This window comes from Heterodontus francisci, chromosome 1 (assembly GCF_036365525.1).
Source record: "Heterodontus francisci isolate sHetFra1 chromosome 1, sHetFra1.hap1, whole genome shotgun sequence".
Classification (NCBI taxonomy): domain Eukaryota; kingdom Metazoa; phylum Chordata; class Chondrichthyes; order Heterodontiformes; family Heterodontidae; genus Heterodontus; species Heterodontus francisci.
In genome coordinates, this window is record NC_090371.1 from 70596 (window position 1) to 1224028 (window position 1153433).

Genomic DNA, 1153433 nt, shown 5'->3' on the forward strand with positions numbered 1-1153433 from the left:
TCTGTTCCTAGCCTTCCAGCCCTTACAAATGCTTCCTTTTTCTTTTTGACTAGGCTCACAATATCCCGTGTCATCCAAGCTTCCCGAAACTTGCCAAACTTGTCTTTCTTCCTCACAGGAACATGCTGGTCCTGGATTCTAATCAGCTGACGTTTGAAAGACTCCCACATGTCAGATGTTGATTTACCCTCAAACAGCCGCCCCCAATGTAAATTCTTCAGTTCCTGCCTAATATTGTTATAATTAGCCTTCCCCCAATTTAGCACCTTCACCCGAGGACTACTCTTATCCTTATCCACAAGTACCTTAAAACTTATGGAATTATGGTCACTGTTCCCGAAATACTCCCCCACTGAAACTTCGACCACCTGGCCAGGTTCATTCCCCAATACCAGGTCCAGAATGGCCCCATCCCTAGTTGGACTATCTACATACTGTTTCAAGAAGCCCTCCTGGATGCTTCTCACAAATTCTGCCCCATCCAAGCCCCTAGCTCTAAGTGAGTCCCAGTCAATATAGGGGAAGTTAAAATCACCCACCACTACAACCCTGTTACCTTTACATCTTTCCAAAATCTGTCTACATATCTGCTCCTCTACCTCCCGCTGGCTGTTGGGAGGCCTGTAGTAAACCCCCAACATCGTGACTGTACCCTTCCTATTCCTGAGCTCCACCCATATTGCCTCGCTGCATGACCCCTCTGAGGTGTCCTCCCGCAGCACAGCTGTGATATTCTCCTTAACCAGTAATGCAACTCCCTCACCCCTTTTACATAACCCTCTATCCCGCCTGAAGCTTCTAAATCCTGGAACATTTAGCTGCCAATCCTGTCCTTCCCTCAACCAAGTCTCTGTAATAGCAATAACATCATATTTCCAAGTACTAATCCAAGCTCTAAGTTCATCTGCCTTACCTGTTATTCTTCTCGCATTGAAACAAATGCACTTCAGACCACCAGTCCCGCTGTGCTCAGCAACATCTCCCTGCCTGCTCTTCCTCTTAGTCCTACTGGCCTTATTTACTATGTCCTCCTCATTTATTTCACTAGCTGTCCTACTTCTCTGGTTCCCACCCCCCTGCCACACTAGTTTAAACCCTCCCGAGTGACGCTAGCAAACCTCGCAGCCAGGATATTAGTGCCCTTCCAGTTTAGATGCAACCCGTCCTTCTTGTACAGGTCCGAACTGTCCCTGAAGAGAGCCCAATGGTCCAGATATCTGAAACCCTCCCTTCTACACCAGCTGCTCAGCCACGTGTTTAGCTGCAATATCTTCCTATTTCTAGCCTCACTGGCACGTGGCACATGGAGCAATCCCGAGATTACAACCCTAGAGGTCCTGTTTTTTAACTTACTACCTAACTCCCTAAACTCCCCCTGCAGGATCTCATTACTGTTCCTGCCTATGTCATTGGTACCGATGTGTACCACAACCTCTGGCTGTTCACCCACCCCCTTCAGAATGCCCCCTATCCGTTCAGAGACGTCCTTGACCCTGGCACCAGGGAGGCAACATACCATCCTGGAGACTCTTTCAAGTCCACAGAAGCACCTATCTGTGCCCCTGACTATAGAGTCCCCTATAACTATTGCTCTTCTGCGCTTTGTCTCTCCCTGCTGAACAACAGTGCCAGCCATGGTGCCACTGCTCTGGCTGCTGCTGTTGTTTTCCCCTGATAGGCCATCCCCCCCAACAGTATCCAAAATGGTATACTTGTTAGAGAGGGGGATAGCCACAGGGAATTCCTGCACTGACTGCCTGCCCCTTCTAGCGGTCACCCATCTATCTGCCTGCACCTTGGGTGTAACCACTTCTCTAAAACTCCTGTCTATGATGCTCTCTGCCACCTGCATGCTCCTAAGTGCATCCAGTTGCCGCTCCAACCGATCCATGCGGTCTGTGAGGAGCTGCAAGATGGGCTTGACTATCGAGGGGCCGAGTGGCATACTCTTGCTCCAAATTCCTGCAGATGTAGTCGGCCGGAACGCTGGAAGGTTGTGGAGCACAAGGTAAACCCAACACGTGGTGGGGCTCTGCTACCGTGGTAACCAGGGTGTATTTTTACATGGGCTCAATGCAGAGACCACACTTCCCATTGGGTCAATTAAATTTTTTAAAAACAGCCCAATTGTTTCAGGATAAGGAGACTTTTCCCACCAATCACATTCAACAGCCAGCTCACTCACCTTTATTCAACAGATTCTGCAATGAGTCATCCATTTTCCCCTGATGAAGCTGCAGTGAACAGCGAAACGTCATTAGCAACAAAGGTATTCTTCAAAGTAACTGACACACATACACTCCTGCACACTAAAAGCCATCATCCCAGGCACACCTTTAGGGGACTGGTAAAGTCACAACTCATGCGGTTCCACCGCATATCCACAAAGCTAGAAGATTTCAACAAAGCGGTCACCACCCTTTTCACCGCACTGAGACGGAGGGGGTACACAAAGAGATTCCTCAGACATATCAAGTCCAATTTCCTGAGAGAGATGGAGAACCCACAGCCACGGGATAGGCCAACTACAAGACTACCACTTGTTACAACATACGGCGCAACAACTCAACAGATAAATAGGGTAGTGAGAAACCATTTTGAAAAGTTAAAAGGGGATGTTAACTCACTGAGCCAATATAGCATAACATCAGCTTTCAAAAGAGGCAAAAACCTAAAAGACCTATTGGTCACGAGCAGCGGAAAGGCACAAACCGTACCAAATTGCGGTGACAGACTATGTGGAACATGTAAGCACCTAAAGGTCTTAAAAATCTTACAAAACGAGAACACAGGAAAAACCGCTTTAATAAAGCAAACAATTATATGCGAGCAACAAAATGTAGTCTATGCAATTCGATGTAAACTCTTTTTTTTTTAGTTTAAGAGGACTTGTCTTATACAAATGTCGGAATTTGGAGCAAGAGTAGGCCACTCGGCCCCTCGATAGTCAAGCCCAATGCTGTCCTCGCCTGTCCTTCACTCCTTCCTCTTTGCAGCTGTACAATGCTGCCCCAGACCACGTTAGCTATCCCATACAGACCCAGTGGTTTTTCAGGCTTTGCATGGTTCAGTGTCACAGCGTCTTTACCGAGTGCATGAGCTAGAAAACCCTGGAAATCTGTTTCTTCCATGGCTCCGCCTTTGCTGTGCTGTTTTTTTTTGGGAGCATTTCCCGTACTGGTCTCCATTTTCACTTGGATCAGGGATCAGGCGGAACTGAAGCTGGTGATTCAGTCTGCAGCTAGGAAGACCCAGGGTGAAGTGAGTTTCTGCTGATGCTGAAATGAGGTCATGCTGGACAGTGTATAATTTGTGTAGCAAAAAGCAGTTTTGAAATATTTTTACAGATCAGTTGGGGTAATGCTTATTTTTTGCTGTGTCTGTGGACATGTTAATTTGCAGAATAAAAACCATTGAGAACAGAGTGAAAGCCCATGGGTGTGTGAACTGTTGTATTCAATGGACATGATGTTTGCAGACAAGACTTGAGAAAGGACTGATGTGGATTTTTCCCCCCCTCTGAACTGAATTTTCAAAAGTACTCGTTGCTGCTTCTCTTCTCTCACATGGATGACCTGCATCTCCCTGTCCCTCCATTTAATCTCACAACTGAACCGGCTGAACAAGGTTCTGGTACACGGGCAGTTTTCGCTGCACAGGAGAATGAAGTTGCCCTAATATCTCCTTTTGTGGCTTTATATCCTGTGAAGCACCTTGAGATGCTGTACTATGTAATATAAGTATAAGTTGTTGACATATTATCCTGTCCATCGTTAAATGGCCCAATTCCCATCGACACTTCCAGTTGTTTTATTTATGTGTCTGTAAAATGTTTTACTCTTTTGTTTTATATTCCTTGACAATTTAATTTCACACTTCCTCTTTGCCCTCATTGTGTTTTTTTTAACCTTCCTTCTAATCTTTGTATTTGCCCTTGTCTTGCTGTCCCCTGCTCTCCATGTATTTAGTGTATGTCTCTTTCCTTCCCACCAGTTTGTATTTGGGCACGTTTTGGGTCAGGTGGGACTGACTGGGTGTGCGGCTCCAGTCAAGATCTGTCACAGGCACGATGGGCCGAATGGTCTTCTGTGCTGTACCACTCCATCACTTGTCACAGGCTCGTCACCCTCTGGAACAAACACGTGTAACAGAGAGACCTTTAAAAGAGGAACTGGCTACGGTCCTGAGAGGACATTGTGAGTTACATGGAGTTAGTGGCCAGGTTAGATTACGATGTGTCCTCCTGGAGCCTCAGGGTGTTGACAGAACAGCTGCCCAGAGGATTTTCCTGAATTGGCGAGGGTCCTTTCCATTCCAAGAGATTACATTAATATGTAAGGAGGGATGGGAGAGCGTGAGGTTCTACTGTTGACTGGATGGGGCGAGCTCGATGGATCTGATAGTCTTTATGTACGTTTGTGCAGCTGACTGGGGATTCAGTTCAGGTCGTACCTGGTAAGTGGCTCAGAGAGTTCACCCAATCAGCAGCTCTGTCTAAGGGCAATAGACTGGCATCGTGGTCATATTACTGGACTAGTAATCCAGAGACACAAGTTCAAATCCCACCAAGACAGCTGGGGAATTGAAATTCAGTTAATCAAATCAGAATTCGGAATTAAAAATCTTGTATCAGTGATGGTGTGCATGAAAGTAGGGGATTGTTGGAGCAACCCATCTGGCTCACTAATGTCCTTCAGGGAAGGAAATTTGCCATCCTGGTTGACTCTAAGCAGCCCTCTGAAATAGCCTCACAAACCACACAGCTTTCTTCAAGAAGGGATGGGCAATAAGTGCTGGCCTCGCCAGCAACGCCCGCATCCCGTGAATGAATAAAACAAACTGAAGATGAAGAGAACTCTTCTCTTCGCTTTTCTGGTCCTTATTCTAGCCCGCGCACAAATCAGAAAAAAACACAGAAAGTTTGTCCAATTTGAATCCATGTTTATTTCCAGATTTCACATTGAAGTCGTTGAATTAACGTGACTTGATAGAGAATTGACGGATGGATAGGTTCCTGTCTGCTCCGTCCAGCATGTCCCACACAACTGCGATGCCTTCTCATCACAACACAGATTGACTCCCCACCCCACCCTCGACCATGTGATCTCCTGAGCGAGGCGAAAAACCAGACATAAAAACCAAGGCCAATTTGGGAAAAAGATCTGGGAAATTCCTCTCCGACCCCCTTAGGCGATCGAAACGAGTCCAGGAGATCACTCTAGCCCTCTTCAGCCACTGCTTTCCAAGACAATAGCTTTCCCAGGCACCATCTGAACACACTGCCTCAGAGCTTAGTCTCCAACCATCTACACTCTAGCTCTGTACTAGCATGTCCAGGGTTCCCACTTCCCTGCTAACTGTGACATCTTTGAATTTGTTGGGAACTGATGCCATTCCTTTAGTCTGTGCTGGGCTCTCAGTGGATTGGAATTGAGTTACAGAGCCAGCAATGTTTGGATGGAACATCAGCTCTGAAATATTGACGGCCAAATGGGGGGGAATGTGGATCTAATTATCGGGATGCATCGGCACAATTTCCCTGGGGAAAACTTGGTCAGGCGTGACCTCCTTTTTAAGCCATTTTTTCAATGCCTTATCCGTGGAGGGCACGCCCACATGCTTTTCCCCTCCCTCCGTCCCTCCCCGGCTCCCGTGCTGTGTTCAATTTTAGCACACCCCAGAACTCAGCTTGTTGACACCCAAAGACAACCCAGAACGAGTAAACTACATACCAAACACCCCCTCCAAATCCCAAGGGGCACCCAGGTGGGTGGAAAAAGCCTCGTCACTCGGAAAATGAAGAGATCCTTACAAGGGAGCAGCTTGCAAAGGATCAGCTTCCAAGGGCGCTGATCATCATTCAGACATTCTAGACGCACTGCTGCCGACGAACCAAGTAGTGCTGAGGACGAGGAGGGTGGAGGGGCCTGTCTGTGAACAGGGGCGAAAGAGACCAAGGGCAGACATGATAAAAGTGAGCATCACAACCATGAGTGTCACATTGCTGCTATACCCTAATCTGATGGGCATTTCATCTGAACAGCCAGACCGTCAATCAGAAGCTGGAAAGACCCAAATCTCCTTCAGCTTACTGTTTGGTTCTGGCGCTGGCTCCCACGAATAACACTCACTTTCATCAACTTGTCCTGGGAGCCGGAGTCTGCTCCCATGCAGGTTCCACCCTTCTAACCCTGAGCACCAGTTGGACAGTGTCCAGCCGTGTGTGGAGGACGCTGGAATGAAAACTGATGTTTCCCTTACTAAAAGTAGGGTCGTCTTTAATCTCCAAATAACTTGGCTTTCTCCGTGGGCTCCTGAAATCAGACCGGCAGTATTCAACACCAGGATGTAGAAGGAGGACGGTTTGTGAGGTCAATGAAGGGTTAACCAGAACCACCATCTGCTGTAAATTTCCCGAGCATCCTGGAGATCAGGCTACCCTGAGCAACAGAATCTCGAAACCAAAGAACCACAGACAGTCCAGCCTCCACCATGACTGCTTGAGGTCCCCCAGCAGATTGGGGATTGTCCGGTGATACGAGCAAGTCGATCGATCTGGTAAACCCCCCCCCACCCGCCAAGTCCTGAAGATATTCTGGACCACCTCAGTGTGGATCATCCACTCGGAAGGTGAACTACACAGCAGCTGAGTGTGTTGACTGTTGTGTTGTTCACCCCGGCCAAATGTGGCAGCAAAAGTGTCACCCCGTCCTACAAGCACCAATGGGAAGCAACGTATCTCCTTGACAGAGGGACCCAGGGGGGAGTCCCACCCTGTTGACATACCGGACGACTGTCATATTGTCTGTCTGCAGACACACTGACTTACCCCGCCGTCCCGAGTCTGAAAGTGCACACTGTCCTAATATACCGTTCACACCCTGACCGAGCCTGTTGAAATGCCAAGTGAGCTCAAGCACGCCCACTGGCCTGGAAGCCCATTCATCCTGAATGTGACCTCCCCCAACATCACCCATTTGTCAAAGCATTAGCTGAAGAACCTGGAGAAAACAGTGTTCCCCAAGAGCATCAGCTCGAGTTCAGATGCTGTGACAAAGGCGAGCTGTGGAAACATTACTGGCAGTGGGGATAGTTATCCAGAAGTTTCACCTGGAGAAATCTCCCCAACAGTTCTCTTCTGGAGAACTATCCCTGACTCTCAGTCCCAATACTAAAAGACCATGGTGTCACCTGCCAGAATGGCCACTGGTAGATGGTTCCTCTGAGCATCAAAGCAAACCACATTGTGAGAAACATGGAGGCTCAGGCTGCCAATTCAGAGGATACTCACTACTTCTGGTCTCTTTAACCCAAGAGTGATCCCCCCCTTCCAACTGGCAAAGGCAGGATCACTGCTTGGGGGGGTGCAGCCGGACAGGGTATCAAAGATGAAGTGTTGCGAGCTGCCTGAATTCCAGGTCCGAATCTGCAATGCAGGGAGCTAGCATGGTACAAAGGACATTCCGTTCCGGATACAGCCTGGGAAAGGCTGTTGGAGGTGAGTGGATTGGTGACTGTGAGTGTATTGGTGGGTTGATGGAAGGGGCCTACAGACTAAGTTCTAGAGTGAGCAGTGTCCACATCTTAAATGCCAATTGGGGAATGCCTGAAGGTTCTGCCGCAGCAGCTCCTCCACTTGCTCACCAAAGGCGGCCTCGGCACCAAGGGGCATCTGCAGTACCTGAAGAAAGCCCAAGGTGCTTGGCCATACTAATCGGTGATGCAAGATCCACTGGGCGATAGACTCTGCTCCGACAATGAGGGCATCCACACAGCCAGCTGCTGCAGTCGATGTTTTGTGTAGGTGGTCCGCACTCCGTATCCACTCACCTGCCGGTGAGGCCGCCTCCCCAGTGGATATGGTGGTAGGGAATTGGGGGAGATGTGCCAAACCCTGCAGGAAGCTGCGCCAGATCCCACTTGTGGGTGGAACCAGGCGATAACTTTCCTTCTGATACCTTCACGACTACAGTTGACCAGATACCAGTAAACTGCAAGGTGTGAAGCAGGGTGCTGGAGGTCCTATGGATACTGTCTAACCTGGCCTTAACCGGAGGACGCTTATCAAGGGAAAAACAATCCAGCAAAGGTCGATGCTTGTGGCTTTTTGCAAAACCCCAAGCATGGACTCAAACCCCCAAGTGAAAGGACTTCCGGAAGCCACAGTTTCAGACTCAAGGTCACCCTCGTGTTAAATACATGAAAGCCTAAACGACTGGAGGTCGTGGTCCGACTCAGGCTCCCAACTGGGCTTCCGAGGCAGGATGCCTCCAGGAAGCTTCCAAGGGCTCAACCGACAGGGAAGGTTGATAATAGTAAATCTCGGGGAACAGAGTCGAGGGCGGCTGGATTAGCTACGAGCTCATGAACACGAGGGCCGATGGAGATAAACCCTCGACACATGTTCCCCTGCCACTCGGGGGAGGTGCCAGTGAGGCACAGGTACCCTCCCTGCGTGAGAGAGCCCTTGGAACCTAGATACCCCTTAAGAATTGCAGGGAGTGGCTGAAGGTGAGTCCACAGAGGTGAGGAGGCAGACACAGATCGATAAAAAGTGAACAGAGACCTGCGACTGCTCTCACCAAAGTGGCAATCACCCCCAACCTAGGTGACCCTGAGTGGGGTCGAGTCCCCCAAGGGTGGTGACCCCAGATAAGCTGCCGCCAACTGGAGACCAATGTCCCAGGGCTGGGTTGGTGTCACCAGAGGATGGCTCTGGTGAAGGACCACCAACACTAGCTGGTGGGGCTTGGGGGAACCAGCCTTATACTGGCACCAGTCGGCACGGACTCCTCAGAGCCGGCTGGCGCCAGGGGAGGACTCTTCCTCAAATTCTGGGAGGTCTCGGTACAAGTTGGTACCGGGGCCTCACCCGATTGTGCGGAGGGGATGGCAGCAACTGGCAGGCGAGTGGCCTGAACCAGCCGGTCCCACTCGACACAATCGAGGCAACAACCAGAGCGTTCCCCCTCGAGACCTTCAACTTCAGTCCCAAGGTGGAGCTCCAGCCGATATTGGTCAGAGCTGACTGTACGGACTGGGTCCTAGCCAGTGCCAGTGCAGTTAGTCCTGAGCAATATCAAACTGAGCCTGGAGTTGGAGCAGGGTTACTGCTTGATGCCGATGCGGGGACATGAGGGCCGGACGTGAAGGTCCAGCCTGGGGGCTAAGATGGGGAAGAGGGTGTGGGGCAAATTTCCCAATTTGGGCGGCACAGTGGCGCAGTGGTTAGCACCGCAGCCTCACAGCTCCAGCGACCCGGGTTCACTTCTGGGTACTGCCTGTGTGGAGTTTGCAAGTTCTCCCTGTGTCTGCGTGGGTTTCCTCCGGGTGCTCCGGTTTCCTCCCACAAGCCAAAAGACTTGCAGGTTGGTAGGTAAATTGGCCATTATAAATTGCCCCTAGTATAGGTAGGTAGTAGGGAAATATAGGGACAGGTGGGGATGTGGTAGGAATAGGGATTAGTGTAGGATTAGTATAAATGGGTGGTTGATGGTCGGCACAGACTCGGTGGGCCGAAGGGCCTGTTTCAGTGCTGGATCTTTAAACATAAACATAAACATAAACAACAATAAAAATAGATGTCGAAGTAAATCTAGGAGGAGCTGATGGGGATGATAGACCTGGTGGGGATGGGAAATAAACCAGAAGGGAGAGAGAGTCGGTTTCACACCATCTCCAGCCATCGGAGGAGTGTCTAGATGGACCAGTGGCTGGGTTGTTGTTGGCCGTCAAATTAAACCAACAAATGAACAGATGTGGAGTTGGCACTGAGAAATGGATGGGACACAGAGGGATGGGGTGAGGAGAATTTCAGGGACACGGCTCCCTCCTTTGTAGTATTTTGAGTTGGTTTGGGGCAGGATGTGCTGCTTGTTGTGTGTCGTGATGCACTTGTTCTTTGTGCTTTTGTTACTCATCCTTTAGTCTGTGGGTAATTTGATGGAAATTTCCTCTTGCTCATCCTGACACCAACCATGTATGTCTGGAAGAAGAAGCAAAAAACAGATCAGAATCACTGGATTGTAACGAGACATCTCTAGGCATTTTCTAATTCCACTGCTAGTTAAACCATTTAACCTGGAAATGCTGAATGCAGATTCAGAGTGCACCATTACTTATGGACATGTCTCTTTTCTAGTGATGTTCCTGGCCACAGATTCTGATGTTAGCTGAGTATTAAAGATTCTGGAGTCAATCAGTTGATTCCTTCTCCAGAATCACAGTGAAGCTCCAGAATGGCTGCAATGCCATCAGGTGATCCAGGGTCACTGGCACCAGGAGCTTGTCTGACACAATGAGAGGCTTTTAGAGGGCAGTACCTGAGGCATCTGACCTGGGAGGAGGGCCTTGGCATGGAGCGAGGGATTGATGAGGTCAGAGGACAGCAGAAATGCTTGGGACAAGTGTTTCGAACCGATTCCTTCAGTATCATTGACTGAGGCCCAGACTGAGCTCCAGATTTTTTACAGTTTTAAATAAGATCTAAACTTTTTCGGAACGGAACTCGAGCAATATTTCCATGATCTGTTTAACACACCCACTCCCTTCCCTCACCCCCTGGAAGACATGACTACCTACAGACCATGTTACCTACAGCTCCAAAGAATGGAAGGGATTGATAACGTACCTATTTGCTCCAATAGCTAGCTCTGTCAGTCGCACCATCTTGTGAAGGTTTTCTTCCTCCCTCCCTCTCTCAGCTCGCTGTCTTCTCCATCACAAAACTGCTCAGATCTTCTCCCCGACCACATTCACTCCGAGACAGATCAGCCAGTTAGTTGCAGTCAGTGCAGCTCCCTTTCCTTCACTAAAACTGCTCGTACAGCCTCCTGCCTCAAATTAACTCAGTTTACAAACCGATTGCGATGTCTGATCTCACTGTGATGGACAGTGTGAGGGTCAGACTTGCTCTGTGATGTCACGGTTTGACCCGTCCAGTTAAACAAGTCTCACCTTGATCAAACTGAGTGTTACAAAACCCTGTGAGTTTCCTTGGATTACAATAACTTGATATTTCAGAATGCACTAACATTTTCCCAGTCTCTGTAATCCACTGATTTTGACCTGTCTCTGGGATCCGTTAGTTTTCCAATGCCAGTTAAGTTTGGGGTGTGTTCAAAGCTGACAACTTCAATTTTATTCTTTGGAACTGCAGTCCGAGTTGCTCATGAATCATTTTTTTGTTTGTGAAATATTTCATTAGAGAATGGGAATTATCATGGGAAACACAGTGGTTAGCACCGCAGCCTCACAGCTCCAGCCACCCGGGTTCAATTCTGGGTACTGCCTGTGTGGAGTTTGCAAGTTCTCCCTGTGTCTGCGTGGGTTTCCTCCAGGTGCTCCGGTTTCCTCCCCCATGCCAAAGACTTGCAGGTTGATAGGTGAATTGGCCATTGTAAATTGCCCCTAGTATAGGTAGGGGAATATAGGGACAGGTGGGGATGTGGTAGGGATGTAGGATTAATATAAATGGGTGGTTGATGGTCGGCACTAGTTCGGTGGGCCGAAGGGCCTGTTTCAGTGCTGTATCTCTAAACTAAACTAAACTAAACTAAACTCTTTGATAAGCCAGATTGCCGATGCTTAACACATTCATATGATGCTGTTGCCAAAATATAAACCATGTTGAAATTCTTTTGCCTATTATATTCCCATTCTGAAGGTTTGTTCATAGCTTCTTGCACCGTGTCGCAGTCTTGCACGATGTTGACACCCCTCCCTCCCTCCCTGTTTGGTGTAAACTGCATTCATATACGTTATGAACAGCACTGATTCTTGTGGAACATCACTTCCCACCTTCTGCCACTCCAAATAACAACCCTTTACCCCGACAGTCTGTCTTGCAATTGGCTAACTAATTATTCTGCTACTTGTCCCCTGACTCCTCATTCTCTGACCTGATTCATGAGTCTATTATGTGGTATCATATCCCAGATCTTTGAAAACCCACAGAATCACAGAATTGTTACAGTGCAGAAGGAGGTCACACAGCCCATCGTGTCTGCACGGTCTCTCCGAAAGAGCAATTCGCTCAGTTCCATTCCCCCGCCTTCTCCCGGTAACCCTGCACATTCTTCCTTTTCATATAACTGTCTGATTCCGTTTTGTATGCGTCAGTTGAACCTGTCTCGACCACGTTCTCAGGCAGTGCGTTCCAGACCTGAACCACTCACTGTACTCTCTCCAATGCCCTCACATATACCCTAAAGTGCGGTGCCCAGAACTGGACGCAGCACTCCAGCTGAGGACTAACTAGTGTCTTATACAAGTTCAACATAACCTCCTTGCTCTTGTACTCTCTGCCCCTATTAATAAAGCCCAGGATACTGTATGCTTTATTAATCGCACTCTCAACCTGTCCCGCTACCTTCAATGACTTATGCGCATATGCATGCAGGTCCCTCTGCTCCTGCAGCCTCTTTAGAATTGTACCCTTTGTTTTATGTTGTCTCTCCATGTCTTTCCTCCCAAAATTAATCACTTCACATTTCTCTGCATTGAACTTCATCTTCCCATTCCACCAACCTGCCCATGTCCTTTCGAAGTTCTACACTATCCTCCTCACAGTTCACAATGCTTCCAAGTTTCATATCATCTGCAGACTTTGAAATTGTGCCCTGCACACCAGGGTCTCGGTCATTAATATATATCAGGAAAAGCAAGGCTCCCAACATTGACCCCTGGGAAACTCCGTCACAAACCTTCCTCCAGCCTAAAATCATCCATTAACCACTACTGTCTGTTTCCTGTCACTCAGCCGATTTCGTATCCATGTTGCTACCGTCCCTTTTATTCAATGAACTGTAGGTTTGCTCACAAGTCTGTTGTGTGACACTGTATCAAACACCTTTTGTAATCCATGTACACCACATCAACAGCATTGCCCTCATCAACCCTCTCTGTTACCTCCTCAAAAAACTCCAGCAAGTTAGTTAAACATGATTTTCCCGGTCCATGCTGGCTTTCCTTAATTAACCCACATTTGTCCAAGTGACTAGTAATTGTTCTTTTTAGCAATTTCCCCACCTGACTAGCCTGTAGTTGCTGGGCTTATCTTTACACCCTTTTTTGAACAATTCTCCAGTCCTCTGGCACCACCCCCAAATCGAAGGAAAAGTGAAACATTATGGCCAGTGCCTCTGCAATTTCCACCCTCACATCCCTCAGTATCCATGGATGCATCTCATCCGGTCCTGGTGTTTTATCCACTTTCAGTACAGACAGTCTATATAATATATCTTCTTTATCAATTTTAAACCCCTCCAGTGTCTGAATACCTCCTCTTTCACCATTGCCTGGGTTGCAAGGAGGGAGACAGAAAGCAGGAAACTACAGGCCAGTTAGCTTAACATCTGTCTTAGGGAAAATGTTGGAAGCTATTATTTAAGATGTAATAGCAAAAATTGGAGGATCAAGGTTATCTTGGAGAGTTGTGGGGCTGGACGAGATTACAGAGGTAGCACTTGAACCACAAGGCTTTCACATCTGTCTCCATTCGCTAAAGTGGGCAATGGTCCCACCACAATATGGGCAGTCAATGTGAGAGGCTCGGTACCATCAGGAAGAATTGGTCATGTCCTGTATTCTCTTGAGTGTGTTTGACAAGTGCCTTCAGCTCCAAAATCAAGTAAGATATCTGACTAATCAGGTGCCATTTTCTCAGTGGTGGGAAAACTGCCGTTAAATCTGGGCACATCCCCGACAACGGTCACAAATAAAATGCAGAGAACTAACAACAGAAAGGAGCCTTACTGTGTTCTTTACGGCATTCATTGAAAACAATCTCAAAATTGCTTTTTCCTTTCAAAGCCTCATCTGTTAAAGTGGAGACCAATTTAGCCACCAGATGCTGAATCCCCAACAGTCCTCAGTGTTGTCCTCTTGTGACATGCTAACAGTTAGAACATAGAACAGTACAGCACAGTACAGGCCCTTCGGCCCACGATGTTATGCCGACCCTTTAACCTACTCTAAGATCAAACTACCTACATACCCTTCATTCTACTATCATCCATGTATCATCCAGTTAGCTGGCGTTGCCTGTGGGTTTCTACAGCTGAGGCATTTCTCACGGGTTTTGCGACCTCAGTACATTTTCGCAGAGCCACAGGACAGCTGGGCAGAAAGGAACGGAAGAAAGTAGAACAGTTACTCGCAACTGAACTCTGCAGGTTTTACCTGACCAGCCTGATCTTACATGTGCTGTGGGTGTGACGTTACATTCTCCATCCTCGACCATGAACGATACGCAAAGCTCTGGTGTTCTGCAAAACCTGCGAGGAGCTTCACTGCCCTCTTTAGCCAGTCTGTGTGATACTAAGAAACATGATTATCCCCTCAGCACGGAATAGTTTATTCTGGAACATTAATCGATGTAAACCACCTCCCAGATAAATGATGCATTCAGTAAGGCTCCGGCATGTATCCGTAGTTTTACGACATACCTACACGATATATAGAAACTGCATAAGTGACTGTTCATCATTGTATCTCAGTCCAAACATTCTACGTAGCGGTATTTTAACACAGTTTGAATTCTGATTGTGATTTTTCCATAGAATTTGCTGCACGTAAACAGGCCATTTGGTCAGAATATGGGTATGGTAGCCTACTGCTGAAAGTAACCCAGAATGCCTGGACTAATGATTGGAAATTGTCAGTTCAAATCCCACCGTAACCACAGGGGAGTTCAAAATTCTGTTAATTAAATACATTTTGAATTATCAGCGATAGTGACTATGATTGTCACAAAAAAAACCATCTGGTTCACTCATGCCCTTTCGATAAGAAAATCTACCGTTCTTACTCAGTCTGGTCTCTCTGTGACTCCAGAACCAAAGTTATGTGGTTGACTCTTCAATGTCTTCTGAATTAGCCTCACAAACCTCTCAGCTGTATTCAGGAAGTTGGCTCGCCACCAGCTTCTCGAGGGCACTTCGGGATGGGTAATAAATACTGGCCTTGCCAGTGATGCTCAATGAATGATATTTTAAAAAAACAATCCATGCCAGTATTTATGCTCCACATGAGCCTCCTCCCACCCTTCTTCATCCAATCACCCTTCTTCAGCCAATCCTGTCAGCATAGCTTTCTATTCTTTTCCACTGCTAATATGATAATGAGTTCTACATTTTCACCATTCCCCAGGTAAAGGAGTTTCTCTTGAATTCCTTATTGGATTTATTGGTTACTATCTTATAGTGATAGCCCCAAGTCCTGGTTTCCCCCAATGAGTGATTTGTGCATGATTTACATTAACCTGCTGTTAGTGTCATGTGGAGCACAATTTTCATCAAATCATCCAATATTTTTGCACTTTATTTTAATGTCAGCTGTGGCTCAGTTGATCGCGCTCTCACAGCTGGAGGTTGTGGTGAAGTTAAACCACTACACAAAAAGATTCCTCAGACATATCAAGTCCAATTTCCTGAGGGAAATGGAGAACCCACAGCCACGGGATAGGCCAACTACAAGACTACCACTTGTTACAACGTACCGCGCAACAACCCAAGGCCCTAATGCCCCCTACTCCTGAACCCAAAGACCTAAACCGAAGGCCCTGCCCTTAGGCCCAAGACCCTGACCCCAACCCCAGCCCTAGCCCTAACCCCAATCCTCACAACACTCATGTAACCCCCGCCCCAGACCCAGCCAGGACCAAAAAATCTAACCCCAAAACCAACGACCCGACCCCAGCCCCAACCCTAGCCCAACCCCCCATAACATCAATGTAACTCTTGCCCCTAGATCCAGACCCAAGCTTAAGGCTTAACTCCAAAGCCTAACGCCCCGACCACAGCCCCAATTCCAACACGTAACCCTAGCCGTAACTATAACCCGCCTCCAACCCTAAACTTAACCCTAAAACCCCCCCGTCCGTTGTGACTGTCCAAGCAGTGCCAAAAAATAAATGCCTCACAGGCAAAAGAATCCAAATTCAGCTGGTCGATACACAGAAATGGCGTGTGCCATTTTTCATTGCAATCCCACTGATAATCCGAGCTAGAAAGGCAAGCGGACATGGATGGACACTAACTTAAGGCGTGAGCCGAATAAAAGTGGCAGCTGCTAGTGAAATTAAACTCAAGAAATGACTATATAAACACAAGAGGGGAGGCTTTCCTACCCCTACTGCCCGTTCACCCTACCCTAACATTAAAGTGACACGCCGTCCGTTGTGACTGTCCAAGCAGTGCCAAAAAATAAATGCCTTCCAGGCAACAGAATCCAAGTTCAGCTGGTCGATACACAGACATGGCGCGTGCCATTAAACAAGACATAAGAAAATTAAATTCTGCACTTTCAAGGCCATCTGGCCTGTGCTGCCAGGGTCTCTACTGGGGAACAGTCGTGCCTAAGCTCACACCCCAATACCAAACTTGCGGGCCCTTCACCCCCAGGAATACATCCAATTCCCATTCCATTCCCAAATAATTATGTAACAAATAAACCAAAGTTTTAAATTAGCACCTGAGTGTAATGGGTGTAGGGTTACAGACCTCTTAGATAGGCAGGTCAGTTTTAATTATAATTATAATTAAATCCCCCCTCTTAGATAGGCAGGTTAATATTAATTATCATTCAATCCCTCCTTACTTTTGATGGACTTGGGGTGACCCAGCATGGGGTAGGGCTCTGTTACCATGGCAAACAGGTTATTTTGCAGGGCCACAAATGTACAGATCGGGCTTCCCATGGGACCATTTAAATTTAAACTTTAAAAACTTAAAAAAGCTGCAATTGTTTCAAACCCAGTGGGGTCAATTAAAATTAAATTTAAAAGCAGCCTAATTGTTCCCCTTTGTTTCAGGACTAGGTTTTTTTTTGCAGAGGTTACAAAGAACAGTACAGCACAGCAACAGGCCATTCGGCCCTCCAAGCCTGCGCCGATCTTGATGCCTGCCTAAACTAACACCTTCTGCACTTCCGGGGCCCATATCCCTCTATTCCCATCCTATTCATGTATTTGTCAAGATGTCTCTTGAACGTCGCTATTGTATCTGCTTCCACCACCTACCCGAGCAGCAAGTTCCAGGCACTCACCACCCTCTGTGTAAACAAACTTGCTTCGCACATCCCCTCTAAACTTTGCCCCTCTCACCTTAAACCTATGTCCCTCAGTAACTGGCTCTTCCAACCTGGGAAAAAGCTTCTGACTATCCACTCTGTCCATGCCGCTCATAACTTTGTAAACCTCTATCATGTCGCCCCTCCACCTCTGTCGTTCCAGTGAAAACAATCCGAGTTTTTCCAATCTCTCCTCATAGCTAATGCCCTCCAGACCAGGCAACATCCTGGTCAACCTCCTCTGTACCCTCTCCAAAGCCTCCACGTCCTTCTGGTAGTGTGGCGAGCAGAATTGCACGCAATATTCTCAGTGTGGCCTAACTAAAGTTCTGTACAGCTGCAACATGACTTCCCAATTTTTATACACTATGCCCCGACCGATGAAGGCAAGCATGCCGTATGCCTTCTTGACTACCTTATCCACCTGCGTTGCCACTTTCAGTGACCTGTGGACCTGTCCGCCCAGATCTCTCTGCCTGTCACTACTCCTAAGGGTTCTGCCATTTACTGTATACCTCCCACCTGCATTAGACCTTCCAAAATGCATTACATCATACTTGTCTGGATTAAACTCCATCTGCCATTTCTCCGCCCAAGTCTCCAACCGATCTACGTCCTGCTGTATCCTCTGACAATCCTCATCATTATCCGCAACTCCACCAACCTTTGTGTCGTCCGCAAACTTACTAATCAGACCAGCTACATTTTCCTCCAAATCATTTATATATACTACAAACAGCAGAGGTCCCAGCACTGATCCCTGCGGAACACCACTAGTCACATCCCTCCATTCAGAAAAACACCCATCCACTGTTACCCTCTGTCTTCTGTGACCAAGCCAGTTCTGTATCCATCTTGCCAGCTCACCTCTGATCCCGTGTGACTTCACCTTTTGTACCAGTCTGCCATGCGGGACCTTGTCAAAGGCTTTACTAAAGTCCATATAGATAACATCCACTGTCCTTCCTTCATTAATCATCTTCGTCACTTCCTCAAAAAACTCAATCAAATTAGTGAAACACGACCTCCTCTTCACAAAACCATGCTGTCTCTCGCTAATAAGTTCATTTGTTTCCAAATGGGAGTATATCCTGTCCTGAATAATCCTCTCTAATAGTTTCCCTACCACTGACGTAAGGCTCACCGGCCTATAATTTCCTGGATTAACCTTGCCACCCTTCTTAAACAAAGGAACAACATTGGCTATTCTCCAGTCCTCTGGGACCTCACCTGTCGCCAATGAGGATGCAAAGATTTCTGTCAAGGCCCTAACAATTTCTTCCCTTGCCTCCCTCAGTATTCTAGGGTAGATCCCATCAGGCCCTGGGGACTTATCTACCTTAATGCTTTGCAAGACACCCAACACCTCCTCCTTTTTGATACTGAGATGACTGAGACTATCTACGCTCCCTTCCCTCGGCCCATCATCCACCAAGTCCTTCTCTTTGGTGAATACTGATGCAAAGTACTCATTTAGCACCTCGCCCATTTTCTCTGGCTCCACACATAGATTCCCATCTCTGTCCTTGAGTGGGCCGACCCTTTCCCTGGTTACCCTCTTGGTCTTCATATATGTTTAAAAAGCCTTGGGATTATCCTTAATCCTGTTTGCCAATGACTTTTCATGACCCCTTTTAGCCCTCCTAACTCCTTGCTTAAGTTCCTTCCTACTGTATTTATATTCCTCAAGTGCTTCATCTGTTCCTAGCCTTCCAGCCCTTACAAATGCTTCCTTTTTCTTTTTGACTTGGCTCACAATATCCCGTGTCATCCAAGCTTCCCGAAACTTGCCAAACTTGTCTTTCTTCCTCACAGGAACATGCTGGTCCTGGATTCTAATCAGCTGACGTTTGAAAGACTCCCACATGTCAGATGTTGATTTACCCTCAAACAGCCGCCCCCAATGTAAATTCTTCAGTTCCTGCCTAATATTGTTATAATTAGCCTTCCCCCAATTTAACACCTTCACCCGAGGACTACTCTTATCCTTATCCACAAGTACCTTAAAACTTATGGAATTATGGTCACTGTTCCCGAAATACTCCCCCACTGAAACTTCGACCACCTGGCCAGGTTCATTCCCCAATACCAGGTCCAGAATGGCCCCATCCCCAGTTGGACTATCTACATACTGTTTCAAGAAGCCCTCCTGGATGCTTCTCACAAATTCTGCCCCATCCAAGCCCCTAGCTCTAAGTGAGTCCCAGTCAATATAGGGGAAGTTAAAATCACCCACCACTACAACCCTGTTACCTTTACATCTTTCCAAAATCTGTCTACATATCTGCTCCTCTACCTCCCGCTGGCTGTTGGGAGGCCTGTAGTAAACCCCCAACATCCTGACTGTACCCTTCCTATTCCTGAGCTCCACCCATATTGCCTCGCTGCATGACCCCTCTGAGGTGTCCTCCCGCAGCACAGCTGTGATATTCTCCTTAACCAGTAATGCAACTCCCTCACCCCTTTTACATAACCCTCTATCCCGCCTGAAGCTTCTAAATCCTGGAACATTTAGCTGCCAATCCTGTCCTTCCCTCAACCAAGTCTCTGTAATAGCAATAACATCATATTTCCAAGTACTAATCCAAGCTCTAAGTTCATCTGCCTTACCTGTTATTCTTCTCGCATTGAAACAAATGCACTTCAGACCACCAGTCCCGCTGTGCTCAGCAACATCTCCCTGCCTGCTCTTCCTCTTAGTCCTACTGGCCTTATTTACTATGTCCTCCTCATTTATTTCACTAGCTGTCCTACTTCTCTGGTTCCCACCCCCCTGCCACACTAGTTTAAACCCTCCCGAGTGACGCTAGCAAACCTCGCAGCCAGGATATTAGTGCCCTTCCAGTTTAGATGCAACCCGTCCTTCTTGTACAGGTCCGAACTGTCCCTGAAGAGAGCCCAATGGTCCAGATATCTGAAACCCTCCCTTCTACACCAGCTGCTCAGCCACGTGTTTAGCTGCAATATCTTCCTATTTCTAGCCTCACTGGCACGTGGCACATGGAGCAATCCCGAGATTACAACCCTAGAGGTCCTGTTTTTTAACTTACTACCTAACTCCCTAAACTCCCCCTGCAGGATCTCATTACTGTTCCTGCCTATGTCATTGGTACCGATGTGTACCACAACCTCTGGCTGTTCACCCACCCCCTTCAGAATGCCCCCTATCCGTTCAGAGACGTCCTTGACCCTGGCACCAGGGAGGCAACATACCATCCGGGAGACTCTTTCAAGTCCACAGAAGCACCTATCTGTGCCCCTGACTATAGAGTCCCCTATAACTATTGCTCTTCTGCGCTTTGTCCCTCCCTGCTGAACAACAGTGCCAGCCATGGTGCCACTGCTCTGGCTGCTGCTGTTGTTTTCCCCTGATAGGCCATCCCCCCCAATAGTATCCAAAATGGTATACTTGTTAGAGAGGGGGATAGCCACAGGGAATTCCTGCAATGACTGCCTGCCCCTTCTAGCGGTCACCCATCTATCTGCCTGCACCTTGGGTGTAACCACTTCTCTAAAACTCCTGTCTATGATGCTCTCTGCCACCTGCATGCTCCTAAGTGCATCCAGTTGCCGCTCCAACCGATCCATGCGGTCTGTGAGGAGCTGCAAGATGGGCTTGACTATCGAGGGGCCGAGTGGCCTACTCTTGCTCCAAATTCCTGCAGATGTAGTCGGCCGGAACGCTGGAAGGTTGTGGAGCACAAGGTAAACCCAACACGTGGTGGGGCTCTGCTACCGTGGTAACCAGGGTGTATTTTTACAGGGGCTCAATGCACAGACCACACTTCCCATTGGGTCAATTAAATTTTTTAAAAACAGCCCAATTGTTTCAGGATAAGGAGACTTTTCCCACCAATCACATTCAACAGCCAGCTCACTCACCTTTATTCAACAGATTCTGCAATGAATCATCCATTTTCCCCTGATGAAGCTGCAGTGAACAGCGAAACGTCATTAGCAACAAAGGTATTCTTCAAAGTAACTGACACACATACACTCCTGCACACTAAAAGCCATCATCCCAGGCACACCTTTAGGGGACTGGTAAAGTCACAACTCATGCGGTTCCACCGCATATCCACAAAGCTAGAAGATTTCAACAAAGCGGTCACCACCCTTTTCACCGCACTGAGACGGAGGGGGTACACAAAGAGATTCCTCAGACATATCAAGTCCAATTTCCTGAGGGAGATGGAGAACCCACAGCCACGGGATAGGCCAACTACAAGACTACCACTTGTTACAACATACGGCGCAACAACTCAAGAGATAAATAGGGTAGTGAGAAACCATTTTGAAAAGTTAAAAGGGGATGTTAACTCACTGAGCCAATATAGCATAACATCAGCTTTCAAAAGAGGCAAAAACCTAAAAGACCTATTGGTCACGAGCAGCGGAAAGGCACAAGTCGTACCAAATTGCGGTGACAGACTATGTGGAACATGTAAACACCTAAAGGTCTTAAAAATCTTACAAAACGAGATCACAGGAAAAACCGCTTTAATAAAGCAAACAATTATATGCGAGCAACAAAATGTAGTCTATGCAATTCGATGTAAACTCTTTTTTTTTTAGTTTAAGAGGACTTGTCTTATACAAATGTCAGAATTTGGAGCAAGAGTAGGCCACTCGGCCCCTCGATAGTCAAGCCCAATGCTGTCCTCGCCTGTCCTTCACTCCTTCCTCTTTGCAGCTGTACAATGCTGCCCCAGACCACGTTAGCTATCCTATACAGACCCAGTGGTTTTTCAGGCTTTGCATGGTTCAGTGTCACAGCGTCTTTACCGAGTGCATGAGCTAGAAAACCCTGGAAATCTGTTTCTTCCATGGCTCCGCCTTTGCTGTGCTGTTTTTTTTGGGTGCATTTCCCGTACTGGTCTCCGTTTTCACCTGGATCAGGGATCAGGCGGAACTGAAGCTGGTGATTCAGTCTGCAGCTAGGAAGACCCAGGGTGAAGTGAGTTTCTGCTGATGCTGAAATGAGGTCATGCTGGACAGTGTATAATTTGTGTAGCAAAAAGCAGTTTTGAAATATTTTTACAGATCAGTTAGGGTAATGCTTATTTTTTGCTGTGTCTGTGGACATGTTAATTTGCAGAATAAAAACCATTGAGAACAGAGTGAAAGCCCATGGGTGTGTGAACTGTTGTCTTCAATGGACATGATGTTTGCAGACAAGACTTGAGAAAGGACTGATGTGGATTTTTTCCCCCCTCTGAACTGAATTTTCAAAAGTACTCGTTGCTGCTTCTCTTCTCTCACATGGATGACCTGCATCTCCCTGTCCCTCCATTTAATCTCACAACTGAACCGGCTGAACAAGGTTCTGGTACACGGGCAGTTTTCGCTGCACAGGAGAATGAAGTTGCCCTAATATCTCCTTTTGTGGCTTTATATCCTGTGAAGCACCTTGAGATGCTGTACTATGTAATATAAGTATAAGTTGTTGACATATTATCCTGTCCATCGTTAAATGGCCCAATTCCCATCGACACTTCCAGTTGTTTTATTTATGTGTCTGTAAAATGTTTTACTCTTTTGTTTTATATTCCTTGACAATTTAATTTCACACTTCCTCTTTGCCCTCATTGTGTTTTTTTTAACCTTCCTTCTAATCTTTGTATTTGCCCTTGTCTTGCTGTCCCCTGCTCTCCATGTATTTAGTGTATGTCTCTTTCCTTCCCACCAGTTTGTATTTGGGCACGTTTTGGGTCAGGTGGGACTGACTGGGTGTGCGGCTCCAGTCAAGATCTGTCACAGGCACGATGGGCCGAATGGTCTTCTGTGCTGTACCACTCCATCACTTGTCACAGGCTCGTCACCCTCTGGAACAAACACGTGTAACAGAGAGACCTTTAAAAGAGGAACTGGCTACGGTCCTGAGAGGACATTGTGAGTTACATGGAGTTAGTGGCCAGGTTAGATTACGATGTGTCCTCCTGGAGCCTCAGGGTGTTGACAGAACAGCTGCCCAGAGGATTTTCCTGAATTGGCGAGGGTCCTTTCCATTCCAAGAGATTACATTAATATGTAAGGAGGGATGGGAGAGCGTGAGGTTCTACTGTTGACTGGATGGGGCGAGCTCGATGGATCTGATAGTCTTTATGTACGTTTGTGCAGCTGACTGGGGATTCAGTTCAGGTCGTACCTGGTAAGTGGCTCAGAGAGTTCACCCAATCAGCAGCTCTGTCTAAGGGCAATAGACTGGCATCGTGGTCATATTACTGGACTAGTAATCCAGAGACACAAGTTCAAATCCCACCAAGACAGCTGGGGAATTGAAATTCAGTTAATCAAATCAGAATTCGGAATTAAAAATCTTGTATCAGTGATGGTGTGCATGAAAGTAGGGGATTGTTGGAGCAACCCATCTGGCTCACTAATGTCCTTCAGGGAAGGAAATTTGCCATCCTGGTTGACTCTAAGCAGCCCTCTGAAATAGCCTCACAAACCACACAGCTTTCTTCAAGAAGGGATGGGCAATAAGTGCTGGCCTCGCCAGCAACGCCCGCATCCCGTGAATGAATAAAACAAACTGAAGATGAAGAGAACTCTTCTCTTCGCTTTTCTGGTCCTTATTCTAGCCCGCGCACAAATCAGAAAAAAACACAGAAAGTTTGTCCAATTTGAATCCATGTTTATTTCCAGATTTCACATTGAAGTCGTTGAATTAACGTGACTTGATAGAGAATTGACGGATGGATAGGTTCCTGTCTGCTCCGTCCAGCATGTCCCACACAACTGCGATGCCTTCTCATCACAACACAGATTGACTCCCCACCCCACCCTCGACCATGTGATCTCCTGAGCGAGGCGAAAAACCAGACATAAAAACCAAGGCCAATTTGGGAAAAAGATCTGGGAAATTCCTCTCCGACCCCCTTAGGCGATCGAAACGAGTCCAGGAGATCACTCTAGCCCTCTTCAGCCACTGCTTTCCAAGACAATAGCTTTCCCAGGCACCATCTGAACACACTGCCTCAGAGCTTAGTCTCCAACCATCTGCACTCTAGCTCTGTACTAGCATGTCCAGGGTTCCCACTTCCCTGCTAACTGTGACATCTTTGAATTTGTTGGGAACTGATGCCATTCCTTTAGTCTGTGCTGGGCTCTCAGTGGATTGGAATTGAGTTACAGAGCCAGCAATGTTTGGATGGAACATCAGCTCTGAAATATTGACGGCCAAATGGGGGGGAATGTGGATCTAATTATCGGGATGCATCGGCACAATTTCCCTGGGGAAAACTTGGTAAGGCGTGACCTCCTTTTTAAGCCATTTTTTCAATGCCTTATCCGTGGAGGGCACGCCCACATGCTTTTCCCCTCCCTCCGTCCCTCCCCGGCTCCCGTGCTGTGTTCAATTTTAGCACACCCCAGAACTCAGCTTGTTGACACCCAAAGACAACCCAGAACAAGGAAACTACATACCAAACACCCCCTCCAATTCCCAAGGGGCACCCAGGTGGGTGGAAAAAGCCTCGTCACTCGGAAAATGAAGAGATCCTTACAAGGGAGCAGCTTGCAAAGGATCAGCTTCCAAGGGCGCTGATCATCATTCAGACATTCTAGACGCACTGCTGCCGACGAACCAAGTAGTGCTGAGGACGAGGAGGGTGGAGGGGCCTGTCTGTGAACAGGGGCGAAAGAGACCAAGGGCAGACATGATAAAAGTGAGCATCACAACCATGAGTGTCACATTGCTGCTATACCCTAATCTGATGGGCATTTCATCTGAACAGCCAGACCGTCAATCAGAAGCTGGAAAGACCCAAATCTCCTTCAGCTTACTGTTTGGTTCTGGCGCTGGCTCCCACGAATAACACTCACTTTCATCAACTTGTCCTGGGAGCCGGAGTCTGCTCCCATGCAGGTTCCACCCTTCTAACCCTGAGCACCAGTTGGACAGTGTCCAGCCGTGTGTGGAGGACGCTGGAATGAAAACTGATGTTTCCCTTACTAAAAGTAGGGTCGTCTTTAATCTCCAAATAACTTGGCTTTCTCCGTGGGCTCCTGAAATCAGACCGGCAGTATTCAACACCAGGATGTAGAAGGAGGACGGTTTGTGAGGTCAATGAAGGGTTAACCAGAACCACCATCTGCTGTAAATTTCCCGAGCATCCTGGAGATCAGGCTACCCTGAGCAACAGAATCTCGAAACCAAAGAACCACAGACAGTCCAGCCTCCACCATGACTGCTTGAGGTCCCCCAGCAGATTGGGGATTGTCCGGTGATACGAGCAAGTCGATCGATCTGGTAAACCCCCCCCCACCCGCCAAGTCCTGAAGATATTCTGGACCACCTCAGTGTGGATCATCCACTCGGAAGGTGAACTACACAGCAGCTGAGTGTGTTGACTGTTGTGTTGTTCACCCCGGCCAAATGTGGCAGCAAAAGTGTCACCCCGTCCTACAAGCACCAATGGGAAGCAACGTATCTCCTTGACAGAGGGACCCAGGGGGGAGTCCCACCCTGTTGACATACCGGACGACTGTCATATTGTCTGTCTGCAGACACACTGACTTACCCCGCCGTCCCGAGTCTGAAAGTGCACACTGTCCTAATATACCGTTCACACCCTGACCGAGCCTGTTGAAATGCCAAGTGAGCTCAAGCACGCCCACTGGCCTGGAAGCCCATTCATCCTGAATGTGACCTCCCCCAACATCACCCATTTGTCAAAGCATTAGCTGAAGAACCTGGAGAAAACAGTGTTCCCCAAGAGCATCAGCTCGAGTTCAGATGCTGTGACAAAGGCGAGCTGTGGAAACATTACTGGCAGTGGGGATAGTTATCCAGAAGTTTCACCTGGAGAAATCTCCCCAACAGTTCTCTTCTGGAGAACTATCCCTGACTCTCAGTCCCAATACTAAAAGACCATGGTGTCACCTGCCAGAATGGCCACTGGTAGATGGTTCCTCTGAGCATCAAAGCAAACCACATTGTGAGAAACATGGAGGCTCAGGCTGCCAATTCAGAGGATACTCACTACTTCTGGTCTCTTTAACCCAAGAGTGATCCCCCCCTTCCAACTGGCAAAGGCAGGATCACTGCTTGGGGGGGTGCAGCCGGACAGGGTATCAAAGATGAAGTGTTGCGAGCTGCCTGAATTCCAGGTCCGAATCTGCAATGCAGGGAGCTAGCATGGTACAAAGGACATTCCGTTCCGGATACAGCCTGGGAAAGGCTGTTGGAGGTGAGTGGATTGGTGACTGTGAGTGTATTGGTGGGTTGATGGAAGGGGCCTACAGACTAAGTTCTAGAGTGAGCAGTGTCCACATCTTAAATGCCAATTGGGGAATGCCTGAAGGTTCTGCCGCAGCAGCTCCTCCACTTGCTCACCAAAGGCGGCCTCGGCACCAAGGGGCATCTGCAGTACCTGAAGAAAGCCCAAGGTGCTTGGCCATACTAATCGGTGATGCAAGATCCACTGGGCGATAGACTCTGCTCCGACAATGAGGGCATCCACACAGCCAGCTGCTGCAGTCGATGTTTTGTGTAGGTGGTCCGCACTCCGTATCCACTCACCTGCCGGTGAGGCCGCCTCCCCAGTGGATATGGTGGTAGGGAATTGGGGGAGATGTGCCAAACCCTGCAGGAAGCTGCGCCAGATCCCACTTGTGGGTGGAACCAGGCGATAACTTTCCTTCTGATACCTTCACGACTACAGTTGACCAGATACCAGTAAACTGCAAGGTGTGAAGCAGGGTGCTGGAGGTCCTATGGATACTGTCTAACCTGGCCTTAACCGGAGGACGCTTATCAAGGGAAAAACAATCCAGCAAAGGTCGATGCTTGTGGCTTTTTGCAAAACCCCAAGCATGGACTCAAACCCCCAAGTGAAAGGACTTCCGGAAGCCACAGTTTCAGACTCAAGGTCACCCTCGTGTTAAATACATGAAAGCCTAAACGACTGGAGGTCGTGGTCCGACTCAGGCTCCCAACTGGGCTTCCGAGGCAGGATGCCTCCAGGAAGCTTCCAAGGGCTCAACCGACAGGGAAGGTTGATAATAGTAAATCTCGGGGAACAGAGTCGAGGGCGGCTGGATTAGCTACGAGCTCATGAACACGAGGGCCGATGGAGATAAACCCTCGACACATGTTCCCCTGCCACTCGGGGGAGGTGCCAGTGAGGCACAGGTACCCTCCCTGCGTGAGAGAGCCCTTGGAACCTAGATACCCCTTAAGAATTGCAGGGAGTGGCTGAAGGTGAGTCCACAGAGGTGAGGAGGCAGACACAGATCGATAAAAAGTGAACAGAGACCTGCGACTGCTCTCACCAAAGTGGCAATCACCCCCAACCTAGGTGACCCTGAGTGGGGTCGAGTCCCCCAAGGGTGGTGACCCCAGATAAGCTGCCGCCAACTGGAGACCAATGTCCCAGGGCTGGGTTGGTGTCACCAGAGGATGGCTCTGGTGAAGGACCACCAACACTAGCTGGTGGGGCTTGGGGGAACCAGCCTTATACTGGCACCAGTCGGCACGGACTCCTCAGAGCCGGCTGGCGCCAGGGGAGGACTCTTCCTCAAATTCTGGGAGGTCTCGGTACAAGTTGGTACCGGGGCCTCACCCGATTGTGCGGAGGGGATGGCAGCAACTGGCAGGCGAGTGGCCTGAACCAGCCGGTCCCACTCGACACAATCGAGGCAACAACCAGAGCGTTCCCCCTCGAGACCTTCAACTTCAGTCCCAAGGTGGAGCTCCAGCCGATATTGGTCAGAGCTGACTGTACGGACTGGGTCCTAGCCAGTGCCAGTGCAGTTAGTCCTGAGCAATATCAAACTGAGCCTGGAGTTGGAGCAGGGTTACTGCTTGATGCCGATGCGGGGACATGAGGGCCGGACGTGAAGGTCCAGCCTGGGGGCTAAAATGGGGAAGAGGGTGTGGGGCAAATTTCCCAATTTGGGCGGCACAGTGGCGCAGTGGTTAGCACCGCAGCCTCACAGCTCCAGCGACCCGGGTTCACTTCTGGGTACTGCCTGTGTGGAGTTTGCAAGTTCTCCCTGTGTCTGCGTGGGTTTCCTCCGGGTGCTCCGGTTTCCTCCCACAAGCCAAAAGACTTGCAGGTTGGTAGGTAAATTGGCCATTATAAATTGCCCCTAGTATAGGTAGGTAGTAGGGAAATATAGGGACAGGTGGGGATGTGGTAGGAATAGGGATTAGTGTAGGATTAGTATAAATGGGTGGTTGATGGTCGGCACAGACTCGGTGGGCCAAAGGGCCTGTTTCAGTGCTGGATCTTTAAACATAAACATAAACATAAACAACAATAAAAATAGATGTCGAAGTAAATCTAGGAGGAGCTGATGGGGATGATAGACCTGGTGGGGATGGGAAATAAACCAGAAGGGAGAGAGAGTCGGTTTCACACCATCTCCAGCCATCGGAGGAGTGTCTAGATGGACCAGTGGCTGGGTTGTTGTTGGCCGTCAAATTAAACCAACAAATGAACAGATGTGGAGTTGGCACTGAGAAATGGATGGGACACAGAGGGATGGGGTGAGGAGAATTTCAGGGACACGGCTCCCTCCTTTGTAGTATTTTGAGTTGGTTTGGGGCAGGATGTGCTGCTTGTTGTGTGTCGTGATGCACTTGTTCTTTGTGCTTTTGTTACTCATCCTTTAGTCTGTGGGTAATTTGATGGAAATTTCCTCTTGCTCATCCTGACACCAACCATGTATGTCTGGAAGAAGAAGCAAAAAACAGATCAGAATCACTGGATTGTAACGAGACATCTCTAGGCATTTTCTAATTCCACTGCTAGTTAAACCATTTAACCTGGAAATGCTGAATGCAGATTCAGAGTGCACCATTACTTATGGACGTGTCTCTTTTCTAGTGATGTTCCTGGCCACAGATTCTGATGTTAGCTGAGTATTAAAGATTCTGGAGTCAATCAGTTGATTCCTTCTCCAGAATCACAGTGAAGCTCCAGAATGGCTGCAATGCCATCAGGTGATCCAGGGTCACTGGCACCAGGAGCTTGTCTGACACAATGAGAGGCTTTTAGAGGGCAGTACCTGAGGCATCTGACCTGGGAGGAGGGCCTTGGCATGGAGCGAGGGATTGATGAGGTCAGAGGACAGCAGAAATGCTTGGGACAAGTGTTTCTAACCGATTCCTTCAGTATCATTGACTGAGGCCCAGACTGAGCTCCAGATTTTTTACAGTTTTAAATAAGATCTAAACTTTTTCGGAACGGAACTCGAGCAATATTTCCATGATCTGTTTAACACACCCACTCCCTTCCCTCACCCCCTGGAAGACATGACTACCTACAGACCATGTTACCTACAGCTCCAAAGAATGGAAGGGATTGATAACGTACCTATTTGCTCCAATAGCTAGCTCTGTCAGTCGCACCATCTTGTGAAGGTTTTCTTCCTCCCTCCCTCTCTCAGCTCGCTGTCTTCTCCATCACAAAACTGCTCAGATCTTCTCCCCGACCACATTCACTCCGAGACAGATCAGCCAGTTAGTTGCAGTCAGTGCAGCTCCCTTTCCTTCACTAAAACTGCTCGTACAGCCTCCTGCCTCAAATTAACTCAGTTTACAAACCGATTGCGATGTCTGATCTCACTGTGATGGACAGTGTGAGGGTCAGACTTGCTCTGTGATGTCACGGTTTGACCCGTCCAGTTAAACAAGTCTCACCTTGATCAAACTGAGTGTTACAAAACCCTGTGAGTTTCCTTGGATTACAATAACTTGATATTTCAGAATGCACTAACATTTTCCCAGTCTCTGTAATCCACTGATTTTGACCTGTCTCTGGGATCCGTTAGTTTTCCAATGCCAGTTAAGTTTGGGGTGTGTTCAAAGCTGACAACTTCAATTTTATTCTTTGGAACTGCAGTCCGAGTTGCTCATGAATCATTTTTTTGTTTGTGAAATATTTCATTAGAGAATGGGAATTATCATGGGAAACACAGTGGTTAGCACCGCAGCCTCACAGCTCCAGCCACCCGGGTTCAATTCTGGGTACTGCCTGTGTGGAGTTTGCAAGTTCTCCCTGTGTCTGCGTGGGTTTCCTCCAGGTGCTCCGGTTTCCTCCCACATGCCAAAGACTTGCAGGTTGATAGGTGAATTGGCCATTGTAAATTGCCCCTAGTATAGGTAGGGGAATATAGGGACAGGTGGGGATGTGGTAGGGATGTAGGATTAATATAAATGGGTGGTTGATGGTCGGCACTAGTTCGGTGGGCCGAAGGGCCTGTTTCAGTGCTGTATCTCTAAACTAAACTAAACTAAACTAAACTCTTTGATAAGCCAGATTGCCGATGCTTAACACATTCATATGATGCTGTTGCCAAAATATAAACCATGTTGAAATTCTTTTGCCTATTATATTCCCATTCTGAAGGTTTGTTCATAGCTTCTTGCACCGTGTCGCAGTCTTGCACGATGTTGACACCCCTCCCTCCCTCCCTGTTTGGTGTAAACTGCATTCATATACGTTATGAACAGCACTGATTCTTGTGGAACATCACTTCCCACCTTCTGCCGTTCCAAATTACAACCCTTTACCCCGACAGTCTGTCTTGCAAATGGCTAACTAATTATTCTGCTACTTGTCCCCTGACTCCTCATTCTCTGACCTGATTCATGAGTCTATTATGTGGTATCATATCCCAGATCTTTGAAAACCCACAGAATCACAGAATTGTTACAGTGCAGAAGGAGGTCACACAGCCCATCGTGTCTGCACGGTCTCTCCGAAAGAGCAATTCGCTCAGTTCCATTCCCCCGCCTTCTCCCGGTAACCCTGCACATTCTTCCTTTTCATATAACTGTCTGATTCCGTTTTGTATGCGTCAGTTGAACCTGTCTCGACCACGTTCCCAGGCAGTGCGTTCCAGACCTGAACCACTCACTGTACTCTCTCCAATGCCCTCACATATACCCTAAAGTGCGGTGCCCAGAACTGGACGCAGCACTCCAGCTGAGGACTAACTAGTGTCTTATACAAGTTCAACATAACCTCCTTGCTCTTGTACTCTCTGCCCCTATTAATAAAGCCCAGGATACTGTATGCTTTATTAATCGCACTCTCAACCTGTCCCGCTACCTTCAATGACTTATGCGCATATGCATGCAGGTCCCTCTGCTCCTGCAGCCTCTTTAGAATTGTACCCTTTGTTTTATGTTGTCTCTCCATGTCTTTCCTCCCAAAATTAATCACTTCACATTTCTCTGCATTGAACTTCATCTTCCCATTCCACCAACCTGCCCATGTCCTTTCGAAGTTCTACACTATCCTCCTCACAGTTCACAATGCTTCCAAGTTTCATATCATCTGCAGACTTTGAAATTGTGCCCTGCACACCAGGGTCTCGGTCATTAATATATATCAGGAAAAGCAAGGCTCCCAACATTGACCCCTGGGAAACTCCGTCACAAACCTTCCTCCAGCCTAAAATCATCCATTAACCACTACTGTCTGTTTCCTGTCACTCAGCCGATTTCGTATCCATGTTGCTACCGTCCCTTTTATTCAATGAACTGTAGGTTTGCTCACAAGTCTGTTGTGTGACACTGTATCAAACACCTTTTGTAATCCATGTACACCACATCAACAGCATTGCCCTCATCAACCCTCTCTGTTACCTCCTCAAAAAACTCCAGCAAGTTAGTTAAACATGATTTTCCCGGTCCATGCTGGCTTTCCTTAATTAACCCACATTTGTCCAAGTGACTAGTAATTGTTCTTTTTAGCAATTTCCCCACCTGACTAGCCTGTAGTTGCTGGGCTTATCTTTACACCCTTTTTTGAACAATTCTCCAGTCCTCTGGCACCACCCCCAAATCGAAGGAAAAGTGAAACATTATGGCCAGTGCCTCTGCAATTTCCACCCTCACATCCCTCAGTATCCATGGATGCATCTCATCCGGTCCTGGTGTTTTATCCACTTTCAGTACAGACAGTCTATATAATATATCTTCTTTATCAATTTTAAACCCCTCCAGTGTCTGAATACCTCCTCTTTCACCATTGCCTGGGTTGCAAGGAGGGAGACAGAAAGCAGGAAACTACAGGCCAGTTAGCTTAACATCTGTCTTAGGGAAAATGTTGGAAGCTATTATTTAAGATGTAATAGCAAAAATTGGAGGATCAAGGTTATCTTGGAGAGTTGTGGGGCTGGACGAGATTACAGAGGTAGCACTTGAACCACAAGGCTTTCACATCTGTCTCCATTCGCTAAAGTGGGCAATGGTCCCACCACAATATGGGCAGTCAATGTGAGAGGCTCGGTACCATCAGGAAGAATTGGTCATGTCCTGTATTCTCTTGAGTGTGTTTGACAAGTGCCTTCAGCTCCAAAATCAAGTAAGATATCTGACTAATCAGATGCCATTTTCTCAGTGGTGGGAAAACTGCCGTTAAATCTGGGCACATCCCCGACAACGGTCACAAATAAAATGCAGAGAACTAACAACAGAAAGGAGCCTTACTGTGTTCTTTACGGCATTCATTGAAAACAATCTCAAAATTGCTTTTTCCTTTCAAAGCCTCATCTGTTAAAGTGGAGACCAATTTAGCCACCAGATGCTGAATCCCCAACAGTCCTCAGTGTTGTCCTCTTGTGACATGCTAACAGTTAGAACATAGAACAGTACAGCACAGTACAGGCCCTTCGGCCCACGATGTTATGCCGACCCTTTAACCTACTCTAAGATCAAACTACCTACATACCCTTCATTCTACTATCATCCATGTATCATCCAGTTAGCTGGCGTTGCCTGTGGGTTTCTACAGCTGAGGCATTTCTCACGGGTTTTGCGACCTCAGTACATTTTCGCAGAGCCACAGGACAGCTGGGCAGAAAGGAACGGAAGAAAGTAGAACAGTTACTCGCAACTGAACTCTGCAGGTTTTACCTGACCAGCCTGATCTTACATGTGCTGTGGGTGTGACGTTACATTCTCCATCCTCGACCATGAACGATACGCAAAGCTCTGGTGTTCTGCAAAACCTGCGAGGAGCTTCACTGCCCTCTTTAGCCAGTCTGTGTGATACTAAGAAACATGATTATCCCCTCAGCACGGAATAGTTTATTCTGGAACATTAATCGATGTAAACCACCTCCCAGATAAATGATGCATTCAGTAAGGCTCCGGCATGTATCCGTAGTTTTACGACATACCTACACGATATATAGAAACTGCATAAGTGACTGTTCATCATTGTATCTCAGTCCAAACATTCTACGTAGCGGTATTTTAACACAGTTTGAATTCTGATTGTGATTTTTCCATAGAATTTGCTGCACGTAAACAGGCCATTTGGTCAGAATATGGGTATGGTAGCCTACTGCTGAAAGTAACCCAGAATGCCTGGACTAATGATTGGAAATTGTCAGTTCAAATCCCACCGTAACCACAGGGGAGTTCAAAATTCTGTTAATTAAATACATTTTGAATTATCAGCGATAGTGACTATGATTGTCACAAAAAAAACCATCTGGTTCACTCATGCCCTTTCGATAAGAAAATCTACCGTTCTTACTCAGTCTGGTCTCCCTGTGACTCCAGAACCAAAGTTATGTGGTTGACTCTTCAATGTCTTCTGAATTAGCCTCACAAACCTCTCAGCTGTATTCAGGAAGTTGGCTCGCCACCAGCTTCTCGAGGGCACTTCGGGATGGGTAATAAATACTGGCCTTGCCAGTGATGCTCAATGAATGATATTTTAAAAAAACAATCCATGCCAGTATTTATGCTCCACATGAGCCTCCTCCCACCCTTCTTCATCCAATCACCCTTCTTCAGCCAATCCTGTCAGCATAGCTTTCTATTCTTTTCCACTGCTAATATGATAATGAGTTCTACATTTTCACCATTCCCCAGGTAAAGGAGTTTCTCTTGAATTCCTTATTGGATTTATTGGTTACTATCTTATAGTGATAGCCCCAAGTCCTGGTTTCCCCCAATGAGTGATTTGTGCATGATTTACATTAACCTGCTGTTAGTGTCATGTGGAGCACAATTTTCATCAAATCATCCAATATTTTTGCACTTTATTTTAATGTCAGCTGTGGCTCAGTTGATCGCGCTCTCACAGCTGGAGGTTGTGGTGAAGTTAAACCCCTACACAAAAAGATTCCTCAGACATATCAAGTCCAATTTCCTGAGGGAAATGGAGAACCCACAGCCACGGGATAGGCCAACTACAAGACTACCACTTGTTACAACGTACCGCGCAACAACCCAAGGCCCTAATGCCCCCTACTCCTGAACCCAAAGACCTAAACCGAAGGCCCTGCCCTTAGGCCCAAGACCCTGACCCCAACCCCAGCCCTAGCCCTAACCCCAATCCTCACAACACTCATGTAACCCCCGCCCCAGACCCAGCCAGGACCAAAAAATCTAACCCCAAAACCAACGACCCGACCCCAGCCCCAACCCTAGCCCAACCCCCCATAACATCAATGTAACTCTTGCCCCTAGATCCAGACCCAAGCTTAAGGCTTAACTCCAAAGCCTAACGCCCCGACCACAGCCCCAATTCCAACACGTAACCCTAGCCGTAACTATAACCCGCCTCCAACCCTAAACTTAACCCTAAAACCCCCCCGTCCGTTGTGACTGTCCAAGCAGTGCCAAAAAATAAATGCCTCACAGGCAAAAGAATCCAAATTCAGCTGGTCGATACACAGAAATGGCGTGTGCCATTTTTCATTGCAATCCCACTGATAATCCGAGCTAGAAAGGCAAGCGGACATGGATGGACACTAACTTAAGGCGTGAGCCGAATAAAAGTGGCAGCTGCTAGTGAAATTAAACTCAAGAAATGACTATATAAACACAAGAGGGGAGGCTTTCCTACCCCTACTGCCCGTTCACCCTACCCTAACATTAAAGTGACACGCCGTCCGTTGTGACTGTCCAAGCAGTGCCAAAAAATAAATGCCTTCCAGGCAACAGAATCCAAGTTCAGCTGGTCGATACACAGACATGGCGCGTGCCATTAAACAAGACATAAGAAAATTAAATTCTGCACTTTCAAGGCCATCTGGCCTGTGCTGCCAGGGTCTCTACTGGGGAACAGTCGTGCCTAAGCTCACACCCCAATACCAAACTTGCGGGCCCTTCACCCCCAGGAATACATCCAATTCCCATTCCATTCCCAAATAATTATGTAACAAATAAACCAAAGTTTTAAATTAGCACCTGAGTGTAATGGGTGTAGGGTTACAGACCTCTTAGATAGGCAGGTCAGTTTTAATTATAATTATAATTAAATCCCCCCTCTTAGATAGGCAGGTTAATATTAATTATCATTCAATCCCTCCTTACTTTTGATGGACTTGGGGTGACCCAGCATGGGGTAGGGCTCTGTTACCATGGCAAACAGGTTATTTTGCAGGGCCACAAATGTACAGATCGGGCTTCCCATGGGACCATTTAAATTTAAACTTTAAAAACTTAAAAAAGCTGCAATTGTTTCAAACCCAGTGGGGTCAATTAAAATTAAATTTAAAAGCAGCCTAATTGTTCCCCTTTGTTTCAGGACTAGGTTTTTTTTTGCAGAGGTTACAAAGAACAGTACAGCACAGCAACAGGCCATTCGGCCCTCCAAGCCTGCGCCGATCTTGATGCCTGCCTAAACTAACACCTTCTGCACTTCCGGGGCCCATATCCCTCTATTCCCATCCTATTCATGTATTTGTCAAGATGTCTCTTGAACGTCGCTATTGTATCTGCTTCCACCACCTACCCGAGCAGCAAGTTCCAGGCACTCACCACCCTCTGTGTAAACAAACTTGCTTCGCACATCCCCTCTAAACTTTGCCCCTCTCACCTTAAACCTATGTCCCTCAGTAACTGGCTCTTCCAACCTGGGAAAAAGCTTCTGACTATCCACTCTGTCCATGCCGCTCATAACTTTGTAAACCTCTATCATGTCGCCCCTCCACCTCTGTCGTTCCAGTGAAAACAATCCGAGTTTTTCCAATCTCTCCTCATAGCTAATGCCCTCCAGACCAGGCAACATCCTGGTCAACCTCCTCTGTACCCTCTCCAAAGCCTCCACGTCCTTCTGGTAGTGTGGCGAGCAGAATTGCACGCAATATTCTCAGTGTGGCCTAACTAAAGTTCTGTACAGCTGCAACATGACTTCCCAATTTTTATACACTATGCCCCGACCGATGAAGGCAAGCATGCCGTATGCCTTCTTGACTACCTTATCCACCTGCGTTGCCACTTTCAGTGACCTGTGGACCTGTCCGCCCAGATCTCTCTGCCTGTCACTACTCCTAAGGGTTCTGCCATTTACTGTATACCTCCCACCTGCATTAGACCTTCCAAAATGCATTACATCATACTTGTCTGGATTAAACTCCATCTGCCATTTCTCCGCCCAAGTCTCCAACCGATCTACGTCCTGCTGTATCCTCTGACAATCCTCATCATTATCCGCAACTCCACCAACCTTTGTGTCGTCCGCAAACTTACTAATCAGACCAGCTACATTTTCCTCCAAATCATTTATATATACTACAAACAGCAGAGGTCCCAGCACTGATCCCTGCGGAACACCACTAGTCACATCCCTCCATTCAGAAAAACACCCATCCACTGTTACCCTCTGTCTTCTGTGACCAAGCCAGTTCTGTATCCATCTTGCCAGCTCACCTCTGATCCCGTGTGACTTCACCTTTTGTACCAGTCTGCCATGCGGGACCTTGTCAAAGGCTTTACTAAAGTCCATATAGATAACATCCACTGTCCTTCCTTCATTAATCATCTTCGTCACTTCCTCAAAAAACTCAATCAAATTAGTGAAACACGACCTGCTCTTCACAAAACCATGCTGTCTCTCGCTAATAAGTTCATTTGTTTCCAAATGGGAGTATATCCTGTCCTGAATAATCCTCTCTAATAGTTTCCCTACCACTGACGTAAGGCTCACCGGCCTATAATTTCCTGGATTAACCTTGCCACCCTTCTTAAACAAAGGAACAACATTGGCTATTCTCCAGTCCTCTGGGACCTCACCTGTCGCCAATGAGGATGCAAAGATTTCTGTCAAGGCCCTAACAATTTCTTCCCTTGCCTCCCTCAGTATTCTAGGGTAGATCCCATCAGGCCCTGGGGACTTATCTACCTTAATGCTTTGCAAGACACCCAACACCTCCTCCTTTTTGATACTGAGATGACTGAGACTATCTACGCTCCCTTCCCTCGGCCCATCATCCACCAAGTCCTTCTCTTTGGTGAATACTGATGCAAAGTACTCATTTAGCACCTCGCCCATTTTCTCTGGCTCCACACATAGATTCCCATCTCTGTCCTTGAGTGGGCCGACCCTTTCCCTGGTTACCCTCTTGGTCTTCATATATGTTTAAAAAGCCTTGGGATTATCCTTAATCCTGTTTGCCAATGACTTTTCATGACCCCTTTTAGCCCTCCTAACTCCTTGCTTAAGTTCCTTCCTACTGTATTTATATTCCTCAAGTGCTTCATCTGTTCCTAGCCTTCCAGCCCTTACAAATGCTTCCTTTTTCTTTTTGACTTGGCTCACAATATCCCGTGTCATCCAAGCTTCCCGAAACTTGCCAAACTTGTCTTTCTTCCTCACAGGTACATGCTGGTCCTGGATTCTAATCAGCTGACGTTTGAAAGACTCCCACATGTCAGATGTTGATTTACCCTCAAACAGCCGCCCCCAATGTAAATTCTTCAGTTCCTGCCTAATATTGTTATAATTAGCCTTCCCCCAATTTAACACCTTCACCCGAGGACTACTCTTATCCTTATCCACAAGTACCTTAAAACTTATGGAATTATGGTCACTGTTCCCGAAATACTCCCCCACTGAAACTTCGACCACCTGGCCAGGTTCATTCCCCAATACCAGGTCCAGAATGGCCCCATCCCCAGTTGGACTATCTACATACTGTTTCAAGAAGCCCTCCTGGATGCTTCTCACAAATTCTGCCCCATCCAAGCCCCTAGCTCTAAGTGAGTCCCAGTCAATATAGGGGAAGTTAAAATCACCCACCACTACAACCCTGTTACCTTTACATCTTTCCAAAATCTGTCTACATATCTGCTCCTCTACCTCCCGCTGGCTGTTGGGAGGCCTGTAGTAAACCCCCAACATCCTGACTGTACCCTTCCTATTCCTGAGCTCCACCCATATTGCCTCGCTGCATGACCCCTCTGAGGTGTCCTCCCGCAGCACAGCTGTGATATTCTCCTTAACCAGTAATGCAACTCCCTCACCCCTTTTACATAACCCTCTATCCCGCCTGAAGCTTCTAAATCCTGGAACATTTAGCTGCCAATCCTGTCCTTCCCTCAACCAAGTCTCTGTAATAGCAATAACATCATATTTCCAAGTACTAATCCAAGCTCTAAGTTCATCTGCCTTACCTGTTATTCTTCTCGCATTGAAACAAATGCACTTCAGACCACCAGTCCCGCTGTGCTCAGCAACATCTCCCTGCCTGCTCTTCCTCTTAGTCCTACTGGCCTTATTTACTATGTCCTCCTCATTTATTTCACTAGCTGTCCTACTTCTCTGGTTCCCACCCCCCTGCCACACTAGTTTAAACCCTCCCGAGTGACGCTAGCAAACCTCGCAGCCAGGATATTAGTGCCCTTCCAGTTTAGATGCAACCCGTCCTTCTTGTACAGGTCCGAACTGTCCCTGAAGAGAGCCCAATGGTCCAGATATCTGAAACCCTCCCTTCTACACCAGCTGCTCAGCCACGTGTTTAGCTGCAATATCTTCCTATTTCTAGCCTCACTGGCACGTGGCACATGGAGCAATCCCGAGATTACAACCCTAGAGGTCCTGTTTTTTAACTTACTACCTAACTCCCTAAACTCCCCCTGCAGGATCTCATTACTGTTCCTGCCTATGTCATTGGTACCGATGTGTACCACAACCTCTGGCTGTTCACCCACCCCCTTCAGAATGCCCCCTATCCGTTCAGAGACGTCCTTGACCCTGGCACCAGGGAGGCAACATACCATCCGGGAGACTCTTTCAAGTCCACAGAAGCACCTATCTGTGCCCCTGACTATAGAGTCCCCTATAACTATTGCTCTTCTGCGCTTTGTCCCTCCCTGCTGAACAACAGTGCCAGCCATGGTGCCACTGCTCTGGCTGCTGCTGTTGTTTTCCCCTGATAGGCCATCCCCCCCAATAGTATCCAAAATGGTATACTTGTTAGAGAGGGGGATAGCCACAGGGAATTCCTGCAATGACTGCCTGCCCCTTCTAGCGGTCACCCATCTATCTGCCTGCACCTTGGGTGTAACCACTTCTCTAAAACTCCTGTCTATGATGCTCTCTGCCACCTGCATGCTCCTAAGTGCATCCAGTTGCCGCTCCAACCGATCCATGCGGTCTGTGAGGAGCTGCAAGATGGGCTTGACTATCGAGGGGCCGAGTGGCCTACTCTTGCTCCAAATTCCTGCAGATGTAGTCGGCCGGAACGCTGGAAGGTTGTGGAGCACAAGGTAAACCCAACACGTGGTGGGGCTCTGCTACCGTGGTAACCAGGGTGTATTTTTACAGGGGCTCAATGCACAGACCACACTTCCCATTGGGTCAATTAAATTTTTTAAAAACAGCCCAATTGTTTCAGGATAAGGAGACTTTTCCCACCAATCACATTCAACAGCCAGCTCACTCACCTTTATTCAACAGATTCTGCAATGAATCATCCATTTTCCCCTGATGAAGCTGCAGTGAACAGCGAAACGTCATTAGCAACAAAGGTATTCTTCAAAGTAACTGACACACATACACTCCTGCACACTAAAAGCCATCATCCCAGGCACACCTTTAGGGGACTGGTAAAGTCACAACTCATGCGGTTCCACCGCATATCCACAAAGCTAGAAGATTTCAACAAAGCGGTCACCACCCTTTTCACCGCACTGAGACGGAGGGGGTACACAAAGAGATTCCTCAGACATATCAAGTCCAATTTCCTGAGGGAGATGGAGAACCCACAGCCACGGGATAGGCCAACTACAAGACTACCACTTGTTACAACATACTGCGCAACAACTCAACAGATAAATAGGATAGTGAGAAACCATTTTGAAAAGTTAAAAGGGGATGTTAACTCACTGAGCCAATATAGCATAACATCAGCTTTCAAAAGAGGCAAAAACCTAAAAGACCTATTGGTCACGAGCAGCGGAAAGGCACAAGTCGTACCAAATTGCGGTGACAGACTATGTGGAACATGTAAACACCTAAAGGTCTTAAAAATCTTACAAAACGAGATCACAGGAAAAACCGCTTTAATAAAGCAAACAATTATATGCGAGCAACAAAATGTAGTCTATGCAATTCGATGTAAACTCTTTTTTTTTTAGTTTAAGAGGACTTGTCTTATACAAATGTCAGAATTTGGAGCAAGAGTAGGCCACTCGGCCCCTCGATAGTCAAGCCCAATGCTGTCCTCGCCTGTCCTTCACTCCTTCCTCTTTGCAGCTGTACAATGCTGCCCCAGACCACGTTAGCTATCCTATACAGACCCAGTGGTTTTTCAGGCTTTGCATGGTTCAGTGTCACAGCGTCTTTACCGAGTGCATGAGCTAGAAAACCCTGGAAATCTGTTTCTTCCATGGCTCCGCCTTTGCTGTGCTGTTTTTTTTGGGTGCATTTCCCGTACTGGTCTCCGTTTTCACCTGGATCAGGGATCAGGCGGAACTGAAGCTGGTGATTCAGTCTGCAGCTAGGAAGACCCAGGGTGAAGTGAGTTTCTGCTGATGCTGAAATGAGGTCATGCTGGACAGTGTATAATTTGTGTAGCAAAAAGCAGTTTTGAAATATTTTTACAGATCAGTTAGGGTAATGCTTATTTTTTGCTGTGTCTGTGGACATGTTAATTTGCAGAATAAAAACCATTGAGAACAGAGTGAAAGCCCATGGGTGTGTGAACTGTTGTCTTCAATGGACATGATGTTTGCAGACAAGACTTGAGAAAGGACTGATGTGGATTTTTTCCCCCCTCTGAACTGAATTTTCAAAAGTACTCGTTGCTGCTTCTCTTCTCTCACATGGATGACCTGCATCTCCCTGTCCCTCCATTTAATCTCACAACTGAACCGGCTGAACAAGGTTCTGGTACACGGGCAGTTTTCGCTGCACAGGAGAATGAAGTTGCCCTAATATCTCCTTTTGTGGCTTTATATCCTGTGAAGCACCTTGAGATGCTGTACTATGTAATATAAGTATAAGTTGTTGACATATTATCCTGTCCATCGTTAAATGGCCCAATTCCCATCGACACTTCCAGTTGTTTTATTTATGTGTCTGTAAAATGTTTTACTCTTTTGTTTTATATTCCTTGACAATTTAATTTCACACTTCCTCTTTGCCCTCATTGTGTTTTTTTTAACCTTCCTTCTAATCTTTGTATTTGCCCTTGTCTTGCTGTCCCCTGCTCTCCATGTATTTAGTGTATGTCTCTTTCCTTCCCACCAGTTTGTATTTGGGCACGTTTTGGGTCAGGTGGGACTGACTGGGTGTGCGGCTCCAGTCAAGATCTGTCACAGGCACGATGGGCCGAATGGTCTTCTGTGCTGTACCACTCCATCACTTGTCACAGGCTCGTCACCCTCTGGAACAAACACGTGTAACAGAGAGACCTTTAAAAGAGGAACTGGCTACGGTCCTGAGAGGACATTGTGAGTTACATGGAGTTAGTGGCCAGGTTAGATTACGATGTGTCCTCCTGGAGCCTCAGGGTGTTGACAGAGCAGCTGCCCAGAGGATTTTCCTGAATTGGCGAGGGTCCTTTCCATTCCAAGAGATTACATTAATATGTAAGGAGGGATGGGAGAGCGTGAGGTTCTACTGTCGACTGGATGGGGCGAGCTCGATGGATCTGATAGTCTTTATGTACGTTTGTGCAGCTGACTGGGGATTCAGTTCAGGTCGTACCTGGTAAGTGGCTCAGAGAGTTCACCCAATCAGCAGCTCTGTCTAAGGGCAATAGACTGGCATCGTGGTCATATTACTGGACTAGTAATCCAGAGACACAAGTTCAAATCCCACCAAGACAGCTGGGGAATTGAAATTCAGTTAATCAAATCAGAATTCGGAATTAAAAATCTTGTATCAGTGATGGTGTGCATGAAAGTAGGGGATTGTTGGAGCAACCCATCTGGCTCACTAATGTCCTTCAGGGAAGGAAATTTGCCATCCTGGTTGACTCTAAGCAGCCCTCTGAAATAGCCTCACAAACCACACAGCTTTCTTCAAGAAGGGATGGGCAATAAGTGCTGGCCTCGCCAGCAACGCCCGCATCCCGTGAATGAATAAAACAAACTGAAGATGAAGAGAACTCTTCTCTTCGCTTTTCTGGTCCTTATTCTAGCCCGCGCACAAATCAGAAAAAAACACAGAAAGTTTGTCCAATTTGAATCCATGTTTATTTCCAGATTTCACATTGAAGTCGTTGAATTAACGTGACTTGATAGAGAATTGACGGATGGATAGGTTCCTGTCTGCTCCGTCCAGCATGTCCCACACAACTGCGATGCCTTCTCATCACAACACAGATTGACTCCCCACCCCACCCTCGACCATGTGATCTCCTGAGCGAGGCGAAAAACCAGACATAAAAACCAAGGCCAATTTGGGAAAAAGATCTGGGAAATTCCTCTCCGACCCCCTTAGGCGATCGAAACGAGTCCAGGAGATCACTCTAGCCCTCTTCAGCCACTGCTTTCCAAGACAATAGCTTTCCCAGGCACCATCTGAACACACTGCCTCAGAGCTTAGTCTCCAACCATCTACACTCTAGCTCTGTACTAGCATGTCCAGGGTTCCCACTTCCCTGCTAACTGTGACATCTTTGAATTTGTTGGGAACTGATGCCATTCCTTTAGTCTGTGCTGGGCTCTCAGTGGATTGGAATTGAGTTACAGAGCCAGCAATGTTTGGATGGAACATCAGCTCTGAAATATTGACGGCCAAATGGGGGGGAATGTGGATCTAATTATCGGGATGCATCGGCACAATTTCCATGGGGAAAACTTGGTCAGGCGTGACCTCCTTTTTAAGCCATTTTTTCAATGCCTTATCCGTGGAGGGCACGCCCACATGCTTTTCCCCTCCCTCCGTCCCTCCCCGGCTCCCGTGCTGTGTTCAATTTTAGCACACCCCAGAACTCAGCTTGTTGACACCCAAAGACAACCCAGAACGAGTAAACTACATACCAAACACCCCCTCCAATTCCCAAGGGGCACCCAGGTGGGTGGAAAAAGCCTCGTCACTCGGAAAATGAAGAGATCCTTACAAGGGAGCAGCTTGCAAAGGATCAGCTTCCAAGGGCGCTGATCATCATTCAGACATTCTAGACGCACTGCTGCCGACGAACCAAGTAGTGCTGAGGACGAGGAGGGTGGAGGGGCCTGTCTGTGAACAGGGGCGAAAGAGACCAAGGGCAGACATGATAAAAGTGAGCATCACAACCATGAGTGTCACATTGCTGCTATACCCTAATCTGATGGGCATTTCATCTGAACAGCCAGACCGTCAATCAGAAGCTGGAAAGACCCAAATCTCCTTCAGCTTACTGTTTGGTTCTGGCGCTGGCTCCCACGAATAACACTCACTTTCATCAACTTGTCCTGGGAGCCGGAGTCTGCTCCCATGCAGGTTCCACCCTTCTAACCCTGAGCACCAGTTGGACAGTGTCCAGCCGTGTGTGGAGGACGCTGGAATGAAAACTGATGTTTCCCTTACTAAAAGTAGGGTCGTCTTTAATCTCCAAATAACTTGGCTTTCTCCGTGGGCTCCTGAAATCAGACCGGCAGTATTCAACACCAGGATGTAGAAGGAGGACGGTTTGTGAGGTCAATGAAGGGTTAACCAGAACCACCATCTGCTGTAAATTTCCCGAGCATCCTGGAGATCAGGCTACCCTGAGCAACAGAATCTCGAAACCAAAGAACCACAGACAGTCCAGCCTCCACCATGACTGCTTGAGGTCCCCCAGCAGATTGGGGATTGTCCGGTGATACGAGCAAGTCGATCGATCTGGTAAACCCCCCCCCCCCCACCTGCCAAGTCCTGAAGATATTCTGGACCACCTCAGTGTGGATCATCCACTCGGAAGGTGAACTACACAGCAGCTGAGTGTGTTGACTGTTGTGTTGTTCACCCCGGCCAAATGTGGCAGCAAAAGTGTCACCCCGTCCTACAAGCACCAATGGGAAGCAACGTATCTCCTTGACAGAGGGACCCAGGAGGGAGTCCCACCCTGTTGACATACCGGACTACTGTCATATTGTCTGTCTGCAGACACACTGACTTACCCCGCCGTCCCGAGTCTGAAAGTGCACACTGTCCTAATATACCGTTCACACCCTGACCGAGCCTGTTGAAATGCCAAGTGAGCTCAAGCACGCCCACTGGCCTGGAAGCCCATTCATCCTGAATGTGACCTCCCCCAACATCACCCATTTGTCAAAGCATTAGCTGAAGAACCTGGAGAAAACAGTGTTCCCCAAGAGCATCAGCTCGAGTTCAGATGCTGTGACAAAGGCGAGCTGTGGAAACATTACTGGCAGTGGGGATAGTTATCCAGAAGTTTCACCTGGAGAAATCTCCCCAACAGTTCTCTTCTGGAGAACTATCCCTGACTCTCAGTCCCAATACTAAAAGACCATGGTGTCACCTGCCAGAATGGCCACTGGTAGATGGTTCCTCTGAGCATCAAAGCAAACCACATTGTGAGAAACATGGAGGCTCAGGCTGCCAATTCAGAGGATACTCACTACTTCTGGTCTCTTTAACCCAAGAGTGATCCCCCCCTTCCAACTGGCAAAGGCAGGATCACTGCTTGGGGGGGTGCAGCCGGACAGGGTATCAAAGATGAAGTGTTGCGAGCTGCCTGAATTCCAGGTCCGAATCTGCAATGCAGGGAGCTAGCATGGTACAAAGGACATTCCGTTCCGGATACAGCCTGGGAAAGGCTGTTGGAGGTGAGTGGATTGGTGACTGTGAGTGTATTGGTGGGTTGATGGAAGGGGCCTACAGACTAAGTTCTAGAGTGAGCAGTGTCCACATCTTAAATGCCAATTGGGGAATGCCTGAAGGTTCTGCCGCAGCAGCTCCTCCACTTGCTCACCAAAGGCGGCCTCGGCACCAAGGGGCATCTGCAGTACCTGAAGAAAGCCCAAGGTGCTTGGCCATACTAATCGGTGATGCAAGATCCACTGGGCGATAGACTCTGCTCCGACAATGAGGGCATCCACACAGCCAGCTGCTGCAGTCGATGTTTTGTGTAGGTGGTCCGCACTCCGTATCCACTCACCTGCCGGTGAGGCCGCCTCCCCAGTGGATATGGTGGTAGGGAATTGGGGGAGATGTGCCAAACCCTGCAGGAAGCTGCGCCAGATCCCACTTGTGGGTGGAACCAGGCGATAACTTTCCTTCTGATACCTTCACGACTACAGTTGACCAGATACCAGTAAACTGCAAGGTGTGAAGCAGGGTGCTGGAGGTCCTATGGATACTGTCTAACCTGGCCTTAACCGGAGGACGCTTATCAAGGGAAAAACAATCCAGCAAAGGTCGATGCTTGTGGCTTTTTGCAAAACCCCAAGCATGGACTCAAACCCCCAAGTGAAAGGACTTCCGGAAGCCACAGTTTCAGACTCAAGGTCACCCTCGTGTTAAATACATGAAAGCCTAAACGACTGGAGGTCGTGGTCCGACTCAGGCTCCCAACTGGGCTTCCGAGGCAGGATGCCTCCAGGAAGCTTCCAAGGGCTCAACCGACAGGGAAGGTTGATAATAGTAAATCTCGGGGAACAGAGTCGAGGGCGGCTGGATTAGCTACGAGCTCATGAACACGAGGGCCGATGGAGATAAACCCTCGACACATGTTCCCCTGCCACTCGGGGGAGGTGCCAGTGAGGCACAGGTACCCTCCCTGCGTGAGAGAGCCCTTGGAACCTAGATACCCCTTAAGAATTGCAGGGAGTGGCTGAAGGTGAGTCCACAGAGGTGAGGAGGCAGACACAGATCGATAAAAAGTGAACAGAGACCTGCGACTGCTCTCACCAAAGTGGCAATCACCCCCAACCTAGGTGACCCTGAGTGGGGTCGAGTCCCCCAAGGGTGGTGACCCCAGATAAGCTGCCGCCAACTGGAGACCAATGTCCCAGGGCTGGGTTGGTGTCACCAGAGGATGGCTCTGGTGAAGGACCACCAACACTAGCTGGTGGGGCTTGGGGGAACCAGCCTTATACTGGCACCAGTCGGCACGGACTCCTCAGAGCCGGCTGGCGCCAGGGGAGGACTCTTCCTCAAATTCTGGGAGGTCTCGGTACAAGTTGGTACCGGGGCCTCACCCGATTGTGCGGAGGGGATGGCAGCAACTGGCAGGCGAGTGGCCTGAACCAGCCGGTCCCACTCGACACAATCGAGGCAACAACCAGAGCGTTCCCCCTCGAGACCTTCAACTTCAGTCCCAAGGTGGAGCTCCAGCCGATATTGGTCAGAGCTGACTGTACGGACTGGGTCCTAGCCAGTGCCAGTGCAGTTAGTCCTGAGCAATATCAAACTGAGCCTGGAGTTGGAGCAGGGTTACTGCTTGATGCCGATGCGGGGACATGAGGGCCGGACGTGAAGGTCCAGCCTGGGGGCTAAGATGGGGAAGAGGGTGTGGGGCAAATTTCCCAATTTAGGCGGCACAGTGGCGCAGTGGTTAGCACCGCAGCCTCACAGCTCCAGCGACCCGGGTTCACTTCTGGGTACTGCCTGTGTGGAGTTTGCAAGTTCTCCCTGTGTCTGCGTGGGTTTCCTCCGGGTGCTCCGGTTTCCTCCCACAAGCCAAAAGACTTGCAGGTTGGTAGGTAAATTGGCCATTATAAATTGCCCCTAGTATAGGTAGGTAGTAGGGAAATATAGGGACAGGTGGGGATGTGGTAGGAATAGGGATTAGTGTAGGATTAGTATAAATGGGTGGTTGATGGTCGGCACAGACTCGGTGGGCCGAAGGGCCTGTTTCAGTGCTGGATCTTTAAACATAAACATAAACATAAACAACAATAAAAATAGATGTCGAAGTAAATCTAGGAGGAGCTGATGGGGATGATAGACCTGGTGGGGATGGGAAATAAACCAGAAGGGAGAGAGAGTCGGTTTCACACCATCTCCAGCCATCGGAGGAGTGTCTAGATGGACCAGTGGCTGGGTTGTTGTTGGCCGTCAAATTAAACCAACAAATGAACAGATGTGGAGTTGGCACTGAGAAATGGATGGGACACAGAGGGATGGGGTGAGGAGAATTTCAGGGACACGGCTCCCTCCTTTGTAGTATTTTGAGTTGGTTTGGGGCAGGATGTGCTGCTTGTTGTGTGTCGTGATGCACTTGTTCTTTGTGCTTTTGTTACTCATCCTTTAGTCTGTGGGTAATTTGATGGAAATTTCCTCTTGCTCATCCTGACACCAACCATGTATGTCTGGAAGAAGAAGCAAAAAACAGATCAGAATCACTGGATTGTAACGAGACATCTCTAGGCATTTTCTAATTCCACTGCTAGTTAAACCATTTAACCTGGAAATGCTGAATGCAGATTCAGAGTGCACCATTACTTATGGACGTGTCTCTTTTCTAGTGATGTTCCTGGCCACAGATTCTGATGTTAGCTGAGTATTAAAGATTCTGGAGTCAATCAGTTGATTCCTTCTCCAGAATCACAGTGAAGCTCCAGAATGGCTGCAATGCCATCAGGTGATCCAGGGTCACTGGCACCAGGAGCTTGTCTGACACAATGAGAGGCTTTTAGAGGGCAGTACCTGAGGCATCTGACCTGGGAGGAGGGCCTTGGCATGGAGCGAGGGATTGATGAGGTCAGAGGACAGCAGAAATTCTTGGGACAAGCATTTTCTAACCGATTCCTTCAGTATCATTGACTGAGGCCCAGACTGAGCTCCAGATTTTTTACAGTTTTAAATAAGATCTAAACTTTTTCGGAACGGAACTCGAGCAATATTTCCATGATCTGTTTAACACACCCACTCCCTTCCCTCACCCCCTGGAAGACATGACTACCTACAGACCATGTTACCTACAGCTCCAAAGAATGGAAGGGATTGATAACGTACCTATTTGCTCCAATAGCTAGCTCTGTCAGTCGCACCATCTTGTGAAGGTTTTCTTCCTCCCTCCCTCTCTCAGCTCGCTGTCTTCTCCATCACAAAACTGCTCAGATCTTCTCCCCGACCACATTCACTCCGAGACAGATCAGCCAGTTAGTTGCAGTCAGTGCAGCTCCCTTTCCTTCACTAAAACTGCTCGTACAGCCTCCTGCCTCAAATTAACTCAGTTTACAAACCGATTGCGATGTCTGATCTCACTGTGATGGACAGTGTGAGGGTCAGACTTGCTCTGTGATGTCACGGTTTGACCCGTCCAGTTAAACAAGTCTCACCTTGATCAAACTGAGTGTTACAAAACCCTGTGAGTTTCCTTGGATTACAATAACTTGATATTTCAGAATGCACTAACATTTTCCCAGTCTCTGTAATCCACTGATTTTGACCTGTCTCTGGGATCCGTTAGTTTTCCAATGCCAGTTAAGTTTGGGGTGTGTTCAAAGCTGACAACTTCAATTTTATTCTTTGGAACTGCAGTCCGAGTTGCTCATGAATCATTTTTTTGTTTGTGAAATATTTCATTAGAGAATGGGAATTATCATGGGAAACACAGTGGTTAGCACCGCAGCCTCACAGCTCCAGCCACCCGGGTTCAATTCTGGGTACTGCCTGTGTGGAGTTTGCAAGTTCTCCCTGTGTCTGCGTGGGTTTCCTCCAGGTGCTCCGGTTTCCTCCCCCATGCCAAAGACTTGCAGGTTGATAGGTGAATTGGCCATTGTAAATTGCCCCTAGTATAGGTAGGGGAATATAGGGACAGGTGGGGATGTGGTAGGGATGTAGGATTAATATAAATGGGTGGTTGATGGTCGGCACTAGTTCGGTGGGCCGAAGGGCCTGTTTCAGTGCTGTATCTCTAAACTAAACTAAACTAAACTAAACTCTTTGATAAGCCAGATTGCCGATGCTTAACACATTCATATGATGCTGTTGCCAAAATATAAACCATGTTGAAATTCTTTTGCCTATTATATTCCCATTCTGAAGGTTTGTTCATAGCTTCTTGCACCGTGTCGCAGTCTTGCACGATGTTGACACCCCTCCCTCCCTCCCTGTTTGGTGTAAACTGCATTCATATACGTTATGAACAGCACTGATTCTTGTGGAACATCACTTCCCACCTTCTGCCGTTCCAAATTACAACCCTTTACCCCGACAGTCTGTCTTGCAAATGGCTAACTAATTATTCTGCTACTTGTCCCCTGACTCCTCATTCTCTGACCTGATTCATGAGTCTATTATGTGGTATCATATCCCAGATCTTTGAAAACCCACAGAATCACAGAATTGTTACAGTGCAGAAGGAGGTCACACAGCCCATCGTGTCTGCACGGGCTCTCCGAAAGAGCAATTCACTCAGTTCCATTCCCCCGCCTTCTCCCGGTAACCCTGCACATTCTTCCTTTTCATATAACTGTCTGATTCCTTTTTGTATGCGTCAGCTGAACCTGTCTCGACCACGTTCCCAGGCAGTGCGTTCCAGACCTGAACCACTCACTGTACTCTCTCCAATGCCCTCACATATACCCTAAAGTGCGGTGCCCAGAACTGGAAGCAGCACTCCAGCTGAGGACTAACTAGTGTCTTATACAAGTTCAACATAACCTCCTTGCTCTTGTACTCTCTGCCCCTATTAATAAAGCCCAGGATACTGTATGCTTTAGTAATCGCACTCTCAACCTGTCCCGCTACCTTCAATGACTTATGCGCATATGCATGCAGGTCCCTCTGCTCCTGCAGCCTCTTTAGAATTGTACCCTTTGTTTTATGTTGTCTCTCCATGTCTTTCCTCCCAAAATTAATCACTTCACATTTCTCTGCATTGAACTTCATCTTCCCATTCCACCAACCTGCCCATGTCCTTTCGAAGTTCTACACTATCCTCCTCACAGTTCACAATGCTTCCAAGTTTCATATCATCTGCAGACTTTGAAATTGTGCCCTGCACACCAGGGTCTCGGTCATTAATATATATCAGGAAAAGCAAGGCTCCCAACATTGACCCCTGGGAAACTCCGTCACAAACCTTCCTCCAGCCTAAAATCATCCATTAACCACTACTGTCTGTTTCCTGTCACTCAGCCGATTTCGTATCCATGTTGCTACCGTCCCTTTTATTCAATGAACTGTAGGTTTGCTCACAAGTCTGTTGTGTGACACTGTATCAAACACCTTTTGTAATCCATGTACACCACATCAACAGCATTGCCCTCATCAACCCTCTCTGTTACCTCCTCAAAAAACTCCAGCAAGTTAGTTAAACATGATTTTCCCGGTCCATGCTGGCTTTCCTTAATTAACCCACATTTGTCCAAGTGACTAGTAATTGTTCTTTTTAGCAATTTCCCCACCTGACTAGCCTGTAGTTGCTGGGCTTATCTTTACACCCTTTTTTGAACAATTCTCCAGTCCTCTGGCACCACCCCCAAATCGAAGGAAAAGTGAAACATTATGGCCAGTGCCTCTGCAATTTCCACCCTCACATCCCTCAGTATCCATGGATGCATCTCATCCGGTCCTGGTGTTTTATCCACTTTCAGTACAGACAGTCTATATAATATATCTTCTTTATCAATTTTAAACCCCTCCAGTGTCTGAATACCTCCTCTTTCACCATTGCCTGGGTTGCAAGGAGGGAGACAGAAAGCAGGAAACTACAGGCCAGTTAGCTTAACATCTGTCTTAGGGAAAATGTTGGAAGCTATTATTTAAGATGTAATAGCAAAAATTGGAGGATCAAGGTTATCTTGGAGAGTTGTGGGGCTGGACGAGATTACAGAGGTAGCACTTGAACCACAAGGCTTTCACATCTGTCTCCATTCGCTAAAGTGGGCAATGGTCCCACCACAATATGGGCAGTCAATGTGAGAGGCTCGGTACCATCAGGAAGAATTGGTCATGTCCTGTATTCTCTTGAGTGTGTTTGACAAGTGCCTTCAGCTCCAAAATCAAGTAAGATATCTGACTAATCAGATGCCATTTTCTCAGTGGTGGGAAAACTGCCGTTAAATCTGGGCACATCCCCGACAACGGTCACAAATAAAATGCAGAGAACTAACAACAGAAAGGAGCCTTACTGTGTTCTTTACGGCATTCATTGAAAACAATCTCAAAATTGCTTTTTCCTTTCAAAGCCTCATCTGTTAAAGTGGAGACCAATTTAGCCACCAGATGCTGAATCCCCAACAGTCCTCAGTGTTGTCCTCTTGTGACATGCTAACAGTTAGAACATAGAACAGTACAGCACAGTACAGGCCCTTCGGCCCACGATGTTATGCCGACCCTTTAACCTACTCTAAGATCAAACTACCTACATACCCTTCATTCTACTATCATCCATGTATCATCCAGTTAGCTGGCGTTGCCTGTGGGTTTCTACAGCTGAGGCATTTCTCACGGGTTTTGCGACCTCAGTACATTTTCGCAGAGCCACAGGACAGCTGGGCAGAAAGGAACGGAAGAAAGTAGAACAGTTACTCGCAACTGAACTCTGCAGGTTTTACCTGACCAGCCTGATCTTACATGTGCTGTGGGTGTGAGGCTACATTCTCCATCCTCGACCATGAACGATACGCAAAGCTCTGGTGTTCTGCAAAACCTGCGAGGAGCTTCACTGCTCTCTTTAGCCAGTCTGTGTGATACTAAGAAACATGATTATCCCCTCAGCACGGAATAGTTTATTCTGGAACATTAATCGATGGAAACCACCTCCCAGATAAATGATGCATTCAGTAAGGCTCCGGCATGTATCCGTAGTTTTACGACATACCTACACGATATATAGAAACTGCATAAGTGACTGTTCATCATTGTATCTCAGTCCAAACATTCTACGTAGCGGTATTTTAACACAGTTTGAATTCTGATTGTGATTTTTCCATAGAATTTGCTGCACGTAAACAGGCCATTTGGTCAGAATATGGGTATGGTAGCCTACTGCTGAAAGTAACCCAGAATGCCTGGACTAATGATTGGAAATTGTCAGTTCAAATCCCACCGTAACCACAGGGGAGTTCAAAATTCTGTTAATTAAATACATTTTGAATTATCAGCGATAGTGACTATGATTGTCACAAAATAAACCATCTGGTTCACTCATGCCCTTTCGATAAGAAAATCTACCGTTCTTACTCAGTCTGGTCTCTCTGTGACTCCAGAACCAAAGTTATGTGGTTGACTCTTCAATGTCTTCTGAATTAGCCTCACAAACCTCTCAGCTGTATTCAGGATGTTGGCTCGCCACCAGCTTCTCGAGGGCACTTCGGGATGGGTAATAAATACTGGCCTTGCCAGTGATGCTCAATGAATGATATTTTAAAAAAACAATCCATGCCAGTATTTATGCTCCACATGAGCCTCCTCCCACCCTTCTTCATCCAATCACCCTTCTTCAGCCAATCCTGTCAGCATAGCTTTCTATTCTTTTCCACTGCTAATATGATAATGAGTTCTACATTTTCACCATTCCCCAGGTAAAGGAGTTTCTCTTGAATTCCTTATTGGATTTATTGGTTACTATCTTGTAGTGATAGCCCCAAGTCCTGGTTTCCCCCAATGAGTGGTTTGTGCATGATTTACATTAACCTGCTGTTAGTGGCAGAGGGTGGTGGGTGCCTGGAACGTATTGCCAGCGGAGGTGTTAGACGCGGGCATGATAACATCTTTTAAGATGTATCTAGACAGATACATGAATGGGCATGAAGCAAAGAGATACAGACCCTTAGAAAATAGGCGACAGGTTTAGATTTAGGATCTGGATCGGCGCAGGCTTGGAGGGCCGAAGGGCCTGTTCCTGTGCTGTAATTTTCTTTGTTCTTTGTTCTTTGTTCATGTGAAGCACAAGTTTCATCAAATCATCCAATATTTTTGCACTTTATTTTAATGTCAGCTGTGGCTCAGTTGATCGCGCTCTCACAGCTGGAGGTTGTGGTTAAGTTAAACCCCTACACAAAAAGATTCCTCAGACATATCAAGTCCAATTTCCTGAGGGAAATGGAGAACCCACAGCCACGGGATAGGCCAACTACAAGACTACCACTTGTTATAACAGACTGCGCGACAACCCAAGGCCCTAATACCCCCTACCCCTGAACCCAAAGACCTAAACCGAAGGCCCTGCCCTTAGGCCCAAAACCCTGACCCCAACACCAGCCCTAGCCCTAACCCCAATCCCCACAACACTCATGTAACCCCCGCCCCAGACCCAGCCAGGACCCTAACATCTAACCCCAAAACCAACGACCCGACCCCAGCCCCAACCCTAGCCCAACCCCCCATAACATCAATGTAACTCTTGCCCCTAGATCCAGACCCAACCTTAAGGCTTAACTCCAAAGCCTAAAGCCCCGACCACAGCCCCAACTCCAACACTTAACCCTAAGCCTAACTCCAACACGTAATCCTAGCTGTAACTCTAACCCGCCTCCAAACCTAAACTTAACCCTAAAAGCCCCCCGTCCGTTGTGACTGTCCAAGCAGTGCCAAAAAATAAATGCCTTATAGGCAACAGAATCCAAGTTCAGCTGGTCGATACACAGACATGGCGCGTGCCATTAAACAAGACATAAGAAAATTAAATTCTGCACTTTCAAGGCCATCTGGCCTGTGCTGCCAGGGTCTCTACTGGGGAACAGTCGTGCCTAAGCTCACACCCCAATACCAAACTTGCGGGCCCTTCACCCCCAGGAATACATCCAATTCCCATTCCATTCCCAAATAATTATGTAACAAATAAACCAAAGTTTTAAATTAACACCTGAGTGTAATGGGTGTAGGGTTACAGATCTCTTAGATAGACAGGTCAGTTTTAATTATAATTATAATTAAATCCCCCCTCTTAGATAGGCAGGTTAATATTAATTATCATTAAATCCCTCCTCACTTCTGCATTTTAAATTTAGAATATAAATGTATTGCTGTTACAAGGACCTACCACACAGTGGCGCTGGGGAGCTAAAGCAACCCATTAATGTCCCAGGACTGGGTGATTTTACTGTTTGTTTGTTTTTGATGGACTTGGGGTGACCCAGCATGGGGTAGGGCTCTGTTACCATGGCAAACAGGTTATTTTGCAGGGCCACAAATGCACAGATCGGGCTTCCCATAGGACCATTTAAATTTAAACTTTAAAAACTTAAAAAAGCTGCAATTGTTTCAAACCCAGTGGGTCAATTAAAATTAAATTTAAAAGCAGCCTAATTGTTCCCCTTTGTTTCAGGACTAGGTTTTTTTTTGCAGAGGTTACAAAGAACAAAGAACAGTACAGCACAGCAACAGGCCATTCGGCCCTCCAAACCTGCGCCGATCTTGATGCCTGCCTAAACTAACACCTTCTGCACTTCCGGGGCCCATATCCCTCTATTCCCTTCCTATTCATGTATTTGTCAAGATGTCTCTTAAACGTCGCTATCGTATCTGCTTCCACCACCTCCCCTGGCAGCAAGTTCCAGGCACTCACCACCCTCTGTGTAAAAAACTTGTCTCGCATATCCCCTCTAAACTTTGCTCCTCGCACCTTAAACCTATGTCCCTTAGTAACTGACTCTTCCACCCTGGGAAAAAGCTTCTGACTATCCACTCTGTCCATGCCGCTCATAACTTTGTAAACCTCTATCATGTCAACCCTCCACCTTCGTCGTTCCAGTGAAAACAATCCGAGTTTTTCCAATCTCTCCTCATAGCTAATGCCCTCCAGACCAGGCAACATCCTGGTAAACCTCCTCTGTACCCTCTCCAAAGCCTCCACGTCCTTCTGGTAGTGTGGCGAGCAGAATTGCACGCAATATTCTAAGTGTGGCCTAACTAAGGTTCTGTACAGCTGCAACATGACTTCCCAATTTTTATACTCTATGCCCCGACCGATGAAGGCAAGCATGCCGTATGCCTTCTTGACTACCTTATCCACCTGCGTTGCCACTTTCAGTGACCTGTGGACCTGTACGCCCAGATCTCTCTGCCTGTCAATACTCCTAAGGGTTCTGCCATTTACTGTATACCTCCCACCTGCATTAGACCTTCCAAAATGCATTACATCATACTTGTCTGGATTAAACTCCATCTGCCATTTCTCCGCCCAAGTCTCCAACCGATCTACGTCCTGCTGTATCCTCTGACAATCCTCATCATTATCCGCAACTCCACCAACCTTTGTGTCGTCCGCAAACTTACTAATCAGACCAGCTACATTTTCCTCCAAATCATTTATATATACTACAAACAGCAGAGGTCCCAGCATTGATCCCTACGGAACACCACTAGTCACATCCCTCCATTCAGAAAAGCACCCTTCCACTGTTACCCTCTGTCTTCCAGGACCGAGCCAGTTCTGTATCCATCTTGCCAGCTCACCTCTGATCCCGTGTGACTTCACCTTTTGTACCAGTCTGCCATGCGGGACCTTGTCAAAAGGCTTTACTAAAGTCCATATAGATAACACCCACTGCCCTTCCTTCATTAATCATCTTTGTCACTTCCTCAAAAAACTCAATCAAATTAGTGAAACACGACCTCCTCTTCACAAAACCATGCTGTCTCTCGCTAATAAGTTCATTTGTTTCCAAATGGGAGTATATCCTGTCCTGAATAATCCTCTCTAATAGTTTACCTACCACTGACGTAAAGCTCACCAGCCTATAATTTCCTGGATTAACCTTGCCACCCTTCTTAAACAAAGGCACAACATTGGCTATTCTCCAGTCCTCTGGGACCTCACCTGTCGCCAATGAGGATGCAAAGATTTCTGTCAAGGCCCTAACAATTTCTTCCCTTGCCTCCCTCAGTATTCTAGGGTAGATCCCCTCAGGCCCTGGGGACTTATCTACCTTAATGCTTTGCAAGACACCCAACACCTCCTCCTTTTTGATAATGAGATGACTGAGACTATCTACGCTCCCTTCCCTAGGCCCATCATCCACCAAGTCCTTCTCTTTGGTGAATACTGATGCAAAGTACTCATTTAGCACCTCGCCCATTTTCTCTGGCTCCACACATAGATTCCCATCTCTGTCCTTGAGTGGGCCGACCCTTTCCCTGGACCCTTTTCCTTAATCCTGTTTGCCAATGACTTTTCATGTCCCCTTTTAGCCCTCCTAACTCCTTGCTTAAGTTCCTTCCTACTGTATTTATATTCCTCAAGTGCTTCATCTGTTCCTAGCCTTCCAGCCCTTACAAATGCTTCCTTTTTCTTTTTGACTAGGCTCACAATATCCCGTGTCATCCAAGCTTCCCGAAACTTGCCAAACTTGTCTTTCTTCCTCACAGGTACATGCTGGTCCTGGATTCTAATCAGCTGACGTTTGAAAGACTCCCACATGTCAGATGTTGATTTATCCTCAAACAGCCGCCCCCAATCTAAATTCTTCAGTTCCTGCCTAATATTGTTATAATTAGCCTTCCCCCAATTTAGCACCTTCACCCGAGGACTACTCTTATCCTTATCCACAAGTACCTTAAAACTTAGGGAATTATGGTCACTGTTCCCGAAATACTCCCCCACTGAAACTTCGACCACCTGGCCAGGCTCATTCCCCAATACCAGGTCCAAAATGGCCCCATCCCCAGTTGGACGATCTACATACAGTTTCAAGAAGCCCTCCTGGATGCTCCTCACAAATTCTGCCCCATCCAAGCCCCTAGCTCTAAGTGAGTCCCAGTCAATATAGGGGAAGTTAAAATCACCCACCACCACAACCCTGTTACCTTTACATCTTTCCAAAATCTGTCTACATATCTGCTCCTCTACCTCCCGCTGGCTGTTGGGAGGCCTGTAGTAAACCCTCAACATCGTGACTGTACCCTTCATATTCCTGAGCTCCACCCATATTGCCTCGCTGCATGACCCCTCTGAGGTGTCCTCCCGCAGCACAGCTGTGATATTCTCCTTAACCAGTAATGCAACTCCCCCACCCCTTTTACATCCCCCTCTATCCCGCCTGAATCTTCTAAATCCTGGAACATTTAGCTGCCAATCCTGCCCTTCCCTCAACCAAGTCTCTGTAATAGCAACAACATCATATTTCCAAGTACTAATCCAAGCTCTAAGTTCATCTGCCTTACCTGTTATTCTTCTCGCATTGAAACAAATGCACTTCAGACCACCAGTCCCGCTGTGCTCAGCAACATCTCCCTGCCTGCTCTTCCTCTTAGTCCTACTGGCCTTATTTACTATGTCCTCCTCATTTATTTCACTAGCTGTCCTACTTCTCTGGTTCCCACCCCCCTGCCACACTAGTTTAAACCCTCCCGAGTGACGCTAGCAAACCTCGCAGCCAGGATATTAGTGCCCTTCCAGTTTAGATGCAACCCATCCTTCTTGTACAGGTCCCATCTGTCCCTGAAGAGAGCCCAATGGTCCAGATATCTGAAACCCTCCCTTCTACACCAGCTGCTCAGCCACGTGTTTAGCTGCACTATCTTCCTATTTCTAGCCTCACTGGCACGTGGCACAGGGAGTAATCCAGAGATTACAAGCCTAGAGGTCCTGTTTTTTAACTTACTACCTAACTCCCTCAACTCCCCCTGCAGGATCTCATCACTCTTCCTGCCTATGTCATTGGTACCGATGTGTACCACAACCTCTGGCTGTTCACCCACCCCCTTCAGAATGCCCCTTGGCCGTTCAGAGACATCCTTGACCCTGGCACCAGGGAGGCAACATACCATCCTGGAGTCTCTTTCACGTCCACAGAAGCGCCTATCTGTGCCCCTGACTATAGAGTCCCCTATAACTATTGCTCTTCTGCACTTTGTCCCTCCCTGCTGAACAACAGTCTGCTGCTGTTTTCCTCTGATAGGCCATCGCCCCCCAACAGTATCCAAAATGGTATACTTGTTAGAGAGGGGGATAGCCACAGGGGATTCCTGTACTGACTGCCTGCCCCTTCTAGCGGTCACCCATCTATCTGCCTGCACCTTGGGTGTAACCACTTCTCTAAAACTCCTGTCTATGATGCTCTCTGCCACCTGCATGCTCCTAAGTGCATCCAGTTGCCGCTTCAACCGATCCATGCGGTCTGTGAGGAGCTGCAACTGGGTACACTTCCTGCAGATGTAGTCGGCCGGAACGCTGGAAGGTTGTGGAGCACAAGGTAAACCCAACACGTGGTGGGGCTCTGCTACCGTGGGAACCAGGGTGTTTTTTTTACAGGGGCTCAATGCACAGACCACATTTCCCATTGGGTCAATTAAACTTTTAAAAAACAGCCCAATTGTTTCAGGATAAGGAGACTTTTCCCACCAATCACATTCAACAGGCAGCTCACTCACCTTTATTCAACAGATTCTGCAATGAATCATCCATTTTCCCCTGATGAAGCTGCAGTGAACAGCGAAACGTCATTAGCAACAAAGGTATTCTTCAAAGTAACTGACACACATACAGTCCTGCACACTAAAAGCCATCATCCCAGGCACACCTTTAGGGGACTGGTGAAGTCACAACTCATGCGGTTCCACCGCATATCCACAAAACTGGACGATTTCAACAAAGCGGTCACCACCCTTTTCACCGCACTGAGACGGAGGGGGTACACAAAGAGATTCCTCAGACATATCAAGTCCAATTTCCTGAGAGAGATGGAGAACCCACAGCCACGGGATAGGCCAACTACAAGACTACCACTTGTTACAACATACTGCGCAACAACTCAAGAGATAAATAGGGTAGTGAGAAACCATTTTGAAAAGTTAAAAGGGGATGTTAACTCACTGAGCCAATATAGCATAACATCAGCTTTCAAAAGAGGCAAAAACCTAAAAGACCTATTGGTCACGAGCAGCGGAAAGGCACAAGCCGTACCAAATTGCGGTGACAGACAATGTGGAACATGTAAGCACCTAAAGGTCTTAAAAATCTTACAAAACGAGAAGACAGGAAAAACCGCTTTAATAAAGCAAACAATTATATGCGAGCAACAAAATGTAGTCTATGCAATTCGATGTAAACTCTGTTTTTTTTAGTTTAAGAGGACTTGTCTTATACAAATGTCAGAATTTGGAGCAAGAGTAGGCCACTCGGCCCCTCGATAGTCAAGCCCAATGCTGTCCTCGCCTGTCCTTCACTCCTCCCTCTTTGCAGCTGTACAATGCTGCCCCAGACCACGTTAGCTATCCCATACAGACCCAGTGGTTTTTCAGGCTTTGCATGGTTCAGTGTCACAGCGTCTTTACCGAGTGCATGAGCTAGAAAACCCTGGAAATCTGTTTCTTCCATGGCTCCGCCTTTGCTGTGCTGTTTTTTTTTGGGTGCATTTCCCGTACTGGTCTCCATTTTCACCTGGATCAGGGATCAGGCGGAACTGAAGCTGGTGATTCAGTCTGCAGCTAGGAAGACCCAGGGTGAAGTGAGTTTCTGCTGATGCTGAAATGAGGTCATGCTGGACAGTGTATAATTTGTGTAGCAAAAAGCAGTTTTGAAATAATTTTACAGATCAGTTGGGGTAATGCTTATTTTTTGCTGTGTCTGTGGACATGTTAATTTGCAGAATAAAAACCATTGAGAACAGAGTGAAAGCCCATGGGTGTGTGAACTGTTGTCTTCAATGGACATGATGTTTGCAGACAAGACTTGAGAAAGGACTGATGTGGATTTTTTCCCCCCTCTGAACTGAATTTTCAAAAGTACTCGTTGCTGCTTCTCTTCTCTCACATGGATGACCTGCAGCTTCCTGTCCCTCCATTCAATCTCACAACTGAACCGGCTGAACAAGGTTCTGGTACACGGGCAGTTTTCGCTGTACAGGAGAATGAAGTTGCCCTAATATCTCCTTTTGTGGCTTTATATCCTGTGAAGCACCTTGAGATGCTGTACTATGTAATATAAGTATAAGTTGTTGGCATATTATCCTGTCCATCGTTAAATGGCTCAATTCCCATCGAGACTTCCAGTTGTTTTATTTATGTGTCTGTAAAATGTTTTACTCTTTTGTTTTATGTTCCTTGACAATTTAATTTCACATTTCCTTTGCCCTCATTGTTTTTTTTTTTAACCTTCCTTCTAATCTTTGTATTTGCCCTTGTCTTGCTGTCCCCTGCTCTCCATGTATTTAGTGTATGTCTCTTTCCTTCCCACCAGTTTGTATTTGGGCACGTTTTGGGTCAGGTGGGACTGACTGGGTGTGCGGCTCCAGTCAAGATCTATCACAGGCTCGATGGGCCGAATGGTCTTCTGTGCTGTACCACTCCATCACCTGTCACAGGCTCGTCACCCTCTGGAACAAACACGTGTAACAGAGAGACCTTTAAAAGAGGAACTGGCTAAGGTCCTGAGAGGACATTGTGAGTTACGTGGAGTTAGTGGCCAGGTTAGATTATGATGTGTCCTCCTGGAGCCTCAGGGTGTTGACAGAGCAGCTGCCCAGAGGATTTTCCTGAATTGGCGAGAGTCCTTTCCATTCCAAGAGATTACATTCATATGTAAGGAGGGATGGGAGAGCGTGAGGTTCTACTGTCGACTGGATGGGGCGAGCTCGATGGATCTGATAGTCTTTATGTACGTTTGTGCAGCTGACTGGGGATTCAGTTCAGGTCGTACCTGGTAAGTGGCTCAGAGAGTTCACCCAATCAGCAGCTCTGTCTAAGGGCAATAGACTGGCATCGTGGTCATATTACTGGACTAGTAATCCAGAGACACAAGTTCAAATCCCACCAAGACAGCTGGGGAATTGAAATTCAGTTAATCAAATCAGAATTCGGAATTAAAACTGAAGATGAAGAGAACTCTTCACTTTTCTGGTCCTTATTCTAGCCCGCGCACAAATCAGAAAAAAACACAGAAAGTTTGTCCAATTTGAATCCATGTTTATTTCCAGATTTCACATTGAAGTCGTTGAATTAACGTGACTTGATAGAGAATTGACAGATGGATAGGTTCCTGTCTGCTCCGTCCAGCATGTCCCACACAACTGCGATGCCTTCTCATCACAACACAGATTGACTCCCCACCCCACCCTCGACCATGTGATCTCCTGAGAGAGGCGAAAAACCAGACATAAAAACCAAGGCCAATTTGGGAAAAAGATCTGGGAAATTCCTCTCCGACCCCCTTAGGCGATCGAAACGAGTCCAGGAGATCACTCTAGCCCTCTTCAGCCACTGCTTTCCAAGACAATAGCTTTCCCACACACCATCTGAACACACTGCCTCAGAGTTTAGTCTCCAACCATCTGCACTCTAGCTCTGTACTAGCATGTCCAGGGTTCCCACTTCCCTGCTAACTGTGACATCTTTGAATTTGTTGGGAACTGATGCCATTCCTATAGTCTGTGCTGGGCTCTCAGTGGATTGGAACTGAGTTACATAGCCAGCAATGTTTGGATGGAACATCAGCTCCGAAATATTGACGGCCAAATGGGGGGGAATGTGGATCTAATTATCGGGATGCATCGGCACAATTTCCCTGGGGAAAACTTGGTAAGGCGTGACCTCCCTTTTAAGCCATTTTTTCAATGCCTTATCCGTGGAGGGCACGCCCACATGCTTTTCCCCTCCCTCCGTCCCTCCCCGGCTCCCGTGCTGTGTTCAATTTTAGCACACCCCAGAACTCAGCTTGTTGACACCCAAAGACAACCCAGAACAAGGAAACTACATACCAAACACCCCCTCCAATTCCCAAGGGGCACCCAGGTGGGTGGAAAAAGCCTCGTCAATCGGAAAATGAAGAGAACCTTACAAGGGAGCAGCTTGCAAAGGATCAGCTTCCAAGGGCGCTGATCATCATTCAGACATTCTAGACGCACTGCTGCCGACGAACCAAGTAGTGCTGAGGGCGAGGAGGGTGGAGGGGCCTGTCTGTGAACAGGGGCGAAAGAGACCAAGGACAGACATGATAAAAGTGAGCATCACAACCATGAGTGTCACATTGCTGCTATACCCTAATCTGATGGGCATTCCATCTGAACAGCCAGACCGTCAATCAGAAGCTGGAAAGACCCAAATCTCCTTCAGCTTACTGTTTGGTTCTGGCGCTGACTCCCACGAATAACACACACTTTCATCAACTTGTCCTGGGAGCCGGAGTCTGTTCCCATGCAGGTTCAACCCTTCTCACCCTGAGCACCAGTTGGACAGTGTCCAGCCGTGTGTGGAGGACGCTGGAATGAAAACTGATGTTTCCCTTACTAAAAGTAGGGTCGTCTTTAATCTCCAAATAACTTGGCTTTCTCCGTGGGCTCCTGAAATCAGACCGGCAGTATTCAACACCAGGATGTAGAAGGAGGACGGTTTGTGAGGTCAATGAAGGGTTAACCAGAACCACCATCTGCTGTAAATTTCCCGAGCATCCTGGAGATCAGGCTACCCTGAGCAACAGAATCTCGAAACCAAAGAACCACAGACAGTCCAGCCTCCACCATGACTGCTTGAGGTCCCCCAGCAGATTGGGGATTGTCCGGTGATACGAGCAAGTCGATCGATCTGGTAAACCCCCCCCCCCCCGCAAAGTCCTGAAGATATTCTGGACCACCTCAGTGTGGATCATCCACTCGGAAGGTGAACTACACAGCAGCTGAGTGTGTTGACTGTTGTGTTGTTCACCCCGGCCAAATGTGGCAGCAAAAGTGTCACCCCGTCCTACAAGCACCAATGGGAAGCAACGTATCTCCTTGACAGAGGGACCCAGGGGGGAGTCCCACCCTGTTGACATACCGGACTACTGTCATATTGTCTGTCTGCAGACACACTGACTTACCCCGCCGTCCCGAGTCTGAAAGTGCACACTGTCCTAATATACTGTTCACACCCTGACCGAGCCTGTTGAAATGCCAAGTGAGCTCAAGCACGCCCACTGGCCTGGAAGCCCATTCATCCTGAATGTGACCTCCCCCAACATCACCCATTTGTCAAAGCATCAGCTGAAGAACCTGGAGAAAACAGTGTTCCCCAAGAGCATCAGCTCGAGTTCAGATGCTGTGACAAAGGCGAGCTGTGGAAACATTACTGGCAGTGGGGATAGTTATCCAGAAGTTTCACCTGGAGAAATCTCCCCAACAGTTCTCTTCTGGAGAACTATCCCTGACTCTCAGTCCCAATACTAAAAGACCATGGTGTCACCTGCCAGAATGGCCACTGGTAGATGGTTCCTCTGAGCATCAAAGCAAACCACATTGTGAGAAACATGGAGGCTCAAGCTGCCAATTCAGAGGATACTCACTACTTCTGGTCTCTTTAACCCAAGAGTGATCCCCCCCCTTCCAACTGGCAAAGGCAGGATCACTGCTTGGGGGGGTGCAGCCGGACAGGGTATCAAAGATGAAGTGTTGCGAGCTGCCTGAATTCCAGGTCCGAATCTGCAATGCAGGGAGCTAGCATGGTACAAAGGACATTCCGTTCCGGATACAGCCTGGGAAAGGCTGTTGGAGGTGAGTGGATTGGTGACTGTGAGTGTATTGGTGGGTTGATGGAAGGGGCCTACAGACTAAGTTCTAGAGTGAGCAGTGTCCACATCTTAAATGCCAATTGGGGAATGCCTGAAGGTTCTGCCGCAGCAGCTCCTCCACTTGCTCACCAAAGGCGGCCTCGGCACCAAGGGGCATCTGCAGTACCTGAAGAAAGCCCAAGGTGCTTGGCCATACTAATGGGTGATGCAAGATCCACTGGGCGATAGACTCTGCTCCTACAATGAGGGCATCCACACAGCCAGCTGCTGCAGTCGATGTTCTCTGTAGGTGGTCCGCACTCCGTATCCACTCACCTGCCGGTGAGGCCGCCTCCCCAGTGGATATGGTGGTAGGGAATTGGGGGAGATGTGCCAAACCCTGCAGGAAGCTGCGCCAGATCCCACTTGTGGGTGGAACCAGGCGATAACTTTCCTTCTGATACCTTCACGACTACAGTCGACCAGATACCAGTAAACTGCAAGGTGTGAAGCAGGGTGCTGGAGGTCCTATGGATACTGTCTAACCTGGCCTTAACCGGAGGACGCTTATCAAGGGAAAAAGAATCCAGCAAAGGTCGATGCTTGTGGCTTTTTGCAAAACCCCAAGCATGGACTCAAACCCCCAAGTGAAAGGACTTCCGGAAGCCACAGTTTCAGACTCAAGGTCACCCTCGTGTTAAATACATGAAAGCCTAAACGACTGGAGGTCGTGGTCTGACTCAGGCTCCCAACTGGGCTTCCGAGGCAGGATGCCTCCAGGAAGCTTCCAAGGGCTCAACCGACAGGGAAGGTTGATAATAGTAAATCTCGGGGAACAGAGTCAAGGGCGGCTGGTTTAGCTACGAGCTCATGAACACGAGGGCCGATGGAGATAAACCCTCGACACATGTTCCCCTGCCACTCGGGGGAGGTGCCAGTGAGGCACAGGTACCCTCCCTGCGTGAGAGAGCCCTTGGAACCTAGATACCCCTTAAGAATTGCAGGGAGTGGCTGAAGGTGAGTCCACAGAGGTGAGGAGGCAGACACAGATCGATAAAAAGTGAACAGAGACCTGCGACTGCTCTCACCAAAGTGGCAATCACCCCCAACCTAGGTGACCCTGAGTGGGGTCGAGTCCCCCAAGGGTGGTGACCCCAGATAAGCTGCCGCCAACTGGAGACCAATGTCCCAGGGCTGGGTTGGTGTCACCAGAGGATGGCTCTGGTGAAGGACCACCAACACTAGCTGGTGGGGCTTGGGGGAACCAGCCTTATACTGGCACCAGTCGGCACGGACTCCTCAGAGCTGGCTGGCGCCAGGGGAGGACTCTTCCTCAAATTCTGGGAGGTCTCGGTACAAGTTGGTACCGGGGCCTCACCCGATTGTGCGGAGGGGATGGCAGCAACTGGCAGGCGAGTGGCCTGAACCAGCCGGTCCCACTCGACACAATCGAGGCAACAACCAGAGCGTTCCCCCTCGAGACCTTCAACTTCAGTCCCAAGGTGGAGCTCCAGCCGATATTGGTCAGAGCTGACTGTACGGACTGGGTCCTAGCCAGTGCCAGTGCAGTTAGTCCTGAGCAATATCAAACTGAGCCTGGAGTTGGAGCAGGGTTACTGCTTGATGCCGATGCGGGGACGTGAAGGTACAGCCTGGGGGCTAAGATGGGGAAGAGGGTGTGGGGCAAATTTCCCAATTTAGGCGGCACAGTGGCGCAGTGGTTAGCACCGCAGCCTCACAGCTCCAGCGACCCGGGTTCACTTCTGGGTACTGCCTGTGTGGAGTTTGCAAGTTCTCCCTGTGTCTGCGTGGGTTTCCTCCGGGTGCTCCGGTTTCCTCCCACAAGCCAAAAGACTTGCAGGTTGGTAGGTGAATTGGCCATTATAAATTGCCCCTAGTATCGGTAGGTAGTAGGGAAATATAGGGACAGGTGGGGATGTGGTAGGAATAGGGATTAGTGTAGGATTAGTATAAATGGGTGGTTGATGGTCGGCACAGACTCGGTGGGCCGAAGGGCCTGTTTCAGTGCTGGATCTTTAAACATAAACATAAACATAAACAACAATAAAAATAGATGTCGAAGTAAATCTAGGAGGAGCTGATGGGGATGATAGACCTGGTGGGGATGGGAAATAAACCAGAAGGGAGAGAGAGTCGGTTTCACACCATCTCCAGCCATCGGAGGAGTGTCTAGATGAACCAGTGGCTGGGTTGTTGTTGGCCGTCAAATTAAACCAACAAATGAACAGATGTGGAGTTGGCACTGAGAAATGGATGGGACACAGAGGGATGGGGTGAGGAGAATTTCAGGGACACGGCTCCCTCCTTTGTAGTATTTTGAGTTGGTTTGGGGCAGGATGTGCTGCTTGTTGTGTGTCGTGATGCACTTGTTCCTTGTGCTTTTGTTACTCATCCTTTAGTCTGTGGGTAATTTGATGGAAATTTCCTCTTGCTCATCCTGACACCAACCATGTATGTCTGGAAGAAGAAGCAAAAAACAGATCAGAATCACTGGATTGTAACGAGACATCTCTCGGCATTTTCTAATTCCACTGCTAGTTAAACCATTTAACCTGGAAATGCTGAATGCAGATTCAGAGTGCACCATTACTTATGGACGTGTCTCTTTTCTGGTGATGTTCCTGGCCACAGATTCTGATGTTAGCTGAGTATTAAAGATTCTGGAGTCAATCAGTTGATTCCTTCTCCAGAATCACAGTGAAGCTCCAGAATGGCTGCAATGCCATCAGGTGATCCAGGGTCACTGGCACCAGGAGCTTGTCTGACACAATGAGAGGCTTTTAGAGGGCAGTACCTGAGGCATCTGACCTGGGAGGAGGGCCTTGGCATGGAGCGAGGGATTGATGAGGTCAGAGGACAGCAGAAATGCTTGGGACAAGTGTTTCTAACCGATTCCTTCAGTATCATTGACTGAGGCCCAGACTGAGCTCCAGATTTTTTACAGTTTTAAATAAGATCTAAACTTTTTCGGAACGGAACTCGAGCAATATTTCCATGATCTGTTTAACACACCCACTCCCTTCCCTCACCCCCTGGAAGACATGACTACCTACAGACCATGTTACCTACAGCTCCAAAGAATGGAAGGGATTGATAACGTACCTATTTGCTCTGTCAGTCGCACCATCTTGTGAAGGTTTTCTTCCTCCCTCCCTCTCTCAGCTCGCTGTCTTCTCCATCACAAAACTGCTCAGATCTTCTCCCCGACCACATTCACTCCGAGACAGATCAGCCAGTTAGTTGCAGTCAGTGCAGCTCCCTTTCCTTCACTAAAACTGCTCGTACAGCCTCCTGCCTCAAATTAACTCAGTTTACAAACCGATTGCGATGTCTGATCTCACTGTGATGGACAGTGTGAGGGTCAGACTTGCTCTGTGATGTCACGGTTTGACCCGTCCAGTTAAACAAGTCTCACCTTGATCAAACTGAGTGTTACAAAACCCTGTGAGTTTCCTTGGATTACAATAACTTGATATTTCAGAATGCACTAACATTTTCCCAGTCTCTGTAATCCACTGATTTTGACCTGTCTCTGGGATCCGTTAGTTTTCCAATGCCAGTTAAGTTTGGGGTGTGTTCAAAGCTGACAACTTCAATTTTATTCTTTGGAACTGCAGTCCGAGTTGCTCATGAATCATTTTTTTGTTTGTGAAATATTTCATTAGAGAATGGGAATTATCATGGGAAACACAGTGGTTCGCACCGCAGCCTCACAGCTCCAGCGACCCGGGTTCAATTCTGGGTACTGCCTGTGTGGAGTTTGCAAGTTCTTCCTGTGTCTGCGTGGGTTTCCTCCAGGTGCTCCGGTTTCCTCTCACATGCCAAAGACTTGCAGGTTGATAGGTGAATTGGCCATTGTAAATTGCCCCTAGTATAGGTAGGGGAATATAGGGACAGGTGGGGATGTGGTAGGGATGTAGGATTAATATAAATGGGTGGTTGATGGTCGGCACTAGTTCGGTGGGCCGAAGGGCCTGTTTCAGTGCTGTATCTCTAAACTAAACTAAACTAAACTAAACTCTTTGATAAGCCAGATTGCCGATGCTTAACACATTCATATGATGCTGTTGCCAAAATATAATCCATGTTGAAATTCTTTTGCCTATTATATTCCCATTCTGAAGGTTTGTTCATAGCTTCTTGCACCGTGTCGCAGTCTTGCACGATGTTGACACCCCTCCCTCCCTCCCTGTTTGGTGTAAACTGCATTCATATACGTTATGAACAGCACTGATTCTTGTGGAACATCACTTCCCACCTTCTGCCGATCCAAATAACAACCCTTTACCCCGACAGTCTGTCTTGCAATTGGCTAACTAATTATTCTGCTACTTGTCCCCTGACTCCTCATTCTCTGACCTGATTCATGAGTCTATTACGTGGTATCATATCCCAGATCATTGAAAACCCACAGAATCACAGAATTGTTACAGTGCAGAAGGAGGTCACACAGCTCATCGTGTCTGCACGGGCTCTCCGAAAGAGCAATTCGCTCAGTTCCATTCCCCCGCCTTCTCCCGGTAACCCTGCACATTCTTCCTTTTCATATAACTGTCTGATTCCGTTTTGTATGCGTCAGTTGAACCTGTCTCCACCATGTTCTCAGGCAGTGCGTTCCAGACCTGAACCACTCACTGTACTCTCTCCAATGCCCTCACATATACCCTAAAGTGCGGTGCCCAGAACTGGACGCAGCACTCCAGCTGAGGCCTAACTAGTGTCTTATACAAGTTCAACATAACCTCCTTGCTCTTGTACTCTCTGCCCCTATTAATAAAGCCCAGGATACTGTATGCTTTATTAATCGCACTCTCAACCTGTCCCGCTACCTTCAATGACTTATGCGCATATGCATGCAGGTCCCTCTGCTCCTGCAGCCTCTTTAGAATTGTACCCTTTGTTTTATGTTGTCTCTCCATGTCTTTCCTCCCAAAATTAATCACTTCACATTTCTCTGCATTGAACTTCATCTTCCCATTCCACCAACCTGCCCATGTCCTTTCGAAGTTCTACACTATCCTCCTCACAGTTCACAATGCTTCCAAGTTTCATATCATCTGCAGACTTTGAAATTGTGCCCTGCACACCAGGGTCTCGGTCATTAATATATATCAGGAAAAGCAAGGCTCCCAACATTGACCCCTGGGAAACTCCGTCACAAACCTTCCTCCAGCCTAAAATCATCCATTAACCACTACTGTCTGTTTCCTGTCACTCAGCCGATTTCGTATCCATGTTGCTACCGTCCCTTTTATTCAATGAACTACAAGTTTGCTCACAAGTCTGTTGTGTGGCACTGTATCAAACGCCTTTTGTAATCCATGTACACCACATCAACAGCATTGCCCTCATCAACCCTCTCTGTTACCTCCTCAAAAAACTTCAGCAAGTTAGTTAAACATGATTTTCCCGGTCCATGCTGACTTTCCTTAATTAACCCACATTTGTCCAAGTGACCAGTAATTATTCTTTTTAGCAATTTCCCCACCTGACTAGCCTGTAGTTGCTGGGCTTATCTTTACACCCTTTTTTGAACAATTCTCCAGTCCTCTGGCACCACCCCCAAATCGAAGGAAAAGTGAAACATTATGGCCAGTGCCTCTGCAATTTCCACCCTCACATCCCTCAGTATCCATGGATGCATCTCATCCGGTCCTGGTGTTTTATCCACTTTCAGTACAGACAGCCTATATAATATATCTTCTTTATCAATTTTAAACCCCTCCAGTGTCTGAATACCTCCTCTTTCACCATTGCCTGGGTTGCAAGGAGGGAGACAGAAAGCAGGAAACTACAGGCCAGTTAGCTTAACATCTGTCTTAGGGAAAATGTTGGAAGCTATTATTTAAGATGTCATAGCAAAAGTTGGAGGATCAAAGTTATCTTGGAGAGTTGTGGGGCTGGACGAGATTACAGAGGTCGCACTTGAACCACAAAGCTTTCATATCTGTCTCCATTCGCTAAAGTGGGCAATGGTCCCACCGCAATATGGGCAGTCAATGTGAGAGGCTCGGTACCATCAGGAAGAATTGGTCATGTCCTGTATTCTTGTGAGTGTGTTTGACAAGTGCCTTCAGCTCCAAAATCAAGTAAGATATCTGACTAATCAGGTGCCATTTTCTCAGTGGTGGGAAAACTGCCGTTACATCTGGGCACATCCCCGACAACGGTCACAAATAAAATGCAGGGAACTAACAACAGAAAGGAGCCTTACTGTGCTCTTTACGGCATTCATTGAAAACAATCTCAAAATTGCTTTTTCCTTTCAAAGCCTCATCTGTTAAAGTGGAGACCAATTTAGCCATCAGATGCTGAATCCCCAACAGTCCTCAGTGTTATCCTCTTGTGACATGCTAACAGTTAGAACATAGAACAGTACAGCACAGTACTGGCCCTTCGGCCCACGATGTTGTGCCGACCCTTTAACCTACTCTAAGATCAAACTACCTGCATACCCTTCATTCTACTATCATCCATGTATCATCCAGTTAGCTGGCGTTGCCTGTGGGTTTCTGCAGCTGAGGCATTTCGCACGGGTTTTGCGACCTCAGTACATTTTCGCAGAGCCACAGGGCAGCTGGGTGGAAAGGAACGGAAGAAAGTATTACAGTTACTCGCAACTGAACTCTGCAGGTTTTACCCGACCAGCCTGATCTTACATGTGCTGTGGGTGTGAGGCTACATTCTCCATCCTCGACCATGAACGATACGCAAAGCTCTGGTGTTCTGCAAAACCTGCGAGGAGCTTCACTGCTCTCTTTCGCCAGTCTGTGTGATACTAAGAAACATGATTATCCCCTCAGCACGGAATAGTTTATTCTGGAACATTAATCGATGTAAACCACCTCCCAGATAAATGATGCATTCAGTAAGGCTCCGGCATGTATCCGTAGTTTTACGACATACCTACACGATATATAGAAACTGCATAACTGACTGTTTATCATTGTATCTCAGTCCAAACATTCTACGTAGCGGTATTTTAACACAGTTTGAATTCTGATTGTGATTTTTCCATAGAATTTGCTGCACGTAAACAGGCCATTTGGTCAGAATATGGGTATGGTAGCCTACTGCTGAAAGTAACCCAGAATGCCTGGACTAATGATTGGAAATTGTCAGTTCAAATCCCACCGTAACCACAGGGGAGTTCAAAATTCTGTTAATTAAATACATTTTGAATTATCAGCGATAGTGACTATGATTGTCACAAAAAAAACCATCTGGTTCACTCATGCCCTTTCGATAAGAAAATCTACCGTTCTTACTCAGTCTGGTCTCTCTGTGACTCCAGAACCAAAGTTATGTGGTTGACTCTTCAATGTCTTCTGAATTAGCCTCACAAACCTCTCAGCTGTATTCAGGAAGTTGGCTCGCCACCAGCTTCTCGAGGGCACTTCGGGATGGGTAATAAATACTGGCCTTGCCAGTGATGCTCAATGAATGATATTTTAAAAAAACAATCCATGCCAGTATTTATGCTCCACATGAGCCTCCTCCCACCCTTCTTCATCCAATCACCCTTCTTCAGCCAATCCTGTCAGCATAGCTTTCTATTCTTTTCCACTGCTAATATGATGAGTTCTACATTTTCACCATTCCCCAGGTAAAGGAGTTTCTCTTGAATTCCTTATTGGATTTATTGGTTACTATCTTGTAGTGATAGCCCCAAGTCCTGGTTTCCCCCAATGAGTGGTTTGTGCATGATTTACATTAACCTGCTGTTAGTGGCAGAGGGTGGTGGGTGCCTGGAACGTATTGCCAGCGGAGGTGTTAGATGCGGGCATGATGACATCTTTTAAGATGTATCTAGACAGATACATGAATGGGCATGAAGCAAAGAGATACAGACCCTTAGAAAATAGGCGACAGGTTTAGATTTAGGATCTGGATCGGCGCAGGCTTGGAGGGCCGAAGGGCCTGTTCCTGTGCTGTAATTTTCTTTGTTCTTTGTTCTTTGTTCATGTGAAGCACAAGTTTCATCAAATCATCCAATATTTTTGCACTTTATTTTAATGTCAGCTGTGGCTCAGTTGATCGCGCTCTCACAGCTGGAGGTTGTGGTGAAGTTAAACCCCTACACAAAAAGATTCCTCAGACATATCAAGTCCAATTTCCTGAGGGAAATGGAGAACCCACAGCCACGGGATAGGCCAACTACAAGACTACCACTTGTTACAACGTACCGCGCAACAACCCAAGGCCCTAATGCCCCCTACTCCTGAACCCAAAGACCTAAACCGAAGGCCCTGCCCTTAGGCCCAAGACCCTGACCCCAACCCCAGTCCTAGCCCTAACCCCAATCCTCACAACACTCATGTAACCCCCGCCCCAGACCCAGCCAGGACCCTAAAATCTAACCCCAAAACCAACGACCCGACCCCAGCCCCAACCCTAGCCCAACCCCCCATAACATCAATGTAACTCTTGCCCCTAGATCCAGACCCAACCTTAAGGCTTAACTCCAAAGCCTAACGCCCCGACCACAGCCCCAATTCCAACACGTAACCCTAGCCGTAACTATACCCCGCCTCCAACCCTAAACTTAACCCTAAAACCCCCCCGTCCGTTGTGACTGTCCAAGCAGTGCCAAAAAATAAATGCCTCACAGGCAAAAGAATCCAAATTCAGCTGGTCGATACACAGAAATGGCGTGTGCCATTTTTCATTGCAATCCCACTGATAATCCGAGCTAGAAAGGCAAGCGGACATGGATGGACACTAACTTAAGGCGTGAGCCGAATAAAAGTGGCAGCTGCTAGTGAAATTAAACTCAAGAAATGACTATATAAACACAAGAGGGGAGGCTTTCCTACCCCTACTGCCCGTTCACCCTACCCTAACTTTAAAGTGACACGCCGTCCGTTGTGACTGTCCAAGCAGTGCCAAAAATAAATGCCTTACAGGCAACAGAATCCAAGTTCAGCTGGTCGATACACAGAAATGGCGCGTGCCATTAAACAAGACATAAGAAAATTAAATTCTGCACTTTCAAGGCCATCTGGCCTGTGCTGCCAGGGTCTCTACTGGGGAACAGTCGTGCCTAAGCTCACACACCAATACCAAACTTGCGGGCCCTTCACCCCCAGGAATACATCCAATTCCCATTCCATTCCCAAATAATTATGTAACAAATAAACCAAAGTTTTAAATTAACACCTGAGTGTAATGGGTGTAGGGTTACAGATCTCTTAGATAGGCAGGTCAGTTTTAATTATAATTATAATTAAATCCCCCCTCTTAGATAAGCAGGTTAATATTAATTATCATTCAATCCCTCCTTACTTCTGCATTTTAAATTTAGAATATAAATGTATTGCTGTTACAAGGACCTACCACACAGTGGCGCTGGGGAGCTAAAGCAACCCATTAATGTCCCAGGACTGGGTGATTTTACTGTTTGTTTGTTTTTGATGGACTTGGGGTGACCCAGCATGGGGTAGGGCTCTGTTACCATGGCAAACAGGTTATTTTGCAGGGCCACAAATGCACAGATCGGGCTTCCCATGGGACCATTTAAATTTAAACTTTAAAAACTTAAAAAAGGTGCAATTGTTTCAAACCCAGGGGGTCAATTAAAATTAAATTTAAAAGCAGCCTAATTGTTTCCCCTTGTTTCAGGACGAGGTTTTTTTTTGCAAAGGTTACAAAGAACAGTACAGCACAGCAACAGGCCATTCGGCCCTCCAAGCCTGCGCCGATCTTGATGCCTGCCTAAACTAACACCTTCTGCACTTCCGGGGCCCATATCCCTCTATTCCCATCCTATTCATGTATTTGTCAAGATGTCTCTTGAACGTCGCTATTGTATCTGCTTCCACCACCTACCCGAGCAGCAAGTTCCAGGCACTCACCACCCTCTGTGTAAAAAAACTTGCTTCGCACATCCCCTCTAAACTTTGCCCCTCTCACCTTAAACCTATGTCCCTCAGTAACTGACTCTTCCAACCTGGGAAAAAGCTTCTGACTATCCACTCTGTCCATGCCGCTCATAACCTTGTAAACCTCGATCAAGGCGCCCCTCCACCTCTGTCGTTCCAGTGAAAACAATCCGAGTTTTTCCAATCTCTCCTCATAGCTAATGCCCTCCAGACCAGGCAACATCCTGGTCAACCTCCTCTGTACCCTCTACAAAGCCTCCACGTCCTTCTGGTAGTGTGGCGAGCAGAATTGCACGCAATATTCTCAGTGTGGCCTAACTAAGGTTCTGTACAGCTGCAACATGACTTCCCAATTTTTATACTCTATGCCCCGACCGATGAAGGCAAGCATGCCGTATGCCTTCTTGACTACCTTATCCACCTGCGTTGCCACTTTCAGTGACCTGTGGACCTGTACGCCCAGATCTCTCTGCCTGTCAATACTCCTAAGGGTTCTGCCATTTACTGTATACCTCCCACCTGCATTAGACCTTCCAAAATGCATTACATCATACTTGTCTGGATTAAACTCCATCTGCCATTTCTCCGCCCAAGTCTCCAACCGATCTACGTCCTGCTGTATCCTCTGACAATCCTCATCATTATCCGCAACTCCACCAACCTTTGTGTCGTCCGCAAACTTACTAATCAGACCAGCTACATTTTCCTCCAAATCATTTATATATACTACAAACAGCAGAGGTCCCAGCATTGATCCCTGCGGAACACCACTAGTCACATCCCTCCATTCAGAAAAGCACCCTTCCACTGTTACCCTCTGTCTTCCAGGACCGAGCCAGTTCTGTATCCATCTTGCCAGCTCACCTCTGATCCCCTGTGACTTCACCTTTTGTACCAGTCTGCCATGAGGGACCTTGTCAAAAGGCTTTACTAAAGTCCATATAGATAACACCCACTGCCCTTCCTTCATTAATCATCTTTGTCACTTCCTCAAAAAACTCAATCAAATTAGTGAAACACGACCTCCTCTTCACAAAACCATGCTGTCTCTCGCTAATAAGTTCATTTGTTTCCAAATGGGAGTATATCCTGTCCTGAATAATCCTCTCTAATAGTTTACCTACCACTGACGTAAAGCTCACCAGCCTATAATTTCCTGGATTAACCTTGCCACCCTTCTTAAACAAAGGCACAACGTTGGCTATTCTCCAGTCCTCTGGGACCTCACCTGTCGCCAATGAGGATGCAAAGATTTCTGTCAAGGCCCTAACAATTTCTTCCCTTGCCTCCCTCAGTATTCTAGGGTAGATCCCATCAGGCCCTGGGGACTTATCTACCTTAATGCTTTGCAAGACACCCAACACCTCCTCCTTTTTGATAATGAGATGACTGAGACTATCTACGCTCCCTTCCCTAGGCCCATCATCCACCAAGTCCTTCTCTTTGGTGAATACTGATGCAAAGTACTCATTTAGCACCTCGCCCATTTTCTCTGGCTCCACACATAGATTCCCATCTCTGTCCTTGAGTGGGCCGACCCTTTCCCTGGACCCTTTTACTTAATCCTGTTTGCCAATGACTTTTCATGACCCCTTTTAGCCCTCCTAACTCCTTGCTTAAGTTCCTTCCTACTGTATTTATATTCCTCAAGTGCTTCATCTGTTCCTAGCCTTCCAGCCCTTCCAAATGCTTCCTTTTTCTTTTTGACTAGGCTCACAATATCCCGTGTCATCCAAGCTTCCCGAAACTTGCCAAACTTGTCTTTCTTCCTCACAGGTACATGCTGGTCCTGGATTCTAATCAGCTGACGTTTGAAAGACTCCCACATGTCAGATGTTGATTTATCCTCAAACAGCCGCCCCCAATCTAAATTCTTCAGTTCCTGCCTAATATTGTTATAATTAGCCTTCCCCCAATTTAGCACCTTCACCCGAGGACTACTCTTATCCTTATCCACAAGTACCTTAAAACTTAGGGAATTATGGTCACTGTTCCCGAAATACTCCCCCACTGAAACTTCGACCACCTGGCCAGGCTCATTCCCCAATACCAGGTCCAAAATGGCCCCATCCCCAGTTGGACGATCTACATACAGTTTCAAGAAGCCCTCCTGGATGCTCCTCACAAATTCTGCCCCATCCAAGCCCCTAGCTCTAAGTGAGTCCCAGTCAATATAGGGGAAGTTAAAATCACCCACCACCACAACCCTGTTACCTTTACATCTTTCCAAAATCTGTCTACATATCTGCTCCTCTACCTCCCGCTGGCTGTTGGGAGGCCTGTAGTAAACCCTCAACATCGTGACTGTACCCTTCATATTCCTGAGCTCCACCCATATTGCCTCGCTGCATGACCCCTCTGAGGTGTCCTCCCGCAGCACAGCTGTGATATTCTCCTTAACCAGTAATGCAACTCCCCCACCCCTTTTACATCCCCCTCTATCCCGCCTGAATCTTCTAAATCCTGGAACATTTAGCTGCCAATCCTGCCCTTCCCTCAACCAAGTCTCTGTAATAGCAACAACATCATATTTCCAAGTACTAATCCAAGCTCTAAGTTCATCTGCCTTACCTGTTATTCTTCTCGCATTGAAACAAATGCACTTCAGACCACCAGTCCCGCTGTGCTCAGCAACATCTCCCTGCCTGCTCTTCCTCTTAGTCCTACTGGCCTTATTTACTATGTCCTCCTCATTTATTTCACTAGCTGTCCTACTTCTCTGGTTCCCACCCCCCTGCCACACTAGTTTAAACCCTCCCGAGTGACGCTAGCAAACCTCGCAGCCAGGATATTAGTGCCCTTCCAGTTTAGATGCAACCCATCCTTCTTGTACAGGTCCCATCTGTCCCTGAAGAGAGCCCAATGGTCCAGATATCTGAAACCCTCCCTTCTACACCAGCTGCTCAGCCACGTGTTTAGCTGCACTATCTTCCTATTTCTAGCCTCACTGGCACGTGGCACAGGGAGTAATCCAGAGATTACAAGCCTAGAGGTCCTGTTTTTTAACTTACTACCTAACTCCCTCAACTCCCCCTGCAGGATCTCATCACTCTTCCTGCCTATGTCATTGGTACCGATGTGTACCACAACCTCTGGCTGTTCACCCACCCCCTTCAGAATGCCCCTTGGCCGTTCAGAGACATCCTTGACCCTGGCACCAGGGAGGCAACATACCATCCTGGAGTCTCTTTCACGTCCACAGAAGCGCCTATCTGTGCCCCTGACTATAGAGTCCCCTATAACTATTGCTCTTCTGCACTTTGTCCCTCCCTGCTGAACAACAGCCTGCTGCTGTTTTCCTCTGATAGGCCATCGCCCCCCAACAGTATCCAAAATGGTATACTTGTTAGAGAGGGGGATAGCCACAGGGGATTCCTGTACTGACTGCCTGCCCCTTCTAGCGGTCACCCATCTATCTGCCTGCACCTTGGGTGTAACCACTTCTCTAAAACTCCTGTCTATGATGCTCTCTGCCACCTGCATGCTCCTAAGTGCATCCAGTTGCCGCTTCAACCGATCCATGCGGTCTGTGAGGAGCTGCAACTGGGTACACTTCCTGCAGATGTAGTCGGCCGGAACGCTGGAAGGTTGTGGAGCACAAGGTAAACCCAACACGTGGTGGGGCTCTGCTACCGTGGGAACCAGGGTGTTTTTTTTACAGGGGCTCAATGCACAGACCACATTTCCCATTGGGTCAATTAAACTTTTAAAAAACAGCCCAATTGTTTCAGGATAAGGAGACTTTTCCCACCAATCACATTCAACAGGCAGCTCACTCACCTTTATTCAACAGATTCTGCAATGAATCATCCATTTTCCCCTGATGAAGCTGCAGTGAACAGCGAAACGTCATTAGCAACAAAGGTATTCTTCAAAGTAACTGACACACATACAGTCCTGCACACTAAAAGCCATCATCCCAGGCACACCTTTAGGGGACTGGTGAAGTCACAACTCATGCGGTTCCACCGCACATCCACAAAACTGGACGATTTCAACAAAGCGGTCACCACCCTTTTCACCGCACTGAGACGGAGGGGGTACACAAAGAGATTCCTCAGACATATCAAGTCCAATTTCCTGAGAGAGATGGAGAACCCACAGCCACGGGATAGGCCAACTACAAGACTACCACTTGTTACAACATACTGCGCAACAACTCAAGAGATAAATAGGATAGTGAGAAACCATTTTGAAAAGTTAAAAGGGGATGTTAACTCACTGAGCCAATATAGCATAACATCAGCTTTCAAAAGAGGCAAAAACCTAAAGGATCTATTGGTCACGAGCAGCGGAAAGGCACAAGCCGTATCAAATTGCGGTGACAGACTATGTGGAACATGTAAGCACCTAAAGGTCTTAAAAATCTTACAAAACGAGAAGACAGGAAAAACCGCTTTAATAAAGCAAACAATTATATGCGAGCAACAAAATGTAGTCTATGCAATTCGATGTAAACTCTGTTTTTTTTAGTTTAAGAGGACTTGTCTTATACAAATGTCGGAATTTGGAGCAAGAGTAGGCCACTCGGCCCCTCGATAGTCAAGCCCAATGCTGTCCTCGCCTGTCCTTCACTCCTCCCTCTTTGCAGCTGTACAATGCTGCCCCAGACCACGTTAGCTATCCCATACAGACCCAGTGGTTTTTCAGGCTTTGCATGGTTCAGTGTCACAGCGTCTTTACCGAGTGCATGAGCTAGAAAACCCTGGAAATCTGTTTCTTCCATGGCTCCGCCTTTGCTGTGCTGTTTTTTTTTGGGTGCATTTCCCGTACTGGTCTCCATTTTCACCTGGATCAGGGATCAGGCGGAACTGAAGCTGGTGATTCAGTCTGCAGCTAGGAAGACCCAGGGTGAAGTGAGTTTCTGCTGATGCTGAAATGAGGTCATGCTGGACAGTGTATAATTTGTGTAGCAAAAAGCAGTTTTGAAATAATTTTACAGATCAGTTGGGGTAATGCTTATTTTTTGCTGTGTCTGTGGACATGTTAATTTGCAGAATAAAAACCATTGAGAACAGAGTGAAAGCCCATGGGTGTGTGAACTGTTGTCTTCAATGGACATGATGTTTGCAGACAAGACTTGAGAAAGGACTGATGTGGATTTTTTCCCCCCTCTGAACTGAATTTTCAAAAGTACTCGTTGCTGCTTCTCTTCTCTCACATGGATGACCTGCAGCTTCCTGTCCCTCCATTCAATCTCACAACTGAACCGGCTGAACAAGGTTCTGGTACACGGGCAGTTTTCGCTGCACAGGAGAATGAAGTTGCCCTAATATCTCCTTTTGTGGCTTTATATCCTGTGAAGCACCTTGAGATGCTGTACTATGTAATATAAGTATAAGTTGTTGACATATTATCCTGTCCATCGTTAAATGGCCCAATTCCCATCGACACTTCCAGTTGTTTTATTTATGTGTCTGTAAAATATTTCATTCTTTTGTTTTATATTCCTTGACAATTTAATTTCACATTTCCTTTGCCCTCATTGTTTTTTTTTTAACCTTCCTTCTAATCTTTGTATTTGCCCTTGTCTTGCTGTCCCCTGCTCTCCATGTATTTAGTGTATGTCTCTTTCCTTCCCACCAGTTTGTATTTGGGCACGTTTTGGGTCAGGTGGGACTGACTGGGTGTGCGGCTCCAGTCAAGATCTATCACAGGCTCGATGGGCCGAATGGTCTTCTGTGCTGTACCACTCCATCACCTGTCACAGGCTCGTCACCCTCTGGAACAAACACGTGTAACAGAGAGACCTTTAAAAGAGGAACTGGCTAAGGTCCTGAGAGGACATTGTGAGTTACATGGAGTTAGTGGCCAGGTTAGATTATGATGTGTCCTCCTGGAGCCTCAGGGTGTTGACAGAGCAGCTGCCCAGAGGATTTTCCTGAATTGGCGAGAGTCCTTTCCATTCCAAGAGATTACATTCATATGTAAGGAGGGATGGGAGAGCGTGAGGTTCTACTGTCTACTGGATGGGGCGAGCTCGATGGATCTGATAGTCTTTATGTACGTTTGTGCAGCTGACTGGGGATTCAGTTCAGGTCGTACCTGGTAAGTGGCTCAGAGAGTTCACCCAATCTGCAGCTCTGTCTAAGGGCAATAGACTGGCATCGTGGTCATATTACTGGACTAGTAATCCAGAGACACAAGTTCAAATCCCACCAAGACAGCTGGGGAATTGAAATTCAGTTAATCAAATCAGAATTTGGAATTAAAACTGAAGATGAAGAGAACTCTTCGCTTTTCTGGTCCTTATTCTAGCCCGCGCACAAATCAGAAAAAAACACAAAAAGTTTGTCCAATTTGAATCCACGTTTATTTCCAGATTTCACATTGAAGTCGTTGAATTAACGTGACTTGATAGAGAATTGACGGATGGATAGGTTCCTGTCTGCTCCGTCCAGCATGTCCCACACAACTGCGATTCCTTCTCATCGCAACACAGATTGACTCCCCACCCCACCCTCGACCATGTGATCTCCTGAGAGAGGCGAAAAACCAGACATAAAAACCCAGGCCAATTTGGGAAAAAGATCTGGGAAATTCCTCTCCGACCCCCTTAGGCGATCGAAATGAGTCCAGGAGATCACTCTAGCCCTCTTCAGCCACTGCTTTCCAAGACAATAGCTTTCCCAGGCACCATCTGAACACACTGCCTCAGAGTTTAGTCTCCAACCATCTGCATTCTAGCTCTGTACTAGCATGTCCAGGGTTCCCACTTCCCTGCGAACTGTGACATCTTTGAATTTGTTGGGAACTGATGCCATTCCTATAGTCTGTGCTGGGCTCTCAGTGGATTGGAACTGAGTTACATAGCCAGCAATGTTTGGATGGAACATCAGCTCCGAAATATTGACGGCCAAATGGGGGGGAATGTGGATCTAATTATCGGGATGCATCGGCACAATTTCCCTGGGGAAAACTTGGTAAAGCGTGACCTCCCTTTTAAGCCATTTTTTCAATGCCTTATCCGTGGAGGGCACGCCCACATGCTTTTCCCCTCCCTCCGTCCCTCCCCGGCTCCCGTGCTGTGTTCAATTTTAGCACACCCCAGAACTCAGCTTGTTGACACCCAAAGACAACCCAGAACAAGGAAACTACATACCAAACACCCCCTCCAATTCCCAAGGGGCACCCAGGTGGGTGGAAAAAGCCTCGTCAATCGGAAAATGAAGAGAACCTTACAAGGGAGCAGCTTGCAAAGGATCAGCTTCCAAGGGCGCTGATCATCATTCAGACATTCTAGACGCACTGCTGCCGACGAACCAAGTAGTGCTGAGGGCGAGGAGGGTGGAGGGGCCTGTCTGTGAACAGGGGCGAAAGAGACCAAGGACAGACATGATAAAAGTGAGCATCACAACCATGAGTGTCACATTGCTGCTATACCCTAATCTGATGGGCATTCCATCTGAACAGCCAGACCGTCAATCAGAAGCTGGAAAGACCCAAATCTCCTTCAGCTTACTGTTTGGTTCTGGCGCTGGCTCCCACGAATAACACACACTTTCATCAACTTGTCCTGGGAGCCGGAGTCTGTTCCCATGCAGGTTCAACCCTTCTCACCCTGTGCACCAGTTGGACAGTGTCCAGCCGTGTGTGGAGGACGCTGGAATGAAAACTGATGTTTCCCTTACTAAAAGTAGGGTCGTCTTTAATCTCCAAATAACTTGGCTTTCTCCGTGGGCTCCTGAAATCAGACCGGCAGTATTCAACACCAGGATGTAGAAGGAGGACGGTTTGTGAGGTCAATGAAGGGTTAACCAGAACCACCATCTGCTGTAAATTTCCCGAGCATCCTGGAGATCAGGCTACCCTGAGCAACAGAATCTCGAAACCAAAGAACCACAGACAGTCCAGCCTCCACCATGACTGCTTGAGGTCCCCCAGCAGATTGGGGATTGTCCGGTGATACGAGCAAGTCGATCGAGCTGGTAAACCACCCCCCCCCCCCGCCAAGTCCTGAAGATATTCTGGACCACCTCAGTGTGGATCATCCACTCGGAAGGTGAACTACACAGCAGCTGAGTGTGTTGACTGTTGTGTTGTTCACCCCGGCCAAATGTGGCAGCAAAAGTGTCACCCCGTCCTACAAGCACCAATGGGAAGCAACGTATCTCCTTGACAGAGGGACCCAGGGGGGAGTCCCACCCTGTTGACATACCGGACGACTGTCATATTGTCTGTCTGCAGACACACTGACTTACCCCGCCGTCCCGAGTCTGAAAGTGCACACTGTCCTAATATACCGTTCACACCCTGACCGAGCCTGTTGAAATGCCAAGTGAGCTCAAGCACGCCCACTGGCCTGGAAGCCCATTCATCCTGAATGTGACCTCCTCCAACATCACCCATTTGTCAAAGCATTAGCTGAAGAACCTGGAGAAAACAGTGTTCCCCAAGAGCATCAGCTCGAGTTCAGATGCTGTGACAAAGGCGAGCTGTGGAAACATTACTGGCAGTGGGGATAGTTATCCAGAAGTTTCACCTGGAGAAATCTCCCCAACAGTTCTCTTCTGGAGAATTATCCCTGACTCTCAGTCCCAATACTAAAAGACCATGGTGTCACCTGCCAGAATGGCCACTGGTAGATGGTTCCTCTGAGCATCAAAGCAAACCACATTGTGAGAAACATGGAGGCTCAAGCTGCCAATTCAGAGGATACTCACTACTTCTGGTCTCTTTAACCCAAGAGTGATCCCCCCCTTCCAACTGGCAAAGGCAGGATCACTGCTTGGGGGGGTGCAGCCGGACAGGGTATCAAAGATGAAGTGTTGCGAGCTGCCTGAATTCCAGGTCCGAATCTGCAATGCAGGGAGCTAGCATGGTACAAAGGACATTCCGTTCCGGATACAGCCTGGGAAAGGCTGTTGGAGGTGAGTGGATTGGTGACTGTGAGTGTATTGGTGGGTTGATGGAAGGGGCCTACAGACTAAGTTCTAGAGTGAGCAGTGTCCACATCTTAAATGCCAATTGGGGAATGCCTGAAGGTTCTGCCGCAGCAGCTCCTCCACTTGCTCACCAAAGAAGGCCTCGGCACCAAGGGGCATCTGCAGTACCTGAAGAAAGCCCAAGGTGCTTGGCCATACTAATGGGTGATGCAAGATCCACTGGGCGATAGACTCTGCTCCTACAATGAGGGCATCCACACAGCCAGCTGCTGCAGTCGATGTTCTGTGTAGGTGGTCCGCACTCCGTATCCACTCACCTGCCGGTGAGGCCGCCTCCCCAGTGGATATGGTGGTAGGGAATTGGGGGAGATGTGCCAAACCCTGCAGGAAGCTGCGCCAGATCCCACTTGTGGGTGGAACCAGGCGATAACTTTCCTTCTGATACCTTCACGACTACAGTTGACCAGATACCAGTAAACTGCAAGGTGTGAAGCAGGGTGCTGGAGGTCCTATGGATACTGTCTAACCTGGCCTTAACCGGAGGACGCTTATCAAGGGAAAAACAATCCAGCAAAGGTCGATGCTTGTGGCTTTTTGCAAAACCCCAAGCATGGACTCAAACCCCCAAGTGAAAGGACTTCCGGAAGCCACAGTTTCAGACTCAAGGTCACCCTCGTGTTAAATACATGAAAGCCTAAACGACTGGAGGTCGTGGTCTGACTCAGGCTCCCAACTGGGCTTCCGAGGCAGGATGCCTCCAGGAAGCTTCCAAGGGCTCAACCAACAGGGAAGGTTGATAATAGTAAATCTCAGGGAACAGAGTCGAGGGCGGCTGGATTAGCTACGAGCTCATGAACATGAGGGCCGATGGAGATAAACCCTCGACACATGTTCCCCTGCCACTCGGGGGAGGTGCCAGTGAGGCACAGGTACCCTCCCTGCGTGAGAGAGCCCTTGGAACCTAGATACCCCTTAAGAATTGCAGGGAGTGGCTGAAGGTGAGTCCACAGAGGTGAGGAGGCAGACACAGATCGATAAAAAGTGAACAGAGACCTGCGACTGCTCTCACCAAAGTGGCAATCACCCCCAACCTAGGTGACCCTGAGTGGGGTCGAGTCCCCCAAGGGTGGTGACCCCAGATAAGCTGCCGCCAACTGGAGACCAATGTCCCAGGGCTGGGTTGGTGTCACCAGAGGATGGCTCTGGTGAAGGACCACCAACACTAGCTGGTGGCGCTTGGGGGAACCAGCCTTATACTGGCACCAGTCGGCACGGACTCCTCAGAGCTGGCTGGCGCCAGGGGAGGACTCTTCCTCAAATTCTGGGAGGTCTCGGTACAAGTTGGTACCGGGGCCTCACCCGATTGTGCGGAGGGGATGGCAGCAACTGGCAGGCGAGTGGCCTGAACCAGCCGGTCCCACTCGACACAATCGAGGCAACAACCAGAGCGTTCCCCCTCGAGACCTTCAACTTCAGTCCCAAGGTGGAGCTCCAGCCGATATTGGTCAGAGCTGACTGTACGGACTGGGTCCTAGCCAGTGCCAGTGCAGTTAGTCCTGAGCAATATCAAACTGAGCCTGGAGTTGGAGCAGGGTTACTGCTTGTTGCCGATGCGGGGACATGAGGGCCGGACGTGAAGGTCCAGCCTGGGGGCTAAGATGGGGAAGAGGGTGTGGGGCAAATTTCCCAATTTAGGCAGCACAGTGGCGCAGTGGTTAGCACCGCAGCCTCACAGCTCCAGCGACCCGGGTTCACTTCTGGGTACTGCCTGTGTGGAGTTTGCAAGTTCTCCCTGTGTCTGCGTGGGTTTCCTCCGGGTGCTCCGGTTTCCTCCCACAAGCCAAAAGACTTGCAGGTTGGTAGGTAAATTGGCCATTATAAATTGCCCCTAGTATAGGTAGGTAGTAGGGAAATATAGGGACAGGTGGGGATGTGGTAGGAATAGGGATTAGTGTAGGATTAGTATAAATGGGTGGTTGATGGTCGGCACAGACTCGGTGGGCCGAAGGGCCTGTTTCAGTGCTGGATCTTCAAACATAAACATAAACAACAATAAAAATAGATGTCGAAGTAAATCTGGGAGGAGCTGATGGGGATGATAGACCTGGTGGGGATGGGAAATAAACCAGAAGGGAGAGTGAGTCAGTTTCACACCATCTCCAGCCATCGGAGGAGTGTCTAGATGGACCAGTGGCTGGGTTGTTGTTGGCCGTCAAATTAAACCAACAAATGAACAGATGTGGAGTTGGCACTGAGAAATGGATGGGACACAGAGGATGGGGTGAGGAGAATTTCAGGGACACGGCTCCCTCCTTTGTAGTATTTTGAGTTGGTTTGGGGCAGGATGTGCTGCTTGTTGTGTGTCGTGATGCACTTGTTCTTTGTGCTTTTGTTACTCATCCTTTAGTCTGTGGGTAATTTGATGGAAATTTCCTCTTGCTCATCCTGACACCAACCATGTATGTCTGGAAGAAGAAGCAAAAAACAGATCAGAATCACTGGATTGTAACGAGACATCTCTAGGCATTTTCTAATTCCACTGCTAGTTAAACCATTTAACCTGGAAATGCTGAATGCAGATTCAGAGTGCACCATTACTTATGGACGTGTCTCTTTTCTAGTGATGTTCCTGGCCACAGATTCTGATGTTAGCTGAGTATTAAAGATTCTGGAGTCAATCAGTTGATTCCTTCTCCAGAATCACAGTGAAGCTCCAGAATGGCTGCAATGCCATCAGGTGATCCAGGGTCACTGGCACCAGGAGCTTGTCTGACACAATGAGAGGCTTTTAGAGGGCAGTACCTGAGGCATCTGACCTGGGAGGAGGGCCTTGGCATGGAGCGAGGGATTGATGAGGTCAGAGGACAGCAGAAATGCTTGGGACAAGTGTTTCTAACCGATTCCTTCAGTATCATTGACTGAGGCCCAGACTGAGCTCCAGATTTTTTACAGTTTTAAATAAGATCTAAACTTTTTCGGAACGGAACTCGAGCAATATTTCCATGATCTGTTTAACGCACCCACTCCCTTCCCTCACCCCCTGGAAGACATGACTACCTACAGACCATGTTACCTACAGCTCCAAAGAATGGAAGGGATTGATAACGTACCTATTTGCTCTGTCAGTCGCACCATCTTGTGAAGGTTTTCTTCCTCCCTCCCTCTCTCAGCTCGCTGTCTTCTCCATCACAAAACTGCTCAGATCTTCTCCCCGACCACATTCACTCCGAGACAGATCAGCCAGTTAGTTGCAGTCAGTGCAGCTCCCTTTCCTTCACTAAAACTGCTCGTACAGCCTCCTGCCTCAAATTAACTCAGTTTACAAACCGATTGCGATGTCTGATCTCACTGTGATGGACAGTGTGAGGGTCAGACTTGCTCTGTGATGTCACGGTTTGACCCGTCCAGTTAAACAAGTCTCACCTTGATCAAACTGAGTGTTACAAAACCCTGTGAGTTTCCTTGGATTACAATAACTTGATATTTCAGAATGCACTAACATTTTCCCAGTCTCTGTAATCCACTGATTTTGACCTGTCTCTGGGATCCGTTAGTTTTCCAATGCCAGTTAAGTTTGGGGTGTGTTCAAAGCTGACAACTTCAATTTTATTCTTTGGAACTGCAGTCCGAGTTGCTCATGAATCATTTTTTTGTTTGTGAAATATTTCATTAGAGAATGGGAATTATCATGGGAAACACAGTGGTTCGCACCGCAGCCTCACAGCTCCAGCGACCCGGGTTCAATTCTGGGTACTGCCTGTGTGGAGTTTGCAAGTTCTTCCTGTGTCTGCGTGGGTTTCCTCCAGGTGCTCCGGTTTCCTCCCACATGCCAAAGACTTGCAGGTTGATAGGTGAATTGGCCATTGTAAATTGCCCCTAGTATAGGTAGGGGAATATAGGGACAGGTGGGGATGTGGTAGGGATGTAGGATTAATATAAATGGGTGGTTGATGGTCGGCACTAGTTCGGTGGGCCGAAGGGCCTGTTTCAGTGCTGTATCTCTAAACTAAACTAAACTAAACTAAACTCTTTGATAAGCCAGATTGCCGATGCTTAACACATTCATATGATGCTGTTGCCAAAATATAAACCATGTTGAAATTCTTTTGCCTATTATATTCCCATTCTGAAGGTTTGTTCATAGCTTCTTGCACCGTGTCGCAGTCTTGCACGATGTTGACACCCCTCCCTCCCTCCCTGTTTGGTGTAAACTGCATTCATATACGTTATGAACAGCACTGATTCTTGTGGAACATCACTTCCCACCTTCTGCCGTTCCAAATTACAACCCTTTACCCCGACAGTCGGTCTTGCAAATGGCTAACTAATTATTCTGCTACTTGTCCCCTGACTCCTCATTCTCTGACCTGATTCATGAGTCTATTATGTGGTATCATATCCCAGATCTTTGAAAACCCACAGAATCACAGAATTGTTACAGTGCAGAAGGAGGTCACACAGCCCATCGTGTCTGCACGGTCTCTCCGAAAGAGCAATTCGCTCAGTTCCATTCCCCCGCCTTCTCCCGGTAACCCTGCACATTCTTCCTTTTCATATAACTGTCTGATTCCGTTTTGTATGCGTCAGTTGAACCTGTCTCGACCACGTTCCCAGGCAGTGCGTTCCAGACCTGAACCACTCACTGTACTCTCTCCAATGCCCTCACATATACCCTAAAGTGCGGTGCCCAGAACTGGACGCAGCACTCCAGCTGAGGACTAACTAGTGTCTTATACAAGTTCAACATAACCTCCTTGCTCTTGTACTCTATTCCCCTATTAATAAAGCCCAGGATACTGTATGCTTTATTAATCACACTCTCAACCTGTCCCGCTACCTTCAATGACTTATGCGCATATGCATGCAGGTCCCTCTGCTCCTGCAGCCTCTTTAGAATTGTACCCTTTGTTTTATGTTGTCTCTCCATGTCTTTCCTCCCAAAATTAATCACTTCACATTTCTCTGCATTGAACTTCATCTTCCCATTCCACCAACCTGCCCATGTCCTTTTGAAGTTCTACACTATCCTCCTCACAGTTCACAATGCTTCCAAGTTTCGTATCATCTGCAGACTTTGAAATTGTGCCCTGTACACCAGGGTCTCGGTCATTAATATATATCAGGAAAAGCAAGGCTCCCAACATTGACCCCTGGGAAACTCCGTCACAAACCTTCCTCCAGCCTAAAATCATCCATCAACCACAACTCTCTGTTTTCTGTCACTCAGCTGATTTCGTATCCATGTTGCTACCGTCCCTTTTATTCAATGAACTACAAGTTTGCTCACAAGTCTGTTGTGTGGCACTGTATCAAACGCCTTTTGTAATCCATGTACACCACATCAACAGCATTGCCCTCATCAACCCTCTCTGTTACCTCCTCAAAAAACTTCAGCAAGTTAGTTAAACATGATTTTCCCGGTCCATGCTGACTTTCCTTAATTAACCCACATTTGTCCAAGTGACTAGTAATTATTCTTTTTAGCAATTTCCCCACCTGACTGGCCTGTAGTTGCTGGGCTTATCTTTACACCCTTTTTTGAACAATTCTCCAGTCCTCTGGCACCACCCCCAAATCGAAGGAAAAGTGAAACATTATGGCCAGTGCCTCTGCAATTTCCACCCTCACATCCCTCAGTATCCATGGAAGCATCTCATCCGGTCCTGGTGTTTTATCCACTTTCAGTACAGACAGCCTATATAATATATCTTCTTTATCAATTTTAAACCCCTCCAGTGTCTGAATACCTCCTCTTTCACCATTGCCTGGGTTGCAAGGAGGGAGACAGAAAGCAGGAAACTACAGGCCAGTTAGCTTAACATCTGTCTTCGGGAAAATGTTGGAAGCTATTATTTAAGATGTAATAGCAAAAGTTGGAGGATCAAGGTTATCTTGGAGAGTTGTGGGGCTGGACGAGATTACAGAGGTCGCACTTGAACCACAAAGCTTTCATATCTGTCTCCATTCGCTAAAGTGGGCAATGGTCCCACCGCAATATGGGCAGTCAATGTGAGAGGCTCGGTACCATCAGGAAGAATTGGTCATGTCCTGTATTCTTGTGAGTGTGTTTGACAAGTGCCTTCAGCTCCAAAATCAAGTAAGATATCTGACTAATCAGGTGCCATTTTCTCAGTGGTGGGAAAACTGCCGTTACATCTGGGCACATCCCCGACAACGGTCACAAATAAAATGCAGGGAACTAACAACAGAAAGGAGCCTTACTGTGCTCTTTACGGCATTCATTGAAAACAATCTCAAAATTGCTTTTTCCTTTCAAAGCCTCATCTGTTAAAGTGGAGATCAATTTAGCCACCAGATGCTGAATCCCCAACAGTCCTCAGTGTTATCCTCTTGTGACATGCTAACAGTTAGAACATAGAACAGTACAGCACAGTACTGGCCCTTCAGCCCACGATGTTGTGCCAACCCTTTAACCTACTCTAAGATCAAACTACCTGCATACCCTTCATTCTACTATCATCCATGTATCATCCAGTTAGCTGGCGTTGCCTGTGGGTTTCTGCAGCTGAGGCATTTCGCACGGGTTTTGTGACCTCAGTACATTTTCGCAGAGCCACAGGGCAGCTGGGTGGAAAGGAACGGAAGAAAGTATTACAGTTACTCGCAACTGAACTCTGCAGGTTTTACCCGACCAGCCTGATCTTACATGTGCTGTGGGTGTGAGGCTACATTCTCCATCCTCGACCATGAACGATATGCAAAGCTCTGGAGTTCTGCAAAACCTGCGAGGAGCTTCACTGCTCTCTTTCGCCAGTCTGTGTGATACTAAGAAACATGATTATCCCCTCAGCACGGAATAGTTTATTCTGGAACATTAATCGATGGAAACCACCTCCCAGATAAATGATGCATTCAGTAAGGCTCCTGCATGTATCCGTAGTTTTACGACATACCTACACGATATATAGAAACTGCATAAGTGACTGTTCATCATTGTATCTCAGTCCAAACATTCTACGTAGCGGTATTTTAACACAGTTTGAATTCTGATTGTGATTTTTCCATAGAATTTGCTGCACGTAAACAGGCCATTTGGTCAGAATATGGGTATGGTAGCCTACTGCTGAAAGTAACCCAGAATGCCTGGACTAATGATTGGAAATTGTCAGTTCAAATCCCACCGTAACCACAGGGGAGTTCAAAATTCTGTTAATTAAATACATTTTGAATTATCAGCGATAGTGACTATGATTGTCACAAAAAAAACCATCTGGTTCACTCATGCCCTTTCGATAAGAAAATCTACCGTTCTTACTCAGTCTGGTCTCTCTGTGACTCCAGAACCAAAGTTATGTGGTTGACTCTTCAATGTCTTCTGAATTAGCCTCACAAACCTCTCAGCTGTATTCAGGAAGTTGGCTCGCCACCAGCTTCTCGAGGGCACTTCGGGATGGGTAATAAATACTGGCCTTGCCAGTGATGCTCAATGAATGATATTTTAAAAAAACAATCCATGCCAGTATTTATGCTCCACATGAGCCTCCTCCCACCCTTCTTCATCCAATCACCCTTCTTCAGCCAATCCTGTCAGCATAGCTTTCTATTCTTTTCCACTGCTAATATGATAATGAGTTCTACATTTTCACCATTCCCCAGGTAAAGGAGTTTCTCTTGAGTTCCTTATTGGATTTATTGGTTACTATCTTGTAGTGATAGCCCCAAGTCCTGGTTTCCCCCAATGAGTGGTTTGTGCATGATTTACATTAACCTGCTGTTAGTGGCAGAGGGTGGTGGGTGCCTGGAACGTATTGCCAGCGGAGGTGTTAGACGCGGGCATGATAACATCTTTTAAGATGTATCTAGACAGATACATGAATGGGCATGAAGCAAAGAGATACAGACCCTTAGAAAATAGGCGACAGGTTTAGATTTAGGATCTGGATCGGCGCAGGCTTGGAGGGCCGAAGGGCCTGTTCCTGTGCTGTAATTTTCTTTGTTCTTTGTTCTTTGTTCATGTGAAGCACAAGTTTCATCAAATCATCCAATATTTTTGCACTTTATTTTAATGTCAGCTGTGGCTCAGTTGATCGCGCTCTCACAGCTGGAGGTTGTGGTTAAGTTAAACCCCTACACAAAAAGATTCCTCAGATATATCAAGTCCAATTTCCTGAGGGAAATGGAGAACCCACAGCCACGGGATAGGCCAACTACAAGACTACCACTTGTTATAACAGACTGCGCGACAACCCAAGGCCCTAATACCCCCTACCCCTGAACCCAAAGACCTAAACCGAAGGCCCTGCCCTTAGGCCCAAGACCCCAACCCCAGCCCTAGCCCTAACCCCAATCCCCACAACACTCATGTAACCCCCGCCCCAGACCCAGCCAGGACCATAAAATCTAACCCCAAAATTCTGCACTTTCAAGGCCATCTGGCCTGTGCTGCCAGGGTCTCTACTGGGGAACAGTCGTGCCTAAGCTCACACCCCAATACCAAACTTGCGGGCCCTTCACCCCCAGGAATACATCCAATTCCCATTCCATTCCCAAATAATTATGTAACAAATAAACCAAAGTTTTAAATTAACACCTGAGTGTAATGGGTGTAGGGTTACAGATCTCTTAGATAGACAGGTCAGTTTTAATTATAATTATAATTAAATCCCCCCTCTTAGATAGGCAGGTTAATATTAATTATCATTAAATCCCTCCTCACTTCTGCATTTTAAATTTAGAATATAAATGTATTGCTGTTACAAGGACCTACCACACAGTGGCGCTGGGGAGCTAAAGCAACCCATTAATGTCCCAGGACTGGGTGATTTTACTGTTTGTTTGTTTTTGATGGACTTGGGGTGACCCAGCATGGGGTAGGGCTCTGTTACCATGGCAAACAGGTTATTTTGCAGGGCCACAAATGCACAGATCGGGCTTCCCATGGGACCATTTAAATTTAAACTTTAAAAACTTAAAAAAGCTGCAATTGTTTCAAACCCAGTGGGTCAATTAAAATTAAATTTAAAAGCAGCCTAATTGTTCCCCTTTGTTTCAGGACTAGGTTTTTTTTGCAGAGGTTACAAAGAACAAAGAACAGTACAGCACAGCAACAGGCCATTCGGCCCTCCAAACCTGCGCCGATCTTGATGCCTGCCTAAACTAACACCTTCTGCACTTCCGGGGCCCATATCCCTCTATTCCCTTCCTATTCATGTATTTGTCAAGATGTCTCTTAAACGTCGCTATCGTATCTGCTTCCACCACCTCCCCTGGCAGCAAGTTCCAGGCACTCACCACCCTCTGTGTAAAAAACTTGTCTCGCACATCCCCTCTAAACTTTGCTCCTCGCACCTTAAACCTATGTCCCTTAGTAACTGACTCTTCCACCCTGGGAAAAAGCTTCTGACTATCCACTCTGTCCATGCCGCTCATAACTTTGTAAACCTCTATCATGTCAACCCTCCACCTTCGTCGTTCCAGTGAAAACAATCCGAGTTTTTCCAATCTCTCCTCATAGCTAATGCCCTCCAGACCAGGCAACATCCTGGTAAACCTCCTCTGTACCCTCTCCAAAGCCTCCACGTCCTTCTGGTAGTGTGGCGAGCAGAATTGCACGCAATATTCTAAGTGTGGCCTAACTAAGGTTCTGTACAGCTGCAACATGACTTCCCAATTTTTATACTCTATGCCCCGACCGATGAAGGCAAGCATGCCGTATGCCTTCTTGACTACCTTATCCACCTGCGTTGCCACTTTCAGTGACCTGTGGACCTGTACGCCCAGATCTCTCTGCCTGTCAATACTCCTAAGGGTTCTGCCATTTACTGTATACCTCCCACCTGCATTAGACCTTCCAAAATGCATTACATCATACTTGTCTGGATTAAACTCCATCTGCCATTTCTCCGCCCAAGTCTCCAACCGATCTACGTCCTGCTGTATCCTCTGACAATCCTCATCATTATCCGCAACTCCACCAACCTTTGTGTCGTCCGCAAACTTACTAATCAGACCAGCTACATTTTCCTCCAAATCATTTATATATACTACAAACAGCAGAGGTCCCAGCATTGATCCCTGCGGAACACCACTAGTCACATCCCTCCATTCAGAAAAGCACCCTTCCACTGTTACCCTCTGTCTTCCAGGACCGAGCCAGTTCTGTATCCATCTTGCCAGCTCACCTCTGATCCCCTGTGACTTCACCTTTTGTACCAGTCTGCCATGAGGGACCTTGTCAAAAGGCTTTACTAAAGTCCATATAGATAACACCCACTGCCCTTCCTTCATTAATCATCTTTGTCACTTCCTCAAAAAACTCAATCAAATTAGTGAAACACGACCTCCTCTTCACAAAACCATGCTGTCTCTCGCTAATAAGTTCATTTGTTTCCAAATGGGAGTATATCCTGTCCTGAATAATCCTCTCTAATAGTTTACCTACCACTGACGTAAAGCTCACCAGCCTATAATTTCCTGGATTAACCTTGCCACCCTTCTTAAACAAAGGCACAACGTTGGCTATTCTCCAGTCCTCTGGGACCTCACCTGTCGCCAATGAGGATGCAAAGATTTCTGTCAAGGCCCTAACAATTTCTTCCCTTGCCTCCCTCAGTATTCTAGGGTAGATCCCATCAGGCCCTGGGGACTTATCTACCTTAATGCTTTGCAAGACACCCAACACCTCCTCCTTTTTGATAATGAGATGACTGAGACTATCTACGCTCCCTTCCCTATGCCCATCATCCACCAAGTCCTTCTCTTTGGTGAATACTGATGCAAAGTACTCATTTAGCACCTCGCCCATTTTCTCTGGCTCCACACATAGATTCCCATCTCTGTCCTTGAGTGGGCCGACCCTTTCCCTGGACCCTTTTACTTAATCCTGTTTGCCAATGACTTTTCATGACCCCTTTTAGCCCTCCTAACTCCTTGCTTAAGTTCCTTCCTACTGTATTTATATTCCTCAAGTGCTTCATCTGTTCCTAGCCTTCCAGCCCTTCCAAATGCTTCCTTTTTCTTTTTGACTAGGCTCACAATATCCCGTGTCATCCAAGCTTCCCGAAACTTGCCAAACTTGTCTTTCTTCCTCACAGGTACATGCTGGTCCTGGATTCTAATCAGCTGACGTTTGAAAGACTCCCACATGTCAGATGTTGATTTATCCTCAAACAGCCGCCCCCAATCTAAATTCTTCAGTTCCTGCCTAATATTGTTATAATTAGCCTTCCCCCAATTTAGCACCTTCACCCGAGGACTACTCTTATCCTTATCCACAAGTACCTTAAAACTTAGGGAATTATGGTCACTGTTCCCGAAATACTCCCCCACTGAAACTTCGACCACCTGGCCAGGCTCATTCCCCAATACCAGGTCCAAAATGGCCCCATCCCCAGTTGGACGATCTACATACAGTTTCAAGAAGCCCTCCTGGATGCTCCTCACAAATTCTGCCCCATCCAAGCCCCTAGCTCTAAGTGAGTCCCAGTCAATATAGGGGAAGTTAAAATCACCCACCACCACAACCCTGTTACCTTTACATCTTTCCAAAATCTGTCTACATATCTGCTCCTCTACCTCCCGCTGGCTGTTGGGAGGCCTGTAGTAAACCCTCAACATCGTGACTGTACCCTTCATATTCCTGAGCTCCACCCATATTGCCTCGCTGCATGACCCCTCTGAGGTGTCCTCCCGCAGCACAGCTGTGATATTCTCCTTAACCAGTAATGCAACTCCCCCACCCCTTTTACATCCCCCTCTATCCCGCCTGAATCTTCTAAATCCTGGAACATTTAGCTGCCAATCCTGCCCTTCCCTCAACCAAGTCTCTGTAATAGCAACAACATCATATTTCCAAGTACTAATCCAAGCTCTAAGTTCATCTGCCTTACCTGTTATTCTTCTCGCATTGAAACAAATGCACTTCAGACCACCAGTCCCGCTGTGCTCAGCAACATCTCCCTGCCTGCTCTTCCTCTTAGTCCTACTGGCCTTATTTACTATGTCCTCCTCATTTATTTCACTAGCTGTCCTACTTCTCTGGTTCCCACCCCCCTGCCACACTAGTTTAAACCCTCCCGAGTGACGCTAGCAAACCTCGCAGCCAGGATATTAGTGCCCTTCCAGTTTAGATGCAACCCATCCTTCTTGTACAGGTCCCATCTGTCCCTGAAGAGAGCCCAATGGTCCAGATATCTGAAACCCTCCCTTCTACACCAGCTGCTCAGCCACGTGTTTAGCTGCACTATCTTCCTATTTCTAGCCTCACTGGCACGTGGCACAGGGAGTAATCCAGAGATTACAAGCCTAGAGGTCCTGTTTTTTAACTTACTACCTAACTCCCTCAACTCCCCCTGCAGGATCTCATCACTCTTCCTGCCTATGTCATTGGTACCGATGTGTACCACAACCTCTGGCTGTTCACCCACCCCCTTCAGAATGCCCCTTGGCCGTTCAGAGACATCCTTGACCCTGGCACCAGGGAGGCAACATACCATCCTGGAGTCTCTTTCACGTCCACAGAAGCGCCTATCTGTGCCCCTGACTATAGAGTCCCCTATAACTATTGCTCTTCTGCACTTTGTCCCTCCCTGCTGAACAACAGCCTGCTGCTGTTTTCCTCTGATAGGCCATCGCCCCCCAACAGTATCCAAAATGGTATACTTGTTAGAGAGGGGGATAGCCACAGGGGATTTCTGTACTGACTGCCTGCCCCTTCTAGCGGTCACCCATCTATCTGCCTGCACCTTGGGTGTAACCACTTCTCTAAAACTCCTGTCTATGATGCTCTCTGCCACCTGCATGCTCCTAAGTGCATCCAGTTGCCGCTTCAACCGATCCATGCGGTCTGTGAGGAGCTGCAACTGGGTACACTTCCTGCAGATGTAGTCGGCCGGAACGCTGGAAGGTTGTGGAGCACAAGGTAAACCCAACACGTGGTGGGGCTCTGCTACCGTGGGAACCAGGGTGTTTTTTTTACAGGGGCTCAATGCACAGACCACATTTCCCATTGGGTCAATTAAACTTTTAAAAAACAGCCCAATTGTTTCAGGATAAGGAGACTTTTCCCACCAATCACATTCAACAGGCAGCTCACTCACCTTTATTCAACAGATTCTGCAATGAATCATCCATTTTCCCCTGATGAAGCTGCAGTGAACAGCGAAACGTCATTAGCAACAAAGGTATTCTTCAAAGTAACTGACACACATACACTCCTGCACACTAAAAGCCATCATCCCAGGCACACCTTTAGAGGACTGGTGAAGTCACAACTCATGCGGTTCCACCGCATATCCACAAAACTGGACGATTTCAACAAAGCGGTCACCACCCTTTTCACCGCACTGAGACGGAGGGGGTACACAAAGAGATTCCTCAGACATATCAAGTCCAATTTCCTGAGAGAGATGGAGAACCCACAGCCACGGGATAGGCCAACTACAAGACTACCACTTGTTACAACATACTGCGCAACAACTCAAGAGATAAATAGGATAGTGAGAAACCATTTTGAAAAGTTAAAAGGGGATGTTAACTCACTGAGCCAATATAGCATAACATCAGCTTTCAAAAGAGGCAAAAACCTAAAAGACCTATTGGTCACGAGCAGCGGAAAGGCACAAGCCGTACCAAATTGCGGTGACAGACTATGTGGAACATGTAAGCACCTAAAGGTCTTAAAAATCTTACAAAACGAGAAGACAGGAAAAACCGCTTTAATAAAGCAAACAATTATATGCGAGCAACAAAATGTAGTCTATGCAATTCGATGTAAACTCTGTTTTTTTTAGTTTAAGAGGACTTGTCTTATACAAATGTCAGAATTTGGAGCAAGAGTAGGCCACTCGGCCCCTCGATAGTCAAGCCCAATGCTGTCCTCGCCTGTCCTTCACTCCTCCCTCTTTGCAGCTGTACAATGCTGCCCCAGACCACGTTAGCTATCCCATACAGACCCAGTGGTTTTTCAGGCTTTGCATGGTTCAGTGTCACAGCGTCTTTACCGAGTGCATGAGCTAGAAAACCCTGGAAATCTGTTTCTTCCATGGCTCCGCCTTTGCTGTGCTGTTTTTTTTTGGGTGCATTTCCCGTACTGGTCTCCATTTTCACCTGGATCAGGGATCAGGCGGAACTGAAGCTGGTGATTCAGTCTGCAGCTAGGAAGACCCAGGGTGAAGTGAGTTTCTGCTGATGCTGAAATGAGGTCATGCTGGACAGTGTATAATTTGTGTAGCAAAAAGCAGTTTTGAAATAATTTTACAGATCAGTTGGGGTAATGCTTATTTTTTGCTGTGTCTGTGGACATGTTAATTTGCAGAATAAAAACCATTGAGAACAGAGTGAAAGCCCATGGGTGTGTGAACTGTTGTCTTCAATGGACATGATGTTTGCAGACAAGACTTGAGAAAGGACTGATGTGGATTTTTTCCCCCCTCTGAACTGAATTTTCAAAAGTACTCGTTGCTGCTTCTCTTCTCTCACATGGATGACCTGCAGCTTCCTGTCCCTCCATTCAATCTCACAACTGAACCGGCTGAACAAGGTTCTGGTACACGGGCAGTTTTCGCTGTACAGGAGAATGAAGTTGCCCTAATATCTCCTTTTGTGGCTTTATATCCTGTGAAGCACCTTGAGATGCTGTACTATGTAATATAAGTATAAGTTGTTGGCATATTATCCTGTCCATCGTTAAATGGCTCAATTCCCATCGAGACTTCCAGTTGTTTTATTTATGTGTCTGTAAAATGTTTTACTCTTTTGTTTTATGTTCCTTGACAATTTAATTTCACATTTCCTTTGCCCTCATTGTTTTTTTTTTTAACCTTCCTTCTAATCTTTGTATTTGCCCTTGTCTTGCTGTCCCCTGCTCTCCATGTATTTAGTGTATGTCTCTTTCCTTCCCACCAGTTTGTATTTGGGCACGTTTTGGGTCAGGTGGGACTGACTGGGTGTGCGGCTCCAGTCAAGATCTATCACAGGCTCGATGGGCCGAATGGTCTTCTGTGCTGTACCACTCCATCACCTGTCACAGGCTCGTCACCCTCTGGAACAAACACGTGTAACAGAGAGACCTTTAAAAGAGGAACTGGCTAAGGTCCTGAGAGGACATTGTGAGTTACGTGGAGTTAGTGGCCAGGTTAGATTATGATGTGTCCTCCTGGAGCCTCAGGGTGTTGACAGAGCAGCTGCCCAGAGGATTTTCCTGAATTGGCGAGAGTCCTTTCCATTCCAAGAGATTACATTCATATGTAAGGAGGGATGGGAGAGCGTGAGGTTCTACTGTCGACTGGATGGGGCGAGCTCGATGGATCTGATAGTCTTTATGTACGTTTGTGCAGCTGACTGGGGATTCAGTTCAGGTCGTACCTGGTAAGTGGCTCAGAGAGTTCACCCAATCAGCAGCTCTGTCTAAGGGCAATAGACTGGCATCGTGGTCATATTACTGGACTAGTAATCCAGAGACACAAGTTCAAATCCCACCAAGACAGCTGGGGAATTGAAATTCAGTTAATCAAATCAGAATTCGGAATTAAAACTGAAGATGAAGAGAACTCTTCACTTTTCTGGTCCTTATTCTAGCCCGCGCACAAATCAGTAAAAAAACACAAAAAGTTTGTCCAATTTGAATCCACGTTTATTTCCAGATTTCACATTGAAGTCGTTGAATTAACGTGACTTGATAGAGAATTGACAGATGGATAGGTTCCTGTCTGCTCCGTCCAGCATGTCCCACACAACTGCGATGCCTTCTCATCACAACACAGATTGACTCCCCACCCCACCCTCGACCATGTGATCTCCTGAGAGAGGCGAAAAACCAGACATAAAAACCCAGGCCAATTTGGGAAAAAGATCTGGGAAATTCCTCTCCGACCCCCTTAGGCGATCGAAACGAGTCCAGGAGATCACTCTAGCCCTCTTCAGCCACTGCTTTCCAAGACAATAGCTTTCCCACACACCATCTGAACACACTGCCTCAGAGTTTAGTCTCCAACCATCTGCACTCTAGCTCTGTACTAGCATGTCCAGGGTTCCCACTTCCCTGCTAACTGTGACATCTTTGAATTTGTTGGGAACTGATGCCATTCCTTTAGTCTGTGCTGGGCTCTCAGTGGATTGGAACTGAGTTACATAGCCAGCAATGTTTGGATGGAACATCAGCTCCGAAATATTGACGGCCAAATGGGGGGGAATGTGGATCTAATTATCGGGATGCATCGGCACAATTTCCCTGGGGAAAACTTGGTAAGGCGTGACCTCCCTTTTAAGCCATTTTTTCAATGCCTTATCCGTGGAGGGCACGCCCACATGCTTTTCCCCTCCCTCCGTCCCTCCCCGGCTCCCGTGCTGTGTTCAATTTTAGCACACCCCAGAACTCAGCTTGTTGACACCCAAAGACAACCCAGAACAAGGAAACTACATACCAAACACCCCCTCCAATTCCCAAGGGGCACCCAGGTGGGTGGAAAAAGCCTCGTCAATCGGAAAATGAAGAGAACCTTACAAGGGAGCAGCTTGCAAAGGATCAGCTTCCAAGGGCGCTGATCATCATTCAGACATTCTAGACGCACTGCTGCCGACGAACCAAGTAGTGCTGAGGGCGAGGAGGGTGGAGGGGCCTGTCTGTGAACAGGGGCGAAAGAGACCAAGGACAGACATGATAAAAGTGAGCATCACAACCATGAGTGTCACATTGCTGCTATACCCTAATCTGATGGGCATTCCATCTGAACAGCCAGACCGTCAATCAGAAGCTGGAAAGACCCAAATCTCCTTCAGCTTACTGTTTGGTTCTGGCGCTGACTCCCACGAATAACACACACTTTCATCAACTTGTCCTGGGAGCCGGAGTCTGTTCCCATGCAGGTTCAACCCTTCTCACCCTGAGCACCAGTTGGACAGTGTCCAGCCGTGTGTGGAGGACGCTGGAATGAAAACTGATGTTTCCCTTACTAAAAGTAGGGTCGTCTTTAATCTCCAAATAACTTGGCTTTCTCCGTGGGCTCCTGAAATCAGACCGGCAGTATTCAACACCAGGATGTAGAAGGAGGACGGTTTGTGAGGTCAATGAAGGGTTAACCAGAACCACCATCTGCTGTAAATTTCCCGAGCATCCTGGAGATCAGGCTACCCTGAGCAACAGAATCTCGAAACCAAAGAACCACAGACAGTCCAGCCTACACCATGACTGCTTGAGGTCCCCCAGCAGATTGGGGATTGTCCGGTGATACGAGCAAGTCGATCGATCTGGTAAACCCCCCCCCCCCCCGCCAAGTCCTGAAGATATTCTGGACCACCTCAGTGTGGATCATCCACTCGGAAGGTGAACTACACAGCAGCTGAGTGTGTTGACTGTTGTGTTGTTCACCCCGGCCAAATGTGGCAGCAAAAGTGTCACCCCGTCCTACAAGCACCAATGGGAAGCAACGTATCTCCTTGACAGAGGGACCCAGGGGGGAGTCCCACCCTGTTGACATACCGGACGACTGTCATATTGTCTGTCTGCAGACACACTGACTTACCCCGCCGTCCCGAGTCTGAAAGTGCACACTGTCCTAATATACCGTTCACACCCTGACCGAGCCTGTTGAAATGCCAAGTGAGCTCAAGCACGCCCACTGGCCTGGAAGCCCATTCATCCTGAATGTGACCTCCCCCAACATCACCCATTTGTCAAAGCATTAGCTGAAGAACCTGGAGAAAACAGTGTTCCCCAAGAGCATCAGCTCGAGTTCAGATGCTGTGACAAAGGCGAGCTGTGGAAACATTACTGGCAGTGGGGATAGTTATCCAGAAGTTTCACCTGGAGAAATCTCCCCAACAGTTCTCTTCTGGAGAACTATCCCTGACTCTCAGTCCCAATACTAAAAGACCATGGTGTCACCTGCCAGAATGGCCACTGGTAGATGGTTCCTCTGAGCATCAAAGCAAACCACATTGTGAGAAACATGGAGGCTCAAGCTGCCAATTCAGAGGATACTCACTACTTCTGGTCTCTTTAACCCAAGAGTGATCCCCCCCTTCCAACTGGCAAAGGCAGGATCACTGCTTGGGGGGGTGCAGCCGGACAGGGTATCAAAGATGAAGTGTTGCGAGCTGCCTGAATTCCAGGTCCGAATCTGCAATGCAGGGAGCTAGCATGGTACAAAGGACATTCCGTTCCGGATACAGCCTGGGAAAGGCTGTTGGAGGTGAGTGGATTGGTGACTGTGAGTGTATTGGTGGGTTGATGGAAGGGGCCTACAGACTAAGTTCTAGAGTGAGCAGTGTCCACGTCTTAAATGCCAATTGGGGAATGCCTGAAGGTTCTGCCGCAGCAGCTCCTCCACTTGCTCACCAAAGAAGGCCTCGGCACCAAGGGGCATCTGCAGTACCTGAAGAAAGCCCAAGGTGCTTGGCCATACTAATGGGTGATGCAAGATCCACTGGGCGATAGACTCTGCTCCTACAATGAGGGCATCCACACAGCCAGCTGCTGCAGTCGATGTTCTCTGTAGGTGGTCCGCACTCCGTATCCACTCACCTGCCGGTGAGGCCGCCTCCCCAGTGGATATGGTGGTAGGGAATTGGGGGAGATGTGCCAAACCCTGCAGGAAGCTGCGCCAGATCCCACTTGTGGGTGGAACCAGGCGATAACTTTCCTTCTGATACCTTCACGACTACAGTTGACCAGATACCAGTAAACTGCAAGGTGTGAAGCAGGGTGCTGGAGGTCCTATGGATACTGTCTAACCTGGCCTTAACCGGAGGACGCTTATCAAGGGAAAAAGAATCCAGCAAAGGTCGATGCTTGTGGCTTTTTGCAAAACCCCAAGCATGGACTCAAACCCCCAAGTGAAAGGACTTCCGGAAGCCACAGTTTCAGACTCAAGGTCACCCTCGTGTTAAATACATGAAAGCCTAAACGACTGGAGGTCGTGGTCTGACTCAGGCTCCCAACTGGGCTTCCGAGGCAGGATGCCTCCAGGAAGCTTCCAAGGGCTCAACCGACAGGGAAGGTTGATAATAGTAAATCTCGGGGAACAGAGTCGAGGGCGGCTGGATTAGCTACGAGCTCATGAACACGAGGGCCGATGGAGATAAACCCTCGACACATGTTCCCCTGCCACTCGGGGGAGGTGCCAGTGAGGCACAGGTACCCTCCCTGCGTGAGAGAGCCCTTGGAACCTAGATACCCCTTAAGAATTGCAGGGAGTGGCTGAAGGTGAGTCCACAGAGGTGAGGAGGCAGACACAGATCGATAAAAAGTGAACAGAGACCTGCGACTGCTCTCACCAAAGTGGCAATCACCCCCAACCTAGGTGACCCTGAGTGGGGTCGAGTCCCCCAAGGGTGGTGACCCCAGATAAGCTGCCGCCAACTGGAGACCAATGTCCCAGGGCTGGGTTGGTGTCACCAGAGGATGGCTCTGGTGAAGGACCACCAACACTAGCTGGTGGGGCTTGGGGGAACCAGCCTTATACTGGCACCAGTCGGCACGGACTCCTCAGAGCTGGCTGGCGCCAGGGGAGGACTCTTCCTCAAATTCTGGGAGGTCTCGGTACAAGTTGGTACCGGGGCCTCACCCGATTGTGCGGAGGGGATGGCAGCAACTGGCAGGCGAGTGGCCTGAACCAGCCGGTCCCACTCGACACAATCGAGGCAACAACCAGAGCGTTCCCCCTCGAGACCTTCAACTTCAGTCCCAAGGTGGAGCTCCAGCCGATATTGGTCAGAGCTGACTGTACGGACTGGGTCCTAGCCAGTGCCAGTGCAGTTAGTCCTGAGCAATATCAAACTGAGCCTGGAGTTGGAGCAGGGTTACTGCTTGATGCCGATGCGGGGACATGAGGGCCGGACGTGAAGGTCCAGCCTGGGGGCTAAGATGGGGAAGAGGGTGTGGGGCAAATTTCCCAATTTAGGCGGCACAGTGGCGCAGTGGTTAGCACCGCAGCCTCACAGCTCCAGCGACCCGGGTTCACTTCTGGGTACTGCCTGTGTGGAGTTTGCAAGTTCTCCCTGTGTCTGCGTGGGTTTCCTCCGGGTGCTCCGGTTTCCTCCCACAAGCCAAAAGACTTGCAGGTTGGTAGGTAAATTGGCCATTATAAATTGCCCCTAGTATAGGTAGGTAGTAGGGAAATATAGGGACAGGTGGGGATGTGGTAGGAATAGGGATTAGTGTAGGATTAGTATAAATGGGTGGTTGATGGTCGGCACAGACTCGGTGGGCCGAAGGGCCTGTTTCAGTGCTGGATCTTTAAACATAAACATAAACATAAACAACAATAAAAATAGATGTCGAAGTAAATCTAGGAGGAGCTGATGGGGATGATAGACCTGGTGGGGATGGGAAATAAACCAGAAGGGAGAGAGAGTCGGTTTCACACCATCTCCAGCCATCGGAGGAGTGTCTAGATGGACCAGTGGCTGGGTTGTTGTTGGCCGTCAAATTAAACCAACAAATGAACAGATGTGGAGTTGGCACTGAGAAATGGATGGGACACAGAGGGATGGGGTGAGGAGAATTTCAGGGACACGGCTCCCTCCTTTGTAGTATTTTGAGTTGGTTTGGGGCAGGATGTGCTGCTTGTTGTGTGTCGTGATGCACTTGTTCCTTGTGCTTTTGTTACTCATCCTTTAGTCTGTGGGTAATTTGATGGAAATTTCCTCTTGCTCATCCTGACACCAACCATGTATGTCTGGAAGAAGAAGCAAAAAACAGATCAGAATCACTGGATTGTAACGAGACATCTCTCGGCATTTTCTAATTCCACTGCTAGTTAAACCATTTAACCTGGAAATGCTGAATGCAGATTCAGAGTGCACCATTACTTATGGACGTGTCTCTTTTCTGGTGATGTTCCTGGCCACAGATTCTGATGTTAGCTGAGTATTAAAGATTCTGGAGTCAATCAGTTGATTCCTTCTCCAGAATCACAGTGAAGCTCCAGAATGGCTGCAATGCCATCAGGTGATCCAGGGTCACTGGCACCAGGAGCTTGTCTGACACAATGAGAGGCTTTTAGAGGGCAGTACCTGAGGCATCTGACCTGGGAGGAGGGCCTTGGCATGGAGCGAGGGATTGATGAGGTCAGAGGACAGCAGAAATGCTTGGGACAAGTGTTTCTAACCGATTCCTTCAGTATCATTGACTGAGGCCCAGACTGAGCTCCAGATTTTTTACAGTTTTAAATAAGATCTAAACTTTTTCGGAACGGAACTCGAGCAATATTTCCATGATCTGTTTAACGCACCCACTCCCTTCACTCACCCCCTGGAAGACATGACTACCTACAGACCATGTTACCTACAGCTCCAAAGAATGGAAGGGATTGATAACGTACCTATTTGCTCTGTCAGTCGCACCATCTTGTGAAGGTTTTCTTCCTCCCTCCCTCTCTCAGCTCGCTGTCTTCTCCATCACAAAACTGCTCAGATCTTCTCCCCGACCACATTCACTCCGAGACAGATCAGCCAGTTAGTTGCAGTCAGTGCAGCTCCCTTTCCTTCACTAAAACTGCTCGTACAGCCTCCTGCCTCAAATTAACTCAGTTTACAAACCGATTGCGATGTCTGATCTCACTGTGATGGACAGTGTGAGGGTCAGACTTGCTCTGTGATGTCACGGTTTGACCCGTCCAGTTAAACAAGTCTCACCTTGATCAAACTGAGTGTTACAAAACCCTGTGAGTTTCCTTGGATTACAATAACTTGATATTTCAGAATGCACTAACATTTTCCCAGTCTCTGTAATCCACTGATTTTGACCTGTCTCTGGGATCCGTTAGTTTTCCAATGCCAGTTAAGTTTGGGGTGTGTTCAAAGCTGACAACTTCAATTTTATTCTTTGGAACTGCAGTCCGAGTTGCTCATGAATCATTTTTTTGTTTGTGAAATATTTCATTAGAGAATGGGAATTATCATGGGAAACACAGTGGTTCGCACCGCAGCCTCACAGCTCCAGCGACCCGGGTTCAATTCTGGGTACTGCCTGTGTGGAGTTTGCAAGTTCTTCCTGTGTCTGCGTGGGTTTCCTCCAGGTGCTCCGGTTTCCTCCCACATGCCAAAGACTTGCAGGTTGATAGGTGAATTGGCCATTGTAAATTGCCCCTAGTATAGGTAGGGGAATATAGGGACAGGTGGGGATGTGGTAGGGATGTAGGATTAATATAAATGGGTGGTTGATGGTCGGCACTAGTTCGGTGGGCCGAAGGGCCTGTTTCAGTGCTGTATCTCTAAACTAAACTAAACTAAACTAAACTCTTTGATAAGCCAGATTGCCGATGCTTAACACATTCATATGATGCTGTTGCCAAAATATAAACCATGTTGAAATTCTTTTGCCTATTATATGCCCATTCTGAAGGTTTGTTCATAGCTTCTTGCACCGTGTCGCAGTCTTGCACGATGTTGACACCCCTCCCTCCCTCCCTGTTTGGTGTAAACTGCATTCATATACGTTATGAACAGCACTGATTCTTGTGGAACATCACTTCCCACCTTCTGCCGTTCCAAATTACAACCCTTTACCTCGACAGTCTGTCTTGCAAATGGCTAACTAATTATTCTGCTACTTGTCCCCTGACTCCTCATTCTCTGACCTGATTCATGAGTCTATTATGTGGTATCATATCCCAGATCTTTGAAAACCCACAGAATCACAGAATTGTTACAGTGCAGAAGGAGGTCACACAGCCCATCGTGTCTGCACGGTCTCTCCGAAAGAGCAATTCGCTCAGTTCCATTCCCCCGCCTTCTCCCGGTAACCCTGCACATTCTTCCTTTTCATATAACTGTCTGATTCCGTTTTGTATGCGTCAGTTGAACCTGTCTCGACCACGTTCCCAGGCAGTGCGTTCCAGACCTGAACCACTCACTGTACTCTCTCCAATGCCCTCACATATACCCTAAAGTGCGGTGCCCAGAACTGGACGCAGCACTCCAGCTGAGGACTAACTAGTGTCTTATACAAGTTCAACATAACCTCCTTGCTCTTGTACTCTATTCCCCTATTAATAAAGCCCAGGATACTGTATGCTTTATTAATCGCACTCTCAACCTGTCCCGCTACCTTCAATGACTTATGCGCATATGCATGCAGGTCCCTCTGCTCCTGCAGCCTCTTTAGAATTGTACCCTTTGTTTTATGTTGTCTCTCCATGTCTTTCCTCCCAAAATTAATCACTTCACATTTCTCTGCATTGAACTTCATCTTCCCATTCCACCAACCTGCCCATGTCCTTTCGAAGTTCTACACTATCCTCCTCACAGTTCACAATGCTTCCAAGTTTCGTATCATCTGCAGACTTTGAAATTGTGCCCTGTACACCAGGGTCTCGGTCATTAATATATATCAGGAAAAGCAAGGCTCCCAACATTGACCCCTGGGAAACTCCGTCACAAACCTTCCTCCAGCCTAAAATCATCCATCAACCGCAACTCTCTGTTTTCTGTCACTCAGCCGATTTCGTATCCATGTTGCTACCGTCCCTTTTATTCAATGAACTACAAGTTTGCTCACAAGTCTGTTGTGTGGCACTGTATCAAACGCCTTTTGTAATCCATGTACACCACATCAACAGCATTGCCCTCATCAACCCTCTCTGTTACCTCCTCAAAAAACTTCAGCAAGTTAGTTAAACATGATTTTCCCGGTCCATGCTGACTTTCCTTAATTAACCCACATTTGTCCAAGTGACCAGTAATTATTCTTTTTAGCAATTTCCCCACCTGACTAGCCTGTAGTTGCTGGGCTTATCTTTACACCCTTTTTTGAACAATTCTCCAGTCCTCTGGCACCACCCCCAAATCGAAGGAAAAGTGAAACATTATGGCCAGTGCCTCTGCAATTTCCACCCTCACATCCCTCAGTATCCATGGATGCATCTCATCCGGTCCTGGTGTTTTATCCACTTTCAGTACAGACAGCCTATATAATATATCTTCTTTATCAATTTTAAACCCCTCCAGTGTCTGAATACCTCCTCTTTCACCATTGCCTGGGTTGCAAGGAGGGAGACAGAAAGCAGGAAACTACAGGCCAGTTAGCTTAACATCTGTCTTAGGGAAAATGTTGGAAGCTATTATTTAAGATGTCATAGCAAAAGTTGGAGGATCAAAGTTATCTTGGAGAGTTGTGGGGCTGGACGAGATTACAGAGGTCGCACTTGAACCACAAAGCTTTCATATCTGTCTCCATTCGCTAAAGTGGGCAATGGTCCCACCGCAATATGGGCAGTCAATGTGAGAGGCTCGGTACCATCAGGAAGAATTGGTCATGTCCTGTATTCTTGTGAGTGTGTTTGACAAGTGCCTTCAGCTCCAAAATCAAGTAAGATATCTGACTAATCAGTTGCCATTTTCTCAGTGGTGGGAAAACTGCCGTTACATCTGGGCACATCCCCGACAACGGTCACAAATAAAATGCAGGGAACTAACAACAGAAAGGAGCCTTACTGTGCTCTTTACGGCATTCATTGAAAACAATCTCAAAATTGCTTTTTCCTTTCAAAGCCTCATCTGTTAAAGTGGAGACCAATTTAGCCATCAGATGCTGAATCCCCAACAGTCCTCAGTGTTATCCTCTTGTGACATGCTAACAGTTAGAACATAGAACAGTACAGCACAGTACTGGCCCTTCGGCCCACGATGTTGTGCCGACCCTTTAACCTACTCTAAGATCAAACTACCTGCATACCCTTCATTCTACTATCATCCATGTATCATCCAGTTAGCTGGCGTTGCCTGTGGGTTTCTGCAGCTGAGGCATTTCGCACGGGTTTTGCGACCTCAGTACATTTTCGCAGAGCCACAGGGCAGCTGGGTGGAAAGGAACGGAAGAAAGTATTACAGTTACTCGCAACTGAACTCTGCAGGTTTTACCCGACCAGCCTGATCTTACATGTGCTGTGGGTGTGAGGCTACATTCTCCATCCTCGACCATGAACGATACGCAAAGCTCTGGTGTTCTGCAAAACCTGCGAGGAGCTTCACTGCTCTCTTTCGCCAGTCTGTGTGATACTAAGAAACATGATTATCCCCTCAGCACGGAATAGTTTATTCTGGAACATTAATCGATGGAAACCACCTCCCAGATAAATGATGCATTCAGTAAGGCTCCGGCATGTATCCGTAGTTTTACGACATACCTACACGATATATAGAAACTGCATAAGTGACTGTTCATCATTGTATCTCAGTCCAAACATTCTACGTAGCGGTATTTTAACACAGTTTGAATTCTGATTGTGATTTTTCCATAGAATTTGCTGCACGTAAACAGGCCATTTGGTCAGAATATGGGTATGGTAGCCTACTGCTGAAAGTAACCCAGAATGCCTGGACTAATGATTGGAAATTGTCAGTTCAAATCCCACCGTAACCACAGGGGAGTTCAAAATTCTGTTAATTAAATACATTTTGAATTATCAGCGATAGTGACTATGATTGTCACAAAAAAAACCATCTGGTTCACTCATGCCCTTTCGATAAGAAAATCTACCGTTCTTACTCAGTCTGGTCTCTCTGTGACTCCAGAACCAAAGTTATGTGGTTGACTCTTCAATGTCTTCTGAATTAGCCTCACAAACCTCTCAGCTGTATTCAGGAAGTTGGCTCGCCACCAGCTTCTCGAGGGCACTTCGGGATGGGTAATAAATACTGGCCTTGCCAGTGATGCTCAATGAATGATATTTTAAAAAAACAATCCATGCCAGTATTTATGCTCCACATGAGCCTCCTCCCACCCTTCTTCATCCAATCACCCTTCTTCAGCCAATCACCCTTCTTCAGCCAATCCTGTCAGCATAGCTTTCTATTCTTTTCCACTGCTAATATGATAATGAGTTCTACATTTTCACCATTCCCCAGGTAAAGGAGTTTCTCTTGAATTCCTTATTGGATTTATTGGTTACTATCTTGTAGTGATAGCCCCAAGTCCTGGTTTCCCCCAATGAGTGGTTTGTGCATGATTTACATTAACCTGCTGTTAGTGGCAGAGGGTGGTGGGTGCCTGGAACGTATTGCCAGCGGAGGTGTTAGATGCGGGCATGATGACATCTTTTAAGATGTATCTAGACAGATACATGAATGGGCATGAAGCAAAGAGATACAGACCCTTAGAAAATAGGCGACAGGTTTAGATTTAGGATCTGGATCGGCGCAGGCTTGGAGGGCCGAAGGGCCTGTTCCTGTGCTGTAATTTTCTTTGTTCTTTGTTCTTTGTTCATGTGAAGCACAAGTTTCATCAAATCATCCAATATTTTTGCACTTTATTTTAATGTCAGCTGTGGCTCAGTTGATCGCGCTCTCACAGCTGGAGGTTGTGGTTAAGTTAAACCCCTACACAAAAAGATTCCTCAGACATATCAAGTCCAATTTCCTGAGGGAAATGGAGAACCCACAGCCACGGGATAGGCCAACTACAAGACTACCACTTGTTATAACAGACTGCGCGACAACCCAAGGCCCTAATACCCCCTACCCCTGAACCCAAAGACCTAAAATGAAGGCCCTGCCCTTAGGCCCAAGACCCCAACCCCAGCCCTAGCCCTAACCCCAATCCCCACAACACTCATGTAACCCCCGCCCCAGACCCAGCCAGGACCATAAAATCTAACCCCAAAATTCTGCACTTTCAAGGCCATCTGGCCTGTGCTGCCAGGGTCTCTACTGGGGAACAGTCGTGCCTAAGCTCACACCCCAATACCAAACTTGCGGGCCCTTCACCCCCAGGAATACATCCAATTCCCATTCCATTCCCAAATAATTATGTAACAAATAAACCAAAGTTTTAAATTAACACCTGAGTGTAATGGGTGTAGGGTTACAGATCTCTTAGATAGGCAGGTCAGTTTTAATTATAATTATAATTAAATCCCCCCTCTTAGATAGGCAGGTTAATATTAATTATCATTCAATCCCTCCTTACTTCTGCATTTTAAATTTAGAATATAAATGTATTGCTGTTACAAGGACCTACCACACAGTGGCGCTGGGGAGCTAAAGCAACCCATTAATGTCCCAGGACTGGGTGATTTTACTGTTTGTTTGTTTTTGATGGACTTGGGGTGACCCAGCATGGGGTAGGGCTCTGTTACCATGGCAAACAGGTTATTTTGCAGGGCCACAAATGCACAGATCGGGCTTCCCATGGGACCATTTAAATTTAAACTTTAAAAACTTAAAAAAGCTGCAATTGTTTCAAACCCAGTGGGTCAATTAAAATTAAATTTAAAAGCAGCCTAATTGTTCCCCTTTGTTTCAGGACTAGGTTTTTTTTGCAGAGGTTACAAAGAACAAAGAACAGTACAGCACAGCAACAGGCCATTCGGCCCTCCAAACCTGCGCCGATCTTGATGCCTGCCTAAACTAACACCTTCTGCACTTCCGGGGCCCATATCCCTCTATTCCCTTCCTATTCATGTATTTGTCAAGATGTCTCTTAAACGTCGCTATCGTATCTGCTTCCACCACCTCCCCTGGCAGCAAGTTCCAGGCACTCACCACCCTCTGTGTAAAAAACTTGTCTCGCACATCCCCTCTAAACTTTGCTCCTCGCACCTTAAACCTATGTCCCTTAGTAACTGACTCTTCCACCCTGGGAAAAAGCTTCTGACTATCCACTCTGTCCATGCCGCTCATAACTTTGTAAACCTCTATCATGTCAACCCTCCACCTTCGTCGTTCCAGTGAAAACAATCCGAGTTTTTCCAATCTCTCCTCATAGCTAATGCCCTCCAGACCAGGCAACATCCTGGTAAACCTCCTCTGTACCCTCTCCAAAGCCTCCACGTCCTTCTGGTAGTGTGGCGAGCAGAATTGCACGCAATATTCTAAGTGTGGCCTAACTAAGGTTCTGTACAGCTGCAACATGACTTCCCAATTTTTATACTCTATGCCCCGACCGATGAAGGCAAGCATGCCGTATGCCTTCTTGACTACCTTATCCACCTGCGTTGCCACTTTCAGTGACCTGTGGACCTGTACGCCCAGATCTCTCTGCCTGTCAATACTCCTAAGGGTTCTGCCATTTACTGTATACCTCCCACCTGCATTAGACCTTCCAAAATGCATTACATCATACTTGTCTGGATTAAACTCCATCTGCCATTTCTCCGCCCAAGTCTCCAACCGATCTACGTCCTGCTGTATCCTCTGACAATCCTCATCATTATCCGCAACTCCACCAACCTTTGTGTCGTCCGCAAACTTACTAATCAGACCAGCTACATTTTCCTCCAAATCATTTATATATACTACAAACAGCAGAGGTCCCAGCATTGATCCCTGCGGAACACCACTAGTCACATCCCTCCATTCAGAAAAGCACCCTTCCACTGTTACCCTCTGTCTTCCAGGACCGAGCCAGTTCTGTATCCATCTTGCCAGCTCACCTCTGATCCCCTGTGACTTCACCTTTTGTACCAGTCTGCCATGAGGGACCTTGTCAAAAGGCTTTACTAAAGTCCATATAGATAACACCCACTGCCCTTCCTTCATTAATCATCTTTGTCACTTCCTCAAAAAACTCAATCAAATTAGTGAAACACGACCTCCTCTTCACAAAACCATGCTGTCTCTCGCTAATAAGTTCATTTGTTTCCAAATGGGAGTATATCCTGTCCTGAATAATCCTCTCTAATAGTTTACCTACCACTGACGTAAAGCTCACCAGCCTATAATTTCCTGGATTAACCTTGCCACCCTTCTTAAACAAAGGCACAACGTTGGCTATTCTCCAGTCCTCTGGGACCTCACCTGTCGCCAATGAGGATGCAAAGATTTCTGTCAAGGCCCTAACAATTTCTTCCCTTGCCTCCCTCAGTATTCTAGGGTAGATCCCATCAGGCCCTGGGGACTTATCTACCTTAATGCTTTGCAAGACACCCAACACCTCCTCCTTTTTGATAATGAGATGACTGAGACTATCTACGCTCCCTTCCCTAGGCCCATCATCCACCAAGTCCTTCTCTTTGGTGAATACTGATGCAAAGTACTCATTTAGCACCTCGCCCATTTTCTCTGGCTCCACACATAGATTCCCATCTCTGTCCTTGAGTGGGCCGACCCTTTCCCTGGACCCTTTTCCTTAATCCTGTTTGCCAATGACTTTTCATGACCCCTTTTAGCCCTCCTAACTCCTTGCTTAAGTTCCTTCCTACTGTATTTATATTCCTCAAGTGCTTCATCTGTTCCTAGCCTTCCAGCCCTTACAAATGCTTCCTTTTTCTTTTTGACTAGGCTCACAATATCCCGTGTCATCCAAGCTTCCCGAAACTTGCCAAACTTGTCTTTCTTCCTCACAGGTACATGCTGGTCCTGGATTCTAATCAGCTGACGTTTGAAAGACTCCCACATGTCAGATGTTGATTTATCCTCAAACAGCCGCCCCCAATCTAAATTCTTCAGTTCCTGCCTAATATTGTTATAATTAGCCTTCCCCCAATTTAGCACCTTCACCCGAGGACTACTCTTATCCTTATCCACAAGTACCTTAAAACTTAGGGAATTATGGTCACTGTTCCCGAAATACTCCCCCACTGAAACTTCGACCACCTGGCCAGGCTCATTCCCCAATACCAGGTCCAAAATGGCCCCATCCCCAGTTGGACGATCTACATACAGTTTCAAGAAGCCCTCCTGGATGCTCCTCACAAATTCTGCCCCATCCAAGCCCCTAGCTCTAAGTGAGTCCCAGTCAATATAGGGGAAGTTAAAATCACCCACCACCACAACCCTGTTACCTTTACATCTTTCCAAAATCTGTCTACATATCTGCTCCTCTACCTCCCGCTGGCTGTTGGGAGGCCTGTAGTAAACCCTCAACATCGTGACTGTACCCTTCATATTCCTGAGCTCCACCCATATTGCCTCGCTGCATGACCCCTCTGAGGTGTCCTCCCGCAGCACAGCTGTGATATTCTCCTTAACCAGTAATGCAACTCCCCCACCCCTTTTACATCCCCCTCTATCCCGCCTGAATCTTCTAAATCCTGGAACATTTAGCTGCCAATCCTGCCCTTCCCTCAACCAAGTCTCTGTAATAGCAACAACATCATATTTCCAAGTACTAATCCAAGCTCTAAGTTCATCTGCCTTACCTGTTATTCTTCTCGCATTGAAACAAATGCACTTCAGACCACCAGTCCCGCTGTGCTCAGCAACATCTCCCTGCCTGCTCTTCCTCTTAGTCCTACTGGCCTTATTTACTATGTCCTCCTCATTTATTTCACTAGCTGTCCTACTTCTCTGGTTCCCACCCCCCTGCCACACTAGTTTAAACCCTCCCGAGTGACGCTAGCAAACCTCGCAGCCAGGATATTAGTGCCCTTCCAGTTTAGATGCAACCCATCCTTCTTGTACAGGTCCCATCTGTCCCTGAAGAGAGCCCAATGGTCCAGATATCTGAAACCCTCCCTTCTACACCAGCTGCTCAGCCACGTGTTTAGCTGCACTATCTTCCTATTTCTAGCCTCACTGGCACGTGGCACAGGGAGTAATCCAGAGATTACAAGCCTAGAGGTCCTGTTTTTTAACTTACTACCTAACTCCCTCAACTCCCCCTGCAGGATCTCATCACTCTTCCTGCCTATGTCATTGGTACCGATGTGTACCACAACCTCTGGCTGTTCACCCACCCCCTTCAGAATGCCCCTTGGCCGTTCAGAGACATCCTTGACCCTGGCACCAGGGAGGCAACATACCATCCTGGAGTCTCTTTCACGTCCACAGAAGCGCCTATCTGTGCCCCTGACTATAGAGTCCCCTATAACTATTGCTCTTCTGCACTTTGTCCCTCCCTGCTGAACAACAGCCTGCTGCTGTTTTCCTCTGATAGGCCATCGCCCCCCAACAGTATCCAAAATGGTATACTTGTTAGAGAGGGGGATAGCCACAGGGGATTCCTGTACTGACTGCCTGCCCCTTCTAGCGGTCACCCATCTATCTGCCTGCACCTTGGGTGTAACCACTTCTCTAAAACTCCTGTCTATGATGCTCTCTGCCACCTGCATGCTCCTAAGTGCATCCAGTTGCCGCTTCAACCGATCCATGCGGTCTGTGAGGAGCTGCAACTGGGTACACTTCCTGCAGATGTAGTCGGCCGGAACGCTGGAAGGTTGTGGAGCACAAGGTAAACCCAACACGTGGTGGGGCTCTGCTACCGTGGGAACCAGGGTGTTTTTTTTACAGGGGCTCAATGCACAGACCACATTTCCCATTGGGTCAATTAAACTTTTAAAAAACAGCCCAATTGTTTCAGGATAAGGAGACTTTTCCCACCAATCACATTCAACAGGCAGCTCACTCACCTTTATTCAACAGATTCTGCAATGAATCATCCATTTTCCCCTGATGAAGCTGCAGTGAACAGCGAAACGTCATTAGCAACAAAGGTATTCTTCAAAGTAACTGACACACATACACTCCTGCACACTAAAAGCCATCATCCCAGGCACACCTTTAGGGGACTGGTGAAGTCACAACTCATGCGGTTCCACCGCATATCCACAAAACTGGACGATTTCAACAAAGCGGTCACCACCCTTTTCACCGCACTGAGACGGAGGGGGTACACAAAGAGATTCCTCAGACATATCAAGTCCAATTTCCTTAGAGAGATGGAGAACCCACAGCCACGGGATAGGCCAACTACAAGACTACCACTTGTTACAACATACTGCGCAACAACTCAAGAGATAAATAGGGTAGTGAGAAACCATTTTGAAAAGTTAAAAGGGGATGTTAACTCACTGAGCCAATATAGCATAACATCAGCTTTCAAAAGAGGCAAAAACCTAAAGGATCTATTGGTCACGAGCAGCGGAAAGGCACAAGCCGTATCAAATTGCGGTGACAGACTATGTGGAACATGTAAGCACCTAAAGGTCTTAAAAATCTTACAAAACGAGAAGACAGGAAAAACCGCTTTAATAAAGCAAACAATTATATGCGAGCAACAAAATGTAGTCTATGCAATTCGATGTAAACTCTTTTTTTTTTAGTTTAAGAGGACTTGTCTTATACAAATGTCAGAATTTGGAGCAAGAGTAGGCCACTCGGCCCCTCGATAGTCAAGCCCAATGCTGTCCTCGCCTGTCCTTCACTCCTCCCTCTTTGCAGCTGTACAATGCTGCCCCAGACCACGTTAGCTATCCCATACAGACCCAGTGGTTTTTCAGGCTTTGCATGGTTCAGTGTCACAGCGTCTTTACCGAGTGCATGAGCTAGAAAACCCTGGAAATCTGTTTCTTCCATGGCTCCGCCTTTGCTGTGCTGTTTTTTTTTGGGTGCATTTCCCGTACTGGTCTCCATTTTCACCTGGATCAGGGATCAGGCGGAACTGAAGCTGGTGATTCAGTCTGCAGCTAGGAAGACCCAGGGTGAAGTGAGTTTCTGCTGATGCTGAAATGAGGTCATGCTGGACAGTGTATAATTTGTGTAGCAAAAAGCAGTTTTGAAATATTTTTACAGATCAGTTGGGGTAATGCTTATTTTTTGCTGTGTCTGTGGACATGTTAATTTGCAGAATAAAAACCATTGAGAGCAGAGTGAAAGCCCATGGGTGTGTGAACTGTTGTCTTCAATGGACATGATGTTTGCAGACAAGACTTGAGAAAGGACTGATGTGGATTTTTTCCCCCCTCTGAACTGAATTTTCAAAAGTACTCGTTGCTGCTTCTCTTCTCTCACATGGATGACCTGCAGCTTCCTGTCCCTCCATTCAATCTCACAACTGAACCGGCTGAACAAGGTTCTGGTACACGGGCAGTTTTCGCTGCACAGGAGAATGAAGTTGCCCTAATATCTCCTTTTGTGGCTTTATATCCTGTGAAGCACCTTGAGATGCTGTACTATGTAATATAAGTATAAGTTGTTGACATATTATCCTGTCCATCGTTAAATGGCCCAATTCCCATCGACACTTCCAGTTGTTTTATTTATGTGTCTGTAAAATATTTCATTCTTTTGTTTTATGTTCCTTGACAATTTAATTTCACACTTCCTCTTTGCCCTCATTGTTTTTTTTTTAACCTTCCTTCTAATCTTTGTATTTGCCCTTGTCTTGCTGTCCCCTGCTTTCCATGTATTTAGTGTATGTCTCTTTCCTTCCCACCAGTTTGTATTTGGGCACGTTTTGGGTCAGGTGGGACTGACTGGGTGTGCGGCTCCAGTCAAGATCTGTCACAGGCACGATGGGCCGAATGGTCTTCTGTGCTGTACCACTCCATCACTTGTCACAGGCTCGTCACCCTCTGGAACAAACACGTGTAACAGAGAGACCTTTAAAAGAGGAACTGGCTAAGGTCCTGAGAGGACATTGTGAGTTACATGGAGTTAGTGGCCAGGTTAGATTATGATGTGTCCTCCTGGAGCCTCAGGGTGTTGACAGAGCAGCTGCCCAGAGGATTTTCCTGAATTGGCGAGGGTCCTTTCCATTCCAAGAGAACACATTAATATGTAAGGAGGGATGGGAGAGCGTGAGGTTTTACTGTCTACTGGATGAGGCGAGCTCGATGGATCTGATAGTCTTTATGTACGTTTGTGTAGCTGACTGGGGATTCAGTTCAGGTCGTACCTGGTAAGTGGCTCAGAGAGTTCACCCAATCAGCAGCTCTGTCTAAGGGCAATAGACTGGCATCGTGGTCATATTACTGGACTAGTAATCCAGAGACACAAGTTCAAATCCCACCAAGACAGCTGGGGAATTGAAATTCAGTTAATCAAATCAGAATTTGGAATTAAAAATCTTGTATCAGTGATGGTGTGCATGAAAGTAGGGGATTGTTGGAGCAACCCATCTGGCTCACTAATGTCCTTCAGGGAAGGAAATCTGCCATCCTGGTTGACTCTAAGCAGCCCTCTGAAATAGCCTCACAAACCACACAGCTTTCTTCAAGAAGGGATGGGCAATAAGTGCTGGCCTCGCCAGCAACGCCCACATCCCGTGAATGAATAAAACAAACTGAAGATGAAGAGAACTCTTCTTTTCTTCGCTTTTCTGGTCCTTATTCTAGCCCGCGCACAAATCAGAAAAAAACACAGAAAGTTTGTCCAATTTGAATCCATGTTTATTTCCAGATTTCACATTGAAGTCGTTGAATTAACGTGACTTGATAGAGAATTGACAGATGGATAGGTTCCTGTCTGCTCCGTCCAGCATGTCCCACACAACTGCGATGCCTTCTCATCACAACACAGATTGACTCCCCACCCCACCCTCGACCATGTGATCTCCTGAGAGAGGCGAAAAACCAGACATAAAAACCCAGGCCAATTTGGGAAAAAGATCTGGGAAATTCCTCTCCGACCCCCTTAGGCGATCGAAACGAGTCCAGGAGATCACTCTAGCCCTCTTCAGCCACTGCTTTCCAAGACAATAGCTTTCCCACACACCATCTGAACACACTGCCTCAGAGTTTAGTCTCCAACCATCTGCACTCTAGCTCTGTACTAGCATGTCCAGGGTTCCCACTTCCCTGCTAACTGTGACATCTTTGAATTTGTTGGGAACTGATGCCATTCCTATAGTCTGTGCTGGGCTCTCAGTGGATTGGAACTGAGTTACATAGCCAGCAATGTTTGGATGGAACATCAGCTCCGAAATATTGACGGCCAAATGGGGGGGAATGTGGATCTAATTATCGGGATGCATCGGCACAATTTCCCTGGGGAAAACTTGGTAAGGCGTGACCTCCCTTTTAAGCCATTTTTTCAATGCCTTATCCATGGAGGGCACGCCCACATGCTTTTCCCCTCCCTCCGTCCCTCCCCGGCTCCCGTGCTGTGTTCAATTTTAGCACACCCCAGAACTCAGCTTGTTGACACCCAAAGACAACCCAGAACAAGGAAACTACATACCAAACACCCCCTCCAATTCCCAAGGGGCACCCAGGTGGGTGGAAAAAGCCTCGTCAATCGGAAAATGAAGAGAACCTTACAAGGGAGCAGCTTGCAAAGGATCAGCTTCCAAGGGCGCTGATCATCATTCAGACATTCTAGACGCACTGCTGCCGACGAACCAAGTAGTGCTGAGGACGAGGAGGGTGGAGGGGCCTGTCTGTGAACAGGGGCGAAAGAGACCAAGGGCAGACATGATAAAAGTGAGCATCACAACCATGAGTGTCACATTGCTGCTATACCCTAATCTGATGAGCATTCCATCTGAACAGCCAGACCGTCAATCAGAAGCTGGAAAGACCCAAATCTCCTTCAGCTTACTGTTTGGTTCTGGCGCTGGCTCCCACGAATAACACTCACTTTCATCAACTTGTCCTGGGAGCCGGAGTCTGGTCCCATGCAGGTTCCACCCTTCTAACCCTGAGCACCAGTTGGACAGTGTCCAGCCGTGTGTGGAGGACGCTGGAATGAAAACTGATGTTTCCCTTACTAAAAGTAGGGTCGTCTTTAATCTCCAAATAACTTGGCTTTCTCCGTGGGCTCCTGAAAACAGACCGGCAGTATTCAACACCAGGATGTAGAAGGAGGACGGTTTGTGAGGTCAATGAAGGGTTAACCAGAACCACCATCTGCTGTAAATTTCCCGAGCATCCTGGAGATCAGGCTACCCTGAGCAACAGAATCTCGAAACCAAAGAACCACAGACAGTCCAGCCTCCACCATGACTGCCTGAGGTCCCCCAGCAGATTGGGGATTGTCCGGTGATACGAGCAAGTCGATCGATCTGGTAAACCCCCCCCACCCCGCCAAGTCCCGAAGATATTCTGGACCACCTCAGTGTGGATCATCCACTCGGAAGGTGAACTACACAGCAGCTGAGTGTGTTGACTGTTGTGTTGTTCACCCCGGCCAAATGTGGCAGCAAAAGTGTCACCCCGTCCTACAAGCACCAATGGGAAGCAACGTATCTCCTTGACAGAGGGACCCAGGAGGGAGTCCCACCCTGTTGACATACCGGACTACTGTCATATTGTCTGTCTGCAGACACACTGACTTACCCCGCCGTCCCGAGTCTGAAAGTGCACACTGTCCTAATATACCGTTCACACCCTGACCGAGCCTGTTGAAATGCCAAGTGAGCTCAAGCACGCCCACTGGCCTGGAAGCCCATTCATCCTGAATGTGACCTCCTCCAACATCACCCATTTGTCAAAGCATTAGCTGAAGAACCTGGAGAAAACAGTGTTCCCCAAGAGCATCAGCTCGAGTTCAGATGCTGTGACAAAGGCGAGCTGTGGAAACATTACTGGCAGTGGGGATAGTTATCCAGAAGTTTCACCTGGAGAAATCTCCCCAACAGTTCTCTTCTGGAGAATTATCCCTGACTCTCAGTCCCAATACTAAAAGACCATGGTGTCACCTGCCAGAATGGCCACTGGTAGATGGTTCCTCTGAGCATCAAAGCAAACCACATTGTGAGAAACATGGAGGCTCAAGCTGCCAATCCAGAGGATACTCACTACTTCTGGTCTCTTTACCCCAAGAGCGATCCCCCCCTTCCAACTGGCAAAGGCAGGATTACTGCTTGGGGGGGTGCAGCCGGACAGGGTATCAAAGATGAAGTGTTGCGAGCTGCCTGAATTCCAGGTCCTAATCTGCAATGCAGGGAGCTAGCATGGTACAAAGGACATTCAGTTCCGGATACAGCCTGGGAAAGGCTGTTGAAGGTGAGTGTATTGGTGGGTTGATGGAAGGGGCCTACAGACTAAGTTCTCGAGTGAGCAGTGTCCACATCTTAAATGCCAATTGGGGAATGCCTGAAGGTTCTGCCGCAGCAGCTCCTCCACTTGCTCACCAAAGAAGGCATCGGCACCAAGGGGCATCTGCAGTACCTGAAGAAAGCCCAAGGTGCTTGGCCATACTAATCGGTGATGCAAGATCCACTGGGCGACAGACTCTGCTCCTACAATGAGGGCATCCACACAGCCAGCTGCTGCAGTCGATGTTCTCTGTAGGTGGTCCACACTCCGTACCCGCTCACCTGCCGGTGAGGCCGCCCCCCCCAGTGGATATGGTGGTAGGGAATTGGGGGAGATGTGCCAAACCCTGCAGGAAGCTGCGCCAGATCCCACTTGTGGGTGGAACCAGGCGATAACTTTCCTTCTGATACCTTCACGACTACAGTTGACCAGATACCAGTAAACTGCAAGGTGTGAAGCAGGGTGCTGGAGGTCCTATGGATACTGTCTAACCTGGCCTTAACCGGAGGACGCTTATCAAGGGAAAAAGAATCCAGCAAAGGTCGATGCTTGTGGCCTTTTGCAAAACCCCAAGCATGGACTCAAACCCCCAAGTGAAAGGACTTCCGGAAGCCACAGTTTCAGACTCAAGGTCACCCTCGTGTTAAATACATGAAAGCCTAAACGACTGGAGGTCGTGGTCTGACTCAGGCTCCCAACTGGGCTTCCGAGGCAGGATGCCTCCAGGAAGCTTCCAAGGGCTCAACCGACAGGGAAGGTTGATAATAGTACATCTCGGGGAACAGAGTCGAGGGCGGCTGGATTAGCTACGAGCTCATGAACACGAGGGCCGATGGAGATAAACCCTCGACACATGTTCCCCTGCCACTCGGGGGAGGTGCCAGTGAGGCACAGGTACCCTCCCTGCGTGAGAGAGCCCTTGGAACCTAGATACCCCTTAAGAATTGCAGGGAGTGGCTGAAGGTGAGTCCACAGAGGTGAGGAGGCAGACACAGATCGATAAAAAGTGAACAGAGACCTGCGACTGCTCTCACCAAAGTGGCAATCACCCCCAACCTAGGTGACCCTGAGTGGGGTCGAGTCCCCCAAGGGTGGTGACCCCAGATAAGCTGCCGCCAACTGGAGACCAATGTCCCAGGGCTGGGTTGGTGTCACCAGAGGATGGCTCTGGTGAAGGACCACCAACACTAGCTGGTGGGGCTTGGGGGAACCAGCCTTATACTGGCACCAGTCGGCACGGACTCCTCAGAGCTGGCTGGCGCCAGGGGAGGACTCTTCCTCAAATTCTGGGAGGTCTCGGTACAAGTTGGTACCGGGGCCTCACCCGATTGTGCGGAGGGGATGGCAGCAACTGGCAGGCGAGTGGCCTGAACCAGCCGGTCCCACTCGACACAATCGAGGCAACAACCAGAGCGTTCCCCCTCGAGACCTTCAACTTCAGTCCCAAGGTGAAGCTCCAGCCGATATTGGTCAGAGCTGACTGTACGGACTGGATCCTAGCCAGTGCCAGTGCAGTTAGTCCTGAGCAATATCAAACTGAGCCTGGAGTTGGAGCAGGGTTACTGCTTGATGCCGATGCGGGGACATGAGGGCCGGACGTGAAGGTCCAGCCTGGGGGCTAAGATGGGGAAGAGGGTGTGGGGCAAATTTCCCAATTTAGGCGGCACAGTGGCGCAGTGGTTAGCACCGCAGCCTCACAGCTCCAGCGACCCGGGTTCACTTCTGGGTACTGCCTGTGTGGAGTTTGCAAGTTCTCCCTGTGTCTGCGTGGGTTTCCTCCGGGTGCTCCGGTTTCCTCCCACAAGCCAAAAGACTTGCAGGTTGGTAGGTAAATTGGCCATTATAAATTGCCCCTAGTATAGGTAGGTAGTAGGGAAATATAGGGACAGGTGGGGATGTGGTAGGAATAGGGATTAGTGTAGGATTCGTATAAATGGGTGGTTGATGGTCGGCACAGACTCGGTGGGCCGAAGGGCCTGTTTCAGTGCTGGATCTTTAAACATAAACATAAACATAAACAACAATAAAAATAGATGTCGAAGTAAATCTAGGAGGAGCTGATGGGGATGATAGACCTGGTGGGGATGGGAAATAAACCAGAAGGGAGAGAGATTCGGTTTCACACCATCTCCAGCCATCGGAGGAGTGTCTAGATGGACCAGTGGCTGGGTTGTTGTTGGCCGTCAAATTAAACCAACAAATGAACAGATGTGGAGTTGGCACTGAGAAATGGATGGGACACAGAGGGATGGGGTGAGGAGAATTTCAGGGACACGGCTCCCTCCTTTGTAGTATTTTGAGTTGGTTTGGGGCAGGATGTGCTGCTTGTTGTGTGTCCTGATGCACTTGTTCTTTGTGCTTTTGTTACTCATCCTTTAGTCTGTGGGTAATTTGATGGAAATTTCCTCTTGCTCATCCTGACACCAACCATGTATGTCTGGAAGAAGAAGCAAAAAACAGATCAGAATCACTGGATTGGAACGAGACATCTCTCGGCATTTTCTAATTCCACTGCTAGTTAAACTATTTAACCTGGAAATGCTGAATGCAGATTCAGAGTGCACCATTACTTATGGACGTGTCTCTTTTCTGATGTTCCTGGCCACAGATTCTGATGTTAGCTGAGTATTAAAGATTCTGGAGTCAATCAGTTGATTCCTTCTCCAGAATCACAGTGAAGCTCCAGAATGGCTGCAATGCCATCAGGTGATCCAGGGTCACTGGCACAAGGAGCTTGTCTGACACAATGAGAGGCTTTTAGAGGGCAGTACCTGAGGCATCTGACCTGGGAGGAGGGCCTTGGCATGGAGCGAGGGATTGATGAGGTCAGAGGACAGCAGAAATGCTTGGGACAAGTGTTTCTAACCGATTCCTTCAGTATCATTGACTGAGGCCCAGACTGAGCTCCAGATTTTTTACAGTTTTAAATAAGATCTAAACTTTTTCGGAACGGAACTCGAGCAATATTTCCATGATCTGTTTAACACACCCACTCCCTTCCCTCACCCCCTGGAAGACATGACTACCTACAGACCATGTTACCTACAGCTCCAAAGAATGGAAGGGATTGATAACGTACCTATTTGCTCCAATAGCTGGCTCTGTCAGTCGCACCATCTTGTGAAGGTTTTCTTCCTCCCTCCCTCTCTCAGCTCGCTGTCTTCTCCATCACAAAACTGCTCAGATCTTCTCCCCGACCACATTCACTCCGAGACAGATCAGCCAGTTAGTTGCAGTCAGTGCAGCTCCCTTTCCTTCACTAAAACTGCTCGTACAGTCTCCTGCCTCAAATTAACTCAGTTTACAAACCGATTGCGATGTCTGATCTCACTGTGATGGACAGTGTGAGGGTCAGACTTGCTCTGTGATGTCACGGTTTGACCCGTCCAGTTAAACAAGTCTCACCTTGATCAAACTGAGTGTTACAAAACCCTGTGAGTTTCCTTGGATTACAATAACTTGATATTTTAGAATGCACTAACACTTTCCCAGTCTCTGTAATCCACTGATTTTGACCTGTCTCTGGGATCCGTTAGTTTTCCAATGCCAGTTAAGTTTGGGGTGTGTTCAAAGCTGACAACTTCAATTTTATTCTTTGGAACTGCAGTCTGAGTTGCTCATGAATCATTTTTTCGTTTGTGAAATATTTCATTAGAGAATGGGAATTATCATGGGAAACACAGTGGTTAGCACCGCAGCCTCACAGCTCCAGCGACCCGGGTTCAATTCTGGGTACTGCCTGTGTGGAGTTTGCAAGTTCTCCCTGTGTCTGCGTGGGTTTCCTCCAGGTGCTCCGGTTTCCTCCCACATGCCAAAGACTTGCAGGTTGATAGGTGAATTGGCCATTATAAATTGCCCCTAGTATAGGTAGGTGGTAGGGGAATATGCGTTCCGAGCCATTTGAGGGAGGCTCTATCATGCTGAGCAAGGAGTTTCTGATGGCGAAGCCCACTCCATGCTGTCTTGGTTCTTCAGGATCCCTGCCCTGCCAGAAGAAGGTGTAGTCTTGCTCTGCTAGAGAGCCACTCGCGGGGAGGCGAGTCTCCTGAAGTGCTGCAATGTCCACATTGAGTCTATTGAGCTCGTTGTTAATGATGGCGGTCTTCCGAGAATCGTTGATTTGTGTAAGGTCTTCCGACAGGCCAGGACACATAGTTCTGACGTTCCAGCTTGCAAAGCGAAGGGCTGGTACCTTCTTTCCTTTTTTCATGTTGTTTGGTGCGGTGTATCAGTCCACCTTTCGGGCAATGACCCTGAGCTCCAAGCACCCATTGAAGCAGGCAGACTGTGGCGGGACAGAACCTTATTGACCGGGGGCTGCCCGGTTTGAGGCGGGCGGTAGCTGTCCAGTGAGGTGCAATGACCTCTCCCACCGACAAAGGCAACCCGTGGCGCCCAGTTTCTACACCAATTTATCTGGACTTATAACCCGTAACTGCTGCCTTCCGTGTTGTTTCAGTCGCTGTGAGGCAACTATGGAGTGACCTCTCCATGGCGCATGCCTGGGCAAATTTATGGAGGTTGAGAGTTGCCCAGTCGTCAAAACCCCCCTCTCGGCCTTTCTGGTGGGGTCCAAAGGAGTGCAGGACACGACGTTTGGCACCAGTATGGCTGCAGGAACTGCCAGAAACATGCCAAAAGTGACACATGACCGCCTACGGGGTTCCGCTCCGGATTTTCTGTTAGGGTTTACTCCCTTAGCCTTGGTCTCTCCCGAGACGCCCACAAGGCAGTGGGGTTGTTGGGGCCCCTACACAGGTGTAGGATGGTGCCGGTGGGAGGAGGGGATGCAAGGGGGAGGGGTAGAGGGAGGGGGTGGGGGGGGGTGCAGGGGAAGGGGGTGCGGGGTGAAGATGGTGCGAGGGGGGGGCGGGCTGGTGAGGGGGTGAGCTGAGAGGGTGGAGCAGGGAAGGGGACGGGGGTGAGGGGGGGTGGAAGGGGGGTAAAGGGGGGGGAGGGGGGGTGGAATCTGGTGCAGGTAATAAGCCATTTCCTCAGTGCCCACCATCGACGTCCGGAAAGCTCATCCACGTCCTTCGGGAGGTGAAGCATCTTTTGGCAGACTTAGAGGTGATTACATTTGCTAAGGGTTTTTTTTTGCAGTGGTTTAAATAAAGGCATGCAGCATTGCCGACAGTGCGCTGCAGATGCTCTCCGAGCCATCTCCCGCGGGCGCTTTGAAGTTGCGGCCGGGGGGGCCGTTCGTGGATGTTTTGGGTGTTCGGGGCACCTTTTCCCAGGACTTCTCTCGGGTCCCGCAGCTCCTTCTTCACCTCAATGGACTTACCGCATGCCGTGGCTGCAGACACTCTGGACTGTGAAGACAGCAGGATCGGAGATTAAAGTATCGGCAGCTGTTCTCGTCAGTTTCATCCGGATCAATTTCATTGAGAAAACAAAGAGCAGGTGTGGCTGGGGGAGGGCAGTGGGCCCAGGTAACATACCCTCAAATGGCTCGGAACGCATACTGTCCATCCGACTGCTCACCACCTCTGGTCCAGTACACCTACTCAGCATCTATGCTCCAACACTCTGTTCCGCACCTGAAGCTAAAGACCAGTTCTATGAACAACTCCATAACATCATTAGCAGCATCCCCAACACCGAACACCTATTCCTGCTGGGGGACTTTAATGCCAGGGTTGGGGCCGACCATGACTCATGGCCCTCCTGCCTTGGGCGCTATGGCGTTGGAAGGATGAATGAGAACGGGCAGAGACTGCTTGAGTTGTGTACCTATCATAACCTCTGCATCACCAACTCGTTCTTTCACACTAAACCCTGTCACCAGGTTTCATGGAGGCACCCAAGATCACGTCGTTGGCACCAGCTAGACCTCATCGTCACAAGGCGAGCCGCCTTAAACAGTGTTCAAATCACACGCAGCTTCCACAGTGCGGACTGCGACACCGACCACTCCCTGGTGTGCAGCAAGGTTAGACTCAGACCAAAGAAGTTGCATCATTCCAAGCAGAAGGGCCACCCGCGCATCAACACGAGCAGAATTTCTCACCCACAGCTGTTACAAAAATTTCTAAATTCACTTGTAACAGCCCTTCAAAACACTCCCACAGGGGATGCTGAGACCAAGTGGGCCCACATCAGAGACGCCATCTATGAGTCAGCTTTGACCACCTACGGCAAAAGTGCGAAGAGAAATGCAGACTGGTTTCAATCTCATAATGAAGAGCTGGAACCTGTCATAGCCGCTAAGCGCATTGCACTTTTGAACTACAAGAAAGCCCCCAGCGATTTAACATCCGCAGCACTTAAAGCAGCCAGAAGTACTGCACAAAGAACAGCTAGGCGTTGCGCAAACGACTACTGGCAACACCTATGCAGTCATATTCAGCTGGCCTCAGACACCGGAAACATCAGAGGAATGTATGATGGCATGAAGAGAGCTCTTGGGCCAACCATCAAGAAGATCACCCCCCTCAAATCTAAATCGGGGGACATAATCACTGACCAACGCAAACAGATGGACCGCTGGGTTGAGCACTACCTAGAACTGTACTCCAGGGAGAATGCTGTCACTGAGACTGCCCTCAATGCAGCCCAGCCTCTACCAGTCATGGATGAGCTGGACATACAGCCAACCAAATCGGAACTCAGTGATGCCATTGATTCCCTAGCCAGCGGAAAAGCCCCTGGGAAGGACAGCATTACCCCTGAAATAATCAAGAGTGCTAAGCCTGCTATACTCTCAGCACTACATGAACTGCTATGCCTGTGCTGGGACGAGGGAGCAGTACCCCAGGACATGCGCGATGCCAACATCATCACCCTCTATAAAAACAAAGGTGACCGCGGTGACTGCAACAACTACCGTGGAATCTCCCTGCTCAGCATAGTGGGGAAAGTCTTTGCTCGAGTCGCTCTGAACAGGCTCCAGAAGCTGGCCGAGCGCGTCTACCCTGAGGCACAGTGTGGCTTTCGTGCAGAGAGATCGACTATTGACATGCTGTTCTCCCTTCGTCAGATACAGGAGAAATGCCGTGAACAACAGATGCCCATCTACATTGCTTTCATTGATCTCACCAAAGCCTTTGACCTCGTCAGCAGACGTGGTCTCTTCAGACTACTAGAAAAGATCGGATGTCCACCAAAGCTACTAAGTATCATCACCTCATTCCATGATAACATGAAAGGCACAATTCAACATGGTGGCTCCTCATCAGAGCCCTTTCCTATCCTGAGTGGTGTGAAACAGGGCTGTGTTCTCGCACCCACACTTTTTGGGATTTTCTTCTCCCTGCTGCTTTCACATGCGTTCAAATCCTCTGAAGAAGGAATTTTCCTCCACACAAGATCAGGGGGCAGGTTGTTCAACCTTGCCCGTCTAAGAGCGAAGTCCAAAGTACGGAAAGTCCTCATCAGAGAACTCCTCTTTGCTGACGATGCTGCTTTAACATCTCACACTGAAGAATGCCTGCAGAGTCTCATCGACAGGTTTGCGTCTGCCTGCAATGAATTTGGCCTAACCATCAGCCTCAAGAAAACGAACATCATGGGGCAGGATGTCAGAAATGCTCCATCCATCAATATTGGCGACCACGCTCTGGAAGTGGTTCAAGAGTTCACCTACCTAGGCTCAACTATCACCAGTAACCTGTCTCTAGATGCAGAAATCAACAAGCGCATGGGTAAGGCTTCCACTGCTATGTTCAGACTGGCCAAGAGAGTGTGGGAAAATGGCGCACTGACACGGAACACAAAAGTCCGAGTGTATCAGGCCTGTGTCCTCAGTACCTTGCTCTACGGCAGCGAGGCCTGGACAACGTATGCCAGCCAAGAGCGACGTCTCAATTCATTCCATCTTCGCTGCCTTCGGAGAATACTTGGCATCAGGTGGCAGGACTATATCTCCAACACAGAAGTCCTTGAAGCGGCCAACACCCCCAGCTTATACACACTACTGAGTCAGCGGCGCTTGAGATGGCTTGGCCATGTGAGCCGCATGGAAGATGGCAGGATCCCCAAAGACACATTGTACAGCGAGCTCGCCACTGGTATCAGACCCACCGGCCGTCCATGTCTCCGTTATAAAGACGTCTGCAAACGCGACATGAAATCGTGTGACATTGATCACAAGTCGTGGGAGTCAGTTGCCAGCATTCGCCAGAGCTGGCGGGCAGCCATAAAGACAGGGCTAAATTGTGGCGAGTCGAAGAGACTTAGTAGTTGGCAGGAAAAAAGACAGAGGCGCAAGGGGAGAGCCAACTGTGCAACAGCCCCAACAAACAAATTTCTCTGCAGCACCTGTGGAAGAGCCTGTCACTCCAGAATTGGCCTGTATAGCCACTCCAGGCGCTGCTTCACAAACCACTGACCACCTCCAGGCGCGTACCCATTGTCTCTCGAGATAAGGAGGCCCAAAGAAGGGGAATATAGGGACAGGTGGGGATGTGGTAGGGATGTAGGATTAGTATAAATGGGTGGTTGATGGTCGGCTCTGACTCGGTGGGCCGAAGGGCCTGTTTCAGTGCTGTATCTCTAAACTAAACTAAACTAAACTCTTTGATAAGCCAGAATGCCGATGCTTAACAGATTCATATGATGCTGTTGCCAAAATATAATCCATGTTGAAATTCTTTTGCCTATTATATGCCCATTCTGAAGGTTTGTTCATGGCTTCTTGCACCGTGTCGCAGTCTTGCACGATGTTGACACCCCTCCCTCCCTCCCTGTTTGGTGTAAACTGCATTCATATACGTTATGAACAGCACTGATTCATGTGGAACATCACTTCCCACCTTCTGCCGTTCCAAATTACAACCCTTTACCCCGACAGTCTGTCTTGCAATTGGCTAACTAATTATTCTGCTACTTGTCCCCTGACTCCTCATTCTCTGACCTGATTCATGAGTCTATTACGTGGTATCATATCCCAGATCATTGAAAACCCACAGAATCACAGAATTGTTACAGTGCAGAAGGAGGTCACACAGCCCATCGTGTCTGCACGGGCTCTCCGAAAGAGCAATTCGCTCAGTTCCATTCCCCCGCCTTCTCCCGGTAACCCTGCACATTCTTCCTTTTCATATAACTGTCTGATTCCTTTTTGTATGCGTCAGCTGAACCTGTCTCCACCATGTTCTCAGGCAGTGCGTTCCAGACCTGAACCACTCACTGTACTCTCTCCAATGCCCTCACATATACCCTAAAGTGCGGTGCCCAGAACTCGACGCAGCACTCCAGCTGAGGCCGAACTAGTGTCTTAAACAAGTTCAACATAACCTCCTTGCTCTTGTACTCTATTCCCCTATTAATAAAGCCCAGGATACTGTATGCTTTATTAATCGCACTCTCAACCTGTCCCGCTACCTTCAATGACTTATGCGCATATGCATGCAGGTCCCTCTGCTCCTGCAGCCTCTTTAGAATTGTACCCTTTGTTTTATGTTGTCTCTCCATGTCTTTCCTCCCAAAATTAATCACTTCACATTTCTCTGCATTGAACTTCATCTTCCCATTCCACCAACCTGCCCATGTCCTTTCGAAGTTCTACACTATCCTCCTCCCTCCTCACAGTTCACAATGCTTCCAAGTTTCGTATCATCTGCAGACTTTGAAATTGTGCCCTGTACACCAGGGTCTCGGTCATTAATATATATCAGGAAAAGCAAGGCTCCCAACATTGACCCCTGGGAAACTCCGTCACAAACCTTCCTCCAGCCTAAAATCATCCAGCAACCACAACTCTCTGTTTCCTGTCACTTAGCTGATTTCGTATCCATGTTGCTACCGTCCCTTTTATTCAATGAACTACAAGTTTGCTCACAAGTCTGTTGTGTGTCACTGTATCAAATGCCTTTTGTAAGTCCATGTACACCACATCAACAGCATTGCCCTCATCAACCCTCTCTGTTACCTCCTCAAAAAACTCCAGCAAGTTAGTTAAACATGATTTTCCCGGTCCATGCTGGCTTTCCTTAATTAACCCACATTTGTCCAAGTGACTAGTTATTTTTTTGAGCAATTTCCCCACCTGACTGGCCTGTAGTTGCTGGGCTTATCTTTACACCCTTTTTTGAACAATTCTCCAGTCCTCTGGCACCACCCCCAAATCGAAGGAAAAGTGAAACATTATGGCCAGTGCCTCTGCAATTTCCACCCTCACATCCCTCAGTATCCATGGATGCATCTCATCCGGTCCTGGTGTTTTATCCACTTTCAGTACAGACAGCCTATATAATATATCTTCTTTATCAATTTTAAACCCCTCCAGTGTCTGAATACCTCCTCTTTCACCATTGCCTGGGTTGCAAGGAGGGAGACAGAAAGCAGGAAACTGCAGGCCAGTTAGCTTAACATCTGTCTGAGGGAAAATGTTGGAAGCTATTATTTAAGATGTAATAGCAAAAATTGGAGGATCAAGGTTATCTTGGAGAGTTGTGGGGCTGGACGAGATTACAGAGGTAGCACTTGAACCACAAAGCTTTCACATCTGTCTCCATTCGCTAAAGTGGACAATGGTCCCACTGCAATATGGGCAGTCAATGTGAGAGGCTCGGTACCATCAGGAAGAATTGGTCATGTCCTGTATTCTTGTGAGTGTGTTTGACAAGTGCCTTCAGCTCCAAAATCAAGTAAAATATCTGACTAATCAGGTGCCATTTTCTCAGTGGTGGGAAAACTGCCGTTACATCTGGGCACATCCCCGACAACAGTCACAAATAAAATGCAGGGAACTAACAACAGAAAGGAGCCTTACTGTGCTCTTTACGGCATTCATTGAAAACAATCTCAAAATTGCTTTTTCCTTTCAAAGCCTCATCTGTTAAAGTGGAGACCAATTTAGCCACCAGATGCTGAATCCCCAACAGTCCTCAGTGTTATCCTCTTGTGACATGCTAACAATTAGAACATAGAACAGTACAGCACAGTACAGGCCCTTCGACCTACGATGTTGTGCCGACCCTTTAACCTACTCTAAGATCAAACTACCTACATACCCTTCATTCTACTATCATCCATGTATCATCCAGTTAGCTGGCGTTGCCTGTGGGTTTCTACAGCTGAGGCATTTCGCACGGGTTTTGCGACCTCTACATTTTCGCAGAGCCACAGGACAGCTGGGCGGAAAGGAACGGAAGAAAGTAGTACAGTTACTCGCAACTGAACTCTGCAGGTTTTACCCAACCAGCCTGATCTTACATGTGCTGTGGGTGTGAGGCTACATTCTCCATCCTCGACCATGAACGATATGCAAAGCTCTGGTGTTCTGCAAAACCTGCGAGGAGCTTCACTGCCCTCTTTAGCCAGTTTGTGTGATACTAAGAAACATGATTATCCCCTCAGCACGGAATAGTTTATTCTGGAACATTATTCGATGGAAACCACCTCCCAGATAAATGATGCATTCAGTAAGGCTCCTGCATGTATCCGTAGTTTTACGACATACCGACACGATATATAGAAACTGCATAGGTGACTGTTCATCATTGTATCTCAGTCCAAACATTCTACGTAGCGGTATTTTAACACAGTTTGAATTCTGATTGTGATTTTTCCATAGAATTTGCTGCACGTAAACAGGCCATTTGGTCAGAATATGGGTATGGTAGCCTACTGCTGAAAGTAACCCAGAATGCCTGGACTAATGATTGGAAATTGTCAGTTCAAATCCCACCGTGACCACTGGGGAGTTCAAAATTCTGTTAATTAAATACATTTTGAATTATCAGCAACAGTGACTATGATTGTCACAAAAAAACCATCTGGTTCACTCATGCCCTTTCGATAAGAAAATCTACCGTTCTTACTCAGTCTGGTCTCTCTGTGACTCCAGAACCAAAGTTATGTGGTTGACTCTTCAAAGAAAAAGAACAAAGAACAAAGAAAAATTACAGCACAGGAACAGGCCCTTCGGCCCTCCAAGCCTGCGCCGATCCAGATCCTCTATCTAAACATGTCGCCTATTTTCTAAGGGTCTGTATCTCTTTTCTTCCTGCCCATTCATGTATCTGTCTAGATACATCTTAAAAGACGCCATCGTGCCCGCATCTACCACCTCCGCTGGCAACGCGTTCCAGGCACCCACCACCCTCTGCGTAAAGAACTTTCCACGCATATCCCCCCTAAACTTTTCCCCTTTCACTTTGAACTCGTGTCCTCTAGTAATTGAATCCCCCACTCTGGGAAAAAGCCTCTTGCTATCCACCCTGTCTATACCTCTCATGATTTTGTACACCTCAATCAGGTCCCCCCTCAACCTCCGTCTTTCTCATGAAAATAATCCTAATCTACTCAACCTCTCTTCATAGCTAGCGCCCTCCATACCAGGCAACATCCTGGTGAACCTCCTCTGCACCCTCTCCAAAGCATCCACATCCTTTTGGTAATGTGGCGACCAGAACTGCACGCAGTATTCCAAATGTGGCCGAACCAAAGTCCTATACAACTGTAACATGACCTGCCAACTCTTGTACTCAATACCCCGTCCGATGAAGGAAAGCATGCCGTATGCCTTCTTGACCACTCTATTTACCTGCGTTGCCACCTTCAGGGAACAGTGGACCTGAACACCCAAATCTCTCTGGACATCAATTTTCCCCAGGACTTTTCCATTTACTGTATAGTTCACTCTTGAACTGGATCTTCCAAAATGCATCACCTCGCATTTGCCCTGATTGAACTCCATCTGCCATTTCTCTGCCCAACTCTCCAATCTATCTATATCCTGCTGTATTCTCTGACAGTTCCCTTCACTATCTGCTACTCCACCAATCTTAGTGTCGTCTGCAAACTTGCTAATCAGTCTACCTATACTTTCCTCCAAATCATTAATATATATCACAAACAACAGTGGTCCCAGCACGGATCCCAGTGGAACACCACTGGTCACACGTCTCCATTTTGAGAAACTCCCCTCTACTGCTACTCTCTGTCTTCTGAATTAGCCTCGCAAACCTCTCAGCTGTATTCAGGAAGTTGGCTCGCCACCAGCTTCTCGAAGGCACTTCGGGATGGGTAATAAATACTGGCCTTGCTAGTGATGCTCAATGAATGATATTTTAAAAAAACAATCCATGCCAGTATTTATACTCCACATGAGCCTCCTCCCACCCTTCTTCATCCAATCACCCTTCTTCATCCAATCCTGTCAGCATAGCTTTCTATTCTTTTCCACTGCTAATATGATAATGAGTTCTACATTTTCACCATTCCCCAGGTAAAGGAGTTTCTCTTGAGTTCCTGATTGGATTTATTGGTTACTATCTTCTAGTGATAGCCCCAAGTCCTGGTTTCCCCCAATGAGTGGTTTGTGCATGATTTACATTAACCTGCTGTTAGTGTCATGTGGAGCACAATTTTCATCAAATCATCCAATATTTTTGCACTTTATTTTCATGTCAGCTGTGGCTCAGTTGATCGCGCTCTCACAGCTGGAGGTTGTGGTGAAGTTAAACCCCTACACAAAAAGATTCCTCAGACATATCAAGTCCAATTTCCTGAGGGAGATGGAGAACCCACAGCCACGGGATCGGCCAACTACAAGACTACCACTTGTTACAACATACCGCGCAACAACCCAAGGCCCGAATGCCACCTACCCCTGAACCCAAAGACCTAAACCGAAGGCCCTGCCCTTAGGCCCAAGACCCCAACCCCAGCCCTAGCCCTAACCCCAATCCCCACAACACTCATGTAACCCCCGCCCCAGACCCAGCCAGGACCATAAAATCTAACCCCAAAACCAACGTCCCGACCCCAGCCCAACCCTAGCCCAACCCCCCATAACATCAATGTAACTCTTGCCCCTAGATCCAGACCCAAGCTTAAGGCTTAACTCCAAAGCCTAACGCCCCGACCACAGCCCCAACTCCAACACGTAACCCTAGCCGTAACTCGAACCCGCCTCCAACCCTAAACGTAACCCTAAAACCACCCCCCGTCCGTTGTGATTGTCCAAGCAGTGCCAAAAAATAAATGCCTTACAGGCAAAAGAATCCAAATTCAGCTGGTCGATACACAGAAATGGCGCATGCCATTTTTCATTGCAATCCCACTGATAATCCGAGCTGGAAAGGCAAGCGGACATGGATGGACACTAACTTAAGGCGTGAGCCGAATAAAAGTGGCAGCTGCTCGTGAAATTAAACTCAAGAAATGAGTATATAAACACAAGAGGGGAGGCTTTCCCACCCCTACTGCCCGTTCACCCTACCCTAACTTTAAAGTGACACGCCGTCCGTTGTGACTGTCCAAGCAGTGCCAAAAAATAAATGCCTTACAGGCAACAGAATCCAAGTTCAGCTGGTCGATACACAGAAATGGCGCGTGCCATTAAACAAGACATAAGAAAATTAAATTCTGCACTTTCAAGGCCATCTGGCCTGTGCTGCCATGGTCTCTACTGGGGAACAGTCGTGCCTAAGCTCACACCCCAATACCAAACTTGCGGGCCCTTCACCCCCAGGAATACATCCAATTCCCATTCCATTCCCAAATAATTATGTAACAAATAAACCAAAGTTTTAAATTAACACCTGAGTGTAATGGGTGTAGGGTTACAGATCTCTTAGATAGGCAGGTCAGTTTTAATTATAATTATAATTAAATCCCCCCTCTTAGATAGGCAGGTTAATATTAATTATCATTCAATCCCTCCTTACTTCTGCATTTTAAATTTAGAATATAAATGTATTGCTGTTACAAGGACCTACCACACAGTGGCGCTGGGGAGCTAAAGCAACCCATTAATGTCCCAGGACTGGGTGATTTTACTGTTTGTTTGTTTTTGATGGACTTGGGGTGACCCAGCATGGGGTAGGGCTCTGTTACCATGGCAAACAGGTTATTTTGCAGGGCCACAAATGCACAGATCGGGCTTCCCATGGGACCATTTAAATTTAAACTTTAAAAACTTAAAAAAGCTGCAATTGTTTCAAACCCAGTGGGTCAATTAAAATTAAATTTAAAAGCAGCCTAATTGTTCCCCTTTGTTTCAGGACTAGGTTTTTTTTGCAGAGGTTGTGGAGCACAAGGTAAACCCAACCTGGTGGGGCTCTGCTACCATGGTAACCAGGATGTTTTTTTGCAGGGGCTCAATGCACAGACCACACTTCCCATTGGGTCAATTAAATTTTAAAAAAACAGCCCAATTGTTTCAGGACAAGGAGACTTTTCCAACCAATCACATTCAACATGGGAGGGGTCAGCCAGCTCACTCACATTTATCCAACAGATTTTGCAATGTATCGTCCATTTTCCCCTGAGGAAGCTGGAGTAACAGCGAAACGTCGGGAAATACTATTCCTGGCCGGAATACTCATTGAGTCAAAGAGAATTTTTTTCTGCAGGTTGGAGAGAGAGAAAGGGAGAGAGAAGGAGCGACTGGGTAGAGGGACTTCGGGAAACCGGAGAACCTTCCTGGAGAAGGAGAGAGAGAGAGAGAGAGGGAGTGACCGGGTAGAGGGACTTCGGGAAACCGGAGAACCTTCCCGGAGAAGGAGAGAGAGAGGGAGCGACCAGGCAGAGGGACTTCGGGAAACCGGAGAACCTTCCTGGAGAAGGAGAGAGAGAGAGAGAGGGAGTGACCGGGTAGAGGGACCTCGGGAAACCGGAGAACCTTCCCAGAGAAGGAGAGAGAGAGTGAGCGACCAGGTAGAGGGACTTCAGGAAACCGGAGTACCTTCCTGGAGAAGGACAGAGAGAGGGAGTGACCGGGTAGAGGGACTTCGGGAAACCGGAGAACCTTCCCGGAGAAGGAGAGAGAGAGGGAGTGACCAGGTAGAGGGACTTCGGGACGCCGGAGAACCTCCCTGGGGAAGGAGAGAGAGAAGGAGAGAGAGAAGGAGCGACCAGGTAGAGGGACTTCGGGACACCGGAGAACCTTAGTGCGGTAGAGTATTGTTACGAGGCGACATCCGACAGTAACTTTTCTTGCACATTTTACACCCAGACAATGCAACGTAATACACAAAGAAAACGTGGGCCTTTCCCACCACATAGGAATTACGCACACACGGTTCCAGTAGGTAGAGGTAACTTAATTAGAGATAGTTTTGCTACAACGGTTAGATTAATTTATAAAATAGCCCAGACGATTCACCATTTAGTGTTACTAGAGAGCCAAAGGGAGCCTCCTGAAGGCATTATAAGACAATCAGATAAATGAACATTTTTTACAAAACCAGCAAACCCATCACGGGAAACGCTGAGAAAATTGGCTTTAAATTCGGAAAACTGGGCAAAACAAACAAGACAAATTCTAATTGAGCATTACCAAATTAACCTCAAGAAATTGGATGATGACTGGCAAACAACAGAAATTACTGACCGGCTCCAGGAAGCCATTGCCAAAGCAATAAATTGGAATAAAAAGAGTCTTAAGAACAGATTCAAAGCTCAAACAATGGATGTGGTAAGAAAACACATCCGGCATCTGGCCTCACGGAGAAACACAGGACAGCAAGTCAGCCCACAGACCAGGACTGCCTCGCCCCATAGACCGGGTACTCTGACCTCCAATGTGGCCACCACCTTGAACCTCGACATCATGCCTGCTTCCCAAGAGTCCGAGCCTCAAAGGCCTCGGCAGAGCGAGGGGAACGACCGACAGCAGGCTATACCGAACCGGACTATGACTAATCGCACACACCAAGTCCCAACCTCCACCAGACCGAGCCATCCCCCTCCCCACCCCCCCAGACCATCGACGAGTCGCTCCCCCACACATTGCTTTCCTCAGACCGTGGTAGAAGAACAGCCCGTGCCACAGAGACAGGACCAAACCAGGCCAACCTCTCCAACTCCACTGACAACCCCCTTAGTTAATTGGTACCCCGACATTACAGTGGTACGTGAACCCCTCCCGCAGAGACGGAGAGAAGGCCGGAATGAACCGACGGCCTCGACTTCCACAACGGCCCCCTCCACTGGACGGATGAACCCCTCCCCTACGAGTGTACACCCTAGGGCTACAGGGACACCCCCACCACAGAGGCAAAGCAGGAGCCGAACTCAGGCGACATCCTCGACCTCACCGACAAATTCTGTGACTGCATCCGCAGGCCCTGCGCCTGTCAGGGTGGACCCCGAGACGGTGACGACACGCTCACCCCCGCAACAAGGACAGAGTGACGACCATTCTGAATCTGACACTGATAGGGACAATCCCCAGCCAGTGACAAGGCATCCTAATACTTGCCAGAAAAACAGAAATTGGCAACTCAAACCTGTTAAACCAATCTTGATCATGGGGGACTCTAATCTCTCCCAAATAAAAAGCTGCCCAAACCCAATCACACAAATTGACAGCTTTCCAGGAGCTAAATTCATTCATGCCACGGCTGTCCTAAACAAGTTACAACCTTCCCCAGAAATTAAAAAAGTGGTGCTGGCAATTGGCATTAACCACCGCACGCAAAGACCACTGACTGCAATTAAGCAACTACAAATTCTCCTAAAAGTGGCTAAAACTAAATTCCCTAATGCACAGATTTGGGTGCCCGAAATAAATTTCAGCCAATCACTCCCAGAAGGGGAACAGGATACAATCCGTCAGTTAAATCAATTCATTAAAACCCAATCTTACATACCAGCCATAGCTGCCAGGTCCTTCAGGGTAAGCAGGGATCCCATTCACTGGACGGAGAACACGGCACTGATCATGATCAATAAATGGATGAAACATTTAAACTAAATAGTACTGCAACCCTAGAAAAGCGGTGCCTTAACTTAGGAGAAACTATTGTCAATATTTCCAAACTCTTTACCCCTACAGAAACACAGAAAGGGGTCCTAAACAAGGGTCTTACATTTGTGCCGGTCACAAAGCCATGTAAAAAGCAGATTCAGAATGACTTAGAAAGCTTTTACAGAAGAATTAAACTCACAGATTACTTTAGGGACTCGATTACAGACAAACAACCCTTCATGCCGTCATCGGACTGGACCCCAGAAGATACTGAAATACACCCAGAGATAGTAAATTTTATGAGTAACTCAAAAGGAAATAGAAAAAATCCCCATATTAAAAGATAAACAGAATCTCACCAGAAGAGAAAGGCAGGCGATTAGGGAATTAAAAACTAACCCGAACATCATAATAAAACCAGCAGATAAGGGCAGTAGTATAGTTCTCATGGACAAACAACAGTACCTGTTTGAAGCACACAGACAATTAAATAACACGGACCACTACATTAAATTAACAAAACCCATCTTTCAGGAAACACAAAAAGAGATTGACAATATATTAGAACGACTCCATAAGTCTAAATTTATTAAACGGAAACAGGTTGAATACCTGAGAGGGGAACAACCGCGGCCCAGAAAGTTTTACATACTGCCCAAAATACATAAACATCCAGATACATGGACAATTCCAGGGGAGATACCACCGGGAAGACCCATTGTGTCAGACTGTGGTAGTGAATCCTACAGGGTAGCTGAATACATTGATTCATTCCTGAACCCCTTGGCCCAGAAACATCCCAGTTATATCAAGGACACATATCACTTCACAGAAATAGTTCAGCTACTACATCTGGGTTTAACAAAAAATGACTTTGAATTCGATGGGGAATCGTACCTCCAAATTAAGGGCACAGCTATGGGCAAAAAGTTTGCCCCGGCCTATGCAAACATTTACATGGCAGACTGGGAGGAGAGTGTCTTCAAAAAGTGTCCCAAGCGCCCAATGTGCTATTATAGGTACTTGGATGATATATGGGGTGTTTGGACCCACACAGAATCAGAATTAGAAGATTTCATCAACACTCTCAACAATCATCACCCCTCCATTAAAATTAAAGCCACAACACACAAGGAAAGCATTGACTTTCTCGACACTACAGTTTTTAAGTTGCCACTAGAGAATAACAGTCACAAATTAGCAACAAAGGTATTCTTCAAAGTAACTGACACACATACACTCCTGCACACTAAAAGCCATCATCCCAGGCACACCTTTAGAGGACTGGTAAAGTCACAACTCATGCGGTTCCACCGCATATCCACAAAACTGGAGGATTTCAACAAAGCGGTCACCACCCTTTTCACCGCACTGAGACGGAGGGGGTACACAAAGAGATTCCTCAGACATATCAAGTCCAATTTCCTGAGGGAGATGGAGAACCCACAGCCATGAGATAGGCCAACTACAAGACTACCACTTGTTACAACATACGGCGCAGCAACTCAACAGATAAATAGGGTAGTGAGAAACCATTTTGAAAAGTTAAAAGGGGATGTTAACTCACTGAGCCAATATAGCATAACATCAGCTTTTAAAAGAGGCAAAAACATAAAAGACCTATTGGTCACAAGTAGCGTAAAGGCACAAGCCGTACCAAATTGCGGTGACAGACAATGTGGAACATGTAAACACCTAAAGGTCTTAAAAATCTTACAAAACGAGAACACAGGAAAAACCGCTTTAATAAAGCAAAGAATTACATGCGAGCAACAAAATGTAGTCTATGCAATTCGATGTAAACAGTGCCACATTTTATATATAGGGGAAACAGGGAACACTTTAAGAACTAGATTTACGCATACTATGGCAGAACCCGAGACAAACCCCTGTTGCCCAAGTACCCTAATGCTAACCTAGAACTTAAAGTAACCAAACCCTGAGGCTGGCCCGGATGCCTGAACAGAGCCTGTGACTGTGACTGACCCGCTGTGGCCCTCGCTCCCCAGACCCAGCCCCAACCCTGACGCCCCCTAACCCTAAACCCAAAGACCTAAACCTAAGGCCCCATCCATAGGCCCAAGGCCCCGACCCCAGCCTCAACCCTAGCCCTAACCCAAATCCCCACAACACTCATGTAACCCCCACCCAGACCCATCCAGGACCCTAAAATCTAACCCCAAAACCAACGGCCCGACCCCAGCCCCAACCCTAGCCCAACCCCCCGTAACATCAATTCCCATCGAGACTTCCAGTTGTTTTATTTATGTCTGTAAAATATTTTACTCTTTTGTTTTATATTCCTTGACAATTTAATTTCACACTTCCTTTGTCCTCATTGTTTTTTTTTTAACCTTCCTTCTAATCTTTGTATTTGCCCTTGTCTTGCTGTCCCCTGCTCTCCATGTATTTACTGTATGTCTCTTTCCTTCCCACCAGTTTGTATTTGGGCAAGTTTTGGGTCAGGTGAGACTGACTGGGTGTGCGGCTCCAGTCAAGATCTATCACAGGCACGATGGGCCGAATGGTCTTCTGTGCTGTACCACTCCATCACTTGTCACAGGCTCGTCACCCTCTGGAACAAACACGTGTAACAGAGAGACCTTTAAAAGAGGAACTGGCTAAGTTCCTGAGAGGACATTGTGAGTTACATGGAGTTAGTGGCCAGGTTAGATTATGATGTGTCCTCCTGGAGCCTCAGGGTGTTGACAGAGCAGCTGCCCAGAGGATTTTCCTGAATTGGCGAGAGTCCTTTCCATTCCAAGAGATTACATTCATATGTAAGGAGGGATGGGAGAGCGTGAGGTTTTACTGTCTACTGGATGGGGCGAGCTCGATGGATCTGATAGTCTTTATGTACGTTTGTGCAGCTGACTGGGGATTCAGTTCAGGTCGTACCTGGTAAGTGGCTCAGAGAGTTCACCCAATCAGCAGCTCTGTCTAAGGGCAATAGACTGGCATCGTGGTCATATTACTGGACTAGTAATCCAGAGACACAAGTTCAAATCCCACCAAGACAGCTGGGGAATTGAAATTCAGTTAATCAAATCAGAATTTGGAATTAAAAATCTAGTATCAGTGATGGTGTTCATGAAAGTAGGGGATTGTTGGAGCAACCCATCTGGCTCACTAATGTCCTTCAGGGAAGGAAATCTGCCATCCTGGTTGACTCTAAGCAGCCCTCTGAAATAGCCTCACAAACCACACAGCTTTCTTCAAGAAGGGATGGGCAATAATTGCTGGCCTTGCCAGCAACGCCCGCATCCCGTGAATGAATAAAACAAACTGAAGATGAAGGGAACTCTTCTTTTCTTCGCTTTTCTGGTCCTTATTCTAGCCCGCGCACAAATCAGAAAAAAACACAGAAAGTTTGTCCAATTTGAATCCGTTTATTTCCAGATTTCACATTGAAGTCGTTGAATTAACGTGACTTGATAGAGAATTGACGGATGGATAGGGTCCTGTCTGCTCCGTCCAGCACGTCCCACACAACTGCAATGCCTTCTCATCACAACACAGATTGACTCCCCACCCCACCCTCGACCATGTGATCTCCTGAGAGAAGCGAAAACCAGACATAAAAACCCAGGCCAATTTGGGAAAAAGATCTGGGAAATTCCTCTCCGACCCCCTTAGGCGATCGAAACGAGTCCAGGAGATCACTCTAGCCCTCTTCAGCCACTGCTTTCCAAGACAATAGCTTTCCCAGGCACCATCTGAACACACTGCCTCAGAGCTTAGTCTCCAACCATCTGCACTCTAGCTCTGTACTAGCATGTCCAGGGTTCCCACTTCCCTGCTAACTGTGACATCTTTGAATTTGTTGGGAACTGATGCCATTCCTATAGTCTGTGCTGGGCTCTCAGTGGATTGGAACTGAGTTACAGAGCCAGCAATGTTTGGATGGAACATCAGCTCTGAAATATTGACGGCCAAATGGGGGGGAATGTGGATCTAATTATCGGGATGCATCGGCACAATTTCCCTGGGGAAAACTTGGTAAGGTGTGACCTCCTTTTTAAGCCATTTTTTCAATGCCTTATCCGTGGAGGGCACGCCCACATGTTTTTCCCCTCCCTCTGTCCCTCCCCGGCTCCCGTGCTGTGTTCAATTTTAGCACACCCCAGAACTCAGCTTGTTGACACCCAAAGACAACCCAGAACGAGGAAACTACAGACCAAACACCCCCTCCAATTCCCAAGGGGGCACCCAGGTGGGTGGAAAAAGCCTCGTCACTTGTAAAATGAAGAGAACCTTACAAGGGAGCAGCTTGCAAAGGATCAGCTTCCAAGGGCGCTGATCATCATTCAGACATTCTAGACGCACTGCTGCCGACGAACCAAGTAGTGCTGAGGACGAGGAGGGTGGAGGGGCCTGTCTGTGAACAGGGGCTAAAGAGACCAAGGACAGACATGATAAAAGTGAGCATCACAACCATGAGTGTCACATTGCTGCTATACCCTAATCTGATGGGCATTCCATCTGAACAGCCAGACCGTCAATCAGAAGCTGGAAAGACCCAAATCTCCTTCAGCTTACTGTTTGGTTCTGGCGCTGACTCCCACGAATAACACTCACTTTCGTCAACTTGTCCTGGGAGCCGGAGTCTGTTCCCATGCAGGTTCCACCCTTCTAATCCTGAGCACCAGTTGGACAGTGTCCAGCCGTGTGTGGAGGACGCTGGAATGAAAACTGATGTTTCCCTTACTAAAAGTAGGGTCGTCTTTAATCTCCAAATAACTTGGCTTTCTCCGTGGGCTCCTGAAATCAGACCGGCAGTATTCAACACCAGGATGTAGAAGGAGGACGGTTTGTGAGGTCAATGAAGGGTTAACCAGAACCACCATCTGCTGTAAATTTCACGAGCATCCTGCAGATCAGGCTACCCTGAGCAACAGAATCTCGAAACAAAAGAACCACAGACAGTCCAGCCTCCACCATGACTGCTTGAGGTCCCCCAGCAGATTGGGGATTGTCCGGTGATACGAGCAAGTCGATCAATCTGGTAAACCCCCGCCCCCGCCAAGTCCTGAAGATATTCTGGACCACCTCAGTGTGGATCATCCACTCGGAAGGTGAACTACACAGCAGCTGAATGTGTCGACTGTTGTGTTGTTCACCCAGGCCAAATGTGGCAGCAAACGTGTCACCCCGTCCTACAAGCACCAATGGGAAGCAACGTATCTCCTTGACAGAGGGACCCAGGGGGGAGTCCCACCCTGTTGACATACCGGACGACTGTCATATTGTCTGTCTGCAGACACACTGACTTACCCCGCCGTCCCGAGTCTGAAAGTGCACACTGTCCTAATATACCGTTCACACCCTGACCGAGCCTGTTGAAATGCCAAGTGAGCTCAAGCACGCCCACTGGCCTGGAAGCCCATTCATCCTGAATGTGACCTCCTCCAACATCACCCATTTGTCAAAGCATTAGCTGAAGAACCTGGAGAAGACAGTGTTCCCCAAGAGCATCAGCTCGAGTTCAGATGCTGTGACAAAGGCGAGCTGTGGAAACATTACTGGCAGTGGGGATAGTTGTCCAGAAGTTTCACCTGGAGAAATCTCCCCAACAGTTCTCTTCTGGAGAACTATCCCTGACTCTCAGTCCCAATACTAAAAGACCGTGGTGTCACCTGCCAGAATGGCCACTGGTAGATGGTTCCTCTGAGCATCAAAGCAAACCACATTGTGAGAAACATGGAGGCTCAAGCTGCCAATCCAGAGGATACTCACTACTTCTGGTCTCTGTAGCCCAAGAGTGATCCCCCCCTTCCAACTGGCAAAGGCAGGATCACTGCTTGGGGGGGGGGGTGCAGCCGGACAGGGTATCAAAGATGAAGTGTTGCTGAATTCCAGGTCCTAATCTGCAATGCAGGGAGCTAGCATGGTACAAAGGACATTCCGTTCCGGATACAGCCTGGGAAAGGCTGTTGGAGGTGAGTGGATTGGTGACAGTGAGCGTATTGGTGGGTTGATGGAAGGGGCCTACAGACTAAGTTCTAGAGTGAGCAGTGTCCACGTCTTAAATGCCAATTGGGGAATGCCTGAAGGTTCTGCCGCAGCAGCTCCTCCACTTGCTCACCAAAGAAGGCCTCGGCACCAAGGGGCATCTGCAGTACCTGAAGAAAGCCCAAGGTGCTTGGCCATACTAATCGGTGATGCAAGATCCACTGGGCGATAGACTCTGCTCCTACAATGAGGGCATCCACACAGCCAGCTGCTGCAGTCGATGTTCTCTGTAGGTGGTCCACACTCCGTACCCAGTCATCTGCCGGTGAGGCCGCCCCCCAGTGGATATGGTGGTAGGGAATTGGGGGAGATGTGCCAAACCCTGCAGGAAGCTGTGCCAGATCCCACTTGTGGGTGGAACCAGGCGATAACTTTCCTTCTGATACCTTCACGACGACAGTTGACCAGATACCAGTAAACTGCAAGGTGTGAAGCAGGGTGCTGGAGGTCCTATGGATACTGTCTAACTTGGCCTTAACCGGAGGACGCTTATCAAGGGAAAAAGAATCCAGCAAAGGTCGATGCTTGTGGCCTTTTGCAAAACCCCAAGCATGGACTCAAACCCCCAAGTGAAAGGACCTCCGGAAGCCACAGTTTCAGACTCTAGGTCACCCTCGTGTTAAATACATGAAAGCCTAAACGACTGGAGGTCGTGGTCCGACTCAGGCTCCCAACTGGGCTTCCGAGGCAGGATGCCTCCAGGAAGCTGCCAAAGGCTCAACCGACAGGGAAGGTTGATAATAGTAAATCTCGGGGAACAGAGTCGAGGGCGGCTGGATTAGCTATGAGCTCATGAACACGAGGGCCGATGGAAATAAACCCTCGAGCCATGTCCCCCTGCCACTCGGGGAGGTGCCAGTGAGGCACACGTACCCTCCCTGTGTGAGAGAGCCCTTGGAACCTAGATACCCCTTAAGAATTGCAGGGAGTGGCTGAAGGTGAGTCCACAGAGGTGAGGAGGCAGACACAGATCTATAAAAAGTGAACAGAGACCTGCGACTGCTCTCACCAAAGTGGCAATCACCCCCAACATAGGTGACCCTGAGTGGGGTCGAGTCCCCCAAGGGTGGTGTCCCCCAGATAATCTGCTGTCAACTGGAGACCAATGTCCCAGGGCTGGGTTGGTGTCACCAGAGGATGGCTCTGGTGAAGGACCACCAACACTAGCTGGTGGCGCTTGGGGGAACCAGCCTTATACTGGCACCAGTCGGCACGGACTCCTCAGAGCTGGCTGATGCCAGGGGAGGACTCTTCCTCAAATTCTGGGAGGTCTCGGTACAAGTTGGTACCGGGGCCTCACCCGATTGTGCGGAGGGGATGGCAGCAACTGGCAGGCGAGTGGCCTGAACCAGCCGGTCCCACTCGACACAATCGAGGCAACAACCAGAGCGTTCCCCCTCGAGACCTTCAACTTCAGTCCCAAGGTGGAGCTCCAGCCGATATTGGTCAGAGCTGACTGTACGGACTGGGTCCTAGCCAGTGCCAGTGCAGTTAGTCCTGAGCAATATCAAACTGAGCCTGGAGCTCGAGCAGGGTTACTGCTTGATGCCGATGCGGGGACATGAGGGCCGGACGTGACGGTCCAGCCTGGGGGCTAAGATGGGGAAGAGGGTGTGGGGCAAATTTCCCAATTTGGGCGGCACAGTGGCGCAGTGGTTAGCACCGCAGCCTCACAGCTCCAGCGACCCGGGTTCAATTTGGGTACTGCCTTTTTAGATTCGATTAGAGATACAGCACTGAAACAGGCCCTTCGGCCCACCGAGTCTGTGCCGAACATCAACCACCCATTTATACTAATCCTACACTAATCCCATATTCCTACCAAACATCCCCACCTGTTCCTATATTTCCCTACCACCTACCTATATTAGTGACAATTTATAATGGCCAATTTACCTATCAACCTGCAAGTCTTTTGGCTTGTGGGAGGAAACCGGAGCACCCGGAGAAAACCCACGCAGACACAGGGAGAACTTGCAAACTCCACACAGGCAGTACCAGGAATCGAACCCGGGTCCCTGGAGCTGTGAGGCTGCGGTGCAAACCACTGCGCCACTGTGCCGCCCAAATTGGGAAATTTGTGCCTGTGTGGAGTTTGCAAGTTCTCCCTGTGTCTGCGTGGTTGGTAGGTAAATTGGCCATTATAAATTGCCCCTAGTATAGGTAGGTAGTAGGGAAATATAGGGACAGGTGGGGATGTGGTAGGAATATGGGATTAGTGTAGGATTAGTATAATTGATGGTCGGCACAGACTCGGTGGGCCGAAGGGCCTGTTTCAGTGCTGGATCTTTAAACATAAACATAAACAACAATAAAAATAGATGTCGAAGTAAATCTATGAGGAGCTGGTGGGGATGGGAAATAAACCAGAAGGGAGAGAGAGTCGGTTTCACACCATCTCCAGCCATCGGAGGAGTGTCTAGATGGACCAGTGGCTGGGTTGTTGTTGGCCGTCAAATTAAACCAACAAATGAACAGATGTGGAGTTGGCACTGAGAAATGGATGGGACACAGAGGGATGGGGTGAGGAGAATTTCAGGGACACGGCTCCTTCCTTTGTCGTATTTTGAGTTGGTTTGGGGCAGGATGTGCTGCTTGTTGTGTGTCCTGATGCACTTGTTCTTTGTGCTTTTGTTACTCATCCTTTAGTCTGTGGGTAATTTGATGGAAATTTCCTCTTGCTCATCCTGACACCAACCATGTATGTCTGGAAGAAGAAGCAAAAAACAGATCAGAATCACTGGATTGTAACGAGACATCTCGAGGCATTTTCTAATTCCACTGCTAGTTAAACCATTTAACCTGGAAATGCTGAATGCAGATTCAGAGTGCACCATTACTTATGGACATGTCTCTTTTCTAGTGATGTTCCTGGCCACAGATTCTGATGTTAGCTGAGTATTAAAGATTCTGGAGTCAATCAGTTGATTCCTTCTCCAGAATCACAGTGAAGCTCCAGAATGGCTGCAATGCCATCAGGTGATCCAGGGTCACTGGCACCAGGAGCTTGTCTGACACAATGAGAGGCATTTAGAGGGCAGTACCTGAGGCATCTGACCTGGGAGGAGGGCCTTGGCATGGAGCGAGGGATTGATGAGGTCAGAGGACAGCAGAAATGCTTGGGACAAGTGTTTCTAACCGATTCCTTCAGTATCATTGACTGAGGCTGAGAATGAGCTCCAGATTTTTTACAGTTTTAAATAAGATCAAACCTTTTTCGGAACGGAACTCGAGCAATATTTCCATGATCTGTTTCACACACACACTCCCTTCCCTCACCCCCTGGAAGACATGACTACCTACAGACCATGTTACCTACAGCTCCAAAGAATGGAAGGGATTGATAACGTACCTATTTGCTCCAATAGCTAGCTCTGTCAGTCGCACCATTTTGTGAAGGTTTTCTTCCTCCCTCCCTCTCTCAGCTCGCTGTCCTCTCCATCACAAAACTGCTCAGATCTTCTCCCCGACCACCTTCACTCCTAGACAGATCAGCCACACTCGAGTCTATCCCAGGTAGTGCCATGGGAGATCTGCTAATGGGCGGTAGTTGTCTACATTCACAGAACAGGGAGTGAGGACCAAGCTGGATAGCTGGAAGTAGCTGGTGGTCAGTGAGGGAGCCGGTAGTGGGCATCTGTAACCATCATTAACCAGATTCCAGACTACCTGTGAGCAACGCCAAGGGAGATCCACCAATAACAAAATGAACTCTAATAATCTACCGATATCAATCATAATACTCGGCTAGCTTTCACAATGCTACAAAATAAACAGGTTCAGACAAACTTTTCAAACCTCTCAACATTCTGTCTGATCAGCTGGCTGATGAGATTTACATTGCTTGTGATCTCTGCGGAATGTAACGCTGCTCAGATCTTCTCCCCGACCATATTCACTCCTAGACAGATCAGCCAGTCAGTTACAGTCAGTGCAGCTCCCTTTCCTTCACTCAAACTGCTCGTACAGCCTCCTGCCTCAAATTAACTCAGTTTACAAACCGATTGCGATGTCTGATCTCACTGTGATGGACAGTGTGAGGGTCAGACTTGCTCTGTGATGTCACGGTTTGACCCGTCCAGTTAAACAAGTCTCACCTTGATCAAACAGAGTGTTACAAAACCCTGTGAGTTTCCTTGGATTACAATAACTTGATATTTTAGAATGCACTAACATTTTCCCAGTCTCTGTAATCCACTGATCTTGACCTTTCTCTGGGATCCGTTAGTTTTCCAATGCCAGTTAAGTTTGGGGTGTGTTCAAAGCTGACAACTTCAATTTTATTCTTTGGAACTGCAGGCTGAGTTGCTCATGAATCATTTTTTTGTTTGTGAAATATTTCATCAGAGAATGGGAATTATCATGGGAAACACCAAATTGTCTTTGAAAACTCTTTGATAAGCCAGATTGCCGATGCTTAACACATTCATATGATGCTGTTTCCAAAATATAAACCATGTTGAAATTCTTTTGCCTATTATATGCCCATTCTGAAGGTTTGTTCATGGCTTCTTGCACTGTGTCGCAGTCTTGCACGATGTTGACATCCCTCCCTCCCTCCCTCCCTGTTTGGTGTAAACTGCATTCATATACGTTATGAACAGCACTGATTCTTGTGGAACATCACTTCCCACCTTCTGCCGCTCCAAATAACAACCATTTACCCCGACAGTCTGTCTTGCAATTGGCTAACTAATTATTCTGCTACTTGTCCCCTGACTCCTCATTCTCTGACCTGATTCATGAGTCTATTATGTGGTATCATATCCCAGATCTTTGAAAACTCACAGAATCACAGAATTGTTACAGTGCAGAAGGAGGCCACACAGCCCATCGTGTCTGCACGGGCTCTCCGAAAGAGCAATTCGCTCAGTTCCATTCCCCCACCTTCTCTCGGTAATCCTGCACATTCTTCCTTTTCATATAACTGTCTGATTCCGTTTTGTATGCGTCAGTTGAACCTGTCTCCACCATGTTCTCAGGCAGTGCATTCCAGACCTGAACCACTCACTTTGTGAAAAAGTTTTTCCCCCGTGTCACTTTTGCTTCTCTTAGCGAATACTTGAAATCTGTGCCTCTCATTCTCGATCCTTTCACGAATGGGAACAGTTTCTCTCCATCTACTCTGTCCAGACCCCACATGGTTTGAATACCTCTATCAAATCACCACTCAGCCTTCTCTTCTGCAAGGAAAATTGTCCTAACTTCTCCAAGTTAGGGCGGCACAGTGGCACAGTGGTTAGCACCGCAGCCTCACAGCTCCAGCGACCCGGGTTCAATTCTGGGTACTGCCTGCGTGGAGTTTGCAAGTTCTCCCTGTGTCTGCGTGGGTTTCCTCCGGGTGCTCCGGTTTCCTCCCACATGCCAAAGACTTGCTGGTTGATAGGTTAATTGGCCATTATAAATCGCCCCTAATATAGGTAGGTGGTAGGGGAATATAGGGACAGGTGGGGATGTGGTAGGAATATGGGTTTAATGTAGGATTAGTATAAATGGGTGCTTGATGGTCGGCACAGACTCGGTGGGCCGAAGGGCCTGTTTCAGTGCTGTATATCTAAACTAAATCTGAAGTTCCTCATCCCTGGAACCATTCTGATGAATCTCTTCTGTACTCTCTCCAATGCCCTCACATATTTCCTAAAGTGCGGTGCCCAGAACTGGACACAGCACTCCAGCTGAGGCCGAACTAGTGTCTTATACAAGTTCAACATAACCTCCTTGCTCTTGTACTCTATTCCCCTATTAATAAAGCCCAGGATACTGTATGCTTTATTAATCGCACTCTCAACCTGTCCCGCTACCTTCAATGACTTATGCGCATATGCATGCAGGTCCCTCTACTCCTGCAGCCTCTTTAGAATTGTACCCTTTGTTTTATGTTGTCTCTCCATGTCTTTCCTCCCAAAATTAATCATTTCACATTTCTCTGCATTGAACTTCATCTTCCCATTCCACCAACCTGCCCATGTCCTTTCGAAGTTCTACACTATCCTCCTCACAGTTCACGATGCTTCCAAGTTTCGTATCATCTGCAGACTTTGAAATTGTGCCCTGCACACCAGGGTCTCGGTCATTAATATATATCAGGAAAAGCAAGGCTCCCAACATTGACCCCTGGGAAACTCCGTCACAAACCTTCCTCCAGCCTAGAATCATCCATTAACCACTACTCTCTGTTTCCTGTCACTCAGCCGATTTCGTATCCATGTTGCTACCGTCCCTTTTATTCAATGAACTACAAGTTTGCTCACAAGTCTGATGTGTGACACTGTATCAAACACCTTTTGTAAGTCCATGTACACCACATCAACAGCATTGCCCTCATCAACCCTCTCTGTTACCTCCTCAAAAAACTCCAGCAAGTTAGTTAAACATGATTTTCCCGGTCCATGCTGGAAGGGCTGTCGATGTCATATACATGGACTTCAGTAAGGCGTTTGATAAGGTTCCCCATGGTAGGCTGATGGAGAAAGTGAAGGCGCATGGGGCCCAAGGTGTACTAGCTAGATGGATAAAGAACTGGCTGGGCAACAGGAGACAGAGAGTAGCAGTAGAGGGGAGTTTCTCAAAATGGAGACGGGTGACCAGTGGTGTTCCACAGGGATCCGTGCTGGGACCACTGTTGTTTGTGATATATATTAATGATTTGGAGGAAAGTATAGGTGGACTGATTAGCAAGTTTGCAGACGACACTAAGATTGGTGGAGTAGCAGATAGTGAAGGGGACTGTCAGAGAATACAGCAGAATATAGATAGATTGGAGAGTTGGGCAGAGAAATGGCAGATGGAGTTCAATCAGGGCAAATGCGAGGTGATGCATTTTGGAAGATCCAATTCAAGAGTGAACTATACAGTAAATGGAAAAGTCCTGGGGAAAATTGATGTCCAGAGAGATTTGGGTGTTCAGGTCCACTGTTCCCTGAAGGTGGCAACGCAGGTAAATAGAGTGGTCAAGAAGGCATACGGCATGCTTTCCTTCATCGGACGGGGTATTGAGTACAAGAGTTGGCAGGTCATGTTACAGTTGTATAGGACTTTGGTTCGGCCACATTTGGAATACTGCGTGCAGTTCTGGTCGCCACATTACCAAAAGGATGTGGATGCTTTGGAGAGGGTGCAGAGGAGGTTCACCAGGATGTTGCCTGGTATGGAGGGCGCTAGCTATGAAGAGAGGTTGAGTAGATTAGGATTATTTTCATTAGAAAGACGGAGGTTGAGGGGGGACCTGATTGAGGTGTACAAAATCATGAGAGGTATAGACAGGGTGGATAGCAAGAGGCTTTTTCCCAGAGTGGGGGATTCAATTACTAGAGGACACAAGTTCAAAGTGAAAGGGGAAAGGTTTAGGGGGGATATGCGTGGAAAGTTCTTTACGCAGAGGGTTGTGGGTGCCTGGAACGCGTTGCCAGCGGAGGTGGTAGATGCGGGCACGATGGTGTCTTTTAAGATGTATCTAGACAGATACATGAATGGGCAGGAAGCAAAGAGATACAGACCCTTAGAAAATAGGCGACATGTTTAGATAAAGGATCTGGATCGGCGCAGGCTTGGAGGGCCGAAGGGGCTGTTCCTGTGCTGTAATTTTCTTTGTTCTTTGTAACTCTTGCCCCTGGATCCAGACCCAACCGTAAGGCTTAACTCCAAAGCCTAATGCCCCGACCACAGCCCCAACTCCAAGTCCAACACGTAAACCTAGCCCTTACCCTAACCTGCCCCCAACCCTAAACTTAACCCTAAAACCCCCCCTAACCCTAACCCACCCCAACCTGAACCCTAACCCAAAATGCCCCCCACCCTAACCCTAACCCACCCCAACCCAAACCCAAAACCCCCCATCCTAACTCTAACCCCCTAACCTTAAGCCTCATCCAAACCCCCCCGCCTAACCCTAAACCCCGAAACCTAACGCCTAACCCCTAACCCTAATGACTAACCCCTAATCCTAATGCCTAAGGCCTAACCCTTAACCCTAAACCTAACACCTAATCCTAACCCTAATGCCTAACCCCTAAACAGTAACCCTAACGCCAACCCTGACACCTAACCCTAACCCTAAACTGAACTGCGAAACCCCTAACCCTAATGCCTAACCCTAACGACTAACCCTAATGCCTAACACTAACGCCTAACCCTAACCCTAACACCAACCCTAACCTTAACCCTAACGCCTAACCCCTAACACCTAACCCTAACGCCTAACCCCTGATGCCTAACCCTAATGCCTAACACTAACGCCTAACCCCGAACCCTAACCCCTAACCCTAACCCCTAACGCCTAATCCTAACGCCTAACCCTAACGCCTAACACCCCCAATCCTAAGCCTAAACCCCCCCAGCCCAAAACCCTAAACCCAAGCTAAGCCTAGTCCTCATCGACCAAACTGCCCCCCAGCCCCACCACCTATTCCTCACCTACCCAAAATAATCCCACCCCCGACCCAGATGCGGACCCTGACCTAAACTCTGAATCTTCTTGATGGCCCCCACCCTAAAATCCAAACTTTGTCCAGCCCTTAGACACGACTGATCCTTCAATTAGATATACTCATTGCAAAATTAATAGCACATGCTATTCATTGCAATCCCACTGATAATCCGAGCTGGAAAGGCAAGCGGACATGGATGGACACTAACTTAAGGCGTGAGCTGAATAAAAGTGGCAGCTGCTAGTGAAATTAAACTCAAGAAATGAGTATATAAACACAAGAGGGGAGGCTTTCCCACCCCTACTGCCCGTTCACCCTACCCTAACTTTAAAGTGACACGCCGTCCGTTGTGACTGTCCAAGCAGTGCCAAAAATAAATGCCTTACAGGCAACAGAATCCAAGTTCAGCTGGTCGATACACAGAAATGGCACGTGCCATTAAACAAGACATAAGAAAATTAAATTCTGCACTTTCAAGGCCATCTGGCCTGTGCTGCCAGGGTCTCTACTGGGGAACAGTCGTGCCTAAGCTCACACCCCAATACCAAACTTGCGGGCCCTTCACCCCCAGGAATACATCCAATTCCCATTCCATTCCCAAATAATTATGTAACAAATAAACCAAAGTTTTAAATTAACACCTGAGTGTAATGGGTGTAGGGTTACAGACCTCTTAGATAGGCAGGTCAGTTTAATTATAATTATAATTAAATCCCCCCTCTTAGATAGGCAGGTTAATATTAATTATCATTCAATCCCTCCTTACTTCTGCATTTTAAATTTAGAATATAAATGTATTGCTGTTACAAGGACCTACCACACAGTGGCGCTGGGGAGCTAAAGCAACCCATTAATGTCCCAGGACTGGGTGATTTTACTGTTTGTTTGTTTTTGATGGACTTGGGGTGACCCAGCATGGGGTAGGGCTCTGTTACCACGGCAAACAGGTTATTTTGCAGGGCCACAAATGCACAGATCGGGCTTCCCATGGGACCATTTAAATTTAAACTTTAAAAACTTAAAAAAGGTGCAATTGTTTCAAACCCAGTGGGTCAATTAAAATTAAATTTAAAAGCAGCCTAATTGTTCCCCTTTGTTTCAGGACTTGGTTTTTTTTTGCATAGGTTGTGGAACACAAGGTAAACCCAATGTGGTGCGGCTCTGCTACCATGGTAACCAGGATGTTTTTTTGCAGGGGCTCAATGCACAGACCACACTTCCCATTGGGTCAATTAAATTTTAAAAAAACAGCCCAATTGTTTCAGGACAAGGAGACTTTTCCAACCAATCACATTCAACATGGAAGGGGTCAGCCAGCTCACTCACATTTATCCAACAGATTTTGCAATGTATCGTCCATTTTCCCCTGAGGAAGCTGGAGTAACAGCGAAACGTCGGGAAATACTATTCCTGGCCGGAATACTCATTGAGTCAAAGAGATTTTTTTTCCGCAGGTTGGAGAGAGAGAGAAAGGGAGAGAAGGAGCGACTGGGTAGAGGGACTTCGGGAAACCGGAGAACCTTCCTGGAGAAGGAGAGAGAGAGAGAGAGGGAGTGACCGGGTAGAGGGACTTCGGGAAACCGGAGAACCTTCCCGGAGAAGGAGAGAGAGAGGGAGCGACCAGGTAGAGGGACTTCGGGACGCCGGAGAACCTCCCTGGGGAAGGAGAGAGAGAAGGAGAGAGAGAAGGAGCGACCAGGTAGAGGGACTTCGGGACACCGGAGAACCTTAGTGCGGTAGAGTATTGTTACGAGGGGACATCCCACAGTAACTTTTCTTGCACATTTTACACCCAGACAATGCTACGTAATACACAAAGAAAACGTGGGCCTTTCCCACCACGCAGGAATTACGCACACACGGTTCCAGTAGGTAGAGGTAACTTAATTAGAGATAGTTTTGCTACAACCGTTAGATTAATTTATAAAATAGCCCAGACGATTCACACATTTAGTGTTACTAGAGAGCCAAAGCGACCCTCCTAAAGGTATTATAAGACAATCAGATAAATGAACATTTTTTATAAAACCAGCAAACCCATCACGGGAAACGCTGAGAAAATTGGCTTTAAATTCGGAAAACTGGGCAGAACAAACAAGACAAATTCTAATTGAGCATTATCAAATTAACCTCAAGAAATTGGATGATGACTGGCAAACAACAGAAATTACTGACAGGCTCCAGGAAGCCATTGCCAAAGCAATAAATTGGAACAAAAAGAATCTTAAGAACAGATTTAAAGCTCAAACAATGGATGTGGTAAGAAAACACATCCGGCATCTGGCCACATGGAAAATCACAGGACAGCAGGTCAGCCCACAGACCAGGACTGCCTTGCCCCATAGACCGGGTGCCCGGACCTCCAATGTGGCCACCACCTTGAACCTCGACATCATGCCTGCTTCCCAAGAGTCCGAGCCTCAAAGGCCTCGGCAGAGCGAGGGGAACGACCGACAGCAGGCTATACCGAACCGGACTATGACTAATCGAACACACCGAGTCCCAACCTCCACCAGACCGAGCCATCCCCCTCCCCACCCCCCCAGACTATCGACAATTCGCTCCCCACACATTGCTTCCCTCAGACCGTGGTAGAAGAACAGCCCGTGCCACAGAGACAGGACCAAACCAGGCCAACCTCTCCAACTCCACTGACAACCCCCTTAGTTAATTGGTACCCCGACATTACAGTGGTACGTGAACCCCTCCCGCAGAGACGGAGAGAAGGCCGGAATGAACTGACGGCCTCGACTTCCACAACGGCCCCCTCCACTGGACGGATGAACCCCTCCCCTACGAGTGTACACCCTAGGGCTACAGGGACACCCCCACCACAGAGGCAAAGCAGGAGCCGAACTCAGGCGACATCCTCGACCTCACCGACAAGTTCTGTGACTGCATCCGCAGGCCCTGCGCCTGTCAGGGTGGACCCCGAGACGGTGACGACACGCTCACCCCCGCAACAAGGACAGAGTGACGACCATTCTGAATCTGACACTGATAGGGACAATCCCCAGCCAGTGACAAGGCATCCTAATACTTGCCAGAAAAACAGAAATTGGCAACTCAAACCTGTTAAACCAATCTTGATCATGGGGGACTCTAATCTCTCCCAAATAAAAAGCTGCCCAAACCCAATCACACAAATTGACAGCTTTCCAGGAGCTAAATTCATTCATGCCACGGCTGTCCTAAACAAGTTACAACCTTCCCCAGAAATTAAAAAAGTGGTGCTGGCAATTGGCATTAACCACCGCACGCAAAGACCACTGACTGCAATTAAGCAACTACAAATTCTCCTAAAAGTGGCTAAAACTAAATTCCCTAATGCACAGATTTGGGTGCCCGAAATAAATTTCAGCCAATCACTCCCAGAAGGGGAAAAGGATACAATCCGTCAGTTAAATCAATTCATTAAAACCCAATCTTACATACCAGCCATAGCTGCCAGGTCCTTCAGGGTAAGCAGGGATCCCATTCACTGGACGGAGAACACGGCACTGATCATGATCAATAAATGGATGAAACATTTAAACTAAATAGTACTGCAACCCTAGAAAAGCGGTGCCTTAACTTAGGAGAAACTATTGTCAATATTTCCAAACTCTTTACCCCTACAGAAACACAGAAAGGGGTCCTAAACAAGGGTCTTACATTTGTGCTGGTCACAAAGCCATGTAAAAAGCAGATTCAGAATGACTTAGAAAGCTTTTACAGAAGAATTAAACTCACAGATTACTTTAGGGACTCAACTACAGACAAACAACCCTTCATGTCGTCATCGGACTGGACCCCAGAAGACACTGAAATACACCCAGAGATAGTAAATTTTATGAGTGTAACTCAAAAGGAAATAGAAAAAAGCCCCATATTAAAAGATAAACAGAATCTCACCAGAAGAGAAAGGCAGGCGATTAGGGAATTAAAAACTAACCCGAAAATCGTTATAAAAATTAACAAAACCCATCTTTCAGGAAACACAAAAAGAGATTGACAATATATTAGAACGACTCCATAAGTCTAAATTTATTAAACGGAAACAGGTTGAATACCTGAGAGGGGAACAACCGCGGCCCAGAAAGTTTTACATACTGCCCAAAATACATAAACATCCAGATACATGGACAATTCCAGGGGAGATACCACCGGGAAGACCCATTGTGTCAGACTGTGGTAGTGAATCCTACAGGGTAGCTGAATACATTGATTCATTCCTGAACCCCTTGGCCCAGAAACATCCCAGTTATATCAAGGACACATATCACTTCACAGAAATAGTTAACTCGTTGACCGTACCCCCTAATGCCCTTCTTTTTACCATGGACATCGAAAGCCTATATACAAATATAGAAACAAACAGAGGTATACAGGCGGTTAAAAATGCCCTCGCTAAATTTCCCCACCCTAAAAGACCAGATGAAGCTATAATTCAGCTACTACATCTGGGTTTAACAAAAAATGACTTTGAATTCGATGGGGAATCGTACCTCCAAATTAAGGGCACAGCTATGGGCAAAAAGTTTGCCCCGGCCTATGCAAATATTTACATGGCAGACTGGGAGGAGAGTGTCTTCAAAAAGTGCCCCAAGCGCCCAATGTGCTATTATAGGTACTTGGATGATATATGGGGGGTTTGGACCCACACAGAATCAGAATTAGAAGATTTCATCAACACTCTCAATAATCATCACCCCTCCATTAAAATTAAAGCCACAACACACAAGGAAAGCATTGACTTTCTCGACACTACAGTTTTTAAGTTGCCACGAGAGAATAACAGTCACAAATTAGCAACAAAGGTATTCTTCAAAGTAACTGACACACATACACTCCTGCACACTAAAAGCCATCATCCCAGGCACACCTTTAGGGGACTGGTAAAGTCACAACTCATGCGGTTCCACCACATATCCACAAAACTAGAAGATTTCAACAAAGCGGTCACCACCCTTTTCACCGCACTGAGACGGAGGGGGTACACAAAGAGATTCCTTAGACATATCAAGTCCAATTTCCTGAGGGAGATGGAGAACCCACAGCCACGGGATAGGCCAACTACAAGACTACCACTTGTTACAACATACTGCGCAACAACTCAACAGATAAATAGGGTAGTGAGAAACCATTTTGAAAAGTTAAAAGGGGATGTTAACTCACTGAGCCAATATAGCATAACATCAGCTTTCAAAAGAGGCAAAAACCTAAAAGACCTATTGGTCACCAGTAGCGTAAAGGCACAAACCGTACCAAATTGCGGTGACAGATAATGTGGAACATGTAAGCACCTAAAGGTCTTAAAAATCTTGCAAAACGAGAACACAGGAAAAACCGCTTTAATAAAGCAAAGAATTACATGCGAGCAACAAAATGTAGTCTATGCAATTCGATGTAAACAGTGCCACATTTTATATATCGGGGAAACAGGGAACACTTTAAGAACTAGATTTACGGGACACCTTAGTTCCATCCGGACAGGGAAGGAAGACAAGGCGATAACCAGACATTTTATGCAACATGGAATTTAGTCCCTGGAAATCATGGGGCTTGAAACTAACTTGAATTGGACACCAATACAAAGGAAAAGGAAAGAGAGATGGTGGATCTTAACATTACAAACCCAGTTACCAAAGGGTCTGAACCAAATGTAGGACAGCAAATATTTCTTCACCCATACTTAAAACGTAACACATCCAAAACAATCCTGAACTCCACATATCCCGAATCCATGGGAACACAGCACACCATCCACAACCATCTCGGACAATAACGCCAGCCTTAGAAGTAGCCCATCTACCCAAAGAAAATTGGTGCACTGGGGAACCCAATTAAACAATTTTAATAATCTAAAACCCAGAAGCCCAACTGGACTAGGTCGAAAATGACAAAAGTCATAATCGGTTACGCATACTGTGGCAGAACCCTAGACAAATACCCTAATGCTAACCTCGAACTTAATGTAACCAAACCCTGAGGCTGGCCCGGATTCCTGACCCGCGCCTGTGACCGTGACTGACCCGCTGTGGCCCTCGCTCCCTCGACCCAGCCCTAACCTTAACGCACCCGAACCCTAAACCCAAAGACCTAAACTTAAGGCCTAGGCCCAAGGCCCCGACCCCAGCCCTAGCCCTAACCCCAATCCTCACAACACTCATGTAACCCCCGCCCCAGACCCATCCAGGACCCTAACATCTAACCCCAAAACCAATGGCCCGACCCCAGCCCCAACCCTAGCCCAACCCTCCATCACATCAATGTAACTCTTACCCCTGGATCTAGACCCAACCCTAAGGCTTAACTCCAAAGCCTAACGCCCCTCCACAGCCCCAACTCCAACTCCAACACGTAACCCTAAGCCTAACTCCAACACGTAACCCTAGCCCTAACCCTAACCCCTAACGCTAACCCTAATCCCTAAACCACTAAACCTAATGCATAACCCTAACGCCAACCCCAACACCTAACCCGAATGCCTAACCCTAACACCTAACCCTAACACCTACCCCTAACGCCGACCCTATCCCTAAGGCCTAACCCTAACGCCTAACCCTAACCCTAACGCCTTACGCCTAACCCTAACGCCTAACCCTAACCTTAACCGCTACCCTAACCCTAACTCCCAAACTAACCCTAATGCCTAACCCTAACACCTAACCCTAACGCCTACCCTAACCCCTAACCCTAATGCCTAACCCTAACGCCTACCCTAACCCTAACCCTAACCCCTGCTGCCCGATTACCCTACCCTAACCCCCCCTAACCCTAACTCCCCTAACCCTAACCCTATGTTTTCAGGAAGGAGTTAGATATGGCTTTTGGGGCGGGAGAGTGGGGCGGGAGGGGGGAATCGGGGCAGGTGGGGGGAGGGCGGGAGCGGTTGCTGGAATGGATGATCAGCCATGGTAACAATGAATGTGCCGAATGGCCGACTCCTGCTCCCATTTTCTATGTTTGTATGTAAACCCTAACCCCCAACCCTAAAGCTAAGGCCTAATCCTAAGGCCTAACCCTATAGCCTGATGCCCCGATCCCAGCCCTAATCCTAACCCTAGGCCTAAGCCAAAAAGAAACCACAACCCTAAGCCTAACTCTAAACCTCCCCCATAACCCAAAGCCTATTCCAAACCTACCCAAACCACTCCACCCCCACCCCCGACCCGGATGCGGACCCTGACCTAACCTCTGAATCTTCTTGATGGCCCTCACCCTAAAATCCATACTTTGCCCAGCCCTTATACACAACTGATCCTTCAATTAGATATACTCATTGCAAGGTTAATAGTACATGCTTTTCATTCCAATTCCACTTATAATCCTAGCTGAAAAGGCAAGTGGACATGGACAGACACCATTTCAAGGCGTGAGCCGAATAAAAGTGGCAACTGCTAGTGAACTGAAACTCAAGAAATGGGTAGATAAACATGAGGGGAGGCTTTTCCACCCCTACTGTCCGATTACCCTACCCTAACCCTAACCCAAGCCCTTACCCGAGCCCTAACCGTAAACCGAGCCCGAACCCAAAATCCGAACCCTAACCCCGACCCCAACCTTAATCCTACCCTAAACCTTAACCCGAACCCTACCCCTAACCCCACCCCTAACCCTACCCCTACCCCTAATCCCAATTTAACCAAGACCACTCCCCCTGACCCCAACCCCAAATCCCAAAACTAACTGGGTCTGCGGCAGGTGGTGGGGGAACCAACACGAGGGAGAAACATACTTGACCTTGTCCTCACCAATCTGCCTGCCGCAGATGCTTCTCTCCAGGACAGTATTGGTAGGAGTGACCACCGCATAGTCCTTGTGGAGACGAAGTCCCGCCTTCACATTGTGTTGTGTGGCACTATCACCGTGCTAAATGGGATAGATTTCGAACAGATCTAGCCATGCAAAACTGGGCATCCATGATGCGCTGTGGGCCATCAGCAGCAGCAGAATTGTACTCAACCACAATCTGTAACCTCATGGCCCAGCATATCCCCCACTGTACCTTTACCATCAAGCCAGGAGACCAACCCTGGTGCAATGAAGCGTTCAGGAGGGCATGCCAGGAGCAGCACCAGGCATACCTCAAAATGAGGTGTCAACCTGGTGAAGCTACAACACAGGACTACTTGCATGCCAAACTGCAGAAGCAGCATGGAATAGACAGAGCTAAGCGATCCCATAACCAACGGATCAGATCGAAGCTCTGCAGTCCTGCCACATCCAGCCGTGAATGGTGGTGGACAATTAAACAACTAACTGGAGGAGGTGGCTCCACAAATATCCCCATCCTCAATGATGGGGGAGCCCAGCACATCAGTGCGAAAGATAAGGCAGAAGCATTTGCAACAATCTTCAACCAGAAGTGCCGAGTTGATGATCCATCTCGGCCCCCTCCTGAAATCCCCAGCATCACAGATGCCAGACTTCAGCCAATTCGATTCACTCCGCGTGATATCAAGAAATGACTGAAGGTACTGGATACTGCAAAGGCTATGGGCCCTGACAATATTCCGGCAATAGTACTGAAGACCTGTGCTCCAGAACTTGCCACACCCCTAGCCAAGCTGTTCCAGTACAGCTACAACACTGGCATCTATCCGGCAATGTGGAAACTTGCCCAGGTATGTCCTGTACACAAAAAGCAGGACAAGTCCAACCCGGCCAATTACCGTCCCATCAGCCTACTCGCAATCATCAGTAAAGTGATGGAAAGTGTCATCAACAGTGCCATCAAGCAGCACTTGCTTAGCAATAACCTGCTCAGTGATGCTCAGTTTGGGTTCCACCAGGGCCACTCAGCTCCTGACCTCATTACAGCCTTGGTTCAAACATGGACAAAAGAGCTGAACTCAAGAGGTGAGGTGAGAGTGATTGCCCTTGACATCAAGGCAGGATTTGACCGAGTATGGCATCAAGGAGCCCAAGCAAAACTGGAGTCAATGGGAATCAGGGGAAAACTCCCTGCTGGTTGGAGTCATACCGAGCGTAAAGGAAGATGGCTGTGGGTGTTGGAGGTCAATCATCTCAGCTCCAGGACATCACTGCAGGAGTTCCTCAGGGTAGTGTCCTAGGCCCAACCATCTTCAACTGCTTCATCAATGACCTTCCTTCAATCATAAGGTTGAAAGTGGGGATATTCGCTCATAATTGCACAATGTTCAGCACCATTCGCGACTCCTCAGATACTGAAGCAGTCCGTGTAGAAATGCAGCAAGACCTGGACAATATCCAGGCTTGGGCTGATAAATGGCAAATATCATTTGTGCCACACAAGTGGCAGGCAATGACCATCTCCAATGAGAGAATGTAACCATCTCCCCTTGACATTCAATGGCATTCCCATCGCTGAATCCCCCACTATCAACCTCCTTGACCAGAAACTGAACTGGAGTAGCCATATAAATACCGTGGCTACAAGAGCAGGTCAGAGGCTAGGAAACTTGCAGCGATTAACTTGCCTCCTGACTCCCCAAAGCCTGTCCACCATCTACAAGGCACAAGTCAGGAGTGTGATGGGATACCCTCCACTTGCCTGGATGTGTGCAGCTCCAACAACACTCAAGAAGCTCGACACCATCCAGAACAAAGCAGCCCGCTTTATTGACACACCATCCACAAACATTCACTCCCTCCACCACTGACGCACAGTGGCTGCAGTGTGTACCATCTACAAGATGCACTGCAGCAACGCACCAAGGCTCCTTAGACAGCATCTTCCAAACCCGCGACGTCAACCACCTCGAAGGACAAGAGCAGCAAATACAAAGGAAAAGAAAAGAGAGATGGTGGATTTCAACATTACAAACCCTGTTACCAAAGGGTCTGAACCAATTGTAGGACAGCAAAATATTCCTTTACCAGTACCTCAAACTTGACACATGCACAACTATCCTGAACCTCACATATCCCTAATCCATGGAACACATTACACCATCCCCAACCATCTCAGACACAAACGCCAGCTTTAGAAGGAGCTCGTCTACCCAAAACAAATTTGTTTACTGGGAAACCCAATTAAACAATTTTAATAATCTAAAACCTGAAAGCCTAGGCAGAATATGACAAAAGTCATAATCTGATACACACATCATGGTATAACCTAGACAAACCCCTGTTGCCCAAATACGCTAATGCTAACCTAAACCCCAATGCGACCAAACCCTGAGGCTGGCCCTGATACATGACCTGAGACTGTGACCGACCCAACATCAATGTAACCCTTGCCCCCAGACCCAGCCATAACCCTAACGTCCCCTAACCCTGAACCCCAAAGGCCTAATCCTAAGGCCTAACCCAAAGGCCAATCATCCTGAGACCAGCCCCAACCCCTAACTCCACTACATTAATCTAACCCTCGCAACCAGACCCAGCCCTAACCCTAAGGCGGAGAGTATCGTGGATAGCACGTATAGAGAGATGGTCACACCACAGGCTCAGACTCCACAGGCAGGAAAGGAATGGGTGACCACCAGGCAGAGCAAGAGGACTCGGCAGGCAGTTCAGGAATCTCCTGTGGCTATTCCCCTGCAAAACAGATATACTGCTTTGGATACTGTTGAGGGGAAAGGCCTCTCAGGGGAAAGCAGCAACAGCCCAATTCATTGCACCATGGTTGGCTCTGCTGCACAGGGGAGGAGTAAAAAGTGTGGGAATGCACTAGTTATAGGGGATTCAATTGTAAGGGGAATAGATAGGCGTTTCTGTGGCCGCAAACAAGACTCCGGATGATATGTTGCCTCCCTGATGCTAGAGTCAAGGATGGCTCAGAGTGGTTACAGGACATTCTGAAGGTAGAAGGTGAACAGCCAGTGGTCGTGGTATACATTGGTACAAATGATGTAGGTAAAAAAATGGATGAGGATTAAAGGCAGAATATAGGGAGTTAGGAAGTAAGTTGAAAAGGAGGACCAAGGGATTGATTAAGAAGGGGAAAATAGAGTACGAGAGCAAGCTTGCGGGGAACATAAAAATTGACTGTAAAAGTTTCTATAGGTATGTGAAGAGAAAAAGATTGTGAAGACAAATGTAGGTCCCTCACAGTCAGAAATAGGGGAATTTATTATGGGGAACAAAGAAATGGCTGACCAACTAAATGCATACTTTGTTTCTGTCTTCACAAAGGAGGACACAAATATCATAGCAGAAATGTTGGGGAATATAGGGTTTAATGAGAGAGAAGAACTGAAGGAAATCAGTATTAGTAGAGAAATGGTGTTGGGGAAATTGATGGGATTGAAGGCCGATAAATCCCCAGGGCCTGATGGTATGCATCCCAGAGTACTTAAGGAAGTGGCCCTAGAAATAGTGGATGTATTGGTGGTCATCTTCCAAGATTCTATAGACTGTGGAACAGTTCCTACAGATTGGAGGGTAGCTAATGTAACCCCACTATTTAAAAAGGGAGGTCGAGAGAAAGCAGGGAATTATAGACCAGTCAGCCTGATGTCGGTCGTGGGGAAAATTCTCGAGTCCATTATCTAAGATTTTATAGCAGAGCACTTGGAGAACAGTGGTAGAATTGGACAGAGTCAGCATGGATTTACGAAAGGAAAATCATGCTTGACAAATCTACTAGAATTCTTCGAGGATGTAACTTGTAGAGTTGATGAGGGGGAGCCAGTGGATGTGGGTTATTTGGACTTTCAGAAGGCTTTCAACAAAGTCCCACATAAGAGATTAGCATGTAGAATTAAAGCGCATGGGATTGGGGGTAGTGTATTGCGATGGATAGATAATTGGTTGGCGGACAGGAAACAAAGAGTAGGATTAAACGGGTCTTTTTCCGAATGGCAGGCAGTGACTAGTGGGGTACGGCAGGGATCGGTGTTTGGACCCCAGCTATTCACAATATATATTAATGATTTAGATGAGGGAACTAAATGTAATATCTCCAAATTTGCAGATGACACAAAACTGGGTGGGAGGGTGAGTAGTGAGGAGGATGCAGAGGCTTCAGGATGATTTGGACAAGTTGAGTGAGTGGGCAAATGCATGGTAGATGCAGTATAATGTGGATAAATGTGAGGGTATCCACTTTGGTAGGAACAACAGGAAGGCAGATTATTATCTGAATGGCTATAAACTGAGAGAGGGGAATATGCAACGAGACTTGGGTGTTCTCGTACACCAGTCGCTGAAGGTAAGTATGCAGGTCCAACAGGCGGTAAAAAAGGCAAATGGTATGTTGGACTTCATAGCGAAAGGATTCGAGTACAGGAGCAGGGATGTCTTGCTGCAATTATACAGGGCATTGGTGAGGCCACACCTGGAATATTGTGTGCAGTTTTGGTCTCCTTATCTGAGGAAGGATGTTCTTGATTTGATTTTGATTTAGATTTGATTTAAGGATACAGCACTGAAACAGGCCCTTCGGCCCACCGAGTCTGTGCCGACCATTAAACACCCATTTATACTAATCCCATATTCCTACCACATCCTCACCTGTCCCTATATTCCCCTACCACCTACCTATACTAGGGGCAATTTATAATGGCCAAATGGTGATGGCAAACACGAGGGGACATAGCTTTAAGTTGAGGGGTGATAGATATAGGACAGATGTCAGAGGTAGTTTCTTTACTCAGAGAGTAGTAGGGGCGTGGAACGCCCTGCCTGCAGCAGTAGTAGACTCGCCAACTTTAAGGGCATTTAAGTGGTCATTGGATAGACATATGGATGAAAATGGAATAGTGTAGGTCAGATGGTTTCACAGGTCGGCGCAACATCGAGGGCCGAAGGGCCTGTACTGCGCTGTAATGTTCTAAGGTTCTAAAAAAAACCTATCAACCTGCAAGTCTTTTGGCTGTGGGAGGAAACCGGAGCACCCGGAGGAAACCCACGCAGACACAGGGAGAACTTGCAAACTCCGCACAGGCAGTACCCAGAATTGAACCCGGGTCGCTAAAGCTGTGAGGCTGCGGTGCTAACCACTGCGCCACTGTGCCGCCCCTTGCTCGAGAGGGAGTGCAGCGAAGGTTTACCAGACTGATTCCTGGGATGGCGGAACTGACGTGTGAGGAAAGATTGAGTCGGTTAGGATTATATTCGCTGGAGTTCAGAAGAGTGATGGGGGGATCTCATAGAAACTTATAAAATTCTAACAGGACTTGACAGGGTAGATGCGGGAAGGATGTTCCCGATGGTGGGGGTGTCCAGAACCAAGGGTCATAGTCCAAGGATACGGGGTAAACCTTTCAGGACTGAGATGAGGAGAAATTTCTTCACCCAGATAGTGGTGAGCCTGTGGAATTCACTACCACAGAAAGCAGTTAAGGCCAAAACATTGCATATTTTCAAGAAGGACTTAGATATAGCTCTTGGGGCGAAAGGGATCAAAGGGTATGGGGGGAAAGCAGGAACAGGTTACTGAGTTGCCATGATCATAATGAATGGCGGAGCAGGTTCAAAGGGCCGAATGCCCTGCTCCTGCTCCTATTTTCTATCTTTCTATGTAAATGGTACCTGGACATGCACCTGAAGTGCTGTAACCTGCAAGGCTATGGACCAGGTGCTGGAAGGTGAGATTAGATTGAGCGGCTAGATTTTTCAGCCGCGCAGACACCATTGGCTGAATGGCCTCCTTCTGTGCCATAACATTTCTTTGGTTCTATGGTTCTATGCTGAGAAGCTGTTGCCCTGACTGGAGAGTCTGGACTGTGGGCATAGTCTCCGGATAAGGGACTGACCATTTTGAACTGAAATGAGGAGAAATGTCTTCACTTAGAGTGCTGTGAATCTTTGAAATTCGCTACCCTAAAGGACTGTGGATGCTCAGTCATTGAGTATATTCAAGGGATATGTGGATCGGGTGAGTAAGTGCAGTTGAGTTTGAGGATCTTACTAAATGACAGGTCAAGCTTGAGGTGCTCTATTGAATACCCGAAGGAAACAAATTTACAAGGATATCAGGAAAGAGCAGTGGAGTGAGATTAACTAATTATTATTCTTATAATTGTAAAGCATAATCAAAGAGGCACATGGGCTGAATGACCTCCTTATATGCTGTATATGGCATGGAAGGAGGCCATTCGGTCCATTGAGTACATGCCAGCTTGCCACAGAGCAGTTCAGTCAGTCCCACTTCCCCACTCAATCCCCTTAGCCCTGCAAGTTTATTTCCTTCAAGTGGCCATCTAATTTCATTTTGACCACCCTCGTGGGCAGGGAGTTCCAGGTCATTACACCCAAAGAACAAACAAAGAACAGTACAGCACAGGAACAGGCCATTCGGCCCTCCAAGCCTGCGCCGATCTTGATGCCTGTCTAAACTAAAACCTTCTGCACTTCCTGGGTCTGTATCCCTCTATTCCCATCCTTTTCATGTATTTATCAAGATGCCTCTTAAACGTCGCTATTGTACCTGCTTCCACCACCTCCCCCAGCAGCAAGTTCCAGGCACTCACCACCCTCTGTGTAAAAAACTTGCCTCGCACATCCCCTCTAAACTTTGCCCCTCGCACCTTAAACCTATGTCCCCTAGTAACTGACTCTTCCACCCTGGGAAAAAGCTTCTGACTATCCACTCTGTCCATGCCGCTCATAACTTTGTAAACCTTTATCATGTCACCCCTCCACCTCCGTCGTTCCAGTGAAAATAATCCGAGTTTATCCAACCTCTCCTCATAGCTAATGCCCTCCAGACCAGGCAACATCCTGGTAAACTTCTTCTGTACCCTCTCCAAAGCCTCCACGTCCTTCTGGTAGTGTGGCGACCAGAATTGCACGCAATATTCCAAGTGTGGCCTAACTAAGGTACTGTACAGCTGCAGCATGACTTGCCAATTTTTATACTCAGTGCTCCGACCGATGAAGGCAAGCATGCCATATGCCTTTTTGACTACCTTATCTACCTGCGTTGCCACTTTCAGTGACCTGTGGACCTGTACGCCCAGATCTCTCTGCCTGTCAATACTCCTAAGGGTTCTGCCATTTACTGTATACTTCCCACCTGTATTAGATCTTCCAAAATGCATTACCTCACATTTGTCCGCATTAAACTCCATCTGCCATTTCTCCGCCCATGTCTCCAACCAATCTATATCCTGCTGTATCCTCTGACCATCCTCATCACTATCCGCAACTCCACCAACCTTTGTGTCGTCCGCAAACTTACTAATCAGACCAGCTACATTTTCCTCCAAATCATTTATATATACTACAAACAGCAAAGGACCCAGCACTGATCCCTGCGGAACACCACTAGTCACAGCCCTCCATTCAGAAAAGCACCCTTCCACTGCTACCCTCTGTCTTCGATGACCGAGCCAGTTCTGTATCCATCTTGCCAGCTCACCTCTGATCCCGTTTGACTTCACCTTTTGGACCAGTCTGCCATGAGGGACCTTGTCAAAGGCTTTACTGAAGTCCATGTAGACAACATCCACTGCCCTTCCTTCATCAATCATCTTCGTCACTTCCTCAAAAAACTCGATCTTCCCTACTTTTATACTCTATTCCTTTAGCAATAAATGCCAAAATTCCATTTGCCTTCCTTATTACCTGCTGTACCTGCATACGAGCTTTCTGCGATTCATTCACGAGGACACCCAGATCCCTCTGCACTGAAGCACTCTGAAGTTTCTCTCCATGTATTTAATAATTTGCCTTTCTATTCTTCCGAGCAAAGTGGATAACCTCACACTTGTCCATGTTAAATTCCATCTGCCAAATTTTGGCCCATTCACCTAACCTATCCGTATCCACTTGTATATTTCTTTATTGCAACTTACCATCCCACCTATTTTAGTATCATCTGCAAATTTGGCTATCGTACCTTCTATCCCTGCATCCAAGTGGTAATATATATTGTAAATAGTTGGGGCCCAAGGACAGAACCCAGTGACACCCCACTAGTTACATCTTGCCAACCAGAAAAAGATCTATTTATCTCGACTATCTGTTTTCTGTTGGTTAGCCAATCCTCTACCCAAGCTAATAAATTGCCCCTAACCCCATGTGATCTTACCTTGTGTATTAACCTATTGTGTGGCACCTTATCAAATGCCTTTTGGAAGTCCAGATATACCACATCTACCGGATCTCCATTATACAGTTTCAAAGAACTCCAGCAAATCAGTCAAACACGATTTACGCTTCATAAAACCATGCTGACTCTGATGGATTGTGTTTTGACTTTCTAAATGTCCTGTCATTACTTCCTTAATAATGGATTCTAACAATTTCCCAACGACAGATGTTAAACTAACTGGTCTATAGTTTCCTACTTTCTGCCTCCCTCCCTTTTTGACTAAGGGTGTTATATTAGCATTTTTTCCAATCCACTGGAACCTTTCCCACATCCATGGAATTTTGGAATATTACAACTAATGGATCCACTATTTCTGCTGCCACTTCCTTTAAGACCCTAGGAGTAGGCCATCAGGCCCTGGGGCCTTGTCTGCCTTCAATCCCAATAGTTTGCTCAGTACTTTTTCCCTCGAGTCATAGAGTCATACTGCACAGAAACAGGCCCTTCGGCCCATCATGTCTGTGCCGGCCATCAAGCACTATCCATTCTAATCCCATTTTCCAGCACTTGGCCCATAGCCTTGTATGCTATGGCGTTTCAAGTGCTCATCTAAATACTTCTTAAATGTTGTGAGGGCTCCTGCTTCTACCACCACTTTAGGCAGTGTATTCCAGAATCCAACCACCCTCTGGGTGAAACAATCTTTCCTCAAATCCCCTCGAAATCTCCTGCCCCTTACCTTAAATCCATGCCCCCTGGTTATTGACCCCTCCGCTAAGGGAAAAAGTTTCTTCCTATCTAACCGATCAATGCCCCTCATAATTTTGTATACCCCAATCATGTCCCCCCTCATCCTTCTCTGTTCTAAGGAAAACAACCCTCGCCTTTTCAGTCTCTCTTCATAGCTGAAAGGCTCCAGCCCAGGCAACATCCTGATGAATCTCCTCTGCACCCTCTCCAGTGCAATCACATCCTTCCTATAGTGTGGTGCCTAGAACTGTACACAGTACTCCAGCTGTGGCCTAACTAGTGTTTTAAACAGCTCCATCATAACCTCCCTGCTCTTATATTCTATGCCTCAGCTAATAAAGTAAAGTATCCCATATGCCTTCCTAACCACCTTATCTACCTGTGCTGCTGCCTTCAGTGATCTATGAACAAGTACACCAAGGTCCCTCAGACCCTCTGTACTTCCTAGGGTCCTACCATCCATTGTATATTCCCTTGCCTTGTTAGTCCTCCCAAAATGCATCACCTCACACTTCTCAGGATTAAATTTCATTTGCCACTGCTCGGCCCATCTATATCATCCTGTAATCTAAGGCTTTCCTTCTCACTATTTAAGACACCACCAATTTTCGTGTCATCTGCGAACTTACTTATCATAACTCCTATATTCATGTCTAAATCATTAATGTACACTACAAACAGCAAGGGTCCCAGCACTGATCCCGGTGGTACACCACTGGTCACAAGCTTCCACTCGCAAAAACAACCCTCGACCATTACCCTCTGTTTCCTGCCACCAAGCCAATTTTGGATCCAATTTGCCAAATTGCCCTGGATCCCATGGCTCTTAGGTTTTTCACAAATCTCCCATGCGGGACCTTATCAAAAGCCTTACTGAAGTCCATGTAGACTACATCAACTGCTTTACCCTCATCTACACATCCAGTCACCGCCTCAAAAAATTCAATCAAGTTAGTTAGACACGATCTCCCCCTGACAAAGCCATGCTGACTATCCCTGATTATTTCCTGCCTCTCTGAGTGGAGATTAATCCTGTCCCTCAGAATTTTTTCCAATAGTTTCCCAACCACTGATGTTAGACTCACCGGCCTGTAATTACCTGGTCTGTTCCTGCTATCCTTCTTGAATAATGGTACCACATTCGCTGTCCTCCAGTCCTCTGGCACCTCTCCCGTGGCCAGAGAGGATCTGAAAATTTGTGTCAGTGCCCCTGCTACCACTTCCCTTGCCTCACACAACAGCCTGGGATACATCTCATCTGGGCCTGAGGATTTATCCACTTTTAAGCCCGCTAAAACTGCTAATATTTCCTCCCTTTCAATGTTAATTTGTTTAAGTCTATCGCAATCCCCCTCCCTGATCTCTACACCTACATTGTCGTTCTCCACAGTGAAAACAGATGAAAAGTAATCATTTAAAACCTCACCTATGTCCTCCGGCTCCACACACACATTGCACTTTGGTCCCTAATGGGCCCTATTCTTTCGCTGGTTATCCTCTTGCCCTTGATATACTTATAAAACACCTTAGGATTTTCCTTTCTACTGACCGCCAATGTTTTTTCATGTCCCCTCTTTGCTCTCCTAATTACTTTTTTAAGTACCCCCCCTACACTTTCTATACTCCTCTAATGCCTCCGCTGTTTTCAGCATTCTGAATCTGCCATGAGCCTCCTTTTTTTCCTGATCCAATACTCTATATTTTATTTATTTAGAGATACAGCACTGAAACAGGCCCTTCAGCCCACCGAGTCTGTGCCAATCAACAACCACCCATTTATACTAATACTACATTAATCCCATATTCCCTACCACATCCCCACCTTCCCTCAACTCTTCTACCACCTACCTACACTAGGGGCAATTTACAATGGCCAATTTACCTATCAACCTGCAAGTCTTTCGCTGTGGGAGGAAACTGGAGCACCTGGCAGAAACCCACGCGGTCACAGGGAGAACTTGCAAACTTCACACAGGCAGTACCCAGAATCGAACCCGGGTCGCTGGAGCTGTGAGGCTGCAGTGCTAGCCACTGTGCCACCCATCTCCTGGCATCCAGAGTTCCCTGGACTTGTTGGTCCTACCCTTCACCTTAATGGATACATGTTGGCTCTGAACTCTCAATATTTCCTCTCTGAATGCCTCCCACTGGCCTGATGTAGACTTTCCTACAAGTAGCTGCTCCCAGTCCACTTTGGCCAGATCCTGTTTTATCAAATTGAAATCGGCCTTCCTCCAATTCAGTACCTTTATTTCTGGCCTGTCTTTGTCCTTTTCCATAACTACCTTAAATCTTACAGAGTTATGATCACTATCCCCGAAATGCTTCCCAACTGATACTTCTACCACTTGTCCAGCTTCATTCCCGAGGATTAGGTCCAGTAGTGCCCCTTCTCTTGTTGGACTTTCTACGTGCTGGCTCAAAAAGCTCTCCTTTATGCATTTTAAGAATCCCCCCCCCCCAACCCATTAAGCCTTTTGCACTAAGACTATCCCTGCTGATATTAGGTAAGTTGAAATCCCTTACTATTATTATCCTATTATTTTTACACTTCTCTGAGATTTGGCTGTGTCATATCAATATGTTAAAGCAATATTATCGCAGGGAGGAGGATACGCCAGTACAGGTATGTCAGGTAATAGGGACATATAAGAATGAAAGGGATAGTGACTTTGCATAGACTACAGAAAAGTCAATGCCGTAATGAAGGCAGACTCCTATCCAATTCCTTGCTTGGAAGACTGTATTGACAGAGTGGGCAGTGCCATGTTTCTTACAGAGATAGATTTGTTAAAGGGATACTGGCAAATTCCTTTAACACCCCAAGCTAAGGAAGAATTAGCTTTTGACACACTGGATGGGGTTTTCAACTGTCAAGTGATACCACACAGGTTAATGGATACTCGAAAAACTTCTCAGAGATTAGTGAGCCCAGTAGTGGCCAATGTTCCTAACAGTGCAGTTCATCTTGCTGAGATGCTGGTTTATAGGGACACTTGGAAGGAACACATAAAACAACAGGAAGACTATGTTTGGAAAGTTGCAATTGGCTGATTGGGAGAACATTTGTGGAAAAATTTAAAACCCAAAATGCCAGAATATTCCGATGGAGTTTACTGCTACAGCCTTATCACTTGAAGATTGTACACATTTCAGGAAAAAACAATGTTATCACAGATGCTTTGTCACGAATTTAACTTTTTTAAATAGTAAAGATGGTTCAAAGCAAAATTGCGTTAACTACCAGTTGAGTGCAACAAAATATTTAAAACGTTTTCAAGGTCTGTTTTACAGGAATGGCGTTTCATTTTGCCAAGGGTGGAGGTGTTTTATTTTATTCGTTTCATGGAATGTGGGCATCACTGGCCAGGCCAGCATTTATTGCCCATCCCTAATTGCCCATGAGAAGGTGCTGGTGAGCTGCCTTCTTGAACCGCTGCAGTCCATGCGGGGTAGGTACACCCACAGTGCTGTTAGGAAGGGAGTTCCAGGATTTTGACCCAGTGACAGTGAAGGAACGGTGATCTAGTTCCAAGTCAGGATGGTGTGTGGCTTGGAGGGGAACTTGCAGGTGGTGGTGTTCCCACGCCTCTGCTGCCCTTGTCTTTTGAGGTGGTAGAGGTCGAGGGTTTGGAAGGTGCTGCCAGAGTAGCTTTGGTGCACTGCTGCAGTGCATCTTGTAGATGGTACACACTGCTGCCACTGTGCGTCAGTGGTGGAGGGAGTGAATGTTTGTGGATGGGGTGCCAATCAAGTGGGCTGCTTTGTCCTGGATAGTGTCGAGCTTCTTGAGTGTTATTGGACAAATACATGAATAGGATGGGAATAGAGGGATATGGTCCCCGGAAGTGCAGACGGTTTTAGTTTAGGCAGGCATCAAGATCGGCGCAGGCTTGGAGGGCCAAATGGCCTGTTCCTGTGCTGTACTGTTCTTTGTTCTTTGGAGCTGCACCCATCCAGGCAAGTGGAGAGTATTCCATCACACTCCTAACTTGTGCCTTATAGATGGTGTACAGGCCTTGGGGAGTCAGGAGGTGAGTTACTCGCCGCAGGAGTCCTAGCCTTTGCCCTGCTCTTGTAGCCATGGTATTCATATGGCTACTCCAGTTCAGTTTCTGGTCAATGGTAGCCCCTAGGATGTTGATAGTGGCGGTTTCAGCGATGGTAATTTCATTGAATGTCAAGGGGAGATGGTTAGATTCTCTCTTGTTGGAGATGGTCATTGCCTGCCACTTGTGTGGCACAAATGTTACTTGCCACTTATCAGCTCAAGCCTGAATATTGTCCAGGTCTTGATGCATTTCTACACGGACTGCTTCAGCATCTGAGGAGCCGCGAATGGTTCTGAACATTGTGTAATCATCTGCGAGCATCCCCACTTCTGACCTTATGATTGAAGGAAGGTCATTGATGAAGCAGCTGAAGTGTTACAAAAGGTTTTATATTTGTACTAAAATCTTGGACTTGAGTGTTTTAAAAAAACTGAAAAAATGGATTTTCAGTTGACTTGGAAAACCTACAAATAGTTAGAATTTCTGCAATGTATTGAAAGGAAGTTCATAACAAAAGTTGAACTTTATGCGTGCTTTGAAAAGAAGTTGAGCTTGTACAAGGACAGGAAAGCAGGCAATTTCAAAGAAACCATAGGGGTTTGGCCTTCCTCAGAGCAATTTTTTTTGAATGACAAGAGATACTGTGTCTGGACATGTGACCATGTTCAGGAAGGTTTTTTTCACTTTGGACCCTTTAAAAAGACAGTGAGTTGGACAAAGAGCAGGTATTTGGAATCTTCGCTTTGACCTGCCTGAAGCAACAGACGAAGACCCCGAAAAGTGGTACTTCTCTCTGTAAAGGAGATTTGCATCTCTTGAGAAGGAATCTTGCATTTGAAAGGTGGCAGAATCCCGCTGCCTCCTGTCTCTGAAGGATTCCTGCATCCAGTGAGATTCCTGTTGCTTCCTGTGTACTAAGAAATCCTGAAATCTGAAGATTTCTTCTCCTGCTAGACTGCTGCAGACCTAAGCAGACCTATTGCTGCACCGCTGATGGAAGACGTATGATGCCTGCTGCAGTTAAATTGCCATGAACACCTACCCATCACAGACTGTTAATCAACTTTGCCTGGTGAGACTGCGAGTGGCATCCGACTATGCGACTCTGGGACACGTCACCGTATTGAAAACATACTACTAGACATGATAAACTCAATCATTTTATTTTTTTCCTTTTTATTCCTAGGAAACAGCTGTAAACCAAAAAATCCTTTTCCCCCGGTTAACCAGTTTTTGTGAATGTATGTGTGTGTGCATGAGGGTTAAAGAAATAAGGAGTTTTTCATATATATAGATTTATCTCATTAGTAGTTAAGACTTATTATTTGTTTTCTAATAAATAGTTAATGTTGTTCTATAAAGAAACCTTGTTTTGCGTGCTTTAGTCCAGGGGACAAATATAATTTGGCTATTCTTTGGTTGGTGGGAAACTTTATTTGTTATGTTCTGACCTGTGGCGTGGTGGAACTGTATGAACAGTACATTACTCCCACCTTTGTCATAACAATATGTAGAAATCCCCCCTCAGAGTGCTCTGCAATGGCTCAATGACACACTTGACCGTCACACCAGGGAGGCAGCATACCCTCCTGGATTCACAGAAACACCTGCCTGTTCTCCGAACAATCAACTCCCTATAAATATTAATTGCCCAATCTTCCTCCTGTACCTCCCCCACCCTGTGCAGCTGAGCCAGCTGTGTGTTTTTATTCATTCAGGGGATGTGGGCATCGTTGGCTAGGCTAGGATTTATTTTGCATCCCTAATTGCCCTTGAGAAAGCGGTGGTGAGCTGCCTTCCTGAACCGCTGCCGTCCTTGGGGTGTAGGTGCCATATCATATTTCAATTTGATAAAACAGAATCTGGCCAAAGTGGACTGGGAGCAGCTACTTGTAGGAAAGTCTACATCACATCAATGGGAGTCATTCAAAGAGGAAATTGTGAGAGTTCAGAGCCAACATGTACCCCATTAAGGTGAAGGGTAGGACTAACAGGCCCAGGGAACCCTGGATGTCAAGGGATATAGAGGATTGGATCAGGAAAACAAAGGAGGCTTACGGCAGATCCCAAGTGCTGAAAACAGCGGAGGCACTAGAGGAGTATAGAAAGAAACCCAGTTCCGAAGAAGGGTCACTGACCTGAAACGTTAACTCTGCTTTTCTTTCCACAGATGCTGCTAGACCCGTTGAGTGGTTCCAGCATTTCTTGTTTTTATTTCAGATTTCCAGCATCCGCAGTATTTTGCTTTTATTTTTGTGACTAACTAACTTGAATGAATTTTTCGAGGAGGTGACTAGATGTGGCGATGAGAGTAAAGCAGTAGATGTAGTATACATGGATTTCAGTAAGGCTTTTGATAAGGTCCCACATGGGAGATTGGTTAAGAAGGTAAGAGCCCATGGGATTTTTTTTTAGAGATACAGCACTGAAACAGGCCCTTCGGCCCACCGAGTCTGTGCCGACCATCAACCACCCATTTATACTAATCCTACACTAATTCCATATTCCTACTACATCCCCACCTGTCCCTATATTTCCCTACCACCTACCTATACTAGGGGCAATTTATAATGGCCAATTAACCTATCAACCTACAAGTCTTCGGCATGTGGGAGGAAACCGGAGCACCCGGAGGAAACCCACGCAGACACAGGGAGAACTTGCAAACTCCACGCAGGCAGTACCCAGAATTGAACCCGGGTCGCTGGAGCTGTGAGGCTGCGGTGCTAACCACTGCGCCGCCCTAATCCAGATCCAGAGCAATTTGGCAAATTGGAGCCAATATTGGCTTAGTGGCAGGAGGCAGAGGGTAATGGTCGAGGGCTGTTTTTGTGAGTGGAAGCCTGTGACCAGTGGTGTACCACAGGGATCGGTGCTGGGACCCTTGCTGTTTGTAATGTACATCAATGATTTAGATGTGAATATAGGACGTATGATCAGTAAGTTCGCAGATGACACGAAAATTGGTGGTGTTGTAAATAGTGAGGAGGAAAGCCTTAGATTATAGGGAGATATAGATGGGCTGGTAAGATGGACGGAGCAGTGGCAAATGGTTTTTAACCCTGAAAAGTGTGAGGTGATGCATTTTTGGAGGACTAACAAGGCAAGGGAATATACAATAGATGGTAGGACCCTAGGAAGTACAGAAGGACCTTGGTGTACTTGTCCATAGATCACTGAAAGCAGCAGCACAGGTAGATAAGGTGGTTAGGAAGGCATATGGGATACTTACCTTTATTAGCTGAGGCATAGAATATAAGAGCAGGGAGGTTATGATGGAGCTGTATAAAACACTAGTTAGGCCACAGCTGGAGTACTGTGTACAGTTCTGGGCACCACACTATGGAAAAGATGTGATTGCACTGGAGAGGGTGCAGAGGAGATTCACCAGGATGTTGCCTGGGCTGGAGCCTTTCAGCTATGAAGAGAGACTGAAAAGGCGAGGGTTGTTTTCCTTGGAGCAGAGAAGGCTGACGGGGGACCTGATTGAGGTGTACAAGATTATGAGGGGCATTGATCGGTTAGATAGGAAGAAACTTTTTCCCTTAGCGGAGGAGTCAAGAACCCGGGGGCATAGATTTAGGGTAAGGGGCAGGAGGTTTAGAGGGGATTTGAGGAAAAATTGTTTCACCCAGAGGGTGGTTGGTATCTGGAACTGCCTGAAGAGGTGGTGGAGGCAGGAACCCTCAACATTTAAGAAGTATTTAGATGAGCACTTGAAACGCCATCGCATACAAGGCTACGGGCCAAGTGCAGGAATATGGGATTAGAATAGTTGGGTGCTGGATGGCCAGCACAGACACGATGGGCCAAAGGGCCTGTTTCTGTGCTGTATAACACTATGACTCTATGACTGGCTCTCACTGCACTCCACAAAGAACCATCTCTCTCATCAATATTCAGAATTGAATACTGGTTGGAGAGCGAGATGCTCTCAGGGGTTTCCTGTACTAGCTTCCTGGTCCTCCTTGACTGCCTACTGGTCACCCATTCCCTCTCTGCCTGTATACCCTTAATCTGCGGGGTGACCACATCTATTAACATGCTATCCACGAAACTCTCAGCCTTATGGATGCGCCACAGTGAAACCCAGAGCTCGAGCTGTTGCAGCTGACGACACCTCCTGCACATGTTGCTGTAGAGGACCCGAAAAGTGTCTGGCTTGCACGTTGCTGCTCAAACCATGAGTGACACTCTTCCTCGACTGGCAGACCTCACTAAATATTGTTTATTTTGTTTACCAGTAGATCTACCACCAAGGACCCCTCAGATGATAGTACCAAGATTATTCCTTGAAATCAGCAAAGCTAAAAGACTTGCCAAAAATACTTTTGAAGTCACTGTTATAATGTAGGAAAACACACCAACTAATTTGCACACAGCAAGTAGCAATGAAATAATGAACAGATAATACATTTTAACGATATTGGTTAATTGGCCAGGAGCACTCCCTCTTCTTTAAATAGAGCCATGGGACCTTTTATATCTACCTGAGATGGTGGTCTTGCTTGTTTCATCTGAAAGACAGCACCTCCAACAGCATAGCACTCCCTTAGTACTGCATTGAAGTGTCAGCTTGGAACAGGGGCTTGAGTCTTTGAACTTGGGATTTGGAATGCACGACTTCAGAGAAGACTTGCTTCAATTGTATAGAACCTTGGTTAAACCGCACCTGGAGAACTGTGTGCAGTTTTGGTCCCCTTACCTCAGGAAGGATATTATTGCCATAGAGGGAGTGCAATGAAGGTTCACCAGACTTGTTCCCAAGATGGCAGGACTGTCAAAGAACAAAGAACAAAGAAAATTACAGCACAGGAACAGGCCCTTCGGCCCTCCAAGCCTGCGCCGATCCAGATCCGCTATCTAAACATGTCGCCTATTTTCTAAGGGTCTGTATCTCTTTTCTTCCTGCCCATTCATGTGTCTGTCTAGATACATCTTAAAAGACGCCATCGTGCCCGCATCTACCACCTCCGCTGGCAACGCGTTCCAGGCACCCACCACCCTCTGCGTAAAGAACTTTCCACGCATATCCCCCCTAAACATTTCCCCTTTCACTTTGAACTCGTGTCCTCTAGTAATTGAATCCCCCACTCTGGGAAAAAGCCTCTTGCTATCCACCCTGTCTATACCTCTCATGATTTTGTACACCTCAATCAGGTCCCCCCTCAACCTCCGTCTTTCTAATGAAAATAATCCTAATCTACTCAACCTCTCTTCATAGCTAGCGCCCTCCATACCAGGCAACATCCTGGTGAACCTCCTCTGCACCATCTCCAAAGCATCCACATCCTTTTGGTAATGTGGCGACCAGAACTGCACGCAGTATTCCAAATGTGGCCGAACCAAAGTCCTATACAACTGTAACATGACCTGCCAACTCTTGTACTCAATACCCCGTCCGATGAAGGAAAGCATGCCGTATGCCTTCTTGACCACTCTATTTACCTGCGTTGCCACCTTCAGGGAACAGTGGACCTGAACACCCAAATCTCTCTGGACATCAATTTTCCCCAGGACTTTTCCATTTACTGTATAGTTCACTCTTGAATTGGATCTTCCAAAATGCATCACCTCGCATTTGCCCTGATTGAACTCTATCTGCCATTTCTCTGCCCAACTCTCCAATCTATCTATATTCTGCTGTATTCTCTGACAGTCCCCTTCACTATCTGCTACTCCACCAATCTTAGTGTCGTCTGCAAACTTGCTAATCAGTCCACCTATACTTTCCTCCAAATCATTAATGTATATCACAAACAACAGTGGTCCCAGCACGGATCCCTGTGGAACACCACTGGTCACACATCTCCATTTTGAGAAACTCCCTTCTACTGCTACTCTCTGTCTCCTGTTGCCCAGCCAGTTCTTTATCCATCTAGCTAGTACACCTTGGACCCCATGCGCCTTCACTTTCTCCATCAGCCTACCATGGGGAACCTTATCAAACGCCTTACTGAAGTCCATGTATATGACATCTACAGCCCTTCCCTCATCAATCAACTTTGTGACTTCCTCAAAGAATTCTATTAAGTTGGTAAGACATGACCTTCCCTGCACAAAACCATGTTGCCTATCACTGATAAGCCCATTTTCTTCCAAATGGGAATAGATCCTATCCCTCAGTATCTTCTCCAGCAGCTTCCCTACCACTGACGTCAGGCTCACCGGTCTATAATTACCTGGATTATCCCTGCTACCCTTCTTAAACAAGGGGACAACATTAGCAATTCTCCCGTCCTCCGGGACCTCACCCGTGTTTAAGGATGCTGCAAAGATATCTGTTAAGGCCCCAGCTATTTCCTCTGTCGCTTCCCTCAGTAACCTGGGATAGATCCCATCCGGACCTGGGGACTTGTCCACCTTAATGCCCTTTAGAATACCCAACACTTCCTCCCTCCTTATGCCGACTTGACCTAGAGTAATCAAACATCTGTTCCTAACCTCAACATCCGTCATGTCCCTCTCCTCGGTGAACGTCTTATGAAGAGATTGGGGAAACTGGGCGTGTATTCTCTAGAGTTTCAAAGAACGAGGTGATCTCATTGAAACCTACAAAATACTTAAAGGAATTGACAGGGTCGATGCAGGTAAGATGTTTCCCCTGGTTGGGGAGTCTAGAATCAGGGGACACAATTTCAAAATAAGGGGAAGCCACTTAGGACTGAGATGAAGAGAAATTTCTTTACTCAGAGGGTTGTAAATCTTTGGAATTTTCCACCCCAGAGGGCTGTGGAAGCTCAGTCATTGAGTATGTTTAAAGCAGAGATTGACAGATTTCTAAGTACCAATGACATAAAGGGATACAGGGATAGTGTGGAAAAAAGGCTTTGAAGTGGATAATCAACCATGATCGTATTGAATGGCGGAGCAGGTTCAATGGGCTGAATGGCCTACTCCTGTTTCTATGTTCAAGACTGAGATTGATAAAGTTCTACATATTAAAAACATCGAGGGTTATGGGGATATTGCTGGAAAATGGTAGATCAGCCATGATCACATTGAATGGTAGAGCAGGCTCGAAGGACTGAATGGCCTATTCCTGCTCCTATTTCTTATGGTCCTCCTCCTGAGATCCCCACCATCATAGATGCTAGTCTTCAGCCAATTCGATTCATTCCACATGATATCAAGAAACAGCTGAGCTCACTGGATACAGCAAAGGCTACAGACCCTGACAACCCTGCTGTGGTGCTGAAGACTTGTGCTCCAGAACTAGCTAGCCAAAATGTTCCAGTACAGCTATAACACTGGCATCTTCCTGGTAAAGTTGAAAATTTCCCACAAAAAGCACGACAAACCCAATCCAGTCAATTATCAGAAAATTGATGGAAGGTGTCATCAACAATGGTATCGAGCAGTATTTACTCAGCAATAACCTGCTCACCAGTGCCCAGTTTGGGTTCCATCAAGACACACGGCTCCATTATTGCCTTGGTCCAAACGTGGATGAAAGAGCTGAATTCCAAAGGTAGGGTCAGAGTAACTGCGCTTTACATCAAACCTCAGGGTAGTGTCCTAGGCCCAATCATCTTCAGCTACTTCATCAATAGCCTTCCCTCCATCATAAGGTCAAAAGTGAGGATGTTCACTGATAATTGCACAGTGTTCAGTACCATTCACAACTTCTCAGATACTGATGCATTCTATGCCCAGACCTAGACAACATTCAGGCTTGGGCTGATAAGTGGCAAGTAACATTCGTGCCATACAAGTGCAGGCAATGACCATCTCAAACAGGAGAGAATCTAACCATTTCTCCTTGATGTTCAATGGCATTACCATCACTGAATCCCCCACTATCAACATCCTGGGGGTCACCATTGACCAGAAACGGAACTGGACCATCCACATAAATGCTGCGGCTACAAAAGCAGGTCAGAAGCTGGGAATTTTGCAGTGAGTAAGTCTCCTCAATGCCTGTCCACCAAGCACAAGTCAGGAATGTGATGGAATACTCTCCACTTGTCTGGATGGGTGCAGCTCCAACAACATTCAAGAAGCTTGACACCATCCAAGACAAAGCAGCTCAACTAATCGGCACCCCATCCACCACCTGAAACATTTGCTTCCCCCACCACCAGTGCACCGTGACTGCAGTGTGTACCATCTATAAGATGCACTGCAGAAACTAACAAAGGCTCCTTCAACAGCACCTTCCAAACCTGCGACCTCTACCACCTAGAAGAACAAGAGTTGCAGATGCACGGGAACACCACCATCTGCAAGCTCCCCATCATCCTAACTTGGAACTATATCGACATTCCTTTATCATTGTTAGTCAAAATCCTCCCTTCCTAACAGCATTGCGGGTAATACCTACACCACATGGGCTGCAGTGCTTCAAAAAAGTGTCACCACCACCTTCTCAAGGGCAATTAGGGATGGGCAACAAATTCTGGCCTTGTCAAGGATGCCCATATCCCATGAACGAATAAAGAAAAACTTGATGCTTGACAGCCTAGGACAATTCAAGATCAATGATGGAATAACAGCATCAAAACCACTTAGTGAGGTTCAGCTGCAAATCTGCAGCTCGAATACAAACATTGAATAGTTTGAAATATTGCAATATTAACACCCATAACCACATTGAAAAATACTATTCTTTTTTAAAAACTGTGCTTTAAACATGCCAACAAAGAGAGAGAGAGAGAAAAACAGAGAGGGGTGGAATCTTCCTGGCCCTGTGGAGGCAGGTTTGAAGGTACGACTGGGAGCATCAGATCACTCCCTGATGCATTCCCACCTCCGAACGATCTTTCTGATGGTCAGCGGCTAACCGCCTGCTAGTGGCGAGCAGCCTATTAAGGGCACGAGGAACTAATTGGGGGCAAGATGCTGTTGCCGCCACGAGCTTCCTGCTGACAGACAGGTCTTCCGCCAACAGGTACCTGTAGACGGCCTCCCGGTGGCAGGGCGGGTGGGGTCGGCGATCATCGACGCCTCCTCTTAATCCCCCCAATCCTGCAGCTGCAGGATCAGAGGGCCACAGCTGCAACCACATGCAATCCTGTGGAGAGGCTTCCTGCCACACTGAGGCATTCTTCATTTCTAAATGTCCATATGGCTTCAGGGAGTGTTTCCATCTTGGGGTGTCCTTGCTGCCTCCAATATGCTTCAGCAATGCCTACCTCTCCCGATTGGGCTGCCAGCCATCCACATCTTTGGGTCCTCTGACTAGGCCTCCCACCTTGGAAAACCGCCCACCATCCTTAATTGGACTGCGAACGCGGAGATGGCCTCTTAATGGCCCTTCCGGGAAGATCAAGGAGGTGGGCAGAACACAGACACAATTGAGCTTGGGACCCGCAAATTGTCCCAATGCCCGAGAATATTCTAAGTGCAGAAGATTCCGTCCAGAGAGTGGGAGATATAGAGAGAGAGAGACAGACATAGAGAGAGAAAGAGACAGCGATGTGAGCATGTCAGCAATAGAATCTTACACAACAAATAAATATATCTTGTTGACCTTTGATTTCTCAAGTCTCTGAATTCCGTCCTACCACATTTATAAATATTTAAACCTCAGGGCTTTTCATACTGATATTTCCATTTTCAACTATTGACTGAAGAAGGTTAAATATATATATATATATATATATTTATAAAAGTTAGATCTATTCCTACAACATATAAATAACATTTTACCAGCCTACTAATATTACCCCCAACATGTAAATACTTAACTAAACAATATATCTTTACAACAAGTCACATTTGTGGGGGGTATCCTGGACAGATTGGCACAGCTCCGACACTGTCAGTTTACACTGGTAATAATTATATCAACAGAATAAATGCATCAGACTCTCACTTGGCACATGCAATACATTTACACAAAACCAGTCAGTGGCATCCCACTAATCAGAACAATTATTATACCTCAAATGTCTTTACATCATGATGCAATGTTAATTGTAGAACCTGTAAGAGCTAGTTTCGTATCTCGGGTCATGATTGCAATGGGCTTTGCATAATGCAGTTTCTTCATGATCATAGAGGGCACAGTTTATACTAATGGAGCACACAGCTGCATTACTGAATGTTTCACTGTGAACATGATATACCTTGCACATTACACTATGTTGGGCTGTGAATATAATGGGTTTGTACAGTACAATTAATATTTATTTCCACTTCCAACAAATTTTGCCGGTTCAATTTGCAGTTGTACATTTAACAGAATGATTTACTGAAGGTGCACATTTGATTTAATGCAGGTGTTCATGTACCTAATATGTAAGGTGATTATTTTGGCTTTGGAATTATTGGCACATGATATTTACTGATTAATTTTATTCTAGGAATCAAACTCCACCATAATATATCACAAAAGTGAGTGAGAATTTGTAACAATACCAACTGATACTGTGGTTTGCAGGGCCAATGATACTGGAGCTTGCAGGGCCAATGCTATTGGGATATGGAAGGCTAATGATATTGGGGTGTGCCGGGCCAACGACATTAGGGCTTGGAGGGCCAATGATATAGGGCTTGGATGGCCAATGACATTCTCCGAGTAATCTGAAATATATTAACGCCATGAAGAAACTGTGAGATAATGTTTTACAATGCCCAACCCGCCCTGACCCCCCCCCATGTCACTGCCTATTCTACATATTAGATACAGACTTGTTTGGCTTTTTAGCAGCTTCATATCTCAAATTTAATAGGAAACCAGTTTCAACAAAAAAGAATCTGATCACCTGCTTTAGTGCTCGGACAGATGATGACATACAGAGTGGTTTTATTGGTTTAACTGAAAGAGATAGAGCTAATTTGTCATGAAGGGCTTCCATGGGTCTGAGATTTAGAAGGTCAGACAGGACAATTCTTCCCAAGATTATGTAGTAGTGCCTTCAGAAATAGAATTCTTATTAGTTGGGAGAGCTGGCTTGAGTTTAGAGCCCTCTAATTGGTTGGTCAAATGCTTTTATATGAAAGATAATCAATTGAAGGACGACCTTCTTAGTAAAGGTTTTACTGTCTGAAAAGCTGATTTTAACAATTTGGTAAAAAGTTTAGTAAGGCTCGCTCTATGGTGGCTCACTTGGTTTGATAAAGGGTCACTTCACCACACAATTCTACACTGCCTCTTGTAACTGCTTCCCTTTCCCTTAACAAGAGCTCATGTAGTATCAATTCTGACTATTGCTTCTCCTCCTGCTCTATGAAATTTAGTTTGTTTTTCAAATAAAAGTTTATGCAGAAGCTCAGAAAATATATTTTCACAGCACATTGATGCCTTCATGACTAAAATATAATTTCATCTTAGACTGAATATAAGAGGAGAAACCATGATCAGAATGGGTGACATGAAACCTTCTATAAAAGAAAGGCAGCTGTAAGAGGTTAGCATCATCCCTTCCCACATCATAGCCAGTGACTGAGGATTTGTAACCATACTGATAATGAGGCTTACAGGACCAGTGAAAACAGCCTGCATTACAAATGGTTCCAGTGTTAATAATGTGATTCACAGAGGGGTCACTTGGATATTGTTTCCATTAAATGCAGTCTCACTTGAATGGTCATTGGTTCAAAGGTTGTTCCATTTTCACAGAATCACAGAATAATACAGTGCAGAAGAGGCCCTTCGGCCCATCGGGTCTGCACTGATGCATTAAAACACCTGACCTGTCTACCTAATCCCATTTGCCAGCACTTGGCCCATAGCCTTGAATGTTATGACGTGCCAAGTGCTCATCCAGGTACTTTTTAAAGGATGTGAGGCAACCCGCCTCTACCACCCTCCCAGGCATGGCATTCCAAAACGTCACCACCCTCTGGGTAAAAAGGTTCTTCCTCAAATCCCCCTTAAACCTCCCGCCCCTCACCTTAAACTTGTGACCCCTCGTAACTGACCCTTCAACTAAGGGGAACAGCTGCTCCCTATCCACCCTGTCCATGTCCCTCATAATCTTGTACACCTCAATCAGGTCACCCCTCAGTCTTCTCTGCTTCAGTGAAAACAACCCAGGCCAGAATTGCACACAGTACTCCAGCTGTGGCCTTAGCAAAGTTCTGTACAACTCCAACATGACCTCCCTGCTTTTGTAATCTATGCCTCGATTGATAAAGGCAAGTGTCCCACATGCCTTTTTCACCACCCTGTTAACCTGCCCTTCTGCCTTCAGAGATCTATGGAAAAACACACCAAGGTCCCTTTGTTCCTCGGAACTTCCCAGTGTCAGGCCATTCATTGAATACTTCCGTGTCACATTACTCCTTCCAAAGTGTATCACCTCACACCTTTCAGCGTTAAATTCCATCTGCCACTTTTCTGCCCATTTGACCATCCCGTCTATATCTTCCTGTAACCTAAGACACTCCACCTCACTGTTAACCACTCGGCCAATCTTTGTATCATCCGCGAACTTACTGATCCTACCCCCCACATAGTCATCTATGTCGTTTATATAAATGACAAACAATAGGGGACCCAGCACAGATCCCTGTGGTACGCCACTGGACACTGGCTTCCAGTCACTAAAACAGCCGTCTGTCATCACTCTCTGTCTCCTACAGCTAAGCCAATTTTGAATCCACCTTATCAAGTTACCTTGTATCCCATGTGCATTTGCTTTCTTGATAAGTCTCCCATGTGGGACCTTGTCAAAGGCTTTGCTGAAGTCCATGTAAACTACATCAACTGCACTACCCTCATCTACACACCTGGTCACATGCTCAAAAAATTCAATCAAATTTGTTAGGCATGACCTCCCTCTGCTGACTATTCCTAATCAAATTTTGCCTCTCCAAGTGGTGATAGATTCTCTCCTTCAGAATTTTCTCCAATAGTTTCCCTACCACTGACGTGAGACTCACTGGTCTGTAGTTCCCTGGCTTATCTCTACAACCTTTCTTAAATAGTGGGACCACATTAGCTGTTCTCCAGTCCTCTGGCACCTCCCCCGTGGCCAGAGAGGAATTAAAAATTAGGGTCAGAGCCCCTCGCCTCCCACAGCATCCTGGGACACAAATCGTCCGGACCTGGAGATTTGTCCACTTTTAAGCCTTCCAAAACCTCCAATACCTTTTCACTCCCTATGACAATTTGCTCAAGAACGTCACAGTCTCTCTCTCTCTAAGTTCCATATCTGCATCCTCTTTCTCTTGGGTGAAGACAGATGTGAAGTATTCGTTCAACACCCTACCAATGTCCTCTGGCTCCACCCACAAATTTCCCCCTTGGTCCCTAATGGGTCCTACTCATTCCCTGGTTATCCTCTTCCCATTGATATACTTATAGAACATCTTGGGATTTTCCCTACTTTTACCAGCCAGAGCTTTCTCATATCCCCTCTTTGCTCTCCTAATTGCTTTCTTGAGCTCCATCCTACACTTTCTATACTCCACTAATGCTTCCATTGATTTGCTCTTCTTGTATTTGCTAAAAGCCTCTTCGAATGTCTCACAAAGATAAACATAACAAATGTGGTATTTTGGTCCATCTAGCTCATCATTCTATATGTCCCACCAACACATCACGTAACTGGCTTTCTGAAACATAACACAGAAAATGCTGGAAATACTTAGAACTGGCAAAAGGTCTGATGAAAGGTCACACAAACCTGAAGCGTTAACTCTTTTTCTCTCCACAGCTGCTGCCTGAACTGGAGTATTTCCAGAATTTTCTGTTTTTGTTTCTGCTTTTCATCATCCACACTATTTTACTTTTGTTTGCAACTGGCTTTCAGTCCTGTGCCCAGAAGTCCATGTCTTGAATGAATCACTGTGTGAAGAACCGCTTTCTGACCGCAATCCTATGTTGCTTTTTATCAGATCGTACCTTCAGGTCTCCCTTGTCCTGCAACTGTAGTTTCATTTCATTTCATATGTTACACACTTCTATAAGGTACCCTGTCAAGATTGAAGAATCTGTGTCTTTCTAATCGTTCCTTTCCACTCAGTAGTTGTATGGTTTGATAATGGCTACATTACAGAGTGTCACACTGAAACATCAGTTGATTTAGTGTTGGATCCATTCATAGTTTCAACACAGATGGTTTCAGTGGGTGAATTAATGTTGCTCCTTTATAGGATGCCTCATTGAGAAGCTACTTGGCTTGATTCTGGTTCTAACACAAACCGTCCAAATGACACATGACTTGGTTTAATGTTGGCTCACTTGATTAGATAATAGGTGTAAATGGATGGTTCCAATATGTCTTATTGCAGATAGTTGGTTTAATTCCATATTTTTATATTAGTGGTTAGTTGGTTTGATGTAGCCGACAGGTTCATTGGCTTAATGATGGCTGCTGCACTGGTATAGCTGAGCTGCATTCGGCCTTTGATACAGCTCTATTAACTTCTCTTTCTGATCAAACATTTCCTTTCAACTGAAACAGAAAAAAGACTATTTTCTGTAAAATGTGTTTTCAGTAAGTGGCACATTTCTGTCTGAGTGATGGTTTCAGTTGAGATTGCTTCAGTCTGTTTTTGTAAATTTCAACAAACACTTTCCGCTTTGATATGAAGAATTTTTGAAAAGCCAGGCCTTTTCTTCAGAGCCTAATGGATTTAAACAAGAAAAGTATAATTGTCAAAGCAGTGAACTGTAAAGCATGTAAAAAGAACCTCATAGTATCTAATCAGGACAAGCTTTGACATAAAAGCATAAGAAATAAGAGCAGGAGTAGGCCACACAGCCTTTTGAGCCTGCTCTGCCATTCAATAAGATTGTAGCTGATCTGACCTTGGCCTTAACTTCACTTTGCTGCCTGTTCCCCTAACTCTTGACTCCCCTATAGTTCAAAAATCTGTCTGTCTCAGCCTTAAATAACCCAGCCACCAAAGTTCTCTGGCGTAGAGAATTCCAAAGATTCACGACCTTCTGAGAGAAGACATTCCTCCTCGAAGATGAAGCTTTGAAAGAATATCGGGATTGTAGGCGCAATCTGAAACGAGGAATTAAGAGGGCTAAAAGGGGTCATGAAATATCTTTAGCAAACAGGGTTAAGGAAAATCCCAAAGCCTTTTATTCATATATAAGGAGCAAGAGGGTAACTAGAGAAAGGATTGGCCCACTCAAGGACAAAGGAGGAAAGTTATGCGTGGAGTCAGAGAAAATGGGTGAGATTCTAAATGAGTACTTTGCATCGGTATTCACCGAGGAGAGGGACATGACGGATGTTGAGGTTAGGGACAGATGTTTGATCACACTAGGTCAAGTCGGCATAAGGAGGGAGGAAGTGTTGGGTATTCTAAAAGGCATTAAGGTGGACAAGTCCCCAGGTCCGGATGGGATCTATCCCAGGTTACTGAGGGAAGCGAGAGAGGAAATAGTTGGGGCCTTAACAGATATCTTTGCAACATCCTTAAACACGGGTGAGGTCCCGGAGGACTGGAGAATTGCTAATGTTGTCCCCTTGTTTAAGAAGGGTAGCAGGGATAATCCAGGTAATTATAGACCGGTGAGCCTGACGTCAGTGGTAGGGAAGCTGCTGGAGAAGATACTGAGGGATAGGATCTATTCCCATTTGGAAGAAAATGGGCTTATCAGTGATAGGGAACATGGTTTTGTGCAGGGAAGGTCATGTCTTACCAACTTAATAGAATTCTTTGAGGAAGTAACAAAGTTGATTGATGAGGGAAGGGCTGTCGATGTCATATACATGGACTTCAGTAAGGCGTTTGATAAGGTTCCCCATGGCAGGCTGATGGAGAAAGTGAAGGCGCATGGGGTCCAAGGTGTACTAGCTAGATGGATAAAGAACTGGCTGGGCAACAGGAGACAGAGAGTAGCAGTAGAAGGGAGTTTCTCAAAATGGAGACGTGTGACCAGTGGTGTTCCACAGGGACAAAAACAAGAAATGTTGGAATCACTCAGCAGGTCTGGCAGCATCTGTGGAAAGAGAAACAGAGTTAACGTTTCGGGTCAGTGACCCTTCTTCTTCCGAAGAAGTTCTGGTCGCCACATTACCAAAAGGATGTGGATGCTTTGGAGAGGGTGCAGAGGAGGTTCACCAGGATGTTGCCTGGTATGGAGGGTGCTAGCTATGAAGAGAGGTTGAGTAGATTAGGATTATTTTCATTAGAAAGACGGAGGTTGAGGGGGGACCTGATTGAGGTGTACAAAATCATGAGAGGTATAGACAGGGTGGATAGCAAGAGGCTTTTTCCCAGAGTGGGGGATTCAATTACTAGAGGACACGAGTTCAAAGTGAAAGGGGAAAAGTTTAGGGGGGATATGCGTGGAAAGTTCTTTACGCAGAGGGTGGTGGGTGCCTGGAACGCGTTGCCAGCGGAGGTGGTAGATGCGGGCACGATGGCGTCTTTTAAGATGTATCTAGACAGATACATGAATGGGCAGGAAGAAAAGAGATACAGACCCTTAGAAAATAGGCGACATGTTTAGATAGAGGATCTGGATCGGCGCAGGCTTGGAGGGCCGAAGGGCCTGTTCCTGTGCTGTAATTTTCTTTGTTCTTTGTTCTTGGGTCAAGTGCTGGCAAATGGGATTAGGTAGACAGGTCAGGTGTTTTAATGCATCGGTGCAGACTCGATGGGCCGAAGGGCCTCTTCTGCACTGTATTATTCTGTGATCCCGTATGCCTTATGAACCGCTTTCTCAACCTGTCCTGCCACCTTCAACGATTTATGACTCTATATATCCCGAAGTCTCTCTGCTCCTGCACTCCATAATTGTATTTTTTTATATTGCCTCTCCTCACTCTTCCTACCAAAATGTATCACTTCAGACTTCTCAGCATTAAATTTAATCTGCCACGACTCTTCCCATTCTACCAGCCTGACAATGTCCTCTTGAGGTCTATTACTATGCTCCTCACTGTTCACAATACATCCATCTTTTGCGTCATTTGCAAATTTTGCAACTGAGCCCCACACACCCAAGTCTAGGTCATTAATATAGATCAAGAAAAATAGGAGTCCTAATACTGACCCCTGGGGAACACCGCTCTATACCTTCCTTCATTTTGAAAAACAAGTGTTCACCACTGCTCTCTATTTCCTGTCACTCAGCCAACTTTGCACCCATGCTGCCACTGTCATTTTTCTGCCATGGGCTTCAGCTTTACAACAAGCCTGTTATGTAGCAATTTATCAAACGCCTTTTGGAAATCTATGTACACCACATCAAATGCATTACCATCATCAACCTTCTCCGTTACTTCACTGAAAAACTCAATTTTATTTTATTTAATTTTATTTAGAGATACAGCACTGAAACAGGCCCTTCGGCCCACCGAGTCTGTGCCGACCAAGTACCACCCATTTATACTAACCCTACAGTAATCCCATATTCCCTACCACCTACCTACACTAGGGGCAATTTACAATGGCCAATTTACCTATCACCTGCAAGTCTTTGGCAGTGGGAGGAAACCGGAGCAACCGGCGAATTAAATCAATTAAACACGACTTGTCTTTAACAAATCCATGCTGGCTTTCATAGAGTCATAGAGTTAAACAGCACAGAAACAGGCCCTTTGGCCCAACGTGAATTTCCTTAATTAATCCACATTTGTCCATGTGACTGTTAATTTTGTCCCAGTTTCTACATCTTTCCCACCACTGAGGTTAAACTGACTGGCCTGTCGTTGCTGGGCTTGTCCTTACACACTTTTTTGAACAAGGGCACCACCCTGTATCTAAGAAGGATTGGAACATTGTGGCCAGTGCCTCTGCAATTTCCACCCTTACTTCCCTCAGTATCCTTGGATGCATCTCATCCGGTCACAAAATCACTGAATCATCAAAATTTACAGCACGGAAAGTGGTTATTTGGCCCATCATTCCTGTGCCAGCCAACAAATAGCCATCCAGCCTAATCCTACTTTCCAGTATAATAAAAGCAAAATACTGCGGATGCTGGAAATCTGAAATAAAAACAAGAAATGCTGGAAAAACTCAGCAGGTCTGGCAGCATCTGTGGAGAAAGAAGCAGTGTTAACGGTTCAGGTCAGTGACTCTTCTACAGAACTGGCAGATATAAGAAATGTAAAAGATTTTAAGCAAGTGAAGCAGGGGTGGAGCAAGAGATAACAAAAGAGGTGTTGATCGGATAAGCTGAAAGACAAAGCATTAGTACAGATAGGGTGTTAATGGACTGAAAACTGAACAACCACAAGCACAAACATGAAAATAAACAATGGGTAACATAGAAACATAGAAAATAGGAGCAGGAGTAGGCCATTTGGCCCTTCAAGCCTGCTCCACCATTCATTATGATCATGGCTGATCATCCAACTCAGTAGCCTGTTCCGGCTTTCCCCCCATACCCTTTGACCCCTTTAGACGCAAGAGCCATATCTAATTCCTTTTTGAAAACAGACAATGTTTTGGCCTCAACTGCTTTCTGTGGTAGCGAATTCCACAGGCTTACCACTCTCTGGGTGAAGAAATTTCTCCTCATCTCAGTCCTGAAAGGTTTACCCCTTATCCTTAGACTGTGACCCCTGATTCTGGACTCCCCCACCATTGGGAACATCCTTCCTGCATCTACTCTCTCAAGTTCTGTTAGAATTTTATAGGTTTCTATGAGATTCCCCCTCACTCTTCTGAACTCCAGCGAATATAATCCTAACCGACTCAATCTCTCCTCATATGTCAGTCCCGCCATCCCAGGAATCAGTCTGGTAAACCTTCGATACACTCCCTCCATAGCAAGAACATCCTTTCTCAGATAAGGAGACCAAAACTGCACACAATATTCCAGGTGTGGCCTCACCAAGACCCTGTATAATTGCAGCAAGACATCCTTGCTCCTGTACTCGAATCCACTCGCTATGAAGGCCAACATACCATTTGCCTTTTTTATTGGCTGTTGCACCTGCATGCTTACCTTCAGCGACTGGTGTGCAAGAACACCCAGGTCTCGCTGCATATTCCCCTCTCTCAGTTTATAGCCATTCAGATAATAATCTGCCGATAATAAAAACAGGAAATGCTGGAAATACTCAGCAGGTCTGGCAGCATCTGTGGAGAGAGAAGCAGAGTTAATGTTTCAGGTCAGTGACCCTTCTTCATAATCTGCCTTCCTGTTTTTGCTACCAAAGTGGATAACCTCACATTTATCCATATTATACTGCATCTGCCATGCATTAGCCCACTGACTCAACTTGTCCAAATCACCCTGAAGCCTCTCTGCATCCTCCTCACAACTCACCCTCCCACCCATTTTGTGTCATCTGCAAATTTGGAGATATTACATTTAGTTCCCTCATCTAAATCATTGATATATATTGTGAAAATAGTTGGTGTCCTAGCACTGATCCCTGCGGTACCCCACTAGTCACTGCCTGCCACTCGGAAAAAGACCCATTTATCCCTACTCTTTGTTTCCTGTCCGCCAACCAATTTTCTATCCATCGCAATACACTACCCCCAATCCCATACGCTTTAATTTTACACGCTAATCTCTTATGTGGGACTTTGTCGAAAGCCTTCTGAAAGTCCAAATAAACCACATCCACTGGCTCCCCCTCATCAACTCTACTAGTTACATGCTCAAAGAATTCTCGTAGATTTGTCAAGCACGATTTCCCTTTCGTAAATCCATGCTGACTCTGCCCGATTCTACCACTGTTCTCCAAGTGCTCTGCTATAAAATCTTTGATAAATGGACTCCAGAATTTTCCCCACTACCGACGTCAGGCTGACTGGTCTACAATTCCCTGTTTTCTCTCTGCCTCCCTTTTTAAATAGCAGGGTTACATTAGCTACCGTCCAATCTGCAGGAACTGTTCCAGAGTCTAAAGAATCTTGGAAGATGACCACCAATGTATCCACTATTTCTCGGGCCACTTCCTTAAATACTCTGGGATGCATACCATCATGCCCTGGGGATTTATCGGCCTTCAATCCCATCAATTTCCCCAACACCATTTCTTTAAGTTCCTCTCTCTCACTAAGCCCTGTGTTCCCCAACATTTCTGGTATGATATTTGCGTGCTGATATTTGTGGGTAGGCACAGTAGGAACAAACTGAACAAACTAAAATAAAATGAACACAAAACATAAAATAAAAAATAACTAAAGATAAAAGTAACATTTAGGGCCTGTCATGCTCTGAAAGTATTGAACTCAATGTTCAGTCCGGCAGGCTGTAGCGTGCCGAATCGGTAAATGAGATGCTGTTCCTTGAGCTTGCGTTGATGTTCACTGGAAAACTGCAGCAATCCCAGGACAGAGATGTGAACAGGGGGGTGTGTTGAAATGGCCAGCAACCGGAAGCTCGGGGTCATGCTTTCGGACAGAGCAGAGGCTTTCCGTAAAGCGGTCACCCAGTTTCCGTTTGGTCTCCCCAATACAGTGGAGACCACACTGCGAGCAGCGAATACATTATACTACGTTGAAAGAAATACAAGTAAATCGCTGCTTCACCTGAAAGGAGTGGTTGGGGCCTTGGATAGTGAGGAGAGAGGAGGTAAATGGGCAGGTATTACACCTCCTGCGATTGCAGGGGAAGGTGCCGCGGTAAGGGGACAAGGTGGTGGGAGTAATGGAGGAGTGGACCAGGGTGTCGCGGAGGGAACTTTCCAGTTTTTGGTGTGTAGCCGTGTAGGTTAGGGCACTTCAAGTGCATTTCCAAGCACTTTTAAAATGTTATGACGGTTTCTGCCTCCACCAGAAGAGAGAGCAGATGGAGCAGAGTGGAGATTTAAAAAGCACCGGGGTATCGGACGCCGGAGAGAGAGAGCAGCGGGAGCAGAGGGAGATTTAGAAAACACCGGGGAATCGAAGTCTGAAGAGAGAGCAGTGGGAGCAGAAGGAGATTTAAAAAGCACCAAGGTATCGGAGGCTGGAGAGAGAGCAGCGGGAGCAGAGGGAGATTTAGATGTGGCCTCACCAACACCCTGTACAGTTGTAACAAGACTTCCCTATTTTTAAACTCCAACCCCCTAGCAATAAAGGCAAAAATTCCATTTGCCTTCCTAATTACTTGCTGCACCTGCATGCTAATCTTTTGTGTTTCATGTGCAAGAACACCTAGTATTGGTAGGAGTGACCACCGCACAGTCCTTGTGGAGACGAAGTCCCGCCTTCACATTGAGGATACTGTCCGTCGTGTTGTGTGGCACTATCGCCGTGCTAAATGGGATAGATTTCGAACAGATCTAGCAATGCAAAACTGGGTATCCATGAGGCGCTGTGGGCCATCAGCAGCAGCAGAATTGTACTCAACCACAATCTGTAACCTCATGGCCTGGCATATCCCCCACTCCACCATTACCATCAAGCCAGGAGACCAACCCTGGTTCAATGAAGAGTGCAGGAGGGCATGCCAGGAGCAGCACCAGGCATACCTCAAAATGAGGTATCAATCCTGGTGAAGCTACAACCCAGGACTATCTGCGTGACAGACTGCGTAAGCAGCATGAGATAGACAGAGCTAACCGATCCCATAATCAACGGATCAGATCGAAGCTCTGCAGTCCTGCCACATCCAGCCGTGATTGGTGGTGGACAATTAAACAACTAAGCGGAGGAGGTGGCTCCACAAATATCCCCATCCTCAATGATGGGGGAGCCCAGCACATCAGTGCGAAAGATAAGGCTGAAGCATTTGCAACAATCTTCAGCCAGAAGTGCCGAGTTGATGATCCATCTCGGCCTCCTCCTGAAGTCCCCAGCATCACAGATGCCAAACTTCAGCCAATTCGATTCACTCCATGTGATATCAACAAACGACTGAAGGCACTGGATACTGCAAAGGCTATGGGCCCTGACAATATTCCGGCAATAGTACTGAAGACCTGTGCCCCAGAACTTGCTGCGCCCCGAGCCAAGCTGTTCCAGTACAGCTACAACACTGGCATCTACCCGGCAATGTGGAAAATTGCCCAGGTATGTCCTGTACACAAAAAGCAGGACAAGTCCAACCCGGCCAATTACCGCCCCATCAGCCTACTCTCAATCATCAGTAAAGTGATTGAGGGTGTCATCAACAGTGCCATCAAGCGGCACTTGCTTAGCAATAACCTGCTCAGAGACGCTCAGTTTGGGTCCTGCCAGTGCCACTCAGCTCCTGACCTCATTACAGCTTTGGTTCAAACATGGACAAAAGGGCTGAACTCAAGAGGTGAGGTGAGAGTGACTGCCCTTGACATCAAGGCAGCATTTGACCGAGTATGGCATAAAGGAGCCCTAGCAAAACTGGAGTCAATGGGAATCAGGGGGAAAACCCTCCACTGGCTGGAGTCATACCGAGCGTAAAGGAAGATGGTTGTGGTTGTTGGAGGTCAATCATCGGAGCTCCAGGACATCACTGCAGGAGTTCCTCAGGGTAGTGTCCTGGGACCAACCATCCTCAGCTGCTTCATCAATGACCATCCTTCAATCATAAGGTCAGAAGTGGGGATGTTCGCTGATGATTGCACAATGTTCAGCACCATTCGTGACTCCTCAGATACTGAAGCAGTCCGTGTAGAAATTCAGCAAGACCTGGACAATATCCGTTCGTAACATTCGCGCCACACACGTGCCAGGCAATGACCATCTCCAACAAGACAGAATCTAACCATCTCCACTTGACATTCAACAGCATTACCATCGCTGAATCCCCCACTATCAACATCCTAGGGGCTACCATTGACCAGAAACTGAACTGGAGCCGCCATATAAATACTGTGACTGCAAGAGCAGGTCAGAGGCTAGGAATCCTGCGGCAAGTAACTCACCTTCTGACTCCCCAAAGCCTGTCCACCATCTACAAGGCACAAGTCAGGAGTGTGATGGAAAATTCTCCACTTGCCTGGATGGGTGCAGCTCCAACAACACTCAAGAAGCTCGACACCATCCAGGACAAAGCAGCCCGCTTGATTGGCACCCCATCTACAAACATTCACTCCCTTCACCACCGACGCACAGTGGCAGCAGTGTGTACCATCTACAAGATGCACTGCGGCAATGCACCAAGGCTCCTTAGACTGCACCTTCCAAACCCGCGACCTCTACCAACTAGAAGGACAAGGGCAGCAAATACATTGGAACACCACCACCTGCAAGTTCCCCTCCAAGTCACACACCATCCTGACTTGGAACTACATCGCCATTCCTTCACTGTCACTGGGTTAAAATCCTGGAACTCCCTTCCTAACAGCACTGTGGGTGTCCCTACCCCACATGGACTGCAGCGGTTCAAGAAGGCAGCTCATCACGACCTTCTCAAGGGCAATTAGGGATGGGCAATAAATGCTGGCCTGGCCAGCGTCGCCCACATCCATGAATGAATTTTTAAAAAAATCCCTCTGTACTGCAGTATTTTGTAGTCTTTCTCCACCTAAACAATAATCTGCCTTTTTATTCTGCCTCCCAAAGTGGATGACCTCACACTTTCCCACATTGAACTCCATCTGCCAAGTTTTTGCCCACTCACTGAACTCATCTATATCCCTTTGCAGATTCTTTGTGTCCTCATCACAACATGCCTTCCTACCTTTTTTTGTATCATCAGCAAATTTGGATACATTACACTCTGTCCTTCCCCCAAGTCGTTCACATCGATAGTAAATAGTTGAGGCCCGAGGACCGATCCTTGGAGCGTGAGATAGAGGTACAAATATGTAAACAGATTATGGAAAGCTGTAGGAGCAACAGGGTGGTGGTGATAGGAGATTTTAATTTTCCCAACATTGACTGGGATTCACTTAGTGTTAGAGGTCTAGATGGAGCAGAATTTGTAAGGAGCATCCAGGAGGGTTTTCTCGAGCAGTATGTAAATAGTCCAACTCGGGAAGGGGCCATACTGGACCTGGTGTTGGGGAATGAGCCCGGCCAGGTGGTTGACGTTTCAGTAGGGGACTACTTTGGGAATAGTGATCACAATTCCGTAAGTTTTAGAATACTCATGGACAAAGACGAGAGTGGTCCTAAAGGAAGAGTGCTAAATTGGGGGAAGGCCAACTATACCAAAATTCGGCAGGAGCTGGGGAATGTAGATTGGGAGCAGCTGTTTGAAGGTAAATCCACATTTGATATGTGGGAGGCTTTTAAAGAGAGGTTGATTAGCGTGCAGGAGAGACATGTTCCTGTGAAAATGAGGGGTAGAAATGGCAAGATTAGGGAACCATGGATGACAGGTGAAATTGTGAGACTAGCTAAGATGAAAAAGGAAGCATACATAAGGTCTAGGCGGCTGAAGAAAGACGAAGCTTTGAAAGAATTTCAGGATTGTAGGCGCAATCTGAAACGAGGAATTAAGAGGGCTAAAAGGGGTCATGAAGTATCTTTAGCAAACAGGGTTAAGGAAAATCCCAAAGCCTTTTATTCATATATAAGGAGCAAGAGGGTAACTAGAGCAAGGACAAAGGAGGAAAGTTATGCATGGAGTCAGAGAAAATGGGTGAGATTCTAAATGAGTACTTTGCATCGGTATTCACCGAGGAGAGGGACATGACGGATGTTGAGGTTAGGGACAGATGTTTGATTACTCTAGGTCAAGTCGGCATAAGGAGGGAGGAAGTGTTGGGTATTCTAAAAGGCATTAAGGTGGACAAGTCCCCAGGTCCGGATGGGATCTATCCCAGGTTACTGTGGGAAGCGAGAGAGGAAATAGTTGGGGCCTTAACAGATATCTTTGCAGCATCCTTAAACACGGGTGAAGTCCCGGAGGACTGGAGAATTGCTAAAGGGTAGCAGGGATAATCCAGGTAATTATAGACCGGTGAGCCTGACGTCAGTGGTAGGGAAGCTGCTGGAGAAGATACTGAGGGATAGGATCTATTCCCATCTGGAAGAAAATGGGCTTATCAGTGATAGGCAACATGGTTTTGTGCAGGGAAGGTCATGTCTTACCAACTTAATAGAATTCTTTGAGGAAGTGACAAAGTTGATTGATGAGGGAAGGGCTGTAGATGTCGTATACATGGACTTCAGTAAGGCGTTTGATAAGGTACCCCATGGTAGGCTGATGGAGAAAATGAAGGCGCATGGGGTCCAAGGTGTACTAGCTAGATGGATAAAGAACTGGCTGGGCAACAGGAGACAGAGAGTAGCAGTGGAAGGGAGTTTCTCAAAATGGAGACGTGTGACCAGTGGTGTTCCACAGGGATCCGTGCTGGGACCACTGTTGTTTGTGATATACATAAATGATTTGGAGGATAGTATAGGTGGTCTGATTAGCAAGCTTGCAGACGACACTAAGATTGGTGGAGTAGCAGATAGTGAAGGGGACTGTCAGAGAATACAGCAGAATATAGATAGACTGGAGAGTTGGGCAGAGAAATGGCAGATGGAGTTCAATCAGGGCAAATGCGAGGTGATGCATTTTGGAAGATACAATTCAAGAGTGAACTATGCAGTAAATGGAAAAGTCCTGGGGAAAATTGATGTACAGAGAGATTTGGGTGTTCAGGTCCATTATTCCCTGAAGGTGGCAACGCAGGTCAATAGAGTGGTCAAGAAGGCATACGGCATGCTTTCCTTCATCGGGCGGGGTATTGAGTACAAGAGTTGGCAGGTCATGTTACAGTTGTATAGGACTTTGGTTCGGCCACATTTGGAATACTGCGTGCAGTTCTGGTCGCCACATTACCAAAAGGATGTGGATGCTTTGGAGAGGGTGCAGAGGAGGTTCACCAGGATGTTGCCTGGTATGGAGGGCGCTAGCTATGAAGAGAGGTTGAGTAGATTAGGATTATTTTCATTAGAAAGATGGAGGTTGAGGGGGGACCTGATTGAGGTGTACAAAATCATGAGAGGTATAGACAGGGTGGATAGCAAGAAGCTTTTTCCCAGAGTGGGGGATTCAATTACAAGGGGACACGAGTTCAAAGTGAAAGGGGAAAAGTTTAGGGGGGATATGCGTGGAAATTTCTTTACGCAGAGGGTGGTGGGTGCATGGAACGCATTGCCAGCGGAGGTGGTAGACGCGGGCACGATAGCGTCTTTTAAGATCTATCTAGACAGATACATGAATGGGCAGGAAGTAAAGAGATACAGACCCTTCGAAAATAGGCGACAGGTTTAGATAGAGGATTTGGAGCGGCGTAGGCTTGGAGGGCCGAAGGGCCTGTTCCGGTGCTGTAATTTTCTTTGTTCTTTGTTCTTTGTTCACCCCACTAGTTACGGCTTTCCAACTTGAAAAAGACCCATTAATCCCGACTCTCTGCTTTCTGTGTGTTAGCCAATCCTCAATCCATGCCAACACATTACCCCTAATACCCTGAGCTCTTATTTTGTGCAATAACCTTTTATGTTGCACCTTGTCGAACGCCTTCTGAAAATCCAAATACACTACATCTACTGGTTCCCCTTTATTCACTCTGCTTGTTCTTTCCTCAAAGAACTCTAAAACAAATTTGTCAAGCATGATTTCCCTTTCATAAAAAGGGAGCAGAGGGAGATTTAAAAAACACCGGGGGATCGAAGTTCGAAGAGAGAGCAGCGGGAGCAGAGGGAGATTTAAAAAACATCGGGGGATCGCAGTCTGAAGAGAGAGCAGCGGGAGCAGAGGGAGATTTAAAAAACACCGGGGGATCGGAGGCCAGATCGAGCAGTGGAGGCAGAAGGCGATTTAAAAAGCACTGGGAGATCGGAGGCCGGAGAGAGAGCAGCGGGAGTCAGGGGAGATTTACATGCAAACATACGAATTTGGAGCAAACGTAGGCCATGCGGCCCCTCGAGCCTGCTTCGCCATTCAAAAAGATCAAGGCTGATCTGATTGTGTTTTGCATTCCATACTTCCATCTACCCCCGATAACCTTTGATTCTCTTGCCTAACAAGAATCTATCTTCCTCCACCACCTTCTCCACTACCATCTGAGGCCAAGAGTTCCAAAGTCACACACCCATCTGAGAGAAAAAAATTCTCCTCATCTCTGTCTTAAAAGGGCGACCCTAATTTTAAAACAGTGTCCCCTGGTTCTGGATTCACCTACAAGAGGAAACACCCTTTCCACATCCACCTTGTCAAGACCATTCAGATCTTATGTACTTCATTCAAGTCTCCCCTTTCTCTTCTGAACTCTAGTGAAAACAAGCCCAGTCTGTCCAACCGTTCCTCATAAGACAACCCCCTCATTCCAGGAATCAATCTAGTACACCACCTCTGAACTGCCTCCAGTGCATTTACATCTTTCTGTAAACAAGGAGACCAAAACTGCACAAAGTATTTGAGGTGTGGTCTCACAAATGCTCTGTATAACTGAAGCATAATATCCTTACTTTTATTTTCAATTTCTCTCGTAGTAAAGGATAGCATTTCATTAGGCTTCTTTATTACTTGCTGTACCTGTATACTAACACTTTGTGACGCATCACTAGAACACCTAGATCCCTCCGCACCTTGGAGTTCTGCAGTCGTTTTCCGTTTAAGTAATATTCTGCTTTTTTATTCTTCCTGCCAAAGTGAACAATTTTGCATTTTCCCACATTATACTCCATCTGCCAGATTTTTTCCCACTCACTCAACCTGTCTACATCGGTCTTCAACCTCCTTATGTCCTCTTCACAACATACTTTCCCACCTATCTTTGTGTCATCTGCAAATTTAGCTACCGTGCCGTCGCTCCCCTCATCTAAGTCATTGATATAAATTGTAAAAAGTTGAGGCCCCAGCACAGACTCCTGCGGGACTTGCAGGTTGATAGGTAAATTGGCCATTATAAATTGTCACTAGTATAGGTAGGTGGTAGGGAAATATAGGGACAGGTGGGGATGTTTGGTAGGAATAGGGGATTAGTGTAGGATTAGTATAAATGGGTGGTTGATGTTCGGCACAGACTCGGTGGGCCGAAGGGCCTGTTTCAGTGCTGTATCTCTAATCTAAACTCCACTCGTAACATCCTGCCACTCAGGAAAGGACCCATTTATGTTGTTTACAGGGATTTTGAGACAGTTTTTGATAAGATCATAAGAACTAGGAGCAGGAGTAGGCCGTCCAGCCCCTCGAGCCTGCTCCACCATTCAATAAGATCATGGCTGATCTTTTCGTGGACTCAGATCCACTACCCGCGCTCCCACAGTATCCCTTAATTCCTTTATTGTTCAAAAAGATATCTACCTTAGCTTTAAAGACGTTTACTGAAGAAGCGTCAACTACTTCACTGGGCAAGGAATTCCATAGATTAACAACCCTCTGGGTGAAGAAGTTCCTTCTTAATTCAGTCCTAAATCTGCTCCCTCTAATCTTGAGGCTATGCCCTCTTGTCCTAGCTTCACCTGCCAGTGGAAACATCCTCTCTACTTGTATCTTATCTATTCCCTTCATGATTTTATGTTTCTATAAGATCCCCCCTCATTCTCCTGAACTCCAATGAATATAATCCCAATCTACTCAGTCTCTCCTCATAAGCAAACCCCCTCAACTCCGGAATCAACCTAGTGAACCTCCTCTGCACCCTCTCCAGTGCCAGTATATCCTTTCTCAAGTGAGGAGACCAAAACTGCACACAGTACTCCAGGTGCGGCCTCACCAGTACCTTATACAGCTGCAACATAACCTCTCTGCTTTTAAACTCAATCCCTTTAGCAATGAAGGACAAAATTCCATTTGCCTTCCTAATTACTTGCTGTACCTGCAGACCAACCTTCTGCAATTCATGCACAAGGACACCCAGGTCCCTCTGCATAGCAGCATGCTGCAACTTTTTACCATTCAAGTAATAATCAAGAACTGTTTTACTGTTACTCCTACCGAAATGAATGACTTCACATTTATTAACATTGTATTCCATCTGCCAGACCTTTGCCCACTCACTCAATGTATCTATGTTCCTCTGCAAAGTTTCACAGTCATCTGCACACTTTGCTCTGCCACTCATCTTAGTGTCATCTGCAAACTTTGACACCCTACACGTGGTCCCCAACTCCAAATCATCTATATAAATTGTAAATAATTGCGGTCCCAACACCGATCCCTGAGGCACACCTAGATACAACTAGTGACTGATTGCCAACCAGAATAGCACTCATTTATCCCCACTCTCTGCTTCCTGTCAGTCAACCAATCCTCTATCCATGCTAATACTTTACCCCTAATGCCATGCATCCTTATCTTATGCAGCAGCCTCTTGTGCGGCACCTTGTCGAAGGCCTTTTGGAAATCTAGGTACATCACATCCACTGGGTCCCCATTGTCCAACTTGCTCGTAATGTCATCATAGAATTCCAAAAGATTTGTCAAGCATGACCTGCCCTTCATGAACCCATGCTGCGTCTGCCCAACAGGACAATTTCTATCAAGATGCCCTGCTATTTCTTCCTTGATGATAGACTCAAGCATCTTCCCCACTACAGATACAGCATAAAAGGCTGGTTAATAAAATCAAGGCTCATGAAATAGGAGGGTCAGTGTCCAATTGAATAACAAATTGGCTTAGTAAAGTGAGTCTTAGTAAATGGTTGTTTTTCAGTCTGGAGGATGGTAGACAGTGGTGTTCCCCCAGGGTCAGTGCTGGGAACACTGCTTTTTTTGCTTTATATAAATGACTTGGATCTTGGAATACAGAGTCGAATTTCAAAATTTGCCAATGACACCAAACTTGGAGCTGTGGCAAACAGTGAGGATGATATGAACTGCCTGCAACAGGACATTGATAGGCTAGCAGAATGGGCAGACAAGTGACTGATGGATTTTAATAATGACAAGTGTGAGGTGATGCATTTTTGCAAAAGGAATAGGGAGAGGAAATATATACTTAATGATGCAGTTCTAAAGAGTGTACAGGAACAGAGGGACCTGGGGGAGTCCAGGACCAGGGGTCACAATCTAAGGATAAGGGATAAGCCATTTAGGACTGAGATGAGGAGGGATTTCTTCACCCAGAGAGTGGTGAACCTGTGGAATTCTCTACCACAGAAAGCAGTTGAAGCCAAATCATTCAATATATTCAAGAAAGAGTTAGATCTAGTTCTTAGGGCTAAAGGAATCAAGGGATACGGGGAGAAAGCAGGAACAGGATACTGAGTTTGGACGATCAGCCATGAACGTATTGAATGGTGGTGCAGGCTCAAAGGGCCGAATGGCCTACTCCTGCTCCTATTTTCTATATTTCTATGTGCATGTGCATTGATCTCTGAAGGTGGCAGAACATATTGAGTAAAGCATATGGGATGTTGGACTTCATAAACAGAGGCATTGAGTACAAACGCAAGGAAGTTATGCTGAAACTTTATAAAGCTCTGGTTCGGCCCCAACTGGAGTATTGCATCCAATTCTGGTCACCACACTTTAGGAAGGATCTGAGGGTCCTTTAGAGAGTGCAGAGGAGATTTACCAGAATGATTCCAGGGATGGGGGATTTTAGTGACAAGGTTAGGTTTGAAAAACTGGGGTTGTTCTCCTTAGAACAAAGGAGATTGGGGGGGAGATTTAATAGAAATGTACAAGATTATGAGAGGCTTAGACAAGTTAGATAAGGAATGTTCTTACACCCTTTCTTGAATAAGTAAGTTTTATTTGCCACTTCTTTCATTTGCACCTTCCCCGTATCTAGGAAAGACCGTAAGATTTTTCTTATTCATTCATGGGATGTGGGCGTCGCTGGCCAAGCCAGCATTTATTTCCCATCCTTAATTGCCCTTGAGAAGGTGGTGGTGGTGAGCTGCCTTCTTGAACCGCTGCAGTCCATGTGGGGTAGGTACACCCACAGTGCTGTTAGGAAGGGAGTTCCAGGATTTTGACCCAGCGACAGTGAAGGAACGGCGATATAGTTACAAGTCAGGATGGTGTGTGGCTTGGAGGGGAACTTGCAGGTGGTGGTGTTCCCATGTATTTGCTGCCCTTGTCCTTCTAGTTGGTAGAGGTCGCAGGTTTGGAAGGTGCTGTCTAAGGAGCCTTGGTGCATTGCTGCAGTGCATCTTGTAGATGGTACGCACTGCGGCCACTGTGCGTCGGTGGTGGAGGAAGTGAATGTTTGTGGATGGATGAGGTGCCAATCAAGTGGGCTGCTTTATCCTGGATGGTGTCGAGCTTCTTGAATGCTGTTGGGGCTGCACCTGTCCAGGTCAGTGGAGAGTATTCCATCACACTCCTGACTTGTGCCTTGTAGATGGTGGACAGGCTTTGGGGAGTCAGTTACTCGCCACAGGATTCCTAGCCTCTGACCTGCTCTTGTAGCCACGGTATTTATATAGCTACTCCAGTTCAATTTCTGGTCAATGGTAGCCCCCAGGATGTTAAGTGAGAGGAGCCAGAACAGCCCGAGGAGCAACAGGACCGGAGGTTTCAAAAAGCGCGCCAAAACCCGTGAGGGAGAGAGTGAGAGGAGCCAGAACAGTCCGAGGAGCAGCAGGACCGGAGGTTTAAAAAGAAAACGCGCCAAAACCCATGACGGAGAGAGTGAGAGGAGCCAGAACAGCCCGAGGAGCAACAGGACCGGAGGTTTCAAAAAGCGCGCCAAAACCCGTGAGGGAGAGAGTGAGAGGAGCCACAACAGCCCGAGGAGCAGCAGGACCGGAGGTTTAAAAAAAAAACGCGCCAAAACCCGTGAGAGAGAGAGAGAGAGGAGCCAGAACAGCCCGAGGAGCAACAGGACCGGAGGTTTCAAAAAACGCGCCAGAAACGGGAAGGTAAGTTGAGCTATAAAGTACTTACCTTGATTCGGCGGACGCGGACATGGGGACTGCTGGGTAAGTGAACATATATATTCGGGCAGTGGCTAAACCCAAAACACTACACGTGTAGTGTCTCCCACCCATCCTCCTCCTCTAACCAAAAAAAAAAGGACTCTTGTGTGGAGGGTTTGGTAAGGTAAGGTTTTCCTTTTTTTTAAATCTCTGTTGTCAATTTAGTGCGGAGAGGATGGAAGCTAGGGCAGTTGCATGCTCCTCTTGCAGGATGTGGGAGGTGAGGGTCACCACTTGTGTCACTGCTGACTTCACCTGTGAGAAGTGCACCCAACTTCAGCTCCTCACAGACCGCGTTAGGGAACTGGAGCTGGATGAACTTCGGATCATTCAGGATGCTGAGGGGGTGATAGCAAGCAGTTATAGGGAAGTAGTGACACCTAAGTTACAGGATAAAGGTAGCTGGGTGACCTTCAGGAGAGGGAAAGGGAACAGGCGCACCCTGTGGCCGTTCCCCTCAATAATAAGTATACCATTTTGGATACTGTTGGGGGCGGGGGGGGGGGGGCCTACCAGGGGAAAGCCACAGCGGCCAGGTCTCTGGCACTGAGCCTGGCTCTGTGGCTCAGAAGGGAAGGGGAGAGAATAGGAGAGCGATAGTGATAGGAGATTCAATGGTTAGAGAAACAGACAGGAGATTCTGTGGTCGCGAACGAGACTCCCGGATGGTATGTTGCCTCCCGGGTGCCAGGGTCAGGGACGTCTCGGATCGAGTCTACGGGATTCTTAAGGGAGGGGGAGCAGCCAGAAGTCGTAGGACACATCGGTACCAATGACATAGCTAGGAAAAGGGATGAGGACCTGAAAAGCGAATATAGGGAGTTAGGTTGGAAGCTAAAAGGCAGGACGAGCAGAGTAGTAATCTCAGGATTGATACCGGTGCCACGTGCTAGTGAGGCTAGAAACAGAGAGCGAGTGCAGCTGAACATGTGGCTACAGAGCTGGTGTAGGAGGGAGGGCTTCAGATATGTGGATCATTGGGATACCTTCTGGGGAAGGTGGGACCTGTACAAGAAGGACGGGTTGCATCTGAACTGGAGGGGAACCAATATCCTGGGCGGGAGGTTTGCTAGAGCTCTTCGGGAGGGTTTAAACTAGTTTGGCAGGGGGATGGGAACCGGAGCTACGGATCAGTGGATGGGGTAGCTGTTGAACAGGCAGATACAGAGTGCAGAGTCTGCGAGGAAGGTTAGACAGTTGACAGGGCAAAGTTGCAGCCAGTATGATGGGTTGAAGTGTTTCTATTTTAACGCAAGAAGTGTCAGGAATAAGGGTGATGAACTTAGAGCATGGATCAGTACTTGGAGCTACGATGTTGTGGCCATTATGGAGACTTGGATATCACAGGGGCAGGAATTGATGTTGGATGTTCCGGGGTTTAGATGTTTCAAAAGGAATAGGGAGGGAGGTAAAAGAGGTGGGGGAGTGGCATTGTTAATCAGGGATAGTATTACAGCTGCAGAAAGGGAGGTCGTCGAGGAAGGTGTGTCTACTGAATCAGTATGGGTGGAAGTCAGAAACAGGAAAGGAGCAGTCACTTTATTGGGAGTTTTCTATAGACCCCCCAATAGCAACAGAGACACGGAGGAATAGATTGGGAGGCAGATTTTGGAAAGGTGCAGAAGTAACAGGGTTGTTGTCATGGGTGACTTCAACTTCCCTAATATTGATTGGAACCTCCTTAGTGCAAATAGTTTGGATGGAGCAGATTTTGTCAGGTGTGTCCAGGAAGGTTTCCTGACTCAATATGTAGATAGGCTGACTGGAGGGGAGGCTATATTGGATTTGGTGCTTGGCAACGAACCAGACCAGGTGGCAGATCTCTCGGTGGGAGAGCATTTCGGTGATAGTTATCACAACTCCCTGACCTTTACTATAGTCATGGAGAGGGATAGGAGCAGACGGGATGGGAAAATATTTAATTGGGGGAGGGGGAATTACAATGCTATTAGGCAGGAACTGGGGAGCTTAAATTGGGAACAGATGTTCTCAGGGAAATGCACGGCAGAAATGTGGAGGTTGTTTAGGGAGCACTTGCTGCGACTGCTGGATAGGTTTGTCCCGATGAGGCAAGGAAGGGATGGTAGGGTGAAGGAACCTTGGATGACAAGAGATGTGGAACAGATAGTCAAGAGGAAGAAGGAAGCTTACTTAAGGTTGAGGAAGCAAGGATCAGACAGGGCTCTAGAGGGTTACAAGGTAGCCAGGAAGGAACTGAAGAATGGACTTAGGAGAGCTAGAAGGGGACATGAAAAAGTCTTGGCAGGTCGGATTAAGGAAAATCCCAAGGCGTTCTACACTTATGTGAGGAACAAGAGGATGGCCAGAGTGAGGGTAGGGCCGATCAGGGATAGTGGAGGGAACTTGTGCCTGGAGTCCAAGGAGGTAGGGGAGGTCCTTAATGAATACTTTGCTTCAGTATTCACTAGTGAGTACCTGGACGTTTGTGAGGACAGTGTGAAACAGGTTGATATGCTCAAACAGGTTGATGTTAAGAAGGAGGATGTGCTGGAAATTTTGAAAGACATGAGGATAGATAAGTCCCCGGGGCCAGACGGGAAATACCCAAGGATATTAAGGGAAGCGAGGGAAGAGATTGCCGCGCCTTTGGCGATGATCTTTGCGTCCTCACTGTCCACTGGAGTACCACCAGATGATTGGAGGGTGGCAAATGTTATTCCCTTGTTCAAGAAAGGGAATAGGGATAACCCTGGGAATTATAGACCAGTCAGTCTTACGTCGGTGGTGGGCAAATTATGAGAGAGGATTCTGAGAGACAGGATTTATGATTATTTGGAAAAGCATAGTTTGATTAGAGACAGTCAGCATGGCTTTGTGAGGGGCAGGTCATGCCTCACAAGCCTTATTGAATTCTTTGAGGATGTGACAAAACACATTGATGAAGGAAGAGCAGTGGATGTGGTGTATATGGATTTTAGCAAGGCGTTTGATAAGGTTCCCCATGGTAGGCTCATTCAGAAAGTAAGGAGGCATGGGATACAGGGAAATTTGGCTGTCTGGATACAGAATTGGCTGGCCCATAGAAGACAGAGGGTGGTAGTAGATGGAAAGTATTCAGCCTGGAGCTCGGTGACCAGTGGTGTTCCGCAGGGATCTGTTCTGGGACCTCTGCTCTTTGTGATTTTTATAAATGACTTGGATGAGGAAGTGGAAGGCTGGGTTAGTAAGTTTGCCGATGACGCAAAGGTTGCTGGAGTTGTGGATAGTGTGGAGGGCTGTTGTAGGTTGCAACGGGACATTGACAGGATGCAGAGCTGGGCTGAGAAGTGGCAGATGGAGTTCAACCTGGAAAAGTGTGAAGTGATTCATTTTTGGAAGGTCGAATTTGAATGCAGAATACAGCTTTCAGATTGCTTGCATCCTAGGTTGCGAATGTGGGGGTGGACATAGCACAAAACCTGTGCTCCAGAACTTGCCGCGCCACAACACTGGCATCTACCCTGCAAAATTGCCCAGATATGTCCTGTACACGAAAAGCAGGACAAGTCCAACCTGGCCAACTACCGCCCCATCAGCCTACTCTCAATCATCAGTAATGTGATGGAAGGTGTCATCAACAGTGCCATCAAGCGACACTTGCTTCGCAATAACCTGCTCAGTATCGCTCAGTTTAGGTTCCACCAGGGCCACTCAGCTCCTGACCTCATTACTGCCTTGGTTCAAACATGGACGAAAGAGCTGAACTCAAGAGATAAGGTGAGAGTGACTGCCCTTGACATCAAGGCAGCATTTGACCAAGTATGGCATCAAGGAGCCCTAGCAAAACTGAGGTCAATGGGAATCAGGGGGAAAACCCTCCGCTGGCTGGAGTCGTACCTAGCACAAAGGAAGATGGCTGTAGTTGTTGGAGGTCAATCATCTGAGCTCCAGGACATCACTGCAGGAGTTCCTCAGGGTAGTGTCCTAGGCCCAACCATCTTCATCAATGACCTTCTTTCAGTCATAAGGTCAGAAGTGGGGATGTTCGCTGATGATTGCACAATGTTCAGCACCATTCGCAACTCCTCAGATACTGAAGCAGTCCATGTAGAAATGCAGCAAGACCTGGACAATATCCAGGCTTGGGCTGATAAGTGGCAAGTAACATTCGCGCCACACAAGTGCCAGGCAATGACCATCTGCAACAAGAGAGAAGTTAACCATCTCCCCATGACATTCAATGGCATTACCATCGCTGAATCCCCCACTATTAGAACAGAACATAGAACATAGTTCTAGATTCTCCCACAAGAGGAAACATCCTTTCCACATCCACCCTGTCAAGACCCCTCAGGATCTTATATGTTTTAATCAAGTCACCTCTTACTCTTCTAAATTCCAGCGGATACAAACCTCGCCTGTTCAATCTTTCCTCAGAAGACAGCCCACCCATTCCAGGTATTAGTCTAGTAAACCTTCTCTGGACTGCCTCCAATGCATTTACATCCTTCCTTAAATAAGGAGACCAGTACTGTACATAGTACTCCAGATGTGGTCTCACCAATGTCCTGTGCAGCTGAAGCATAACCTCCCTACTTTTATATTTAATTCCCCTTGCAATAAATGATAACATTCTTTGAGCTTTCCGAATTACTTGCTTTACCTGCATACCAACCTTATGCGATTGCTGCACGAGGACACACAGATCCCTCTGCATCTCAGAGCTCTGCAATCTCCCACCATTTAGATATCAACTTTAAGCACAACCAACCATTCAAATACTTCCTAGTTTTCAATTTTTAGCCCATCCAGAGTCTCAACTACCCCTTTTTCACTACGACTGGCAGCATTTTCTTCCTTGGTAAAGACAGATGCAAAGTACTCATTTAGTACCTCAGCCATGCCCTTGGCATCCAGGTGTAAATCCTCTTTATGGTCCCTAATCATAGGAATATAGGAACATAAGAACATAGGAGCAGGAGTAGGCCATTCAACCCATCGAGCCTGCCCCACCATTCAATATGTTCATGGCCGATCATCTACTTCAATGCCATTTTCCCACACTATCCTCATATCCGTCGTAGGGCCAAATGTCCTACTCCTGCTCCTATTTTCTATGTTTCTATCCCCTTATGTCATTTGTATTTAAAAATCTGTCTATATCCACTTTAAAGATACTCAATGACTGAGCTTCCACAGCCCTCTGGAGTAGAGAATTCCAAAGATTCACAACCCTTTGAGTAAAGAAATTTCTCCTCATCTCTGTCCTAAATGGCTTCCCCCTTATTTTGAAATGGTGTCCCCTGATACTAGACTCCCCAACCAGGGGAAACATCTTAGTTGCATCTACCCTGTCTATCCCTTTAAGTATTTTGTAGGTTTCAATCAGATCACCTCTCATTCTTCGAAACTCAAGAGAATACAGGCCCAGTTTCCCCAATCTTCATGAGACAGTCCTGCCATCCCGGGAACAAGTCTGGTGAATCTTCATGCACTCCCTCTATGGCAATAATATCCTTCCTGAGGTAAGGGGAACAAAACTGCACACAGCACTCCAGCTGCAGTCTCACCTAGGTTCTATACATTTGAAGCGAGATTTCACTACTCCTGTACTCAAATCCTCTTGCGATAAAGGCTAACATACCATTAGCCTTGCTGATTCCTTGCTGCACCTGCATGGTAGCTTTCAGTGACTTATTGACGAGGACACCCAGATCCCTTTGTACATCTACACTTTCTAATCTTACCATTTGAGAAATACTCTGTGTATCTATTCCTGCTATCAAAGTGGATAAGCTCACATTTTTCCACATTATATTCCAACAAAGAACAAAGAACAGTACCGCACAGGAAGAGGCCATTCGGCCCTCCAAGCCTGCGCCGATCTTGATGCTTGTCTAAACTAAAACCTTCTGCACTTCCGGGGACCGTATCCCTCTATTCCCATCCTATTCATGTTTTTGTCAAGATGCCTCTTAAACGTCGCTATCGTACCTGCTTCCACCACCTCCCCCGGCAGCAAGTTCCAGGCACTCACCACCTTCTGTGTAAAGAATTTGCCTCGCACATCCCCTCTAAGCTTTGCCCCTCGCACCTTAAACCTATGTCCCCTAGTAACTGACTCTTCCACCCTGGGAAAATGCTTCTGACTATCCACTCTGTCCATGTCGCTCATAACTTTGTAAACCTCTATCATGTCGCCCCTCCACCTCCGTCGTTCCAGTGAAAACAATCCAAGTTTATCCAACCTCTCCTCATAGCTAATGCCCTCCAGACCAGGCAACATCCTGGTAAACCTCTTCTGTACCCTCTCCAAAGCCTCCATGTCCTTCTGGTAGTGTGGCGACCAGAATTGCCTGCAAGATTCTAAGTGTGGCCTAACTAAAGTTCTGTACAGCTGCAGCATGACTTGCCAATTTTTATACTCTATGCCCCGACCGATGAAGGCAAGCATGTCGTATGCCTTCCTGACTACCTTATCCACCTGCGTTGCCACTTTCAGTGACCTGTGGACCTGTACGCCCAGATCTCTCTGCCTGTCAGTACTCCTAAGGGTTCTGCCATTTACTGGTACCTCCCACCTGCATTAGACATTCCAAAATGCATTACCTCACATTTGTCCAAATTAAACTCCATCTGCCATTTCTCCGCCCAAGTCTCCAACCGATCTATATCCTGCTCACAACTATCCGCAACTCCACCAACCTTTGTGTCGTCCGCAAACTTCCTAATCAGACCAGCTACATTTTCCTCCAAATCATTTATATATACTACAAACAGCAAAGGTCCCAGCACTGATCCCTGCGGAACACCACTAGTCACATCCCTCCATTCAGAAAAGCACCCTCCACCGCTACCCTCTGTTTTCTATGACCGAGCCAGTTCTGTATCCATCTTGCCAGCTCACCTCTGATCCCGTGTGACTTCACCTTTTGTCCCAGTCTGCCGTGAGGGACCTTGTCAAAGGCTTTACTGAAGTCCATATAGATAACATCCACTGCCCTTCCTTCATCAATCATCTTCGTCACTTCCTCAAAAAATTCAATCAAATTAGTGAGACACGACGTCCCCTTCACAAAACCATGCTGCCTCTTGCTAATAAGTTTGTTTGTTTCCAAATGGGAGTAAATCCTGTCCCAAAGAATCCTCTCTAATAATTTCCCTACCACTGACGTAAGGCTCACCGGCCCATAATTTCCTGGATTATCTTTGCTACCCTTCTTAAACAAATTTATGAACATACGAATTAGGAGCAGGAGTAGGCCACTCGGCCCTTCGAGCCTACTCCGCCATTCAATAAGTTCATGGCTGAACTAATTACTCCACATTTCCATCTACCCCTGATAACCATCCACCCCAACCAACCAGGGAACAGGCTACTTTAAATGTGGTAATGTTTAATGAGACAGGATTAAGCAATAATCTCATAGTAAAGGATACTCTAGGGAAGAGTTACAGAGTTACTATGGCACAGAAAGAGGACATTCTGCCCATTAAACCCATGCGAGCTCTCTGTGGAGCAATCCAGTAGGTCCCATTTCCCTGCTCTATCCCTTTATCAACATTTGCTATCCTCCAGTCTTCCGGCACTATTCCTGTCGACAATGACGACATAAAGATCAAGGTCAAAGGCTCTGCAATCTCCTCCCTGGCTTCAGTGCTGTATCTCTAAAAAATAAAAAAAATGAATCGCTTCACGTTTCTCGGCATTGAACTTCATCTGCCACTGTCTGTTCATTCCACCAACTTGTTTATGTCCTTTTGAAGTTCTACACTATCCTTCCTACAGTTCATAACGCTGCCAAGTTTTGTATCATCCGCAAACTTTGAAATTGTGCCCTGTACACCAAGGCCTAGGCCATTAATATATATCAGGAAAAGCAAGGGTCCCAACACTGACCCCTGGGGAACTCCACTACAAACCTTCCTCCAGCCCGAAAAACATTCATTATCCACTACTCTTTGTTTCCTGTCACTCAGCTAATTCCCTATCCATGTTGCTACTGTCCCTTTTATTCCATGAGCTATAACTTTCTTCACAAGTCTGTTACGTGGCACTGCATCAAACACCTTTTGAAAGTCCATGCACACCACATCAAGTGCATTGCCCTCATCAACCCTCTCTGTTACCTCCTCAAAAAACTCCAGCAAGTTAGTTAAACATGATTTTCCCGTAAGAAATCCATGCTGGCTTTCTTTAACCCGCATTAATTAACTAATATAATTAAGCCGCATTTGTCCACGTCCCCGTTATTTGATTTATATTCTGTCCTGCAGTGTAGCTACTGTTAGGCGGCCTGCTGCTCCCTTGTTTCCCTTGTTATTTCTTATCTCCACCCAAAATGATTCTATGTCATGCTATTCTGAGCCAAGATCATTTCTCGCTACTTTACTGATCTCATCCTTTATTAACAGAGCTACCCCACCTCCTTTTCCTTTCTGCCTATCCTTCTAAAATGTTAGGTACCCCAAACATTCAGTTCCCAGCCTTGGTCACCTTGCAACCTCGTCTCTGCAATGGCTATCAGATCATACCCATTTATTTCTATATCTAGGAGAGGGACCACTGAGAACAAATCAACAGGAAAAAAAATCAAGGAGTGATGGCACAGACAGCAGGTAAGTGATTAGTTTGTGATTAGTCCATTCTGGCAATAGTATTGAAGACGTGTGTTCCAGAACAAGCTGTGCCCCAAGCCAAGCTGTTCCAGTACAGCTAAATATTAGCATCTACCTGGCAATGTGGAAAATTGCCCATGTATGTCCTGTCCAGAAAAAGCAGGACAAATCCAACCCGGCCAATTACTGCCCTATCAGTCTACTCTCGATCATCAGCAAAGTATAGGGAAGGGCTCCTCAATAGTGCTATCAAACAGCACTTGCTCAGCAATAACCTGCTCAGTGATGCTCAGTTTGGGTTCCACCAGGGCCACTCAGCTCTTGACATCATTACAACCTTGATCCAAGCATCGACAAAAGAGCTGAACTCCAGAGGTGAGATGAGAGTGACTGCCCTTGACATCAAGGCATCATTTGACAAAGTATGGCATCAAGGACCCCTAGCAAAACTGGAGTCCATGGGAATCCAGGGGAAAACTCTCCACTGGTTGGAGTCATACCTAGCACAAAGGAAGATGGTTGTGGTTGTTGGAAGTCAATCAGTCCCAAGTCAATCATCACAGCAGGAGTTCTTTAGGACCACCTGTCCTAGGCCCAACCATCTTCACCTGCTTCATCAATGACCTTCCCTCCATCATAAGGTCAGAAGTGGGGATGTTCGCTGATGATTGCACTATGTTCAGCACTTTTTGCAACTCCTCAGATATTGAAGCTGCCCATGTCCATATGCAGAAAGACCGGGACAACATTCAGGCTTGGGCTGATAAGTGTCAAGTAACATTCGTGCCACACAAGTGCCAGGCAATGACCATCTCAAACACGAGAGAATCTAACCATCTCTCCCTGATGTTCAATGGCATTACCATCACTGAATCCTCCACTATCAACATCCTGGGGGTTACCACTGACCAGAAGCTGAACTGGAACAGCCACATAAATACTGTGGCTACAACAGCAGGTCAGAGGCTAGGAATACTGCGGCGAGTAACTCATCTCCTGACTCCCCAATGCCTGTCCACCATCTACAAGGCGCAAGTCAGGAGTGTGATAGAATACTCTCCACTTGCCTGGATGGGTGCAGATCCAGCAACACTCAAGAAGCCTTACACCATCCAGGACAAAGTAGCCTACTTGATTGGCACCCCATCCACCACCTTCAACATTCAATCTCTTCACCATCGACGCACAGTGGCATTAGTGTGTGCCATGTACAAGATGCATTGCAGCAACTCACCGAGGATCCTTCGACAGCACCTTCCAAACCTGCAATTCTACCACCTCGAAGGATAAGGGCAGCAGATGCATGGGAACACCACCACCTGCAAGTTCCCCTCCAAGCCACTCACCATCCTGATTTGGAACTATATTGCCAGTCCTTCACTGTCGCTCAGTCAAAATCCTGGAACTCCCTTCCTAACAGCACTGTGGGTGTACCTACCCCACATGGACTGCAGCGGTTCAAGAAGGCAGCTCACCACCACCTTCTCAAGTGCAATTAGGGATGGGTAATAAATGCTAGCCTAGCCAGCGATGCCCACATCCCATGAACAAATAAAACAAATTAATAAAACTGCAAATAAATAAAGCATTGAAGTTAACTCCCTACAAAAGAAAATGACATCAACATAGGAAAGCAGCTGATTGGTGAGTAGCTGGTGAGTCTGTAATTATTTAAATCTCAAGTTTATTTCGGTTAAGTCAGTTAATAGAGAGATGGCAGTGTGTCTTGATCCCATGGAGTGCACATCCCATTCCATTTGGGAACTCCAGGACACTTCTCTTATCCGTGACAACCTTCTTCTTCTTCTTTGGCCTCCTTGTCTCGAGAGACAATGGGTAAGCGCCTGGAGGTGGTCAGTGGTTTGTGGAGCAGCGCCTGGAGTGGCTATAAAGGCCAATATTAGAGTGACAGAGTCTTCCACAGGTGCTGCAGAAAAAATTGTTTGTTGGGGCTGTTACACAGTTGGCTCTCCCCTTGCGCTTCTGTCTTTTTTCCTGCCAACTGCTAAGTCTCTTCGACTCGCCACACTTTAGCCCCACCTTTATGGCTGCCCGCCAGCTCTGGCAATCGCTGGCAACTGACTCCCACGACTTGTGATCAATGTCACAGGACTTCATGTCGCGTTTGCAGACGTCTTTAAAGCGGAGACATGGACGGCCGGTGGGTCTGATACCAGTGGCGAGCTCGCTGTACAATGTGTCCTTGGGGATCCTGCCATCTTCCATGCGGCTCACATGGCCAAGCCATCTCAAACGCCGCTGACACAGTAGTGTGTATAAGCTGGGGATGTTGGCCGCCTCGAGGACTTCTGTGTTGGAGATACGGTCCTGCCACCTGATGCCAAGGATTCTCCGGAGGCAGCGAAGATGGAATGAATTGAGACGTTGCTCTTGGCTGACATACGTTGTCCAGGACTCATGGGCAGTAAGTGGGAGATGGTGGCATAGTGGTAATGTCACTGAGCTAGTAATCCTGAGGCCCAGTCAAATACCCTGGAGACACAGTTTTACATCCCACCACAGCAATTTCAATTGTTTAACAAATATCTGGAATTGGAAGCTCATCTCAGTAATGGTGCCATGAAACTTTCATCAATTGTTGTAAAAGCTCATCTTGCTCACTGATGTCTTTGAGGAAAGGAATCTGCTGTCCATACCTGGTCTGGTCTACGTGTGACTCCTGACCCATAGCAATCTGGTTGACTCTTAATTACCCTCTGAAATGGCCTAGCAAGTCACTCAGTTGTCAAGGACAATTAGGAAAGGGCAACAAATTCTGTCCTTGCCATTGACACCCACGTCCCATGAAAGAATTTTTTTTTAAACTGTCATAGGAACTCAGAACCTACGAGCAGGAGTAGGCCATTTGAGCCTGCTCCGCTATTCAAAAAGATCATGGCTGATCTGGTTGTGGTCACAATTCCACTTTCCTGTCTGCTCCCCATGGCCCTTGACTCTCTTATAGATCAAAAATCTGTCTAACTCAGCCTTGAATGTATTCAATGACCCAGCCTCCACTGATCTCTGGGGAAGAGAATTAGGTCGCTGCATGTAAATTCGGGTTCACTAGTAATGAAGCACTACTGAGTGGGTGAGACTTGGATGGCTCGGAAAGCGTCTTTTATCAGTATTACTGATAGGGTAACCCGACTGACCGTAGTTAGGGGCATCAAGGTACAGCAGGAGCACACGATATAATTTTTGGACTCAGCACAACACCTCTGGGTGCTTAGTAGGAGGGAGTTGTTTATGTACGACATGGACCCGTACGATCCTATTTGGTACACCCGGAACTCCCAGGGATTCAAACCGATAGCTGTTAGTGAAGGTCCCGTTTGGGTGGTGTTCTTGTGGGTCAACCATGATGAACTTAACAATCCCTTCCACTCTTCCCTTCTGGGGTTGTGTAACTGCCAGTTCTTGCCGGTCTCCATGTGGATTTAGAAGGTTCAACCGACGGATGGGTTCGAACGCGTGTTCAGGAATCGCCCCAAATCGGATGTCCTCTATATCGGATCGGACACCGTCTATAAGGTCACGAGCTAACATGTCACAAGCCCGCCCCTTTGCCTGTGAATCAGTTACATTTAGGATACTTGTAGCAGTATTTAACCTTTATTTAATGTCTGTAGCAAGCCTTCCCCTAAGACGTCTATGGGGGTCAAGGCATACTCAGTTCTCTTTGCTGCGAACTGTATTCGCCTTGCAGTTTGAGTTGTCACCCAGGAGGTATACCCGTTTAACTCAGAGGTTCCAGCAGCGGAGCATAGTGGACCTGTGGGGAGAAGGCCGAGAGCGGAGCCTATAAATCGAACCCGAGGATCGAGCCCAGTGACTTACCTTCTGGGAGCAGAGCGGAGAGGAGCGGAGTGGACCTGTGGGGAGAACGCCAAGAGCGGAGTTCACAAATCGAACCCGAGGATTGAGGCCCAGTCTCTTACCTTCCAGGAGCGGAGCGGAGCGGACCTGAGGGGAGAATGCCGAGAGCGGAGCCTATAAATTGAATCTGAGGATCGAAGCCCAGTCTCTTACCTTCTGGGAGCGGAGAGGAGAGCAGTCGGACCTCTTGCAGCATGCTGGAGTTTTGAAAAAAAAAGCTAACAGTGCTGTCACAGGAGAGCTGCAAGGTGATTGGTTGGTGAGTCACTGCTGTTAGGGAATAGCTCTAAATAGCTGGGTAAGTATCTCAGGTAAGAAAAGTTTAAAAGTTTTAAGTTTATTTCAACTATAGCAAGTAGTATTTTTTTTAGGAAGTTCTATAGTAACGAGGACCGGGGAAGAAGGGCCCGAGAGTAACAGATATTACTGGACATTAAGATCTTTTTTTTTTAGAATTAGAATTAGAATTAGAATATTACAGCGCAGTACAGGCCCTTCGGCCCTCGATGTTGCGCCGATCATCTGACCTACACTATTCCATTTACATCCATATGTCTATCCAATGACCACTTAAATGCCCTTAAAGTTGGCGAGTCTACTACTGTTGCAGGCAGGGCGTTCCACGCCCCTACTACTCTCTGCGTAAAGAAACTACCTCTGACATCTGTCCTATATCTTTCACCCCTCAACTTAAAGCTATGTCCCCTCGTGTTTGCCATCCTCATCCGAGGAAAAAGACTCTCACTATCCACCCTATCTAACCCTCTGATTATCTTGTATGTCTCTATTAAGTCACCTCTCCTCCTCCTTCTCTCTAACGAAAACAACCCCAAGTCCCTCAGCCTTTCCTCGTAAGACCTTCCTTCCATACCAGGCAACATCCTAGTAAATCTCCTCTGCACCCTTTCCAAAGCTTCGACATCCTTCCTATAATGCGGTGACCAGAACTGCACGCAATACTCCAGGTGCGGCCTCACCAGAGTTTTGTACAGCTGCATCATGACCCCGTGGCTCTGAAACTCGATCCCCCTACTAATAAAGGCTAACACACCATATGCCTTCTTAACAGCCCTATTAACCTGGGTAGCAACTTTCAGGGATTTATGTACCTGGATACCAAGATCTCTCTGCTCATCTACACTACCAAGAATCTTCCCATTAGCCCAGTACTCTGCATTGCTGTTACTCCTTCCAAAGTGAATCACCTCACACTTCTCCGCATTAAACTCCATTTGCCATCTCTCAGCCCAGCTCTGCAGCCTATCTATGTCCCTCTGTACCCTACAACACCCTTCGACACTATCCACAACTCCACCGACCTTCGTGTCATCCGCAAATTTACTAACCCACCCTTCTGCACCCTCATCCAGGTCGTTTATAAAAATGACAAACAGCAGTGGCCCCAAAACAGAACCTTGCGGTACACCACTAGTAACTAAACTCCAGGATGAACATTTGCCATCAACCACCACCCTCTGTCTTCTTTCAGCTAGCCAATTTCTGATCCAAAGCTCTAAATCACCTTCAACCCCATACTTGCGTATTTTCTGCAATAGCCTACCGTGGGGAACCTTATCAAACGCCTTACTGAAATCCATATACACCACATCCACGGCTTTACCCTCATCCACCTGTTTGGTCACCTTCTCGAAAAACTCAATAAGGTTTGTGAGGCACGACCTACCTTTCACAAAACCGTGCTGACTATCGCAAATGAACTTATTCTTTTCAAGATGATTATAAATCCTGACTCTTATAACCTTTTCCAACATTTTACCCACAACCGAAGTAAGGCTCACAGGTCTATAATTACCAGGGCTGTCTCTACTCCCCTTCTTGAACAAGGGGACAACATTTGCTATCCTCCAGTCCTCCGGCACTACTCCTGTCGACAATGACGACTTGAAGATCAACAACAACGGCTCTGCAATCTCCTCCCTGGCTTCCCAGAGAATCCTAGGATAAATCCCATCTGGCCCAGGGGACTTATCTATTTTCACTCTTTCCAAAATTGCTAACACCTCCTCCTTGTGAATCTCAATCCCATCTAGCCTAGTAGGCTGTATCTCAGTAATCTCCTCGGCAACATTTTCTTTCTCTACTGTAAATACTGACGAAAAATATTCATTTAACGCTTCCCCTATCTCCTCTGATTCCGCACACAACTTCCCACTACTATCCTTGATTGGCCCTGTTCTAACTCTTATCATTCGTTTATTCCTGATATACCTATAGAAAGCCTTAGGGTTTTCTTTGATCCTATCCGCCAATGACTTCTCGTGTCCTCTCCTTGCTCTTCTTAGCCCTCCCTTTAGATCCTTCCTGGCTAGCTTGTAACTCTCAAGCGCCCTAACTGAGCCTTCACGTCTCATCCTAACATAAGCCGCCCTCTTCCTCTTGACAAGCGCTTCAACTTCTTGAGTAAACCACGGCTCCCTTGCTCGACAACTTCCTCCCTGCCTGACAGGTACATACTTATCAAGGACACGCATTAGCTGCTCCTTGAATAAGCTCCACATTTCGTTTGTGCCCATCCCCTGCAGTTTCCTTCCCCATCCTACACATCCTAAATCTTGCCTAATCGCGTCATAATTTCCTTTCCCCCAGCTATAATTCTTGCCCTGCGGTATATACCTGTCCCTGCCCATCGCTAAGGTAAACCTAACCGAATTGTGATCACTATCGCCAAAGTGCTCACCTACATCTAAATCGAACACCTGGCCGGGTTCATTACCCAGTACCAAATCCAATGTGGCATCGCCCCTGGTTGGCCTGTCCACATACTGTGTCAGAAAACCCTCCTGCACACACTGGACAAAAACAGACCCATCTAAAGTACTCGAACTATAGTATTTCCAGTCAATATTTGGAAAGTTAAAGTCCCCCATAACCACTACCCTGTTACTCTCGCTCCTGTCGAGAATCATCTTCGCTATCCTTTCCTCTACATCTCTGGAACTATTCGGAGGTCTATAGAAAACTCCCAACAGGGTGACCTCTCCTCTCCTGTTTCTAACCTCGGCCCATACTACCTCAGTAGACGAGTCCTCAAACGTCCTTTCTGCCGCTGTAATACTTTCCTTGATTAACAATGCCACACCCCCCCCTCTTTTACCCTCTTCTCTGTTCTTTCTGAAACATCTAAATCCCGGAACCTGCAACATCCATTCCTGCCCCTGCTCTACCCATGTCTCCGAAATGGCCACAACATCAGGATCCCAGGTACCAACCCATGCTGCAAGCTCACCCACCTTATTCCGGATGCTCCTGGCGTTGAAGTAGACACACTTTAAACCAAGTTCTTGCTTGCCAGTGCCCTCTTGCGTCCCTGTAACCTTATCCCCTACCTCACTACTCTCAACAGCCTGTACACTGGCACTGCAATTTAGGTTCCCATTCCCCTGCTGATTTAGTTTAAACCCCCCCGAAGAGCACTAACAAATCTCCCCCCCAGGATATTGGTACCCCTCTGGTTCAGGTGAAGACCATCCTGTTTGTAGAGGTCCCACCTACCCCAGAAAGAGCCCCAATTATCCAGGAAACCAAAACCCTCCCTGCTACACCATCCCTGCAGCCACGTGTTCAACTCCTCTCTCTCCCTATTCCCTATTCTCTTCCAGAAGGTTAAATTTAATTTAAGTCATGGCAGGACAGCTCAAAGCCATGGTGTGCTCTTTGTGCTCCATGTTGGAAGCCGGGAACATTTCCAGTGCCCGGGACCAGCATGTCTGCAGGAAGTGTCTCCAGCTGCAGCTCCTGGAAGCCCGGGTTTCGGAGCTGGAGCAGCAGCTGGGGACACTGTGGAGCATCCACGAGGTGGAGAGTATCTTGGTAGCACGTATAGAGAGGTGGTCACAACGCAGGCTCAGACCCTACAGGCAGGAGGGGAATGGGTGACCACCAGGCAGAGCAAGAGGACTAGGCAGGCAGTTCAGGAATCTCCTGTGGCTATTCCCCTGCAAAACAGATATACTGCTTTAGATACTGTTGGGGGGAAAGCAGCAACAGCCCAATTCGTTGTACCACGGTTGGCTCTCCTGCACAGGGGAGGAGTAAAAAGTGTGGGAATGCAATAGTTATAGGGGATTCAATTGTAAGGAGAATAGATAGGCATTTCTGTGGTCGCAAAAGAGACTCCAGGATGGTATGTTACCTCCCTGGTGCTAGGGTCAAGGATGTTTCAGAGCTGTTACAGGACATTCTGAAGGGGGAGAGTGAACAGCCGGTGGTCACGGAGAAGACTCGGAGGGCGGAGTTCCGGACCGGTAAGTATAAAAAACTTATCTCGGGTATTCGCGGCCTACATTCACGCAGAAGACTCGGAGGGCGGAGTTCCAAACCTGTAAGTATAAAAAACTTACCTCGGGGATTCGCGGCCTACATTCACGGAGAAGACTCGGAGGGCGGAGGTCCAGACCTGTAAGTATAAAAAACTTACCTCGGGGATTCAAAGAACAAAGAACAGTACAGCACAGGAATAGGCCATTCGGCCCTCCAAGCCTGCGCCGATCTTGATGCCTGCCTAAACTAACACCTTCTGCACTTCCGGGGCCCATATCCCTCTATTCCCTTCCTATTCATATATTTGTCAAGATGTCTCTTAAACGTCGCTATCGTATCTGCTTCCACCACCTCCCCTGGCAGCAAGTTCCAGGCACTCACCACCCTCTGTGTAAAAAACTTGCCTTGCACATCCCCTCTAAACTTTGCCACTCGTACCTTAAACCTATGTCCCCTAGTAACTGACTCTTCCACCCTGGGAAAAAGCTTCTGACTATCCACTCTGTCCATGCCGCTCATAACTTTGTAAACCTCTATCATGTCGCCCCTCCACCTCCGTCGTTCCAACTTCCCTCAACTAAGTCTCTGTAATAGCAACAACATCATAGTTCCAAGTACTAATCCAAGCTCTAAGTTCATCTGCCTTACCTGTTATACTTCTCGCATTGAAACAAATGCACTTCAGAGCACCAGTCCCACTGTTCTCCGCAACATCTCCCTGCCTGCTCTTCCTCTTAGTCTTACTGGCCTTATTTACTAGTTCCCCTTCATTTATTTCACTTGCTGTCCTACTGCTCTGGTTCCCATCCCCCTGCCCCACTAGTTTAAACCCTCCCGAGTGACGCTAGCAAACCTCGCAGCCAGGATATTAGTGCCCCTCCAGTTTAGATGCAACCCGTCCTTCTTGTACAGGTCCCATCTGTCCCTGAAGAGATCCCAATGGTCCAGATATCTGAAACCCTCCCTTCTACACCAGCTGTTCAGCCACGTGTTTAGCTGCACTATCTTCCTATTTCTAGCCTCACTGGCACGTGGCACAGGGAGTAATCCCGAGATTACAACCCAAGAGGTCCTGTTTTTTAACTTTCTACCTAACTCCCGAAACTCCCCCTGCAGGACCTCATCACTCTTCCTGCCTATGTCACTGGTACCGATGTGTACCACGACCTATGGCTGTTCACCCTGCCCCTTCAGAATGCCCCCTGTCCGTTCAGAGACATCCTTGACCCTGGCACCAGGGAGGCAACATACCATCCTGGAGTCTCTTTCACGTCCACAGAAGCGCCTATCTGTGCCCCTGACTATAGAGTCCCCTATAACTATTCTGCGCTTTGTCCCTCCCTGCTGAACAACAGTGCCAGCCGTGGTGCCACTGCTCTGGCTGCTGCTGTTTTCCCCTGATAGGCCATCGCCCCCAACAGTATCCAAAATGGTATACTTGTTAGAGAGGGGGATAGCCACAGGGGATTCCTGCACTGACTGCCTGCCCCTTCTAGCGGTCACCCATCTATCTGCCTGCACCTTGGGTGTAACCACTTCTCTAAAACTCCTGTCTATGACACTTTCTGCCACCTGCATGCTCCTAAGTGCATCCAGTTGCCGCTCCAACCGCTCCACCTGTGAGGAGCTGCAACTGGGTACACTTCCTGCAGATGTAGTCGTCCGCAACGCTGGAAGCGTCACAGAGCTCCCACATATCACAGGTGAAGCACTTCACCCCTCTAACTGACATTTCTAGCACTAATTAATAAATTAATTTAAGATAAATAAATACTTATTAAATCCTGACTAAATTGTTGTAATTAACTATATGGTCCCTAGTGCTAGATTTCTACTATAAATATTAAATGCAAACCAAATACAGTAATCTCCTCCTTCTGGTTCAGTTAATCTACTTATTAATTAGTTAATTAGGGTTTTAATCAATTTTTACCAATGTTTTATTTTCTAATTCAGTACAAATTCCCTACCAGCCAATCAGGTCACAGCTTTCCTCCTCCGAGTCTTCTCCGTGAATGTTGGCCGCGAATCCCCGGGGTAAGTTTTTTATACTTACAGGTCTGGAACTCCGCCCTCCGAGTCTTCTCCGTGAATGTAGGCCGCAAATTTGTAGTATATATAAATGATTCGGAGGAAAATGTAGCTGGTCTGATTAGTACGTTTGCGGACGACGCAAAGGTTGGTGGAGTTGCGGATAATGATGAGAATTGTCAGAGGATACAGCAGGATATCGATTGGTTGGAGACTTGGGCGGAGAAATGGCAAAGAACAAAGAACAAAGAAAATTACAGCACAGGAACAGGCCCTTCGGCCCTCCAAGCCTACGCCGATCCAAATCCTGCATCTAAACCTGTCGCCTATTATCTAAGGGTCTGTATCTCTTTACTTCCTGCCCATTCATGTATCTGTCTAGATACATCTTAAAAGACGCTATCGTGCCCGCGTCTACCACCTCCGCTGCCAATGCGTTCCATGCACCCACCACCCTCTGCGTAAAGAAATTTCCACGCATATGCCCCCTAAACTTTTCCCCTTTCACTTTGAACTCGTGTCCCCTTGTAATTGAATCCCCCACTCTGGGAAAAAGCTTCTTGCTATCCACTCTGTCTATACCTCTCATGATTTTGTACACCTCAATCAGGTCCCCCCTCAACCTCCGTCTTTCTAATGAAAATAATCCTAACCTACTCAACCTCTCTTCATAGCTAGCGCCCTCCATACCAGGCAACATCCTGGTGAACCTCCTCTGCACCCTCTCCAAAGCATCCACATCCTTTTGGTAATGTGGCGACCAGAACTGCACGCAGTATTCCAAATGTGGCCGAACCAAAGTCCTATACAACTGTAACATGACCTGCCAACTCTTGTACTCAATACCCCGTCCGATAAAGGAAAGCATGCCGCATGCCTTCTTGACCACTCTATTGACCTGCGTTGCCACCTTCAGGGAACAATGGACCTGAACACCCAAATCTCTCTGGACATCAATTTTCCCCAGGACTTTTCCATTTACTGTATAGTTCACTCTTGAATTGGATCTTCCAAAATGCATCACCTCGCATTTGCCCTGATTGAACTCCATCTGCCATTTCTCTGCCCAACTCTCCAGTCTATCTATATTCTGCTGTATTCTCTGACAGTCCCCTTCACTATCTGCTACTCCACCAATCTTAGTGTCGTCTGCAAACTTGCTAATCAGTCCACCTATACTTTCCTCCAAATCATTAATGTATATCACAAACAACAGTGGTCCCAGCACGGATCCCTGTGGAACACCATTGGTCACACCTCTCCATTTTGAGAAACTCCCTTCCACTGCTACTCTCTGTCTCCTGTTGCCCAGCCAGTTCTTTATCCATCTAGCTAGTACACCTTGGACCCCATGCGCCTTCACTTTCTCCATTAGCCTACCATGGGGTACCTTATCAAACGCCTTACTGAAGTCCATGTATACGACATCTACAGCCCTTCCCTCATCAATCAACTTTGTGACTTCCTCAAAGAATTCTATTAAGTTGGTAAGACATGACCTTCCCTGCACAAAACCATGTTGCCTATCACTGATGAGCCCATTTTCTTCCAAATGGGAATAGATCCTATCCCTCAGTATCTTCTCCAGCAGCTTCCCTACCACTGACGTCAGGCTCACCGGTCTATAATTACCTGGATTATCCCTGCTACCCTTCTTAAACAAGGGGACAACATTAGCAATTCTCCAGTCCTCCGGGACCTCACCCGTGTTTAAGGATGTTGCAAAGATATCTGTTAAGGCCCCAACTAATTCCTCTCTCGCTTCCCACAGTAACCTGGGATAGATTCCATCCGGACCTGGGGACTTGTCCACCTTAATGCCTTTTAGAATACCCAACACTTCCTCCCTCCTTATGCCGACTTGACCTAGAGTAACCAAACATCTGTCCCTAACCTCAACATCCGTCATGTCCCTCTCCTCAGTGAATACCGATGCAAAGTACTCATTTAGAATCTCACCCATTTTCTCTGACTCCACGCATAACTTTCCTCCTTTGTCCTTGAGTGGGCCAATCCTTTCTCTAGTTACCCTCTTGCTCCTTATATATGAATAAAAGGCTTTGGGATTTTCCTTAACCCTGTTTGCTAAAGATATTCCATGACCCCTTTTAGCCCTCTTAATTCCTCGTTTCAGATTGTGCCTACAATCCCGATATTCTTTCAAAGCTTCGTCTTTCTTCAGCCGCCTAGACCTTATGTATGCTTCCTTTTTCCTCTTAGCTAGTCTCACAATTTCACCTGTCATCCATGGTTCCCTAATCTTGCCATTTCTACCCCTCATTTTCACAGGAACATGTCTCTCCTGCACGCTAATCAACCTCTCTTTAAAAGCCTCCCACATATCAAATGTGGATTTACCTTCAAACAGCTGCTCCCAATCTACATTTCCCAGCTCCTGCCGAATTTTGGTATAGTTGGCCTTCCCCCAATTTAGCACTCTTCCTTTAGGACCACTCTCGTCTTTGTCCATGAGTATTCTAAAACTTACGGAATTGTGATCACTATTCCCAAAGTAGTCCCCTACTGAAACTTCAACCACCTGGCCCGGCTCATTTCCCAACACCAGGTCCAGTATGGCCCCTTCCCGAGTTGGACTATTTACATACTGCTCTAGAAAACCCTCCTGGATGCTCCTTACAAATTCTGCTCCATTAAGACCTCTAACATTAAGTGAATCCCAGTCAATGTTGGGAAAATTAAAATCTCCTATCACCACAACCCTGTTACTCCTACAGCTTTCCATAATCTGTTTACATATTTGTACCTCTATCTCACGCTCGCTGTTGGGAGGCCTGTAGTACAGCCCCAACATTGTTACCGCACCCTTCCTATTTCTGAGTTCTGCCCATATTGCCTCACAGCTCGAGTCCTCCATAGTGCCTTCCTTCAGCACAGCTGTGATATCCTCTTTGACCAGTAATGCAACTCCTCCACCCCTTTTACCTCCCTCTCTATCCCGCCTGAAGCATCGATATCCTGGGATATTTAGTTGCCAATCATGCCCTTCCCTTAACCAAGTCTCAGTAATAGCAATAACATCATACTCCCAGGTACTAATCCAAGCCCGAAGTTCATCTGCCTTACCTACTACACTTCTTGCATTAAAACAAATACACCTCAGACCACCAGTCCCTTTGCTTTCATCATCTGCTCCTTGCCTACTCTTTCCCTTAGTCACGCTGACTTCATTATCTAGTTCCTTACAGGCTTTAGTTACTACATCCTTACTCTCTACTGACCTCATTTGGTTCCCATCCCCCTGCCACATTAGTTTAAACCCTCCCCAACAGCGTTGCAAAAGCACCCCCAAGGACATTGGTTCCAGTCCGGCCCAGGTGTAGACCGTCCAATTTGTAATAGTCCCACCTCCCCCAGAACCGGTCCCAATGTCCCAAAAATATGAACCCCTCCCTCCTGCACCATCTCTCAAGCCACGCATTCATCCTGACTATTCTTTCATTTCTACTCTGACTATCACGTGGCACTGGTAGCAATCCGGAGATTACTACCTCTGAGGTCCTACTTTTTAACTTGGCTCCTAACTCCCTAAATTCTGCTTGTTGGACCTCATCCCGTTTTTTACCTATATCATTGGTGCCTATGTGCACAACGACAACTGGCTGTTCACCCTCCCCCTTCAGAATGTTCTGCAGCCGATCTGAGACATCCCTGACCCGTGCACCTGGGAGGCAACATACCATTCGGGAGTCTCGTTTTCGACCACAGAACCGCCTATCTACTCCCCTTACAATCGAATCCCCTATGACTATAGCCCTTCCACTCTTTTTCCCGCCCTTCTGAACAGCAGAGCCAGCCACGGTGCCATGAACCTGGCTACTACTGCCTTCCCCTGGTGAGCCATCTCCCTCAACAGTATCCAAAACGGTATACCTGTTGTGGAGGGAGATGACCGCAGGGGACACCTGCGCTGCCTTCCTGCTCTTTCTCTGCCTTTTGGTCACCCATTCCCTTTCTCCCTCAGCAATCCTAATCTGCGGTGTGACCAATTCGCTAAACGTGCTATCCACGACCTCCTCAGCATCGCGGATGCTCCAAAGTGAGTCCATCCGCAGCTCCAGAGCCGTCATGCGGTCTAACAAGAGCTGCAGCTGGACACACTTCCTGCACGTGAAGGAGTCAGGGACATCAGCCATGTCCCTGAGCTCCCATATTGAGCAAGAGGAGCATGTCACGGGTCTGAGATCTCCTGCCATTTTTAATCTTAAGCTTAAACTTAGTTAAATGAAAAAGGAATGAAAAGTTTTTTTACCAATCACACGATAAAAAAGAAAGAGAAATAGAAAAAGCCTTACCTTATCTGCACACCACCGAGTCCTTTTTTTTTGGTTAGAGGAGGGGGGCGGGTGGGAGACACTACAGGTGTAGTGTCTCGGGTTCAGAAACGGCCCAAATATATAGGGTTTTACTTACCCAGCAGCCCCCTGGTCTCCGCCGAAAACAAAAGGAAATTAAGTTTACTTTAAACTGACCTTCCCAGCTGCTCACTCGCTCGCACTCTCTGCTCCCGAAAAAGCTGCTGCAGTGAAAGGCAAGTTATTTGAAACGGCCCAAATATATAGGGTTTTACTTACCCAGCAGCCCCCTGGTCTCCGCCAAAACAAAAGGAAATAAAGTTTACTTTAAACTGACCTTCCCAGCTGCTCACTCGCTCGCACTCTCTGCTCCCGAAAAAGCTGCTGCAGTGAAAAAGGCACATGGAGTTTAATCCGGACAAATGTGAGGTAATGCATTTTGGAAGGTCTAATGCAGGTTGGAAGTATACAGTAAATGGCAGAACCCTTAGGAGCATTGACAGGCAGAGAGATCCGGGCGTACAGGTCCACAGGTCACTGAAAGTGGCAACGCAGGTGGATAAGGTCGTCAAGAAGGCATACGGCATGCTTGCCTTCATCGGTCGGGCATAGAGTATAAAAATTGGCAAGTCATGTTGCAGCTGTACAGAACTTTAGTTAGGCCACACTTAGAATATTGCGTGCAATTCTGGTCGCCACACTACCCGAAGGACGTGGAGGCTTCGGAGAGGGTACAGAGGAGGTTTACCAGGATGGTGCCTGGTCTGGAGGGCATTAGCTATGAGGAGAGGTTGGAAAAACTCAGATTGTTTTCACTGGAACGATGGAGGTGGAGGGGCGACACATGGTACACATTGGTACAAGCGACACAGGTAAAAAAAAGGATGAGGTCCTAAAAGCAAAATATAGGGAGCTAGGAAGTAAGTTGAAAAGTAGGACCTCAAAGGTACTGATCTCAGGATTACTACCAGTGCCACGTGCTAGTCAGAGTAGAAATAGCAGGATATATTGGATAAATAAGTGGCTGAAGAGATGGTGTGAGGGGTAGGGTTTTACATTCCTGGGGCATTGGGACCGGTTCTGGGGGGAGGTGGGACCAGTACAAACCGGACAGGTTACACCTGGACAGGACTAGGACTGACGTCCGTCGGCGGAATATTTGCTAGAGTGGTTGGGGAGGGTTTAAACTAAAATCGCAGGGGGATGGGAACCTTTGCAAAGAGTCAGAGGAGGGGGATCAAAGACAAGAACAAAAGACAGTAAGGGGGATAAGAAAAGTGATAGGCAGAGAAATCAAGGACCAGAATCAAACAGGGCCACAGTGAAAAATAGTGGGAAGGGGGCAAGTAATGTTAAAAAGACAAGCTTTCAGGCTATGTGCCGTAACGCGCGGAACATTCACAATAAAGTGGATGAATTAATCACGCAAATAGATGTAAACGGGTATGATATAGTCGGGATTACAGAGACATGGCTGCAAGGTGACCAGGGATGGGAAATGAACATCCAGGGATATTCAGTATTTAGGAAGGACAGACAAAACTGCAAAAGGCAGTGGAGTTGCATTGCTGGTTAAAGAGGAAATTAATGCAATAGTGAGGAAAGGTATTCACTCTGACGATGTGGAATCTGTACAGGTAGAGCTAAGAAACACTAAGGGGCAAAAAACATTAGTGGGGGTTGTATATAGACCCCCAAACTGTAGTGGTGATGTTGGGAATGGCATTAAACAGGGAATTAGAGATGCATGCGATAAAGTAACATCTGTAATTATGGGTGAATTTAATCTGCATATAGATTGGGCAAATCAAATTGGTCACAATACCGCAAAGGAGGAATTCTTAGAGGATATTTTGGATGGTTTTCTGGACCAATACGTTGAGGAACCAACTAGAGAACAGGCCATCCTAGACTGGGTATTGTGTAATTAGAGAGGAATAATTGACAATCTAGTGGTGCGAGACCCCTTGGGGACGAGCGACCATAATATGATAGAATTCTTCATCAAGCTGGAGAGTGACGTAGTTGATTCTGAGACAAGGGTCCTGAATCTTAGGAAAGGAAACTACGAAGGTATAAGGCGCGAGTTGGCCATGATGGATTGGGAAACGTTACTTCAAGGGATGACGGTGGATAGGCAATGGCAAACATTTAAAGAGCGCATGGATGAACTGCAACAATTGTTTATCCCTGTCTGGCGCAAAAGTAAAACGGGAAAGGTAGCCAAACCATGGCTGACAAGGGAAATAAGAGAAAGCATTATATGCAAGGAAGAGGCATATAAATTTGCCAGGAAAAACAACAGACCTGAGGATTGGGAGCAGTATAGAATTCAGCAAAGGAGGACCAAGGGATTGATTAAGAAGGGGAAAATAGAGTACGAGAGTAAGCTTGCGGGGAACATAAAAACTGACTGGAAAAGTTTCTATAGGTATGTGAAGAGAAAAAGATTGGGAAAGACAAATGTAGGTCACTTACAGTCAGAAACAGGGGAATTTATTATGGGGAATAAAGGAATGGCTGACCAACTAAATGCATACTTTGGTTCTGTCTTCACAAAGGAGGACACAAATATCATACCAGAAATGTTGGGGAACACAGGGCTTAGTGAGAGAGAGAAACTGAAGGAAATCAGTATTAGTCGAGAAATGGTTTTGGGGTAACTGATGGGATTGAAGGCTGATAAATCCCCAGGGCCTGATGGTATGCATCCCAGAGTACTTAAGGAAGTGGCCCTAGAAATAGTGGATGCATTGGTGGTCATCTTCCAAGATTCTATAGACTCTGGAAAGTTCCGACAGATTGGAAGGTAGCTAATGTAACCCCACTATTTAAAAAGGGAGGCAGAGAGAAAGCAGAGAATTACAGACCAGTCAGCCTGACGTTGGTAGTAGGGAAAATTCGACCGTCCATTATCAAAGATTTTATAGCAGAGCACTTCGAGAACAGTGCTAGAATCGGGCAGAGTCAGCATGGATTTATGAAAGGGAAATCATGCGTGACAAATCTACCAGAATTCTTCGAGGATGTAACTAGTTGAGTTGATGAGGGGGAGCCAGTGGATGTGGTTTATTTGGACATTCAGAAGGCTTTCGACAAAGTCCCACATAAGAGATTAGCATGTAAAATTAAAGCACATGGGATTGGGGGTAGTGTATTGCGATGGATAGAAAACTGATTGGCGGACAGGAAACAAAGAGTCGGGATAAATGGGTCTTTTTCTGAATGGCAGGCAGTGACTAGTGGGGTACCACAGAGATGGGTGCTAGGACCCCAGCTATTCACAGTATACGTTAATGATTTAGATGAGGGAACTGTATGTCATATCTCCAAATTTGCAGATGACACAAAACTGGGTGGGAGGATGAGTTGTGAGGAGGATGCAGAGAGGCTTCAGGGTGATTTGGACAAGTTGAGTGAGTGGGCTAATGCATGGCAGACGCAGTATAATGTGGATAAATGCGAGGTTATCCACTTTGGTAGCAAATACAGGAAGGCAGATTATTATCTGCATGGCTATAAACTGAGAGAGGGGAATATGCAGCGAGACCTGAGTGTTCTCGTACACCAGTCGCTGAAGGTAAGCATGCAGGTGCAACAGGCGGTATTCTCTGTTGTCAATTTAGAGCAGAGGGGATGGAAGCCAGGGCAGTTGCATGCTCCTCTTGCAGGATGTGGGAGGTCAGGGCCACCACTTGTGTCCCTGCTGACTTCACCTGTGAGAAGTGCACCCAACTCCAGCTCCTCACAGACCGCGTTAGGGAACTGGAGCTGGAGCTGGATGAACTTCGGATCATTCAGGAGGCTGAGGGGGTGATAGAGAGCAGTTATAGGGAAGTAGTGACACCTAAGTTACAGGATAAAGGTAGCTGGGTGACCGTCAGGGGAAGGAAAGGGATTAGACAAACAGTGCAGGGATCCCCTGTGGCCGTTCCCCTCAATAATAAGTATAGCGTTTTGGATACGGTTGGGGGGGACGACATACCAGGTGAAAGCCACAGCGGCCAGGTCTCTGGCACTGAGCCTGGCTCTGTGGCTCAGAAGGGAAGGGGGGAGAATAGGAGAGCGATAGTGATAGGAGATTCAATGGTTAGATGAACAGACAGGAGATTCTGTGGTCGCGAACGAGACTCCCGGATGGTATGTTGCCTCCCGGGTGCCAGGGTCAGGGATGTCTCGGATCGAGTCTACAGGATTCTTAAGGGGGAGGGGGAGCAGCCAGAAGTCGTGGTACACATCGGTACCAATGACATAGCTAGGAAAAGGGATGAGGACCTGAAAAGCGAATATAGGGAGTTAGGTTGGATGCTAAAAGGCAGGATGAGCAGAGTAGTAATCTCAGGATTGATACCGGTGCCACGTGCTAGTGAGGCTAGAAACAGAGAGCGAGTGCAGCTGAACACGTGGCTACAGAGCTGGTGTAGGAGGGAGGGCTTCAGATATGTGGATCATTGGGATACCTTCTGGGGAAGGTGGGACCTGTACAAGAAGGACGGGTTGCATCTGAACTGGCGGGGCACCAATATCCTGGGCGGGAGGTTTGCGAGAGCTCTTCGGGAGGGTTTAAACTAGTTTGGCAGGGGGATGGGAACTGGAGCTACGGATCAGTGGATGGGGTAGCTGTTGAGCAGGCAGATACAGAGTGCAGCGAGTCTGCAAGGAAGGTTAGACAGTTGACAGGGCAAAGTTGCAGCCAGTATGATGGGCTGAAGTGTGTCTATTTTAACGCAAGAAGTGTCAGGAATAAAGGTGATGAACTTGGAGCATGGATCAGTACTTGGAGCTACGATGTTGTGGCCATTACGGAGACTTGGATATCACAGGGGCGGGAATGGATGTTGGATGTTCCGAGGTTTCGATGTTTCAAAAGGAATAGGAAGGGAGGTAAAAGAGGTGGGGGAGTGGCATTGCTAATCAGGGATAGTATCACAGCTGCAGAAAGGGAGGTCGTCGAGGAGGGTTTGTCTACTGAGTCATTATGGGTGGAAGTCAGAAACAGGAAAGGAGCAGTCACTTTGTTGGGAGTTTTCTATTGACCCCCCAATAGCAACAGTGACACGGAGGAACAGATTGGGAGGCAGATTTTGGAAAGGTGCAGAAGTAACAGGGTTGTTGTCATGGGTGACTTCAACTTCCCTAATATTGATTGGAACCTCCTTAGTGCAAATAGTTTGGATGGAGCAGTTTTTGTCAGGTGTGTCCAGGAAGGTTTCCTGACTCAATATGTAGATAGGCCGACGAGAGGGGAGGCTATGTTGGATTTGGTGCTTGGCAACGGACCAGGCCAGGTGGCAGATCTCTCGGTGGGAGAGCATTTCGGTGATAGTGATGACAACTCCCTGACCTTTACTATAGTCATGGAGAGGGATAGGAGCAGACGGGATGGGAAAATATTTAATTGGGGAACGGGGAATTACAATGCTATTAGGCAGGAACTGGGGAGCTTAAATTGGGAACAGATGTTCTCAGGGAAATGCACGACAGAAATGTGGAGGTTGTTTAGGGAGCACTTGCTGCGACTGCTAGATAGGTTTGTCCCGATGAGGCAAGGAAGGGATGGTAGGGTGAAGGAACCTCGGATGACAAGAGATGTGGAACAGCTATTCAAGAGGAAGAAGGAAACTTACTTAAGGTTGAGGAAGCAAGGATCAGACAGGGCTCTAGAGGGTTACAAGGTAGCCAGGAAGGAACTGAAGAATGGACTTAGGAGAGCTAGAAGGGGACATGAAAAAGTCTTGGCGGGTAGGATTAAGGAAAATCCCAAGGCGTTCTACACTTATGTGAGGAACAAGAAGATGGCCAGAGTGTGCATCGGTGGTGGAGGGAGTGAATGTTTGAGGATGGGGTGCCTATCAAGCAGGCTACTATGTCCTGGATGGTGTCGAGCTTCTTGAGTGTTGTTGGAGCTGCACCCATCCAGCATATTTAGATTTAGAGATACAGCATTGAAACAGGCCCTTCGGCCCACCGAGTCTGTGCCGACCATTAACCACCCATTTATACTAATCTTACACTCATCCCATATTCCTACCACATCCTCACCTGTCCCTATATTCCCCTACCACCTACCTATACTAGGGGCAATTTATAATGGCCAATTTACCTATCAACCTGCAAGTCTTTGGCATGTGGGAGGAAACCGGAGCACCCGGACGAAACCCACGCAGACACAGGGAGAACTTGCAAACTCCACACAGGCAGTACCCAGAACTGAACCCGGGTCGCTGGAGCTGTGAGGCTGCGGTGCTAACCACTGCGCCACAAACAGCAACACTGAGCCCTGTGGAATGCCACTGGAAACAACTTTCCATTCACAAAAACATCCGTCAACTACTACCCTTTGTTTCTTGGCCCTGAGCCAATTCTGGATCCAGCCTGCCACATTCCCCTGTATCCCATGGGCTTTCATTTTACTGACCAGTCTGCCATGTGGGACCTTGTCAAATGCCTTACTAAAATCAACATAGACCACATCCACTGCACTTCCCTCATCAATCCTTCTTGCTCCTTTCTCAAATAACTCAATTAAGTTAGCAAGACATGAACCTCCCTGAACAAATCCATGCTGCCTATCCCTGATTAATCCGTGCCTTTCTGAGTGGCAGTTTATCCTTTCCCTCGGAATAGATTCTAACAATTTATCCACCACCGAGGTCAGACTGACAGCCTATAATTATTGGGCCTATCCCTCCCACCCTTTTTAAAAAATGGTACAACGTTCGCAGATCTCCAATCATCTGGTACCTCTCCTGTATCTTGTGAGGATTTGAAGATAATCCTCAGCGCATCCGCTATTTCCTCCCTGGCTTCCTTTAAAAACCTGGGATGCAATCCATCTGGCCCTGGCAATTTATCCGCTTTCAAGGATGTCAGACCCTCTGGTACTTCCTCTCTCATTATGCTTGTTGTATCTAATATTTCACACTGCTCCGATTTAACCACAATGTCTACATCAACCCTCTCATTTGTGAAGACAGAGACAAAAAACTCATTCAGAACCCTGCCCACATCTTCTGCTTCCACACATAAGTTCCCTTGTACATCTCTGATCGGCCCTACCTTTCCTTGGTTATCCTCTTGCTCTTAATGTACTGATAAAACATCTTTGGGTTTTCCTTGATCTTACCTGCCAATAATTGTTCATGTCCTCTCTTTGCTTTTCTAATTTCCTTTTTTACTTCACTCCTGCACTTTCTACACTCATAGAAGCATAGAAACATAGAAAATAGGAGCAGGAGTAGGTCATTCGGCCCTTCGAGCCTGCTCTGCCATTCATTATGAACATGGCTGATCATCCAACTCAGTAGCCTGTTCCGGCTTTCCCCCCACACCCTTTGATCTCTATAGACCCAAGAGCTATATCTAAGTCCGTTTTGAAAACATACAATGTTTTGGCCTCAACTGCTTTCTGTGGTAGCGAATTCCACAGGCTCACCACTCTCTGGGTGAAGAAATTTCTCCTCATCTGAGTCCTGAAAGGTTTACCGTATATCCTTAGATTATGACCCCTGGTTCTGGACTCTCCCACCATCGGGAACATCCTTCCTGCATCTACCCTGTCAAGCCTTGTTAGAATTTTATAGGTTTCTATGAGATCACCCCTCACTCTTCTGAACTCCAGCGAATATAATCCTAACCGACTCAATCTCTCCTCACACGTCAGTCCCGCCATCCCAGGAATCAGTCTGGTAAACCTTCGCTGCACTCCCTCTATAGCAAGAACATCCTTCCTCAGATAAGGAGACCAAAACTGCACACAATATTCCAGATGTGGCCTCACCAATGCCCTGTATAATTGCAGCAAGACATCCCTGCTCCTGTACTCGAATCCTCTCGCTATGAAGGCCAACATGCAAAGAACATAGAACAGTACAGCACAGTACAGGCCCTTCGGCCCACAATGTTGTGCCGACCCTTTAACCTACTCTAAGATCAAACTACCTCCATACCCTTCATTCTACTATCATCCATGTACCTATCCAAGAGTCGCTTAAATGTCCCTAATGTATCTGCTTCTACTACCACCGCTGGCAGTGCATTCCACGCACCCACCACTCTCTGTGTAAAGAACCTAACTCTGACATCTCCCCTAAACCTTCCTCCAATCACCTTAAAATTATGCCCCCTGGTGATAGCCCTTTCCGCCCTGGGAAAACTTCTCTGGCTATCCACTCCATGCCTGTCATCATCTTGTACCCCTCTATCAAGTCACCTCTCATCCTTCTTCGCTCCAATGAGAAAAGCCCTAGCTCCCTCAACCTTTCTTCATAAGCCATGCCCTCCAGTCCAGGCAACATCCTGGTAAATCTCCTCTGCACCCTCTCTAAAGCTTCCACATCCTTCCTATAATGAGGCGACCATAACTGAACACAATATTCCAAGTGTGGTCTAACCAGGGCTTTATAGAGCTGCAGCATAACCTCGCGGCTCTTAAACTCAATCCCCCTGTTAATGAAAGCCAACACCCCATACGACCTCTTAACAACCCTATCAACTTGGGTGGCAACTTTGAGGGATCTATGGACGTGGACCCCAAGATCCCTCTGTTCCTCCACACTGTCAAGAATCCTGTCTTTAAGCCTGTATTCTGCATTCAAATTCGACCTTCCAAAATGAATCACTTCACACTTTTCCAGGTTGAACTCCATCTGCCACTTCTCAGCCCAGCTCTGCATCCTGTCAATGTCCCGTTGCAACCTACAACAGCCTTCCACACTATCCACAACTCCAGCAACCTTTGTGTCATCGGCAAACTTACTAACCCAGCTTTCCACTTCCTCATCCAAGTCATTTAGAAAAATCACAAAGAGCAGAGGTCCCAGAACAGATCCCTGCGGAACACCACTGGTCACTGAGCTCCAGGCTGAATACTTTCCATCTACTATCACCCTCTGTCTTCTATGGGCCAGCCAATTCTGTATCCAGACAGCCAAATTTCCCTGTATCCCATGCCTCCTTACTTTCTGAATGAGCCTACCATGGGGAACCTTATCAAACGCCTTGCTAAAATCCATATACACCACATCCACTGGTCTTCCTTCATCAATGTGTTTTGTCACATCTTCAAAGAATTTAATAAGACTTGTGAGGCATGACCTGCCCCTCACAAAGCCATGCTGACTGTCTCTAATCAAACTATGCTTTTCCAAATAATCATAAATCCTGTCTCTCAGAATCCTCTCCAATAATTTGCCCACTACCGACGTAAGACTGACTGGTCTGTAATTCCCAGGGTTATCCCTATTCCCTTTCTTGAACAAGGGAATAACATTTGCCACCCTCCAATCATCTGGTACTACTCCAGTGGACAGTGTGGACGCAAAGATCATCGCCAAAGGCGCGGCAATCTCTTCCCTCGCTTCCCTTAATATTCTTGGGTATATCCCGTCTGGCCCTGGGGACTTATCTATCCTCATGTCTTTCAAAATTTCCAGCACATCCTCCTTCTTAACATCAGCCTGTTCGAGCATATCAGCCTGTTTCACACTGTCCTCACAAACGACAAGGGCCCTCTCACTAGTGAATACTGAAGCAAAGTATTCATTAAGGACCTCCCCTACCTCCTTGGACTCCAGGCACAAGTTCCCTCCACTATCCCTGATCGGCCCGACCCTCAGTGTGTACCATCTACAAGATGCACTGCGGCAATGCACCAAGGCTCCTCAGACAGCACCTTCCAAACCCGCGACCTCTACCAACTCGAAGGACAAGGGCAGCAAATGCATGGGAACAACACTGCCTGCAAGTTCCCCTCTAAGTCACACACCATCCTGACTTGGAACTATATCGCCATTCCTTCACTGTCGCTGGGTCAAAATCCTGAAACTCTCTTCCTAACAGCACTGTGGGTGTACCTACCCCACATGGACTGCAGCGGTTCAAGAAGGCAGCTCACCACCACCTTCTCAAGGGCAATTAGGAATGGGCAATAAATGCTGGCTTAGCCAGCGATGCCCACATTCCCATGAATGAATAATAAAAAAAATTAATGATTTGGACTTACGAACATTGAATTAGGAGCAGGAGTAGGCCACTCGACCCCTCGAGCCTGATCCGTCATTCAATAAGTTCATGGCTGAACTGATTGCTCCACATTTCCACCTACCCCTGATAAACTTCCATCCCCTTGCTTATCAAGAATCTATCTACCTCTGCCTGAACAATATTCAAAGACTCTGCTTCCACTGCCTTTTGAGGAAGAGAATTCCAAAGACGCACCACCCTCTGAGAGAAAAAATTCTCCTCATCTCTGTCTTAAATGGGTGACCCCTTATTTTTAAACAGTGACCCATAGTTCGAGATTCTCCCATAAGGGGAAACACCCTTTCCACATCCACCCTGTCAACACCCCTCAGGATCTTATATGTTTCAATCAAGTCACCTCTTACTCTTCTAAATTCCAGCGGATACAAGCCGAGCCTGTCCAATCTTCCCTCGTAAGACAGCCCACCCATTCCAGGTATTAGTCTAATAAACCTTCTCTGTACTGCCTCCAACGCATCCTTCCTTAAAAAAGGAGACCAGAACTGTCCACAGTACTCCAGATGTGGACTCACCAATGCCTTGTAAAGCTGAAGCTTAACCTCCGTACTTTTGTATTCAATTCCCCTCACGATAAACAATAACATTCTATTAGCTTTCCTAATTACGTGCTGTACCTGCGTACTAACCTTTTGCGATTCATGCATGAGGACACCCAGATCCCTCTGCATCTCAGAGGTCTGCAATCTCTCACCATTTAGATAATATGCTTCTTTTTCCAATGTGGACAATTTCATACTTTCCAACATTATACTCCATTTGCCAGGTCTTTGCCCACTTACTTAACCTATCTACATCCCTTTGTAGCCTCCTTACGTTCTTTTCACAAGTTACTTTCCTACCTATCTTTGTGTCATCAGCAAATTTAGCAACCATACCTTCGGTCCCTTCATCTAAGTCATTTAGATAAATTGTAAAAAGTTGAAGCCCCAGTACAGATCCCTGTGGTACACCACTATTTACATCTTGCCAACCATAAAATGACCCACTGATGCCTGCTCTGTTTCCTGTTAGCAAAGCAATCTTCCATCCATGCCAATATGTTACCGCCTACACCATGAGCTTTTATTTTCTGCAATAATCTTTGATGTGTCATCGAGTCATTGGGTTATAGAGCACAGAAACAGGCCCTTCGGCCCATCATGTCTGTGCCTGCCATCAAGCACCTAACTATTCTAATCCCATTTTCCAGCACTTGGCCCGTAGCCTTGTATGCGACGGCGTTTCAAGTGCTCATCTAAATACATCTTAAATTTTGTGAGGGTTCCTGCCTTTACCACCTCTTCAGGCAGTGCATTCCAGATTCCAACCACCTTTTGGATGAAAGATTGTTTCCTCAAATCCCCTCTAAACCTCCTACACCTTACCTTAAATCTATGCCCCCTGGTTATTGACCCCTCCGCTAAGGGAAAAAAGTTTCTTCCTATCTAACCTATCAATGCCCCTCATAATTTTGTATACCTCAATCAGGTCCCCCCTCAGCCTTCTCTGCTCCAAGGAAAACAACCCCAGCCTTTTCAGTCTCTCTTCATAGCTGAAATGCTCCAGCCTAGGCAACATCCTGGTGAATCTCCTCCTCAGACTCTCCAGTGCAATCACATCCTTCCTATAGTGTGGTGCCAAGAACTGTACACAGTACTCCAGCTGTGGCCTAACTAGCGTTTTGTACAGCTCCATCATAACCTCCCTGCTCTTATATGCTTTGCCTCGGCTAATAAAGGCAAGTATCCCATATGCCTTCCTAACCACCTTATCTACCTGTGCTGCTGCCTTCAGTGATCTATGGACAAGTACACCAAGGTCCTTCTGACCTTCTGTACTTCCTAGGGTCCTACCATCTATTGTATATTCCCTTGCCTTGTTAGTCCTCCCAAAATGCATCACCTCACACTTCTCAGGATTAAATTCCATCTGCCATTGCTCCGCCCATCTTACCAACCCATCTATATCATCCTGTAATCTAAGGCTTTCCTCCTCACTATTTATGACACCACCAATTTTCGTGTCATCTGCAAACTTACTGATCATACCTCCTATATTCACGTCTAAATCATTAATGTACACTACAAACAGCAAGGGTCCCAGCACCAATCCCTGCGGTACACCACAGGTCACAGGCTTCCACTCACAAAAACAACCCTCGACCATTGCCCTCTGCCTCCTGCCACTAAGCCAATTTTGGATCCAATTTGCAAAATTGCCCTAGATCCCATGGGCTCTTACCCTCTTAACCAATCTCCCATGTGGGACCTTATCAAAAGCCTTACTGAAGTCCATATAGATTACATCAACTGCTTTATACTCATCTACACATCTTGTCACCGCCTCAAAAAATTCAATCAAGTTAGTCCGACACGATCTCACCCTGACAAAGTCATGCTGACTATCCCTGATTAATCCCTGGCTCTCCATGTGGAGATTAATCCTGTCCCTCAGAATTTTTTTCAATATTTTCCCTACCACTGATGTTAGACTCACCGGTCTGTAATTACCTGGTTTATCCCTGCAACCCTTCTTAAATAATGATACCACATTCGCTGTCCTCCAATCCTCTGATACCTGTCCTGTGGCCAGAAAGGATTTGAAAATTTGTGTCAGAGGCCCTGCAATCTCCTCCCTTGCCTCACGTAACAGCCTGGGATACATCTCATCTGGGCCTGAGGATTTATCCACTTTTAAGCCCGCTAAAACAGCTAATATTTCCTTCCTTTCAATGCTAATATGTTCAAGTATATCACAATCCCCCTCCCTGATCTCTGCACCTACATTGTCCTTCTCCATAGTGAACACAGATGAAAAGTAATCATTTAAAACCTCACCGATGTGCTCCGGCTCCACACACAGATTGCTATTTTGGTCCCTAATGGGCCCTACTCTTTCCCTGGTTATCCTCTTGCCCTTAATATACTTATAAAACGTCGTAGGATTTTCCTTTATCTTGCCTGCCAGTGTTTTTTCATGTACCCTCTCGCTCTCCTCATTACTTTTTTAAGTACCCCCCTACACGTTCTCTTCTCCTCTAGTGCCTCCGTTGTTTTCAGCACTCTGAATCTGCCATAAGCCTCCTTTGTTTTACTGATCCAATCCTCTCTATCCCTTGACATCCAGGGTTCCCTGGACTTGTTAGCCCTACCCTTCACCTTAATGGGTACATGTTGGCTCTGAACTCTCACTGTTTCCTCTTTCGATGACTCCCACTGATCTGACGTCGACTTTCCTACAAGGAGCTGCTCCCAGTCCACTTTGGCCAGATCCTGTTTTATCATATTGAAATCGGCCGTCCCCCAATTCAGTACCTTTATTTTCGGTCCATCTTTGTCCTTTCATAAATACCTTAAATCTTACAGAGTTATGGTCACTATCTCCAAAATGTTACCCCACTGACACTTCTACCACTTGTTTGGCTTCATTCCCTCGGATTAGGTCCAGTACTGCCCCTTCTCTTGTCGGATTTTCTACGTACTGGCTCAAAAAACTCTACTGTATGCATTTTAAGAATTCCGCCCCCTTTGAGCCTTTTGCACGAAGACTCTCCCAGTTGATACTGGGGAAGTTGAAATCCCCTACTATTATTATCCTACTTTTTTTTACACCTCTCAGAGATTTGCCGAAGTATCTGCTCCTCTATCTCTCCCTGACTGTTTGGCAGCCTGTAGTACACACCCAGCCAAGTGATTGCCCCCTTTTTCTTTTTAAGTTCTACCCATATGGTCTCATTTGAGGAACCTTCTAAGATATCATCCCTCCTTACTGCAGTAATTGACTCCTTGATCAACAGTGCAATGCCGCCTCTTCTTTTACCCCCTCCCCTGTTATGCCTGAAGATTCTATACCCTGGAATATTGAGCTGCCAGTCCTGCCCCTCCCTCAACCATGTCTCTGTGAGAGCAATAATATCATAATGCCATATACTAATCAATGCCCTCAATTCATCTGCCTTAATAGTAAGACTCCTTGCATTAAAGTATATGCAATCCAGCCTTGCATTTTTCACTAGTGCCTTAACAGGCCTAAATTTGCTCTGCCTTCCAGACTGACTCATTTTCTCTTCTATATTTGACTGTGCATCACCCCCTACGGTAACTTCACTCTGTTTCCCATCCCCCTGCCAAATTAGTTTCAACCCCCACCCCCGCAAACAGCACTTGCAAACCTCCCAGCAAAGATGTCGGTCCACTTCCGGTTCAGGTGCAACCTTTGCCAGAAACAGACCCAGTGATCCAGGAAACTAAAGCCTTCCCATCTGCACTATCCTCCTATTCCTATACTCACTAGCACATGGCACCGGGAGTAATCCAGAGATTACAAGCTTTGAGGTCCTGCCTTTTAATAGAGTCATAGAGAGATACAGCACTGAAACAAGCCCTTCGGCCCAACGAGTCCGCGACGACCATCAACCACCCATTTATACTAATCCTACATTAATCCCATTTTTCCCTCTCACATCCCCACCTTCACTCAATTCTCCTACCACCTACCTACACTGGGGGCAATTTTTACAATGGCCAATTTACCTATCAACCCGCAAGTCTTTGGCATGCTACCTATCTCCCTAAATTCTTGTTGCAGGACCTCATTCCTCTTTCTACCTATGTCGTTGGTACCAATGTGTGCCACGACCTCTGACTGTTCACCCTCATAGTCGTACAGCATAGAAACAGGCCCATCGGCCCACCGCGTCCATGCCGACCATAATGCCTATCTATACTAATCCCACCTGCCTGCATTAATTCCATATCCCTCTATGCCTTGCTCATTCAAGTACCTGTCCAGATGCCTCTTAAATGTTGCTACTGTTCCTGCCTCCACCACCTCCTCTGGCAGCTCATTCCAGATACCCACTATTCTTTGTGAGAAAAATTTACCCCTTTGATCCCCTTTAAACCTCCTCCCACTCACCTTAAATCTATGCCCTCTAGTTTTAGTCACCCCGACCATGGGAAACAGAGTCTGGCTATCTACCCTAGCTATGCCTCTCATAATTTTATAAATTGCTATCATGTCCCCTCTCAGCCTCCTTCGCTCCAGGGAAAACAGACCTAGCCTATCCAATCTCTCTTTATAACTCAAGCCCTCCAAACCAGGCAACATTCTTGTGAATCTTTTCTGCACCCTCTCTAGCTTAATCACATCTTTCCTGTAGTGCGGTGACCAGAACTGCACACAGTACTCCAAATGCGGCCTAACCAACGTTATGTACAACTGTAACATGACGTCCCAACTCTTGTACTCAATGCCTCGGCCAATGAAGGCAAGCATGCCATACGCCTTCTTCACCACCCTGTCTACCTGTGTTGCCACTTTCAGGGAACTATGTACATGCACCCCAAGGTGTCTCTGCTCAACAACACTCCCCAGGGCCCTGCCATTCACTGTATATGTCCTGCCCTGGTTTAATTCCCAAAATGCATAACTTTACACTTGTCTGTGTTAAATTCCATTTGCCAATCCCTTGCGCACTTTCCCAGTTGATCTATATCCTGTTGTAACCTTAGACAACCTTCTTCACTGTCCACTATACCACCAATTTTGGTGTCATCTGCTAACTTACTAATCATGCCCCCTACATTCACATCCAAGTCATTAATATATATGACAAACAACAGAGGGCCCAGCACCGACCGCTGCGGCACACCACTGGTTACCAGCTTCCAATCTGAAAAACAACCCTCCACTACCACCCTCTGCCTCCTGTCACCAAGCCAATTTTGTATCCAATTGGCTAGCTCACCCTGGATCCCATGTGTTCGAACCTTCTGGACCAGCCTACCATGCGGGACATTGTCAAAGTCCTTGCTAAGACCATGTAGACAACGTCCACCCCACCCTGCCCTCGTCAATCCTCTTGGTCACCTCCTCGAAAAACTCAATCAATTTCGTGAGACATGATTTCCCACACACAAAGCCATGCTGACAATCCCTAATTTAGAATCATAGAGAGATACAGCACCGAAACAGGCCCTTCAACCCACCGAGTCTGCGCCGACCATCAACCACCCATTTATACTAATCCCACATTAATCCCATTTTTCCCTCTCACATCCGTACCTTCCCTCAATTCTCCTATCACCTACCTACACCAGGGGCAATTTACAATGGTCAATTTACCTATCAACCTGCAAGTCTTTGGCTGTGGGAGGGAACCGGAGCACCCGGCGGAAACCCACGCGGTCACAGGGAGAACTTGCAAGCTCCGCAAAGGCAGCACCCAGAACCGAACCCAGGTCGCTGGAGCTGTGAGGCTGCAGTGCTAACTACTGCGCCTCCCTTTTTATTATTGATTAATAATAAATTTATGAATTTATTTAATTTATTAATAATTATTTTTAAAGAACATACCCTGCATCCGAACAGGGCTAAGAAGGATTGAAAGGTATTCATTCTGCAGAAGTTTCCCCTCTATCTGTTGAGTACAAAGAAAAGTTAATTTCAAGTACCTTTCTTTAAATATTTTTCAAACAGTGAATCAGAGGACAATTCATTTGCCCACACATATCGCAGAATAATATTGCACCATTAAAGCCAAATAATGAAATCCTAAGAAATTAGATGGGAAGTATTTGATTCTCATGACAACGGGAATCTAATCAGATCATGCCTTTGCAAATGCATATAAATCCTGTGTCTCAGAATCCCTTCCAATAACTGTCCCACCACTGATGTAAGGCTCACCGGCCTGTAGTTCCCTGGCTTATCCCTGCTGCCCTTCTTAAATAAAGGCACTACATTAGCTATCCTCCAGTCTTCTGGTACCTTACCCGTGGCTAACGATGATACGAAAATCTCTGCCAGGGACCCAGCAATCTCCTCCCTTGCTTCCCATAGCATCCTAGGATACACCTGGTCAGGCCCTGGGGATTTATCCACCTTAATGTGCTTCAAAACCTCCAACACCTCCTCCTTTGTAATGTTGCTATGCTCCAGGATATCACTTTTCCCTCCCTTGTACTCACTAGCTTCCATGACCTTCTCCACAGTAAACACAGAGGAGAAGTATTCATTTAAGACCTCACCCATTTCCCGTGGCTCCACACATAGATTACCTCACTGATCCTTAAGGGGACCTACTCTCTCCCTCGCTACCCTTTTACTCTTAATATACTTATAGAATCTTTTAGGATTCTCCTTTATCTTATCTGCCAGGGAAATCTCATGGCCCCTTTTCGCCCTCCCAATTTCCTTCTTAAGTGTACTCCTACATCCCCCTATACTCCTCGAGGGACTCGCTTGATCCCAGCTGCCTATACCTGACATATGCCTCCTTCTTTGTCCTGACCAGACCCTCAATATCCCTCGTCAACCATGGTTCCTTAAACTTGCCAGCCTTGCCCTTCCATCTAACAGGAACATGCCGGCCCTGAACTCTTCCTATCTCACTTTTAAAAGCCTCCCACTTGCCAGACTTCCCTTTACCTGTAAACAGCCTCTCCCATTTAACTTTTGAGAGTTCCTGTCTGATGCCATCGAAATTAGCCTTCCCCCAATTTAGGACTTCAACCTGAGGACCAGTCCTGTCCTTTTCCATAACTATCTTGAAGCTAATAGAGTTATGGTCACTAGTACCAAAGTTCTCCCTCACTGACACATCAACCACCTGCCCAGTCTCATTTCCTAAGAGGAGGTCGAGTGTAGCCCCTTCTCTAGTACGGCCATCCACATGCTGCTTCAGAAAACTATCCTGGATACACTTAACAAATTCTTCCCCATCTGATCCCTTAGCACAAAGGCAGTCCCAGTCAATATTAGGGAAGTTAAAATCACCTACTATTACAACCCTATAATTCCTACACCTATCTGTGATTTCCCTACATATATGCTCCTCCAATTCCCTCTGACTATTGGGGGGCCTATAGTATAATCCCATCAAAGTGATCACTCCTTTCTTATTTCTAAATTCTACCCATATGGCCTCGTTGAACATTCCTCCCGAGATATCCTCTCTAAGTACTGCCGTGATGTCTTCGCTAATCAATAGTGCAACTCCCCCTCCTCTCTTACCTCCACCTCTGTCACACTGGAAGCATCGGTATCCCGGAGCATTGAGCTGCCAGTCTTGCCCATCCCTCAACCACGTTTTCGTAATAGCTATAATATCACAATCCCATGTACCAATCTATGCTCTGAGTTCATCTGTCTTAGCTGTAAGGCTTCTTGCATTAAAGTAAATGCAGTCCAGCCTACCAGACCTTCCACACTCCCTGTCCTGCCCCTGCCTACTGAACTTGCTTGCTTTAACCTCTACATTTGCTTCAACTATCTCATCGGAAAGACTACTACTTTGGGTCCCACCCCACTGCAAGACTAGTTTAAACCCTCCCGAGTAGTACTAGCAAACCTCCCCGCAAGAATATTGGTCCACTTCCATTTCAGATGCAACCTGTCCTTCTTGTACAGGTCACCTCTGCACCAGAAGAGATGTCCCTTCAGAATGTCCTGCAGCCGCTCCGAGACATCCTTGACCATTGCACCAGGGAGGCAACATACCATCCTGGAGTCTCATTTGCGGCCACAGAAATGCCTGTCTGTTCCCCTTACGATTGAATCCTCTATCAATGTGACTCTCCCACTCTTTTCACTCCTTCCTGAGCAGTAAAGCCATCCGTTGTGCCACGAAATTGGCTGTTGCCGCTTGCCCCTGGGAGGCCATCCCCCCACAACAGTATCCAAAGCAGTATATCTGTTTGAGAGAGGGATGGCCACAGAGCATCCCTGCACTACCTGCCTGCACCTACTACTACCCCTGGTGGTCACCCATCCCTTTTCTGCCTCTGCAGCCATTACCTGCAGTGTGACCACCTCGCTAAACAGGCTACCCACAACGTCCTCAGCATCGCGGATGCTCTGCAGTGTGTCCATGCGCAGCTCCAGCTGCGCAATGCGGTCAGCTAGTAGCTGCAGCTGGACACACTTCCTGCACACATGGTCGCCAGGAGCACTGGAAGTGTCTCTGATTTCCCACATAGTGCAGGAGGAGCATGCCAACGGGGCACCTTTTCAAATGCCTTCTGGAAATCTAAGTACAATACATCCACCGGTTCCCCTTTCTCCACAGCACATGTAACTCCCTCAAAGAACTCCAGTAAATTGGTGAAACATGATTTCCCTTTCACAAAACCATGTTGACTCTGCCTGATTATCTTGAATTTTTCTAAATGCCCTGCTATAACGTCTTTAATTACACCTGATTGAGGTGTACAAAATCATGAGAGATATAGACAGGGTGGATAGCAAGAAGCCTTTTCCCAGAGTGGGGGATTCAATTACTAGGGGTCACGAGTTCAAAGTGAGGGGGGAAAAGTTTAGGGGGGATATGCGTGGAAAGTTCTTTACGCAGAGGGTGGTGGGTGCCTGGAACGCGTTGCCAGCAGAGGTGGGAGACGCGGGCACGATAGCATCTTTTAAGATGTATCTAGACAGATACATGAATGGGCAGGAAGCAAAGAGATACAGACCCATAGAAAATAGGCGACAGGTTTAGAGAGAGGATCTGGATCGGCGCAGGCTTGGAGGGCCGAAAGGCCTGTTCCTGTGCTGTAATTTTCTTTGTTCTTTGTTTGTTCTTAATAATAACTTCTAACATTTTCCCTAGATGACAGATGTTAAGCTAACTGGCCTGTAGTTTCCTGCTTTCTGTCTCCTTCCCTTTTTGAATAAAGGAGTTACATTCGCTATTTTCCAATCTAAAGGAACCTTCCTCAAATCTCCGGAATTTTGGAAAATTAAAACTAACGCATCAACTATCGCACTAGCCACTTCTTTTAACACCCTAGGATGAAGTCCATCAGGACCCGGGGACTTGTCAGCCCACAGCTCCAACAATTTGTTCAGTACTACTTCCCTGGTGATTGTAATTTTCTTGAGTTCCTCCCTTCCTTCCATTTCCTGACTTACAGCTAATACTGGGATGTTACTTGTATTCTCAACAGTGAAGACCTATGCAAAGTATCTGTTCAATTCATCTGCCATCTCCTTATTATTCATTATTAACTCCCCAGACTCATTTTTTATTGAACCAACGCTCACTTTGTTAACTCTTCTTTTTTCAGGATCTGTAGAAACTTTTCCTATCTGTCTTTCTATTTCTATCTGGCTTTCTCTCGTACTCTAATTTTACCGTCCTTATCAATATTTTAATCCTTCTTTGCCGTTTTTTATATTTTGTCCAATTTTCTGACCTGCCTCCCATCTTTGCGCAATTATAGGCTTTTTGTTTAAGTTTAATACTATCTTTAACAGCTTTAGATAACCATGGTGGTGGGTCCCAAACTTGGAATTTTTCTTTTTCGTTGAAATGTAGCTATTCTGTGTATTCTGCAATATCCCCTTAAATGTCTGCCACTGCATCTCTATTGACCTATCCCTTAACCTGATTTGCCAGTTCACTTTAGCGAGCTCTGCTTTCATGCCCTCATAATTGCCCTTATTTAAGTTTAAAACACGAGTCTTGGAGCCAAAGAACAAAGAACAGTACAGCACAGGAACAGGCCATTCGGCCCTCCAAGCCTGCGCCGATTTTGATGCCTGCCTAAACTAACACTTTCTGCACTTCCGGGGCCCATATCCCTCTATTCCCTTCCTATTCATATATTTGTCAAGATGTCTCTTAAACGTCGCTATTGTATCTACTTCCACCACCTCCCCTGGCAGCAAGTTCCAGGCACTCACCACCCTCTGTGTAAAAAACTTGCCTCGCACATCCCCTCTAAACTTTGCCCCTCGCACCTTAAACCTATGTCCCCTAGTAACTGACTCGTCCACCCAGGGAAAAAGCTTCTGACTATCCACTCTGTCCATGTCGCTCATAACTTTGTAAACCTCTATCATGTCGCCCCTCCACCTCCGTCGTTCCAGTGAAAACAATCCGAGTTTTTCCAACCTCTCCTCATAGTTAATGCCCTCCAGACCAGGCAACATCCTAGTAAACGTCCTCTGTACCCTCTCCAAAGCCTCCACGTCTTTCTGGTAGTGTGGCGACCAGAATTGCACGCAATATTCCAAGTGTGGCCCAACTAAGGTTCTGTGCAGCTGCAACATGACTTGCCAATTTTTATACTCTATGCCCCGACCGATGAAGGCAAGCATGTCGTATGCCTTCTTGACTACCTTATCCACCTGCGTTGCCACTTTCAGTGACCTGTGGACCTGTACGCCCAGATCTCTCTGCCTGTCAATACTCCAAAGGGTTCTGCCATTTACTGTATACTTCCCACCTGCATTAGATCTTCCAAAATGCATTACCACACATTTGTCTGGATTAAACTCCATCTGCCATTTCTCCGCCCAAGTCTCCAACCGATCTATATCCTGCTGTATCCTCTGACAATCCTCATCATTATCCGCAACTCCACCAACCTTTGTGTCGTCTGCAAACTTACTAATCAGACCAGCTACATTTTCCTCCAAATCATTTATATATACTACAAACAGCAAAGGTCCCAGCACTGATCCCTGCGGAACATCACTAGTCACATCCCTCCATTCAGAAAAACACCCATCCACTGATACCCTCTGTCTTCTATGACCGAGCCAGGTCTGTATCCATCTTGCCATCTCACCTCTGATCCCGTGTGACTTCACCTTTTGTACCAGTCTGCCATGCGGGACCTTGTCAAAGTCTTTACTAAAGTCCATATAGATAGAACAAAGACAAAGAACAAAGAAAATTACAGCACAGGAACAGGCCCTTCGGCCCTCCAAGCCTACGCCGATCCAAATCCTCCCTCTATACCTGTCGCCTATTTTCTAAGGGTCTGTATCTCTTTGCTTCCTGTCCATTCATGTATCTGTCTCGATACATGTTAAAAGACGCTATCGTGCCCGCGTCTACCACCTCCGCTGGCAACGCATTCCAGGCACCCACCACCCTCTGCGTAAAGAACTTTCCACGCATATCCCCCCTAAACTTTTCCCCTCTCACTTTGAACTCGTGTCCCCTTGTAATTGATTCCCCCACTCTGGGAAAAAGCTTCTTGCTATCCACCCTGTCTATACCTCTCATGATTTTGTACACCTCAATCAGGTCCCCCCTCAACCTCCGTCTTTCTGATGAAAATAATCCTAATCTACTCAACCTCTCTTCATAGCTAGCGCCCTCCATACCAGGCAACATCCTGGTGAACCTCCTCTGCACCCTCTCCAAAGCATCCACATCCTTTTGGTAATGTGACGACCAGAACTGTACGCAGTATTCCAAATGTGGCCGAACCAAAGTCCTATACAACTGTAACATGACCTGCCAACTCTTGTACTCAATACCCCGTCCGATGAAGGAAAGCATGCCGTATGCCTTCTTGACCACTCTATTGACCTGCGTTGCCACCTTCAGGGAACAATGGACCTGAACACCCAAATCTCTCTGTACATCAATTTTCCCCAGGACTTTTCCATTTACTGTATAGTTCACTCTTGAATTGGATCTTCCAAAATGCATCACCTCGCATTTGCCCTGATTGAACTCCATCTGCCATTTCTCTGCCCAACTCTCCAGTCTATCTATATTCTGCTGTATTCTCTGACAGTCCCCTTCACTATCTGCTACTCCACCAATCTTAGTGTCGTCTGCAAACTTGCTAATCAGACCACCTATACTTTCCTCCAAATCATTGATGTATATCACAAACAACAGTGGTCCCAGCACGGATCCCTGTGGAACACCACTGGTCACACGTCTCCATTTTGAGAAACTCCCTTTCACTGCTACTCTCTGTCTCCTGTTGCCCAGCCAGTTCTTTATCCATCTAGCTAGTACACCTTGGACCCCATGCGCCTTCACTTTCTCCATCAGCCTACCATGGGGAACCTTATCAAACGCCTTACTGAAGTCCATGTATACGACATCGACAGCCCTTCCCTCATCAATCAACTTTGTCACTTCCTCAACGAATTCTATTAAGTTGGTAAGACATGACCTTCCCTGCACAAAACCATGTTGCCTATCACTGATAAGCCCATTTTCTTCCAGATGGGAATAGATCCTATCCCTCAGTATCTTCTCCAGCAGCTTCCCTACCACTGACGTCAGGCTCACCGGTCTATAATTACCTGGATTATCCCTGCTACCCTTCTTAAACAAGGGGACAACATTAGCAATTCTCCAGTCCTCCGGGACCTCACCCGTGTTAAAGGATGTTGCAAAGATATCTTGCAAATGGAAAAGTCCTGGGGAAAATTAATGTACAGAGAGATTTGGGTGTTCAGGTCCATTGTTCCCAACTATTTCCTCTCTCGCTTCCCACAGTAACCTGGGATAGATCCCATCTGGACCTGGGGACTTGTCCACCTTAATGCCTTTTAGAATACCCAACACTTCCTCCCTCCTTATGCCGACTTGACCTAGAGTAATCAAACATCTGTCCCTAACCTCAACATCCGTCATGTCCCTCTCCTCGGTGAATACCGATGCAAAGTACTCATTTAGAATCTCACCCATTTTCTCTGACTCCACGCATAACTTTCCTCCTTTGTCCTTGAGTGGGCCAATCCTTTCTCCAGTTACCCTCTTGCTCCTTATATATGAATAAAAGGCTTTGGGATTTTCCTTAACCCTGTTTGCTAAAGATATTTCATGACCCCTTTTAGCCCTCTTAATTCCTCGTTTCAGATTGCGCCTGCAATCCCGATATTCTTTCAAAGCTTCGTCTTTCTTCAGCCGCCTAGACCTTTTGTATGCTTCCTTTTTCCTCTTAGCTTGTCTCACAATTTCACCTGTCATCCATGGTTCCCTAATCTTGCCATTTCTACCCCTCATTTTCACAGGAACATGTCTCTCCTGCACGCTAATCAACCTCTCTTTAAAAGCCTCCCACATATCAAATGTGGATTTACCTTCAAACAGCTGCTCCCAATCTACGTTCTCCAGCTCCTGCCGAATTTTGGTATAGTTGGCCTTCCCCCAATTTAGCACTCTTCCTTTAGGACCACTCTCGTCTTTGTCCATGAGTATTCTAAAACTTCCGGAATTGTGATCACTATTCCCAAAGTAGTCCCCTACTGAAACATCAACCACCTGGCCAGGCTCATTCCCCAACACCAGGTCCAGTATGGCCCCTTCCCGAGTTGGACTATTTACATACTGCTCTAGAAAACCCTCCTGGATGCTCCTTACAAATTCTGCTCCATCTAGACCTCTAACACTAAGTGAATCCCAGTCAATGTTGGGAAAATTAAAATCTCCTATCACCACCACCCTGTTGCTCCTACAGCTTTCCATAATCTGTTTACATATTTGTACCTCTATCTCACGCTCGCTGTTGGGAGGCCTGTAGTACAGCCCCAACATTGTTACCGCACCCTTCCTATTTCTGAGTTCTGCCCATATTGCCTCACAGCTCGAGTCCTCCATAGTGCCTTCCTTCAGCACAGCTGTGATATCCTCTTTGACCAGTAATGCAACTCCTCCACCCCTTTTACCTCCCTCTCTATCCCGCCTGAAGCATCGGTATCCTGGGATATTTAGTTGCCAATCATGCCCTTCCCTTAACCAAGTCTCAGTAATAGCAATAACATCATACTCCCAGGTACTAATCCAAGCCCTAAGTTCATCTGCCTTACCTATTACACTTCTTGCATTAAAACAAATACACCTCAGACCACCAGTCCCTTTGCTTTCATCATCTGCTGCCTGCCCACTCTTTCCCTTAGTCACGCTGACTTCCACTGCCCTTCCTTCATCAATCATCTTCGTCACTTCCTCAAAAAACCCAATCAAATTAGTGAGAAACGACCTCCCCTTCACAAAACCATGCTGTCTCTCGCTAATAAGTTTGTTTGTTTCCAAATGGGAGTAAATCCTGTCCCGAAGAATCCTCTCTGATAGTTTCCCTACCACTGACGGGAGGCTCACCGGCCTATAATTTCCTGGATTATCCTTGCCACCTTTCTTAAACAAAGGAACAACATTGGCTATTCTCCAGTCCTCTGGGACCTCACCTGTAGCCAATGAGGATGCAAAGATTTCTGTCAAGGCCCCAGCAATTTCTTCCCTTGCCTCCCTCAGTATTCTAGGTTAGATCCCATCAGGCCCTGGGGACTTATCTACCTGAATGTTTTGCAAGACACCCAACACCTCCTCCTTTTTGATAATGAGATGACTGAGACTATCTGCACTCCCTTCCCTAGGCTCATCATCCACCAAGTCCTTTTCTTTGGTGAATACTGATGCAAAGTACTCATTTAGCACCTCGCCCATTTCCTCTGGCTCCACACATAGATTCCCATCTCTGTCCTTGAGTGGGCCAACCCTTTCCCTGGTTACCCTCTTGCTCTTTATATATGTATAAAAAGCCTTGGGATTTTCCTTAATCCTGTTTGCCAATGACTTTTCATGACCCCTTTTAGCCCTCCTAACCCCTTGCTTAAGTTCCTTCCTACTGTCTTTATAGTCGTCAAGTGCTTCGTCTGTTCCTAGCCTTCCAGCCCTTACAAATGCTTCCTTTTTCTTTTTGACTAGGCTCACAATATCCCGTGTTATCCAAGCTTCCCGAAACTTGCCAAACTTGTCTTTCTTCCTCACAGGAACATGCTGGTCCTGGATTCAAATCAGCTGACATTTGAAAGACTGTCAGATGTTGATCTACCCTCAAACAGCCGCCCCCAATCTAAATTCTTCAGTTCCTGCCTAATATTGTTATAATTCGCCTTCCCCCAATTTAGCACCTTCACCCGAGGACTACTCTTATCCTTATCCACAACAAAGAACAAAGAACAGTACAGCACAGGAACAGGCCATTCAGCCCTCCAAGCCTGCGCCGATCTTGATGCCTGCCTAAACTAACACCTTCTGCACTTCCAGGGCCCATATCCCTCTATTCCCTTCCTATTCATGTATTTGTCAAGATGTCTCTTAAACGTCGCTATCGTATCTGCTTCCACCACCTCCCCTGGCAGCAAGTTCCAGTCACTCACCACCCTCTGTGTAAAAAAACGTGCCTCGCACATCCCCTCTAAACTTTAAAGTACCTTAAAACTTATGGAATTATGGTCACTACTCCCGAAATGCTCCCCCACTGAAACTTCGACCACCTGGCTGGGCTCATTCCCCAATACCAGGTCCAGAATGATCCCATCCCTAGTTGGACTATCTGCATACTGTTTCAAGAAGCCCTCCTGGATGCTCCTCACAAACTCTGCTTCATCCAAGCCCCTAGCACTAAGTGAGTCCCAGTCAATATAGGGGAAGTTAAAATCACCCACCACCACAACCCTGTTACCTTTACATCTTTCCAAAATCTGTCTACATATCTGCTCCACTCTTCTCTCCCTCAACTGAATGTAAAATTCAATCATATTATGATCACTGCCACCTAGGGGTGCCTTAACTTAATTCATTAATTATTCCTATCTTGTTGCACAATACCAGGTCTAGTATAGCCTGCTCTCTGGTTGGCTCCAGAATGTATTGTTCCAAGAAATTATCCCGAAAACATTCTATGTACTCCTCATCTGGGCCAACTCTGCCCATCTGATTTTTCCAGTCTATATGTAGTTTAAAATCCCCCATATTTATCGCCGTACCTTTCTGACAAGCTGCCATCATTTCTTCCTTTATACCGTGTCCCACAGTGTGGTTAATGTTAGGTGGCCTGTACACCACTCCCACAAGTGACTTCTTGCCTTTATGATTACTCATCTCTGCCCAAAATGCTTCTACATCCTGATCTCCTGAACTTCGGTCATTCATCTCTATTGTGCTAATACCATCATTAATAAAAAGAGCGACCACTCCACCTTTTCCTAGCTTCCTGTCTTTCCTAAATGCCATGTATCCTTCAATATTCAGGTCCCAATCTATATCATCCTGCAGCCATGTCTCTGTAATGGCTATCAGATCATACTTATTTATTTCTATTTGCGCTCTCAATTATACTGTTTGGTTTCAAATGCTATGTGCATTCAGATACAGTACCTTTAGTTGTGTCCTTTTATTATTTTTGTACCCTCGAGCCTTATCTGTTGATTTACTCTTAGATTTGTATGCTCTGTTCCTTCCTGTCACATTCTGTTTATTATTTCCCTTAAATGTGGGAGGCATAATTGGGAAATTTGCTGATGACACACAAAAATTGGCCATGTAGTTGATAGTGAAGAGGATAGCCGTAGACTCCAGAAAGATATCAATAGTTTGGTTGAGTGGGCAGAAAAGTAGCAAATGGAATTCAATCCAGACAAGTGTGAGGTAATGCATTTGGGAAGGGCAAATAAAGCGAGGGAATACACAATCTAGAATGAGCTGGCAGAGGAGGTGCTGGAGGCAGGAACAGTAGCAACATTTAAGAGGCAACTGGACAGGTACTTGAATGAGAAAGGCATAGAGGGATATGGAATTAATGCAGGCAGGTGGGATTAGTATAGATAGGCATTATGGTCGGCATGGACGCGGTGGGCCAAAGGGCCTGTTTCTATGCTGTACGACTCTATGACTCTACAATAAACGGGAGGTTAGTGAGAGGGATAGAACAAAGAACAAAGAACAGGACAGCACAGGAACAGTCCATTTGGCCCTCCAAGCCTGCGCCGATCTTGATGCCTGCCTAAACTAAAACCTTCTGCACTTCCAGGGACCGTATCCCTCTGTTCCCATCCTATTCTTGTATTTGTCAAGATGCCTCTTAAACGTCGCTATCGAACCTGCTTCCACCACCTCCCCCTGCAGCAAGTTCCAGGCACTCACCACCCACTGAGTAAAGAACGTGCCCCGCACATCCCCTCTAAACTTTGCCCCTCTCACCGTAAACCTATGTCCCCTAGTAACTGACTCTTCCACCCTGGGAAAAAGCTTCTGACTATCCACTCTGTCCATGCCGCTCATAACTTTGTAAACCTCTATCATGTCGCCCCTCCACCTCCGTCGTTCCAGTGAAAACAATCCGAGTTTTTCCAACCTCTCCTCATAGTTAATGCCCTCCAGACCAGGCAACATCCTAGTAAACCTCCTCTGTACCCTCTCCAAAGCCTCCACGTCCTTCTGGTAGTGTGGCGACCAGAATTGCACGCAATATTCTAAGTGTGACCTAACTAAAGTGCTGTACAGCTGCAACATGACTTGCCAATTTTTATACTCTATGCCCCGACCGATGAAGGCAAGCATGCCGTATGCCTTCTTGACTACCTTATCCACCTGCGTTGCTACTTTCAGTGACCTGTGGACCTGTACGCCCAGATCTCTCTGCCTGTCAATGCTAAGGGTTCTGCCATTTACTGTATACTTCCCACCTGCATTAGATCTTCCAAAATGCATTACCTCACATTTGTCCGGATTAAACTCCATCTGCCATTTCTCCGCCCAAGTCTCCAACCGATCTATATCCTGCTGTATCCTCTGACAATCCTCAACACTATCCGCAACTCCATCAACCTTTGTTTCGTCCGCAAACTTACTAATCAGACCAGCTACATTTTATCCAAATCATTTATATATACTACAAACAGCAAAGGTCCCAGCACTGATCCCTGCGGAACACCACTAGTCACATCCCTCCATTCAGAAAAGCACCCTTCCACTGCTACCCTCTGTCTTCTATGACAGAGCCAATTCTGTATCCATCTTGCCAGCTCCCCTCTGATCCCGTGTGACTTCACCTTTTGTACCAGTCTGCCATGAGGGACCTTGTCAAAGGCTTTACTGAAGTCCATATAGATAACATCCACTGCCCTTCCTTCATCAATCATCTTTGTCACTTCCTCAAAAAACTCAATCAAATTAGTGAGACACGACCTCCCCATTACAAAACCATGCTGCCTCTCGCTAATAAGTTCGTTTGTTTCCAAATGGGAGTAAATCCTGTCCAGAAGAATCCTCTCTAATAATTTGCCTACCACTGACGTAAGGCTCACCGGCCAATAATTTCCTGGATTATCCTTGCTACCCTTCTTAAACAAAGGAACCACATTGGCTATTCTCCAGTCCTCTGGGACCTCACCTGTTGCCAATGAGGATGCAAAGATTTCTGTCAAGGCCCCAGCAATTTCTTCCCTTGCCTCCCTCAGTATTCTGGGGTAGATCCCATCAGGCCCTGGGGACTTATCTACCTTAATGCTTTGCAAGACACCCAACACCTCCTCCTTTTTGATAATGAGATGACTGAGACTACCTACACTCCCTTCCCTAGGCTCATCATCCACCAAGACCTTCTCTTTGGTGAAGAAGTGAGAGACCTTGGAGTGCATGTCCACAGGTTCTTGAAGGTGGCAGGACAGGTAGATAGAGTGGTGAAGGAGGCACATGGAATGCTTTCCTTTATTGGCTCAGGTATAGAATTAGAATTAGAACATTACAGCACAGTACAGGCCCTTCGGCCCTCGATGTTGCGCCGACCTGTGAAACCATCTGACCTACACTATTCCATTTTCATCCATATGTCTATCCAATGACCACTTAAATGCCCTTAAAGTTGGCGAGTCTACTACTGTTGCAGGCAGGGCGTTCCACGCCCCTACTACTCTCTGAGTAAAGAAACTACCTCTGACATCTGTCCTATATCTATCACCCCTCAACTTAAAGCTATGTCCCCTCGTGTTTGCCATCACCATCCGAGGAAAAAGACTCTCACTATCCACCCTATCTAACCCTCTGATTATCTTATATGTCTCTATTAAGTCACCTCTCCTCCTCCTTCTCTCCAACGAAAACAACCTCAAGTCCCTCAGCCTTTCCTCGTAAGACCTTCCCTCCATACCAGGCAACATCCTAGTAAATCTCCTCTGCACCCTTTCCATAGCTTCCACATCCTTCCTATAATGCGGTGACCAGAACTGCACGCAATACTCCAGGTGCGGTCTCACCAGAGTTTTGTACAGCTGCAGCATGACCTCGTGGCTCCGAAACTCGATCCCCCTACTAATAAAAGCTAACACACCATATGCCTTCTTAACAGCCCTATTAACCTGGGTAGCAACTTTCAGGGATTTATGCAGCTGGACACCAAGATCTCTCTGTTCATCTACACTACCAAGAATCTTCCCATTAGCCCAGTACTCTGCATTCCTGTTACTCCTTCCAAAGTGAATCACCTCGCACTTTTCCGCATTAAACTCCATTTGCCATCTCTCAGCCCAGCTCTGCAGCCTATCTATGTCCCTCTGAACCCTACAACATCCTTCGGCACTATCCACAACTCCACCGACCTTAGCGTCATCCGCAAATTTACTAACCCACCCTTCTACACCCTCTTCCAGGTCATTTATAAAAATGACAAACAGCAGTGGCCCCAAAACAGATCCTTGCGGTACACCACTAGTAACTAAACTCCAGGATGAACATTTGCCATCAACCAACACCCTCTGTCTTCTTTCAGCTAGCCAATTTCTGATCCAAAGCTCTAAATCACCTTCGACCCCATACTTCCATATTTTCTGCAATAGCCTACCATGGGGAACTTTATCAAACACCTTACTGAAATCCATATACACCACATCCACTACTTTACCCTCATCCACCTGTTTGGTCACCTTCTCGAAAAACTCAATAAGGTTTGTGAGGCACGACCTACCCGTCACAAAACCGTGCTGACTATCGATATTGAACTTATTCTTTTCAAGATGATTATAAATCCTGTCTCTTATAACCTTTTTCAACATTTTACCCACAACCGAAGTAAGGCTCACAGGTCTATAATTACCAGGGCTGTCTCTACTCCCCTTCTTGAACAAGGGGACAACATTTGCTATCCTCCAGTCTTCCGGCACTAGTCCTGTCGACAATGACGACATAAAGATCAAGGACAAAGGCTCTGCAATCTCCTCCCTAGCTTCCCAGAGAATCCTAGGATAAATCCCATCTGGCCCAGGGGACTTATCTATTTTCACACTTTCCAAAATTGATAACACCTCCTCCTTGTGAACCTCAATCCCATCTAGCCTGGTAGCCTGAATCTCAGTATTCTCCTCGACAACATTTTCTTTCTCTACTGTAAATACTGACGCAAAATATTCATTTAACACTTCCCCTACCTCCTCTAATTCCACACACAACTTCTCACTTCAAAAGCAGGGACGTAATGCTGGAACTGTATAAAACACTGGTTAGGCCATAGTTGGAGTATTGCATCTCGTTCTGGTCACCACATTACAGAAAGGACATAATTGCTCTGGAGAGAGTACAGAGGAGATTTACAAGAATGTTACCAGGGCTCGAACGTTGCAACTACGAGGAAAGATTGGATAGGCTCGGGTTGTTTTCCTTAGAACAGAGGAGGCTGAGGGATGACTTCACAGAGGTGTACAAAATTATGTGGGGCCGAGATAGAGTAGATAGGAAGGACCTGTTTCCCCTAGTTACCAGGGGACACAGATTTAAGCTGATTGGTAGAATGATTAGAGGGGACATGAGGATAAACTTTTTCACCCAGAGGTTGGTGGGTGTCTGGAATTCACTGCCAGGAAAGGTGGTGGAGGCAGGAACCTTCAATTCTTTTAAAAGGTACCTGGACATGCACCTGAAATGCTGTGGCCGGCAAGGCTATGGACCAGGTGCTGGAAAGTAGGATTCGATTGGGCAGCTAGTTTTTCCGGCCGGTGCGGACATGATGGGCTGAATGGCCTCCTTCTGTGCTGTAATTTTGTGTATGGTTCTGTGGTTTCTATGAACACATGGAATGTACCTGAAGTTTGCTGAGCATTTCCTCAAACAACTTTCGAGCTTCTGGGCTGTCTGGTTCCTCAAAGTAATCGGCGATCCCAATGTGCACCACAATCGACTTTAAACTGCGACAGACACCTTGGAAGGGAAGAAACATTCATAAGAGATGATAACTTAAAGAACTGGGTAACCAGAATAGTCCAATACTTTTATTTCTATAATCCAAAATGATAACAATTAGGAGAGTGGGAAACGTGAGATTGAGAAGCAGAATTGATTAATGAGATTCGTATCCTTCTCTATTCCCTAATCGGACCCACCCTCCTCTAGTATCAATTACTTATGTAATTACTTATGTAAGATTTTTTGGGTTCATTTTGTGTTAACTGCCATTCTATTCTCATACTCTCTCTTTGCCAGTCTTATTTTCTTCACTTCCCCTCATGGCTTATCATAGAATGCTTACAGTACGAAGTGAACAACTTCACATTTTCCCACATTATACTCCATCTGCCAGTTTTTTGCCCACTCACTCAACCTATCTGCAGAGTCCTTATGTCCTCTTCACAACATACTTTCCTACCTATCTTTGCCACTAGTTACAGCCTACCAACGTTTATCCCTACTCTCTGCTGTTAACAGGTGTTTCTGTAACTGACATCGTGAATCCTGGATGGTGTGTTGTCTCCCTGACAGAAGGATTGAGAACCAGAGGACACCAATTTAAGGTGATTGGCAAAAGAAGCAATGGTGACATGAGGGAAAACTTTTTTTACACAGTGAGTGGTTAGCATCTGGAATGCACTGCCTGAGAGTTATTCAATTGAGGCCTTCAACAGAGAATTGGATAATTATCTGAAAAAAAAAATTGCAGAGCTTCGCAAAAAAGTGGGGCAGTGGGACTACGTGAGTTGCTCTTGCAGAGGGTGATGGGACAAATGGCCTCCTACTGTGCTGTAAGCATTCATCTTGCCATCATCAGGACAGCTCTTAAGAATACCAATGTCAGGGAAGCAACAAACGAATACTGTATGAGAAGAGTGTGCTGATTGATTGGTCAGTGGCCTCTGATTGATAGAGGCGTTGCTGTGAGTAATGAACCAGCAAAAGGCTGTCACTTATTTTGTTTAGTTGAAACGGGCGCAATGTGTGCAAATGCTCTTTCTGTCTGCAAAGAACGGGGTCCTGCGTATTTATATATGTAGCTTCCAGTACATACAAATGCGCAACACTGCGAGCCTGATTGACAATCTTAAATTGGTTGTCAGCGTAATTCTTAGCACACTGAGGATTATTGCGCAAAGATGGGAGGTGGGTCAGAAGATTGGACAGAATATAAAAAACAGCAAAGAATGACTAAAATATTGATAAGGAAGGTAAGATTAGAGTACGAGAGAAAGCTAGCTAGAAATATAAAGACAGATAGTTTGAGTTTCTACATTTATTTAAAAAAGAAGAGTTAACAAAGTGAGTGTTGGTCCTATAAAAAGTGAGTCTGGGGAATTAATAATGGATAATAAGGAGATGGCAGTGAATTGAACAGATATTTTGCATCGGTCTTCACTATTGAGGATACAAGTAACATCCCAGCATTAGCTGTAAGTCAGGAAAATGGAAGGGAGGGAGGAACTCAAGGAAATTACAATCACTTGGGATGTTGTACTGAACAAACTGTTGGAGTGGCGGGCTGACGAGTCGCCGGGTCCTGATGGACTTCACCCTAGGGTATTAAAAGAAGTAGCTAGTGAGATAGTCGATGCGTTAGTTTTAATTTTCCAAAATTCTCTAGATTTGGGGAAGGTTCCTTTAGATTGGAAAATAACGAATGTAACTCCCTTATTCAAAAAGGGAGGGAGACAGAAAGCAGGAATCTACAGGCCAGTTAGCTTAACGTCGGTCTTAGGGAAAATGTTAGAAGTTATTATTAAAGATGTTATAGCAGGGCATTTAGAAAAATTCAAGGTAATCAGGCAGAGTCAACATGGTTTTGTGAAAGGGAAATCATGTTTAACCAATTTACTGGAGTTCTTTGAGAGAGTTACATGTGCTGTGGATAAAGGGGAACCGGTGGATGTATTGTACTTAGATTTCCAGAAGGCATTTGATAAGGTGCCAAATCAAAGATTATTGCAGAAAATAAAAGCACATGGTGTAGGGGGTAACATATTGGCATGGATAGAAGATTGGTTCACGAACAGGAAACAGAGAGTAGGCATCAATGGGTCACTTTATGGTTGGCAAGATTTAACGAGTGGTGTGCCACAGGGATCTGTGCTGATGCCTCAACTTTTTACAATTTATATAAATGACTTAGAAGAAGGGACTGAAGGTATGGTTGCTAAATTTGCTGAAAGTAACTTGTGAAGAGGACATAAGGAGGCTACAAAGGGATATAGATAGGATAAGTGAGTGGGCAAAGAGCTGGCAAATGGAGTATAATGTCGGAAAGTGTGAAATTGTCCACTTTGACAGGAAGAATAAAAAAGAAGCATATTATCTAAATGGTGAGATTGCAGAGCTCTGAGATGCAGAAGGATCTGGGTGTCCTAGTTCACGAATCGCAAAAGGTTAGTATGCAGGTACAGCACGTAATTAGGAAAGCCAATAGAATGTTATCGTTTATCGTGAGGGGAATTGAATACAAAAGTAGGGAGGTTATGCTTCAGCTATACAGGGCGTTGGTGAGACCACATCTGTAGTACTGTATTGGGCTCCTTATTTAAGGAAGGATGTAAATGCATTGGAGGCAGTACACAGAAGGTTTACTAGACTAATACCTGGAATGGGTGGGCTGTCTTATGAGGAAAGATTGGACAGGCTAGACTTCTATCCGCTGGAATTTAGAAGAGCAAGAGGTGGCTTGATTGAAACATATAAGATCCTGAGGGGTGTTGACAGGGTGGATGTAGAAAGGATGTTTCCCCTTGTGGGAGAATCTAGAACTAGGGAACACTGTTTAAAAATAAGGGGTCACCCATTTAAGACAGAGATGAGGAGAAATTTTTTCTCTCAGAGGGTCATGAGACTTTGGAATTCTCTTCCTCAAAAGGCAGTGGAAGCAGAGTCTTTGAATATTTTTAAGGCAGAGGTAGATAGATTCTTGATAAACGAGGGGGTGGAAGGTTATCAGGGGTAGGTGGAAATGTGGAGTAATCAGTTCAGCCATGAACCTATTGAATGACGGAGCAGGCTCGAGGGGTCGAGTGGCTTACTCCTGCTCCTAATTTGTATGTTCGTATGTTATTTAGCAAATGTTGTCCAATCGCAGAATCACATCTCATGTTGGACACTGTGTTTTGAGTTTTGTAAGCACAGGCTGGTTGGGTACGGTCTGTACCTAGCCCGTTGCGAACAGTGGAATGGACATGTTGTTTGATATGATCCGCCAGTCTTTGGGACGTACGGCCTATATACCTGGCATCACACTGGCATTGAAATTCATATATCACATTACTCATTTGTGTAATTGTCAGTCGGACTTGGGTGTCCTTGTTCATTAGTCACTGAAAGCTAATATGCAGGTACAGCAAACAATTAAGAAGGCAAATGGTATGTTGGCCGTCATTATAAGTTGACTTGAGTATAACAGTAAAGATGCCTTGCTGCAATTATATAGAGCCTTGGTGAGACCGCACCTCGAGAACTATGTGCAGTTTTGGTCTCCTTACTGAAGGAAAGATATACTTGTCATACAGGGAGTGCAACAAAGGTTCACCAAACTAATTCCTGGGATGGAGGGATTGTCCTAGGAGGAAAGAGTAAATAGACTGGATCTTTATTCTCTGGAATTTAGAAGAATGAGAGGTGATCTCATTCAAACATACAAAATTCTTAGAGGGCTCAACAGGGTAGATGCAGGAAGGATGTTTCCCCCGGTTAGGGAGTCTACAACCAGGGGACACAGTCTCAGAATAAGGGGCAGGCTATTTAGGACTGAGGTGAGAAGGAGGGACTGAGCTCAGAGGGTGGTGAATCTTTGGAATTCTCTGCCCCAGAATGCTGTGGAGGCTCAGTCGTTGAGTATGTTCAAGACTGAGATCAATAGATTTCTACATATTAAAAACATCAAGGGATAGGGAGATAGTGCAGGAAAATGGTGTTGAAGTAGAAGATCAGCCATGATCTCACTTAATGCCAGAGTGGGCTCGAAAGGCTGAATGGCCTACTCCTGCTCCTATTTCTTTTGTTCTTAAGAGAGAGAGGGGGAGAGAGACAGACAGAGAGGGGGAGAGAGAAAGACAGACAGAGAGGGGGAGAGAGAGACAGGGGGAGAGAGAGAGAAACAGACAGAGATAGAAGGGAAGAGAGACAGACGGAGAGATTGGAGAAGATTTTTGGGTTCCCTTTTAGGTTGATTGCCATTCTATTCTCATATTCTCTCTTATTCACCAGTTTTATTTTCCTTTTCACTTCCTCGCTCAACTTTGTGTATTTGACCTGGTCTCACTTGAAGAAATCAATGAAATAGTGAGGAAGGATAGAATCACAGAATCACAGAATAATACAGTGCAGAAGAGGCCCTTCGGCCCATCGAGTCTGCACCGATGCATTAAAACACCTGACCTGTCTACCTAATCCCATTTGCCAGCACTTGGCCCATAGCCTTGAATGTTATGACGTGCCAAGTGCTCATCCAGGTACTTTTTAAAGGATGTGAGGAAACCTGCCTCTACCACCCTCCCAGGCAGGGCATTCCAGACTGTCACCATCCTCTGGGTAAAAAAGTTATTCCTCAAATCCCCCTTAAACCTCCCGCCCCTCACCTTAAACTTGTGACCCCTCGTAACTGACCCTTCAACGAAGGGGAACAGCCTCTCCCTATCCACCCTGTCCATGCCCCTCATAATCTTGTCCTTGGAAAATTGGCTTGAAAAATCATGATGGGGAATCTGTATGGGTAGAGCTAAGAAACACCAAGGGGCAGAAAACATTGGTGGGGATTGTCTATAGGCTCCCAAACAGTAGTGTGAGGGATGGCATTAAACAGGAAATTAGAGATGCGTGCAATAAGGGTACAACTGTAATCATGGGTGACTTTAACCTACATATAGATTGCTCAAACTAAATTAACAATAATACTGTGGAGAAAGATTTCCTGGAGTGTGTACGTGACGGTTTTTTAGGCCAATACGTTGAGGAACCAACGAGAGAACAGGCTATCCTAGACTGGGTATTGTGCAATGAGAAAGGATTAATTAACAATCTTGTTGTGCGGGGTCCTTGGGGAGGAGCAACCATAACATGATAGAATTCTTCATTAAGATGGAGAGTGAAGCAGTTGAATCGGAAACTAGGGTCCTGAATCTAAATAAAGGAAACTACGAAGGTATAAGGAGCGAGTTGGCTATGGTAGATTGGGGAACTTCACTAAAAGGGTTGACGGTGGATAGGCAATGGATAATATTTAAAGAACGTGTGCATGAATTACAACAATTATTCATTCCTGTCTGGTGCAAAAATAAAACAGGAAAGGTGGCTCAACCGTGGCTTAAAAAGGAAATTAGGGTAGCAGTGGATGGGTGTTTTTCTGAATGGAGGAATGTGACTAGTGGTGTTCCGCAGGGATCAGTGCTGGGACCTTTGCTCTTTGTAGTATATATAAATGATTTGGAGGAAAATGTAGCTGGTCTGATTCGTAAGTTTGCGGACGACACAAAGGTTGGTGGAGTTGCGGATAATGATGAGGATTGTCAGAGGATACAGCAGGATATAGATCGGTTGCAGACTTGGGTGGAGAAATGCAGATGGAGTTTAATCCAGACAAATGTGAGGTAATGCATTTTGGAAGGTCTAATGCAGGTGGGAGGTATACAGTAAATGGCAGAACCCTTAGGAGTATTGACAGGCAGAGAGATCTGGGCGTACAGGTCCACAGGTCACTGAAAGTGGCAACGCAGGTGGATAAGGTAGTCAAAAAGGCATACGGCATGCTTGCCTTCATCGGTCGGGGCATAGAGTATAAAAATTGGCAAGTCATGTTGCAGCTGCACAGAACCTTAGTTAGGCCACACTTAGAATATTGCGTGCAATTCTGGTCGCCACACTACCAGAAGGACGTGGAGGCTTTGGAGAGGGTACAGAAGACGTTTACCAGGATGTTGCCTGGTCTGGAGGGCATTAGCTATGAGGAGAGGTTGGAAAAACTCGGATTGTTTTCATTGGAACGACGGAGGTGGAGGGGTGACATGATAGAGGTTTACAAAGTTATGAGCGGCATGGGCAGAGTGGATAGTCAGAAGCTTTTTCCCAGGGTGGAAGAGTCAGTTACTAGGGGACATAGGTTTAAGGTGCGAGGGGTAAAGTTTAGAGGGGATGTGCGAGGCAAGCTTTTTACACAGAGGGTGGTGAGTGCCTGGAACCTGCTGCCAGGGGAGGTGGTGGAAGCAGATACAATAGCGACGTTTAGGAGACATCTCGACAAATACATGAATAGGAAGGGAATAGAGGGATATGGGCCCCGGAAGTGCAGAAAGTGTTAGTTTAGGCAGGCATCAAGATCGGCGCAGGCTTGGAGGGCCAAATGGCCTGTTCCCGTGCTGTACTGATCTTTGTTCTTTGTTTGTTATGTAAGAGTCAACCACATTTCTGGAGTCACATGTAGGCCAGACCAGGTAAGGACAGCAGATTTCCTTCCCTAAAGGACATTGGAGAACCAGATGGGTTTTTACAACAATTGACAATGGTTTCATGGCCATCATTAGACGAGCTTTTTAATTCCAGATTTATTAATTGAATTCAAATTCAACTCTCTGCTGTGGGATTTGAACCCATGTCCCCAGTGCAATACCCTGGGTCCCTGGGTTACTAGTCCAGTCACAATACCACTATGCCACTGCCTCCTGTCGTGTATGTGGATTTTCAGAAGGCTTTTGATAAGGTCCCATAGAAGAAATCAGTGTGCAAAATTAAAGCACATAGGAATGGTAATATACTGGCATGGATTGAGAATTGGTTGACAGACAGGAAACAGAGAGTAGGAATAAACAAGGTATTTTTCCAGGTGGCAGGCGGTGACTAGTGGGGTACCACAGAGATCAGTGCTTGGGCCCCAGCTATTCACAATATATATTAATGACTTGGGTGTAGGAACTAAGTGTAACATTTCCAAGTTTGCAGATGACACAAAGCTGGGGGGGAGTGTGAGCTGTGAGGAGGATGCAAAGAGGTTCCAATGTGATTTGGACAAGTTGGGTGAGTGGGCAAAAACATGGCAGATGCAGTATAATGAAGAGAAATGCGAGGTTATCCACTTTGGTTGTCAAAACAGAAAGGCAGATATTATCTGAATGGTGATGGATTGGGAAATGTGGAGGTGCAATGAGACCTGGGTGTCCTTGTACACCAGTCGCTGAAAACAAACATTCAGGTGCAGCAAGCATTTAGGAAGGCGAATGGTATGTTGGCCTTTATTGCAACAGGATTTGAGTACAGGAGCAAGGCATCATCGAGTTATACATCACAGAAACAGGCCCTTCGGCCCATCGTGTCTATGCCGGTCATCAAGCACCGAACTATTCTAATCCCATTTCCCAGCACTTGGCCCGTAGCCTTGTCTGCTATGACATTTCAAGTACTCATCTAAATACTTCTTAAATGTTGTGAGGGTTCCTGCCTCTACCACCTTTTCAGGCAGTGTGTTCCAGATTCCAACCAGCCTCTGAGTGAAATTTTTTTTCCTCAAATCCCCTCTAAACCTCCTGCCCCTTACCTTAAATCTATGCCCCCTGGTTATTGACACCTCCGCTAAGGGGAAAAGTTTCTTCCTATCTAACCTATCAATGCCCCTCATAATTTTGTATACTTCAATCATATCTCCCCTCAGCCTTCTCTGCTCTAAGGAAAACAACCCTAGCCTTTTCAGTCTCTCTTCATAGCTGAAATGCTCCAGCCCAGACAACATCCTGGTGCTTCTCCTTTGCACCCTCTCCAGTGCAATCACATCCTTCCTGTAGTGTGGTGCCCAGGACTGTACACAGTACTCCAGCTGTGGCATAACTAGCGTTTTATACAGCTCCATCATAACCTCCCTGCTCTTACATTCTATGCCTCGGCTAATAAAGGCAAGTATCCCATATGCCTTCCTAACCACCTTATCGACCGTGCTGCTGCCTTCAGTGATCTATGGACAAGTACACCAAGGTCCCTCTGACCCTCTGTACTTCCTAGGGTCCTACCATCCATTGTATATTCCCTTGCTTTGTTAGTCCTCTCAAAATGCATCACCTCACACTTCTCAGAATTAAATTCCATTTGCCGCAGCTCCGCCCATCTTCCCAACCCATCTATTATGTCCTGTAATCGAAGGCTTTTCTCCTCACTATTTACAACACCACCAATTTTCATGTCATCTGTGAACATACTGATCATACCTCCTATATTCACGTCTAAATCATTAATGTACACTACAAACAGCAAAGGTCCCAGTACTGATCCCTGCGGTACACCACTGGTCGCAGGCTTCCACTTGCAAAAACAACCCTCGACCATTACCCTCTGCCTCCTGCAACTAAGCCAATTTTGGATCCAATTTGCCAAATTGCCCTGGATCCCATGGGCTCTTACCTTCTTAACCAATCCCCCATCCGGAACCTGATCAAAAGCCTTACTGAAGTCCATGTAGACTACATCTACTGCTTTACCCTCATCGACACATCTAGTCACCTCCTCGAAAAATTCAATCGTTAGTTAGACACGATCTCCCTCTGACAAAGCCATGCTGGCTCTCCCTGATTAATCCCTGCCTCGCCAAGTGGAGATTAATCCTTTCCCTCAGAATTTTTTCCAATAGTTTCCCAACCACTGATGTTAGACTCACCGGCCTTTAATTACCTGGTTTAGCCCGGCTACCCATCTTAAATAATGGTACCACATTCGCTGTCCTCCAATCCTCTGGTACCTCTCCTGTGGCCAGAGAGGATTTGAAAATTTGTGTCAGGATGTCTTACAGCAGTTATACAGGGCCTTGGTGAGACCACATCCGGACTATTGTGTGCAGTTTTGGACTCTTTATCTGAGGAAAGAAGCTCTTGCCATAGAGGGAGTGCAAAGAAGATTTACGAGGCTGATTCCTGGGATGGCAGGATTGGCGTATGAGGAGAGATTGGGTCGACTAGGCCTATATTCGTTAGAGTTTCGAAGAATGAGAGGGGATCACAGAGAAACCTATAAAATTCTGACAGGAATAGACAGGCTAGATGCAGGGAGGATGTTCCCGATGGCTGGGATGTCCAGAAACGGGTGTCACAGTCTCAGCATACGGGCTATGCCATTTAGAACCGAGATGAGGAGAATTTCTTCATTCAGAGGGTAGTGAACCTGTGGAATTCTCTACCACAGAAGGCAGTGGAGGCCAAGTCATTAAATATATTCAAGAAGGAGATAGATATATTTCTTAGTGCCAAAAGGATCAAGGGATATGGGGAGGAAGCAGGAACAGGGTACTGCAGTAGACGATCAGCCATGATCTTTTTTGAATGGAGGAGAAAGCCCGAAGGGCCGAATGGCCTACACCTGCTCCTATTTTCTATGTTTGTACATCATCATATACCCCCTTTTCTTGATTCATCATTTCTGTATCTCCCTCGTCATCCAAGCAGGCCTGGCTTTGGTTCTCCAACATTTTGCCCCTGCTGGAATGTACTTAGGCTGTACCTGAAGCATCTCTTCCTTAAAGATTCCCCACTGTACAGTCTGTTTTTCCTATCAGTCTTTGGTTGCATTTTACCCTGACAGGATCCCTTCTCATACCACTAAAGTTAGCCCCCTTTAATTTGGTGGGAAAGTTATTGGAAGGGATTCTGCGAGACAGGATTTATATGAACAAAGAACAAAGAAAAAAGAACAAAGAAAATTACAGCACAGGAACAGGCCCTTCGGCCCTCCAAGCCTGCGCCGATCCAGATCCTCTACCTAAACATGTCGCCTATTTTCGAAGGGTCTGTATCTCTTTACTTCCTGCCCATTCATGTATCTGTCTTGATACATCTTAAAAGATGCTATCGTGTTCGCATCTACCACCTCCGTTGGCAACGCGTTCCAGGCACCCACCACCCTCTGCGTAAAGAACTTTCCACGCATATCCCCCCTAAACTTTTCCCCTCTCACTTTGAACTCGTGACCCCTAGTATTTGAATCCCCCACTCTGGGAAAAAGCTTCTTGCTATCCAACCTGTCTATACCTCTCATGATTTTGTACACCTCAATCAGGTCCCCCCTCAACCTCCGCCTTTCTAATGAAAATAATCCTAATCTACTCAACCTCTCTTCATAGCTAGCGCCCTCCATACCAGGCAACATCCTGGTGAACCTCCTCTGCACCCTCTCCAAAGCATCCACATCCTTTTGGTAATGTGACGATCAGAACTGCACGCAGTATTCCAAATGTGGCCGAACCAATGTCTTATACAACTGTAACATGACCTGCCAACTCTTGTACTCAATACCCCGTCCGATGAAGGAAAGCATGCCGTATGCCTTCTTGACCACTCTATTGACCTGCGTTGCCACCTTCAGGGAACAATGGACCTGAACACCCAAATCTCTCTGTACATCAATTTTCCCCAGGACCTTTCCATTTACTGTATAGTTCACTCTTGAATTGGATCTTCCAAAATGCATCACCTCGCATTTACCCTGATTGAACTCCATCTGCCATTTCTCTGCCCAACTCTCCAATCTATCTATATTCTGCTATATTCTCTGACAGTCCCCTTCATTATCTGCTACTCCACCAATCTTAGTGTCGTCTGCAAACTTGCTAATCAGACCACCTATACTTTCCTCCAAATCATTTATGTATATCACAAACAACAGTGGTCCCAGCACGGAGCCCTGTGGAACACCACTGGTCACACGTCTCCATTTTGAGAAACTCCCTTCCACTGCTACTCTCTGTCTCCTGTTGCCCAGCCAGTTCTTTATCCATCTAGCTAGTACACCCTGGATCCCATGCGACTTCACTTTCTCCATCAGCCTACCATGGGGAACCTTATCAAACGCCTTACTGAAGTCCATGTATATGACATCTACAGCCCTTCCCTCATCAATCAACTTTGTCACTTCCTCAAAGAATTCTATTAAGTTGGTAAGACATGACCTTCCCTGCACAAAACCATGTTGCCTATCACTGATAAACCCATTTTCTTCCAAATGGGAATTGGTCCTATCCCTCAGTCTCTTCTCCAGCAGCTTCCCTACCACTGACGTCAGGCTCACCAGTCTATAATTACCTGGATTATCCCTGCTACCCTTCTTAAACAAGGGGACAACATTAGCAATTCTCCAGTCCTCCGGGACCTCACCCGTGTTTAAGGATGCTGCAAAGATATCTGTTAAGGCCCCAGCTATTTCCTCTCTCGCTTCCCTCAGTAACCTGGGATAGATCCCATCCCATATGCATTTGGAAAGGCAAGGTCTGATCAGGGATAGTCAGCATGGCTTTGTGCGTGGGAAATCATGTCTCACGAATTTGGTTGAGTTTTTTGAGGAGGTGACCAAGAGGATTGACGAGGGCAGGGCGGTGGATGTTGTCTACATAGACCTTAGCAAGGCCTTTGACAAGGTCCCGCATGGTAGGCTGGTCCAGAAGGTTTGAACACATGGGATCCAGGGTGAGCTAGCCAATTGGATACAAAATTGGCTTGGTGATAGGAGGCAGAGGGTGGTAGTAGAGGGTTGTTTTTCAGATTGGAGGCCAGTGACCAGTGGTGTGCCGCAGGGATCGGTGCTGGGCCCTCTGTTGTTTGTCATATATATTAATGACTTGGATGTGAATGTAGGGCGCATGATTAGTAAGCTTGCAGATGACACCAAAATTGGTGGTATAGTGGACAGTGAAGAAGGTTGTCTAAGGTTACAACAGGATATAGATCAACTGGGAAAGTGGGCAAGGGAATGGCAAATGGCAAGGTACTAAATGAGTACTTTGCATCAGTATTCATCAAAGAGAAGGACTTGGTGGATGATGAGTCTAGGGAAGGGAGTGTAGATAGTCTGGGTTAAGTTCTTATCAAAAAGGAGGAGGTGTTGGGTGTCTTGCAAAGCATTAAGGTAGATAAATCCCCAGGGCCTGATGGGATCTACCCCAGAATGCTGAGGGAGGCAAGGGAAGAAATTGCTGGGGTATTGACAGAAATCTTTGTATCCTCATTGGCTACAGGTGAGGTCCCAGAGGACTGGAGAATAACCAATTTTGTTCCTTTGTTTAAGAAGGGGAGCAAGGATAATCCAGGAAATTATAGGCCGGTGAGCCTTACGTCAGTGGTAGGCAAATTATTAGAGAGGATTCTTCTGGACAGGATTTACTCACATTTGGAAACAAATGAACTTATTAGCGAGAGACAGCATGGTTTTATGAAGGGGAGGTCGTGTCTCACGAACTTGATTGAGTTTTTTGAGGAAGTGACGAAGATGATTGATGAAGGAAGGGCAGTGGATGTTGTCTATTTGGACTTCAGTAAAGCCTATGACAAGGTCCCTCATGGCAGACTGGTACAAAAGGTGAAGTCACACGGGATGAGAGGTGAGCTGGCAAGATGGATACAGAACTGGCTTGGTCATAGAAAACAGAGGGTAGCAGTGGAAGGGTGCTTTTCTGAATGGAGGGCTGTGACTAGTGATGTTCCGCAGGAATCAGTGCTGGGACCTGTGCTGTTTGTAGTAAATATAAATGATTTGGAGGAAAATGTAGCTGGTCTGACTGGTAAGTTTGCGGACGACACAAAGGTTGGTGGAGTTGCAGATAGTGATGAGGATTGTCAGAGGATACAGCAGGATATAGATCGGTTGGAGACTTGGGCGAAGAAATGGCAGATGGAGCTTAATCCGGACAAATATGAGGTAATGCATTTTGGAAGATCTAATACAGGTGGGAAGTATACAGTAAATGGCAGAACCCTTGGGAGTATTGACAGGCAGAGAGATCTGGGCGTACAGGTCCACAGGTCACTGAAAGTGGCAACGCAGGTGGATAAGGTAGTCAAGAAGGCATTTTTGCCTTCATCGGTCGGGGCATAGAGTATAAAAATTGGCAAGTCATGCTGCAGCTGTGCAGAACCTTAGTTAGGCCACACTTGGAATAATGCGTGCAATTCTGGTCGCCACACTATCAGAAGGACGTGGAGGCTTTGGAGAGGGTACAGAAGAGGTTTACCAGGATGGTGCCTGGTCTGGAGGGCATTAGCTATGAGGAGAGGTTGGATAAACTCGGATTGCTTTCACTGGAACGACGGAGGTGGAGGGGCGACATGATAGATGTTTACAAAGTTATGAGTGGCATGGACAGAGTGGATAGTCAGAAGCTTTTTCCCAGGGTGGAAGAGTCAGTTACTAGGGGACATAGGTTTAGGGTGAGAGGGACAAAGTTTAGAGGGGATGTGTGAGGCAAGTTCTTTACACAGAGGGTGGTGAGTGCCTGGAACCTGCTGCCGGAGGAGGTGGTGGAAGCAGGTACGATAGCGACGTTTAAGAGGCATCTTGACAAATATATGAATAGGCTGGGAATAGAGGGATACGGTCCCCGGAAGTGCAGAAGGTTTTAGTTTAGACTGGCATCAAGATCGGCGGAGGCTTGGAGGGCCAAATGGCCTGTTCCTGTGCTGTACTGTTCTTTGTTCTTTGGAATTTAACGCAGACAAGTGCAAAGTGATGCATTTTGGGAAGTTAAACCAGGGCAGGACATATACAGTGAATGGCAGGGCCCTGGGGAGTGTTGTTGAGCAGAGACACCTTGGGGTGCAAGTACATAGTTCCCTGAAAGTGGCAACACAGGGAGACAGGGTGGTGAAGAAGGCGTATGGCATGCTTGCCTTCATCGGCTGAGGCACTGAGCACAAGAGTTGGGACGTCATTTTCCAGTTGTACATAACGTTGGTGCGGCAACATTTGGAGTATTGGGTGCAGTTCTGGTCACCGCACTACAGGAAAGATGTGATTAAGCCAGAGAGGGTGCAGAAAAGATTCACAAGGATGTTGCCTGGTTTGGAGGGCTTGAGTTATAAAGAGAGATTGGATAGGCTGAGTCTATTTTCCCTGGATCGAAGGAGGATGAGAGGGGACATGATAGAGGTATATAAAATTATGAGAGGCATAGATAGGGTAGATAGCCAGAGTCTGTTTCCCATGGTAGGGGTGACTAAAACTAGAGGGCATAGATTTAAGGTGAGAGGGGGTAGGTTTAAAGGGGATCAAAGGGGTAAATTTTTCTCACAAAGAATAGTGGGTATCTGGAATGAGCTGCCTGAGGAGGTGGTGGAGACAGCAACAGTAGCAACATTTAAGAGGCATCTGGACAGGTACTTGAATGAGCAAGGCATAGAGGGATATGGAATTAATGCAGGCAGGTGGGATTCGTATAGATAGGCATTATGGTCGGCATGGACGCGGTGGGCCGAAGGGCCTGTTTCTCTGCAGTACGACTTTAGACACTTGGCCCACCTCATTCCCAGCAATACCTCTTTGCTGGTTGGACTGAGAACATACCTGTCAAGGAAGTTCTCCTGAACAGAATCACAGAATCACAGAATAATACAGTGCAGAAGAGGCCCTTTGGCCCATCGAGTCTGCACCGATGCATTAAAGACACCTGACCTGTGTCCCTGAACTCCTCCTTACCCTTTACTCTGATACAATCCACATCGATATTTAGATAATTAAATTCCCCCAATATTATCACTCTATAGTTCTTGCACATCCCTATGATTTCCCTGCAGATTTGCTCCTCTACCTCTCTCTCACTATTTGGATGTTCCATCGTTGAATACATTTAATGCTGGTCATAGAGTCATCGAGTTTTACAGCACAGGAGCAGGCCCTTTGGCCCAACGCGCCTGCGCCGACCATCAAGCACCCTTCCTAACTAATCCCATTTCCCAGCACTTGGCCCGTAGCCTTGTATGTTATGGCGTTTCAAGTGTTCATCTAAATACTTCTTGAATGTTGTGAGTGTTCCTGCCTCTACCACCTCTTCAGGCAGTGCGTTCCAGATTCCAACCACCATCTGGGGGAAAAAAATTCTCCTCAAATCCCCTCTCAACCTTCTGCCCCTTATCTTAAATCTATGCCCCCTAGTTATTGACACCTCCGCTGAGGGAAAAAGTATCTTCCTATCTATTCTATCAATGCCCCTCATAATTTTGTATACCTCAATCAGGTCCCCCCCCCTCAGCTTTCTCCGCTGCAAGGAAAACAACCCCAGCCTATCCAGTCTGTCGTCATAGCTGAAATGCTCCAGCCCAGGCAACATCCTGGTGAATCTCCTCTGCACCCTCTCCATTGCAATCACATCCTTCCTATGGTGTGGTGACCAGAACTGTACACAGTACTCCAGCTGTGGCCTAACCAGCGTTTTATACAGCTCCATCATAACCTCCCTGCTCTTATATTCTATGCCTCGGCTAATAAAGGCAAGTATCCCGTATGCCTTCCTAACCACCTTATATACCTGTGCTGCTGCCTTTAGTGATCTATGGACAAGCACCCCAAGGTCCCTCTGACCCTCTGTACTCCCTAGGGTCCTACCAGCCATTGTATATTCCATTACCTTGTTAGACCTCCTAAAGTGCATCACCTCACACTTCTCAGGATTAAACTCCATTTGCCACTGCTCAGCCCATCTTACCAGCCCATCTATATCGTCCTGTAGTCTAAGGCTTTCCTCCTCACTATTTATGACACCACCAATTTTCGTGTCATCTGCGAACTTACTGATCATACCCCCTATATTCACATCTAAATCATTAATGTACACTACAAAAAGTAAGTTCCCAGCACCGATCCCTGCAGTACACCACTGGTCACAGGCCTCCATTCACGAAAACAACCCTCTACCATTACCCTCTGCCTCCTTCCACTAAGCCAATTTTGAATCCAATTTGCTAAATTACCCTGGATCCCATGGGCTTTTACTTTCTTAACCAATCTCCCATGCGGGACCTTATCAAAAGCCTTACTGTAGACTATATCAACTGCTTTACCGTCATCTACACATCTAGTTACTGACTTGAAAAATTCAATCAAGAAAAATTCAATCAAGTTAGTTAGACACGATCTCCCCATGACAAAGCCATGCTGACTATCTCTGATTAATCCCTGCCTCTCCAAGTGGAGATTAATCCTGTCTCTCAGAACTTTTTCCAATAATTTCCCTACCACTGATGTTAGACTCACCACCCTGTAATTACCTGGTTTATCCTATTACCCTTCTTGAATAATGGTCCCACATTCGCTGTCCTCCAATCCTCTGGTACCTTTCCTGTGGCCAGAGAGGATTTGAAAATTTGTGTCAGAGCCCCCACTATCTCCTCCCTTGCCTCACATAACAGCCTGGGATACATCTCATCTGGGCCTGGGAATTTATCCACTTTTAAGCCCACCAATACAGCCAATACTTCCTCCTTTACAATGCTAATTTGATCAAGTATATCACAATCCCCTCCCTGATCACTACACCTACATCGTCCCTTTCAATAGAAAACACCGATGAAAAGTAATTGTTCAAATCCTCCCCTATGTCCTCCGGCTCCACAGACAGATTGCCTCTCTGATCCCTAATGGACCCCACTTTTCCCTGGTAATCCTCTTGCCCCTAACATACTTATAAAATGTCTTGGGATTTTCCTTTATCCTGTCTGCCAGTGATTTTTCATGCCCCCTCTTTGCTCTCCTAATTACTTTTTTAAGTACTCGCCTACACTTTCTATACTCCTCTAGGCCCTCCGCTGTTTTCAGCACTCTGAATCTGCTATACACCTCCTTTTTTTTTCCTTATCCAATCCTCTATATCCCTTGACATCCAGGGTTCCCTTGACGTGTTGGTCCTACTCTTCACCTTTACAGGAACATGCTGCACCTGAACCCTCACAATTTCCCTTCTAAATGACTCCACTGGTCTGAAGTCGACTTTCCTATAAGAAGCTGCTCCCAGTTCACTTTGGCCAGATCCTGTTTTATTATATTGAAATCTGCCTTCCTCCAATTCAGTACTCTTATTTCCGGTCCCCCTATGTCCTTTTCCATAACTACCTTAAATCTTACAGAGTTATGGTCACTATCGCCGAAATGCTTCTCCACTGCCACTTCTACCACTTGTCTGGCTTCATTCCCTTGGATTAAGACCAGTACCGCCCCTCCTCTTGTAGGACTCTCTACGAGCTGGCTCAAAAAGCTCTCCTGAATGCACTTGAAGAATTCCACCCCCATTAAGCTTTTTGTACTAAGACTATCCCCTCTAATATAGGGGAAGTTGAAATCCCCTACTATTATTACCCTATTATTTTTGCACCTCTCTGAGATTTGCCTACATATCTGCTCCTGTACCACTGCCTGACTGTTTGGAGGCCTGTAGTACACTCCCAGCCAAGTGATTGCCCCCTTTTTGTTTTTAAGTTCTACCCATATGGCCTCATTAGAGGAACCTTCTAGGATATCATAGGCTGGTATACACAGATTTTTGGTCTCTCAGGAAAACAAGGGATATTGGGAGACGGCATGAAAGTGGAATTGAAGATCAGCCATTATCGTACTGAATGGTGGAGCAGGCTCAATGGGCCATATGGTCTTCTCCCGCTCTGATTTTTTATCTTCTTGTGTTCTTGTGGTGGCCTATAAAATACCAGAAATGTGATCACTCTTTTTTGCTTCTTAAGTCTAACCAAATGGATTTTGACTGTGCCCCCTCAATGACATCCTCTCTTTCCAACACTACAATGTCTTCCCTGATCAGTAGTGCCACCCCACCTTTTTTCTTTCCCTATCTTTTCTGAACATTTTGTATCCTTGAATATTAAGCGCCCAGTCCTCACCATTTTTAAGCCACGTTTCTGTTATTGCTGCTACATCATATTCTTACATAGCTATTTGCGCTTGTAGCTCACCAACCTTACTCACCACACTTTGTGCATTTACATACATGCATTTGTCTTTGTATTCCTCGTCATCCCTCTTAGACTGCTCCTATTGACTATGGTACTACTCCCTTCTTTAGGACTTTGTGCACCTTATGCCTCTTTTCTACTTCTATATGCTGGTGCCCATCCTCCTGCCAATTTAGTTTAAACCCTCCCCAACCATGCTAGTGAACCTCCCAGTGAGGACACTGGTTCCAGTCCTGTTGAGCTGCAACCCATCCCTTTTGAATAGGTGCCTTCTGCCCCTGAAATGGTCCCAATGCCCCAAGAATCTGAAGCCCTCACTCCTGCACCATGCCTCAAGACACGCATTGATCTTCCCTATGTTCCCATTTTTACTCTCACTAGCGTGCAACACTGAGATTTCGACTTTTGAGGTCCTACTTTTTAACCTCCTTCCTAGCTCCTGAAAATCTGAATGTAGGACCTCAATACCTGCTCTACGCTGCTGGCACTGATACCATAACATCCGGCTCACTCCCTTCCCCCTGCAGAATATTCTACACTCTCTCAATGATGTCCTTTACCCCGGCACCAGGGAGGCAACACACCATATGGAACTCACAATGATGGTTACAGAAGTGCCTGTCTGTCCCTCTAACTATGGAATCTCCTATAACAACTGTATTGCTACTCTTTGCTGTTCCCTCCTGTATAGCCCTTTGCCTTTGGTGCCATGGTATGAACTGCATTCTTTCAAGGTGTCGTCACTCCCAGCTGTCTCCAAAGCTGAGTAACAGTTTGAGAGTGGCACCCTAACCTCCTACCTCTTTCTACTCTCCGAGATGCCATCCATCTTCTATCCCAAAATCTCACTGTTTGTGGAGTGACCACCTCCTGGAACTTACGATCCAGGAAACCCTCCTGCTCCCCGATGCTTCGACTGCCGCTATCCCTCAAACTTGGAACCTGAGCTTGCGTTCAAGCAGCTGAAGACACTTCCTACACATGTGACCCTGCCCAAGACACACAAAGTTTCGTTAAGTTCCCATATGGAGCAGAAATTTGAAGCAGCAGGTCGCAGCTGCCCATCATGATCTAAAAAAATTCTATTCCCTCTTTTAGAATCCAGTTGGTAGGTTGTTTAAACTATTAGTTTTGCTTAATGCCTCTAGACCTGCTCTGTGCTAATACTCTTTTTAAGGCACTCACTGTTTACTCACCCTGATTCAGGGTATTAATTTCCCAGCTCCTAATTTGAAAGAATGCCCAACTTTAGAGAGAGAAAAAGAGAAACATTCACCAACCAATTACTTGCCTGCTTTTCTGTGATGTCACACTTTGATTTTTTTTTTAACGTCGTCAGTCTGCTCTGAACCCTCCCCAGAGCTGCATCAACCTCCTCGCAGGTTCGCTGTGCTCTCCCTGTCCGGGCTGCTCTTTTATCCTCCTCGTCGGTCTCGCTGTGCTCTCCCTGTCCGGGCTGCTCTCTTATCCTCCTCGTCGGTCTCGCTGTGCTGTCCCTGCCAGGCTGCTCACTTATCCTCCTCGTCGGTCTCGCTGTGCTCTCCCTGCCAGGCTGCTCTTTTATCCTCCTCGTCGGTCTTGCTGTGCTGTCCCTGCCAGGCTGCTCACTTATCCTCCTCGTCGGTCTCGCTGTGCTCTCCCTGCCAGGCTGCTCTTTTATCCTCCTCGTCGGTCTCGCTGTGCTCTCCCTGCCAGGCTGCTCTTTTATCCTCCTCGTCGGTCTCGCTCAGCTCTCCCTGCCAGGCTGCTCTTTTATCCTCCTCGTCGGTCTCACTGTGCTCTCCCTGTCCGGGCTGCTCTCTTATCCTCCTCGTCGGTCTCACTGTGCTGTACCTGCCAGGCTGCTCTTTTATCCTCCTCGTCGGTCTCGCTGTGCTCTCCCTGTCCGGGCTGCTCTCTTATCCTCCTCGTCGGTCTCACTGTGCTGTACCTGCCAGGCTGCTCTTTTATCCTCCTCGTCGGTCTCGCTGTGCTCTCGCTCTCCAGGCTGCTCTTTTATCCCCCTCGTCGGTCTCGCTGTACTCTCCCTGCCAGGCTGCTCTTTTATCCTCCTCGCCGGTCTCGCTGTGCTCTCGCTCTCCAGGCTGCTCTTTTATCCTCCTCGTCGGTCTCACTGTGCTCTCCCTGTCCGGGCTGCTCTTTTATCCTCCTCGCCGGTCTCGCTGTGCTCTCCCTGCCAGGCTGCTCTTTTATCCTCCTCGTCGGTCTCGCTGTGCTCTCCCTGTCAGGCTGCTCTTTTATCCTCCTCGCCGGTCTCGCTGTGCTCTCCCTGCCAGGCTGCTCTTTTATCATCCTCGTCGGTCTCGCTGTGCTCTCCCTGCCAGGCTGCTCTTTTATCCTCCTCGTTGGTCTCGCTGTGCTGTCCCTGCCAGGCTGCTCTTTTATCCTCCTCGTCGGTCTCGCTGTGCTCTCCCTGCCAGGCTGCTCTTTTATCCTCCTCATCGGTCTCGCTCAGCTCTCCCTGCCAGGCTGCTCTTTTATCCTCCTCGTCGGTCTTGCTGTGCTGTCCCTGCCAGGCTGCTCACTTATCCTCCTCGTCGGTCTCGCTGTGCTCTCCCTGCCAGGCTGCTCTTTTATCCTCCTCGTCGGTCTCGCTGTGCTCTCCCTGCCAGGCTGCTCTTTTATCCTCCTCGTCGGTCTCGCTCAGCTCTCCCTGCCAGGCTGCTCTTTTATCCTCCTCGTCGGTCTCACTGTGCTCTCCCTGTCCGGGCTGCTCTCTTATCCTCCTCGTCGGTCTCACTGTGCTGTACCTGCCAGGCTGCTCTTTTATCCTCCTCGTCGGTCTCGCTGTGCTCTCCCTGTCCGGGCTGCTCTCTTATCCTCCTCGTCGGTCTCACTGTGCTGTACCTGCCAGGCTGCTCTTTTATCCTCCTCGTCGGTCTCGCTGTGCTCTCGCTCTCCAGGCTGCTCTTTTATCCCCCTCGTCGGTCTCGCTGTACTCTCCCTGCCAGGCTGCTCTTTTATCCTCCTCGCCGGTCTCGCTGTGCCCTCGCTCTCCAGGCTGCTCTTTTATCCTCCTCGTCGGTCTCACTGTGCTCTCCCTGTCCGGGCTGCTCTTTTATCCTCCTCGTCGGTCTCGCTGTGCTCTCCCTGTCCGGGCTGCTCTCTTATCCTCCTCGCCGGTCTTGCTGTGCTCTCCCTGCCAGGCTGCTCTCTTATCCTCCTCGTCGGTCTCGCTGTGCTCTCCCTGTCCGGGCTGCTCTCTTATCCTCCTCGCCGGTCTTGCTGTGCTCTCCCTGCCAGGCTGCTCTCTTATCCTCCTCGTCGGTCTCGCTCAGCTCTCCCTGCCAGGCTGCTCTTTTATCCTCCTCGTCGGTCTCACTGTGCTGTCCCTGCCAGGCTGCTCTTTTATCCTCCTCGCCGGTCTCACTGTGCTCTCCCTGCCAGGCTGCTCTCTTATCCTCCTCGTCGGTCTCGCTGTGCTCTCCCTGCCAGGCTGCTCTCTTATCCTCCTCGTCGGTCTCGCTGTGCTCTCCCTGTCCGGGCTGCTCTCTTATCCTCCTCGTTTGTCTCGCTGTGCTGTCCCTGCCAGGCTGCTCTTTTATCCTCCTCGTCGGTCTCGCTGTGCTCTCCCTGTCCGGGCTGCTCTCTTATCCTCCTCGTTTGTCTCGCTGTGCTGTCCCTGCCAGGCTGCTCTTTTATCCTCCTCGTCGGTCTCACTGTGCTGTCCCTGCCAGGCTGCTCTTTTATCCTCCTCGTCGGTCTCACTGTGCTGTCCCTGCCAGGCTGCTCTTTTATCCTCCTCGCCGGTCTCACTGTGCTCTCCCTGCCAGGCTGCTCTTTTATCCTCCTCGTCGGTCTCGCTGTGCTCTCCCTGTCCGGGCTGCTCTCTTATCCTCCTCGTCGGTCTCGCTGTGTTCTCCCTGCCAGGCTGCTCTTTTATCCTCCTCGTCGGTCTCGCTGTGCTCTCCCTGTCCGGGCTGCTCTCTTATCCTCCTCGTCGGTCTCGCTGTGCTGTCCCTGCCAGGCTGCTCTCTTATCCTCCTCGTCAGTCTCGATCAGCTCTCCCTGCCAGGCTGCTCTTTTATCCTCCTCGTCGGTCTCGCTGTGCTCTCGCTCTCCAGGCTGCTCTTTTATCCTCCTCGTCGGTCTCGCTGTGCTCTCCCTGCCAGGCTGCTCTTTTATCCTCCTTGCCGGTTTCGCTGTGCTCTCATTCTCCAGGCTAGCTTATTATTCTCCCCACTGGTCTCGCTGTGCTCTCACTCTCTGGCCCACTCCTTTTACCTCCCTGCTGGTCTCACAGTGCTCTCGCTCTCCAGACTGCTTATTATCCTCCTTGCCGGTCTCACTGTGCTCTCCCTGTGCGGGCTGCTCTTTTATCCTCCTCGTTGGTCTCACTGTGCTCTCCCTGCCAGGCTGCTCTCTTATCCTCCTTGCCGGTCTCACTGTGCTCTCCCTGCCAGGCTGCTCTTTTATCCTCCTCGCCGGTCTCGCTGTGCTCTCCCTGCCAGGCTGCTCTCTTATCCTCCTCGTCGGTCTCGCTGTGCTCTCCCTGCCAGGCTGCTCTTTTATCCTCCTCGTCGGTCTCGCTGTGCTCTCCCTGCCAGGCTGCTTTTTTATCCTCCTCGTCGGTCTCGCTGTGCTCTCCCTGCCAGGCTGCTCTTTTATCCTCCTCGTCGGTCTCGCTGTGCTGTCCCTGCCAGGCTGCTCTCTTATCCTCCTCGTCGGTCTCGCTGTGCTGTCCCTGCCAGGCTGCTCTTTTATCCTCCTCTTCGGTCTCGCTGTGCTCTCCCTGCCAGGCTGCTATTTTATCCTCCTCGCCGGTCTCGCTGTGCTCTCCCTGTGCGGGCTGCTCTTTTATCCTCCTCGTCGGTCTCACTGTGCTCTCCCTGCCAGGCTGCTCTCTTATCCTCCTTGCCGGTCTCACTGTGCTCTCCCTGCCAGGCTGCTCTTTTATCCTCCTTGCCGGTCTCACTGTGCTCTCCCTGTGCGGGCTGCTCTTTTATCCTCCTCGTTGGTCTCACTGTGCTCTCCCTGCCAGGCTGCTCTCTTATCCTCCTTGCCGGTCTCACTGTGCTCTCCCTGCCAGGCTGCTCTTTTATCCTCCTCGTCGGTCTCGCTGTGCTGTCCCTGCCAGGCTACTCTCTTATCCTCCTCGTCGGTCTCACTGTGCTGTCCCTGCCAGGCTGCTCTCTTATCCTCCTCGTCGGTCTCGCTGTGCTGTCCCTGCCAGGCTGCTCTCTTATCCTCCTCGTCGGTCTCACTGTGCTCTCCCTGCCAGGCTGCTCTTTTATCCTCCTCGCCGGTCTCGCTGTGCTGTCCCTGCCAGGCTGCTCTCTTATCCTCCTCGTCGGTCTCGCTGTGCTCTCCCTGCCAGGCTGCTCTTTTATCCTCCTCGTCGGTCTCGTTGTGCTCTCCCTGCCAGGCTGCTCTTTTATCTTCCTCGCCGGTCTCGCTGTGCTCTCCCTGCCAGGCTGCTCTTTTATCCTCCTCGTCGGTCTCGCTGTGCTCTCCCTGCCAAGCTGCTCTTTTATCCTCCTCGTCGTTCTCGCTGTGCTCTCCCTGTCCAGGCTGCTCTTTTATCCTCCTCGTCGGTCTCGCTGTGCTCTCCCTGTCTGGGGTGCTCTTTTATCCTCCCCGCAATTCTAGCTGTGCTCTCACTCTTCGGGCTGCTCTTTTATCCTCCTCATCGGTCATGCTGTGCTCTCGCTCTCTGGGCTGCTTATTATCCTCCCCGCTGGTCTCGCTGTGCTCTCCCTCTCCGGGCTGCTTATTATCCTCCCCACTGGTCTCGCTGTGCTCTCCCTCTCCGGGCTGCTTATTATCCTCCCCACTGGTCTCGCTGTGCTCTTCCTCTCCGGGCTGCTTATTATCCTCCCCACTGGTCTCGCTGTGCTCTCACTCTTCGAGCTGCTCTTTTATCCTCCTCATCGGTCATGCTGTGCTCTCGCTCTCCGGGCTGCTTATTATCCTCCCCGCTGGTCTCGCTGTGCTCTCCCTGTCCGGTCTGTTCTTTTATCCTCCCCGCTATTCTCGCTGTGCTCTCCCTCTCCGGGCTGCTTATTATCCTCCCCACTGGTCTCGCTGTGCTCTCATTCTCCGGCCCTCCCCTTTTACCTCCCTGCCGGTCTCACTGTGCTCTCCCTGTCTGGGCTGCTCTTTTATCCTCCTCGCCAGTCTCGCTGTGCTCTCGCTCTCCAGGCTGCTCTTTTATCCTTCCCGCTGGTCTCACTGTGTTCTCCCTCTCCGGGCTGCTCTTTTATCCTTCCCGCTGGTCTCACTGTGTTCTCCCTCTCCGGGCTGCTCTTTTATCCTTCCCACTGGTCTCGCTGTGCTCTCGCTCTCCAGGCTGCTTATTATCCTCCCCCACTGGTCTCGCTGTGCTCTCACTCTCTGGCCCACTCCTTTTACTCCCCGTTGGTCTTGCTGTGCTCTTGCTCTCCGGGCTGCTTTTTTATCCTCCTCGCCGGTCCTGCTGTGCTCTCGCCCTCCGGCCTGCTTATTATCCTCCCCGCTGGTCTCACTGTGCTCTCACTCTCTGGCCCACTCCTTTTACTCCCCGTTGGTCTTGCTGTGCTCTCGCTCTCCGGGCTGCTCTTTTATCCTCCTCGCCGGTCTCGCTGTGCTCTCGCCCTCAGGGACTGCTCTTTTATGCTCCCCACCAATTTCGCTGTACTCTTGCTCTCTGCACTGCTCTTTTATCCTCCTGGCTGGAAAAACCTCAGCATAGCTTGGTTAGCTGCACTGTCATATAACTACTGCGCGCTAACCTATTCCACCACCGTCGCCAGCCAGAATTCCAACAATTCCAATTAGTAACCTAATTGACTAACTGTGCTTACCTTACTCACCAAATTCCTGAGATAAGTACTCTGTAGAAGCTGTATTCTGTCTGGCTGAGCTCCATACTACTTAATAACGTATTACCCAATCTCCTAAAATCCTTTAGACCCTCAAGCTTTTTCTTATGTACATCACTGACCCAACATGGCCCCACATCACTGGCCCCACATGGACCCTGATCGCTGACCCTACATCGACCCCACTTGTACTGTGGCTCTGGACTGTAAAGATCATGGCATTGCATTCCTATAATTATTTCATTTCCAGCTGTGTGGCTAATCTCCCCTCCTTGTTTGTTTGTGCCATTGATATTTCTTTGATGGTACTTTTAAGTGAAAACATACCTGATTTTCCTATTTCTTTCTCGCACTTAGCAGTTGGCAGGAAAAAAGACAGAAGCGCAAGGGGAGAGCCAACTGTGTAACAGCCCCGACAGCCAATTTTATCTGCAGCACCTGTGGCACAGTGGCGCAGTGGTTAGCACCGCAGCCTCACAGCTCCAGCGACCTGGGTTCAGTTCTGGATACTGCCTGTGTGGAGTTTGCAAGTTCTCCCTGTGTCTGCGTGGGTTTCCTCCGGGTGCTCCGGTTTCCTCCCACATGCCAAAGACGTGCAGGTTGATAGGTAAATTGGCCATTATAAATTGCCCCTAGTATAGTTAGGTGGTAGGGAAATATAGGAACAGGTGGGGATGTGGTAGGAATATGGAATTAGTGTAGGATTAGTATAAATGGGTAGTTGATGGTCGGCACAGACTCGGTGGGCCGAAGGGCCTGTTTCAGTGCTGTATCTCTAAACTAAACAAACATAAACACCTGGGGAAGACCCTGTCAATCTAGTATTGGCCTTTATAGCCACTCCAGGCGCTGCTTCACAAACCACTGACCACCTCCAGGCGCTTACCCATTGTCTCTCGAGACAAGGAGTCTAAAGAGAACATCCCATCTCAGCCATAGTCCGGTAATTAGAATTGAGTGAAATTTGTGAAAATTAATATTGTGCTGCAAGTATTCAAATTTCTGACTGTCAATCTCTCAACCACGAATATTTACTTTTCCTTGTGTGAAATCTATAGAATGTTTCAAGGACAAACTGTACTTACTATTAAAATGGAGTAGAGCTTTAGGGGTGACAGGGGTTGATGTCAGGACCAGCATTTCTAACCCCTTTAATCCCTCCCGACAAACTTCTGCTGCGACTTCCTGGTTTATTTCAGTTACGTGATCAAGTTCCAGTACTTGTAATCGGATACAGTTCCGAGCTGAAGAATAAATATAATGCAGAGTGTAAATAATAAATAACCTCACAATAAAACTTTCACAGTTCAGAAAGAAACTCACTACAGAACAATCTGTAAATCATAGACTGTAGTTCTTAAGTCACAACCGCCGCAAATGTGGATGTGTACTGCCTGTTTTTTGGGCGCTATGAGTGGCCTTAGATGGCCAAAATGGCATCAGTAGCACACGCTCCCAACTTTAGTGCGAGCTGCGCCAAATGCCAAATTGGCGAGGACATGAGTGTGTGCCCATTGAGCGTCTGTTGAAAATATGCAGAGCAGGCTAATCATTGCCGAATGCTGAATTGACACTAGCACTGCCTTTCTGGAGTGCAATATTCCAGTGTTATTTAAAGCGATCATCAACTACTTACAGGTTAGTTGTTGATTGATTGATTTATTGTTTTACATTCTTTTATGGGATGTGGGTTTCGCTGACAATGCCAGCATTTGTTGTCCATCAATAATTGCCCTTGAACTCAGTGGCTTTCGAGGCCATTTCAGAGTGCAGTTAAGAGTCAACCATATTGCTGTAGGTCTGGAATCACGTAGGCCAGACGAGGTAAGGATGGCAGAAGGTACAGGAATAGAAGGATAAGACAGATGAATGCGTAGCTGGAAAGATGGTGCAGGAGGGAGGGCTTTAGACTCTTGGAACATTGGGACTGCCTCTTTGGGCGAAGGGGCCTGTACAGGCCAGACAGGTTGCACCTGAACAGACCCGGGATTGAGTTCCTTATGGGACGTTTTGCTAGTGCTGATGGGGAGGGTTTAGTTTGGCAGGGGATGGGGACCTGAGGGTAGACTCAGTTGGGAGAAAATCAGAAATGAAAATGAAAGGCGGAAAATTAATGGATGATAAAAGCAAAATACTGCGGATGCTGGAAATCTGAAATAAAAACAAGAAATGCTGGCAATACTCAGCACGTCTGGCAGCATCTGTGGAGAGAGAAGCAGAGTTAACGTTTCAGGTCAGTGACCCTTCTTCAGAAATTAATGGATGAGTCTGGTTAGAAAATAAAAAAGAGTTTGGCAGTGCTCGAGATACCTATTTCAAGGCAAGGAGTGTAGCAAATAAAGCAGATGAGCTGAGGGCACAGATAGACACGTGGCAGTACGATATCATAGCCATTACAGAAACATGGCTTAAGGAGGGACAGGAATGGCAGCTCAACGTTCCTGGTTACAGGGTTTTCAGACGCGATAGGGAGGGGGCTAAGAAAAGAAGGGGAATGGCAATTTTGTTCAAACAAACAATTACAGCTGTGAGGAGGGTTGATATGTTGGAAGGTACATCAGATGATGCCATATGGATTGAGCTAGGGAACAAAAAAGGGGCAATCATACTGCTGGGAATGTACTATAGAGCCCCAAACAGTCAGAGGGAGATAGAAGAGCAGATATGTAGGCAAATCTCTGAGAAGTGCAAGAACAATAGGGCAGTAATAGGAGGGGATTTTAACGACCCCAATATTAACTGGGATAGTGTGAAAGGAATTGAGGGAGCAGATTCTTGATGTGCATTCAAGAAAACTTTTTCAGCCAACAAGAGAGAGCACAGTTTCAGACTTAGTTTCAGGAAATGAAGATGGGCAGGTGGAAGGAGTGGCAGTGGGAGAGCATTTTGGTGGTAGTGATGATAATTCGATCAGTTTTAATGTAATTATGGAAAAGGACAAGGATAGAACAGGGGTTACAGTTCTCAATTAGGGAAAGGCCAATTTTACTAAACTGTGGAGTGATTTAGCGAAAGTGGACTGGAAACAGCTACTAGTAGGTAAATCAGTGTCAAAACGTGGAAATTCAAAAGGGAAATTCAAGAGGTTCAGAGTAAAGCTGTTCCCACAAAGAAAAAGGGTGTGACATCCAAATCTAGAGCCCCATGGATGTCAAGGAACTTACAGGCTAAGATAAGTTAGAAAAGGAAAGCTTATATCCGACACCGAGAACTCAATACTACAGAAAGCTGAGAAAAGTATGGAAAGTGGAGGGGTGAAATCAAAAAAGAAATTAGGAAAGCTAAGCGAGACCATGAAAGAATATTGGCAAGCAAAATCAGGGTGAACCCAAAGATGTTTTATCAATACTTTAAGAGTAAGAGGAGAACTAAGGAGAGAGTAGGGCCCAAAAAAGACCAAAAAGGTAACCTACATGTAGCGGCAGAAGATGTTGATATGGTTCGTAATGAATACTTTGCGTCTGTCTTCACAAAAGAGGGGAGCAATACAGATATTCTAGTAAAGGAAGAGGGGTATGAAGTATTGGATGTGATAAACATAGGGAGAGAGGAAGTATTAGTGGGATTAGCATCCTTGAAAGTTGATAAATCACTGTGGCTGGATGAAATGTACCCCAGGCTGTTAAAAGAAACAAGAAAGGAAATAGCAGAAGGTCTGACCATCATTTTCCAGTCCTCACTGGATACAGGTGTGGTGCCAGAGGATTGGAGAACTGCTAACTTTGTACCTCTGTTTAAAAAGGGAGCAAGGGATAGACGAAATAATTACAGGCCAGTCAGTCTAACCTCAGCAGTGGGCAAGGAAGATAGATGAGGGTAGCGCAGTTGATGTGGTCTACATGGATTTTAACAAGGATTTTGACAAGCTCCCACATGGAAGAATGGTTAAAAAAATTAAATCCCATGGGATCCAGGGAAAAGCAGCAAGGTGGATAGAAAATTGGCTCAATGGCAGGAAACAACGAGTAATTGTTGACGGGTATTTTTGCAGCTGGAGCACTGTTTTCAGTGGCCTTCCGCAGGGTTCAGTACTGGGTCCCCTGCTTTTTGTGGTATAGATTAATGATTTGGACATAAATGTAGGGGGGCCTGATCAAGAAGTTTGCAGATGACACAAAGATTGGCCATGTGGTAGATAGCGAGGATAGCTGTAGACTGCAGGAAGATGGTCTGATCAGATGGGCAGAAAAGTGACAAATGGAATTCAAACCAGAGAAGTGTGAGGTGATGCATTTGGGGAGAATACAAAGGAATACAAGATTAATGGGAAAATACTGAGAAGTGTAGAGGAAGTGAGGGACCTTGGAGTGAATGTCCACAGATCCCTGAAGGTAGCAGGACAGGTCAATAAGGTGGTTAAGAAGGCATATGAAATCCTTTCCTTTATTAGTCGAGGTATAGAATATAAGAACAGGGAGGTTATGCTGGAACTGTATAAATCATTGGTTAGGCAACAACTTGTGTACTGTGTGCAGTTCTGGTCACCTCATTATAGAAAGGATGTAATTGCACGAGAGAGGGTACAGAGGAGATTTACAAAGAACAAAGAACAAAGAAAATTACAGCACAGGAACAGGCCCTTCGGCCCTCCAAGCCTGCGCCGATCCAGATCCTCTATCTAAACCTGTCGCCTATTTTCTAAGGGTCTGTATCTCTTTACTTCCTGCCCATTCATGTAACTGTCCAGAAACATCTTAAAAGACGCTATCGTGCCCGCGTCTACCACCTCCGCTGGCAACGCGTTCCAGGCACCCACCACCCTCTGCGTAAAGAACTTTCCACGCATATCCCCCCTAAACTTTTCCCCTCTCACTTTGAACTTGTGACCCCGAGTAATTGAATCCCCCACTCTGGGAAAAAGCTTCTTGCTATCCACCCTGTCTATACCTCTCATGATTTTGTACACCTCAATCAGGTCCCCCCTCAACCTCCGTCTTTCTAATGAAAATAATCCTAATCTGCTCAACCTCTCTTCATAGCTAGCGCCCTCCATACCAGGCAACATCCTGGTGAACCTCCTCTGCACCCTCTCCAAAGCATCTACATCCTTTTGGTAATGTGGCGACCAGAACTGCACGCAGTATTCCAAATGTGGCCGAACCAAAGTCTTCTACAACTGTAACATGACCTGCCAACCCTTGTACTCAATACCCCGTCCGATGAAGGAAAGCATGCCGTATGCCTTCTTGACCACTCTATTGACCTGCGTTGCCACCTTCAGGGACCTCACCCGTGTTTAAGGATGCTGCAAAGATATCTGTTAAGGCCCCAGCTATTTCCTCTCTCACTTCCCTCAGTAACCTGGGATAGATCCCATCCGAACCTGGGGACTTGTCCACCTTAATGCCTTTTAGAATACCCAACACTTCCTCCCTCCTTATGCCGACTTGACCTAGAGTAATCAAACATCTGTCCCTAACCTCAACATCCGTCATGTCCCTCTCCTCGGTGAATACCGATGCAAAGTACTCATTTAGAATCTCACCCATTTTCTCTGACTCCACGCATAACATTCCTCCTTTGTCCTTGAGTGGACCAATCCTTTCTCTAGTTACCCTCTTGCTCCTTATATATGAATAAAAGGCTTTGGGACTTTCCTTAACCCTGTTTGCTAAAGATATTTCATGACCACTTTTAGCCCTCTTAATTCCTCGTTTCAGATTGGTCCTACATTCCCGATATTAGAACATTACAGCGCAGTACTTCTTTACAGCGCAATATTCTTTCAAAGCTTCGTCTTTCTTCAGCCTCCTAGACCTTATGTATGCTTCCTTTTTCCTCTTAGCTAGTCTCACAATTTCACCTGTCATCCATTTACGAGGATGTTGCCGGGACTGGAAAAATGCAGCTGTGAGGAAAGATTGGATAGGCTGGGGTTGTTCACCTTGGAACAGAGAAGGCTGAGGGGAGATCTAATTGAAATGTCCAAAATTTTGAGGGTCTGGATAGAGTGGAGGTGAAGGGTCTATTCATCTTAGCAAAGAGATCAGTGACTTGGGGGCATAGATTTAAAGTGATTGGTAGAAAAATTACAGGGGAGATGAGGAAAAACTTTTCACTCAGAAGGTTGTGGGGGTCTGGAACTCTCTGCCTGAAAGAGTAGTTGAGGCAGAAACCCTCAACTTATTCAAAAGGAATCTGGATATGCACCACAAGTGCTGTAATCTGCAGGGCTATGGACCAAATGCTGGAAGGTGGGATTAGACTGGGTGGATCATTTTTCAGTCAGCACAGACACGATGGGCCAAGTGGCCTCTTTCTGTGCCATAAACTTTCTATGATTCTATGATTTCCTTCCCTAAAAGACATTAGTGAACCAGATGGGTTTTTACACCAATTAATGATAGTTTCATGGCACCATTACAGGGACTAGCTTTCAATCCCAGATTTGTAATAATTAATTGAATTTAAAGTCCACCAGCTGCCATGGTGGAATTTGAACCCATGTCCTCAGGGCATTAGCCTGGGCCTCTGGATTACTAGTCCAGTGACATTACCACTACGCCACCATCTCCCCTTCTGGCATCTGCTACAATTGTACAAATAGTTGTGCTTTCTGGAGTTACTTTAATTTGCTAAAGACTACAGAGTGATTTGGCATGTGCTGAAGCAGTTGGTCCTGACTTCTGGGCTTTTGCACAAACCAGTTGCTCCCACATGGGTGCACAAGTCTTGGAATACAGATGACTGGAAGAATGAGCATAGGGGACAAGGAGTGCTAATTGTACATTAATTGTGTTTAACTGTAGGTGGGTGGTGAGTATTAACTATGGACCCATAAATAGATACTGACTTCAATGGCGATTGTGGGTTAGGAGCTGTTTAGAGTCAATGAGTTATTACGGCACAGAAGGAGCCAATTTGGCCCATTGTGTCCATGTGGAGCAATTCAGTCAGTCCCATTTCCAGGCTCGATTCCCAGAGCCCAGTAAGCTTATTTCATTCAAGTGCCCATCCAATTTCTTTTTGAAATCATTGATCGTGTTCGCTTCCACCACCCTTGTAGGCAGTGAGTGCCAAGTCATTACCATTCACTGTGTAAAAAAATTCTTCCTCATATCCATCCTACAAACTCTTGCCCAAAACCTTAAAACTCTGTCCCATAGTCCTTGTATAACTAGCTAATGGGAACAACTTTTCTTTGTCCACCTTACCTGTCATAATCTTGTGCACCTCTATCAAAACTCCCCACAATCTCCTTTGCTCCAAGGAAAACAACCCAAGCTTCTCCACCTTAACCTTGTAACTAAATTCCCCCATCCCTGGACAGTTCTAGCCACCACACTTTAGGAAGAGTGTGAGGATCCTTGAGAAGATTCAGAGGATTTACCAGAATGATTCCAGGGATGGGGAAAATTCTGTCCTTGACCCCTCTGGATATTCTCTCTCTCCAGCACTGTAATGCTTTCCTTAATCAATACTTTTCTCCCCCTTTTCTTCCTTTCCTATCTTTCCTGAACACCTTGTATCCAGGAATATTTAACACCCAGTCCTGCCCTTGTTAAGCCAGGTCTCTGTTATAGTCACAACATCATATTTCCAATCTGCGCCTGTACCTCACCAATCTTATTAACCACACGCCATGCATTCACATATATGCACATTAACCCTGATTGAGACTTTACATCTTTCTCCCTTATTCTGACTCCATCTAATAACTTATTATTCCCTACTCTTTAGAACTGTACCATTTAGGCTCGCTCTATCCCTTCTGTCAAATGCATTACTGCACATTTCTCGGTACTAAGTTCCATCTGCCACTTGTCTGCCCATTCTGTTAGCCTATCTATGTCCTATTGCAGTTGACTGGTACCATCCTCACTGCTGCACCTCCAAGTTTAGCATCATTGAAAAATTTTGAAATTTTACTATGTATTCTAATATCCAAGTCATTTATAGATATCAAAAAAGTGGTGCCAGCACTGACCCTTGAGGAACACCACTATCTACCAACCTCCAGTCTGAAAAACAATCATTTACCACGACTCACTGTCTTCTGTCCTTAAACCAATTTTTTATCCAAGCGGACACTGATCCTCCTATTCCATAAGCCTCTATTTTGTTAACTAGCCTTTTATGTGATACCTTATCAAACGCTTTCTTAAAATCCATATAAACAACATTTATCGCATACCTTTTAACAACTTTCTCTGTTACTTCATCAAAAAATTCAATTAGATTTTTCAAGCATAACTTGCCTTTTACAAATCCACGCTGGCTATCCTGAACTAACTCAAACCTCTCCCAATGTCTGTTGATTTTTTTCCCTGTTTATTGTTTCTCGAATTCTTTTTTGTTTCATCATTTTCGCTACCTCCCTCAATATCCAAGGATGTTGGAATGTACCTAGCCTGTACCTGAAACATCTCCTTCTTAAAGATCACCCATTCTTCCTGTCAGTCTTGGGTTCCATTTTACCCTGGCTAGATCCCCTCTCATCCCATTGAAATAAGCCCTCTTCCAATTTAGAGGTTCTACTTTAGATTGTTCGCTGCTCTTCTCCATTACTAATCTAAACCTGATACGATGATCACTCTTACCCAAGTGTTCCTCCACAGTATTACGACCAGGTGAGAAAGGTGGCTAGGGGTCTTTTACTGTCTTCACCTGGTCTTACTGTAACAGGGTTTAATTTTAAAACACACTGTGTTTTGACCTCCCCTTTGGTGAATCCTGGTTCACCACTTTCCAATTATATGGCAAAGACATGAGCATAAACATGCTTTCTTAGGTTTAAAGAAGAAAAGTGAAATTTATTAAAACTTAAACTTAAACTCTGATTCGGTTAACACCTACGGATGCACGTCGTGCCCCACGCTAGCATGCATACGTGATACGCACATGTAAATAGGGACAGGAAAGAGCAAAAGAAAAATAAACTGGAGAGGTTTGAGGCAATATCAGAAGAGTTTCTTGTTTACTGTGCTTCGAGCTCACTATAGTCCTTTTGTAAGTAGTCTTTCTTTTCGTTAGGGCCCAGTATTCTTCTTAAACCTTGTTCACTGTAGGAGACTTTTCTCTCTTGGGGTTCATATGTCTTCAATGGTTTCCGAAGCTGGTGAGAGCAAGATGCGAGCAGACAGGAGAGAGGTCTTTTCAGTCCAGGAGCGAACAGCGTTCTGAGTTTTAACCCTGTGGCCAGTACACATTCCAAAAAAACTCCAACAGTTCAGCCAGTCATGTGACTAAACTGGTCTGATCATGTCTGTCATCTTAGTAGTTAACCTGGAATGCTTCAACGTCTGGTAATCAAAAGTCCATTGTGGATTAAATTGGAGCAAGGAATAGCCCATTTATCTTTTGAAGTGCTGTCTGTTGATATGCTAATGTCTTGCTCTAGCCAAAGTCGTCAACTGTTTTTTTTAAAACAAGTTCCTTCTTCATCAACAAAAGTTTAAAATCAATGTTCATGTGGCGAAATTAATTTTCCTCATTCTTGGCAGGTGGAGGATTTGCCTGACACCTCCACACCCAGGGGAATAAAATGTGATTTGAAAAAAGATGGCGCATTTCATTACAGTGTTTGAGAGAAATATAAGATACAGAAAGAAAAACCATGCATTTCTCTCATTCATTTCCATTCATTCATCAATCTGAAAGCTTATTAAAAATGGTCTTTTTGGGGTGGCGTGGCTGCTTTAATTTCCCTTTCTTTTTCCTCAGGAGAGTTAGTAGTGGGCAGGTCTATTCTGAACTCTCTGAGTCACACAAAGACTTTTGACTTCAGGGGATGGGTCGGGTTCCCTTTTCGTCTGACTGTGGTGGAGGATTCTTTGTTAATCTCCCCCTTGTTCTCTGGGACACTCCTACCTGCAGGTATTTGTGCAGACATGACTGTACTCTTCTGTGACACTTCGACTAGCTGAGGCATCACCCTCACGGTTTCTCTGCCCCGTAGAGGTCTCTCTTTGTCTCTGCAGGTTCCTGTAAATCCTGGAACTCTGGTGGGCTTGCCTGACCACAGACACTTGGTCCACCTCATTCCCCAGTACCAGATCCATTGGGGAGACAGTGGCATAGAGGTAATGTTACTGAACTAGCAATCCAGAGGCCTAGACCTAATGCCCTGGGGACATGAGTTCAAATCCCACCACGGCAGCTGATGGAATTTAAATCAAATTAATAAATTTGAAATTTAAAAAGCTAATCTCAGTAATGGTGACCACAAAACCATTGCCGATTGTCGTAAAAAATCCATCTGGTTCATTAATGTCCTTTAGGGAAGGAAATGTGCCATCCTTACCTGGGCTGGCCTACATGTGACTCCAGACCCACAGCAATGTGGCTGACTCTTAAATGCCCTCTGAAATGGCCTAGCAAGCCACTCAGTTGTCAAGTGCAATTAGGGATAGGCAACAAATGCTGGCCTTGCCAGTGATGCCCACATCCCAAAAATGAATTTTAAAAAAGTGGTGTAATGTCACTGAAATAGTAATCGAAAGGTCCAGGCTAATGCCCTGAAAACACAAGTTCAAATCCCACCAGAGCAGTTGGTGGAATTAAAATTAAATTAATTATTAAAAATCTGAAAGCGAGGCTGGGAATTAATAATGGAAAATAAGGGGATGGCAGATGAATTGAACAGGTATTTTGCATTGGTATTCACTAAAGAGGATACAAGTAACATCCCAGAATTAGCTGTAAGTCAGGAAATGGAAGGGAGGGAGGAACTCAAGAAAATTACAATCACCAGGGAAGTGGTACTGAGCAAATTGTTGGAGCTGCGGGCTGACAAGTCCCTGGGTCCTGATGGACTTCATCCGAGGGTGTTAAAAGAAGTGACTAGTGAGATAGTTTATGAGTAGGTTTTAATTTTCTAAGATTCCCTTGATTTGGGGAAGGTTCCATTAGACTGGAAAATAGCCAATGTAATCCTTTATTCAAAAAGGGAGACAGAAAGCAGGAAACTACAGGCCAGTTAACTTAACATCTGTCATAGGGAAAATGTTAGAAGCTATGATGAAAGACGTTATAGCAGGGCACTTAGAAAAATTCAAGGTAATCAGGCAGAGTCAATACAGTTATCTGAAAGGGAAATCATGTTTAACCAATTTATTGGAATTCTTTGAAGAAGTATTTGATAAGGTACCACATCAAACGATATTGTGCAAAATAAAAGCTCATGGTGTAGGGGGTAACATATTGGCATTGATAGAACAAAGAAAATTACAGCACAGGAACAGGCCCTTCGGCCCTCCAAGCCTGCGCCGATCCAGATCCTCTATCTAAACATGTCGCCTATTTTCTAAGGGTCTGTATCTCTTTGCTTCCTGCCCATTCATGTATCTGTCTAGATACATCTTAAAAGACGCTATCGTGCCCGCGTCTACCACCTCCGCTGGCAATGCGTTCCAGGCACCCACCACCCTCTGTGTAAAGAACTTTCCACGCATATCCCCCCTAAACTTTTCCCCTCTCACTTTGAACTCGTGACCCCTAGTAATTGAATCCCCCACTCTGGGAAAAAGCTTCTTGCTATCCACCCTGTCTATACCTCTCATGATTTTGTACACCTCAATCAGGTCCCCCCTCAACCTCCGTCTTTCGAATGAAAATAATCCTAATCTGCTCAACCTCTCTTCATAGCTAGCGCCCTCCATACCAGGCAGCATCCTGGTGAACCTCCTCTGCACCCTCTCCAAAGCATCTACATCCTTTTGGTAATGTGGCGACCAGAACTGCACGCAGTATTCCAAATGTGGCCGAACCAAAGTCTTATACAACTGTAACATGACATAGAAGATTGGCTAGCGAACAGGAAACAGAGAGTAAACATAAATGGGTCATTTTCTGGTTGGCAAGATGTAACAAGTGGTGTGCCACAGGGCTCTGTGCTGTGTCCTCAACTTTTTACAATTTATAGAAATGACTTGGATGAGGGGACCGAAGTTATGGTTGCTAAATTTGCTGATGACACAAGGGTAGGTAGGAAAGTAAGTTGTGAAGAGGACATTAGGAGGCTACAAAGGGATATAGATAGGTTAAGAGAGTGGGCAAAGATCTGGCAAATGGAGTATAATGTGGGAAAATATGAACTTGTCCACTTTGGCAGGAAGAATAACAAAGAAGCATATTATCTAAATAGGAAGAGATTGCAGAGCTCTGAGATGCAGAAGGATCTAGGTGTCCTAGTGCATGAATCACACAAGATTAGTATGCAGGTACAGCAAGTAATTAGGAAAGCTGATTGAAAGTTATTGTTTATCGCAAGGGGAATTGAATACAAAAGTAGGAAGGTTATGCTTCAGTTATACAAGACATTGGTGCGACCACATCTGGATTACTATGTACAGTATTTTTTTTATTCGTTCATGGGATGTGGGTGTCACTGGCTAGGCCAGCATTTATTGCCCATCCTGAATTGCCCTTGAGAAGGTGGTGGTGAGCCACCTTCTGAAACCGCTGCAGTCCATGTGGGGTAGGTACACCCACAGCGCTGTTTGGAAGGGAGTTCCAGGCTTTTGCCCCAGAAACAGTGAACGAACGGTGATATAGTTCCAAGTCAGGATGGTGTGGAGCTTGGAAGGGAACTTGCAGGTGGTGGTGTTCCCATTCATCAGCTTCCCTTCTCCTTCTAGGTGGTAGAAGTCGCAGGTTTGGAAGGTGCTGTCTAAGGAGTCTTGGTGAGTTGCTGCATTGCATCTTATAAATGGAACACACACCTGCCACAGTATGTCGGTGGTGGACGGAGACAATGTTTGTCGATGGGGTGCCAATCAAGTGGCTGCTTTGTCCTGGATGGTGTCAAGCTTCTTGAGTGTTGTTGGAGCTGCACCCATCCAGGCAAGTGGAGAGTATTCCATCACACTCCTGACTTGTGCCTTGTAGATGGCGGAAAGGCTTTGGGGAGTCAGGAGGTGAATTACTCGCCGCAGGATTCCCAGCCTCTGACCTGGTCTTGTAGCCACTTTATTTATATGTCTACTCCAGTTCAGTTTCTGGTCAATGGTAACCCCGAGAATGTTGATAGTGAGGGGATTCAGCGATCGTAATGCCATTGAATGTAAAGGGGAGATGGTTAGATTCTCTCTTGTTTGAGATGGTCATTGCCTCGCACTTAAGTGGCAAGTAACATTCGCGCCACACATCAGCCCAAGCCTGGATATTGTCCAGGTCTTGCTGCATTTCTACATGGACTGCTTCAGTATCTGAGGAGTCGGGAATGGTGCTGAACATTGTACAATCATCAGCGAACATCCCCACTTCTGACCTTATGATTGAAGGAAGGTCATTGATGAAGCAACTGAAGTTGGTTGGGTCTAGGACAATAGCCTGAGGAACTCTGGCAGTGATGTCCTGGAGCTGAGATGATTATCCTCCAAAAACCACAACCATCTTCCTTTGTGCTAAGTATGATTCCAACCAGCAGAGAGTTATTCTCCGATTCAGGACGGTATGTTGCCTCCCTGGTGCCAGGGTCAAGGATGTCTCTGAATGGACAGGGGGCATTCTGAAGGGGGAGGGTGAACAGCCAGAGGTTGTGGTACACATCGGTACCAATGACATAGGCAGGAAGAGTGATGAGGTCCTGCAGGGGGAGTTTAGGGAGTTAGGTAGTAAGTTAAAAAACAGGACCTCTAGGGTTGTAATCTTTGGATTACTCCCTGTGCCACGTGCCAGTGAGGCTAGAAATAGGAAGATCGCGCAGCTGGTATAGAAGGGAGGGTTTCAGATATCTGGACCATTGGGCTCTCTTCAGGGACAGATGGGACCTGTACAAGAAGGATGGGTTGCATCTAAACTGGAAGGGCACTAATATCCTGGCTGCAAGGTTTGCTAGCGTCACTCAGGAGGGTTTTAACTAGTGTGGCAGGGGGGTCGGAACCAGAGCAGTAGGACAGCTAGTCAAATAAATGAGGAGGACAGAGTAAATAAGGCCAGTAGGACGAAGAGGAAGAGCAGGCAGGGAGATGTTGCTGAGCACAGCGGGACTGGTGGTCTGAAGTGCATTTGTTTCAATGCGAGAAGTATAACAGGAAAGGCAGATGAACTTAGAGCTTGGATTAGTACTTGGAAATATGATGTTGTTGCTATTACAGAGACTTGGTTGAGGGAAGGGCAGGATTGGCAGCTAAATGTTCCAGGCTTTAGAAGCTTCAGGCGGGATAGAGGGGGATGTAAAAGGGGTGGGGGAGTTGCATTACTGGTTAAGGAGAATTTCACAGCTGTACTGCGGGAGGACACCTCAGAGGGGTCATGCAGCGAGGCAATATGGGTGGAGCTCAGGAATAGGAAGGGTGCAGTCACGATGTTGGGGGTTTACTACAGGCTTCCCAACAGCCAGCGGGAGGTAGAGGAGCAGATATATAGACAGATTTTGGAAAGATGTACAGGTAACAGGGTTGTAGTGGTGTGTTATTTTAACTTCCCCTATATTGACTGGGACTCACTTAGTGCTCGGGCATTGGATGGGGCAGAATTTGTGAAGGGCTTCCAGGAGGGCTTCTTGAAACAGTACGTAGATAGTCCAACTAGGGATGGGGCCATTCTGGACCTGGTATTGGGGAATGAGCCCGGCCAGGTGGTCGAAGTTTCAGTGGGGGAGCATTTCGGGAGCAGTGACCACAATTCCATAAGTTTTAAGTTACTTGTGGATAAGGAGAAGAGTAGTCCTCGGGTGAAGGTGCTAAATTGGGGGAAGGCTAATTATAACAATATTAGGCAGGAACTGAAGAATTTAGATTGGGGACGGCTGTTTGAGGGTAAATCAACATCTGACATGTGGGAGTCTTTCAAATGTCAGCTGATTAGAATCCAGGACCAGCATGTTCCTGTGAGGAAGAAAGACAAGTTTGGCAAGTTTCGGGAAGCTTGGATAACACGGGATATTGTGAGCCTAGTCAAATAGAAAAAGGAAGCATTTGTAAGGGCTGGAAGGCTAGGAACAGATGAAGCACTTGAGGAATATAAAGACAGCAGGAAGGAACTTAAGCAAGGAGTTAGGAGGGCTAAAAGGGGTCATGAAAAGTCATTGGCAAACAGGAATAAGGAAAATCCCAAGGCTTTTTATACGTATATATAGAGCAAGAGGGTAACCTGGGAAAGGGTTGGCCCACTCAAGGACAGAGATGGGAATCTTTGTGTGGAGCCAGAGGAAACGGGCGAGGTGTAAAATGAGTACTTTGCATCAGTATTCACCAAGGAGAAGGACTTGGTGGATGATGAGCCTAGGGAAGGGAGTGCAGATAGTCTCAGTCATCTCATTATCAAAAAGGAGGAGGTGTTGGGTGTCTTGCAAAGCATTAAGGTAGATAAGTCCCCAGGGCCTGATGGGATCTACCCTAGAATACAGAGGGAGGCAAGGGAGGAAATTGTTAGGGCCTTGACAGAAATCTTTGCATCCTCATTGGCTACAGGTGAGGTCCCAGAGGACTGGAGAATAGCCAATGTTGTTCCTTTGTTTAAGAAGGGTAGCAAGGATAATCCAGGAAATTATAGGCCGGTGAGCCTTACGCCAGTGGTAGGGAAATTATTAGAGAGGATTCTTCGGGACAGGATTTACTCCCATTTGGAAACAAACGAACTTATTAGCGAGAGACAGCATGGTTTTGTGAAGGGGAGGTCGTGTTTTACTAATTTGACTGAGTTTTTTGAGGAAGTGACGAAGATGATTGATGAAGGAAGGGCAGTGGATGTTATCTATATGGACTTCAGTAAAGCCTTTGACAAGGTCCCTCATGGCAGACTGGTACAAAAGATGAAGTCACACGTGATCAGAGGTGAGCTGGCAAGATGGATGCAGAACTGGCTCGGTCATAGAAGACAGGGGGTATAGAACATAGAACAGTACAGCAAAGTACAGGCCCTTCGGCCCACGATGTTGTGCCGAACCTTTAACCTACTCTAGGATCAAAACTACCTGCATACCCTTCATACTACTATCATCCATGTACCTATCCAAGAGTCGCTTAAATGTCCCTAATGTATCTGCTTCTACCACCACCGCTGGCAGTGCATTCCACGCACCCACCACTCTCTGTGTAAAGAACCTACCTCTGAGATCTCCCCGAAACCTTCCTCCAATCACCTTAAAATTATGCCCCCTGGTGATAGCCCTTTCCGCGCTGGGAAAAAGTCTCTGGCTATCCACTCTATCTATGCCTCTCATCATCTTGTACCCCTCTATCAAGTCACCTCTCATCCTTCTTCGCTCCAATGAGAAAAGTCCTAGCTCCCTCAACCTTTCTTCGTAAAACATGCCCTCCAGTCCAGGCAGCATCCTGGTAAATCTCCTCTGCACCCTCTCTAAAGCTTCCACATCCTTCCTATAATGAGGCGACCAGAACTGAACACAATATTCCAAGTGTGGTCTAACCAGGGCTTTATAGAGCTGCAGCATAACCTCGCGGCTCTTAAACTCAATCCCCCTGTTAATGAAAGCCAACACACCACACGCATTCTTAACAAACCTATCAACTTGGGTGGCAACTTTGAGCGATCTATGGACATGGACCCAAAATCCCTCTGTTCCTCCACACTACCAAGAATCCTGTCTTTAAGCCTGTATTCTGCATTCAAATTCGACCTTCCAAAATGAATCACTTCACACTTTTCCAGGTTGAACTCCATTTGCCACTTCTCAGCCCAGCTCTGCATCCTGTCAATTAGAATTAGAACATTACAGCGCAGTACAGGCCCTTCGGCCCTCGATGTTGCGCCGACCTGTGAAACCATCTGACCTACACTATTCCATTTTCATCCATATGTCTATCCAATGACCACTTAAATGCCCTTAAAGTTGGCGAGTCTACTACTGTTGCAGGCAGGGCGTTCCACGCCCCTACTACTCTCTGAGTAAAGAAACTACCTCTGACATCTGTCCTATATCTATCACCCCTCAACTTAAAGCTATGTCCCCTCGTGTTTGCCATCACCATCCGAGGAAAAAGACTCTCACTATCCACCCTATCCAACCCTCTGATTATAAAGAAAGAAAGAACAAAGATAATTACAGCACAGGAACAGGCCCTTTGGCCCTCCAAGCCTGCGCCGATCCAGATCCTCTCTCTAAACATGTCGCCTATTTTCTAAGGTTCTGTATCTCTTTTCTTCCTGCCCATTCATGTATCTGTCTAGATACATCTTAAAAGACTCCATCGTGCCCGCATCTACCACCTCCGCTGGCAATGCGTTCCAGGTACCCACCACCCTCTGCGTAAAGAACTTTCCACGCATATCCCCCCTAAACTTTTCCCCTTTCACTTTGAACTCGTGTCCTCTAGTAATTGAAACCCCCACTCTGGGAAAAAGCCTCTTGCTGTCCACCCTGTCTATACCTCTCATGATTTTGTACACCTCAATCAGGTCCCCCCTCAACCTCCGTCTTTCTAATGAAAATAATCCTAATCTGCTCAACCTCTCTTCATAGCTAGCGCCCTCCATACCAGGCAACATCCTGGTGAACCTCCTCTGCACCCTCTCCAAAGCATCCACATCCTTTTGATAATGTGGCGACCAGAACTGTACGCAGTATTCCAAATGTGGCCGAACCAAAGTCCTATACAACTGTAACATGACCTGCCAACTCTTGTACTCAATGCCCCGTCCGATGAAGGAAAGCATGCCGTATGCCTTCTTGACCACTCTATTTACCTGCGTTGCCACCTTCAGGGAACAGTGGACCTGAACACCCAAATCTCTCTGGACATCAATTTTCCCCAGGACTTTTCCATTTACTGTATAGTTCACTCTTGAATTGGATCTTCCAAAATGCATCACCTCGCATTTGCCCTGATTGAACTCCATCTGCCATTTCTCTGCCCAACTCTCCAATCTATCTGTATTCTGCTGTATTCTCTGACAGTCCCCTTCACTATCTGCTACTCCACCAATCTTAGTGTCGTCTGCAAACTTGCTAATCAGTCCACCTATACTTTCTTCCAAATCATTAATGTTTATCACAAACAACAGTGGTCCCAGCACGGATCCCTGTGGAACACCACTGGTTACACGTCTCCATTTTGAGAAACTCCCTTCTACTGCTACTCTCTGTCTCCTGTTGCCCAGCCAGTTCTTTATCCATCTAGCTAGTACACCTTGGACCCCAAGCGCCTTCACTTTCTCCATCAGCCTGCCATGGGGAACCTTATCAAACGCCTTACTGAAGTCCATGTATATGACATCGACAGCCCTTCCCTCATCAATCAACTTTGTCACTTCCTCAAAGAATTCTATTAAGTTGGTAAGACATGACCTTCCCTGCACAAAACCATGTTGCCTATCACTGATGAGCCCATTTTCTTCCAAATGGGAATAGATCCTATCCCTCAGTATCTTCTCCAGCAGCTTCCCTACCACTGACGTCAGGCTCACCGGTCTATAATTACCTGGATTATCCCTGCTACCCTTCTTAAACAAGGGGACAACATTAGCAATTCTCCAGTCCTCCGGGACCTCACCCGTGTTTAAGGATGCTGCAAAGATATCTGTTAAGGCCCCAGCTATTTCCTCTCTCGCTTCCCTCAGTAACCTGGGATAGATCCCATCCGGACCTGGGGACTTGTCCACCTTAATGCCCTTTAGAATACCCAACACTTCCTCCCTCCTTATGCCGACTTGACCTAGAGTAATCAAACATCTGTTCCTAACCTCAACATCCGTCATGTCCCTCTCCTCGGTGAATACCGATGCAAAGTACTCGTTTAGAATCTCACCCATTTTCTCTGAGTCTTATATGTCTCTATTAAGTCACCTCTCCTCCTCCTTCTCTCCAACGAAAACAACCTCAAGTCCCTCAGCCTTTCCTCGTAAGACCTTCCCTCCATACCAGGCAACATCCGAATAAATCTCCTCTGCACCCTTTCCATAGCTTCCACATCCTTCCTATAATGCGGTGACCAGAACTGCACGCAATACTCCAGGTGCGGTGTCACCAGAGTTTTGTACAGCTGCAGCATGACCTCGTGGCTCCGAAACTCGATCCCCCTACTAATAAAAGCTAACACACCATATGCCTTCTTAACAGCCCTATTAACCTGGGTAGCAACCTTCAGGGATTTATGCACCTGGACACCAAGATCTCTCTGTTCATTTACACTACAAAGAATCTTCCCATTAGCCCAGTACTCTGCATTCCTGTTACTCCTTCCAAAGTGAATCACCTCGCACTTTTCCACATTAAACTCCATTTGCCATCTCTCAGCCCAGCTCTGCAGCCTATCTATGTCCCTCTGTACCCTACAACATCCTTCGGCACTATCCACAACTCCACCGACCTTAGTGTCATCCGCAAATTTACTAACCCACCCTTCTGCACCCTCTTCCAGGTCATTTATAAAAATGACAAACAGCAGTGGCCCCAAAACAGATCCTTGCGGTACACCACTAGTAACTAAACTCCAGGATGAACATTTGCCATCAACCACCACCCTCTGTCTTCTTTCAGCTAGCCAATTTCTGATCCAAAGCTCTAAATCACCTTCAACCCCATACTTCCGTATTTTCTGCAATAACCTACCGTGGGGAACCTTATCAAACGCCTTACTGAAATCCATATACACCACATCCACTGCTTTACCCTCATCCACCTGTTTGGTCACCTTCTCGAAAAACTCAATAAGGTTTATGAGGCACGACCTACCCATCACAAAACCGTGCTGACTATCGCTAATGAACTTATTCTTTTCAAGATGATTACAAATCCTGTCTCTGATAACCTTTTCCAACATTTTACCCACAACTGAAGTAAGGCTCACAGGTCTATAATTACCAGGGCTGTCTCTACTCCCCTTCTTGAACAAGGGGACAACATTTGCTATCCTCCAGTCTTCCGGCACTATTCCTGTCGACAATGACGATGTCCCGTTGCAACCTACAACAGCCTTCCACTCTATCCACAACTCCAGCAACCTTCATGTCATCGGCAAACTTGCGAACCCAGCCTTCCACTTCCTCATCCAAGTCATTTATAAAAATCACAAAAAGCAGAGATCCCAGAAAAGATCCCTGCGGAACACCACTGGTCACCGAGCTCCAGGCTGAATACTTTCTATCTACTACCTCCCTCTGTCTTCGATGGGCCAGCCAATTCTGTATCCAGACAGCCAACTTTCCCTGTATCCCATGCCTTCTTACTTTCTGAATGAGCCTACCATGGGGAACCTTATCAAACGCCTTGCTAAAATCCATATACACCACATCCACTGCTCTTCCTTCATCAACGTGGTTTGTCCTTTTCGTTGTGCAGCTTTTCCAGGAGCACAGGCATTGCGAGCGAGGAGTGAACAGCTGGGAAATCAATTTCATCGGGAGTTTCGGTGGAGCAGGGACTGCTGGCTTTTCCAGGAGCACAGGCATTGCGAGCGAGGAGTGAACAGCTGGGAAGTCAATTTCATCGGGAGTTTCGGTGGAGCAGGGACTGCTGGGTAAGTAGAAACCTATATATTTGGGCTGTTTCTGAACCCGAGACACTACTCTTGTAGTGTCTCCCACCCGCCCTCCTCCTCTTACCAAAAAAAAGGACTCGGTTGTGTGTCGGTAAGGTAAGGCTTTTTCTATTTCTCTTCTTGTTTTATCGTGTGATTGGTTAAAAACTTGGGAATTTAGAATAGTGGGAATGGAGGTTAAGGCAGTTGAATGTTCCTCCTGCAGAATGTGGGAGGTAAGGGTCGCCAAGGGTGTCCCTGCTGACTGCATCTGCGGGAAGTGCACCCAGCTCCAGCTCCTCGAGGACCGCGTTCGGGAACTGGAGCTGGAGCTGGAGGAACTTCGGATCATTCGGGAGGCGGAGGGGATTATTGAGAGGAGTTATCGGGAGGCAGTCACACCTCAGGTAAAAGAAGAAGGTAGGTGGGTTACCGTCAGGGGAAGGAGAGGGAACCAGCAGGCAGTGCAGGGATCCCCTGTGGCCGTTTCCCTCAACAACAGGTATACCGTTTTGGATACTGTTGGGGGAAACCACTTACCAGGGGTAGGCAATGGGATACAGGTCTCTGGCGCAGAGTCTGTCCCTGTTGCTCAGAAGGGAAGGGGTAAGAGGAGCAGAGCATTAGTCATTGGGGACTCCATAGTTAGGGGAACAGATAGGAGGTTTTGTGGGAACGAGAGAGACTCACGGTTGGTATGTTGCCTCCCAGGTGCCAGGGTTCGTGATGTCGCGGATCGTGTTTTTGGGATCCTCAAGGGGGAGGGGGAGCAGCCCCAAGTCGTGGTACACAAAGGCACCAACGACATAGGTAGGAAGACAGATGGGGATTTAAGGCAGAAATTCAGGGAGCTCGGGCGGAAGCTTAGAGCGAGAACAAACAGAGTTGTTATCTCTGGGTTGTTGCCCGTGCCACGTGCTAGCGAAGCGAGGAATAGGGAGAGAGAGGAGTTGAACACGTGGCTGCAGGGATGGTGCAGGAGGGAGGGTTTTGGTTTCCTGGATAATTGGGGCTCTTTCTGGGGTAGGTGGGACCTCTACAAACAGGATGGTCTTCACCTGAACCAGAGGGGTACCAATATCCTGGGGGGGAGATTTGCTAGTGCTCTTCGGGGGGGTTTAAACTAATTCAGCAGGGGGATGGGAACCTAAATTGTAGTTCCAGTGTGTAGGATGTTGAGAGTAGTCAGGTTAGGGATAAGGTTATAAGGACACAAGAGGGCACTGGCAAGCTAGAGCTTGGTTTAAAATGTGTCTACTTCAACGCCAGGAGCATCCGGAATAAGGTGGGTGAGCTTGCAGCATGGGTTGGTACCTGGGATCTCGATGTTGTGGCCATTTCAGAGACATGGGTAGAGCAGGGACAGGAATGGATGTTGCGGGTTCCGGGATTTAGATGTTTCACTAAGAACAGAGAAGATGGTAAAAGAGGGGGGGGGGGGGGGTGTGGCATTGTTAATCAAGGAAAGTATTACAGCGGCAGAAAGGACGTTTGAGGACTCGTCTACTGAGGTAGTCTGGGCCGAGGTTAGAAACAGGAGAGGAGAGGTCACCCTGTTGGGAGTTTTCTATAGACCTCCAAATAGTTCCAGAGATGTAGAGGAAAGGATAGCAAAGATGATTCTTGACAGGAGCGAGAGTAACAGGGTAGTGGTTATGGGGAACTTTAACTTTCCAAATATTGACTGGAAATACTATAGTTCGAGTACTTTAGATGGGTCTGTTTTTGTCCAGTGTGTGCAGGAGGGTTTTCTGACACAGTATGCAGACAGGCCAACCAGGGGCGATGCCACATTGGATTTGGTACTGGGTAATGAACCCGGCCAGGTGTTAGATTTAGAAGTTGGTGAGCACTTTGGTGATAGTGATCACAATTCGGTTAGGTTTACCTTAGCGATGGGCAGGGACAGGCATATACAGCAGGGCAAGAATTATAGCTGGGGGAAAGGAAATTATGATGCGATTAGGCAAGATTTAGGATGCGTAGGATGGGGAAGGAAACTGCAAGGGATGGGCACAATCGAAATGTGGAGCTTATTCAAGGAGCAGCTACTGCGTGTCCTTGATAAGTATGTACCTGTCAGGCAGGGAGGAAGTTGTCGAGCGAGGGAGCCGTGGTTTACTAAAGAAGTTGAAGAGCTTGTCAAGAGGAAGAAGGTGGCTTATGTTAGGATGAGACGTGAAGGCTCAGTTAGGGCGCTTGAGAGTTACAAGCTAGCCAGGAAGGATCTAAAGGGAGAGATAAGAAGAGCAAGGAGAGGACACGAGAAGTCATTGGCGGATAGGATCAAAGAAAACCCTAAGGCTTTCTATAGCTATATCAGGAATAAAAGAATGACTAGAGATAGGTTAGGGCCAATCAAGGATAGTAGTGGGAAGTTGTGTGTGGAATCGGAGGAGATAGGGGAAGTGTTAAATGAATATTTTTCGTCAGTATTTACAGTGGAGAAAGAAAATGTTGTCGAGGAGAATACTGAGATACAGACTACTAGGCTAGATGGGATTGAGGTTCACAAGGAGGAGGTGTTAGCAATTTTGGAAAGTGTGAAAATAGATAAGTCCCCTGGGCCAGGTGGGATTTATCCTAGGATTCACTGGGAAGCCAGGGAGGAGATTGCAGAGCCTTTGTCCTTTATTTTTATGTCGTCATTGTCGACAGGAATAGTGCCGGAAGACTGGAGGATAGCAAATGTTGTCCCCTTGTTCAAGAAGGGGAGTAGAGACAGCCCTGGTAATTATAGACCTGTGAGCCTTACTTCGGTTGTGGGTAAAATGTTGGAAAAGGTTATAAGAGATAGGATTTAAAATCATCTTGAAAAGAATAAGTTCATTAGCGATAGTCAGCACGGTTTTGTGAAGGGTAGGTCGTGCCTCACAAAGCTTATTGAGTTTTTTGACAAGGTGACCAAACAGGTGGATGAGGGTAAAGCCATGGATGTGGTCTATATGGATTTCAGTAAGGCGTTTGATAAAGTTCCCCACGGTAGGCTATTGCAGAAAATACAGAAGTATGGGGTTGAAGGTGATTTAGAGCTTTGGATCAGAAATTGGCGAGCTGAAAGAAGACAGAGGGTGGTGGTTGATGGTAAATGTTCATCCTGGAGTATAGTTTCTAGTGGTGTACCACAAGGATCTGTTTTGGGGCCACTGCTGTTTGTCATTTTTATAAATGACCTGGATGAGGGTGTAGAAGGGTGGGTTAGTAAATTTGCGGATGACACGAAGGTCGGTGGAGTTGTGGATAGTGCCGAAGGATGTTGTAGGTTACAGAGGGACATAGATAGGTTGCAGAGCTCGGCTGAGAGATGGCAAATGGAGTTTAATGCGGAAAAGTGCGAGGTGATTCACTTCGGAAGGAGTAACAGGATTGCAGAATACTGGGCTAATGGGAAGATTCTTGGTAGAGTAGATGAGCAGAGAGATCTTGGTGTCCAGGTACATAAATCCCTGAAAGTTGCCACCCAGGTTAATAGAGCTGTTAAGAAGGCATATGGTGTGTTAGCTTTTATTAGTAGGGGTATCGAGTTTAGGAGCCACGAGGTCATGCTGCAGCTGTGCAGAACTCTGGTGCGGCCGCACCTGGAGTTTTGCGTACAGTTCTGGTCACCGCATTATAGGAAGGATGTGGAAGCTTTGGAAAAGGTGCAGAGGAGATTTACTAGGATGTTGCCTGGTATGGAGGGAAGGTCTTACGAGGAAAGGCTGAGGGACTTGAGGTTGTTTTCGTTGGAGAGAAGGAGGAGGAGAGGTGACTTAATAGAGACATATAAGATAATCAGAGGGTTAGATAGGGTGGATAGTGAGAGTCTTTTTCCTCGGATGGTGATGGCAAACACGAGGGGACATAGCTTTAAGTTGAGGGGTGATAGATATAGGACAGATGTCAGAGGTAGTTTCTTTACTCAGAGAGTAGTAGGGGCGTGGAACACCCTGCCTGCAACAGTAGTAGACTCGCCAACTTTAAGGGCATTTAAGTGGTCATTGGATAGACATATGGATGAAAATGGAATAGTGTAGGTCAGATGGTTTCACAGGTCGGCGCAACATCGAGGGCCGAAGGGCCTGTACTGCGCTGTAATGTTCTATGTCACATCCTCAAGGAATTCAATCAGGCTTATGAGGCATGACCTGCCCCTCACAAAGCCATGCTGAGTGTCTCTAATCAAACTATGCTTTTCCAAATAATCATAAATCCTGACTCTCAGAATCCTCTCCAATAATTTGCCCACTACCGACGTAAGACTGACTGGTCTATAATTCCCAGGGTTATCCCTATTCCCTTTCTTGAACAAGGGAATAACATTTGCCACCCTCCAATCATCTGGTACAACTCCCGTGGACAGTGAGGACGCAAAGATCATCGCCAAAGGCGCGGCAATCTCTTCCCTTGCTTCCCGTGATATCCTTGGGTATATCCCGTCTGGCCTCGGGGACTTAACTGTCCTCATGTCTTTCAAAATTTCCAGCACATCCTCCCTCTTAACATCAACCTGTTCGAGCATATCAGCCTGTTACACGCTGTCCTCACAAACGACCAGGTCCCTCTCACTAGTGAATACTGAAGCAAAGTATTCATTTAGGACCTCCCCTACCTCCTCCGACTCCAGGCACAAGTTCCTTCCACTATCCCTGATCGGCCCTACCCTCACTCTGGCCATCCTCTTGTTCCTCACATAAGTGTAGAACGCCTTGGGATTTTCCTTAATCCTACCCGCCAAGACAGTGGATGGGTGTTTTTCTGAATGGAGGGATGTGACTAGTGGTGTTCCGCAGGGATCAGTGCTGGGACCTTTGCTGTTTGTCGTATATATAAGTGATTTGGAGGGAAATGTAGCTGGTCTGATTAGTAAGTTTGCGGACGACACAAAGGTTGGTGGAGTTGCGGATAATGATGAGGATTGTCAGAGGATACAGCAGGATATAGATCGGTTGGAGACTTGGGCGGAGAAATGGCAGATGGAGTTTAATCCGGACAAATGTGAGGTAATGCATGTTGGAAGGTCTAATGCAGGTGGGAGGTATACAGTAAATGGCAGAACACTTGGGAGTATTGACAGGCAGAGAGATCTTGGTGTGCAGGTCCACAGATCACTGAAAGTGGCAACGCAGGTGGATAAGGTAGTCAAGAAGGCATACGGCATGCTTGCCTTCATCGGTCGGGCAAAGAGTATAAAAATAGGCAAGTCATGTTGCAGCTGTACAGAACCTTAGTCAGGCCACACTTAGAATATTGCGTGCAATTCTGGTCGCCACACTACCAGTAGGACGTGGAGGCTTTGGAGAGGGTACAGAGGAGGTTTACCAGGATATTGCCTGGTCTGGAGGGCATTAGCTATGAGGAGAGGTTGGAAAAACTCGGATTGTTTTCACTGGAACGACGGAGGTGGAGGGGCGACATGATAGAGGTTTACAAAGTTATGAGCAGCATGGACAGAGTGGATAGTCAGAAGCTTTTTCCCAGGGTGGAAGAGTCAGTTACTAGGGGACATAGGTTTAAGATGCAAGGGGCAAAGCTTAGAGGGGATGTGTGAGGCAAGTTTTTTACACAGAGGGTGGTGAGTGCGTGGAACTTGCTGCCAGTTGAGGTGGTGGAAGCAGATACGATAGCGACGTTTAAGAGACATCTTGACAAATATACGAATAGGAAGGGAATAGAGGGATATGGGCCCCGGAAGTGCAGAAGGTGTTAGTTTAGGCAGGCATCAAGATCGGAGCAGGCTTGGAGGGCCAAATGGCCTGTTCCTGTGCTGAAGTCTTCTTTGTTATTTGTTCCCATTGACTCCAGTTGTACTAGGGCTCCTTGATGCCATACTCAGTCAAATGCTGCCTCGATGTCAAGGGCAGTCACTCTCACCTCATCTCTTGAGTTCAGCTCTTTTGTCCATGTTTGAACCAAGGCTGTAACAGGGTCAGGAGCTGAGTGGCCCTGACAGAACAGAAACTGAGCGTAACTGAGCAGGTTATTGCTAAGCAAGTGCTGCTTTGTGTACAGGACATCACTGGGCAATTTTCCACTTTGCCGGGTAGATGCCGGTGTTGTAGCTGTACTGAAACAGCTTGGTTAGGGGTGTGGCTAGTTCTGGAGAACAGTCTTCAGTAAGAGGGATCTTGACAAATACATGAATAGGATGGGAATAGAGGGATACGGACCCCGGACGTGCAGAAGGTTTTAGTATAGACAGGCATCATGATTGGCACAGGTTTGTTGGGCCGAATGGCCTGTTCCTGTGCTGTACTGTTCTTTGTACTATTGCCGGAATGTTGCCATGGCCCAAAGTCTTTGCAGTATCCAGTGCCTTCAGTCGTTTCTTGATATCACATGGAGTGAATCGGATTGGCTGAAGACTAGCATCTGTGATGCTGGGGACTTAAGGAGGAGGCCGAGACGGATCATCCTCTCGGCACTTCCAGCTGAAGATTGTTGCAAATGCTTCAGCCTTATCTTTTGCACTGATGTGCTGGGCTCCCCCATCATTGAGGATGGGGATATTTGTGGAGCCACCTCCTCCAGTTAGTTTAATTGTCCACGACCATTCACGACTGGATGTGGCAGGACTGCAGAGCTTAGATCTGATCCGTTGATTGTGGGAACGCTTAGCTCTCTCTATCGCATGCTGCTTACGCTGTTTGGCACGCTAGTTGTCCTGTGGTGTAGCTTCACCAGGCTGACGGCTCATTTTGAGATATGCCTGGTGCTGCTCCTGGTATGCCCTCGTGCACTTTTCATTGAAAATTGTATTGCTTTGAAAATTGTATTAGCCTCCTTATGTAAGGAAGGATGTAAATGCGTTGGAGGCAGTACAGAGAAGGTTTACCATACTAATACCTGGAATGGGTGGGCTGTCTTAACGAGGAAAGATTGGACAGGCGAGGCTTGTATCCGCTGGAATTTAGAAGAGTAAGAGGCGACTTGATTGTTTCTAAAACCTTATATAACACAGATGTTAAACTGACCATCCTGCAGTTGTGAGCAATATCTTTACATCCTTTCTTGAATAAGGGTGTTACATTTGCCTCTTTTCAATCCTCCAGTAACTCGGTATAAGAATACTTCCTCTCTCCCGATGTTTATCACATTCAATTCTTCACACTCTTTCTCCTTAACTACAATATTTGCAATGTCCCCCTCTTTTGTGAAGTCAGACGCAAAGTATTCATTGAGAACTATACCAATATCTTCCGCTCCAACACATAGGTTACCTTTTTGATCTTTTATGGGCCCTATTCTCTCCTTAGTTATCCTCTTACTCTTAATGTATTGATAAAACATCTTTGGGTTCACCATGATTTTGCTTGCCAATATTCTTTCATTCCCTCCCTTTGCTTTCCTAATTTCCTTTTTGATTTCACCCCTCAACTTTCTATACGCCTCTCGGCTCTCTGTGGTATTGAGTTCTCGGTGTCGGACATAAGCTTTCCATTTCTGCCTTATGTCAGGAGTCAGGAGGGCTAAAAGGGGTCATGAAAAGTCATTGGCAAACAGGATTAAGGAAAATCCCAAGGCTTTTTATACGTATATAAAAAGCAAGAGGGTAACCAGGGAAAGGGTTGGCTCACTCAAGGACAGAGGAGGGAATCTATGTGTGGAGCCAGAGGAAATGGGCGAGGTACTAAATGAATACTTTGCATCAGTATTCACCAAAGAGAAGGACTTGGTGGATGATAAGTCCAGGGAAGGGAGTGTAGATAGTCTCGGTCATCTCATTATCAAAAAGGAGGAGGTGTTGGGTGTCTTGCAAAGCATTAAGGTAGATAAGTCCCCAGGGTCTGATGGGATCTACCCCAGAATACTGAGGGAGACAAGGGAAGAAATTGCTGGGGCCTTGACAGAAATCTTTGTATCCTCATTGGCTGCAGGTGAGAACAAAGAACAAAGAACAAAGATAATTACAGCACAGGAACAGGCCCTTCGGCCCTCCAAGCCTGCGCCGATCCAGATCCTCTCTCTAAACATGTCGCCTATTTTCTAAGGTTCTGTATCTCTTTTCTTCCTGCCCATTCATGTATCTGTCTAGATACATCTTAAAAGACTCCATCGTGCCCGCATCTACCACCTCCGCTGGCAATGCGTTCCAGGTGCCCACCACCCTCTGCGTAAAGAACTTTCCACGCATATCCCCCCTAAACTTTTCCCCTTTCACTTTGAACTCGTGTCCTCTAGTAATTGAAACCCCCACTCTGGGAAAAAGCCTCTTGCTATCCACCCTGTCTATACCTCTCATGATTTTGTACACCTCAATCAGGTCCCCCCTCAACCTCCGTCTTTCTAATGAAAATAATCCTAATCTGCTCAACCTCTCTTCATAGCTAGCGCCCTCCATACCAGGCAACATCCTGGTGAACCTCCTCTGCACCCTCTCCAAAGCATCCACATCCTTTTGATAATGTGGCGACCAGAACTGTACGCAGTATTCCAAATGTGGCCGAACCAAAGTCCTATACAACTGTAACATGACCTGCCAACTCTTGTACTCAATGCCCCGTCCGATGAAGGAAAGCATGCCGTATGCCTTCTTGACCACTCTATTTACCTGCGTTGCCACCTTCAGGGAACAGTGGACCTGAACACCCAAATCTCTCTGGACATCAATTTTCCCCAGGACTTTTCCATTTACTGTATAGTTCACTCTTGAATTGGATCTTCCAAAATGCATCACCTCGCATTTGCCCTGATTGAACTCCATCTGCCATTTCTCTGCCCAACTCTCCAATCTATCTATATTCTGCTGTATTCTCTGACAGTCCCCTTCACTATCTGCTACTCCACCAATCTTAGTGTCGTCTGCAAATTTGCTAATCAGTCCACCTATACTTTCCTCCAAATCATTAATGTATATCACAAACAACAGTGGTCCCAGCACGGATCCCTGTGGAACACCACTGGTCACACGTCTCCATTTTGAGAAACTCCCTTCCACTGCTACTCTCTGTCTCCTGTTGCCCAGCCAGTTCTTTATCCATCTAGCTAGTACACCTTGGACCCCAAGCGCCTTCACTTTCTCCATCAGCCTGCCATGGGGAACCTTATCAAACGCCTTACTGAAGTCCATGTATATGACATCGACACCCCTTCCCTCATCAATCAACTTTGTCACTTCCTCAAAGAATTCTATTAAGTTGGTAAGACATGACCTTCCCTGCACAAAACCATGTTGCCTATCACTGATGAGCCCATTTTCTTCCAAATGGGAATAGATCCTATCCCTCAGTATCTTCTCCAGCAGCTTCCCTACCACTGACGTCAGGCTCACCGGTCTATAATTACCTGGATTATCCCTGCTACCCTTCTTAAACAAGGGGACAACATTAGCAATTCTCCAGTCCTCCGGGACCTCACCCGTGTTTAAGGATGCTGCAAAGATATCTGTTAAGGCCCCAGCTATTTCCTCTCTCGCTTCCCTCAGTAACCTGGGATAGATCCCATCCGGACCTGGGGACTTGTCCACCTTAATGCCCTTTAGAATACCCAACACTTCCTCCCTCCTTATGCCGGCTTGACCTAGAGTAATCAAACATCTGTTCCTAACCTCAACATCCGTCATGTCCCTCTCCTCGGTGAATACCGATGCAAAGTATTCGTTTAGAATCTCACCCATTTTCTCTGAGTCCAAGCATAACATTCCTCCTTTGTCCTTTAGTGGGCCAATCCTTTCTCTAGTTACCCTCTTTCTCCTTATATATGAATAAAAGGCTTTGGGATTTTCCTTAACCCTGTTTGCTAAAGATATTTCATGACCCCTTTTAGCCCTCTTAATTCCTCGTTTCAGATTGGTCCTACATTCCCGATATTCTTTCAAAGCTTCGTCTTTCATCAGCCGCCTAGACCTTATGTATGCTTCCTTTTTCCTCTTAGCTAGTCTCACAATTTCACCTGTCATCCATGGTTCCCTAATCTTGCCATTTCTATCCCTCATTTTCACAGGAACATGTCTCTCCTGCACGCTAATCAACCTCTCTTTAAAAGCCTCCCACATATCACATGTGGATTTACCTTCAAACAGCTGCTCCCAATCTACATTTCCCAGCTCCTGCCGAATTTTGGTGTAGTTGGCCTTCCCCCAATTTAGCACTCTCCCTTTTGGACCACTCTCGTCTTTGTCCATGAGTATTTTAAAGCTTACGGAATTGTGATCACTATTCCCAAAGTAGTCCCCTACTGAAACTTCAACAACCTGGCCGGGCTCATTCCCCAACACCAGGTCCAGTATGGCCCCTTCCCGAGTTGGACTATTTACATACTGCTCTAGAAAACCCTCCTGGATGCTCCTTACAAATTCTGCTCCATCTGGACCTCTAACACTAAGCGAATCCCAGTCAATGTTGGGAAAATTAAAATCTCCTATCACCACCACCCTGTTGCTCCTACATCTTTCCATAATCTGTTTACATATTTGTACCTCTATCTCACGCTCGCTGTTGGGAGGCCTGTAGTACAGCCCCAACATTGTTACCGCACCCTTCCTATTTCTGAGTTCTGTCCATATTGCCTCACTGCTCGAGTCCTCCATAGTGCCCTCCTTCAGCACAGCTGTGATATCCTCTTTGACCAGTAATGCAACTCCTCCACCCCTTTTACCTCCCTCTCTATCCCGCCTGAAGCATCGATATCCTGGGATATTTAGTTGCCAATCATGCCCTTCCCTCAACCAAGTCTCAGTAATAGCAATAACATCATACTCCCAGGTACTAATCCAAGCCCTAAGTTCATCTGCCTTACCTACTACACTTCTTGCATTAAAACAAATGCACCTCAGACCACCAGTCCCTTTATATTCATCATCTGAACGAAAAGTGAGGTCCCAGAGGACTGGAGAATAGCCAATGTTATTCCTTTGTTTAAGAAGGGTAGCAAGGATAATGCAGGAAATTATAGGCCGATGTACCTTACGTCAGTGGTAGAGAAATTATTAGAGAGGATTGTTCGGGACAGGATTTACTCCCATTTGGAAACAAACGAACCTATTAGCGAGAGGCAGCATGGTTTTGTGAAGGGGAAGTTGTGTGTCACTAACTTGATTGAGTTTTTTGAGGAAGTGACGAAGATGATTGATGAAGGAAGGGCAGTGGATGTTGTTTATATGGACTTCAGTAAAGCCTTTGACAAGGTCCCTCATGGCAGACTGGTACAAAAGGTGAAGTCACATGGGATCAGAGGTGAGCTGGCAAGATGGATACAGAACTGGCTCGGTCATAGAAGACAGAGGGTAGCAGTGGAAGGCTGCTTTTCTGAAGGGAGGGCTGTGACTAGTGGTGTTCCGCAGGGATCAGTGCTGGGACCTTTGCTGTTTGTCGTATCGTTAAGCTTAAGATTAAAAATGGCAGGAGATCTCAGACCCGTGTCATGCTCCTCTTGCTCAATGTGGGAGCTCAGGGACATGGCTGATGTCCCTGACTCCTTCACGTGCAGGAAGTGTGTCCAACTGCAGCTCTTGTTAGACCGCATGACGGCTCTCGAGCTGCGGATGGACTCACTTTGGAGCATGCGCGATGCTGAGGAGGTCGTGGATAGCACGTTTAGTGAATTGGTCACACCGCAGATTAGGATTGCTGAGGGAGAAAGGGAATGGGTGACCAAAAGGCAGAGAAAGAGCAGGAAGGCAGCGCAGGAGTCCCCTGCGGTCATCTCCCTCCAAAACAAGTATACCGTTTTGGATACTGTTGAGGGAGATGGCTCACCAGGGGAAGGCAGCAGTAGCCAGGTTCATGGCACCGTGGCTGGCTCTGCTGTTCAGAAGTTCGGGAAAAAGAGTGGAAGGGCTATAGTCGTAGGGGATTCGATTGTAAGGGGAGTAGATAGGCGGTTCTGTGGTCGAAAACCAGGCTCCCGAATGGTATGTTGCCTCCCAGGTGCACGGGTCAGGGATGTCTCAGATCGGCTGCAGAACATTCAACTCCACGCACTTCCTTCAAGTAAAAGGTGTCGCTATGGGTACCCGCATGGGTCCTAGTTATGCCTGTCTTTTTGTGGGATATGTCGAGCATTCTTTGTTCCAGTCCTACTCAGGCCCCCTCCCCCAACTCTTTTTCCGGTACATTGATGACTGTATCGGTGCCGTTTAGTGCTCCCGCCCCGAACTAGAAAACTTTATCAACTTTGCTTCCAATTTCCACCCTTCTCTCACCTTTACATGGTCCATCTCTGACACTTCCCTTCCCTTCCTCGACTTCTCTGTCTCCATCTCTGGGGATAGGTTGTCTACCAATATCCATTATAAGCCCACCGACTCCCACAGCTACCTCGACTACACTTCTTCACACCCTACCTCCTGTAAGGACTCCATTCCATTCTCCCAGTTTCTCTGTCTCCGACGCATCTGCTCTGATGATGCTGCTTTCCATGACGGTGCTTCTGATATGACCTCCTTTTTCCTCAACCGAGGATTTCCCCCCACTGTGGTTGACAGGGCCCTCAACCGTGTCCGACCCATTCCCCGCACCTCTACCCTCACCCCTTCCCCTCCCTCCCAGAACCGTGACAGGGTTCCCCTTGTCCTCACTTTTCATCCCACCAGCCTCCATATCCAAAGGATCATCCTCCGCCATTTTCGCCACCTCCAGCGTGATGCCACTACCAGTCGCATCTTCCCCTCCCTTCCCGTCAGCATTCCGAAGGGATCGTTCCCTCCGCGACACCCTGGTCCACTCCTCCATTACCCCCACCACCTCGTCCCCGTCCCAGGGCACCTTCCCCTGCAATCGCAGGTGTAATACCTGCCCATTTACCTCCCCTCTCCTCACTATCCCAGGCCCCAAACACTCCTTTCAGGTGAAGCAGCGATTTACTTGTACTTCTTTCAATGTAGTATACTGTATTCGCTGCTCACAGTGTGGTCTCCTCTACATTGGGGAGACCAAGCGCAGACTGGGTGACCGCTTTGCGGAACATCTCCGCTCAGTCCGCAAGCAGGACCCTGAGCTTCCGGTTGCTTGCCATTTCAACACTCCCCCCTGCTCTCATGCTCACATCTCTGTCCTGGGATTGCTGCAGTGTTCCAGTGAACATCAACGCAAGCTCGAGGAACAGCATCTCATCTACCGATTAGGCACACTACAGCCTGCCGGACTGAACATTGAGTTCAATAATTTCAGAGCATGACAGCCCCCCATTTTACTTTCATTTTTAGTTATTTTTTCTTCCTTTTTTTTTACATTCTTTTTTACTATCATTTTTTGCATTTATTCCATTTCATCTTAGTTTGTTCAGTTTGCTTACCCACTGTTTTTTTGAGGTTTTTTTTCAGGTTTGCACTTGCTGCTGTTCAATATTCAGTGTATTCACACCTAATCTGTACTAATGCTTTGTCTTTCAACACACCATTAACATATTGTTTGCCTTTGCTCCGTGACCTTTTGGTCAGCTATGTGGCCTGGTCCAATCTGCACCTTCTCCTTTGTTATCTCTTTCCCCACCCCCACCTCACTTGCTTATAATCTGTGACTTTTCTAATATTTGTCAGTTCCGAAGAAGGGTCACTGACCCGAAACGTTAACTCTGCTTCTCTTTCCACAGATGCTGCCAGACCTGCTGAGTGATTCCAGCATTTCTTGTTTGTGTTTCAGATTTCCAGCATCCGCAGTATTTTGCTTTTATTATGGTCCCATGGACTTGGCTCTGGCTGCATCGCCAGGTGAAGCATCACTTGCCTCAGTATTCAGAACTGAATACCTGTTGGTCTTTGAATATTTTTAAGGCAGAGGTACATAGATTCTTGATGAGCAAAGGGGTGAAAGGTTATCAGGGGTAGGCGGGAATATGGAGTTGAGGATATTATCAGATCAACCATGATCTTGTTGAATGGTGGAGCAGGCTCAAGGGGTCGAGGGGCCTACTCCAGCTCCTAATTTGTATGTTCATACAAAATTCAAAGCTAGTCTCAGTAATGGTGCCATGAAACTATCATCGATTGTTGTAATAAACCCATCTGGTTCACTAATTTCACATCCCATAAACAATTAAAAAAAGACTAATGATGCTGGAAACCTGAAACAAAAACAGAATATGCTGGAAATACTTAGCAGGTTAGGCAGCATCTGTGGAGTGATGCATCCTTCCTAGTTGGACCAAGAAGATACTGATTAAGGAAGTTCTCTGGAACACATTTCAGAAATTCTTCCCCTCCTTTCCATTTACTCTAACATTATGCTAATTTATTTTTGAGGAAGGAAAGTCAGAGTCAGAGTTATACAGCACAGAAACCGGCCCTTTGGCCCATCGTGTCTGTGCCGCCCATCAAGCACCTAACTCATTGGAGCGAAGAAGGATGAGAGGTGACTTGATAGAGGGGTACAAAATGATGAGAGGCACAGATAGAGTGGATAGCCAGAGACTTTTTCCCAGGGTGGAAAGGGCTATCACCAGGGGGCATAATTTTAAGGTGATTGGAGGAAGGTTTCGGGGAGATGTCAGAGGTAGGTTCTTTACACAGAGAGTGGTGGGTGCGTGGAATGCACTGCCAGCGGTGGTGGTAGAAGCAGATACATTAGGGACATTTAAGCGACTCTTGGATAGGTACATGGATGATAGTAGTATGAAGGGTATGTAGGTAGTTTGATCCTAGAGTAGGTTAAAGATTCAGCACAACATCGTGGGCCGAAGGGCCTATACTGTGCTGTACTGTTCTATGTTCTGTGTTCTAACCATTCTAATCCCATTTTCCAGCACTTGGCTCGTAGCCTTGTATGCTATGGCATTTCAAGTGCTCATCTAAATATTTAAGTGTTGTGAGGGTTCCTGCCTCTACCAGCTCTTCAGGCAGTGTATTCCAGATTCCAGCCACACTCTGAGTGAAAACATTTTTCCTCAAATGCCCCTAAGCCTCCTGCACATTACCTTAAATCTATGCCCCCTGGTTATTGACCCCTCCGCTCAGGGAAAAAGTTTCTTCCCATCTAATCTATCAATGTCCCTCATAATTTTGTACACCTCAATCATGTCCCCCCTCAGCCTTCTCTGCTCTAAAGATAACAACCCTAGCCTTTTCAGTCTCTCTTCACAGCTGAAATGCTCCAGCCCAGGCAACATCCTGGTGAATCTCCTCTGCACCCTTTCCAGGGCAATCACACCCTTCCTATAGTGTGGTGCCCAGAACTGTACACAGTACTCCAGCTGTGGCCTAACTAATGTTCTATGCAGCTCCATCATAACCTCCCTGCTCTTATAGTCTATGCCTCGGCTACTAAAGGCAAGTATCCCATATGCCTTCCTGACCACCTTATCTACCTGTGCTGCTATGGACAAGTGATCTATGGACAAGTACACCTCGGTCCCTCTGTACTTCCTAGGGTCCTACCATCTATTGCATGTTCCCTTGCATTGTTAGTCTTCCCAAAATGCATCACCTCACACTTCTCAGGATTAAACTCCATTTGCCACTTCTCTGCCCATCGCCCTGTAATCTAAGGCTTTCCTCCTCACTATTTACGACACCACCAATTTTTGTGTCATCTGCGAACTTACTGATCATGCCTCCTATATTCATGTCGAAATCATTAATGTACACTACAAACAGCAAGGTTGATAAACTTCTGAATGATAAACCTGAATTGATACTTCTACCTGAAGAATGCCTGCAGAGTCTCATCGACAGGTTTGCGTCTGCCTGCAATGAATTTGGCCTAACCATCAGCCTCAAGAAAACGAACATCATGGGGCAGGATGTCAGAAATGCTCCATCCATCAATATTGGCGACCACGCTCTGGAAGTGGTTCAAGAGTTCACCTACCTAGGCTCAACTATCACCAGTAACCTGTCTCTAGATGCAGAAATCAACAAGCGCATGGGTAAGGCTTCCACTGCTATGTTCAGACTGGCCAAGAGAGTGTGGGAAAATGGCGCACTGACACGGAACACAAAAGTCCGAGTGTATCAGGCCTGTGTCCTCAGTACCTTGCTCTACGGCAGCGAGGCCTGGACAACGTATGCCAGCCAAGAGCGACGTCTCAATTCATTCCATCTTCGCTGCCTTCGGAGAATACTTGGCATCAGGTGGCAGGACTATATCTCCAACACAGAAGTCCTTGAAGCGGCCAACATCCCCAGCTTATACACACTACTGAGTCAGCGGCGCTTGAGATGGCTTGGCCATGTGAGCCGCATGGAAGATGGCAGGATCCCCAAAGACACATTGTACAGCGAGCTCGCCACTGGTATCAGACCCACCGGCCGTCCATGTCTCCGTTATAAAGACGTCTGCAAACGCGACATGAAATCGTGTGACATTGATCACAAGTCGTGGGAGTCAGTTGCCAGCATTCGCCAGAGCTGGCGGGCAGCCATAAAGACAGGGCTAAATTGTGGCGAGTCGAAGAGACTTAGTAGTTGGCAGGAAAAAAGACAGAGGCGCAAGGGGAGAGCCAACTGTGCAACAGCCTCAACAAACAAATTTCTCTGCAGCACCTGTGGAAGAGCCTGTCACTCCAGAATTGGCCTTTATAGCCACTCCAGGCGCTGCTTCACAAACCACTGACCACCTCCAGGCGCGTATCCATTGTCTCTCGAGATAAGGAGGCCCAAAAAGAAAGATACTTCTACCACTTGACCGGCTTCATTCCTGTGGATTAGGTCCAGTACTGCCCCTTCTCTTGTCGGACTTTCTACATACTGGCTCAAAAAGCTCTCCGGCATTGGGCGGCACAGTGGCGCAGTGGTTAGCACTGCAGCCTCACAGCTCTAGCGACCCGGGTTCAATTCTGGGTACTGCCTGTGTGGAGTTTGCAAGTTCTCCCTGTCTCTGTGTGGGTTTTCGCTGGGTGCTCCGGTTTCCTCCTACAGCCAAAAACTTGCAGGTTGATAGGTAAATTGGCCATTATAAATTGCTCCTAGCATAGGTAGGTGTTAGGGTAATATGGGATGATGGTACTTAGTAGCTTTGGTGGACATCCAATCTTTTCTAGTAGTGTGAAGAGACCACGTCTGCTGACGAGGTCAAAGGCTTTGGTGAGATCAATGAAAGCAATGTAGAGAGGCACCTGTTGTTCGCGGCATTTCTCCTGTATCTGACGAAGGGAGAACAGCATGTCAATGGTCAATCTCTCTGCATGAAAGCCACGCTGTGCCTCAGGGTAGATGCGCTCGGCCAGCTTCTGGAGCCTGTTTAAAGCGACTCGAGCAAAGACTTTCCCCACTATGCTGAGCAGGGAGATTCCACGGTAGTTGTTGTAGTCACCGCGGTCACCTTTTTTTATAGAGTGTGATGATATTGGCATCGCGCATGTCCTGAGGTACTGCTCCCTCGTCCCAGCACAGGCAAAGCAGTTCATGTAGTGCTGAGAGTATAGCAGGCTTGGCACTCTTGATTATTTCAGGGGTAATGCCTTCCTTCCCAGGGGCTTTTCCGCTGGCTAGAGAATCAATGGCATCACTGAGTTCCGATTCTGTTGGCTGTACGTCCAACTCATCCATGACTAGTCGAGGCTGGGCTACATTGAGGGCAGTCTCAGTGACAACATTCTCCCTAGAGTACAGTTCTAGGTAGTGCTCAACCCAGCGGTCCATTTGCTTGCGTTGGTCAGTGATTATGTCCCCTGATTTAGATTTGAGGGGGGGCGATCTTCTTGATGGTTGGCCCAAAAGTTCTCTTACTGCCATCATACATTCCTCTGATGTTTCCGGTGTCTGAGGCCAGCTGAATATGACTGCATAGGTGTTGCCAGTAGTCATTTGCGCAGTGCCTGGCTGTTCTTTGTGCAGCGCTTCTGGCTGCTTTAAGTGCTACGGATAGCTACTAAGTATCATCACCTCATTCCATGACAATATCAAAGGCACAATTCAGCATAGCGGCGCCTCATCAGACCCCTTTCCTATCCTGAGTGGCGTGAAACAGGGCTGTGTTCTCGCACCCACACTGTTTGGGATTTTCTTCTCCCTGCTGCTCTCACATGCATTCAAGTCTTCAGAAGAAGGAATTTTCCTCCACACAAGATCAGGGGTCAGGTTGTTCAACCTTGCCCATCTAAGAGCGAAGACCAAAGTACGGAAAGTCCTCATCAGGGAACTCCTCTTTGCTGACGATGCTGCTTTAACATCTCACACTGAAGAGTGTCTGCAGAGTCTCATCGACAGGTTTGCGGCTGTCTGCAACGAATTTGGCCTAACCATCGGCCTCAAATAAACGAACACCATGGGACAGGACATCAGAAATGCTCCATCCATCAATATCGGCGACCACGCTCTGGAAGTGGTTCAAGAGTTCACCTACCTAGGCTCAACTATCATCTGTCTCTAGATGCAGAAATCAACAAGCGCATAGGAAAGGCTTCCACTGCTATGTCCAGACTGGCCAAGAGAATGTGGGAAAATGGCGCACTGACACGGAACACAAAAGTCTGAGTGTATGAAGCCTGTGTCCTCAGTACCTTGCTCTATGGCAGCGAGGCCTGGACAACGTATGTCAGCCAAGAGCGACGTCTCAATTCATTCCATCTTCGCTGCCTCCGGAGAATACTTGGCATCAGGTGGCAGGACCGTATCTCCAACACAGAAGTCCTCGAGGCGGCCAACATCCCCAGCTTATACACATTACTGAGTCAGCGGCACTTGAGATGGCTTGGCCATGTGAGCCGCATGGAAGATAGCAGGATCCCCAAGGACACATTGTACAGCGAGCTCGCCACTGGTATCAGACCCACCGGCCGTCCATGTCTCCGCGACATGAAGACCTGTGACATTGATCACAAGTCGTGCGAGTCAGTTGCCAGCGATTGCCAGAGCTGGCGGGCAGCCATAAAGGCGGGGCTAAAGTGTGGCGAGTCGTTAGCAGTTGGCAGGAAAAAAGACAGATGCGCAAGGGGAGAACCAACTGTGTAACAGCCCCGACAAACAAATTTTTCTGCAGCACCTGTGGAAGAGCCTGTCACTCTAGAATTGGCCTTTATAGCCACTCCAGGCGCTGCTCCACACACCACTGACCACCTCCAGGCGCTTACCCATTGTCTCTCGAGATAAGGAGGCCAAAGAGAAAAGAGAAAGAGAAGGGTAATATAGGGACAGGTGGGGATGTGGTAGAAATATAGGATTAGTGTAGGATTAGTATAAATGGGTGGTTAATGGTCGGCACAGACTTGGTGGGCCGAAGGGCCTGTTTCAGTGCTGTATCTCTAAATTAAATAAATAAATAAATGCATTTTTAGAATTCATCCCCTTTTGAGCCTTTTGCACTAAGAGTACCCCAGTTAATATTGGGGAAGTTGAAATTCCCTACTATTATTACCCTATTATTTTTACACCTCTCAGATTTGCCTCCATATCTGCTCCTCTATCTCTTCCTGAATGTTTGGAGGCCTGTAGTACACACCCAGCCAAGTGATTGCCCCCTTTTTGTTTTTAAGTTCTACCCATATGGCCTCATTTGAGGAACCTTCTAAGATATCATCCCTCCTTACTGCAGTAATTGACTCCTTGATCAACAGTGCAATGCCACCTCCTCTTTTATCCCCTCCCCTGTCACGCCTGAAGATTCTTTCTTTTGGGCCTCCTTATCTCGAGAGACAATGGATACGCGCCTGGAGGTGGTCAGTGAGATTCTATTCCCTGGAATATTGAACTGCCAGTTCTGTCCCTCCCTCAACCATATCTCTGTGATAGCAATAACATCATAATCCCATGTGCTAATCAATGCCCTCAATTCATCTGCCTTACGAGTAAGACTCCTTGCATTGAAATAGATGCAATCCAATCTTGCATTTTTCCCTTGTGCCTTACCAGGTCTATATTTGCTCTGCCTTCCAGGCAGACTCACTTTCTGTTCTATATTACCCCCTACTGTACCACCACTCTGTATCCTATCCCCTTGCCAAATTAGCTTTAGCACCACCACCCCCCCCCCCCAACCCACAACACCACTAGCAAATCTCCCAGCAACTCCTCTTACTCTCTCACTATCTGCAGGCCGAGAGAATACCCCCAGAAGTGAGATTATACCTTTTCTGCTTCTCAACTCTAACCAAATGGATTGCATCCTTGCCCCTTCAAGGACATAGTCTCTTTCCAACAACGCCTTCCCTGATCAGTACTGCCACCCCACCTCCTTTTTTTCTTACTTCCCTATCTTTTCTGAACACTTTGTATCCTTGAACATTAAATGTCCAGTCCTCACCATTTTAAACCACATTTCTGTTATTGCTACTACATCATATTCCTACATGAGTATTTGTGCATGCAGCTCACCAATCTTATTCACCACATTTTGTGAATTTACATGCATGCATTCTAATCCTGTCCTAGTCTTCTTAGTCTGCTCCTATCGAATATGGTACTCTCATAATCTTCTCTTCCAATCTTCTCTAGATATGGGGGAGGTGCCAGAGGATTGGAGTGTGGCAAATGTGACATCCTGGTTCAGAAAAGGTGTCAGGACATCCTTGTACCTATAGGCTGGTCAGTTTAACATCAGTGGTGGGTAAGGTTTGAGAAACAATAAGCAGTGAGAAAAAAACACACACTTGGAGAGGTTGAAGGATAACCAGCATGGATTTGGAAAAGGCAATCATGCTTGACTAATCTAACTGAATTTTTTGATGAGCTAACAGAGAAGGTTGATGAAGGAAATGCGGTGGATGTTGTTTATTTGGATTTTAAGAAAGCATTTGATAAGGTTTAACATAAAATGCTGGTTGACAAAATTGAGGCTCATGGAACATGGTCAGTGTCCAATTGGACAAAAAATTGGCTTAAGGACAGCAAACAGTGAGTTGTAGTAAATGAACTAAAAACAGAAAGTGCTGGAAATACTCATCAGTTCTGACAAAAGGTCACTGACATGAAACGTTAACTCTGCTTCTCTCTACACAGATGCTGCCAGACCTGCTGAGTATTTCCTGCACTTTCTGTTTTTATTTCAGATTTACAGCATCCGCAGTATTCTGTTTTATTTCAGAGTAGAAGTAAATATTTTTGTCAGACTGGAGGATGGTAGACAGTGGTGTTCCCCAAGGGTCAGTGCTGGGACAACTGTTTTTTTTGCTATGTATAAATGACTTGGATCTTGGAATACAGAGTAGAATCTCAAAATCTGCAGATGAAAGGTCATCGACCTGAAAAGTTAACTGCTTTTCTCTCCACAGATGCTGCCTGCCCTGCTGAGTATTTCCAGCATTTGCTTTTGTCTCTTATTTCTAATACTGTAAGAGCGTATCTTGTCAATATTGCTTCTGTTTCTCCTTCTCCAATTTCCATGTTCTTTCTAAAAACCTTATAACCTGGAATAATTATCTCACAGCCATGCCCAGCTTGTGCCCAGGTCTCAGATGTACCCTTTAAAGCTAAATTTGCACTTCTTGGCCTTTATCTAGGAGAACTACAGTACAAAGGGATGGAAGTGATTTCTTTTATTCATTGCTTTTAGTTTCGGTGACTGCAGCTTGGATAGCAACGGAGGTGCGTGAACGGGCTTACAGCTGTGAAGTCAATTTCAGCGTAAGTTTAAAAGTGAATTCCCTTTTGTTTTCGGAGGACCAGGGGACTGCTGGGTAAGGAAAAAGGTATATATTTGTGTGGTGGCTGTACCCGAGACACTACACGTGTAGTGTCTCCCACCCACCCTCCTCCTCTCACCAAAAAAAAAGGACTCTGGTGTGTTGATAAGGTAATCTTTTTATTTAGGAAGTTCTGTCCGTTGGATTGCTAACCTAACAAGTTTTGACTTTTTGGGTTTTTTTTGGTTTTTCAGTAGATTTGTTGGGAATTTGGAATAGTGGGAATGGAGGTTAAGGCAGTTGTATGTTCCTCCTGCAGAATGTGGGAGGTAAGGGTCGCCAAGAGTGTCCCTGCTGACTGCATCTGTGGGAAGTGCACCCAACTCCAGCTCCTCGAGAACCGCGTTAGGGAACTGGAGCTGGAGCTGGATGAACTTCGGATCATTCGGGAGGCGGAGGAGGTTATTGAGAGGAGTTATGGGGAGGTAGTCACACCTCAGGTAAAAGAAGTAGGTAGATGGGTTACCGTCAGGGGAAGGAGAGGGAACCAGCAGGCAGTGCAGGGATCCCCTGTGGCCGTTTCCCTCAACAACAGGTATACCGTTTTGGATACTGTTGCGGGGGACGACTTACCAGGGGTAAGCAATGGGGTACAGATATCTGGCACAGAGTCTGTCCCTGTTGCTCAGAAGGGAAGGGGGAAGAGGAGCAGAACATTAGTCATTGGGGACTCCATAGTTAGGGGAACAGATAGGAGGTTCTGTGGGAACGAGAGAGACTCACGGTTGGTATGTTGCCTCCCAGGTGCCAGGGTTCGTGATGTCTCGGATCGTGTTTTTGGGATCCTTAATGGGGAGGGGGAGCAGCCCCAAGTCGTGGTCCACATAGGCACCAATGACATAGGTAGGAAGAGAGATGGGGATTTAAGACAGAAATTTAGGGAGCTAGGGTGGAAGCTTAGAGCGAGAACAAACAGAGTTGTTATCTCTGGGTTGTTGCCCGTGCCACGTGATAGCGAAGCGAGGAATAGGGAGAGAGAGGAGTTGAACACGTGGCTGCAGGGACGGTGCAGGAGGGAGGGTTTTGGTTTCCTGGATAATTGGGGCTCTTTCTGGGGTAGGTGGGACCTCTACAAACAGGATGGTCTTCACCTGAACCAGAGGGGTACCAATATCCTGGGGGGGAGGTTTGCTAGTGCTCTTCGGGGGGGTTTAAACTAATTCAGCAGGGCAATGGGAACCTAAATTGTAGTGCCAGTGTACAGGATGTTGAGAGTAATGAGGTCAGGGATATGGTTACAAGGATGCAAGAGGGCACTGGCAAGCAAGAACCTGGTTTAAAGTGTGTCTATTTCAACGCCAGGAGCATCCGGAATAAGGTGGGTGAGCTTGCAGCATGGGTTGGTACCTGGGATCCTGATGTTGTGGCCATTTCGGAGACATGGGTAGAGCAGGGGCAGGAATGGATGTTGCAGATTCCGGGATTTAGATGTTTCAGTAAGAACAGAGAAGATGGTAAAAGAGGGGGGGGTGTGGCATTGTTAATCAAGGAGAGTATTACAGCGACAGAAAGGACGTTTGAGGACTCGTCTACTGAGGTAGTATGGGCTGAGGTTAGAAACAGGAGAGGTGAGGTTACCCTGTTGGGAGTCTTTTATAGACCTCCGAATAGTTCCAGAGATGTAGAGGAAAGGATAGCGAAGATGATTCTCGACAGCGGTGAGAGTAACAGGGTAGCTGTTATGGGGGACTTTAACTTTCCAAATATCGACTGGAAATACTATAGTTCGAGTACTTTAGATGGGTCAGTTTTTGTCCAGTGTGTGCAGGAGGGTTTTCTGACACAGTATGTAGACAGGCCAACCAGGGGCGATGCCACATTGGATTTGGTACTGGGAAATGAACCCGGCCAGGTGTTAGATTTAGATGTAGGTGAGCACTTTGGTGATAGTGATCACAATTCGGTTAGGTTTACCTTAGCGATGGGCAGGGACAGGTATATACCGCAGGGCAAGAATTATAACTGGGGGAAAGGAAATTATGATGCGATTAGGCAAGATTTAGGATGCGTAGGATGGGGAAGGAAACTGTAGGGGACGGGAACAATTGAAATGTGGAGCTTATTCAAGGAGCGGCTACTGCGTGTCCTTGATAAGTATGTACCTGTGAGGCAGGGAGGAAGTTGTCATGCGAGGGAGCCGTGGTTTACTAAAGAAGTTGAAGCACTTGTCAAGAGGAAGAAGAAGGCTTATGTTAGGATGAGACGTGAAGGCTCAGTTAGGGCGCTTGAGAGCTACAAGCTAGCCAGGAAGGATCCAAAGGGAGAGCTAAGAAGAGCAAGGAGAGGACACGAGAAGTCATTGGTGGATCGGATCAGGGAAAACCCGAAGGCTTTCTATAGGTATATCAGGAATAAAAGAATGACTAGAGTTAGATTAGGGCCAATCAAGGATAGTAGTGGGAAGTTGTGTGTGGAATCAGAGGAGATAGGGGAAGTGTTAAATGAATATTTTGCGTCAGTATTTACAGTAGAGAAAGAAAATGTTGTTGAGAATACTGAGATTCAGGCTACGAGGCTAGATGGGATTGAGGTTCACAAGGAGGAGGTGTTAGCAATTTTGGAAAGTGTGAAAATAGATAAGTCCCCTGGGCCAGATGGGATTTATCCTGGGATTCTCTGGGAAGCTAGGGAGGAGATTGCAGAGCCTTTGTCCTTGATCTTTATGTCGTCATTGTTGACAGGAATAGTGCCGGAAGACTGGAGGATTGCAAATGTCGTCCCCTTGTTCAAGAAGGGGAGTAGAGACAGCCCTGGTAATTATAGACCTGTGAGCCTTACTTCGGTTGTGGGTAAAATGTTGGAAAAGGTTATAAGAGACAGGATTTATAATCATCTTGAAAAGAATAAGTACATTAGAGATAGTCAGCACGGTTTTGTGACGGGTAGGTCGTGCCTCACAGACCTTATTGAGTTTTTCGAGAAGGTGACCAAACAGGTGGATGAGGGTAAAGCAGTGGATGTGGTGTATATGGATTTCAGTAAGGCGTTTGATAAGGTTCCCCACGGTAGGCTATTGCAGAAAATACGGAAGTATGGGGTTGAAGGTGATTTAGTGCTTTGGATCAGAAATTGGCTAGCTGAAAGAAGACAGAGGGTGGTGGTTGATGGCAAATGTTCATCCTAGAGTTTAGTTACTAGTGGTGTACCGCAAGGATCTGTTTTGGGGCCACTGCTGTTTGTCATTTTTATAAATGACCTGGAAGAGGGTGTAGAAGGGTGGGTTAGTAAATTTGCAGATGACACTAAGGTCGGTGGAGTTGTGGATAGTGCCGAAGGATATTGTAGGGTACAGAGAGACATAGATAGGCTGCAGAGCTGGGCTGAGAGATGGCAAATGGAGTTTAATGCGGAAAAGTGTGAGGTGATTCACTTTGGAAGGAGTAACAGGAATGCAGAGTACTGGGCTAATGGGACGATTCTTGGTAGTGTAGATGAACAGAGAGATCTTGGTGTCCAGGTGCATAAATCCCTGAAGGTTGCTAACCAGGTTAATAGGGCTGTTAAGAAGGCATATGGTGTGTTAGCTTTTATTAGTAGGGGGATCGAGTTTCGGAGCCACGAGATCATGCTGCAGCTGTACAAAACTCTGGTGAGACCGCACCTGGAGTATTGCGTGCAGTTCTGGTCACCGCATTATAGGAAGGATGTGGAAGCTATGGAAAGGGTGCAGAGGAGATTTACTAGGATGTTGCCTGGTATGGAGGGAAGGTCTTACGAGGAAAGGCTGAGGGACTTGAGGTTGTTTTCGTTGGAGAGAAGGAGGAGGAGAGGTGACTTAATAGAGACATATAAGATCATCAGAGGGTTAGATAGGGTGGATAGTGAGAGTCTTTTTCCTCGGATGGTGATGGCAAACACGAGGGGACATAGCTTCAAGTTGAGGGGTGATAGATATAGGACAGATGTGAGAGGTAGTTTCTTTACTCAGAGAGTAGTAAGGGCGTGGAACGCCCTGCCTGCAGCAGTAGTAGATTCGCCAACTTTAAGGGCATTTAAGTGGACATTGGATAGACACATGGATGAAAATGGAATAGTGTAGGTCAGATGGTTTCACAGGTCGGCGCAACATCGAGGGCCGAAGGGCCTGTACTTCGCTGTAATGTTCTAATTCTAATTCTAATTTTTGCGATGTGAGCATCGCTGGCTAGGCCAGCATTTATTGCCCATCCCTCATTGCCCTTGAGAAGCTGGTGGTGAGCTGCCTTCTTGAACCGCTGCAGTCCATTTGGGGTAGGTACACCCACAGTGCTGTTAGGAAGGGAGTTCCAGGATTTTGACCCAGCAACAGTGAAGGAACGGCGATATAGTTCCAAGTCAGGATGGTGTGTGACTTGGAGGGGAACTTGCAGGTGGTGGTGTTCCTATGCATTTGCTGCCCTTGTCCTTCTAGTTAGTAGAGGTCATGGGTTTGGAAGGTGCTGTCTCAGGAGCCTTGGTGCATTGCTGCAGTGCATCTTGTAGATGGTACACACTGCTACCACTGTGCGTTGGTGGTGGAGGGAGTGTGTTTGTGAATGGTGTGCCAATCAAGCAGGCTGCTTTGCCCTGGATGGTGTCGAGCTTCTTGAGTGTTGTTGGAGCTGCACGCATCCAGGCAAGTGGAGAGTATTCCATCACACTCCTGACCTGTGCTTTGTAGATGGTGGACAGGCTTTGGGGAGTCAGGAGGTGAGTTGCTCGCCTCAGGATTCCTAGCCTCTAACCTGCTCTTGCAGCCACAGTATTCATATGGCTACTCCAGTTCAGTTTCTGGTCAATGGTAATGGGGGATTCAGCGATGGTAATGGCATTGAATGTCAAGGGGAGATGGTTAGATCCTCTCTTGTTGGAGATGGTCATTGCCTGGCACTTGTGTGGTACACAGGAAGTGTATCCATCTGCAGCTACTGGCTACCCGCATTACAGAGCTGGAGCTGCGGGTGGATTCACTGGAGCATATGTGGATAGCACTGGATAGCACGTTTAATGAGGTGGTGACACCGCAGGTAATGGCTGCACAGGCAGAAAAGGGATGGGTGACCACCAGATGGATAGGAGGCGCAGGCAGGTTGTGCAGGAGTCCCCTGTGGCCAGCCCGCTCTCAAACAGATATACCAGATATACTGTTGGGGGGGATGATCTCCCAGGGGAAAGCAGCAACAGCCAAGTTCGTGGCACCACGGAGGGTTCTGCTGCACAGCAGGCAAGGAAAAGGGTTGCAAGAGCTATAGTGATAGGGGATTCTATCGTAAGGGGTGCAGATAGGCATTTCTGAGGCTGCAAACGAGACTCCAGGATGGTATGTTGCCTCCCTGGTGCTAGGGTCAAGAATGTCTCACAGCGGCTGCAGGACATTCTGAAAGGGGAGGGTGAGCAAGCAGAGGTCGTGGTCCATATTGGTACTAACAACACAGGCAGGAAGAGAGATGAGGTCCTGCAAAGTGAATATAGGAAGTTAGGCAGAAGCTTAAAAAGCAGGACCTCTCGGGTTGTAATCTCAGGATTACTCCCTGTGCCACGTGCTAGTGAGGGTAGGAATTGGAGGATAAGGCAAATTAATGCGTGGCTGAAGAGCTGGTGTAGGCGGGAGGGTTTCAGCTACTTGGATCATTTGGATCTCTTCAGGTGCAGAGGTGACCTGTACAAGAAGGACGGGTTGCATCTGAACTGGAAGGGGACCAATATCCTTGCGGGGAGGTTTGCTAGTACTTCTCGGGAGGGTTTAAACTGGTCTGGCAGGGGGGTGGGACCCAAAGTAGTAGTCTCTCCAATGAGATAGTTGAGTCAAATGTAGAGGTTAAAGCAAGCAAGTCCAGTAGGCAGGCCGGGCAGGGGCAGGACAGGGAGCGTGGAAGGTCTGGTAGTCTAAACGGCATTTACTTTAATGCAAGAAGCCTTACAGGTAAGGCAGATGAACTCAGAGCATGCATCGGTACATGGGATTGTGATATTATAGCTATTACGGAAACGTGGTTGAGGGATGGGCAGGACTGGCAGTTCAATGTTCCGGGGTACCGATGCTTCCGGCGTGACAGAGGTGGAGGTAAGAGAGGAGGAGGAGTTGCACTATTGATTAGGGAGGACATCACAGCAGCACTTAGAGAGGATATCCCGGGGGTAAAGTCCAGCGAGGCCATTTGGGTAGAATTTAGAAATAAGAAAGGGGTGATCACTTTGATGGGATTATACTATAGGCCCCCCAATAGTCAGAGGGAATTGGAGGAGCATATATGTAGGGAAATCACAGATAGGTGTAGGAATTATAGGGTTATAACAGTAGGTGATTTTAACTTCCCTAATATTGACTGGGACTGCCTTAGTGCTAAGGGATCAGATGGGGAAGAATTTGTTAAGTGTGTCCAGGATAGTTTTCGGAAGCAGTATGTGGATGGCCCTACTAGAGAAGGGGCTACACTCGACCTCCTCTTGGGAAATGAGGCTGGGCAGGTGGTTGATGTGTCAGTGGGGGAGCACTTTGGGACCAGTGACCATAACCCTATTAGCTTCAAGATAGTTATGGAAAAGGAGAGGACTGGTCCTCAGGTTGAAGTCCTAAATTGCGGGAAGGCTAATTTCGATGGCATCAGACAAGAACTCAAAAGTTGAATGGGAGAGGCTGTTTACAGGTAAGAGGATGTCTGGAAAGTGGGAGGCTTTTAAAAGTGAGATAGGAAGAGTTCAGGGCTGGCATGTTCCTGTTAGATTGACGGGCAAGGCTGGCAAGTTTAAGGAACCTTGGTTGATGAGGGATATTGAGGGTCTGGTCAGTACAAAGAAGGTGGCAGCTGGGATCAAGCAAGTCCCTCGGAGTATAAGGGATGTAGGAGTACACTTAAGAAGGCAATTAGGAGGGCGAAAAGGGGCCATGAGATTTCCCGGCAGAAAATAGGGTGGCACAGTGGCGCAGTGGTTAGCACCGCACCCTCACAGCTCCAGGGACTCAGGTTCAATTCTGGGTACTGCCTGTGCGGAGTTTGCAAGTTCTCCCTGTGACCGCGTGGGTTTTCGCCAGGTGCTCCGGTTTCCTCCCACAGCCAAAGACTTGCACGTTAATAGGTAAATTGGCCATTATAAATTGCCCCGAGTGTAGGTAGGTGGTAGGGAATATGGGATTACTGTAGGGTTAGTATAAATGGGTGGATGTTGGTCGGCACAGACTCGGTGGGCCGAAGCGCCTGTTTTAGTGCTGTATCTCTAAATAAGTAAATAAAAGATAAAGGAGAATCCTGAAAGATTCTTTAAGTATATGAACAGTAAAAGGGTAGCTCGGGAGAGAGTAGGTCCCCTTAAGGATCAGTGTGGTAATCTATGTGTGGAGCCATGGGAAAAGGGCGAGGTCTTAAAAGAATACTTTTTGTCTATATTTCCCGTGGCGAAGGTCATGGAAGCTAGTGAGTTCAAGGGAGGGAATAGCGATATCTTGGAGCATATCAACATTACAAAGGAGGAGGTGTTGGAGGTTTTGAAGTGCATTAAGGTGGATAAGTCCCCAGGGCCTGACCAGGTATATCCTAGGATGCTATGGGAAGCAAGGATGTGGATTGCTGGGGCCCTGGCAGAGATTTTTTTATCATCGTTAGCCACGGGTGAGGTACCGGAAGACTGGAGGATAACTAATGTTGTGCCTTTATTTAAGAAGGGCAGCAGGGATAAGCCAGGGAACTACAGGCCGGTGAGCCTTACATCAGTGGTGGGACAGTTATTGGAAGGGATTCTGAGAGACAGGATTTGTATGCATTTGGAAAGGCAAGGTCTGATTAGGGATAGTCAGGATGGCTTTGTGCGTGGGAAATCATGTCTCACGAATTTGATTGAGTTTTTTGAGGAGGTGACCAAGAGGATTGACGAGGGCAGGGCAATGGACATTGTCTACATGGACTTTAGCAAGCCCTTTGACAAGGTCGCGCATGGTAGGCTGGTCCGGAAGGTTCGAACACATGGGATCCAGGGTGAGCGAGCCAATTGGATACAAAATTGGCTTGGTGATAGGAGGCAGAGGGTGTTGGTGGAGGGTTGTTTTTCAGATTGGAGGCTGGTGACCACTGGTGTGCCGCAGGGATTGATGCTGGGCCCTCTGTTGTTTGTCATATATATTAATGACTTGGATGTTAATGTACCAATTACCGCCCCATCAGTCTACTCTCAATCATCAGTAAAGTGATGGAAGGTGTCATCAACAGTGCCATCAAGCGGCACTTGCTTCGCAGTAACCTGCTCAGTGACGCTCAGTTTGGGTTCCGCCAGGGCCACTCAGCTCCTGACCTCATTACAGCCTTGGTTCAAAGATGGACAAAAGAGCTGAACTCAAGAGGTGAGGTGACAGTGACTGCCCTTGACATCAAGGTAGCATTTGACCGAGTATGGCATCAAAGAGCCCTAGCAAAACTGAGGTCAATGGGAATCAGGGGGAAAACCCTCCGCTGGCTGGAGTCATACCTAGCGTAAAGGAAGATGGTTGTGGTTGTTGGAGGTCAATCATCTGAGCTCCAGGACATCACTGCAGGAGTTCCTCAGGGTAGTGTCCTGGGCCCAACCATCTTCAACTGCTTCATCAATGACCTTCCTTCAATCATAATATCAGAAGTGGGGATGTTCGCTGATGCTTGCACAATTTTCAGCACCATTCGTGACTCCTCAGATAATGAAGCAGTCCATGTAGAAATGCAGCAAGACCTGCACAATATCCAGGCTTGGGCTGATAAGTGGCAAGTAACATTCACGCCACACACGTGCCAGGCAATGACCATCTCCAACAAGAGAGAATCTAACCATCTCCCCTTGACATTCAACGGCATTACCATCGCTGAATCCCCCACTATCAACATCCTAGGGGCTACCATTGACCAGAAACCGAACTGGAGTAGCCATATAAATACCATGGCTACAAGACCAGGTCAGAGGTTAACAATCCTGAGGAGAGTAACTCACCTCCTGACTCCCCAAAGCCTGTCCACCATCTACAAGGCACAAGTCAGGAGTGTGATGGAATACTCTCCACTTGCTTGGATGGGTGCAGCTCCAACAACACTCAAGAAACTCGACACCATCCAGGACAAAGCAGCCCGCTTGATTGGCACACCATCTACAAACATTCACTCCCTCCACCGCCGACGCACAGTGGCAGCAGTGTGTACCATCTACAAGATGCACTGCAGCAATGCACCAAGGCTCCTCAGACAGCACCTTCCAAACCCACAACCTCTACCAACGAGAAGGACAAGGGCAGCAAATACATGGGAACACCACCACCTGCAAGTTCCCCTCCAAGTCACACACCATCCTGACTTAGAACTATATCGCCGTTCCTTCACTGTCGCTGGGTCAAAATCCTGGAACTCCCTTCCTGACAGCACTGTGGGTATACCTACTCCAAATGGACTGCAGCGGTTCAAGAAAGCAGCTCACCACCACCTTCTCAAGGGCAATTAGGGAGGGCAATAAATGCTGGCATAGCCAGTGACGTCCACATCCCATGAATGAATAAAAAAAAATGTAGGGGGCATGATTAGTAAGTTTGCAGATGACACCAAAATTGGTGGTATAGTGGACAGTGAAGAAGGTTGTCTAAGGTTACAACAGGATATAGATCAACTGGGAAAGTGGGCAAGGGATTGGCAAGTGGAATTTGATGTAGACAAGTGCGGGGTGATGCATTTTGGGAAGTTAAACCTTCTTCTTTGGCCTCCTTGTCTCGGGAGACAATGGGTAAGCGCCTGGAGGTGGTCAGTGGTTTGTGGAGCAGCGCCTGGAGTGGCTATAAAGGCCAATATTAGAGTGACAGAGTCTTCCACAGGTGCTGCAGAAAAAATTGTTTGTCAGGGCTGTTACACAGTTGGCTCTCCCCTTGCGCTTCTGTCTTTTTTCTTGCCAACTGCTAAGTCTCTTCGACTCGCCACACTTTAGCCCCGCCTTTATGGCTGTCCGCCAGCTCTGGCGATCGCTGGCAACTGACTCCCACGACTTGTGATCAATGTCACAGGACGTCATGTCGCGTTTGCAGACGTCTTTAAAGCGGAGACATGGACGGCCGGCAGGTCTGATACCAGTGGCGAGCTCGCTGTACAATGTGTCCTTGGGGATCCTACCATCTTCCATGCAGCTCACATGGCCAAGCCATCTCAAGCGCCGCTGACTCAGTAGTGTGTATAAGCTGGGGATATTGGCCACCTCAAGGACTACTGTGTTGGAGATGCGGTCCTGCCACCTGATGCCAAAGATTCTCCGGAAGCAGCGAAGATGGAATGAATTGAGACGTCGCTCTTGGCTGACATACGTTGTCCAGGCCTCGCTGCCGTAGAGCAAGGTACTGAGGACACAGGCTTGATAAAATTATGAGAACCATAGATAGGGTAGATCGCCAGGGTCTGTTTCCCATGGTAGGGGTGACTAAAACTAGAGGGCATAGATTTAAGGTGAGAGGGAGGAATTTTAAAGGGGACCAAAGGGGTAAATTTTTCACACAAAGAATAGTGGGTATCTGGAATGAGCTGCCAGAGGAGGCGGTGGAGGCAGAAACAGTAGCAACATTTAAGAGGCATCTGAACAGGTACTTGAATGAGCAAGGCATAGAGGGATATGGAATTAATACAGGGAGGTGGGATTAGTATAGATAGGCATTATGGTCGGCATGGACGCGGTGGGCCGAAGGGCCTATTTCTATGCTGTACGACTCTATGACTGTATGAATGTTACATGCCGCTTATCAGCCCAAGCCTGGATATTGTCCAGGTCTTGCTGCATTTCTACACCGACTGCTTCAGTATCTGAGGAGTCACGAATGGTGCTGAACTTTCTGCAATCATCAGCATTACAGTTATATATCCCACACCAGAGACACAAAGTCCAGGCTGACACTCGAGTGTAGTCCTGAGGGGGTGCTGTACTGTCAGATGATGTCTTTCCAATGAGATGTGAAACCAAGGCCCTGTCAGCCTTGTCAGGATGACAGAAAAGATCCTGTGGCACTATTTGAAGAACAGGGGAGTTATCATCAGTGTCCTGGAGAACATTTATCCAAAAACGAATTATCTGGTTGTTAATTACAGTGCTGTTTTGGGATCTTGCTGTGCAAACTGGCTGCCTCGTTTCGTAAATTACAAAAGTGGTTACAGTTCAAAAAGTATTTATTTGACTGTCATGTGCTTTAGGATGTCCTGAGGTCATGAGTGGCGATATATAAATACAAGTCTTTCTTTCTGATAAAGCTCTGGTTTAGACTCCATTTCGAGCACTGCCTTCAGTTCAAGGCTTCGCACCTCATGGAGAATGTACTGGCCTTGGAAGGTCGGGTGGGCTGTGTGTGCAGTGCAGATTCACCAGGATGATACATGGGCTAAAAGGGTTAAATTCTGAGGACCGTTTAGGTCATTACCATCGCTGGGGATTACCATTGACCAGAAACTGAACTGGAACAGCCACATAAATACTGTGGCTACAAGAGTAGGAAAGAGGCTGGGAACTCTGCAGTGAGCAACCCACCCCTGAACCCTCTACAAGGTACAAGTCAGGAGAGGAATGGAATACTCTCCAGTTGCCTGGATGATCGCGGTTCCAACAACACTCAGGAAGCTCGACACCATACGGGACAAAGCAGCCCTCTTGCTCGGTACCACATCCACCATGGTAAACATTCACTCCCTCCACCACCGACGCACAGTGGTGGCAGTGTGTACCATCTGCAAGATGCACTGTCGCAACTCACCAAGGCTCTTTCGACAGCACCTTCCAAACCCATGACCTCTTCCACCTGGAAGGACAAGGGCAGCAAATGCATGGGAACACCACCACCTGCAAGTTCCCCTCGAAGCCACACACCATCCTGACTTGGAACTATATTGCAGTTCCTTCACTGTCGCTGGATTAAAATCCTGGAGCACCCTCCCTAATAGCACTGTGGGTGTTTCCACACCAGATGGACTGCAGCAGTTCAAGAAGGCAGCTCACCACCACCTTCTCAAGGGCAATTAGGGATGGACAACAAATGCTGGCCTTGCCAGCGATGCCCACATCCTATGAAATGAATAGAAAAAAACAGTTGCATTGGTTAGGTTTGTCTTCCTTTGAGTTTAGAAGACAGTCATGTAACTTCCTAGTGGTGTGAATGCAACTAAATCATACGTGAATCAGAAATGACACCCTGAAATATATCCAGACAGTTACCCAAAGAGGCTAGTCCCTGTAGTCCACATCCTGCCCCACCAACTCCCAGCGCTCGTAAGTGTGGCCAGCAGCGCCCAATCATCTGTAGGCTACGGTTGTTGAATCGAGTTGGCTGGTGGCTGGAGAGAAAGAGATGGAGAGAAAAAACATACATTACGCAGAATTACTCATAATAACCGAGAGCCCCAGGCTAATAGTCATACAGTCATAGAGTTATACAGCACAGAAACAGGCCCTTCGCCCCATTGTGTCTGTGCCAGCCATCAAGCACCTATTTATTCTAATCCCATTTTCCAGCACCCGGCCCATAGCCTTGTATACTATGGCGTTTCAAGTGCTCATCTAAACACTTCTTAAATGTTGTGAGGGTTCCTGTCTCTACCACCTTTTCTGGCACTGTGTTCTAGATTCCAACCACCCTCTGGGTGAACAAATCTTTCCTCAAATCCCCTCTAAACCTCCTGCCCATTACCTTAACTCTATGTCGCCTGGTTATTGACCCCTCCACTAAGGGAAAAAGTTTCCTCCTATCTACTCTATCTATGCCTGTCATAATTTTGTTTACCTCAATCAGGTCCCCCCTCAGCCTTCTCTGCTCCAAGGAAAATAACCCTAGCCTATTCAGTCTCTCTTCATAGCTGAAATGCTCCAGCCCAGGCAACATCCTGGTGAATCTCCTCTGCACCCTCTCCAGTGCAATCTTTCCTATAATGTGGCGACCAGAACTGTACACAGTACTCCAGCTGTGGCCTAACTCACGTTTTGTACAGCTCCATCAGAACCTCCCTGCTCTTATATTCTATACCTCGGCTAATAAAGGCAAATATCCCATATGCCTTCCTAATCATCTTATCTACCTGTGCTGCTGCCTTCAGTGATCTACGGACAAGTATACCAAGGTCCCTCTGACCCTCTGTACTTCCGATGGTCCTACCATCCATTGTATATTCCCTTGACTTGTTAGTCCTCCCAAAATGGATCACTTCACACTTCTCAGGATTAAATTCCATTTGCCACTACACTGCCCATCTTACCAGCCCATCTAGATCATCCTCATTTCCCGGCGGAGCAGCAGGAGAAGGTAGCGACTCTTCGGTGGGTGAGTGAAGGCATCAGGAGCTGTGTTTTAAAAGTAAGTACTTACTGTTTTACTTACTGTTTTCCTTGTCTTTGAGTTTCTTTTGGCACCGGAGAAACCGGAAGCTGGTCGGCAGCGAGGACTCCTGGGTGGGTATTTTCCTTAAAGGTGCGGAGCTCCGTGGACTCGGCCTCATTTCCCGGCGGAGCAGCAGGAGAAGGTAGCGACTCTTCGGTGGGTGAGTGAAGGCATCAGGAGCTGTGTTTTAAAAGTAAGTACTTACTGTTTTACTTACTGTTTTCCTTGTCTTTGAGTTTCTTTTGGCACCGGAGAAACCGGAAGCTGGTCGGCAGCGAGGACTCCTGGGTGGGTATTTTCCTTAAAGGTGCGGAGCTCCGTGGACTCGGCCTCATTTCCCGGCGGAGCAGCAGGAGAAGGTAGCGACTCTTCGGTGGGTGAGTGAAGGCATCAGGAGCTGTGTTTTAAAAGTAAGTACTTACTGTTTTACTTACTGTTTTCCTTGTCTTTGAGTTTCTTTTGGCACCGGAGAAACCGGAAGCTGGTCGGCAGCGAGGACTCCTGGGTGGGTATTTTCCTTAAAGGTGCGGAGCTCCGTGGACTCGGCCTCATTTCCCGGCGGAGCAGCAGGAGAAGGTAGCGACTCTTCGGTGGGTGAGTGAAGGCATCAGGAGCTGTGTTTTAAAAGTAAGTACTTACTGTTTTACTTACTGTTTTCCTTGTCTTTGAGTTTCTTTTGGCACCGGAGAAACCGGAAGCTGGTCGGCAGCGAGGACTCCTGGGTGGGTATTTTCCTTAAAGGTGCGGAGCTCCGTGGACTCGGCCTCATTTCCCGGCGGAGCAGCAGGAGAAGGTAGCGACTCTTCGGTGGGTGAGTGAAGGCATCAGGAGCTGTGTTTTAAAAGTAAGTACTTACTGTTTTACTTACTGTTTTCCTTGTCTTTGAGTTTCTTTTGGCGCCGGAGAAACCGGAAGCTGGTCGGCAGCGAGGACTCCTGGGTGGGTATTTTCCTTAAAGGTGCGGAGCTGAGTAAACCCGAGCCACTACACATGTAGTGTCTCCCACCCATCCTCCTCCTCTAACCTAATAATAAGACCCTTTTTACCCTCCTCCTCTAGCCAAAAAGGACTGAACAGGTAAGCTATTTACTGTTTTTGTTAATATCTATAGTTGTACTTAACTAAGGGGTAATTGAATAAAAGAAATGGCAGCCAGTGTAGTGTCTTGCTCCTCCTGCAGAATGTTCGAGGTGAGGGAAACCTCCGGTGACCCTGCCGACTTCACCTGCTGGAAGTGCATCCGTCTCCAGCTCCTATCAGACCGTGTTAGGGAATTGGAGCTGGAGCTGGATGAACTGAGGATCATTCGGGAAGCTGAGGGGTTGATAGATAGAAGCTACACGGAGGTCGTTACTCCACAAATCAAAGGCAGCTGGGTAACAGTTAGAGGTGGGAAGAGGTCAGTGCAGGGATCTCCTGTGGTCGTTCCCCTCAACAACAAGTATACAGTTTTAGATACTGTTGGGGGGGACGGCCTATCGGGGGCAGGCTGCAGTGACCGGGCCTCTGGCACGGGGTCCTGCACTGTGGCTCAGAAGGGAAGGAGGGAGAATGGGAGAGCACTAGTCATCGGGGACTCGATGGTGAGGAGTACGGACAGGCGGTTCTGTGGGCGCAGGCGAGACGCACGGATGGTTTGTTGCCTCCCTGGTGCCAGGGTCCGTGATGTTTGTGATCGCGTCTTCAGGATCCTTAAAGGGGAGGGGGAGCAGCCAGAGGTCGTGGTGCACATTGGCACCAACGACGTAGGAAGGAAGGGTGGCACAGATGTTAGAAGTGAGTTTAGGGAGTTAGGCTGGAAGCTGAAAGCTCGGACGGACAGAGTTGTTATCTCTGGTTTGTTGCCGGCGCCACGTGATAGTGAGGCTAGGAATAGGGAGAGAGCACAGCTGAACACGTGGCTGCAGGAATGGTGTAGGAGGGAGGGCTTCCAGTTCTTGGATAATTGGACTGCATTCTGGGGAAGATGGGACCTGTTCAAACAGGACGGGCTGCATCTGAACCAGAGGGGCACCAATATCCTGGGAGGGAGGTTTGCTAGTACTGTTCGGGAGGGTTTAAACTAGTTTGGGAGGGGGATGGGAACCGGACTTGTAATCCAGGGACCAGTGGGTCCACTCAGAAAGACAAAGAGTGTAGTGAGGTATTGGGGAAGGTAGCACTGTCACAGAGGACAGATGGGCACGGAGAAGGGTTAAAGTGCGTATACTTCAACGCAAGAAGCATCAGGAATAAGGTGAGTGAATTGAAGGCGTGGATGGGCACTTGGGACTACGATGTTGTGGCCATCACTGAAACATGGATAGGTGAGGGGGAGGAATGGTTTTTGGAGGTACCTGGTTATAGATGTTTTCATAAGATTAGGAATGGTGGTAAAAGAGGTGGGGGGGTGGCATTGTTAGTTAGAAATAGTGTAACAACTGCTGAAAGAATTTTCGAGGAGGATCTGCCGACTGAGGCACTGTGGGTTGAGGTCAGGAACAGGAAAGGAGCAGTCACCTTGATGGGAGTTTTCTATAGGCCCCCCAATAGCAGCAGGGAGGTGGAAGAGCAGATTGGGAAACAGATTTTGGAAAGGAGCAGAAGTCACAGGGTAGTAATTATGGGGGATTTCAACTTCCCAAATATTGATTGGCAACTCTTTAGATCGAATAGTTTGGATGGGGTAGTGTTTGTGCAGTATGTCCAGGAAGCTTTTCTGACTCAGTATGTAGACTGCCCGACCAGAGGGGAGGCAATATTGGATTTGGTACTAGGTAATGAACCAGGGCAAGTGATAGAGCTGTTGGTGGGCGAGCACTTTGGAGATAGTGATCACAATTCTGTAGCATTCACTGTGGTAATGGAGAGGGATAGGTATGTGCAACAGGGCAAGGTTTACAATTGGGGGAAGGGTAGATATGATGCTGTCAGGCAGGAACTGAGGAGCATAAGTTGGGAGCATATGCTGGCAGGGAAGGGCACGGTCGAAATGTGGAACTTTTTCAAGGAGCAGATAGTAGGGGCCATTGATAAGCATGTCCCTGTCAGACAGGGAAGGGATGGTCATGTGAGGGAACCGTGGTTGACAAGAGAGGTTGAGAGTCTTGTTAGGAAGAAGAAGGATGCGTATATAAAGTTGAGGAAAAAGGGCACAGGCATAGCTCTGGAGGGATACAAGATGGCCAGGAAGGATCTGAAGAAAGGGATTAGGAGAGCTAAGAGAGGGCATGAAAAATGCTTGGCGGGTAGGATAAAAGAAAACCCCAAGGCCTTTTACGCGTATGTCAGAAATATGAGGATGACTAGGGGGACCATAGGTCCGGTCAAGGACAATAGCGGGAGACTGTGTGTTGAGCCGGAAGAGATAAGTGAGGTTTTGAATGAGTACTTCTCTTCGGTATTTACGAATGAGAAGGGGTGTATTACTGAAGAGGACGGTGGGAAGCAGACTGGTAAGCTCGAGGAAGTGCTCGTTAGGAGGGAAGATGTGTTGGGGTTTTTGAATAACTTGAAGATAGACAAGTCTCCCGGGCCTGACGGGGTATATCCAAGGATGTTATGGGAAGCAAGGGATGAAATTGCAGAGCCGCTGGCAATGATCTTTTCATCTTCTCTGCTGACGGGGGTGGTACCAGGTGATTGGAGGGTGGCAAATGTTGTGCCCCTGTTCAAGAAAGGGAATAGGAACAACCCTGGGAATTACAGGCCAGTTAGTCTTACTTCGGTGGTAGGCAAGTTGATGGAAAAGGTGCTGAGGGATAGGATTTCTGAGCATCTGGAAAGACACTGCTTGATTCGGGACAGTCAGCACGGTTTTGTGAGGGGTAGGTCTTGCCTCACAAGCCTGATTGAATTCTTTGAGCAGGTGACCAAGCAAGTGGATGAGGGTAAACCAGTGGATGTGGTGTACATGGATTTTAGTAAGGCATTTGATAAGGTCCCCCATGGTAGACTTATGGAGAAAGTCAGGAGGCATGGGATAGTGGGGAATGTGGCCAGTTGGATTAAGAATTGGCTAACTGATAGAAGGCAGAGAGTGGTCTTAGATGGTAAATACTCAGCCTGGAGCCCAGTTACCAGTGGCGTGCCGCAGGGATCAGTTCTGGGTCCTCTCCTGTTTGTGATTTTTATTAACGACTTGGATGAGGAAGTCGAAGGGTGGGTCAGTAAATTTGCAGATGATACAAAGGTTGGTGGAGTTGTGGATACCGAGGAGGGCTATTGTCGTCTGCAAAGGGACTTGGATAGGTTGCAGTGCTGGGCTGAAAAGTGGCAGATGGAGTTTAACCCTGAAAAGTGTGAGGTCGTCCATTTTGGAAGGACAAACATGAATGCAAAATACTGGGTTAACGGTAGGGTTCTTGGGCATGTGGAGGAGCAGAGAGACCTTGGGGTCTATGTGCATAGATCATTGAAAGTTGCAACTCAAGTGGATAGGGCTGTGAAGAAGGCATATGGGGTGTTAGCGTTCATTAGCAGAGGGATTGAATTTAAGAGCCGTGAGGTGATGATGCAGCTGTACAGGACCTTGGTAAGGCCTCATTTGGAGTACTGTGTGCAGTTCTGGTCGCCTCATTTTAGGAAGGATGTGGAAGCCTTGGAGAGGGTGCAGAGGAGATTTACCAGGATGTTGCCTGGAATGGAGAATAAGTCTTACGAGGAAAGGCTGAACATTCTAGGCCTCTTCTCATTAGAAAGGAGAAGGATGAGGGGTGACATGATAGAGGTTTATAAGATGATCAGGGGAATAGATAGGGTAGACAGTCAGAAACTTTTTCCCCGGGTGGAGCAAAGCGTTACAAGGGGTCATAAATTTAAGGTGAAGGGTGGGAGATATAAGGGGGATGTCAGGGGAAGGTTCTTTACCCAGAGAGTGGTCGAGGCATGGAATGCCTTGCCCGGGGAAGTTGTTGAGTCAGAAACTTTAGGGACTTTCAAAAGGCTTTTGGATAGGTATATGGATAAAGGAGAATGATGGGGTATAGATTAAATTGTCCTTGACAGAGGACAAAGGATCGGCACAACATTGTGGGCCGAAGGGCCTGTTCTGTGCTGTATGTTCTATGTTCTATGTTCTATGTTCTATCCTGTAATCTCAGGCTTTCCTCCTCACTATTTACGACACCACCAATTTCTGTGTCATCTGCGAACTTACTGACCAAACCTCCTATATTCACGTCTAAATCATTAATGTACACTACAAACAGCAAGGGTCCTAGCACCAATCCCTGCGGTACACCACTGGTGACAGGCTTCCAATCGCAAAAACAACCCTCGACCATTACCCTCTGCATCCAGCCACCAAGCCAATTTTGGATCCAATTTGCCAAATTAGCCTGGATCCCATTGGCTCTTACCTTCTTGACCATTCTCCCATGTGGGACCGTATCAAAAGCCTTACTGAAGTCCATGTAGACTACATCAACTGCTTTACCCTCATCTACACACCTAGTCACCTCCTCGAAAAATTCAATCAATTTGTTAGACATGATCTCCCCCTGACAAAGCCATGCTGACTATGTCTGATTGATCCCTTTTCTCCAACTGGCGATTAGTCCTGTCTCTCAGAATTTTTTCCAATAGTTTCCCTGCCACTGATGTTTGACTCACTGGCCTGTAATAACCTGGTTTATCCCTGCTACCCTTCTTGAATGATGGTACCACATTCACTGTCCACCAGTCGTCTGGCACTTCTCCTGTGACCAGAGAGGATTCGAAAATTTGTGTCAGAGTCCCCACTATCTCCTCCCTTGCCTCACATAGCAGCCTGGGATACATCTCATCTGGGCCTGGGAATTTATCCACTTTTAAGCCTGCTAAAACCGCTTTTACCTCCTCCCTTTCAATGCTAATTTTTCAAGTATATCACAATCCCCCTCCCTGATCTCTACACCTACATCATTCTTCTCCATGGTGAACACAGATGAAAAGTAATCATTTAAAACCTCACCTCTTTCCTCCAGCTCCACACACAGATTGCCACTTTGGTCCTTAATGGGCCCTACTCTTTCCCTGGTTATCCTCTTGCCCTTAATATACTTATAAAACACCTTGGGATTTTCCTTTATCTTGCCCGCCAGTGTTTTTTCATGCCCCCTCTTCGCTCTCCTAATTATTTTTTAAGTAGCCCCCTACGCTTTCTATACTCCTCTAGGGCCTCCATTGTTTTCAGCCCTCTGAATCGGCCATAAGCCTCCTTGTTTTTTTTCCTTGTCCAATCCTCTATATCCCTTGACATCCAGGGTTCCCTGGACTTGTTGGTCCTATCTTTTACCTTTTACGGGAACAATAGGGCCCTGAACTCTCTCTATTTCCTTTTTGAGTGACTCCCACTGGTCTGATGTAGACTTTCCTACAAATAGCTGCTCCCAGTCCACCTTGGCCAGATTCTGTTTTATCATATTGAAATCGGCCGTCCCCCTTGCTTTGGGGACATGAGTTCAACTCCCACCAAGGCAGATAGTGAAATTTGAATTCAATTAATAAAGACAGATAGTAACAGTTTCTTTAGATACCTAAAAAAGAGTTAACAAAGAGGGAATAGATTTGAGGAGAAGCTTTTCACCCAGAGGGTGGTTGGAATCTGGAACACACTGCCTGAAGAAGCAGGAACCCTCACAACATTTAAGAAATATTTAGATGAGCACTTGAAATCCCACAGCATACAAGGCTACGGGCCAAGTACTGGAAAATGGAATTAGAATAGATAGGTGCCTGATGGCCGGCACAGACACAATGGGCTGAATGGCCTGTTTCTGTGCTGTATGACTCTATAAGATTGAACAAACCAACTGATGAAAAAGAATCAAGAGTTACAACTTAAATTGTAGGGGAGGTGGTAGCATAGTGGTAATGTCACTAGACTAGTAACCTAGAGCCCCAGGCTAATGCTCTGGGGACATGGGTTCATCTCCCACCACGGCAGATGGTGGAATCTGAATTCAATTAATAAAGACAGATAGTATGAGTTTCTATAGATATCTACAAAAGAAAAGAGCTAACATTGTTAGGATTGGTCCTACAGAAAGTGTGTCTGGAGAACTAATAATGGATAATAAGGAGATGGCAGATGAATTGAACAGGTATTTTGCATTGGTCTTCAATAAAGAGCTTACAAATAACATCCCAGTATTAGCTGTAAGTCAGGAAATGGAAGGGAGGGAGGAACTCAAGAAAATTACAATCATCAGGTAAGTGGCACTGAACAAATTGTTGGAGCTGTGGGCTGACAAGTCCCCGGGTCCTGATGGACTTCAGCCTAGGGTGTTAAAAGAGTGGCCAATGAGATAGTTGATGCATTAGTTTTTAAATTCCCTAAATTCAGGGAAGGTTCCGTTAGATTGGAAAATAGTGAATGTAACTCCCTTATTCAAAAAGGGAGGGAGACAGAAAGCAGGAAACTACAGGCCAGTTCGCTTAAAATCTGTCTTAGGGGAAATATTAGAAGCTATTATTAAAGACGTTACAGCAGGGCAGTTAGAAAAATTCAAAGTAATCAGGCAGAATCAACATGGTTTTGTGAAAGGGAAATCATGTTTAACTAATTTATTGGAGTTCTTTGAGGGAGTTACATGTGCTGTGAATGAAGGGGAACCGGTGGATGTATTGTACTTAGATTTCCAGAAGGCATTTGATAAGGTACCATGTCAAAGGTTACTGCAGAAAACAAAAGCTTATGGCGTAGGGGGTAACATATTGGCATGGATAGAAGATTGCAGAGCTCTGAGATACAGAGGGATCTGGGTGTCCGAATGCATGAATCACAAAAGGTTAGTATGCAGGTACAGCACGTAATTAGGAAAGTGAATTGAATATTATCGTTCATCACTCAGTGGCTGGGAATTCTGTGGAGAGTAACTTACCTTCTGTCTCCCCAATGCCTGTCCACCATCTACAAGGCACAAGTCAGGAGTGTGATAGAATGCTCTCCTGTTGCCTGGATGGGTGCAGTCCCAACAACACTCAGGAAGCTCAACACCATCCAGGACAAGCAACCCACTTGAATGGCACCCCATCCACCATCTTCAACGTTCACTCCCTTCACAACCAATGCACAGTGGCTGCAATGTGTACCATGTACAAGATGCACTGCAGCAAAGCACCAAGGCTCCCTCGACAGCACTTTCCAAACCAGCGACCTCTTCCACCTAGAAGGACAAGGGCAGCAGATGCATGGGAACACCACCACCTGTAAGTTCCCCTCCAAGCCACACACCATCCTAACTTGGAACTATATCGCAGTTCCTTCACTGTCGCTGGCTCAAAATCCTGGAACTCCCTTCCTAACAGCACTGTTGGTGTACCTACATCCCAAGGACTGCAGCAGTTCAAGAAGGAAACTCCCCACCACCTTCTCAAGGTCAATTAGGGATGGGCAATAAATGCTGGTTTAGCCAAGGATGTCCACACCCCATAACAAATAAAACAAATTCAATCTTTCAGCACTTTGAATGGCATTTTCCATCCTTTCCACATGAATTGCAGTTCCCATGGATTTAAGTGTCAGTAAATTAGTCCGAAGTGGCTATATGGGGAGCTGATGATGATATATGTGTGGTCTTCCTGTATGTGCTACAACCTTAAGAACTTAACCCACTCACAACACCAATCCAGAATTGTACAGGTGGGAACTGAGGTGCAGATAGTCACTCATATCCTGAAACCAAGATGGATCTTCTGTAAGACCTCATGGCCCATTTTCATGAACATTGTTGATTAACAATCCAGAGAATACTCGCGGCCCCAAACAACGACAACCGTTTTGCTAGATTACTGAAAGGGGGAGGGGGCTGCCAAAAGCATCCTGTCCAACAACAAAGAACAAAGAACAGTACAGCACAGGAACAGGCCATTCGGCCCTCCAAGCCTGCGCCGATCTTGATGCCTGCCTAAACTAACACCTTCTGCACTTCCGGGGCCCATATCCCTCTATTCCTTTCCTATTCATGTATTTGTCAAGATGTCTCTTAAACGTCGCTATCGTATCTGCTTCAACCACCTCCCCTAGCAGCAAGTTCCAGGCACTCACCACCCTCTGTGTAAAAAACTTGCCTCGCACATCCCCTCTAAACTTTGCCCCTCTCACCTTAAACCTATGTCCCCTAGTAACTGACTCTTCCACCCTGGGAAAAAGCTTCTGACTATCCACTGTCCATGCCGCTCATAACTTTGTAAACCTCTATCATGTCGCCCCTCCACCTCCGTCGTTCCAGTGAAAACAATCCGAGTTTATCCAACCTCTCCTCATAGCTAATGCCCTCCAGACCAGGCAACATCCTGGTAAACCTCTTCTGTACCCTCTCCAAACCCTCCACGTCCTTCTGGTAGTGTGGCGACCAGAATTGCACGCAATATTCTAAGTGTGACCTAACTAAGGTTCTGTACAGCTGCAACATGACGTGCCAATTTTTATACTCTATGCCCCGACCGATGAAGGCAAGCATGCCGTATGCCTTCTTGACTACCTTATCCAACTGCGTTGCCACTTTCAGTGACCTGTGGAACTATACGCCCAGATCTCTCTGCCTGTCAATACTCCTAAGGGTTCTGCCATTTACTGTATACTTCCCACCTGCATTAGACCTTCCAAAATGCATTCCCTCACATTTGTCCGGATTAAACTCCATCTGCCATTTCTCCGCCCAAGTCTCCAACCGATCTATATCCTGCTGTATCCTCTGACAATCCTCATCATTATCCGCAACTCCACCAACCTTTGTGTCGTCCGCAAACTTACTAATCAGACCAGCTACATTTTCCTCCAAATCATTTATATATACGACAAACAGCAAAGGTCCCAGCACTGATCCCTGCGGAACACCACTAGTCACGTCCCTCCATTCAGAAAAGCATCCTTCCACTGCTACCCTATGTCTTCTATGACCGAGCCAGTTCTGTATCCATCTTGCCAGCTCATCTCTGATCCCGTGTGACTTCACCTTTTGTATCAGTCTGTCATGAGGGACCTTGTCAAAGGCTTTATTGAAGTCCATGTAGACAACATCCACTGCCCTTCCCTCATCAATCATCTTCGTCACTTCCTCAAAAAACTCAATCAAGTTAGTGAGACACGACCTCCCCTTCACAAAACCATGCTGCCTCTCGCTAATAAGTCCATTTGTTTCCAAATGGGAGTAAATCCTGTCCCGAATAATCCTCTTTAATAATGTCCCCACCACTGACGTAAGGCTCACCTGCCTATAATTTCCTGGATTATTCCTGCTACCCTTCTTAAACAAAGGACAACATTGGCTATTCTCCAGTCCTCTGGGACCTCACCTGTAGCCAATGAGGATAGAAAGATTTCTGTCAAGGCCCCAGCAATTTCTTCCTTTGCCTCCCTCAGTATTCTGGGGTAGATCCCATCAGGCCCTGGGGACTTAACTACCTTCATGTTTTTCAAGACACCCAACACCTCCTCCTTTTTGATATCGACATGACCCAGACTATCTGCACTCCCCTCCCTAGACTCATCATCCACCAAGTCCTTCTCTTTGGTGAATACTGATGCAAAGTATTCATTTAGTACCTCGCCCATTTCCTCTGGCTCCACGCATAGATTCCTTCCTCTGTCCTTGAGTGGGCCAACCCTTTCCCTGGTTACCCTCTTGCTCTTTATATACGTATAAAAAGCCTTGGGATTCTCCTCAATCCTGTTTGCCAATGACTTTTCAAGGAAATCAAGCTGTGGCCGAACTAGCATTTTATACAGCTCCATCATAACCTCCCTGCTCTTATATTCTATGCCTCAGCTAATTGAAAAGTACATCTCAATCCCCCTCCCTGATCTCTACACCCATTTCATCCTTCTCCATTGTGAACACAGATGAAAATTAATCATTTAAAACCTCACCAATGTCCTCCGGTTTCACACAAAGATTGCCACTTTGGTCCCTAATGGGCCCTACTCTTTCCCTGGTTATCCTCTTGCCTACTTACAAAACGGCTTAGGATTTTCCTTTATCTTGCCCGCCAGTGTTTTTTCATGTCCCCTCTTCGCTCTCCTAATTACTTTTTAAGTACCTCGCCCTACACTTTCTATACTCCAATCGTGCTTCCGCTGTTTTTTAAAATTCATTCATGGGATGTGGGTGTCGCTGGCCAGGCCAGCATTTATTGCCCATCCCTAATTACCCTTGAGAAGGTGGTGGTGAGCTGCCTTCTTGAACTGCTGCAGTCCATTTGGGGTAGGTATACCCACAGTGCTATTAGGAAGGGAGTTCCAGGATTTTGACCCACCGACAGTGAAGGAACGGCGATATAGTTCCAAGTCAGGATGGTGTGTGACTTGGAGGGGAAATTGAAGGTGGTGGTGTTCCCATGTATTTGGTGCCCTTGTCCTTCTAGTTGGTAGAGGTCGCGGGTTTGGAAGATGCTGTCTAAGGAGCCTTGGTGCATTGCTGCAGTGCATCTTGTAGATGGTACACACTGCTGCCACTGTGTGTCAGTGGTGGAGGGAGTGAATGTTTGTAGATGTGGTGCCAATCAAGCAGGCTGCTTGTCCTGGATGGTGTCGAGCTTCTTGAGTGTTGTTGGAGCTGCACGCATCCAGGCAAGTGGAGAGTATTCCATCACACTCCTGACTTGTGCCTTGTAGATGGTGGACTGGCTTTGGGGAGTCAGGAGGTGAGTTACTCGCCTCAGGATTCCTAGCCTCTGACCTGCTCTTGTAGCCACGATATTTATATGGCTACTCCAGTTCACTTTCTGGTCAATGGTAGCACTTGGATGTTGATAGTGGGGGATTCAGTGATGGTAATGCTGTTGAATGTCAAGGGAAGATGGTTAGATTCTCTCTTGTTGGAGATGGTCATTGCCTGGCACGTGTGTGGCGTGAATGTTACTTGCCACTTATCAGCCCAAGCCTGGATATTGTGCAGGTCTTGCTGCATTTCTACATGGACTGCTTCATTATCTGAGGAGTCACGAATGGTGCTGAAAATTGTGCAAGCATCAGCGAACATCCCCACTTCTGATCTTATGATTGAAGGAAGGTCATTGATGAAGCAGCGCTCCGAATCTGCCATAAGCCTCCCTTTGTTTCCTTATCCAATCCTCTATATCCCTTGACATCCAGGGTTCTCTGGACTTGTTGGTCCTTCCCTTCACCTTAACGGGTACATGTTGGCTCCGAACTCTCACTAATTCCTCTTGGAATGACTCCCACTGGTCTGATGTAGACTTTCCTACAGGTTGCTGTTCCCAATCCACTTTGGCCAGATCCTGTTTTATCATATTGAAATCGTCCTTCCCCCAATTCAGTACCTTTATTTCCGGCACGTCTTTGTCCTTTTCCATAACTACCTTAAATCATATAGCGTTATGGACACTATCCCCGAAATGGTCCCCCCACTGATACTTCTACCACTTGTCCAGCTTCATTCCCGAGGATTAGGTCCAGTATCACCCCTTCTCTTGTAGGACATTCTACGTACTGGCTCAAAAAGGTCTACTGTATGCATTTTGAGAATTCCGCCCCCTTTAAGCCTTTTGCACTAAGATTAACCCAGTTGATATAGGGGAAGTTGAAATCCCCTACTGTTATTACCCTATTATTTTTACACCTGTCTGAGATTCGCCTACATATCTGCTCCTCTATCTCTCCCTGACTGTTTGGCGGCCTGCAGTACACTCCCAGCCAAGTGATTGCCCCCTTTTTGTTTTTAAGTTCTACCCATATGGCCTCATTTGAGGAAACTTCTAAGATATCATCCCTCCTTACTGCAGTAATTGACACCTTGATCAACAGTGCAATGCCACCTCCTCTTTTACCCCTTCCCTTGTCTCGCCTGTAGATTCTATACCCTGGAATATTGAGCTGCCAGTCCTGCCCCTCCCTCAACCATGTCTTTGTGATAGCAATAATATCATAATCCCATGTGTTAATCAACGCCCTCAACTTATCTGCCTTACTAGTAAGACTCCTTGCATTAAAATAGATGCAATCCAGCCTTGCATTTTTCACTTGTGTCTTAACAGGTCTACGTTTGCTCTGCCTTCCAGACTGACTCAGTTTCTCTACTATATTTCACTGTGCATCACCCCATACTGTACCTCCACTCTGTATCCCATCCCTCTGCCAAATTAGTTTAAACCCGACCCCCCCAACAGCACTAGCAAACCTCCCAAAAAGGATGTTGGTCCCGTTCCGGTTCAGGTGCAACCCATCCAACAGGTCCCACCTTTGCCAGAAACAGACCCAGTGATCCAGGAAACTAAAGCCGTCTCTCCTGCACCATCTCCTCAGCTACGCATTCATCTGCTCTATCCTCCTATTCCTATACTCACTAACACGTGGCACCGGCAGTAATCCAGAGATTACAACCTATGAGGTCCTGCTTTTTAATCTGTTACCTAGCTCCCTAAATTCTTGTTGCAGGACCTCATCCCTCTTTCTACCTATGTCGTTGGTACCAATGTGTACTAGTACCTCTAACTGCTCCCCAACACCTTCAGAATGTCCTGTCGCCGCTCCGTGACATCCTTGACCCTTGCACCAGGGAGGCAACATACCATCCTGGAGCCACGTTTGCGGCCACAGAAACACCTATCTGTATCCCTTACGATAGATTCCCTTATCACTATAGCTCTTCCACTCCTTTTCCTTCCCTGCTGTGCAGCAGAGCCATCCTTGGTGCCACGAACTTGGCTGTTGTTGCTTTCCCCTGGGAGGCCATCCCCCCCAACAGTATCCAAAGCGGGAGATCTGTTTGAGAGGGGGATGGCCACAGGGGACTCCTGGACTACCTGCCTGCACCTACTACTTCGCCTGGTGGTCACCCATCCCTTTTTGCCTGTGCAGCCAAAACCTGCGGTGTGACCACCGCGGGAGCAAAAAGACTAGGAGAGCCAAAGTGATAGAGATTAAATTGTGAGTGGAACAGACAGGCATTTCTGTGGCCGCAAATGAGACTCCAGGATGTTATGTTGCCTCCCTGGTGCTAAGGTCAAGGATGTCTCAGAGCGGCTGCAGGACATTCTGAAGGGGGAAGATGAACAGACAGTCATCGTGGTACATGTCGGTACCAACGACCTAGATAGAAAAAGGATGAGGTCCTGCAAAATGAATTTAAGGAGTTAGGAGCTAAATTCAAAAGCAGGACCTCAAAGGTAGTAATCTCAGGATTACTTCCTGTGCCACGTGTTAGTGAGTATAGAAACAGGGGAATGGACCAGAGGAATGCGTGGGCAGGAAAAACAGAAACATAAAAAATAGGAGCAGGAATAGGCCACTTGGCCCTTCGACCCTGCCCCGCCATTCATTATGATCATGGCTGATCATCCAACTCAGTAATCTGTTCCCGCTTTCTCCCCATACCCTTTGATCCCTCCAGACCCAAGAGCGAGATCTTACTCCTTCTTGAAAACATACAATGTTTTGGCCTCAACTGCTTTCTGTGGCAGCAAATTCCACAGGCTTACCACTCTCTGGGTGAAGACAATTCTCCTCCTCTCAGTCCTGAAAGGTTTACCCCGTACATTCTCGGAGCGGACTCGGAGGGCGGAGTTCCGGACCGGTAAGTATAAAAACTTACCTCGGGGATTCGTGGCCTACATTCACGGAGCAGACTCGGAGGGCGGAGTTCCGGACCGGTAAGTATAAAAAATTTGCCTCGGGGATTCGCGGCCTACATTCTCGGAGCAGACTCGGAGGGCGGAGTTCTGGACCGGTAAGTATAAAAAACTTACCTCTGGTAAAAAAAACCCTGAAAAGTGACGTCACAGGAAAGCTGTAACCTGATTGGCTGGCAGGGAATTTGTACTGAATTTGAAAATGAAACATTGGTAAAAATTGATTAAAACCCTAATTAACGAATTAATAAGTAGAGCAACTAAACCAGAGGGAGGAGATTACTGTATTTAGTTAGCATTTAATATTTATAGTAGAAATCTAGCACTAGGGACCATATAGTTAATTGCAACAATTTAGTAAGGATTTAATAAATATTTATTTATTTTACATGAATTAACTAATTAGTGCTAGAAATGTCAGTTAGAGGGGTGAAGTGCTTCACCTGTGAGATGTGGGAGGTCCGTGACACTTCCAGCGTTCCGGACGACTACATCTGCAGGAAGTGTACCCAGTTGCAGCTCATCACAGACCGCATGGATCGGTTGGAACGGCAACTGGATGCACTTAGGAGCATGCAGATGGCAGAAAGTGTCATAGACAGGAGTTTTAGAGAAGTGGTTACACCCAAGAGTTGTTATCTCTGGGTTGTTGCCTGTGCCACGTGCTAGCGAAGAGAGGAATAGGGAGAGAGAGGAGTTGAACACGTGGCTGCAGGGATGGTGTAGGAGGGAGGGTTTTGGTTTCCTGGATAATTGGGGCTCTTTCTGGGGTAGGTGGGACCTCTACAAACAGGATGGTCTTCACCTGAACCAGAGGGGTACCAATATCCTGGGGGGGAGATTTGTTAGTGCTCTTCGGGGGGGTTTAAACTAAATCAGCAGGGGAATGGGAACCTAAATTGCAGTGCCAGTGTACAGGCTGTTGAGAGTAGTGAGGTAGGGGATAAGGTTACAGGGACGCAAGAGGGCACTGGCAAGCAAGAACTTGGTTTAAAGTGTGTCTACTTCAACGCCAGGAGCATCCGGAATAAGGTGGGTGAGCTTGCAGCATGGGTTGGTACCTGGGATCCTGATGTTGTGGCCATTTCGGAGACATGGGTAGAGCAGGGGCAGGAATGGATGTTGCAGGTTCCGGGATTTAGATGTTTCAGAAAGAACAGAGAAGAGGGTAAAAGAGGGGGGGGTGTGGCATTGTTAATCAAGGAAAGTATTACAGCGGCAGAAAGGACGTTTGAGGACTCGTCTACTGAGGTAGTATGGGCCGAGGTTAGAAACAGGAGAGGAGAGGTCACCCTGTTGGGAGTTTTCTATAGACCTCCGAATAGTTCCAGAGATGTAGAGGAAAGGATAGCGAAGATGATTCTCGACAGGAGCGAGAGTAACAGGGTAGTGGTTATGGGGGACTTTAACTTTCCAAATATTGACTGGAAATACTATAGTTCGAGTACTTTAGATGGGTCAGTTTTTGTCCAGTGTGTGCAGGAGGGTTTTCTGACACAGTATGTGGACAGGCCAACCAGGGGCGATGCCACATTGGATTTGGTACTGGGTAATGAACCCGGCCAGGTGTTTGATTTAGATGTAGGTGAGCACTTTGGCGATAGTGATCACAATTCGGTTAGGTTTACCTTAGCGATGGGCAGGGACAGGTATATACCGCAGGGCAAGAATTATAGCTGGGGGAAAGGAAATTATGACGCGATTAGGCAAGATTTAGGATGTGTAGGATGGGGAAGGAAACTGCAGGGGATGGGCACAAACGAAATGTGGAGCTTATTCAAGGAGCAGCTAATGCGTGTCCTTGATAAGTATGTACCGGTCAGGCAGGGAGGAAGTTGTCGAGCAAGGGAGCCGTGGTTTACTCAAGAAGTTGAAGCGCTTGTCAAGAGGAAGAGGGCGGCTTATGTTAGGATGAGACGTGAAGGCTCAGTTAGGGCGCTTGAGAGTTACAAGCTAGCCAGGAAGGATCTAAAGGGAGGGCTAAGAAGAGCAAGGAGAGGACACGAGAAGTCATTGGCGGATAGGATCAAAGAAAACCCTAAGGCTTTCTATAGGTATATCAGGAATAAACGAATGATAAGAGTTAGAACAGGGCCAATCAAGGATAGTAGTGGGAAGTTGTGTGCGGAATCAGAGGAGATAGGGGAAGCGTTAAATGAATATTTTTCGTCAGTATTTACAGTAGAGAAAGAAAATGTTGCCGAGGAGATTACTGAGATACAGCCTACTAGGCTAGATGGGATTGAGATTCACAAGGAGGAGGTGTTAGCAATTTTGGAAAGAGTGAAAATAGATAAGTCCCCTGGGCCAGATGGGATTTATCCTAGGATTCTCTGGGAAGCCAGGGAGGAGATTGCAGAGCCGTTGTCCTTGATCTTCAAGTCGTCATTGTCGACAGGAGTAGTGCCGGAGGACTGGAGGATAGCAAATGTTGTCCCCTTGTTCAAGAAGGGGAGTAGAGACAGCCCTGGTAATTATAGACCTGTGAGCCTTACTTCGGTTGTGGGTAAAATGTTGGAAAAGGTTATAAGAGACAGGATTTATAATCATCTTGAAAAGAATAAGTTCATTTGCGATAGTCAGCACGGTTTTGTGAAAGGTAGGTCGTGCCTCACAAACCTTATTGAGTTTTTCGAGAAGGTGACCAAACAGGTGGATGAGGGTAAAGCCGTGGATGTGGTGTATATGGATTTCAGTAAGGCGTTTGATAAGGTTCCCCACGGTAGGCTATTGCAGAAAATACGCAAGTATGGGGTTGAAGGTGATTTAGAGCTTTGGATCAGAAATTGGCTAGCTGAAAGAAGACAGAGGGTGGTGGTTGATGGCAAATGTTCATCCTGGAGTTTAGTTACTAGTGGTGTACCGCAAGGTTCTGTTTTGGGGCCACTGCTGTTTGTCATTTTTATAAACGACCTGGATGAGGGTGTAGAAGGGTGGGTTAGTAAATTTGCGGATGACACGAAGGTCGGTGGAGTTGTGGATAGTGTCGAAGGGTGTTGTAGGGTACAGAGGGACATAGATAGGCTGCAGAGCTGGGCTGAGAGATGGCAAATGGAGTTTAATGCGGAGAAGTGTGAGGTGATTCACTTTGGAAGGAGTAACAGCAATGCAGAGTACTGGGCTAATGGGAAGATTCTTGGTAGTGTAGATGAGCAGAGAGATCTTGGTATCCAGGTACATAAATCCCTGAAAGTTGCTACCCAGGTTAATAGGGCTGTTAAGAAGGCATATGGTGTGTTAGCCTTTATTAGTAGGGGGATCGAGTTTCAGAGCCACGGGGTCATGATGCAGCTGTACAAAACTCTGGTGAGGCCGCACCTGGAGTATTGCGTGCAGTTCTGGTCACCGCATTATAGGAAGGATGTCGAAGCTTTGGAAAGGGTGCAGAGGAGATTTACTAGGATGTTGCCTGGTATGGAAGGAAGGTCTTACGAGGAAAGGCTGAGGGACTTGGGGTTGTTTTCGTTAGAGAGAAGGAGGAGGAGAGGTGACTTAATAGAGACACACAAGATAATCAGAGGGTTAGATAGGGTGGATAGTGAGAGTCTTTTTCCTCGGATGAGGATGGCAAACACGAGGGGACATAGCTTTAAGTTGAGGGGTGAAAGATATAGGACAGATGTCAGAGGTAGTTTCTTTACGCAGAGAGTAGTAGGGGCGTGGAACGCCCTGCCTGCAACAGTAGTAGACTCGCCAACTTTAAGGGCATTTAAGTGGTCATTGGATAGACATATGGATGTAAATGGAATAGTGTAGGTCAGATGATCGGCGCAACATCGAGGGCTGAAGGGCCTGTACTGCGCTGTAATATTCTAATTCTAATTCAAGGTGCAGGCAGATAGATGGGTGACCGCTAGAAGGGGCAGGCAGTCAGTGCAGGAATCCCCTGTGGCTATCCCCCTCTCTAACAAGTATACCGTTTTGGATACTGTTGGGGGGGATGGCTTATCAGGGGAAAACAACAGCAGCAGCCAGAGCAGTGGCACCACGGCTGGCACTGTTGTTCAGCAGGGAGAGACAAAGCGCAGAAGAGCAATAGTTATAGGGGACTCTATAGTCAGGGGCACAGATAGGCACTTCTGTGGACATGAAAGAGACTCCAGGATGGCATGTTGCCTCCCTGGTGCCAGGGTCAAGGATGTCTCTGAACGGACAGGGGGCATTCTGAAGGGGGAGGGTGAACAGCCAGAGGTTGTGGTACACATCGGTACCAACGACATAGGGAGGAAGAGTGATGAGGTTTAGGGAGTTAGGTAGAAAGTTAAAAAACAGGGCCTCTAGGGTTGTAATCTCGGGATTACTCCCTGTGCCACGTGCCAGTGAGGCTAGAAATAGAAAGATAGTGCAGCTAAACACGTGGCTGAACAGCTGGTATAGAAGGGAGGGTTTCAGATATCTGGACCATTGGAATCTCTTCAGGAACCGATGGGACCTGTCCAAGAAGGACGGGTTGCATTTAAACTGGAGGGGCACAAATATCCTGGCTGCGAGGTTTGCTAGCGTCACTCGGGAGGGTTTAAACTAGTGTGGCAGGGGGGTGGGAACCAGAGCATTAGGACAGCAAGTGAAATAAATGAAGGGGAACAGTAAATAAGGCCAGTAAGACTAAGAGGAAGAGCAGGCAGGAAGATGTTGCTGAGCACAGCGGGACTGGTGGTCTGAAGTGCATTTGTTTCAATGCAAGAAGGATAACAGGTAAGGCAGATGAACTTAGAGCTTGGATTAGTACTTGGAACTATGATGTTGTTGCTATTACAGAGACTTGGTTGAGGGAAGGACAGGATTGGCAGTTAAATGTTCCAGGATTTAGAAGCTTCAGGCAGGATAGAGCGGGATGTAAAAGGGGTGGGGGAGTTGCATTACTGGTTAAGGAGAATATCACAGCTGTACTGTGGGAGGATACCTCGGAGGGGTCATGCAGCGAGGCAATATGGGTGGAGATCAGGAATAGGAAGGGTGCAGTCACGATGTTGGTGGTTTTCTACAGGCCTCCCAACAGCCAGCGGGAGGTAGAGGAGCAGATATGTAGACAGATTTTGGAAATATATAAAGGTAACAGGGTTGTAGTGGTGGGTGATTTTAACTTCCCCTATATTGACTGGGACTCACGTGGTGCTCGGGGCTTGGATGGGGCAGAATTTGTAAGGGGCATCCAGGAGGGCTTCTTGAAACAATATGTAGATCATCCAACTAGGGATGGGGCCGTACTGGACCTGGCCCGGCCAGGTGGTCGAAGTTTCAATAGGGGAGCATTTCGGGAACACTGACCACAATTCCATAAGTTTTAAGGTACTTGTGGATAAGGATAAGAGTAGTCCTCGGGTGAAGGTGCTGAATTGGGGGAAGGCTAATTCTAACAATATTAGGCAGGAACTGAAGAATTTAGATTGGGGGCGGCTGTTTGAGGGTAAATCAACATCTGACATGTGGGAGTCTTTCAAACGTCAGTTGATTAGAATCCAGGACCAGCATGTTCCTGTGAGGAAGAAGGATAAGTTTGGCAAGTTTCGGGAACCTTGGATAACGCGGGATATTGTGAGCCTCGTCAAAAAGAAAAAGGAAGCATTCGTAAGGGCTGGAAGGCTAGGAACAGACGAATCCCTTGAGGAATATAAAGACAGTAGGAAGGAACTTAAGGAGGGCTAAAAGGGGTTATGAAAAGTCATTGGCAAACAGGATTAAGGAAAATCCCAAGGCTTTTTATACATATATAAAGAGCAAGAGGGTAACCAGGGAAAGGGTTGGCCCACTCAAGGACAGAGGAGGGAATCTATGTGTGGAGCCAGAGGAAATGGGCGAGGTACTAAATGAGTACTTTGCATCAGTATTCACCAAGGAGAACGACTTGGTGGATGATGAGCCGAGTGAAGGGAGTGTAGATAGTCTCAATCATCTCATTATCAAAAAGGAGGAGGTGTTGGGTGTCTTGCAAAACATGAAGGTAGTTAAGTCCCCAGGGCCTGATGGGATCTACCCCAGAATACTGAGGGAGGCAAGGGAAGAAATTGCTGGGGCCTTGACAGAAATCTTTGCATCCTCATTGGCTACTGGTGAGGTCCCAGAGGACTGGAGAATAGCCAATGTTGTTCCTTTGTTTAAGAAGGGGAGCAAGGATAATCCAGGAAATTATAGGCCGGTGAGCCTTACGTCAGTGGTAGGGAAATTATTAGAGAGGATTCTTCGGGACAGGATTTACTCCCATTTGGAAACAAATGGACTTATTAGCGAGAGGCAGCATGGTTTTGTGAAGGGGAGGTCGTGTCTCACTAATTTGATTGAGTTTTTTGAGGAAGTGACGAAGAAGATTGATGAAGGAAGGGCAGTGGTTGTTATCTATATGGACTTCAGTAAAGCCTTTGACAAGGTCCCTCATGGCAGACTGATACAAAAGGTGAAGTCACATGGGATCAGAGGGGAGCTGGCAAGATGGATACAGAACTGGCTCGGTCATAGAAGAGAGGGTAGCAGTGGAAGGGTGCTTTTTTGAATGGAGGGATGTGACTAGTGGTGTTCCGCAGGGATCAGTGCTGGGACCTTTGCTGTTTGTCGTATATATAAATGATTTGGAGGAAAATGTAGCTGGTCTGATTAGTAAGTTTGCGGACGACACAAAGGTTGGTGGCGTTGCGGACAGTGATGAGGATTGTCAGAGGATACAGCAGGATATAGATTGGTTGGAGACTTGGGCGGAGAAATGGCAGATGGAGTTTAATTCGGACAAATGTGAGGTAATGCATATTGGAAGGTCTAATGCAGGTGGGAAGTATACAGTAAATGGCAGAACCCTTAGGAGTATTGACAGGCAGAGAGATCTGGGCGTACAGGTCCACAGGTCACTGATAGTGGCAACGCAGGTGGATAGGGTAGTCAAGAAGGCATACGGCATGCTTGCCTTCATCGGTCGGGGCATAGAGTATAAAAATTGGCAAGTCATGCTGCAGCTGTACCGAACTTTAGTTCGGCCACAATTAGAATATTGCGTGCAATTCTGGTCGCCACACTACCAGAAGGACGTGGAGGCTTTGGAGAGGGTACAGAAGAGGTTTACCAGGATATTGCCTGGTCTGGAGGGCATTAGCTATGAGGAGAGGTTGGAAAAACTCGGATTGTTTTCACTGGAACGACAGAGGTGGAGGGGTGACATGATAGATGTTTACAAAGTTATGAGTGGCCTGGACAGAGTGGATAGTCAGAAGCTTTTTCCCAGGGTGGAAGAGTCAGTTACTAGGGGACATAGGTTTAAGGAGCGAGGGGCAAAGTTTAGAGGGGATGTGCGAGGCAAGTTCTTTACACAGAGGGTGGTGAGTGCCTGGAACATGTTGCCGGGGGAGGTGGTGGAAGCAGGTACCATAGAGACGTTTAAGAGACATCTTGATAAATACATGAATAGGATGGGAATAGAGGGATATGGACCCCGGAAGTGCAGAAGGTGTTAGTTTAGGCAGGCATCAAGATCGGCGCAGGCTTGGAGGGCCGAATGGCCTGTTCCTGTGCTGTACTGTTCTTTGTTCTTTCTATCCTCAGACGATGACCCCTGTTTCTGGACTCCCCCACCATCGGGAACATCCTTCCTGCCCCTACCCTGTCAAGTCCTGTTAGAATTTTATAGGTTTCTATGAGATCCCCCCTCACTCTTCTCAACTCCAGCAAATTTAATCCTGACCGACTCAATCTCTCTTCATACGTCAGTCCCGCCATCCCAGGAATCAGTCTGGTAAACCTTTGCTGCACTCCCTCTATAGCAAGAACATCCTTCCTCAGCTAAGGAGACCAAAACTGCACACAATATTCCAGGTATGGCCTCACCAAGGCCCTGTATAATTGCAGAAAGACATCCCTGCTCCTGTACTCGAATCCTCTCGCTATGAAGGCCAACATACCATTTGCCTTTTTTACCGCCTGTTGCACCTGAATGCTTACCTTCAGCGAACGGTGTACGAGAACACCCAGGTCTCGCTGCATATTTCCCTCTCTCAGTTTATAGCCGTTCAGATAATAACCTGATTTCCTGTTATTTCTACCAAAGTGGATAACCTCACATTTATCCACATTATACTGCATCTGCCATGCATTCGCCCACTCACTCAACTTGTCCAAATCACTCTGAAGCCTCTCTGCATCCTCCTCACAACTCACCCTCTCACCCAGTTTTGTGTCATCTGCAAATTTGGAGATATTACATTTAGTTCTCTCATCTAAATCGTTAATATATATTTTGAATAGCTGGGGTCCTAGCACCGATCCCTGCGGTACCCCACTAGTCACTGCCTGCCATTCGGAAAAAGACCCATTTATCCCTACTCATTGTTTCCTGTCTGCCAACCAATTTTCTATCCATCGCAATGCACCACCCCCAATCCCATGCGCTTTAATTTTACACACTAATCTCTTATGTGGGACTTTGTCGAAAGCCTTCTGAATGTCCAAATAAACCACATCCACTGGCTCTCCCTCATCAACTCTACTAGTTACATCCTCGAAGAATTCTAGTAGATTTGTCCAGCATGATTTCCCTTTCGAAAATCCATGCTGACTCTGCCCGATTCTACCACTGTTCTCCAAGTGCTCTGCTATGAAGTCTCAGATAATGAACTCTAGAATTTTCCCCACTACCGACGTCAGGCTGACTGGTCTATAGTTCCCTGCTTTCTCTCTTCCTCCCTTTTTAAATTGTGGGGTTACATTAGCTATCCTCCAATCTGTAGGAACTGTTCCACAGTCTCTCGAATCTTGGAAGACGACCACCAATGCATCCACTATTTCTCGGGCCACTTCCTTAAGTACTCTGGGATGCATACCATCAGGCCCAGGGGATTTATCAGCCTTCAATCCCATCAATTTCCCCAACACCATTTCTCGACTAATACTGATTTCCTTCAGTTTCTCTCTCTCACTAAGCCCTGTGTTCCCCAACATTTCTGGTATGACATTTGTGTCCTCCTTTATGAAGACAGAACCAAAGTATGCATTTAGTTGGTCAGCCATTTCTTTGTTCCCCATAATAAATTCCCCTGTTTCTGACTGTAAGGGACCTACATTTGTCTTCACTAATCTTTTTCTCTTTCCATGCCGATAGAAACTTTTACAGTCACTTTTTATGTTTCCCGCAAGTTTGTGCTCACTCTATTTTCCCCTTCTTAATCAATCCCTTGGTCCTCCTTTACTGAATTCTAAACTGCTCCCAATCCTCAGGTCTGTTGTTTTTTCTGACAGATTTATATGCGTCTTCCTTGGATCTAATGCTGTCTCTAATTTCCCTTGGAAGCCATGGTTTGGCTACCTTCCCCGTTTTACTTCTGAGCCAGACAGGGATAAATAATTGTTGCAGTTCATCCATGCGCTCTTTAAATGTTTGCCACTGCCTATCCACCATCATCCCTTTAAGTAACGTTTCCCAATCCATCAAGGCCAACCAGTGCCTCATACCTTCGTAGTTTCCTTTCCGAAGATGCAGGACCCTAGTCTCAGAATCAACTACGTCACTCTCCATCTTGATGACGAATTCTATCATATGGTCGCTCATCCCCAAGGGGTCTCGCACCACTAGATTGTCAATTATTCCTCTCTCATTACACAACATTCAGTCTGGGATGGGCTGTTTTCAAGTTGATTCCTCAACATGGATTGAGGATTGGCTAACACACAGAAGGCAGAGAGTCGGGTTCAATGGGTCTTTTTCAGGTTGGTAAGCCGTAATTAGTGGGGTGCCACAAGGACCGGTCCTAGGGCCTCAGCTATTTACTGTCTACATTAATGACTTAGAGGAAGGGACAGAGGGTCGTGTATCCAAATTTGCTGACGATACAAAAATAAGTAGGAAGGCATGTTGTGATAAGGCCACAAAAAATTTGCAAAGGGAGAAGATGGTTTAAGTGAGTGGACAAAAACCTAGAAGATGGAGTTCAATGTGGGAAAGTGTGAGGTCATCCACTTTGGTAGGAAGAATGAAAAGGCAGATTATTATTTAGATGGAGAAAGACTACAAAATACTGCAGCACAGAGGGATCTGGGTGTTCTTGTACATGAAACACAAAAGGTTAGCATGCAGGTACAGCAAGTAATTAGGAAGGCAAATGGAATTTTGGCCTTTATTGCGAGGGGGTGAGAGTTTAGAAATAGGGAAGTCTTGTTACAACTGTACAGGGTGTTGGTGAGGTCACACCTGGAGTACTGCGTACAGTTTTGTTCCTTGTATTTAAAGAAGGAAATACTAGCATTGGAGGCAGTTCAGAAAAGGTTCACTCGGCTGATTCCTGGGATGAAGGGATTGTCTTATCAAGAACGGCTAAACAGGTTAGGCCTTTATTCATTGGAGTTTATAAGAATGAGAGGTGATCTGATAGAAACATATAAGATTTTAAGGGGGCTCGACAGGGTAGATGTTGAGAAGATGTTTCCACTTGTGGGGGAATCTTGAACTACGGGACATAGTTACAGAATAAGGGGGCACACATTTAAAACTGAGATGCGAAGGAATTTCTTCTCTCAGAGGGTGGTGAATCTCTGGAATTCTCTGCCTCAGACAGTTGTGGAGGCTAGGTCACTAATTGTATTTAAGGAGGATGTAGATAGATTTTTGAGATCTCGAGGAGTCGAGAGTTAGGCAGAGCAGCCCCGAAAGAGCAGTTGAGGCCTGGGACAGATCAGCCATGATCTTATTGAATGGCCTGCTCCTGCTCCTAATTCTTATGTTCTTATGTTCAATGTATTGGTCCAGAAAACCATTCTGTATACACTCCAAGAATTCTTCCTCTATAGCATTGTGACGAAGAACAGGAACAAAGAACAAAGAACAGTACAGCACAGGAACAGGCCATTCGGCCCTCCAAGCCAGCGCCGATCTTGATGCCTGCCTAAACTAAAACCTTCTGCACTTCCGGGGACCGTATCCCTCTATTCCCTTCCTATTCATGTATTTGTCAAGATGCCTCTTAAATGTCGCTATCATACCTACTTCCATCACCTCCCCCGGCAGCAAGTTCCACGCACACACCACCCTCTGTGTAAAGAACTTGCCTCGCACATCCCCTCGAAACTTTGCCCCTCTCACCTTAAACCTATGTGCCCTAGTAACTGACTCTTCCACCCTGGGAAAAAGCTTCTGACTATCCACTCTGTCCATGTCGCTCATAACTTTGTAAATCTCTATCATGTCACCCCTCCACCTCCGTCGTTCCAGTGAAAACAATCCGAGTTTATCCAACCTCTCCTCAGAGCTAATGCATTCCAGACCAGGCAACATCCTGGTAAACCTCTTCTGTACCCTCTCCAAAGCCTCCAAGTCCTTCTGGCAGTGTGGCGACCAGAATTGCACGCAATATTCGAAGTGTGGCCTAACTAAAGTTCTGTATAGCTGCAGCATGACTTGCCTATTTTTATACTCTATGCCCCGACCGATGAAGGCAAGCATGCCGTATGCCTTCTTGACTACCTTATCCACCCGCGTTGCCACTTTCAGTGACAAACAAAGAACAAAGAACAAAGAAAATTACAGCACAGGAACAGGCCCTTCGGCCCTCCAAGCCTGCGCAGATCCAGATCCTCTAGCTAAACATGTCGCCTATTTTCGAAGGGTCTGTATCTCTTTGCTTCCTGCCCATTCATGTATCTGTCTAGATACATCTTAAAAGAAGCTATCATGCCCGCGTCTACCACCTCCGCTGGCAATGCATTCCAGGCACCCACCACCCTCTGCGTAAAGAACTTTCCACGCATATCCCCCCTAAACTTTTCCCCTATCACTTTGAACTCGTGACCCCTCGTAATTGAATCCCCCACTCTGGGAAAAAGCTTCTTGCTATCCACCCTGTCTATACCTCTCATGATTTTGTACACCTCAATCAGGTCCCCCCCCAACCTCCGTCTTTCTAATGAAAATAATCCTAATCTACTCAACCTCTCTTCATAGCTAGCGCCCTCCATACCAGGCAACATCCTGGTGAACCTCCTCTGCACCCACTCCAAAGCATCTACATCCTTTTGGTAATATGGCGACCAGAAATGCACGCAGTATTCCAAATGTGGCCGAACCAAAGTCTTATACAACTGTAACATGACTTGCCAACTCTTGTACTCAATACCCCGTCCGATGAAGGAAAGCATGCCATATGCCTTCTTGACCACTCTATTGACCTGCGTTGCCACCTTCAGAGAACAATGGACCTGAACACCCAAATCTCTCTGTACATCAATTTTCCCCAGGACTTTTCCATTTACTGCATAGTTCACTCTTGAATTGGATCTTCCAAAATGCATCACCTCGCATTTGCCCTGATTGAACTCCATCTGCCATTTCTCTGCCCAACTCTCCAATCTATCTATATTCTGCTGTATTCTCTGACAGTCCCCTTCACTATCTGCTACTCCACCAATCTTAGTGTCGTCTGCAAACTTGCTGATCAGACCACCTATACTTTCCTCCAAATCATTTATGTAGATCACAAACAACAGTGGTCCCAGCACGGATCACTGTTGAACACCACTGGTCACACCTCTCCATTTTGAGAAACTCCCTTCCACTACTACTCTCTGTCTCCTGTTGCCCAGCCAGTTCTTTATCCATCTAGCTAGTACACCCTGGACCCCATGCGACTTCACTTTCTCCATCAGCCTACCATGGGGAACCTTATCAAACGCCTTACTGAAGTCCATGTATATGACATCTATAGCCCTTCCCTCATCAATCAACTTTGTCACTTCCTCAAAGAATTCAATTAAGTTGGTGAGACATGACTTTCCCTGCACAAAACCATGTTGCCTATCGCTGATAAGCTCATTTTCTTCAAAATGGGAATAGATCCTATCCCTCAGTATCTTCTCCAGCAGCTTCCCTACCACTGACGTCAGGCTCACCAGTCTAAAATTACCAGGATTTTCCCTGCTACCCTTCTTAATCAAGGGGACAACATTAGCAATTCTCCAGTCCTCCAGGACCTCACCCGTGTTTAAGGATGCTGCAAAGATATCTGTTAAGGCCCCAGCTATTTCCTCTCTCACTTCCCTCAGTAACCTGGGATGGATCCCATCCGGACCTGGGGACTTGTCCACCTTAATGCCTTTTGGAATACCCAACACTTCCTCCCTCCTTATGCCGACTTGACCTAGAGTAATCAAACATCTGTCCCTAACCTCAACATCCGTCATGTCCCTCTCCTCAGTGAATACCGATGCAAAGTACTCGTTTAAAATCTCACCCATTTTCTCTGGCTCCACGCATAACTTTCCTCCTTTGACCTTGAGTGGGCCAATCCTTTCTCTAGTTACCCTCTTGCTCCTTATATATGAATAAAAGGCTTTGGGATTTTCCTTAACCCTGTTTGCTAAAGATATTTCATGACCCCTTTTAGCCCTCTTAATTCCTCGTTTCAGATTGGTCCTACATTCCCGATATTCTTCCAAAGCTTCGTCTTTCTTCAGCCTCCTCGACCTTATGTTTCCTCTTTGCTCGTCTCACAATTTCACCTGTCATCCATGGTTCCCTAATCTTGCCATTTCTATCCCTCATTTTCACAGGAACATGTCTCTCCTGCACGCTAATCAACCTCTCTTTAAAAGCCTCCCACATATCACATGTGGATTTACCTTCAAACAGCTGCTCCCAATCTACATTCCCCAGCTCCTGCCGAATTTTGGTACAGTTAGCCTTCCCCCAATTCAGCACTCTTCCTTTAGGACCACTCTCGTCTTTGTCCATGAGTATTCTAAAACTTACGGAATTGTGATCACTATTCCCAAAGTAGTCCCCTACTGAAACTTCAACCACCTGGCCGGGCTCATTCCCCAACACCAGGTCCAGTATGAACCCTTCCCGAGTTGGACTATTTACATACTGCTCTAGAAAACCCTCCTGGATGCTCCTTACAAATTCTGCTCCATCTAGACCTCTAACACTAAGTGAATCCCAGTCAATGTTGGGAAAATTAAAATCTCCTATCACCACCACCCTGTTGCTCCTACATCTTTCCATAATCTGTTTACATATTTGTACCTCTATCTCACTCTCGCTGTTGGGAGGCCTGTAGTACAGCCCCAACATTGTTACCGCACCCTTCCTATTTGTGAGTTCTGCCCATATTGCCTCACAGCTCGAGTCCTCCATAGTGCCTTCCTTCAGCACAGCTGTGATATCCTCTTTGACCAGTAATGCAAGTCCTCCACCCCTTTTACCTCCCTCTCTATTCTGCCTGAAGCATCGATATCCTGGGATATTTAGTTGCCAATCATGCCCTTCCCTCAACCAAGTCTCAGTAATAGCAATAACATCATACTCCCAGGTACTAATCCAAGCCCTAAGTTCATCTTCCTTACCTACTACACTTCTTGCATTAAAACAAATGCACCTCAGACCACCAGTCCCTTTGCGTACATCATCTGCTCCCTTCCTACTCTTTCCCTTAGTCATGCTGACTTCATTATCTAGTTCCTTACAGGCTTTAGTTACTACCTCCTTACTGTCCACTGACCTCCTCATTTGGTTCCCATCCCCCTGCCACATTAGTTTAAACCCTCCCCAACAGCGTTAGCAAAAGCACCCCCAAGGACATTGGTTCCAGTCCGGCCCAGGTGTAGACCGTCCAATTTGTAATAGTCCCACCTCCCCCAGAACCGGTCCCAATGTCCCAAAAATCTGAACCCCTCCATGCTGCACCATCTCTCAAGTCACGAATTGATCCTGACTATTCTTTCATTTATACTCTGACTATCACGTGGCACTGGTAGCAATCCTGAGATTACTACCTCTGAGGTCCTACTTTTTAACTTGGCTCCGAACTCCCTAAATTCTGCTTGTGGGACCTCATCCCGTTTTTTACCTATATCATTGGTGCCTATGTGCACAACAACAACTGGCTGTTCACCCTCCCCCTTCAGAATGTTCTGCAGCCGATCTGAGACATCCCTGACCCGTGCACCTGGGAGGCAACATACCATTCGGGAGTCTCGTTTTCGACCACAGAACCGCCTATCTACTCCCCTTACAATCGAATCCCCTATGACTATAGCCCTTCCACTCTTTTTGCCGCCCTTCTGAACAGCAGAGCCAGCCACGGTGCCATGAACCTGGCTACTACTGCCTTCCCCTGGTGAGCCATCTCCGTCAACAGTATCCAAAACGGTATACCTGTTGTGGAAGGAGATGACCGCAGGGGACACCTGCGCTGCCTTCCTGCTCTTTCTCTGCCTTTTGGTCACCCATTCCCATTCTCCCTCAGCAATCCTAATCTGCGGTGTGACCAATTCGCTAAACATGCTATCCACGACCTCCTCAGCATCGCGGATGCTCCCTGACCTGTGGACCTGTACGCCCAGATCTCTTTGCCTGTCAATACTCCTCTGCCATTTACTGTATACTTCCCACCTGCATTAGACCTTCCAAAATGCATTACCTCACATTTGTCCGGATTAAACTCCATCTGCCATTTCTCCGCCCAAGTCTCCAACCGATCTATATCCTGCTGTATCCTCTGACAATCCTCATCACGGTCCGCAACTCCACCAACCTTTATGTCGTCCGCAAACTTACGAATCAGACCAGCTACATTTTCCTCCAAATCATTTATATATAATACAAACAGCCAAGGTCCCAGCACTGATCCCTGCGGAACACCACTAGTCACATCCCCCCATTCAGAAAAGCACCCTTCCACTGCTACCCTCTGTCTTCTATGACCGAGCCAGTTCTGTATCCATCTTGCCAGTTCACCTCTGATCCCGTGTGACTTCACCTTTTGTACCATTCTGCCATGAGGGACCTTGTCAAAGGCTTTACTGAAGTCCATATAGATAACAACCACTGCCCTTCCTTCATCAATCATCTTCGTCACTTCCTCAAAAAACTCAATCAAGTTAGTGAGACACGACCTCCCCTTCACAAAACCATGCTGCCTCTCGCTAATAAGTTCATTTGTTTCCAAATGGGAGTAAATCCTGTCCCGAAGAATCCTCTCTCATAAATACCCTACCACTGACGTAAGGCTCACCGGCCTATAATTTCCTGGATTATCCTTGCTGCCCTTAGCTATGAGGACAGGTTGGAAAAGCTCGGATTGTTTTCACTGGAACGACGGAGGTGGAGGGGCGACATGATAGAGGTTTACAAAGTTATGAGCGGCATGGACAGAGTGGATAGTCAGAAGCTTTTTCCCAGGGTGGAAGAGTCAGTTATCAGGGGACATAGGTTTAAGGTGCGAGGGGCAAAGTTTAGAGGCAAGTTTTTTTACACAGAGGGTGGTGAGTGCCTGGAACTTGCTGCCAGGGGAGGTGGTGGAAGCAGATACGATAGCGACGTTTAAGAGACATTTTGACAAATATATGAATAGAAAGGGAATAGAGGGATACGGGCCCCGGAAGTGCAGAAGGTTTTAGTTTCGACAGGCATCAAGATCGGCGCAGGCTTGGAGGGCCGAATGGCCTGTTCCTGTGCTGTACTGTTCTTTGTTCTTTAAACAAAGGAACAACATTGGCTATTCTCCAGTCCTCTGGGACCTCACCTGTTGCCAATGAGGATACAAAGATTTCTGTCAAGGCCCCAGCAATTTTTTCCCTTGCCTCCCTCAGTATTCTGGGGTATATCCCATCAGGCCCTTGGGACTTAGCTAACTTAATGCTTTGCAAGACGCCCAACACCTCCTCCTTTTTGATAACGACATGACCCATACTATTTACACTCCCTTCCCTAGACTCATCATCCACCAAGTCCTTCTCAAAGAACAAAGAACAAAGAAAATTACAGCACAGGAACAGGCCCTTCGGCCCTCCAAGCCTGCGCCAATCCAGATCCTCTATCTAAACATGTCGCCTATTTTCTAAGGGTCTGTATCTCTTTGCTTCCTGCCCATTCATGTATCTGTCTAGATACATCTTAAAAGACGCTATCGTGCTCGCATCTACCACCTCCGCTGGCAACGCGTTCCAGGCACCCACCACCCTCTGCGTAAAGAACTTTCCACGCATATCCCCCCTAAACTTTTCCCCTCTCACTTTGAACTCATGACCCCTAGTAATTGAATCCCCCACTCTGGGGAAAAAGCTTCTTGCTATCCACCCTGTCTATTCCTCTCATGATTTTGTCGACCTCAATCAGGTCCCCCCTCAACCTCCGCATTTCCAATGAAAATAATCCTAATCAACTCAACCTCTCTTCATAGCTAGCACCCTCCATACCAGGCAACATCCTGGTGAACCTCCTCTGCACCCTCTCCAAAGCATCCACATCCTTTTGGTAATGTGGCGACCAGAACTGCACGCAGTATTCCAAATGTGGCCGAACCAAAGTCCTATACAACTGTAACATGACCTGCCAACTCTTGTACTCAATATCCCGTCCGATGAAGGAAAGCATGCCGTATGCCTTCTTGACCACTCTATTGACCTGCGTTGCCACCTTCAGGGAACAATGGGCCTGAACACCCACATCTCTCTGTACATCAATTTTCCCCAGGACTTTTCCATTTACTGTATAGTTCACTCTTGAATTGGATCTTCCAAAATGCATCACCTCGCATTTGCCCTGATTGAACTCCATCTGCCATTTCTCTGCCCAACTCTCCAATCTATCTATATTCTGCTGTATTCTCTGACAGTCCCCTTCACTATCTGCTACTCCACCGATCTTAGTGTCGTCTGCAAACTTGCTAATCAGACCACCTATACTTTCTCTTTGGTGAATACTGATGCAAAGTACTCATTTAGTACCTCGCCCATTTCCTCTGGCTCCACACATAGATTCCCTCCTCTGTCTTTGAGTGGGCCAACCCTTTCCCTGATTACCCTCTTGCTCTTTATATACGTATAAAAAGGGATTCTCCTTAATTCTGTTTGCCAATGACTTCTCATGACCCCTTTTAGCCCTCCTGACTCCTTGCTTAAGTTCCTTCCTACTTTCTTTATATTCCTCAAGGGCTTCGTTTGTTCCCAGCCTTCTCGCCCTTACGAATGCTTCCTTTTTATTTTTGACTAGGCTCACAATATTATCCCTCGTTATCCAAGGTTCCTGAAACTTGCCAAACTTATCCTTCATCCTCACAGGAACATGCTGGTCCTGGATTCTAATCAACTGACGTTTGAAAGACTCCCACATGTCAGATGTTGATTTACCCTCAAACAGCCGCCCCCAATCTAAATTCTTCAGTTCCTGCCTAATATTGTTATAATTAGCCTTCCCCCAATTTTGCACCTTTACCCGAGGACTACTCTTATACTTATCCATAAGTCCCTTAAAACTTATGGAATTATGGTCACTGCTCCCGAAATGCTCCCCTACTGAGACTTCAACCACTTGGCCGGGCTCATTCCCCAATACCAGGTCCAGTACCACCCCTTCCCGAGTTGGACTATCTACATATTGTTTCAAGAAGCTCTCCTGGATGCTCCTTACAAATTCTGTCCCATCTAGGCCCCTAGCACTAAGTGAGTCCCAGTCAATATAGGGGAAGTTAAAATCACCCACCACTACAACCCTGTTACCTTTACATCTTTCCAAAATCTGTCTACATATCCGCTCCTCTACCTCCCGCTGGCTGTTCTACAGAGACGCAATTCTTTGGGGGCCTATAGACAACTCCCACCTGTGACTTCTTCCCACTTGCTATTCCATATTTCCACCCAAACTGATTCCACATCACGATCTATTGCACCTATATCACTACTCACCACCGCACTGATACCTTCCTTTATTAATTAAGCTATCCCACCTCCTTTTCCTTTTTGCCTATTTTTTGGAACATCGAAAACCTTGAATATAGAGTTCCCAATCTTGGTCACCCTGCAACCACGTCTCTGGATTCCCAATTCGTCATAGTTGATTAGTGGCAAATGATTAATAGTTGAAGAAAAATGGAAGATATTGCCCTTACCATGGATGTAACGGTGCAACCTGCAGAGAGATGATGTCTCTACACCCGGCTCCCAAAGCCCAAATCACTTCATGGCCAACTGGATCTGTTGAACTCCTGAAAAAGTAATATAAAGTTAAGGCCTAGCTTAAACAAACTGAAATAATGCAAATCAATGTAAAATTATAGTAATAACAGTCTCTAAAGTTACCTTTGAAGTCTCTGCCATTCCTTCTCCAATTACTTCATAATGATATGTCTAAAAAGCACATATATGGTCTATGCAATCTGGGTTAACAACTTAACAAATAACAAGGAATGGACGTTTAGCTCAGGCTCATTCCCTCAATAGACAAGATAACATTCACACTATCATGTGTGTGTACGCCCCTCCACCCTCACCTCCAAGTGCGAACAGCACATGAACTTCTGGGACGTCTGGCAAGTGGGAGGCTTTTAAAAGTGAGATAGGAAGAGTTCAGGGCCGGCATGTACCTGTTGGGTGGAAGGGCAAGGCTGGCAAGTTTAGGGAACCTTGGTTGACTAGGGATTTTGAGGATCTGGTCAGGACAAAGAAGAAGGCACATGTCAGGTATAGGCAGCTCGGATCGAGCGAGTCCCTCGAGGAGTATAGGGGATGTAGGACTACACTTAAGAAGGAAGTTAGGAGGGCGAAAAGGGGCCATGAGATTTCCCTGGCAGATAAGATAAAGGAGAATCCTAAAAGATTCTATAAGTATATTAAGAGTAAAAGGGTAGCTAGGGAGAGAATAGGTCCTCTTAAGGATCAGTATGGCAATCTATGTGTGGAGCCATGGAAATGGGCGAGGTCTTAAATGAATATTTCTCATCCGTATTTACCGTGGCGAAGGTCATGGAAGCTAGTGAGTTCAAGGGAGGGAACACCGATATCCTGGAGCATATCAACATTACAAAGGAGGAGGTGTTGGAGGTATTGAAGCACATTAAGGTGGGTAAATCCCCAGGGCCTGACCAGGTGTATCCTAAGATGCTTTAGGAAGCAAGGGAGGAGATTGCTAGGGCCCTGGCAGAGATTTTTGTATCATTGCTTTCATTGCAGCAGCTTATTCGGGAGCAGAGAGTGCGAGCGAGTGAGCAGCTGGGAAGGTCAGTTTCAGCTTAAACTTAATTCCCTTTTGTTTTCGGAGGACCAAGGGGCTGCTGGGTAAGTAAAACCCTATATATTTGGGCCTTTTCTGAACCCGAGAAACTACACGGGTAGTGTCTTCCAACCGCCCTCCTCCTCTAACCAAAAAAAAAAGGACTCGGTGGTGTGTAGATAAGGTAAGGCTTTTTATACTTTTTTTTTTATCGTGTGATTGGTAAAAACTTTTCGTACCTTTTTCATTTTTTCTAAGTTTCAGACTAAGTTAAGCTTAAGAATAAAAATGGCAGGAGATCTCAGACCCGTGTTATGCTCCTCTTGCTCAATATGGGAGCTCAGGGACACGGCTGATGTCCCTGACTCCTTCACGTGCAGGAAGTGTGTCCAGCTGCAGCTCTTGTTAGACCGCATGACGGCTCTGCAGCTGCGGATGGACTCACTTTGGAGCATGCGCGATTCTGAGGAGGTCGTGGATAGCACGTTTAGCGAATTGGTCACACCGCAGATTAGGATTGCTGAGGGCGAAAGGGAATGGGTGACCAAAAGGCAGAGAAAGAGCAGGAAGGCAGCGCAGGTGTCCCCTGCGGTCATCTCCCTCCACAACAGGTATACCGTTTTGGATACTGCTGAGGGAGATGGCTCACCAGGGGAAGACAGCAGTAGCCAGGTTCATGGCACCGTGGCTGGCTCTACTGTTCAGAAGGGCGGCAAAAAGAGTGGAAGGGCTATAGTCATAGGGGATTCGATTGTAAGGGGAGTAGATAGGCGGTTCTGTGGTCGAAAACGAGACTCCCGAATGGTATGTTGCCTCCCAGGTGCACGGGTCAGGGATGTCTCAGATCGGCTGCAGAACATTCTGAAGGGGGAGGGTGAACAGCCAGTTGTCGTTGTGCACATAGACACCAATGATATAGGTAAAAAACGGGATGAGGTCCCACAAGCAGAATTTAGGGAGTTAGGAGCCAAGTTAAAAAGTAGGACCTCAGAGGTAGTAATCTCAGGATTGCTACCAGTGCCACGTGATAGTCAGAGTAGAAATGAAAGAATAGTCAGGATGAAAGCATGGCTTGAGAGATGGTGCAGGAGGGAGAGGTTCAGATTTTTGGGACATTGGGACCGGTTCTGGGGGAGGTGGGACTATTACAAATTGGACGGTCTACACCTGGGCCGGACTGGAACCAATGTCCTTGGGGGTGCTTTTGCTAACGCTGTTGGGGAGGGTTTAAACTAATGTGGCAGGGGGATGGGAACCAAATGAGGAGGTCAGTGGACAGTAAGGAGGTAGTAACTAAAGCCTGTAAGGAACTAGATAATGAAGTCAGCGTGACGAAAGGGAAGAGTAGGCAGGGAGCAGATGATGAAAGCAAAGGGACTGGTGGTCTGACGTGCATTTGATTTAATGCAAGAAGTGTAGTAGGTAAGGCAGATGAACTTAGGGCTTGGATTAGTACCTGGGAGTATGATGTTATTGCTATTACTGAGACTTGGTTGAGGGAAGGGCATGATTGGCAACTAAATATCCCAGGATATCGATGCTTCAGGCGGGATAGAGAGGGAGGTAAAAGGGCTGGAGGAGTTGCATTACTGGTCAAAGAGGATATCACAGCTGTGCTGAAGGAGGGCACTATGGAGGACTCGAGCTGTGAGGCAATATGGGCAGAACTCAGAAACAGGAAGGGTGCGGTAACAATGTTGGGGCTGTACTACAGGCCTCCCAACAGCGAGCGTGAGATAGAGGTACAAATATGTAAACAGATTATGGAAAGATGTAAGAGCAACAGGGTGGTGGTGATAGGAGATTTTAATTTTCCCAACATTGACTGGGATTCACTTAGTGTTAGAGGTCTAGATGGAGCAGAATTTGTAGGGAGCATCCAGGAAGGTTTTCTAGAGCAGTATGTAAATAGTCCAACTCGGGAAGGGGCCATACTGGACCTGGTGTTGGGGAATGAGCCCGGCCAGGTGGTTGAAGTTTCAGTCGGAGACTACTTTGGGAATAGTGATCACAATTCCGTAAGTTTTAGAATACTCATGGACAAAGACGAGAGTGGTCCTAAAGGAAGAGTGCTAAATTGGGGGAAGGCCAACTATACCAAAATTCGGCAGGAGATGGGGAATGTAGATTGGGAGCAGCTGTTTGAAGGTAAATCCACATTTGATATGTGGGAGGCTTTTAAAGAGAGGTTGATTAGCGTGCAGGAGAGACATGTTCCTGTGAAAATGAGGGATAGAAATGGCAAGATTAGGGAATCATGGATGACAGGTGAAATTGTGAGACTAGCTAAGAGGAAAAAGGAAGCATACATAAGGTTTAGGCGGCTGAAGAAAGACGAAGCTTTGGAAGAATATCGGGAATGTAGGACCAATCTGAAACGAGGAATTAAGAGGGCTAAAAGGGGTCATGAAATATCTTTAGCAAACAGGGTTAAGGAAAATCCCAAAGCCTTTTATTCATATATAAGGAGCAAGGGGGTAACTAGAGAAAGGATTGGCCCACTCAAGGACAAAGGAGGAAAGTTATGCGTGGAGTCAGAGAAAATGGGTGAGATTCTAAACGAGTACTTTGCATCGGTATTCACCGAGGAGAGGGACATGACGGATGTTGAGGTTAGGGACAGATGTTTGATTACTCTAGGTCAAGTCGGCATAAGGAGGGAGGAAGTGTTGGGTATTCTAAAAGGCATTAAGGTGGACAAGTCCCCAGGTCCGGATGGGATCTATCCCAGGTTACTGAGGGAAGCGAGAGAGGAAATAGCTGGGGCCTTAACAGATATCTTTGCAGCATCCTTAAACACGGGTGAGGTCCCGGAGGACTGGAGAATTGCTAATGTTGTCCCCTTGTTTAAGAAGGGTAGCAGGGATAATCCAGGTAATTATAGACCGGTGAGCCTGACGTCAGTGGTAGGGAAGCTGCTGGAGAAGATACTGAGGGATAGGATCTATTCCCATTTGGAAGAAAATGGGCTTATCAGTGATCGGCAACATGGTTTTGTGCAGGGAAGGTCATGTCTTACCAACTTAATAGAATTCTTTGAGGAAGTGACAAAGTTGATTGATGAGGGAAGGGCTGTAGATGTCATATACATGGACTTCAGTAAGGCGTTTGATAAGGTTCCCCATGGCAGGCTGATGGAGATCCAGGGTGTACTAGTTAGATGGATAAAGAACGGGCTGGGCAACAGGAGACAGAGAGTAGCAGTGGAAGGGAGTTTCTCAAAATGGAGACGTGTGACCAGTGGTGTTCCACAGGGATCCGTGCTGGGACCACTGTTGTTTGTGATATACATAAATGATTTGGAGGAAAGTATAGGTGGTCTGATTAGCAAGTTTGCAGACGACACTAAGATTGGTGGAGTAGCAGATAGTGAAGGGGACTGTCAGAGAATACAGCAGAATATAGATAGATTGGAGAGTTGGGCAGAGAAATGGCAGATGGAGTTCAATCAGGGTAAATGCGAGGTGATGCATTTTGGAAGATCCAATTCAAGAGTGAACTATACAGTAAATGGAAAAGTCCTAGGGAAAATTGATGTACAGAGAGATTTGGGTGTTCAGGTCCATTGTACCCTGAAGGTGGCAACGCAGGTCAATAGAGTGGTCAAGAAGGCATACGGCATGCTTTCCTTCATCGGACGGGGTATTGAGTACAAGAATTGGCAGGTCATGTTACAGTTGTATAGGACTTTGGTTCGGCCACATTTGGAATACTGCGTGCAGTTCTGGTCGCCACATTACCAAAAGGATGTGGATGCTTTGGAGAGGGTGCAGAGGAGGTTCACCAGGATGTTGCCTGGTATGGAGGGCGCTAGCTATGAAGAGAGGTTGAGTAGATTCGGCTTATTTTCATTAGAAAGGCGGAGGTTGAGGGGGGACCTGATTGAGGTGTACAAAATCATGAGAGGTATAGACAGGGTGGATCGCAAGAAGCTTTTTCCCAGAGTGGGGGATTCAAATACTAGGGGTCACGAGTTCAAAGTGAGAGGGGAAAAGTTTAGGGGGGATATGCGTGGAAAGTTCTTTACGCAGAGGGTGGTGGGTGCCTGGAACGCATTGCCAGCGGAGGTGGTAGACGCGAACACGATCGCGTCTTTTAAGATGTATCTAGACAGATACATGAATGGGCAGGAAGCAAAGAGATACAGACCCTTAGAAAATAGGCGACATGTTTAGGTAGAGGATCTGGATCGGCGCAGGCTTGGAGGGCCGAAGGGCCTGTTCCTGTGCTGTAATTTTCTTTGTTCTTTGTTCTATCGTTAGCCACGGGTGAGGTACCGGAAGACTGGAGGATAGCTGATGCTGTGCCTTTATTTAAGAAGGGCAGCAGGGATAAGCCAGGGAACCACAGGCTGGTGAGCCTTACATCAGTGGTGGGAAAGTTACTGGAAGGGATTCTGAGAGACAGGATTTATATGCATCTGGAAAGGCATGGTCTGATTAGGGATAGTTAGCATGGATTTGTGCGTGGGAAATCATGTCTCACGAAATTGATTGAGTTTTTCGAGGAGGTGACCAAGAGGATTGACGAGGGCAGGGCGATGGACGTTGTCTACATGGACTTTAGCAAGGCCTTTGACAAGGTCCCGCATGGTAGGCTGGTCCAGAAGGTTCGAACACATGGGATCCAGGGTGAGCTAGCAAATTGGATACAAAATTGGCTTGGTGATAGGAGGCAAAGGGTGGTCATGGAGGGTTGTTTTTCAGATTGGAGGCCGGTGACCAGTGGTGTGCCGTAGGGATCAGTGCTGGGCCCTCTGTTGTTTGACATATATATTAATGACTTGGATGTGAATGTAAGGGGCATGATTAGTAATTTTGCAGATGACACCAAAATTGGTGGTATAGTGGACAATAAAGAAGGTTGTCTAAGGTTACAACAGGATACAGATCAACTGGGAAAGTGGGTAAGGGATTGACAAATGAAATTTAATGCAGATAAGTGTGAAGTGATAAATTTTAGGAAGTTAAACCAGGGCAGGGCATATACAGTGAATGGCAGGGCCCTGGGGAGTGTTGTTGAGCAGAGAGACCTTGGGGTGCAAGTACATAGTTCCCTGAAAGTGACAACACAGGTAGACAGGGTGGTGAAGAAGGTGTATGGCATGCTTGCCTTCATCAGCCGAGGCATTGAGGACAAGAGTTGGGTCATCATGTTACAGTTGTACATAACGTTGGTTAGGCCGCATTTGGAGTTCTGTGTGCAGTTCTGGTCACCGCACCACAGGACAGATGTGATTTAGCTAGAGAGGGTGCAGAAAAGATTCACAAGGATCTTGCCTGGTTTGGAGGCCTTGAGTTATAAAGAGAGATTGGATAGGCTGGGTCTGTTTTCCCTGGAGCGAAGGAGGCTGAGAGGGGACATGATAGAGGTATATAAAATGATGAGAAGCATAGATAGGGTAGATAGCCAGAGTCTGTTTCCCATGGTAGGGGTGACTAAAACTAGAGGGCATAGATTTAAGGTGAGAGGGAGGAGGTTTAAAGGGGATCAAAGGGGTAAATTTTTCACACAAAGAATAATGGGTATCTGGAATGAGCTGCCTGAGGAGGTGGTGGAGGCAGGAACAGTAGCGACATTTAAGAGGCATCGGGACAGGTACTTGAATGAGCAAGGCACAGAGGGATATGGAATTAATGCAGGCAGGTGGGATTAGTATAGATAGGCATTATGGTCGGCATGGACGCGGTGGGCCAAAGGGCCTGTTTCTATGCTGTACGACTCTATGACTCTAACCTCCACGTCATTAAAATTGAGGCCACCCGTTCAGCTGCCCCGACAATTCCCTTCCTTGCCCTAGCCTACCAAGCTAAATTTCTGCTCAGGTTCCCCTTGCCATATGCCTGACCTTGCATAGAATCATAGAATCACAGAAAGTTTAAGCACAGAAAGAGGCCACTAGGCCCATCATGTCTGTGCCGGCCAAAAAATGATCCACCTATTCTGATCCTACCTTCCAGCATTTGGTCCATAACCCTGCAGCTTACGGCTCTTGAGGTGCATATCCAGACTCCTTTTGAATGAGTTGAGGGCCTCTGCCTCAACTATCCTTTCAGGCATTGGGTTCCAGACCATCACCACCCTCTGGGTGAAAAAGCTTTTCCTCATTTTCTGGTCGCCACATTAACAAATGGATGTAGATGCTTTGGAGAGGGTGCAGAGGAGGTTCACCAGGATGTTGCCTGGTATGGAGGGTGCTAGCTATGAAGAGAGGTTGAGTAGATTAGGATTATTTTCATTAGAAAGACGGAGGTTGAGGGGGGACCTGACTGAGGTGTACAAAATCATGAGAGGTATAGACAGGGTGGATAGCAAGAAGCTTTTTCCCAGAGTGGGGTATTCAATTACGAGGGGTCATGAGTTCAAAGTAAGAGGGGAAAAGTTTAGGGTGGATATGCGTGGAAAGTTCTTTACGCAGAGGGTGGTGGGTGCCTGGAACGCGTTGCCAGCGGAGGTGGTAGGCGCGGGCACGATAGCGTCTTTTAAGATGTATCTGGACAGATACATGAATGGGCAGGAGGCAAAGAGATACAGACCCTTAGAAAATAGGCGACAGGTTTAGATAGAGGATCTGGATCGGCGCAGGCTTGGAGGGCTGAAGGGCCTGTTCCTGTGCTATAATTTTCTTTGTTCTTTGTTCTCATCTCCCCTCTAATTTTTCTACCAATCACTTTAAATCTATGCCCCCTTGTCACTGACCTCGCTGCTAAGGTGAACAGACCCTTTACCTCCACTCTATCCAGGCCCCTCAAAATTTTGTCAAAACTTCTCCCTTTAATTTCTCTCCTAGTTCCATTCATCCCCTCTCCAATATCTAAGGCCTCACCCATCCTTCTCTTTTGTAACCTTCTCCAGCCCTACCGCTCCACACATCCTTCACATTCAGGACTCGGGCCCAGTTGGGCTCGGCTCGGATGTGGTTCTGTTGGGCTCGGATCGGGTTTGTCTTTGCAGACCTGAGCAGGCCTTAAGTAGGTGAGGTTTTAAATGATTACTTTTCATCTGTGTTCACTATGGAGAAGGACGATGTTGGTGTAGAGATCAGGGAGGGGGACTGTGATATACTCAAACAAATTAGCATTGAAAGTGAGGAGGTATTAGCAGTTTTAGCGGGCTTAAAAGTGGATAAGTCCCTGGCCCAGATGAGATGTATCGCAGGCTGTTATGTGAGGCAAGGGAGGAGAGAGCAGGGCTCTGACATTAATTTTCAAATCCTCTCTGGTCACAGGAGAGGTGCCAGAGGACTGGAGGACAGCAAATATGGTACCATTATTCAGGAAGGGTAGCAGGGGTAAACCAGGTAGTTACAGGCTGGTGAGTCTAACATCAGTGGTAGGGAAACTATTGAAAAAAATTCTGAGGGACAGGATTAATCTTCACTTAGAGAGGCAGGGATTAATCAAAAATAGTCAGCAAAGCTTGGTCAGGGGGAGATCATGTCTAACAAACTTGATTGAATGTTTCGAGGAGATGACTAGATGTGTAGATGAGGGAAAGCTGTTGATGTAGCCTACATGAACTTCAGTAAGGCTTTTGATAAGGAGGACACAAATAACCTCCCAGAAATTTTCGGGAGCCAAGGGTCTAATGAGAGGGAGGAACTGAAGGAAATCAGTATTGGTAAAAAAATAGTGCTAGGGAAATTAATGAGGTTAAAGGCTGACAAATCCCCAGGGCCTGATAATCTACATCCCTGAGTATGAAAGGAAGTGGCCCTGCAAATAGTGGATGCATTGGTGGTCATCTTCCAAAATTCTATCGACTCTGGAGCAGTTTCTACAGACTGGAGGGTGGCAAATGTAACCCTACTATTTAAAAAAGGAGGGAGAGAAAAAACAGGGAATTACAGACCAGTTAGCCTTACATCAGTAGTGCGGAAAATGCTCGCGTCTATTATAAAGGATGTGATAGCAGAACACCGAGAAAGCATAAACGGGATTGGACAAAGTCAGCATGGGTTTATGAAAGGAAAATCATGCTTAACTAATCTACTGGAGTTTTTTGAGGATATAACTAGTAGAATAGATAAGGGCGAACCATCTCTGCCCCCTGCCTCACTCTCTGCACCCCCCCCTCTCTCTCTGTCCCCCCCCCTCCCTCCCTCTGTCCCCTTCTCTCTCTCCATCCTGCCCTCTGTTCCCCCATCTGTTTCCCTCCCCTCCCCCCCCCGTCACTTTGTCTCTCTCCTCTCCCTTTCTCTCTGTCTCCCCTCCCTCTCTGTATTCCCTCCTTCTCTGTCTACCCCTGCCCCTTTCCATCTGTCTCACCCCCTCACTCTCTCCCCACCCTCTCTCTGTCCCTCTCCCACACCCCGTCCCCTCCCTCTCTCTGCCCCCCATCTCTCTCTCTCTCTCCCCCTCCCTCCCCTCTCTCTGTGCCCCCCTATCTCTCGCACCCCCTCCCTTTTTTTTAGAACATTACAGCGCAGTACAGGCCCTTCGGCCCTCGATGTTGCGCCGACCATCTGACCTACACTATTCCATTTTCATCCATATGTCTATCCAATGACCACTTAAATGCCCTTAAAGTTGGCGAGTCTACTACTGTTGCAGGCAGGGCGTTCCACGCCCCTACTACTCTCTGCGTAAAGAAACTACCTCTGACATCTGTCCTATATCTTTCACCCCTCAACTCAAAGCTATGTCCCCTCGTGTTTGCCATCATCATCCGAGGAAAAAGACTCTCACTATCCACCCTATCTAACCCTCTGATTATCTTGTATGTCTCTATTAAGTCACCTCTCCTCCTCCTTCTCTCTAACGAAAACAACCCCAAGTCCCTCAGCCTTTCCTCGTAAGACCTTCCTTCCATACCAGGCAACATCCGAGTAAATCTCCTCTGCACCCTTTCCAAAGCTTCCACATCCTTCCTATAATGCGGTGACCAGAACTGCACGCAATACTCAAGGAGCGGCCTCACCAGAGTTTTGTACAGCTGCATCATGACCTCGTGGCTCCGAAACTCGATCCCCCTACTAATAAAAGCTAACACACCATATGCCTTCTTAACAGCCCTATTAACCTGGGTAGCAACTTTCAGGGATTTATGTACCTGGACACCAAGATCTCTCTGCTCATCTACACTATCAAGAATCTTCCCATTAGCCCAGTACTCTGCATTCCTGTTACTCCTTCCAAAGTGAATCACCTCACACTTCTCCGCATTAAACTCCATTTGCCATCTCTCAGCCCAGCTCTGCAGCCTATCTATGTCCCTCTGTACCCTGCAACACCCTTTGACACTATCCACAACTCCAACGACCTTCGTGTCATCCGCAAATTTACTAACCCACCCTTCTACACCCTCATCCAAGTCATTTATAAAAATGACAAACAGCAGTGGCACCAAAACAGAACCTTGCGGTACACCACTAGTAACTAGGCGGCACAGTGGCGCCTTGCGGTACACCACTAGTAACTAGGGCGGCACAGTGGCGCAGTGGTTAGCACCGCAGCCTCACAGCTCCAGCGACCCGGGTTCAATTCTGGGTACTGCCTGTGTGGAGTTTGCAAGTTCTCCCTGTGTCTGCGTGGGTTTCCTCCGGGTGCTCCGGTTTCCTCCCACAAGCCAAAAGACTTGCAGGTTGGTAGGTAAATTGGCCATTATAAATTGCCCCTAGTATAGGTAGGTGGTAGGGAAATATAGAGACAGGTGGGGATGTGATAGGAATATGGGAAAAGTGTAGGATTAGTGTAAATGGGTGGTTGATGGTCGGCACAGACTTGGTGGGCCGAAGGGCCTGTTTCAGTGCTGTATCTCTAAACTAAAAATCTAAACTAAACTAAACTCCAGGATGAACATTTGCCATCAACCACCACCCTCTGTCTTCTTTCAGCTAGCCAATTTCTGATCCAAAGCTCTAAATCACCTTCAACCCCATACTTCCGTATTTTCTGCAATAGCCTACCGTGGGGAACCTAATCAAACGCCTTACTGAAATCTATATACACCACATCCACGGCTTTACCCTCATCCACCTGTTTGGTCACCTTCTCGAAAAACTCAATAAGGTTTGTGAGGCACGACCTACCTTTCACAAAACCGTGCTGACTATCGCCCTCCGCCCTCTCTCTCTCTCTCCCCTTCCCTCTCTCCCTAACCGCTAATGTGATGCCCCTGTTCAAGAAGAGAAAGAGACAAAATGCAGGAAACTATAGGCCAGTCAGCTTAACATTGGTCATTGGGAAAATGCTAGTGTCCATTATTAAGGAAGAAATAGCAGGACATTTAGAAAAGCTTAACACAATCAAACAGAGTCAACATGATTTTGTGAAAGGGAAATCATATTTGACAAATTTGCTCGAGTTCTTTGAGGATATAACAAGCAGAGTTGATAAAGGGGAACCGGTAGATGTAGTGTATTTGGATTTTCAGAAGGCATTCGATAAGGTGCCACATAAAAGATTATTGCACAAGATAGGAGCTCACGGTATTGGGGGTAATGTATTAGCATGGATTAAGGATTGGTTAACACACAGAAGACAGAGAGTTGGGATTAATGAGTCTTTTTCAGTTTGGAAAGACATAACTAGTGGAGTGCCACGAGGATCAGTCCTAGGGCCTCAATTATTTGCTATCTATATTAATGACTTGGAGGAGGGGGCAGAGTGTAATATATCCAAATTTGCTGACGATACAAAAATAGGGAGGGCATGTTGTGATGAGGACATAAGGAATCTACAAGGGGATATAGATAGGTTGAGTGAGTGGGCAAAAACTTAGCAGATGGAGTTTAATGTAGGAAAGTGTGAGGTCATGCACTTTGGTAGGAAGAATCAAAAGGCAGACTATTATTTAAATGGAGAGAAACTCCAAAAAAGTGCAGCACAGAGGGATCTGAGTGTTCCTGTGCATGAAACACAAAAAGTTAGCATGCAGGTGCAAAAGGTTATTGGAGAAAATAAAAGCTCATAGTGTAGGGGGTAACATATTGGCATGGATAGAAGATTGGTTCGAAAACAGGAAACAGAGAATAGGTATAAATGGGTCATTTTCTGGTTGGCAAGATGTCACGAGTGGTGTGCCACAGGCATCTGTGCTGGGGCCCCAACATTTTACAATTTATATATATGCCTTAGAAGAAGGGACCGAAGGTATGCTTGCTAAATTTGCTGATGACACAAATAGGTAGGAAAGTAACTTGTGAAGCGGACATAAGGAGGCTACATAGGGATGTAGACAGGCTAAATGAGTGGGCAAAGACCTGGCAAATGGAGTATAATGTGGGAAAGTGGGAAATTGTCCATTTTGGCAGGAAGAATTAAAAAGAAGCATATTATTTAAATGGTGAGAGATTGCAGAGCTCTGAGATGCAGAGGAATCTGGGTGTCCTACTGCATGAATAGCAAAAGGTTAGTACGCAGGTAAAGCACGTAATTAGGAAAGCTAATAGAATGTTATCGTTTATCGTGAGGGGAACGGAATACAAAAGTCTGGAGGTTATGCTTCAGCTATACAGGGCACTAATGAGACCACATCTGGAGTACTGTGTACAGTATTGGTCTCCTTATTTAAGCAAGGATGTAAATGCGTTGGACGCAGTACAGAGAAGGTTTATTAGACTAATACCTGGAATGGGTGGGCTGTCTTATGAGGAAAGATTGGACAGGCGAGGCATGTATCCGCTGGAATTACTGCCTCCTCATCAGACCCCTTTCCTATCCTGAGTGGCGTGAAACAAGGCTGTGTGCTCGCACCCACACTTTTTGGGATTTTCTTCTCCCTGCTGCTTTCACATGCGTTCAAGTCCTCTGAAGAAGGAATTTTCCTCCACACAAGATCAGGGGGCAGGTTGTTCAACCTTGCCCGTCTAAGAGCGAAGTCCAAAGTACGGACAGTCCTCATCAGGGAACTCCTCTTTGCTGACGATGCTGCTTTAACATCTCACACTGAAGAGTGCCTGCAGAGTCTCATCGACAGGTTTGCGGCTGCCTGCAATGAATTTGGCCTAACCATCAGCCTCAAGAAAACGAACATCATGGGGCAGGACGTCAGAAATGCTCCATCCATCAATATTGGCGACCACGCTCTGGAAGTGGTTCAAGAGTTCACCTACCTAGGCTCAACTATCACCAGTAACCTGTCTCTAGATGCAGAAATCAACAAACGCATGGGAAAGGCTTCCACTGCTATGTCCAGACTGGCCAAGAGAGTGTGGGAAAATGGCGCACTGACACGGAACACAAAAGTCCGAATGTATCAAGCCTGTGTCCTCAGTACCTTGCTCTATGGCAGCGAGGCCTGGACAACGTATGTCAGCCAAGAGCGACGTCTCAATTCATTCCATCTTCGCTGCCTCCGGAGAATACTTGGCATCAGGTGGCAGGACCTAATCTCCAACACATAAGTCCTTGAGACGGCCAACATCCCCAGCTTATACACACTACTGAGTCAGCGGCGCTTGAGATGGCTTGGCCATGTGAGTCGCATGGAAGATGGCAGGATCCCCAAAGACACATTGTACAGCGAGCTCGCCACTGGTATCAGACCCACAGGCCGTCCATGTCTCCGCTTTAAAGACGTCTGCAAACGCGACAGGAAGTCCTGTGACACTGATCACAAGTCGTGGGAGTCAGTTGCCAGCGTTCACCAGAGCTGGCGGGCAGCCATAAAGGCGGGGCGAGTCGAAGAGACTTAGCAGTTGGCAGGAAAAAAGACAAAGGCGCAAGGGGAGAGCCAACTGTGAAACAGCCCCGACAAACAAATTTTTCTGCAGCACCTGTGGAAGAGCCGGGTTACTCTAGAATTGGCCATTATAGCTACTCCAGGCGCTGCTCCACACACCACTAACCACCTCCAGGCACTTACCCATTGTCTCTCGAGATAAGGAGGCCAAAGAAGACCTGGAATGGGTGGGCTGTCTTATGAGGAAAGATTGGACAGGCTAGGCATGTATCCGCTGGAATTCTGAAGAGTAAGAGGCGACTTGATTGAAACATATAAGATCCTGAGGGGTCTTGACAGGGTGGATGTGGAAAAAATGTTTCCCCTTGTGGGAGAATCTCGAACTAGGGGTCACTGTTTAAAACTAAGGGGTCGCCCATTTACAAAGAACAAAGAAAATTACAGCACAGGAACAGGCACTTCGGCCCTCCAAGCCTGCGCCGATCCAGATCCTCTATCTAAACATGACGCCTATTTTCTAAGGGTCTGTATCTCTTTACTTCCTGCCCATTCATGTATCTGTCTAGATACATCTTAAAAGACGCTATCGTGCCCGCGTCTACCACCTCCGCTGGCAACGCGTTCCAGGCACCCACCACCCTCTGCGTAAAGAACTTTCCACGCATATCCCCCCTAAACTTTTCCCCTTTCACTTTGAACTCGTGACCCCTAGTAATTGAATCCCCCACTCTGGGAAAAAGCTTCTTGCTATCCAACCTGTCTATACCTCTCATGATTTTGTACACCTCAATCAGGTCCCCCCTCAACCTCCATCTTTCTAATGAAAATAATCCTAATCTACTCAACCTCTCTTCATAGCGAGCGCCCTCCATACCAGGCAACATCCTGGTGAACCTCCTCTGCACCCTCTCCAAAGCATCCACATCCTTTTGGTAATGTGGCGACCAGAACTGCACGCAGTATTCCAAATGTGGTCGAACCAAAGTCCTATACAACTGTAACATGACCTGCCAACTCTTGTACTCAATACCCCGTCCGATGAAGGAAAGCATGCCGTATGCCTTCTTGACCACTCTATTGACCTGCGTTGCCACCTTCAGGGAACAATGGACCTGAACACCCAAATCTCTCTGTACATCAATTTTCCCCGGACTTTTCCATTTACTGTATAGTTCACTCTTGAATTAGATCTTCCAAAATGCATCACCTCGCATTTGCCCTGATTGAACTCCATCTGCCATTTTTCTGCCCAACTCTCCAGTCTATCTATATTCTGCTGTATTCTCTGACAGTCCCCTTCACTATCTGCTACTGCACCGATCTTAGTGTCGTCTGCAAACTTGCTAATCAGACCACCTATACTTTCCTCCAAATCATTTATGTATATCACAAACAACAGTGGTCCCAGCACGGATCCCTGTGGAACACCACTGGTCACACGTCTCCATTTTGAGAAACTCCTTTCCACTGCTACTCTCTGTCTCCTGTTGCCCAGCCAGTTCTTTATCCATCTAGCTAGTACACCCTGGATCCCATGCGCCTTCACTTTCTCCATCAGCCTACCATGGGGAACCTTATCAAACGCCTTACTGAAGTCCATGTATATGACATCTACAGCCCTTCCCTCATCAATCAACTTTGTCACTTCCTCAAAGAATTCTACTAAGTTGGTAAGACATGACCTTCCCTGCACAAAACCATGTTGCCTATCACTGATCAGCCCATTTTCTTCCAAATGGGAATAGATCCTATCCCTCAGTAACTTCTCCAGCAGCTTCCCTACCACTGACGTCAGGCTCACCGGTCGACAATTACCTGGATTATCCCTGCTACCCTTCTTAAACAAGGGGACAACATTAGCAATTCTCCAGTCCTCCGGGACCTCACCCGTGTTTAAGGATGCTGCAAAGATATCTGTTAAGGCCCCAGCTATTTCCTCTCTCGCTTCCCTCAGTAACCTGGGATAGATCCCATCCGGACCTGGGGACTTGTCCACCTTAATGCCTTTTAGAATACCCAACACTTCCTCCCTCCTTATGCCGACTTGACTTCGAGTAATCAAACATCTGTTCCTAACCTCAACATCCTTCATGTCCCTCTCCTCGGTGAATACCGATGCAAAGTACTCGTTTAGAATCTCACCCATTTTCTCTGACTCCACGCATTACTTTCCTCCTTTGTCCTTGAGTGGGCCAATCCTTTCTCTAGTTACCCTCTTGCTCCTTATATATGAATAAAAGGCTTTGGGATTTTCCTTAACCCTGTTTGCTAAAGATATTTCATGACCCCTTTTAGCCCTCTTAATTCCTCGTTTCAGATTGGTCCTACATTCCCGATATTCTTTCAAAGCTTCGTCTTTCTTCAGCCACCGAGACCTTATGTATGCTTCCTTTTTCCTCTTAGCTAGTCTCACAATTTCACCTGTCATCCATGATTCCCTCATCTTGCCATTTCTATCCCTCATTTTCACAGGAACATGTCTCTCCTGCACGCTAATCAACCTCTCTTTAAAAGCCTCCCACATATCACATGTGGATTTACCTTCAAACAGCTGCTCCCAATCTACATTCCCCAGCTCCTGCCGAATTTTGGTATAGTTGGCCTTCCCCCAATTTAGCACTCTTCCTTTAGGACCACTCTCGTCTTTGTCCATGAGTATTTTAAAGCTTACGGAATTGTGATCCCTATTCCCAAAGTAGTCCCCTACTGAAACTTCAAACACCTGGCCGGGCTCATTCCCCAACACCAGGTCCAGTATGGCCCCTTCCCGAGTTGGACTATTTACATACTGCTCTAGAAAACCCTCCTGGATGCTCCTTACAAATTCTGCTCCATCTAGACCTCTAACACTAAGTGAATCCCAGTCAATGTTGGGAAAATTAAAATCTCCTATCACCACCACCCTGTTGCTCCTACATCTTTCCATAATCTGTTTCCATGTTTGTACCTCTATCTCACGCTCGCTGTTGGGAGGCCTGTAGTACAGCCCCAACATTGTTACCGCACCCTTCCTATTTCTGAGTTCTGCCCATATTGCCTCACTGCTCGAGTCCTCCATAGTGCCCTCCTTCAGCACAGCTGTGATATCCTCTTTGACCAGTAATGCAACTCCTCCACCCCTTTTACCTCCCTCTCTATCCCGCCTGAAGCATCGATATCCTGGGATATTTAGTTGCCAAATTTCAGACAGACATGAGGAGAAATTTTTTCTCAGAGGGTCGTGAGTCTTTGGAATTCTCTTCCTCAAAAGGCGGTGGAAGCAGAGTTTTTGACTATTTTAAAGGCAGAAGTAGATAGATTCTTGATAAGCAAGGGGGTGGAATGTTATCGGGGGGCAGGTTGGAAATGTGGAGTAATCAGTTCAGCCATGAAGTCATTGAATGGCAGAGCAGGTTCAAGGGGTCGAATGGCCAACTCCTGCTCATAATTCATATCTCCGTATGTATGTGCAGCAAGTAATTAAGGCAAATGGAATTTTGGCCTTCATTGCTAAGGGGTCGGCGTTCAAAAATAGGGAAATCTTGTTACAACTGTACAGCGTGTTGGTGAGGCCACACCTGGAGTACTGTGTACAGTTTTGGCCCCCGTTTTTAAGAAAGGATATACTGGCATTGGAGGCAGTTCAAAACTGATTCACTGGGCTGATTCCTGGGATGAAGGGGTTGACTTATCAAGAACAGCTAAACAGGTTAGGCCTTTATTCATTAGAGTTCAGAAGAATGAGGGGTGATCTTATTGAAAGGTACAAGATACTGAGGGGGATTGACGGTAGAGGTTGAGAAGATGTTTCCACTAGTGAGGGAATCTCGAACTAGGGAACATAGTTACAGAATAAGTGGACACTCATTTAAAACTGAGATGCGAAGGAATCTCTTCTCTCAGGGCGTAGTGAATGTCTGGAATTCTCTACCCCAGAGAGTTGTGGAGGCTGGATCACTGAAAGTATATCAATATAAGAACATAAGAACTCGGCGCAGGAGTAGGCAATTCAGCCTGCTGCGCCATTCAATACGATCATGGCTGATCTCATCTGGGCCTCAACTCCACTTTCCTGTCCATTCTCCATAACCCTCCAACCCATCACTAATTAAAAATCTGTCTATCTCCTCCCTAAATTTGCTCAATTTCCCAGCATCCACTGCACTCTGGGGTAGTGAATTCCACAGACTCACGACCCTTTGAGAGAAGTAATCTCTCCTCATCTCTGTTTTAAATCTGCTACCCCTTATCCTAAAACTATGACCGTATGAGTACAGCTGGAATCAGTGCTAAGACCCCAGCTATGCACAATATATATTAATGATATAGATGAGGATATTAAATGTAATATAACCAAGTTTGCAGACGACACAAAGCTGGGTGGGAGTGTGAGCTGTGAGGAAGATGCAGAGAAGCTCCAGTGTGATTTGGACAGGTTGAGTGAGTGGGTAAATACATGGAAGATGCAGTATAATGTGGATAAATGTGAGGTTATCCACTTTGGTGGCAAAAACAGAAAGGCAGATTATTATCTGAACGGCGATAGATTGGGAAAAGGGGAGGTGCAGCAAGATCTGGGTGTCCTTGTGCACCAGTCGCTGAAAGTAAGCATGCAGGTGCAGCAGGCGGTTAAGAAGGCAAATGGTATGTTGGTCTTCATAGCGAGAGGATTCGAGTACAGGAGCAAGGATGACTTGCTGCAATTGTACAAGGCCTTGGTGAGCCCACATCTGAAGTATTGCGTGCAGTATTGGTCTCCTTATCTGAGGAAGGATGTTCTTGCTATGGAGGCAGTGCAGCGAAGGTTCACCAGATCGATTCCTGGGAAGGCAGGACAAACGTATGAAGAGAGATCGGGTCGATTAGGCTTGTATTTGCTAGAGTTTAGAAGAATGAGAGGGGATCTCATAGAAACCTATAAAATTCTAACAGGACTGGACAGACTGGATGCAGGAAGGATGTTCCCGATGGCAGGGGAGTCCAGGACCAGGGGTCACAATCTAAGGATAAGGGGTAAGCCATTTAGGACTGAGTTGAGGAGAGATTTCTTCACCAAGAGAGTGGTGAACCTGTGGAATTCTCTACCACAGAAAGCAGTTGGGGTCAAATCATTAAATATATTCAAGAAAGAGTTAGATATAGTTCTTAGGGCTAAAAGAATCAAGGGATACAGGGAGAAATCGGGAACAGGGTACTGAGTTTGGATGATCAGTCATGATCGTACTGAATGGCGGTGCAGGCTCGAACGGCCGAGTGGCCTACTCCTGCTCCTATTTTCTACGTTTCTATGTTTATATGAACTCTCATTCTAGATTGCCCCACCAGAGGAAACATCTTCTCTGCGTCTACTCTGTCAATCCCCTTAATCATCTTATATATCTCAATTTGATCTCCTCTCATTCTTCTTAACTCTAGAGAGTAAAGGCCTAAACTGCTCAATCTCTCTTCATAAGACAAACCCCTCATCTCTGGAATCAATCTAGTGAACCTCCTCTGAACTGCCTCCAATGCAACTACTTCCCTCCTCAAGTAAAAGGACCAAATCTGTACGCATTACTCCAGGTGTGATCTCACTAATGCATTGAACAGGTGCAGCAACACTTCCCAACTTTTATACTCTATTCCTGTAGCAATAAATGCCAAAATTCCACTTGTCTTCCTTATTACCTGCTGTACCTGCATACTAGTTTTCTGCGATTCATGCATGAGGACACCCAGATCCCTCTGCATCGAAGCACTCTGAAGTTTCTCTCCATTTAGATAATAATTTGCCTTTCTATTCTTCCGAGCAAAATGGATAACCTCACACTTATCCACGTTAAACTCCATCTGCCAAATTTTGGCCCATTCACCTAACCTATCCATATCCATTTGTAAATTTCTTATTTCTTTATTGCAACTTACTATCCCACCTATTTTAGTGTCATCTGCAAATTGTACCTTCTATCCCTGCATCCAAGTCATTAATATAGATTGTAAATAGTTAGGGCCTGAGGACTGAACCCTGTGGCACCCCACTAGTTACATCTTGCCAACCAGAAAAAGACCCATTTATCCCGACTCTCTGTTTTCTGTTGGTTCGCCAATCCTCTATCCAAGCTAATAAATTGCCCCTAACCCCATGTGATCTTACCTTGTGTATTAACCTTTTCTGCAGCACCTTATCAAATACCTTCTGGAAGTCCAGATATACTACATCTACAGGATCCCCATTATCCACTTTGCTTGTTACATCTTCGAAGAACTCTAGCAAATTAGTCAAACACGATTTACCCTTCATAAAACCATGCTGACTCTGATGGATTGTGTTTTGACTTTCTAAATGTCCTGTTATTACTTCCTTAATAGTGGATTCTAACAATTTCCCAACGACAGATGTTTAACTAACTGGTCTATAGTTTCCTACTTTCTGCCTCCCTCTCTTTTAGAATAAGGGCGTTATATTAGCATTTTTCCGATCCACTGGAACCTTTCCCGCATACAGGGAATTTTGGAATATTATAACCAATGGATCCACTATCTCTGCTGCCACTTCCTTTCAGACTTTAGGATGTAGGCCATCAGGCCCTGGGGACTTGTCTGCCTTCAATCCCAATAGTTGGCTCAGTAATTTTTCCCTAGTGATGATGATTGTTCTAAGTTCCTCCCTTTCTATAACCTCTGCATTATCTGTTACTATTGGGATGGTACCAGTGTCCTCCACCGTGAAAACTGAGGCAAAATACTGATTTACTGTCTCTGCCATTTCTGTGTTTCCCACTATTAACTCCCCAGTCACTCCTCCAAAGGACCAACATTCACTTTAGCTACTCTCTTCCCTTTTATATTCTTATAGAAGCTTTTGCTATCCGTTTTTACATTTTGCACTAGTTTTCTTTCATAATTTACCTTTGCTCTTTTTATTACTTTTTTAGTAACCCTTTGTTGATCTTTAAAAGTTTCCCAATCTTCCAGCCTGCCACTGGCCTTTGCAATGTGGTATGCCTTAATTTTTGTCCTTATGTTATCCTTAACATCCTTGCTTAGCCACGGATGTTTTTTCCCCCTCTTACAATCTTTATTCCTCTCTGGAATATATTTTAGTTGTGAGGAATTGAATATCTCCTGAATCATCTGCCACTGCTCATCAACTATCCGATCTTTTAGTCTTCCTGCCCAGTCCACGAGGGCCAAACCTATCTTCATGCCTATGTAATTACCTTTGTTTAACTCCAGAACTGTGGGACTCCAGTTTCTCGCCCTCAAACTGAATTTGAAATTCTAGCATGCTATGATCACTCTTCCCTAGAGGATCCTTAACTATGAGATCATTAATTAATCCCACCTCATTACACAATACCAAATTTAGAATAGCCTGCTCCCTGGTTGGTTCCACAACATATTGCTCCAAAAAACAATCTCTAATGCATTCAATGGACTCTCCCTTGAGGCTACCATTGCCAATTTGATTAATCCAGTCTATATGCATATTAAAATCACCCATGAATATTGCCATACCTTTCTTACAAGCCCCCAGTATTTCCTCATTTATATTGTGCCCCACTGCGGAACAACTGTTTGGGACCTATAGATTACTCCCACCAGGGACTTCTTTTCCTTGCTATTTCTTATTTCAACCCAGACTGATTCTACGTCTTGATCTCCAGTGCCTATATCATTTCACACAACAGCACTGATCGCTTTTTTTACTAACAAAGCAACACCACCTCCGTTTCCTTCTTGCCTATCCTTCCGAAATACTGAGTACCCTTGGATGTTCAATTCCCAAACCTGGTTTCCCTGCAAACATGTCTCAGTAAACGCCACTAAATCATACCCATTTGTCTCTATATTCGCTGTTAACTCATTTATTTTATTTCAAATGCTTCGTGCAGTCAGATACAAAGCCTCTACGTTTGTTCTATTATCTATAAGAACATAAGAAATAGGAGCAGGAGTAGGCCATTCAGCCCCTCAAGCCTTCCCTGCCATTCAATAAGATCATGGCTGATCTGTCCCAGGTCTCAACTCCTTTTTCGGGCCTGCTCTGCATAACCCTCGACTCCCCAAGATTTCAAACGTCTACTTCCTCTTTAAATACATTTAGTGACCTAGCCTCCACAATTCTCTGAGGTAGAGAATTCCAGAGATTCACCACCCTTTGAGAGAAGAAATTCCTTCGCACCTCAGTTTTAAATGTGTGCCCCCTTATTCTGTAACTCTGTCTCCTCGTTCGAGACTCCCCCCCCACCAGTGGAAACATATTCTCAACATCTACCCTGTCAAGCCCCCTTAGAATTTTATACGTGTAAATAAGATAACCTCTTATTCTTCTAAACTCCATTCTTGATAAGAAAACCCCTTCATCCCAGGAATCAGCCCAGTGAATCTTTTCTGAACTGCCTCCAATGCCAGTATATCCTTTCTTAAATACAGGGACCAAAACTGTACACAGTACTCCAGGTGCAGCCTCACCAACACCGTGTACAGTTGTAACAAGACTTCCCTATTTTTAAACTCTAACCCCCTAGCAATAAAGGCCAAAATTCCATTTACCTTCCTAATTACTGCATGCTAACCTTTTGTGTTTCATGTACAAGAACACCCAGATCCCTCTGTACTGCAGTATTTTGTAGTCTTTCTCCATCTAAATAATAATCTGCCTTTTTATTCTTCCTACCAAAGTGGATGACCTCACACTTTCCCACATTGAACTACATCTGCCAAGTTTTTGCCCATTCACTTAACTTATCTATATCCCTTTGCAGATTCTTTGTGTCCTCATCACAATATACCCTCCCACCTATTTTTGTATCGTCAGCACATTTGGATACACTACACTCTGTCCCTTCCTCCAAGTCGTTAATATAGATCGTAAATAGTTGAGGCCCTAGGACCGATCCTTGTGGCACCCCACTAGTTATGGCTTTCCAACCTGAAAAAGACACATTGATCCCGACTCTCTGCCTTCTGTGTGTTAGCCAATCCTCAATCCATGCCAACATATTACCTCCAATACCCTGAGCTCTTATTTTGTGCAATACCCTTTTATGTGGCACCTTATCAAATGCCTTCTGAAAATGCAAATACATTACATCTACCGGTTCCCCTTTAACCACTCTGTTATATCCTCAAAGAACTCTAACAAATTTGTCAAATATTATTTTCCTTTCATAAAACCATGTTGACTCTGTTTGATTGCATTATGTTTTTCTCAATATCCTGCTATTTCTTCCTTAATAATGGACTCCAGCATTTTCCCAATAACAGATCTTAAGCTAACTGGTCTATAGTTTCCTGCTTTCTTTCTCCCTCCTTTCTTGAATAGGGGCGTCACATTAGAGGTTTTCCAATCTGCTGGTACCCTACTGGAATCCAATGAGTTTTGGTATATTACGGCCAATGCCTCCACTATCTCTGCAGTTACTTCTTTTGAAACTCTTAGATGCAGGCCACCAGGTCCTGGCAACTTGTCTGCCTTTAGTCCCATCAGCTTGTCAAGCACCTTTTCCCACGTGATAGAGATTTTTACAAGTTCCTCGCTCCCATTTACACCTTTCCCATCTATTATTGTTGGGATGTTTATAGTGTCCTCCACCGTGAAGACCGATGCAAAATATTGGTTTAAATTATCTGCCATTTCCCTGTTCTCTGTTATTAATTCCCCAGTCTCATCCTCTAAGGGTTCCACACTTACTTTAGCTACTCTCTTCTTTTTTATATACCCATAGAAGCTCTTGCTGTTTGTTTTTATATTTCTTGCCAATTTACTCTCATAATCAATTTTCTCCCTCCCTGGAGACTGAGTGAGAACAGCGGTGTTTAAAAAGAGCAGCGACAGCGAGAAAGAAGGAGACTGAGTGAGACCAGCAGTGTTTAAAAAGAGCAGCGACAGCGGGAAAGAAGGAGACTGAGTGAGACCAGCGGTGTTTAAAAAGAGCAGCGACAGCGGGAAAGAAGGAGACTGAGTAAGACCAGCGGTGTTTAAAAAGAGCAGTGACAGCGGGAAAGAAGGAGACTGAGTGAGATCAGCGGTGTTTAAAAAGAGCAGCGACAGCGGGAAAGAAGGAGACTGAGTAAGACCAGCGGTGTTTAAAAAGAGCAGCGACAGCGGGAAAGAAGGAGACTGAGTAAGACCAGCGGTGTTTAAAAAGAGCAGCGACAGTGGGAAAGAAGGAGACTGAGTGAGACCAGCGGTGTTTAAAAACAGCAGCGACAGCGGGAAAGAAGGAGACTGAGTAAGACCAGCGGTGTTTAAAAAGAGCAGCGACAGCGCACCTGAGTTTTGAAAAAAGCCAACAGTGACATCACAGGAGAGCTGAAAGGTGATTGGTTGGTGAGTAGCAGCTGTTAGAATATCTAAAAAATAAGGGGTAAGTTGTTTTTGTTGAAAATAAAAGCTCTGGAGATAAGGTGAGTACTACGAAAGGGTTTTTTTTGAAGAATTTTAGATTGAAGAGGGTAGAACAAGGCCCCGAGTATAATTAGTATTTTTTAATTCAGGGAGTAACTAATTAACCTTGGGGTAAGTCATGACAGGAGAGCTCAGCCCCGTGATATGCTCCTCCTGTGCTATGTGGGAAATCAGGGACGCTACCAGTGTCCCTGACGACCATGTGTGCAGAAAGTGGATCCATCTGCAGCTACTGACTACCCGCATTACGGAGCTGGAGCTGCGGGTGGATTCACTGTGGAGCATCCGCGATACTGAGGACGTCATGGATAGCACATTTAGTGAGGTGGTCACACTGCAGGTAATGGCTGCACAGACAGAAAAGAGATGGGTGACCACCAGACGTAGTAGTAGGTGCAGGCAGGTAGTGCAGGAGTCCCCTGTGGTCATCCCCCTCTCAAACAGATATACCGCTTTGGATACTGTTGGGGGGGATGACCACCCAGGAGAAAGCAGCAACAGCCAAGTTCGTGACACCATGAAGGGCTCTGCTGCACAGCAGGGGAGGAAAAGGAAAAGGGGTGGAAGAGCGATAGTGATAAGGGATTCTATCTTAAGGGGTGCAGATAGGCATTTCTGTGGCCGCAAACGAGACTCCAGGATGGTATGATGCCTCCCTGGTGCTAGGATCAAGGATATCTCGGAACGGCTGCAGGACATTCTGAAAGGGGAGGGTGAGCAGCCAGAGGTCGTGGTCCATATTAATACTAACGACATTGGCAGGAAGAGAGATGAGGTCCTGCAAAGTGAATATAGGGAGTTAGACAAGGTTAAAAAGCAGGACCTCCAGGGTTGTAATCTCAGGATTACTCCCTGTGCCACGTACTAGTGAGGGTAGGAATAGGAGGATAAGGCAAATGAATGCGTGGCTGAAGAGCTGGTGTAGGCGGGAGGGTTTCAGCTACTTGGATCATTGGAATCTCTTCTGGTACAGAGGTGACCTGTACAAGAAGGACTGGTTGCATCTAAACTGCAGGGGAACCAATATCCTTGCGGGGAGGTTTGCTAGTACTACTCGGGAGGGTTTAAACTAGTCTTGCATGGGGGTGGGACCCAAAGTAGTAGTCTCTCAGATGAGATAGTTGAGGCAAATGTAGAGGTTAAAGCAAGCAAGTCCAGCAGGCAGGTCAGGCATGGGCAGGACAGGGAGCGGTGGAAGGTCTGGTAGTCTAAACGGCACTTACTTTAATGCAAGAAGCCTTACAGTTAAGGCAGATGAACTCAGAGCATGCATCGGTACATGGGAATGTGATATTATAGCTATTACGGAAACGTGGTTGAGGGATAAGACTGGGGTTGTTCCGGGGTACTAATCTTTCCGGCGTGACAGAGGTGGAGGTAAGAGAGGAGGGGGAGTTGCACCATTGATTAGGGAGGACATCACGGCAGTACTTAGAGAGGATATCCCGGGGGGAATGTCCAGCGAGGCCATATGGGGAGAATTTAGAAAGAAGAAAGGAGTGATCACTTTGATGGGATTATACTATAGGCCCCCCAATTGTCAGAGGGAAGTGGAGGAGCATATATGTAGGGAAATCACAGATAGGTGTAGGAATTATAGGGCTGTAATAGTAGGTGATTTTAACTTCCCTAATATTGACTGGGACTGCCTTAGTGCGAAGGGATCAGATGGGGAAGAATTTGTTAAGTGTGTCCAGGATAGTTTTCGGAAGCAGTATGTGGATAGCCCTACTAGAGAAGGGGCTACACTCGACCTCCTCTTAGGAAATGAGGATGGACAGGTGGTTGATGTGTCAGTGCGGGAGCACTTTAGGACCAGTGACCATAACTCTATTAGCTTCAAGATAGTTATGGAAAAGGATAGGACTGGTCCTCAGGTTGAAGTCCTATATTGGGGGAAGGCTAATTTTGATAGCATCAGACAGGAACTCTCAAAAGTTGAATGGGAGAGGCTGTTTACAGGTAAAGGGATGTCTGGCAAGTGGGAGGCTTTTAAAAGTGAGATAAGAAGAGTTCAGGGCTGGCATTTTCCTGGTAGATGGAAGGGCAAGGTTGGCAAGTTTAGGGAACCTTGGTTGACTAAGGATATTGAGGGTCTGGTCAGGACAAAGAAGGAGGCATATGTCAGGTATAGGCAGCTGGGATCGAGCGAGTCCCTCGAGGAGTATAGGGGATGTAGGATTACACTTAAGAAGGAAGTTAGGAGTGCAAAAAGGGGCCATGAGATTTCCCTGGCAGATAAGATAAAGGAGAATCCTAAAAGATTCTATAAGTATATTAAGAGTAAAAGGGTAGCGAGGGAGAGAGTAGGTCCCCTTAAGGATCAGAGTGGCAATCTGTGTGTGGAGCCACGGGAAATGGGCGAGGTCTTAAATGAATATTTCTCGTCCGTATTTACCGTGGAGAAGGTCATGGAAGCTAGTGAGCTCAAGGGAGGGAACACCGATATCCTGGAGCATATCAACATTACAAAGGAGGAGGTGTTGGAGGCTTTGAAGCACATTAAGGTGGATAAATCCCCAGGACCTGACCAGGTGTATCCTAGGATGCTATGGGAAGCGAAGGAGGAGATTGCTGGGTCCCTGGCAGAGATTTTTGTCTCATCGTTAGCCACAGGTGAGGTACCGTAAGACTGGAGGATAGCTAATGTTGTGCTTTTATTTAAGAAGGGCAGCAGGGATAAGCCAGGGAACTACAGGCCGGTGAGCCTTACATCAGTGGTGGGAAAGTTATTGGAAGGGATTCTGAGAGACAGGATTTATATGCATCTGGAAAGGCAAGGTCTGATTCGGGATAGTCAGCATGGATTTGTGCGTGGGAAATCATGTCTCACGAATTTGATTGAGTTTTTCGAGGAGGTGACGAAGAGGATTGATGAGGGCAGGGCAATGGACGTTGTCTACATGGACTTTAGCAAGGCCTTTGACAAGGTCCCGCATGGTAGGCTGGTCCAGACGCTTCGAACACATGGGATCCAGGGTGAGCTAGCAAAGTTGATACAAAATTGGCTTGGTGATAGGAGGCAGAGGGTGGTAGTGGAGGGTTGTTTTTGAGATTGGAGGCCGGTGACCAGTGGTGTGCCGCAGGGATCAGTGCTGGGCCCTCTGTTGTTTGACATATATATTAATGACTTGGATGTGAATGTAAGGGGCATGATCAGTAAGTTTTTTAAAATATTTTTTCATTCATGGGATGTGGGCGACACTGGCCAGGCCAACATTTATTGCCCATCCTAATTGCCCTTGCGAAGATGGTGGTGAGCTGCCTTCTTGAACTGCTGCAGTCCATTTGGGATAGGTTAGGTGCTGTTAGGAAGGGAGTGCTGTTAGGAAGGGAGTTCCAGGATTTTGACCCAGCGACAGTGAAGGAACGGCGATATAGTTCCAAGTCAGGATGGTGTGTGACTTGGAGGAGAACTTGCAGGTGGTGGTGTTCCCATGTATTTGCTGCCCTTGTCCTTCTAGTTGGTAGCGGGTTTGGAAGGTGCTGTCTAAGGAGCCTTGGTGAGTTTCTGCAGTGCATCTTGTCGATGGTACACACTGCTGCCATTGTGCGTCGGTGGTGGAGGGAGTGAATGTTTGTAGATGGGGTGCCAATCAAGCGGGCTGCTTTGTCCTGGATGGTGTCGAGCTTCTTGAGTGTTGTTGGAGCTGCACCCCATCCAGGCAAGTGGAGAGTATTCCATCACACTCCTGACCTGTGCTTTGTAGATGGTGGACAGGCTTTGGGGAGTCAGGAGTGAGTTACTCGCCTCAGGATTCCTAGCCTCTGACCTGCTCTTGTAGCCACGGTATTTATATGGCTACTCCAGTTCAGCTTCTGGTCAATGGTAGCCCCTAGGATGTTGATAGTGGGGGATTCAGCGATGGTAATGCTGTTGAATGTCAAGGGGAGATGGTTAGATTCTCTCTTGTTGGAGATGGCCATTGCCTGGCACTTGTGTGGCACGAATGTTACTTGCCACTTAGCAGCCCAAGCCTGGATATTGTCCAGGTCTTGCTGCATTTCTACACGGACTGCTTCAGTATCTGAGGAGTCACGAATGCTGCTGAACACTGTGCAATCATCAGCGAACATTCCCACTTCTGACCTTATGATTTAAGGAAGGTCATTGATGAAGCAGCTAAAGTTGGTTGGGCCTAGGACACTACCCTGAGGAACTCCTGCAGTGATGTCCTGGAGCTCAGATGAATGACCTCCAACAACCACCACCATCTTCCTTTGCGCTAAGTATGACTCCATCCAGCGGAGGGTTTTCCCCCTGATTCCCATTGACCTCAGTTTTGCTAGGGCTCCTTGATGCCATACTCGGTCAAATGCTGCCTTGATGTCAAGGGCAGTCACTCTCACCTCACCTCTCGAGTTCAGCCCTTTTGTCCATGTTTGAACCAAGGCTGTAATGAGGTCAGGAGCTGAGTGGCCCTGGCGGAACCCAAACTGAGCGTCACTGAGCAGGTTATTGCTAAGCAAGTGCCGCTTGATGGCACTGTTGATGACACCTTCCATCACTTTACTGATGATAGAGAGTAGGCTGATGGGGCGGTAATTGGCCGGGTTGGATTTGACCTGCTTTTTGTGTACAGGACATACCCGGGCAATTTTCCGCATTGCAGGGTAGATGCCAGTGTTGCAGCTGTACTGGAACAGCTTGGCTAGGGGTGCGGCAAGTTCTGGAGCACAGGTTTTCAGTACTATTGCCGGAATATTGACAGGGCCCATAGCTTTTGCAGTATCCAGTGCCTTCAGTCGTTTCTTGATATCACGCGGAGTGAATCGAATTGGCTGAAGTCTGGCATCTGTGATGCTGGGGACACCAGGAGGAGGCCGCGATGGATCATCAACTCGACACTTCTGGCTGAAGATTGTTGCAAATGCTTCAGCCTTATCTTTCGCACTGATGTGCTGGGCTCCCCCATCATTGAGGATGGGGATATTTGTGGAGCCACCGCCTCCAGTTAGTTTTTGTCCACCACCATTCACGGCTGGATGTGGTAGGACTGCAGAGCTTAGATCTGATCTGTTGGTTATGGGATCGCTTAGCTGTGTGTATCGCATGCTGCTTACGCAGTTTGGCACGCAGATAGTCCTGTGTTGTAGCTTCACCAGGTTGACACCTCATTTTGAGGTATGCCTGGTGCTGCTCCTGGCATGCCCTCCTGCACTCTTCATTGAACCAGGGTTGGTCTCCTGGCTTGATGGTAATGGTAGAGTGGGGGTTATGCCGGGCCATGAGGTTACAGATTGTGGTTGAGTACAATTCTGCTGCTGCTGATGGCCCACAGCACCTCGTGGATGCCCAGTTTAGCATTGCTAGATCTGTTCGAAATCTATCCCATTTAGCACGGTGATAGTGCCACACAACACGATGGACGGTATCCTCAATGTGAACAAAGAACAAAGGCAGGACTTCGTCTCCACAAGGACTGTGCGGTGGTCACTCCTACCAATACAGTCATGGACAGAAGCATCTGCAGCAGGCACATTGGTGAGGACGAGGTCAAGTGTGTTTTTCCCTCGTGTTGGTTCCCCCACCACCTGCTGCTGACCCAGTCTAGCAACTAAGTCCTTTAGGGCTGGGCCAGCCCGGTCAGTAGTGGTGCTGCCGAGCCACTCTTGGTGATGGACGTTTAAGTCCCCCACCCAGAGTACATTTTGTGCCCTTGACACCCTCAGTGCTTCCTCCAAGTGGTGTTCTACATGGTGGAGTACTGAGTCATCAGCTGAGGGAGGGCGGTAGGTGGTAATCACTAGGAGGTTACCTTGCCCAAATTTGACCTGATGCCATGAGATTTCGATGTTGAGGACTCCCAGGGCAACTCCCTCCCTACTGTATACCACTGTGCCACCACCTCTGCTGGGTCTGTCCTGCCAGTGGGACAGGACATACCCAGGGATAGTGATTGCAGTGTCTGGGACATTGTCTGTAAGGTATGATTCCATGAGTATGACTATGTCAGGCTGTTGCTTGACTAGTCTGTGGGACAGCTCTCCCAACTTTGGCACAAGCCCCCAGATGTTAGTAAGGAGGGATTTGCAGGGTCGACAGGGTTGGGTTTGCCGTTGTCGTTTCCGGTGCCTAGGTCGATGCCGGGTGGCCCGTTCGGTTTCATTCCTTTTATTGACTTCATAGTGGTTAGGTACAACTGAGTGGCTTGCTTGGGCATTTCAGAGGGCATGCAAGAGTTAACCACATTGCTGTGGGTCTGGAGTCACATGTAGGCCTGACCAGGTAAGGACAGCAGATTTCCTTCCCGAAAGGACATTAGTGAACCAGATGGGTTTTTACAACAATCGACAATGGTTTCATGGCCATCATTAGACTAGCTTTTAATTCCAGATTTTTATTAATTAAATTCAAATTCCATCTTCTGCTGTGGTGGGATTCGAACCCATGTCCCCAGAGAAATACCCTGGGTCTCTGGGTTATTATTTATTTATTATTTATTTACAGTTACAGCACTGAAACAGGCCCTTCGGCCCACCACGTCTGTGCTGACCAACAACCACCCATTTATATTAACCCTACAGTAATTCCATATTCCCTATCACCTCCCTACACTAAGGGCAATTTAAAACAGCCAATTTACCTATCACCTGCAAGTCTTTTGGATGTGGGAGGAAACCGGAGCACCCGGCGAAAACCCACGCAGACACAGGGAGAACTTGCAAACTCCGCACAGGCAGTACCCAGAATTGAACCCGGGTCCCTGGAGCTGTGAGGCCACGGTGCTAACCAATGCGCCACTGTGCCGCCCATATGTCCAGTGATAATACCACTACGCCACCGCCTACCCCGTTTGCAGATGACACCAAAACTGGTGGTATCGTGGACAGTGAAGAAGGTTGTCTCAGGTTACAACAGGATACAGATCAACTGGGAAAGTGGGTAAGGGACTGGCAAATGGAATTTAACACAGATAAGTGTGAAGTGATGCATTTTGGGAAGTTAATCCAGGGCAGGACATATACAGTGAATGGCAGGGCCCTGAGGAGTGTTGTTGAGCAGAGAGACCTTGGGGTGCAAGTACATTGTTCCCTGAAAGTGGCAACACAGGTAGACAGGGTGGTGAAGAAGGCATATGGCATGCTTGCCCTCATTGGCCAAGGCACTGAGTACAAGAGTTGGGACGTCATGTTACAGTTGTACATAACGTTGGTTAGGCCGCATTTGGAATACTGTGTGCAGTTCTGGTCGCTGCACTATAGGAAAGATGTGATTAAGCTAGAGAGGGTGCAGAAAAGATTCACAAGGATCTTGCCTGGTTTGGAGGGCTTGAGTTATAAAGAGAGATTGGATAGGCTGGGTCTGTTTTCCCTGGAGCGAAGGAGGCTGAGAGGGGACATGATAGAGGTATATAAAATGATGAGAAGCATAGATAGGGTAGATAGCCAGAGTCTGTTTCCCATGGTAGGGGCGACTAAAACTAGAGGGCATAGATTTAAGGTGAGAGGGAGTAGGTTTAAAGGGGATCAAAGGGGTAAATTTTTCACACAAAGAATAGTGGGGGTATCTGGAATGAGCTGCCTGAGGACGTGGTGGAGGCAGAAACAATAGCGACATTTAAGAGGCATCTGCACAGGTACTTGAACGAGCAAGGCATAGAGGGATATGGAATTAATGCAGGCAGGTGGGATTAGTATAGATAGGCATTATGGTCGGCATGGACGCGGTGGGCCGAAGGGCCTGTTTCTATGCTGTATGACTCTATGACTCTATGATCTTTATTAGTTTTTTAGACATCTGCTGCTGGTTTCTAAAAAATTCCCAATCCTCTGGCCTGCCACTATCTTTTGCCACTTTGTATGCTGTTGTTTTTTATTTGATATTCTCCTTAACTTCCTTTGTTATCCACGGGTGGTTCATCATTCTCATCAAGTCCTTCCTTCTGACCGGAATAAATGTTTACTGAGTGTTATGAAATATCTGCTGAAAAGTCTGCCACTGCTCATCCACTGACTTTCCCTTTAGTCTATTTTCCCAGCCCTCTCTGGACAACTCTTTCTTCATACCTCTGTAATTGCCCTTGTTTAAGTTGAGGACACTGGTTTGAGATCCGAGTTGCTCACACTCAAACTGAATTTGAAAGTCTACCATGTTATGATCGCTTCCCCTGATAGGATCCTTAACTACAAGATCTCTTCTTAATCCTACCTCATCACACATTACCAAATCTAAAATAGCCTGTTCCCGGGGAGGTTCTGCAATGTATTGTTCCAAGAAACAATCCCTGATGCACTCTACAAATTTGTTTTCCATGTTACCTTTGCCAATTTAATTTGTCCAGTCACCCATGATAATTGCAGTGCCCTTCTTACACGCCTCCATTATTTCCTGATGAATACTTTGTCCAACAGAGAGGCAACTCCTTGGGGGCCTATAGACCATTCCCACTCGTGATTTCTTTCCCTTGCTATTCCTTATTTCCACCCAAGATTCTACATCATGATCTATTACACCTACATCATTACTCACAACTGCACTGATCCCTTCCTTTATTAACAAAGCTACCCCACCTCCTTTTCTTTTCTGCCTATTCTTCCAGAATGTCAAATATCCTTGAACATCGAGTTTCCAGGCCTGGTCATCCTACAACCACGTCTCTGTGATAGCTATCAAATCATTGCATTTATTTCTATTTGTGCCATCAGCTCATCTATCTTGTTAAAAATGCTACGTGCATTCAGATAAAGAACATAAGAACATAAGAACTAGGAGCAGGAGTAGGCAATTCAGCCTCTCGAGACTGCTCCGCCATTCAATACGATCATGGCTGATCTCATCTCGGCCTCCACTCCACTTTCCTGCCCGTTCTCCATAACCCTTCAACCCTTTACTAATTAAAAATCAGTCTATCTCCTCCTTAAATTTGCTCAATGTCCCGGCATCCACCGCACTCTAGGGTAGTGAATTCCACAGACTCACAACCCTTTGAGAGAAGTAATTTCTCCTCATTTCTGTTTTAAATCTGCTACCCCTTATCCTCTGACCTCTCGTTCTAGATTGCCCCACACATCCTCTCTAAGTCTACTTTGTCAATCCCCTTAATCATCTTATATACCTCAATTAGATCTCCTTTCATTCTTCTAAACTCTAGAGAGTAAAGGCCTAAACTGCTCAGTCTCTCTTCAAAAGACAAACCCCTCATCTCTGGAATCAATCTAGTGAAACTCCTCTGAACTGCCTCCAATGCAACTACATCCCTTCTCAAGTAAGGGGACTAAAACTGGATGCAATACTCCAGGTGAGGTCTCACTAATGCAACTCAAGTGGATAGGGCTGTGAAGAAGGCATATGGGGTGTTAGCGTTCATTAGCAGAGGGATTGAATTTAAGAGCCGTGAGGTGATGATGCAGCTGTACAGGACCTTGGTAAGGCCTCATTTGGAGTACTGTGTGCAGTTCTGGTCGCCTCATTTTAGGAAGGATGTGGAAGCCTTGGAGAGGGTGCAGAGGAGATTTACCAGGATGTTGCCTGGAATGGAGAATAAGTCTTACGAGGAAAGGCTGAACATTCTAGGCCTCTTCTCATTAGAAAGGAGAAGGATGAGGGGTGACATGATAGAGGTTTATAAGATGATCAGGGGAATAGATAGGGTAGACAGTCAGAAACTTTTTCCCCGGGTGGAGCAAAGCGTTACAAGGGGTCATAAATTTAAGGTGAAGGGTGGGAGATATAAGGGGGATGTCAGGGGAAGGTTCTTTACCCAGAGAGTGGTCGAGGCATGGAATGCCTTGCCCGGGGAAGTTGTTGAGTCAGAAACTTTAGGGACTTTCAAAAGGCTTTTGGATAGGTATATGGATAAAGGAGAATGATGGGGTATAGATTAAATTGTCCTTGACAGAGGACAAAGGATCGGCACAACATTGTGGGCCGAAGGGCCTGTTCTGTGCTGTATGTTCTATGTTCTATGTTCTATGTAATGCCTTGTACAGTTGCAGCAACACTTCCCTACTATTATACTCTATTCCTTTAGCAATAAATGCCAAAATTCCATTTGCCTTCCTTATTACCTGCTGCACCTGCATACTAGTTTTCTGTGTTGCGTGCATGAGGACACGCAGATCCCTCTGCACGAAGCACTATGACATTTCTCTCCATTTAGATAATAATTTGCCTTCCTATTCTTCCGACCAAAATGGAAAATGGAACACATATCCACGTTAAACTCCATCTGCCAGATTTTGGCCCATTCACCTAACCTACTCATATAAAGTACAAAGAACAAAGAACAGCACAGCACAGGAACAGGCCACTCGGCCCTCCAAGCCTGCGCCGATCTTGATGCCTGCCTAAACTAAAACCTTCTGCACTTCCGGGGACCGTATCCCTCTATTCCCATCCTATTCATGTATTTGTCAAGATGCCTCTTAAACGTCGCTATCATACCTGCTTCCACCACCTCCCCCGGCAGCAAGTTCCAGGCACTCACCACCCTCTGTGTAAAGAACTTGCCTCGCACATCCTCTCTCAACTTTGCCCCTGGGAAAAGCTTCTGACTATCCATTCTGTCCATGCCGCTCATAACTTTGTAAACCTCTATCATGTCGCCCCTCCACCTCCATCGTTCCAGTGAAAACAATCCGAGTTTATCCAACCTCTCCTCATATCTAATGCCCTCCAGACCAGGCAACATCCTGGTAAACCTCTTCTGTACCCTCTCCAAAGCCTCCACGTCCTTTTGGTAGTGCGGCGACCAGAATTGCACGCAATATTCTGAGTGTGGCCTAACTAAAGTTCTGTACAGCTGCAGCATGACTTGCCTATTTTTATACTCTATGCCCCGACCGATGAAGGCAAGCATGACGCATGCCTTCTTGACTACCTTATCCACCTGCATTGCCACTTTCAGTGACCTGTGGACCTGTACGCCCAGATCTCTCTGCCTGTCAATACTCCTAAGGGTTCTGCCATTTACTGTATACTTCCCACCTGCATTAGACCTTCCAAAATGCATTCCCTCACATTTGTCCGGATTAAACTCCATCTGCCATTTCTCCGCCCAAGTCTCCAACTGATCTATATCCTGCTGTATCCTCTGACAATCCTCATCACTGTCAGCAACTCCACCAACCTTTGTGTCGTCCGCAAACTTACTAATCAGACCAGCTACATTTTCCTCCAAATCATTTATATATACTACAAACAGCAAAGGTCCCAGCACTGATCCCTGCGGAACACCACTAGTCACAGCCCTCCATTCAGAAAAGCATCCTTCCACTGCTACCCTCTGTCTTCTATGACAGAACCAGTTCTGTATCCATCTTGCCAGCTCACCTCTGACCCCGTGTGACTTCACCTTTTGTACCAGTCTGCCATGAGGGACCTTGTCAAAGGCTTTACTGAAGTCCATATAGATAACATCCACTGCCCTTCCTTCATCAATCATCTTTGTCACTTCCTCAAAAAACTCAATCAAGTTAGTGAGACACGACCTCCCTTTCACAAAACCATGCTGCTTCTCGCTAATAAGTTTGTTTGTTTCCAAATGGGAGTAAATCCTGTCCCGAAGAATCCTCTCTAATAATTTCCCTACCGCTGACGTAAGTCTCACCGGCCTATAATTTCCTGGATTATCCTTGCTACCCTTCTTAAACAAAGGAACAACATTGGCTATTCTCCAGTCCTCTGGGACCTCACCTGTAGTCAATGAGGATACAAAGATTTCTGTCAAGGCCCCAGCAATTTCTTCCCTTGCCTCCCTCAGTATTCTGGGGTAGATCCCATCAGGCCCTGGGGACTTATTTACCTTAATGCTTTGTAAGACGCCCAACACCTCCTCCTTTTTGATAATGACATGACCGAGACTATCTAAAGACTATCCATTTGTAAATTTCCTATTTCTTTATTGCAACTTACTCTCCCACCTATTTTAGTGTCATCTGCAAATTTGGCTGTAATACCTTCTATCCCTACATCCAAGTCATTAATATAGATTGTAAATAGTTATGGCCCGAGGACCGAACCCTGTGGCACCCCACTAGTTACATCTTGCTGAACAGAAAAAGACCCATTTATCCTGACTCTCTGTTTTCTGTTGGTTAGCCAATCCTCTATCCAAGCTAATCAATTGCCCTAAACCCCATGTGATCTTACCTTGTGTATTAACCTTTTATCCGCCACCTTATCAAATGCCTTCTGGAAGTCCAGATATACTACATCTACAGGATCCTCATTATCCAATTTACTTGATACATTTTCGAAGAACTCTAGCAAATTAGTCAAACACGATTTACCCTTCATAACACCATGCTAACTCTGATGGATTGTGTTTTGACTTTCTAAATGTCCTGCTATTACTTCCTTAATAATAGATTCCAACAATTTCCCAATGACAGATGTTAAACTAACTGGTCTATAGTTTCCTACTTTCTGCCTCCCTCCCTTTTTGAATAAGGGCGTTGTATTAGCAATTTTCCAATCCACTGGAACCTTCCCTGCATCCAGGGAATTTTGGAATATTACAACCAATGGATCCGCTGTCACTTCCTTTAGGACTGTAGGATGTAGGCCATCAGGCCCTGGGACTTGTCTGCCTTCAATCCCAATAGTTTGCTCAGTAATTTTTCCCTAGAGATGATGATTGTTCTAAGTTCCTCTCTTTCTATAACCTCTGTATTACCTGTTACTATTGGGATGGTAGTAGTGTCCTCCACCGTGAAAACTGAGGCAAAATACTGATTGAATGTCTCCGCCATTTCTGTGTTTCCCACTATTAACTTCCCAGTCACTTCCTCCAAGGGGCCAACATTCACTTTAACTACTCTCTTCCCTTTTATATTATAGAAGCTTTTGCTATCCGTTTTTATATTTTACACTAGTTTTCTTTCGTAATTTACCTTTGCTCTTTTTATTACTTTTTTAGTAGCCCTTTGTTGATCTTTAAAAGTTTCCCAATCTTCCAGCCTGCCACTGGCCTTTGCAATGTGGTATGCCTTAGTTTTTGTCTTTATGTGATCCTTAATTTCCTTGCTTAGCCATGGATGTTTTTTCCTCCTCTTACAATCTTTCTTCCTCTCTGGAATATATTTTAGTTGGGAAGAATTGAATATCTCCTTAAACATCTGCCACTGCTCATCAACTGTCCTACCTTATAGCCTTCCTACCCAGTCGACTAGGACCAAATCTGTCCTCATGCCTATGTGATTACCTTTGTTTAACTCCAGAATGCTGGTGTGGGTCTCCGGTTTCACGCCCTCAAACTGAATTTGAAATTCTAGCATGCTATGATCACGCTTCCCTCGAGGATCCTTAACTATGAGATCATGTATTAATCCCACCTCATTATACAATACCAAATCTAGAATAGCCTGCTCCCTGGTTGGTTTATACTGTGCCCCACCGTGGAACTACTGTTTGGGACCTATAGATTACTCCCACCAGTGACTTCTTTCCCTTGCTATTTTTTGTTTCTACCCAGATTGATTCTACGTCCTCATCTCCAGTGCCAACATCATTTCTCACTACAGCACTGATCTCTTCCTTTTCTAACAAAGCTACACCACCTCCTTTTCCTTCTGCCTATCCTTCCAAAATACTGAATACCCTTGGATATTCAATTCCCAAACCTGGTTTCCCTGCAACCACGTCTCAGTAATCGCCACTAAATCATACTCATTTGTCTCTATTTGCACTGTTAACTCATTATTTTTATTCTGAATGCTTCGTGCATTCAGATACAAAGCCTTTAAGTTTGTTCTATTATCAAATTTCCCTACTCTTGTACGATTCCTTGGTGCAATATGACGTTCACACGTTCTGTCCCTACCTTTCATTTTCTGGCAACAATCAGCCTCATCACTAACCTGCACTCCTACCTTCTCCTTTAACTTCATTAAGTTAAGTCAACTTTAAATTGACTTCCTAATTTTCAATGCAACTGAACCCTCCCCCGCACTATTTAATTTAAAGCCCTATCTACAGCCTTAGTTATGTGACTTGCCAGGACTCTGGTCTCAGCATGATTCAGCTGGAGCCAGTCCCATCAGAACAGCTCCCTCCTTCCCCAATACTGGTGCCAGTGTCCCATGAATTCGAACCCATTTCTCCCACACCAATCTTTGAGCCACGCATTTACCTCTTTAATCTTATTGACCCTGTGTCAATTTGCTCGTGGCTCAAATAGTAATCTGGAGATTATTACCTTTTTGGTTCTGCTTTTTAATTTAGCCCCTAGCTGCTCATATTCCTGCAGCAGAACCTCTATCCTTGTTCTACCTATATCGTTGGTACCTACGTGGACCAAGACAACTGGATCTTTCCCCTCCCAGTCCAAATTCCTCCACAGCCCAGATGAGATATCCTGAACCCTGGCACCTGGTAGGCAACACAGCCTTTGGGACTCTTGATCCTGGCCACAGAGAACAGTGTCTATGCCCCTAACTATACTATCCCTAATTACGACTACATTTCTCTTTTCTCCCCCCACTTGAATGGCTCCCTGTACCACGGTGCTGTGGTCAGTTTGCTCATCCTCCCTACAGTCCCTGCTCTCATCCACACAGCGAGCAAGAATCTCGAACCTGTTGGACAAGGTCAAGGGCTGAGGCTCCTGCAACACTACTCCTGGATCCCTCTACCTGCATCACTCATCGTCACATCCTCCTGACCCTGACCACTGGCCGAATTCAAGGTAGTTAATCGAAGGGGTGTGACTGTCTCCTGAAACACAGCGTCCAGGTAACTCTGCCCCTCCCTGATGTGTCGCAGTGTCCGAAGCTCAGACTCCAGCTCATCAACTCTGAGCCGGAGTTCCTCGAGCAGCCAACACCTGCTACAGATGTGGTCACTAGGAACCACAATGGGGTCCACCTGCTCCCACATCATGCAGCTACAACACATCGCCTGGCCTTGCATCTCTATTTTATTTAATTAGATGTTAATTTGTTTTTTAAATTTCCGACGGTCTTTAGTTTTTAATCTGTAAAATATTTCTCCTATTCACCTTTAATCTAAAATCAACTTAGAATAAGTAATTCAACTAGCAGTTACTTACCAACCAATGAACTTACGGTTTTCCTGTGATGTCACTCTTTGTTTTCTTTTTCTCTGTTTTTTACTTCCTTAAAATACTCTCTTTCTGGTCTCCGACTCTGTTCCTTTTGGCGTGCATTTTAAAGCTCTGCTCCCATTGTGTTTTCTCTCTCGCTCTCTCTCTCTGGTCTCAATCTTTGAGCCATGCATTTACCTCTCTAATCTTATCTACCCTACACCAATTTGCATGTGGCTCAGGCAGTAATCCGGAGATTATTATCTTTGTGGTTCTGCTTTTTAATTTAGCCCCAAACGGCTCATATTCCCTCAGCAGAACCTCTTTCCTAGTCCTACTTATGTCGTTGGTACATATGTGGACCACGACAACTGGATCCTTCCCCTCCCACTCCAAGTTCCCCTCCAGCCCAGAAGAGATGTCCTTAACCTTGGCACCAGGTCGACAACATAGCCTTCGGGACTCTCTATCTTTGCTGCAGAAAACAGTATCTATTCCTCTTACTATGTTATCCCCTATTACTATTACATTTCTCTTTTCTCCCCCGACTTGAATGGCGTTCTGAACCATGGTGCTGTGGTCAGTTTGGTCATCCTCCCTGCAGTCTGTGCCCTCGTCCACACTGGGAGCAAGAACCTCGTACCTATTGGATAAGGGCACTGACTGAGGCTCCTCCAAAGCTAAATTCTGTATCCCCATATCTGCCTCCCTTGCAGTCACACCCTCCTGAGCCTGACCACGGTCCAAATTTGATGTAATTAATCTAAGGAGTGTGATTGTCTCTTGAAATACAGTGTCCAGGTAACCCTCCCCCTCCCTGATGTGTCACAGTGTCCACAGCTCGGACTCCAGCTCATCAACTCTGAGCCGAAGGTCCTCCAGCAGCCAACACTTGCTGCACATGTGGTCACCGCAGATCGCACCGACATCCACCAGCTCCCACATACTATGTTCTTATGTTCCTCCTCCCTCTCCCTCTCTCTCCACCCCTCCCCCTCTCTCTCCTTCCATCCCCCCCTCTCTCTCTCTGTCTCTCCCCCTCCCTCTCTCTGCCTCCCCACCCCCATTCTATCTCTCTCTGACAGTTGCAGAGAGCGGGAACTCTCCACCAAGCTGCTTTGTGGCTGGTCCATTTTTTTTTTTTAAATTGCAACTGCCAGTTTCACAGCTGCTTAGAGCAGAAACAGCGCTTCCATACTTCAGACAAGTTCAGGGATTCCCAGTCAGTTCCAATTTTTTTATCAGAGGGAATATGAGCCGTTTGGGGCTAAATTAAAAAGCAGAACCACAAAGATAATAATCTCCGGATTACTGCCTGGGCCACATGCAAATTGGTGTAGGGTAGATAAAATTAGAGAAAACCCCAAACTTGTCCGAAGTATGGAAGCACTGCCTCTGCTCTAAGCATCTGTGAAAAATGACATTTGCAACTTTTTTAAAGCTGGCCTGGGGAACGAAGAAGCCAATGGGGAATTTCTCATCCCTGAAATTACCAGTCACAGATCTCAATATCTTTTACCACAGAAATTGCTGTCCATGTACGGACACGTTGCCGACCCCTGTCCCGTTTAATCCATGAGCTATATTTTGCTCACACGTCTGTTGTGTGACACTGTATCAAATGCCTTTTGAAAGTTCATGTACACCACATCAACTGCATTGCCCTCATCAACTCTCTCTGTTACCTCCTCAAAAAACTCCAGCAAGTTAGTTAAACATGATTTTCCCTGAAGAAATCCATGCTGGCTTTCCTTAATTAACCTGAATTTGTCTATGTGACGATTAGTTTTCTCCCAAATTATTCTTTCTAGAATTTTCTCCACCACCAAAGTTAAACTGACTGTTGTGTAGTTGCTGGGCTTGTTTTTAGAGTCATAGAGTCGTACAGCACAGAAACAGGCCCGTTGGTCCACCGCATCCATGCCGCCCATAATGCCTATCTATACTAATCCCATCTGCCTGCATTAATTGCATATCCCTCTATGCCTTGCTCATTCAAGTACCTGTCCAGATGCCTCTTAAATGTTGCTACTGTTTCTGCCTCCACCACATCCTCAGGCAGCTCATTCCAGATACCCACTATTCTTTGTGTGAAAAATTTACCCTTTGATCCCCTTTAAACCTCCTCCCTCTCACCTTAAATCTAAGTCCTCTAGTTTTAGTCACCCCTACCATGGGAAACAGAGTCTGGCTATCTACCCTATCTGTGCCTCTCATCATTTTATATACTTTTATCATGACCCCTCTCAGCCTCCTTCGCTCCAGGGAAAACAGACCCAGCCTATCCAATCTCTCTTTATAACTCAAGCCTTCCAAACCAGGCAACATCCTTGTGAATCTTTTCTGCACCCTCTCTCGCTTAATCACATCTTTCCTATAGTGCAGCGACCAGAACTGCACACAGTATTCCAAATGCGGCCCAACCAACGTTATGTACAACTGTAACATGACGTCCCAACTCTTGTACTCAATGCCTCGGCCAATGAAGGCAAGAATGCCATGCGCCTTCTTCACCACCCTGTCTACCTGTGTTGCCACTTTCAGGGAACAATGTACTTGCACCCCAAGGTCTCTCTGCTCAACAACACTCCCCAGGGCCCTGCCATTCACTGTATATGTCCTGCCCTGGTTTAACTTCCCAAAATGCATCACATTGCACTTGTCTGTGTTAAATTCCATTTGCCACTCCCTTGCTCACTTTCCCAGTTGATCTATATCCTGTTGTAACCTTAGACAACCTTCTTCACTGTCCACTATACCACCAATTTTTGTGTCATCTGCAAACTTACTAATCATGCTCCGTACATTCACATCCAAGTCATTAATATATATGACAAACAACAGAGGGCCCAGCACCGATCCCTGCGGCAAACCACTTGTCACCAGCCTCCAATCTGAAAAACAACCCTCCACTACCACCCTCTGCCTCCTATCACCAAGCCAATTTTGTATCCAATTGGCTAGCTCACCCTGGATCCCATGTGTTCGAACCTTCCGGACCAGCATACCATGCGGGACCTTGTCAAAGGCCTTGCTAAAGTCCATGTAGACAATGTCTATCACCCTGCCCTCGTCAATCCTGTTGGTCACCTCCTCAAAAAACTCAATCAAATTCGTGAGACATAATTTCCCACGCACAAAGCCATGCTGAGTATCCCTAATCAGACCTTGCCTTTCCAAATGCATATAAATCCTGTCTCTCAGAATCCCTTCCAATAACTGTCCCACCACTGATGTAAGGCTCACCGGCCTGTAGTTCCCTGGCTTATCCCTGCTGCCCTTCTTAAATAAAGGCACAACATTAGCTATCCTCCAGTTCCATGGTTAACGATGATACAAAAATCTTTGCCAGGGCCCCAGCAATCTCCTCCCTTGCTTCCCATAGCATCCTAGGATACACCTGGTCAGGTCCTGGGGATTTATCCACCCTAATGCGCTTCAATACCTCCACCTTTTTTGAACAAGGGTATAACATTTGCAATTATCCAGTCCTTTGGCACCACCCCCCGAGTCTAAGGAAAATGTGGCCAGTTCCTCTGCAGTAACTACAGACTGGTTTCAGAATCACAGAATAATACAGGGTAGAAGAGGCCCTTCGGCCTATCGGGTCTGCACCGATGCATTAAAGACACCTGACCTGTCTACCTAATCCCATTTGCCAGCACTTGGCCCATAGCCTTGAATGTTATGACGTGCCAAGTGCTCATCCAGGTACTTTTTAAAGGATGTGAGGCAACCTGCCTCTACCACCCTCCCAGGCAGGGCATTCCAGACCGTCACCACCCTCTGGGTAAAAAAGTTCTTCCTCAAATCCCCCTTAAACCTCCTGCCCCTCACATTAAACCTGTGTCCCCTCGTAACTGACCCTTCAACTAAGGGGAATAGCTGCTCCCTATCTACCCTGTCCATGCCCCTCATAATCTTGTATACCTCGATCAGGTCACCCCTCAGTCTTCTCTGTTCCAGCGAAAACAACCCAAGCCTATCCAACCTCTCTTCATAGCTTAAATGTTCCATCCCAGGCAACATCCTGGTGAATCACCTCTGCACCCCCTCCAGTGCAATCACATCCTTCCTGTAATGTGGCGACCAGAATTGCACACAGTACTCCAGCTGTGGCCTTACCAAAGTTCTGTAAAACTCCAACATGGCCTCCCTGCTTTTGTAATCTATGCCTCGATTGATAAAGGCAAGTGTCCCATATGCCTTTTTCACCACCCTATTAACCTGCCCTTCTGCCTTCAGAGATCTATGGACAAACACGCCAAGGTCCCTTTGTTCCTCGGAACTTCCCAGTGTCAGGCCATTCATTGAATACATCCGTGTCATATTACTCCTTCCAAAGTGTATCACCTCACACTTTTCAGCGTTAAATGCCATCTGCCACTTTTCTGCCCATTTGACCATCCCGTCTATATCTTCCTGTAACCCAAGACACTCCACCTCACTGTTAACCACTCGGCCAATCTTTGTGTCATCCGCGAACTTACTGATCCTACCCCCCACACAGTCATCTATGTCGTTTATATAAATGACAAACAATAGGGGACCCAGCACAGATCCCTGTGGTACGCCACTGGACACTGGCTTCCAGTCACTAAAACAGCCGTCTGTCATCACTCTCTGTCTCCTACAGCTAAGCCAATTTTGAATCCACCTTATCAAGTTACCCTGTATCCCATGTGCATTTGCTTTCTTGATAAGTCTCCCATGTGGGACCTTGTCAAAGGCTTTGCTGAAATCCATGTAAACTACATCAACTGCACTACCCTCATCTACACACCTGATCACATGCTCAAAAAATTCAATCAAATTTGTTAGGCATGACCTCCCTCTGACAAAGCCATGCTGACTATTCCTAATCAAATTTTGCCTCTCCAACTGGAGACATATTCTCTCCTTCTGAATTTTCTCCAATAGTTTCCCTACCAATGACGTGAGACTCACTGGTCTGTTGTTCCCTGGCTTATCTCTAACATCATATTTATTATCAGTGGTGGGTAAGGTTTTAGAAACAATCAGGGGGAAAAAAACAACAGACATTTGGAGAGGTTCGAGTGAATTAAGGAGAGCCAACACGGATTTCTACAACGTAGATTGTGCTTGACTAATCTAATTGAATTTTTTGATGAAGTTTACAGAGAAGGTTGATGAAGGAAAGGCAATGGATGTTGTCCATATGGATTTCAAGAAAGCATTTGACAAAGTACCACATAAAAGACTGGTTAACAAATAGAAGCTCATGCAATACGAGAGTCAATGTCAACTTGGATAAAAAGTTGGCTTAAGGGCACACTGTAATATACTGTAACACAATATAGCACTGTGGGCTCTTTCTCTGCCACAATGACTATGACTCCAACAATCACCTACTCTCACGATCAAACAATCCACCATTGCCGAGCCCCCCAACATGAACATTCTTGGTATCACCAGTGATAAAAAGCTTTAGTGGACCCAACACATCAACATTGTGGCTGAAAGACCAGGGCAGAGGCTAGGTATTCTGAGGAGACAGCGAGGGATATAATCAGGGAAGTCATTTCAAAACTGTATTTTGCATCTGGAGCACTGTGTGCACTTTTAGACTCCCTATTACTTCATACTACAGTAGATATTTTGGCATTTGGAGGCAGTGTGGAAGAGGGCAACCAAACTCATACGGAAATTGACATCTGAGCTACAAGGAGAGTTTGAAGATCCTGAGTTTGGTTCCTTTGACAAAAGAAAGCTAAGTAGCAATATAAGGCAAGAGATACATTGTATCCTAGATTAGACTTAACAACTCCATACAAAGTGGTGACCATGTAGAATGAACTCATTGAGACATTAGAGGCAGGTAAAGTGAAAACATTGAAGGGGGAATCAGATAGATATTTAAAGAAGTAGGCACATTTCTATTAGTGTTTGGACTGTCCATCTCTACTGTAAAGTATTATTTGCTCCTGTAATTTCCCATGTCTCTTGTGAATTTCTCATTTACGGCCTCTATGTACAGCAGATGGACAATTGCTACAATGTCCAAATATTTCCTCATGATCAAATCCAGTCTCTCTCCATTCTGCTCATGTGTACATTACATACCCATAGGAACAGAGGAAATAGGAGCAGGAATAGGCCATTCAGCCTCTCGAACCCTGCTCCACCATTCAACCAGATCATAGCTGATCTTCTACCTCAACGCCATTTTCTTACACTAGCCCCATATCCCAACACACCTTTAATATGTAGAAATCTATCGATCCCTGTTTTGAACATACTCAATGACTGAGCCTCCACAGTTCTCTAGGTTAGAGAATTTCAAAGATTCACGAAACAGAGTGAAGAAATTCCTCCCCATTTCAGTCTTAAATAGCCTACCCCTATTCTGAGACTGTGTCCCCTGGTTCGAGACTGCACCCCCCACCCCCTTGACCCAGCCAGGGGAAACATCCATCTTGCATCAACCCTGTCGAGCCCTGTAAGAATTTAATATGTTTCAATTAGGTCACCACTCATTCTTCTAAATTCTAAAGAATACAGGACCAATCTCCTTAATCTCTCCTCACAGGTCAATCTCACCATCCCAGGAATCCGTCTGGTGAATTTTCATTGCACTCCCTCTATGGTAAGTATATCCTTCCTTAGGTAAGGAGACCAAAGCTGTACATGCTACTCCAGGTGCGGTGTCACCAAGGCTCCATACAATTGCAGCAAGAATTCTTTACTCCTGTACTCAAATCCTCTTGCAATAAAGGCCAAAATACCATCTGTCTTCCTAATTGCACCTGCATGTTCGCTTTCAGTGACTTATGAACAAGGACACCCAGATCCCTTTGGACATACAAAAGGTGAAGTCACATGGCATCAGAGGTGAGCTGGTAAGATGGATACAGAACTGGCTCAGTCATAGAAGACAGAGGGTATCAGTGGAAGGGTGCTTTTCTGAATGGAGGGATGTGACTAGTGGTGTTCCGCAGGGATCAGTGCTGGGACCTTTGCTGTTTGTAGTATATATAAATGATTTGGAGGAAAATGTAGCTGGTCTGATTAGGAAGTTTGTGGACGACACAAAGGTTGGTGGAGTTGCAGATAGTGATTAGGATTGTCAGAGGATACAGCAGGATATTGATCAGTTGGAGACTTGGGCGGAGAAATGGCAGATGGAGTTTAATTCGGACAAATGTGAGGTAATGCATTTTGGATGAACTAATGCAGGTGGGAGGTATACAGTAAATGGCAGAACCCTTAGGAGTATTGACAGGCAAGAGATCTGGGCGTACAAGTCCACAGGTCACTGAAAGTGGCAACGCAGGTGGATAAGGTAGTCAGGAAGGCATACGGCATGCTTGCCTTCATCGGTCGGGGCATAGAGTATAAAAATTGGCAAGTCATGCTGCAGCTGTACAGAACTTTAGTTAGGCCACACTTAGAATATTGCATGCAATTCTGGTCGCCACACTACCAGAAGGACGTGGAGGCTTTGGAGAGGGTGGAGAAGAGGTTTCCCAGGATGTTGCCTGGTCTGGAGGGCATTAGCTATGAGGAGAGGTTGGATAAACTCGGATTGTTTTCACTGGAACGACGGAGGTGGAGGGGCGACATGATAGAGGTTTACAAAGTTATAAGCGGCATGGACAGAGTGGATAGTCAGAAGCTTTTTCCCAGGGTGGAAGAGTCAGTTACTAGGGGACATAGGTTTAAGGTGAGAGGGGCGAAGTTTGGAGGGGATGTGCAAGGCAAGTTCTTTACACAGAGGGTGGTGAGTGCCTGGAACTTGTTGCCGGGGGAGGTGATGGAAGCAGGTACCATAGAGACGTTTAAGAGGCATCTTGACAAATACATGAATAGGAAGGGAACAGAGGGATAAGGACCCCAGAAGTGCAGAAGGTTTTAGTTTAGGCAGGCATCAAGATCGGCGTAGGCTTGGAGGGCTGAATGGCCTGTTCCTGTGCTGTACTGTTCTTTGACATCAATATGTCCCAATCTCTCACCATTTAAGAAATACTCTGCATTTCTGTTTTTCCTGCCAAAGTGAATAACTTCACATTTGTCCACATTCTATTCTATCTGCCATGTTCTTGCCCATTCACTTTGCCTGTCTAAATCTGCTTGAAGCCTCTTTGAATGCTCCTCACATTCCCACCTAGTTTTATGTCATCAGCAAACTTAGAAATATTACATCTGGTCCCCACATGCAAATCATTGATAGAGATTGTGAATAGCTGGGGCCCAAGCACTGATCCTTGCGATACCCCACTAGTTACAGACTGCCAATCAGAGAATGATCTGTTTATTCCTACTATAATAAAAACAAGAAATGCTGGAACCACTCAGCAGGTCTGGCAGCATCTGTGGAAAGAGAAGCAGAGTTAACGTTTCGGGTCAGTGACCCTTCATCGGTTCCGATGCATTCCTGGAAATGAGGTTTGCTAGTGCTGTTGGGGGGGCTTAAACTAATTTGGCAGGGGGATGGGATACAGAGTGGAGTTACAGTAGGGGGTGATGCACAGTCAAATATAGAAGAGAAAATGAGTCAGTCTGGACGGCAGAGCAAATATAGACCTGTTAAGGCACAAGTGAAAAATGCAAGGCTGGATTGCATCTATTTTAATGCAAGGAGTCTTACTAGTAAGGCAAATAAATTGAGGGCATTGATTAGCAAATGGCATTATGATCTGATTGCTATCACAGAGACATGGTTAAGGAAGGGGCAGGACTGGCAGCTCAATATTCCAGGGTATAGAATCTTCAGGCGTGACAGGGGAGGGGGTAAAAGAAGAGGTGGTATTGCATTATTGATCAAGGAGTCAATTACTGCAGTAAGGAGGGATGATATCTTAGAAAGTTCCTCAAATGAGGCCATATGGGTAGAACTTAAAAAAAGGGGGGCAATCACTTGGCTGGGAGTGTACTGCAGGCCGCCAAACAGTCAGGGAGAGATAGAGGAGCAGATATATAGGCAAATCTAAAAATAAGAGGGTAATAATGGTAGGGGATTTCAACTTCCCCAATATCAAATGGGATAGCCTTAGTGCAAAAAGGCTTAAAGGAGGCGGAATTCTTAAAATACATACAGGAGAGTTTTTTGAACCAGTAGGTAGATAGTCCTACAAGAGAAGGGGAATTACTGGACCTAATCCTAGCGAATAAAGTCGGACAAGTGGTAGAAGTGTCAGTGGGGGAACATTTCAGGGACAGTGAAAGGGAGGAAATATTAGCTGTTTTAGCGGGCTTAAAAGTGGATAAATCGTCAGGCCCAGTTGAGATGTATCCCAGGCTGTTATGTGAGGCAAGGGATAGCAGGGGCTTTGACTCAAATTTTCAAATCCTCTCTGGCCATAGGAGAGGTACCAGAGGACTGGAAGACAGCGAATGTGGCACCATTATTCAAGATGGGTAGCAGGGATAAACCAGGTAATTCCAGGCCGGTGAGTCGAACATCAGTGGTAGGGAAAATTTTGGAAAAAATTCTGAGGGACAGGATTAATCTCCACTTGGAGAGGCAGGGATTAATCAGGGATAGTCAGCATGGCTTTGTCAGGGGGAGATCGTGTCTAACTAACTTGATTGAATTTTTCGAGGAGGTGACGGGATGTGCAGATGAGGGTAAAGCAGTAGATGTAGTCTACATGGATTACAGTAAGGCTTTTGACAAGGCCCCGCATGGGAGATTGGTTGAGAAGGTAAGAGCCCATGGGATCCAGGGCAATTTGACAAATTGGATCCAAAATTGGCTCAGTGGCAGGAGGCAGAGGGTGATGGTCGAGGGCTGTTTTTGCGATTGGAAGCCTGTGACCAGTGGTGTACCACAGGGATCGGGTGCTGGGACCCTTGCTGTTTGTAGTGTACATTAATGATTTAGACGTGAATATAGGAGGTATGATCAGTAAGTTCGCAGATGACACGAAAATTGGTGGTGTTGTAAATAGTGAGGAGGAAATCTTTAGTTTACAGGGAGATATAGATGGGCTGGTAAGATTCGGCGGAGCTGTGGCAAATGGTATTTAATCCTGAAAAGTGTGAGGTAATGCATTTTTGGAGGACTAACACGGCAAAGGAATATACAATGGATGGTAGGACCCTAGGAAGTACAGAGGGCCAGAGGGACCTTGGTGTACTTGTCCATAGATCACCGAAGGCAGCAGCACAGGTAGATAAGGTGGTTAGGAAGGCATATGGGATACTTGCCTTTATTAGCCGAGGCATCGACTAAAAGAGCAGGGAGGTTATGATGGAGCTGTATAAAACGTGAGTTAGGCCACAGCTGGAGTACTGTGTACAGTTCTGGGCACCACACTATAGGAAGGATGTGATTGCAATGGAGAGGTTGCAGAGGAGATTCACCAGGATGTTGCCTGGGCTGGAGCATTTCAGCTATGAAGAGAGACTGAAAAGGCTTGGGTTGTTTTCCTTGGAGCAGAGAAGGCTGAGGGGGGACGTGATTGAGGGATACAAAATTATGAGGGGCATTGATAGGTTAGATGGGAGGAAACTTTTTCCTTTAGCGGAGGGGTCAAGAACCAGGGGACATTGATTTAGGGCAAGGGGCAGGAGGTTTAGGAGAGATTTGAGGAAACATTTTTTCGCCCAGAGGGTGGTTGGAATCTGGAACGCACTGCCTGAAGTGGTGGTGGAGGCAGGAACTCCCACAACATTTAAGAAGTATTTAGATGAGCACTTGAAGTGCCATAGTATACAGGACTACGGGACAAGTGCAGGGATATGGGATTAGAATAGTTGGGTGCTGTATGGCCGGCACAGACACCATGGGCCAAAGGGCCTGTTTCTGTGCTGTATAACTCTATGACTCTCTATGAGCTAGTTATGGAAAAGGACAAAGATGAACCGAAAATAAAGGTACTGAATTGGAGGAAGGCAGATTTTAAGATGATAAAACAGGACATGGCCAAAGTGGACTGGGAGCAGCTACTTGTAGGAAAGTCGACATCAGATCAGCGGGAGTCATTCAAAGAGGAAATCGTGAGAGTTCAGAGCCAACGTGATTGGAGGGTGGCAAATGTTATTCCCTTGTTCAAGAAAGGGAATAGGGATAACCCTGGGAATTACAGACCAGTCAGTCTTACGTCGGTAGTGGGCACATTATTGGAGAGGATTCTGAGAGATTGGATTTATGATTATTTGGAAAAGCATAGTTTGAATAGAGACAGTCAGCATGACTTTGTGAGGGGCAGGTCATGCCTCACAAGCCTTATTGAATTCTTTGAAGATGTGACAAAACACATTGATGAAGGAAGAGCAGTGGATGCGGTGTATATGGATTTTAGCAAGGCGTTTGATAAGGTTCCCCATGGTAGGCTCATTCAGAAAGTAAGGAGGCATGGGATACAGGGAAATTTGGCTGTCTGGATACAGAATTGGCTGGCCCATAGAAGACAGAGGGTGATAGTAGATGGAAAGTATTCAGCCTGGAGCTCGGTGACCAGTGGTGTTCCGCAGGGATCTGTTCTGGGACCTCTGCTCTTTGTGATTTTTATAAATGACTTGGATGAGGAAGTGGAAGGCTGGGTTAGTAAGTTTGCCGAAGACACGAAGGTTGCTGGAGTTGTGGATAGTGTGGAAGGCTGTTGTAGGTTGCAACGGGACATTGACAGGATGTAGAGCTGGGCTGAGAAGTGGCAGATGGAGTTCAACCTGGAAAAGTGTGAAGTGATTCATTTTGGAAGGTCGAATTTGAATGCAGAATACAGGCTTAACGACAGGATTCTTGGTAGTGTGGAGGAACAGAGGGATCTTGGGGTCCACGTCCATAGATCCCTCAAAGTTGCCACCCAAGTTGATAGGGTTGTTACGAAAGCGTATGGGGTGTTGGCTTTCATTAACAGGGGGATTGAGTTTAAGAGCCGCGAGGTTATGCTGCAGCTCTATAAAGCCCTGGTTAGACCACACTTGGAATATTGTGTTCAGTTATGGTCGCCTCATTGTAGGAAGGATGTGGAAGCTTTAGAGAGGGTGCAGAGGAGATTTACCAGGATGCTGCCTGGACTGGAGGGCATGGCTTATGAAGAAAGGTTGAGGGAGCTAGGGCTTTTCTCATTGGAGCGAAGAAGGATGAGAGGTGACTTGATAGAGGGGTACAAGATGATGAGAGGCATAGATAGAGTGGATAGCCAGAGACTTTTTCCCAGCGCGGAAAGGGCTATCACCAGGGGGCATAATTTTAATGTGATTGGAGGAAGGTTTCGGGGAGATGTCAGAGGTCGGTTCTTTACACAGAGAGTGGTGGGTGTGTGGAATGCACTGCCAGCGGTGGTAGTAGAAGCAGATACATTAGGGACATTTAAGTGACTCTTGGATAGGTACATGGATGATAGTAGTATGAAGGGTATGTAGGTAGTTTGATCCTCGAGTAAGTTAAAGGTTCGGCACAACATCGTGGGCCGAAGGACCTGTACTGTGCTGTACTGTTCTATGTTCTAATATGAACCCGTTAAGGTGAAGAGTAGGACCAACACGTCCAAGGAACCCTGGATGTCAAGGGATACAGAGGATTAAATCAGTCAAAAAAAGGAGGCTTATGGCAGATTCAGAGTGCTGAAAACAGTGGAGGCACTACAGGAGTTTAGAAAGTGTAGGGGGGTACGTAAAAAAGTAATTACGAGAGTGAAGAGGGGACATGAAGAAACACTGGCGGGCACGATAAAGGAATATCCTAAGGTGTTTAATAAGTATATTAAGGGTAAGAGGATAACCAGGGAAAGAGTAGGGCCCATTAGGGACCAAAATGGCAATCTGTGTGTGGAGCCAGAGGACAAAGGTGAGGTTTTAAATGATTACTTTTCATCGGTGTTCACTATGGAGAAAGACGCTGGCGGTGTAGAGATCAGGGAGGGGGATTATGACATACCTGAACATATTAGCATTGAAAGGGAGGAAGTATTAGCTGTTTTAGTTGGCTTAAAAGTGGATAAATCCCCAGGCCCAGATGAGATGTATCCCAGGCTGTTATGTGAGGCAAGGGAGGAGAATGCAGGGCCTCTGACACAAATTTTCAAATCCTCTCTGCCCAAAGGAGAGGTACCAGAGGATTGTAGGACAGCAAATGTATACCATTGTTCAAGAAGGGTAGCAGGGATAAACCAGGTAATTACAGGCCGGTGAGTCTAACATTAGTGCGAGGGAAAATATTGGAAAAAATTCTGAGGGACAGGATGAATCTCCACTTGGAGAGGCAGGGATTAATCAGGGATAGTCAGCATGGCTTTGTTAGGGGGAAATTGTGTCTCACGAACTTGATTGAACTTTTTGAGGCGGTGACGAAATGTGTAAAAGAGGATAAAGCAGTTGATGTAGTCTTTTTGGACTTCTGTAAGGCTTTTGATAAGATCTCGCATGGGAGATTGGTTAAGAAGGTAAGAGCCCATGGGATCCAAGGCGATTTTGCAAATTGGATCCAAAATTGGCTTAGTGGCAGGAGACAGAGGGGAATGGTCAAGGGTTGTTTTTGCGAGTGGAAGCCTGTGACCAGTGGTGTACCGCAAGGATCAGTGCTGGGACCCTTGCTGTTTGCAGTGTACATTAATGATTTAGACCTGGATATAGGAGGTATGATCAGTAAGTTCGCAGATGACATGAAAATTGGTGGTGTCGTAAATAGTGAGGAGGAAAGCCTTAAATTACAGGACAGTATAGATGGGCTAATAAGATGGGCGGAGCTGTAGCAAATGGAATTTAATACTTAGAACTGTGAGGTAATGCATTTTGGGAGGACTAACAAGGCAAGAGAATATACAATGGATGGTAGGACCCTAGGAAGTACAGAGGGTCAGAGGGACCTTGGTGTACTTGTCCAAAGATCACTGAAGGCAGCAGCACAGGTAGATAAAGAGGTTAGGACAGTATATGAGATACTTTATTAGCCGAGGCATAGAGTATAAGAGCAGGGAGGTTATGATGGAGCTGTATAAAACGCTAGTTAGGCCACAGCTGGAGTACTGTGTACAGTTCTGGGCACCACACCATAGGAAGGATGTGATTGCACTGGAGAGGGTGCAGAGGAGATTCACCAGGATGTTGCCTGGGCTGGTGCATTTCAGCTATGAAGAGAGACTGAAAAGGCTCGGGTTGTTTTCCTTCGAGCAAAGAAGTCTGAGGGGAGATATGATCGAGAACAAAGAACAAAGAACAGTACAGCACAGGAATAGGCCATTCGGCCCTCCAAGCCTGCGCCAATCTTGATGCCTGCCGAAACGAAAACCTTCTGCACTTCCGGGGTCCATATCCCTCTGTTCCCATCCTACTCATGTATTTGTCAAGATGCCTCTTAAACGTCGCTATCGTACCTGCTTCCACCACCTCCCCCGGCAGCAAGTTCCAGGCACTCACCACCCTCTGTGTAAAGAATTTGCCTCGTACATCCCCTCTAAACTTTTCCCGTCTCACCTTAAATCTGTGTCCCCTAGTAACTGACTCTTCCACCCTGGGAAAAAGCTTCTGACTATCCACTCTGTCCTTGCCGCTCATAACTTTGCAAACCTCTATCATGTCGCCCCTCCACCCTCGTCCTTCCAGTGAAAACAATCCGAGTTTATCCAACCTCTCCTCATAGCTAATACCCTCCAGACCAGGCAACATCCTGGTAAACCTCCTCTGTACCCTCTCCAAAGCCTCCACGTCCTTCTGGTAGTGTGGCGACCAGAATTGCACGCAATATTCTAAGTGTGGCCTAACTAAGGTTCTGTACAGCTGCAACATGACTTGCCAGTTTTTATACTCTATGCCCCGACCGATGAAGGCAAGCATGCCGTATGCCTTTTTGACTACCTTATCCACCTGCGTTGCCACTTTCAGTGAAATGTGGACCTGTACGCCCAGATCTGTCTGCCTGTCAATACACCTAAGGGTTCTGCCATTTACTGTATACTTCCCACCTGCATTAGACCTTCCAAAATGCATTACCTCACATTTGTCCGGATTAAACTCCATCTGCCATTTCTCCGTCCAAGTCTCCAACCGACCTATATCCTGCTGTATCCTCTGACAATCCTCATCACTATCCGCAACGCCACCAACCTTTGTGTCGTCCGCAAACTTACTAATCAGACCAGCTACATTTTCCTCCAAAGCATTTATATATACGACAAAGAGCAAAGGTCCCAGCACTGATCCCTGTGGAACACCACTAGTCACATCCCTCCATTTAGAAAAGCACCCTTCCACTGCTACCCGCTGTCTTCCATGACTGAGCCAGTTCTGTATCCATCTTGCCAGCTCGCCTCTGATCCCATGTGACTTCAACTTTTGTACCAGTCTGCCATGAGGGACCTTGTCAAAGGCTTTACTAAAGTCCATATAGATAACATCCATTGCCCTTCATTCATCAATCATCTTTGTCATTTCCTCAAAAAACTCAATCAAATTAGTGAGACACGACCTCCCCTTCACAAAACCATGCTGCCTCTCGCTAATAAGTTCGTTTGTTTCCAAATGGGAGTAAATCCTATCCCGAAGAATCCTCTCTAATAATTTCCCTACCAGTGACATAAGGCTCACTGGCCTATAATTTCCTGGATTATCCTTGCTACCCTTCTTAAACAAAGGAACAACATTGGCTATTCTCCACTCCTCTGGGACCTCACCTGTAGCCAATGAGGATGCAAAGATTTCTGTCAAGGCCCCAGCAATTTCTTCCCTTGCCTCCCTCAGTATTCTGGGGTAGATCCCATCAGGCCCTGGGGACTTATCTACCTTAATGCTTTGCAAGACACCCAACACCTCCTCCTTTTTGATAATGAGATGACTGAGACTATCTACACTCCCTTCCCTAGGCTCATCATCCACCAAGTCCTTCTCTTTGGTGAATACTGATGCAAAGTACTCATTTAGTACCTCGCCCATTTCCTCTGGCTCCACACATAGATTCCCTCCTCTGTCCTTGAGTGGGCCAACCCTTTCCCTGGTTACCCTCTTGCTCTTTATATATGTATAAAAAGCCTTGGGATTCTCCTTAATGCAGTCTGCCAATGACTATTCATGACCCCTTTTAGCCCTCCTGACTCCTTGCTTAAGTTCCTTCCTACTTTCTTTATATTCCTCAAGGGCTTCGTCTGTTCCCAGCCTTACAGCCCTTACGAATGCTTCCTTTTTCTTTTTGACTGGGCTCACAATATCCCGCGTTATCCAAGGTTCCCGAAACTTGCCAAATTTATCCTTCATCCTCACAGGAACATGCTGGTCCTGGATTCTAATCAACTGACGTTTCCAAGACTCCCACGTCAGATGTTGATTTACCCTCAAACAGCCGCCCCCAATCTAAATTCTTCAGTTCCTGCCTAATATTGTTATAATTAGCCTTCCCCCAAGTTAGCACCTTCACCCGAGGACTACTCTTATCCTTATCCACAAGTACCTTAAAACTTATGGAATTATGGTCACTGTTCCCGAAATGCTCCCCTACTGAAACGTCGACCACCTGGCCGGGCTCATTCCCCAATTCCGGTACGGCCCCATCCCTAGTTGGACTATCTACATATGGTTTCAAGAAGCCCTCCTGGATGCTCCTTACAAATTCTGCCCCATCCAAGCCCCTAGCACTAAGTGAGTCCCAGTCATTATAGGGGAAGTTAAAATCACCCACCACTACAACCCTGTTACCTTTACATCTTTACAAAATCTGTCTACATATCTGCTCCTCTACCTCCCACTGGCTGTTGGGAGGCCTGTAGAAAACCCCCAACATCGTGACTGCACCCTTCCTATTCCTGAGCTCCACCCATATTGCCTCGCTGCACGACCCCTCCGAGCTGTCCTCCCGCAGTACAGCTGTGATATTCTCCTGAACAAGTAATGCAACTCCCCCACCTCTTTTACATCCCCCTCTATCCCGCCTGAAGCTTCTAAAGCCTGGAACATTTAGCTGCCAATCCTGTCCTTCCCTCAACCAAGTCTCTGTAATAGCAACAACATCATAGTTCCAAGTACTAATCCAAGCTCTAAGTTCATCTGCCTTACCTGTTATACTTCTCGCATTGAAACAAATGCACTTAAGACCACCAGTCCCGCTGTGCTTAGCAACATCTCCCTGCCTGCTCTTCCTCTTAGTCTTACTGGCCTTATTTACTGGTTCCCCCTCATTTATTTCCTACTGCTCTGGTTCCCACCCCCCCTGCCACACTAGTTTAAACCCTCCCGAGTGACGCTAGCAAACCTCGCAGCCAGGGGATACAAAATTTTGAGGGGCATTGATAGGTTAGTTCGGAAGAAACTTTTTCCCTTCGATGAGGTGTCAATAACCAGGGGGCATAGATTTAAGGTCAGGTACAGGAGGTTTAGAGGGGATTTGATGAAAAATGTTTTCACCCAGAGGGTGGTTGGAATCTGGAACGCACTGCCTGAAGATGTAGTAGAGGCAGGAACCCTCACAACATTTAAGTAGTATTTAGATGAGCACTTGAAACGCCATAGCATACAAGGCTATGGGCCAAGTGCTGGAAAATGGGATTAGAATAGTTAGGTGCTTGATGGTCGGCACAGACACGATGGGCTGAAGGGCCTGTTTCTGTGCTGAATAACTCTAATACTCTATGACCCTTTATTGAATAAGGGTGTCACATTTACCACTGTCCAATTCTCTGGCATCTCCCCCATATCTAGGGAAGATTGGAAGATTATGGCAAGCCCTTCCATTATCTCCATCCCACTTCCTTTAACAACCTGCGATGCAAGCCATCTGGATCAGGTGACTTATGTACCCTAAGCATAGCCAGCGGGTAGTAAGAGGTTGTGTGGGGCCTAATCGGGACAAAGAGGATAATATATGCTTTGAGACACAGGGCAAAGTTAGAATAATTAATGAGTATTTAGTAACAGTATTTACTAAAGAAGAGGAATCTGACAAAATATCAGTAGAAGCAGAGAGTAGAAGCAATATATAGGGTACAAAATTGAGAAGGAGGATGTACTGGAAAGGCTGGCTATGCTTCGGGTACATAAGTTACCTGGTTCGGATGGCTTGCATCCCAAGTTGCTTACGGAAGTGGGGATGGTGTTGGGAGAAGTGCTTTCCATAATCTTCCAATCTTCCCTAGATATGGGGGAGGTGCCAGAAGATTGGAGAGTGGCCAATGTGACACCCTTACTCAAGAAAGGGTGTGAGGACCGTCCTGGTAACTAAAGGCCAATTAGTTTAACATCAGTGGTGAGCAAGGTTTTAGAGACAATAATCAGAGAAAAAAAATTAAGACGCATTTGGAGATGTTTAAGTGAATTAAGTATCGATTTGTGAAAGGCAGATCATGCTTGACTAACCTAACTGAATTTTTTGCAGGTACCCATAACAACACCTTTTATTTGGAGGAAGTGAGTGGAGTCTCTTCCCACCTACATCTGTGACTCTTCTGATGCCATACGTCATTTCAACAATTTCCAGTTTCCTGGCCCTAACCGCCTCCTCTTCACTATGGACGTTCAATCTCTCTAAACCTGTGGTCTGAGGGCTTTCAGTTACTTCCTTGAACAGAGGCCCAACCACTCCCCATCCACTACCACCCTCCTCCGCCTGGCTGAACTTGTTCTCACTTTGAACAACATCTCCTTCAACTCCACTCACTTCATCCAAATAAAAGGTATTGCGACGGGCACCCACATGGGTCCCAGTTATGCTGTCTTTTTGTGGGGTATGTTCAAATTCCTTGTTCCAGTCCTGTTCATGCCCCCTCCCCCAACTCTTTGTCCGATACATTGATGACTGTATCGGTACCGTTTCCTGCTCCCACCCTGAACTGGAAAACTTCATCAACTTTGCTTCCAATTTCCACCGGTGTCTCACCTTCACATGGTCTATCTCTGACACTTCTCCCCTTCTTAGGCACATAGGAGCAGGAGCAGGCCATTTGGCCCATCGATTCCATGCCAGCTGTCTGTGGACCAGTTCAATCAGTCCTATTCCCTTCCTCTATCTCCGCAGCCCTGCAAATTCATTTCGTTTTAGTGGCCTTCCAATTTCCTTTTGAAATCATTCATTGTCTTTGCTTTCACCACTTTTGTAGGCAGCGAGTTCCAGGTCTTTACCACTCGCTGCAGAAAAAAATTCTTCTTTATATACCTATTACAACTCTTAGTAAAACCTCAAATCTGTGTCCTCCAGACCTTTCATCTACTTTACCTAAACCTGCCATAATCTTGTACACCGCCATCAAATCTTACCTTAATCTCCTTTCCTCCAAGGAAAACAACCCCAGCTTCTTCAACCTAACCTTGTAGCTAAAATCCCTCAACCCTGGAACCATTCTGTTAAATCTCCTCTGCACCCTTTCAATAACCCTCACATCCTTCCTAAAATGTGGCGACCAGAGATGGACGCAATACTTTACTTGTGGCTTAACCAGAGCTTTATAAAGGTTCATCATAACAACAAATTTTTATCAAGGTTCAACAATTTCAGATCATAACTTCTGCCCAATATTTTCAGCTAGCCGCTGTCGGTGATGATTCTGTGATTCTCATTCACACCTCCATTAGACCCATCTTTTGTTCCTTTATTTATCATATTATCATTTTCTTCTGCCTTACACCACCATCCCTTTTGTCAGTTAATCTTTCCTGCCTTCCACCGTATCACAGACTTTCCCCTTTGTCCTTACACCGCATCCCCCACAACCCCTTTACTGCCTTTGTACTTGCTGAAAACCTGTTACATCTCTAATCTTTCCCAGTTCAGATGATAGGTCATCTACCTGAAACATTAACTCTGGCCGGAATTTTACCATCATCGGATGGGAGCCATCCACTGACTGAAAAGTCGGTGGCCATCCCGCCTCAGCCTGGCCTGGGGATCCAGACTGCACTTTATGGTCCCCAGGCCCTTAATTGGTCTGAGGCGGGACTTCCACCTCATTGAGGCAGGAGGTCCCACCTAATGGAGCTGCTGGCCAATCAGCGGGCCAGCAGCTCCCTGTCCCAGCAGCACCACCGGGAGCGGTGGCCACTGCTTGGACTGCATCCCTGTTGAAGCCTCGAACAACGGGTAAGGTTTTGGGGCCTCACCGGGGGCAATCGGTCGGGCCCCGGCACGGCAAGGGGGACGATTGGGGCCGGGCGGGCGGGGGTGCGTGTTGGGCATTGGGGATGGCTGGGGCATCGGGGCAACCCTCAGGGTGCCTGACCAGGAGGGCCCCCCTGCCCAGGACATCAGAAAGTCGCCTACCTTTAACAGGCGGCTTTTCGCGGACCTGGGCCACCTGCTTGCCAATGGTAAAATCCCCATGGTGGCAGGCAGAGGCCCTTAAGTGGCCATTAACTGGCCACTTAAGGGCCCTGATTGGCTTGGGGCATGTGGGCCATTTTTCGCTGTCGCCACCCTGCGTAAAATGGCGGCGGTGCTGGAGTCGGATGTGGGTCGGGAAGGGCTCCCCAAGCCTCCCATTCCTTTTACACCCCCCACCCACCACCATCCCGCTCTTTGGGGAGCATAAAATTCTAGCCTTTGATTGATGAGGGAAGGGCGGTGGATGTTGTCTATATGGACTTTAGTAAAGCCTTTGACAAGGTCCCGCATGGCAGACTGGTGCAAAAGGTGAAGTCACACGGGATCAGAGGTGAGCTGGCAAGATGGATACAGAACTGGCTCGGTCACAGAAGACAGAGGATAACAGTGGATGGGTGTTTTTCTGAATGGAGGGATGTGACTAGTGGTGTTCCGCAGGGATCAGTGCTGGGACCTTTGCTGTTTGTAGTATATATGAATGATTTGGAGGAAAATGTAGCTGGTCTGATTAGTAAGTTTGCGGATGACACAAACGTTGGTGGAGTTGCAGATAATGATGAGGATTGTCAGAGGATGCAGCAGGATATAGATCGGTTGGAGACTTGGGCGGAGAAATGGCAGATGGAGTTGAATCCGGACAAATGTGAGGGAATGCATTTTGGAAGGTATAAAGCAGGTGGGAGGTATACAGTAAATTGCAGAACCCTTAGGAGTATTGACAGGCAGAGAGATCTGGGCGTACAGGTCCACAGGTCACTGAAAGTGGCAATGCAGGTGGATAAGGTAGTCAAGAAGGCATTCGGCATGCTTGCCTTCATCGGTCGGGGCATAGAGTATAAAAATTGGCAAGTCATGTTGCAGCTGTACAGAACCTTAGTTAGGCCACACTTAGAATATTGCGTGCAATTCTGGTCGCCACACTACCAGAAGGACGTGGAGGCTTTGGAGAGGGTACAGAGGAGGTTTACCAGGATGTTGCCTGGTCTGGAGGGCATTAGCTATGAGGAGAGATTGGAAAAACTCGGATTGTTTTCACTGGAACAACGGAGGTGGAGGGGCGACATGATAGAGGTTTACAAAGTTATGAGCGGCATGGACAGAGTGGATAGTCAGAAGCTTTTTCCCAGGGTGGAAGAGTCATTTACTAGGGGACATAGGTTTAAGGTGCGAGGGGCAAAGTTTAGAGTGGATGTGTGAGGCAAGTTTTTTTACACAGAGGGTGGTGAGTGCCTGGAACCTGCTGCCGGGGGAGGTGGTGGAAGCAGATACGATCGTGACGTTTAAGAGACATCTTGACAAATATATGAATTGGAAGGGAATAGAGGGATATGGGCCCCCGCAGTGCAGAAGGTGTTAGTTTCGGCAGGCGTCAAGATCGGCGCAGGCTTGGAGGGCCAAATGGCCTGTTCCTGTGCTGTACTGTTCTTTATTCTTTGTTCTCTGTTTCTCTCTCCTTTGATGCTTCCAGACCTGCTGAGTGTTTCCAGTATTATCTGTCTTTATTTATAAACAGAATTAAGTTTGTTGCCCTAATTATTTCTCCCAGTACTGCCCAGATAAGTTATTAAAAAAATGATCATTTTACTCACCTGTAAGTTACTGCTTGTAGTGCACGGCAGTAGCAGCTTGCCAACCAAAGTGAACGGTCAGTCAGGATGTTTGGACAATGGGATACCTTCAGAATTAGGAGGTTGCTGCCAGCCGCCTTCAGCAGGGATTCCAGCCCAGTCTCCAGACAGCCACTACATAAGAAAGTTAAATATGTGTCCATTTATGTACTTAGTGTAAACATACATTACGTTCTTTATTTACCTTGACACCAGAGCTCGTTGCAATTCGACTTCCTTTGTGTCATAATTGGTGGCTGATCTCTATCTTTTCCACTCCCAGCATTTTACAGCTGCTTTCAACAACATTGCCAAATATAATCAGAGTTTTGCAGAGGAATAACATAATTGCTAATAGCAAATTGGCCTCAACCAAGCAGAATTAAAACATGTTTTTAAACCCAGACCCAAAATATTTCAAATATCTTCAGAATTATCATACAGAGCTTGATAAAAAGTGTGAAGGAACCAAAAATAGAAATAGGAACAAAGAGGCAAAGTCTCTTTCTCACCAGGTTAGTTGCCTGGCTTGCATTTTTCTTGCCTTTAGCAGAACAAGTTAAACATTAACGTGAATTATTTAGGAGCTGATTTGCAAGAGTTTTGAAGTATAATTCGATAATTATTGAGACTACAGATTCCTTAATATGATTTGACAGCAAATTTCAGATGCTGGATTCAATTGATAAACCATTTGGATTGCTGTATCTTAATGAAACACTTCTCTGAACGCATTTTATTTTCTCTAGTTTAGACTCAGCTCCCAAAAGCATGAAACCTACCTTAGCAGCAGAACTGGTAGTTTTATAGGTAAAGTATATTAATTAAATAACCAAAAACAGTGGTTATCAATTGCAACACAACTCAGTAGTACATAGGATATACAGCACAGAAACAGGTCACTTGGCCCAACCAGTCCATGTTGGCGTTTATACTGCACTCAAGCTTCCTCCTGCCTTTCCTCATCCAGATCTATCATAACCCTCTATTCCCTTCTCTTTCTTTTGCTTATCTATCCTCCCCTTAAATGTATCAATACTATTTGCTTCAACTACTCCACATTCTCATCACTCTCTGAGTAAAGAAGTCTTGATAATGGATGAGGTGATACTCACTGTGTGCTTTTAAGATATTCCTCCTTACTCTCCTTCTTCCCTTTTGGACGAGGTTTGATGCTTTGTAGAGTGAGTGAGTGCGTCTGTGTACACCACTGGGAAAGGGTCACCATGAACTAAAACAGACAGAATATCGTGATAGCGTAGTTGCCAAACAGATTTCACCCATATACATGAATAAAAGAGATGCAGGATGTTACAAACAAGTAGATAATCTTATTCTGATCTTTCTGCCATCTACAGTTGGCACTGCATATCAGTCTGTGATTAACCTATGCCCAAAACCAAGTTTAACTTTCAAAATGCTTCTCCATCCTTTATCACAGTACTAGGCCCGATAGCACAGGCAGGTCCCATGAGCTCTTCTGCAGAACATAAGAAATAGGAGCAGGAGTAGGCCATACGGCCCCTTAATCCTGCTTCAGCATTCAATAGTAAAGGAAAAAATCAATAAGATGGATGATCTTTGATCTCAAATCCATATTCCTACCTGATCCCTATATCCATTATCTTGGAGTCCAAAAATCTATCAGTCTTGAATACACTCAATGACTGAGCAGCCACAGCCCTCTGGGGTAGAGATGGTGGCCTAATGGTCATTGAACTCGTAATCCAGAGGCCCAAGCTAATGAACAAAGAACAAAGAACAGTACAGCACAGGAACAGGCCATTCGGTCCTCCAAGCCTGTGCTGATCTTGATGCCTGCCTAAACTAAAACCTTCTGCACTTTCGGGGCCCATATCCCTCTATTCCCATCCTATTCATGTATTTGTCAAGATGTCGCTTAAACGTCGCTATCGTATCTGCTTCCACCACCTCCCCCGGCAGCAAGTTCCAGGCACTCACCACCCTCTGTGTAAAGAACTTGCCTCGCACATCCCCTCGAAACTTTACCCCTCGCACCTTAAACCTATGTCCCCTAGTAACTGACTCTTACACCCTGGGAAAAAGCTTCTGACTATCCACTCTGTCCATGCCGCTCATAACTTTGTAAACCTCTATCATGTCGCCCCTCCACCTCCGTCATTCCAGTGAAAACAATCCGAGTTTATCCAACCTCTCCTCATAGCTAATGCCCTCCAGACCAGGCAACATCCTGGTAAACCTCTTCTGTACCCTCTCCAAAACCTCCACGTCCTTCTGGTAGTGTGGCAACCAGAATTGCACGCAATATTCTAAGTGTGACCTAACTAAAGTTCTGTACAGCTGCAGCATGACTTGCCAATTTTTATACTCTATGCCCCGACTGATGAAGGCAAGCATGCCGTATGCCTTCGTGACTACCTTATCCACCTGCGTTGCCACTTTCAGTGACCTGTGGACCTATACGCCCAGATCTCTCTGCCTGTCAATACTCCTAAGGGTTCTGCCATTTACTATATACTTCCCACCTGCATTAGACCTTCCAAAATGCATTACCTCACATTTGTCCGGATTAAGCTCCATCTGCCATTTCTCCGCCCAAGTCTCCAACCGATCTATATCCTGCTGTACCTTTGACAATCCTCATCACTATCCGCAACTCCACCAACCTTTGTGTCGTCCGCAAACTTACTAATCAGACCAGTTACATTTTCCTCCAAATCATTTATAGATACTACAAAGAGCAAATATATAAACCTTTTTGTCCCCAAAGGGCCCAGCCTGCCTCTTACTATCTGCTTACTGTTAGAAGATTTTTGGGTTCCCTTTTATGTTAACTGCCACTCTGTTCTCATAATCTCTTTGCCAGTCTTACTTCCCTCTTCACTTGTGCTCTCAACTTATTTTATTCAACCTGGTTGTCACTTTAAGAATTCACCTGTTAAGCATCATATACCCTCTTTTTTTTGTTTCAGCATATTCTCTATCTCCCCGGTCATTCAAGGAGACCTAGTTTGGTTCCTCTACCTTTTGCACTTGCTGGAATGCAAGAACACAATGTAAGAAATAGGAGTGGGGGTAGACCATTTGGCCCCTCAAGCCTCCTCCACCATTCAATACAACCATGCCTGATTGTCATGCCCAGTAAAAACATATCATATTCCTACTTTTAAGACACAAGTTTTATTCAATGTGGACTTTGAAATTGACTTCTCCTTTAAAAAAGTGGACAATGTGCTGCATGATGGCCACTGAAGGGCAGATGACCTGGCCTGTGTATTCAAACTGCCTGTCTAGAAAGGACAAAAGGATACATTCCAGATCAAGAGGTGTCGACTACACCCATCCTGGTACCATCAAGAGCCATTCCCGAATTGAATGGTTTTTTTCTGAGACAAAGATGTGAAGTAGACACATCATAACAGAATAGTACCCATTCAAACATTAATAAATAGCCATGGTTGCCACATCCTGGTCCATTGTGTAGTCACACCAGGAGAGAAGGCCATGTGTCAACTCACAGAGCCTCTGATGCATTTTGACTTTAAAAGGTAACTCTCTGGAGAGAGAGGGAGAGATCACAGCGACATGACAGAAAAGGCAGTCAAGCCAGGGGCTGTGGAAAGATCCAGCCAAAACAAGGAAGAAGCCCTGCTGCTAATTCTACACTTCAACTTGGAGCAGAAGAGAACTGAAAGTGACCGCCACCTCCAGTCTGAAATCTTAACCACCAGAAATCTACAACACCTCAAGAAGTTCAAGACTACAAACATCCAGGCCTGCATCTGTAAGAGACTGTCCTATTTAGAAGATTCAACAGGTTTACCATAAACCACGAGCGCCTACCACACCTTAAACTCTTACCGTTTACCTTCTATCTATCTTCTCTTGAGAGTGCAGGTGGGAGTGAATGCATGCATGAATGGTGTTGCGAACATTTCAGGGAATGAATATTGTTCATTAAATTGTTAACCTTCTGTTTTAAACCAACAAGAAAACCTGTCATTTGTCTGTTTATTTGACCCTAAAAACACTCAGGGCTAACTCATCATTTTAACATAGTCAGTTGGGAGGTGGACAGTGGGAACCAGCCACACCCTTACCATCTGTCCGTAACACTGATCTTCTGCCTCAACTCCACTTTCCTGCCCGCTCCCCACCTCCTTTGCTTCCCTGAGAGACCAAAAAACTGTCTATATCAGTCTTAAATATACTCAATGATGGAGCATCCACAACCCTCTCGTGTAGCAAATTCCAGAGATTACCTTTTGAGTAAAGAGGTTTCTCCTCATCTCAGCGCATAATGATCGACCCCTGTCCTTGAGGTTGGGCCCCTGCGTTCTAGATTCTCAAGCCAGAGAAAACAGCCTCTCCATGTCAATCCTGTCAATCTCTTTCAGACTCTTGTATTTTGCAATGAGATCACCTCTCATTCTTCTAAACTCCAGAGAGTTCAGACCCAATTCACTCAGCTTCTCAAAGAGAAACCCCTTCATCTCAGAAACTAATCTAGCAAAACCTTCACTGCGCCACCTCCAATGCAAGTATATCCATCCATAAGTCTTCTTCTTCTTTGGCCTCCTTGTCTCGAGAGACAATGGGTAAGCGCCTGGAGGTGGTCAGTGGTTTGTGGAGCAGCGCCTGGAGTGGCTATAAAGGCCAATATTAGAGTGACAGACTCTTCCACAAGCGCTGCAGAAAAAATTGTTTGTCGGGGCTGTTACAGTTGGCTCTCCCCTTGCGCTTCTGTCTTTTTTCCTGCCAACTGCTAAGTCTCTTCGACTCGCCACACTTCAGCCCCGCCTTTATGGCTGCCCGCCAGCTCTGGCGATCGCTGGCAACTGACTCCAACAACTTGTGATCAATGTCACAGGACTTCATGTCGCGTTTGCAGACGTCTTTAAAGCGGAGACATGGACGGCCGGTGGGTCTGATACCAGTGGCGAGCTCGCTGTACAATGTGTCTTTGGGGATCCTGCCATCTTACATGCGGCTCACATGGCCAAGCCATCTCAAGTGCCACTGACTCAGTAGTGTGTATAAGCTGGGGATGTTGGCCACCTCGAGGACTTCTGTGTTGGAAATACGGTCCTGCCACTTGATGCCAAGGATTCTCCGGAGGCAGCTAAGATGGAATGAATTGAGACGTTGCTCTTGGCTGACATATGTTGTCCAGGCCTCGCTGCCATAGAGCAAGGTACTGAGGACACAGGCTTGACACACTCGGACTTTTGTGTTCCGTGTCAGTGCGCCATTTTCCAACACTCTCTTGGCCAGTCTGGACATAGCAGTGGAAGCCTTTCCCATGTGCTTGTTGATTTCTGCATCGAGAGACAGGTTGCTGGTGATAGTTGAGCCTAGGTAGGTGAACTCTTGAACCACTTCCAGAGCGTGGTCGCCGATATTGATGGATGGAGCATTTCTGAAGTCCTGTCCCATGATGTTCGTTTTCTTGAGGCTGATGGTTAGGCCAAATTCGTTGCAGGCAGCTGCAAACCTGTCAATGAGACTCTGCAGACACTCTTCAGTGTGAGATGTTAAAGCAGCATCGTCAGCAAAGAGGAGTTCCCTGATGAGGACTTTCCGTACTTTGGTCTTCGCTCTTAAGACGGACAAAGTTGAACAACCTGCCCCCTGATCTTGTGTGGAGGAAAATTCCTTCTTCTGAAGACTTGAACGCATGTGAGAGCAGCGGGGAGAAGAAGTGGGTGCGAGAACACAGCCCTGTTTCACGCCACTCAGGATAGGAAAGGGGTCTGATGAGGTGCCGCTATGCTGAATTGTGCCTTTCATATTGTCATGGAATGAGGTGATGATACTTAGTAGCTTTGGTGGACATCCGATCTTTTCTAGTAGTCTGAAGAGACCACGTCTGCCGACGAGGTCAAAGGCTTTGGTGAGATCAATGAAAGCAACGTAGAGGGGCGTCTGTTGTTCGCGGCATTTCTCCTGTATCTGACGAAGGGAGAACAGCATGTCAATGGTCGATCTCTCTGCACGAAAGCCACACTGTACCTCAGGGTAGACGAGCTCAGCCAGCTTCTGGAGCCTGTTTAAAGCGACTCGAGCAAAGACTTTCCCCATTATGCTGAGCAGGGAGATTCCACGGTAGTTTTTGCAGTCACCGCGGTCACCTTTGTTTTTATAGAGAGTGATGATATTGGCATCGCGCATGTCCTGAGGTACTGCTCCCTCGTCCCAGCACAGGCAAAGCAGTTCATGGAGTGCTGAGAGTATAGCAGGCTTGGCACTCTTGATTATTTCAGGGGTAATGCTGTCCTTCCCAGGACCTTTTCCGCTGGCTAGAGAATCAATGGCATCACTGAGTTCCGATTTTGGTGGCTGTACGCCCAACTCATCCATGACTGGTAGAGGCTGGGCTGCATTGAGGTCGGTCTCAGTGACAACATTCTCCCTAGAGTACAGTTCTAGGTAGTGCTCAACCCAGCGGTCCATTTGCTTGCGTTGGTCAGTGATTGTGTCCCCTGATATAGATTTGAGGGGGGCGATCTTCTTGATGGTTGGCCCAAAAGCTCTCTTAATGCCATCATACATTCCTCTGATGTTTCCGGTGTCTGAGGCCAGCTGAATATGACTGCACAGGTGTTGCCAGTAGTCCTTTGCGCAGCGCCTGGCTGTTCTTTGTGCAGTGCTTCTGGCTGCTTTAAGTGCTACGGATGTTAACTCGCTGGGGGCTTTCTTGTAGTTCAACAGTGCAATGTGCTGAGCGGCTATGACAGGTTCCAGCTCTTCAAAATGAGATTGAAACCAGCCTGCATTTCTCTTCACACGTTTGCCATAGGTGGTCAAAGCTGACTCATAGATGGCATCTCTGATGTGGGCCCACTTGGTCTCAGCATCCCCTGTGGGAGTGTTTTGAAGGGCTTTTACAAATGAATTTAGAAATTTTTGTAACAGCTGTGGATAAGAAATTCTGCTCGTGTTGATGCGCGAGTGGCCCTTCTGCTTGGAGTGATGCAACTTCTTTGGTCTGAGTCTAACCTTGCTGCACACCAGGGAGTGTTCGGTGTCACAGTCCGCACTGTGGAAGCTGTGTGTGACTTGAACACTGTTTAAGGAGGCTCGCCTTGTGACGATGAGGTCCAGCTGGTGCAACGACGTGATATTGGGTGCCTCCATGAAACCTGGTGACAGAGTTTAGTGTGAACCCGAGACACTACACGGGTAGTGTCTCCCACCCGCCCTCCTCCTCTAACCAAAAAAAAAGGACTCGGTGGTGTGTAGATAAGGTAAGGCTTTTTCTACTTTGTTTTTTATCGTGTGATTGGGAAAAACTTTTAGTTCCTTTTTCATTTATCTAAGTTTCAGACAAAGTTAAGCTTAAGATTAAAAATGGCAGGAGATCTCAGACCCGTGTTATGCTCCTCTTGCTCAATGTGGGGGCTCAGGGACACGGCTGATGTCCCTGACTCCTTCACGTGCAGGAAGTGTGTCCAGCTGCAGCTCTTGTTAGACCGCATGACAGCTCTGGAGCTGCGGATGGACTCACTTTGGAGCATCCGCGATGCTGAGGAGGTAGTGGATAGCACGTTTAGCGAATTGGTCACACCGCAGATTAGGATTGCTGAGGGAGAAAGGGAATGGGTGACGAAAAGGCAGAGAAAGAGCAGGAAGGCAGCGTAGGTGTCCCCTGCGGTCATCTCCCTCCACAACAGATATACCGTTTTGGATACTGTTGAGGGTATGGCTCACCAGGGGAAGGCAGCAGTAGTCAGGTTCATGGCACCGTGGCTGGCTCTGCTGTTCAGAAGGGCGGAAAAAAGAGTGGAAGGGCTATAGTCATAGGGGATTCGATTGTAAGGGGAGTAGATAGGCAGTTCTGTGGTCGAAAACGAGACTCCCGAATGGTATGTTGCCTCCCAGGTGCACGGGTCAGGGATGTCTCAGATCGGCTGCAGAACATTCTGAAGGGGGAGGGTGAACAGCCAGTTGTCGTTGTGCACATAGGCACCAATGATATAGGTAAAAAAACGGGATGAGGTCCTGCAAGCAGAGTTTAGGGAGTTAGGAGCCAAGTTAAAAAGTAGGACCTCAGAGGTAGTTAGAACATAGAACATAGAAAAACATAGAACATAGAACATAGAACATAGAACATAGAAAAATACAGCACAGAACAGGCCCTTCGGCCCACGATGTTGTGCCGATCCTTTGTCCTCTGTCAAGGACAATTTAATCTATACCCCATCATTCACCTTTATCCATATACCTATCTAAAAGCCGTTTGAAAGTCCCTAAAGTTTCTGACTCAACAACTTCCCCAGGCAAGGCATTCCATGCCCCGACCACTCTCTGGGTAAAGAACCTTCCCCTGACATCCCCCTTATATCTCCCACCCTTCACCTTAAATTTATGACCCCTTGTAACGCTTTGCTCCACCCGGGGAAAAAGTTTCTGACTGTCTACCCTATCTATTCCCCTGATCATCTTATAAACCTCTATCATGTCACCCCTCATCCTTCTCCGTTCTAATGAGAAGAGGCCTAGAATGTTCAGCCTTTCCTCGTAAGACTTATTCTCCATTCCAGGCAACATCCTGGTAAATCTCCTCTGCACCCTCTCCAAGGCTTCCACATCCTTCCTAAAATGAGGCGACCAGAACTGCACACAGTACTCCAAATGAGGCCTTACCAAGGTCCTGTACAGCTGCATCATCACCTCACGGCTCTTAAATTCAATCCCTCTGCTAATGAACGCTAACACCCCATATGCCTTCTTCACAGCCCTATCCACTTGAGTTGCAACCTTCAACGATCTATGCACATAGACCCCAAGGTCTCTCTGCTCCTCCACATGCCCAAGAACCCTACCGTTAACCCAGTATTTTGCATTCGTGTTTGTCCTTCCAAAATGGACGACCTCACACTTTTCAGGGTTAAACTCCATCTGCCACTTTTCAGCCCAGCACTGCAACCTATCCAAGTCCCTTTGCAGACGACAATAGCCCTCCTCGGTATCCACAACTCCACCAACCTTTGTATCATCTGCAAATTTACTGACCCACCCTTCGACTTCCTCATCTAAGTCGTTAATAAAAATCACAAACAGGAGAGGACCCAGAACTGATCCCTGTGGCACGCCACTGGTAACAGGGCTCCAGGCTGAGTATTTACCATCTAAGACCACTCTCTGCCTTCTATCAGTTAGCCAATTCTTAATCCAACTGGCCACATTCCCCACTATCCCATGCCTCCTGACTTTCTCCATAAGTCTACCATGGGGGACCTTATCAAATGCCTTACTAAAATCCATGTACACCACATCCACTGGTTTACCCTCATCCACTTGCTTGGTCACCTGCTCAAAGAATTCAATCAGGCTTGTGAGGCAAGACCTACCCCTCACAAAACCGTGCTGACTGTCCCGAATCAAGCAGTGTCTTTCCAGATGCTCAGAAATCCTATCCCTCAGCACCTTTTCCATCAACTTGCCTACCACCGAAGTAAGACTAACTGGCCTGTAATTCCCAGGGTTGTTCCTATTCCCTTTCTTGAACAGGGGCACAACATTTGCCACCCTCCAATCACCTGGTACCACCCCCGTCAACAGAGAAGATGAAAAGATCATTGCCAGCGGCTCTGCAATTTCATCCCTTGCTTCCCATAACATCCTTGGATATACCCCGTCAGGCCCGGGAGACTTGTCTATCTTCAAGTTATTCAAAAACCCCAACACATCTTCCCTCCTAACGAGCACTTCCTCGAGCTTACCAGTCTGTTTCACACCGTCCTCTTCAGTAATACACCCCTTCTCATTCGTAAATACCGAAGAGAAGTACTCATTCAAAACCTCACTTATCTCTTCCGGCTCAACACATAGTCTCCCGCTATTGTCCTTGACCGGACCTACGGTCCCCCTAGTCATCCTCATATTTCTGACATACGCGTAAAAGGCCTTGGGGTTTTCTTTTATCCTACCCGCCAAGCATTTTTCATGCCCTCTCTTAGCTCTCCTAACCCCTTTCTTCAGATCCTTCCTGGCCATCTTGTATCCCTCCAGAGCTATGCCTGTGCCCTTTTTCCTCAACCTTATATACGCATCCTTCTTCTTCCTAACAAGACTCTCAACCTCTCTTGTCAACCACGGTTCCCTCACATGACCATCCCTTCCCTGTCTGACAGGGACATGCTTATCAATGGCCCCTACTATCTGCTCCTTGAAAAAGTTCCACATTTCGACCGTGCCCTTCCCTGCCAGCATATGCTCCCAACTTATGCTCCTCAGTTCCTGCCTGACAGCATCATATCTACCCTTCCCCCAATTGTAAACCTTGCCCTGTTGCACATACCTATCCCTCTCCATTACCACAGTGAATGCTACAGAATTGTGATCACTATCTCCAAAGTGCTCGCCCACCAACAGCTCTATCACTTGCCCTGGTTCATTACCTAGTACCAAATCCAATATTGCCTCCCCTCTGGTCGGGCAGTCTACATACTGAGTCAGAAAAGCTTCCTGGACATACTGCACAAACACTACCCCATCCAAACTATTCGATCTAAAGAGTTGCCAATCAATATTTGGGAAGTTGAAATCCCCCATAATTACTACCCTGTGACTTCTGCTCCTTTCCAAAATCTGTTTCCCAATCTGCTCTTCCACCTCCCTGCTGCTATTGGGGGGCCGATAGAAAACTCCCATCAAGGTGACTGCTCCTTTCCTGTTCCTGACCTCAACCCACAGTGCCTCAGTCGGCAGATCCTCCTCGAAAATTCTTTCAGCAGTTGTTACACTATTTCTAACTAACAATGCCACCCCCCCACCTCTTTTACCACCATTCCTAATCTTATGAAAACATCTATAACCAGGTACCTCCAAGAACCATTCCTCCCCCTCACCTATCCACGTTTCAGTGATGGCCACAACATCGTAGTCCCAAGTGCCCATCCACGCCTTCAATTCACTCACCTTATTCCTGATGCTTCTTGCGTTGAAGTATACGCACTTTAACCCTTCTCCGTGCCCATCTGTCCTCTGCGACAGTGCTACCTTCCCCAATACCTCACTACACTCTTTGTCTTTCTGAGTGGACCCACTGGTCCCTGGACTACAAGTCCGGTTCCCATCCCCCTCCCAAACTAGTTTAAACCCTCCCGAACAGTACTAGCAAACCTCCCTCCCAGGATATTGGTGCCCCTCTGGTTCAGATGCAGCCCGTCCTGTTTGAACAGGTCCCATCTTCCCCAGAATGCAGTCCAATTATCCAAGAACTGGAAGCCCTCTCTTCTACACCATTCCTGCAGCCACGTGTTCAGCTGTGCTCTCTCCCTATTCCTAGCCTCACTATCACGTGGCGCCGGCAACAAACCAGAGATAACAACTCTGTCCGTCCGAGCTTTCAGCTTCCAGCCTAACTCCCTAAACTCACTTCTAACATCTGTGCCACCCTTCCTTCCTACGTCGTTGGTGCCAATGTGCACCACGACCTCTGGCTGCTCCCCCTCCCCTTTAAGGATCCTGAAGACGTGATCACAAACATCACGGACCCTGGCACCAGGTAGGCAACAAACCATCCGTGCGTCTCGCTTGCGCCCACAGAACCGCCTGTCGGTACTCCTCACCATCGAGTCCCCGATGACTAGTGCTCTCCCATTCTCCCTCCTTCCCTTCTGAGCCACAGTGCAGGACCCCGTGCCAGAGGCCCGTTCACTGCAGCCTGCCCCCGATAGGCCGTCCCCCCCAACAGTATCTAAAACTGTATACTTGTTGCTGAGGGGAACGACCACAGGAGATCCCTGCACTGACCTCTTCCCACCTCTAACTGTTACCCAGCTGCCTTTGTTTTGTGGAGTAACGACATCCCTGTAGCTTCTATCTATCACCCCCTCAGCTTCCCGAATGATCCTCAGTTCATCCAGCTCCAGCTCCAGTTCCCTAACACGGTCTGATAGGAGCTGGAGACGGATGCACTTCCAGCAGGTGAAGTCGGCAGGGTCACCGGAGGTTCCCCTCACCTCGAACATACTGCAGGAGGAGCACTGCACTCCCCTGGCTGCCATTTCTTGTACTCAATTACCCCTTAATTAAGTACAAATATAGATATTAACAAAAACAGTGAAATAGCTTACCTGTTCAGTCCTTTTTGGCTAGAGGAGGAGGGTAAAAAGGGTCTTATTATTAGGTTAGAGGAGGAGGATGGGTGGGAAACACTACATGTGTAGTGTCTCAGGTTAACTCTGCTCCGCACCTTTAAAGAAAATACCTACCCAGGAGTCCTTGCTGCCGTCCAGCTTCCGGTTCCTCCCGCGCCAAAAGTAACTTGAACACAAGGAAAACAGTAAGTACAACTTTTAAAACAACTTTTAAAACACAGCTCCTGTTGCCTTCACTTACCCACCGAAGAGTCGCTACCTTCTCCTGCTTCTCCGCCGGGAAATGATTGCTACCAGTGCCACGTGATAGTCAGAGTATAAATGAAAGAATAGTCAGGATCAATGCGTGACTTGAGAGATGGTGCAGCATGGAGGGGTTCAGATTTTTGGGACATTGGGACTGGTTCTGGGGGAGGTGGGACTATTACAAATTGGACGGTCTACACCTGGGCCGGACTAGAACCAATGTCCTTGGGGGTGCTTTTGCTAACGCTGTTGGGGAGGGTTTAAACTAATGTGGCAGGGGGATGGGAACCAAATGAGGTCAGTGGACAGTAAGGAGGTAGTAACTAAAGCCTGCAAGGAACTAGATAATGAAGTCAGCGTGACTAAGGGAAAGAGTAGGCAGGGAGCAGATGATGAAAGCAAAGGGACTAGTGGTCTGACGTGCATTTGTTTTAATGCAAGAAGTGTAGTAGGTAAGGCAGATGAACTTAGGGCTTGGATTAGTACCTGGGAGTATGATGTTATTGCTATTACTGAGACTTGGTTGAGGGAAGGGAATGATTGGCAACTAAATATCCCAGGATACCGATGCTTCAGGCGGGATAGAGAGGGAGGTAAAAGGGGTGGAGGAGTTGCATTACTGGTCAAAGAGGATATCACAGCTGTGCTGAAGGAAGGCACTATGGAGGACTCGAGCTGTGAGGCAATATGGACAGAACTCAGAAATAGGAAGGGTGCGGTAACAATGTTGGGGCTGTACTACAGGCCTCCCAACAGCGAGCGTGAAATAGAGGTACAAATATGTAAACAGATTATGGAAAGATGTAGGAGCAACAGGGTGGTGGTGATAGGAGATTTTAATTTTCCCAACATTGACTGGGATTCACTTAGTGTTAGAGGTCCAGATGGAGCAGAATTTGTAAGGAGCATCCAGGAGGGTTTTCTAGAGCAGTATGTAAATAGTCCAACTTGGGAAGGGGCCATACTGGACCTGGTGTTGGGGAATGAGCCCGGCCAGGTGGTTGAAGTTTCAGTAGGGGACTACTTTGGGAATAGTGATCACAATTCCGTAAGTTTTAGAATACTCATGGACAAAGACGAGAGTGGTCCCAAAGGAAGAGTGCTAAATTGGGGGAAGGCCAACTATACCAAAATTCGGCAGGAGCTGGGGAATGTAGATTGGGAGCAGCTGTTTGAAGGTAAATCCACATTTGATATGTGGGAGGCTTTTAAAGAGAGGTTGATTAGCGTGCAGGAGAGACATGTTCCTGTGAAAATGAGGGATAGAAATGGCAAGATTAGGGAACCATGGATGACAGGTGAAATTGTGAGACTAACTAAGAGGAAAAAGGAAGCATACATAAGGTCTCGGCGGCTGAAGAAAGACAAAGCTTTGAAAGAATATCGGGATTGTAGGCGCAATCTGAAACGAGGAATTAAGAGCGCTAAAAGGGGTCATGAAATATCTTTAGCAAACAGGGTTAAGGAAAATCCCAAAGCCTTTTATTCATATATAAGGAGCAAGAGGGTAACTAGAGAAAGGATTGGCCCACTCAAGGACAAAGGAGGAAAGTTATGCGTGGAGTCAGAGAAAATGGGTGAGATTCTAAATGAGTACTTTGCATCGGTATTCACCCAGGAGAGGGACATGACGGATGTTGAGGTTAGGGATAGATGTTTGATTACTCTCGGTAAAGTCGGCATAAGGAGGGAGGAAGTGTTGGGTATCCTAAAAGGCATTAAGGTGGACAAGTCCCCAGGTCCGGATGGGATCTATCCCAGGTTACTGAGGGAAGTGAGAGAGGAAATAGCTGGGGCCTTAACAGATATCTTTGCAACATCCTTAAACATGGGTGAGGTCCCGGAGGACTGGAGAATTGCTAATGTTGTCCCCTTGTTTAAGAAGGGTAGCAGAGATAATCCAGGTAATTATAGACCGGTGAGCCTGACATCAGTGGTAGGGAAGCTGCTGGAGAAGATACTGAGAGATAGGATCTATTCCCATTTGGAAGAAAATGGGCTTATCAGTGATAGGCAACATGGTTTTGTGCAGGGAAGGTCATGTCTTACCAACTTAATAGAATTCTTTGAGGAAGTGACAAAGTTGATTGATGAGGGAAAGGCTGTAGATGTCATATACATGGACTTCAGTAAGGCGTTCGATAAGGTTCCCCATGGTAGGCTGATGGAGAAAGTGAAGGCGCATGGGGTCCAAGGTGTACTAGCTAGATGGATAAAGAACTGGCTGGGCAACAGGAGACAGAGAGTAGCAGTGGAAGGGAGTTTCTCAAAATGGAGACGTGTAACCAGTGGTGTTCCACAGGGACCCGTGCTGGGACCACTGTTGTTTGTGATATACATAAATGATTTGGAGGAAAGTAAAGGTGGTCTGATTAGCAAGTTTGCAGACGACACTGAGATTGGTGGAGTAGCAGATAGTGAAGGGGACTGTCAGAGAATACAGCAGAATATAGATAGATTGGAGAGTTGGGCAGAGAAATGGCAGATGGAGTTCAATCAGGGCAAATGCGAGGTGATGCATTTTGGAAGATCCAATTCAAGAGTGAACTACACAGTAAATGGAAAAGTCCTGGGGAAAATTGATGTACAGAGAGATTTGGGTGTTCAGGTCCATTGTTCCCTGAAGGTGGCAACGCAGGTCAATAGAGTGGTCAAGAAGGCATACGGCATGCTTTCCTTCATCGGACTGGGTATTGAGTACAAGGGTCGGCAGGTCATGTTACAGTTGTATAAGACTTTGGTTCGGCCACATTTGGAATCCTGCGTGCAGTTCTGGTCGCCACATTACCAAAAGGATGTGGATGCTTTGGAGAGGGTGCAGAGGAGGTTCACCAGGATGTTGCCTGGTATGGAGGGCGCTAGCTGTGAAGAGAGGTTGAGTAGATTAGGATTATTTTCATTAGAAAGGCGGAGGTTGAGGGGGGACCTGATTGAGGTGTACAAAATCATGAGAGGTATAGACAGGGTGGATAGCAAGAAGCTTTTTCCTGGAGTGGGGGATTCAATTACTAGGGGTCACGAGTTCAAAGTGAAAGGGGAAAAGTTTAGGGGGGATATGCGTGGAAAGTTCTTTACGCAGAGGGTGGTGGGTGCCTGGAACGCGTTGCCAGTGGAGGTGGTAGACGCGGGCACGATAGCGTCTTTTAAGATGTATCTAGACAGATACATGAATGGGCAGGAAGTAAAGAGATACAGACCCTTAGAAAATAGGCGACAGGTTTAGATAGAGGATCTGGATCGGCGTAGGCTTGGAGGGCCGAAGGGCCTGTTCCTGTGCTGTAATTTTCTTTGTTCTTCTTTGTTCTTTGAAAGAACGAGTTGGTGATGCAGAGTTTATGATAGGTACACAACTCAAGCAGTCTCTGTCCATTCTCATTCATCCTTCCAATGCCATAGTGCCCAAGGCAGGAGGGCCATGAGTCATGGTCGGCCCCAACCCTGGCATTAAGTTCCCCAGCAGGAGCAGGTGTTCGGTGTTGGGGATGCTACTAATGAAATTATGGAGTTCCTCGTAGAACTGGTCTTTAGCTTCAGATGGGGAGCCGAGTTTTGGAGCATAGATGCTGAGTAGGTGTACTGGACCAGAGGCGGTGAGCAGTTGGATGGACAGTATGCGTTCCGAGCCATTTGAGGGAGGCTCTATCATGCTGAGCAAGGGGTTTCTGATGGCGAAGCCCACTCCGTGCTGTCTTGGTTCTTCAGAATCCCTACCCTGCCAGAATAAGGTGTAGTCTTGCTCTGTTAGAGATCCACTCGCAGGGAGGCGTGTCTCCTGAAGTACTGCAATGTCTACATTGAGTCTACTGAGCTCGTTGTTAATGATGGCGGTCTTCCGAGAATCGTTGATTTGTGTAAAGTCTTCCGACAGGCCAGGACACATAGTTCTGACGTTCCAGCTTGCAAAACGAAGGGCTGGTACTTTCTTTCCTTTTTTCGTGCTGTTTGGTGCGGTGTTGCAGTCCACTTTTCGGGCAATGACCTTGAGCTCCAAGCACCCATTGAAGCAGGTGCACTGTGGCGGGACAGAACCTTATTGACCGGGGGCTGCCCGGTTTGAGGCGGGCGGTAGCTGTCCAGTGAGGTGCGATGACCTGTCCCACCGACAAAGGCAACCCGTGGTGTCCAATCTCTACGCCAGTTGAGCTGTACTTATAACCCGTAACTGCTGCCTTCCGTGTTGTTTCGGTCGCTGTGAGGCGACTATGGAGTGACCTCTCCATGGCGCATGCCTGGGCGAATGTATAAAGGTTGAGAGTTGCCCAAGCGTCAAAACCCCCATCGGCCTTTCTGGTGGGGTCCAAAGGAGTGCAGAGCACGACGTTTGGCACCGGTATGGCTGCAGGAACTGCCGGAAACATGCCAAAGATGACACATGGCCACCTACGGGGTTCCGCTCCGGATTTTCTGTTAGGGTTTACTCCCTTAGCCTTGGTCTCACCCGAGACGCCCACAAGGCAGAGGAGTCGTTAGGGCCCCTACACAGGGGTAGGAGGATGCCGGTGGGAGGAGGGGGTGTGAGGGGGAGGGGTGGAGGGAAGGGGGTGCGAGGGGGGAGCTGGGAAGGGGTTGTGAAGGGGGGAGAGGGTGGGGGAGGGGGGTGCGGGGAGGGGAGCTGGGAGAGTGGAGCTGGGAAGGGGAAGTGGGGGGAAGGGGGGGAAAGGGGGTGCAGGTAATAAACCATTTCATCAGTTCCCACCATCAACACCGGGAAAGCTCATCCGCGTCCTCCGGGAGGTGAGCGACAGCCTTGGGCGCCATTACCAGCAGGAATTCGCCGACATTGCGCTGCAGATGCACTACGAGCCTCACATCTCCCGCGGGCGCTTTGAAGTTGTGGCCGAGGAGCCGTTCGTGGCTTTTTACATGTTTGGGGCAACTTTTTCTCAAGGCTTCCCCTCTGTAATAGTCTTATTACCCGAGGGTTCCGCTGCTCCTTCCTCTCTACAATGGACTTACCGCAAGCTGTGGCCGCGGACAATCTGGACGGTGTAGACAACAGGATAGAATATCAGAGTATCACCAGCTGTACTTTGCAATTTCGTCCTGATTTCATTCAATTTCATTGAGTGCTCAATGAGGAAAACAAAGAGCAGGTGTGGCTGGGGGAGGGCAGTGGGCCCAGGTAACATTAAACTAGCTGTTAACTTGTAGTTAGGGCTAAAATGTACTGAATAAAGAGCCAGGGGAATTTAAACAGTTTAAGAGGGTAGATTGGGGGAGAAAGCACTAAGAAAGGGAGCAGATGGCCATGGATAGAGTTGCACAGTAAGGGAGCTTCCTAGGGAGCTTATAGCCCAAGAGCCATCTTGAAGCCATCCTTCAGTACGGAGACCAAAACTGCACACAGTATTCCAGATGTGATCTCACCAAAACCCAGTACAATGGTAGCAAGGCTTCCTTATTCTTGTACTCCAATCCCCTTGCAATAAATCTCAACATACCATTTGCCTTCCTAATTGCCTGCTGTACCTGCACTCTGTGTTCCTTCTACGAGTACACCCAAGTACCTCTGAACATTAATATTTACAAGATTTGCGCCTTTTAAAAATATTCTTTTCTATTCTTATTACCAAAGTGTTGAACCTCATACATACAACAAAGTACAAAGAACAGTACAGCACAGGAACAGGCCATTCGGCCCTCCAAGCCAGAACCGATCTTGATGCCTGTCTAAGCTAAAACCTTCTGCACTTCCGGGGACCATATCCCTCTATTCCCATCCTATTCATGTATTTGTCAAGATGCCTCTTAAACGTCGCTATCGTACCTGATTCCACCACCTTCCCGGCAGCAAGTTCCAGGCACTCTCCACCCTCTGTGTAAAAATCTTGCCTCGCACATCCCCTCTAAACTTTGCCCCTCGCACCTTAAACCTATGTCCCCTAGTAACTGACACTTCCACCCTGGGAAAAAGCTTCTGACTATCCACTCTGTCCATGCCGCTCATAACTTTGTAAACCTCTATCATGTCGCCCCTCCACCCTCGTCCTTCCAGTGAAAACAATCCGAGTTTATCCAACCTCTCCTCATAGCTAATACCCTCCAGACCAGGCAACATCCTGGTAAACCTCCTCTGTACCCTCTCCAAAGCCTCCACATCCTTCTGGTAGTGTGGCGACCAGAATTGCATGCAATATTCCAAGTGTGGCCTAACTAAGGTTCTGTGCAGCTGCAGCATGACTTGCCAATTTTTATACTCTATGCCCCGATCGATGAAGGCAAGCATGCTAGGGAGAGAATAGGTCCCCTTAAGGATCAGTGTGGTAATCTATGTGTGGAGCCACGGGAAATGGGCGAGGTCTGAAATGAATACTTCTCGTCTGCATTTACTGTGGAGAAGGTCATGGAAGCGAGTGAGTTCAAGGGAGGGAATAGCAATATCCTGGAGCATATCAACATTATAAAGGAGGAGGTGTTGGAGGTTTTGAAGCGCATTAAGGTGGATAAATCCCCAGGACCTGACCAGGTGTATCCTAGGATGCTATGGGAAGCAAGAGAGGGGCACTGGCAGAGATTTTTGTATCATCGTTAGCTACGGGTGAGGTACCAGAAGACTGGAGGATAGCTAATGTTGTGCCTTTATTTAAGAAGGGCAGCAGGGATAAGCCTGGGAACTACAGGCCGGTGAGCCTTACATCAGTGGTGGGAAAGTTATTGGAAGGGATTCTGAGAGACAGGATTTATATGCATTTGGAAAGGCAAGGTCTGATTCGGGATAGTCAGCATGGATTTGTGCGTGGGAAATCATGTCTCACGAATTTGATTGAGTTTTTTGAGCAGGTAGACAAGAGGATTGACGAGGGCAGGGCGATGGACGTTGTCTACATGGACTTTAGCAAGGTCTTTGACAAGGTCCAGCATGGTAGGCTGGTCCAGAAGGTTCGAACACATGGGATCCAGGGTGAACTAGCAAATTGGATACAAAATTGGCTTGGTGACAGGAGGCAGAGGGTGGTAGTGGAGCATGACAGCCCCCCACTTTACTTTCATTTTTAGTTATTTTTTCTTCCTTTTTTTTTTACATTCCTTTTTACATTTTTTACAATCTTTTTTTGCATTTATTTCATTTCATCTTAGTTTGTTCAGTTTGCTTACCCACTGTTTTTTTCAGGTTGTTTTTCTTCAGGTTTGCACTTGCTGCTGTTCAATATTCAGTATATTCACACCTAATCTGTACTAATGCTTTGTCTTTCAACACACCATTAACATATTGTTTGCCTTTGCTCCGTGACCTTTTGGTCAGCTATGTGGCCTGGTCCAATCTGCACCTTCTCCTTTGTTATCTCTTGCCCAACCCCCACCACACTTGTTTATAATCTGTGACGTTTCTAATATTTGTCAGTTCTGAAGAAGGGTCACTGACCCGAAACGTTAACTCTGCTTCTCTTTCCACAGATGCTGCCAGACCTTCTGAGTGAATCCAGCATTTCTTGTTTTTGTTTGTGGTAGTGGAGGGTTGTTTTTCAGATTGGAGGCCAGTGACCAGTGGTGTGCCGCAGGGATCGGTGCTGGGCCCTCTGTTGTTTGTCATATATATTAATGACTTGGATGTGAATGTCGGGGGCATGATTAGTAAGTTTGCAGATGACACCAAAATTGGTGGTATAGTGGACAGTGAAGAAGGTTGTCTAAGGTTACAACAGGATATAGATCAACTGGGAAAGTGGGCAAGGGAATGGCAAATGGAATTTAATGCAGACACGTGTGAAGTGATGCATTTTGGGAAGTTAAACCAGGACAGGGCATATACAGTGAATGGCAGGATCCTGGGGAGTGTTGTTGAGCCAGTCGAGAGGCCTTGGGGTGCAAGTACATAGTTCCCTGAAAGTGACAACACAGGTAGACAGGGTGGTGAAGAAGGCGTATGGCATGCTTGCCCTCATTGGCTGAGGCTTTGAGTACAAGAGTTGGGACGTCATGTTACAGTTGTACATAACTTTGGTTAGCCGCACTTGGAGTACTGTGTGCAGTTCTGGTCGCCGCACTACAGGAAAGATGTGATTAAGCTAGAGAGGGTGCAGAAAAGATTCATAAGGATGTTGCCTGGTTTGGAGGGCTTGAGTTATAAAGAGAGATTGGATAGGCTGGGTCTGTTTTCCCTGGAGCGAAGGAGGCTGAGAGGGGACATGATAGAGGTATATAAAATTATGAGAGGCATAGATAGGGTAGATAGCCAGAGTCTGTTTCCCATGGTAGGGGTGACTAAAACTAGAGGGCATAGATTTAAGGTGAGTGGGAGGAGGTTTAAAGGGGATCAAAGGGGTAAATTTTTCACACAAAGAATAGTAGGTATCTGGAATGAGCTGCCAGAGGAGGTGGTGGAGGCAGGAACAGTAGCAACATTTAAGAGACATCTGGACAGGTACTTGAATGAGAAAGGCATAGAAGGATATGGAATTAATGCAGGCAGATGGGATTAGTATAGATAGGCATTATGGTCGGCATGGACGCGGTGGGCCGAAGGGCCTGTTTCTATGCTGTACGACTCTGTGACTCTCCACAGATGCTGCCAGACCTGCTGAGTATTTCCAGCGTTCCTTGTTTTTCTTTCAGCTTTCCAGCATCCGCGTTTATTTGCTTTTATTTTCGTGTTTAATTCACTGCCACTTCTCTTCTAGGAATGCCTACCTTGAAGAAGTTTATTTGGACTTTCAGAAGGCTTTCGACAAAGCCCCACATAAGAGATTAGCGTGTAAAAGTAAAGCGCATGGGATTGGGGGTAATGTACTGCAATGGATAGAAAATTGGTTGGCAGACAGGAAACAAAGAGGAGGAATAAATGGGTCTTTTTCTGAATGGCAGGCAGTGACTAGTGGGGTACCGCAGGGATCGGTGCTAGGACCCCAGCTATTCACAATATATATTCATGATTTAGATGAGGGAACTAAATGTAATATCTCCAGATTTGCAGATGACACAAAACTGGGTGGGAGAGTGAGTTGTGAGGAGGATGCAGAGAGGCTTCAGGGTGATTTAGACAAGTTGAGTGGGCAAATGCATGGCAGGTGCAGTATAATGTTGATAAATGTGAGGTTATCCACTTTGGTAGCAAAAACAGGAAGACAGTGAGAGAGGGGAATTTGCAATGAGACCTGGGGTGTTCTCGTACACCAGTCGTGAAGGTAAGCATGCAGGTGCAACAGGTGGTAAAAAAGGCAAATGGTATGTTGGCCTTCAAAGCGAGAGGATTTGAGTACAGGAGCAGGGATGTCTTGCTGCAATTATACAGGGCCTTAGTGAGGCCACACCTGGAATATTGTGTGCAGTTTTGGTCTCTTTAACTGAGGAAGGATGTTCTTGCTATAGAGGGAGTGCAGTGAAGATTTACCAGACTGATTCCTGGGATGGTGAGACTGACTTATGAGGAGAGATTGAGTCTGTTAGGATTATATTCACTGGAGTTGAGAATAGTGAAGGGGAATCTCATAGAAACCTATAAAATTCTAACAGGACTTGACAGGGTGGATGCAGGAAGGATGTTCCCGATGGTGGGGGAGTCCAGAACCAAGGGACATAGTCTAAGGATACAGGGTAAACCATTCAGGACTCAGATGAGGAGAAATTTCTTCACCCAGAGAGTGGTGAGCCTGTGGAATTCGCTACCACAGAAAACAGTTGAGGCCAAAACATTGTATGTTTTCAAGAAGGAGTTAGATATAGCTCTTGGGTCTAAAGGGATCAAAGGATATGGGGCGATAGCGGGAACAGGTTACTGAGTTGGATGATCAGCCATGATCATAATGAATGGCAGAGCAGGCTCGCAGGGCCGAATGGCCTACTCCTGCTCCTATTTTCTATGTTTCTATGTTAAGTTCTGCCCTTCCCTCCAACGGGATTTTCGTTTGTCTCTTTTACCTTGTTCACCTTCATTGCTTTGTATTTCCCTCCTGGTTTTTGATAAGGTGTCTACCAAACTCGTTTTCACAGCTACATCTCCTTTCTCAGTGACTGTCTCCGGCTCCGACTTATTCCATGTGGATCCCAACAGGGCGGCATAGTGGCGCAGTGGTTCACACCGCAGCCTCACAGCTTCACCGACCTGGGTTTAGTTCTAGGTACTGCCTGTGCGGAGTATGCAAGTTCTCTCTGTGACCGTGTGGGTTTCTGCCGGGTGCTCTGGTTTTCTCCCACAGCCAAAGACTTGCAGGTTGATAGGTAAATTGGCCATTGTAAATTGCCCCTAGTGTAGGTAGGTGGTAGCGGAAGGGGAGGATGTGGTAGGGACTATGGGATTAATGTAGGATTAGTATAAATGGGTGGTTGATGGTCGGCACAGACTTGGTGGGCCGAAGGGCCTGCTTCAGTGCTGTATCTCTCTATGACTCTATAACTGCAGTTTCACCCATCATGTTTTGAATCCACCCAGAATTACAGGTATCTCCGAGAAATACAACGTTCCTTGGACTGCTGTTCTCGCCACATCCTGAAATCCACACTCAGTGCTATGCTCCGCCACATGCACATACTGGACCTTTCTCTCCAGATGTACCACCTCACCTTATCTCAAAGCTGTTCTACTCCGCAGTTTCATTTCATCCTTCGTCTTATCCAACGCATTAACAAAAAACATTTTTTTCTTCCTTTCAGGTGTTAAGGAACACAAGCTCCAGCAGCTGATGGGGACTAATGCCACTCCAGATCCTTGTTCCCCTTCACTTCCGTCTGACCCTACCCCTTCTGATCTGACCCCTTGCCGTGTATTCACTGTACCCTCTGACCTTCCCTTCTCTGACGCTGAACGTTCTGTACTCAGAAAAGGACTCAGTTTGACGCCTCCACCTCAATGAATTTCGCGCTCGGCATGACGTTGAGCTCTTCTTCCGTCGCCTCCGCCTCCAGGCTCACTTTTTTAACCAGGAGTCCTTCCCCCGATCAGCAGACCCATTCACCCGCCTCCAGCATTCTCCCTCTACCTGGACATGTCCCTCTGGCCTCTTACCCGCTCCTGATCTTTTCATTGAGAACAGTCAGCGAGACATTGGTCATCTCAATTTCTCTGCCCCCCTCACTCACTCTAACCTGTCCCCCCCTGAACATCAAGCTACTGTCCACAGGACTGTCACTGAGCTCATCTCCTCTGAAGATCTTCCCTCGACAGCTTCCAACCTCATAGTCCTGCAACCCCGGGCAGCCCGCTTCTACCTCCTTCCCAAAATCCACAAACAGGACTGTGGCAGAAGACCCATTGTTTCAGCCTGTTCCTGTCCCACTGAACTTATTTCTTCCTATCTTGACTCTATCTTTTCTCCCCTGGTCCAGTCCCTTCCCACCTACATCCGTGACTCTTCTGACACTCTACGTCATTTTGACAATTTCCAGTTTCCTGGCCCCAACCGCCTCCTCTTCACTATGGACGTCCAATCACTCTGCACCTCCATCCCCCACCAGGATGGTTTGAGGGCTCTCCGCTTCTTCCTTGAGCAGAGGCCCAACCAGTCCCCATCCACCACCACCCTCCGCCTGGCTGAACTTGTTCTTACATTGAACAACTTCTCCTTCAACTCCACTCACTTCTTTCAAGTAAAAGGTGTTGCTATGGGTACCTGCGTGGGCCCTAGTTATGCCTGTCTTTTTGTGGGATATGTCGAACATTCCTTGTTCCAGTCCTACTCAGGCCCCCTCTCCCAACTCTTTTTCCGGTACATCGATGACTGTATCAGTGCCATTTCCTGCTTCCGCCCAGAACTGGAAAACTTTATCAACTTTGTTTCTAATTACCACCCTTCTCTCACCTTTACATGGCTCATCTCTGACACTTCCCTCCCCTTCCTCGACTTCTCTGTCTCCATCTCTGGGGATAGGCTGTCTACTAATATTCATTATAAGCCCACCGACTTCCACAGCTACCTCGACTACACTTCTTCACCCTGCCTCCTGTAAGGACTCCATTCCATTCTCCCAGTTTCTCCGTCTCCGACGCATCTGCTCTGATGATGCTACCTTCCATGACAGTGCTTCTGATATGTCTTCCCTTTTCCTCAATCGAGGAATCCTCCCCCACTGCGGTTGACAGGGCCCTCAACCGTGTCCGGCCCATTTCCTGCACCTCTACCCTCACCCCTTCCCCTCCCTCCCAGAACCTCGACAGGGTTCCCATTGTCCTCACTTTCCACCCCATCAGCCTCCATATCCAAAGGATCATCCTCCGCCATTACCGCCACCTCCAGCATGATGCCACTACCAAAGGCATCTTCCCCTCCCTTCCCCTGTCAGCATTCCGAAGGGATCGTTCCCTCTGCGACACCCTGGTCCACTCCTCCATTACCCCCACCACCTCGTCCCCTTCCCAAGGCACATTCCCCGGCAATCGCAGGAGGTGTAATACCTGCCCATTTACCTCCTCTCTCCTCACTATCCCAGGCCCCAAACACTCCTTTCAGGTGAAGCAGCGATTTACTTGTACTTCTTTCAATGTAGTATACTGTATTCGCTGCTCACAGTGTGGTCTCCTCTACATTGGGGAGACTGAACGCAGATTGGGTGACTGCTTTGCGGAACACCTCTGCTCAGTCCGAAAGCATGAACCTGAGCTTCCGGTTTCTGGCCATTTCAACAGCCGCGCCATCCCCCCCCCACCCCCCCACCCTCCACCCACAACCCCGCTCTCATCTCTGTCCTGGGATTGCTGCAGTGTTCCAGTGAACATCAACGCAACCTTGAGGAACAACATCTCATTTACCGATTAGGCACGCTACAGCCTGCCGGACTGAACATTGAGTTCAATAACTTCGGAGCATGACAGGCTCCACATTTTACGTTCATTTTTAGCTATTTTTTCTTTTTTGTGTTTATTTTATTTTAGTTTTTTCAGTTTGTTTCTACTGCGTCAACCCACTGTTTTTTTTTTTCCATGTTTGTGCTTGTGGCTGTTCAGTTTTCAGTCCATTAACACCCTATCTGTACTAATGCTTTGTCTTTCAGCACACCATTAACATATTGTTTGCCTTTGTTCCATAAAGGCAAACTGGGTACTGCCTGTGTGGAGTTTGCAAGGTCTCCCTGTGTCTGCGTGGGTTTCATCCGGGTGCTCCGGTTTCCTCTCACATGCCAAAGACTTGCAGGTTGATAGGTTAATTGGCCATTATAAATTGCCCCTAGTGTAGGTGGTAGGGAAATATAGGGACAGGTGGGCATGTGGTAGGAATATGGGATTAGTATAGGATTAGTATAATTGGGTGGTTGATGGTCGGCACAGACTCGGTAAGCCGAAGGGCCTGTTTCAGTGCTGTATCTCTAAACTAAACTAAACCTAAACATAACCTTCTGGTGAGCTATTCTGTGACATTGTCCCATCAACACTTTCTATTTTGTTATCTTTTGCCCCACCCCCACTTCACTTGCTTAAAATCTTTTACATTTCTTATATCTGCCAGTTCTGAAGAAAGGTCACGGACCTGAAACGTTAACACTGCTTCTCTTTCCACGGATGCTGCCAGACCTGCTGAGTCTTTCCAGCGTTTCTTGTTTGGCTGACAACACTACCACTAGGTGGCGCTGCAGTGGCACATGTGCAAATGCAGACTGTGCCACGAAAATGTCAAAGTCTGTGACGTCAGCAGCTGCCAGGACTAAAGATGGTGCTGCTCAAATAATCACACGAAGACAACCTAAACACATGGCAGCACACAATGGCAGGAGGGAGAAAGCGAGTGAGCGGGCCCGTGGGGAGAAGGAGCAAATGGGCGGGGCAGGAGGGGAAGACAGTGAGCGGGCGGGCCGGGGCGGGGGGGGGGTGGAAGGGAGCGAGCGGGCGGGCGTGGGGTTGGGGGTGGGGGAGGAAGGGAGCGAGCAGGCGGGCTGGGGGTGGGGGGGGGAGGGTGGAAGGGAGCGAGCGGGCGGGCTGGGGGGAGGAGCAGAGCGCACCCGCAACCCCCACCAAGGTCTTCAGCCGCGCTCTCCCCGCTTCCCCCATCCCCGCTTCCCCCATCCCCGCTCTCACCCCGCTTACCCCACCCTCACTCTCTCCTCTTTCCCCCACCCCCGCTCTCTCCCCGCTTCCCCCACGCCCGCTCTCTCCCGTCTTACCCCACCCCTGCTCTCTCCCCGCTTCCCCCACGCCCGCTCTCTCCCCTCTTCCCCCACCCCCGCTCTCTCCCCGCTTCCCCCACGCCCGCTCACTCCCCTCGTCCCCCACCCCCGCTCTCTCCCCGCTTCCCCCACGCCCGCTCTCTCCCCTCTTCCCCCACCCCCGCTCTCACCCTGCTTACCTCACCCTCACTCTCTCCCCTCTTCCCCCACCCCCGCCCTCACCCCACTTCACCCACGCCCGCTCTCTCCCCTCTTCCCCCACCCCCGCTCTCACCCTGCTTACCCCACCCTCACTCTCTCCCCTCTTCCCCCACACCCGCCCTCACCCCACTTCACCCACGCCCGCTCTCTCCCCTCTTCCCCCACCCCCGCTCTCACCCTACTTACCCCACCCTCACTCTCTCCCCTCTTCCCCCACCCCCGCTCTCTCCCCACTTCCCCTACGTCCGCTCTCTCCCTTCTTTCCCCACCCCCGCTCTCACCCCACATCCCCCCCGCCCGCTCTCTCCCCTCTTCCCCCACCGCCGCTCTCACCCCACTTACCCCACCCTCATTCTCTCCCCACTTCCCCCACGCCCGCGCTCTCCCTTCTTTCCCCACCCTCACTCTCTCCCCTCTTCCCCCACCTCCGCTCTCTCCCCACTTCCCCCACGCCCGCGCTCTCCCTTCTTTCCCCACCCTCACTCTCTCCCCTCTTCCCCCACCCCCGCTCTCTCCCCACTTCCCCCACGCCCGCGCTCTCCCTTCTTTCCCCACCCTCACTCTCTCCCCTCTTCCCCCTCCCCCGCTCTGTCCCCGCTTCCCCCATGCCCGCTCTCTCCCGTCGTCCCCCACCCCCGCTCCCTCCCCGCTTCCCCCACGCCCGCTCTCTCCCCTCTTCCCCCACCCCCGCCCTCACCCCACTTCACCCACGCCCGCTCTCTCCCCTCTTCCCCCACCCCCGCTCTCACCCCGCTTACCTCACCCTCACTCTCTCCCCTCTTCCCCCACCCCCGCCCTCACCCCACTTCACCCACGCCCGCTCTCTCCCCTCTTCCTCCACCCCCGCTCTCTCCCCACTTCCCCCACGCCCACTCTCTCCCCTCTTCCCCCACCCCCGCTCTCACCCCGCTCACCCCACCCTCACTCTCTCCCCTCTTCCCCCTCCCCCGCTCTGTCCCCGCTTCCCCCACGCCCGCTCTCTCCCGTCTTCCCCCCACCCCCGCTCTCTCCCTGCTTCCCCCATGCCCGCTCGCTCCCGTCTTCCCCCACCCCCGCTCTCTCCCCGCTTCCCCCACGCCCGCTCTCTCCCCTCGTCCCCCACCCCCGCTCTCTCCCCACTTCCCCCACCCTCACTCTCTCCCCTCTTCCCCCACCCCCGCTCTCACCCCGCTTACCTCACCCTCACTCTCTCCCCTCTTCCCCCACCCCCGCCCTCACCCCACTTCCGCCACGCCCGCTCTCTCCCCTCGTCCCCCACCCCCGCCCTCTCCCCACTTCCCCCACGCCCGCTCTCTCCCCTCGTCCCCCACGCCCGCTCTCCCCTCTTCCCCCACCTCCGCTCTCACCCCGCTTACCTCACCCTCACTCTCTCCCCTCTTCCCCCACCCCCGCCCTCACCCCACTTCAGCCACGCCCGCTCTCTCCCCTCTTCCCCCACCCCCGCTCTCACCCTGCTTACCCCACCCTCACTCTCTCCCCTCTTCCCCCACCCCCGCCCTCACCCCACTTCACCCACGCCCGCTCTCTCCCCTCTTCCCCCACCCCCGCCCTCACCCCACTTCACCCACGCCCGCTCTCTCCCCTCTTCCCCCACCCCCGCTCTCTGCCCGCTTCCCCCACGCCCGCTCTCTCCCCTCTTCCCCCACCCCCGCTCTCTCCCCGCTTCCCCCACGCCCGCTCTCTCCCCTCTTCCCCCACCCCCGCTCTCTCCCCTCTTCCCCCACCCCCGCTCTCTCCCCACTTCCCCCACCCTCACTCTCACCCCTCTTCCCCCACCCCCGCCCTCACCCCGCTTACCTCACCCTCACTCTCTCCCCTCTTCCCCCACGCCCGCTCTCTCCCCTCTTCCCCCACCCCCGCTCTCACCCCGCTTACCTCACCCTCACTCTCTCCCCTCTTCCCCCACCCCCGCTCTCACCCCACATCCCCCCCGCCCGCTCTCTCCCCTCTTCCCCCACCGCCTCTCTCACCCCACTTACCCCACCCTCACTCTCTCCCCACTTCCCCCACCCCTGCTCTCTCCCCACTTCCCCCACGCCCGCGCTCTCCCTTCTTTCCCCACCCCCGCTCTCTCCCCACTTCCCCCACGCCCGCGCTCTCCTTTCTTTCCCCACCCTCACTCTCTCCCCTCTTCCCCCACCCCCGCTCTCTCCCCGCTTCCCCCACGCCCGCTCTCTCCCCTCTTCCCCCACCCCCGCTCACCCCACCCTCACTCTCTCCCCTCTTCCCCCTCCCCCGCTCTGTCCCCGCTTCCCCCACGCCCGCTCTCTCCCGTCTTCCCCAACCCCCGCTCTCTCCCCGCTTCCCCCATGCCCGCTCGCTCCCGTCTTCCCCCACCCCCGCTCTCTCCCCGCTTCCCCCACACCCGCTCTCTCCCCTCGTCACCCATCCCCGCTCTCTCCCCACTTCCCCCACGCCCGCTCTCTCCCCACTTCCCCCACGCCCGCGCTCTCCCTTCTTTCCCCACCCTCACTCTCTCCCCTCTTCCCCCACCCCCGCTCTCTCCCCACTTCCCCCACGCCCGCGCTCTCCCTTCTTTCCCCACACTCACTCTCTCCCCTCTTCCCCCACCCCCGCTCTCTCCCCACTTCCCCCACGCCCGCTCTCTCCCTTCTTTCCCCACCCTCACTCTCTCCCCTCTTCCCCCACCCCTGCTCTCACCCCATTTACCCCACCCTCACTCTCTCCCCTCTTCCCCTACCCCCGCTCTCTCCCCACTTCACCCACGCCCGTTCTCTCTTCTTTCCCCCACCTCCGCTCTCTCCCCGCTTCCCCCACCTCCGCTCTCTCCCCGCTTCCCCCACCCCTGCTTTCTCCCCGCTTCCCCCACCCCCACTCTCTCCTCTCTTCCCCCACCCCCGCTCACACCCCACTTCCCCCACCCCCGATCTCTCCCCTCTTCCCCCACCCCCGCTCTTTCCCCGCTTCCCCCACGCCCGCTCTCTCCCCTCTTCCCCCACCCCCGCTCTCACCCCGCTTACCCCACCCTCACTCTCTCCCCTCTTCCCCCTCCCCCGCTCTGTCCCCGCTTCCCCCACGCCCGCTCTCTCCCGTCTTCCCCCACCCCCGCTCTCTCCCCGCTTCCCCCATGCCCGCTCGCTCCCGTCTTCCCCCACCCCCGCTCTCTCCCCGCTTCCCCCACGCCCGCTCTCTCCCCTCGTCACCCATCCCCGCTCTCTCCCCACTTCCCCCACGCCCGCTCTCTCCCCACTTCCCCCACGCCCGCGCTCTCCCTTCTTTCCCCACCCTCACTCTCTCCCCTCTTCCCCCACCCCCGCTCTCTCCCCACTTCCCCCACGCCCGCGCTCTCCCTTCTTTCCCCACACTCACTCTCTCCCCTCTTCCCCCACCCCCGCTCTCTCCCCACTTCCCCCACGCCCGCTCTCTCCCTTCTTTCCCCACCCTCACTCTCTCCCCTCTTCCCCCACCCCTGCTCTCACCCCATTTACCCCACCCTCACTCTCTCCCCTCTTCCCCTACCCCCGCTCTCTCCCCACTTCACCCACGCCCGTTCTCTCTTCTTTCCCCCACCTCCGCTCTCTCCCCGCTTCCCCCACCTCCGCTCTCTCCCCGCTTCCCCCACCCCTGCTTTCTCCCCGCTTCCCCCACCCCCACTCTCTCCTCTCTTCCCCCACCCCCGCTCACACCCCACTTCCCCCACCCCCGATCTCTCCCCTCTTCCCCCACCCCCGCTCTCTCCCCGCTTCCCCCACGCCCGCTCTCTCCCCTCTTCCCCCACCCCCGCTCTCACCCCGCTTACCCCACCCTCACTCTCTCCCTTCTTCCCCCACCCCTGCTCTCTGCACGGGTTACTCAATGACATAATCTGTGCATGCGCCAACCAGTCCTGGCAATGCGGAACACAGCGCATGCGCAGAGAGTAGGAGCAGTCTGATGATGTCAGCTGCCGGCTGCGTTGTCAATAATCACTTTGTTCTTGTTTTTACTTCAGATTTCCAACATCTGCAGTATTTTTGCTTTTCTATTACTATCCTGTTCTCCTGCCTTGACTCTACCCCTTGATTTGCTACATCTACCCAAGCTTGATCCCTCACTCCACTTGTTTAGTTTAAAGCCCTCTCTACTTCCCTAGTTATATGGTTTGCTAGAACACTGGTCCCAGCACAGTTCAAGTTCAGACCATCCCAACGGTACAGCCCCCACTTCCCCAGTTTTGGTCCCACGAACCGAAATCCACTTCTCCTACATCAGTCTTTGAGCCACATATTCATTTCACTAATCTTACGTGCCCTCTGCCAATTGGTACGTGGCTCAGGTACTAATGATCAGCCATGATCAGCCATGATCTAATTGAATGGCTGGGCAGACTCGAATCATACATTTCTACGGAAGACGAGAAGAGTGATAGCGATAGGAGATTCGATAATCAGGGGAACGGCAGGTGTTTCTGTGGCCACAGACATGAATCCAGGATGATATGTTGCGAGAGTCATTATTGAGGAAAAAATAGCAGGACATTTAGAAAAATATAATGCAATCAAACAGATTCAACATGGTTTTATGAAAGGGAAACCATGTTTGACAAATCTGTTAGAGTCCTTTGAGTATATAACAAACAGAATGGATAAAGGGGAACCAGTAGATGGAGTGTATTTGGATTTTCAGAAGGCGTTTGATAAGCTGGGAAGGTGAGTTTCAGTTTAAAATAACTTACATAGAACATAGAACATAGAATATTACAGCGCAGTACAGGCCCTTCGGCCCTCGATGTTGCGCCGACCTGTGAAACCATCTGACCTACACTATTCCATTTTCATCCATATGTCTATCCAATGACCACTTAAATGCCCTTAAAGTTGGCGAGTCTACGACTGTTGCAGGCAGGGCGTTCCACGCCCCTACTACTCTCTGAGGAAAGAAACTACCTCTGACATCTGTCCTATATCTATCACCCCTCAACTTAAAGCTATATCCCCTCGTGTTTGCCATCACCATCCGAGGAAAAAGACGCTCACTATCCACCCTATCTAACCCTCTGATTATCTTATATGTCTCTATTAAGTCACCTCTCCTCCTCCTTCTCTCTAACGAAAACAACCTCAAGTCCCTCAGCCTTTCCTCGTAAGACCTTCCCTCCATACCAGGCAACATGCTAGTAAATCTCCTCTGCACCCTTCCCAAAGCTTCCACATCCTTCCTATAATGCAGTGACCAGAACTGCACGCAATACTCCAGGTGCGGCCGCACCAGAGTTTTGTACAGCTGCAGCATGATCTCGTGGCTCCGAAACTCGATCCCCCTACTAATAAAAGCTAACACACCATATGCCTTCTTAACAGCCCTATTAACCTGGGTGGCAACTTTCAGGGATTTATGTACCTGGACACCAAGATCTCTCTGTTCATCTACACTACCAAGAATCTTCCCATTAGCCCAGTACTCTGCATTCCTGTTACTCCTTCCAAAGTGAATCACCTCACACTTTTCCGCATTAAACTCCATTTGCCATCTCTCAGCCCAGCTCTGCAGCCTATCTATGTCCCTCTGTAACCTACAACATCCTTCGGCACTATCCACAACTCCACCGACCTTCGTGTCATCCGCAAATTTACTAACCCACCCTTCTGCACCCTCATCCAGGTCATTTATAAAAATGACAAACAGCAGTGGCCCCAAAACAGATCCTTGCGGTACACCACTAGTAACTAAACTCCTTTTGTTTCGGCGGACAAGGGGACTGCTGGGTAAATAAGCCTATATATTCGGGCAGTGGCTAAACCCGAAACACTACACGTGTAGTGTCTCCCACCCATCCTCCTCCTCTAACCAAAAAACAAGGACTCTTGTGTGGAGGGTTTGGTAAGGTAAGGTTTTCCTTTTTTTAAAATCTCTGTTGTCAATTTAGAGCAGAGGGGATGGAAGCTAGGGCAGTTGCATGCTCCTCTTGCAGGATGTGGGAGGTGAGGGTCACCACTTGTGTCCCTGCTGACTTCACCTGTGAGAAATGCACCCAACTCCAGCTCCTCGCAGACCGCGTGAGGGAACTGGAGCTGGAGCTGGATAAACTTCGGATCATTCAGGATGCTGAGGGGGTGATAGCGAGCAGTTATAGGGAAGTAGTGACACCTAAGTTACAGGATAAAGGCAGCTGGGTGACCGTCAGGGGAGGGAAAGGGAATAGGCGCACAATGCAGGGATCCCCTGTGGCCGTTCCCCTCAATAATACGTATACTGTTTTGGATACGGTTGTGGGGGACGACCTACCAGAGGAAAGCCACAGTGACCAGGTCTCTGGCACTGAGCCTGGCTCAGTGGCTCAGAAGGGAAGGGGGGAGAATAGGACAGCGATAGTGATAGGAGATTCAATCGTTAGAGGAACAGACAGGAGATTCTGTGGTCGCGAACGAGACTCCCGGATGGTATGTTGTCTCCCAGGTGCCAGGGTCAGGGATGTCTCTGATCGAGTCTACAGGATTCTTAAGGGGGAGGGGGAGCAGCCAGAGGTCGTGGTACATATCGGTACCAATGACATAGCTAGGAAAAGGGAGGAGGACCTGAAAAGCGAATATAGGGAGTTGGATTGGAAGCTGAAAGACAGGACGAGCAGAGCAGTAATCTCAGGATTGTTACCGGTGCCACGTGCCAGTGAGGCTAGAAACAGGGAGCGAGTGCAGCTGAACACGTGGCTACAGAACTGGTGTAGGAGGGAGGGATTGATTATGATTTTGATTAGAGATACAGCACTGAAACAGGCCCTTCGGCCCACCGAGTCTGTGCCGACCATCAACCACCCATTTATACTAATCCTACACTAATCCCATATTCCTACCACATCCCCACCTATCCCTATACTTCTCTACCACCTACCTATACTAGGGACAATATATAATGGCCAATTTACCAATCAACCTGCAAGTCTTTGGCATGTGGGAGGAAACCGGAGCACCCGGAGGAAACCCACGCAGACACAGGGAGAACTTGCAAACTCCACACAGGCAGTACCCAGGATTGAACCCGGGTCGCTGGAGCTGTGAGGCTGCAGTGCTAACCACTGCGCCACTGTGCCAGATATGTGGATCATTGGGATACCTTCTGGGGAAGGTGGGACCTGTACAAGAAGGACGGGTTGCATCTGAACTGGAGGGGCACCAATATCCTGGGCGGGAGGTTTGCTAGAGCTCTTCGGGAGGGTTTAAACCAGTTTGGCAGGGGGATGGGAACCGGAGCCACGGATCAGTGGATGGGGTAGCTGTTGAAGAGGCAGATACCGAGTGCAGAGAGTCTGTGAGGAAGGTTAGACAATTGACACGACAAAGTTGCAGCCAGTATGATGGGTTGAAGTGTGTCTATTTTAACGCAAGAAGTGTCAGGAATAAGGGTGATGAACTTAGAGCATGGATCAGTACTTGGAGCTACGATGTTGTGGCCATTACGGAGACGTGGATATCACAGGGGCAGGAATGGATGTTGGATGTTCCGGGGTTCAGATGTTTCAAAAGAAATAGGGAGGGAGGTAAAAGAGGTGGGGGAGTGGCATTGCTAATCAGGGATAGTATCACAGCTGCAGAAAGGGAGGTCGTCGAGGAGGGTTTGTCTACTGAGTCATTATGGGTGGAAGTCAGAAACAGGAAAGGAGCAGTCACTTTATTGGGAGTTTTCTATAGACCCCCCCAATAGCAACAGAGACACGGAGGAACAGATTGGGAGGCAGATTTTGGAAAGGTGCAGAAGTAACAGGGTTGTTGTCATGGGTGACTTCAACTTCCCTAATATTGATTGGAACCTCCTCAGTGCAAATATTTTGGATGGAGCAGTTTTTGTCAGGTGTGTCCAGGAAGGTTTCCTGACTCAATATGTAGATAGGCTGATGAGAGGGGAGACTATGTTGGACTTGGTGCTTGGCAACGAACCAGGTCAGGTGGCAGATCTCTCTGTGGGAGAGCATTTCGGTGATAGTGATCACAACTCCCTGACCTTTACTATAGTCATGGAGAGGGACAGGAGCAGACGGGATGGGAAAATATTGAATTGGGGGAGGGGGAATTACAATGCTGTTAGGCAGGAACTGGGGAGCATAAATTGGGAACAGATGTTCTCAGGGAAATGCACGACAGAAATGTGGAGGTTGTTTAGGGAGCACTTGCTGCGACTGCTGGATAGGTTTGTCCCGATGAGGCAGGGAAGGGATGGTAGGGTGAAGGAACCTTGGATGACAAGTGATGTGGAACAGCTAGTCAAGAGGAAGAAGGAAGCTTACTTAAGGTTGAGGAAGCAAGGATCAGACAGGGCTCTGGAGGGTTACAAGGTAGCCAGGAAGGAATTGAAGAATGGACTTAGGAGAGCTAGAAGGTGACATAAAAAAGTCTTGGTGGGTAGGATTAAGGAAAATCCCAAGGCATTCTACACTTATGTGAGGAACAAGAGGATGGCCAGAGTGAGGGTAGGGCCGATCAGGGATAGTGGAGGGAACTTATGCCTGGAGTCGGAGGAGGTAGGGGAAGTCCTAAATGAATACTTTGCTTCTGTATTCACTAGTGAAAGGGACCTGGTCGTTTGTGAAGACAGCGTGGAACAGGCTGATACGCTCGAACAGGTTGAGGTTAAGAGGGAGGATGTGCTGGAAATTCTGAATGATATGAGGACAGATAAGTCCCCGGGGCCAGACGGGATATACCCAAGGATATTACGGGAAGCGAGGGAAGAGATTGCTGCGACTTTGGCGATAATCTTTGCGTCTTCACTGTCCACTGCAGTAGTACCGGATGATTGGAGGGTGGCAAATGTTGTTCCCTTGTTCAAGAAAGGGAATAGGGATAACCCTGGGAATTATAGACCAGTCAGTCTTACGTTGGTAGTGGGCAAATTATTGGAGAGGATTCTGAGAGACAGGATTTATGATTATTTGGAAAAGCATGGTTTGATTAGAGACAGTCAGCATGGCTCTGTGAGGGGCAGGTCATGCCTCACAAGCCTTATTGAATTCTTTGAGGATGTGACAAAACACATTGATGAAGGAAGAGCAGTGGATGTGGTGTATATGGATTTTAGCAAGGCGTTTGATAAGGTTCCCCATGGTAGGCTCATTCAGAAAGTAAGGAGGCATGGGATTCCGGGAAATTTGGCTGTCTGGATACAAAATTGGCTGGCCCATAGAAGTCAGAGGGTGGTAGTAGATGGAAAGTATTCAGCCTGGAGCTCGGTGACCAGTGGTGTTCCACAAGGATCTGTTCTGGGACCTCTGTTCTTTGTGATTTTTATAAATGACTTGGATGAGGAAGTGGAAGGCTGGGTGAGCCAGTTTGCCGATGACACAAAGGTTGCTGGAGTTGTGGATAGTGTGGAAGGCTGTCGTAAGTTGCAACGGAACATTGACAGGATGTAGAGCTGGGCTGAGAAGTGACAGATGGAGTTCAACCTGGAAAAGTGTGAAGTGATTCATTCTGGAAGGTCGAATTTGAATGCGGAATACAGGCTTAAAGACAGGATTCTTGGTCGTGTGGAGGAACAGAGGGATCTTGGGGTCCATGTCCATAGATCGGTCAAAGTTGCCACCCAAGTTGATAGGGTTGTTAAGAAGGCGTATGGTGTGTTGGCTTTCATTAACAGGGGGATTGAGTTTAAGAGCCGTGAGGTTATGCTGCAGCTCTATAAGGCCCTGGTTCCACCACACTTGGAATGTTGTGTTCAGTTCTGGTCGCCTCATTATAGGAAGGATGTGGAAGCTTTAGAGAGGGTGCAGAGGAGATTTACCAGGATGCTGCCTGGACTGGAGGGCATGTCCTACGAAAAAAGATTGAGGGAGCTAGGGCTTTTCTCATTGGAGCGAAGAAGGATGAGAGGTGACTTGATAGAGGGGTACAAGATGATGAGAGGCATAGATAGAGTGGATAGCCAGAGACTTTTTCCCAGCGCGGAAAGGGCTATCACCAGGGGGCATAATTTTAAGGTGATTGGAGGAAGGTTTCGGGGAGATGTCAGAGGTCGGTTCTTTACACAGAGAGTGGTGGGTGCGTGGAATGCGCTGCCAGCGGTGGTAGTAGAAGCAGATACATTAGGGGCATTTAAGCGACTCTTGGATAGGTACATGGATGATAGTAGAATGAAGGGTAGGTAGTTAGTTTGATCTTAGAGTAGGTTAAAGGTTCGGCACAACATCGTGGGCCGAAGGGCCTGTACTGTGCTGTACTGTTCTATGTTCTATAAGGTGCCACATCAAAGCTTATTACACAAAATAGGAGCTCAGGGTATTGGGGGTAATGTGTTGGCATGGATTGAGGATTGGCTAACACATAGAAGAGTTGGGTTTAATGGGTCTTTTTCAGGCTGGAAGTGGGATACCACAAGGATCGGTCCTAGGGCCTCAACTATTTACTATCTATATTAATGACTTGGAGGAAGGGACAGAGTGTAGAGTATCCAAATTTGCTGATGATACAAAAATAGTTGGGAAGGCATGTTGTGATGAGGACACAAAGAATCTGCAAAGGGATATAGATAGGTTAAGTGAGTGGGCAAAAACTTGGCAGATGTAGTTCAATGTGGGAAAGTGTGAGGTTATCCACTTTGGTAGGAAGAATAAAAAGGCAGATTATTATTTTGATGCAGAAAGACTACAAAATACTGCAGTACAGAGGGATCTGGGTGTTCTTGTACAGGAAACACAAAAAGTCAGCATGCAGGTGCAACAGGTAATTAGGAAGGCAAATGGAATTTTGGCCTTTATTGCCAGACAGTTAGAGTTTAAAAATAGGGAAGTCTTGTTACAAATGTACAGGGTGTTGGTGAGGCCACACCTGGAGTACTGTGTACAGTTTTGGTCCCCGTATTTAAGGAAAGATATACTAGCATTGGAGGCAGTTCAGAAAAGGTTCACGAGGCTGATTCCTGGGATGAAGGGGTTGTCTAATTAAGAACGGCTAAACAGGTTAGGCCTTTATTCATTGGAGTTTAGAAGAATAAGAGGTGATCTTATTGAAACATATAAGATTCTAAGGGGATAATAAGATTCTAAGGGGGCTTGACAGGGTAGATGTTGAGAATATGTTTCCACTGGTGGGGGAATCTCAAACTAGAGGATATAGTTACAGAATAAGGGGGCACACATTTAAAACTGAGATGCGAAGGAATTTCTTCTCTCAGAGGGTGTTGAATCTCTGGAATTCTCTACCTCAGAGAGTTGTGGAGGCTAGGTCACTAATTGTATTTAAGGAGGAGGTAAATAGATTTTTGAAATCTCGGCGAGTCGAGGGTTATGTGGAGCAGGCCTGAAAGAGTTGTTGAGGCCTGGGACAGATCAGCCATGATCTTATTGAATGGCGGGGCAGGCTCGAGGGGCTGAATGGCCTACTCCAGCTCCTACTTCTTGTGTTCTTTTGTTCTTGTGTTCCTGCTGCCAGGGTCAAGGATATCACTGAATGGCTGCAGAGCACCCTGAGGGGGGAGGGTGAACATCCAGCAGTCGTGGACCGCATTGGTACCAACGACATAGGTAGGAAGAGGGATGTGGTCCTGCAGAAAGAGTTTAATGAGTTAGGTAAGAAATTAGAAAGCAGGATCTTAAAAGTAGCAATCTTCGGAGTACTCCCAGTACCACATGTAAGTGGGTATAGAGATAGGAGGATAGTGCAGATGAATGCATGGCTGAAAAGATGATGCAGGAATGAGGGCTTTAGAGTCCTGGGGCCCTGTTCTGAAGAAGGTGGGAACTGTACAGGCCAGACAGGTTGTACTTGTACAGAGCTGGGACAAATTTCCTTGCGGGGCAATTTGCTTGTGCTGTTGGGGAGGGTTTAAACTAACTTGGCAGGGGTGTGGGAAGCAGGATTGCGATGCATGTGTGGAAGTGCATAAAGTGTGGTGAATAAGGTTGGTGAGCTACAAGCACAAATAGCAGTATGGGAATATGAAGTGGTGGCAATAACAGGAACGTGGCTTAAAAATGGTGAGGACTGGTGCTGAATACACAAGGATATAAAGTGTTCATAAAAGATACAGACAGTAAAAAGGGATGTAGGGTGACAGTCCTGGTTCGGGAAGGCATTGCAGCGCTGGAAAGAGAGGATGTCCTTGAAGGGGCAAAGACAGAATGCATTTGGTTAGAGTTCAGGAGCAAAACGTGTATGATCAAGCTACTAGTTATTCTATAGGCCTCCAAATAGTAAGAGGGAGTTAGAGGAGCAAATCTGCAGGGAAATCACAGAGATGTGCAAGACCTCCATAGGGTGGCACAGTGGTTGGCACAGTGGTTAGCACCATAGTCTCACAGCTCCAGCGACCCGGGCTCGGTTCTGGGTACTGCCTGTGCGGAGTTTGCAAGTTCTCCCTGTGACAGCATAGATTTTTGCTGCGTGCTCTGGTTTCCTCCTACAGCCAAAGACTTGCAGGTTGATAGGTAAATTCGCTATTGTAAATTGCTCCTAGTATCAGTAGGTGGTAGGAGAATTGAGGGAAGGTGGGGATGTGGTAGGGAATATGGGATTAATGTAGGATTAGTATAAATGGGTGGTTGATGGTCGGCACAGACTCGGTAGGCCGAAGGGCCTGTTTCAGTACTGTATCTCTCTATGACCTATACAGTGGTGATATCAGGGGACTTTAATTAGAGCACAGGATAAGGAAGGTAAGGAATTTCTAAAATGTGTTCGAGAACTTCCTTGATCAGTATGCTCTCAGCCCAACTAAAAAAGAGGCATTGCTAGATCTAGTGCTAGGAAATGAGGTCGACCAAGTGTCTGTCAGGGAGCATTTGAGTAAAAGTGATCATTGTATCATAAAGTTTAGACTAGTAATGCAGAAAAGCAAGGAACAAAATAAAGTAAAATGTCTAGCTTGGAAAAGGGCTAATTTCAACACGATGAGAAGGGATCTAGCCAGGGTAGAATCATAGAAGGTTTAAGGCACAGAAAGAGGCGACTTAGCCCATCATGTCTGTGCTGGCTGAAAAACAATCCACTTATTCTAATTCCGCCTTCCAGGATGGAACCAAAAACTGGCAGGAAGAGCTGCATCGGAACAATGGGTAATCTTTAAGGAAGAGATGCTTCAAGTACAGGCTAGGAACATTCTGACAAGAATGAAAGGTAGGGGAACCAAGAACAGGGCTCTTTGGTTGACGATGGAGATACAGATGATGATTAAACAAAAAAAGAGGGTGTATAATGTATGTCAGGTGAACTCATCAAGTGAGAACCAGGCTATATAAAATAAGTTGAGAGGAGAGGTGAAGAGGAAAATAAGACTGGCAAAGAGAGAATATGAAAATAGAATGGCAGTCAACATAAAGGGGAAGGTAAAGATCTTCTACTGGCATGTAAATAGCAAGTGGGTAGTAAGGGGAGGAGTGGGGACTATTAGGGACAGAAAGGGTAATGCATGCTTAGAGGTACAGGGCTTAATGTACTTAATGAGTACTTTGTATCAGTGTTCACCGAGAAAATGGAGGCTGACAAAATATCAGTAGAAGCAGAGAGAACAGAGGCAATGGATAGGATAAAATTGAGTTGGGGAGGTACTAAAAAAGCTGGCTCTGCTTAAGGGTAGATAAGTCACCTGGTCTGGACGGCTTGCATCCCAGGATGCTAAAGAAAGTGGGTATGGAGATAACAGAAGGGCTTGCCATATTCTTCCAATGTTCCCTGGATACGGGGGAGGTGCCAGAAGATTGGAGAGTGGCAAATGTGACATTCTTATTCAAGAAAGAGTGTAAGGTCAGTCCTAGCAACTACAGACCAGTTAGTTTAATATTAGTGGTGGGTAAGATTTTAGAAACTATAATCAGGAAAAGTATCAATGGACACTAAGAGAGGCTCGGGTAATTAAGGATCGTTAGCATGGATTTGTAAAAGGCAGATCATGCTTGACAAATCTAATTAAATTTTTTGATGAAGTAATAGAGAAGGTTGATGAAGGGAATGTGGTGGGTGTTGCTTATATGGATTTTAAGAAAGCATTTGATAAAGTACTATATAAAGACTGGTTAACAAAATTGAAGCTCATGGAATAGGAGGGTCAGTAGTCAATTGGATAAAAAAATTAGCTTACGGACAGAAAACAGCAAGTCGTAGTAAATGGTTGCTTTACAGACTGGAGGATGGTAGACAGTGGTGTTCTCCAAGGGTCAATGTTGGGACCACTGCTGTTTTTGATGACTTGGATCTTGGAATACAGATTAGAATCTCAAACTTTGCTGCCAGCACCAAACTTGGAGGTGTGGCAAATATTGAGGATGATATGAATCGCCTGCAACAACACATAGATAGGCTAGCAGAATGGGCAGAGAGGTTGCAGATGGAATTTAATACTGACAAGTGTGTGGTGATGCATTTTGGCAGAAGGAATAGGAAGAGGCAAAATATACTTAATGTTACAATTCTAAAGAGTGTGCAGGAACAGAGGGACCTGGGCGTGCATGTGCATAGATCTTTGAAGGTGGCAGTTCTGGTCGCCACATTACCAAAAGGATGTAGATGCTTTGGAGAGGGTGCAGAGGAGGTTCACCAGGATGTTGCCTGGTATGGAGGGCGCTAGCTATGAAGAGAGGTTGAGTAGATTAGGATTATTTTCATTAGAAAGACGGAGGTTGAGGGGGGACCTGATTGAGGTGTACAAAATCATGAGAGGTATAGACAGGGTGGATAGCAAGAAGCTTTTTCCCAGAGTGGGGGATTCAATTACTAGAGGTCACGAGTTCAAAGTGAGAGGGGAAAGGTTTAGGGGGGATATGCGTGGAAAGTTCTTTACGCAGAGGGTGGTGGGTGCCTGGAACACGTTGCCAGCGGAGGTGGTAGACGCGGGCACGATAGCATCTTTTAAGATGTATCTAGACAGATACATGAATGGGCAGGAAGCAAAGAGATACAGACCCTTAGAAAATAGGCAACATGTTTAGATAGAGGATCTGGATCGGCGCAGGCTTGGAGGGCCGAAGGGCCTGTTCCTGTGCTGTAATTTTCTTTGTTCTTTGTCTTTGTTCTGACATATTGGGAGTGTAGTCAGTAAAGTATATGGGATCTTGGGCTTCTTAAATAAAAGCATTGCATACAAAAGCAGGGAGGTTATGCTGAACCTTTATAAAGTTCTGGTATTGCATCCAATTCTAGTCACCACACTTCAGGAAGGATGTGAGGGTCCTAGATAAGGTGCAGAGGAGATTTACCAGAATGGTTCCAGGGATGGAAGATTTTAGTTACAAGGTTAGGTTGGAGAAGCTGTGGCTGTTCACTTTAGAACAAAGAAGATTGAGGGGAGATTTAATAGAAGAAAACAAGATTTTGACAGGCTTAGGTAGGTTAAACAAGAAAAATCTGTTCCCATTAACAAATGGTACAAGGACCAGGGGACAGAGATTGAGTTTTGGGCAAAAAATGCAGAGGGAACATGGGGAAGCACTGTTTTTTTTTACGCAGCAGGTGGTAATGACCTGGAACTCGTTACCCACAAGGGTGATTGGGAAACTACATTAAAAGGTATTATGGTAGACAAGCAATGGCTGGCATTTCAAGAATTAGTACATGGTTTAAACAAATTTACATTCCTTTGAGGCACAAAGACCCAGTAGGAAAAGTGATCCAATCATGGCTAACAAGAAAAGTTAAAGATTGTATAAGATCAAAGGAAGAGGCATAGGAAGTTACCAAAAAAAAGTAGTATGCCTGAGAATGCAAGTGAGAACCAGGCTAAATATACCAAGTTCAGAGGTGAAGTGAAAAGGAAATAAAAGGAGCAGAGAGTATGAGATGAGACTGGCAGCCAACATAAAAACAAATCTAAAAGTCTTCTATAAGCATATAAATAGTAGACAGATAATAAAAGGAGAGCTGGGCCGAATAGGGACCACAAAAGGAGACCAACGCATGAATGTAGAGGGTATGGTACTAAATCAGTACTTTGCATCTGTCTTTATCAAGGAAGAAGACGCTGCCAAAGTCATAGTGAAGGAGGAAGTAGATACTGGAGGGCTAAAAAAAAAAGCTGGAAATTGCAGAGGTACTGGCCATAATCTTCCAATCCTCCTTCATTACAGAGACTGGAGAACTGCAAATGTTATACACTTGTTCAAAAAAAGGGTCTAAGGATAAATTCAGCAACTACAGGCCAGTCAGTTTAACCTTGGTGGTGGGAAAGATTTTAGATATCGTCTGGGACCAAACTACCTGTCAACAGTTAAAATGTGAGTTAATTAAGGAAATCCAGCATGGATTTGTTAAAGACAAATCGTGTTTAACTAACACGATTCAGTTTTTCAATGAGGTAATAGGCTAGTAGAAGGGGCAGAGTGGTGGCAGATACTGACAAGTGTGAAGTAATGCAGAAAGAATAGGTAGAGGCAATATATATTTAATGGCACAATTCTAAAGGGTGTGCAGGAACAGAGGGACCTGGGGGTGCATGTGCATCGATCTTTGAAGGTGTCAGGACATATTGAAAGAGTGGTTAATAAAGCATATGAGATTTTGGGCTTCATTAACAGAGGCATTGAGTACAAAAGCAGGGAAGTTATGCTGAAACTTTATAAAGCTCTGGTTAGGCCCAACTGGAGTATTGCATCCAGTTCTGGTCACCACACTTTAGGAAGGATCTGAGGGTCCTTGAGAGGGTGCTGAGGAGATTTACCAGAATGGTTCCAGGGATGGGGGATTTTAGTTACAAGGTTACAAAAGCTGGGTTTGTTCTCCTTAGAACAAAGGTGATTGAGGGGAAATTTAATAGAAGTGTAGAAGATTATGTCAGGCTTAGATAAGTTAGACAAGGAAAAGCTGTTCCATTAACAAATAGTACAAGGACTAAGGGACACAGGTTGAAAGTTTTGGGCAAAAGGCAAGGGAAATATGAGGCAGCAGGTGGTAATGACCTGGAACTCGCTGCCCACAAGGGTGGCGGAAGCGGAGACAATCAATGACTTCAAGAGAAAGTTGGATGGCCACCTGAGTGAAATAGACTTGCAGGGCTACAGAGGTTGAGCCAGGGAGTGGGACTGACTGCATAGCTCTGTGAAGAGCCGGCATGGACTCGATGGGCCTAATGGCCTCCTTCTGTACCGTAAATGACTCTATGCGTCTATGTCTAGTGAGAAACATAAGAACGAACTCTGAAAGATTATATAGGTATGTAAAAAGGAAAAGATTAGTAAAAATAAATGTGGGCCCTTTATATAAAAGCAAAATACTGTGGATGCTGGAAATCTGAAATAAAAACAAGAAATGCTGGAAGTACTCAGTAGGTCTGGCAGCATAACCCTGCTTCTCTCTCCACAGATGCTGCCAGACCTGCTGAGTACTTCCAGCATTTCTTGTTTTTATTACTGGAGAATTTATAATGGAGAATAAGGAAATGACAGAGAAACTAAACAAATATTTTGTGTCTGTCTTCACGGAGAACGATACAAAAAACCCAGGAATACGAGAGAACTAACAGACTAGCGAGAATGAGGAACTGAAAGAAATCAGTATTAGTAAAAAAGTAGTACTGGAGAAATTAATGGGATCGAAAGTGTTGAAAGAGTTGGCTGTAGCGATAGTAGATGCATTCGTAGTTGTATTCCAAAATTCTCTACATTCTGTAAAGGTTCCTGCAGATTAGAAGGTAGCAAATGTAACCCCTCTATTTAAGAAAGGAGGGAGAGAGAAAACGGGGAACTACTGTTAGTCTGATGTCAGTAATCGGAAAAATACTCGAATCTATTAAAAAGGATGTGATAACTGGACACAGTTATGGTAGGGTTGGGCGTAGTCAACATGGATTTATGAAGGGAAAATCATGTTTGACAAACTTGTTAGAGTTTTTTGAGGATGTAACTAGCAGTATAGATAAGGGGGGGACCAGTGGATGTGGTGTATTTGGATTTTCAGAAGGCTTTTGATAAAGTCCCACACAAGAGGTTAGTAAACAAAATTAGAGCACATGGGATTGGGGGTAATATGCACGCATGGATTGAGGATTGGGTAACAAGCAGAAAACAAAGAGTATGAATAAATGGGTCATTCTCAGGTTGGCAGGATGTGACCAGTGGGGTACAGCAAGGATCAGTGCTTGGGCCCCAGCTGTTTACAATTTATATCAATGATCTGGATGTGGGGACCACATATAATATTTCCAAGTTTGTGGATGGCACAAAACTTGGTGGGAATGTGAGTTGTGAGGAGGATGCAAAGAGACTTCAAGGGGATTTGGACAGGCTGAGTAAGTGGACAAGAACATGGCAGATGGAATATAATAAGGATAAGTGTGACGTTATCCACTTCAGTAGGAGGGAACGGTGGTGCAGAGTATTTCTTAAACGGTGAGAGATTAGAAAGTGTTGATGTCCAAAGGGACCTGGGTATCCTTGTTCATAAGTCATTGAAAGCTAGCATGCAGGTACAGAAAGCAATTAGGAAGGCAAATGGTATGTTAGCCTTTATCGTAAGAGGATTTGAGTACAGGAGCAAAGAAGCCTTGGTTCAATTGTATAGAGTATTAGTGAGACCACACCTGGAATATTCTGTGCAGTTTTGATCCCCTTGCCTGAGGAAGGATATTACTTGCCATAGAGGGAGTGCAGACTGATTCCTGGGACGGTGGGATTGTCCTATGAGGAGAGATTGAGGAGACTGGACCTGTATTCTCTGGAGGTTCAAAGAATGAGAGGCAATCTCATAGAAACTTACAAAATTCTTAAAGGGATAGGCAGGGTAGGTGCAGAAAGGATGTTTCCCCTGGCTGGGGGTCTAGAACCAGGGGACACAGTCTCAGAATAAAAGGCATATCATTTAGGACTGAGAAGACAGGGATCTTCTTCACTCAGAAGGTGGTGAATCTTTGGAATTCTCTGTCCCAGAGGGTGGTGGAAGCTCAGTCACTGAGTAAGTTCAAGACAGAGATCGTTAGATTTCTAGTTGCGAATGACATAAAGGGATATGGGAATAGTGCGGGAATATGGCGTTGAGGTAGAAGATCAGCCATGATCTAGAATAGCAGAGCAGGCTCGAAGGGGTGAATGGCCTACTCCTGCTCCTATGCTCCTATGTCCCTATCCTAATCTATATCAATGATTTGGATGTGAAGACCAAATGGAATATTTCCAAGTTTGCACATGAAACAAAACTAGGTAGGAATGTGAGTTGCGAGGAAGATGCACAGTGGCTTCAAGGAGATTTAAATGGGCTAAGTTAGTGAGCAAGAACATAGCAGATGGAATATAATGTGGAAAAATGTGAAGTTATCCACTTGGGTAGGAAAAACAACAATGCAGAGTATTTCTTAAATGATGAGAGATTGGGAAGTGTTGCTGTCCAAAGGGATGTCCTAGTTCATAAGTCACTGAAAGCTAACATGCAGGTGCAGCAAGCAATAGGGAAGGCAAATGGAATGAGAGGTGATCTCATTCAAGAACAAAAAATTCTTATATAAGGATCTAAAGGGAGAGCTAAGAAGAGCAAGGAGAGGACACGAGAAGTCATTGGCGGATAGGATCAGGGACAACCCTAAGGCTTTCTATAGGTATATCAGGAATAAAAGAATGACTAGAGTTAGATTAGGGCCAATCAAGGATAGTAGTGGGAAGTTGTGTGTGGAATCAGAGGAGATAGGGGAAGTGTTAAATGAATATTTTTCATCAGTATTTACGGTAGAGAAAGAAAATGTTGTCGAGGAGAATACTGAGATTCAGACTACTAGGCCAGATGGGATTGAGGTTCACAAGGAGGAGGTGTTAGCAATTTTGCAAAGTGTGAAAATAGATAAGTCCCCTGGGCCAGATGGGATTTATCCTAGGATTCTCTGGGAAGCCAGGGAGGAGATTGCAGAGCCTTTGTCCTTGATCTTTATGTCGTCATTGTTGACAAGAATAGTGCCGGAAGACTGGAGGATAGCAAATGTTGTCCCCTTGTACAAGAAGGGGAGTAGAGACAGCCCTGGTAATTATAGACCTGTGAGCCTTACTTCGGTTGTGGGTAAAATGTTGGAAAAGATTATAGGAGACAGGATTTATAATCATCTTGAAAAGAATAAGTTCATTAGCGATAGTCAGCACGGTTTTGTGACGGGTAGGTCGTGCCTCACAAACCTTATTGAGTTTTTCGAGAAGGTGACCAAACAGGTGGATGAGGGTAAAGCAGTGGATGTGGTGTATATGGATTTCAGTAAGGCGTTTGATAAGGTTCCCCACGGTAGGCTATTGCAGAAAATACGGAAGTATGGGGTTGAAGGTGATTTAGAGCTTTGGATCAGAAATTGGCTAGCTGAAAGAAGACAGAGGGTGGTGGTTGATGGCAAATGTTCATCCTGGAGTTTAGTTACCAGTAGTGTACCGCAAGGATCTGTTTTGGGGCCACTGCTGTTTGTCATTTTTATAAATGACCTGGAAGAGGGTGTAGAAGGGTGGGTTAGTAAATTTGCTGATGACACGAAGGTCGGTGGAGTTGTGGATAGTGTCGAAGGATGTTGTATGGTACAGAGGGACATAGATAGGCTGCAGAGCTGGGCTGAGAGATAACAAATGGAGTTTAATGCGGAAAAGTGTGAGGTGATTCACTTTGGAAGGAGTAACAGGAATGCAGAGTACTGGGCTAATGGGAAGATTCTTGGTAGTGTAGATGAACAGAGAGATCTTGGTGTCCAGGTACAAAAATCCCTGAAAGTTGCTACCCAGGTTAATAGGGCTGTTAAGAAGGCATATGGTGTGTTAGCTTTTATTAGTAGGGGGATCGAGTTTCGGAGCCACGAGGTCATGCTGCAGCTGTACAAAACTCTGGTGAGACCGCACCTGGAGTATTGCGTGCAGTTCTGGTCACCGCATTATAGGAAGGATGTGGAAGCTTTGGAAAGGCAGCAGAGGAGATTTACTAGGATGTTGCCTGGTATGGAGGGAAGGTCTTACGAGGAAAGGCTGAGGGACTTGAGGTTGTTTTCGTTGGAGAGAAGGAGGAGGAGAGGTGACTTAATAGAGACATATAAGATAATCAGAGGGTTAGATAGGGTGGATAGTGAGAGTCTTTTTCCTCGGATGGTGATGGCAAACACGAGGGGACATAGCTTTAAGTTGAGGGGTGATAGATATAGGACAGATGTTAGAGGTAGTTTCTTTACTCAGAGAGTAGTAGGGGCGTGGAACGCCCTGCCTGCAACAGTAGTAGACTCGCCAACTTTAAGGGCATTTAAGAACAAAGAACAAAGATCAAAGAAAATTATAGCACAGGAACAGGCCCTTCGGCCCTCCAAGCCTACGCCGATCCAAATCCTGTATCTAAACCTGTCGCCTATTATCTAAGGGTCTGTATGTCTTTCCTTCCTGCCCATTCATGTATCTGTCTAGATAAATCTTAAAAGACGCTATCGTGCCCGCGTCTACCACCTCCGCTGGCAAAGCGTTCCATGCACCCACCACCCTCTGAGTAAAGAAATTTCCACGCATATACCCCCTAAACTTTTCCCCTTTCACTTTGAACTCGTGTCCCCTTGTAATTGAATCCCCCACTCTGGAAAAAAGCTTCTTGCTATCCACCCTGTCTATACCTCTCATGATTCTGTACACCTCAATCAGGTCCCCCCTCAACCTCCGTCTTTCTAATGAAAATAATCCTAATCTACTCAACCTCTCTTCATAGCTAGCGCCCTCCATACCAGGCAACATCCTGGTGAATCTCCTCTGCACCCTCTCCAAAGCATCCACATCCTTTTGGTAATGTGGCGACCAGAACTGCACGCAGTATTCCAAATGTGGCCGAACCAAAGTCCTATACAACTGTAACATGACCTGCCAACTCTTGTACTCAATACCCCGTCCGATGAAGGAAAGCATGCCGTATGCCTTCTTGACCACTCTATTGACCTGCGTTGCCACCTTCAGGGAACAATGGACCTGAACACCCAAATCTCTCTGTACATCAATTTTCCCCAGGACTTTTCCATTTACTGTATAGTTCACTCTTGAATTGGATCTTCCAAAATGCATCACCTCGCATTTGCCCTGATTGAACTCCATCTGCCATTTCTCTGTGGTTTAAGTGGTCATTGGATAAACATATGGATGAAAATGGAATAGTGTAGGTCAGATGGTTTCACAGGTCGGCGCAACATCGAGGGCCGAAGGGCCTGTACTGCGCTGTAATGTTCTAATGTTGACAGGGCAGATGCAGGAAGGATGGTTCCCCTGGCTGAGGGGTCTAGAACCAGGGGACAAAGTCTCAGAATAAGAGGTAGGCCATTTAGGACTGAGAGGATGGTGAGTCTTTGGAATTCTCTACCAGATTTACCAGAATGGTACCAGGGATGGGGGATTTTAGTTACAAAGTTAGGTTGAAAAAGTTGGCGTTTGTCTGCCTAGAGCAAAGGAGATTGAGGGGAGATTTGCTGGGAACATAAGAACAAAGGAAATAGGAGCAGGAGTAGTCCATTCAGCCCCTCGAGCCTGCTTCAGCAGCCAACTGCTAATCTTCTACCTGAAAGCCATTTTCCCGCACTGTCCCCATATACCTTGATATCTTTAATAACTAGAAATCTGTCGGTCTCTATCTTGAATATACTCCATGACTGAGCCTCCACAGACCTCTGGGGTGAGAATTCCAGAGATTCCCCGCTCTCTGAGTGAAGAAATTCCTCCTCATCTCAGTCCTAAATGGCCTACCTAAGACTGTGACCCCTGGTTCTAGACATCCCATAGAAGGATGTGCCCGATGGTGGGTGAGTCCAGAACCAGGGGTCATAGTTTAAGGGACTGAGATGAGGAGAAATTTCTTCACCTAGAGAGTGGTGAGCCTGTGGAATTCGCTACCACATAAAGCTGTTGAAGCCAAAACATTGTATGTTTTCAAGAAGGAGTTAGATACAGCTCTTGGGGCGAAAGGGATCAAAGAATATCGGTGGAAAGCAGGAACAGGTTCCTGAGTTGGCTGATCAGCCGTGATCATAATGAATGATCCAGGGAGAAGACTCGGAGGGCGGAGTTCCGGACCGGTAAGTATAAAAAACCTACCTCGGGGATTCGCGGCCTCCATCCAGGGAGAAGACTCGGAGGGCGGAGTTCCGGACCGTTAAGTATAAAAAACCTACCTCGGGGATTTGCGGCCTACATCCAGAGAGAAGACACGGAGGGCACAGTTCCGGACCGGTAAGTATAAAAAACCTACCTCGGGGCTTCACGGCCTACATCCAGGGAGAAGACTCGGAGGGCGCAATTCCGGACCGGTAAGTATAAAAAATCTACCTCGGGGATTCGCAGCCTCCATCCAGGGAGAAGACTCGGAGGGCGGATTTCCGGACCGGTAAGTTACCTCGGGTGGAAATAAAACTGAAAAAGTGACGTCACAGGAAAGCTGTGACCTGATTGGCTGGTAGGGAATCTGTACTGAATTTGAAAATCAAACACTGATAAAAATTGATTAAAACCCGAATTAGCTTTGCTTGCACTGGAGTGCTGACTTGGGTTGCATTAGAGTGCTACAGTGGAAGTTTGGTAAGCGAGGAAGTTCGGTAAGGAGGGAGCGAGGAGCTCCTTTCATTTCCTACCTCTCCTCAGAGTGAAGGGAGCCCAGAGCTTCCAAAGAGCACAGCTGACTGGGAGAAGACTCGGAGGGCAGAGTTCCACACCAGTAAGTATAAAAAAACTTACCTCTGGTAAAAAACTTCTGGTTAAAAAAAGCTGAACGTGACGTCACAGGAAAGGTGTGACCTGATTGGTTGGTAGGGAATTGTTTTTTTCTTTACTGAATTTGAAAATAAAACATTGATAAAAATTGATTAAAACCCTAATTAACTAATAAGTAGAGTAACTAAACCAGAGGAAGGAGATTACTGTATTTAGTTAGCATTTAATATTTATAGTAGGAATCTAGCACTAGGGACCAGAGAGTTAATTATAACAATTTAGTAAGGATTCAATAAGTATTTATTTATTTTAAATTAATTTATTAATTAGTGATAGAAATGTCAGTTAGAGGGGTGAAGTGCTTCACCTGTGAAATGTGGGAGGTCCGTGATGCTTCCAGCGTTCCGGGCGACTACATCTGCAGGAAGCGTACCCAGTTGCAGCTCCTCACAGACCACATGGATCGGTTGGAGCGGCAACAGGATGCACTTCGGATCATGCAGGTGGCAGACAGCGTCATAGACAGGAGTTTTAGAGAAGTGGTTACACCCAAGGTGCAGGCAGATAGATGGGTGACCACTAGAATGGGCAGGCAGTCAGTGCAGGAATCCCCTGTGGCTATCCCCCTCTCTAACAAGTATACCGTTTTGGATACTGTTGGGGGGGATGGCCCATCAGGGGAAAACAGCAGTAGCAGCCAGAGCAGTGGCACCACGGCTGGCACTATTGTTCAGCAGGGAGGGGCAAAGCGCAGAAGAGCAATAGTTATAGGGGACTCTTTTGTCAGGGGCACAGATAGGCGCTTCTGTGGATGTGAAAGAGACCCCAGGATGGTATGTTGCCTCCCTGGTGCCAGGGTCAAGGATGTCTCTGAACGGACAGGGGGCATTCTGAAGGGGGAGGGTGAACAGCCAGAGGTTGTGGTACACATCGGTACTGACGACAGAGGCAGGAAGAGTGACGAGGTCCTGCAGGGGGAGTTCAGGGAGTTAGGTAGAAAGTTAAAAGACAGGACCTCTAGGGTTGTAATCTCGGGATTACTCCCTGTGCCACGTGCCAGTGAGGCTAGAAATAGGAAGATAGTGAGGCTAAACACGTGGCTGAACAGCTGGTGTGGGAGGGAGGGTTTCAGATATCTGGATCATTGGGATCTCTTCAGGGACAGATGGGACCTGCACAAGATCGCATCTAAACTGGAGGGGCACAAATATCCTGGCTGCGAGGTTTGCTAGCGTCACTCGGGAGGGTTTAAACTAGTTAGGCAGGGGGGTGGGAACCAGAGCAGTAGATCAGCAGGTGAAATAACTGAGGGGGAACTAGTAAATAAGGCCAGTAAGACTAAGAGGAAGAGCAGGCAGGGAGATGTTGCTGAGCACAGCGGGACTGGTGGTCTGAAGTGCATTTGTTTCAATGCGAGAAGTATAACAGGTAAGGCAGATGAACTTAGAGCTTGGATTAGTACCTGGAACTATGATGTTGTTGCTAATACAGAGACTTGGTTGAAGGAAGGACAGGATTGGCAGCTAAATGTTCCGGAATTTAGAAGCTTCAGGCGGGATAGAGGGGGATGTAAAAGGGTTGCATTACTGGTTAAGGAGCTCACAGCTGTATGCAGGAGGACACCTTGCAGGGATCATGCAGTGAGGCAATATGGGTGGAGCTCAGGAATAGGAAGGGTGCAGTCACGATGTTGGGGGTTTACTACAGGCCTCCCAACAGCCAGCAGGAGGTGGAGGAGCAGATATGTAGACAGATTTTGGAAAGATGTAAAAGCAACAGGGTTGTAGTGGTGGGTGATTTTAACTTCCCCTATATTGACTGGGAGAAGGTGTAGATTGGACAAGGCCACATAGCTGACCAAGAGGTCATGGAGCAATGGCAAACAATATGTTAATGGTGTGTTGAAAGACAAAGCATTGGTACAGATAGGGTGTTAACGAACTGAGGATTGAACAGCAGCAAGTACAAACATGAAAAAAAACAGCGGGTAAGCAAACTACAATGAAATGAAATTAACAAAAGAAAAAAAATTTGTAAAAAATGTAAAAAAGAAAAAAGAAAAAATAACTAAATAAAAGTAAAATGGGGGGCCCGTCATGCTCTGAAATTATTGAACTCAATGTTCAGTCCGGCAGGCTGTAGTGTGCCTAATCGGAAAATGAGAAGCTGTTCCTCGAGCTTGCGTTGATGTTCACTGGAACACTGCAGCAAGCCCAGGATAGAGATGTGAGCATGAGAGCAGGGGGGAGTGTTGAAATGGCAAGCAACAGGAAGCTCAGGGTCCTGCTTGCGGACTGAGCGGAGGTGTTCTGCAAAGCGGTCACCCAGTCTGCGTTTGGTCTCCCCAATGCAGATGAGACCACATTGTGAGCAGCGAATACAGTATACTACATTGAAAGAAGTACAAGTAAATCGCTGCTTCACCTGAAAGGAGTGTTTGGGGCCTGGGATAGGGAAGAGAGGAGGTAAATGGGCAGGTATTACACCTCCTGCGATTTCAGGGGAAGGTGCAAATTTTTTGCATTTTTTTTTTTCTTTTGTTAATTTCATTTCATTGTAGGTTGTTCAGTTTGCTTACCCACTGTTTTTTTTTCATGTTTGTACTTGCTGCTGTTCAATCCTCAGTTCGTTAACACCCTATCTGTACTAATGCTTTGTCTTTCAACACACCATTAACATATTGTTTGCCTTTGCTCCATGACCTTTTGGTCAGCTATGCGACCTTGTCCAATCTACACCTTCTCCTTTGTATCTCTTGCCCCACCCCCGCCTCACTTGCTTATAACCTTTGACATTTCTAATATTTGCTTGTTCCAAAGAAGGGTCACTGACCCGAAACGTTAACTCTGCTTCTCTTTCCACAGATGCTGCCAGACCTGCTGAGTGGTTCCAGCATTTCTTGTTTTTATTTCAGATTTCCAGCATCCGCAGTATTTTGCTTTTATTTGAGGGACATTGTGAGCCGAGTCAAAAAGAAAAAGGAAGCATTCGTAAGGGCTAGAAGGCTGGGAATGGATGAAGCCCTTGAGGAACATAAAGAAAGTAGGAGGGAACTTAAGCAAGGAGTCGAGAGCTTAAAGGGGTCATGAAAAGTCATTGGCAAACAGGATTAAGGAGAATCCCAAGGCATTTTATACATATATAAAGAGCAAGATGGTAACTCGGGAAAGGGTTGGCCCACTCAAGGACAGAGAAGGGAATCTATGTGTGGAGCCAGAGGAAATGGGCGAGGTGCTAAATGAGTACTTTGCATCAGTATTCACCAAAGAGGACTAGGTGGATGATGAGTCTAGGGGAAGGGAGTGTAGATAGTCTGGGTCATGTTGTTATCAAAAAGGAGGTGTTGGGCGTCTTGCAAAGCATTAAGGAGATAAGTCCCCAGGGCCTGATGGGATCTACCCCAGAATACTGAGGGAGGCAAGGGAAGAAATTGCTGGGGCTTGACAGAAATCTTTGCATCCTCATTGGCTACAGGTGAGGTCCCAGAGGACTGAAGAACAGCCAATGTTGTTCCTTTGTTTAAGAAGGGTAGCAAGGATAATCCAGGAAATTATAGGCCCGTGAGCCTTACGTCAGTGGTAGGGAAATTATTAGAGAAGATTCCTCGGGACAGGATTTACTCCCATTTGGAAACAAATGAACTTATTAGCGAGAGGCAGCATGCTTTTGTGAAGGGGAGGTCGTGTCTCACTAACTTGATTGAGTTTTTTGAGGAAGTGATGAAGATGATTGATGAAGGAAGGGCAGTGGATGTTGTCTATATGGACTTCAGTAAAGCCTTTGACAAGGTCCCTCATGGCAGACTGATACAAAAGGTGAAGTCACACGGGATCAGAGGTGAGCTGGCAAGATGGATACAGAACTGGCTTGATCATAGAAGACAGAGGGTAGCAGTGGAAGGCTGCTTTTCTGAATGGAGGGCTGTGACTAGTGGTGTTCCACAGGGATCAGTGCTGGGACCTTTGCTGTTTGTAGTCTATATAAATGATCTGGAGGAAAATATAGCTGGTCTGATTAGTAAGTTTGCGGACGACACAAAGGTTGGTGGAGTTGCGGATAGTGATGAGGATAGTCAGAGAATACAGCAGGATATAGATCGGTTGGAGAATTGGGCGGAGAAATGGCAGATGGAGTTTAATCCGGACAAATGTGAGGTAATGCATTTTGGAAGATCTAATACAGGTGGGAAGTATACAGTAAATAGCAGAACCCTTAGGAGTATTGACAGGCAGAGAGATCTGGGCGTACAGGTCCACAGGTAACTGAAAGTGGCAACACATTTGGATAAAGTAGTCAAGAAGGCATACGGCATGCTTGCCTTCATCGGTCGGGGCATAAAGTATAAAAACTGGCAAGTCATGCTGCAGCTTTACAGAACCTTAGTTAGGCCACACTTGGAATATTGCGTGCAATTTTGGTCGCCACACTACCAGAAGGACGTGGAGGCTTTGGAGAGGGTACAGAAGAGGTTTACCAGGATGTTGCCTGGTCTGGAGGGCATTAGCTATGAGGAGAGGTTGGATAAACTCGGATTGTTTTCACTGGAACGACGGAGGTGGAGGGGCGACATGATAGAGGTTTACAAAGTTATGAATGGCATGGTAGAGTGGAAAGTCAGAAGCTTTTACCCAGGGTGGAAGAGTCAGTTACTAGGGGACATAGGTTTAAGGTGCGAGGGGCAAAGTTTAGAGGGGATGTGCAAGGCAAGTTCTTTACACAGAGGGTGGTGAGTGCCTGGAACTTGCTGCCGGGGGAGGTGGTGGAAGCAGTTACGATAGCAACGTTTAAGAGGCATCTGGACAAATACATGAATAGGAAGAGAATAGAGGGATACGGTCCCCGGAAGTGCAGAAGGTTTTAGTTTAGGCAGGCATCAAGATCGGCGCAGGCTTGGAGGGCCGAATGGCCTGTTCCTGTGCTGTACTGTTCTTTGTTCTTTGAATGTTGGAGCCGGCTCGAGGGGCCGAATGGCCTACTCCTGCTCTTATTTTCTATGTTTCTATCCCAGCCAGGGGAAAAATCCTTCCTTCATCAATCCTGTCGAGCCCTGTAAGGATTTAGTATGCTTCAATGAGATCGCCTCTCATTGTTCTAAACTCTGGAGAATAAAGGACCAGTCTCCTCAATGGACAATCCCACCATCCCAGGAATCAGGATGGTGAACCTTCGCTGCACTCCATCTATGGTAAGTATATCCTTCCTTATATAAGGAGACCAAAACAGTGCACAATACTCCATTCAGAGGGTGGTGAATCTTTGGAATTCTCTACCCCAGATGGCAGTGTAGGCTCCGTCATTGAGTATGTTCAAGACAAAGATCGATAGATTCTTAGATATTAAAAATATCAAGGGATATGGGGACAGTGCGGGAAACTGTCATTGAGGTAGAAGATTGGCCCTGATCTAGTTGAATGGTGGAGCAACCTTGTGGGGTCAAATGGTCTGCTTCTGTTCCCAGTTCCTATGATACTACGTACACCATACTCAACTATTCTTTCTTAAAAATGTAAAAGTCAAAAACAACCAAATACAAAATCATACAGCAACGAACTGATACCCAAACCCTGTCATTGAGTGCCCCAATACCCAAACCCAGTCTCTCAGCACCACCCACACCCAAACCCATTCAATGAACTTCCCCCAACACCCAAACCCAGTCACTGAGGATCACATAAATCATGGGGAAAACTCTCCCTGACTGGTTGGAGTCATACCTCACACAGAGGAGATGGTTGCAGTTGTTGGAGGCCAATCATCTCAGCCCCACACATCACTGCAGGTGTTCCTCAGTGTCCTAGGCCCAAACATCTTTAGCTGCTTCATCAGTGAACTTCCCTCAATCAGCGACTAGTGGGGTACCGCAGGGATCAGTACCAGGACCCCAGCTATTCACAATATATATATTCATGATATAGATGAGGGAATTATCTATCTACCTCCCTTTTTAAATCGTGGAGTTACATTAGCTACCTTCCAATCTGTAGGAACTGTTCCAGAGTCTACAGAATCTTGAAAGATGACCACCAATGCATCCACTATTTCTAGGGCCACTTCCTTAAGTACTCCAGGATCTAGAGTATCAGGCCCTGGGGATTTATCGGCCTTCTATCCCATCAATTTCCCCAACACCATTTCTCTACTAATACTGATTTCCTTCAGTTCCTCCCTCTCACTGAACCGTGTTCCCCAACATTTCTGGTATGATATTTGTGTCCTACTTTGTGAAGACAGAACCAAAGTATGCATTCAGTTGGTCAGCCATTTCTTTGTTCCCCATAATGAATTCCCCTGTTTCTGACTGTAAGGGTCCTACATTTGTCTTCACCAATCTTATTCTCTTCATATACCTATCGAAACTTTTACAGTCAGTTTTTATGTTCCCCACAAGCTTGCTCTCGTACTCTATTTTCCCCTTCTTAATCAATCCCTTGGTCCTCGTTGCTGAATTCTAAACTGCTTCCAATCCTCAGGTCTGATGTTTTTTCTGGTGAATTTGTATGCGTCTTCCTTGGATCTAATGCTATCTCTAATTTCCCATGTAAGCCATGGTTTGGCTACCTTTCCCATTTTACTTTTGCGCCAGACAGGAATAAACATTTGTTGCAGTTCATCCATGCGCTCTTTGAATGTTTGCCACCGTCATCCCTTTAAGTAACGTTTCCCAATCCGTCATGGCCAACTCGCGCCTCATACCTTCGTAGTTTCCTTTATTAAGATTCAGGACCCTTGTCTCAGAATCAACTACGTAATTCTCCATCTTGATGAAGAATTCTATCATATTATGGTCGCTCATCCCCAAGGGGTCTCGCATAATTAGATTGTCAATTATTCCTCTCTCATTACACAATACCCAGTCTAGGATGGCCTGTTCTCTAGTTGGTTCCTCAGCGTATTGGTCCAGAAAACCAACCTGTATACACTCCATGAATTCCTCCTCTACTGTATCATGTCTAATTTGATTTGCCCAATCTATGTGCAGATTAAAGCCACCCATAATTACAGATGTCCCTTTATCGCATGCGTCTCTGATTTCCTGTTTAATGCCATTCCCAACATCACCACTACATCACACAGACCTTCCATTTTATTCTTTACCCACCCTCCCCCACCCCTTCACTTAAAATCAAATTTCTGATGAAAGGTTATTTCTTTGAAACGTTAACAATGTTTCTCTCTCCACAGATACTGCCTGACCTGCTGAATATTTCCAGTATTTTCTCTTTTTATTTCAGATTTCCAGCATCTGCAGTATTTTACTTTTCTTTTTATCCTCAAGTGCTGGAGTGGGGCTTGAACCCACAACCTCGTTACTCAGAGGCGAGAGTGCTATCAACTGAGGGACTGCTGACACCAAATAATAACCGCCCTGGTCACCGAGACACATCTCAATAACCACACTAGTACTGATTTCAACGCAATTAAATTTCCCTATTAGTACTTTTTTTTGAGACATTGTAACAGTCCTCAGCAAAAGAACTGTTCCTGATGTGAATCAATTATGTACATTTCACACTAATGTACAACAGATAGTAACTTAGTACATATATTTACATCGTTATTACCTTGGAGGACACTCTAGCATTCTCCAACAGAACTCTGGTCCATACTGCTGGATGTCGAGCCACATATTTCCAGTCCCGACAGACCTCAGCTGTTTTCAGTAATGTCTTGGTGTCCAGGTATGTGAAAATACAAAATAATGCAGCTCGCATCTTTAGCACCTCAGGGCTGATAACTTCATTTGATCGGGAGGGGCTGCCCTTCTGGAGTTTGGCTGCTTTGTAACTAACTGGTTTGGCATTACCTAAAGACAAATACAAAGGACACATAAAAAGTAAGTTTCATAGCCCAAAGCACTGATATGAATACAGCTATAAATGAATGTTCAAAATGACTGACTAGAATTGTAGAATGACGCATAGAAACTCCTTTTTATGTCCAAACTAACCCTGGATTTTGTGTATTTTATAATTTTTCTATCAAACCTAAAATCATTGCAAGGGTATCTATCCTATTAATACGAGTTGCAAAAGTACTGGTCCAGGAATTAGGAAATAAGACTTGCCGAAGTATTTCAAACAGAGGAGTTAACCTTTGAAGGTGGTAGGATAAATTGCTAAGTCCATTAAAAAGGCAGAGAGTACAAAAGCAAGCAAGTTATTCTAAAGAAGTTTTTCTAGAGAATCATGCTGAATTAAGGTGGAGGAGAATTGAAATAGGAAGTATGGGGGAGGGGGGGCGAGAGCTTTTTTAATTTTTCGTGGGATTTCAACATCACTGGCAAGGCCAGCATTTATTGCCTATCCCTAATTAGCCTTGAGAAAGTGGTGCTGAGCCGCCTTCTGGAACCTCAGCAGTCTATGCGATGCACGCACACCCACACTGCTGACAGAGAGGGAATTTCCAAGATTTTGACCCAGCAACAGTGAAGGAACGGCGATATAGTTCCAAGTCAGGATGGTGTATGAATTGGAAGGGAACTTGCAGGTGGTAGCATTCCCATGCATCTTCTGTCCTTGTCCTTTTAGGTGGTAGAGGTCGCAGGTTTAGAAGCTGCTATCGAAGAAGCCTTGGTGAATTGCTGTAAATGGTAGACACTGCTGCCACTGTGTGGTGGGAGTGAATGTTGAAGGTGGTAGATGGGGTGCCAATCAAGCAGACTGCTTTGTCTTGGATGGTATTGCGCTTGAGTGTTGTTGGAGCTCCAGGCAAGTAAACAGTATTCCATCACACTCCTGACTTGTGCCTTGTAGACGCTGGACAGGGAGTCAGAAGGTGAGCTACTCGTTACAGAATTCCCAGCCTTTAACCTGCTCTTGCAGCCACAGTATTTATATGGCTGGTTCAGTTAAGTTTCTGATCAATGGTGACCCACAGGAAATTGATGGTCAGGGATTCAGCAATCGCTATGCTGTTGAATGTGAAGAGAGATGGTTAGATTCTCTCTTGGTGGAGATTGTCATTTCCTCGCACTTGTATGGCACGAATGTTACTTGCCATTTATCAGCACAAACCTGGAGGTTGTCCAGGTCTTCCTACATATGGGTATGGTCTGTTTCAGTATCTGAGGAGTCACGAGTGGTGCGGAGCACTGTGCAGCGAACAGTACTCCCCACTTCTGACCTTATGTGGGAGGGAAGGTCATTGACGAAGCAGCTGTAGAAGGTTGGGTCAAGGACACTACCCTAAGGAACACGCACAGCAAAGTCCTGGGGCTGAGATAATCGACCTCCAACAACCACAACCATCTTCCTTTGTGCTAGGTATGATTCCAACCAGTGGAATCTGTTTGGGTGGAGCTAAGAAACAGCAAGGGGCAGCAAACATTGGTAGGATTGTTTATAGGCCACCAAACAGTCGTGATAGTGTGGGGTATGGAATTAATCAGGAGATTCGAGAAGCATGTAGCATGGGTAATACGGTAATCATGGGTGACTTCAATCTTAATATAGACTAGGTAAACCTGATGAGCACTAATGCTGTGGAGGACGGGTTTCTAGAGTGTGTTAGGGATGGTTTTCTAGAGCAGTATGTTGAAGAACTGACTAGAGAACAGGCTATTTTAGATCTAGTATTATGTAATGAGAAACGGCTAATTAATAATCTTGTTGTAAAAGAACCTTGAGCGATGAGTGATCATAATATGATAGAATTTTACATTATGTTTGAAAGTGAGGTTGCTCAATCTGAAGCCAGGGTGTTACATTTGAAGAAAGGAAATTATGAAGGTATGAGGGGTAAATTGGTTGAGGTGGATTGGGAAAATACATTAAAAGGTATGACAGTGCATAGACAATGGATAGTCTTTAAAGAATTATTACATAGTTTACAGCAACTATACATTCCTTCAAGGCACAAAAAACCCAAATGTAAAGGCAGTCAACCGTGGCTAACAAAGGAAGCTAAGAACAAAGAACAAAGAGAACAAAGAAAATTACAGCACAGGAACAGGCCCTTTGGCCCTCCAAGCCTATGCCGATCCAAATCCTCTATCTAAACCTGTCGCCTATTTTCTAAGGGTCTGTATCTCTTTACTTCCTGCCCATTCATGTATCTGTCTAAGGATTTTATAAGATTAAAAGAAAAGGCCTATGAAGTTGCCAGAAATAGCAGCAAACCTGAGGATTAGGAGGATTTTAGAATACAGCAAAGGAGGACAAAGAAACTGATAAAGAAAGGGAGAATAGAATGTGAATGTAAACTAGCAAAAAATATAAAAACGGACTGTAAAAGCTTCTATAGGTACATAAAAAGGAAACGTTTGGCTAAGACATGTGGGTCCATTACAGGCAGAGTCAGGAGAATTTATGATAGGGAATAGAGAAATGGCAGAGAAGCTAAATGATTACTTTGTGTCCGTCTTCACTGACGAAGATGCAAGAAATCTCCCAGAACTAGAGATCCAAGGGACTCGGGAGAATGAGGAATTGAAGGAAATTAGTATCAGTAAGAAGGTTGTATTGGAGAAATTAATGGGGTTGAAGGTTGAAACGTCCCCAGGACCTGATGTTCTACATCCCAGAGTGTTGAAGGAGATGGCTATGGAGATAGTGGATGCATTGGAGATCATCTTCCAAAATTCCATAGATTCTGGAACGGTTCCTGCTGATTGGGGGAAGGTCACAAATGTTACCCGGCTATTTAAGAAGGGAGGGAGCAAGAAAACAGGGAACTACAGACTTGTTAGCCTTACATCAGTATTGCTGAAAATAGAGACATGTTGTCGAAGCTTTTCATCTTGCACTCATGAGTTCAATCCGCAAGAATAACCAATGTAAGGGAAAACAACCACTTATACTCCATGAGAACAGAGTGCTGATTGATGCATTCTCCATGGCAACGGCTCTACCAATCAGAGTTCACTTACCTTCTGGGACAGCAGCGGATAAATAGAGCCCGAGTATCGCGGACTATGGCACTTAACTTCCGGGAGAGCAGCGGAGAGGAACGGACCTGCAGGAAGAACACGGAGCGAGGAGCGGATAAATAGAGCCCGAGGATCGCGGCCTAGATCACTTACCTTCCGGAAGAGCAGCAGAGAGGAGTCCAGGAGCGCAGGAGCTTGAAAACAAAGTGAGCAGTGACATCACAGGAAAGCTGCAAGTTGATTGGTTGGTGAGTAACTGCTGTTAGGGAATAACTCTAAATAGCTGAGTTAGTACATTACTGTCAGGGTGTGTGTGTAAATAGCTTAATAATAATGAACAAGTGAGTAGCTTTTTTTGAGTAAGGTTTATTTAACTAGTGAACTATAGTGATTTTTAGCTGGATTTATCAGTAGCTTCAAAAGTAAAGGTAAGGACTTCAGATTGTAGTGGGTAGCGTTTGGAGTAGAACAAGGCCCCGAGCATAATTAGTATTTTTTCATTAAAGGGAGCAACTAAGTAATCGAAAGGTAAGTTGTGGCAGGAGAGCTCGCACATGCTCCTCCTGCACTATGTGGAATATCAGGGACGCTTCCAGTGTCTCTGACGACCATGCGTGCAAGAAGTGTATCCATCTGCAGCTATTGGTTAACTACATTATGGATCTGGAACTGCGGGTGGATTCACTGTGGAGCATCTGCGATGCTGATATCATCATGGATAGCACGTTTAGCGAGATGGTCACACCGCAGGCAAATGCTGCAAAGGCTGAAATGGAATGGGTGACCACCGGGCAAAGGAGAGGAAGGCAGGTAGTGCAGGATATACTGCTTTGGATACTGTTGGGGGAGATAGCTCAGGGGAAAAGAGCAAGAGCCAAGTTCATGGCACCATGGGTGGCTCTGCTGCACAGGAGGCGAGGAAGAACAGTGGCAGGGCTATAGTGATAGGGGATTCAATCGTAAGGGGAACAGACAGGAGTTTCTGCGGTCGCAGAAGGGATTCCAGGATGGTATGTTGCCTCCTTGGTGCTAGGGTCAAGGATGTCTCTGAGCGGCTGCAGGGTATTCGGAGGGGGTAGGGCAAGCAGCCAGTTGTCATGGACATAGGTAACAAAAAGGGATGAGATCCTACAAGCTGAATATAGGGAGTTAGGACGTAAATTAAAAAGTAGGAGCTCAAATGTTGTAATCTCAGGATTACGACCAGTACCACGTACTAACAAGAGCAGAAATAGCAGGATATATCATTGAAACATAGAAATTAGGAGCAGAAGTAGGCCATTCGGCCCTTCGAGCCTGCTCCGCCATTCATTATGATCATGGCTGATCATCCAACTCAGTAACCTATTCCTGCTTTCCCCCCATATCCTTTGATTCCTTTAAACCCAAGAGCTATATCTAACTCCTTCTTGAAAACATACGATGTTTTGGCCTTAACTGCTTTCTGTGGGAGTGAATTCCACAGGCTCACCACTCTCTGGGTGAAGAAATTTCTCCTCATCTCAGTCCTAAATGGTTTACCCTGTATCCTTACACTATGACCCCTGGTTCTGGACTCCCCCACCATCGGGAACATCCTTCCTGAATCGACCCTGTCAAGTCCTGTTAGAATTTTATAGGTTTCTACGAGATCCCCCCTCACTCTTCTCAACTCCAACGAATATAATCCGAACCGACTCAACCTCTCCTCATACGTCAGTCCCACCATCCCAGGAATCAGTCTGGTAAACCTTCGCTGCACTCCCTCTATAGCAAGAACATCCTTCCTCAGAAAAGGAGACCAAAACTGCACACAATATTCCAGGTGTGGCCTCACCAAGGCCCTGTATAATTGCAGCAAGACATCCCTGCTCCTGTACTCGAAAGCTCTTGCTATGAAGGCCAACATACCATTTGCCTTTTTACCGCCTGTTGCACCTGCATGCTTACCTTCAGCGACTGGTGTAAGAGAACACCCAGGTCTCGCTGCATATTCCCCTCTCTCAGTTTATAGCCGTTCAGATAATAATCTGATTTTGCTACCAAAGTGGATAACCTCACATTTATCCACATTATACTGCATCTGCCATGCATTAGCCCACTCACTCAACTTGTCCAAATCACCCTGAAGCCTCTCTGCATCCTCCTCACTACTCACCCTCCCAAACAGTTTTGTGTCATCTGCAAATTTGGAAATATTACATTTAGCTCCCTCATCTAAATCATTAATATATATTGTGAATAGCTGAGGTCCTAGCACCGATCCCTGCGGTACCCCACTAGTCACTGCCTGCCATTTGGAAAAAGACCCATTTATTCCTACTCTTTGTTACCTGTCTGCCAACTAATCCAACTACCCCCAATCCCATGCGCTTTAATTTTACACGCTAATCTCTTAAGTGGGACTTTGTCGAAAGCCTTCTGAAAGTCCAGATAAACCACATCCACTCGCTCCCCCTCATCAACTCTACTAGTTACATCCGAACAGAATTCTAGTAGATTTCCCTTTTGTAAATTATTGCTGGCTCAGTCTGATTCAACAACTGAACTCCAAGTGCACTGCAATAAAATTTTTGATAATGGACTCTAGAATTTTGAAAAATGACCACCAATGCATCCACTATTTCCAGGGCCACTTCCTGAAGTACTCTGGGATGCAGACCATCAGGCCCTGGGGATTATTGGCCTTCAATCCCATCAAATTCCCCAACACCATTTCTCTACTGATACTGATTTCCTTCAGTTCCTCTCTCTCACGAAACCCTGTGTTCCCCAACATTTCTGGTATGATATTTGTGTCCTCCTTTGTGAAGACAGAACCAAAGTATGCATTCAGTTGGTCAGCCATTTCTTTGTTCCCCATAATAAATTCCCCTGTTTCTGACGATAAGGGGCCTACATTTGTCTTCACCAATCTTTTTCTCTTCACATACTTAGAGAAACATTTACAGTCAGTTTTTATGTTCCCCACAAGCTTCCTCTCGTAATCTATTTTCTCCTTCTTAATCAATCCCTTGGTCCTCCTTTGCTGAATTCCAAACTGCTCCCAATCCTCAGGTCTGTTGTTTTTTCTGGCGGATTTGTATGCCTCTTCCTTGGAATTAATACGATGTCTAATTTCCCTTGTAGGCCACGGTTTGGCCACCTTTCCCGTTATAGAACATAGAACAGTACAGCACAGTACAGGCCCTTCGGCCCACGATGTTGTGCCGACCCTTTAACCTACTCTAAGATCAAACTACCTACATACCCTTCATTCTACTATCATCCATGCACCTATCCAAGAGTCGCTTAAATCTCCCTAATGTATCTGCTTCTACTACCACCGCTGGCAGTGCATTCCACGCACGCACCACTCTCTGTGTAAAGAACCTACCTCTGACATCTCCCCGAAACCTTCCTCCAATCACCTTAAAATTATGTCCCCTGGTGATTGCCCTTTCCACCCTGGGAAAAGGTCTCTGGCTATCCACTCTATCTATGCCTCTCATCATCTTGTACCCCTCTATCAAGTCACCTCTCATCCTTCTTCGCTCCAATGAGAAAAGCCCTCGCTCCCTCAACCTTTCTTCGTAAGACATGCCCTCCAGTCCAGGCAGCATCCTGGTAAATCTCCTCTGCACCCTCTCTAAAACTTCCACATCCTTCCTATAATGAGGCGACCAGAACTGAATACAATATTCCAAGTGTGGTCGAACCAGGGCTTTATAGAGCTGCAGCATAACCTCGCGGCTCTTAAACTCAATCCCCCTGTTAATGAAAGCCAACACCCCATACGACTTCTTAACAACCCTATCAACTTGGGTGGCAACTTTGAGCGATCTATGGACGTGGACCCCAAGATCCCTCTGTTCCTTCACACTGCCAAGAATCCTGTCTTTAAGCCTGTATTCTGCATTCAAATTCGACCTTCCAAAATGAATCACTTCACACTTTTCCAGGTTGAACTCCATCTGCCACTTCTCAGCCCAGCTCTGCATCCTGTCAATGTCCCGTTGCAACCTACAACAGCCCTCCACACTATCCACAACTCCAGCAACCTTTGTGTCATCGGCAAACGTACTAACCCAGCCTTCCACTTCCTCATCCAAGTCATTTATAAAAATCACAAAGAGCAGAGGTCCCAGAACAGATCCCTGCGGAACACCACTGGTCACCGAGCTCCAGGCTGAATACTTTCCATCTACTACCACCCTCTGTCTTCTATGGGCCAGCCAATTCTGTATCCAGACAGCCAAATTTCCCTGTATCCCATGCCACCTTACTTTCTGAATGAGCCTACCATGGGGATCCTTATCAAACGCCTTGCTAAAATCCATATACACCACATCCACTGCTCTTCCTTCATCAATGTGTTTTGTCACATCCTCAAAGAATTCAATAAGGCTTGTGAGGCATGACCTGCCCCTCACAAAACCATGCTGACAATCTCTAATCAAACTATGCTTTTCCAAATAATCATAAATCCTGTCTCTCAGAATCCTCTCCAATAATTTGCCCACGACCGACGTAAGACTGACTGGTCTGTAATTCCCAGGGTTATCCCTATTCCCTTTCATGAACAAGGGAATAACATTTGCCACCCTCCAATCATCTGGTACTACTCCAGTGGACAGTGAGGACGCAAAGACCATCGCCAAAGGCGCGGCAATCTCTTCCCTCGCTTCCCGTAATATCCTTGGGTATATCCCGTCTGGCCCCGGGGACTTATCTATCCTCATGTCTTTCAAAATTTCCAGCACATCCTCCTTCTTAACATCAACCTGTTCGAGCATGTTTCACGCTATCCTCACAAACGTCCAGGTCCCTCTCACTCGTGAATACTGAAGCAAAGTATTCATTCAGGACTTCCCCTACCTCCTCCAACTCCAGGCACAAGTTCCCTCCACTATCCCTGATCGGCCCTACCCTCACTCTGGCCATCCTCTTGTTCCTCACATAAGTGTAGAACGCCTTGGGATTTTCCTTAATCCTATCCGCCAAGACTTTTTCATGTCCCCTTCTAGCTCTCCTAAGTCCATTCTTCAGTTCCTTCCTGGCTACCTTGTAACCCTCCAGAGCCCTGTCTGATCCTTGCTTCCTCAACCTTAAGTAAGCTTCCTTCTTCCTCTTGACTAGCTGTTCCACATCGCTTGTCATCCAAGGTTCCTTCACCTTTTGCGCCAGACAGGAATAAACAATTGTTGCAGTTCATCCATGCACTCTTTGAATGTTAACCATTGCTTTTCCACCGTCATCTCTTTAAGTAACGTTTCCCAATCCATCATAGCCAATTCGCGCCTCATATCTTCGTAGTTTCCTTAACTAAGATTCAGGACCCTAGTCTCAGAATCAACCACGTAATTCTCCATCTTGATGAAGAATTCTATCATATTATGGTCGCTCATCCCCAAGGGATCTCACACAACTAGATTGTCAATTATTCCTCTCTCATTACACAATACCCAGTCGAGGATGGCCTGTTCTCTAGTTGGTTCTTCAACGCATTGGTCCAGAAAACCATCCCATATACACTCCAAGAATTCCTCCTCTACGGTATTGTGACTAATTTGATTTGCCCAATCTATATGCAGATTAAAATCACCCATAATTACAGATGTTCCTTTATCGCATACGTCTCTAATTTCCTGTTTAATGCCATTCCCAACATCACAACTACAGTTTGGGGGTCTAATGCGACCCCCACGAACGTTTTTTGCCCGTTGGTGTTTCTCAGCTCTACCCATACAGATTCCACATCATCAGAACTAATATCTTTCCTCACTATTGCGTTAATTTCCTCTTTAACCAGCAATGCAACTCCACCGCCTTTTGCTTTTTGTCTGTCCTTCCTAAATACTGAATATCCCTGGATGTTCATTTCCCATCCCTTGTCACCTTGCAGTCATGTCTCCGTAGTATTTTTTTTATTCATTCATGGGATGTGGGCATCGCTGGCCAGGCCAGCATTTATTGCCCATCCCTAATTGCCATTGAGAAGGTGGTGGTGAGCTGCCTTCTTGAACTGCTGCAGTCCCTGTGGGTATGTACACCCACAGTGCTGTTAGGAAGGGAGTTCCAGGTTTTTGACCCAGCGACACTGAAGGAACAGCGAAATAGTTCCAAGTCAGGATGGTGTGTGACTTGGAGGGGAACTTGCAGGTGGTGGTGTTCCCATGCATTTGCTGCCCTTGTCCTTCTAGTAGGTAGAGGTTGCGGGTTTGGAAGGTGCTGTCTAAGGAGCCTTGGTGCGTTGCTGTAGTGCATCTTGTAGATGGTACACACTGCTGCCACTGCGCGGCAGTGGTGAAGGGAGTGAATGTTTGTAGATGGGGTGCCAATCAAGTGGGCTGCTTCGTCCTGGATGGTGTCGAGCTTCTTGAGTGTTGTTGGAGCTGCACCCATCCAAGCAAGTGGAGAGTATTCCATCACACTCCTGACTTGTGCCTTGTAGATGGTGGACAGGCCTTGCGGAGTCAGGAGGTGAGTTACTCACCGCAGGATTCCTAACTCTGACCTGCTCTTGTAGTCACGGTATTTATTTATTTATATGGCTATTTCAGTTCAGTTTCTAGGCAATGGTAGCCACTAGGATGTTGATAGTGGGGGATTCAGTGATGGTAATGCCATTGAATGTCAAGGGGAGATGGTTAGATTCTCTCTTGTTGGAGATGGCCATTGCCTGGCACTTGTGTTACTTGCCACTTATCAGCCCAAGTCTGGATATTGTCCAAGTCTTGCTACATTTCTACACGGACTGCTACAGTATCTGAGGAGTCGCGAATGGTGCGGAACATTGTGCAATCATCAGCAAACATCTCACTTCTGACCTTATGATTGAAGGAAGGTCATTGATGAAGCAGCTGAAGATGGTTGGGCCTAGGACACTATCCTGAGGAACTCCTTCAGTGATGTCCTGGAGCTCAGATGAATGACCTCCAACAACCACAACCATCTTCCTTTGCGCTAGGTATGACTCCAGCCAGCGGAGGGTTTTCCCCCTGATTCCCATTGACCTTAGTTTTGCTAGGGCTCCTTGATGCCATACTCAGTCAAATGCTGCCTTGATGTCAAGGGCAGTCACTCTCACCTCATCTCTTGAGTTCAGCTCTTTTGTCCATGTTTGAACCAAGGCTGTAATGAGATCAGGAGCTGAGTGGCCCTGGAGGAACCCAAACTGGGCATCACTGAGCAGGTTATTGCTAAGCAAGTGCCGCTTGATGGCACTGTTGATGACACCTTCCATCACTTTACTGATGATTGAGAGTAGGCTATGTGAGCCGCATGGAAGATGGCAGGATCCCCAAGGACACATTGTACAGTGAACCCGTCACTATACCCGTACTATTGTCGGAATATTGTCAGGGCCCATCGCCTTTGTAGTATCCAGTGCCTTCAGTCTATATCATATCCGTTTACATCTATTTGCGCGATTTCTCTGCGTATCACTTTTCTTATTCCGCTTACATATCAGATGAATACAGGTGGAGAAATAGTGTAGCGGGGAGGGATTCAGATTCCTGGGACATTGGGACCGGTTCTGGGGAAGGTGGGACCAGTACAAGCTGGGCAGGTTGCATCTGGACAGGACCGGGACCAATTTCCTCGGGTGGGTGTTTGCTAGTGCTGTCGGGGAGGGTTTAAACTAGACTGGCGGGGGGGGTGGGAATCTGAGCAGAGAGACAGAGGAGGAGGAAACAAGGATAGAAATGAAAGACAGAAAGGTAAGAAGCAAAAGTGGAAGGCAGAGAAAACAAGGGCGAGAAACAAATGGGACCACAGTGCAAAATAAAGCTAAGATGACTAGCCTAAAGGCATTGTATTTTAATGCACAGTGCATTTGCAATAAGGTAGATGAATTAACAGCGCAAATAGATATAAACGGTGATGATATAGTTGCGATTATGGAGACATGGCTGCAGGATGACCAAGGATGGGAACTGAACATCCAGGGGTATTCAATATTTAGGAAGGACAGGCAAAAAGGGAAAGGAGGTGGGGTAGCATTGTTAGTAAAGGAGGAAATCAATACAATAGTGAGGAAGTATATTGGCTTGGATAATCATGATGTGGAATCTGTGGAGCTAAGAAACACCAAGGGGCAGAAAACGTTGGTGAGGGTTGTCTACAGGCCCCCAAACAGTAGTGGAGATGTTAGGGATGACATTAAACAGGAAATTAGAGATGCATACAATAAGGGTACAACTGTAATCATGGGTGTCTTTAATTTACATATAGATTGGTCAAACCAAATTCGCAATAATACTGTGGAGGAGAATTTCCTGGAATGACAGTTTTTTCGTTCAGGAACGTTCAGGAACCAACTAGAGAACAGGCTATCCTAGACTGTGTATTGTGCAATGATAAAGGATTAGCTAACAATCTTGTTGTGCGGGGTCCCTTGGGAGGGTTGACCATAACATGATAGAATTCTTCATTAAGATGGAAAGTAGTTGAGTCCGAAACTAGGGTCCTGAATCTAATTAAAGGAAACTACAAAGGTATGAGGCACGAGTTGGCTATGGTAGATTGGGGAACTTTACTGAAAGGGTTCATGGTGGATAGGCAATGGATAATATTTAAAGAACGTGTGCATGAATTACAATTATTCATTCCTGTCTGCTGCAAAAATAAAACCGGAAAGCTGGCTCAACCGTGGCTTACAAAAGAAATTAGGGATAGTGTTAGATCTAATGAGGAGGCATATAAAATTGTCAGAAAAAGCAACATGTCTGAGGATTGAGAGCAGTTTAGAATTCAGCAAAGGAGGACAAAGGTTGATTAAGCAGGGGTAAATAGAGTATGAGAGTAAACTTGCGGGGAACATAAAAACTGACTGTAAAAGCTTCTATAAATATGTGAAGAGAAAAGGATTACTGAAGACAAATGTAGGTCCCTTACAGTCAGGAACAGGGGAAATTATAATGGGGAATAAAGAAATAGCAGAACAATTAAACACATACTTTGTTTCTGTCTTCACAAAGGAGGACACAAATAACCTCCCAGGAATGTTGGGGAACCCAGGGTCTAATGAGAGGGAGGAACTGCAGGAAATCAGTATTAGTAAATAAATAGTGCTAGGGAAATTAATGGGGTTAAAGGCTGACAAATCCCCAGGGCCTGATAATCTCCATCCCAGAGTACTAAAGTAAGTGGCCCAGAAAATAGTGGTGGTCATCTTCCAAAATTCTATAGACTCTGGAGCAGTTCCTACAGATTGGAGGGTAGCAAATGTAACCCCACTATTTAAAAAAGGAGGGAGAGGAAAAACAGGGAATTACAGACCAGTTAGCCTTACATCAGTAGTGGAGAAAATGCTAGAGTCTATTATAAAGGATGTGATAGCAGAACACCTGGAAAGCATAAAAGGGATTGGACAATGTCAGCATGGGTTTATGAAAGGGAAATCATGCTTAACAAATCTACTGGAGTTTTTTGAGGATGTACCTGGTAGAATAGATAAGGGAGAACCAGTGGATGTGGTGTATTTGGATTTTCAGAAGGCTTTTGATAAGGTCCCACATAAGAGGTTAGTGTGCAAAATTAAGGCACAAGGGATTGGGGGTAATATACTGGCATGGATTGAGAATTGGTTGACAGAAAGGAAACAGAGAGTAGGAATAAACAGGTCTTTTTCCAGGTGGCAGGCAGTGACTCGTGGGGTACTGCAGGGATCAGTGCTTGGGCCCCAGCTATTCACAATATATATTAATGACTTGGGTGAGGGAACTAAATGTAACATTTCCAAGTTTGCAGACAACACAAAGCTGGGGGGGGGAATGTGAGCTGTGAGGAGGATGCAAAGAGACTCCAATGTGATTTAGACAAGTTGGGTGAGTAGACAAATGCATGGCAGATGCAGTATAACGTGGATAAATGTGAGGTTATCCACTTTGGTTGTAAAACAGAAAGGCAGATTATTATCTGAATGGTGATAGAATTGGGAAAGGGGAAGTGCAATGAGACCTGGGTGTCCTTGTCCACCAGTCGCTGAAAGCAAGCATTCAAGTGCAGCAAGCATTTAGCAAGGCGAATGGTATGTTGGCCTTCATTGCAAAAGGATTTGAGTGCAGGAGCAAGGATGTCTTACTGCAGTTATACAGGACCTTGGTGAGACCACATCTGGACTATTGTGTGCAGTTTTGGTCTCCTTATCTGAGGAAGGATGTTCTTGCCATGGAGGGAGTGCAAAGATTTACTAGGCTGATTCCTGGGTTGGCAGGATTGACATATGAGGAGAGATTGAGTTGGCTAGACCTATATTCACTCGAGTTTAGAAGAATGAGAGGGGATCTCAAAGAAACCTATAAAATTCCAGCAGGACTAGACAGGCTAGATGCAGGGAGGATGTTCCTGATGGCTGGGGAGTCCAGAACCAGGGGTCACAGTCTCAGGATATGGGGTAATACCATTTAAAACTGAGATGAGGAGAAATTTCTTCACTCAGAGGGTGGTGAACCTGTGGAATTCTCTATCGCAGAAGGCAGTGGAGGCCAAGTCATTAAATATATTCAAGAAGGAGATAGATATATTTCTTAATGCCAAAGGGATCAAGGGATATGGGGAGAAAGCGGGAACAGGGTACTGAATTAGATGATCAGCCAGGATCTTTTTCGAATGGCGGAGCAGGCCCGAAGGGCCGACTCCTGCTCCTATTTTCTATGTTTCTCTGTTTTCAAAAGCTTCGACAATATCTCTATTTTCAGCATTACATCAGTAATAGGAAAAATTTTAGAATCTATTCCAAAGGATGTGATAAATGGACACTTGGATAATAATGATCTGATGGGCATAGACAACAAGGATTTATGAATGGGAGACCTGCTGCTAGACCTGCTGAGTTTTTCCAGCACTTTCTGTCTTTATTTCAGATTTCCAGCATCCGCAGTATTTTGCTTTTATTTATGAATGGGAAATCATGTTTGATGAACTTGTTGGAGTGTTTTGAGGATGTTACTAACAGAATTGATAAAGGGAAGTCGGTGGACGTAGTATACTTGGATTTTCAGGCGGCTTTTGATAAACTCCCCTACAGGAGGTTGGTTCGCAAAATTAAAGCAGTGATTAAGGATTGGTTAACAGGCAGAAAACTGAGAGTGGGAATAAATGGGTCATTTTCGCATTGGCAGGCTGTGACTAGTGGGGTACCACAAGGATCAGTACTTGGCCCCCAGCTGTTCACAATATACATCAATGATTTGGATGTGGGGACCAAATGTTATATTTTCAAGTTCGCAGATGACACAAAACTAGGTGGGAAAGTGTGTTGTGCGGAAGATACAAAGTGGTTTCAAGGGGATTTGGACAGACTTAGTGAGTGGGCAAGAACATGGCAAATGAAATATAATGTGGAAAAATGTGAGGTAATCCATTTTGGTAGGAGGAACAGATGGACAGAGTATTTCTTAAATGGTAAGAGATTAGAAAGTGTAGATGTACAAAGGGACCTGGATGTCCTCGGCAATAAGTCACTGAAAGCTAACATGCAGGTTTCTTTTGGGCCTCCTTATCTCGAGAGACAATGGATACGCGCCTGGAGGTGGTCAGTGGTTTGTGAAGCAGCGCCTGGAGTGGCTATAAAGGCCAATTCTGGAGTGACAGGCTCTTCCACAGGTGCTGCAGAGAAATTTGTTTGTTGGGGCTGTTGCACAGTTGGCTCTCCCCTTGCGCCTCTGTCTTTTTTCCTGCCAACTACTAAGTCTCTTCGACTCGCCACAATTTAGCCCTGTCTTTATGGCTGCCCGCCAGCTCTGGCGAATGCTGGCAACTGACTCCCACGACTTGTGATCAATGTCACACGATTTCATGTCGCGTTTGCAGACGTCTTTATAACGGAGACATGGACGGCCGGTGGGTCTGATACCAGTGGCGAGCTCGCTGTACAATGTGTCTTTGGGGATCCTGCCATCTTCCATGCGGCTCACATGGCCAAGCCATGCAGGTACATGCAGGTACAGCAAGCAATTAAGAAGGCTAATGGTATGTTAGCCTTTATCTCAAGAGGATTTGAGTACAGCAGTAGTGAAGTCTTGCTTCAATTGTACAGAACCTTGGTTAGACCGCACCTGGAGTACTGTGTGCAGTTTTGGTCCCCTTACCTTAGGAAGGATATTATTGCTATAGAGGGAGTGCAACAAAGGTTCACCAGACTTGTTCCCGTGATAGTGGAACTGTCCTATGAAGAGAAAATCGATAAGCTGGGCCTGTATTCTCTAGAGTTTCGGAGAATGAGAGGTGATCTCATTGAAACCTACAAAATAATAAAAGGGGTAGAAGGGTAGATGCAGGTAAGATGTTTCTCCTGGTTGGGGAGTCTAGAACCAGGGGACGCAATTTCAAAATAAGGGGGAAGCCACTAAGGACAGAGATGAGGAAAAATATCTTTACTCAGAGAGCTGTGAATCTTTGGAACTCGAACCCAGAGGGCTGTGAAAGCTCAGTCATTGAGTATGTTTAAAGTAGAGATTTAAATTTTTTTTATTCGTCTTTGGGATGTGGTTGTCACTGGCAAGGCCAGCATTTATTGCCCACCCCTAATTGCCCTTGAGAAGATGGTGGTGAGCTGCCTTCTTGATCTGCGGCAGTCCATGTGAAGTAAGTGCACCTATATTGCTGTTAGGAAGAGAGTTCCAGGATTTTGACCCAGCGACAGTGAAGGAGCGGCAATATAGTTCCAAGTCAGGATCGTGTGTGGCTTGGAGGGGAACTTGCAGGTGGTGATGTTCCGGTGCATCTGCTGCCCTTGTCCTTCTAGGTGGTAGAGGTCGTGGGTTTGGAAGGTGCTGTCAAAGAGCCTTGGTGTGTTACTGCAGTGCATTTTGTAGATGGCACACACTGCTGCCACTGTGAGTCAGTGGTGGAGGGAGTGAATGTTTGGGGATGGGGTGATAATCAAGCGGGCTGCTTTGTCCTGGATGGTGTCGAGCTTCTTGAGTGTTGTTAAGCTGGTAAGTGGAGAGTTTTCTATCACGACAAAAACAAGAAATGCTGGAATCACTCAGCAGGTCTGGCAGCATCTGTGGAAAGAGAAGCAGAGTTAACGTTTCGGGTCAGTGACCCTTCTTCGGAAGGGTCCGAAGAAGGGTCACTGACCCGAAACGTTAACTCTGCTTCTCTTTCCACAGATGCTGCCAGACCTGCTGAGTGATTCCAGCATTTCTTGTTTTTAGAGAACAAAGAACAAAGATAATTACAGCACAGGAACAGGCCCTTCGGCCCTCCAAGCCTGCGCCGATCCAGATCCTCTCTCTAAACATGTCGCCTATTTTCTAAGGTTCTGTATCTCTTTTCTTCCTGCCCATTCATGTATCAGTCTAGATACATCTTAAAAGACTCCATCGTGCCCGCGTCTACCACCTCCGCTGGCAATGCGTTCCAGGTGCCCACCACCCTCTGCGTAAAGAACTTTCCACGCATATCCCCCCTAAACATTTCCCCTTTCACTTTGAACTCGTGTCCTCTAGTAATTGAAACCCCCACTCTGGGAAAAAGCCTCTTGCTGTCCACCCTGTCTATACCTCTCATGATTTTGTACACCTCAATCAGGTCCCCCCTCAACCTCCGTCTTTCTAATGAAAATAATCCTAATCTACTCAACCTCCCTTCATAGCTAGCGCCCTCCATACCAGGCAACATCCTGGTGAACCTCCTATGCACCCTCTCCAAAGCATCCACATCCTTTTGATAATGTGGCGACCAGAACTGTACGCAGTATTCCAAATGTGGCCGAACCGAAGTCCTATACAACTGTAACATGACCTGCCAACTCTTGTACTCAATGCCCCGTCCGATGAAGGAAAGCATGCCGTATGCCTTCTTGACCATTCTATTTACTTGCGTTGCCACCTTCAGGGAACAGTGGACCTGAACACCCAAATCTCTCTGGACATCAATTTTCCCCAGGACTTTTCCATTTACTGTATAGTTCACTCTTGAATTGGATCTTCCAAAATGCATCACCTCGCATTTGCCCTGATTGAACTCCATCTGCCATTTCTCTGCCCAACTCTCTAATCTATCTATATTCTGCTGTATTCTCTGACAGTCCCCTTCACTATCTGCTACTCCACCAATCTTAGTGTCGTCTGCAAACTTGCTAATCAGTCCACCTATACTTTCCTCCAAATCATTAATGTAGATCACAAACAACAGTGGTCCCAGCACGGATCCCTGTGGAACACCACTGGTCACACGTCTCCATTTTGAGAAACTCCCCTCTACTGCTACTCTCTGTCTCCTGTTGCCCAGCCAGTTCTTTATCCATCTAGCTAGTACACCTTGGACCCCAAGCGCCTTCACTTTCTCAATCAGCCTGCCATGGGGAACCTTATCAAACGCCTTACTGAAGTCCATGTATATGACATCGACAGCCCTTCCCTCATCAATCAACTTTGTCACTTCCTCAAAGAATTCTATTAAGTTGGTAAGACATGACCTTCCCTGCACAAAACCATGTTGCCTATCACTGATGAGCCCATTTTCTTCCAAATGGGAATAGATCCTATCCCTCAGTATCTTCTCCAGCAGCTTCCCTACCACTGACGTCAGGCTCACCGGTCTATAATTACCTGGATTATCCCTGCTACCCTTCTTAAACAAGGGGACAACATTAGCAATTCTCCAGTCCTCCGGGACCTCACCCGTGTTTAAGGATGCTGCAAAGATATCTGTTATGGCCCCAGCTATTTCCTCTCTCACTTCCCTCAGAAACCTGGGATAGATCCCATCCGGACCTGGGGACTTGTCCACCTTAATGCCCTTTAGAATACCCAACACTTCCTCCCTCCTTATGCCGACTTGACCTAGAGTAATCAAACATCTGTTCCTAACCTCAACATCCGTCATGTCCCTCTCCTCGGTGAATACCGATGCAAAGTACTCGTTTAGAATCTCACCCATTTTCTCCGAGTCCAAGCATAACATTCCTCCTTTGTCCTTTAGTGGGCCAATCCTTTCTCTAGTTACCCTCTTTCTCCTTATATATGAATAAAAGGCTTTGGGATTTTCCTTAACCCTGTTTGCTAAAGATATTTCATGACCCCTTTTAGCCCTCTTAATTCCTCGTTTCAGATTGGTCCTACATTCCCGATATTCTTTCAAAGCTTCGTCTTTCATCAGCCGCCTACACCTTATGTATGCTTCCTTTTTCCTCTTAGCTAGTCTCACAATTTCACCTGTCATCCATGGTTCCCTAATCTTGCCATTTCTATCCCTCATTTTCACAGGAACATGTCTCTCCTGAACGCTAATCAACCTCTCTTTAAAAGCCTCCCACATATCACATGTGGATTTACCTTCAAACAGCTGCTCCCAATCTACATTTCCCAGCTCCTGCCGAATTTTGGTATAGTTGGCCTTCCCCCAATTTAGCACTCTTCCTTTAGGACCACTCTCGTCTTTGTCCATGAGTATTTTAAAGCTTACGGAATTGTGATCACTATTCCCAAAGTAGTCCCCTACTGAAACTTCAACAACCTGGCCGGGCTCATTCCCCAACACCAGGTCCAGTATGGCCCCTTCCCGAGTTGGACTATTTACATACTGCTCTAGAAAACCTTCCTGGATGCTCCTTACAAATTCTGCTCCATCTGGACCTCTAATACTAAGCGAATCCCAGTCAATCTTGGGAAAATTAAAATCTCCTATAACCACCATCCTGTTGCTCCTACATCTTTCCATAATTTTGTTTCAGATTTCCAGCATCCGCAGTATTTTGCTTTTAGTTTTCTATCACAATCCTGACCTGTGCCTTGCAGATGGTGGACAGGCTTTTGGGAGTCAGGAGGTGAGTTCCACTAAATGGAATAGTGTAGGTCAGATGATCGGCGCAACATCGAGGGCCGAAGGGCCTGTACTGCGCTGTAATATTCTAATTCTAATTCTAATTCTAATTACTCGCCACAGGTTTCCTAGCCTCTGACCTGCTCTTGTAGCCACGGTATTTATATGGCTACTCCAGTTCAGTTTCTGGTCAATGGTAACCCCTCCAGGATGTTGATAGTGGGGAATTCAGCAACTGTAATGCCATTGAATGTCAAGGGGAGATGGTTAGATTCTCTCTTGTTTGAGGCAGACATTGCCTGGCACTTGTGTGGCACGAATGTTACTTACGGGGTATTGAGTACAAGAGTTGGCAGGTCATGTTACAATTGTATAGGACTTTGGTTCGGCCACATTTGGAATACTGCGTGCAGTTCTGGTCGCCACATTACCAAAAGAATGTGGATGCTTTGGAGAGGGTGCAGAGGAGGTTCACCAGGATGTTGCCTGGTATGGAGGGTGCTAGCTATGAAGAGAGGTTGAGTAGATTAGGATTATTTTCATTAGAAAGGCGGAGGTTGAGGGGGGACCTGATTGAGGTGTCCAAAATCAGGAGAGGTATAGACATGGTGGATAGCAAGAAGCTTTTTCCCAGAGTGGGGGATTCAAATACTAGGGGTCACGAGTTCAAAGTGAGAGGGGAAAAGTTTAGGGGGGATATGCGTGGAAAGTTCTTTACGCAGAGGGTGGTGGGTGCCTGGAACGCGTTGCCAGCGGAGGTGGTAGACGCGGGCACGATAGCGTCTTTTAAGATGTATCTAGACAGATACATGAATGGGCAGGAAGCAAAGAGATACAGACCCTTAGAAAATAGGCGACAGGTTTAGATAGAGGATCTGGATCGGCGCAGGCTTGGAGGGCCGAAGGGCCTGTTCCTGTGCTGTAATTTTCTTTGTTCTTTGTTCTACCACTTATCAGTCCAGGCCTGGATATTGTCCAGGTCTTGCTGCATTTCTACATGGGCTGCTTCTGTATCTGAGGACTCGCAAATGGTGCTGAACATTATGCAATCATCAGTGAACATCCCCAATTCTGACCTAATGATTGAAGGAAGGTCATTGATGAAGCAGTTGAACATGGTTGGCTCTAGGACACTATCCTGAGAAACTCCTGCAGTGACGTCCTGGAGCTGAGATGATTGACCTCCAAAAACCACAACCATCGTCCTTTGCTCTAGATATGACTCCAACCAGTGGAGACTTTTCCCCCTGGTTTCCACGAACTCCAGTTTTGCCAGGGCTCCTTGATGCCATACTCGGTCAAATGCTGTCTTGATGTTAAGGGCAGTCACTCTCACCTCACCTCTTGAGTTCAGCTCTTTTGTCCATGTTTGAATCAAGGCTGAAATGAGGTCAGGATCTGAGTGGCCCTGGCAGAACCCAAACTGAGCGTCACTGAGCAGGTTATTGCTAAGCAAGTGACGCTTGATAGCACTGTCGCCGACACCTGCCATCACTTTACTGATGATTCAGACTGATGGGGCGGTAATTGTCCTACTGGGTTGTATTTGTCCTACTTTTTGTGCACAGGACATATCTGGGAAATTTTCCACATTGCCAGGTAGATGTCAGTGTTGTAGCTGTACTGGAACAGCTTGGCGAGGAGCGTGGCAGGTTCTGGAGCACAGGTCTTCAGTACTATTGCCGCAATGTTGTCAAGGACCATAGCCTTTGCAGTATCCAGTGCCTTCAGTTGTTTCTTGATATCATGCAGATTAAATCGAATTCGCCGAAGACTAGCATCTGTGATGCTGGGGACTTCAGGAAGAGGCCGAGATGGATCATCCACTCGGCACTTCTGGCTGAAGATTGTTGCAAATGCTTCAGCTTTACCTTTTGCACTGATGCTGGGCTCCATCATTGAGGATGGGGATATTTGTGGAGCCACCTCCTCCAGTTAGTTGTTTAATTGTCCACCACCATTCACAATTGGATGTGGCAGGACTGCAGAGCTTATATCTGATCCGTTGGTTGTGGGATTGCTTAGCTTTGTCTATCGCATGCTGCTTGGGCAGTTTGGCATGCAAGTAGTCCTGGATTGCAGCTTCACCAGGTTGACACCTCATTTTGAGGTATGCCGTTGCTGCTCCTGGCTCGCCCTCCTGCATTCTTCATTGAACCAGGGTTGGTCCTCCAGTTTGATGGTAATGGTAGAGTGGGGGATATGCCGGGCCATGAGGTTACAGATTGTGGTTGAGTACAATTCTGCTGCTGCTGATGGCCCACAGCGCCTCATGGATGCCCAGTTTTGCATTGCTAGATCTGTTCGAAATCTATCCCATTTAGCACGGTGGTAGTGCCACACAACATGAAGGAGAATATCCTTAATGTGAAGACGGGACTTGTCTCCACAGTACTGTGTAGTGGTCACTCTTACTAATACTGTCATGGACAGATGCATCTGCGGCAGGCAGGTTGGTGAGGACGAGGTCAAGTATATTTTTGTTGGTTCACTCACCACCTGCTGCAGACCCAGTCCTGCAGCTATGTCTTTTAAGTCTTGGCCAGCTCGGTCAGTAGTGGTGCTACCGAGCCACTCTTGGTGATGGACTTTGAAATCCCTCACCCAGAGGACATTCTGCACCCTTGTCACCCTCAGTGCTTCCTCCAAGTGCTGTTCAACATGGAAGAGTACTGATTCATCAGCTGAGGGAGAGCGGTAGGTGGTAATCAGCAGGAGGTTTCTTCGCCCATGTTTGACTTGATGCCATGAGCCTTCATGTTGAGGACTCCCAGCGCAACTCCTTCCCGATTGTATACCACTGTTCCGCCATCTCTGCTGGGTTTGTCCTGCCGGTGGGACGGTGATAGCAGTGTCTGGGACATTGTCTGTAAGGTATGATTTGGTGAGTATGACTATGCTTGACTAGTCTGTGCGACAGCTCTCCCAACTTTGGCACAAGCCCCCAGATGTTAGTAAGGAGGACTTTGCAGGGTCAACAGGGCTGGGTTTGCCATTGTCGTTTCCTGTGCCTGGTTGATGCCGGGTGGTCCATCCAGTTTCATCCCAGTTCTTACACTTCATAACGGTTTGATACAACTGAGTGGCTTGCTCGGCCATTTCAGAGGGCATCGAAGAGTCAACCATATTGCTGTGGGTTTGAAGTCACATGTAGGCCAGACCTGGTAAGGACAGCAGATCTCCTTCCCTAAAGGACATAAGTGAACCAGATGGGTTTTTACAACAATCAACAATGCTTTCATGGCCATCATTAGACTATCTTTTTAATTCCAGATTTTTTAAAAAATTAATTGAATTCAAATTCCACCTTCTGCCATTGTGTTCGAATAATGGATTATTTGAACCCATGTCCTCAGAGCAATACATTGGGTCTCTGGGTTACGAGTCCAGTGACAATAAAATGCCACATCGCTCCCTAAATTTCCCCTAGATTTCTAAATACCAATTACAAAAAGGGATATGGGGATAGGGTGGGAAAAGGGCATTCAAGTGGATGACCAGCCATGATCGTATTGAATGGCGGAGCAGGCTGCATGTTACCCCAATTCCCATTTACTTCAATTTTGTTAAGGCTCCTTACTGCTACACTCAATTAAATGCTGCCTTGTTGTCGAGGGCAGTCACTCTCACTTCACCCCTGGAATTCAGCTCTTTTGACCATGTCTGGATCCAATGGACCCAGGTGGAAAGAAGTACAAAACTAGATTAGAGCATATCATAATTCTTTTATAGGCATATAAATATTTAAAGTGCAGTCAAAGGAAGGGTAAGGCCAATTAGGGGCCGAAAGGAAATCATCTGGTGGAGACAAAATGTGTGAGTGAGGTACGTATTTTATTCATTCACAGAACGTGAGCATTACTGGCAAGACCAACAAATATTGCCTATCTCTAATTGTCCTTGAGAAGGTGATGGTGAGTCACCTTCTTCAAAACAATTGAGTGACTTGCTAGGCCTGTTCAGAGGGCATTTAAGAGTGAGCCACATTGCCTAGGTCATGCAGTCACTTAAAGGCCAGGCTGGGTAAATAGGGCAGATTTCAAACAAAGAACAGACGAACAAAGAACAGTACAGCGCAGGAACAGGCCATTCGGCCCTCCAAGCCTGCGCCGATCTTGATGCCTCTCTAAACTAAAACCTTCTGCACTTCCGGGGTCCGTACCCTCTATTCCCATCCAATTCATGTATTTGTCAAGATGCCTCTTAAACGTCGCTATCGTACCTGCTTCCACCACCTCCTCCGGCAGAAAGTTCCAGGCACTCACCACCCTCTGTGTACAAAACTTGCCTCGCACATCCCCTCTAAACTTTGCCCCTCTCACCTTAAACCTATGTCCTCTAGTAACTGACTCTTCCACCCTGGGAAAAAGCTTCTGACGATCCATTCTGTCCATGCCGCTCATAACTTTGTAAACCTCTATCATGTCACCCCTCCACCTCCATCGTTCCAGTGAAAACAATCCGAGTTTATCCAACCTCTCCTCATGGCTAATACCCTCCAGACCAGGCAACATCCTGGTAAACCTCTTCTGTACCCTCTCCAAAGCCTCCACATCCTTCTGGTAGTGTGGCAACCAGATTTGCACGCAATATTCTAAGTGTGGCCGAAATAAAGTTCTGTACAGCTGCAGCATGACTTGCCAATTTTTATACTCTATGCCCCGACCGATGAAGGCAAGCATGCCGTATGCCTTCTTGACTACCTTATCCACCTGCGTTGCCACTTTCAGTGACCTGTGGACCTGTACGCCCAGATCTCTCTGCCTGTCAATACTCCTAAGGGTTCTGCCATTTACTGTAAACTTCCCACCTGCATTAGACCTTCCAAAATGCATTACCTCACATTTGTCCGGATTAAACTCCATCTGCCATTTCTCCGCCCAAGTCTCCAACCGAACTATATCCTGCTGTATCCTCTGACAATCCTCATCACTGTCCGCAACTCCACCAACCTTTGTGTCGTCCGCAAACTTACGAATCAGACCAGCTACATTTTCCTCCAAATTATTTATATATACTACAAACAGCAAAGGTCCCAGCACTGATCCCTGCGGAACACCACTAGTCACATCCCTCCATTCAGAAAAGCACCCTTCCACTGCTACCCTCTGACTTCTATGACTGAGCCAGTTCTGTATCCATCTTGCCAGCTCACCTCTGATCCCGTGTGACTTCACCTTTTGTACCAGTCTGCCATGAGGGACCTTGTCAAAGCTTTACTGAAGTCCATATAGATAACATCCACTGCCCTTCCTTCATCAACCATCTTTGTCACTTCCTCAAAAAACTCAATCAAATTAGTGAGACACGACCTCCCCTTCACATAACCATGCTGCCTCTCGCTAATAAGTTTGTTTGTTTCCAAATGGGAGTAAATCCTGTCCCGAAGATTCCTCTCTAATAGTTTCCCTACCACTGACGTAAGGCTCACCGGTCTATAATTTCCTGGATTGTCCTTGCTACCCTTCTTAATCAAAGGAACAACATTGGCTATTCTCCAGTCCTCTGGGACCTCACCTGTAGCCAATGAGGATGCAAAGATTTCTGTCAAGGCCCCAGCAATTTCTTCCCTTGCCTCCCTCAGTATTCTGGGGTAGATCCCATCAGGCCCTGGGGACATATCTACCTTAATGCTTTGCAAGACACCCAACACCTCCTCCTTTTCGATAATGAGATGACTGAGACTATCAACACTCCCTTCCCTAGGCTCGTCATCCACCAAGTCCTTCTCTTTGATGAATACTGATGCAAAGTACCCATTTAGTATCTCGCCCTTTTCCTCTGGCTCAACATTTAGATTCCCGTCTCTGTCCTTGCTACCCTTCTTAAACAAAAGAACAACATTGGCTATTCTCCAGTCCTCTGGGATCTCATCTGTAGCCAATGAGGATACAAAGATTTCTGTCACGGCCCCAGCAATTTCCTCCCTTGCCTCGCTCAGTATTCTGGGGTAGATCCCATCAGGCCCTGGGGACTTAATAAAGAACAAAGAACAAAGAAAATTACAGCACAGGAACAGGCCCTTCGGCCCTCCAAGCCTGCGCCGATCCAGATCCTCTATCTAAACATGTCGCCTATTTTCTAAGAGTCTGTATCTCTTTTCTTCCTGCCCATTCATGTATCTGTCTAGATACATCTTAAAAGACGCCATCGTGCCCGCATCTACCACCTCCGCTGGCAACGCGTTCCAGGCACCCACCACCCTCTGCGTAAAGAACTTTCCACGCATATCCCCCCTAAACTTTTCCCCTTTCACTTTGAACTCGTGACCCCTAGTAATTGAATCCCCCACTCTGGGAAAAAGCTTCTTGCTATCCATCCTGTCTATACCTCTCATGATTTTGTACACCTCAATCAGGTCCCCCCTCAACCTCCGTCTTTCTAATGAAAATAATCCTAATCTACTCAACCTCTCTTCATAGCTAGCGCCCTCCATACCAGGCAACATCCTGGTGAACCTCCTCTGCACCCTCTCCAAAGCATCCACATCCTTTTGGTAATGTGGCGACCAGAACTGCACGCAGTATTCCAAATGTGGCCGAACCAAAGTCCTATACAACTGTAACATGACCTGCCAACTCTTGTACTCAATACCCCGTCCGATGAAGGAAAGCATGCCGTATGCCTTCTTGACCACTCTATTTACCTGCGTTGCCACCTTCAGGGAACAGTGGACCTGAACACCCAATCCTTTTTGATAATGAGATGACTGAGACTATCTACACTCCCTCCCCTCAACTCATCATCCACCAAGTCCTTCTCTTTGGTGAATACTGATGCAAAGTACTCATTTAGTACCTCGCCCATTTCCTGTGGCTCCACCCATAGATTACCTCCTCTGTCCTTGAGTGGGCCAACCCTTTCCCTGGCTACCCTTTTGCTCTTTATATACATATAAAAAGCCTTGGGATTCTCCTTAGTCCTATTTGCCAATGACTTTTCATGACCTCTTTTAGCCCTCCTGACTCCTTGCTTAAGTTCCTTCCTACTTTCTTTATATTCCTCAAGGGCTTCGTCTGTTGCCAGCCTTCTAGCCCTTACGAATGCTTCCTTTTTCTTTTTGACTAGGCTCACAATACCCCGCGTTATCCAAGGTTCCCGAAACTTGCCAGATTTATCCTTCTTCCTCACAGGAACATGCCGGTCCTGGATTCTGATCAACTGACGTTTCAAAGACTCCCACATGTCAGATGTTGATTTACCCTCAAACAGCTGCCCCCAATCTAAATTCTTCAGTTCCTGCCTAATATTGTTATAATTAGCCTTTCCCCAATTTAGCACCTTCACCCGAGGACTACTCTTATCCTTATCCACAAGTACCTTAAAACTTCCAGAATTATGGTCACTGTTCCCGAAATGCTCCCCGACTGAAACTTCGACCACCTGGCCGGGCTCATTCCCCAATACCAGGTCCAGTACGGCCCCTTCCCTAGTTGGACTATCTACATATTGTTTCAAGAAGCCCTCCTAGATGCTCCTTACAAATTGTGCCCCATCCAAGCCCCTAGCACTAAGTGAGTCCCAGTCAATATTGGGGAAGTTAAAATCACCCACCACTACAACCCTGTTGCTTTTACATCTTTCCAAAATCTGTCTACATATCTGTTCCTCTATCTTCCGCTGGCTGTTGGGAGGCCTGTAGTAAACCCCCAACATCGTGACTGCACCCTTCCTATTCCTGAGCTCCACCCATATTGCCTCGCTGCATGACCCCTCCGAGGTGTCCTCCCGCAGTACAGCTGTGATATTCTCCTGAACCAGTAATGCAACTCCGCCACCCCTTTTACATCCCCCTCTATCGCGCCGGAAGCTTCTAAATCCCGGAACATTTAGCTGCCAATCCTGTCCTTCCCTCAACCAAGTCTCTGTAATCGCAACAACATCATAGTTCCAAGTACTAATCCAAGCTCTAAGTTCATCTGCCTTACCTGTTATGCTTCTCGCATTGAAACAAATGCACTTCAGACCACCAGTCCAGCTGTGCTCAGCAACATCTCCCTGCCTGCTCTTCCTCTCAGTCTTACTGGCCTTATTTACTCGTTCCCCCTCATTTATTTCACCTGCTGTCCTACTGCTCTGGTTCCCACCCCCCTGCCACAGTAGTTTAAACCCTCCCAAGTGACGCTAGCAAACCTCGCAGCCAGGATATTTGTGCCCCTCCAGTTTAGATGCAACCCGTCCTTGTACGGGTCCCATCTGTCCCGGAGGAGATCCCAATGATCCAGATATCTGAAACCCTCCCTCCTACACCAACTGTTCCTTCCCTGAAAGACATTAGTGAACCAGATATTGCCAAAATCCAGTTGTTTCATGGTCACCATTACAGGTACCAGTTTTTTATTCCAGGTTTATTTAATTCATTGAATTTAAAACCATGATAAAAATATTAATAACCTACACTTTGGTGTATAGGGCACGATTTCAAAATCTGTGGATGACACAAAACTTGGAAGTACTGTAAACTGTGAGGAGGATAGTGATAGACTTCAAGAGGAGATAGACAGGCTGCTGGAATGGGCGGACAAGTGGCAGATGAAATTTACTGCAGAAAAGTGTGAAGTGATTAATTTTCATAGGAAGAACAAGGAGAGGCAATATAAATTAAAGGGTCCAATTCTAATGAGGGTTCAGGAGCAGAGGGAGCTGGGAGCATATGTGCACAAATCGCTGAAGGTTGCAGGGTGGTTGAGAAAGCAGTTAATAAAACATATGGGATCCTGGGCTTTATAAATAGAGGCATAGAGTACAAAAAAAAGGAAGTTATGATGAACCTGTATTAAACAATGCTTCGGCCTGAACTGAAGAACTGTGTTCAGCTCTGGGCACCACAATTTAGGAAGGATGTGAAGGAATTAGGAAGGGTGCAGAAAAGATTCATGACAACAGGTCCAGGGATGAGGATCTTCAGTTACGTGGATAGGTTGGAGAAGCTGTTCTCCTTGGAGAAGATTAAGAAGAGATTTGACAGAGGTGTTCAAAATCATGAGAGGGCTGGACAAAGTAGATCGGGAGAAACTGTTCCCATTGGCCGAAGGATCGAGAACCAGAGGACACTGATTTAAAAGAATTAAAAGAATTTTAAAAGATTTAAAAGAACCAACAGCAACATGAGGAAAAACTTTCATAGGGAATAGTTGCAGGTAGCATGGACATGATGGGCTGAATGGCCTCCTTCTGTGCTGTAACCATTCTTTGATTCTATAAATTCCCAGCTGCTATGGTAGGCTTTGAGTCTCCAGATCATTGTCCAGGCCTCCGGTTTACTAATATAGTAACATAACTATGATGCTACCATACCCCCAAATGAGTACTTTGCATCAGTCTTAATTAGGGAAGGATAAAGTTAAAGGGCAGAATTTAATTTCAGTGCACGGGTCTCCGAGGCAGATTAGGAATCGAGCGCTTTGTCATTTGGGGCGGAAGTAGACAGCCAATTACCAAGATGGAGGCGCAGGGACAGGCCAATGAATTGCCGGGGACAGGTAGGAAGGTGCTGATCCCGACATCAGCTGATGTGAGGGCAGGTGCTGGTGCCATTTTTAAACGGCAGCTAGACCTCACTGCAGAGTTTATAGAAGCGGAGATGATGAATGATATCAGAAGGAAATTGGGTGGGCACTTGAGGGAAATAAACTTACAGGACTACATAAATAGAGCCTGGGAATGGGACTGAAAGGATTGCTCTACAGAGAGCCGGCATGAACTTGATGGGCCGAATGGCCTCCTTCTGTGCCGTCATAGTGACTCTATGGCCCTCTCGGTTCGCCATGGGAGCCTCAAAGAGTTCCGACCTTGTAGCCCCTGAAGAGCTTTCCACATCTGTGCAGCCCTGCTGAGTGACTGCCCCTCAGCTCCTCTGAGCTGTCTTGCTGAGTGACTGCCCCTCAGCTCCTCTGAGCTGTCTTGCTGAGTGACTGCCCCTCAGCTCCCCTGAGCTGCCCCACTGAGTGACTGCCCCTCAGCTCCCCTGAGCTGCCCCACTGAGTGACTGCCCCTCAGCTACCCTGAGCTGCCTCGCTGAGTGACTGCCCCTCAGCTCCCCTGAGCTGCCCCACTGAGTGACTGCCCCTCAGCTCCCCTGAGCTGCCCCACTGAGTGACTGCCCCTCAGCTCCCCTGAGCTGTCTCGCTGAGTGACTGCCCCTCAGCTCCCCTGAGCTGCCTCGCTGAGTGACTGCCCCTCAGCTCCTCTGAGTTGCCCTGTTGAATGACTGTAATAGCCCCCTCTCCCTTTTCCGCAAAAGTTTCCATTCCAATGGAAGGCAGCTCCAGAATGGCTGACCTTCCCCTCAGAACATGAGGCCTCACCTGGATGCCGCTACTTTTGAGTGGTAGGGATATCTGACGGTCTATATTCCCCATGTGCTGCACATTTAATTTGCAAGGTAGTACTGAATTTCATTCAATTGCATGTAAATGAGACTGAAGCACCTCTTGAACTGTCAGAATTAGCTTCCTGTCACTTCCCTGCGGCATCACTGCTTCGCTGCCTCCCCACCGCCGGCATAATGTAGCCCAGGCTTTCCAGCGATGGGCTTCTGAAACAGTGCCTCCCAAGCGATTCTCCCCCACTGGCCTCACTTCTCGCCCCATCGGCCATCTTAAATTACACCGTATGTTGCAGTAAAGGAGAGGTTGTAGAGATGATAAGGGAGGCAGTGGCATAGTGATAATGTCACTGGACTAGTAATCCAGGGCTAGGCTAATGCTCTGGGTTCAAATGCCACCACGGCAGATGGCAAAATGTGAATCAATTAATAAATTTGGAATTAAAAGCTAGTCTTTTTAAGGCAGAGGTAAAAAGATTCTTGATAAGCAAGGGGGTGGAAGGTTATCGGGGGTAGGTGGAAATACGGAGTAATCAGTTCAGCCATGAACTTCTGAATGGTGGAGCAGGCTCGAGGGGTCAAGTGGCCTATTCCTGCTCCTAATTCGTATGTTCGTATGTATGTTCTAATGGTGACCATGAAACCATTGTTGATTGTTGTAAAAACCCATCTGGTTCACTAGCACCATCCTTACCTGGTCTGGCCGACATGAGAGTCCAGACCCACAGCAATGTGATTCACTCTTAAATGCTCTCTGAAATGGCCGAGCAAGCCACTACCACGTGTAAGAACAGGAATGAAACCGGACAGACCACCCGGCATCGACCGAGGCACTGAAAACAACAACAGCAAAGCCAGCCCTGTCAACCCTGCAAAGTCCTCCTTAGCAACTGGGGGATTGTGCCAAAATTGGAACAGCTGTCCCACAGACTAGTCAAGCAACAGCCTGACAGAGTCACATTCACGGAATCATACCCTGAAGACAATAGAGTCATAGAGTTATACAGCACAGAAATAGGCCCATCATGTCCGTGCTGGCCATCAAGCACCTAACTATTCTAATCCCATTTTCCAGCACATGGCCCGTAGCCTTGTATGCTATGGCGTTTCAAGTGCTCATCTAAATACTTCTTAAATGTTGAGAGGATTCCTGCCTCTACCACCTCTTCAGGCAGTGCGTTCCAGATTCCAACCACCATCTGGGTGAAAAAATCTTTCCTCAAATCCCCTCTAAACCTCCTGCCCCTCACTTTAAATCTATGCCCCCTGGTTATTGACCCCTCCGCTAAGGGAAAAAGTCTCTTCCTATCTAACCTATCAATGCCTCTCATAATTTTGGATACCTCAATCATGTCCCCCGTCAGCCTTCTCTGCTCTAAGGAAAACAACCCCAGCCTTTTCAGTCTCTCTTCATAGCTGAAATGCTGCAGCCCAGGAAACATCCTGATGAATCTCCTCTGCACCCTCTCCAGTGCAATCACATCCTTCCTATAGTGTGGTGCCCAGAACTGTACACAGTACTCCAACTGTGGCCTAACTAGCATTTTATACAGCTCCATCATAACCTCCCTGCTCTTATATTCTATGCCTCGGCTGATAAAGACAAGTATCCCATATGCCTTCCTAACCACCTTATCTACCTGTGCTGCTGCCTTGAGTGATCTATGGACAAGTACACCAAGATCCCTCTGACCTCTGTACTTCCTAGGGTCCTACCATCCATTGTATATTCCCTTGCCTTGTTAGTCCTCCCAAAATGCATCACCTCACACTTCTCAGGATTAAATTCCATCTGCCACTGCTCTGCCCATCTTACCAACCCATCGACTGTAATCGAAGGATTTCCTCCTCACTATTTACGACACCACCAATTTTCATGTCATCTGCGAACTTACTTATTATACCTCCTATATTCACATCCAAATCATTACTGTACACTCAAACAGCAAGGGTCCCAGCACTGATCCCTGCAGTACACCACAAGTCACAGGCTTCCACTCACAAAAACAACCTTCGACCATCACCCTCTGCCTCCTGCCACTGAGCCAATTTTAGATCCACTTTGCCAAATTACCCTGCATCCCACTGGCTCTTAACTTCTAAACCAATCTCTCATGTGGGACCTTATCAAAAGCCTTACTGATGTCCATGTAGACTACATCAACTGCTTCACCCTCATCTACACATCTCGTTACCGCCTCGAAAAATTAAATCAACTTAGTCAGACACGATCGCCCCCAACAAAGCCATGCGGACTGTACCTGATTAATCCCTGCCTATCCAAGTGGAGATTAATCCTGTCCCTCAGAATTTTTTCCAATATTTCCCCAACCACTGATGTTAGACTCACCGGCCTGTAATTACCTGGTTTCAATGAACAACTTCACAGAATGACAGAATAATACAGTGCAGACGAGGCCCTTCGGCCCATCGAGTCTGTACCGATGCATTAAAGACACCTGACCTGTCCACCTAATCCCATTTGCTGACTTCGTTTGCACTGGAGTGCTGACTTGGGGCTGCATTAGAGTGCTGAAGTTGGAGTTTTGTGACTGAGGGAGTTCGGTGAGGAGGGAGCGAGGAGCTCCTTTCATTTCCTACCTGTTCTCAAAGAGTGTGAGGGGAGACGAGAGTTTCCAAAGAGCACAGCTGACTGGTGAGGAAGTTCTGGTGGGTATTTTTCAAACTGGATTGAATTGTAAGTCATTGTTTGAGCAAGACTTAGTTGATTTAATTTTTTATTATAATAGTCTTCTAAGGTTTTAAATTTAAGAGGATTAGTCATGGCAGAAGATCTCAAAGCCGTGGTTTGCTCCTCTTGATGCATGTGGGAATCCAGGAACATTTCCAGTCCCCGGAACCAGCATGTGTGCAGGAAGTGTGACCAGCTGCAGCTCCTGAAAACTCGGGTTTCAGAGCTGGAACGGCGGCTGGAAACACTCGAGCATCCGCTGGTCTGAGAGCATCGTGGATAGCACGTTTAGAAAGGTGCTCACACCGCAGCTGAAGGGACTTGAGGAAAGAAGGGAATGGGTGACCACCAGGCAGACCAAGAGAAACAGGCAGGTACTTCAGGAGTTCCCTGGGGTCCCGCTTGCAAATCGGTATTCCATTTTGGAGGCTGATGAGGGAGTGCAGACAGAGCCAAGCTTCTGGCACCACAAGCAGTCTGTCTGCACAGGAAGCAGGAAAGAGAGGAACAGCAATAGTAATAGGGGATTCTATAGTCAGGGGAACAGATAGGCGCTACTGTTTCCGTCAACGTGATTCCAGGATGGTGTGTTGCCTCCCTGGTGCCAGGGTCCAGGATTTCACTGAACGGCTGCAGGGCATCCTGAACTGGGAGGGTGATAAGGCAGAGGTCATGGTACATGTTGGTACCAATGACATCGGTAGAAAGAGGGATGAGGTCTTGTTTGCTTGCCTGTGTTTAGAATTAGAATTAGAATCAGAACATTACAGCGCAGTACAGGCCCTTCGGCCCTCGATGTAGCGCCGACCTGTGAAACCATCTGACCTACACTATTCCATTTTCATCCATGTGTCTATCCAATGTCCACTTAAATGCCCTTAAAGTTGGCGAATCTACTACTGCTGCAGGCAGGGCGTTCCACGCCCTTACTACTCTCTGAGTAAAGAAACTACCTCTCACATCTGTCCTATATCTATCACCCCTCAACTTGAAGCTATGTCCCCTCGTGTTTGCCATCACCATCCGAGGAAAAAGACGCTCACTATCCACCCTATCTAACCCTCTGATTATCTTATATGTCTCTATTAAGTCACCTCTCCTCCTCCTTCTCTCCAACGAAAACAACCTCAAGTCCCTCAGCCTTTCCTCGTAAGACCTTCCCTCCATACCAGGCAACATCCTAGTAAATCTCCTCTGCACCCTTTCCATAGCTTCCACATCCTTCCTATAATGCGGTGACCAGAACTGCACGCAATACTCCAGGTGCGGTCTCACCAGAGTTTTGTACAGCTGCAGCATGATCTCGTGGCTCCGAAACTCGATCCCTCTACTAATAAAAGCTAACACACCATATGCCTTCTTAACAGCCCTATTAACCTGGTTAGCAACCTTCAGGGATTTATGCACCTGGACACCAAGATCTCTCTGTTCATCTACACTACCAAGAATCTTCCCATTAGCCCAGTACTCTGCATTCCTGTTACTCCTTCCAAAGTGAATCACCTCACACTTTTCCGCATTAAACTCCATTTGCCATCTCTCAGCCCAGCTCTGCAGCCTATCTATGTCTCTCTGTACCCTACAACATCCTTCGGCACTATCCACAACTCCACCGAACTTAGTGTCATCTGCAAATTTACTAACCCACCCTTCTACACCCTCTTCCAGGTCATTTATAAAAATGACAAACAGCAGTGGCCCCAAAACAGATCCTTGCGGTACACCACTAGTAACTAAACTCCAGGATGAACATTTGCCATCAACCACCACCCTCTGTCTTCTTTCAGCTAGCCAATTTCTGATCCAAAGCTCTAAATCGCCTTCAACCCCATACTTCCGTATTTTCTGCAATAGCCTACCGTGGGGAACCTTATCAAACGCCTTACTGAAATCCATATACACCACATCCACTGCTTTACCCTCATCCACCTGTTTGGTCACCTTCTCGAAAAACTCAATAAGGTTTGTGAGGCACGACCTACCCGTCACAAAACCGTGCTGACTATCTCTAATGTACTTATTCTTTTCAAGATGATTATAAATCCTGTCTCTTATAACCTTTTCCAACATTTTACCCACAACCGAAGTAAGGCTCACAGGTCTATAATTACCAGGGCTGTCTCTACTCCCCTTCTTGAACAAGGGGACAACATTTGCAATCCTCCAGTCTTCCGGCACTATTCCTGTCGACAATGACGACATAAAGATCAAGGACAAAGGCTCTGCAATCTCCTCCCTAGCTTCCCAGAGAATCCTAGGATAAATCCCATCTGGCCCAGGGGACTTATCTATTTTCACACTTTCAAGATGTGTCAAGAATTCAGGGACTTAGGCAGTAGAGTAAAAAGCAGGATCTCTCGGGTTGTAATCTCTGGATTACTCCCAGTGCCATGTGCTAGCGAGTATAGAAATAGGAGAATAGCACAGGTGAATGCATGGCTTAAGAGTTGGTGCAGGAGGGAGGGTTTTAGATTCCTGGATGACTGGGACCGTTTCTGGGGAAGGTGGGACCTGTACAAGCGGGACAGTCTACATCTGAACCAGAGGGGGACTAACATCCTTGCTGGCGGGTTTGCTAGTGCTGTTGGGAGGAGTTTAAACTAATTTGGCACGGGAGGGGACGCAGACTCCCAACAGATTAGGGACACAGCTAAACACAGGGAAGCAAACAAGTCAGAGGGAACACAGCGGAAGTAAGTTTCAAGGGAGTAAGACCAGGATGGAAGGCCTCTACTTTAATGCCAGGTGTATTACAGGTAAAACGGATGAGTTAAGGGCAAGGATTGACACGTGGAAGTGTGATATAGTAGCCATCACGGCGACATGGTTGAGAGAGGGGCAGGATTGGCAGCTCAATATCCCGGGATATAGAATCTTCAGGCGAGACAAAGGAGGGGGTAAAAGAGGAGGGGGCATTACAATATTAGTTAAGGAGTCAGTTACTGCAGTAAGGAGAGATGATATCTTGGAGGGGGGCATCAAATGAAGCTTTATGGGTAGAGTTTAGGAATAAAAAAGGAACGCCACATTGCTAGGTGTTTATTATAGACCCCCAGATAGTCAGCGGGAAATTGAGGAGCAAATATGAGCGCAATTCGCAGAGGTGTGTAAAAATAATAATAGGGTAATTATATTAGGTGATTTCAACTTTTCCAACATTAATTGGGATAGTCATTGTGTTAAGGGCTTAGATGGAGTGGAGTTCTTAAAATGTATACAGGAGAACTTTTTAGCTCAATATGTAGAGGATCCAACAAGGGAGAATGCAGTGCTGGACCTAATTCTGGGGAATGAAGCCGGACAGGTGGTTGATGTGTTGGTGGGGGGGCATTCTGGTGATAGCGACCACAACATGGTACAATTTAAGCTTGTTATGGGGAAAAATAGACAAGTTGCAAAAAATGGTTTTGGATTGGGGGAGAGCGAATTTTAGTAAAATAAGGCAGGATCTGGCCAAGGTAGACTGGAAAGAGTTACTTGTCGGGAAATCTACAGAAGAGCAGTGGGGGGCATTCAAAAAGGAAATGGGGAGGGTACAGGCCCAATATGTTCCCTCTAGGGTAATAGGTGGGAGCAACAAGCCCAGAGAACCATGGATGACCAGAAACATTCAGGGTACGATGAGAAGGAAAAGAGAGGCTTTTAGCAAATACAAGGAGAGCAAATCAACGGAAGCATTAGTGGAGTACAGAAAGTGTAGGATGGAGCTTAAGAAAACAATTAGGAGAGCAAAGAGGGGATATGAGAAAGCTCTGGCTGGTAAAAGTAGGGAAAATCTCAATTGGAAGAGGATAACCAGGGAAAGAGTAGGACCCATTAGGGACCAAGGGGGAAATCTGTGGGTGGAGCCAGAGGACATTGGTAGGGTGTTGAACGAATACTTCACATCTGTCTTCACCCAAGAAAATGAGGATGTAGATATGGAACTCAAAGAGAGAGACTGTGAGGTTCTTGAGCAAATTGTCTTAGGGAATGACAAGGTATTGGAGATTTTGGCAGGCTTAAAAGTGGACAAATCTCCAGGTCCGGACGATTTGTGTCCCAGGATGCTGTGGGAGGCGAGGGTGGAGATTGCAGGGGCTCTGACCCTAATTTTTAATTCTTCTCTGGCCATGGGGGAGTTGCCAGAGGACTGGAGAACAGTTACTGTGGTCCCATTATTTAAGAAAGGTTGTAGAGATAAGCCAGGGAACGACAGACCAGTGGTAGGGAAACTATTGGAGAAAATTCTGAAGGAGAGAATCTATCTCCACTTGGAGAGGCAAAATTTGATTAGGAATAGTCAGCATGGCTTTGTCAGAGGGAGGTCATGCCTAACAAGTTTTGATTGAATTTTTTGAGCATGTGACCAGGTGTGTAGATGAGGGTAGTGCAGTTGATGTAGTTTACATGGATTTCAGCAAAGCCTTTGACAAGGTCCCACATGGGAGACTTATCAAGAAAGCAAATGCACATGGGATACAAGGTAACTTGATAAGGTGGATTCAAAATTGGCTTAGCTGTAGGAGACAGAGAGTGATGACAGACGGCTGTTTTAGTGACTGGAAGCCAGTGTCCAGTGGTGTACCACAGGGATCTGTGCTGGGTCCCCTATTGTTTGTCATTTATATAAACGACATAGATGACTATGTGGGGGGTAGGATCAGAAAGTTCGCGGATGACACAAAGATTGGCCGAGTGGTTAACAGTGAGGTGGAGTGTCTTAGGTTACAGGAAGATATATAAACGAGATGGTCAAATGGGCAGAAAAGTGGCTGATGGAATTTAACCCTGAAAAGTGTGAGGTGATACACTTTGGAAGCAGTAATGTGACATGGAAGTATTCAATGAATGGCCTGACACTGGGAAGTTCCGAGGAACAAAGGGACCTTGGCGTGTTTGTCCATAGATCTCTGAAGGCAGAAGGGCAGGTTAATAGGGTGGTGAAAAAGGCATATGGGACACTTGCCTTTATCAATCGAGGCAGAGATTACAAAAGCAGGGAGGTCATGTTGGAGTTTTACAGAACTTTGGTAAGGCCACAGCTGGAGTACTGTGTGCAATTCTGGTTGCCACATTATAGGAAGGATGTGATTGCACTGGAGGGGGTGCAGAGGTGATTCACCAGGATGTTGCCTGGGATGGAACATTTAAGCTATGAAGAGAGGTTGGCTAGGCTTGGGTTATTTTCACTGGAGCAGAGAAGACTGAGGGGTGATCTGATCGAGGTGTACAAGATTATGAGGGGCATGGACAGGGTGGATAGGGAGCAGCTGTTCCCCTTAGTTGATGGGTCAGTTACGAGCGGACACAAGTTTAAGGTGAGGGGCGGAGGTTTAAGGGGGATTTGAGGAAGAACTTTTTTACCCAGAGGGTGGTGACGGTCTGGAATGCCCTGCCTGGGAGGGTGGTAGAGGCGGGTTGCCCAACATCCTTTAAAAAGTACCTGGATGAGCACATGGCACGTCATAACATTCAAGGCTATGGGTCAAGTGCTGGCAAATGGGATTAGGTAGACAGGTCAGGTATCTTTAATGCATCGGTGCAGACTCGATGGGCCAAAGGGCCTCTTCTGCACTGTATTATTCTGCGATTCTGTGATAAGTACATAGGGCGGAATCTTCTGCTCTTAGTTGGGTCCCATACAAGCTCTGCCTGTCAGGGCGGCCGCCTGGGGGAGCAGGTCCTTGAGGCTGCAGGGCCAGAGAGCCTGTAGCCTTGCAAAGACAGCAGCACACAGCCAGATGTGGGCACTACCACATGCGGAGGGAGAACGCAAGGAGGCGCCCTCAGAAGAGATACTAAATTCAAATAAATAATCGGTCGGGGGCGTTGTGGGGGGCTGGGGGAAGTAAAACAGGAGGCCTCGTGGTCTGCCAGCAAGCCGCCTCCAGGAACCTGCTGGACTTGGCCCTCACTGGCAGCCCGTCTGCTGCCAAAAAGATAAAGGCAGAGTCCACAGTCAGCCCACAATTGGCATTTTATTATGCAGATCGGCTCCATGCTGCTACTGGGCCGGTAGCCTCTGCAGCTGCGGATCCGCCTCTGAGAAGATTGCCCGAGGGGGAAACACTTCAGGCCACTGACCTGACACACGTTTATCAGAAATTCTTCATATGAACATACGAATTAGGAGCAGGAGTAGGCCACTCAGCCCCTTGAGCCTGCTTCACCATTCAACAAGATCATGGATGATCTGATTGTAACCTCAACACCACATTCCCGCCTACCCCCGATAAACTTTCACCTTTGCTTATCAAGAATCTATCTACCTTTGCCTTAAAAATATTCAAAGACTCTGCTTCCACCATCTTTTGAGGAAGAGAGTTTCAAACACTCACAACCCTGAGAGAAAAAATGTCTCCTCATCAGTCTTAAATGGGCAACCCCTTATTTTTAAAGTGACCCCGAGTTCTAGATTCTCCCACAAGAAGAAACATCCTTTCCACATCCACCCTGTCAAGACCCCTCAGGATCTGACATGTTTCAATCAAGTCGCCTCTTACTCTTCTAAACTCCAGCAGATACAAGCTGAGCCTGTCTAACCATTCCTCATCAGACAACCCACCCATTCTAGGTATCAGTCGAGTAAACCTTCTCATAACTGCGTCCAATGCATTTACATCCTTCCTTAAATAAGGAGGCCAATACTGTACACAGTACTCCAGATGTGGTCTCACCAATGCCCTGTATAACTGAAACATAACTGCCCTACTTTTGCATTCAGTTCCCCACGCAATAAACAATAACATTCTATTAGCTTTCCTAATTACTTGCTGTACCTGCGTATTAGCCTTTTGCAATTCATGCACGAGAACACCCAGATCCCTCTTTTTTTTCATTCATGGGATGTGGGCGTCGCTGGCCAGGCCAGCATTTATTGCCCATCGCTAATTGCCCTTGAGAAGGTGGTGGTGAGCTGCCTTCTTGAACCGCTGCAGCCCATGTGCGGTAGGTACACCCACAGTGCTGTTCGGAAGGGAGTTCCAGGATTTTGACCCAGCGACAGTGAAGGAACGGCTATTTAGTTCCAAGTCAGGATGGTGTGTGACTTAAGACGGGAACTTGCAGGTGGTGATGTTCCCATGTATTTGCTGCCCTTGTCCTTCTAGTTGGTAGAGGTCGCGGGTTTGGAAGGTGCTGTCTAAGGAGCCTTGGTGCATTGCTGCAGTGCATCTTGTAGATGGTACACCCTGCTGCCACTGTGCGTCGGTGGTGGAGGGAGTGAATGTATGTAGATGGGGTGCCAAACAAGCGGGCTGCTTTGTCCTGGATGGTGTCGAGCTTCTTGAGTGTTGTACTCGCCTCAGGTTTCCTAGCCTCTGACCTGCTCTTGTAGCCACGGTATTTATATGGCTACTCCAGTTCAGTTTCTGATCAATGGTAGCCCCTAGGATGTTGATAGTGGGGGATTCAGCGATGGTAATGCCATTGAATGTCAAGGGGAGATGGTTAGATTCTCTCTTGTTGGAGATGGTCATTGCCTGGCACTTGTGTGGTACGAATGTTACTTGCCACTTATCAGCCCAAGCCTGGATATTGTCCAGGTCTTGCTGCATTTCTACATTTCTAAGGTTCTGCTTCTTAATTTGGTGCCTTGCTCCTCATTGCTGACTATGCAGAACCTCATTCCTTGTCCTACCTATGTCATTGGCACCTACATGGACCGCAATGACTGGATTCTCCCTCTTCCACTAGATTAGATTAGATTAGAGATACAGCACTGAAACAGGCCCTTCGGCCCACCGAGTCTGTGCCGAACATCAACCACCCATTTATACTAACCCTACGCTAATCCCATATTCCTACCAAACATCCCCACCTGTTCCAATATTTCCCTACCACCTACCTACACTAGTGACAATTTATAATGGCCAATTTACCTATCAACCTGCAAGTCTTTTGGCTTGTGGGAGGAAACCGGAGCACCCGGAGAAAACCCACGCAGACACAGGGAGAACTTGCAAACTCCACACAGGCAGTACCTGGAATCGAACCCGGGTCCCTGGAGCTGTGAGGCTGCGGTGCTAACCACTGCGCCACTGTGCCACTGTAAGCTCCTTTCCAGCCATGAGCAGATGTCCTGAACCCTGGCAACGGGGAGGCTACACAGCCTTTTGGAATGTCGTTCTTTGCTGCAGAGAACAGTGTCAACCCCCTCACTATACTGTCCCCTACAACCACTACTTTCCTCGTTTGCTCCCCCAGCATGAACATTTCCTGTACCATGGTGCCATGTTCAGTCTGCTCATCCACACTATAGCCCTCGCTCTTGTCTATACAAGTTGCAAGAACCTCAAACTTGTTGCACAATTGCAAGGGTTTAGGCTGCTAATTTCCATCTTTTCGAACTCTTACCTGTCTGACTCGCAGTCACAACCTCCTGTCCCTGACCATTGATCAAATCAGATGACCTTATTCTAAGGGACGTTATTACTACTATTGGTAACATTTTAGCATTGGTAGGGTATATTAATAATGGTTAGGTGGATTAGTTTTGGAAAGTGGACATCACCGGAAGCAGGTAGGTGACTGGCTGGGTGAGACTTCAGAGCTACAAACAGCGCGAGAGGGGAGAGGGAGAGAGAGCGGCGAGGCAGAGGGAGCTAGTCAGTGAGTATCTGGTGCGTATTTCCTTACTTTCTTATTTTCTTTTTTCTGCTGATTTTTATTTTTTCTCTAACATTTAAGTGTATCTACTAAGTAGAAGCTGAAATACCAGTAGTCGGAAGGAAATTACCCGTTTGTTCATTTCATTTATAACCATTTTATTGTGTTTATTTAACTTCCAATTTTAGTGCAGTAAATAAATAATTTGAGGCATGGCAGGACAGCTCACACTCATGGAATACACATCCTGAGCCATGTGCGGACTCCAGGACCCTGCCCAAGTCCTGGACAACTACACGTGCAGAAAGTGCCACCAAATGCAAAAACTCGAGCGCCAAATCTTGGAACTCGAGGGCAGCTGGAGTCACTGAGGTGCATTCACGGGATGAGAGATACGTGGATAGCACATTTCAAGAGGTGGTCACTCCACAGCTTAAGAGAGCATAGGCAAAGAGGGACTGGGTGGCTGGAGACAAACGAGGATAAGGCAGGTAGTGCAGAAGACCCCGGAGGGCATTCCACTTTTTAACCAGTATTCAGTTCTGAGTACTGATGGGAGAGAGGGTTCCTCTGGTGAGTGCACCAATAGTCATGACCAGAGCACCATGGGTGGCTCAGCTGTGCAGGGAGGGAGGAGAAAAGACAGGACAGAAATAGTGGTAGGGGATTCTATAGTTTGGGGAACTGACAGGCTTTTCTGCGGTCGCAGATGTGATTCCAGGATGGTATGTTGCTTCCCTGGTGCAAGGATCTTGGATCCGAGTGGCTACAGAGCATTTTGGAGGGCGAGGGTGCCAGTGAACCATGAACCGGAACCCACTTCTACCAATGCAGTCTTTGAGCTACGCATTCAGGTCGTGGTTCATATTGGTACCAACGATATAGGGAGAAAATGGGATGGGGTCCTGCAGGCTGAGTTTAGGGAGTTAGGAAAGAGATTAGCAAGCAGGACCTCAAAGGTAGTAATCTCAGAATTACTCCCAAGGCCACGTGCTAGTGAGTATAGAAATAGGAGAATACACCAGCTGAATGCATGGCTGGAGAGATGGTACAGGAGGAGGGCTTCAGATTTCTGGGGAATTGGAACCGGTCCCAGGGAAGGTGGGACCTGTAAAAGCCGGACGGCCGACATCTGAGCAGGACAAGAAAGGTTTGCTAGTGCTGTTGGGGTTGGTTTAAATTAGATTGGCAAGGGGATGGGAATCTGAGGGCACTTTCAGATAGGACAAATTCAGAGGAGGGAACAGGAGGCAGGAACTTAGCGAGTTATTCTGAAAGACAGAAGAAGCAAAGGTTAAAAAGTGTGCAGCAAAGGAATTTGGCAGTGTTAAATGGTATTTATTTAAATGCAAGTATAGTAAATAAAGCCGATGAGCTGAGGGCACAGATAGACACATGGCAACATGGAGCGGCACAGTGGCGCAGTGGTTAGCACCGCAGCCTCACAGCTCCAGGGACCCGGGTTCAATTCTGGGTACTGCCTGTGTGGAGTTTGCAAGTTCTCCCTGTGTCTGCGTGGGTTTCCTCCGGGTGCTCCGGTTTCTTCCCACAAGCCAAAAGACTTGCAGGTTGATAGGTAAATTGGCCATTATAAATTGCCCCTAGTGTAGGTAGGTGGTAGGGAAATATAGGGACAGGTGGGGATGTGGTAAGAATATGGGATTAGTGTAGGATTAGTATAAATGGGTGGTTGCTGGTCGGCACAGACTCGGTGGGCCGAAGGGCCTGTTTCAGTGCTGTATCTCTAAAAAAAAAGCATTGCTATAACAGAAACTTGGCTTAGAGGGGCAAAAATAGCAGCTCAACATCCCTCGATATAAAGATTTCAGGCAGGATAGAGAGAAGATAAAAATGGAGGGGGCGTAGCATTATTGGTTAAAGAATCAATTACAGCTGTGAGGAGGGATAATATGCTAAATGAATCATCAAATGAGGCCATATGGGTTGAGCTCAGAGGTATAAATGGGGCAGGCACACTACTAGGAGTGTATGAAAGACCCCCAAATAGGAGAAGCAGATAGAAGAACAATTATGTAGGCAAATTTCTGAGTGCAAAAACAATAGGACAAGAATATTTGGTGATTTCAACTACCCAAATATCAATTGGGATACAAATCGTGTGAAGGGCACAGAGGGCACAAAATTCTTCAACTGCATTCAAGAGAACCTTTTTAGCCAGCACATAACAAGCCCAATGAGACAGGGTACAATTCTAGATTTAGACTAAGGAAATGAAGCTGGGCAAGTGGATCAAGTAGCATTGGAGATAGTGACCATAATACAGTTAGATTTAGCATTATTATGGAAAAGGGTAGGATAGAACAAGAGTAAAAGTTCAAAATTGGGGAAGATAAATTCTATGAAGCTGAGAGGTGATCTGGAGAAAGTAGATTGGATATAGCTACTTGAAGGAAAATCAGTGGCAAATCAGTGGGAGGCATTCAAAAGTGAGATTCTACAGGCACAGTGTAGACATATCCCCACAAAGATAAAGGGTGGTACCGCCAAATCTAGAACCCGCTGGTTATCTAGAAGCATACGGGGTAAGATAAAGCAGAAAAAGAAAGCTTCCGACAGTTACAAAATACTTAATACTTTAGAAAGGCGAAGGAGAAGGCGGGGAATGGAACTGAGTAAACTGCTCTTTCAGGGAGCTGGTGCGGACACAATGGGCTGAATGGCCTTTTCTGCACTGTAACAATTCTGTGATTCTGTGAGAAAGCTTTGAGGAGTATAGAAAGTGCAAGGGTGAAGTAAAAAACGAAATTAGGAAAGCAAAGAGAGGACATGAAAAAATATGGCAGGTAAAATCAAGGAAAACCCAAAGATGGTTGATCAGTACATTAAGACCAAAGGGATAATTAAGGAAAGGGTAGGATCTATCAGAGATGTACAAGGTAACTTATGCGTAGAGGCAGAAGATGTTGGCAGCGTTCTCAATGAGTACTTTGTCTTCACAAAGGAGAGGGATGATGCAGACATTGTAGTTAAAGAGGAGTGTGAAATATTAGATACGATAAGCATCATGAGAGAGGAAGTACTAGAGGGTCTGACATCCTTGAAAGTGGATAAATCATCAGGGCTGGATGGATTGCATCCCAGGCTGTTAAAAGAAGCCAGGGAGGAAATAGTGTATGCTCTGAGGATCATCTTCAAATCCTCACTAGACACAGGCGAGGTACCAAAGGATTGGAGATCTGCGAACGTTGTATAAGAAGGGTGCAAGGGATAGGCCAAATAATTATAGGCCGGTCAGTCTGACCTCAGTGGTGGGCAAATTATTAGAATCAATTCTGAGAAATAGGATAAACTGTCACTTAGAAAGGCACGGATTAATCAGAGATAATCAACATGGATTTGTGAAGGGAAGGTTGTGTCTTATTAACTTAATTGAATTTTTTGAGGACGTAACAAGGAGGATTGATGAGGGTAGTGCAGTGGATGTTGTCGACATGGATTTTAGTAAGGCATTTGACAAAGTCCCACATGGCAGACTGGTCAGAAAAGTGAAAGCCCATGGGATATAGGGGAATGTGGCGAGTTGGCTCCAAAATTGACTGTGTGACAAGAAACAAAGGGTAATGGTCGACGGATGTTTTTGTGAATGGAAGGCTGTTTCAGTGACTCACTGTTGAGTCCCTTACTGTTTGCGGTATATATTAATGATTTGGACTTAAATGTCGGAGGCCTGTTTGGGAAATATGCAGATGACACAAACATTGGCCATGTAGTTGACAGTGAAGAGGATAGTTGTAGACTCCAGAATGATATCAATGATTTGGTTGAGTGGGCTGAAAAAGTGGCAAATGGAATTCAATCCAGAGACGTGTAAGGTAACGCATTTAGGGAAGGAAAACAAAGCAAAGGAATACACAATAAATGGGAGGATATTGAGAGGGGTCGAAGAAGTGAGAGAGACCTTGGAATGCATGTCCACAGGTCTCTGAAGGTGGCAGGACAGGGAGATAAAGTGGTGAGGAAGGCATATGGAATGCTTTCCTTTTTTGGCCAAGATATAGAATACAAAAGCAGAAATGTAATGCTGGAATTGTATAAAACGCTGGTTAAGCCCAATTTCTGTCTTTCTTTCTTTTAAGCCAGAAGTAATGCGAGGGGTGGAAATGGCATTCAGTGGGGTAGTATGCTCCTCCTGTGAAATGTGGGAGATCAGGGAGAAGTCAAATGTCCCTGCCGACTCCGTTTGCAGGAAGTGTGTCCAGCTGCAGCTCCTTTCAGATCGCATGGATCGGTTGGAGCGGCAGTTGGACTCACTGAGGAGCATACAGGAGTCAGAAAGTATCATAGATCGGAGTTTCAGGGAGGTGGTCACACTGCAGGATCAGCCAGATAGATGGGTGACCGCCAGGAGGGGCAGGCAGGCAGTGCAGGAGTCCCAAGTGGCTATTCGCCTCAATAGCAACAGAGGCCCAACCAGTCCCCATCCACCACCACCCTCCTCCGCCTGGCTGAACTTGTTCTCACATTGAACAACTTCTCCTTCAACTCCACGCACTTCAAGTAAAAGGTGTCGCTATGGGTACCCGCATGGGTCCTAGTTATGCCTGTCTTTTTGTGGGATATGTCGAGCATTCTTTGTTCCAGTCCTACTCAGGCCCCCTCCCCCAACTCTTTTTCCGGTACATTGATGACTGTATCGGTGCTGTTTCCTGCTCCCGCCCCGAACTGGAAAACTTTTATCAACTTTGCTTCCAATTTCCACCCTTCTCTCACCTTTACATGGTCCATCTCTGACACTTCCCTTCCCTTCCTCGACTTCTCTGTCTCCATCTCTGGGGATAGGTTGTCTACCAATATCCATTATAAGCCCACCGACTCCCACAGCTACCTCGACTACACTTCTTCACACCCTACCTCCTGTAAGGACTCCATTCCATTCTCCCAGTTTCTCCGTCTCCGACGCATCTGCTCTGATGATGCTACCTTCCATGACGGTGCTTCTGATATGACCTCCTTTTTCCTCAACCGAGGATTTCCCCCCACTGTGGTTGACAGGGCCCTCAACCGTGTCCGGCCCATTCCCCGCACCTCTACCCTCACCCCTTCCCCTCCCTCCCAGAACCGTGACAAGGTTCCCCTTGTCCTCACTTTTCACCCCATCAGCCTCCATATCCAAAGGATCATCCTCCGCCATTTCCGCCACCTCCAGTGTGATGCCACTACGAGTCGCATCTTCCCCTCCCTTCCCCAGTCAGCATTCCGAAGGGATCATTCCCTCTGCGACACCTTGGTCCACTCCTCCATTACCCCCACCACCTCATCCCCGTCCCATCGCACCTTGCCCTGCAATCGCAGGAGGTGTAATACCTGCCCATTTACCTCCTCGCTCCTCACTATCCCAGGCCCCAAACACTCCTTTCAGGTGAAGCAGCGATTTACTTGTACTTCTTTCAATGTAGTATACTGTATTCGCTGCTCACAGTGTGGTCTCCTCTACATTGGGGAGACCAAGCGCAGACTGGGTGACCGCTTTGCGGAACATCTCCGCTCAGTCCGCAAGCAGGACCCTGAGCTTCCGGTTGCTTGCCATTTCAACACTCCCCCCTGCTCTCATGCTCACATCTCTGTCCTGGGATTGCTGCAGTGTTCCAGTGAACATCAACGCAAGCTCGGGGAACAGCATCTCATCTACCGATGAGGCACACTACAGCCTGCCGGACTGAACACTGAGTTCAATAATTTCAGAGCATGACAGCCCCCCATTTTACTTTCATTTTTAGTTATTTTTTCTTCCTTTTTTTTTACATTCTTTTTTACATTTTTTACAATCTTTTTTTTGCATTTATTTCATTTCATCTTAGTTTGTTCAGTTTGCTTACCCACTGTTTTTTTTTTCAGGTTTGCACTTGCTGCTGTTCAATATTCAGTGTATTAACAGCTAATCTGTACTAATGCTTTGTCTTTCAACACACCATTAACATATTGTTTGCCTTTGCTCCGTGACCTTTTGGTCAGCTATGTGGCCTGGTCCAATCTAGACCTCCTTTGTTATCTCTTGCCCCACCCCCACTTCACTTGCTTATAACCTGTGACTTTTCTAATATTTGTCAGTTCCGAAGAAGGGTCACTGACCCGAAACGTTAACTCTGCTTCTCTTTTCACAGATGCTGCCAGACCTGCTGAGTGGTTCCAGCATTTCTTGTTTTTATTTCAGATTTCCAGCATCCGCAGTATTTTGCTTTTAACAAGTATGCTGCTTTGGATACTTTTGCGGGGGGAATGGCCTCACAGGGGAAAGCAGCAGCAGCAGCCAAGTCAATGGCACCACGACTGGCTCTGCTGCACAGCAGGGAAGATCAAAATGTAGGCAAGTGGTAGTGATAGGGGACTCTATAGTCAGGAGCACAGATAGGCGTTTCTGTGGCCGCGAACGAGAATCCAGGATGGTGTGTTGTCTCCCTGGTGCCAGGGAGAAGGATGTCTCTGAGCCGGCACAGGGCATTCTGAAAGGAGAGGGTGAGCAGCCAGAGGTCGTGGTCCATATTGGTACGAACGACATAGGCAGGAAGAGAGATGAGGTCCTGCAAAGTGAATATAGGGAGTTAGGCAGAAGGTTAAAAAGCAGGACCTCTAGGGTTGTAATCTCAGGATTACTCCCTGTGCCACGTGCTAATGAGGGTAGGAATAGGAGGATTAGGCAAATGAATGCGTGGCTGAAGAGCTGGTGTAGGCGGGAGAGCTTCAGCTGCTTGGACCATTGGGTTCTCTTCTGGTGCAGAGGTGACCTGTACAAGAAGGATGGGTTGCATCTGAAGTACGAGGGGACCAATATCCTTGTGGGGAGATTTGCTGGTACTACTCGGGAGGGTTTAAACTAGTCTGCCAGGGGGGTGGGACCCAAAGTAGTAGTTTAGTTTAGTTTAGTTTAGAGATGCAGCACTGAAACAGGCCCTTCGGCCCACCGAGTCTGTGCCGACCATCAACCACCCATTTATACTAATCCTACACTAATCCCATATTCCTACCACATCCTCACCTGTCCCTATATTTCCCTACCACCTACCTATACTAGGGGCAATTTATAATGGCCAATTTACCTACCAACCTGCACATCTTTTGGCTTGTGGGAGGAAACCGGAGCACCCGGAGAAAACCCACGCAGACACAGGGAGAAGTTGCAAACTCCACACAGGCAGTACCCAGAATTGAACCCGGGTCGCTGGAGCTGTGAGGCTGCGGTGCTAACCACTGCGCCACTGTGCCGCCCAAATGTCTCTCCGATGAGATAGTTGAGGCAAATATAGAGGTTAAAGCAAGCAAGCCCAATAGGCAGGCTGGGCAGGGGCAGGACAGGGAGCGTGGAAGGTCTGGTAGGCTAAACTGCATTTACTTTAATGCAAGAAGCCTTACAGCTAAGACAGATGAACTCAGAGCATGGATCGGTACATGGGATTGTGATATGACTGCTATCACGGAAACATGGTTGAGGGATGGGCAGGACTGGCAGCTCAAAGTTCCGGGGTACCGATGCTTCCGGCGTGACAGAGGTGGAGGTAAGAGAGGAGGGGGATGTGCACTATTGATTAGGGAGGACATCACGGCAGTACTTAGAGAGGATATCCCGGGGGGAATGTCCAGCGAGGCTCTTTGGGTAGAACTTAGAAATAAGAAAGGAGTGATCACTTTGATGGGATTATACTATAGGCCCCCCAATTGTCAGAGGGAATTGGAGGAGCATGTATGTAGGGAAATCACAGATAGGTGTAGGAATTATAGGGTTGTAATAGTAGGTGATTTTAACTTCCCTAATATTGACTGGGACTGCCTTAGTGCTAAGGGATTCAGATGGGGAAGAATTTGTTAAGTGTATCCAGGATAGTTTTCTGAAACAGTATGTGGATGGCCCTACTAGAGAAGGGGCTACACTCGACCTCCTCTTCGGAAATGAGACAGGGCAGGTGGTTGATGTGTCAGTGGGGGAGCACTGTGGGACCAGTGACCATAACTCTATTAGCTTCAAGATAGTTATGGAAAAGGATAGGACTGGTCCTCAGGTTGAAGTCCTAAATTGGGGGAAGGCTAATTTTGATGGCAACAGACAGGAACTCTCAAACGTTGAATGGGAGAGGCTCTTTACAGGCAAAGGGACGTCTGGCAAGTGGGAGGCTTTTAAAAGTGAGATAGGAAGAGTTCAGGGCCAGCATGTTCCTGTTGGATTGAAGGGCAAGGCTGGCAAGTTTAGGGAACCTTGGTTGACGAGGGATATTGAGGGTCTGGTCAGGACAAAGATGGAGGCATATGTCACGTATAGGCAGCTGGGATCAAGCGGGTCCCTCGAAGAGTATAGGGGATGTAGTAGTACATTTAAAAAGGAAATTTGGAGGGCGAAAAGGGGCCATGAGATTTTCCTGGCAGATAAGATAAAGGAGAATCCTAAAAGATTCTATAAGTATATTAAGAGTAAAAGGGTAGCGAGGGAGAGAGTAGGTCCCCTTAAGGATCAGTGTGGTAATCTATGTGTGGAGCCACGGGAAATGGGCGAGGTCTTTAATGAATACTTCTCGTCTGTATTTACCGTGGAGAAGGTCATGGAAGCTAGTGAGTTCAAGGGAGGGAACAGCGATATCCTGGAGCACATCAACATTACAAAGGAGGAGGTGTTGGAAGTTTTGAAGCACATTAAGGTGGATAAATCCCCAGGGCCTGACCAGGTGTATCCTAGGATGCTATGGGAAGCAAGGGAGGAGATTGCTGGGGCCCGGGCACAGATTTTTGTATCATCGTTAGCCACAGGTGAGGTACCGGACGACTGGAGGATAGCTAATGTTGTGCTTTTATTTAAGAAGGGCAGCAGGGATAAGCCAAGGAACTACAGGACGGTGAGCCTTACATCAGTGGTGGGAAAGTTATTGGCAGGGTTTCTGAGAGACAGGATTTATATGCATTTGGATAGGCAAGGTCTGATTAAAGATAGTCAGCATGGCTTTGTGCGTGGGAAATCGTGTCTCACAAATGTGATTGAGTTTTTTGAGGAGGTGACCAAGAGGATTGTTGAGGGTAGGGCGGTGGACGTTGTCTACATGGGCTTTAGCAAGGCCTTTGACAAAGTCCCGCATGGTAGGCTGGTCTAGAAGATTCGAACACATGGGATCCAGGGTGAGCTAACAAATTGGATACAAAATTGGATTGGTGACAGGAGGCAGAGGGTGCTGGTGGAGGGTTGTTTTTCAGATTGGAGGCCGGTGACCAGTGGTGTGCCACAGGGATAGGTGCTGGGCCCTCTGTTGTTTGTCATATATATTAATGACTTGGATGAGAATGTAGGGGGCATGATTAGTAAGTTTGCAGATGACACCAAAATTTGTGGTGCAGTGGACAGTGAAGAAGGTTGGCTAAGGTTACAACAGGATATAGATCAACTGGGAAAGTGGGCAAGGGAGTGGCAAATGGAATTTAATGCAGACAAGTGTGCAGTGATGCATGTTGGGAAGTTAAATCAGGGCAGGACATATACAGTGAATGGCAGGGCCCTGGGGAGTGTTCTTGAGCAGAGAGACCTTGGGGTGCAAGTACATAATTCCCTGAAAGTGGCAACACAGGTAGACAGGGTAGTGAAGAAGGCGTATGGCATGCTTGCCTTCATCGGCCAAGGTATTGAGTACAAGAGTTGGGATGTCATGTTACAGTTGTACATAACATTGGTTAGCCGCACTTGGAGTACTGTGTGCAGTTCTGGTCGCCGCACTACAGGAAAGATGTGATAAAGCTGGAGAGGGTGCAGAAAACATTTTCAAGGATGTTGCCTGGTTTGGAGGGCTTGAGTTATAAAGAGAGATTGGATAGGCTGGTGTGAAGGAGGCTGAGAGGGGACATGATAGAGGTATATAAAATGATGAGAGGCATAGATAGGGTAGATTGCCAGAGTCTGTTTCCCATGGTAGGGGTGACTAAAACTAGAGGGCATAGATTTAAGGTGAGAGGGAGGAGGTTTAAAGGGGATCAAAGGGGTAAATTTTTCACACAAAAAATAGTGGGTATCTGGAATGAGCTGCCAGAGGTGGTGGTGGAGGCAGGAACAGTAGCAACATTTAAGAGGCATCTGGACAGGTACTTGAATGAGCAAGGCATAGAGGGATATGGAATTAATGCAGGCAGGTGGGATTCGTATAGCTAGGCATTATCGTCGGCATGGACGCAGTGGGCCGACGGGCCTGTTTCTGTGCTGTCCGACTCTATGACTCTATAAGCCACAGCTGGACTATTGCGTACAGTTCTGGTCACCACATTACAGGAAAGACATAATTGCTCTGGACAGAGTGAAGAGGAGATGTACATGAATGTTGCCAGGGCTTCAAAATTGCAGCTATGAAGAAAGATTGGATCGGCTAGGATTGTTTTCCTCAGAACAGAGGAGGCTGAGGGGTGACCTTGAGGTGTAAAAAATTATGAGGGGCCTGGATAGAGTAGACAGGAAGGACCTGTTTCCCCGAGCAGAGAGGTCAATTACCAGGGGTCACAGGTTTAAGGTGATTGGTAGAAGGATTAAGGGGTGGTGGGTGCCTGCAATTCACTGCCCGGATCAGTGGTGGAGGCAGAAACCCTCAACTCATTTAAAAGGTACCTGGACCTGGACATGCACCTGAAGTGCTGTATCCTACAAGGTTACGGACCAGGTGCTGAAAGGTGGGATTAGACTGGGCGGCTAGTTTTTTCAGCCAGCACAGACACAAATAGGCTGAATCTCCTCTGTGTGTGCCGCAACTTTTCTATGGTTCTATGGACTGCTTTCTGGAACAAAGTATCCAGCTACCTTTCCTTCTCCCTGATGCATTGCAATGTCTACAGCTTGACTTCCAGCTCATCTACTCAGCCGAAGCTCCTCAAGCCGCAGATACTTAGTACAGAAGTGGTTGGAGGGATTGCCGTGGCATTGAGGAGTAGCAGTGACACATCACCTGTCCTGCCATCTAAATTATGTTAATTAAATTAAATTTATTTTTCGGAACCAGAAGAAGGGTCACTGACTCGAAACGTTAACTCTGCTTCTCGTTCCACAGATGCTGCCAGACCTGCTGAGTGGTTCCAGCATTTCTTGTCCTTGTTTAAGTTCCTTCCTACTTCCTTCATATTCCTCAAGGGCTTCGTCTGTTCCCAGCCTTCTAGCCCTTACGAATGCTTCCTTTTTCTTTTTGACTTTTTTTTTTTCTTTTGGGCCTCCTTATCTCGAGAGACAATGGATACGCGCCTGGAGGTGGTCAGTGGTTTGTGAAGCAGCGCCTGGAGTGGCTATAAAGGCCAATTCTGGAGTGACAGGCTCTTCCACAGGTGCTGCAGAGAAATTTGTTTGTTGGGGCTGTTGCACAGTTGGCTCTCCCCTTGCGCCTCTGTCTTTTTTCCTGCCAACTACTAAGTCTCTTCGACTCGCCACAATTTAGCCCTGTCTTTATGGCTGCCCGCCAGCTCTGGCGAATGCTGGCAACTGACTCCCACGACTTGTGATCAATGTCACACGATTTCATGTCGCGTTTGCAGACGTCTTTATAACGGAGACATGGACGGCCAGTGGGTCTGATACCAGTGGCGAGCTCGCTGTACAATGTGTCTTTGGGGATCCTGCCATCTTCCATGCGGCTCACATGGCCAAGCCATCTCAAGCGCCGCTGACTCAGTAGTGTGTATAAGCTGGGGGTGTTGGCCGCTTCAAGGACTTCTGTGTTGGAGATATAGTCCTGCCACCTGATGCCAAGTATTCTCCGAAGGCAGCGAAGATGGAATGAATTGAGACGTCGCTCTTGGCTGGCATACGTTGTCCAGGCCTCGCTGCCGTAGAGCAAGGTACTGAGGACACAGGCCTGATACACTCGGACTTTTGTGTTCCGTGTCAGTGCGCCATTTTCCCACACTCTCTTGGCCAGTCTGGACATAGCAGTGGAAGCCTTACCCATGCGCTTGTTGATTTCTGCATCTAGAGACAGGTTACTGGTGATAGTTGAGCCTAGGTAGGTGAACTCTTGAACCACTTCCAGAGCGTGGTCGCCAATATTGATGGATGGAGCATTTCTGACATCCTGCCCCATGATGTTCGTTTTCTTGAGGCTGATGGTTAGGCCAAATTCATTGCAGGCAGACGCAAACCTGTCGATGAGACTCTGCAGGCATTCTTCAGTGTGAGATGTTAAAGCAGCATCATCAGCAAAGAGGAGTTCTCTGATGAGGACTTTCCGTACTTTGGACTTCGCTCTTAGACGGGCAAGGTTGAACAACCTGCCCCCTGATCTTGTGTGGAGGAAAATTCCTTCTTCAGAGGATTTGAACGCATGTGAAAGCAGCAGGGAGAAGAAAATCCCAAAAAGTGTGGGTGCGAGAACACAGCCCTGTTTCACACCACTCAGGATAGGAAAGGGCTCTGATGAGGAGCCACCATGTTGAATTGTGCCTTTCATATTGTCATGGAATGAGGTGATGATACTTAGTAGCTTTGGTGGACATCCGATCTTTTCTAGTAGTCTGAAGAGACCACGTCTGCTGACGAGGTCAAAGGCTTTGGTGAGATCAATGAAAGCAATGTAGAGGGGCATCTGTTGTTCACGGCATTTCTCCTGTATCTGACGAAGGGAGAACAGCATGTCAATAGTCGATCTCTCTGCACGAAAGCCACACTGTGCCTCAGGGTAGACGCGCTCGGCCAGCTTCTGGAGCCTGTTCAGAGCGACTCGAGCAAAGACTTTCCCCACTATGCTGAGCAGGGAGATTCCACGGTAGTTGTTGCAGTCACCGCGGTCACCTTTGTTTTTATAGAGGGTGATGATGTTGGCATCGCGCATGTCCTGGGGTACTGCTCCCTCGTCCCAGCACAGGCATAGCAGTTCATGTAGTGCTGAGAGTATAGCAGGCTTGGCACTCTTGATTATTTCAGGGGTAATGCTGTCCTTCCCAGGGGCTTTTCCGCTGGCTAGGGAATCAATGGCATCACTGAGTTCCGATTTGGTTGGCTGTATGTCCAGCTCATCCATGACTGGTAGAGGCTGGGCTGCATTGAGGGCAGTCTCAGTGACAGCATTCTCCCTGGAGTACAGTTCTAGGTAGTGCTCAACCCAGCGGTCCATCTGTTTGCGTTGGTCAGTGATTATGTCCCCCGATTTAGATTTGAGGGGGGTGATCTTCTTGATGGTTGGCCCAAGAGCTCTCTTCATGCCATCATACATTCCTCTGATGTTTCCGGTGTCTGAGGCCAGCTGAATATGACTGCATAGGTGTTGCCAGTAGTCGTTTGCGCAACGCCTAGCTGTTCTTTGTGCAGTACTTCTGGCTGCTTTAAGTGCTGCGGATGTTAAATCGCTGGGGGCTTTCTTGTAGTTCAAAAGTGCAATGCGCTTAGCGGCTATGACAGGTTCCAGCTCTTCATTATGAGATTGAAACCAGTCTGCATTTCTCTTCACACTTTTGCCGCAGGTGGTCAAAGCTGACTCATAGATGGCGTCTCTGATGTGGGCCCACTTGGTCTCAGCATCCCCTGTGGGAGTGTTTTGAAGGGCTGTTACAAGTGAATTTAGAAATTTTTGTAACAGCTGTGGGTGAGAAATTCTGCTCGTGTTGATGCGCGGGTGGCCCTTCTGCTTGGAATGATGCAACTTCTTTGGTCTGAGTCTAACCTTGCTGCACACCAGGGAGTGGTCGGTGTCGCAGTCCGCACTGTGGAAGCTGCGTGTGATTTGAACACTGTTTAAGGCGGCTCGCCTTGTGACAATGAGGTCTAGCTGGTGCCAACGACGTGATCTTGGGTGCCTCCATGAAACCTGGTGACAGGGTTTAGTGTGAAAGAACGAGTTGGTGATGCAGAGGTTATGATAGGTACACAACTCAAGCAGTCTCTGCCCGTTCTCATTCATCCTTCCAACGCCATAGCGCCCAAGGCAGGAGGGCCATGAGTCATGGTCGGCCCCAACCCTGGCATTAAAGTCCCCCAGCAGGAATAGGTGTTCGGTGTTGGGGATGCTGCTAATGATGTTATGGAGTTTTTGACTAGGCTCACAATATCTCTCGTTATCCAGGGTTCCCGAAACTTGCCAAACTTATCCTTCTTCCTCACAGGAACATGCCGGTCCTGGATTCTAATCAACTGACGTTTGAAAGATTCCCACATGTCAGATGTTGATTTACCCTCAAACAGCCGCCCCCATCTAAATTCTTCAGTTTCTGCCTAATATAGTTATAATTAGCCTTCCCCCAATTTAGCACCTTCACCTGAGCTCTACTCTTATCCTTATCCACAAGTACCATCAAACATACGGAATTATGGTCACTGTTCCCTAAATGCTCCCCTACTGAAACTTCGACCACCTGGCCGGGCTCATTCCCCAATACAAGGTCCAGTACGTCCCCTTCCCTAGTTGGACTGCCTACATATTATTTCAAGAAGCCCTCCTGGATGCTCCTTACAAATTGTGCCCCATCCAAGCCCCTTGCACTAAGTGAGTCCCAGTCAATATTGGGGAAGTTAAAATCACCCACCACTGCAACCCTGTTGCTTTTACATCTTTACAAAATCTGTCTACATATCTGCTCCTCTTTCTCCTGCTGGCTGTTGGGAGGCCTGTAGAAAACCCCCAACATCGTGACTGCACCCTTCCTATTCCTGAGCTCTACCCATATTGCCTCGCTGCACGACCCCTCCGAGGTGTCCTCCCGCAGTACAGCTGTGATATTCTCCTTAACCAGTAATGCAACTCCCCCACCCCTTTTACAGCCCCTTGTATATCCCTGTTTAAAAATGGAAGAAACTTAACTTGCCTCTTAACTTAAACAGTAATTTTAGTTAATTGCTAAATGTAAACAAAAACTAGACTTTTGAGAGATTAACCCTTAAATGCCCATCACTGACCAAACTCCCTTCTTCACACTCCGTGCACTTCCTTGTCCCGCCTTGAAGCCCACTCCCGCGGGACCAGGTACGTTCCGCCCATAAAGAACAAAAAAAATTAAGGAAAGAATAAGGCATATTAGAGACCAAAAAAGTGATCTTGTGCGTGGAAGCTGAAAACATCGGCCTCGTTCTTAATGAATACTTTATGTCTCCACAAAACAGGAGGATGATGCAGACATTGTAGTTGAAGAGCAGGAGTGTGAAATATTGGATGGTATAAACATAGAGAGGAAATATTAAGAGCTTTAGTATGTTTGAAAGGAGATTAACTGGCTATTAAGAGAAGCCAGGAATGAAATAATGGGGAATCAAGGCTTGAGTGAGAATGACAAACTGAAAGAAATCAGCCTAAGTAAATGATAAGTAGTACTGAAGAAATTAATGGGACTAAGTGGCACCGAATCCCCTGAACATGACGATATGCATCCTAGGATTTTATGGAAAGGGTAGCGTAGCGGCAATGATACTGGACTCATAATCCAAAGGCCCAGACTAAAGCTCAGGAGACAAAGGTTCAAATCCCATGTCAGCAGCTGGTGGAATTTAAATTCAATTAATTAATAAATCTGGAATAAAATCTAGTCTCAGTAATGGTGACCATGAATCTACCAGATTATCATAAAAACCCAACTGGTGCACTAATGGCCTTTAGGGAAGGAAATCTGATGTCCTTACCTGATCTGGTCTACATGTGACTCCAGACCCACAGCAATGTGGTTGACACTTAACTGCCCTCTGAAATGGCCAAGCAAGCCACTCAGTTGTACCAAATCAGTATGGAAAATTTGAAAAAAAATGGACAGATCACCTGGCATCAACCTCGGCAATGGAAATGACAAAGGCACACCCTGTCTTTTTTTCTTTCATAGAATCATAGAATGTTTAAGGTGCAGAAAGAGAGATATGAGCATCGCTGGCCAGGCCAGCATTTATTGCCCATCTCAATTGCCCTTGAGAAGGTGGTGGTGAGCTGCCTTCTTGTACCACTGTAGTCCATGTGGTGGAGGTACACCCACAGTGCTGTTAGGGAGGCACTTCCAGGATTTTGACCCAGCGACAGTGAAAGAATGGCGATATAGTTCCAAGTCAGGATGGTGTGTGACTTGCAGAGGAACTTGCAAGTGGTGGTGTTCCAATGCGCATGCTGCCCTTGTTCTTCTCGGTGTTAGAGGTCACGGGTTTAGAAGGTGCTGTCGAAGAAGCCTTGGTGCGTTGCAGCAGTGCATATTGTACATGGTACACACTGTGCCACTGTGCACTGGTAATGGAGTGAGTGAATGTTTCACATAGTGGATGGGGTGTTGATCAAGCTGGCTGCTTTGGCCTGGATGATGTCGAGCTTCTTGAGTGTTACTGGATTTGCCGTCATCCAGGCAAGTGAAGAGTACTGCATCATTCTCCTGACTTGTGCCTTTTAGATGGTGGACAGGCTTTGAGGAGTCATTATCCACTTGGTAGCAAAGATAAAAAAGCTGAATATATTTTGAATCATGAGAAACTGGGAAATCTTTGCATTCAGAAGGACCTAGGTGTTCTTGGACATGAATCACAGAAAATTAAAATGAAGGTGCAGTAAGCAATTAGGAAGACAAATGATATGTTAGCTTTTGTTACAAAGGGATTGAAGTATAAGAGGAAAAGTCTTACTCCAATTATACAAGAAAATAGTAAGGCCACACCTGGAGCTCTTGTGCAGTTTTGCTCTCCTTACTTAAGGAAGGACACAGTTGCCCAAGAGGAAACACAACTGAGGTTCACTGGACTGGTTCCTGGGATGAGGGGAATTGTCATATGAGGAGAGATTGAGTAAACGAGGCCTATATTCCCTGTGGCTTAGCAGAATGAGAGGTGACCTCATTCAAACATGTAAAATTCTTAAGGGGCTTGACAGGGTAGATGCTGATAAAATGTTTAAGAGATATGGGAATAGTGCAGGAAGGTGGAGCTGAGGCAGGAGATGAGTGATGGTCATGTTGCATGGTGGAGCAGGTATGAAGAGCCAAATGGCCTACTCCAGCTTCTATTTCTTATGCATGGAGTTTAAGTTGTCAGTATGGTATGAAATGTAACATGTTATACATGGATATTGGTTTCAATGGTTCCGTACTATTAGGGTATAGTGCAGTACTTACTCGCACCCAGTCGGTAAGCCCTGGCACGGTTTGATCCAAATTTTTGTAGCTCTGTTGAACTTTTACTTTCTGGTTCCCATACTTCTGCCTCAGATTCCGTTGTTCTAGATCCTGCATCTGACACATCACCTTCTTCTCCCTCTGTACTATTACGATACGGTCTACGGTGCCAGTTTTCGACAGCTTGCCTCCGTAGTGCTGTACTCCGAGACATGGGATCCCTGATGCACCTACCCTCTGAGTTGCGGCTTTGTTTATGATAATAGATCCTCTCTGGACTCTGTTCAACGTGCTGCATATCTACAGATGGCGTAAAACTGTCACTATCATAGCATCGTGACACATGCGCGACAGGCTTTGGTCTAGTGGAAACAGTACCAACACAAAAAAGAAAAGTTAATAGGTCTCGCTAGCTGAAAAAAGCTTCAATAGATTGCTCATTATTGTAAATACCACGTATTAACCTATATTAACTAACATTTTTATAATGCAACTTAGAACTATAAATATCAAATTGCTCAGACATTTCAAGCATATAAATATAAGAAACAATGAGCCACTCAGCCTATCAACATATGAACATACGAATTAGGAGCAGGAGTAGGCCACTCGGCTCCTCGAGCCTGCTCCACCATTCAACAAGATCATGGTTGATCTGACTGTAACCTCAACTCCACATTCCCCCCTACCCCCAATAACCTTTCACCCCCTTGCTCATCAAGAATCTATCCACCTTGGCCTTAAAAATATTCAAAGACTCTGCTTCCACTGCCTTTTGAGGAAGAGAGTTCCAAAGACTGACAGTTTAAGGTAGTTATAGAAAAGGACAAAGATGGACCAGAAATAAAGATACTGAATTGGGGGAAGGCCGATTTCAATATGATAAAACAGAATCTGGCCAAAGTGGACTGGGAGCAGCTACTTGTAGGAAAGTCTACATCAGATCAGTGGGAGTCATTCAAAGAGGAAATAGTGAGAGTTCAGAGCCAACATGTACCCATTAAGGTGAAGGGTAGGACTAACAGGCCCAGGGAACCCTGGATGTCAAGGGATATAGAGGATTGGATCAGGAAAAAAAAAGGAGGCTTACGGCAGATCCCAAGCGCTGAAAACAGCGGAGGCACCAGAGGAGTATAGAAAGTGTAAGGTGGCACTTAAAAAATTAGGAGAGCGAAGAGGGGACATGAAAAACACTGGCGGGCAAGATAAAGGAAAATCCCAAGGCTTTTTATAAGTATATTAAGGGTAAGCGGATAACCAGGGAAAGAGTAGGGCCCATTAGTGACCAATGTGGCAATCTTTGTGTGGAGCCGGAGCACATAGGTGAGGTTTTAAATGATTACTTTTCATCGGTGTTCACTATGGAGAAGGACGATGTTAGGTGTAGAGATCAGGGAGGGGGATTGTGATATACTTGAACATATTAGCATTGAAAGGGATGAAATACTAGCTGTTTTAGCGGGCTTAAAAGTGGCAAGAGGCAGAGGGTAATGGTCGAGGGCTGTTTTTTGTGATTGGAAGCCTGTGTGACCAGTGGTATATCACAGGGATCGGTGCTGGGACCCTTGCTGTTTGTAGTGTACATTAATGATTTAGATGTGAATATAGGAGGAATATATAAGTCAGTTTGCAGATGACACGTAAATTGGTGGTGTAAATAGTAAGGAGGAAAGCCTTAGATTACAGGGAGATATAGATGGGCTGGTAAGATGGGCAGAGCAGTGGCAAATGGAATTTAATCCTGAAAAGTGTGAGGTAATGCATTTTGGGAGGACTAACAAGGCAAGGGCATATACAATGGATGGTAGGACCCTAGGAAGTACAGAAGGTCAGAAGGACCTTGGTGTACGTGTCGAAAGATCACTGAAGGCAGCAGCACAAGTAGATAAGGTGGTTTGGAAGGCATATGGGATACTTGCCTTTATTAGCCGAGGCATAGAATATAAGAGCAGGGAGGTTATGATGGAGCTACATAAAATACTAGTTAGGCCACCGTTGGAGTACTGTGTACAGTTCTGGTCGCCACACTATAACAAGGATATGATTGCCCTGGAGAGGGTGCAGAGGAGATTCACCAGGATGTTGCCTGGGCTGGAGCATTTCAGCTATGAAGAAAAAGCTCGGGTTGTTTTCCTTAGAGCAGAGAAGGCTGAGGGGGGACATGATTGAGGTGTAAAAGATTATGAGGGGCATTGATAGGTTAGATAGGAGGAAGCATTTTCCCTTAGCGGAGGGGTCAATAACCAGGGGGCATAGATTTAAGTTAAGGGGCAGGAGATTTAGGGGGGATTTGAGGAAATATTTTTTCACCCAGAGGGTGGTTGGAATCTGGAACGCACTGCCTGAAGGGGTGGTAGAGGTAGGAACCCTCACAACATTTAAAAAGTATTTAGATGAGCACTTGAAACGTCATAGCATACAAGGCGATGGGCCACTTGCAGGAATATGGGATTAGAACAGTTGGGTGCTGGATGGCTTGCACAGACACGATGGGCCAAAGGGCCTGTTTCTGTGCTGTATATCTCTATGACTCTACTAAGGGTAGCAAGGGCACAAAAGGTACTCTGGGGAGGGACTTCAATGTCCATCACCAACTGTGGCTCGTTAGACCACTAATAAAGGACATAGCTGCGAGACTGGGTCTGCAGCAGGTGGTGAGGGAACCAACTGGATGAAAGGATGATAGGAATGAAACTGGACGGATCACCCGGCATCGACCGAGGCACCAGAAATGATAACGGCAAACCCAGCCCTGTCGATCCTGCAAAGTCCTCCTGACTAACATCTGGGGGCTTGTGCCAAAGTTGGGAGAGCTGTCCCACAGACTAGTCAAGCAACAGCCTGACATAGTCATACTCACGGAATCATACCTTACAGACAATGTCCCAGACACTTCCATCACCATCCCCGGGTATGACCTGTCCCACCGGCAGGACAGACCCAGCAGAGGTGGCGGCACAGGGGTATACAGTAGGGAGGGAGTTGCCCTGGGAGCCCTCAACATTGATCAGGTCAAGCATGGGCAAGGAAACCTCCTGCTGATTACCACCTACCGCCCTCCCTCAGTTGATGAGTCAGTACTCCTCCATGTTGAACAGCAGTTGGAGGAAGCACTACGGGTGGCAAGGGCACAGAATGTACTCTGGGTGGGGGACTTCAATGTCCATCACCAAGAGTGGCTCGGTAGCACCACAACTGACGGAGCTGGCTGAGTCCTAACGGACATATCTGCTAGACTGGGTATGCAGCAGGTGGTGAGGGAACCAACAAGAGGGGAAAAGATACTTGACCTCGTCCTCACCAATCTGCCTGTCGCAAATGCATCTGTCCATGACAGTATTGGTAGGAGTGACCACCGCACAGTCCTTGTGGAGACGAAGTCCCGTCTTCACATTGAGGATACCGTCCATTGTGTTGTGTGGCACTATCACCGTGCTAAATGGGATAGATTTCGAACAGATCTAGCAATGCAAAACTGGGCATCCATGAGGCGCTGTGGGCCATCAGCAGCAGCAGAATTGTATTCAACAACAATCTGTAACCTCATGGCCCAGCATATCCCCCACTCTACCATTACCATCAAGCCAGGCGACAAACCCTGGCTCAATGAAGAGTGCAGGAGGGCATGCCAGGAGCAGCACCAGGCATACCTCAAAATGAGGTATAATTAAGGGTTAATTTGATCTTAAATCTAATCTGTCTTTTATTTAGCAGATCAACTTAACAGTTGCTGTTAGGGTTGGGGAAGGTGAGTTTTAGACCAGCTGAAAACAGGGTTCACTCAGGCTCTGCTTGCAGCTGCACCTTGTTAATTGGAGAATTGGTTCAAACCAGTTTTCAGGGGGCTAGAGTGAGTCAGTATAAAAGTGAGCCATCTTACAGTGCTAACTTTGTTTGTACTAGAGTGCTACAGTGGAAGTTTGGTAAGTGAGGAGCTCCTGTCATTTCCTAACTGTCCTCAGAGTGAGGGGAGCCCAGAGCTTCCAAAGAGCACAGCTGACTGGGAGAAGACTTGGAGGGTAGAGTTCTGGACCGGTAAGTATAAAAAACTTACCTCTGGTAAAACAAAATTGAAAGTGATGTCACAGGAAAGCTGTGACCTGATTGGCTGGTAGGGAATTTTTTTTTACTGAATTTGAAAATAAAACATTGATAAAAATCCTAATTAACTAATTAATAAGTAGAGTAACTAAACCAGAGGGAGGAGATTACTGTATTTAGTTAGCATTTAATATTTATAGTAGGAATCTAGCATGAGGGACCATGTAGTTATAACATTTTAGTAAGGATTTAATAAGTATTTATTTATGTTTAGTTTAGTTTAGAGATACAGCACTGAAACAGGCCCTTTGGCCCACTGAGTCTGTGCTGACCATCAACCACCCATTTTATACTAATCCTACACTAATCCCATATTCCTACCACATCCCCACCTGTCCCTATATTTCCCTACCACCTACCTATACTAGGGGCAATTTATAATGGCCAATTAACCTATCAACCTGCAAGTCTTTGGCATGTGGGAGGAAACCGGAGCACCCGGAGGAAACCTACGCAGACACAGGGAGAACTTGCAAACTCCGCACAGGCAGTACCCAGAATTGAACCCAGGTCGCTGGAGCTGTGAGGCTGCGGTGCTAACCACTGTGCCACTGTGCTGCCCTAAATTAATTTATTAATTAGTGCTAGAAATGTCAGTTAGAGGGGTGAAGTGCTTCACCTGTGAGATGTGGGAGTTCTGTGACACTTCCAGCGTTCCGGACGACTACATCTGCAGGAAGTGTACCCAGTTGCAGCTCATCACAGACTGCATGGATCAGTTGGAGCAGCAACTGGATGCACTTAGGAGCATGCAGGTGGCGGAAAGCATCATAGACAGGTGTTTTAGAGAAGTGGTTACACCCAAGGTGCAGGCAGATAGATCGGTGACCGCTAGAAGGGGCAGGCAGTCAGTGCAGGAATCCCCTGTGGCTATCCCCCTCTCTAACAAGTATACCGTTTTGGATACTGTTGGGGGGGGGGGATGGCCTATCAGGGGAAAGCAACAGCAGCAGCCAGAGCAGTGGCACCATGGCTGGCACTGTTGTTCAACAGGGAAGGACAAAGTGCAGAAGAGCAATAGTTATAGGGGACTCTAGAATCAGGGGCACAGATAGGCGCTTCAGTGGATGTGAAAGCGACTCCAGGATGGTATGTTGCCTCCCTGGTGCCAGGGTCAAGGATGTCTCTGAACGGACAGGGGGCATTCTGAAGGGGGAGGGTGCACAGCCAGATGTTGTGGTACACATCGGTACCAATGACATAGGTAGGAAGAGTGACGAGGTCCTGCAGGGGAGTTTAGGGAGTCGGGTAGAAAGTTTAAAAGACACGACCTCGAGGGTTGTAATCTCGGGATTACTCCCTGTACCATGTGCCAGTGAGGCTAGAAATAGAAAGATAGTGCAGCTTAACATGTGGCTGAACAGCTGGTGTAGAAGGGAGGGTTTCAATATCTGGACCATTGGGATCTCTTCAGGGACAGATGGGACCTGTACAAGAAGGACGGGTTGCATCTAAACTGGAGAGGCAGAAATATCCTGGCTGCGAGGTTTGCTGGCATCACTCAGGAGGGTTTAAACTAGTGTGGCAGGGGGGTGGGAACCAGAGCAGTAGGACAGCAAGTGAAATAAATGAGGGGGAACTAGTAAATAAGGCCAGTCAGACTAAGAGGAAGAGCAGGCAGGGAGATGTTGCGGAGCACAGTGGGACTGGTGGTCTGAAGTGCATTTGTTTCAATGCGAGAAGTATAACAGGTAAGACAGATGAGTGCAGTCACGATGTTCGGGGTTTACTACAGGCCTCCCAACAGCCAGCGGGAGGTAGAGGAGCAGATATGTAGACAGATTTTGGAAAGATGTACAGGGAGCAGGGTTGTAGTGGTGTTATTTTAACTTCCCCAATATTGACTGGGACTCACTTAGTGCTAGGGGCTTGGATGGGGCAGAATTTGTCAGGAGCATCCAGGAGGGCTTCTTGAAACAATATTTAGATCGGCCAACTGGGGATGGGGCCGTACTGGACCTGGTATTGGGGAATGAGCCTGGCCAGGTGGTCGAAGTTTCAGTCGGGGAGCATTTTGGGAACAGTGACCATAATTCCATAAGTTTTAAGGTACTTGTGGATAAGGATAAGAGTAGTCCTCAGGTGAAGGGGCTAAATTGGGGGAAGGCTAATTTTAACAATATTAGGCAGGAACTGAAGAATTTAGATTGGGGCGGCTGTTTGAGGGTAAATCAACATCTGACATGAGTCTTTCAAACGTCAGTTGATTAGAATCGAGGACCAGCATCTTCCTCTGAGGAAGAAGGATAAGTGTGGCAAGTTTTGGGAATCTTGGATAAAGCGGGACTTTGTGAGCCTAGTCAAAAAGAAAAAGGAATCATTCGTAAGGGCTGGAAGGCTAGGAACAGACGAATCACTTGAATATGAAGACAGTAGAAAGGAACTTAAGCAAGGAGTCAGGAGGGCTAAAAGGGGTAATCAAAAGTCATTGGCAAACAGGATTAAGGATAATCCCAAGGCTTTTTATACATATATAAAGAGCAAGAAGGTAACTAGGGATAGGGTTAGCCCGCTCAAGGACAGAGAAGGGAATCTGTGTGGAGCCAGAGGAAATGGGCGAGGTACTAAATGAGTACTTTGCATCAGTATTCACCAAAGAGAAGGACTTGGTGGATGATGAGCCTAGGGAAGGGAGTGTAGATAGTCTCAGTCATCTCATTATCAAAAAGGAGGAGGTGTTGGGTGTCTTGCAAAGCATTAAGGTAGATAAGTCCCCAGGGCCTGCTGGGATCTACCCCAGAATACTAAGGGAGGCAAGGGAAGAAATTGCTGGGGCCTTAAACGATAGCGACGTTTAAGAGGCATCTTGACAAATACATGAAGAGGATGGGAATAGAGGGATATGGTCCCCGGAAGTGCAGAAGGTTATAGTTTTGGCAGGCATCAAGATCGGTGCAGACTTGGAGTGCCGAATGGCCTGTTCCTGTGCTGTACAGTTCTTTGTTCTTTGAGGTGTCAACCTGGTGAAGCTACAACACAGGGCATCTGCGTGCAAAACTGCGTAAGCAACCTGCGATAAACAGAGCTAAGCGATCCCATAACCAACGAATCAGATCTAAGCTCTGCAGTCCTGCCACATCCAGCCGTGAATGGTGGTGGACAACCTGTCAAGGACCTTGACATCAAGGCAGCATTTGACCGAGTATGGCATCAAGGAACCCTAGCAAAACTGAGGCCAATGGGAATCAGGGGGAAAACCCTCCGCTGGCTGGAGTCATACCTAGCGCAAAGGAAGATGGTTGTTGTTGTAGGAGGACAATCATCTGAGCTCCAGGACATCACTGCAGGTGTTCCTCAGGGTAGTGTCCTAGGTCCAACTATCTTCAGCTGCTTCTTCAATGCCCTACCTTCAATCATAAGGTCAGAAGTGGGGATGTTCGCTAATTGCGCAATGTTCAGCATCATTCGTAACCCCCCAGATACTGAAGCAGTCCGTGTAGAAATGCAGCAAGACTTGGACAATATCCAGGCTTGGGCTGTTAAGTGGCAAGTAACATTTGCACCACCCAAGTGCCAGGCAATGACCATCTTCAACAAGTAACCACCTCCCCTTAACATTCAATGGCATTACCATCGCTGAATCCCCCACTATCAACATCCTACGGGCTACTATTGACCAGAAATTGAACTGGAGTAGCCATATAAATACCGTGGCTACAAGAGCGGGTTATAGGCTATGAATCCTGCGACGATGGTTTGAGGGCTCTCTGCTTCCTCCTTGAACAGAGGCCCAACCAGTCCCCATTACCACCACTACCCTCCTCTGCCTGGCTGAACTTGGTCTCAAATTGAACAACTTCTCCTTCAACTCCACTCACTTCCTTCAAGTAAAAGGTGTTGCTATGGGTACCTGCATGGGTCCTAGTTCTGCCTGCCTTCATATGGGATATGTGGATAGAGAGAAAGCAGGGAATTATAGACCAGTCAGCCTAACGTTGGTAGTGGGGAAAATTCGAGAGTCCATTATCAAAGATTTTATAGCAGAGCACTTAAAGAACAGTGGTAGAATCGGGCAGAGTCAACATGGATTTACGAAAGGGGAATCATGCTTGACAAATCTACTAGAATTCTTCGAGGATGTAACTAGTAGAGTTGACGAGGGGGAGCCAGTGGATGTGGTTTATTTGAACTTTCAGAAGGCTTTCGACAAAGTCCCACATAAGAGATTAGCATGTAAAATTAAAGCTCATGGAATTGGGAAACAAAGAGTAGGGATAAATGGGTCTTTTTCCGAATGGCAGGCAGTGGCTAGTGGGGTAACACGGGTCTGTGCTCGGACCCCAGCTATTCACAATATATATTAATGATTTAGATGGAACTAAATGTAATATCTCCAAATTTGCAGATGACACAAAACTGGGTGGGAGGGTGAGTTGTGAGGAGGATGCAGAGAGGCTTCAGGGTGATTTGGACAAGTTCAGTGAGTGGCCTAATGCATGGCAGATGCAGTCTAATGCGGATATCCACGTTGGTAGCAAAAACAGGAAGGCAGATTATTATCTGAACAACAACAAACTGAGAGGAATATACAGCGAGACCTGGGTGTTCTCGTACACCAGTCGCTGAAGGTAAGCATGCAGGTGCAACAGGCGGTTTAAAAAAAGGCAAATGGTATGTTGGCCTTCATAGCGAGAGGATTCGAGTACAGGAGCAGGGATGCAATTATACAGGGCCTTCGTGAGGCCACCCCTGGAATATTGTGTGCAGTTTTGGTCTCCTTATCTGAAGAAGGATGTTCTTGCTTTTGAGGGAGTGCAGCGAAGGTTTACCAGACTGATTCCTGGGATGGTGAGATTGAATCGGTTAGGATTATATTCGCTGGAGTTCAGAAGAGTGAGGGGGGACCTCATGGAAATCTATAAAATTCTCACAGGACTTGACAGGGTAGATGCAGGAAGGATGTTCCTGATGGTGGGGGAGTCCAGAACCAGGGGTCATAATCTAAGGATACGGGGTAAACCTTTCAGGACTGATGAGGAGAAATTTCTTCACCCTTGAGTGGTGAGCCTGTGGAATTCACTACCACAGAAAGCCATTGAGGCCAAAACATTGTATGTTTTCAAGAAGGACTCTTATAGCTCCTGGGTCTAAAGGGATCAAAGCGTATGGGGCGAAAGCTGGAACAGGCGACTGAGTTGGATGATCAGCCATGATCATAATGAATGGCAGAGCAGGCTCGAAGGGCCAAATGGCCTACTCCTGCTCCGATTTTCTGTTTTTATGTTTCTTTATGTCAAACATTCCTTCTTCAGTCCTACTCAGGCCTCTCCCCCAACTCTTTTTCCAGTACATTGATTAACTGTATCAGTGCCATTTCCTGCTCCCGTCCCGAACTGGAAAACTTCAACTGTGCTTCCAATTTCCACCCTTCTCTCTCCTTCACACGGTCCATATCTGATACTTCCCTTCCTCGACTTCTCTGTCTCCATCTCTGGGGATAGGCTGCCTATTAATATCCATTATCAGCCCACCAACTCCCACAGCTACATCAACTACACTTCTTCACACCCTGCCTCCTATAAGGACTACATTCCATTCTCCCATTTTCTCCGTCTCCAACGCATCTGCTCTGATGATGCAACCTTCCGTGACAGCACTTCTGATATGTCTTCCTTTTTCAACTGAGGATTTCCGCCCCCCCACCCCCTGCACTGTAGTTGACAAGACCCTTGATAAGTATGTACCTGTCAGGCAGGGAGGAAGTTGTCGAGCGAGGGAGCTGTGGTTTACTAAAGCAGTTGAAGCGCTTGTCAAAAGGAAGAAGAAGGCTTATGTTAGGATGAGACGTGAAGGCTCAGTTAGGGCGCTTGAGAGTTACAAGCTAGCCAGGACGGATCTAAAGGAAGAGCAAGGAGAGGACACGAGAAGTCATTGGCGGATAGGATCAAGGAAAACCCTAAGGCTTTCTATAGGTATATCAGGAATAAAAGAATGACTAGAGTTAGATTAGGGCCAATCAAGGATAGTAGTGGGAAGTTGTGTGTGGAATCAGAGGAGATAGGGGAAGTGTTAAATGAATATTTTTCGTCAGTATTTACAGTAGAGAAAGAAAATGTTGTCGAGGAGAATACGGAGATTCAGACTACTAGGCCAGATGGGATTGAGGTTCACAAGGAGGAGGTGTTATCAATTTTGGAAAGTGTGAAAATAGATAAGTCCCCTGGGCCAGATGGGATTTATCCTAGGATTCTCTGGGAAGCCAGGGAGGGGATTGCAGAGCCTTTGTCCTTGATCTTTATGTTGTAATTGTCGACAGGAATAGTGCCGGAAGACTGGAGGATAGCAAATGTTGTCCCCTTGTTCAAGAAGGGGAGTAGAGACAGCCCTGGTAATTATAGACCTGTGAGCCTTACTTCGGTTGTGGGTAAAATGTTGGAAAAGGTTATAAGAGATAGGATTTATAATCATCTTGAAAAGAATAAGTTCATTAGAGATAGTCAGCACGGTTTTGTGAAGGGTAGGTCGTGCCTCACAAACCTTATTGAGTTTTTCGAGAAGGTGACCAAACAGGTGGATGAGGGTAAAGGTGTGGATGTGGTGTATATGGATTTCAGTAAGGTGTTTGATAAGGTTCCCCATGGTAGGCTATTGCAGAAAATACGGAAGTATGTGGTTGAAGGTGATTTAGAGCTTTGGATCAGAAATTGGCTAGCTGAAAGAAGACAGAGGGTGGTGGTTGATGGCAAATGTTCATCCTGGAGTTTAGTTACTCGTGGTGTACCGCAAGGATCTGTTTTGGGGCCACTGCTGTTTGTCATTTTTATAAATGACCTGGAAGAGGGTGCAGAAGGGTGGGTTAGTAAATTTGCAGATGACACGAAGGTCGGTGGAGTTGTGGATAGTGCCGAAGGATGTTGTAGGGTACAGAGGGACATAGATAGGTTGCAGAGCTGGGCTGAGAGATGGCAAATGGAGTTTAATGCAGAGAAGTGTGAGGTGATTCACTTTGGAAGGAGTAACAGGAATGCAGAGTACTGGGCTAATGGGAAGATTCTTGGTAGTGTAGATGAACAGAGAGATCTTGGTGTCCAGGTACATAAATCCCTGAAAGTTGCTACCCAGGTTAATAGTGCTGTTAAGAAGGCATATGGTGTGTTAGCTTTTATTAGTAGGGGGATCGAGTTTCGGAGTCACGAGGTCATGCTGCAGCTGTACAAAACTCTGGTGAGGCCGCACCTGGAGTATTGTGTGCAGTTCTGGTCACTGCATTATAGGAAGGATGTGGAAGCTTTGGAAAGGGTGCAGAGGAGATTTACTAGGATGTTGCCTGGTATGGAGGGAAGGTCTTATGAGGAAAGGCTGAGGGACTTGAGGTTGTTTTCGTTGGAGAGAAGGAGGAGGAGAGGTGACTTAATAGAGACATATAAGATAATCAGAGGGTTAGATAGGGTGGATAGTGGGAGTCTTTTTCCTCGGATGGTGATGGCAAACATGAGGGGACAAAGCTTTAAGTTGAGGGGTGATAGATATAGGACGGATGTTAGAGGTAGTTTCTTTGCTCAGAGTAGTAGGGGTGTGGAACGCCCTGCCTGCAACAGTAGTAGACTCACCAACTTTAAGGGCATTTAAGTGGTCATTGGATAGACATATGGATGAAAATGGAATAGTGTAGGTCAGATGGTTTCACAGGTCGGCGCAACATCGAGGGCTGAAGGGCCTGTACTGTGCTGTAATGTTCTAATTCAACCATGTCCGGCCCATTTCCGGCACCCCTTCCCCTCCGTCCCAGACTGTGACAGGGTTCCCCTTGTTCTCACTTTCCCCCCCACCAGCCACCACATCCAAAGGATCATCCTCTGCCATTTCAGCCATATCCAGCGTGATGACACCACCAAGCTCATCTTCCTCTCCCCTCCCCGTCCACATTCTGAAGGGATCGTTCCCTCCACGACACCCTACATTCACTCCTCCATTACCCCCAACACAGCGTCCCTTCCCACGGCACCTTCCCATGCAATCACAGGAGGTGTAATACCTGCCCATTTAACTCCCCTCTCCTCACTATCCTAGGCCCTAAACACTCATTTCAGGTGAAGCAGCAATTTACCTGTACTTTCAATTTAGTATACTGTATTCGCTGCTCACAATGTGGTCTCCTGTACACTGGGGAGACCAATCGCAGACTGGGTGACCGTTTCATGGAACACCTCTCTCAGTCCGAAAGCATAACCTGAGCTTCCTGTTGCTTGCCATTTCAACACACCCCTCTGTCCTGGGCTTGCTGCAGTATTCCAGTGAACATTACCGCAAGCTCCACGAACATCATCTCGTTTACGGATTAGGCATGCTACAGTTTGCCGGACTGAACATTGAGTTCAATCATTTCAGAGCATGACAGGGTCTCATTTTTATTTGTAGTTATTTTTCTTTTTAATTTTTCTTTTATTTTAGTTTGTTTCATCATTCATTTTGGTTTTTTTTAGAATTAGAATTGGAACATTACAGCGCAGTACAGGCCCTTCAACCCTCGATGTTGCGCCGACCTGTGAAACCATCTGACCTACACTATTCCATTTTCATCCATATATCTATCCAATGACCACTTAAATGCCCTTAAAGTTGGCGAGTCTACTACTGTTGCAGGCAGGGCGTTCCACGCCCCTACTACTCTCTGTGCAAAGAAACTTCCTCTGACATCCATCCTATATCACCCCTCAACGTAAAGCTATGTCCCCTCGTGTTTGCCATCACCATCCAAGGAAAAAGACACTCACTATCCACCCTATCTAACCCTCTGATTATCTTGTATGTCTCTATTAAGTCACCTCTCCTCCTCCTTCTCTCCAACGAAAACAACCTCAAGTCCCTCAGCCTTTCCTCGTAAGACCTTCCCTCCATACCAGGCAACATCCTAGTAAATCTCCTCTGCACCCTCTCCATAGCTTCCACATCCTTCCTATAATGCGGTGACCAGAACGGCACGCAATACTCCAGGTGCGGTCTCACCAGAGTTTTGTACAGCTGCATCATGACCTCGTGGCTCCAAAACTCGATCCCCCTACTAATAAAAGCTAACACACCATATGCCTTCTTAACAGCCCTATTAACCTGGGTAGCAATCTTCAGGGATTTATGCACCTGGACACCAAGATCTCTCTGTTCATCTACACTACCAAGAATCTTCCCATTAGCCCAGTACTCTGCATTCCTGTTACTCCTTCCAAAGTGAATCACCTCGCACTTCTCCGCATTAAACTCCATTTGCCATCTCTCAGCCCAGCTCTGCAGCCTATCTATGTCCCTCTGTACCCGACAACATCCTTTGGCACTATCCACAACTCCACCGACCTTCGTGTCATCTGCAAATTTACTAACCCACCCTTCTACACCCTCTTCCAGGTCATTTATAAAAATGACAAACAGCAGTGGCCCCAAAACAGATCCTTGCGGTACACCACTAGTAACTAAACTCCAGGATGAACATTTGCCATCAACCACCACCCTCTGTCTTCTTTCAGCTAGCCAATTTCTGATCCAAAGCTCTAAATCACCTTCAACCCCATACTTCCGTATTTTCTGCAATAGCCTACCGTGGGGAACCTTATCAAACGCCTTACTGAAATCCATATACACCACATCCACTGCTTTACCCTCATCCACCTGTTTGGTCACCTTCTCGAAAAACTCTAAGGTTTGTGAGGCACGACCTACCCGTCACAAAACTGTGCTGACTATCTCTAATGAACTTATTCTTATCAAGATGATTATAAATCCTATCTCTTATAACCTTTTCCAACATTTTACCCACAACCGAAGTAAGGCTCACAGGTCTATAATTACCAGGGCTGTCTCTACTCCCCTTCTTGAACAAGGGGACAACATTTGCTATCCTCCAGGCTTCTGGCACTATTCCTGTCGACAATGACGACATAAAGATCAAGGACAAAGGCTCTGCAATCTCCTCCCTAGCTTCCCAGAGAATCCTAGGATAAATCCCATCTGGCCAAAATTGATAACACCTCCTCCTTGTGAACCTCAATCCCATCTAGCCTCGTAGCCTGAATCTCAGTATTCTCCTCAACAACATTTTCTTTCTCTACTATAAATACTGACGCAAAATATTCATTTAACACTTCCCCTATCTCTTCTGATTCCACACACAACTTCCCACCACTATCCTTGATTGGCCCTAATCTAACTCTAGTCATTCTTTTATTCCTGATATACCTATAGAAAGCCTTAGGGTTTTCCTTGATCCTATCCGCCAATGACTTCTCGTGTCCTCTCCTTGCTCTTCTTAGCTCTCCCTTTAGATCCTTCCTGGCTAGCTTGTAGCCCTCAAGCGCCCTAACTGAGCCTTCACGTCTCATCCTAACATAAGCCGCCTTCCTCTTGACAAGCGCTTCAACTTCTTTAGTAAACCACGGCTCCCTCGCTCGACAACTTCCTCCCTGCCTGACAGGTACATACTTATCAAGGACACGCAGTAGCCGCTCCTTGAATAAGCTCCACATTTCAATTGTTCCCGTCCCCTACAGTTTCCTTCCCCATCCTACGCATCCTAAATCTTGCCTAATCGCATCATAATTTCCTTTCCCCCAGCTATAATTTTTGCCCTGCGGTATATACCTGTCTCTGCCAATTGCTAAGGTAAACCTAACCGAATTGTGATCACTATCGCCAAAGTGCTCACCTACATCTAAATCTAACACCTGGCTGGGTTCATTTCCCAGTACCAAATCCAATGTGGCATCGCCCCTGGTTGGCCTGTCTACATACTGTGTCAGAAAACCCTCCTGCACACACTGGACAAAAACTGACCCATCTAAAGTACTCGAACTATAGTATTTCCAGTCGATATTTGGAAAGTTAAAGTCCCCCATAACAACTACCCTGTTACACTCGCCCCTGTCGAGGATCATCTTTGCTATCCTTTCCTCTACATCTCTGGAACTATTTGGAGGTCTATAAAAGACTCCCAACAGGGTAACCTCACCTCTCCTGTTTCTAACCTCGGCCCATACTACCTCAGTAGACGAGTCCTCAAACGTCCTTTCTGTCGCTCTAATACTTTCCTTGATTAACAATGCCACACCCCCCCCCCTCTTTTACCATCTTCTCTGTTCTTACTGAAACATCTAAATCCCGGAACCTGCAACATCCGTTCCTGCCCCTGCTCTACCCATGTCTCCGAAATGGCCACTACATCGAGATCCCAGGTACCAACCCATGCTGCAAGCTCACCCACCTTATTCCGGATGCTCCTGGCGTTGAAGTAGACACACTTTAAACCAGGTTCTTGCTTGCCAGTGCCCTCTTGTGTCCTTGTAACCATATCCCTGACCTCATTACTCTCAACATCCTGTACACTGGCACTACAATTTAGGTTCCCATTCCCCTGCTGAATTAGTTTAAACTGCCCCGAAGAGCACTAGCAAATCCCCCCCCCCCCCCAGGATATTGGTACCCCTCTGGTTCAGGTGAAGACCATCCTGTTTGTAGAGGTCCCACCTACCCCAGAAAGAGCCCCAATTATCCAGGAAACCAAAACCCTCCCTCCTGCACCATCCCTGCAGCCACATGTTCAACTCTTCTCTCTCCCTACTCCTCGCTTCACTATCACGTGGCACGGGCAACAACCCAGAGATAACAACTCTGTTTGTTCTCGCTCTAAGCTTCCACCCTCGCTCCCTGAATTTCTGTTAAATCCCCATCTCTCTTCCTACCTACGTCGTTGGTGCCTCTGTGGACCACGACTTGGGGCTGCTCCCCCTCCCCCTTAAGGACCCCAAAAACACGATCCGAGACATCACGAACCCTGGCACCTGGGAGGCAACATACCAACCGTAAGTATCTCTCGTTCCCACAGAACCTCCTATCTGTTCCCCTAACTATGGAGTCCCCAATGACTAATGTTCTGCTCCTCTTCCCCCTTCCCTTCTGAGCAACAGGGACAGACTCTGTGCCAGATACCTGTACCCCATTGCTTACCCCTGGTCAGTCGTCCCCCGCAACAGTATCCAAAATGGTATACCTGTTGTTGAGGGAAATGGCCACAGGGGATCCCTGCACTGCCTGCTGGTTCCCTCTCCTTCCCCTGACAGTAACCCATCTACCTACTTCTTTTACCTGAGGTGTGACTACCTCCCCATAACTCCTCTCAATAACCTCCTCCGCTTCCCGAATGATCCGAAGTTCATCCAGCTCCAGCTCCAGTTCCCTAACGCGGTTCTCGGAGCTGGAGTTGGGTGCACTTCCCGCAGATGCAGTCAGCAGGGACACTCTTGGCGACCCTTACCTCCCACATTCTGCAGGAGGAACATTCAACTGCCTTAACCTCCATTCCCACTATTACAAATTCCCAACAAATCTACTGAAAAACCAAAAAAACAAAAAGTCAAAACTAGTTAGGTTAGCAATCCAACGGACATTGCATTGCTTTGGGCCAGGGCTGTTCATCATCTTTCTGTCCATTAACACCCTCTCTGCACTAACGCTTTGTCTTTCAGCACACCAGTAACACACCGTTTACCTTTGCCCCATGACCTTCTTGTCAGTTATTCTCTGTAACCCTGTCCTATCAACACCTTCTCTTTTGTGATCTCTTGTCCCACCCTCGCTTGATTTGCTTCATACCTATTACATTTCTAACTTTTGCTCATTCTGATAAAAGGTCACTGATCTGAAACGTTAACTCTGCTTTTCTCTCCACATATGCTGCCAGACCCTGCTGAATATTTCCAGCATTTCTTGTTTTTATTTCAGATTTCCAGCATCTGCAGTATTTTGTTTTTATTTTATGTTTTTCCCATCACCATCTGCCACAGACCCAGTCTAGCAGCTATGCCCTTTAGGACTCGGCTAGCTTGGTCAGCAGTGGTGCTACCGAGCCATCTTGGTATTGGACCTTGACGTCCCCCACCCAGAGTACATTCTGCCGCCTTGTCATCCTCAGAACAGAATCATCAGCTGAGAGGGACAGTAGGTGATCATCAGCAGGAGTTTCCTTATCCATGTTGGACATGATGCCATGAGACTTCATGGGGTCCAAAGTCGATATTGAGGTCTCCCAGGGAACTCACTCCTGACTGTATACCACTATGCTGCCACCTCTGCTGCCAATGGGACAGGACATACCCAGGGAGGGTGATGTCTGGGACTTTGTCTGTCAGGTATGATTTGCTATGTCAGGCTGTTGCTTGACTAGTCTGTGGGACAGCTCTCCCAACTTTGGTACAATCCCCCACATGTTAGTAAGGAGGAGTTTGCAGGGTCAACAGCGCTGGGGTTGCCATTGTCATTTCTAGTGCCTCGGTTGATGCTGGGTGGTCTGGGCTTCATTCCTTATTGACTTTTTAGCAGTTCAGTACAACTGAGTGGATTGGTAGGCTATCCAGAGGGCATTTAAGAGTCAACCACATTGCTGTGGGTTTGCAGGCCAGACTGGGTAAGGACAGCACATTTGCTTCCCTAAAGAACATTAGTGAACCAGATGGGTTTTTGTGACAACCAACAATCGTTTCATAGCCATCATTAGATTAGCTGTTTAATTCCAGACTTTTTTTTTTAATTCACTGACTTCAAATTCCACCTCTGCTATGGTGGGATTTGAACCCATGTCCCCAGAAGAATACCATGCGTCTTTGGGTTACTGGTCCAGTGACAATACCACGACGCCACTGCCTCCCCTTGGCTCACTGGCTCCACAAATATCCCCATCCTCAATAACTGGGGAGCTCAGCACTTCAGTACAAAAGATAAGGCTGAAGCATTTGCAACAATCTTCAGCCAGAAGTGCCGAGTGGATGTTCCATCTCAGCCTCCTCCTGAGGTCCTCAGCATTACAAATGCCAGTATTCAGCCGATTTGATTCACTCCATGTGATATCAAGAAACGACTGAAGGCACTGGATACTGCAAATGCTATGGGCCCTGACAACATTCTGGCGATAGAACTGAAGACCCCGGGTCCTGATGGACTTCATCCCAGGGTCTTAAAAGAGATGGTTAATGAGGCAGTAGATGCGTTGGTGTTTATTTTTCAAAATTTGCTAGATTCTGGAAAGGTTCCATCAGACTGGAAAGTAGCAAATATAACCCCTCTTTTCAAGAAGACAGAGGCAGAAGACGGGTAACTATAGGCCAGTTAGTTTGACGTCTGTCATGGGGAAGGTGTTAAAATTGATCATTAAGGAGATTGTAGCTGGGCACTTAAAAAAAACTCAAGGTAATCGGAAATAATCAGCAATGTTTTGTGAAAGGGAAATCATGTTTCACCAATTTGTTGGAGTTCTTTGAAGGAGTGACATGTGCTGTGGATAAAGGGGAGCCCGTTGACATACTGTACTTGGATTTCCAGAAGCCATTTGACAAAGTGCCATGTAAAAGGTTATTGTGCAAAGTAGAAGCACATGGTGTAGGGGTAATATGTATAGAAGATTGGCTGGCTGACAGAAAACAGAGTACGCATAAATGGGTCCTTTTCTGATTGGCAGGATGTGACAAGTGGAGGCCTGACTGCTGAGGCCTCAACTTTTAACAATTTATGTCAATGACTTAGATGAGGGGAGCGACAGCATGGACGCTAAATTTGCAGATAAAACAACGATAGGTAGGAAAGTATGTTGTGAAGAGGACATAAGGAGGATGGAGATGGACATAGATAGGTTGAGTGAGTGGGAAAAATCTGTCAGATGGAGTATAATGTGGGAAAACGTGAAATTGGTAACTTTGGTAGAAAGAATAAAAAAGCAGAGTATTACTTAAATGGAGAAAGACTGCAGCATTCTGAGGTGCAGAGGGATCTAGGTGTTCTAGTGCAGGAGTCACAATAAGTTAGTAGGCAGGTACAGCAAGGAATAAAGAAGGCTAATGGAATGCTATCCTTTATTACGAGAGGAATTGAAAATAAAAGGATGTTATGCTTCAGTTATACAGGGCATTGGTGAGACCACATCTCGAATACTGTGTGCAGTTTTGGTTTCCTTATTTAAGGAAGGATGTGAATGTATTGGAGGCGGTTCAGAGGAGGTTTACTAGATTGATAACTGGAATGAGGGGGTTGTTTTGAGGAAAGGTCGGACAGTCTGGGCTTGTTTTCACTGGTGTTTAGAAGAGTGAGGGGAGACTTGATTGAAGTTTATAAGATCCTAAACGGTCTTGACAAGGTGGACGTGCAGAGGATGTTTTCTCTTGTGAGTGAGTCTAGAACTATGGGGCACTTTTCAAATTAGGGGTTACCCTCTCAGGACAGAGATGAGGGAATTTTTTTCTCAGAGGGTTATGCAACTTTGGAACTCTCTGTCAGAAGGTGGTGGAGGCAGGGTCATTGAATATTTTTAAGATGGAGGCAGATAGATTCTTGTTAGGCAAGGGAGTCAAGGATTATCGGAGGTAGATGGGAATGTGGAATTCGAAACACAAACAGATCAGCCATGATCTTATTGAATGGCAGAGCAGGCTAGAGGGGCAAAATGGCCAACTTCTGCTCCTAATTCATATGTTCATCGGTCCCCAGTGTCACAGATGCCAGCCTTCAGCTAATCTGATTCATTCCATGTGCTATCAAGAAACAGCTGAAACCACTGGATACTGCAAAGGCTATGGGCAACGACATCATTCCGGCAATAGTACTGAAGACATATGCTCCACAACTAGCTGTGCCATGAGCCAAGCTGTTCCAATACAGCTACAACATTGGCATCGACCAGACAATGGAAAATTACCCAAGTATGTCCTGTAAACAAAAAGCAGAACAAATTCAACCCGGCCCTATCCGTCTACTCTCGATCATCAGAAAAGTGATGGAAAGGGCCATTGATAGTGCTATCAAGCAGCACTTGCTGAGCAATAACCTGCTCACTGATGCTCAGTTTGAATTTTGCCAGGGCCACTCAGCTTCTGACCTCATTACAGTTTTTGTCCAAACATGGAAAAAGAGATGAACTCCAGAGGTGAGAGTGCCTGCCCTTGACATCAAGGCAGCATTTAACCAAGTATGGCATCAAGGAGCCTGAGCAAAACTGGAGTCAATGGAAATCGGGGAAAACTCTCCGCTGGTTGGAGTCATACCTAGCACAAAGGAAGATGGTTGTGGTTGTTGGTCATCATTTCAACTCTAGGACATCACCATAGGAGTTCCTCAGGATAGTGTCCTAGGCCCAACCATCTTCAGCTGCTTCATCAATGACCTTCCCTCCATCATAAAGTCAGAAGTGGGGATGTTCACTGCACAATGTCCAGCACGATTTGCGACTCCTCAAATACTGAAGCAGCCCTTGTCGAGATGCAGCAAGACCTGGACAATGTCCAGGCTTGGGCTGATAAGTAGCAAATAATATTTGTGCCACACAAGTGCCTGGCAATGGCCATCTCAAACAAGAGAGAATCCAACCATCTCCGCTTGACATTCAATGGCATTATGATCACTGAATTTTCCACGAACAACATCCTGGAAGTTACCATTTACCAAGAAACTGAACTGGACCAGCCACATATATATTGTGGCCACAAGAGCAGGTCAGAGGCTGGGAATTTTGTGGTGAGTAACTCACCTCCTGACTCTCCAATGCCTGGCCACCATCTACAAGGCACAAGTCAGCAATCTGATGGAATACTCTCCCTTGCCTGGCTGAGTGCAGCTCCAAAAACGCTCAAGAAGGTAGACACCATCCAGGACAAAGCAGCCCTTCCACCACCTTCAACATTCACTCCTTCCACCATTGACACACAGTAGCAGCAGCGTGCACCATCTACAAGATGCACTGCAGTAATTCACCAAGGCTCCTTAGACAGCACCTTCCAAATTCGTGACCTCTTCCACCTGGAAGGACAAGGGCAGCAGAGGCATGGGAACACCACCACCTGCAAGTTCCCCTCCAACCTACAGACCATCCTGACTTGGAACTATATCTCCATTCCTTTACTGTCACTATGCCAAAATCCTGGAACTCCCTTCCTAACAGCACTGTGGGTGTACCTACCCTGCAAGGACTTTATTTTTGATTTGCTTGTGGGATGTGGGTGTCACTGGCTAGGCCAACATTTGTTGCCCATCCCTAATTGCCCTTGAACTGAGTGACATGCTAGGCCATTTCAGAGGGCATTTATTTTAAGAATCAACCACATTGCTGTGGGACTGCAGTCACATGTAGGCCAGACCACATAAGGACAGCATATTTCCTACCCTCAAGGACATTAGTGAATGGGTGGCACAGTGGTGCAGTGGTTAGCACTGCAGCCTCAGAGCTCCAGAGACCCGGGTTCAATTCTGGGTACTGCCTGTGTGGAGTTTGCAAGTTCTGCCTGTGACCACATGGGTTTTCGCCGGGTGCTCAGGTTTCCTCCCACAGTCAAAGACTTGCAGGTGATAGGTAAATTGACCATTGTAAATTGTAGGTAGGTGGTAGGGAATATGGGATTACTGCAGGGTTAGTACAAATGGGTGGTTGTCAGTCAGCAGAGACTCTGTAGGCCGAAGGGCCTCTTTCAGTGCGATATCTCTGAATTAAATTGAAAAAGAATCACAGAAACACAGAATAATACAGTGCAGAAGAGGCCCTTTGGCCCATCGAGTCTGCACCAATGCATTAAAACACATGACCTGTCTACCTAATTCCATTTGCCAGCACTTGGCCCATAGCCTTGAATGTTATGACCTACCAAGTGCTCATCCAGGTACTTTTTTAAAGGATGTGAGGCAACCTGCCTCTACCACCCTCCCAGGCAGGGCATTCTAGACCGTCACCACCCTCTGGGCAAAAAGGTTCTTCCTCAAATCCCCCTTAAACCTCCTGCCCCTCACCTTAAACTTGAGACTCCTCGTAACTGACCCTTCAACAAAGGGGAACAGCTGCTCCCTATCCACCCTGTCCATGCGCCTCATAATCTTGTACACCTCGATCAGGTCACCCCTCAGTCTTCTCTGCTCCAGGGAAAATAACCCAAGCCTATCCAACCTCTCCTCATAGCTTAAATGTTCCATCCCAGGCAACATCCTGGTGAATCGCCTCTGCATCCCCTCCAGTGCAATCACATCCTTCCTATAATGTGGCAACCAGAATTGCACACAGTACTCCAGCTGTGGCCTTCCCAAAGTTCTATACAACTCCAACATGGCCTCCCTGCTTTTGAAATCCATGCCTCGATTGATAAAGGCAAGTGTCCCATATGCCTTTTTCACCACCCTATTAACCTGCCCTTCTGCCTTCAGCGATCTATGGACAAACACGCCAAGGTCCCTTTGTTCCTCGGAACTTCCCAGTGTCAGGCCATTCATTGAATACTTCCGTGTCACATTACTCCTTCCAAAATGTATCACCTCACACTTTTCAGCGTCAAATTCCATCTGCCACTTTTCTGCCCATTTGACCATCCTGTCTATATCTTCCTGTAACCGAAGACACTCCACCTCACTGTTAACCACTCGGCCAATCTTTGTGTCATCCCCAAACTTACTGATCCTACCCCCCACATAGTCATCTACGTTGTTTATATAAATGACAAAAAATAGGGGACCCAGCACAGATCCCTGTGGTTGGACACTGGCTTCCAGTCACTAAAACAGCCGTCTGTCATCACTCAATGTCTCCTACAGCTAAGCCAATTTTGAATTCACCTTATCAAGTTACCTTGTATCCCATGTGCATTTGCTTTCTTGATAAGTCTCCCATGTGGGACCTTGTCAAAGGCTTTGCTGAAATCCATGTAAACTACATCAACTGCACTACCCTCATCTACACACCTGGTCACATGCTCAAAAAATTCAATCAAATTTGTTCGGCATGACAAAGGACAAAGAACAAAGATAATTACAGCACAGGAACAGGCCCTTCGGCCCTCCAAGCCTGCGCCGATCCAGATCCTCTCTAAACATGTCGCCTATTTTCTAAGGTTCTGTATCTCTTCCTGCCCATTCATGTATCTGTCTAGATACATCTTAAAAGACTCCATCGTGCCCGCATCTACCACCTCCGCTGGCAATGCGTTCCAGGTGCCCACCACCCTCTGCGTAAAGAACTTTCCACGCATATCCCCCCTAAACTTTTCCCCTTTCACTTTGAACTCGTGTCCTCTAGTAATTGAAACCCCCACTCTGGGGAAAAAGCCTCTTGCTATCCACCCTGTCTATACCTCTCATGATTTTGTACACCTCAATCAGGTCCCCCCTCAACCTCCGTCTTTCTAATGAAAATAATCCTAATCTACTCAACCTCTCTTCATAGCTAGCGCCCTCCATACCAGGCAACATCCTGGTGAACCTCCTCTGCACCCTCTCCAAAGCATCCACATCCTTTTGATAATGTGGTGACCAGAACTGTACGCAGTATTCCAAATGTGGCCGAACCAAAGTCCTATACAACTGTAACATGACCTGCCAACTCTTGTACTCAATGCCCCGTCCGATGAAGGAAAGCATGCCGTATGCCTTCTTGACCACTCTATTTACCTGCGTTGCCACCTTCAGGGAACAGTGGACCTGAACACCCAAATCTCTCTGGACATCAATTTTCCCCAGGACTTTTCCATTTACTGCATAGTTCACTCTTGAATTGGATCTTCCAAAATGCATCACCTCGCATTTGCCCTGATTGAACTCCATCTGCCATTTCTCTGCCCAACTCTCCAATCTATTTATATTCTGCTGTATTCTCTGACAGTCCCCTTCACTATCTGCTACTCCACCAATCTTAGTGTCGTCTGCAAACTTGCTAATCAGACCACCTATACTTTCCTCCAAATCATTAATGTATATCACAAACAACAGTGGTCCCAGCACGGATCCCTGTGGAACACCACTGGTCACACGTCTCCATTTTGAGAAACTCCCTTCCACTGCTACTCTCTGTCTCCTGTTGCCCAGCCAGTTATTTATCCATCTAGCTAGTACACCTTGGACCCCAAGCGCCTTCACTTTCTCCATCAGCCTGCCATGGGGAACCTTATCAAACGCCTTACTGAAGTCCATGTATATGACATCGACAGCCCTTCCCTCATCAATCAACTTTGTCACTTCCTCAAAGAATTCTATTAAGTTGGTAAGACATGACCTTCCCTGCACAAAACCATGTTGCCTATCACTGATGAGCCCATTTTCTTCCAAATGGGAATAGATCCTATCCCTCAGTATCTTCTCCAGCAGCTTCCCTACCACTGACGTCAGGCTCACCGGTCTATAATTACCTGGATTATCCCTGCTACCCTTCTTAAACAAGGGGACAACATTAGCAATTCTCCAGTCCTCCGGGACCTCACCCGTGTTTAAGGATGCTGCAAAGATATCTGTTAAGGCCCCAGCTATTTCCTCTCTCGCTTCCCTCAGTAACCTGGGATAGATCCCATCCGGACCTGGGGACTTGTCCACCTTAATGCCCTTTAGAATACCCAACACTTCCTCCCTCCTTATGCCGACTTGACCTAGAGTAATCAAACATCTGTTCCTAACCTCAACATCCGTCATGTCCCTCTCCTCGGTGAATACCGATGCAAAGTACTCGTTTAGAATCTCACCCATTTTCTCTGAGTCCAAGCATAACATTCCTCCTTTGTCCTTTAGTGGGCCAATCCTTTCTCTAGTTACCCTCTTTCTCCTTATATATGAATAAAAGGCTTTGGGATTTTCCTTAACCCTGTTTGCTAAAGATATTTCATGACCCCTTTTAGCCCTCTTAATTCCTCGTTTCAGATTGGTCCTACATTCCCGATATTCTTTCAAAGCTTCGTCTTTCATCAGCCGCCTATACCTTATGTATGCTTCCTTTTTCCTCTTAGCTAGTCTCTCAATTTCACCTGTCATCCATGGTTCCCTAATCTTGCCATTTCTATCCCTCATTTTCACAGGAACATGTCTCTCCTGCACGCTAATCAACCTCTCTTTAAAAGCCTCCCACATATCACATGTGGATTTACCTTCAAACAGCTGCTCCCAATCTACATTTCCCAGCTCCTGCCGAATTTTGGTGTAGTTGGCCTTCCCCCAATTTAGCACTCTCCCTTTTGGACCACTCTCGTCTTTGTCCATGAGTATTTTAAAGCTTACGGAATTGTGATCACTATTCCCAAAGTAGTCCCCTACTGAAACTTCAACCACCTGGCCGGGCTCATTCCCCAACACCAGGTCCAGTATGGCCCCTTCCCGAGTTGGACTATTTACATACTGCTCTAGAAAACCCTCCTGGATGCTCCTTACAAATTCTGCTCCATCTGGACCTCTAACATTAAGCGAATCCCAGTCAATGTTGGGAAAATTAAAATCTCCTATCACCACCACCCTGTTGCTCCTACATCTTTCCATAATCTGTTTACATATTTGTACCTCTATCTCACGCTCGCTGTTGGGAGGCCTGTAGTACAGCCCCAACATTGTTACCGCACCCTTCCTATTTCTGAGTTCTGTCCATATTGCCTCACTGCTCGAGTCCTCCATAGTGCCCTCCTTCAGCACAGCTGTGATATCCTCTTTGACCAGTAATGCAACTCCTCCACCCCTTTTACCTCCCTCTCTATCCCGCCTGAAGCATCGATATCCTGGGATATTTAGTTGCCAATCATGCCCTTCCCTCAACCAAGTCTCAGTAATAGCAATAACATCATACTCCCAGGTACTAATCCAAGCCCTAAGTTCATCTGCCTTACCAACTACACTTCTTGCATTAAAACAAATGCACCTCAGACCACCAGTCCCTTTATATTCATCTGCTCCCTGCCTGCTCTTCCCCTTAGTCACACTGACTTCATTATCTAGTTCCTTACAGGCTTTTGTTACTACCTCCTTACTGTCAACTGACCTCAATTGGTTCCCATCCCCCTGCCACATTAGTTTAAACCCTCCCCAACAGCGTTAGCAAAAGCACCTCCAAGGACATTGGTTCCAGTCCGGCCCAGGTGTAGACCATCCAATTTGTAATAGTCCCACCTCCCCCAGAACCGGTCCCAAAAATCTGAACCCCTCCTTCCTGCACCATCTCTCAAGCCACGCATTCATCCTGACTATTCTTTCATTTTTACTCTGACTATCACGTGGCACTGGTAGTAATCCTGAGATTACTACCTCTGAGGTCCTACTTTTTAACTTGGCTCCTAACTCCCTAAACTCTGCATTTAGGACCTCATCCCGTTTTTTACCTATATCATTAGTGCCTATGTGCACAATGACAACTGGCTGTTCACCCTCCCCCTTTAGAATGTTCTGCAGCCGATCTGAGACGTCCCTGACCCGTGCACCTGGGAGGCAACATACCATTCGGGAGCCTCGTTTTCGACCACAGAACCGCCTATCTACTCCCCTTACAATCGAATCCCCTATGACTATAGCCCTTCCACTCTTTTTCCCGCCCTTCGGAACAGCAGAGCCAGCCACAGTGCCATGGACCTGGCTACTGCTGCCTTCCCCTGGTGAGCCATCTCCCTCAACAGTATCCAAAACGGTATACTTGTTTTGGAGGGAGATGACCGCAGGGGACTCCTGCGCTGCCTTCCTGCTCTTTCTCTGCCTTTTGGTCACCCATTCCCTTTCTCCCTCAGCAATCCTAATCTGCGGTGTGACCAATTCACTAAACGTGCTATCCACGACCTCCTCAGCATCGCGCATGCTCCAAAGTGAGTCCATCCGCAGCTCGAGAGCTGTCATGCGGTCTAACAAGAGCTGCAGCTGGACACACTTTCTGCACGTGAAGGAGTCAGGGTCATCAGCCATGTCCCTGAGCTCCCACATTGAGCAAGAGGAGCATGATACGGGTCTGAGATCTCCTGCCATTTTTAATCTTATGACCTCCCTCTGACAAAGCCATGCTGACTATTCCTAATCAAATTTTGCCTCTCCAAGTCGAGAGAGATTCTCTCCTTCTGAATTTTCCCCAATAGTTTCCCTATCACTGATGTGAGACTCACTGGTCTGTAGTTCCCTGGCTTATCTTTACAACCTTTCTTAAATAGTGGGACCACATTAGCTGTTCTCCAGTCCTCTGGAACCTCCCCCATGGCCAGAGAGGAATTAAAAATTAGGGTCAGAGCTCCTGCAATCTCCACCCTTGCCTCCCACAGCATCCTGGGACACAAATCGTCCAGACCTGGAGATTTGTCCACTTTTATGCCTTCCAATACCTTGTCACTCCCTATGACAGTTTGCTCAAGAACCACACTGTCTCTAAGTTCCATATCAACATCCTCTTTCTCTTGGGTGAAGACAGATGTGAAGTATTCGTTCAACACCCTACCCCACCCTGGTGAGTGCCTGAAACCTGCTGCCAGGGTAGGTGGTGGAAGCAGGTACGATAGTGACGTTTAAGAGGCATCTTGACAAATACATGAATAGAGGGATACGGTCCCCGGAAGTGCAAAAGGTTTTAGTTTAGGCAGGCATCAAGATCGGCGCAGGCTTGGAGGGCCGAATGGCCTGTTCCTGTGCTGTACTGTTCTTTGTTCAATGTCCTCTGGCTCCACCCACAAATTTCCCCCTTGGTCCCTAATGGGTCCTACTCTTTCCCTGGTTATCCTCTTCCCATTGATATACTTATATCTTGGGATTTTCCCTACTTTTACCAGCCAGAGCTTTCTCATATCCCCTCTTTGCTCTCCTAATTACTTTCTTGAACTCCATCCTACACTTTCTGTACTCCACAAATGCTTCCATTGATTTGTTGTTCTTGTATTTGCTAAAAGCCTCTCTTCCTTCTCATAGTACCCTGAATGTTTCTGGTTATCCATGGTTCTTGGGCTTGTTGCTCCTACCTATTACCGTAGAGGGAACATATTGGGCCTGTACCCTCATTTCCTTTTTGATTGCCCCCCACTGCTCTTCTGTAGATTTCCCGACAAGTAACTCTTTCCAGTCTACCTTGGCCAGATCCTGCCTTATTTTACTAATATTCGCTCTCCCCCAATCCAAAACCTTTTGTGTGCAACTTGACTGTTTCTTTCCCCATAACAAGCTCAAATTGTACCATGTTGTGGTTGCTATCACCAAAATGCACCCCCACCAACACATCAACCACCTGTCCGGCTTCATGCCCCAGAATTAGGTCCAGCACTGCACCCGAAGAAGGGTCACTGACCCGAAACGTTAACTCTGCTTCTCTTTCCACAGATGCTGCCAGACCTGCTGAGTGGTTCCAGCATTTCTTGTTTTTACTGCACCCTCCCTTGTTGGATCCTCTACATATTGAGCTAAAAAGTTCTGCTGTATACATTTTAAGAACTCCACTCCATCTAAACCCTTAACACGATGACTATCCCAATTAATGTTGGGAAAGTTGAAATCACCCAACATAATTACCCTATTATTTTTACACACCTCTGCAAATTGCGCACATATTTGCTCCTCAATTTCCCGCTGACTATCTGGGGGTCTATAATAAACACCTAGCGATGTGGCTGTCCCTTTTTTATTCCTAAACTCTACCCATAAAGCTTCATTTGATGCCCCCTCCAAGAAATCATCTCTCCTTACTGCAGTAACTGATTCCTTAACTAATATTGCAATGCCCCCTCCTCTTTTACCCCCTCCTTTGTCTCACCTGAAGATTCTGATATCCCGGGATATTGAGCTGCCAATCCTGCCCCTCCCTCAACCATGTCTCCGTGATGGCTACTATATCACAATTCCACGTGTCAATCATTGCCCTTAACTCATCCGTTTTACCTGCAATACTCCTGGCATTAAAGTAGAGGCCTTCCATCCTGGTCTTACTCCCTTGGAACTTACTTCCGCTGTATTCCCTCTGACTTGTTCGCTTTCCTGTGTTTAGCTGTGTCCCTAATCTGCTGGGAGTCTGCATCCCCTCCCCCTGCCAAATTAGTTTAAACTCTTCCCAACAGCACTAGCAAACCCACCAGCAAGGATGTTGGTCCCCCTCTGGTTCAGATGTAGACCATCCCGCTTGTACAGGTCCCACCTTCCCCAGAAAGGTTCCAGTAGTCCAGTAATCTAAAACCCTCCCTCCTGCACCAACTCTTAAGCCATGCATTCATCTGTGCTATTCTCCTATTTCTATACTCACCAGCACATGGCACTGGGAGTAATCCAGAGATTACAACCCGAGAGGTCCTGCTTTTTAGTCTACTGCCTAACTCCCTGAATTCTTGATGCAAGACCTTATCCCTCTTTCTACCTATGTCATTGGTAACAACATGTACCATGACCTCTGCATTATCACCCTCCCCCTTCAGGATGCCCTGCAGCCGTTCAGTGACATCCCGGACCCTGGCACCAGGGAGGCAACACACCATCCTGGAGTCACATTGACGGCCACAGTAGCGCCTATCTGGTCCCCTGGCTATAGAATCCCCTATTACTATTGCTCTTCCTCTCTTTCCCCCTTCCTGTGCAGACAGGCTGTTTGCGGTGCCAGAAGCTTGGCTCTGTCCGCACTCCCTGGAGGAACCAGCTTCATCGACCTCCAAAATGGAATACCGATTTGCAAGCGGGACCCCAGGGGACTCCTGAACTACCTGCCTGATTCTCTTGGACTGCCTGGTGGTCACCCATTCCCTTCCTTCCTCAAGTCCCTTCAGCTGCGGTGTGAGCACCTCTCTATGTGCTATCCACAATGCTCTCAGACCCGCGGATGCTCGAGTGTTTCCAGCTGTCGTTCCAGCTCTGAAACCCGAGCTTCCAGGAGCTGCAGCTGGCCACACTTCCTGCACATATGCTGGTCCCGGGGACTGGAAATGTTCCCGGATTCCCACATGCAGCAAGAGGAGTAATACCTGGAATGGGGGGGTTGTCTTATGAGGAAAGGTTGGACAGGCTAGGCTTCTGTCTGCTGGACTTTAGAACAGTAAGAGACGACTTCTTTGAAATACAAGATCCTGAGGGGTCTTGACAGGGTGGATGTAGGAGAATCTAGAACTCTGGGTCACTATTTAAAAATAAGGGGTCGCCCATTTAAGATAGTGATGAGGAGAATTTTTTTCTGTCAGAGGGTTGTGAGTCTTTGGAACTCTCTTCCTCAACAGGCAGAGTCTAAATATTTTTATGGCAGAAATAGATAGATTCTTGATCAGCAAGGGGATGAAAGGTTATCTGGGGTAGGCAGGAATGTGGAGGTGCGATTACAATCATGTTAGCCATGATCTTATTGAATTGCAGTGCAGGCTCGGGGGGCCAAGTGGCTTACTCCTGCTCCTCATTCGTATGTTCTTATGTAGTTACGTGGACAGATTGGAGAAGTTGGGGTAGTTCCCCTTAGAGAAGATTAAGTGTAGATTTGATAGAGGTTTTCAAAATTGAGGGTTCTGGACAGAGTGGATAAGGAGAAACTGTTCCCATTGGTCGAAGGATCCAGAACCGGAGGACACCAATTTAAGCTGATTGGCAAAAGAGCCAACAGCAACATAAGGAAAAATGTTTTACACTCAGTGGTTAGGATCTGGAAAGCACTGCCTGAGATTCAATTGTGGCTTTTGTGGAATTGGTAAGCACCTGGCAGAATAAATTTGCAGGGCTATGGGGAAAGGGGGCTACTAAGTTGCTCTTGTGAAGAGCCAACATGGACACAAACAGCATGGCTCCTTGCCTGGTGGGGAACCAAGGGGCCAAATGGCCGCCTTCCATTCTGTAACTTTCTATGATTCAGAGCTGGCACTGGACAGAGCAATCTGGGGACGGTCAGCACGAGCCGGGGCCGGACACTACTAGCCGGGGCCAGACACAAGACAGAGTGAGGCGAGGACTTCAACTTCTCGGTCTTTCTGAGACTTTTACAGTGCTGCTCACTATTTATTTGCTAAATCTCAAATTTTTGTGTCAGCAATTTTCTATTCATGTGGCTACATTCCCTCTGATACCAGATTTTTCTCGCATTCCTTCTGCTGAGACACCTTTTGAATCCATATAACCTACATCTATTGCATTCCTTTTATCTATCCAACTTCAAAAACATCTTCAAAGAAAAGTATAATTTGTGCCACAATAGCTAGTTGTGGTAAAGCATACCATAGAGCTATAGAAAAATTATGGCACAAAAGGAGGCCATTCAGCCCATCGTGTCCATGCTGGCTGAAAAAACTAGCTGCCCAATCTATTCCCACCTTCCAGTACCTGTCCAAAGCCTTCAGATACATGCAGCTTACAGCACTTCAGGTGCATGTCCAGGTACTTTTTAAAAGAATTGAGGGTTTCTGCCTTCACTACCATTCCTGGCAGTGAATTCCAGACACCCACCACCCTCTGGGTGAAAACGTTTTTCCCCATGTCCCCTCTAATTGTTCAACCAATCACCTTAAATCTGTGTCCCCTGGTAACTGTCCTCCCTGCCAAGGGAAACAGGTCCTTCCTGTCTACACTATTTCGGTCCCTCATAATTTCCCTCAATTAAGTCACCCCTCAGCCTCCTCAGTTCCAGGGAAAACAACCCTAGCCTATCCAATCTTTCCTCATAGCTGCAACTTTCAAGCCCTGGGCAACTTTCTTGTACATCTCCTCTGTACTTTCTCCAGAGCAATTATGTCCTTTCTGTAATGTGGTGACCAGAACTGTACGCAATACTCCAGCTGTGGCCTAAATAGCGTTTTATACAGTTCCAGCATCACATCCCTTCTTTTGTATTCTATACCTCTGCCAATAAAGGAAAGCATTCCATATGCCTTCTTCAGCACTCTATCTACCTGTCCTGCCACCTTCAGGGATCTGTGGACATGCACTCCAAGGTCTCTCACTTCCTCTACCCCTCTCCATATCCTCTCATTTATTGTGCATTCCCTCACTTTATTTGCCCTCCCCAAATGCATTACTTCACACTTTCCTGGATTGAATTCCATTTGCCACTTTCCCCCCCACTCAACCAAACCATTGATATCTTTCTGGAGTCTACAGCTATTCTCTTCACTATTAACTTGGCCAATGTTTGTGTCATCAGCAAATTTCACAATCATGCCTCCCACATTTAAGTTCAAGTCATTAATATATACCACAAACAGCAGGGGAACCAACACTGAGCCCTGTGGAACACCAATGGAAACAGCTTTCCATTCGCAAAAACATCTGTCGACTACTACCCTTTGTTTCCTGTCACTGAGCCAGTTCTGGATCCAACCTGCCACATTACCCTGTATCTCATGGGCTTTCATTTTACTGACCAGTCTGCCATGTGGGACCTTGTCAAATGTCTTACTAAAATCAACATAGACCACATCCACTGCACTACTCTCATCAATTCTCCCCGTCACTTCCTCAAAAAACTCAATCAAGTTAGTAAGGCACAACCTTCCCCTAACAAATCCATGCTGACTATCCCTGATTAATCCGTGCCTTTATAAATGGCAGTTTATCCTGTCCCTCAGAATTGATTCCAACAATTTACTCACCACTGAGGTCAGCCTGACCGGCCTATCATTATTTATCCCTCGCAGGATTAAGGAAAATCCCAAGGCTTTTTATACATATATAAAGAGCAAGAGGGTAACCAGGGAAAGGGTTGACCCACTCAAGGACAGAGATGGGAATCTATGTGTGGAGCCAGAGGAAATGGGTGAGGTGCTAAATGAGTACTTTGCATCAGTATTCACTAAGGAGAAGGACTTGGTGGATGATGAGCCTAGGGAAGGGAGTGCAGATAGTCTCAGTCATCTCATTATCAAAAAGGAGGAGATGTTGGGTGTCTTGCAAAGCATTAAGGTAGATAAGTCCCCAGAGCCTGATGGGATCTACCCTAGAATACTGAGGGAGGCAAGGGAAGAAATTGCTGGGGCCTTGACAGAAATCTTTGCATCCTCATTGGCTACAGGTGAGGTCCCAGAGGACTGGAGAATAGCCAATGTTGTTCCTTTGTTTAAGAAGGGTGGTAAGGATAATCCAGGAAATTATAGGCCGGTGAGCCTTAGGTCAGTGGTAGGGAAACTATTAGAGAGGATTCTTTGGGACAGGATTTACTGCCATTTGGAAACAAACGAACTTATTAGCGAGAGACAGCATGGTTTTGTGAAGGGGAGGTCGTGTCTTACTAATTTGATTGAGTTTTTTGAGGAAGTGATGAAGATGATTGATGAGGGAAGGGCGGTGGATGTTGTCTATATGGACTTTAGTAAAGCCTTTGACAAGGTCCCGCATGGCAGACTGGTGCAAAAGGTGAAGTCACACGGGATCAGAGGTGAGCTGGCAAGATGGATACAGAACTGGCTCAGTCACAGAAGACAGAGGGTAACAGTGGATGGGTGTTTTTCTGAATGGAGGGAAGAGATTAGTGGTGTCCCGCAGGGATCAGTGCTGGGACCTTTGCAGGATATAGATCGGTTGGAGACTTGGGCGGAGAAATGGCAGATGGAGTTTAATCCGGACAAATGTGAGGTAATGCATTTTGCAAGGTCTAATGCAGGTGGGAGGTATACAGTAAATGGCAGAACCCTTAGGAGTATTGACAGGCAGAGAGATCTGGGCGTACAGGTCCACAGGTCACTGAAAGTGGCAACGCAGGTGGATATGGTAGTCAAGAAGGCATACGACATGCTTGCCTTCATCGGTCGGGGCATAGAGTATAAAAATTGGCAAGTCATGTTGCAGCTGTACAGAACCTTAGTTAGGCCACATTTAGAATATTGCATGCAATTCTGCTCGCCACACTACCAGAAGGACGTGGAGGATTTGGAGAGGGTACAGAGGAGGTTTACCAGGATGTTGCCTGGTCTGGAGGGCATTAGCTATGAGGAGAGGTTGGAAAAACTCGGATTGTTTTCACTGGAACGACAGAGGTGGAGGGGCGACATGATAGAGGTTTACAAAGTTATGAGCGGCATGGACAGAGTGGATAGTCAGAAGCTTTTTCCCAGGGTGGAAGAGTCAGTTACTAGGGGACATAGGTTTAAGGTGCGAGGGGCAAAGTTTAGAGCGGATGTGCGAGGCAAGTTTTTTACACAGAGGGTGGTGAGCGCCTGGAACTTGTTGTCAGGGAAGGTGGTGGAAGCAGATACGATAGTGACATTTAAGAGACATCTTGACAAATACATGAATAGGAAGGGAATAGAGGGATATGGGCCCCGGAAGTGCAGAAGGTGTTAGTTTCGGCAGGCATCAAGATCGGCGCAGGCTTGGAGGGCCGAATGGCCTGTTCCTGTGCTGTACTGTTCTTTGTTCACCCTTGGTATAATGTTTGCAGACCTCCAATTATCTGGTACCTCACCCGTATCGAGTTTGGATTTGAAGATTTCCTCCCTGACTTCCTTTAACAACGCTGGATGCAATCCATTTGGCCCTGGCAATTTATCCACTTTCAAGGATTTCAGACCCGCGAGTACTTCCTTTCTCATTATGCTTATCATATCTAATATTTCACACTCCTCTTCTTTAACTACAATGGCCACATCAATCCTCTCCTTTGTGAAGACAGAGACAAAAAACTCATTAAGAACCCAGCCCACACCTTCTGCATCCATGCATAAGTTCCCTTGTGCATCTCTGATAGGCCCTACCCTTTCCTTAGCTACCCTCTTGCTCTTAATGTACTGATAAAACATCTTTGGGTTTTCCTTGATTTTACCTGCCAATAATTGTTCATGTCCTCTCTTTGCTTTTCTAATTCCCTTTTTTACTTCACCCCTGCACTTTCTATACTCCTTTAGGCTTTCTGAAGTATTAAGATATTTGTGATCATCTTAAGCTTTCTTTTTCTGCTTTAACTTGCCCTGTAAGCTTCTAGATAATCAGCGGGCTCTAGATTTGGCAGTACCACCCTTAATCTTTGTGGGGACATGCCTACACTGTGCCTGTAGTATCTTGCTTTTGAATGCCTCCCACTGGTTTGCCACTGATTTTCCTTCAAGTAGCTGTATCCAGCCCACTTTCGCCAGGTCACCTCTCAGTTTCATAAAATTGCCTTCCCCCAATTTAGAACCTTTGTTCCTATTTTATCTTTGTCCCTTTCCATTATTATGCTAATACTGTATTATGATCACTATCTCCAATATGGTTATTCTGTTACTTCATCCACTTGTCCAGCTTCATTACCGAAGACTAAATCTAGAGTTGTGCCCCCTCTGTGCCCTTCACACTGTTTGTTACGTGCTGGTTAAAAAAGTTTTCTTGAATGCAGTTCATGAATTTCGTCCCCTTTGTGCCCTTCACACTGTTTTTATCCCAGTTGATATTGGGGTAGTTGAAATCCCCAACTATTATTGCCCTATAGTTTTTGCACTCAGAAATTTGCCTACATATTCGTTCTTCTATCTCCCTCTCACTATTTGGGGATCTATAGTACACTCCTAGTAATGTGGCTGCCCCTTTTTCATTTCTGAGTTCCACTTGTATGGCTTCATTTGATGATTCATTCAGCATATCATCCCTCCTCAAAGCTGTTATTGATTCCTTAACTAATAACGCTACACCCCCTCCTTTTTTATCTCCCTCTCTGTCCCGCCTGAAAATTCTCTCCAGGGATGTTGAGCTGCCACTCTTCCCCATCTTCAAGCCAAGTTTCCGTTATAGCAATGATATCGTGTTGCCATGTGTCAGTCTGTGCCCGCAACTCATCGGCTTTATTTACTATACTCCTTGCATTTAAATAAATACCCTTTAACACTGCCAAATTCCTCTGCTGCACACTTTTTAACCTTTGCTTCGTCTATCATTCAGAGCCTCCTGTTCCCTGTCCTGAAATTGTCCTAAGACTGTGCTCAGGTTCCCAACCCCCGGCCAAACTAGTTTAAAGCATCCCCAATAGCACTAGCAAACCTTCCTGCAAGGATATTTGTCCCAGTCCTGTTCAGGTGCAGACCGTCTGGCTTGTACAGGTCCCACCTTCCCCAGAACCGGTCCCAATGCCCCAGAAATCTGAAGCCCTCCCTCCTGCACCATCTGTCCAGCCACGCATTCATCTGGTGTATTTCCGTATTTCTATACTCACTAGCACGTGGCCTTGTGAGTAATCCGGATATTACTAACATATTGTGATAATGTTCCCTGATAAAAATGCTAACTTCCCTTTTTTCTTCTAGATGATCTCCTCTGTGCTCCAAATTTGTTGGATTCTACAGGCTATGGGAAGAACAGGCCATTAGAATTAGTTTGGATATTTCGAGCAATGAAATTGATAGACAGCATGAACTGAACAGCCTCATTCTATAATAAACCCAGAAAATTCTGGAAATACTCAGCAGGTCAGGCAGCATCTGTGGAGTGAGAAACAAAATTAATGTTTCAGGTTGAAAACCTTTCATCAGAACTAGGGAAAGTAGATATGCAGCAGGTTTAAAGCAAGTGAAAGTGGGGAGGGTGAGAAAAGGAATAAAAGGGAAGGTCTTTGATCGGGCGGAAGGCAGGAGAGATTAAATGACAAAAGGGCTCACGGTGCAAAGCCAAAGGGAGTGGTCATACGACAAGTAAAGAAACAAAAGATGTGTCTAGAGGAGCTGGGAATGGCAGAACGATAGAATGATAGAATGATAGAATGATAGAATCATAGAAAGTTTAAGGCACAGAAAGAGGCCACTTGGCCCATCGTGTCTGTGCCGGCTGAAAAACAATCCACCTATTCTAATCCCACCATCCAGCATTTGATCTGTAGCCCTGCAGATTACGGCACTTGAGGGGCATATCCAGACTCCTTTTGAATGAGTTGGGGAGTCTGGATGAACAGGCGCCGTCCGAAAGCAAGAAAGGAAAAATTAAAAAAAGAAACAAAAGAATAAAGCTCAAACCAGCAAAGACATAGGAAACAAAATGGAGCCAGAGGTTAGCATCTCAAATTGTTGAACTCGGGGTTAAATCCAGAAGGCTGTAAAGTGCCCAGTCGAAAGAAGAGGTGCTGTTCCTCCAGCTTACGTTGAGCTTTTATTGGAACACTGCAGCAGCCCAAGAACAAAAAAGTCAGAGTGAGAGCAGGGTGGAGATTAAAATGACAGGCAACTAGGAGCCTGGAGTCACCAAACTGTGTTTGATCTCACGATATAATGGAGACCATATAGTAAGCAGTGAATATAGTATACTAAACTGAAAGAAGTATAAGTAAGTTGCTGTTTCACCTGGAAGGAGTGTTTGGGTCACTGACCCGAAACGTTAACTCTGCTTCTCTTTTCACAGATGCTGCCGGACCTGCAGAGTGGTTCCAGCATTTCTTGTTTTTATTTCAGATTTCCAGCGTCCGTAGTATTTTGCTTTTATTATATAGGAATGTTTGGGGCCTTGTACAGTGAGAAGTAGAACAAAGAACAAAGAAAATTACAGCACAGGAACAAGCCCTTCGGCCCTCCAAGCCTGCGCCGATCAGATCCTCCATCTAAACATGACGCCTATTTTCTAAGTAAGGCGGTAAAAGGGCAGGTATATCATCTCCTGTGCTTGCATGAAAAGGTGCCATGGGAAGGGGATGGAGTGTTGGACGACGGAGGTAGAGGGGTGACATGATAAGAGGTTTACAAAGTTATGAGCGGCATGGACAGAGTGGATAGTCAGAAGCTTTTTCCCAGGGTGGAAAAGTCAGTTACTGGGGGACATAGGTTTAAGGTGAGAGGGGCAAAGTTTGGAGGGGATGTGCGAGGTAAATTCTTTACACAGAGGATGGTGAGAGCCTGGAACTTGCTGCCGGAGGAGGTGGTGGAAACAGATACGATAGCGACGTTTAAGAGGCATCTTGACAAATACATGAATAGGATGGGAATAGAGGGATAAGGACCCCGGAAGTGCAGAAGGTTTTAGTTTAGGCAGGCATCAAGATCGGCGCAGGCTTGGAGGGCCGAATGGCCTGTTCCTGTGCTGTACTGTTCTTTGTTCTTTGACTTTGCAGCAGCTTTTTCGGGAGCAGAGAGTGCGAGCGAGTGAGCAGCTGGGAAGGTCAGTTTGAAAGTAAACATAATTTCCTTTTGTTTTCGACGGAGGCCAGGAGGCTTCTGGGTAAGTAAAACACTATATATTTGGGCGGTTTCTGAACCGGAGACACCACACTTGTAGTGTCTCCCACCCGCCCTCCTCCTCGAACCAAAAAAAAGGACTCGGTGGGGTGTATATAAGGTAAGGCTTTTTCTATTTCTCTGGTTTTATCGTGATTGGTAAAAACTTTTCGTTCCTTTTTCATTTAACTAAGTTAAGCTTAAGATTAAAAATGGCAGGAGATCTCAGACCCGTGTCATGCTCCTCTTGCTCAATGTGGGAGCTCAGAGACATGGCTGATGTCCCTGACTCCTTCACGTGCAGGAAGTGTGTCCAACTGCAGCTCTTGTTAGACCGCATGACGGCTCTCGAGCTGCGGATGGACTCACTTTGGAGCATGCGCAATGCTGAGGAGGTCGTGGATAGCACGTTTAGTGAATTGGTCACACCGCAGATTAGGATTGCTGAGGGAGAAAGGGAATGGGTGACCAAAAGGCAGAGAAAGAGCAGGAAGGCAGCGCAGTAGTCCCCTGCGGTCATCTCCCTCCAAAACAAGTATACCGTTTTGGATACTGTTGAGGGAGATGGCTCACCAGGGGAAGGCAGCAGTAGCCAGATTCATGGCACCGTGGCTGGCTCTGCTGTTCAGAAGGGCGGGAAAAAGAGTGGAAGGGCTATAGTCGTAGGGGATTCGATTATAAGGGGAGTAGATAGGCGGTTCTGTGGTCGAAAACGAGGCTCCCGAATGGTATGTTGCCTCCCAGGTGCACGGGTCAGGGATGTCTCAGATCGGCTGCAGAACATTCTAAAGGGGGAGGGTGAACAGCCAGTTGTCGTTGTGCACATAGGCACCAATGATATAGGTAAAAAATGGGATGAGGTCCTACAAGCAGAGTTTAGGGAGTTAGGAGCCAAGTTTAAAAAGTAGGACCTCAGAGGTAGTAATCTCAGGATTGCTACCAGTGCCACGTGATAGTCAGAGTAAAAATGAAAGAATAGTCAGGATGAATGCGTGGCTTGAGATGGTGCAGGAAGGAGGGGTTCAGATTTTTGGGACATTGGGACCGGTTCTGGGGGAGGTGGGACTATTACAAATTGGACGGTCTACACCTGGGCTGGACTGGAACCAATGTCCTTGGGGGTGCTTTTGCTAACGCTGTTGGGGAGGGTTTAAACTAATGTGGCAGGGGGATGGGAACCAATTGAGGAGGTCAGTTGACAGTAAGGAGGTAGTAACAAAAGTCTGTACGGAACTAGATAATGAAGTCAGTGTGACGAAGGGGAAGAGCAGGCAGGGAGCAGATGATGAATGTAAAGGGACTGGTGGTCTGAGGTGCATTTGTTTTAATGCAAGAAGTGTAGTAGGTAAGGCAGATGAACTTAGGGCTTGGATTAGTACCTGGGAGTATGATGTTATTGCTATTACTGAGACTTGGTTGAGGGAAGGGCATGATTGGCAACTAAATATCCCAGGATATCGATGCTTCAGGCGGGATAGAGAGGGAGGTAAAAGAACAAAGAACAAAGATAATTACAGCACAGGAACAGGCCCTTCGGCCCTCCAAGCCTGCGCCGATCCAGATCCTCTCTAAACATGTCGCCTATTTTCTAAGGTTCTGTATCTCTTTTCTTCCTGCCCATTCATGTATCTGTCTAGATGCATCTTAAAAGACTCCATCGTGCCCGCGTCTACCACCACCGCTGGCAACGCGTTCCAGGTGCCCACCACCCTCTGCGTAAAGAACTTTCCACACATATCCCCCCTAAACATTTCCCCTTTCACTTTGAACTCGTGTCCTCTAGTAATTGAAACCCCCACTCTGGGAAAAAGCCTCTTGCTGTCCACCCTGTCTATACCCCTCATGATTTTGTACACCTCAATCAGGTCCCGCCTCAACCTCCGTCTTTCTAATGAAAATAATCCTAATCTGCTCAACCTCTCTTCATAGCTAGCGCCCTCCATACCAGGCAACATCCTGGTGAACCTCCTCTGCACCCTCTCCAAAGCATCCACATCCTTTTGATAATGTGGCGACCAGAACTGTACGCAGTATTCCAAATGTGGCCGAACCAAAGTCCTATACAACTGTAACATGACCTGCCAACTCTTGTACTCAATGCCCCGTCCGATGAAGGAAAGCATGCCGTATGCCTTCTTGACCACTCTATTTACCTGCGTTGCCACCTTCAGGGAACAGTGGACCTGAACACCCAAATCTCTCTGGACATCAATTTTCCCCAGGACTTTTCCATTTACTGTATAGTTCACTCTTGAATTGGATCTTCCAAAATGCATCACCTCGCATTTGCCCTGATTGAACTCCATCTGCCATTTCTCTGCCCAACTCTCTAATCTATCTATATTCTGCTGTATTCTCTGACAGTCCCCTTCACTATCTGCTACTCCACCAATCTTAGTGTCGTCTGCAAACTTGCTAATCAGTCCACCTATACTTTCCTCCAAATCATTAATGTATATCACAAACAACAGTGGTCCCAGCACGGATCCCTGTGGAACACCACTGGTCACACGTCTCCATTTTGAGAAACTCCCTTCCACTGCTACTCTCTGTCTCCTGTTGCCCAGCCAGTTCTTTATCCATCTAGCTAGTACACCTTGGACCCCAAGCGCCTTCACTTTCTCCATCAGCCTGCCATGGGGAACCTTATCAAACGCCTTACTGAAGTCCATGTATATGACATCGACAGCCCTTCCCTCATCAATCAACTTTGTCACTTCCTCAAAGAATTCTATTCAGTTGGTAAGACATGACCTTCCCTGCACAAAACCATGTTGCCTATCACTGATGAGCCCATTTTCTTCCAAATGGGAATAGATCCTATCCCTCAGTATCTTCTCCAGCAGCTTCCCTACCACTGACGTCAGGCTCACCGGTCTATAATTACCTGGATTATCCCTGCTACCCTTCTTAAACAAGGGGACAACATTAGCAATTCTCCAGTCCTCCGGGACCTCACCCGTGTTTAAGGATGCTGCAAAGATATCTGTTAAGGCCCCAGCTATTTCCTCTCTCGCTTCCCTCAGTAACCTGGGATAGATCCCATCCGGACCTGGGGACTTGTCCACCTTAATGCCCTTTAGAAAACCCAACACTTCCTCCCTCCTTATGCCGACTTGACCTAGAGTAATCAAACATCTGTTCCTAACCTCAACATCCGTCATGTCCCTCTCCTCGGTGAATACCGATGCAAAGTACTCGTTTAGAATCTCACCCATTTTCTCTGACTCCAAGCATAACATTCCTCCTTTGTCCTTTAGTGGACCAATCCTTTCTCTAGTTACCCTCTTTCTCCTTGTATATGAATGAAAGGCTTTGGGATTTTCCTTAACCCTGTTTGCTAAAGATATTTCATGACCCCTTTTAGCCCTCTTAATTCCTCGTTTCAGATTGGTCCTACATTCCCGATATTCTTTCAAAGCTTCGTCTTTCATCAGCCGCCTACACCTTATGTATGCTTCCTTTTTCCTCTTAGCTAGTCTCTCAATTTCACGTGTCATCCATGGTTCCCTAATCTTGCCATTTCTATCCCTCATTTTCACAGGAACATGTCTCTCCTGAACGCTAATCAACCTCTCTTTAAAAGCCTCCCACATATCACATGTGGATTTACCTTCAAACAGCTGCTCCCAATCTACATTTCCCAGCTCCTGCCGAATTTTGGTATAGTTGGCCTTCCCCCAATTTAGCACTCTTCCTTTAGGACCACTCTCGTCTTTGTCCATGAGTATTTTAAAGCTTACGGAATTGTGATCACTATTCCCAAAGTAGTCCCCTACTGAAACTTCAACAACCTGGCCGGGCTCATTCCCCAACACCAGGTCCAGTATGGCCCCTTCCCGAGTTGGACTATTTACATACTGCTCTGGAAAACCTTCCTGGATGCTCCTTACAAATTCTGCTCCATCTGGACCTCTAACACTAAGCGAATCCCAGTCAATGTTGGGAAAATTAAAATCTCCTATCACCACCACCCTGTTGCTCCTACATCTTTCCATAATCTGTTTACATATTTGTACCTCTATCTCACGCTCGCTGTTGGGAGGCCTGTAGTACAGCCCCAACATTGTTACCGCACCCTTCCTATTTCTGAGTTCTGTCCATATTGCCTCACTGCTCGAGTCCTCCATAGTGCCCTCCTTCAGCACAGCTGTGATATCCTCTTTGACCAGTAATGCAACTCCTCCACCCCTTTTACCTCCCTCTCTATCCCGCCTGAAGCATCGATATCCTGGGATATTTAGTTGCCAATCATGCCCTTCCCTCAACCAAGTCTCAGTAATAGCAATAACATCATACTCCCAGGTACTAATCCAAGCCCTAAGTTCATCTGCCTTACCTACTACACTTCTTGCATTAAAACAAATGCACCTCAGACCACCAGTCCCTTTATATTCATCATCTGCTCCCTGCCTGTTCTTCCACTTAGTCACACTGACTTCATTATCTAGTTCCTTACAGGCTTTTGTTACTACCTCCTTACTGTCAACTGACCTCAATTGGTTCCCATCCCCCTGCCACATTAGTTTAAACCCTCCCCAACAGCGTTAGCAAAAGCACCTCCAAGGACATTGGTTCCAGTCCGGCCCAGGTGTAGACCGTCCAATTTGTAATAGTCCCACCTCCCCCAGAACCGGTCCCAATGTCCCAAAAATCTGAACCCCTCCTTCCTGCGCCATCTCTCAAGCCACGCATTCATCCTGACTATTCTTTCATTTTTACTCTGACTATCACGTGGCACTGGTAGTAATCCTGAGATTACTACCTCTGAGGTCCTACTTTTCAACTTGGCTCCTAACTCCCTAAACTCTGCTTGCAGGACCTCATCCCGTTTTTTACCTATATCATTAGTGCCTATGTGCACAATGACAACTGGCTGTTCACCCTCCCCCTTTAGAATGTTCTGCAGCCGATCTGAGACATCCCTGACCCGTGCACCTGGGAGGCAACATACCATTTGGGAGCCTCGTTTTCGACCACAGAACCGCCTATCTACTCCCCTTACAATCGAATCCCCTACGACTATAGCCCTTCCACTCTTTTTCCTGCCCTTCTGAACAGCAGAGCCAGCCACGGTGCCATGGACCTGGCTACTGCTGCCTTCCCCTGGTGAGCCATCTCCCCCAACAGTATCCAAAACGGTATACATGTTTTGGAGGGAGATGACCGCAGGGGACTCCTGCGCTGCCTTCCTGCTCTTTCTCTGCCTTTTGGTCACCCATTCCCTTTCTCCCTCAGCAATCCTAATCTGCGGTGTGACCAATTCACTAAACGTGCTATCCACGACCTCCTCAGCATCGCGCATGCTCCAAAGTGAGTCCATCCGCAGCTCGAGAGCCGTCATGCGGTCTAACAAGAGCTGCAGTTGGACACACTTCCTGCACATGAAGGAGTCAGGGACATCAGCCGTGTCCCTGAGCTCCCACATTGAGCAAGAGGAGCATGACACGGGTCTGAGATCTCCTGCCATTTTTAATCTTAAGCTTAACTTAGTTAAATGAAAAAGGAACGAAAAGTTTTTACCAATCACAATAAAACCAGAGAAATCGAAAAAGCCTTACCTTATAAACACCCCACCGAGTCCTTTTTTTTTTGGTTAGAGGAGGAGGGCGGGTGGGAGACACGACAAGTGTGGTGTCTTGGGTTCAGAAACCGCCCAAATATATAGTGTTTTACTTACCCAGCAGCCCCCTGGCCTCTGCCGAAAAACAAAAGGAAATTAAATTTACTTTCAAACTGACCTTCCCAGCTGCTCACTCGCTCACTCTCTGCTCCCGAAAAAGCTGCTGCAATGAAAGGGGTGGAGGAGTTGCATTACTGGTCAAAGAGGATATCACAGCTGTGCTGAAGGAGGACACTATGCAGGACTCGAGCAGTGAGGCAATGTGGATGCTTTGGAGAGGTTGCAGAGGAGGTTAAAAAGCCTCTTGCGATCCACCCTGTCTATACCTCTCATGATTTTGTACCCCTCAATCAGGTCCCCCCTCAACCTCCGTCTTTCTAATGAAAATTATCCTAATCTACTCAACCTCTCTTCATAGCTAGTGCCCTCCATACCAGGCAACATCCTAGTGAACCTCCTCTGCACCCTCTCCAAAGCATCCACATCCTTTTGGTAATGTGGCAACCAGAACTGCACGCAGTATTCCAAATGTCGCCGAACCAAAGTCCTATACAACTGTAACATGACCTGCCAACTCTTGTACTCAATACCCCGTCCGATGAAGGAAAGCATGCCGTATGCCTTCTTGACCACTCTATTGACCTGCGTTGCCACCTTCAGGGAACAGTGGACCTGAACACCCAAATCTCTCTGGACATCAATTTTCCCCAGGACTTTTCCATTTACTGTATAGTTCACTCTTGAATTGGATCTTCCAAAATGCATCACCTCGCATTTGCCCTGATTGAACTCCATCTGCCATTTCTCTGCCCAACTCTCCAATCTATCTATATTCTGCTGTATTCTCTGACAGTCCCCTTCACTATCTGCTACTCCACCAATCTTTGTGTCGTCTGCAAACTTGCTAATCAGTCCACCTATACTTTCTTCCAAATCATTAATGTATATCACAAACAACAGTGGTCCCAGCACGGATCCCTGTGGAACACCACTGGTCACGCGTCTCCATTTTGAGAAACTCCCTTCTACTGCTACTCTCTGTCTCCTGCTGCCCAGCCAGTTCTTTATCCATCCAGCTAGTACACCTTGGACCCCATGCGCCTTCACTTTCTCCATCAGCCTGTCATGGGGAACCTTATCAAACGCCTTACTGAAGTCCATGTATATGACATCGACAGCCCTTCCCACATCAATCAACTTTGTCACTTCCTCAAAGAATTCTATTAAGTTGGTAAGACATGACCTTCCCTGCACAAAACCATGTTGCCTATCACTGATAAGCCCATTTTCTTCCAAAATCATGAGAGGTATAGACAGGGTGGATAGCAAGAGGCTTTTTCCCAGAGTGGGGGATTCAATTACTAGAGGACACTAGTTCAAAGTGAAAGGGGAAAAGTTTAGGGGGGATATGCGTGGAAAGTTCTTTACGCAGAGGGTGGTGGGTGCCTGGAACGCGTTGCCAGCGGAGGTGGTAGATGCGGGCACGATGGCGTCTTTTAAGATGTATCTAGACAGATACATGAATGGGCAGGAAGAAAAGGGATACAGACCCTTAGAAAATAGGCGACATGTTTAGATAGAGGATCTGGATCGGCGCAGGCTTGGAGGGCCAAAGGGCCTGTTCCTGTGCTGTAATTTTCTTTGTTCTTTGTTCTTTGACTGTGCTGTGGATCATGAGGGAGGAAGGGAAAGATTGCTTAGTTGTGGCATTGCACACTGCAGAAATGGCAGAGGATGATACATTGAATACAGAGGCCGGTGGGGTGGAAGGTGAACACAAGTACTACTCTAGTTCCATAGTAATAATCTTGAATGTACATCGTTCTGACACTAAATCCACAAACCATCTTTCATCTTGTTCTTTCTCAAAACCTTTCGCCAATTCAGAAAACCTTCCAGAACCTGTTTCAGAAAATATATTTGATGTTTCCTTATTGACTATACCTTCTCATTCCTGGTATTGTACTTACACAGTTACATACCACGGATTACCATGTATTCTAGTTTAATTCATTGTCTTTCATGTGGAATTCTGTGCAAGGTTTTATGGAAATCTAAGTAAGGACATAGATAGAAAGAGTTAGAGGCTCAGCGCCAACTCTCAGACACTTCTTCCTACTTCCCCTGGACCATGACTCCACCACCGAACATCAAGCTACTGTCCACAGGACTGTCACTGACCTCAACTCCTCTGGAGATCTTCCCTCTACAGCTTCCAACCTCATAGACCCGCAACCCCGGACAGCCCGCTTCTACCTCTTTCCCAAAATCCACAAACAGGACTATCCTGGCAGAGCCATTGTTTCAGCCCCTTCCTGCCCCACTGAAATTATTTCTTCCTATCTTGACTCTAACTTTTCTCCCCTGATCCAGTCTCTTCCCACCTACATCCGTGACTCTTCTGACGCCCTACGTCATTTTGACAATTTCCAGTTTCCTGGCCCTAACTGCCTCCTTTTCACTATGGACGTCCAATCTCTGTACACCTCCATCCCCCACCAGGTCGGTTTGAGGGCTCTCCGCTTCTTCCTTGAACTGGGACCCAACCACCACTATCCTCCTCCGCCTGGCTGAACTTGTTCTCACAATGAACAACTTCTCCTTCAACTCCACTCATTTCCTTCAAGTAAAAGGTGTTACTATGGGTACTCAATTGGGTCCTAGTTGTGCCTGTCTTTTTGTGGGATATGTCAAACATTCCTTGTTCCAGTCTTACTTAGGCCCCCTCCCCCAACTCTTTTTCCGGTACATTGATGATTGTATCGGTGCCATTCCCTGATCCCACCCGGAACTAGAAAATTTTATCAAATTTGTTTCTAATTACCACCCTTCTCTCACCTTCACATGGTTCATCTCCGACACTTCCCTTCCCTTCCTCGACTTCTCTGTCTCCATCTATGGGGATAGGCTGTCTACTAATATTCATTATAAGCCCACCGACTCCCACGGCTACCTTGACTACACTTCTTCACACCCTACCTCCTGTAAGGACTCCACTCTATTCTCCCAGTTTCTCCATCTCCGAAGCATCTGCTCTGATGATGCTACCTTCCATGACAACGCTTCTGATATGTCTTCCTTTCTCCTCAACCAGGATTCCCCCCCGCCCCCCCCCCCACTGTGGTTGACAGGGCCCTCAACCATGTCGGGCCCATTTCCTGCACCTCTACCCTCACCCCTTCCCCTCCCTCCCAGAACCGCGACAGGGTTCCCCTTGTCCTCACTTTACACCCCACCAGCCTCCACATCCAAAGGATCATCCTCCGCCATTTCCGCTACATCCGGCGTGATGCCACTACCAAACGCATCTTCCCCTCCCTTCCACTGTCAGCATTCCGAAGGGATCATTCCCTCCGCGGCACCCTGGTCCACTCCTCCATTACCCCCACCACCTCGTTCCCTTCCCATGGCACCTTCCCCTGCAAATGCTAGAGCTGTAATACCTGCCCATTTACCTCGTCTCTCCTCACTATCCCAGGCCCCAAACACTCCTTTCAGGTGAAGCAGTGATTTACTTGTACTTCTTTCAATGTAGTATACTGTATTCGCTGCTCACAATGTGGTCTCCTCTACACTGGGGAGACCAAATGCAGGTTGGGTGACGCTTTGCGAAATACCTCTGCTCAAGTCAGTCAGCAGGACCCCGAGCTTCCGGTTGCTTGCCATTTCAACAGTACCCCCCGCACCCAATGCTCACATCTCTGTCCTGGGATTGCTGCAGTGTTCCAGTGAACATCAACGCAAGCTCAAGGAACAGCACTCATTTACCGATTAGGCATGCTACAGCCTGCCGGACTGAACATTGAGTTCGATAATTTCAGAGCATGACGGGCTCCCCATTTTACTTTTATTTTTAGTTATTTTTTATTTTTTTATTTTATTTTAGTTTGTTTCTACTGTGCCTACCTACAGTTTTTTTAAATCTTTGTGCTTGGAGCCAGGGCTGTTCATTTTTACAGTCAATTAACACCCTCTCTGTACTAATAGTTTGTCTTTCAACACACCATTAACATACCGTTTGCCTTTGTTCCATGACCTTCTGGTCAGTTATTCTCTGTGAACTTGTCCAATCAACAACTTCTCTTTTGTTATCTCTTGCCCCACCCTGCTTTACTTGCTTAAAACCTTTTACATTTCTATTATTTGTCAGTTCTGATGAAGGGTCACTGACCTGAAACATTAATTCTGCTTCTCTCTCCACAGCTGCTGCCTGACCTGAATATTTCCAGCATTTCTTGTTTTTATCTGCAGTATTTTGCTTTTATTATGATAGAAAGAGGAAGTGGTCTTGCAGCCAGAATTTAGGGAGCTAGGTAAGAAATGAGCAAGCAGGACCTCAAAAGTGGTAATCTCTGTATTTTGCCCAGTGCCACGCGCAAGTGAGTATCGAAATAGAAGGATATGACAGATGAATGCATGGCTGGAAAGATGGTGCAGGAGGGAGAGCATCAGATTCCTGGGACATTGGGACTGGCTCTGGGGAGATGGGACCTGTACAGGCCGGATGGGTTGCACCTGAACAGAGCCGGGACTGAGTTCCTTGCGGGATGTTTTGCTAGTGCTGTTGGGGAGGGTTTAACTTCGTTTGGCAGGAGAATGAGGACCTGAGGGTAGACTGACCTGGGACAAAATCAGAAATTCAAATGGAAGGTGGAAAATTAATGGATGAGTCTGGTAGACAGAGGAAACAAAGGTTAGAAAATAAAGAAAAGAGTTTGGCAGTGCTCAAGGATATCTATTTGAATGCAAGGTGTATAGCAAATAAAGCAGATGAGCTGAGGGCACAGATAGACACGTGGCAGTATGATATCATAGCTATTACAGAAACATGGCTTAAGGAGGGATAGGAATGGCAGCTCAAGTTCCTGGTTACAGGGTTTTCAGCGCGATAGGGAGGGGGATAAGAAAGGAGGGGAAGTGGCAATTTTCGTCAAGGAAACTATTGCAGCTGTGAGGAGGGATGATCTGTTGGAAGGTTCATCAAATGAGGCCATATGGATTGAGCTAAGGAACAAAAAAGGGGCATTCACACTGCTGGGAGTGTACTATAGACCCCCAAACAGTCAGAGGGAGATAAAAGAGCAGATATCTAGGTAAATCTCTGAGAAGTGCAAGAACAATAGGGCAGTAATAGTAGGGGATTTTAATTACCCCAATATTAACTGGGATAGTTTTAGTGTGAAAGGAATTGAAGGAACAGAATTCTTGAGGTGTATTCAGGAGAACTTTTTTGCCCAGTATGTAGCAAGTCCAACAAGAGAGGGTGCAGTTTTAGACTTCGTTTTAGGAAATGAAGATGGGCAGGTGGAAGGAGTGGCAGTGGGAAAGCATTTTGGTGGTAGTGATCATAATTCAGTCAGTTTTAACATAATTATGGAAAAGGACAGAGATAGAACAGGAGTTAGAGTTCTCAATTGGGGCAAGGCCAATTTTACTAAACTGAGGAGTGCTTTAGCAAAAGTGGACTGGAAACAGCTACTTGAAGGTAAATCAGTGTCAGAACAGTGGGAGGCATTCAAAGGGGAGATTCAAGGGGTTCAGAGTAAACATGTTCCCAGAAAGAAAAGGGTGAAGCAGCCAAATCTATAGCCCCATGGATGTCAAGGAGCCTACAGGGTAAGATAAGGTAGAAAAGGAAAACTTATGTCTGACACTGACAACTCAATACTACAGAAAGCCGAGAGGAGTATAGAAAGTGGAGGAGTGAAATCAAAAAGGAAATTAGAAAAGGAAAGAGAGGGCATGAAAGAATATTGGCAAACAAAATCAAGGTGAACCCAAAGATGTTTTATCAATACATTAAGAGTAAGAGGATAACTAAGGAGAAAGTAGGGCCCATAAAAGACCAAAAGGTAACCTATGTGTAGGAGTGGAAGATATTGGTATGGTTTTTAATGAATACTTTGCATATGTCTTCATAAAAGAGAGGAACGAGGCAGATATTGTAGTTAAGGAGGAAGAGTGTGAAGCATTGGATGTGATAAACATAGGGAGAGAGGAAATATTAATGGGATTAGCATCCTTGAAAGTTGATAAATCACCAGGGCCAGTGAAATGTACCCTAGGCTGTTAAAAGAAGCAGGAGAGGAACTAGCAGAGGGTCTGACCATCATTTTCCAGTCCTCACTGGATACAGGTGTGGTGCCAGAGGATTGGAGAACTGCTAAGGTTGTACCTCTGTTAAAAAAGGGAGTGAAGGATAGACCGAATAATTACAAGCCAGTCAGTCTAACCTCAGGAGTGGGAAAACTATTGGAATCTATTCTGAGAGACAGGATAAACTGTCACTTAGAAAGGCACAGGTCCCATGCTCTTTGTGGGGTATATGAACGATTTGGATGTAAATGTAATGGGCATGATCAAGAAGTTTGCGGACGAAGCAAAGATTGGCCGTGTGGTAGATCGCAAGGAGGATAGCTGTAGGCTGCAGGAAGATATTGATGGTCTGGTCAGATGGGCAGAAAAGTGGCAAATGTATGAGGTGATGCATTTGGGGAGGTCAAACAAGGCAAAGGAATACACGATTAATGGGAAAATACTGAGAAGGGTAAAGGAAGTAAGGGACCTTGGAGTGAATGTCCACAGATCCCTGAAGGTAGCAGGACAGGTTGATATGGAATCCTTTCCTTTATCAGCCGAAGTATACAATACAAAAGCAGGGAGCTGGAGCTGTTGGGCAACAACTTGAGTACTGTGTGCAGTTCTGGTCACCTCATTACAGAAAGAATGTAATTGCACTAGACAGTGTCCAGAGGAGATTTACGAGGATGTTGCCAGGACTGGAAAAATGCAGCTATGAGGAAAGGTTAGATAGGCTGGTGTTGTTCTCCTTGGAACAGAGAAGGTTGAGGGGAGATCTGATTGAAATGTACAAACTTTTGAGGGGCCTGGATAGATGGAGGTGAAGGGTCTATTCGCTTTAGCAGAGAGGTCAGTGACAAGGGAGCATAGATCTAAAGTGATTGGTAGAAAAATTAAAAGCAAAATGAGTAAAAACTTTTTCACCCAGAGTGGTGATGGTCTGGAACTCACTGCCTGAAAGGGTAGTTGAGGCAGAGACTCTCAACTCATTCAAAAGGAGTCTGGATATGCACCTCAGTTTCCATAAGCTGCATGGCTATGGACTGAATGCTGGAAAGTGGGACTAAAATAGGTGGTCGTTTTTTGGCCGGCACAGACACGATGGACCAAGTGGCCTCTTTCTGTGCCTTAAACCTCCTATGATATGAGATCCAATGTTTTATTTGCAACATACTTAAAGGTTTTGAGGAGGCTTTTCAAGCAAAACCTTCCCCTCCCAAATCCTTCTTGTGTTAATGAATTACTGCTTCAACAACCTACGATCCTTGGTTGTGTTTCTAATATTTTACCCAGTAACAGGGATAGTTTTTTTGTCCCTTTTTTGAAATACAGGTACTCTATTTGCTAGATTCCAATTCTGCACAAACTCTCTGGCACACACTGACTTTTTCAATTCACAAATATTTGTCCTATTCTCTTTCAGCACCCTAGGTGAAACATTATTCAGCCTAGGAATTTAAAATTAATGCATATGATGAATTCTCATTAAACCACGTATGATAAATCATAAGTAAAGAAAATGTGTTGAACCTTTTTCTTAAAAAAACATTCATCCCATACTAATTTAACTCCATATTTTATTGCTTTTCTGCAGCTTTAAATTAAATTTATCATGTGAAGTCCAGTATAAAACTATGTGCAATGGACTACATGGGAACATGAAACTCGGGTTGTTTGGTTCCTTTATATCCCATACCTGACATTTGGTAATGACTGTTGCTCAGACACAGGCACATTCTCTCGGGAGACTCCAGCTGGGGGTGCGTGCCTTTCACCCTGTACAACAAGAAGGAATTAAAAGTGAAAATTAAATTAAATTCAAACCAAGAAGTAGTCCAACAATGAGAACCATTTCAAAATATTCTATTAACACAGCACTTAGAATAACGGTAGCAGTGTGGTTATATTACTGGGCTAGCAACGCAAAGATTGAGAGTTCAAATCCAAACACTGAAAATTGAAAGTGGTCCCAGCACTGACCCATAAGGACCGCCACTGTCTACCATCCTCCAGTCTGAAAAACAACCATTTACCACAACTCGCTGATACTGGTCCTCCTGTTCCATGAGCCTTTTATGTGGTACTTTGTCAAACACTTTCTTAAAATCCGTATAAACAGTATTCCCTTCATCAGTATTCTTCATTAAAAAATTTCATTAGATTAGTCAAGCACAATTTGCCTTTGACAAATCTGTGCTGGCTCTGCTTAATTAACTCAAAACCTCACCTAGTACCTCTTGATTTTTTTCCTGATATTTGTTTCTAAAACCTTACCCACCAATGCTGTTAAACTCACTGCCCAGTAGTTACTATGAATTTCCTTACACTCTTTCTTGAATAAGAGTGTCACATTTGCCACTCTCCAATCCTCTAGCATCTCTCCCGTATCTAGGGAAGACTGGAAGATTATGACCAGCCCTTCTGCTATCTCCACTCCCACTTCCTTTAGCAACCTGGGATACAAACCATCCGGACCAGGTGACTTATCCACTCTAAGCAAAACAAGGAGTGATCCGAGAGATGGCGCCAGAGACAGCGAGACCTGAGAGTTGAAGCCCAGAAACATTAATTAGGTGAGTAGGTAGGTGACTGGCTGCTGAGAAATATATCTACAAATAATCCTTGAGTGATATTTCTAAACTTGAAACCTAATTAAAATAAAACAACAAAGATGGCAGGGCAGGTGATATGTTGCAATTGTATCTTGTGGGAGCTAATGGACACCAGTGTGATCCGCAGTAAGCGTCTGCACCTCGAACAACTTCAGCTCAGAGTTGACGATCTGGAGTCTGAGCCTCGGACACAACAGTGCATCAGGGAACAGGAAACCTTGTTCCAGGAGGCAGCCACACCCCTTAGGCTAGGCACTTCAGATTTGGTCTGTGGTAAGGGATAGGAGGGTATGACTAAGAGTGAGGTGAGTCTGGGGATCCAGAATGGAGCAATGGAGAAGCCTCAACACTTGCATATCCAACAGGTTCAATGCTCTTCCGGCTTCTGTGGACGAAAGCAAGGACTGTAGGGAGGATGAGCAAACTGATCACAGCACTGTGGTGCAGGTGGCCATTCAAGTGAAAAGGAATGTAATTGTTGTAGGGACAGTATAGTTTGGAGGATAGACAGTGCTCTCTGCAGCCAAGAGCGAGGGTCGCAAAGGCTGTGTTGTGCGCCTATTGCCAGGGATAAGGACATCTCCTTGGGGCTGGAGGGGAACTTGGAGTGGAAAGAGAGGTAGCGGGAGAGGATTTAAAAAGCGCGCCAAGAGGTCGGAGGCTGGAGAGAAGCAGCGGGGGAGGTGGTGGAAGCAGGTACGATAGCAACGTTTAAGAGGCATCTTGACAAATACATGAATAGGATGGGAATAGAGGGATACAGACCCTGGAAGTGCAGAAGGTTTTAGTTTAGACAGGCATCAAGATTGGCGCAGGTTGGAGGGCCGAATGGCCTGTTCCTGTGCTGTACTGTTCGTTGTTGTTTTGAGAGGAGAGGATTTAAAAAGGGAGCCAAGAAATCAGAGCTCCGGAGAGAAGCAGTGGGAGAGGAGAGGATTTAAAAAGCATGCCAAGAGATCGGAGGCAGAGAAAAGCAGTGGGAGAGGAGATTCGGAGCCAAATCAAAAATCGAAAAGTGACATAACAGTGACGTCACAATCAACAGACAGTGAGGAGAAACAGAAAGCAGCCGGGTTGAGTATATCGGCAAGCTTTTAATTTAAACTAAATTCTACATATAAAATAAGACTCGATCAATTCATTAGTTTAAAGCAAAAACAAAGGCATATTTTATCATTTATCATATAGAGAGAGGGAGACCAGCAGAGAGGATATTGGTTCAAATTAGGAACTGGGAAATTAAAAAGATTCCATCAGGGTGGTATAACAGTAAGAGTTCCAAGAAGAGTATCAGCACATAGCAGGACTAGAGATAGTCATTAAAATGTATAGTTTAAATAGGATACTAAATAGATTGTTCAAAAAATGGAGGGTTTTTATGCAGCTTTTTTTGCCAAGAAGGATGTTACTCCTTTTTTTATTCATTCATGGGATGTGGGTATCACTGGCTATGCCTGCATTTATTGTCCATCCCTAATTGCCCTTGAGAAGGTGGTGGTGAGCTGCCTTCTTGAACCGCAGCAGTCCATGTGGGGTAGTTAAGGAACGGCAATATAGTTCCAAGTCAGGATGGAGTGTGACCTGGAAGGAAATTTGCAGGTGGTGGTGTTCCCATGCAAATGCTGCCATTGTCCTTCTAGGTGGTAGAGGTTGCGGGTTTGGAAGGTGCTGTCTAAGGATCCTTGGTGCGTTGCTGCAGTGCATCTTGTAGATGGTACACACTGCTGCCACCGTGCATCGGTGGTGGAGGGAGTGAATGTTTGTGGATGGGGTGCCAAACAAGCAGGCTGCTTTGTCCTGGATGGTATCGAGCTTCTTGAGTGTTGTTGGCGCTGGAGCCATCCAGGCAAGTGGAGAGTATTCCATCACACTCCTGACTTGTGCCTTGTAGATGGTGGACAGGCTTTGGGGAGTCAGGAGGTGAGTTACTCGCCGCAGGATTCCTAGCCTCTGAACTGCTCTTGGAGCCACGGTACTTATATGGCTACTCCAGTTCAGTTTATGATCAATGGTAACCCCTAGGGTGTTGATAGTGGCGGATTCAGCAATCGTAATGCCATTGAATGTCAAGTGGAGATGGTCAGATTCTCTCTTGTTTGAGACAGTCAATGCCTGGCACTTGTGTGACGCAAATGTTACTTGCCACTTATCAGCCCAAGCCTGGATATTGTCCAGATCTTGCTGCATTTCTACACGGACTGCTTCAGTATCTGAGGAGTCGCGAATTATGCTGAAAATTGTGCAATCATCAGCGAACATCCCCACTTCTGAATTTATGGTTAAAGGAAGGTCATTGATGAAGCAGCTGAAGATGGTTGGGCCCAGGACACTACCCTGAGGAACTCCTGCAGTGATGTCCTGGAGCTCAGATGATTGACCTCCAACAACCACAACCATATTCCTTTACGCTAGGTATGACTCCAGCCAGCATACTGTATTCCCCCTGATTCCCATTGACTCTATTTTTGCTCGGGCTCCTTGATGCCATACTCAGTAAAATGCTGCCTTGATGTCAAGGGCAGTCACTCTCACCTCACCTCTTCAATTCAGCTCTTTTGTCCATGTTTGAACCAAGGCTGTAATGAGGTCAGGAGCTGAGTGGCCCTGGCGGAACCCAAACTGAGCATCACTCAGCAGGTTCCATCACTTTACTGATGGGGTGGTTATTGGCCGGGTTGGACTTGTCCTGCTTTTTGTGTACAGGACATACCTGGCCAATTTTCCACATTGCCGGGTAGATGCCAGTGTTGTAGCTGTACTGGAAAGGTTTGGATAGGAGCGCGGCAAGTTCTGGAGCACAGGTCTTCAATACTATTGCCGGAATATTGTCAGGGCCCATAGACCTTGCAGTATCCAGTGCCTTCAATCTTTTCTTGATATTACGCGGAGTGAATTGCAATGGCTTAAGTCTGGCATCTGTGATGCTGGGTCCACAGGAGGAGGCCAAGATGGATCATCCACTCGGCACTTCTGGCGGAAGACTGTTACATAGAAACATACATAGAAAATAGGAGCAGGAGTAGGCCATTCGGTCCTTTGATCCTGTTCCGCCATTCATGATGATTATGGCTGATCATCCAACTCAGTAACCTGTTCCTGCTTTCGCCTCATATCTTTTGATCCCTTTAAACCCAAGAGCTATATCTAACTCTTCTTGAAAACATACAATGTTTTGGCCTCAACTGCTTTCTGTGGTAGCGAATTCCACAGGCTCACCACTCTCCGGGTTGTTATCTGAATGGTGATAGGTTGGGGAAGGCGGAGATGTAACAAGACCTGGGTGTCCTTGTACAACAGTCACTGAAAGCAAGCATTCAGGTGCAGCAAGTAGTTCGGAAGGCGAATGGTATGTTGGCCTTCACTGCAAGAGGATTTGAGTACAGGAACATGGATGTCTTACTGCAGTTATACAGGGCCTTGGTGAGACCACATCTGGAGTATTATGTGCAGTTTTGGTTTCCTTATCTCAGGAAGGAGGTTCTTGCCATGGAGGGAGTGCAAAGCAGATTTACTAGGCTGATTCCTGGGATGGCAGGATTAACATATGAGAGATTGGGTCGACTATGCCTATATTCACTATAGTTTAGAAGAATGAGAGGGGATCTCATAGAAACCTATAAAATTCTAACAGGACTAGACAGGCTAGATGCAGGTAGGATGTTCCCGATGGCTGGGGAGTCCAGAACCAGGGGTCACAGTCTCAAGATACGGGGTATGCCATTTAGAACCGAGATGAGGAGAAATTTCTTCACTCAGAGGGTGGTGAACAAAGAACAAAGACAGTACAGCACAGAAACAGGCCATTCGGTCCTCCAAGCCTGCGCCGATCTTGATGCCTGCCGAAACTAACACCTTCTGCACTTCCGGGGACCGTATCCCTCTATTCCCATCCTATTCATGTAGAACATAGAACATTACAGCGCAGTACAGGCCCTTCGGCCCTCGATGTTGCGCCGACCTGTGAAACCATCTGACCTAAACTATTCCATTTTCATCCATATGTCTATCCAATGACCACTTAAATGCCCTTAAAGTTGGCGAGTCTACTACTGTTGCAGGAGGGGCGTTCCACGCCCCTACTACTCTGAGTAAAGAAACTACCTCTGACATCTGTCCTATATCTATCACCCCTCAACTTAAAGCTATGTCCCCTCGTGTTTGCCATCACCATCCGAGGAAAAAGACTCACTATCCACCCTATCTAACCCTCTGATTATCTTATATGTCTCTATTAAGTCACCTCTCCTCCTCCTTCTCTCTAACGAAAACAACCTCAAGTCCCTCAGCCTTTCCTCGTAAGACCTTCCCTCCATACCAGGCAACATCCTGGTGAACCTCCTCTGCACCCTCTCCAAAGCATCCACATCCTTTTGGTAATGTGGCGACCAGAACTGCACGCAGTTTTCCAAATGTGGCCGAACCAAAGTCCTATACAACTGTAACATGACCGGCCAACTCTTGTACTCAATACCCCGTCCGATGAAGGAAAGCATGCCGTATGCCTTCTTGACCACTCTATTGACCTGCGTTGCCACCTTCAGGGAACAATGGACCTGAACACCCAAATCTCTCTGTACATCTATTTTCCCCAGGACTTTTCCATTTACTGTATAGTTCACTCTTGAATTGGATCTTCCAAAATGCATCACTTCGCATTTGCCCTGATTGAACTCCATCTGCCATTTCTCTGCCCAACTCTCCAATCTATCTATATTCTGCTGTATTCTGACAGTCCCCTTCACTATTTGCTACTCCACCAATCTTAGTGTCGTCTGCAAACTTGCTAATCAGACCACCTATACTTTCCTCCAAATCATTTATGTATATCACAAACAACAGTGGTCCCAGCACGGATCCCTGTGGAACACCACTGGTCACACGTCTCCATTTTGAGAAACTCCCTTCCACTGCTACTCTCTGTCTCCTGTTGCCCAGCCAGTTCTTTATCCATCTAGCTAGTACACCCTGGATCCCATGCGACTTCACTTTCTCCATCAGCCTACCATGGGGAACCTTATCAAACGCCTTACTGAAGTCTATGTATATGACATCTACAGCCCTTCCCTCATCAATCAACTTTGTCACTTCCTCAAAGAATTCTATTAAGTTGGTAAGACATGACCTTCCCTGCACAAAACCATGTTGCCTATCACTGATAAGCCCATTTTCTTCCAAATGGGAATAGATCCTATCCCTCAGTATCTTCTCCAGCAGCTTCCCTACCACTGACGTCAGGCTCACCGGTCTATAATTACCTGGATTATCCCTGCTACCCTTCTTAAACAAGGGGACAACATTAGCAACTCTCCAGTCCTCCGGGATCTCACCCGTGTTTAAGGATGCTGCAATGATATCTGTTAAGGCCCCAGCTATTTCCTCTCTCGCTTCCCTCAGTAACCTGGGATAGATCCCATCCGGACCTGGGGACTTGTCCACCTTAATGCCTTTTAGAATACCCAACACTTCCTCCCTCCTTATGCTGACTTGACCTGGAGTAATCAAACATCTGTCCCTAACCTCAACATCCGTCATGTCCCTCTCCTCGGTGAATACCGATGCAAAGTACTCGTTTAGAATCTCACCCATTTTCTCTGACTCCACGCATAACTTTCCTCCTTTGTCCTTGAGTGGGCCAATCCTTTCTCTAGTTACCCTCTTGCTCCTTATATATGAGTAAAAGGGTTTGGGATTTTCTTTAACCCTGTTTGCTAAAGATATTTCATGACCCCTTTTAGCGCTCTTAATTCCTCGTTTCAGATTGGTCCTACATTCCCGATATTCTTCCAAAGCTTCGTCTTTCTTCAGCCGCCTAGACCTTATGTAATGCTTCCTTTTTCCTCTTAGCTAGTCTCACAATTTCACCTGTCATTCATGGTTCCCTAATCTTGCCATTTCTATCCCTCATTTTCACAGGAACATGTCTCTCCTGCACGCTAATCAACCTCTCTTTAAAAGCCTCCCACATATCAAATGTGGATTTACCTTCAAACAGCTGCTCCCAATCTACATTCCCCAGCTCCTGCCGAATTTTGGTATAGTTGGCCTTCCCCCAATTTAGCACTCTTCCTTTAGGACCACTGTCGTCTTTGTCCATGAGTATTCTAAAACTTACGGAATTGTGATCACTATTCCCAAAGTAGTCCCCTGCTGAACATAACTTTGTAAACCTCTATCATGTTGCCCCTCCACCTCTGTCGTTCCAGAGAAAACAATCCGAGTTTTTCCAACCTCTCCTCATGGCTAATGCCTGTGGAATTCTCTACCACAGAAGGCAATGGAGGCCAAATCATTAAATATATTCAAGAAGGAGATAGATATATTTCTTAAAGCCAAAGGGATATGGGGAGAAAGCAGCAACAGGGTACTGAATTAGATGATCAGCCATGATCTTTTTTGAAAGGTGGAGCAGCCACAAAGGGCCTACTCCTGCTCTCTGTTTCTATGCATACTACTGTGCCACAACATCTGCTGGGTCTGTCCTGCCAATGGGACAGGGCATACATGGGGATGGTGATGGCAGTGTCTGGGACATTGTCTGTAAGATATGATTCCTTGAGCATGACTATATCAGGCTGCTGCTTGACTAGTCTGTGAGACAACTCTCCCAACTTTGGCACAAGCCCCAGATGTTAGTCTGGAGGACAGGGTCGGGTTTGCCATTGTCGTTTCCAGCACCTAGACCGATGCCAGGCAGTCTGTCTGGTCTCGTTCCTTATTGACTTTGTCATGGTTTGATGCAACTGAGTGGCTTGCTAGGCCATTTCAGAGGGCATTAAGAGTCAACCACATTGCTGTGGGTCTGGAGTCACATGTCGGCCAGACCAGGTAAGGACAGCAGATTTCCTTCCCTAAAGGGCATTAGTGAACCAGATGGGTTTTTACGACGATGGTTGCATAGAAAACATCGAAAAAGATTGAAAAAAATAGGAGCAGGAGTAGGCCATTTGGCCCTTCGGGCCTGCACCACCATTAAGTACGATTATGGCTGATCATCCAAATTCAGTACCCTGTTCCTGCTTTCTCCCCGTATCCCTTGATCCCTTTAGCCCTAAGAACTATATCTAACTCTTTCTTGAATATATTTAATGATTTGACCTCAACTGCTTTCCGTGGTAGAGAATTCCACAGGTTCACCACTCGCTGGGTGAATAAATCCCTCAAAGAAATCAGTCCTAAATGGCTTACCCCTTATCCTTCGACTGTGACCCCTGGTCCTGGACTCCCCCGCCATTGGGAACATCCTTCCTGCATCTAGTCTGTCCAGTCCTGTTAGAATTTTGAAGGTTTCTATGAGATCCCCTCTCATTCTTCTAAACTCTAGCGAATACAAGCCTAATCGACCCAATCTCTCTTCAGACGCCAGACCTGCTATTCCAAGAATCAGTCTGGTGAACCTTTGCTGCACTCCCTCCATAGCAATAACATCCTTCCTCAGATGAGGAGACCAAAACCGCACACAATATTCCAGGTGTGGCCTCACCAAGGCCCTGTATAACTTTTTTTAAAAATTCATTCATGGGATGTGGGTATCGCTGGCCAGGCAAGCATTTATTGCCCATCGCGAATTGCCCTTGAGAAGGTGCTGGTGAGCTGCCTTCTTGAACTGCTGCAGTCCATGTGAGGTAGGTACACCCACAGTGCTGTTAGGAAGGGAGTTCCAGGATTTTGACCCAGCGACAGTGAAGGAACGGCGATAGAGTTCCAAGTCAGGATGGTGTGTGACTTGGATGGGAACTTGCAGGTGGTGTTCCCATGCATCTGCTGCTCTTGTCCTTCGAGGTGGTAGAGGTCGCGGATTTTGAAGGTGCAGCAAGACATCCTTGCTCCTGTACTCGAATCCTCTCACTATGAAGGCCAACATACCATTTGCCTTCTTAACTGCCTGCTGCACCTGCATGCTTACTTTCATCGATTAGATTAGAGATACTGCACTGAAACAGGCCCTTCGGCCCACCGAGTCTGTGCCGACCATCAACCACCCATTTATACTAATCCTACACTAATCCCATATTCCTACCAAACATCCCCACCTGTCCCTATATTTCCCTACCACCTACCTATACTAGTGACAATTTATAATGGCCAATTTACCTACCAACCTGCAAGTCTTTTGGCTTGTGGGAGGAAACCGGAGCACCCGGAGAAAACCCACGCAGACACAGGGAGAACTTGCAAACTCCACACAGGCAGTACCCAGAATCGAACCCAGGTCCCTGCAGCTGTGAGGCTGCAGTGCTAACCACTGCGCCACTGTGCCGCCCTCGACTGGTGCACAAGGACACCCAGGTCTCGCTGCACCTCCCCCTTTTCCAATCTATCGCCATTCAGATAATAATCTGCCTTTCTGATTTTGTCAACAAAGTAAATAACCTCACATTTATCCACATCATACTGCATCTGCCATGTATTTACCCACTCACACAACCTGAGCAAATCACACTGGAGCTTCTCTGCATCCTCCTCACAGCTCACACTCCCATCCAGCTTTGTGTCATCTGCAAACTTGGATATATTACATTTAATTCCCTCATCTATATCATTAATATATATTGTGAAAAGCTGGGGTCCGACCACAGATCCCTGCGGTACCCCACTAGTCACTGCCTGCCACTCGGAAAAAGATCCGTTTATTCCGACTCTTTGTTTGCTGTCTGCCAACCAGGCTTGGGCTGATAAGTGGCAAATAACATTCTGACATGTGGGATATATCAGGGAAGGGCGGTGGATGTTGTCTATTTGGACTTTAGTAAAGCATTTGATGAGGTCCCGCATGGCAGACTGGTGCAAAAGGTGAAGTCACACGGGATCAGAGGTGAGCTGGCAAGATGGATACAGAACTGGCTTGGTCACAGAAGACAGAGGGTATCAGTGGATGGGTGTTTTTCTGAATGGAGGGATGTGACTAGTGGTGTTCCGCAGGGATCAGTGCTGGGACCTTTGCTGTTTGTAGTGTATATAAATGATTTGGAGGAAAATGTAGCTGGTCTGATTAGTAAGTTTGCGGACGACTCAAAGGTTGGTGGAGTTGCGGATAATGATGACGATTGTCAGAGGATACAGCAGGACGTAGATCGGTTGGAGACTTGGGCGGAGAAATGGCAGATGGAGTTTAATCCAGACAAATGTGAGGTAATGCATTTTGGAAGGTCTAATGCAGGTGGGAGGTATACAGTAAATGGCAGAACCCTTAGGAGTATTGACAGGCAGAGAGATCTGGGCGTACAGGTCACTGAAAGTGGATAAGGTAGTCAAGAAGGCATACGGCATGCTTGCCTTCATCGGTCGGGGCATAGAGTCTAAAAATTGGCAAGTCATGTTGCAGCTGTACAGAACCCTAGTTAGGCCACACTTAAAATATTGCGTGCAATTCTGGTCGCCACACTACCAGAAGGACGTGGAGGCTTTGGAGAGGGTACAGAGGAGGTTTACCAGGATGTTGCCTGGTCTGGAGGGCATTAGCAATGAGGAGAGGTTGGATAAACTCGGATTGTTTTCACTGGAAGGACGAGGGTGGAGGGGCGACATGATAGAGGTTTACAAAGTTATGAGCGGCATGGACAGAGTGGATGGTCAGAAGCTTTTTCCCAGGGTGGAAGAGTCAGTTACCAGGGGAAATAGGTTTAAGGTGCGAGGGGCAAAGTTTAGAGGGGATGCGCGAGGCAAGTTTTTTTACACAGAGTGCCTAGAACTTGTTGCCAGGGGAGGTGGTGGAAGCAGATACGATAGCGACGTTTAAGAGACATCTTGAAAAATACATGAGTAGGAAGAGAATAGAGGGATATGGGCCCCGGAAGTGCAGAAGGTGTTAGTTTAGGCAGGCATCAAGATCGGCGCAGGCTTGGAGGGCCAAATGGCCTGTTCCTGTGCTGTACTGTTCTTTGTTCTTGTTCTATTCGCGCCACACAAGTGCCAGGCAATGACCATCTCCAACAAGAGAGAATCTAACCATCTCCCCTTGACATTCAACGGCATTACCATCGCTGAATCCCCCATTATCAACATCCTAGGGGCTACCAAAGAACAGAAACTGAACTAGAGTAGCCATATAAATACCGTGGCTACAAGAGCAGGTCAGAGGCTAGGAATCTTGAGGCGAGTAACTCACATCCTGACTCCCAAAGCCTGTCCACCATCTACAAGGCACAAGTCAGGAGTGTGATGCAATACTCTCTACTTGCCTGGATGGGTGCAGCTCCAACAACACTCAAGAAGCTCGACACCAGTGGCGGCGCAGTGGTTAGCACCGCAGCCTCACAGCTCCAGCGACCCGGGTTCAATTCTGGGTACTGCCTGTGTGGAGTTTGCAAGTTCTCCCTGTGTCTGCGTGGGTTTCCTCCGGGTGCTCCGGTTTCCTCCCACATGCCAAAGACTTGCAGGTTGATAAGTTAATTGGCCATTATAAATTGCCCCTAGTATAGGTGGGTGGTCGGGAAATATAGGGACAGGTGGGGATGTGGTAGGAATATGGGATTAGTGTAGGATTAGTATAAATGGGTGGTTGATGGTCGGCACAGACTCGGTGGGCCAAAGGGCCTGTTTCAGTGCTGTATCTCTAAACTAAACTAAACCATCCAGGACAAAGCAGCCCGCTTGGTTGGCACCCCATCTACGAACATTCACTCCCTCCACCACGGACACACAGTGGCAGCAGTGTGTACCATCTACAAGATGCAATGCACCAAGGATCCTTCGACAGCACCTTCCAAATCCGTGACCTCTACCTACTAGAAGGACAAGGGCAGCACATACATGGGAACACCATCACCTGCAAGTTCCCCTCCAAGTCACACACCATCCTGACTTGGAACTCAGAGTTCCGAAGAAGGGTCACTGACCCGAAACGTTAACTCTGCTTCTCTTTCCACAGATGCTGCCAGACCTGCTGAGTGAATCCAGCATTTCTTGTTTTTGTTTCAGATTTCCAGCATCCGCAGTATTTTGCTTTTATTAAAGAGTAGGGCAATCTGTGTGTGGCGCCGGAGGACAGAGGCAAGGTTTTAAATGATTACTTTTCATCTGTGTTCACTATGGAGAAGGACAATGTAGGTGTAGAGATCAGGGAGGGGGATTGTGATATATTTGAACAAATTAGCATTGAAAGGGAGGATGTATTAGCTGTTTTAGCGGGCTTAAAAGTGGATAAATCTCCAGGCCCACATGAGATGTATCCCAGGCTGTTATGTGAGGCAAGGGAGGAGATAACAGGGGCTCTGACACAAATTTTCAAATCCTCTCTGGCCACAGGAAAGGTACCAGAGGACTGGAGGACAGCAAATGTGGTACCATTATTTAGAAATTCTAATCTAATTCTAAAGGGTAGCAGGGATAAACCAGGTAATTACAGACCAGCGAGTCTAACATCAGTGGTTGGGAAACTATTGGAAAAAATTCTGAGGGACAGGATTAATCTCCACTTGGAGAGGCAGGGATTAATCAGGGATGGTTTTGTCAGGGGGAGATCGTGTCTAACAAACTTGATTTAATTTTTCAAGGAGGTAAATAGATGTGTAGATGAGGGTAAGGCAGTTGATGTAGTCTACATGGATTTCAGTAAGGCTTTTGATAAGGTCCCGCATGGGAGATTGGTTAAGGAGGTAAGAGCCCATGGGATCCAATTTGGCAAATTGGATCCAAAATTGGCTCAGTGGCAGGAGGCAGAGGGTGATGTTCGAGGGTTGTTTTTGCGATTGGAAACATGTGACCAGTGGTGTACCACAGGGATCAGTGCTAGGATCCTTGCTGTTTGTAGTGTACATTAATGATTTAGATGTGAATATAGGGGGTATGATCAGTAAGTTCGCAGATGAACACGAAAATTGGTGGTGTCGTAAATAGTGATGAGGAAAGCCTTAAATTACAGGACAATATAGATGGGCTGGTAAAATGGGCGGAGAAGTGGCAAATGGAATTTAATCCTGAGAAGTGTGAGGTGATGCATTTTGTGAGGACTAACAAGGCAAGGGAATATACAATGGATGGTAGGACCCTAGGAAGTACAGATGGTCTGAGGGACCTTGGTGTACTTGTCCATAGATCACTGAAGGCAGCAGCACAGGTAGATAAGGTGGTTAGGAAGGCATATGGGATACTTGCCTTTATTAGCTGAGGCATAGAATATAAGAGAAGGGAGGTTATGATGGAGCTGTATAAAACGCTAGTTAGGCCACAGCTTGAGTACTGTGTACAGTTCTGGGCACCGCACTATAGGAAGGATGTGATTGCACTGGAGAGGGTGCAGAGGAGATTAGCCAGGATGTTGCCTGGGCTGGAGCGTTTCAGCTATGAAGAGAGACTGAAAAGGCTCGGGTTGTTTTCCTTAGAGCAGAGAAGGCTGAGGGGGGGACCTGATTGAGGGATACAAAATTATGAGGAGCATTGATAGAATGGATAGGAAGAAACTTTTTCCCTTAGCAGAGGGATCAATAACCAGGGGGCATAGATTTAAGGTATGGGGCAGGAGCTTTAGAGGTGATTTGAGCAAACATTTATTCACCCAGAGGGTGGTTGGAATCCATAAGGAGTGGTAGAGGCAGGAACCCTCACAACATTTATGAAGTATTTAGATGAGCACTTGAAACGCCATAGCATACAAGGCTATAGGCCAAGTGCTGGAAAATGGGATTGGAATAGTTAGGTGTTTGATGGCCGGCACAGACACGATAGGCTGAAAGGCCTGTTTCTGTGCTGTATAACTCTATGACTCTATATGGGAGAGGTGCCAGAGGACTGTAGAGTGACAAATGTGACACCCTTATTCAAGAAAGGGTGTTTGGACAGTCCTAGCAACAACAGGCCAGTTAGTTTAGCAATGGTGGGTAAGGTTATAGAAACAATAATCAGGGACAAAAACCAACACGAACTTGGTAAGGTTCGAGTTAATTAAGGATAGCCAGTACGGATTTGTAAAAGGCTGATCATGTTGGACTAATTGAATTTTTTCATCAAGTAAGAGAGAAGGGTATTTTGATGATGGGAACGTGGTAGATGTTGTCTTATATGAATATTCAGAAAGCGTTTCAAAAAGTACCACGTAAAAGGCTGGTTAACAAAACTGAGGCTCATGGAATAGAATCACAGAATTGTTACAGCACAAAAGGAAGCCATTTGGCTCATCGTGTCTGCACCAGCTCTCTGAGCAATCCACCTGAGCCATTTCCTATCTTCTCCTCGTAACCCTGCAAATTCGTTCTTTTCAGATAACAGCTTAATTCCCTTTTGAATGCCTCGATTGAACCTGCCTCCACCACACTCTCAGGCAATGCATTCCAGATCCTAATCACTCGCTGCATGAAGACCTTTTTCCTCATGTCACTTTTGCTTTTTTCGCTAATGACTTTAAATCTGTGCCCTCTCATTCTCTATCTTCCACAGCTTATCCCTATCTATTCTGCCCAGACCCCTCATGATTTTCAATACCTCGATCAAGTCTCCACTCAGCCTTCTTTTCTCCAAGGAAAACCATCCCAGTTTCTCCCCTCTATCTTCATAACTGAAGTTCCTCATCCCTGGAACCATTCTCATGAATCTTTTCTGTACTCTCTCTAAACTCTTCCCATCTTTCCTAAAGTGCGACGCCCAAAGCTGGACGCAATACTCCAGCTGAGTCTCAACTAGTGTCTTATACAAGTTCAACATAACTTCCTTGCTCTTGTACTCTATCCCCCTATTAATAAAGCCCAGGATACTGTATGCTTTATTAACCGCTCTCTCAACCTGTCCTGCCGCCTTCAATGAGTTATGCACATATACACCCATGTCTCTCTGATCTTGCACCCCCTTCAGAATTGTACCCTTTATTTTACATTGTCTCTCCATGTTCTTCCTACCAAAATGAATCACTTCACATTTCTCTGCATTGAACTTCATCTGCTACCTATCTGCCCAATACACCAACTTGTCTATATCCTTTTGCAGTTCTACACTAACCTCCTCACAGTTCACAATGCTTTCAAGTTTCGTAACATCTGCAAACTTTGAAATCGTGTCCTGTACGCCAAGGTCTAGGTCATTGCAGCAGCTTTTTCGGGAGCAGAGAGTGAGCGAGTGAGCAGCTGGGAAAGTCAGTTTGAAAGTAAATTTAATTTCCTTTTGTTTTTCGGCGGAGGCCAGGGGGCTGCTGGGTAAGTAAAACACTATATATTTGGGCGGTTTCTGAACCCGAGACACCACACTTGTGTCTCCCACCCGCCCTCCTCCTCTAACCAAAAAAAAAGGACTCGGTGGGGTGTTTATAAGGTAAGGCTTTTTCGATTTCTCTGGTTTTATTGTGATTGGTAAAAACTTTTCGTTCCTTTTTCATTTAACTAAGTTAAGCTGAAGATTAAAAATGGCAGGAGATCTCAGACCCGTGTCATGCTCCTCTTGCTCAATGTGGGAGCTCAGGGACACGGCTGATGTCCCTGACTCCTTCACGTGCAGGAAGTGTGTCCAACTGCAGCTCTTGTTAGACCACATGACGGCTCTCGAGCTGCGGATGGACTCACTTTGGAGCATGCGCGATGCTGAGGAGGTCGTGGATAGCACGTTTAGTGAATTGGTCACACCGCAGATTAGGATTGCTGAGGGAGAAAGGGAATGGGTGACCAAAAGGCAGAGAAAGAGCAGGAAGGCAGCGCAGGAGTCCCCTGCGGTCATCTCCCTCCAAAACAAGTATACCGTTTTGGATACTGTTGGGGGAGATGGCTCACCAGGGGAAGGCAGCAGTAGCCAGGTCCATGGCACCATGGCTGGCTCTGCTGTTCAGAAGGGCGGGAAAAAGAGTGGAAGGGCTATAGTCGTAGGGGATTCGATTGTAAGGGGAGTAGATAGGCGGTTCTGTGGTCGAAAATGAGGCTCCCGAATGGTATGTTGCCTCCCAGGTGCACGGGTCAGGGATGTCTCAGATCGGCTGCAGAACATTCTAAAGGGGGAGGGTGAACAGCCAGTTGTCATTGTGCACATAGGCACTAATGATGTAGGTAAAAAACGGGATGAGGTCCTACAAGCAGAGTTTAGGGAGTTAGGAGCCAAGTTTAAAAAGTAGGACCTCAGAGGTAATAATCTCAGGATTACTACCAGTGCCACGTGATAGTCAGAGTAAAAATGAAAGAATAGTCAGGATGAATGCGTGGCTTGAGAGATGGTGCAGGAAGGAGGGGTTCAGATTTTTGGGACATTGGGACCGGTTCTGGGGGAGGTGGGACTATTACAAATTGGACGGTCTACACCTGGGCCGGATTGGAACCAATGTCCTTGGAGGTGCTTTTGCTAACGCTGTTGGGGAGGGTTTAAACTAATGTGGCAGGGGGATGGGAACCAATTGAGGAGGTCAGTTGACAGTAAGGAGGTAGTAACAAAAGCCTGTAAGGAACTAGATAATGAAGTCAGTGTGACTAAGGGGAAGAACAGGCAGGGAGCAGATGATGAATATAAAGGGACTGGTGGTCTGAGGTGCATTTGTTTTAATGCAAGAAGTGTAGTAGGTAAGGCAGATGAACTTAGGGCTTGGATTAGTACCTGGGAGTATGATGTTATTGCTATTACTGAGACTTGGTAGAGGGAAGGGCATGATTGGCAACTAAATATCCCAGGATATCGATGCTTCAGGCGGGATAGAGAGGGAGGTAAAAGGGGTGGAGGAGTTGCATTACTGGTCAAAGAGGATATCACAGCTGTGCTGAAGGAGGGCACTATGGAGGACTCGAGCAGTGAGGCAATATGGACAGAACTCAGAAATAGGAAGGGTGCGGTAACAATGTTGGGGCTGTACTACAGGCCTCCCAACAGCGAGCGTGAGATAGAGGTACAAATATGTAAACAGATTATGGAAAGATGTAGGAGCAACAGGGTGGTGGTGATAGGAGATTTTAATTTTCCCAACATTGACTGGGATTCACTTAATGTTAGAGGTCCAGATGGAGCAGAATTTGTAAGGAGCATCCAGGAGGGTTTTCTAGAGCAGTATGTAAATAGTCCAACTCGGGAAGGGGCCATACTGGACCTGGTGTTGGGGAATGAGCCCGGCCAGGTTGTTGAAGTTTCAGTAGGGGACTACTTTGGGAATAGTGATCACAATTCCGTAAGCTTTAAAATACTCATGGACAAAGACGAGAGTGGTCCTAAAGGAAGAGTGCTAAATTGGGGGAAGGCCAACTATACCAAAATTCGGCAGGAGCTGGGAAATGTAGATTGGGAGCAGCTGTTTGAAGGTGGCGTTTTCGCCACCTCCAGCGTGATGCCACTACCAGTCGCATCTTCCCCTCCCTTCCCCTGTCAGCATTCCGAAGGGATCGTTCCCTCCGCGACACCCTGGTCCACTCCTCCATTACCCCCACCACCTCGTCCCCGTCCCAGGGCACCTTCCCTTGCAATCGCAGGAGGTGTAATACCTGCCCATTTACCTCCTCTCTCCTCACTATCCCAGGCCCCAAACACTCCTTTCAGGTGAAGCAGCGATTTACTTGTACTTCTTTCAATGTAGTATACTGTATTCGCTGCTCACAGTGTGGTCTCCTCTACATTGGGGAGACCAAGCGCAGACTGGGTGACCGCTTTGCGGAACATCTCCGCTCAGTCCGCAAGCAGGACCCTGAGCTTCCGGTTGCTTGCCATTTCAACACTCCCCCCTGCTCTCATGCTCACATCTCTGTCCTGGGATTGCTGCAGTGTTCCAGTGAACATCAACGCAAGCTCGAGGAACAGCATCTCATCTACCGATTAGGCACACTACAGCCTGCCGGACTGAACATTGAGTTCAATAATTTCAGAGCATGACAGCCCCCCACTTTACTTTCATTTTTAGTCATTTTTAGTTATTTTTTCTTTTTTTTTGCATTCCTTTTTACATTTTTTGCATTTATTTCATTTCATCTTAGTTTGTTCAGTTTGCTTACCCACTGTTTTTTTCAGGTTGTTTTTCTTCAGGTTTGCACTTGCTGATGTTCTATATTCAGTATATTCACACCTAATCTGTACTAATGCTTTGTCTTTCAAAACACCATTAACATATTGTTTGCCTTTGCTCTGTGACCTTTTGGTCAGCTATGTGGCCTGGTCCAATCTGCACCTTCTCCTTTGTTATCTCTTGCCCAACCCCCACCTCACTTGTTTATAATCTGTGACTTTTCTAATATTTGTCAGTTCCGAAGAAGGGTCACTGACCCGAAACGTTAACTCTGCTTCTCTTTCCACAGATGCTGCCAGACCTGCTGAGTGAATCCAGCATTTCTTGTTTTTGTTTCAGATTTCCAGCATCCGCAGTATTTTGCTTTTAACTAGAGAAAGGATTGGCCCACTAAAGGACAAAGCAGGAATGTTATGCTTGGACTCAGAGAAAATGGGTGAGATTCTAAACGAGTACTTTGCATCGGTATTCACCGAGGAGAGGGACATGACGGATGTTGAGGTTAGGAACAGATGTTTGATTACTCTAGGTCAAGTCGGCATAAGGAGGGAGGAAGTGTTGGGTATTCTAAAGGGCATTAAGGTGGACAAGTCCCCAGGTCCGGATGGGATCTATCCCAGGTTACTGAGGGAAGCGAGAGAGGAAATAGCTGGGGCCTTAACAGATATCTTTGCAGCATCCTTAAACACGGGTGAGGTCCCGGAGGACTGGAGAATTGCTAATGTTGTCCCCTTGTTTAAGAAGGGTAGCAGGGATAATCCAGGTAATTATAGACCGGTGAGCCTGACGTCAGTGGTAGGGAAGCTGCTGGAGAAGATACTGAGGGATAGGATCTATTCCCATTTGGAAGAAAATGGGCTCATCAGTGATGGGCAACATGGTTTTGTGCAGGGAAGGTCATGTCTTACCAACTTAGTAGAATTCTTTGAGGAAGTGACAAAGTTGATTGATGAGGGAAGGGCTGTCGATGTCATATACATGGACTTCAGTAAGGCGTTTGATAAGGTTCCCCATGGCAGGCTGATGGAGAAAGTGAAGGCGCTTGGGGTCCAAGGTGTACTAGCTAGATGGATAAAGAACTGGCTGGGCAACAGGAGACAGAGAGTAGCAGTAGAGGGGAGTTTCTCAAAATGGAGACGTGTGACCAGTGGTGTTCCACAGGGATCCGTGCTGGGACCACTGTTGTTTGTGATATACATTAATGATTTGGAGGAAAGTATAGGTGGACTGATTAGCAAGTTTGCAGACGACACTAAGATTGGTGGAGTAGCAGATAGTGAAGGGGACTGTCAGAGAATACAGCAGAATATAGATAGATTAGAGAGTTGGGCAGAGAAATGGCAGATGGAGTTCAATCAGGGCAAATGCGAGGTGATGCATTTTGGAAGATCCAATTCAAGAGTGAACTATGCAGTAAATGGAAAAGTCCTGGGGAAAATTGATGTCCAGAGAGATTTGGGTGTTCAGGTCCACTGTTCCCTGAAGGTGGCAACGCAGGTAAATAGAGTGGTCAAGAAGGCATACGGCATGCTTTCCTTCATCGGACGGGGCATTGAGTACAAGAGTTGGCAGGTCATGTTACAGTTGTATAGGACTTTGGTTCGGCCACATTTGGAATACTGCGTACAGTTCTGGTCGCCACATTATCAAAAGGATGTGGATGCTTTGGAGAGGGTGCAGAGGAGGTTCACCAGGATGTTGCCTGGTATGGAGGGCGCTAGCTATGAAGAGAGGTTGAGTAGATTAGGATTATTTTCATTAGAAAGACGGAGGTTGAGGGGGGACCTGATTGAGGTGTACAAAATCATGAGAGGTATAGACAGGGTGGACAGCAAGAGGCTTTTTCCCAGAGTGGGGGTTTCAATTACTAGAGGACACGAGTTCAAAGTGAAAGGGGAAATGTTTAGGGGGGATATGCGTGGAAAGTTCTTTACGCAGAGGGTGGTGGGCGCCTGGAACGCGTTGCCAGCGGAGGTGGTAGACGCAGGCACGATAGTCTTTTAAGATGTATCTAGACAGATACATGAATGGGCAGGAAGAAAAGAGATACAGAACCTTAGAAAATAGGCGACATGTTTCGAGAGAGGATCTGGATCGGCGCAGGCTTGGAGGGCTGAAGGGCCTGTTCCTGTGCTGTAATTATCTTTGTTCTTTGTTTTTGTACTAATATACAGAACCATAGAAAAGATATGGCACAGAAAGAGGCCATTCAGCCCATCATGTCTGTGCCAGCTGTAAAAACTAGCCACACAATCGAATGCCATCTTCCAGCTCCTGGTCTGTCGCCTTGCAGGTACGGGTCCAGGTACCTTTTAAATGGGTTGAGGGTTTCTGCCTCCACCACCAATCCGGACAGTGAATTCCAGACACCCACCACCCTCTGGGTGAAAAAGTTTTTCCTCATGTCCCCTCTAATCCTTGTACCAATCACCTAAAATCTGTATGTATCAGGAAAAGCAAGGGTTCCAACACTGACTCCTGGAGAACTCCACTACAAGCCTTCCTCCAACCCGAAAAACATCCATTAACCACTATCTTTGTTTCCTGTCACTCAGCCAATTCCATATCCATGATGCTCCTGTCCCTTTTATTCCATGAGCTATAACTTTGCAACACGTCTGTTGTGTGGCACTGTGTCAAACGCCTTTTGAAAGTTTAGGTACACCACATCAACTGCATTGCCCTCATCAACCCTCTCTGTTACCACCTCAAAAAATTCCAGAAAGTCAATTAAACATAATTTTCCTTTAAGAAATTCATGCTGGCTTTCCTTAATTAATCCTCATTTGTCCATGCGACTATTAATTTTGTTCCGAATTATTCTTTCTAGATGATTCCCCACCACCGAAGATAAAACTGACTGGCTGGGATTATCTTTACACCCTTTTTTGAACAAGGATATAATGTTTGCAATTCTCCAGTCCTCTGGCACCACCCCTGAGACTAAAGCTGAAAAATGCAACCCAGGCATGTTGAGGAGGTAATTCAGACATCAGAAGGGTTTAAAATTGTTAAGGACGATGTATTCGATAGGCTGTCTTTACTTAAAGTGGATAAAGCGCCAAGACCGGATGAGATGCAACCAAGGATATTGAGGGCAGTGAGGGTGAAAATAGTGGAGGAACTGGCCATAATTTTTCAATTTGCCAGATCTTTGCCCACTCACTTAACCTATATTTATCCCTTTGTAGCCTCCTTATATCCTCATCATAACTTACTTTCCCACCTATCTTTGTTGGATCAGCAAATTTAGCAACCATAGCTTTGGTCCCTTCATCCAAGTCATTTATATAAAGTGGAAAATGTTGAGGCCCCAGCACAGATCACTTGCCAACCAGAAAATGACCCATTTATGCCTACTCCTTGTTTCCTGTTAGCAAGCCAATCCTCGATCCATGCCAATATGTTACCTCGACTCCACGAGCTTTTATTTTCCATAATAACCATTGATGTGGCACCTTATCAAATGACTTCTGGAAATCTAAGTACAATACATCCACTGGGTCACCTTTATCCACAGCACATGTAACTCCCTCAAAGAACTCCAATAAATTGGTTAAACATGATTTCCCTTTCACTTTCCCTTTGCCCATCCCTAATTGCCCTTGAGAAGGTGGTGGTGAGCTGCCTTCTTGAACCACTGCAATCCATGTGGGATAAGTACACCCACAGTGCTGTTAGGAAGGGAGTTACAGATTTTGACCCAGCGACAGTGAAGGAACGCGATATAGTTCCAAGTCAGGATGGTGTGTGGCTTGGAGGGGAACTTGCAGACGGTGGTGTTCCCAACCATTTGCTGCCCTTGTCCTTCTAGTTGGTAGAGGTCGCGGGTTTGGAAGGTGCTGTCAAAGCAGCCTTGGTGCGTTGCTGCAGTGCATCTTGTAGATGGTGCACACTACTGCCACTGTGCGTCAATGGTGGTGGGAGTGAATGTTTGTGAATGGGGTGCTAATCAAGGGCTGCTTTGTACTGGATGGCGTCGAGCTTCTTGAGTGTTGTTGCAGCTGCACCCATCCAGGCAAGTGGAGAGTATTCCATCACACTCCTGACTTCTGCCTTGTATATAGTGGACAGGCTTTGGGGAGTCAGGAGGTGAGTTACTTGCCGCAGGATTCCCAGCCTCTGACCTGTTCTTGTAGCAACGGTATTGATATGGCTACTCCAGTTCAGTTACTGGTCAATGGTAACCCCCAAGATGTTGATAGTGGCGGATTCAGCAGTCGCAATGCCATTGAATGTCAAGTGGAGATGGTCAGATTCTCTCCTGTTGGAGATGGTCATTGCCTGGCACTTGTGTGGCGTGCATGTTACTTGTCACATATCAACCCAAGCCTGGATATTGTTCGGGTCTTGCTACATTTCTACACGGACTGCTTCAGTATCTGAGGAGTCGCAAATGGTGTTGAACATTGTGCAATCATCAGCGAACATCCCCACTTCTAACCTTATGATTGAAGTAAGGTCATTGATGAAGTAGCTGAAGATGGTTGGGCCCAGGACACTACCCTGAGGAACTCCTGCAGTGATGTCCTGGGGCTGAGATGATTCAGCTCCAACAACCACAACCATCTTCCTATGCGCTAGGTATGACTCCAATCAGCAGAGAGCTTTCCCCCTGATTCCATTGACTTCAATTCTGCTCGGGCTCCTTGATGCCATACTCGGTCAAATGCTGCCTTGATGTCAAGGGCAGTCACTCTCCCCTCATCTCTCAAGTTCAGCTCTTTTGTCCATGTTTGAACCAAGGCTGTAATGAGGTCAGGAGCTGAGTGGCCCTTGCATAACCCAAACGGAGCGTCACTGAGCAGGGTATTTCTAAGCAAGTGCCGCTTGATAGCACTGTCGATGACACCTTCCATCACTTTACTGATGATTGAGAGTAGACTGATGGGGCGTAATTGGCTGGGTTTGATTTGTCATGCTTTTTGTGTACAGGACATACCTGGGCAATTTTCCACATTGCCAGGTAGATGCCAGTGTTGTAGCTGTACTGGAACAGCTTGGCTATGGTTGCGGCAAGTCCTGGAGCACAGGTCTTCAGTACTATTGCCAAAATGTTGTCAGAGCCCATAGTCTTTGCAGTATCCAGTGCCTTCAGTCGTTTCTTGATATCACGCGGGGTGTATCGAATTGGCTGAAGACTGCGGTTAGCACTGCAGCCTCACAGCTCCAGCGACCCGGGTTCAATTCTGGGTACTGCCTGTGTGGAGTTTGCAAGTTCTCCCTGTGTCTGCGTGGGTTTCCTCCGGGTGCTACTGTTTCCTCCCACATGCCAAAGACTTGCAGGTTGATAGGTAAATTGGCCATTAGCAATTGCCCCTAGTATAGGTAGGTGGCAGGGAAATATAGGGACAGGTGGGGATGTGGTAGGAATATGGAATTAGTGTAGGATTAGTATAAATGGGTGGTTGATGGTCGGCACAGACTCGGTGGGCCGAAGGGCCTGTTTCAGTGCTGTATCTCTAAACTGGCATCTGTGATGCTGGGGACACTTCAGGAGGAGGCCAAGATGGATCATCCACTCTGCACTTCTGGTTGAAGATTGTTGCAAATGATTCAGCCTTATCTTTCGCACTGATGTGCTGGGCTCCCCCATCATTGAGGATGGGGATATTTGTGGAGCTACCTCCTCCAGTTAGTTGTTTAATTGTCCACCACCATTCACGACTGGATGTGGCAGGACTGCAGAGCTTAGATCTGAACCGTTGGCTATGGGATCCTGTATCTCTATCGCCTGCTGTTTACGCAGTTTGGCACGCAAGTAATCCTGGTTTGTAGCTTCACCAGGTTGACAAATCACTTTGAGGTATGCCTGATGCTGCTCCTGGCATGCTCTCCTGCACTCTTCATTGAACCAAGGTTGGTCTCCCGGCTTAATGGTAACGGTGGGATATATGCCGGGCCATGAGGTTACAGATTGTGGTTGAGTACAATTCTGCTGCTTCTGATGGCTCACAGCGTCTCATGGATGCCCAGTTTTGCTTTCTCTCTGATGGACAAATGAAATTGTCATGGATCTTTTTTTTCTCCTGTCTAAAAAGTGTGCCTTTAAGACAGAGTGTAAAGATTTTTTGAGAATAGTGCCACAGCAGGCCTGTTCCCTTGGCAACAGCAGAAGAGTAAGAGGTCTCACGGTGTATTGTAACTTTTGACTGTGTAAAAATCAGCTTCAACCGGTTTGAACTAGAGAGAGAGAGAGAGACAACAGTGAAGCATGCTTGCCTTGAAGGAAGAGAATTCTCTCAGCAGAAATTCTACAATGAGCCACATGCTGTGTTAATTGCCTAAAAAGAAAGAAAAAGCTTTTTTGAAGAGAACATTTGTATTGCTGCAGGTAGCAAAAATTCCTTTTCTTTACTTCCAGTCTAAGAGTCGTTGCTTCAAGATTGACTCTCTTGACTGATCGTGTTTTCTGGAATTTGCAGTAAAGTTTCGACTCAAATCTACCAATTTCAAAATCCAAATAATAGATCTGTTATACTCAGTGCTGAAGGAACTGTGTGACGCCTGCTGCAGCCGAAGTGCTTTGAATGTCTATCAAGTAAGTTCATCAAAAGCGCGTGGAATATTCAAGTGGCATCTGATTGTTCTAATCGGGACACCTCATCAACCAGGAACATAACTCACAAAGACTTATAACCCAGCTATTTATTTAAAAGGTAGTTGACAGTTGATGAACAGTGGCAGATGTTTCTGGAGATATTCAAATCCTCCCAATTAAAATATATTCCAGAGAGGAAGAAAGATTGTAAGGAGGGGAAAAAAACATCCATGGCCAAGCAAGGAAGATAAGGATCACATAGAGACAAAAACTAAGGCGTACAATATTGCAAAGGCCAGTTACTGGCTGGAAGTTTGGGCAACTTTTAAAGATCAACAAAGGATTACTAAAAAGGTAAATTATGAAAGAAAACTAGTGCAAAATATAAAAACAGATAGAAAAAGCTTCTATAAGTATATAAAAGGGAATAGAGTAGCTCAAGTGAATGTTGGTCCTTTGGAGGATGAGACTGGGGAGTTAATGGTGGGGAACACAGAAATGGCGGAGACAGTAAATCAGTATTTTGCTTCAGTTTTCACGGTTGAGGACACTAGTAACATCCCAGTACAAAGAACAAAGAACAGTACAGCACATGAACAGGCCATTCGGCCCTCCAAGCCTACGCCGATCATGATGCCTGCCTAAACTAACACCTTCTGCACTTCCGGGGTCCATATCCCTCTACTCCCTTCCTATTCATGTATTTGTCAAGATGTCTCTTAAACGTCGCTATCGCATCTGCTTCCACCACCTCCCCCGGCAGCAAGTTCCAGGCACTCACCACCCTCTGTGTAAAGAACTTGCCTCACACATCCCCTCTAAACTTTGCCCCTCGCACCTTAAACCTATGTGCCCTAGTAACTGACTCTTCCACCCTGGGAAAAAGCTTCTGACTATCCACTCTGTCCATGCCGCTCATAACTTTGTAAACCTCTATCATGTCGCCCCTCCACCTCCGTCGTTTCAGTGAAAACAAAGTGGTAGTGTGGCGACCAGAATTGCACGCAATATTCTAAGTGTGGCCTAACTAAGGTTCTGTACAGCTGCAACATGACTTGCCAATTTTTAGACTCTATGCCCCGACCGATGAAGGCAAGCATGCCGTATGCCTTCTTGACTACTTTATCCACCTACGTTGCCACTTTCAGTGACCTGTGGACCTGTACGCCCAGATCTCTCTGCCTGTCAATACTCCTAAGGGTTCTGCCATTTACTGTATACCTCCCACCTGCATTAGACCTTCCAAAATGCATTACCTCACATTTGTCTGGATTAAACTCCATCTGCCATTTCTCCGCCCAAGTCTCCAACCGATCGATACCCTGCTGTATCCTCTGACAATCGTCATCATTATCCGCAACTCCACCAACCTTTGAGTCGTCCGCAAACTTACTAATCAGACCAGCTACATTTTCCTCCAAATCATTTATATATACTACAAACAGCAAAGGTCCTAGCACTGATCCCTGCGGAACACCACTAGTCACATCCCTCCATTCAGAAAAACACCCATCCACTGATACCCTCTGTCTTCTGTGACCAAGCCAGTTCTGTATCCATCTTGCCAGCTCACCTCTGATCCCGTGTGACTTCACCTTTTGTACCAGTCTGCCATGTGGGACCTTGTCAAAGGCTTTACTAAAGTCCATATAGATAACAAGTAGTAACAAGTAATGCAGAGATTATAGGAAGGGAGGAAGTTAGAACAATCATCATCAATAGGGAAAAAGTACTGCGCAAACTATTGGGATTGAAGGCAGGCAAGTCCCCAGGGCCTGATGGCCTACATCCTAGGCTCTTAAAGGAAGTGGGCAGCAGAGATAGTGGATCCATTGGTTATAATATTCCAAAATTCCCTGGATGCAGGAAAGGTTCCAGTGGATTGGAAAAATGCTAATATAACGCCCTTATTCAAAAAAGGAGAGGGGCAGAAAGTAGGAAACTATAGACCAGTTAGTTTAACATCTGTCGTTGGGTAATTGTTAGAATCCATTATCAAGGAAGTAATAGCAGGACATTTAGAAAGTCAAAACACAATCCATCAGAGTTAGCATGGTTTTATGAAGGGTAAATCGTGTTTGACTAATTTGCTGGAGTTCTTCAAAGATATAACAAGTAACGTGGATAAGGGGATCCTATAGATGTAGTATATCTAGACTTCCAGAAGGTATTTGATAAGGTGCTGCAGAAAAGGCTTGTACACAAGGTAAGATCACATGGGGTTAGGGTCAATTTATTAGCTTGGATAGAGGATTGGTTAACCAACAGAAAACAGATAGTCGGGATAAATGGGTCTTTTTCTGGTTGACAAGATGTAACTAGTGGGGTGCCACAAGGTTTGGTCCTCGGGCCCCAACTATTTACAATCTATATTAATGACTTGCATGCAGGGATAGAAGGTACTATAGCCAAATTTGCAGATGACACTAAAATAGGTGAGATAGTTCGTTGCAATAAAGAAATAAGAAATTTACAAATGGATATGGATAGGTTAGGTGAATGGGCCAAAATTTGGCAGATGGAGTTTAACGTGGCTAAGTGTGAGGTTATCCATTTTAGTCGGAAGAATAGAAAGGCAAATTATTATCTAAATGGAGAGAAAGTTCAGAATGCTTCGGTGCAGAGGGATCTGGGTGTCCTCATGCATGAATCACAGAAAACTAGTATGCAGGTGCAGCAGGTAACAAGGAAGGCAAATGGAATTTTGGCATTTATTGCTAAAGGAATAGAGTATAAAGTAGGGAAGTGTGCAAGGCATTAGTGAGACCACACCTGGAGTATTGCGTACAGTTTTAGTCCCCTTACTTGAAGAGGGATGTAGTTGCATTGGAGGCAGTTCAGAGGAGGTTCACTAGATTGATTCCAGAGATGAGGGGTTTGTCTTATGAAGAGAGGTTGAGCAGTTTAGGCCTTTACTCTCTAGAGTTTAGAAAAATGAGAGAAGATCTAATTGAGGTATATAAGATGATTAAGGGGTTTGACAAAGTAGACGTAGAGAGGATGTTTCCTCTGGTGGGGCAATCTTGAACAAGAGGTCATAGTTTTAGGATAAGGGGTAGCAGATTTAAAACAGAGATGAGGAGAAATTACTTCTCTCAAAGGGTCGTGAGTCTGTGGAATTCACTACCCCAGAGTGTGGTGGATGCGGGACATTGAGTAAATTTAAGGAGGAGATAGACAGTTTTTTAATTAGTAAAGGGTTGAAGGGTTATGGAGAACGGGTAGGAAAGTGGAGTTAAGGCCGAGATGAGATCAGCCATGACCGTATTGAATGGCGGAGCAGGCTCAAGGGGCTGAATTGCCTACTCCCGCTCCTAGTTCTTATGTGCTTATGTTCTATGTTCTTATTCTTAATAAACAGCTAATTTCTTTACACCATTTTTAAAACCGGTTAACTGTTAGTTTTTAAATGCATGTGTGTGAATGCGGGAGTTAGAAGAAATCAGAAGTTACAAGGTCTTTAGACGTAAATTTATCCTAATAGTGTTTCAGATTAAGTTAATTAATAAATAGTTAATTTGTTGTCTAAAGGTACCTGGTTTTATTCTGAGGGTTACTGAAGTGTTTAACTTGCCTGTTTTCCGGTTGGATGAGAAATGTTTAATAATATGCTGCGACCTGTGGAGTAATGGGACTGAATTTACAGTGCATTGTTCCTGCCTCGGTTGTAACATTCCCCAGACCCACTTTCTATAGGACCAACGCTCACTTTGTTAACTCTTTTTTCTTTTTTCAATATCTATCGAAACTCTTACTATCTGTTTTCATATTTCTAGCTAGCTTTCTCTCACACTCCAATTTTTCCCTCATTAGTATTTTTTTAGTCATTCTTTGCTGTTTTTTATATTCTGTCCAATCTTCTGACCTGCCACCCACCTTTGCACAATTATTTGCTTTTTCTTTAAGTTTGATACTAGTATAGTGACATTACCCCTCCACTACTGCCTCCCCTCTTGACTAGGGACTCCCAGATTCACAGCCCTGTCCCTGGTAGAAGCCTGCGCTGACTTTGTTTAACGTTGGGACGTGGGGGCGTCGTCAGTGTCCACATGATCTTGACGGATTGGTGGTCAGATTTCGGTGACGTGTCGATCCACGATGACCTTCACCTGTTCTGCTGTTGAGAACTTTTTGGACCGCACTTCTGTCTGGCACCTCCCCCCTGAACTTGCCGCCATGGAGCAAGGAGCTCCCGATGGCATCGCTCAGGGATCGCCGGAGCGCACCAGTCACTCCGTCACGTCAAGGTGGCAATCCACGGAGGACTCGGGTGACTCCGATGTCTGGAGAGGAACCATTGGGAAAAATGGGGTGGGAAAAGCCAATGCAAATGGTGCCCTCCTGCTGACCATGCTACTCAGCATGGTCTCATAACAAACACACCTCCACTGCCAGAAGGACAAAGAGCTTGACTGCCCATTTTAAATTTCAAACAAAGCTTGGCAGTTAACCGTGAGTCACCGTAAACTGATGCATTCTCCACGGCTACGCCTCTACCAATCAGAGTTCACTTGCCAAACAATCAGCATTCTCATCTCATACAGTATAAAGTTGTTGTTTTTCCTTACATTGGTACTTTTGCAGATTGTCCTGATGAGTGCAAGACGAAAAGCTTCGACAACATGTCTCTATTTTCAGCAATACTCAATTGTACCTATCTTCAAGAAGGGAGATAAATCATGCTGTAGAAACATGCACCACAGCCTCACAGTTCCAGCGACCCGGGTTCAGTTCCGGGTACTGCCTGTGCAGAGTTTGCAAGTTCTCCCTATGACCGCGTGGGTTTCCGCCGGGTGCTCCGGTTTCCTCCCACAGCCAAAGACTTGCAGGTTGATAGGTAAATTGGCCATTGTAAATTGCTCCTAGTGTAGGTAGGTGGTAGGAGAATGGTGGGGATGTGGTAGGGAATATGGAGTTAATGTAGGATTAGTATAAATGGGTGGTTGTTGGTCAGCACAGACTCGGTGAGCCGAAGGGCCTGTTTCAGTGCTGTATCTCTAAATAAATAAATAAACTATCCTGATACGCATTCACCTGAATTGCCTACTTCCTGTGGCTGAGGAAATCCTCCCAGAGATACAATGTGGCTTCAGACCTTCCAGAGGAACCTCCGACATGGTCTTTGTTGCCCAACAAATCCAGGAAAAATGTTGAGAACGCCAGGAACTCTTCATTGCATTCATCGACTTGACCAAAGCATTTGACACAGTAAATCACGAGGCTCTGTGGATTGTGCTCCAAAGATTTGGATAGAATCATAAAATCATAGAAAGTTTAAGACACAGAAAGAGGCCACTTGGCCCATTGTGTCTGTGCCAGCCGAAAAACGATCCACCTATTCTAATCCCACCTTCCAGCATTTGGTCCGTAGCCTTGCAGATTACAGCACTTGAGGTGCATATGCAGAATCCTTTTGAGTTGAGGGTTTCTGCTTCATGCAGTGAGTTCCAGACCCCCACCACCCTCTGGGTGAAAAAGTTTTTCCTCATCTCCTCTCTAATTTTTCTACCAATCACTTTAAATCTATCCCCACTCGTCGCTGACCACTCTGCTAGGGAATAGACCCTTCACCTCGACTCTATCCAGGCCCCTCAAAATTTTGTACAGTTCAATCAGATCTCCCCTCAACCTTCTCTGTTCCAAGGAGAACAACCCCAGCCTATCCAATCTTTCCTCATAGCTGCATTTTTCCAGTCCTGGCAACATCCTCGTAAATCTCCTCTGTACCCTCTCTAGTGCAATTACATCCTTTCTGTAATGAGGTGACCAGAACTGCACACAGTACTCAAGTTGTGGCCTAACCAATGAATTATGCAGTTTCATCATAACCTCCCTGTTCTTATATTCTATACCTCAGCTAATAAAGGAAAGGATTCCATATGCCTTCTTAACCATCTTATCAACCTGTCCTGCTACCTTCAGGGATCTGTGGACATTCACTCCAAAGTCCCTCATTTCCTCTACACTTCTCAGTATTTTCCCATTAATCGTGTATTCCTTTGCCTTGTTTGATCTCCCCAAATGCATCACCTCACACTTCTCCAGGTTGAATTCCATTTGCCACTTTTCTGCCCATCTGACCAGACCATCAATATCTTCCTGCAGCCTACAGCTATCCTCCTCGCTATCTACCACATGGCCAATCTTTGTGTCATCTGCAAACTTCTTGATCTTGCCCCCTACATTTACGTCCAAATCATTAATCTATACCACAAAAAGCAGGGGACTTAGTACTGAGCCCTGTGGAACGCCAATTGAAACACCCCTCCAGTTGCTAAAAAAACTCGTCAACAATTACACTTTGTTTCCTGCCACTGAGCCAATTTTGTACCAACCTTGCTGCATTCCCCTGTGAGATTTCTTTTGACCAGTTTGCCATGTGGGACCTTGTCAAAAGCCTTGCTAAAATCCATGTAGACCACATCAACTGCACTACCCTCATCTATCCTCCATGTTACTTCTGTGTCCAAGAAACTTCATCACAATCCTGAAATTGCTACATGATGATATGACTGCACCTGCGTTGAGTGGGAGATCTGAAAGGCGCCTTCAAAATCCAGACCAGGGTCCCAAGCGAAGCTGTGTGATAGCCCCCATACTATTTATAATCTACCTGACAGTGGCTATTCACCTCATCAAAGATCAACTGCACTCTGGTATGAGTATTAAATACTACTGCAGTCGCCTCCTTGCTAAAACTAAACTGACCACCATAGACATATATGATCTACAGTTTGCATCTGACTGCAGTGTCTTTGCCCAACTGCATCAGATTTGCAAGCTGCTCTCGATCTCTTCAATTCTGCATACAAGAGACTCGGCCTGTCCTTTTATGTTGCCAAAACAAAACTCATATTAACCCACTATAATAAAAACAAGAAATGCTGGAACCACTCAGCAGGTCCAGCAGCATCTGTGAAAAGAGAAGCAGAGTTAACGTTTCGGGTCAGTGACCCTTCTTCGGAACCCTGCTGAGTGGTTCCAGCATTTCTTGTTTTTATTTCAGATTTCCAGCATCCGCAGTATTTTGCTTTTATCATATTAACCCACGCCTGGTCAGCCAAATATTCCACCTCCCGTCTATGTTGAAGGAGAGAGTTTGGAATATGTTGGCAGCCACCTCCCTCAAAAGGCCACCATTGATGAGGAGATCCAACACCAGATCAGCTGCGCCAGCTCAGGCTTCTACAAACTACAGCAGCGAGTGCTTGACAACAAAGACCTCCGCAAGCCAACAAAAGTCCTTGTGCACAGAGCAGTTGTCGTCATCACACTCCTGTACTGCAGTGAGACCTGGACTGTGTATCGCGACACATAAGAGTGCTCGAGAAATTCCATCAGCAATACCTCCGTTGCATCCTACGGATTCAATGGCAGGGCCATCAAAGTGTCCTTCTTGAAGCCAGCTCCCATAAGCATTCAGGCAAAACTCCAGCAAAACCAAAAAAGGAGCAAAATACTGCAGATGCTGGAACTCTGAAATGAGAACAGGAAATGCCGGAAATACTCAGCAGGTCTGGCAGCATCTATGTAGAGAGAAATAGAGTTAATGCTTCTGGTCTCTGTTTCTCTCTACACAGATGCCGCCAGACCTGCTGAGTATTTACAGCACTTTCTGTTCTCATCCCTGCAAAATCAACTTCGATAGACTGGACACTGTGTCTGAATGGCCGAAAACTGTCTTCCCCCACCAGGTCCTGTTCTCAACTCTCAAATGGCCAGACTTCCAGGGGAGGACAAAGAAAATGCTTCAGACACTCTGAAGCTCTCTTAGAAGCGGGGCACATTGACCCTGATAAATGGGAGGAGCTTTCCACCAATCGTTCAAAATGGCGACAATTGGTCCATCAAGCTGCATCATGCTTTGAGTCCAAATGCTTTAATGATGAGGCAGAACTGCAGCAGAGAAGGAAAGAAAAGGAAGCAAATTCTGCACTCCGGATCCCACTACTTCGCGGGACGACCTGCCCCATGTGTTCAAAGATCTGCAGGTTGAGAATCGGCCTGTTCAGTCACCAGAAGACCGATGGCAGAAATAAGCGACCTTGAGGAAACCTCATGGTCAAATCAAGGGACAGCCAACGACGACAGCATTTCTAACACAAAACCTTCTATCTGTGTCTCCTAATCCTTGTACCATCAGTTAATGGGAACAGATTTTCCTTGTCTACCTTATTTGAACCAGTCATAATCTTGTACACCATTATCAAATCTCCCTTTACTCTCCTTTGCTCCAAGGAGAACAACCCCACCTCTTTCAACCTAAACTTGTAACTAAAATCCCACATCCCTGGAACCATTCTGGTAAATCTCCTCGGCACCCCCTCAAGACCCTAACATTCTTCCTAAAGTGTGGTGACCAGAACTGGACATAGAAACATAGAAAATAGGAGCAGGAGTAGGCCATTCAGCCCTTCGAGCCTGCTCCGCCATTCATTATGATCATGGCTGATCATCCAACTCAGCAACCTGTTCCTGCTTTCACCCCAGACCCTTTGATCTCTTTAGATCCAAGAGCTATATCTAACTCCTTCTTGAAAACATACAATGTTTTGGCCTCAACTGCTTTCTGTGGCAGCGAATTCCACAGGCTCACCACTCTCTGGGTGAAGAAATTTCTCCTCATCTCAGTCCTGAAAGGTTTACCCCGTATCCTTACACTATGACCCCTGGTTCTGGACTCCCCCACCATCAGGAACATCCTTCCTGGATCTACGCTGTCAAGTCTTTTATAATTTTATAAGTTTCTATGAGATCCTCCCTCACTCTTCTGAACTCCAATGAATATAATCCTAACCGACTCAATCGCTCCTCATACGTCAGACCCGCCATCCCAGGAATCAGTCTGGTAAACCATTGCTGCACTCCCTCGATAGCAAGAACATCCTCCCTCAGATAAGGAGACCAAAACTGCACACAATATTCCAGGTGTGGCCTCACCAAGGCCCTGTATAATTGCAGCAAGACATCTCTGCTCCTGTACTCGAATCCTCTCGCTATGAAGGCCAACATTTGCCTTTTTTACTGCCTGTTGCACTGCATGCTTACCTTCAGCGACTGGTGTACGAGAACACCCAGGTCTCGCTGCATATTCCCCTCTCTCAGTTTATAGCCGTTCAGATAATAGTTTGCCTTCGTGTTTTTGCCACCAAAGTGGATAACCTCACATTTATCCACATTATACTGCATCTGCCATGCATTAGCCCACTCACTCAACTTGTCCAAATCATCCTGAAGCCTCTCTGCATCCTCCTCACAACTCACCCCCCCCCCACCTAGTCTGGTGTCATCTGCAAATTTGGAAATATTACATTTAGTTCCTTCATCGAAATCATTGATATATATTGTGAATATCTGGGCTCCTAGCACTGATCCCTGCGGTACCCCACTAGTCACTGTTTGCCATTCGGAAAAAGACCCATTTATCCCTACACTTTGTTTCCTGTCTGCCAACCAATTTTCTATCCATCGCAATACACTACCCCAATCCCATGTGCTTTAATTTTACACGCTAGTCTCTTATGTGGGACTTTGTCGAAAGCCTTCTGAAAATCCAAATAAACCACATCCACTTGCTCCCCCTCATCAACTCTACTAGTTACATCCTCAAAAATTCTGGGAGATTTGTCAAGCATGATTTCCCTTTCGTAAATCCATGCTGACTCTGCCCGATTCTACCACTGTTCTACAAGTGCTCTACTATAAAACCTTTTATAATGGACTCCAGAATTTTCCCCACTACCGACGTCAGGCTGACTGGTCTATAATTCCCTGCTTTCTCTCTACCTCCCTTTTTAAATAGTGGGGTTACATTAGCTACTCTCCAATCTGTAGGAACTGTTCCACAGTCTATAGAATCTTGGAAGATGACTACCAATGCATCCACTATTTCTAGGGCCATTTCCTTAAGTACTCTGGGATGCATACCATCAGGCCCAGGGGATTTATCGGCCTTCAATCCCATCAATTTCCCCAACACCATTTCTCTACGAATACTGATTTCCTTCAGTTCCTCTTTCTCACTAAGCCATATGTTGCCCAACATTTCTGGTATGATATTTGTGTCCTCCTTTGTGAAGACAGAACCAAAGTATGCATTTAGTTGGTCAGTCATTTCTTTGTTCCCCATAATACATTCCCCTATTTCTGACTGTAAGGGACCTACATTTGTCTTCACCAATCTTTTTCTCTTCACACACCGATAGAAACTTTTACAGTCACTTTTTATGTTCCCCGTAAGCTCGCTCTCTATTTTCCCCTTCTTAATCAATCCCTTGGTCCTCCTTTGCTGAATTCTAAACTGCTCCCAATCCTCAGCTCTGTTGTTTTTTCTGGTAAATATATATGCCTTTTGCTTGGATCTAATGCGATTCTAATTTCCCTTGGAAGCCATTGTTTGGCTACCTTTCCCGTTTTACTTTTGCGCCAAACAGGGATAGACAACTGTTGCAGTTCATCCATGCCCTCTTTAAATGTTTGCCATTGCCTATCCACAGGTGGCAGCTGGGTAAGTGAGTTTACAACTTATGTAAACTTACCTTGTTGTTTTGGCGGTTTCTTTTTGCAGCGGCGACAGGGAGAGCGAGGTGGCAGCTGGGTAAGTAAGTCCTATATATTTGGGCAGCGGCTGAACCCGAGACACTACACCTGTAGTGTCTCCCACACGCCCTCCTCCTCTAACCAAAAAAAAAAAAGGACTCGGTGGTGTGCAGATAAGGTAAGGCTTTTTCTATTTTTTTTTCCTGTGATTGGTGAAAACTTTTTGTTCCTTTTTCGTTTATCTAACTTAAGACTAACTTAAGCTTAAGATTGAAAATGGCAGGAGATCTCAGACCCGTGTCATGCTCCTCTTGCTCAATGTGGGAGCTCAGGGACACGGCTGATGTCCCTGACTCCTTCACATGCTGGAAGTGTGTCCAGCTGCAGCACTTGTTAGACCGCATGACGGCTCTGGAGCTGCAGATGGACTCACTTTGGAGCATCTGCGATGCTGAGGAGGTCGTGGATAGCACGTTTAGCGAATTGGTCACACCGCAGATTAGGATTGCTGAGGGTGAAAGGGAATGGGTGACCAAAAGGCAGAGAAAGAGCAGGAAGGCAGCGCAGGTGTCCCCTGCGGTCATCTCCCTCCAAAACAGGTATACCGTTTTGGATACTGTTGAGGGAGATGGCTCACCAGGGGAAGGCAGCAGTAGCCAGGTTCATGGCACCGTGGCTGGCTCTGCTGTTCGGAAGGGCGGGAAAAAGAGTGGAAGGGCTATAGTTATCGGGGATTCGATTGTAAGGGGAGTAGATAGGCGGTTCTGTGGTCGAAAACGAGACTCCCGAATGGTATGTTGCCTCCCAGGTGCACGGGTCAGGGATGTCTCAGATCGGCTGCAGAACATTCTGAAAGGGGAGGGTGAACAGCCAGTTGTCGTTGTGCACATAGGCACCAATGATATAGGTAAAAAACGGGATGAGGTCCTACAAGCAGAATTTAGGGAGTTAGGAGCCAAGTTAAAAAAGTAGGACCTCAGAGGTAGTAATCTCAGGATTGCTACCAGTGCCACGTGATAGAGTAGAAATGAAAGAATAGTCAGGATGAATGCGTGGCTTGAGAGATGGTGCAGGAGGGAGGGGTTCAGATTTTTGGGACATTGGGACCGGTTCTGGGGGAGGTGGGACTATTACAAATTGGACGGTCAACACCTGGGCCGGACTGGAACCAATGTCCTTGGGGGTGCTTTAGCAAACGCTGTTGGGGAGGGTTTAAACTAATGTGGCAGGGGGATGGGAACCAAATGAGGAGGTCAGTGGACAGTAAGGAGGTAGTAACTAAAGCCTGGAAGGAACTAGATAATGAAGTCAACCTGACTAAGGAAAAGAGTAGACAGGGAGCAGATGATGAACGCAAAGGGACTGGTGGTCTGAGGTGCATTTGTTTTAATGCAAGAAGTGTAGTAGGTAAGGCAGATGAACTTAGGGCCTGGATTGGTACCTGGGAGTATGATGTTATTGCTATTACTGAGACTTGGTTGAGGGAAGGGCATGATTGGCAACTAAATATCCCAGGATATCGATGCTTCTGGCGGGATAGAGAGGGAGGTAAAAGGGGTGGAGGAGTTGCAGTACTGGTCAAAGAGGATATCACAGCTGTGCTGAAGGAGGGCACTATGGAGGACTCAAGCTGTGAGGCAATATGGGCAGAACTCAGAAATAGGAAGGGTGCGGTAACAATGTTGGGGCTGTACTACAGGCTTCCCAACAGCGAGCGTGAGATAGAGGTACAAATATGTAAACAGATTATGGAAAGATGTAGGAGCAACAGGGTGGTGGTGATAGGAGATTTTAATTTTCCCAACATTGACTGGGATTCACTTAATGTTAGAGGTCCAGATGGAGCAGAATTTGTAAGGAGCATCCAGGAGGGTTTTCTAGAGCAGTATGTAAATAGTCCAACTCGGGAAGGGGCCATACTGGACCTGGTGTTGAGGAATGAGCCGGGCCAGGTGGTTGAAGTTTCAGTAGGGGACTACTTTGGGAATAGTGATCACAATTCCGTAAGTTTTAGAATACTCATGGACAAAGACGAGAGTGGTCCTAAAGGAAGAGTGCTAAATTGGGGGAAGGCCAACTATACCAAAATTAGGCAGGAGCTGGGAAATGTAGATTGGGAGCAGCTGTTTGAAGGTAAATCCACATGTGATATGTGGGAGGCTTTTAAAGAGAGGTTGATTAGCGTGCAGGAGAGACATGTTCCTGTGAAAATGAGGGATAGAAATGGCAAGATTAGGGAACCATGGATGACAGGTGAAATTGTGAGACTAGCTAAGAGGAAAAAGGAAGCATACATAAGGACTAGGCGGCTGAAGAAAGACGAAGCTTTGAAAGAATATCGGGAATGTAGGACCAATCTGAAACGAGGAATTAAGAGGGCTAAAAGGGGTCATGAAATATCTTTAGCAAACAGGGTTAAGGAAAATCCCAAAGCCTTTTATTCATATATAAGGAGCAAGAGGGTAACTAGAGAAAGGATTGGCCCACTCAAGGACAAAGGAGGAAAGTTATGCGTGGAGCCAGAGAAAATGGGTGAGATTCTAAACGAGTACTTTGCATCGGTATTCACCGAGGAGAGGGACATGACGGATGTTGAGGTTAGGGACAGATGTTTGATCACACTAGGTCAAGTCGGCATAAGGAGGGAGGAAGTGTTGGGTATTCTAAAAGGCATTAAGGTGGACAAGTCCCCAGGTCCGGATGGGATCTATCCCAGGTTACTGAGGGAAGCGAGAGAGGAAATAGCTGGGGCCTTAACAGATATCTTTGCAGCATCCTTAAACACGGGTGAGATCCCGGAGGACTGGAGAATTGCTAATGTTGTCCCCTTGTTTAAGAAGGGTAGCAGGGAAAATCCAGGTAATTATAGACTGGTGAGCCTGACGTCAGTGGTAGGGAAGCTGCTGGAGAAGATACTGAGGGATAGGATCTATTCCCATTTGGAAGAAAATGGGTTTATCAGTGATAGGCAACATGGTTTTGTGCAGGGAAGGTCATGCCTTCCCAACTTAATCGAATTCTTTGAGGAAGTGACAAAGCTGATTGATGAGGGAAGGGCTGTCGATGTCATGTACATGGACTTCAGTAAGGCATTTGATAAGGTTCCCCATGGTAGGCTGATGGAGAAAGTGAAGTCGCATGGGGTCCAAGGTGTCCTCGCTAGATGGATAAAGAACTGGCTGGGCAACAGGAGACAGAGAGTAGCAGTGGAAGGGAGATTCTCAAAATGGAGACGTGTGACCAGTGGTGTTCCACAGGGATCCGTGCTGGGACCACTGTTGTTTGTGATATACATAAATGATTTGGAGGAAAGTATAGGTGGTCTGATTAGCAAGTTTGCAGACGACACTAAGATTGGTGGAGTAGCAGATAGTGAAGGGGACTGTCAGAGAATACAGCAGAATATAAATAGATTGGAGAGTTGGGCAGAAAAATGGCAGATGGAGTTCAATCAGGGCAAATGCGAAGTGATGCATTTTGGAAGATCCAATTCAAGAGTGAATTATACAGTAAATGGAAAAGTCCTGGGGAAAATTGATGTACAGAGAGATTTGGGTGTTCAGGTCCACTGTTCCCTGAAGGTGGCAACGCAGGTCAATAGAGTGGTCAAGAAGGCATACGGCATGCTTTCCTTCATCGGATGGGGTATTGAGTACAAGAGTTGGCAGGTCATGTTACAGTTGTATAAGACTTTGGTTCGGCCACATTTGGAATACTGCGTGCAGTTCTGGTCGCCACATTACCAAAAGGATGTAGATGCTTTGGAGAGGGTGCAGAGGAGGTTCACCAGGATGTTGCCTGGTATGGCGGGCGCTAGCTATGAAGAGAGGTTGAGCAGATTAGGATTATTTTCATTAGAAAGACGGAGGTTGAGGGGGGACCTGATTGAGGTGTACAAAATCATGAGAGGTATAGACAGGGTGGATAGAAAGAAGCTTTTTCCCAGAGTGGGGGATTCAATTACTAGGGGTCACGAGTTCAAAGTGAAAGGGGAAAAGTTTAGGGGGGATATGCATGGAAAGTTCTTTACGCAGAGGGTGGTGGGTGCCTGGAACGCGTTGCCAGCGGAGGTGGTAGACGCGGGCACGATAGCGTCTTTTAAGATGTATCTGGACAGATATATGAATGGGCAGGAAGCAAAGAGATACAGACCCTTAGAAAATAGGCGACATGTTTAGATAGAGGATCTGGATCGGCGCAGGCTTGGAGGGCCGAAGGGCCTGTTCCTGTGCTGTAATTTTCTTTGTTCTTTGTTCATCCCTTTAAGTAACGTTTCCCAATCAGTCGTAGCCAACTCGCGCCTCATACCTTTGTAGTTTCCTTTACTAAGATTCAGGACCCTAGTATCAGAATCAAATACGTCATTCTCTATCTTGATGAAGAATTCTATCATATTATGGTCGCTCATCCCCAAGGGGTCTCGCACCACTAGATTCTGAATTATTCCTCTCTCATTACACAATACCCAGTCTAGGATGGCCTGTTCTCTAGTTGGTTCCTCAACGTATTGGTCCAGAAAACCATCCAGTATACACTCCAAGAATTTCTCCTCTACGGTATTGTGACTAATTTGATTTGCCCAATCTATATGCAGATTAATGTCACCCATAATTACGGATGTTCCTTTATCGCCTGCGTCTCTAATTTCCTGTTTAATGCCATTCCCAACATCACCACTGCAGTTTGGGGGTAACCCAAACAACCCCCCCCTAATGTTTTTTGCCCCTTAGTCTTTCTCAGCTCTACCCATACAGATTCCACATCATCAGAGCTAATATCTTTCCTCACTATTGCGTTAATTTCCTCTTTAACCAGCACTGCAACTCCACTGCCTTTTGCTTTCTGTCTGTCCTTCCTAAATACTGAATATCCCTAGATGTTCATTTCCCATCCCTGGTCACCTTGCAGCCATGTCTCTGTAATCCTGACTATATCATACCCGTTTACATCTATTTACGAGATTAATTCATCCACTTTATTGCGAATGCTCCACGCATTAAGGCACAAATCCTTAAGGCTTGTCTTTTTAACATTTCTTGTCCCTTTCCCACTATTTTTCACTGTGCCCCTGTTTGATTCTGGCCCTTGATTTCTCTGCCTATCACTTTTCTTATTCCTCTTCCTGTCTTTTGTTCTTGTGTTTGATCCCCTTCCTCTGACTCCTTGCAAAGGTTCCCATCCCCCTGCCATTTTAGTTTAAACCCTCCCCAACCACTCTCGTAAATATTCCCCCGAGGACATCAGTCCTGGTCCTGCCCAGGTGTAACCTGTCCAGTTTGTACTGGTCCCACCTTCCCCAGAACCGGTCCCAATGTCCCAGGAATCTAAAACCCTCCCCCTCACACCATCTCTTCAACCACGTATTCATCCGATATATCCTGCTATTTCTACTCTGACTAGCATGTGGCACTGGACACAGTGCTCTAGTTGGGGCCTAACCAAAGCTGTCTAAAGTTTCAGCGTAACCTCCCTGCTTTTGTACTCTATGTTTGCACTGGAGTGCTGACTTGGGTTGCAACAGAGTGCCACAGTGGAAGTTTGGTAAGTGAGGAAGTTCGGTAAGGAGGGAGCAAGGAGCTCCTTTCATTTCCTACCTGTCCTCAGAGTGAGGGGAGCCCAGAGCTTCCAAACAGCACAGCTGACTGGGAGACGACTCGGAGGGCAGAGTTCCGGACCGGCAGGTAGAAAAAACTTACCTCTGGTAAAACAAAAACTGAAAGTGATGTCACAGGAAAGCTGTGACCTGATTGGCCGGGAGGGAATTTTTTTTTATTGAATTTGAAAATAAAACATTGATAAAAATAAATAAATAAAAATAAATAAATAAATACATTTATTAATTAGTGCTAGAAATGTCAGTTAGAGGGGTGAAGTGCTTCACCTGTGAGATGTGGGAGGTCCGTGACGCTTCCAGCGTTCTGGACGACTACATCTGCAGGAAGTGTACCCAGTTGCAGCTCCTCACAGACTGCATGGATCGGTTGGAGCAGCAACTGGATGCACTTAGGAGCATGCAGGTGGCAGAAAGTGTCATAGACAGGAGTTTTAGAGAAGTGGTTACACCCAAGGTGCAGGCAGATAGATGGGTGACCGCTAGAAGGGGCAGGCAGTCAGTGCAGGAATCCCCTGTGACTATCCCCCTCTCTAACAAGTATACCGTTTTGGATACTGTTGGGGGGGGGGGATGGCCTATCAGGGGAAAACAGCAGCAGCCAGACCAGTGGCACCATGGCTGGCACTGTTCAGCAGGGAGGGACAAAGCGCAGAACAGCAATAGTTATAGGGGACTCTATAGTCAGGGGCACAGATAGGCGCTTCTGTGGACATGAAAGAGACTCCAGGATGGTATGTTGCCTCCCTGGTGCCAGGGTCAAGGATGTCTCTGAACGGACAGGGGGCATTCTGAAGGGGGAGGGTGAACAGCCAGACGTTGTGGTACACATTGGTACCAATGACATAGGCAGGAAGTGAGATGAGGTCCTGCAGGGGGAGTTTAGGGAGTTAGGTAGAAAGTTAAAAGACAGGACCTCTAGGGTTATAATCTCGGGATTCCTCCCTGTGCCACGTGCCAGTGAGGCTAGAAATAGGAAGATAGTGCAGCAAAACACGTGGCTGAACAGCTGGTGTAGAAGGGAGGGTTTCAGATATCTGGACCATTGGGATCTCTTCAGGGACAGATGGGACCTGTACAAGAAGGACGGGTTGCATCTAAACTGGAGGGGCACAAATATCCTGGCTGCGAGGTTTGCTAGCGTCACTCGGGAGGGTTTAAACTAGTGTGGCAGGGGGGTGGGAACCAGAGCAGTTGGACAGCAAGTGAAATAAATGAGGGGGAACGAGTAAATAAGGCCAGTAAGACTAAGAGGAAGAGCATGCAGGGAGATGTTGCAGAGCACAGCTGGGCTGGTGGTCTGAAATGCATTTGTTTCAATGCGAGAAGTATAACAGGTAAGGCAGATGAACTTAGAGCTTGGATTAGTACTTGGAAATATGATGTTGTTGCTATTACAGTGACTTGGTTGAGGGAAGGAAAGGATTGGCAGATAAATGTTCCAGGATTTAGAAGCTTCAGGCGGGATAGAGGGGGATGCAAAAGGGGTGGGGGAGTTGCATTACTGGTTAAGGAGAATATCACAGCTGTCCTGCGGGAGGACACCTCGGAGGGGTCATGCAGTGAGGCAATATAGGTGGAGCTCGGGAATAGGAAGGGTGCAGTCATGATGTTGGGGGTTTTCTACAGGCCTCCCAACAGCCAGCGGGAGGTAGAGGAGCAGATACATAGACAGATTTTGGAAAGATGTTAAGGTAACAGGGTTGTAGTGGTGGGTGATTTTAACTTCCCCTATATTGACTGGGACTCACTTAGTGCTAGGGGCTTGGATGGGGCAGAATTTGTCAGGAGCATCCAGGAGGGCTTCTTGAAACAATATGTAGATAGTCCAACTAGGGATGGAGCCGTACTGGACCTGGTATTGGGGAATGAGCCTGGCCAGGTGGTCAAAGTTTCAGTCGGGGAGCATTTCGGGAACAGTGACCATCATTCCATAAGTTTTAAGGTACTTGTGGATAAGGATAAGAGTAGTCCTCAGGTGAAGGTGCTAAATTGGGGGAAGGCTAATTTTAACAATATTAGGCAGGAACTGAAGAATTTAGATTGGGGGCGGCTGTTTGAGGGTAAATCAACATCTGACATGTGCGAGTCTTTCAAACGTCAGTTGATTAGAATCCAGCACCAGCATGTTCCTGTGAGGAAGAAGGATAAGTTTGGCAAGTTTCGGGAACCTTGGATAACGCGGGATATTGTGAGCCTAGTCAAAAAGAAAAAGGAAGCATTCATCAGGGCTGGAAGGCTAGGAACAGGCAAATCCCTTGAGGAATATAAAGACAGTAGAAAGGAACTTAAGCAAGGAGTCAGGAGGGCTAAAAGGGGTCATCAAAAGTCATTGGCAAACAGGATTAAGGATAATCCCAAGGCTTTATACATACATAAAGAGCAAGAGGGTAACTAGGGAAAGGGGAGGCCCGCCCAAGGACTGAGAAGGGAGTCTGTGTGTGGAGCCAGAGGAAATGGGCGAGGTACTAAATGAGTACTTTGCATCAGAATGCACCAAGGAGAAGGACTTGGTGGATGATGAGCCTAGGGAAGGGAGTGTAGATAGTCTCAGTCATCTCATTATCAAAAAGGAGGAGGTGTTGGGTGTCTTGCAAAGCCTTAAGGTGGATAAGTCCCCAGGGCCTGATGGGATCTACCCCAGAATACTAAGGGAGGCAAGGGAAGAAATTACTGGGGCCTTGACAGAAATCTTTGCATCCTCATTGGCTGCAGGTGAGATCCCAGAGAACTGGAGAATAGCCAATGTTGTTCCTTTGTTTAAGAAGGGTAGCAAGGATAATCCAGGAAATTATAGGCCAGTGAGCCTCACATCAGTGGTAGGGAAATTATGAGAGAGAATTCTCGGGACAGGATTTACTCCCATTTGGAAACAAATGGACGTATTAGCAAGAGGCAGCATGGTTTTGTGAAGGGGAGGTCGTGTCTCACTAATTTGATTGAGTTTTTTGAGGAAGTAACAAAAATGATTGATGAAGGAAGGGCAGTGGATGTTATCTATATGGACTTCAGTAAAGCCTTTGACAAGGTCCCTCATGGCAGACTGGTACAAAAGGTGAAGTCACAGGGGATCAGAGGTGAGCTGGCAAGATGGATACAGAACTGGCTCGGTCCTGGAAGACAGAGGGTAACAGTGGAAGGGTGCTTTTCTGAATGGAGGGATGTGACTAGTGGTGTTCCGCAGGGATCAGTGCTGGGACCTTTGCTCTTTGTAGTATATATAAATGATTTGGAGGAAAATGTAGCTGATCTGATTGGTAAGTTTGCGGACGACACAAAGGTTGGTGGAACAAAAACAAGAAATGCTGGAATCACTCAGCAGGTCTGGCAGCATCTGTGGAAAGAGAAGCAGAGTTAACGTTTCGCGTCAGTGACCCTTCTTCGGAACAGGTTGGTGGAGTTGCGGATAGTGATGAGGATTGTCAGAGGATACAGCAGGATATTGATCGGTTGGAGACTTGGGCGTAGAAATGGCAGATGGAGTTTAATCCGGACAAATGTGAGTTAATGCATTGTGGAAGATCTAATGCAGGTGGGAAGTATACAGTAAATATTTTTTTAGTTTTAGAGATACAGCACTGAAACAGGCCCTTCGGCCCAACGAGTCTGTGCCGACCATCAACCACCCATTATATACTAATCCTACACTAATCCCATATTCCTACCACATCCCCACCTGTCCCTCTATTTCCCTACCACCTACCTATACTAGGGGCAATTTATAATGGCCAATTTACCTACCAACCTGCAAGTCTTTTGGCTTGTGGGAGGAAACCGGAGCACCTGGAGAAAACCCACGCAGCCACAGGGAGAACTTGCAAACTCCACACAGGCAGTACCCAGAATTGAACCCGGGTCGCTGGAGCTGTGAGGCTGCGGTGCTAACCACTGCGCCACTGTGCCGCCCAAATGGCAGAACCCTTAGGTGTATTGACAGGCACAGAGATCTGGGCGTACAGGTCCACAGGTCACTGAAAGTGGCAACGCAGGTGGATAAAGTAGTCAAGAAGGCATACGGCATGCTTGCCTTCATCGGTCGGGGCATAGAGTATAAAAATTGGCAAGTCATGCTGCAGCTGTACAGAACTTTAGTTCGGCCACACTTAGAATATTGTGTGCATTTCTGGTCGCCACACTACCAGAAGGACGTGGAGGCTTTGGAGAGGGTACAGAGGAGGTTTACCAGGATGCTGCCTGGTCTGGAGGGCATTATCTATGAGGAGAGGTTGGATAAACTCAGATTGTTTTCACTGGAATGACGGAGGTGGAGGGGTGACATGATAGAGGTTTACAAAGTTATGAGCGGCATGGACAGAGTGGATAATCAGAAGCTTTTTCCCAGGGTGGGAGAGTCAGTTACTAGGCAACATAGGTTTAAGATGAGAGGGACAAAGTTTAGAGGGGATGTGCAAGGCAAGTTCTTTACACAGAGGGTGGTGAGTGCCTGGAACTTGCTGCCGGGGGAGGTGGTGGAAGCAGGTACAATAATGACGTTTAAGAGGCATCTTGACAAATACATGAATCGGATGGGAATAGAGGGATACGGTCCCCGGAAGTGCAGAAGGTTTTAGTTTAGGCAGGCATCAAGATCGGCGCAGGCTTGGAGGGCCGAATGGCCTGTTCCTGTGCTGTACTGTTCTTTGTTCTATGTCCCTATTTATGAAGCACAATATCTCACATGCTTTACTAACCACTCTCTCGATATGACCTGCCACAATCAAGGATGAATGCATTGGCACCCCCAGGTCCCTCTGTTCCTGCATACCCTTTAGAACTGTGCCATTAAGTCCATATTGCTTCACCTTATTCCTTCTGCCAAATTGCATCATCTCGCACTTTGCTGCATTGAATTCCACCTGCCACTTGTCTGCACATTCTGCTAGCCTATCTATGTCCTGTTGCAGTCAATTGATATCATCCCCACTGTTTGTCACTCCTCCAGGTTTGGTATCATCGGCAAATTTTGAAATTCTACTCTGGATTCCAATATCTGTCATTTATAAATATAGAAAAAAGCAATGATCCTAGCACTGTTCCTTGGAGAACAGAACTGCATACCATCCTCCAGTCTAAAACACAATCATTTCCATCTATTTTCTGTCCTTAAGACAATCTTTTATCCAACTGGACACTGACCCTCATATTCCATGAACCTCAATTTTAATAACCTGCCTATTATATGGTCCTTTCCTAAAATCCAACATATTCCCTTCATCAACCTTCTCTGTTACTTCATCAAAAATTCAATTAGTTTAGTCAAGCACGATATGCCTTCTACAAGAGCAACTTACCATGCCTCCTTCGACAGCACCTTCCAAACCTGCAAGTTCTTCTACCTAGCAGAACAAGGACAGCAGACTTGGAGGGGAACTTGCAGGTGGTGGTGTTCCCCACCACCTGCAAGTTCCCCTCCAAGTAACGCACCATCCTGACTTGAAAATATATCGCCATTCCTTCACTGTCACTGGATCAAAATCTTGGTCACACCACAGGTAATGGCTGCACAGGCAGAAAAGGGATGGGTGACTACCAGGCGGAGTAGTAGGCGCAGGTAGGTAATGCAGGAGTCCCTGTGGCCATCCCCCTCTCAAACAGATATACCGCTTTGGATACTGTTGTGGGGGGGGGATGACCTCCCAAGGGAAAGCAGTAACAGCCAAGTTCATGGCACCACGGGGGGCTCTGCTGCACAGCAGGGAGGAAAAGGGCTGGAAGAGCTATAGTGATAGGGGATTCTATCGTAAGGGGTGCAGATTGGCATTTCTGTGCTGCAAACGAGACTCCAGGATGGTGTGTTGCCTCCCTGGTGCTCGGGTCAAGGATGTCACGGAGCGGCTGCAGGACATTCTGAAGGGGAAGGGTGAGCAGTCAGAGGTCATGATATACATTGGTACCAACGACATAGGCAGAAAAAGGGATAAGGTCCTGCAATAAGAATTTAGGAAGGTAGGTAGCAGATTAAAATGCAGGACCTCAAAGGTTGTAATCTCTGGATTACTCCCTGTGTTACGTGCTAGCGTGTATCGGAATAGCAGGAGAGAGCAGATGAATGCGTGGCTGAAGACATGGTACAGGAGGGAGGGCTTTAGGTTCCTGGATCACTGGGTCTGTTTCTGGTAAAGGTGGAACCTGTACAAGTTGGACGGGTTGCACCTGAACCGGAACGACACCGACATCCTTGCTGGGAGGTTTGCCAGTGCTGTTGGGCGGGATTTAAACTAATTTGGCAGTGGGCGGGGGGGGGGGGTTTAAACTAATTTGGCAGGGGGATGGGATACAGAATGGAGGTATAGTAGTGGGTGAGGCAGAGCCAAATATAGAAGAGAAACAAAGTCAGTCTGGAAGGCAGATTGCATATACTTTAATGCAAGGAGTCTTACCAATAGGGCAGATGAATTGAGGGCATTGATTAGCACATGGGATTATGATATTATTGCTATCACAGAGACATGGCTGAGGGAGGGGCAGGACTGGCAACTCAATATTCCAGGGTATAGAATCTTCAGGCTTGATAGGGGAGGGGATAAAAGAGGAGTTAATATTGCACTGTTGATCAAGGAGTCAATTACTGCAGTAAGGAGGGGATGATATCTTAGAAGGTTCCTCAAATGAGGCTATATGGGTAGAACGTAAGAACAAAAGGGGGCAATCACTTGGCTGGGCGTGAACTACAGGCCTCCAAACAGTCAGAGAGAGAGACAGAGAAACAGATATGTCGGCAAATCTCAGAGAGGTGTAAAAATAATAGGGTAATAATAGTAGGGGATTTCAACTTCCCTAATATCAACTGGGTTAGTCTCAGTGCAAAATGCTTAAATGGGGAGGAATTCTTAAAATGCGTACAGGAGACCTTTTTCAGCCAGTACGTAGAAAGTCCCACAAGAGAAGGGGCAGTACTGGACCTAATCTTAGGGAATGAAGCTGGACAAGTGGCAGAAGTATCAGTGGGGCAGCATTTTGGGGATAGTGACCATAACTTTAAGATTTAAGGTTGTTATGGAAAAGGACAAACACGGGCCAGAAATAAAGGTACTGAATTGGAGGAAGGCCGATTTCAATTTGATAAAACAGAATCTGGCCAAAGTGCACTGGAAGCAGCTACTTGCAGGAAAGACTACATCAGGCCAGTGGTAGTCATTCAAAAAGGAAATAGTGAGGGTTCAGAGCCAACATGTACCCGTTAAGGTGAAGGATAGGACCATCGAGTCCAGGGAACCCTGATGTCAAGGGATATAGAGGATTGTATCAGGAAAAAAAAAGGAGGCTTATGGCAGATTCGGAGGACTGAAAACAGCGGAGGCACTAGAGGAGCACAGAAAGTGTAAGGGGGTACTTAAAAAAGAAATTAGGAGAGCGAAGAGGGGACATGAAAAAACATTGGCGGTCAATATAAAGGAAAATCCTAAGGCTTTTGAGAAGTATATTAAGGGTAAGAGGATAACCAGGGAAAAGGTAGGGCCCATTAGGGACCAAAGTGGCAATCTGTGTGTGGAGCCGGAGGACATAGGTGAGGTTTTAAATAATTACTTTTCATCTGTTTTCACTGTGGACAACGACGATGGAGTTGTAGTGATCAGGGAGGGGCATTGTGATATACTTGAAAATATTAACATTGAAAGGAAGCATTAGATGTTTTAGCAAACTTAAAAGTGGATAAATCCCAAGGCCCAGATGAGATGTATCCCAGGCTGTTGTGTGAGGCAAGGGAGGAGATAGCAGGGGCTCTGACACAAATTTTCAGATCCTCTCTGGCCATGGGAGAGGTGGCAGAGGACTGCAGAACAGCAAATGTGGTACCATTATTCAAGAAGGGTAGCAGGGATAGACCAGGTAATTACAGGTTGGTAAGTCCAAAATCAGTGGTTGGGAAACTATTGGATTAATCTCCACTTGGAGAGGCAGAGATTAATCAGGGATAGTCAGCATCACTTTGTCAGGGGATCATGTCCAACCAACTGAATTTTTCGAGGAGGTGACTAGATGTGTAGATGAGAGTAAAGCAGTTGATGTAGTCTACATGCACTTCAGTAAGGCTTTTGATAAGGTCCCGCATGGGAGATTGGTTAAGAAGGTAAGAGCCCATGGGATCCAGGGCAATTTGGCAAATTGGATCCAAAATTGGCTTAGTGGCATGAAACAAAGAACAAAGAAAATTACAGCACAGGAACAGGCCCTTCGGCCCTCCAAGCCTACGCCGATCCAGATCCTCTATCTAAACCTGTCGCCTATTTTCTAAGGGTCTGTATCTCTTTACTTCCTGCCCATTCATGCATCTGTCTAGATACATCTTAAAAGACGCTATCGTGCCCGCGTCTACCACCTCCCCTGGCAACGCGTTCCAGGCACCCACCACACTCTGCGTAAAGTACTTTCCACGCATATCCCCCCTAAACTTTTCCCCTTTCACTTTGAACTCGTGTCCCCTAGGAATTGAATCCCCCACTCTGGGAAAAAGCTTCTTGCTATCCAATCTGTCTATACCTCTCATGATTTTGTACACCTCAATCAGGTCCCCCCTCAACCTCCGTCTTTCTAATGAAAATAATCCTAATCTGCTCAACCTCTCTTCATAGCTAGCGCCCTCCATACCAGGCAACATCCTGGTGAACCTCCTCTGCACCCTCTCCAAAGCATCCACATCCTTTTGGTAATGTGGCGACCAGAACTGCACGCAGTATTCCAAATGTGGCCGAACTAAAGTCCTAAACAACTGTAACATGACCTGCCAACTCTTGTACTCAATACCCCGTCCGATGAAGGAAAGCATGCCGTATGCCTTCTTGACCACTCTATTCACCTGCGTTGCCACCTTCAGGGAACAATGGACCTGAACACCCAAATCTCTGTACATCAATTTTCCCCAGGACCTTTCCATTTACTGTATATTTCACTCTTGAATTGGATCTTCCAAAATGCATCACCTCGCATTTGCCCTGATTGAACTCCATCTGCCATTTCTCTGCCCAACACTCCAATCTATCTATATTCTGCTGTATTCTCTGACAGTCCCCTTCACTATCTGCTACTCCACCAATCTTAGTGTCGTCTGCAAACTTGCTAATCAGACCACCTATACTTTCCTCCAAATCATTTCTGTATATCACAAACAACAGTGGTCCCAGCACGGATCCATGTGGAACACCACTGGTTACACGTCTCCATTTTGAGAAACTCCCTTCCACTGCTACTCTCTGTCTCCTGTTGCCCAGCCAGTTCTTTATCCATCTAGCTAGTACACCCTGGACCCCATGCGCCTTCACTTTCTCCATCAGCCTACCATGGGGAACCTTATCGAACGCCTGACTGAAGTCCATGTATATGACATCTACAGCCCTTCCCTCATCAATCAACCTTGTCACTTCCTCAAAGAATTCTATTCAGTTGGTAAGACATGACCTTCCCTGCACAAAACCATGTTGCCTATCACTGATAAGCCCATTTTCTTCCAAATGGGAATAGATCCTATCCCTCAGTATCTTCTCCAGCAGCTTCCCTACCACTGATGTCAGGCTCACCGGTCTATAATTACCTGGATTATCCCTGCTACCCTTCTTAAACAAGGGGACAACATTAGCAATTCTCCAGTCCTCCGGGACCTCACCAGTGTTTAAGGATGTTGCAAAGATATCTGTTAAGGCCCCAGCTATTTCCTCTCTCGCTTCCCACAGTAACCTGGGATAGATCCCATCCGGACCTGGGGACTTGTCCACCTTAATGCCTTTTAGAATACCCAACACTTCCTCCCTCCTTATGCCAACTTGACCGAGAGTAATCAAACATCTGTCCCTAACCTCAACATCCGTCATGTCCCTCTCCTCGGTGAATACCGATGCAAAGTACTCGTTTAGATTTTCACCCATTTTCTCTGACTCCACGCATAACTTTCCTCCTTTGTCCTTGAGTGGGCCAATCCTTTCTCTAGTTACCCTCTTGCTCCTTATATATGAATAAAAGGCTTTGGGATTTTCCTTAACCCTGTTTGCTAAAGATATTTCATGACCCCTTTTAGCGCTCTTAATTCCTCGTTTCAGATTGCGCCTACAATCCCGATATTCTTTCAAAGCTTCGTCTTTCTTCAGCCGCCTAGACCTTATGTATGCTTCCTTTTTCCTCTTAGCTAGTCTCATAATTTCACCTGTCATCCATGGTTCCCTAATCTTGCCATTTCTATCCCTCATTTTCACAGGAACATGTCTCCCCTACACGCTAATCAACCTCTCTTTAAAAGCCTCCCACATATCACATGTGGATTTGCCTTCAAACAGCTGCTCCCAATCTACATACAGAGGGTAAAGGTCGAGGGTTGTTTTTGCGAGTGGAAGCCTGGGACCAGTGGTGTACCACAGGGATCGGTGCTGGGACCCTTGCTGTTTGTAGTCTACATTAAGGATTTAGACGTGAATATAGGAGGTATGATCAGTAAGTTTGCAGATTACACGAAAATTGGTGGTGTCGTAAATAATGAGGAGGATTACAGAACGATATAGATGGGCTGTTAAGATGGGCGGAGCTGTGGCAAATGGAATTTAATCCTGAGAAGAGTGAGGTGATGCATTTTAGGAGGACTAACAAGGCAAGGGAATATACAATGGATGGTAGGACCTTAGGAAGTACAGAGGGTCAGAGGGACCTTGGTGTACTTGTCCATAGATCACTGAAGGCAGCAGCACAGGTAGATAATGTGGTTAGGAAGGCATATGGGATACTTGCCTTTATTAGCCAAGGCATAGAATATAAGAGCAGGGAGGTTATGATGGAGCTGTATAAAACGCTAGTTAGGCCACAGCTGGAGTACTGTGTACAGTTCTGGTCACCACACTATAGGAAGCATGTGACTGCACTGGAGACGGTGCAGAGGAGATTCACCAGGATGTTGCCTGGTCTGGAGCATTTCAGCTATGAAGAGAGACTGAACAGGCTAGGGTTGTTTTCCTTAGAACAGAGAAGGATGAGGGGGAACATGATTGAGGTGTATAAGATTATGAGGAGCATTGATAGGTTAGATAGGAAGAAACTTTTTCCCTTAGCGGAGGGGTCAATAACCAGGGGGCATAGATTTAAGGTAAGCGGCAGGAGGTTTAGAGGGGATTTGAGGAAAAAAAATTTCACCCAGAGGGTGGTTGGAATCTGGAACGCACTGCCTGAAGAGGTGGTAGAGGCAGGAACCCTCACAACATTTAAGAAGTATTTAGATGAGCACTTGAAACGCCATAGCATACAAGGCTATGGACCAAGTGCTGGAAAATGGGATTAGAATAGTTCGGTGCTTGATGGCCGGCACAGACACGATGGGCCAAAGTGCTGTATAACTCTGTGACTCTAAAGAGAAATCATGTTTAAAAAACCTGTTAAGAGATTTTTAGAATCATAGTATCATAGAAAGTTTAAGGCACAGAGATGCCACTTGGCCCATCATCTCTGCACTGGTCAAAAAACAAGTCATCCAGGCTAGTCCCACCTCCCAGCATTCGGTCTGTAGCCCTGCAGATTATGGCACTTGAGGTGCATCTCCAGACTCCTTTTAAATGAGTTGAGGGTTTCTGCCTCTAACCACCCTTTCATGCAGTGAGTTCCAGACCCCTACCACCCACTGGGTGAAAAAACTTTTCCTCATCTCCCCTCTAAAAATATTTCTATCAATCACTTTAAATCTATGTTCCCTGATCACTGACCTCTCTGCTAAGGTAAATAGGCCCCTTAGCTCCACTCTATCGAAGTCCCTCACAATTTTGCACATTTCAATCAAATCTCCCCTCAGCCTTCTCTGTTCCAAGGAGAACAATCCGAACCCATCCAATCTTTCCTCTTAGCGGAATTTTCCAGTCCATGCAACGTCCTCATATATCTCCTCTGTATTGTCTCAAGTGCAATTACATTGTTTCTGTAATGAGGTGGCCAGAAATGCACACAGTATACAAGTCGGTGTCGCTTGAGATGGCTTGGCCATGTGAGCCGCATAGAAAATGGCAGGATTCCCAAGGACACATTGTACAGTGAGCTCGTCACTGGTATCAGACGCACCGGTCGTCCATGTCTCCGCTTTAAAGACGTCTGCAAACGTGACGTGAAGTCCTGTGACATTGACCACAAGTCGTGGGACTTAATTGCCAGTGATCGCCAGAGCTGGCGGACAGCCATAAAGGCGGTGCTAAAGAGTGGCAAGTCGAAGAGACTTAACAGTTGGAAAAAAGACAGAAGCGCAAGGAGAGCCAACTGTGAAACAGCCCTGACAACCAATTTTATCTGCAGTGCCTGTGGAAGAGTTGGCACTCTAGAATTGGCCTTTATAGCCACTCCAGGCGCTGCTTCACTAACCACTGACCACCTCTAGGAGCTCAAGACAAGGAGACTAAAGAAGAGAAGACACAAGTTTGAGTACAGGAGCAAGGATGTCTTACTGCAGTTATACAGGCCCTTGGTGAGACCACCTCTGGAGTATTGTGTGCAGTTTTGGTCTTCTTATCTGAGGAAGGAGGTTCTTGCCAAGGAGGGAATGCAAAGATGATTTACTAGGCTGATTCCTGGGATGGTCTGGGATTGACGTATGAGGAGAGATTGGGTTGACTAGGCCTATATTCACTAGAGTTTAGAAGAATGAGAGGGGATCTCATAGAAACCTATAAAATTCTAACAGGACTAGACAGGCTAGATGCAGGGAAGATGTTCCCAATGGCTGGGGAGTCCAGAACTAGGGGTCACAGTCTCAGGACATGGAGTATGCCATTTGGAAGGCAGTGGAGGCCAAGTCATTAAATATATTCAAGACGGAGATAGATATATTTCTTAATGCCAAAGGGATCAGGGGATAAGAGGAAAAAGTGGGAACATGGAACTGAATTAGACCATTAGCCATGATCTTTTTTGAATGGCGGAGCAAGCCCGAAGGGCCGAATGGCCTACTCCTGCTCCCTTTTTATCTATGTTGTGGCCTAACCAATGATTTATAGAGTTCCAGCACAACCTCCCTGCTCTTGTATTCTATACCTCAGCTAATGAAGGAAAGGATTCCATATGCCTTCTTAACCACCTTATCGACCTGTCCTGCTACCTTCAAGGTCCCTCATTTCTGCTGCACCTCTCAGTATTTTCCCATTAATTGTGTATTCCTTTGCCTTGTTTGACCTCCCCAAATGTATCAGCTCACTCTTCTCCAGGTTGATTCCATTTGCCACTTTTCTGCCCACCTGACCAATCCATTGATATCTTCCTGCAGCCTACAGCTATCTTGCTCGCTATCAACTACATGGCCAATTTTTGTGTTGTCTGCAAACTGCTTGATCATTCCCCTTACATTTACGTCCAAATCGTTAATATATACCACAAAAAGCAGGGGACCCAGTACTGAGCCCTGCGGAACACCACTGGAAACAGCTTTCCAGTCGCAAAAACACCCATCAACAATTACCCTTTGTTTCTTGCCAGTGAGCCAATTTTGTGTCCACCTCAATAAAAGCAAAATACTGCAGATGCTGGAAATCTGAAACAACAAAACATTTCCAGCACTTTTTGTTTTGCTTTGTATCCAGCTTGCTACATTTCCCTGGATCCCATAGGTTTTTATTTTTTTACCCAGTCTGCCCTGTCACTCCTTGTCAAAAGCCTTGCTAAAATCCATGTAGACCACATCAACTGCACTACCCTCATCAACCTTCCTTGTTACTTCTTCAAAAAAATTCAAACAAGTTAGTCAGACAAGATGTTCCCTTAACAAATTCATGCTGACTATCCTTGATATGCCCTTCTAAGTGACAGTTTATCCTGTCTCTCAGAATTGATTCCAATTATTTGCCCATTATTGAGGTTTGACTGACTAGCCTGTAATTATTCGGTCTATCTCTCGCTCCATTTTAAAATAGAGGTATGACATTAGCAGTCCTCCAATCCACCAGCACCACACCTGTATCCAGTGAGGACTGAAAAATGATGGACAGACCTTCCACTATTTCCTCTCTCGCTTCTTTTAACAGCCTGGGATACATTTCATCTGGCCATGATGATTTATCCACTTTCAAGGATGCTAATCGCATTAATACTTCCTCCCTCCCTATGTTGATCACATCCAATACTTCACACCCCTTTTCCTTGACGACAATGTCTGCGTTGTCCCCCTCTTTTGTGAAGACAGGCTCTAAGTATTCATTAAGAATCATACCAACATCTTCCATCCCAACACATAGGTTACCTTTTTGGTCTTTTATAGGCCCTACTCTTTCCTTAGTTATCCTCTTCCTCTTAATGTATTGACAAAACATCGCTGGATTCGCCTTGATTTTGCTTGCCAATATTCTTTCATGCCCTCTCTTAGCTTTCCTAATTTCCTTTTTGATTTCACCTTTCTATACTCCTCTCGGCTTTCTGTATTATTCAGTTCTCAGTGTCGGACATATTCTGCCTTATCTTACTCTGCAAGCTCCTTGACATCCATGGGGCTCGAGATTTGGCCACCTCACCCTTTCTCTTTTTGGGAATCTCCCCTTTGAATGTCTCCCACTGCTCTGACACTGCTTTATCTTCAAGTAGCTGTTTCCCGTCCACTTGCGCTAAATCACTCCTCAGTTTACTAAAACTGGCCTTGCCCCAATTGAGAACTCTTAGCCCTGTTCTATCCTTGTCCTTTTCCATAATTATGTTAAAACTGACTGAATTATGATTACTGCCACCAAAATGCTCTCCCATTGCCACTCCTTCCACCTGCCCAGCTTCAATTCCTAAAACTAAGTCTAAAACTGTGCTCTCTCTTGTTGGACTTGCTACATACTAGCCAAAAAGATTCTCCTGAATGCACCTCAAGAATTCTGTTCCCTCAATTCCTTTCACACTAAAACTATGCCAGTTAATATTGGGGTAATTAGAATCCCCTAGTATTACTGCCCTATTGTTTTTGCACTTCTCAGAGATTTGCCTACACGTTTGCTCTTCTATCTCCCTCTGACTGTTTGGGGGTCTATAGTACACTCCCAGCAGTGTGATTGCCCTTTTTTGTTCCTTAGCTCAATCCATATGGCCTCATTTGATGAACCTTCTAATACATCATCCCTCCTCACAGCTGTAATTGTATCTTTGACCATAATTGCCACCCCACCTCCTTTCCTATCCCCCATCATGTCTGAAAACCCTGTAACCAGGAATGCTGAGCTTCCATTCCTGTCCTTTCTTATGTCATTGTTTCTGTAGTAGCTATGATATCATACTGCCATGTGTCTATCTGTGCCCTCAGCTCATCTGCTTTGTTTGCTATACTCCTTGCATTGAGGTAGATACCCTTGAGCACTGTCAAACTTTTTGTAAATTTTCTAATCTTTGTTTCCTCTGCCTTCCAGACTCATCCACTAATTTTCTGCCTTCCATTTTCATTTCTGATGTTATCTCAATTGAGTCTACCCTCAGGTCCCCATCCCCCTGCCAAACAAGTTTAAACCCTCTGCAACAGCACCAGCAAAACATCCCACAAGGAGCTCAGTCCCGGCTCTGTTCAAGTGCAACCTGTCTGGCCTGTACAGGTCCCATTTCCCCTGAGTCAGTCCCAATGTCCCAAGAATCTGAAGCCCTCCCTCCTGCACCAACTTTCCAGCCATGCATTCATCTGTCTCATCCTTCTATTCCTATATACTTGCGCGTGGCACTGAGCGAAATCTGGAGAATACTACTTTTGAGGTCCTGATTGCTAATTTCTTACCTAGCACAGTAAACTCTTTCTGCAGGACCACATCCCTCTTTCTACCAATGCATTGGTACCAATGTGGACCACAACTGTTTATCCTCCCCACTCAGGATGCTTTGCAGCTGCTCAGTGACATCTTTGACCCTGGCACCAGGGAAGCAACACACCATCTTGGATTCAGTTCTGCGGTCCAGAAACGCCTGTCTGTTCCCTTGAACAAAGAACGGTACAGCACAGGAACAGGCCATTCAGCCCTCCAAGCCTGCGCCGATCTTGATGCCTGCCTAAACTAAAACCTTCTGCACTTCCGGGGACCGTATCTCTCTATTCCCATCCTATTCATGTATTTGTCAAGATGCCTCTTAAGCGTCTCTATGGTACCTGCTTCCATCACCTCCCCTGGCAGCAAGTTCCAGGCACTCACCACCCTCTGTGTAAAGAGCTTGCCTCGCACATCCCCTCTAAACTTTGCCTCTCTCACCTGAAACCTATGTCCCCTAGTAACTGACTCTTCCACCCTGGGAAAAAGCTTCTGACTATCCACTCTGTCCATGCCGCTCATAACTTTGTAAACCTCTATCATGTCGCCCCTCCACCTCCGCCGTTCCAGTGAAAACAATCCGAGTTTATCCAACCTCTCCTCATAGCTAATGCCCTTCGGACCAGGCAACATCCTGGTAAACCTCTTCTGTACCCTCTCCAAAGCCTCCACGTCCTTCTGGTAGTGTGGCGACCAGAAATGCACGCAATATTCTAAGTGTGGCCTAACTAAAGTTCTGTACAGCTGCAGCATGACTTGCCAATTTTTATACTCTATGCCCCGACCGATGAAGGCAAGCATGCCGTATGCCTTCTTGACTACCTTATCCACCTGCGTTGCCACTTTCAGTGACCTGTGGACCTGTAAGCCAAGATCTCTCTGCCTGTCAATACTCCTAAGGGTTCTGCCATTTACTGTATACTTTCCACCTGCATTAGACCTTCCAAAATGCATTACCTCACATTTGTCCGGATTCAACTCCATCTGCCATTTCTCCGCCCAAGTCTCCAACCGATCTATATCCTGCTGTATCCTCTGACTATCCTCATCACTATCCGCAACTCCATCAACCTTTGTTTCATCCGCAAACTTACTAATCAGACCAGCTACATTTTCCTCCAAATCATTTATATGCCACAAACAGCAAAGGTCCCAGCACTGATCCCTGCGGAACACCACTAGTCACATCCCTCCATTCAGAAAAGCACCCTTCCACTGCTACCCTCTGTCTTCTATGACAGAGCCAGTTCTGTATCCATCTTGCCAGCTCACCTCGGATCCCGTGTGACTTCACCTTTTGTACCAGTCTGCTATGAGGGACCTTGTCAAAGGCTTTACTGAAGTCCATATAGATAACATCCACTGCCCTTCCTTCATCAATCATCTTTGTCACTTACTCAAAAAACTCAATCAAATTAGTGAGACATGACTTCCCCTTCACAAAACCATGCTGCCTCTCGCTAATAAGTTTGTTTGTTTCCAAATGGGAATAGATTCTGCCCCGAAGAATCCTCTCTAATAATTTCCCTACCCCTGATGTAAGGCTCACTGGCCTATAATTTCCTGGATTATCCTTGCTACCCTTCTTAAACAAAGGAACAACATTGGCTATTCTCCAGTCCTCTGGGACCTCACCTGTAGCCAATGAGGATGCAAAGATTTCTGTCAAGGCCCCAGCAATTTCTTCCCTTGCCTCCCTCAGTATTCTGGGGTAGATCCCATCAGGCCCTGGGGACTTATCAACCTTGATGCTTTGCAAAACACCCAACACCTCCTCCTTTTTGATAATGAGTTGACTGAGACTATCTATACTCCCTTCCCGAGGCTCACCATCCGCCAAGTCCTTCTCTTTGGTGAATACTGATGCAAAGTACTCATTTAGTACCTCGCCCATTTCCTCTGGCTCCACACATAGATTCCCTTCTCTGTCCTTGAGTGGGCCAACCCTTTCCCTAGTTACCCTCTTGCTCTTTATATACGTATAATAAGCCTTGGGATTATCCTTAATCCTGTTTGCCAATGACTTTTCATGACCCCTTCTGACCTCCTTGCTTAAGTTCCTTTCAAATGTCTTTATATTCCTCAAGGGATTCGTCTGTTCCTCGCCTTCCAGCCCTTACGAATGCTTCCTTTTTCTTTTCTTTTTTTTGTTAATCCTCCCAAAATGCATCACCTCACACTTCTCAGAGTTAAATTCCATTTGCCACTGCTCTGCCCATACTTTGGTTCTGTCTTCGCAAAGGAGGACACAAATATCATACCAGAAATGTTGGGGAACATAGGGCTTAGTGAGAGAGAGGAACTGAAGGAAATCAGTATTTGTAGAGAAATGTTGGGGAAATTGAATGGATCGAAGGCCGATAAATCCCCAGGGCCTGATTGTATGCGTCCTGGAGTACTTCAGGAAGTGGCCCAAGAAATAGTGGATGCATTGGTGGTCATCTTCCAAGATTCTATAGACTCCAGAACAGTTCCTATAAATTTGAGGGTAGCTAATGTAACCCACTATTTAAAAAGGGAGGTAGAGAGAAAACAGGGAATTACAGACCAGTCAGCCCAACGTCGGTAGTGGGGAAAATTCTGGAGTCCATTAAAGATCTTTGAGCAGAGCACTTAGAGAACAGTGGTAGAATTGGGCAGAGTCAGCATGGATTTACGAAAGGGGAATCATGCTTGACAAATCTACCAGAATTTTTGAGGATGTAACTAATAGAGTTGATGAGGGGGAGCCAGTGGACGTGGTTTATTTGGACTTTCAGAAGGCTTTCGACAAAGTCCCACATAAGAGATTAGCATGTAAAAGTAAAGCGCATGGGATTGGGGGTAGTGTATTGCGATGGATAGAAGATTGGTTGGCAGACAAGAAACAAAGAGTAGGGATAAATGGGTCTTTTTCTAAATGGCAGGCAGTGACTAGTGGAGTACCACAGGGATCGGTGCTAGGAGCCCAGATATTCACAACATGTATTAATGATTTAGGTGAAGGAACTAAATGTAATAGCTCCAAATTTGCAGATGACACAAAACTGGGTGGGACGGTAAGTTGTGAGGAGGATGCAGAGGGGCTTCAGTGTGATTTGGACAAGTTGAGTGAGTGGACAACTGCATGGCTGATGCAGTATAATGCGGATAAATGTGAGGTTATCCACTTTGGTCGCAAAAACAGGAAGGCAGATTATTATCTAAACGGCTATAAACTGAGAGGGGAATATGCTGCGAGACCTGGGTGTTCTTGTACACCAGTCGCTGAAGGTAAGCATGCAGGTGCAACAGGTGGTAAAAAAGACAAATGGTATGTTGGCCTTCATAGCAAGAGGATTTGAGTACAGGAGCAGGGATGTTTTGCTGCAATTATACAGGGCCTTGGTGAGGCCACACCTGGAATATTGTGTGCAGTTTTGGTCTCCTTATCTGAGGAAGGATGTTCTTGCTGTAGAGGGAGTGCAGCAAAGGTTTACCAGACTGATTCCTGGGATTTTGGGACTGACGTATGAGGAGAGATTGAGTCAGTTAGGATTATATTCACTGGAGTTCAGAAGATTGAGTGGGAATCTCATAGAAACCCATAAAATTCTAACAGGACTTGACAGGGTAGATGCAGGAAGGATGTTCCCGATGGTGGGGGAGTCCAGAACCAGGGGTCATAGTCTAAGGATATGTTGTAAACCTTTCAGGCCTGAGATGAGGAGAAATTTCTTCACCCAGAGAGTGGTAGCCTGTGGAATTTGCTATCACAGAAAGCAGTTGAGGCCAAAACATTGTATGTTTTCAAGAAGGAGTTAGATATAGCTCTTGAGTCTAAAGGGATCATCAAAGGGTATGGGGCAAAAGCAGGAACAGGTTACTCAGTTGGATGATCAGCCATGATCATAATGAATGGTGGAGCAGGCTCGAAGGGCCGAATGGCCTACTCCTGCTTCTATGTTTCTATGTATGTTTCTATCCCATATGCCTTCCTAACCACCTGTGCTGCTGCCTTCAGTGATCTATGGACAGGTACACCACGGCCCCTCTGACCCTCTGTACTTCCTAGAGTCCTACCATCTATTGTATATTCCCTTGCCTTGTTAGTCCTCCCAAAATGCATCATCTCACACTTCTCAGGATTAAATTCCATTTGCCACTGCTCTGCCCATCTTACCAGCCTATCGATATCATCCTGTATTCTAAGGCTTTCCTCCTCACTATTTACGACACCACCAATTTTCGTGTCATCTGCGAACTTACTGATCATACCTCCTACATTCAAGTCTAAATCATTAATGTACACTACAAACAGTAAGGGTCCCAGCACCGATCCCTGTGGTACACCACTGGTCACAGGCTTCCACTCGCAGAAACAACACTCGACCATAACCCTCTGTCTCCTACCACTAAGCCAAATTTGGATCCAATTTCACCACCTTAACCAATCTCCCATGCAGGACCTTATCAAAAGCCTTACTGAAGTCCATGTAGACTACATCAACTGCTTTACCCTCATCTACACATCTAGTCACCTCCTCGAAAAATTCAATCAAGTTAGTTAGACACGTTCTCCCCCGACAAAGCCATGCTGACTATTCCTGATTAATCCCTGCCTCTCCAAGTGGAGATTAATCCTGTCCCACAGAATTTTTTCCAATAGTTTCCCAACCACTGATGTTAGAATTACCAGGTTTATCCCTGCTACCCTTCTTGAATAATGGTACCAAATCAGCTGTCCTTCAGTCCTCTGCTACCTCTCCTGTGGCCAGAGAGGATTTTGAACCAGTGACAGTGAAGGAACGGCGATATAGTTCCAAGTCAGGATGGTGTGTGGCTTGAAGGGGAACTTGCAGGTGGTGGTGTTCCGATGTTGCTCTTGTCCTTCTAGGTGGCAGAGGTCATGGGTTTGGAAGGTGCTGTGTAAGGAGCCTTGGTGCCTTGTTGCAGTGCATATTTTTGCTGTGGAGGTGGTGGTGTTTTGGTAATATTGCTGAACTAGTAATCCAGAGGCCCAGGCTAAAGCCCTAGGGAGTGGGGCTCAAATCCTACCAGGGCAGCAGGTGGAATTTATTTTTCACTTACCTTCTGGGACAGCAGTGGAGAGGAGCGGACCTGCGAGAAGAGCGGGGAGCGGATAAATAGAGCCCGAATGTCGCGGCCTAGACCACTTATCTTCCAGGAGAGCAAAGGAGAGGAGCGGACCTGCGGGAAGAATAAGGCGCGAGGAGCGGATAAATAGAGCCCGAGGATCGCGGCCTACAGCACTTACCTTTCGGGAGAGCAGCGGAGAGGAGTCCAGGTGCTCCGCAGTTTGAAAACTAAGTGAGCAGTGACGTCACAGGAAAGGTGCAAGGTGATTGGTTGGTGAGTAACTGCTGTTAAGGAATAACTCTAAATAGCTGAGTTAGTACACCAGTGTTAGGGTGTGTGTGAAAATAGCTTAACAATAAGGAACAAGTGAGTAACTTTTTTTTGAGTAAGCTTTATTTTAACTGGTGAACTGTATTGATTTTTAGTAGGATTTATCAGTAGCTTCAAAAGTAAAGATACTCTTTAGGTTGTAGTGGGTAGTGTTTGGAGTAGAACAAGGTGCCCAGCGTAATGAGTATTTTTTAATTAAAGGAAGTAACTATGTAATCTGAAGGTAAGTCATGTCAGGAGAGCTCGCACCCGTGATATGCTCCTCCTGTGCTATGTGGGAAATCAGGGATGCTTCCAGTGTCCCTGACGACCATGCGTGCAGGAAATGTAACCATCTGCAGCTACTGACTACCCGCATTACGGAGCTGGAGCTGCGGATGGATTCACTGTGGAGCATCCGTGATGCTGAGATCGTCGTGCATAGCACGTTTAGCGAGATGGTCACACTGCAGGCAAATGCTGCAAAGACAGATAGGGAATGGGTGACCACCAGGCAGAGTAGAGGAAGGCAGGTAGTGCAGGAGTCCGCTGTGGCCATCCCCCTCTCTAACAGATATACACCTTTGGATATTGTTCGGGGAGATGGGTCAGGGGAAAGCAGCAAGAACCAAGTTCTAGGCACCATGGGTAGCTCTGCTGCACAGGAGGGGAAGAAGAGTAGCAGGGCTACAGTGATCGGGGATTCGATTGTAAGGGGAACAGACAGGCTTTTCTGCAGCCGCCAAAGAGACTCCAGGATGGTATATTGCCTACTTGATGCTAGGGTCAAGGATGTTTCTGAGCAGATGCAGGGCATTCTGAGGGGGGAAGGCGAGCAGCCAGTTGTCGTGGTACATATTGGTACCAACAACATAGGTTTTAAAAAAAAAAAAAAGGGATGAGGTCCTACAAGCTGAATGTAGGGAGTTAGGACGTAAATTAAAAAGTAGGACCACAAAGATAGTAATCTCAGGATTACCACCAATGCCACGTGCTAGCGAGAGAAATAGAAGGATATATCAGATGAATACGTGGCTGGAGATATGGTGGAGGGGGAGGGATTCAGATTCCTGGACACTGGGACCGGTTCTGGGGAAGGTGGGACCAGTACAAGCTGGACAGGTTGCATCTGGGCAGGACCGGGACCAATTTCCTTGGGGGGGTGTTTGCTAGTGCTGTCAGGGAGGGTTTAAACTAGATGACAGGGGGATGGGAATCTGAGCAGGGAAACAAGGATAGAAATGAAAGACAAAGGTAAGAAGCAAAAATGGAAGGCAGAGAAAACAAGGGCGAGAAACAAATGGGACCATAGTACAAAATAAAGCTAAGTTGACTAACAATGTTAAAAAGACGTTGTGTCTTAATGCGCAGAGCATTTGCAAAAGTGTAGATGAATTAACAGCGCAAATAGATATAAATGGTTATATTTGCGATTACGGAAACATGGCTGCAGGATGACCAAGGATGGGAAATGAACATCCAGGGGTATTCAATATTTAGGGAGGACAGCGCAAAAAGGGAAAGGAGCTGGGGTAGCGATGTTCGTAAAGGAGGAAATCAATGCAATATTGAGGAACAATATTGGCACGGAAAATCATGATGTGGAATCAGCATGGGTGGAGCTAAGAAACACCAAGGGGCAGAAAACGTTGGTGAGGGTTGTCTATAGGCCTCCAAACAGTAGTGGAGATGTAAGGGATAGCATTAAACAGGAAATTAGAGACGCATGCAAGAAGGGTACAACTGTAATCATGGGTGTCTTTAATCTACATATTGTCACCTTTGGCATGTTTCCGGCAGTTCCTGCAGCCATACTGGTGCCAAACGTCGTGCTCTGCACTCCTTTGGACCCCACCAGAAAGGCCGAGAGGGGAGTTTTGACGCTTGGGCAACTCACAACCTCCATACATCCGCCCAGGTATGCGCCATGGAGAGGTCACTCCATAGTCGCCTCACAGCGACCAAATCAACACGGAAGGCAGCAGTTACGGGTTATAAGTCCAGCTCAATTGGCGTTCACTCTAGAATTGGCCTTTATAGCCACTCCAGGCGCTGCTGCACAAACCACTGACCACCTCCAGGTGCTTACCCATTGTCTCTCGAGACAAGGAGGTCAAAGAAGAAGAGGAGACTGGGCAAACCAAATTAGCAATAATACTGTGGAGGAGGATTTCCTGGAGTGTGTACGTGATGGTTTTTTAGACCAATATGTTGAGGAACCAACTAGAGAACAGGCTATCCTAGACTGGGTTTTGTGCAATGAGAAAGGATTAGCTAACAATCTTGTTGTGCGGGGTCCCTTGGAGAGGAGCGACCATAACATGATAGAATTCTTCATTAAGATGGAGAGTGAAGTAGTTCATTCCAAAACTAGGGTCCTGAATCTAAATAAAGGAAACTACGAAGGTATGAGGAGCGAGTTGGCTATGGTAGATTGGAGAACTTTACTAAAAGGGTTGATGGTGGATAGGCGATGGATAATATTTGGATGAATTACAACAATTATTCATTCCTGTCTGGCGCAAAAATAAAACCGGTGGCTCAACTGTGGTTTACAAAAGAAATTAGGGATAATATTAGATCCAAAGAGGAGGCATATAAAATTGCCAGAAAAAGCAGCAAGTCTGAGTTTTGGGAGCAGTTTAGAATTCAGCCAAGGAGGACAAAGAGGTTGATTAAGAAGGGGAAAATAGAGTATGAGAGTAAACTTGTGGGGAACATAAAAACTGACGATAAAAGCTTCCATAAATATGTGAAGAGAAAAAGATTAGTGAAGACAAATGTAGGTCCCTTGCAGTCAGAAACGGGGGAAATTATAATGGGGAATAAAGAAATGGCAGAACAATTAAACACATACTTTGGTTCTGTCTTCACAAAGGAGGACACAAATAACCTCCCAGAAATGTTGGGGAACCAAGGGACTAATGAGAGGGAGGAACTGCAGGAAATCATTATAAGTAAAAAAAATAGTGCAAGGGAAATTAATGGGGTTAAAGGCTAACAAATCCCCAGGGCCTGATAATCTGCATCCCAGAGTACTAAAGGAAGTGGCCCTGCAAATAGTGGATGCATTGGTGGTCATCTTCCAAAATTTCATAGACTCTGGTGCAGTTCCTATAGATTGGAGGGTGGCAAATGTAACCCCACTATTTAAAAAAGGAGGGAAAGAAAAAACAAGGAATTACAGACCAGTTAGACATACATCAGTAGTGGGGAAAATGCTAGAGTCTATTATAAAGGATGTGATAGCAGCCTGGGTTGCATCTTCCTTGGTAATGTTGAAAGAGGAGGTAAGTCAGACACGAGATGGGTTTAAAATTGATAGTTTAGTTTAGTTTAGAGATACAGCACTGAAACAGGCCCTTCGGCCCACCGAGTCTGTGCCGACCATCAACCACCCATTTATACTAATGCTACACTAATCCCATATTCCTACCACATCCCCACCTGTCCCTATATTTCACTACCACCTATCTTTACTAGTGGCAATTTATAATGGCCAATTTACCTACCAACCTGCAAGTCTTTTGGCTTGTGGGAGGAAACCGGAGCACCCGGAGAAAACCCACGCAGACACGGAGAACTTGCAAACTCCACACAGGCAGTACCCAGAATTGAACCCGGGTCGCTGGAGCTGTGAGGCTGCGGTGCTAACCACTGCGCCACTGTGCCGCCCTAAGAGGAAGTATTAGATAGGCTGTCTGTACTTGAAGTGGATAACAACCAGGGCCGGATGAGATGCATCCAAGGTTACTGAGGGAAGTGAGGGTGGAAATCGCAGAGGCACTGGCCATATTTCTTCAGTCTTACTTAGACTCGGGGTGGTATCAGAGGACTTAAGAATTGCAAACCATAGAAAAATTACATCACAGAAGAAGGCCATTCCGCCCATCATGTCCATGCTGGCCGGAAAAACTAGCCACCCAATCTAATCCCACAAACAATACACCCTTGTTCAAAAAAGGGTGTAAATATAAGCCCAGCAACTCCAGGCCAGTCAGTTTATCTTCGGTGGCAGGGAAACTTCTAGAAAAAATAACTCAGAACAAAATCAATAGTCACATGGACAAATGCCAGTTAATTAAGGAAAGCCAGCATGGATTTCTTAAGGGAAAATCATGTTTAACTAACTTGTTGGGAGTTTTTTGAGGAGGTAACAATGAGGGTTGATGAGGACAATGCTGTTGACGTGGTGTACATGGACTTTCAAAAGATTAGTGAACAATGTGGGTCCCTTACAGCCAGAAACAGGGGAATTTATAATGGGGAACAAAGAAATGGCAGACCAATTAAATACATATTTTGGTTCTGTTTTCACAAAGGAGGACACAAATTACTTCCCAGAAATGTTGGGGAACATAGGGTCTAGTGAGAAGGAGGAACGGTATGAAATCAACACTAGTCGGGAAATGGTGTTCGGGAAATTTACGGGATTGTAGGCCGATAAATCCCCAGGGCCTGATAATCTACATCGCAGAGTACTTAAGGAAGTGGCCCTAGAAATAGTAGTAGCACTGCTGGTCATTTTTCAAAATTCTTTAGACTCTGGAACAGTTCGAACGGATTGGAGGGTAGCTAATGTAACTCCACTATTCAAAAAAGGAGATAGAGAGAAAACAGGGAATTATAGACTGGTTATCCTGACCTCAGTAGTGGGGAAAATGCGAGAGTCCGTTAAAAAGATGTAATAGCAGAGCACTTGGAAAACAGTGACAGGATCGGACAAAGTCAACATGGATTAACGAAAGGGAAATCATGCTTGACAAATCACTGGAATTTTTTGAGGATGTAACTAGTAGAATAGATAAGGGAGAACCAGTGGATGTGGTTTATTTGGACTTTCAGAAGGCTTTCGATAAGGTCCCACATAAAAGATTAGCGTGCAAAATTAAGCACATGGGATTGGGGGTAAGGTACTGACATGGATAGAGAACTGGTTGGCAGACAGCAAACAAAGACTCGGAATAAACGGGTCTTTTTCCGAGCGGCAGGCAGTGACGAGTGGGGTACCGCAGCGATCAGTGCTAGGACCCCAGCTATTCACAATATATATTAATGAGAGAGATGAGGGAATTAAAAGTAATATATCCAAGTTTGCAGATGACACAAAGCTGGGTGGGAGTGTGAGCTGTGAGGAGGATGCAGAGAAGCTCCAGTGTTATTTGGACAGGTTGAGTGAGTGGGCAAATACATGGAAGATGCAGTATAATGTGGATAAATGTGAGGTTATCTACTTTGGTGGCAAAAACAGAAAGGCAGATTATTATCTGAACGGCGATCGATTGGGAAAGGGGGAGGTGCAGCGAGACCTGGGTATCCATGTGCACCAGTCGCTGAAAGTAAGCATGCAGGTACAGCAGGCAGTTAAGAAGGAAAATGGTATGTTGGCCTTCACAGCGAGAGGATTCGAGTACAGGCGCAAGGATGTCTTGCTGCAATTATACAAGGCCTTGGAGTGACCACATCTGGAGTACTGTGCGCAGTTTTTGTCTCCTTATCTGAGGAAGGATGTTCTTGCTATAGAGGGAGTGCAGCAAAGGTTCACCAGGCTGATTCCTGGGATGGTAGGACTGACGTATGAAGACAGATTGGGTCAAATTGGCTTGTATTCGCTAGAGTTTAGAAGATAGAGGGGGGATTTCCTAGAAACCTACAAAATTCGAACAGGACTGGACAGACTAGATGCAGGAAGGATGTTCCCGATGGTGGGGGAGTCCAGGACCAGGGCTCACAATGTAAGGATAAAGGGTAAGCCATTTAGGACAGAGATGAGGAGGGATTTCTTCACCCAAAGAGTGGTGAACCTGTGGAATTCTCTACCACGGAAAGCAGTTGAGGCCAAATCATTAAATATATTCAAGAGTTAGATATAGTTCTTAGGGCGAAAGGGATCAAGGGGAGAAAGCGGGAACAGGGTACTGAATTTGGATGATCAACCATGATCTTATTGAATGGCGGAGCTGGCTCAAAGGGCCAAATGGCCTACTCCTGCTCCTAATTTTCTATATTTCGATTTTTGATACAGTGCCACACGACAGAATTGTGAGCAAACTTATTTTTTTACTCATTCATGGGACGTGGGCGACGCTGGCCAAGCCAGCATTTATTGCCCATCCCTAATTGCCCTTGAGAAGCTAGTGGTGAGCTGCCTTCTTGAACCGCTGCAGTCCATGTCGGGTAGGTATACCCACAGTGCTGTTAGGAAGGGAGTTCCAGGATTTTGATCCAGCGACAGTGAAGGAACGGCGATATAGTTCCAAGTCAGGATGGTATGTGACTTGGAGGTGAACCTGCAGGTGGTGGTGTTCCCATGCATTTGCTGCCCTTGTCCTTCTAGTTGGTAGAGCTTGGTTTGGAAGGTGCTGTCTCAGGAGCCTTGGTGCATTGCTGCAGTGCATCTTGTAGATGGTACACACTGCTGCCACTGTGCATCAGTGGTGGAGGGAGTGAATGTTTGTAGATGGGGTGCCAATCAAGTGGGCTGCTTTGTCCTGGATAGTGTCGAGCTTCTTGAGTGTTGTTGGAGCTGCACCCATCCAGGCAAGTGGAGAGTATTCCATCACACTCCTGAGTTGTGCCTTGTAGATTGTGGACAGGCTTTGGGGAGTCAGGAGGTGAGTTACTCGCCTCAGGATTCCTAGCCTCTGACCTGCTCTTGTAGCCACGGTATTTATATGGCTAATCCAGTTCAGTTTCTGGTCAATGGTAGCCCCTAGGATGTTGATAGTGGGGGATTCAGCGATGGTAATGCCGCTGAATATCAAGGGGAGATGATTAGATTCTCTCTTGTTGGAGATGGTCATTGCCTGGCACTTGTGTGGCGCGAATGTTACTTGCCACTTATCAGCCCAAGCCTGGATATTGTCCAGGTCTTGCTGCATTTCTACACGGACCGCTTCGGTATCTGTGGAGTCACGAATGGTGCTGAACATTGCGCAATCATCAGCGAACATCCCCACTTCTGACCTTATGATTGAAGGAAGGTCATTGATGAAGCAGCTGAAGATGGTTGGGCCAAGGACACTACCCTGAGGAACTCCTGCGATGATGTCCTGGAGCTCAGATGATTGACCTCCAACAACCACAACCATCTTCCTTTGTTCTAGGTATGACTCCAGCCAGCGGAGGATTTTTCCCGTGATTCCCAAAGACCTCAGTTTTGCTAGGGTTCTTTGATGCCATACTCGGTCAAATGCTGCCTTGATGTCAAGGGCAGTCACTCTCACCTCACCTCTCCAGTTCAGCTCTTTTGTCCATGTTTGAACCAAGGCTGTAATGAGGTCAGGAGCTGAGTGGTCCTGGCAGAACCCAAACTGACCGTTATTGCTAAGCAAGTGCTGCTTGATGGCACTGTTGATGACACCTTCCATCACTTTACTGATGATGGAGAGTAGGCTGATGGGGCGGCAATTGGCCGGGTTGGATTTGTCCTGCACTTTGTGTGCAGGACATACCTGGGCAATTTTCTACATTTCCGGGTAGATGCCAGTGTTGTAGCTGTACTGGAACAGCTTGGCTGGGGGCGCGGCAAGTTCTGGAGCACAGGTCTTCAGTACTGTTGCCGGAATATTGTCAGGGCCCATAACCTTTGCAGTACCCAGTGCCTTCAGTCGTTTCTTGATATCACGCGGAGTGAATCGAATTGGCTGAAGTCTGGCATCTGTGATGCTGGGGACTTCAGGTGGAGGCCGAGAGGGATCACCAACTCGGCACTTCTGGCTGAAGATTGTTGCAAATGCTTCAGCCTTGTCTTTCGCACTGATGTGCTGGGCTCCCCCATCATTGAGGATGGGGATATTTGTGGAGCAACCTCCTCCAGTTAGTTGTTTAACTGTCCACCACCATTCATGGCTGGATGTGGCAGGACTGCAGAGCTTAGATCTGATCCGTTGGTTATGGGATCGTTTAACTCTGCCTATCGCATGCTGCTTACGCAGTTTGGCACGCAGATAGTCCTGTGTAGCTTCACCAGGTTGACACCTCATTTTGAGGTATGCCTGGTGCTGCTCCTGGCATGCCCTCCTGCACACTTCATTGAACCAGGGTTGGTCTCCTGGCTTGATGGTAATGGTAGAGTGGGGGATATGCTGGGCCATGAGGTTACACATTGTGGTTGAGTTAAATTCTGCTGCTGCTGATGGCCCACAGCACCTCATGGATGCCCATTTTTGCATTGCTCGATCTGTTTGAAATCTATCCCATTTAGCATGGTGATAGTGCCACACAACACGATGGACGGTATCCTCAATGTGAAGGCAGGACTTCGTCTCCACAAGGACTGTGCGGTGGTCACTCCTACCAATACAGTCATGGACAGAAGCATCTGCAGCAGGCAGATTGGTGAGGACGAGGTCAAGTATGTTGTTCCCTCGTGTTGGTTCCCCCACCACCTGCCGTAGGCCCAGTCTAGCAGCTATGTCCTTTAGGGCTCGGTCAGTAGTGGTGCTACCGAGCCACTCTTGGTGATGGACATTGAAGTCCCCCACCCAGAGTACATTTTGTGCCCTTGCCACCCTCAGTGCTTCCTCCAAGTGGTGTTCAACATGGTGGAGTACTGAGTCATCAGCTGAGGGAGGGCGGTAGGTGGTAATCAGTAGGAGGTTACCTTACCCATGTTTGACCTGATGTCATGAGACTTCATGGGGTCTGGAGTCGATGTTGAGGACTCCCAGGGCCACTCCCTCCCTACTGTATAGCACTGTGCCACCATCTCTGCTGGGTCTGTCTTGCCAATGGGACAGGACATACCCAGGGCTAGTGATTGCAGTGTCTGGGACATTGTCTGTGAGGTATGATTCCGTGAGTATGACTGTCAGGCTTTGGCACAAGCCCTCAGATGTTAGTAAGGAGGACTTTGCAGGGTCGACAGGGCTGGGTTTGCCGTTGTCGTTTCCGGTGCCTATGTCGATGCCGGGTGGTCGGTCCGGTTTCATTCCTTTTTATTAACTTCATAGCGGTTAGGTACAACTGAGTGGCTTGCCAGGCCATTTCAGAGGGCATGTAAGAGTTAACCACATTGCTGTGGGTCTGGAGTCACATATAGGCCAGACCAGGTAAGGACAACAGATATCCTTCCCTCAAGGACCTTAGTGAACCAGATGGGTTTTTACAACAATCGACAATGGTTTCATGGCCTTTAGACTGGCTTTTAATTCCAGATTTATTAATTAAATTCAAATTCCACCTTCTGCTGTGGTGGGATTCGAACCCATGTTCCCAGAGAAATACCCTTGGTCTCTGGGTTACTAGTCCAGTGATAATACCACGACGCCACCGCCTACCCGTAGCTCATGGAATAAAAGGGACAGTAGCAACATGTATACGCAAGTGGCTGAGTGACAGGAAACCAAGAGTAGTGGTTAATGGATGTTTATCAGGCTGGAGGAATGTTTGTAGTGGAGTTCCCCCGGGATCAGTGTTGGGAACCTTGATTTTCCTGATATATATTATGACCTAGACCTTGGTGTACTGGGCACAATTTCAAGGTTTGCAGATGATACGAAACTTGGAAGCATTGCGAACTGTGAGGAGGATAGTGTTGAACTTCAAAAGGACATAGAGAAGTTGGTGGAATGGGCAGACAGGTGGCAGATGAAATTCAATGCAGAGAAATATGAAGTGATTCATTTTGGTAGGAAGAACATGGAGAGACAACATAAAATAAAGGGTTCCGAAGAAGGGTCACTGACCCGAAACGTTAACTCTGCTTCTCTTTTCACGGATGCTGCCAGACCTGCTGAGTGGTTCCAGCATTTCTTGTTTTTATTTCAGATTTCCAGCATCCGCAGTATTTTGCTTTTATAAAATAAAGGGTACAATTCTAAAGGGGATGCAGGAGCAGAGGGACCTGGGTGTATATGTGCATAGGTCATTGAAGGTGGCAGGACAAGTTGAGAGAGTGGTTAATAAAGCATACAGCATCGTGGGCTTTATTGATAGAGACATAGAATACAAGAGCAAGGAGGTTATGCTGAACTCGTATAAGACACTAGTTCGGCCTTAGCTGGAGCACTGCGTCCAATTCTGGGCGCCGGACTTTAGGAAAATATGAGGGCATTGGAGAGAGTACACAAAAGATTCACGAGAATGGTTTCAGGGTTGAGGAATTTCAGTTATGAAGGTAGACTGGAGAAGTTCAGACTGTTTTCCTTGAAGAGAAGGATGAGAGGTGATTTGATAGAGGTATTCAAAATCATGAGGGGTCTGGACAGAGAAGATAGAGAGAAAAACTGTTCCCACTCATGAAAGGATCGAGAACGAGAGGGCACAGATTTAAAATATTCGGTAAGAGAAGCAAAAGTGACACGAGGAAAAACCTTTTCACATAGTGAGTGGTTAAGGTCAGGAATGTGCTGCCTGAGAACGTAATGGAGGCAGGTTCAATTGAAGCATTCAAAAGGGAACTAGACAGGCATATGAAAAGGAAGAATGTGCAGGGTTATGGGAGAAGGCAGGGGAATGGAACTGAGGGAGTTGCTCTTTCAGAAAGCCGGTATGGACACGATGGGCCAAGTGGCCTCCTTCAGCGCTGTAATTATTGTGAATAACTTGCACCGACCACTAAAACACTGGGCAAATATTTTAAATACTTACTGCCTCAAGTTTATACGAACCACTATATGTACTGGAGTTAAAAACAAGCACCTCGATTATCATCTGCATTGAGTTCCCAGTTGCACCAATTTCCCAACTTCTGCATTTTCTTTACATGCACTCTTTTCTGCCTTCACTGTGTGCTGACTGCTCTCAAGCCACAGATGGAAGTCACAGACATCTAACTTAGAGGCAAGAGTTGTACCAATGAAGCTAAGCTAACTCAGCACATATACAGAACTGGCTCTATAAGCACATAGGAACATAGGAAGATAAGAACAGGAGTAGGCCATTCAGGCGCTCGAGACTGTCCCGCCATTCAGTGAGATCATGGCTGATCCGCGGCCAAACTCCATATCCCTTAATATCTTTGCTTAACAAAAATCTATCTCAGATTTAAAATTAACAACTGTTCTAGCTTCAACTGCTATTTGTGGGAGAGAGTTCCAAACCTCTACCACCCTTTGCATGAAGAAGTGCTTCCTAACATCTCTCCTGAACAGTCTCGTCCTAATTTTTAGACTATGCCCCCTAGTTTTAGAATCTCCAACCAGTGGAAATAGTTTATCTTTATCGATTATTAAGACACAGTCCTGGTGCAACGCAAATCTGTACATTGAAACTGGCTGATGTGGCCAAGTCCCATCGTGCTCAAAGTTCCTGGATCTGCCATCCTGTCAGGAGAGGGAAAAAGGAGAAATCATCTTCAATATGCCCTTTTTATTGTAGAATAACACATTTCACTACTTGACCAGAAACTTAACTGGATCAGCCATGTGGTGGAGGCAGATTCAGTCATGGGTTGCAAAAGAGAATTTGATAAGTTTTTTTTATTCGTTTGTGGGATATGTGCGTCACTGACAAAGCCAGCATTTATTGCCCATCCCTAATTGCCCTCGAGAAGGTGGTGATGAGCTGCCTTCTTGAACTGCTGCAGTCCATGTGGGGTAGGTACACCCACAGTGCTGTTAGGAAGGGAGGTCCAGGATTTTGACCCAGTGACAGTGAAAGAACGGCGATATAGTTTCAAGTCAGGATGGTGTGTGGCTTGGAGGGGAACCTGCAGGTGGTGGTGTTTCCATGCAACTGCTGCCCTTGTCCTTCTGGGTGGTAGAGGTCGCGGGTTTGGAAAGTGTTGTGTAAGGAGTCTTGATGCATTGTTGCAGTGCATCTTGTAGATGGTACACACTGCTGCTACTGTACGCAGTGGTAGAGGGAGTGAATGTTTGTGGATGGGGTGACAATCAAAGGGGGCTGCTTTGTCCAGGATAGTCTCCAGCTTCTCGAGTGTAGTTGGAACTGCACCATCCAGGCAAGTGGAAAGTATTCCATTACACTCCTGACCTGTGCCCTGTAGATGATAGACAGGCTTTGGGGAGTCAGGAGGTGGGTTAGTCGCTACAGGATTCCCAGCCTCTGACCTGCTCTTGCAGCCACAGTATTTATCCAGCTACTCCAGTTCAGTTTCTGGTCAATGGTAACCCCCAAGATGTTGATAGTGGGGGGATCCAGTGATCGTAATGCCATTGAATGTCAAGGGGAAATGGTTAGATTCTCTCTTGTTAGACATGTCATTGCCTGCCACTTGTGTAGTGCGACTGTTACTTGCCACTTATTAGCCCAAGCCTGGATATTGTCCAGGTTTTGCTGCATTGCAACACGGACTGCTTCAGTATCTGAGGAGTCGCAAATGGTGCTGAACATTGTGCAATCATCAGCGAACATCCCCACTTCTGACCTTATGATTGAAAGAAGGTTATTGATGAAGCAGCTGAAGATGGTTGGGCCGAGGACACTACCCTGAGGAACTTCTGCAGTGATGTCCTGGAGCTCAGATGATTGACCTCCAACACCACAACCATCGTCCTTTGCACTAGGTGTGACTCCAACAATAGAGAGTTTTACCCCGATTCCCATTGACTCCAGTTTTGCTAGGGCTCCTTGATGCCATACTCGGACAAATGCTGCCTCATGGCAGACTGATACAAAAGGTGAAGTCACATGGGATCAGAGGGGAGCTGGCAAGATGGGTACAGAACTGGCTCTGTCATAGAAGACAGAGGGTAGCAGTGGAAGGGTGCTTTTCTGAATGGAGGGATGTGACTAGTGGTGTTCCGCTGGGACCTTTGCTGTTTGTAGTATATATAAATGATTTGGAGGAAAATGTAGCTGGTCTGATTAGTAAGTTTGCGGATGACACAAAGGTTGGTGGAGTTGCGGATAGTGATGAGGATTGTCAGAGGATACAGCAGGATATAGATCGGTTGGAGACTTGGGCGGAGAAATGGCAGATGGAGTTTAATTCGGACAAATGTGAGGTAATACATTTTGGATGGTCTAATGCAGGTGGGAAGTATACAGTAAATGGCAGAACCCTTAGGAGTATTGACAGGCAGAGAGATCTGGACGTACAGGTCCACAGGTCACTGAAAGTGGCAACGCAGGTGGATAAGGTAGTCAAGAAGGCATACGGCATGCTTGCCTTCATCGGTCGGGGCATAGAGTATAAAAATTGGCAAGTCATGCTGCAGCTGTATAGAACTTTAGTTAGGCCACAATTAGAATATTGCGTGCAATTCTGGTCGCCACACTACCAGAAGGACGTGGAGGCTTTGGAGAGGGTACAGAAGAGGTTTACCAGGATGTTGCCTGGTCTGGAGGGCATTAGCTATGAGGAGAGGTTGGATAGACTTGGATTGTTTTCACTGGAACGACGGAGGTGGAGGGGCGACATTAGAGATTAGATTAGAGAGATACAGCACTGAAACAGGCCCTTCGGCCCACCGAGTCCGCGCCGAACATCAACCACCCATTTATACTAATCCTACATTCCCACCAAACATCCCCACCTGTCCCTATATTTCCCTACCACCTACCTATACTAGTGACAATTTATAATGGCCAATTTACCTATCAACCTGCAAGTCTTTTGGCTTGTGGGAGGAAACCGGAGCACCCGGAGAAAACCCACGCAGACACAGGGAGAACTTGCAAACTCCACACAGGCAGTACCCGGAATCGAACCCGGGTCCCTGGAGCTGTGAGGCTGCGGTGCTAACCACTGCGCCACTGTGCCGCCCCAATAGAGGTTTACAAAGTTATGAGTGGCATGGACAGAGTGGATAGTCAGAAGCTTTTTCCCAGGGTGGAAGAGTCAGTTTCTGGGGGACATAGGTTTAAGGTGCGAGGGGCAAAGTTTAGAGGGGATGTGCGAGGCAAGTTCTTTACACAGAGGGTGGTGAGTGCCTGGAACTTGTTGCCGGGGGAGGTGGTGGAAGCAGGTACCATAGAGACGTTTGAGAGGCATCTTGACAAATACATGAATAGGATGGGAATAGAGGGATACGGACCCCGGAAGTGCAGAAGGTTTTAGTTTAGGCAGGCATCAAGATCGGCGTAGGCTTGGAGGGCCGAATGGCCTGTTCCTGTGCTGTACTGTTCTTTGTTCTTTGTTCTAATGTCAAGGACAGTCACTCTCACTCTCACCTCATTATCTGAAGAGAAAAAATGTCCAGGGCTACGGGGAAAAGGCAAGTAAGTGGGACTAGGTAATTTGCTCTTGTGGAGACCAACACAGACACGACAGGCTGAATGGCCTCCTTCTGTGCTGCAACCATTCTATGATGCTACGATAAATACAGTGGCTACAAGGGCAGGTCATAGGCTAAGTATTCTGCAGAGAGTAACCGACCTCCTGACTCCCCAGAGCCTGTCCACCATATACAAGGCACAAATCAGGAGTGTGACAGAATACTTGCCTTTATGGGTGCAGCTTGCAGCTCCACCAACACTCAAGAAGCTCAACACCATCCAGGACAAAGCAACCTGCTTGATTGGCACCCAAACCACTTTAAACATTCACTCCCTTCACCTGTGGCACACCGTGGCAGCAGTGTGTACCATCTACAACAGGGTTGTCCAACCTTTTCGCATGGGGGGGGGGCACATACCATTTTTGTCTTACATCAGGGGCCGGTGAGACAATTTTGGAAAGATAAGGGCATTAAAAGTGATCTTACTATTAATCAAAACAACAACAAATGTGCATTTTGTGAAGAAGCTTTCAATGAGAAGGTTAATTTATTGACTTACTTTCTCATCACTATGTTGGACACTGATTTAGTGAGATACTTGGCATATTTAGCTTTAAAATACTCATGGACAAAGACGAGAGTGGTCCAAAAGGGAGAGTGCTAAATTGGGGGAAGGCCAACTACACCAAAATTCGGCAGGAGCTGGGAAATGTAGATTGGGAGCAGCTGTTTGAAGGTAAATCCACATGTGATATGTGGGAGGCTTTTAAAGAGAGGTTGATTAGCGTGCAGGAGAGACATGTTCCTGTGAAAATGAGGGATAGAAATGGCAAGATTAGGGAACCATGGATGACAGGTGAAATTGTGAGACTAGCTAAGAGGAAAAAGGAAGCATACATAAGGTATAGGCGGCTGATGAAAGACGAAGCTTTGAAAGAATATCGGGAATGTAGGACCAATCTGAAACGAGGAATTAAGAGGGCTAAAAGGGGTCATGAAATATCTTTAGCAAACAGGGTTAAGGAAAATCCCAAAGCCTTTTATTCATATATAAGGAGAAAGAGGGTAACTAGAGAAAGGATTGGCCCACTAAAGGACAAAGGAGGAATGTTATGCTTGGACTCAGAGAAAATGGGTGAGATTCTAAACGAGTACTTTGCATCGGTATTCACCGAGGAGAGGGACATGACGGATGTTGAGGTTAGGAACAGATGTTTGATTACTCTAGGTCAAGTCGGCATAAGGAGGGAGGAAGTGTTGGGTATTCTAAAGGGCATTAAGGTGGACAAGTCCCCAGGTCCGGATGGGATCTATCCCAGGTTACTGAGGGAAGCGAGAGAGGAAATAGCTGGGGCCTTAACAGATATCTTTGCAGCATCCTTAAACACGGGTGAGGTCCCGGAGGACTGGAGAATTGCTAATGTTGTCCCCTTGTTTAAGAAGGGTAGCAGGGATAATCCAGGTAATTATAGACCGGTGAGCCTGACGTCAGTGGTAGGGAAGCTGCTGGAGAAGATACTGAGGGATAGGATCTATTCCCATTTGGAAGAAAATGGGCTCATCAGTGATAGGCAACATGGTTTTGTGCAGGGAAGGTCATGTCTTACCAACTTAATAGAATTCTTTGAGGAAGTGACAAAGTTGATTGATGAGGGAAGGGCTGTCGATGTCATATACATGGACTTCAGTAAGGCGTTTGATAAGGTTCCCCATGGCAGGCTGATGGAGAAAGTGAAGGCGCTTGGGGTCCAAGGTGTACTAGCTAGATGGATAAATAACTGGCTGGGCAACAGGAGACAGAGAGTAGCAGTGGAAGGGAGTTTCTCAAAATGGAGACGTGTGACCAGTGGTGTTCCACAGGGATCCGTGCTGGGACCACTGTTGTTTGTGATATACATTAATGATTTGGAGGAAAGTATAGGTGGACTGATTAGCAAATTTGCAGACGACACTAAGATTGGTGGAGTAGCAGATAGTGAAGGGGACTGTCAGAGAATACAGCAGAATATAGATAGATTGGAGAGTTGGGCAGAGAAATGGCAGATGGAGTTCAATCAGGGCAAATGCGAGGTGATGCATTTTGGAAGATCCAATTCAAGAGTGAACTATGCAGTAAATGGAAAAGTCCTGGGGAAAATTGATGTCCAGAGAGATTTGGGTGTTCAGGTCCACTGTTCCCTGAAGGTGGCAACGCAGGTAAATAGAGTGGTCAAGAAGGCATACGGCATGCTTTCCTTCATCGGACGGGGCATTGAGTACAAGAGTTGGCAGGTCATGTTACAATTGTATAGGACTTTGGTTCGGCCACATTTGGAATACTGCGTACAGTTCTGGTCGCCACATTATCAAAAGGATGTGGATGCTTTGGAGAGGGTGCAGAGGAGGTTCACCAGGATGTTGCCTGGTATGGAGGGCGCTAGCTATGAAGAGAGGTTGAGCAGATTAGGATTATTTTCATTAGAAAGACGGAGGTTGAGGGGGGACCTGATTGAGGTGTACAAAATCATGAGAGGTATAGACAGGGTGGATAGCAAGAGGCTTTTTCCCAGAGTGGGGGTTTCAATTACTAGAGGACACGAGTTCAAAGTGAAAGGGGAAAAGTTTAGGGGGGATATGCGTGGAAAGTTCTTTACGCAGAGGGTGGTGGGCACCTGGAACGCATTGCCAGCGGAGGTGGTAGATGCGGGCACGATGGAGTCTTTTAAGATGTATCTAGATAGATACATGAATGGGCAGGAAGAAAAGAGATACAGAACCTTAGAAAATAGGCGACATGTTTAGAGAGAGGATCTGGATCGGCGCAGGCTTGGAGGGCCGAAGGGCCTGTTCCTGTGCTGTAATTATCTTTGTTCTTTGTTCTTTGTTCTTTTGACACGCAGTAACACAGAGACACACTGGGCGGCACAGTGGCGCAGTTGTTAGCACTGCAGCCTCACAGCTCCAGGGACCCGGGATCGATTCTGGGTACTGCCTGTGCGGAGTTTGCAAGTTCTCCCTGTGTCTGCGTGGGTTTCCTCCGGTTGCTCCGGTTTCCTCCCACATGCCAAAGACTTGCAGGTTGGTAGGTTAATTGGCCATTATAAATTGCCCCTAGTAGAGGTAGGTGGTAGGGAAATATATAGGGACCGGTGGGGATGTTATTGGAATATGGGATTCGTGTAGGATTAGTATAAATGGTTGGTTGATGGTCTGCACAGACTCGGTGGGCCGAAGGGCCTGTTTCAGTGCCGCATCTCTGAACTAAAAAATTTTTGCTTGCACAAGTAGTCAATGTTTGTCTGCACACTTGTCGTAGCAATGCAGAGTATTCCTGATAGGTCCATCTGTCAGGAGTGATCTTGGTCACTTTTCTCTCTCTCTACAAGTTCCAACTACACTGTGCTGTACTGTTCTTTGTTCTAATGTCAAGGACAGTTACTCTCACTCTCACCTCATTATCTGAAGAGAAAAAATGTCCAGGGCTACGGGGAAAAGGCAAGTAAGTGGGACTAGGTAATTTGCTCTTGTAGAGACCAACACAGACACGACAGGCTGAATGGCCTCCTTCTGTGCTGCAACCATTCTATGATGCTACAATAAATACAGTGGCTACAAGGGCAGGTCATAGGCTGAGTATTCTCTCTCCCTTTCCCCTGCGCTCGCTCTCTCTCTCTCTCTCTCTCTCTCTCTCTGTCTCTTCCCCCTCTCGCTTTCTCTGACCCTCTCTCTTTCTCTCTCTGTCCATCTCTTGCTCTCAGTCCCTCTCTGTCGCCCTTCTCCCTTTCACGGTCCCTCTCTCGCTCCCTGTCACTGCTCTCTCTCACACTCTCTGTTCCCCCCCCCCCCCATTCCCCCCTCTCTCTCTGTCCCTCCTCTCTCTCTCACACTCTCTGTTCCCCCCTCTCTTTCTCTCCCCCCCCCCCCCCCCCCATCTCTCTCTGATAGCTGTAGGAGGCAGGAACACTCAGCACAGCAGCTTTCTGGTTGCTCAGTTTTTTTTAAATAAAGTCGCCCTGTCAGTTTCACAGTTTCAAAAGTTTTTAAAAAGTCAGAAGCTGCTGGAAAACCCCAAATCTGTCTGAAGTTGGGAAATTGAGTGACGATTCTTTTTAAAAGCAGGTCTGCAAGAAGAAGCCAATGGAAAATTTCTCATCTGCAGTCCTGGCGAGGATGAGGAACGGTCTGGGTACAGTTTACATTCAAGGCCGGATGAAAAACTTTGGCGGGCCAGATTCTGGCCTGCAAGCCATATCTTGGACAACCCTGATCTACAAGATGCGCTGCAGCAACTCGCCAAGGCTTCTTCAACAGAACAGCGCCATCCAAACTGGCGACCTCTACTATGACAAGGGCAGCAGGTGGCAGCTGCAAGGTCACCTCCAAGTCCCACAAAATCCTGACTTGGAAATCCCTTCCTTCATCATCACCTAGTCAAAATCCTGGAACCCACTACCCAACAGCACTGTGGGAGTACAGGCACCACATTGACTGCAGCGGTTCAAGAAGCTCACCACAACCTTCTCAAAGGAAATTAGCTATGGGCAACAAATGCTGGCCTTATCAGAAATGCCTACATTCTATGAATGAGCAATAAAAAATTCAAGTAGCTGCACCTTTCTGTTCCATCTCAGGTCTGATTTTCAATTGCTGAATATTACAAACCTGTTCTCTGCTAATTCCCTTTGCCCCTGGGTTGCTGCACCTTCCCAGACTGCCATTGGGTGTCGTACCACAACTACTGATCACCATTAGCTGCTTTTCGGCCCTGTCTGCTCTGTCCAAAAGTTCCTCAATAAACTGCTGCAGGCGAACTTTCGCATTTGCTTCTCGTGCTGCTGTCTCTTGTAAGAACTGATCAATCTGTAACACCTCCCTGCAAAAATCAACAGGGGAAAACAGAGAGAAATATTAAATCACAAAGGCAGACAATACAGCTCGTTAAAAAGTTTCTATATTGGGCATGCAAATATGTGACACTTGGAGCTTTTCTTGTTTTACATTTTTCCCCTTCTAACTGAACTTCAGATTTATACAACTGATAATGGGGAGTTGACAAGTCATCATTAAATGTTAAGTAGTCTATTGTGTAGCTAGGATAAAGAGTAATTCAGAAAAAGGAGGGATCAGACAGGGATGAAATACAAGGTAAACGAAGGTAGGTTTGGAGTCTTCTTCTTCTTTGGCCTCCTTGGCTCGAGAGACAATGGGTAAGTGCCTGGGGGTGGTCAGTGGTTTGTGGAGCAGTGCCTGGAGTGGCTATAAAGGCCAATTCTCGAGTGACAGACTCTTCCACTGGTGCTGCAGAAGAAATTGTTTGTCGGGGCTATTACACAGTTGGCTCTGCCCTTGCGCTTCTGTCTTTTTTCCTGCCAACTGCTAAGTCTCTTCGACTCGCCACACTTTAGCCCCGCCTTTATGGCGTGCACTTTAGCCCCGCCTTTATGGCGTGCACGTGCCTAAATGCACAGAACGTAGCAAATAAGGTTGGTGAGTACTGGGTACAAGGTGCCATATAGGATTACGATGTAGTAGGAAGTGGCCATTAAGCCCTTCAATCCTGTTCCGCCAGTTAGGTCATGGCTGATCTGTATCTTAACTCCATTCCCGCCTTGATTACAGGACGCTTAATGCACTTGCCTAACAAAAATCTATCCATCTCCAGTTTAAACTTTTCAATTGACCCCCGAGCCTCAACAACTGTTTACAGGCAAGGGTTCCACATTTCCACTACCCTTTATGTAAAGAAGTACTTCCTGAAGTCATCCCCTGAACAGCCTAGCTCTAATTTTGAAGTTATTCTCCCTTGTTCTGGACTCTCCATCAACCCTATCAACTTCTTTAATCATCTTAAACATCTCAATTGGATTGCCCTTAAACCTTCTCTATTCAAGGGAGTATAAGCCTAGTTTATGTAATCTGTCCCCATAAATTAACCCTATTTCAGTCCAAGTACAATTCTGTGTTGGAGGCAGTTCAGAGAAGGTTTACTAGACTAATACCTGGAATGGGTGGGGTGTCTTACGAGGGAAGATTGGACAGGCTAGGCTTGTATCTGCTGTAATTTAGAAAAGTAAGAGGCAACTTGATTGAAACCTAAGATCCTGAGGGGTCTTGACAGGGTGGATGTGGAAAGGATGTTTCCCTTTGTGGGAGAATCTAGAACTAGAGGTCACTGTTTAAAAATAAGGGGTTGCCCATTTTAGACAGAGATGAGGAGAAATCTTTTCTCTTAGAGCGTCGTGAATCTTTGGAATTCTCTTCCTCAAAAGGCAGTGAAAGCAAAATCTTTGAATATTTTAAGGCAAAGGTCGATCGATTCTTGATAAGCAAGGGGGTGAAAGGTTATCGGGGGTCGGTGGAAATGTGGAGTAATCAGTTCAGCCATTAACTTATTGAATGGCGGAGCAGGCTTGAGGGGCCAAGTGGCCTACTCCTGCTCCTAATTTGTATGTTCATATGTATGGTGAATTGGCCTCGAAGGCCACAATATCCTTCTTAAGGTGCAGTGCCCAAAAATGAACCCAGTGCTCCAGATGGAGTCTCGCAAGACCTTTGTACAGCTGTAACATAACCTCTACCATTTGTATTCCAGCCCTCATGAGATAAGGGTCAGCATTCCATTAACATTTATTTAGAGGTACAGCACTGAAACAGGCCCTTCGGCCCACCGAGTCTGTGCCGACCAAGAACCACCCATTTATACTAACCCTACAGTAATCCCATATTCCCTACCACCTACCTACAGCAGAGGCAATTTACAACGGCAAGTCACCGGCAAGTCTTTGGCTGTGGGAGGAAACCGGAGCACCCAGCGAAAACCCACACGGTCACAGGGAGAACTTGCAAACTCCGCACAGGCAGTACCCAGAATCGAACCCGGGTCCCTGGAGCTGTGAGGCTGCGGTGCTAACCACTGCGCCACTGTGCCGCCCCACTATTTTGCAATTTTTTAATTGTTTTTTTATACCTGTCCACCAGCTTTTAGTTGGGTCTGTAGTTGACCCTAGTCCATGCTCATCCACAGTTCCTCGCTTTCTGCCATTCAGAAAATATTCTGATCAATCTTTCTTAGGTCCAAAGTGGATGATCTCACACTTTTATACATTGAATTCCATTTATCACTGTTTTGTTCACTTGCTTTGCAACTTTTTGCTCCCATCAACACTATTTACTGTGCCACCTAATTTAATATCACCAGCAAACTTACATATACCAGCTCTTCATTCCTTCATCCAAGTCAGGTCATTTATAAATATATAATGAAAAGCTGAGGCCCCAGAACAGATATCTGGGGGACACCACGTGATGCCAACTTGAGTAAAACCTCCTACAAATTTCCTGCTAGTTTGAGTACATACCCATTTACCTTACTCTCTGCCTCCTATTTCCTAACCGATTCCCTACCCAAGCCAATAGTAGTAGTAATGGAGTAAAAGCAACATACTGCAGATGCTGGAAATCTGAAATAAAAACAAAGTGCTGGAAATATTCCAGCTGGAGAGAGAAACAGAGTTAACATTTCAGGTCTGTGACCTTGCATCAGTTTTACCTGACGTGCTGACTATTTCCAGCACTTTCTGTTTATTTTGTTCTAGTAGCAGTAATGGAAACCTAATTCAAACACGGGAGGAATGGATACTTAATATCCCTGGTTGTAATGTAGTCAGGAAAAATAGGGAAAGGTTAAAAGCAGGGTGGCAGTATGGCTCTGTTACAGCTCTGAAAAGGGATGATGTACTTGAGGGTTCCGAGTCAGAATCTATTTGGTTCGAATTACTCAGTGTATACTATCGGTACCAAATTGTGGGAAGGAGATAGAGGAGCAAATTTGCACACAAATTTGCACAGAAAATGAGTCACGGTAAAGGGTAGACAGTGGTGATCCCCAAGGGTCAGTGCTAGGACCACTGCTTTCTTGAAATAAAAACAGAAAGTGCTGGAAATATTCAGCAGGTCAGGTAGCATCTGTGGAGAGAGAAGCAGATTTAACGTTTCAGGTCTGTGATCTTTCACCATATATCGTACCATATAATTAGAAGCTCTGTGTGGGATAACCCAAAGGCCAACGACATGCAATTGTAAGTGGGTGAGGGAACACAACTATGGGGATAGAACAATGGGAACATTTAAAGTGAGCTGCAGAGGCAGCTTATCAGCAAAAGCAGACTAACAAACAGAATTATCAGGACAGCTGTATACTGCTCAATAATAACCCTTTGTATAACAGTCAGCCTAACGGTTCACAAGGAGATAAGGGGATGGGAAACTGGAGTAAGAAGTTAAAACAAATTGACAAGACAGTACCCCAATCAGGCCCCGACACCAAGAAACTGCAGAAGTTTGTAGACCAATTGGGAACAAAGAGTAGGTGTTACTGATTTGTATGAATAACAATAATAAGGCTTGATTTGGTGCAAAAGGTGGGTTAGTTCAGCGTGTGTTGCTTTTAGTTTTAGGTTAGTGCAGTTTAGTTCAGTTCATTGTTAAGTTTTCTGAAGATGTAACAATTAAGTACTGCAATAAAGTTTCTTAAAGCTACAGTCGGACTTCGTCTCTCTTTGTGCAACTAATGGGATCCAACAACTTGGCGTAGTCGGCAGGATCGCTGGAGGATAAAGACCAAAGCACTGGACATCGGACCTATATCGGCGCCCCGGAGGTAGGGATTCCTCTTCACGTTAAAAGTCCTTGGTCGTTGTCTAAATTTCGGTTCCCTGCCACACGATCCCGACCTTGGCAGTATTTGACGGAGATACCTTTTCTTGTGCGGCTCGAGATCCCTTTATAGACGTCTAACTTGGCGGTATTTGACGAAATACCTACTTGGCGGAAAAGCCTGACGGCTCGAGACCTACTTCCCTACTCAAATGGATAAAATGACAGACGAAGGCAACCGACAGTTACCAACTACCGTCAAAGGGGGGCGAGCCCCACCTGATGTTCCCGAAGATGAAATACTTCGGCAGTTGAAAGAATATGTAGAGCAACAGTTTAATTTGGCCAAAACATACACCGAAATTGGGCAAAAATATGGCACCTCCACGGGACAGTGGTCCCTGGAAGATATAAAGAGAGTTTGGGTAAGGATAAAGAATGGACTCAATGGTCCTTGGCCGATAAAGGCCAGAGGGCTCCATGACAAAGTTTATGGCAGAGTGACATAAAGGACTATGTTTTAGAGTAAAAACAAGTTATTGTGTCTTTGATTTGAATGTGTGAATGTTGGAAGCTCCACGAATGAATTGAATGTCCCTGGGATGTACAGCTTGTGTTCTGTACAACTTGTGTTCTGTAGAACTGACTGTCGTTAACTCTTTGTTGTCTGGCTTTGATGTTGAAAGCATGGGTCTGTTAAGTTGTTTGGAATTGAATGGGTGAGAAAGTGATTGTTGAGTGTATTAATTTCAATTTAAGATTGTGCACCCAGTAATGTGATATAAAATTGAATTCTATTTTAAGTTAAAGTTTTATTTTTATTTTAAAAGTTAGTTTTGCAACCGTGAAAAGGCAAGGAACAATTTTCTAAAAGATAAGCTTCAGCCTTGAAGGTCTGAAGATGTCTGGCAAAAATCCAATTTGAAGTTTAAAACACTGCTTTAATTGGAAACTCTGCTATTGCTTTATTTTGCAGTCTAAACTTGAAGACATGTTTTACTGACTGTTTAAGTAGCAAATGTCAGGAATTGGATATTGGTTTAAGGGAGAGAAGGATAAACAAAATAGATATAGGAAAGAAATCCTGTTTAAAGTTTGTGTAAGGAGTTGGTGTTAAATCTTTTGTGTTAAGAATGTTAAATAACTTTTCCTTTAGTTTTTGGTTTTATTACAGTCATTTGAAAAGGCGCCTGAAGAAAGAACAAGAAAAATGACGTGATTTACATATCTTTTTTTAAAAAGCACGTGCTATTCTGTTCTGTGTGTAGTTAATAAGTATTATAAGTTAATAAGTCTGAGGTACGTTTATACTATTAAGGTTAATTGACCTGTAAAGTTGAAAAACTGGAAATTTCATTTGTGGCCACAATGAGCTTTCAAGTTTGTTCTGTCAAGTTTTGGAGGAGTCTTCAGTTCCAGACACAAGACTCGTTCATATAACATTGGCAGTTTTGATTTTTAAATATTTATTGCAGTGAATTGGAATTTAGAATCATCTTTGTTATAAAAAAATCCTGGCATCAGGAACCTCTTACAAAAGATGTTAAAAATTTGAAAACAATTGCAGTTTGATCTAAAATGCTGTCTTTCCTGATGGAGATACTTTCCTTTGAAGTTGTTAAGTTACTAATGATTTTGTTGTTTTCAAACCCTAAGGATACCAAAAGGATTGAAAAAAGTTTAAAATGGAGTAGTTCTTTTCGATCAGAAAAAAAAGGTTACGTAAAGTGACGCAGCTGAGAACAGATATAAGTGGACAAATTAACCCACTGGGCTCAGGGGCAGAGCCACAATGGATTCTTTGTTTTTTTTAAGCAGGTGACGGCAGGTTCCAAGGCCACGTGAGAACTGATGCCACAGCAAGAGATCCAGCAGCTTTGAAAATTTAAGAACTTAACTGCAGACATCAAATGTCACAGCATCTTTATCAATGAGACAAAGTGCTTGAGAAGGAGAGATAGTTGCAAGCACTTCTGTCTTTAACATACAAAAAATACCACCAAGTCTGGGCATAAGAAATTGGAATCAATAAACAAAATTTAATTGATATGGGTGGTTATTTAAAGCACTCAAAGGGAAATTTATCTGATATTTAAGAGGACAAACAAAGTTTTAGAAAATAAAAAACAAAACAGTCTAAGTGGTTTACTGTGTTGGATATTAGCAATGGGTTCTTTACGTTCCAGGGACAACAGTTCACCTGGACGTGTCTCTCCCAGGGATTTTATAATAATCCATCGATATTCCACCTTCCTCCAGAAGGTCAGAGTGAAAGTTAAGAAAAAGGCACAGATAATGAAGGAAAAGGTTTCTTATTTGGGAATAGTAATAACACAGGGAAAGCATGAGACAGAGCAAAAGTGAGTGCAGACAACCCTTGAACTCTCCCTAGCGCAAGATATTAAAGCTCTAAGATCAAAAAGGACAGTTCCTATTCCAGGTTGTGAGATTAAACGGACAAGAAGCACCAACCCCCACGGTTACCCCCACATCCGAATTACCGATGAGTAAGGTTACGATCCAGCAGCCACAAATGACTGGTCTCCCTTGCCCTGCCTTAACTAATAAAAACTAATAAAATTGTATATGACAATATAAAGCTTGAGTTAGTACCGGTAATATTGAATATCTCAGATTGGCGGCAAATTGATGCGGGACATGTACCACTTTGGATCAATGACACCCAGTTGGAATACTTAGCTAGTCACACAAATGATAAAATTACCAGGTGCCAACTCAGAAAACTTAAGGTATGGAAAGGTCAGGAATGTGTAAATACAGGATCTATGAGTATTGGAGTAGTGTTGGGAATACCTGTAATTTTGAGAGATAAATTAGGGATGCAATTACATGAAGTAGAAAATATAGGGGCGATAAGGGGAAAAGATTACATAAAATACTATGATATATTACCCTATGTTATGGAAGTGTTATGGAAATTGGAAAAGAGGTAATTGGAACAACATTGTCTGAGTGTAGTCTGGAAAACCAGGTGGTCATATGTCCTCATATATAAAACGGCAGAATCAAAATGTGGATTTAATGCCACTGTAAATTGCACCATGGAGGCTAGGAAAGCATTGTCAGGGCTAACCCATGTGGCCTATATGGGAAAGGGGAGATATTGTTTAACCACCACAGTGAAGGAGTACCAGTATGGACATAACCGGACTTGTCCGGTGAGCAACAGTACATTTTGGTTCAACTCACAAATACCAACCCGAGTAGGGAAGATGGAGTTGGTAGAGATACATAAACAAAAGACAGAAACGATAACTGTGACAGAAAGTATTAAGGAGGATTTGACAAATTACCTCCGGGAATATGAATATACTATTCAGCCATTGCCCACACGCTTGGGTAAAGAGAGACAGCAGCTAGAGGTCATTGCTGTAGTGTACTACAATCTGGAACAACAGTCGAAGATGCTACAAGATGAGATTGACAAGATAAATGACTCTACCTGGTGGGAGGACTTATGGAACTGGGGGTCAAACGTGCAGATACACCCCTGGTTTAGAATTATCTCCCATGTCCTGATAGTGGTTTTGGGTATCATGGTGTTATATGTGACCTACTAAATTGGCAACTTAAGAAATTAATTAGGCGATGTAAGAGGATGTATGAACACAGGTTGGACAGCTGTTAGTGTTCGAAAAGCAATTAGTGTTCGAACTTGCTCTGTAAAAGTAGAGACAATTAGTTATGCCATAAAAGGGTAATTGTATAACCTTTTCATATATACTTAAAATGAATTAATGAATGATCAATGTACTCTAAGAATGGAATTGTATTATGTTTGTACAATCGATTATGTAATAGTGATGCTTAAATGAAATTGTAATTGTACAAGTGTACCACCTTTTATGTTTTTGCTTATTAAGTGCTGTTGTAAACAAGTAATTGAAGCCCCTGCCAAGCTTATGCCCTTACAGAGTTCCTGCAGGCCCCTCTTGTGCCACAAGCAGGCAGCATATTGAGTGCGACCCCTCCGGGTGTTGAAGGCTGTTTCTAGACAAATAGAGACCATCAAAGACACCTAGGTGGGATCAAGGGAATGATTCTTAAAGGTGTTTGAAGAATCAAAGGGGGGACTGTGGGAACACAACTATGGGGATAGAACAATGGGAACATTTAAAGTGAGCTGCAGAGGCAGCTTATCAGCAAAAGCAGACTAACAAACAGAAATTATCAGGACAGTTGTATACTGCTTAATAATAACCCTTTGTATAACAGTCAGCCTAACGGTTCACAAGGAGATAAGGGGATGGGAAACTGGAGTAAGAAGTTAAAACAAATTGACAAGACAGTACCCCAATCAGGCCCCGACACCAAGAAACTGCAGAAGTTTGTAGATCAATTGGGAACAAAGAGTAGGTGTTACTGATTTGTATGAATAACTATAATAAGGCTTGATTTGGTGCGAAAAGTGTGTTAGTTCAGCGTGTGTATTGCTTTTAGTTTTAGGTTAGTGCAGTTTAGTTCAGTTCATTGTTAAGTTTTCTGAAGATGTAACAATTAAGTACTGCAATAAAGTTTCTTAAAGCTACAGTCGGACTTCGTCTCTCTTTGTGCAACTAATGGGATCCAACAGTGGGGTAATAATAATTGAAAAGAGGAAAAGAAAAAAACAGATTTCTTGTGCATTAGAGTAAAGTTTACACTGCCAGAATATCTTTGTCAGCTGCTACGACCATTCTGCAGGAGGAGGACTTATCCCAGAGTGATTTGAGAAACTTAACCAAGGTTAAGCTGATAGCATTGGCAGCAAAATTGGAGTTAAGGATTAAAACCAGAAGCTAAGAAAGCAGACATAAATGGGTGGTTGATGGTCGGCACAGACTCGGTGGGCCGAAGGGCCTGTTTCAGTGCTGTATCTCTAATCTAATCTAATGAAGTAATAGCACAGCATTTGAAATTGGAAGAACAGAATCTGTAACCTCATGGCACAGTATATCCCCCACTCTACCATTACCATCAAGCCGGGAGACCAAGCTTGGTTCAATGAGTGCAGGAGGCCATGCCGGAGCAGCACCAGGCATACCTCAAAATGAGGTGTCAACCTGGTGAAGCGACAACCCAGGACTATTTGCATGCCAAACTGCGTAAGCAGCATGCAATTGAACTAAGCGATCCCATAAGCAACAGATCAGATCTAAGCTCTGCAGTCCTGCCATGTCCAGCCAGGAATGATGGTGGACAATTAAACAACTAACTGGAGGGGATGGCTGCACAACTATCCCCATCCTCAATGGTGGGGGAGCCCAGCACATCAATGCAAAAGGCTGAAGCATTTGCAACAATCTTCAGCCAGAAGTGCCGAGTTGACGATCCATCTCGGCCTCCTCCTGAAGTGCCCAGAATCACAGATGCCAGTCTTCAGCCAATTCGATTCACTCCGCATGATATCAAGAAACGAATGAATGCACTGGATACTCCAAAGGCGATAGGCCTGACAATATTCCGGCAATAGTACTGAAGCCCTGTGCCCCAGAACGTGCCACGCCCCTAGCCAAGCTGTTCCAGTACAGGTACAACACTGGCATCTACCCGGTAATGTGGAAAATTGCCCAGGTATGTCCTGTACACAAAAAACAGGACAAGTCCAATCTGGCCAATTACCGCCCCATCAGTCTACTCTCAATCATCAGAAAAGTGATGGAAGGTGTCGTCAACAGTGCTATCAAGCGGCACTTGCTTAGTAATAACCTGCTCATTGACGCTCAGTTTGGGTTCCGCCAGGGCCACTCAGCTCCTGACTTCATTACAGCCTTGGTTCAAACACGGACAAAACAGCTGACCTCAAGAGGTGAGGTGAGAGTGACTGCCCTTGACATCAAGGCAGCATTTGACCGAGTATGGCATCAAGGAGCCTTAGCAAAACGGGAGTCAATGGGAATCAGGGTGAAAACATTCTGCTGATTGGAGTCACACATAACATGTTACGACTGACTGCTCAAGTCAAAGTCCCCAATCAAAATATACGATTCTGATTGTGGTGGGAGAAATGCACCGTTGATTCTGTCCCGTCCCTCCACAGATCACCGAACATATCATTTTAAACTTTCCAAATGAAAGAAAGACCCAGCTAAATTGTACTATCTATTAACCCCTGAATGAGGCTAACCAAACCGTGTCTTTAGGTCAACAAATTAACTGTTTAATTAGAAAAACTAAATTCTTAAACACTACGAAGATATAAACAACATTTAAAATAGAAAAAATTAGAGTCCTTGCATATTTACGCTCCTGCCGAAGCGAAATCTTTCAATGTGGAAAAGTCCAAGGTTGCTTGAAGTCCCCACAGCCATCGGATGGGGAAAATAAAAAGTTCTTCACCAGTGGAACAGTCCGTAGTCTAATTCAGCAATTGAATTGATGCTCTTCTTTTCCAGCAATTAATTTCAACCATTACAGTTCAGTAGTCAAAGGAATTTGGTTATTTTCTTTCAAGAAATTAATCTGGCTTGACATCAGAATTCTCAGAGTATAATAAATGGGTTTAAATAAACCAAGAGTGAGCTCTCTTTTCCTTCAGTACATGCTGGTCCAGCTGTCTGTCTGTGTCTCTGTCAGAAACCAGTTTTTCAGCTAGTTTCAAACATCAATCGGCAACAATATATCTCGTGTCCTTGGTCCCGAGTGACTGTATCCTATGGCAACAAGAATGCATCCTTTGACTCATTCTCTGGAGCTTGTTGCCTTAAAGCTGTACTGATCCTGTTCCTGACTTAAAGACACACTGCATACTTCCCGAAAAAAGAAAACTACAGGATCGTAACACCTTCACTCAGGTGGAATGAAACGCCATTCCTGAAATGCGTTTCATTACAATGTGTAAAAATTACAATCTGAAAAAAAAACACTAACATTTTTTTTGCATTTACAGGCATACACTTTTCTAAAATGTTAAGACTACAGCAAAAAGTTCCACCAGAACATTTCGGCATAACATTTTCAAAAGGTTATCCCAATTAACCCATTTCAAATTTCCAAGCATAGTCTTCCAATTGTTTTGTGTTTTCCTTCCACGTGTCCCTATTGTCCATCACCTCAGCCAGGTGAACTGCACAGCTAGCAGCACTGACCACTACTGGGTTCACTATTCTCTGAGAAGTTTCTCGAGTACCCCTCAACCTATGTGGCATCACGTGACACTGGAAAACCCTGTCTGGTGTAACAGAAGCTGATTTTTTCTCACCCTGGGGTGTCAAAGGAATTTAACAGGTTTCCTCCAACACATTTGTCTCTTTACGACACATGGTGTTGCCCACTCTGTCCATACAGTCCTTTAAATGAGAATTTGGGTACGAGTCTGCCGCCTTTACCATGGTGACTTTTCTAGGGTCTGTGCAAGTTTGAGCCGACCCACCAGGTTTAAGCATCAAGACCACCTGTGAATTCCAGTTGTCCTGATTAGGTTCAAATAAGCTGCCCTTCAGCATGCATTGTACCTCTGCTTCCACTTGGGCCTGTCTGTCTGGACCTAAGCGACAAGGATGTCGTTTTAAGGCTGCGTTTGCTGACAAGGCTACCACGAGGTGGCGCTGCAGCAGCACATGCGCAAATGCAGCCTGTGCCACTAAAACGTCACAGTCTCCGACGTCAGGCAGCTGCCAGGATTAAAGATGGCGCTGCTCAAATAATCACACGATGGCAACGTAAACACATGGCAGCACACAATGGTGGGAGGGGAGTGAGCGAGCAGGCCGGGGAGGGGAGAGAGCAAATGAGCTGAGGAGAGGGGAGGGAGTGAACAGGCCGGGGAGGGAAGGGGAGGGAGCAAGCAGGCGGGCCGGCCGGGGAGTGGACGGGCCAGCCGGGGAGGGGACGGAGCGGGCCGGGGAGGGGAGCGAGGGAGCAGGCGGATGGGGGTGGGGGGGGGTGGCGAGCGGGCGGGGGTGGGGTGAGCAAGCGGGCGGGGGGGGTGAGCAAGCAAACGGTGGGGGGTGAGCGAGCGGACGGAGGTCGGGAGCGGGCGACGGTGGGAAGGAGAGCGTACCTGCCACCAAGTTCTTCGGCCGCTCTCTCCCCGCTCTCCGCTCTCCCTGCTCTCTGCTCCCCCCACCCTCTGCCCGCGTTACGTGATGATGTCATCTGCGCATGCACTAACGAGTCCTGGCAATGTGGAACGCAGCGCATGCGCAGAGGGTAGGGACCAATTTGCGCATGTGCGCAGATTGGCGTAGTCAGATAACGTAAGCTGCCGGCTGCGTTGTCAATAATCATTTTGTTGTTTTCAAGGAATGGTTCCCGCATACCCACATCATGCGTGGCTAAGGTTGTACATCCTGGGTTATCCCTACAAACTTTTGAAATATTGTGAAAAGCCTGGTTAGGTCCTCACGTTGTTTTGCCTCTAAGTGTAAAAGCATATCATCCAATTTTCCCAGCCACTCTGTATTTGCTTATCTGACCATTGGAGGTTCATCTGTGAATTTTCTAGGCCTACTTCTGCCTCATCCCCACTATCCTTTTCCTTCTCAACAGTCTCAACAGTACTGGCTTATCCTCCGACCTGCAGTAATATTGTATGAGCACATTGATGTGACACAACCGGTTCGTCTTCCGGCGATCAGGGGTGTCAATCAAGTAATCTACCGTATCCAATCTTTTGATCACTCTTTATGGGCCACTGAACTGTGCTTTTAATGGTTCTACCTGTAATGGTAACAACACTAATACTTCATCCCCTGGTTGAAATTCACAGGCTTTTGCATTCTTGTCTGCCCATCTTTTCATATTAGCTTGGGATGCTTTAAGGTGTTCCTGAGCCACACCACAAGCTTTTGTGAGCCTTTCACGGAACACAGATACATAGTAGAATGGGCAGGAAGCAAAGAGATACAGACCCTTAGAAAATAAGTGACAGGTTTAGATAGAGGATCTGGATCGGCGCAGGCTTGGAGGGCCGAAGGTCTGTTCCTGTGCCGTAATTTTCTTTGTTCTTTGATTCATTCTTTTGTTCCAAGAATATGTCCTTTATAAGGTATAGAGGACCTCTTACGTCATGTCCACAAACCAATTCAAAAGGACTGAAGCCTGTAAACTCATTCAGTGAGTCTCTGGTGGCAAATAAAAGAAAGTCTAGCCCTTTATCCCAGTCATGTGGATATTCGAGACAGTATGTTCCAATCATCGTTTTGAGAGTCTGACGAACAACAAAGAACAAAGAACAGTACAGCACAGGAACAGGCCATTCGGCCCTCCAAGCCTGCGCCGATCTTGATGCCTGCCTAAACTAAAACCTTCTGCACTTCCGGGGACCGTATCCCTCTAATCCCTATTCATGTATTTGTCAAGATGCCTCTTAAACGTCGCTATCGTACCTGCTTCCACCACCTCCCCCGGCAGCAAGTTCCAGGCACTCACCACCCTCTGTGTAAAGACCTTGCCTCGCACATCCCCTCTAAACATTGCCCCTCTCACCTTAAACCGATGTCCCCTAGTAACTGACTCTTCCACCCTGGGAAAAAGCTTCTGACGATCCACTCTGTCCATGCCGCTCATAACTTTGTAAACCTCTATCATGTCGCCCCTCCACCTCCATCGTTCCAGTGAAAACAATCCGAGTTTATCCAACCTCTCCTCATAGCTAATGCCCTCCAGACCAGGCAACATCCTGGTAAACGTCTTCTGTACCCTCTCCAAAGCCTCCACGTCCTTCAGGTAGTGTGGCGACCAGAATTGCACTTGCCTATTTTTATACTCTATGCCCCGACCGATGAAGGCAAGCATGCCGTATGCCTTCTTGACTACCTTATCCACCTGCGTTGCCACTTTCAGTGACCTGTGGACCTGTACGCCCAGATCTCTCTGCCTGTCAATACTCCTAAGGGTTCTGCCATTTACTGTATACTTCCCACCTGCATTAGACCTTCCAAAATGCATTACCTCACATTTGTCCGGATTAAACTCCATCTGCCATTTCTCCGCCCAAGTCTCCAACCGATCTATATCCTGCTGTACCCTTTGACAATCCTCATCACTATCCGCAACTCCACCAACCTTTGTGTCGTCCGCAAACTTACTAATCAGACCAGCTACATTTTCCTCCAAATCATTTATATATACTACAAACAGCAAAGGTCCCAGCACTGATCCCTGCGGAACACCACTAGTCACATCCCTCCATTCAGAAAAGCACCCTTCCACTGCTACCCTCTGTCTTCTATGACAGAGCCAGTTCTGTATCCATCTTGCCAGCTCACCTCTGATCCCGTGTGACTTCACCTTTTGTACCAGTCTGCCATGAGTGACCTTGTCAAAGGCTTTACTGAAGTCCATACAGATAACATCCACTGCCCTTCCTTCATCAATCATCTTCGTCACTTCCTCAAAAAACTCAATCAAAATTAGTGAGACACGACCTCCCCTTCACAAAACCATGCTGCCTCTCGCTAATAAGTTCATTGGTTTCCAAATGGGAGTAAATCCTGTCCTGAAGAATCCTCTCTAATAATTTCCCTCCCACTGACGTAAGGCTCACCGGCCTATAATTTCCTGGATTATCCTTGCTACCCTTCTTAAACAAAGGAACAACATTGGCTATTCTCCAGTCCTCTGGGACCTCACCTGTAGCCAATGAGGATGCAAAGATTTCTGTCTAAAGAAATCTCTCTAAAGCTCCCTGTGACTGTGGGTGATATGCTGAAGATTTCAACTGTCTAATCCCCAAATTGCCCATGACTTCTTGAAATATCCAAGACAGGAAATTGGAACCTTGATTTGATTTAACTTCAAGTGGCAACCCATGTCTCGTAAAGAAATGGGTTAACTTTTCTACCATTACTCTAGCAGTAATTGTCCTCAAAGGAATGATAGTAAGTATGTATTGATGCTCCGCTTTTGTTTTCGGCAAGGGTCCTACACAGCCTACTGATAGGTAAATTGGCCATTATAAATTGCCTCTCGTCTAGGTAGGTTGTAGGGGAATATAAAGACAGGTGAGGATGTATAGGGACAGGTGAGGATGTGGTAGGAATAGGGGATTAATGTAGGATTAGTATAAATGGGTGGTTAATGGTCGGCACAGACTCGGTGGGCCGAAGAGCCTGTTTCAGTGCTGTATCTCTAAATCTAAATCCCCTGCTAAATGGTTCCTCAGTCACTGGTATGGGAACAAGTGGTGCTGGTTTTATGGTAGGTTGTGGTTTTCCCACCATTTGACAGGTATGGCATGTCCTACAAAATTGTCTCACATCCTTTGTAAGACCTGGCCAGTACTAATGTTCGCTTATGCGTGATTTGGTCTTTCGAATTCCCCTATGTTCCTGCAAAAGGAATGTCACGTGCTAACCTTAATAACCCTTGTCGATATTTAGGTGGTACCACTATCTGTTCAACAACTGTCCAGTCTTCGTCTGCAGGTCTATGAGATGGTCTCCATTTCCTCCTCAGAACCCCATTTGCCATATAACAGCCTTCCGGAACTCCTTTCACCTCAGCTTCTGATAGAGCCGTCTGGGCTATTCGGTATATCTCTGGATCAGCTTGCTGTGCTGCAATGATAGACAATCTGTTAAACATCTCATTTGGATTATCTAAATCCCCAAATAAGGTTTCAGATGCTAGGCTATCTATTTGTGGTGCCCCTTTTACCTCTGACAATGGATCTTGTTTAGCTATTGTTCGAGTGACTGCACACGCAGGAAATATTCCTGGAAATTGTTCCTGTAATTGCTCCATTTCCTTAGTTCCACTTGGTTCCTCTTGTTACGACCAAACGCTCCAGTCAAAGCCCCCAATCAAAATAAACGACTCTGATTGTGGTGGGAGAAACGCACTGTTAATTCAATCCCGCCCCTCCACAGTTCGCCTCACATATCGTTTTAAATTTTCCAAATTAAAGGAAGACCCAGCCAAATTGTACCATCTATTAACCCCTGAATGAGGCTCACCAAACCAGGTGTCTTTAGATCAACAAATTAACTGTTTGATTCGAAAAACTAAATTCTTAAACACTACTAAGATATAAACAACATTTAAAATTTAAAAAAATTAGAGTCCTTGCAGATTTACACTCCTGCCGGATGTGGAACAGTCCAAGGTTGCTTGAAGTCCTCACAGCCGTCCAATGTAAAGGTATGCAAAGGAAACCCGACCCCAGTCCGAATGCCAGACCCGGAAGCCCGACATGACCCAGCCCGAACCCGACACGTGTTGTCGGATCCCGTTGAGTCCGGTAGCAGGCTTTTACATCAGTACATGGGTAAAGGCCTGCTACCCGACCCGACCCCGATGGGTCCCAACGACATGTGTCGGGTTCAGGTCGGGTCATGTCGGACTGCCGGGTCCAGCATTTGGGCTCGGTCGGGTTTCCTTTGCAAACCTTTAGCCTGATGGGGACCAAAGGTTCTTCAATAGTAGAACAGTCTGTAGTCTAATTCAGAAGTTGAAATTGTTGCTCTCCTTCTCCAGCGATGAATTTCTACAATTAACAACTTGCAAACACTTTTTAATGAATCGATTTGGCTTCAGAATTTTTGAGGGATAAAAGATTGTCTAACTCCCCTTCCTTCAGTTTAAATTATCAGAGATCTCTGTTTTGGCTTGACGTTTTAGAATTTTGACAGAATAATAAATAAACAGATTAAATTCTCTTCCTTCAGTTTAAATGGTCTGAGAGCTTTCCTTTCAGGTGCTAACATGCAGCTGTCTGTCTGTTTCTCTGTTAGAACAGGCTGTTTTCACTATAAGCCATTTCATAATTAAATTGTAACAGATGTATCTCTCGATAATCAGTCCAAGTGGCTGTTTCCAAGGCAACCCTTTGAAGCTGGTTGGTTCCCTCTCTGTATGGTTGTGTCCTACGGCAATCAAACATTTTTTTTTTAATTCATTCACGGGATGTGGGCGTCGTTGGCCAGGCCAGCATTTATTGACCATCCCTAATTGCCCTTGAGAAGATGGTGGTGAGCTGCCTTCTTGAACCACTGCAGTCCATGTGGAAATGCACCTTCTTGGTGAATCCTGAGGCCTGCTTGTTCTTAAAGCAGTACTGATCCTTTGCTGTTTTAAAGAGACACCACATATATCCCGGAGAGCAAAACAAAAGACAGGATCATGACACTCTGTAACTATGGGAGAAACTGATACTTATGATCCTGCCAAATCATTTCCTAGGAGTAGATCAATTCGCTTTACTGGCAAACTGTGGACAACACCTGCAGTAACTATCCCAGATAGCAAGTCATTCTCTAGGCGTACTTTATACAAAGGTACGGGTACATACTCTCCGCCAATTCCATTAACTAAAACTTTAGCATCCAAGATGCTCTCTGGTGGAAACCTCATATCTTTCCCCAGCAAGAGGTGTTGGGTTGCTCCTGTGTCCCTGAGTATAATGATAGGTTTTCCTGTCTCACTTACAGGATACAGAGTTACTGTCCCCTTTAACAAAAATTCATTATAACTCTCAGGTATTTTATTCTTAACCTCTGCACTCCATTTAGTATCTGGTTTCACAGCTGTCGTTAAAGCTATAGCCTGGTCTACTCTCAGTCAGAGTCTTTTCCTCTGCACTAGCTTTGCGTACCCCAACAAGTCCTATGGGTTTACCTCGCAATTTCCAGCACTCTGAATGAAGATGACCCGTTTTTGTTGAAAATGATAACACTTTGGCTTGCGAACCTCACTTCTACCCTCAGCACCTTCCCTTCTGACCTGAGGAGGGGGGACCTGATTGAGGTATACAAAATTATGAGGGGCATTGATAGGGTAGATAGGAAGAAACTTTTTCCCTTAGCAGAGGGATCAATAACCAGGGGACATAGATTTAAGGTAAAGGGCAGGAGGTTTAGAGGGGATTTGAGGAAAAATGTTTCACCCAGAGGGTGGTTGGGAAATCTGGAACACACTACCAGAAGGGGTGGTAGAGGCAGGAACCCTCACAACATTTAAGAAGTATTTAGATGAGCACTTGAAATGCCACAGCATACAAGGCTCTGGGACAACAGCTGGAAAATGGGATTAGAATAGATCGGTGCTTGATGGCCGGCACAGACACGATGGGCTGAAGGGCCTGTTTCTGTGGTGTATAACTCTATGACTCTATGACACGATGGTCCCGTTACAGCCTTAAAGGAACACCGTATACTTCCTGGAAAAAAATAAACAACAGGATCATAACACCTAGCACAAAGGAAGATGATTATGGTTGTTGGAGGTCAATCACCTCAGCTCCAGGACATCATCGCAGGAGTTCCTCAGGGTAGTGTCCTAGGCCCAACCACCTTCAGCTGCTTCATCAATGACTTTCCTTCAATCATAAGGTCAGAAGTGGGGATGTTCGCTGATGATTGCACAATGTTCAGCACCATTTGCAACTCCTCAGATACTGAAGCAGTCCGTGTAGAAATGCAGCAAGACCTGGACAATATCCAAGCTTGGACTGATAAGTAACATTCTCACCACACTAGAGCCAGGCAATGACCATCTCCAACAAGAGAGAATCTAACCATCTCCCCTTGACATTCAATGGCATTACCATCACTGAATCCCCAACGATCAACATTCTGGGAGTTACCATTGACCATAAACTGAACTGGACTATCCATATAAATACCGTGGCTACAAGAGCAGGTCAGAGGCTAGGAATCCTGTGGCGAGTAACTCACCTCCTGACTCCCCAAAGCCTGTCTACCATCTACAAGGCACAAGTCAGGAGTGTGATGGAATACTCTCCACTTGCCTGGATGGGTGCAGCTCCAAAAACACTCAAGAAGCTTGACAGCCTCCAGGACAAAGCAACCCGCTTGATTGGCACCCCACCACCTTCAACATTCACTCCCTTCACCACCGACGCACAGTGGCAGCAGTATGTACCATCTACAAGATGCACTGCAGCACCTTCCAAACCCGCGACCTCTACCACCTAGAAGGAAAAGGGCAGCAAATGCATGGGAACACCACCACCTGCAAGTTCCCCTCCAAATCACACACCATCCTGACTTCGAACTACATCGCCGTTCCTTCACTGTCACTGGGTCAAAATCTTGGAACTCCCTTCCTAACAGCACTGTGGGTGTACCTACCCCACATGGACAACAGCAGTTCAAGAAGGCAGCTCACCACCACCTTCTCAAGGGCAATTAGGAATGGGCAATAAATGCTGGCCTAGCCAGCGACATCCACATTCCAGGAACAAATAAAAAAAAAAGAAAAAGGCAATATAGAAGGCAGTTCAGTTGAATTAGCTAGGATCCAGTTGCAATTGGAAATGAAAAAATTTGAGCTTGAAAGAGAAATGAAAATGAAGAAACTTGAATTTGAGGAAAAGGAAAGAGGAGGAGAAGAAGGAGAAGGAGAAAGGGAATTCAAGATGGAACTAAGACAAAGGTGTGATCTTATCTCCTGTGTAAGTTCTGGTGAGGAAAAATCTGACTCCAGCCCAGGACCCAGTGGAGAGCTGTTTAAATTTATGCGAGCCCTCCCACAGTTTGAGGAAAGGGACGTAGAGGCATTTTTCATTTCTTCTGTAAAGATAGCCAGACATACGAAGTAGCCAAAGGAAAGCTGGACACTGCTTATGCAAAGCAGGTTGATGGGCAGCGCTCATGAAGTTCTGAGCTTTCTGAGGAGACTTCTCCGGATTATGAAATGGCTTATGAGTTGGTCCCTGAAGCGCACAGCCAGAAATTTCAGAACCTCCGGAGACAGCCTGGGCAGACTTATATAGAATTTGAGAGGCTGAAGCAAATTGATTTCGATCATTGGATGCGGGCACTAAAGGTAGAGGCCACGTATGAGAATCTTAGGGAAATAATTCTCCAGGAAGAATTTAATTTTTTTATTCTTTCATGGGATGTGAGCATCGCTGGCTAGGCCAGCATTTATTGCCCATCCCTTATTGCCCTTGAACTGAGTGGATTGCTGGGCCATTAAGAGAGCATTTAAGAGTCAACCGCATGGCTGTGGGTCTGGAGTCACATGCAGGCCAGACCAAGTAAGAACGCAGAGGTTAGCACCGCAGCCTCACAGCTCCAGGGACCCGGGTTCAATTCTGGGTACTGCCTGTGCGGAGTTTGCAAGTTCTCCCTGTGACCGCTTGGGTTTTCGCCGGGAACTCCGGTTTCCTCCCACAGCCAAAGACTTGCGGGTTGATAGGTAAATTGGCCATTGTAAATTGCCCCGAGTGTAGGTAGGTGGTAGGGAATATGGGATTACTGCAGGGGTAGTATAAATGGGTGGTTGTTGGTCAGCACAGACTCGGTGGGCCGAAGGGCCTGTTTCAGTGCTGTATCTCTAAATAAAAAAATAAACGCCAGATGGGTTTTTTCAACAATCGGCAATGGTTTCATGGTCACCATTAGACTAGCTTTTAATTGCAGATTTATTAATTGAATTCAAATTTCACCATCTAGCCGTGGTGGGGCTCGAACCCCAGAGCATTAGCCTGGTCCTCTGGATTACTAGTCCAGTGACATTACCCCGATGCCTCCCTCCGTTAGTAAGAAGCCATGGCGTTTCAACTGCCAGACAGGCAGCTGAGATCGCTGATCATTATGCGCTTGTTTACACGCCCAAAGCCTTTGTCTGTCACCCCCACAAACCCGAGAAGGACAGAAGGTGGGAGGGTAAAAGGAAGGCAAATAGCCGGGGACAAGAAGGGACAGCTGGGAATGCCCCAGGATCTCTTCCTCAGACCAGAAAGGAAAATACTGAGGGTGGAAGTGAGGTCCGCAAGCCTAAGTGCTACCACTACCACAAGGTGGGGCACCTTCGTGCAGAATGCTAGAAGTTGCAGGGTAAACCCACAGGACTTATTGGGGTGCACAAGGCCAGTGTAGAGAAAGGGGCCCTGACCAAGAGTACAGCAGATCAGGCTGTAGCTCTGACTGCAGCTGTAAGGCCAAGTACAAAAACTACTATGAGTGTGGGAGACGGGAACAAGATACCAGAGAGTTATAGGGAATTCTTGTCAAAAGGAGAAGTAACTCCTTATCCCTCAAGTGAGGCAGGTAAACCTGTAGTTATACTTAGGGATACAGGAGCCACACAAACTCTTTTGCTGGGGAATGGCATAACTTTTCGACCACAAAGTGCACTGAATGCCAAGATATGGACATGACATTGGTGGGGAGTATATACCCGTACCTTTGTATCGGGTGCACCAGGAGTGTGACCTAATGTCTGGAACGGTAACTGCAGCAGTTGTCCATAGTTTACCTGTAGATGGAGTTGACTTACTCATGGGGAATGATTTGAGTGGAGCAAAGGCAGTCGCTTCTCCAGTAGTCATGGAAAATCCAAGTAAAATTAAAGAGACAGAACAGTTGCAAGAAAAGGCTCCAGGAATTTTTCCTTCATGTGTAGTGACCCGAGCAATGGCTTAAGAAGTTCAATTGTCGGAGCTAAAATTGACACCACAGACAGATAGCCGAATATATAAAGCTTCCTTTGGGGCTTCAGATAATCCGAAGGAAAAGTTCAATACATCTTCTCTGACCAAGGTTCAGCAAGCCGATCCAGACTTAAATCACAGAATGACAGAATAATAGTGCAGAAGAGCCCCTTTGGCCCAACGAGACTGCACTGATGCATTAAAACACCTGACCTGTCCACATAATCCCATTTGCCAGCACTTGGCCCAGAGCCTTGAATGTTATGACGTGCCAAGTGCTCATCCAGGTACTTTTTAAAGGATGTGAGGCAACCCGCCTCGAACACCCTCCCAGGCAGGGCATTCCAGAACGTCACCACCCTCTGGGTAAACAAACTCTTCCTCAAATCTCCCTTAAACCTCCCGCCCCTCACCTTAAACTTGTGTCCCCTCGTAACTGACCCTTCAACTAAGGGGAACAGCTGCTCCCTATCCACCCTGTACATGCCCCTCATAATCTTGTACACCTCGATTAGGTCACCCCTCAGTCTTCTCTGCTCCAGCGAAAACAACCCAAGCCTAGCCAACCTCTCTTCATAGCTTAAATATTCCATCCCAGGCACCATCCTGGTGAATAGCCTCTGCACCCCCTCCAATGCAATCACGTCCTTCCTATAATGTGGCGACCAGAATTGCACACAGTACTCCAGCTGTGGCCTGACCAAAGTTCTGTAAAACTCCAACATAACCTCCCTGCTTTTGTAATCTATGCCTTGATTGATAAAGGCAAGTGTCCCAAATGCCTTTTTCACCACCCTATTAACCTGCCCTTCTGCCTTCAGAGATCCTTTTTTTTAGAACATTACAGCGCAGTACAGGCCCTTCGGCCCTCGATGTTGCGCCGACCTGTGAAACCATCTGACCGACACTATTCCATTTTCATCCATATGTCTATCCAATGACCACTTAAATGCCCTTAAGGTTGGCGAATCTACTACTGCTGCAGGCAGGGCGTTCCACGCCCTTACTACTCTCTGAGTAAAGAAACTACCTCTCACATCTGTCCTATATCTATCACCCCTCAACTTGAAGCTATGTCCCCTCGTGTTTGCCATCACCATCCGAGGAAAAAGACGCTCACTATCCACCCTATCTAACCCTCTGATTATCTTATATGTCTCTATTAAGTCACCTCTCCTCCTCCTTCTCTCCAACGAAAACAACCTCAAGTCCCTCAGCCTTTCCTCGTAAGACCTTCCCTCCATACCAGGCAACATCCTAGTAAATCTCCTCTGCACCCTTTCCAAAGCTTCCACATCCTTCCTATAATGCGGTGACCAGAACTGCACGCAATACCCCAGGTGCGGTCTCACCAGAGTTTTGTACAGCTGCAGCATGACCTCGTGGCTCCGAAACTCGATCCCCCTACTAATAAAAGCTAACACACCATATGCCTTCTTAACAGCCCTATTAACCTGGGTAGCAACCTTCAGGGATTTATGCAGCTGGACACCAAGATCTCTCTGTTCATCTACACTACCAAGAATCTTCCCATTAGCCCAGTACTCTGCATTCCTGTTACTCCTTCCAAAGTGAATCACCTCACACTTTTCCGCATTAAACTCCATTTGCCATCTCTCAGCAAAGCTCTGCAGCCTATCTATGTCCCTCTGTACCCTACAACATCCTTCGGCACTATCCACAACTCCACCGACCTTAGTGTCATCCGCAAATTTACTAACCCACCCTTCTACACCCTCTTCCAGGTCATTTATAAAAATGACAAACAGCAGTGGCCCCAAAACAGATCCTTGCGGTACACCACTAGTAACTAAACTCCAGGATGAACATTTGCCATCAACCACCACCCTCTGTCTTCTTTCAGCTAGCCAATTTCTGATCCAAAGCTCTAAATCACCTTCAACCCCATACTTGCGTATTTTCTGCAATAGCCTACCGTGGGGAACCTTATCAAACGCCTTACTGAAATCCATATACACCACATCCACTGCTTTACCCTCATCCACCTGTTTGGTCACCTTCTCGAAAAACTCAATAAGGTTTGTGAGGCACGACCTACCCGTCACAAAACCGTGCTGACTATCTCTAATGAACTTATTCTTTTCAAGATGATTATAAATCCTGTCTCTTATAACCTTTTCCAACATTTTACCCACAACCGAAGTAAGGCTCACAGGTCTATAATTACCAGGGCTGTCTCTACTCCCCTTCTTGAACAAGGGGACAACATTTGCTATCCTCCAGTCTTCCGGCACTATTCCTGTCGACAATGACGACATAAAGATCAAGGACAAAGGCTCTGCAATCTCCTCCCTAGCTTCCCAGAGAATCCTAGGGTAAATCCCATCTGGCCCAGGGGACTTATCTATTTTCACACTGATATACCTATAGAAAGCCTTAGGGTTTTCCCTGATCCTATCCACCAATGACTTCTTGTGTCCTCTCCTTGCTCTTCTTAGCTCTCCCTTTAGATCCTTCCTGGCTAGCTTGTAGCTCTCAAGCGCCCTAACTGAGCCTTCACGTCTCATCCTAACATAAGCCTTCTTCTTCCTCTTGACAAGCGCTTCAACTTCTTTAGTGAACCACGGCTCCCTCGCTCGACAACTTCCTCCCTGCCTCACAGGTACATACTTATCAAGGACACGCAGTAGCTGCTCCTTGAATAAGCTCCACATTTCGATTGTTCCCATCCCCTGCAGTTTCCTTCCCCATCCTACGCATCCTAAATCTTGCCTAATCGCATCATAATTTCCTTTCCCCCAGCTATAATTCTTGCCCTGCGGTACATACCTGTCCCTGCCCATCGCTAAGGTAAACCTAACCGAATTGTGATCACTATCACCAAAGTGCTCACCTATATCTAAATCTAACACCTGGCCGGGTTCATTTCCCAGTACCAAATCCAATGTGGCATCGCCCCTGGTTGGCCTGTCTACATACTGTGTCAGAAAACCCTCCTGCACACACTGGACAAAAACTGACCCATCTGAAGTACTCGAACTATAGTATTTCCAGTCGATATTTGGAAAGTTAAAGTCCCCCATAACAACTACCCTGTTACTCTCGCCCCTGTCGAGAATCATCTTCGCTATCCTTTCCTCTACATCTCTGGAACTATTCGGAGGTCTATAAAAGACTCCCAACAGGGTAACCTCACCTCTCCTGTTTCTAATCTCGGCCCATACTACCTCAGTAGACGAGTCCTCAAACGTCCTTTCTGTCGCTGCAATACTCTCCTTGATTAACAATGCCACACCCCCCCCTCTTTTACCATCTTCTCTGTTCTTACTGAAACATCTAAATCCCGGAATCTGCAACATCCATTCCTGCCCCTGCTCCACCCATGTCTCCGAAATGGCCACTACATCGAGATCCCAGGTACCAACCCATGGACAAACACGCCAAGGTCTCTTTGTTCCTCGGAACTTCCCAGTGTCAGACCATTCATTGAACACTTCCGTCTCACATTACTCCTTCCAAAGTGTATCACCTCACACTTTTCAGGGTTAAATTCCATCTGCCACTTTTCTGCCCATTTGACCATCCCGTCTATATCTTCCTGTAACCTAAGACACTCCACCTCACTGTTAACCACTCGGCCAATCTTTGTGTCATCCGCAAACTTACTGATCCTACCCCCCACATAGTCATCTATGTCGTTTATATAAATGACAAAAAATAGGGGACCCAGCACAGATCCCTGTGGTACACTACTGGACACTGGCTTCCAGTCACTAAAACAGCCGTCTGTCATCACTCTCTGTCTCCTACAGCTTAGCCAATTTTGAATCCACCTTAACAAGTTACCCTGTATCCCATGTGCATTTGCTTTCTTGATAAGTCTCCCATGTGGGACCTTGTCAAAGGCTTTGCTGAAATCCATGTAAACTACATCAACTGCACTACCCTCATCTACACACATGGTCACATGCTCAAAAAATTCAATCAAATTTGTTAGGCATGACCTCCCTCTGACAAAGCCATGCTGACTATTCCTAATCAAATTTTGCCTCTCCAAGTGGAGATAGATTCTCTCCTTCAGAATTTTCTCCAATAGTTTCCCTACCACTGGTCTGTCGTTCCCTGGCTTATCTCTACAACCTTTCTTCAATAGTGGGACCACATTAGCTGTTCTCCAGTCCTCTGACACCTCCCCCGTGGCCAGAGAAAATTAAAAATTAGGGTCAGAGCCCCTGCAATCTCCACCCTCGCCTCCCACAGCATCCTGGGACACAAATCGTCCGGACCTGGAGATTTGTCCACATTTAAGCCTTCCAAAACCTGCAATACCTTGTCACTCCCTATGCCAATTTGCTCAAGAACCTCTCAGTATCTCTCTCTAAGTTCCATATCGACATCCTCATTCTCTTGGGTGAAGACAGATGTGAAGTATTCGTTCAACACCCTACCAATATCCTCTGGTTTCACCCACAGATTTCCCCCTTGGTCCTTAATGGGTCCTACTCTTTCCCTGGTTATCCTCTTCCCATTGATATACTTATAGAATATCTTGGTATTTTCCTTACTTTTACCAGCCAGAGCTTTCTCATATCCCCTCTTTGCTCTCCTAATTCCTTTAGATTAGATTAGATTAGATTAGAGATACAGCACTGAAACAGGCCCTTCGGCCCACCGAGTCTGTGCCGAACATCAACCACCCATTTATACTAATCCTGCACTAATCCCATATTCCTACCAAACATCCCCACCTGTCCCTATATTTCCCTACCACCTACCTATATTAGTGACAATTTATAACGGCCAATTTACCTATTAACCTGCAAGTCTTTTGGCTTGTGGGCGGCACAGTGGCGCAGTGGTTAGCACCGCAGCCTCACAGCTCCAGCGACCCAGGTTCAATTCTGGGTACTGCCTGTGTGGAGTTTGCAAGTTCTCCCTGTGTCTGCGTGGGTTTCCTCCGGGTGCTCCAGTTTCCTTGCAGGTTGGTAGGTAAATTGGCCATTATAAATTGCCCCTAGTATAGGTAGGTGGTAGGGAAATATAGGGACAGGTGAGGATGTGGTAGGAATATGGGATTAGTGTAGGATTAGTATAAATGGGTGGTTGATGGTCGGCACAGACTCGGTGGGCTGAAGGGCCTGTTTCAGTGCTGTATCTCTAAACTAAACTAAACCGGAGCACCCGGAGAAAACCCACGCAGACACAGGGAGAACTTGCAAACTCCACACAGGCAGTACCCGGAATCGAACCCGGGTCCCTGGAGCTGTGAGGCTGCGGTGCTAACCACTGCGCCACTGTGCTGCCCTAAGCTTTCTTAAGCTCCATCCTACACTTTCTGTATTCCATTAATGCTTCCCTTGATTTGCTCTCCTTGTATTTGCTAAAAGCCTCTCTTTTCCTTCTCATCGTACCCTGAATGTTTCTGGTCATCCATCGTTCTCTGGGCTTTTTGCTCCTACCTATTACCCTAGAGGGAACATGTTGGGTCTGTACCCTCCCCATTTCCTTTTTGAATGCCCCCCACTGCTCTTCTGTAGATTTCCCAACAAGTAACTCTTTCCAGTCTACCTTGGCCAGATCCTGCCTTATTTTACTAAAATTTGCTCTCCCCCAATCCAAAACCTTTTTTTGCAACTTGTCTATTTCTTTCTCCATAACAAGCTTAAATTGTACCATGTTGTGGTCGCTATCACCAAAATGCACCCCCACCAACACATCAACCACCTGTCCGGCTTCATTCCCCAGAATTAGGTCCAGCACTGCACCGTCCTTTGTTGGATCTTCTACATATTGAGCTAAAAAGTTCTCCTGCATACATTTTAAGAACTCCACTCCATCTAAGCCCTTAACACGATGACTATCCCAATTAATGTTGGGAAAGTTGAAATCACCCAATATAATTACCCTATTATTTTTACACACCTCTGCAAATTGCTCACATATTTGCTCCTCAATTTCCCACTGACTATCTGGGGGTCTATAATAAACACCTAGCAATGTGGCTGTCCCTTTTTTATTCCTAAACTCTACCCATAAAGCTTCATTTGATGCCCCCTCCCAGATATCATCTCCCCTTACTGCAGTAACTGACTCCACAATTAATACTGCAATACCCCCTCCTCTTTTACCCCTTCCTCTGTCTCGCCTGAAGATTCTATATCCCGGGATATTGAGCTGCCAATCCTGCCCCTCTCTCAATCATGTCTCCGTGATGGCTACTATATCACAATTCCACGTGTGAATCCTTACCCTTAACTCATCAGTTTTACCTGCAATACTCCTGGCATTAAAGTAGAGGCCTTCCATCCTGGTCTTACTCCCTTGAACTTACTTCCGCTGTATTTCCTCTGACTTGTTCACTTTCCTGTGTTTGGCTGCGTCCCTAATCTGCTGGGAGTCTGCATCCCCTCCCCCTGCCAAATTAGTTTAAACTCTTCCCAACAGCACTAGCAAACCTGCCATCAAGGATGTTCGTCCCCCTCTGGTTCAGATGTAGACCGTCCCGCTTGTACAGGTCCCACCTTCCCCAGAAACGGTCCCAGTGGTCCAGGAATCTAAAACCTTCCCTCCTGCGCCAACTCTTAAGCCATGCTTAAGTGGCACAATCAGCTCTAACAGAAGGTGAAGTAAAGGGAGTTCCAGAAGCCTATTATAATAAAAATGGGATTCTGATGAGGACGTGGAGACCTCTTCATAAAACTGCGGACGAAGATTAGACGGTCGTTCACCAGATAGTGGTACCACCCAAGTATCGCTGGGAAATATGGAGGATAGGTGAGAAGGTCTCCATTTCCTCATCAGAATCTCATTCTGTAAAGAAATGCATTTAAAAATGGCATTTCACTCCTCCAAGGATAGAGGTGTTAGGAGAGGCTTCTTCTTTTTTGAAATGCGTTTTTAAGGACTCATATTTAAATTGTGGAAATGGATTCATTTGGAAGCCTGAAGAAATGCTGGACTTCGTTTTTTTCACTGGAGTCATTGAAAGGACACCAGGCGGAAAACACTTGCTGGGAGAATCAAGGAATGCGAATAACAACCTCTACTGGAGATCACCTGCCTTAAGATAAACAAACAACAGGAACCTTGAATCGAGGGGAGATGTTTATAGAGAAGCCACATGTCAAGATTTATGGAGGCCGACTTTCTGTTTTGGGGTATGGATTGTTTTCAGTTCAGTTGGGCTGTGAACTTTTTGAAGACACTTGGTGGCATGGCCTGCTAAGGAAAAGAGAAACCCCCAGCTCATTTTCCCTGCACCTCTCTAAGAGACCCTGAGAAGCCCAGTGTGTCAGCTCCTCTTCCCTCCTGTCTTTGAAAAACACTGCGAGTCAAGCGTGTGCTGCCTGAAAGTTCTGATGCCACATTTCACAGAATCACGGAATAATACAGTGCAGAAGAGGCCCTTCAGCCCATTGAGTCTGCACCGATGCATTAAAGACACCTGATCTGTCTACCTAATCCCATTTGCCAGCACTTGGCCCATAGCCTTGAATGTTATGACGTGCCAAGTGCTCATCCAGGTACTTTTTAAAGGATGTGAGGCAACCCGCCTCTACCACCCTCCCACTCTCCTGAAAAAGCCTGCCAGATTAATTCTCAACGCCATCTGAAAAGAACTTCTCCAGAAAAGATCCCAGTGAACCACCTACGCTTACCCAGACCTTGAGCAAAAGGGACAACTGACATCCTTCCATATACTATCCTTATTCTTCAAGAAGTAGCAAGTATTTGGCCAAAGTATTTTTTTTTCTGTTTTTTTTCTTGTAGCAGACCACTGCAAAAAGAATTTCTGTATCTTTTCAGTTTTTTTCTATTCGTTCGGGTGATATGGGCATCACTGCCTAGGCCAGCATATATTGCCCATCCCTAATTTCCCTTGAGAAGGTGGTGGTGAGCTGCCTTCTTGAATAGCTGCAGTCCTTGGGGTGTAGAAACATAGAAACGTAGAAAATAGGAGCAGGAGTAGGTCATTCAGCCCTTCGGGCCTGCTCCACCATTCAAAAAAGATCGTGGCTGATCGTCTAATTCAGTACCCTGTTCCCGCTTTATCCCCATATCCCTTGATCACTTTGGCATTAAGAAATATATCTATCTTCGTCTTGAATATATTTAATGATTTGGCCTCCACTGCCTTCTGCGGTAGAGAATTCCACAGATTCAGCACCCTCTGAGTGAAGAAATTTCTCCTCATCTCGGTTCTAAATGGCATACCCCGTGACCCTGGTTCTGGAGATCCCAGCCATCAGGAGCATCCTCCCTGCATCTAGCCTGTCTAGTCCTGCTAGAATTTTATAGGTTTCTTTGCGATCCCCTCTCATTCTTCTTAACTCTAGTGAATATAGGCCTAGTTGACCCAATCTCTCATACGTCAATCCTGCCATCCCAGGAATCAGCCTAGTAAATCTTCTTTGCACTCCCTCCATGGCAAGAACATCCTTCCTCAGATAAGGAAACACCAAGATAAGGTACACCCACAATGCTGTTAGGAAGAGAGTTCCAGGATTTTGACTCAGCAACAGTGAAGGAACAGTGATATAGTTCCAAGTCAAGATGGTGTGTGGCTTGGAGGGGAACGTACAGATGGTGGCATTCCCATGCATCTGCTGCCCTTGTCCTTCGAGGTGATAGAGGTCGCGGGTTTGGAAGATGCTGTCGAAGAAGTCTTGGTGAGATGCTGCAGTGCATCTTGTAGATGGTACACACTGCTCCCATTGTACGTCAGTGGTAAAGGGAGTGAATGTTGAAGGTGGTGGATGGGGTGCTAATCAAGCAGACTGCTTTGTCCTGGATGGTGTCGTGCTTCTTGAGTGTTGCTAGAACTGCACCTTGTACCTTGTAGATGGTGAATAGGCATTGGGGAGACAGGAGCTGAGTTATTCGCTGCAGAATTCCTAGCCTCTGACCTGCATTTGTAGCCACAGTATTTATGTGGCCTGTCAGTTCAGTTTCTGGCAAATAGTAACCCGCAGGATGTCGATTGTGGAGGATTCAGCAATGGTAATGCCATTGAACATCAAGGGGAGATGGTTAGATTCTCTCTTGTTTGAGACGGTCATTGCCTGACACCTGTATGGCGCGAAGGTTACTTGCCAATTATCAGCCCAAGCCTGGATATTGTCCAGATCTTGCTACATATGGACACAGACTACTCCATTATCTGAGGAGTCGCGAATGATGCTGAACATTATGCAATCATCAGCAAACATCCCCACTTCTGACCTTATGATTGAGGGAAGGTCATTGATGCAGCAGCTGAAGACGGTTGGGCCGAGGACACTACCCTGAGGAACTCCTGCAGTGATGTCCTGCGACTGAAATGATTGACCTCCAACTACCACAACCATCTTCCTTTGTACTAAGTATGACTCCAACCAGTGGAGAGTTTTCCCCCCGAATCCCATTGACTCCAGTTTTGCTAGGGCTCCTTGATGCCATACTTGATCAAATGCTGCCTTGATGTCAAGGGCAGTCACTCTCACCTCACCTCTGGAGTTCAGTTCTTTTGTCCCTGTTTGGACCAAGGCTGTAATAAGGAGCTGAGTGGTCCTGGCAGAACCCAAAATGAGCGTCAGTGAGCAGGTTATTGCTCAGCAAGTGCCGCTAAAAAGCACTGTCGATGACACCTTTCATCACTTTTCTGATGATCGAGAGTAGACTGATGGGGCGGTAATTGGCCGGGTTGGATTTGTCCTGCTTTTTGTATACAGGACATACCTGCGCAATTTTCCACATTAATTGGGTAGATGCCAGTGTTGTACCTGTACTGGAACAGCTTGGCTAGGGGAGCGGCAAGTTCTGGGGCACAGGTCTTCAGTACAGCATTGGCAGTTATCTGTCAATCATTTGGAAGTAGTTAGGTTCAATAAGGCTTAATTATTGTAGCAGGAAGCTGAGCTAACTAGTGAGTCTTCAGAATCTCTACATAAAGCAGACTAGTTGCTTAACCAAATGCAGTGAGAGGAGACATCTGCCCGAGTGAGACATTGCCAGAGCGAAGTTGGAAATTTGGTGCACGAGGGAATTCTTTGCAGAGGGGGAAAGAGGGGCTCCTTTTCCTATCTTTTTTAGCCTCCAGCAACTGGTGACTCTTCTTCCTGTCACTCCAAGGCAGATGAGTGCAACTTTCCATTTCTTCAGCTGAATGAATTATTAACTAATTGACTAATTAAAAAAATAAGGTTGTACAGAGATGGCAGGCCAGTGGTGTGCTGCAACTGCAGCACTATGGGTATTCCTACCACACAAGGATTGCAGCAGTTCAAAAAGGCAGCTCACCTTCACTTCTCAAGGGCAATTCGGGATGGGCAATAAATGCTGGGCTAGCCAGCGATGCCCACATTAAAGGCCTACTATCCGACCTGAACCCGATGGGACCCGATGACATGTGTCGGGTTTGGGTCGGGTCGGGTCGGGCACCTCTTCCGGGTCCGGCTTTCGGGCTCAGGTCGTGTCGGGTCGGGCCGGACACACATGGTAAGTGCTCTGCCGCTAAGTATTAAAAATAAAAAATTTACCTGAGCTCGGAGTCCGGGTTAAAACGGAGTCTGCACAGTGAGCTAGTGACGTCACTATGACGTCATCACACATGCGCAGCAGCTTCGTGGAGCTTCCCAGTCGGAAGGTAAGTAAAGGGATGGTCGGGTCGGGTCGGGTCGGGTCGGGCGCGGGGCGAAATTGGAGGGACTTGGGCCGGGTCGGGCTCAGGTCCGCTGTGGATCGGTCGGGTTCTTTTTCCCAACCTGCGCAGGCCTTTATCCCACATCCCATGAATGAATAAAAAAAAAATGTGGGAATCTGTGGAATGCACTGCAATCCCAGACAACCATATCTGTAGAAAGTGTCTGCAGCTTGCACGACCTCAGCACAGAATTGATCAGCTGGAGACTGAGTTGCAGACATTGCGGAGCATCAGGGAGGGGAAGAGTGTTCCAGGAGATAGTCACACCCCTTAGAGTAGGAAGAACATTAGAGATGGCCAATGGTCAGGTACAGGAGGGTCTGACTGCGAGTGACACAGGTAGGGGGAATCAGCACATAGTGATGGAGGAGCTTGCTACCTGTGTGGATGAACAGAAGGACTGCAAGGTGGATGAATGGACTGACCATGGCACCATGGTGAAAGATGCCATTCCAGTGGGGGGAGTGAAGAGGAATGTGGTAGTGATAGGATAAAGTACAGTCAGGAGGATAGATACTGTTCTCTGCAGCCATGAACGGGAGCTCTGCCAGCTGTGTTGCCTGCCAGGTGTCAGGGTTCAGGACAATTACTCGCGGCTGGAGAGAAACCTGAAGTGGGAGGGGAAGAATCCAGTTGTCATGGTCCATGTAGGAACCAATGACATAGGTAGAACCAGAAATGATGTTGCTTAGAAAATTTGAAGAGTTAGGGTCCAAACTAAAACGCAGAATATCAAAGGTAATCATCTCCAGATTGCTACCTGAGCCATGTGCAATTTGGCATGGGGTCAAGCAGATTAGAGAACTAAATGTGTGGCTCAAAGAGTGGAGTGGGAAGAAGGGGTTTCGATTCCTGGAGCACTGGCATCAGTACTGAGGGAAGAGGGATCTATTCCGTTGGGATGGGCTTCAATTGAACCGGGCTAGGACCAGTGTCCTGGCCAATCGCATAACTAAGGTTGTGGACAGGGCTTTAAACTAACAGAGGGGGGAGTGGTGGGGGGGGGGGGGGGTGTGGGGGGAGAAGGTAGGGTTTGAGTAAAGGGAAATTTAGAAATCCAAAAGGAGAGGTCAGGGCATCGAAGCAGGATAGTGATGTGGGTAAATGCCAACAGAATGGGACAGGAAGGGACAGAGAGTTTAACAAAAATTGTACATTGACAAATAAGGTCATTGCAGGGAATAGATGTAAAAAAATGAAATTAAAGTACCCTTATCTGAATGGACGAATCATCTGTAATAAGATAGATGAACTTGTGGCACGGAGAGGTAAATGATCTAGATCTAATTGCCATTACTGAGGCACGGTTACAAGGAGATCGAGGTTGGGAAATGAATATTCCTGGGTACACAAAATTTCGGAAAGACAGACAGAATGGCAAAGGAGGAGATGTAGCCCTGATAGTAAAGGATGACATAAGGACATTAATAAAAAGGGATCTGGCCTCAGATCATGAAGTCGTATCAGTTTGGGTGGAAATTAGGAATAGCAGGAGTCAGAAAATACTGGTGAGTAGTAGTTTAGGGGGCCCCCCTTACAGTAGTTCAATTATTAGACAGAACATCAAACGGGAACGTGACATATTTCAATCACAAACAAGAATCTTAAGCTTAAACAATGCCAATTACGAAGGTATGAGGGGAAACCAGAAATAAAGGTACTGAATTGCTGGAAGGCCGATTTCAAGATGATAAAACAGGATCTGGCCAAAGTGAACTGGGAGCAGCTACTTGTAGGAAAGTCTACATCAGACCAGTGGGAGTCAGTCAAAGAGGAAATAGTGAGAGTTCAGAGCCAACATGTACCTGTTAAGGTGAAGGATAGGACCAACAAGACCAAGGAACCCTGGATGTCAAGGGATATAGAGGATTAGATCAGTAAAAAAAAAGGAGGCTTATGGCAGATTCAGAGCACGGAAAACAGTGGAGGCACTACAGGAGTATAGAAGGTGTAGGGGGGGGTTACTTAAAAAAGAAATTAGGAGAGCGAAGAGGGGACATGAAAAAACACTGGCGGGAAAGATAAAGGAAAATCCTAAGGCGTTTTATAAGTATATTAAGGGCAAGAGGATCACCAGGGTACGAGTAGGGCCCATTAGGGACCAAAGTGGCAATCTGTGTGTGGAGCCAGAGGACATAGGTGAGGTTTTAAATGATTACGTTTTATCTGTGTTCACTATGGAGAATGACGACGTAGGTGCAGACAGCAGGGAGGGGAATTATGATATACTTGAACATATTAGCATTGAAAGGGAGGAAATTGTTTTAGCAGGCTTAAAAGTCAATAAATCCCAAGGTCCAGATGAGATGTATCCCAGACTGTCATGTGAGGCAAGGGAGGAGATAGCAGGGGCTCTGACACAAATTTTCAAATCCTCTCTGGCAACAGGAGGACTGGAGGACAGCAAATATGGTATCATTATTCAAGAAGGGTAGCAGGGATAAACCAGGTAATTACAGGCCGGTGAGTCTAACATCAGTGGTTGGGAAACTATTGGAAGTTATTCTGAGGGACAGGATTAATCTCCACTTGGAGAGGCAGGGATTAATCAGGGGTAGTCAGCATGGCTTTGTTAGGGGGAGATCATGTCTAACTAACTTGATTGAATTTTTCGAGGAGGTGACTGGATGTGTAGATGAAGCAGTTTATGTAGTCTTAAGAAGGTAAGAGCCCATGGGATCCAGGGCAATTTGGCAAATTAGATCCAAAATTGGCTTAGTGGTAGGAGGCAGAGGGTGATGGTCGAGGGTTGTTTTTGCGAGTGGAAGCCTGGGACCAATGGTGTACTGCAGGGATCGGTGCTGGGACCCTTGCTGTTTGTAGTGAACATTAATGATTTAGATGTGAATATAGGAGGTATGATCAGTAAGCTCGCAGATGACACGAAAATTGGTGGTTTTGTAAATAGTGAGGAGAAAATCCTTAGATTACAGGACAATATAGATGGGCTGGAAAGATGGGCAGAGCAGTGGCAAATGGAATTTAATCCTAAGAAGTGTGAGGTGATGCATTTTGGGAGGACTAATAAGGCAAGGGAATAGACAATGAATGGTAGGACCCGAGGAAGTACAGAAGGTCAGAGGGACCTTGGTGTACTTGTCCATAGATCACTGAAGGCAGCAGTACAGGTAAATAAGGTGGTTCGGAAGGCATGTGGGATACTTGCCTTTATTAGCCGAGGCACAGAATATAAGAGCAGGGAGGTTATGATGGAGCTGTATAAAATGCTAGTTAGGCCACAGCTGGAGTACTGTGTACAGTTCTGGGCACCACACTATAGGAAGGATGTGATTGCACTGGAGAGGGTACAGAGGAGATTCACCAGGATGTTGCCTGGGCTGGAGCATTTCAGCGATGAAGAGAGACAGAAAAGGCTAGGGTTATTTTCCTTACAGCAGAGAAGGCTGAGGGGGGACATAATTGAGGTATACAAAATTATGAGGGGAAAAGACAGATTACAGAAATAAACTTTTTCCCTCAGCAGAAGGGTCAATAACCAGGGGGCATAGATTTAAAGTAAGGGGTAGAAGGTTCAGAGGGGATTTGAGGAAAGAAATTATCATCCAGAGGGTGGTTGGAATCTGGAACGCACTGCCTGAAGAGGTGGTAGAGGCAGGTACCATCACAACATTTAAGAAGTATTTAGATGAGCACTTGAAACGCCATAGTATACAAGACTACGGGCCAAGTGCTGGAAAATGGGATTAGAATAGGTAGGTGCTTGATGGCTGGCACAGACACGATGGGCCGAAGGGCCTGTTTCTGTGCTGTATGACTATTAGATAGGCTGTCTGAACTTAAAGTGGATAAAGAACCAGGGCCGGATGAGATGCATCCAAGGATACTGAAGGAAGTGAGGGTTGATAGGTAAATTGGCCGTTATAAATTGCCCCTAGTATAGGTAGGGGAAGGTATGGATGTGAGAGGGTAATGGGATTAATGTAGGATTAGTATAAATGGGTGGTTGATGGTTGGCACAGACTCGGTGGGCCAAAGGGCCTGTTTCAGTGCTGTATCTCTAAAATATAAATGGCAGAGGCAGTGGTCATAATTTTTCAGTCTTCCTTCGCATCAGGGGTGGTGCCAGAGGACTGGAGAATTGCAAACAAAGAGCAAAGAACAGTACAGCACAGGAACAGGCCATTCAGCCCTCCAAGCCTGCGCCGATCTTCATGCCTGCCTAAACTAAAACCTTCTGCACTTCCGGGGTCTGTATCCCTCTATTCCCATCCTATTCATGTATTTGTCAAGATTAATTACACCCTTGTTCAAAAAAGCATGTAAAGATAAGCCCAGCAACTACAGGCCAGTCAGTTTATCTTTGGTGGTGGGAAAACTGACAGTAAAAATAATTCAGGACAAAATCAATAGTCACATGGACAAATGCAGGTTAATTAAGGAAAGTCAACATGAATTTTTTGAGCAGGTAACAGAGAGTGTTAATGAGGGCAATGCTGTTGATGTGGTTCACATGGACTTTCAAAAGGCATTTGATACAGTGCCACACAACAGAAAGGATGAAAGGGGGAACCAAGGAAATCACAGACCAGTTAGCCTGACATATGTGGTGCGCTAGTTGCTGGAGTCTATAATCAAGGATAGGGTGTCTGAACACCTAGAAAAACTTTAGTTAATCAGGGACAGCCAGCATGGATTCATGACGGGAAAGGCATGCCTGACAAATCTCATTGAATTTTTTGAAGAGGTGAGCAAGATAGTGGACAGGCGAATGTCTATGGATGTTATTTATATGGACTTCCAGAAGGCATTTGATAAAGTCCCACGTAAGAGACTGTTAACTAAGATGATAGCATAAAATTGCAAAGAGATATGAACAGACTAGGTGAGTGGGCAAAACCGTGGCAGATGGATTTCAATGCGGGCAAGTGTGAGATAATCCATTTTGGACCAAAAAAGGATAGAGCAGGGTATTTTCTAAATGGGAAGAGGTTAAGTACAGTGGATGTCCAAAGAGACTTGGGGGTTCAGGTGCATAGATCTTGTAAATGCCACGAGCAAGTGCAGAAAATAATCAAAAAGGCTAATGGAATGCTAGCCTTTATATCTAGAGGATTGGAGTATAAAGACACAGAGGTTATGCTGCAGCTGTACTAAACCCTGGTTACACCCCACTTGGAGTACTGTGAGCAGTTCTGGGCACCACACCTTAGGAAGGATATAGTGACCTTGGAGGGAGTGCAACGTAGGTTTACAAGAATGATGCCTGGACTACAGGCGTTAAGTTACGAGGACAGATTACACAAATTAGGCCTGTTTTCGCTAGAATTTAGAAGGTTAAGGGGTGATCTGATCGAAGTCTTTAAGATATTAACAGGAAAAGACAGGCTAGATAAAGATAAACTATTTCCACTGGTTGGAGATTCTAAAACTAGAGGGCATAATCGAAAAATTAGGGTCAGATCGTTCAGGAGAGATGTTAGGAAGCACTTCTTCACGCAAAGGGTGGTAGAGGTTTGGAACTCTCTCTCACAAACAGCAGTTGAAGCTAGAACAGTTGTTAATTTTAAATCTGAGATAGATTTTTGTTCAGCAAAGATATTAAGGGATATGGGCCAAAGGTAGGTATATGAAGTTTGGCCGCGGACCAGCCATGATCTCATTGAATGGCGGGACAGGCTTGAGCAGCTGAATGGCCTACTTCTGTTCCTATCTTCCTATGTTCCTAAGTTATGTTGAACTTGTATCAGACACTAGTTCGGTCTCAGCTGGAGTATTGCGTCCAATTCTGGGTGCCACTCTTGAGAAAAAAGGTGAGGGCGTTGGTGAGAGTACAGAAAAGATTCAGGAGAATGGTTCCAGGGATGAGGAATTTCAGTTATGAAGATAGACTGGAGAAGTTAGGACTGTTTTCCTTGGAGAGGAGAAGTCCGAGAGGTGATTTGATAGAGGTATTCAAAATCATGAGGGGATTGGACAGAATAGCTAGAGAGAAACTGTTCCCACTCATGAAAGGATCGAGAACGAGAGGGCACAGATTTCAAGTATTTGGTAAGAGAAGCAAAAGTGACATGAGGAAAAACTTTATCATGCAGCGAGTGGTTAAAGTCTGGAATGCGCTGCCTGAAAAAGTGGTGGAGGCAGATTCAATTGAAGCATTCAAAACGGAATTAGACAGTTATATGAAAAGGAAGAAGGAGCAGGGTTATGGGGAGAAGGCAGGGGAATGGGAGTGAAGGAATTGCTCTTTCAGAGAGCCAGTGCAGACACGATGCGCCGAATGGCCTCCTTCTGCACTGGAACAATTCTGTGATTTTGTGAACTGGCTGAGGTTAATTGGGTAAATAGCCTGGAAGGTACGGTGGTAAATGAACATTGGGAAATATTTAAAGAAACAATTCAAACGGTTCAAGCAAAGTATATGCCGTTCAACAACAGAAACCTGTCCAGAAAGACCCATCCGTGGCTCACTCAGGAAGTTAAGGAGAGTATTAGACTAAAAGAAGAGGGTTACAATGTTGCTAAAAACAGCAGCAAGTCTGAGGATTGGGAGTATAGAAACCAGCAAAGGGCCAACAAAAAGTAGAATGAGGGTAAACTAGCCAACACTATAAAAACAGATTGTAAGAGCTGTTATAAGTACTTAGAAAGAGAGTAGCTGAAGTAGACATTGGTCCCTTACAGGCAGAGACAGGAGAAATATTCATGGAGAATGAGGAAATGGCAGAGGCACTGAACAAATATTTTGTGTCTATCTTCACAGTAGAGGACACAAGTTCCATACCAGAAACAGGCAGTAACCTAGGGGCTAAAAAGAGTGAGGAAATTAAGGAAACAGGATTAAGGAAAATCATAAGGCTTTTTATATGTATGTAAAGAGCAAGAAGGTAACCAGGGAAAGGGTTGGCCCACTCAAGGACAGAGATGGGAATCTATGTGTGGAGCCAGAGGAAATGGGCGAGGTGCTAAATGAGTACTTTGCATCAGTATTCACCAAAGAGAAGGACTTGGTGGATGATGAGTCGAGGGAAGGGAGTGCAGATAGTCTCAGTCATCTCATTATCAAAAAGGAGGAGGTGTTGGGTGTCTTGCAAAGTATTAAGGTAGATAAGTCCTCAGGGCCTGATGGGATCGACCCCAGAATACTGAGGGAGGCAAGGGAAGAAATTGCTGGGGCCTTGACAGAAATCTTTGCATCCTCATTGGCTACAGGTGAGGTCCCAGAGGACTGGAGAATAGCCAATGTTGTGCCTTTGTTTAAGAAGGGTAGCAAGGATAATCCAGGAAATTATAGGCCGGTGAGCCTTACGTCAGTGGTAGGGAAACTATTAGAGAGGAATCTTCGGGATAGGATTTACTCCCATTTGGAAACAAACGAACTTATTAGCGAGAGACAGCATGGTTTTGTGAAGGGGAGGTCGTGTCTTACTAATTTGACTGAGTTTTTTGAGGAAGTGACGAAGATGATTGATGAAGGAAGGGCAGTGGATGTTATCTATATGGACTTCAGTAAAGCCTTTGACAAGGTCCCGCATGGCAGACTGGTACAAAAAGTGAAGTCACACGGGATCAGAGGTGAGCTGGCAAGATGGATACAGAACTGGCTCGGTCAATGAAGACAGAGGGTATCAGTGGAAGGGTGTTTTTCTGAATGGAGGGATGTGACTAGTGGTGTTTCGCAGGGATCAGTGCTGGGACCTTTGCTCTTTGTAGTATATATAAATGATTTGGAGGAAAATGTAGCTGGTCTGATTAGTAAGTTTGCGGACGACACAAAGGTTGGTGGAGTTGCGGATAATGATGAGGATTGTCAGAGGATACAGCAGGATATAGATTGGTTGGAGACTTGGGCGGAGAAATGGCAGATGGAGTTTAATTCGGACAAATGTGAGGTAATGCATTTTGGAAGGTCTAATGCAGGTTGGAGGTATACATTAAATGGCATAACCCTTAGGAGTACTGACAAGCAGAGAGATCTGGGCGTACAGGTCCACAGGTCACTGAAAGTGGCAACGCAGGTGGATAAGGTAGTCAAGAAGGTATACGGCATGCTTGCCTTCATTGGTCGGGGCATAGAGTATAAAAATTGGCACGTCATGTTGCCGTTGTACAGAACCTTAGTTAGGCCACACTTAGAATATTGCGTGCAATTCTGGTCGCCACACTACCAGAAGGACATGGAGGCTTTGGAGAGGGTACAGAAGAGGTTTACCAGGATGTTCGCTGGACTGGACGGCATTAGCTATGAGGAGAGGTTGGAAAAGCTCGGATTGTTTTAACTGGAACGATGGAGGTGGAGGGGCGACATGATAGAGGTTTACAAAGTTATGAGTGGCATGGACAGAGTGGATATCAGAAGCTTTTTCCCAGGGTGGAAGAGTCAGATACTAGAGGACATAGGTTTAAGATGAGAGGGGCAAAGTTTAGAGGGGATGTGCGAGGCAAGTTCTTTACACAGAGGGTGGTGAGTGCCTGGAACTTGCTGCCGGGAGAGGTGGTGGAAGCAGATATGATAGCGACGTTTAAGAGGCATCTTAACAAATACATGAATAGGATGGGAATAGAGGGATACAGTCCCCGGAAGTGCAGAAGGTTTTCGTTTAGGCAGGCATCAAGATCGGCGCAGGCTTGGAGGGCCGAATGGCCTGTTCCTGTGCTGTACTGTTCTTTGTTCTTTGAAATGGATATCAGCCAAGAAAAAGTATTGGAGAAAGTTGAGGGACTAAAATATGACAAGCCCCCAGGCCTACACCCTTAAATTCTAAAAGAGATAGCTGCAGAGATAGTGGATGCGCTAGCTAAGATTTCCCAGGATTCCTTAGATTCCTTGGCACAGAGGAGGCAGTGGCATAGTGGTAATGTCACTGGACTAGTAATCCAGAGCCCAGGCTTTGGGGACATTGGTTCAAATCCCACCATGGTAAATGGTGAAATTTGAATTCAATTAATAAAGCTGGAATTAAAAAGTTAGTCTAATGATGACCATGAAACCATTGTTAATTGTTGTAAAAACCCATTTGGTTCACTAATGTCCTTTAGGGAAGGACTCTACATGTGACTCCAGACCCACAGCGATGTGGTTGACTCTTAAAATGCCCTCTGAAGTGGCTTAGCAAGCCACTCAGTTCAAGGGCAATTATGGATGGGTAACAAATGCTGGCCTAGCCAGCGATGTCCACATCCAACAAATGAGTTAAAAAAAAGATTCAGAAATGGTCCCATCAGATTGGAAGTTTGCAAATGTTTCACTGCTTTTCAAGAAAGGAGTTGGAGAGAAAAGAGGGAACTGACATTATTTGTTCGGAAGATGCTGGAAACTATTATGAAAGAAGTCTTATAGGCGGCACAGTGGCGCAGTGGTTAGCACCGCAGCCTCACAGCTCCAGGGACCCAGGTTCAATTCTGGGTTCTGCCTGTGCGGAGTTTGCAAGTTCTCCCTGTGACCGCGTAGGTTTTCGCCGGGTGCTCCGGTTTCCTCCCACAGCCAAAGACTTGCAGGTGATAGGTAAAATTGGCCATTGTAAATTGCCCCTAGTGTAGGTAGGTGGTAGGGAATATAGGATTACAGTAGGGTTAGTATAAATGGGTGGTTCTTGATCGGCACAGACTCGGTGGGCCGAAGGGCATGTTTCAGTGTTGTATCTCTAAATTAAATTAACAATGCACTTGGAAAAGCATAGTCTGATTCGAACAAGTCAGCAAGGTATACAAAATTTTGAGGGGCGTAGATAGGAAGAAACTTTTTCCCTTAGTGGAGGGGTCAATAACATGGCGGCATAGATTTAAGGTAAGGGGCAGGAAGTTTAGAGGGGATTTGAGGAAACAAATTTCAGCCAGAGGCTGGTTGGAATTTGGAACACACTGCCTAAAGGGGTGGTTGAGGCAGGAACTCTCACAACATTTAAGAAGTATTTAGATGGGCACTTGAAACGTCATAGCAGACAAGGCTACGGGCCAAGTGCTGGAAAATGGGATGAGAATAGATAGGAGCTTGATGGCCGGCACGGACATGATGGGCCAAAGGGTCTGTTTCTGTGCTGTATAACTTTACGACTCTATAAATCTCTGACTCGTTTGCCTTTATTGACCTCGCCAAATGCATCACCTCACACTTTTCCAAGTTGAATTCCATCTGACACTTTTCTGCCCACCTGACCAGTCGATCAATATCTTCCTGCAGCCGACAGCTATCCTCCTCACTATCTTCCACTTGGCCAATCTTTGTGTCATCTGCAAACATCTTGATTATGCCCCCCTCATTTATGTCCAAATCGTTAATATACACCACAAAAAGCAGTACTGAGCCCTGTGAAACGCCACTGGAAACAGCCCTCCAGTCGCAAAACAGCTGTCAACAATTACCCTTTGTTTCCTGCCACTGAGCCAATTTTGTATCCACCTTGCTGCATTTCCCTGGATCCCATGGGATATTTATTTTTTTAACCAGTCTGCCACGTGGGACCTTATCAAAAGCCTTGCTAAAATCCATGTAGACCACATCAACTGCACTACCCTCATCCATCTTCCTTGTTACTTCTCAAAAAATCCAATCAAGTTGATCAAACAAGATCTTCCCTTAACAAATCCATGCTGACTATCCTTGATTAACCTGTGCCTTTCTAAGTGACAGTTTATCCTGTCTCTCAGAATAGATTCCAATAATTTGCCCACTACTGAGGTTCAACTGACTGGCCTTTAATTATTCAGTCTAACCCTCGCCACCTCATTAAACAGAGGTACTACGTGAGCAGTTCTCCAATCCTCCGGCATCACACCTGTATCCAGTGAGGACTGGAAAATGATGGTCAGACTTTCCGCTATTTCCTCTCTTGCTTCTTTTAACAGCCTGGGGTGCATTTCATCCGGCCCTGGTGAATTATCAACTTTCGAGCATGCTAATCCCATTAATACTTCCTCTCTCCCTATGTTTATCACATCCAATACTTCACACCCCTCTTCCTTAACGACAATATATGCATCATCCCCCTCTTTTGTGAAGACAATGCAATGTATTCATTCAGAACAATACCAACATTTTCCACCCCTGCACAAAGGTTACCTTTTTGGTCTTGTATGTGCCCTGCTCTTTCCTTCGTTATCCTCTTATTCTTAATGCATTGATAAAACATCTTTGGGTTCAACTTGATTTTGCTTGCCAATATTCTTTCATGCCCTCTCTCAAATTTCCTAATTTCCTTTTTGATTTCACCCCTCCACTTTCTATACTGCTCTTGGCTTTCTGTAGTATTGAGTTCTCTGTGGCAGACATAAGCTTTCCTTTTCTGCCTTATCTTACCCTGTAAGCTCCTCAACATCCATGGGGCTCTAGATTTGGCCATCTCACCCTTTTTGTTTGTGGGAATATGTTTTCTCTGAATCCCTTGAATCTCCCCTTTGAATGCCTCCCACCGCTCTGACACTGATTTACCTTCAAGTAGCTGTTTCCAGTCCACATTTGCTAAATCACTCCTCAACTTAGTAAAATTGGCCTTGCCCCAATTGAGAACTCTAACTCCTGTTCTATCTCTGTCCTTTTTCATCATTATGTTAAAATGACTGAATTATGATCACTACCACCAAAATGCTCTCCCACTGCCACTCCTTCCACGTGTCCGTCTTCATTTCCTAAAACTAAGTCTGAAACTGCGTCCTCTCTTGTTGGACTCACTATATCCTGGGCAAGAAAGTTCTCCTGAATGCACCTCAAGAATTCTGCTATCTCAATTCCTTTCACACTAAAACTATCCCAGTTAATACTGGGGTACTTAAATCCCCTATTAGTGCCTTATTGTTCTTGCACTTCTCAGAGATTTGCCTACATATCTGCTCTTCTATCTCCCTCTGACTGTTTGGGCGTCTATAGTACACTCCCAGCAGTGTGAATGCCTCTTTTTTGTTCCTTAGCTCAATCCATAAGGCCTCATTTGATGAACCTTCCAACATATCATCCCTCATCACAGCTGTAATAGTTTCCTTGACCAAAATTGTCACTCCCCCTCCTTTCTTATCCCCCTCCCTATCGCGTCTGAAAACCTTGTAACCAGGAACGTTGAGCTGCCATTCCTGTCCCTCCTTAAGCCATGTTTCTGTAATAGCTATGATATCGTACTGCCACGAGTCTATCTGTGCCCTCAGCTCATCTGCTTTATTTGCTCTACTCCTTGCATTCAAATAGATACCCTTGAGCACTGCCAAACTCTTTTTTTTTAAATTTTCTAACCTTTGTTTCCTCTGTCTTCCAGACTCATCCATTAATTTTCTGCCTTCTTTTTCATTTCTGATTTTGTCCCAACTGAGTCTACCCTCAGGCCCCCATTCCCCTGACAAACTAGTTTAAACCCTGTCCAACAGCACGAGCAAAACGTTCCACAAGGAACTCAGTCCCGGCTCTGTTCAGGTGCAACCCGTCTGGCCTGTACATGTCCCATCTCCTCCAGAGCCAGTCCCAATGACCCAGGAATCTGAAGCGCTCCCTCCTGCACCATCTTTCCAGCGCACATTGATCTATCTTATCCTTCTATTTCTATATTCACTTGCGTGTAACACTGGGAGTAATCCAGTGATTGCTACTTTTGAGGTCCTGCTTGCCAATTTCTTACCTAGCTCCCTAAATTTTGACTGCAAGACCACATCTCTCTTTCTACCTATGAGCTTGATTCTGATGTGGACCATGAGTACTGGCTGTTCACCCTCCCTCTTTAGGATGTTCTGCGGCCACTCAGTGACATCCTTGACCCTGGCACCAGGGAGGCAACACACTATCACTCTGTGGTCTGCGGTCACAGAAACGCATGTCTGTTCCCCTGACTTTTGAATCACCTATTACTATGGCTCTTCCAGTCTTCCCTGTACCCCACTGTGCAGCTGAACCACCCGTGGTGCCATCAACTTGGCTCTGGCTGCACTCCCCAGCTGAAGCACCACGGTCCTCAGTATTCAGAACTGAATACCTGTTGGAGAGTGAGATGCACTCAGGGGTCTCCTGCACTACCTGTCTGATTCTTTTTGACTGCCTGGTGGTCATTCATTCCCTCTTTCCCTGCATAGTCTCAAGCTGTGGAGTGATCACATCTATAAACATGCTATCCACATAGCTCTCATCCTCATGAATGCACCGCGGTGTCGCCAGCTGCTGCTCAAGTTCCAAAAGCTGGAGCTCAAGCTGCTGCAATTGACAACACTTCCTGCACAAATGGTTCTCCAGGATACGAGAAGCAGCCTGGAGCTCCCACATAGCACAGGAGGTGCACTCTCGAGGTTGAAGCAACCCTACCATTCCTTTATTTATTAGCTGACCCTTTGTTACTGCTAAAAAAAACCTTACCAATACTACAACAGCTTAGAATTATTAATAAAACCTTACTAGTACTGATAATTCCGACTAAAAGTCAATACAGTTCACGAGTTAAAATAAACCTTACTCAAAAAAATAATAATACTTACCAGCTACTCACTTGTTCCTTATTATTAATACTTAATGTATACTCTTTTTTAGTCTGCCAGTTGTTGAGAATCTATAACCCAGCTATTTACACACACACCCTAACAGTAATGTACTAACCCAGCTATTTACTGATACTCCCGAACAGTAGTTACTCGCCAACCAATCACCTTGCAGCTTTCCTGTGATGGAACTGTTCACTTTGTTTTCAAACTCCGGCGCTCCTGGACTCACTCCCTCTCCGCTCTCGCTGTTTCCCACTCTGGATGAACTCCAGCTCTCTCTCTACCAGTCTCTTTATGCTTCGCTCTCCCGCTCTCTGAGTGAACCCTCTCTGTCTCTCTTCCGGTCTCTTTATGCTCAGCTCTCGCTGTTTCTCGCTCTCTGAGTGTCCTTATTACAGAAAGGATGTAATTGCACTAGAGATTCCCACCCTGGGAAAAAGCTTCTGACTATCCACTCTGTCCATGCCGCTCATAACTTTGTAAACCTCTATCATGTCACCCCTCCACCTCCGTCGTTCCAGTGAAAACAATCCGAGTTTATCCAACCTCTCCTCATAGCTAATGCCCTCCAGACCAGGCAACATCCTGGTAAACCTCCTCTGTACCCTCTCCAAAGCCTCCACGTCCTTCTGGTACTGTGGCGACCAGAATTGCATGCAATATTCTAAGTGTGGCCTAACTAAGGTTCTGTACAGCTGCAGCATGACTTGCCAATTTTTATACTCTATGCCCCGACCGATGTCCTTTAGCACTCGGCCAGTTCAGTTAATAGTGGTGCTACCAAGCCACTCTTGGTGATGGACATTGAAGTTCCCCACCCAGAGCACATTTTGTGCCCTTGCTACCCTTAGTGCTTCTTTTAATTGGTGTTCAACATAGAGAAGCACTGATTCATCAGCTGAGAAGGGGTGCGGTGCGGTAGGTGGTAATCAGCAGGACGTTTTTTGACCTGATGCCATGAGACTTCATGGGATCTGGAGTTGATGTTGAGGACGCCCAAGGCAACTCCCTCCCGGCTGTATACCACTGTGCCACTACCTCTGTTGGGTCTATCCTGCCAGTTGGACAGGACATACCCAGTAATGGTGATGGCTGAGAAATTGTCTGTTTGCAAGGTATGATTCTGTGAGTATGACTATGTCAAGCTGTTACTTGACTAGTCTGTGGGACAGCTCTCCCAATTTTGGCACAAGCCCTAAATTTTAGTCAGGTGAACTTTGCAGGGTCAATAGGGCTGGGTTTGCCATTGTCGCTTTTGGTGACTGGGTCGATTCCGGGTGGTCTGTGTGGTTTTATTCCTTTTCTTAGACTTTGTAGCGGTTTGATACAACTGAGTCGTTTGCTAGGCCATTTCAGAGGGCATTTAAGAGTCAACCACATTGCTGGTCAATGAAGTTCTCCTGAACATATTTCAGAAATTCCTTCCCCGTCCTTTCCCTTTATTGTAAGTTATCAAAATCAATGTTTGGATAATTCAAGTTCCCCACTATCACCAGTTTATAGTTCTTTCACATCTCTGTGATTTCCCTGCAGATTTCTTCCTCTATCTCTCTCTCTCACACTCTCACTATATGGAGGCCTATAGAATACGCTCAGTAGCGTGATCATCCCCTTTTTACTTCTCAACTCTAACCAATGGTTTCTGTCTTTGTCCCCACAAAAGGACATCTCTTTCCAACACTACAATGTCATCCCTAATTAGTACTGCTACCTCCTCACTTTTTCCCTTCCCTATCTTTTCTGAACACTTTGTATCCCTGAATTTTAAGCGCCTAGTCCTCATCATTTTTAAGCCACGCCATTCTTAGCAACCCACTCTTTTACCTCGTCAAAGAACTCAATCATGCTAGTGAAACACAATTTGCCTTTAACAAATTCATGCTGACTTTCATTAATTAGACCATGCTTTTCCAAGTGCCAAATAATCCTGGATTAATATCTCTCCCACCCTTTTTTTCATAACTTTGTAATCCTCCAGTCCTCTGGCAGCACCCCCATATATAAGCAGAATTGAAATATTGTCGCCAGACACTTTGCAATTTTCACACTTCCCACAGTATTACAAAGTACTTTTACACAACATTTATAGCACAGAAGCAGGCCATTTGGCCCAAAACGTCCATGCGGGTGTTAATGCTCCACACAAGTCTCCTCCCACCTTTCTTCATCTAACCCCATCAATATATCCTTCTCTTCTTTTCTCTTTCTCAAGCTTATCTATCTTTCCCTTAAATGCATCTATGTTATTCACCTCAACAACTCTGAATGGTCGTGAGTTCCACATTCTAACCACACTCTTGGTAAAGATGTTTCTCTTGAATTCATGATTGGATTTATTTGTCACTGTCATATATTTACGACCCCCAGTTCTAGTCTCCCCGAACATGGAGGTCATGTAGAACTGTATAAAACACTAGTTAGGCCACAGCTGGAGAACTGTGTAGAGTTCTGGTCACTGCATTGCAGGAAGGATGTGATTGCACGAGAGAGGGTACAGAGGAAATTTTAGAGGATGTTGCCTGGAAAGGAGAATTTTAACTGTGAGGGAAGATTGGATAGGCTGAGGTTGTTTTCTCTGAAACAGAAAAGGCTGAGGGGAGATTTAATTGAGGGATATAAAATTATGAGGGGGCCTAGATAAAGTGGATAGATTGGACCTATTTCCCTTAACAGAGAGGTCAATAATTAGGGGGCATAGATTTAAAGTAATTGATAGAAAGATTAGAAGGGAGTTGAGGAGTAACCTTTTCATCCAGAGGGTGGTGGGGATCTGGAACTCACTGCCTAAAAGGGTGGTAGAGAAGAAACCCTCAACACATTGAAAAAATACTTGGATGTGCACTTGAAGTACCGTAACTTACCAGGCTATCGACCAAGAACTGGAAAGTGGGATTAGGCTAGATCTGCTGGCACAGTCATGATGGGCCAAATGGCCTTCTGTGCAGTGAGTTTTCTATGTTTCTATGAATTTTTGTTTCTAGCTCCTTTGCACTATTATGTGATCGATCCTTTTATATATGGATTTTGTTTCTATTCTTCTGTTTACTATGTCCTTTTTTTCTACTGTTATGTTATCTCTATTAAGTACAGTTGCCTCCCCCTTCTTTGTTCCCTCTCCTTTCTGATTATGTTTTAACCAGCAATATTTAATTTCCAGTCCTATTCTTTATGTGGCCATGTTTCTTCAGATTTCAGCTATTTTTACCAGATCCCTCCCCAATTTTTACTTGTTTAAGTCCTATCGACAGCCCTTTCCATGAGGACACTTGTCCCTCTCTGGTTCAGGTAGAATCCATTCAGGTGGTACAGCTCTTTCCTGTCCTAGTACCGGTGCCAGTGTCCCATCAAATATTATCTGACGTGATTACACACCTGCCCGGTAATTGATTTAGACGTTTTTTTATTTGTTTATGGGCGTCACAGGTTGCCCATCCCTAATATACTCGATATCATGACTGGATTCCCTCATTTACCATAACCCAGGGAAGTCCAGGTTTAGATCCCCTTCTTTTTCCCCTCATGGAAATGTGTCCAGTCTGTACCCAAACTGCCTTCTACGGTGTCAGGTGTGGCTCAGTATGGTAGCACTCTCATCTCTGAGTCATAGGATTCCAGGTTCAAAACCCAGTCCAGGGCTTGAGCACAAAAATCAAAGCTGATACTCCAGTACAGTACTGAAGGAGCGCTGCACTGTCGGAGGTGCTGCCTTTTGGATGCGACGTTAAACTGAAGCCCCATCTGCTTGCTCGGGTGGATGTAGAACATACGAATTTGGAGCAGGAGTAGGCCACACAGTCCCTCGAGCCTCCTCTGCCATTCAACAAGATCATGGCTGATCTAATTGTAACCTCAACCCAACAGTCCCGCCTATCCCCGCTAACCTTTCACCCCCTTGCTTATCGATAATCGACCTCTGCCTTAAAAATATTTAAAGACTCTGTTTCCATTGCCTTTTGAGGAAGAGAGTTCCAAAGACTCACAACCCTCTGAGAGAAAGAATTTCTCCTCATCTGTCTTATTTTTGAAAAATGACCCCTAGTGATAGGTCAAAATCCTGGAACTCCCTTCCTAACAGCACTGTTGGTGTACCTACACCCCAAGGACTGCAGCAGTTTAACAAGACAGCTCACCACCACCTTCTCAAGGGCAATTAAGGATGGATAATAAATGCTGGCCTAGCCAGCAACACCCACATCCCCGAATGAATACAAAAAAGTACCTTCTCAGGCAAAATAGAAAGGAGGCAGAGCTGGATCTGGTGCGAGCGAATCAGGTGGGTCAAGTAGACCAAGACCAGGGTGTACTTGGCTAACAGTGATCATCGTATCATAAGTTTTAGATTAGTAATGGTGAAGAGCAAGGAACAATCTAAAGCAGAACTTCTAAATTAGAGGGGCAACTTCAATGGGATGAGCAGGGAGTGGGGGGAATCTCGGCAGCATAACATGGAATCAAACACTGGCAGGAAAACTGGAACAGAACAATGGGTGATCTTTAAGGAAGGGATGTTTCAGATAGAGGCTAGGTGCATTCCAACATAGAAACATAGAAAATAGGAGCAGAAGTAGGCCATTCAGCCCTTCGAGTCTGCTCCGCCATTCATTATGATCACGGCTAATCATCCAACTCAGTAACCTGTTCCCGCTTTCGCCCCATATCCTTTGATCCTTTTAAACCCAAGAGCTATATCTAACTCCTTCTTGAAAATATACAATGTTTTGGCCTCAACTGTTTTCTGTGGTAGCGAATTCCACAGGTTCACCACTCTCAGGGTGAAGAAATCTCTCCTCATCTCAGTCCTGAATGGTTTACCCCGTATCCTTAGACTACGACCCCTGGTTCTGGACACTCCCACCATCGGGAACTTCCTTCCTGCATCTACCCTGTCATAGAGTCATAGAGTCGTACAGCATAGAAACAGGCCCTTCGGCTCACCGCGTCCATGCCGACCATAATGCCTATCTATACTAATCCCACCTGCCTGCATTAATTCCATATCCCTCTATGCCTTGCTCATTCAAGTACCTGACCAGATGCCTCTTAAATGTTGCTACTGTTTCGACCTCCACCACCTCCTCAGGCAGCTCATTCCAGATACCCATTATTCTTTGTATGAAAAATTTACCCCTTTGATCCCCTTTGATCCTCCTCCCTCTCACCTTAAATCTATGCCCTCTGGTTTTAGTCACGCCTACCATGGGAAACAGACTCTGGCTATCTACCCTATCTATGCCTCTCATAATTTTATATACCTCTATCATGTCCCCTCTCAGCTGCCTTCGCTCCAGGGAAAACAGACCCAGCCTATGCAATCTCTCTTTATAACTCAAGCCCTCCAAATCAGGCAATATCCTTGTGAATCTTTTCTGCACCCTCTCTAGCTTAATCACATCTTTCCAGTAGTGCGGCGACCAGAACTGCACACAGTCGTCCAAATGCGGCCTAACCAACGTTATGGACAACTGTAACATGGCATCCCAACTCTTGTACTCAATGCCTCGGCCGATGAAGTCAAGCATGCCATACGCCTTCTTCACCTGTATACCTATGTTACCACTTTCAAGGAACTATGTACTTGCATCCCAAGGTCTCTCTGCTCAAAAACACACCCCAGGGCTCTGCCATTCACGTATACGTCCTGCCCTGGTTTAACTTCCCAAAATGCATCACTTCGCACTTGTCCGTGTTCAATTCCATTTGCCAATCCCTTGCCCACTTTCCCAGTTGATCTAAATCCTGTTGTAACCTTAGACAACCTTCTTCACTGTCCACGATACCACCAATTTTGGTGTCATCAACAAATTTACTAATCATGCCCCCGACATTCACAACCAAGTCATTAATATATATGACAAATAACAGAGGGCCCAGCACTGATCCCTGCGGCAAACCACTGGTCACCGGCCTCCAATCTGAAAAACAACCCTCCACTACCACCCTCTGCCTCCTATCACCAAGCCAATTTTGTATCCAATTGGCTAACTCACCCTGGATCCCATGTGCTTGAACTTTCTATACCAGCCTACCATGTGGAACCTTGTCAAAGGCCTTGCTAAAGTCCATGTAGACAACGTCCATCGCCCTGCCCTCATCAATCCTCTTGGTCACCTCCTCGAAAAACTCAATCAAATTCATGAGACATGATTTCCCACGCACAAAGCTATGCTGACTATCCCTAATCAGACCATGCCTTTCCAACTGCATATAAATCCTGACTCTCAGAATCCCTTCCAACAACTTTCCCACCACTGATGTAAGGTTCACCAGCCTGTAGTTCCCTGGCTTATCCCTGCTCCCCTTCTTAAATAAAGGCACAACATGAGCTGTCCTCCAGTCTTCCGGTACCTCACCCGTGGCTAACGATGAGAGGTTGAAGAAGCTAGGGTTGTTCTGCTTGGAATAAAGGAGATGGAGGGGAGTTCTGACAGAAGTGTACAAGATGATGGTAGGTTTAGATGAGATAGACAAAGAAAAGCTGCTCGTTTTTGCTGATGATACAAGGACAAGGGGACTCAGATTTCAGGTTTTGGGCAAGAGATGCAGGGGGAATATGTGAAGCGGGCAGGAAACTGGAATTGAAGCCCAAGATCAGCCATGATTGTATTGAATGGCGGAGCAGGCTCAATGGGTCATATGGTCTACTTCTGCTCCTATTCCTTGTGTTCTTGGGGGATGTGAGGAAAAAAGTATTTTATGCAGCAAGTGGTAATGACCAGGGAACTCGCCACAAAGAACAAAGAACAGTACAGCACAGGAACAGGCCATTCGGCCCTCCAAGCCTGCGCCGATCTTGATGCCTGCCTAAACTGAAACCTTCTGCACTTCCGGGGTCCGTATCCCTCTATTCCCATTCTATTCATGTATTTGTCAAGATGCATCTTAAACGTCTCTATGGTACCTGCTCCACCACCTCCCCCGGCGACATGTTCCAGGCACTCACCACCCTCTGTGTAAAGAACTTGCCTCGCACATCTAAAGGGAGAGCGAAGAAGAGCAAGGAGAGGACACAAGAAGTCATTGGCGGATAGGCTCAGGGAAAACCCTAAGGCTTTCTACAGGTATATCAGGAATAAAAGAATGACTAGAGTTAGATTAGGGCCAATCAAGGATAGTAGTGGGAAGTTGTGTGTGGAATCAGAGGAGATAGGGGAAGCGTTAAATGAATATTTTTCGTCAATATTTACAGTAGAGAAAGAAAATGTTGTCGAGGAGAATACTGAGATTCAGACTACTAGGCCAGATGGGATTGAGGTTCACAAGGAGGAGGTGTTAGCAATTTTGGAAAGTGTGAAAATAGATAAGTCCCCTGGGCCAGATGGGATTTATCCTAGGATTCTCTGGGAAGCCAGGGAGGAGATTGCAGAGCCTTTGTCCTTGATCTTTATGTCGTCATTGTCGACAGGAATAGTGCCGGAAGACTGGAGGATAGCAAATGTTGTCCCCTTGTTCAAGAAGGGGAGTAGAGACAGCCCTGGTAATTATAGACCTGTGAGCCTTACTTCGGTTGTGGGTAAAATGTTGGAAAAGGTTATAAGAGACAGGATTTATAATCATCTTGAAAAGAACAAGTTCATTAGCGATAGTCAGCACGGTTTTGTGAAGGGTAGGTCGTGCCTCACAAACCTTATTGAGTTTTTCGAGAAGGTGACCAAACAGGTGGATGAGGGTAAAGCCGTGGATGTGGTGTATATGGATTTCAGTAAGGCGTTTGATAAGGTTCCCCACGGTAGGCTATTGCAGAAAATACGGAAGTATGGGGTTGAAGGTGATTTAGAGCTTTGGATCAGAAATTGGCCAGCTGAAAGAAGACAGAGGGTGGTGGTTGATGGCAAATGTTCATCCTGGAGTTTAGTTACTAGTGGTGTACCGCAAGGATCTGTTTTGGGGCCATTGCTGTTTGTCAATTTTATAAATGACCTGGAAGAGGGTGTAGAAGGGTGGGTTAGTAAATTTGCGGATGACACGAAGGTCGGTGGAGTTGTGGATAGTGCCGAAGGATGTTGTAGGGTACAGAGGGACATAGATAGGCTGCAGAGCTGGGCTGAGAGATGGCAAATGGAGTTTAATGCAGAAAAGTGTGAGGTGATTCACTTTGGAAGGAGTAACAGCAATGCAGAGTACTGGGCTAATGGGAAGATTCTTGGTAGTGTAGATGAACAGAGAGATCTTGGTGTCCAGGTACATAAATCCCTGAAAGTTGCTACCCAGGTTAATAGGGCTGTTAAGAAGGCATATGGTGTGTTAGCTTTTATTAGTAGGGGGATCGAGTTTCGGAGCCACGAGGTCATGCTGCAGCTGTACAAAACTCTGGTGAGGCCGCACCTGGAGTATTGCATGCAGTTCTGGTCACCGCATTATAGGAAGGATGTGGAAGCTTTGGAAAGGGTGCAGAGGAGATTTACTAGGATGTTGCCTGGTATGGAGGGAAGGTCTTACGAGGAAAGGCTGAGGGACTTGAGGTTGTTTTCGTTGGAGAGAAGGAGGAGGAGAGGTGACTTAATAGAGACATATAAGATAATCAGTGGGTTAGATAGGGTGGATAGTGAGAGTCTTTTTCCTCGGATTGTGATGGCAAACATGAGGGGACATAGCTTTAAGTTGAGGGGTGATAGATATAGGACAGATGTTAGAGGTAGTTTCTTTACTCAGAGAGTAGTAGGGGCGTGGAATGCCCTGCCTGCAACAGTAGTAGACTCGCCAACTTTAAGGGCATTTAAGTGATCATTGGATAGACATATGGATGAAAATGGAATAGTGTAGGTCAGATGGTTTCACAGGTCGGCGCAACATTGAGGGCCGAAGGGCCTGTACTGCGCTGTAATGTTCTAATTCTAATTCTAATCCCCTCTAAACTTTGCCCCTCTCACCTTAAACCGATGTCCCCTAGTAACTGACTCTTCCGCCCTGGGAAAAAGCTTCTGACTATCCACTCTGTCCATGCCGCTCATAACTTTGTAAACCTCTATCATGTCACCCCTCCACCTCCGTCGTACCAGTGAAAACAATCCGAGTTTATCCAACCGCTCCTCATAGCTAATGCCCTCCAGACCAGGTAACATCCTGGTAAACCTCTTCTGTACCCTCTCCAAAGCCTCCACGTCCTTCTGATAGTGTGGCGACCAGAATTGCAAGCAATATTCTCAGTGTGGCCTAACTAAGGTTCTGTACAGCTGCAGCATGACTTGCTAATTTTTATACTCTTTGCCCCGACCGATGAAGGCAAGCATGCCGTATGCCTTCTTGACCACCTTATCCACCTGCGTTTCCACTTTCAGTGATCTGTGGACCTGTACGCCCAGAGCTCTCTGCCTGTCAATACTCCTAAGGGTTTTGCCATTTACTGTAAACCTCCCACCTGCATTAGACCTTCCAAAATGCATTACCTCACATTTGTCCGGATTAAACTCCATCTGCCATTTCTCCGCCCAAGTCTCCAACCGATCTATATCCTGCTGTATCCTCTGACAATCCTCATCACTATCCGCAACTCCACCAACCTTTGTGTCGTCCGCAAACTTACTAATCAGACCAGCTACATTTTCCTCCAAATCATTTATATATACTACAAACAGCAAAGGTCCCAGCACTGATCCCTGCGGAACACCACTAGTCACATCCCTCCATTCAGAAAAGCACCCTTCCACTGCTACCCTCTGTCTTCTATGACTGAGCCAGTTCTGTATCCATCTTGCCAGCTCCCCTCTGATCCCGTGTGACTTCACCTTTTGTACCCGTCTGCCATGAGGGACCTTGTCAAAGGCTTTACCGAAGTCCATATAGATAACATCCACTACCCTTCCTTCATCAATCATCTTCGTCACTTCCTCAAAAAACTTAATCAAATTAGTGAGACACGATCTCCCCATCACAAAACCATGCTGCCTCTTGCTAATAAGTCCATTTGTTTCCAAATGGGAGTAAATCCTGTCCCGAAGAATCCTCTCTACCTACAAGGATGGCGGAAGCAGAGATGATTTCAAAAAAGAAACTGCATGGGCATTTGAGCAAAATAAACTTGCAGGGCTACCAGGATACAGAAGAGGAATGGGACTGACTGGATTGCTTTTTAGACAGCCGGCATGGGATCGATGGGCCGAATGACCTCTTTCTGTGCCATCATGACTCTATGATTAATCTTTCGTATATGGACTTTAAAAAGGCATCTGACAAAGATGAGACCTTGGGGTGCAAGTACATCGTTCCCTGAAAGTGGCAACGCAGGTAGACAGGGTGGTAAAGGCGGCATATGGCATGCTTGACTTCATTGGCCGAGGCATTGAGTGCAAGAGTTGGGATGTCATGTTACAGTTGTACATAACGTTGGTTAGGCCGCATTTGGACTACTGTGTGCAGTCCTGGTTGCCGCACTACAGGAAAGATTTGATTAAGCTAGAGAGGGTGCAGAAAAGATTCACAAGGATCTTGCCTGGTTTGGAGGGCTTGAGTTATAAAGAGAGATTGGATAGGCTGGGTCTGTTTTCCCTGGAGCGAAGGAGGCTGAGAGGGGACATGATAGAGGTATATAAAATTATGAGAGGCATAGATAGGGTAGATAGCCAGAGTCTGTTTCCCATGGTCGGGGTGACTAAAACTAGAGGGCACAGATTTAAGGGGAGAGGAAGGAGGTTTAAAGGGGATCAAAGGGGTAAATTTTTCACACAAAGAATAGTGGGTATCTGGAATGAGCTGCCTGAGGAAGTGGTGGAAGCAGGAACAGTAGCAACATTTAAGAGGCATCTGGACAGGTACTTGAATGAGCAAGGCATAGAGGGATATGGAATTAATGCAGGCAGGTGGGATTAGTATAGATAGGCATTATGGTCGGCATGGATGCGGTGAGCTGAAGGGCCTGTTTCTATGCTGTACGACTCTATGACTCGAAAGTACCACAATGACTTGGAAACAAAACTGAAGCCCATGGGATTAAAGGGGCAGTGGCTGCATAGATACAAACTTGGCTAAGAGAGAGAAAGCAGAGGATAGTGATGAATAGTTATTTTCCAGATTGGACGGAAATATACAGTGGTGTTCTCCAGGAGTCGGTACTAGGACCACTGCACTTTTTGATATATATTAATGACCTGGACTTCAGTAAACAGGGCATAATTTCAAAGTTTGCCGAGAACACTAAACTCAGAAATGTGGTAAACAATGAGGAGGATAAGAAGATTCTTCAGGACAACTATGAGAGATTGGTAAAATGGGTAGATGAAATTTAATGCAGAGAAGTGTGAAGTGGTACATTTTGGTAGGAAAAATTAGGAGAGGCAATGTAAACTAAATTGTACCATGTTCAAGAAAGATCTTGGGTTACACAAACACAAATCTTTGAAGGTAGCAAGACAGGTTGAGAAGGCCGCTAAAATGGCATATAAGATCTGTGGCTTTATAAGTTGAGGCATCTAGTACAAAAGCAAGCAAGTTATGCTTAAGGGCACAGCTGAAGTATTCTAGCCAATTCTGGGCACAGCAATTTAGAAAGGAAATCAATGCCTTCGGCAGAGTCATTGAGTCATTACGGCACAGAAGAATGCTATTCGGCCCATTGAGTCCATGCCAGCTCTCTGTAGGCCAATCCAGTCAGTCCCATTCCCACACTCTATTCCCGCAGCCCTCAATGTTTATTCCCCTCAATTACCCACCCAATTTCCTTTTGAAATCAATAATCTCCGCTTCCTCGTAGGCAGCGACTTCCAGGACATTCCCACTCGCTGTGTAAAAAGGTTCTTCCTCACATCTCCCTTCATCTCTTGCCCAAAACCTTAAATCTGTGGCCCCAAGTCCTTGTACGATTGTGCAGGGTGCAGAGATTTATTCGTATGGTGCCAAGGATGCAGGACTTCATTTGTGAAGAGAGACTGAAGAAGCTGGGGTTGTTCTCCTTACAGCAGAGAAAGTTGAGGGATGATTTAATTCAGGTGTTCAAAATTATGAATGGTTTTGCTAAGAGTAAATAAGGAGAAACTGCTTCCAGTGGTAAAAGGGTCAGTCACCAGAGGTGACATGAGAAAACATTTTTTTGTTTTACACAGCAAGTTGTTAAGTGCTGCCTGCAAGGGCAGTGGAAGCAGATTCAATAATAACTTTCAAAAGGGAGTTGGATAAATAGTTGAAGAGAAAAAATCTGCAATTATGGGGAAAGCACAGGTGACTGGAACTAACTGGATCCCTCTTTCACAGGTCGACTGAGTTGAAAGGCCTCCTTCCATGCTGTTCCCTTCTTTAATTCTATCATAAAATAAAGTGTACAGTCTATGCAAGACTTTTTTTTCATTCATGGGATGTGGGCATTGCTGACAAGGCCAGCATTAATTGCCCATCCCTAATTATCATTGAGAAGGTGGTGGTGAGTCACCTTCTTGAACCATTTCAGTCCTTGTGATGTACTGTACACTCAATGTGCTGTTGTTAGGTAAGCACTTTTATAGATGATTACTATAAACACATAGCCACTTGGCACAAGTCCAGTGCTATTTATTTACAAATCCATATATCCCATTCTTTACAATATTACTGATCACAGCAAATATACTTACTGCTGCTTTCTGGCAAGCTCCTGGTCCTTCTGCACCAAATCTTGCTTCAATGTAGCCAGCATCTCTACGCTCACATCAACCTGGCGTGATAATTCGGAGGCCTTTTCTTCAAGGTCTTGCTTTTCTCGACTCAACCTAACACTTTCCTGTTTGGCTTTCTCCAACTCTGAGCTTTTTTTCTCAAGTTCCGTCTGAAGCTTGTCTACCCGGGCTGTGATTTTCTGCTCCACTTCCTCTGATAACTTCTCCAGACGTTCATTTAAGTCTAGTTTCTCAAGGGCTTGGATCTTTAATCGAGCCAGCCCTTCCTCGTAAACAGCATCCACTGCTGCTGCAGCTAGAGCAGCAGGGGGAGCTGAAGAAGTCATTGCCTTTCTCATAAGTATTTCGTTTACCGGAACTTCAACTTCAGGGAAGTAACAGGTGGAACCAAGTGGTAATTCCTCCCCACACTGTAAATCATACAAATATCTCTGCTCTTTGCTCCTGAACGAGGTGCTTTCAAAGATTTCTTTACAGGAAGCAGGTATCAGAATGGACTTGTCAACTCCTGAAGACAGAACACTCGCATCACAGATGCTATTGGACTTAGAAAGGACATAAAGCGTTTCATATGTGTGATTATATTCCAGATGAGCTCGCAATGAAGACAGACTCCTAAAACGCTTGTGTTCCCCACACCTTGGACAGCGGTAGGGTAGATCCAAAGAGGCCATTCCTCAAAAAGCCTCACGACTAGGACATCTACTGCACTGCACACAGAGAGGGTCGTTTCTCATACTGAACCACTGTACTCATGTATCTTCAGAGGTAAAATACAAAAAAATACAAAATAAAATACAAAAAGAGTGAAGTTTATGTGGCATCATGTTGCAGACATTATAACCTTCCTCCAATTCAATTTGCCCGTTCTTTCAGATCAGCACATCTGAGTGTTCTGTGATGGAAACCACACCTGCCAAATGGAAACATATTAATTTCAGCATATGGAGCACTATTTGAACGTTTACTGAACATTGAGCATAACTTGTTTAAAAGGACCACAGAGCAGTGGCTGAAAACATGGCTGCACATTTGCATTCTGATAGACTGTTACATAGAGAGACAATGGAAGTGCTCCCTGATTCAATTAGCCAGATGAGTTTTGTCAATAGTGATGATCAAAAGACATTGAAAGTCATTGTCTGTGTAAGAGCCAGCACTCCACTCCCCTCATCACCCCCTCCCCATTGAATGTGTCCAGTAAGCTTTGAAAAATCAACAACCCTCGCAGGCGATGCTGTATCAAACAAAGAGCTGGTCACATGACTAACCTGCTGGGCAACCTGGGAATTGATTGAATTGTGCATCACATTAAAGTTTTGAGTCAGACTGCAATTTTGAAGACCAAAGAAAAGCAAGGTCTCTCTCTCTCACACAAAGTTCCAGGGTCCCATGGAAGTAGCTTAAGCCTCAAGACAGAAGACCCCTGCAGCCTTCAAGCACCAATGAAACAAGTTTGAAAGTGTGCACTGGGCCCCAATGAGAACTGCAAGCCTTAACTTCAAAGACTTCACAGCAAAACTAAACAGTAACTGAATTCCATCTACTACTTCAAACCTTTCCCCTTTAATTCTTTCTCCTCCTCTGTCTCTATCTGTGTGTGTGTTTATTGCATATGCATGCTAGCATGGTTGTGCTGCGTATTTTTAATAATTTTACCTAAATTCGTGTGTTAAGGTTAATAAACTTACACTTGTCTTATTTAAACCTGAGAAAGTATGTCTGATTGATTCCTTTACAGTTACAATTAGAGAGCAGTGAGCAAGGACTCACTGAAGTGAAGCTAAAACCACTGCATTTTAAAAGTTAAACCCTGCTATGGCTAAACCAGGAAAGGCACGAGAGGGGAGCGTGAGATCCCTTCTTCACCTGGTCGTAACAGAAATTTGGGGGCTAGCGTCTGAGATTGGACCCACAAACGAGAAATTGAAAGTGGGAAATTAAATTCATCCCAATCAAAAAGAGAAAAGATTTTAATACAGGTTAAAGGTGGTGGGTGATTTCAACTTCCCCTATATTGACTGGGACTCACTTAGTGCTAGGGGCTTGGATGGGGCAGAATTTGTAAGGGGCATCCAGGAAGGCTTCTTGAAACAGTCTGTAGATAGTCCAACTAGGGATGGGGTCGTACTGGACCTGGTATTGGGGAATGAGCCCGGCCAGGTGGTCGAAGTTTCAGTCGGGGTGCATTTAGGGAACAGTGACCATAATTCCATAAGTTTTAAGGTACTTGTGGATAAGGATAAGAGTAGTCCTCTGGTGAAGGTGCTAAATTGGGGGAGGGCTAATTATAACAATATTAGACAGGAACTGAAGAATTTAGATTGGGGGCGGCTGGTTGAGGGTAAATCAACGTATGACATGTGGGAGTCTTTCAAACGTCAGCTGATTAGAATCCAGGACCAGCATGTTCCTGTGAGGAAGCAAGACAAGTTTGGCAAGTTTCGGGAACATAGAACATAGAACACAGAACAGTACAGCACAGTACAGGCCCTTCGGCCCACGATGTTGTGCCGAACCTATTAACCTACTCTAAGATCAAACTAACTACCTACCCTTCATTCTGCTATCATCCATGTACCTATCCAAGAGTCGCTTAAATGCCGCTAATATATCTGCTTCTACTATCACCGCTGGCAGCGCATTCCATGCACCCACCACTCTCTGTGTAAAGAACCTACCTCTGACATCTCCCCGAAACCTTCCTCCAATCACCTTAAAATTATGCCCCCTGGTAATAGCCCTTTCCACCCTGGGAAAAAGTCTCTGACCAACCACCCTCTCTATGCCTCTCATCATGTTGTACCCCTCTATAAAGTCACCTCTCATCCTTTTTCGCTCCAATGAGAAAAGCCCTAGCTCCCTCAATCCTTCTTCGTAGGACATGCCCTCCAGTCCAGGCAGCATCCTGGTAAATCTCCTCTGCACCCTCTCTAAAGCTTCCACATCCTTCCTATAATGAGGTGACCAGAACTGAACACAATATTCCAAGTGTGGTCGAACCAGGGCCTTATAGAGCTGCAGCATAACCTCGCGGCTCTTAAACTCAATCCCCCTGTTAATGAAAGCCAACACACCATACGCCTTCTTAACAACCCGATCAACTTGGGTGGCAACTTTGAGCGATCTATGGACATGGACCCCAAGATCCCTCTGTTCCTCCACACGACCAAGAATCCTGTCTTTAAGCCTGTATTCCGCATTCAAACTCGACCTTCCAAAATGAATCACTTCACACTTTTCCAGGTTGAACTCCATCTGCCACTTCTCAGCCCAGCTCTGCATCCTGTCAATGTCCCGTTGCAACCGACAACAGCTTTCCACACTATCCACAACTCCAGCAACCTTCGTGTCATTGGCAAACTTGCTAACCCAGCCTTCCACTTCCTCATCCAAGTCATTTATAAAAATCACAAAGAGCAGAGGTCCCAGAACAGATCCTTGTGGAACACCACTGGTCACCGAGCTCCATGCTGAATACTTTCCATCTACTACCACCCTCTGACTTCTATGGGCCAGCCAATTTTGTATCCAGACAGCCAACTTTCCCTGAATCCCATGCCTCCTTACTTTATGAATGAGCCTACCATGGGGAACCATATCAAACGCCTTGCTAAAATCCATAGACACCACATCCACTGCTCTTCCTTCATCAATGTGTTTTGTCACATCTTCAAAGAACTCAATAAGGCTTGTGAGGCATGACCTGCCCCTCTCAAAGCCATGCTGACTGTCTCGAATCAAACCATGCTTTTCCAAATAATCATAAATCCTGTCTCTCAGAATCCTCTCCAATAATTTGCCCACTACCAACGTAAGACTGACTGGTCTATAATTCCCAGGGTTATCCCTATTCCCTTTCTTGAACAAGGGAACAACATTTGCCACCCTCCAATCATCCGGTACTACTCCAGTGGACAGTGAAGACGCAAAGATCATCGCCAAAGGCGCAGCAATCTCTTCCCTCGCTTCCCATAATATCCTTGGGTATATCCCGTCTGGCCCCGAGGACATATCTGTCCTCATATCATTCAAAATTTCCAGCACATCCTCCCTCTTAACCTCAACCTGTTCGAGCATATCAGCCTGTTCCACGCTGTCCTCACAAACGACCAGGTCCCTCTCACTAGTGGATACTGAAGCAAAGTATTCATTTAGGACCTCCCCTACCTCCTCAGACTCCAGGCACAAGTTCCCCCCACTATCCCTGATCGGCCCTACCCTCACTCTGGCCATCCTCTTGTTCCTCACATAAGTGCAGAACGCCTTGGGATTTTCCTTAATCCTACCCATCAAGACTTTTTCATGTCCCCTTCTAGCTCTCCTAAGTCCATTCTTCAGTTCCTTCCTGGCTACCTTGTAACCCTCTAGAGCCCTGTCTGATCCTTGCTTCCTCAACCTTAAGTAAGCTTCCTTCTTCCCTAGACTAGCTGCTCCACATCTCTTGTCATCCAAGGTTCCTTCACCCTACCATCCCTTCCCTGCCTCATCGGGACAAACCTATCCAGCAGTCGCAGCAAGTGCTCCCTAAACAACCTCCACATTTCTGTTGTGCATTTCCCTGAGAACATCTGTTCCCAATTTATGCTCCCCAGTTCCTGCCTAATAGCATTGTAATTCCCCCTCCCCCAAATAAATATTTTCCCATCCCGTCTGCTCCTATCCCTCTCCATGACTATAGTAAAGGTCAGGGAGTTGTGATCACTATCACTGAAATGCTCTCCCACCGAGAGATCTGCCACCTGGCCTGGTTCGTTGCCAAGCACCAAGTCCAACATAGTCTCCCCTCTAGTCGGCCTATCCACATATTGAGTCAGGAAACCTTCCTGGGCACACCTGACAAAAACTGCTCCATCCAAACTATTTGCACTGAGGAGGTTCCAATCAATATTAGGGAAGTTGAAGTCACCCATGACAATAACCCTGTTACTTCTGCACCTTTCCAAAATCTGCCTCCCAATCTGTTCCTCCATGTCTCTGTTGCTACTGGGGGGTCGATAGAAAACTCCCAACAAAGTGACTGCTCCTTTCCTGTTTCTGATTTCCACCCATAATGACTCAGTAGACAAACCCTCCTCGACGACCTCCCTTTCTGCAGCTGTGATACTATCCCTGATTAGCAATGCCACTCCCGCATCTCTTTTACCTCCCTCCCTATTCCTTTTGAAACATCTAAACCCCGGAACATCCAACATCCATTCCTGCCCCTGTGATATCCACATCTCCATAATGGCCACAACATCGTAGCTCCAAGTACTGATCCATGCTCTAAGTTCATCACCCTTATTCCTGACACTTCTTGCGTTAAAATAGACACACTTCAACCCATCATACTGGCTGCAACTTTGCCCTGTCAACTGTCTAACCTTCCTCGCAGACTCTCTGCACTCTGTATCTGCCTGTTCAACAGCTACCCCATCCACTGATCCATGGCTCCGGTTCCCATCCCCCTGCCAAACTAGTTTAAACCCTCCCGAAGAGCTCTAGCAAACCTCCCGCCCAGGATATTGGTGCCCCTCCAGTTCAGATGCAACCCGTCCTTCTTGTACAGGTCCCACATTCCCCAGAAGGTATCCCAATGATCCACATATCTGAATCCCTCCCTCCTACACCAGTTCTGTAGCCACGGGTTCAGCTGCTCTCGCTCCCTGTTTCTAGCCTCACTAGCGCGTGGCACCGGTAATTTAGATTTAGAACATTACAGCGCAGTACAGGCCCTTCGGCCCTCGATGTTGCGCCGACCTGTAAAACCATCTGACCTACACTATTCCATTTTCATCCATGTGTCTATCCAATGTCCACTTAAATGCCCTTAAAGTTGGCGAATCTACTACTGCTGCAGGCAGGGCGTTCCACGCCCTTACTACTCTCTGAGTAAAGAAACTACCTCTCACATCTGTCCGATATCTATCACCCCTCAACTTGAAGCTATGTCCCCTCGTGTTTGCCATCACCATCCGAGGAAAAAGACGCTCACTATCCACCCTATCTAACCCTCTGATTATCTTATATGTCTCTGTTAAGTCACCTCTCCTCCTCCTTCTCTCCAACGAAAACAACCTCAAGTCCCTCAGCCTTTCCTCGTAATACCTTCCCTCCATACCAGGCAACATCCTAGTAAATCTCCTCTGCACCCTTTCCATAGCTTCCACATCCTTCCTATAATGCGGTGACCAGAACTGCACGCAATACTCCAGGTGCGGTCTCACCAGAGTTTTGTACAGCTGCAGCATGACCTCGTGGCTCCGAAACTCGACCCCCCTACTAATAAAAGCTAACACACCATATGCCTTCTTAACAGCCCTATTAACCTGGTTAGCAACCTTCAGGGATTTATGCACCTGGACACCAAGATCTCTCTGTTCATCTACAGTACCAAGAATCCTCCCATTAGCCCAGTACTCTGCATTCCTGTTACTCCTTCCAAAGTGAATCACCTCACACTTTTCCGCATTAAACTCCATTTGCCATCTCTCAGCCCAGCTCTGCAGCCTATCTATGTCTCTCTGTACCCGACAACATCCTTCGGCACTATCCACAACTCCACCGACCTTAGTGTCATCTGCAAATTTACTAACCCACCCTTCTACACCCTCTTCCAGGTCATTTATAAAAATGACAAACAGCAGTGGCCCCAAAACAGATCCTTGCGGTACACCACTAGTAACTAAACTCCAGGATGAACATTTGCCATCAACCACCACCCTCTGTCTTCTTTCAGCTAGCCAATTTCTGATCCAAAGCTCTAAATCACCTTCAACCCCATACTTGCGTATTTTCTGCAATAGCCTACCGTGGGGAACCTTATCAAACGCCTTACTGAAATCCATATACACCACATCCACTGCTTTACCCTCATCCACCTGTTTGGTCACCTTCTCGAAAAACTCAATAAGGTTTGTGAGGCACGACCTACCCGTCACAAAACCGTGCTGACTATCTCTAATGTACTTATTCTTTTCAAGATGATTATAAATCCTGTCTCTTATAACCTTTTCCAACATTTTACCCACAACCGAAGTAAGGCTCACAGGTCTATAATTACCAGGGCTGTCTCTACTCCCCTTCTTGAACAAGGGGACAACATTTGCAATCCTCCAGTCTTCCGGCACTATTCCTGTCGACAATGACGACATAAAGATCAAGGACAAAGGCTCTGCAATCTCCTCCCTAGCTTCCCAGAGAATCCTAGGATAAATCCCATCTGGCCCAGGGGACTTATCTATTTTCACACTTTCCAAAATTGCTAACACCTCCTCCTTGTGAACCTCAATCCCATCTAGCCTCGTAGCCTGAATCTCAGTATTCTCAACAACATTTTCTTTCTCTACTGTAAATACTGACGCAAAATATTCATTTAACACTTCCCCTATCTCCTCTGATTCCACACACAACTTCCCACTACTATCCTTGATTGGCCCTAATCTAACTCTAGTCATTCTTTTATTCCTGATATACCTATAGAAAGCCTTAGGGTTTTCCCTGATCCGATCCACCAATGACTTCTCGTGTCCTCTCCTTGCTCTTCTTAGCTCTCCCTTTAGATCCTTCCTGGCTAGCTTGTAGCTCTCAAGCGCCCTAACTGAGCCTTCACGTCTCATCCTAACATAAGCCTTCTTCTTCCTCTTGACAAGCGCTTCAACTTCTTTAGTAAACCACGGCTCCCTCGCACGACTACTCTGCTCGTCCTGCCTTTCAGCTTCCAACCTAACTCCCTATATTCGCTTTTCAGGTCCTCATCACTTTTCCTAGCTATGTCATTGGTACTGATATGTACCACGACGTCTGGCTGCTCCCCCTCCCCCTTAAGAATCCTGTGGACTCGATCCGAGACATCCCTGACCCTGGCACCCGGGAGGCAACATACCATCCGGGAGTCTCATTCGCGACCACAGAATCTCCTGTCTGTTCCTCTAACCACTGAATCTCCGATCACTATCGCTGTCCTATTCTCCCCCCTTCCCTTCTGAGCCACTGAGCCAGGCTCAGTGCCAGAGACCTGGCCACTGTGGCATTCCTCTGGTAGGTCGTCCCCCCCAACCGTATCCAAAACGGTATACGTATTATTGAGGGGAACGGCCACAGGGGATCCCTGCACTGTGCGCCTATTCCCTTTCCCTCCCCTGACGGTCACCCAGCTACCTTTATCCTGTAACTTAGGTGTCACTACTTCCTTATAACTGCTCGCTATCACCCCCTCAGCATCCTGAATGATCCAAAGTTCATCCAGCTCCAGTTCCCTCACGGTCTGCGAGGAGCTGGAGTTGGGTGCACTTCTCACAGGTGAAGTCAGCAGGGACACCAGTGGTGACCCTCACCTCCCACATCCTGCAAGAGGAGCATGCAACTGCCCTAGCTTCCATCCCCTCTGCTCTAAATTGACAACAGAGATTTAAAAAAAAGGAAAACCTTACCTTACCAAACCCTCCACACAAGAGTCCCGTTTTTTTTGGTTAGAGGAGGAGGATGGGTGGGAGACACTACACGTGTCGTGTTTCGGGTTTAGCCACTGCCCGAATATATAGGTTTACTTACCCAGCAGTCCCCTTGTCCGCCGAAACAACAGGTAAGTTATTTTAAACTGCCCGAATATATAGGCTTACTTACCCAACAGTCCCCTTGTCCGCCGAAACAAAAGGTAACCTTGGATAACACGGGATATTGTGAGCCTCGTCAAAAAGAAAAAGGAAGCATTTGTAAGGGCTGGAAGGCTAGGAACAGACGAAGCACTTGAGGAATATAAAGACAGTAGGAAGGAACTGAAGCAAGGAGTTAGGAGAGCTAAAAGGGGTCATGAAAAGTCATTGGCAAACAGGATTAAGGAAAATCCCAAGGCTTTTTATACGTATATAAAGAGCAAGAGGGTAATTAGGGATAGGGTTGGCCCACTCAAGGACAGAGATGGGAATCTATGTGTGGAGCCAGAGGAAATGGGCGAGGTACTAAATGAGTACTTTGCATCAGTATTCACCAAAGAGAAGGACTTGGTGGATGATGAGCCTAGGGAAGGGAGTGCAGATAGTCTCAGTCATCTCATTATCAAAAAGGAGGAGGTGTTGGGTGTCATGCAAAGCATTAAGGTAGATAAGTCCCCAGGGCCTGATGGGATCTACCCCAGAATACTGAGGGAGGCAAGGGAGGAAATTGCTGGGGCCTTGACAGAAATCTTTGCATCCTCATTGGCCACAGGTGAGGTCCCAGAGGACTGGAGAATAGCCAATGTTGTTCCTTTGTTTAAGAAGGTTGGCAAGGATAATCCAGGAAATTATAGGCCGGTGAGCCTTATGTCAGTGGTCGGGAAACTATTAGAGAGGATTATTCGGGACAGGATTAACTCCCATTTGGAAACAAACGAACTTATTAGCGAGAGACAGCATGGTTTTGTGAAGGGGAGGTCGTGTCTTACTAATTTGATTGAGTTTTTTGAGGAAGTGACGAAGGTGATTGATGAAGGAAGGGCAGTGGATATTATCTATATGGACTTTAGTAAAGCCTTTACCAAGGTCCCGCATGGCAGACTGGTACAAAAGGTGAAGTCACAGGGGATCAGAGGTGAGCTGGCAAGATGGATACAGAAGTGGCTCAGTCATAGAAGACACAGGGTATCAGTAGATGGGTGCTTTTCTGAATGGAGGGATGTGACTAGTGGTGTTCCGCAGGGATCAGTGCTGGGACCTTTGCTGTTTGTAGTATATATAAATGATTTGGAGGAAAATGTAGCTGGTCTGATTAGTAAGTTTGCGGACGACACAAAGGTTGGTGGAGTTGCGGATAATGATGAGGATTGTCAGAGGATACAGCAGGATATAGATCGGTTGGAGACTTGGGCGGAGAAATGGCAGATGGAGTTTAATCCGGACAAATGTGAGGTAATGCATTTTGGAAGGTCTAATGCAGGTGGGAAGTATACAATAAATGGCAGAACCCTTAGGAGTATTGACTGGCAGAGAGATCTGGGCGTACAGATCCACAGGTCACTGAAAGTGGCAACGCAGGTGGATAAGGTAGTCAAGAAAGCATACGGCATGCTTGCCTTTATCGGTCGGGGCAAAGAGTATAAAAATTGGCAAGTCATGTTGCAGCTGTACAGAACCTTAGTTAGGCCACACTTAGAATATTGCGTGCAATTCTGGTTGCCACATACCAGAAGGACGTGGAGGCTTTGGAGAGGGTACAGAAGAGGTTTACCAGGATGTTGCCTGGTCTGGAGGACATTAGCTATGAGGAGAGGTTGGAAAAACTCAGATTGTTTTCACTGGAACGACGGAGGTGGAGGGGCGACATGATAGAGGTTTACAAAGTTATGAGCGGCATGGACAGAGTGGATAGTCAGAAGCTTTTTCCCAGGGTGGAAGAGTCAGTTACTAGGGGACATAGGTTTAAGGTGCGAGGGGCAAAGTTTAGAGCGGATGTGCGAGGCAAGTTTTTTACACAGAGGGTGGTGAGTGCCTGGAACTTGCTGCCAGGGGAGGTGGTGGAAGCAGATACGATAGCGACGTTTAGGAGACATATTGACAAATACATGAATAGGAAGGGAATAGAAGGATATGGGCCCCGTAAGTGCAGAAGGTGTTAGTTTAGGCAGGCATCAAGATCGACGCAGCCTTGGAGGGCCGAATGGCCTGTTCCGGTGCTGTACTGTTCTTTGTTCTTTGTTTGTTTTCTTGTGGTTGTGTGTGCTCGAATATTAACATGTCCGCGACCGAAGCCAGTAACTACCCAAGTCAGGGTGAAGTAAATTGGGATAAGTTAAAGACACTATCTATTGAGCAGCTGAGAAATATGGCTGAGCAGTGTAGGATAACTTTCCTTGCCAAGGCTAGGAAATCGGAACTCCTAAGACTCGTGGCCAACCATTTTTCCCTCGAATCTGAAGAATCAGAGACAGGGTTAGAAATAGACTACAAAAGGGTATTGCTAGCAAAGATACCACTGGAACAGAGGAAACTTGAATTAGAGGAGAGAGAGAAAGAACCTTCCAGAAGGAACGGGAGGAAAGAGAGTTGAGGCGGCTTGAGTTAGTTCGGGGGCGACAGAGAGTGAAAGCATGGAAAATAAAAATGGTATGGGGCGGTATACTGAATTTTTGAAATTTTCCCAATTGATTCCAAAATTCAATGAGGAAGACGTGGAAACATTTCTTGTACCTTTTGAAAAACTTGCAAGGCAATTAAAATGGCCGGCTGAGAGTTGGTCTCTTCTGTTGCAAGCTAACCGTAAATGCCCATGTGCTTTATTCCCTCTTGCCAGATGAGAGTTCATCAAATTAGAAACATGGAAATCATAGAAAATTTAAGGCACATCACGTCTGTGCTGGCCGAAAAACAATCCAACTATTCTATTCCACCTTCCAGCATTTGGTATGTAGCCATGCAGACTATAGCACTTGAGGTGCATATCCAGACTCCTAATGAATGAGTTGAGGGTTTCTGCCTCAACTACCCTTTCAGGCAGTGAGTTCCAGACCCCCACCACCCTCTGGATGAAAAAGCTTTTCCTCAACTCCCCTCTAATCTTTCTACCAATCACTTTAAATCTATACCACCTCGTCACTGACCTCTCTGCTAAGGTGAATAGACCCTTCACCTCCACTCTATCCAGGCCCCTCAAAGTTTTGTACATTTCAATCAGATCTCCCCTCAACCTTCTCTGTTCCAAGGAGAACAACCCCAGCCTATCCAATCTTTCCTCATAGCTGCATTTTTCCAGTCCTGGCAACATCCTTGTAAATCTCCTCTGTACCCTCTCCAGTGCAATAACATCCTTTCTGTAATGAGGTTACCAGAACTGCACACAGTACTCAAGTTGTGGCCTAACCAATGAGTTATACAATTTCAGCATAAACTCCCTGCTCTTGTATTCTATACCTCGGCTCATAAAGGAAAGGATTCCATATGCCTTCTTAACCACCCTATCGACCTGTCCTGCTATCTTCAGGGATCTGTGGACATTCACTCCAAGGTCCCTCACGTCCTCTACACTTCTCAGTATTTTCCCATTAATCGTGTATTCCTTTGCCTTGCTTCACCTCCCCAAATGCATCACCTCACACTTCTCCAAGTTGAATTCCATTGGTCACTCTTCTGCCAATCTCCCCAAATTCTTCCTTACATACGTATATACTCATATAACAGTCTAATTCCCTTTTGAATGCTTCAATTGAACATAGAAACATAGAAAATAGGAGCAGGTGGAGGCCATTCGGCCCTTCTGGCCTGCTCCATCATTCATAAAAGATCACGGCTGATTGTCGAATTCAGTACCCTGTTCCCGCTTTCTTCCCATATCCTTTGATCCCGCTGGCATGAAGAAATACATCGATCTCCTTCTTGAATATATTTAATAATTGGCCTCCACTGCCTTCTGCGGTAGAGAATTCGACAGGTTCACCACCCTCTGAGTGAAGAAATTTCTCGGTTCTCAATGGCATACCCCATATCTGAGACTGTGACCCCTGGTTCTGGACTCCCCAGCCATCGGGAACATCCTCTCTGTATCTAGCCCTGTTAGAATTTTATAGGTTTCTATGTGATCCCCTCTCATTCTTCTAAACTCTAGTGAATATAGGCCTAGTCGACCCAATCTCCCATCATACGTCAATCCTGCCATCCCAGGAATCAGCCTAGTAAATCTTCTTTGCACTCCCTCCATGGCAAGAACATCCTTCCTCAGATAAGGAGACCAAAACTGCACACAATACTCCAGATGTGGTCTCACCAAGGCCCTGTATAACTGCAGTAAAACATCCCTGCTCCTGTACTCAAATCCTCTTGCAATGAAGGCCAACATACCATTTGCCTTCCAAACTGTTTGCTGCACCTGAGTGCTTACTTTCGGCGACTGGTGTACAAGGACACCCAGGTCTCATTGCACCTCCCCTTTTCCCAATCTATCACCATTCAGAAACTAATCTGTCTTTCTATTCTGCCTAACATTTATCCAAGTTATACTGCATCTGCCATGCATTTGCCCATTCACCCAACTTGTCCAAATCACATTGGAGCCTCTTTGCATCCTCCTCGAAGGGCCGAATGGCCTACTCATGCTCTTGTTTTTCTATGCATCTATGCTCCTCACAGCTCACATTCCCCCCCAGCTTTGTGTCATCTGAAAACTTGGAAATGTTACATTTAGTTCCTGCACCTAAGTCATTAATATATATTGTGAATAGCTGGGGCCCAAGCACTGATCCCCGCAGTACCCCACTAGTCTCTGCCTGACACCCGGAAAAAGACCTGTTTATTCCTACTCTCTGTTTCCCGTCTGTCAACCAATTCTCAGTCCATGCCAGTATAGTACCCCCAATCCCATGTGCTTTAATTTTGCACACTAACCTCTTGGGTGGAATCTTATCAAAAGCCTTCTGAAAATCCAAATACACCACATCCACTGATTCTCCCTCATTTAATCTACATTTAATCAAAACAACTCCAGTAAATTTGTTAAGCATGATTTCCCTTTCGTAAACCCATGCTGACTTTGTCCAATCCCGTTATGCTTTCCAGGTGTTCTGCTGTCACATCCTTGACAATAGACTCTAGCATTTTCCCCTGATGTAAGGCTAACCAGTCTGTAATTCCCAGTTTTTTCTTTTTTTTCATTCATTCATGGGATGTGGGTGTCACTGGCTATGCCAGCATTTATTGCCCATCCCTAATTGCCCTTGAGAAGGTGGTGGTGAGCTGCCTTCTTGAACCGCTGCAGTCCATGTGAGGTAGGTACACCCACAGTGCTGTTAGGAAGAGAGTTCCAGAATTTTGACCCAGCGACAGTGAAGGAACGGCGATATAGTTCCAAGTCAGGATGGTGTGTGACTTGGAGGGGAACTTGCAGGTGGTGATGTTCCCATGCATCTGCTGCTCTTGTTCTTCGAGTTGGTAGAGGTTGCAGGTTTGGAAGGTGCTGTCTAAGGAGCCTTGGTGCATTGCTGCAGTGCATCTTGTAGATGGTACACACTGCTGCCATTGTGCATCGGTGGTGGAGGGAGTGAATGTTTGTGGCTGGTGTGCCAATCAAGCGGGCTGCTTTGTTCTGGATGGTGTCGAGCTTCTTGAGTGTTATTGGAGCTGCACCATCCACGCAAGTGGAGAGTATTCCATCACACTCCTGACTTGTGCCTTGTAGATGATGGACAGGCTTTGGGGGGTCAGGAGGTGAGTTACTTGCCGCAGGATTCCTAGCCTCTGACCTGGTCTTGTAGCCACGGTATTTATATGACTACTCCAGTTCAGTTTCTGGTCAATGGTAGCCCCTAGGATGTTGGTAGTGGGGGATTCAGCGATGGTAATGCCATTGAATGTCAAGGGGGGATGGTTAGATTCTCTCTTGTTGGAGATGGTCATTGCCTGGCACTTGTGTGGCGCAAATGTTACTTGCCACTTATCAGCCCAAGCCTGGATATTGCCCAGGTCTTGCTGCATTTCTACACGGACTGCTTCAGTATTTGAGGAGTTGCGAATGGTGCTGAACATTGTGCAATCATCAGCGAACATCCCCACTTCTGACCTTATGATTGAAGGAAGGTCATTGATGAAGCAGCTGAAGATGTTTGGGCCTAGGACACTACCCTGAGGAACTCCTGCAGTGATGTCCTGGAGCTCAGATGAATGACCTCCAACAACCACAACCATCTTCCTTTGCGCTAGTTATGACTCCAACCAGTGGAGAGTTTTTCCCCTGATTCCCATTGACTCCAGTTTTGCTAGGGCTCATTGATGGCACACTCGGTCAAATGCTGCCTTGATGTTAAGGGCAGTCACTCACACTTCACCTCTTGAGTTCAGCTCTTTTGTCCATGGTTGAACCAAGGCTGTAATGAGGTCAGGAGCTGAGTGGCTCTGGCGGAACCCAAACTGAACAGGTTATTGCTAAGCAAGTGATGCTTGATGGCACTGTTGATGACACCTTCCATCACTTTACTGATGATTGAGAGTAGACTGATGGGGCGGTAATTTGGCCGGGTTGGACTTGTCCTGCTTTTTGTTTACAGGACATACCTGGGCAATTTTCCACATTGCTGGGTCGATGCCAGTGTTGTAGCTATACTGGATCAGCTTGGCTATGTGTGTGGCAAGTTCTGGAGCACAGGTCTTCAGTACTATTGCCGGAATATTGTCAGGACCCATAGCCTTTGCAGTATCCAGTGCCTTCAGTCGTTTCTTGATATCACGCGGAGTGAATCGAATTGGCTGAAGTCTGGCATCTGTGATGCTGGGGACTTCAGGAGGGGGCCTTTTTTATTAAATTATTTTTTTAAACAGTGGTGTTACATTTGCCACCCTCCAATCTGTAGGAACTGCTCAAGAGTCTATAGAATTTGGGAAGATTTCCTTTTATGCTTGCTGCCAGTCTCTCTCTTTGCTTCTCTTCTTTGAAGGTAGCCCATTGTTCATCTACCGGTTTCCTGCCAGCCTTTGACTCCAATTCATTCGTCTCACCTCCATTCTTACCCCACTGAAGTTGACCATCCCCCAGTCAATTATTCTTACCCTGGATTGCTCTCTGTCCTTTTCCATAGTCAGCCTAAACCTTAGGATACAATGATCACTATCCCCTATAAGGTCTCCTACTGACACTTGATCCACTTGGCCCACCTCATTCCCAAGAACCAGGTCTAGCAGTGCCTCCTTTCTCATTGGACTAGCAACATACTACAGTAGAAAATATTCCTGAACACACTCTCGGAACTCTTGCACCTCACTGCCCTTTACACTACTATTATTCCAGTCTATGTTTCGATGAAGTCCCCCATTATAACTAACCTATAATTTTTTCACCTCTCTGTAATTTCCCTGCAAATTTGTTTTTCCACATCCTTCCCACTCATTAATGGCCTGCAGACAACACCGAGCAATGTAACTACACCTTTTTTTCATAGAAACATAGAAAATAGGAGCAGTAGGCCATTCAGCCCTTCGAGCCTGCTCCGCCATTCAAAAAAGATCATGCTGATCATCGAATTCAGTACCCTGTTCCCGTTTTTTCCCCATATCCCTTGATCCCTTTGGCGTTAACAAATATATCTATCTCCTTCTTGAATATATATAATGATCTGGCCTCCACTGCCTTCTGCGGTAGAGAATTCCACAGGTTCACTACCCTCTGAGTGAAGAAATTTCTCCTCATCTCGGTTCTGAATGGTATACCCCATATTCTGAGACTGTGACCCCTGGTTCTTGACTCACCAGCCATCAGGAACATCCTCCCTGCATCTAGCCTGTCTAGTCCGTTAGAATTTTATAGGTTTCTTTGAGATCCCCTCTCATTCTTCTAAACTCTAGTGAATATAGGCCGGGTCGACCCAATCTCCCCTCATACATCAATCCTGCCATCCCAGGAATCAGCCTAGTAAATCTTCTTTGCACTCCTTCCATGGCAAGAACATCCTTCCTCAGATAAGGAGACCAAAACTGCACACAATACTCCAGATGTGGTCTCACCAAGGCCCTGTATAACTGCAGTAAGACATCCTTGTTCCTGTACTCAAATCCTCTTGCTATGAAGGCCAACATACCTTTCGCCTTCCTAATTGCTTGCTGCACTTGAATGCTTGCTTTCAGCGACTGGTGTACAAGGACACCCAGGTCTCATTGCACCTCTCCCTTTCCCAATCTATCACCATTCAAATAATAATCTGCCTTTCTGTTTTTACAACCAAAGTGGATAACCTCACATTTATCCACGTTATACTGCATCTGCCATGCATTTGCCCACTCACCCAACTTGTCCAAATCACATTGGAGCCTCTTTGCATCCTCCTCACAGCTCACTTTCCATCCCAGCTTTGTGTCGTCTGCAGACTTGGAAATGTTACATTTAGTTCCCTCAAGCAAGTCATTAATATATATTGTGAATAGCTGGGGCCCAAGCACGGAGCCCCCACTAGTCACTGCCTGACACCCGGAAAAAGACCCGTTTATTCCAACTCTCTGTTTCCTGTCTCTCAACCAATTCTCAATCTATGCCAGTATATATTTTTTTTATTCTTTCATGGGATGTGGGCGTCGCTGGCCATGCCAGCATTTATTGCCCAGCCCTAATTGCCCTTGAACTGAGTGGCTTGCTAGGCTATTTCGAGGGCATGGAAGAGTCAACCACATTGCTGTGGATCTGGAGTCGCATGTAGGCCAGACCAGATAGGACGGCAGATTTCCTTCCCTAAAGGACATTAGTGAACCAGATGGGTTTTTACAACAATCGATAATGATTTCATGGCCATCATTAGACTAGCTTTAAATTCCAGATTTATTAATTGAATTCAAATTCCACCTTCTGCTGTACTGAATACCTGTTGGACAGTGTGATGCACTCACGGGACTCCTACACTACCTGTCTGTTTCTTCTTCACTGTCTGGCAGTCACCCATTCCCTCTCTCCCTGCTGTGGGGTGACAACATAGAAACATGGAAAAATTATGGCACAGAAGGAGGCCATTCAGCCCGTCGTGTCCATGCCGGCCGAAAAAACTAGCCACTCAATCTAATCCCACCTTGCAGCACCTGCTTCATAGCCTTGCAGGTTACAGCTCTTCAGGTGCATGTCCAGGTATCTTTTAAAAGAATTGACGGTTTTGCCTCTGCCACCGTTCCTGGCAGTGAATTCCAGACACCCACCACCCTCTGGGTGAAAAGATTTTTCTTCATGTCCCCTCTAATCCTTCTGCCAATCACCTTAAATCTATGCTCCCTGGTAATTGACCTCTCTGCTAGGGGAAACAAGTCCTTTTTGTCAACTCTATCTAGGCCCCTCGTAATTTTGTACACCTCAATTAAGTCACCCCGCAGCCTCCTCTGTTCTAATGAAAATAACCCTCGTCTAACCAATCTTTCCTCATAGCTGCAACTTTCAAGCCCTGGCCACATTCTTGTAATTCTCCTCTGCACTCTCCCCAGAGCAATTATGCCAAACAGTCAAAGAGTAGTACAGCATAGAAACAGGCCCTTCGGCCCACCACGTCCATGCCGACCATAATGCCTATCTATACTAATCCCACCTGCCTGCATTAATTCCATATCCCTCTATGCCTTGCTCATTCAAGTACCTGTCCAGATGCCTCTTAAATGTTGCTACTGTTCCTGCCTCCACCACCTCCTCAGGCAGCTCATTCCAGATACCTGCTGTTCTTTGTGTGAAAAATCTACCCCTTGATCCCCCTTAAACCTCCTCCCTCTCACCTAAAATCTATGCCCTCTAGCTTTAGTCACCCCTACCATGAGAAACAGACTCTGGCTATCTGCCCTATCTATGCCTCTCATCACTTTATATACCTCTATCATGTCCCCTTTCAGCCTCCTTCGCTCCAGGGAAAACAGACCCAGCCTATCCAATCTCTCTTTATAACTCAAGCCCTCCAAACCAGGCAACATCCTGGTGAATCTTTTCTGCACCCTCTCGAGCTTAATCACATCTTTCCTGTCGTGCAGCGACCAGAATTGCATATAGTATTCCAAGTGCGGCCTAACCAACGTTATGTACAACTGTAACATGACGTCCCAACGCTTGCACTCAATGCCTCGGCCAATGAAGGCAAGTATGCCAATATGTCTTCTTCACCACCCTGTCTCTGTCCTGCCCTGGTTTAACTTCCCAAAATGCATCACTTCGCACTTGTCTGCGTTAAATTCCATTTGCCAATCCCTTGCCCACTTTCCCAGTTGATCTATATCCTGTTGTAACCTGAGACAACCTTCTTCACTGTCCACTATACCACCAATTTTGGTGTCATCTGCAAACTCACTAATCATGCCCCCTACATTCACATCCAAGTCATTAATATACATGACAAACAACAGTTTGTCGAGTACTTTAGATGGGTCTGTTTTTGTCCAGTGTGTGCAGGAGGGTTTTCTGACAAAGTATGTGGACAGGCCAACCAGGGGCGATGCCACATTGGATTTGGTACTGGGTAATGAACCCGGCCAGGTGTTCGATTTAGATGTAGGTGAGCACTTTGGCGACAGTGATCACAATTCGGTTAGGTTTACCTTAGCGATGGGCAGGGACAGGTATATACCGCAGGGCAAGAATTATAGCTGGGGGAAAGGAAATTATGACGCGATTAGGCAAGATTTAGGATGTGTAGGATGGGGAAGGAAACTGCAGGGGATGGGCACAAGCGAAATGTGGAGCTTATTCAAGGAGCAGATAATGCGTGTCCTTGATAAGTATGTACCTGTCAGGCAGGGAGGAAGTTGTCGAGCGAGGGAGCCGTGGTTTACTAAAGAAGTTGAAGCGCTTGTCAAGAGGAAGAAGGCGGCTTATGTTAGGATGAGACGTGAAGGCTCAGTTAGGGCGCTTGAGAGTTACAAGCTAGCCAGGAAGGATCTAAAGGGATGGCTAAGAAGAGCAAGGAGAGGACACGAGAAGTCATTGGCGGATAGGATCAAAGAAAATCCTAAGGCTTTCTATAGGTATATCAGGAATAAAAGAATGACTAGAGTTAGATTAGGGCCAATCAAGGATAGTAGTGGGAAGTTGTGTGTGGAATCAGAGGAGATAGGGGAAGCGTTAAATGAATATTTTTCGTCAGTATTTACAGTAGAGAAAGAAAATGTTGTCGAGATTACTGAGATGCAGCCTACTAGGCTAGATGGGATTGAGATTCACAAGGAGGAGGAGTTAGCAATTTTGGAAAGTGTGAAAATAGGTAAGTCCCCTGGGCCAGATGGGATTTATCCTAGGATTCTCTGGGAAGCTAGGGAGGAGATTGCAGAGCCGTTGTTGTTGATCTTTATGTCGTCATTGTCGACAGGAGTAGTGCCAGAAGACTGGAGGATAGCAAATGTTGTCCCCTTGTTCAAGAAGGGGAGTAGAGACAGCCCTGGTAATTATAGACCTGTGAGCCTTACTTCGGTTGTGGGCAAAATGTTGGAAAAGGTTATAAGAGATAGGATTTATAATCATCTTGAAAAGAATAAGTTCATTTGCGATAGTCAGCACGGTTTTGTGAAAGGTAGGTCGTGCCTCACAAACCTTGTTGAGTTTTTCGAGAAGGTGACCAAACAGGTGGATGAGGGTAAAGCCGTGGATGTGGTGTATATGGATTTCAGTAAGGCGTTTGATAAGGTTCCCCACAGTAGGCTATTGCAGAAAATACGGAAGTATGGGGTTGAAGGTGATTTAGAGCTTTGGATCAGAAATTGGCTAGCTGAAAGATAACAGAGGGTGGTGGTTGATGGCAAATGTTCATCCTGGAGTTTAGTTACTAGTGGTGTACCGCAAGGTTCTGTTTTGGGGCCACTGCTGTTTGTCATTTTTATAAATGACCTGGATGAGGGTGTAGAAGGGTGGGTTAGTAAATTTGCGGATGACACGAAGGTCGGTGGAGTTGTGGATAGTGTCGAAGGGTGTTGTAGGGTACAGAGGGACATAGATAGGCTGCAGAGCTGGGCTGAGAGATGGCAAATGGAGTTTAATGCGGAGAAGTGTGAGGTGATTCACTTTGGAAGGAGTAACAGCAATGCAGAGTACTGGGCTAATGGGAAGATTCTTGGTAGTGTAGATGAACAGAGAGATCTTGGTGTCCAGGTACATAAATCCCTGAAAGTTGCTACCCAGGTTAATAGGGCTGTTAAGAAGGCATATGGTGTGTTAGCTTTTATTAGTAGGGGGATCGAGTTTCGGAGCCACGAGGTCATGATGCAGCTGTACAAAACTCTGGTGAGGCCGCACCTTGAGTATTGCGTGCAGTTCTGGTCACCGCATTATAGGAAGGATGTGGAAGCTTTGGAAAGGGTGCAGAGGAGATTTACTAGGATGTTGCCTGGTATGGAGGGAAGGTCTTACGAGGAAAGGCTGAGGGACTTGAGGTTGTTTTCGTTGGAGAGAAGGAGGAGGAGAGGTGACTTAACAGAGACATATAAGATAATCAGAGGGTTAGATAGGGTGGATAGTGAGAGTCTTTTTCCTCGGATGATGATGGCAAACACGAGGGGACATAGCTTTAAGGGGTGAAAGATATAGGACAGATATCAGAGGTAGTTTCTTTACGCAGAGGGTAGTAGGGGCGTGGAACGCCCTGCCTGCAACAGTAGTAGACTCGCCAACTTTAAGGGCATTTAAGTGGTCATTGGATAGACATATGGATGAAAATGGAATAGTGTAGGTCAGATGGTTTCACAGGTCGGCGCAACATCGAGGGCCGAAGGGCCTGTACTGCGCTGTAATGTTCTAATTCTAAATAAAAATTCTAAAAAAACAGAGGGCCTAGCACCGATCACTGCGGCACCCCACTGGTCACTGGCCTCCAATCTGAAAAACAACCCTCCACTACCACCCTCTGCCTCCTATCACCAAGCCAATTTTGTATCCAATTTGCTAGCTCACCCTGGATCCCATGTGTTCGAACCTTCTGGACCAGCCGACCAAGCGGGACCTTGTCAAAGGCCTTGCTAAAGTCCATGTAGACAACGTCCATCGCCCTGCCCTCGTCAATCCTCTTGGTCACCTCCTCGAAAAACTCAAATCAAATTCGTGAGACATGATTTTCCATGCGCAAAGCCATGCTGACTATCCCTTATCAGACCTTGCCTTTCCAAATGCATATAAATCCTGTCTCTCAGAACCCCTTCCAATAACTTTCCCACCACTGATGTAAGGCTCACCAGCCTGTAGTTCCCTGGCTTATCCCTGCTGCCCTTCTTAAATAAAGGCACAACATTAGCTATCCTCCAGTCTTCCGGTACCTCACCCGTGGCTAACGATGATACAAAATTCTCTGCAGGGACCCAGCAATCTCCTCCCTTGCTTCCCATAGCATCCGAGGATATACCTAGTCAGGCCCTGTGGATTTATCCACCTTAATGCTCTTCAAAACCTCCTACACCTGACATATGCCTCCTTCTTTGTCCTGACCAGACCCTCAATATCCCTCATCAACCAAGGTTCCCGAAACTTGCCAGCCTTGCCCTTCCATCTAACAGGAACATGCCGGCCCTGTGCTCTTCCTACCTCACTTTTAAAAGCCTCCCAATTGCCAGACGTCCCTTTACCTGCAAACAGCCTCTCCCATTCAAATTTTGAGAGTTCCTGTCTGATGCCATCAAAATTAGCCTTCCCCCAATTTACGACTTCAACCTGAGGACCAGTCCGATCCTTTTCATAGAACATAGAACAGTACAGCACAGTACAGGCCCTTCGGCCCACGATGTTGTGCCGACCCTTTAACCTACTCTAAGATCAAACTACCTACCTACCCTTCATTCTACTATCATCCATGTACCTATCCAAGAGTCGCTTAAATCTCCCTAATGTATCTGCTTCTGCTACCACCGCTGGCAGAGCATTTCACAAACCCACCACTATCTGTGTAAAGAACCTACCTCTGACGTCTCCCCTAAACCTTCCTCCAATCACCTTAAAATTAAGCCCCCTGGTGATAGCCCTTTCCACCCTGGGAAAAAGTCTCTGGCTATCCACTCTATCTATGCCTCTCATCATCTTGTACCCCTCTATCAAGTCAAAGAACAAAGAACAAAGATAATTACAGCACAGGAACAGGCCCTTCGGCCCTCCAAGCCTGCGCCGATCCAGATCCTCTCTCTAAACATGTCGCCTATTTTCTAAGGTTCTGTATCTCTTTTCTTCCTGCCCATTCATGTATCTGTCTAGATACATCTTAAAAGACTCCATCGTGCCCGCATCTACCACCTCCGCTGGCAATGCGTTCCAGGTGCCCACCACCCTCTGCGTAAAGAACTTTCCACGCATATCCCCCCTAAACTTTTCCCCTTTCACTTTGAACTCGTGTCCTCTAGTAATTGAAACCCCCACTCTGGGAAAAAGCCTCTTGCTATCCACCCTGTCTATACCTCTCATGATTTTGTACACCTCAATCAGGTCCCCCCTCAACCTCCGTCTTTCTAATGAAAATAATCCTAATCTAGTCACCTCTCATCCTTCTTTGCTCCAATGAGAAAAGCCCGAGCTCCTTCAACCTTTCTTCATAAGACATGCCCTCCAGTCCAGGCAGCATCCTGGTAAATCTCCTCTGCACCCTCTCTAAAGCTTCCACATCCTTCCTATAATGAGGCGACCAGAACTGAACACAATATTCCAAATGTGGTCTAACCAGGGCTTTATAGAGCTGCAGCATAACCTCACGGCTCTTCAACTCAATCCCCCTGTTAATGAAAGCCAACACCCCATACGCCTTCTTAACAACCCTGTCAACTTGGGTGGCAACTTTGAGGGATCTATGGACGTGGACCCCAAGATCCCTCTGTTCCTCCACACTGCCAAGAATTCTGTCTTTAAGCCTGTATTCTGCATTCAAATTTGACCTTCCGAAATGAATCACTTCACACTTTTCCAGGTTGAACTCCATCTGCCACTTCTCAGCCCAGCTCTGCATCCTGTCAATCTCCTGTTGCAACCTACAACAGCCCTCCACACTATCCACAACTCCAGCAACCTTTGTGTCATCGGCATACTTACTAACCCAGCCTTCCACTTCCTCATCCAAGTCATTTATAAAAATCACAAAGAGCAGAGGTCCCAGAACAGATCCCTGCGGAACACCACTGGTCACCGAGCTCCAGGCTGAATACTTTCCATCTACTACCACCCTCTTGTCTTCTATGGGCCAGCCAATTCTGTATCCAGACAGCCAAATTTCCCTGTATCCCATAACTATCTTGAAGCTAATTGAGTTATGGTCACTGATCCCAAAGTGCTCCCCCACTGACACATCAACCACCTGCCCATCCTCATTTCCTAAGAGGAGGTCGAGTGTGGCCCCTTCTCTAGTCGGGCCATCCACATACTGCTTCAGAAAACTATCCTGGATACACTTAACAAATTCTTCCCCATCTGATCCCTTAGCACTAAGGCAGTCCCAGTCAATATTAGGGAAGTTAAAATCACCTACTATTACAGCCCTATAATTCCTACACCTATCTGTGATTTCCCTGCATATATGCTCCTCCACTTCCCTCTGACTATTGGGGGGCCTATAGTATAATCCCATCAAAGTGATCACCCCTTTCTTATTTCTAAATTCTACCCATATGGCCTCACTGGACATTCCCCCCGGGATATCCTCTCTTAGTACTGCCGTGATGTCCTCCCTAATCAATAGTGCAACTCCCCCTCCTCTCTTACCTCCACCTCTGTCACGCCGGAAGCATCGGTACCCCGAAACATTGAGCTGCCGGTCCTGCCCATCCCTCAACCACGTTTCCCTAATAGCTATAATATCACAATCCCATGTACCGATCCATGCTCTGAGTTCATCTGCCTTACCTGTAAGGCTTCTTGCATTAAAGTAAATGCAGTTTAGACTACCAGACCTTCCACGCTCCCTGTCCTGCCCCTGCCTACTGGACTTGCTTGCTTTAACCTCCACATTTGCCTCAACTATCTCATCGGAGAGACTACTACTTTGGATCCCACCTCACTGCAAGACTAGTTTAAACTCTCCCGAGTAGTACTAGCAAATCTCCTTGCAAGGATATTGGTCCCCTTCCAGTTCAGATGCAACCCATCCTTCTTGTACAGGTCACCTCTGCACCAGAAGAGATCCCAATGATCTAAATAGCTGAAGCCCTCGCGCCTACACCAGCTCTTCAGCCATGCATTCATTTGCCTTATCCTCCTATTCCTACCCTCACTAGCACGTGGCACAGGGAGTAATCCTGAGATTACAACCCCAGAGGTCCTGCTTTTTAACCTGCCTAACTCCCTCAGTTCCATTTCTCTGCCTTCTCCCCATAACCCTGCACATTCTTCCTTTTCATATAACTGTCTAATTCCCTTTTGAATGCTTCAATTGAACCTGCCTCCACCACGTTCTCAGGAAGCGCATTCCAGACCTTAACCACTCACAGCGTGAAAAAGTTTTTCCTCATGTCACTTTTGCTTCTCTTACCAAATATTTTAAATCTGTGCCCTCCTGTTTTCAATCCTTTCACGAGTGGGAACAGTGTCTCTCTAACTACTCTCTCCAGATCCCTCATAAATTTGAATATCTCTATCAAATCTCCTTAGTTAATCCCTTCAATTAAAAAATACTAATTACGCTAGGGGCCTTGTTCTATTCCAAACACTGCCCACTACAATCTAAAGTCCTTACCTTTATTTTTGCAGTTAATGGACTACAGTAATGTAAATAGTAGAAAAACTCACCTGAACCTACTTCCTCATCAGCTGCTTCCCTGTGCCCTGCTTCCCCTGCTCAGTAAAATCCCTCACACACAACTCACAGCCTCACTCTGTCCAAACAGCACTATTCTAATCAGTAATTATTAATAAATTACAGTAATTAAAAAACCTCAGTAGTACTAACCTTATCACTTACAAGGTCGCTATTTGAGTTTTTTTTAAACTATGAGGAAAGATTGGACAGGCTAGGCATGTATCTGCTGGAATTTAGAGGAGTAAGAGATGACTTGATTGAAACATATAAGATCCTGAGGGGTCTTGACAGGGTGGATGTGGAAAGGATGTTTCCCCTTGTGGAAGAATCTCAAACTAGGGGTCACTGTTTAAAAACAAGGAGTAGACTATTTAAGGCAGAGAAAAGGAAAAATGTTTTCTCTCAGAGGGTCATGAGTCTTTGGAATTCTCTTCCTCAAAAGGCAGTGGAAGCAGAGTCTTTGAATATTTTCAAGGCAGAGGTAGATAGATTCTTGAGAAGCAAGGGGGTGGAAGGTTATCGGGAGGAGGTGGAAATGTGGAGTAATCAGTTCAGCCATGAATTTATTGAACAGCGGAGCAGGCTGAAGGGGTCGAGTGGCCTACTCCTGCTCCTAATTCTTATGTTCGTCTGATTTTTTAAGCTACTTACAGGTAATAACAGCTGTTAATTACCAACCAATCAGTTTACAGATTTCCCATGATGGCATTGGTAGTTTTTTTTCACTTTTCAAACCCAGCGTGCGGGGACACGACACAGAGACATAGGTTCCCCCATCGATTGTCACTCCACTCCTCAGATAGGTGTAGGCCTCGAGCACCGCTCTTTATTACCTCCCGCTCTGGTCCCCTTTCCTCACAGGTCCGCCGCTGACTGTCGCTGCACTCCTCAACAATCTACAAACGTGATATCCACGAAGCTCTCATCCTCATGAATGCACTGCAGTGTCGCCAGCTGCTGCTCAAGTTCCAAAACCCAGAGCTCTAACTGCTGCAACTGACAACACTTCCTGCACATTTGGGGCTGAATTTTTAAAGCTCAAAAGAGGCTCGGCACATGCGCAAGATGTGCGCCGCGGAGCCGTCACAGTATTTTGCGCAGTGGCTCATTTACATGGAGGGTGCGGAACGCCTGCCCCGAATGAGGTAGAGGGGTGGCCACTCCGTCCCCGCCAACGGCGTCTGCCGCCACTGTGCAGGCGCCAGCGTCATTTTTAAAGGGCTTAAAGCCCTTCAATTACATTTAAATTTTTAAAGGTCTCAGTCTCCGGGAAATAAAAATAAAATGTTAATGCAAATTTGAATCCCCTCTCCCACCCCACCAATGAGTTATCTATATATCTTCAGATCCTGAACTTTCTCCCCCGAACTTTATATCCTTTGACCCTCAACCCCTTCCCACCATCCCAGCAACCAATAGAAAGAGTTTTCCCTGCTCCCCCCGGCCCTGCAAACTTCACTCCTCTCCCCTTCCCACCAATGTAATGCCTCGGATCTCCAAGGGAGTTCGGCCATCGGCCGGAATATTGGCATGGGATAATCGGGACAAGTTAAGTGTTTATGCATTCCATAGAACCATTGAAAAATTACAGCACAGAAGGAGGCCAGCCTGTTGTGTCTGCGCCGGCCGAAAAAACTAGCCAGCCAATCTAATTCCACCTACCAGCACCTGGTCCATAGCCTTGCAGGTTACAGCACTTCAGGTGCATGGCCAGATACCATTCATTATAATTTATTTAAATATTTAAATTAAGGCTCCGCCGCAAAGCTGCCGGGGGGGGCGCCCCGAGGCATCGCCGCTGCCGGTAAAATGGGGTGGAGCCTTCCCGGCGTCGAGGCCCATGGCAGGCCTCTACCGGAAGTATTTAAGTATTTTCCGGGCCCCTCTGCCACAACCCCTGCGTCAGGGGACTGGTATAATTCAGCCCATGGTTATCCACGACCTGAGGAGTGTCCTGGAGTTCCCACATAGCACATAGCATAGCTGCAGAGGATGGAGCAGCTCTGCCATTCCTCTATCTCTTAGACAGTAGCCTTGGTACTGCAACTAAACCCTGCGACTAATAAACCCTGCTGCTGCTAATACTAATAACCCTACCAATAGGAATAACCCTTACCAATAGTAATAATGAACTTACTACTGCTAAACTTTACCAATACTAATCTTCCTTACCACTATTTTAATATACCCTACCAATAATAAAACATTACTAATAGTAGTAATAACCTCATCAATACTAATAAAACTTATTTAAAAATGATTAAAAAATAAAAATTATTTAAATCTTACTTAAAAATGAGGTAAGACTTATCAGCTACCCATTTGTTACTTTTGATTAATACTTAATATATTTAACATTTTTAAACACCCAGTTGTTTAGACTCAGTCCCTTCGCAGCAAATACCCACCAGCCAATCAACTCACTGCTTTCCTGTGATGTCACGGTTTGCTTTTATTTTCCCTCTTTTTCAAACTCCGGCGCGCAGAGGGAATAAGTTCCATGCAGGATCCGCCAGCGCCACCGCTCCCGACTCTGTCCAGGTAGGTGGAAGGCCCCAAGCCTGGGTCTGGATTTATTCTCTCCCTGGTAGGTTGCACACAGAGTCCGCTGGCACTCCCGACTCTCTCCAGGTAAGTGGAAGGCTCCGAGCCTGGGTCTGGATTTATTCTCTCCCCGGTAGGTTCCACGCAAGATCTGCCAACACCAGTGCACCCGACTCTCTCCAGGTAAGTGAAGGCCCCGAGCCTTCTCTTACCAAATCTCCCCACGCAGGTCTGCCGCGCTCCCGAATCCCTCCAGATGAGTGAAGGCCCTGAGACTGGGTCTGGATTTATATTCTCTCCGGTAGTTGTCTCCAAGCAGGTCTGCCGCTGCTCCAGACTCCCTCCAGATAAGTGCGCTTGAGAAGGTGGTAGTGAGCTGCCTTCTTGAACTGCTGCAGTCTGTGGGATGTAGGGGCACCAATAGTGCTGTTAGGAAGGGAGTTCCAGGATCATGACCCAGCGACAGTGAAGGAATGGCAACATAGTTCCAAGTCAGGATGGTGTGTGGCTTGGAGGGAAACTTGCAGGTGGTGGTATTCCCATGCATTTGCTGCCCTTGTCCTTCCAGGTGGTAGAGGTTGCCCGTCTGGAAAGTGCTGTCGAAGGAGCCTTGGTACAGGAGTAAAGTCTTGCTGTAATTGCACAGAGCCTTGGTGAGACTGCACCTGGAATATTGTGGACAGTTTTCATAGAATCATAGAACGTTTAAGGCACAGAAAGAGGCCACTTGTCCCAATGTGTCTGTGCCAGCCGTAAGCAATTCAACCATTCTAATCCCACCTTGCAGCATTTGGTCCGTAGCCCTGCAGATTACGGCACTTGAGGTGAATGAGTTGAGGGTTTCTGCCTCAACTACCCCTTCAGTCAGTGAGTTCCAGACCCCCACCACCCTCTGGGTGAAAAGCTTTTTCTTCATCTCCCCTCTAATTTTTCTACCAATCACTTTAAATCTATGCTCCCTTATCACTGACCTCTTTGCTAAGGTAAATAGGTCGTTCACCTCCACTCGATCCAGGCCCCTCAAAATTTTGTATATTTCAATCAGATCTCCACTCAGCCTTCTCTGTTCCAAGGAGAACAACCCAGCCTATCCAATCTTTCCTCATAGCTGCATTTTTCCAGTCCAGGTCTCCTTCCCTAAGGAAGGATATACTTGCCACAGAAGGATTGCAATGGAGGTTCAACAGATTGATTCCTGGGATGGCAGGATTGTCCTATGAAGAGAGATTGAGGACACTGAGCCTGTATTCTCTAGCGTTTAGAAGATGATATCATTGCTATTACAGAAACATGGCTTAAGGAGGGACAAGAATGGCAACTCAACGTTCCTGGTTACAGGGTTTTCAGATGCGTTAGGGAGGGGGGATAGCTGTGAGGAGGGATGATATGTTGAAAGGTTCATCAAATGAGGCCATATGGATTGAGCTAAAGAACAAAAAAGGGGCAATCACACTGCTGTGAGTGTACTATAGACCCCCAAACAGTCAGGGGGAGATAGAAGAGCAGACATGTAGGCAAATCTCTGAGAAGCGCAAAAACAACAGGGCAGTCAGAATAGAGGATTTTAATTACCCCAATATTAAGTGGGATAGTTTTAGTGTGAAAGGAATTGAGGGAGCAAAATTCTTGAGGTGCATTCAGGAGAACTTTTTTGCCCAGTATAGAGCAAGTCCAACAAGAGAGGGCGCAGTTTTAGACTCAGTTTTAGGAAAAGAAGCGAGGCAGATGGAAGGAGTGGCAGTGGAAGAGCATTTTGCTGGTAGTGATCATAATCCAGTCAGTTTTAACATAATTATGGAAAAGAACAAAGAAAGAACAGGAGTTAGAGTTCTCAATTGGGGCAAGGCCAATTTTACTAAACTGAGGAGTGATTTAGCAAACATGGATGGGAAACAGCTACTTGAAGGTAAATCAGTATCAGAACAGTGGGAGGCATTCAAAGGGGAGATTCAAGGGGTTCAGAGTAAACATGTTCCCACAAAGCAAAAGGGTGAGACGGCCAAATCTACAGCCCCATGGATGTCAAGCAGCTTACAGGGTAAGATAAGGCAGGAAAGGAAAGCTTATGTCTGACACCGACAGCTCAATACTACACAAAGCCAAGGAGTATAGAAAGTGGAGCCGCAAAATCAATAAGGAAATTAGGAAAGCAAAGACCGGGCGTGAAAGAATATTGGCAAGCAAAATCAAGGTGAACCCAAAGATGTTTTATCAATACATTAAGAGTAAGAGGATAACTAAAAAGAGAAATAAAAACAAGAAATGTTGGAAATACTCAGCAGGTCTGGCAGCATCTGTGGAAACACAAGCAGAGTTAACGTTTAAGATCAGTGACCCTTCATCAGAACTGGCAGAGGCCAGAAATGCAACAGATTTTAAGCAAATAAAGCGGGGGTGGGGCAAGAGATAACCAAAGAGAACGAGTTGATAGGACAAGGTCAGAGAATAACTGACCAGAAGAGCAAAGGCAAACGGTATGGGACTAGCACAGTTTAAAAGTACAGTGGCAGTGGGAAGGAGCAATACTGAGTGGGACCAGCACAGTTTAAAGTGCAGCGGCAGCGGGAAGCAGTGAGACTGAGTGGGAAAATGGGTGAGATTCTAAACGAGTACTTTGCATCGGTATTCACCGAGGAGAGGGACATGACGGATGTTGAGGTTAGGGACAGATGTTTGATTACTCTAGGTCAAGTCGGCAGAAGGAGGGAGGAAGTGTTGGGTATTCTAAAAGGCATGAAGGTGGACAAGTCCCCAGGTCCGGATGGGATCTATCCCAGGTTACTGAGGGAAGCGAGAGAGGAAATAGTTGGGGCCTTAACAGATATCTTTGCAACATCCTTAAACACGGGTGAGGTCCCGGAGGACTGGAGAATTGCTAATGTTGTCCCCTTGCTTAAGAAGGGTAGCAGGGAAAATCCAGGTAATTACAGACCGGTGAGCCTGACGTCAGTGGTAGGGAAGCTGCTGGAGAAGATACTGAGGGATAGGATCTACTCCCATCTGGAAGAAAATGGGCTTATCAGTGATAGGCAACATGGTTTTGTGCAGGGAAGGTCATGTCTTACCAACTTAATAGAATTCTTTGAGGAAGTGACAAAGTTGATTGATGAGGGAAGGGCTGTAGATGTCATATACATGGACTTCAGTAAGGCGTTTGATAAGGTTCCCCATGGTAGGCTGATGGAGAAAGTGAAGGCGCATGGGGTCCAAGGTGTACTAGCTAGATGGATAAAGAACTGGCTGGGCAACAGGAGACAGAGAGTAGCAGTGGAAGGGAGTTTCTCAAAATGGAGAGGTGTGACCAGTGGTGTTCCACAGGGATCCGTGCTGGGACCACTGTTGTTTGTGATATACATAAATGATTTGGAGGAAAGTATAGGTGGTCTGATTAGCAAGTTTGCAGACGACACTAAGATTGGTGGAGTAGCAGATAGTGAAGGGGGCTGTCAGAGAATACAGCAGAATATAGATAGACTGGAGAGTTGGGCAGAGAAATGGCAGATGGAGTTCAATCAGGGCAAATGCGAGGTGATGCATTTTGGAAGATCCAATTCAAGAGTGAATTATACAGTAAATGGAAAAGTCCTGGGGAAAATTGATGTACAGAGAGATTTGGGTGTTCAGGTCCATTGTTCCCTGAAGGTGGCAACGCAGGTCAATAGAGTGGTCAAGAAGGCATACGGCATGCTTTCCTTCATCGGACGGGGTATTGAGTACAAGAGTTGGCAGGTCATGTTACAGTTGTATAGGACTTTGGTTCGGCCACAATTGGAATACTGCGTGCAGTTCTGGTCGCCACATTACCAAAAGGATGTGGATGTTTTGGAGAGGGTGCAGAGGAGGTTCACCAGGATGTTGCCTGGTATGGCGGGCGCTAGCTATGAAGAGAGGTTGAGTAGATTAGGATTATTTTCATTAGAAAGACGGAGGTTGAGCGGGGACCTGATTGAGGTGTACAAAATCATGAGAGGTATAGACAGGGTGGATAGCAAGAAGCTTTTTCCCAGAGTGGGGGATTCAATTACAAGGGGACACGAGTTCAAAGTGAAAGGTCTAGGGGGGATATGCGTGGAAAGTTCTTTACGCAGAGGGTGGTGGGTGCATGGAACGCATGACCAGCGGAGGTGGTAGACGCGGGCACGACAGCGTCTTTCAGGATGTATCTAGACAGATACATGAAGGGGCAGGAAGTAAAGAGATACAGACCCTTAGAAAATGGGCGACAGGTTTAGATAGAGGATTTGGATCGGCGTAGGCTTGGAGGGCCAAAGGGCCTGTTCCTGTGCTGTAATTTTCTTTGTTCTTCTTTCAGTGGGACCAGCACAGTTTAAAAGTACAGCGGCAGCGGGAAGGAGTGATACTGAGTGGGACCAGCACAGTTTAAAAGTAAAGCAGCAGCAGGAAGCAGTGATACTGAGTGGGACCAGCACAGTTTAAAAGTGCAGCAGCAGCAGAAGGAGTGATACTGAGTGGGACCGGCACAGTTTAAAAGTGCAGCGGGAAGGAGTGATACTGAGTGGGACCAGCACAGTTTAAAAGTGCAGCGGGAAGGAGTGATACTGAGTGGGACCAGCACAGTTTAAAAGTGCAGCAGCAGCAGAAGGAGTGATACTGAGTGGGACCGGCACAGTTTAAAAGTGCAGCAGCAGCGGGAAGGAGTGATACTGAGTGGGACCAGCACAGTTTAAAAGTGCAGCAGCAGCGGGAAGGAGTGATACTGAGTGGGACCAGCACAGTTTAAAAGTGCAGCGGGAAGGAGTGATACTGAGTGGGACCAGCACAGTTTAAAAGTAAAGCAGCAGCGGGAAGGAGTGATACTGAGTGGGACCAGCACAGTTTAAAAGTGCAGCAGCAGCGGGAAGGAGTGATACTGAGTGGGACCAGCACAGTTTAAAAGTGCAGCAGCAGCGGGAAGGAGTGATACTGAGTGGGACCAGCACAGTTTAAAAGTGCAGCGGGAAGGAGTGATACTGAGTGGGACCAGCACAGTTTAAAAGTGCAGCAGCAGCAGAAGGAGTGATACTGAGTGGGACCGGCACAGTTTAAAAGTGCAGCGGCAGCGGGAAGGAGTGATACTGAGTGGGACCAGCACAGTTCAAAAGTGCAGCGGCAGCAGAAGGAGTGATACTAAGTGGGACCGGCACAGTTTAAAAGTGCAGCAGCAGCGGGAAGGAGTGATACTGTTGGGGGGGACGGCCTATCGGGAGCAGGCTGCAGTGACCGGGCCTCTGGCACGGGGTCCTGCACTGTGGCTCAGAAGGGAAGGAGGGAGAATGGGAGAGCACTAGTCATCGGGGACTCGATGGTGAGGAGTACGGACAGGCGGTTCTGTGGGCGCAGGCGAGACGCACGGATGGTTTGTTGCCTCCCTGGTGCCAGGGTCCGTGATGTTTGTGATCGCGTCTTCAGGATCCTTAAAGGGGAGGGGGAGCAGCCAGAGGTCGTGGTGCACATTGGCACCAACGACGTAGGAAGGAAGGGTGGCACAGATGTTAGAAGTGAGTTTAGGGAGTTAGGCTGGAAGCTGAAAGCTCGGACGGACAGAGTTGTTATCTCTGGTTTGTTGCCGGCGCCACGTGATAGTGAGGCTAGGAATAGGGAGAGAGCACAGCTGAACACGTGGCTGCAGGAATGGTGTAGGAGGGAGGGCTTCCAGTTCTTGGATAATTGGACTGCATTCTGGGGAAGATGGGACCTGTTCAAACAGGACGGGCTGCATCTGAACCAGAGGGGCACCAATATCCTGGGAGGGAGGTTTGCTAGTACTGTTCGGGAGGATTTAAACTAGTTTGGGAGGGGGATGGGAACCGGACTTGTAATCCAGGGACCAGTGGGTCCACTCAGAAAGACAAAGAGTGTAGTGAGGTATTGGGGAAGGTAGCACTGTCACAGAGGACAGATGGGCACGGAGAAGGGTTAAAGTGCGTATACTTCAACGCAAGAAGCATCAGGAATAAGGTGAGTGAATTGAAGGCGTGGATGGGCACTTGGGACTACGATGTTGTGGCCATCACTGAAACGTGGATAGGTGAGGGGGAGGAATGGTTTTTGGAGGTACCTGGTTATAGATGTTTTCATAAGATTAGGAATGGTGGTAAAAGAGGTGGGGGGGTGGCATTGTTAGTTAGAAATAGTGTAACAACTGCTGAAAGAATTTTCGAGGAGGATCTGCCGACTGAGGCACTGTGGGTTGAGGTCAGGAACAGGAAAGGAGCAGTCACCTTGATGGGAGTTTTCTATAGGCCCCCCAATAGCAGCAGGGAGGTGGAAGAGCAGATTGGGAAACAGATTTTGGAAAGGAGCAGAAGTCACAGGGTAGTAATTATGGGGGATTTCAACTTCCCAAATATTGATTGGCAACTCTTTAGATCGAATAGTTTGGATGGGGTAGTGTTTGTGCAGTATGTCCAGGAAGCTTTTCTGACTCAGTATGTAGACTGCCCGACCAGAGGGGAGGCAATATTGGATTTGGTACTAGGTAATGAACCAGGGCAAGTGATAGAGCTGTTGGTGGGCGAGCACTTTGGAGATAGTGATCACAATTCTGTAGCATTCACTGTGGTAATGGAGAGGGATAGGTATGTGCAACAGGGCAAGGTTTACAATTGGGGGAAGGGTAGATATGATGCTGTCAGGCAGGAACTGAGGAGCATAAGTTGGGAGCATATGCTGGCAGGGAAGGGCACGGTCGAAATGTGGAACTTTTTCAAGGAGCAGATAGTAGGGGCCATTGATAAGCATGTCCCTGTCAGACAGGGAAGGGATGGGCATGTGAGGGAACCGTGGTTGACAAGAGAGGTTGAGAGTCTTGTTAGGAAGAAGAAGGATGCGTATATAAAGTTGAGGAAAAAGGGCACAGGCATAGCTCTGGAGGGATACAAGATGGCCAGGAAGGATCTGAAGAAAGGGATTAGGAGAGCTAAGAGAGGGCATGAAAAATGCTTGGCGGGTAGGATAAAAGAAAACCCCAAGGCCTTTTACGCGTATGTCAGAAATATGAGGATGACTAGGGGGACCATAGGTCCGGTCAAGGACAATAGCGGGAGACTGTGTGTTGAGCCGGAAGAGATAAGTGAGGTTTTGAATGAGTACTTCTCTTCGGTATTTACGAATGAGAAGGGGTGTATTACTGAAGAGGACGGTGTGAAACAGACTGGTAAGCTCGAGGAAGTGCTCGTTAGGAGGGAAGATGTGTTGGGGTTTTTGAATAACTTGAAGATAGACAAGTCTCCCGGGCCTGACGGGGTATATCCAAGGATGTTATGGGAAGCAAGGGATGAAATTGCAGAGCCGCTGGCAATGATCTTTTCATCTTCTCTGTTGACGGGGGTGGTACCAGGTGATTGGAGGGTGGCAAATGTTGTGCCCCTGTTCAAGAAAGGGAATAGGAACAACCCTGGGAATTACAGGCCAGTTAGTCTTACTTCGGTGGTAGGCAAGTTGATGGAAAAGGTGCTGAGGGATAGGATTTCTGAGCATCTGGAAAGACACTGCTTGATTCGGGACAGTCAGCACGGTTTTGTGAGGGGTAGGTCTTGCCTCACAAGCCTGATTGAATTCTTTGAGCAGGTGACCAAGCAAGTGGATGAGGGTAAACCAGTGGATGTGGTGTACATGGATTTTAGTAAGGCATTTGATAAGGTCCCCCATGGTAGACTTATGGAGAAAGTCAGGAGGCATGGGATAGTGGGGAATGTGGCCAGTTGGATTAAGAATTGGCTAACTGATAGAAGGCAGAGAGTGGTCTTAGATGGTAAATACTCAGCCTGGAGCCCAGTTACCAGTGGCGTGCCGCAGGGATCAGTTCTGGGTCCTCTCCTGTTTGTGATTTTTATTAACGACTTGGATGAGGAAGTCGAAGGGTGGGTCAGTAAATTTGCAGATGATACAAAGGTTGGTGGAGTTGTGGATACCGAGGAGGGCTATTGTCGTCTGCAAAGGGACTTGGATAGGTTGCAGTGCTGGGCTGAAAAGTGGCAGATGGAGTTTAACCCTGAAAAGTGTGAGGTCGTCCATTTTGGAAGGACAAACATGAATGCAAAATACTGGGTTAACGGTAGGGTTCTTGGGCATGTGGAGGAGCAGAGAGACCTTGGGGTCTATGTGCATAGATCATTGAAAGTTGCAACTCAAGTGGATAGGGCTGTGAAGAAGGCATATGGGGTGTTAGCGTTCATTAGCAGAGGGATTGAATTTAAGAGCCGTGAGGTGATGATGCAGCTGTACAGGACCTTGGTAAGGCCTCATCTGGAGTACTGTGTGCAGTTCTGGTCGCCTCATTTTAGGAAGGATGTGGAAGCCTTGGAGAGGGTGCAGAGGAGATTTACCAGGATGTTGCCTGGAATGGAGAATAAGTCTTACGAGGAAAGGCTGAACATTCTAGGCCTCTTCTCATTAGAAAGGAGAAGGATGAGGGGTGACATGATAGAGGTTTATAAGATGATCAGGGGAATAGATAGGGTAGACAGTCAGAAACTTTTTCCCCGGGTGGAGCAAAGCGTTACAAGGGGTCATAAATTTAAGGTGAAGGGTGGGAGATATAAGGGGGATGTCAGGGGAAGGTTCTTTACCCAGAGAGTGGTCGAGGCATGGAATGCCTTGCCCGGGGAAGTTGTTGAGTCAGAAACTTTAGGGACTTTCAAAAGGCTTTTGGATAGGTATATGGATAAAGGAGAATGATGGGGTATAGATTAAATTGTCCTTGACAGAGGACAAAGGATCGGCACAACATTGTGGGCCGAAGGGCCTGTTCTGTGCTGTATGTTCTATGTTCTATGTTCTATATGTTCTATGAGTGGGACCAGCACAGTTTAAAAGTGCAGCGGGAAGGAGTGATACTGAGTGGGACCAGCACAGTTTAAAAGTGCAGCGGCAGCAGAAGGAGTGATACTGAGTGGGACCAGCACAGTTTAAAAGTAAAGCAGCAGCGGGAAGGAGTGATACTGAGTGTGACCGGCACAGTTTAAAAGTGCATCAGCAGTGGGAAGGAGTGATACTGAGTGGGACCGGCACAGTTTAACAGTGCATCGGCAGCGGGAAGGAGTGATACTAAGTGGGACCAGCACAGTTTAAAAGTGCATCGGCAGCGGGAAAGAGTGATACTCAGTGTGACCAGCACAGTTTAAAAGAGCAGCAGCAGTGGGAAGGAGTGATACTGAGTGGGACCAGCACAGTTTAAAAGTGCAGCAGGAGCGGGAAGGAGTGATACTGAGTGTGACCAGCACAGTTTAAAAGTGCATCGGCAGCGGGAAGGAGTGAAACTGAGTGGGACCAGCACAGTTTAAAAGTGCAGCGGCAGCGGGAAGGGTGATACTGAGTGGGACCAGCACAGTTTAAAAGTGCAGCAGCAGCGGGAAGGAGTGAGACTGAGTGGGACCAGCACAGTTTAAAAGTGCAGCAGCAGTGGGAAGGAGTGATACTGAGTGGGACCAGCACAGTTTAAAAGTGCAGCAGCAGTGGGAAGGAGTGATACTGAGTAGGACCAGCACCGTTTAAAAGTGCAGCAGCAGTGGGAAGGAGTGATACTGAGTGGGACCAGCACAGTTTAAAAGTAAAGCAGCAGCGGGAAGGAGTGATACTGAGTGGGACCGGCACAGTTTAACAGTGCATCGGCAGAGGGAAGGAGTGATACTGAGTGGGACCAGCACAGTTTAAAAGTAAAGCAGCAGCGGGAAGGAGTGATACTGAGTGGGACCAGCACAGTTTAAAAGTGCAGCGGCAGCGGGAAGGAGTGAAACTGAGTGGGACCAGCACAGTTTAAAAGTGCAGCAGCAGCGGGAAGGAGTGATACTGAGTGGGACCAGCACAGTTTAAAAGTGCAGCGGGAAGGAGTGATACTGAGTGGGACCAGCACAGTTTAAAAGTGTAGCAGCAGCGGGAAGGAGTGATACTGAGTGGGACCAGCACAGTTTAAAAGTGCAGCGGCAGCGGGAAGGAGTGATACTGAGTGGGACCAGCACAGTTTAAAAGTGCAGCAGGAGCGGGAAGGAGTGACACTGAGTGTGACCAGCACAGTTTAAAAGTGCATCGGCAGCGGGAAGGAGTGAAACTGAGTGGGACCGGCACAGTTGAAAAGTGCAGCGGCAGCGGGAAGGAGTGATACTGAGTGGGACCAGCACAGTTTAAAAGTGCAGCGGCAGCGGGAAGGGTGATACTGAGTGGGACCAGCACAGTTTAAAAGTGCAGCAGCAGCGGGAAGGAGTGAGACTGAGTGGGACCAGCACAGTTTAAAAGTGCAGCAGCAGTGGGAAGGAGTGATACTGAGTGGGACCAGCACAGTTTAAAAGTGCAGCAGCAGTGGGAAGGAGTGATACTGAGTAGGACCAGCACCGTTTAAAAGTGCAGCAGCAGTGGGAAGGAGTGATACTGAGTGGGACCAGCACAGTTTAAAAGTAAAGCAGCAGCGGGAAGGAGTGATACTGAGTGGGACCAGCACAGTTTAAAAGTGCAGCAGCAGTGGGAAGGAGTGATACTGAGTGGGACCAGCACAGTTTAAAAGTGCAGCAGCAGTGGGAAGGAGTGATACTGAGTGGGACCAGCACAGTTTAAAAGTACAGTGGCAGCGGGAAGGAGTGATACTGAGTGGGACCGGCACAGTTTAAAAGTAAAGCAGCAGCGGGAAGGAGTGACACTGAGTGGGACCAGCACAGTTTAAAAGTGCAGCGGCAGCAGAAGGAGTGATACTGAGTGGGACCAGCACAGTTTAAAAGTAAAGCAGCAGCGGGAAGGAGTGACACTGAGTGGGACCAGCACAGTTTAAAAGTGCAGCGGCAGCGGGAAGGAGTGATACTGAGTGTGACCGGCACAGTTTAAAAGTGCAGCAGCAGTGGGAAGGAGTGATACTGAGTGGGACCGGCACAGTTTAACAGAGCATCGGCAGCGGGAAGGAGTGATACTGAGTGGGACCGGCACAGTTTAAAAGTAAAGCAGCAGCGGGAAGGAGTGATACTGAGTGGGACCAGCACAGTTTAAAAGTAAAGCAGCAGCGGGAAGGAGTGATACTGAGTGGGACCAGCACAGTTTAAAAGTAAAGCAGCAGCGGGAAGGAGTGATACTGAGTGGGACCAGCACAGTTTAAAAGTGCAGCGGCAGCGGGAAGGAGTGAAACTGAGTGGGACCAGCACAGTTTCAAATTGCAGCGGCAGCGGGAAGGAGTGATACTGAGTGGGACCAGCACAGTTTAAAAGTGCAGCGGGAAGGAGTGATACTGAGTGGGACCAGCACAGTTTAAAAGTGCAGCGGCAGCGGGAAGGAGTGATACTGAGTGGGACCAGCACAGTTTAAAAGTGCAGCAGCAGCAGAAGGAGTGATACTGAGTGGGACCGGCACAGTTTAAAAGTGCAGCAGCAGTGGGAAGGAGTGATACTGAGTGGGACCAGCACAGTTTAAAAGTACAGTGGCAGCGGGAAGGAGTGATACTGAGTGGGACCAGCACAGTTTAAAAGTAAAGCAGCAGCGGGAAGGAGTGACACTGAGTGGGACCAGCACAGTTTAAAAGTGCAGCGGCAGCAGAAGGAGTGATACTGAGTGGGACCAGCACAGTTTAAAAGTAAAGCAGCAGCGGGAAGGAGTGACACTGAGTGGGACCAGCACAGTTTAAAAGTAAAGCAGCAGCGGGAAGGAGTGATACTGAGTGAGACCAGCACAGTTTAAAAGTGCAGCGGCAGCGGGAAGGAGTGATACTGAGTGGGACCAGCACAGTTTAAAAGTGCAGCGGCAGCGGGAAGGAGTGATACTGAGTGGGACCAGCACAGTTTAAAAGTACAGCGGCAGCAGAAGGAGTGATACTGAGTGGGACCAGCACAGTTTAAAAGTAAAGCAGCAGCGGGAAGGAGTGATACTGAGTGTGACCGGCACAGTTTAAAAGTGCAGCAGCAGTGGGAAGGAGTGATACTGAGTGGGACCGGCACAGTTTAACAGTGCATCGGCAGCGGGAAGGAGTGATACTAAGTGGGACCAGCACAGTTTAAAAGTGCATCGGCAGCGGGAAAGAGTGATACTCAGTGTGACCAGCACAGTTTAAAAGTGCAGCAGCAGTGGGAAGGAGTGATACTGAGTGGGACCAGCACAGTTTAAAAGTGCAGCAGGAGCGGGAAGGAGTGATACTGAGTGTGACCAGCACAGTTTAAAAGTGCATCGGCAGCGGGAAGGAGTGAAACTGAGTGGGACCAGCACAGTTTAAAAGTGCAGCGGCAGCGGGAAGGGTGATACTGAGTGGGACCAGCACAGTTTAAAAGTAAAGCAGCAGCGGGAAAGAGTGAAACTGAGTGGGACCAGCACAGTTTAAAAGTAAAGCAGCAGCAGGAAGGAGTGATACTGAGTGGGACCAGCACAGTTTAAAAGTAAAGCAGCAGTGGGACGGAGTGATACTGAGTGGGACCAGCACAGTTTAAAAGTAAAGCAGCAGTGGAAAGGAATGATACTGAGTGGGACCAGCACAGTTTAAAAGTAAAGCAGCAGTGGGAAGGAGTGATACTGAGTGGGACCGGCACAGTTTAAAAGTAAAGCAGCACTGGGAAGGAGTGATACTGAGTGGGACCAGCACAGTTTAAAAGTGCAGCAGCAGCAGAAGGAGTGATACTGAGTGGGACCAGCACAGTTTAAAAGTAAAGCAGCAGCGGGAAGGAGTGATACTGAGTGGGACCAGCACAGTTTAAAAGTAAAGCAGCAGCGGGAAAGAGTGAAACTGAGTGGGACCAGCACAGTTTAAAAGAGCAGCAGCAGCGGGAAGGAGTGATACTGAGTGGGACCAGCACAGTTTAAAAGAGCAGCAGCAGCGGGAAGGAGTGAAACTGAGTGGGACCAGCACAGTTTAAAAGTAAAGCAGCAGCGGGAAGGAGTGATCCTGAGTGGGACCAGCACAGTTTAAAAGTAAAGCAGCAGCGGGAAGGAGTGATACTGAGTGGGACCGGCACAGTTTAAAAGTAAAGCAGCAGCGGGAAGGAGTGATACTGAGTGGGACCAGCACAGTTTAAAAGTGCAGCGGCAGCGGGAAGGAGTGATCCTGAGTGGGACCAGCACAGTTTAAAAGTAAAGCAGCAGCGGGAAGGAGTGATACTGAGTGGGACCATCACAGTTTCAAAGTGCAGCAGCAGCAGAAGGAGTGAAACTGAGTGTGACCAGCACAGTTTAAAAGTGCAGCGGCAGCGGGAAGGAGTGATACTGAGTGGGACCAGCACAGTTTAAAAGTGCAGCGGCAGCAGAAGGAGTGATACTGAGTGGGACCAGCACAGTTTAAAAGTAAAGCAGCAGCGGGAAGGAGTGATACTGAGTGTGACCGGCACAGTTTAAAAGTGCAGCAGCAGTGGGAAGGAGTGATACTGAGTGGGACCGGCACAGTTTAACAGTGCATCGGCAGCGGGAAGGAGTGATACTAAGTGGGACCAGCACAGTTTAAAAGTGCATCGGCAGCGGGAAAGAGTGATACTCAGTGTGACCAGCACAGTTTAAAAGTGCAGCAGCAGTGGGAAGGAGTGATACTGAGTGGGACCAGCACAGTTTAAAAGTGCAGCAGGAGCGGGAAGGAGTGATACTGAGTGTGACCAGCACAGTTTAAAAGTGCATCGGCAGCGGGAAGGAGTGAAACTGAGTGGGACCAGCACAGTTTAAAAGTGCAGCGGCAGCGGGAAGGGTGATACTGAGTGGGACCAGCACAGTTTAAAAGTGCAGCAGCAGCGGGAAGGAGTGATACTGAGTGGGACCAGCACAGTTTAAAAGTGCAGCAGCAGTGGGAAGGAGTGATACTGAGTAGGACCAGCACCGTTTAAAAGTGCAGCAGCAGTGGGAAGGAGTGATACTGAGTGGGACCAGCACAGTTTAAAAGTAAAGCAGCAGCGGGAAGGAGTGATACTGAGTGGGACCGGCACAGTTTAACAGTGCATCGGCAGAGGGAAGGAGTGATACTGAGTGGGACCAGCACAGTTTAAAAGTAAAGCAGCAGCGGGAAGGAGTGATACTGAGTGGGACCAGCACAGTTTAAAAGTGCAGCGGCAGCGGGAAGGAGTGAAACTGAGTGGGACCAGCACAGTTTAAAAGTGCAGCAGCAGCGGGAAGGAGTGATACTGAGTGGGACCAGCACAGTTTAAAAGTGCAGCGGGAAGGAGTGATAGTGAGTGGGACCAGCACAGTTTAAAAGTGTAGCAGCAGCGGGAAGGAGTGATACTGAGTGGGACCAGCACAGTTTAAAAGTGCAGCAGGAGCGGGAAGGAGTGATACTGAGTGTGACCAGCACAGTTTAAAAGTGCATCGGCAGCGGGAAGGAGTGAAACTGAGTGGGACCGGCACAGTTTAAAAGTGCAGCGGCAGCGGGAAGGAGTGATACTGAGTGGGACCAGCACAGTTTAAAAGTGCAGCGGCAGCGGGAAGGGTGATACTGAGTGGGACCAGCACAGTTTAAAAGTGCAGCAGCAGCGGGAAGGAGTGAGACTGAGTGGGACCAGCACAGTTTAAAAGTGCAGCAGCAGTGGGAAGGAGTGATACTGAGTGGGACCAGCACAGTTTAAAAGTGCAGCAGCAGTGGGAAGGAGTGATACTGAGTAGGACCAGCACCGTTTAAAAGTGCAGCAGCAGTGGGAAGGAGTGATACTGAGTGGGACCAGCACAGTTTAAAAGTAAAGCAGCAGCGGGAAGGAGTGATACTGAGTGGGACCAGCACAGTTTAAAAGTGCAGCAGCAGTGGGAAGGAGTGATACTGAGTGGGACCGGCACAGTTTAAAAGTAAAGCAGCAGCGGGAAGGAGTGACACTGAGTGGGACCAGCACAGTTTAAAAGTGCAGCGGCAGCAGAAGGAGTGATACTGAGTGGGACCAGCACAGTTTAAAAGTAAAGCAGCAGCGGGAAGGAGTGACACTGAGTGGGACCAGCACAGTTTAAAAGTGCAGCGGCAGCGGGAAGGGTGATACTGAGTGGGACCAGCACAGTTTAAAAGTGCAGCAGCAGCGGGAAGGAGTGAGACTGAGTGGGACCAGCACAGTTTAAAAGTGCAGCAGCAGTGGGAAGGAGTGATACTGAGTGGGACCAGCACAGTTTAAAAGTGCAGCAGCAGTGGGAAGGAGTGATACTGAGTAGGACCAGCACCGTTTAAAAGTGCAGCAGCAGTGGGAAGGAGTGATACTGAGTGGGACCAGCACAGTTTAAAAGTAAAGCAGCAGCGGGAAGGAGTGATACTGAGTGGGACCAGCACAGTTTAAAAGTGCAGCAGCAGTGGGAAGGAGTGATACTGAGTGGGACCAGCACAGTTTAAAAGTGCAGCAGCAGTGGGAAGGAGTGATACTGAGTGGGACCAGCACAGTTTAAAAGTACAGTGGCAGCGGGAAGGAGTGATACTGAGTGGGACCGGCACAGTTTAAAAGTAAAGCAGCAGCGGGAAGGAGTGACACTGAGTGGGACCAGCACAGTTTAAAAGTGCAGCGGCAGCAGAAGGAGTGATACTGAGTGGGACCAGCACAGTTTAAAAGTAAAGCAGCAGCGGGAAGGAGTGACACTGAGTGGGACCAGCACAGTTTAAAAGTGCAGCGGCAGCGGGAAGGAGTGATACTGAGTGTGACCGGCACAGTTTAAAAGTGCAGCAGCAGTGGGAAGGAGTGATACTGAGTGGGACCGGCACAGTTTAACAGTGCATCGGCAGCGGGAAGGAGTGATACTGAGTGGGACCGGCACAGTTTAAAAGTAAAGCAGCAGCGGGAAGGAGTGATACTGAGTGGGACCAGCACAGTTTAAAAGTAAAGCAGCAGCGGGAAGGAGTGATACTGAGTGGGACCAGCACAGTTTAAAAGTAAAGCAGCAGCGGGAAGGAGTGATACTGAGTGGGACCAGCACAGTTTAAAAGTGCAGCGGCAGCGGGAAGGAGTGAAACTGAGTGGGACCAGCACAGTTTCAAATTGCAGCGGCAGCGGGAAGGAGTGATACTGAGTGGGACCAGCACAGTTTAAAAGTGCAGCGGGAAGGAGTGATACTGAGTGGGACCAGCACAGTTTAAAAGTGCAGCGGCAGCGGGAAGGAGTGATACTGAGTGGGACCAGCACAGTTTAAAAGTGCAGCAGCAGCAGAAGGAGTGATACTGAGTGGGACCGGCACAGTTTAAAAGTGCAGCAGCAGTTGGAAGGAGTGATACTGAGTGGGACCAGCACAGTTTAAAAGTACAGTGGCAGCGGGAAGGAGTGATACTGAGTGGGACCGGCACAGTTTAAAAGTAAAGCAGCAGCGGGAAGGAGTGACACTGAGTGGGACCAGCACAGTTTAAAAGTGCAGCGGCAGCAGAAGGAGTGATACTGAGTGGGACCAGCACAGTTTAAAAGTAAAGCAGCAGTGGGAAGGAGTGATACTGAGTGGGACCAGCACAGTTTAAAAGTGCAGCAGCAGTGGGAAGGAGTGATACTGAGTGGGACCAGCACAGTTTAAAAGTGCAGCAGCAGTGGGAAGGAGTGATACTGAGTGGGACCAGCACAGTTTAAAAGTAAAGCAGCAGCGGGAAGGAGTGATACTGAGTGGGACCAGCACAGTTTAAAAGTGCAGCAGCAGTGGGAAGGAGTGATACTGAGTGGGACCAGCACAGTTTAAAAGTGCAGCAGCAGTGGGAAGGAGTGATACTGAGTGGGACCAGCACAGTTTAAAAGTACAGTGGCAGCGGGAAGGAGTGATACTGAGTGGGACCGGCACAGTTTAAAAGTAAAGCAGCAGCGGGAAGGAGTGACACTGAGTGGGACCGGCACAGTTTAAAAGTGCAGCGGCAGCGGGAAGGAGTGATACTGAGTGGGACCAGCACAGTTTAAAAGTGCAGCGGCAGCGGGAAGGAGTGATACTGAGTGGGACCAGCACAGTTTAAAAGTGCAGCGGCAGCAGAAGGAGTGATACTGAGTGGGACCAGCACAGTTTAAAAGTAAAGCAGCAGCGGGAAAGAGTGAAACTGAGTGGGACCAGCACAGTTTAAAAGAGCAGCAGCAGCGGGAAGGAGTGATACTGAGTGGGACCAGCACAGTTTAAAAGAGCAGCAGCAGCGGGAAGGAGTGAAACTGAGTGGGACCAGCACAGTTTAAAAGTAAAGCAGCAGCGGGAAGGAGTGATCCTGAGTGGGACCAGCACAGTTTAAAAGTAAAGCAGCAGCGGGAAGGAGTGATACTGAGTGGGACCAGCACAGTTTAAAAGTGCAGCAGCAGCGGGAAGGAGTGAAACTGAGTGGGACCAGCACAGTTTAAAAGTGCAGCAGCAGTGGGAAGGAGTGATACTGAGTGAGACCAGCACAGTTTAAAAGTGCAGCGGCAGCGGGAAGGAGTGAAACTGAGTGGGACCAGCACAGTTTAAAAGTGCAGCGGCAGCAGAAGGAGTGATACTGAGTGGGACCAGCACAGTTTAAAAGTACAGTGGCAGCGGGAAGGAGTGATACTGAGTGGGACCGGCACAGTTTAAAAGTAAAGCAGCAGCGGGAAGGAGTGACACTGAGTGGGACCAGCACAGTTCAACAGTGCATCGGCAGTGGGAGGGAGTGTTACTGAGTGGGACCAGCACAGTTTAAAAGTAAAGCAGCAGCGGGAAGGAGTGATACTGAGTGGGACCAGCACAGTTTAAAAGTGCAGCGGCAGCGGGAAGGAGTGAAACTGAGTGGGACCAGCACAGTTTCAAATTGCAGCGGCAGCGGGAAGGAGTGATACTGAGTGGGACCAGCACAGTTTAAAAGTGCAGCGGGAAGGAGTGATACTGAGTGGGACCAGCACAGTTTAAAAGTGCAGCGGCAGCGGGAAGGAGTGATACTGAGTGGGACCAGCACAGTTTAAAAGTGCAGCAGCAGCAGAAGGAGTGATACTGAGTGGGACCGGCACAGTTTAAAAGTGCAGCAGCAGCGGGAAAGAATGAAACTGAGTGCGACCGGCACAGTTTAAAAGTAAAGCAGCAGCGGGAAAGAGTGAAACTGAGTGGGACCAGCACAGTTTAAAAGTAAAGCAGCAGCAGGAAGGAGTGATACTGAGTGGGACCAGCACAGTTTAAAAGTAAAGCAGCAGTGGGACGGAGTGATACTGAGTGGGACCAGCACAGTTTAAAAGTAAAGCAGCAGTGGGAAGGAATGATACTGAGTGGGACCAGCACAGTTTAAAAGTAAAGCAGCAGTGGGAAGGAGTGATACTGAGTGGGACCGGCACAGTTTAAAAGTAAAGCAGCACAGGGAAGGAGTGATACTGAGTGGGACCAGCACAGTTTAAAAGTAAAGCTGCAGTGGGAAGGAGTGATACTGAGTGGGACCAGCACAGTTTAAAAGTAAAGCAGCAGTGGGAAGGAATGATACTGAGTGGGACCAGCACAGTTTAAAAGTAAAGCAGCACAGGGAAGGAGTGATACTGAGTGGGACCAGCACAGTTTAAAAGTAAAGCTGCAGTGGGAAGGAGTGATACTGAGTGGGACCAGCACAGTTTAAAAGTGCAGCAGCAGTGGGAAGGAGTGATACTGAGTGGGACCAGCACAGTTTAAAAGTAAAGCAGCAGCGGGAAGGAGTGATACTGAGTGGGACCAGCACAGTTTAAAAGTAAAGCAGCAGCGGGAAGGAGTGATACTGAGTGGGACCGGCACAGTTTAACAGTGCATCGGCAGAGGGAAGGAGTGATACTGAGTGGGACCAGCACAGTTTAAAAGTAAAGCAGCAGCGGGAAGGAGTGATACTGAGTGGGACCAGCACAGTTTAAAAGTGCAGCGGCAGCGGGAAGGAGTGAAACTGAGTGGGACCAGCACAGTTTAAAAGTGCAGCAGCAGCGGGAAGGAGTGATACTGAGTGGGACCAGCACAGTTTAAAAGTGCAGCGGGAAGGAGTGATACTGAGTGGGACCAGCACAGTTTAAAAGTGTAGCAGCAGCGGGAAGGAGTGATACTGAGTGGGACCAGCACAGTTTAAAAGTGCAGCGGCAGCGGGAAGGAGTGATACTGAGTGGGACCAGCACAGTTTAAAAGTGCAGCAGGAGCGGGAAGGAGTGATACTGAGTGTGACCAGCACAGTTTAAAAGTGCATCGGCAGCGGGAAGGAGTGAAACTGAGTGGGACCGGCACAGTTTAAAAGTGCAGCGGCAGCGGGAAGGAGTGATACTGAGTGGGACCAGCACAGTTTAAAAGTGCAGCGGCAGCGGGAAGGGTGATACTGAGTGGGACCAGCACAGTTTAAAAGTGCAGCAGCAGCGGGAAGGAGTGAGACTGAGTGGGACCAGCACAGTTTAAAAGTGCAGCAGCAGTGGGAAGGAGTGATACTGAGTGGGACCAGCACAGTTTAAAAGTGCAGCAGCAGTGGGAAGGAGTGATACTGAGTAGGACCAGCACCGTTTAAAAGTGCAGCAGCAGTGGGAAGGAGTGATACTGAGTGGGACCAGCACAGTTTAAAAGTAAAGCAGCAGCGGGAAGGAGTGATACTGAGTGGGACCAGCACAGTTTAAAAGTGCAGCAGCAGTGGGAAGGAGTGATACTGAGTGGGACCAGCACAGTTTAAAAGTGCAGCAGCAGTGGGAAGGAGTGATACTGAGTGGGACCAGCACAGTTTAAAAGTACAGTGGCAGCGGGAAGGAGTGATACTGAGTGGGACCGGCACAGTTTAAAAGTAAAGCAGCAGCGGGAAGGAGTGACACTGAGTGGGACCAGCACAGTTTAAAAGTGCAGCGGCAGCAGAAGGAGTGATACTGAGTGGGACCAGCACAGTTTAAAAGTAAAGCAGCAGCGGGAAGGAGTGACACTGAGTGGGACCAGCACAGTTTAAAAGTGCAGCAGCAGTGGGAAGGAGTGATACTGAGTGGGACCAGCACAGTTTAAAAGTGCAGCAGCAGTGGGAAGGAGTGATACTGAGTGGGACCAGCACAGTTTAAAAGTACAGTGGCAGCGGGAAGGAGTGATACTGAGTGGGACCGGCACAGTTTAAAAGTAAAGCAGCAGCGGGAAGGAGTGACACTGAGTGGGACCGGCACAGTTTAAAAGTGCAGCAGCAGCGGGAAGGAGTGATACTGAGTGGGACCAGCACAGTTTAAAAGTGCAGCGGCAGCGGGAAGGAGTGATACTGAGTGGGACCAGCACAGTTTAAAAGTGCAGCGGCAGCAGAAGGAGTGATACTGAGTGGGACCAGCACAGTTTAAAAGTAAAGCAGCAGCGGGAAAGAGTGAAACTGAGTGGGACCAGCACAGTTTAAAAGAGCAGCAGCAGCGGGAAGGAGTGATACTGAGTGGGACCAGCACAGTTTAAAAGAGCAGCAGCAGCGGGAAGGAGTGAAACTGAGTGGGACCAGCACAGTTTAAAAGTAAAGCAGCAGCGGGAAGGAGTGATCCTGAGTGGGACCAGCACAGTTTAAAAGTAAAGCAGCAGCGGGAAGGAGTGATACTGAGTGGGACCAGCACAGTTTAAAAGTGCAGCAGCAGCGGGAAGGAGTGAAACTGAGTGGGACCAGCACAGTTTAAAAGTGCAGCAGCAGTGGGAAGGAGTGATACTGAGTGAGACCAGCACAGTTTAAAAGTGCAGCGGCAGCGGGAAGGAGTGAAACTGAGTGGGACCAGCACAGTTTAAAAGTGCAGCGGCAGCAGAAGGAGTGATACTGAGTGGGACCAGCACAGTTTAAAAGTACAGTGGCAGCGGGAAGGAGTGATACTGAGTGGGACCGGCACAGTTTAAAAGTAAAGCAGCAGCGGGAAGGAGTGACACTGAGTGGGACCAGCACAGTTCAACAGTGCATCGGCAGTGGGAGGGAGTGTTACTGAGTGGGACCAGCACAGTTTAAAAGTGCAGCGGCAGCGGGAAGGAGTGATACTGAGTGGGACCAGCACAGTTTAAAAGAGCAGCAGCAGCGGGAAGGAGTGATACTGAGTGGGACCAGCACAGTTTAAATGTGCAGCAGCAGTGGGAAGGAGTGATACTGAGTGGGACCAGCACAGTTTAAAAGTAAAGCAGCAGCGGGAAGGAGTGATACTGAGTGGGACCAGCACAGTTTAAAAGTGCAGCAGCAGTGGGAAGGAGTGATACTGAGTGGGACCAGCACAGTTTAAAAGTGCAGCGGGAAGGAGTGATACTGAGTGGGACCGGCACAGTTTAAAAGTAAAGCAGCAGTGGGAAGGAGTGATACTGAGTGGGACCAGAACAGTTTAAAAGAGCAGCAGCAGCGGGAAGGAGTGATACTGAGTGGGACCGGCACAGTTTAAAAGTGCAGCGGCAGTGGGAAGGAGTGATACTGAGTGGGACCAGCACAGTTTAAAAGTGCAGCGGCAGCGGGAAGGGTGATACTGAGTGGGACCAGCACAGTTTAAAAGTGCAGCAGCAGCGGGAAGGAGTGAGACTGAGTGGGACCAGCACAGTTTAAAAGTGCAGCAGCAGTGGGAAGGAGTGATACTGAGTGGGACCAGCACAGTTTAAAAGTGCAGCAGCAGTGGGAAGGAGTGATACTGAGTAGGACCAGCACTGTTCAAAAGTGCAGCAGCAGTGGGAAGGAGTGATACTGAGTGGGACCAGCACAGTTTAAAAGTAAAGCAGCAGCGGGAAGGAGTGATACTGAGTGGGACCAGCACAGTTTAAAAGTACAGTGGCAGCGGGAAGGAGTGATACTGAGTAGGACCAGCACCGTTTAAAAGTGCAGCAGCAGTGGGAAGGAGTGATACTGAGTGGGACCAGCACAGTTTAAAAGTGCAGCAGCAGTGGGAAGGAGTGATACTGAGTGGGACCAGCACAGTTTAAAAGTACAGTGGCAGCGGGAAGGAGTGATACTGAGTGGGACCGGCACAGTTTAAAAGTAAAGCAGCAGCGGGAAGGAGTGACACTGAGTGGGACCAGCACAGTTTAAAAGTGCAGCGACAGCGGGAAGGAGTGATACTGAGTGGGACCAGCACAGTTTAAAAGTGCAGCAGCAGTGGGAAGGAGTGATACTGAGTGGGACCAGCACAGTTTAAAAGTGCAGCGGCAGCGGGAAGGAGTGATACTGAGTGGGACCAGCACAGTTTAAAAGTAAAGCAGCAGCGGGAAGGAGTGATACTGAGTGAGACCGGCACAGTTTAAAAGTGCAGCAGCAGTGGGAAGGAGTGATACTGAGTGAGACCGGCACAGTTTAAAAGTGCAGCGGCAGCGGGAAGGAGTGATACTGAGTGGGACTGGCACAGTTTAAAAGTGCAGCAGCAGTGGGAAGGAGTGATACTGAGTGGGACCAGCACAGATTAACAGTGCATCGGCAGCGGGAAGGAGTGATACTGAGTGGGACCAGCACAGTTTAACAGTGCATCGGCAGCGGGAAGGAGTGAAACTGAGTGGGACCAGCACAGTTTAAAAGAGCAGCAGCAGCGGGAAGGAGTGATACTGAGTGGGACCAGCACAGTTTAAAAGAGCAGCAGCAGCGGGAAGGAGTGATACTGAGTGGGACCAGCACAGTTTAAAAGAGCAGCAGCAGCGGGAAGGAGTGATACTGAGTGGGACCAGCACAGTTTAAAAGTGCAGCAGCAGTGGGAAGGAGTGATACTGAGTGGGACCAGCACAGTTTAAAAGTAAAGCAGCAGCGGGAAGGAGTGATACTGAGTGGGACCAGCACAGTTTAAAAGTGCAGCAGCAGTGGGAAGGAGTGATACTGAGTGGGACCAGCACAGTTTAAAAGTGCAGCAGCAGTGGGAAGGAGTGATACTGAGTGGGACCAGCACAGTTTAAAAGTGCAGCAGCAGTGGGAAGGAGTGATACTGAGTGAGACCAGCACAGTTTAAAAGTAAAGCAGCAGTGGGAAGGAGTGATACTGAGTGGGACCAGCACAGTTTAAAAGTGCAGCGGGAAGGAGTGATACTGAGTGGGACCGGCACAGTTTAAAAGTAAAGCAGCAGTGGGAAGGAGTGATACTGAGTGGGACCAGAACAGTTTAAAAGTAAAGCAGCAGCGGGAAGGAGTGATACTGAGTGGGACCAGCACAGTTTAAAAGAGCAGCAGCAGCGGGAAGGAGTGATACTGAGTGGGACCGGCACAGTTTAAAAGTGCAGCGGCAGTGGGAAGGAGTGATACTGAGTGGAACCAGCGCAGTTTAAAAGTGCAGCAGCAGTGGGAAGGAGTGATACTGAGTAGGACCAGCACCGTTTAAAAGTGCAGCAGCAGTGGGAAGGAGTGATACTGAGTGGGACCAGCACAGTTTAAAAGTAAAGCAGCAGCGGGAAGGAGTGATACTGAGTGGGACCAGCACAGTTTAAAAGTACAGTGGCAGCGGGAAGGAGTGATACTGAGTGGGACCAGCACAGTTTAAAAGTGCAGCAGCAGTGGGAAGGAGTGATACTGAGTGAGACCGGCACAGTTTAAAAGTGCAGCAGCAGTGGGAAGGAGTGATACTGAGTGAGACCGGCACAGTTTAAAAGTGCAGCGGCAGCGGGAAGGAGTGATACTGAGTGGGACCAGCACAGTTTAAAAGTAAAGCAGCAGCGGGAAGGAGTGATACTGAGTGAGACCGGCACAGTTTAAAAGTGCAGCAGCAGTGGGAAGGAGTGATACTGAGTGAGACCGGCACAGTTTAAAAGTGCAGCAGCAGTGGGAAGGAGTGATACTGAGTGGGACCAGCACAGTTTAACAGTGCATCGGCAGCAGGAAGGAGTGATACTGAGTGGGACCAGCACAGTTGAACAGTGCATCGGCAGCGGGAAGGAGTGAAACTGAGTGGGACCAGCACAGTTTAACAGCGCATCGGCAGTGGGAGGGAGTGATACTGAGTGGGACCAGCACAGTTTAAAAGTAAAGCAGCAGCGGGAAGGAGTGATACTGAGTGGGACCAGCACAGTTTAAAAGTGCAGCGGCAGCGGGAAGGAGTGATACTGAGTGGGACCAGCACAGTTTAAAAGTGCAGCGGGAAGGAGTGATACTGAGTGGGACCAGCACAGTTTAAAAGTGCAGCAGCAGTGGGAAGGAGTGATACTGAGTGGGACCAGCACAGTTTAAAAGTGCAGCAGCAGTGGGAAGGAGTGATACTGAGTGGGACCAGCACAGTTTAAAAGTAAAGCAGCAGCGGGAAGGAGTGATACTGAGTGGGACCAGCACAGTTTAAAAGTGCAGCAGCAGTGGGAAGGAGTGATACTGAGTGGGACCAGCACAGTTTAAAAGTAAAGCAGCAGCGGGAAGGAGTGATACTGAGTGGGACCAGCAGAGTTCAAAAGTGCAGCGGGAAGGAGTGATACTGAGTGGGACCAGCACAGTTTAAAAGTAAAGCAGCAGTGGGAAGGAGTGATACTGAGTGGGACCAGCACAGTTTAAAAGTGCAGCAGCAGCGTGAAGGAGTGATACTGAGTGGGACCAGCACAGTTTAAAAGTGCAGCAGCAGTGGGAAGGAGTGATACTGAGTGGGACCGGCACAGTTTAAAAGTGCAGCGGCAGTGGGAAGGAGTGATACTGAGTGGAACCAGCACAGTTTAAAAGTGCAGCAGCAGTGGGAAGGAGTGATACTGAGTGGGACCAGCACAGTTTAAAAGTGCAGCAGCAGTGGGAAGGAGTGATACTGAGTGGGACCAGCACAGTTTAAAAGTGCAGCAGCAGTGGGAAGGAGTGATGCTGAGTGGGACCGGCACAGTTTAAAAGTGCAGCGGCAGTGGGAAGGAGTGATACTGAGTGGGACCAGCACAGTTTAAAAGTGCAGCAGCAGTGGGAAGGAGTGATACTGAGTGGGACCAGCACAGTTTAAAAGTGCAGCAGCAGTGGGAAGGAGTGATACTGAGTGGGACCAGCACAGTTTAAAAGTGCAGCAGCAGTGGGAAGGAGTGATACTGAGTGGGACCAGCACAGTTTAAAAGTAAAGCAGCAGCGGGAAGGAATGATACTGAGTGGGACCAGCACAGTTTAAAAGTGCAGCGGTAGCGGGAAGGAGTGATACTGAGTGGGACCAGCACAGTTTAAAAGTAAAGCAGCAGCAGGAAGGAGTGATACTGAGTGGGACCAGCACAGTTTAAAAGTGCAGCGGCAGCGGGAAGGAGTGATACTGAGTGGGACCAGCACAGTTTAAAAGTAAAGCAGCAGCAGAAGGAGTGAAACTGAGTGGGACCAGCACAGTTTAAAAGTGCAGCAGCAGTGGGAAGGAGTGATACTGAGTGGGACCAGCACAGTTTAAAAGTACAGCGGCAGCGGGAAGGAGTGATACTGAGTGGGACCGGCACAGTTTAAAAGTAAAGCAGCAGCGGGAAGGAGTGATACTGAGTGGGACCAGCACAGTTTAAAAGTGCAGCAGCAGTGGGAAGGAGTGATACTGAGTGGGACCAGCACAGTTTAAAAGTGCAGCGGCAGCGGGAAGGAGTGATACTGAGTGGGACCAGCACAGTTTAAAAGTGCAGCAGCAGCGGGAAGGAGTGATACTGAGTGGGACCGGCACAGTTTAAAAGTGCAGCAGCAGCGGGAAGGAATGATACTGAGTGGGACCAGCACAGTTTAAAAGTGCAGCGGCAGTGGGAAGGAGTGATACTGAGTGGGACCGGCACAGTTTAAAAGTGCAGCGGCAGTGGGAAGGAGTGATACTGAGTGGGACCAGCACAGTTTAAAAGTAAAGCAGCAGCGGGAAGGAGTGATACTGAGTGGGACCAGCACAGTTTAAAAGTGCAGCGGCAGCGGGAAGGAGTGATACTGAGTGGGACCAGCACAGTTTAAAAGAGCAGCAGCAGCAGAAGGAGTGAGACTGAGTGGGACCAGCACAGTTTAAAAGTAAAGCAGAAGTGGGAAGGAGTGATACTGAGTGGGACCAGCACAGTTTAAAAGTGCAGCAGCAGCAGAAGGAGTGATACTGAGTGGGACCAGCACAGTTTAAAAGTGCAGCAGCAGCAGAAGGAGTGATACTGAGTGGGACCGGCACAGTTTAAAAGTGCAGCAGCAGCGGGAAGGAATGATACTGAGTGGGACCAGCACAGTTTAAAAGTGCAGCAGCAGTGGGAAGGAGTGATACTGAGTGGGACCGGCACAGTTTAAAAGTGCAGCGGCAGTGGGAAGGAGTGATACTGAGTGGGACCGGCACAGTTTAAAAGTGCAGCGGCAGTGGGAAGGAGTGATACTGAGTGGAACCAGCACAGTTTAAAAGTGCAGCAGCAGCGGGAAGGAGTGATACTGAGTGGGACCAGCACAGTTTAAAAGTGCAGCAGCAGTGGGAAGGAGTGATACTGAGTGGGACCAGCACAGTTTAAAAGTAAAGCAGCAGCGGGAAGGAGTGATACTGAGTGGGACCAGCACAGTTTAAAAGTGCAGCGGCAGCGGGAAGGAGTGATACTGAGTGGGACCATCACAGTTTAATAGTAAAGCAGCAGCAGGAACGAGTGATACTGAGTGGGACCAGCACAGTTTAAAAGTGCAGCGGCAGCGGGAAGGAGTGATACTGAGTGGGACCAGCACAGTTTAAAAGTAAAGCAGCAGTGGGAAGGAGTGATACTGAGTGGGACCAGCACAGTTTAAAAGTGCAGCAGCAGCAGAAGGAGTGATACTGAGTGAGACCGGCACAGTTTAAAAGTGCAGCAGCAGTGGGAAGGAGTGATACTGAGTGGGACCAGCACAGTTTAAAAGTAAAGCAGCAGCGGGAAGGAGTGATACTGAGTGGGACCAGCACAGTTTAAAAGTAAAGCAGCAGCGGGAAGGAGTGATACTGAGTGGGACCTGCACAGTTTAACAGTGCATCGGCAGCGGGAAGGAGTGACACTGAGTGGGACCGGCACAGTTTAAAAGTAAAGCAGCAGCGGGAAGGAGTGATACTGAGTGGGACCAGCACAGTTTAAAAGTGCAGCAGCAGTGGGAAGGAGTGATACTGAGTGAGACCAGCACAGTTTAAAAGTGCAGCGGCAGCGGGAAGGAGTGATACTGAGTGGGACCGGCACAGTTTAAAAGTAAAGCAGCAGCGGGAAGGAGTGATACTGAGTGGGACCAGCACAGTTTAAAAGTAAAGCAGCAGCGGGAAGGAGTGATACTGAGTGAGATCGGCACAGTTTAAAAGTGCAGCAGCAGTGGGAAGGAGTGATACTGAGTGGGACCAGCACAGTTTAAAAGTAAAGCAGCAGCGGGAAGGAGTGATACTGAGTGGGACCAGCACAGTTTAAAAGTAAAGCAGCAGCGGGAAGGAGTGATACTGAGTGGGACCTGCACAGTTTAACAGTGCATCGGCAGCGGGAAGGAGTGATACTGAGTGGGACCAGCACAGTTTAAAAGTGCAGCAGCAGTGGGAAGGAGTGATACTGAGTGAGACCGGCACAGTTTAAAAGTGCAGCGGCAGCGGGAAGGAGTGATACTGAGTGGGACCAGCACAGTTTAAAAGTGCAGCAGCAGTGGGAAGGAGTGATACTGAGTGGGACCAGCACAGTTTAAAAGTGCAGCAGCAGTGGGAAGGAGTGATACTGAGTGGGACCGGCACAGTTTAAAAGTAAAGCAGCAGCGGGAAGGAGTGATACTGAGTGGGACCAGCACAGTTTAAAAGTGCAGCGGGAAGGAGTGATACTGAGTGGGACCGGCACAGTTTAAAAGTAAAGCAGCAGCGGGAAGGAGTGATACTGAGTGGGACCAGCACAGTTTAAAAGTGCAGCGGCAGCGGGAAGGAGTGATACTGAGTGGGACCAGCACAGTTTAAAAGAGCAGCAGCAGCCGGAAGCAGTGATACTGAGTGGGACCAGCACAGTTTAAAAGTGCAGCGGGAAGGGTGATACTGAGTGGGACCGGCACAGTTTAAAAGTGCAGCGGCAGTGGGAAGGAGTGATACTGAGTGGGACCAGCACAGTTTAAAAGTAAAGCAACAGCGGGAAGGAGTGATACTGAGTGGGACCAGCACAGTTTAAAAGTGCAGCAGCAGCGGGAAGGAGTGATACTGAGTGGGACCAGCATAGTTTAAAAGTGCAGCAGCAGTGGGAAGGAGTGAGACTGAGTGGGACCAGCACAGTTTAAAAGTGCAGCAGCAGTGGGAAGGAGTGATACTGAGTGGGACCGGCACAGTTTAAAAGTGCAGCAGCAGTGGGAAGGAGTGATACTGAGTGGGACCAGCACAGTTTAAAAGTAAAGCAGCAGCGGGAAGGAGTGATACTGAGTGGGACCAGCACAGTTTAAAAGTGCAGCAGCAGTGGGAAGGAGTGATACTGAGTGGGACCGGCACAGTTTAAAAGTGCAGCAGCAGTGGGAAGGAGTGATACTGAGTGGGACCAGCACAGTTTAAAAGTAAAGCAGCAGCGGGAAGGAGTGATACTGAGTGGGACCAGCACAGTTTTAAAGTAAAGCAGCAGCGGGAAGGAGTGATACTGAGTGGGACCAGCACAGTTTAAAAGTGCAGCGGCAGTGGGAAGGAGTGATACTGAGTGGGACCAGCACAGTTTAAAAGTGCAGCGGCAGCGGGAAGGAGTGATACTGAGTGGGACCAGCACAGTTTAAAAGTGCAGCGGCAGCGGGAAGGAGTGAGACTGAGTGGGACCAGCACAGTTTAAAAGTGCAGCAGCAGTGGGAAGGAGTGATACTGAGTGGGACCAGCACAGTTTAAAAGTGCAGCAGCAGCGGGAAGGAGTGATACTGAGTGAGACCGGCACAGTTTAAAAGTGCAGCAGCAGTGGGAAGGAGTGATACTGAGTGGGACCAGCACAGTTTAACAGTGCATCGGCAGCGGGAAGGAGTGATACTGAGTGGGACCAGCACAGTTTAAAAGTGCAGCAGCAGTGGGAAGGAGTGATACTGAGTGAGACCGGCACAGTTTAAAAGTGCAGCGGCAGCGGGAAGGAGTGATACTGAGTGGGACCAGCACAGTTTAAAAGTGCAGCAGCAGTGGGAAGGAGTGATACTGAGTGGGACCAGCACAGTTTAAAAGTGCAGCAGCAGTGGGAAGGAGTGATACTGAGTGGGACCGGCACAGTTTAAAAGTAAAGCAGCAGCGGGAAGGAGTGATACTGAGTGGGACCAGCACAGTTTAAAAGTGCAGCGGGAAGGAGTGATACTGAGTGGGACCGGCACAGTTTAAAAGTAAAGCAGCAGCGGGAAGGAGTGATACTGAGTGGGACCAGCACAGTTTAAAAGAGCAGCAGCAGCCGGAAGGAGTGATACTGAGTGGGACCAGCATAGTTTAAAAGTAAAGCAGCAGCGGGAAGGAGTGATACTGAGTGGGACCAGCACAGTTTAAAAGAGCAGCAGCAGCGGGAAGGAGTGATACTGAGTGGGACCGGCACAGTTTAAAAGTGCAGCGGCAGTGGGAAGGAGTGATACTGAGTGGGACCAGCACAGTTTAAAAGTAAAGCAACAGCGGGAAGGAGTGATACTGAGTGGGACCAGCACAGTTTAAAAGTGCAGCAGCAGCGGGAAGGAGTGATACTGAGTGGGACCAGCACAGTTAAAAAGTGCAGCGGCAGCGGGAAGGAGTGATACTGAGTGGGACCAGCACAGTTTAAAAGTGCAGCGGCAGCGGGAAGGAGTGAGACTGAGTGGGACCAGCACAGTTTAAAAGTGCAGCAGCAGCGGGAAGGAGTGATACTGAGTGGGACCAGCACAGTTTCAAAGTGCAGCAGCAGCGGGAAGGAGTGATACTGAGTGGGACCAGCACAGTTTAAAAGTGCAGCAGCAGCGGGAAGGAGTGATACTGAGTGGGACCAGCACAGTTTAAAAGTGCAGCAGCAGCGGGAAGGAGTGATACTGAGTGGGACCAGCACAGTTTAAAAGAGCAGCAGCAGCGGGAAGGAGTGACACTGAGTGGGACCAGCACAGTTTAAAAGTGCAGCAGCAGCGGGAAGGAGTGATACTGAGTGGGACCAGCACAGTTTAAAAGTGCAGCAGCAGCGGGAAGGAGTGATACTGAGTGGGACCAGCACAGTTTAAAAGTAAAGCAGCAGCGGGAAGGAGTGATACTGAGTGGGACCAGCACAGTTTAAAAGAGCAGCAGCAGCGGGAAGGAGTGATACTGAGTGGGACCAGCACAGTTTAAAAGAGCAGCAGCAGCGGGAAGGAGTGATACTGAGTGGGACCAGCACAGTTTAAAAGTAAAGCAGCAGCGGGAAGGAGTGATACTGAGTGGGACCAGCACAGTTTAAAAGTGCAGCGGCAGTGGGAAGGAGTGATACTGAGTGGGACCAGCACAGTTTAAAAGTGCAGCAGCAGTGGGAAGGAGTGATACTGAGTGGGACCAGCACAGTTTAAAAGTAAAGCAGCAGCGGGAAGGAGTGATACTGAGTGGGACCAGCACAGTTTAAAAGTAAAGCAGCAGCAGAAGGAGTGAAACTGAGTGGGACCGGCACAGTTTAAAAGTAAAGCAACAGCGGGAAGGAGTGATACTGAGTGGGACCAGCACAGTTTAAAAGTGCAGCAGCAGTGGGAAGGAGTGATACTGAGTGGGACCAGCACAGTTTAAAAGTAAAGAAGCAGCGGGAAGGAGTGATACTGAGTGGGACCAGCACAGTTTAAAAGTGCAGCAGCAGCGGGAAGGAGTGATACTGAGTGGGACCAGCACAGTTTAAAAGTAAAGCAGCAGCAGGAACGAGTGATACTGAGTGGGACCAGCACAGTTTAAAAGTGCAGCGGCAGCGGGAAGGAGTGATACTGAGTGCGACCAGCACAGTTTAAAAGTAAAGCAGCAGCGGGAAGGAGTGATACTGAGTGGGACCAGCACAGTTTAAAAGTGCAGCAGCAGCAGAAGGAGTGATACTGAGTGGGACCAGCACAGTTTAAAAGTGCAGCAGCAGCAGAAGGAGTGATACTGAGTGGGACCAGCACAGTTTAAAAGTAAAGCAGCAGCGGGAAGGAGTGATACTGAGTGAGACCGGCACAGTTTAAAAGTGCAGCAGCAGTGGGAAGGAGTGATACTGAGTGGGACCAGCACAGTTTAACAGTGCATCGGCAGCGGGAAGGAGTGATACTGAGTGGGACCAGCACAGTTTAACAGTGCATCGGCAGCGGGAAGGAGTGATACTGAGTGAGACCAGCACAGTTTAACAGTGCAGCGGCAGCGGGAAGGAGTGATACTGAGTGGGACCAGCACAGTTTAAAAGTGCAGCAGCAGTGGGAAGGAGTGATACTGAGTGGGACCAGCACAGTTTAAAAGTGCAGCAGCAGTGGGAAGGAGTGATACTGAGTGGGACCGGCACAGTTTAAAAGTAAAGCAGCAGCGGGAAGGAGTGATACTGAGTGGGACCAGCACAGTTTAAAAGTGCAGCGGGAAGGAGTGATACTGAGTGGGACCAGCACAGTTTAAAAGTAAAGCAGCAGCGGGAAGGAGTGATACTGAGTGGGACCAGCACAGTTTAAAAGAGCAGCAGCAGCCGGAAGGAGTGATACTGAGTAGGACCAGCATAGTTTAAAAGTAAAGCAGCAGCGGGAAGGAGTGATACTGAGTGGGACCAGCACAGTTTAAAAGTAAAGCAGCAGCGGGAAGGAGTGATACTGAGTGGGACCAGCACAGTTTAAAAGAGCAGCAGCAGCCGGAAGGAGTGATACGGAGTAGGACCAGCATAGTTTAAAAGTAAAGCAGCAGCGGGAAGGAGTGATACTGAGTGGGACCAGCACAGTTTAAAAGAGCAGCAGCAGCGGGAAGGAGTGATACTGAGTGGGACCGGCACAGTTTAAAAGTGCAGCGGCAGTGGGAAGGAGTGATACTGAGTGGGACCGGCACAGTTTAAAAGTGCAGCGGCAGTGGGAAGGAGTGATACTGAGTGGGACCAGCACAGTTTAAAAGAGCAGCAGCAGCGGGAAGGAGTGATACTGAGTGGGACCAGCATCGTTTAAAAGTGCAGCAGCAGTGGGAAGGAGTGATACTGAGTGGGACCAGCACAGTTTAAAAGTAAAGCAGCAGCGGGAAGGAGTGATACTGAGTGGGACCAGCACAGTTTAAAAGTGCAGCAGCAGCAGAAGGAGTGATACTGAGTGGGACCAGCACAGTTTAAAAGTGCAGCAGCAGCAGAAGGAGTGATACTGAGTGGGACCAGCACAGTTTAAAAGTAAAGCAGCAGCGGGAAGGAGTGATACTGAGTGAGACCGGCACAGTTTAAAAGTGCAGCAGCAGTGGGAAGGAGTGATACTGAGTGGGACCAGCACAGTTTAACAGTGCATCGGCAGCGGGAAGGAGTGATACTGAGTGGGACCAGCACAGTTTAACAGTGCATCGGCAGCGGGAAGGAGTGATACTGAGTGAGACCAGCACAGTTTAACAGTGCAGCGGCAGCGGGAAGGAGTGATACTGAGTGGGACCAGCACAGTTTAAAAGTGCAGCAGCAGTGGGAAGGAGTGATACTGAGTGGGACCAGCACAGTTTAAAAGTGCAGCAGCAGTGGGAAGGAGTGATACTGAGTGGGACCGGCACAGTTTAAAAGTAAAGCAGCAGCGGGAAGGAGTGATACTGAGTGGGACCAGCACAGTTTAAAAGTGCAGCGGGAAGGAGTGATACTGAGTGGGACCAGCACAGTTTAAAAGTAAAGCAGCAGCGGGAAGGAGTGATACTGAGTGGGACCAGCACAGTTTAAAAGAGCAGCAGCAGCCGGAAGGAGTGATACTGAGTAGGACCAGCATAGTTTAAAAGTAAAGCAGCAGCGGGAAGGAGTGATACTGAGTGGGACCAGCACAGTTTAAAAGTAAAGCAGCAGTGGGAAGGAGTGATACTGAGTGGGACCAGCACAGTTTAAAAGAGCAGCAGCAGCCGGAAGGAGTGATACTGAGTAGGACCAGCATAGTTTAAAAGTAAAGCAGCAGCGGGAAGGAGTGATACTGAGTGGGACCAGCACAGTTTAAAAGAGCAGCAGCAGCGGGAAGGAGTGATACTGAGTGGGACCGGCACAGTTTAAAAGTGCAGCGGCAGTGGGAAGGAGTGATACTGAGTGGGACCGGCACAGTTTAAAAGTGCAGCGGCAGTGGGAAGGAGTGATACTGAGTGGGACCAGCACAGTTTAAAAGAGCAGCAGCAGCGGGAAGGAGTGATACTGAGTGGGACCAGCATCGTTTAAAAGTGCAGCAGCAGTGGGAAGGAGTGATACTGAGTGGGACCAGCACAGTTTAAAAGTAAAGCAGCAGCGGGAAGGAGTGATACTGAGTGGGACCAGCACAGTTTTAAAGTAAAGCAGCAGCGGGAAGGAGTGATACTGAGTGGGACCAGCACAGTTTAAAAGTGCAGCGGCAGTGGGAAGGAGTGATACTGAGTGGGACCAGCACAGTTTAAAAGTGCAGCGGCAGCGGGAAGGAGTGAGACTGAGTGGGACCAGCACAGTTTAAAAGTGCAGCAGCAGCGGGAAGGAGTGATACTGAGTGGGACCAGCACAGTTTAAAAGTAAAGCAGCAGCGGGAAGGAGTGATACTGAGTGGGACCAGCACAGTTTAAAAGTGCAGCGGCAGTGGGAAGGAGTGATACTGAGTGGGACCAGCACAGTTTAAAAGTGCAGCGGGAAGGAGTGATACTGAGTGGGACCAGCACAGTTTAAAAGTGCAGCAGCAGTGGGAAGGAGTGATACTGAGTGGGACCAGCACAGTTTAAAAGTAAAGCAGCAGCGGGAAGGAGTGATACTGAGTGGGACCAGCACAGTTTAAAAGAGCAGCAGCAGCGGGAAGGAGTGATACTGAGTGGGACCAGCACAGTTTAAAAGTAAAGCAGCAGCAGAAGGAGTGATACTGAGTGGGACCAGCACAGTTTAAAAGTAAAGCAGCAGCGGGAAGGAGTGATACTGAGTGGGACCAGCACAGTTTAAAAGTAAAGCAGCAGCAGAAGGAGTGAAACTGAGTGGGACCAGCACAGTTTAAAAGTGCAGCAGCAGCAGAAGGAGTGATACTGAGTGGGACCAGCATAGTTTAAAAGTAAAGCAGCAGCGGGAAGGAGTGATACTGAGTGGGACCAGCACAGTTTAAAAGAGCAGCAGCAGCGGGAAGGAGTGATACTGAGTGGGACCGGCACAGTTTAAAAGTGCAGCGGCAGTGGGAAGGAGTGATACTGAGTGGGACCAGCACAGTTTAAAAGTAAAGCAGCAGCGGGAAGGAGTGATACTGAGTGCGACCAGCACAGTTTAAAAGTAAAGCAGCAGCGGGAAGGAGTGATACTGAGTGGGACCAGCACAGTTTAAAAGTGCAGCAGCAGCAGAAGGAGTGATACTGAGTGGGACCAGCACAGTTTAAAAGTGCAGCAGCAGCAGAAGGAGTGATACTGAGTGGGACCAGCACAGTTTAAAAGTAAAGCAGCAGCGGGAAGGAGTGATACTGAGTGGGACCAGCACAGTTTAAAAGTGCAGCAGCAGTGGGAAGGAGTAATACTGAGTGAGACCAGCACAGTTTAAAAGTGCAGCGGCAGCGGGAAGGAGTGATACTGAGTGGGACCAGCACAGTTTAAAAGTGCAGCAGCAGTGGGAAGGAGTGATACTGAGTGGGACCAGCACAGTTTAAAAGTGCAGCAGCAGTGGGAAGGAGTGATACTGAGTGGGACCGGCACAGTTTAAAAGTAAAGCAGCAGCGGGAAGGAGTGATACTGAGTGGGACCAGCACAGTTTAAAAGTGCAGCGGCAGCGGGAAGGAGTGATACTGAGTGGGACCAGCACAGTTTAAAAGAGCAGCAGCAGCCGGAAGGAGTGATACTGAGTGGGACCAGCATAGTTTAAAAGTAAAGCAGCAGCGGGAAGGAGTGATACTGAGTGGGACCAGCACAGTTTAAAAGAGCAGCAGCAGCGGGAAGGAGTGATACTGAGTGGGACCGGCACAGTTTAAAAGTGCAGCGGCAGTGGGAAGGAGTGATACTGAGTGGGACCAGCACAGTTTAAAAGTGCAGCAGCAGCGGGAAGGAGTGATACTGAGTGGGACCAGCATCGTTTAAAAGTGCAGCAGTAGTGGGAAGGAGTGAGACTGAGTGGGACCAGCACAGTTTAAAAGTGCAGCAGCAGTGGGAAGGAGTGATACTGAGTGGGACCAGCACAGTTTAAAAGTAAAGCAGCAGCGGGAAGGAGTGATACTGAGTGGGACCAGCACAGTTTAAAAGTGCAGCAGCAGCAGAAGGAGTGATACTGAGTGGGACCAGCACAGTTTAAAAGTGCAGCGGAAAGGAGTGATACTGAGTGGGACCAGCACAGTTTAAAAGTGCAGCAGCAGCGGGAAGGAGTGATACTGAGTGGGACCAGCACAGTTTAAAAGTTAAGCAGCAGCGGGAAGGAGTGATACTGAGTGGGACCAGCACAGTTTAAAAGTGCAGCAGCAGCAGAAGGAGTGATACTGAGTGGGACCAGCACAGTTTAAAAGTTAAGCAGCAGCGGGAAGGAGTGATACTGAGTGGGACCAGCACAGTTTAAAAGTGCAGCAGCAGCAGAAGGAGTGATACTGAGTGGGACCAGCACAGTTTAAAAGTGCAGCGGGAAGGAGTGATACTGAGTGGGACCAGCACAGTTTAAAAGTGCAGCAGCAGTGGGAAGGAGTGATACTGAGTGGGACCAGCACAGTTTAAAAGTGCAGCAGCAGTGGGAAGGAGTGATACTGAGTGGGACCAGCACAGTTTAAAAGTTAAGCAGCAGCGGGAAGGAGTGATACTGAGTGGGACCAGCACAGTTTAAAAGTGCAGCAGCAGCAGAAGGAGTGATACTGAGTGGGACCAGCACAGTTTAAAAGTGCAGCGGGAAGGAGTGATACTGAGTGGGACCAGCACAGTTTAAAAGTGCAGCAGCAGTGGGAAGGAGTGATACTGAGTGGGACCAGCACAGTTTAAAAGTAAAGCAGCAGCGGGACGGAGTGATACTGAGTGGGACCAGCACAGTTTAAAAGTGCAGCAGCAGCGGGAGGGAGTGATACTGAGTGAGACCGGCACAGTTTAAAAGTGCAGCGGGAAGGAGTGATACTGAGTGGGACCAGCACAGTTTAAAAGTGCAGCAGCAGTGGGAAGGAGTGATACTGAGTGGGACCGGCACAGTTTAAAAGTGCAGCGGCAGCGGGAAGGAGTGATACTGAGTGGGACCGGCACAGTTTAAAAGTGCAGCGGCAGCGGGAAGGAGTGATACTGAGTGGGACCGGCACAGTTTAAAAGTGCAGCGGCAGCGGGAAGGAGTGATACTGAGTGGGACCAGCACAGTTTAAAAGTGCAGCAGCAGTGGGAAGGAGTGATACTGAGTGGGACCAGCACAGTTTAAAAGTAAAGCAGCAGCGGGAAGGAGTGATACTGAGTGAGACCGGCACAGTTTAAAAGTGCAGCGGGAAGGAGTGATACTGAGTGGGACCAGCACAGTTTAAAATTGCAGCGGGAAGGAGTGATACTGAGTGGGACCAGCACAGTTTAAAAGTGCAGCAGCAACGGGAGGGAGTGATACTGAGTGGGACCGGCACAGTTTAAAAGTGCAGCGGCAGCGGGAAGGAGTGATACTGAGTGGGACCAGCACAGTTTAAAAGTAAAGCAGCAGCGGGAAGGAGTGATACTGAGTGAGACCGGCACAGTTTAAAAGTGCAGCGGGAAGGAGTGATACTGAGTGGGACCAGCACAGTTTAAAATTGCAGCGGGAAGGAGTGATACTGAGTGGGACCAGCACAGTTTAAAAGTGCAGCAGCAGCGGGAGGGAGTGATACTGAGTGGGACCGGCACAGTTTAAAAGTGCAGCGGCAGCGGGAAGGAGTGATACTGAGTGGGACCAGCACAGTTTAAAAGTACAGTGGCAGCGGGAAGGAGTGATACTGAGTGGGACCGACACAGTTTAAAAGTACAGCAGCAGCGGGAAGGAGTGATACTGAGTGGAACCGGCACAGGGAGCGGAGAGCAGTCGGACCTGTTTGAGAGCAGTCCAGGCGCGTGGAGTTTTTAAAAAAAAAGTCAACAGTGACATCACAGGAAAGCTGCAAGGTGAGTAACTGCTGTTAGGGAATAGCTCTAAATAGCTGGCTTCGTAACTAATGTAAGAAAGGTCGACAGTTTATTTTCATATACAGTACGTAGTGTTTTTTAGGGAGTTCTGTAGTAACGAGGATCAGGGAAGAAGGGCCCAAGAGTAATTGATATTATTTGATATTAAGCAGCTTCCAAAAGGTTTAATTTAAAGGATTAAGTCATGGCAGGAGAGCTCAAAGCCGTGGTTTGCTCTTCGTCCTCTATGTGGGAAGCTGGACACAATTCCAGTGCCCGGGACAGCATGTGTGCAGGAAGTGTCTCCAGCTGCAGCTCCTGGAAGCCCAGTTTTCACAGCTGGAGCGACAGCTGGGGACACTGTGGAGCATCCACGAGGTGGAGAGTATTGTGGATAGCACGAGAGAGGTGGTCACACCGCAGGCTCAGACCCCACAGGCAGGAAGGGAATGGGTGACCACCAGGCAGAGCAAGAGGACGAGGCAGGCAGTGCAGGAATCTCCTGTGGCTATTCCCCTGCAAAACAGATATACTGCTTTGGATACTGTTGGGGGGAATGGCCTCTCAGGGGAAAGCAGCAACAGTCCAATTCGTTGCACCACGGTTGGCTCTGCTGCACAGAGAAGGAGTAAAAAGTCTGCGAATGCAATAGTTCTCGGGGATTCAATTGCAAGGGGAATAGATAGGCGTTTGTGTGGCTGCAAACGAGATGTCAGGATGGTATGTTGCCTCCCTGGTGCTGGGTCAAGGATGTCTCAGAGCTGTTACAGGACATGCTGAAAGGGGAGAGTGAACAACCAGTGATCGTGGTACACATTGGTACAAACGACGTAGGTAAAAAAAAGGATGAAGTCCCAAAAGCAGAATATAGGCAGTGAGGAAGTAAGTTGAAAAGTAGGACCTCAAAAGGTAGTGATCTCAGGATTACTACCAGTGCCATGTGCTAGTCACAGTAGAAATAGCAGGATATACTGGATGAATACGTGGCTGAAGAGATGGTGTGAGGGGGAGGGTTTTAGATTCCTGGGACATTGGGACCGGTTCTGGGGGAGGTGGGACCAGTACAAACTGGATGGGCAGGACCAGAACTGATGTCCTAGGGAGAGAGTTTGCGAGAGTGGTTGCGGAGGGTTTAAATTAAAATGGCAGGGGGATGGGAACCTTTGCAAGCAGTCAGAGGAGGGGGGATCGAAGAAAAGAACAAAAGACAGCAAGGGGAATAAGAAAAGTGACAGGCAGACAAATCAAGGGTCAGAATCAAACAGGGCAACACTGAAAAATAGTGGGAAGAGGCCAAGCAATGTCAAAAAGACAAGCCTTAAGGATTTGTGCCTTAATGCGCGGAGCATTCGCAATAAAGTGGATGAATAAATTGCACAAATAGATGTAAACGGGTATGATATAGTCAGGATTACAGAGACATGGCTGCAGGGTGACCAGGGATGGGAAATGAACACCCAGGGGTATTCAGTATTTCGGAAGGACAGACAAAAAGTAAAAGGCGGTGGAGTTGCACTGCGGGTTAAAGAGGAAATTAACGCAATAGTGAGGAAGGATGTTAACTCTCACGATGTGGAATCTGTACAGGCAGAGCTGAGAAACACTAAGGGGCAAAAAAATGTTAGTGGGGGTTGTATATAGACCCCCAAACTGTAGTGTTGATGTTGGGAATGGCATTAAACAGGAAATTAGAGATGCATTCGATAAAGGAACATCTGTAATTATGGGTGACATTAATTTGCATATAGATTGGGCAAATCAAATTAGTCACAATACCGTAGAGGAGGAATTCATGGAGTGTATACAGGATGGTTTTCTGAGCCAATATGTTGAGGAACCAACTGGAGAACAGGCCATCCTAGACTGGGTATTGTGTAATGAGAGAGGAATAATTGACAATCTAGTGGTGTGAGACCCCTTGGGGATGAGCAACCATAATATGATAGAATTCTTCATCAAGATGGAGAGTGACGTAGTTGATTCTGAGACTAGGGTCCTGAATCTTAATAAACGAAACTACGAAGGTATGAAGCGCGAGTTGGCCATGATGGATTGGGAAACGTTACTTAAAGGGATGACGGTGGATAGGCAATGGCAAACATTCAAACAGCGCATGGATGAACTGTATATTCCTGTCTGGCACAAAAGTAAAATGGGAAAGGTAGCCAAACCATGGCTTACATTAGATCCAAGGAAGAGGCATACAAATTTGCCAGAAAAAACAACAGACCTGAGGATTGGGAGCAGTTTAGAATTCAGCAAAGGAGGACCAAGGGATTGATTAAGAAGGGGAAAATAGAGTACGAGAGTAAGCTTGCGGGGAACATAAAAACTGACTGTAAAAGTTTCTATAGGTATGTGAAGAGAAAAAGATTGGTGAAGACAAATGTAGGTCCCTTACTGTCAGAAACACGGGAATTTATTATGGGGAATAATGAAATGGCTGACCAACTAAATGCATACTTTGGTTCTGTCTTCACAAAGGAGGACACAAATATCATACCAGAAATGTTGGGGAACACAGGGTTTAGCGACAGGGAGGAACTGAAGGAAATCAGTATTCGTAGAGAAATGGTGTTGGGGAAATTGATGGGATTGAAGGCCGATAAATCCCCAGGGCCTGATAATCTACAGCCCTGAGTACTTAAGGAAGTGGCCCTAGAAATAGTGGATGCATTGGTGGTCATCTTCCGAGATTCTATAGACTCTGGAACAGTTCCTACAGATTGGCGGGTAGCTAATGTAACCCCACTATTTAAAAAGGGAAGGAGAGAAAACAGGGAATTATACACCAGCCAGCCTGACGTCGGTAGTGGGGAAAGTTCTGGAGTCCATTATCAAAGATTTTATAGCAGAGCACTTGGAGAACAGTGGTAGAATCGGACAGAGTCAGCATGGATTTACGAAAGGGAAATCATGCTTGACAAATTTACTAGAATTCTTCAAGGATGGAACTGGTAGAGTTGATGAGGGGGAGCAAGTGGATGTGGTTTATTTGGACTTTCAGAAGGCTTTTGACAAGTCCCACATAAGAGATTAGCATGTAAAATTAAAGCACATGGGATTGGGGGTAACGTACTGCGATGGATAGAAAATTGGTTGGCAGACAGGAAACAAAGATTAGGATTAAACGGGTCTTTTTCCGAATGGCAGGCAGTGACTACTGGGGTACCGCAGGGATCGGTGCTAGGACCCCAGCTATTCACAATATATATCAATGATTTAGATGAGGGAACAAATGTAATATCTCCAAATTTGCAGATGACACAAAACTGGGTGAGAGGGTGAGTTGTGAGGAGGATGCAGAGAGGCTTCAGGGTGATTTGGACAAGTTGAGTGAGTGGACAAATGCATGACAGATGCAGTATAATGTGGATAAATGTGAGGTTATCCACTTTGGTAGCAAAAACAAGAAGGCAGATTATTATCTGAACGGCTATAAACTGAGAGAGGGTTATATGCAGCGAGACCTGGGTGTTCTCGTGCACAAGTCACTGAAGGTAAGCATGCGGGTGCAACAGGCGGTAAAAAAGGCAAATGGTATGTTGGCCTTCATAGCGAGAGGATTCGAGTACAACAGAAGGGATGTTTTGCTGCAATTATACAGGGCCTTGGTGAGGCCACACCTGGAATATTGTGTGTAGTTTTGGCCTCCTTATCTGAGGAAGGATGTTTTTGCTATAGAGGGAGTGCAGCAAAGGTTTACCAGACTGATTCCTGGGATGGTGGGACTGACGTATGAGGAGAGATTGAGTCGGTTAGGATTACATTCACTGGAGTTGAGAAGAGTGAGGGAGGATCTCATAGAAACCTATAAAATTCTAACAGGACTTGACAGGGTAGGTGCAGGAAGGATGTTCCCGATGGTGAGGGAGTCCAGAACCAGGGGTCATAGTCTAAGGATATGGGGTAAACCTCTCAGGACTGAGATGAGGAGAAATTTCTTCACCCAGAGAGTGGTGAGCCTGTGGAACTCGCTACCACAGAAAGCAGTTGAGGCCAAAACATTGTATGATTTAAAGAAGGAGTTAGATATAGCTCTTGGGTCTAAAGGGATCAAAGGGTATGGGATGAATGCGGGAACAGGTTACTGAGTTGGATGATCAGCCATAATCCTAATGAATGGCGGAGCAGGCTCGAAGGGCCGAATGGCCTACTCCTGCTCCTATTTTCTATGCTTCTATGACCACCTCGCGAAACGTGCTATTCACGACGTCCTTAGCATCGTGGATGCTCCACAGTGAGTCCAACCGCAGCTCCAGCTGCGCAATGCGATCAGCTAGTAGCTGCAGCTGGATACACTTCCTGCACACATGGTTGCCAGGGACACTGGAAGTGTCCCTGATTTCCCACATAGCGCAGGAGGAGCATGCCACGGGGCTGAGCCCTCCAGCCATGACTTAGCCTTAGATTCAGCTCCTTAGTTACTCCCTTTAATTTAGAGTACTAATTACGATAGGGACAATCTAAATTCCCTACCTTTACTTCGGCTATAGAAAGTAGTAAAAAAGGGTAGAAATACTCATCTGTTCCTACTCACCAATCAGCTGCCTCCCCTTGCAACGCGTCACTTTCTGAACTGTGACATCAGTCCTGAAAATCTCCCGCTGTCCCAGTGAGAGTCTGTGAGAGTATGCCTCTTTTAAACTGCTGGAACTCCTGCTCGCCGGTGCCTGTCTCCTCACAGGTCTGCTCGGTCTGGCTCCTTTAAGTAACGTTTCCCAATCCATCATAGCCAACTTGCGCCTCATACCTTCGTAGTTTCCTTTACTAAAATTCAGGACCCTAGTCTCACTCCATCACTACGTCACTCTCCATCTTGATGAAGAATTCTATCATATTATGGTCATTCATCCTCAAGGGGTCTCGCACAACTAGATTGTCAATTATTCCTCTCTCAGTACACAATACTCAGTCTAGGATGGCCTGTTCTCTAGTTGGTTCCTCAACGTATTAGTCCAGAAAACCATGCTGTATACACTCCAAGAATTCCTCCTCTATGGTATTGTAACTAATTTGATTTGCCCAATCTATATGCAGATTCAAGTCACCCATAATTACAGATGTTCCTTTATCGCATGCGTCTCTAATTTCCTGTTTAATGCCATTCCCAAAATCACCACTACAGTTTGGGGGTCTGTATACAACCCCCACTAACGTTTTCTGCCCCTTAGTCTTTCTCAGCTCTACCCATACAGATTCCACATTGTCAGAGCTAATATCTTTCCTCACTATTGCGTTAATTTCCTCTTTAACCAGAAATGCAACTCCACTGCCTTTTGCTTTTTGTCTGTCCTTCCTAAATACTGAATATCCCTAGATGTTCATTTCCCATCCCTGGTCACCTTGCAGGCATGTCTCTGTAATCCTGACTATATCATACCCGTTTACATCTATTTGCGTAATTAATTCATCCACTTTATTGCGAATGCTCCGCGCATTAAGGCACAAATCCTTAAGGCTTGTCTTTTTAACATTACTTGACCCTTCCCACTATTTTTCACTGTGGCCCTGTTTAATTCTGGCCCTTGATTTCTCTGCCTGTCACTTTTCTTATTCCCCTTACTGTCTTTTGTTCTTGTCTTTGATTCTCCGCTCCTCTGACTCCTTGCAGTTGAAATCCCCTACTATTATTAGCCTATTATTTTTGTACCTCTCAGAGATTTGCCTACATATCTGCTCCTCTATCTCTCCCTGACTGTTTGGAGGCCTGTAGTACACTCCCAGCCAAGTGATTGCCCCCTTTTTATTTTTAAGTTCTACCCGTATGGCCTCATTAGAGGAACCTCCTTAGATATCATCCCTCCTTAATACAATAATTTACTCCTTAATCAACAGTGCAATGCCACCTCCTCTGTTACCCCTTCCCCTATCACGTCTGAAGATTCTATATCCTGGGATATTGAGCTGCCAGTCCTGCCCTTCCCTCAACCATGTCTCAGTGATAGCAATAATATCATATTCCCATATGTTAATCAATGCCCTCAATTCATTTGCCTTACTTGTAAGACTCCTTGCATTGAAATAAATACAATCCAGCCTTGCATTATTTGCTTGAGCCTTAACAGGTCTATATTTACTCTGCCCTCCAGACTGACGTAGCCTCTCTTCAATATTTGACTGTACATCACCCCCTACTGTGCTTCCACTCTGTACCCCACCCCCTGCCAAATTAGTTAAAAACCTGTTGGAGAAATTTTCTTAGCTTTGCTAATTATTACTTAACTTTGTAGAAGCAGAAAAGCAGGACACAGCTTGTAGCTAATCTAACCACAACCAACGGTCATAAATTGTAGACAGAGCAGCTAACCACAATCAGACATTACGGCCAGATATGGTGTCTGGAGTGGGCATTGAATTAAGGAACTAGCTTGTTATTGTTGAAACTGATGTTTTGCTGACCTCTGACTGTGCATGGTGTATAGTCACGTCGGCAGTCCTGTGGTTATCTTGCGGTTTTATGTCTGATTGAGAAACTGTTAGCTCTGCCTCTGTTATACTATATAAATCCACGGCGATCTATAGCTGGGGGAGTAGCACTGAACCGCATTTAGGTAAGGTGTTATCCCCCATGATATCATGTAATAAAGTGTTTGATTCTCAACGTCCGAGTCCGGAGAATTTGTTCAACAATTGGGCACAATCTGGATTTTCTCCAACAGTTTGGCATAGTCGGCAGGATCCCTGAGTTCACGGGATCCAAAAGAACCTAGTGAAAAAATAATCAACAGGATCAGGGGTAAGTCAACTTTTCTGCGACCCTGATATCCCAATCACCCAGCCTGAGCCGGAATTAAGAGGACAATTGGGTCCCACGTGAAGGCCAGGAATTAAATGGGCGAAGGGAACAAAGGGGTCAAGGAAGAATTGGCTGAAACCTGATCAGAAAAGTTCTAAAATTGAGTAAGTTAAGCTCACACATGGGAAGTGAGTAATTATGCGAAGGGAAGTTGAAAAGTAGATAAGTGGAAAATCCAGTAAATTTAGGAATCTGGCATAGTCGGCTGGGCCGAATACCTGATCCCATTGAGTATACGAAGTTAACTCTCACACATGGGAAGTGAGTAAAATACGGTGACAAGATATGGAACAGAGATGACTGGGGCTGTAACTAAATTATCAAATTGACCCAACAGGCACGTTTTCGGGGCTCCTGAGTACACCCGCTGATCTGGCCTTAGAGAAAGATGCGGGTGACAAGGGTTGGAGAACGAAAATACTGTTGACCTGAAGAGACAGGGATGAGCCGGTTAGCTGACCTTGAGAATTTAACATTAACTGCGCCTGTTCTTCTCCTTGTGTGTGGTTTTGTCTTTTGTTTGTGTTAATGTTGTTTACTCCATAGAAATTAACTCGTAAAATTAGAAGGTTTTGAGAAAGTAGAAGTAAGAGTGGACTAAATGGCTTCCAAGAAGGAAGGGTTGCCCCCGAGGACAAGTAATCCATGTCCTCTGGAGAAAGGCGACTCACATCCGTTTGCCCCCTCGAAGGAGACGCAGAAGTGTCACGGTAAATATGTGTTTTAAAGATAGGTATGTTTTAAAGTAAAAACAAGTTACGGTGTCTTTGATTCAATTGTGAGAATGTTGGAAGCTTCCACGAATAAATTGAATATCTGGGATGTACAGTTTGTGTTCTGTAAAACTGACTGTCATTAACTCTTTGTTGTCTGGCTTTAATGTTGAAAATTGAAGTCTATTAAGTTGTTTGGAATTGAATGATTGTGAAAAGTGATTGTTCAGTGTGTTCATTTCTATTTAGTGTTGTGCACCCAGGAATGGGATATAAAATTGAATTATATTTTAAGTTAAAGTTTTATTTTTAGTTGGTTTTGCAACTGTGAAAAGGCAATGAACAATTTTCTGAGGGATAAGCTTCAGCCTTGAAGGTCTGAAGATGTCTGGCAGAAATCTAATTTGGGGTTTGGAACATTGTTTTAATTGGAAACTCTGCTATTGTTTTATTTTACAGTCTAAATTTGAAGACATGTTTTACTGACTGTTATATTGTTTTAAGGGAAAGAAAGGATAGAAAAGGAGATATAGGAAAGGTTCTGTCTGTTTAAAAAGATTAAAGTTTGTGTAAGGACCTAGTGTTATAAGTTAATAAGTCTGAATTGAATTAATACTGTTAAGGTTAATTGACCTGTTTAAGTTGAAGAACTGGAAATGTCATTTGCAACCACAATGTCGAGTTTTGGAGGAGTCTTAAGTTCCGGACAGGGGACTCATTCATATAACATCGGCAGTTTTGATTTTTAAATATTATTGCAGTGAATTGGAATTGGAATCATCTTTGTCGTAAAATTCCTTGGATTAGGAACCTCTTACAAGAGATACAAAAAATTTGGAAACAATTGGAGTTTAATCTAAAATGCTGTCTTTCCTGATGGAGATGCTTTCCTTTGAAGTTGAAAAATGTTACACATGATTTTTTTTTAAACCCTAAGGATACCAAAAGGATTGAAAAGGTTTAAAATAGATAGTCCTTTTCGATCAGAAATGAAAGGTTTCGTAAAGTGACGAAGCTGAGAATGTTTTGCTCCGCCCCCTTGGAGACAAACAAAGAACTTAACCCGCTGCAGCTTTTTGCATAGCTGAGAGTCAAATTTATACATATTGGACATTGTTAAATTTTACATTTCTAAGTTGACAGATAGAATTGGACAAATTAACCCATTGGGCTCGGGGCAGAGCCACAATGGATTCTTTTTAAGCAGGTGACGGCAGGTTCCAAGGCCACATGAGAACTGATGCCACAACAAGAGATCCAGCAGCTTTGAGAATTTAAAACTTAATTTCAGACATCAAATATCATAGCATCTTTATCAATGAGACAAAATGCTTGAGAAGGAAAGATAGTTGCAAGCATTTCTGTCCTTAACGTACAAAAAGTACAACCAAGTCTCGGCATAAGAAATTGGAATCAATAAACAAAATTTAATTGATATGAGCGGTTATTTTAAAGCACTAAAAGGGAAATTTATCTGATATTTAAGAGGACAATCAAAGTTTTAGAAAATAACAAATCAGTGGTTTACTGTGTTGGACATTAGCAATGGGTTCTGGTCCATACAGTTGGCACAAGAGTCAATATAAATTTGCGTTTACGTTCAAGGGACAACAGTCTGGACGTGTCTCTCCCAGGGATTTTATAATAATCCATCGATATTCCACCTTCCTTCAGAAGGTTAGAGTGAAAGTTAAGCTGAAAATGGCACCGATAATGAAGGAAAAGGTTTCTTATTTGGGAATAGTAATAACACAGGGAAAGCATGAGACAGAGCAAAAGTGAGTGCAGACAATCCTCGAACTCCCCCTAGCACAAGATATTAAAGCTCTAAGATTAAAAAAAAGGACAGTTCCTATTTCAGGTTGTGAGATTAAACAGACAAGAAGCACCGTTCCCCAGCGGTTAACCCCACATTCTAATTACTAACGAGTAAGGTTATAACCCAACAGCCACAAGTGACTGATCTCCCTTGCCCTGTCTTGACTACAGGACTAGAAAATAGACTTGCGATAACAAAACCTAATAAAATTGTATATGATAATGTAAAGCTTGAGTTGGTACCGGTAATATTGATTTTCTCAGATATCCAGCTACCTGACTGGTGCCCTGAGAAGACCCGAGAGTTGTACAATGTATTACTGTAACAACTGTTGAGACAGGAATTTGGTAATGAGAAAATAATAAAGGGAAAGAGACATAAACGTAGTTTAGTGAATGATGCAGCCACAGTCCTTAATACGGGAACTTCAATTGTCAATACTATAGATTTGGAAAATGTGGACCAGAAGGTTAGAACTCTCAGTCAGCTAGTAAAGGATATTTTTAAAAAAAGGAACAAAAGGCACAGAAGTGGTGTAGCTAAAGTAGGACAGGATCTGTCAAAAACAGTGACAGGACTGGCGAGAGTACGGGAAGGTCATGCTCATACTATTAATTATATCATAGAAAAGGTAAAGGAGGTCCACGACATTTCAAATAATGAAAGTGTTTGTAGTACATATGGTCCGTGGATGTTAGAACAAACGAAGGAAAATTGGAGGCAAATTGATGCAGGACAGGTACCAGTTTGGATCAATTACACCCAGTTGGAGGACTTAGCTAGTCACACAAATGATAAAATTACCAGGTGCCAACTCAGAAAACTTAAGGTATGGAAAGGTCAGGAATGTGTAAATACAGGATCTATGAGTATTGGAGTAGTGTTGGGAATACCTGTAATTCTGAGAGATAAGTTAGGGATACAATTACATGAAGTAGAAAATATAGAAGTGATAAGGGGAAAAGATTACATAAAATACTATGATATTTTACCATATGTTGTGGAAATTGGAAAAGAGGTAATTGGAACAACATTGTCCATTGTCTGAGTGTAGTCTGGAAAACCAGGTGATCATATGTCCTCGTCCTATATATAAAACGGCAGAATCAAAATGTGGATTTAATACCACTGTAAATTGCACCATGGAAACTAAGAAAGCATTGTCAGAGCTAACCCATGTGGCCTATATGGGAAAGGGGAGATATTGCTTCACCACCACAGCGAAGGAGTACCAGTATGGACATAAACGGACTTGTCCGGTGAGCAACAGTACATGTTGGTTCAACCCACAATTACCAACCCGAGAAGGGAAAATGGAGTTGGTAGAGATACATAAACAAACGACAGAAACGATAAGTGTGACAGAAAGTATTAAGGAGGATTTGACAAATTACCTCCGGGACTATGAATATACTATTCAGCCATTGCCCACACGCTTGGGTAAAGAGAGATAGCAGCTAGAAGTCATTGCAATTTGGAACAACAGTCGAAGATGCTACAAGATGAGATTGACAAGATAAATGATTCTACCTGGCAGGAGGACTTCTGGAACTGGGGTCAGACGTGCAGATACACCCCTGGTTTAGAATTATCTGCCATGTCCTGATAGTGGTTTTGGGTATCATGGTGTTAGATGTGACATACTTAATTTGGCAATTTAAGAAATTAATTAGGCAATGCAAGAGGATGTATGAACACAGGTTGGACAGCTACCCGAAAAACAATTAGTGTTCGAACTTGCTCTGTCAAAGGAGGGACAATTAGTTATGCCATAAAAGGGGTAATTGTATAACCTTTTCATATATTCTTAAAGTGAGCAAATGAATGATCAATGTACTTTATGAAATTGTATTATGTTTATACAATCGATAATGTAACAGTGATGTTTAAATGAATTTGTAATTGTACAAGTGTACCACCTTTTATTTTGTAAGCAAGTATTTGAAGCCCCCGCAAAACTTATGCCTTGACAGAGTTCCCGCTGCCCCCTTGAGATATAAGCAGACAATGTATTGAGTGCGACCCCTCCGAGTGTTGAAGGCTGTTTCTAGACAAATAGAGACCATTAAAGGCACCGAGGTGCGATCAAGGGAAGGATTCTTAAAAGGGTTGTAGAAGAGTCAAGAGGGGACTGTGAGAACGGAATTTTAGAATTTTAAGAACAGAATATTATGGGGTCATTTAAGCTGAGATTAATCAATCATGTATTGCTCGCTTGGCCTTGCGGCTGGTACAGCGCAATTGCAGGAAAGATATTATGCTTCAATGACTACTTTAAATACCTCTCCCCTCCACATAAGATGATATTGTGTTATCATGGTATGATAAAAGGAGGGATTGTTGGAGAAATTTTCTTAGCTTTGAACACGTGGCTGCAGGGATGGTGCAGGAGGGAGGGTTTTGGTTTCCTGGATAATTGGGGCTCTTTCTGGGGTAGGTGGGACCTCTACAAACAGGATGGTCTTCACCTGAACCAGAAGGGTACCAATATCCTGGGGGGGAGGTTTGCTAGTGCTCTTCGGGGGGGTTTAAACTAATTCAGCAGGGGAATGGGAACCTAAATTGTAGTGCCAGTGTACAGGATGTTGAGAGTAGTGAGGTCAGGGATATGGTTACAAGGACGCAAGAGGGCACTGGCAAGCAAGAACCTGGTTTAAAGTGTGTCTATTTCAACGCCAGGAGCATCCGGAATAAGGTGGGTGAGCTTGCAGCATGGGTTGGTACCTGGGATCTCGATGTAGTGGCCATTTCAGAGACATGGGTAGAGCAGGGGCAGGAATGGATGTTGCAGATTCCGGGATTTAGATGTTTCAGTAAGAACAGAGAAGATGGTAAAAGAGGGGGGGGTGTGGCATTGTTAATCAAGGAGAGTATTACAGCGACAGAAAGCACGTTTGAGGACTCGTCTACTGAGGTAGTATGGGCTGAGGTTAGAAACAGGAGAGGTGAGGTTACCCTGTTGGGAGTCTTTTATAGACCTCCGAACAGTTCCAGAGATGTAGAGGAAAGGATAGCGAAGATGATTCTCGACAGGGGTGAGAGTAACAGGGTAGTTGTTATGGGGGACTTTAACTTTCCAAATATCGACTGGAAATACTATAGTTCGAGTACTTTAGATGGGTCAGTTTTTGTCCAGTGAGTGCAGGAGGGTTTTCTGACACAGTATGTAGACAGGCCAACCAGGGGCGATGCCACATTGGATTTGGTACTGGGAAATGAACCCGGCCAGGTGTTAGATTTAGATGTAGGTGAGCACTTTGGTGATAGTGATCACAATTCGGTTAGGTTTACCTTAGCGATGGGCAGGGACAGGTATATACCGCAGGGCAAGAATTATAGCTGGGGGAAAGGAAATTATGATGCGATCAGGCAAGATTTAGGATGCGTAGGATGGGGAAGGAAACTGCAGGGGATGGGAACAATCGAAATGTGGAGCTTATTCAAGGAGCAGCTACTGCGTGTCCTTGATAAGTATGTACCTGTGAGGCAGGGAGGAAGTTGTCGAGCGAGGGAGCCGTGGTTTACGAAAGAAGTTGAAGCGCTTGTCAAGAGGAAGAAGAAGGCTTATGTTAGGATGAGACGTGAAGACTCAGTTAGGGCGCTTGAGAGCTACAAGCTAGCCAGGAAGGATCTAAAGGGAGAGCTAAGAAGAGCAAGGAGAGGACACGAGAAGTCATTGGTGGATCGGATCAGGGAAAACCCGAAGGCTTTCTATAGGTATATCAGGAATAAAAGAATGACTAGAGTTAGAGTAGGGCCAATCAAGGATAGTAGTGGGAAGTTGTGTGTGGAATCAGAGGAGATAGGGGAAGTGTTAAATGAATATTTTGCGTCAGTATTTACAGTAGAGAAAGAAAATGTTGTTGAGAATACTGAGATTCAGGCTACGAGGCTAGATGGGATTGAGGTTCACAAGGAGGAGGTGTTAGCAATTTTGGAAGGTGTGAAAATAGATAAGTCCCCTGGGCCAGATGGGATTTATCCTCGGATTCTCTGGGAAGCTAGGGAGGAGATTGCAGAGCCTTTGTCCTTGATCTTTATGTCGTCATCGTCGACAGGAATAGTGCCGGAAGACTGGAGGATTGCAAATGTTGTCCCCTTGTTCAAGAAGGGGAGTAGAGACAGCCCTGGTAATTATAGACCTGTGAGCCTTACTTCGGTTGTGGGTAAAATGTTGGAAAAGGTTATAAGAGACAGGATTTATAATCATCTTGAAAAGAATAAGTACATTAGAGAAAGTCAGCACGGTTTTGTGACGGGTAGGTCGTGCCTCACAAACCTTATTGAGTTTTTCGAGAAGGTGACCAAACAGGTGGATGAGGGTAAAGCAGTGGATGTGGTGTATATGGATTTCAGTAAGGCGTTTGATAAGGTTCCCCACGGTAGGCTATTGCAGAAAATACGGAAGTATGGGGTTGAAGGCGATTTAGAGCTTTGGATCAGAAATTGGCTAGCTGAAAGAAGACAGAGGGTGGTGGTTGATGGCAAATGTTCATCCTGGAGTTTAGTTACTAGTGGTGTACCGCAAGGATCTGTTTTGGGGCCACTGCTGTTTGTCATTTTTATAAATGACTTGGAAGAGGGTGTAGAAGGGTGGGTTAGTAAATTTGCAGATGACACTAAGGTCGGTGGAGTTGTGGATAGTGCCGAAGGATGTTGTAGGGTACAGAGAGACATAGATAGGCTGCAGAGCTGGGCTGAGAGATGGCAAATGGAGTTTAATGCGGAAAAGTGTGAGGTGATTCACTTTGGAAGGAGTAACAGGAATGCAGAGTACTGGGCTAATGGGAAGATTCTTGGTAGTGTAGATGAACAGAGAGATCTTGGTGTCCAGGTGCATAAATCCCTGAAGGTTGCTAACCAGGTTAATAGGGCTGTTAAGAAGGCATATGGTGTGTTAGCTTTTATTAGTAGGGGGGTCGAGTTTCGGAGCCACGAGGTCATGCTGCAGCTGTACAAAACTCTGGTGAGACCGCACCTGGAGTTTTGCGTACAGTTCTGGTCACCGCATTATAGGAAGGATGTGGAAGCTATGGAAAGGGTGCAGAGGAGATTTACTAGGATGTTGCCTGGTATGGAGGGAAGGTCTTACGAGGAAAGGCTGAGGGACTTGAGGTTGTTTTCGTTGGAGAGAAGGAGGAGGAGAGGTGACTTAATAGAGACATATAAGATAATCAGAGGGTTAGATCGGGTGGATAGTGAGCGTCTTTTTCCTCGGATGGTGATGGCAAACACGAGGGGACATAGCTTCAAGTTGAGGGGTGATAGATATAGGACAGATGTGAGAGGTAGTTTCTTTACTCAGAGAGTAGTAAGGGCGTGGAACGCCCTGCCTGCAGCAGTAGTAGATTCGCCAACTTTAAGGGCATTTAAGTGGACATTGGATAGACACATGGATGAAAATGGAATAGTGTAGGTCAGATGGTTTCACAGGTCGGCGCAACATCGAGGGCCGAAGGGCCTGTACTGCGCTGTAATGTTCTAAATCTAAATTATTACTTAACTTTGTAGAAGCAGAAAAGCAGGACACAGCTTGTAGCTAATCTAACCACAACCAACGGTCATAAATTGTGGACAGAGCAGCTAACCACAATCAGACATTACGGCCAGATATGGTGTCTGGAGTGGGCATTGAATTAAGGAACTAGCTTGTTATTGTTGAAACTGATGTTTTGCTGACCTCGGGCTGTGCATGGTGTATAGTCACGTAGGCAGTCCTGTGGTTATCTTGCGGTTTTATGTCTGTTTGAGAAACTGTTAGCTCTGCCTCTGTTATACTATATAAATCCACGGCGATCTGTAGCTCTTTGGGAGTAGCACTGAACCGCATTTAGGTAAGGTGTTATATCCCATGACATCATGCAATAAAAGTTTGTTCTCAACGTCTGAGTCCGGAGAATTTGTTCAACAATTGGGCACAATCTGGATTTTCTCCAACAAAACCCCTCCAACAGCACCAGCAAACCTCCCAGCAAGGATGTTGGGCCCGTTCCAGTTCAGGTGCAACCCTTCCAACTTGTACAGATCCAACCTTCGCCAGGAACAGGCACAGTGATCCAGGAAACTAAAGCCCTCCCTCCTGCACCATCTCTTCAGCGATGCATTCATCTGCTCTAACCTCCTATTCCGATACTCCCTAGCCCGTGGTACTGGGAGAAACCCAGAGATTACAACCTTTGAGATCCTACTTTTTAATCTGCTACCTAGCTCCCTAAATTCTTTTTGCAGGACCTCATTCCTCTTTCTACCTATGTCGTTGGTACCAATGAGTACCACAACCTCTGACTGTTCACCCTCCCCCTTCATAATGTCCTGCAGCTGCTTCATGTCATCCTTGACCCTCGCCAGACAGGATTTGAAAATTTGTGTCAAAGTCCCTGCTATCTCCTCCCTTGCCTCACATAACAGCCTGGATACATCTCATTCGGGCCTGAGGATTTATCCACTTTTAGGCCCGCTAAAACAGCTAATACTTCCTCCCTTTTAATGCTAATATGTTCAAAAATATCACAATCCCCCTCCCTGATCTCTACACCTACATCGTCCTTCTCCTGAGTGAACACTGCTGAAAAATAATCATTTAAAACCTCACCTATGTCCTCCAGCTACACATAAAGATTGCCACATTGGTCCCTAATGGGCCCAACTCTTTCCCTGGTTATCCTCTGACCCTTAATATACTTATAAAACGCCATAGGATTTTCCGTTATCTTGCCCGCCAGTGTTTTTTCATGTCCCCTCTTCGCTCTCCTAATTACTTTTTTAAGTGCCACGCTACACTTTCTATACTCCTCCAGTGCCTCCGCTGTTTTCAGCGCTTGGGATCTGCCATAAGCCTTGCAGGGGCTCTGACACAAATTTTCAAATCCTCTCTGGCAACAGGAGAGGTGCCAGAGGATTGGAGGACAGCGAATTGCAGCAGCTTTTTCGGGAGCAGAGAATGGGAGCGAGTGAGCAGCTGGGAAGGTCAGTTTAAAGTAAACTTAATTTCTTTTTGTTTTCGGCGGAGACCAGGGGGCTGCTGGGTAAGTAAAACCCTATATATTTGGGCCGTTTAAAATAACTTGCCTTTCATTGCAGCAGCTTTTTCGGGAGCAGAGAATGCGAGCGAGTGAGCAGCTGGGAAGGTCAGTTTAAAGTAAACTTAATTTCTTTCTGTTTTCGGCGGAGACCAGGGGGCTGCTGGGTAAGTAAAACCCTATATATTTGGGCCGTTTAAAATAACTTGCCTTTCATTGCAGCAGCTTTTTCGGGAGCAGAGAGTGCGAGCGAGTGAGCAGCTGGGAAGATCAGTTTAAAGTGAACTTAATTTCTTTTTGTTTTCGGCGGAGACCAGGGGGCTGCTGGGTAAGTAAAACCCTATATATTTGGGCCGTTTAAAATAACTTGCCTTTCATTGCAGCAGCTTTTTCGGGAGCAGAGAGTGCGAGCGGGTGAGCAGCTGGGAAGGTCAGTTTAAAGTAAACTTAATTTCTTTTTGTTTTCGGCGGAGACCAGGGGGCTGCTGGGGAAGTAAAACCCTATATATTTGGGCCGTTTAAAATAACTTGCCTTTCATTGCAGCAGCTTTTTCGGGAGCAGAGAGTGCGAGCGAGTGAGCAGCTGGGAAGGTCAGTTTAAAGTAAACTTAATTTCTTTTTGTTTTCGGCGGAGACCAGGGGGCTGCTGGGTAAGTAAAACCCTATATATTTGGGCCGTTTCTGAACCTGAGACACTACACCTGTAGTGTCTCCCACCCGCCCTCCTCCTCTAACCCAAAAAAAAGGACTCGGTGCTGTGTAGATAATGTAAGGCTTTTTCTATTTCTCTTTTTTTTATCGTGTGATTGGTTAAAAACTTTGCGTTCCTTTTTCATTTAACTAAGTTTAAGCTTAAGATTAAAAATGGCAGGAGATCGCAGACCCGTGACATGATCCTCTTGCTCAATGTGGGAGCTCAGGGACATGGCTGATGTCCCTGACTCCTTCACGTGCAGGAAGTGTGTCCAGCTGCAGCTCTTGTTAGACCGCATGACGGCTCTGGAGCTGCGGATGGACTCACTTTGGAGCATCCGCGATGCTGAGGAGGTCGTGGATATCACGTTTAGCGAATTGGTCACACCGCAGATTAGGATTGCTGAGGGAGAAAGGGAATGGGTGACCAAAAGGCAGAGAAAGAGCAGGAAGGCAGCGCAGGTGTCTCCTGCGGTCATCTCCCTCCACAACAGGTATACCGTTTTGGATACTGTTGAGAGAGATGGCTCACCAGGGGAAGGCAGCAGTAGCCAGGTTCATGGCACCGTGGCTGGCTCTGCTGTTCAGAAGGGCGGGAAAAAGAGTGGAAGGGCTATAGTCATAGGGGATTCGATTGTAAGGGGAGTAGATAGGCGGTTCTGTGGTCGAAAACGAGACTCCCGAATGGTATGTTGCCTCCCAGGTGCACGGGTCAGGGATGTCTCAGATCGGCTGCAGAACATTCTGAAGGGGGAGGGTGAACAGCCAGTTGTCGTTCTGCACATAGGCACCAATGATATAGGTAAAAAACGGGATGAGGTCCTACAAGCTGAATTTAGGGAGTTAGGAGCCAAGTTAAAAAGTAGGACCTCAGAGGTAGTAATCTCAGGATTGCTACCAGTGCCACGTGATAGTCAGAGTAGAAATGAAAGCATAGTCAGGATGAATGCATGGCTTGAGAGATGGTGCAGGAGGGAGGGGTTCAGATTTTTGGGACATTGGGACCGGTTCTGGGGGAGGTGGGACTATTACAAATTGGACGGTCTACACCTGGGCCGGACTGGAACCAATGTCCTTGGGGGTGCTTTTGCTAACGCTGTTGGGGAGGGTTTAAACTAATGTGGCAGGGGGCTTGGAACCAAATGAGGAGGTCAGTGGAGAGTAAGGAGGTCGTAACTAAAGCCTGTAAGGAACTAGATAATGAAGTCAGCGTGACTAAGGGAAAGAGTAGGCAGTGAGCAGATGATGAAAGCAAAGGGACTGGTGGTCTGAGGTGTATTTGCTTCAATGCAAGAAGTGTAGTAGGTAAGGCAGATGAACGTAGGGCTTGGATTAGTACCTGGGAGTATGATGTTATTGCTATTACTGAGACTTGGTGAAGGGAAGGGCATGATTGGCAACTAAATATCCCAGGATACCGATGCTTCAGGCGGGATAGAGAGGGAGGTAAAAGGGGTGGAGGAGTTGCATTACTGGTCAAAGAGGATATCACAGCTGTGCTGAAGGAAGGCACTATGGAGGACTCGAGCTGTGAGGCAATATGGGCAGAACTCAGAAATAGGAAGGGTGCGGTAACAATGTTGGGGCTGTACTACAGGCCTCCCAACAGCGAGCGTGAGGTAGAGGTACAAATATGTAAACAGATTATGGAAAGATGTAGGTGCAACAGGGTGGTGGTGATAGGAGATTTTAATTTTCCCAACATTGACTGGGATTCACTTAGTGTTAGAGGTCCAGATGGAGCAGAATTTGTAAGGAGCATCCAGCAGGGTTTTCTAGAGCAGTATGTAAATAGTCCAACTCGGGAAGGGGCCATACTGGACCTGGTGTTGGGGACTGAGCCCGGCCAGGTGGTTGACGTTTCAGTAGGGGACTACTTTGGGAATAGTGATCACAATTCCGTAAGTTTTAGAATACTCATGGACAAAGACGAGAGTGGTCCTAAAGGAAGAGTGCTAAATTGGGGGAAGGCCAACTATACCAAAATTCGGCAGGAGCTGGGGAATGTAGACTCGGAGCAGCTGTTTGAAGGTAAATCCACATTTTATATGCGGGAGGCTTTTAAAGAGAGGTTGATTAGCGTGCAGGAGAGACATGTTCCTGTGAAAATGAGGGGTAGAAATGGCAAGATTAGGGAACCATGGATGACAGGTGAAATTGTGAGACTAGCTAAGAGGAAAAAGGAAGCATACATAAGGTCTAGGCGGCTGAAGAAAGACGAAGCTTTGAAAGAATATCGGGAGTGTAGGCGCAATCTGAAACGAGGAATTAAGAGGGCTAAAAGGGGTCATGAAATATCTTTAGCAAACAGGGTTAAGGAAAATCCCAAAGCCTTATATTCATATATAAGGAGCAAGAGGGTAACTAGAGAAAGGATTGGCCCACTCAAGGGCAAAGGAGGAAAGTTATGCGTGGAGTCAGAGAAAATGGGTGAGATTCTAAACGAGTACTTTGCATCGGTATTCACCGAGGAGAGGGACATGACGGATGTTGAGGTTAGGGACAGATGTTTGATTACTCTAGGTCAAGTCGGCATAAGGAGGGAGGAAGTGTTGGGTATTCTAAAAGGCATTAAGGTGGACAAGTCCCCAGGTCCGGATGGGATCTATCCCAGGTTACTGTGGGAAGCGAGAGAGGAAATAGTTGGGGCCTTAACAGATATCTTTGCAACATCCTTAAACACAGGTGAGGTCCCGGAGGACTGGAGAATTGCTAATGTTGTCCCCTTGCTTAAGAAGGGTAGCAGGGATAATCCAGGTAATTATAGACCGGTGAGCCTGACGTCAGTGGTAGGGAAGCTGCTGGAGAAGATACTGAGAATTAGAATTAGAATTAGAATTAGAACATTACAGCGCAGTACAGGCCCTTCGGCCCTCGATGTTGCGCCGACCTGTGAAACCATCTGACCTACACTATTCCATTTTCATCCATGTGTCTATCCAATGTCCACTTAAATGCCCTTAAAGTTGGCGAATCTACTACTGCTGCAGGCAGGGCGTTCCACGCCCTTACTACTCTCTGAGTAAAGAAACTACCTCTCACATCTGTCCTATATCTATCACCCCTCAACTTGAAGCTATGTCCCCTCGTGTTTGCCATCACCATCCGAGGAAAAAGACGCTCACTATCCACCCTATCTAACCCTCTGATTATCTTATATGTCTCTATTAAGTCACCTCTCCTCCTCCTTCTCGCCAACGAAAACAACCTCAAGTCCCTCAGCCTTTCCTCGTAAGACCTTCCCTCCATACCAGGCAACATCCTAGTAAATCTCCTCTGCACCCTTTCCAAAGCTTCCACATCCTTCCTATAATGCGGTGACCAGAGGGATAGGATCTATTCCCATCTGGAAGAAAATGGGCTTATCAGTGATAGGCAACATGGTTTTGTGCAGGGAAGGTCATGTCTTACCAACTTAATAGAATTCTTTGAAGAAGTGACAAAGTTGATTGATGAGGGAAGGGCTGTAGATGTCATATACATGGACTTCAGTAAGGCGTTTGATAAGGTACCCCATGGTAGGCTGATGGAGAAAATGAAGGCGCATGGGGTCCAAGGTGTACTAGCTAGATGGATAACGAACTGGCTGGGCAACAGGAGACAGAGAGTAGCAGTGGAAGGGAGTTTCTCAAAATGGAGACGTGTGACCAGTGGTGTTCCACAGGGATCCGTGCTGGGACCACTGTTGTTTGTGATATACAGAAATGATTTGGAGGAAAGTATAGGTGGTCTGATTAGCAAGTTTGCAGACGACACTAAGATTGGTGGAGTAGCAGATAGTGAAGGGGACTGTCAGAGAATACAGCAGAATATAGATAGACTGGAGAGTTGGGCAGAGAAATGGCAGATGGAGTTCAATCAGGGCAAATGCGAGGTGATGCATTTTGGAAGATCCAATTCAAGAGTGAACTATACAGTAAATGGAAAAGTCCTGGGGAAAATTGATGTACAGAGAGATTTGGGTGTTCAGGTCCACTGTTCCCTGAAGGTGGCAACGCAGGTCAATAGAGTGGTCAAGAAGGCATACAGCATGCTTTCCTTCATCGGACGGGGTATTGAGTACAAGAGTTGGCAGGTCATGTTACAGTTGTATAGGACTTTGGTTCGGCCACATTTGGAATACTGCGTGCAGTTCTGGTCGCCACATTACCAAAAGGATGTGGATGCTTTGGAGAGGGTGCAGAGGAGGTTCACCAGGATGTTGCCTGGTATGGAGGGCGCTAGCAATGAAGAGAGGTTGAGTAGATTAGGATTATTTTCATTAGAAAGACGGAGGTTGAGGGGGGACCTGATTGAGGTGTACAAAATCATGAGAGGTATGGACAGGGTGGATAGCAAGAAGCTTTATCCCAGAGTGGGGGATTCAATTACAAGGGGACACGAGTTCAAAGTGAAAGGGGAAAAGTTTAGGGGGGATATGCATGGAAAGTTCTTTATGCAGAGGTGGTGGGTGCATGGAACGCATTGGCAGCGGAGGTGGTAGACGCGGGCACGATAGCGTCTTTTAAGATGTATCTAGACAGATACATGAATGGGCAGGAAGTAAAGAGATACAGACCCTTAGAAAATAGGCGACAGGTTTAGATAGAGGATTTGGATCGGCGTAGGCTTGGAGGGCCGAAGGGCCTGTTCCTGTGCTGTAATTTTCTTTCTTTCTTTCTTTGAATGTGGTACCATTATTCAAGAAGGATAGCAGGGATAAACCAGGTAATTACAGACCAGCGAGTCTAACATCAGTGGTTGGGAAACTATTGGAAAAAATTCTGACGGACAGGATTAATCTCCGCTCGGAGAGGCAGTGATTAATCAGGGATAGTCAGCACGGCTTTGTCAGGGGGAGATCGTGTCTAACTAACTTGATTGAATTTTTCGAGGTGGTGACTAGAAGTGTAGATGAGGATAAAGCAGTTGATGTAGTCTACATGGACTTCAGTAAGGCTTTTGATAAGGTCCTACATGGGAGCTTGTTTAAAAAGGTTAGAGCCCATGGGATCCAGGGCAATTTGGCACATTGGATCCAAAATTGGCTTAGTGGCAGGAGGCAGAGGGTAATGGTCGAGGGTTGTTTTTGCGAATTGCCCCTGACCAGTGGTGTACCGCAGGGATGGGTGTTGGGAACCTTGCTGTTTGTAGTGTACATTGATTTAGACGTGAATATATGAGGTATGATCAGTAAGTTTGCAGATGAACTCGAAAATTGGTGGTGTCGTAAATAGTGAGGAGGAAAGCCTTAGATTACAAGACGATATAGATGGGCTGGTAAGATGGGTGGAGCTGTGGCAAATGGAATTTAATCCTGAGAAGTGTGAGGTGATGCATTTTGGGAGGACTAACAAGGCAAGGGAATATACAATGGATGGTAGGACCCTCGGAAGTACAGAAGGTCAGAGGGACCTTGGTGTACTTGTCCATAGATCACCGAAGGCAGCAGCACAGGTAGATAAGGTGGTTAGGAAAGCATAAGGGATACTTGCTTTTATTAGCTGAGGCATAGAATATAAGAGCAGGGAGGTTATGATGGAACTGTATAAATAGCTAGTTAGGCCACAGCTGGAGTACTGTGTACAGTTCTGGGCACCATACTATAGGAAGGATGTGATTGCACTGGAAAGAGTGCAGAGAAGATTCACCAGATGTTGCCTAGCTGCAGCATTTCAGCTATGAAGAGAGACTGAAAAGGTTCGGGTTGTTTTCCTTGGAGCATGAAGGCTGAGGGGAGATATGATTGAAGTATACAAAATTATGAGGGGCATTGACAGGTTAGATAGGAAGAAACTTTTTCCCTTAGCGGAGGGGTCAATAACCAGGGGGCATAGATTTAAGGTAAGGTGCAGGAGGTTTAGAGAGGATTTGAGGAAAAGTGTTTTCACCCAGAGGGTGGTTGGAATCTGGAATGCACTGCCTGAAGAAGTGGTAGAGGCAGGAATCCTCACAACAGTATTTCGATGAGCACTTGAAATGCCATAGCATACAAGGCTACGGGCCAAGTGCTGGAAAATGGGATTAGAATAGTTGGGTGCTTGTTGGCCGGCACTGACACGATGGGCCAAAGGGCCTGTTTCTGTGCTGTATGACTCTAAAACTAATGTGAGGTATCCACTTTGGTATGAGGGTTAGATGTGCAGGGTATTTCTTAAATGGTATTAGAGATTAGAAAGTGTAGATGTACAAAGGGACCAGGATGTCCCTTTGGGGCGGCACAGTGGCGCAGTGGTTAGCACCGCAGCCTCACAGCTCCAGCGACCCGGGTTCAATTCTGGGTACTGCCTGTGCGGAGTTTGCAAGTTCTCCCTGTGACCGTGTGGGTTTTCGCCGGGTGCTCTGATTTCCTCCCACAGCCAAAGACCTGCAGGTTGATAGGTAAATTGGCCATTATAAATTGCCCCTAGTATAGGTAGGGGAATTGAGGGAAGTTTGGGATGTGGTAGGAATATGGGATTAATGTAGGATTAGTATAAATGGGTGGTTGATGGTCGGCACAGACTCGGTGGGCCGAAGGGCCTGTTTCAGTGCTGTATCTCAAAATAAATAAATAAGTACTCCAGATGCGGCCTCACCAACACCCTGTACTGTTGTAACAAGACTTCTAACAAGACAAGTGATCTGGGTGTCCTAGTGTATGAATCGCTAAAGGTTAGTATGCAGGTAAAGCACACAATTAGAAAAGTTAATAGAATGTTATCCTTTATCGCGAGGGGAATTGAATACAAAAGTAGGGAGGTTATGCTTCAGCTATATAGGGCATTGGTGAAACCACATCTGGAGTACTGTGTACAGTATTGGTCTCCTGATTTAAAGATGTAAATGCGTTGGAAGCAGTTCAAAGAAGGTTTATTAGACTGATACCTGGAATGGGCAGACTATCTTAAGAGCAAAGATTGGACAGGCTAGGCGTGTATCCACTGGAATTTAGAAGAGTAAGAGGTGACATGATTGAAACATATAAGATTCTGAGTGGTCTTGACAGGGTAGATGTGGAAAGTATGTTTCTCCTTGTGAGAAAATCTAGAATCAGGAGTGACTGTTTAAAAATAAGGGGTCACCCATTTAAGACAGAGATGAGGAGAAATCTTTTCTCTCAAAGGGTTGTGATTCTTTGGAACTCTCCTCCTCAAAAGGCAGTGGAAGCAGAGTCTTTGAATATGTTTAAGGCAGAGGTAGATAGATTCTTGATAAGCAAGGGAGTGAAAGGCTATCGGGGGTAGGTGGTAATGTGGAGAAATCAGTTCAGCCATGAACTTACTGAATGGCGGAGCAGGCTCGATGGGCCAAGTGGCCTACTCCTGTTCCTAATTCATATGGTCGTATGAGATGGTTTTCTCGAGCAGTATGTTGAGGAACCAACGAGGGAATGGCTATTTTAGATCTAGTATTATGCAATGAAAAAGAGCTAATTAAAAATCCTCTTGGAAAGGAGCCTTTAGGAAAGAGTGACCATAATATGATAGAATTTTACATTAAGCTTGAAAGTGATGTAGTTCGATCAGAAACCAGGGTCTTAAATCTAAGCATAGGAAACTATGAAGGTATGAGGGGAAAATTGGCTAAGATGCATTGGGAAACTGCATTAAAAGGTATAATGGTAGACAGGCAATGGTTAACATTTAAAGAACTAAAACATAGTTTGCAACAAAAGTACATTCCTTGCATGCACAAAAATCCAGCAAGGAAAGTGTTCCAAACATGGCTAACGAAAGAAATCAAGGATTGTATTAGATCAAAGCAAGAGGCATATAAAGTTGCCAAAAAAAAGGTAAGCCTGAGGATTGGGAGCATTTTAGAACCAGCAAAGGAGGGCCCAGAAAAGGATTAAGAAAGAGAAAATAGAATCTGAGAGCAAACTAGTGAGAAACATAAAAATGGACTGTAAAAGCTTCCATAGGTATGTAAAAAGGAAAAGATTAGCAAAAACAAATATGGGTCCATTACAAGCGGTGCCATGAGAATTTAGAATGGGGATTAGAAAATGGCAGAAAAACTAAACAAATATTTTATGTCACAGAGAAAAATACTAAAAACCTCACAGAAACAATGGAGAATCAAGGCACTAGTGTCTACGAGGAACTGCAAGATATTATTAGTAAAAAAAAACTAGAGAAATTGATGGGACTGAAAAGTAGATAAATCCCGTCAACCTAATGATCGACATCCCAGAGTGTTGAAAGAGGTGGCTGAAGAGATAGCAGATGCACTGGTGGTCATCTTTCAAAATTCTACACACTCTGGAATGGTTCCTGCAGATGGGAAGGTGGCAGTTGTAACCCCACTATATAAGAAAGGAGGGAGAAAGAAAACAGGGAACGACAGGCCTGTTAGTTTAACATCAGTTGTAGCGAAAATGCCAGAATCTATAATAAAGGATGTGAGAACAGGACACTAAGAAAATAATGGTAGGATTGGGCAGAGTCAACATGGATTTATGAAAGGGAAATCATGTTTCACAAACCTATTGGAGTTTTTTTGAGGATGTAACGAGCAGAACATTTAGGAAGAACAGGCAAAAAGGAAAAGGAGGTTTTTTTTCTTTTTTTTTAAAATTCATTCCTGGGATGAATTGGTGAGAAGGTGGTGGTGAGCTGCCTTCTTGAACCACTGCAGTCCTTGTGAGGTAGGTATACCCACAGTGCTGTTAGGAAGGGAGTTCCAGGATTTTGACCCAGCAACCGTGAAGGAACGGCGATATAGTTGCAAGTCAGGATGGTGTGTGACTTGGAGGGGAACTTGAAAGTGGTGATGTTCCCATGCATCTGCTGTCCTTGTCCTTCGAGGTGGTACAGGTCGCGGGTTTGGAAGGTGCTGTCGAAGGAGCCTTGGTGCATTGCTGCAGTGCATCTTGTAGATGGTACACACTGCTGCCACAGTGCGTCGGTGGTGGAGGGAGTGAATGTTATTGGATGGTGTGCCAATCAAGTGAGCTGCTTTGTCCTGCATTGTGTCGAGCTTCTTGAGTGTTGTTGGAGCTGCACCCATCCAGGCAAGTGGAGAGTATTCCATCACACTGCTGACTTGTGCCTCGTAGATGGTGGACAGGCTTTGGGGAGTCAAGAGGTGAGTTACTGGCCGCAGGATTCCCAGCCTCTGACCTGCTCTTGTAGCCATGGTATTTATATGTTCAGTTTCTGGTCAATGGTAGCCCCTAGGATGTTGATAGTGGGGGATTCAGCGATGGTAATGCCATTGAATGTCAAGAACAAAGAACAGTACAGCACAGGAACAGGCCATTCGGCCCTCCAAACCTGCGCCGATCTTGATGCCTGCCTAAACTAAAACCTTCTGCACTTCCGGGGACCGTATCCCTCGATTCCCATCCTATTCATGTATTTGTCAAGATGCCTCTTAAACGTCGCTATCGTACCTGCTTCCACCACCTCCCACGGCAGCGAGTTCCAGGCATTCACCACCCTCTGTGTAAAGAACTTGCCTCGCACATCCCCTCTAAACTTTGCCCCTCGCACCTTAAACCTATCTCCCCTAGTAACTGACTCTTCCACCCTGGGAAAAAGCTTCTGACTATCCATTCTGTCCATGCCACTCATAACTTTGTAAACCTCTATCATGTCGCCCCTCCACCTCCGTCGTTCCAGTTAAACTAGTTTGGCAGGGGGATGGGAACCGGAGCCACGGATCAGTGGATGGGGTAGCTGTTGAACAGGCAGTTACCGAGTGCAGAGAGTCTGTGAGGAAGGTTAGACAATTGACAAGACAAAGTTGCAGCCAGTATGATGGGTTGAAGTGTGTCTATTTTAACGCAAGAAGTGTCAGAAATAAGGGTGATGAACTTAGAGGTTGGATCAGTACTTGGAGCTACGATGTTGTGGCCATTACGGAGACGTGGACATCACAGGGGCAGGAATGGATGTTGGATGTTCTGGGGTTCAGATGTTTCAAAAGGAATAGGGAGGGAGGTAAAAGAGGTGCGGGAGTGGCATTGCTAATCAGGGATAGTATCACAGCTGCAGAAAGGGAGGGCGTCGAGGAGGGTTTGTCTACTGAGTCATTATGGGTGGAAGTCAGAAACAGGAAAGGAGCAGTCACTTTATTGGGAGTTTTCTATAGACCCCCCCAATAGCAACAGAGACATGGAGGAACAGATTGGGAGGCAGATTTTGGAAAGGTGCAGAAGTAACAGGGTTGTTGTCATGGGTGACTTCAACTTCCCTAATATTGATTGGAACCTCCTTAGTGCAAATAGTTTGGATGGAGCAGTTTTTGTCAGGTGTGTCCAGGAAGGTTTCCTGACTCAATATGTAGATAGGCCGACTAGAGGGGAGACGATGTTGGACTTGGTGCTTGGCAACGAACCAGGCCAGGTGGCAGATCTCTCGGTGGGAGAGCATTTCGGTGATAGTGATCACAACTCCCTGACCTTTATTATAGTCATGGAGAGGGACAGGAGCAGACGGGATGGGAAAATATTTAATTGGGGGAGGGGGAATTACAATGCTATTAGGCAGGAACTGGGGAGCATAAACTGGGAACAGATGTTCTCAGGGAAATGCATGACAGAAATGTGGAGGTTGTTTAGGGAGCACTTGCTGCGACTGCTGGATAGGTTTGTCCCGATGAGGCAAGGAAGGGATGGTAGGGTGAAGGAACCTTGGATGACAAGAGATGTGGAACAGCTAGTCAAGAGGAAGAAGGAAGCTTACTTAAGGTTGAGGAAGCAAGGATCAGACAGGGCTCTAGAGGATTACAAGGTAGCCAGGAAGGAACTGAAGAATGGACTTAGGAGAGCGAGAAGGGGACATGAAAAAGACTTGGCGGGTAGGATTAAGGAAAATCCCAAGGCGTTCTACACTTATGTGAGGAACAAGAGGATGGCCAGAGTGAGGGTAGGGCCGATCAGGGATAGTGGAGGGAACTTGTGCCTGGAGTCGGAGGAGGTAGGTGCGGTCCTAAATGAATACTTTGCTTCAGTATTCACTCGTGAGGGGGAACTGGTCGTTCATGAGGACAGCGTGGAACAGGCTGATATGCTCGAATAGGTTGAGGTTAAGAGGGAGGATGTGCTGGAAATTTTGAATGATATGAGGACAAATAAGTCCCCGGGGCCAGACGGGATATACCCAAGGATATTACGGGAAGCGAGGGAAGAGATTGCTGCGCCTTTGGCGATGATCTTTGCGTCCTCACTGTCCACTGGAGTAGTACCGGATGATTGGAGGGTGGCAAATGTTGTTCCCTTGTTCAAGAAAGGGAATAGGGATAACCCTGGGAATTATAGACCAGTCAGTCTTACGTCCGTACTGGGCAAATTATTGGAGAGGATTCTGAGAGACAGGATTTATGATTATTTGGAAAAGCATGGTTTGATTAGAGACAGTCAGCATGGCTTTGTGAGGGGCAGGTCATGCCTCACAAGCCTTATTGAATTCTTTGAAGATGTGACAAAACACATTGATGAAGGAAGAGCAGTGGATGTGGTGTATATGGAATTTAGCAAGGCGTTTGATAAGGTTCCCCATGGTAGGCTGATTCATAAAGTAAGGAGGCATGTGATACAGGGGAAGTTGGCTGGCTGGATACAAAATTGGCTGGCCCATAGAAGACAGAGTGTGGTAGTAGATGGAAAGTATTCAGCATGGAGTTCGGTGACCAGTGGTGTTCCGCAGGGATCTGTTCTGGGACCTCTGCTCTTTGTGATTTTTATAAATGACTTGGATGAGGAAGTGGAAGGCTGGGTTAGCAAGTTTGCCGATGACACGAAGGTTGCTGGAGTTGTGGATAGTGTGGAAGGCTGTTGTCGGTTGCAACGGGACATTGACAGGATGCAGAGCTGGGCTGAGAAGTGGCAGATGGAGTTCAACCTGGAAAAGTGTGACGTGATTCATTTTGGAAGGTCGAATTTGAATGCAGAATACAGGCTTAACGACAGGATTCTTGGTAGTGTGGAGGAACAGAGGGATCTTGGGGTCCATGTCGATAGATCGCTCAAAGTTGCCACCCAAGTTGATAGGGTTGTTAAGAAGGCGTATGGTGTGTTGGCTTTCATTAACAGGGGAATTGAGTTTAAGAGCCGCGAGGTTATGCTGCAGCTCTATAAGGCCCTGGTTCGACCACACTTGGAATATTGTGTTCAGTTCTGGTCGCCTCATTGTAGGAAGGATGTGGAAGCTTTAGAGAGGGTGCAGAGGAGATTTACGAGGATGCTGCCTGGACTGGAGGGCATGTCTTACGAAGAAAGGTTGAGGGAGCTAGGGCTTTTCTCATTGGAGCGAAGAAGGATGAGAGGTGACTTGATAGAGGGGTACAAGATGATGAGAGGCATAGATAGAGTGGATAGCCAGAGACCTTTTCCCAGGGTGGAAAAGGCTATCACCAGGGGGCATAATTTTAAGGTGATTGGAGGAAGGTTTTGGGGAGATGTCAGAGGCAGGTTCTTTACACAGAGAGTGGTGGGTGCGTGGAATGCGCTGCCAGCGGTGGTAGTAGAAGCAGATACTTTAGGGACATTTAAGCGACTCTTGGATAGGTACATGGATGATAGCAGAATGAAGGGTAGGTAGTTAGTTTGATCTTAGAGTAGGTTAAAGGTTCGGCACAACATCGTGGGCCGAAGGGCCTGTACTGTGCTGTACTGTTCTATGTTCTCTAAAACAATCCGAGTTTATCCAATCTCTCCTCATAGCTAATGCCCTGCAGACCAGGCAACATCCTGGTAAACCTCTTCTGTACCCTCTCCAAAGCCTCCACGTCCATGTCAAGGGGAGATGGTTAGATTCTCTCTTGTTGGAGATGGTCATTGCCTGGCACTTGTGTGGCGCAAATGTTACTTGCCACTTATCAGCCAAAGCCTGGATATTGTCCAGGTCTTGCTGCATTTTTACCCGGACTGCTTCAGCATGTGATGATAAGGGATGGGATCAGTACATTAATAAGGGAGGATCTCAAATCGGAAGAAAAAAATGTGAAATCTGTTTGGGTGGAGCTAAGAAACAGCAAGGGGCAGCAAACATTGGTAGGCGTTGTTTATAGGCCACCAAACAGTAGCGGTACTGTGGGGCATGGTATTAATCAGGAGATTAAAGAAACACGTGGCATGGGTAACACAGTAATCATGGGTGATCTGCATATAGGCTGGGTAAACCTAATGAGCACCAAGGCTGTGGAGGATGAGTTTCTGGAGTGTGTTAGGGATGGTTTTCTAGAGCAGTATGTTGAGGAACGAACTAGAGAACAGGCTATTTTAGACCTAGTATTATGTAATGAGAAAGGACTAACTAATAATCTTGTTGTAAAAGAACATTTAGGGATGAGTGACCATAATATGATAACATTTTACATTATGTTTGAAATTAAGGCAGTTCAATCTGAAGCCAGGGTGTTAAATTTGAACAAAGGAAATTATGAAGGTATGAGAGGCAAATTGGCTGAGGTGGATTGAGAAAATATATGAAAGTACATAAGCAATGGACAGTCTTGAAAGAAATATTACATAGTTTACAGCAACTATACATTCCTTCAAAGCACAAAAAAAACAAACGTAAAGGCAGTCAACTGTGGATAACAAATGAAGTTAAGGATTGTATAAGATTAAAAGAAAAGGCCTATAAAGTGGCCCGAAATAATAGTAAACCTGAGGATTGGGAGGATTTTAGAATACAGCAGAGGAGAACCAAGAAACTGATAAAGAAAGGGAGAATAGACTATGAATGTCAGCTAGCAAAAAATATAAAAACAAACTGTAAAAGCCTCTGCAGGTACGTAAAAAGGAAACGTTTGGCTAAGTCAAATGTGGGTCCATTACAGGCAAGAGAATTTATAATGGGGAATAGAGAAATGGCAGAAAAGCTAAATGATTACTTTGTGTTTGTCTTCACTGAGGAAGATACAAGAAATCTCCCAGAATTAGAGATCCAAAGGATTGGGAGAATAAGGAAATTGAAGGAAATTAGTATTCGTAAGAAAGCTGTATTGGAGAAATTAATGGGGCTGAAGGTTGATAAGTCCCCAGGACCTGATATTCTACATCCAAGAGTGTTGAAGAGGTTTCTATGGAGATAATGGATGCATTGGTGATCATCTTCCAAAATTCTATAGATTCTGGAACGGTTCCTACAGATTGGAAGGTCGCAAATGTCATCCCACTATTTAAGAAGGCAGGGAGGGAGAAAACAGGGAATTACAGACCTGTTAGCCTTACATCAGTCATTGGGAAAATGCTATAATCTATTTTAAAGGATGTGATAAATGGACACTTGGATAATAATGATTTGATTGGGCATAGTCAATATGGATTTATGAATGGGAAATCATGTTTGACGAACTTGTTGGAGTTTTTTGAGGATGCTACTAACAGAATTGATAAAGGGGTATCGGTGGACATGGTATTTTCAGAAGGCTTTCGATAAAGTCCCCCACAGGAGATTGGATAGCAAAATTAAAGCAAATGGGATAGGAGGTAATATACTGGCATGGATTAAGGATTGGTTAACAGGCAGAAAGCAGACAGTTGGAATAAACGGGTTATTCTCGCGTTGGCAGGCTGTGACAAGTGGGGTACCGCAGGGATCAGTGCTTGGGCCCCATCTGTTCACAATATATATCAATGATTTGGAAATGGGGACCAATTGTAGCATTTCCAAGTTCGCAGATGACACAAAACTAGATAGGAATGTGTGTTGTGCGGAAGATGCAAAATGGCTTCAAAGGGATTTGGACAGACTTAGTGAGTGGGCAAGAATGTGACAGATGGAATATAATGTGAAAAAATGTGAGGTTATCCACTTTGGTAGGAGGAACAGATGTGCAGAGTATTTCTTTAAATTGTAAGAGATTAGAAAGTGGAGATGTACAAAGGGACCTGGGTGTTCTTGTCAATAAGTCACTGAAAGCTAACATGCAGATGCAGCAAGCAATTAAGAAGGCTTTCGGTATGTTAGCCTTTATCGCAACAGGATTTGAGTACAGGACTAAAGTCTTGCTTCAATTGTATCGAACCTTAGTTAGACCGCACTTGGAGTACTGTGTACAGTTTGGTCCCTTACCTTAGAAGGATATTATTGCCACAGAGCGAGTGCAACAAACATTCACCAGATTTGTTCCCGGGATGGAAGGACTCTCCGATGAAGAGAGATTGGGTAACTGCGCCTGTATTCTTTAGAGTTTCGAAGAATGATTGAAACCTACAAAATACTTAAAGGGATAGACAGGGTAGATGCAGGTAAGATGTTTCCCCTGGTTGAGGAGTCTAGAACCAGGGGACACAATTTCAAAGTAAGGGGGAAGCCACTTAGGACAGAGATGAGGAGAAATTTCTTTACTCAGAGGGTTGTGAATCTTTGGAATTCTCTACCCCAGAGGGCTGTGGAAGCTCAGTCATTGAGTATGTTTAAAGCAGAGATTGACAGATTTCTAAACATAAATGGATTGGATAGGCTGGGTCTGTTTCCCCTGGAGTGAAGGAGGCTGAGAGGGGACATGATAGAGACATAGCCAGAGTCTGTTTCCCATGGTTGGCGTGACTAAAACTTGAGGGAATAGATTTAAGGGGAGAGGGAGGAGGTTCAAAGAGGATCAAAGGGGTAAATTTTTCACACAAAGAATAGTGGGTATCTGAAATGAGCTGCCTGAGGAGGTGGTGGAGGCAGGAACAGTAGCAACATTTAAGAGGCATCTGGACAGGTACTTGAATGAGCAAGGCATAGAGGGATTTGGAATTAATACAGGCAGGTGGGATTAGTATAGATAGGCATTATGGTCGGCATGGACGCGGTGGGCCGAAGGGCCTGTTTCTATGCTGTACGACTCTATGACCTATGACTCTAAATGACATAAGTGGATATGGGGATAGTATGGGGAAAATGGCATTGAAGTGGATGATCAGCCATGATCATGTTGAATGGCCGGGAAGGCTTGATGGGCTGAATGGCCTACTCCTGTTCCTATGTTCCCAGAACAGATAAAGGGAAAATCAGTGGATGTGGCATATTTAGATTTTCAGAAAGCTTTTGATAAGGTCCCACACAAGAGGTTGGTAAACAAGGTTAGAGCACATGGAATTGGGGGGAATATACTGGCCTGGAATGAGAACTGGTTAACGGACAGAAAACAGAGAGTAGGAATAAATGAGTCATTCTCAGGTTGTCAGGCTGTGAGTCGTGGGGTACCACAAGGATCAGTGCTTGGGCCCCAGCTATTCAATGATTTGGATGTGGGGATTAAATGTAATATTTCTAAGTTTGCAGATAGCACAAAACCAGGCGGAAGTGTGAGTTGTGAGGAGGATGCAAAGACGCTTGAAGGGGATTTGGAAAGGCTAAGTGAGTGGGCAAAAATTTGGCAAATGGAATACAATGTGGAGAAATGTGACGTTATCCACTTTGGTCAGAAAAACAGAAATACAGAGTATTTCTTAAATGGTGAGAGGCTGGGAAGTGTTGCACTTCAAAAGAACTTAGGTGTCCTTGTTCATGAGTCACAGAAAGCTAACATGCAGGTACAGCAAGTAATTAAGAAAGCAAATGGTATGTTGGCCTTTACTACAAGAGGATTTGAGTATTGGAATAAAGATCTCTTGCTGCAATTTTATAGAGCCTTGGTGAGACCGTACCTGGAGTATTGCATGCAGTTTTGGTCTCCTTACCTAAGGAAAAATACACTTGTCATAGAGGGAGTGCAACAAAGGTTCACCAAACTAATTCCTAGGATGGAGGGGTTGCCGTTTAGGAAAGATTAAATAGACTGGATCTTTATTCTCTGCAGTTCAGAAGAATGATAGGTGATCTCATTCAAACATACAAAATTCTTACAGGGCTCGACAGGGTGGATGCAGGAAGGATGTTTTCCCTGGCCGGGGAGTCAAGAACCGGGCACACAGTCTCAGAATAAGTGGCAGGCCATTTAGGGCAGAGATGAGGAGGAATTTCTTCACTGAGTGGTGAATCTTTGGCATTCAGTGTCACAGAGGGCTGTGGAGGCTGTTCAAGGCAGAGATCGATAGATTTCTACATATTAAAAGTGTCAAGGGATATGGGGATAGTGCAGGAAAATGGTATTGAAGTAGAAGATTAGCCATGATCACAGTGAATGGTACAGTAAATTCGAAGGGCTGAATGGCCTACTCCTGCTCCTATTTCTTATGTTCTTATGAATTTCTTCACTTCGGAGGGTGGTGAATCTTTCAAATTCTCTACCCCAGAGAATTGTGGAGGCCCAGTCATTGAGTATGTTCAAGACAGAGACCGAAACAGTTCTAGACATTCAAGATATCTAGCGATTTGGGGTAGTGTGGGGAAATGACGTTGAGGTAGAAGATCAGCTGTGATCTTGTTGAATGGCAGAGCAGACTTGAAGGGCCTACTCCTGTTCCTATGTTCCGACTTTAAACATTTTTAGAAGCATTTATTAACAGATTACCAGCAAGGGCCTCTGAACTTAAACCCCACAGTTGCAGTGCCTGTCTGTTTTTAGGAACACAAGTGAATGGCCAGTTAATGCCCACCACCTGCATACAATCAAACACAAATAATATGTAATTAACAACTGTTTCTAGTCAGTATTACAGGACAGGATTACCTCACCTGCCAGAGCCCAGTAATCGATTCTAGTCGGTATTTCAGGACAGAATTACCTCACCTGCCACAGCCCAGTAATCGATTCCAGTCGGTATTTCAGGACAGAATTACCTCACCTGCCACAGCCCAGTAATCGATTCTAGTCGGTATTTCAGGACAGAATTACCTCACCTGCCACAGCCCAGTAATCGATTCCAGTCGGTATTTCAGGACAGAATTACCTCACCTGCTACAGCCCAGTAATCGATTCTAGTCGGTATTTCAGGACAGGATTACCTCACCTGCCAGAGTCCAGTAATTGATTCTAGTCGGGAAATCAAGAACAGGATTACCTCACCTGCCAGAGCCCAGTAATCGATTCTAGTCAGTATTTCAGGACAGGATTACCTCACCTGCCAGAGCCCAGTAATCGATTCTAGTCAGGAAATTAAGAACAGGATTACCTCACCTGCCAGAGCCCAGTAATCGATTCTAGTCGGGAAATTAAGAACAGGATTACCTCACCTGCCAGAGCCCAGTAATCGATTCTAGTCGGTATTTCAGGACAGGATTACCTCACCTGCCACAGTCCAGTAATCGATTCTGGACGGTAAATCAAGAAAAGGATTACCTCAACTGACAGAGCCCAGTAATCGATTCTAGTCGGTATTTCAGGACAGGATTACCTCACCTGCCAGAGTCCAGTAATCGATTCTAGTCGGGAAATCAAGAACAGGATTACCTCACCTGCCAGAGCCCAGTAATCGATTCCAGTCGGTATTTCAGGACAGGATTACCTCACCTGCCAGAGTCCAGTAATTGATTCTAGTCGGGAAATCAAGAACAGGATTACCTCACCTGCCAGAGCCCAGTAATCGATTCCAGTCGGTATTTCAGGACAGGATTACCTCACCTGCCAGAGTCCAGTAATCGATTCTAGTCGGGAAATCAAGAACAGGATTACCTCACCTGCCAGAGCCCAGTAATCGATTCTAGTCGGTATTTCAGGACAGGATTACCTCACCTGCCAGAGTCCAGTAATCGATTCTAGTCGGGAAATCAAGAACAGGATTACCTCACCTGCCAGAGCCCAGTAATCGATTCTAGTCGGTATTTCAGGACAGGATTACCTCACCTGCCAGAGTCCAGTAATCGATTCTAGTCGGGAAATCAAGAACAGGATTACCTCACCTGCCAGAGCCCAGTAATCGATTCTAGTCAGTATTTCAGGACAGGATTACCTCATCTGCCAGAGCCCAGAAATCGATTCTAGTCGGGAAATCAAGAACAGGATTACCTAACCTGCCAGAGCCCAGTAATCGATTCCAGTCGGTATTTCAGGACAGGATTACCTCACCTGCCGGAGCCCAGTAATCGATTCTAGTCGGGAAATCAAGAACAGGATTACCTCACCTGCCAGAGCCCAGTAATCGATTCTAGTCGGGAAATCAAGAACAGGATTACCTCACCTGCCAGAGCCCAGTAATCGATTCTAGTCGGTATTTCAGGACAGGATTACCTCACCTGCCAGAGTCCAGTAATCGATTCTAGTCGGGAAATCAAGAACAGGATTACCTCACCTGCCAGAGCCCAGTAATCGATTCTAGTCGGTATTTCAGGACAGGATTACCTCACCTGCCAGAGTCCAGTAATCGATTCTAGTCGGGAAATCAAGAACAGGATTACCTCACCTGCCAGAGTCCAGTAATCGATTCTAGTCGGTATTTCAGGACAGGATTACCTCACCTGCCAGAGTCCAGTAATCGATTCTAGACGGTAAATCAAGAACAGGAATACCTCAACTGCCAGAGCCCAGTAATCGATTCTAGTCAGTATTTCAAGACAGGATTACCTCACCTGCCAGAGCCCAGTAATCGATTCTAGTCAGTATTTCAGGACAGGATTACCTCACCTGCCAGAGCCCAGTAATCGATTCTAGTCAGTATTTCAGGACAGGATTACCTCACCTGCCAGAGCCCAGTAATCGATTCCAGTCGGTAAATCAAGAACAGGATTAACTCACCTGCCAGAGTCCAGTAATCGATTCTAGTCGGTATATCAAGAACAGGATTACCTCACCTGCCAGAGTCCAGTAATCGATTCTAGTCAGTATTTCAGGACAGGATTACCTCACCTGCCAGAGTCCAGTAATCGATTCTAGTCGGTATATCAAGAACAGGATTATCTCACCTGCCAGAGCCCAGTAATCGATTCTAGTCAGTATTTCAGGACAGGATAACCTCACCTGCCAGAGCCCAGTAATCGATTCTAGTCAGTATTTCAGGACAGGATTATCTCACCTGCCAGAGTCCAGTAATCGATTCTAGTTGGTATTTCAGGACAGGATTACCTCACCTGCCAGAGTCCAGTAATCGATTCTAGTCGGGAAATCAAGAACAGGATTACCTCACCTGCCAGAGCCCAGTAATCGATTCTAGTCGGTATTTCAGGACAGGATTACCTCACCTGCCAGAGTCCAGTAATCGATTCTAGTCGGGATATCAAGAACAGGATTATCTCACCTGCCAGAGCCCAGTAATCGATTCTAGTCGGTATATCAAGAACAGGATTACCTCACCTGCCAGAGCCCAGTAATCGATTCTAGTCGGTATTTCAAGAACAGGAGAACCTCACCTGCCAGAGCCCAGTAATCGATTCCAGTCGGTAAATCAAGAACAGGATTACCTCACCTGCCAGAGCCCAGTAATCGATGCTAGTCGGTATATCAAGAACAGGATTATCTCACCTGCCAGAGTCCAGTAATCGATTCTAGTCGGGATATCAAGAACAGGATTATCTCACCTGCCAGAGTCCAGTAATCGATTCTAGTCGGTATATCAAGAACAGGATTATCTCACATGCCAGAGTCCAGTAATCGATTCTAGTCGGTATATCAAGAACAGGATTTCATCACCTGCCAGAGTCCAGTAATCGATTCTAGTCAGTATTTCAGGACAGGATTACCTCACCTGCCAGAACCCAGTAATCGATGCTAGTCGGTATATCAAGAACAGGATTACCTCACCTGCCAGAGTCCAGAAATCAATTCTAGTCGGTAAATCAAGAACAGGATTATCTCACCTGCCAGAGTCCAGAAATCAATTCTAGTCGGTAAATCAAGAACAGGATTATCTCACCTGCCAGAGTCCAGAAATCGATTCTAGTCGGTAAATCAAGAACAGGATTATCTCACCTGCCAGAGTCCAGAAATCAATTCTAGTCGGTAAATCAAGAACAGGATTATCTCACCTGCCAGAGTCCAGAAATCGATTCTAGTCAGTATATCAAGAACAGGATTATCTCACCTGCCAGAGTCCAGAAATCGATTCTAGTCGGTAAATCAAGAACAGGATTATCTCACCTGCCAGAGTCCAGAAATCAATTCTAGTCAGTATATCAAGAACAGGATTATCTCACCTGCCAGAGTCCAGAAATCAATTCTAGTCAGTATATCAAGAACAGGATTATCTCACCTGCCAGAGTCCAGTAATCGATTCTAGTCGGTAAATCAAGAACAGGATTATCTCACCTGCCAGAGCCCAGTAATCGATTCTAGTCAGTATTTCAGGACAGGATTACCTCACCTGCCAGAGTCCAGTAATCGATGCTAGTCTGTATATCAAGAACAGGATTACCTCACCTGCCAGAGTCCAGTAATCGATTCTAGTCAGTATTTCAGGACAGAATTACCTCACCTGCCAGAGCCCAGTAATCGATGCTAGTCGGTATATCAAGAACAGGATTATCTCACCTGTCAGAGCCCAGTAATCGATTCTAGTCAGTAAATCAAGAACAGGATTACCTCACCTGCCAGAGTCCAGTAATCGATGCTAGTCGGTATATCAAGAACAGGATTATCTCACCTGTCAGAGCCCAGTAATCGATTCTAGTCAGTATATCAAGAACAGGATTACCTCACCTGCCAGAGTCCAGTAATCGATGCTAGTCGGTATATCAAGAACAGGATTACCTCACCTGCCAGAGTCCAGTAATCGATGCTAGTCGGTATATCAAGAACAGGATTACCTCACCTGCCAGAGTCCAGTAATCGATGCTAGTCGGTATATCAAGAACAGGATTACCTCACCTGCCAGAGTCCAGTAATCGATGCTAGTCGGTATATCAAGAACAGGATTATCTCACCTGTCAGAGCCCAGTAATCGATTCTAGTCAGTAAATCAAGAACAGGATTACCTCACCTGCCAGAGTCCAGTAATCGATTCTAGTCAGTAAATCAAGAACAGGATTACCTCACCTGCCAGAGTCCAGTAATCGATTCTAGTCAGTAAATCAAGAACAGGATTACCTCACCTGCCAGAGTCCAGTAATCGATTCTAGTCAGTATTTCAGGACAGGATTACCTCACCTGCCAGAGCCCAGTAATCGATTCTAGTCAGTAAATCAAGAACAGGATTACCTCACCTGCCAGAGCCCAGTAATCGATTCTAGTCGGTATATCAAGAACAGGATTACCTCACCTGCCAGAGTCCAGTAATCGATTCTAGTCAGTATATCAAGAACAGGATTACCTCACCTGCCAGAGTCCAGTAATCGATGCTAGTCGGTATATCAAGAACAGGATTATCTCACCTGTCAGAGCCCAGTAATCGATTCTAGTCGGTATTTTTTCGCATTTTTCGCAGGTTCCGACCCGCAAAGAGACAAAAATCTAACATCCGCCTGCTGCCGGAAGCCCGCCTCCCTTGCTGTCCAATCATAGAGCAAGGCCGCGGAGACGGACACGGGTGTCATCCAATAGGCGCGGGGGACAGAGAGGGCTGGTGGAAACACCTTGGCCAGAAAAATAGAGACAGCTCCATTGGAGAGAGAGAGAGATAGAAAAATAGACAGAGATAAAATAGAGACAGCTCCATTGGAGAGAGGCATAGAGAGAAATAGACAGAGATAAAATAGAGACAGCTCCATTGGAGAGAGAGAGAGATAGAAAAATAGACAGAGATAAAATAGAGACAGCTCCATTGGAGAGAGAGAGAGAGAGAAAAATAGACAGAGATAAAATAGAGACAGCTCCATTGGAGAGAGAGAGAGATAGAAAAATAGACAGAGATAAAATAGAGACAGCTCCATTGGAGAGAGAGTTAGCGAGAAAAATAGACAGAGATAAAATAGAGACAGCTCCATTGGAGAGAGAGAGAGATAGAAAAATAGACAGAGAGATAAAATAGAGACAGCTCCATTGGAGAGAGGGAGAGAGAGAAAAATAGACAGAGATAAAATAGAGACAGCTCCATTGGAGAGAGAGAGAGATAGAAAAATAGACAGAGAGATAAAATAGAGACAGCTCCATTGGAGAGAGAGAGAGAGAGAAAAATAGACAGAGATAAAATAGAGACAGCTCCATTGGAGAGAGAGAGAGATAGAAAAATAGACAGAGATAAAATAGAGACAGCTCCATTGGAGAGAGAGAGAGAGAGAAAAATAGACAGAGATAAAATAGAGACAGCTCCATTGGAGAGAGAGAGAGATAGAAAAATAGACAGAGAGATAAAATAGAGACAGCTCCATTGGAGAGAGAGAGAGAGAGAAAAATAGACAGAGATAAAATAGAGACAGCTCCATTGGAGAGAGAGAGAGATAGAAAAATAGACAGAGATAAAATAGAGACAGCTCCATTGGAGAGAGAGAGAGAGAGAAAAATAGACAGAGATAAAATAGAGACAGCTCCATTGGAGAGAGAGAGAGAGAGAAAAACAGACAGAGATAAAATAGAGACAGCTCCATTGGAGAGAGAGAGAGATAGAAAAATAGACAGAGAGATAAAATAGAGACAGCTCCATTGGAGAGAGAGAGAGAGAGAAAAATAGACAGAGATAAAATAGAGACAGCTCCATTGGAGAGAGAGAGAGATAGAAAAATAGACAGAGATAAAATAGAGACAGCTCCATTGGAGAGAGAGAGAGAGAGAAAAATAGACAGAGATAAAATAGAGACAGCTCCATTGGAGAGAGAGAGAGATAGAAAAATAGACAGAGATAAAATAGAGACAGCTCCATTGGAGAGAGAGTTAGCGAGAAAAATAGACAGAGATAAAATAGAGACAGCTCCATTGGAGAGAGAGAGAGATAGAAAAATAGACAGAGAGATAAAATAGAGACAGCTCCATTGGAGAGAGAGAGAGAGAGAAAAATAGACAGAGATAAAATAGAGACAGCTCCATTGGAGAGAGAGAGAGATAGAAAAATAGACAGAGAGATAAAATAGAGACAGCTCCATTGGAGAGAGAGAGAGAGAGAAAAATAGACAGAGATAAAATAGAGACAGCTCCATTGGAGAGAGAGAGAGATAGAAAAATAGACAGAGATAAAATAGAGACAGCTCCATTGGAGAGAGAGATAGAGACAGAAAAATAGACAGAGAGATAAAATAGAGACAGCTCCATTGGAGAGAGAGAGAGAGAGAAAAATAGACAGAGATAAAATAGAGACAGCTCCATTGGAGAGAGAGAGAGATAGAAAAATAGACAGAGATAAAATAGAGACAGCTCCATTGGAGAGAGAGAGAGACAGAAAAATAGACAGAGAGATAAAATAGAGACAGCTCCATTGGAGAGAGAGAGAGAGAGAAAAATAGACAGAGATAAAATAGAGACAGCTCCATTGGAGAGAGAGAGAGATAGAAAAATAGACAGAGATAAAATAGAGACAGCTCCATTGGAGAGAGAGATAGAGACAGAAAAATAGACAGAGAGATAAAATAGAGAAAGCTCCATTGGAGAGAAAGATAGAGACAGAAAAATAGACAGAGATAAAATAGAGACAGCTCCATTGGAGAGAGAGAGAGACAGAAAAATAGACAGAGAGATAAAATAGAGACAGCTCCATTGGAGAGAGAGAGAGACAGAAAAATAGACAGAGAGATAAAATAGAGACAGCTCCATTGGAGAGAGAGAGAGAGAGAAAAATAGACAGAGATAAAATAGAGACAGCTCCATTGGAGAGAGAGAGAGAGAGAAAAATAGACAGAGATAAAATTGAGACAGCTCCATTGGAGAGAGAGAGAGAGAGAAAAATAGACAGAGATAAAATAGAGACAGCTCCATTGGAGAGAGAGAGAGACCGAAAAATAGACAGAGAGATAAAATAGAGACAGCTCCATTGGAGAGAGAGAGAGAGAGAAAAATAGACAGAGATAAAATAGAGACAGCTCCATTGGAGAGAGAGAGAGAGAGAAAAATAGACAGAGATAAAATAGAGACAGCTCCATTGGAGAGAGAGAGAGATAGAAAAATAGACAGAGATAAAATAGAGACAGCTCCATTGGAGAGAGAGATAGAGACAGAAAAATAGACAGAGAGATAAAATAGAGACAGCTCCATTGGAGAGAAAGATAGAGACAGAAAAATAGACAGAGATAAAATAGAGACAGCTCCATTGGTGAGAGAGATAGAGACAGAAAAATAGACAGAGATAAAATAGAGACAGCTCCATTGGAGAGAGAGATAGAGACAGAAAAATAGACAGAGATAAAATAGAGACAGCTCCATTGGAGAGAGAGATAGAGACAGAAAAATAGACAGAGAGATAAAATAGAGACAGCTCCATTGGAGAGAGAGATAGAGACAGAAAAATAGACAGAGATAAAATAGAGACAGCTCCATTGGAGAGAGAGATAGAGACAGAAAAATAGACAGAGAGATAAAATAGAGACAGCTCCATTGGAGAGAGAGAGATAGAAAAATAGACAGAGATAAAATGGAGACAGCTCCATTTGAGAGAGAGAGAGAGAGAAAAATAGACAGAGGGACAAAATAGAGACAGCTCCATTGGAGAGAGAGATAGAGAGAAAAATAGACAGAGATATAAAATAGAGACAGCTCCATTGGAGAGAGAGAGAGAAAAAAATAGGCAGAGATAAAATAGAGACAGCTCCATTGGAGAGAGAGAGAGAGAGAAAAATAGACAGAGAGACAAAATAGAGACAGCTCCATTGGAGAGAGAGATAGAGAGAAAAATAGACAGAGAGATAAAATAGAGACAGCTCCATTGGAGAGAGGGATAGAGAGAAAAATAGACAGAGATTAAAATAGAGACAGCTCCATTGGAGAGAGAGAGAGACAGAAAAATAGACAGAGAGAAAATAGAGACAGCTCCATTGGAGAGAGAGAGAGATAGAAAAATAGACAGAGAGAAAATAGAGACAGCTCCATTGGAGAGAGAGAGAGAGATAGAAAAATAGACAGAGATAAAATAGAGACAGCTCCATTGGAGTGAGAGATAGAGAGAAAAATAGACAGAGATAAAATAGAGACAGCTCCATTGGAGAGAGAGATAGAGAGAAAAATAGACAGAGATAAAATAGAGACAGCTCCATTGGAGAGAGAGAGAGAGATAGAAAAATAGACAGAGATAAAATAGAGACAGCTCCATTGGAGAGAGAGATAGAGAGAAAAATAGACAGAGATAAAATAGAGACAGCTCCATTGGAGAGAGAGATGGAGAGAAAAATAGACAGAGAGTAAATAGAGACAGCTCCATTGGAGAGAGAGAGAGAGAGAAAAATAGACAGAGAGAAAATAGAGACAGCTCCATTGGAGAGAGGGATAGAGAGAAATAGACAGAGAGATAAAATAGAGACAGCTCCATTGGAGAGAGAGATCGAGAGAAAAATAGACAGAGATAAAATAGAGACGGCGCCATTGGAGAGAGCGATAGTGAGAAATAGACAGAGAGATAAAATAGAGACAGCTCCATTGGAGAGAGAGATAGAGAGAAAAATAGACAGAGATAAAATAGAGACAGCTCCATTGGAGAGAGGGATAGAGAGAAATAGACAGAGAGATAAAATAGAGACAGCTCCATTGGAGAGAGAGATAGAGAGAAAAATAGACAGAGATAAAATAGAGAAAGCTCCATTGGAGAGAAGGATAGAGAGAAATAGACAGAGAGATAAAATAGAGACAGATCCATTGGAGAGAGAGGTAGAGAGAAAAATAGACAGAGATAAAATAGAGGCAGCTCCATTGGAGAGAGGGATAGAGAGAAATAGACAGAGAGATAAAATAGAGACAGCTCCATTGGAGAGAGAGATAGAGAGAAAAATAAACAGAGATAAAATAGAGACAGCTCCATTGGAGAGAGGGATAGAGAGAAATAGACAGAGAGATAAAATAGAGACAGCTCCATTGGAGAGAGAGAGAGAGAAAAATAGACAGAGAAAAAATAGAGACAGCTCCATTGGAGAGAGAGATAGAGAGAAAAATAGACAGAGATAAAATTGAGACAGCTCCATTGGAGAGAGGGATAGAGAGAAATAGACAGAGAGATAAAATGGAGACAGCTCCATTGGAGAGAGAGAGAGATAGAAAAATAGACAGAGATAAAATAGAGACAGCTCCATTGGAGAGAGAGAGAGAGAGAAAAAAATAGACAGAGAGAAAATAGAGACAGCTCCATTGGAGAGAGAGAGAGATAGAAAAATAGACAGAGATAAAATAGAGAAAGCTCCATTGGAGAGAGAGAGAGAGAGAGAAAAATAGACTGAGAGAAAATAGAGACAGCTCCATTGGAGAGAGAGAGAGAGAAAAATAGACAGAGACAAAATAGAGACAGCTCCATTGGAGAGAGAGAGAGAGAGACGGAAAAAAATAGACAGAGAGAAAATAGAGACAGCAAGATTGGAGAGAGAGAGAGAGATAGAAAAATAGACAGAGATAAAATAGAGACAGCTCCATTGGAGAGAGCGAGAGAGAAAAATAGACAGAGAGATAAAATAGAGACAGCTCCATTGGAGAGAGAGAGAGATAGAAAAATAGACAGAGAGAAAATAGAGACAGCTCCATTGGAGAGAGAGAGGGAGAGAAAAATAGACAGAGATAAAATAGAGACAGCTCCATTGGTGAGAGAGAGAGAGAAAAATAGACACAGAGATAAAATAGAGACAGCTCCATTGGAGAGAAGAGAGATAGACAAATAGACAGAGAGAAAATAGAGAGAGCTCCCTTGGAGAGAGAGTTAGAGAGAAAAATAGACAGAGATAAAATAGAGACAGCTCCATTGGAGAGAGAGATAGAGAGAAAAATAGACAGAGATAAAATAGAGACAGCTCCATTGGAGAGAGGGATAGAGAGAAATAGACAGAGAGATAAAATAGAGACAGCTCCATTGGAGAGAGAGATAGAGAGAAAAATAAACAGAGATAAAATAGAGACAGCTCCATTGGAGAGAGGGATAGAGAGAAATAGACAGAGAGATAAAATAGAGACAGCTCCATTGGAGAGAGAGAGAGAGAAAAATAGACAGAGAAAAAATAGAGACAGCTCCATTGGAGAGAGAGATAGAGAGAAAAATAGACAGAGATAAAATTGAGACAGCTCCATTGGAGAGAGGGATAGAGAGAAATAGACAGAGAGATAAAATGGAGACAGCTCCATTGGAGAGAGAGATAGAAAAATAGACAGAGATAAAATAGAGACAGCTCCATTGGAGAGAGAGAGAGAGAAAAAAAAATAGACAGAGAGAAAATAGAGACAGCTCCATTGGAGAGAGAGAGAGAGATAGAAAAATAGACAGAGATAAAATAGAGAAAGCTCCATTGGAGAGAGAGAGAGAGAGAGAAAAATAGACTGAGAGAAAATAGAGACAGCTCCATTGGAGAGAGAGAGAGAGAAAAATAGACAGAGAGAAAATAGAGACAGCTCCATTGGAGAGAGAGAGAGAGAGACGGAAAAAAATAGACAGAGAGAAAATAGAGACAGCAAGATTGGAGAGAGAGAGAGAGATAGAAAAATAGACAGAGATAAAATAGAGACAGCTCCATTGGAGAGAGCGAGAGAGAAAAATAGACAGAGAGATAAAATAGAGACAGCTCCATTGGAGAGAGAGAGAGATAGAAAAATAGACAGAGAGAAAATAGAGACAGCTCCATTGGAGAGAGAGAGAGAGAGAAAAATAGACAGAGAGATAAAATAGAGACAGCTCCATTGGAGAGAGAGAGAGATAGAAAAATAGACAGAGAGAAAATAGAGACAGCTCCATTGGAGAGAGAGAGAGAGAGAAAAATAGACACAGAGATAAAATAGAGACAGCTCCATTGGAGAGAAGAGAGATAGACAAATAGACAGAGAGAAAATAGAGGGAGCTCCCTTGGAGAGAGAGTTAGAGAGAAAAATAGACAGAGATAAAATAGAGACAGCTCCATTGGAGAGAGAGATAGAGAGAAATAGACAGGGATAAAATAGAGACAGCTCCGTTGGAGAGAGAGATAGAGAGCAAAATAGACAGAGATAAAATAGAGACAGCTCCATTGGAGAGAGAGAAAGAGAGAAAAATAGACAGAGATAAAATAGAGACAGCTCCATTGGAGAGAGAGGTAGAGAGAAAAATAGACAGAGAGGAAATAGAGACAGCTCCATTGGAGAGAGAGAGAGAGAGAAAAATAGACAGAGATAAAATAGAGACAGCTCCATAGGAGAGAGAGATAGAGAGAAAAATAGACAGAGATAAAATAGAGACAGCTCCATTAGAGAGAGAGATAGAGAGAAAAATAGATAGAGAGAAAATAGAGACAGCTCCATTGGAGAGAGAGATAGAGAGAAAAATAGACAAAGATAAAATCGAGACAGCTGCATTGGAGAGAGGGATAGAGAGAAATAGACAGAGAGATTAAATAGAGACAGCTCCATTGGAGAGAGAGATCGAGAGAAAACTAGACAGAGATAAAATAGAGACAGCGCCATTGGAGAGAGCGATAGTGAGAAATAGACAGAGAGATAAAATAGAGACAGCTCCATTGGAGAGAGAGATAGAGAGAAAAATAGACAGAGATAAAATAGAGACAGCTCCATTGGAGAGAGAGGTAGAGAGAAAAATCGACAGAGAGAAAATAGAGACAGCTCCATTGGAGAGAGAGAGAGAGAGAAAAATAGACAGAGATAAAATAGAGACAGCTCCATTGGAGAGAGGGATAGAGAGAAATAGACAGAGATAAAATAGAGACAGCTCCATAGGAGAGAGAGATAGAGAGAAAAATAGACAGAGATAAAATAGAGACAGCTCCATTAGAGAGAGAGATAGAGAGAAAAATAGATAGAGAGAAAATAGAGACAGCTCCATTGGAGAGAGAGATAGAGAGAAAAATAGACAAAGATAAAATAGAGACAGCTGCATTGGAGAGAGGGATAGAGAGAAATAGACAGAGAGATTAAATAGAGACAGCTCCATTGGAGAGAGAGATCGAGAGAAAAATAGACAGAGATAAAATAGAGACAGCGCCATTGGAGAGAGCGATAGTGAGAAATAGACAGAGAGATAAAATAGAGACAGCTCCATTGGAGAGAGAGATAGAGAGAAAAATAGACAGAGATAAAATAGAGACAGCTCCATTGGAGAGAGGGGTAGAGAGAAATAGACAGAGAGATAAAATAGAGACAGCTCCATTGGAGAGAGAGATAGAGAGAAATAGACAGAGAGATAAAATAGAGACAGATCCATTGGAGAGAGAGATAGAGAGAAAAATAGACAGAGATAAAATAGAGACAGCTCCATTGGAGAGAGAGATAGAGAGAAAAATAGACAGAGATTAAAATAGAGACAGCTCCATTGGGGAGAGAGAGAGATAGAAAAATAGACAGAGATAAAATAGAGACAGCTCCATTGGAGAGAGAGATAGAGAGAAAAATAGACAGAGATAAAATAGAGACAGCTGCATTGGAGAGAGAGGTAGAGAGAAAAATAGACAGAGAGAAAATAGAGACAGCTCCATTGGAGAGAGAGAGAGAGAGAAAAATAGACAGAGATAAAATAGAGACAGCTCCATTGGAGAGAGGGATAGAGAGAAATAGACAGAGATAAAATAGAGACAGCTCCATAGGAGAGAGAGATAGAGAGAAAAATAGACAGAGATAAAATAGAGACAGCTCCATTGGAGAGAGAGAGAGAGAGAGAGAAATATAGACAGAGATAAAATAGAGACAGCTCCATTGGAGAGAGAGAGAGATAGAAAAATAGACAGATAAAATAGAGGCAGCTCCATTGGAGAGAGAGATAGAGCGAGAAAAATAGAGAGAAAATAGAGACAGCTCCATTGGAGAGAGAGACAGAGAGAGAGAGAAAAATAGACAGAGATAAAATAGAGAAAGCTCCATTGGAGAGAGAGAGAGAGAAAAATAGACAGAGAGATAAAATAGAGACAGCTCCATTGGAGAGAGAGAGAGATAGAAAAATAGACAGAGATAAAATAGAGACAGCTCCATTGGAGAGAGAGAGAGAGAAAAATAGACAGAGAGATAAAATAGAGACAGCTCCATTGGAGAGAGAGAGAGAGAGAAAAATAGACAGAGAGAAAATAGAGACAGCTCCATTGGAGAGAGAGAGAGAGATAGAAAAATAGACAGAGATAAAATAGAGAAAGCTCCATTGGAGAGAGAGAGAGAGAGAGAGAGAAAAATAGACTGAGATAAAATAGAGACAGCTCCATTGGAGAGAGAGAGAGAGAAAAATAGACAGAGAGAAAATAGAGACAGCTCCATTGGAGAGAGAGAGAGAGAGACGGAAAAAAATAGACAGAGAGAAAATAGAAACAGCAAGATTGGAGAGAGAGAGAGAGATAGAAAAATAGACAGAGATAAAATAGAGACAGCTCCATTGGAGAGAGCGAGAGAGAAAAATAGACAGAGAGATAAAATAGAGACAGCTCCATTGGAGAGAGAGAGAGATAGAAAAATAGACAGAGAGAAAATAGAGACAGCTCCATTGGAGAGAGAGAGAGAGAGAAAAATAGACAGAGATAAAATAGAGACAGCTCCATTGGTGAGAGAGAGAGAGAAAAATAGACACAGAGATAAAATAGAGACAGCTCCATTGGAGAGAAGAGAGATAGACAAATAGACAGAGAGAAAATAGAGAGAGCTCCCTTGGAGAGAGAGTTAGAGAGAAAAATAGACAGAGATAAAATAGAGACAGCTCCATTGGAGAGAGAGATAGAGAGAAATAGACAGGGATAAAATAGAGACAGCTCCGTTGGAGAGAGAGATAGAGAGAAAAATAGACAGAGATAAAATAGAGACAGCTCCATTGGAGAGAGAGATAGAGAGAAAAATAGACAGAGATAAAATAGAGACAGCTCCATTGGAGAGAGAGGTAGAGAGAAAAATAGACAGAGAGAAAATAGAGACAGCTCCATTGGAGAGAGAGAGAGAGAGAAAAATAGACAGAGATAAAATAGAGACAGCTCCATTGGAGAGAGGGATAGAGAGAAATAGACAGAGAGATAAAATAGAGACAGCTCCATTGGAGAGAGAGATAGAGAGAAAAATAGACAGAGATAAAATAGAGACAGCTCCATTGGAGAGAGAGATAGAGAGAAAAATAGACAGAGATAAAATAGAGACAGCTCCATTGGAGAGAGAGATAGAGAGAAAAATAGACAGAGATAAAATAGAGACAGCTCCATTGGAGAGAGAGATTGAGAGAAAAATAGACAGAGATAAAATAGAGACAGCTCCATTGGAGAGAAGGATAGAGAGAAAAATCGACAAAGATAAAATAGAGACAGCTGCATTGGAGGGAGGGGTAGAGAGAAATAGACAGAGAGATAAAATAGAGACAGCTCCATGGAGAGAGAGATAGAGAGAAATAGACAGAGAGATAAAATAGAGACAGATCCATTGGAGAGAGAGATAGAGAGAAAAATAGACAGAGATAAAATAGAGACAGCTCCATTGGAGAGAGAGATAGAGAGAAAAATAGACAGAGATTAAAATAGAGACAGCTCCATTGGGGAGAGAGAGAGATAGAAAAATAGACAGAGATAAAATAGAGACAGCTCCATTGGAGAGAGAGATAGAGAGAAAAATAGACAGAGATAAAATAGAGACAGCTCCATTGCAGAGAGAGGTAGAGAGAAAAATAGACAGAGAGAAAATAGAGACAGCTCCATTGGAGAGAGAGAGAGAGAGAAAAATAGACAGAGATAAAATAGAGACAGCTCCATTGGAGAGAGGGATAGAGAGAAATAGACAGAGATAAAATAGAGACAGCTCCATAGGAGAGAGAGATAGAGAGAAAAATAGACAGAGATAAAATAGAGACAGCTCCATTGGAGAGAGAGAGAGAGAGAGAGAAATATAGACAGAGATAAAATAGAGACAGCTCCATTGGAGAGAGAGATAGAGCGAGAAAAATAGAGAGAAAATAGAGACAGCTCCATTGGAGAGAGAGACAGAGAGAGAGAGAAAAATAGACAGAGATAAAATAGAGAAAGCTCCATTGGAGAGAGAGAGAGAAAAATAGACAGAGAGATAAAATAGAGACAGCTCCATTGGAGAGAGAGAGAGATAGAAAAATAGACAGAGAGAAAATAGAGACAGCTCCATTGGAGAGAGAGAGAGATAGAAAAATAGACAGAGATAAAATAGAGACAGCTCCATTGGAGAGAGAGAGAGAGAGAGAGAGAAAAATAGACAGAGAGAAAATAGAGACAGCTCCATTGGAGAGAGAGAGAGAGATAGAAAAATAGACAGAGATAAAATAGAGAAAGCTCCATTGGAGAGAGAGAGAGAGAGAGAGAGAAATAGACTGAGATAAAATAGAGACAGCTCCATTGGAGAGAGAGAGAGAGAAAAATAGACAGAGAGAAAATAGAGACAGCTCCATTGGAGAGAGAGAGAGACGGAAAAAAATAGACAGAGAGAAAATAGAAACAGCAAGATTGGAGAGAGAGAGAGAGATAGAAAAATAGACAGAGATAAAATAGAGACAGCTCCATTGGAGAGAGCGAGAGAGAAAAATAGACAGAGAGATAAAATAGAGACAGCTCCATTGGAGAGAGAGAGAGATAGAAAAATAGACAGAGAGAAAATAGAGACAGCTCCATTGGAGAGAGAGAGAGAGAGAAAAATAGACAGAGATAAAATAGAGACAGCTCCATTGGTGAGAGAGAGAGAGAAAAATAGACACAGAGATAAAATAGAGACAGCTCCATTGGAGAGAAGAGAGATAGACAAATAGACAGAGAGAAAATAGAGAGAGCTCCCTTGGAGAGAGAGTTAGAGAGAAAAATAGACAGAGATAAAATAGAGACAGCTCCATTGGAGAGAGAGATAGAGAGAAATAGACAGGGATAAAATAGAGACAGCTCCGTTGGAGAGAGAGATAGAGAGAAAAATAGACAGAGATAAAATAGAGACAGCTCCATTGGAGAGAGAGATAGAGAGAAAAATAGACAGAGATTAAAATAGAGACAGCTCCATTGGGGAGAGAGAGAGATAGAAAAATAGACAGAGATAAAATAGAGACAGCTCCATTGGAGAGAGAGATAGAGAGAAAAATAGACAGAGATAAAATAGAGACAGCTCCATTGGAGAGAGAGGTAGAGAGAAAAATAGACAGAGAGAAAATAGAGACAGCTCCATTGGAGAGAGAGAGAGAGAGAAAAATAGACAGAGATAAAATAGAGACAGCTCCATTGGAGAGAGGGATAGAGAGAAATAGACAGAGAAAAATAGAGACAGCTCCATAGGAGAGAGAGATAGAGAGAAAAATAGACAGAGATAAAATAGAGACAGCTCCATTAGAGAGAGAGATAGAGAGAAAAATAGATAGAGAGAAAATAGAGACAGCTCCATTGGAGAGAGAGATAGAGAGAAAAATAGACAAAGATAAAATAGAGACAGCTGCATTGGAGAGAGGGATAGAGAGAAATAGACAGAGAGATTAAATAGAGACAGCTCCATTGGAGAGAGAGATCGAGAGAAAAATAGACAGAGATAAAATAGAGACAGCGCCATTGGAGAGAGCGATAGTGAGAAATAGACAGAGAGATAAAATAGAGACAGCTCCATTGGAGAGAGAGATAGAGAGAAAAATAGACAGAGATAAAATAGAGACAGCTCCATTGGAGAGAGAGATAGAGAGAAATAGACAGAGAGATAAAATAGAGACAGATCCATTGGAGAGAGAGGTAGAGACAAAAATAGACAGAGAGAAAATAGAGACAGCTCCATTGGAGAGAGAGAGAGAGAGAAAAATAGACAGAGATAAAATAGAGACAGCTCCATTGGAGAGAGGGATAGAGAGAAATAGACAGAGATAAAATAGAGACAGCTCCATAGGAGAGAGAGATAGAGAGAAAAATAGACAGAGATAAAATAGAGACAGCTCCATTGGAGAGAGAGAGAGATAGAAAAATAGACAGAGATAAAATAGAGACAGCTCCATTGGAGAGAGAGAGAGAGAGAGAGAGAAAAATAGACAGAGAGAAAATAGAGACAGCTCCATTGGAGAGAGAGAGAGAGATAGAAAAATAGACAGAGATAAAATAGAGAAAGCTCCATTGGAGAGAGAGAGAGAGAGAGAGAGAAATAGACTGAGATAAAATAGAGACAGCTCCATTGGAGAGAGAGAGAGAGAAAAATAGACAGAGAGAAAATAGAGACAGCTCCATTGGAGAGAGAGAGAGACGGAAAAAAATAGACAGAGAGAAAATAGAAACAGCAAGATTGGAGAGAGAGAGAGAGATAGAAAAATAGACAGAGATAAAATAGAGACAGCTCCATTGGAGAGAGCGAGAGAGAAAAATAGACAGAGAGATAAAATAGAGACAGCTCCATTGGAGAGAGAGAGAGATAGAAAAATAGACAGAGAGAAAATAGAGACAGCTCCATTGGAGAGAGAGAGAGAGAGAAAAATAGACAGAGATAAAATAGAGACAGCTCCATTGGTGAGAGAGAGAGAGAAAAATAGACACAGAGATAAAATAGAGACAGCTCCATTGGAGAGAAGAGAGATAGACAAATAGACAGAGAGAAAATAGAGAGAGCTCCCTTGGAGAGAGAGTTAGAGAGAAAAATAGACAGAGATAAAATAGAGACAGCTCCATTGGAGAGAGAGATAGAGAGAAATAGACAGGGATAAAATAGAGACAGCTCCGTTGGAGAGAGAGATAGAGAGAAAAATAGACAGAGATAAAATAGAGACAGCTCCATTGGAGAGAGAGATAGAGAGAAAAATAGACAGAGATTAAAATAGAGACAGCTCCATTGGGGAGAGAGAGAGATAGAAAAATAGACAGAGATAAAATAGAGACAGCTCCATTGGAGAGAGAGATAGAGAGAAAAATAGACAGAGATAAAATAGAGACAGCTCCATTGGAGAGAGAGGTAGAGAGAAAAATAGACAGAGAGAAAATAGAGACAGCTCCATTGGAGAGAGAGAGAGAGAGAAAAATAGACAGAGATAAAATAGAGACAGCTCCATTGGAGAGAGGGATAGAGAGAAATAGACAGAGAAAAATAGAGACAGCTCCATAGGAGAGAGAGATAGAGAGAAAAATAGACAGAGATAAAATAGAGACAGCTCCATTAGAGAGAGAGATAGAGAGAAAAATAGATAGAGAGAAAATAGAGACAGCTCCATTGGAGAGAGAGATAGAGAGAAAAATAGACAAAGATAAAATAGAGACAGCTGCATTGGAGAGAGGGATAGAGAGAAATAGACAGAGAGATTAAATAGAGACAGCTCCATTGGAGAGAGAGATCGAGAGAAAAATAGACAGAGATAAAATAGAGACAGCGCCATTGGAGAGAGCGATAGTGAGAAATAGACAGAGAGATAAAATAGAGACAGCTCCATTGGAGAGAGAGATAGAGAGAAAAATAGACAGAGATAAAATAGAGACAGCTCCATTGGAGAGAGAGATAGAGAGAAATAGACAGAGAGATAAAATAGAGACAGATCCATTGGAGAGAGAGGTAGAGAGAAAAATAGACAGAGAGAAAATAGAGACAGCTCCATTGGAGAGAGAGAGAGAGAGAAAAATAGACAGAGATAAAATAGAGACAGCTCCATTGGAGAGAGGGATAGAGAGAAATAGACAGAGATAAAATAGAGACAGCTCCATAGGAGAGAGAGATAGAGAGAAAAATAGACAGAGATAAAATAGAGACAGCTCCATTGGAGAGAGAGAGAGAGAGAGAGAAATATAGACAGAGATAAAATAGAGACAGCTCCATTGGAGAGAGAGAGAGATAGAAAAATAGACAGATAAAATAGAGGCAGCTCCATTGGAGAGAGATAGAGCGAGAAAAATGGAGAGAAAATAGAGACAGCTCCATTGGAGAGAGAGACAGAGAGAGAGAGAAAAATAGACAGAGATAAAATAGAGAAAGCTCCATTGGAGAGAGAGAGAGAAAAATAGACAGAGAGATAAAATAGAGACAGCTCCATTGGAGAGAGAGAGAGATAGAAAAATAGACAGAGAGAAAATAGAGACAGCTCCATTGGAGCGAGAGATAGAGAGAAACATAGACAGAGATAAAATAGAGACAGCTCCATTGGAGAGAGAGATCGAGAGAAAAATAGACAGAGATAAAATAGAGACAGCTCCATTGGAGAGAGCGATAGTGAGAAATAGACAGAGAGATAAAATAGAGACAGCTCCATTGGAGAGAGTGATCGAGAGAAAAATAGACAGAGATAAAATAGAGACAGCTCCATTGGAGAGAGAGATGGAGAGAAAAATAGACAGAGATAAAATAGAGACAGCTCCATTGGAGAGAGAGATAGAGAGAAAAATAGACAGAGAGTAAATAGAGACAGCTCCATTGGAGAGAGAGAGAGAGAAAAAAATAGACAGAGATAAAATAGAGATAGCTCCATTGGAGAGAGGGATAGAGAGAAATAGACAGAGAGATAAAATAGAGACAGCTCCATTGGAGAGAGAGAGAGATATAAAAATAGACAGAGATAAAATAGAGACAGCTCCATTGGAGAGAGAGAGAGAGATAGAAAAATAGACAGTGATAAAATAGAGACAGCTCCATTGGAGTGAGAGATAGAGAGAAAAATAGACAGAGATAAAATAGAGACAGCTCCATTGGAGAGACAGATAGAGAGAAAAATAGACAGAGATAAAATAGAGACAGCTCCATTGGAGAGAGGGATAGAGAGAAATAGACAGAGAGATAAAATAGAGACAGCTCCATTGGAGAGAGAGATCGAGAGAAAAATAGACAGTGATAAAATAGAGACAGCTCCATTGGAGAGAGAGATAGAGAGAAAAATAGACAGAGATAAAATAGAGACAGCTCCATTGGAGAGAGAGGTAGAGAGAAAAATAGACAGAGAGAAAATAGAGACAGCTCCATTGGAGAGAGAGAGAGAGAGAAAAATAGACAGAGATAAAATAGAGACAGCTCCATTGGAGAGAGGGATAGAGAGAAATAGACAGAGAAAAATAGAGACAGCTCCATAGGAGAGAGAGATAGAGAGAAAAATAGACAGAGATAAAATAGAGACAGCTCCATTAGAGAGAGAGATAGAGAGAAAAATAGATAGAGAGAAAATAGAGACAGCTCCATTGGAGAGAGAGATAGAGGGAAAAATAGACAAAGATAAAATAGAGACAGCTGCATTGGAGAGAGGGATAGAGAGAAATAGACAGAGAGATTAAATAGAGACAGCTCCATTGGAGAGAGAGATCGAGAGAAAAATAGACAGAGATAAAATAGAGACAGCGCCATTGGAGAGAGCGATAGTGAGAAATAGACAGAGAGATAAAATAGAGACAGCTCCATTGGAGAGAGAGATAGAGAGAAAAATAGACAGAGATAAAATAGAGACAGCTCCATTGGAGAGAGAGATAGAGAGAAATAGACAGAGAGATAAAATAGAGACAGATCCATTGGAGAGAGAGATAGAGAGAAAAATAGACAGAGATAAAATAGAGACAGCTCCATTGGAGAGAGAGATAGAGAGAAAAATAGACAGAGATTAAAATAGAGACAGCTCCATTGGGGAGAGAGAGAGATAGAAAAATAGACAGAGATAAAATAGAGACAGCTCCATTGGAGAGAGAGATAGAGAGAAAAATAGACAGAGATAAAATAGAGACAGCTCCATTGGAGAGAGAGGTAGAGAGAAAAATAGACAGAGAGAAAATAGAGACAGCTCCATTGGAGAGAGAGAGAGAGAGAAAAATAGACAGAGATAAAATAGAGACAGCTCCATTGGAGAGAGGGATAGAGAGAAATAGACAGAGATAAAATAGAGACAGCTCCATAGGAGAGAGAGATAGAGAGAAAAATAGACAGAGATAAAATAGAGACAGCTCCATTGGAGAGAGAGGGAGAGAGAGAGAGAAATATAGACAGAGATAAAATAGAGACAGCTCCATTGGAGAGAGAGAGAGATAGAAAAATAGACAGATAAAATAGAGGCAGCTCCATTGGAGAGAGAGATAGAGCGAGAAAAATGGAGAGAAAATAGAGACAGCTCCATTGGAGAGAGAGACAGAGAGAGAGAGAAAAATAGACAGAGATAAAATAGAGAAAGCTCCATTGGAGAGAGAGAGAGAAAAATAGACAGAGAGATAAAATAGAGACAGCTCCATTGGAGAGAGAGAGAGATAGAAAAATAGACAGAGAGAAAATAGAGACAGCTCCATTGGAGAGAGAGATAGAGAGAAACATAGACAGAGATAAAATAGAGACAGCTCCATTGGAGAGAGAGATCGAGAGAAAAATAGACAGAGATAAAATAGAGACAGCTCCATCGGAGAGAGCGATAGTGAGAAATAGACAGAGAGATAAAATAGAGACAGCTCCATTGGAGAGAGTGATCGAGAGAAAAATAGACAGAGATAAAATAGAGACAGCTCCATTGGAGAGAGAGATGGAGAGAAAAATAGACAGAGATAAAATAGAGACAGCTCCATTGGAGAGAGACAGAGAGATAGAAAAATAGACAGTGATAAAATAGAGACAGCTCCATTGGAGAGAGGGATAGAGAGAAATAGACAGAGAGATAAAATAGAGACAGCTCCATTGGAGAGAGACAGAGAGATAGAAAAATAGACAGTGATAAAATAGAGACAGCTCCATTGGAGTGAGAGATAGAGAGAAAAATAGACAGAGATAAAATAGAGACAGCTCCATTGGAGAGAGAGATAGAGAGAAAAATAGACAGAGATAAAATAGAGACAGCTCCATTGGAGAGAGAGAGAGATAGAAAAATAGACAGAGATAAAATAGAGACAGCTCCATTGGAGAGAGAGATGGAGAGAAAAATAGACAGAGATAAAATAGAGACAGCTCCATTGGAGAGAGAGATAGAGAGAAAAATAGACAGAGAGTAAATAGAGACAGCTCCATTGGAGAGAGAGAGAGAGAAAAAAATAGACAGAGATAAAATAGAGACAGCTCCATTGGAGAGAGGGATAGAGAGAAATAGACAGAGAGATAAAATAGAGACAGCTCCATTGGAGAGAGAGATAGAGAGAAAAATAGACAGAGAGAAAATAGAGACAGCTCCATTGGAGTGAGAGAGAGAGATAGAAAAATAGACAGAGATAAAATAGAGACAGCTCCATTGAAGAGAGGGATAGAGAGAAATAGACAGAGAGATAAAATAGAGACAGCTCCATTGGAGAGATTGATAGAGAGAAAAATAGACAGAGACAAAATAGAGACAGCTCCATTGGAGAGAGGGATAGAGAGAAATAGACAGAGAGATAAAATAGAGACAGCTCCATTGGAGAGAGAGATAGAGAGAAAAATCGACAGAGATAAAATAGAGACAGCTCCATTGGAGAGAAAGAGAGAGAGAGAAATATAGACAGAGATAAAATAGAGACTGCTCCATTGGAGTGAGAGAGAGATAGAAAAATAGACAGATAAAATAGAGGCAGCTCCATTGGAGAGAGAGATAGAGCGAGAAAAATAGAGAGAAAATAGAGACAGCTCCATTGGAGAGAGAGACAGAGAGAGAGAGAAAAATAGACAGAGATAAAATAGAGAAAGCTCCATTGGAGAGAGAGAGAGAAAAATAGACAGAGAGATAAAATAGAGACAGCTCCATTGGAGAGAGAGAGAGATAGAAAAATAGACAGAGAGAAAATAGAGACAGCTCCATTGGAGAGAGAGAGAGAGATATAAAAATAGACAGAGATAAAATAGAGACAGCTCCATTGGAGAGAGAGGTAGAGAGAAAAATAGACAGAGAGAAAATAGAGACAGCTCCATTGGAGAGAGAGAGAGAGAGAAAAATAGACAGAGATAAAATAGAGACAGCTCCATTGGAGAGAGGGATAGAGAGAAATAGACAGAGATAAAATAGAGACAGCTCCATAGGAGAGAGAGATAGAGAGAAAAATAGACAGAGATAAAATAGAGACAGCTCCATTGGAGAGAGAGGGAGAGAGAGAGAGAAATATAGACAGAGATAAAATAGAGACAGCTCCATTGGAGAGAGAGAGAGATAGAAAAATAGACAGATAAAATAGAGGCAGCTCCATTGGAGAGAGAGATAGAGCGAGAAAAATGGAGAGAAAATAGAGACAGCTCCATTGGAGAGAGAGACAGAGAGAGAGAGAAAAATAGACAGAGATAAAATAGAGAAAGCTCCATTGGAGAGAGAGAGAGAAAAATAGACAGAGAGATAAAATAGAGACAGCTCCATTGGAGAGAGAGAGAGATAGAAAAATAGACAGAGAGAAAATAGAGACAGCTCCATTGGAGAGAGAGATAGAGAGAAACATAGACAGAGATAAAATAGAGACAGCTCCATTGGAGAGAGAGATCGAGAGAAAAATAGACAGAGATAAAATAGAGACAGCTCCATCGGAGAGAGCGATAGTGAGAAATAGACAGAGAGATAAAATAGAGACAGCTCCATTGGAGAGAGTGATCGAGAGAAAAATAGACAGAGATAAAATAGAGACAGCTCCATTGGAGAGAGAGATGGAGAGAAAAATAGACAGAGATAAAATAGAGACAGCTCCATTGGAGAGAGACAGAGAGATAGAAAAATAGACAGTGATAAAATAGAGACAGCTCCATTGGAGAGAGGGATAGAGAGAAATAGACAGAGAGATAAAATAGAGACAGCTCCATTGGAGAGAGACAGAGAGATAGAAAAATAGACAGTGATAAAATAGAGACAGCTCCATTGGAGTGAGAGATAGAGAGAAAAATAGACAGAGATAAAATAGAGACAGCTCCATTGGAGAGAGAGATAGAGAGAAAAATAGACAGAGATAAAATAGAGACAGCTCCATTGGAGAGAGAGAGAGATAGAAAAATAGACAGAGATAAAATAGAGACAGCTCCATTGGAGAGAGAGATGGAGAGAAAAATAGACAGAGATAAAATAGAGACAGCTCCATTGGAGAGAGAGATAGAGAGAAAAATAGACAGAGAGTAAATAGAGACAGCTCCATTGGAGAGAGAGAGAGAGAAAAAAATAGACAGAGATAAAATAGAGACAGCTCCATTGGAGAGAGGGATAGAGAGAAATAGACAGAGAGATAAAATAGAGACAGCTCCATTGGAGAGAGAGATAGAGAGAAAAATAGACAGAGAGAAAATAGAGACAGCTCCATTGGAGTGAGAGAGAGAGATAGAAAAATAGACAGAGATAAAATAGAGACAGCTCCATTGAAGAGAGGGATAGAGAGAAATAGACAGAGAGATAAAATAGAGACAGCTCCATTGGAGAGATTGATAGAGAGAAAAATAGACAGAGACAAAATAGAGACAGCTCCATTGGAGAGAGGGATAGAGAGAAATAGACAGAGAGATAAAATAGAGACAGCTCCATTGGAGAGAGAGATAGAGAGAAAAATCGACAGAGATAAAATAGAGACAGCTCCATTGGAGAGAAAGAGAGAGAGAGAAATATAGACAGAGATAAAATAGAGACTGCTCCATTGGAGTGAGAGAGAGATAGAAAAATAGACAGATAAAATAGAGGCAGCTCCATTGGAGAGAGAGATAGAGCGAGAAAAATAGAGAGAAAATAGAGACAGCTCCATTGGAGAGAGAGACAGAGAGAGAGAGAAAAATAGACAGAGATAAAATAGAGAAAGCTCCATTGGAGAGAGAGAGAGAAAAATAGACAGAGAGATAAAATAGAGACAGCTCCATTGGAGAGAGAGAGAGATAGAAAAATAGACAGAGAGAAAATAGAGACAGCTCCATTGGAGAGAGAGAGAGAGATATAAAAATAGACAGAGATAAAATAGAGACAGCTCCATTGGAGAGAGGGATAGAGAGAAATAGACAGAGAGATTAAATAGAGACAGCTCCATTGGAGAGAGAGATCGAGAGAAAAATAGACAGAGATAAAATGGAGACAGCGCCATTGGAGAGAGTGATAGTGAGAAATAGACAGAGAGATAAAATAGAGACAGCTCCATTGGAGAGAGAGATAGAGAGAAAAATAGACAGAGATAAAATAGAGACAGCTCCATTGGAGAGAGGGGTAGAGAGAAATAGACAGAGAGATAAAATAGAGACAGCTCCATTGGAGAGAGAGATAGAGAGAAATAGACAGAGAGATAAAATAGAGACAGATCCATTGGAGAGAGAGATAGAGAGAAAAATAGACAGAGAGATAAAATAGTGGCAGCTCCATTGGAGAGAGGGATAGAGAGAAATATACAGAGAGATAAAATAGAGACAGCTCCATTGGAGAGAGAGATAGAGAGAAAAATAGACAGAGATAAAATAGAGACAGCTCCATTGGAGAGAGGGATAGAGAGAAATAGACAGAGAGATAAAATACAGACAGATCCATTGGAGAGAGAGATAGAGAGAAAAATAGACAGAGATAAAATAGAGGCAGCTCCATTGGAGAGAGGGGTAGAGAGAAATAGACAGAGAGATAAAATAGAGACAGCTCCATTGGAGAGAGAGATAGAGAGAAAAATAGACAGAGACAAAATAGAGACAGCTCCATTGGAGAGAGGGATAGAGAGAAATAGACAGAGAGATAAAATAGAGACAGCTCCATTGGAGAGCGAGAGAGAGAAAAATAGACAGAGATAAAATAGAGACAGCTCCATTGGAGAGAGAGAGAGAGAGAGAAAAATAGACTGAGAGAAAATAGAGACAGCTCCATTGGAGAGAGAGAGAGAGAAAAATAGACAGAGATAAAATAGAGACAGCTCCATTGGAGAGAGAGATAGAGAGAAATAGACAGAGAGATAAAATAGAGACAGATCCATTGGAGAGAGAGATAGAGAGAAAAATAGACAGAGATAAAATAGAGACAGCTCCATTGGAGAGAGAGATAGAGAGAAAAATAGACAGAGATTAAAATAGAGACAGCTCCATTGGGGAGAGAGAGAGATAGAAAAATAGACAGAGATAAAATAGAGACAGCTCCATTGGAGAGAGAGATAGAGAGAAAAATAGACAGAGAGAAAATAGAGACAGCTCCATTGGAGAGAGAGGTAGAGAGAAAAATAGACAGAGAGAAAATAGAGACAGCTCCATTGGAGAGAGAGAGAGAGAGAAAAATAGACAGAGATAAAATAGAGACAGCTCCATTGGAGAGAGGGATAGAGAGAAATAGACAGAGATAAAATAGAGACAGCTCCATAGGAGAGAGAGATAGAGAGAAAAATAGACAGAGATAAAATAGAGACAGCTCCATTGGAGAGAGAGAGAGAGAGAGAGAAATATAGACAGAGATAAAATAGAGACAGCTCCATTGGAGAGAGAGAGAGATAGAAAAATAGACAGATAAAATAGAGGCAGCTCCATTGGAGAGAGAGATAGAGCGAGAAAAATGGAGAGAAAATAGAGACAGCTCCATTGGAGAGAGAGACAGAGAGAGAGAGAAAAATAGACAGAGATAAAATAGAGAAAGCTCCATTGGAGAGAGAGAGAGAAAAATAGACAGAGAGATAAAATGGAGACAGCTCCATTGGAGAGAGAGAGAGATAGAAAAATAGACAGAGAGAAAATAGAGACAGCTCCATTGGAGAGAGAGATAGAGAGAAACATAGACAGAGATAAAATAGAGACAGCTCAATTGGAGAGAGAGATCGAGAGAAAAATAGACAGAGATAAAATAGAGACAGCTCCATTGGAGAGAGCGATAGTGAGAAATAGACAGAGAGATAAAATAGAGACAGCTCCATTGGAGAGAGTGATCGAGAGAAAAATAGACAGAGATAAAATAGAGACAGCTCCATTGGAGAGAGAGATGGAGAGAAAAATAGACAGAGATAAAATAGAGACAGCTCCATTGGAGAGAGAGAGAGAGAAAAAAATAGACAGAGATAAAATAGAGACAGCTCCATTGGAGAGAGGGATAGAGAGAAATAGACAGAGAGATAAAATAGAGACAGCTCCATTGGAGAGAGAGAGAGATATAAAAATAGACAGAGATAAAATAGAGACAGCTCCATTGGAGAGAGAGAGAGAGATAGAAAAATAGACAGTGATAAAATAGAGACAGCTCCATTGGAGTGAGAGATAGAGAGAAAAATAGACAGAGATAAAATAGAGACAGCTCCATTGGAGAGAGAGATAGAGAGAAAAATAGACAGAGATAAAATAGAGACAGCTCCATTGGAGAGAGAGAGAGATAGAAAAATAGACAGAGATAAAATAGAGACAGCTCCATTGGAGAGAGAGATGGAGAGAAAAATAGACAGAGATAAAATAGAGACAGCTCCATTGGAGAGAGAGATAGAGAGAAAAATAGACAGAGAGTAAATAGAGACAGCTCCATTGGAGAGAGAGAGAGAGAAAAAAATAGACAGAGATAAAATAGAGACAGCTCCATTGGAGAGAGGGATAGAGAGAAATAGACAGAGAGATAAAATAGAGACAGCTCCATTGGAGAGAGAGATAGAGAGAAAAATAGACAGAGAGAAAATAGAGACAGCTCCATTGGAGTGAGAGAGAGAGATAGAAAAATAGACAGAGATAAAATAGAGACAGCTCCATTGAAGAGAGGGATAGAGAGAAATAGACAGAGAGATAAAATAGAGACAGCTCCATTGGAGAGATTGATAGAGAGAAAAATAGACAGAGACAAAATAGAGACAGCTCCATTGGAGAGAGGGATAGAGAGAAATAGACAGAGAGATAAAATAGAGACAGCTCCATTGGAGAGAGAGATAGAGAGAAAAATCGACAGAGATAAAATAGAGACAGCTCCATTGGAGAGAAAGAGAGAGAGAGAAATATAGACAGAGATAAAATAGAGACTGCTCCATTGGAGTGAGAGAGAGATAGAAAAATAGACAGATAAAATAGAGGCAGCTCCATTGGAGAGAGAGATAGAGCGAGAAAAATAGAGAGAAAATAGAGACAGCTCCATTGGAGAGAGAGACAGAGAGAGAGAGAAAAATAGACAGAGATAAAATAGAGAAAGCTCCATTGGAGAGAGAGAGAGAAAAATAGACAGAGAGATAAAATAGAGACAGCTCCATTGGAGAGAGAGAGAGATAGAAAAATAGACAGAGAGAAAATAGAGACAGCTCCATTGGAGAGAGAGAGAGAGATATAAAAATAGACAGAGATAAAATAGAGACAGCTCCATTGGAGAGAGAGAGAGAGGTAGAAAAATAGACAGTGATAAAATAGAGACAGCTCCATTGGAGAGAGGGATAGAGAGAAATAGACAGATAGATTAAATAGAGACAGCTCCATTGGAGAGAGAGATCGAGAGAAAAATAGACAGAGATAAAATAGAGACAGCGCCATTGGAGAGAGTGATAGTGAGAAATAGACAGAGAGATAAAATAGAGACAGCTCCATTGGAGAGAGAGATAGAGAGAAAAATAGACAGAGATAAAATAGAGACAGCTCCATTGGAGAGAGGGGTAGAGAGAAATAGACAGAGAGATAAAATAGAGACAGCTCCATTGGAGAGAGAGATAGAGAGAAATAGACAGAGAGATAAAATAGAGACAGATCCATTGGAGAGAGAGATAGAGAGAAAAATAGACAGAGAGATAAAATAGAGGCAGCTCCATTGGAGAGAGGGATAGAGAGAAATAGACAGAGAGATAAAATAGAGACAGCTCCATTGGAGAGAGAGATAGAGAGAAAAATAGACAGAGATAAAATAGAGACAGCTCCATTGGAGAGAGGGATAGAGAGAAATAGACAGAGAGATAAAATAGAGACAGATCCATTGGAGAGAGAGATAGAGAGAAAAATAGACAGAGATAAAATAGAGGCAGCTCCATTGGAGAGAGGGGTAGAGAGAAATAGACAGAGAGATAAAATAGAGACAGCTCCATTGGAGAGAGAGATAGAGAGAAAAATAGACAGAGACAAAATAGAGACAGCTCCATTGGAGAGAGGGATAGAGAGAAATAGACAGAGAGATAAAATAGAGACAGCTCCATTGGAGAGAGAGAGAGAGAAAAATAGACAGAGATAAAATAGAGACAGCTCCATTGGAGAGAGAGAGAGAGAGAGAAAAATAGACTGAGAGAAAATAGAGACAGCTCCATTGGAGAGAGAGAGAGAGAAAAATAGACAGAGAGAAAATAGAGACAGCTCCATTGCAGAGAGAGAGAGACGGAAAAAAATAGACAGAGAGAAAATAGAGACATCAAGATTGGAGAGAGAGAGAGAGATAGAAAAATAGACAGAGATAAAATAGAGACAGCTCCATTGGAGAGAGCGAGAGAGAAAAATAGACAGAGAGATAAAATAGAGACAGCTCCATTGGAGAGAGAGAGAGATGGAAAAATAGACAGAGAGAAAATAGAGACAGCTCCATTGGAGAGAGAGAGAGAGAAAAAAATAGACAGAGATAAAATAGAGACAGCTCCATTGGGAGAGAGAGAGAGAAAAATAGACACAGAGATAAAATAAAGACAGCTCCATTGGAGAGAAGAGAGATAGACAAATAGACAGAGAGAAAATAGAGAGAGCTCCCTTGGAGAGAGAGTTAGAGAGAAAATTAGACAGAGATAAAATAGAGACAGCTCCATTGGAGAGAGAGATAGAGAGAAATAGACAGGGATAAAATAGAGACAGCTCCGTTGGAGAGAGACATAGAGAGAAAAATAGACAGAGATAAAATAGAGACAGCTCCATTGGAGAGAGAGATAGAGAGAAAAATAGACAGAGATAAAATAGAGACAGCTCCATTGGAGAGAGAGATAGAGAGAAAAATAGACAGAGATAAAATAGAGACGGCTCCATTGGAGAGAGAGATAGAGAGAAAAATAGACAGAGATTAAAATAGAGACAGCTCCATTGGGGAGAGAGAGAGATAGAAAAATAGACAGAGATAAAATAGAGACAGCTCCATTGGAGAGAGAGATAGAGAGAAAAATAGACAGAGATAAAATAGAGACAGCTCCATTGGAGAGAGAGGTAGAGAGAAAAATAGACAGAGAGAAAATAGAGACAGCTCCATTGGAGAGAGAGAGAGAAAAATAGACAGAGATAAAATAGAGACAGCTCCATTGGAGAGAGGGATAGAGAGAAATAGACAGAGATAAAATAGAGACAGCTCCATTGGAGAGAGAGATAGAGAGAAAAATAGACAGAGATAAAATAGAGACAGCTCCATTGGAGAGAGAGAGAGTGAGAGAAATATAGAAAAGAGATAAAATAGAGAGAGCTCCATTGGAGAGAGAGAGAGATAGAAAAATAGACAGAGATAAAATAGAGACAGCTCCATTGGAGAGAGAGATAGAGAGAAAAATAGACAGAGATAAAATAGAGACTGCTCCATTGGAGAGAGAGATAGAGAGAAAAATAGACAGAGAGTAAATAGAGACAGCTCCATTGGAGAGAGAGAGAGAGAGAGAAAAATAGACAGAGATAAAATAGAGACAGCTCCATTGGAGAGAGGGATAGAGAGAAATAGTCGGAGAGATAAAATAGAGACAGCTCCATTGGAGAGAGAGATAGAGAGAAAAATAGACAGAGAGAAAATAGAGACAGCTCCATTGGAGAGAGAGAGAGAGATAGAAAAATAGACAGAGATAAAATAGAGACAGCTCCATTGAAGAGAGGGATAGAGAGAAATAGACAGAGAGATAAAATAGAGACAGCTCCATTGGAGAGATTGATAGAGAGAAAAATAGACAGAGATAAAATAGAGACAGCTCCATTGGAGAGAGGGATAGAGAGAAAAATAGACAGAGAGTAAATAGAGACAGCTCCATTGGAGAGAGAGAGAGAGAAAAATAGACAGAGATAAAATAGAGACAGCTCCATTGGAGAGAGGGATAGAGAGAAATAGACAGAGAGATAAAATAGAGACAGCTCCATTGGAGAGAGAGATAGAGAGAAAAATAGACAGAGAGAAAATAGAGACAGCTCCATTGGAGAGAGAGATAGAGAGAAAAATAGACAAAGATAAAATAGAGACAGCTCCATTGGAGAGAGGGATAGAGAGAAATAGACAGAGAGATAAAATAGAGACAGCTCCATTGGAGAGAGAGATCGAGAGAAAAATAGACAGAGATAAAATAGAGACAGCGCCATTGGAGAGAGCGTTAGTGAGAAATAGACAGAGATAAAATAGAGACAGCTCCATTTGAGAGAGAGATAGAGTGAAAAATAGACAGAGATAAAATAGAGACAGCTCCATTGGAGAGAGGGATAGAGAGAAATAGACAGAGAGATAAAATAGAGACAGCTCCATTGGAGAGAGAGATAGAGAGAAAAATAGACAGAGATAAAATAGAGACAGCTCCATTGGAGAGAGGGATAGAGAGAAATAGACAGAGAGATAAAATAGAGACAGCTCCATTGGAGAGAGAGATAGAGACAAAAATAGACAGAGATAAAATAGAGACAGCTCCATTGAAGAGAGGGATGGAGAGAAATAGACAGAGAGATAAAATAGAGACAGCTCCATTGGAGAGATTGATAGAGAGAAAAATAGACAGAGATAAAATAGAGACAGCTCCATTGGAGAGAGGGATAGAGAGAAATAGACAGAGAGATAAAATAGAGACAGCTCCATTGGAGAGAGAGATAGAGAGAAAAATAGACAGAGAGAAAATAGAGACAGCTCCATTGGAGGGAGAGATAGAGAGAAAAATAGACAAAGATAAAATAGAGACAGCTCCATTGGAGAGAGGGATAGAGAGAAATAGACAGAGAGATAAAATAGAGACAGCTCCATTGGAGAGAGAGTTCGAGAGAAAAATAGACAGAGATAAAATAGAGACAGCGCCATTGGAGAGAGCGATAGTGAGAAATAGATAGAGAGATAAAATAGAGACAGCTCCATTGGAGAGAGAGATAGAGAGAAAAATAGACATAGATAAAATAGAGACAGCTCCATTGGAGAGAGGGATAGAGAGAAATAGACAGAGAGATAAAATAGAGACAGCTCCATTGGAGAGAGAGATTGAGAGAAAAATAGACAGAGATAAAATAGAGACAGCTCCATTGGAGAGAGGGATAGAGAGAAATAGACAGAGAGATAAAATAGAGACAGCTCCATTGGAGAGAGAGATAGAGAGAAAAATAGACAGAGAGAAAATAGAGACAGCTCCATTGGAGAGAGAGAGAGAGATAGAAAAATAGACAGAGATAAAATAGAGACAGCTCCATTGAAGAGAGGGATAGAGAGAAATAGACAGAGAGATAAAATAGAGACATCTCCATTGGAGAGATTGATAGAGAGAAAAATAGACAGAGATAAAATAGAGACAGCTCCATTGGAGAGAGGGATAGAGAGAAATAGACAGAGAGATAAAATAGAGACAGCTCCATTGGAGAGAGAGATAGAGAGAAAAATAGACAGAGAGAAAATAGAGACAGCTCCATTGGAGAGAGAGATAGAGAGAAAAATAGACAAAGATAAAATAGAGACAGCTCCATTGGAGAGAGGGATAGAGAGAAATAGACACAGAGATAAAATAGAGACAGCTCCATTGGAGAGAGGGATAGAGAGAAATAGACACAGAGATAAAATAGAGACAGCTCCATTGGAGAGAGAGATCGAGAGAAAAATAGACAGAGATAAAATAGAGACAGCGCCATTGGAGAGAGCGATAGTGAGAAATAGACAGAGAGATAAAATAGAGACAGCTCCATTGGAGAGAGAGATAGAGAGAAAAATAGACAGAGATAAAATAGAGACAGCTCCATTGGAGAGAGGGATAGAGGGAAATGGACAGAGAGATAAAATAGAGACAGCTCCAATGGAGAGAGAGATAGAGAGAAAAATAGACAGAGATAAAATAGAGACAGTTCCATTGGAGAGAGGGATAGAGAGAAATAGACAGAGAGATAAAATAGAGACAGCTCCATTGGAGAGAGAGATAGAGAGAAAAATAGACAGAGATAAAATAGAGAAAGCTCCATTGGAGAGAAGGATAGAGAGAAATTGACAGAGAGATAAAATAGAGACCGATCCATTGGAGAGAGAGATAGAGAGAAAAATAGACAGAGATAAAATAGAGGCAGCTGCATTGGAGAGAGGGATAGAGAGAAATAGACAGAGATAAAATAGAGACAGCTCCATTGGAGAGAGAGATAGAGAGAAAAATAGACAGAGATAAAATAGAGACAGCTCCATTGGAGATAGGGATAGAGAGAAATAGACAGAGAGATAAAATAGAGATAGCTCCATTGGAGAGAGAGAGAGAGAAAAATAGACAGAGATAAAATAGAGACAGCTCCATTGGAGAGAGAGATAGAGAGAAAAATAGACAGAGATAAAATTGAGCCAGCTCCATTGGAGAGAGGGATAGAGAGAAATAGACAGAGAGATAAAATAGAGACAGCTCCATTGGAGAGAGAGACAGAGAGAGAGAGAAAAATAGACAGATATAAAATAGATACCGCTCCATTGGAGAGAGAGAGAGAGAGAAAAAAAAATAGACAGAGAGAAAATAGAGACAGCTCCATTGGAGAGAGAGAGAGAGATAGAAAAATAGACAGAGATAAAATAGAGAAAGCTCCATTGGAGAGAGAGATAGAGAGAAAAATAGACAGAGATAAAATAGAGACAGCTCCATTGGAGAGAGGGATAGAGAGAAATAGACAGAGATAAAATAGAGACAGCTCCATTGGAGAGAGAGATAGAGAGAAAAATAGACAGAGATAAAATAGAGACAGCTCCATTGGAGAGAGAGAGAGAGAGATATATAGAAAAGAGATAAAATAGAGACAGCTCCATTGGAGAGAGAGAGAGATAGAAAAATAGACAGAGATAAAATAGAGACAGCTCCATTGGAGAGAGAGAGAGAGAAAAAAATAGACAGAGATAAAATAGAGACAGCTCCATTGGAGAGATTGATAGAGAGAAAAATAGACAGAGATAAAATAGAGACAGCTCCATTGGAGAGAGGGATAGAGAGAAATAGACAGAGAGATAAAATAGAGACAGCTCCATTGGAGAGAGAGATAGAGAGAAAAATAGACAGAGATAAAATAGAGACAGCTCCATTGGAGAGAGGGATAGAGAGAAATAGACAGAGAGATAAAATAGAGACAGCTCCATTGGAGAGAGAGATAGAGAGAAAAATAGACAGAGATAAAATAGAGACAGCTCCATTGGAGAGAGGAATAGAGAGAAATAGACAGAGAGATAAAATAGAGACAGCTCCATTGGAGAGAGAGATAGAGAGAAAAATAGACAGAGATAAAATAGAGACAGCTCCATTGGAGAGAGAGATAGAGAGAAAAATAGACAGAGATAAAATAGAGACAGCTCCATTGGAGAGAGGGATAGAGAGAAATAGACAGAGAGATAAAATAGAGACAGCTCCATTGGAGAGAGAGATAGAGAGAAAAATAGACAGAGATAAAATAGAGACAGCTCCATTGGAGAGAGAGATCGAGAGAAAAATAGACAGAGATAAAATAGAGACAGCTCCATTGGAGAGAGCGACAGTGAGAAATAGACAGAGAGATAAAATAGAGACAGCTCCATTGGAGAGAGAGATAGAGAGAAAAATAGACAGAGATAAAATAGAGACAGCTCCATTGGAGAGAGGGATAGAGAGAAATAGACAGAGAGACAAAATAGAGACAGCTCCATTGGAGAGAGAGATTGAGAGAAAAATAGACAGAGATAAAATAGAGACAGCTCCATTGGAGAGAAGGATAGACAGAAATAGACAGAGAGATAAAATGGAGACAGATCCATTGGAGAGAGAGATAGAGAGAAAAATAGACAGAGATAAAATAGAGACAGCTCCATTGGAGAGAGGGATAGAGAGAAATAGACAGAGAGATAAAATAGAGACAGCTCCATTGGAGAGAGAGATAGAGAGAAAAATAGACAGAGATAAAATAGAGACAGCTCCATTGGAGACAGGGATAGAGAGAAATAGACAGAGAGATAAAATAGAGACAGCTCCATTGGAGAGAGAGAGAGAGAGAAAAATAGACAGAGATAAAATAGAGACAGCTCCATTGGAGAGAGAGATAGAGAGAAAAATAGACAGAGATAAAATTGAGACAGCTCCATTGGAGAGAGGGATAGAGAGAAATAGAGAGAGAGATAAAATAGAGACAGCTCCATTGGAGAGAGAGAGAGATAGAAAAATAGACAGAGATAAAATAGAGACAGCTCCATTGGAGGGAGAGAGGGAGAGAGCAAAATAGACAGAGATAAAATAGAGACAGCGCCATTGGAGAGAGCGATAGTGAGAAATAGACAGAGAGATAAAATAGAGACAGCTCCATTGGAGAGAGGGATAGAGAGAAATAGACAGAGAGATAAAATAGAGACAGCTCCATTGGAGAGGGTGATAGAGAGAAAAATAGACCGAGATAAAATAGAGACAGCTCCGTTGGAGAGAGAGGTAGAGAGAAAAATAGACAGAGAGAAAATAGAGACAGCTCCATTGGAGAGAGAGAGAGAAAAATAGGCAGAGATAAAATAGAGACAGCTCCATTGGAGAGAGGGATAGAGAGAAATAGACAGAGATAAAATAGAGACAGCTCCATTGGAGAGAGAGATAGAGAGAAAAATAGACAGAGATAAAATAGAGACAGCTCCATTGGAGAGAGAGAGAGAGAGAGATATATAGAAAAGAGATAAAATAGAGACAGCTCCATTGGAGAGAGAGAGAGATAGAAGAATAGACAGAGATAAAATAGAGACAGCTCCATTGGAGAGAGAGATAGAGAGAAAAATAGACAGAGATAAAATAGAGACAGCTCCATTGAAGAGAGAGATAGAGAGAAAAATAGACAGAGAGTAAATAGAGACAGCTCCATTGGAGAGAGAGAGAGAGAGAAAAATAGACAGAGATAAAATAGAGACAGCTCCATTGGAGAGAGGGATAGAGAGAAATAGACGGAGAGATAAAATAGAGACAGCTCCATTGGAGAGAGAGAGAGAGAGAAAAATAGACAGAGAGAAAATAGAGGCAGCTCCATTGGAGAGAGAGAGAGAGATAGAAGAATAGACAGAGATAAAATAGAGACAGCTCCATTGAAGAGAGGGATAGGGTGAAATAGACAGAGAGATAAAATAGAGACAGCTCCATTGGAGAGATTGATAGAGAGAAAAATAGACAGAGATAAAATAGAGACAGCTCCATTGGAGAGAGGGATAGAGAGAAAAATACACAGAGAGTAAATAGAGACAGCTCCATTGGAGAGAGAGAGAGAGAGAAAAATAGACAGAGATAAAATAGAGACAGCTCCATTGGAGAGAGGGATAGAGAGAAATAGACAGAGAGATAAAATAGAGACAGCTCCATTGGAGAGAGAGATAGAGAGAAAAATAGACAGAGAGAAAATAGAGACAGCTCCATTGGAGAGAGAGAGAGAGATAGAAAAATAGACAGAGATAAAACAGAGACAGCTCCATTGAAGAGAGGGATAGAGAGAAATAGACAGAGAGATAAAATAGAGAAAGCTCCATTGGAGAGAAGGATAGAGAGAAATAGAAAGAGACATAAAATAGAGACAGATCCATTGGAGAGAGAGATAGAGAGAAAAATAGACAGAGATAAAATAGAGGCAGCTCCATTGGAGAGAGGGATAGAGAGAAATAGACAGAGAGATAAAATAGAGACAGCTCCATTGGAGAGAGAGATAGAGAGAAAAATAGACAGAGATAAAATAGAGACAGCTCCATTGGAGAGAGGGATAGAGAGAAAAATAGACAGAGATAAAATTGAGACAGCTCCATTGGAGAGAGGGATAGAGAGAAATAGACAGAGAGATAAAATAGAGACAGCTCCATTGGAGAGAGAGATAGAGAGAGAGAGAAAAATAGACAGAGATAAAATAGAGACAGCTCCATTGGAGAGAGAGAGAGAGATAGAAAAATAGACAGAGATAAAATAGAGAAAGCTCCATCGGAGAGAGAGAGAGAGAGAGAAAAATAGACTGAGAGAAAATAGAGACAGCTTCATTGGAGAGAGAGAGAGAGAAAAATAGACAGAGAGATAAAATAGAGACAGCTCCATTGGAGAGAGAAAGAGATAGAAAAATAGACAGAGAGAAAATAGAGACAGCTCCATTGGAGAGAGAGAGAGAGATAGAAAAATAGACAGAGATAAAATAGAGACAGCTCCATTGGAGAGAGAGAGAGATAGAAAAATAGACAGAGATAAAATAGAGTCAGCTCCATTGGAGAGAGAGATAGAGAGAAAAATAGACAGAGATAAAATAGAGACAGCTCCATTGGAGAGAGCGATAGTGAGAAATAGACAGAGAGATAAAATAGAGACAGCTCCATTGGAGAGAGAGATCGAGAGAAAAATAGACAGAGATAAAATAGAGACAGCTCCATTGGCGAGAGCGATCGTGAGAAAAATAGACAGAGATAAAATAGAGACAGCTCCATTGGAGAGAGGGATAGAGAGAAATAGACAGAGATATAAAATAGAGACAGCTCCATTGGAGAGAGAGATTGAGAGAAAAATAGACAGAGATAAAATAGAGACAGCTCCATTGGAGAGAAGGATAGACAGAAATAGATAGCGAGATAAAATAGAGACAGATCCATTGGAGAGAGAGATAGAGAGAAAAATAGACAGAGATAAAATAGAGACAGCTCCATTGGAGAGAGGGATAGAGAGAATTAGACAGAGAGATAAAATAGAGACAGCTCCATTGGAGAGAGAGAGAGAGAGAAAAATAGACAGAGATAAAATAGAGACAGCTCCATTGGAGAGAGAGATAGAGAGAAAAATAGACAGAGATAAAATTGAGACAGCTCCATTGGAGAGAGGGATAGAGAGAAATAGACAGAGAGATAAAATAGAGACAGCTCCATTGGAGAGAGAGAGAGATAGAAAAATAGACAGAGATAAAATAGAGACAGCTCCATTGGAGGGAGAGAGAGAGAGAGAAAAATAGACAGAGATAAAATAGAGACAGCGCCATTGGAGAGAGCGATAGTGAGAAATAGACAGAGAGATAAAATAGAGACAGCTCCATTGGAGAGAGAGATAGAGAGAAAAATAGACAGAGATAAAATAGAGACAGCTCCATTGGAGAGAGGGATAGAGAGAAATAGACAGAGAGATAAAATAGAGACAGCTCCATTGGAGAGAGAGATAGAGAGAAAAATAGACAGAGATAAAATAGAGAAAGCTCCATTGGAGAGAAGGAGAGAGAGAAATAGACGGAGAGATAAAATAGAGACAGATCCATTGGAGAGGGAGATAGAGAGAAAAATAGACAGAGATAAAATAGAGACAGCTCCATTGGAGAGAGGGATAGAGAGAAATAGACAGAGAGATAAAATAGAGACAGCTCCATTGGAGAGAGAGAGAGAGAGAAAAATAGACAGAGATAAAATAGAGACAGCTCCATTGGAGAGAGAGATAGAGAGAAAAATAGACAGAGATAAAATAGAGACAGCTCCATTGGAGAGAGAGATAGAGAGAAAAATAGACAGAGATAAAATAGAGACAGCTCCATTGGAGAGAGAGAGAGAGATAGAAAAATAGACAGAGATAAAATAGAGACAACTCCATTGGAGAGAGGGATAGAGAGAAATAGACAGAGAGATAAAATAGAGACAGCTCCATTGGAGAGAGAGAGAGAGAGAAAAATAGACAGAGAGAAAATAGAGACAGCTCCATTGGAGAGAGAGATAGAGAGAAAAATAGACAGAGATAAAATAGAGACAGCTCCATTGGCGAGAGCGATCGTGAGAAAAATAGACAGAGATAAAATAGAGACAGCTCCATTGGAGAGAGAGATAGAGAGAAATAGACAGAGATATAAAATAGAGACAGCTCCATTGGAGAGAAGGATAGACAGAAATAGACAGCGAGATAAAATAGAGACAGATCCATTGGAGAGAGAGATAGAGAGAAAAATAGACAGAGATAAAATAGAGACAGCTCCATTGGAGAGAGAGATAGAGAGAAATAGACAGAGATATAAAATAGAGACAGCTCCATTGGAGAGAAGGATAGACAGAAATAGACAGCGAGATAAAATAGAGACAGATCCATTGGAGAGAGAGATAGAGAGAAAAAAAGACAGAGATAAAATAGAGACAGCTCCATTGGAGAGAGAGAGAGATAGAAAAATAGACAGAGAGAAAATAGAGACAGCTCCATTGGAGAGAGAGAGAGATAGAAAAATAGACAGAGAGATAGAAAAATAGACAGAGAGAAAATAGAGACAGCTCCATTGGAGAGAGAGAGAGAGATAGAAAAATAGACAGAGAGATAAAATAGAGACAGCTCCATTGGAGAGAGAGAGAGATAGAAAAATAGACAGAGAGAAAATAGAGACAGCTCCATTGGAGAGAGAGAGAGAGATAGAAAAATAGACAGAGATAAAATAGAGACAGCTCCATTGGAGAGAGAGAGAGATAGAAAAATAGACAGAGATAAAATAGAGACAGCTCCATTGGAGAGAGAGAGAGAGATAGAAAAATAGACAGAGATAAAATAGAGACAACTTCATTGGAGAGAGGGATAGAGAGAAATAGACAGAGAGATAAAATAGAGACAGCTCCATTGGAGAGAGAGAGAGAGAGAAAAATAGACAGAGAGAAAATAGAGACAGCTCCATTGGAGAGAGAGATAGAGAGAAAAATAGACAGAGATAAAATAGAGACAGCTCCATTGGCGAGAGCGATCGTGAGAAAAATAGACAGAGATAAAATAGAGACAGCTCCATTGGAGAGAGAGATAGAGAGAAATAGACAGAGATATAAAATAGAGACAGCTCCATTGGAGAGAAGGATAGACAGAAATAGACAGCGAGATAAAATAGAGACAGATCCATTGGAGAGAGAGATAGAGAGAAAAATAGACAGAGATAAAATAGAGACAGCTCCATTGGAGAGAGAGATAGAGAGAAATAGACAGAGATATAAAATAGAGACAGCTCCATTGGAGAGAAGGATAGACAGAAATAGACAGCGAGATAAAATAGAGACAGATCCATTGGAGAGAGAGATAGAGAGAAAAAAAGACAGAGATAAAATAGAGACAGCTCCATTGGAGAGAGAGAGAGATAGAAAAATAGACAGAGAGAAAATAGAGACAGCTCCATTGGAGAGAGAGAGAGATGGAAAAATAGACAGAGAGAAAATAGAGACAGCTCCATTGGAGAGAGAGAGAGAGATAGAAAAATAGACAGAGAGATAAAATAGAGACAGCTCCATTGGAGAGAGAGAGAGATAGAAAAATAGACAGAGAGAAAATAGAGACAGCTCCATTGGAGAGAGAGAGAGAGATAGAAAAATAGACAGAGATAAAATAGAGACAGCTCCATTGGAGAGAGAGAGAGATAGAAAAATAGACAGAGATAAAATAGAGACAGCTCCATTGGAGAGAGAGATAGAGAGAAAAATAGACAGAGATAAAATAGAGACAGCTCCATTGGAGAGAGAGATCGAGAGAAAAATAGACAGAGATAAAATAGAGACAGCTCCATTGGAGAGAGCGATAGTGAGAAATAGACAGAGAGATAAAATAGAGACAGCTCCATTGGAGAGAGAGATCGAGAGAAAAATAGACAGAGATAAAATAGAGACAGCTCCATTGGCGAGAGCGATCGTGAGAAAAATAGACAGAGATAAAATAGAGACAGCTCCATTGGAGAGAGGGATAGAGAGAAATAGACAGAGATATAAAATAGAGACAGCTCCATTGGAGAGAGAGATTGAGAGAAAAATAGACAGAGATAAAATAGAGACAGCTCCATTGGAGAGAAGGATAGACAGAAATAGACAGCGAGATAAAATAGAGACAGATCCATTGGAGAGAGAGATAGAGAGAAAAATAGACAGAGATAAAATAGAGACAGCTCCATTGGAGAGAGGGATAGAGAGAAATAGACAGAGAGATAAAATAGAGACAGCTCCATTGGAGAGAGAGATAGAGAGAAAAATAGACAGAGATAAAATAGAGACAGCTCCATTGGAGACAGGGATAGAGAGAAATGGACAGAGAGATAAAATAGAGACAGCTCCATTGGAGAGAGAGAGAGAGAGAAAAATAGACAGAGATAAAATAGAGACAGCTCCATTGGAGAGAGAGATAGAGAGAAAAATAGACAGAGATAAAATTGAGACAGCTCCATTGGAGAGAGGGATGGAGAGAAATAGACAGAGAGATAAAATATAGACAGCTCCATTGGAGAGAGAGAGAGATAGAAAAATAGACAGAGATAAAATAGAGACAGCTCCATTGGAGGGAGAGAGAGAGAGAGAAAAATAGACAGAGATAAAATAGAGACAGCGCCATTGGAGAGAGCGATAGTGAGAAATAGACAGAGAGATAAAATAGAGACAGCTCCATTGGAGAGAGAGATAGAGAGAAAAATAGACAGAGATAAAATAGAGACAGCTCCATTGGAGAGAGGGATAGAGAGAAATAGACAGAGAGATAAAATAGAGACAGCTCCATTGGAGAGAGAGATAGAGAGAAAAATAGACAGAGATAAAATAGAGAAAGCTCCATTGGAGAGAAGGAGAGAGAGAAATAGATGGAGAGATAAAATAGAGACAGATCCATTGGAGAGGGAGATAGAGAGAAAAATAGACAGAGATAAAATAGAGACAGCTCCATTGGAGAGAGGGATAGAGAGAAATAGACAGAGAGATAAAATAGAGACAGCTCCATTGGAGAGAGAGAGAGAGAGAAAAATAGACAGAGATAAAATAGAGACAGCTCCATTGGAGAGAGAGATAGAGAGAAAAATAGACAGAGATAAAATAGAGACAGCTCCATTGGAGAGAGGGATAGAGAGAAATAGACAGAGAGATAAAATAGAGACAGCTCCATTGGAGAGAGAGATAGAGAGAAAAATAGACAGAGATAAAATAGAGACAGCTCCATTGGAGACAGGGATAGAGAGAAATGGACAGAGAGATAAAATAGAGACAGCTCCATTGGAGGGAGAGAGAGAGAGAGAAAAATAGACAGAGATAAAATAGAGACAGCGCCATTGGAGAGAGCGATAGTGCGAAATAGACAGAGAGATAAAATAGAGACAGCTCCATTGGAGAGAGAGATAGAGAGAAAAATAGACAGAGATAAAATAGAGACAGCTCCATTGGAGAGAGGGATAGAGAGAAATAGACAGAGAGATAAAATAGAGACAGCTCCATTGGAGAGAGAGATAGAGAGAAAAATAGACAGAGATAAAATAGAGAAAGCTCCATTGGAGAGAAGGAGAGAGAGAAATAGACAGAGAGATAAAATAGAGACAGATCCATTGGAGAGGGAGATAGAGAGAAAAATAGACAGAGATAAAATAGAGACAGCTCCATTGGAGAGAGGGATAGAGAGAAATAGACAGAGAGATAAAATAGAGACAGCTCCATTGGAGAGAGAGAGAGAGAGAAAAATAGACAGAGATAAAATAGAGACAGCTCCATTGGAGAGAGAGATAGAGAGAAAAATAGACAGAGATAAAATAGAGACAGCTCCATTGGAGAGAGAGATAGAGAGAAAAATAGACAGAGATAAAATAGAGACAGCTCCATTGGAGAGAGAGAGAGAGATAGAAAAATAGACAGAGATAAAATAGAGACAGCTCCATTGGAGAGAGAGATAGAGAGAAAAATAGACAGAGATAAAATAGAGACAGCTCCATTGGAGAGATTGATAGAGAGAAAAATAGACAGAGATAAAATAGAGACAGCTCCATTGGAGAGAGGGATAGAGAGAAATAGACAGAGAGATAAAATAGAGACAGCTCCATTGGAGAGAGAGATAGAGAGAAAAATAGACAGAGAGAAAATAGAGACAGCCCCATTGGAGAGAGAGATAGAGAGAAAAATAGAGAGAGATAAAATAGAGACAGCTCCATTGGAGAGAGGGATAGAGAGAAATAGACAGAGAGATAAAATAGAGACAGCTCCATTGGAGAGAGAGATCGAGAGAAAAATAGACAGAGATAAAATAGAGACAGCTCCATTGGAGAGAGCGATAGTGAGAAATAGACAGAGAGATAAAATAGAGACAGCTCCATTGGAGAGAGAGATAGAGAGAAAAATAGACAGAGATAAAATAGAGACAGCTCCATTGGAGAGAGGGATAGAGAGAAATAGACAGAGAGATAAAATAGAGACAGCTCCATTGGAGAGAGAGATTGAGAGAAAAATAGACAGAGATAAAATAGAGACAGCTCCATTGGAGAGAAGGATAGACAGAAATAGACAGAGAGATAAAATGGAGACAGATCCATTGGAGAGAGAGATAGAGAGAAAAATAGACAGAGATAAAATAGAGACAGCTCCATTGGAGAGAGAGAGAGAGAGAAAAATAGACAGAGAGATAAAATAGAGACAGCACCATTTGAGAGAGAGAGAGAGATAGAAAAATAGACAGAGATAAAATAGAGACAGCTCCATTGGAGAGAGAGATAGAGAGAAAAATAGACAGAGATAAAATAGAGACAGCTCCATTGGAGAGATTGATAGAGAGAAAAATAGACAGAGATAAAATAGAGACAGCTCCATGGGAGAGAGGGATAGAGAGAAATAGACAGAGAGATAAAATAGAGACAGCTCCATTGGAGAGAGAGATCGAGAGAAAAATGGACAGAGAGAAAATAGAGACAGCTCCATTGGAGAGAGAGATAGAGAGAAAAATAGACAGAGATAAAATAGAGACAGCTCCATTGGAGAGAGGGATAGAGAGAAATAGACTGAGAGATAAAATAGAGACAGCTCCATTGGAGAGAGAGATCGAGAGAAAAATAGACAGAGATAAAATAGAGACAGCTCCATTGGAGAGAGCGACAGTGAGAAATAGACAGAGAGATAAAATAGAGACAGCTCCATTGGAGAGAGAGATAGAGAGAAAAATAGACAGAGATAAAATAGAGACAGCTCCATTGGAGAGAGAGATAGAGAGAAAAATAGACAGAGAGTAAATAGAGACAGCTCCATTGGAGAGAGAGAGAGAGAGAGAAAAATAGACAGAGATAAAATAGAGACAGCTCCATTGGAGAGAGAGATAGAGAGAAAAATAGACAGAGATAAAATAGAGACAGCTCCATTGGAGAGAGAGATAGAGAGAAAAATAGACAGAGATAAAATAGAGACAGCTCCATTGGAGAGAGAGAGAGAGATAGAAAAATAGACAGAGATAAAATAGAGACAGCTCCATTGGAGAGAGAGATAGAGAGAAAAATAGACAGAGATAAAATAGAGACAGCTCCATTGGAGAGATTGATAGAGTGAAAAATAGACAGAGATAAAATAGAGACAGCTCCATTGGAGAGAGGGATAGAGAGAAATAGACAGAGAGATAAAATAGAGACAGCTCCATTGGAGAGAGAGATAGAGAGAAAAATAGACAGAGAGAAAATAGAGACAGCTCCATTGGAGAGAGAGATAGAGAGAAAAATAGACAGAGATAAAATAGAGACAGCTCCATTGGAGAGAGGGATAGAGAGAAATAGACAGAGAGATAAAATAGAGACAGCTCCATTGGAGAGAGAGATCGAGAGAAAAATAGACAGAGATAAAATAGAGACAGCTCCATTGGAGAGAGCGATAGTGAGAAATAGACAGAGAGATAAAATAGAGACAGCTCCATTGGAGAGAGAGATAGAGAGAAAAATAGACAGAGATAAAATAGAGACAGCTCCATTGGAGAGAGGGATAGAGAGAAATAGACAGAGAGATAAAATAGAGACAGCTCCATTGGAGAGAGAGATTGAGAGAAAAATAGACAGAGATAAAATAGAGACAGCTCCATTGGAGAGAAGCATAGACAGAAATAGACAGAGAGATAAAATGGAGACAGATCCATTGGAGAGAGAGATAGAGAGAAAAATAGACAGAGATAAAATAGAGACAGCTCCATTGGAGAGAGAGAGAGAGAGAAAAATAGACAGAGAGATAAAATAGAGACAGCACCATTTGAGAGAGAGAGAGAGATAGAAAAATAGACAGAGATAAAATAGAGACAGCTCCATTGGAGAGAGAGATAGAGAGAAAAATAGACAGAGATAAAATAGAGACAGCTCCATTGGAGAGAGAGATAGAGAGAAAAATAGACAGAGATAAAATAGAGACAGCTCCATGGGAGAGAGGGATAGAGAGAAATAGACAGAGAGATAAAATAGAGACAGCTCCATTGGAGAGAGAGATCGAGAGAAAAATGGACAGAGAGAAAATAGAGACAGCTCCATTGGAGAGAGAGATAGAGAGAAAAATAGACAGAGATAAAATAGAGACAGCTCCATTGGAGAGAGGGATAGAGAGAAATAGACTGAGAGATAAAATAGAGACAGCTCCATTGGAGAGAGAGATCGAGAGAAAAATAGACAGAGATAAAATAGAGACAGCTCCATTGGAGAGAGCGACAGTGAGAAATAGACAGAGAGATAAAATAGAGACAGCTCCATTGGAGAGAGAGATAGAGAGAAAAATAGACAGAGATAAAATAGAGACAGCTCCATTGGAGAGAGAGATAGAGAGAAAAATAGTCAGAGAGTAAATAGAGACAGCTCCATTGGAGAGAGAGAGAGAGAAAAATAGACAGAGATAAAATAGAGACAGCTCCATTGGAGAGAGGGATAGAGAGAAATAGACGGAGAGATAAAATAGAGACAGCTCCATTGGAGAGAGAGATAGAGAGAAAAATAGACAGAGAGAAAATAGAGACAGCTCCATTGGAGAGAGAGAGAGAGATAGAAGAATAGACAGAGATAAAATAGAGACAGCTCCATTGAAGAGAGGGATAGAGAGAAATAGACAGAGAGATAAAATAGAGACAGCTCCATTGGAGAGATTGATAGAGAGAAAAATAGACAGAGATAAAATAGAGACAGCTCCATTGGAGAGAGGGATAGAGAGAAAAATAGACAGAGAGTAAATAGAGACAGCTCCATTGGAGAGAGAGAGAGAGAAAAATAGACAGAGATAAAATAGAGACAGCTCCATTGGAGAGAGGGATAGAGAGAAATAGACAGAGAGATAAAATAGAGACAGCTCCATTGGAGAGAGAGATAGAGAGAAAAATAGACAGAGAGAAAATAGAGACAGCTCCATTGGAGAGAGAGAGAGAGATAGAAAAATAGACAGAGATAAAATAGAGACAGCTCCATTGAAGAGAGGGATAGAGAGAAATAGACAGAGAGATAAAATAGAGAAAGCTCCATTGGAGAGAAGGACAGAGAGAAATAGACAGAGAGATAAAATAGAGACAGATCCATTGGAGAGAGAGATAGAGAGAAAAATAGACAGAGATAAAATAGAGGCAGCTCCATTGGAGAGAGGGATAGAGAGAAATAGACAGAGAGATAAAATAGAGACAGCTCCATTGGAGAGAGAGATAGAGAGAAAAATAGACAGAGATAAAATAGAGACAGCTCCATTGGAGAGAGGGATAGAGAGAAAAATAGACAGAGATAAAATTGAGACAGCTCCATTGGAGAGAGGGATAGAGAGAAATAGACAGAGAGATAAAATAGAGACAGCTCCATTGGAGAGAGAGACAGAGAGAGAGAGAAAAATAGACAGAGATAAAATAGAGATAGCTCCATTGGAGAGAGAGAGAGAGAGAGAAAAATAGACAGAGAGAAAATAGAGACAACTCCATTGGAGAGAGAGAGAGAGATAGAAAAATAGACAGAGATAAAATAGAGAAAGCTCCATTGGAGAGAGAGAGAGAGAGAGAAAAATAGACTGAGAGAAAATAGAGACAGCTCCATTGGAGAGAGAGAGAGAGAAAAATAGACAGAGAGATAAAATAGAGACAGCTCCATTGGAGAGAGAGAGAGATAGAAAAATAGACAGAGAGAAAATAGAGACAGCTCCATTGGAGAGAGAGAGAGAGATAGAAAAATAGACAGAGATAAAATAGAGACAGCTCCATTGGTGAGAGAGAGAGAGAAAAATAGACACAGAGATAAAATAGAGACAGCTCCATTGGAGAGAAGAGAGATAGACAAATAGACAGAGAGAAAATAGAGAGAGCTCCCTTGGAGAGAGAGTTAGAGAGAAAAATAGACAGAGATAAAATAGAGACAGCTCCATTGGAGAGAGAGATAGAGAGAAATAGACAGGGATAAAATAGAGACAGCTCCGTTGGAGAGAGAGATAGAGAGAAAAATAGACAGAGATAAAATAGAGACAGCTCCATTGGAGAGAGAGATAGAGAGAAAAATAGACAGAGATAAAATAGAGACAGCTCCATTGGAGAGAGAGATAGAGAGAAAAATAGACAGAGATAAAATAGAGACAGCTCCATTGGAGAGAGAGATCGAGAGAAAAATAGACAAGAGATAAAATAGAGACAGCTCCATTGGAGAGAGCGATAGTGAGAAATAGACAGAGAGATAAAATAGAGACAGCTCCATTGGAGAGAGAGATCGAGAGAAAAATAGACAGAGATAAAATAGAGACAGCTCCATTGGCGAGAGCGATCGTGAGAAAAATAGACAGAGATAAAATAGAGACAGCTCCATTGGAGAGAGGGATAGAGAGAAATAGACAGAGATATAAAATAGAGACAGCTCCATTGGAGAGAGAGATTGAGAGAAAAATAGACAGAGATAAAATAGAGACAGCTCCATTGGAGAGAAGGATAGACAGAAATAGACAGCGAGATAAAATAGAGACAGCTCCATTGGAGAGAGAGATAGAGAGAAAAATAGACAGAGATAAAATAGAGACAGCTCCATTGGAGAGAGGGATAGAGAGAAATAGACAGAGAGATAAAATAGAGACAGCTCCATTGGAGAGAGAGACAGAGAGAGAGAGAAAAATAGACAGAGATAAAATAGAGACAGCTCCATTGGAGAGAGAGAGAGAGAGAGAAAAATAGACAGAGAGAAAATAGAGACAACTCCATTGGAGAGAGAGAGAGAGATAGAAAAATAGACAGAGATAAAATAGAGAAAGCTCCATTGGAGAGAGAGAGAGAGAGAGAAAAATAGACTGAGAGAAAATAGAGACAGCTCCATTGGAGAGAGAGAGAGAGAAAAATAGACAGAGAGATAAAATAGAGACAGCTCCATTGGAGAGAGAGAGAGATAGAAAAATAGACAGAGAGAAAATAGAGACAGCTCCATTGGAGAGAGAGAGAGAGATAGAAAAATAGACAGAGATAAAATAGAGACAGCTCCATTGGTGAGAGAGAGAGAGAAAAATAGACACAGAGATAAAATAGAGACAGCTCCATTGGAGAGAAGAGAGATAGACAAATAGACAGAGAGAAAATAGAGAGAGCTCCCTTGGAGAGAGAGTTAGAGAGAAAAATAGACAGAGATAAAATAGAGACAGCTCCATTGGAGAGAGAGATAGAGAGAAATAGACAGGGATAAAATAGAGACAGCTCCGTTGGAGAGAGAGATAGAGAGAAAAATAGACAGAGATAAAATAGAGACAGCTCCATTGGAGAGAGAGATAGAGAGAAAAATAGACAGAGATAAAATAGAGACAGCTCCATTGGAGAGAGAGATAGAGAGAAAAATAGACAGAGATAAAATAGAGACAGCTCCATTGGAGAGAGAGATCGAGAGAAAAATAGACAAGAGATAAAATAGAGACAGCTCCATTGGAGAGAGCGATAGTGAGAAATAGACAGAGAGATAAAATAGAGACAGCTCCATTGGAGAGAGAGATCGAGAGAAAAATAGACAGAGATAAAATAGAGACAGCTCCATTGGCGAGAGCAATCGTGAGAAAAATAGACAGAGATAAAATAGAGACAGCTCCATTGGAGAGAGGGATAGAGAGAAATAGACAGAGATATAAAATAGAGACAGCTCCATTGGAGAGAGAGATTGAGAGAAAAATAGACAGAGATAAAATAGAGACAGCTCCATTGGAGAGAAGGATAGACAGAAATAGACAGCGAGATAAAATAGAGACAGATCCATTGGAGAGAGAGATAGATTGAAAAATGGACAGAGATAAAATAGAGACAGCTCCATTGGAGAGAGGGATAGAGAGAAATAGACAGAGAGATAAAATAGAGACAGCTCCATTGGAGAGAGAGATCGAGAGAAAAATAGACAGAGATAAAATAGAGACAGCTCCATTGGCGAGAGCGATCGTGAGAAAAATAGACAGAGATAAAATAGAGACAGCTCCATTGGAGAGAGGGATAGAGAGAAATAGACAGAGATATAAAATAGAGACAGCTCCATTGGAGAGAGAGATTGAGAGAAAAATAGACAGAGATAAAATAGAGACAGCTCCATTGGAGAGAAGGATAGACAGAAATAGACAGCGAGATAAAATAGAGACAGATCCATTGGAGAGAGAGATAGAGAGAAAAATAGACAGAGATAAAATAGAGACAGCTCCATTGGAGAGAGGGATAGAGAGAAATAGACAGAGAGATAAAATAGAGACAGCTCCATTGGAGAGAGAGATAGAGAGAAAAATAGACAGAGATAAAATAGAGACAGCTCCATTGGAGACAGGGATAGAGAGAAATGGACAGAGAGATAAAATAGAGACAGCTCCATTGGAGAGAGAGAGAGAGAGAGAAAAATAGACAGAGATAAAATAGAGACAGCTCCATTGGAGAGAGAGATAGAGAGAAAAATAGACAGAGATAAAATTGAGACAGCTCCATTGGAGAGAGGGATAGAGAGAAATAGACAGAGAGATAAAATAGAGACAGCTCCATTGGAGAGAGAGAGAGATAGAAAAATAGACAGAGATAAAATAGAGACAGCTCCATTGGAGGGAGAGAGAGAGAGCGAAAAATAGACAGAGATAAAATAGAGACAGCACCATTGGAGAGAGCGATAGTGAGAAATAGACAGAGAGATAAAATAGAGACAGCTCCATTGGAGAGAGAGATAGAGAGAAAAATAGACAGAGATAAAATAGAGACAGCTCCATTGGTGAGAGAGAGAGAGAAAAATAGACACAGAGATAAAATAGAGACAGCTCCATTGGAGAGAAGAGAGATAGACAAATAGACAGAGAGAAAATAGAGAGAGCTCCCTTGGAGAGAGAGTTAGAGAGAAAAATAGACAGAGATAAAATAGAGACAGCTCCATTGGAGAGAGAGAGAGAGATAGAAAAATAGACAGAGATAAAATAGAGACAGCTCCATTGGTGAGAGAGAGAGAGAAAAATAGACACAGAGATAAAATAGAGACAGCTCCATTGGAGAGAAGAGAGATAGACAAATAGACAGAGAGAAAATAGAGAGAGCTCCCTTGGAGAGAGAGTTAGAGAGAAAAATAGACAGAGATAAAATAGAGACAGCTCCATTGGAGAGAGAGATAGAGAGAAATAGACAGGGATAAAATAGAGACAGCTCCGTTGGAGAGAGAGATAGAGAGAAAAATAGACAGAGATAAAATAGAGACAGCTCCATTGGAGAGAGAGATAGAGAGAAAAATAGACAGAGATAAAATAGAGACAGCTCCATTGGAGAGAGAGATAGAGAGAAAAATAGACAGAGATAAAATAGAGACAGCTCCATTGGAGAGAGAGATCGAGAGAAAAATAGACAAGAGATAAAATAGAGACAGCTCCATTGGAGAGAGCGATAGTGAGAAATAGACAGAGAGATAAAATAGAGACAGCTCCATTGGAGAGAGAGATCGAGAGAAAAATAGACAGAGATAAAATAGAGACAGCTCCATTGGCGAGAGCGATCGTGAGAAAAATAGACAGAGATAAAATAGAGACAGCTCCATTGGAGAGAGGGATAGAGAGAAATAGACAGAGATATAAAATAGAGACAGCTCCATTGGAGAGAGAGATTGAGAGAAAAATAGACAGAGATAAAATAGAGACAGCTCCATTGGAGAGAAGGATAGACAGAAATAGACAGCGAGATAAAATAGAGACAGATCCATTGGAGAGAGAGATAGAGAGAAAAATGGACAGAGATAAAATAGAGACAGCTCCATTGGAGAGAGGGATAGAGAGAAATAGACAGAGAGATAAAATAGAGACAGCTCCATTGGAGAGAGAGATCGAGAGAAAAATAGACAGAGATAAAATAGAGACAGCTCCATTGGCGAGAGCGATCGTGAGAAAAATAGACAGAGATAAAATAGAGACAGCTCCATTGGAGAGAGGGATAGAGAGAAATAGACAGAGATATAAAATAGAGACAGCTCCATTGGAGAGAGAGATTGAGAGAAAAATAGACAGAGATAAAATAGAGACAGCTCCATTGGAGAGAAGGATAGACAGAAATAGACAGCGAGATAAAATAGAGACAGATCCATTGGAGAGAGAGATAGAGAGAAAAATAGACAGAGATAAAATAGAGACAGCTCCATTGGAGAGAGGGATAGAGAGAAATAGACAGAGAGATAAAATAGAGACAGCTCCATTGGAGAGAGAGATAGAGAGAAAAATAGACAGAGATAAAATAGAGACAGCTCCATTGGAGACAGGGATAGAGAGAAATGGACAGAGAGATAAAATAGAGACAGCTCCATTGGAGAGAGAGAGAGAGAGAAAAATAGACAGAGATAAAATAGAGACAGCTCCATTGGAGAGAGAGATAGAGAGAAAAATAGACAGAGATAAAATAGAGACAGCTCCATTGGAGAGAGAGATCGAGAGAAAAATAGACAAGAGATAAAATAGAGACAGCTCCATTGGAGAGAGCGATAGTGAGAAATAGACAGAGAGATAAAATAGAGACAGCTCCATTGGAGAGAGAGATCGAGAGAAAAATAGACAGAGATAAAATAGAGACAGCTCCATTGGCGAGAGCGATCGTGAGAAAAATAGACAGAGATAAAATAGAGACAGCTCCATTGGAGAGAGGGATAGAGAGAAATAGACAGAGATATAAAATAGAGACAGCTCCATTGGAGAGAGAGATTGAGTGAAAAATAGACAGAGATAAAATAGAGACAGCTCCATTGGAGAGAAGGATAGACAGAAATAGACAGCGAGATAAAATAGAGACAGCTCCATTGGAGAGAGAGATAGAGAGAAAAATAGACAGAGATAAAATAGAGACAGCTCCATTGGAGAGAGGGATAGAGAGAAATAGACAGAGAGATAAAATAGAGACAGCTCCATTGGAGAGAGAGACAGAGAGAGAGAGAAAAATAGACAGAGATAAAATAGAGACAGCTCCATTGGAGAGAGAGAGAGAGAGAGAAAAATAGACAGAGAGAAAATAGAGACAACTCCATTGGAGAGAGAGAGAGAGATAGAAAAATAGACAGAGATAAAATAGAGAAAGCTCCATTGGAGAGAGAGAGAGAGAGAGAAAAATAGACTGAGAGAAAATAGAGACAGCTCCATTGGAGAGAGAGAGAGAGAAAAATAGACAGAGAGATAAAATAGAGACAGCTCCATTGGAGAGAGAGAGAGATAGAAAAATAGACAGAGAGAAAATAGAGACAGCTCCATTGGAGAGAGAGAGAGAGATAGAAAAATAGACAGAGATAAAATAGAGACAGCTCCATTGGTGAGAGAGAGAGAGAAAAATAGACACAGAGATAAAATAGAGACAGCTCCATTGGAGAGAAGAGAGATAGACAAATAGACAGAGAGAAAATAGAGAGAGCTCCCTTGGAGAGAGAGTTAGAGAGAAAAATAGACAGAGATAAAATAGAGACAGCTCCATTGGAGAGAGAGATAGAGAGAAATAGACAGGGATAAAATAGAGACAGCTCCGTTGGAGAGAGAGATAGAGAGAAAAATAGACAGAGATAAAATAGAGACAGCTCCATTGGAGAGAGAGATAGAGAGAAAAATAGACAGAGATAAAATAGAGACAGCTCCATTGGAGAGAGAGATAGAGAGAAAAATAGACAGAGATAAAATAGAGACAGCTCCATTGGAGAGAGAGATCGAGAGAAAAATAGACAAGAGATAAAATAGAGACAGCTCCATTGGAGAGAGCGATAGTGAGAAATAGACAGAGAGATAAAATAGAGACAGCTCCATTGGAGAGAGAGATCGAGAGAAAAATAGACAGAGATAAAATAGAGACAGCTCCATTGGCGAGAGCAATCGTGAGAAAAATAGACAGAGATAAAATAGAGACAGCTCCATTGGAGAGAGGGATAGAGAGAAATAGACAGAGATATAAAATAGAGACAGCTCCATTGGAGAGAGAGATTGAGAGAAAAATAGACAGAGATAAAATAGAGACAGCTCCATTGGAGAGAAGGATAGACAGAAATAGACAGCGAGATAAAATAGAGACAGATCCATTGGAGAGAGAGATAGATTGAAAAATGGACAGAGATAAAATAGAGACAGCTCCATTGGAGAGAGGGATAGAGAGAAATAGACAGAGAGATAAAATAGAGACAGCTCCATTGGAGAGAGAGATCGAGAGAAAAATAGACAGAGATAAAATAGAGACAGCTCCATTGGCGAGAGCGATCGTGAGAAAAATAGACAGAGATAAAATAGAGACAGCTCCATTGGAGAGAGGGATAGAGAGAAATAGACAGAGATATAAAATAGAGACAGCTCCATTGGAGAGAGAGATTGAGAGAAAAATAGACAGAGATAAAATAGAGACAGCTCCATTGGAGAGAAGGATAGACAGAAATAGACAGCGAGATAAAATAGAGACAGATCCATTGGAGAGAGAGATAGAGAGAAAAATAGACAGAGATAAAATAGAGACAGCTCCATTGGAGAGAGGGATAGAGAGAAATAGACAGAGAGATAAAATAGAGACAGCTCCATTGGAGAGAGAGATAGAGAGAAAAATAGACAGAGATAAAATAGAGACAGCTCCATTGGAGACAGGGATAGAGAGAAATGGACAGAGAGATAAAATAGAGACAGCTCCATTGGAGAGAGAGAGAGAGAGAAAAATAGACAGAGATAAAATAGAGACAGCTCCATTGGAGAGAGAGATAGAGAGAAAAATAGACAGAGATAAAATTGAGACAGCTCCATTGGAGAGAGGGATAGAGAGAAATAGACAGAGAGATAAAATAGAGACAGCTCCATTGGAGAGAGAGAGAGATAGAAAAATAGACAGAGATAAAATAGAGACAGCTCCATTGGAGGGAGAGAGAGAGAGCGAAAAATAGACAGAGATAAAATAGAGACAGCACCATTGGAGAGAGCGATAGTGAGAAATAGACAGAGAGATAAAATAGAAACAGCTCCATTGGAGAGAGAGATAGAGAGAAAAATAGACAGAGATAAAATAGAGACAGCTCCATTGGTGAGAGAGAGAGAGAAAAATAGACACAGAGATAAAATAGAGACAGCTCCATTGGAGAGAAGAGAGATAGACAAATAGACAGAGAGAAAATAGAGAGAGCTCCCTTGGAGAGAGAGTTAGAGAGAAAAATAGACAGAGATAAAATAGAGACAGCTCCATTGGAGAGAGAGAGAGAGATAGAAAAATAGACAGAGATAAAATAGAGACAGCTCCATTGGTGAGAGAGAGAGAGAAAAATAGACACAGAGATAAAATAGAGACAGCTCCATTGGAGAGAAGAGAGATAGACAAATAGACAGAGAGAAAATAGAGAGAGCTCCCTTGGAGAGAGAGTTAGAGAGAAAAATAGACAGAGATAAAATAGAGACAGCTCCATTGGAGAGAGAGATAGAGAGAAATAGACAGGGATAAAATAGAGACAGCTCCGTTGGAGAGAGAGATAGAGAGAAAAATAGACAGAGATAAAATAGAGACAGCTCCATTGGAGAGAGAGATAGAGAGAAAAATAGACAGAGATAAAATAGAGACAGCTCCATTGGAGAGAGAGATAGAGAGAAAAATAGACAGAGATAAAATAGAGACAGCTCCATTGGAGAGAGAGATCGAGAGAAAAATAGACAAGAGATAAAATAGAGACAGCTCCATTGGAGAGAGCGATAGTGAGAAATAGACAGAGAGATAAAATAGAGACAGCTCCATTGGAGAGAGAGATCGAGAGAAAAATAGACAGAGATAAAATAGAGACAGCTCCATTGGCGAGAGCGATCGTGAGAAAAATAGACAGAGATAAAATAGAGACAGCTCCATTGGAGAGAGGGATAGAGAGAAATAGACAGAGATATAAAATAGAGACAGCTCCATTGGAGAGAGAGATTGAGAGAAAAATAGACAGAGATAAAATAGAGACAGCTCCATTGGAGAGAAGGATAGACAGAAATAGACAGCGAGATAAAATAGAGACAGATCCATTGGAGAGAGAGATAGAGAGAAAAATGGACAGAGATAAAATAGAGACAGCTCCATTGGAGAGAGGGATAGAGAGAAATAGACAGAGAGATAAAATAGAGACAGCTCCATTGGAGAGAGAGATCGAGAGAAAAATAGACAGAGATAAAATAGAGACAGCTCCATTGGCGAGAGCGATCGTGAGAAAAATAGACAGAGATAAAATAGAGACAGCTCCATTGGAGAGAGGGATAGAGAGAAATAGACAGAGATATAAAATAGAGACAGCTCCATTGGAGAGAGAGATTGAGAGAAAAATAGACAGAGATAAAATAGAGACAGCTCCATTGGAGAGAAGGATAGACAGAAATAGACAGCGAGATAAAATAGAGACAGATCCATTGGAGAGAGAGATAGAGAGAAAAATAGACAGAGATAAAATAGAGACAGCTCCATTGGAGAGAGGGATAGAGAGAAATAGACAGAGAGATAAAATAGAGACAGCTCCATTGGAGAGAGAGATAGAGAGAAAAATAGACAGAGATAAAATAGAGACAGCTCCATTGGAGACAGGGATAGAGAGAAATGGACAGAGAGATAAAATAGAGACAGCTCCATTGGAGAGAGAGAGAGAGAGAAAAATAGACAGAGATAAAATAGAGACAGCTCCATTGGAGAGAGAGATAGAGAGAAAAATAGACAGAGATAAAATTGAGACAGCTCCATTGGAGAGAGGGATAGAGAGAAATAGACAGAGAGATAAAATAGAGACAGCTCCATTGGAGAGAGAGAGAGATAGAAAAATAGACAGAGATAAAATAGAGACAGCTCCATTGGAGGGAGAGAGAGAGAGCGAAAAATAGACAGAGATAAAATAGAGACAGCACCATTGGAGAGAGCGATAGTGAGAAATAGACAGAGAGATAAAATAGAGACAGCTCCATTGGAGAGAGAGATAGAGAGAAAAATAGACAGAGATAAAATAGAGACAGCTCCATTGGTGAGAGAGAGAGAGAAAAATAGACACAGAGATAAAATAGAGACAGCTCCATTGGAGAGAAGAGAGATAGACAAATAGACAGAGAGAAAATAGAGAGAGCTCCCTTGGAGAGAGAGTTAGAGAGAAAAATAGACAGAGATAAAATAGAGACAGCTCCATTGGAGAGAGAGATAGAGAGAAATAGACAGGGATAAAATAGAGACAGCTCCGTTGGAGAGAGAGATAGAGAGAAAAATAGACAGAGATAAAATAGAGACAGCTCCATTGGAGAGAGAGATAGAGAGAAAAATAGACAGAGATAAAATAGAGACAGCTCCATTGGAGAGAGAGAGAGATAGAAAAATAGACAGAGATAAAATAGAGACAGCTCCATTGGAGAGAGAGATAGAGAGAAAAATAGACAGAGATAAAATAGAGACAGCTCCATTGGAGAGAGAGATCGAGAGAAAAATAGACAAGAGATAAAATAGAGACAGCTCCATTGGAGAGAGCGATAGTGAGAAATAGACAGAGAGATAAAATAGAGACAGCTCCATTGGAGAGAGAGATCGAGAGAAAAATAGACAGAGATAAAATAGAGACAGCTCCATTGGCGAGAGCGATCGTGAGAAAAATAGACAGAGATAAAATAGAGACAGCTCCATTGGAGAGAGGGATAGAGAGAAATAGACAGAGATATAAAATAGAGACAGCTCCATTGGAGAGAGAGATTGAGAGAAAAATAGACAGAGATAAAATAGAGACAGCTCCATTGGAGAGAAGGATAGACAGAAATAGACAGCGAGATAAAATAGAGACAGATCCATTGGAGAGAGAGATAGAGAGAAAAATAGACAGAGATAAAATAGAGACAGCTCCATTGGAGAGAGGGATAGAGAGAAATAGACAGAGAGATAAAATAGAGACAGCTCCATTGGAGAGAGAGATAGAGAGAAAAATAGACAGAGATAAAATAGAGACAGCTCCATTGGAGACAGGGATAGAGAGAAATGGACAGAGAGATAAAATAGAGACAGCTCCATTGGAGAGAGGGATAGAGAGAAATAGACAGAGAGATAAAATAGAGACAGCTCCATTGGAGAGAGAGAGCGATAGAAAAATAGACAGAGATAAAATAGAGACAGCTCCATTGGAGGGAGAGAGAGAGAGAGAAAAATAGACAGAGATAAAATAGAGACAGCACCATTGGAGAGAGCGATAGTGAGAAATAGACAGAGAGATAAAATAGAGACAGCTCCATTGGAGAGAGAGATAGAGAGAAAAATAGACAGAGATAAAATAGAGACAGCTCCATTGGAGAGAGGGATAGAGAGAAATAGACAGAGAGATAAAATAGAGACAGCTCCATTGGAGAGAGAGATAGAGAGAAAAATAGACAGAGATAAAATAGAGAAAGCTCCATTGGAGAGAAGGAGAGAGAGAAATAGACAGAGAGATAAAATGGAGACAGATCCATTGGAGAGGGAGATAGAGAGAAAAATAGACAGAGATAAAATAGAGACAGCTCCATTGGAGAGAGGGATAGAGAGAAATAGACAGAGAGATAAAATAGAGACAGCTCCATTGGAGAGAGAGAGAGAGAGAAAAATAGACAGAGATAAAATAGAGACAGCTCCATTGGAGAGAGAGATAGAGAGAAAAATAGACAGAGATAAAATAGAGACAGCTCCATTGGAGAGAGAGATAGAGAGAAAAATAGACAGAGATAAAATAGAGACAGCTCCATTGGAGAGAGAGAGAGAGATAGAAAAATAGACAGAGATAAAATAGAGACAGCTCAATTGGAGAGAGAGATAGAGAGAAAAATAGACAGAGATAAAATAGAGACAGCTCCATTGGAGAGATTGATAGGGAGAAAAATAGACAGAGATAAAATAGAGACAGCTCCATTGGAGAGAGGGATAGAGAGAAATAGACAGAGAGATAAAATAGAGACAGCTCCATTGGAGAGAGAGATAGAGAGAAAAATAGACAGAGAGAAAATAGAGACAGCTCCATTGGAGAGAGAGATAGAGAGAAAAATAGACAGAGATAAAATAGAGACAGCTCCATTGGAGAGAGGGATAGAGAGAAATAGACAGAGAGATAAAATAGAGACAGCTCCATTGGAGAGAGAGATCGAGAGAAAAATAGACAGAGATAAAATAGAGACAGCTCCATTGGAGAGAGCGATAGTGAGAAATAGACAGAGAGATAAAATAGAGACAGCTCCATTGGAGAGAGAGATAGAGAGAAAAATAGACAGTGATAAAATAGAGACAGCTCCATTGGAGAGAGAGAGAGAGATAGAAAAATAGACAGAGATAAAATAGAGACAGCTCCATTGGAGAGAGAGAGAGAGAAAAATAGACAGAGATAAAATAGAGACAGCTCCATTGGAGAGAGAGATAGAGAGAAAAATAGACAGAGATAAAATAGAGACAGCTCCATTTGAGAGAGAGATAGAGAGAAAAATAGACAGAGATAAAATAGAGACAGCTCCATTGGAGAGAGAGAGAGAGATAGAAAAATAGACAGAGATAAAATAGAGACAGCTCCATTGGAGAGAGAGATAGAGAGAAAAATAGACAGAGATAAAATAGAGACAGCTCCATTGGAGAGAGGGATAGAGAGAAATAGACAGAGAGATAAAATAGAGACAGCTCCATTGGAGAGAGAGAGAGAGAGAAAAATAGACAGAGATAAAATAGAGACAGCTCCATTGGAGAGAGAGATAGAGAGAAAAATAGACAGAGATAAAATAGAGACAGCTCCATTGGAGAGAGGGATAGAGAGAAATAGACAGAGAGATAAAATAGAGACAGCTCCATTGGAGAGAGAGATAGAGAGAAAAATAGACAGAGAGAAAATAGAGACAGCTCCATTGGAGAGAGAGATAGAGAGAAAAATAGACAGAGATAAAATAGAGACAGCTCCATTGGAGAGAGGGATAGAGAGAAATAGACAGAGAGATAAAATAGAGACAGCTCCATTGGAGAGAGAGATCGAGAGAAAAATAGACAGAGATAAAATAGAGACAGCTCCATTGGAGAGAGCGATAGTGAGAAATAGACAGAGAGATAAAATAGAGACAGCTCCATTGGAGAGAGAGATAGAGAGAAAAATAGACAGAGATAAAATAGAGACAGCTCCATTGGAGAGAGGGATAGAGAGAAATAGACAGAGAGATAGAATAGAGACAGCTCCATTGGAGAGAGAGATTGAGAGAAAAATAGACAGAGATAAAATAGAGACAGCTCCATTGGAGAGAAGGATAGACAGAAATAGACAGAGAGATAAAATGGAGACTGATCCATTGGAGAGAGAGATAGAGAGAAAAATAGACAGAGATAAAATAGAGACAGCTCCATTGGAGAGAGAGATAGAGAGAAAAATAGACAGAGATAAAATAGAGACAGCTCCATTGGAGAGATTGATAGAGAGAAAAATAGACAGAGATAAAATAGAGACAGCTCCATGGGAGAGAGGGATAGAGAGAAATAGACAGAGAGATAAAATAGAGACAGCTCCATTGGAGAGAGAGATCGAGAGAAAAATAGACAGAGAGAAAATAGAGACAGCTCCATTGGAGAGAGAGATAGAGAGAAAAATAGACAGAGATAAAATAGAGACAGCTCCATTGGAGAGAGGGATAGAGAGAAATAGACTGAGAGATAAAATAGAGACAGCTCCATTGGAGTGAGAGATCGAGAGAAAAATAGACAGAGATAAAATAGAGACAGCTCCATTGGAGAGAGCGACAGTGAGAAATAGACAGAGAGATAAAATAGAGACAGCTCCATTGGAGAGAGAGATAGAGAGAAAAATAGACAGAGATAAAATAGAGACAGCTCCATTGGAGAGAGGGATAGAGAGAAATAGACAGAGAGATAAAATAGAGACAGCTCAATTGGAGAGAGAGATTGAGAGAAAAATAGACAGAGATAAAATAGAGACAGCTCCATTGGAGAGAGAGAGAGATAGAAAAATAGACAGAGATAAAATAGAGACAGCTCCATTGGAGAGAGAGATAGAGAGAAAAATAGACAGAGATAAAATAGAGACAGCTCCATTGGAGAGAGAGATAGAGAGAAAAATAGACAGAGAGATAAAATAGAGACAGCTCCATTGGAGAGAGAGAGAGAGAGAAAAATAGACAGAGATAAAATAGAGACAGCTCCATTGGAGAGAGGGATAGAGAGAAATAGACGGAGAGATAAAATAGAGACAGCTCCATTGGAGAGAGAGATAGAGAGAAAAATAGACAGAGAGAAAATAGAGACAGCTCCATTGGAGAGAGAGAGAGAGATAGAAGAATAGACAGAGATAAAATAGAGACAGCTCCATTGAAGAGAGGGATAGAGAGAAATAGACAGAGAGATAAAATAGAGACAGCTCCATTGGAGAGATTGATAGAGAGAAAAATAGACAGAGATAAAATAGAGACAGCTCCATTGGAGAGAGGGATAGAGAGAAAAATAGACAGAGAGTAAATAGAGACAGCTCCATTGGAGAGAGAGAGAGAGAAAAATAGACAGAGATAAAATAGAGACAGCTCCATTGGAGAGAGGGATAGAGAGAAATAGACAGAGAGATAAAATAGAGACAGCTCCATTGGAGAGAGAGATAGAGAGAAAAATAGACAGAGAGAAAATAGAGACAGCTCCATTGGAGAGAGAGAGAGAGATAGAAAAATAGACAGAGATAAAATAGAGACAGCTCCATTGAAGAGAGGGATAGAGAGAAATAGACAGAGAGATAAAATAGAGAAAGCTCCATTGGAGAGAAGGATAGAGAGAAATAGACAGAGAGATAAAATAGAGACAGATCCATTGGAGAGAGAGATAGAGAGAAAAATAGACAGAGATAAAATAGAGGCAGCTCCATTGGAGAGAGGGATAGAGAGAAATAGACAGAGAGATAAAATAGAGACAGCTCCATTGGAGAGAGAGATAGAGAGAAAAATAGACAGAGATAAAATAGAGACAGCTCCATTGGAGAGAGGGATAGAGAGAAAAATAGACAGAGATAAAATTGAGACAGCTCCATTGGAGAGAGGGATAGAGAGAAATAGACAGAGAGATAAAATAGAGACAGCTCCATTGGAGAGAGAGACAGAGAGAGAGAGAAAAATAGACAGAGATAAAATAGAGACAGCTCCATTGGAGAGAGAGAGAGAGAGAGAAAAATAGACAGAGAGAAAATAGAGACAGCTCCATTGGAGAGAGAGAGAGAGATAGAAAAATAGACAGAGATAAAATAGAGAAAGCTCCATTGGAGAGAGAGAGAGAGAGAGAAAAATAGACTGAGAGAAAATAGAGACAGCTCCATTGGAGAGAGAGAGAGAGAAAAATAGACAGAGAGATAAAATAGAGACAGCTCCATTGGAGAGAGAGAGAGATAGAAAAATAGACAGAGAGAAAATAGAGACAGCTCCATTGGAGAGAGAGAGAGAGATAGAAAAATAGACAGAGATAAAATAGAGACAGCTCCATTGGTGAGAGAGATAGAGAGAAAAATAGACAGAGATAAAATAGAGACAGCTCCATTGGAGAGAAGAGAGATAGACAAATAGACAGAGAGAAAATAGAGAGAGCTCCCTTGGAGAGAGAGTTAGAGAGAAAAATAGACAGAGATAAAATAGAGACAGCTCCATTGGAGAGAGAGATAGAGAGAAATAGACAGGGATAAAATAGAGACAGCTCCGTTGGAGAGAGAGATAGAGAGAAAAATAGACAGAGATAAAATAGAGACAGCTCCATTGGAGAGAGAGATAGAGAGAAAAATAGACAGAGATAAAATAGAGACAGCTCCATTGGAGAGAGAGAGAGATAGAAAAATAGACAGAGATAAAATAGAGACAGCTCCATTGGAGAGAGAGATAGAGAGAAAAATAGACAGAGATAAAATAGAGACAGCTCCATTGGAGAGAGAGATCGAGAGAAAAATAGACAGAGATAAAATAGAGACAGCTCCATTGGAGAGAGCGATAGTGAGAAATAGACAGAGAGATAAAATAGAGACAGCTCCATTGGAGAGAGAGATCGAGAGAAAAATAGACAGAGATAAAATGGAGACAGCTCCATTGGCGAGAGCGATCGTGAGAAAAATAGACAGAGATAAAATAGAGACAGCTCCATTGGAGAGAGGGATAGAGAGAAATAGACAGAGATATAAAATAGAGACAGCTCCATTGGAGAGAGAGATTGAGAGAAAAATAGACAGAGATAAAATAGAGACAGCTCCATTGGAGAGAAGGATAGACAGAAATAGACAGCGAGATAAAATAGAGACAGATCCATTGGAGAGAGAGATAGAGAGAAAAATAGACAGAGATAAAATAGAGACAGCTCCATTGGAGAGAGAGATAGAGAGAAAAATAGACAGAGAGATAAAATAGAGACAGCTCCATTGAAGAGAGGGATAGAGAGAAATAGACAGAGAGATAAAATAGAGAAAGCTCCATTGGAGAGAAGGATAGAGAGAAATAGACAGAGAGATAAAATAGAGACAGATCCATTGGAGAGAGAGATAGAGAGAAAAATAGACAGAGATAAAATAGAGGCAGCTCCATTGGAGAGAGGGATAGAGAGAAATAGACAGAGAGATAAAATAGAGACAGCTCCATTGGAGAGAGAGATAGAGAGAAAAATAGACAGAGATAAAATAGAGACAGCTCCATTGGAGAGAGGGATAGAGAGAAAAATAGACAGAGATAAAATTGAGACAGCTCCATTGGAGAGAGGGATAGAGAGAAATAGACAGAGAGATAAAATAGAGACAGCTCCATTGGAGAGAGAGACAGAGAGAGAGAGAAAAATAGACAGAGATAAAATAGAGACAGCTCCATTGGAGAGAGAGAGAGAGAGAGAAAAATAGACAGAGAGAAAATAGAGACAGCTCCATTGGAGAGAGAGAGAGAGATAGAAAAATAGACAGAGATAAAATAGAGAAAGCTCCATTGGAGAGAGAGAGAGAGAGAGAAAAATAGACTGAGAGAAAATAGAGACAGCTCCATTGGAGAGAGAGAGAGAGAAAAATAGACAGAGAGATAAAATAGAGACAGCTCCATTGGAGAGAGAGAGAGATAGAAAAATAGACAGAGAGAAAATAGAGACAGCTCCATTGGAGAGAGAGAGAGAGATAGAAAAATAGACAGAGATAAAATAGAGACAGCTCCATTGGTGAGAGAGATAGAGAGAAAAATAGACAGAGATAAAATAGAGACAGCTCCATTGGAGAGAAGAGAGATAGACAAATAGACAGAGAGAAAATAGAGAGAGCTCCCTTGGAGAGAGAGTTAGAGAGAAAAATAGACAGAGATAAAATAGAGACAGCTCCATTGGAGAGAGAGATAGAGAGAAATAGACAGGGATAAAATAGAGACAGCTCCGTTGGAGAGAGAGATAGAGAGAAAAATAGACAGAGATAAAATAGAGACAGCTCCATTGGAGAGAGAGATAGAGAGAAAAATAGACAGAGATAAAATAGAGACAGCTCCATTGGAGAGAGAGAGAGATAGAAAAATAGACAGAGATAAAATAGAGACAGCTCCATTGGAGAGAGAGATAGAGAGAAAAATAGACAGAGATAAAATAGAGACAGCTCCATTGGAGAGAGAGATCGAGAGAAAAATAGACAGAGATAAAATAGAGACAGCTCCATTGGAGAGAGCGATAGTGAGAAATAGACAGAGAGATAAAATAGAGACAGCTCCATTGGAGAGAGAGATCGAGAGAAAAATAGACAGAGATAAAATGGAGACAGCTCCATTGGCGAGAGCGATCGTGAGAAAAATAGACAGAGATAAAATAGAGACAGCTCCATTGGAGAGAGGGATAGAGAGAAATAGACAGAGATATAAAATAGAGACAGCTCCATTGGAGAGAGAGATTGAGAGAAAAATAGACAGAGATAAAATAGAGACAGCTCCATTGGAGAGAAGGATAGACAGAAATAGACAGCGAGATAAAATAGAGACAGATCCATTGGAGAGAGAGATAGAGAGAAAAATAGACAGAGATAAAATAGAGACAGCTCCATTGGAGAGAGAGATAGAGAGAAAAATAGACAGAGAGATAAAATAGAGACAGCTCCATTGGAGAGAGAGAGAGAGAGAAAAATAGACAGAGATAAAATAGAGACAGCTCCATTGGAGAGAGGGATAGAGAGAAATAGACGGAGAGATAAAATAGAGACAGCTCCATTGGAGAGAGAGATAGAGAGAAAAATAGACAGAGAGAAAATAGAGACAGCTCCATTGGAGAGAGAGAGAGAGATAGAAGAATAGACAGAGATAAAATAGAGACAGCTCCATTGAAGAGAGGGATAGAGAGAAATAGACAGAGAGATAAAATAGAGACAGCTCCATTGGAGAGATTGATAGAGAGAAAAATAGACAGAGATAAAATAGAGACAGCTCCATTGGAGAGAGGGATAGAGAGAAAAATAGACAGAGAGTAAATAGAGACAGCTCCATTGGAGAGAGAGAGAGAGAAAAATAGACAGAGATAAAATAGAGACAGCTCCATTGGAGAGAGGGATAGAGAGAAATAGACAGAGAGATAAAATAGAGACAGCTCCATTGGAGAGAGAGATAGAGAGAAAAATAGACAGAGAGAAAATAGAGACAGCTCCATTGGAGAGAGAGAGAGAGATAGAAAAATAGACAGAGATAAAATAGAGACAGCTCCATTGAAGAGAGGGATAGAGAGAAATAGACAGAGAGATAAAATAGAGAAAGCTCCATTGGAGAGAAGGATAGAGAGAAATAGACAGAGAGATGAAATAGAGACAGATCCATTGGAGAGAGAGATAGACAGAAAAATAGACAGAGATAAAATAGAGGCAGCTCCATTGGAGAGAGGGATAGAGAGAAATAGACAGAGAGATAAAATAGAGAAAGCTCCATTGGAGAGAGAGATAGAGAGAAAAATAGACAGAGATAAAATAGAGACAGCTCCATTGGAGAGAGGGATAGAGAGAAAAATAGACAGAGATAAAATTGAGACAGCTCCATTGGAGAGAGGGATAGAGAGAAATAGACAGAGAGATAAAATAGAGACAGCTCCATTGGAGAGAGAGACAGAGAGAGAGAGAAAAATAGACAGAGATAAAATAGAGACAGCTCCATTGGAGAGAGAGAGAGAGAGAGAAAAATAGACAGAGAGAAAATAGAGACAGCTCCATTGGAGAGAGAGAGAGAGATAGAAAAATAGACAGAGATAAAATAGAGAAAGCTCCATTGGAGAGAGAGAGAGAGAGAGAAAAATAGACTGAGAGAAAATAGAGACAGCTCCATTGGAGAGAGAGAGAGAGAAAAATAGACAGAGAGATAAAATAGAGACAGCTCCATTGGAGAGAGAGAGAGATAGAAAAATAGACAGAGAGAAAATAGAGACAGCTCCATTGGAGAGAGAGAGAGAGATAGAAAAATAGACAGAGATAAAATAGAGACAGCTCCATTGGTGAGAGAGATAGAGAGAAAAATAGACAGAGATAAAATAGAGACAGCTCCATTGGAGAGAAGAGAGATAGACAAATAGACAGAGAGAAAATAGAGAGAGCTCCCTTGGAGAGAGAGTTAGAGAGAAAAATAGACAGAGATAAAATAGAGACAGCTCCATTGGAGAGAGAGATAGAGAGAAATAGACAGGGATAAAATAGAGACAGCTCCGTTGGAGAGAGAGATAGAGAGAAAAATAGACAGAGATAAAATAGAGACAGCTCCATTGGAGAGAGAGATAGAGAGAAAAATAGACAGAGATAAAATAGAGACAGCTCCATTGGAGAGAGAGAGAGATAGAAAAATAGACAGAGATAAAATAGAGACAGCTCCATTGGAGAGAGAGATAGAGAGAAAAATAGACAGAGATAAAATAGAGACAGCTCCATTGGAGAGAGAGATCGAGAGAAAAATAGACAGAGATAAAATAGAGACTGCTCCATTGGAGAGAGCGATAGTGAGAAATAGACAGAGAGATAAAATAGAGACAGCTCCATTGGAGAGAGAGATCGAGAGAAAAATAGACAGAGATAAAATAGAGACAGCTCCATTGGCGAGAGCGATCGTGAGAAAAATAGACAGAGATAAAATAGAGACAGCTCCATTGGAGAGAGGGATAGAGAGAAATAGACAGAGATATAAAATAGAGACAGCTCCATTGGAGAGAGAGATTGAGAGAAAAATAGACAGAGATAAAATAGAGACAGCTCCATTGGAGAGAAGGATAGACAGAAATAGACAGCGAGATAAAATAGAGACAGATCCATTGGAGAGAGAGATAGAGAGAAAAATAGACAGAGATAAAATAGAGACAGCTCCATTGGAGAGAGGGATAGAGAGAAATAGACAGAGAGATAAAATAGAGACAGCTCCATTGGAGAGAGAGATAGAGAGAAAAATAGACAGAGATAAAATAGAGACAGCTCCATTGGAGACAGGGATAGAGAGAAATGGACAGAGAGATAAAATAGAGACAGCTCCATTGGAGAGAGAGAGAGAGAGAGAAAAATAGACAGAGATAAAATAGAGACAGCTCCATTGGAGAGAGAGATAGAGAGAAAAATAGACAGAGATAAAATTGAGACAGCTCCATTGGAGAGAGGGATAGAGAGAAATAGACAGAGAGATAAAATAGAGACAGCTCCATTGGAGAGAGAGAGAGATAGAAAAATAGACAGAGATAAAATAGAGACAGCTCCATTGGAGGGAGAGAGAGAGAGAGAAAAATAGACAGAGATAAAATAGAGACAGCGCCATTGGAGAGAGCGATAGTGAGAAATAGACAGAGATAAAATAGAGACAGCTCCATTGGAGAGAGAGATCGAGAGAAAAATAGACAGAGATAAAATAGAAACAGCTCCATTGGCGAGAGCGATCGTGAGAAAAATAGACAGAGATAAAATAGAGACAGCTCCATTGGAGAGAGGGATAGAGAGAAATAGACAGAGATATAAAATAGAGACAGCTCCATTGGAGAGAGAGATTGAGAGAAAAATAGACAGAGATAAAATAGAGACAGCTCCATTGGAGAGAAGGATAGACAGAAATAGACAGAGAGATAAAATAGAGACAGATCCATTGGAGAGAGAGATAGAGAGAAAAATAGACAGAGATAAAATAGAGACAGCTCCATTGGAGAGAGGGATAGAGAGAAATAGACAGAGAGATAAAATAGAGACAGCTCCATTGGAGAGAGAGATAGAGAGAAAAATAGACAGAGATAAAATAGAGACAGCTCCATTGGAGACAGGGATAGAGAGAAATGGACAGAGAGATAAAATAGAGACAGCTCCATTGGAGAGAGAGAGAGAGAGAGAAAAATAGACAGAGATAAAATAGAGACAGCTCCATTGGAGAGAGAGATAGAGAGAAAAATAGACAGAGATAAAATTGAGACAGCTCCATTGGAGAGAGGGATAGAGAGAAATAGACAGAGAGATAAAAAAGAGACAGCTCCATTGGAGAGAGAGAGAGATAGAAAAATAGACAGAGATAAAATAGAGACAGCTCCATTGGAGGGAGAGAGAGAGAGAGAAAAATAGACAGAGATAAAATAGAGACAGCGCCATTGGAGAGAGCGATAGTGAGAAATAGACAGAGATAAAATAGAGACAGCTCCATTGGAGAGAGAGATAGAGAGAAAAATAGACAGAGATAAAATAGAGACAGCTCCATTGGAGAGAGGGATAGAGAGAAATAGACAGAGAGATAAAATAGAGACAGCTCCATTGGAGAGAGAGATAGAGAGAAAAATAGACAGAGATAAAATAGAGAAAGCTCCATTGGAGAGAAGGAGAGAGAGAAATAGACAGAGAGATAAAATAGAGACAGATCCATTGGAGAGGGAGATAGAGAGAAAAATAGACAGAGATAAAATAGAGACAGCTCCATTGGAGAGAGGGATAGAGAGAAATAGACAGAGAGATAAAATAGAGACAGTTCCATTGGAGAGAGAGAGAGAGAGAAAAATAGACAGAGATAAAATAGAGACAGCTCCATTGGAGAGAGAGATAGAGAGAAAAATAGACAGAGATAAAATAGAGACAGCTCCATTGGAGAGAGAGATAGAGAGAAAAATAGACAGAGATAAAATAGAGACAGCTCCATTGGAGAGAGAGAGAGAGATAGAAAAATAGACAGAGATAAAATAGAGACAGCTCAATTGGAGAGAGAGATAGAGAGAAAAATAGACAGAGATAAAATAGAGACAGCTCCATTGGAGAGAATGATAGAGAGAAAAATAGACAGAGATAAAATAGAGACAGCTCCATTGGAGAGAGGGATAGAGAGAAATAGACAGAGAGATAAAATAGAGACAGCTCCATTGGAGAGAGAGATAGAGAGAAAAATAGACAGAGAGAAAATAGAGACAGCTCCATTGGAGAGAGAGATAGAGAGAAAAATAGACAGAGATAAAATAGAGACAGCTCCATTGGAGAGAGGGATAGAGAGAAATAGACAGAGAGATAAAATAGAGACAGCTCCATTGGAGAGAGAGATCGAGAGAAAAATAGACAGAGATAAAATAGAGACAGCTCCATTGGAGAGAAGGATAGACAGAAATAGACAGCGAGATAAAATAGAGACAGATCCATTGGAGAGAGAGATAGAGAGAAAAATAGACAGAGATAAAATAGAGACAGCTCCATTGGAGAGAGAGATAGAGAGAAAAATAGACAGAGAGATAAAATAGAGACAGCTCCATTGGAGAGAGAGAGAGAGAGAAAAATAGACAGAGATAAAATAGAGACAGCTCCATTGGAGAGAGGGATAGAGAGAAATAGGCGGAGAGATAAAATAGAGACAGCTCCATTGGAGAGAGAGATAGAGAGAAAAATAGACAGAGAGAAAATAGAGACAGCTCCATTGGAGAGAGAGAGAGAGATAGAAGAATAGACAGAGATAAAATAGAGACAGCTCCATTGAAGAGAGGGATAGAGAGAAATAGACAGAGAGATAAAATAGAGACAGCTCCATTGGAGAGATTGATAGAGAGAAAAATAGACAGAGATAAAATAGAGACAGCTCCATTGGAGAGAGGGATAGAGAGAAAAATAGACAGAGAGTAAATAGAGACAGCTCCATTGGAGAGAGAGAGAGAGAAAAATAGACAGAGATAAAATAGAGACAGCTCCATTGGAGAGAGGGATAGAGAGAAATAGACAGAGAGATAAAATAGAGACAGCTCCATTGGAGAGAGAGATAGAGAGAAAAATAGACAGAGAGAAAATAGAGACAGCTCCATTGGAGAGAGAGAGAGAGATAGAAAAATAGACAGAGATAAAATAGAGACAGCTCCATTGAAGAGAGGGATAGAGAGAAATAGACAGAGAGATAAAATAGAGAAAGCTCCATTGGAGAGAAGGATAGAGAGAAATAGACAGAGAGATAAAATAGAGACAGATCCATTGGAGAGAGAGATAGAGAGAAAAATAGACAGAGATAAAATAGAGGCAGCTCCATTGGAGAGAGGGATAGAGAGAAATAGACAGAGAGATAAAATAGAGACAGCTCCATTGGAGAGAGAGATAGAGAGAAAAATAGACAGAGATAAAATAGAGACAGCTCCATTGGAGAGAGGGATAGAGAGAAAAATAGACAGAGATAAAATTGAGACAGCTCCATTGGAGAGAGGGATAGAGAGAAATAGACAGAGAGATAAAATAGAGACAGCTCCATTGGAGAGAGAGACAGAGAGAGAGAGAAAAATAGACAGAGATAAAATAGAGACAGCTCCATTGGAGAGAGAGAGAGAGAGAAAAAAATAGACAGAGAGAAAATAGAGACAGCTCCATTGGAGAGAGAGAGAGAGATAGAAAAATAGACAGAGATAAAATAGAGAAAGCTCCATTGGAGAGAGAGAGAGAGAGAGAAAAATAGACTGAGAGAAAATAGAGACAGCTCCATTGGAGAGAGAGAGAGAGAAAAATAGACAGAGAGATAAAATAGAGAGCTCCATTGGAGAGAGAGAGAGATAGAAATATAGACAGAGAGAAAATAGAGACAGCTCCATTGGAGAGAGAGAGAGAGATAGAAAAATAGACAGAGATAAAATAGAGACAGCTCCATTGGTGAGAGAGATAGAGAGAAAAATAGACAGAGATAAAATAGAGACAGCTCCATTGGAGAGAAGAGAGATAGACAAATAGACAGAGAGAAAATAGAGAGAGCTCCCTTGGAGAGAGAGTTAGAGAGAAAAATAGACAGAGATAAAATAGAGACAGCTCCATTGGAGAGAGAGATAGAGAGAAATAGACAGGGATAAAATAGAGACAGCTCCGTTGGAGAGAGAGATAGAGAGAAAAATAGACAGAGATAAAATAGAGACAGCTCCATTGGAGAGAGAGATAGAGAGAAAAATAGACAGAGATAAAATAGAGACAGCTCCATTGGAGAGAGAGAGAGATAGAAAAATAGACAGAGATAAAATAGAGACAGCTCCATTGGAGAGAGAGATAGAGAGAAAAATAGACAGAGATAAAATAGAGACAGCTCCATTGGAGAGAGAGATCGAGAGAAAAATAGACAGAGATAAAATAGAGACTGCTCCATTGGAGAGAGCGATAGTGAGAAATAGACAGAGAGATAAAATAGAGACAGCTCCATTGGAGAGAGAGATCGAGAGAAAAATAGACAGAGATAAAATAGAGACAGCTCCATTGGCGAGAGCGATCGTGAGAAAAATAGACAGAGATAAAATAGAGACAGCTCCATTGGAGAGAGGGATAGAGAGAAATAGACAGAGATATAAAATAGAGACAGCTCCATTGGAGAGAGAGATTGAGAGAAAAATAGACAGAGATAAAATAGAGACAGCTCCATTGGAGAGAAGGATAGACAGAAATAGACAGCGAGATAAAATAGAGACAGATCCATTGGAGAGAGAGATAGAGAGAAAAATAGACAGAGATAAAATAGAGACAGCTCCATTGGAGAGAGGGATAGAGAGAAATAGACAGAGAGATAAAATAGGGACAGCTCCATTGGAGAGAGAGATAGAGAGAAAAATAGACAGAGATAAAATAGAGACAGCTCCATGGGAGAGAGGGATAGAGAGAAATGGACAGAGAGATAAAATAGAGACAGCTCCATTGGAGAGAGAGAGAGAGAGAGAAAAATAGACAGAGATAAAATAGAGACAGCTCCATTGGAGAGAGAGATAGAGAGAAAAATAGACAGAGTTAAAATTGAGACGGCTCCATTGGAGAGAGGGATAGAGAGAAATAGACAGAGAGATAAAATAGAGACAGCTCCATTGGAGAGAGAGAGAGATAGAAAAATAGACAGAGATAAAATAGAGACAGCTCCATTGGAGGGAGAGAGAGAGAGAGAAAAATAGACAGAGATAAAATAGAGACAGCGCCATTGGAGAGAGCGATAGTGAGAAATAGACAGAGATAAAATAGAGACAGCTCCATTGGAGAGAGAGATCGAGAGAAAAATAGACAGAGATAAAATAGAGACAGCTCCATTGGAGAGAGCGATAGTGAGAAATAGACAGAGAGATAAAATAGAGACAGCTCCATTGGAGAGAGAGATCGAGAGAAAAATAGACAGAGATAAAATAGAGACAGCTCCATTGGCGAGAGCGATCGTGAGAAAAATAGACAGAGATAAAATAGAGACAGCTCCATTGGAGAGAGGGATAGAGAGAAATAGACAGAGATATAAAATAGAGACAGCTCCATTGGAGAGAGAGATTGAGAGAAAAATAGACAGAGATAAAATAGAGACAGCTCCATTGGAGAGAAGGATAGACAGAAATAGACAGAGAGATAAAATAGAGACAGATCCATTGGAGAGAGAGATAGAGAGAAAAATAGACAGAGATAAAATAGAGACAGCTCCATTGGAGAGAGGGATAGAGAGAAATAGACAGAGAGATAAAATAGAGACAGCTCCATTGGAGAGAGAGATAGAGAGAAAAATAGACAGAGATAAAATAGAGACAGCTCCATTGGAGACAGGGATAGAGAGAAATGGACAGAGAGATAAAATAGAGACAGCTCCATTGGAGAGAGAGAGAGAGAGAGAAAAATAGACAGAGATAAAATAGAGACAGCTCCATTGGAGAGAGAGATAGAGAGAAAAATAGACAGAGATAAAATTGAGACAGCTCCATTGGAGAGAGGGATAGAGAGAAATAGACAGAGAGATAAAATAGAGACAGCTCCATTGGAGACAGAGAGAGATAGAAAAATAGACAGAGATAAAATAGAGACAGCTCCATTGGAGGGAGAGAGAGAGAGAGAAAAATAGACAGAGATAAAATAGAGACAGCGCCATTGGAGAGAGCGATAGTGAGAAATAGACAGAGATAAAATAGAGACAGCTCCATTGGAGAGAGAGATAGAGAGAAAAATAGACAGAGATAAAATAGAGACAGCTCCATTGGAGAGAGGGATAGAGAGAAATAGACAGAGAGATAAAATAGAGACAGCTCCATTGGAGAGAGAGATAGAGAGAAAAATAGACAGAGATAAAATAGAGAAAGCTCCATTGGAGAGAAGGAGAGAGAGAAATAGACAGAGAGATAAAATAGAGACAGATCCATTGGAGAGGGAGATAGAGAGAAAAATAGACAGAGATAAAATAGAGACAGCTCCATTGGAGAGAGGGATAGAGAGAAATAGACAGAGAGATAAAATAGAGACAGTTCCATTGGAGAGAGAGAGAGAGAGAAAAATAGACAGAGATAAAATAGAGACAGCTCCATTGGAGAGAGAGATAGAGAGAAAAATAGACAGAGATAAAATAGAGACAGCTCCATTGGAGAGAGAGAGAGAGATAGAAAAATAGACAGAGATAAAATAGAGACAGCTCAATTGGAGAGAGAGATAGAGAGAAAAATAGACAGAGATAAAATAGAGACAGCTCCATTGGAGAGAATGATAGAGAGAAAAATAGACAGAGATAAAATAGAGACAGATCCATTGGAGAGAGGGATAGAGAGAAATAGACAGAGAGATAAAATAGAGACAGCTCCATTGGAGAGAGAGATAGAGAGAAAAATAGACAGAGAGAAAATAGAGACAGCTCCATTGGAGAGAGAGATAGAGAGAAAAATAGACAGAGATAAAATAGAGACAGCTCCATTGGAGAGAGGGATAGAGAGAAATAGACAGAGAGATAAAATAGAGACAGCTCCATTGGAGAGAGAGATCGAGAGAAAAATAGACAGAGATAAAATAGAGACAGCTCCATTGGAGAGAGCGATAGTGAGAAATAGACAGAGAGATAAAATAGAGACAGCTCCATTGGAGAGAGAGATAGAGAGAAAAATAGACAGAGATAAAATAGAGACAGCTCCATTGGAGAGAGGGATAGAGAGAAATAGACAGAGAGATAAAATAGAGACAGCTCCATTGGAGAGAGAGATTGAGAGAAAAATAGACAGAGATAAAATAGAGACAGCTCCATAGGAGAGACGGATAGACAGAAATAGACAGAGAGATAAAATGGAGACAGATCCATTGGAGAGAGAGATAGAGAGAAAAATAGACAGAGATAAAATAGAGACAGCTCCATTGGAGAGAGAGAGAGAGAGAAAAATAGACAGAGAGATAAAATAGAGACAGCACCATTTGAGAGAGAGAGAGAGATAGAAAAATAGACAGAGATAAAATAGAGACAGCTCCATTGGAGAGAGAGATAGAGAGAAAAATAGACAGAGATAAAATAGAGACAGCTCCATTGGAGAGATTGATAGAGAGAAAAATAGACAGAGATAAAATAGAGACAGCTCCATGGGAGAGAGGGATAGAGAGAAATAGACAGAGAGATAAAATAGAGACAGCTCCATTGGAGAGAGAGATCGAGAGAAAAATAGACAGAGAGAAAATAGAGACAGCTCCATTGGAGAGAGAGATAGAGAGAAAAATAGACAGAGATAAAATAGAGACAGTTCCATTGGAGAGAGAGATCGAGAGAAAAATAGACAGAGATAAAATAGAGACAGCTCCATTGGAGAGAGCGACAGTGAGAAATAGACAGAGAGATAAAATAGAGACAGCTCCATTGGAGAGAGAGATAGAGAGAAAAATAGACAGAGATAAAATAGAGACAGCTCCATTGGAGAGAGGGATAGAGAGAAATAGACAGAAAGATAAAATAGAGACAGCTCAATTGGAGAGAGAGATTGAGAGAAAAATAGACAGAGATAAAATAGAGACAGCTCCATTGGAGAGAAGGATAGACAGAAATAGACAGAGAGATAAAATGGAGACAGATCCATTGGAGAGAGAGATAGAGAGAAAAATAGACAGAGATAAAATAGAGACAGCTCCATTGGAGAGAGGGATAGAGAGAAATAGACAGAGAGATAAAATAGAGACAGCTCCATTGGAGAGAGAGATAGAGAGAAAAATAGACAGAGATAAAATAGAGACAGCTCCATTGGAGACAGGGATAGAGAGAACTAGACAGAGAGATAAAATAGAGACAGCTCCATTGGAGAGAGAGAGAGAGAGAAAAATAGACAGAGATAAAATAGAGACAGCTCCATTGGAGAGAGAGATAGAGAGAAAAATAGACAGAGATAAAATTGAGACAGCTCCATTGGAGAGAGGGAAAAAGAGAAATAGACAGAGAGATAAAATAGAGACAGCTCCATTGGCGAGAGAGAGAGATAGAAAAATAGACAGAGATAAAATAGAGAAAGCTCCAGTGGAGGGAGAGAGGGAGAGAGAAAAATAGACAGAGATAAAATAGAGACAGCGCCATTGGAGAGAGCGATAGTGAGAAATAGACAGAGAGATAAAATAGAGACAGCTCCATTGGAGAGAGAGATAGAGAGAAAAAAAGACAGAGATAAAATAGAGACAGCTCCATTGGAGAGAGGGATAGAGAGAAATAGACAGAGAGATAAAATAGAGACAGCTCCATTGGAGAGAGCGATAGTGAGAAATAGACAGAGAGATAAAATAGAGACAGCTCCATTGGAGAGAGAGATAGAGAGAAAAATAGACAGAGATAAAATAGAGACAGCTCCATTGGAGAGAGGGATAGAGAGAAATAGACAGAGAGATAAAATAGAGACAGCTCCATTGGAGAGAGAGATTGAGAGAAAAATAGACAGAGATAAAATAGAGACAGCTCCATAGGAGAGAAGGATAGACAGAAATAGACAGAGAGATAAAATGGAGACAGATCCATTGGAGAGAGAGATAGAGAGAAAAATAGACAGAGATAAAATAGAGACAGCTCCATTGGAGAGAGAGAGAGAGAGAAAAATAGACAGAGAGATAAAATAGAGACAGCACCATTTGAGAGAGAGAGAGAGATAGAAAAATAGACAGAGATAAAATAGAGACAGCTCCATTGGAGAGAGAGATAGAGAGAAAAATAGACAGAGATAAAATAGAGACAGCTCCATTGGAGAGATTGATAGAGAGAAAAATAGACAGAGATAAAATAGAGACAGCTCCATGGGAGAGAGGGATAGAGAGAAATAGACAGAGAGATAAAATAGAGACAGCTCCATTGGAGAGAGAGATCGAGAGAAAAATAGACAGAGAGAAAATAGAGACAGCTCCATTGGAGAGAGAGATAGAGAGAAAAATAGACAGAGATAAAATAGAGACAGTTCCATTGGAGAGAGAGATCGAGAGAAAAATAGACAGAGATAAAATAGAGACAGCTCCATTGGAGAGAGCGACAGTGAGAAATAGACAGAGAGATAAAATAGAGACAGCTCCATTGGAGAGAGAGATAGAGAGAAAAATAGACAGAGATAAAATAGAGACAGCTCCATTGGAGAGAGGGATAGAGAGAAATAGACAGAAAGATAAAATAGAGACAGCTCAATTGGAGAGAGAGATTGAGAGAAAAATAGACAGAGATAAAATAGAGACAGCTCCATTGGAGAGAAGGATAGACAGAAATAGACAGAGAGATAAAATGGAGACAGATCCATTGGAGAGAGAGATAGAGAGAAAAATAGACAGAGATAAAATAGAGACAGCTCCATTGGAGAGAGGGATAGAGAGAAATAGACAGAGAGATAAAATAGAGACAGCTCCATTGGAGAGAGAGATAGAGAGAAAAATAGACAGAGATAAAATAGAGACAGCTCCATTGGAGACAGGGATAGAGAGAACTAGACAGAGAGATAAAATAGAGACAGCTCCATTGGAGAGAGAGAGAGAGAGAAAAATAGACAGAGATAAAATAGAGACAGCTCCATTGGAGAGAGAGATAGAGAGAAAAATAGACAGAGATAAAATTGAGACAGCTCCATTGGAGAGAGGGAAAAAGAGAAATAGACAGAGAGATAAAATAGAGACAGCTCCATTGGAGAGAGAGAGAGATAGAAAAATAGACAGAGATAAAATAGAGAAAGCTCCAGTGGAGGGAGAGAGGGAGAGAGAAAAATAGACAGAGATAAAATAGAGACAGCGCCATTGGAGAGAGCGATAGTGAGAAATAGACAGAGAGATAAAATAGAGACAGCTCCATTGGAGAGAGAGATAGAGAGAAAAAAAGACAGAGATAAAATAGAGACAGCTCCATTGGAGAGAGGGATAGAGAGAAATAGACAGAGAGATAAAATAGAGACAGCTCCATTGGAGAGAGAGATAGAGAGAAAAATAGACAGAGATAAAATAGAGACAGCTCCATTGGAGAGAGGGATAGAGAGAAATAGACAGAGAGATAAAATAGAGACAGCTCCATTGGAGAGAGAGATAGAGAGAAAAATAGACAGAGATAAAATAGAGACAGCTCCATTGGAGAGAGAGAGAGATATAGAAAAATAGACAGAGATAAAATAGAGACAGCTCCATTGGAGACAGGGATAGAGAGAACTAGACAGAGAGATAAAATAGAGACAGCTCCATTGGAGAGAGAGAGAGAGAGAAAAATAGACAGAGATAAAATAGAGACAGCTCCATTGGAGAGAGAGATGGAGAGAAAAATAGACAGAGATAAAATTGAGACAGCTCCATTGGAGAGAGGGAAAAAGAGAAATAGACAGAGAGATAAAATAGAGACAGCTCCATTGGAGAGAGAGAGAGATAGAAAAATAGACAGAGATAAAATAGAGAAAGCTCCAGTGGAGGGAGAGAGGGAGAGAGAAAAATAGACAGAGATAAAATAGAGACAGCGCCATTGGAGAGAGCGATAGTGAGAAATAGACAGAGAGATAAAATAGAGACAGCTCCATTGGAGAGAGAGATAGAGAGAAAAATAGACAGAGATAAAATAGAGACAGCTCCATTGGAGAGAGGGATAGAGAGAAATAGACAGAGAGATAAAATAGAGACAGCTCCATTGGAGAGAGAGATAGAGAGAAAAATAGACAGAGATAAAATAGAGAAAGCTCCATTGGAGAGAAGGATAGAGAGAAATAGACAGAGAGATAAAATAGAGACAGATCCATTGGAGAGGGAGATAGAGAGAAAAATAGACAGAGATAAAATAGAGACAGCTCCATTGGAGAGAGGGATAGAGAGAAATAGACAGAGAGATAAAATAGAGACAGCTCCATTGGAGAGAGAGATAGAGAGAAAAATAGACAGAGATAAAATAGAGACAGCTCCATTGGAGAGAGAGATAGAGAGAAAAATAGACAGAGATAAAATAGAGACAGCTCCATTGGAGAGAGAGATAGAGAGAAAAATAGACAGAGATAAAATAGAGACAGCTCCATTGGAGAGAGAGAGAGATATAGAAAAATAGACAGAGATAAAATAGAGACAGCTCCATTGGAGAGAGAGATAGAGAGAAAAATAGACAGAGATAAAATAGAGACAGCTGCATTGGAGAGAGAGATTGAGAGAAAAATAGAGAGAGATAAAATAGAGACAGCTCCATTGGAGAGAAGGATAGACAGAAATAGACAGAGAGATAAAATGGAGACAGATCCATTGGAGAGAGAGATAGAGAGAAAAATAGACAGAGATAAAATAGAGACAGCTCCATTGGAGAGAGGGATAGAGAGAAATAGACAGAGAGATAAAATAGAGACAGCTCCATTGGAGAGAGAGATAGAGAGAAAAATAGACAGAGATAAAATAGAGACAGCTCCATTGGAGACAGCGATAGAGAGAAATAGAAAGAGAGATAAAATAGAGACAGCTCCATTGGAGAGAGAGAGAGAGAGAAAAATAGACAGAGATAAAATAGAGACAGCTCCATTGGAGAGAGAGAGAGAGATAGAAAAATAGACAGAGATAAAATAGAGACAGCTCCATTGGAGAGAGAGATAGAGAGAAAAATAGACAGAGATAAAATAGAGACAGCTCCATTGGAGAGATTGATAGAGAGAAAAATAGACAGAGATAAAATAGAGACAGCTCCATTGGAGAGAGGGATAGAGAGAAATAGACAGAGAGATAAAATAGAGACAGCTCCATTGGAGAGAGAGATCGAGAGAAAAATAGACAGAGATAAAATAGAGACAGCTCCATTGGAGAGAGCGATAGTGAGAAATAGACAGAGAGATAAAATAGAGACAGCTCCATTGGAGAGAGAGATAGAGAGAAAAATAGACAGAGATAAAATAGAGACAGCTCCATTGGAGAGAGGGATAGAGAGAAATAGACAGAGAGATAAAATAGAGACAGCTCCATTGGAGAGAGAGATTGAGAGAAAAATAGACAGAGATAAAATAGAGACAGCTCCATTGGAGAGAAGGATAGACAGAAATAGACAGAGAGATAAAATGGAGACTGATCCATTGGAGAGAGAGATAGAGAGAAAAATCGACAGAGATAAAATAGAGACAGCTCCATTGGAGAGAGAGAGAGAGAGAAAAATAGACAGAGAGATAAAATAGAGACAGCACCATTTGAGAGAGAGAGAGAGATAGAAAAATAGACAGAGATAAAATAGAGACAGCTCCATTGGAGAGAGAGATAGAGAGAAAAATAGACAGAGATAAAATAGAGACAGCTCCATTGGAGAGATTGATAGAGAGAAAAATAGACAGAGATAAAATAGAGACAGCTCCATGGGAGAGAGGGATAGAGAGAAATAGACAGAGAGATAAAATAGAGACAGCTCCATTGGAGAGAGAGATCGAGAGAAAAATAGGCAGAGAGAAAATAGAGACAGCTCCATTGGAGAGAGAGATAGAGAGAAAAATAGACAGAGATAAAATAGAGACAGCTCCATTGGAGAGAGGGATAGAGAGAAATAGACTGAGAGATAAAATAGAGACAGCTCCATTGGAGTGAGAGATCGAGAGAAAAATAGACAGAGATAAAATAGAGACAGCTCCATTGGAGAGAGCGACAGTGAGAAATAGACAGAGAGATAAAATAGAGACAGCTCCATTGGAGAGAGAGATAGAGAGAAAAATAGACAGAGATAAAATAGAGACAGCTCCATTGGAGAGAGGGATAGAGAGAAATAGACAGAGAGATAAAATAGAGACAGCTCAATTGGAGAGAGAGATTGAGAGAAAAATAGACAGAGATAAAATAGAGACAGCTCCATTGGAGAGAGAGAGAGATAGAAAAATAGACAGAGATAAAATAGAGACAGCTCCATTGGAGAGAGAGATAGAGAGAAAAATAGACAGAGATAAAATAGAGACAGCTCCATTGGAGAGAGAGATAGAGAGAAAAATAGACAGAGAGTAAATAGAGACAGCTCCATTGGAGAGAGGGATAGAGAGAAATAGACGGAGAGATAAAATAGAGACAGCTCCATTGGAGAGAGAGATAGAGAGAAAAATAGACAGAGAGAAAATAGAGACAGCTCCATTGGAGAGAGAGAGAGAGAAAAATAGACAGAGATAAAATAGAGACAGCTCCATTGGAGAGAAGAGAGATAGACAAATAGACAGAGAGAAAATAGAGAGAGCTCCCTTGGAGAGAGAGTTAGCGAGAAAAATAGACAGAGATAAAATAGAGACAGCTCCATTGGAGAGAGAGAGAGAGAAAAATAGACAGAGATAAAATAGAGACAGCTCCATTGGAGAGAGAGATAGAGAGAAAAATAGACAGAGATAAAATAGAGACAGCTCCATTGGAGAGAGAGAGAGATAGAAAAATAGACAGAGATAAAATAGAGACAGCTCCATTGGAGAGAGAGATAGAGAGAAAAATAGACAGAGATAAAATAGAGACAGCTCCATTGGAGAGAGAGATAGAGAGAAAAATAGACAGAGATAAAATAGAGACAGCTCCATTGGAGAGAGAGATAGAGAGAAAAATAGACAGAGAGATAAAATAGAGACAGCTCAATTGGAGAGAGAGATTGAGAGAAAAATAGACAGAGATAAAATAGAGACAGCTCCATTGGAGAGAGAGAGAGATAGAAAAATAGACAGAGATAAAATAGAGACAGCTCCATTGGAGAGAGAGATAGAGAGAAAAATAGACAGAGATAAAATAGAGACAGCTCCATTGGAGAGAGAGAGAGAGAGAAAAATAGACAGAGATAAAATAGAGACAGCTCCATTGGAGAGAGGGATAGAGAGAAATAGACGGAGAGATAAAATAGAGACAGCTCCATTGGAGAGAGAGATAGAGAGAAAAATAGACAGAGAGAAAATAGAGACAGCTCCATTGGAGAGAGAGAGAGAGATAGAAGAATAGACAGAGATAAAATAGAGACAGCTCCATTGAAGAGAGGGATAGAGAGAAATAGACAGAGAGATAAAATAGAGACAGCTCCATTGGAGAGATTGATAGAGAGAAAAATAGACAGAGATAAAATAGAGACAGCTCCATTGGAGAGAGGGATAGAGAGAAAAATAGACAGAGAGTAAATAGAGACAGCTCCATTGGAGAGAGAGAGAGAGAAAAATAGACAGAGATAAAATAGAGACAGCTCCATTGGAGAGAAGAGAGATAGACAAATAGACAGAGAGAAAATAAAGAGAGCTCCCTTGGAGAGAGAGTTAGCGAGAAAAATAGACAGAGATAAAACAGAGACAGCTCCATTGGAGAGAGAGAGAGAGAAAAATAGACAGAGATAAAATAGAGACAGCTCCATTGGAGAGAGAGATAGAGAGAAAAATAGACAGAGAGAAAATAGAGACAGCTCCATTGGAGAGAGAGAGAGAGATAGAAAAATAGACAGAGATAAAATAGAGACAGCTCCATTGAAGAGAGGGATAGAGAGAAATAGACAGAGAGATAAAATAGAGAAAGCTCCATTGGAGAGAAGGATAGAGAGAAATAGACAGAGAGATAAAATAGAGACAGATCCATTGGAGAGAGAGATAGAGAGAAAAATAGACAGAGATAAAATAGAGGCAGCTCCATTGGAGATAGGGATAGAGAGAAATAGACAGAGAGATAAAATAGAGACAGCTCCATTGGAGAGAGGGATAGAGAGAAAAATAGACAGAGATAAAATTGAGACAGCTCCATTGGAGAGAGGGATAGAGAGAAATAGACAGAGAGATAAAATAGAGACAGCTCCATTGGAGAGAGAGACAGAGAGAGAGAGAAAAATAGACAGAGATAAAATAGAGACAGCTCCATTGGAGAGAGACAGAGAGAGAGAAAAATAGAAAGAGAGAAAATAGAGACAGCTCCATTGGAGAGAGAGAGAGAGATAGAAAAATAGACAGAGATAAAATAGAGAAAGCTCCATTGGAGAGAGAGAGAGAGAGAGAAAAATAGACTGAGAGAAAATAGAGACAGCTCCATTGGAGAGAGAGAGAGAGAAAAATAGACAGAGAGATAAAATAGAGACAGCTCCATTGGAGAGAGAGAGAGAGAGAAAAATTGACAGAGAGTAAATAGAGACAGCTCCATTGGAGAGAGAGAGAGAGAGAAAAATAGACAGAGATAAAATAGAGACAGCTCCATTGGAGAGAGGGATAGAGAGAAATAGACGGAGAGATAAAATAGAGACAGCTCCATTGGAGAGAGAGATAGAGAGAAAAATAGACAGAGAGAAAATAGAGACAGCTCCATTGGAGAGAGAGAGAGAGATAGAAGAATAGACAGAGATAAAATAGAGACAGCTCCATTGAAGAGAGGGATAGAGAGAAATAGACAGAGAGATAAAATAGAGACAGCTCCATTGGAGAGATTGATAGAGAGAAAAATAGACAGAGATAAAATAGAGACAGCTCCATTGGAGAGAGGGATAGAGAGAAAAATAGACAGAGAGTAAATAGAGACAGCTCCATTGGAGAAAGAGAGAGAGAAAAATAGACAGAGATAAAATAGAGAGAGCTCCCTTGGAGAGAGAGTTAGCGAGAAAAATAGACAGAGATAAAATAGAGACAGCTCCATTGGAGAGAGAGAGAGAGAAAAATAGACAGAGATAAAATAGAGACAGCTCCATTGGAGAGAGAGATAGAGAGAAAAATAGACAGAGAGAAAATAGAGACAGCTCCATTGGAGAGAGAGAGAGAGATAGAAAAATAGACAGAGATAAAATAGAGACAGCTCCATTGAAGAGAGGGATAGAGAGAAATAGACAGAGAGATAAAATAGAGAAAGCTCCATTGGAGAGAAGGATAGAGAGAAATAGACAGAGAGATAAAATAGAGACAGATCCATTGGAGAGAGAGATAGAGAGAAAAATAGACAGAGATAAAATAGAGGCAGCTCCATTGGAGATAGGGATAGAGAGAAATAGACAGAGAGATAAAATAGAGACAGCTCCATTGGAGAGAGGGATAGAGAGAGAAATAGACAGAGATAAAATTGAGACAGCTCCATTGGAGAGAGGGATAGAGAGAAATAGACAGAGAGATAAAATAGAGACAGCTCCATTGGAGAGAGAGACAGAGAGAGAGAGAGAAAAATAGACAGAGATAAAATAGAGACAGCTCCATTGGAGAGAGAGAGAGAGAGAAAAATAGACAGAGAGAAAATAGAGACAGCTCCATTGGAGAGAGAGAGAGAGATAGAAAAATAGACAGAGATAAAATAGAGAAAGCTCCATTGGAGAGAGAGAGAGAGAGAGAAAAATAGACTGAGAGAAAATAGAGACAGCTCCATTGGAGAGAGAGAGAGAGATAGAAAAATAGACCGAGATAAAATAGAGACAGCTCCATTGGTGAGAGAGAGAGAGAAAAATAGACACAGAGATAAAATAGAGACAGCTCCATTGGAGAGAAGAGAGATAGACAAATAGACAGAGAGAAAATAGAGAGAGCTCCCTTGGAGAGAGAGTTAGCGAGAAAAATAGACAGAGATAAAATAGAGACAGCTCCATTGGAGAGAGAGATAGAGAGAAATAGACAGGGATAAAATAGAGACAGCTCCGTTGGAGAGAGAGATAACGAGAAAAATAGACAGAGATAAAATAGAGACAGCTCCATTGGAGAGAGAGATAGAGAGAAAAATAGACAGAGATAAAATAGAGACAGCTCCATTGGAGAGAGAGAGAGATAGAAAAATAGACAGAGATAAAATAGAGACAGCTCCATTGGAGAGAGAGATAGAGAGAAAAATAGACAGAGATAAAATAGAGACAGCTCCATTGGAGAGAGAGATCGAGAGAAAAATAGACAGAGATAAAATAGAGACAGCTCCATTGGAGAGAGCGATAGTGAGAAATAGACAGAGAGATAAAATAGAGACAGCTCCATTGGAGAGAGAGATCGAGAGAAAAATAGACAGAGATAAAATAGAGACAGCTCCATTGGCGAGAGCGATCGTGAGAAAAATAGACAGAGATAAAATAGAGACAGCTCCATTGGAGAGAGGGATAGAGAGAAATAGACAGAGATATAAAATAGAGACAGCTCCATTGGAGAGAGAGATTGAGAGAAAAATAGACAGAGATAAAATAGAGACAGCTCCATTGGAGAGAGAGAGAGATAGAAAAATAGACAGAGATAAAATAGAGACAGCTCCATTGGAGAGAGAGATAGAGAGAAAAATAGACAGAGAGATAAAATAGAGACAGCTCAATTGGAGAGAGAGATTGAGAGAAAAATAGACAGAGATAAAATAGAGACAGCTCCATTGGAGAGAGAGAGAGATAGAAAAATAGACAGAGATAAAATAGAGACAGCTCCATTGGAGAGAGAGATAGAGAGAAAAATAGACAGAGATAAAATAGAGACAGCTCCATTGGAGAGAGAGAGAGAGAGAAAAATAGACAGAGATAAAATAGAGACAGCTCCATTGGAGAGAGGGATAGAGAGAAATAGACGGAGAGATAAAATAGAGACAGCTCCATTGGAGAGAGAGATAGAGAGAAAAATAGACAGAGAGAAAATAGAGACAGCTCCATTGGAGAGAGAGAGAGAGATAGAAGAATAGACAGAGATAAAATAGAGACAGCTCCATTGAAGAGAGGGATAGAGAGAAATAGACAGAGAGATAAAATAGAGACAGCTCCATTGGAGAGATTGATAGAGAGAAAAATAGACAGAGATAAAATAGAGACAGCTCCATTGGAGAGAGGGATAGAGAGAAAAATAGACAGAGAGTAAATAGAGACAGCTCCATTGGAGAGAGAGAGAGAGAAAAATAGACAGAGATAAAATAGAGACAGCTCCATTGGAGAGAAGAGAGATAGACAAATAGACAGAGAGAAAATAAAGAGAGCTCCCTTGGAGAGAGAGTTAGCGAGAAAAATAGACAGAGATAAAACAGAGACAGCTCCATTGGAGAGAGAGAGAGAGAAAAATAGACAGAGATAAAATAGAGACAGCTCCATTGGAGAGAGAGATAGAGAGAAAAATAGACAGAGAGAAAATAGAGACAGCTCCATTGGAGAGAGAGAGAGAGATAGAAAAATAGACAGAGATAAAATAGAGACAGCTCCATTGAAGAGAGGGATAGAGAGAAATAGACAGAGAGATAAAATAGAGAAAGCTCCATTGGAGAGAAGGATAGAGAGAAATAGACAGAGAGATAAAATAGAGACAGATCCATTGGAGAGAGAGATAGAGAGAAAAATAGACAGAGATAAAATAGAGGCAGCTCCATTGGAGATAGGGATAGAGAGAAATAGACAGAGAGATAAAATAGAGACAGCTCCATTGGAGAGAGGGATAGAGAGAAAAATAGACAGAGATAAAATTGAGACAGCTCCATTGGAGAGAGGGATAGAGAGAAATAGACAGAGAGATAAAATAGAGACAGCTCCATTGGAGAGAGAGACAGAGAGAGAGAGAAAAATAGACAGAGATAAAATAGAGACAGCTCCATTGGAGAGAGACAGAGAGAGAGAAAAATAGAAAGAGAGAAAATAGAGACAGCTCCATTGGAGAGAGAGAGAGAGATAGAAAAATAGACAGAGATAAAATAGAGAAAGCTCCATTGGAGAGAGAGAGAGAGAGAGAAAAATAGACTGAGAGAAAATAGAGACAGCTCCATTGGAGAGAGAGAGAGAGAAAAATAGACAGAGAGATAAAATAGAGACAGCTCCATTGGAGAGAGAGAGAGAGAGAAAAATAGACAGAGAGTAAATAGAGACAGCTCCATTGGAGAGAGAGAGAGAGAGAAAAATAGACAGAGATAAAATAGAGACAGCTCCATTGGAGAGAGGGATAGAGAGAAATAGACGGAGAGATAAAATAGAGACAGCTCCATTGGAGAGAGAGATAGAGAGAAAAATAGACAGAGAGAAAATAGAGACAGCTCCATTGGAGAGAGAGAGAGAGATAGAAGAATAGACAGAGATAAAATAGAGACAGCTCCATTGAAGAGAGGGATAGAGAGAAATAGACAGAGAGATAAAATAGAGACAGCTCCATTGGAGAGATTGATAGAGAGAAAAATAGACAGAGATAAAATAGAGACAGCTCCATTGGAGAGAGGGATAGAGAGAAAAATAGACAGAGAGTAAATAGAGACAGCTCCATTGGAGAAAGAGAGAGAGAAAAATAGACAGAGATAAAATAGAGAGAGCTCCCTTGGAGAGAGAGTTAGCGAGAAAAATAGACAGAGATAAAATAGAGACAGCTCCATTGGAGAGAGAGAGAGAGAAAAATAGACAGAGATAAAATAGAGACAGCTCCATTGGAGAGAGAGATAGAGAGAAAAATAGACAGAGAGAAAATAGAGACAGCTCCATTGGAGAGAGAGAGAGAGATAGAAAAATAGACAGAGATAAAATAGAGACAGCTCCATTGAAGAGAGGGATAGAGAGAAATAGACAGAGAGATAAAATAGAGAAAGCTCCATTGGAGAGAAGGATAGAGAGAAATAGACAGAGAGATAAAATAGAGACAGATCCATTGGAGAGAGAGATAGAGAGAAAAATAGACAGAGATAAAATAGAGGCAGCTCCATTGGAGATAGGGATAGAGAGAAATAGACAGAGAGATAAAATAGAGACAGCTCCATTGGAGAGAGGGATAGAGAGAGAAATAGACAGAGATAAAATTGAGACAGCTCCATTGGAGAGAGGGATAGAGAGAAATAGACAGAGAGATAAAATAGAGACAGCTCCATTGGAGAGAGAGACAGAGAGAGAGAGAAAAATAGACAGAGATAAAATAGAGACAGCTCCATTGGAGAGAGAGAGAGAGAGAAAAATAGACAGAGAGAAAATAGAGACAGCTCCATTGGAGAGAGAGAGAGAGATAGAAAAATAGACAGAGATAAAATAGAGAAAGCTCCATTGGAGAGAGAGAGAGAGAGAGAAAAATAGACTGAGAGAAAATAGAGACAGCTCCATTGGAGAGAGAGAGAGAGATAGAAAAATAGACCGAGATAAAATAGAGACAGCTCCATTGGTGAGAGAGAGAGAGAAAAATAGACACAGAGATAAAATAGAGACAGCTCCATTGGAGAGAAGAGAGATAGACAAATAGACAGAGAGAAAATAGAGAGAGCTCCCTTGGAGAGAGAGTTAGCGAGAAAAATAGACAGAGATAAAATAGAGACAGCTCCATTGGAGAGAGAGATAGAGAGAAATAGACAGGGATAAAATAGAGACAGCTCCGTTGGAGAGAGAGATAACGAGAAAAATAGACAGAGATAAAATAGAGACAGCTCCATTGGAGAGAGAGATAGAGAGAAAAATAGACAGAGATAAAATAGAGACAGCTCCATTGGAGAGAGAGAGAGATAGAAAAATAGACAGAGATAAAATAGAGACAGCTCCATTGGAGAGAGAGATAGAGAGAAAAATAGACAGAGATAAAATAGAGACAGCTCCATTGGAGAGAGAGATCGAGAGAAAAATAGACAGAGATAAAATAGAGACAGCTCCATTGGAGAGAGCGATAGTGAGAAATAGACAGAGAGATAAAATAGAGACAGCTCCATTGGAGAGAGAGATCGAGAGAAAAATAGACAGAGATAAAATAGAGACAGCTCCATTGGCGAGAGCGATCGTGAGAAAAATAGACAGAGATAAAATAGAGACAGCTCCATTGGAGAGAGGGATAGAGAGAAATAGACAGAGATATAAAATAGAGACAGCTCCATTGGAGAGAGAGATTGAGAGAAAAATAGACAGAGATAAAATAGAGACAGCTCCATTGGAGAGAGAGAGAGATAGAAAAATAGACAGAGATAAAATAGAGACAGCTCCATTGGAGAGAGAGATAGAGAGAAAAATAGACAGAGAGATAAAATAGAGACAGCTCAATTGGAGAGAGAGATTGAGAGAAAAATAGACAGAGATAAAATAGAGACAGCTCCATTGGAGAGAGAGAGAGATAGAAAAATAGACAGAGATAAAATAGAGACAGCTCCATTGGAGAGAGAGATAGAGAGAAAAATAGACAGAGATAAAATAGAGACAGCTCCATTGGAGAGAGAGAGAGAGAGAAAAATAGACAGAGATAAAATAGAGACAGCTCCATTGGAGAGAGGGATAGAGAGAAATAGACGGAGAGATAAAATAGAGACAGCTCCATTGGAGAGAGAGATAGAGAGAAAAATAGACAGAGAGAAAATAGAGACAGCTCCATTGGAGAGAGAGAGAGAGATAGAAGAATAGACAGAGATAAAATAGAGACAGCTCCATTGAAGAGAGGGATAGAGAGAAATAGACAGAGAGATAAAATAGAGACAGCTCCATTGGAGAGATTGATAGAGAGAAAAATAGACAGAGATAAAATAGAGACAGCTCCATTGGAGAGAGGGATAGAGAGAAAAATAGACAGAGAGTAAATAGAGACAGCTCCATTGGAGAGAGAGAGAGAGAAAAATAGACAGAGATAAAATAGAGACAGCTCCATTGGAGAGAAGAGAGATAGACAAATAGACAGAGAGAAAATAAAGAGAGCTCCCTTGGAGAGAGAGTTAGCGAGAAAAATAGACAGAGATAAAACAGAGACAGCTCCATTGGAGAGAGAGAGAGAGAAAAATAGACAGAGATAAAATAGAGACAGCTCCATTGGAGAGAGAGATAGAGAGAAAAATAGACAGAGAGAAAATAGAGACAGCTCCATTGGAGAGAGAGAGAGAGATAGAAAAATAGACAGAGATAAAATAGAGACAGCTCCATTGAAGAGAGGGATAGAGAGAAATAGACAGAGAGATAAAATAGAGAAAGCTCCATTGGAGAGAAGGATAGAGAGAAATAGACAGAGAGATAAAATAGAGACAGATCCATTGGAGAGAGAGATAGAGAGAAAAATAGACAGAGATAAAATAGAGGCAGCTCCATTGGAGATAGGGATAGAGAGAAATAGACAGAGAGATAAAATAGAGACAGCTCCATTGGAGAGAGGGATAGAGAGAAAAATAGACAGAGATAAAATTGAGACAGCTCCATTGGAGAGAGGGATAGAGAGAAATAGACAGAGAGATAAAATAGAGACAGCTCCATTGGAGAGAGAGACAGAGAGAGAGAGAAAAATAGACAGAGATAAAATAGAGACAGCTCCATTGGAGAGAGACAGAGAGAGAGAAAAATAGAAAGAGAGAAAATAGAGACAGCTCCATTGGAGAGAGAGAGAGAGATAGAAAAATAGACAGAGATAAAATAGAGAAAGCTCCATTGGAGAGAGAGAGAGAGAGAGAAAAATAGACTGAGAGAAAATAGAGACAGCTCCATTGGAGAGAGAGAGAGAGAAAAATAGACAGAGAGATAAAATAGAGACAGCTCCATTGGAGAGAGAGAGAGAGAGAAAAATAGACAGAGAGTAAATAGAGACAGCTCCATTGGAGAGAGAGAGAGAGAGAAAAATAGACAGAGATAAAATAGAGACAGCTCCATTGGAGAGAGGGATAGAGAGAAATAGACGGAGAGATAAAATAGAGACAGCTCCATTGGAGAGAGAGATAGAGAGAAAAATAGACAGAGAGAAAATAGAGACAGCTCCATTGGAGAGAGAGAGAGAGATAGAAGAATAGACAGAGATAAAATAGAGACAGCTCCATTGAAGAGAGGGATAGAGAGAAATAGACAGAGAGATAAAATAGAGACAGCTCCATTGGAGAGATTGATAGAGAGAAAAATAGACAGAGATAAAATAGAGACAGCTCCATTGGAGAGAGGGATAGAGAGAAAAATAGACAGAGAGTAAATAGAGACAGCTCCATTGGAGAAAGAGAGAGAGAAAAATAGACAGAGATAAAATAGAGAGAGCTCCCTTGGAGAGAGAGTTAGCGAGAAAAATAGACAGAGATAAAATAGAGACAGCTCCATTGGAGAGAGAGAGAGAGAAAAATAGACAGAGATAAAATAGAGACAGCTCCATTGGAGAGAGAGATAGAGAGAAAAATAGACAGAGAGAAAATAGAGACAGCTCCATTGGAGAGAGAGAGAGAGATAGAAAAATAGACAGAGATAAAATAGAGACAGCTCCATTGAAGAGAGGGATAGAGAGAAATAGACAGAGAGATAAAATAGAGAAAGCTCCATTGGAGAGAAGGATAGAGAGAAATAGACAGAGAGATAAAATAGAGACAGATCCATTGGAGAGAGAGATAGAGAGAAAAATAGACAGAGATAAAATAGAGGCAGCTCCATTGGAGATAGGGATAGAGAGAAATAGACAGAGAGATAAAATAGAGACAGCTCCATTGGAGAGAGGGATAGAGAGAGAAATAGACAGAGATAAAATTGAGACAGCTCCATTGGAGAGAGGGATAGAGAGAAATAGACAGAGAGATAAAATAGAGACAGCTCCATTGGAGAGAGAGACAGAGAGAGAGAGAAAAATAGACAGAGATAAAATAGAGACAGCTCCATTGGAGAGAGAGAGAGAGAGAAAAATAGACAGAGAGAAAATAGAGACAGCTCCATTGGAGAGAGAGAGAGAGATAGAAAAATAGACAGAGATAAAATAGAGAAAGCTCCATTGGAGAGAGAGAGAGAGAGAGAAAAATAGACTGAGAGAAAATAGAGACAGCTCCATTGGAGAGAGAGAGAGAGATAGAAAAATAGACCGAGATAAAATAGAGACAGCTCCATTGGTGAGAGAGAGAGAGAAAAATAGACACAGAGATAAAATAGAGACAGCTCCATTGGAGAGAAGAGAGATAGACAAATAGACAGAGAGAAAATAGAGAGAGCTCCCTTGGAGAGAGAGTTAGCGAGAAAAATAGACAGAGATAAAATAGAGACAGCTCCATTGGAGAGAGAGATAGAGAGAAATAGACAGGGATAAAATAGAGACAGCTCCGTTGGAGAGAGAGATAACGAGAAAAATAGACAGAGATAAAATAGAGACAGCTCCATTGGAGAGAGAGATAGAGAGAAAAATAGACAGAGATAAAATAGAGACAGCTCCATTGGAGAGAGAGAGAGATAGAAAAATAGACAGAGATAAAATAGAGACAGCTCCATTGGAGAGAGAGATAGAGAGAAAAATAGACAGAGATAAAATAGAGACAGCTCCATTGGAGAGAGAGATCGAGAGAAAAATAGACAGAGATAAAATAGAGACAGCTCCATTGGAGAGAGCGATAGTGAGAAATAGACAGAGAGATAAAATAGAGACAGCTCCATTGGAGAGAGAGATCGAGAGAAAAATAGACAGAGATAAAATAGAGACAGCTCCATTGGCGAGAGCGATCGTGAGAAAAATAGACAGAGATAAAATAGAGACAGCTCCATTGGAGAGAGGGATAGAGAGAAATAGACAGAGATATAAAATAGAGACAGCTCCATTGGAGAGAGAGATTGAGAGAAAAATAGACAGAGATAAAATAGAGACAGCTCCATTGGAGAGAAGGATAGACAGAAATAGACAGCGAGATAAAATAGAGACAGATCCATTGGAGAGAGAGATAGAGAGAAAAATAGACAGAGATAAAATAGAGACAGCTCCATTGGAGAGAGGGATAGAGAGAAATAGACAGAGAGATAAAATAGAGACAGCTCCATTGGAGAGAGAGATAGAGAGAAAAATAGACAGAGATAAAATAGAGACAGCTCCATTGGAGACAGGGATAGAGAGAAATGGACAGAGAGATAAAATAGAGACAGCTCCATTGGAGAGAGAGAGAGAGAGAAAAATAGACAGAGATAAAATAGAGTCAGCTCCATTGGAGAGAGAGATAGAGAGAAAAATAGACAGAGATAAAATTGAGACAGCTCCATTGGAGAGAGGGATAGAGAGAAATAGACAGAGAGATAAAATAGAGACAGCTCCATTGGAGAGAGAGAGAGATAGAAAAATAGACAGAGATAAAATAGAGACAGCTCCATTGGAGAGAGAGATAGAGAGAAAAATAGACAGAGATAAAATAGAGACAGCTCCATTGGAGAGAGAGATAGAGAGAAAAATAGACAGAGATAAAATAGAGAAAGCTCCATTGGAGAGAAGGAGAGAGAGAAATAGACAGAGAGATAAAATAGAGACAGATCCATTGTAGAGGGAGATAGAGAGAAAAATAAACAGAGATAAAATAGAGACAGCTCCATTGGAGAGAGGGATAGAGAGAAATAGACAGAGAGATAAAATAGAGACAGCTCCATTGGAGAGAGAGAGAGAGAGAAAAATAGACAGAGATAAAATAGAGACAGCTCCATTGGAGAGAGAGATAGAGAGAAAAATAGACAGAGATAAAATAGAGACAGCTCCATTGGAGAGAGAGATAGAGAGAAAAATAGACAGAGATAAAATAGAGACAGCTCCATTGGAGAGAGAGAGAGAGATAGAAAAATAGACAGAGATAAAATAGAGACAGCTCAATTGGAGAGAGAGATAGAGAGAAAAATAGACAGAGATAAAATAGAGACAGCTCCATTGGAGAGATTGATAGAGAGAAAAATAGACAGAGATAAAATAGAGACAGCTCCATTGGAGAGAGGGTTAGAGAGAAATAGACAGAGAGATAAAATAGAGACAGCTCCATTGGAGAGAGAGATAGAGAGAAAAATAGACAGAGAGAAAATAGAGACAGCTCCATTGGAGAAAGAGATAGAGAGAAAAATAGACAGAGATAAAATAGAGACAGCTCCATTGGAGAGAGGGATAGAGAGAAATAGACAGAGAGATAAAATAGAGACAGCTCCATTGGAGAGAGAGATTGAGAGAAAAATAGACAGAGATAAAATAGAGACAGCTCCATTGGAGAGAGCGATAGTGAGAAATAGACAGAGAGATAAAATAGAGACAGCTCCATTGGAGAGAGAGATAGAGAGAAAAATAGACAGAGATAAAATAGAGACAGCTCCATTGGAGAGAGGGATAGAGAGAAATAGACAGAGAGATAAAATAGAGACAGCTCCATTGGAGAGAGAGATTGAGAGAAAAATAGACCGAGATAAAATAGAGACAGCTCCATTGGAGAGAAGGATAGACAGAAATAGACAGAGAGATAAAATGGAGACAGATCCATTGGAGAGAGAGATAGAGAGAAAAATAGACAGAGATAAAATAGAGACAGCTCCATTGGAGAGAGAGAGAGAGAGAAAAATAGACAGAGAGATAAAATAGAGACAGCACCATTTGAGAGAGAGAGAGAGATAGAAAAATAGACAGAGATAAAATAGAGACAGCTCCATTGGAGAGAGAGATAGAGAGAAAAATAGACAGAGATAAAATAGAGACAGCTCCATTGGAGAGATTGATAGAGAGAAAAATAGACAGAGATAAAATAGAGACAGCTCCATGGGAGAGAGGGATAGAGAGAAATAGACAGAGAGATAAAATAGAGACAGCTCCATTGGAGAGAGAGATCGAGAGAAAAATAGACAGAGAGAAAATAGAGACAGCTCCATTGGAGAGAGAGATAGAGAGAAAAATAGACAGAGATAAAATAGAGACAGCTCCATTGGAGAGAGGGATAGAGAGAAATAGACTGAGAGATAAAATAGAGACAGCTCCATTGGAGAGAGAGATCGAGAGAAAAATAGACAGAGATAAAATAGAGACAGCTCCATTGGAGAGAGCGACAGTGAGAAATAGACAGAGAGATAAAATAGAGACAGCTCCATTGGAGAGAGAGATAGAGAGAAAAATAGACAGAGATAAAATAGAGACAGCTCCATTGGAGAGAGGGATAGAGAGAAATGGACAGAGAGATAAAATAGAGACAGCTCAATTGGAGAGAGAGATTGAGAGAAAAATAGACAGAGATAAAATAGAGACAGCTCCATTGGAGAGAAGGATAGACAGAAATAGACAGAGAGATAAAATGGAGACAGCTCCATTGGAGAGAGAGATAGAGAGAAAAATAGACAGAGATAAAATAGAGACAGCTCCATTGGAGAGAGGGATAGAGAGAAATAGACAGAGAGATAAAATAGAGACAGCTCCATTGGAGAGAGAGATAGAGAGAAAAATAGACAGAGATAAAATAGAGACAGCTCCATTGGAGACAGGGATAGAGAGAAATGGACAGAGAGATAAAATAGAGACAGCTCCATTGGAGAGAGAGAGAGAGAGAAAAATAGACAGAGATAAAATAGAGTCAGCTCCATTGGAGAGAGAGATAGAGAGAAAAATAGACAGAGATAAAATTGAGACAGCTCCATTGGAGAGAGGGATAGAGAGAAATAGACAGAGAGATAAAATAGAGACAGCTCCATTGGAGAGAGAGAGAGATAGAAAAATAGACAGAGATAAAATAGAGACAGCTCCATTGGAGAGAGAGATAGAGAGAAAAATAGACAGAGATAAAATAGAGACAGCTCCATTGGAGAGAGAGATAGAGAGAAAAATAGACAGAGATAAAATAGAGAAAGCTCCATTGGAGAGAAGGAGAGAGAGAAATAGACAGAGAGATAAAATAGAGACAGATCCATTGTAGAGGGAGATAGAGAGAAAAATAAACAGAGATAAAATAGAGACAGCTCCATTGGAGAGAGGGATAGAGAGAAATAGACAGAGAGATAAAATAGAGACAGCTCCATTGGAGAGAGAGAGAGAGAGAAAAATAGACAGAGATAAAATAGAGACAGCTCCATTGGAGAGAGAGATAGAGAGAAAAATAGACAGAGATAAAATAGAGACAGCTCCATTGGAGAGAGAGATAGAGAGAAAAATAGACAGAGATAAAATAGAGACAGCTCCATTGGAGAGAGAGAGAGAGATAGAAAAATAGACAGAGATAAAATAGAGACAGCTCAATTGGAGAGAGAGATAGAGAGAAAAATAGACAGAGATAAAATAGAGACAGCTCCATTGGAGAGATTGATAGAGAGAAAAATAGACAGAGATAAAATAGAGACAGCTCCATTGGAGAGAGGGTTAGAGAGAAATAGACAGAGAGATAAAATAGAGACAGCTCCATTGGAGAGAGAGATAGAGAGAAAAATAGACAGAGAGAAAATAGAGACAGCTCCATTGGAGAAAGAGATAGAGAGAAAAATAGACAGAGATAAAATAGAGACAGCTCCATTGGAGAGAGGGATAGAGAGAAATAGACAGAGAGATAAAATAGAGACAGCTCCATTGGAGAGAGAGATTGAGAGAAAAATAGACAGAGATAAAATAGAGACAGCTCCATTGGAGAGAGCGATAGTGAGAAATAGACAGAGAGATAAAATAGAGACAGCTCCATTGGAGAGAGAGATAGAGAGAAAAATAGACAGAGATAAAATAGAGACAGCTCCATTGGAGAGAGGGATAGAGAGAAATAGACAGAGAGATAAAATAGAGACAGCTCCATTGGAGAGAGAGATTGAGAGAAAAATAGACCGAGATAAAATAGAGACAGCTCCATTGGAGAGAAGGATAGACAGAAATAGACAGAGAGATAAAATGGAGACAGATCCATTGGAGAGAGAGATAGAGAGAAAAATAGACAGAGATAAAATAGAGACAGCTCCATTGGAGAGAGAGAGAGAGAGAAAAATAGACAGAGAGATAAAATAGAGACAGCACCATTTGAGAGAGAGAGAGAGATAGAAAAATAGACAGAGATAAAATAGAGACAGCTCCATTGGAGAGAGAGATAGAGAGAAAAATAGACAGAGATAAAATAGAGACAGCTCCATTGGAGAGATTGATAGAGAGAAAAATAGACAGAGATAAAATAGAGACAGCTCCATGGGAGAGAGGGATAGAGAGAAATAGACAGAGAGATAAAATAGAGACAGCTCCATTGGAGAGAGAGATCGAGAGAAAAATAGACAGAGAGAAAATAGAGACAGCTCCATTGGAGAGAGAGATAGAGAGAAAAATAGACAGAGATAAAATAGAGACAGCTCCATTGGAGAGAGGGATAGAGAGAAATAGACTGAGAGATAAAATAGAGACAGCTCCATTGGAGAGAGAGATCGAGAGAAAAATAGACAGAGATAAAATAGAGACAGCTCCATTGGAGAGAGCGACAGTGAGAAATAGACAGAGAGATAAAATAGAGACAGCTCCATTGGAGAGAGAGATAGAGAGAAAAATAGACAGAGATAAAATAGAGACAGCTCCATTGGAGAGAGGGATAGAGAGAAATGGACAGAGAGATAAAATAGAGACAGCTCAATTGGAGAGAGAGATTGAGAGAAAAATAGACAGAGATAAAATAGAGACAGCTCCATTGGAGAGAAGGATAGACAGAAATAGACAGAGAGATAAAATGGAGACAGATCCATTGGAGAGAGAGATAGAGAGAAAAATAGACAGAGATAAAATAGAGACAGCTCCATTGGAGAGAGGGATAGAGAGAAATAGACAGAGAGATAAAATAGAGACAGCTCCATTGGAGAGAGAGATAGAGAGAAAAATAGACAGAGATAAAATAGAGACAGCTCCATTGGAGACAGGGATAGAGAGAACTAGACAGAGAGATAAAATAGAGACAGCTCCATTGGAGAGAGAGAGAGAGAGAAAAATAGACAGAGATAAAATAGAGACAGCTCCATTGGAGAGAGAGATAGAGAGAAAAATAGACAGAGATAAAATTGAGACAGCTCCATTGGAGAGAGGGAAAAAGAGAAATAGACAGAGAGATAAAATAGAGACAGCTCCATTGGAGAGAGAGAGAGATAGAAAAATAGACAGAGATAAAATAGAGAAAGCTCCAGTGGAGGGAGAGAGGGAGAGAGAAAAATAGACAGAGATAAAATAGAGACAGCGCCATTGGAGAGAGCGATAGTGAGAAATAGACAGAGAGATAAAATAGAGAGAGCTCCATTGGAGAGAGAGATAGAGAGAAAAATAGACAGAGATAAAATAGAGACAGCTCCATTGGAGAGAGGGATAGAGAGAAATAGACAGAGAGATAAAATAGAGACAGCTCCATTGGAGAGAGAGATAAAGAGAAAAATAGACAGAGATAAAATAGAGAAAGCTCCATTGGAGAGAAGGATAGAGAGAAATAGACAGAGAGATAAAATAGAGACAGATCCATTGGAGAGGGAGATAGAGAGAAAAATAGACAGAGATAAAATAGAGACAGCTCCATTGGAGAGAGGGATAGAGAGAAATAGACAGAGAGATAAAATAGAGACAGCTCCATTGGAGAGAGAGATAGAGAGAAAAATCGACAGAGATAAAATAGAGACAGCTCCATTGGAGAGAGAGATAGAGAGAAAAATATACAGAGATAAAATAGAGACAGCTCCATTGGAGAGAGAGATAGAGAGAAAAATAGACAGAGATAAAATAGAGACAGCTCCATTGGAGAGAGAGAGAGAGATAGAAAAATAGACAGAGATAAAATAGAGACAGCTCCATTGGAGAGAGAGATAGAGAGAAAAATAGACAGAGATAAAATAGAGACAGCTGCATTGGAGAGAGAGATTGAGAGAAAAATAGACAGAGATAAAATAGAGACAGCTCCATTGGAGAGAAGGATAGACAGAAATAGACAGAGAGATAAAATGGAGACAGATCCATTGGAGAGAGAGATAGAGAGAAAAATAGACAGAGATAAAATAGAGACAGCTCCATTGGAGAGAGGGATAGAGAGAAATAGACAGAGAGATAAAATAGAGACAGCTCCATTGGAGAGAGAGATAGAGAGAAAAATAGACAGAGATAAAATAGAGACAGCTCCATTGGAGACAGCGATAGAGAGAAATAGACAGAGAGATAAAATAGAGACAGCTCCATTGGAGAGAGAGAGAGAGATAAAAATAGACAGAGATAAAATAGAGACAGCTCCATTGGAGAGAGAGAGAGAGATAGAAAAATAGACAGAGATAAAATAGAGACAGCTCCATTGGAGAGAGAGATAGAGACAAAAATAGACAGAGATAAAATAGAGACAGCTCCATTGGAGAGATTGATAGAGAGAAAAATAGACAGAGATAAAATAGAGACAGCTCCATTGGAGAGAGGGATAGAGAGAAATAGACAGAGAGATAAAATAGAGACAGCTCCATTGGAGACAGAGATCGAGAGAAAAATAGACAGAGAGAAAATAGAGACAGTTCCATTGGAGAGAGAGATAGAGAGAAAAATAGACAGAGATAAAATAGAGACAGCTCCATTGGAGAGAGGGATAGAGAGAAATAGACTGAGAGATAAAATAGAGACAGCTCCATTGGAGAGAGAGATCGAGAGAAAAATAGACAGAGATAAAATAGAGACAGCTCCATTGGAGAGAGCGATAGTGAGAAATAGACAGAGAGATAAAATAGAGACAGCTCCATTGGAGAGAGAGATAGAGAGAAAAATAGACAGAGATAAAATAGAGACAGCTCCATTGGAGAGAGGGATAGAGAGAAATAGACAGAGAGATAAAATAGAGACAGCTCCATTGGAGAGAGAGATAGAGAGAAAAATAGACAGAGATAAAATAGAGACAGCTCCATTGGAGACAGGGATAGAGAGAAATAGACAGTGAGATAAAATAGAGACAGCTCCATTGGAGAGTGAGAGAGAGAGAAAAATAGACAGAGATAAAATAGAGACAGCTCCATTGGAGAGAGAGATAGAGAGAAATAGACAGAGAGATAAAATAGAGACAGCTCCATTGGAGAGAGAGAGAGATAGAAAAATAGACAGAGATAAAATAGAGACAGCTCCATTGGAGGGAGAGAGGGAGAGAGAAAAATAGACAGACATAAAATAGAGACAGCGCCATTGGAGAGAGCGATAGTGAGAAATAGACAGAGAGATAAAATAGAGACAGCTCCATTGGAGAGAGAGATAGAGAGAAAAATAGACAGAGATAAAATAGAGACAGCTCCATTGGAGAGAGAGATAGAGAGAAAAATAGACAGAGATAAAATAGAGACAGCTCCATTGGAGAGAGGGATAGAGAGAAAAATAGACAGAGATAAAATAGAGACAGCTCCATTGGAGAGATTGATAGAGAGAAAAATAGACAGAGATAAAATAGAGACAGCTCCATGGGAGAGAGGGATAGAGAGAAATAGACAGAGAGATAAAATAGAGACAGCTCCATTGGAGAGAGAGATCGAGAGAAAAATAGACAGAGAGAAAATAGAGACAGCTCCATTGGAGAGAGAGATCGAGAGAAAAATAGACAGAGAGAAAATAGAGACAGCTCCATTGGAGAGAGAGATAGAGAGAAAAATAGACAGAGATAAAATAGAGACAGCTCCATTGGAGAGAGAGAGAGAGAGAAAAATAGACAGAGAGATAAAATAGAGACAGCACCATTTGAGAGAGAGAGAGAGATAGAAAAATAGACAGAGATAAAATAGAGACAGCTCCATTGGAGAGAGAGATAGAGAGAAAAATAGACAGAGATAAAATAGAGACAGCTCCATTGGAGAGATTGATAGAGAGAAAAATAGACAGAGATAAAATAGAGACAGCTCCATGGGAGAGAGGGATAGAGAGAAATAGACAGAGAGATAAAATAGAGACAGCTCCATTGGAGAGAGAGATCGAGAGAAAAATAGACAGAGAGAAAATAGAGACAGCTCCATTGGAGAGAGAGATAGAGAGAAAAATAGACAGAGATAAAATAGAGACAGCTCCATTGGAGAGAGGGATAGAGAGAAATAGACTGAGAGATAAAATAGAGACAGCTCCATTGGAGAGAGAGATCGAGAGAAAAATAGACAGAGATAAAATAGAGACAGCTCCATTGGAGAGAGCGACAGTGAGAAATAGACAGAGAGATAAAATAGAGACAGCTCCATTGGAGAGAGAGATAGAGAGAAAAATAGACAGAGATAAAATAGAGACAGCTCCATTGGAGAGAGGGATAGAGAGAAATGGACAGAGAGATAAAATAGAGACAGCTCAATTGGAGAGAGAGATTGAGAGAAAAATAGACAGAGATAAAATAGAGACAGCTCCATTGGAGAGAAGGATAGACAGAAATAGACAGAGAGATAAAATGGAGACAGATCCATTGGAGAGAGAGATCGAGAGAAAAATAGACAGAGAGAAAATAGAGACAGCTCCATTGGAGAGAGAGATAGAGAGAAAAATAGACAGAGATAAAATAGAGACAGCTCCATTGGAGAGAGGGATAGAGAGAAATAGACTGAGAGATAAAATAGAGACAGCTCCATTGGAGAGAGAGATCGAGAGAAAAATAGACAGAGATAAAATAGAGACAGCTCCATTGGAGAGAGCGACAGTGAGAAATAGACAGAGAGATAAAATAGAGACAGCTCCATTGGAGAGAGAGATAGAGAGAAAAATAGACAGAGATAAAATAGAGACAGCTCCATTGGAGAGAGGGATAGAGAGAAATGGACAGAGAGATAAAATAGAGACAGCTCAATTGGAGAGAGAGATTGAGAGAAAAATAGACAGAGATAAAATAGAGACAGCTCCATTGGAGAGAAGGATAGACAGAAATAGACAGAGAGATAAAATGGAGACAGATCCATTGGAGAGAGAGATAGAGAGAAAAATAGACAGAGATAAAATAGAGACAGCTCCATTGGAGAGAGGGATAGAGAGAAATAGACAGAGAGATAAAATAGAGACAGCTCCATTGGAGAGAGAGATAGAGAGAAAAATAGACAGAGATAAAATAGAGACAGCTCCATTGGAGACAGGGATAGAGAGAACTAGACAGAGAGATAAAATAGAGACAGCTCCATTGGAGAGAGAGAGAGAGAGAAAAATAGACAGAGATAAAATAGAGACAGCTCCATTGGAGAGAGAGATAGAGAGAAAAATAGACAGAGATAAAATTGAGACAGCTCCATTGGAGAGAGGGAAAAAGAGAAATAGACAGAGAGATAAAATAGAGACAGCTCCATTGGAGAGAGAGAGAGATAGAAAAATAGACAGAGATAAAATAGAGAAAGCTCCAGTGGAGGGAGAGAGGGAGAGAGAAAAATAGACAGAGATAAAATAGAGACAGCGCCATTGGAGAGAGCGATAGTGAGAAATAGACAGAGAGATAAAATAGAGAGAGCTCCATTGGAGAGAGAGATAGAGAGAAAAATAGACAGAGATAAAATAGAGACAGCTCCATTGGAGAGAGGGATAGAGAGAAATAGACAGAGAGATAAAATAGAGACAGCTCCATTGGAGAGAGAGATAGAGAGAAAAATAGACAGAGATAAAATAGAGAAAGCTCCATTGGAGAGAAGGATAGAGAGAAATAGACAGAGAGATAAAATAGAGACAGATCCATTGGAGAGGGAGATAGAGAGAAAAATAGACAGAGATAAAATAGAGACAGCTCCATTGGAGAGAGGGATAGAGAGAAATAGACAGAGAGATAAAATAGAGACAGCTCCATTGGAGAGAGAGATAGAGAGAAAAATCGACAGAGATAAAATAGAGACAGCTCCATTGGAGAGAGAGATAGAGAGAAAAATATACAGAGATAAAATAGAGACAGCTCCATTGGAGAGAGAGATAGAGAGAAAAATAGACAGAGAGAAAATAGAGACAGCTCCATTGGAGAGAGAGAGAGAGATAGAAAAATAGACAGAGATAAAATAGAGACAGCTCCATTGGAGAGAGAGATAGAGAGAAAAATAGACAGAGATAAAATAGAGACAGCTGCATTGGAGAGAGAGATTGAGAGAAAAATAGACAGAGATAAAATAGAGACAGCTCCATTGGAGAGAAGGATAGACAGAAATAGACAGAGAGATAAAATGGAGACAGATCCATTGGAGAGAGAGATAGAGAGAAAAATAGACAGAGATAAAATAGAGACAGCTCCATTGGAGAGAGGGATAGAGAGAAATAGACAGAGAGATAAAATAGAGACAGCTCCATTGGAGAGAGAGATAGAGAGAAAAATAGACAGAGATAAAATAGAGACAGCTCCATTGGAGACAGCGATAGAGAGAAATAGACAGAGAGATAAAATAGAGACAGCTCCATTGGAGAGAGAGAGAGAGATAAAAATAGACAGAGATAAAATAGAGACAGCTCCATTGGAGAGAGAGAGAGAGATAGAAAAATAGACAGAGATAAAATAGAGACAGCTCCATTGGAGAGAGAGATAGAGACAAAAATAGACAGAGATAAAATAGAGACAGCTCCATTGGAGAGATTGATAGAGAGAAAAATAGACAGAGATAAAATAGAGACAGCTCCATTGGAGAGAGGGATAGAGAGAAATAGACAGAGAGATAAAATAGAGACAGCTCCATTGGAGACAGAGATCGAGAGAAAAATAGACAGAGAGAAAATAGAGACAGTTCCATTGGAGAGAGAGATAGAGAGAAAAATAGACAGAGATAAAATAGAGACAGCTCCATTGGAGAGAGGGATAGAGAGAAATAGACTGAGAGATAAAATAGAGACAGCTCCATTGGAGAGAGAGATCGAGAGAAAAATAGACAGAGATAAAATAGAGACAGCTCCATTGGAGAGAGCGATAGTGAGAAATAGACAGAGAGATAAAATAGAGACAGCTCCATTGGAGAGAGAGATAGAGAGAAAAATAGACAGAGATAAAATAGAGACAGCTCCATTGGAGAGAGGGATAGAGAGAAATAGACAGAGAGATAAAATAGAGACAGCTCCATTGGAGAGAGAGATAGAGAGAAAAATAGACAGAGATAAAATAGAGACAGCTCCATTGGAGACAGGGATAGAGAGAAATAGACAGAGAGATAAAATAGAGACAGCTCCATTGGAGAGTGAGAGAGAGAGAAAAATAGACAGAGATAAAATAGAGACAGCTCCATTGGAGAGAGAGATAGAGAGAAATAGACAGAGAGATAAAATAGAGACAGCTCCATTGGAGAGAGAGAGAGATAGAAAAATAGACAGAGATAAAATAGAGACAGCTCCATTGGAGGGAGAGAGGGAGAGAGAAAAATAGACAGACATAAAATAGAGACAGCGCCATTGGAGAGAGCGATAGTGAGAAATAGACAGAGAGATAAAATAGAGACAGCTCCATTGGAGAGAGAGATAGAGAGAAAAATAGACAGAGATAAAATAGAGACAGCTCCATTGGAGAGAGAGATAGAGAGAAAAATAGACAGAGATAAAATAGAGACAGCTCCATTGGAGAGAGGGATAGAGAGAAAAATAGACAGAGATAAAATAGAGACAGCTCCATTGGAGAGATTGATAGAGAGAAAAATAGACAGAGATAAAATAGAGACAGCTCCATGGGAGAGAGGGATAGAGAGAAATAGACAGAGAGATAAAATAGAGACAGCTCCATTGGAGAGAGAGATCGAGAGAAAAATAGACAGAGAGAAAATAGAGACAGCTCCATTGGAGAGAGAGATAGAGAGAAAAATAGACAGAGATAAAATAGAGAAAGCTCCAGTGGAGGGAGAGAGGGAGAGAGAAAAATAGACAGAGATAAAATAGAGACAGCGCCATTGGAGAGAGCGATAGTGAGAAATAGACAGAGAGATAAAATAGAGACAGCTCCATTGGAGAGAGAGATAGAGAGAAAAATAGACAGAGATAAAATAGAGACAGCTCCATTGGAGAGAGGGATAGAGAGAAATAGACAGAGAGATAAAATAGAGACAGCTCCATTGGAGAGAGAGGTAGAGAGAAAAATAGACAGAGATAAAATAGAGAAAGCTCCATTGGAGAGAAGGATAGAGAGAAATAGACAGAGAGATAAAATAGAGACAGATCCATTGGAGAGGGAGATAGAGAGAAAAATAGACAGAGATAAAATAGAGACAGCTCCATTGGAGAGAGGGATAGAGAGAAATAGACAGAGAGATAAAATAGAGACAGCTCCATTGGAGAGAGAGATAGAGAGAAAAATCGACAGAGATAAAATAGAGACAGCTCCATTGGAGAGAGAGATAGAGAGAAAAATAGACAGAGATAAAATAGAGACAGCTCCATTGGAGAGAGAGATAGAGAGAAAAATAGACAGAGATAAAATAGAGACAGCTCCATTGGAGAGAGAGAGAGAGAGAGATAGAAAAATAGACAGAGATAAAATAGAGACAGCTCCATTGGAGAGAGAGATAGAGTGAAAAATAGACAGAGATAAAATAGAGACAGCTGCATTGGAGAGAGAGATTGAGAGAAAAATAGACAGAGATAAAATAGAGACAGCTCCATTGGAGAGAAGGATAGACAGAAATAGACAGAGAGATAAAATGGAGACAGATCCATTGGAGAGAGAGATAGAGAGAAAAATAGACAGAGATAAAATAGAGACAGCTCCATTGGAGACAGCGATAGAGAGAAATAGACAGAGAGATAAAATAGAGACAGCTCCATTGGAGAGAGAGAGAGAGATAAAAATAGACAGAGATAAAATAGAGACAGCTCCATTGGAGAGAGAGAGAGAGATAGAAAAATAGACAGAGATAAAATAGAGACAGCTCCATTGGAGAGAGAGATAGAGAGAAAAATAGACAGAGATAAAATAGAGACAGCTCCATTGGAGAGATTGATAGAGAGAAAAATAGACAGAGATAAAATAGAGACAGCTCCATTGGAGAGAGGGATAGAGAGAAATAGACAGAGAGATAAAATAGAGACAGCTCCATTGGAGAGAGAGATCGAGAGAAAAATAGACAGAGAGAAAATAGAGACAGTTCCAGTGGAGAGAGAGATAGAGAGAAAAATAGACAGAGATAAAATAGAGACAGCTCCATTGGAGAGAGAGATAGAGAGAAATAGACTGAGAGATAAAATAGAGACAGCTCCATTGGAGAGAGAGATCGAGAGAAAAATAGACAGAGATAAAATAGAGACAGCTCCATTGGAGAGAGCGATAGTGAGAAATAGACAGAGAGATAAAATAGAGACAGCTCCATTGGAGAGAGAGATAGAGAGAAAAATAGACAGAGATAAAATAGAGACAGCTCCATTGGAGAGAGGGATAGAGAGAAATAGACAGAGAGATAAAATAGAGACAGCTCCATTGGAGAGAGAGATAGAGAGAAAAATAGACAGAGATAAAATAGAGACAGCTCCATTGGAGACAGGGATAGAGAGAAATAGACAGAGAGATAAAATAGAGACAGCTCCATTGGAGAGTGAGAGAGAGAGAAAAATAGACAGAGATAAAATAGAGACAGCTCCATTGGAGAGAGAGATAGAGAGAAATAGACAGAGAGATAAAATAGAGACAGCTCCATTGGAGAGAGAGAGAGATAGAAAAATAGACAGAGATAAAATAGAGACAGCTCCATTGGAGGGAGAGAGGGAGAGAGAAAAATAGACAGACATAAAATAGAGACAGCGCCATTGGAGAGAGCGATAGTGAGAAATAGACAGAGAGATAAAATAGAGACAGCTCCATTGGAGAGAGAGATAGAGAGAAAAATAGACAGAGATAAAATAGAGACAGCTCCATTGGAGAGAGAGATAGAGAGAAAAATAGACAGAGATAAAATAGAGACAGCTCCATTGGAGAGAGGGATAGAGAGAAAAATAGACAGAGATAAAATAGAGACAGCTCCATTGGAGAGATTGATAGAGAGAAAAATAGACAGAGATAAAATAGAGACAGCTCCATGGGAGAGAGGGATAGAGAGAAATAGACAGAGAGATAAAATAGAGACAGCTCCATTGGAGAGAGAGATCGCGAGAAAAATAGACAGAGAGAAAATAGAGACAGCTCCATTGGAGAGAGAGATAGAGAGAAAAATAGACAGAGATAAAATAGAGACAGCTGCATTGGAGAGAGGGATAGAGAGAAATAGACTGAGAGATAAAATAGAGACAGCTCCATTGGAGAGAGAGATCGAGAGAAAAATAGACAGAGATAAAATAGAGACAGCTCCATTGGAGAGAGCGACAGTGAGAAATAGACAGAGAGATAAAATAGAGACAGCTCCATTGGAGAGAGAGATAGAGAGAAAAATAGACAGAGATAAAATAGAGACAGCTCCATTGGAGAGAGGGATAGAGAGAAATAGACAGAGAGATAAAATAGAGACAGCTCAATTGGAGAGAGAGATTGAGAGAAAAATAGACAGAGATAAAATAGAGACAGCTCCATTGGAGAGAAGGATAGACAGAAATAGACAGAGAGATAAAATGGAGACAGATCCATTGGAGAGAGAGATAGAGAGAAAAATAGACAGAGATAAAATAGAGACAGCTCCATTGGAGAGAGGGATAGAGAGAAATAGACAGAGAGATAAAATAGAGACAGCTCCATTGGAGAGAGAGATAGAGAGAAAAATAGACAGAGATAAAATAGAGACAGCTCCATTGGAGACAGGGATAGAGAGAACTAGACAGAGAGATAAAATAGAGACAGCTCCATTGGAGAGAGAGAGAGAGAGAAAAATAGACAGAGATAAAATAGAGACAGCTCCATTGGAGAGAGAGATAGAGAGAAAAATAGACAGAGATAAAATTGAGACAGCTCCATTGGAGAGAGGGAAAAAGAGAAATAGACAGAGAGATAAAATAGAGACAGCTCCATTGGAGAGAGAGAGAGATAGAAAAATAGACAGAGATAAAATAGAGAAAGCTCCAGTGGAGGGAGAGAGGGAGAGAGAAAAATAGACAGAGATAAAATAGAGACAGCGCCATTGGAGAGAGCGATAGTGAGAAATAGACAGAGAGATAAAATAGAGACAGCTCCATTGGAGAGAGAGATAGAGAGAAAAATAGACAGAGATAAAATAGAGACAGCTCCATTGGAGAGAGGGATAGAGAGAAATAGACAGAGAGATAAAATAGAGACAGCTCCATTGGAGAGAGAGATAGAGAGAAAAATAGACAGAGATAAAATAGAGAAAGCTCCATTGGAGAGAAAGATAGAGAGAAATAGACAGAGAGATAAAATAGAGACAGATCCATTGGAGAGGGAGATAGAGAGAAAAATAGACAGAGATAAAATAGAGACAGCTCCATTGGAGAGAGGGATAGAGAGAAATAGACAGAGAGATAAAATAGAGACAGCTCCATTGGAGAGAGAGATAGATAGAAAAATCGACAGAGATAAAATAGAGACAGCTCCATTGGAGAGAGAGATAGAGAGAAAAATAGACAGAGATAAAATAGAGACAGCTCCATTGGAGAGAGAGATAGAGAGAAAAATAGACAGAGATAAAATAGAGACAGCTCCATTGGAGAGAGAGAGAGAGAGAAAAATAGACAGAGATAAAATAGAGGCAGCTGCATTGGAGAGAGAGATTGAGAGAAAAATAGACAGAGATAAAATAGAGACAGCTCCATTGGAGAGAAGGATAGACAGAAATAGACAGAGAGATAAAATGGAGACAGATCCATTGGAGAGAGAGATAGAGAGAAAAATAGACAGAGATAAAATAGAGACAGCTCCATTGGAGAGAGGGATAGAGAGAAATAGACAGAGAGATAAAATAGAGACAGCTCCATTGGAGAGAGAGATAGAGAGAAAAATAGACAGAGATAAAATAGAGACAGCTCCATTGGAGACAGCGATAGAGAGAAATAGACAGAGAGATAAAATATAGACAGCTCCATTGGAGAGAGAGAGAGAGATAAAAATAGACAGAGATAAAATAGAGACAGCTCCATTGGAGAGAGAGATAGAGAGAAAAATAGACAGAGATAAAATAGAGACAGCTCCATTGGAGAGAGAGAGAGAGATAGAAAAATAGACAGAGATAAAATAGAGACAGCTCCATTGGAGAGAGAGATAGAGAGAAAAATAGACAGAGATAAAATAGAGGCAGCTGCATTGGAGAGAGAGATTGAGAGAAAAATAGACAGAGATAAAATAGAGACAGCTCCATTGGAGAGAAGGATAGACAGAAATAGACAGAGAGATAAAATGGAGACAGATCCATTGGAGAGAGAGATAGAGAGAAAAATAGACAGAGATAAAATAGAGACAGCTCCATTGGAGAGAGGGATAGAGAGAAATAGACAGAGAGATAAAATAGAGACAGCTCCATTGGAGAGAGAGATAGAGAGAAAAATAGACAGAGATAAAATAGAGACAGCTCCATTGGAGACAGCGATAGAGAGAAATAGACAGAGAGATAAAATAGAGACAGCTCCATTGGAGAGAGAGAGAGAGATAAAAATAGACAGAGATAAAATAGAGACAGCTCCATTGGAGAGAGAGAGAGAGATAGAAAAATAGACAGAGATAAAATAGAGACAGCTCCATTGGAGAGAGAGATAGAGAGAAAAATAGACAGAGATAAAATAGAGACAGCTCCATTGGAGAGATTGATAGAGAGAAAAATAGACAGAGATAAAATAGAGACAGCTCCATTGGAGAGAGGGATAGAGAGAAATAGACAGAGAGATAAAATAGAGACAGCTCCATTGGAGAGAGAGATAGAGAGAAATAGACAGAGAGATAAAATAGAGACAGCTCCATTGGAGAGAGAGAGAGATAGAAAAATAGACAGAGATAAAATAGAGACAGCTCCATTGGAGGGAGAGAGGGAGAGAGAAAAATAGACAGACATAAAATAGAGACAGCGCCATTGGAGAGAGCGATAGTGAGAAATAGACAGAGAGATAAAATAGAGACAGCTCCATTGGAGAGAGAGATAGAGAGAAAAATAGACAGAGATAAAATAGAGACAGCTCCATTGGAGAGAGAGATAGAGAGAAAAATAGACAGAGATAAAATAGAGACAGCTCCATTGGAGAGATTGATAGAGAGAAAAATAGACAGAGATAAAATAGAGACAGCTCCATTGGAGAGAGGGATAGAGAGAAATAGACAGAGAGATAAAATAGAGACAGCTCCATTGGAGAGAGAGATCGAGAGAAAAATAGACAGAGAGAAAATAGAGACAGCTCCATTGGAGAGAGAGATAGAGAGAAAAATAGACAGAGATAAAATAGAGACAGCTCCATTGGAGAGAGGGATAGAGAGAAATAGACTGAGAGATAAAATAGAGACAGCTCCATTGGAGAGAGAGATCGAGAGAAAAATAGACAGAGATAAAATAGAGACAGCTCCATTGGAGAGAGCGATAGTGAGAAATAGACAGAGAGATAAAATAGAGACAGCTCCATTGGAGAGAGAGATAGAGAGAAAAATAGACAGAGATAAAATAGAGACAGCTCCATTGGAGAGAGGGATAGAGAGAAATAGACAGAGAGATAAAATAGAGACAGCTCCATTGGAGAGAGAGATAGAGAGAAAAATAGACAGAGATAAAATAGAGACAGCTCCATTGGAGACAGGGATAGAGAGAAATAGACAGAGAGATAAAATAGAGACAGCTCCATTGGAGAGAGAGAGAGAGAGAAAAATAGACAGAGATAAAATAGAGACAGCTCCATTGGAGAGAGAGATAGAGAGAAATAGACAGAGAGATAAAATAGAGACAGCTCCATTGGAGAGAGAGAGAGATAGAAAAATAGACAGAGATAAAATAGAGACAGCTCCATTGGAGGGAGAGAGGGAGAGAGAAAAATAGACAGACATAAAATAGAGACAGCGCCATTGGAGAGAGCGATAGTGAGAAATAGACAGAGAGATAAAATAGAGACAGCTCCATTGGAGAGAGAGATAGAGAGAAAAATAGACAGAGATAAAATAGAGACAGCTCCATTGGAGAGAGAGAGAGAGAAAAAAATAGACAGAGATAAAATTGAGACAGCTCCATTGGAGAGAGGGATAGAGAGAAATAGACAGAGAGATAAAATAGAGACAGCTCCATTGGAGAGAGAGAGAGATAGAAAAATAGACAGAGATAAAATAGAGACAGCTCCATTGGAGGGAGAGAGGGAGAGAGAAAAATAGACAGACATAAAATAGAGACAGCGCCATTGGAGAGAGCGATAGTGAGAAATAGACAGAGAGATAAAATAGAGACAGCTCCATTGGAGAGAGAGATAGAGAGAAAAATAGACAGAGATAAAATAGAGACAGCTCCATTGGAGAGAGGGATAGGGAGAAATAGACAGAGAGATAAAATAGAGACAGCTCCATTGGAGCGAGAGATAGAGAGAAAAATAGACAGAGAGAAAATAGAGACAGCTCCATTGGAGAGAGAGATAGAGAGAAAAATAGACAGAGATAAAATAGAGACAGCTCCATTGGAGAGAGGGATAGAGAGAAATAGACAGAGAGATAAAATAGAGACAGCTCCATTGGAGAGAGAGATCGAGAGAAAAATAGACAGAGATAAAATAGAGACAGCTCCATTGGAGAGAGCGATAGTGAGAAATAGACAGAGAGATAAAATAGAGACAGCTCCATTGGAGAGAGAGATAGAGAGAAAAATAGACAGAGATAAAATAGAGACAGCTCCATTGGAGAGAGGGATAGAGAGAAATAGACAGAGAGATAAAATAGAGACAGCTCCATTGGAGAGAGAGATTGAGAGAAAAATAGACAGAGATAAAATAGAGACAGCTCCATTGGAGAGAGAGAGAGAGATAAAAATAGACAGAGATAAAATAGAGACAGCTCCATTGGAGAGAGAGAGAGAGATAGAAAAATAGACAGAGATAAAATAGAGACAGCTCCATTGGAGAGAGAGATAGAGAGAAAAATAGACAGAGATAAAATAGAGACAGCTCCATTGGAGAGATTGATAGAGAGAAAAATAGACAGAGATAAAATAGAGACAGCTCCATTGGAGAGAGGGATAGAGAGAAATAGACAGAGAGATAAAATAGAGACAGCTCCATTGGAGAGAGAGATCGAGAGAAAAATAGACAGAGAGAAAATAGAGACAGTTCCAGTGGAGAGAGAGATAGAGAGAAAAATAGACAGAGATAAAATAGAGACAGCTCCATTGGAGAGAGGGATAGAGAGAAATAGACTGAGAGATAAAATAGAGACAGCTCCATTGGAGAGAGAGATCGAGAGAAAAATAGACAGAGATAAAATAGAGACAGCTCCATTGGAGAGAGCGATAGTGAGAAATAGACAGAGAGATAAAATAGAGACAGCTCCATTGGAGAGAGAGATAGAGAGAAAAATAGACAGAGATAAAATAGAGACAGCTCCATTGGAGAGAGGGATAGAGAGAAATAGACAGAGAGATAAAATAGAGACAGCTCCATTGGAGAGAGAGATAGAGAGAAAAATAGACAGAGATAAAATAGAGACAGCTCCATTGGAGACAGGGATAGAGAGAAATAGACAGAGAGATAAAATAGAGACAGCTCCATTGGAGAGTGAGAGAGAGAGAAAAATAGACAGAGATAAAATAGAGACAGCTCCATTGGAGAGAGAGATAGAGAGAAATAGACAGAGAGATAAAATAGAGACAGCTCCATTGGAGAGAGAGAGAGATAGAAAAATAGACAGAGATAAAATAGAGACAGCTCCATTGGAGGGAGAGAGGGAGAGAGAAAAATAGACAGACATAAAATAGAGACAGCGCCATTGGAGAGAGCGATAGTGAGAAATAGACAGAGAGATAAAATAGAGACAGCTCCATTGGAGAGAGAGATAGAGAGAAAAATAGACAGAGATAAAATAGAGACAGCTCCATTGGAGAGAGAGATAGAGAGAAAAATAGACAGAGATAAAATAGAGACAGCTCCATTGGAGAGAGGGATAGAGAGAAAAATAGACAGAGATAAAATAGAGACAGCTCCATTGGAGAGATTGATAGAGAGAAAAATAGACAGAGATAAAATAGAGACAGCTCCATGGGAGAGAGGGATAGAGAGAAATAGACAGAGAGATAAAATAGAGACAGCTCCATTGGAGAGAGAGATCGAGAGAAAAATAGACAGAGAGAAAATAGAGACAGCTCCATTGGAGAGAGAGATAGAGAGAAAAATAGACAGAGATAAAATAGAGACAGCTGCATTGGAGAGAGGGATAGAGAGAAATAGACTGAGAGATAAAATAGAGACAGCTCCATTGGAGAGAGAGATCGAGAGAAAAATAGACAGAGATAAAATAGAGACAGCTCCATTGGAGAGAGCGACAGTGAGAAATAGACAGAGAGATAAAATAGAGACAGCTCCATTGGAGAGAGAGATAGAGAGAAAAATAGACAGAGATAAAATAGAGACAGCTCCATTGGAGAGAGGGATAGAGAGAAATAGACAGAGAGATAAAATAGAGACAGCTCAATTGGAGAGAGAGATTGAGAGAAAAATAGACAGAGATAAAATAGAGACAGCTCCATTGGAGAGAAGGATAGACAGAAATAGACAGAGAGATAAAATGGAGACAGATCCATTGGAGAGAGAGATAGAGAGAAAAATAGACAGAGATAAAATAGAGACAGCTCCATTGGAGAGAGGGATAGAGAGAAATAGACAGAGAGATAAAATAGAGACAGCTCCATTGGAGAGAGAGATAGAGAGAAAAATAGACAGAGATAAAATAGAGACAGCTCCATTGGAGACAGGGATAGAGAGAACTAGACAGAGAGATAAAATAGAGACAGCTCCATTGGAGAGAGAGAGAGAGAGAAAAATAGACAGAGATAAAATAGAGACAGCTCCATTGGAGAGAGAGATAGAGAGAAAAATAGACAGAGATAAAATTGAGACAGCTCCATTGGAGAGAGGGAAAAAGAGAAATAGACAGAGAGATAAAATAGAGACAGCTCCATTGGAGAGAGAGAGAGATAGAAAAATAGACAGAGATAAAATAGAGAAAGCTCCAGTGGAGGGAGAGAGGGAGAGAGAAAAATAGACAGAGATAAAATAGAGACAGCGCCATTGGAGAGAGCGTTAGTGAGAAATAGACAGAGAGATAAAATAGAGACAGCTCCATTGGAGAGAGAGATAGAGAGAAAAATAGACAGAGATAAAATAGAGACAGCTCCATTGGAGAGAGGGATAGAGAGAAATAGACAGAGAGATAAAATAGAGACAGCTCCATTGGAGAGAGAGATAGAGAGAAAAATAGACAGAGATAAAATAGAGAAAGCTCCATTGGAGAGAAAGATAGAGAGAAATAGACAGAGAGATAAAATAGAGACAGATCCATTGGAGAGGGAGATAGAGAGAAAAATAGACAGAGATAAAATAGAGACAGCTCCATTGGAGAGAGGGATAGAGAGAAATAGACAGAGAGATAAAATAGAGACAGCTCCATTGGAGAGAGAGATAGATAGAAAAATCGACAGAGATAAAATAGAGACAGCTCCATTGGAGAGAGAGATAGAGAGAAAAATAGACAGAGATAAAATAGAGACAGCTCCATTGGAGAGAGAGATAGAGAGAAAAATAGACAGAGATAAAATAGAGACAGCTCCATTGGAGAGAGAGAGAGAGATAGAAAAATAGACAGAGATAAAATAGAGACAGCTCCATTGGAGAGAGAGATAGAGAGAAAAATAGACAGAGATAAAATAGAGGCAGCTGCATTGGAGAGAGAGATTGAGAGAAAAATAGACAGAGATAAAATAGAGACAGCTCCATTGGAGAGAAGGATAGACAGAAATAGACAGAGAGATAAAATGGAGACAGATCCATTGGAGAGAGAGATAGAGAGAAAAATAGACAGAGATAAAATAGAGACAGCTCCATTGGAGAGAGGGATAGAGAGAAATAGACAGAGAGATAAAATAGAGACAGCTCCATTGGAGAGAGAGATAGAGAGAAAAATAGACAGAGATAAAATAGAGACAGCTCCATTGGAGACAGCGATAGAGAGAAATAGACAGAGAGATAAAATATAGACAGCTCCATTGGAGAGAGAGAGAGAGATAAAAATAGACAGAGATAAAATAGAGACAGCTCCATTGGAGAGAGAGATAGAGAGAAAAATAGACAGAGATAAAATAGAGACAGCTCCATTGGAGAGAGAGAGAGAGATAGAAAAATAGACAGAGATAAAATAGAGACAGCTCCATTGGAGAGAGAGATAGAGAGAAAAATAGACAGAGATAAAATAGAGGCAGCTGCATTGGAGAGAGAGATTGAGAGAAAAATAGACAGAGATAAAATAGAGACAGCTCCATTGGAGAGAAGGATAGACAGAAATAGACAGAGAGATAAAATGGAGACAGATCCATTGGAGAGAGAGATAGAGAGAAAAATAGACAGAGATAAAATAGAGACAGCTCCATTGGAGAGAGGGATAGAGAGAAATAGACAGAGAGATAAAATAGAGACAGCTCCATTGGAGAGAGAGATAGAGAGAAAAATAGACAGAGATAAAATAGAGACAGCTCCATTGGAGAGAGAGAGAGAGATAAAAATAGACAGAGATAAAATAGAGACAGCTCCATTGGAGAGAGAGAGAGAGATAGAAAAATAGACAGAGATAAAATAGAGACAGCTCCATTGGAGAGAGAGATAGAGAGAAAAATAGACAGAGATAAAATAGAGACAGCTCCATTGGAGAGATTGATAGAGAGAAAAATAGACAGAGATAAAATAGAGACAGCTCCATTGGAGAGAGGGATAGAGAGAAATAGACAGAGAGATAAAATAGAGACAGCTCCATTGGAGAGAGAGATCGAGAGAAAAATAGACAGAGAGAAAATAGAGACAGTTCCATTGGAGAGAGAGATAGAGAGAAAAATAGACAGAGATAAAATAGAGACAGCTCCATTGGAGAGAGGGATAGAGAGAAATAGACTGAGAGATAAAATAGAGACAGCTCCATTGGAGAGAGAGATCGAGAGAAAAATAGACAGAGATAAAATAGAGACAGCTCCATTGGAGACAGGGATAGAGAGAACTAGACAGAGAGATAAAATAGAGACAGCTCCATTGGAGAGAGAGAGAGAGAGAAAAATAGACAGAGATAAAATAGAGACAGCTCCATTGGAGAGAGAGATAGAGAGAAAAATAGACAGAGATAAAATTGAGACAGCTCCATTGGAGAGAGGGAAAAAGAGAAATAGACAGAGAGATAAAATAGAGACAGCTCCATTGGAGAGAGAGAGAGATAGAAAAATAGACAGAGATAAAATAGAGAAAGCTCCAGTGGAGGGAGAGAGGGAGAGAGAAAAATAGACAGAGATAAAATAGAGACAGCGCCATTGGAGAGAGCGATAGTGAGAAATAGACAGAGAGATAAAATAGAGACAGCTCCATTGGAGAGAGAGATAGAGAGAAAAATAGACAGAGATAAAATAGAGACAGCTCCATTGGAGAGAGGGATAGAGAGAAATAGACAGAGAGATAAAATAGAGACAGCTCCATTCGAGAGAGAGATAGAGAGAAAAATAGACAGAGATAAAATAGAGAAAGCTCCATTGGAGAGAAAGATAGAGAGAAATAGACAGAGAGATAAAATAGAGACAGATCCATTGGAGAGGGAGATAGAGAGAAAAATAGACAGAGATAAAATAGAGACAGCTCCATTGGAGAGAGGGATAGAGAGAAATAGACAGAGAGATAAAATAGAGACAGCTCCATTGGAGAGAGAGATAGATAGAAAAATCGACAGAGATAAAATAGAGACAGCTCCATTGGAGAGAGAGATAGAGAGAAAAATAGACAGAGATAAAATAGAGACAGCTCCATTGGAGAGAGAGATAGAGAGAAAAATAGACAGAGATAAAATAGAGACAGCTCCATTGGAGAGAGAGAGAGAGATAGAAAAATAGACAGAGAGATAAAATAGAGACAGCTCCATTGGAGAGAGAGATCGAGAGAAAAATAGACAGAGAGAAAATAGAGACAGCTCCATTGGAGAGAGAGATAGAGAGAAAAATAGACAGAGATAAAATAGAGACAGCTGCATTGGAGAGAGGGATAGAGAGAAATAGACTGAGAGATAAAATAGAGACAGCTCCATTGGAGAGAGAGATCGAGAGAAAAATAGACAGAGATAAAATAGAGACAGCTCCATTGGAGAGAGCGACAGTGAGAAATAGACAGAGAGATAAAATAGAGACAGCTCCATTGGAGAGAGAGATAGAGAGAAAAATAGACAGAGATAAAATAGAGACAGCTCCATTGGAGAGAGGGATAGAGAGAAATAGACAGAGAGATAAAATAGAGACAGCTCAATTGGAGAGAGAGATTGAGAGAAAAATAGACAGAGATAAAATAGAGACAGCTCCATTGGAGAGAAGGATAGACAGAAATAGACAGAGAGATAAAATGGAGACAGATCCATTGGAGAGAGAGATAGAGAGAAAAATAGACAGAGATAAAATAGAGACAGCTCCATTGGAGAGAGGGATAGAGAGAAATAGACAGAGAGATAAAATAGAGACAGCTCCATTGGAGAGAGAGATAGAGAGAAAAATAGACAGAGATAAAATAGAGACAGCTCCATTGGAGACAGGGATAGAGAGAACTAGACAGAGAGATAAAATAGAGACAGCTCCATTGGAGAGAGAGAGAGAGAGAAAAATAGACAGAGATAAAATAGAGACAGCTCCATTGGAGAGAGAGATAGAGAGAAAAATAGACAGAGATAAAATTGAGACAGCTCCATTGGAGAGAGGGAAAAAGAGAAATAGACAGAGAGATAAAATAGAGACAGCTCCATTGGAGAGAGAGAGAGATAGAAAAATAGACAGAGATAAAATAGAGAAAGCTCCAGTGGAGGGAGAGAGGGAGAGAGAAAAATAGACAGAGATAAAATAGAGACAGCGCCATTGGAGAGAGCGATAGTGAGAAATAGACAGAGAGATAAAATAGAGACAGCTCCATTGGAGAGAGAGATAGAGAGAAAAATAGACAGAGATAAAATAGAGACAGCTCCATTGGAGAGAGGGATAGAGAGAAATAGACAGAGAGATAAAATAGAGACAGCTCCATTGGAGAGAGAGATAGAGAGAAAAATAGACAGAGATAAAATAGAGAAAGCTCCATTGGAGAGAAAGATAGAGAGAAATAGACAGAGAGATAAAATAGAGACAGATCCATTGGAGAGGGAGATAGAGAGAAAAATAGACAGAGATAAAATAGAGACAGCTCCATTGGAGAGAGGGATAGAGAGAAATAGACAGAGAGATAAAATAGAGACAGCTCCATTGGAGAGAGAGATAGATAGAAAAATCGACAGAGATAAAATAGAGACAGCTCCATTGGAGAGAGAGATAGAGAGAAAAATAGACAGAGATAAAATAGAGACAGCTCCATTGGAGAGAGAGATAGAGAGAAAAATAGACAGAGATAAAATAGAGACAGCTCCATTGGAGAGAGAGAGAGAGATAGAAAAATAGACAGAGATAAAATAGAGACAGCTCCATTGGAGAGAGAGATAGAGAGAAAAATAGACAGAGATAAAATAGAGGCAGCTGCATTGGAGAGAGAGATTGAGAGAAAAATAGACAGAGATAAAATAGAGACAGCTCCATTGGAGAGAAGGATAGACAGAAATAGACAGAGAGATAAAATGGAGACAGATCCATTGGAGAGAGAGATAGAGAGAAAAATAGACAGAGATAAAATAGAGACAGCTCCATTGGAGAGAGGGATAGAGAGAAATAGACAGAGAGATAAAATAGAGACAGCTCCATTGGAGAGAGAGATAGAGAGAAAAATAGACAGAGATAAAATAGAGACAGCTCCATTGGAGACAGCGATAGAGAGAAATAGACAGAGAGATAAAATATAGACAGCTCCATTGGAGAGAGAGAGAGAGATAAAAATAGACAGAGATAAAATAGAGACAGCTCCATTGGAGAGAGAGATAGAGAGAAAAATAGACAGAGATAAAATAGAGACAGCTCCATTGGAGAGAGAGAGAGAGATAGAAAAATAGACAGAGATAAAATAGAGACAGCTCCATTGGAGAGAGAGATAGAGAGAAAAATAGACAGAGATAAAATAGAGGCAGCTGCATTGGAGAGAGAGATTGAGAGAAAAATAGACAGAGATAAAATAGAGACAGCTCCATTGGAGAGAAGGATAGACAGAAATAGACAGAGAGATAAAATGGAGACAGATCCATTGGAGAGAGAGATAGAGAGAAAAATAGACAGAGATAAAATAGAGACAGCTCCATTGGAGAGAGGGATAGAGAGAAATAGACAGAGAGATAAAATAGAGACAGCTCCATTGGAGAGAGAGATAGAGAGAAAAATAGACAGAGATAAAATAGAGACAGCTCCATTGGAGACAGCGATAGAGAGAAATAGACAGAGAGATAAAATAGAGACAGCTCCATTGGAGAGAGAGAGAGAGATAAAAATAGACAGAGATAAAATAGAGACAGCTCCATTGGAGAGAGAGAGAGAGATAGAAAAATAGACAGAGATAAAATAGAGACAGCTCCATTGGAGAGAGAGATAGAGAGAAAAATAGACAGAGATAAAATAGAGACAGCTCCATTGGAGAGATTGATAGAGAGAAAAATAGACAGAGATAAAATAGAGACAGCTCCATTGGAGAGAGGGATAGAGAGAAATAGACAGAGAGATAAAATAGAGACAGCTCCATTGGAGAGAGAGATCGAGAGAAAAATAGACAGAGAGAAAATAGAGACAGTTCCATTGGAGAGAGAGATAGAGAGAAAAATAGACAGAGATAAAATAGAGACAGCTCCATTGGAGAGAGGGATAGAGAGAAATAGACTGAGAGATAAAATAGAGACAGCTCCATTGGAGAGAGAGATCGAGAGAAAAATAGACAGAGATAAAATAGAGACAGCTCCATTGGAGACAGGGATAGAGAGAACTAGACAGAGAGATAAAATAGAGACAGCTCCATTGGAGAGAGAGAGAGAGAGAAAAATAGACAGAGATAAAATAGAGACAGCTCCATTGGAGAGAGAGATAGAGAGAAAAATAGACAGAGATAAAATTGAGACAGCTCCATTGGAGAGAGGGAAAAAGAGAAATAGACAGAGAGATAAAATAGAGACAGCTCCATTGGAGAGAGAGAGAGATAGAAAAATAGACAGAGATAAAATAGAGAAAGCTCCAGTGGAGGGAGAGAGGGAGAGAGAAAAATAGACAGAGATAAAATAGAGACAGCGCCATTGGAGAGAGCGATAGTGAGAAATAGACAGAGAGATAAAATAGAGACAGCTCCATTGGAGAGAGAGATAGAGAGAAAAATAGACAGAGATAAAATAGAGACAGCTCCATTGGAGAGAGGGATAGAGAGAAATAGACAGAGAGATAAAATAGAGACAGCTCCATTCGAGAGAGAGATAGAGAGAAAAATAGACAGAGATAAAATAGAGAAAGCTCCATTGGAGAGAAAGATAGAGAGAAATAGACAGAGAGATAAAATAGAGACAGATCCATTGGAGAGGGAGATAGAGAGAAAAATAGACAGAGATAAAATAGAGACAGCTCCATTGGAGAGAGGGATAGAGAGAAATAGACAGAGAGATAAAATAGAGACAGCTCCATTGGAGAGAGAGATAGATAGAAAAATCGACAGAGATAAAATAGAGACAGCTCCATTGGAGAGAGAGATAGAGAGAAAAATAGACAGAGATAAAATAGAGACAGCTCCATTGGAGAGAGAGATAGAGAGAAAAATAGACAGAGATAAAATAGAGACAGCTCCATTGGAGAGAGAGAGAGAGATAGAAAAATAGACAGAGATAAAATAGAGACAGCTCCATTGGAGAGAGAGATAGAGAGAAAAATAGACAGAGATAAAATAGAGGCAGCTGCATTGGAGAGAGAGATTGAGAGAAAAATAGACAGAGATAAAATAGAGACAGCTCCATTGGAGAGAAGGATAGACAGAAATAGACAGAGAGATAAAATGGAGACAGATCCATTGGAGAGAGAGATAGAGAGAAAAATAGACAGAGATAAAATAGAGACAGCTCCATTGGAGAGAGGGATAGAGAGAAATAGACAGAGAGATAAAATAGAGACAGCTCCATTGGAGAGAGAGATAGAGAGAAAAATAGACAGAGATAAAATAGAGACAGCTCCATTGGAGACAGCGATAGAGAGAAATAGACAGAGAGATAAAATATAGACAGCTCCATTGGAGAGAGAGAGAGAGATAAAAATAGACAGAGATAAAATAGAGACAGCTCCATTGGAGAGAGAGATAGAGAGAAAAATAGACAGAGATAAAATAGAGACAGCTCCATTGGAGAGAGAGAGAGAGATAGAAAAATAGACAGAGATAAAATAGAGACAGCTCCATTGGAGAGAGAGATAGAGAGAAAAATAGACAGAGATAAAATAGAGGCAGCTGCATTGGAGAGAGAGATTGAGAGAAAAATAGACAGAGATAAAATAGAGACAGCTCCATTGGAGAGAAGGATAGACAGAAATAGACAGAGAGATAAAATGGAGACAGATCCATTGGAGAGAGAGATAGAGAGAAAAATAGACAGAGATAAAATAGAGACAGCTCCATTGGAGAGAGGGATAGAGAGAAATAGACAGAGAGATAAAATAGAGAGAGCTCCATTGGAGAGAGAGATAGAGAGAAAAATAGACAGAGATAAAATAGAGACAGCTCCATTGGAGACAGCGATAGAGAGAAATAGACAGAGAGATAAAATAGAGACAGCTCCATTGGAGAGAGAGAGAGAGATAAAAATAGACAGAGATAAAATAGAGACAGCTCCATTGGAGAGAGAGAGAGAGATAGAAAAATAGACAGAGATAAAATAGAGACAGCTCCATTGGAGAGAGAGATAGAGAGAAAAATAGACAGAGATAAAATAGAGACAGCTCCATTGGAGAGATTGATAGAGAGAAAAATAGACAGAGATAAAATAGAGACAGCTCCATTGGAGAGAGGGATAGAGAGAAATAGACAGAGAGATAAAATAGAGACAGCTCCATTGGAGAGAGAGATCGAGAGAAAAATAGACAGAGAGAAAATAGAGACAGTTCCATTGGAGAGAGAGATAGAGAGAAAAATAGACAGAGATAAAATAGAGACAGCTCCATTGGAGAGAGGGATAGAGAGAAATAGACTGAGAGATAAAATAGAGACAGCTCCATTGGAGAGAGAGATCGAGAGAAAAATAGACAGAGATAAAATAGAGACAGCTCCATTGGAGAGAGCGATAGTGAGAAATAGACAGAGAGATAAAATAGAGACAGCTCCATTGGAGAGAGAGATAGAGAGAAAAATAGACAGAGATAAAATAGAGACAGCTCCATTGGAGAGAGGGATAGAGAGAAATAGACAGAGAGATAAAATAGAGACAGCTCCATTGGAGAGAGAGATAGAGAGAAAAATAGACAGAGATAAAATAGAGACAGCTCCATTGGAGACAGGGATAGAGAGAAATAGACAGAGAGATAAAATAGAGACAGCTCCATTGGAGAGAGAGAGAGAGAGAAAAATAGACAGAGATAAAATAGAGACAGCTCCATTGGAGAGAGAGATAGAGAGAAATAGACAGAGAGATAAAATAGAGACAGCTCCATTGGAGAGAGAGAGAGATAGAAAAATAGACAGAGATAAAATAGAGACAGCTCCATTGGAGGGAGAGAGGGAGAGAGAAAAATAGACAGACATAAAATAGAGACAGCGCCATTGGAGAGAGCGATAGTGAGAAATAGACAGAGAGATAAAATAGAGACAGCTCCATTGGAGAGAGAGATAGAGAGAAAAATAGACAGAGATAAAATAGAGACAGCTCCATTGGAGAGAGAGATAGAGAGAAAAATAGACAGAGATAAAATAGAGACAGCTCCATTGGAGAGATTGATAGAGAGAAAAATAGACAGAGATAAAATAGAGACAGCTCCATTGGAGAGAGGGATAGAGAGAAATAGACAGAGAGATAAAATAGAGACAGCTCCATTGGAGAGAGAGATCGAGAGAAAAATAGACAGAGAGAAAATAGAGACAGCTCCATTGGAGAGAGAGATAGAGAGAAAAATAGACAGAGATAAAATAGAGACAGCTCCATTGGAGAGAGGGATAGAGAGAAATAGACTGAGAGATAAAATAGAGACAGCTCCATTGGAGAGAGAGATCGAGAGAAAAATAGACAGAGATAAAATAGAGACAGCTCCATTGGAGAGAGCGATAGTGAGAAATAGACAGAGAGATAAAATAGAGACAGCTCCATTGGAGAGAGAGATAGAGAGAAAAATAGACAGAGATAAAATAGAGACAGCTCCATTGGAGAGAGGGATAGAGAGAAATAGACAGAGAGATAAAATAGAGACAGCTCCATTGGAGAGAGAGATAGAGAGAAAAATAGACAGAGATAAAATAGAGACAGCTCCATTGGAGACAGGGATAGAGAGAAATAGACAGAGAGATAAAATAGAGACAGCTCCATTGGAGAGAGAGAGAGAGAGAAAAATAGACAGAGATAAAATAGAGACAGCTCCATTGGAGAGAGAGATAGAGAGAAATAGACAGAGAGATAAAATAGAGACAGCTCCATTGGAGAGAGAGAGAGATAGAAAAATAGACAGAGATAAAATAGAGACAGCTCCATTGGAGGGAGAGAGGGAGAGAGAAAAATAGACAGACATAAAATAGAGACAGCGCCATTGGAGAGAGCGATAGTGAGAAATAGACAGAGAGATAAAATAGAGACAGCTCCATTGGAGAGAGAGATAGAGAGAAAAATAGACAGAGATAAAATAGAGACAGCTCCATTGGAGAGAGAGAGAGAGAAAAAAATAGACAGAGATAAAATTGAGACAGCTCCATTGGAGAGAGGGATAGAGAGAAATAGACAGAGAGATAAAATAGAGACAGCTCCATTGGAGAGAGAGAGAGATAGAAAAATAGACAGAGATAAAATAGAGACAGCTCCATTGGAGGGAGAGAGGGAGAGAGAAAAATAGACAGACATAAAATAGAGACAGCGCCATTGGAGAGAGCGATAGTGAGAAATAGACAGAGAGATAAAATAGAGACAGCTCCATTGGAGAGAGAGATAGAGAGAAAAATAGACAGAGATAAAATAGAGACAGCTCCATTGGAGAGAGGGATAGAGAGAAATAGACAGAGAGATAAAATAGAGACAGCTCCATTGGAGAGAGAGATAGAGAGAAAAATAGACAGAGAGAAAATAGAGACAGCTCCATTGGAGAGAGAGATAGAGAGAAAAATAGACAGAGATAAAATAGAGACAGCTCCATTGGAGAGAGGGATAGAGAGAAATAGACAGAGAGATAAAATAGAGACAGCTCCATTGGAGAGAGAGATCGAGAGAAAAATAGACAGAGATAAAATAGAGACAGCTCCATTGGAGAGAGCGATAGTGAGAAATAGACAGAGAGATAAAATAGAGACAGCTCCATTGGAGAGAGAGATAGAGAGAAAAATAGACAGAGATAAAATAGAGACAGCTCCATTGGAGAGAGGGATAGAGAGAAATAGACAGAGAGATAAAATAGAGACAGCTCCATTGGAGAGAGAGATTGAGAGAAAAATAGACAGAGATAAAATAGAGACAGCTCCATTGGAGAGAAGGATAGAAAGAAATAGACAGAGAGATAAAATGGAGACAGATCCATTGGAGAGAGAGATAGTGAGAAAAATAGACAGAGATAAAATAGAGACAGCTCCATTGGAGAGAGAGAGAGAGAGAAAAATAGACAGAGATAAAATAGAGACAGCTCCATTGGAGAGAGAGAGAGAGATAGAAAAATAGACAGAGATAAAATAGAGACAGCTCCATTGGAGAGAGAGATAGAGAGAAAAATAGACAGAGATAAAATAGAGACAGCTCCATTGGAGAGATTGATAGAGAGAAAAATAGACAGAGATAAAATAGAGACAGCTCCATGGGAGAGAGGGATAGAGAGAAATAGACAGAGAGATAAAATAGAGACAGCTGCACTGGAGAGAGAGATCGAGAGAAAAATAGACAGAGAGAAAATAGAGACAGCTCCATTGGAGAGAGAGATAGAGAGAAAAATAGACAGAGATAAAATAGAGACAGCTCCATTGGAGAGAGGGATAGAGAGAAATAGACTGAGAGATAGAATAGAGACAGCTCCATTGGAGAGAGAGATCGAGAGAAAAATAGACAGAGATAAAATAGAGACAGCTCCATTGGAGAGAGCGATAGTGAGAAATAGACAGAGAGATAAAATAGAGACAGCTCCATTGGAGAGAGAGATAGAGAGAAAAATAGACAGAGATAAAATAGAGACAGCTCCATTGGAGAGAGGGATAGAGAGAAATAGACAGAGAGATAAAATAGAGACAGCTCAATTGGAGAGAGAGATTGAGAGAAAAATAGACAGAGATAAAATAGAGACAGCTCCATTGGAGAGAAGGATAGACAGAAATAGAGAGATAAAATGGAGACAGATCCATTGGAGAGAGAGATAGAGAGAAAAATAGACAGAGATAAAATAGAGACAGCTCCATTGGAGAGAGGGATAGAGAGAAATAGACAGAGAGATAAAATAGAGACAGCTCCATTGGAGAGAGAGATAGAGAGAAAAATAGACAGAGATAAAATAGAGACAGCTCCATTGGAGAGAAGGATAGACAGAAATAGACAGAGAGATAAAATGGAGACAGATCCATTGGAGAGAGAGATAGAGAGAAAAATAGACAGAGATAAAATAGAGACAGCTCCATTGGAGAGAGGGATAGAGAGAAATAGACAGAGAGATAAAATGGAGACAGCTCCATTGGAGAGAGAGAGAGAGAGAAAAATAGACAGAGATAAAATAGAGACAGCTCCATTGGAGAGAGAGATAGAGAGAAAAATAGACAGAGATAAAATTGAGACATCTCCATTGGAGAGAGGGAAAAAGACAAATAGACAGAGAGATAAAATAGAGACAGCTCCATTGGAGAGAGAGAGAGATAGAAAAATAGACAGAGATAAAATAGAGACAGCTCCATTGGAGGGAGAGAGGGAGAGAGAAAAATAGACAGACATAAAATAGAGACAGCGCCATTGGAGAGAGCGATAGTGAGAAATAGACAGAGAGATAAAATAGAGACAGCTCCATTGGAGAGAGAGATAGAGAGAAAAACAGACATAGATAAAATAGAGACAGCTCCATTGGAGAGAGGGATAGAGAGAAATAGACAGAGAGATAAAATAGAGACAGCTCCATTGGAGAGAGAGATAGAGAGAAAAATAGACAGAGATAAGATAGAGACAGCTCCATTGGAGAGAGGGATAGAGAGAAATAGACAGAGAGATAAAATAGAGACAGCTCCATTGGAGAGAGAGATAGAGAGAAAAATAGACAGAGATAAAATAGAGAAAGCTCCATTGGAGAGAAGGATAGAGAGAAATAGACAGAGAGATAAAATAGAGACAGATCCATTGGAGAGGGAGATAGAGAGAAAAATAGACAGAGATAAAATAGAGACAGCTCCATTGAAGAGAGAGAGAGAGATAGAAAAATAGACAGAGATAAAATAGAGACAGCTCCATTGGAGAGAGAGATAGAGAGAAAAATAGACAGAGATAAAATAGAGACAGCTCCATTGGAGAGAGAGATTGAGAGAAAAATAGACAGAGATAAAATAGAGACAGCTCCATTGGAGAGAAGGATAGACAGAAATAGACAGAGAGATAAAATGGAGACAGATCCATTGGAGAGAGAGATAGAGAGAAAAATAGACAGAGATAAAATAGAGACAGCTCCATTGGAGACAGCGATAGAGAGAAATAGACAGAGAGATAAAATAGAGACAGCTCCATTGGAGAGAGAGAGAGAGAGAAAAATAGACAGAGATAAAATAGAGACAGCTCCATTGGAGAGAGAGAGACAGATAGAAAAATAGACCGAGATAAAATAGAGACAGCTCCATTGGAGAGAGAGATAGAGAGAAAAATAGACAGAGATAAAATAGAGACAGCTCCATTGGAGAGATTGATAGAGAGAAAAATAGACAGAGATAAAATAGAGACAGCTCCATTGGAGAGAGGGATAGAGAGAAATAGACAGAGAGATAAAATAGAGACAGCTCCATTGGAGAGAGAGATCGAGAGAAAAATAGACAGAGATAAAATAGAGACAGCTCCATTGGAGAGAGCGATAGTGAGAAATAGACAGAGAGATAAAATAGAGACAGCTCCATTGGAGAGAGAGATAGAGAGAAAAACAGACAGAGATAAAATAGAGACAGCTCCATTGGAGGGAGAGAGGGAGAGAGAAAAATAGACAGACATAAAATAGAGACAGCGCCATTGGAGAGAGCGATAGTGAGAAATAGACAGAGAGATAAAATAGAGACAGCTCCATTGGAGAGAGAGATAGAGAGAAAAACAGACATAGATAAAATAGAGACAGCTCCATTGGAGAGAGGGATAGAGAGAAATAGACAGAGAGATAAAATAGAGACAGCTCCATTGGAGAGAGAGATAGAGAGAAAAATAGACAGAGATAAGATAGAGACAGCTCCATTGGAGAGAGGGATAGAGAGAAATAGACAGAGAGATAAAATAGAGACAGCTCCATTGGAGAGAGAGATAGAGAGAAAAATAGACAGAGATAAAATAGAGAAAGCTCCATTGGAGAGAAGGATAGAGAGAAATAGACAGAGAGATAAAATAGAGACAGATCCATTGGAGAGGGAGATAGAGAGAAAAATAGACAGAGATAAAATAGAGACAGCTCCATTGAAGAGAGAGAGAGAGATAGAAAAATAGACAGAGATAAAATAGAGACAGCTCCATTGGAGAGAGAGATAGAGAGAAAAATAGACAGAGATAAAATAGAGACAGCTCCATTGGAGAGAGAGATTGAGAGAAAAATAGACAGAGATAAAATAGAGACAGCTCCATTGGAGAGAAGGATAGACAGAAATAGACAGAGAGATAAAATGGAGACAGATCCATTGGAGAGAGAGATAGAGAGAAAAATAGACAGAGATAAAATAGAGACAGCTCCATTGGAGACAGCGATAGAGAGAAATAGACAGAGAGATAAAATAGAGACAGCTCCATTGGAGAGAGAGAGAGAGAGAAAAATAGACAGAGATAAAATAGAGACAGCTCCATTGGAGAGAGAGAGACAGATAGAAAAATAGACCGAGATAAAATAGAGACAGCTCCATTGGAGAGAGAGATAGAGAGAAAAATAGACAGAGATAAAATAGAGACAGCTCCATTGGAGAGATTGATAGAGAGAAAAATAGACAGAGATAAAATAGAGACAGCTCCATTGGAGAGAGGGATAGAGAGAAATAGACAGAGAGATAAAATAGAGACAGCTCCATTGGAGAGAGAGATCGAGAGAAAAATAGACAGAGATAAAATAGAGACAGCTCCATTGGAGAGAGCGATAGTGAGAAATAGACAGAGAGATAAAATAGAGACAGCTCCATTGGAGAGAGAGATAGAGAGAAAAATAGACAGAGATAAAATAGAGACAGCTCCATTGGAGAGAGGGATAGAGAGAAATAGACAGAGAGATAAAATAGAGACAGCTCCATTGGAGAGAGAGATTGAGAGAAAAATAGACAGAGATAAAATAGAGACAGCTCCATTGGAGAGAAGGATAGACAGAAATAGACAGAGAGATAAAATGGAGACAGATCCATTGGAGAGAGAGATAGAGAGAAAAATAGACAGAGATAAAATAGAGACAGCTCCATTGGAGAGAGGGATAGAGAGAAATAGACAGAGAGATAAAATAGAGACAGCTCCATTGGAGAGAGAGATAGAGAGAAAAATAGACAGCGATAAAATAGAGACAGCTCCATTGAAGAGAGAGAGAGAGATAGAAAAATAGACAGAGATAAAATAGAGACAGCTCCATTGGAGAGAGAGATAGAGAGAAAAATAGACAGAGATAAAATAGAGACAGCTCCATTGGAGAGAGCGATAGTGAGAAATAGACAGAGAGATAAAATAGAGACAGCTCCATTGGAGAGAGAGATAGAGAGAAAAATAGACAGAGATAAAATACAGACAGCTCCATTGGAGAGAGGGATAGAGAGAAATAGACAGAGAGATAAAATAGAGACAGCTCCATTGGAGAGAGAGATTGAGAGAAAAATAGACAGAGATAAAATAGAGACAGCTCCATTGGAGAGAAGGATAGACAGAAATAGACAGAGAGATAAAATGGAGACAGATCCATTGGAGAGAGAGATAGAGAGAAAAATAGACAGAGATAAAATAGAGACAGCTCCATTGGAGAGAGGGATAGAGAGAAATAGACAGAGAGATAAAATAGAGACAGCTCCATTGGAGAGAGAGATAGAGAGAAAAATAGACAGAGATAAAATAGAGACAGCTCCATTGGAGACAGGGATAGAGAGAAATAGACAGAGAGATAAAATAGAGACAGCTCCATTGGAGAGAGAGAGAGAGAGAAAAATAGACAGAGATAAAATAGAGACAGCTCCATTGGAGAGAGAGATAGAGAGAAAAATAGACAGAGATAAAATAGAGACAGCTCCATTGAAGAGAGAGAGAGAGATAGAAAAATAGACAGAGATAAAATAGAGACAGCTCCATTGGAGAGAGAGATAGAGAGAAAAATAGACAGAGATAAAATAGAGACAGCTCCATTGGAGAGAGAGATTGAGAGAAAAATAGACAGAGATAAAATAGAGACAGCTCCATTGGAGAGAAGGATAGACAGAAATAGACAGAGAGATAAAATGGAGACAGATCCATTGGAGAGGGAGATAGAGAGAAAAATAGACAGAGATAAAATAGAGACAGCTCCATTGGAGACAGCGATAGAGAGAAATAGACAGAGAGATAAAATAGAGACAGCTCCATTGGAGAGAGAGAGAGAGAGAAAAATAGACAGAGATAAAATAGAGACAGCTCCATTGGAGAGAGAGAGACAGATAGAAAAATAGACAGAGATAAAATAGAGACAGCTCCATTGGAGAGAGAGATAGAGAGAAAAATAGACAGAGATAAAATAGAGACAGCTCCATTGGAGAGATTGATAGAGAGAAAAATAGACAGAGATAAAATAGAGACAGCTCCATTGGAGAGAGGGATAGAGAGAAATAGACAGAGAGATAAAATAGAGACAGCTCCATTGGAGAGAGAGATCGAGAGAAAAATAGACAGAGATAAAATAGAGACAGCTCCATTGGAGAGAGCGGTAGTGAGAAATAGACAGAGAGATAAAATAGAGACAGCTCCATTGGAGAGAGAGATAGAGAGAAAAATAGACAGAGATAAAATAGAGACAGCTCCATTGGAGAGAGGGATAGAGAGAAATAGACAGAGAGATAAAATAGAGACAGCTCCATTGGAGAGAGAGATTGAGAGAAAAATAGACAGAGATAAAATAGAGACAGCTCCATTGGAGAGAAGGATAGACAGAAATAGACAGAGAGATAAAATGGAGACAGATCCATTGGAGAGAGAGATAGAGAGAAAAATAGACAGAGATAAAATAGAGACAGCTCCATTGGAGAGAGGGATAGAGAGAAATAGACAGAGAGATAAAATAGAGACAGCTCCATTGGAGAGAGAGATAGAGAGAAAAATAGACAGAGATAAAATAGAGACAGCTCCATTGGAGACAGGGATAGAGAGAAATAGACAGAGAGATAAAATAGAGACAGCTCCATTGGAGAGAGAGAGAGAGAAAAATAGACAGAGATAAAATAGAGACAGCTCCATTGGAGAGAGAGATAGAGAGAAAAATAGACAGAGATAAAATTGAGACAGCTCCATTGGAGAGAGGGATAGAGAGAAATAGACAGAGAGATAAAATAGAGACAGCTCCATTGGAGAGAGAGAGAGATAGAAAAATAGACAGAGATAAAATAGAGACAGCTCCATTGGAGGGAGAGAGGGAGAGAGAAAAATAGACAGAGATAAAATAGAGACAGCGCCATTGGAGAGAGCGATAGTGAGAAATAGACAGAGAGATAAAATAGAGACAGCTCCATTGGAGAGAGAGATAGAGAGAAAAATAGACAGAGATAAAATAGAGACAGCTCCATTGGAGAGAGGGATAGAGAGAACTAGACAGAGAGATAAAATAGAGACAGCTCCATTGGAGAGAGAGATAGAGAGAAAAATAGACAGAGATAAAATAGAGAAAGCTCCATTGGAGAGAAGGATAGAGAGAAATAGACAGAGAGATAAAATAGAGACAGATCCATTGGAGAGGGAGATAGAGAGAAAAAAAGACAGAGATAAAATAGAGACAGCTCCATTGGAGAGAGGGATAGAGAGAAATAGACAGAGAGATAAAATAGAGACAGCACCATTGGAGAGAGAGATAGAGAGAAAAATAGACAGAGATAAAATAGAGACAGCTCCATTGGAGAGAGAGATAGAGAGAAAAATAGACAGAGATAAAATAGAGACAGCTCCATTGGAGAGAGAGATAGAGAGAAAAATAGACAGAGATAAAATAGAGACAGCTCCATTGGAGAGAGAGAGAGAGATAGAAAAATAGACAGAGATAAAATAGAGACAGCTCCATTGGAGAGAGAGATAGAGAGAAAAATAGACAGAGATAAAATAGAGACAGCTCCATTGGAGAGAAGGATAGACAGAAATAGACAGAGAGATAAAATGGAGACAGATCCATTGGAGAGGGAGATAGAGAGAAAAATAGACAGAGATAAAATAGAGACAGCTCCATTGGAGAGAAGGATAGACAGAAATAGACAGAGAGATAAAATGGAGACAGATCCATTGGAGAGAGAGATAGAGAGAAAAATAGACAGAGATAAAATAGAGACAGCTCCATTGGAGAGAGGGATAGAGAGAAATAGACAGAGAGATAAAATAGAGACAGCTCCATTGGAGAGAGAGATAGAGAGAAAAATAGACAGAGATAAAATAGAGACAGCTCCATTGGAGACAGGGATAGAGAGAAATAGACAGAGAGATAAAATAGAGACAGCTCCATTGGAGAGAGAGAGAGAGAGAAAAATAGACAGAGATAAAATAGAGACAGCTCCATTGGAGAGAGAGATAGAGAGAAAAATAGACAGAGATAAAATTGAGACAGCTCCATTGGAGAGAGGGATAGAGAGAAATAGACAGAGAGATAAAATAGAGACAGCTCCATTGGAGAGAGAGAGAGATAGAAAAATAGACAGAGATAAAATAGAGACAGCTCCATTGGAGGGAGAGAGGGAGAGAGAAAAATAGACAGAGATAAAATAGAGACAGCGCCATTGGAGAGAGCGATAGTGAGAAATAGACAGAGAGATAAAATAGAGACAGCTCCATTGGAGAGAGAGATAGAGAGAAAAATAGACAGAGATAAAATAGAGACAGCTCCATTGGAGAGAGGGATAGAGAGAACTAGACAGAGAGATAAAATAGAGACAGCTCCATTGGAGAGAGAGATAGAGAGAAAAATAGACAGAGATAAAATAGAGAAAGCTCCATTGGAGAGAAGGATAGAGAGAAATAGACAGAGAGATAAAATAGAGACAGATCCATTGGAGAGGGAGATAGAGAGAAAAAAAGACAGAGATAAAATAGAGACAGCTCCATTGGAGAGAGGGATAGAGAGAAATAGACAGAGAGATAAAATAGAGACAGCTCCATTGGAGAGAGAGATAGAGAGAAAAATAGACAGAGATAAAATAGAGACAGCTCCATTGGAGAGAGAGATAGAGAGAAAAATAGACAGAGATAAAATAGAGACAGCTCCATTGGAGAGAGAGATAGAGAGAAAAATAGACAGAGATAAAATAGAGACAGCTCCATTGGAGAGAGAGAGAGAGATAGAAAAATAGACAGAGATAAAATAGAGACAGCTCCATTGGAGAGAGAGATAGAGAGAAAAATAGACAGAGATAAAATAGAGACAGCTCCATTGGAGAGATTGATAGAGAGAAAAATAGACAGAGATAAAATAGAGAAAGCTCCATTGGAGAGAGGGATAGAGAGAAATAGACAGAGAGATAAAATAGAGACAGCTCCATTGGAGAGAGAGATAGAGAGAAAAATAGACAGAGAGAAAATAGAGACAGCTCCATTGGAGAGAGAGATAGAGAGAAAAATAGACAGAGATAAAATAGAGACAGCTCCATTGGAGAGAGGGATAGAGAGAGATAGACAGAGAGATAAAATAGAGACAGCTCCATTGGAGAGAGAGATCGAGAGAAAAATAGACAGACATAAAATAGAGACAGCTCCATTGGAGAGAGCGATAGTGAGAAATAGACAGAGAGATAAAATAGAGACAGCTCCATTGGAGAGAGAGATAGAGAGAAAAATAGACAGAGATAAAATAGAGACAGCTCCATTGGAGAGAGGGATAGAGAGAAATAGACAGAGAGGTAAAATAGAGACAGCTCCATTGGAGAGAGAGATTGAGAGAAAAATAGACAGAGATAAAATAGAGACAGCTCCATTGGAGAGAAGGATAGACAGAAATAGACAGAGAGATAAAATGGAGACAGATCCATTGGAGAGAGAGATAGAGAGAAAAATAGACAGAGATAAAATAGAGACAGCTCCATTGGAGAGAGGGATAGAGAGAAATAGACAGAGAGATAAAATAGAGACAGCTCCATTGGAGAGAGAGATAGAGAGAAAAATAGACAGAGATAAAATAGAGACAGCTCCATTGGAGACAGCGATAGAGAGAAATAGACAGAGAGATAAAATAGAGACAGCTCCATTGGAGAGAGAGAGAGAGAGAGAGAAAAATAGACAGAGATAAAATAGGGACAGCTCCATTGGAGAGAGAGAGAGAGATAGAAAAATAGACAGAGATAAAATAGAGACAGCTCCATTGGAGAGAGAGATAGAGAGAAAAATAGACAGAGACAAAATAGAGACAGCTCCACTGGAGAGATTGGTAGAGAGAAAAATAGACAGAGATAAAATAGAGACAGCTCCATTGGAGAGAGGGATAGAGAGAAATAGACAGAGAGACAAAATAGAGACAGCTCCATTGGAGAGAGAGATAGAGAGAAAAATAGACAGAGAGAAAATAGAGACAGCTCCATTGGAGAGAGAGATAGAGGGAAAAATAGACAGAGATAAAATAGAGACAGCTCCATTGGAGAGAGGGATAGAGAGAAAAATAGACAGAGATAAAATAGAGACAGCTCCATTGGAGAGAAGGATAGACAGAAATAGACAGAGAGATAAAATGGAGACAGATCCATTGGAGAGAGAGATAGAGAGAAAAATAGACAGAGATAAAATAGAGACAGCTCCATTGGAGAGAGGGATAGAGAGAAATAGACAGAGAGATAAAATAGAGACAGCTCCATTGGAGAGAGAGATAGAGAGAAAAATAGACAGAGATAAAATAGAGACAGCTCCATTGGAGACAGGGATAGAGAGAAATAGACAGAGAGATAAAATAGAGACAGCTCCATTGGAGAGAGAGAGAGAGAGAAAAATAGACAGAGGTAAAATAGAGACAGCTCCATTCGAGAGAGAGATAGAGAGAAAAATAGACAGCGATAAAATAGAGACAGCTCCATTGAAGAGAGAGAGAGAGATAGAAAAATAGACAGAGATAAAATAGAGACAGCTCCATTGGAGAGAGAGATAGAGAGAAAAATAGACAGAGATAAAATAGAGACAGCTCCATTGGAGAGAGCGATAGTGAGAAATAGACAGAGAGATAAAATAGAGACAGCTCCATTGGAGAGAGAGATAGAGAGAAAAATAGACAGAGATAAAATACAGACAGCTCCATTGGAGAGAGGGATAGAGAGAAATAGACAGAGAGATAAAATAGAGACAGCTCCATTGGAGAGAGAGATTGAGAGAAAAATAGACAGAGATAAAATAGAGACAGCTCCATTGGAGAGAAGGATAGACAGAAATAGACAGAGAGATAAAATGGAGACAGATCCATTGGAGAGAGAGATAGAGAGAAAAATAGACAGAGATAAAATAGAGACAGCTCCATTGGAGAGAGGGATAGAGAGAAATAGACAGAGAGATAAAATAGAGACAGCTCCATTGGAGAGAGAGATAGAGAGAAAAATAGACAGAGATAAAATAGAGACAGCTCCATTGGAGACAGGGATAGAGAGAAATAGACAGAGAGATAAAATAGAGACAGCTCCATTGGAGAGAGAGAGAGAGAGAAAAATAGACAGAGATAAAATAGAGACAGCTCCATTGGAGAGAGAGATAGAGAGAAAAATAGACAGAGATAAAATAGAGACAGCTCCATTGAAGAGAGAGAGAGAGATAGAAAAATAGACAGAGATAAAATAGAGACAGCTCCATTGGAGAGAGAGATAGAGAGAAAAATAGACAGAGATAAAATAGAGACAGCTCCATTGGAGAGAGAGATTGAGAGAAAAATAGACAGAGATAAAATAGAGACAGCTCCATTGGAGAGAAGGATAGACAGAAATAGACAGAGAGATAAAATGGAGACAGATCCATTGGAGAGGGAGATAGAGAGAAAAATAGACAGAGATAAAATAGAGACAGCTCCATTGGAGACAGCGATAGAGAGAAATAGACAGAGAGATAAAATAGAGACAGCTCCATTGGAGAGAGAGAGAGAGAGAAAAATAGACAGAGATAAAATAGAGACAGCTCCATTGGAGAGAGAGATAGAGAGAAAAATAGACAGAGATAAAATAGAGACAGCTCCATTGGAGAGATTGATAGAGAGAAAAATAGACAGAGATAAAATAGAGACAGCTCCATTGGAGAGAGGGATCGAGAGAAATAGACAGAGAGATAAAATAGAGACAGCTCCATTGGAGAGAGAGATCGAGAGAAAAATAGACAGAGATAAAATAGAGACAGCTCCATTGGAGAGAGGGATAGAGAGAAATAGACAGAGAGATAAAATAGAGACAGCTCCATTGGAGAGAGAGATAGAGAGAAAAATAGACAGAGATAAAATAGAGACAGCTCCATTGGAGAGAAGGATAGACAGAAATAGACAGAGAGATAAAATGGAGACAGATCCATTGGAGAGAGAGATAGAGAGAAAAATAGACAGAGATAAAATAGAGACAGCTCCATTGGAGAGAGGGATAGAGAGAAATAGACAGAGAGATAAAATAGAGACAGCTCCATTGGAGAGAGAGATAGAGAGAAAAATAGACAGAGATAAAATAGAGACAGCTCCATTGGAGACAGGGATAGAGAGAAATAGACAGAGAGATAAAATAGAGACAGCTCCATTGGAGAGAGAGAGAGAGAGAAAAATAGACAGAGATAAAATAGAGACAGCTCCATTGGAGAGAGAGATAGAGAGAAAAATAGACAGAGATAAAATTGAGACAGCTCCATTGGAGAGAGGGATAGAGAGAAATAGACAGAGAGATAAAATAGAGACAGCTCCATTGGAGAGAGAGTGAGATAGAAAAATAGACAGAGATAAAATAGAGACAGCTCCATTGGAGGGAGAGAGGGAGAGAGAAAAATAGACAGAGATAAAATAGAGACAGCGCCATTGGAGAGAGCGATAGTGAGAAATAGACAGAGAGATAAAATAGAGACAGCTCCATTGGAGAGAGAGATAGAGAGAAAAATAGACAGAGATAAAATAGAGACAGCTCCATTGGAGAGAGGGATAGAGAGAACTAGACAGAGAGATAAAATAGAGACAGCTCCATTGGAGAGAGAGATAGAGAGAAAAATAGACAGAGATAAAATAGAGAAAGCTCCATTGGAGAGAAGGAAAGAGAGAAATAGACAGAGAGATAAAATAGAGACAGATCCATTGGAGAGGGAGATAGAGAGAAAAAAAGACAGAGATAAAATAGAGACAGCTCCATTGGAGAGAGGGATAGAGAGAAATAGACAGAGAGATAAAATAGAGACAGCTCCATTGGAGAGAGAGATAGAGAGAAAAATAGACAGAGATAAAATAGAGACAGCTCCATTGGAGAGAGAGATAGAGAGAAAAATAGACAGAGATAAAATAGAGACAGCTCCATTGGAGAGAGAGATAGAGAGAAAAATAGACAGAGATAAAATAGAGACAGCTCCATTGGAGAGAGAGAGAGAGATAGAAAAATAGACAGAGATAAAATAGAGACAGCTCCATTGGAGAGAGAGATAGAGAGAAAAATAGACAGAGATAAAATAGAGACAGCTCCATTGGAGAGATTGATAGAGAGAAAAATAGACAGAGATAAAATAGAGAAAGCTCCATTGGAGAGAGGGATAGAGAGAAATAGACAGAGAGATAAAATAGAGACAGCTCCATTGGAGAGAGAGATAGAGAGAAAAATAGACAGAGAGAAAATAGAGACAGCTCCATTGGAGAGAGAGATAGAGAGAAAAATAGACAGAGATAAAATAGAGACAGCTCCATTGGAGAGAGGGATAGAGAGAGATAGACAGAGAGATAAAATAGAGACAGCTCCATTGGAGAGAGAGATCGAGAGAAAAATAGACAGACATAAAATAGAGACAGCTCCATTGGAGAGAGCGATAGTGAGAAATAGACAGAGAGATAAAATAGAGACAGCTCCATTGGAGAGAGAGATAGAGAGAAAAATAGACAGAGATAAAATAGAGACAGCTCCATTGGAGAGAGGGATAGAGAGAAATAGACAGAGAGGTAAAATAGAGACAGCTCCATTGGAGAGAGAGATTGAGAGAAAAATAGACAGAGATAAAATAGAGACAGCTCCATTGGAGAGAAGGATAGACAGAAATAGACAGAGAGATAAAATGGAGACAGATCCATTGGAGAGAGAGATAGAGAGAAAAATAGACAGAGATAAAATAGAGACAGCTCCATTGGAGAGAGGGATAGAGAGAAATAGACAGAGAGATAAAATAGAGACAGCTCCATTGGAGAGAGAGATAGAGAGAAAAATAGACAGAGATAAAATAGAGACAGCTCCATTGGAGACAGCGATAGAGAGAAATAGACAGAGAGATAAAATAGAGACAGCTCCATTGGAGAGAGAGAGAGAGAGAGAGAAAAATAGACAGAGATAAAATAGAGACAGCTCCATTGGAGAGAGAGAGAGAGATAGAAAAATAGACAGAGATAAAATAGAGACAGCTCCATTGGAGAGAGAGATAGAGAGAAAAATAGACAGAGACAAAATAGAGACAGCTCCACTGGAGAGATTGGTAGAGAGAAAAATAGACAGAGATAAAATAGAGACAGCTCCATTGGAGAGAGGGATAGAGAGAAATAGACAGAGAGACAAAATAGAGACAGCTCCATTGGAGAGAGAGATAGAGAGAAAAATAGACAGAGAGAAAATAGAGACAGCTCCATTGGAGAGAGAGATAGAGGGAAAAATAGAGAGAGATAAAATAGAGACAGCTCCATTGGAGAGAGGGATAGAGAGAAATAGACAGAGATAAAATAGAGACAGCTCCATTGGAGAGAAGGATAGACAGAAATAGACAGAGAGATAAAATGGAGACAGATCCATTGGAGAGAGAGATAGAGAGAAAAATAGACAGAGATAAAATAGAGACAGCTCCATTGGAGAGAGAGATAGAGAGAAAAATAGACAGAGATAAAATAGAGACAGCTCCATTGGAGAGATTGATAGAGAGAAAAATAGACAGAGATAAAATAGAGACAGCTCCATTGGAGAGAGGGATAGAGAGAAATAGACAGAGAGATAAAATAGAGACAGCTCCATTGGAGAGAGAGATCGAGAGAAAAATAGACAGAGGGAAAATAGAGACAGCTTCATTGGAGAGAGAGATAGAGAGAAAAATAGACAGAGATAAAATAGAGACAGCTCCATTGGAGAGAGGGATAGAGAGAAATAGACTGAGAGATAAAATAGAGACAGCTCCATTGGAGAGAGAGATCGAGAGAAAAATAGACAGAGATAAAATAGAGACAGCTCCATTGGAGAGAGCGATAGTGAGAAATAGACAGAGAGATAAAATAGAGACAGCTCCATTGGAGAGAGAGATAGAGAGAAAAATAGACAGAGATAAAATAGAGACAGCTCCATTGGAGAGAGGGATAGAGAGAAATAGACAGAGAGATAAAATAGAGACAGCTCCATTGGAGAGAGAGATTGAGAGAAAAATAGACAGAGATAAAATAGAGACAGCTCCATTGGAGAGAAGGATAGACAGAAATAGACAGAGAGATAAAATGGAGACAGATCCATTGGAGAGAGAGATAGAGAGAAAAATAGACAGAGATAAAATAGAGACAGCTCCATTGGAGACAGGGATAGAGAGAAATAGACAGAGAGATAAAATAGAGACAGCTCCATTGGAGAGAGAGAGAGAGAGAAAAATAGACAGAGATAAAATAGAGACAGCTCCATTGGAGAGAGAGATAGAGAGAAAAATAGACAGATAAAATTGAGACAGCTCCATTGGAGAGAGGGATAGAGAGAAATAGACAGAGAGATAAAATAGAGACAGCTCCATTGGAGAGAGAGAGAGATAGAAAAATAGACAGAGATAAAATAGAGACAGCTCCATTGGAGGGAGAGAGGGAGAGAGAAAAATAGACAGAGATAAAATAGAGACAGCGCCATTGGAGAGAGCGATAGTGAGAAATAGACAGAGAGATAAAATAGAGACAGCTCCATTGGAGAGAGAGATAGAGAGAAAAATAGACAGAGATAAAATAGAGACAGCTCCATTGGAGAGAGGGATAGAGAGAAATAGACAGAGAGATAAAATAGAGACAGCTCCATTGGAGAGAGAGATAGAGAGAAAAATAGACAGAGATAAAATAGAGAAAGCTCCATTGGAGAGAAGGATAGAGAGAAATAGACAGTGAGATAAAATAGAGACAGATCCATTGGAGAGGGAGATAGAGAGAAAAAAAGACAGAGATAAAATAGAGACAGCTCCATTGGAGAGAGGGATAGAGAGAAATAGACAGAGAGATAAAATAGAGACAGCTCCATTGGAGAGAGAGATAGAGAGAAAAATAGACAGAGATAAAATAGAGACAACTCCATTGGAGAGAGAGATAGAGAGAAAAATAGACAGAGATAAAATAGAGACAGCTCCATTGGAGAGAGAGATAGAGAGAAAAATAGACAGAGATAAAATAGAGACAGCTCCATTGGAGAGAGAGAGAGATAGAAAAATAGACAGAGATAAAATAGAGACAGCTCCATTGGAGAGAGAGATAGAGAGAAAAATAGACAGAGATAAAATAGAGACAGCTCCATTGGAGAGATTGATAGAGAGAAAAATAGACAGAGATAAAATAGAGAAAGCTCCATTGGAGAGAGGGATAGAGAGAAATAGACAGAGAGATAAAATAGAGACAGCTCCATTGGAGAGAGAGATAGAGAGAAAAATAGACAGAGAGAAAATAGAGACAGCTCCATTGGAGAGAGAGATAGAGAGAAAAATAGACAGAGATAAAATAGAGACAGCTCCATTGGAGAGAGGGATAGAGAGAGATAGACAGAGAGATAAAATAGAGACAGCTCCATTGGAGAGAGAGATCGAGAGAAAAATAGACAGAGATAAAATAGAGACAGCTCCATTGGAGAGAGCGATAGTGAGAAATAGACAGAGAGATAAAATAGAGACAGCTCCATTGGAGAGAGGGATAGAGAGAAATAGACAGAGAGGTAAAATAGAGACAGCTCCATTGGAGAGAGAGATTGAGAGAAAAATAGACAGAGATAAAATAGAGACAGCTCCATTGGAGAGAAGGATAGACAGAAATAGACAGAGAGATAAAATGGAGACAGATCCATTGGAGAGAGAGATAGAGAGAAAAATAGACAGAGATAAAATAGAGACAGCTCCATTGGAGAGAGGGATAGAGAGAAATAGACAGAGAGATAAAATAGAGACAGCTCCATTGGAGAGAGAGATAGAGAGAAAAATAGACAGAGATAAAATAGAGACAGCTCCATTGGAGACAGCGATAGAGAGAAATAGACAGAGAGATAAAATAGAGACAGCTCCATTGGAGAGAGAGAGAGAGATAGAAAAATAGACAGAGATAAAATAGAGACAGCTCCATTGGAGAGAGAGATAGAGAGAAAAATAGACAGAGACAAAATAGAGACAGCTCCATTGGAGAGATTGATAGAGAGAAAAATAGACAGAGATAAAATAGAGACAGCTCCATTGGAGAGAGGGATAGAGAGAAATAGACAGAGAGATAAAATAGAGACAGCTCCATTGGAGAGAGAGATAGAGAGAAAAATAGACAAAGAGAAAATAGAGACAGCTCCATTGGAGAGAGAGATAGAGGGAAAAATAGACAGAGATAAAATAGAGACAGCTCCATTGGAGAGAGGGATAGAGAGAAATAGACTGAGAGATAAAATAGAGACAGCTCCATTGGAGAGAGAGAGAGAGAGAGAGAAAAATAGACAGAGATAAAATAGAGACAGCTCCATTGGAGAGAGAGAGAGAGATAGAAAAATAGACAGAGATAAAATAGAGACAGCTCCATTGGAGAGAGAGATAGAGAGAAAAATAGACAGAGACAAAATAGAGACAGCTCCATTGGAGAGATTGATAGAGAGAAAAATAGACAGAGATAAAATAGAGACAGCTCCATTGGAGAGAGGGATAGAGAGAAATAGACAGAGAGATAAAATAGAGACAGCTCCATTGGAGAGAGAGATAGAGAGAAAAATAGACAGAGAGAAAATAGAGACAGCTCCATTGGAGAGAGAGATAGAGGGAAAAATAGACAGAGATAAAATAGAGACAGCTCCATTGGAGAGAGGGATAGAGAGAAATAGACTGAGAGATAAAATAGAGACAGCTCCATTGGAGAGAGAGATCGAGAGAAAAATAGACAGAGATAAAATAGAGACAGCTCCATTGGAGAGAGCGATAGTGACAAATAGACAGAGAGATAAAATAGAGACAGCTCCATTGGAGAGAGAGATAGAGAGAAACATAGACAGAGATAAAATAGAGACAGCTCCATTGGAGAGAGGGATAGAGAGAAATAGACAGAGAGATAAAATAGAGACAGCTCCATTGGAGAGAGAGATTGAGAGAAAAATAGACAGAGATAAAATAGAGACAGCTCCATTGGAGAGAGAGATAGAGAGAAAAATAGACAGAGATAACATAGAGACAGCTCCATTGGAGAGATTGATAGAGAGAAAAATAGACAGAGATAAAATAGAGACAGCTCCATTGGAGAGAGGGATAGAGAGAAATAGACAGAGAGATAAAATAGAGACAGCTCCATTGGAGAGAGAGATCGAGAGAAAAATAGACAGAGAGAAAATAGAGACAGCTTCATTGGAGAGAGAGATAGAGAGAAAAATAGACAGAGATAAAATAGAGACAGCTCCATTGGAGAGAGGGATAGAGAGAAATAGACTGAGAGATAAAATAGAGACAGCTCCATTGGAGAGAGAGATCGAGAGAAAAATAGACAGAGATAAAATAGAGACAGCTCCATTGGAGAGAGCGATAGTGAGAAATAGACAGAGAGATAAAATAGAGACAGCTCCATTGGAGAGAGAGATCGAGAGAAAAATAGACAGAGATAAAATAGAGACATCTCCATTGGAGAGAGAGATAGAGAGAAAAATAGACAGAGATAAAATAGAGACAGCTCCATTGGAGAGAGAGATAGAGAGAAAAATAGACAGAGATAAAATAGAGACAGCTCCATTGGAGACAGCGATAGAGAGAAATAGACAGAGAGATAAAATAGAGACAGCTCCATTGGAGAGAGAGAGAGAGAGAAAAATAGACAGAGATAAAATAGAGACAGCTCCATTGGAGAGAGAGAGAGAGATAGAAAAATAGACAGAGATAAAATAGAGACAGCTCCATTGGAGAGAGAGATAGAGAGAAAAATAGACAGAGACAAAATAGAGACAGCTCCATTGGAGAGATTGATAGAGAGAAAAATAGACAGAGATCAAATAGAGACAGCTCCATTGGAGAGAGGGATAGAGAGAAATAGACAGAGAGATAAAATAGAGACAGCTCCATTGGAGAGAGAGATAGAGAGAAAAATAGACAGAGAGAAAATAGAGACAGCTCCATTGGAGAGAGAGAGAGAGGGAAAAATAGACAGAGATAAAATAGAGACAGCTCCATTGGAGAGAGGGATAGAGAGAAATAGACTGAGAGATAAAATAGAGACAGCTCCATTGGAGAGAGAGATCGAGAGAAAAATAGACAGAGATAAAATAGAGACAGCTCCATTGGAGAGAGCGATAGTGACAAATAGACAGAGATAAAATAGAGACAGCTCCATTGGAGAGAGAGATAGAGAGAAACATAGACAGAGATAAAATAGAGACAGCTCCATTGGAGAGAGGGATAGAGAGAAATAGACAGAGAGATAAAATAGAGACAGCTCCATTGGAGAGAGAGATCGAGAGAAAAATAGACAGAGATAAAATAGAGACAGCTCCATTGGAGAGAGCGATAGTGAGAAATAGACAGAGAGATAAAATAGAGACAGCTCCATTGGAGAGAGGGATAGAGAGAAATAGACAGAGAGGTAAAATAGAGACAGCTCCATTGGAGAGAGAGATTGAGAGAAAAATAGACAGAGATAAAATAGAGACAGCTCCATTGGAGAGAAGGATAGACAGAAATAGACAGAGAGATAAAATGGAGACAGATCCATTGGAGAGAGAGATAGAGAGAAAAATAGACAGAGATAAAATAGAGACAGCTCCATTGGAGAGAGGGATAGAGAGAAATAGACAGAGAGATAAAATCGAGACAGCTCCATTGGAGAGAGAGATAGAGAGAAAAATAGACAGAGATAAAATAGAGACAGCTCCATTGGAGACAGCGATAGAGAGAAATAGACAGAGAGATAAAATAGAGACAGCTCCATTGGAGAGATAGAGAGAGAGAGAGAAAAATAGACAGAGATAAAATAGAGACAGCTCCATTGGAGAGAGAGAGAGAGATAGAAAAATAGACAGAGATAAAATAGAGACAGCTCCATTGGAGAGAGAGATAGAGAGAAAAATAGACAGAGACAAAATAGAGACAGCTCCATTGGAGAGATTGATAGAGAGAAAAATAGACAGAGATAAAATAGAGACAGCTCCATTGGAGAGAGGGATAGAGAGAAATAGACAGAGAGATAAAATAGAGACAGCTCCATTGGAGAGAGAGATAGAGAGAAAAATAGACAGAGAGAAAATAGAGACAGCTCCATTGGAGAGAGAGATAGAGGGAAAAATAGACAGAGATAAAATAGAGACAGCTCCATTGGAGAGAGGGATAGAGAGAAATAGACTGAGAGATAAAATAGAGACAGCTCCATTGGAGAGAGAGATCGAGAGAAAAATAGACAGAGATAAAATAGAGACAGCTCCATTGGAGAGAGCGATAGTGACAAATAGACAGAGATAAAATAGAGACAGCTCCATTGGAGAGAGAGATAGAGAGAAACATAGACAGAGATAAAATAGAGACAGCTCCATTGGAGAGAGGGATAGAGAGAAATAGACAGAGAGATAAAATAGAGACAGCTCCATTGGAGAGAGAGATTGAGAGAAAAATAGACAGAGATAAAATAGAGACAGCTCCATTGGAGAGAAGGATAGACAGAAATAGACAGAGAGATAAAATGGAGACAGATCCATTGGAGAGAGAGATAGAGAGAAAAATAGACAGAGATAAAATAGAGACAGCTCCATTGGAGAGAGAGATAGAGAGAAAAATAGACAGAGATAAAATAGAGACAGCTCCATTGGAGAGAGAGATAGAGAGAAACATAGACAGAGATAAAATAGAGACAGCTCCATTGGAGAGAGGGATAGAGAGAAATAGACAGAGAGATAAAATAGAGACAGCTCCATTGGAGAGAGAGATTGAGAGAAAAATAGACAGAGATAAAATAGAGACAGCTCCATTGGAGAGAGAGATAGAGAGAAAAATAGACAGAGATAAAATAGAGACAGCTCCATTGGAGAGATTGATAGAGAGAAAAATAGACAGAGATAAAATAGAGACAGCTCCATTGGAGAGAGGGATAGAGAGAAATAGACAGAGAGATAAAATAGAGACAGCTCCATTGGAGAGAGAGATCGAGAGAAAAATAGACAGAGAGAAAATAGAGACAGCTTCATTGGAGAGAGAGATAGAGAGAAAAATAGACAGAGATAAAATAGAGACAGCTCCATTGGAGAGAGGGATAGAGAGAAATAGACTGAGAGATAAAATAGAGACAGCTCCATTGGAGAGAGAGATCGAGAGAAAAATAGACAGAGATAAAATAGAGACAGCTCCATTGGAGAGAGCGATAGTGAGAAATAGACAGAGAGATAAAATAGAGACAGCTCCATTGGAGAGAGAGATCGAGAGAAAAATAGACAGAGATAAAATAGAGACAACTCCATTGGAGAGAGAGATAGAGAGAAAAATAGACAGAGATAAAATAGAGACAGCTCCATTGGAGAGAGAGATAGAGAGAAAAATAGACAGAGATAAAATAGAGACAGCTCCATTGGAGAGAGAGAGAGAGATAGAAAAATAGACAGAGATAAAATAGAGACAGCTCCATTGGAGAGAGAGATAGAGAGAAAAATAGACAGAGATAAAATAGAGACAGCTCCATTGGAGAGATTGATAGAGAGAAAAATAGACAGAGATAAAATAGAGAAAGCTCCATTGGAGAGAGGGATAGAGAGAAATAGACAGAGAGATAAAATAGAGACAGCTCCATTGGAGAGAGAGATAGAGAGAAAAATAGACAGAGATAAAATAGAGACAGCTCCATTGGAGAGAGGGATAGAGAGAGATAGACAGAGAGATAAAATAGAGAAAGCTCCATTGGAGAGAGAGATCGAGAGAAAAATAGACAGAGATAAAATAGAGACAGCTCCATTGGAGAGAGCGATAGTGAGAAATAGACAGAGAGATAAAATAGAGACAGCTCCATTGGAGAGAGGGATAGAGAGAAATAGACAGAGAGGTAAAATAGAGACAGCTCCATTGGAGAGAGAGATTGAGAGAAAAATAGACAGAGATAAAATAGAGACAGCTCCATTGGAGAGAAGGATAGACAGAAATAGACAGAGAGATAAAATGGAGACAGATCCATTGGAGAGAGAGATAGAGAGAAAAATAGACAGAGATAAAATAGAGACAGCTCCATTGGAGAGAGGGATAGAGAGAAATAGACAGAGAGATAAAATAGAGACAGCTCCATTGGAGAGAGAGATAGAGAGAAAAATAGACAGAGATAAAATAGAGACAGCTCCATTGGAGACAGCGATAGAGAGAAATAGACAGAGAGATAAAATAGAGACAGCTCCATTGGAGAGAGAGAGAGAGAGAGAGAAAAATAGACAGAGATAAAATAGAGACAGCTCCATTGGAGAGAGAGAGAGAGATAGAAAAATAGACAGAGATAAAATAGAGACAGCTCCATTGGAGAGAGAGATAGAGAGAAAAATAGACAGAGACAAAATAGAGACAGCTCCATTGGAGAGATTGATAGAGAGAAAAATAGACAGAGATAAAATAGAGACAGCTCCATTGGAGAGAGGGATAGAGAGAAATAGACAGAGAGATAAAATAGAGACAGCTCCATTGGAGAGAGAGATAGAGAGAAAAATAGACAGAGAGAAAATAGAGACAGCTCCATTGGAGAGAGAGATAGAGGGAAAAATAGACAGAGATAAAATAGAGACAGCTCCATTGGAGAGAGGGATAGAGAGAAATAGACTGAGAGATAAAATAGAGACAGCTCCATTGGAGAGAGAGATCGAGAGAAAAATAGACAGAGATAAAATAGAGACAGCTCCATTGGAGAGAGCGATAGTGACAAATAGACAGAGATAAAATAGAGACAGCTCCATTGGAGAGAGAGATAGAGAGAAACATAGACAGAGATAAAATAGAGACAGCTCCATTGGAGAGAGGGATAGAGAGAAATAGACAGAGAGATAAAATAGAGACAGCTCCATTGGAGAGAGAGATTGAGAGAAAAATAGACAGAGATAAAATAGAGACAGCTCCATTGGAGAGAAGGATAGACAGAAATAGACAGAGAGATAAAATGGAGACAGATCCATTGGAGAGAGAGATAGAGAGAAAAATAGACAGAGATAAAATAGAGACAGCACCATTGGAGAGAGAGATAGAGAGAAAAATAGACAGAGATAAAATAGTGACAGCTCCATTGGAGAGATTGATAGAGAGAAAAATAGACAGAGATAAAATAGAGACAGCTCCATTGGAGAGAGGGATAGAGAGAAATAGACAGAGAGATAAAATAGAGACAGCTCCATTGGAGAGAGAGATCGAGAGAAAAATAGACAGAGAGAAAATAGAGACAGCTTCATTGGAGAGAGAGATAGAGAGAAAAATAGACAGAGATAAAATAGAGACAGCTCCATTGGAGAGAGGGATAGAGAGAAATAGACTGAGAGATAAAATAGAGACAGCTCCATTGGAGAGAGAGATCGAGAGAAAAATAGACAGAGATAAAATAGAGACAGCTCCATTGGAGAGAGCGATAGTGAGAAATAGACAGAGAGATAAAATAGAGACAGCTCCATTGGAGAGAGAGATAGAGAGAAAAATAGACAGAGATAAAATAGAGACAGCTCCATTGGAGAGAGGGATAGAGAGAAATAGACAGAGAGATAAAATAGAGACAGCTCCATTGGAGAGAGAGATTGAGAGAAAAATAGACAGAGATAAAATAGAGACAGCTCCATTGGAGAGAAGGATAGACAGAAATAGACAGAGAGATAAAATGGAGACAGATCCATTGGAGAGAGAGATAGAGAGAAAAATAGACAGAGATAAAATAGAGACAGCTCCATTGGAGAGAGGGATAGAGAGAAATAGACAGAGAGATAAAATAGAGACAGCTCCATTGGAGAGAGAGATAGAGAGAAAAATAGACAGAGATAAAATAGAGACAGCTCCATTGGAGACAGGGATAGAGAGAAATAGACAGAGAGATAAAATAGAGACAGCTCCATTGGAGAGAGAGAGAGAGAGAAAAATAGACAGAGATAAAATAGAGACAGCTCCATTGGAGAGAGAGATAGAGAGAAAAATAGACAGAGATAAAATTGAGACAGCTCCATTGGAGAGAGGGATAGAGAGAAATAGACTGAGAGATAAAATAGAGACAGCTCCATTGGAGAGAGAGAGAGATAGAAAAATAGACAGAGATAAAATAGAGACAGCTCCATTGGAGGGAGAGAGGGAGAGAGAAAAATAGACAGAGATAAAATAGAGACAGCGCCATTGGAGAGAGCGATAGTGAGAAATAGACAGAGAGATAAAATAGAGACAGCTCCATTGGAGAGAGAGATAGAGAGAAAAATAGACAGAGATAAAATAGAGACAGCTCCATTGGAGAGAGGGATAGAGAGAAATAGACAGAGAGATAAAATAGAGACAGCTCCATTGGAGAGAGAGATAGAGAGAAAAATAGACAGAGATAAAATAGAGAAAGCTCCATTGGAGAGAAGGATAGAGAGAAATAGACAGAGAGATAAAATAGAGACAGATCCATTGGAGAGGGAGATAGAGAGAAAAAAAGACAGAGATAAAATAGAGACAGCTCCATTGGAGAGAGGGATAGAGAGAAATAGACAGAGAGATAAAATAGAGACAGCTCCATTGGAGAGAGAGAGAGAGAAAAATAGACAGAGATAAAATAGAGACAACTCCATTGGAGAGAGAGATAGAGAGAAAAATAGACAGAGATAAAATAGAGACAGCTCCATTGGAGAGAGAGATAGAGAGAAAAATAGACAGAGATAAAATAGAGACAGCTCCATTGGAGAGAGAGAGAGAGATAGAAAAATAGACAGAGATAAAATAGAGACAGCTCCATTGGAGAGAGAGATAGAGAGAAAAATAGACAGAGATAAAATAGAGACAGCTCCATTGGAGAGATTGATAGAGAGAAAAATAGACAGAGATAAAATAGAGAAAGCTCCATTGGAGAGAGGGATAGAGAGAAATAGACAGAGAGATAAAATAGAGACAGCTCCATTGGAGAGAGAGATAGAGAGAAAAATAGACAGAGAGAAAATAGAGACAGCTCCATTGGAGAGAGAGATAGAGAGAAAAATAGACAGAGATAAAATAGAGACAGCTCCATTGGAGAGAGGGATAGAGAGAGATAGACAGAGAGATAAAATAGAGACAGCTCCATTGGAGAGAGAGATCGAGAGAAAAATAGACAGATAAAATAGAGACAGCTCCATTGGAGAGAGCGATAGTGAGAAATAGACAGAGAGATAAAATAGAGACAGCTCCATTGGAGAGACAGATAGAGAGAAAAATAGACAGAGATAAAATAGAGACAGCTCCATTGGAGAGAGGGATAGAGAGAAATAGACAGAGAGGTAAAATAGAGACAGCTCCATTGGAGAGAGAGATTGAGAGAAAAATAGACAGAGATAAAATAGAGACAGCTCCATTGGAGAGAAGGATAGACAGAAATAGACAGAGAGATAAAATGGAGACAGATCCATTGGAGAGAGAGATAGAGAGAAAAATAGACAGAGATAAAATAGAGACAGCTCCATTGGAGAGAGGGATAGAGAGAAATAGACAGAGAGATAAAATAGAGACAGCTCCATTGGAGAGAGAGATAGAGAGAAAAATAGACAGAGATAAAATAGAGACAGCTCCATTGGAGACAGCGATAGAGAGAAATAGACAGAGAGATAAAATAGAGACAGCTCCATTGGAGAGAGAGAGAGAGAGAGAGAAAAATAGACAGAGATAAAATAGAGACAGCTCCATTGGAGAGAGAGAGAGAGATAGAAAAATAGACAGAGATAAAATAGAGACAGCTCCATTGGAGAGAGAGATAGAGAGAAAAATAGACAGAGACAAAATAGAGACAGCTCCATTGGAGAGATTGATAGAGAGAAAAATAGACAGAGATAAAATAGAGACAGCTCCATTGGAGAGAGGGATAGAGAGAAATAGACAGAGAGATAAAATAGAGACAGCTCCATTGGAGAGAGAGATAGAGAGAAAAATAGACAGAGAGAAAATAGAGACAGCTCCATTGGAGAGAGAGATAGAGGGAAAAATAGACAGAGATAAAATAGAGACAGCTCCATTGGAGAGAGGGATAGAGAGAAATAGACTGAGAGATAAAATAGAGACAGCTCCATTGGAGAGAGAGATCGAGAGAAAAATAGACAGAGATAAAATAGAGACAGCTCCATTGGAGACAGCGATAGAGAGAAATAGACAGAGAGATAAAATAGAGACAGCTCCATTGGAGAGAGAGATAGAGAGAAACATAGACAGAGATAAAATAGAGACAGCTCCATTGGAGAGAGGGATAGAGAGAAATAGACAGAGAGATAAAATAGAGACAGCTCCATTGGAGAGAGAGATTGAGAGAAAAATAGACAGAGATAAAATAGAGACAGCTCCATTGGAGAGAGGGATAGAGAGAAATAGACAGAGAGATAAAATAGAGACAGCTCCATTGGAGAGAGAGATAGAGAGAAAAATAGACAGAGAGAAAATAGAGACAGCTCCATTGGAGAGAGAGATAGAGGGAAAAATAGACAGAGATAAAATAGAGACAGCTCCATTGGAGAGAGGGATAGAGAGAAATAGACTGAGAGATAAAATAGAGACAGCTCCATTGGAGAGAGAGATCGAGAGAAAAATAGACAGAGATAAAATAGAGACAGCTCCATTGGAGAGAGCGATAGTGACAAATAGACAGAGAGATAAAATAGAGACAGCTCCATTGGAGAGAGAGATAGAGAGAAACATAGACAGAGATAAAATAGAGACAGCTCCATTGGAGAGAGGGATAGAGAGAAATAGACAGAGAGATAAAATAGAGACAGCTCCATTGGAGAGAGAGATTGAGAGAAAAATAGACAGAGATAAAATAGAGACAGCTCCATTGGAGAGAAGGATAGACAGAAATAGACAGAGAGATAAAATGGAGACAGATCCATTGGAGAGAGAGATAGAGAGAAAAATAGACAGAGATAAAATAGAGACAGCTCCATTGGAGAGAGAGATAGAGAGAAAAATAGACAGAGATAAAATAGAGACAGCTCCATTGGAGAGATTGATAGAGAGAAATAGACAGAGAGATAAAATAGAGACAGCTCCATTGGAGAGAGGGATAGAGAGAAATAGACAGAGAGATAAAATAGAGACAGCTCCATTGGAGAGAGAGATCGAGAGAAAAATAGACAGAGATAAAATAGAGACAGCTTCATTGGAGAGAGCGATAGTGAGAAATAGACAGAGAGATAAAATAGAGACAGCTCCATTGGAGAGAGAGATAGAGAGAAAAATAGACAGAGATAAAATAGAGACAGCTCCATTGGAGAGAGGGATAGAGAGAAATAGACAGAGAGATAAAATAGAGACAGCTCCATTGGAGAGAGAGATTGAGAGAAAAATAGACAGAGATAAAATAGAGACAGCTCCATTGGAGAGAAGGATAGACAGAAATAGACAGAGAGATAAAATGGAGACAGATCCATTGGAGAGAGAGATAGAGAGAAAAATAGACAGAGATAAAATAGAGACAGCTCCATTGGAGAGAGGGATAGAGAGAAATAGACAGAGAGATAAAATAGAGACAGCTCCATTGGAGAGAGAGATAGAGAGAAAAATAGACAGAGATAAAATAGAGACAGCTCCATTGGAGACAGGGATAGAGAGAAATAGACAGAGAGATAAAATAGAGACAGCTCCATTGGAGAGAGAGAGAGAGAGAAAAATAGACAGAGATAAAATAGAGACAGCTCCATTGGAGAGAGAGATAGAGAGAAAAATAGACAGAGATAAAATTGAGACAGCTCCATTGGAGAGAGGGATAGAGAGAAATAGACAGAGAGATAAAATAGAGACAGCTCCATTGGAGAGAGAGAGAGATAGAAAAATAGACAGAGATAAAATAGAGACAGCTCCATTGGAGGGAGAGAGGGAGAGAGAAAAATAGACAGAGATAAAATAGAGACAGCGCCATTGGAGAGAGCGATAGTGAGAAATAGACAGAGAGATAAAATAGAGACAGCTCCATTGGAGAGAGAGATAGAGAGAAAAATAGACAGAGATAAAATAGAGACAGCTCCATTGGAGAGAGGGATAGAGAGAAATAGACAGAGAGATAAAATAGAGACAGCTCCATTGGAGAGAGAGATAGAGAGAAAAATAGACAGAGATAAAATAGAGAAAGCTCCATTGGAGAGAAGGATAGAGAGAAATAGACAGAGAGATAAAATAGAGACAGATCCATTGGAGAGGGAGATAGAGAGAAAAAAAGACAGAGATAAAATAGAGACAGCTCCATTGGAGAGAGGGATAGAGAGAAATAGACAGAGAGATAAAATAGAGACAGCTCCATTGGAGAGAGAGATAGAGAGAAAAATAGACAGAGATAAAATAGAGACAACTCCATTGGAGAGAGAGATAGAGAGAAAAATAGACAGAGATAAAATAGAGACAGCTCCATTGGAGAGAGAGATAGAGAGAAAAATAGACAGAGATAAAATAGAGACAGCTCCATTGGAGAGAGAGAGAGAGATAGAAAAATAGACAGAGATAAAATAGAGACAGCTCCATTGGAGAGAGAGATAGAGAGAAAAATAGACAGAGATAAAATAGAGACAGCTCCATTGGAGAGATTGATAGAGAGAAAAATAGACAGAGATAAAATAGAGAAAGCTCCATTGGAGAGAGGGATAGAGAGAAATAGACAGAGAGATAAAATAGAGACAGCTCCATTGGAGAGAGAGATAGAGAGAAAAATAGACAGAGAGAAAATAGAGACAGCTCCATTGGAGAGAGACATAGAGAGAAAAATAGACAGAGATAAAATAGAGACAGCTCCATTGGAGAGAGGGATAGAGAGAGATAGACAGAGAGATAAAATAGAGACAGCTCCATTGGAGAGAGAGATCGAGAGAAAAATAGACAGAGATAAAATAGAGACAGCTCCATTGGAGAGAGCGATAGTGAGAAATAGACAGAGAGATAAAATAGAGACAGCTCCATTGGAGAGAGAGATAGAGAGAAAAATAGACAGAGATAAAATAGAGACAGCTCCATTGGAGAGAGGGATAGAGAAAAATAGACAGAGAGATAAAATAGAGACAGCTCCATTGGAGAGAGAGATAGAGAGAAAAATAGACAGAGATAAAATAGAGAAAGCTCCATTGGAGAGAAGGATAGAGAGAAATAGACAGAGAGATAAAATAGAGACAGATCCATTGGAGAGGGAGATAGAGAGAAAAGTAGACAGAGATAAAATAGAGACAGCTCCATTGGAGAGAGGGATAGAGAGAAATAGACAGAGAGATAAAATAGAGACAGCTCCATTGGAGAGAGGGATAGAGAGAACTAGACAGAGAGATAAAATAGAGACAGCTCCATTGGAGAGAGAGAGAGAGAAAAATAGACAGAGATAAAATAGAGACAGCTCCATTGGAGAGAGAGATAGAGAGAAAAATAGACAGATAAAATTGAGACAGCTCCATTGGAGAGAGAGATAGAAAAATAGACAGAGATAAAATAGAGACAGCTCCATTGGAGAGAGAGAGAGAGAGAGGAAAATAGACAGATAGAAAATAGAGACAGCTCCATTGGAGAGAGAGAGAGAGATAGAAAAATAGACAGAGATAAAATAGAGAAAGTTCCATTGGAGAGAGAGAGAGAGAGAGAAAAATAGACTGAGAGAAAATAGAGACAGCTCCATTGGAGAGAGAGAGAGAGAAAAATAGACAGAGAGAAAATAGAGACAGCTCCATTGGAGAGAGAGAGAGAGATAGAAAAATAGACAGAGATAAAATAGAGACAGCTCCATTGGAGAGAGAGAGAGATAGAAAAATAGACAGAGATAAAATAGAGACAGCTCCATTGGAGAGAGAGATAGAGAGAAAAATAGACAGAAATAAAATAGAGACAGCTCCATTGGAGAGAGAGATAGAGAGAAAAATAGACAGAGATAAAATAGAGACAGCTCCATTGGAGAGAGAGAGAGATAGAAAAATAGACAGAGATAAAATAGAGACAGCTCCATTGGTGAGAGAGAGAGAGAAAAATAGACAGAGATAAAATAGAGACAGCTCCATTGGAGAGAGCGATAGTGAGAAATAGACAGAGAGATAAAATAGAGACAGCTCCATTGGAGAGAGAGATAGAGAGAAACATAGACAGAGATAAAATAGAGACAGCTCCATTGGAGAGAGGGATAGAGAGAAATAGACAGAGAGATAAAATAGAGACAGCTCCATTGGAGAGAGAGATTGAGAGAAAAATAGACAGAGATAAAATAGAGACAGGTCCATTGGAGAGAAGGATAGACAGAAATAGACAGAGAGATAAAATGGAGACAGATCCATTGGAGAGAGAGATGGAGAGAAAAATAGACAGAGATAAAATAGAGACAGCTCCATTGGAGACAGGGATAGAGAGAAATAGACAGAGAGATAAAATGGAGACAGCTCCATTGGAGAGAGAGATAGAGTGAAAAATAGACAGAGATAAAATAGAGACAACTCCATTGGAGACAGGGATAGAGAGAAATAGACAGAGAGATAAAATAGGGACAGCTCCATTGGAGAGAGAGAGAGAGAGAGAAAAATAGACAGAGATAAAATAGAGACAGCTCCATTGGAGAGAGAGATAGAGAGAAAAATAGACAGAGATAAAATAGACACAGCGCCATTGGAGAGAGCGATAGTGAGAAATAGACAGAGAGATAAAATAGAGACAGCTCCATTGGAGAGAGAGATAGAGAGAAAAATAGACAGAGATAAAATAGAGACAGCTCCATTGGAGAGAGGGATAGAGAAAAATAGACAGAGAGATAAAATAGAGACAGCTCCATTGGAGAGAGAGATAGAGAGAAAAATAGACAGAGATAAAATAGAGAAAGCTCCATTGTAGAGAAGGATAGAGAGAAATAGACAGAGAGATAAAATAGAGACAGATCCATTGGAGAGGGAGATAGAGAGAAAAGTAGACAGAGATAAAATAGAGACAGCTCCATTGGAGAGAGGGATAGAGAGAAATAGACAGAGAGATAAAATAGAGACAGCTCCATTGGAGAGAGGGATAGAGAGAAATAGACAGAGAGATAAAATAGAGACAGCTCCATTGGAGAGAGAGAGAGAGAGAAAAATAGACAGAGATAAAATAGAGACAGCTCCATTGGAGAGAGAGATAGAGAGAAAAATAGACAGATAAAATTGAGACAGCTCCATTGGAGAGAGAGATAGAAAAATAGACAGAGATAAAATAGAGACAGCTCCATTGGAGAGAGAGAGAGAGAGAGGAAAATAGACAGATAGAAAATAGAGACAGCTCCATTGGAGAGAGAGAGAGAGATAGAAAAATAGACAGAGATAAAATAGAGAAAGCTCCATTGGAGAGAGAGAGAGAGAGAGAGAAAAATAGACTGAGAGAAAATAGAGACAGCTCCATTGGAGAGAGAGAGAGAGAAAAATAGACAGAGAGAAAATAGAGACAGCTCCATTGGAGAGAGAGAGAGAGATAGAAAAATAGACTGAGATAAAATAGAGACAGCTCCATTGGAGAGAGAGAGAGAGATAGAAAAATAGACAGAGATAAAATAGAGACAGCTCCATTGGAGAGAGAGATAGAGAGAAAAATAGACAGAGATAAAATAGAGACAGCTCCATTGGAGAGAGAGAGAGATAGAAAAATAGACAGAGATAAAATAGAGACAGCTCCATTGGTGAGAGAGAGAGAGAAAAATAGACACAGAGATAAAATAGAGACATCTCCTTTGGAGAGAAGAGAGATAGACAAATAGACAGAGAGAAAATAGAGAGAGCTCCCTTGGAGAGAGAGATAGAGAGAAAAATAGACAGAGATAAAATAGAGACAGCTCCATTGGAGAGAGAGATAGAGAGAAATAGACAGAGATAAAATAGAGACAGCTCCATTGGAGAGAGAGATAGAGAGAAAAATAGACAGAGATAAAGTAGAGACAGCTCCATTGGAGAGAGAGATAGAGAGAAAAATAGACAGAGATAAAATAGAGACAGCTCCATTGGAGAGAGAGATAGAGAGAAAAATAGACAGAGATAAAATAGAGACAGCTCCATTGGAGAGAGAGATAGAGAGAAAAATAGACAAAGATTAAAATAGAGACAGCTCCATTGGGGAGAGAGAGAGATAGAAAAATAGACAGAGATAAAATAGAGACAGCTCCATTGGAGAGAGAGATAGAGAGAAAAATAGACAGAGATAAAATAGAGACAGCTCCATTGGAGAGAGAGATAGAGAGAAAAATAGACAGAGATAAAATAGAGACAGCTCCATTGGAGAGAGAGATAGAAAAATAAACAGAGATAAAATAGAGACAGCTCCATTGGAGAGAGAGAGAGAGAGAGGAAAATAGACAGATAGAAAATAGAGACAGCTCCATTGGAGAGAGAGAGAGAGAAAAATAGACAGAGAGAAAATAGAGACAGCTCCATTGGAGAGAGAGACAGAGAGAGAGAAAAATAGACAGAGATAAAATAGAGACAGCTCCATTGGAGAGAGAGAGAGAGATAGAAAAATAGACAGAGATAAAATAGAGACAGCTCCATTGGTGAGAGAGAGAGAGAAAAATAGACAGAGATAATAGAGACAGCTCCATTGGAGAGAGAGAGAGATAGAAAAATCGACAGAGATAAAATAGAGACAGCTCCATTGGAGAGAGAGAGAGAGAAAAATAGACAGAGAGAAAATAGAGACAGCTCCATTGGAGAGAGTGACAGAGAGAGAGAAAAATAGACAGAGATAAAATAGAGACAGCTCCATTGGAGAGAGAGATAGAGAGAAAAATAGACAGGGATAAAATAGAGACAGCTCCATTGGAGAGAGAGATAGAGAGAAAAATAGACAGAGATAAAATAGAGACAGCTCCATTGGAGAGAGAGATAGAGAGAAAAATAGACAGAGATAAAATAGAGACAGCTCCATTGGAGAGAGAGATAGAGAGAAAAATAGACAGAGATTAAAATAGAGACACCTCCATTGGGGAGAGATAGATAGAAAAATAGACAGAGATAAAATAGAGACAGCTCCATTGGAGAGAGAGATAGAGAGAAAAATAGACAGTGATAAAATAGAGACAGCTCCATTGGAGAGAGAGATAGAGAGAAAAATAGACAGAGATAAAATAGAGACAGCTCCATTGGAGAGAGAGATAGAGAGAAAAATAGACAGAGATAAAATAGAGACAGCTCCATTGGAGAGAGAGAGAGAGATAGAAAAATAGACTGAGATAAAATAGAGACAGCTCCATTGGAGAGAGAGAGAGAGATAGAAAAATAGACAGAGATAAAATAGAGACAGCTCCATTGGAGAGAGAGATAGAGAGAAAAATGGACAGAGATAAAATAGAGACAGCTCCATTGGAGAGAGAGATAGAGAGAAAAATAGATAGAGATAAAATAGAGACAGCTCCATTGGAGAGAGAGAGAGAGATAGAAAAATAGACTGAGATAAAATAGAGACAGCTCCATTGGAGAGAGAGAGAGAGATAGAAAAATAGACAGAGATAAAATAGAGACAGCTCCATTGGAGAGAGAGATAGAGAGAAAAATAGACAGAGATAAAATAGAGACAGCTCCATTGGAGAGAGGGATAGAGAGAAAAATAGACAATGATAAAATAGAGACAGCTCCATTGGAGAGAGGGATAGAGAGAAAAATAGACAGAGATAAAATAGAGACAGCTCCATTGGAGAGAGAGAGAGAGATAGAAAAATAGACAGAGATAAAATAGAGACAGCTCCATTGGTGAGAGAGAGAGAGAAAAATAGACAGAGACATAAAATAGAGACAGCTCCATTGGAGAGGGAGAGAGATAGAAAAATAGACAGAGATAAAATAGAGACAGCTCCATTGGAGAGAGAGAGAGAGAGAAAAATAGACAGAGAGAAAATAGAGACAGCTCCATTGGAGAGAGAGATAGAGAGAAAAATAGACAGAGATAAAATAGAGACAGCTCCATTGGAGAGAGGGACAGAGAGAAAAATAGACAGAGATAAAATAGAGACAGCTCCATTGGAGAGAGGGATAGAGAGAAAAATAGACAGAGATAAAATAGAGACAGCTCCATTGGAGAGAGAGAGAGAGATAGAAAAATAGACAGAGATAAAATAGAGACAGCTCCATTGGTGAGAGAGAGAGAGAAAAATAGACAGAGACATAAAATCGAGACAGCTCCATTGGAGAGAGAGAGAGATAGAAAAATAGACAGAGATGAAATAGAGACAGCTCCATTGGAGAGAGGGAGAGAGAGAAAAATAGACAGAGAGATAATAGAGACAGCTGCATTGGAGAGAGAGACAGATAGAGAGAGATAGAAAAATAGACAGATAAAATAGAGAAAGCTCCATTTGAGAGAGAGAGAGAGAGAAATATAGACCGAGATAAAATAGAGACAGCTCCATTGGAGAGAGAGAGAGAGATAGAAAAATAGACAGATAAAATAGAGGCAGCTCCATTGGAGAGAGAGATAGAGCGAGAAAAATAGACAGAGAGATAATAGAGACAGCTCCATTGGAGAGAGAGAGAGATAGAAAAATAGACAGAGATAAAATAGAGACAGCTCCATTGGAGAGAGAGAGAGAGAAAAATAGACAGAGAGAAAATAGAGACAGCTCCATTGGAGAGAGAGACAGAGAGAGAGAAAAATAGACAGAGATAAAATAGAGACAGCTCCATTGGAGAGAGAGATAGAGAGAAAAATAGACAGAGATAAAATAGAGACAGCTCCATTGGAGAGAGAGATAGAGAGAAAAATAGACAGAGATAAAATAGAGACAGCTCCATTGGAGAGAGAGATAGAGAGAAAAATAGACAGAGATAAAATAGAGACAGCTCCATTGGAGAGAGAGATAGAGAGAAAAATAGACAGAGATTAAAATAGAGACACCTCCATTGGGGAGAGAGAGAGATAGAAAAATAGACAGAGATAAAATAGAGACAGCTCCATTGGAGAGAGAGATAGAGAGAAAAATAGACAGAGATAAAATAGAGACAGCTCCATTGGAGAGAGAGATAGAGAGAAAAATAGACAGAGATAAAATAGAGACAGCTCCATTGGAGAGAGAGATAGAGAGAAAAATAGACAGAGATAAAATAGAGACAGCTCCATTGGAGAGAGAGAGGGAGATAGAAAAATAGACTGAGATAAAATAGAGACAGCTCCATTGGAGAGAGAGAGAGAGATAGAAAAATAGACAGAGATAAAATAGAGACAGCTCCATTGGAGAGAGAGATAGAGAGAAAAATAGACAGAGATAAAATAGAGACAGCTCCATTGGAGAGAGAGATAGAGAGAAAAATAGACAGAGATAAAATAGAGACAGCTCCATTGGAGAGAGAGAGAGAGATAGAAAAATAGACTGAGATAAAATAGAGACAGCTCCATTGGAGAGAGAGAGAGAGATAGAAAAATAGACAGAGATAAAATAGAGACAGCTCCATTGGAGAGAGAGATAGAGAGAAAAATAGACAGAGATAAAATAGAGACAGCTCCATTGGAGAGAGGGATAGAGAGAAAAATAGACAATGATAAAATAGAGACAGCTCCATTGGAGAGAGGGATAGAGAGAAAAATAGACAGAGATAAAATAGAGACAGCTCCATTGGAGAGAGAGAGAGAGATAGAAAAATAGACAGAGATAAAATAGAGACAGCTCCATTGGTGAGAGAGAGAGAGAAAAATAGACAGAGACATAAAATAGAGACAGCTCCATTGGAGAGAGAGAGAGATAGAAAAATAGACAGAGATAAAATAGAGACAGCTCCATTGGAGAGAGAGAGAGATAGAAAAATAGACAGAGATGAAATAGAGACAGCTCCATTGGAGAGAGGGAGAGAGAGAAAAATAGACAGAGAGATAATAGAGACAGCTCCATTGGAGAGAGAGACAGATAGAGAGAGATAGAAAAATAGACAGATAAAATAGAGAAAGCTCCATTTGAGAGAGAGAGAGAGAAATATAGACAGAGATAAAATAGAGACAGCTCCATTGGAGAGAGAGAGAGAGATAGAAAAATAGACAGATAAAATAGAGGCAGCTCCATTGGAGAGAGAGATAGAGCGAGAAAAATAGACAGAGAGATAATAGAGACAGCTCCATTGGAGAGAGAGAGAGATAGAAAAATAGACAGAGAGAAAATAGAGACAGCTCCATTGGAGAGAGAGAGAGAGAAAAATAGACAGAGAGAAAATAGAGACAGCTCCATTGGAGAGAGAGACAGAGAGAGAGAAAAATAGACAGAGATAAAATAGAGACAGCTCCATTGGAGAGAGAGATAGAGAGAAAAATAGACAGAGATAAAATAGAGACAGCTCCATTGGAGAGAGAGATAGAGAGAAAAATAGACAGAGATAAAATAGAGACAGCTCCATTGGAGAGAGAGATAGAGAGAAAAATAGACAGAGATAAAATAGAGACAGCTCCATTGGAGAGAGAGATAGAGAGAAAAATAGACAGAGATTAAAATAGAGACACCTCCATTGGGGAGAGAGAGAGATAGAAAAATAGACAGAGATAAAATAGAGACAGCTCCATTGGAGAGAGAGATAGAGAGAAAAATAGACAGAGATAAAATAGAGACAGCTCCATTGGAGAGAGAGATAGAGAGAAAAATAGACAGAGATAAAATAGAGACAGCTCCATTGGAGAGAGAGATAGAGAGAAAAATAGACAGAGATAAAATAGAGACAGCTCCATTGGAGAGAGAGAGGGAGATAGAAAAATAGACTGAGATAAAATAGAGACAGCTCCATTGGAGAGAGAGAGAGAGATAGAAAAATAGACAGAGATAAAATAGAGACAGCTCCATTGGAGAGAGAGATAGAGAGAAAAATAGACAGAGATAAAATAGAGACAGCTCCATTGGAGAGAGAGATAGAGAGAAAAATAGACAGAGATAAAATAGAGACAGCTCCATTGGAGAGAGAGAGAGAGATAGAAAAATAGACTGAGATAAAATAGAGACAGCTCCATTGGAGAGAGAGAGAGAGATAGAAAAATAGACAGAGATAAAATAGAGACAGCTCCATTGGAGAGAGAGATAGAGAGAAAAATAGACAGAGATAAAATAGAGACAGCTCCATTGGAGAGAGGGATAGAGAGAAAAATAGACAATGATAAAATAGAGACAGCTCCATTGGAGAGAGGGATAGAGAGAAAAATAGACAGAGATAAAATAGAGACAGCTCCATTGGAGAGAGAGAGAGAGATAGAAAAATAGACAGAGATAAAATAGAGACAGCTCCATTGGTGAGAGAGAGAGAGAAAAATAGACAGAGACATAAAATAGAGACAGCTCCATTGGAGAGAGAGAGAGATAGAAAAATAGACAGAGATAAAATAGAGACAGCTCCATTGGAGAGAGAGAGAGAGAAAAAAATAGACAGAGAGAAAATAGAGACAGCTCCATTGGAGAGAGAGATAGAGAGGAAAATAGACAGAGATAAAATAGAGACAGCTCCATTGGAGAGAGGGACAGAGAGAAAAATAGACAGAGATAAAATAGAGACAGCTCCATTGGAGAGAGGGATAGAGAGAAAAATAGACAGAGATAAAATAGAGACAGCTCCATTGGAGAGAGAGAGAGAGATAGAAAAATAGACAGAGATAAAATAGAGACAGCTCCATTGGTGAGAGAGAGAGAGAAAAATAGACAGAGACATAAAATCGAGACAGCTCCATTGGAGAGAGAGAGAGATAGAAAAATAGACAGAGATGAAATAGAGACAGCTCCATTGGAGAGAGGGAGAGAGAGAAAAATAGACAGAGAGAAAATAGAGACAGCTCCATTGGAGAGAGAGACAGATAGAGAGATAGAAAAATAGACAGATAAAATAGAGAAAGCTCCATTTGACAGAGAGAGAGAGAGAAATATAGACAGAGATAAAATAGAGACAGCTCCATTGGAGAGAGAGAGAGAGATAGAAAAATAGACAGATAAAATAGAGGCAGCTCCATTGGAGAGAGAGATAGAGCGAGAAAAATAGGCAGAGAGATAATAGAGACAGCTCCATTGGAGAGAGAGAGAGAGAGAAAAATAGACAGAGAGAAAATAGAGACAGCTCCATTGGAGAGAGAGACAGAGAGAGAGAAAAATAGACAGAGATAAAATAGAGACAGCTCCATTGGAGAGAGAGATAGAGAGAAAAATAGACAGAGATAAAATAGAGACAGCTCCATTGGAGAGAGAGAGAGAGATAGAAAAATAGACAGAGATAAAATAGAGACAATTCCATTGGAGAGAGAGATAGAGAGAAAAATAGACAGAGATAAAATAGAGACAGCTCCATTGGAGAGAGAGATAGAGAGAAAAATAGACAGAGATAAAATAGAGACAGCTCCATTGGAGAGAGAGAGAGAGATAGAAAAATAGACTGAGATAAAATAGAGACAGCTCCATTGGAGAGAGAGAGAGAGATAGAAAAATAGACAGAGATAAAATAGAGACAGCTCCATTGGAGAGAGAGATAGAGAGAAAAATAGACAGAGATAAAATAGAGACAGCTCCATTGGAGAGAGGGATAGAGAGAAAAATAGACAGAGATAAAATAGAGACAGCTCCATTGGAGAGAGAGAGAGAGATAGAAAAATAGACAGAGATAAAATAGAGACAGCTCCATTGGTGAGAGAGAGAGAGAAAAATAGACAGAGACATAAAATAGAGACAGCTCCATTGGAGAGAGAGAGAGATAGAAAAATAGACAGAGATAAAATAGAGACAGCTCCATTGGAGAGAGAGAGAGAGAGAGAAAAATAGACAGAGATAAAATAGAGACAGCTCCATTGGAGAGAGAGAGAGAGATAGAAAAATAGACAGAGATAAAATAGAGACAGCTCCATTGGTGAGAGAGAGAGAGAAAAATAGACAGAGACATAAAATAGAGACAGCTCCATTGGAGAGAGAGAGAGATAGAAAAATAGACAGAGATAAAATAGAGACAGCTCCATTGGAGAGAGAGAGAGAGAGAGAAAAATAGACAGAGAGAAAATAGAGACAGCTCCATTGGAGAGAGAGATAGAGAGAAAAATAGACAGAGATAAAATAGAGACAGCTCCATTGGAGAGAGGGACAGAGAGAAAAATAGACAGAGATAAAATAGAGACAGCTCCATTGGAGAGAGGGATAGAGAGAAAAATAGACAGAGATAAAATAGAGACAGCTCCATTGGAGAGAGAGAGAGAGAGATAGAAAAATAGACAGAGATAAAATAGAGACAGCTCCATTGGTGAGAGAGAGAGAGAAAAATAGACAGAGACATAAAATCGAGACAGCTCCATTGGAGAGAGAGAGAGATAGAAAAATAGACAGAGATGAAATAGAGACAGCTCCATTGGAGAGAGAGAGAGATAGAAAAATAGACAGAGATAAAATAGAGACAGCTCCATTGGAGAGAGAGATAGAGAGAAAAATAGACAGAAATAAAATAGAGACAGCTCCATTGGCGAGAGAGATAGAGAGAAAAATAGACAGAGATAAAATAGAGACAGCTCCATTGGAGAGAGAGAGAGAGAAAAATAGACAGAGAGAAAATAGAGACAGCTCCATTGGAGAGAGAGAGAGAGATAGAAAAATAGACAGAGATAAAATAGAGACAGCTCCATTGGAGAGAGAGAGAGATAGAAAAATAGACAGAGATAAAATAGAGACAGCTCCATTGGAGACAGGGATAGAGAGAAAAATAGACAGAAATAAAATAGAGACAGCTCCATTGGAGAGAGAGATAGAGAGAAAAATAGACAGAGATAAAATAGAGACAGCTCCATTGGAGAGAGAGAGAGATAGAAAAATAGACAGAGATAAAATAGAGACAGCTCCATTGGTGAGAGAGAGAGAGAAAAATAGACAGAGATAAAATAGAGACAGCTCCATTGGAGAGAGCGATAGTGAGAAATAGACAGAGAGATAAAATAGAGACAGCTCCATTGGAGAGAGAGATAGAGAGAAACATAGACAGAGATAAAATAGAGACAGCTCCATTGGAGAGAGGGATAGAGAGAAATAGACAGAGAGATAAAATAGAGACAGCTCCATTGGAGAGAGAGATTGAGAGAAAAATAGACAGAGATAAAATAGAGACAGGTCCATTGGAGAGAAGGATAGACAGAAATAGACAGAGAGATAAAATGGAGACAGATCCATTGGAGAGAGAGATAGAGAGAAAAATAGACAGAGATAAAATAGAGACAGCTCCATTGGAGACAGGGATAGAGAGAAATAGACAGAGAGATAAAATGGAGACAGCTCCATTGGAGAGAGAGATAGAGTGAAAAATAGACAGAGATAAAATAGAGACAACTCCATTGGAGACAGGGATAGAGAGAAATAGACAGAGAGATAAAATAGGGACAGCTCCATTGGAGAGAGAGAGAGAGAGAGAAAAATAGACAGAGATAAAATAGAGACAGCTCCATTGGAGAGAGAGATAGAGAGAAAAATAGACAGAGATAAAATAGACACAGCGCCATTGGAGAGAGCGATAGTGAGAAATAGACAGAGAGATAAAATAGAGACAGCTCCATTGGAGAGAGAGATAGAGAGAAAAATAGACAGAGATAAAATAGAGACAGCTCCATTGGAGAGAGGGATAGAGAAAAATAGACAGAGAGATAAAATAGAGACAGCTCCATTGGAGAGAGAGATAGAGAGAAAAATAGACAGAGATAAAATAGAGAAAGCTCCATTGTAGAGAAGGATAGAGAGAAATAGACAGAGAGATAAAATAGAGACAGATCCATTGGAGAGGGAGATAGAGAGAAAAGTAGACAGAGATAAAATAGAGACAGCTCCATTGGAGAGAGGGATAGAGAGAAATAGACAGAGAGATAAAATAGAGACAGCTCCATTGGAGAGAGGGATAGAGAGAAATAGACAGAGATATAAAATAGAGACAGCTCCATTGGAGAGAGAGAGAGAGAAAAATAGACAGAGATAAAATAGAGACAGCTCCATTGGAGAGAGAGATAGAGAGAAAAATAGACAGATAAAATTGAGACAGCTCCATTGGAGAGAGAGATAGAAAAATAGACAGAGATAAAATAGAGACAGCTCCATTGGAGAGAGAGAGAGAGAGAGGAAAATAGACAGATAGAAAATAGAGACAGCTCCATTGGAGAGAGAGAGAGAGATAGAAAAATAGACAGAGATAAAATAGAGAAAGCTCCATTGGAAAGAGAGAGAGAGAGAGAAAAATAGACTGAGAGAAAATAGTGACAGCTCCATTGGAGAGAGAGAGAGAGAAAAATAGACAGAGAGAAAATAGAGACAGCTCCATTGGAGAGAGAGAGAGAGATAGAAAAATAGACTGAGATAAAATAGAGACAGCTCCATTGGAGAGAGAGAGAGAGATAGAAAAATAGACAGAGATAAAATAGAGACAGCTCCATTGGAGAGAGAGATAGAGAGAAAAATAGACAGAAATAAAATAGAGACAGCTCCATTGGAGAGAGAGATAGAGAGAAAAATAGACAGAGATAAAATAGAGACAGCTCCATTGGAGAGAGAGAGAGATAGAAAAATAGACAGAGATAAAATAGAGACAGCTCCATTGGTGAGAGAGAGAGAGAAAAATAGACACAGAGATAAAATAGAGACATCTCCTTTGGAGAGAAGAGAGATAGACAAATAGACAGAGAGAAAATAGAGAGAGCTCCCTTGGAGAGAGAGATAGAGAGAAAAATAGACAGAGATAAAATAGAGACAGCTCCATTGGAGAGAGAGATAGAGAGAAATAGACAGAGATAAAATAGAGACAGCTCCATTGGAGAGAGAGATAGAGAGAAAAATAGACAGAGATAAAGTAGAGACAGCTCCATTGGAGAGAGAGATAGAGAGAAAAATAGACAGAGATAAAATAGAGACAGCTCCATTGGAGAGAGAGATAGAGAGAAAAATAGACAGAGATAAAATAGAGACAGCTCCATTGGAGAGAGAGATAGAGAGAAAAATAGACAAAGATTAAAATAGAGACAGCTCCATTGGGGAGAGAGAGAGATAGAAAAATAGACAGAGATAAAATAGAGACAGCTCCATTGGAGAGAGAGATAGAGAGAAAAATAGACAGAGATAAAATAGAGACAGCTCCATTGGAGAGAGAGATAGAGAGAAAAATAGACAGAGATAAAATAGAGACAGCTCCATTGGAGAGAGAGATAGAAAAATAAACAGAGATAAAATAGAGACAGCTCCATTGGAGAGAGAGAGAGAGAGAGGAAAATAGACAGATAGAAAATAGAGACAGCTCCATTGGAGAGAGAGAGAGAGAAAAATAGACAGAGAGAAAATAGAGACAGCTCCATTGGAGAGAGAGACAGAGAGAGAGAAAAATAGACAGCGATAAAATAGAGACAGCTCCATTGGAGAGAGAGAGAGAGATAGAAAAATAGACAGAGATAAAATAGAGACAGCTCCATTGGTGAGAGAGAGAGAGAAAAATAGACAGAGATAATAGAGACAGCTCCATTGGAGAGAGAGAGAGATAGAAAAATAGACAGAGATAAAATAGAGACAGCTCCATTGGAGAGAGAGAGAGAGAAAAATAGACAGAGAGAAAATAGAGACAGCTCCATTGGAGAGAGAGACAGAGAGAGAGAAAAATAGACAGAGATAAAATAGAGACAGCTCCATTGGAGAGAGAGATAGAGAGAAAAATAGACAGAGATAAAATAGAGACAGCTCCATTGGAGAGAGAGATAGAGAGAAAAATAGACAGAGATAAAATAGAGACAGCTCCATTGGAGAGAGAGATAGAGAGAAAAATAGACAGAGATAAAATAGAGACAGCTCCATTGGAGAGAGAGATAGAGAGAAAAATAGACAGAGATTAAAATAGAGACACCTCCATTGGGGAGAGAGAGAGATAGAAAAATAGACAGAGATAAAATAGAGACAGCTCCATTGGAGAGAGAGATAGAGAGAAAAATAGACAGTGATAAAATAGAGACAGCTCCATTGGAGAGAGAGATAGAGAGAAAAATAGACAGAGATAAACTAGAGACAGCTCCATTGGAGAGAGAGATAGAGAGAAAAATAGACAGAGATAAAATAGAGACAGCTCCATTGGAGAGAGAGAGAGAGATAGAAAAATAGACTGAGATAAAATAGAGACAGCTCCATTGGAGAGAGAGAGAGAGATAGAAAAATAGACAGAGATAAAATAGAGACAGCTCCATTGGAGAGAGAGATAGAGAGAAAAATGGACAGAGATAAAATAGAGACAGCTCCATTGGAGAGAGAGATAGAGAGAAAAATAGATAGAGATAAAATAGAGACAGCTCCATTGGAGAGAGAGAGAGAGATAGAAAAATAGACTGAGATAAAATAGAGACAGCTCCATTGGAGAGAGAGAGAGAGATAGAAAAATAGACAGAGATAAAATAGAGACAGCTCCATTGGAGAGAGAGATAGAGAGAAAAATAGACAGAGATAAAATAGAGACAGCTCCATTGGAGAGAGGGATAGAGAGAAAAATAGACAATGATAAAATAGAGACAGCTCCATTGGAGAGAGGGATAGAGAGAAAAATAGACAGAGATAAAATAGAGACAGCTCCATTGGAGAGAGAGAGAGAGATAGAAAAATAGACAGAGATAAAATAGAGACAGCTCCATTGGTGAGAGAGAGAGAGAAAAATAGACAGAGACATAAAATAGAAACAGCTCCATTGGAGAGAGAGAGAGATAGAAAAATAGACAGAGATAAAATAGAGACAGCTCCATTGGAGAGAGAGAGAGAGAGAAAAATAGACAGAGAGAAAATAGAGACAGCTCCATTGGAGAGAGAGATAGAGAGAAAAATAGACAGAGATAAAATAGAGACAGCTCCATTGGAGAGAGGGACAGAGAGAAAAATAGACAGAGATAAAATAGAGACAGCTCCATTGGAGAGAGGGATAGAGAGAAAAATAGACAGAGATAAAATAGAGACAGCTCCATTGGAGAGAGAGAGAGAGATAGAAAAATAGACAGAGATAAAATAGAGACAGCTCCATTGGTGAGAGAGAGAGAGAAAAATAGACAGAGACATAAAATCGAGACAGCTGCATTGGAGAGAGAGAGAGATAGAAAAATAGACAGAGATGAAATAGAGACAGCTCCATTGGAGAGAGGGAGAGAGAGAAAAATAGACAGAGAGATAATAGAGACAGCTCCATTGGAGAGAGAGACAGATAGAGAGAGATAGAAAAATAGACAGATAAAATAGAGAAAGCTCCATTTGAGAGAGAGAGAGAGAAATATAGACAGAGATAAAATAGAGACAGCTCCATTGGAGAGAGAGAGAGAGATAGAAAAATAGACAGATAAAATAGAGGCAGCTCCATTGGAGAGAGAGATAGAGCGAGAAAAATAGACAGAGAGATAATAGAGACAGCTCCATTGGAGAGAGAGAGAGATAGAAAAATAGACAGAGATAAAATAGAGACAGCTCCATTGGAGAGAGAGAGAGAGAAAAATAGACAGAGAGAAAATAGAGACAGCTCCATTGGAGAGAGAGACAGAGAGAGAGAAAAATAGACAGAGATAAAATAGAGACAGCTCCATTGGAGAGAGAGATAGAGAGAAAAATAGACAGAGATAAAATAGAGACAGCTCCATTGGAGAGAGAGATAGAGAGAAAAATAGACAGAGATAAAATAGAGACAGCTCCATTGGAGAGAGAGATAGAGAGAAAAATAGACAGAGATAAAATAGAGACAGCTCCATTGGAGAGAGAGATAGAGAGAAAAATAGACAGAGATTAAAATAGAGACACCTCCATTGGGGAGAGAGAGAGATAGAAAAATAGACAGAGATAAAATAGAGACAGCTCCATTGGAGAGAGAGATAGAGAGAAAAATAGACAGAGATAAAATAGAGACAGCTCCATTGGAGAGAGAGATAGAGAGAAAAATAGACAGAGATAAAATAGAGACAGCTCCATTGGAGAGAGAGATAGAGAGAAAAATAGACAGAGATAAAATAGAGACAGCTCCATTGGAGAGAGAGAGAGAGATAGAAAAATAGACTGAGATAAAATAGAGACAGCTCCATTGGAGAGAGAGAGAGAGATAGAAAAATAGACAGAGATAAAATAGAGACAGCTCCATTGGAGAGAGAGATAGAGAGAAAAATAGACAGAGATAAAATAGAGACAGCTCCATTGGAGAGAGAGATAGAGAGAAAAATAGACAGAGATAAAATAGAGACAGCTCCATTGGAGAGAGAGAGAGAGAGATAGAAAAATAGACTGAGATAAAATAGAGACAGCTCCATTGGAGAGAGAGAGAGAGATAGAAAAATAGACAGAGATAAAATAGAGACAGCTCCATTGGAGAGAGAGATAGAGAGAAAAATAGACAGAGATAAAATAGAGACAGCTCCATTGGAGAGAGGGATAGAGAGAAAAATAGACAATGATAAAATAGAGACAGCTCCATTGGAGAGAGGGATAGAGAGAAAAATAGACAGAGATAAAATAGAGACAGCTCCATTGGAGAGAGAGAGAGAGATAGAAAAATAGACAGAGATAAAATAGAGACAGCTCCATTGGTGAGAGAGAGAGAGAAAAATAGACAGAGACATAAAATAGAGACAGCTCCATTGGAGAGAGAGAGAGATAGAAAAATAGACAGAGATAAAATAGAGACAGCTCCATTGGAGAGAGAGAGAGAAAAAAAAATAGACAGAGAGAAAATAGAGACAGCTCCATTGGAGAGAGAGATAGAGAGAAAAATAGACAGAGATAAAATAGAGACAGCTCCATTGGAGAGAGGGACAGAGAGAAAAATAGACAGAGATAAAATAGAGACAGCTCCATTGGAGAGAGGGATAGAGAGAAAAATAGACAGAGATAAAATAGCGACAGCTCCATTGGAGAGAGAGAGAGAGATAGAAAAATAGACTGAGAGATAAAATAGAGACAGCTCCATTGGAGAGAGAGATCGAGAGAAAAATAGACAGAGATAAAATAGAGACAGCTCCATTGGAGAGAGCGACAGTGAGAAATAGACAGAGAGATAAAATAGAGACAGCTCCATTGGAGAGAGAGATAGAGAGAAAAATAGACAGAGATAAAATAGAGACAGCTCCATTGGAGAGAGGGATAGAGAGAAATGGACAGAGAGATAAAATAGAGACAGCTCAATTGGAGAGAGAGATTGAGAGAAAAATAGACAGAGATAAAATAGAGACAGCTCCATTGGAGAGAAGGATAGACAGAAATAGACAGAGAGATAAAATGGAGACAGATCCATTGGAGAGAGAGATCGAGAGAAAAATAGACAGAGATAAAATAGAGACAGCTCCATTGGAGAGAGGGATAGAGAGAAAAATAGACAGAGATAAAATAGCGACAGCTCCATTGGAGAGAGAGAGAGAGATAGAAAAATAGACAGAGATAAAATAGAGACAGCTCCATTGGTGAGAGAGAGAGAGAAAAATAGACAGAGACATAAAATCGAGACAGCTCCATTGGAGAGAGAGAGAGATAGAAAAATAGACAGAGATGAAATAGAGACAGCTCCATTGGAGAGAGGGAGAGAGAGAAAAATAGACAGAGAGAAAATAGAGACAGCTCCATTGGAGAGAGAGACAGATAGAGAGATAGAAAAATAGACAGATAAAATAGAGAAAGCTCCATTTGAGAGAGAGAGAGAGAGAAATATAGACAGAGATAAAATAGAGACAGCTCCATTGGAGAGAGAGAGAGAGATAGAAAAATAGACAGATAAAATAGAGGCAGCTCCATTGGAGAGAGAGATAGAGCGAGAAAAATAGGCAGAGAGATAATAGAGACAGCTCCATTGGAGAGAGAGAGAGAGAGAAAAATAGACAGAGAGAAAATAGAGACAGCTCCATTGGAGAGAGAGACAGAGAGAGAGAAAAATAGACAGAGATAAAATAGAGACAGCTCCATTGGAGAGAGAGATAGAGAGAAAAATAGACAGAGATAAAATAGAGACAGCTCCATTGGAGAGAGAGAGAGAGATAGAAAAATAGACAGAGATAAAATAGAGACAGTTCCATTGGAGAGAGAGATAGAGAGAAAAATAGACAGAGATAAAATAGAGACAGCTCCATTGGAGAGAGAGATAGAGAGAAAAATAGACAGAGATAAAATAGAGACAGCTCCATTGGAGAGAGAGAGAGAGATAGAAAAATAGACTGAGATAAAATAGAGACAGCTCCATTGGAGAGAGAGAGAGAGATAGAAAAATAGACAGAGATAAAATAGAGACAGCTCCATTGGAGAGAGAGATAGAGAGAAAAATAGACAGAGATAAAATAGAGACAGCTCCATTGGAGAGAGGGATAGAGAGAAAAATAGACAGAGATAAAATAGAGACAGCTCCATTGGAGAGAGAGAGAGAGATAGAAAAATAGACAGAGATAAAATAGAGACAGCTCCATTGGTGAGAGAGAGAGAGAAAAATAGACAGAGACATAAAATAGAGACAGCTCCATTGGAGAGAGAGAGAGATAGAAAAATAGACAGAGATAAAATAGAGACAGCTCCATTGGAGAGAGAGAGAGAGAGAGAAAAATAGACAGAGATAAAATAGAGACAGCTCCATTGGAGAGAGAGAGAGAGATAGAAAAATAGACAGAGATAAAATAGAGACAGCTCCATTGGTGAGAGAGAGAGAGAAAAATAGACAGAGACATAAAATAGAGACAGCTCCATTGGAGAGAGAGAGAGATAGAAAAATAGACAGAGATAAAATAGAGACAGCTCCATTGGAGAGAGAGAGAGAGAGAGAAAAATAGACAGAGAGAAAATAGAGACAGCTCCATTGGAGAGAGAGATAGAGAGAAAAATAGACAGAGATAAAATAGAGACAGCTCCATTGGAGAGAGGGACAGAGAGAAAAATAGACAGAGATAAAATAGAGACAGCTCCATTGGAGAGAGGGATAGAGAGAAAAATAGACAGAGATAAAATAGAGACAGCTCCATTGGAGAGAGAGAGAGAGAGATAGAAAAATAGACAGAGATAAAATAGAGACAGCTCCATTGGTGAGAGAGAGAGAGAAACATAGACAGAGACATAAAATCGAGACAGCTCCATTGGAGAGAGAGAGAGATAGAAAAATAGACAGAGATGAAATAGAGACAGCTCCATTGGAGAGAGGGAGAGAGAGAAAAATAGACAGAGAGAAAATAGAGACAGCTCCATTGGAGAGAGAGACAGATAGAGAGAGATAGAAAAATAGACAGATAAAATAGAGAAAGCTCCATTTGAGAGAGAGAGAGAGAGAAATATAGACAGAGATAAAATAGAGACAGCTCCATTGGAGAGAGAGAGAGAGATAGAAAAATAGACAGATAAAATAGAGGCAGCTCCATTGGAGAGAGAGATAGAGCGAGAAAAATAGACAGAGAGATAATAGAGACAGCTCCATTGGAGAGAGAGAGAGAGATAGAAAAATAGACAGAGATAAAATAGAGACAGCTCCATTGGAGAGAGAGAGAGAGAAAAATAGACAGAGAGAAAATAGAGACAGCTCCATTGGAGAGAGAGACAGAGAGAGAGAAAAATAGACAGAGATAAAATAGAGACAGCTCCATTGGAGAGAGAGATAGAGAGAAAAATAGACAGAGATAAAATAGAGACAGCTCCATTGGAGAGAGAGAGAGATAGAAAAATAGACAGAGATGAAATAGAGACAGCTCCATTGGAGAGAGAGATAGAGAGAAAAATAGACAGAGAGAAAATAGAGACAGCTCCATTGGAGAGAGAGACAGATAGAGAGATAGAAAAATAGACAGATAAAATAGAGAAAGCTCCATTTGAGAGAGAGAGAGAGAGAAATATAGACAGAGATAAAATAGAGACAGCTCCATTGGAGAGAGAGAGAGAGATAGAAAAATAGACAGATAAAATAGAGGCAGCTCCATTGGAGAGAGAGATAGAGCGAGAAAAATAGGCAGAGAGATAATAGAGACAGCTCCATTGGAGAGAGAGAGAGAGAGAAAAATAGACAGAGAGAAAATAGAGACAGCTCCATTGGAGAGAGAGACAGAGAGAGAGAAAAATAGACAGAGATAAAATAGAGACAGCTCCATTGGAGAGAGAGATAGAGAGAAAAATAGACAGAGATAAAATAGAGACAGCTCCATTGGAGAGAGAGAGAGAGATAGAAAAATAGACAGAGATAAAATAGAGACAGCTCCATTGGAGAGAGAGATAGAGAGAAAAATAGACAGAGATAAAATAGAGACAGCTCCATTGGAGAGAGAGATAGAGAGAAAAATAGACAGAGATAAAATAGAGACAGCTCCATTGGAGAGAGAGAGAGAGATAGAAAAATAGACTGAGATAAAATAGAGACAGCTCCATTGGAGAGAGAGAGAGAGATAGAAAAATAGACAGAGATAAAATAGAGACAGCTCCATTGGAGAGAGAGATAGAGAGAAAAATAGACAGAGATAAAATAGAGACAGCTCCATTGGAGAGAGGGATAGAGAGAAAAATAGACAGAGATAAAATAGAGACAGCTCCATTGGAGAGAGAGAGAGTGATAGAAAAATAGACAGAGATAAAATAGAGACAGCTCCATTGGTGAGAGAGAGAGAGAAAAATAGACAGAGACATAAAATAGAGACAGCTCCATTGGAGAGAGAGAGAGATAGAAAAATAGACAGAGATAAAATAGAGACAGCTCCATTGGAGAGAGAGAGAGAGAGAGAAAAATAGACAGAGATAAAATAGAGACAGCTCCATTGGAGAGAGAGAGAGAGATAGAAAAATAGACAGAGATAAAATAGAGACAGCTCCATTGGTGAGAGAGAGAGAGAAAAATAGACAGAGACATAAAATAGAGACAGCTCCATTGGAGAGAGAGAGAGATAGAAAAATAGACAGAGATAAAATAGAGACAGCTCCATTGGAGAGAGAGAGAGAGAGAGAAAAATAGACAGAGAGAAAATAGAGACAGCTCCATTGGAGAGAGAGATAGAGAGAAAAATAGACAGAGATAAAATAGAGACAGCTCCATTGGAGAGAGGGACAGAGAGAAAAATAGACAGAGATAAAATAGAGACAGCTCCATTGGAGAGAGGGATAGAGAGAAAAATAGACAGAGATAAAATAGAGACAGCTCCATTGGAGAGAGAGAGAGAGAGATAGAAAAATAGACAGAGATAAAATAGAGACAGCTCCATTGGTGAGAGAGAGAGAGAAAAATAGACAGAGACATAAAATCGAGACAGCTCCATTGGAGAGAGAGAGAGATAGAAAAATAGACAGAGATGAAATAGAGACAGCTCCATTGGAGAGAGGGAGAGAGAGAAAAATAGACAGAGAGAAAATAGAGACAGCTCCATTGGAGAGAGAGACGGATAGAGAGAGATAGAAAAATAGACAGATAAAATAGAGAAAGCTCCATTTGAGAGAGAGAGAGAGAGAGAAATATAGACAGAGATAAAATAGAGACAGCTCCATTGGAGAGAGAGAGAGAGATAGAAAAATAGACAGATAAAATAGAGGCAGCTCCATTGGAGAGAGAGATAGAGCGAGAAAAATAGACAGAGAGATAATAGAGACAGCTCCATTGGAGAGAGAGAGAGAGATAGAAAAATAGACAGAGATAAAATAGAGACAGCTCCATTGGAGAGAGAGAGAGAGAAAAATAGACAGAGAGAAAATAGAGACAGCTCCATTGGAGAGAGAGACAGAGAGAGAGAAAAATAGACAGAGATAAAATAGAGACAGCTCCATTGGAGAGAGAGATAGAGAGAAAAATAGACAGAGATAAAATAGAGACAGCTCCATTGGAGAGAGAGTTAGAGAGAAAAATAGACAGAGAGAAAATAGAGACAGCTCCATTGGAGAGAGAGATAGAGAGAAAAATAGGCAGAGATAAAATAGAGACAGCTCCATTGGAGAGAGGGAAAGAGAGAAATAGACAGAGAGATAAAATAGAGACCGCTCCATTGGAGAGAGAGATAGAGAGAAAAATAGACAGAGATAAAATAGAGACAGCTCCATTGGAGAGAGAGAGAGAGATAGAAAAATAGACAGAGATAAAATAGAGACAGCTCCATTGGAGAGAGGGATAGAGAGAAATAGACAGAGAGATAAAATAGAGACAGCTCCATTGGAGAGAGAGATAGAGAGAAAAATAGACAGAGAAAAAATAGAGACAGCTCCATTGGAGAGAGAGATAGAGAGAAAAATAGACAGAGATAAAATAGAGACAGCTCCATTGGAGAGAGAGATAGAGAGAAAAATAGACAGAGATAAAATAGAGACAGCTCCATTGGAGAGAAGGATAGAGAGAAATAGACAGAGAGATAAAATAGAGACATATCCATTGGAGAGGGAGATAGAGAGAAAAATAGACAGAGATAAAATAGAGACAGCTCCATTGGAGAGAGGGATAGAGAGAAATAGACAGAGAGATAAAATAGAGAAAGCTCCATTGGAGAGAGAGAGAGAGAGAGAAAAATAGACTGAGAGAAAATAGAGACAGCTCCATTGGAGAGAGAGAGAGAGAAAAATAGACAGAGAGAAAATAGACAGCTCCATTGGAGAGAGAGAGAGAGAGAGATGGAAAAAAATAGACAGAGAGAAAATAGAGACAGCAAGATTGGAGAGAGAGATAGAAAAATAGACAGAGAGAAAATAGAGACAGCTCCATTGAAGAGAGAGAGAGAGATAGAAAAATAGACAGAGATAAAATAGAGACAGCTCCATTGGTCAGAGAGAGAGAGAAAAATAGACACAGAGATAAAATAGAGACAGCTCAATTGGAGAGAAGAGAGATAGACAAATAGACAGAGAGAAAATAGAGAGAGCTCCATTGGTGAGAGAGAGAGAGAAAAATAGACACAGAGATAAAATAGAGACAGCTCCATTGGAGAGAGAGATAGAGAGAAATAGACAGAGATAAAATAGAGACAGCTCCATTGGAGAGAGAGATAGAGAGAAAAATAGACAGAGATAAAATAGAGACAGCTCCATTGGAGAGAGAGATAGAGAGAAAAATAGACAGAGAGAAAATAGAGACAGCTCCATTGGAGAGAGAGAGAGAGAGATAGAAAAATAGACTGAGATAAAATAGAGACAGCTCCATTGGAGAGAGAGAGAGAGATAGAAAAATAGACAGAGATAAAATAGAGACAGCTCCATTGGAGAGAGAGATAGAGAGAAAAATAGACAGAGATAAAATAGAGACAGCTCCATTGGAGAGAGGGATAGAGAGAAAAATAGACAATAATAAAATAGAGACAGCTCCATTGGAGAGAGGGATAGACAGAAAAATAGACAGAGATAAAATAGAGACAGCTCCATTGGAGAGAGAGAGAGAGATAGAAAAATAGACAGAGATAAAATAGAGACAGCTCCATTGGTGAGAGAGAGAGAGAAAAATAGACAGAGACATAAAATAGAGACAGCTCCATTGGAGAGAGAGAGAGATAGAAAAATAGACAGAGATAAAATAGAGACAGCTCCATTGGAGAGAGAGAGAGAGAAAAAAATAGACAGAGAGAAAATAGAGACAGCTCCATTGGAGAGAGAGATAGAGAGAAAAATAGACAGAGATAAAATAGAGACAGCTCCATTGGAGAGAGGGACAGAGAGAAAAATAGACAGAGATAAAATAGAGACAGCTCCATTGGAGAGAGGGATAGAGAGAAAAATAGACAGAGATAAAATAGCGACAGCTCCATTGGAGAGAGAGAGAGAGATAGAAAAATAGACAGAGATAAAATAGAGACAGCTCCATTGGTGAGAGAGAGAGAGAAAAATAGACAGAGACATAAAATCGAGACAGCTCCATTGGAGAGAGAGAGAGATAGAAAAATAGACAGAGATGAAATAGAGACAGCTCCATTGGAGAGAGGGAGAGAGAGAAAAATAGACAGAGAGAAAATAGAGACAGCTCCATTGGAGAGAGAGACAGATAGAGAGATAGAAAAATAGACAGATAAAATAGAGAAAGCTCCATTTGAGAGAGAGAGAGAGAGAAATATAGACAGAGATAAAATAGAGACAGCTCCATTGGAGAGAGAGAGAGAGATAGAAAAATAGACAGATAAAATAGAGGCAGCTCCATTGGAGAGAGAGATAGAGCGAGAAAAATAGGCAGAGAGATAATAGAGACAGCTCCATTGGAGAGAGAGAGAGAGAGAAAAATAGACAGAGAGAAAATAGAGACAGCTCCATTGGAGAGAGAGACAGAGAGAGAGAAAAATAGACAGAGATAAAATAGAGACAGCTCCATTGGAGAGAGAGATAGAGAGAAAAATAGACAGAGATAAAATAGAGACAGCTCCATTGGAGAGAGAGAGAGAGATAGAAAAATAGACAGAGATAAAATAGAGACAGTTCCATTGGAGAGAGAGATAGAGAGAAAAATAGACAGAGATAAAATAGAGACAGCTCTATTGGAGAGAGAGATAGAGAGAAAAATAGACAGAGATAAAATAGAGACAGCTCCATTGGAGAGAGAGAGAGAGATAGAAAAATAGACTGAGATAAAATAGAGACAGCTCCATTGGAGAGAGAGAGAGAGATAGAAAAATAGACAGAGATAAAATAGAGACAGCTCCATTGGAGAGAGAGATAGAGAGAAAAATAGACAGAGATAAAATAGAGACAGCTCCATTGGAGAGAGGGATAGAGAGAAAAATAGACAGAGATAAAATAGAGACAGCTCCATTGGAGAGAGAGAGAGAGATAGAAAAATAGACAGAGATAAAATAGAGACAGCTCCATTGGTGAGAGAGAGAGAGAAAAATAGACAGAGACATAAAATAGAGACAGCTCCATTGGAGAGAGAGAGAGATAGAAAAATAGACAGAGATAAAATAGAGACAGCTCCATTGGAGAGAGAGAGAGAGAGAGAAAAATAGACAGAGATAAAATAGAGACAGCTCCATTGGAGAGAGAGAGAGAGATAGAAAAATAGACAGAGATAAAATAGAGACAGCTCCATTGGTGAGAGAGAGAGAGAAAAATAGACAGAGACATAAAATAGAGACAGCTCCATTGGAGAGAGAGAGAGATAGAAAAATAGACAGAGATAAAATAGAGACAGCTCCATTGGAGAGAGAGAGAGAGAGAGAAAAATAGACAGAGAGAAAATAGAGACAGCTCCATTGGAGAGAGAGATAGAGAGAAAAATAGACAGAGATAAAATAGAGACAGCTCCATTGGAGAGAGGGACAGAGAGAAAAATAGACAGAGATAAAATAGAGACAGCTCCATTGGAGAGAGGGATAGAGAGAAAAATAGACAGAGATAAAATAGAGACAGCTCCATTGGAGAGAGAGAGAGAGAGATAGAAAAATAGACAGAGATAAAATAGAGACAGCTCCATTGGTGAGAGAGAGAGAGAAACATAGACAGAGACATAAAATCGAGACAGCTCCATTGGAGAGAGAGAGAGATAGAAAAATAGACAGAGATGAAATAGAGACAGCTCCATTGGAGAGAGGGAGAGAGAGAAAAATAGACAGAGAGAAAATAGAGACAGCTCCATTGGAGAGAGAGACAGATAGAGAGAGATAGAAAAATAGACAGATAAAATAGAGAAAGCTCCATTTGAGAGAGAGAGAGAGAGAAATATAGACAGAGATAAAATAGAGACAGCTCCATTGGAGAGAGAGAGAGAGATAGAAAAATAGACAGATAAAATAGAGGCAGCTCCATTGGAGAGAGAGATAGAGCGAGAAAAATAGACAGAGAGATAATAGAGACAGCTCCATTGGAGAGAGAGAGAGAGATAGAAAAATAGACAGAGATAAAATAGAGACAGCTCCATTGGAGAGAGAGAGAGAGAAAAATAGACAGAGAGAAAATAGAGACAGCTCCATTGGAGAGAGAGACAGAGAGAGAGAAAAATAGACAGAGATAAAATAGAGACAGCTCCATTGGAGAGAGAGATAGAGAGAAAAATAGACAGAGATAAAATAGAGACAGCTCCATTGGAGAGAGAGAGAGATAGAAAAATAGACAGAGATGAAATAGAGACAGCTCCATTGGAGAGAGGGAGAGAGAGAAAAATAGACAGAGAGAAAATAGAGACAGCTCCATTGGAGAGAGAGACAGATAGAGAGATAGAAAAATAGACAGATAAAATAGAGAAAGCTCCATTTGAGAGAGAGAGAGAGAGAAATATAGACAGAGATAAAATAGAGACAGCTCCATTGGAGAGAGAGAGAGAGATAGAAAAATAGACAGATAAAATAGAGGCAGCTCCATTGGAGAGAGAGATAGAGCGAGAAAAATAGGCAGAGAGATAATAGAGACAGCTCCATTGGAGAGAGAGAGAGAGAGAAAAATAGACAGAGAGAAAATAGAGACAGCTCCATTGGAGAGAGAGACAGAGAGAGAGAAAAATAGACAGAGATAAAATAGAGACAGCTCCATTGGAGAGAGAGATAGAGAGAAAAATAGACAGAGATAAAATAGAGACAGCTCCATTGGAGAGAGAGAGAGAGATAGAAAAATAGACAGAGATAAAATAGAGACAGCTCCATTGGAGAGAGAGATAGAGAGAAAAATAGACAGAGATAAAATAGAGACAGCTCCATTGGAGAGAGAGATAGAGAGAAAAATAGACAGAGATAAAATAGAGACAGCTCCATTGGAGAGAGAGAGAGAGATAGAAAAATAGACTGAGATAAAATAGAGACAGCTCCATTGGAGAGAGAGAGAGAGATAGAAAAATAGACAGAGATAAAATAGAGACAGCTCCATTGGAGAGAGAGATAGAGAGAAAAATAGACAGAGATAAAATAGAGACAGCTCCATTGGAGAGAGGGATAGAGAGAAAAATAGACAGAGATAAAATAGAGACAGCTCCATTGGAGAGAGAGAGAGTGATAGAAAAATAGACAGAGATAAAATAGAGACAGCTCCATTGGTGAGAGAGAGAGAGAAAAATAGACAGAGACATAAAATAGAGACAGCTCCATTGGAGAGAGAGAGAGATAGAAAAATAGACAGAGATAAAATAGAGACAGCTCCATTGGAGAGAGAGAGAGAGAGAAAAAAATAGACAGAGATAAAATAGAGACAGCTCCATTGGAGAGAGAGAGAGAGATAGAAAAATAGACAGAGATAAAATAGAGACAGCTCCATTGGTGAGAGAGAGAGAGAAAAATAGACAGAGACATAAAATAGAGACAGCTCCATTGGAGAGAGAGAGAGATAGAAAAATAGACAGAGATAAAATAGAGACAGCTCCATTGGAGAGAGAGAGAGAGAGAGAAAAATAGACAGAGAGAAAATAGAGACAGCTCCATTGGAGAGAGAGATAGAGAGAAAAATAGACAGAGATAAAATAGAGACAGCTCCATTGGAGAGAGGGACAGAGAGAAAAATAGACAGAGATAAAATAGAGACAGCTCCATTGGAGAGAGGGATAGAGAGAAAAATAGACAGAGATAAAATAGAGACAGCTCCATTGGAGAGAGAGAGAGAGAGATAGAAAAATAGACAGAGATAAAATAGAGACAGCTCCATTGGTGAGAGAGAGAGAGAAAAATAGACAGAGACATAAAATCGAGACAGCTCCATTGGAGAGAGAGAGAGATAGAAAAATAGACAGAGATGAAATAGAGACAGCTCCATTGGAGAGAGGGAGAGAGAGAAAAATAGACAGAGAGAAAATAGAGACAGCTCCATTGGAGAGAGAGACGGATAGAGAGAGATAGAAAAATAGACAGATAAAATAGAGAAAGCTCCATTTGAGAGAGAGAGAGAGAGAAATATAGACAGAGATAAAATAGAGACAGCTCCATTAGAGAGAGAGAGAGAGATAGAAAAATAGACAGATAAAATAGAGGCAGCTCCATTGGAGAGAGAGATAGAGCGAGAAAAATAGACAGAGAGATAATAGAGACAGCTCCATTGGAGAGAGAGAGAGAGATAGAAAAATAGACAGAGATAAAATAGAGACAGCTCCATTGGAGAGAGAGAGAGAGAAAAATAGACAGAGAGAAAATAGAGACAGCTCCATTGGAGAGAGAGACAGAGAGAGAGAAAAATAGACAGAGATAAAATAGAGACAGCTCCATTGGAGAGAGAGATAGAGAGAAAAATAGACAGAGATAAAATAGAGACAGCTCCATTGGAGAGAGAGTTAGAGAGAAAAATAGACAGAGAGAAAATAGAGACAGCTCCATTGGAGAGAGAGATAGAGAGAAAAATAGGCAGAGATAAAATAGAGACAGCTCCATTGGAGAGAGGGAAAGAGAGAAATAGACAGAGAGATAAAATAGAGACCGCTCCATTGGAGAGAGAGATAGAGAGAAAAATAGACAGAGATAAAATAGAGACAGCTCCATTGGAGAGAGAGAGAGAGATAGAAAAATAGACAGAGATAAAATAGAGACAGCTCCATTGGAGAGAGGGATAGAGAGAAATAGACAGAGAGATAAAATAGAGACAGCTCCATTGGAGAGAGAGATAGAGAGAAAAATAGACAGAGAAAAAATAGAGACAGCTCCATTGGAGAGAGAGATAGAGAGAAAAATAGACAGAGATAAAATAGAGACAGCTCCATTGGAGAGAGAGATAGAGAGAAAAATAGACAGAGATAAAATAGAGACAGCTCCATTGGAGAGAAGGATAGAGAGAAATAGACAGAGAGATAAAATAGAGACATATCCATTGGAGCGGGAGATAGAGAGAAAAATAGACAGAGATAAAATAGAGACAGCTCCATTGGAGAGAGGGATAGAGAGAAATAGACAGAGAGATAAAATAGAGAAAGCTCCATTGGAGAGAGAGAGAGAGAGAGAAAAATAGACTGAGAGAAAATAGAGACAGCTCCATTGGAGAGAGAGAGAGAGAAAAATAGACAGAGAGAAAATAGACAGCTCCATTGGAGAGAGAGAGAGAGAGAGATGGAAAAAAATAGACAGAGAGAAAATAGAGACAGCAAGATTGGAGAGAGAGAGAGAGATAGAAAAATAGACTGAGATAAAATAGAGACAGCTCCATTGGAGAGAGAGAGAGAGATAGAAAAATAGACAGAGATAAAATAGAGACAGCTCCATTGGAGAGAGGGATAGAGAGAAAAATAGACAGAGATAAAATAGAGACAGCTCCATTGGAGAGAGAGAGAGTGATAGAAAAATAGACAGAGATAAAATAGAGACAGCTCCATTGGTGAGAGAGAGAGAGAAAAATAGACAGAGACATAAAATAGAGACAGCTCCATTGGAGAGAGAGAGAGATAGAAAAATAGACAGAGATAAAATAGAGACAGCTCCATTGGAGAGAGAGAGAGAGAGAGAAAAATAGACAGAGATAAAATAGAGACAGCTCCATTGGAGAGAGAGAGAGAGATAGAAAAATAGACAGAGATAAAATAGAGACAGCTCCATTGGTGAGAGAGAGAGAGAAAAATAGACAGAGACATAAAATAGAGACAGCTCCATTGGAGAGAGAGAGAGATAGAAAAATAGACAGAGATAAAATAGAGACAGCTCCATTGGAGAGAGAGAGAGAGAGAGAAAAATAGACAGAGAGAAAATAGAGACAGCTCCATTGGAGAGAGAGATAGAGAGAAAAATAGACAGAGATAAAATAGAGACAGCTCCATTGGAGAGAGGGACAGAGAGAAAAATAGACAGAGATAAAATAGAGACAGCTCCATTGGAGAGAGGGATAGAGAGAAAAATAGACAGAGATAAAATAGAGACAGCTCCATTGGAGAGAGAGAGAGAGAGATAGAAAAATAGACAGAGATAAAATAGAGACAGCTCCATTGGTGAGAGAGAGAGAGAAAAATAGACAGAGACATAAAATCGAGACAGCTCCATTGGAGAGAGAGAGAGATAGAAAAATAGACAGAGATGAAATAGAGACAGCTCCATTGGAGAGAGGGAGAGAGAGAAAAATAGACAGAGAGAAAATAGAGACAGCTCCATTGGAGAGAGAGACGGATAGAGAGAGATAGAAAAATAGACAGATAAAATAGAGAAAGCTCCATTTGAGAGAGAGAGAGAGAGAAATATAGACAGAGATAAAATAGAGACAGCTCCATTGGAGAGAGAGAGAGAGATAGAAAAATAGACAGATAAAATAGAGGCAGCTCCATTGGAGAGAGAGATAGAGCGAGAAAAATAGACAGAGAGATAATAGAGACAGCTCCATTGGAGAGAGAGAGAGAGATAGAAAAATAGACAGAGATAAAATAGAGACAGCTCCATTGGAGAGAGAGAGAGAGAAAAATAGACAGAGAGAAAATAGAGACAGCTCCATTGGAGAGAGAGACAGAGAGAGAGAAAAATAGACAGAGATAAAATAGAGACAGCTCCATTGGAGAGAGAGATAGAGAGAAAAATAGACAGAGATAAAATAGAGACAGCTCCATTGGAGAGAGAGTTAGAGAGAAAAATAGACAGAGAGAAAATAGAGACAGCTCCATTGGAGAGAGAGATAGAGAGAAAAATAGGCAGAGATAAAATAGAGACAGCTCCATTGGAGAGAGGGAAAGAGAGAAATAGACAGAGAGATAAAATAGAGACCGCTCCATTGGAGAGAGAGATAGAGAGAAAAATAGACAGAGATAAAATAGAGACAGCTCCATTGGAGAGAGAGAGAGAGATAGAAAAATAGACAGAGATAAAATAGAGACAGCTCCATTGGAGAGAGGGATAGAGAGAAATAGACAGAGAGATAAAATAGAGACAGCTCCATTGGAGAGAGAGATAGAGAGAAAAATAGACAGAGAAAAAATAGAGACAGCTCCATTGGAGAGAGAGATAGAGAGAAAAATAGACAGAGATAAAATAGAGACAGCTCCATTGGAGAGAGAGATAGAGAGAAAAATAGACAGAGATAAAATAGAGACAGCTCCATTGGAGAGAAGGATAGAGAGAAATAGACAGAGAGATAAAATAGAGACATATCCATTGGAGCGGGAGATAGAGAGAAAAATAGACAGAGATAAAATAGAGACAGCTCCATTGGAGAGAGGGATAGAGAGAAATAGACAGAGAGATAAAATAGAGAAAGCTCCATTGGAGAGAGAGAGAGAGAGAGAAAAATAGACTGAGAGAAAATAGAGACAGCTCCATTGGAGAGAGAGAGAGAGAAAAATAGACAGAGAGAAAATAGACAGCTCCATTGGAGAGAGAGAGAGAGAGAGATGGAAAAAAATAGACAGAGAGAAAATAGAGACAGCAAGATTGGAGAGAGAGATAGAAAAATAGACAGAGAGAAAATAGAGACAGCTCCATTGAAGAGAGAGAGAGAGATAGAAAAATAGACAGAGATAAAATAGAGACAGCTCCATTGGTGAGAGAGAGAGAGAAAAATAGACACAGAGATAAAATAGAGACAGCTCAATTGGAGAGAAGAGAGATAGACAAATAGACAGAGAGAAAATAGAGAGAGCTCCATTGGTGAGAGAGAGAGAGAAAAATAGACACAGAGATAAAATAGAGACAGCTCCATTGGAGAGAGAGATAGAGAGAAATAGACAGAGATAAAATAGAGACAGCTCCATTGGAGAGAGAGATAGAGAGAAAAATAGACAGAGATAAAATAGAGACAGCTCCATTGGAGAGAGAGATAGAGAGAAAAATAGACAGAGAGAAAATAGAGACAGCTCCATTGGAGAGAGAGATAGAGAGAAAAATAGACAGAGATAAAATAGAGACAGCTCCATTGGAGAGAGGGATAGAGAGAAATAGACAGAGAGATAAAATAGAGACCGCTCCATTGGAGAGAGAGATAGAGAGAAAAATAGACAGAGATAAAATAGAGACAGCTCCATTGGAGAGAGAGAGAGAGAGAGATGGAAAAAAATAGACAGAGAGAAAATAGAGACAGCAAGATTGGAGAGAGAGATAGAAAAATAGACAGAGAGAAAATAGAGACAGCTCCATTGAAGAGAGAGAGAGAGATAGAAAAATAGACAGAGATAAAATAGAGACAGCTCCATTGGAGAGAGGGATAGAGAGAAATAGACAGAGAGATAAAATAGAGACAGCTCCATTGGAGAGAGAGATAGAGAGAAAAATAGACAGAGAAAAAATAGAGACAGCTCCATTGGAGAGAGAGATAGAGAGAAAAATAGACAGAGAGAAAATAGAGACAGCTCCATTGAAGAGAGAGAGAGAGATAGAAAAATAGACAGAGATAAAATAGAGACAGCTCCATTGGAGAGAGGGATAGAGAGAAATAGACAGAGAGATAAAATAGAGACAGCTCCATTGGAGAGAGAGATAGAGAGAAAAATAGACAGAGATAAAATAGAGACAGCTCCATTGGAGAGAGAGAGAGAGAGAAAAATAGACTGAGAGAAAATAGAGACAGCTCCATTGGAGAGAGAGAGAGAGATAGAAAAATAGACAGATAAAATAGAGGCAGCTCCATTGGAGAGAGAGATAGAGCGAGAAAAATAGACAGAGAGATAATAGAGACAGCTCCATTGGAGAGAGAGAGAGAGATAGAAAAATAGACAGAGATAAAATAGAGACAGCTCCATTGGAGAGAGAGAGAGAGAAAAATAGACAGAGAGAAAATAGAGACAGCTCCATTGGAGAGAGAGACAGAGAGAGAGAAAAATAGACAGAGATAAAATAGAGACAGCTCCATTGGAGAGAGAGATAGAGAGAAAAATAGACAGAGATAAAATAGAGACAGCTCCATTGGAGAGAGAGTTAGAGAGAAAAATAGACAGAGAGAAAATAGAGACAGCTCCATTGGAGAGAGAGATAGAGAGAAAAATAGGCAGAGATAAAATAGAGACAGCTCCATTGGAGAGAGGGAAAGAGAGAAATAGACAGAGAGATAAAATAGAGACCGCTCCATTGGAGAGAGAGATAGAGAGAAAAATAGACAGAGATAAAATAGAGACAGCTCCATTGGAGAGAGAGAGAGAGATAGAAAAATAGACAGAGATAAAATAGAGACAGCTCCATTGGAGAGAGGGATAGAGAGAAATAGACAGAGAGATAAAATAGAGACAGCTCCATTGGAGAGAGAGATAGAGAGAAAAATAGACAGAGAAAAAATAGAGACAGCTCCATTGGAGAGAGAGATAGAGAGAAAAATAGACAGAGATAAAATAGAGACAGCTCCATTGGAGAGAGAGATAGAGAGAAAAATAGACAGAGATAAAATAGAGACAGCTCCATTGGAGAGAAGGATAGAGAGAAATAGACAGAGAGATAAAATAGAGACATATCCATTGGAGCGGGAGATAGAGAGAAAAATAGACAGAGATAAAATAGAGATAGCTCCATTGGAGAGAGGGATAGAGAGAAATAGACAGAGAGATAAAATAGAGAAAGCTCCATTGGAGAGAGAGAGAGAGAGAGAAAAATAGACTGAGAGAAAATAGAGACAGCTCCATTGGAGAGAGAGAGAGAGAAAAATAGACAGAGAGAAAATAGACAGCTCCATTGGAGAGAGAGAGAGAGAGAGATGGAAAAAAATAGACAGAGAGAAAATAGAGACAGCAAGATTGGAGAGAGAGATAGAAAAATAGACAGAGAGAAAATAGAGACAGCTCCATTGAAGAGAGAGAGAGAGATAGAAAAATAGACAGAGATAAAATAGAGACAGCTCCATTGGTGAGAGAGAGAGAGAAAAATAGACACAGAGATAAAATAGAGACAGCTCAATTGGAGAGAAGAGAGATAGACAAATAGACAGAGAGAAAATAGAGAGAGCTCCATTGGTGAGAGAGAGAGAGAAAAATAGACACAGAGATAAAATAGAGACAGCTCCATTGGAGAGAGAGATAGAGAGAAATAGACAGAGATAAAATAGAGACAGCTCCATTGGAGAGAGAGATAGAGAGAAAAATAGACAGAGATAAAATAGAGACAGCTCCATTGGAGAGAGAGATAGAGAGAAAAATAGACAGAGAGAAAATAGAGACAGCTCCATTGGAGAGAGAGATAGAGAGAAAAATAGACAGAGATAAAATAGAGACAGCTCCATTGGAGAGAGGGATAGAGAGAAATAGACAGAGAGATAAAATAGAGACCGCTCCATTGGAGAGAGAGATAGAGAGAAAAATAGACAGAGATAAAATAGAGACAGCTCCATTGGAGAGAGAGAGAGAGAGAGATGGAAAAAAATAGACAGAGAGAAAATAGAGACAGCAAGATTGGAGAGAGAGATAGAAAAATAGACAGAGAGAAAATAGAGACAGCTCCATTGAAGAGAGAGAGAGAGATAGAAAAATAGACAGAGATAAAATAGAGACAGCTCCATTGGAGAGAGGGATAGAGAGAAATAGACAGAGAGATAAAATAGAGACAGCTCCATTGGAGAGAGAGATAGAGAGAAAAATAGACAGAGAAAAAATAGAGACAGCTCCATTGGAGAGAGAGATAGAGAGAAAAATAGACAGAGATAAAATAGAGACAGCTCCATTGGAGAGAGAGATAGAGAGAAAAATAGACAGAGATAAAATAGAGACAGCTCCATTGGAGAGAAGGATAGAGAGAAATAGACAGAGAGATAAAATAGAGACATATCCATTGGAGCGGGAGATAGAGAGAAAAATAGACAGAGATAAAATAGAGACAGCTCCATTGGAGAGAGGGATAGAGAGAAATAGACAGAGAGATAAAATAGAGAAAGCTCCATTGGAGAGAGAGAGAGAGAGAGAAAAATAGACTGAGAGAAAATAGAGACAGCTCCATTGGAGAGAGAGAGAGAGAAAAATAGACAGAGAGAAAATAGACAGCTCCATTGGAGAGAGAGAGAGAGAGAGATGGAAAAAAATAGACAGAGAGAAAATAGAGACAGCAAGATTGGAGAGAGAGATAGAAAAATAGACAGAGAGAAAATAGAGACAGCTCCATTGAAGAGAGAGAGAGAGATAGAAAAATAGACAGAGATAAAATAGAGACAGCTCCATTGGTGAGAGAGAGAGAGAAAAATAGACACAGAGATAAAATAGAGACAGCTCAATTGGAGAGAAGAGAGATAGACAAATAGACAGAGAGAAAATAGAGAGAGCTCCATTGGTGAGAGAGAGAGAGAAAAATAGACACAGAGATAAAATAGAGACAGCTCCATTGGAGAGAGAGATAGAGAGAAATAGACAGAGATAAAATAGAGACAGCTCCATTGGAGAGAGAGATAGAGAGAAAAATAGACAGAGATAAAATAGAGACAGCTCCATTGGAGAGAGAGATAGAGAGAAAAATAGACAGAGAGAAAATAGAGACAGCTCCATTGGAGAGAGAGATAGAGAGAAAAATAGACAGAGATAAAATAGAGACAGCTCCATTGGAGAGAGGGATAGAGAGAAATAGACAGAGAGATAAAATAGAGACCGCTCCATTGGAGAGAGAGATAGAGAGAAAAATAGACAGAGATAAAATAGAGACAGCTCCATTGGAGAGAGAGAGAGAGAGAGATGGAAAAAAATAGACAGAGAGAAAATAGAGACAGCAAGATTGGAGAGAGAGATAGAAAAATAGACAGAGAGAAAATAGAGACAGCTCCATTGAAGAGAGAGAGAGAGATAGAAAAATAGACAGAGATAAAATAGAGACAGTTCCATTGGAGAGAGAGATAGAGAGAAAAATAGACAGAGATAAAATAGAGACAGCTCCATTGGAGAGAGAGATAGAGAGAAAAATAGACAGAGATAAAATAGAGACAGCTCCATTGGAGAGAGAGAGAGAGATAGAAAAATAGACTGAGATAAAATAGAGACAGCTCCATTGGAGAGAGAGAGAGAGATAGAAAAATAGACAGAGATAAAATAGAGACAGCTCCATTGGAGAGAGAGATAGAGAGAAAAATAGACAGAGATAAAATAGAGACAGCTCCATTGGAGAGAGGGATAGAGAGAAAAATAGACAGAGATAAAATAGAGACAGCTCCATTGGAGAGAGAGAGAGAGATAGAAAAATAGACAGAGATAAAATAGAGACAGCTCCATTGGTGAGAGAGAGAGAGAAAAATAGACAGAGACATAAAATAGAGACAGCTCCATTGGAGAGAGAGAGAGATAGAAAAATAGACAGAGATAAAATAGAGACAGCTCCATTGGAGAGAGAGAGAGAGAGAGAGAAATAGACAGAGATAAAATAGAGACAGCTCCATTGGAGAGAGAGAGAGAGATAGAAAAATAGACAGAGATAAAATAGAGACAGCTCCATTGGTGAGAGAGAGAGAGAAAAATAGACAGAGACATAAAATAGAGACAGCTCCATTGGAGAGAGAGAGAGATAGAAAAATAGACAGAGATAAAATAGAGACAGCTCCATTGGAGAGAGAGAGAGAGAGAGAAAAATAGACAGAGAGAAAATAGAGACAGCTCCATTGGAGAGAGAGATAGAGAGAAAAATAGACAGAGATAAAATAGAGACAGCTCCATTGGAGAGAGGGACAGAGAGAAAAATAGACAGAGATAAAATAGAGACAGCTCCATTGGAGAGAGGGATAGAGAGAAAAATAGACAGAGATAAAATAGAGACAGCTCCATTGGAGAGAGAGAGAGAGAGATAGAAAAATAGACAGAGATAAAATAGAGACAGCTCCATTGGTGAGAGAGAGAGAGAAACATAGACAGAGACATAAAATCGAGACAGCTCCATTGGAGAGAGAGAGAGATAGAAAAATAGACAGAGATGAAATAGAGACAGCTCCATTGGAGAGAGGGAGAGAGAGAAAAATAGACAGAGAGAAAATAGAGACAGCTCCATTGGAGAGAGAGACAGATAGAGAGAGATAGAAAAATAGACAGATAAAATAGAGAAAGCTCCATTTGAGAGAGAGAGAGAGAGAAATATAGACAGAGATAAAATAGAGACAGCTCCATTGGAGAGAGAGAGAGAGATAGAAAAATAGACAGATAAAATAGAGGCAGCTCCATTGGAGAGAGAGATAGAGCGAGAAAAATAGACAGAGAGATAATAGAGACAGCTCCATTGGAGAGAGAGAGAGAGATAGAAAAATAGACAGAGATAAAATAGAGACAGCTCCATTGGAGAGAGAGAGAGAGAAAAATAGACAGAGAGAAAATAGAGACAGCTCCATTGGAGAGAGAGACAGAGAGAGAGAAAAATAGACAGAGATAAAATAGAGACAGCTCCATTGGAGAGAGAGATAGAGAGAAAAATAGACAGAGATAAAATAGAGACAGCTCCATTGGAGAGAGAGAGAGATAGAAAAATAGACAGAGATGAAATAGAGACAGCTCCATTGGAGAGAGGGAGAGAGAGAAAAATAGACAGAGAGAAAATAGAGACAGCTCCATTGGAGAGAGAGACAGATAGAGAGATAGAAAAATAGACAGATAAAATAGAGAAAGCTCCATTTGAGAGAGAGAGAGAGAGAAATATAGACAGAGATAAAATAGAGACAGCTCCATTGGAGAGAGAGAGAGAGATAGAAAAATAGACAGATAAAATAGAGGCAGCTCCATTGGAGAGAGAGATAGAGCGAGAAAAATAGGCAGAGAGATAATAGAGACAGCTCCATTGGAGAGAGAGAGAGAGAGAAAAATAGACAGAGAGAAAATAGAGACAGCTCCATTGGAGAGAGAGACAGAGAGAGAGAAAAATAGACAGAGATAAAATAGAGACAGCTCCATTGGAGAGAGAGATAGAGAGAAAAATAGACAGAGATAAAATAGAGACAGCTCCATTGGAGAGAGAGAGAGAGATAGAAAAATAGACCGAGATAAAATAGAGACAGCTCCATTGGAGAGAGAGATAGAGAGAAAAATAGACAGAGATAAAATAGAGACAGCTCCATTGGAGAGAGAGATAGAGAGAAAAATAGACAGAGATAAAATAGAGACAGCTCCATTGGAGAGAGAGAGAGAGATAGAAAAATAGACTGAGATAAAATAGAGACAGCTCCATTGGAGAGAGAGAGAGAGATAGAAAAATAGACAGAGATAAAATAGAGACAGCTCCATTGGAGAGAGAGATAGAGAGAAAAATAGACAGAGATAAAATAGAGACAGCTCCATTGGAGAGAGGGATAGAGAGAAAAATAGACAGAGATAAAATAGAGACAGCTCCATTGGAGAGAGAGAGAGTGATAGAAAAATAGACAGAGATAAAATAGAGACAGCTCCATTGGTGAGAGAGAGAGAGAAAAATAGACAGAGACATAAAATAGAGACAGCTCCATTGGAGAGAGAGATAGATAGAAAAATAGACAGAGATAAAATAGAGACAGCTCCATTGGAGAGAGAGAGAGAGAGAGAAAAATAGACAGAGATAAAATAGAGACAGCTCCATTGGAGAGAGAGAGAGAGATAGAAAAATAGACAGAGATAAAATAGAGACAGCTCCATTGGTGAGAGAGAGAGAGAAAAATAGACAGAGACATAAAATAGAGACAGCTCCATTGGAGAGAGAGAGAGATAGAAAAATAGACAGAGATAAAATAGAGACAGCTCCATTGGAGAGAGAGAGAGAGAGAGAAAAATAGACAGAGAGAAAATAGAGACAGCTCCATTGGAGAGAGAGATAGAGAGAAAAATAGACAGAGATAAAATAGAGACAGCTCCATTGGAGAGAGGGACAGAGAGAAAAATAGACAGAGATAAAATAGAGACAGCTCCATTGGAGAGAGGGATAGAGAGAAAAATAGACAGAGATAAAATAGAGACAGCTCCATTGGAGAGAGAGAGAGAGAGATAGAAAAATAGACAGAGATAAAATAGAGACAGCTCCATTGGTGAGAGAGAGAGAGAAAAATAGACAGAGACATAAAATCGAGACAGCTCCATTGGAGAGAGAGAGAGATAGAAAAATAGACAGAGATGAAATAGAGACAGCTCCATTGGAGAGAGGGAGAGAGAGAAAAATAGACAGAGAGAAAATAGAGACAGCTCCATTGGAGAGAGAGACGGATAGAGAGAGATAGAAAAATAGACAGATAAAATAGAGAAAGCTCCATTTGAGAGAGAGAGAGAGAGAAATATAGACAGAGATAAAATAGAGACAGCTCCATTGGAGAGAGAGAGAGAGATAGAAAAATAGACAGATAAAATAGAGGCAGCTCCATTGGAGAGAGAGATAGAGCGAGAAAAATAGACAGAGAGATAATAGAGACAGCTCCATTGGAGAGAGAGAGAGAGATAGAAAAATAGACAGAGATAAAATAGAGACAGCTCCATTGGAGAGAGAGAGAGAGAAAAATAGACAGAGAGAAAATAGAGACAGCTCCATTGGAGAGAGAGACAGAGAGAGAGAAAAATAGACAGAGATAAAATAGAGACAGCTCCATTGGAGAGAGAGATAGAGAGAAAAATAGACAGAGATAAAATAGAGACAGCTCCATTGGAGAGAGAGTTAGAGAGAAAAATAGACAGAGAGAAAATAGAGACAGCTCCATTGGAGAGAGAGATAGAGAGAAAAATAGGCAGAGATAAAATAGAGACAGCTCCATTGGAGAGAGGGAAAGAGAGAAATAGACAGAGAGATAAAATAGAGACCGCTCCATTGGAGAGAGAGATAGAGAGAAAAATAGACAGAGATAAAATAGAGACAGCTCCATTGGAGAGAGAGAGAGAGATAGAAAAATAGACAGAGATAAAATAGAGACAGCTCCATTGGAGAGAGGGATAGAGAGAAATAGACAGAGAGATAAAATAGAGACAGCTCCATTGGAGAGAGAGATAGAGAGAAAAATAGACAGAGAAAAAATAGAGACAGCTCCATTGGAGAGAGAGATAGAGAGAAAAATAGACAGAGATAAAATAGAGACAGCTCCATTGGAGAGAGAGATAGAGAGAAAAATAGACAGAGATAAAATAGAGACAGCTCCATTGGAGAGAAGGATAGAGAGAAATAGACAGAGAGATAAAATAGAGACATATCCATTGGAGAGGGAGATAGAGAGAAAAATAGACAGAGATAAAATAGAGACAGCTCCATTGGAGAGAGGGATAGAGAGAAATAGACAGAGAGATAAAATAGAGAAAGCTCCATTGGAGAGAGAGAGAGAGAGAGAAAAATAGACTGAGAGAAAATAGAGACAGCTCCATTGGAGAGAGAGAGAGAGAAAAATAGACAGAGAGAAAATAGACAGCTCCATTGGAGAGAGAGAGAGAGAGAGATGGAAAAAAATAGACAGAGAGAAAATAGAGACAGCAAGATTGGAGAGAGAGATAGAAAAATAGACAGAGAGAAAATAGAGACAGCTCCATTGAAGAGAGAGAGAGAGATAGAAAAATAGACAGAGATAAAATAGAGACAGCTCCATTGGTGAGAGAGAGAGAGAAAAATAGACACAGAGATAAAATAGAGACAGCTCAATTGGAGAGAAGAGAGATAGACAAATAGACAGAGAGAAAATAGAGAGAGCTCCATTGGTGAGAGAGAGAGAGAAAAATAGACACAGAGATAAAATAGAGACAGCTCCATTGGAGAGAGAGAGAGAGAGAAATAGACAGAGATAAAATAGAGACAGCTCCATTGGAGAGAGAGATAGAGAGAAAAATAGACAGAGATAAAATAGAGACAGCTCCATTGGAGAGAGAGATAGAGAGAAAAATAGACAGAGAGAAAATAGAGACAGCTCCATTGGAGAGAGAGATAGAGAGAAAAATAGACAGAGATAAAATAGAGACAGCTCCATTGGAGAGAGGGATAGAGAGAAATAGACAGAGAGATAAAATAGAGACCGCTCCATTGGAGAGAGAGATAGAGAGAAAAATAGACAGAGATAAAATAGAGACAGCTCCATTGGAGAGAGAGAGAGAGAGAGATGGAAAAAAATAGACAGAGAGAAAATAGAGACAGCAAGATTGGAGAGAGAGATAGAAAAATAGACAGAGAGAAAATAGAGACAGCTCCATTGAAGAGAGAGAGAGAGATAGAAAAATAGACAGAGATAAAATAGAGACAGCTCCATTGGTGAGAGAGAGAGAGAAAAATAGACACAGAGATAAAATAGAGACAGCTCAATTGGAGAGAAGAGAGATAGACAAATAGACAGAGAGAAAATAGAGAGAGCTCCATTGGTGAGAGAGAGAGAGAAAAATAGACACAGAGATAAAATAGAGACAGCTCCATTGGAGAGAGAGATAGAGAGAAATAGACAGAGATAAAATAGAGACAGCTCCATTGGAGAGAGAGATAGAGAGAAAAATAGACAGAGATAAAATAGAGACAGCTCCATTGGAGAGAGAGATAGAGAGAAAAATAGACAGAGAGAAAATAGAGACAGCTCCATTGGAGAGAGAGATAGAGAGAAAAATAGACAGAGATAAAATAGAGACAGCTCCATTGGAGAGAGCGATAGAGAGAAATAGACAGAGAGATAAAATAGAGACCGCTCCATTGGAGAGAGAGATAGAGAGAAAAATAGACAGAGATAAAATAGAGACAGCTCCATTGGAGAGAGAGAGAGAGATAGAAAAATAGACAGAGATAAAATAGAGACAGCTCCATTGGAGAGAGGGAAAGAGAGAAATAGACAGAGAGATAAAATAGAGACAGCTCCATTGGAGAGAGAGATAGAGAGAAAAATAGACAGAGAGAAAATAGAGACAGCTCCATTGGAGAGAGAGATAGAGAGAAAAATAGACAGAGATAAAATAGAGACAGCTCCATTGGAGAGAGAGATAGAGAGAAAAATAGACAGAGATAAAATAGAGACAGCTCCATTGGAGAGAAGGATAGAGAGAAATAGACAGAGAGATAAAATAGAGACATATCCATTGGAGAGGGAGATAGAGAGAAAAATAGACAGAGATAAAATAGAGACAGCTCCATTGGAGAGAGGGATAGAGAGAAATAGACAGAGAGATAAAATAGAGACAGCTCCATTGGAGAGAGAGATAGAGAGAAAAATAGACAGAGATAAAATAGAGACAGCTCCATTGGAGAGAGGGATAGAGAGAAATAGACAGAGAGATAAAATAGAGACAGCTCCATTGGAGAGAGAGAGAGAAAAAAATAGACAGAGATAAAATAGAGACAGCTCCATTGGAGAGAGAGATAGAGAGAAAAATAGACAGAGATAAAATAGAGACAGCTCCATTGGAGAGAGGGATAGAGAGAAATAGACAGAGAGATAAAATAGAGACAGCTCCATTGGAGAGAGAGATAGAGAGAAAAATAGACAGAGATAAAATAGAGACAGCTCCATTGGAGAGAGGGATAGAGAGAAATAGACAGAGAGATAAAATAGAGACAGCTCCATTGGAGAGAGAGAGAGAAAAAAATAGACAGAGATAAAATAGAGACAGCTCCATTGGAGAGAGAGATAGAGAGAAAAATAGACAGAGATAAAATTGAGACAGCTCCATTGGAGAGAGGGATAGAGAGAAATAGACAGAGATATAAAATAGAGACAGCTCCATTGGAGAGAGAGAGAGATAGAAAAATAGACAGAGATAAAATAGAGACAGCTCCATTGGAGGGAGAGAGAGAGAGAGAAAAATAGACAGAGATAAAATAGAGACAGCGCCATTGGAGAGAGCGATAGTGAGAAATAGACAGAGATAAAATAGAGACAGCTCCATTGGAGAGAGAGATAGAGAGAAAAATAGACAGAGATAAAATAGAGACAGCTCCATTGGAGAGAGGGATAGAGAGAAATAGACAGAGAGATAAAATAGAGACAGCTCCATTGGAGAGAGAGATAGAGAGAAAAATAGACTGAGATAAAATAGAGACAGCTCCATTGGAGAGAGAGAGAGAGAGAGATAGAAAAATAGACAGAGATAAAATAGAGACAGCTCCATTGGAGAGAGAGCTAGAGAGAAAATAGAGACAGCTCCATTGGAGAGAGAGATAGAGAGAAAAATAGACAGAGATAAAATAGAGACAGCTCCATTGGAGAGAGGGATAGAGAGAAATAGACAGAGAGATAAAATAGAGACCGCTCCATTGGAGAGAGAGATAGAGAGAAAAATAGACAGAGATAAAATAGAGACAGCTCCATTGGAGAGAGAGAGAGAGATAGAAAAATAGACAGAGATAAAATAGAGACAGCTCCATTGGAGAGAGGGAAAGAGAGAAATAGACAGAGAGATAAAATAGAGACAGCTCCATTGGAGAGAGAGAGAAAAAAAAATAGACAGAGATAAAATAGAGACAGCTCCATTGGAGAGAGAGAGAGAGAAAAATAGACAGAGATAAAATAGAGACAGCTCCATTGGAGAGAGAGATAGAGAGAAAAATAGACAGAGATAAAATTGAGACAGCTCCATTGGAGAGAGGGTTAGAGAGAAATAGACAGAGAGATAAAATGGAGACAGCTCCATTGGAGAGAGAGAGAGATAGAAAAATAGACAGAGATAAAATAGAGACAGCTCCATTGGAGAGAGAGAGAGAGATAGAAAAATAGACAGAGATAAAATAGAGAAAGCTCCATTGGAGAGAGAGAGAGAGAGAGAAAAATAGACTGAGAGAAAATAGAGACAGCTCCATTGGAGAGAGAGAGAGAAAAAAACAGACAGAGAGAAAATAGAGACAGCTCCATTGGAGAGAGAGAGAGAGAGATGGAAAAAAATAGACAGAGAGAAAATAGAGACAGCAAGATTGGAGAGAGAGAGAGATAGAAAAATAGACAGAGAGAAAATAGAGACAGCTCCATTGCAGAGAGAGAGAGAGATAGAAAAATAGACAGAGATAAAATAGAGACAGCTCCATTGGTGAGAGAGAGAGAGAAAAATAGACACAGAGATAAAATAGAGACAGCTCCATTGGAGAGAGAGATAGAGAGAAATAGACAGAGATAAAATAGAGACAGCTCCATTGGAGAGAGAGATAGAGAGAAAAATAGACAGAGATAAAATAGAGACAGCTCCATTGGAGAGAGAGATAGAGAGAAAAATAGACAGAGAGAAAATAGAGACAGCTCCATTGGAGAGAGAGAGAGAAAAAAAAATAGACAGAGATAAAATAGAGACAGCTCCATTGGAGAGAGGGATAGAGAGAAATAGACAGAGAGATAAAATAGAGACAGCTCCATTGGAGAGAGAGATAGAGAGAAAAATAGACAGAGATAAAATAGAGACAGCTCCATTGGAGAGAGAGAGAGAGATAGAAAAATAGACAGAGATAAAATAGAGACAGCTCCATTGGAGAGAGGGATAGAGAGAAATAGACAGAGAGATAAAATAGAGACAGCTCCATTGGAGAGAGAGATAGAGAGAAAAATAGACAGAGATAAAATAGAGACAGCTCCATTGGAGAGAGAGAGAGAGATAGAAAAATAGACAGAGATAAAATGGAGACAGCTCCATTGGAGAGAGAGATAGAGAGAAAAATAGACAGAGATAAAATAGAGACAGCTCCATTGGACAGAGAGATAGAGAGAAAAATAGACAGAGATAAAATAGAGACAGCTCCATTGGAGAGAGAGAGAGAGATAGAAAAATAGACTGAGATAAAATAGAGACAGCTACATTGGAGAGAGAGAGAGAGATAGAAAAATAGACAGAGATAAAATAGAGACAGCTCCATTGGAGAGAGAGATAGAGAGAAAAATAAACAGAGATAAAATAGAGACAGCTCCATTGGAGAGAGGGATAGAGAGAAAAATAGACAGAGATAAAATAGAGACAGCTCCATTGGAGAGAGAGAGAGAGATAGAAAAATAGACAGAGATAAAATAGAGACAGCTCCATTGGTGAGAGAGAGAGAGAAAAATAGACAGAGACATAAAATAGAGACAGCTCCATTGGAGAGAGAGAGAGATAGAAAAATAGACAGAGATAAAATAGAGACAGCTCCATTGGAGAGAGAGAGAGAGAGAGAAAAATAGACAGAGAGAAAATAGAGACAGCTCCATTGGAGAGAGAGATAGAGAGAAAAATAGACAGAGATAAAATAGAGACAGCTCCATTGGAGAGAGGGACAGAGAGAAAAATAGACAGAGTTAAAATAGAGACAGCTCCATTGGAGAGAGGGATAGAGAGAAAAATAGACAGAGATAAAATAGAGACAGCTCCATTGGAGAGAGAGAGAGAGATAGAAAAATAGACAGAGATAAAATAGAGACAGCTCCATTGGTGAGAGAGAGAGAGAAAAATAGACAGAGATAAAATAGAGACAGCTCCATTGGAGAGATTGATAGAGAGAAAAATAGACAGAGATAAAATAGAGACAGCTCCATTGGAGAGAGGGATAGAGAGAAATAGACAGAGAGATAAAATAGAGACCGCTCCATTGGAGAGAGAGATAGAGAGAAAAATAGACAGAGATAAAATAGAGACAGCTCCATTGGAGAGAGAGAGAGAGATAGAAAAATAGACAGAGATAAAATAGAGACAGCTCCATTGGAGAGAGGGAAAGAGAGAAATAGACAGAGAGATAAAATAGAGACAGCTCCATTGGAGAGAGAGATAGAGAGAAAAATAGACAGAGAGAAAATAGAGACAGCTCCATTGGAGAGAGAGATAGAGAGAAAAATAGACAGAGATAAAATAGGGACAGCTCCATTGGAGAGAGAGATAGAGAGAAAAATAAACAGAGATAAAATAGAGACAGCTCCATTGGAGAGAAGGATAGAGAGAAATAGACAGAGAGATAAAATAGAGACATATCCATTGGAGAGGGAGATAGAGAGAAAAATAGACAGAGATAAAATAGAGACAGCTCCATTGGAGAGAGGGATAGAGAGAAATAGACAGAGAGATAAAATAGAGACAGCTCCATTGGAGAGAGAGATAGAGAGAAAAATAGACAGAGATAAAATAGAGACAGCTCCATTGGAGAGAGGGATAGAGAGAAATAGACAGAGAAATAAAATAGAGACAGCTCCATTGGAGAGAGAGAGAGAAAAAAATAGACAGAGATAAAATAGAGACAGCTCCATTGGAGAGAGAGAGAGAGAAAAATAGACAGAGATAAAATAGAGACAGCTCCATTGGAGAGAGAGATAGAGAGAAAAATAGACAGAGATAAAATTGAGACAGCTCCATTGGAGAGAGGGTTAGAGAGAAATAGACAGAGAGATAAAATGGAGACAGCTCCATTGGAGAGAGAGAGAGATAGAAAAATAGACAGAGATAAAATAGAGACAGCTCCATTGGAGAGAGAGAGAGAGATAGAAAAATAGACAGAGATAAAATAGAGAAAGCTCCATTGGAGAGAGAGAGAGAGAGAGAAAAATAGACTGAGAGAAAATAGAGACAGCTCCATTGGAGAGAGAGAGAGAGAAAAACAGACAGAGAGAAAATAGAGACAGCTCCATTGGAGAGAGAGAGAGAGAGATGGAAAAAAATAGACAGAGAGAAAATAGAGACAGCAAGATTGGAGAGAGAGAGAGATAGAAAAATAGACAGAGAGAAAATAGAGACAGCTCCATTGCAGAGAGAGAGAGAGATAGAAAAATAGACAGAGATAAAATAGAGACAGCTCCATTGGTGAGAGAGAGAGAGAAAAATAGACACAGAGATAAAATAGAGACAGCTCCATTGGAGAGAGAGATAGAGAGAAATAGACAGAGATAAAATAGAGACAGCTCCATTGGAGAGAGAGATAGAGAGAAAAATAGACAGAGATAAAATAGAGACAGCTCCATTGGAGAGAGAGATAGAGAGAAAAATAGACAGAGAGAAAATAGAGACAGCTCCATTGGAGAGAGAGAGAGAAAAAAAAATAGACAGAGATAAAATAGAGACAGCTCCATTGGAGAGAGGGATTGAGAGAAATAGACAGAGAGATAAAATAGAGACAGCTCCATTGGAGAGAGAGATAGAGAGAAAAATAGACAGAGATAAAATAGAGACAGCTCCATTGGAGAGAGAGAGAGAGATAGAAAAATAGACAGAGATAAAATAGAGACAGCTCCATTGGAGAGAGAGATAGAGAGAAAAATAGACAGAGATAAAATAGAGACAGCTCCATTGGAGAGAGGGATAGAGAGAAATAGACAGAGAGATAAAATAGAGACCGCTCCATTGGAGAGAGAGATAGAGAGAAAAATAGACAGAGATAAAATAGAGACAGCTCCATTGGAGATAGAGAGAGAGATAGAAAAATAGACAGAGATAAAATAGAGACAGCTCCATTGGAGAGAGGGAAAGAGAGAAATAGACAGAGAGATAAAATAGAGACAGCTCCATTGGAGAGAGAGATAGAGAGAAAAATAGACAGAGAGAAAATAGAGACAGCTCCATTGGAGAGAGAGATAGAGAGAAAAATAGACAGAGATAAAATAGGGACAGCTCCATTGGAGAGAGAGATAGAGAGAAAAATAGACAGAGATAAAATAGAGACAGCTCCATTGGAGAGAAGGATAGAGAGAAATAGACAGAGAGATAAAATAGAGACATATCCATTGGAGAGGGAGATAGAGAGAAAAATAGACAGAGATAAAATAGAGACAGCTCCATTGGAGAGAGGGATAGAGAGAAATAGACAGAGAGATAAAATAGAGACAGCTCCATTGGAGAGAGAGATAGAGAGAAAAATAGACAGAGATAAAATAGAGACAGCTCCATTGGAGAGAGGGATAGAGAGAAATAGACAGAGAGATAAAATAGAGACAGCTCCATTGGAGAGAGAGAGAGAAAAAAATAGACAGAGATAAAATAGAGACAGCTCCATTGGAGAGAGAGAGAGAGAAAAATAGACAGAGATAAAATAGAGACAGCTCCATTGGAGAGAGAGATAGAGAGAAAAATAGACAGAGATAAAATTGAGACAGCTCCATTGGAGAGAGGGTTAGAGAGAAATAGACAGAGAGATAAAATGGAGACAGCTCCATTGGAGAGAGAGAGAGATAGAAAAATAGACAGAGATAAAATAGAGACAGCTCCATTGGAGAGAGAGAGAGAGATAGAAAAATAGACAGAGATAAAATAGAGAAAGCTCCATTGAAGAGAGAGAGAGAGAGAGAAAAATAGACTGAGAGAAAATAGAGACAGCTCCATTGGAGAGAGAGAGAGAGAAAAACAGACAGAGAGAAAATAGAGACAGCTCCATTGGAGAGAGAGAGAGAGAGATGGAAAAAAATAGACAGAGAGAAAATAGAGACAGCAAGATTGGAGAGAGAGAGAGATAGAAAAATAGACAGAGAGAAAATAGAGACAGCTCCATTGCAGAGAGAGAGAGAGATAGAAAAATAGACAGAGATAAAATAGAGACAGCTCCATTGGTGAGAGAGAGAGAGAAAAATAGACACAGAGATAAAATAGAGACAGCTCCATTGGAGAGAGAGATAGAGAGAAATAGACAGAGATAAAATAGAGACAGCTCCATTGGAGAGAGAGATAGAGAGAAAAATAGACAGAGATAAAATAGAGACAGCTCCATTGGAGAGAGAGATAGAGAGAAAAATAGACAGAGAGAAAATAGAGACAGCTCCATTGGAGAGAGAGAGAGAAAAAAAAATAGACAGAGATAAAATAGAGACAGCTCCATTGGAGAGAGAGAGAGAGATAGAAAAATAGACAGAGATAAAATAGAGACAGCTCCATTGGAGAGAGGGATAGAGAGAAATAGACAGAGAGATAAAATAGAGACAGCTCCATTGGAGAGAGAGATAGAGAGAAAAATAGACAGAGATAAAATAGAGACAGCTCCATTGGAGAGAGAGAGAGAGATAGAAAAATAGACAGAGATAAAATGGAGACAGCTCCATTGGAGAGAGAGATAGAGAGAAAAATAGACAGAGATAAAATAGAGACAGCTCCATTGGACAGAGAGATAGAGAGAAAAATAGACAGAGATAAAATAGAGACAGCTCCATTGGAGAGAGAGAGAGAGATAGAAAAATAGACTGAGATAAAATAGAGACAGCTACATTGGAGAGAGAGAGAGAGATAGAAAAATAGACAGAGATAAAATAGAGACAGCTCCATTGGAGAGAGAGATAGAGAGAAAAATAGACAGAGATAAAATAGAGACAGCTCCATTGGAGAGAGGGATAGAGAGAAAAATAGACAGAGATAAAATAGAGACAGCTCCATTGGAGAGAGAGAGAGAGATAGAAAAATAGACAGAGATAAAATAGAGACAGCTCCATTGGTGAGAGAGAGAGAGAAAAATAGACAGAGACATAAAATAGAGACAGCTCCATTGGAGAGAGAGAGAGATAGAAAAATAGACAGAGATAAAATAGAGACAGCTCCATTGGAGAGAGAGAGAGAGAGAGAAAAATAGACAGAGAGAAAATAGAGACAGCTCCATTGGAGAGAGAGATAGAGAGAAAAATAGACAGAGATAAAATAGAGACAGCTCCATTGGAGAGAGGGACAGAGAGAAAAATAGACAGAGTTAAAATAGAGACAGCTCCATTGGAGAGAGGGATAGAGAGAAAAATAGACAGAGATAAAATAGAGACAGCTCCATTGGAGAGAGAGAGAGAGATAGAAAAATAGACAGAGATAAAATAGAGACAGCTCCATTGGTGAGAGAGAGAGAGAAAAATAGACAGAGACATAAAATCGAGACAGCTCCATTGGAGAGAGAGAGAGATAGAAAAATAGACAGAGATGAAATAGAGACAGCTCCATTGGAGAGAGGGACAGAGAGAAAAATAGACAGAGAGAAAATAGAGACAGCTCCATTGGAGAGAGAGACAGATAGAGAGAGATAGAAAAATAGACAGATAAAATAGAGAAAGCTCCATTTGAGAGAGAGAGAGAGAGAAATATAGACAGAGATAAAATAGAGACAGCTCCATTGGAGAGAGAGAGAGAGATAGAAAAATAGACAGATAAAATAGAGGCAGCTCCATTGGAGAGAGAGATAGAGCGAGAAAAATAGACAGAGAGATAATAGAGACAGCTCCATTGGAGAGAGAGAGAGAGATAGAAAAATAGACAGAGATAAAATAGAGACAGCTCCATTGGAGAGAGAGAGAGAGAAAAATAGACAGAGAGAAAATAGAGACAGCTCCATTGGAGAGAGAGACAGAGAGAGAGAAAAATAGACAGAGATAAAATAGAGACAGCTCCATTGGAGAGAGAGATAGAGAGAAAAATAGACAGAGATAAAATAGAGACAGCTCCATTGGAGAGAGAGATAGAGAGAAAAATAGACAGAGAGAAAATAGAGACAGCTCCATTGGAGAGAGAGATAGAGAGAGAAATAGACAGAGATAAAATAGAGACAGCTCCATTGGAGAGAGGGAAAGAGAGAAATAGACAGAGAGATAAAATAGAGACCGCTCCATTGGAGAGAGAGATAGAGAGAAAAATAGACAGAGATAAAATAGAGACAGCTCCATTGGAGAGAGAGAGAGAGATAGAAAAATAGACAGAGATAAAATAGAGACAGCTCCATTGGAGAGAGGGATAGAGAGAAATAGACAGAGAGATAAAATAGAGACAGCTCCATTGGAGAGAGAGATAGAGAGAAAAATAGACAGAGAAAAAATAGAGACAGCTCCATTGGAGAGAGAGATAGAGAGAAAAATAGACAGAGATAAAATAGAGACAGCTCCATTGGAGAGAGAGATAGAGAGAAAAATAGACAGAGATAAAATAGAGACAGCTCCATTGGAGAGAAGGATAGAGAGAAATAGACAGAGAGATAAAATAGAGACATATCCATTGGAGAGGGAGATAGAGAGAAAAATAGACAGAGATAAAATAGAGACAGCTCCATTGGAGAGAGGGATAGAGAGAAATAGACAGAGAGATAAAATAGAGAAAGCTCCATTGGAGAGAGAGAGAGAGAGAGAGAGAGAAAAATAGACTGAGAGAAAATAGAGACAGCTCCATTGGAGAGAGAGAGAGAGAAAAATAGACAGAGAGAAAATAGAGACAGCTCCATTGGAGAGAGAGAGAGAGAGAGAGATGGAAAAAAATAGACAGAGAGAAAATAGAGACAGCAAGATTGGAGAGAGAGATAGAAAAATAGACAGAGAGAAAATAGAGACAGCTCCATTGAAGAGAGAGAGAGAGATAGAAAAATAGACAGAGATAAAATAGAGACAGCTCCATTGGTGAGAGAGAGAGAGAAAAATAGACACAGAGATAAAATAGAGACAGCTCAATTGGAGAGAAGAGAGATAGACAAATAGACAGAGAGAAAATAGAGAGAGCTCCATTGGTGAGAGAGAGAGAGAAAAATAGACACAGAGATAAAATAGAGACAGCTCCATTGGAGAGAGAGATAGAGAGAAATAGACAGAGATAAAATAGAGACAGCTCCATTGGAGAGAGAGATAGAGAGAAAAATAGACAGAGATAAAATAGAGACAGCTCCATTGGAGAGAGAGATAGAGAGAAAAATAGACAGAGAGAAAATAGAGACAGCTCCATTGGAGAGAGAGATAGAGAGAAAAATAGACAGAGATAAAATAGAGACAGCTCCATTGGAGAGAGGGACAGAGAGAAAAATAGACAGAGTTAAAATAGAGACAGCTCCATTGGAGAGAGGGATAGAGAGAAAAATAGACAGAGATAAAATAGAGACAGCTCCATTGGAGAGAGAGAGAGAGATAGAAAAATAGACAGAGATAAAATAGAGACAGCTCCATTGGTGAGAGAGAGAGAGAAAAATAGACAGAGACATAAAATCGAGACAGCTCCATTGGAGAGAGAGAGAGATAGAAAAATAGACAGAGATGAAATAGAGACAGCTCCATTGGAGAGAGGGACAGAGAGAAAAATAGACAGAGAGAAAATAGAGACAGCTCCATTGGAGAGAGAGACAGATAGAGAGAGATAGAAAAATAGACAGATAAAATAGAGAAAGCTCCATTTGAGAGAGAGAGAGAGAGAAATATAGACAGAGATAAAATAGAGACAGCTCCATTGGAGAGAGAGAGAGAGATAGAAAAATAGACAGATAAAATAGAGGCAGCTCCATTGGAGAGAGAGATAGAGCGAGAAAAATAGACAGAGAGATAATAGAGACAGCTCCATTGGAGAGAGAGAGAGAGATAGAAAAATAGACAGAGATAAAATAGAGACAGCTCCATTGGAGAGAGAGAGAGAGAAAAATAGACAGAGAGAAAATAGAGACAGCTCCATTGGAGAGAGAGACAGAGAGAGAGAAAAATAGACAGAGATAAAATAGAGACAGCTCCATTGGAGAGAGAGATAGAGAGAAAAATAGACAGAGATAAAATAGAGACAGCTCCATTGGAGAGAGAGATAGAGAGAAAAATAGACAGAGAGAAAATAGAGACAGCTCCATTGGAGAGAGAGATAGAGAGAAAAATAGACAGAGATAAAATAGAGACAGCTCCATTGGAGAGAGGGAAAGAGAGAAATAGACAGAGAGATAAAATAGAGACCGCTCCATTGGAGAGAGAGATAGAGAGAAAAATAGACAGAGATAAAATAGAGACAGCTCCATTGGAGAGAGAGAGAGAGATAGAAAAATAGACAGAGATAAAATAGAGACAGCTCCATTGGAGAGAGGGATAGAGAGAAATAGACAGAGAGATAAAATAGAGACAGCTCCATTGGAGAGAGAGATAGAGAGAAAAATAGACAGAGAAAAAATAGAGACAGCTCCATTGGAGAGAGAGATAGAGAGAAAAATAGACAGAGATAAAATAGAGACAGCTCCATTGGAGAGAGAGATAGAGAGAAAAATAGACAGAGATAAAATAGAGACAGCTCCATTGGAGAGAAGGATAGAGAGAAATAGACAGAGAGATAAAATAGAGACATATCCATTGGAGAGGGAGATAGAGAGAAAAATAGACAGAGATAAAATAGAGACAGCTCCATTGGAGAGAGGGATAGAGAGAAATAGACAGAGAGATAAAATAGAGAAAGCTCCATTGGAGAGAGAGAGAGAGAGAGAGAGAGAAAAATAGACTGAGAGAAAATAGAGACAGCTCCATTGGAGAGAGAGAGAGAGAAAAATAGACAGAGAGAAAATAGAGACAGCTCCATTGGAGAGAGAGAGAGAGAGAGAGATGGAAAAAAATAGACAGAGAGAAAATAGAGACAGCAAGATTGGAGAGAGAGATAGAAAAATAGACAGAGAGAAAATAGAGACAGCTCCATTGAAGAGAGAGAGAGAGATAGAAAAATAGACAGAGATAAAATAGAGACAGCTCCATTGGTGAGAGAGAGAGAGAAAAATAGACACAGAGATAAAATAGAGACAGCTCAATTGGAGAGAAGAGAGATAGACAAATAGACAGAGAGAAAATAGAGAGAGCTCCATTGGTGAGAGAGAGAGAGAAAAATAGACACAGAGATAAAATAGAGACAGCTCCATTGGAGAGAGAGATAGAGAGAAATAGACAGAGATAAAATAGAGACAGCTCCATTGGAGAGAGAGATAGAGAGAAAAATAGACAGAGATAAAATAGAGACAGCTCCATTGGAGAGAGAGATAGAGAGAAAAATAGACAGAGAGAAAATAGAGACAGCTCCATTGGAGAGAGAGATAGAGAGAAAAATAGACAGAGATAAAATAGAGACAGCTCCATTGGAGAGAGGGATAGAGAAATAGACAGAGAGATAAAATAGAGACCGCTCCATTGGAGAGAGAGATAGAGAGAAAAATAGACAGAGATAAAATAGAGACAGCTCCATTGGAGAGAGAGAGAGAAAAAAATAGACAGAGATAAAATAGAGACAGCTCCATTGGAGAGAGAGATAGAGAGAAAAATAGACAGAGATAAAATTGAGACAGCTCCATTGGAGAGAGGGATAGAGAGAAATAGACAGAGATATAAAATAGAGACAGCTCCATTGGAGAGAGAGAGAGATAGAAAAATAGACAGAGATAAAATAGAGACAGCTCCATTGGAGGGAGAGAGAGAGAGAGAAAAATAGACAGAGATAAAATAGAGACAGCGCCATTGGAGAGAGCGATAGTGAGAAATAGACAGAGATAAAATAGAGACAGCTCCATTGGAGAGAGAGATAGAGAGAAAAATAGACAGAGATAAAATAGAGACAGCTCCATTGGAGAGAGGGATAGAGAGAAATAGACAGAGAGATAAAATAGAGACAGCTCCATTGGAGAGAGAGATAGAGAGAAAAATAGACAGAGATAAAATAGAGACAGCTCCATTGGAGAGAAGGATAGAGAGAAATAGACAGAGAGATAAAATAGAGACATATCCATTGGAGAGGGAGATAGAGAGAAAAATAGACAGAGATAAAATAGAGACAGCTCCATTGGAGAGAGGGATAGAGAGAAATAGACAGAGAGATAAAATAGAGACAGCTCCATTGGAGAGAGAGATAGAGAGAAAAATAGACAGGGATAAAATAGAGACAGCTCCATTGGAGAGAGGGATAGAGAGAAATAGACAGAGAGATAAAATAGAGACAGCTCCATTGGAGAGAGAGAGAGAGAAAAATAGACAGAGATAAAATAAAGACAGCTCCATTGGAGAGAGAGATAGAGAGAAAAATAGACAGAGATAAAATTGAGACAGCTCCATTGGAGAGAGGGTTAGAGAGAAATAGACAGAGAGATAAAATGGAGACAGCTCCATTGGAGAGAGAGTGAGATAGAAAAATAGACAGAGATAAAATAGAGACAGCTCCATTGGAGAGAGAGAGAGAGATAGAAAAATAGACAGAGATAAAATAGAGAAAGCTCCATTGGAGAGAGAGAGAGAGAGAGAAAAATAGACTGAGAGAAAATAGAGACAGCTCCATTGGAGAGAGAGAGAGAGAAAAATAGACAGAGAGAAAATAGACACAGCTCCATTGGAGAGAGAGAGAGAGAGAGATGGAAAAAAATAGACAGAGAGAAAATAGAGACAGCAAGATTGGAGAGAGAGAGAGATAGAAAAATAGACAGAGATAAAATAGAGACAGCTCCATTGGTGAGAGAGAGAGAGAAAAATAGACACAGAGATAAAATAGAGACAGCTCCATTGGAGAGAGAGATAGAGAGAAATAGACAGAGATAAAATAGAGACAGCTCCATTGGAGAGAGAGATAGAGAGAAAAATAGACAGAGATAAAATAGAGACAGCTCCATTGGAGAGAGAGATAGAGAGAAAAATAGACAGAGAGAAAATAGAGACAGCTCCATTGGAGAGGGAGAGAGAGAAAAAAATAGACAGAGATAAAATAGAGACAGCTCCATTGGAGAGAGGGATAGAGAGAAATAGACAGAGAGATAAAATAGAGACAGCTTCATTGGAGAGAGAGATAGAGAGAAAAATAGACAGAGATAAAATAGAGACAGCTCCATTGGAGAGAGAGAGAGAGATAGAAAAATAGACAGAGATAAAATAGAGACAGCTCCATTGGAGAGAGGGATAGAGAGAAATAGACAGAGAGATAAAATAGAGACAGCTCCATTGGAGAGAGAGATAGAGAGAAAAATAGACAGAGATAAAATAGAGACAGCTCCATTGGAGAGAGAGAGAGAGATAGAAAAATAGACAGAGATAAAATAGAGACAGCTCCATTGGAGAGAGAGATAGAGAGAAAAATAGACAGAGATAAAATAGAGACAGCTCCATTGGAGAGAGAGATAGAGAGAAAAATAGACAGAGATAAAATAGAGACAGCTCCATTGGAGAGAGAGAGAGAGATAGAAAAATAGACTGAGATAAAATAGAGACAGCTCCATTGGAGAGAGAGAGAGAGATAGAAAAATAGACAGAGATAAAATAGAGACAGCTCCATTGGAGAGAGAGATAGAGAGAGAGAAAAATAGACAGAGATAAAATAGAGACAGCTCCATTGGAGAGAGGGATAGAGAGAAAAATAGACAGAGATAAAATAGAGACAGCTCCATTGGAGAGAGAGAGAGAGATAGAAAAATAGACAGAGATAAAATAGAGACAGCTCCATTGGTGAGAGAGAGAGACAAAAATAGACAGAGACATAAAATAGAGACAGCTCCATTGGAGAGAGAGAGAGATAGAAAAATAGACAGAGATAAAATAGAGACAGCTCCATTGGAGAGAGAGAGAGAGAGAGAAAAATAGACAGAGAGAAAATAGAGACAGCTCCATTGGAGAGAGAGATAGAGAGAAAAATAGACAGAGATAAAATAGAGACAGCTCCATTGGCGAGAGGGACAGAGAGAAAAATAGACAGAGATAAAATAGAGACAGCTCCATTGGAGAGAGGGATAGAGAGAAAAATAGACAGAGATAAAATAGAGACAGCTCCATTGGAGAGAGAGAGAGAGATAGAAAAATAGACAGAGATAAAATAGAGACAGCTCCATTGGTGAGAGAGAGAGAGAAAAATAGACAGAGACATAAAATCGAGACAGCTCCATTGGAGAGAGAGAGAGATAGAAAAATAGACAGAGATGAAGTAGAGACAGCTCCATTGGAGAGAGGGAGAGAGAGAAAAATAGACAGAGAGAAAATAGAGACAGCTCCATTGGAGAGAGAGACAGATAGAGAGAGATAGAAAAATAGACAGATAAAATAGAGAAAGCTCCATTTGAGAGAGAGAGAGAGAGAAATATAGACAGAGATAAAATAGAGACAGCTCCATTGGAGAGAGAGAGAGAGATAGAAAAATAGACAGATAAAATAGAGGCAGCTCCATTGGAGAGAGAGATAGAGCGAGAAAAATAGACAGAGAGATAATAGAGACAGCTCCATTGGAGAGAGAGAGAGAGATAGAAAAATAGACAGAGATAAAATAGAGACAGCTCCATTGGAGAGAGAGAGAGAGAAAAATAGACAGAGAGAAAATAGAGACAGCTCCATTGGAGAGAGAGACAGAGAGAGAGAAAAATAGACAGAGATAAAATAGAGACAGCTCCATTGGAGAGAGAGATAGAGAGAAAAATAGACAGAGATAAAATAGAGACAGCTCCATTGGAGAGAGAGATAGAGAGAAAAATAGACAGAGAGAAAATAGAGACAGCTCCATTGGAGAGAGAGATAGAGAGAAAAATAGACAGAGATAAAATAGAGACAGCTCCATTGGAGAGAGGGAAAGAGAGAAATAGACAGAGAGATAAAATAGAGACCGCTCCATTGGAGAGAGAGATAGAGAGAAAAATAGACAGAGATAAAATAGAGACAGCTCCATTGGAGAGAGAGAGAGAGATAGAAAAATAGACAGAGATAAAATAGAGACAGCTCCATTGGAGAGAGGGATAGAGAGAAATAGACAGAGAGATAAAATAGAGACAGCTCCATTGGAGAGAGAGATAGAGAGAAAAATAGACAGAGAAAAAATAGAGACAGCTCCATTGGAGAGAGAGATAGAGAGAAAAATAGACAGAGATAAAATAGAGACAGCTCCATTGGAGAGAGAGATAGAGAGAAAAATAGACAGAGATAAAATAGAGACAGCTCCATTGGAGAGAAGGATAGAGAGAAATAGACAGAGAGATAAAATAGAGACATATCCATTGGAGAGGGAGATAGAGAGAAAAATAGACAGAGATAAAATAGAGACAGCTCCATTGGAGAGAGGGATAGAGAGAAATAGACAGAGAGATAAAATAGAGAAAGCTCCATTGGAGAGAGAGAGAGAGAGAGAGAGAGAAAAATAGACTGAGAGAAAATAGAGACAGCTCCATTGGAGAGAGAGAGAGAGAAAAATAGACAGAGAGAAAATAGAGACAGCTCCATTGGAGAGAGAGAGAGAGAGAGAGATGGAAAAAAATAGACAGAGAGAAAATAGAGACAGCAAGATTGGAGAGAGAGATAGAAAAATAGACAGAGAGAAAATAGAGACAGCTCCATTGAAGAGAGAGAGAGAGATAGAAAAATAGACAGAGATAAAATAGAGACAGCTCCATTGGTGAGAGAGAGAGAGAAAAATAGACACAGAGATAAAATAGAGACAGCTCAATTGGAGAGAAGAGAGATAGACAAATAGACAGAGAGAAAATAGAGAGAGCTCCATTGGTGAGAGAGAGAGAGAAAAATAGACACAGAGATAAAATAGAGACAGCTCCATTGGAGAGAGAGATAGAGAGAAATAGACAGAGATAAAATAGAGACAGCTCCATTGGAGAGAGAGATAGAGAGAAAAATAGACAGAGATAAAATAGAGACAGCTCCATTGGAGAGAGAGATAGAGAGAAAAATAGACAGAGAGAAAATAGAGACAGCTCCATTGGAGAGAGAGATAGAGAGAAAAATAGACAGAGATAAAATAGAGACAGCTCCATTGGAGAGAGGGATAGAGAAATAGACAGAGAGATAAAATAGAGACCGCTCCATTGGAGAGAGAGATAGAGAGAAAAATAGACAGAGATAAAATAGAGACAGCTCCATTGGAGAGAGAGAGAGAAAAAAATAGACAGAGATAAAATAGAGACAGCTCCATTGGAGAGAGAGATAGAGAGAAAAATAGACAGAGATAAAATTGAGACAGCTCCATTGGAGAGAGGGATAGAGAGAAATAGACAGAGATATAAAATAGAGACAGCTCCATTGGAGAGAGAGAGAGATAGAAAAATAGACAGAGATAAAATAGAGACAGCTCCATTGGAGGGAGAGAGAGAGAGAGAAAAATAGACAGAGATAAAATAGAGACAGCGCCATTGGAGAGAGCGATAGTGAGAAATAGACAGAGATAAAATAGAGACAGCTCCATTGGAGAGAGAGATAGAGAGAAAAATAGACAGAGATAAAATAGAGACAGCTCCATTGGAGAGAGGGATAGAGAGAAATAGACAGAGAGATAAAATAGAGACAGCTCCATTGGAGAGAGAGATAGAGAGAAAAATAGACAGAGATAAAATAGAGACAGCTCCATTGGAGAGAAGGATAGAGAGAAATAGACAGAGAGATAAAATAGAGACATATCCATTGGAGAGGGAGATAGAGAGAAAAATAGACAGAGATAAAATAGAGACAGCTCCATTGGAGAGAGGGATAGAGAGAAATAGACAGAGAGATAAAATAGAGACAGCTCCATTGGAGAGAGAGATAGAGAGAAAAATAGACAGGGATAAAATAGAGACAGCTCCATTGGAGAGAGGGATAGAGAGAAATAGACAGAGAGATAAAATAGAGACAGCTCCATTGGAGAGAGAGAGAGAGAAAAATAGACAGAGATAAAATAAAGACAGCTCCATTGGAGAGAGAGATAGAGAGAAAAATAGACAGAGATAAAATTGAGACAGCTCCATTGGAGAGAGGGTTAGAGAGAAATAGACAGAGAGATAAAATGGAGACAGCTCCATTGGAGAGAGAGTGAGATAGAAAAATAGACAGAGATAAAATAGAGACAGCTCCATTGGAGAGAGAGAGAGAGATAGAAAAATAGACAGAGATAAAATAGAGAAAGCTCCATTGGAGAGAGAGAGAGAGAGAGAAAAATAGACTGAGAGAAAATAGAGACAGCTCCATTGGAGAGAGAGAGAGAGAAAAATAGACAGAGAGAAAATAGACACAGCTCCATTGGAGAGAGAGAGAGAGAGAGATGGAAAAAAATAGACAGAGAGAAAATAGAGACAGCAAGATTGGAGAGAGAGAGAGATAGAAAAATAGACAGAGATAAAATAGAGACAGCTCCATTGGTGAGAGAGAGAGAGAAAAATAGACACAGAGATAAAATAGAGACAGCTCCATTGGAGAGAGAGATAGAGAGAAATAGACAGAGATAAAATAGAGACAGCTCCATTGGAGAGAGAGATAGAGAGAAAAATAGACAGAGATAAAATAGAGACAGCTCCATTGGAGAGAGAGATAGAGAGAAAAATAGACAGAGAGAAAATAGAGACAGCTCCATTGGAGAGGGAGAGAGAGAAAAAAATAGACAGAGATAAAATAGAGACAGCTCCATTGGAGAGAGGGATAGAGAGAAATAGACAGAGAGATAAAATAGAGACAGCTTCATTGGAGAGAGAGATAGAGAGAAAAATAGACAGAGATAAAATAGAGACAGCTCCATTGGAGAGAGAGAGAGAGATAGAAAAATAGACAGAGATAAAATAGAGACAGCTCCATTGGAGAGAGGGATAGAGAGAAATAGACAGAGAGATAAAATAGAGACAGCTCCATTGGAGAGAGAGATAGAGAGAAAAATAGACAGAGATAAAATAGAGACAGCTCCATTGGAGAGAGAGAGAGAGATAGAAAAATAGACAGAGATAAAATAGAGACAGCTCCATTGGAGAGAGAGATAGAGAGAAAAATAGACAGAGATAAAATAGAGACAGCTCCATTGGAGAGAGAGATAGAGAGAAAAATAGACAGAGATAAAATAGAGACAGCTCCATTGGAGAGAGAGAGAGAGATAGAAAAATAGACTGAGATAAAATAGAGACAGCTCCATTGGAGAGAGAGAGAGAGATAGAAAAATAGACAGAGATAAAATAGAGACAGCTCCATTGGAGAGAGAGATAGAGAGAGAGAAAAATAGACAGAGATAAAATAGAGACAGCTCCATTGGAGAGAGGGATAGAGAGAAAAATAGACAGAGATAAAATAGAGACAGCTCCATTGGAGAGAGAGAGAGAGATAGAAAAATAGACAGAGATAAAATAGAGACAGCTCCATTGGTGAGAGAGAGAGACAAAAATAGACAGAGACATAAAATAGAGACAGCTCCATTGGAGAGAGAGAGAGATAGAAAAATAGACAGAGATAAAATAGAGACAGCTCCATTGGAGAGAGAGAGAGAGAGAGAAAAATAGACAGAGAGAAAATAGAGACAGCTCCATTGGAGAGAGAGATAGAGAGAAAAATAGACAGAGATAAAATAGAGACAGCTCCATTGGCGAGAGGGACAGAGAGAAAAATAGACAGAGATAAAATAGAGACAGCTCCATTGGAGAGAGGGATAGAGAGAAAAATAGACAGAGATAAAATAGAGACAGCTCCATTGGAGAGAGAGAGAGAGATAGAAAAATAGACAGAGATAAAATAGAGACAGCTCCATTGGTGAGAGAGAGAGAGAAAAATAGACAGAGACATAAAATCGAGACAGCTCCATTGGAGAGAGAGAGAGATAGAAAAATAGACAGAGATGAAGTAGAGACAGCTCCATTGGAGAGAGGGAGAGAGAGAAAAATAGACAGAGAGAAAATAGAGACAGCTCCATTGGAGAGAGAGACAGATAGAGAGAGATAGAAAAATAGACAGATAAAATAGAGAAAGCTCCATTTGAGAGAGAGAGAGAGAGAAATATAGACAGAGATAAAATAGAGACAGCTCCATTGGAGAGAGAGAGAGAGATAGAAAAATAGACAGATAAAATAGAGGCAGCTCCATTGGAGAGAGAGATAGAGCGAGAAAAATAGACAGAGAGATAATAGAGACAGCTCCATTGGAGAGAGAGAGAGAGATAGAAAAATAGACAGAGATAAAATAGAGACAGCTCCATTGGAGAGAGAGAGAGAGAAAAATAGACAGAGAGAAAATAGAGACAGCTCCATTGGAGAGAGAGACAGAGAGAGAGAAAAATAGACAGAGATAAAATAGAGACAGCTCCATTGGAGAGAGAGATAGAGAGAAAAATAGACAGAGATAAAATAGAGACAGCTCCATTGGAGAGAGAGATAGAGAGAAAAATAGACAGAGAGAAAATAGAGACAGCTCCATTGGAGAGAGAGATAGAGAGAAAAATAGACAGAGATAAAATAGAGACAGCTCCATTGGAGAGAGGGAAAGAGAGAAATAGACAGAGAGATAAAATAGAGACCGCTCCATTGGAGAGAGAGATAGAGAGAAAAATAGACAGAGATAAAATAGAGACAGCTCCATTGGAGAGAGAGAGAGAGATAGAAAAATAGACAGAGATAAAATAGAGACAGCTCCATTGGAGAGAGGGATAGAGAGAAATAGACAGAGAGATAAAATAGAGACAGCTCCATTGGAGAGAGAGATAGAGAGAAAAATAGACAGAGAAAAAATAGAGACAGCTCCATTGGAGAGAGAGATAGAGAGAAAAATAGACAGAGATAAAATAGAGACAGCTCCATTGGAGAGAGAGATAGAGAGAAAAATAGACAGAGATAAAATAGAGACAGCTCCATTGGAGAGAAGGATAGAGAGAAATAGACAGAGAGATAAAATAGAGACATATCCATTGGAGAGGGAGATAGAGAGAAAAATAGACAGAGATAAAATAGAGACAGCTCCATTGGAGAGAGGGATAGAGAGAAATAGACAGAGAGATAAAATAGAGAAAGCTCCATTGGAGAGAGAGAGAGAGAGAGAGAAAAATAGACTGAGAGAAAATAGAGACAGCTCCATTGGAGAGAGAGAGAGAGAAAAATAGACAGAGAGAAAATAGAGACAGCTCCATTGGAGAGAGAGAGAGAGAGAGATGGAAAAAAATAGACAGAGAGAAAATAGAGACAGCAAGATTGGAGAGAGAGATAGAAAAATAGACAGAGAGAAAATAGAGACAGCTCCATTGAAGAGAGAGAGAGAGATAGAAAAATAGACAGAGATAAAATAGAGACAGCTCCATTGGTGAGAGAGAGAGAGAAAAATAGACACAGAGATAAAATAGAGACAGCTCAATTGGAGAGAAGAGAGATAGACAAATAGACAGAGAGAAAATAGAGAGAGCTCCATTGGTGAGAGAGAGAGAGAAAAATAGACACAGAGATAAAATAGAGACAGCTCCATTGGAGAGAGAGATAGAGAGAAATAGACAGAGATAAAATAGAGACAGCTCCATTGGAGAGAGAGATAGAGAGAAAAATAGACAGAGATAAAATAGAGACAGCTCCATTGGAGAGAGAGATAGAGAGAAAAATAGACAGAGAGAAAATAGAGACAGCTCCATTGGAGAGAGAGATAGAGAGAAAAATAGACAGAGATAAAATAGAGACAGCTCCATTGGAGAGAGGGATAGAGAGAAATAGACAGAGAGATAAAATAGAGACCGCTCCATTGGAGAGAGAGATAGAGAGAAAAATAGACAGAGATAAAATAGAGACAGCTCCATTGGAGAGAGAGAGAGAGATAGAAAAATAGACAGAGATAAAATAGAGACCGCTCCATTGGAGAGAGGGAAAGAGAGAAATAGAAAGAGAGATAAAATAGAGACAGCTCCATTGGAGAGAGAGATAGAGAGAAAAATAGACAGAGAGAAAATAGAGACAGCTCCATTGGAGAGAGAGATAGAGAGAAAAATAGACAGAGATAAAATAGAGACAGCTCCATTGGAGAGAGAGATAGAGAGAAAAATAGACAGAGATAAAATAGAGACAGCTCCATTGGAGAGAAGGATAGAGAGAAATAGACAGAGAGATAAAATAGAGACATATCCATTGGAGAGGGAGATAGAGAGAAAAATAGACAGAGATAAAATAGAGACAGCTCCATTGGAGAGAGGGATAGAGAGAAATAGACAGAGAGATAAAATAGAGACAGCTCCATTGGAGAGAGAGATAGAGAGAAAAATAGACAGAGATAAAATAGAGACAGCTCCATTGGAGAGAGGGATAGAGAGAAATAGACAGAGAGATAAAATAGAGACAGCTCCATTGGAGAGAGAGAGAGAAAAAAATAGACAGAGATAAAATAGAGACAGCTCCATTGGAGAGAGAGATAGAGAGAAAAATAGACAGAGATAAAATAGAGACAGCTCCATTGGAGAGAGGGATAGAGAGAAATAGACAGAGAGATAAAATAGAGACAGCTCCATTGGAGAGAGAGATAAAGAGAAAAATAGACAGAGATAAAATAGAGACAGCTCCATTGGAGAGAGGGATAGAGAGAAATAGACAGAGAGATAAAATAGAGACAGCTCCATTGGAGAGAGAGAGAGAAAAAAATAGACAGAGATAAAATAGAGACAGCTCCATTGGAGAGAGAGATAGAGAGAAAAATAGACAGAGATAAAATTGAGACAGCTCCATTGGAGAGAGGGATAGAGAGAAATAGACAGAGATATAAAATAGAGACAGCTCCATTGGAGAGAGAGAGAGATAGAAAAATAGACAGAGATAAAATAGAGACAGCTCCATTGGAGGGAGAGAGAGAGAGAGAAAAATAGACAGAGATAAAATAGAGACAGCGCCATTGGAGAGAGCGATAGTGAGAAATAGACAGAGATAAAATAGAGACAGCTCCATTGGAGAGAGAGATAGAGAGAAAAATAGACAGAGATAAAATAGAGACAGCTCCATTGGAGAGAGGGATAGAGAGAAATAGACAGAGAGATAAAATAGAGACAGCTCCATTGGAGAGAGAGATAGAGAGAAAAATAGACAGAGATAAAATAGAGAAAGCTCCATTGGAGAGAAGGATAGAGAGAAATAGACAGAGAGATAAAATAGAGACATATCCATTGGAGAGGGAGATAGAGAGAAAAATAGACAGAGATAAAATAGAGACAGCTCCATTGGAGAGAGGGATAGAGAGAAATAGACAGAGAGATAAAATAGAGACAGCTCCATTGGAGAGAGAGAGATAGAGAGAAAAATAGACAGGGATAAAATAGAGACAGCTCCATTGGAGAGAGGGATAGAGAGAAATAGACAGAGAGATAAAATAGAGACAGCTCCATTGGAGAGAGAGAGAGAGAAAAATAGACAGAGATAAAATAGAGACAGCTCCATTGGAGAGAGAGAGATAGAGAGAAAAATAGACAGGGATAAAATAGAGACAGCTCCATTGGAGAGAGGGATAGAGAGAAATAGACAGAGAGATAAAATAGAGACAGCTCCATTGGAGAGAGAGAGAGAGAAAAATAGACAGAGATAAAATAGAGACAGCTCCATTGGAGAGAGAGATAGAGAGAAAAATAGACAGAGATAAAATTGAGACAGCTCCATTGGAGAGAGGGTTAGAGAGAAATAGACAGAGAGATAAAATGGAGACAGCTCCATTGGAGAGAGAGAGAGATAGAAAAATAGACAGAGATAAAATAGAGACAGCTCCATTGGAGAGAGAGAGAGAGATAGAAGAATAGACAGAGATAAAATAGAGAAAGCTCCATTGGAGAGAGAGAGAGAGAGAGAAAAATAGACTGAGAGAAAATAGAGACAGCTCCATTGGAGAGAGAGAGAGAGAAAAATAGACAGAGAGAAAATAGAGACAGCTCCATTGGAGAGAGAGAGAGAGAGATGGAAAAAAATAGACAGAGAGAAAATAGAGACAGCAAGATTGGAGAGAGAGAGAGATAGAAAAATAGACAGAGAGAAAATAGAGACAGCTCCATTGCAGAGAGAGAGAGAGATAGAAAAATAGACAGAGATAAAATAGAGACAGCTCCATTGGTGAGAGAGAGACAGAAAAATAGACACAGAGATAAAATAGAGACAGCTCCATTGGAGAGAGAGATAGAGAGAAAAAGACAGAGATAAAATAGAGACAGCTCCATTGGAGAGAGAGATAGAGAGAAAAATAGACAGAGAGAAAATAGAGACAGCTCCATTGGAGAGAGAGAGAGAGAGAAAAATAGACAGAGATAAAATAGAGACAGCTCCATTGGAGAGAGGGATAGAGAGAAATAGACAGAGAGATAAAATAGAGACAGCTCCATTGGAGAGAGAGATAGAGAGAAAAATAGACAGAGATAAAATAGAGACAGCTCCATTGGAGAGAGAGAGAGAGATAGAAAAATAGACAGAGATAAAATAGAGACAGCTCCATTGGAGAGAGGGATAGAGAGAAATAGACAGAGAGATAAAATAGAGACAGCTCCATTGGAGAGAGAGATAGAGAGAAAAATAGACAGATATAAAATAGAGACAGCTCCATTGGAGAGAGAGATAGAGAGAAAAATAGACCGAGATAAAATAGAGACAGCTCCATTGGAGAGAGGGATAGAGAGAAATAGACAGAGAGATAAAATAGAGACAGCTCCATTGGAGAGAGAGATCAAGAGAAAAATAGACAGAGATAAAATAGAGACAGCTCCATTGGAGAGAGCGATAGTGAGAAATAGACAGAGAGATAAAATAGAGACAGCTCCATTGGAGTGAGAGATAGAGAGAAAAATAGACAGAGATAAAATAGAGACAGCTCCATTGGAGAGAGGGATAGAGAGAAATAGACAGAGAGATAAAATAGAGACAGCTCCATTGGAGAGAGAGATTGAGAGAAAAATAGACAGAGATAAAATAGAGACAGCTCCATTGGAGAGAAGGATAGACAGAAATAGACAGAGAGATAAAATAGAGACAGATCCATTGGAGAGAGAGATAGAGAGAAAAATAGACAGAGATAAAATAGAGACAGCTCCATTGGAGAGAGGGATAGAGAGAAATAGACAGAGAGATAAAATAGAGACAGCTCCATTGGAGAGAGAGATAGAGAGAAAAATAGACAGAGATAAAATTGAGACAGCCCCATTGGAGAGAGGGAGAGAGAGAAATAGACAGAGAGATAAAATAGAGACAGCTCCATTGGAGAGAGAGAGAGATAGAAAAATAGACAGAGATAAAATAGAGACAGCTCCATTGGAGGGAGAGAGAGAGAGAGAAAAATAGACAGAGATAAAATAGAGACAGCGCCATTGGAGAGAGCTATAGTGAGAAATAGACAGAGATAAAATAGAGACAGCTCCATTGGAGAGAGGGATAGAGAGAAATAGACAGAGAGATAAAATAGAGACAGCTCCATTGGAGAGAGAGATAGAGAGAAAAATAGACAGAGATAAAATAGAGACACCTCCATTGGAGTGAGGGATAGAGAGAAATAGACAGAGAGATAAAATAGAGACAGCTCCATTGGAGAGAGAGATAGAGAGAAAAATAGACAGAGATAAAATAGAGACAGCTCCATTGGAGAGAGAGATAGAGAGAAATAGATAGAGAGATAAAATAGAGACAGCTCCATTGGAGAGAGAGAGAGAGAAAAATAGACAGAGATAAAATAGAGACAGCTCCATTGGAGAGAGAGATAGAGAGAAAAATAGACAGAGATAAAATTGAGACAGCTCCATTGGAGAGAGGGATAGAGAGAAATAGACAGAGAGATAAAATGGAGACAGCTCCATAGGAGAGAGAGAGAGATAGAAAAATAGACAGAGATAAAATAGAGACAGCTCCATTGGAGAGAGAGAGAGAGAGAGAAAAATAGACAGAGAGAAAATAGAGACAGCTCCATTGGAGAGAGAGAGAGAGATAGAAAAATAGACAGAGATAAAATGGAGAAAGCTCCATTGGAGAGAGAGAGAGAGAGAGAGAAATAGACTGAGAGAAAATAGAGACAGCTCCATTGGAGAGAGAGAGAGAGAAAAATAGACAGAGAGAAAATAGAGACAGCTCCATTGGAGAGAGAGAGAGAGAGACGGAAAAAATAGACAGAGAGAAAATAGAGACAGCATGATTTGAGAGAGAGAGAGATAGAAAAATAGACAGAGAGAAAATAGAGACAGCTCCATTGTAGAGAGAGAGAGAGATAGAAAAATAGACAGAGATAAAATAGAGACAGCTCCATTGGTGAGAGAGAGAGAGAAAAATAGACACAGAGATAAAATAGAGACAGCTCAATTGGAGAGAAGAGAGATAGACAAATAGACAGAGAGAAAATAGAGAGAGCTCCATTGGTGAGAGAGAGAGAGAAATATAGACACAGAGATAAAATAGAGACAGCTCCATTGGAGAGAGAGATAGAGAGAAATAGACAGAGATAAAATAGAGACAGCTCCATTGGAGAGAGAGATAGAGAGAAAAATAGACAGAGATAAAATAGAGACATCTCCATTGGAGAGAGAGATAGAGAGAAAAATAGACAGAGATAAAATAGAGACAGCTCCATTGGAGAGAGAGATAGAGAGAAAAATAGACAGAGATTAAAATAGAGACAGCTCCATTGGGGAGAGAGAGAGATAGAAAAATAGACAGAGATAAAATAGAGACAGCTCCATTGGAGAGAGAGATAGAGAGAAAAATAGACAGAGATAAAATAGAGACATCTCCATTGGAGAGAGAGATAGAGAGAAAAATAGACAGAGATAAAATAGAGACAGCTCCATTGGAGAGAGAGATAGAGAGAAAAATAGACAGAGATAAAATAGAGACAGCTCCATTGGAGAGAGAGAGAGAGATAGAAAAATAGACAGAGATAAAATAGAGACAGCTCCATTGGAGAGAGAGATAGAGAGAAAAATAGACAGAGATAAAATAGAGACAGCTCCATTGGAGAGAGAGATAGAGAGAAAAATAGACAGAGATAAAATAGAGACAGCTCCAATGGAGAGAGAGAGAGAGATAGAAAAATAGACTGAGATAAAATAGAGACAGCTCCATTGGAGAGAGAGAGAGAGAGAAAAATAGACAGAGAGAAAATAGAGACAGCTCCATTGGAGAGAGAGAGAGAGAGACGGAAAAATATAGACAGAGAGAAAATAGAGACAGCTCCATTGGTGAGAGAGAGAGAGAAAAATAGACACAGAGATAAAATAGAGACAGCTCAATTGGAGAGAAGAGAGATAGACAAATAGACAGAGAGAAAATAGAGAGAGCTCCATTGGTGAGAGAGAGAGAGAAAAATAGACACAGAGATAAAATAGAGACAGCTCCATTGGAGAGAGAGATAGAGAGAAATAGACAGAGATAAAATAGAGACAGCTCCATTGGAGAGAGAGATAGAGAGAAAAATAGACAGAGATAAAATAGAGACAGCTCCATTGGAGAGAGAGATAGAGAGAAAAATAGACAGAGATAAAATAGAGACAGCTCCATTGGAGAGAGAGATAGAGAGAAAATAGACAGAGATAAAATAGAGACAGCTCCATTGGAGAGAGAGATAGAGAGAAAAATAGACAGAGATTAAAATAGAGACAGCTCCATTGGGGAGAGAGAGAGATAGAAAAATAGACAGAGATAAAATAGAGACAGCTCCATTGGAGAGAGAGATAGAGAGAAAAATAGACAGAGATAAAATAGAGACAGCTCCATTGGAGAGAGAGATAGAGAGAAAAATAGACAGAGATAAAATAAGGACAGCTCCATTGGAGAGAGAGATCGAGAGAAAAATAGACAGAGATAAAATAGAAACAGCTCCATTGGAGAGAGAGAGAGAGATAGAAAAATAGACTGAGATAAAATAGAGACAGCTCCATTGGAGAGAGAGAGAGAGATAGAAAAATAGACAGAGATAAAATAGAGACAGCTCCATTGGAGAGAGAGATAGAGAGAAAAATAGACAGAGATTAAAATAGAGACAGCTCCATTGGGGAGAGAGAGAGAGATAGAAAAATAGACTGAGATAAAATAGAGACAGCTCCATTGGAGAGAGAGAGAGAGATAGAAAAATAGACAGCGATAAAATAGAGACAGCTCCATTGGAGAGTGAGATAGAGAGAAAAATAGACAGAGATAAAATAGAGACAGCTCCATTGGAGAGAGAGATAGAGAGAAAAATAGACAGAGATAAAATAGAGACAGCTCCATTGGAGAGAGAGAGAGAGATAGAAAAATAGACTGAGATCAAATAGAGACAGCTCCATTGGAGAGAGAGAGAGAGATAGAAAAATAGACAGAGATAAAATAGAGACAGCTCCATTGGAGAGAGAGAGAGAGAGAAAAATAGACAGAGTGAAAATAGAGACAGCTCCATTGGAGAGAGAGAGAGAGATAGAAAAATAGACAGAGATAAAATAGAGAAAGCTCCATTGGAGAGAGAGAGAGAGAGAGAGAGAAATAGACTGAGAGAAAATAGAGACAGCTCCATTGGAGAGAGAGAGAGAGAAAAATAGACAGAGAGAAAATAGAGACAGCTCCATTGGAGAGAGAGAGAGAGAGACGGAAAAAAATAGACAGAGAGAAAATAGAGACAGCATGATTTGAGAGAGAGAGAGATAGAAAAATAGACAGAGAGAAAATAGAGACAGCTCCATTGTAGAGAGAGAGAGAGATAGAAAAATAGACAGAGAGAAAATAGAGACAGCTCCATTGTAGAGAGAGAGAGAGATAGAAAAATAGACAGAGATAAAATAGAGACAGCTCCATTGGAGAGAGGGATAGAGAGAAATAGACAGAGAGATAAAATAGAGACAGCTCCATTGGAGAGAGAGAGAGAGAAAAATAGACAGAGATAAAATAGAGACAGCTCCATTGGAGAGAGAGAGATAGAGAGAAAAATAGACAGGGATAAAATAGAGACAGCTCCATTGGAGAGAGGGATAGAGAGAAATAGACAGAGAGATAAAATAGAGACAGCTCCATTGGAGAGAGAGAGAGAGAAAAATAGACAGAGATAAAATAGAGACAGCTCCATTGGAGAGAGAGATAGAGAGAAAAATAGACAGAGATAAAATTGAGACAGCTCCATTGGAGAGAGGGTTAGAGAGAAATAGACAGAGAGATAAAATGGAGACAGCTCCATTGGAGAGAGAGAGAGATAGAAAAATAGACAGAGATAAAATAGAGACAGCTCCATTGGAGAGAGAGAGAGAGATAGAAGAATAGACAGAGATAAAATAGAGAAAGCTCCATTGGAGAGAGAGAGAGAGAGAGAAAAATAGACTGAGAGAAAATAGAGACAGCTCCATTGGAGAGAGAGAGAGAGAAAAATAGACAGAGAGAAAATAGAGACAGCTCCATTGGAGAGAGAGAGAGAGAGATGGAAAAAAATAGACAGAGAGAAAATAGAGACAGCAAGATTGGAGAGAGAGAGAGATAGAAAAATAGACAGAGAGAAAATAGAGACAGCTCCATTGCAGAGAGAGAGAGAGATAGAAAAATAGACAGAGATAAAATAGAGACAGCTCCATTGGTGAGAGAGAGAGAGAAAAATAGACACAGAGATAAAATAGAGACAGCTCCATTGGAGAGAGAGATAGAGAGAAATAGACAGAGATAAAATAGAGACAGCTCCATTGGAGAGAGAGATAGAGAGAAAAATAGACAGAGAGAAAATAGAGACAGCTCCATTGGAGAGAGAGAGAGAGAGAAAAATAGACAGAGATAAAATAGAGACAGCTCCATTGGAGAGAGGGATAGAGAGAAATAGACAGAGAGATAAAATAGAGACAGCTCCATTGGAGAGAGAGATAGAGAGAAAAATAGACAGAGATAAAATAGAGACAGCTCCATTGGAGAGAGAGAGAGAGATAGAAAAATAGACAGAGATAAAATAGAGACAGCTCCATTGGAGAGAGGGATAGAGAGAAATAGACAGAGAGATAAAATAGAGACAGCTCCATTGGAGAGAGAGATAGAGAGAAAAATAGACAGATATAAAATAGAGACAGCTCCATTGGAGAGAGAGATAGAGAGAAAAATAGACAGAGATAAAATAGAGACAGCTCCATTGGAGAGAGGGATAGAGAGAAATAGACAGAGAGATAAAATAGAGACAGCTCCATTGGAGAGAGAGATCAAGAGAAAAATAGACAGAGATAAAATAGAGACAGCTCCATTGGAGAGAGCGATAGTGAGAAATAGACAGAGAGATAAAATAGAGACAGCTCCATTGGAGTGAGAGATAGAGAGAAAAATAGACAGAGATAAAATAGAGACAGCTCCATTGGAGAGAGGGATAGAGAGAAATAGACAGAGAGATAAAATAGAGACAGCTCCATTGGAGAGAGAGATTGAGAGAAAAATAGACAGAGATAAAATAGAGACAGCTCCATTGGAGAGAAGGATAGACAGAAATAGACAGAGAGATAAAATAGAGACAGATCCATTGGAGAGAGAGATAGAGAGAAAAATAGACAGAGATAAAATAGAGACAGCTCCATTGGAGAGAGGGATAGAGAGAAATAGACAGAGAGATAAAATAGAGACAGCTCCATTGGAGAGAGAGATAGAGAGAAAAATAGACAGAGATAAAATTGAGACAGCCCCATTGGAGAGAGGGAGAGAGAGAAATAGACAGAGAGATAAAATAGAGACAGCTCCATTGGAGAGAGAGAGAGATAGAAAAATAGACAGAGATAAAATAGAGACAGCTCCATTGGAGGGAGAGAGAGAGAGAGAGAAAAATAGACAGAGATAAAATAGAGACAGCGCCATTGGAGAGAGCGATAGTGAGAAATAGACAGAGATAAAATAGAGACAGCTCCATTGGAGAGAGGGATAGAGAGAAATAGACAGAGAGATAAAATAGAGACAGCTCCATTGGAGAGAGAGATAGAGAGAAAAATAGACAGAGATAAAATAGAGACACCTCCATTGGAGTGAGGGATAGAGAGAAATAGACAGAGAGATAAAATAGAGACAGCTCCATTGGAGAGAGAGATAGAGAGAAAAATAGACAGAGATAAAATAGAGACAGCTCCATTGGAGAGAGAGATAGAGAGAAATAGATAGAGAGATAAAATAGAGACAGCTCCATTGGAGAGAGAGAGAGAGAAAAATAGACAGAGATAAAATAGAGACAGCTCCATTGGAGAGAGAGATAGAGAGAAAAATAGACAGAGATAAAATTGAGACAGCTCCATTGGAGAGAGGGATAGAGAGAAATAGACAGAGAGATAAAATGGAGACAGCTCCATAGGAGAGAGAGAGAGATAGAAAAATAGACAGAGATAAAATAGAGACAGCTCCATTGGAGAGAGAGAGAGAGAGAGAAAAATAGACAGAGAGAAAATAGAGACAGCTCCATTGGAGAGAGAGAGAGAGATAGAAAAATAGACAGAGATAAAATGGAGAAAGCTCCATTGGAGAGAGAGAGAGAGAGAGAGAAATAGACTGAGAGAAAATAGAGACAGCTCCATTGGAGAGAGAGAGAGAGAAAAATAGACAGAGAGAAAATAGAGACAGCTCCATTGGAGAGAGAGAGAGAGAGACGGAAAAAATAGACAGAGAGAAAATAGAGACAGCATGATTTGAGAGAGAGAGAGATAGAAAAATAGACAGAGAGAAAATAGAGACAGCTCCATTGTAGAGAGAGAGAGAGATAGAAAAATAGACAGAGATAAAATAGAGACAGCTCCATTGGTGAGAGAGAGAGAGAAAAATAGACACAGAGATAAAATAGAGACAGCTCAATTGGAGAGAAGAGAGATAGACAAATAGACAGAGAGAAAATAGAGAGAGCTCCATTGGTGAGAGAGAGAGAGAAATATAGACACAGAGATAAAATAGAGACAGCTCCATTGGAGAGAGAGATAGAGAGAAATAGACAGAGATAAAATAGAGACAGCTCCATTGGAGAGAGAGATAGAGAGAAAAATAGACAGAGATAAAATAGAGACATCTCCATTGGAGAGAGAGATAGAGAGAAAAATAGACAGAGATAAAATAGAGACAGCTCCATTGGAGAGAGAGATAGAGAGAAAAATAGACAGAGATTAAAATAGAGACAGCTCCATTGGGGAGAGAGAGAGATAGAAAAATAGACAGAGATAAAATAGAGACAGCTCCATTGGAGAGAGAGATAGAGAGAAAAATAGACAGAGATAAAATAGAGACATCTCCATTGGAGAGAGGGATAGAGAGAAATAGACAGAGAGATAAAATAGAGACAGCTCCATTGGAGAGAGAGATCAAGAGAAAAATAGACAGAGATAAAATAGAGACAGCTCCATTGGAGAGAGCGATAGTGAGAAATAGACAGAGAGATAAAATAGAGACAGCTCCATTGGAGTGAGAGATAGAGAGAAAAATAGACAGAGATAAAATAGAGACAGCTCCATTGGAGAGAGGGATAGAGAGAAATAGACAGAGAGATAAAATAGAGACAGCTCCATTGGAGAGAGAGATTGAGAGAAAAATAGACAGAGATAAAATAGAGACAGCTCCATTGGAGAGAAGGATAGACAGAAATAGACAGAGAGATAAAATAGAGACAGATCCATTGGAGAGAGAGATAGAGAGAAAAATAGACAGAGATAAAATAGAGACAGCTCCATTGGAGAGAGGGATAGAGAGAAATAGACAGAGAGATAAAATAGAGACAGCTCCATTGGAGAGAGAGATAGAGAGAAAAATAGACAGAGATAAAATTGAGACAGCCCCATTGGAGAGAGGGAGAGAGAGAAATAGACAGAGAGATAAAATAGAGACAGCTCCATTGGAGAGAGAGAGAGATAGAAAAATAGACAGAGATAAAATAGAGACAGCTCCATTGGAGGGAGAGAGAGAGAGAGAGAAAAATAGACAGAGATAAAATAGAGACAGCGCCATTGGAGAGAGCGATAGTGAGAAATAGACAGAGATAAAATAGAGACAGCTCCATTGGAGAGAGGGATAGAGAGAAATAGACAGAGAGATAAAATAGAGACAGCTCCATTGGAGAGAGAGATAGAGAGAAAAATAGACAGAGATAAAATAGAGACACCTCCATTGGAGTGAGGGATAGAGAGAAATAGACAGAGAGATAAAATAGAGACAGCTCCATTGGAGAGAGAGATAGAGAGAAAAATAGACAGAGATAAAATAGAGACAGCTCCATTGGAGAGAGAGATAGAGAGAAATAGATAGAGAGATAAAATAGAGACAGCTCCATTGGAGAGAGAGAGAGAGAAAAATAGACAGAGATAAAATAGAGACAGCTCCATTGGAGAGAGAGATAGAGAGAAAAATAGACAGAGATAAAATTGAGACAGCTCCATTGGAGAGAGGGATAGAGAGAAATAGACAGAGAGATAAAATGGAGACAGCTCCATAGGAGAGAGAGAGAGATAGAAAAATAGACAGAGATAAAATAGAGACAGCTCCATTGGAGAGAGAGAGAGAGAGAGAAAAATAGACAGAGAGAAAATAGAGACAGCTCCATTGGAGAGAGAGAGAGAGATAGAAAAATAGACAGAGATAAAATGGAGAAAGCTCCATTGGAGAGAGAGAGAGAGAGAGAGAAATAGACTGAGAGAAAATAGAGACAGCTCCATTGGAGAGAGAGAGAGAGAAAAATAGACAGAGAGAAAATAGAGACAGCTCCATTGGAGAGAGAGAGAGAGAGACGGAAAAAATAGACAGAGAGAAAATAGAGACAGCATGATTTGAGAGAGAGAGAGATAGAAAAATAGACAGAGAGAAAATAGAGACAGCTCCATTGTAGAGAGAGAGAGAGATAGAAAAATAGACAGAGATAAAATAGAGACAGCTCCATTGGTGAGAGAGAGAGAGAAAAATAGACACAGAGATAAAATAGAGACAGCTCAATTGGAGAGAAGAGAGATAGACAAATAGACAGAGAGAAAATAGAGAGAGCTCCATTGGTGAGAGAGAGAGAGAAATATAGACACAGAGATAAAATAGAGACAGCTCCATTGGAGAGAGAGATAGAGAGAAATAGACAGAGATAAAATAGAGACAGCTCCATTGGAGAGAGAGATAGAGAGAAAAATAGACAGAGATAAAATAGAGACATCTCCATTGGAGAGAGAGATAGAGAGAAAAATAGACAGAGATAAAATAGAGACAGCTCCATTGGAGAGAGAGATAGAGAGAAAAATAGACAGAGATTAAAATAGAGACAGCTCCATTGGGGAGAGAGAGAGATAGAAAAATAGACAGAGATAAAATAGAGACAGCTCCATTGGAGAGAGAGATAGAGAGAAAAATAGACAGAGATAAAATAGAGACATCTCCATTGGAGAGAGAGATAGAGAGAAAAATAGACAGAGATAAAATAGAGACAGCTCCATTGGAGAGAGAGATAGAGAGAAAAATAGACAGAGATAAAATAGAGACAGCTCCATTGGAGAGAGAGAGAGAGATAGAAAAATAGACAGAGATAAAATAGAGACAGCTCCATTGGAGAGAGAGATAGAGAGAAAAATAGACAGAGATAAAATAGAGACAGCTCCATTGGAGAGAGAGATAGAGAGAAAAATAGACAGAGATAAAATAGAGACAGCTCCAATGGAGAGAGAGAGAGAGATAGAAAAATAGACTGAGATAAAATAGAGACAGCTCCATTGGAGAGAGAGAGAGAGATAGAAAAATAGACAGAGATAAAATAGAGACAGCTCCATTGGAGAGAGAGAGAGAGAGAAAAATAGACAGAGAGAAAATAGAGACAGCTCCATTGGAGAGAGAGAGAGAGAGACGGAAAAATATAGACAGAGAGAAAATAGAGACAGCTCCATTGGTGAGAGAGAGAGAGAAAAATAGACACAGAGATAAAATAGAGACAGCTCAATTGGAGAGAAGAGAGATAGACAAATAGACAGAGAGAAAATAGAGAGAGCTCCATTGGTGAGAGAGAGAGAGAAAAATAGACACAGAGATAAAATAGAGACAGCTCCATTGGAGAGAGAGATAGAGAGAAATAGACAGAGATAAAATAGAGACAGCTCCATTGGAGAGAGAGATAGAGAGAAAAATAGACAGAGATAAAATAGAGACAGCTCCATTGGAGAGAGAGATAGAGAGAAAAATAGACAGAGATAAAATAGAGACAGCTCCATTGGAGAGAGAGATAGAGAGAAAATAGACAGAGATAAAATAGAGACAGCTCCATTGGAGAGAGAGATAGAGAGAAAAATAGACAGAGATTAAAATAGAGACAGCTCCATTGGGGAGAGAGAGAGATAGAAAAATAGACAGAGATAAAATAGAGACAGCTCCATTGGAGAGAGAGATAGAGAGAAAAATAGACAGAGATAAAATAAGGACAGCTCCATTGGAGAGAGAGATCGAGAGAAAAATAGACAGAGATAAAATAGAAACAGCTCCATTGGAGAGAGAGAGAGAGATAGAAAAATAGACTGAGATAAAATAGAGACAGCTCCATTGGAGAGAGAGAGAGAGATAGAAAAATAGACAGAGATAAAATAGAGACAGCTCCATTGGAGAGAGAGATAGAGAGAAAAATAGACAGAGATTAAAATAGAGACAGCTCCATTGGGGAGAGAGAGAGAGATAGAAAAATAGACTGAGATAAAATAGAGACAGCTCCATTGGAGAGAGAGAGAGAGATAGAAAAATAGACAGAGATAAAATAGAGACAGCTCCATTGGAGAGAGAGATAGAGAGAAAAATAGACAGAGATAAAATAGAGACAGCTCCATTGGAGAGAGAGATAGAGAGAAAAATAGACAGAGATAAAATAGAGACAGCTCCATTGGAGAGAGAGAGAGAGATAGAAAAATAGACTGAGATCAAATAGAGACAGCTCCATTGGAGAGAGAGAGAGAGATAGAAAAATAGACAGAGATAAAATAGAGACAGCTCCATTGGAGAGAGAGAGAGAGAGAAAAATAGACAGAGTGAAAATAGAGACAGCTCCATTGGAGAGAGAGAGAGAGATAGAAAAATAGACAGAGATAAAATAGAGAAAGCTCCATTGGAGAGAGAGAGAGAGAGAGAGAGAAATAGACTGAGAGAAAATAGAGACAGCTCCATTGGAGAGAGAGAGAGAGAAAAATAGACAGAGAGAAAATAGAGACAGCTCCATTGGAGAGAGAGAGAGAGAGACGGAAAAAAATAGACAGAGAGAAAATAGAGACAGCATGATTTGAGAGAGAGAGAGATAGAAAAATAGACAGAGAGAAAATAGAGACAGCTCCATTGTAGAGAGAGAGAGAGATAGAAAAATAGACAGAGAGAAAATAGAGACAGCTCCATTGTAGAGAGAGAGAGAGATAGAAAAATAGACAGAGATAAAATAGAGACAGCTCCATTGGTGAGAGATAGAGAGAAAAATAGACACAGAGATAAAATAGAGACAGCTCAATTGGAGAGAAGAGAGATAGCCAAATAGACAGAGAGAAAATAGAGAGAGCTCCATTGGTGAGAGAGAGAGAGAAAAGTAGACACAGAGATAAAATAGAGACAGCTCCATTGGAGAGAGAGATAGAGAGAAATAGACAGAGATAAAATAGAGACAGCTCCATTGGAGAGAGAGATAGAGAGAAAAATAGACAGAGATAAAATAGAGACAGCTCCATTGGGGAGAGAGATAGAGAGAAAAATAGACAGAGATAAAATAGAGACAGCTCCATTGGAGAAAGAGATAGAGAGAAAATAGACAGAGATAAAATAGAGACAGCTCCATTGGAGAGAGAGATAGAGAGAAAAATAGACAGAGATTAAAATAGAGACAGCTCCATTGGGGAGAGAGAGAGATAGAAAAATAGACAGAGATAAAATAGAGACAGCTCCATTGGAGAGAGAGATAGAGAGAAAAATAGACAGAGATAAAATAGAGACAGCTCCATTGGAGAGAGAGATAGAGAGAAAAATAGACAGAGATAAAATAGAGACAGCTCCATTGGAGAGAGAGATAGAGAGAAAAATAGACAGAGATAAAATAGAGACAGCTCCATTGGAGAGAGAGAGAGAGATAGAAAAATAGACTGAGATAAAATAGAGACAGCTCCATTGGAGAGAGCGAGAGAGATAGAAAAATAGACAGAGATAAAATAGAGACAGCTCCATTGGAGAGAGAGATAGAGAGAAAAATAGACAGAGATAAAATAGAGACCGCTCCATTGGAGAGAGAGCTAGAGAGAAAAATAGACAGAGATAAAATAGAGACAGCTCCATTGGAGAGAGAGAGAGATAGAAAAATAGACAGAGATAAAATAGAGACAGCTCCATTGGAGAGAGAGAGAGAGAGAAAAATAGACAGAGATAAAATAGAGACAGCTCCATTGGAGAGAGAGATACAGAGAAAAATAGACAGAGAGAAAATAGAGACAGCTCCATTGGAGAGAGAGAGAGAGAAAAAAATAGACAGAGATAAAATAGAGACAGCTCCATTGGAGAGAGGGATAGAGAGAAATAGACAGAGAGATAAAATAGAGACAGCTCCATTGGAGAGAGAGATAGAGAGAAAAATAGACTGAGATAAAATAGAGACAGCTCCATTGGAGAGAGAGAGAGAGAGAGATAGAAAAATAGACAGAGATAAAATAGAGACAGCTCCATTGGAGAGAGAGATAGAGAGAAAAATAGACAGAGATAAAATAGAGACAGCTCCATTGGAGAGAAGGATAGAGAGAAATAGACAGAGAGATAAAATAGAGACAGATCCATTGGAGAGAGAGATAGAGAGAAAAATAGACAGAGATAAAATAGAGACAGCTCCATTGGAGAGAGGGATAGAGAGAAATAGACAGAGAGATAAAATAGAGACAGCTCCATTGGAGAGAGAGAGAGAGAGAAAAATAGACAGAGATAAAATAGAGACAGCTCCATTGGAGAGAGAGATAGAGAGAAAAATAGACAGAGATAAAATTGAGACAGCTCCATTGGAGAGAGAGATAGAGAGAAAAATAGACAGAGATAAAATAGAGACAGCTCCATTGGAGAGAGAGATAGAGAGAAAAATAGACAGAGATAAAATAGAGACAGCTCCATTGGAGAAAGAGATAGAGAGAAAATAGACAGAGATAAAATAGAGACAGCTCCATTGGAGAGAGAGATAGAGAGAAAAATAGACAGAGATTAAAATAGAGACAGCTCCATTGGGGAGAGAGAGAGATAGAAAAATAGACAGAGATAAAATAGAGACAGCTCCATTGGAGAGAGAGATAGAGAGAAAAATAGACAGAGATAAAATAGAGACAGCTCCATTGGAGAGAGAGATAGAGAGAAAAATAGACAGAGATAAAATAGAGACAGCTCCATTGGAGAGAGAGATAGAGAGAAAAATAGACAGAGATAAAATAGAGACAGCTCCATTGGAGAGAGAGAGAGAGATAGAAAAATAGACTGAGATAAAATAGAGACAGCTCCATTGGAGAGAGCGAGAGAGATAGAAAAATAGACAGAGATAAAATAGAGACAGCTCCATTGGAGAGAGAGATAGAGAGAAAAATAGACAGAGATAAAATAGAGACCGCTCCATTGGAGAGAGAGCTAGAGAGAAAAATAGACAGCGATAAAATAGAGACAGCTCCATTGGAGAGAGAGAGAGATAGAAAAATAGACAGAGATAAAATAGAGACAGCTCCATTGGAGAGAGAGAGAGAGAGAAAAATAGACAGAGATAAAATAGAGACAGCTCCATTGGAGAGAGAGATACAGAGAAAAATAGACAGAGAGAAAATAGAGACAGCTCCATTGGAGAGAGAGAGAGAGAAAAAAATAGACAGAGATAAAATAGAGACAGCTCCATTGGAGAGAGGGATAGAGAGAAATAGACAGAGAGATAAAATAGAGACAGCTCCATTGGAGAGAGAGATAGAGAGAAAAATAGACTGAGATAAAATAGAGACAGCTCCATTGGAGAGAAGGATAGAGAGAAATAGACAGAGAGATAAAATAGAGACAGATCCATTGGAGAGAGAGATAGAGAGAAAAATAGACAGAGATAAAATAGAGACAGCTCCATTGGAGAGAGGGATAGAGAGAAATAGACAGAGAGATAAAATAGAGACAGCTCCATTGGAGAGAGAGAGAGAGAGAAAAATAGACAGAGATAAAATAGAGACAGCTCCATTGGAGAGAGAGATAGAGAGAAAAATAGACAGAGATAAAATTGAGACAGCTCCATTGGAGAGAGCTATAGAGAGAAATAGACAGAGATAAAATAGAGACAGCTCCATTGGAGAGAGAGAGAGATAGAAAAATAGACAGCGATAAAATAGAGACAGCTCCATTGGAGGGAGAGAGAGAGAGAGAAAAATAGACAGAGATAAAATAGAGACAGCGCCATTGGAGAGAGCGATAGTGAGAAATAGACAGAGAGATAAAATAGAGACAGCTCCATTGGAGAGAGAGATAGAGAGAAAAATAGATAGAGATAAAATAGAGACAGCTCCATTGGAGAGAGGCATAGAGAGAAATAGACAGAGATAAAATAGAGACAGCTCCATTGGAGAGAGAGATAGAGAGAAAAATAGACAGAGATAAAATAGAGACAGCTCCATTGGAGAGAGAGATAGAGAGAAAAATAGACAGAGATAAAATAGAGACAGCTCCATTGGAGAAAGAGATAGAGAGAAAATAGACAGAGATAAAATAGAGACAGCTCCATTGGAGAGAGAGATAGAGAGAAAAATAGACAGAGATTAAAATAGAGACAGCTCCATTGGGGAGAGAGAGAGATAGAAAAATAGACAGAGATAAAATAGAGACAGCTCCATTGGAGAGAGAGATAGAGAGAAAAATAGACAGAGATAAAATAGAGACAGCTCCATTGGAGAGAGAGATAGAGAGAAAAATAGACAGAGATAAAATAGAGACAGCTCCATTGGAGAGAGAGATAGAGAGAAAAATAGACAGAGATAAAATAGAGACAGCTCCATTGGAGAGAGAGAGAGAGATAGAAAAATAGACTGAGATAAAATAGAGACAGCTCCATTGGAGAGAGCGAGAGAGATAGAAAAATAGACAGAGATAAAATAGAGACAGCTCCATTGGAGAGAGAGATAGAGAGAAAAATAGACAGAGATAAAATAGAGACCGCTCCATTGGAGAGAGAGCTAGAGAGAAAAATAGACAGAGATAAAATAGAGACAGCTCCATTGGAGAGAGAGAGAGATAGAAAAATAGACAGAGATAAAATAGAGACAGCTCCATTGGAGAGAGAGAGAGAGAGAAAAATAGACAGAGATAAAATAGAGACAGCTCCATTGGAGAGAGAGATACAGAGAAAAATAGACAGAGAGAAAATAGAGACAGCTCCATTGGAGAGAGAGAGAGAGAAAAAAATAGACAGAGATAAAATAGAGACAGCTCCATTGGAGAGAGGGATAGAGAGAAATAGACAGAGAGATAAAATAGAGACAGCTCCATTGGAGAGAGAGATAGAGAGAAAAATAGACTGAGATAAAATAGAGACAGCTCCATTGGAGAGAGAGAGAGAGAGAGATAGAAAAATAGACAGAGATAAAATAGAGACAGCTCCATTGGAGAGAGAGATAGAGAGAAAAATAGACAGAGATAAAATAGAGACAGCTCCATTGGAGAGATTGATAGAGAGAAAAATAGACAGAGATAAAATAGAGACAGCTCCATTGGAGAGAGGGATAGAGAGAAATAGACAGAGAGATAAAATAGAGACAGCTCCATTGGAGAGAGAGATAGAGAGAAAAATAGACAGAGAGAAAATAGAGACAGCTCCATTGGAGAGAGAGATAGAGAGAAAAATAGACAGAGATAAAATAGAAACAGCTCCATTGGAGAGAGGGATAGAGAGAAATAGACAGAGAGATAAAATAGAGACAGCTCCATTGGAGAGAGAGATCGAGAGAAAAATAGACAGAGATAAAATAGAGACAGCTCCATTGGAGAGAGCGATAGTGAGAAATAGACAGAGAGATAAAATAGAGACAGCTCCATTGGAGTGAGAGATAGAGAGAAAAATAGACAGAGATAAAATAGAGACAGCTCCATTGGAGAGAGGGATAGAGAGAAATCGACAGAGAGATAAAATAGAGACAGCTCCATTGGAGAGAGAGATTGAGAGAAAAATAGACAGAGATAAAATAGAGACAGCTCCATTGGAGAGAAGGATAGAGAGAAATAGACAGAGAGATAAAATAGAGACAGATCCATTGGAGAGAGAGATAGAGAGAAAAATAGACAGAGATAAAATAGAGACAGCTCCATTGGAGAGAGGGATAGAGAGAAATAGACAGAGAGATAAAATAGAGACAGCTCCATTGGAGAGAGAGAGAGAGAGAAAAATAGACAGAGATAAAATAGAGACAGCTCCATTGGAGAGAGAGATAGAGAGAAAAATAGACAGAGATAAAATTGAGACAGCTCCATTGGAGAGAGCTATAGAGAGAAATAGACAGAGATAAAATAGAGACAGCTCCATTGGAGAGAGAGAGAGATAGAAAAATAGACAGCGATAAAATAGAGACAGCTCCATTGGAGGGAGAGAGAGAGAGAGAAAAATAGACAGAGATAAAATAGAGACAGCGCCATTGGAGAGAGCGATAGTGAGAAATAGACAGAGAGATAAAATAGAGACAGCTCCATTGGAGAGAGAGATAGAGAGAAAAATAGATAGAGATAAAATAGAGACAGCTCCATTGGAGAGAGGCATAGAGAGAAATAGACAGAGAGATAAAATAGAGACAGATCCATTGGAGAGAGAGATAGAGAGAAAAATAGACAGAGGTAAAATAGAGAAAGCTCCATTGGAGAGAAGGATAGAGAGAAATAGACAGAGAGATAAAATAGAGACAGATCCATTGGAGAGGGAGATGGAGGGAAAAATAGACAGAGATAAAATAGAGACAGCTCCATTGGAGAGAGAGATAGAGTGAAAAATAGACAGAGATAAAATTGAGACAGCTCCATTGGAGAGAGAGATAGAGAGAAAAATAGACAGAGATAAAATAGAGACAGCTCCATTGGAGAGAGGGATAGAGAGAAATAGACAGAGAGATAAAATAGAGACAGATCCATTGGAGAGGTAGATGGAGGGAAAAATAGACAGAGATAAAATAGAGACAGCTCCATTGGAGAGAGAGATAGAGTGAAAAATAGACAGAGATAAAATTGAGACAGCTCCATTGGAGAGAGGGATAGAGAGAAATAGACAGAGAGATAAAATAGAGACAGCTCCATTGGAGAGAGAGAGAGATAGAAAAATAGACAGAGATAAAATAGAGACAGCTCCATTGGAGAGAGAGAGAGAGAGAGAGAAATAGACAGAGAGAAAATAGAGACAGCTCCATTGGAGAGAGAGAGAGAGATAGAAAAATAGACAGAGATAAAATAGAGACAGCTCCATTGGAGAGAGAGAGAGAGAGAGAGAAAAATAGACTGAGATAAAATAGAGACAGCTCCATTGGAGAGAGAGAGAGAGAAAAATAGACAGAGAGAAAATAGAGACAGCTCCATTGGAGAGAGAGAGAGAGAGAGACGGAAAAAAATAGACAACGAGAAAATAGAGAAAGCAAGATTGGAGAGCGAGAGAGATAGAAAAATAGACAGAGAGAAAATACAGACAGCTCCATTGTAGAGAGAGAGAGAGATAGAAAAATAGACAGAGATAAAATAGAGACAGCTCCATTGGTGAGAGAGAGAGAGAGAAAAATAGACAGAGATAAAATAGAGACAGCTCCATTGGAGAGAGAGAGAGAGAGAAATAGACAGAGAGAAAATAGAGAGAGCTCCCTTGGAGAGAGAGATAGAGAGAAAAATAGACAGAGATAAAATAGAGACAGCTCCATTGGAGAGAGAGAGGGAGAGAAATAGACAGAGATAAAATAGAGAAAGCTCCATTGGAGAGAGAGAGAGAGAAATAGACTGAGAGAAAATAGAGACAGCTCCATTGGAGAGAGAGAGAGAGAGACGGAAAAAAATAGACAGAGAGAAAATAGAGACAGCTCCATTGGTGAGAGAGAGAGAGAAAAATAGACACAGAGATAAAATAGAGACAGCTCAATTGGAGAGAAGAGAGATAGACAAATAGACAGAGAGAAAATAGAGAGAGCTCCATTGGTGAGAGAGAGAGAGAAAAATAGACACAGAGATAAAATAGAGACAGCTCCATTGGAGAGAGAGATAGAGAGAAATAGACAGAGATAAAATAGAGACAGCTCCATTGGAGAGAGAGATAGAGAGAAAAATAGACAGAGATAAAATAGAGACAGCTCCATTGGAGAGAGAGCTAGAGAGAAAAATAGACAGAGATAAAATAGAGACAGCTCCATTGGAGAGAGAGAGAGATAGAAAAATAGACAGAGATAAAATAGAGACAGCTCCATTGGAGAGAGAGATAGAGATAAAAATAGACAGAGATAAAATAGAGACAGCTCCATTGGAGAGAGAGATACAGAGAAAAATAGACAGAGAGAAAATAGAGACAGCTCCATTGGAGAGAGAGAGAGAAAAAAAAATAGACAGAGATAAAATAGAGACAGCTCCATTGGAGAGAGAGATAGAGAGAAAAATAGACTGAGATAAAATAGAGACAGCTCCATTGGAGAGAGAGAGAGATAGAAAAATAGACAGAGATAAAATAGAGACAGCTCCATTGGAGAGAGAGATAGAGAGAAAATAGACAGAGATAAAATGGAGACAGCTCCATTGGAGAGAGAGATAGAGAGAAAAATAGACAGAGATTAAAATAGAGACAGCTCCATTGGGGAGAGAGAGAGAGATAGAAAAATAGACTGAGATAAAATAGAGACAGCTCCATTGGAGAGAGAGAGAGATAGAAAAATAGACAGAGATAAAATAGAGACAGCTCCATTGGAGAGAGAGATAGAGAGAAAAATAGACAGAGATAAAATAGAGACAGCTCCATTGGAGAGAGAGATAGAGAGAAAAATAGACAGAGATAAAATAGAGACAGCTCCATTGGAGAGAGAGAGAGAGATAGAAAAATAGACTGAGATAAAATAGAGACAGCTCCATTGGAGAGAGAGAGAGAGATAGAAAACTAGACAGAGATAAAATAGAGACAGCTCCATTGGAGAGAGAGAGAGAGAGAAAAATAGACAGAGAGAAAATAGAGACAGCTCCATTGGAGAGAGAGAGAGAGATAGAAAAATAGACAGAGATAAAATAGAGAAAGCTCCATTGGAGAGAGAGAGAGAGAGAGAGAGAAATAGACTGAGAGAAAATAGAGACAGCTCCATTGGAGAGAGAGAGAGAGAAAAATAGACAGAGAGAAAATAGAGACAGCTACATTGGAGAGAGAGAGAGAGAGACGGAAAAAAATAGACAGAGAGAAAATAGAGACAGCATGATTTGAGAGAGAGAGAGATAGAAAAATAGACAGAGAGAAAATAGAGACAGCTCCATTGTAGAGAGAGAGAGAGATAGAAAAATAGACAGAGAGAAAATAGAGACAGCTCCATTGGAGAGAGAGATAGAGAAAAATAGACAGAGATAAAATAGAGACAGCTCCACTGGAGAGAGAGATAGAGAAAAAGATAGCCAGAGAGATAAAATAGAGACAGCTCCATTGGAGAGAGAGATAGAGAGTAAAATAGACAGTGATAAAATAGAGACAGCTCCATTGGAGAGAGAGATAGAGAGAAAAATAGACAGAGATAAAATAGAGACAGCTCCATTGGAGAGAGAGATAGAGAGAAAAATAGACAGAGATAAAATAGAGACAGCTCCATTGGAGAGAGAGATAGAGAGAAAATAGACAGAGATAAAATAGAGACAGCTCCATTGGAGAGAGAGATAGAGAGAAAAATAGACACAGAGATAAAATAGAGACAGCTCAATTGGAGAGAAGAGAGATAGACAAATAGACAGAGAGAAAATAGAGAGAGCTCCATTGGTGAGAGAGAGAGAGAAAAATAGACACAGAGATAAAATAGAGACAGCTCCATTGGAGAGAGATAGAGAGAAATAGACAGAGATAAAATAGAGACAGCTCCATTGGAGAGAGAGATAGAGAGAAAAATAGACAGAGATAAAATAGAGACCGCTCCATTGGAGAGAGAGCTAGAGAGAAAAATAGACAGAGATAAAATAGAGACAGCTCCATTGGAGAGAGAGAGAGATAGAAAAATAGACAGAGATAAAATAGAGACAGCTCCATTGGAGAGAGAGATAGAGAGAAAAATAGACAGAGATAAAATAGAGACAGCTCCATTGGTGAGAGAGAGAGAGAAAAATAGACACAGAGATAAAATAGAGACAGCTCAATTGGAGAGAAGAGAGATAGACAAATAGACAGAGAGAAAATAGAGAGAGCTCCATTGGTGAGAGAGAGAGAGAAAAATAGACACAGAGATAAAATAGAGACAGCTCCATTGGAGAGAGAGATAGAGAGAAATAGACAGAGATAAAATAGAGACAGCTCCATTGGAGAGAGAGATAGAGAGAAAAATAGACAGAGATAAAATAGAGACAGCTCCATTGGAGAGAGAGATAGAGAGAAAAATAGACAGAGATAAAATAGAGACAGCTCCATTGGAGAGAGAGATAGAGTGAAAAATAGACAGAGATAAAATTGAGACAGCTCCATTGGAGAGAGGGATAGAGAGAAATAGACAGAGAGATAAAATAGAGACAGCTCCATTGGAGAGAGAGAGAGATAGAAAAATAGACAGAGATAAAATAGAGACAGCTCCATTGGAGAGAGAGAGAGAGAGAGAGAAATAGACAGAGAGAAAATAGAGACAGCTCCATTGGAGAGAGAGAGAGAGATAGAAAAATAGACAGAGATAAAATAGAGACAGCTCCATTGGAGAGAGAGAGAGAGAGAGAGAAAAATAGACTGAGATAAAATAGAGACAGCTCCATTGGAGAGAGAGAGAGAGAAAAATAGACAGAGAGAAAATAGAGACAGCTCCATTGGAGAGAGAGAGAGAGAGAGACGGAAAAAAATAGACAACGAGAAAATAGAGAAAGCAAGATTGGAGAGCGAGAGAGATAGAAAAATAGACAGAGAGAAAATACAGACAGCTCCATTGTAGAGAGAGAGAGAGATAGAAAAATAGACAGAGATAAAATAGAGACAGCTCCATTGGTGAGAGAGAGAGAGAGAAAAATAGACAGAGATAAAATAGAGACAGCTCCATTGGAGAGAGAGAGAGAGAGAAATAGACAGAGAGAAAATAGAGAGAGCTCCCTTGGAGAGAGAGATAGAGAGAAAAATAGACAGAGATAAAATAGAGACAGCTCCATTGGAGAGAGAGAGGGAGAGAAATAGACAGAGATAAAATAGAGAAAGCTCCATTGGAGAGAGAGAGAGAGAAATAGACTGAGAGAAAATAGAGACAGCTCCATTGGAGAGAGAGAGAGAGAGACGGAAAAAAATAGACAGAGAGAAAATAGAGACAGCTCCATTGGTGAGAGAGAGAGAGAAAAATAGACACAGAGATAAAATAGAGACAGCTCAATTGGAGAGAAGAGAGATAGACAAATAGACAGAGAGAAAATAGAGAGAGCTCCATTGGTGAGAGAGAGAGAGAAAAATAGACACAGAGATAAAATAGAGACAGCTCCATTGGAGAGAGAGATAGAGAGAAATAGACAGAGATAAAATAGAGACAGCTCCATTGGAGAGAGAGATAGAGAGAAAAATAGACAGAGATAAAATAGAGACAGCTCCATTGGAGAGAGAGCTAGAGAGAAAAATAGACAGAGATAAAATAGAGACAGCTCCATTGGAGAGAGAGAGAGATAGAAAAATAGACAGAGATAAAATAGAGACAGCTCCATTGGAGAGAGAGATAGAGATAAAAATAGACAGAGATAAAATAGAGACAGCTCCATTGGAGAGAGAGATACAGAGAAAAATAGACAGAGAGAAAATAGAGACAGCTCCATTGGAGAGAGAGAGAGAAAAAAAAATAGACAGAGATAAAATAGAGACAGCTCCATTGGAGAGAGAGATAGAGAGAAAAATAGACTGAGATAAAATAGAGACAGCTCCATTGGAGAGAGAGAGAGATAGAAAAATAGACAGAGATAAAATAGAGACAGCTCCATTGGAGAGAGAGATAGAGAGAAAATAGACAGAGATAAAATGGAGACAGCTCCATTGGAGAGAGAGATAGAGAGAAAAATAGACAGAGATTAAAATAGAGACAGCTCCATTGGGGAGAGAGAGAGAGATAGAAAAATAGACTGAGATAAAATAGAGACAGCTCCATTGGAGAGAGAGAGAGATAGAAAAATAGACAGAGATAAAATAGAGACAGCTCCATTGGAGAGAGAGATAGAGAGAAAAATAGACAGAGATAAAATAGAGACAGCTCCATTGGAGAGAGAGATAGAGAGAAAAATAGACAGAGATAAAATAGAGACAGCTCCATTGGAGAGAGAGAGAGAGATAGAAAAATAGACTGAGATAAAATAGAGACAGCTCCATTGGAGAGAGAGAGAGAGATAGAAAACTAGACAGAGATAAAATAGAGACAGCTCCATTGGAGAGAGAGAGAGAGAGAAAAATAGACAGAGAGAAAATAGAGACAGCTCCATTGGAGAGAGAGAGAGAGATAGAAAAATAGACAGAGATAAAATAGAGAAAGCTCCATTGGAGAGAGAGAGAGAGAGAGAGAGAAATAGACTGAGAGAAAATAGAGACAGCTCCATTGGAGAGAGAGAGAGAGAAAAATAGACAGAGAGAAAATAGAGACAGCTACATTGGAGAGAGAGAGAGAGAGACGGAAAAAAATAGACAGAGAGAAAATAGAGACAGCATGATTTGAGAGAGAGAGAGATAGAAAAATAGACAGAGAGAAAATAGAGACAGCTCCATTGTAGAGAGAGAGAGAGATAGAAAAATAGACAGAGAGAAAATAGAGACAGCTCCATTGGAGAGAGAGATAGAGAAAAATAGACAGAGATAAAATAGAGACAGCTCCACTGGAGAGAGAGATAGAGAAAAAGATAGCCAGAGAGATAAAATAGAGACAGCTCCATTGGAGAGAGAGATAGAGAGTAAAATAGACAGTGATAAAATAGAGACAGCTCCATTGGAGAGAGAGATAGAGAGAAAAATAGACAGAGATAAAATAGAGACAGCTCCATTGGAGAGAGAGATAGAGAGAAAAATAGACAGAGATAAAATAGAGACAGCTCCATTGGAGAGAGAGATAGAGAGAAAATAGACAGAGATAAAATAGAGACAGCTCCATTGGAGAGAGAGATAGAGAGAAAAATAGACACAGAGATAAAATAGAGACAGCTCAATTGGAGAGAAGAGAGATAGACAAATAGACAGAGAGAAAATAGAGAGAGCTCCATTGGTGAGAGAGAGAGAGAAAAATAGACACAGAGATAAAATAGAGACAGCTCCATTGGAGAGAGATAGAGAGAAATAGACAGAGATAAAATAGAGACAGCTCCATTGGAGAGAGAGATAGAGAGAAAAATAGACAGAGATAAAATAGAGACCGCTCCATTGGAGAGAGAGCTAGAGAGAAAAATAGACAGAGATAAAATAGAGACAGCTCCATTGGAGAGAGAGAGAGATAGAAAAATAGACAGAGATAAAATAGAGACAGCTCCATTGGAGAGAGAGATAGAGAGAAAAATAGACAGAGATAAAATAGAGACAGCTCCATTGGTGAGAGAGAGAGAGAAAAATAGACACAGAGATAAAATAGAGACAGCTCAATTGGAGAGAAGAGAGATAGACAAATAGACAGAGAGAAAATAGAGAGAGCTCCATTGGTGAGAGAGAGAGAGAAAAATAGACACAGAGATAAAATAGAGACAGCTCCATTGGAGAGAGAGATAGAGAGAAATAGACAGAGATAAAATAGAGACAGCTCCATTGGAGAGAGAGATAGAGAGAAAAATAGACAGAGATAAAATAGAGACAGCTCCATTGGAGAGAGAGATAGAGAGAAAAATAGACAGAGATAAAATAGAGACAGCTCCATTGGAGAGAGAGATAGAGAGAAAATAGACAGAGATAAAATAGAGACAGCTCCATTGGAGAGAGAGATAGAGAGAAAAATAGACAGAGATTAAAATAGAGACAGCTCCATTGGGGAGAGAGAGAGATAGAAAAATAGACAGAGATAAAATAGAGACAGCTCCATTGGAGAGAGAGATGGAGAGAAAAATAGACAGAGATAAAATAGAGACAGCTCCATTGGAGAGAGAGATAGAGAGAAAAATAGACAGAGATAAAATAGAGACAGCTCCATGGGAGAGAGAGATAGAGAGAAAAATAGACAGAGATAAAATAGAGACAGCTCCATTGGAGAGAGAAAGAGAGATAGAAAAATAGACAGAGATAAAATAGAGACAGCTCCATTGGAGAGAGCGAGAGAGATAGAAAAATAGACAGAGATAAAATAGAGACAGCTCCATTGGAGAGAGAGATAGAGAGAAAAATAGACAGAGATAAAATAGAGACCGCTCCATTGGAGAGAGAGCTAGAGAGAAAAATAGACAGAGATAAAATAGAGACAGCTCCATTGGAGAGAGAGAGAGATAGAAAAATAGACAGAGATAAAATAGAGACAGCTCCATTGGAGAGAGAGATAGAGAGAAAAATAGACAGAGATAAAATAGAGACAGCTCCATTGGAGAGAGAGACACAGAGAAAAATAGACAGAGAGAAAATAGAGACAGCTCCATTGGAGAGAGAGAGAGAGAAAAAAATAGACAGAGATAAAATAGAGACAGCTCCATTGGAGAGAGGGATAGAGAGAAATAGACAGAGAGATAAAATAGAGACAGCTCCATTGGAGAGAGAGATAGAGAGAAAAATAGACTGAGATAAAATAGAGACAGCTCCATTGGAGAGAGAGAGAGAGAGAGATAGATAGAAAAATAGACAGAGATAAAATAGAGACAGCTCCATTGGAGAGAGAGATAGAGAGAAAAATAGACAGAGATAAAATAGAGACAGCTCCATTGGAGAGATTGATAGAGAGAAAAATAGACAGAGATAAAATAGAGACAGCTCCATTGGAGAGAGGGATAGAGAGAAATAGACAGAGAGATAAAATAGAGACAGCTCCATTGGAGAGAGAGATAGAGAGAAAAATAGACAGAGAGAAAATAGAGACAGCTCCATTGGAGAGCGAGATAGAGAGAAAAATAGACAGAGATAAAATAGAAACAGCTCCATTGGAGAGAAGGATAGAGAGAAATAGACAGAGAGATAAAATAGAGACAGCTCCATTGGAGAGAGAGATCGAGAGAAAAATAGACAGAGATAAAATAGAGACAGCTCCATTGGAGAGAGAGACAGTGAGAAATAGACAGAGAGATAAAATAGAGACAGCTCCATTGGAGTGAGAGATAGAGAGAAAAATAGACAGAGATAAAATAGAGACAGCTCCATTGGAGAGAGGGATAGAGAGAAATCGACAGAGAGATAAAATAGAGACAGCTCCATTGGAGAGAGAGATTGAGAGAAAAATAGACAGAGATAAAATAGAGACAGCTCCATTGGAGAGAAGGATAGAGAGAAATAGACAGAGAGATAAAATAGAGACAGATCCATTGGAGAGAGAGATAGAGAGAAAAATAGACAGAGATAAAATAGAGACAGCTCCATTGGAGAGAGGGATAGAGAGAAATAGACAGAGAGATAAAATAGAGACAGCTCCATTGGAGAGAGAGAGAGAGAGAAAAATAGACAGAGATAAAATAGAGACAGCTCCATTGGAGAGAGAGATAGAGAGAAAAATAGACAGAGATAAAATTGAGACAGCTCCATTGGAGAGAGAGAGAGATAGAAAAATAGACAGCGATAAAATAGAGACAGCTCCATTGGAGGGAGAGAGAGAGAGAGAAAAATAGACAGAGATAAAATAGAGACAGTTCCATTGGAGAGAGAGAGAGATAGAAAAATAGACAGCGATAAAATAGAGACAGCTCCATTGGAGGGAGAGAGAGAGAGAGAAAAATAGACAGAGATAAAATAGAGACAGCGCCATTGGAGAGAGCGATAGTGAGAAATAGACAGAGAGATAAAATAGAGACAGCTCCATTGGAGAGAGAGATAGAGAGAAAAATAGACAGAGATAAAATAGAGACAGCTCCATTGGAGAGAGGCATAGAGAGAAATAGACAGAGAGATAAAATAGAGACAGATCCATTGGAGAGGGAGATGGAGGGAAAAATAGACAGAGATAAAATAGTGACAGCTCCATTGGAGAGAGAGATAGAGTGAAAAATAGACAGAGATAAAATTGAGACAGCTCCATTGGAGAGAGAGATAGAGAGAAAAATAGACAGAGATAAAATAGAGACAGCTCCATCGGAGAGAGGGATAGAGAGAAATAGACAGAGAGATAAAATAGAGACAGATCCATTGGAGAGGGAGATGGAGGGAAAAATAGACAGAGATAAAATAGAGACAGCTCCATTGGAGAGAGAGATAGAGTGAAATAGACAGAGAGATAAAATAGAGACAGCTCCATTGGAGAGAGAGAGAGATAGAAAAATAGACAGAGATAAAATAGAGACAGCTCCATTGGAGAGAGAGAGAGAGAGAGAGAAAAATAGACAGAGAGAAAATAGAGACAGCTCCATTGGAGAGAGAGAGAGAGATAGAAAAATAGACAGAGATAAAATAGAGAAAGCTCCATTGGAGAGAGAGAGAGAGAGAGAAAAATAGACTGAGATAAAATAGAGACAGCTCCATTGGAGAGAGAGAGAGAGAAAAATAGACAGAGAGAAAATAGAGACAGCTCCATTGGAGAGAGAGAGAGAGAGAGACGGAAAAAAATAGACAAGGAGAAAATAGAGAAAGCAAGTTTGGAGAGCGAGAGAGATAGAAAAATAGACAGAGAGAAAATACAGACAGCTCCATTGTAGAGAGAGAGAGAGATAGAAAAATAGACAGAGATAAAATAGAGACAGCTCCATTGGTGAGAGAGAGAGAGAGAAAAATAGACAGAGATAAAATAGAGACAGCTCCATTGGAGAGAGAGATAGAGTGAAAAATAGACAGAGATAAAATTGAAACAGCTCCATTGGAGAGAGAGATAGAGAGAAAAATAGACAGAGATAAAATAGAGACAGCTCCATCGGAGAGAGGGATAGAGAGAAATAGACAGAGAGATAAAATAGAGACAGATCCATTGGAGAGGGAGATGGAGGGAAAAATAGACAGAGATAAAATAGAGACAGCTCCATTGGAGAGAGAGATAGAGTGAAATAGACAGAGAGATAAAATAGAGACAGCTCCATTGGAGAGAGAGAGAGATAGAAAAATAGACAGAGATAAAATAGAGACAGCTCCATTGGAGAGAGAGAGAGAGAGAGAGAAAAATAGACAGAGAGAAAGTAGAGACAGCTCCATTGGAGAGAGAGAGAGAGATAGAAAAATAGACAGAGATAAAATAGAGAAAGCTCCATTGGAGAGAGAGAGAGAGAGAGAAAAATAGTCTGAGATAAAATAGAGACAGCTCCATTGGAGAGAGAGAGAGAGAAAAATAGACAGAGAGAAAATAGAGACAGCTCCATTGGAGAGAGAGAGAGAGAGAGACGGAAAAAAATAGACAAGGAGAAAATAGAGAAAGCAAGATTGGAGAGCGAGAGAGATAGAAAAATAGACAGAGAGAAAATACAGACAGCTCCATTGTAGAGAGAGAGAGAGATAGAAAAATAGACAGAGATAAAATAGAGACAGCTCCATTGGTGAGAGAGAGAGAGAGAAAAATAGACAGAGATAAAATAGAGACAGCTCCATTGGAGAGAGAGATAGAGAGAAATAGACAGAGAGAAAATAGAGAGAGCTCCCTTGGAGAGAGAGATAGAGAGAAAAATAGACAGAGATAAAATAGAGACAGCTCCATTGGAGAGAGAGAGGGAGAGAAATAGACAGAGATAAAATAGAGACAGCTCCATTGGAGAGAGAGATAGAGAGAAAAATAGACAGAGATAAAATAGAGACAGCTCCATTGGAGAGAGAGATAGAGAGAAAAATAGACAGAGATAAAATAGAGACAGCTCCATTGGAGAGAGAGATAGCGAGAAAAATAGACAGAGATAAAATAGAGACAGCTCCATTGGAGAGAGAGATAGAGAGAAAAATAGACAGAGATAAAATAGAGACAGCTGCATTGGAGAGAGAGATAGAGAGAAAAATACACAGAGATAAAATAGAGACAGCTCCATTGGAGAGAGAGATAGAGAGAAAAATAGACAGAGATAAAATAGAGACAGCTCCATTGGAGAGAGAGATAGAGAGAAAAACAGACAGAGATAAAATAGAGACAGCTCCATTGGAGAGAGAGAGAGATAGAAAAATAGACAGAGATAAAATAGAGACAGCTCCATTGGAGAGAGAGATAGAGAGAAAAATAGACGGAGATAAAATAGAGACAGCTCCATTGGAGAGAGAGATAGAGAGAAATCGACAGAGAGATAAAATAGAGACAGCTCCATTGGAGAGAGAGATGGAGAGAAATAGACAGAGAGATAAAATAGAGACAGCTCCATTGGAGAGAGAGCTAGAGAGAAAAATAGACTGAGATAAAATAGAGACAGCTCCATTGGAGAGAGAGAGAGATAGAAAAATAGACAGAGAGATAAAATAGAGACAGCTCCATTGGAGAGAGAGATAGAGAGAAAAATAGACAGAGATAAAATAGAGACAGCTCCTTTGGAGAGAGAGAGAGATAGAAAAATAGACAGAGATAAAATAGCGACAGCTCCATTGGAGAGAGAGATAGAGAAAAATAGACAGAGATAAAATAGAGACAGCTCCACTGGAGAGAGAGATAGAGAAAAAGATAGCCAGAGAGATAAAATAGAGACAGCTCCATTGGAGAGAGAGATAGAGAGTAAAATAGACAGTGATAAAATAGAGACAGCTCCATTGGAGAGAGAGATAGAGAGTAAAATAGACAGAGATAAAATAGAGACAGCTCCATTGGAGAGAGGGAGAGATAGAGAAAAAGATAGCCAGAGAGATAAAATAGAGACAGTTCTGTTGGAGAGAGGGATCGACAGAAAAATAGAGAAAAAGAAAATAGAGACAGCTCCATTGGAGAGAGGGATAGCGAGAAAAATAGAGATATAGAAAATAGAGACAGCTCAATTGGAGAGAGAGATAGAGAGAAAAATGGATGGAGAGATATAAAAGTGTTGTTCGTCGAGTTTTGCTTTGTTTCACTCCTGTACAGTAAAGATTTTGTTTAAAACATGAAACCTCATGGTGTAATGTTTTCATTAATAACTGGGAATTTGACTTTTTCTTTTTCAATGTTTGTGGTCCCTAACGGGAATGTAACAAATTAGATCTCCTTCGTGGGTTTTTGAATCCACAGACTGAAATGGGTATGCTGGGATTTCCCAAAGCTTAAGCACACAAGATTTCACAGTGATTTTACTGTAGTTATTGAGGAGCAGAATGACTTTGTCAATTGCTAAGAATTTTCTGTGATGGGAAGATTTATCCCCGAGTGTTTTGCAACAATCAACAAAGGTTAGGTTGGTAGCATTAGCAGAAGAGTTTAAGATACAGTTAAAAGCTGAGGCTTAAAAAACAGAATTAGTCACAGAGTTATACAGCACAGAAACAGGCACTTCGGCCCATCGTGTCAGGGCCTGCCATCAAGCACCTAACTATTCTAATTCCATTTTACTGCACTTGTTCCGTGGCCTTGTATGCTATGGCATTTCAAGTGCTCATCTAAATACTTCTTAAATGTTGTGAGGGTTCCCACCTCTACCACCTCTTCAGGCAGTGTATTCCAGATTCCAACCACCCTCTGGATGAAATTTTTTCCTCAAATCCCCTCTAACCCTCCTGCCCCTTACTTTAAATCTATGCCCCCTGGTTATTGACCCCTCTGCTAAGGAAAAAAGTTTCTTCCTATCTAACCTATCAATGCCCTCATAATTTTGTATCCCTCAATCAGTGTGACTAAGGGGAAGAGCAGGCAGGGAGCAGATGATGAATATAAAGGGACTGGTGGTCTGAGGTGCATTTGTTTTAATGCAAGAAGTGTAGTAGGTAAGGCAGATGAACTTAGGGCTTGGATTAGTACCTGGGAGTATGATGTTATAGCTATTACTGAGACTTGGTTGAGGGAAGGGCATGATTGGCAACTAAATATCCCAGGATATCGATGCTTCAGGCGGGATAGAGAGGGAGGTAAAAGGGGTGGAGGAGTTGCATTACTGGTCAAAGAGGATATCACAGCTGTGCTGAAGGAGGGCACTATGGAGGACTCGAGCAGTGAGGCAATATGGACAGAACTCAGAAATAGGAAGGGTGCGGTAACAATGTTGGGGCTGTACTACAGGCCTCCCAACAGCGAGCGTGAGATAGAGGTACAAATATGTAAACAGATTATGGAAAGATGTAGGAGCAACAGGGTGGTGGTGATAGGAGATTTTAATTTTCCCAACATTGACTGGGATTCGCTTAGTGTTAGAGGTCCAGATGGAGCAGAATTTGTAAGGAGCATCCAGGAGGGTTTTCTAGAGCAGGATGTAAATAGTCCAACTCGGGAAGGGGCCATACTGGACCTGGTGTTGCGGAATGAGCCCGGCCAGGTTGTTGAAGTTTCAGTAGGGGACTACTTAGGGAATAGTGATCACAATTCCGTAAGCTTTAAAATACTCATGGACAAAGACGAGAGTGGTCCTAAAGGAAGAGTGCTAAATTGGGGGAAGGCCAACTATACCAAAATTCGGCAGGAGCTGGGAAATGTAGATTGGGAGCAGCTGTTTGAAGGTAAATCCACATGTGATATGTGGGAGGCTTTTAAAGAGAGGTTGATTAGCGTGCAGGAGAGACATGTTCCTGTGAAAATGAGGGATAGAAATGGCAAGATTAGGGAACCATGGATGACAGGTGAAATTGTGAGACGAGCTAAGAGGAAAAAGGAAGCATACATAAGGTCTAGGAGGCTGAAGAAAGACGAAGCTTTGAAAGAATATCGGGAATGTAGGACCAATCTGAAACGAGGAATTAAGAGGGCTAAAAGGGGTCATGAAATATCTTTAGCAAACAGGGTTAAGGAAAATCCCAAAGCCTTTTATTCATATATAAGGAGAAAGAGGGTAACTAGAGAAAGGATTGGCCCACTAAAGGACAAAGGAGGAATGTTATGCTTGGACTCAGATAAAATGGGTGAGATTCTAAACGAGTACTTTGCATCGGTATTCACCGAGGAGAGGGACATGACGGATGTTGAGGTTAGGAACAGATGTTTGATTACTCTAGGTCAAGTCGGCATAAGGAGGGAGGAAGTGTTGGGTATTCTAAAGGGCATTAAGGTGGACAAGTCCCCAGGTCCGGATAGGATCTATCCCAGGTTACTGAGGGAAGCGAGAGAGGAAATAGCTGGGGCCTTAACAGATATCTTTGCAACATCCTTAAACACGGGTGAGGTCCCGGAGGACTGGAGAATTGCTAATGTTGTCCCCTTGTTTAAGAAGGGTAGCAGGGATAATCCAGGTAATTATAGACCGGTGAGCCTGACGTCAGTGGTAGGGAAGCTGCTGGAGAAGATACTGAGGGATAGGATCTATTCCCATTTGGAAGAAAATGGGCTCATCAGTGATAGGCAACATGGTTTTGTGCAGGGAAGGTCATGTCTTACCAACTTAATAGAATTCTTTGAGGAAGTGACAAAGTTGATTGATGAGGGAAGGGCTGTCGATGTCATATACATGGACTTCAGTAAGGCGTTTGATAAGGTTCCCCATGGCAGGCTGATGGAGAAAGTGAAGGCGCTTGGGGTCCAAGGTGTACTAGCTAGATGGATAAAGAACTGGCTGGGCAACAGGAGACAGAGAGTAGCAGTAGAAGGGAGTTTCTCAAAATGGAGACGTGTGACCAGTGGTGTTCCACAGGGATCCGTGCTGGGACCACTGTTGTTTGTGATATACATTAATGATTTGGAGGAAAGTATAGGTGGACTGATTAGCAAGTTTGCAGACGACACTAAGATTGGTGGAGTAGCAGATAGTGAAGGGGACTGTCAGAGAATACAGCAGAATATAGATAGATTGGAGAGTTGGGCAGAGAAATGGCAGATGGAGTTCAATCAGGGTAAATGCGAGGTGATGCATTTTGGAAGATCCAATTCAAGAGTGAACTATACAGTAAATGGAAAAGTCCTGGGGAAAATTGATGTCCAGAGAGATTTGGGTGTTCAGGTCCACTGTTCCCTGAAGGTGGCAACGCAGGTAAATAGAGTGGTCAAGAAGGCATACGGCATGCTTTCCTTCATCGGACGGGGCATTGAGTACAAGAGTTGGCAGGTCATGTTACAGTTGTATAGGACTTTGGTTCGGCCACATTTGGAATACTGCGTACAGTTCTGGTCGCCACATTATCAAAAGGATGTGGATGCTTTGGAGAGGGTGCAGAGGAGGTTCACCAGGATGTTGCCTGGTATGGAGGGCGCTAGCTATGAAGAGAGGTTGAGCAGATTAGGATTATTTTCATTAGAAAGACGGAGGTTGAGGGGGGACCTGATTGAGGTGTACAAAATCATGAGAGGTATAGACAGGGTGGATAGCAAGAGGCTTTTTCCCAGAGTGGGGGTTTCAATTACTAGAGGACATGAGTTCAAAGTGAAAGGGGAAAAGTTTAGGGGGGATATGCGTGGAAAGTTCTTTACGCAGAGGGTGGTGGGCACCTGGAACGCATTGCCAGCGGAGGTGGTAGATGCGGGCACGATGGAGTCTTTTAAGATGTATCTAGACAGATACATGAATGGGCAGGAAGAAAAGAGATACAGAACCTTAGAAAATAGGCGACATGTTTAGAGAGAGGATCTGGATCGGCGCAGGCTTGGAGGGCCGAAGGGCCTGTTCCTGTGCTGTAATTATCTTTGTTCTTTTTTGTTATGTCTCCCCTCAGCCTTCTCTGTTCTAAGGAAAACAACCCGAGCCTTTTCAGTCTCTCTTCATAGCTGAAATTCTGCAGCCCAGGCAACATCCTTGTGAATCTCCTCTGCACCCTCTCCAGTGCAATCACATCCTTCCTATAGTGTGGTGACCAGAACGGTACACAGTACTCCAGCTGTGGCCTAACTAATGTTTTATACAGCTCCATCATAACCTCCCTGCTCTTATATTCTGTGCCTCGGTTAATAAAGGCAAGTATCCCATATGTCTTCCGAACCACCTTATCTACCTCTGTGCAGCCTTCAGTGATCTATTGACAAGTACACCAAGGTCCCTCTGACCCTCTGTACTTCCTAGGGTCCTACCATCCATTGTATATTCCCTTGCCTTGTTAGTCCTCCCAAAATGCATCACCTCACACTTCTCAGGATTAAATTCCATTTGCCATTGCTCCGCCCATCTTAACAGCCCATCTATATCGTCCTGTAATCTAAGGCTTTCCTCCTCACTATTTACGACACCACCAATTTTCGTGTCATCTGCGAACTTACTTATCATACCTTCTATATTCACGTCTAAATCATTAATGTAAACTACAAACAGCAAGGGTCCCAGCACCGATCCCTGTGGTACACGAATGGTCACAGGCTTGCATTCGCAAAACCAACCCTTGACCATTTCCCTCTGTTTCTTGCCACTAAGCCAATTTTGGATCCAATTTGCCCATTTGTTGGAACCCATGGGCTCTTACCTTCTTAACCAATCTCCCATGCAGGACCATATCAAAAGCCTTACTGAAGTCTATGTAGACGACATCAACTGCATTACCCACATCTACACATCTAGTCACCTCCTCGAAAAATTCAATCAAGTTAGTTCGACACGTTCTCCCCCTGACAAAGCCATGCTGACTATCCCTGATTAATCCATGCCTCTCCAAGTGGAGATTAATCCTGTCCATAAGAATTATTTACAACAGTTTCCCAACCACTGATGTTAGACTCACCGGCCTGTAATTACCTGGTCTATCCCTGCGATCCTTCTTCAATAATGGTCCCACATTTGTTGTCCTCCAGTCCTCTGGTACCTCTCCCGTGGACAGAGAGGATCTGAAAATTTGCATTGGAGTCCCTGCTATCACCTCCATTGCCTCACAAAACAGCCTGGGATATATCTCATCTGGTCCTGGGGACTTATCCACTTTTAAGCCCACTAAAACATCTAATACTTCCTGCCTTTCAATGCTAATATGTTCAAGTATATCGCAATCCTCCTCCCTGATCTCTGCACCTACATTGTCCTTCTCCACAGTGAACATAGATGAAAAGTCCTCCGGCTCCACACACACATTGCCACTTTGGTCCCTAATGAGCCCTACTCTTTCCCTGGTTATCCTCTTGCCCTGAATATACTTATAAAACACCTTTAGGATTTTCCTTTACCTTGCCCGCCAATGTTTTTTCATGCCCCTCTTCGCTCTCCAAATGACTTTTTTAAGTACCCCCCTACACTTTCTATACTCCTTTAATGTCTCCGCTGTTTTCAGTGCTCCGAATCTGTTATAAGCCTCCTTTTTTTTCCTTATCCAATACTCTATATCCCTTGAAATCCAGGGTTCCCTGGACTTGATGGTCCTACCCTTCACCTTAACGGGTACATGTTGGCTCTGAACCCTCATATTTCCTCTTTTAATGACTCCCACTGGTCTGTTGTAGACTTTCCTACAAGTAGCTGCTCCCAGTCCACTTTGGCCAGATCCTGTTTTATCAAATTGAAATTGGCTTTCCCCCAGTTCAGTACCTTTATTTCTGGCCCGCATTTGTGCTTTTCCATGACAACCTAAATCTTACAGAGTTATGGTCACTATCCCTGAAATGCTCCCCCACTGATACTTCTACCACTTGTCCAGCTTCATTCCCTCGGATTAGGTCCAGTACTGCCCCTTCTCTTGTAGGACTTTCTACATACTGGCTCAAAAAGCTCTCCTGTATGCATTTTGAGAATTCCTCCCCCTTTAAGCCTTTTGCACTAAGACTATCCCAGTTGATATTCAGTAAGTTGAAATCCCCTACGATTATTATCCTATTATTTTACACCTCTCTCAGATTTGCCGACATATCTGCTCCTCTATCTCTCCCTGACTGTTCCTCCCAGCCAAGTGATTGCCCTCCTTTTGTTCTTTAGTTTTTTTTAAATTCATTCATGGGATGTGGGTGTCACTGGCTATGCCAGCATTTATTGCCCATCCCTAATTGCCCTTGAGAAGCTGGTGGTGAGCTGCCTTCTTGAACCGCTGCAGTCCATGTCGGGTAGGTATACCCACAGTGCTGTTCGGAAGGGAGTTCCAGGATTTTGACCCAGCAACAGTGAAGGAACGGCGATATAGTTCCAAGTCAGGATGGTGTGTGACTTCGAGGGGAACTTGCAGCTGGTGGTGTTCCCATGTATTTGCTGCCCTTGTCCTTCTAGTTGGTAGAGGTCGCGGGTTTGGAAGGTGCTGTCTAAGGAGCCTTGGTGCATTGCTACAGTGCATCTTGTAGATGATACACACTGCTGCCACTGTGTATCGGTGGTGTAGGGAGTGAATATTTGTAGATGGGGTGCCAATCAAGCGGGCTGCTTTGTCCTGGATGGTGTGGAGCTTCTTGAGTGTTGTTGGAGCTGCACCCATCCAGGCAAGTGGAGAGTATTCCATCACACTCCTGAGTTGTGCCTTGTAGATTGTGGACAGGCTTTGGGGAGTCAGGAGGTGAGTTACTCGCCTCAGGATTCCTAGCCTCTGACCTGCTCTTGTAGCCACGGTATTTATATGGCTACTCCAGTTCAGTTTTCAGTCAATGGTAGCCCCTAGGATGTTGATAGTGGGGAATTCAGTGATGGTAATGCCGTTGAATGTCAAGGGGAGATGGTTAGATTCTCTCTTGTTGGAGATGGTCATTGCCTGGCACTTGTGTGGCGCAAATGTTACTTGCCACTTATCAGCCCAAGCCTGGATATTGTCCAGGTCTTGCTGCTTCAGTATCTGAGGAGTTGCGAATGGTGCTGAACATTGTGCAATCATCAGCGAACATCCCCACTTCTGACCTTATGATTGAAGGAAGGTCATTGATGAAGCAGCTGAAGATGGTTGGGCCTTGGACACTACCCTGAGGAACTCCTGCAGCGATGTCCTGGAGCTCAAATGATTGACCTCCAACAATCACAACCATCTTCCCTTGCGCTAGGTGTGACTCCAAACAGCAGAGGGTTTTCCCCCTGATTCCCATTGACCTCAGTTTTGCTAGGGCTCCTCGATGCCATACTTGGTCAAATGCTGCCTTGATGTCAAGGGCAGTCACTCTCTCCTCACCTCTTGAGTTCAGCTCTTTTGTCCATGTTTGAACCAAGGCTGCAATGAGGTCAGGAGCTGAGTGGCCCTGGCAGAACCCAAACTGAGCGTCACTGAGCAGGTTATTGCTAAGCAAGTGCTGCTTGATAGCACTGTTGATGACACCTTCCATCACTTTACTGATGATTGAGAGTAGGCTGATGGGGCGGTAATTGGCCGGGTTGGATTTGTCCTGCTTTTTGTGTACAGGACATACCTGGGCAATTTTCCACAGTGCAGGGTAGATGCCAGTGTTGTAGCTGTACTGGAACAGCTTGGCTAGGGGCGCGGCAAGTTCTTGAGCACAGGTCTTCAGTACTATTGCCGGAATGTTGTCAGGCCCCATAGCTTTTGCAGTATCCAGTGCCTTCAGTCGTTTCTTGATATCACGTGGAGTGAATCAAATTGGCTGAAGTTTGGCATCTGTGATGCTGGGGACTTCAGGAGGAGGCCGAGATGGATCATCAACTCGGCACTTCTGGCTGAAGATTGTTGCAAATGCTTCAGCCTTATCTTTCGCACTGATGTACTGGGCTCCCCCATCATTGAGGATGGGGATATTTGTGGAACCACCTCCTCCAGTTAGTTGTTTAATTGTCCACCACCATTCACGGCTGGATGTGGCAGGACTGCAGAGCTTAGATCTGATCCGTTGGTTATGGGATCGCTTAGCTCAGTCTATCGCATGCTGCTTACACAGTTTGGCATGCAAGTAGTCCTGGGTTGTAGCTTCACCAGGTTGACACCTCATTTTGAGGTATGCCTGGTGCTGCTCCTGGCATGCCTTCCTGCACTCTTCATTGAACCAGGGTTGGTCTCCTGGCTTGATGGTAATGGTAGAGTGGGGGATATGCCGGGCTTTGAGGTTACAGATTGTGGTTGAGTACAATTCTGCTGCTGCTGATGGCCCACAGCGCCTCATGGATGCCCAGTTTTGCATTGCTAGATCCGTTCGAAATCTATCCCATTTAGCACGGTGATAGTGCCACACAACACGATGGACGGTATCCTCAATGTGAATGCGGGACTTCGTCTCCACAAGGACTGTGTGGTGGTCACTCCTGCCAATACAGTCATGGACAGATGCATCTGTGGCAGGCATCTGCGGTGAGGACGAGGTCGAGTATGTTGTTCCCTCGTGTTGGTTCCCCCACCACCTGCCGCAGACCCAGTCTAGCAGCCATGTCCTTTAGGACTCAGCCAGCTCGGTCAGCAGTGGTGCTACCGAGCCACTCATGGTGATGGACATTGAAGTCCCCCACCCAGAGTACATTTTGTGCCCTTGCCACCCTCAGTGCTTCCTCCAAGTGCTGTTCAACATGGAGGAGTACTGACTCATCAGCTGAGGGAGCGCAGTAGGTGGTAATCAGTAGGAGGTTACCTTGTCCATATTTGACCTGATGCCATGAGACTTCATAGGGTCCGGAGTCGATGTTGAGAACTCCGAGGGCAACTCCCTCCCAACTGTATACCACTGTGCCACCACCTCTGGTGGGTCTGTCCTGCCGGTGCGACAGGACATACCCGGGGATACAAAAAGAACAAAGAACAAAGATAATTACAGCACAGGAACAGGCCCTTTGGCCCTCCAAGCCTGCGCCGATCCAGATCCTCTCTCTAAACATGTCGCCTATTTTCTAAGGTTCTGTATCTCTTTTCTTCCTGCCCATTCATGTATCTGTCTAGATACATCTTAAAAGACTCCATCGTGCCCGCGTCTACCACCTCCGCTGGCAACGCGTTCCAGGTGCCCACCACCCTCTGCGTAAAGAACTTTCCACGCATATCCCCCCTAAACATTTCCCCTTTCACTTTGAACTCGTGTCCTCTAGTAATTGAAACCCCCACTCTGGGAAAAAGCCTCTTGCTGTCCACCCTGTCTATACCTCTCATGATTTTGTACACCTCAATCAGGTCCCCCCTCAACCTCCGTCTTTCTAATGAAAATAATCCTAATCTACTCAACCTCTCTTCATAGCTAGCGCCCTCCATACCAGGCAACATCCTGGTGAACCTCCTCTGGACCCTCTCCAAAGCATCCACATCCTTTTGATAATGTGGCGACCAGAACTGTACGCAGTATTCCAAATGTGGCCGAACCAAAGTCCTATACAACTGTAACATGACCTGCCAACTCTTGTACTCAATGCCCCGTCCGATGAAGGAAAGCATGCCGTATGCCTTCTTGACCACTCTATTTACCTGCGTTGCCACCTTCAGGGAACAGTGGACCTGAACACCCAAATCTCTCTGGACATCAATTTTCCCCATGACTTTTCCATTTACTGTATAGTTCACTCTTGAATTGGATCTTCCAAAATGCATCACCTCGCATTTGCCCTGATTGAACTCCATCTGCCATTTCTCTGCCCAACTCTCCAATCTATCTATATTCTGCTGTATTCTCTGACAGTCCCCTTCACTATCTGCTACTCCACCAATCTTAGTGTCGTCTGCAAACTTGCTAATCAGTCCACCTATACTTTCCTCCAAATCATTAATGTATATCACAAACAACAGTGGTCCCAGCACGGATCCCTGTGGAACACCACTGGTCACACGTCTCCATTTTGAGAAACTCCCTTCTACTGCTACTCTCTGTCTCCTGTTGCCCAGCCAGTTCTTTATCCATCTAGCTAGTACACCTTGGACCCCAAGCGCCTTCACTTTCTCCATCAGCCTGCCATGGGGAACCTTATCAAACGCCTTACTGAAGTCCATGTATATGACATCGACAGCCCTTCCCTCATCAATCAACTTTGTCACTTCCTCAAAGAATTCTATTAAGTTGGTAAGACATGACCTTCCCTGCACAAAACCATGTTGCCTATCACTGATGAGCCCATTTTCTTCCAAATGGGAATAGATCCTATCCCTCAGTATCTTCTCCAGCAGCTTCCCTACCACTGACGTCAGGCTCACCGGTCTATAATTACCTGCATTATCCCTGCTACCCTTCTTAAACAAGGGGACAACATTAGCAATTCTCCAGTCCTCCGGGACCTCACCCGTGTTTAAGGATGCTGCAAAGATATCTGTTAAGGCCCCAACTATTTCCTCTCTCGCTTCCCACAGTAACCTGGGATAGATCCCATCCGGACCTGGGGACTTGTCCACCTTAATGCCCTTTAGAATACCCAACACTTCCTCCCTCCTTATGCCGACTTGACCTAGAGTAATCAAACATCTGTTCCTAACCTCAACATCCGTCATGTCCCTCTCCTCGGTGAATACCGATGCAAAGTACTCGTTTAGAATCTCACCCATTTTCTCTGAGTCCAAGCATAACATTCCTCCTTTGTCCTTTAGTGGGCCAATCTTTTCTCTAGTTACCCTCTTTCTCCTTATATATGAATAAAAGGCTTTGGGATTTTCCTTAACCCTGTTTGCTAAAGATATTTCATGACCCCTTTTAGCCCTCTTAATTCCTCGTTTCAGATTGGTCCTACATTCCCGATATTCTTTCAAAGCTTCGTCTTTCATCAGCCGCCTACACCTTATGTATGCTTCCTTTTTCCTCTTAGCTCGTCTCACAATTTCACCTGTCATCCATGGTTCCCTAATCTTGCCATTTCTATCCCTCATTTTCACAGGAACATGTCTCTCCTGAACGCTAATCAACCTCTCTTTAAAAGCCTCCCACATATCACATGTGGATTTACCTTCAAACAGCTGCTCCCAATCTACATTTCCCAGCTCCTGCCGAATTTTGGTATAGTTGGCCTTCCCCCAATTTAGCACTCTTCCTTTAGGACCACTCTCGTCTTTGTCCATGAGTATTTTAAAGCTTACGGAATTGTGATCACTATTCCCAAAGTAGTCCCCTACTGAAACTTCAACAACCTGGCCGGGCTCATTCCCCAACACCAGGTCCAGTATGGCCCCTTCCCGAGTTGGACTATTTACATACTGCTCTAGAAAACTTTCCTGGATGCTCCTTACAAATTCTGCTCCATCTGGACCTCTAACACTAAGCGAATCCCAGTCAATGTTGGGAAAATTAAAATCTCCTATCACCACCACCCTGTTGCTCCTACATCTTTCCATAATCTGTTTACATATTTGTACCTCTATCTCACGCTCGCTGTTGGGAGGCCTGTAGTACAGCCCCAACATTGTTACCGCACCCTTCCTATTTCTGAGTTCTGTCCATATTGCCTCACTGCTCAAGTCCTCCATAGTGCCCTCCTTCAGCACAGCTGTGATATCCTCTTTGACCAGTAATGCAACTCCTCCACCCCTTTTACCTCCCTCTCTATCCCGCCTGAAGCATCGATATCCTGGGATATTTAGTTGCCAATCATGCCCTTCCCTCAACCAAATCTCAGTAATAGCAATAACATCATACTCCCAGGTACTAATCCAAGCCCTAAGTTCATCTGCCTTACCTACTACACTTCTTGCATTAAAACAAATGCACCTCAGACCACCAGTCCCTTTAAATTCATCATCTGCTCCCTGCCTGTTCTTCCCCTTAGTCGCACTGACTTCATTATCTAGTTCCTTACAGGCTTTTGTTACTACCTCCTTACTGTCAACTGACCTCAATTGGTTCCCATCCCCCTGCCACATTAGTTTAAACCCTCCCCAACAGCGTTAGCAAAAGCACCTCCAAGGACATTGGTTCCAGTCCGGCCCAGGTGTAGACCGTCCAATTTGTAATAGTCCCACCTCCCCCAGAACCGGTCCCAATGTCCCAAAAATCTGAACCCCTCCTTCCTGCACCATCTCTCAAGCCACGCATTCATCCTGACTATTCTTTCATTTTTACTCTGACTATCACGTGGCACTGGTAGTAATCCTGAGATTACTACCTCTGATGGTGATGGCAGTGTCTGGGACATTGTCTGTAAGGTATGATTCCGTTGAGTATGACTATGTCAGGCTGTTGCTTGACTAGTCTGTGGGACAGCTCTGCCAACTTTGGCACAAGCCCCCAGATGTTAGTAAGGAGGACTTTGCAGGGTGGACAGGGCTGGGTTTGCCGTTGTCGTTTCCGGTGCCTTGGTCGATGCCGGGTGGTCCGTCTGGTTTCATTCCTTTTTATAGACTTTGTAGCGGTTAGTTACAACTGAGTTGCTTGCGAGGCCATTTCAGAGGGCCTGTAAGAGTTAACCACATTGCTGTGGGTCTGGAGTCACATGTAGGCCAGACCAGGTAAGGACAGCAGATTTCCTTCCCCAAAGGACATTAGTGAACCAGATGGGTTTTTACAACAATTGACAATGGTTTCATGGCCATCATTGGACCAGTTTTAATTCCAGATTCTACCCATATGGCCTCATTTGAGGAACTTTCTAAGATATCATCCCTCCTTACTGCAGTAATTGACTCCTTGATCAACAGTGCAATATTAACTCCTCTTTTATCCCCTCCCCTGTCACGCCTGAAGATTCTATACAGTCAGAAACAGGGGAATTTATTATGGGGAATAAAGAAATGGCTGACCAACTGAATGCATACTTTGGTTCTGTCTTCACAAAGGAGGACACAAATGTCATACCAGAAATGTTGGGGAACACAGGGCTTAGTGAGAGAGAGAAACAGAAGGAGATCAGTATTCGTAGAGAAATGGTGTTGGGGAAATTGATGGGATTGAAGGCTGATAAATCCCCAGGGCCTGATGGTATGCATCCCAGAGTACTTAAGGAATTGGCCCTAGAAATAGTAGATGCATTGGTGGTCATCTTCCAAGATTCTATAGACTCTGGAACAGTTCCTACAGATTGGAGGGTAGCTAATGTAACCCTGCTATTTAAAAAGGGAGGCAGAGAGAAAACGTCAGCCTGACGTCAGTAGTGGGGAAAATTCTAGAGTCCATTATCAAAGATTTTATAGTAGAGCACCTGGAGAACAGTGGTAGAATCGGACAGAGTCAGCATGGATTTACGAAAGGGAAATCATGCTGGACAAATCTACTAGAATTCTTCAAGGATGTAACTAATAGAGTTGATGAGGGGGAGCAAGTGGATGTGGTTTATTTAGACTTTCAGAAGGCTTTTGACAAGTCCCACATAAGAGATTAGCATGTAAAATTAAAGCACATGGGATTGGGGGTAGTGTATTGCAATGGATAGAAAATTGATTGGCAGACAAGTAACAAAGAGCAGGAATAAACGGGTCTTTTTCCGACTGGCAGGCAGTGACCAGTGGGGTACCGCAGGGATCGGTGCTCGGACCCCAGCTATTCACAATATATGTACTAATGATTTAGATGAGGGCGGCACAGTGGCGCAGTGGTTAGCACTGCAGCCTGACAGTTCCAGGGACCCGGGTTCGATTCTGGGTACTGCCTGTGCGGAGTTTGCAAGTTCTCCCTATGACTGCGTGGGTTTTCGCCGAGTGCTCCGGTTTCCTCCCACAAGCCAAAGACTTGCAGGTTGACAGGTAAATTGGCCATTGTAAATTGCCCCTAGTGTTGGTAGGTGATGGGGAATATGGAATTACTGCAGGGTTAGTATAAATGGGTGGTTGTTGGTCGGCACAGACTCGGTGGGCCGAAGGGCCTGTTTCAGTGCTGTATCTCTAAAATAAAAACTAAAAAAACTAAATATAATATCTCCAAATTTGCAGATGACACAAAACTGGTGGGAGGGTGAGTTGTGAGGAGGATGCAGAGAGGCTTCAGGGTGATTTGGACAAGTTGAGTGAGTGGGCAAATGCATGACAGATGCAGTATAATGTGGATAAATGTGAGGTTATCCACTTTGGTGGGCAAAAACAGGATGGCAGATTATTATCTGAATGGCTATAAACTGAGTTGGAGCAGCAACAGGATGCAGTTAGGAGCATGCAGGTGGCGGAAAGCATCATAGACAGGTGTTTTAGAGAAGTGGTTACACCCAAGGTGCAGGCAAGGGTGACCGCGAGAAGGGGCAGGCAGTCAGTGCAGGGATCCCCTGTGGCTATGCCCCTCTCTAACAAGTATATTGTTTTGGATACTGTTGAGGGGGAATTGGTCACACCGCAGATTAGGATTGCTGAGGGAGAAAGGGAATGGGTGACCAAAAGGCAGAGAAAGAGCAGGAAGGCAGCGCAGGAGTCCACTGGGGTCATCTTGATCCAAAACAGGATGGTCTTCACCTGAACAAACAGGATGGTCAGAGAATACAGCAGAATATAGATAGATTGGAGATTTGGGCAGAGAAATGGCAGATGGAGTTCAATCAGGGAAAATGTGAGGTGATGCATTTTGGAAGATCCAATTCAAGAGTGAACTATACAGTAAATGGAAAAGTCCTGGGGAAAATTGATGTCCAGAGAGATTTGGGTGTTCAGGTCCACTGTTCCCTGAAGGTGGCAACGCAGGTCAATAGAGTGGTCAAGAAGGCATGCGGCATGCTTTCCTTCATCGGACGGGGTATTGAGTACAAGAGTTGGCAGGTCATGTTACAGATGTATAAGACTTTGGTTCGGCCACATTTGGAATACTGCGTGCAGTTCTGGTCGCCACATTACCAAAAGGATGTGGATGCTTTGGAGAGGGTGCAGAGGAGGTTCACCAGGATGTTGCCTGGTATGGAGGGCACTAGCTATGAAGAGAGGTTGAGTAGATTAGGATTATTTTCATTAGAAAGACGGAGGTTGAGGGGGGACCTGATTGAGGTGTACAAAATCATGAGAGGTATAGACAGGGTGGATAGCAAGAGGCTTTTTCCCAGAGTGGGGGATTCAATTACTAGAGGACACGAGTTCAAAGTGAAAGGGGAAAAGTTTAGGGGGGATATGCGTGGAAAGTTCTTTACGCAGAGGGTGGTGGGTGCCTGGAACGCATTGCCAGCGGAGGTGGTAGATGCGGGCACGATGGCGTCTTTTAAGATGTATCTAGACAGATACATGAATGGGCAGTGAGAAAAGAGATACAGACCCTTAGAAAATAGGCGACATGTTTAGATAGAGGATCTGAATCGGCGCAGGCTTGGAGGGCCGAAGGGCCTGTTCCTGTGCTGTAATTTTCTTTGTTCTTTGTTCTTTGATAAGTTTGGCAAGTTTCGGGAACCTTGGATAACGCGGGATATTGTGAGCCTCGTCAAAAAGAAAAAGGAAACATTCGAAAGGGCTGGAAGGCTAGGAACAGACGAATCCCTTGAGAAATATAAAGACAGTAGGAAGGAATTTAAGCAAGAAGTCAGGAGGGCTAAAAGGGTTCATGAAAAGTCATTGGCAAACAGGATTAAGGAAAATCCCAAGGCTTTTTATACATATATAAAGAGCAAGAGGGTAACCAGGGAAAGGGTTGGCCCACTCAAGGACAGAGGAGGGAATCTATGTGTGGAGCCAGAGGAAATGGGCGAGGTACTAAATGAGTACTTTGCATCAGTATTCACCAAAGAGAAGGACTTGGTGGATGATGAGCCTAGGGAAGGGAGTGTAGATAGTCTCAGTCATCTCATTATCAAAAAGGAGGAGGTGTTGGGTGTCTTGCAAAGCATTAAGGTAGATAAGTCCCCGGGGCCTGCTGGGATCTACCCCAGAATACTGAGGGAGGCAAGGGAAGAAATTGCTGGGGCTTTGACAGAAATCTTTGTATCCTCATTGGCTACAGGTGAGGTCCCAGAGGATTGGAGAATAGCCAATGTTGTTCCTTTGTTTAAGAAGGGTAGCAAGGATAATCCAGGAAGTTATAGGCCGGTGAGCCTTACGTCAGTGGTATGGAAATTATTAGAGCGGATTCTTTGGGACAGGATTTACTCCCATTTGGAAACAAACGAACGTATTAGCGAGAGGCAGCATGCTTTTATGAAGGGAAGGTCGTGTCTTACTAATTTGATTGAGTTTTTTGAGGAAGTGATGAAGATAATTGATGAAGGAAGGGCAGTGGATGTTATCTATATGGACTTCAGTAAAGCCTTTGACAAGGTCCCTCATGGCAGACTGATACAAAAGGTGAAGTCACACGGGATCAGAGGTGAGCTGGCAAGATAGATACAGTGGTGAGCACCGCAGCCTGACAGCTCCAGCGACCCGGGTTCAATTCTGGGTACTGCCTGTGCGGAGTTTGCAAGTTCTCCCTGTGACTGTGTGGGTTTTCACCGAGTGCTCTGGTTTCCTCCCACCGCCAAAGACTTGCAGGTGATAGGTAAATTGGCCATTGTAAATTGCCCCTCGTAAAGGTAGTTGGTAGGGAATATGGGATTACTGTAGGGTTAGTATAAATGGGTGGTTCTTGGTCGGCACAGACGCGGTGGGCCGAAGGGCCTGTTTCAGTGCTGTATCTCTAAATAAAAAAATAAATAAAAATAGAACTGGCTCAGTCATAGAAGACAGAGGGTTGCAGTGGAAGGGTGCTTTTCTGAATGGAGGGATGTGACTAGTGGTGTTCCGCAGGGATCAGTGCTGGGACCTTTGCTGTTTGTAGTATATATACACGATTTGGAGGAAAATGAAGCTGGTCTGATTAGTAAGTTTGCGGACGACACAAAGGTTGGTGGTGTTGCGGACAGTGATGAGGATTGTCAGGGGATATAGCAGGATATCGATCGGTTGGAGACTTGGGCGGAGAAATGGCAGATGGAGTTTAATCCGGACAAATGTGAGGTAATGCAATTTGGAAGGTCTAATGCAGGTGGGAAGTATACAGTAAATGGCAGAACCCTTAGGAGTATTGACAGGCAGAGAGATCTGGGCGTACACAGGTCCACAGGTCCACAGGTCACTGAAAGTGGCAACGCAGGTGGATAAGGTAGTCAAGAAGGCATACGGCATGCTTGCCTTCATCGGTCAGGGCATAGAGTATAAAAATTGGCAAGTCATGCTGCAGCTGTACAGAACTTTAGTTAGGCCACACTTAATAAGTTGCGTTCAATTCTGGTCGCCACACTACCAGAAGGACGTGGAGGCTTTGGAGAGGGTACAGAAGAGGTTTACCAGGATGGTGCCTGGTCTGGAGGGCATTAGCTATGAGGAGAGGTTGGATAAACTCGGATTGTTTTCACTGGAACGACGGAGGTGGAGTGGCGACATGATAGAGGTTTACAAAGTTATGAGCGGCATGGACAGAGTGGATAGTCAGAAGCTTTTTCCCATGGTGGAAGAGTCAGTTACTAGGGGGCATAGGTTTAAGGTGCAAGGGGCAAAGTTTAGAGGGGATGTGCGAGGCAAGTTCTTTACACAGAGGGTGGTGAGTGCCTGGAACTTGCTGCCGGGGGAGGTGGTGGAAGCAGGTACCATAGAGACGTTTAAGAGGCATCTTGACAAATACATGAATAGGATGGGAATAGAGGGATACGGTCCCCGGAAGTGCAGAAGGTGTTCGTTTAGGCAGGCATCAAGATCGGCGTAGGCTTGGAGGGCTGAATGGCCTGTTCCTGTGCTGTACTGTTCTTTGTTCTTTGTATCTCTTCGTCCATGTACCCTTTGTTCATGGGGACAGCTTTCCTTGTCTAACTTATCTAAGCCATTCATAATTTTGTACACTTCTATTAAATCAACCCTCAATCTCCTTTTCCAGCTTTTCCAACATAACCTTGTAACTAAAATCCTCATTCACAGGAACCATGCTGGTAAATCTTCTCTTCATCGTCTCCAGGAATTATGAGGGGCATTGATAGGTTAGATAGGAAGAAACTTTTTCCCTTAGCGGAGGTGTCAATAACAGGGGGCATAGATTTAAGGGTCACTGACCCGAAACGTTAACTCTGCTTCTCTTTTCACAGATGCTGCCAGATCTGCTGAGTGGTTCAAGCATTTCTTGTTTTTATGGCATAGATTTAAGGTAAGGGGCAGGAGGTTTAGAGGGGATTTGAGGAAAAAAGTTTTCACCCAGAGGGTGGTTGGAATCTGGAACACACTGCCTGAAGAGGTGGTAGAGGCAGGAACCCTCACAACATTTAAGAAGTATTTAGATGAGCACTTGAAACGCCATAGCATACAAGGCTACGGGCCAAGTGCTGGAAAATGGGACTAGAATAGTTCGGTGCTTGATGGCTGGCATCGACACGATGGGCCGAATGACCGGTTTCTGTGCTGTATGATTCGAAGAAATAGGAGAAGGAGGAGGCCATTCAGCCCTTGAAGCCCACGCCACCATTCAATGAGATCATGGCTGACCTACTTCAACACCATTTTCCTGCACTATCCCCGTAACCCTTGATTAAATAATCACAGAATCACAGAATTGTTACAGTGTAGAAGGAGGCCATTCAGCCCATCGTGTCCACACTGTCTCTCCGAAAGAGTAACTTATTCAGTTTCATTCCCCTGCCTTCTCCCCATAACCCTGCACATTCTTCCTTTTCATATAACTGTCTAATTCCCTTTTAAATGCTTCAATTGAACCTGCCTCCGCCACGTTCTCAGGCAGCGCATTCTAGACCTTAACCACTCGCTGTGTGAAAAAGTTTTTCCTCATGTCACTTTTGCTTCTGTTACCAAATATTTTAAATCTGTGCCCTCTCGTTCTCGATCCTTTCACGAGTGGGAACAGTTTTTCTCTCTATCTTCTCTGTCCAGACCCCTCATGATTTTGAAAACCTCTATCAAATCACCTCTCAGCCTTCTCTTCTCCAAGGAAAACAGTCCTAACTGCTCCAATCTATCTTCATAACTGAAATTCTTCATCCCTGGAACTATTCTCGTGAATCTTTTCTGTACTCTCTCCAATGCCCTCCTGTTTTTCCTAAAGTGCGGTGCCCAGAATTGGATGCAATCCTCCAGCTGAGGCCGAACTAGTGTCTTATACAAGTTCAACATAACTTCCTTGCTCTTGTACTCTATGCCCCTATTAATAAAACCCAGGATACTGTATGCTTTATTAACCGCTCTCTCAACCTGTCCTGTCACCTTCAATTACTTATTTTTTTACTTCATTACTTATGCACATATACACCCAGGTCCCTCTGCTCAGGCGCCCCCTTTAGAATTGTACCCTTTATTCTATATTGTCTCTCCATGTTATTCCTACCAAAATAAATCACTTCGCATTTCTCTGCATTGAACTTCATTTGCCACCTGCCTGCCCATGCCCTCAACTTCCCTGTGTCCTTTTAGAGTAAGAAACATAGAAAAATAGGAGCAGGAATAGGCCATTCGGTCCTTCGAGCCTGCATCGCCATTCAATACGATGATGGCTGATTATCCAAACTCAGTACTCTGTTCCTGCTTTCTCCCCATATCCCTTGATCCCTTTAGCCCTAAGAACTATATCTAACTCTTTCTTGAATATATTTAATGTTTTGGCCTCAACTGCTTTCTGTGGTCGAGAATTCCACAGGTTCACCACTCTCTGGGTGAAGAAATCCCTCCTCATCTCTGTCCTAAATGGCTTATCCCTTATCTTTAGACTATGACCCCTCGTCCTGGAATCCCCCACCATCGGGAACATCCTTCCTGCATCTAGTCTGTCCAGTCATGTTCGAATTTTGTAGGTTTCTTTGAGATTCTCCTCTCATTCTTCTAAACTCTAGTGAATACAAGCATAATTGACCCAATCTCTCTTCCTCCGTCAGTCCTGCCATCCCAGGAATCAGTCTGGTAAACCTTCGCTGCACTCCCTCTATAGCAAGAACATCCTTCCTCAGATAAGGAGACCAAAACTACACACAATACTCCAGATGTGGTCTCACCAAGGCCTTGTATAATTGCAGCAAGACATCCCTGCTCCTGTACTTGAATCCTCTCCCAATGAAGGCCAACATATTATTTTCCTTCTTAACTGCCTGCTGCACCTGCATGCTTACTTTCAGCGACGGTGCACAAAGACACCCAGGTCTCGTTGCACCTCCCCCTTTCCCAATCTATCACCATTCAGATAATCTGCCTTCCTGTTTTTGCTACCAAAGTGGATAACCTCACATTTATCCACATTATACTGCATCTGCCATGTATTTGCCCACTCACTCAACTGTCCAAATCACACTGGAGCTTCTCTGCATCCTCCTCACAGCTCACACTCCCACCCAGCTTTGTGCCATCGCAAACTTGGATATATTATATTTAATTCCCTCCTCTATATCATTAATATATATTGTGAATAGCTGGGGTCCTAGCACAGATCCCTGCGGTATCCCACTAGTCACTGCCTGCCATTCAGAAAAAGACCACCAATGCATCCATTATCTCTACAGCTACCCAAGAACATAAGAAATAGGAGCAGGAGTAGGCCATTCAGCCCCTCAAGCCTGCCCACTATTCAATAAGATCATGGATGATCTATCCCAGGCCTCAACTTCTCTTTCGGGCCTGTTACACCTACCCCTCGACTCCCCGAGATTTCAAAAATCTATCCACATCCTCCTTCAATACATTTAGTGGCCTAGCTTCCACAACCCTCTGAGGTAGAGAATTCCAGAGATTCACCACCCTCTGAGAGAAGAAATTCCTTCACATCTGTTTTACATGTGTGTCCCCTCATTCTGTAATTATGTCCCCTAGTTCGAGATTCCCCCACCAATGGAAACGTATTCTCAACATCTACCCTGTCAAGCCCCCTTAAAATCTTATATGTTTCTATCAGATCACCTCTCATTCTTCTAAACTCCAATGAATAAAGGCTTAACCTGTTTAGCCGTTCTTGATTAGACAACCCCTTCATCCCAGGAATCAGCCTAGTGAACCTTTTCTGAACTGCTTCCAATGCTAGTATATCCTTCTTTAGATTCAGGGAACAAAACTGTACACAGTACTCCAGGTGTGACCTCACCAACACCCTGTACAGTTGTAACAAGACTTCCCTATTTCTAAACTCCAACCCCCTCGCAATAAAGGCCAAAATTCCATTTACCTTCCTAATTACTGCATGTTAACCTTTTGTGTTTCCTGTACAAGAACATCCAGATCCCTCTGTACTGCAGTATTTTGTAGTCTTTCTCCATCTAAATTTTTTATTATTTTTATTCTTCCTATCAAAGTGGATAACCTCACACTTTCCCACATTGAACTACATCTGCCAAGATTTTGCCCACTTACTTAAAGTATCTCTATCCCTTTGCAGATTCTTTGTGTCCTCATCACAACATGCCTTCCCACCTGTTTTTGTATTGTCAGCAAATTTGGATACTCTACACTCTGTCCCTTCCTCTCAGTCATTAATATAGATAGTAAATAGTTGAGGCCCTAGGACCGATCCTTGTGGCACCCCACTAGTTACGGCTTTCCAACCTGAAAAAGACCCATTGATCCCGACTCTCTGCCTTCTGTGCATTAGCCAATCCTCAATCCATGCCAACACATTACCCCCAATACCCTGAGCTCTTATTTTGTGCAATAACATTTTATGTGGCACCTTATCAAACACCTTCTGAAAATCCAAATACATTACATCTACTGGTTCCCCTTTATCCACTCTGCTTGTTATATCCTCAAAGAACTAACAAATTTGTCAAACATGATTTCCCTTTCATAAAACCATGTCGACTCTGTTTGATTGTTTTATGTTTTTCTAAATGTCCTGCTATTTCTTCCTTAATAATGGACTCTAGCATTTTCCCAATGACTGATGTTAAGCTTGAGATGGCTTGGCCATGTGAGCCGCATGGAAGATGGCAGGATCCCCAAAGACACATTGTACAGCGAGCTCGCCACTGGTATCAGACCCACCGGCCGTCCATGTCTCCGCTTTAAAGACGTCTGCAAACGCGACATGAAGTCCTGTGACATTGATCACAAGTCGTGGGAGTCAGTTGCCAGCGTTCGCCAGAGCTGGTGGGCAGCCATAAAGGCGGGGCTAAAGTGTGGCGAGTCGAAGAGACTTAGCAGTTGGCAGGAAAGAAGACAGAAGCGCAAGGGGAGGGCCAAGTGTGTAACAGCCCCGACAAACAAATTTTTCTGCAGCACCTGTGGAAGAGCCTGTCCCTCTAGAATTGGCCTTTATAGCCACTCCAGGCGCTGCTCCACACACCACTGACCACTTCCAGGCATTGTCTCTCGAGATAAGGAGGCCAAAGAAGAAGAAGATGTTAAGCTAACTGGTCTGTAGTTTCCTGCTTTCTGTCTCCCTCCATTCTTGAATAGAGGTGTCGCATTAGCGGTTTTCCAGTCTGCTGGTACCCTACCGGAATCCAGTGAGTTTTGGTATATTATGACCAATGCCTCCACTATCTCTGCAGCCACTTTTAAAACCCTTGGATGAAGGCCATCAGGCCCTGGCAACTTGTCTGCCTTTAGTCCCATCAGTTTGTCCAGCACCTTTTCCCTCGTGATAGAGATTGTCACAAGTTCCTTCCTCCCATTTACACCTTGTTCATCTATTATTGTTGGGATGTTTATAGTGTCCTCCACCGTGAAGACCGATGCAAAATATTGGTTTAAATTATCTGCCATTTCCCTGTTCCCTGTTATTAATTTCCCAGTCTCATCCTCTGAGGGTCCCACACTTACTTTAGCTTCTCTCTTCTTTTTAATATACCCGTCGCAGCTCTTACTATTTGTTTTTATATTTCTTGCCAATTTGCTCTTATAATCAATTTTCTCCCTCTTTATTAGTTTTTTAGTCATCCACTGCTGGTTTCTAAAAAATTCCCAATCCTCTGGCCTACCCCTCGTTTTCACCGCTTTGTACACCTTTGTTTTTTATTTGATACTCTCCTTAACTTCCTTTGTTATCCACGGGTGGTTCATCGTTCTCATCGAGTCCTTCCTTCTGACTGGAATAAATGTTTGCTGAGTGTTATGAAATATCAGCTTAAAAGTCTGCCACTGCTCATCTACTGACTTTCCCTTTAGTCTATTTTCCCAGCCCGCTTTAGACAACTCTTTCTTCATACCTCTGTAATTGCCCTTGTTTAAGTTGAAGACACTGGTTTGAGACCCGAGTTGCTCACCCTCAAACTAAATTTGAAATTCTACCATGTTATGATTGCTGCTCCCAAAGGATCCTTAACTACCTCTTTCAACACTCTGGAATGTAGATCATCAGGTCCAGGGGATTTATCTACTTTCAGTCCCATTAATTTCTCTAGTACGATTGTATTTTTTGTTTACCAATATTAATATCTTGCAGTTCCTCATTTACACTAGTCCCTTGATTCTCTATTATTTCTGGGAGGTTTTTGGTATTTTCCTCTGTGAAGACAGACACAAAGTATTTGTTCAGTTTCTCTGCCATTTTCTTATTCCCCACTATAACTTCTCCTGACTCCGCTTGTAATATTTGTCTTTGCTAATCTTTTCCTTTTTACATACCTGTAGAAGCTTTTACAGTCCGTTTTTATGTTTCTCGCTAGTTTACTCTCAGATTCTATTTTCCCTTTCTCACACTTTTTCTTTGTCCTCTTTTGCTGAATTCTAAAATGCTCCCAAACCTCAGGTTTACCATTTTTTGGTAACTTTATACGCCTCTTCCTTTCACGCCTCATCCTCCCAGCAGTCAGTGGGAGGTAGAGGAGCAGATATGTAGACAGATTTTGGAAAGATGTAAAGGTAACAGGGTTGTGGTGGTGGGTGATTTTAACTTCCCCTATATTGACTGGGACTCACTTAGTGCTAAAGGCTTGGATGGGGCAGAATTTGTAAGGAGCATCCAGGAGGGCTTCTTGAAACAGTCTGTAGATAGTCCAACTAGGGAAGGGGCCGTACTGGACCTGGTATTGGGGAAAGAGCCCGGCCAGGTGGTCAAAGTTTCTGTGGGGGAGCATTTCGGGAGCAGTGACCATAATTCCATAAGTTTTAAGGTATTTGTGGATAAGGATAAGAGTAGTCCTCGGGTGAAGGTGCTAAATTGGGGGAAGGCTAATTATAACAATATTTGGCAGGAACTGAAGAATTTAGATTGGGGGCGGCTGTTTGAGGGTAAATCAACATCTGACATGTGGGAGTCTTTCAAACGTCAGTTGATTAGAATCCAAGACCGGCATGTTCCTGTGAGGAAGAAGGATAAGTCTGGCAAGTTTCGGGAACCTTGGATAACGAGGGATGTTGTGAGCCTAGTCAAAAAGAAAAAGGAAGCATTCAGAAGGGCTGGAAGGCTGGGAACAGACGAAGCCCTTGAGGAGTATAAAGACATGAGGAAGGAACTTAAGCAAGGAGTCAGGAGGACTAAAAGGGGTCATGAAAAGTCATTGGCAAACAGGATTAAGGAAAATCCCAAGGCTTTTTATAAGTATATAAAGAGCGAGAACCAGGGAAAGGGTTGGCCCACTCAAGGACAGAGGAGAGAATCTATGTGTGGAGCCAGAGGAAATGGGCGAGGTACTAAATGAGTACTTTGCATCAGTATTCACCAAAGAGAAGGACTTGGTGGATGATGAGTCTAGGGAAGGGAGTGTAGATAGTCTGGGTCATGTCGTTATCAAAAAGGAGGAGGTGTTGGGCATCTTGCAAAGCATTAGGGTAGATAAATCCCCAGGGCCTGATGGGATCTACCCCAGAATACTGAGGGAGGCAAGGGAAGAAATTGCTGGGACCTTGACAGAAATCTTTGCATCCTCATTGGCTACAGGTGAGGTCCCAGAGGACTGGAGAATAACCAATGTTGTTCCTTTGTTTAAGAAGGGTAGCAAGGATAATCCAGGAAATTTTAGGCCGGTGAGCCTTACGTCAGTGGTAGGGAAATTATTAGAGAGGATTCTTCGGGACAGGATTTACTCCCATTTGGAAACAAATGGACTTATTAGCAAGAGGCAGCATGGTTTTGTGAAGGGAAGGTCGTGTCTCACTAATTTGATTGAGTTTTTTGAGGAAGTGACAAAGATGATTGATGAAGGAAGGGCAGTGGATGTTATTTATATGGACTTCAGTAAAGCCTTTGACAAGGTCCCTCATGGCAGACTGGTACAAAAGGTGAAATCACACGGGATCAGAGGTGAGCTGGCAAGATGGATACAGAACTGGCTCTGTCATAGAAAACAGCGGGTAGCAGTGGAAGGGTGCTTTTCTGAATGGAGGGATGTGACTAGTGGTGTTCCGCAGGGATCAGTGCTGGGACCTTTGCTGTTTGTCGTATATTTCAATGATTTAGAGGAAAATGTAGCTGGTCTGATTAGTAAGTTTGCGGACGACACAAAGGTTGGTGGAGTTGCGGATAGTGATGAGGATTGTCAGAGGATACAGCAGGATATAGATCAGTTGGAGACTTGGGCGGAGAAATGGCAGATGGAGTTGAATCCGGACAAATGTGAGGTAATGCATTTTGGAAGATCTAATGCAGGTTGGAAGTATACAATAAATGGCAGAACCGTTAGGAGTATTGACAGGCAGAGAGATCTGGGCGTACAGGTCCACAGGTCACTGAAAGTGGCAACGCAGGTGGATAAGGTAGTCAAGAAGGCATACGGCATGCTTGCCTTCATCGGTCGGGGCATAGAGTATAAAAATTGGCAAGTCATGCTGCAGCTGTACAGAACTTTAGTTAGGCCACACTTAGAATATTGCGTGCAATTCTGGTCGCCACACTACCAGAAGGACGTGGAGGCTTTGGAGAGGGTACAGAAGAGGTTTACCAGGATGTTACCTGGTCTGGAGGGCATTAGCTATGAGGAGAGGTTGGATAAACTCGGATTGTTTTCACTGGAACGACAGAGGTGGAGGGGTGACATGATAGATGTTTACAAAGTTATGAGTGGCATGGACAGAGTGGATAGTCAGAAGCTTTTTCCCAGGGTGGAAGAGTCAGTTACTAGGGGACATAGGTTTAAGGTGCGAGGGGCAAAGTTTAGAGGGGATGTGCTTGGCAAGTTCTTTACACAGAGGGTGGTGAGTGCTTGGAACTTGCTGCCGGGGGAGGTGGTGGAAGCAGGTACGGTAGCGACGTTTAAGAGGCATCTTGACAAATACATGAATAGGATGGGAATAGAGGGATAAGGGCCCCGGAAGTGCAGAAGGTGTTAATTTCGGCAGGCATCAAGATCGGCGTAGGCTTGGAGGGCCGAATGGCCTGTTCCTGTGCTGTACTGTTCTTTGTTTGTTCGAACCTTCCTGACCAGCGTACTATGCGGGACCTTGCCAAAGGCGTTGCGAAAGTCCATGTAGACAACGTCCATCGCCCTGCCCTCGTCAATCCTCTTGGTCACCTCCTCAAAACTCAATCAAATTCGTGAGACATGATTTCCCACGCACAAAACCATGCTGACTATCCGTAATCAGACCTTGCCTTTCCAAATGCATATAAATCCTGTCTCTCAGAATCCCTTCCAATAACTTTACCATCACTGATGTAAGGCTCACCGGCCTGTAGTTCCCTGGCTTATCCCTGCTGCCCTTCTTAAATAAAGGCACAACATTAGCTATCCTCCAGTCTTCCGGTACCTCACCCATGGCTAACGATGATACAAAAATCTCTGCCAGGGCCCCAGCAATCTCCTCCCTTGCTTCCCATAGCATCCGAGGATACACCTGGTCAGGCCCTGGGGATTTATCCAACTTAATGTGCTTCAAAACCTCCAACACCTCCTGCTTTCTAATGTTGATATGCTCCAGGATATCGGTGTTCCCTCCCTTGAACTCACTAACTTCCATGACCTTCTCCACGGTAAATACAGACAAGAAATATTCATTTAAGACCTCGCCCATTTCCCGTGGCTCCACATATAGATTGCCACACTGATCCTTAAGGGGACCTACTCTCTCCCCAGCTACCCTTTTATTCTTAAGGAATCTTCTAGGATTCTCCTTTATCTTATCTGCCAGGGAAATCTCATGGCCCCTTTTCGCCCTCCTAACTTCCTTCTTAAGTGTAATCCTACATCCCCTATACTCCTCGAGGGACTCGCTTGATCCCAGCTGCCTATACCTGACATATGCCTCCTTCTTTGTCCTGACCAGACCCTCAATATCCTTAGTCAACCAAGGTTCCCTAAACTTGCCAGCCTTGACTTTCCATCTAACAGGAACATGCCGGCCCTGAACTCTTCCTATCTCACTTTTAAAAGCCTCCCACACTTGCCAGACGTCCCTTTACCTGTAAACAGCCTCTCCCATTCAACTTTTGAGAGTTCCTGTCTGATACCATCGAAATTAGCCTTCCCCCAATTTAGGACTTCAACCTGAGGACCAGTCCTATCCTTTTCCATAACTATCTTGAAGCTAATAGAGTTATGGTCACTGGTCCCAAAGTGCTCCCCCACTGACACATCAACCACCTGCCCAGCCTGATTTCCCAAGAGGAGGTCGAGTGTAGCCCCTTCTCTAGTACGGCCATCCACATACTGCTTCAGAAAACTATCTTGGACACACTTAACAAATTCTTCCCCATCTGATCCCTTAGCACTAAGGCAGTCCCAGTCAATATTAGGGAAGTTAAAATCACCTACTATTACAACCCTATAATTCCTACACCTATCTGTGATTTCCCTACATACATGCTCCTCCAATTCCCTCTGACTATTGGGGGGCCTGTAGTATAATCCCATCAAAGTGATCACTCCTTTCTTATTTCTAAGTTCTACCCCAGTGGCCTCGCTGGACATTCCCCCCGGGATATTTATTTATTCATTCATGGCATGTGGGCGTCGCTGGCCAGGCCAGCATTTATTGCCCATCCCTAATTGCCCTAACTGTGTGGCTTGCTTGGCCATTTCAGAGAGCATGTAAGAGTCAACCACATTGCTGTGGGTCTGGAGTCACATGTAGGCCAGACCAGGTAAGGACAGCAGATTTCCTTCCCTAAAGGACATTAGTGAACCAGATGGGTTTTTACAACAATCGACAATGGTTTCATGGCCATCATTAGACTAGCTTTTTAATTCCAGATTAATTAATTGAATTCAAATTCCACCTTCTGCTGTGGTGGGATTTGAACACATGTCCCCAGAGCAGTACCCTGGGTCTCTGGGTTACTAGTCCAGTCGCAATACCACTATGCCACCGCCTCCCCTGTGATGTCCTCCCTAATCAATAGTGCAACTCCCCCTCCTCTCTATCCTCCACCTCTGTCACACCGGAAGCATCGGTACCCTGGAACATTGAGCTGCCAGTCCTGCCCATCCCTCAACCACGTTTCCCTAATAGCTATAATATCACAATCCCATGTACCGATCCATGCTCTGAGTTCATCTGCCTTACCTGTAAGGCTTCTTGCATTAAAGTAAATGCAGTTTAGACTACCAGACCTTTCACGCTCCCTGTCCTGCCCCTGCCCGGCCTGTCTACTGGACTTGCTTGCTTTAACCGCGACATTTGCCTCAACTGTCTCATCTGAGAGACTACTACTTTGGGTCCCACCCCCTGCAAGACTAGTTTAAACACTCCCGAGTAGTACTAGCAAACCTCCCCGCAAGGATATTGGTTCCCCTCCAGTTTGGATGCAACCAGTCCTTCTTGTACAGGTCACCTCTGCACCAGAAGAGATCCCAATGATCCAAGTAGCTGAAGCCCTCCCGCCTACACCAGCTCTTCAGCCACGCATTCATTTGCCTAATTCTCCTATTCCTACCCTCACTAGCACATGGCACAGGGAGTACTCCTGAGATTACAACCCTAGAGGTCCTGCTTTTTAACCTTCTGCCTAACTCCCTATATTCACTTTGTAGGACCTCATCTCTTTTACTGCCTATGTTGTTAGTACCAATATGGACCACAACCTCTGGCTGCTCACCCTCCCCATTCAGAATGTCCTGCAGCCGCTCCGAGACATCCTTGACCCGAGCACCAGGGAGGCAACATACCATCCTGGAGTCTCATTGCAGCCTATCTGCACACCTTACGATAGAATCCCCTATCACTATAGCTCTTCCACCCTTTATCCTCCCCTGCTGTGCAGCAGAGCCCTCCATGGTGCCAAGAACTTGGCTGTTGCTGCTTTCCCCTGGGAGGTCATCCCCCCGCAACAGTATCCAAAGCGGTATATCTGTTTGAGAGGGGGATGGCCACAGGGGACTCCTGCACTACCTGCCTGCACCTACTACTCTGTCTGGTGGTCACCCATCTCTTTTCTGCCTGTGCAGCCATTACCTGCGGTGTGACCACCTCATTAAACGTGTTATCCATGACATCCTTAGATGCACTTCGATGCAAGTGATGAGTAAAGGTCTTGAACTAAAGGCTCAGTGAGGCCATTGTCAACTGTTATAGAAGCCCATCTGGTTTGCTGATGTCCAGGGGCGGGGTGTGTCTGCTGTCCTTGCCTGGTCTGGCCTGCAAATGGCTCCAGGCCCACAGCGGTGTGGTTGACTCCTGGCTGCCCTCTGGAGTGACTGAGTGGGCAGTTCAGTTGCCAAGGACAATTAAGGATATGAACAAATGAAGCAGGAGCAGGCCACATCCCATGAAAGAATAAAAAGTAATAGGGGCATAGAAAACTGTATTACACTGTTATCTGAAAAGGAAGGGTCCTGCTGGAAGTGCATCCGTCTCCAGCTCCTATCAGACCGTGTTAGGGAACTGGAGCTGGAGCTGGATGAACTGAGGATCATTCGGGAAGCTGAGGGGGTGATAGATAGAAGCTACAGGGATGTCGTTACTCCACAAAACAAAGGCAGCTGGGTAACAGTTAGAGGTGGGAAGAGGTCAGTGCAGGGATCTCCTGTGGTCGTTCCCCTCAACAACAAGTATACAGTTTTAGATACTGTTGGGGGGGACGGCCTATCGGGGGCAGGCTGCAGTGAACGGGCCTCTGGCACGGGGTCCTGCACTGTGGCTCAGAAGGGAAGGAGGGAGAACGGGAGAGCACTAGTCATCGGGGACTCGATGGTGAGGAGTACCGACAGGCGGTTCTGTGGGCGCAAGCGAGACGCACGGATGGTTTGTTGCCTCCCTGGTGCCAGGACCCGTGATGTTTGTGATCGCGTCTTCAGGATCCTTAAAGGGGAGGGGGAGCAGCCAGAGGTCGTGGTGCACATTGGCACCAACGACGTAGGAAGGAAGGGTGGCACAGATGTTAGAAGTGAGTTTAGGGAGTTAGGCTGGAAGCTGAAAGCTCGGACGGACAGAGTTGTTATCTCTGGTTTGTTGCCGGCGCCACGTGATAGTGAGGCTAGGAATAGGGAGAGAGCACAGCTGAACACGTGGCTGCAGGAATGGTGTAGGAGGGAGGGCTTCCAGTTCTTGGATAATTGGACTGCATTCTGGGGAAGATGGGACCTGTTCAAACAGGACGGGCTGCATCTGAACCAGAGGGGCACCAATATCCTGGGAGGGAGGTTTGCTAGTACTGTTCGGGAGGGTTTAAACTAGTTTGGGAGGGGGATGGGAACCGGACTTGTAGTCCAGGGACCAGTGGGTCCACTCAGAAAGACAAAGAGTGTAGTGAGGTATTGGGGAAGGTAGCACTGTCGCGGAGGACAGATGGGCACGGAGAAGGGTTAAAGTGCGTATACTTCAACGCAAGAAGCATCAGGAATAAGGTGAGTGAATTGAAGGCGTGGATGGGCACTTGGGACTACGATGTTGTGGCCATCACTGAAACGTGGATAGGTGAGGGGGAGGAATGGTTCTTGGAGGTACCTGGTTATAGATGTTTTCATAAGATTAGGAATGGTGGTAAAAGAGGTGGGGGGGTGGCATTGTTAGTTAGAAATAGTGTAACAACTGCTGAAAGAATTTTCGAGGAGGATCTGCCGACTGAGGCACTGTGGGTTGAGGTCAGGAACAGGAAAGGAGCAGTCACCTTGATGGGAGTTTTCTATCGGCCCCCCAATAGCAGCAGGGAGGTGGAAGAGCAGATTGGGAAACAGATTTTGGAAAGGAGCAGAAGTCACAGGGTAGTAATTATGGGGGATTTCAACTTCCCAAATATTGATTGGCAACTCTTTAGATCGAATAGTTTGGATGGGGTAGTGTTTGTGCAGTATGTCCAGGAAGCTTTTCTGACTCAGTATGTAGACTGCCCGACCAGAGGGGAGGCAATATTGGATTTGGTACTAGGTAATGAACCAGGGCAAGTGATAGAGCTGTTGGTGGGCGAGCACTTTGGAGATAGTGATCACAATTCTGTAGCATTCACTGTGGTAATGGAGAGGGATAGGTATGTGCAACAGGGCAAGGTTTACAATTGGGGGAAGGGTAGATATGATGCTGTCAGGCAGGAACTGAGGAGCATAAGTTGGGAGCATATGCTGGCAGGGAAGGGCACGGTCGAAATGTGGAACTTTTTCAAGGAGCAGATAGTAGGGGCCATTGATAAGCATGTCCCTGTCAGACAGGGAAGGGATGGTCATGTGAGGGAACCGTGGTTGACAAGAGAGGTTGAGAGTCTTGTTAGGAAGAAGAAGGATGCGTATATAAGGTTGAGGAAAAAGGGCACAGGCATAGCTCTGGAGGGATACAAGATGGCCAGGAAGGATCTGAAGAAAGGGATTAGGAGAGCTAAGAGAGGGCATGAAAAATGCTTGGCGGGTAGGATAAAAGAAAACCCCAAGGCCTTTTACGCGTATGTCAGAAATATGAGGATGACTAGGGGGACCGTAGGTCCGGTCAAGGACAATAGCGGGAGACTGTGTGTTGAGCCGGAAGAGATAAGTGAGGTTTTGAATGAGTACTTCTCTTCGGTATTTACGAATGAGAAGGGGTGTATTACTGAAGAGGACGGTGTGAAACAGACTGGTAAACTCGAGGAAGTGCTCGTTAGGAGGGAAGATGTGTTGGGGTTTTTGAATAACTTGAAGATAGACAAGTCTCCCGGGCCTGACGGGGTATATCCAAGGATGTTATGGGAAGCAAGGGATGAAATTGCAGAGCCGCTGGCAATGATCTTTTCATCTTCTCTGTTGACGGGGGTGGTACCAGGTGATTGGAGGGTGGCAAATGTTGTGCCCCTGTTCAAGAAAGGGAATAGGAACAACCCTGGGAATTACAGGCCAGTTAGTCTTACTTCGGTGGTAGGCAAGTTGATGGAAAAGGTGCTGAGGGATAGGATTTCTGAGCATCTGGAAAGACACTGCTTGATTCGGGACAGTCAGCACGGTTTTGTGAGGGGTAGGTCTTGCCTCACAAGCCTGATTGAATTCTTTGAGCAGGTGACCAAGCAAGTGGATGAGGGTAAACCAGTGGATGTGGTGTACATGGATTTTAGTAAGGCATTTGATAAGGTCCCCCATGGTAGACTTATGGAGAAAGTCAGGAGGCATGGGATAGTGGGGAATGTGGCCAGTTGGATTAAGAATTGGCTAACTGATAGAAGGCAGAGAGTGGTCTTAGATGGTAAATACTCAGCCTGGAGCCCAGTTACCAGTGGCGTGCCACAGGGATCAGTTCTGGGTCCTCTCCTGTTTGTGATTTTTATTAACGACTTGGATGAGGAAGTCGAAGGGTGGGTCAGTAAATTTGCAGATGATACAAAGGTTGGTGGAGTTGTGGATACCGAGGAGGGCTATTGTCGTCTGCAAAGGGACTTGGATAGGTTGCAGTGCTGGGCTGAAAAGTGGCAGATGGAGTTTAACCCTGAAAAGTGTGAGGTCGTCCATTTTGGAAGGACAAACACGAATGCAAAATACTGGGTTAACGGTAGGGTTCTTGGGCATGTGGAGGAGCAGAGAGACCTTGGGGTCTATGTGCATAGATCGTTGAAAGTTGCAACTCAAGTGGATAGGGCTGTGAAGAAGGCATATGGGGTGTTAGCGTTCATTAGCAGAGGGATTGAATTTAAGAGCCGTGAGGTGATGATGCAGCTGTACAGGACCTTGGTAAGGCCTCATTTGGAGTACTGTGTGCAGTTCTGGTCGCCTCATTTTAGGAAGGATGTGGAAGCCTTGGAGAGGGTGCAGAGGAGATTTACCAGGATGTTGCCTGGAATGGAGAATAAGTCTTACGAGGAAAGGCTGAACATTCTAGGCCTCTTCTCATTAGAACGGAGAAGGATGAGGGGTGACATGATAGAGGTTTATAAGATGATCAGGGGAATAGATAGGGTAGACAGTCAGAAACTTTTTCCCCGGGTGGAGCAAAGCGTTACAAGGGGTCATAAATTTAAGGTGAAGGGTGGGAGATATAAGGGGGATGTCAGGGGAAGGTTCTTTACCCAGAGAGTGGTCGGGGCATGGAATGCCTTGCCTGGGGAAGTTGTTGAGTCAGAAACTTTAGGGACTTTCAAACGGCTTTTAGATAGGTATATGGATAAAGGAGAATGATGGGGTATAGATTAAATTGTCCTTGACAGAGGACAAAGGATCGGCACAACATCGTGGGCCGAAGGGCCTGTTCTGTGCTGTATTTTCTATGTTCTATGTAACAATGTTGGGGCTGTACTACAGGCCTCCCAACAGCGAGCGTGAGATAGAGGTACAAATATGTAAACAGATTATGGAAAGCTGTAGGAGCAACAGGGTGGTGGTGATAGGAGATTTTAATTTTCCCAACATTGACTGGGATTCACTTAGTGTTGGAGGTCTAGATGGAGCAGAATTTGTAAGGAGCATCCAGGAGGGTTTTCTAGAGCAGTATGTAAATAGTCCAACTCGGGAAGGGGCCATACTGGACCTGGTGTTGGGGAATGAGCCGGGCCAGGTGGTTGACGTTTCAGTAGGGGACTACTTTGGGAATAGTGATCACAATTCCATATGTTTTAGAATACTCATGGACAAAGACGAGAGTGGTCCTAAAGGAAGAGTGCTAAATTGGGGGAAGGCCAACTATACCAAAATTCGGCAGGAGCTGGGGAATGTAGATTGGGAGCAGCTGTTTGAAGGTAAATCCACATTTGATATGTGGGAGGCTTTTAAAGAGAGGTTGATTAGCGTGCAGGAGAGACATGTTCCTGTGAAAATGAGGGAAAGAATTAGAATTAGAATTAGAACATTACAGCACAGTACAGGCCCTTCGGCCCTCGATGTTGCGCCGACCTGTGAAACCATCTGACCTACACTATTCCATTTTCATCCATATGTCTATCCACTGACCACTTAAATGCCCTTAAAGTTGGCGAGTCTACTACTGCTGCAGGCAGGGCGTTCCACGCCCTTACTACTCTCTGAGTAAAGAAACTACCTCTGACATCTGTCCTATATCTATCACCCCTCAACTTAAAGCTATGTCCCCTCGTGTTTGCCATCACCATCCGAGGAAAAAGACTCTCACTATCCACCCTATCTAACCCTCTGATTATCTTATATGTTTCTATTAAGTCACCTCTCCTCCTCCTTCTCTCCAACGAAAACAACCTCAAGTCCCTCAGCCTTTCCTCGTAAGACCTTCCCTCCATACCAGGCAACATCCTAGTAAATCTCCTCTGCACCCTTTCCATAGCTTCCACATCCTTCCTATAATGCGGTGACCAGAACTGCACGCAATACTCCAGGTGCGGTCTCACCAGAGCTTTGTACAGCTGCAGCATGACCTCGTGGCTCCGAAACTCGATCCCCCTACTAATAAAAGCTAACACACCATATGCCTTCTTCACAGCCCTATTAACCTGGGTAGCAACCTTCAGGGATTTATGCACCTGGGCACCAAGATCTCTCTGTTCATCTACACTACCAAGAATCTTCCCATTAGCCCAGTACTCTGCATTCCTGTTACTCCTTCCAAAGTGAATCACCTCGCACTTTTCCGCATTAAACTCCATTTGCCATCTCTCAGCCCAGCTCTGCAGCCTATCTATGTCTCTCTGTAACCTACAACATCCTTTGGCACTATCCACAACTCCACCAACCTTAGTGTCATCCGCAAATTTACTAACCCACCCTTCTACACCCTCTTCCAGGTCATTTATAAAAATGACAAACAGCAGTGGCCCCAAAACAGATCCTTGCGGTACACCACTAGTAACTAAACTCCAGGATGAACATTTGCCATCAACCACCACCCTCTGTCTTCTTTCAGCTAGCCAATTTCTGATCCAAAGCACTAAATCACCTTCAACCCCATACTTCCGTATTTTCTGCAATAGCCTACCATGGGGAACCTTATCAAACGCCTTACTGAAATCCATATACACCACATCCACTGCTTTACCCTCATCCACCTGTTTGGTCACCTTCTCGAAAAACTCAATAAGGTTTGTGAGGCACGACCTACCCGTCACAAAACCGTGCTGACTATCTCTAATGAACTTATTCTTTTCAAGATGATTATAAATCCTGTCTCTTATAACCTTTTCCAACATTTTACCCACAACCCAAGTAAGGCTCACAGGTCTATAATTACCAGGGCTGTCTCTACTCCCCTTCTTGAACAAGGGGACAACATTTGCTATCCTCCAGTCTTCCGGCACTATTCCTGTCGACAATGACGACATAAAGATCAAGGACAAAGGCTCTGCAATCTCCTCCCTAGCTTCCCAGAGAATCCTAGGATAAATCCCATCTGGCCCAGGGGACTTACCTATTTTCACACTTTCCAAAATTGATAACACCTCCTCCTTGTGAACCTCAATCACATCTAGCCTAGTCGCCTGAATCTCAGTATTCTCCTCGACAACATTTTCTTTCTCTACTGTAAATACTGACGCAAAATATTAATTTAACACTTCCCCTGCCTCCTCTGATTCCACACACAACTTCCCACGACTATCCTTGATTGGCCCTAATCTAACTCTAGAAATGGCAAGATTAGGGAACCATGGATGACAGGTGAAATTGTGAGACTAGCTAAGATGAAAAAGGAAGCATACATAAGGTCTAGGCGGCTGAAGAAAGACGAAGCTTTGAAAGAATTTCAGGATTGTAGGCGCAATCTGAAACGAGGAATTAAGAGGGCTAAAAGGGGTCATGAAGTATCTTTAGCAAACAGGGTTAAGGAAAATCCCAAAGCCTTTTATTCGTATATAAGGAGCAAGAGGGTAACTAGAGCAAGGATTGGCCCACTCAAGGACAAAGGAGGAAAGTTATGCATGGAGTCAGAGAAAATGGGTGAGATTCTAAACGAGTACTTTGCATCGGTATTCACCGAGGAGAGGGACATGACGGATGTTGAGGTTAGGGACAGATGTTTGATTACTCTAGGTCAAGTCGGCATAAGGAGGGAGGAAGTGTTGGGTATTCTAAAAGGCATTAAGGTGGACAAGTCCCCAGGTCCGGATGGGATCTATCCCAGGTTCCTGTGGGAAGCGAGAGAGGAAATAGCTGGGGCCTTAACAGATATCTTTGCAACATCCTTAAACACGGGTGAGGTCCCGGAGGACTGGAGAATTGCTAATGTTGTCCCCTTGTTTAAGAAGGGTAGCAGGGATAATCCAGGTAATTATAGACCGGTGAGCCTGACGTCAGTGGTAGGGAAGCTGCTGGAGAAGATACTGAGGGATAGGATCTATTCCCATTTGGAAGAAAATGGGCCTATCAGTGATAGGCAACATGGTTTTGTGCAGGGAAGGTCATGCCTTACCAACTTAATAGAATTCTTTGAGGAAGTGACAAAGTTGATTGATGAGGGAAGGGCTGTAGATGTCATATACATGGACTTCAGTAAGGCGTTTGATAAGGTTCCCCATGGCAGGCTGATGGAGAAAGTGAAGTCACATGGGGTTCAAGGTGTACTAGCTAGATGGATAAAGAACTGGCTGGGCAACAGGAGACAGAGAGTAGCAGTGGAAGGGAGTTTCTCAAAATGGAGACGTGTGACCAGTGGTGTTCCACAGGGATCCGTGCTGGGACCACTGTTGTTTGTGATATACATAAATGATTTGGAGGAAAGTATAGGTGGTCTGATTAGCAAGTTTGCAGACGACACTAAGATTGGTGAAGTAGCAGATAGTGAAGGGGACTGTCAGAGAATACAGCAGAATATGGATAGATTGGAGAGTTGGGCAGAGAAATGGCAGATGGAGTTCAATCAGGGCAAATGCGAGGTGATGCATTTTGGAAGATCCAATTCAAGAGTGAACTATACAGTAAATGGAAAAGTCCTGGGGAAAATTGATGTACAGAGAGATTTGGGTGTTCAGGTCCATTGTTCCCTGAAGGTGGCAACGCAGGTCAATAGAGTGGTCAAGAAGGCATACGGCATGCTTTCCTTCATCGGACGGGGCATTGAGTACAAGAGTTGGCAGGTCATGTTACAGTTGTATAGGACTTTGGTTCGGCCACGTTTGGAATACTGCGTGCAGTTCTGGTCGCCACATTACCAAAAGGATGTGGATGCTTTGGAGAGGGTGCAGTGGAGGTTCACCAGGATGTTGCCTGGTATGGAGGGCGCTAGCTACGAAGAGAGGTTGAGTAGATTAGGATTATTTTCATTAGAAAGACGGAGGTTGAGGGGGGACCTGATTGAGGTGTACAAAATCATGAGAGGTATAGACAGGGTGGATAGAAAGAAGCTTTTTCCCAGAGTGGGGGATTCAAATACTAGAGGACACGAGTTCAAAGTGAAAGGGGAAAAGTTTAGGGGGGATATGCGTGGAAAGTTCTTTACGCAGAGGGTGGTGGGTGCCTGGAACGCATTGCCAGCGGAGGTGGTAGACGCGGGCACGATAGCGTCTTTTAAGATGTACCTAGACAGATACATGAATGGGCAGGAAGTAAAGAGATACAGACCCTTAGAAAATAGGCGACAGGTTTAGATAGAGGATTTGGATCGGCGCAGGCTTGGAGGGCCGAAGGGCCTGTTCCTGTGCTGTAATTTTCTTTGTTCTTTGTTCTTTGAAGAATGTGCAGGGTTCTGGGGAGAAGGCATGGGAGTGGCACTAGGTGAATTGCTTTTTCAGAGAGCCAGTGCAGACACGATAGCTGAATGGCCTCCTTCCGTGTGGTAACAATTCTGTGACAAACGCAAGCAAGTTATGTTAAACTTATATAGAACTCTGGTCAGCCTCAGCTGGAGTATTGCATCCAGTTCTGGGTGCCACATTTAAGAAAAGATGTGAGGGCATTGGAGAGTACACAAAAGATTCACGAGAATGGTTCCAGGGATGAGGAATTTCAGTTATGAAGATAGATTGGAGAAGTTAGGACTGTTTTCCTTGGAGAAGAGAAGGCTGAGAGGTGATTTGATAGAGGTTTTAAAAATCATGAGGGGTCTGGACAGAGTCGATCGAGAGAAACTGTTCCCACTTGTGAATGGATTGAGAACGAGAGGGCACAGATTTAAAGTTCTGAAGAAGGGTCACTGACCTGAAACGTTAACTCTGTTTCTCTCTCCACAGATGCTGCCTGACCTGGTGAGTATTTCCAGCATTTCTTGTTTTTATTACAGATTTAAAGTAATGGGTAAGAGAAGCAAAAGTGACATGAGGAAAAACTTTTTCACACAGCGAGTGGTTAAGGTCTGGAATGCGCTGCCTGAGAACGTGGTGGAGGCAGGTTCATTTGAATCATTCAAAAGGGAATTAGACAGTTATATAAAAAGGAATAATGTGCAGGGTTATGGGGAGAGGGGGGGGTGCAATGATGTTAGGTGAATTGCTCATTTGGAAAGCCAGTGCAGACACGAGGTGCCGAATGGCTTCCTTCTGTGTTGTAACAATTCTGAGACTCTGAGCCGGGAGTGAATGAAGAGCTGGGATAGAGCTACCTTGATAAGTACAAGATCCTCGTTAATTGGTTAGCATTTTGGGGACACTGCTGAACTTCCCCTTCACCAGTGACCCACCCCCGCACCCCCCCCGCCCCCCCCCAAATCAGTCTCAGCCTTGAACTGCTGGCCCCTCCTGCTGCCATCACCTGGGGCCAGACATCCCGGCTGGTGGTCAGCTGGGGCCGGAAACCCCAGCAAGATGGTCAGCTGGGGCTGGACACCCCGGCTGGTGGTCATGCCAAGGACAGCACTATTCCCTCTGGTTCCTTAACACAATATTTTGATACAAAGCTGAGTCAATGTTGCAACTGTTAATTTATTATGAAATAAAAATATAATCATTGACATTGTTTAATTTTCATATACTTGTGAAACAATCAGAAATAATGCTACAAAAATGTTAAATTAATATTTTTACAGAAACAAGTAATTCAAGCAAGAATAATTTTTTTCATAAAAGCTACAAAACTGAAGAGCAGCTTTTAAACAGAAGCTCAAAAGCTCAGCGGCAGCTTTAGGAACTGGCTTCACTATTTTGCTGCGATTAAAATTTTAATCACATGCACAAAGGAATCATTCGTCTGCACAAAGGGAAATCTTTGATATAAATTCATTATTCCAGAGGATAATTCTGGCAGAATCAATGTCTTGGCCCAAGTGTAGACAGAATTGTGGCAGATGCACACTCTCTCCCTCTCTCTCTCTCCACAGACGCTCCCTCTCTCTCTCTCCACAGACGCTCCCTCTCTCTCTCTCCAGACGCTCCCTCTCTCTCTCTCCAGACGCACACTCTCTCTCTCCATAGACGCACTCTCTCTCTCTCCACAGACGCACACTCTCCCTCTCTCTCTCCACAGATGCACACTCTCTCCCTTGCCACAGAAACACACTCTCTCTCTCTCTCTCCACAGACGTACACGCTCTCTCTCTCCACATACGCACCCACTCTCTCTCCACAGACGCACACTCTCTCTCTCTCTCCACAGATGCACTCTCTCACTCTCTCTCCAGACGCACACTCTCTCTCTCTCTCTCACTCCACAAACGTGCTCTCTCTCTACAGATGCGCTCTCTCTCTCTCCACAGATGCACACGCTCTCTCTCTCCACATACGCTCCCTCTCTCTCTCTCTCTCTCCACAGATGCTCACGCTCTCTCTGTCCACATACGCTCCCTCTCTCTCTCTCTCCACAGATGTGCACTCACTCTCTCTCCAGACGCACACTCTCTCTCTCTCTCTCCACAGACGCACTCTCTCTCTCTCTCCACAGACGCACACTCTCTCCCTCTCTCCACAGACGCACACTCTCTCTCTCTCTATAGACGCACACTCTCTCTCTCTCTCTCTCTCTCCACAGACTCTCCCTCTCTCTCTCTGCACAGACGCACACTCTCTCTCTCTCCACAGATGCACACACTCTCTCTCTCTCTCTCTCTCTCCACAGATGCACACTCTCTCTCTCTCTCTCCACAGACGCACTCTCTCTCTCTCTCTCCACAGCCGCACCCTCTCTCCCTCTCTCTCTCCACAGACACACACTCTCTCTCTCCCTCTCTCTCCACAGGTGCACACTCTCTCTCTCCATCTCTCCACAGACGCACACTCTCTCTCTCTCTCTCCACAGACGCACACTCTCTCTCTCTCTCTCCACAGACGCACACCCTCTCCCTCTCTACAGACGCACACTCTCTCTCTCTCTCCACAGCCGCACACTCTCTCTCTCTCTCTCTCTCTCTCCACTGACGCACACTCTCTCTCTCTCTCTCTCTACAGACGCACACTCTCTCTCACTACAGACGCACACTCTCTCTCTCTCTCGCCAGACGCACACTCTCTGTCTCTACAGACGCACACTCTCTCTCTCTACAGACGCACACTCTCTCTCTCCACATACGCACACTCTGTCTCTCTCTACATACGCACACTCTCTCTACATACACTCTCTCTCTCTACAGACATACAGTCTCTCTCTCTCTCTACAGACATACAGTCTCTCTCTCTCTCTCTCTCTCCACAGACGCACACTCTCTCTCTCTCTCTACAGACATATAGTCTCTCTCTCTCTCTATAGACGCACACCCTCTCTCTCCCGACTCACTCTCTCTACCGGGGGCGGGGGGGGGTGGGGGCGGTTAAACTAATTCGGCAGTGGGTGGGATACAGAGTGGAGGTACAGTAGGGGGTGATATAGAACAGAAAATAAGTCTGCCTGGAAAGCAGAGCAAATATAGACCTGTTAAGGCACAAGGGAAAATTGCAATGCAGGATTGCATCTATTTCAATGCAAGGAGTCTTACTAGTAAGGCAGATGAATTGAGGGCGTTGATTAGCATATGGAATTATGATATTATTTCTATCACTGAGACAGGGTTGAGGGAAGGGCAGGACTGGCAGCTCAATATTCCGATTTCAATATGATAAAACAGGATCTGGCCAAAGTGGACTGGGAGTAGATGCAGTTGATGTAGTCTACATGGATTTCAGTAAGGCTTTTGATAAGGTCCCACATGGGAGATTGGTTAAGAGGGTAAGAGCCCATGGGATCCAGGGCAATTTGGCAAATTGGATCCAAAATTAGCTTAGTGGCAGGAGGCAGAGGATAATGATCGAGGGCTGTTTTTGCGATTGGAAGCCTGTGACCAGTGGTGTACCACAGGGATTGGTGCTGGGATCCTTGCTGTTTGCAGTGTACATTAATGATTTAGACATGAATATAGGAGGCATGATCAGTAAGTTCGCAGATGACACAAAAATTGGTGGTGTCGTAAATAGTGAGGAGGAAAGCCTTAGATTACAGGGAGATAGAGATGGGCTGGTAAGATGAGTGGAGCAGTGTCAAATGGAATTTAATCCTGAAAAGTGTGAGGTAATGCATTTTGGGAGGACTAACGAGTCAGGGGAATATACAATGGATGGTAGGACCCTAGGAAGTACAGAAGGTCAGAGGGACCTTGGTGTACTTGTCCATAGATCACTGAAGGCAGCAGCACAGGTAGATAAGGTGGTTAGGAAGGCATATGGGATATTTTCCTTTATTAGCTGAGGCATAGAATATAAGAGCAGGGAGGTTATGATGGAGCTGTATAAAACGCTAGTTAGGCCACAGCTGGAGTACTGTGTACAGTTCTGGTCATCACACTATAGGAAGGATGTGATTGCACTGGAGAGGGTGCAGAGGAGATTCACCAGGATGTTGCCTGGGCTGGAGCATTTCAGCTATGAAGAGAGACAGAAAAGGCTCGGGTTGTTTTTCTTAGAGCAGAGAAGGCGAGGTATACAAAATTATGAGGGGCATTGATAGGTTAGATAGGAAGAAACATTTTCTTTTAGCGGAGGGGTCAAGAACCAGGGGGCATAGATTTAGGATAAGGGGCAGGAGGTTTAGAGGGGATTTGAGGAAACATTTTTTCACCCAGAGGGTGGTTGGAATCTGGAACGCACTGCCTGAAGAGGTGGTAGAGGCAGGAACCCTCACAACATTTAAGAAGTATTTAGATAAGCACTTGAAACGCCACAGCATACAAGGCTACGGGCCATGTGCTGGAAAATGGGATGAGAATAGTTGGGTGCTGTACGGCCGGCACAGACACAGAATAATACAGTGCAGAAGAGGTCCTTCGGCCCATCGAGTCTGCACCGATGCATTAAAACACATGACCTGTCTACCTAATCCCATTTGCCAGCACTTGGCCCATAGCCTTGAATGTTATGGCGTGCCAAGTGCTCATCCAGGTACTTTTTAAAGGATGTGAGGCAACCCGCCTCTACCACCCTCCCAGGCAGGGCATTCCAGACCGTCACCACCCTCTGGGTAAAAAAGTTCTTCCTCAAATCCCCTTTAAATCTCCTGCCCCTCAGCTTAAACTTGTGACCCCTCGTAACTGACCTTCAACTAAGGGGAACAGCTTCTCCCTATCCACCCTGTCCATGCCCCTCATAATCTTGTACACCTCGATCAGGTCACCCCTCAGTCTTCTCTGCTCCAGCGAAAACAACCCAAGCCTATCCAACCTCTCTTCATAGCTTAAATGTTCCATCCCAGGCAACATCCTGGTGAATTGACTCTGCACCCCATCCAGTGCAATCACATCCTTCCTATAATGTGGCGACCAGAATTGCACACAGTACTCCAGCTGTGGCCTTATCAAAGTTCTGTACAACTCCAACATGACCTCCCTGCTTTTGTAATCTATACCTCCATTGATAAAGGCAAGTGTCCCATATGCCTTTTTCAGCACCCTATTAACCTGCCCTTCTGCCTTCAGAGATCTATGGACAAACACGCCAAGGTCCCTTTGTTCCTCAGAACTTCCCAGTGTCAAGCCATTCATTGAATACTTCCGTGTCACATGACTCCTTCCAAAGTGTATCACCTCACACATTTCTGCCCATTTGACCATCCCGTCTATATCTTCCTGTCACCTCAGACACTCCACCTCACTGTTAACCACTCGGCCAATCTTTGTGTCATCCGCGAACTTACTGATCCTACCCCCCACATAGTCATCTATGTCGTTTATATAAATAACAAACAATAGGGGACCCAGCACAGATCCCTGTGGTACGCCACTGGACACTGGCTTCCAGTCACTAAAACAGCCGTCTGTCATCACTCTCTGTCTCCTACAGCAAAGCCAATTTTGAATCCACCTTATCAAGTTACCCTGTATCCCATGTGCATTTGCTTTCTTGATAAGTCTCCCATTGGGGACCTTGTCAAAGGCTTTGCTGAAATCCATGTAAACTACATCAACTGCACGATGGGCTGATGGGCCTGTTTCTGTGCTGTATAACTCTGACTCTATGACACACTCTCTTTCCCTCCACAGACTCTCTCTTTCTCTCTCCACAGACACACTCTCTCTCTCTACAAACACACTCTCACTCTACAGGCACTCCCTCTCTCTCTCTCCACAGACACAAAAATTGGTGGTGTCGTAAATAGTGAGGAGGAAAGCCTTAGATTACAGGACGATATAGATGGGCTGGTAAGATGGGCAGAGCAGTGGCAAATGGAATTTAATCCTGAGAAGTGAGGTGATGCACTTTGGGAGGACTAACAAGGCAAGGGAATATACAATGGATGGTAGGACCCTAGGAAGTACAGAGGGTCAGAGGGACCTTGGTGTACTTGTTCATAGATCACTGAAGGCAGCAGCACAGGTAGATAAGGTGGTTAGGAAGGCATATGGGATACTTGTCTTTATTAGCCGAGGCATAGACTATAAGAGCAGGGAGGTTATGATGGAGCTGTATAAAATGCTAGTTAGGCCACAGCTGGAGTACTGTGTACAGTTCTGGGCACCACACTATAGGAAGGATGTGAAGAATGCATACTTTGGTTCTGTCTTCACAAAGGAGGACACAAATATCATCCCAGAAATGTTGGGGAACACAGGATTCAGTGAGATGGAGGAACTGAGGGAAATCAGTATTAGTAGAGAAATAGTGTTGGGGCGATTGATGGGATTGAAGGCGGATAAATCCCCAGGGCCTGATAATCTACATCGCAGAATACTTAAGGAAACGGCCCTAGAAATAGTGGATGCATTGGTGGTCATCTTCCAAGATTATTGCTATCACAGAGATATGGTTGAGGGAGGGGCAGGACAAGCAACACAATATTCCAGGGTATAGAATCTTCAGACATGACAGGGGAGGGGTAAAAGAGGAGGTGGCATTGCACTGTTGATAAAGGCGTCAATTACTGCAGTAAGGAGGGATGATATCTTAGAAGGTTCCTCAAATGAGGCCATATGGGTAGAACTTAAAAACAAAAAGGGGGCAATCACTTGGCTGGGAGTGTATTACAGGCCTCCCAACAGTCAGGGAGAGATAGAGGAGCAGATATGCAGGCAAATCTCAGAGGTGTAAAAATAATAGGGTAACAACAGTAGGCGATTTCAACTTCCCCAATATTAACTGGGATAGTCTTAGTGCAAAAGGCTTAGAGGGGGCAGAATTCTTAAAATGCATACAGGAGACCATGTAGAAATTCCTACAAGAGAAGGGGCAGTACTAGACCTAATCCTAGGGAATGAAGGCGTACAAGTGGTAGAAGTGTCAGTGGGGGATCATTTCGGGAATAGTGACCATAACTCTGTAAAATTTAAGGTAGTTATGGAAAAGGACAAAGACCGGCCGGAAATAAAGGTACTGAATTGGGGGAAGGCCGATTTCAATTTGATAAAACAGGATCCGGCCAAAGTGGACTGGGAGCAGCTACTTGTAGGAAAGTCTACATCAGACCAGTGGGAGTCATTCAAAGAGGAAATAGTGAGAGTTCAGAGCCAACATGTACCCATTAAGTTGAAGGGTGGGACCAACAAATCCAGGGAACTCTGGATGTCAAGGGATATAGAGTATTGGGTAACGAAAAAAAAAGGAGGCCGATGGCAGATTCAGAGCGCTGAAAACAGCGGAGGCACTAGAGAAGTATAGAAAGTGTAGGAGGGTACTTAAAAAAGTAATTAGGAGAGTGAAAAGGGGTGATGAAAAAACATTGGCGGGTAAGATAAAGGAAAATCCTAAGGCGTTTTAGAAGTATATTAGAACATAGAACATAGAAGAGTACAGCACAGTACAGGCCCTTCGGCCCACGATGTTGTGCCGAACCCTAAACCTACTCTAGATCAAACTAACTAACTACCCTTCATTCTACTGTCGTCCATGGACCTATCCAAGAGTCGCTTAAATGTCCCTAATGTATCTGCTTCTACTACCACCGCTGGCAGCGCATTCCACACACCCACCACTCTCTGTGTAAAGAACCTACCTCTGACATCTCCCCGAAACCTTCCTCCAATCACCTTAAAATTATGCCCCCTGGTGATAGCCCTTTCCACCCTGGGAAAAAGTCTCTGACTATCCACTCTATCTATGCCTCTCATCATCTTGTACCCCTCTATCAAGTCACCTCTCATCCTTCTTCGCTCCAATGAGAAAAGCCCTAGCTCCCTCAATCTTTCTTCGTAAGACATGCCCTCCAGTCCAGGCAGCATCCTGGTAAATCTCCTCTGCACCCTCTCTAAAGCTTCCACATCCTTCCTATAATGAGGCGACCAGAACTGAACACAATATTCCAAGTGTGGTCTAACCAGGGCCTTATAGAGCTGCAGCATAACCTCGCGGCTCTTAAACTCAATCCCCCTGTTAATGAAAGCCAACACACCATACGCCTTCTTAACAACCCCATCAACTTGGGTGGCAACTTTGAGCGATCTATGGACATGGACCCCAAGATCCCTCTGTTCCTCCACACTGCCAATAATCCTGTCTTTAAGCCTGTATTCTGCATTCAAATTCGACCTTCGAAAATGAATCACTTCACACTTTTCCAGGTTGAACTCCATCTGCCACTTCTCAGCCCAGCTCTGCATCCTGTCAATGTCCCGTTGCAACCTACAACAGCCTTCCACACTATCCACAACTCCAGCAACCTTTGTGTCATCGGCAAACTTGCTAACCCAGCCTTCCACTTCCTCATCCAAGTCATTTATAAAAATCACAAAGAGCAGAGGTCCCAGAACAGATCCCTGTGGAACACCACTGGTCACCGAGCTCCATGCTGCATACTTTCCATCTACTACCACCCTCTGTCATCTATGGGCCAAGATCTGTCTGCATATCTGGGCAAGAGGATAACCAGGGAATGAGTAGGGCCCATTAGGGACCAAAGTGGACATAGGTGAGGTTTTAAATGATTACTTTCCATCTGTGTTCACTATGGAGAAGGACGATGTAGGTGTCGAGGTCAGGGATTGTGATATACTTGAACATATTAGCATTGAAAGGGAGGAAGTATTAGATGTTTTAGTGGGCTTAAAAGTGGATAAGTCCCCAGGCCCAGATGAGATTAGTACTTGGAACTATGATGTTGTTGCTATTAGAGAATTGGTTGAGGGAAAGACAGGATTGACAGCTAAATGTTCCAGGATTTAGAAGCTTCAGGCGGGATAGAGGGGGATGTAAAAGGGGTGGGGGAGTTGCAATACTGGTTAAGGAGACTATCACAGCTGTACTGCGGGAGGACACCTCGGAGGGGTAATGCAGCGAGGCAATATGGGTAGAGCTCAGGAATCGGAAGGGTGCGGTCACGATGTTGGGGGTTTACTACAGGCCTCCCAACATCCAGCGGGAGGTAGAGGAGCAGATATGTAGACAGATTTTGGAAAGATGTAAAGGTAACAGGGTTGTGGTGGTGGGTGATTTTAATTTCCCCTATATTGACTGCGACTCACTTAGTGCTAGGTGCTTGGATGGGGCAGAATTTGTAAGGAGCATCCAGGAGGGCTTCTTGAAACAACATGTAGATAGTCCAACTAGGGATGGGGACATTCTGGACCTGGTATTGGGGAATGAGCCCAGCCAGGTGGTCGAAGTTTCAGTAGGGGAGTATTTCGGGAACAGTGACCATAATTCCGTAAGTTTTAAGGTACTTGTGGATAAGGATAAGAGTAGTCCTCGGGTGAAGGTGCTAAATTGGGGGAAGGCTAATTATAACAATATTAGGCAGGAACTGAAGAATTTAGATTGGGGGCGGCTGTTTGAGGGTAAATCAACATCTGACATGTGGGAGTCTTTCAAACGTCAGCTGATTAGAATCCAGGACGGGCATGTTCCTGTGAGGAAGAAGGATAAGTTTGGCAAGTTTCGGGAACCTTGGATAATGAGGGATATTGTGAGCCTAGTCAAACAGAAAAAGGAAGCATTCGTAAGGGCTAGAAGGCTGGGAACAGACGAAGCCCTTGAGGAATATAAAGAAAGTAGGAAGGAACTTAAGCAAGGAGTTAGGAGGGCTAAAAGGGGTCATGAAAAGTCATTGGCAAACAGGATTAAAGAGAATCCCAAGGCTTTTTATACGTATATAAAGAGCAAGAGGGTAGCCCGGGAAAGGGTTGGCCCACTCAAGGACAGAGGAGGGAATCTATGTGTGGAGCCAGAGAAAATGGGCGAGGTACTAAATGAGTACTTTGCATCAGTATTCACCAAAGAGAAGGACTTGGTGGATGATGACTCGAGGGAAGGGAGTGTAGATAGTTTGGGTCATGTCGATATCAAAAAGGAGATGTTGGGCGTCTTGAAAAACCTTAAGGTAGATAAGTCCCCAGGGCCTGATAGGATCTACCCCAGAATACTGAGGGAGACAAGGGAAGAAATTGCTGGGCCTTGACAGAAATCACTGTATCCTCATTGGCTACAGGTGAGGTCCCAGAGGACTGGAGAATAGCCAATGTTGTTCCTTTGTTTAAGAAGGGTAGCAAGGATAATCCAGGAAATTATAGGCCCGTGAGCCTTACGTCAGTGGTAGGGAAATTATTAGAGAGGATTCTTCAGGACAGGATTTACTCCCATTTGGAAACAAATGGACTTATTAGTGAGAGGCAGCATGGTTATGTGAAGGGGAGGTCGTGTCTCACTAACGTGATTGAGTTTTTTGAGGAAGTGACAAAGATGATTGATGAAGGAAGGGCAGTGGATGTTATCTATATGGACTTCAGTAAAGCCTTTGACAAGGTCCCTCATGGCAGACTGGTACAAAAGATGAAGTCACATGGGATCAGAGGTGAGCTGGCAAGATGGATACAGAACTGGCTCTGTCATAGAAGACAGAGGGTAGCAGTGGAAGGGTGTTTTTCTGGTCTGGAGGGCCTTAGCTATGAGGAGTGGTTGGAAAAACTCGGATTGTTTTCACTGGAACGACGGAGGTGGAGGGGTGACATGTTAGAGGTTTACAGAGTTATGAGCGGCATGGACAGAGTGGATAGTTAGAAGCCTTTGTCCAGGGTGGAAGAGTCAGTTACGAGGGGAGATATGTTTAAGGTGTGAGGGGCAATGTTCAGAGGGGATGTGTGAGGCAAGTTCTTTACACAGAGGTTGGTGAGTACCTGGAACTTGCTGCCGGGGGAGGTGGTGGAAGCAGGTACGATAGCGACGTTTAAGAGGCATCTTGACAAATAAATGAATAGGATGGGAATAGAGGGATACGGTCCCCAGAAGTGCAGAAGGTTTTAGTTTAGACAGGCATCAAGATCGGCGCAGGCTTAGAGGGCCGAATGGCCTGTTCCTGTGCTGTTGCCATCTCAACACTCCCCCCTGCTCTCATGCTCACATCTCGATCCTGGGCTTGCTGCAGTGTTCCAGTGAACATCAACGCAAGCTCGAGGAACAGCAACTCATTTTCTGATTAGGCACACTTCAGCCTGCCGGACTGAACATTGAGTTCATTAGTTTCAGTGCATGACGGGCCCCCCATTTTACTTCTATTTTTAGTTATTTTTACTTTTTTACATTTTTTACAATGTTTTTTTTCTTTTGTTCATTTTATTTCATCTTAGGTTGTTCAGTTTGCTTACCCACTGTTTTTTTTCATGTTTGTACTTGATGCTGTTCAATCTTCAGTTCGTTAACACCCTATCTGTACGAATGCTTTGTCTTTCAACACACCATTAACTTATTGTTTGCCTTTGCTCCATGACCTCTTGGTCAGCTATGCGGCCTTGTCCAATCTACACCTTCTCCCTTGTTATCTCTTGCCCCACCCCCGGCTCACTTGCTTATAACCTTTTAATTTCTAACATTTGCTAGTTCCGAAGAGGTGTCACTGACCTGAAAGTTAACTCTGCTTCTCTTTCCACAGATGCTGCCAGACCTGCTGAGTGGTTCCAGCATTTCTTGTTTTTAATCCTGGTAAACCTCTTCTGTACCCTCTCCAAAGCCTCCACATCCTTCTGGTAGTGTGGCGACCAGAATTGCATGCAATATTCCAAGTGTGGCCTAACTAAGGTTCTGTACAGCTGCAGCATGACTTGCCAATTTTTATACTCTATGCCCCGACCGATGAAGGCAAGCATGCCGTTTGCCTTCTTGACTACCTTATCTACCTGCGTTGCCACTTTCAGTGACCTGTGGATCTGTACGCCCAGATCTCTCTGCTTGTCAATACTCTTAAGGGTTCTGCCATTTACTGTATACTTACCACCTGTATTAGACCTTCCAAAATGCATGACCTCACATTTGTCCGGATTAAACTCCATCTGCCATTTCTCCGCCCAAGTCTCCAACCGATCTATATCCTGCTGTATCCTCTGACAATCCTCATCATTATCCGCAACTCCACCAACCTTTGTGTCGTCCACAAACTTACTAATCAGACCAGCTACATTTTCCTCCAAATCATTTATATGTACTACAAACAGCCAAAGTCCCAGCACTGATCCCTGCGGAACACCACTAGTCACATCCCTCCATTCAGAAAAGCACCCTTCCACTGCTACCCTCTGTCTTCTATGACAGAGCCAGTTCTGTATCCATCTTGCCAGCTCATCTCTGATCCCGTGTGACTTCGTGTTTTGTACCAGTCTGCCATGAAGGACCTTGTCAAAGGCTTTACTGAAGTCCATGTAGACAACATCCACTGCCCTTCCTTCATCAATCATCTTCGTCACTTCCTCAAAAAACTCAATCACGTTAGTGAGACACGACCTCCCCTTCACAAAACCATGCTGTCTCTTGCTAATAAGTCCATTTGTTTCCAAATGGGAGTAAATCCTGTTCCGAAGAATCCTCTCTAATAATTTCCCTACCACTGATGTAATGCTCACCGGCCTAAATTTCCTGGATTATCCTTACCACCCTTCTTAAACAAAGGAACAACATTGGCTATTCTCCAGTCCTCTGGGACCTCACCTGTAGCCAATGAGGATATAAAGATTTCTCTCAAGGCCCTGCAATTTCTGCCCTTGCCTCCGTCAGTATTCTGGGGTAGATCCCATCAGGCCCTGGGGACTTATCTACCTTAATGTTTTTCAAGACACCCAACAGCTCCCTCTTTTTGATAATGAGATGACTGAGACTATCTGCACTCCCTTCCCTAGACTCATCATCCACCAAGTCCTTCCCTTTGGTGAATACTGATGCAAAGTACTCATTTAGTACCTCGTCCATTTCCTCTGGCTCCACACAGATTCCCTCCTCTGTCCTTGAGTGGGCCAACCCTTTCCCTGGTTTCCCTCTTGCTCTTTACATACGTATAAAAAGCCTTGGGATTTTCCTTAATCCTGTTTGCCAATAACTTTTCATGACCCCTTTTAGCCCTCCTGACTCCTTGCTTAAGTTCCTTCCTACCTTCTTTATATTCCTCAAGGGCTTTGTCTATTCCCAGCCTTCTAGCCCTTACGAATGCCTCCTATTTCTTTTTTGACTAGGCTCACAATATCCCCCGTTATCCAAGGTTCCCGAAACTTGCCAAACTTGATGATCTATGATCAAACTATGATCAATAAGTTCGCAGGTGACATGAAAATTGGTGGTGTAAATAGTGAGGAGGAAATCCTTAGATTACAGGGAGATATAGATGGGCTGGTAAGATGGGCAGAGTTGTGGCAAATGGAATTTAATCATGAGAAGTGTGAAGTGATACATTTTGGAAGGAGGGGGCATTGCAAAATTAGTTAAGGAGTCAGTTACTGCAGTAAGGAGAGATGATATCTTGGAGGGGGCATCAAATGAAGCTTTATGGGTAAAGTTTAGGAATAAAAAAGGGACAGCCACATTGCTAGGTGTTTATTATAGACCCCCAGATAGTCAGTGGGAAATTGAGGAGCAAATATGTGCGCAATTTGCAGAGGTGTGTAAAAATAATAGGGTAATTATATTAAGTGATTTCAACTTTCCCAACATTAATTGCGATAGTCATCGTGTTAAGGGCTTAGATGGAGTGGAGTTCTTAAAATGTATACAGGAGAATCTTTTAGCTCAATATGTAGAGGATCCAACAAGGGAGGGTGCAGTGCTGGACCTAAGTCTGGGGAATGCAGATGTGTTGTGGGGGTGCATTTTGGTGATAGTGACCATAACATGGTACAATTTAAGCTTGTTATGGAGAAAGAAATAGACAAGTTGCAAAAAAAGGTTTTATATTAGAATTAGAATATTAGAACATTACAGCGCAGTACAGGCCCTTCGGCCCTCGATGTTGCGCCGACCTGTGAAACCATCTGACCTACACTATTCCATTTTCATCCATATGTCTATCCAATGACCACTTAAATGCCCTTAAAGTTGGCGAGTCTACTACTGTTGCAGGCAGGGCGTTCCACGCCCTTACTACTCTCTGAGTAAAGAAACTACCTCTGACATCTGTCCTATATCTATCACCCCTCAACTTAAAGCTATGTCCCCTCGTGTTTGCCATCACCATCCGAGGAAAAAGACTCTCACTATCCACCCTATCTAACCCTCTGATTATCTTATATGTCTCTATTAAGTCACCTCTCCTCCTCCTTCTCTCCAACGAAAACAACCTCAAGTCCCTCAGCCTTTCCTCGTAAGACCTTCCCTCCATACCAGGCAACATCCTAGTAAATCTCCTCTGCACCCTTTCCAAAGCTTCCACATCCTTCCTATAATGCGGTGACCAGAACTGCACGCAATACTCCAGGTGCGGCCTCACCAGAGTTTTGTACAGCTGCAGCATGACCTCGTGGCTCCGAAACTCGATCCCCCTACTAATAAAAGCTAACACACCATATGCCTTCTTAACAGCCCTATTAACCTGGGTAGCAACTTTCAGGGATTTATGTACCTGGACACCAAGATCTCTCTGTTCATCTACACTACCAAGAATCTTCCCATTAGCCCAGTACTCTGCATTCCTGTTACTCCTTCCAAAGTGAATCACCTCACACTTTTCCGCATTAAACTCCATTTGCCATCTCTCAGCCCAGCTCTGCAGCCTATCTATGTCCCTCTGTACCCTACAACATCCTTCGGCACTATCCACAACTCCACCGACCTTCGTGTCATCCGCAAATTTACTAACCCACCCTTCTACACCCTCTTCCAGGTCATTTATAAAAATGACAAACAGCAGTGGCCCCAAAACAGATCCTTGCGGTACACCACTAGTAACTAAACTCCAGGATGAACATTTGCCATCAACCACCACCCTCTGTCTTCTTTCAGCTAGCCAATTTCTGATCCAAAGCTCTAAATCACCTTCAACCCCATACTTCCGTATTTTCTGCAATAGCCTACCGTGGGGAACCTTATCAAACGCCTTACTGAAATACATATACACCACATCCACTGCTTTACCCTCATCCACCTGTTTGGTCACCTTCTCGAAAAACTCAATAAGGTTTGTGAGGCACAACCTACCCTTCACAAAACCGTGCTGACAATCGCTAATGAACTTATTCTTTTCAAGATGATTATAAATCCTGTCTCTTATAACCTTTTCCAACATTTTACCCACAACCGAAGTAAGGCTCACAGGTCTACAATTACCAGGGCTGTCTCTACTCCCCTTCTTGAACAAGGGGACAACATTTGCTATCCTCCAGTCTTCTGGCACTATTCCTGTCGACAATGACGACATAAAGATCAAGGACAAAGGCTCTGCAATCTCCTCCCTGGCTTCCCAGAGAATCCTAGGATAAATCCCATCTGGCCCAGGGGACTTATCTATTTTCACACTTTCCAAAATTGCTAACACCTCCTCCTTGTGAACCTCAATCCCATCCAGCCTAGTAGTCTGTATCTCAGTATTCTCCTCAACAACATTTTCTTTCTCCACTGTAAATACTGACGAAAAATATTCATTTAACACTTCCCCTATCTCCTCCAATTCCACACACAACTTCCCACTACTATCCTTGATTGGCCCTAACCTATCTCTAGTCATTCTTTTATTCCTGATATACCTATAGAAAGCCTTAGGGTTTTCTTTGATCCTATCCGCCAATGACTTCTCGTGTCCTCTCCTTGCTCTTCTTATCTCTCCCTTTAGATCCTTCCTGGCTAGCTTGTAACTCTCAAGCGCCCTCAGTGAGCCTTCACGTCTCATCCTAACATAAGCCTTCTTCTTCCTCTTGACAAGCTCTTCAACTTCTTTAGTAAACCACGGCTCCCTCGCTCGACAACTTCCTCCCTGCCTGACAGGTACATACTTATCAAGGACACGCAGTAGCTGCTCCTTGAATAAGCTCCACATTTCGATTGTGCCCATCCCCTGCAGTTTCCTTCCCCATCCTACGCATCCTAAATCTTGCCTAATCGCATCAGAATTTCCTTTCCCCCAGCTATAATTCTTGCCCTGCGGTACATACCTGTCCCTGCCCATCGCTAAGGTAAACCTAACCGAATTGTGATCACGATCACCAAAGTGCTCACCTACATCTAAATCGAACACCTGGCCGGGTTCATTACCCAGTACCAAATCCAATGTGGCATCGCCCCTGGTTGGCCTGTCTACATACTGTGTCAGAAAACCCTCCTGCACACACTGGACAAAAACTGACCCATCTAAAGTACTCGAACTATAGTATTTCCAGTCAATATTTGGAAAGTTAAAGTCCCCCATAACAACTACCCTGTTACTCTCGCTCCTGTCAAGAATCATCTTCGCTATCCTTTCCTCTGCATCTCTGGAACTATTCGGAGGTCTGGAGAAGACTCCCAACAGGGTGACCTCTCCTCTCCTGTTTCTAACCTCGGCCCATACTACCTCAGTAGACGAGTCCTCAAACGTCCTTTCTGCCGCTGTAATACTCTCCTTGATTAACAATGCCACACCCCCCCCTCTTTTACCATCTTCTCTGTTCTTACTGAAACATCTAAATCCCGGAATCTGCAACATCCATTCCTGCCCCTGCTCTACCCATGTTTCCGAAATGGCCACAACATCAGGATCCCAGGTACCAACCCATGCTGCAAGCTCACCCACCTTATTCCGGATGCTCCTGGCGTTGAAATAGACACACTTTAAACCAGGTTCTTGCTTGCCAGTGCCCTCTTGCGTCCTTGTAACCTTATCCCTGACCTCACTACTCTCAACATCCTGTACACTGGAACTACAATTTAGGTTCCCATTCCCCTGCTGAATTAGTTTAAACCCCCCCGAAGAGCACTAGCAAATCTCTCCCCCAGGATATTGGTACCCCTCTGGTTCAGGTGAAGACCATCCTGTTTGTAGAGGTCCCACCTACCCCAGAAAGAGCCCCAATTATCCAGGAAACCAAAACCCTCCCTCCTACACCATCCCTGCAGCCACGTGTTCAACTCCTCTCTCTCCCTATTCCTCGCTTCGCTAGCACGTGGCACGAGCAACAACCCAGAGATAACAACTCTGTTTGTTCTCGCTCTAAGTTTCCACCCTAGCTCCCTGAATTTCTGCCTTAAATCTCCATCTCTCTTCCTACCTATGTCGTTGGTGCCTATGTGTACCACGACTTGGGGCTGCTCCCCCTCCCCCTTAAGGATCCCAAAAACACGATCCGAGACATCACGAACCCTGGCACCTGGGAGGCAACACACCAACCGTGAGTCTCTCTCGTTCCCACAGAACCTCCTATCTGTTCCCCTAACTATTGGGAACTATTGGATTGGGGGAAGAGCGAATTTTAGTAAAATAAGGCAGGATCTGGCCAAGGTAGACTGGAAAGAGTTACTTGTTGGGAAATCTACGGAAGAGCAGTGGGGAGCATTCAAAAAGGAAATGGGGAGGGTACAGGCCCAACATGTTCCCTCTAGGGTAATAGGTTGGAGCAACAAGCCCAGAGAACGATGGATGACCAGAAACATTCAGAGTACTATGAGAAGGAAAAGAGAGGCTTCTAGCAAATGCGAGGAGAGAAAATCAATGAAAGCATTAGTGGAGTACAGAAAGTGTAGGATGGAGCTTAAGAAAGCAATTAGGAGAGCAAAGAGGGGATATGAGAAAGCTCTGGCTGGTAAAAGTAGGGAAAATCCCAAGATATTCTGCAAGTATATCAATGGGAAGAGGATAACCAGGGAAAGAGTAGGACCGAAGAAGGGTCACTGACCCGAAACATTATTTCTGCTTCTCTTTCCACAGATGCTGTCAGACCTGCTGAGTGGTTCCAGCATTTCTTGTTTTTATTTCAGATTTCCAGCATCCGCAGTATTTTGCTTTTATTAAAGAGTAGGACCCATGAGGGACCAAGGGGGAAATCTGTGGGTGGAGCCAGAGGACATTGGTAGGGTGTTGAATGAATACTTCACAACTGTCTTCACCCAAGAGAATGAGGATGTAGATATGGAACTTAGAGAGAGGGACTGTGAGGTTCCTGAGCAAATGGTCATAGGGAGTGACAAGGTATTGGTGGTTTTGGCAGGCTTAAAAGTGGACAAATCTCCAGGTCCGGACAATTTGTGTCCCAGGATGCTGTGGGAGGCGAGGGTGGAGATTGCAGGGGCTCTGACCCTAATTTTTAATTCCTCTCTGGCCATGGGGGAGGTGCCCGAGGACTGGAGAACAGCTAATGTGGTCGCACTATTTAAGAAAGGTTGTAGAGATAAGCCAGGGAACTGCAGACCAGTGAGTCTCATGTCAGTGGTAGGGAAACTATTGCAGAAAATTCTGAAGGAGAGAATCTATCACCACTTGGAGAGGCAAAATTTGATTAGGAATAGTCAGCATGGCTTTGTCAGAGGGAGGTCATGCCTAACAAATTTGATTGAATTTTTTGAGCATGTGACCAGTAGTTTAGATGAGGGTAGTGCAGTTGATGTAGTTTACATGGATTTCAGCAAAGCCTTTGACAAGGTCCCACATGGGAGACTTATCAAGAAAGCAAATGCACATGGGATACAGGGTAACTTGATAAGGTGGATTCAAAATTGGCTTAGCTGTAGGAGACAGATAGTGATGACAGACGGCTGTTTTAGTGACTGGAAGCCAGTGTCCAGTGGCGTACCACAGGGATCTGTGCTGGGTCCCCTATTGTTTGTCATTTATATAAATGACATAGATGACTATGTGGGGGGTAGGATCAGTAAGTTCGCGGATGACACAAAGATTGGCCAAGTGGTTAACAGTGAGGTGGAGTGTCTTAGGTTACAGGAAGATATAGGCGGGATGGTCAAATGGGCAGAAAAATGGCAGATGGAATTTAACGCTGAAAAGTGTGAGGTGATACACTTTGGAAGGAGTCATGTGACACAGAAGTATTCAATGAATGGCCTGACACTGGGAGATTCTGTGGAACAAAGGGACCTTGGCGTGTTTGTCCATAGTTCTCTGAAGGCAGAAGGGCAGGTTAATAGGGTGCTGAAAAAGGCATATGGGACACTTGCCTTTATCAATGGAGGTATAGATTACAAAAGCAGGGAGGTCATGTTGGAGTTGTACAGAATTTTGGTAAGGTCACAGCTGGAGTACTGTGTGCAATTCTGGTCGCCACATTATAGGAAGGATGTGATTGCATTGGAGGGGGTGCAGAGGCGATTCACCAGGATGGTGCCTGGGATGGAACATTTAAGCTATGAAGAGAGGTTGGATAGGCTTGGGTTGTTTTCGCTGGAGCAGAGAAGACTGAGGGGTGACCTGATCGAGGTGTACAAGATTATGAGGGGCATGGACAGGGTGGATAGGGAGCAGCTGTTCCCCTTAGTTGAAGGGTCAGTTACAAGGGGTCACAAGTTTAAGGTGAGGGGCGGGAGGTTTAAGGGGGACTTGAGGAAGAACTTTTTTACCCAGAGGGTGGTGACAGTCTGGAATGCCCTGCCTGGGAGGGTGGTAGAGGTAGGTTGCCTCACATCCTTTAAAAAGTACCTGGATGAGCACTTGGCATGTCATAACATTCAAGGATATGGGCCAAGTGCTGGCAAATGGGATTAGGTAGACAGGTCAGGTGTTTTAATGCATCGGTGCAGACTCGATGGGCCGAAGGGCCTCTTCTGCATTGCATTATTCTGAGATTCTGTGACTAACAAGGCAAGGGAATATACAATGGATGGTAGGACCCTAGGAAGTACAGAGGGTCAAAGGGACCTTGGTGTACTTGTCCATAGATCACTGAAGGCAGCAGCACAGGTAGATAAGGTGGTTAGGAAGGCATATGGGATACTTGCCTTTATTAGCCAACGCATAGTGATAGTGATCACAACTCCCTGACCTTTACTATAGTCATGGAGAGGGATAGGAGCAGACGGGATGGGAAAATATTTAATTGGGGAACGGGGAATTACAATGCTTTTAGGCAGGAACTGGGGAGCTTAAATTGGGAACAGATGTTCTCAGGGAAATGCATGACAGAAATGTGGAGGTTGTTTAGGGAGCACTTGCTGCGACTGCTGGATAGGTTTGTCCCAATGAGGCAAGGAAGGGATGGTAGGGTGAAGGAACCTTGGATGACAAGAGATGTGGAACAGCTAGTCAAGAGGAAGAAGGAAGCTTACTTAAGGTTGAGGAAGCAAGGATCAGACAGAGCTCTAGAGGGTTACAAGGTAGCCAGGAAGGAACTGAAGAATGGACTTAGGAGTGCTAGAAGGGGACATGAAAAAGTCTTGGCGGCTAGGATTAAGGAAAATCCCAAGGCGTTCTACACTTATGTGAGGAACAAGAGGATGGCCAGAGTGAGGGTAGGGCCGATCAGGGATAGTGGAGGGAACTTGTGCCTGGGGTCGGAGGAGGTAGGGGAGGTCCTTAATGAATACTTTGCTTCAGTATTCACTAGTGAGAGGGACCTTGTCGTTTGTGAGGACAGCGTGGAACAGGCTGATATGCTCGAACAGGTTGATGTTGAGAAGGAGGATGTGCTGGAAATTTTGAAAGACATCAGGATAGATAAGTCCCCGGGGCCTGACGGGATATACTCAAGGATATTACGGGAAGCGAGGGAAGAGATTGCCGCGCCTTTGGCGATGATCTTTGCGTCCTCACTGGAGTAATACCAGATGATTGGAGGGTGGCAAATGTTATTCCCTTGTTCAAGAAAGGGAATAGGGATAACCCAGGGAATTATAGACCAGTCAGTCTTAGAACATAGAACATAGAACATACAGCACAGAACAGGCCCTTCGGCCCACAATGTTGTGCCGATCCTTTGTCCTCTGTCAAGGACAATTTAATCTATACCCCATCATTCTCCTTTATCCATATACCTATCCAAAAGCCTTTTGAAAGTCCCTAAAGTTTCTGACTCAACAACTTCCCCGGGCAAGGCATTCCATGCCTCGACCACTCTCTGGGTAAAGAACCTTCCCCTGACATCCCCCTTATATCTCCCACCCTTCACCTTAAATTTATGACCCCTTGTAACGCTTTGCTCCACCCGGGGAAAAAGTTTCTGACTGTCTACCCTATCTATTCCCCTGATCATCTTATAAACCTCTATCATGTCACCCCTCATCCTTCTCCTTTCTAATGAGAAGAGGCCTAGAATGTTCAGCCTTTCCTCGTAAGACTTATTCTCCATTCCAGGCAACATCCTGGTAAATCTCCTCTGCACCCTCTCCAAGGCTTCCACATCCTTCCTAAAATGAGGCGACCAGAACTGCACACAGTACTCCAAATGAGGCCTTACCAAGGTCCTGTACAGCTGCATCATCACCTCACGGCTCTTAAATTCAATCCCTCTGCTAATGAACGCTAACACCCCATATGCCTTCTTCACAGCCCTATCCACTTGAGTTGCAACTTTCAATGATCTATGCACATAGACCCCAAGGTCTCTCTGCTCCTCCACATGCCCAAGAACCCTACCGTTAACCCAGTATTTTGCATTCATGTTTGTCCTTCCAAAATGGACGACCTCACACTTTTCAGGGTTAAACTCCATCTGCCACTTTTCAGCCCAGCACTGCAACCTATCCAAGTCCCTTTGCAGACGACAATAGCCCTCCTCGGTATCCACAACTCCACCAACCTTTGTATCATCTGCAAATTTACTGACCCACCCTTCGACTTCCTCATCCAAGTCGTTAATAAAAATCACAAACAGGAGAGGACCCAGAACTGATCCCTGCGGCACGCCACTGGTAACTGGGCTCCAGGCTGAGTATTTACCATCTAAGACCACTCTCTGCCTTCTATCAGTTAGCCAATTCTTAATCCAACTGGCCACATTCCCCACTATCCCATGCCTCCTGACTTTCTCCATAAGTCTACCATGGGGGACCTTATCAAATGCCTTACTAAAATCCATGTACACCACATCCACTGGTTTACCCTCATCCACTTACGTCGGTGGTGGGCAAATTATTGGAGAGGATTCTGAGAGACAGGATTTATGATTCTTTGGAAAAGCATGGTTTGATTAGAGACACTCAGCATGGCTTTGTGAGGGGCAGGTCATGCCTCACAAGCCTTATTAAATTCTTTGAAGATGTGACAAAACACATTGATGAAGGAAGAGCAGTGGATGTGGTGTATATGGATTTTAGCAAGGCATTTGATAAGGTTCCCCATGGTAGGCTCATTCAGAAAGTAAGGAGGCATGGGATTCAGGGAAAGTTGGCGGTCTGGATACAGAATTGGCTGGCCCATAGAAGACAGAGTGTGGTAGTAGATGGAAAGTATTCAGCATGGAGCTCAGTGGTGTTCCGCAGGGATCTGTTCTGGGACCTCTGCTCTTTGTGATTTTTATAAATGACTTGGATGAGGAAGTGGAAGGCTGCGTTAGTAAGTTTGCCGATGACGCAAAGGTTGCTGGAGTTGTGGATAGTGTGGAAGGCTGTTGTAGGTTGCAACGGGACATTGACAGGATGCAGAGCTGGGCTGAGAAATGGCAGATGGAGTTCAACCTGGAAAAGTGTGAAGTGATTCATTTTGGAAGGTCGAATTTGAATGCAGAATACAGGCATAAAGACAGGATTCTTGGCAGTGTGGAGGAACAGAGGGATCTTGGGGTCCACGTCCATAGATCCCTCAAAGTTGCCACCCAAGTTGATAGGGTTGTTAAGAAGGCGTATGGGATGTTGGCTTTCATTAACAGGGGGATTGAGTTTAAGAGCCGCGAGGTTATGCTGCAGCTCTATAAAGCCCTGGTTAGACCACACTTGGAATATTGTGTTCAGTTCTGGTCGCCTCATTATAGGAAGGATGTGGAAGATTTAGAGAGGGTGCAGAGGAGATTTACCAGGATGCTGCCTGGACTGGAGGGCATGTCTTATGAAGAAAGGTTGAGGGAGCTAGGGCTTTTCTCATTGGAGCGAAGAAGGATGAGAGGTAACTTGATAGAGGGGTACAAGATGATGAGAGGCACAGATAGAGTGGATAGCCAGAGACTTTTTCCTAGGGTGGAAAGGGCTATCACCAGGGGGCATAATTTTAAGGTGATTGGAGGAAGGTTTAGGGGAGATGTCAGAGGTAGGTTCTTTACACAGAGAGTGGTGGGTGCGTGGAATGCACTGCCAGCGGTGGTAGTAGAAGCAGATACATTAGGGACATTTAAGCGACTCTTGGATAGGTCCATGGATGATAGTAGAATGAAGGGTATGTAGGTAGTTTGATCTTAGAGTAGGTTAAAGGGTTGGCACAACATCGTGGGCCGAAGGGCCTGTACTGTGCTGTACTGTTCTATGTTCTATAGTATATCAGAGCAGGGAGGTTATGATGGAGCTGTATAAAACGCTAGTTAGGCCACAGCTGGAGTACTGTGTACAGTTCTGGGCACCACACTATAGGAAGGATGTGATTGCACTTGAGAGGGTGCAGAGGAGATTCACCAGGATGTTTCCTGGTCTGGAGCATTTCAGCTATGAAATGAGACTGAAAAAGCTAGGGTTGTTTTCCTTGCAGCAGAGAAGGCTGAGGGGGGACATGATTGAGGTATACCAGATAATGAGGGGCTTTGATGGGTTAGACAAGACGAGACTTTTTCTCTTAGTCGAGGGGTCAATAACCAGGGGGCATAGATTTAAGTTAACGGGAAGGAGGTTTAGGGGGGATTTGAGGAAAAATGTTTTCACCCAAACGTTGGTTGGAATCTGGCAGGCACTGCCTGAAGAGGTGGTAGAGGCAGAAACCCTCACAACATTTAAGAAGTATTTAGATGAGCACTTGAAACGCCACAGCATACAAGGCTCTGGGCCAAGTGCTGAAAAATGGGATTAGAGTAGTTGGGTGCTTGATGGCTGGCACAGACATGATGGCCGAAGGGCCTGTTTCTGTGCTGTTTAACTCTATGACACACTCTCCACAGACACACACACACTATCTTTCTACAGACGCTCTCACTCTCCACAGACTCTTTCCCTCCACAGGCACAGTGTCTCGCTCTCGCTTTCTCTCTCCCCTCTCTCCACATACACACACCCAGCACCATCCCCCACCACCCCCCGCAGAGATAGCTAGCACCCCCACAGACACACACACATGCAAACGCACCCCACCCAAGTTAGGGCTCATCAGATTTTGCACCCATTATCCCATAATCTTTTCAGGGTCATCCACACTCCTTCTATCATTCCAGTTACACTTGTGTCTGGTGCCAGTTCCTTGGGTCCAGTTTGGCTCGAATATTTCTCCAGCTTTGCTGCTCAGGGGCAGGTCGTGGGAAGGGTTTTATTGTGGTTTCGGGCGTGTTGAACGCACTGGAGCTCAGACCCACTTGTGGGCCACATTGTTTAGACAAAGCTTCTGCTTGCTGTGCTTCATACATCAAACTTGTCATTTTGGAATCCAAAGAAAGTGTCCGTGGCCGGAGAACACTATTCTCTCCGGTGATTTCGGCAAAATCCTGGAGCTTCCAATCTGGGGCTGAGGCATTATCCATGGCCTGGCTTGTGAGTGGACAGTTTTGTACCCGGGAACCATCACTGTCTGAAATAGCACTGCAATCTGAGAAGGGTGAAACGTTTCGCCACACTGTTTTCTGGGTGTTTTCAAATAGCACATACCAAGGGGGCAAGTCAGTACCTCCATGTCCCCCAAAGGTCTGGACTTGACTGCTCAATGTATCTGCGACAAAGTCATCCGGAGAGTCAATAGCTGGAAAGAGGACAGAAAATAATGTTCAATCTGTACCAGAACAAAGGCCAAAAGTGAATTCAATTCCGATGTCGAACAAGAGTCGAATGAACTTAACCTGAGGGAGTAGTCCAGAAAAGCAAGAGACTCATGCTACACAGCTGCACCAGAAACCAGACATGGACAGTGGATGGACAGAGACTGAGGGGTCAGCGATACAATAATCAGACTGGGCACTGGGTGGAGAGAGAGACAGAGGGGTCAGCGATACAATAATCAGACTGGACACTGGGTGGAGAGAGAGACTGAGGGGTCAGTGATACAATAACAGACTGGACACTGGGTGGAGAGAGAGACTGAGGGGTCAGCGATACAATAACAGACTGGACACTGGGTGGAGAGAGAGACTGAGGGGTCAGCGATACAATAACAGACTGGACACTGGGTGGAGAGAGAGACTGAGGGGTCAGCGATACAATAACAGACTGGACACTGGGTGGAGAGAGAGACTGAGGGGTCAGTGATACAATAACAGACTGGACACTGGGTGGAGAGAGAGACACTGAGGGGTCAGTGATACAATAATCAGACAGGACACTGGGTGGAGAGAGAGACTGAGGGGTCAGTGATACAATAACAGACTGGACATAGGATTGACAGAGAGACTGAGGGGTCAGTGATACAATAATCAGACTGGACATTGGGTGGAGAGAGAGACTGAGGGGTCAGTGATACAATAACAGACTGGACATGGGTGGAGAGAGAGACTGAGGGGTCAGTGATACAATAACAGACTGGACACTGGGTGGAGAGAGAGAGACTGAGGGGTCAGTGATACAATAATCAGACTGGACACTGGGTGGAGAGAGAGAGACTGAGGGGTCAATGATACAATAATCAGACTGGACACTAGGTGGAGAGAGAGAGACTGAGGGGTCAGTGATACAATAATCAGACTGGACACTGGGTGGAGAGAGAGACTGAGGGGTCAGTGATACAATAATCAGACTGGGCACTGGGTGGAGAGAGAGACACTGAGGGGTCAGTGATACAATAATCAGACTGGACACTGGGTGGAGAGAGAGACTGAGGGGTCAGTGAAACAATAATCAGACTGGACACTGGGTGGAAAGAGAGACTGAGGGGTCAGTGATACAATAGTCAGACTGGACACTGGGTGGAGAGAGAGTGAGGGGTCAGTGATATAATAATCAGACTGGGCACTGGGTGGAGAGAGAGACTGAGGGGTCAGTGATACAATAATCAGACTGGGCACTGGGTGGAGAGAGAGACACTGAGGGGTCAGTGATACAATAATCAGACTGGACACTGGGTGGAGAGAGAGAGACTGAGGGGTCAGTGATACAATAATCAGACTGGACACTGGGTGGAGAGAGAGACTGAGGGGTCAGTGATACAATAATCAGACTGGGCACTGGGTGGAGAGAGAGACACTGAGGGGTCAGTGATACAATAATCAGACTGGACACTGGGTGGAGAGAGAGAAACTGAGGGGTCAGTGATACAATAATCAGACTGGACACTGGGTGGAGAGAGAGACTGAGGGGTCAGTGAAATAATAATCAGACTGGGCACTGGGTGGAGAGAGAGACACTGAGGGGTCAGTGATACAATAATCAGACTGGACACTGGGTGGAGAGAGAGACTGAGGGGTCAGTGATACAATAATCAGACTGGACATTGGTGGAGAGAGAGACTGAGGGGTCAGTGATACAATAACAGACTGGACATTCGGTGGAGAGAGAGACTGAGGGGTCAGTGATACAATAACAGACTGGACACTGGGTGGAGAGAGAGAGACTGAGGGGTCAGTGATACAATAATCAGACTGGACACTGGGTGGAGAGAGAGAGACTGAGGGGTCAATGATACAATAATCAGACTGGACACTAGGTGGAGAGAGAGAGACTGAGGGGTCAGTGATACAATAATCAGACTGGACACTGGGTGGAGAGAGAGACTGAGGGGTCAGTGATACAATAATCAGACTGGACACTGGGTGGAGAGAGACTGAGGGGTCAGTGATACAATAATCAGACTGGACACTGGGTGGAGAGAGAGACTGAGGGGTCAGTGAAACAATAATCAGACTGGACACTGGGTGGAAAGAGAGACTGAGGGGTCAGTGATACAATAATCAGACTGGACACAGGGTGGAGAGAGAGTGAGGGGTCAGTGATATAATAAGCAGACTGGGCACTGGGTGGAGAGAGAGACTGAGGGGTCAGTGATACAAAAATCAGACAGGACACTGGGTGGAGAGAGAGACTGAGGGGTCAGTGATACAATAATCAGACTGGACACTGGGTGGAGAGAGACTGAGGGGTCAGTGATTCAATAATCAGACTGGACACTGGGTGGAGAGAGAGACTGAGGGGTCAGTGATACAATAATCAGACTGGGCACTGGGTGGAGAGTGAGACTGAGGGGTCAGTGATACAATAATCAGACTGGGCACTGGGTGGAGAGAGAGACACTGAGGGGTCAGTGATACAATAATCAGACTGGACACTGGGTGGAGAGAGAGAAACTGAGGGGTCAGTGATACAATAATCCGACTGGACACTGGGTGGAGAGAGAGACTGAGGGGTCAGTGAAATAATAATCAGAATGGGCACTGGGTGGAGAGAGAGACACTGAGGGGTCAGTGATACAATAATCAGACTGGACACTGGGTGGAGAGAGAGACTGAGGGGTCAGTGATACAATAATCAGACTGGACATTGGTGGAGAGAGAGACTGAGGGGTCAGTGATACAATAACAGACTGGACATTGGGTGGAGAGAGAGACTGAGGGGTCAGTGATACAATAACAGACTGGACACTGGGTGGAGAGAGAGAGACAGAGGGGTCAGTGATACAATAATCAGACTGGACACTGGGTGGAGAGAGAGAGACTGAGGGGTCAGTGATACAATAATCAGACTGGACACTGGGTGGAGAGAGAGAGACTGAGGGGTCAATGATACAATAATCAGACTGGACACTAGGTGGAGAGAGAGAGACTGAGGGGTCAATGATACAATAATCAGACTGGACACTGGGTGGAGAGAGAGACTGAGGGGTCAGTGATACAATAATCAGACTGGACACTGGGTGGAGAGAGACTGAGGGGTCAGTGATACAATAATCAGACTGGGCACTGGGTGGAGAGAGAGTCTGAGGGGTCAGTGATAGAATAATCAGACTGGACACTGGGTGGAGAGAGAGACTGAGGGGTCAGTGATACAATAATCAGACTGGACACTGGGTGGAGAGAGAGACTGAGGGGTCAGTGAAACAATAATCAGACTGGACACTGGGTGGAAAGAGAGACTGAGGGGTCAGTGATACAATAATCAGACTGGACACTGGGTGGAGAGAGAGTGAGGGGTCAGTGATATAATAAGCAGACTGGGCACTGGGTGGAGAGAGAGACACTGAGGGGTCAGTGATACAATAATCAGACTGGACACTGGGTGGAGAGAGACTGAGGGGTCAGTGATACAATAATCAGACTGGGCACTGGGTGGAGAGAGAGACACTGAGGGGTCAGTGATACAATAATCAGACTGGACACTGGGTGGAGAGAGAGAGACTGAGGGGTCAGTGATACAATAATCAGACTGGACACTGGGTGGAGAGAGACTGAAGGGTCAGTGATACAATAATCAGACTGGACACTGGGTGGAGAGAGAGAGACTGAGGGGTCAGTGATACAATAATCAGACTGGACACTGGGTGGAGAGAGAGACTGAGGGGTCAGTGATACAATAATCAGACTGGGCACTGGGTGGAGAGAGACTGAAGGGTCAGTGATACAATAATCAGACTGGACACTGGGTGGAGAGAGAGACTGAGGGGTCAGTGATACAATAATCAGACTGGACACTGGGTGGAGAGAGAGACTGAGGGGTCAGTGATACAACAATCAGACTGGACACTGGGTGGAGAGAGACTGAGGGGTCAGTGATACAATAATCAGACTGGACACTGGGTGGAGAGAGAGACTGAGGGGTCAGTGATACAATAATCAGACTGGGCACTGGGTGGAGAGAGACTGAAGGGTCAGTGATACAATAATCAGACTGGACACTGGGTGGAGAGAGAGACTGAGGGGTCAGTAATACAATAATCAGACTGGACACAGGGTGGAGAGAGAGACTGAGGGGTCAGTGATACAATAATCAGACTGGACACTGGGTGGAGAGAGAGAGACTGAGGGGTCAGTGATACAATAATCAGACTGGACACTGGGTGGAGACAGAGACTGAGGGGTCAGTGATACAATAATCAGACTGGACACTGGGTGGCGAGAGAGAGACTGAGGGGTCAGTGATACAATAATCAGACTGGACACTGGGTTGGAGATAGAGACTGAGGGGTCAGTGATACAATAATCAGACTGGACACTGGGTGGAGAGAGAGAGAGACTGAGGGGTCAGTGATACAATAATCAGACTGGACACTGTGTGGAGATAGAGAGACTGAGGGGTCAGTTATACAATAATCAGACTGGACACTGGGTGGAGAGAGAGAGACTGCGGGGTCAGTGATACAAAAATCAGACAGGACACTGGGTGGAGAGAGAGACTGAGGGGTCAGTGATACAATAATCAGACTGGACACTGGGTGGAGAGAGACTGAGGGGTCAGTGATTCAATAATCAGACTGGACACAGGGTGGAGAGAGAGACTGAGGGGTCAGTGATACAATAATCAGACTGGACACTGGGTGGAGAGTGAGACTGAGGGGTCAGTGATACAATAATCAGACTGGACACTGGGTGGAGAGAGAGACTGAGGGGTCAGTGATACAATAATCAGACTGGACACTGGGTGGAGAGAGAGACTGAGGGGTCAGTGACACAATAATCAGACTGGACACTGGGTGGAGAGAGAGACTGAGGGGTCAGTGATACAATAATCAGACTGGACACTGGGTAAAGAGAGACTGAGGGGTCAGTGATACAATAATCAGACTGGACACTGGGTGGAGAGAGAGACTGAGGGGTCAGTGATACAATAATCAGACAGGACACTGGGTGGAGAGAGACTAGGGGTCAGTGATACAATAATCAGACTGGACACTGGGTGGAGAGAGAGACACTGAGGGGTCAGTGATACAATAATCAGACTGGACACTGGGTGGAGAGAGAGCGACTGAGGGGTCAGTGATACAATAATCAGACTGGACACTGGGTGGAGAGAGAGACTGAGGGGTCAGTGATACAATAATCAGACTGGACACTGGGTGGAGAGAGAGACTGAGGGGTCAGTGATACAATAATCAGACTGGACACTGGGTGGAGAGAGAGACTGAGGGGTCAGTGATACAATAATCAGACTGGACACTGGGTGGAGGGAGACTGAGGGGTCAGTGAAGCAATAATCAGACTGGACACTGGGTGGAGAGAGAGACTGAGGGGTCAGTGATACAATAATCAGACTGGACAGTGGGTGGAGAGAGAGACAGAGGGGTCAGTGATACAATAATCAGACTGGACAGTGGGTGGAGAGAGAGACAGAGGGGTCAGTGATACAATAATCAGACTGGACACTGGGTGGAGAGAGACTGAAGGGACAGTGATACAATAATCAGACTGGACACTGGGTGGAGAGAGAGACTGAGGGGTCAGTGATACAATAATCAGACTGGACACTGGGTGGCGAGAGAGAGACTGAGGGGTCAGTGATACAATAATCAGACTGGACACTGGGTTGGAGATAGAGACTGAGGGGTCAGTGATACAATAATCAGACTGGACACTGGGTGGAGAGAGAGAGAGACTGAGGGGTCAGTGATACAATAATCAGACTGGACACTGTGTGGAGATAGAGAGACTGAGGGGTCAGTTATACAATAATCAGACTGGACACTGGGTGGAGAGAGAGAGACTGCGGGGTCAGTGATACAAAAATCAGACAGGACACTGGGTGGAGAGAGAGACTGAGGGGTCAGTGATACAATAATCAGACTGGACACTGGGTGGAGAGAGACTGAGGGGTCAGTGATTCAATAATCAGACTGGACACAGGGTGGAGAGAGAGACTGAGGGGTCAGTGATACAATAATCAGACTGGACACTGGGTGGAGAGTGAGACTGAGGGGTCAGTGATACAATAATCAGACTGGACACTGGGTGGAGAGAGAGACTGAGGGGTCAGTGATACAATAATCAGACTGGACACTGGGTGGAGAGAGAGACTGAGGGGTCAGTGACACAATAATCAGACTGGACACTGGGTGGAGAGAGAGACTGAGGGGTCAGTGATACAATAATCAGACTGGACACTGGGTAAAGAGAGACTGAGGGGTCAGTGATACAATAATCAGACTGGACACTGGGTGGAGAGAGAGACTGAGGGGTCAGTGATACAATAATCAGACAGGACACTGGGTGGAGAGAGACTAGGGGTCAGTGATACAATAATCAGACTGGACACTGGGTGGAGAGAGAGACACTGAGGGGTCAGTGATACAATAATCAGACTGGACACTGGGTGGAGAGAGAGCGACTGAGGGGTCAGTGATACAATAATCAGACTGGACACTGGGTGGAGAGAGAGACTGAGGGGTCAGTGATACAATAATCAGACTGGACACTGGGTGGAGAGAGAGACTGAGGGGTCAGTGATACAATAATCAGACTGGACACTGGGTGGAGAGAGAGACTGAGGGGTCAGTGATACAATAATCAGACTGGACACTGGGTGGAGGGAGACTGAGGGGTCAGTGAAGCAATAATCAGACTGGACACTGGGTGGAGAGAGAGACTGAGGGGTCAGTGATACAATAATCAGACTGGACACTGGGTGGAGATAGAGACTGAGGGGTCAGTGATACAATAATCAGACTGGACAGTGGGTGGAGAGAGAGACAGAGGGGTCAGTGATACAATAATCAGACTGGACACTGGGTGGAGAGAGACTGAAGGGACAGTGATACAATAATCAGACTGGACACTGGGTGGAGAGAGAGACTGAGGGGTCAGTGATACAATAATCAGACTGGACACTGGGTGGAGAGAGACTGAAGGGTCAGTGATACAATAATCAGACTGGACACTGGGTGGAGAGAGAGACTGAGGGGTCAGTGATACAATAATCAGACTGGACACTGGGTGGAGAGAGACTGAAGGGTCAGTGATACAATAATCAGACTGGACACTGGGTGGAGAGAGACTGAAGGGTCAGTGATACAATAATCAGACTGGACACTGGGTGGAGAGAGAGACTGAGGGGTCAGTGATACAATAATCAGACTGGACACTGGGTGGAGAGAGACTGAGGGGTCAGTGAAACAATAATCAGACTGGGCACTGTGTGGAGAGAGAGAGACTGAGGGGTCAGTGATACAATAATCAGACTGGACACTGGGTGGAGAGAGAGACTGAGGGGTCAGTGATACAATAATCAGACTGGGCACTGGGTGGAGAGAGACTGAAGGGTCAGTGATACAATAATCAGACTGGACACTGGGTGGAGAGAGAGACTGAGGGGTCAGTGAGACAATAATCAGACTGGACAGTGGGTGGAGAGAGAGACAGAGGGGTCAGTGATACAATAATCAGACTGGACAGTGGGTGGAGAGAGAGACAGAGGGGTCAGTGATACAATAATCAGACTGGACAGTGGGTGGAGAGAGAGACAGAGGGGTCAGTGATACAATAATCAGACTGGACACTGGGTGGAGAGAGACTGAAGGGACAGTGATACAATAATCAGACTGGACACTGGGTGGAGAGAGAGACTGAGGGGTCAGTGATACAATAATCAGACTGGACACTGGGTGGAGAGAGTTTGAAGGGTCAGTGATACAATAATCAGACTGGACACTGGGTGGAGAGAGAGACTGAGGGGTCAGTGATACAATAATCAGACTGGACACTGGGTGGAGAGAGACTGAAGGGTCAGTGATACAATAATCAGACTGGACACTGGGTGGAGAGAGACTGAAGGGTCAGTGATACAATAATCAGACTGGACACTGGGTGGAGAGAGAGACTGAGGGGTCAGTGATACAATAATCAGACTGGACACTGGGTGGAGAGAGACTGAGGGGTCAGTGAAACAATAATCAGACTGGACACTGGGTGGAGAGAGAGACTGAGGGGTCAGTGATACAATAATCAGACTGGGCACTGGGTGGAGAGAGACTGAAGGGTCAGTGATACAATAATCAGACTGGACACTGGGTGGAGAGAGAGACTGAGGGGTCAGTGATACAATAATCAGACTGGACACTGGGTGGAGGGAGATTGAGGGGTCAGTGAAACAATAATCAGACTGGGCACTAGGTGGAGAGAGAGACTGAGGGGTCAGTGATACAATAATCAGACTGGACACTGGGTGGAGAGAGAGAGACTGAAGGGTCAGTGATACAATAATCAGACTGGACACTAGGTGGAGAGAGAGACTGAGGGGTCAGTGATACAATAATCAGACGGGACACTGGGTGGAGAGAGAGAGACTGAAGGGTCAGTGATACAATAATCAGACTGGACACTAGGTGGAGAGAGAGACTGAGGGGTCAGTGATACAATAATCAGACTGGACACTGGGTTGGAGATAGAGACTGAGGGGTCAGTGATACAATAATCAGACTGGACACTGGGTGGAGAGAGAGAGAGACTGAGGGGTCAGTGATACAATAATCAGACTGGACACTGCGTGGAGAGAGAGAGAGACTGAGGGGTCAGTGATACAATAATCAGACTGGACACTGTGTGGAGATAGAGAGACTGAGGGGTCAGTTATACAATAATCAGACTGGACACTGGGTGGAGAGAGAGACTGAGGGGTCAGTGAATCAATAATCAGACTGGACACTGGGTGGAGAGAGAGACTGAGGGGTCAGTGATACAATAATCAGACTGGACACTGGGTGGAGAGAGAGACTGAGGGGTCAGTGATACAATAATCAGACTGGACACTGGGTAAAGAGAGACTGAGGGGTCAGTGATACAATAATCAGACTGGACACTGGGTGGAGAGAGAGACTGAGGGGTCAGTGATACAATAATCAGACTGGACACTGGGTGGAGAGAGACTGAGGGGTCAGTGATACAATAATCAGACTGGACACTGGGTGGAGAGAGAGAGACTGAGGGTTCAGTGATACAATAATCAGACTGGACACTGGGTGGAGAGAGAGACTGAGGGGTCAGTGATACAATAATCAGACTGGACACTGGGTGGAGAGAGACTGAGGGGTCAGTGATACAATAATCAGACTGGACACTGGGTGGAGGGAGACTGAGGGGTCAGTGATACAATAATCAGACTGGACACTGGGTGGAGAGAGACTGAAGGGTCAGTGATACAATAATCAGACTGGACACAGGGTGGAGAGAGACTGAGGGGTCAGTGAAACAATAATCAGACTGGGCACTGTGTGGAGAGAGAGAGACTGAGGGGTCAGTGATAC

At 45.0% G+C, this 1153433-nt stretch overlaps 1 protein-coding gene across 1 annotated transcript; it reads right to left on the reverse strand.

Moving 5' to 3' along the window:
- Positions 1–186246: 186246 nt before the first annotated feature.
- Positions 186247–805935, reverse strand: fbxo41 (F-box protein 41). Its single transcript, XM_068027311.1, has 13 exons — positions 805858–805935; positions 736909–737863; positions 678990–679200; positions 598666–598745; positions 547416–547777; positions 489752–489993; positions 433220–433335; positions 432087–432239; positions 371212–371307; positions 336652–336770; positions 283765–283923; positions 258032–258147; positions 186247–186309 (listed from the first exon to the last, which is right to left on the reverse strand). Exons 2-13 carry the CDS (start codon positions 737622–737624, stop codon positions 186247–186249), a joined length of 2433 nt encoding a protein of 810 aa, XP_067883412.1. The 5' UTR covers positions 737625–737863; positions 805858–805935.
- Between the last annotated feature and the right edge of the window lie 347498 nt (positions 805936–1153433).

Bases quoted from the DNA above. Each gene is read 5' to 3' on its own strand.
- fbxo41 (XM_068027311.1), bottom strand. From the start codon at position 737,624: ATGGCCTCTTTGGATCTACCCTACCGCTGTCCAAGGTGTGGGGAACAC. The intron at 283,924-336,651 runs GTAACTGTCTGG...TTTATTCTTCAG, and splicing joins ACAGGGACTAGCCTCTTTGG to CTCGGAACTGTATCCGATTA. The intron at 186,310-258,031 runs GTACATTCCATG...TAAATCCATTAG, and splicing joins AAATGCTCAGCAAACTTCAG to GCTCTGAAGAAAAGGCCTGG.